General features: G+C 48.7%; 31 protein-coding genes, 3 long non-coding RNA genes and 1 other non-coding gene across 126 annotated transcripts; 20 read left to right on the top strand and 15 right to left on the bottom strand.

Moving 5' to 3' along the window:
• Positions 1-39,398: 39,398 nt before the first annotated feature.
• On the bottom strand, positions 39,399-115,060 carry LOC114015401 (uncharacterized). The gene is made up of 9 exons (XR_003559307.2): positions 114,905-115,060; positions 113,987-114,117; positions 69,313-69,436; positions 67,666-67,802; positions 67,171-67,330; positions 58,800-58,921; positions 47,203-47,279; positions 41,055-41,157; positions 39,399-40,448 (listed from the first exon to the last, which is right to left on the bottom strand). It is a non-coding gene; the product is annotated as an uncharacterized LOC114015401 (long non-coding RNA).
• Positions 115,061-115,949: 889 nt separating this feature from the next.
• Positions 115,950-125,655, top strand: ADPGK (ADP dependent glucokinase). 2 transcript variants are annotated; one of them, XM_055716849.1, is made up of 7 exons: positions 115,950-116,223; positions 118,713-118,938; positions 119,620-119,682; positions 119,948-120,068; positions 121,901-122,097; positions 122,864-122,962; positions 123,934-125,655. In XM_055716849.1, the coding sequence occupies exons 1-7, from the start codon at positions 116,009-116,011 to the stop codon at positions 124,480-124,482; spliced, it is 1,470 nt and encodes a 489-aa protein (XP_055572824.1). In that variant the 5' UTR covers positions 115,950-116,008; the 3' UTR covers positions 124,483-125,655. The 2 variants fall into 2 exon arrangements, with proteins under 2 accessions (XP_055572824.1, XP_055572822.1); XM_055716847.1 differs by having other exon boundaries at positions 123,931-125,655.
• A 5,213-nt stretch (positions 125,656-130,868) lies between these two features.
• On the bottom strand, positions 130,869-175,010 carry BBS4 (Bardet-Biedl syndrome 4). 15 transcript variants are annotated; one of them, XM_055716845.1, is made up of 18 exons: positions 174,910-174,925; positions 172,743-172,794; positions 167,498-167,581; positions 166,839-166,903; positions 155,543-155,622; positions 151,669-151,732; positions 150,804-150,862; positions 150,112-150,184; positions 148,219-148,272; positions 146,335-146,462; positions 144,460-144,514; positions 142,887-142,955; positions 141,478-141,630; positions 141,175-141,346; positions 140,628-140,697; positions 136,550-136,691; positions 135,956-136,166; positions 130,869-133,890 (listed from the first exon to the last, which is right to left on the bottom strand). In XM_055716845.1, exons 5-18 carry the CDS (start codon positions 155,569-155,571, stop codon positions 133,739-133,741), a joined length of 1,431 nt encoding a protein of 476 aa, XP_055572820.1. In that variant the 5' UTR covers positions 155,572-155,622; positions 166,839-166,903; positions 167,498-167,581; positions 172,743-172,794; positions 174,910-174,925; the 3' UTR covers positions 130,869-133,738. The 15 variants fall into 15 exon arrangements, with proteins under 15 accessions (XP_055572820.1, XP_055572809.1, XP_055572808.1 ...); XM_055716834.1 differs by lacking the exons at positions 166,839-166,903; positions 167,498-167,581 and adding an exon at positions 156,591-156,740 and having other exon boundaries at positions 150,804-150,915; positions 174,910-175,010; XM_055716833.1 differs by lacking the exons at positions 166,839-166,903; positions 167,498-167,581; positions 174,910-174,925 and adding exons at positions 156,591-156,740; positions 174,158-174,492 and having other exon boundaries at positions 150,804-150,915.
• A 1,754-nt stretch (positions 175,011-176,764) lies between these two features.
• ARIH1 (ariadne RBR E3 ubiquitin protein ligase 1) lies at positions 176,765-238,090 on the bottom strand. Of its 4 annotated transcripts, none has more exons than XM_055716828.1 (15): positions 237,614-238,070; positions 212,261-212,328; positions 204,038-204,182; positions 199,141-199,233; positions 198,679-198,734; positions 194,587-194,653; positions 193,281-193,387; positions 192,738-192,780; positions 191,490-191,561; positions 188,863-189,048; positions 183,174-183,304; positions 183,017-183,074; positions 181,462-181,722; positions 180,467-180,579; positions 176,765-177,534 (listed from the first exon to the last, which is right to left on the bottom strand). In XM_055716828.1, exons 1-15 carry the CDS (start codon positions 237,974-237,976, stop codon positions 177,450-177,452), a joined length of 1,848 nt encoding a protein of 615 aa, XP_055572803.1. In that variant the 5' UTR covers positions 237,977-238,070; the 3' UTR covers positions 176,765-177,449. The 4 variants fall into 4 exon arrangements, with proteins under 4 accessions (XP_055572803.1, XP_055572805.1, XP_055572806.1 ...); XM_055716830.1 differs by having other exon boundaries at positions 188,863-189,045; XM_055716831.1 differs by lacking the exon at positions 188,863-189,048 and having other exon boundaries at positions 237,614-238,059.
• Positions 238,091-247,036: 8,946 nt separating this feature from the next.
• On the top strand, positions 247,037-258,498 carry HEXA (hexosaminidase subunit alpha). 2 transcript variants are annotated; one of them, XM_055716216.1, is made up of 14 exons: positions 247,038-247,308; positions 250,791-250,889; positions 251,262-251,327; positions 251,485-251,531; positions 251,876-251,986; positions 252,801-252,902; positions 253,001-253,133; positions 254,178-254,358; positions 254,669-254,755; positions 255,110-255,182; positions 255,640-255,820; positions 256,160-256,250; positions 256,675-256,779; positions 257,276-258,498. In XM_055716216.1, the coding sequence occupies exons 1-14, from the start codon at positions 247,074-247,076 to the stop codon at positions 257,337-257,339; spliced, it is 1,575 nt and encodes a 524-aa protein (XP_055572191.1). In that variant the 5' UTR covers positions 247,038-247,073; the 3' UTR covers positions 257,340-258,498. The 2 variants fall into 2 exon arrangements, with proteins under 2 accessions (XP_055572192.1, XP_055572191.1); XM_055716217.1 differs by lacking the exon at positions 251,262-251,327 and having other exon boundaries at positions 247,037-247,308.
• Positions 258,499-261,310: 2,812 nt separating this feature from the next.
• Positions 261,311-277,384, top strand: CELF6 (CUGBP Elav-like family member 6). Of its 7 annotated transcripts, none has more exons than XM_027802872.2 (13): positions 261,311-261,603; positions 264,654-264,736; positions 270,792-270,840; positions 272,358-272,483; positions 272,617-272,696; positions 273,170-273,313; positions 273,716-273,860; positions 273,941-274,090; positions 274,418-274,480; positions 275,368-275,448; positions 275,566-275,709; positions 276,826-276,981; positions 277,254-277,384. In XM_027802872.2, the coding sequence occupies exons 1-12, from the start codon at positions 261,348-261,350 to the stop codon at positions 276,951-276,953; spliced, it is 1,449 nt and encodes a 482-aa protein (XP_027658673.2). In that variant the 5' UTR covers positions 261,311-261,347; the 3' UTR covers positions 276,954-276,981; positions 277,254-277,384. The 7 variants fall into 7 exon arrangements, with proteins under 7 accessions (XP_027658673.2, XP_014134070.2, XP_014134075.2 ...); XM_014278595.3 differs by having other exon boundaries at positions 272,355-272,483; positions 275,371-275,448; XM_014278600.3 differs by having other exon boundaries at positions 272,355-272,483.
• A 133-nt stretch (positions 277,385-277,517) lies between these two features.
• Positions 277,518-287,812, bottom strand: PARP6 (poly(ADP-ribose) polymerase family member 6). Of its 9 annotated transcripts, none has more exons than XM_055716209.1 (22): positions 287,531-287,812; positions 286,506-286,583; positions 286,290-286,384; positions 285,814-285,874; positions 285,595-285,685; positions 285,428-285,494; positions 285,000-285,149; positions 284,582-284,762; positions 284,147-284,200; positions 283,818-283,913; positions 283,639-283,731; positions 283,439-283,564; positions 283,274-283,339; positions 283,067-283,134; positions 282,775-282,823; positions 281,692-281,801; positions 281,526-281,598; positions 281,275-281,344; positions 280,830-280,909; positions 280,648-280,711; positions 280,389-280,489; positions 277,518-280,294 (listed from the first exon to the last, which is right to left on the bottom strand). In XM_055716209.1, the coding sequence occupies exons 1-22, from the start codon at positions 287,531-287,533 to the stop codon at positions 280,022-280,024; spliced, it is 2,049 nt and encodes a 682-aa protein (XP_055572184.1). In that variant the 5' UTR covers positions 287,534-287,812; the 3' UTR covers positions 277,518-280,021. The 9 variants fall into 9 exon arrangements, 7 of the variants coding, with proteins under 7 accessions (XP_055572184.1, XP_055572185.1, XP_055572183.1 ...); XM_055716210.1 differs by having other exon boundaries at positions 281,692-281,804; positions 284,609-284,762; positions 287,531-287,811; XM_055716208.1 differs by having other exon boundaries at positions 281,692-281,804; positions 287,531-287,810.
• Positions 287,813-288,837: 1,025 nt separating this feature from the next.
• On the top strand, positions 288,838-309,699 carry PKM (pyruvate kinase M1/2). 3 transcript variants are annotated; one of them, XM_055716359.1, is made up of 11 exons: positions 288,838-288,996; positions 294,419-294,588; positions 294,959-295,050; positions 297,993-298,124; positions 298,315-298,501; positions 299,005-299,275; positions 299,923-300,073; positions 301,506-301,658; positions 305,816-305,982; positions 308,178-308,359; positions 308,942-309,699. In XM_055716359.1, the coding sequence occupies exons 2-11, from the start codon at positions 294,438-294,440 to the stop codon at positions 309,046-309,048; spliced, it is 1,593 nt and encodes a 530-aa protein (XP_055572334.1). In that variant the 5' UTR covers positions 288,838-288,996; positions 294,419-294,437; the 3' UTR covers positions 309,049-309,699. The 3 variants fall into 3 exon arrangements, with proteins under 3 accessions (XP_055572334.1, XP_055572335.1, XP_005437525.2); XM_055716360.1 differs by lacking the exon at positions 305,816-305,982 and adding an exon at positions 305,147-305,313; XM_005437468.3 differs by lacking the exon at positions 288,838-288,996 and adding an exon at positions 293,190-294,207.
• A 336-nt stretch (positions 309,700-310,035) lies between these two features.
• GRAMD2A (GRAM domain containing 2A) lies at positions 310,036-322,950 on the top strand. Of its 8 annotated transcripts, XM_055716657.1 has the most exons (13): positions 310,036-310,113; positions 310,721-311,057; positions 313,662-313,789; positions 314,517-314,574; positions 316,034-316,106; positions 316,188-316,291; positions 317,070-317,168; positions 318,147-318,218; positions 319,141-319,203; positions 320,509-320,665; positions 321,012-321,111; positions 321,219-321,326; positions 321,835-322,950. In XM_055716657.1, exons 2-13 carry the CDS (start codon positions 311,022-311,024, stop codon positions 321,836-321,838), a joined length of 1,002 nt encoding a protein of 333 aa, XP_055572632.1. In that variant the 5' UTR covers positions 310,036-310,113; positions 310,721-311,021; the 3' UTR covers positions 321,839-322,950. The 8 variants fall into 8 exon arrangements, with proteins under 8 accessions (XP_055572632.1, XP_055572633.1, XP_055572634.1 ...); XM_055716658.1 differs by lacking the exon at positions 310,721-311,057 and having other exon boundaries at positions 310,078-310,113; positions 313,676-313,789; XM_014278610.3 differs by lacking the exon at positions 310,036-310,113 and having other exon boundaries at positions 310,213-311,057; positions 313,676-313,789.
• A 2,032-nt stretch (positions 322,951-324,982) lies between these two features.
• On the bottom strand, positions 324,983-332,268 carry SENP8 (SUMO peptidase family member, NEDD8 specific). 2 transcript variants are annotated; one of them, XM_055716662.1, is made up of 2 exons: positions 332,174-332,268; positions 324,983-327,402 (listed from the first exon to the last, which is right to left on the bottom strand). In XM_055716662.1, exon 2 carries the CDS (start codon positions 327,357-327,359, stop codon positions 326,721-326,723), a length of 639 nt encoding a protein of 212 aa, XP_055572637.1. In that variant the 5' UTR covers positions 327,360-327,402; positions 332,174-332,268; the 3' UTR covers positions 324,983-326,720. The 2 variants fall into 2 exon arrangements, with proteins under 2 accessions (XP_055572637.1, XP_055572638.1); XM_055716663.1 differs by lacking the exon at positions 332,174-332,268 and adding an exon at positions 328,047-328,798.
• LOC129736466 (putative uncharacterized protein C1orf229) lies at positions 331,646-333,552 on the bottom strand. The gene is made up of 2 exons (XM_055715834.1): positions 333,544-333,552; positions 331,646-332,320 (listed from the first exon to the last, which is right to left on the bottom strand). Exons 1-2 carry the CDS (start codon positions 333,550-333,552, stop codon positions 331,646-331,648), a joined length of 684 nt encoding a protein of 227 aa, XP_055571809.1.
• Positions 332,394-516,622, top strand: MYO9A (myosin IXA). Of its 11 annotated transcripts, none has more exons than XM_055716034.1 (44): positions 332,394-332,544; positions 366,217-367,139; positions 397,387-397,481; positions 401,389-401,451; positions 402,699-402,798; positions 405,462-405,518; positions 408,740-408,837; positions 411,490-411,616; positions 418,032-418,121; positions 439,858-439,974; positions 449,059-449,193; positions 463,248-463,369; positions 464,756-464,897; positions 465,701-465,896; positions 470,216-470,335; positions 474,933-475,008; positions 479,665-479,808; positions 480,506-480,545; positions 481,409-481,531; positions 485,099-485,179; positions 486,088-486,198; positions 487,218-487,340; positions 487,844-487,993; positions 488,206-488,516; positions 489,455-491,101; positions 492,694-492,772; positions 493,289-493,504; positions 499,374-499,486; positions 499,904-500,061; positions 500,679-500,902; positions 501,355-501,471; positions 502,151-502,339; positions 503,319-503,366; positions 504,058-504,169; positions 505,046-505,107; positions 507,277-507,469; positions 507,984-508,112; positions 508,469-508,574; positions 509,065-509,196; positions 510,143-510,266; positions 511,078-511,131; positions 513,272-513,474; positions 513,677-513,819; positions 514,231-516,622. In XM_055716034.1, exons 2-44 carry the CDS (start codon positions 366,297-366,299, stop codon positions 514,704-514,706), a joined length of 7,989 nt encoding a protein of 2,662 aa, XP_055572009.1. In that variant the 5' UTR covers positions 332,394-332,544; positions 366,217-366,296; the 3' UTR covers positions 514,707-516,622. The 11 variants fall into 11 exon arrangements, with proteins under 11 accessions (XP_055572009.1, XP_055572007.1, XP_055572010.1 ...); XM_055716032.1 differs by having other exon boundaries at positions 492,691-492,772; XM_055716035.1 differs by having other exon boundaries at positions 493,292-493,504; positions 514,231-516,621.
• Positions 516,623-518,875: 2,253 nt separating this feature from the next.
• On the bottom strand, positions 518,876-523,689 carry NR2E3 (nuclear receptor subfamily 2 group E member 3). Its single transcript, XM_005437472.3, has 8 exons — positions 522,541-523,689; positions 521,279-521,429; positions 520,694-520,797; positions 520,354-520,608; positions 520,088-520,269; positions 519,641-519,872; positions 519,458-519,563; positions 518,876-519,378 (listed from the first exon to the last, which is right to left on the bottom strand). The coding sequence occupies exons 1-8, from the start codon at positions 522,596-522,598 to the stop codon at positions 519,246-519,248; spliced, it is 1,221 nt and encodes a 406-aa protein (XP_005437529.1). The 5' UTR covers positions 522,599-523,689; the 3' UTR covers positions 518,876-519,245.
• A 2,568-nt stretch (positions 523,690-526,257) lies between these two features.
• Positions 526,258-528,326, top strand: LOC102053228 (uncharacterized). 8 transcript variants are annotated; one of them, XM_027802844.2, is made up of 6 exons: positions 526,258-526,385; positions 526,549-526,979; positions 527,137-527,154; positions 527,418-527,619; positions 527,700-527,932; positions 528,007-528,326. In XM_027802844.2, the coding sequence occupies exons 2-6, from the start codon at positions 526,818-526,820 to the stop codon at positions 528,025-528,027; spliced, it is 636 nt and encodes a 211-aa protein (XP_027658645.2). In that variant the 5' UTR covers positions 526,258-526,385; positions 526,549-526,817; the 3' UTR covers positions 528,028-528,326. The 8 variants fall into 8 exon arrangements, with proteins under 8 accessions (XP_027658645.2, XP_027658646.1, XP_027658648.1 ...); XM_027802845.1 differs by lacking the exon at positions 528,007-528,326 and having other exon boundaries at positions 526,549-526,566; positions 526,905-526,979; positions 527,700-527,998; XM_027802847.1 differs by lacking the exon at positions 528,007-528,326 and having other exon boundaries at positions 526,905-526,979; positions 527,100-527,154; positions 527,700-527,998.
• Positions 528,327-531,018: 2,692 nt separating this feature from the next.
• AP3B2 (adaptor related protein complex 3 subunit beta 2) lies at positions 531,019-542,792 on the top strand. 7 transcript variants are annotated; one of them, XM_055717181.1, is made up of 28 exons: positions 531,019-531,182; positions 533,377-533,452; positions 533,579-533,653; positions 533,789-533,884; positions 533,976-534,136; positions 534,280-534,346; positions 535,107-535,289; positions 535,408-535,584; positions 535,821-535,918; positions 536,212-536,266; positions 536,420-536,491; positions 536,662-536,724; positions 536,956-537,088; positions 537,171-537,280; positions 537,356-537,532; positions 537,617-537,803; positions 537,905-538,023; positions 538,249-538,360; positions 538,950-539,142; positions 539,217-539,388; positions 539,474-539,528; positions 539,889-539,995; positions 540,107-540,338; positions 540,441-540,525; positions 541,107-541,204; positions 541,320-541,343; positions 541,929-542,067; positions 542,300-542,792. In XM_055717181.1, the coding sequence occupies exons 1-28, from the start codon at positions 531,070-531,072 to the stop codon at positions 542,448-542,450; spliced, it is 3,330 nt and encodes a 1,109-aa protein (XP_055573156.1). In that variant the 5' UTR covers positions 531,019-531,069; the 3' UTR covers positions 542,451-542,792. The 7 variants fall into 7 exon arrangements, with proteins under 7 accessions (XP_055573156.1, XP_055573155.1, XP_055573157.1 ...); XM_055717180.1 differs by having other exon boundaries at positions 535,405-535,584; XM_027802877.2 differs by lacking the exon at positions 531,019-531,182 and adding an exon at positions 531,645-532,754 and having other exon boundaries at positions 535,405-535,584.
• Positions 542,793-543,899: 1,107 nt separating this feature from the next.
• CPEB1 (cytoplasmic polyadenylation element binding protein 1) lies at positions 543,900-586,308 on the top strand. Of its 6 annotated transcripts, none has more exons than XM_055717202.1 (12): positions 543,900-544,009; positions 549,601-549,778; positions 559,660-559,848; positions 575,678-575,904; positions 577,558-577,807; positions 578,126-578,239; positions 578,346-578,435; positions 579,451-579,587; positions 580,772-580,970; positions 583,609-583,703; positions 583,942-584,022; positions 584,857-586,308. In XM_055717202.1, exons 1-12 carry the CDS (start codon positions 543,995-543,997, stop codon positions 584,965-584,967), a joined length of 1,686 nt encoding a protein of 561 aa, XP_055573177.1. In that variant the 5' UTR covers positions 543,900-543,994; the 3' UTR covers positions 584,968-586,308. The 6 variants fall into 6 exon arrangements, with proteins under 6 accessions (XP_055573177.1, XP_055573176.1, XP_027658653.1 ...); XM_055717201.1 differs by having other exon boundaries at positions 578,346-578,450; XM_027802852.2 differs by lacking the exons at positions 543,900-544,009; positions 549,601-549,778 and adding an exon at positions 550,977-551,007 and having other exon boundaries at positions 578,346-578,450.
• Positions 586,309-587,105: 797 nt separating this feature from the next.
• RPS17 (ribosomal protein S17) lies at positions 587,106-589,812 on the top strand. The gene is made up of 5 exons (XM_055717459.1): positions 587,106-587,208; positions 587,410-587,561; positions 587,816-587,921; positions 589,103-589,168; positions 589,687-589,812. The coding sequence occupies exons 1-5, from the start codon at positions 587,206-587,208 to the stop codon at positions 589,765-589,767; spliced, it is 408 nt and encodes a 135-aa protein (XP_055573434.1). The 5' UTR covers positions 587,106-587,205; the 3' UTR covers positions 589,768-589,812.
• Positions 587,590-587,717, top strand: LOC129736586 (small nucleolar RNA SNORA71). The gene has a single exon (XR_008733400.1). It is a non-coding gene; the product is annotated as a small nucleolar RNA SNORA71 (small nucleolar RNA).
• A 207-nt stretch (positions 589,813-590,019) lies between the features above and the next one.
• TERB2 (telomere repeat binding bouquet formation protein 2) lies at positions 590,020-595,955 on the bottom strand. Its single transcript, XM_027802857.2, has 7 exons — positions 595,892-595,955; positions 595,394-595,475; positions 593,769-593,913; positions 592,361-592,441; positions 591,776-591,861; positions 591,572-591,660; positions 590,020-591,335 (listed from the first exon to the last, which is right to left on the bottom strand). Exons 1-7 carry the CDS (start codon positions 595,953-595,955, stop codon positions 591,190-591,192), a joined length of 693 nt encoding a protein of 230 aa, XP_027658658.1. The 3' UTR covers positions 590,020-591,189.
• On the top strand, positions 591,329-597,087 carry LOC106631051 (uncharacterized). Its single transcript, XR_008733397.1, has 6 exons — positions 591,329-591,463; positions 593,778-593,945; positions 594,043-594,156; positions 595,275-595,483; positions 596,414-596,581; positions 596,699-597,087. It is a non-coding gene; the product is annotated as an uncharacterized LOC106631051 (long non-coding RNA).
• Positions 597,088-599,484: 2,397 nt separating this feature from the next.
• B2M (beta-2-microglobulin) lies at positions 599,485-602,347 on the bottom strand. Its single transcript, XM_055717460.1, has 4 exons — positions 602,238-602,347; positions 601,543-601,821; positions 600,954-600,988; positions 599,485-599,777 (listed from the first exon to the last, which is right to left on the bottom strand). Exons 1-3 carry the CDS (start codon positions 602,299-602,301, stop codon positions 600,975-600,977), a joined length of 357 nt encoding a protein of 118 aa, XP_055573435.1. The 5' UTR covers positions 602,302-602,347; the 3' UTR covers positions 599,485-599,777; positions 600,954-600,974.
• Positions 602,348-602,456: 109 nt separating this feature from the next.
• Positions 602,457-610,616, top strand: PATL2 (PAT1 homolog 2). Of its 4 annotated transcripts, XM_055717442.1 has the most exons (19): positions 604,290-604,453; positions 604,999-605,101; positions 605,279-605,595; positions 605,800-605,868; positions 605,979-606,044; positions 606,451-606,618; positions 606,733-606,816; positions 606,976-607,130; positions 607,264-607,347; positions 607,429-607,567; positions 607,688-607,808; positions 607,889-607,986; positions 608,351-608,395; positions 608,554-608,705; positions 608,955-609,114; positions 609,451-609,591; positions 609,682-609,779; positions 609,857-610,006; positions 610,239-610,616. In XM_055717442.1, exons 1-19 carry the CDS (start codon positions 604,430-604,432, stop codon positions 610,276-610,278), a joined length of 2,214 nt encoding a protein of 737 aa, XP_055573417.1. In that variant the 5' UTR covers positions 604,290-604,429; the 3' UTR covers positions 610,279-610,616. The 4 variants fall into 4 exon arrangements, with proteins under 4 accessions (XP_055573415.1, XP_055573416.1, XP_027658661.2 ...); XM_055717440.1 differs by lacking the exons at positions 604,290-604,453; positions 609,451-609,591; positions 609,682-609,779; positions 609,857-610,006; positions 610,239-610,616 and adding exons at positions 602,457-602,978; positions 603,788-603,922 and having other exon boundaries at positions 608,955-609,347; XM_055717441.1 differs by lacking the exons at positions 604,290-604,453; positions 609,451-609,591; positions 609,682-609,779; positions 609,857-610,006; positions 610,239-610,616 and adding an exon at positions 602,457-602,978 and having other exon boundaries at positions 608,955-609,347.
• A 2,935-nt stretch (positions 610,617-613,551) lies between these two features.
• Positions 613,552-630,442, top strand: SNX1 (sorting nexin 1). 2 transcript variants are annotated; one of them, XM_055717444.1, is made up of 15 exons: positions 613,552-613,746; positions 617,954-618,056; positions 618,959-619,095; positions 620,375-620,441; positions 621,624-621,667; positions 622,694-622,835; positions 623,376-623,454; positions 624,199-624,274; positions 626,060-626,173; positions 626,327-626,420; positions 627,013-627,218; positions 628,577-628,720; positions 629,127-629,207; positions 629,651-629,722; positions 630,027-630,442. In XM_055717444.1, exons 1-15 carry the CDS (start codon positions 613,600-613,602, stop codon positions 630,075-630,077), a joined length of 1,557 nt encoding a protein of 518 aa, XP_055573419.1. In that variant the 5' UTR covers positions 613,552-613,599; the 3' UTR covers positions 630,078-630,442. The 2 variants fall into 2 exon arrangements, with proteins under 2 accessions (XP_055573419.1, XP_055573418.1); XM_055717443.1 differs by having other exon boundaries at positions 620,372-620,441.
• A 54-nt stretch (positions 630,443-630,496) lies between these two features.
• On the top strand, positions 630,497-634,281 carry SNX22 (sorting nexin 22). Of its 4 annotated transcripts, none has more exons than XM_055717455.1 (6): positions 630,497-631,157; positions 632,980-633,063; positions 633,185-633,289; positions 633,359-633,453; positions 633,650-633,723; positions 633,861-634,281. In XM_055717455.1, the coding sequence occupies exons 1-6, from the start codon at positions 631,089-631,091 to the stop codon at positions 634,001-634,003; spliced, it is 570 nt and encodes a 189-aa protein (XP_055573430.1). In that variant the 5' UTR covers positions 630,497-631,088; the 3' UTR covers positions 634,004-634,281. The 4 variants fall into 4 exon arrangements, with proteins under 4 accessions (XP_055573430.1, XP_055573428.1, XP_055573432.1 ...); XM_055717457.1 differs by having other exon boundaries at positions 630,627-630,735; positions 630,861-631,157; positions 633,185-633,453; XM_055717453.1 differs by having other exon boundaries at positions 630,577-631,157; positions 633,185-633,453; positions 633,931-634,281.
• Positions 634,282-634,408: 127 nt separating this feature from the next.
• PPIB (peptidylprolyl isomerase B) lies at positions 634,409-636,712 on the bottom strand. Its single transcript, XM_055717452.1, has 5 exons — positions 636,434-636,712; positions 636,146-636,259; positions 635,894-635,987; positions 635,027-635,211; positions 634,409-634,825 (listed from the first exon to the last, which is right to left on the bottom strand). Exons 1-5 carry the CDS (start codon positions 636,587-636,589, stop codon positions 634,703-634,705), a joined length of 672 nt encoding a protein of 223 aa, XP_055573427.1. The 5' UTR covers positions 636,590-636,712; the 3' UTR covers positions 634,409-634,702.
• Positions 636,713-638,399: 1,687 nt separating this feature from the next.
• CSNK1G1 (casein kinase 1 gamma 1) lies at positions 638,400-746,600 on the bottom strand. 7 transcript variants are annotated; one of them, XM_055717449.1, is made up of 17 exons: positions 746,479-746,578; positions 728,495-728,568; positions 726,200-726,288; positions 704,757-704,869; positions 703,250-703,665; positions 695,615-695,655; positions 690,862-690,931; positions 670,421-670,572; positions 662,563-662,797; positions 660,327-660,412; positions 658,187-658,271; positions 655,878-656,026; positions 654,230-654,334; positions 650,280-650,387; positions 647,049-647,155; positions 644,659-644,682; positions 638,400-641,666 (listed from the first exon to the last, which is right to left on the bottom strand). In XM_055717449.1, the coding sequence occupies exons 5-17, from the start codon at positions 703,425-703,427 to the stop codon at positions 641,612-641,614; spliced, it is 1,395 nt and encodes a 464-aa protein (XP_055573424.1). In that variant the 5' UTR covers positions 703,428-703,665; positions 704,757-704,869; positions 726,200-726,288; positions 728,495-728,568; positions 746,479-746,578; the 3' UTR covers positions 638,400-641,611. The 7 variants fall into 7 exon arrangements, with proteins under 7 accessions (XP_055573424.1, XP_055573421.1, XP_055573422.1 ...); XM_055717446.1 differs by lacking the exon at positions 728,495-728,568 and having other exon boundaries at positions 726,181-726,288; positions 746,479-746,600; XM_055717447.1 differs by lacking the exon at positions 704,757-704,869 and having other exon boundaries at positions 726,181-726,288.
• Positions 746,601-748,092: 1,492 nt separating this feature from the next.
• On the bottom strand, positions 748,093-753,548 carry LOC114015411 (uncharacterized). Of its 3 annotated transcripts, none has more exons than XR_003559326.2 (3): positions 752,778-753,548; positions 751,014-751,141; positions 748,093-748,559 (listed from the first exon to the last, which is right to left on the bottom strand). It is a non-coding gene; the product is annotated as an uncharacterized LOC114015411 (long non-coding RNA). The 3 variants fall into 3 exon arrangements; XR_008733398.1 differs by having other exon boundaries at positions 753,422-753,548; XR_008733399.1 differs by having other exon boundaries at positions 748,093-748,509; positions 753,422-753,548.
• A 3,051-nt stretch (positions 753,549-756,599) lies between these two features.
• TRIP4 (thyroid hormone receptor interactor 4) lies at positions 756,600-807,719 on the top strand. 3 transcript variants are annotated; one of them, XR_008733396.1, is made up of 14 exons: positions 756,656-756,756; positions 757,975-758,141; positions 758,358-758,494; positions 761,774-762,007; positions 762,964-763,042; positions 764,865-764,994; positions 765,309-765,524; positions 766,068-766,194; positions 766,935-767,122; positions 768,218-768,342; positions 769,161-769,252; positions 785,558-785,660; positions 790,527-790,707; positions 807,606-807,719. XR_008733396.1 is itself a non-coding variant. In XM_055717439.1 (13 exons), exons 1-13 carry the CDS (start codon positions 756,671-756,673, stop codon positions 790,592-790,594), a joined length of 1,752 nt encoding a protein of 583 aa, XP_055573414.1. In that variant the 5' UTR covers positions 756,600-756,670; the 3' UTR covers positions 790,595-790,762. The 3 variants fall into 3 exon arrangements, 2 of the variants coding, with proteins under 2 accessions (XP_055573414.1, XP_055573413.1); XM_055717439.1 differs by lacking the exon at positions 807,606-807,719 and having other exon boundaries at positions 756,600-756,756; positions 790,527-790,762; XM_055717438.1 differs by lacking the exons at positions 790,527-790,707; positions 807,606-807,719 and adding an exon at positions 790,278-790,458 and having other exon boundaries at positions 756,600-756,756.
• A 4-nt stretch (positions 807,720-807,723) lies between these two features.
• On the top strand, positions 807,724-865,103 carry ZNF609 (zinc finger protein 609). The gene is made up of 9 exons (XM_005437483.4): positions 807,724-808,470; positions 847,869-848,094; positions 858,562-858,649; positions 859,040-861,392; positions 861,709-862,075; positions 862,216-862,391; positions 862,984-863,200; positions 863,398-863,476; positions 863,673-865,103. The coding sequence occupies exons 1-8, from the start codon at positions 807,724-807,726 to the stop codon at positions 863,469-863,471; spliced, it is 4,248 nt and encodes a 1,415-aa protein (XP_005437540.1). The 3' UTR covers positions 863,472-863,476; positions 863,673-865,103.
• A 2,052-nt stretch (positions 865,104-867,155) lies between these two features.
• On the bottom strand, positions 867,156-881,219 carry OAZ2 (ornithine decarboxylase antizyme 2). Its single transcript, XM_055717458.1, is given in 7 exon segments — positions 867,156-868,720; positions 870,546-870,631; positions 872,392-872,567; positions 877,738-877,779; positions 877,781-877,819; positions 877,821-877,896; positions 881,090-881,219. Coding segments are annotated over 7 exon segments (573 nt in total). The 5' UTR covers positions 881,110-881,219; the 3' UTR covers positions 867,156-868,586.
• Positions 881,220-907,526: 26,307 nt separating this feature from the next.
• RBPMS2 (RNA binding protein, mRNA processing factor 2) lies at positions 907,527-936,986 on the top strand. 3 transcript variants are annotated; one of them, XM_055716764.1, is made up of 8 exons: positions 907,529-907,871; positions 920,687-920,764; positions 921,462-921,500; positions 922,064-922,126; positions 923,727-923,877; positions 924,522-924,670; positions 935,453-935,522; positions 935,830-936,986. In XM_055716764.1, exons 1-7 carry the CDS (start codon positions 907,812-907,814, stop codon positions 935,513-935,515), a joined length of 603 nt encoding a protein of 200 aa, XP_055572739.1. In that variant the 5' UTR covers positions 907,529-907,811; the 3' UTR covers positions 935,516-935,522; positions 935,830-936,986. The 3 variants fall into 3 exon arrangements, with proteins under 3 accessions (XP_055572740.1, XP_055572739.1, XP_055572738.1); XM_055716763.1 differs by having other exon boundaries at positions 935,735-936,986; XM_055716765.1 differs by lacking the exons at positions 935,453-935,522; positions 935,830-936,986 and adding an exon at positions 927,474-931,938 and having other exon boundaries at positions 907,527-907,871.
• A 19,310-nt stretch (positions 936,987-956,296) lies between these two features.
• On the top strand, positions 956,297-976,934 carry SORD (sorbitol dehydrogenase). Of its 2 annotated transcripts, none has more exons than XM_055716793.1 (9): positions 956,297-956,396; positions 960,045-960,078; positions 960,776-960,940; positions 963,040-963,199; positions 965,616-965,734; positions 966,194-966,259; positions 973,011-973,186; positions 973,985-974,106; positions 975,820-976,934. In XM_055716793.1, exons 3-9 carry the CDS (start codon positions 960,790-960,792, stop codon positions 975,983-975,985), a joined length of 960 nt encoding a protein of 319 aa, XP_055572768.1. In that variant the 5' UTR covers positions 956,297-956,396; positions 960,045-960,078; positions 960,776-960,789; the 3' UTR covers positions 975,986-976,934. The 2 variants fall into 2 exon arrangements, with proteins under 2 accessions (XP_055572768.1, XP_055572767.1); XM_055716792.1 differs by lacking the exon at positions 956,297-956,396 and adding an exon at positions 956,398-956,507.
• Positions 976,935-977,926: 992 nt separating this feature from the next.
• Positions 977,927-997,886, bottom strand: DUOX2 (dual oxidase 2). Its single transcript, XM_027802881.2, has 33 exons — positions 997,794-997,886; positions 997,039-997,122; positions 995,317-995,481; positions 994,081-994,268; positions 992,643-992,844; positions 991,883-992,049; positions 991,733-991,793; positions 991,513-991,609; positions 991,255-991,342; positions 990,815-990,917; positions 990,311-990,474; positions 989,708-989,874; positions 989,425-989,543; positions 987,937-988,074; positions 987,524-987,637; positions 986,691-986,893; positions 986,310-986,495; positions 985,659-985,884; positions 984,916-985,009; positions 984,532-984,707; positions 984,194-984,263; positions 983,613-983,708; positions 982,549-982,727; positions 981,442-981,672; positions 981,111-981,210; positions 980,948-980,997; positions 980,692-980,819; positions 980,320-980,473; positions 979,954-980,186; positions 979,653-979,811; positions 979,337-979,492; positions 979,134-979,262; positions 977,927-978,709 (listed from the first exon to the last, which is right to left on the bottom strand). The coding sequence occupies exons 1-33, from the start codon at positions 997,855-997,857 to the stop codon at positions 978,587-978,589; spliced, it is 4,614 nt and encodes a 1,537-aa protein (XP_027658682.2). The 5' UTR covers positions 997,858-997,886; the 3' UTR covers positions 977,927-978,586.
• Positions 997,887-1,003,450: 5,564 nt separating this feature from the next.
• LOC102054958 (dual oxidase maturation factor 1) lies at positions 1,003,451-1,012,829 on the top strand. Its single transcript, XM_055717295.1, has 8 exons — positions 1,003,451-1,003,535; positions 1,004,799-1,004,904; positions 1,006,520-1,006,683; positions 1,006,829-1,006,886; positions 1,009,186-1,009,320; positions 1,009,502-1,009,715; positions 1,010,890-1,011,104; positions 1,011,539-1,012,829. Exons 1-8 carry the CDS (start codon positions 1,003,509-1,003,511, stop codon positions 1,011,736-1,011,738), a joined length of 1,119 nt encoding a protein of 372 aa, XP_055573270.1. The 5' UTR covers positions 1,003,451-1,003,508; the 3' UTR covers positions 1,011,739-1,012,829.
• A 917-nt stretch (positions 1,012,830-1,013,746) lies between these two features.
• On the bottom strand, positions 1,013,747-1,018,835 carry LOC102046532 (dual oxidase maturation factor 1). The gene is made up of 6 exons (XM_005437484.2): positions 1,018,667-1,018,835; positions 1,017,743-1,017,800; positions 1,016,640-1,016,774; positions 1,016,277-1,016,490; positions 1,014,802-1,015,013; positions 1,013,747-1,013,955 (listed from the first exon to the last, which is right to left on the bottom strand). Exons 1-6 carry the CDS (start codon positions 1,018,811-1,018,813, stop codon positions 1,013,747-1,013,749), a joined length of 975 nt encoding a protein of 324 aa, XP_005437541.1. The 5' UTR covers positions 1,018,814-1,018,835.
• Positions 1,018,836-1,027,957: the final 9,122 nt, after the last annotated feature.

Genomic DNA, 1,027,957 nt, shown 5'->3' with positions numbered 1-1,027,957 from the left:
GAGGGGAGCCTGTCAGCCCGCGCTGCCGGGTTCCCGCCTCAGCGAAGCCACCCGGCGGGGTCCCGCGGGCGCCGCTGCAGAGCCCGTGCGCAGCCCTGCGGCACGGCACGGCACGGCACGGACCCGGACCCGGAGCGCCACTGCCGCCGCTCTCGCCGCGCTGGGCCGGGGCCGTTCCAGCTCCCGCCGCAGTGACCAGGGAAGTTGCTCCCTGCGGGCCCCGCTGCTGCCCAGTTGGGCTGCCGCATTTTGCGGCAAGCCTGTGCCTCAGCAAGCCAGAGGATAAATAAATGTGGAAAAAAAGCTCGAACCTACTCCGCAAAGGCCCATGAACTGTATTTTCGTCCTCTTGGGGGTAATCAGTTTTACACAGCATTTGCCATTCAAATCCAAATCATTTGAATGCTGCATCGTTACCAGCCGGCTTTAGCCTGGCTGCTGGATCCGGTATCCTTACAAAGGGGACAATGAGAGCTATAAATATACATTCCTCCTTCGTTAATCATGTGAAGTGTACTCTTATATTTTTTCCATCTCAGCTTGTTACCCAGTAAATTATATTTTTACTATGTGCACGCTATCCTTGCTCATTTTATTATTAACTAATTGAATTGTCTCTTTCAGTATATAAATTATGTAGTACCAGGGCTCAAGAAGTGGTAACCCTGAGATAACCGCACCCCTGGGGCACTGCCAGACGTGAAACACGGGTACATCCCCCTGAAAAGTCTGATTCTGTTGCAAAAATGTTTTAAAACTAGTTTTAAAAAAATTGTTCCAGAAAAAAACAGGCTTTTGCAATGCTAGCAGCACTCCTGCTGAGGAACCCAGGACTGGTTTCAGGGACGTTTGCCCTGGTAACCTTCCTGCACGGGGCAAGGGTGTCCCCCTTGATGCAGGCACCGCTGGCTCCCCGAGAAATTATCCCTGATCCAGCGGGATTTGCAGATTTGTTTATTTAAAGGCTTTTTGGAGAGGCAGACGCTGACACATTTTGCAGTACACCAAAACGCAGGTGTGCATTTTGCTGTACATGCGGATGTAGAGATGTGCACGACTAATTAAATGTTGACATGACTACAACGTACCAGCTGATACAGGTGTCTGAAGTGTTTCTCATTGTGAAACTTGCTTCATTATTTTACAATTTTGTTTGGTGTTTCTGTCAAGAAACAGGAGTTTCATCCTCCACTAAAAATATCCTGAAGCATTTTCACAATGATGAATAATTACCTCCTGAGAGAAGGATGTTTGGGTTTCTCCACATCATGCTTTCAGAGTTACGCTGATATCTGATATGCCAGAAGGATTACCAGCAACGAACTGCAATTTATACTGAACATGGAAGCACTGATTAATAGGCAGGACTGGTCATATAACTCCTATTAAAGCTGGTTAGCAGTTCCCATCATAAAATCCTACCTTCAGTCACTTTTAATAGTGCCAGACTAACCACTATGCTGAAATTTAGGCATCTTAAGTTCATACCTCAGGTTAAATTATACACATTTCTTCTTTCGTTCCTTCTGTCAGGGATCTTTGAATCTGAAAACAAGGATGGTCACCTTGTCAGAGGTGCTCTCTCAACGCCCACCCTGACAAACCCCACTGCGAACCCTCTTTGCGCTTGGTGGGGGCCGAGCACCCCTCGCAGCATGGTCCTGCAGCAGCTCCCTGCGCACCCAGCACATCACAGGCTGTGGGAGTCAGAGCTGGACCCGCAGTTCCAGTTCCCGGCTGCTTTGGACCATGCCAAGTCTGAAGGTAGGAAGGGTGAGCAGGGAACCTGTCCTTCCAGTCCTCTTGGGAAATGCGGAGTAGGAAGCTCCTCGAATAACAGGTGGTGGGGATGAGAACTGGATCCAGGACAAATGAATTGGCAGGCACAAAGAGTCTGGAGAAAAGACAGGTTCTCCGGGGCAGTGGAAGGGAACTAGGACTTGGAAGGGGAAACTGGGTCTGCCTGGAGGCAGGGATAAAGCAAAGCTCACAAGCAAGAGTCTGGAAGCCAGCCTGTTGGGAGAAGACTGGTAATGGGAGAAAATTGCCCCGAGAAGGACGTGCAGCCCTGGAGGAATGGGGCAATCAAGACCAGCACGTTACCTGGCTAAGAGCTGAAGGAGAACTTGCCTGGCAAAAGGGATCAGAGGGGAGAGCTGGAGCAGAGTGTGGGAGCAGGACATGCAACCCCAAGGCTGAGTGTGAGATGCAGCAGCGGGAAGAGGGAATTCACTAAGGACAGGGATGTAGAAATGGGTATGACAGAGACTGAGGAAGGCAGATCAGAAACGTGAGGGTTTAGGAACAGGAATGAAGACCACCTGGAAAACTGTCGTCTCTCTACTGGCAGCAAGTATGTGAAATACACTGAGACTGTACCTCGTGCCCTGCAAGAGCTGGACCGCAGGCAAACTACTACACTCCTCATACAGGGTAAGCTGCCGCATTGCTGATGGCCTGCATTGATGTCAGCGCAGGATTAAATCGCTGAGGGATTTTTTAGGTTATCTCTAAATGGAAGAGAAATACACATATATTAAAAAAGTAGTTAGGCGGCAAAGTAAACCACTCCCAAACTATGAAATACCAGAATAAAGGCTGCCAGTGCAAGAGGATAAGCCTGGCTCAGGTGCTGAACCAAGGTTAAGGAACCAAGGTAAGTGCCTAAACAATTTACACTTAATTTACTATAAAAATCAGATATAGGTATTTTGTATCCCTTGCAAGGAACCGTGGGGAAAGCAAGCCCAGCGCGGTGGCTAGGGTGGGCAACTGCTGCCCCGGGAAAGGGCTGCAGCCTCCGGACGGGCTCCTGTGGGATGCAAAGCACAGTGCTTAAACCAGGCTTCACAGCAATGCACTAATTGTGCAGTCTTTGGTTCCTAGCTGCCTGATTTGACATTTTGAAGTCTGATTTGCAGAACTGAAGAGCACTTGCAGGTGTATCTGCAGTAAATGAGAATTTATTCAACTTTTGACTAAATTAGATGCTTTGCCATGTTATATTTTCTGACAAAATCAGGCCATGAGTATTTCTAATTGGGTATCTAAAATTAAAAATTATTTTTACTCTTTTTTTACTATTCTGTCTGTATGCCTAAGTTACTTATCTGTAATATAAGGGCAACCAGTTCTCACAACAGTGCTGAGAAAATGAATTAGTTTGTGAAGCGCCTGGATACCATAGCAATGAGTACCACGGAAAAGCCCAGGAGGAAATGAATAAATCTGTCTTCAGAACAATATTTGAATAGCATGCAGTAAATAAAGCATGGGCCACACAGTGAACAGCAAGGAGAAAATAAAATTATTACTTAGTTAGCACAGTCTATTCTGTACAATGAGTGAGGCCGGGAACCTGTCGAAAGAACAGCGTGTGAGCTAATTATAGTTAAATAGTGTATCATAGTGCAAATGCACAAAAGGGACAAATTACAGTTGCACAGGCCACCTTAATGCTGGTACTTCTAAACTCTTAAACCGCTGAATTAAAAAAAAAAATCACCCTTAGGCTGCCAACGTGTAATATACGTGTATAAATTATTTGCTCAGCCTTTAATAGTCAGAGACAATATATTTACCTCATCTACCTCACACACTGCTGCGTGGTTCAGTGGAAAAAGTGGTTTTATCCTCTTGGAGGTATCTTAGCCTTACAGCCAAGTTTCAATGCTGCCACTCATGCATTGATGTAGAGTTTTAAATTCAAAATTTACCTTCTTTGGAAGTCTGTGCAGGATCATTGGAGACAGGCAGTGTTCTCCAGAGAGGGATCCAGAGGAGGACCTTTATTCCAGGGATTAAAATTTTGTCTTTTGCTTGAGTTGCTTCATATTTCAAACCAGCCTACTGGGGTTTTTTTTGGTGCAGAAGCAAGGTTATGTTACAACAACAGCTTCAGTGATCTTTTGCGATTCCTCGGTCCCGAGGCTAGCACTGAGCCTTTCTGACTCCTGCTGAGATTTGGAACCACTTCAGAGCTGCTGTAAATTGCATTGGGTTATCTGTTGCCCACAAGAAGGGTGATGAAATTAGGATTGGACTGTTCAGTGGCCCTCTGGTTGTATCCGTTCTTCTGATCATGATTTCTCTATTTCTTAGCAGGATGCGAGGTGACACTGAATTGTTACACCAATTTATTGTTACCCAGAGAATTTTCCATTACTGGGCATCCTCTAGCAGCTGGTTAAGGCAATTTTGGGATAAGAAGGGGCTGCAGCAGAAATAAAGACCTGGCTCATTAAGTTTAAGACTTACAGCCATGAGATACCTTCAGTCTAATCTGCTGTGCTGCCTCCCGTGTGTAGGAGGCATCAGCTACATCCACAGACAACTCCTGGCAATGACGACCTGTCTGCTTATTCCTGCGCAGGTCTCCATACCGGCTCCAGCACCACAGTGCCCAGCGAGGTATGCTGTCTTTCATCACTCAGGAGGGACTATATTTTTTTTTTTTTCATATTTATTGGTCACAGATGTGGGTTTGCAAACTGCTCAGAGGTTAAAAGTCATTCTTCTGACTTTGCAAAGCAAATTTTAGGTTACCAGGCCATTTGACAGAAACCCTCTAACCCCAGCAAATATTTATGTCATTCCTGATGTCAACAGCTAAACAATTCCAACTCCTCACTGGAGTCGGGTCATAAATGGAGGCAGGCCTTCCAATAACTAAGGTTAGTTCCCTGGGAAGTTTGAGAGGAAGATGGAGCCCCTTCGCTTGAGTCGGTGTTTAACAGAGTCTGAAATCCAAGCAGAGCAGTTGGTGTGAAATGCTTTCAAAGGCTTCAGTTGCTGAGCAGAGGGAGCTGTTGAGGTCTAATTCAATGTTTGTTTATTTATGGATTTCAGGTGTAGATAGAGGGAACATAGAATCCCAAATGCAGGGTTTACTGAATTCAATCCACACTTTAAAGGAAAAGAGTAATTTATTTGTTATCAGAATGTGCATAATGATGTGGGATATGGCTGGCTGGGCATTCAGGAGAGAAATCCAGGTAACCCTCAAGGGGAAAAAAGCCTGATGTTATCGCAGTCAACGGGATTTTTGCCATGCATTCAACCAGAGCGAGATTTAATCTCTGGAAGCCTGTCATGGGATGACACCCTGCCACAGGCATTCACAATGTTATCAGTGACACTTAGTCTGGTATTTTTCTCTGTTTGGCTGTTTGTCATATAGTCTTTGTTCTCAGATGTTCTCATTACCCGAGACACGCTGATAATTGAGTCTCCATTCTTCTTCCCCACTGGCAGTGCCCTCACCTTCCCGGTGTCCCACTTCTCACTGAGGTACTGTAACTCATCTTTGGACGGAAAGGCTTTTTGCACATCCAGTAAGAGAAGAGACAGATGGTCCATGCCCTCTCCTGTGAACAGGATCAGCCTCCTCTGCAGCTTAAAAACCACATAAACCAGACGAGGATTCCAGGTGGTGTTTATCCCAAAGCATTTCCAACAATCCCACAAGAATGTTAATTACTGACACCAACAATCTTATTCTCATTCATATAATGGGAGTGCCTAGAGGTCCTACCTGAGGTTGGGTCCTATTGTGTGAGACACCGTAGGATCACACAACAAAAGCAAGTCCTTTCCCCAGAGATTAGCCTAGAAGGTTAGCCTGGCAGGGAGCTGGAAGGAAAGCAGAACCATGGAAAGGAAAGGCGGTGTGAGTCACCAAAGGTAGTGCAGCAGGTCCACCTCTCACATCTCCTGGGTCCTAGTGCTTCAGTGCTACATAAACTGTCACATTCTCTCCTGGTGTCTGTGCCAGTGAAGGCAGGGAAGTGAGACTGCAGCAGTCTGAGAGCAATTCAAAACGGAGAGGAAAAACGTGGAGAAAGGCTAAAGACAAAAGGAAGAGAACTGATACTTGGCACATAGAAACAGTCGTTTGCCTCTGGGCTTGGGGAATCAAAGAATCTCAGATCAGCAACAGAGGATGCCTAGAAAATATAGTCCATTGCTCCTGGTGATCTCAGCACACTTTACAGATACTAAATAAACCTCACCTCTGCCCAGTGTGGCAGGTTACCTGCCCCAGCACAGCACAGCCCCATCACTTTTTTTTTTCTTTTTCTTTTTTTTTTTTTTTTTTTTTGTTACCTGATAGGTACACCTGATGTGTAGGGTCATGTGGCTGGAATCTTTCATTCCCCTTGTTCCTGGCACATGACAGTGCTCACCAGTTTGCCGCAACACAGAGCCCACACATGCTGTGCCAGGTGACACCAGAGGCTAAGGCACGCTTCCCCGCGGCTACACAGCACTGTCCCCCTCTGCAGCTCTGGGACCCTCACGCTGGTCAGTGGGCTGGTCAGCTGCGCTCCTGGAGTCCTGGGAGTGGGAAGAAAAAGCCACATTACCTGCGTGAGATACAAATGGATCAGCCAGAGTTAGACGAGCAAGTCTCATGTATAAAACTTGAGAGCAGACAGATTCGACTGTTGCACCATCACCTACAGCTCCCAGAAGTGTCCTTTGCCATTGGCGGTCAGTCACGGCTGGCTGGTATCTCAGGCTACCACTTTAAATGTTTAAATCTGCATTTACATATACAATGATTCCAGGAGCCCCTGTTTGAAAATAGTGGCTGAAGTACCCCTCTGCTTTAAACTGACAGGTTTGGAATCCTGTGACAGCAGAGTAAATATGAACAACATCACCTTAGTCCACTAGTTTACAGTTCAAAACCAGCAGCGCCATTGTTACTGTGACATACTGAGGACAGGGACGATAATCTGCCAAAATGGGAAAGCATACTGACATGGGACAACAGGTCAGGACAGGGACGGAGTCCTGTTTGCTGTAATGAGCAGCTACCCAGTGCCTACACGTCTCAAGCAGTCCTTTAAAGTGAGAGTTTGGGGTCAGCTTCCTCCTGCTGGAATGCTCCTCAACACCTTGTCACCCTTTCAAATGCTGTGAAGGAATTTCCTATAAATATCATGAATCGTTCCTGGGAGAAATACTGGCCTTCTTCAGTTTTATCCTGTCATCTGAAAAAGGGACACACTCAAACAGTTGTAAAATTAAATTTTTCAGAACAGAACTTCATGTTCATGTATCATACTTTGAAGACCTCACTGTGCAGTGTTAGATGTAAATTTATCTATGCATAAAAGTGCAGAGACCTGATTTGACTCTATCCCACAAGTTACATAGCTTGTTACCAATGCCATAAAGCAAGAGATCCAAGACGTCATTCAGACAGGGTTTCCACTCCCCAAACTCCTCAGGTGTCACTGAAGGATACCTGGAGTCCTGGAGGACTTGTCCTTTCCCAGTGACCTCCTGCCATGTGATCTGTGCATCATGAGTGCGGTGCCTCTCAAAGCACCTTCCTGCCAGGAAAGGCAGCAGGTCACGATGCCGCGCCTGGGCATGCTGTGAAAGCCCGGGCAAGACCTTGGCTACGGAGTGTCAGGGGAGAGCACGGAGGTCTCTCTCCAGAAAGCAGCAAGTGATGCAGTCCTGATTTGCTTAGGAGAGGAACAAGCTTCTGTTCCCAGCAGTTTCTAGTCTGAAAGCAGAGCTACGCCTTGAATCATTCTGCATAAATTTTATTTTGAATCCTTTCTAGCCTCTTGCAAATTTTAAGCATCTCCAAAACCAGGGCAAATTTGCCAACATTTCTTCCTAGTTTTCAGCAGTCCAACTTCGTATCCCTATTAGTGCTGTCTGAATCTTCCTCAGATGCAGGACTGAGCAATGTGGAAACACAAGGACAGTTTAAAAAGAAAAGAATACATTTCATGCTGAGGAATGGTACAGCGCTGACAGCTCTAGCAGATAAAACGTGGGTAGCCTTCAAATACGCAAAATGTTTTACTTGCTAAAGCTGTCAATCTGGCACTTTTCACAGACATTAATTTTACTTTCTTTTTTTGTTTAAACATCCCTTCAGGGCAACAGTTCTGGAAAAATACCACCATTCTCCCACCTTTCCATGCTCCTCTCAGGGGACTGGTGATCAAAGCCAGGAGAGCAACACATGCAACTCCAATGGGATATGAAATGCGGGTGATCACACCGTGAACCCTTGTATCTTCCTGACAGGTACGCTGCACATTGAGCACACCAGGATCTATATGTCTGCTGTCACGATGTGGTCTTACCACATATTTTTATTTCCTTAGTACCTGAATGGCAGCTTTAGAAATCAAATTACAGTCTGAGTGCTACAGGCTGCAGCCCCCTGACTGAGCCACTAAATCAGACTAATTGAAACAACAAATATGCCTGAATAGCAGTTCCTTAAGAAAATGTTGCCCTTACAACAAACTGCTTTTACTTCTAACATAACTTGACTGGACTTATTGACTGCTTGGTATTTCTGCTACTGCATTTGAAGTTTATTGATTCTAAGAAATATGAAATGAGTTTCAAAGAGGTCAGAATGTGACTTTGTGTCCAAGTGAGTCACAAAGACATTCAGAGATTCTGAATGGAGCAGAGGGAATTGCAGGAAACTAAAGGTTGCTAGTTCATACCAACAGAGATCAGTGCTTTTTGAACACCACTGCCCAAAGAGCATCCTGGCCTGAAGCAAGAGAAGGCGCTTATTCACCTCCCAGCCAAGGTACCACCACACTGCAGATGTTGCCCAGGCTGTTGCTCCACCTGCTTCCCCCTCCACTAATGCACATTTTTGGGGGGATGCTCTTAGAAGGACCAAAGGTTGAAATGGCATATCCTCCTTCAGTGTAGTGGGAGGCACATGCTGGCAAGGAAATCTGGGAGGAAAATACTACGCTATACAGGCAAATAATATGCTATACAGGCAATGGACTTCTTGCATAAAAGCAAGATACCTTTCATTCCCAAAGGAATTCAGCTAAAAAGGATAACTACCAAAAACTGGAGAGAATTTAGATGGCTAGAACAGATTTACATTGCTAAACGAGAAAGAGGTTAAGGCTATCAGCATCACCCTTCATTCCTCAAAGTACAGGAGTGCATATATTCAACAAGAAATCCATTTCTCAAAAAGACTCTCATTCCATGTTCAAAAACTTACAGTGAGGGCTGAGAAGAAATTGAGGTTTACGTCTATATCATCTAGAATGAACATTTACATTCTATGAAGAAAAGAAATGGCATTTTTCAGCTGTGAGCCCTCTGAGGCAGGTAACAAATAAGATATATTTGACAGAGGAAGAAAAGCTTTCTCACAAATCTAATGTTTTTCTAGCCCCAAATGGCTGCAGTCTGCCTCTAAAATCCTCTTTCAGGCTGATGCTTGCTTCATGATCTGTTACTTTTGTCTAAACCATCCTTTCAAACGGTTGCCCAGCTTTTTCCTTCTGACCTCTAGCCCACTCACCAGACACCAGGTAGCGCTGACCTGGCCCTTCTGGACTTGTCAGCACAGTATCTGCAGTGAGCCACTACTTCTCATGCTGCCAGGTCATTCCAAGAAGTACTGCTTTGGGAGAAGGCAGCACAGGGAAGGCAAGGAATAGTATTACTGACATGCTTTTGATGTTTATTGCTACTACTGCTGTTAATGTGTGTTTTTACTGAAGAGCAGAACTCATGTATTATGCTTAGCCTAAAAAGAAAGCTGTAAAAAAGTTGCAGTGAAAGACATCAGGAAGAAAACCCTCCTATAACACTCCTATTCTCTTATTCATTTTTGTTGTTGTTGTTGTTCTTGAAGTGTTGCATCCAATTTCTGGCAAAGGTAGTGGTCTGTGGGGTACGGTGCCTGCAGATGACTCCCGAGGAAGCACCTGCTGTGCGCAGGCTGCTGCTGCAGGAGGTGAGAGCTCTGGCCCCGAGCAAGGCAAGCACCGCACGTGGCAATTCCCACACCAGGAAGATGAAGACGGCAGTCTTGTTCCTGGCTACAGTCAGTTCTGACGTATGAGAGGTTTCACTAAACTTCAATTGATGCAGATGAATGATGCCTACTGTGTTAGAAGTGACCAAGCTAAGATATCTTGCACTTCACCTAAAAATGACAGATACGTACAAAGGACTAAGCACAGAAAGCGCTGTGATTCTCTCCCCTGAATAGTTTATTTGCAATGTTGAAAGGCTAAGTGAACTCAGGTAAGAGAACGGATCCTGATTAGATTTTGGAACAAACCACTCAAAAGTGGATTTTTTTACTCACAGTTAACATGGGCATCAATGAGTCCAGTACTGGATCTGCTGCACCGCAGCAGTTGCCTTGGAGACCGCCTCCAGGCTGAGGGTCTGAGGTCAGTGAACCAACCTGTTAAAACAGCACTGGAAAGTCACCATGTCTATACTAAAGCTGACTGACAGAAGAGAGATCCAATAACCCAAGAACCTACAACAGAAGCGAGTCGGGTAGAGATCTGTAGTGTTCCGCAGTCTGCAAAAATGCACAATGGAACTGAACAGTGGGGCGAGCAACAGAACCAGTCCCCACCTTTGGGAAAAGACAGGGTAACTCAAGGGGCGATAACAAGGATGTGTGAACATCAGCACAGTGGTCAATGTCGACAAAATCCCCCTTTGAAGTACTTCATGGGCCTGGGGTGGGTGGGATGATGCTGCAGCAGGTGAGCAAACCACAGCCTGAAAGATAAATGGATATTAATTCATTGCGAGTTGCACACCAACTTATGCAGTGCTAGGAACTTAATTCACACTCCCAAAAAAGCTACAAGCAGACTCTTGAAATTGAGCAGCGGGTGAAACTACTCTAAGTCAGCACTTACAGGGGCGATTTTCTCTCTGACCAAAGGAATCCACTGATCAATGTATGGGAAAACAACAGACAGCAAAAGAGACGGTCTGGAAAATTAGCAGCACATATACTTGTGTTGAAAAGCCTTGTCCACATTAGAACATCTTCACCAGGGTATCTGAACAAGAGAATGAGGATTAAAAAATAGGAAAGCCTGCACAGGGTGCTAAGTAAACCTGAATAGAGCACACCCACCTTAAAGCTCATCTCCTACAGCAAATTGTTATGTGGCATACAGCGGACACCAGAGGAAGGGGTGAAAAGCCTGACAGTTCTGGAAAGATAAGAGGAAATGCAGGACAGCAAGTAGACATTCATAGGTCACCAGAGAAAGGGGAAAAAATGCAACCCTTTGTGATTACAGTTAAGCACAAATAAATATGTAGGAAAAGAACATTTTCTGTTTCCTGCAAGGAGTAGTTTGCAGGGAAATGGCCTATGCCAAATATTTCTCTCTGCTGGAGGCATCAGCAGGGTTCTGACAGGCACGTTAGGAAAACAGACCATACGTCTGTGCATATTCAACAGCCCCTATGGGAGACATAATTTTCTCAGGCTGCCGTTTGGGTTGTCTTTGGCACTTGAACTGCTTCATGGGCTTTGATAGCCTAAGATTGGTGTAGATGATGTTTTGTTCTGAGGGAAAAGAGTAGAAGCACATGACCAGAAGCTCTGATCAGCTTTTGAAAGACCCAGACCAGCAGAACTCACCCAACAAAACTCCTTTGTAATGGAAATGTCATACCTAGGCATGAAATTAGAAAAGCAAAGTGTACAAGCAGATTACAACAAGATTGAAGTCATCCCCAGTATTCCTGCCCCAGCAGAAAAGGATGCGAAGTCAAGATTCCTTTGAGTAGTGAACCATCTGCCAAATTTAGCTGCCCAAGCAATCAATGACACACATCTTTATGTGCAAGACAGTTCAGTAGACCTAACATAACAGATCTTCACAAGGAAACTGAAAGGAGCTAATTAATAGTCCCAGATAAACAGAATTAAATGCAAAACTGGACATGTACCTTTACAGACCGGTGCTAACTGAGCTGAATTCTCTTCTTGCACTCTCACTAGCGCTTACAACCCTTGTGAGGCATAAACGCTTACCCGAAAAGCATTTGCTTTCCACTTTTTGTAAAGCACTTGTAGGCTGTCTGCTTGAATGTTTCATCAGATTTCAATTAGAGATAGTATTAGACTTTAATTACAGTCTTCACTGTTTTGGTTTTGGTCTCCCTGTCCCATTCCAGAGGAGCCCAAAGTGACACCTTCCTATCCTTCCTGCTACGATTGCTAGGAAGTGAATTCGACAGTAAGTCAGACTCTGCTTACACTGCAAATTGGCCAGCTCTGTTCCTGACAGCAGGGTTGCCCTGTTCACAGTGGTTTGAAACCCTCTGGTGCTCTGAACACCAGAGAGGTAATGACTGTTGTTCAAAGTTAACACACAAATCACTGGGCAGGGGGAGAGAGACGCTGAAAAGCCATGCAAATGTTCTTTGTTCCCAGGAGGCGCAGCATAAGTGACCTCACAGGAGCTTAAGGAGGCGTTTCAAGGCTACCCTGGAACATGGGATGCTTTCTGGGGCATCACAAACGCCAAAGAAACTTCTTTCTTTAACTGCTTTGCTAATTACCACCGCTGTGGTATGCAAAGGGGACACCAAAGGGCAGAGCCTCTGCCATGAAGGCAAACACTTCGGTAAGCTGAATATACTGAACAGCCCAAAAGAGCCAAGCTGCACAGGCCAGGTGGGTGTGCAAGCAGTGAGCCTGTGAAGGTGTGTATGCTGAGACAACACCTAGAAGGGCAGCATCTTCCCCTTTGAGCCTGCTCACTTTCTCAATTATCCTTCTGTAAGCATAGAATCATAGAGTCATTATACAGCAATAGTAAAAATCTTGCTCCCTTTGGAGAAATACCACTGCAGAGCAGAAGTGGATAATGTGTATTTTCCACCAAGGCCTATATAATAGCAGGAAGGGTACCCCAACCATCAGCATATACCCACAGGAGCTAAGGGCAATTTGGCCTTTTCTAGAAAAGGTAAAAAGACATGAATTTACTTTGAGGACTGGACGGCACATGGCGTTCTGCAGTCATGCACTGGGTATCTACCAGCACAGATGGCCAGGCCAGTGGAAGCACCTACTGACCTACTGTCCTCCTCCACCAGACCAGTTCATTTTGACCCAAATAATTCAGGAAGAAATGCCAGTCAGTTTTGCCAGCCGGTCAGCAGGAAAGGTCTGTCTGGGAAGACATACTCCCAAGTGCCTGTGAGAAGACAAGGAAGAAGCTGAACATTGAATATTCAGAGTCTGCCATGCATAGGCAGCTCCTGCAGCAGGGAGAGCTGAGAGCAGGTTTTTCAGGATCATGACTTTGGACTAAGGTGCCTAAATTTTGTGTGGATTTCACTTCAGACATCCACTTGGATATAGCCTTAAATGTCCCTTTATTCCTGTGGAGAACAGCAATACTTCCACGGTGTTCCACAGTGTCACTGTTACACTCGGTAATCCCTCTTCAAGACTGAGGGGTGGAAGGTACTGCACAAAAAAGCTTTTATTTTGTGAGTAAAAGTAAGGTAAAAGGGGACATCAAATAACAAAGCCAGCCTGAAGACACTGAGAGGGTTCAGAGAGATGCAATATGCTTCAGAAAGGTAAATCTTGGGCTTGAGGGCTGCCACTGTCTGGGGCCCCTCAGCAGACACAACTGCCTTGGCGCTGCACAGCTCCGCGTGCTGCTCCTCAAGCAAGGTCTCTTGGCTCCAGTTCTCTGAGGTGCCAGTCTATGTGCAAGCTAAAGAGCATTAAAATCTTCCAGAGGACAACCGTGAGACCCAGCCAACATTCCTCTCTTCAATAAATAAGTTTCTAGCATAGGCGGCTCTGTGAATTATTGCGAAGCACATAATAGGCCCTGTATTTGCCTACACAATCACTGCGCTCCCCAGATCTAACTCATTACTGTGCTTAGCCAAGCGCTTTGAACTGCCTCAAGCATGAAAAGCACCATATAAGAACAGATTTTATTCTCATAAAAAGGTATTAAGGCAAGTTAGAGGCACTATTGACGCACATGATATGTTATAATTGGCAAATGTTCACAACGGCAAAATCCAGCTTTGTGCCTCCAGCTGGAGGGTACCTGTGTGCCGAACCTGAGCGCATCCTCCCCGCCCGACAGCGCTCCCAGCTCCCACAGGCACCCCGGCTGCCCGAACCCCCCAGCCTCCTAAACACAGCCCTTCTGCTTAGGAGGAGAAGCAGGGCTGCTTGATTTTAAAGGGAGACATGAACCCCTGGCCAGTATCTGGCATTATCCAGTTGCACCTCAGTCTTCCCTGACCATCATTCCCCCACCATCACTTCGGTCACCGTCGCAAGACAACCGACATCCCGACAAGGGATCACAGCTGCATCCCTTGCACCTGAACTGGAGCATGTGGCACCCTTTGCACAGCTGTCACGCCAGCTGCGCTGTGACATACAGCACCCTCTGTTGTCCCCGTGCTGGAGCTCACCCAGCTCCTCCTCCCTGCCAGCATTATGCCTTTCCCATCTCATTTACTGTCTTCGGAAAAGCTGTCAGGCCACCACGGTGGCACCAGCCTGTCCTGGTCTGGGCTCTCGCTCCCTGCTTGCTGGTCTGCCAGATTCGTTTATTTCCATCTGTGAAATGGAGGGACACTGTAGGTATAGAACTGAGATAGCTGAATTCCTTCTTGAGAGGAATAGGTAGAACTCAAATAGCTTCTCCTGACCCAGAAGTCCTGGAAAATAAATAATCTTTGGAAGTGTCAGGTCATTCATCTACACAGGAGTCTTTGTATCGGTGCTGTGCTTAAGGATGTTATCAGAGAAACTAGGAATGTTCTTGGGGTTGCCGGGTAGTGGGCAGAACATTTTTCACAAGCCCACACAAAAATGTTGGGTTGTCCCAAGCCAATATCATGTCCCAAAAGGACATCAGAGTCAGCACTTTCCCTGCTGTAATTACCAGCAACCAAGATAAATACATTAAATATTAATGGGAATATTGAGAAATAACAAAAAGTAACACAGAAACCACAATGGTATGTGCTCGCAGGCACATGGGCATGCACATGTGTACAGTCTGTCCAAGGGACATCCCAGATCCTTGCTCACAAGCTACATTCAACTCCTGAAACTTTCCTCTGTCTTGAATTCCTTCTGTAAAAAGGCAGCCTTGAGACTTAGAGACAAGAGCAGGTGATGGAAAGAGCGAGCAGAAACCTCTGAAAAGCTGAAGCACTCAAGGCTTCCTACACCACAGGACCGAGGAAGGGGGAAGGCACGTGCGCTGGTACCTTCCCCAAAGGCCGCACACCAAGATCCCAGACCACTTCTTTGAGCACTCAGGAACTCAGTGGAGTCAGAGCCTCGGGATTTACCTCACAATGAACCTACACATAAAAGATCCACCCATAAGGAGAGGTCACCAGGGCTTGCAAGAACCTGACTATAGATGCAACATGGGGCGCCACTGCAGCAGCCGTGTCGAGGGCGAACATTTCTGGAGAAAGGACCTGGTGAGTGCAGCGTCTCCGTGGCCCAGCGTACAGCAAATATTGCCTGAGAGCTTTCGCTTCAAGTGCACACTAAAAGGGTTTTTATATTTCTCAATCTGGTTAAATTTTCTTGGCTGCCTTCCACTCTACCCACAAAGTGCTGCTGGAAAAGGAGGAAACTCTTATTTGTATGCACCAAGATCGGCAGTTTTCTTCCTCCATGCAATGACGACCTGTTCCATGGAATTTTAATCCAGCAGGTCCCTTGCTGTGTCCGGTGGCCTGATCACCACTGCTTTAGCTGAGCATGAATCCAGCGGAGTGAGCGTGGTGTTAGTAAGTAGGAAGAGACCTGGACTGGCGATGTGTCACACAGCTTCATCTTTAGGTCCTTCCTGACGGGAGAACTTGAGAATCAAAGATGTTCCACCAAACCTACTCATCCAACTACTGGAGCACTTTGGAAATGTGATATGGATCAGGCTAACACCCCAAGCTTCTCCCAGAACAGAACATGAGTGTGCAGACATGGCACTTTTGGGAAGCATCAAGAACCAGACAGATTAGCTTTGTGGCTTTTGTTAGTTGGTCCTGACTTGCTTTTGACTACTTGCCTGCTCACTATTAACACCCCACGGTGCAGTTGTGTCTGACATCCCTATAACAAACCCTGATTTATATGGCCTCACACAATTCCTCCTCCTTTGCATGGCCTTGAGAAGAGTGTAACAAGCATAATAAAATGGAACCCATTTAAATCAGTCACTACCAAAGGAGCAGACATCTTCAAAGAGTGTTATCTTTGTGGATCAACCTTCACCCTTCCTGAATAATCAGGGTTTTTTAATGAAACATAGCTTTTTGGGGTTTGGCAGAGGCAGACAAATACTTACTCCAGTGAGCAGACTTAAAAAAAAGGTGAAAGCATGACTGAAATTCACAGAGCTACAGAATAAAGGAGAAAAGATCCAGAGAAAAATCAAATGTGCTACATTCATCACTCAATCATTCAATTACACATACTTGAGCAGCTGTCCAGTGAAAGGAATTCAAGCTCCCTATTTTACAGCACGTTTCTGAACATCTCTGATGCTTTTCCATATGGCAATGCAGCAGATGAGCTGTACTCCTTTCTATACCTATTGCCCATAGAAAATCTGCAAACCATCAGCATTGATGCTCACAGCTTTAGGCTCCATGTCATAATACACTCTGCCTCCAAAGCATGTCCACTACTTAATGCATGGTTTGCTGTAGGAATGTGGTTTTTCTTTGGTACAATGTGAACACTACAATTATGTGCTGCATGTGCCAAATAGGCAGGGCTGGGTGGGGAAAGAGAAGGGAGGCTTCAGCTCAGAAATGATAGTACCTATTTTTGGATCCCGAAGCCAAGCTGTGCAGCTCCCACTCTGTTCTGATGATCCAACACGTATCATTCTAGATGTCACCAATCCCAGGCAGTCACAACGGTTTGGCGTGCTGTGCTTCAGCATCCTGGGGGAGGGAAGAAAAGCAGTGATTTTTCTGAAGTCTATGGCAGGAACAAACTGTATCATGGTAACTGTTACTTTATTATTAATATTTAGATCAGGTTATCTTTCAGTCTGCACATATCATGACAACATAGGAGATACATACCTGGCTCTTCCCTGTCTGACAGCCCTCCACCAGAATGCAGCAGGACGTCCCCTTCTTTGAAACATCTACCTGTTGGGCAACCATGGTGTTTTTTTAAGATCGGTTAAACACATCACAGGACCAAATGCCCTCTGCTCCCTGCTGCCTGGGACACATAGAATATGATCTAGCTGGAGTAAATCATGTCCCATGTCTGTTTTACATAACTACAGTGTTTACTGGGGGTTGCACTGTATTTTCACAGCACTCCAAGTGCTACGGTCCCCACTTACCCTAAAGATCTGGCCCACAAGCAGTTGACCACACATCTGCTGTGCAGCAAGAGCTCTCTGCATGCTTTTAACCTGCAACAAGCGTAAGACAGGGTTAGCTTAGTCCTCCCTCAACAGCCCCCCAGTGACAACTTATTCATGTACCAGAATCCTCAGACAGCACAAGCCAAAGTCTCTGCTCACGCCACCTGCTGCAGGTAGCCTCAGGATGTTCTCACAGCCTCATGGCTGTGCTGAGAGGCAGTGCAGGGCAGCCCTGTGAAGGAGACAGTCCAAATCCTCTCCTGAAACTCAACACAGCCTGGGCACCTTTCTTCACAGCTGAAGGGGCTCCCCACAGCCACACCACCTTCTCCCTCCTGCCACCACCCATTCAGTCCTGGACACACAACTGTTACTGGAGTGGTGTGACAAATCCAGATGGGAAACTGTCTGGCATATGGCCCCACAGCTATCTGCACAGAGAGGGAAGACAAGGTGGAGGGGGAAGAAGGGCAGCTTACCTTAGCAAAGCAGCTGCTGCTGAACACAGCCTCACTTGGGCTTCTCTGATGGGCAGCACCTATGGCAGCTGGAGCCATGCCAGCACTCTTTGGGAAAGCAGGGAACCAAAACACAGTCTTGCCGGTTTTCTGCTCACCTACCCGCAGCAACATCTTTTCTTTCTTCAGCTGCTTGTCTTTGTTACATTATCCTGCAGTGCAGTCTGCTATCAAGTAATCAGAAACACACACATAACAGTTTCTCAAAATGCCAGAGCATTCATCTTTAGAAATGTAACAGTGAAAGGAAATGACACCATGTAGGCACCGTAAAAAAAAACGGTTCACTATATTTAAAAAAAAAAAAAAGTTACATTCTCAGTCAAGGAACAAACCAATATGAATAATCACAATCACATTTTGCAGCCACGTAAGTATTTTTATCTTTGTCTCTCCCAAACATCTTAAGAATATGAATGGACATCTGAATCCTTCACATGAGAATAGCTCAACCTAGCACTGAGAGAAAACACGCAGCCATGTATTGATCTGAAAGGACAGAGCGAGTTCAAACCTGAGTTAATGGTCCCTGATCTCGGACGGGGCTTGGCAGAGCTCCCTAGCCTCAGGACCAGCCCCATCCTGGGTCACTGGTGCAGCCTGCGAGGACTGCAGCTCAGTGCTTTTAAGCAAAGATTGGCCAAAGGAGCACAGCACCATTTCATTTAATCACAGTGGAGTTTTGGTATCCACAGGAAAAAATCCTGGAACTGGAGTGTATTTTATTGATCAGTGACTACAGAGTGGTATAAAATGTCTGCACTGCTTCTTTCCATTCCAGCCTGTGCCTTTGAAGTCATGGCAACAGCTTTTGGATTCGAATCCTCTGATGAGACTCCTTGATTTATTAGGTAAAACATCTGGAAAAAATGAAGACTTGTGGCAGTGTAAATCCTCCAGAAGGAGCGGAGAGAGGTTTCATCTGAGCAGTACTCCTGTCAAAAAGCAAGGAAACCTGAGCCCTGGCGACTAGAGGCTGCAAAGCTGTGCCCAGTGGCCCAGCCAGCGGCAGGCAGGCTTGGCGCAGCCCGCGGGCAGAGGAATGCACATCAGCCAGCAGCCCGGTGCCCCAGCTAACTACACAGGTTTCATACGCTCTTGCAGCTCCAATGTCGGTAGCAATTCTGCCCTTGACATTAATAAGGTAGCACCTGTTATAAATCACGGCGTACTGTGGGAGCAGTATGAAATGTAAAATACCTGCCTCTCTCCCTCAAAGAACAAGGCAACGGCGAAATGCAGATGGGCCAGAAACAGGGGGCTCAGGTCACCCACGCTGCATTGCTGTGATGAAGAGGGGTGTCAGGGTGCCTGTTCCCCAGTTACAGCAGTCCATGTGAGTAAAGGAATGCAGGAGAAGGGAATTACCAGCCTTGGATAGCGCTGATTTGAAAGGAATAAAACCTGTACAGGTGACACACAAGGAGACAGGCATTTTATGAGGCAGATTTCTTTTTTTCTTTGGAACCAGCCCTGAAGTAAGGCCAAAAAAAATAAAAAGAGAGAAGAAAGGGAACAGCAGGAACAGCTTGCTGTGCTTTGGAGTTTTTTTAGCCATTTGCTAATGGCTTCTTCTATGGAACGTGTGTGCCGGGGCACATGTGTGTGTGCATCTGTGCGTATCTGTGTAAGGTATTTGTTAGATGAGGGCAAAGCTAGAAATCGTGGAGGTACTTGACTCAGAATTATTCACTCTCTCTGCCTCTGCCATACAACAACCCATGTTCCAAATTTCAGAGCTCACGCTCCAGGGAAAATCCCCAGAGAGCCATCTTTTGACAGTTATTTTCCCATCTAAATCCCCCTTCCAGCCATTTGAATAATACAGTTCAAACACTAGCCCGAATGCCAATGTTCTTTTTGGAGGGGGCGTAGGATCAGCAGAGGAGGGGGAGTTTGGGGAGTATTTTTTTAATCAGATAAATTATTGCTGGGAAACCAGCCACTTCTCTCCATTCAATTTATACTCTGTGGGGAATCCATCTAATACCCCTTCTCTTAGTGTGAAGCAGGACCTGCGAGATGCTGCATCCAGCCAGGGAGGCAGGCAAAAGATGGGATGGAGTACAGGGAACGAACGAGCAACGGGAGGAAGGGGCTGTGCAGAAGCCAGCGGACAAGAACAGTCAAAGGGACGTGAACGCACCTCCGCAGACAAGGGAGGAAAGGAGAAAATGGTTTTGCTCGTTTCTCCGCTGGCAAATTGGAGTAGGCTCAAGCACGGGCAGCGTGGGCTGGGAGTGGGACGAGATGGCTCTGAGCTTCAGGGCTGACGTCAGGAGCTGTCACCTGCAGGGAAGTGGCGCAGCTCCAGGCAGGTCCGTAGCTGCGAGGGATGGAGGTTCCTATCAGGTGCTGCTTCAGTTTGCAAAATGAGTTCAGTGATTTCACACCAGTTCCCAGCGGAACTGGGAACGTGCCAGTTCACCTCCCCATTGTAATTGGAACTGGTTAATGCTTTGCTGGCTGGCTGAGCGAAGCCAAGGTCTGGGAATGGAGACAGCTCCCAGTACATCGGGTTTCAGACGTGCTTGCAGGGCAGCATGTCTGGGAAGCCTGCCTTGCTGTCTGGGCACAGCTTTTATTCTTGTTTGCATTACCTGAACACCTAAGGCCCCAACCAAGACAAGGCTGCATTGTGCTGAGGCGCTGCACCTACACGCAGCCAGACAGGCTGTGTCCTGAAGAGCTCCCAGGCCAAGCAGGGAGACAATTAGAGCTGGGGAGTGGAAACAGGTGCACAGAGGAGGGAAATGACTCCCCAGGCTCACCAAGTCAGCGTTCAAACCAAACCCGAACCTGGTGCCTGATACCAGGCCACAGCGCTGGCTTCTCTTTCACCTGCTAACACCACCCGGCCGCAGGCTTCCCACTGTGGAGCTTCTCAGCCACTGTAAACGCACACGGAGTTTTTAAAGAATTACAGGGTAATGGCACCTGACTGGGTGTCACAGCACACTTCTCTGGCCTTTTATTCATCTTTATAATGAAGAATTAAAAGCTTTATGGGAGAGCTGGCAGTAAGCTCCGGAGACAAGGAGACTTCTGAGGAAGATTTCCCAGATTCTGGGAGTGACTACAGTACTGGTGGAAAATAAAGGAACTGACTCAGCAGGAGGCAAAGGGGAACAAGTGGAAGAGTAACTCTGCTTTGGGAAGTTGCAAGGAGAATATGACACACAAAGCAGAAAAGAGAAATAAGGCAAAGAAAATAATTGAGGCATATATAGTCTGCCTTGCGGACAGCTTCCTTCTGACAGCCTGACTGTCAAAAAACTGCTGAGCATGCATTCTCAGGGAACTAGCCCTTGCCCTGAGTCCAGTTATTTTTGGCCCAAAATAAACAAAAGAGATTTTTTTTAATTCAGAGCTCATTTCCACCTGCCATAAGAGGCTGTGGGCTTTCACCAGTCCCCACTGATTTTCCATCTCCACATCTGAGCTGTATGAAGGTGTCATTCATGATTCGTCTTCCCTTCCCAGGAAAAATTAATGTTTAAAGCAACACCAATCTAAACACATAATTAACACCCCCTCTAGCCCACCTACGAAATAAACTGATTTTCAGACTTAACCTCCGAGGTTATTCTTTGGAATTACACCTCTCCCTAGAAATGCTAGAACTACCTGTGCCAGGATGAAGTGAGCCCACTTGTTCTGCAAGTGTCAGGTTATGGGGATCATCTTAACCTGTGGTGGTTCTTGTCCAGCTGAGACATTCTCAGGAAAAAGATTGGAAACTTTTTGGCATTTTCAAAATTAGAAACTTTTTGGAATTTTCTCTCTTTCTAAGAGACAGAGAAAGTGTTATCTCTTCCTCCTCATTATTTTTTCTCGTATTTTGAGTCCCTGAACATATGGATTTTATTAAAACTTTGCCCACTTCAGAGGCGTCATCCAAAACTGGATGAACTCTAGTGGTGGGTATATTGAAGCTGCTTTGTGCATTTAGCTGTCCCTAAATGTCTTTTCTGGAATCCGTTCCAGATCTAATCATTTTGCATTATGACTCAGGGACTCAGTAATCTCTCCCCTCCCAATCTCCAAGAAAAATAGAAACATCATCTCTTCAACACTAGTTCAAGCACAAACTTCTCTAAAATCCCAACCTGGAACCATCTTTCATAGGTCTCTTTTCTCCGTGACTCTTGCACTCCACAGGATCTGCAGCAGTCTCCCTAGCCAAGGAAAGAAAACACATGACATGAATCAGGACCTCTTCTTGACAGGAACAAGGTGGAGGGGCTGCTCTTTGCCAGCAGGTACACATTAAATTGCTGTTTAAGCCTCTCCAACATTTCTGGAGACTCACTGGCCTGTGGGAGTTTTGGGCTGCTCCATTCTTCCACATCGGTTATCATCTTTCATTCCTTTTACACCTGATACCATGTGGTTTATAGAAATCTCAGTGGGCTCAATAAAATATGGCAGTGAGCCTCCCTATTCTGGTTGGGTTTTTTTTTCCTTTTTTCTGCCCTTCCTCATTCATTTCCTGGCTCTAAAGCTAAGCAGCCAAATCCCCCTGGGTTCACTGTTAAGCAAAGGGTCGACAGAAATAGCAGGAAAAAGAGTCCTGCCCAAGCATGAAGGAAAAGCAAGGAGGAGTCCCCAGCCCTCCAACGGGGGAAGGTACCTGCCTGGGTGCTTCACTCTCAGGCTCTACAACACAGAGGGTAAGGAAAGGACAAGAAAACACAGAATTTATATAGTCGGGGATCCGCGTCCCTTCAGGCAACGGTTCACGTGCTGCTTCTTGGGGGTGGCGCGATGTACGTGGAGGTTTGCCAGCGCCCAGTCTGAAGGCCCTGACAAGCTGTGTCAGCACTGGGCTTTTCTCCCCATGCCCCCGTGGTGTCCCCTTGGTGAGACAGACCAGCCACCTGCCCACACCCCACGCACGAGGCTGATGCCCTGTGGCTCTCTGCACTGTCACCCCACTCATGAAACACATGCGGCAGCAAGCAGACCCCTGAGAAGCCGAAGTACCCAGGCTGGGTTACTGGGGCATTAGACCCCACAGATCAGCATTCCCGCTCACTCCCACATCCTACAGGTGCTTGGCTGGCCCCAGGGCAGCGCACCCTCCCTTGGAGCAGCAGTGCACCACCTGGCCAGCTGGCTGCTGCTGCTGCTGCTCGGCGCGGGTGCACAGCTGAGGTTTGTTCCACCAGTGGAGACCCCACTTTGGGTTTCTTTTTCCTCCGTACAGCTGCAAACCTTCAGGTAACTGGTGGGAACTTTGTCAGCAATGAAGTTAGTCACAACCCTGACTGACTGACAGTTTCAGAAGTCATCCAAGGGGAGGGAAGAATGACAGAAAGACAGCAGGATACCTCTTTGGAAACCAAGACTAAAATGCTAGTGCAAAAAGGCTGCTGGAAATCTTGTTTTCATCACCCACAAATTCCCTGATGCTGGAAAACGCACACCCCTTTCCCATATTCTCCAATTTGCTGCAAGTTCTAACAGGAACAGCTTCTGCTGGGAATAGCTGATTGTGCCAGAATGCGATAGCTGCTGTTCCTACGCTGTCCTCCCCTCCCCAGATTATCACATTTCAGCCCAGAAAATGAAAGTTGCTCAGTGTTTACTAACCATTCTGCTCCTTTCCACTCCGCAAGGACCTCTGTGGGAGAGCCAGATCTCTGCTGTTTACAAGCCCATCTGCTTCTGTTGCTTTTCCTCACCTGAAGTTAGAATGCTCTGTTCAGGATATTGCTTGCAGTTGTGCTGGGAACTGCAAAGAGCAGATGAGGATTTCAGGTGGTAAGCGAGCAGCGTGAAGAGAAGAATACAAATCTGTTCTCATCTAAAGAGCCCTAAAAATAATTAAAAAAAAAAAAAAAAAAGAAAAAAAAAGAAAGAGGAACTTCCAAAAAGCCAATGATGATTCCAGCAGCACAATCATTCCACGGAGATTTTTTTCTCATATTTTTATGAGAATTTGAACATTTAGAACCAGAAGGGAAAAAGCACAAGCGCTCCAATGACTGTTTCCCTGAAATTACACTGATCCCTCTGGTCTCTGCATTTTAAAGTCTCTATAGGTACAGCTACAAGACTCTACTTTGCCCAAACCTGTACTGCTGCTGTGAGCTGTTTAGTCGAGAGCTCTCCATGTAGTTTAATTCAAGGCCACATGTTTCCAGGAGTAAAGGGGGAGACCCTTAGGAGTCAGAAAGAGATTGGAGATGTCTGGCGGCCCCAAGGCCTTCAGTGGGGTGCCCAGAGACTACCCTCAAACCCAGAGCTGCTGTCCTTACAGCCCGAGCTTGCAAGTGCAGCTGCAGGGGGGACCAGAGGGGACCCGCCAGCCTCATGCACTCAGCACTCCCCGCAGCCCCGCGTGCCGCTAGCCAAAGCGCTCTGCATGGCGTGCCCGGGCAGGCTGCTGCCGGCACCCATGGGCTCTGCGAGAGGCGGCTGCATGGACGGGCAGCCAGGCTGGGCAGCACGCGGCGCTTACAGACACCAGTGTAGATGGAGTCAATACCTGTGGGCCCCGTGGCCGTCGGGCCACAGCCACTGTGCTGCCGTGCCTGGGCGCTGCTGCTGCCGCCGTGGATCCGCAGGCTGTGGCACACACTCTGCTCCCAGCTGCAGGCTTCCAGTCCACAGCGCCAGAGCCTGGCTTGGAAGAGAAAACAGAAATGATCGCTGTTGTGGGCCCTTCTTGAGTGTTAGTGAAAATTAGGACCAGAAAACATCGGTGGCCAAAGTATCTTTGCTCCAGGCCCCTCTGCATTGTACACCTGGAGTTGTTAATTCAGGCCAAGCGCTGGCTAAAGGGGGGGGAGGGGGGCAGCAGCATTTGGAACAGCCTCTGTGCTGTGCCGTCAGCTTTAGGTGGTCAGCCTGTCTGCAGACACTTGCCATTCTGTGTGGCAGGGCAGATGTGGCACTTTACACAACAAACATACGCTGAAAGTTCACACTTTGTGTACAGAGAAAGACTGAGAAGGAGCAGTAAGTACTGGGAGGTGGAGAGGATGCAAGATCTCAGGGAGGGAGGAGCAGCCCACTACAGGTTCCTTCTAACTGTCCCTCTGTGCCATCAGGTCACAGTTTAGCCGCTGCACCAGTCCGTGGCCGGAAATTTGCCCGGTTTGGAGAGGAACATGATGTCCCACTTGGCAGCTCCCTGGCCCTGCCCTCCCAGCTCAGCACAACTGGCACAGATCACGCCCCAAGTCTCGAGGCTGTTGAGAAAGGAGGATGCAGGCACCCGGGACGGGAGGAGTTTGCCAAGGCAGCCACTCTGCTCGCATATGCAACATTTCCTTGCCTCTGCAACACCAATATCCCTTCCCCAAAAGATGTGTGGGATTGGACTACTTCCTTCTGAGGACTCCATTGTAACCGAGCCCAGTGCAGAGTGAGATCTGAAGACTTCAGACCTGCCCAACAGTACCAAACCAAATGGCCGTTCAGCTTCCCCTGATTTACACCCTGCACGCTGCCAAAGCTCCAGCAGAGCTCAGCTCTTCAGTGGGCACTAAAGCAAACGGCTTGATTTACAAAGACACTCACATTGGTGCTGGCAAGGTGCTGGGATGTTCTGAAAATGTAATGCTAAGTGGGTGAGGTCTCCTTCACTCCCAAGGAATATTCTCTTTCAGCCAAACTGTTCCTCAGAATACCTAGGTATAACACCCAGGCAGAAAACAGTGCCTTTAGCAATGCCGCGGCTCTCAGGGCCTGGATCAGGACCTCTCCAGCACACGTGCTCTTCATTAATGCTAATCCAGGAGCAGAAATGATCCGAGAGCAAAACCTCCGAGAGGATTAAGTACACAGATACTGCCTCATCAAGCTGTGATGCAGGGAGGGATCCAACCTGAACTTCCTCCAAATCACGCAGTCAGATCTGGTTGCTCTGGTTTGGACCCGACTCTGGCAAGATGGAAAGCGGTTCAGCGAGATGTGGAAAGCGAGGAGCAGAAAGAAAGGAAAACAGTCCACTCCCTCTTCTCCCCCCAAATGCAGTGTTTCGTTTCTGGGGCTGTAAGTGTGCACAATAAACTTGTCTCCCTTCCCTCACTCCAGCTTACATTGTTCGCTTTCCTGCAAATTGTTTCCACATTCTGTATAAATAACCCCAGTGCCAGCGAGGGGGAGGGGGAGAGCGCAGGGGCGCACGGAGAAGGGGTGGGAGGAAATCAAATGTCTTTGTTATTTTGAAAAAGAAGGTGGAGGATGCCGAGAAGCAGTTTGGAGCTGGAGCCTTGGCAGACCAAAGAGTTGCCATTGAGCTTGCGTTCAGACCTGGAGGAAGAAGAGTAAACAAGGGAGAGATTATATATAATTATAGACAATCATGTTGCTGGGGATAAACAAGAATCAAAAGCACGGAGGCACTGAAGTCTGGCACATCCCCAAGCACAGAACAGAAGCCAGCCAGCGAGAGGCAATGCGGCTGGAAAGCGCTTCCCTTTGGGCCTGTTTTCAGTTAGCTCAGGGGCTGGGGTTTTTTTTCCTCTCTTTTTGGCTTGAGGCATTCCCCCATAAAGAGGAGCCCATCCAATGGGAAACAGAAGCCAAACTGAAGTCAGCAGAATCCTTGTCTGCGACATTAATAGATTACTCTGTGAAAAACATCAGAAACGTTTGGAAAAGATACAGCCCGCTTAGGTCAGCAAAAACAACAACAACAGGGATTTCTGAACAAAAATGGCTTTAGAAAGGCCCCAGAAGCCATGCCTGCCCTGTCCTGTGGGCAGATACTCCTTGGCAGGCTGCAAAAGGTGAGCTGCAGCGAAGGGTGGCTCAGGGGTCCTGCTCACAGACCCCAGGTTTATCACAAAAAGGTGCTGAGGCCTCTCAGCCACCTCTCCTGTGCCGGCGTGCGGCGCTGAGCCCGTCCGGGAGCCGTCCCTTTGCCAAAGCTCTCTCCTCCATCTGCTGCACAGCAAAAGCGAAAGGATGGGCTGTCAGCCCCTACCGCAGGACACCCCTGCGCTCCCCCCACCTGTCTCTACCTCTGCAGAGGGAATAAGTGGGAATCCGAGCGTGACGGGACCCTCCCCATGCCACCTGCCTGCCCGGCGGGTGCGAAGGAGCCACGGGAGGCCCTGCATGCAGCGGGCAGCGAGGCCCACCTGCCCCCACCTGCCCGCCTTCGCTGGCCGCAGCAGGGGCAAGCAGCGGGGTGCCCGCCTGGCTCAGCCTCGCTCCCTGGCAGAGCAGCCACAGCTTTGCTTTTGCAGATCCTGGGAGAGGGAAGAAAAGACTCTTTGGGCAGCAGAGATGGCTCTGGCTGTAGGCAGACGAGCAGGCTTCGATGCTCCAAGTGCTGTAGCTGAGAGCAGGGATGCTGAGCTGCCGCTGCACACCTCTCTCCGAGTGCTCAGTGGTGCCCGGCAAAGGGGCAAGGAGGGGGAAATGATGAAGAAACAAAGCCAAGCACAACTAAAGCAAAGGCATATGGCCCATAAAGGTTGGGGTTTTTTGAAGGACTTGGGAGGATTTAAAAAAGAAAAAGAAGTCTCATTCGTCCTTCGTTTCCTTTCCTTGAAGGCTCTGGAGAGTTAGAGGGACGGCAACATCATGATGAACAAAGGATGGCAACTTCAGATGGTGACAGAAGGAGGATTGTCTAGCAAGGCGGTGCAAAAAGCTCTCTCCCAGGCACTATTTTAAATCCAAATAGCTTACAGCACGCTGAAGTCTTAAGCCATTTTCCTGATCTCTCAGCTGTTCTTCGTTGAGAACTTAAGCCGGTATTTCAAAGCAAAAAATCAGAGAGGAAAAATATACATATGTAAGAAAAAACCAAACCTGTGTTTAGAATCTGCATAATGCCACAGGAAGCAGGGCAAGCTCATGGGCTCTTCGACCTTCTCCCTTTCAGTACAGGTGCTCTACACGCCCTTTCTCCTAAGGAAAAAAATGGATTTTTAAAGGAAAATTACATTTACACTATGAGAACAGTGTCACAGTTTGGTGAATGATATGACCTGGCTATCTGGGTATACAGTATTTTGTGTATTTTCCATGAATTCATCACTGCAGGCATTTTTGCTCCAGGATTTCTTACACTGATGAATCCTTCACCGGTGGTGGGTACCTGTTGGTGTGTGCATGTGCATAAGCGCAAGATCTCTCTGCTGGCCCTGTAGAAACTGTTCAAGTATCACAGATGAGGTTGATCTAAGCACAGAACAGGAGTCACGTTCATCTCAAAACTGCTGGAAATAGATCTGAAAGAGCAGAGGAAATGGAATTGGAAAAAAGACAGTAATGGGTTAAAAATGGCATCTGGGGTCCAAGTCTTATCTGCTATAAATTTACATTGACTCTGTGAGGTAATATTTAAGTAATCTATTCCCATGCCAAGTTACAGAGCTACTTCCAAATATCCCAGATGTTAGTGTACAGAACCAAGAATAAAAACAAGATAACAGAATGATACCAAAAATAAGCTAACCATGTCCTTTAAACACGTGCCTATATGCCACGCTGGACAGAAACAGTGTCAGAAGTTTAGCAATACAGTGAGAGAGTACAAGTGAGCCCAGCTGACAGATCTGGACAGATTATGTCCGCTTTACTTTCTCTTTCATTTATACATGAACAAGCAGGGAGAAGGATACAGGGTGCTTGTCCTGATGTTCTGTCAAAACCAAAATGAGGTTATTGGTCTCCCGCAAGCACAGATGAACATCAATCACAAAACCCTCATACAGGCATAAAGCACAGTCCCTCAGTGTTATTAGAAAGCAAGAATTAAAAGTTTATCAAGATGGAAAGAGCAGATCCTCAAGGGAGAATGGATTTCATAAGCAATCAGCAAATCCCTCTCCAGGCACCTCAGTGTGACTTGCAAGGCAGTGAGAAAATCAAAAGAGCTACTACCTAAAGAGAAACACAGTGAGTGTTCCCAGCAGGCATCTTAGAAAAAGCCCTCAGTGGGATAAAGTGTCAATCCTTTCTTGCCTCTTCCTGCTTTCCTGAAGCAAAGGGGGAAAAAAGACAAGGGGGAAAAGAAGAAAAAAAAAAGAAAAAGAAAAAGAAGAGTATGATATTTGCATTACTGCTTATTTTTGCTTTGCAAAACATATGCGTATGTGCTGGAGGAAAGGTTTGCATCAGTTTATCACAGAACATCTGCAGCTGGGTAGGTTAGCTGGCCATCTCAGCTTAGGACAGGCTTAAAGCCGGAATATCAGACTGACACGTCAGGATGGAGGTGCATCCCCAGAGCTCTCCAGGGACCCAGGGCTGGCACAGCAGCTGCTGAAGGTCAGCAGAGGAAAACTCAACTGCATTTCACTTCTCGTAATCCCTTTTTGGATATTGGAACTTGGCCACGGGGAATGAAAACATGACTGAAGTATTTCTTTATTCCATGTCTGCCTGGCTGCTGAAGCAATGCTTTGGAGCACTGGCTGGCAAGTCCCACTTCTGGCAAATCCAACAATTGAAGGGACACAGTGCAACGTTTCCCCCCAGCTCCTTGCTGGTGGTGCTGGAAATCCTTGTGTTCCCAGCCCTAGAGACCACCAGAATTTCCTAAAATGTCCAAGTGCATAAGCAACTGCACAGAGGCAGCTGACAGAGAGGGGGGACTTCTCACAGGTTGGGGTTAAGACCACTGGCTAGAGGGAGACCAGGGGCAGGGGGGGAAGGGCTTCACCCATCATCAGCTACAGGCTTAATCACCAGGAACCTCTCCCAAGTCGCCCCCTCCCTGCTTAGAAGCTCAGGAGGCAGACGTATAAAAGAGCCACCAAGAAAATGTGCTTCCCCCTTTGCTGTTCCTCACACCTCTGATGTTGCTGTCACCCCTTCTGCATCCACTTTTGAAATAAGTATTTCCATCGCTTATGAAATAACTTACGGCATTGACAGAGATGGGTGAGAGCAGCCCCCCAGGCCAGAACTGCTGGGCACAGGCACCTTCCGATATGCTGCCTGTAATGAATGCAGCAGGGGGGACACAACATTTTGTTTAATGAAAAAAAAAAATACCCTGCTTCAAGCTTCTGAAGGACTGTTATAAGCTGCGGCACTATGAAACTCAAGACATAAGCCTCTTTATATTTACTAATACATATTATAGTTTTTTTCCTGCGGAGAAACTTCAATGAACAACTTTCTTCCTTTAAATCTTCTGTTGCGAATGTTGATTATTCATTGGAAATCTAAACCCCAAAGATCTGACCAAATGATTTTACAAAACATTCAGATTTCTGCACCAAAGCAGACGATTCCAAAAAGTTACAACCATTTTGCTGTAGAGCGCTTGTTAGCAGAAAAGCAGTTCTGATGGTGAGTTTTTAATTAGCCCACACAAATGTGTATGCAAATGTACATAACTGCATTTCAGTTGAAACTGCTTATCCCCTAAAACAAAAACACTTCTACAGTAGGAGCTACAGAAAAGCAGCAAGCAAAAGTATTCTGATTTAGCACATAATAAAAGCAGATTAAGAAAGTCAATGTATCTCATCCTGCCACACAAGGGTTCCCAAACTGCCCAGAAAAAAGCTGCCCACAACAACACACTCCAAGAGCTGTGACATCCAAGCCATGTCTGCTGAAGGGGCACTGTTCCCTGAGTTCACTATTAAATTGCTTTCCCAAAGAGAAGATACACGAGTTAATCTGACTCAGACATGTATTTTTATAGCGGACCCAACATGAAAGTATCAACATTTAAAACATGTATTCACACTTCTTTAAAATACCAGATCACCTCCTGAATACTGGCTGTAATGCATGTCTCATTGGCTTTATTCTCCAAATCGGAGGGGGGCTGGGAGGGGAGGTGAAGCCACCAGCAGGTGATTGAGATGCACACGAGACATAAGGAAGGCAAAGGGAAAGAAGGAAGATCAATTAACGATCTGGTCCCGGTGAGAAAACAAGTACAAATGTGGTCCCTAAAGTTAACAGTGCTGGTTGCAGCGCGGAGCCTGATCGATAGATGTTAGCGATGGCGTGGGGAGGAATGCAGTGCTGTGTGGCAGGAGCCCCGCGCCGGGTTACAGCGGACAGGGCAAAAGTCCCCAGATTACAATAAAGCAGCTTGAAGGTGACAGATTTCATTGTTGAAGGTGATAAAATTGCATGTGGCGTGCTGCAAAACAAGGGCTGGAGCTCCACGCACAGAAAGGGAGGCAGCGCCCAGACGGTGCAGTGGGAGGTTTCTCCTCCTCTCCTAGTCCTGGGAACCAGCAGAGAAACGCTCGGGTGCCTGAGGTAGGCGACAGGTCTCCTCTTGCCTGACACATGCCAGGTGGAGCTGCGGGTTCTGAACGAACCCCCAGTACTTCCACCTGTGTGGTGCAAGTGCAGCGGTGCTGCTGCCGAGCGGCGTCTCCCGTGGGTGGGCACTGCGGCACGTGGCACGCAGCAGGGAAAAGTAAGGGCTGTCGCCTACAGAGACAGTCCTGCAGCAGGCAGGAGCCTGCAGGACATGTGCCAGCATCAGCAAACCTCCTCCTGTTCGTGCTTCGTGTAACTGGTCTCCCTCCATTCACTAAGAAGATTGCTGGTGAGGGTCACATCAGCACAGAACCATCATGAACAAAGTGTCCCAAAAGCTGCAGGCTTTGTTTTCCAAAATAACCCCCGATGCTGTTACACAGGCAAAACATCCAGCCAGCAGAAGTCTGACCTTCAGTGCCTTTAACTCATGCCCACTTTGCTGCAAACGCTTTGTGGAAGGGTTCAGCAGGGACAGCTATCGTCTCTTTCGGTCTAGCAGAGGTTCAGCTTGGTCTGGACGCTGCCCCTGCTCAGGCTGCTTGAAATGCAGGAAAGAATCAGCAGCAGAGATGTGAAAGCAACAGGAAAATCAAAGCCTGAGACTAAACTAGCAATTAGACCAGCCTTTGGAATATATTTAAGTCAAATCAATCCATACAAGAATTTCAGTCACGGTGTGCTTGTGCCCACACCTCCCTCCCTCTCTTCCTCTCCTGCAACCCAGGACTGAGATCCAGCATTACTGTCTGCTTCATCAGAATATGCAAGAAGTGTAGTGACAACGTGTCTCCTAAGATGCTTTATCAGTTTTGCAAAGTCCCAGTTCATCCTCCTCTTGTGGATCTATTTACATATTGATGTATTTACTCGACTCTCTCCACCAGGCATGCCCCATGAGATTAAACTATTTTATTTACAAAGACATTGGGGTTGCAGCTCCTAACAATTAAAGTCAGCCAAGATATAACTTTGCATGTGCTTTCAGATGGATGTGTGAACAGACAAATCAGCCTTGTCAGCGATTCAGGAGCAACCAGGGGGGAGGACTGGTTAAACCCCATCTATATAAACCAGTCAATAGCTGCTGCAACTGGGGAAAATGAATTGGGGTGGTGGGAGGCACAAATATGCAGAAGGGAAAGATAATGAGCTGGCAGAAGGAGTAATGGATAAAACCTGGAGGAGGAACTTTGCCAACAGGGCTCACCTTAAAAGGTTAGTGCTTCAAAGTAGTTTCTGCTTCAAGGGACCTTGGAGGCTCTTGGGAGTTGCCCCTGCTCCATCTCACTCGTCAAAGTCACCTGTTAAAAAAGAGCTAAGCTGTCCCTCACTGAGGGGTATGCTTGGAGGAAGAGGAGGATGGGGGGAGAAGAGAGAAATACCTTGTGAGATGAAAGTCAGCAGAAGTTGATTTGAGAGAGGCAAACTGCAGCCTGGCTGCTGACGTGATGCTCCAGGAAAGGTGCTAAAGCCCTTTCCACAGAGAGCTTTCCCCCAGGCAGCGGAACACCTCTCGTCCTTCTTCCCTCCATCAGCATCTGATCAGGCTGCGTTTGCCAACGCCTTCTTCTCCGTACCCTCGCCCTTCTCATTCACACTCGGTGGTATCTCTGGGAAGGAAGCATGGCAGTGACATTTGTATGCTGATGTCGTTCGCAGTGTGCCAGGCTGTGGATGGGGGGAAGCATCATCACAGGGAACGACATACTAGGTTCTGCTTAAAGCCCCGCAAGTCCGGCCCCGCTCCCCTGTAGCCATCACGCCTACGCCCTGGTGCTTGCCCACCCCGTCGGGCACGGCGAGAACAGCTTTCATCCAAGCCTGCTGCCCGCAGGCATCAGCCACGGACACCTACAGGTGACAGATCCATAGCACGTGTTGCTGTGGGTTTCGCTGCCTCCCACCAGATGAAGTATGTCCATCAGAGCACTTCGGCTCCCTTAAACACAATCGCTGAAAAGTCACCTGCGTCTTTAGACCAGTATAAATCTGGCACGCTATTGCCTCTTCCTGACAGCAATCTCATCCGGTGCCAGCATTCTTCTTAGCATCTCTGACATTTCAAAATTATATTTAGAGACCTGAATGGGAATTTAATTTTGAAGTTTTCTATTGAACACTGCTATATAAATATTCCATACCACCTGCCTATGGGTCTATCATTGCATAGCAAGCCTGTGCCATTGCCTTTAACTAAACAGGCAGAGGCAACCCAAGGAAGGAGCACTAAACAGTAGTCTAACCATCTTAAGAGTCAGCACTTGTATCCCTATTAATTCTCACCCTGATCTTTTGCATACCGCTATCACCAGACTAATTAATCACAGGTGCAAGCTCAAGCATTAATTGCAACAATGAATCATTTTTTTTGTCTGTGCCTTGCCATTTCTAGCCTATAGGAATGCAGCTACTCCCGTTACTTTTATAATTATTATAAATATAAAGCCAGCAACATGCACCACATTTTGTAGGCATTAAAAAAGACATGGTATTTGGCCTGGAGCATTAACAATCTGGTGCATATTCAGGGGAGTGACGAATGCATCGCACTGACAGTCTAAAAATGTGTTTCCTGAATCATTTTAATTCTGGGAACTTTATGAAGGTGCTAGGTAAAGCACAGGTTTTAGGAATTCAGTATCTGCAGCTCTCCTGGTCAACGTGCTTCAGCAGGTCCTGGCCACTCATGGCTTGTCAGGACTTCCAAGGCACACAGCTGTCTCCACTTCACGATGCCCAGCCTGCATATACAAGACAGGATGACTCTTGATTGCAGATGGTTGGGGGGAAAAAAGCTCTGTAACCTCTGTGCCTCCAAGCTCAGACTCATCTTGAGCGAGATCGACAGAAAACCTTGATGTCTGGATGAAAAGAAGGGATGCCGTGAACTTTCAACGGCAAGGCACAAGCTGGAGCCTCCCAGTACAGCTGGAGCTGTCAGGTGGACACTCTCAGGTCTGACCCTGGTGAAGAAGCCACGGGCTCCAGGGACCCACAGGACAGACAGTCAGTCTTTAAGACATGGGTCCTGTCTCGCCAGGGCAGGCAGAGGCGCAGGGCAGGCAGCACGGGGGAGCCGATGCTGCTAGCCTTTGCTGAAGGGAATTCGCAGCCATCTACCCTGGTGCTGGGTGAGCTAGTACCTCCTCCTGGCACGGGCACAGGGATGGAAACGCATCTGGTGTATGGCACAAGGGGTAAGAGCAACTGCTGACGATGTTGTTCTGAGAGATTAGATTATAAATTTATTAAATGACTAGCGTGCATTATGTGTCCTTCCCTGGCCAAACCACCTGCATACACAATGCATGGCTCTGAAGTGGGGTTGACAGGTTCAGGCACATGGTTCAGGGCTCCTCTTCAGTGTCAGGCTGGCAGAATGCACTCCAGGCAGAGGCTTTCGATGCTGGGGAAGACAAAGCCAAAGCTATGAAAACAGAGCTTTTTGGGGGAAACAAAAGCTACAATTCGAACAGCTACAAAAACATAATTTGTCATCCAAACTACAGTAAATATTTCCTTTCTTTGCCAGCACAGAGGCTGGGGAGAAGTGGCTGAAGGAGAGCTCAAGGTGAGCACCCGTTATTTACTGCTGCTGATGAATAAGCAAAACCCCACACTGTGTTTTCCTACAGGACAGCAAAAGCTCCGGACTGCTTAACAGTCTGCTTGGTTGTTATTTTTTCCCCTCCTGGGGTGCGTTTTACATGCTCTTGCAGTGAAACGCGGGGTACCACTATTAATTGTTCACAAACACATAAAACACATGGTATTTTCCTTCGCCACCACTGCAGTCCCAGCAGATCAAATGGGGGAGAGCTGGAAAAGTCACCTAACAAGACAGAGGTTGGGAGAATAATGCAAAAAAGAAGCAAAAGGATTTGTGTTGTTCTTTTAAAAAAATAATAATGTAGTTCTCTTGGCTGGTTTAAAAGCATAGGCTTGTTTGAAATTCCCCGGGAAGCAGGGAGCATTGAAGAGAATTGGCAGGCTCCAATCTGGCTGCTTTTCCTTATTATGAGAAAATACACTCTCGTCTCCTTGTCTAAGGGTATGAATTCTTCATCTCATATTGTGTTTGCACAGAAGCGTGAAATGTATCCTGAACATTGGTCTTCGTCCACACTTCACAATGCGAGAACAACGAGGGCAGTGAGACATGCAATGAGAACAGGGATGCCACAAAAGTGGGGGAGCGGGTGGCTGCTTCTGTTCCAAGGCCTGGACTCTGGGCTGCATTCACCATATCCATGGCATTTACAGGGAAAACCCGAGGCACGTATTTCCTCTGGGATGCTTGGGGGCCCAGGTTTGTGAGCTGTCGTCCCTGTGGGAAGCTCCCGCCTCCCTTTCCGTAAATGTTCCCCCTGCTGCCGCTGAATCGCCAAATAATCTGGAGACCCGTGGGAAGGGAATTAAATGGTGGTTATCACGCTGCCATGTTCTGCTCACTTTATTTGTTTTAAATGACCATGAAAGCAAAGGGGGGAAAAAGAAAACACACAAGTGGAAACTTAATTGAGCTGCTGAAATGTCTTTAAAGGAGCATTATGGGCTGGATTATGATGCCTCAGCTCCCACTGGTGGCATTTGCTCACATCAGTGGGCATCTGATTAGGCAGTTCAGCCAGGACCCTTGCTCTAAATGATCTCTCACTGCGGATTTGGAGCTGAGGACAACCAAAGACACCCAGCTCTGGGGACCTGACGGGGCGCTTGAGAAGACTGCATGCTCCAAAAATGGCCAGGATGGGACCAGGCTGCAGGCCCCCCATATCGCTGAGGGCTACATGGCAGGGCTTCCTACTCCAAGGAGAGTAGCCAAGACCAAGAGGGCAGCTGGCCCAGCTGGGCTGAGGCACCAGGACAGAGCTGTACCCCATCTGCCCTGGCTGCCTGCTCCCCCAGGAGTTCTGCTTCTGGGCAGGAGGAGGGGGGAACCCCCTCTGCTCTCTTCATGGGCACCAAAGTGCAAAGGCCCCTCCGGCACTAGGTGACAAAAACTGCTGAAGCCACAGAGTGGCCTTGGTTAGACACTGTCCTGGGTCAGAGGGGCCGCAGAGCCCCAGGAGGATGTGTGGGCAGAAGAGCATATAACAGAGCAGGGCAGCAGCCGGTCTGGGGGAGGAGAGCAACCCGAGGGGCAAGAGTGCTGCAGGAACAGGAGGGAACATCCCATGGAGGCGGTCAGCAAAAGAAGACCAAAATGTGGGGAGAAGCCTCCAGCAGAGAAGAGGGAGGAACTGCCCTGACCGACTGGCTGGAGCTTGAATCTAGGAGGTAGGGAGCAAAGAAACCCCAGGATGTGGAAAGGCAGGTACCAAAAATCACCACAAACCAAGCCACCCACACCTGAGGGAGAAGTCAGGGCTGGATTGTGTGGGAAAGGGGGCTCAAGAGATCCACTGTGGGAGCCCAGGGATCTGACGGGGAACCTGTTGGACCTGCTGGAGCAGCTGTGCACAGGCTAATCTCCAAATAGAACAGAACTTGCCTCTGGCTTGTTACACCTGAATTTTGTTATGAGTTCAATATGCACAAAAGTAAATATAAATGTGTTCCTCTATTCAATCTTCTGCTAGATCTTAAAATCCTCTTACCTGCAGGAAACTATCAAAAACCATTCAGGAAGGATCCCTAAATTTCTATGCATAAGTTCTGAGTGCTGTGCAAATCCCACAAAGGCATATGGGAGGAGGGAGAGCTGAGCTCCTCCGCCCTGCCATGTGTGTCCCTCACACTAGCCGGGCGCTGCACATGGTCCACAGCTCCTCTCTGAGCTATTTGTCAAACCTCCTCCCCATGCAGTGGCCTACCCCAGCCCTGGGAAAGGATGCAGCCCCTCACTATCGGTTCTGTGGATCCAGGAGCAGTTTTCAGGATGCCCTCCCTGTCTCCCGCTTAGCTCCTCCTGCCCCTATTCTCCATGTTTTCACAGGTGCCTTCCAACCACAGGAGCCCCTATGGTAGCAAGGGTGAGGTGGGGTACACATCCTACTTTGGCTGGCAAGGCAATGGAAAGGACTGTCAGGGATAGGAGGAGGGTGGAGACCTTCCTCCACACCTCCTGCTCCACTGGGTCTCACTAGGTCAGCACTTTCTGGGAACTGCTGTATTACCAGATGTTGACTGGGCATCTGACAGGAGAGGAATAAAGCCAATAAAGTTCTTATTTCTGGCTATAAAAATAATAATGAAAAGCAGACAGAGATGGGGGATAGGCTGCCCAAAGCTTTCCCAGGTTGCACTGAGCTGAATGTAGCAGGGGCTCCCTTCAGTTGCCTTCCCTTCTTATTTTCTCCTGCCTGTATACCATAAGCGATAGGCCTGAAATTAAGCAGTTGGATGATATTTGTGTACAAAAGCATTCCTCAAATCCTGTCAAAGGGACTCCCTTTTATTTATTTTGCATGACCTTTCCTGACTGGCAGTGCCAGAGCATCCCAACCATAACCCTCCTTCAGAGTCTGCTGTGCCAAGCCAACCCCGCTGTGAGTTCAGGACTCAAGACCCAGGGATCTGTAAACCAGAGCAGCTCAAACGTCTCCCTGAAGCCCAAGTCACCTTCTTTGAATAATGACTACTCTGCCTCTAGCTCTGTGAGGGAGAGCTCCTGTCACCGCACCAAAGGCTGCCCTGCTTCTTCATACCTCTCTGCCCAGAGGTACAAATGTGCCCATGCTTGCAGGCCCATGGTAGCTAAAGACCAAGTCCTAAACAGCAACGATTTCATGAGGGCTCTGCTGTACCAGCCTGGGCATATGTGGCTGGGGTGCTCTGAGCAGTTCTGGGATTCTGAGATGCATTTCTATTGAGCGTTTTGCTATGCAGCTGCTGTCAGAAGAGCCGCCTTTGTCCCCACCTGCAACAGCGACACTGCTTCTCTCAGAAAGCTCTGCAAAAGGTGCAGGTCCTACCTCACCAACACCTGCCAAAGCCAGGCAACAGCTGCTCTTTGGGATTTAGAGGGCGAAGGAGACACTTACATTTTCGTGGGTTTACAACCCTCATAATCTGGGATCTAAATGAGCTCCTGGGCTGCATCCATTAGAGGTCCTGAACAACCCACAAAACTTGTGGGAGGGCAAAGGTGTCTTTCAGTTGCACTGGTGCCTTCCCTGCCCACCGCTGGTATGGAGTCTGAAATCCCCTTCGCTTCAGAGACAGCCTGAGCTCTGCCCAACGGGTCCTGTGCTGCTGGGCACCTACCCGTGGGCACCCCAGCTGGCTCTGGGTAAGCCTGCAGACCCAGCTCACTCCACGGCAATCGGAGCACCCCTGTTCCCCGCTGAGATCCAGGCTGGCAACTGAAAAGAAACAGGCAAAATGTGTAATAATACTCTTTTTACAGAGTGGGCACCACTGCAAGGAGAATGCCCAGCATGGCTGTCACTTCCTCTCCACAAAACTCGTTTCTTGGTCTTTTCATCAGGTAGAGAGAGGGAACTCTATTTTCCCATCAATACGTCCTGGCCTAATTAAAGCTGGGTCCAGTGTTTCTATTCTGTTCGCAGCCATGATAACTTTAACATCTCCCCGAGAGTCAAACCCATCCAGTTGTTTCATGGCATGAAGCAAAGCTGCATTATTGTGGTGAGCTTCAACCCAGAAGCCTGCTCCTAGGCTTCTCATAATGCCAGCAACAAAAGTTCTTCTGAAACAATAATGCCTTCAGCCCAGAAACTGCTGCATGGGAAAACCTCCTGCTGGACCTCTGAAGGCCAAAGAGTTAATTGCTGATCTTAAAACTAGCAAGATGCCCAGATACCACAGGGCATGATCTGGTTACACTTGTGCAAACAATCTGGCACCAGGCAGTGACACACACACCTATGCATTTAATATTTCTATTTTCCCAAGCCTTAACCTCAGCTGCTGACATAATGGACAAGGAATATATGTTTGAGGTGGAAAGCATTCCTGGAAACTGGCTACTCTTCAAAGGCATATTTACTGGATGTTCCAATAGCCACAATTCAATAAATGTACGGCAATATTACACTGCATAAAAAGATCTGGGATAAAAGAAGAGTGAAACTCCAATTACTGTTCTATTCAATATTTTTATCAATGATCTAAATGATGTTATATAAATCCTTGTTGTGGTGAAGTTTGCAGATTCCAACAAGATTGGCAGTAGGGAAACAAGAAGCAGGACTGGACTATCAAAAAAGCTTGCCAGAGAACTAGGTGGAATGACGAGTTTAGCTGTTTTTCAGAAGGTGATCTTTAATGCACCTTCTGGGAGAAATTATATAGGCAGTTAGACTAAACATGGCTGGTTTAGCCCCTAGATTACTAGACTGGAGTCTAGCTCTTGCAGAAACTGTTGGAAGCAGGCATTTCTCTGTATTTGATGGAACGGAGGAAGCACTGGAAAGGCTCGGGTGGCCTGAAACACTTTTCCTAGCTGCCTTGAACTCCGCGCTGAGCTCAGGGGGATACTTCCACTGCTTAAGCTTTACATACTGTAAGTTATATGACTGTCTCTTCCCAAATTAAGCAAACACAGATTCCCTCCTGCTGAGCTGAAAATCTCAGTATCAGTTTCTCCAGTCCTCACCAAATCCTCACCAGTCTGGCTCTGGAGAAAATGCATAAAGAGTGCCTGTCTGCCCCGAGTTACAGCTGGGGAGCTGTGCAGATATCAGTGAGGTTTCAGGGTGTAACAGAGCAGAAACCAGCTCAGCATGCTCATCTTCTCAAGCTAAGTCTGTCCTTCTGTTTCGATAGATTAGCTCTTCGTCTGCATTTCCCCTTGCACAGTGATGCCAGCCTGGCCACGGCAACAGTGAGCAGCAAACAGCGGGAGGCCCCGCTTCATCCAACACCAACTCCCAGATCTCTAACAGTGGCGGCTTTTGTTCTGGTTCCTGTCTGATCTCTCCAGCCCTGTCTTACAGTGCTCTACATTCCTCCTTCAGGGCCTCCTCCTAAAGTAACTCCATAAAATAGCACACTACTTTTCTATTTCAAATCCAGACCTGGCATCTGAGCAAAAATAAAAAGTGATCAATCACCACACTGACACAGGAGGGTCTTTTTTCCATCTCCCTTGATTTTGCAAGGTGAACTGTCAGAAGTGAAAATTCATCTTCTGTTTGAATATGTAGGGAACAGATAGACTTGGGCAGTGTGATACAAGGAGTGTATTTTCTAGATAAAAAAATGAATGCATTGCAGAGAATAAACTGATAAAGCTAATCTTACCTGTACATCTTCCTGCCAAACTTGGGCTGGAAACTCATCACAGCTAGGAGGTGAACTTCACGTCCCACCACTCTCATCTGATGCTGTGCCTCACACAGCACACCATCTCTTGGCTCCTAAATCCAAAGATGTCAGCGGGAGCCAGGCAACTTCTCCACTTGCAGACTGGATCCTGGGTGGAGTTTACCAGATGCCACTTTTCTTGGTGGATTCAAAATCTGTCCAGACAGTGTGATCCCTTCCCCCAGGAGCAACAGAGATGCTAATCATGAAACAAGCAACTTCCCGATGGCAAAGTATTGCTTCCCTGGAACAAAAGCACTTCAGAGTGAACAGTTATAAAAACAATAAAACAGGCTGTGCATGTTCAGATTAACTTTCATTAGCTGCTTCCGGGAATGAGAGGCCAGTCTGACCAGCTTCCTGCTGGCTCTTCTACAGCTGTACTGTCATTTGTTTTGGAGCAGGACAGCCCTTTTGCCATGACTCTCCTGACCTTCCCCACTTAGAACATTTAGGTCCACGTTGCAGAACTGGATTCCTTTTAGACAAAACTAAACAACAAGATGAGCTCCAGAGACCCACACAACATGTCCCAGCCACTACTGAATCCTCCACATCAGACCTATCCAAAGTAAATCTCCCAAAACGCATATGGGGGACCAGCACCACAAGTTTCACTCTCCAGACCTACGCCTACCATGTCTTGCTGTTTCCCAGTGCTGGTGTAACCGCTAGGAAGCCTCTGCCCCCTGCTCCCTGCAAGGCCTCACGACGCTTCCCCGAGAGCCCTTTGCAGTGCACAGCCCCTCTGCAAGAATTAGCCAAAATTTGCCCCATTCCACTCTGTTCTGGTTTAGCCAAAGAAGAGTTCCTCTATCAGGAGACAGGAGGTGGTACGCTCGGAGCTCACCTCTTACCCTGTTGTCTTGTGAATGCAGCCTTGAGAGGGCTTTTCCCTGGAAGCCTGGCTTGGCCTGGCGAACCCTCGGGCTCCTCTAACTCGGTGGCAGGCTCTGAATGAAAAAAAAGCCAGGGCTGAGGTTCGGGTAGGGAACCATATGTCCTCACGCTAGAGACACTGAAGGAAACAGAAGGTCAGGTGAATTCCCATAAAGAAATTAGCAGGATCGTTAAGGATTAATAAAGACTTCTGCATTTGATAAGTTGTTGTAGTGTTAACTTCCTGCAACAGTTTTTTTTTCTTACCTGTTGTGCATATGACCAAATTCTTTGCAAATCACCTCTGGTACGTTACCTGACATGCTCAGATGACAGCTTGTTTAAGACATGTTCATTCCCTAGTTATTTTCCAATTAGCATGTAGCTGTGGTGTGATGAGTAATCTTGTACAGAGAGAGGGAACCTTAATTTGCCTGCCCTTAAAACAGGTTACTATGATTTCTAATGAGTGTCAAACAATTGCAAATCCTAACCAACCAAAATAAAAGGTAACTGGCTAGTGTCAAATCTAATTTCACTAAACAATGGTATCATTAAATTCTCCTGCTATGGTTGATTTTCAGCTGGCAGTAAGAATGAGTTATATCTGCTACACAGGGATTTCAGATTTCTTCTTCAGTTCTATCTTTGATTTATTTAACAGATTTATTTTGTGGTTTACATTTTAATATTTTTGCCCTTCTGTTAATGATAACAGCTGTCTGAAGATTTGCAGTTCAGCTTCTCAATGGTGAAGAAATTAGGCAAGTGGCATGTGGGTATGCTGTAAGCGTAACTGGCCGCCTTTAAGCAGCTATGCTAACTCTGAAATACGGTGTTCGCTACCCCAGAAGATTGCTCCTGTTGCAGAAATCTCAATCCAAAAGCATCACTTTTCTCCCAGAAATGAACGCTGCTTCAGAAGCTGATTTAAATCAGAAACCAAAATAGAGGAAAAACCACTCTCCTGTTATTTTCACTCTTCCCCTATTCAGAGTCTCGTGTGACAAATCAGCCACTAGTTATAGTACATCTTCCAAAGACTGAACATTTTTTTCACAGAGTGGCAGAAAGAGGAGTGAATGTAATACCGTCACTGGAGTAGCGCAGTCGTCACATCACTCTTAAAAATTGGTAGAAAAGCTGCCGGGGAGCATCGCACATTGCCTGCCGGACAGCTCAGCCGTCTGGCGCCTGACGGGAGCGGGAGGAAGCCAAGGAAGTGCCTTTCTTGCCTGGACTGGCAAGATGTTGCCCAGACGTTGTGTAATGAAGAGTACCTAAACCCAGGAGCCCAGACGAAGGTGAAGTTCGGTAGCTCAGATGACAGGTATGATAAGAGCAGTGTTCACACAGCTACCGGGGCTAGGACACAGCTATGCTTCGGCATTGCTGTGTGCTGTGACAGGGCAGGGGCTAGAAGCATGGCCTCTGCTCCAGCCAGCTCTTCATCAACAAAGAGTGCGGGCACGCCACTGTGTGCGGACACGCAAGGCCAGGAACGCGCTGTTCCCAGCCAGCTCCCCCTCCCTCCACCGCAGCTATCAGGAACAGGGGAGTCCTGACTCACAGACACAAATACAAGCTCTCTCAGATATAACTGCTACAACAGCTACACACAGAATATCTATTTTATATACTATAATAAAACATGGTCAAACAGAATATATAATACTTGATACACTATAACAAAACATGACCACTCCCAGTAATTTTTATCAAACACTGCTGTGCAAATGTTTATGGTGAGAGTGTACTAAGGACTCAACGAACTAAAAATGAAGGAAAAATACCTCCCTGCCATCCTGCTGTGATTCCTCTCAACCCCATACCTCCACACACCTTACGGGGCAAACCTCCCCATCTCACTGAAAAGGCTTCAGCTGGTACCTCCAGTTCTTGGCCGCAGGTGCTGCAACTGCCACGGAGCACCATGGTCCAGTTGAGATCCTAGTGCAGTTCTGAGTCTCCTTACATAATTTAGCAAGATTATACTGCCAAAAAAGCAATTTCTCTGTGAGGAAAGACCAGTAAGTCTTGCCTGATCCCTCTAGCTCTGCATCATCTGCAAATTTAATGATCCTACGTGCTGTGGCGTTGCATAAATCTTTAATAAAAATATTAAAGAGCCCTGGCAGAGGATCTGCTGCTCAGTCACCTCCTCATTGACACTCACCCTTAGCTTCAAGCCATGACTCTGCCTTCTTGCCCATATTTTACCCTTTTCAGTAATAGATTATTTTAGCCTACATTTAGGGAGTTTGTACTACAATCCATCATGCAAAATTTTCTTAAAACCTTCTGGGCACCCAGATAGATGCATACTATCTAGACTGATAGTTATTTCATTAGCATAAGTGATCAAATGAGTCTGACATCATTTACCTGCAATGTATCCATGCATTAAATTTATTCTTTCTAAAAAAAAACATTTGCAAACTAACTGTAAATGAAGATTTCATAGGAACAACGCTCATCTTGAATCTTTGCCTCCTGTTGTTACTTCTGTTGTGATGGATCGCGCCCATTTTTGTGCCACTTTGAGAAGGGGCCAGACTAAAAGAGAGCCAGAGGGTACAGGAACAAGCATAGGGGCAAAAGAATTAACCCTCCAGAGAGGGCTGCTGCAGACAAGGGCACTTGACTCCTTTGACAGAGAGACACAGCACAAGGAATTAAGCCTGGCACGAGACACTCAAAATAGGATTTCATCTGATCTGATTTTCTATGGAACCTGATGAAGCACCTTGGGTAAGAGAGTGAGTGGAGCAGGAGCAGTAATGTCTGTCTTGGCAGCTTCCAACCACAGACAGCATCACTACCTTCTACATCTAATAAATCTACTTCAAAAAAGTCAACTAAAAAAAGCTGTTGCATGGCCAAACTATCCTCACCAAAGGAAGAATGTACTGACATGTAACCTAAATCCTTCCCACCACAATGCAAATCCATTATTTCTCATCCTACCCCAGCCTGACAGGAGAGTCGGGTCCAGTGAAGCTGTTTTCGGAGACCAGGCAGAAAGACCTGTTGTTCTTCCCTCAGGGCAACCGAGAGCTTTCTCTCAAACGGAACGCTGCATTTCCCTCGCTCCACTGTCTGGTTGGGACCTGCACACTGGACAGACATTACAATCACGGTGAGAGATCTTTCTCCAGTGAAACAGGGCTTTGGGGGAATTTGCTAGCTTGGGGTTTTGGGCAGGAAAGATTGCCTTGCAAGAACAAAGCTGAAGTCCAGAGAACTAAAGTCCACCAATGTATTCAGTCAAAACATGCTTTCTTTATTTTTCATGACCACCCTGCCCCAGCCCACAGCTGTCAGCTCCCTGCCTCTTCCAGGTACCTCCTCTCCCGACCTGCAGAGAAGCCCAGGAGGCCTCCTCAGTTACTCTGGGTATGTAAAATGGCTTCTTACAGTTTCTTTACCCACCATGACAGCTTGTAGACACTAATGTCCTTCCATATAGGATTTGCCCACATCTGAATGCAGTTGGCAAACCTCAAGGAGCAGCCAAATCCTGCAAGGACTGGTGCTGACACCCTGCACAGGTGCTGCACTGGGGGCCTGGGGTCCATCCCAGCTCTGCTACTGTCCTCTTGTGCCACCTTTAGGCATGTCACCTTCCCCTCGGGGCCAGCTTCCCCTCCCACCTCCAGTCTGACTTGTATGTTTAAACCCTGAACTCTTCAGAGCAGAGACCAGCTCCTGTATTTCCCAGGATCCACCATGCAAAGCCATCGAAATCCACTTCCCAACTCTTCTTGCTAAAGGAGAGAACTGTCCTTCATTTTCCTGTTGGCTAAACATTCAGTAGAGGTTTTTCACATGGGATTTAAAGACTGCACAGGACACGACTTGGGAACTCCCCGCATAACACCTGTAAGTTAATTTTTGTCTAGGGAAGCACTCTTGCATAGAAGGATGCTTACAAAGGTCCACTCCACAGGCAGGCTACTGGGTAAGCTGCCTGTTACCAGCTGAATAATTAAATTACATTTTTAATTTTGACTGTGCTCTTCAACACAGCGAAGCTATGTGCAACATCCTGCTGAGGGCAAAGTGAGTCGAGTAGTTATTAAATGGTCACAGTTAAAAGGTAGAACAAAGGTCCAGTCATTAAAGCACGCACAGAACACCAAGCCTTTTCCACTATACAGTAATCCTCTGCAACGCTTCCCTACCACTTGGTGTGATAAAATAATATAGCCAGAAATGATATTTTTTTCCTTCTACGTATATTCTCGTTTGGTTTCTCATGGAAAGAAGTTTTCAAGCTCTTACGGGTTTGTCTATTGTGTTTAAAAAGAAATAAAAGTTAACGGTGACAGTCACCAAGGTGTTTCAAGCCTTCTGTGTTGGACCGGTCAATCAAGGGGATAAGATGTGTCCTTGGGGAAGAGCAGGTACCAGTGCAGCTTCATCCTGAGCCAGCCAGGGGCCTCGATTCAGCAAAACCCTCCAGTGTGCAACCAAAGCTGAAACACATACTTAAGCATCATTTACTTAAAAAAGTTTTAAGCACATATTTAAAATAAGCAGAGGCTTTGATAACTTGGGACCTCAGTCATATCTAAGGATCTCTAGGAAATAAAGAGGTACTGCCTATGTTCAAGGTATGTGTCCAAGCACAGGATACACGTCACTCCATGTAAACCCCTCAATTAGCACATAATCTGTAGACTACCAGGAAATCTTAAGTCTTTTCTCAATCAGCACCATCAAAGTCATGACAGTGCTGCAGAAACCATTCTCCTTGAATTATGTGTGATCATTCAAGCTAACCATGTACTGTACAATTAGTAAGAAAAATGAATAAAGTAACTTGCATTTAACAAATAGTACTGCCATTCTGATTGCAACTCAGTATTCAGTCACCATAAAATACATTCTGTATTTTGAGATTTTTTCCAGGCTTTTCAAACATAAAGTCTGATGCCCTTGCAGAGATTTGAGGGTCAGCAGCAACCAGGTAGCTTATCGGGTAGACTGACCTCTGGAGCAGGTTCCTAGCTGGATTAAGCACAGCTGTGCACTACTGTGAATGGAGAAAAACAAACAAAAAAATAATGGGGAAAATGATAGCCTTTCTCTCATTTGACAGAGATCTTGCTTTTCCCTCTTTTTTTTCCTTGCACATTTTCATAGTTTCGTAGACAGGTAATTACATGTCTGATGTAAAGACCAACCTTCATAGTTCATGCTTCAGAGCTGACAGAATTTGGTTGCAGCTTTATCACAGTAATCACAGATTCAGTAGAAATGCAGCTGGGATGCAGCTGGGCCGGAGGGGGAAGAAGAGCTCACTTGACCACCTCTTTGAGGTTTTCAAATGGGAGACCTGGAATCAGACATGGAATTACTGCCCTTACCTTTAGCTTCCTCCTCTAAGCATGGGAGAGAGACCTGAAGTAATGCAGAGCTGGGCTAAGCTCTCACAACATGACAGGGTTGCAAGGCCACCCCAGCTCGCTCTCAGGAGCGGGTTAGCACACCTGAGCAGAACTGCACCCAAGCCAGTCAATCTGTTCTCTCAGAAAGGCTAATTAAGTGGGGTGAACCGAGGCAGTCCTAAACTTGAGGCAGTTTTCTACCAGCCAACTCAGCATCTCAGCTCTGCAGTTCTGGCAGTTCCATTCCGACAGCAGCAATGGCAGAGCCAGCTCAATCTGCCTGTTGTCCCTGCCCAGGCATGCCCCTCATCTCCCACAGAGCCCTACAGCTACCCTCGCTTGGACTGAAAAACTTAAACCAGCTAATGGCTGGTAGCCATGTGGACTAGTGAGCACATGTCATTTGTGGAGGACAGGAGCAAGAAACATCTCTCTGAATTTATGGCATCATAGCCCAATCTTGCAGCTTCCTCTGAAGCATGGGGTGGACTCTGCTGGGGAAGAGAGGTGAGGACGCTGGTGTAGACGGACTACATGGACATTTTCATAAGGACACTGGCCCAGAGGCTCTGCTCCACTGTCACTAGCTGGTCTGGGGAGGCCAGACTCAGCGGAACACTGCCAAAGGCTGCCAAGATCAGGTGTTAAATGAACAAATGAAACAACGAGAGAAATAAGCAGGAGTGAAGTGAACAAACATTTGGTTTAACAGCAGCTTCCACTCACCTGGCACAGGATCTTGTTAAAACATCTTTATCTCGTCACCAGCACTGCTTGGCAACAGCACCATGCCATCCATAGGCCTGTAGGGCAAATCAACCTTTTTGTAAGATGTGAAGAAAAAAGAAAGGGCGGAAACAGCTTTGCTGGTTTTCTAGTAGAGAAAGCTGATCTCCCATGTACAGAACCCAGTGTTAAAGACTGGAGACGAAAAGAGTCCTGAAGTCACCATCAAACATTTCCCTGTCTAACACACGCTTGTTCCTGAGTTCTTCAGTCATTATTTCTACAGGGTTGTGCCTGAAAGCACCTCTTTCTGACACATACGCTCACAGAATGACACGTATCCAAAACTGCTCCTGAGAAGCTCCAGCACTGGAGACTCTCACTCGCCAGCCCAGGAAATTTGCTCCCACTATTACTATTCCTACAACCTTCCTGTGACGATACTGAACATCCCTTGTTGTACATTAAGTCCATTCTTGCCCTCCCATTACCTTGCAAATATGCATAACAGATCTGACCCTCCCTCTCTGCCAGAGCATGACCAGGTGTATCTCCGTTGTCTCTTGCCCCAACGCTGCCAGTTCCTTCAGCCTGCTCCCTGGGCAAGCGTTCTCTAGATTTATGATCACTCTGGTCTGCTGCTCATCTCTCCTCGGTATGTGCCCCTCCTATCTTCCCACTGGGCTTTGCCTACACTCACAATCAGAGATGGTTTTACATATCTTGCAGGTGCAATTTCTATTTCATAGAGGGGGTAAGACATGAAAAGATCTGGTCAATCAGAGATCTGGGAAAAACCCACAAGAGTCGTACCTCTGCTCAAACCACGAGCCTAGACCCACTCAGAGAGTAACAGTCTAAACTACACTTTGGACAAGAAGATAAAATCAGGAGTATCGCAACTAAATTGGGATGTCTGGTCCCTTTAGCCATGTCACAACTGTGCTCTGCTGGTGCTATTGAACTCCCTTAAGCTGCCCTTTAGCAGCACGTCCCTTTCTAAAGCTGCCAGCGCCTTTGTTCTGCTCAAGAATAGCTGCCCGCTCGTGCACACAGAGGCAGGGGAAGGTTGGACACTGTGTGTTGCATTGTACTGTCAGGCTAAATAGAAGCTGATGGGATAATAATTAATTGCAGTCTCCCTGTAATAAAAGACAAGACAAAGCAAGAGATATAAATAAAATCATCAAAGGAACACACAGAATAGGAGCTGTGTCTGCATTTTGTGGGCAATTTACAAGCCAAAGGAAGGTTGGGAATCCAAGGACTGAAAAGCAATAAAAATCTATGGAGCCCTCACAAAATGGTGACAGCATCTCACTGATCTGTCTTGTTACCAGGCAGAGGTATAAATTCACTCAACACCTTTGTTGTTTAAGGAGCTGCAAAGGGAAGAAAAAAAAAAAAAAGGCTTGAAGTGTGAGTGACCCACCGCTCACTCAGACCCGAACAGCAGGGAGGTGCCCTCGGAGAGAACAGAGGAGACAGAATGGACAGAAGGCACCCAGCTCTGCTGTGAGGGCAACAGGCTGCCAGCAAGTGCCGCCAGCCTGAAAATATGGTCTGGAGAGCTCTGGGCAGCCAGGAACGCTTTCATGGAGACGTTTTTAACTGTCTTTGTACCAGGAGGGCTCCTTTCCTTATGGCCCACACAAAAGCAAACCCTGCCCTGACCTATAATTTGCCAAACCCCAGCTGCCTGTCCCTGCTCTCTGGCTGTTGTCATGACCGTCACCTTCCAGCTTGGGGGAAGGAGCGGTGGTGAGGCAGAGGCAGAGCTGGGAGCCCCCTGCGCACCCCAGCCTCCCGAGCAGCTGCGACCTGGGGACACAGCAGGGGACACAGGGGATCCTCCCCTGCTCCCTCTCCACGGGGCTGTGGGAGAGGAAAATGGATATAAATGAGGGGGGGTAGGAAGAGCGGGTGGGAATCAACTCCTATTCAATGCCCAGTTTGCACTCAAGTCAGATAAACAGGTGCCTACTCTCACAGCAACAGCCAGTTACACGGCACACCCCTCTGCGCGGCAGCCTGCCCGGCTCCGGGAGCATCGCATTCAGCTCCCCTCAAGGGCAGAAGAGCTGAAAGAAAATTATCGGGTGCTCTCATGAAGAGACACAGCCCTCAGACATATGGGCCAAACTGCTGCTGGTAGAGGCCGCTTCTCCTGGGAAATGGGCCATTATACATTCAGCTCATCTCCACATCACCATTATCCCACCATAGAGATACAGAGACTTCCCTTATTCATTCCCTATGTGAATGGAGAGGCTAGAAAGAGAGGGAAAGCAATGAGGCACATTCCCTGCCTCTATGGTAAAAAATTTTTCTTTTTAAGTGTATACATCAGGGACAAGCTGGAAGCACAGATCCCAAACCCCAGCCCCATTCTGGGCTTTGTTTTGTGGGTATTTTTTCTCACCCTCTCTTTTCAGAATTCTCCTTTCAGAATTTTCTTCTCTGGTTAAATGAAGCCAAGGCAAAGAAAGAGCAACTAATTAAAATGAACTATTGCACAATATACCCCCCAGAGGCAAACACAACCTTCTTCCCCAAAAGAACAAACAAGCCCTCAGCTAAACAATAACTTCCTTAATGCAGCCGGCAACGTCTTTCTTCCACCTGTTACCTAAACAACGAACAGAGCAACGAAGAGGAAAAAAGTCACCTCCTTTTCCCCACGCCTGCCTTGCCAGAACTTTCCATCTCTGCAGAGCAGCGGTGCCAGCCAGGAAGGGGTCACCTCCTCCCCCCCTTGCAGGGCTCTGCCTCGCACCGGGCAGTGTCTGTCAGCAGGAGCTGGGGGCCTGGGGGTGGTCACCAGGGACAGGGGACCATTACAGATCACTCCCTGCCTTGTGTCTCCTTGCAGACCAGGCTGGTTGGGAAGAAGAAGTGACATGGCCCTAGCTAGCCCGCGGGCAGCAGAGCTCTTGCCAGCCCAGGAGCTCTGGTCTGCCAGGAGGGCTACAACCTGCACCCGTGCTTCTGTGCAGGCCACAGGACCCCTGCGGGGCTGGCTGCCTTTAGGGACAAAGTCTGGGATCTGAAAGGAGGAGCTGGGGCTGTCTGAGCTAAGGGTCAGCTACAGCTCACCCGTCTTCGGGTGATCAGCTCTCCCTGTGCTCCAGCCAGTGGGCGAGGAGAGCCCAGCGTGTGCAGATGGAGCAGCTCTCCCTTCCTAGCGGTGGGGGTGAGCCAAGGATGTGGAGGCGCGATGCTCAGCAGTGCAGTATCCCCCAGCTGGCTCAAGAGAACTGAAAATGGACAAATGTTTCTATCACCAAAAAGGCCCGAGAAGGCTCCTGTCACCCTGCAGGTAACCTGCACTTACTGCTTAAGTTCAGCACATCTCAGGCCACAGAGCCAGAGTGTAGCTAATGCGCTGCATGGGAGAAAGAGACAGTGAGTTAATGTATGCCCTCGACTTCAAGCAAGTTGAGAGCTGCTCCAGAGAGTAGGAGAGATCTGGAAAACACCCAGATGTTTGTGGGGGCTGCTACCAGATCCTCCCTCTAGTTTGCAAGCAAGCCTGCGGGTAGGGAGAAGGGATGTAGGCTCCCAGCCGCTGCCAAGGGAAGGGTGTACTGCAGGGCAAATGAGCAGGGAAACCACAGCTCAGCTGAAGCTGTGCCAGCTCTGGCTGGGACTGCTTCTCATGCCTTGTCACCGTCCCACTCCATGAGACCACCCTTGTGCAGATCTGCCAGCTGGGGTACGCTTCCCATCACCCCCCAGTCCAGTTCGGTCAGGATGAGCTGTCTTTTTCCATAGTCTGAACGTGTACAAACACTCTGTATCTGCCTCCTTGTCCCTCCATGGAAGGGATGGATGTATCAGGATAATATGTGATTACCAGGCGTATGGCTGGTGTTTCACATTTCACATCCACGGTCCCCACAGGTTTCAGAAGACAGCCACAGCCCAGCTCACTCCTCACAAGCACTCCCAATCCAGACCTGTGTCAAACATAACTTAGCCCAGGACATTTTTAGAGGGATTCACCTAGTACTCTTTAGGGCGGTCTTGTAGTGCCAGATTACACAACAGAGCTGCAGGACAAAGGCATCCTGGACCCATAAAGTCACTGGAGATTGCAGCTTGATGAGGAAGGTTGGGACAATCCTTATTTCCTCACCCCAGGAGTCCTCAAGTCTGAGTTCACTCTCTGATACATGAAACGCATCAGGAATCTTGGAAGCGGCGAAGAGCATTTGGCCCAAGTCTCTGGCACCTGACAGCCCCCAAAATGATGTGCAGCCTGCTCTCTGCCCTAGGAGGGTACGGGCCTGCTCCAAGCAGCCCCCCAGCTCTGACACCAGCCATGTGTAGCAGCACTTGGCTAGGAACAGAGCCTCCTCGCCCAAGAGGGACAAGGTCCAAAAGCCTCTTCCGTCCAGTGCACAGTCCTGGTTGTGATCTCTGACCTGAAAATCAACATTCTTCCTAAGGTTAATGCACAAAACCTGGGGCTCACCCGCCAAAACCCCCACTAACCTCATCCTTTCATGCCAGCTACAGTCGACTGGATGGACAGAAGTGCCCACTGAGGCTGGGAGTGTCACGGGGCAACTGTTGTGACCACAGGGCATGCATGGTAAAGCTGACTCCTGCGAAAGATCAGATCCCCAACGTCAGCACATTCAGAATAAAAAGATCCTGTCAGCAGGGCTTCCACACAAATCTGTTCTACTTTGTGCTGTACAGAACAGAAGCACAAACAGTTACTTACCTGAGCTGCAGGAAGAGACCCGACAGCAGAGGGACAGTAACCTTTAGCTGAAATATAGTAACTTAAAAAACCCCAAAATTCTAAAGATGGAACAGATGCTCATCTATCACATCTTCAGCTGGAAGAGATCCCCTTCCTACTAGCAGCCTGGGGTTTTTTTTTTACCTGCATCCAGGCAACAGGGACCATGTTCACTGATACAGTCATTATTACACACACCGCTATGACCTGCTCGAGATAATTCCTGCTCATGGGCAGTGGAGAAGGAAAGCAACGGTATTTGGAACAGCTCCTGTTCAATTGTCTGGAAGGTGATTGAACGCTGTAGTGCTCAGATCCATACTGGCAGTCAGGCAGGAACAGGTCAGAGGTGACAGAGAGGATTGTGCCATGTGAATATAGAGTTTAAAGAGTAATATCTCACTGTGATCCCATGTAAAGCCCCTTGTGCAGTGTGAGCAGTAGGAACAGGTCCGAAGGGAAGCTGTCTGTGCTGTGCTGCCACCCACAGCAGCATCCAGAAAGGAGATGATTTGGTCCCAAGCTTAGAAACTACTCCAGCCTTTGCACAGGAGGAGGGAAAGGGTGCAGGCATCTCCTCTGCCCACCCTGAACATGGATCCCACACTATTGCTCCTTTGATCTCAGCTGCTGACTTGCAGCCTCAGGTGGCTGAGCAGCCAGATGCAAGATAATGCCAGGACCTTGAACTCCTGCATTTATTGTATCTGAACCATCTTGCCTGCCATGCAATTTAGGAAATATGACAAAGATTCAACATGGGTGTGAGCATGCTCACACACAGAACCAAAAGCAGTTCAAGCTTTTTTATCAGTAAGTGATAACACCTGGACTTTGAGTATATATTCAGATTAGTTTAGTAATTAGTAGTCAATATCCTTGGCAACAGGACGTATGAAATGCAAGCAAGAGGCTCTTGTGATCTTCTGTCCTCATGCTCTTGGATCCTGGACTACATGGCACAAGGAACCAAGTGACTACAGCCACGGTAAGTGGCTGCTCCTGTCCCAGGAAGAATGCTGCAGTCCCGTCTTCGTGCTTTGCACTCCAAGATCTGCAGCCTTGTTAGAGGCTTGCTAGGATATTTGGAAGGAGGCACTTGGGTGAGACTCATGGATTTTGCATGAAAACAAAGGTCATGTCAGAGATCCTGTTGGATACGACATACATACACATGGGGGCCCAGCCCACTCTGAAGGCTGGGCAGGTTCTTGAGCCTTGTGAGAAGCTGAAGAATACAAGAACTGGAGGCATTCAAACTGCTTGGGACAACTGCACCGCAGTGACAGGCTTGGGTTGGGCAGATGCTTCCAGCACGTGGTGCTCAAAGACACCAGTTCCCTGCCCCTCAGACTGCAACACACTTGTCTGCACCTGCAGACCCATCCAGGGAAAGAAGAGCCAGAGACAAAGCATACAGGATGGCCGTGATGATCTAATCAAGCTGTACTGCTAATGCTAAGAGGAAAGAAACGCTGTACCCTGTAGTTTATTTCTGCTTTGCTTTACTGTATGTGCCCTAAGAGAAAAACCAGACATCAGCCGCTGTCACTGCTGTAGGATTCTCAGAAAAGAAAACACTCCATCCAGCCAAGTTCCCAGCAGGCTGAGCTCCTGCAGACAAGTGTGCACTGGATCAGGACTGAGCAGGTGTAGTAAAACTCTCCCTCCACTGGAGTTTTTACAGCACCCAAGGAGCTGCAGGCCTTATACTAATGCTCCACTTGACTTTCCAAGCTTTCTCCTTCACTCACGTCCTCTTGTGATTGATGCAGAGCTGAACGCCCCATTCCTACAGCAGCATGCAGAAGGCAAAAAGCCATTTTCTTGAACTTCCCCTTTCAGGTAGATCAGATTTACCTGCTGCAGCCACGAAGCAGCTCAGAGATAGCAACGGCATCCTAACAGGCTGTTCAAGGGCAGGATGGCAGAGAGCTGCTAAGTCCTGAGGGGACTTGTCAGCTTAAACTTTATCTGCTCGAGACCTGCAAGCCCTGAGCTAGTGCTTGCAGAGTGTCATGCTTGCAGAACAGCTCCAGCACTTCTACAGTAGTTTCTCTGTTTTTCACAGGAGTTTTCTTCCTTCACAAAGGTTTTGGTTTACAAGCATCTTCTTTCTTGTGAAGTCTCTGCTGCAGCGCGTCTGTGGTGCTGCTGAGCTGATGTGTGAACACGCCACATCTTCCTGGCCGTGGTCCTGTGAACTGGTTAAGGAAAACAGCCACATGCTCTGAACCCAAGGGAACCTCCAGGGTGGCAGGGTTGGACAAAACTCATCATACCAAGGCCTGGATGCTCCATAAACCTGGTGCATCATGGTGCGACCATGCAGCCACCTGAAACAGAGCTGCGTGGGAGGCACGGGACTGCCATCAAGAACTGTAGGAGCAGAGCTACTTGGTTTGCTCACTAAAAGATTGAAGTTGCACCAACTCTAAGGACCCTACTCCAGGGTCTAGGACAAACCTTTTATCAAGGCCGAACATGAGGATGACGGCCAGGGAGCCATGGCTCCAGCTCAGCAGTGCCGTTCTTCTCTGACTTGATCTTCATCCCTCAGCTGTACTGAAATGAAGTTTGTCCGAGACAAACGCGTATGGCACACAATGTCAGCTTCAGAGCAAGCTGTGAGGAAACAGATTGAGTTCTCTGTGCAAACCAAGACAAAACCATTCCTCGGTGGCTTCTCTTGCGGGACACTTCAAAGGCACCACGCATCCACAGTGCTGCTGCTGCCCTGGGGAAGTAGTCGTTGAATACCCTCCATGAATGAGAAGTAAAAATTAAGCAGTTAAATTTGGCAAGTGCATCACAATAAAGATCCGTGAATGCTCAGCTTCTTATTGAACCTAAGGCGGGCTGTTAATTCGTTATTCACTTCCCAGCCTGGAAGGAAAAGCATGTTATACCCGAGGGCCAGAACTGATGAACAGAGCCATAAATCAAGCAGTTTACAAGACCAGCAATTAGGAAACAAGCCGACAGAAGGGAGAACTCTGTCAGTAATAAAGCAGACACACCACAGGATCTGCTGTGTGCTCAAAGCAACTGGGGACACCCAGTCCTTCTCACACTCCCATCTCTAATTCTTCGAGTCATTTGCTGCCTTTTCCCTCTTCCTTCTACTTCCCTTTATTTCCTCTACCCCCCCTCCAGTTTCTCCTCTGTTCTCTTCCCCCTCTCTTCTGAAAACCCTGTTCTTCCAGAGAATGCAAGAACACACCTGCTGAGCAAATGGATTTACCAGCTGTTAGCGAGGAGCACCAGCAGCCACGGAACGACGGATACGCACAGCCCTGCGAGTGCAGGTGGTGCGGGGGGGAGCGGCACCCTGCTCCCCAGCCGAGGGGCTCCAGCAGTACCTCAGCAGCCCCTTGGTAGGGGGCAGCCCTGTAGGTCCCAGGACAGTGTTGCTGGGGGAGTAAGTGGCAATGGGCAGAGCTGCTCGAGTAAGGAAGGGCTGGGATGACTCTAACCACCTGCCTTCTGCCCTAGTCATCTCCTCCGATCTCTTGTCCAGCACCAGTCAGATCCAGCTCCTTCGACTTTGACAGCAACTCCCAGCACCCTTCCAACACCTCCTGCTTGATTTCTCGTTCCCTCTCCTTAGTCATCACTGCAAATCCTGTCCTTGCCTTCCTTACACACAATGATAGAATCACAGAATCATGATCTCCTGGAGCTGAGTCACCGGGTAGCCAAGCGGGTTTAGACACCCTTGCTGGTCCCAGTTCCATACGCAGCTCAGCACCACGTTGCCCTCATCCAGTCCCTCCCAGGAAGGCAGGCTGTGCCTGGGGCCCCCAACACTCATTTCTAGATGCTGTGTTGCTGTTGCTGCAGGGCTCCGTGCAGCTCAGGACACTGGCAAAGCCACTGTTCTCCGCATACCATGCAGGCACACGCACATGAAATCTGAGTGCAGGACATGGGTATTTAACCAGGCTCTCCCACTCTCTCACGTATTGAGAGAGTATTGAGCTGGAGGGCCAGCTCAGCACACTACCACCTCTCCAGGACACCATATATTTGGGAAATCACAGCCAGCAGTGATATATTTTGTCTACATTAGTCTTTGGCACCCGGTATGTGCATCAGTCTCCCTGCCACAAGAGGAGTATGGCTATTTATGAGCCTTATTTTTCCAAGGTAGGAGAGAGACCAGACACTCCTGCAGTCATCCCAAAATTGAATGGGTCCAGCTATGCCAAGAATTAAGTGTGTGATATTCCAGTGCAGCCTGGAGGAATCTTTTGTAAAGTCCACTCTGTGGAAACACTCCCTATTATCACCTCTCAAACACCTTCACAGCAGCAGAATCCTGGGGTAAAGGCAAAAGAAACAATATCAGCGGAGTTATGGAGCCCCACAGCACATGTTCAGCCTCCAGCACTCCCGCACGTCTCAGCTCACTACACCAACGCTTTCCATGAGGTGGAGTCTTCCAAAGTAACAAAACGACCTCAGCTGCCAAAGCCTTTTCCTTTCGACACTTATCCTCCCTAAAGCCAAGGGTGACTCTTGCACGACACTAGGCATAAGCACACCCTCTGGAAGAGCTGTGAGCTGCCCCTTGTGCAGGCAGGCACAGGCAGAGGTGACCCAGCAAAGGTCCCACCAGCCCCCTGCTGGGGAGGGCATGAGGAATGTGGGTGCCCCGGGGTTCCCAAGCCAAGGCCACATGTCACCAGTGACCACAGCCACTTCCCAGCCAGGCTGCTCTCTGCTCTGGCCCAAGGTGTGGGGCAGCAGGGTGAAGTCAGTTTGCCTTCAGCACATCAGAGGCAGGGCTGACAGTCACTTAAAGGGAGCAAAGTGCTGCCTTTGAATGAGCGTTACTCTAATGCCCTCCAGCTGCCTGCAGTTTTGATCTTGAATGGAGAGGCTAAAGATTTGTCTGGAAGAGTTGCTAGCCCACAACAGGAGGAAACATCTCCTCTAACCTTGAACACTGAGAGGCTAATAATCCGCCTCCCCCAGCGCCAGGGCAGGCAGGCTTTGATGAGCTCTTTGGCAAGTGCTGTAGGAAGAGGCTGCAATAGAAAGTTAACTAATTAGGTCGTTGCAGAGCAAAAGGAAATAAAGTAGAAATTTTTTCTCTGCAATGCAGAGTCCAGAGAAGGAGCAAACAGCCACATTGCTGGAGACCGGCTGCACTCCATGAGGAGCTGGGGAGTGGAATGGGTTTTAAGGTCTTGAGAAAAGCAAATCCCAGACACCAGGCCACAGCACAAAGCAAACTCAGCAGCGGGGGACTCCCTGGGAGAAGACAGGAAACCCTCTTCAAATGAAGGTTTTTCCTACCCAGATCTGGGCAATCCGCTGTGAGCAGTTACATTTTGCTTATCCAAGTTCCCTCCCAGGCCAGCCAGCCACAGCTTGCACAGCCAGCACGGCTGGACAGTTTCTGAACAACCGTGCCTCACCCCAGACATGCTGTTCTGTTTGATGACAGGTGAGATCCCAACTGGCTGCGTGTGTGGCTTGCAGAAGTGTGCCCTCAGGTATCCCAATCCACCATCTTGCAGTCCCCTGAATTCACAGAGCCATGCAAGGGGCACCCACGGCCAGCAGGCCCCTGTCAGAGAGCATCCGTGGAACTATGCTGCTGTTCACCACCTTGGAGCACTGAGCCCCGCAAAGATTTCATAGGTGGTCTTCTACTGCACCGTCAAAAGTTCCTTAGCTGTCCATGTTGTATAGTAAGGAAGAACATGAGAGAACAACAGCTGCTGGGACTTTGCCCTTGGGTTTATTTTTCCAGAAATGACACAGAGGCTTTCCATGGCATCAGGAGGGCTTTTGAGTGGTACTTGATGGAAATTCCAGCCCCTTGGCTCTGCCCCACTCTGGGAAGGTCAGAGCTCTACAATAAGCCATATGTTCAGTCTTGGCTTCCCCTCACAATGCCAAGATGTGTCTGCAAGGAATAAAGCCAGAGGGAAAGTTAACTGATGGCCACTGAAACAGAGCCTCTCCTTGGCTTTCACCCTAATTAACTATCAAGAGGCGGTGCCGGAAGGCCCCTGCATTGCCAATAAAGAATGTGGGGTTGGTAATTAATCAGTGGCCTATCGGGATCCCAGCACCTCTTGCCCACAGCCAAGCTCTATAGATTGATACAAAGGGGATTTAATGGAAACACAGTAGTTTCCCCATTATGGCCTTAAGCAAAATAGAAGTAGTTTTTGAAGGAACCTCATTTACAGTCCTCTCATATGAATGATGCTTGACACCTAACCCTGCAGGTACAGGATTATATTGGAGAGGAACCTGTCTGCAGAATACAGGAATAAGACAGAGAGCCCCTTAAGTAATTTGGTGAGCTATTTATGTTCACCATCCTCCATGCATAAGAAAACAGCAAGAGGAGAAGGAAGACAGAGAAAGGCCTTGCACATCGTTGTACAGCTGACAGCACTCCTGGAGCCTCGGACCTGGCAACTCATACCTCTGCCTAGAAAATGAGACAGCCCCACTAAACCATGACCCAAGCGTCAAGATGGCCTGTTTGGAGAGGGCAGGAAGGGGTTGGGATTGAGCAGGGCACAGGCATCTGGCCAGGGGCTCAGCTAGGATCTAGTCTGAAACCCCTCCAAGAAGCAGCTAGGGCTCCCAAATCACCTCTGATGTAACTAGCTTGAGTAACTAACCAGTGCAGTTATGTCAGTTAATCTTCCTGGTAATCCTAGATTTGCCACATACCCCATGTAATCTTGGCCAGGTAACTTAGCTTCTGTACGTCATTCCATCCTTCCATCCCAGCAGCTGCTCTCCCTTTCAGACAGGACTAGCAGAGGGCAATGGAAGTTTTCTCCTGTCAATGGGAATTAGACTTGGTTACCTTAGTTGTGGGTGATTCTTGCTTTCTGGCTAATAGACAGTTTTGCTGGGCTGGTAACCATGAGGCCAAATACCACAATTCCTTCCTGCAGTAGGAAGCTGGAGATGAAAGATGTCCAAGAGCTGGAACAGAGACAGCAAGCAAAAAATCAGGTGGTCAGGTGGTTCTTTTCACTGCTCATGTAGGGAGCAGTGATAATAGGTGACATCTAAGCACCAAGTTGTCAGGCCCAGGGAAAAGAGGAAGGTCAAAAAGGGCATTAGGAAATCACATCAAGGCAGTCTGAGATATCCTTAAAAGATGCTTAGAAGACAAGACAAGGAACAGCTGCCAGACGTCAAGGGATGATCTTTGTGGCTTGGGATGGAATAAGACTTTTCTAAGGGTACTGAGCGTCTGGCACCACATTATGAATACCCACTCTGCCCACATCCCACACTGTCACAGCACAGACAAAGCAGTCACCTGGCTGAGAACCAGGTATTCCCGGGTACGAGAGTCTGAGCTATCACAGTATCTCACTGGCAGCAGAAAGGAGCTAGAGCACGGGCTGACATACAAAGAGGAAGCCACTTGGACTTAAGTTCTCCCTATGAAGGGAAAAGATGCCCCATACACAGCCAAAAGGTGCCAGAATAACATAAACAATTTCCCTGGACCTTTTTATTCCCTTATTCTAAAAAGTTGAACAGGCCGCTTGCAGGTTATCACCTCCTGGTCTTCCTCCAGCTCTAGCCACTGTTCCTGCAGGCTTCACCCCTCTGTGTCGACTATGTTTATCCTATACAGCAAATATATCAGCATTAAGCCTGTTCCTTTCATCCACCAAATGCTATGCTTTCTTCACTGCTCTTACCCTCCAAGAAGTTCTACAGACCAAATCTTCCCTCTTGGACTCCCAGGCCGGGGTGAGCAAAGCAGTCTGATCAAAAGCTTGACTTAGCAACCAGGGATGCTGCTGCTCCTTCTGCGCAGCCCACTGTATTGCAACCCCTAAATGAGACCCCCTCACAGATGTTGCTGTACATCTTCTGCCCAAACTTTCAGTTGCCTCAACTTCCTAACAAGTTCTCTGGCTCATTAACCTTTCATTTTGCTTCTCTTCATCTCCTCTGTTCAAGCTGGAGCCTTTCCAGCTCCCTCTCCTGGCTTGATTTTCCTCTCCCTTGTCGTCTTGCTCAGAGAGGTCTGCCATGCTTGCTCTTATATGTCTATTGGCAAGTTATAGCATCTTCTTGACACCATCAACTTCATGTTGGCTGCTCTCCCAGGTGGCCTCCATACTGGGAGCTATTGTAACCTCTCCTTTCAAATTCCTGTGATATTCCTTGTCCAAACAATCTCATCTTGAAAGGATCAGGATTTTCCTCTCCAAGAGACATCATTTTCACTCCTCTCAGTAGGCCCTCATTTTTCCACATAAAGCTGTCAGTTCCATGAAAATGTCAACTTAATGCTCAGAAACCATCAAGAAACAGATCAAGTGGTATGAATCATTTGGAAAGAAAAAAAAGAACAGAACAGAAAAATCTATGAATCATCCACACCTTGGATACTGCGTGCACTTGTGGTCCCTTCATCTCAAAAGGGGATATCAGAACTGAAACAGATTCTGAAAAGAGCACAACAGATGGTCAAAGACACAGAGCATAATTAAAAGCACAATTACTGAAGCACAATGAAGTAGGCTCAGACTCATTAGTGTGCAAGAGAAAAGGCTTGCGGGGAAAAAGTAGGGGTGTGAAGTCATTATCAGTCTGAAGGGGGGTTGGTGCTTCACCTTCTCTTCCAAAACAAGAGCTCAGGGCCACTGATGAAGCTAGGAAGAGGTAGACCTACCCTCCCTAAGACCAGGGAGACCATTCTCTCTCTCTGCTCTTGAAGCTGGTCATTGCTTCAAGTGTCTCAGGAACAGAGGACCGACCAGATTCATCTCTGCAATTCCCAGTATTTCATTACTCTCAGTCAAATGTCCTCTCTTTTCTCTTTCATATTAGGAAAAAAGCCCATCCCAATGTTCTCAGAAGCAAGTTGATTATACTAGTGCTGAAGGCCCTTCCTCGCCTTTCCCCATCTGTCATCTCTCATTCATTATGAAGGCATCAGCCCCCATCTTCTATCAGCTCATAGCACCAGTCCACCCACCAGATTTTCAAGGAAGCACTGTCGCACTTTTCTTTATTCATGCTTCTAGAAATGAAAAACACCCACAAAGCTCCCTACTTGTCTTCTTCAAAATCTTCTTTCACTGTGATTCCTACAGCAAGTTTGACAGTGCAGCACCAAGACCTCAGTCAGAATCACTTCACTCTTCTCTGTTCACCTCCACCAGTTTCGCTCTTTGGTAAGGAGCTCTTTGGGGCAAGCCTCCTCCCTCTAGCTTGTACAGTTCCATACCACAAAGCTTTGTTTTGCAGCTCTCATGCTGAGAGTCTGCCACAGGAGCTTCCCCAGCTGCATCACTCATTCATCATCTTCCTCTTTTGCTCCATTTCTTCCTCTGAAGGACCATGGGAGGGACATTCAGCCCCCTTGCTATACAGGTCCCACTCTCTTCCTAGACTGGTTGAGCTGAAGCATAAAGGCCCAGAGGTTCTGCCCTACTGCTCCAAAACTTCCCCATTCCAGCCAGCAGCAGCCTTCAGCCCTGCAGGGGTAACCCACAGGAGCCAGCTATCATCCCCAAGCCAAGGAGACCCCAGCCCAAAATCTGTTTCAGAACATGACTCTGCTTCTACTCAGAAGTGTAAAACATAGGCGAACACACCACCAAAGCAACTCTGCTACCCAACCGGGGTCACTGCTTTCTAGTCTCCTTCCCTTCACTGTCCTGCTCCAGGCTCTGCAGCTACAGCAGAAGCCCCTGCTTGGCTCCCATAGTCTCCTCTTCCTTCCACCGCCTGGGCCAGGGGATCCAACGGGCCAGGCTGGCCCCAAGTCCTCTCTGCCAGTAACAGAACAGTCACCCTGGGTACACACTGCGATGTCCTGTCTGTACTTGCAAGTCCATGAAGAGGCTGGAGGAGCTTTAAGAGCACAGGGGAAACCCAGCAGGTATTAAGCTAGTGATAAACGCGCTTTGCAAGCAGAGAAAAGGCAAAGATTTTGAAAAAGATTTCACACTCAGCTACTGAGCACTCAGCTCCAGGAAAACCCAGGGACAGGGATGCAGAGTGGCAGAAGAATCCCTGTGCTTGAAGACAGATGAAAGCTGACTGGGTGATGCCCTGACCAACTGGACCTCACTTCGAAACCAGCTGTGCTTTGAGCAGGGACCTGAACTGAGACCCAACATTACCCTCTGGCTATAGGACTATACATCCCTGAAACAACAGGCACAGTCGATTGCACAGCTTACAGCAGGGCTCTTCTGACCAGGCATGCAGCATGCAACGGAGCACAGCTCTCCTCGGCTCACTGGCAGAACATACCCATGCAACAGGAGTACCTGGCTCAGTCCCTAAGCTGGTTGCCCTTTAGATATAGGAGGATGGCTCCTGTCTCGACCACATTCCCACAGTCTTGCCAATAAGCCAGGAGAGGGTGCCCCTGGAAAAAATCTAAAGGAAAATTGAAGTGCTGGAGTGAAATTCTGATTGATTTGCATTTGAATTTTAGTAAAAAAGCACTTACATCAATGTCTGGCTCGAAAATAACCCTTCCAGGTCTGAAAGTAGTTCATAAGAGCCTTGCTAAAGCACAGTTCTTGGCAGTGGGTGGTGTCTGTGGGAGAAACACCAGTTCCCACTGACAAATACTGAGAGGATGAGAAATATCCCTCCTTCGCTCACAGAGACACCTCAGGATTGGCATCCTGTAAGGAGGGATTTTACATCCTCATCTGGAGATCATAATGGAAAACAAGGGTTTCAGAAAGCCCCTTTATAACCCAGAACATCAGAGTAAGTAAATGTGTAACATCTCAGATGTTTTGCTGAAGATGAGGTGCCATAGGCTTTTGATGGGATTCCAATTAATTCCACTACACATAGAAATCTGGCTTTAACTCTTCTTGTGCTCTTAGCTTTAAGACCTTTTACTTCCAAGCAGACTGTTATGAAGACTTTCCACCAAACGGCTAAATGCAGCAGTTGACGGTACTCATTTTGGCCAAGACTTTCCTTGGCCCTTTCTCCCTTGCTGCCAAGCTTGGCTCTCCCTGACAGTGCAGCATGTGGAGAAGGAGGACTAAGCTGCAAGGATATGGGTTGAAGAATGTTGGGTTTTGTTAACGGCAAATGTTTTCAGGGACCCCTTCTGAATGGAGGTCACTCGAATTTGCTTGGAGCTTTCTAGCCCCGCACCCTCAGTGTGGTGGAGAACAGTCCTGCCAGCAGGGAACTCAGACCTGAAGTCCTTGTTCAGGGTTATGTATTTCAGGACTGGCAGGAAAGTAGGGAGGAGCAGAGAGACACAATGGGAAACATCAGAGAGTTCCCTTGGAATAATCCCTTCCATGGAGAGGGGTTCAAGCAGCTATGGGCTCTTCCCAACCATACCTTCCAGATCCCCAGGATCAGTCAGAAAGGGGCTGAGTTGTAATTTCCACAGCCTGTCTCTGGAAACTACACCCATTAACACTTGAACAGAGAAGGGTTCAGCACTGGATATACCCTTGTTTTCCACATATGTAATAAACAGGCACACTTGCAGTCCAGAGAACCCCCCACTGCACTGTTCAGAGCTGGCTAGTATCTTTTTAAATAATCAGTGAGTCCTCTAACAATACTGCTTGCATTCTGTGTTCCTGAAAGCAGCCCGCTAGAAGTGCTTATGTGCTATTAGACTCTGTGTGATGATTATAGATGATCAAGATAATTATTTTGGGTCCTGATTGCCTCTGTTTTCTTCATTCTCAATCTTGGAGTTATCACTACGATATGGGCGGAAAAGTGTGAGGATACAGACTTCCTCCTGAAGGAAGAGCAAACCTTCAGGGAAACGAAACACCCGAAGCACAAAGCTGCAGCTGTGACAGACTCCTGCCTCTTGAAACATGGAGTCTTTAAGATGCACCTGAACACTCTGCAAAACCAAGGTCAGAGAGCAATGGGAAGTGGGCTGCATTATCCAGCTGTAAAACTGGCAGACAGGAAAGCATTAGTGATGAACCAGGGTGACTGACTTCCGTGCAAAGCAGTGCTGTCATGCAGATATCACAGAACTCAAGATTTTAGGAAGCTGAATAAAATCAAGTCTTCTAAAGCAGCAAAACAGGCCATTAGACCTGCCAGTACCATGTGTGAGGCTGGGGGTGGGGGAACCCTTCCCCACACCCACCAGGAGTTGACTGCCTTCCAATTAAAAGGAGCAGCAGATGCCTCAGGTTGGGATCCAGAACACAGAACTCTTGACCTTTGTTTTAAAACACTTACCAATTCCTTATCCAGACAAGTGCAGTTGCTTGCCAGCCATGCGAATAAACAGAAAACGCTAACCCCTATGGGGAGGGTGCTATTGTCCCTCACAGAGGATGGGCAAGGCCACTGAAAGTCTCCAGCCTCACCCAGTCTTTCCCTTCACCTTGGCCACAGTAAGGTCCTTTCCTCCTTCCTATCTCCCTTTCTGATATCTCCAGTCAAGAGCTCACTCCCATAATCACCCTCACTTCCCTCTGCTGCCCGCTCACTGCCTGCCTCTCCTCCCCATGATGCTGGGTTCTCTCCCATCATGATCTCCTTGCACAATCTCAGTACTGGGGGACTCTGCTGGCTGGGAGAACAAGCATCCAGTCCCACAAATACGACATGAGACTCTCACGTTGGACTCCCACTGAGACAGAACACACCAGCAGCACCGTGCAGGAAGGCTCTGGAGCTGCACAGCCAGACCGGGGTTCTGGGAGACCCCCAGTGTGCTGAGCAGCCACACTCAAACATGGGCCCATGGAGTGGGTGAGAGACAGCAAGCATGCGCTGTGACACCTGGTAGGGACCTGCCCGGGAGAAATAACTGATGGAAGGCCCACTCCCTGTCTTCTGTCACCTTCCCTCTACTGTCATACTGTCCTGTTTGTAGCCCTGGGCTGTGAACTCCCTTTTACATGGTCACTACCACGTCCTGAGCGAGATGAACTGGGCAGGGTGTGGACAGCCTGCACAGCACCATAAACTATCCTGTCAGGGCCGGAGGAAGGGGTGTCCTGGGAGAGGGCTGAGAGGCAGAAGGCACAGTGGGGCTGGCAGAGCTGAGATTCACCGTGCAGCCCTGTCTCCCTCCCCACTAACCCCATCACAACCTGGCTCCTCAGAGACAGCCACTGCCTGGGATGGAGCAATCTAGAAAACAACCAGTTCTTTAAGTTTTATTATTAAATAAATTCATCAATCCAGCTATCACAAGGCCCTGAAGCCGAAGTGGCCAAACAAAGGATAGGAGAAGCCAGAAAAGCTTCAGTGAGAACAGGTAACAAGAAACGTGTTTACCACAGAAGAGGGACAAGGCTTCTAATACAAGCAGGCTGCTGCACCACAAACATTCCCTATGGCCTGGTATGGCTGTACAGAGATATTTACACGTACAGGCAGGGAGACGCCGATCCCTGGCTGGTAAACAATTGACTTTTATTCTCTATAGACCAGCAAAGCCAAGATTTTAGTAAACACGCAAACCCAAAAATGTGCCTGTGGATTGGGTAGAGCAGAGCCTGTGCTCTCCCTGCCAAACAACAAAGCCGTTCTCCTGTGGGTGGTTTCATGGTGAGGTTTCTGTGGGGAGGAAGTGATTCTAGTGGTCAAGGCAGAGAACGGGGGTTCAGGAGACCTGGATCCTATCCCTGGCTTCAGAAATCAGGAAAGCTCTGATTGTGGTGAATGTGCAGGGGACTCCAGCGTTCTGTTCATCTCTCCTTGTTCGGGTGCAAATTGTTCCCCTGAGGAACAGCACAGAGACACAGACTTCTCCTCCATCTGATAACACTTACTGACCTTGCAGGGTTATTGCTGCGTTTGTGTGATTGATGCCTGAAAGGCTGTCAGAGCTCTTCAGATGAAAATCTCTCTGGAAAGTATTGGAAGGCATGCACATGCAAGTGCAGACACGTGAGAGAGACATGCAACGCACACAGGCTCTGCTTCCCTCCATGCTTGCAAACCTCCACCCAGACTTGCTGGTTCCGCTACTCATGCATTTCAAAAAGCAGCCAACACCACAGCTTAACTGATGTCTTTACAAGCACCCAACCCACTGCTCTGGTTGCCCAGGCTGAGCCCCACGGAGCTGCATTTTACTCACAAATCAGGCCAATGTGAAGCCAGACCAAAGCCCATGGCAGATACAGTCCAGCCCTACTCAGTTCTGGCGGGCTGGCACCAGTGACCTCCCCTGGCCCTTTGCATTGTTCTCTCTTCATTTCATCCTAGATGTCATTAACATGCTGTTTACCCCCTCTTTCAGCTCATTAATGAAGACACTAAAGAATATTGGACCTAACCCTGATCCCTGTGGCATGCCATTAGATAAACACCTCCTTGAAAAGTTCCCAGCAACCTCTTGTGTATGAAGGACTGTTGTCTTGGGATGTGCATAGCCATTAGAGCTAATGACCTCACCTGTCACAGTTCATTTGCAGTGAAACCCATGGGGAGAACCCACCAACTGCACCAACAGTTTTTAAAGAAAGAAAAAAAAAGAAAGCAGGAAGGAATGTCACACTGTCACAGGATGGCTCTGTGTTTAGTGGGCATGCTGGGGTTTTCTGTTTACAATGTTTTACCCAACTTTTTTTCGGTTTTACTTCCTGTCTTGAATTGATCTCGATGCTGTTAACTTTCCTCAATGTTCCCTTACCTTGTTGGCTGCATTTCAGAAATAGGTGGCATCAGTCAATCAAAGTGGACCAGTTTAAAATGTTGTAAGATACTTCCCTCAAGTGGAGGGAATAAAAATCACTCAACTGTGTGTCACAGGCTCTGAGTGTACCTCAGGTAGCTGGAAGATAGAGATGGACACCTACATGAGGTAGAATGTACCAACCTGCTGAAAGGTCTTAGGAGCATAGAAAAATTACCAGTGATACTGCAAAATAAACTTTCCCACTCTACAAATGTCAGGGCACACAAGCCACCCTTGGTATCAGATACCAAAGGGGCACATGCTCCAACAGCCTGTTGAGTCACTACATGGAAAACTAATGTATATCCATGACCAGGTTTGAATGCAAGCTGAGGCGAATGACAGGTGTTCCCACATGGTATTTCAGCAGAAATGGAAGAGGCTGCTCAGAAGCAGCTTGAGGGATGAAATACCTGAGTCCTGTAGAACAAGGCTTTCATGCCTACAGCAGAGCTGCAAGGGATAGACAAGAATGGAGAGAACCAGATATAGATTGCAGTGTGTTGGTAGAGCTGGTGTGGGTGGTATCTGTACTCACCTTGAGGGTGATGTTTGATCTCATGATCACTGTTTTCCTCAAAGCAGACAATGAAATATGAACAAAGAATTCCAATTTCACTGTAGTTTTAACTGTTACGGAGACAGCAGCTCAGCTCCAATCTCTTCCGTATACACTGAACAGGAGAACATTTCATCTCCTGCAAATGAAAAGAGATAAGAGGGGCTTAGCACAAGGCAGGATTTGTCTCTGTAGCTGTTTAGTCCAACAAAGGGACACACAAACCGTTCATTACTGAAAATGCCATCAAGGCAGATGCCTGCAATTACTTCTGTTAAATAATTTCTTTCATGAAGTGTAAAATATATAATTAATAAACTTGCCCCCTCATTTTAGTTAAGTTTCAATGCAAAGACCTTATTACTGAAATAAATCTTTCTAGCAGTGCATGTCAACAGAAGAGAGGAAGGTGCACGCCTCTCTGTGTGTGATAATTTCCTTATGGGAAACTGAATTATTGGGAGGAATAATCACCTCCCTTCATGGCTAAGACTGTAGAGACACCCCACTCTGAGACCAGGAAGCAGGCAAGAATTCGCCTTGGCTGGCAAAGATGACTTGATCTGAAAGCAGTCATCAGGCACATGCAAGCTCTTCTTTCACTGGCAAGTCTGGAGAAACAAAAAATAAATTTCATTTTTTGATTCACAGTCCTTTAAAGTTCATTCTGACTATAAAGCTGCTCAGAAAGACCTCGGTGGTTAGGCTGATTCTTTTATAAGCCACATGTTCATCCACCTCACAACACTGTGCTAGAACTGCTTGATTTGCTTTCCATGTACATCAGAACTGTTTTGATTTGGGGACATTTGGTGACGGCTGTTAAAACCACACTGATTAGAAAACCTTCAAAAATGTTGCTGAAATTTGACTCTGAGCATAAAATTCCCCTTAGATTTTGTCTCCACTTGTAATCATTACCTCAAGTCAGTTGATTGCCAGTTCAACCAGGGGTAATTAAAATATTTCCAAAGGCTGTTCTGGGCAACACTTTTTGCCTTGCTGCAGGCTACAAATGTTTGTGGTTCGCCTTAGGCTGATGTTCGTACCTGCCTGAGCTGGCATAGGCAGCAATGCATGCCACACGAGGAGGAACGCCTGCTCCATCACCACTCGCCCCGCCTGGGGAAGGTGGCAGAGGGACTGAGAGAGAGCAGTGGCAGAAGGAAAGAGCGTACAAGCACATGCTGGATAGACAGTGATACAGCTTATCGGTACAGAGAAGACATAAAGAAGCACACAGGAGGAGAAGAGAACTGTATGTATTTTACTGAAACCTTATGACTTCACTGCTTTTCAAGATGTCTGGATGACCCCCAGCAGACCCAACAGGCTGCAGAGACGCTCACCTGCAGATTGCCAGTTTCAGTGCAGAGCAGCTTAGCAGAGAAGAAGGGTTTTCAACTGGCATACAGAGCTTTTTTGCATTGTGATGAGCTCAGGGAGGGAGAGGGTGTCATTTCCTGGCCATCCACTACCAGTTTGTCACCCCGTTTTGCAGCTGTCAGCAGAATGAAAGGGAGGGCAAGGGCTCTGTGGGTCATGTGTGCTGGAAATATACAATCCGTGATGTGGAGCAGGTCCTATCTCAAAAAGCTATGTTAGATAACCTTACCCTGCTACTGCCCTGAATCTAAAGTAAAGGCATCTTTCTCCACATCATTTTAACTACCACTTAAGAATGCTAAAACAGCCAACCAATTTGATTACACAAAAATTTTAGAGTCAGCAAACTATCTAGTTAAATGATGTGAATAGAAATGTTACTTCAACAGCAACTGAAACCTTCTTAGGTTTCTTACCTTCTAAAGAAAATAACCCTATACCAAGGAGAAAAGAGAAGGGCTGAGGATACTGTCCTTGCAGAAGAAATCGTAAGAATATTTTAGCTATCACCCACAATGCGCCCTATATGCAGCTACGTAAGTAGCATGGGCTGCGAGCAAGTGTAGCAGTGAGTTTAGAATGGAAGCTCTGAAATCACATTATACAACTGTTTGCCCTGGTTTTGCTCTAGGGGAGAAGCTTGTACATCAGCCCATTTCCACCAGAGTGCCTCTCTACATAAACCTGCTGTACAAAAGTATAATTGTATTGTTCTGTACAAAAGCATAACGATACCTTACTGTGTGACACACACACTTCTACCCCTCAGTGGTAGAGAAGCCCTTTGTCCACGTGCCGACTGCTGACTACCAGGCGTTACTTCATTCCTCATGATCCCTGCTGGGTCAGACCAGGAACACTGGAGAGCAAAGATGGAAAAGTTAAGCAACTTAACTCTCTGGCTCTTGGGCTGCAGAAGGGGGAGGGAGCGAGGAGGCAAAGCATCTGGCTTCCCTGCTTCTCTAACAGCCTGGCGGGAAGGCTGCTGTCAATTCCACCTTCTGCCTTGTTGGAATAAAGCAGAAGTGACAAGAGGCCCTCCAGGCAGGCAGCCAGGAACCAGAAATTCAATTGAGCTACCTCCTGAAACTGGACTTTTTGGGAGACCCTTTCCCTGAAATTGTTTTGACTTTAAAAAAAAGTAAATTATTGCGGTTCGGTGCCAATTCATCAGCCCTGCTCTCCTGGTTCTCCTTTCCTCCAAGAAAGCATGATTTGCACAAAAGGATTTCCATTTTCTGGATTGCTCTACAACCAGCCTCACCTGTAATAAATACACAGACACATAAATATGCGCACACAGGCATGCACAGATACAAACATTGTTATTTATAGATACAGGCATTGCCATTGACAGATAAATACATGGGTGTGTTTCCTTGCTATATAACATGCAGAGAGGGAAGTGATATGGCAGCTGAATTTACTCTACATTCGCAGATTAGGAAACAGAGTGTGGGACATACGGTCTATCTCTAGGGCTTAGACCAACTGGTTATTGGCTGGTGCTGTTGTTCCTCTAACAAGCCCCTGGATATATCACTGTGGCTGTAGAGAAATGCAGCTGAAAGAGCCTTTCACTGTCAGCAGCAATCTGTCACTTCATGTATCTTACCCTGCCTCTTACAGCACAAAAGCGTCTGAGCTGCAAGTCGGTGTTAACAGAAAGGTCATTTTGCAGGTAGACTGTGGTATTTTTCTTTATTTCTGGGAATGTGTGGCCAGCTTGAGGCACCGTCTGGATGCTGCAGCACAAATTTCAGCTTCACATACGCCTAGCCTTAATTTAAACAATGGAGCATTTCCATTACAAACCCCATTTTTTCCCACGGATTTATACCTTAGCTATTTGGCTTTACTTTGGGGTGGACCTTCACTGAATACATTCACAGGCAGGAAGAAACTATTTTTCTTGTGCAACATCTAAACCCAGCTCAGCCTCTTTTGGTTGTAAGCTGGCGAAGGAAATTACGTATGCACACAAATACTCACAAGCACATACAAAAAGCTTACACAAACATATGCCTGCAGAGAGATCTGTTACCAAAAAAAAAAAAAAAAGACAAGCCAATGCAAATAAGCTCAATTTTTGGAGTGAATTAATTTGACTGACTTTATTATTCTAAATTATTAACAAGTATCAGCAACCTTAGAACGCAATAACCACACTAGGGCTTTCATCTAGGTTAACTGGAAACAGATAACTTATTCTGATATAAATGATATCAGTACAATATCTGTGACTATGATTCTGGAGGCAGAAACCTGACACACAAGGAGCCCCTCTCTTTGCAGCGGCGTGAGTTTAATAACTCCTGTGAGATTCTCCTCCCCTGAAATATTCCAGTGCCATGAATCACCCTCCGACAACACCAGAACCCCCCTATTTTCACGAATGCCAGCTGAAATCTGACCTCCACAGCACTTTAATCTGTTTATGACTTGGTCTGCCTTAGTAAGCCCTTTTTGGTTGGTTTTTTTTTTTTTAAACTCTTTATCGATTCTACATTGATGTAGTCCAATAAAGCACATTGACAGACGCAACTTATGTTGGCTAGTGCCTCTGGTTGCAGGAGAGCCCCCATGGCATATATGACAAGAGGTTAAGCACCTTGCAAGTAACATACAGGTTACCCAGTTATCCCATGCTTACCAGTTCCACTCGATCCATCTCCGTGACTGAGATTAGGAACAACCTCCTGTTTCTCCTGCTCACGAGCAGAAATAGGAGTGTTCCTCTCTACATATCACTTCCTAATGCTACATAGAAAAGTTGGGAAATGTGAGAAGGATTTTCCCAGTCTTAAAAGGAAAAAGCTGCAAGTGGCCACCAAAAGGAGGCAAACATATCCCCACTTCTGATGGCACAGAAACCAATCTTGTGGCATCAGAGTGGGCACTGGTACCAGCAGGGCTCGAGCACCTGGGAATGGTAAGATGCCCCTATTCACATCTGCTGCACAGGTGTGGAAACAGAAAACTGATCCAGTGCCACAACACTCTACAGCAGGCAGCTAAGAATACTATGGATGTATCCTATCAGCTGGAAATGTCGCTGACATCCTCACGATATGCTGTATTCCTTGTTCATTTCTTCTGTTTCACCCAGACCTTCCCCCTGGGACTGGGGAAACACTGACTAAGGACGTCAATCAGGGAAGGTGTTCAGTAAAAGCCACAGTGCTCAGTGAATCCTAAGTGCAACATAATAGTTTTCTTGCTGTTTGGTAAGAAGGCTCAGCAACAGGGCAGAGGAGGACAGCTGAGAGCTGCAGGGACTGGAAAACCGAACTCAGTTTAGCCGCAGAGCACTTTAATGTTCCTGTTGCATTTTTCATCTAAGTATGGCAAATCCTCCCACTAAGCAACAGCCCAGGTGGCCATAAATACTGAAACGCTAACTGCCTGAACGGCATGCAGGTATTAGAGAGGGCATGCAGATAGGCATAGCGGGAGAGCAGCTGAAAGCGAAGCAGAGTGTCCTCCCAGGGAGGCAATGCCACCTGCTCACAGCGCCGGGAGCTGGCCCTGCTGCCGGCTCTGGAGGCATTTGAGAGCTGCTGGATTCTCATTCATTCGAAGCTTCCTGCAGTTACAAGGCACTGGTAAGAGTTTCACTCTTCACCAGCTGGAGCCCCAAGGCAGGGACTCTCTCCAGAGGAGCTCAGGAGCTCCTCCTCAGGGAGGAAGATGAGGGTTAGTTCGGAGAGGTTGCAGCCACTGCTGCACATCAGGAGTGACACAGCAGAGACGGCCATCGGGCACCTCCTGTGCTAATGGGAGTCTTGTGTGGTGAAACTGCAGCTCATCACTTATCAAAGAGTATAAAAGAAAACATGGAAACATGGCCTTCAAATCTGCCTGGATGTGCTGCCTCTGCACTGGCAGGACACCACAGCTCAGCCTGGCTCCTTGCAAGGCTCCCAGGGAGCCCCTGCTGCAAAAAGCAGTGTGCCATGGGACACGCACATTTAACTGCCATCAGGCCATGGGCAGCCACCTTCAGGTTCTTAGATTTTAAAAAGAAGAGCTGAAAAGCCCCCTGTGCCCTCACAGAGAACCTTGCACAGCACCAGAAGGAGGAGGATTTCCTCCCCCATTCACTCCACACGAGCTCTATGGGTACGTGGCTCCGCAGAGGGATGATGGGCAGGTGGATGGGTGGCTGTAAGTATGGCAGACAGGTCGGAGCACAGGCAGGCAGCTTGCTCAGTGCTCTAGGAATGGGGGCTGCTGGAGTTGGGGAGCATTAGTGTACTGCAATAGTCCTGGGTGATACATGATGGACACAGGAGTCTGCACTGCCTCACATCTCGCAACAGTGAAGGCTCAACCTGTGACCCCCGCAGCACGTGCCTCACTCAGTATCTACCAGAGTTCCCATATGGCAGTTGCTGAGTGATCTGGACTACTGGGGCCTGTCAGGACAAACACACCAGGCTTCCTGGCATTTCACCCAGGAGTTATGAAGCTGTCATTTGCTCAGGCTGTCTTCGAACAGTGCCAGCACGCCTTGGTACACTGCCTGCTTTTCACCTGATTGTCATTTTTGGATGCTATTACCAAGAGGCATTTTTGGAGCTTCAGGACCTGCTGGGGAGAGCGAGGCCAAATTCCCAGCCTTTCTGCCTCCCCACTTCTCCCCTGCTTTCTCTTTTCTGGAAAGTTTTCCCATGCTAAGTATAGTTCCTAACAGGTGCATGACCAGAGGGGACTGTCAGGGACGCAGCTGTCCCTGCAGAGGCCTGGATCCATCTCCATCTGTCTCACTGGAGTTATCCATGCTGTCTAGCTGAGCTCTTCGGACATGGGATGGGGGAGCATCAGAGACGCAGACAGGGAGGAGATACACATACACACACACAGAGAGAGGGAGGATGATTATTCAAGGGAATGTCACAAACAAAGCCTCTGACATCAAACTAATGCATCCTTTGAGGCTTTAAAGAGCCCTTGCCACACACAGGCAGGCTGCCAGCTAACTCATCTCCCTTTCTTGCCATGCTAACAGCCTGACGCCAAGGTCAGGCTTTAAATGAAAGCTGACTGCTTTGTAATCCCCTGTGCCTCATTTGGGGATGCCACAAGACTGGTAAGAATCAGCAGCAGAAAATATTTGACCAGGTCCAACTCCAGTGCAATGAATGAAGTGTTTCCCTTGCCCAGCCAGCTGCCAGTCCTGGCTTTCACCCTCCCAGCCCCGCACCAAAGCCCCTCCAGCCTGGGGAACTAGGGCTGGGCATGCAGGTGATATGAAGAAAGCGACACAGGTAGCTGAGATCCCTGTAACGCACCTCAGAGGGTGCACGTGTACGAAGCAGTCACAGATCATTGACCTTCAGATGCACAATTGTGACAAGGTGTCCCAACTCAGAGCTGCGGGGGCCCAGTGCTGGGGTAACCTTCCTGGAGACCAGTTGTCTCATCACTGTGTAGAGGGTATACAAATATGAGAAACAGAGATAAGTGGCAACCCTGCTCACAAACGTAAGTGCTTCCTACCCCTAAAGCATCCCAGCATAAGTTCAGGTCAATATGACATGAGGAGATAATCCTTTTGCAACACACCACTGCTCCTTTCCACTGCATGTTGCAGCCGGACCAGCTGACCTGTTCTGCAGATCTGGGCCCTGGGATGTGTGCTGCGTTAACAAGCTGGCTTAGCTTAATAGAAGGGTGATGAAAACCATATGCAGGGAATAAGATGGTACCTTGACATCAGCACCACCATTGCTGAAAGAACTAAGAACGAGGTTTCGTCATTTGCAGTGTGCCACTGCAGGCTGCACTCCATGCGTCAGCCACAAAGTCCAAGGTCTGAACCCAGGGAACCCAGAGACCAACTAACTGCTAAAGGGCAGCATCTTAAGCTGCAGGAAACTGAGCTGCACCAGCCCTCAAAAGTCTGTCTGGGGCTCAGCAAAGTGGGGGGATGGTCTGGGTGAGACAGATGCATATAAATATTCGGCAGAGGGAAAATCTATTCCCCTTCTTTAATTCCCTTGTTAAAATAAAACCATGCTGCTGCTAGCAAGCTTCTGCACAGTCACACCCTCCCGAAGGAAGAACCATGATCCCAGGGTCTGGGGCGCTGCAGCCTGGGAGGGGACTACGCTCGCCTTCAGCTGCAGGGACAAGCTCTGCAGCCAGGCAGGTGCCACAAGGCAGTGCGCCCAAACGGCACTGCCACCCACACTGCCCACGTATCCCTTTCCTCCTAAGGGGCAGGGCTGAGTGCACACAACAGCGATGTTTGGGGCCTCTCTGCTCCCAACACCACGTTTTACCAAGGCACTACTCTAACACCTTCAGACGTGGACACCAACAGAAGTTTCATCGGTAGGAAGAGCGGGATCAAGTCCAGATTTACTAACACCAACACTGATTACAGGGATGGCATCACCTTAACCTTTTCCTTCAGCTGCCTTCCCTTCTTATGTCTCAATTCCTGTCTCCTCCTCCAGGTTTTCAAGGCTAGGTATGGATACTTTCCTTCACTCCTTTTACAACAACCCTTTTCAGAAAGAAGAGCTGACTGAAGCTCTTTGGGTCTCGAAAGACTATTCCATCACGTCGGTGCTGACGGGGCTGGGACTGCCAGACTGAGTTATCACAGGTCCTGCCCTCCCCTGCCGTTAATAGGTACTCACCAAGGGAGCATTGGTGCCGCCCAAGCAGAGAAGGTCAACCCCAAGCTGCAGAAGCCTCCCACAATTAGGAAAGAGGCATCAAAGGGAAGGAAAAAAAATATATCCGAGGCATCTGTCCTTTCTAGACATCTCTGGAAAGTCATAATCAAGCTCAGACAGCCCCAGGGAGGGAATGAGTTACACGGAGTCACGAACTTTCATGATCAGCTCACCTTGCATCAAGGAGACTCCAGCCAGGCATCATCTCCAGCCCTGAGCCCAGTGTCTCACAACACCCGTGTCACACCATCTGGCATCTCTTTCTGTCCCAGTTCAATGCCTCCCTGCCCAGCGGAGGGTCGCACTCCTGTCCTGTCAGCAGGACCTACGCGACTGTGCAAGTGGTGAATTTGATTCACAGTGAGCTGGGACTACACCTACTGAGGAAAGGAGGCACATCCCATCATTCAAGTGATAGTAAAAACACAGTAGGAGTTCTCACACACTAGCATCGCTCACTCCAATTCAGGAGTGCTGAGCTATTCAGGAAGGCTGCTGCTGTGGGAGGAATACCGTCAGGATGCAGAATCACTAGCTCTAAAGTGTATCTGCGCCCAGGAAAAAGGGACACCTCTTACCAGCTCTGGGTCAGTCCTGGGTGTCATGCAGCTGTTGGGCCAAGAAAATACGTGGCTAACACTTGTAACTCATTTTTCTACCACAGCCTGGTAGCCTAATGCCCAGAGTAAACCAAGACAGAAGCAATGCTCAGGGAAGTCATCTGCACTTGAGCAGCACAGCTGGAACATCTGCAGCATTATGCAATCCCCTGCCTGGCCAGACATGGTATTGTGAAAGGGTTTTTCCGCCCTTCCATGCCTCCACCCAGCTGAAGAAGAGCTGAAAACTGCAAGACAGTAGAGAAGTAAAATTCTCTTTGCTTTTAATCCCAGATTAAGCCTGCCTTGAGTGCCAGGGCTCCTGCCAGCACCCCAGCAACGAGCACCTTCACCCCCTGAGCACACTGGTGCCAAACAGGACGTGGTCACCAAACACAGGACCTGGGCTCTGCCCTGGGCCAGGGCCATCCAGCGCCACCAACCTAATGCCAGATCTAAGCCGCCTTGGTCAAACTTCGCACCTGTACTTCACGGTATGAACAACAATCCAGCAGCATGTGATACGCTCCACAGGATTAAAGTTGGTGAACTAAGAATCTATAAAGATATCATCCAGATGGGTATCAGCACTGGAAGCCCCAAACGGCCCTGAGCCCAGACTTTACTGTGATGCTTTCAGAAACAGGAGGGGTGTTCTTCAGTCCCCCACTCCTGGGGCCCTGCGTCTGCATGCAAAATTCCACTTTTGTTATTGCAAAAATGGCACTCCTGGCTCTCACAGCTGAAAAGTCTGAGAAGGTGGCTCAAGGATTAAAACCCTCCTCCCCAGACCTATGGTAAATAAAAGCCAGATTTGTAAACTATAACAATTTTAAGCCAATTTTGTGACCATCTCAGGCAGTTCTGGAGGTATGGGGCAGAATAAAGGAGGCTGAGCCATGAGAACTGGGATGGCTCCCTCTGATGTGCAGATTTCTGGAGGTAGAGAGGCACAGGAAACAAAAGCAGCCATTTGAGAGACATTTACAAATGGACTTTTGAGCCAAAATTTCCTCTCAGTCATGCCTGCACATCTCTGTAAACCTATCTGGCCTCTGCACTGTGGTTTGAGGACAATTTGACCTGGAATCTGAACAATACAGTTAAGCATTGGATCAGCAGAAAAATGATTGCAGACACTTATTATTGCTTGCTACTGGAGAGTTATTGTTACTACAGAACGTTTGTTTCCCTGAGCCACATTGTGTAAGTGTCGGTGCCTTTGCTAGATTTAATGGTCCAATTATCACGGGCTATGTCACCTCCTCCCCATTCTACATGATGAGACCTGCTCTCCTGCCTTCATTCCCCTCTCCTGTTTTGCTAGCAGGCAAACACACCTTTGCCGCTCCTTCATGGGTAGTCTTCTTTTTAATTTCTCCCATGCTCAGGGCTGGTGGGGGCTGGGGGAAGCCAGACAAGTAGAAGAGGCAGTCTCTGCACTGGGTATCTCATGCTAAAGATGGCCAGCTGGGAGTGGGTCTTCTTCCCTGGGTGAAAACCTAAGTTTTTACCTACTTGGTGAAAATCTAACCAGAAGTTCTCATTAGAGTTGAAGTCATGTCAAGCTCTCCTCCCAAACATTGCAGTAAGCCACTGTGCTGGTCTCCAGGTGCTCCAGCCTCTGTCATACACAGCCTGCTCGGCGCCCCAGCAGGCTTCACCCGGCATTAACAGCAAAAGTTTTGGCAGGGATGCCCAGGGAAAAAAGGACTGACAGGGCACTGCCAGACAAGGAAGTGCTTCCACCACCTGAAGTAGCTGTAAGGGGGTTACACCTGGCCATAGACCAACCAGTCTCCTATTAGCCCCACAATCCCTCTCTAAGGGATATCCTGCAAACCTTTAGTACACAGCTGCTTGTAGAGCAACACCTGGGCCAAAAACCAATATAGACACAGGAACGGTTGATGCCACTCCTCCCCACCATGGTCACTCTACAGCAGGGCCATGGGAGATTAAATATTAAATAAAGAGCACAAGAAGGGGCAGAGGCTGGCTGGGATGGTGGGGAAGGGGCTCTTCTGCTCTTCTAAGAGCAGCCTGCAGCGGGTCATCCAGGACCTATCCTGAACACCGTACCTGAGAACATCAGCTCCTTGCCAGGATATCGAAAGAGCCATATAACAAACAGCACTAGAGAGTTTCACAACAGGATCAGACATTTATGTGAATAAGAACCGCATCCACAGCGACACTAGCTCAAATGAAAATTATAACAGCTATTGATTCTCATGCTTCAGGGTATAAGCTGCCTGCCAGCTGGGGTCAGGGGGAAATCTCCCCCCATAGGGTAGTATTGCACAATTATGGGCATTATGGGGTTTTTATGCCTTCCTTTAAGGCATCCGGCCTTGGCTTCTGGTGGAGACAGGATACTGGGCTGGAAGGACTATCGGTCTGTTGAGCTCAAACAGTTTTTATGTCCTAATACAAAATTAATGGTTCTCTCAGTGAGACTCCACACAGCAAAGCTGCCTGCTCTGTGCATTGCAACTGGCAGAACAAAAGTGGGGCTGAAAACTCCTTTCTTCCCAATGCTCCTTGATGCAACACAACCCTCAGACCCTGCCCAGGCTCACTGACTCACACTAGCTACAGTCACGCCACACTCTCTGGGGATCAACGTGTTGGTGTCGGACCCTGACAGGCACAGCATGCTGCAGTCCTGAGCTCCTACGCTCAAGAGATCCCTCAGTCTTCTGCCTCCTATGCTAGGGATACCAGATCCACAAACCTCTGCAGCAGCAGGTATAATGCAGGTGGGTGGCAGGCACCTGTGTCCTTTAAACCAAGCCTTCCAACTGTACCACCTCTTCAAAGGCCTCTCTCACTGACGAAAGGGCTGTCTGTCAGATTAGGCAGGCAGTGGAAGCAGAAACAGCTGTCTTAAAAACTGCATTTCAGGATCCACATGGAGGTCCCTTCTGCTTGTATGAACACCTCATTCATCATTCAGATAGCCAGACAGAGCTACTCATCTTCATTTGACGACACCTTTTATCTACAAACACCTAGATTAAGACTCACAACCAGCCTGTGAACAGGTCAGGATCTTTTTACCAAGCCAAGGGCACACTTTCCTGGCTCACATGCAGCACGGGGCTGGAGACCGGAAGAACTGCTTGCTCGGATCATAACTTTTACAGCAGGACTTTTCTGAAAAGTCACTGTGCCCCCACTGACTCGAGCAAGCAGGTTTTGTTGAGCTGATTATTTTGGTGTTGAAGTGGAAGCCGAGTTCTGCAACTGCACTGTATGTGGTTGACTTGTGGCTTGCCCTAAGGGAGCCAACGGCACTACTGGGAATCCTCACCCAGGAGTCCTGACTCAGGCGTTCTGCAAAACCACAGGACCTGCTGTTTCTGTGCTCACCTTTGTGCTCCTGTATCTCTGCTGGGGCCAGCACAGTGCTGGAAATGGCAGGATCTGAACTGCTTTTGCAAAGGCATAAGGGGATCTTGCTGTCCCCACGTGCTCAGGCGTGCTCCCATCCCCTACATGGCAATGCATGCAGCCCTTTCCTACGTCCCCTGCCCACCTTGGCTCACCGGCTGGCCAGGTGAGAGCCAGCCTGCCAGGCAGGTCCCAGGCTCACCATGCCATCCGTGCCCTGCCAGCCTGCCCACACAGACTGGCTGGCCAGCCACCAAACTTGCTGCTCAAGTTAAATAACTTTGGTGGCTGCATGTGGTCCTTGGGGCTGCGGTCTGACACAGGACACCTCTACCCACTGGTCAGATTGGGCCGGAGACAGTCAATGTGCACAAGAACAACTGGAGGAGAGCTGGGATTGACAGGCATCCTCACCACAGACACTGGGTTGCCTTAAAGTATGGTATACACATCCCATTAAGTGAATAATTGCTCAATATTACCTTATGGGGGGAGCTTTCACCCTGAGCCCAGCTGGCAAGCAACTTATTTCACTGGGGAAAAAAAGACTAAAAAAAGAGGACCCAACTCTGAAACAGAGAATTTCTCTTGGTACTACTTAGACCTCAGTGACAAAATGACTGCACAGAACAATAAGTTAGAGATCCAGAGCCCCTGTGTCCATCCTGTGACTCTAAACACTGTGGCAGCCTCTGCTTTGTTCCACTCCAATCACAGCACTGTGCTAAACTCTTCCTTCACCCCCACTGGCTCCATCTATCTAGGGCAATAACGTCCTTATTCATACAGGGATGTTGACCAAATCATAAAAAAGATGTAATGACACTGTCTCAGCTGACACACTGATCGATGCTTTTCATGCAAAATTATGCTTTCTGTGACTAATAAATATTGATCTTTTTTGTTGCTGTGTAGCACTGCAATAAAAAGTGACTTAAGTATCTGCCAGCACAGAGCATCCTACATCGCTTTCCAGCTCCCAGCTCCCCTGCAGCCACCCTGCAGCGCCCCTTTGCATGTCTTACTGTGCTTACATCTGTCTGAGCCCGTCCCACCCTGATGCCAGAGCACCGTGTGTGACCCCAAGGAGAGCACAGCATCTCTGTGAACATCCACCTCCCTTTATTTTTCTGTCCTTTGAATGGTACTTATGTTACAGCAGTTCATAGGAAGAAGTAGAAATGAAATGGAACTGGAGTGAGTGCTGGTGAGGGGGAGCAGGGTCACATCCTGGGCACATTTAGGATAATAAACAAGAGAAACTGGGCCAAGTGCAGAGCAAATGGAAACATTTACAACTACTTGGCAGGGGAATCGTGTAAGTGCTAATGGGCATGGTCAGACTGCTTGAAACTCCTTAAATCAAAGCTATGGAGCTTGGTAGCAAGTGCCTGGTGACAAGCTTTGCTGGACACAAGGCATCCGTTCAGCCCTACTGAAAGGCCGGGGTCCATGTGGCAGCAGTCCTGCTCTATTTGCTCCTCTGCTGGAGAGGGCTCCAGGAGCACTCTGCATTTCACACCCCCATGGCTCCCTCACCTCCCTCTGCACCGCACTGAAGTACAAAGCAGCAGTGGCTCAGGCCTGCTTCCATACACAGAAGGGATCAGAGTGATGTGAGGATACCTCTTGGGTTGGGTTCCCAAGTTCTTACAGAGCTCTGGGACCCTGTTTTCTCCAGGTCTCACTCCACGGCCTCTTCTCCTTCCATTGCTCCCCACCACCCCCACGGGAAGAATAGCATGTCCGTGTCACCCAGGAGCCCAGAGAAAGGAGCTGCACTGGAAAACATGAAGTGTGAACTCAGATACAGGACTGCAAATAGATTGATAGTGACAGGCAGAGGCCTGGGTTCAGTCACTCCTGTCTGGCCATCACGCAATGATTGAAACTGTTCACTACGCATATTTTGGAAGTAGACTGCTTTTCTTTGCTGAAGGGACCAGAATTGTACCCATCGTGAGCAAAGGAATTAAATTGCAACAGTGAACCAGAAAGCAGGAAGAGCCAAAGGTCTCCAGCACTCTGTACAATCTCAGAAATTCCCATAGGCACTGCACACATATAGACACACGTACACGCTGACTGCAGCAGATGATCCTGCTCACCGCTCTGCTTTCTACCATTGATCTGCTATGATTCCCCTGCTCTGGGGCAGCTGCTGTAATGCATCCTGTCCCTTTTCTTTCTGAAGGCTGCTCAGTCAGACAGGGACCTGCCCTGCCTTTGGTGACCTGTGTCAGTGTCCGAATGGCATTCAAGAGTGACCCAGGACTTGGGATTGTGCCCCAGTCCCCATCCTTCAACACAAAACTTGCTTTCACCAGCAGCTTTAATGTGTCCTGTTTCTCCCTTCCCCATGCAGACAGCCAAGTGCTGAGAAGGCATTTAAGGCTAAAACCATACAAATTAAAAGACACTGCCTCCAGACTATGGAGCTTAAATTATGATGGCATCTCCCTCAGACTGTGCATGGGTTCACTGAAGAGCTCCCCAGTCCTGAGACCCTCCCCTTCCCCAGCCCCCTCCTGGGAAAATTGGAGAGGCAAAGGGCTGCTGTTCCAGCAGATTTGCAGAAGTGGGAGTTGAAGAATCAATGAAGCTCTGAAAGCCAGTGGGGAAAGTCATTCTGCACCTTCCTGACACCAGGAATAAATGATTCAGCGGGAAAGAAAAAAAAAATACAACAACCCTCAAATGAGGCTGGAATTACCCACTGGAGAGATATTTCATCTTGAGGAATTGTGTTTGCTGCAGCGTTCATCTCACTGAGCCACAGCATGGCTTTAATATCCAGCAAAAGGTCAAACCTAAATGGGACTTGTTACAGCTTGCTGGAGCCCCTGACGCCAGCCCGCGTGCACACACAGGATGAGCTCCCAGCCCCTCACATGGGGCAGCCTGGGAGTGGGAATTGAACCCGTCTGGGAACACTCCATGCACATAACAGCACCCAGGGTACTCGCAGGCCTTCCAGTGGCTCTACATTCAACAGCCCTTCCCACCCCACCAAGTATTATCACACCCAGTTTATTAACAGTCATCCTCCCTATTAAACAGACAGCACTTGCCATCTCACAAGCCTGCTCCCAACCCTACCTCTGTAATCTCTCATCATGCAAAAGTTGCAGGGTCAGGAGACAAAACCTGCAGGGCTTGGTGCACAGGCGCTGCTCTGGTCACAAGACATGCCCCCTCGCCAACGTCCCTGCAGCACAACGATTGGCAGAGTTAGCTCCCAGGGGCAAGGCAGACAGCATCGCTGGGACCGAGGTGCTCTCCCTGCCTGTGCTCTACAACCCGACAGTGGCATCACACAACTGGGGGCACTGCTTTGACACCAAGGCAGCATTTTTCAGCATTGCTCTTCAGCCTCACTTGGTCTTAGTCTGCAAACCTCTGCTAGCCCTCTCTGTGGTTCAAGGAGACCTTCTGCCACCGCAGCACTGCCTGCCTTGGGTACCCTGGCAGCAGGGCCTCCTCTGTGGTGGAAGGCGCCAGGATCCCCAGAGGCTCTGCCATCCTCTTTCTCCTGCTTCCTCTCTCTATCCATATGTAAAAAAGGAAAATGAACACTAGGAGTGTGGTTGGACACCCTTCCCCTTCCCACCAGTCTGTACAGGTGCTCTGGCGTGGCCTCTCTCACTCCCCCAGCAGAAGGAGCAATCAGCAGTGAGTCGGAGATATTGCCGAGCTCAGGCAGCATCACAGAGCTACCAACTGGCCACAGCAAACTCAGCTGCCCTCCCTTCCAAAAGGCGATCAGTATATCGGCTGAGACCACGCAGCGCCCAGGGAGGTAAAGGATGTGCCCAGAAGCCTGAAGAGCTGCGTGCAGGGCTTTACCGTGAGGCCTAAGCCTTGCTGCTAAGGGCACACTGCTGCTTCAGGGCCAAATCCAGCAGAGCGGGGCTTTCGCCTGCCAGAGGGAATGGCAGGAACACAAGACACAGTGGGAACCAGTCCCTCCGCTGAAGCAGAGGCCTGAAACACGGAGCGGAGCTGAGCTGGTCCTGCAGAAGAGTACCTCCCTCCCAGGGGCTCCCACACCCGGTTCATTCGGCCCACACCAAAACTGAGGAGTGCAGCCCAACAATAGCCTGCGCTCGCTGCCTTCGGAAGAGGGACTGGGTACAAGCAGAACAGTGTGTCTTGAGTGACAAGCTTGGGTGTCTTGAGCAGGGTGAATTTGGGGTGAATGTTAGGAGCTTCCAGATGTTTCCATTCAAGGGATGTGACTGAGCAAGGCACCTGTTTATTGTAAAGGGAGGTGGGATTTCAAGGTACTTGAGGGCTGCAAGGGGCAGCTGTCGGCTCCTCCTCCTTTGGAAACATCAGTGCTTGCAATACCTTTTCTGAGCAGAACCACAGATACTTTCTGCCAGTGCCCTGGTCCTGACCTGCTGCCCCGTCAGCGGGCTCTGCCCCTTGGCTCCTGTCGGTCCGTCCCTTCCCCTGCTCACCGCCCACACCGCCGATGCTGCCTGCTCTGAGGAACGCCAGCCCGCTCAGACTTCTTACTTAAGGAAGATGTTTTTATGAGGATCACACTGAACATTTGGGTCTGCTTGGGAGTATTTGAATCTTCAGTGTGTACAAGTCCAGAGTAGTCCTCAGGGGCTGTGGGAGCACTCTCCACACACCCATCTACTTCACGGCCTCCATGGCCATATTGTTCTTCCCACTTCTGCTTTTGTATTACTACTGTCTCCCTCCATCCACAGATCTTCCCAGCCTCTCCTCAGTAATTTGTACACTTCCTCCTTCCCTCGGATTCAGCCCTGCCCTCTGGGAGTCTGGCATACCCATCCTGACTGCAGCAGAGTTCCAGGAGTGAATCAGGCAGACAGGAGGTGGAGGGAAGTCAGAGATTCCCAGAGAGCTTCCTGCCTCCTCTTCACCATCACAAAGGTGAGAGTCCAAGAGAAGAAAGGAGTGAACTGAGCCCTTCCTATAACATCCACTGTCCTCCCAAGAGGGAATGACTGCAGGTCAGTGAGTTGAGCAGAGCAGGATTTTACCTAAAGCAGAGTTGAAAATCTGCTTGAGCTTTGGGGTTTATAGCAAAACTGGTCCCAAGCTACAGGCAAACTCCAAACCCTGCAATGAAACCAAAAGATTTGAGAACTAGCAACTCTCCTGATAGCCCTGTGCCTTCCAGCTTCCATCCCAGTCCTTCACCATGACCTGAAGCCCTCCTGCTTTCCTGTTAAGAACCATATTAAACTCTGCCAATGCACCTCCATCCTGCCCAGCAATTCCAGCTGCCCTTTCAGCCCTTTCTGATGAACAAGCTGCCATCCATGATGGGCAACATGCTGGTTTCTGTTCTGGTGTGGACAAATGTCCACTGGGGAATCACCTGAAACTACCACTCTCACTTTCACTTGTGACTTAAGCCAGATTTCACTATGTACAGAAAGATTAGATATTGCTAATGTTAACACAAGATAATTTTTTGTTCAAATATTTACAGTTAATGCTCACCAGAAAGTCAACAGGATTCTGCAGGACAACACTCAACTACGCACATCCCCCAAAGGAAAACAGGGGGTTTATGTGGTATTTAAAACATCCAGAGACATCCAAAATTCAGCCCTCCCGACTGTTCCTTGGCCAGGCTGGGTCCGTGCCACACATCCATGCCTCTGAGGGAAGCGGGAAGAACTCGTTGGCCTTTTCCTCCTAATAATGGTGAACATACGGACATGGTCAGAGTGGGTGACCAGACCCTCACACGGTCACGCTAACAGAGGTCGAGACCATCTCTGAATCGCAACCAGCAGCCACATACTTAGGAAGCCAGTGCTGTGGAAAATGGGGTCAGGTTGCTTCTCCCCATGTTTGGCTTTGTTGAGCTGTTTGTGTCTCCTGGATGCAAGACTTCCCTGGCAACGAACCAGAGGTGTCATTTGGAGATCTTGTCCTTTCAGTTCAGGATGTTTAAATTCAAGACTCAAACTTGTGGTTGGCAGGGAACAGGGGCAAACAAACAGCCAGCCAGATGATCTGCTGTCAGCTCCTGACAGCCCAGCCCAGGGCAGCCAGGCCAGCCTGCAGCAGCTACCCCTCCTGTCGGTGGGGAATGCTTGAGTACAGAGGTAGCGGCTTGAGGACCCATCAAAGATTTACACTGCCCAGGCTTTTAAGCACAACAGAAAATAATAAAAAAAAACAACAGACGGTAAGTGTACTGCAACATTCCGGCTTTGCTCCCTCCTCTGCCATTCCTAGGTGCTTCCTGACAGTTGCACTCTCCTGTTTGAGCACCCACCTCACAATTACATGGCAGAAGCAACATTTCACCAGCAGAAGGAAGCCCAGACTCAATCACTGCTGCACTAGACATCTGGGGGTTTGAGGAATCTCCCCCACTCACCCAGCACCTCCTGACTACTTCTAAAAATTTCCTTGCTGCTTCCCCTCCCCCTAGACCCTCTTTTTGGCATGTCAACCTTTATTTCAAGCTCCCCTCATCCCCTCCTGTGACTGTTCGTGCCTTTAGTGTGCACATCTGAGGTTTAATGGTTTTCTGGGAGTTAAGTACAGCTCAAGTTTGACAAAGCTTCTGTGGCAGATGCAGAAGCTCAGGTAGAAGCCGCCCTTTCCCTTCTCTGCTCCTTTACAAAGGTCAAGGGGAGGTGGAGGGAAGCTGACCTCCCACTGATGAGCGCAGGCTGAACCCCTGTGTCAGGAGCTCTGAAGGAAGAACAAACATCTTCAGATGTTACTCCCACTGGACGAAGGCTGAGTTGATTTAACAGCCTCCTTTCCCTGAGCGGACAATCAGCTTCCCCAGGGAGCCAATGACATTCTGAGACTTTTCAAACAGGCAGTGCTTTTCTGAAATGAAGCTCCTATCTTTGAAGATTTCTCATCTATCTCCCAGTGCCCTGGGCATCACATAAGCAAGCTTTCTGCTCACATACACCCTGTTCTCTCACACAACCACGTCCTGCAAAGGGCTCAGCAGCAGCTGCATCCCGTGCCAACTTTCCTCTGCTGCATGCAGAAACATTCCCATGCAGCTGCGGTGGGTGGGGGTGTGACCCTGGTGTGATCCCTAAATCCACCAGGCAATGCAGGAGTGTACACAACTTCCTCTTGCTTGTCACCATGCAAGCCGCAGACCTACAGCTGGCAGGTCAGTGTTCCCCCTGTGCTGCTGAATAAGGAAACGCTGAGGCGGGAATGCAGACAACATCCTAAACAAATCTGCTGTTTACAAAGTCCCCTGTAAACTGTTTACATTGCTGGGGACAAACCATGGAGGAACAGCAGCTGGAGCATGTTCTTCCCAGTGCTCCTGTGGGAGTGGAGCTGACACATGTCTGGAAAGGGTGCAAATGTACAAGAGAAAAGAAGAGGCAGCAAAATCCCAGCACCACCCACTCCCCCAGCCTGCCAGGACCTCCCTCAGCACTGCCTCCCTGAGCATGCTCCAAAGGAGATGGGCTGACCCTAGGGTGCAAAGCAGCATAGCCAAGTCAGCTGCAGCAGGGAGGGCCAACCTCAGGCTCCAGAGCAGTGCCTGGGGTGGTGAGCTGGCCAGGGGCTGCTGGGTGAGCTGACTCCCTCCTGCTAGAGGAAGCAGACCTGAAGGAGCCAGTCCTGAACCTCCCCTGCAGCCCCTTGGCTCTCTGATGCATGTGAAGTGTCTTGTGACTCTCATCCCATGAAGATGCAGTGTGTGGCTCACAGAGGCCAACCTCCTGCTACATTATATATGTGTATTAAGAGTGGTTAAAAATGGGGCCTCAGAAATACCAGCAAGAACATTTTGAAGTCCTGGCATAAAATAAAAGCCTCAGTGTGCCTCTAATCTGCCCTGCTTCCTGTCCATGGAAACCTCTTTGAAGCGCCTGTGCATGTGGCAATGCATCAGTACAGCCTAGCGAGCCCGGCTGAAACACCGGTGACCCCAGCCACCGCACCCCCAGGACAGCCGGGGCTGCTGATACACGGTGACTGCCCAAGCCAGCCTGGGGCCGAATGCAGGGCATGAAAGGCTTCGGTGGATGAAACAGCAGGGTCAAAAGTAAAACACACCCTTTATCAGCCCCCTTCACGCTCGCAGACCTGCTTACAGTAGAAAGGGTTCGTTATGTTACTTGAATGGCTGAGCAGGACAAGAGAAAATACAGCCTCCACTCAAGGAAGGTGATAAGTGCTCTGAGCTCAGAAATAGCATCAGAGAGGGGTACATGGGGGTGGGCAGCCAGCTGGAACAGCAAGGGCAGTGAAAACATACTCCCTACACATGATATGGCAACACTGACCCAGTAGTTGGAAAGGAATACAGGTACAACAATTTAAAAACAAGAAAGCGAGCAAACTCACCCATTTGGTGTTGAACGGCAGGCAGAGAGAGGGAAGGAAACTGTGCTGCTCCATCAGCAAGGGTAAGTGATGAGCATCCACATTTACTCTCAACAGTACCACCTGAGGTAGTCCCCTCTCAAGAGCCAGTCCTGCCTTCACTCTCCACCCGGTCAGTCTTCCAGGGCCCAGCTGTGTCCCTTTCCTGACCAGGGAGAGGATGGAGGGGTCTCCCAACAAAGCCAAACATCCCAGCCGGCAGGATGGTCAGAGGCATCTGGAGGACCTCTCAAAGACTGAACAAAAAGAAAAAAAAACCAAACAACAGAGGGGAAAAAAGCCCTAAACATTCTCAGGCCAACCCATAACAAAAGATTGTCAGGTTCCTTTGCTGAAGCAAAAAAAACCTCAAATCTGAAAACATTTTTCAGAGCCAACCACACAGACTGGCCAACCCAAAAGGAAATTCATTTGGTTTTGGTTTCAGAAGCTTTTGTGCAGTTAAAAAAATGTCAGCCAGCTAAATTTCCGAATGAAATGGCTCTTCAAAATGAAAAGTTCAGGAATTTTGATTTTAAAAAAGTCAGAAATGACTGCAGCTCTAATCCCATACAAGTGCTGGGTGCTTTTCCCTCCATGAAATGACTTGCTGAATTTGACCAGAATTTTGCAAATACTTTTGCTCAACTCTACATGGCTCAGTCCAGTGACAAAGCACCTTCAAATTCAAGTCCTTTCAGAGAAGCAGTGACCCACAGGGAAGCTCCCTAAGCCTTGAGAAACCCACTGTGGCAGCAGACAGGCACAGTTTGAAACAGGTGCTAGCAACTTTCAGCTTCCTTCTGGTGACCCAGCTTGCAGCAATGCCCAGTCGTGTCTCTCCTGCCAGTGCTCTCTCACCTCTGCACCCATTATTTCACTGTGAGATGGGCTGTAAAGCCAGTGGAGCTTCTGGGTTTGAGTGTTCAGGCTATGATTTATCATAAGTCTTTAAAAATTGGAAAGTGAAGCAATTGTCCTTTCCAAAAAGCATTTATGCTCCCCCCTTGCACCCATATGGGCTTGTTATGTTAAGGCTGCTCATAAAACCTGCTTGGACCAGCCTGACACTTAACCTTGGTTTCTGAAACGATGCTGAACACAGTTTGTCTTTGTCTGTGCTTGAGGCGAGGCTGTGTTAGCACCAGTTCTGCAGCTCTCACCGCTGACAACCATTGTCCAAAATGAGTCTTTCCTTCAGTATGCAGTGGGGCTCTAACGGATGTAAAACAGCCCCAACCACTCACGTTTGTTTGTGAAGACTTTCTAAAACGAACTCTAGATGCCAGCCCAAATGTCTCATGTATTTTCCACTTCAATTATAATTGTTGGTGCTGCAGATCTCTTCATACAATCAGCTGCAGGTCCTGCCCTAGAATCAGCTGCTTTTCAGAGCACAGGCAGGGGGGAGAGATTCCTTTATACAACATCTCTGGTGTGATCATCTTGCCCAAAAGATCCCACAGACAAAGGCAGAGAGACAGCAAATTCATCTACCACAAATTCACTTATGCCTGATGTGACAAGCTGATCAGAAAGCATGTGTGTCCTCCTCATGGCAAAGGTCTCTCTTAAGTCAGTTAAGCGTCTCTTCCCTTTCTCTTCACAGGGTTTTTATTACTACAAACCATTAAAACACTGCCAAGATGGCCATGAATTAAAACACACATTTTCTCAGCATGAAGCTCCAGTCCCATATGTTTGGCAATGCCCCAAAGTCATCCGCTGTAACGCTTTCGCAGACATCTACCTAGACCAGCCCCATACTCTCTCAGCATCCTCCCACGCCTTTGAGGTGCACTCCCATCCCTGCCTGTCAATCAAGAGGGCACCAACATAGAAATGCCTTGACAAGACCAGCAGGAGATTCCACACTAGGATGGCTGGGACACGGTCTGTCCCGCTGGTAGCTGTGGGGATGCTGCCCTAGGGGAAAAGGCTTCTAAGCACAGCTGAGAGGTGGCAGTGCCATAGGCCGCTGCCTCTTTATCTGGGTGGGAATCTGTGCCCTCTGCGGCTTGCCCAAGGTCAAGGAGGAGAAGGAGCCTGCCCTCCACCCCCTGCATCTCCTCACCAAGTGGGCTGTCTAGACAATCCTCCCCACCGGGCAGCTGGGGATGCCGAGGGTCCTTCCATGCATGGGAGTATTCAGGAATTCCTCTTGCAATTAATTCTACATCATCCCCAAAATAGCATTCCTGTGCAAAGGAGCTTAGAAAGCGGAGTGCCACAGAGCAGCAATTAAGGGGCAAAGACAGACTACAAAGGGAGGCATTGCAGGTCACACCTGCGCTGCATCAGAGCTGTGCTGGGAGAAAGCCCTTACCAAGCTCCAGAGGGAACAGCAGCTCCCAAGTCAAACCCAAGTAATAAGACAACCTTGTAGGGGGAAAGATTAATCATTATTGGCAGCCAAGAATGTGCAAGTCTAACAAAAGCCAAAGGTTTTTTTATTACAGTCCAACTGCAGCTGGGAAGACAACGTTAGCTAAGAATCGTTAAACCTATTGCAAGAATAAATTTTCTTTGAATCAAACCATAAAATGGGAGTAAAATCCTCTTAAGCCAGTGACAGCTCCTAATGGAACAGACATTATTATTTTTTTGCAAACCAAAAAAAAATTAATAAAATTGCTTTAGATTATTAAGTGAATAGATTAGGCTCCAAAATGGAAAATATTTACTCAAGCAAAACCTGCTTAATTTAATACCTGCCTCAATTAATTTTTAAGTTTGGGATTATAATTGAACAGAATAATGACATTTTCTGCCTGTACAAATAGGGATTTCTGAACCCTATTTGCCTAGAATTCAGGCAGGAGAAGAAGTACCTAGGAAAGCTTTACCTTTCTAACCCCCAGGTAACATCAGTGCTGCTGCACATGCCAGTAATGAGTTTGGCAACTTATGAAAGCCTGGAAGATAGAAGGTGATGCCAAGGTCCCTTCTCACAGCTGATCATTAAATTCCCTGAAACATCTGACCAGGAGGTCACTACCGATATTATAAAATATGAAAAATATTACAGAAAAAACTAAGTCATTTCCTTGGTGAATGTGGAGGCAGAACACCAAGTTAAATGCAAGATGAACTTGCGCTTCAGTTCTTCAGCATGCAGGGGATATCCGCTGGCAGGGTGGGCTTTGATCCATCTGCCAGACCTGGGATGGATGAAGAGAGTTCAACAGCTCCCTGCAAAGGTCTGTGAGTTTGCTCCTGAATAAAGACCTCAGCTGGACACCGGTTCCAAAGCTGAAGCACAGGCAATCACTCCTTTTACAGGCCAACGCAACTGGCTGGAGCTCTCAGTCTGAGAGCTGCTGACAGCAATTTTATGTAGTTACTGCTTTTAGGGCAAGCTCGGTGCACTGCTCCCTCAGTGCTTTCCCCTCTCTGCAAGGGAGTGGGAGAGGTGGGAAGTGAGGGGAACACCAAGCTCCAGCATTCACACTGGCTCTGTACAGCCAGGTAGGAAAATAAGCCTGAACAATCACTTCTCTGGGGCTGGCAGTGCAAGAAGAGAGCTGCATCCTGTGGTCAGGAAGCTTTCTGCACAGCTGGACACCTGCTCCTCTAAGCCCTCCACTCTTGAGAAGTGGATCATCTTCTAATTTTAATCTACAAGCCATTACGTCTGTTAGATCCAATTCCCCAGACCTCACGGCGGTTCTGCCCACTAGGAGCTTGGTGGGGTATGTAGTGGTCACAGACTACTCCTAAAGCAAATCTTGTATATTCTGAGAGAAAGAGCTTCCAAGTAAAAGCATGTAAACACACTTGTCCTTCACAAAGCTCGCCATGCTCTGCAGGTCAGGGTACATCGAACTTTTCTGAACAAGACATTGGACAATCTGTCTTCCTCAGCCTTCCTTGGCTGCTCTCCCTTCCCCCTCTTCAGAGGGTATCTTTAGATGCTCAGACCTTCCAGGCCTCTAAAAAGTTACCTGATCTAGACACAGGCTCTGCACAGTGGATTTGATCCCACTGAAAAGTCTGTCTCTACAGAAGTCATCCACTGCCCAAAGGCTGTAAATCACTGCTGTTGCACTGTCTTCCCCCTCACTTATCTTTTTTCTAAAAAAATCCCTCCCCAAAGCCAAACTAACATATGTACGAACGTACTGAAATGCTTGGTAACTGCTACACACAGCCACTTGCTAACCCCATCACTTGCACAATGCGTGGTTTTCCTACAGACGAGTGCTCCCAGAGCAGTTCCTCACCCCACTGGCATTGGTCAAAAGCAGGGCATGTGTCACCGGTAGGGTTTGCCCTGGGAAGAAGAACATGGCCCTTGGCTGGCAGCTGGCAACCAACTCTGATAACCTGCTCCTAGTTCCCCTGGTGTCAGAAGCACACACTGCACAATAAGAGCGCAGAAGAGAAAGATTTGATTAAAAAGCTTCCTTCCTGGAAGCAATTCTGATCCTGGCTTGACTAGCTCATACTCAGCCCTGACAGCGTATACTTCAGTGTACGTATAAAGTCTTTGGGGAGGAAGATGAAAAAGTATAAGGGTTTTATTAGACATAGACTTTGCCGGCATATCAGAGCTCTGTTGCTTGTGTTTTCAAGACAGGAACCTTATTAACAAGTGCCAGTGGGCGCAGCAGGCTCCTGCAGGCCCTCCACCAGCATTACTGGCGCAGGTCTGCTTGCATGTTGTGCAGAAGGGTCAGTGGGGACAAAAATGGGAGAGAGAGAAGTGGATTCAATACTTAAATCTTCCTTACTTTCAAGTGAAAATGTGGAAGGTCAGATGACAGCAACAGAGAAGGTGAGGAGAACTTTAGACCCAAACAGCACTTAAATCCAGGTAAGAAATAGGAAGTCTGCAGCAACAGGAGAATCAGAGAGTCCATCAGAAATAGCCGTTAATCACAAGTCAGGAGCAAGAAAGTCCGGAGCTAGTCAGGAAGCAACATGTCACTAGGATTATGGACAAATCTTACAAGGCAGCTGTAATTCTGAAGGCCTGAGGAGTCAAATTGTGATCAAAGAGCCATGCAGGCATAAGAGGAAACAGCATGGAAACCAGAATCCTTCTCCCACAGGCAAACAGAGGTGAATTACAGCACAGCAGACCCTTCCCAAACCACCCCCTAGGTCCCAAAAGCAATTGATAGAGGCCTGCACACATGATGCTGACTGACAAGCCTGCAAGATTGTCTGTGGGAAAGGAACGAGAGGGGTAATTTTATTGTCATGTACCACAGGGGGGTGTAAGTAAAATCACAGCATGAGAAAATGACAGTGTATCTGTCTTAGGTCATTTACATGCCCAGATAATCTGTGGGAGGAGAGCCAAAGTTGCTACATTTGACAGAGGCAACACAACAGCAATGTGCCTGGGAAACCGAAGCTTACACAGAAGATTTGCAAGCCCTAAAACCAATCTCATGTTCACTGCTCCCAGAAACCAAAATGACCAGACTTAATAATTTAGGCTTCCAAACGATTATGCTTTCCTTCCTCATTATAGGCTGTATAATGGTCTCATCTTGCTGAGCATGCTGCAAGAACGCTACAGAGGGACAGTCCCACGCTCAGAAGTGTACTACATCCCAAGGACATGCTTAGAGCCCACAAAGACACCGTACGCAGGTGAAGGAGTACTAACAGGCATAAAGGCAGATGCTGGGTAGCAGTTTCAGGCTTCAAGTACATGGCTGTTGGGAGGCAGTATAGCACAGTGGCTTTTATGAGGGACCTGGAAGAGCGAGAAAATGCTTTGTTAGTGTTTACAGGTTGCTCCTCCACTGCAGAGGGAGTAACGTGGGAGAATCATGCAGTGGCGTGTTAGAACTGGCATGGCTGGCAGACAGACAGGACTTAGTATCTCTGTAGTGGAAAGTTTTTATGAGATGGTTAGATGAGGCAGGGCCAGAAGAATAAGCTGTGTGTAGAAGACACACACACTTTACAGCTTACATGAGGGAGACAATTGCAGGAGTGGTGAGACACGCTCTGCAGGACCCTTTACCATTGCACAGAGGCTCCCAGTGAAAATCCCGATGACAAAGGCATGTGGTACTCTGTGCAGAACTGATAAGTGTGGCAGAAATCTGATTGCACAGAAACCCTGGGCATCCCAAGGGGATTTCAGCTGGGTACACGGGGAGGAAGAGTTGGATCTTAGAGATATTCTGCAGGAAGAACCAGCTAGTTTTCAGCAGGTCCCAGATACGGGCATTTAGAGAGAGGTAAAGTCAAGGAGGACCAAAGGGTTGAACAGATAGTAAGAAACAGACATCCAGAAAGGTAGCAGGGAAGAACAACCACAAGAAGATTTAAAACTCCACTTTGATTGTGCTGAGCTGAAGTCAGTAGGTGGGTGTCCACAAAGTGCTGGCAGAAAGACAGACTGCAAATTAATTTGAACAGTGCCGGACAGGCTAGGAGGAAAACGATTGTTCTGTGAGTCATCACCAGGAGATTATATATGCAAAATTTGTAAATAAGGTCAGCCAGAGAGGGAATGCAGAGGAGGGAAAGAGAAGGGCTGGGCGAATGGCTGAGGATGGAGCAGGTGAAGTAGCTGGCAGTACTTGAAGACTGTCAAGCAGGACAGGCACAGCCTTAGATACATCACTGTGGGGGCAACCCTGTCTCCTCTGCAAGCAGAGGAGAAAAAACATACCTCCACCAGCTGATCTGTTCCTTGGGGGCACATGTGTCATACCAGCTACTGATAAGAAAACTAGAAAGGGCTCGGGAAGCTGCTGGGTTCCAGTTCTCCGAAGGTGATTCTCTGCCTCGGTTTCCCTGGAGCTGCCTGCAAGTGCAGGCCAACACCTGGCTCTTGCGGCAGCAGAGACTTCACCTGAAGGGTTTCCCCACGGACAAGAGATATCTTCCAGCAGTTAGGGGCTGTCTTCTCATTTGAGTGTTTGGCAGCTATCTTGCAAGAAGGGGCAGTAAAGCCCCTCCAGAGACAGCTATAAGGTCACCACCAAACCCAAAGAGAGGGCAAAACACCTTGTTGGTAGCTGTAGACTGCAAAAGACAACAACACAGCTGTAGCTGGCCGAGAGTTGTGCTGGGAAACTGAACCTACCCAACATTAGTCAGCTGCTACCCAGGTGCTGGAAGAGACAGAGCTCATGTTTGTGATGTGCACAGGCAAGAGCAGTGGGATCCTGAAAGTCACAATTGACCCTAGATTACACAGCCAGCTGGCCAGATGCTGCATTTTGAAATTGCCTATTTACCTGAGAGCACTGGCTGGAAAGCATAAGGCAGCATGCAGAGAATGTCCACGTTAACTTGTCACTGGCAACGGCCTCTCATTTATCAGGAAGGGATTCAGGCAATTTACAGGGGATGTGGGGGTTTCACAGGTGTTAAGCAGTCACCCAGAAAGCTCAAGACAACAAAAAGATTCCGAAAAAAAGAGGATCCATTTCTAGCCACAGAGAGGCTCTTTGCAAGTCCAGCAGGCCCCAGGTAGTGATGGGAAAGGGGGGTTGGAAAGGGACCAGTGGGACAACAGTCACAAGAACAAAAGGGCTGTATTAAGAGGACCTATTCTGGCTCTTAAATCAGGTTTAAGCAACTTTGCTGCTGCCTAATCTGAGGATAATAATGAGTCGTACATTTGACAATCTGGAAATGCCTGGCCAGGTCAATGGAGAAGAGTGTGAGACACTTACTCCTTAAGTAACTGGTCTAGACATTATTCTGTTTCTGTCTGCGTGTGCATGACAAAGGCAAACAGCTTTTAGGTTCAAGGTACACAAACCCTGATGGAAGCAAGATATTACACAGTCTTGATTCATAAATGAACCATGCCAAAAGTGATGGTCTCCCCCCAAGCCTTGCAAGTCAGTAAATGCAAACTTCTCAGAAAGTGTCCCTTGCTGACTGACAGGTACAGGGTGAGCAGCATTAACATCTCTTTTTGGCACAAAACCCATAGACAAAGTTAAGTGAGCTAGTTCCAGTGGGTGAGTAGCAGAGGATATCTGAAAGCCAGGCTCCAAGAAATGCAGAATTACAGTCAGAACAAGTTGGCCTGGTCTCTCCAGACTGTCTGCTTACCTATCCAGCAATTCAGAGATTTTTTTACACAACTTAATTTACAAAGAGAATCGAGTCTGCAAAGTACAGTTTTGTCCAAATTTCTGTTACAAGACTTCATCAGATCACTCCAGACTCTGAGAGCACTGTCTCTGCACAGTAATAGCCATTATCCCCAAGCTTTATGTGTGTTTATGTTACCCTTCCATTTTCCCTTCAGATATGACAAGCAATTCTTAGAAAATATGTTATAAACTCTCATGCTCTGGAGTTCTGTCACCTTTGATTGTACTCATTTGAGCCCAAGGATGTAGTTTCAAAGTAAATCAATAAACAACACTTAAAAAGGTCCTACAGACACAAGCTGGGTGCAATACCACAGCCCTCCTTTCCCCCATTTACCTCTGCTTTGCTTCTCCAGCCTGGATCACTGTTTTAGACAGGATGAGTGCAAACCAACCAAATAAATGGGTGAAATCCAAACAGTAAAACACTTCCCAAAGCCCCCAGTGCTGCTTTATAGTATGGGAGTATGGGCTAGGGTCTGCCTTGCAGTTGGAAGGGCACCTCCAGTGTTCAGCAGTCCCTGTAGTCACCAAATCAGCATGACTGCTTGCCACCATGCTGATCTGGGCTGGTGTGAGGGTCTCTCACAGCACACCAAGAGGGATACGCTTCCTTGTCAGCCTGCTGTACCCATGGGTGGGCTGCAGCCAGAGTCTCCTGACTGCTACAGATGGTCCTGGAAACACCTGAGGCAAAATCTCATCGCCAGTGAGGGACTAGGATGGCAAATCTGGAAAGCCTGGATTCAGAAAGGGGCCAGAGATCTCCCACTCTTACTGAAGACATTTAGGGGCCCTCAGCCTTGCTATCACACAGAGGATAACACATCCAAGTAGAGCATATCTACAGATTTACTTGGGAACCCCAGGGGAATACATATATTCCCCCTTAATCCCTATTTACATTGCTTGTGGTTCCTCGTACTCTCCACAGTTCCAACAGCCATACAGCACAGGATCTGCTCCTTGGTAGCCTTCCAAGAAGCCAACAAGGTTGTACCTCCTCACGCAGCTCCTCCAAGCTGAATTGTAACAGACCCCATCAGCGCAGTATGGACTGCTGGCTAAACACTTCATCAAGGAACAGCTGAGAGGTGGGTTATTCATCATGTGGAGCTGTCCTGCTCTCCAGGATCAATGCGGCACACGGGGCGAGGGTAAACTCCTGGAGAAACCCCTGACAGAAAGCCTACTTGAATGCACTTGCAGAAGGATTTACAGAGCAAATTAACTCCACTGGTTGAATTATTTGGATTGGGGGTTTTTAATTTCAAAATCTCCAAAGGCTGTGACCCTGAGGCAGCAATGCCTCAGCTAGAGAGGAGGGCTGCTGCCTGCACACTATGGGAATACCCCCTTCACTCTGCCACCTAACAACTGTTGTGCTTTTTTTTAACCTAACTGCATTTCCAACTGAGATCTCCATTACCTGTTCCAGTGTGCTGTGTGGTATTGGCGTGTCTGTCTGGAGTTTCCTTGGGCTGACTCAAGACATCTGCTTGCTGTTCCCAGTTCTGCTGCTTTCTTTCACCGTAAAAGAAACAAATTATTCAGGCTGAAAGTGATCTCTCATTTTGGTTGTCTGCATGTTTTGGTCTCTGTTCAGTGCCTCTGTGCTCTGCTTCCAAATCCAGCATTGTCTGTGCAGAGCCTGATCAGGGGAATTTACACCTGCAAAACGTACAACCTGTATGCTCTTCACAAGCAGTGACACAGCCCAGCTCTGGCTGAGAGAGCTTTGCAAGAGCCTCCCACACAACATGCTGGCACAGTGAAGCTCCTCCTAGGGAGATGCAGGACAAGCAGGCCCCATGTCTCAAGCTGCCTTTGAGACTGCAGCACAGACGTTCAGCACAAATACTTTCAGTGAACAAGAGGCTCTAAGCAACATTTTATTGTGATTCAGAGAGAGATCCTACAGACTCTGCTTCCCTTTTTAGTGTGGTCTGTCCTCACTCCTCAGCACCTCTGTGCTGGCTCCCAGAGCTATTACTCCTTGCACATAAGATGGGATGCAGTGGTTGGTATCTCAGAAAAGCTTTGCAGTATCACAGCCTGGAAGGAAGGTTTCTCTGAGCTGAGTGACACAATTGCCAGAGGCCATACCCGTGACATTCCTGGTGTTCAGATCCTTCCCTGCATAGCACCAGGCAACTGAACAGCACACAACACTGCAGTGCCTCAGTCTCTCTACGCCTCCAGTGCAGGGTTCCCTGACCCTCATTCGGGCAAAAATCAAATTCAAAAAGGCCAAATTCTTCCCAGTTTCCATCCAAAGCAGCACCTTGTCCCCGCACACCCCTGCAGAGCAAGGGAAACCCATCACACCCTGCCCAGGTTTGCTGAGCCCAGTTATGCGGCCCCAGTGCCACACTTCCTGCCAGAGCCTGTTTTCCTGCTGTTCAGGGACCATCTTCTGCTCTGGGTGCCTACAGCACTGAGCACCTTTAGGGTGCTCAACCACAGGGTAATTAAGTAACACAAGTGATCACTCACATTATCTGCAACTTGAACAAAACTCTTATCAAGTCAGTGTTGCAGACACACTCATTCAGGGCACAGCTACAGTGCCTGGGGCTTGAGACCTTTGCACGCTCACTCTCTCTGGCTGTTAAGAGAGTCAGGTGGTGTCATTCCTAGAAGGTGAATAAATTATTATTGCAAATTACTCTGATGAAGTGGCTTTTATTAGAAAGCCAGACACAAAGGGAGCTTGCTGATTGGCTAACAGTGATGTCATACCCCGCACAGCACTCAAATGCAGAGATACGAATTTTCTCGTCTGTATTTTGTGTATAATTTTCATTTTCTACTGGCAATAAAGACTCACCAGCAGAGCCTTTCACCCCGTGAGTGTGGTGGGGGGTCTGTACTTCTCAAATGGCTGATGAAAGCAAAGCGGCCTTTGTTCCTCTGTCTTGCAATGAAGGCTAACAGTTTTCACCCACAAAGGCACTGTGTTTTATTGCTCTATTACAAACCCCACCACTCAATTTTCTTAGGTGGGTAGCAGAGAAATTGGCATTTTTTGGCTTGCATGTACCTACAATCATTCTGATCGCAGAGATTTTGCTGTTTACAAGCTGAAGCTTAAAGTGCAAATAAAGTAACAGCCTGGGTATCATTCTGATCCTCAGCAAAAGGCAAGATTGGGGTTTTGGAAACAGCCAGGCAGCAAAATCCAAATGAATTATTTATTTTGCAAGTTTCACATCTTGTTTTTTCCTCCCTGCAAAGCCACTATGAAATTCTCAGTGAGCTCTGTCAGCGAGGCAGACTCAGTGACCTCAGATAGAGCACACTGTGCACTGCCATTTCTCTTCCCTAACTGAATGTCCCATCAAACTTACAACATCTACCCAGCAAATGTTCCAGCCTTAATCATTTCTGGATGCAAACAGGCATGCTGGTACAGCTCAAATAGTAGAACCCTGTGTGGACAGCAAGCATGAAAGCACCACTTGCCTCACTGAACTGGAATGAACTTTCACATTCAAGCAGCTCTGCGGAGCATGCCTCTCCAGGCTGCGGTCAGCTCTGCAGCTCTCCCAGGCAACGCTGCTGCGGTTCTGGGCTCCAGCCCCTGCCGAATACGGACACGGGCGGAGTGGAAGGTTTTACGTACCTGCTGCTTCCTCCCTCCGTTATGTACCACTGCGGTGTAAATTTTGCCAGGAAGGCCAAGTGTAACATTTCCAGCACCAGGAACAAGCTCTTGCTTGTGCTGTACAAACACTGCGCTCTCCTCTAACACACACAGCACAAATCCTGAGCTGACCTACACAGCTTGCCTATTCCCTGTTGATTATGGCTCTAAAGTCATTTGTTCTACAAGGGTAGAAAACAAAACACATCTATAATTTGAATGATGTCCTGGAAACCCCAGACAGTTGCACTGATGAAACTGAACACTGTGGACTGCTGGAGAGCTCAAGCATAGTTAGATCTGTGTTTGCAGTCCTGGGGTCAAGACTCTCTGCAACATCATCAGCTCCACTTTATTCCAGGTGGCTTGAAGTTGGAAATCATTGTCTCTTATCACCCAAAGATTTGCTGAGCAGCCTGCCCTTTGCAGATAACAGCAGCTGCCCTCAGACTTCTAGGCGCTGGATCTGAGGCTTTTGAAGTCCTGAGGGTGAAGGTGCAGGAACAAGCATCCAGGAAAGAGAGAGCCTGACTCTGAATCAGAGTTAAAAAGGAATATGAAGGCAGAAATCCTAGGAGAGGATGCTGTCCGACTAAGACACATGGTCAGCCATCAGCAAAAAGGGTATGGGCTCTCAGGTTTAAGACATGGAACAGATTCAAGACACTTCTTTTAGATCTGACCTCCTTTCCTGTTTGAGGAAGCCAGTGAAGAGGAGACAGAGCCATGAATCTTGGATCCAGTGCCTGCTTTGCCGATGCCTGGCTTGGCCTAACCTCCGTCTTTGCTTTTACCACCCCACATGTAGAACAGAGGGTCATTAAAAGCATCAGAAGAATCTCAAGCAAAACAATTTTATTGTTTTTAAGAGCTTTGTTATAGCAGCTCTGGAGTTCTGACTTGGACCACCACAGACCAGAGGCAGGAAGCTCAGGAAAGCCTTTGGATATTGAATTCCTGTTCAGAACCATATCGCATTCCAAAATTGCGATGACTGGCCAAAAAAAGAAGCCTGCGTAGAACAAAACACACCCATGCAGACAGTGCAGACAACAAAATGATCACAGTGAGCCTAACTCTGCTTCTTCCCTTCCTCACACAGAGTAATAGTTTGCTCTCCTCTTTGATTTCAGCAGCATTATTTCCCCCCACGAAGCAGCCAGGCTCTGGAGAAGAACACAGTCCCACTTGCCTTACAACAGGAGTCCCTCTATCGCTTGGCTTTTTAATGAAGTTGGGGGTTGATGTATAAGCCAGTCCCTCCCTTTCACTTGAGGACACTATTTGAATCACGTCTGGATTATAATACCCAGTAAGCTGTTCTGGGGTGATATGAATCAAAGCCCTGAAAGTAGGATTCTGTTTAATTAATCGTGGCTGACAGATGAAGGTATTGATCGTAGATTGAGAGGTTCAGGATTGGCCCGGGGGATAATTATTGCAGGGCACACTGTGTTAGGGTGATATTTTTTAATTTCTAGCGATGTGGGAGGGAAGCAGGGAGGAAATAAGTGAATAATTGCAGCTAATTAGAACTTGTGTGTGCATCCCAAATTAATTTGTTTGAATAATCAACCAACAACAGTCTGATCCAAAAGAAAAAGGAAACAACTGCCCAGAGAGATCTAGAATGCTCCCATAAATTCTTCAGTGCCACATCTGGGACAAACGTTTTACAGAACCCAGGCCCTAAACCCAGAAGGGGAAATGGACAAGATTACTGAGTGAAAACACTTGCTTTTGCCCAAGATGTATGATAAATAGCAGAGACTAGGTGAAGCTGAAAGATGGCAGGGAGTGCAGGATAGCGGATGATGCTCTTGCCTTAACCTTCCTGCTACCCTGCAGCACGCTGCCTCCCACCAGCCACCGCCTTCACAGGTGGGACATCAAACCCGCCAACGGGGAGATACGGGGGGCCTGCAGGGGGATCAGGCATGCAACTGCTGTCGCTGCGGGGATAATAAAAGGTATCTAGGCTAGCAGGGAGGGCAGATGGAGGCAAAGCTGCAGCTAGCAATCTGTGTGCACACACCGACCAACCCACTGCTCCCTGTCCACAGGATCCCCATAATCTCCCAAGGCAGACCTGCTGTTTCAAACACTCTCATCACTAACACAGCAGGGGCAGCTAAGAAGAGAGAGTGAATGATCTAGCAGGGGGTTAATAAAAGGCCTGACGCAGAACAAAAAAGCCTGCCAGTCGCCATAAGATGTGCTCTCCACCCTTCCACTCCCCAGGAAATTAAAAACTGTAGCCTGTGGTGTACACCATTTTCTCAGCAGGACTGGACAGGGCAATGGGATGTGGAAGGCTAGGATGGGAAGGGGGAACTTGGGAGTCAAATGTTTGTCCCAGCCATTGTTTCTGATGCAATATATCAAGTGTTGTTATTCTAAAGAACCACATTACCTCTAAACCCGACAAGACCAAGCCACACTTCTGTGTGCTGTTGCTAGCAGCTCCTCTGGGAGAAAGTTCACTAGATCCGGCCAGGCCGCTCTGCCTGACACCACAGAAACCATGCTAGCACGTTTCCATGGAAATGGGAAGAGAACAAATGCCTGTGACATGATACACCTTTTCTGATGTAGATTTGGACCATTTCTAACATCCCTTCCTACTGACAACCTTCAGGACCAGGTATTTTGCAGGCACAACCAAAACAGAAGAAGGGGGGAAAAAAAATATCAGATTGCATTAAACAAAACCCACCATCCTTTCTGGTGAGCAGTAGCCGAACTTGAAAGCACATCAATCCGCCGAAAACATCCTTCAAGCAAAGAGGCCTCCACACTAAATGTGACCTGCAAATGTGCAGGCTCCTGGTTTCTCACAAGGGGATAGTGACGATCTGTTCCCTCCCCTCCTCGGGCTCTTTCACGTAAAGTTGCCAGCGCTGGTTTTCCCCCTCCAAAGGAACGACCCCTCTCCGCGCGGGGCTGAATCCCCGCTGCAGGTTTCCTGCCCGGCGCGGCGCACGGCTGCGGGCTCCCCGGCGGGGCCGGGCTGCGCAGTGCGGGGCCGGGCTGCGCAGTGCGGGGCCGCAGCGCCCCCTCCCGCGGGGCGCCGTCCCAGCCCGCCCGCTCCGCCACCGCCAGCGCCGCCGCCAGCACCGCCGGCACCGCAGCCCACACGCCCGCGTGGCTCTCGGGGTGCTGCCCTGTCCGCCCCCGGGTCCCAGCCTCTGCCAGGCACGCATCGCCCAGCGTGCCGAGCTGGCGCTCCACACGGGCTGATCCCGGCAGCACCCAAAGTAGCAGTAACTTCTACCCACTGTGGCCAAGGCCAGCAGCATTTTGGCAAGCAGAGGCAGAAATCTCTGCCCGCCTACACTTTCTATCAGTTGCTGGGAACTTCAGATAAAGACAAGCTCTGTTCACGGAGGCTTTGCTGGGGGCCTGAGTTTGGCATCCACCAGAGGAGCACGGAGTAAAGCAATTATCCCTCTCTTGGACACTGGTCCCTGCTCATCACCTAAGGTCTGAACTGCAACTCTCAGTGTGCCGAGCAGCCAGAATAACTCACCGGTCTGCTCTGGCACCATCATCGCAGAGAATTTATAAAGCCTCTCTCAGAGGCTGGACCCTGCCTGACACTGCCCCTGGGCCCTGCTCCAGCGTCTCAGTGCCCACACCGCAGCCCAGCCCACCCTGGGACCTTACCCCTCAACCCACCGGCACAGCAGCCTAACACACTTTAGGAGAAGAAATACAAGAGATCTTTTGCAAAACCAAAGGCAAAGCAATGACAAGTTTTGTCTCTGTAGGGAGTTTGCTTGGTTTGCTTGGGATTATTATCATTTTAAAGGACAAGTTACTGCTCCTAGTGCTGGGAGCCAAGGATATGAATAAAAGAGCTTCATGAATACAGATATGCTGCATAGACAGAATAAATAAAGCTCATCTACAGTTGTCATTTTACTTTCCAAGTGGGTGAAAACAAGGTGTCCCATCCCCAGGAGATCCAGAAAGGACTCCAGCCCCTTCATTAGACACAAAGAAGAGGCTGGACATTAAATACTGCCTGAGATGCCAGGCCTGGCTGAGTGCTCCCATGCTGTCAGGACAGCGATGTGTTGAAGGTAGCCTTCCTCCATAGGGAACACCATTCCCAAAAAGGAAAGGTTTTCTGGCTGCCATGAAAACACTTGAAAAGTGGAAACAGTTCTGCCCTTCCTCAGTGCAAGGGACTAAAGGAGGTGCCAGCATTAGAGCCAAAGCTGGCTACACCCACAGGACATTCAGCACCACACTATGGCTGCTGGAATAAAGTCAGCAAAAGAAATTACAGATGAAATAAAAGGGCGTTTTGATTGACCAGAACATTTCACTTGGCACAAAAGAAAATGAGAAGCCCAGAGGTCCCTATGCGCAAGAAGCAGCAGCACTGCACCATGTCCCAGCCCTGCTCTCCCCAGTGTGGGCACTCACAGCATCTGGCCAGATGTGCTGTCAGGCCCTACCCTGGCTCATGCACCAGCACCTGCCACTAAAAAATGTCTTTTTTGTCATATTCCTTCCTGTCACATTCATCTTTGACACCAAAAATAAACACCACATCTCTTACAACATGCTATATATTCTTACAGATCTGTGCTGTGGCACTCCGAGCACAGCCAAGCCACCCCCTGTGCCACCAGCCTTGTTTTGCACACCACCTGAACTCAGCTGGGTTGGCACCGAAGGGATTTTCTACAGGCTTGGGAAGATATATTCCTTCCTTCCCTGCTGTTGTGAAAACACTGGTGCGTGCTGCGTGGGAGGCTATATGTGGGTGAGTGCAAGCCAGTCTTGTGATGACAGGGGGTTGGCTTACGCGAGGTTGTAATGGGGCTGAGAGCCTGTTCCATGCTCTACGGCAGGCTGGTAGGCTACGCTCCTCCTACGTGCTCCTGAGCAAGCCCCAGGAGTCTGAGTATTTCACTGTCCTCCAAGTCTCATTCGTCTTACCTTGCAGTGAGTGTATGTATTCGTGGTTTCAGTGAAATATATAACTCTCCACTGCTAGGCTGTATGAGCAAGAATTTATCTGCTCAACAGATTCTGCCAGCTTCCAAGTGCATGATTTATCCACAAAAAAACAATCTAACTGACAGGATCTCCTGGTGGTAGTTCCAGGTGGCCTTTTGTGTGCCAGTGATAGGAGGTTTAGGGTTTAGGTTTCGGAAGAGCCAGTGGTTCTTCCACCACTGCTGGCTGTGGTAACATTTAAAGCATCAGCTTCAGGGCATACAGATACCAAACTCTTAAGTAAATTCCCCTTTTGGTGTTCTAGGTTGAGGAACAGGTCAAGTCCGTATTGCCTAAAGGAGACACGGGCAAGGTCCACATGCCCCTGCCTCTATCACTGAAGATACAGTCACGCACTGTGACACCAAACATACTGCCATGCTGCCACGCCCACCCGTGACAGTCCCAAAGACTGTCCTATATTCACTTTGTCTCCCACAGCTGTATTTAAGAGAGCAGTGATCATCCCAGCTGCCGGAGTGGCACTACCATGGCAATAACTTCAGGAGGGTGATGGTGATGCTGTCCTGACAGCTCTCCTGGCTGAACCATCACCAGTGCCCCCACCTACTCAGTCACTTTGGTCTGGATAGGCTCCAAAACTGCCTCTTCCACTGCCGCCCACAGCTCCCCTCCCGAGCACAGACTGGCTGTTATTCCATCCAAGTGAATCCCAGTAACATGAGGACACTTGCGGCACCAGCTTTTCAGATACTCAAGTTTACAGTTTATCCCTCCAGGGTGACATGAAAACACATGAAAAACAAAACACACAGAGTTAACAAAAGGAACCTTAAAAAGGTATTTTCTGCTTTAGGTAGCTGCAGAGATTAACAGATCTAGATTAACTAGGCTTAGGTCAGTTTTGTCTGAGATACACAGGTCCCTTTCCTTGCTTTGTCCTTCTGACTCTCCCCTTCTCAAAAACACCTCATCAGAGGTGCCATGCAACTCCCAGGTCAGTCTTTCCAGAGGGCTGCACTATCTTATTTGTTGAAGTATCTGTAGGCAGTAAGTGGGACTTCTCTGGTGCCCCTCAGTCTTGACAGAGTAGCAAATATTCGCAATTGTAAATCTGTCCTTCACTTCCACACATTCCTCCTACCTGCACCCAAAGTGGGCATACAGTTTGGCTGATGCTCTCTTTTTCTGCATTTCCTTTTACTCAGAATAAAGATCTCATTTTACTGTTGCCTTGCTGTATTTATGATCTGCAAGGCTGCTCAGGGTCCCAACTGTGTACACTTGTGTCCTTTCCTTGTCAGATAGATATAAGCCACAGCATGCCATTTCAGCAAAATAAGCCACAGGCATTTGGGGTGCACTAACAGTGGCATTTTACAACTGCTCCTTGGGGACTTGAGCTCCTTCTTCTTAGAAGACCTTCTGTCCCTGAAATACAGTTTGAACTTTTCATGAGATCACAACTGCTAAACATTCCTGTGCTATTTAGAGGTATTTTTGCTCTGTTGATAGTGGTGACATGAACAGAAAAGCCACTGCTTTCCTGCCACTACATTTACTGGCAGCAGATGACACCGTCACCACTCAGTATCACTGTACTAGTGCACTGAGGGGTAAGACCTGCTGTGAGCCAGGTGCATCATGTTGATGTAAATTCCTCCCTAACAGTTGTCTCTTTGGTAGGGCTAACTAAAGGTTTGCAGATACTTGAAAGGTTTGGAAGGAATCTGGATTTCACACATCCTATCGGTCTCAGAACTGGCTTATTATCAGTGGGTAGGCAGCACACACCTTGCTGGGGTCCAGTCAGTTCCCAGCCTCAGGAAGGCAGGTCTCTGCTGCAGGCTATTACAGCAAACTAGAATTTAATTTTAAATTTATTCCCCTAGCTCTTATTAGCAGACTAATGAGTTTGTGATTATGATCTGCTGCAGCTTCTGTCTTGAAGACGTCTCTGCACCTGGCTGCAGAATGTCATCGGGTAAAACACTGACTCCTGCACGTCCTATTAACATGGCCTGCTGCACTGCTGATATACTGGATAATCTGAATGGGAAATCCTTCCCTTGGGGTGAAGGGTGGCATCTCCCTCCTCATTTTACAAAAAAAGTCAAGGGGAAAATTCCTGAAGGCTGCTGCTGGCCTGAGAAATGAACCTAAATCCTTGCTCAGAGGGATTCAAGTTTCGCTCCTGTCCATAGCATCTGCCAAACAGGACATGCAGCACCAAGCAGCCCTGTGTGAAGCAGGGCAGAACCTAGTCCTGCCTCTCCCTTGGTCCTTACCTGTGACCCGTGAGCAGCACGGGGCTCACAACTGTTACTCACTGCCCCGCAAGGCAAAAGCTCTTATTTCAGTTGAAACATTGAAAGCTGATGAGAATCTGACAGTCCACGGTTAAGCCACACTAGAGTGCCAGCTGGGAAGTGGGTGGAAATGAATCTTTTGTCAAATAGTTAAACTCCACTTTCTCCAAATTAATTAATTCACAAAGAACATAGCCCTTCATGGATTTCAGAGTTGAAAACAAAACCAGTTGTGCCTCTCCCTACATTATCTGTCCATCATACCACAAAGAGCAGAGGAGCTCAGTCAGTTGTTACTCACATGATCAAATCACAGTGGAAAAAAGAAAAGCCCCTGCCTTGGCTTTCAATTTACCTGAGGTTCTGAACTGCCCCACGTCTATTTTTCTACAGTTACACCCAAACATTTGGTTCTGCCTTTTATTTGGAGCTGCTGTACAGGGCCATGACCCCAGCCTTCAGGGAGCAGCCAGCAGCCCCACCACACGCTCGCTTGCCTGGCAGTCAAGGCACAACCCAGTTCTATTTTCAGACTGAATTTACCTCAGTTTGTATTAAATGCCAGGTGTCTGTTTGATATCTCTGCCGCAGTGGCAACTCTCAGATCACAATTGGTTTCCCATGGACAAGATCCAAGGAGTGACGGATGGCTGGATGTGTGCCCAGCTGAAAGCTCAAGAGCCTAACAGTGAGAAGCATCTCCGCACCTGTGTCTCCAGCTGAACTTGACGGAGATAGTAATGTGCACCGCCACTGAAAACCCAGCTGTCCTCAGGTTCCTGCTCCTCATCTGGTAGCACAGCCTGTCAGGCTCATCTACTTTGATAATCTCCAAGTCTGGTCATCAGGTGCTTAGTCCATAACTGTGCCTTTCCCGGCTGAGCGCCCCGTGCAGCTGCCCAGACCTGTCTTTCTCACCTTCAACTGCCAGCTAAGTGCTAAATCAGTAGCAGTCTCCAAAGAGTTATCAGCTGCCTTCCTGTAAGGGAGCTCTGTTTGGGAAGAGTTTCCCCACACACCTCTCCTCCCTATTTGGCATCTCGGGACTTCAGTGCAAATAAAAGCCGTGCTTAGTAACACCTCTCCCCTTCAGACCAGGACATAAGACAGTCATGGCACATCAGATGACAGACCCACGGAGCCCATTATCTCACCTCTGACAGCAGGGAATAGCGTGGTGCCTGGGAAAGGCAGAGCAAGCCACCACTCACCGCTCACCGTCAAGACACAGAGGATTCACAGCCCTCTGTGGCACCGCTCTAGAGCACCTCCGCTCAAGGCTGAAGGGTTCCTGTTTATTCAACCTCCCCTTGCACAGAAGCTACTCCAGGTCAACAATCATCCTTATTGCTCTTCCCTGAACATTTTTAATACTATGTAGTTTTTGAGGTTGATGGGCAACCAAAATTGTCCCTGTAAGCCTGTGTTTGGCTAAAGTGAGTGTTCTGTCAAAGAGGGTTTAGCAGCTGACTGTCTCAGGAGCAAGTCACTGAAAAGTTTAAGTGTTTCCTTCAGGGATGAATGACCTCCTCTAGATAGCAAATGGAGCGGTCACTCACTGCTGAGGTCATCTGCTGCATGTGTGATGTTTCAGTAAGAGGCAAAAAGGGTAAGAAAAAAGTGACGTGGTGATCTGTCTTGGTCACTGCTGAGAAGGGAAATTTCACAGCAGTCACTTCTGAAATCCAGAAAGCAACAGAGGTAGAAAAAGATCAGTTTGCTTTCTTCTATACATTTGTAAAGATTAAGGAGAAAGAGTCTTTCTCAGTATGTCCACCACAGAGAGGCTTTTGGTGCCTTCTCTCTTCTCTTTAGCCCATTTGCCTACTGAACCTCATCTTCCAGAGTACTGGAATTGGCATTGTGGGCCACCAGTGCTATGGGCAGAAAAGCCACCTCTGCAAGAGGGACGCACTTTGCTCTAAGGCAGTGAGAAAAACAACGCAATCACCCAAATTAGCCTGAAGATACTGCAGGAAAGCATTCAATCCTGCAGCATTAATGAAGCATAATCTCTGAGCTCACAGAATGAAGATGGCATAGATTATATGCAGACTTTCTAAAGGAGCCTGATTGTCTCTAGAGCCTGATCTGGTTAGTCACCCATACGTCCACAAAGCAATTTCCCTGGGAATCTACCTGGTTTTCAGTTCAATCTTTCAATTAGCTGCCCCTCCTTGTCACACACATTGCCTAGCCCAGAGGCAATGCATCCTCACAAGATGTACAGGTGCCACAAAACTACAAACAAAAAAGGAATTTCATGCTCACAGAGCCTCAGCAATATCTATACACTCACTTAAGTAAAAACAGACCTCAAATAATATTTATAACAGGACAGATTGTGCTCTGCATTTCTATGATTTCCAGTGTTTTACAGTTTTGTTTCCAGAGCATAAGACATTTTCTTTGAAGTCCCATTCACACCCTTCCCCAAACAGTCAGTTTCACCACCACCATCCTTCTGCACCTCATCTTTGTTTTATAAAATATCTTCTGAGTGTTCTGACTGTGCATCACTTTTCTTGGCCATTTCTTTCTAAATAAGTTTCTACTTCTCTACTCATTTCTCTTTGTGGAAGAGGTTAGAGACCTCTTCTGCCAATCAAGACAAATCTGGTTCCATGTGCAGCCACAATTAATATCACTGGCTTCATTTTATACCAAACACTCCAGGTCTTATGCCTCCTGTCATTCACACAGGAGGAAAATACCAGGGACAACTTTGTCAAAGCAAAGGCTAAAATCTACAGGACACAGCTTTGCTAGGGACTGCTACTTAGGAGTTGTGTTGGTTAACACATGACATGGTGATGTATGTGAGTAGTTTACAACACAAGCTATGAAATACACAAATAGTTTTGGCAGTCTCACCAGTGACATTCTGAAACAACTGCCTCTCAGCAGACCAATACACAAATGTATTGCAAAATCTGATTCGAGGCTTCAGTTAGCATGTTAAATTATGCCTAGCTTACAATACTGCAAAAGGCACATCCCATCAGTCAGCAGATCAGCCATCCGTGAGAAAGCAGAACCGCACACCTGATCGCTACAGCTTTGAACTCCTGTTCTTTGAGTTGTAGCACAGTCTGCGCTCGCCTTACTGGAAGATGCTAAGGAAGAGACAGGCCTCAGGAGGGTGGAGCAAAGGTGGCCCCGGGGCTGTTCTGATTAAGCACTGCGTGGTGAGGGCCCACCCAGGGACACACTGTAAGGCAGGATCTACGAGGATCAGCGTGTAGTTGATGTAACCATCACCTTATGTTGTCCCCACCCAACGTAATTCTGCCACAGTTGCGTGCATGAGTGGAATGGCAAAATGGCAGGTGAGCCGGCGGGAGGGAACTGCTCCCCACAAAGACACATCCTGCACCCAGGGTCCAGACTGTGGCTATACCAGACACACATGCCACACACTGAATAAGAAACAGGGTGAGGGGAAAAAGCCATTTTCATACAACAAGGCTAGCAAGAGTGTATTCTTGCTGGTCAAACTGTGTGGCGCTCAGCCAGAGATTATGCCTTTTCCCTCCCTCACGCTGGCAGAAATCTGACCTAAGGCTATCCTGCCCCTCCTCAGGCCTCTGCGTACAGCGCTGCAAGCAGGCTGACCTCAAGGACAGCAAATCCATTGGCCTCTGTTCTAGTCTCTCCAGACCTCCCTAAATCTTCCATAGCCTTCTGCCACAGCAAGGGCTTCAAATACAGCATAAAGGGCTGCAAATCAAAAGCTTCTCAGAGATGCAGCTTCTAGGAGTTTTCTTGAACGGTAACAGAAATAAATGTCGCGCTTCCGACATGTAATTTTGCTGATGGGGTTGTACTATGCCAGTTTGTTAGTTTGAGGTATATGATGAGGTAGTGATGACGTTTTAGCAACACCCTTTGTATCACAGTAGTGAGGTCAGATTTGAAAGACACCAAACATTTCAAGGCACATTGACTACCAATGACACCGGCACTGCTGTTAATGCTGAAATTATGTTAATAGAAACTGTAACCTATATCATACAGAATCCAAAGTATCCATTATGAGATACAATCCACATAACACTTACCAATGAGTATGCAAATTGGATGAATTTAGGGGACTAAAGAGAATTTCGAGAATTATTCTTTAGTCCCCTAAATCCATCCAATTTGCATACTCATTGGTAAGTTCCTTAAAAAAAAGAACTTTTCAGAGTTCCTTTCCAAAGATAAGATTGGGCATCTGTCATTCATTTTCTATCTTGCCAAAGAAGTTGAGAATACAGGAAAGCACTTAAAGGATTGCTCTGGCCATATGCACTGCCTGTATAAGATATATACCCGTCCTTTCTTCTGGACAGTATACAATGCCACCTGTAATACATCTAATAACTCTCAGGTGACTGTCTACAGGGCCAAACTTGACAGAGAAACGCGTTTAGCTGGCCTGTTCTCCAGCTCACAGCACCTGAAAGTGTTGCAGTTGGTGCAGCTGTACTTGGAGTCTCACAGGGGCTAGAATGGAAATGCAGTCAAGACATCTTCATACCAGTTTTCTCCCTTACTGATGATACTTTCCTAATCTTTCTTCTTCCCCCAACATTTTTAGTTCTTGCACCTCTGTTGATTTGAACCAAAACCAAAGTGATTGTTCCTGAGCTCAAGCAGTCACTGCCACGAACTCTAATTGCTGAGGGAGTTCACCAGCACACAAGGTGGTTAACGCTTGCTCCAGTTCCTGTGTATTCTGCTGGAAGCCAGGCTGAGCAACACAGGGTGTGAGCAATCAGCACTGCAAAATCCAGCAATTTGGCTCAAATTGGAAGAAATGCATAATTTTGGATCTGGATGTTCCCAGCTCCAGCACTGGTGTCTCAGCCAAGATGGAAGCCATTCCACGCCCCGCTACCGAGTTCTCAAAAAAATGGAAGATGGTAAGGCCTACGAGCAAGGCAGATTTATAATCATGAGACAGGGCGGGATGGAAAAGAGGATCTCTGCACAGAAGCACTCACTTCTGCAACAGCAAATCTCTCTAATGTGGTGGTTCGGATTCTGCAGAATATCCAAACAACTGGCATCTGACAGCTTCATACTAGGCATTTCTTCCAAACTCTAATTCTGGGTACAGACTATGCTGATACTAATTAAGTAATTTAAACTGGAACTTGCATCTTTCCAGTGAGATTCTACTTTTGAAGCACCACACTACCAAGGAGTGTTTTGCAACTGCCAAGACATGAAAGCCTGTTTGTTATTAACACATCACTATATAATTAGGGGACTTAGCAGGGGGCTGGGTATTCACATGTTCTTTTTCCTCTGTTGCTGACAGTGCTAGATGAAAGTCTCTACGTATCCCGTTAGGTGACAAGTGAAAATGAGTTCTATGGCCAAAACTAAGCAATTTGGCACAATTTAGTTGAGAGCTGGCATTTTCTGCTCAAGAAGGGCCCAGAACTGGAACAGCATGAGGTGTTACAGATCAAGACTGAGATGCGCTGGCCAAGCTGCGCAGGTGTCTTATGGAGCCGAGCTGCAGTGGGTGCTGAAGTCCAGGACTGAGATATGTTGGCAGAGCTCGGATGGGGAATGTTGCCCAGATTCTGAGAACAACACAGAGACCGTATTTTAATTAGAGCTCCTCTGCTCATCTGCATGGCTCAGCACAAACTCTCATCTTCTGAATTTTCCAAGCCTTTATGCAAAAAGCCTACCTTTCACTTTTTCCTACTCCTCCCCCAATGAGGACACACCAGTAGTGACCACTCATGCCCATGTATTCCGCTGTTGGCTCTCATTAGATGTCACGGGTCAAGCAGCAGAAAGGTATGCACTAATTTCATACTGTCCATATATGGACTGATATATGGATCCCACTGTAAAGAGTTTCCAACAGGTCAAACAAGGCCTGTAATCAAAGACAGGAGGCTGTGGGATTTCAGGAAGAAGTCTGATAGCAGAGAAGGCATGATGACACACAGGTGACTGAGCTGGACACCCAAAACCTGAATAACTGACTGCATGAAGCCTGGGGAACACAGAGAGAAGCAGCAATACAATGGAAGTGTTGGATAGGCCAGGAGGTAACAGGACTGCAAGCATCTGCAAGGCAAATCCTGCCTGGAGTACTGCCTAATGTTTATTAGCTATAGCTAAAGATTCGATCCCAGGCATCACAGATACGCATGACCGATCCCAGCAACAATACAGGAATTCATAGTTTGCAAAAAACTCCTCCTCTTTCCGCATTGTGTACGGGCCTACAGCTTAAGCTGGCCAAAGTAGGTCACAGGGAATGAGTTCATTTGAATATGTAAATTCAACCTAACAAGGAGTAAAGACAACTGCTTCAAGCTTGTGAGTTCAGACTCAGAAAAATGGGTTTTCATAGCTCTTCTGGGAACTGGAAGCTTAGCTTTGGCTTTCACCCCTCCCTGCTGTTTCCTCCCCTTGCCCATCTTCATCACCTTTCCTCTTGCCTCTGACCTAATAAGCATGTAGCAACACCCCCCCCCCCCACCCCCCCATTTCTAGGAACCGAGCCCATGGTCAGAAAAGCGTACTCAGTAAGGTCATTAAAAAGCTCACACAGAAAGGTTTGTCAGCTCTGAGTGGTCACTGAGAGCATGTGCCACGTGTGCAACTCTCCATAGCTAATTTTCAAACAAGCAAGAAAACGCATCTTTCGTCTGTCTCCTGCAAAGTCTTTTTTCCCCCCTTTTTTCTTTTTTTCTTTGCTAAAGGGAACAAGTTCTGTTTCAAATAACTGGACTGATTAAAACCACTGTCCCTCTACCACCACCCCCAGTCACAAGCAGCTCATACCATGAAACAGTGTCAAGAAAAGGATTTCTTATGCAAAGGACTTCACATAACCAGGGAGAAGAAACAAAGGAAAAATGTTAACATTTTTATTTAACTCTTTTCTAAACCCATTAACTCTTACCTTTCTCTTCCTATGCTTTTAATGAAAGTATTCCTGTGAAAACTTTTTAAATCAGAGTCATATTTTTGAAATTACACACTGAACCAGAAGTAATCAGCTTGCTATTTCCATAATTAAACAGGTATTTAATTAATACCTTTTACTCAGCCTGAGTCAACTCCTATGAACACAATAGTCCTGCATCCCTCCCCGTTACCTCTAACTTAAATTTATGAGGCTTTGGGTGGCTCAAGGGAAGGAGATAAGAGGCTGAATTTCAGTTTAACCGCTGACAGTTTCACCTCTAAATGGCTTAAAACAAATGTCAGCCAAGAAATTGTTGTTTAGCTCTTTTAACTGAAGAGGTTCTCCAAGAGAACTTATTTTCTTTTTCTAAACCTTTTATTTTTTTGGGGGAGGTACAAAGACCATAAAACAAATCTTTTTGGTTACCTCTGTAGTCTCATTCAAGCCCACTGACAAAACCATTCATGGCAATTGAACACCAGCAGTTTACAGAGGCTAAGCAACGGTGTTTCCTCCTGAGCAGCTTAAATTTTGATGACGTGGAAACTGTACCTGTTCTGGGAGTAAAAAAAAGACAACTTTAGTCTTCAGGGCAACAACACAGAACACTGCATTAGCATCAGATGAAAAACTAATCACCCCAAAATGGAATCGCAGCTTAATTCCCCAAAGTGTTGCTGGATTAGATAGGTTACCTGATTGCAGCCTAACCCTCTGATGACACAGTACTAATAATGGGGTCCTCAAGCTGTGACAACCCTATGGGTTGTGGCTGCCTTATGGGCACGTCTAATTATGATGTTCTGTGACAAGGCTATAAATACACATGCTCCCACAGGTGAAGACCTGATTGTAGTGAGCAGCAAGGGGTTCTGGCAGGTATTTGCTCTGTCCTCACACAGCGTAGCACTGCCTGCTCAAGCTGGAGGGCTGTTTATAACTGTGAGAGCCTCACAGGCCTATACTCTGGGGAGTGTGAGAGTACAGAAGCAAGCAAGATTTCATTTCACATATAGATCAAACGTTAGCAGGAAAAGTGCCAAAGGGAAAAAAGAGTAAATTTGTTCAAATGAAAAAGCCTACTGACAAAACCCAAAGACCACCTGAGCAAAGGCAAAAGGGGATTACATATTAACACACCAAGTCTGGTGGGCTGAACATAGGCCTGAGAGGAGATGAAGATAATCACTCGTTTACAGGGCCTTAAGCAGGTAGTTATTTGAGGAGAAAGAACTCTGAAGGCTTTCTTAAAGAAAAGGGAAGGTGGCTAGGCTAGTTTGTTTTCAGGATTCAGTTCTTAAAGATCATTACATTATCATAACGCCTTAGGCTCATAAAACCAACCTGTGTCCCTGCACACCATCCGCTGCCAAGTGAAGAGGCTTTTTCTTGCTCTCTCCTTCAATCCCGAGAGGGAACCTGATGGGCAGCCAAATGACCCCTGAGGGCCAGTCGTGAATTCATGCTGTAGATGAGCTGTTGACTGAAAACCAATCCCTGCATCCTAACAAGAAAAAGAATAAACAACAAAATGCCTTCTGCTGTCCCATCTCCTTTACGGTTTGTTTTGTCAGTCAAAGGAGATGACAACCACTCACAACACAGAACTGAATAGGAAAATTATCAGCTGCCTCAGCCAACGCACCATGGCACACAGTTGTCAAACTCCTGCAAATTTTGTCACAAGTCTCAGAGCTAAAGTTTCTATGATTTCTAAGGACGCCCAGAAAAGCTCTCTTTCATTAAAAAGGAAAACCTCCCTTTTATCTTGCTACACCACCTCTCTGATGGGATGAAACAGACAACAAAGGGTGCTCTCTCCCACTGCTCCCAGCATAGCTACCTCAGGAGCACGGGCAAGAGATCTGACAGAGTTAACTCACCCCCACAGAACCGAGACCAGAAGCTGCACTACGGAGGAAGAAAGAATATGTGCTAGGGCCAGAGATTAGCTTCAGGTCGGTGACTGGTGTGCCGGACACCGGCTGTTTGGACAGAGGCCACCGGTGTGCCACAGGGCAGTGCCGGCGGACAGCGCATGGAGTGTAACGCACAGGCCCGAAGGCGGGGGGGGGAGGGAAGGGGCGCCGTGCGGCAGGTCCGGGGGGGCAGGCTGAAGGGGCAGCGGTGCAGAGACCCACACGATGCCCACAGGCTTCACCTCAGGCCGGCAGCAGGTCCCTGGCAGGCCCAGGCTGCCCGGCGCTCAGGCCCGGCCTGCCCCCAGCAGGCCCGTGAGGGCAGCGCTCCCGCCACCACCCGCCCTCGCGGCCGCCGCCATCTCCCCTCACGACCGCGCAGGCCGGCCGCGGGCTAGGGAGGCCGCTTGCCGGTGGCGGCGGGGGCGGAGCGCTGCGGGGGCGGCCCCGCCGATCGCGCCCCTCCTCAGACGTGGCGGGGGAGGAGGGGCCGGCCCGGCGCGGAGCCGAGCGGAGCGGCCGCGCTGCGATGTGGCAGAGGTCGGTGTGTGTGGGCCTACTGGCCCTGGCGCTGGGCTACCTGTGCCTCCTGGGCCCCGAGCTGCCCCCCTCAGCGCTGCGGCACCTCTCCGCCTCGCTGCTGGGGGGGCTGCGCCGCGCCCGCTCCCTGGAGGGCCGCATGGTGGCGGCCTGGCAGGCGGCTATCGTCCGCCCGGCGCGCGGCTGGGCGCGCGTCGCCGTCGGGTAGGTGCGGGCAGCGCGCGGAGGGGCGGGGCGGGGGAGGGCGGCCTCGTCTCTGTGTGTGCGTGTGCGTGTGCGCGCGCGCGCGTGCGTCTGTCTGTGTGTCTGTGTCTGTCTGTGTGTCTGCCTGTGTCTGTCTGTCTGTCTGTCTGTCTGTGCGCGCCCGCCCGCCCCACGCGGCGCACCCTTCCCGCGCTCCCGCCCCGCGCCTGAGGCGGCCTCCGCGCCCCGGGGCCGTGCCGGTGCCTCTCGCGGGCCCGCGCTGCCGCTCCCGCCCAGCTCCGCGGGGGGGGGCGGGGCTGCGGGCCCCGCCGGCCTGTGCAGCGCTATGGCGCGGAGCGTGGCGGGCGGGGGCGGGCACGGGGCAGAGGCGGCCCTCTGCCGTGCGCGCAGGGAGCCCGGCCCCTTTCGCCGTCAGACGGGCGGGAGTGCAGGGCACAGTCCGGGAGCATCGCCTTGATCTTAAACGCTGGGTGTAGGCCTGGCGTTACCCTTGCCGTTACGTATAGCGCCTGACTCGCTCGGTTCAGGACAGGCCGCGGCGGGACAGCCCGGCCGAGCGGAGCGGAGCGCGGGATACCCTGGTCGAGCGGCGGACTCGGCCTTCGGGCGCGGGAAGGGCCTGCCCCGCCGCGGTGGCTGTGGGGGCACCTGGGGCTGGCGCCGGCCTTGCTCTGGTGCTGCGGTCAGTGCAGACCTTCTGCCGTGAGGAGGTGGCAAAACAGGCTTCCCGGTGCCTCGCAGCCCCTCTTGGCAGAGCATCGCTGGGAAAGAGCCGGGTGCCCTCGGTGTGTTCTTCGCTTGCTTCTTCAGTTTAAAGCAGCCGGATTCCTACACGATACATACATGCACCGCAAACACGTGGGGCCTCGAAGTTCAGCCGCAGCCGCAGTTAGTTAGCAGCATATCCCTGCTGTTAGGGGAGTTTATTAGAAGCATGAAGTGTGTTAGCAGAGGAATGGCAGGGAGGGAGAAGGCAGTTGGAAGATGATTAGAGGTGTCTCACTTCAAAGACCTGCAGCTTGGTTTATGTCCCGTCACATCTTTAATGATTCATTAAAATATAAAATCACTGACCTTTTGCTGCAGTGAGTTGAGGGCTACAGTGCTGCTTGGGCTTATTATTTCTTTGGTTTTCTTTGCTGTGCGAGGGGATTGTTCTCTCGGTTTATGGGATGATGCGTGATGCAGGGGATTTCTGAGCAGGTTACCTCATGTACTGAAAAGCCTCAGGGTTTTTAATGTCCTTTATTTCGTGTGATGCAGCTTTCATTTGTTGTGGCCCAAATCATGCAGGAAAGGTCGCTGACAAGGAGGACCGCTAAATGGCTGTGCGTTTCACGCTGACATGTAAGCAGCCATTGGCATGCAGGTAGACCCAGAGTAAGTTAGAGACCGTGCAAAAGTTTTGTGGATCTTTGGATCCCTGTCAGGGAAGCGTGAGGCAGAGGAACAGAAATTGCACTTGGCAGCAGTTCCGGAATATGCTTTAGTGTTTGCTGATAACATCTCAGTAAATATTTGGTATGTATTGCTCTCTGTCTGAAACCAAGGACTAGAAACAAGGGCAAGTGTTCATAAACTTTCTTCCTGGGGGCCTGGTCCCAGCCCAGAAAGTTTCCTGCTCTCTATCTAGTCTGAATTAGACTAGATAGATTGTTTAAATTGATGCAGCTCGTAAGAAATGGGGACTAGAAGATTTGGACTGCAGGTTAGACTTTATGTAAAGTCTTGATCTGCTGAAATGGCTCTTAACACTTCCTAACTATTGCAGGACTTTTCTCCTGTTCCCACTATTTGAGAGAAGGTGGTGTGCTATTTCTGGAAATTTGGGGTGATCCTTTTGAAACTGCAGTTTTCAAATATTTCAATGGACAAATTGCTCTCTTGACTTCTTATCAACAGAACCAGCCCATGTGTGGGGTGTTTGTGCACGTGGTTTTCGTTATTGTTAGGAGTAGTTGGAAGTCAAGAGGCTGATCTAGTAGACTTAAATACTTTCAGTTTTTCAGTTTTGCTTTTAACCATTCTGAGTTGCAGGTACATTTCAAACCCAAAATACATATTTTTATAAAAGCTTCTTATTTTAAGAATTAAAAATTAAGAATGCTATTCTTATTGTAACTTTTTTTTTTTTTTTTGAGCAAGCCTAACGCAGCAAATGATGTACAACATGTACTGCAACATACATAACAACCTTTGGACCACACAGCTTACTCTTTCTTGTTTTAATTCAGCAGAACATTAGAAAACCTTCTCTCCTCTGCAGTGCTGGAACACAATAAAAGCATGTCAGAAGGAGAACACTTCAATAGAGAATTTCAGGAAATTCATATGCCTTTGTGGTTTTTTTCATTTGGTTGTTTTCCCCCTTAGCAAGAGGGCTTGCAAACAGCAAACATCACTGGCTGGGGAGTGATCTCTTTGTAGTCTCACAAGCGCCAGAAGGTACACGCGGTTTTCCCGGTATGTGTTTTCCTTCTCTCTTCCAGCGTCAATGCCTGTGTAGACGTGGTTCTGTCTGGTGTGAAGCTGTTAGAGGCGCTCGGTCTTGAACCTGGGGATGGAAAAAATCATGCCGTCCTGAACTCCAGACAGGACCTGAAAGAAGCATTTGCTTACTTCATGGAAAAAGGGGCAGCTGCCGAGCGCTTCTTCAGCAACACAGAGTCTTTCCATCACATTGCACGGACAGCCTCTGAGTACCCAGGTGCACAGGTATGGCTTCCACCTAATAAAAGCTTTGAGAAGCATGTTTCTTGTTTTCTGCGTCACCGGTGACTTTCATTCTCTCTCTGGTGAGAGGGCAAATTATTTAGGAAAGAAACTCATGGTATAGTTTGAGAGTGTTAATGACTTTCATAGAATCGTAGAACCATAGAATGGTTTTGGTTGGAAGGGACCTTAAAGATCATCTAGTTCCACCCCCTGCCTCTTCCTAGGCTGCAGGTGCACATTGCTGGGCCATGTTGACTTTCTTCACCAGCACCCCCAAACCCTTTTCCTCAGGGCTGCTCCCAATCCATTCTCTGCCCACCCTGTATCCGTGTTTGGGATTGTCCCGACCCACGTGCAGGACCTTGCACGTGGCCTTGTTGAGCCTCACGAGGTTCACACGGGCCCACCTCTTATGTTGTGAATAAATCTATTTTTATAGGGCTGTTACCTGAAGGCAAATATTTAGATTAGAAAAAGTCAGAGAACACTCAACATGTTGAAATCTCCCACAGAATTGTAAAATTGATTTGCTTTCAGCCCAAATAAGCTTTATTAATTTTCATAATGCTAGACCCTTTTCTAAATAGAAAAGTGAAATTCTTCAGCCTATACTGAGGACTAAGCATGTGTAAAGCTATCAGAGCAAGGGAATGCCCATACCTGCCTCTGTTTGTTTTACAGCTTTACGTAGGAGGAAATGCTGCTCTCATCGGTCAGAAGCTTGCAACAAATCCAGATCTGAAGGTAATACATTCAAAAATTTCGTGCTATTCACTTGTCTTTAATGAGGCTCACATTACTCCCCTGTAGATTTTGGGGATCTTGCAGTTATTTCTTAGGTAGTGGTGGACCATATGGCTGGGCTTGCAAGTTTGAAAGCATAGGTGTGGGTTTTTTTAATTGAATTATTATTTTTTTTAAATCAGTTGTCTAAGTGATGCTTAAATGCACTGAAATGGCGGCAAGGGATGTGGCAGGGAAACCTTGATTGGTTTTTCTTGTTTTTTAGATCCTCCTTTGTGGCCCAGTTGGTCCTAAACTCCATGAACTACTTGATGACAATGTGATTGTACCACCTGAATCCATGCAGGAAAGAGATGAATTCCATCTTATCTTGGAGTATCAAGCAGGTACCTTGCCAAAGGTTGAATGTTAGATGGGAACCCCAAACATCACTAAGATATTCCTGGCTGTAAAGTTGTGTTTTGAATCTTAATTCCAGAAGGACTGTGTAAATTACCAGTATTGTCAGCTGTCGCTGCAATAATCTGGTAATTCCCTGTGCTTCAGGGAGCTGCGGTAAGGGAACAGACATTTAAAAGTATTCTGAAACCTCTTCCCCTTGTAGTACAGTTACTGTAGATACTGCCTCATGCTGCTGCCTTGACATCCCATTGGTTCTGTATTCCTGTATTGCTATCACCTGTAGAAACCCAATGGACTTCTCATTTTGTTGCAACGCCTAAGCAGACCTGATGGGTGTAATTCTAAAGCTGTATGAACATTAAAATAGTCCAGTAATGTTCTCTGAAAACAGAAAGGTACCATTTAACCGAAGGCAGATGAAATTTAGGGTAACCCTAATGTAGTGGCTAAAACAAATCTGCATGTGTTTTCTTGCTGTTCTCAGCCCGAGTCATTTCACTGGTCCTGTCTCAAAATACAGCATCAGAAAGAGTTGCATTGGTGTGACAGGAGAGGGAGTATTTGGCAAGGAGGGAAGGCAATAATCACCTTAATTAAACTTCTTCAGCAAAACTAATGTGGAGCAGCACCCAAAGCATCCACTCTGATGGGCTCCTGGCTGAAACGAGGCTACTATAACTGACAAGTACTGTAACACTTGTAATAGCCAGTGGAAATTGTTCCTTGATCTTGAGTCCTCTTGCTTCTGGAAGCATCCTGATTAGAGGATACATTAGTATATGATGTCTCCTTTTCTCAGAATATATGTTCTCAGGTGAGAACTGCCCTCCTGATGCGACTCTGGGGATCTTTGTCCTAGACAGAACTTTGTCAGGAGACCTTTCTAAAGAGAAGGCAGCACTGATGGCTGTTGTTGCTGTTGTAGTGGCTTTTCCACAAATGCTGGTGATACTCTCCATAGTGTAACCAGTATACATTCTGGGAGAGACAAGTGAAGTATGCAGGCTGGTTCCAAGGTGGAGATTCTGCCTGTAATAGCCTCTCAAGAGCTTTCTGTTCAAGCTGCCCTTTATTTATTCCCTTACATTTCTTTCTGTCCAGTTATCGTAACTGGCATAAGGAACTGCCTGCTGCCTGAACAACGATGCCCGGACAGATGGGGAGAGCTGGCGGAGGGCTGGACAGTTGGACTGTGGCCTTTGTCATTTGTATCCTCTCTAGGCTGGCTGTCGTTACCCTGTTTTCTCATGGCTCAGTATCCCAGAGATGGAGCCTGTTTAATTTGTGATCCTACCCAGGAATAAAACAGTTTACACATACAGCACTGATGCACCTCTGTGCTGCAGATCATTTCTGTGAGCTGCGCAGTCAGGAACAGTAAAAGCCATGAGAGTTTTCAGGGTGTACCTTCAATTATAACGGGTGGTGGTTGCCAGAAGGGCAAGGTCTCCCCGCTCTTGGCATGTCCTGCACACTCCAAATGTTTAGCTTGAGCTGGCTGTGACACTCACCTAATTGCATGCTAAACTAACGTAACCGATTAAAACATCGCAAAGCTTGCAAAACCAACCAAACAGGTATTGAATTTTCCTTCTGATCAGACAAGTGTCTAAATGAGGCCCAGGGAGTGAATGAAGAGAATGAATGAGAAAAACAACAAGATTTCTCATATGGCTGGCAGTAGCTGTTAATTGAGCATAGCCACATTGTGAAATCGTGCCTTTGGATTCCAGCAGGATATCCCCAAACAAACTCCAGATACGTGGTTTGCTTTGCTTCTCTTCTGAGTTAACTCCTTCTCTTTGTTTCACCCCAGGTGAAGAGTGGGGACAAGTGAGAGCACCCAATGCCAATCGCTTCATCTTCTCCCATGACCTGTCAAATGGCGCCTTAAATATGCTGGAAGTGTTTGTGTCCAGCTTGGATGAATTTCAGCCAGATCTTGTTGTGCTTTCAGGACTTCACATGATGGAAGGGCAGAGCAAGGAGATGCGACAGAGACGACTTATGGAGGTAAGATACTTGAATACCAGTGTCTCCTTAATTTCCATTCCAACTTCATGGATGGAATGCTTCATGGGAAAGTATTGCGTGCTGAAAGAAGAACGTGAACTGTAGGAATAGCAAAAGTCTAAACCTCTAACACTGATGTTTCTTAGATTCGGTGGGTTGTCTAGGGGAAAAAAGGTAAGGTCTCGTTCTCTGGCTGGTGTGCATTGACACAGTTACTGGACCTTACCTAGTGGCTGAATTGCACTTTTTTTATCCCAGATACTAAGATGATTGAGGTTATAATCAAGACTTGCATTCTTTAAGCAGCATTTTTGTTAGATAATCCAAGAGCCAGCTTTCTCATCTGAGCCCAAAGGAGTTAGACCCAGTTCTCTTTGTATTTACAGATTGTTGCCTGTCTTGCAGCTGGGTGCCTTTCCTGATGCGATACACTAGGGCTTTTTTTCTTTTTTTCTTTTTTTTTTCTTTTTCTCTGTTCTAGGATCAGCTGTTCCACAGCTGCCTCAAATTTGTGAGGTTTCCGAATTAGTCCATTAGCAAAGTGCCAGCCTGGGTGCAGATTAGGGTTAGATACATTGTCCTGCTCGGGCATCCTGAAAACTAGAAGTGGTTTTTATTTCTTCCCCTTAGCAGATATCTCATTTGGAATTGTGTTTAAATCCATACACAGGAAGATTAAAATATGCATATCTCGGAGTCAAAATCCCTTTGTTTTTTCTGTTTCTTAATGAATATCTGGGTGTTTTATTTTCCTGTGCCCCTGTAGGCTGTGGCCTCCATCTCCGACATCCCTACTGACATTCCCATACACCTGGAGTTGGCCAGTATGACTGATCAAGATTTTATGAGCAACATTATGCATCAGGTAACAAAAATGAAAGGACATGCTCTTTTTATCAGTTTTCTTCAGTATCACAATGCACAGACTTGTATATGAATATAGAAATGAAAATTTTAAATTGGGGCTTTCCATTTGAAGATAAGTGGAGAACAAGGGCTTAATGTCTGCTGTTGCATTCTGAATGCTTCCGTTTCCTCTGCTGAGCTTACGAGAGTATCCCCCCTGTGCAGCAAAGGAGAACAGTAACGACTTGTGGCTTAGCAGAGGACAGATTTGTTTTCCTTAGCTCAGAGGGAGTTCTCCTTGTAGAAAGGTCTCTTTGGGAGGTTTAGGAGGTATCTTACAGTGCCCTTGGCCAATCATCAAATCATTTTCAGCAAGGAGTAAGGATTTTTTGCAGATCTGAGTTTGTTCAGGAACTATATGCAGTGAAAATGCCATGCAACATAGCAGGGCTCTGTTATAAAGATTTTTTTTGCAGCCATGGGAGGAAGGTGATCCAGGAGAATACTCAGAACTCCACAGATACAAGTAACTTTGGCTGGTTTAGATTTAGCAGGCTTGCGGATTTCTAGAAAAAACAGGATTTGAATTTGAGCTGAGTTTATACTTTAAAAAAGACCTTGATTTCTTTGTGGAATTTCTTTCCTGCAGATTCTGATGGTACCTTGTTTAGCTTGACACAGCTCTGATCTCAGTGTTATGAGTGCTTCATGTGGATTGGATGTTTTGTTACTCTTTACTGTCAAGTGCGTGTCTAGAAATTTTACAAAATGAGCATGCACCCTTGGTGTGAAGTGTTTTCTTGGCTAAGTAATTCTTGAAGACTTGCAGAATGAGGAAGCTCATGCAGTGACTTTGGCCTGCATCTCTCCAGGAAACAGGATTCTCCCTTCTGCTGACCACACTGGCGACAAAGCCAGTAACATGGTAGAATGAGGAAGGGTGAAGTCTGATCCTCTCTCTGAAGGAAAAACGGTTGTTTCTGTTAGCAGGTCTTTCCCCTGGTGAACTCCATTGGGCTGAACGAACAGGAGCTGCTGTTCCTCACACAGTCTGCCTCTGGTCCCCACGCCTCCCTCGCTTCCTGGAGTGGAGTTCCCGATGTGGGTGTAGTCAGCGACATCCTCTTCTGGATCCTGAAGGAGCACGGGAAGACCGCAGAGCGGGCCTCTGATCTCACGCGGATCCACTTCCACACCCTGGCTTATCATATCCTTGTCACAGTGGATGGGTACTGGGGCAACCAGGTTGCGGCTGTGGCTGCAGGAGCTAGAGCAGCAGGGACTCAGGCCTGCGCCACTGAAACCATCGATACCAGCAAAGTCTTTCTGAAAGCTCCTTTGGAGTTTGTGACCTCCCAGATAGAGGCACCTTCCAAAATCTCTTTGAATCCAGATGAGCCAGTGGTGCATTGGCACAGAGAAGGCATTTCGTTCCATTTCACTCCCGTTCTGGTGTGTAAAGATCCTGTCCGGACCGTGGGACTCGGGGATGCCATTTCAGCCGAAGGACTGCTATATTCAGAAGTATATCCTCAATAGAAAACTAAGACCCTCCTTTTTCTCCAATCCTGTGTGGTGTCTGAGGAACCATGGGATAGGATTTCAGCCAGTGGTGGTATAGGAACAGAATCAGGGTGTGGTGTGTTTTCTGGATATAACTGAAAAAGAGCCAAAGAATTAATTCCAGGTATACACTGTCAGATACATTCCAGTCACTTGGCAGTGGCTCGAACGCTTCACGTCTAGGTGCAGACATTTTGGTATTTAATGTGAAAACTGGCTTTTCCTTGTCTTAAGCATGCAGGGAGGGAAATTAATATCAAAATCCCTGTTTGGTGTTGGTTTGCCGTTTGTAACTCTAAATGGGTCTTGTCTGTTAGTGCCGGAAAGTGCGACAGCCAGGAAAATTTCCTGCATGTGGATCCCAGGGAGAGCACAGCAGTGCTTGGCCCTGTCTTGCCTCTGATAAACTAAAAATAAAAGGCGCTTGCATTATCTCCTCACAGCACATTGCTATGTGGCAAGAGCAAATCTTCCACTTTTTTGGTGTGATTATGGAATCTTTTACTGATGAAATTACCTCTCTGCCTCAGTGTCCCCAGCATTAGAGGGAGCCAGTCTCAAAATGTGATGCACACTGTACCTACTCCTTAAATGCATAGAGAAAACCCGACTCAAGGCTGCCTAAATTATTTTGGGTATCTGTTGTCTCTATGACTGAAGGTATTCAACTGAGCCCTAGCAGCCTGTGCTTAGTTTCTTGGGAAACTAGAAGTGAAGATAATCAGGGTTTATATTTGGGGAGACAGCTTTATTTCCTCGCCAGGTAAACCACAAAACGTTAACGTATCTGCTGTACACTAAATACCAAGAGTTCCAGCCAGGGGGGCTCGCAGCTGGTGTTCTTTGCTAACAGTGGGTGCTTATATCTGGTATTTTACAGAACAGTTGTTGAGTGCTGGAGACTAATTCTTGTGTTTGTTTATTTGAGAATGGTTGTGCAATTTTCTTCAGTTTCTCTGCCCTCCATTCAGAAGGGTTAATGTGTTAGGGAAGATCCCTCTGGAGGCTCAAAGGCTGAAATAGCATTTTCCAGGTAAGACTGGAGTGAGAAGAGCTTTTTTAGGGTGTGATGTTGGGGTTTTTTTTCTTCGACTCAGTCACTGATAGTTTGCTCTGGACAGCCTTTGAAATTAAAAAAGTAGAACCATGTGTCCTTGTGAAATAGTTTGCTTGTATTTTTTTCCTCTTCGTAGTCAAATGCTATGGATTGCACAGCACCAGCATTTTTTTTGTCTCTTTCCGGCATGTTTTGTCTCTGTCCGCTTCCAAGAATTTCAGGTGTATTTGCGTAGCTATCATACACAGTGGATGAAATGCAGTCGCTGTGTCTATGCAAGCCTGTGCTGTACCAGAATTTGTAGGAGGTTGCTTTAGGTCTGCCTTTGCATCTGAGTGTAGGGGCGGAGAGTTGGTATCACTTAGGGCAGAGTGATTCATTTCAGTAACGCTGTCATGTTGCTGTCAGTGATGTTCTCCTGTTGGAAAATGCCACTGTGAATGCTCCGTAAGGATAAAAATTGACAGCTGTTGTAACTCGTACTGACTTTGCACACAATGCTGTCTGTCAATGTATACTTAACTTCTGCTTTCCCTCTGAGCAAAGTCTTCTGTGTTGTGCCAGAAGAGAAATACAGCCATTGCTATGTTTTCCTACAGCTTTCCCATCCTGATCTTCTGTGGAGTCTCACCATTTTATCTTGGTGCGGGATCTTCTTAAGACTGGAAGTATTTCTATCTAGATTATTTTTTTATTATTATAATTGTTGATAAACTATAGCATGGGACTTCAAGTTCTGCTTTAGTCTTCCTACAGAAAAAATAAATAGAATATTCTTTCAGCTGTCTAAAAGGTCTGAGGCCATTAGCAAGGTTATTTTGCAATCTTTGAGCGTAGCCTTCTGGCACACCACCCCTAGGACCACCAAAGGCCATGCATCCTGCCAGCTGGAGAACTAATCCTTTGCTTACGCTAGGTCCCACTTCCTTGACAGTGGGCCAAGCTGTGTGGATTCTCAAGTTGGAAACAAAACAAAACTAAATACACACAAGCTGTCACTAGCAACAGTCCTGCTGCTGTATTTCACTTCTCTCTTCCAAAAACATTTGCAGGGATGTGAGAGGCTGATTAGACTGACATTGCCTTATGGCCATTTCGGATCACGTAACTGCACCAACAGACCTTGTCCAAGGGTAAGCTATGCTTGTAGTTAACAGGAGTGTTACAGGCCTAAATTACCTTTTTTCTTCCCTTTTTTTTTTTAAACTACTCTGAATAAATAACTGCTGTAAACAAGTATCAAAAAGGAGGTTTGCTTAGAATAATTCATCTGGGCCTAAAAGCTAAAATAATAATTTTATTTTATTATTATGATGATTATTATTACTATTACTATTCCTTCCTTCCTGCTGCTCCTGTTCTTTCCCACCAGGTAATATTTCTTCTTTGGCCTGTTGTTGGTGTGCTGCAAATTCCCGGCACCGTGAGTCACTTCTCAAATGGCAGTAGCTCGTGCTGGTTAGATTGCTGCTCTATCTATGTATCTGCTTTGATCAGGCATATAGAGCTCGCCTGGTCACCAAATTCACTTACCAAGGATAATTCTTAACAAGCGTGACCTGTTAATCAGATATGCTGTTGGTATCCCTGATAAGTTTGGAAACAATCTATATGATAATAAAACTGAATTGAATGGCAGGACCCAGCAGCCTGTTCTTCACTTCATGTTTCACATGCTGTGAACACGACGTGCTTCACTCCTCTCTGCCTTCCTGACTTAATTACAGTAAGGGCTGCAGAGTCTCTTGAAATCCTTCTGGACGTGTAGGCTGTCCCACACCTCTGCACAGCTACAGTAGCGACAGCAAAGAAAAACTGCTTGGTCTTCTAACAGACCGTGCTGAGCAACAGAAATGGAAATAGCTAGGCGGATTTTTTTGGTCTGTATAGAGGAAAAATACTGAAATGTCTATTGCTTGTGGGGTTTGGGGTTTGGTTGGTTTGGAGGTGTTTTTTTTGTAAAATACAAAAGTCCTTGGTAGGTGAGAGATTTCTAAACACATTTATCTAATAGATTATAAAAATCCTGATCTCTCATTACCATGAAGAAACAGAACTAAGTTGCAAAAATACCAAAGCTTCAAAACCAGGCTTGAAATGATCTCTGTGCTCCCCTGATTGTCTCTACAACTTGTGTTTGCTCTCATCTGTTACTCATACCTTGAAATCCACAGTGATGGATGACTCAAACCTCACCTGGCCTCATACCCTGAACAGAAGGGGTTCCACTGGAATTGTTTATTCTGACAGTTTGCTGAAGATGCAATAGATGAGCTCACCATCATGACACTAAGCTAGTGTCTCTCTAGGTGACAGAACTTGTGCACATTGATATTTGTACTTCTGTGTGCCTGTAGCCAGTGGAGCCACGTTGGGTTTAGTTTTCTGTCTTACCCTTGTTCAAAAACGAGCAATGCTTTGTCTCTTTTCTGTGTATGTTGCTTACTGGAGGTCAAGTGGCGGTTTATTTGAGATGCATGAACCACAGGAGGCTGGCAGGCTTTGAAAAGATATGCTGCTTCTCTGCTGTGCCCATGGCAATGTGCGATTGCTACCTGGCTACAGAAGAGCCTACCCCAAATCCAAAATTTTTTTTCCCCCTCTCCAGGGGAGTTTCACAGCATTGCTAAGGAATTACTTGATTTTCCTTTGGTTATCTGCTGTTGTGGCATGTGAGGTGCAGTTAAGTTTCCTCTTTTCTCATTAGTTTCTTTTTACAGAACTGGTGCTGAAATGGTCTGCCATAGCCTTTATGAATTGCCTCTAACAAAGACCTCATCAGCTGCTTTGAGCCATGTTAGATGTTGCTTTAGAGTCCAACTCCACTTCTCAGCTACTGGAATCCAGAGCTTGGATGGCAGCAGAGCACTAGGTCCATCTCCACAACCTCATGGAAAACTGTCAGCAGTGTGTATGTATTTGCTATCAGGTATCTTCTGCTCAAGTTTATTTTAAGACTAGTTAGCCTAAGGAAGGGGTTACTTTTTGTAGCCACCTCTGTAGTACGCCTCCCAATGACAATAACAGAAATAAAACCCCCAGATTTTTAAACTGTGATATCCACTGATGCTAATTGTGGTTGGCTTTTCTTTTTTATTCTGTAATGAGGTACTGAATTATCAAGAATCATGTGCCACAGGGTGACCTTTCCAGCTGTGTCCTGACAAAAAACTTAAAAAGTCAATAATGGGACAGTTTTTGCATGATTGGTACAAGGCAACTAACTCTTTCCAGTTACCCTAAAAGTTTTTTAACCCTCTGTGCTGTTGGGCTCCGTTTTGGAGCTTGCAGCTTAGGTGAGCGCTGATGCTGTTTTCAACGAGTGAGCAACTGAACTGTCTCCATGTTGATCAGCTGTGTTGGTATTTGGCACCGGCTGCTGATACACGTGCTTGGAGCAATCTGTTCTGAAGCAGTGCTGTCACGTACTTCTGTCACACAGTGTGCTGCATTGCTATTTCTGGTGTAAGGAAACTCATGAAGTTTTTGAGTACACTTGGAAGAAAAGTAGAAAAACAGGAAAATACTGTATTTATATTTTTATGGCTTTAGTTGGATTGTTCTTATGTCCTGTATTAAATCAGTATTTGAATGTGAATGTTTGTTTCAAGCCATATTAATAGTGCTTTTCTTTAGTGCAGTTAGGTGTTTGGTAAAAGCATACAGTTAAGTTTTAAACCTGTGACCACACCAAAGTAGTAGTCTTTTCTTTTGTTTTTAAAGTTGGAGTGATAAGGGGCAGAGGAAACCTAGTCGCAACGTGTTCTTCTGCATAGCATATCCCTTGTCCTGCTCTCATCACTTCTCCCTCCTTTCTGCTTCAGCAGTTCTGGGTCTGATTAAACTCATCAGTAAAACTTGATCTTGGAGCCAGAAATGATGGCTCTCCTGTCTATTCAGAGATGTCAGATGAAGTTCTCTTCCACAGCAGGTGGAGAACTTTCTTGCGTAACATCTCAGGTGGATCCTCAGCGCCATCCAGGCTGAATTCTCAGGGAGTTACTGATCCAGACTCTAGTGGGAGGATGTTCTCAGCAAAGGAAACAAATGCAAGTTGGAAATAGCATGCATGGCCATTACCTTCTGTGCCGGAAGCCTGGAAAGATGTCTGTTCCAAACAGCTCGCTGTTGCTTTGAAAACTGAGCCCAATATCAGCCTTTGCTGAGAAGATCTTACAGCAGCTGAAGAATGCAAATGCTGGCAGCTAAGGGGGAATGATCTTATTAAAATACAAGTGGGGGAAATACAAAAAAAAATACACGGAAAGCCTCCCCTGTGAATTTCTCAGGAAAGCTGCTTCTTGGCCAGGGCAGCCTGGGTAAAAGCGGGTTCAAATCTCACCTGTGTTTGTGCCGTTCAGTTTGAGAGTGATAAAGCTTTCCTTATGTCAGAACTGTGTGTGTTATATAAAACAGTCTTGGCAGATGAACTAGTTGTTACAATACGTGCTCTCTTTGCAGTGCGTTTGTGTCAAGCTTATTATCTTAGTAAAGTTTGGTTTTCTTCATTCAGCACTAAGGCTTATCTGTCTCTGTAGAAGACGCTTTGCCAACTGTAACCCACTTCCCAGCAGGGAAATCTAAATTTTTAACCTCTTATGCCAGAACAAGATGTTGAGGAGGACCCGCGGTCCACCTTGCTCAGTGCTGCCTGTCAGTGACCACAGCTGGGTGAACGAGATCACATACAGGAGCAGGGCAAGTGTAGGCCAATACTGCCTGTGTCATAACTCAGCATCTCAGGGACCTCAGAACCAGATTTGTCTGGGTTGCATACATGTTGCTGGATGGATAGCTCATTACTTTTGGCTGAAACAAAGTCTTAACTGCCCAGGCATTGCTGTTCCGAGCGTCTTCTAATTATTTTCCTGTGAGGATGTCAAGCTGCAGTCTACCTTGTGAGCTGTATGATTTAACCTGGTTAATGACAGACATTTTTTCAAAAAAGCAGGGGGCTGGGGGGAAGTCCTAAAGCACATGATTTCTGCTTCCTTAGAAACTAAGCTCTTAATTCTTTTCCATCTTAACATTTCAATTATGGGGGGAGGGGGGGGAAGAGAAGGTAAGAATTATGGCTGATGGCAGAAACAGGTTTAGGAATATAAGGTGTGATTTCCAGAATCCCTAACTGACTTGGTACAGTCCTGCTGAAGAATCCCTTGCTTAATTCCAGTTGAAAGAACAGTACAGCCTCATTCTCATCATTAGGTAGCACAAAAAAAGCTCTCCATAAAGATACTATGCATTTACTGTATGCAAATGCCATCGTCACAATACCCAGGAGGAGGAGAGGGGACAGGACAAGGAACTGCAGTTCTATTTATTATCCAACTGTAATTACATATTTAAAATGTTTCCTTAGACATGAAGCTTCCTTCTGCTCTGTTCAAATCCAGAAAGTAACAAGGTGCTAGAGCTCCTTTTCACAGAAGAATTGGTTCGCCATCTGCATAAGCTTTTCACCAAAATACATATTTATTTTAAATACCTTTACAGTACCTTCAAATGTGATACACCCTGTGCATAAACATGTAAGGTTTACCCTATAAAAGCATCCTAGCAGCCAAGAAGGTGTAACAAGTTGCACTGGTGGGACAGGGCCTGCTCCCATCTACTGAATACAGCAGATGAGTTTGATGCAGTCTTTTTTTTACAACAAGCAGAAGGCAGGGTAAAGCAGCTAGTAAAATCAAAACAGAGGGTCATAAGCAGACGGAGGGAAAATCTTCCTGTGTCAGCAATGCTGGTGCTCGCCTACCTGTAATCACGCTGTTCTCATCACTGTTCCTTGTACTGGAGCTTCCATGGCTTGAAAGCCCGTGTGGTTGCAGTAAGGCTGAAGGACTACAGCACTCAACTGTAATCTTGCACTAAAGTTTTGGGGGTGAGGTAAAGGGTTCCCATACGCAGCCTACCCTTGCTCTGCAATCTTAACTTCTTCGCAGGCACTCATTTATGCTGCAGTAACTTTCAGTGTAAAACCTTTAATGTGAATAAATTGCTGCAACCAATTTACACTGGTTCTTGTCTGGTTTCTTTCAGTTTGCCAGTGTTCCACAAAAGATCCTGTTTTCTTCAACTCCTAGCACGAGGGAAACCTTACAGGAGTGCTACCCTCAAGCTGTACCAATACAAAACCCATTAGTAAAGGACAGCTGGAAAAAAAAGCCACATTTGAGATAAGCAGGCAGTTTTAGCAATCAAAACAGAAAGGGTTCCTACTCTTTTGGTGTTCTCCAGGGAGCAGGATAGCACTTCAGTTCCTGGTTGTGGTCTAAAGATGCATTAATGTCATCCTGGTTAATGGCAGCTACCCACACAGCACAACTGAAGGCTGTTAATGTATCCAGAGCCTTGGTCATGCTGCTTCTACCTTGTTGCTACAGAGACGTTTCCATTACTAACTTTCTTCTGCTGGGCTTGTTAATTATGGAGTAATACAATGCAACGGTGCAGAACTAAACACAGGAGATAGATACATTTTAAAAAGCTGGGTGGCTTAACCAGCACACACAGAGAACCCTGAAGCTCCAGTTTTGTTGGGGAAGCGCTACACCTTCTGTTTGGAAAACTCAGGTCAAAAGTCTCACAGCCATGATGGCTTTGTGTACTTCTCAGCACAGAGGGGAAGATGAGAAAAACGACAGTTAACCCAGTTACTGTTTCTTTATATATGATGATCCCACCTTTAGGTCCCAAAAGCAGTTGTTTTGAGGGCCCGTATCAAGCTCTGGATAAATCCCAGAGACATCCCAGAGACAGCAAACTGATAGCAGCAGAGAAAAGGAGGGCTAAGATTTTGCTGTTCAAGGATAGAAACATTTTCATGTCTAGATACATGTCTAGTATCACATGGGCATTAAAATTCCTTGTTCTGCTCACCAGTGGGCTGCTTTGTTGCCTTCCAGCTCACATAAATGATTTCTCCTAAAATGCAGCTGTAAGGAGGGTACAACTAAATTATTCAGAGCATGGCTGCTGTCATACTAAAACAATTTAAATTTAGCTTTGAAGATGACCATATCGTCTTTTCCAAAAAGGCTTGCTCTTTTTTTCCCTGCAAACCAATCTTTCCCGCCATGCCGAGCAATACCAATTCTCAAGGCAGATCTCCAGCCACATGCACAGAGGTTCACTGCGCTCGTTCACCCCATTTCTCAGCAAACAGTGGACTTTTTTACTGCCACAGCCAGCCTGCTTCTAGAACAGCCAGCATCTTGTCTTACTGTGGGCCAGCTTTGCAATTTTCTTAGCTACCACACAGAAGTTTATGCTTTAAAATGGATTGGATTCAGGAAATACACAGGATGACCCTGGGATCAGAAGGTGAACAATCTTAACGAAGCCAGCTCCATCAGCTGGCCAACACACATGCTGTCAGCCCAGCACGGCAGGTCTGCTTCAGCCACCCATCCTCCACTGGTCTGTGTGCTAAACCAGCTCCCCTGGCCTGTGCAGCTCCCCTGCCTTTCATGGCTGCCACCACTAAGGAAAACATGAGCTTTAAAGTGCCTCTCATGCCCCGTGACCATGACATTGCCCTGGCCAGGAAAGCCAGCTCCCAGCTGCTTCAGCTTCCTTTTTTCTGCCCTCACAAAGCATTTACAAAGCCTTGTCCTTGTGAAACGGGGAGTGACAAGCCCCTGTTTCACAGTAAGCCAGGCTGCGCTGGTCCTGAGCCTGGCTTACTGCCTGCACTTGCCCTGGTGAGCTGCGCTGCCTTCATCCCCTCTCCCAGCGTAGTACCACTGACCTTACTACAGCCTGTGGAGGGTTTCCTCAGCCACTTACAAGTTCAGCTACTGGAAGGGGTTCTTTGAGGTGCAGGATGCTGAGTCACTGCTGCTGGCTTTTCTGAATGTACTGGAGGACTGCCACCCAGACACTGAAGACTGCCAGCTCCATGGAGAGATGGATCTCCATTCCTGTCTCTTGCAGCCAGCTGTGACCACACTAACAGCTACGCAGAAACCTCTTCTGATTGCTGCAAGGACTCCTTGTGACAAGGTAGAGACCACGTGCTAAAATCATTAACAGAAAACAGCTGCATTTAGACTAACTGACAGTGGGATGAAGCCACTGTGGGTCGGGGGAGAGGGCAAGTCCCTTTCCCCACAAGTCAGCAGGCAGCTCTGGAGATGCTCCTGCACCTGCCTGTCCTGAGTGAAGTCTGGCCTAGTCTGCTGCCTGCCGGCTCTTGCGCTTTTCTTTCTTCTGTTCCTCATCCCCTGTTGGTGCCGAGGTCTCCTCAGGGCTCATTTCTGAGCCTGGTTCTGGTTCCAGAGGCAGCGAGGGAGGCTTTGCAGGTGGAGGTGATGCTCCAGCATCTGGGGAGGGAACACCATTATTGTTACTATACGACTACCCATGTTTTGCCTATTCTTTTTGCCCTTCCAGGCAGCACAGATAGGCAGAACAATCAAAGCTTTTAATTACTCTCAGATTTCTTCTGTCTAGCATTAGCTTAACAATAGCATTCAGTTCTTTTGTGAGAGCCAGGGACCTTACAGTACCCCGAGTTCTGCCAAAGGGAGGCTAAGGTACAGTATCTTATTCAGCTGGCCTGCTTCGAGAAGTCAGTACAAACTTAGGAATTAACTCGTGCTTTAGAAAGGAAAACAGTTCCACTGAAGCCAGTTTATACTCAAGCTGGAGCCAAAACCACAGCATTGTTTTCAGTTCACAGTTTTAGCAAACTCAGGGATAATTTCCAGGTAGGTAAAGTAGCTATTATTGCATCAAAATAGGACACTTTCATGCTGAAGCTTGTAGGACAAGGCCTCAAGGACAAGAGTCCAAGTACTGATAGCCTGATGAATAGAGACTTGTTAGAACTCATAGGGCACAAGCCCTGGGAACAAAGGAACAAGCTAACTGCAGACCCCTGAGCCGTTACAGTTGAGGAGGCAACCAGACGGACAGAGAAACAAGTAGCCAGATAAGGGAACGGATGGCGCCGATATGTAATCAAGAAAGCCGCATAGAAAGAAACTCCCTAACCTTGGAATAGAAATTATTGCTATGTCAAGATAAACTAATAAGTTCCTATTGTTCTAACGGTGTGCCTTAAATATCAACCAATCAGTGTTTTTTACGCTCAAGATTTAACCAATCAGTGTGTAATATGTAGAAGGTAGAAACGTATATAATTGCAAGAAAATCACTAATAAATGGACATCTTGCTTGCATCAAGCTGCGTCCCGTCTCTTCATTCGCCGCAGAAGTTGTTTCTACACTTAAGATTTAGGCTGACAATGGATGTTATGAACCAGCTCCCTTCTCTGATATGGATAATAAAGTCCTTCGGGTAAGCCCTAAATTCCTGTTATGTTTTATTTTTCAGCTTTTCTGGCTAAGTCTTCCCTGCATGGAAACTTTATTCCATGCGTGAAAAATGGAGCAGGTCCTTAGGGGTGCCCATGAAGGAGGCCTGGATTACACAACCTCTCTCCTGGTTCAGCCCATGGGCAACACAACTAAGAGTAACAGAAAATCACGATGATGAACAACATCTCTAGCGCATTCCCCCAGAGAAGCCAAGGGGCGAGCAGAGGTTGGGCTGTGCATGGTGGCTCAGGAGATGCTCCTACCCAGCCCCAGCAAGAAGCAAGCACATACAAATAATTGGCGTAAGCCCTCTAAGGCTGATGCTATCTCCTGAGCAACTTTCAGTCCACTGGCCCGCACTAAAAGCTAATCCAGAAACATGTGCAAGGCAGGGACCTGGCTGGACAGCTTCAAAGTAATCCAGTTGCACTTATTTTTGTAACAGAAATGATACGATAAAGCGCTTCAGAGAGTTGTCCATCATTTCCCTTCTCTCCAGCAGCCTGTCTGTAAATGTCAGCTCCTGGCTTCTTCCAAAGGAAGACAAGATGTCCAGTTTCTGAAACCGCCCCTTTTCCAGAGCAAGGTCTCAACTGCACACTAATGGAGGCTTGCCGATTGTGGCTCAGGCAGGAAGGGAAACTACTGCCTTTCCACCCCCCTGCAAAAACACAATAGTATAATGCACCACAGAGAGCATCTTCCCTACACACTCCCTTAACTCAGAAATCTGGGAAAGTTATTACCAAACACTGACATCGCTACCGTGTAAGCAATCGATACATTCCTAAACACACATCGTAACTCTGTATGCCAGGGGTCCTCAAACTTTTTAACCAGGGGGCCAGCGCGGATGAAGTGGCAGGCAGTCATCTGCGGCTGCTTGGTTTCCCCCCAAACCCCCGGCGGGGGGGTCTGTAAATACTGGGGGCCAGATTGAGGACCCTGGGGGGCCATATCCAGCCCACCGGTCATAGTTTGAGGACCCCTGCTGTACGCAAAGAAAGGCACGTTTTGCTCCCCTGCCACAGCTGTACTTTAAAAAGAGAAGCAAAAGAGAATCACCTGGGGGAAGCTGCACAGATCTCCCATACCCTGCAGCTGAGGACATGGCTTGACCCAGCGCCTGGTTAGAGCCCAAAGGCTGCTGAGCGCCAGAGGATTTTCCTGACGGAGCAGCTCTCTGCTTGGATTTAGACTCCTTAGAAGGCTTAGTCCAGACAAGGCTCTCCCCCACCTGCAGGGCAGCTCCCATCTTCTGGGCAACCTCCACCATCTTCTCAAGAAGCAAAAAGAGAAGACCACTGTAAACAGGAACACTTCAGGCAACAATGAAGTCAACAACACCACCAAAAAAAAAAGTGAAAAAAAGGAGAGCTGTGCAGAGCTGGCTACTGCCTTGGTGCTCAAGGGAAACATCACCGCTAATTCATTCCGTTAATTAAGAGGGAATCTTGTCTTGCTGTGTATTGATTTAAGAACTGGGCTTCAAACAGCAGAAATGAAGCAAGCAGCTCTCAGCAGGCAACTGCTCTACTCAGAAAATCTTGTAAGCAGAACTTCTTCCTAATAATTGGAATCCAAAATAAAATTTCCCCCTTGTTTGTGCCAGTCTTAGCACAGCTACTTAGTTCCTGCTGACAGCTGTTAGGCACATACCTCTGGGTCAAAGTCAAGAATACTACTCTCCTTCACTGCATTGACCTTCTTCTCCATCTCCTGGTACTGGCAGAGGGCTCCCTTCTTGTCACCCTGGTTATACAGCAGAATTGCATAGTTCAGGTTGACGAGGGGGTTGCACCTGCAGCAAACACACAGGATGCATCACATTCACTGTGAGAACACTTATCCTGACTTGAATAACGCTAAAAGGTGCCTAAGCAGCAAAGCTGGAGACACCTTACTGTCTGGCACAGGCAAGCCATGGGGAACGCTGACCATGAAGCAGATGAGGGGCTGCACAGCCAGTCCCACACGCTTGGTGAGAAACCCAGTGCCTGGGCTCAGCAAAGTATCCCAATGTCAAGGACAATATAAACGACCCTGCTAGCTGCCTTACCCCCTCCAAGGGTCTTCTCTGCAACAGCCAATTCTTTGCACTTGGGGACCCTCTCAGGAGTGTCTTCAGGCAGTGCCTGGTCTGCCAGCCCCTTGCCCTGGGGCAGGTAGCGCAGTGCCAGGGCCTTCCATCACACTGTGAAAGCTGACCTCTGCTCTGGTTTATCTCAGGTTCTCACAGGTCTCCCAGTTTGTAGGGGAGCAGCTTGTCATTGGGCAGGGCAGTGGAACACACTCCTGCTTATTGACAGTCTTTTACAACTCAACATGCTACAGAACATGCTGTTTACACTTAATTTTCCTCACCTCTCCTCTCCCACTCACCCAGTAAAAGCATACATAACCATACGTACTGTTACACAGAAACTGTAGGCGACACCTATTAACGAAAGACTCAAAGAGGAGACCAGCACTGCAGATAATACTGTTATCCTGCACAGTCCTGCCTCCCTTCCTGATTCAGAACAGCACATCAAGATTTCAAAAAGGCAAAATTGCTCCATATATTCACATTTTCCACAGTATCCATTTTCTTCACTAGGATACACTAACCCAGAAATCAACTCTTCTTCTGGCATAGCCAGAAGTGGGAGCAAACTAAACTGGGGGGAAAGAGTGAGCTGCTGACTCCCTTGGTTCTGTAATTGATTAAGTGAAGCTGTCAGGGTGCTGATCCTTCCTTAATTGCCTGACAAGCCCCACTCAACAAACATTCTGACCATTCTTTAGCAGCCTGAATTTCACCCTTATTTTGGAAAAGCAAAATGCACGTGTAGTACCTGACAAAGGAATGAAATGCAAGAGGGTCACTAGCCCCAGCATGGGAGCTCATGCAGATGCTGGGCTCATCCAGGCTGCAGGATGAGACCTGGAAGAGCAGAGGTTGCATTTGGGCGGAACAGGGGACAAGCTGTCGAGGGGTGCTGTAGAAGGATGAAGCTGGGTTAATTATCATTGATAACATACAGCTGTGGGCTGGCTTCAGGTGCGGTGGGTTGGCTGATGTAGACAAGGTGCAGCTGTGGCTGGTTCTGTGAGGAGGCTGGGCAGCCAAGGAAGAGAGAGGAGGAAGAAGCAGAGAGAAGAGAGAGAATACATGCCCTGGAAGAGGAGGGACAAGAAGAAGGCAGCAGAGTAGCATTAAGAGTATGTTGGTATGTGATGGTAAAAGACCTTGTTGCAGCCGGCTACTTCGGAGAGTGCTGCGACAGGGTGCATGGAAGATTACTGTCTACCCACAGCCCCCTGCAGAGGAGCTGCATCCATGTGTCGCTGCACACAGGTCAGCGAGAGATGCTTTGTAGTTTGCTCAATAAATGTGAGCGAGGGACTGGTGCCCTCTCCTGGAGTGTAGCCGGGATAACTGGAGCCATCCAAGAACTCCAGTATCCGTGCCTGGGGGACCAAGGCAGAGAGACCATCCTCTGTGGAAAGAGCAGAAAGAAAGGCTTCTGCTAGCACTTTCAAGAAAAAGAAAGTTACCTGCAGGCCGTGACTATCCATCCTTGGTAAGTTACATGACAGCACTGCAAGGCAGATTATTAGAAGAAATCTGATAGCATTTATAACCATTGGTTTTCCTTTAACTGTAAAACTGGAACACTGATCCCACCACAAAAAAACCCACAACAACCCTCCTTGCTGTCTTTGCCAAAGCAAAGGAAGTAAGGTCTGAAAAAAAAAAAATAATCAAAACCCCACCTATTCACCTCCTCAAAAAGAAGCCAAAAAAGAAAATACAAAAAGCCAAACCCACACGACAAAACACTGAAGAGATCAGACAGATCTGGGAACAGACAGTTCTAAAATTAATTGAACCGTATGAAGCTAATTTGCCTTCAAGAGCAGAGAAGCAATATCACAGAAAAAAAAAATCAATATCTAAATAACCACTGAACAAAAATACAGCTATGAACTAGAACGAGTACTAAGAAGAAACACCTTTTTTTAATGATTTTTCCAAGATGCTTTCCATTCCAGACCCCAGCATGACACCCAGACCAAATGTCACAGTGCTGCTACAGAAGTATTTATGGCAATGGAAACAAACACGGCTATCTGCATCCCAGCCAAACAGTTCATAATATGCCAGCAAAGAAAGCCTGTGGGGATGTGGATTCAGCCTCACAGTAACTGTCTAAAATACACAGTATGTCAGCTGAACAAGCCTAACAAAGTCTGGATATTCCTCCCAGCAGTCCCTGGCAGTTGGCATTCGGTTTTGCTTTGATGAGGTTTTATTTTCCCCATAAGACTACATAGCTCTAGCATCACAGTAGTGCCAAATACTTAGGCAAAGTTGTAGAGCTGACTTTCTATTCCTTCTCTTTGACCAAAGCACACAAATTCATGACTAAGCAGTCTGAGCAATCTCCTGTACTGCCCTGCTAGGTATGGAAGGCTGATTAGGAAAGCCAGGCAAAGGAGTCTGGACTTGGTGATGTTGGAAGGAATGACCGATTGCAAAACACCCTCTTTAACCATAGTCTGCACAGGTGCAGCTCCTCTAAGGAGGCTGCACAGACCTACTGACATTTCAAACAGATGTAGAAGATTGAAACTTGCCTTGTAATTCTGTTGATGCGTAAGTATGAAGAACTTGAGTGCCAGATGTGTACTGGCTGTGCAGGGCTGATTCAAGAGCCCTGGCATGCACACAAGCCATGTAATTCCCAGGAAGCACTTGAGAGCATTTACAGCACCTCTTCGCGAAGAGAACTGCACTCCAGTGTCAAACACTATTTTTTGAAACCTGCTGCCCTTTATAATGGGCTTAGGAACTTCCATAATTCCTAAAATTAAGCCTAGCCAGCGCCGCTAGGTTAGAGAGGACAGAGGAAAAGGGACCAGCATCTTCTCATGCCACCTTGTAGTGGCCCCTGCAGACGAGCGAGTCCTGCACCAGCTCTGCCACCAGCTCACAGACCCCCAGGCGCAGGAGCACCCTGCCCGTTGTTCTAAATATGCAAATATTCACAGTAAACTGGCGAGAGAGACAAAACTATTACTAAATTTGAGACAAATTTGGGTTTCTGCCTGAAACGATGAAATACTGCAAGGCTCATCTTAACGTTTCTGAAACCAAAGGCTCTGATTTTAAGAGCTAGATTGCAAACAGGCATTGTCAACAAAACAGAGGAGAAAGGGCTACACTGCTGCCCCTCGATATGCCTTACACTAACTTCTTGCTCTCATTCTCCCAGTTAAAATCTTCTTTCTGCCCAACTCAGAACAGGCTTTACCCCAAGCATCTCATTGCTCTGCACACTGCTCAGACTTGGGGTTACAAAATACTCTGGGATGACTGGTTTTCTTCTATTGAATCTGCTCCACTGTATATAAATATTCACTGAAAGGAGGACTGGAATCCAAAGTCATCACCACTGACTCACTAGCTAAAAGCAAAATAAAAACCAGCTTTGGGTTGTTCTCAGACATTTCCATGTCATTTTTCAGAGCTGACTTGAAATTAAAAAAAAAACAAACCACAACAAAAAAACCAAAAAACCAAATGGTGACTTTAAAGCTGTCACTTGTGCAGCTGCAGGAATAAAAACATTTCCCTACTGCAAAGCGTTTAGGGTCAAAGTAGACTGAGGGACAAAGCATGCAAAGGAAACCAAGTGCAGGGAGGCAACGCAACACGATCAAACAACTGACAGATATGATTAAGACTTACTTGTCCAGTGCCACAGCTTGCTCATAGGAACGTTTTGCATTCTCAACGTCTTCCAGGTTTGTCAGAGCAACTGTACCAAAGCAAAATGTGCACACACAAGTTGATGCTTCTCAAGGACTTCATTTCTAGGGCAATACTGAATGTCGTTACATCGTAAAATAAATAGGTGCTAGCAGGGTTGTCTGGACTGCTGCCAGGCTTAACCCTACTAATGTCACTTTTGACAAATATTTATCTTACTTCACCCCAAAAATGTCCAGTGCTGGAAATCCACACCCACTCCTTAAGCAACCCAAACCCAAATTCCTACATGTAGAAAGTCTTTTCTAATATTTAACCTTGATCTGACTACAATTTAACCTTCCTATTCACCAGAGAGAGAACAGACTCTTTAGACTTTCTACCTGTCAGTGAACTACTGGGGAACAGCTTCTCAGTAGAGCCTTTATCCAGTATTTGTTTACTTCAGCCCAACCTTTCTGTCTCTCTAATGTCACACCCCCTAAGCTGGATGTCCACCGGAACTGGGTAACAGCGCGTTGCACACCTGCAAGGAGCATGTACAGCTCTCCCATCTTAGGCTGGAAGTTGATGGCCGCACTGAGGAAGTGGAAAGCAGATGCGTACTGCTGCATCGTCAGGTGGACTAAGCCCAGATTGTACAAAATCTTCCAGTCAAAGGGAGCCAAGTAGTTTGCCCTCTTCAGGCAACTGATAGCCTTCAAAAAAGGAATAAATGTGCTGTAACACTGCCCAGCCAGAGCAGACCTCCTGCCTCTGCCACAAGAAGAATCTTGCTCTTGCATGAAGTTAGCTACAGACGAAAAAAGAAAGGAACCCAGATGCTTACGGCTACATATTTCTTCTTCCCAAAGAAGCACATCCCAATGTTGTTCCACAGCGGAGGGCTTTCAGGCACGGTGCTGGCTACCACCCTGTATTTGGAGAGGGCAACATCAAAATCTCCATGGGCCTGCATCATGCTGCCAGCTGCCAAAGTAGCCTTTGAGAGAAGACAAGAGTGACCAACTGAGGAACTGTGCTTTTCCAAATACAGCAAGAAGACAACAGGACAAATTGAATAAACTAAAGCTATCTCAAGAGCAACCAGCTTTTTCAGGGGTTTTCTTCTAGAAGCTGCCAAAACCAGCAGTGGGGAGCAGATGGGGACTCAAGATAATCTCCCAGCACAAAGCAGAAGACATGGTAAAGAAGGGACTCGAGTCTGCTTCTTCCTGCACTATCTTGATCACAACTGTCTCAGAAATACTGCCACATGACAAGCACTTAGGGTATGTTCTGGGGTGTCAGTAGTATCTCCTAGGAGAGAAGATTTCTAGTCTAAATCTCTGAGAAGCTCAATGCACTAACAGACTTTTTTTACCAACAAGCACAGATAGAAAGAGTTCTGGTGCAAGTTTAGTGGAAAGTAACACATACTCAAGCAAGACACATGCAGCAAAGCTAGCCTAGTTTGCACTGACTGGTTGATACTGAAAATTAATGGAAATATGCATGGGGGAAAAAACCAAGTGATTGCAACGCACTGTAATTAAACCACACTAGTTAAGTCCTTTATAATATTTCACAGTGACAAATAAAATTTGTAAGTGTAAAGGTGTTTTCTCAACATTTTGCTCGCACTCATGTATCATTTGTCAACCTCACATTTCTGTACTCCACATCTTTAACATTGTACAGGAGGAAAAAAAGAGACAGAGAGAAATGAAGCAACATGCCTAAAAAGGGAAGCAGTTTCACAATCTGGAATGAAACCTAGATGCCAAGCTTGGCTTTCCAGACTGGAGCCAAGGAAAAGTCACATTTGTATACAACAACAGCTGGAACCACAGACAGGGTTATTAGCAGATGGGAGAATAATATCATACAATATCATTTGTATCTGTGCTCTGTGCCTAGGAGTCATAGGGACCCAGGCACAGCTCATGGGATTTTTGAAACAATATCTACAAGACTTTCCTTCCAAAGTAAATTCCACCTGGTTTTGGTGCAACTTCAGATTATAAACCGAAGGGATAAATTTAACATCCCATGTTCTGCCTCCTCCACTTTCCCTACCTCCACACACATCCAATTCATTACCCAGGGAAAGGTCCCAGAAATGTATACTGAAGAAAGCTTTCCGGGCATGATCCTTTACAGCCTCTTCAGGCTAAGACCCTGGATATAGATGGCAAAGCTCTGATACTGGAATTAGCTTTAAGATGTGTCTTATCATCATTCAGCTCCTCATGATACCTTGTAGTTGCCTGGGTCATAAGTAAGTGCGTTTCCAAGGTGTTCAAAAGCCTTCTGGTAATCCCCAAGCTAGGAAAAGAAGTAAATAAGCATCAGAAATTCAGGAATAAGGAAGGTTAAGAAGGAGAACACGTGCTTTTGGGGCACTAGAATTTCTAGTTCAGTTAAATATTCAGAAAAGCAAATTTTACAGTGCTTCCATTACACACACATGTTCTTGTTTTACAAAACAGAGTCTAAAAATTAATTTTGCTGGGCCGGATTCACTGTTCTGACCAAAACAAAGGTTTCCATATAGTTTGTGCTCTGATTTTTCCATACAGGAGTGAGCTCTGGGTTGATAGTCCTCTGCTCCTTCCTCTCTTCTAGAAGAGAGGCTACAGATTGCGGCTTTGCACACCCTTGATTCCCTGACCACAACTTCCTTACTCCCCAGGGCACTCTTTCCACATCAGAAAGTCTTCTCTTGTCTTCTAATTGACTGCAAGTGTTAGTGGGCGTGACTCTGTCCATATATATGCACATGACTGCTTAGAATCACTTAAATCCTACCGTTTTCAATTGAGTTATGCCAGAACTGTACCAGTCCAAACAGAGTAAAAATCTGGATACTGGTGTCCTTTTTTGGTCACAAAAATTGATAAGAAGCCCATCCATCCCTCCAGCAATTATACTGATGCATCAGAGTCCAGACCTTCTGCAATTAATAGCAAGTGGGAAAGCTGTAGATGCATCTTTTAAACTCCTGAAGGTGAGTATGTATCCAGAGCCATGATTAACTGAACAAATGAACCACATCGCAGAGACCTGGGGGCTAAATTCACAGGGCAAATGTTATACTCACACTACTTCTATCTTACAGATCCCCCTTCCCATATCATATTCCCTTCTAAATCCACACATAGCCACTTAAGACATCCAAGGCTCCTATTAATTTTCCCTATCTCTAGAGCAAGGCAATTTTTTTCAAGACCTACATTTTATACTTGAGCATCTAAAGGATTAGGGAAATGCTTAAAGATCTTTCCAAATCAGCACTTGGTGCAAGTTTTCTAGCCCATCAATCCCTTTGGGCACTACTGTCTGTTCTTCTTTGCTTGTTCACTCTCTGGGAAGCTTACTTTTGGAAAAATCAGACAGTGCTTCCCATACATTTTACAGACCCAAGTGATGAGGTGCCTTTGTTATTTAAATCAAGTCAGATTTTCTTCTATGGTGCATTAACACTAACAATTTCATGGCTGCTTTTATAGGAGAATAACTTGCTAGACCCCTGCTCCAGAAACAAGGTAATGAGTAGACACGTTTTGTTACACTTGGAGGACTTCTAACAGAATTAGGGCAGTTGCCAAACAGAATTCCTGCCCTGGCTCAGGTCCAGGAAATCAACTTGCTTTTAGCACCAAAAGGAAAAAAAAAGATACAGAAAAGCAAACTCTGTCCTGTTAAATGCAGTCTTTAGAGAAATGTGTGCAAGTCACGGAAAGGTGGATAGAAATTGACGCTACAAAAAAATAAACTTGGTCATTTTGAAAATAATTAGGTTCACATAATGGCTAACAGTCTTTAGTACCTGCAAGTAAAGTAACCCCAGTGTTGTAAGGAGGTCTGTGTTTTCTGGAGAAAACCTGTAATACAAAAGCCAGAGAGCTGTGTTGCTTCTTAGCCCTTCTAGAACAATGTATAAACAGAACACAGAATTCTGAAGCTACATTATACTAGTATCACTCCAGGAAATTAACTGCTATTATTAAACACAAATACTAGATCAACCATCACCACGGACACTTCCTTTGAACAATATTACACCTAAGCTTTCAAGATGTCTTCTAGATATAAATGGGAAGTCAACACAGCTCTGAAATAGATCCGGATGCATAATAAGATAATGTGGTTTTGTTAAGCTTCAAAGCGAGTCTGCATCAGTGACCTGGAAATACAAAATGGGATTTTCCATCATCTCCCATAAACCACCCTGTAAATCCATTCCAAGCCTCTCGGGCCATGTAGGACAGGCAATCCTCAGCATTTCTGATGTATCCTACACACACTCATCGTAAGACTTTTAATTCACCCTATAAAAAGATTATAAAACCTGGTTTTGCAGACCAGCTGTGAGCTGCTCACCACAGCTTTGTGCTACACTGCAGCCCACAGGCCAGAGTGCTCAGACAGTATCCCTGGCCATACACACCGCTCCATTCAGCACAGACAAGCTTGAAAAAATATGTCCCAAGGTCTTTCAATCACTGTATGCAACTCCCAGTCCCTCACTGCTAGTATGAGCTTCACACAGCAATATTGTGAATCCTTCTAAAAGCATCTCCATTTCCAGTAGCTTTTGAAGACATAAATAGGATGAAAACAACAACAAAAAAGAAAAAGCAGGAAGGGACACACTGTTTGTGGTCTCACTCAACAGAAGTAAGTTTTCAATTCCTTGCGCAATTCCTTGCTATCAAGATTTAAGAAATCTAATACGCACACTCACATTGGCACCTTTAAACCTCGACCACAACAAAACTGCTTGTGCCTGACGGTATATAAACACAGAGCAACGGCAGACTACCCTGCAGCTGGTAACAGCAGGCAAAATGTAACAGGCAGATGAGAACAACAACAAAAAAACAGGAGTGAGGAAGAAGGGAGGGCAGGGGAGCACCAAGATAACATACATAAACCTGGTAAAATGCTTAGCAAGGATTATTTACGTAATAAACATTCTAGATTAGTCCAAATGTCTACCCAACCCAATATACTGTTAGACAGCAGCCAAAAGCAGACGTGTAAGGAAACAGTATGTGGAAAAAGCCAGTACAAAATGTAGATCCTCCAGTGGCTTCCGACATGCTCCTGCTTTTCTTTACTGTTTGTCTCCATTACAAAACTACATTTTAAAAGCATTGGTAAATCAGATGCTCAGGAATGCCCTGAAAGATGATAAATCGGTTCTGAGAAACAGTGATGGGGTGGGAGAAATTCACTGTGCACCAATCCATCGCCATCTCTAGTCTGCCTACTCACACGCTTTCACACACAAATCACTCCAAGTGAAAACAGTGTGTGAAACCCAGCAACTCATTTTTGACAGACCATCAGGGTTAGAGAGACACCCGGGGTTAGATCTTTTGGTTAGATAAACCTTTGGGATTTATGAAGTCAGTTTTGGATTGGTTTGCTCCCAGGCATCTGTGTCCATTTGTTTTTCCACTTTTTTTTTGGCAGACCTTCAAACAGCTACCTTCTTGCCTGACACATTGTCAGCAGGAGGAGGACTACAGCTGAGAGCAGAGACAGCTGAAGAGCTTGAAAGTGCCAGCTTTGCACAGAGACACTATAATTACCATTAGCTTTTTAATCATGTCCTCAATTCAGATCTGGGACACCAATCAAATGTCTCCTGGCATAGGATGGGACATGGGCAGGGAGAAAAAGGATATATTCTTACTCTACAGCTTTCTTATAGACTTCAATGGCTTTATCCGTCTCCCCCTCCAATAGGTGAATTTTCCCCAGCATCATGTAAGTCAGATCGTGTCTGTTGAGCTCCAAGGCATTGTTTAGCTGGTCTTGTGCCTAAACACACAACCACAGAAAATTAAAAAAAAAAAAAAAAAAAAAAAGTGATTACAGAGACCTCAGTGAAGCAATAGCCCAAAGGAATCCCCAGCAGCTGGCGAAAAAGAACAGCTAACACCCCCTGCGCTGGGAGAACCCTGCTAGCAAAACCCAGCCCAGCTAACTGTTGAAACAAGTTCTGCATCAGGAGCCATGTACTTTTAGGGACAGAAAAAGGCAGCGTGCTGTGCTTCAAACCAAGCCAAGAGGCAACGACCTCCCAAGGAGGAGAGCAGTATGGGCCTGTTTCTGTATTTTAGTTGATTTGGTTTGAGGGAAGCTCCAGATTTGTTAGGTTAACAGGTACACTGCAGTTTATTCTTCACTAAAATGCTTATTCCAGCAATGAGAATGGATTGCCAAGTAAACAAGAGGAGTGAATCAGCTCTCATCAGGCACACACCAATCCCCTCCAACAAGAGACGCTTTGAAGCATGTGTTCCTTTTACCTCCTCAGGCCTAGCCAGCAGGACAGCAAAGTACACTTGCTGTCTCTGAAAACATGATATATTAGAAAAAGAATTGCTGACACGGTAATTCTGCAACATGGGATATTTGTTACCAGCATCTACTGAAGAGACAGTCATCCCCGAAGGCTTCATTGTATTTTAGATGTCCTCACCGAAGTATTGCTGCCCAGCATGACCAGTACCTCTCAGACAAGGAAGGTGTGAGTGCCGACAACAAAATTCCAAGTATGACCCTATACTCCAGAGCTTCCCGCTTTACAGCAATGCCTCAAACAAAGAACGCAGCAGGGGTTTGCTGCCAGGGCCACAGTTCGGTACCAGAAAGAGCAGCATGGAGCAGTGGGCCAAACTGGGAACAAAGGGTTACTAAATGCTGGTTTTTCCCTTACAAAGTAATCCCACAGGATCAGAGACAGCTCAGTGCTCACCACAAGCACCTTGAGGGGTGTTAAGTGAGAAGCTGGGAATGGTGTCCTCAGACCTGGAAACAAATCTCCGTTTCAAGCTTCCAATAACTTCTTTATTAGCTACCAAGCTAATAAAGTTAGTGCTGCCCACACTACTATGCTCTTTTGTGGCTTTTCCCCCAGGCTTGGTGCAAAAGGAGCTTCAGACACAGGAACAATTCCTTTCCACCAAGGGAAAAGCAACCCCATAATTCTTCTCTCTGAATCCTGCCAGACCCAAGGGGCACGCAGTTTCCTTCACAAACTTTCTGCACAAGGTGCAGCAGTTTGAGCTGTATGCTGGGGCAGTGGTCTGGGTCTTTACCATCATACTGCTCTTTCTTAAAGAAGATGAAACTGGCATGCTTTATGGATTGCTACTCCTCACAAAACCAGCAGTCTTTACGGTTTGGGCTTTAAAAGGCTCAGTAACAGCTCAACAAGCAGCTCTTGTTGGAGCACAGTTGGTTTGAGGCAGCTCTTTGAGGTTGCTCAAACATTCCCTCTCAAACCAGAAACACTCCGAAAAATCCTAGTTCAGAAAAAGCCTCCTGACCTGCAACAAGGCTAACTTCCATTTCACTCTTATCCAACTTGCAGCTGACTCAAAGTAATTCAACATGCAAATGAAAACAGAGACAGCTCACAAAGTTTTGCTCCCACAAACAAATGCTGAAGAAAAAAACTTCCTTGATACCTATCACTGCAAATGATCAACTTCAAACTACCAAAGAAAGTGAAATTTCTGGGAGTGCTGCTTCCTCTTTGTCAGGTAGATAAGAAGAGCATTTGCATTACCTTGTTGAAGTGTTTCAGGTACATGTAGCACACACCCAGGTTGTGTCTGATCTCCTGTATGAAAAAAAAAGCAAACCACAAACAAAACCAAATCAGCATGAGGTATGAAATACATACTACGTAATCTGCCAGCGATAACAGTCATCACTGACCCAGATGGGGAGACCTCTGTGCCTGCCCACACCCTTCTGGCTTTGTAGATCAAGTAAACCTTTAAATTCAAGTTACTTCCTACAGAGCTTAAATGTGATTGTACACAAAAGACTACAGGCCACCGAGACAAAAATCACAGAAATGACAATGGTCTCTTCAGAGAACCAGGAGCAAAGACCAGTTTCTTCACTGAGACGTGACTCAGTTCCCAGGGAGATCTCTGACGCTAGATAAGCTGCCCTTATGGGTGGCTCTCAATCCACCTGTACAGTCATTAGAATATGAACAATGCTGCACCCAGCTGGACAAAGTTTGAAGATGTGCCTGATTTCCCATAACAGAAGTTGAGTACCAGAAGGGCTGATAACCCTCTGGCATCTTAAACAATTTTGCAAGAGAGCAGGAAGATCACCTAGGGATCCTAAACACTCTGGTGACACTGTAAGGAACAATCATGCCTCTAATCCATCACCAATAGTTTAAGAGACAGGCTACTTGTCACCTTCCCCACCCTGACACATCCTGGAGAGCCAAAAAGCAAGGTCCACTAGTTCCTCATTTCTATTCTAGTAAGCATTTCACTACTTCATCAGTTTAGACAGCCTTGACCTTTAAAAGGAAACTCTTATTTCCCCATTAACCCTCTTAGAATGATATTCTTCTCCACACAGTCTCTCCAACTGTGTAGAACAGTAATGAATCAGTAACTTCTGGTTACTTGCAGAATGAGACAGCACAAGGAAAGAGGACAGGCTAGCTCTAGTTCCAGCGCTGAGCCAGGTATGGGAAACAACTAATCAAAATATCCACTGAAGCCTGCCTGCTGTGGTTATAAATAAGGTTATAGGCATGCCAAGCACATACTGCAAGTAACTTGGTTAGCTAAAGGAATGCAGACTTGAAAGAAGACCCACAATACAAAAGGTTTCTGAATTGTCTGGCACAGGATAAGTTGAATAATACCAAACATATCCTTGTATCAAGCTAAATCAGCGAGTGCCTGATGTCTTAGGGAATGAGATCACATGTAGCAAGCCTGTCTTAGAAGTACCACTTCCGTAGGCCGAAGTCACCTGCAGAAGGCTGCCCACAACTATCTGCAAGCTAAGTCCTCTCTCTTCTCACCCACTGTCAAACATTTCCATTTGCAATGCTTTTCCTTCACTTTTTGTCTTCCTATATAGAAGAGCCAATGTAAATATCACTCCTGTAGCTATCAGCCCACGTTTTGCCAAAACAGGTAATACCTGGTAGGTAGCAAGTAACCCTCTCACCTAGTTTGAGGGTAGTGTATCTCAGTGGTGTTTTGCATTACAGAAAGTTTCCCAATTACTCCAGAAACTTTTAACAATAACTGAGGGTTTCCAAATGGGGAGCTGCTTCCCATACTTTCCTTAATGTGTGTATGTGTGTGTGTGTGTGTATGTACGGCTGTGTTACTACTGACGCTTTGCAAAGCTCAAACACGTTGCTCAATTCTCTGTGCCCCAAGACAAGGTGTGGGATTTTGCTGGCAGAAATGATGCCTTGCTCCTGCGATCCAAACCAAACGCTGCAGAGGCTCATCTGTGCTTGGGAGCCTGTGCTAAAAGACAATGCCTCTCAGCCCTGCAGCTCCTCGTCTGCTCAGACTGCAGGCAGCATGAGCTCACCTCTGCTTGGAACAAGTCTGCAGCTGTCTTCATAAAACTGTAGAAATATCTGCATTCTACAATAATCTGCATTCAATGAAACACTTACCCAGTCCTTTTCATCGAGTTTAGCTGCTTCGTTGTACACTTCAATGGCTGCCTTGTGCTTCCCCAAAAGAAACCTACGAAAGCATTTGAATTACTATTTTTTCTTGCTCTGAAACCCTGCTGTGCAACCACTAACACCTTTGCCAGTGAGAAATGATGCTATTTGCTAGTTCTCCAGAGACCTGCGTGAGAAGCCCTGAGAAGTTTACAATCTCAGCAATATTACAATTTGAGCACTGCTCCCTTTCAGGGCCAAGGTCATCAATCCTGCGAGATGCTGAGGCTCTCTCTGACATTACTGGAGACGCAAGGAGTGAATTCACAGGCTCTGCAGTCTGCCTTTGTCTCAAAGGAAAAAGACAGGTGATCTAACAGGACATTCAGAGACAGAAAGGTGTCTGTAGGGCAAATTTACACAGCTCAGGTCAGCAGCCTTAGCTCTGGACCTAGAAATCAGTGTGTTACCTCTTGCTTAAAGCACAAAGAAAAAGAAAATACAATAGCAGCCAGGCAGATAACACAGATTTTGCTTTTCAGGGTAGCCCACGCTTCTGGAAGCCAATTCTAATGTTGATAAGAAGGAAGCATGTTTGGAATTAAGCAGCCTGGGATTTCACTTGATGTCTGGGAGAAAAACAAAACATGGAAGGTCCTGGGTGGCACATCAAAAAGAAACAATAAAACACCACTCACAGAGATCGTGCCACCTGCTTGAGGTTGTCAACGCTCCGAGGGTTCAGAATGGAACATGTCTGAAAAAGTTCAAGAGATTCTTGAATTTTCCCCTCCAAGCGAAATATCAAAGCTGTAAGACAACATATACGAGGCAAATTAGTCCATTTCTGCAGGAAAAATGTGCCCCTCTGACAGTAGGGAAAGAAGAGGGAGTACAGATATCTTATAACAACACTTGTTTGGTCTTTCCCCCTCCTGCAGCAACCTCGGGCAGAAGTTGTGTCTGAGGACAGAATGACAACACATGTAAAGGACTCATGCATGCCTGGAAAAATTTCTGGGTTTCAGAATAAAGGCAGCTCTAAACCCTAGCCAACTGCTCGTTAAGATGCAGTCTGGATTTCTCCCCCTCCTAGCTTCTACAAGCTGCAGTATGCCCTTGGCCAACAAATCTCAGCTGTGCCTCAGCACAGAGCTTTGAATTGCAATGCCAAGTGTTGAGGCACATTTTTTAGGGGACAGAGGACAGGAAGAGGAATACCATCCTTAAAGCAAACAGACAACGATCACCTGAGGCAGGTAGCTCTAAAAGAAAACATGCATCTGTAATACAGTCAAACACACAACCCAAGCACACAGCAACACACCAACAGTCCATAGCCCAAGGAGGAATCAATGACAAACTCATTGATATGGAGAACACAGAAAATCTAATATGCCCATCTTATGTGAAAGCCCTAAACGTCAAGCAAGCAGAAAAAAAAAAGCCAAATGTTTTTTACATATGTGTTTTATGTTTCCATCACCTGTTCCCCTTATTGTTCACTATATCTCAAATCAGAAGTAACTTGCTTTAGGAAAATTAAAACTTTCTGCCACACACCTTGAACATAGACTGCATATTCGCACAGCCCTTGAGACTCCTGGAGCTGCTCTTTGATGACAGCCTGGAATGACAAAGTGCAGCAAGTACAGATCAAACACAGTCTCCCTCACTGAAAAGCCCATTAGCTGGTTCACCATTACCCCATTACTAAACTGCAGCATGGCAGCTTTCAGAAGACTATAAACCCTTCAAATACTTCAATAAAGGCAATCTTTATGAAAGAAAATTTATTTCTGACTGACCAAATACCTTCTGCAACCTTGACTTGGAGAATTTTTCATATGTGTTACACATAGCTGTGCTGTATCTGTGTTATTGCAAAATGCCCTAAAATAACTTTAACTTAAACACCATGCAACGTGTTGATGGACACAGTTCTTCCTCATGTGATGGCAACAGTGGTGTCACACAGGACATGAGAACTACAAATTCATTTAATGAGAATTTGTGCTTGGAAAAGTAAGTATTAATACAGAATTTGTAGCTAGTTGCTGCAATATACTATATTAAAATGCTATTGTAAACGTCCATCATTTTAACAAAGCTAGTAACAGGGATTTGGTTTCAGTTACAGAAACCACAACCTTATGTGTAACAAAGGGACTGGGCTGTGGCTGGGACAGCTACAAAAGTGCAAGCTCGTCACTGTGTGTGAAGAGCATTGTGCCAGGAATACTGTAGCCCTTTTAGTATTTCTCTGTTCATTCCTATTACCAAAGATAATTAGATATTACCTGGGGAAAGTGCCACAAGGAATCTCTGAAAGCATCCTCTGCTGATAAGGGTATCTACTCTAGGCCATTTGTGAAGAAATAAATTGAATTGGAGCAACTGCAGCTGAGTCAATGAAAGCCAAATGAACAAATGAGAAGTATATGGGAAAAGGAAGGGGGAAAAAAACTGATGAAAATGTAAATTCTTGCTGCCTGCATTCATGTAGCTGATACTTTGGGGCACGGGTACAGTTCAGCTATATTCCACAGTCACACATGACCTGAAATTACACAGCTGGTCAAAGAGTGACCTTGGGGAGGATGAGCACTCTGGCTACAAACCAAGAGCATCATTTCTGCTCTGAGACTCCTCTTGCTCAGAATTGGAAGAGACAAAGGAGGGAAAGGAAAATTTCTGGGCTGGCAATAACCTGGTGCTCATCTGGCACTCCTGCCAAGTGTATAAACAGTATCAGCATCCCCTGCCTCTGAGATGTATGTAAGTGAAGGACCTGAAAACAAGGAGGAAAACTGAATCTCAAATACAGCACATAGAAGGAAAGCAGAGTGAAGGCAAGGAGAATTATTGTTGAGAATCCTCACTCCCCCCAAAAAAACCTAAAGAGAGGAAAGAAAAAGAAGAATAAATCTAGGCTGCTCTTCCCCTCATCTGTTATCTCCTAATATATCTATATTATAGTCTTTACCAAGTACATTATTATAGGACATTCAACTTGGACATAACCAAGCATCTCCTGAATACAGATATTTTATATTGCTCCATCTACATAAAACCAGTTTCTCAGAGCAAGAGAGGGCAATAGAGAGCTATCTTTTAGAGAGATCTGATTAATTCTATAAACCCTAAAAAATCCCATAGCAAAAGGCCTTGAGCTGAGAAATATGACCTGTAATCCCAGCTTTTCCTCCCAAGTTTATTTAACTCGCTGACATACTGGAGACCAACCAGCATGAGATTTTAAAAGCATCTGGTAATTTTAAATATTCCTTCCCTTCCTCACACAAAACAGAAGCAGAAGATTTCTCTTGTGAAAAATGGTAGGGGGCAGGGCTGGAATTGATGCTGCAACTAGAAAACAGTTTGTTTTGCATGCAAAGAGTGAGAGCTGAGTGATGATCGCTACCTAGCAGGGCCTGTCCCTCCTCTCCCCCCACTCCTCTCTGCCTGTGTGATTGCAGGGGATGCTTCAGCTGCAGGCTCTGGGGGATGTTTGCCTTGCATCTTGCTGGGTAGAAGGAGAGCTGAATCACACAGCCAGCATTATTAATCTCTTGCTGTAACGAGCAGCAGAATTTCTCAAAAGCTTGGCGACACCAAAATAGACACAGGTGTGGCACTGTAAGGGTTAAAAACAATTTAATGCCTTCACTTCGGGGAGCTAACATTGGTAAACAGCTTTTTCTTGGCCTTTTACATACATGAAAAATATGGGAGCTTTTAAAATTGCATTAGAGAGGAAGCATTTCAAAGCACTAAGTGGGAAAGAGGGTCTAGCAAGATTCAGACCAAAATTAATAGCATCACAGGTCACTTGTTTCTTAGCTGAGTCTTAAAAGAAAATTAATGGACTTTAGCAGATGCCCAAACTATACTGAAATCAAGGAGTTAACAGCAATTTAAGCCATCGGGGATACTGTCAATACCTCTTTTGATTTTGAAGGTATTAGCCTCAAATAGCATGTTTGGGAATGTCTGTGCTTATCATGCATAAGGGCAAGCACCCAGGGCACCCAGGTTAGATCCATGAGCCCACCAGCGGGCAGCTCAGCCCACCTAAGAGCTGGATCACCTTTTGGACGCGCCTACCACTCCTCAGCAACTGAGGAAGCATCCTGGCATGCTGAGGTTCCTATCTTCCTTGGGACAAATCCAGGCCTCTGAGCACACAGCCATCACATCTGGGTGAAAGAACGGAAGATCATTCAACCTGCTATGGTCTGCTGCCAAACTCTTCCAACTTCACTGCAAAAACCCTTCTCCGTGAGCTCTGAGGAAAGGCTTTGCTGCCTTTTACTTTGACAGCTACCGCAAAGCTGGCCTGCCAAGCAAGAGAGTATTAGCTGTCTTCTCTTGACTTTTTTCCCCATATTTTGCTTGCTTCCACGACTGATGAAGATGTGGAGAAGTCAATATTGCCATTATATCATGCACTTGTTTATTTTCTCTGTTTTCCTGAGCCGTACATCTTTTCTGCACTCTGTGATTCTACACCACATCACCGAAACAGTAAACGTATGCCATCAGAGATCAGAAAAATGTAGTCAGATCAACAGAAAAGGGAAACAATTTTCTATTTAGATCGCTAGTCCAACTTTTGTTTGTATCTACTTAAACCAAGATCTGAGAGGAAATCACTCTGCTGATGATACAACCCTGCGGCTCTGTTAATTAACTGCTAAATTAATTTCCTCCAGCCTGCCACTTCCCTAAGCATCCCCAGGAGTTCTCCAGCAGAGAAAGACAAGTCCTGACCAACCCTGGTGTTTCAAATCTTCTTTGCACATGACAGAAACAGAAAGGCAACTCTTACTCCCCTCCTCCCACCCACTGGCACCTCATCTTCAATAGCTCGTGTTCAGTTTATCAGAAAACACAGTGTTTAATTATAGATTTGCCATTTCCTTAGTATACTTACTGTTACAATCCGAAACAAACAACCACTTCCAAGCTACCCACCAAACCCAGGAGAAATAAAAGGGTGCGATATATCATGTGCAAAATGAAATAATTTTGATCAAAGGTAACCAAGATGATTTTTTTTAGACTGGTAGTAATGTTTTACTGAGTTGAAGTGTTTTTTCATAGCATCTCTGTAGTACCATTGAGAGACAGGCACTATGGAACTGCGTTATTATCGGTTTGGAAGAGCCTATCCATCACTTGGAACAAGAGAGGTTTGCACTTCTTTCCATTTTTCCACTCCCAAAGACATACTGAGCTCACAGATTGCTCCAGAGAATTGTACATATGGATCCTGAAGGTAGCCAAGGATTTAAGAACATTAAAGTTATTTTACTTCTATTTTCTATTGGTCCCCTTATTCCGAAAGAAGGTGGTTTGAAAACTGGGATGAAACCATCATTTCATAACGTCCATAAAATACTTCCCAGTGCAAAGTCCCAAAATCAGCTCTTACCTTACATTCATCATAGTCTCTGCGAACATACAGCAGGTAGATCAGCCAGTTTTTCCTCTCTACGATGGGTAACTCTGGTGCTGTAAATTTAAAATATTAACAGAACAAAGGAAATCAGACGGATCAGCAGAGAACCTGGGCTCAGCACGAGAGCACAATGCAACTAATTCAAGAACTGCAATTGCATCAGGTGGTGCAATTAATCACTTGCCTTGAAGCCTGAAGTGTGGACATAAAAGCAGTGTCCGGTTTTATTTTAGTTCTCAAACTGATGGATAAAATGCATTGTTCAAGACAGACACTAAATAAGACCTCTTAGCAGAAAACTACCACCTCAAAAGACTTGAGGCATCAACTTATTCTCGTGCAGTTACTGGAGCAAACAGCTCCAAACACCAACTACGTGCGTATTTTAATTAAATGCTAATGCTGCCTTGGTAGAATTGGTTCTTCCAAATGTGCAAGAAGCAGCTTGGAGGAAATGAGTTGGATTCACATTTAAGAACTAGGGCAGAAGAATCAAAGGTCTTTAAAATAAACTTCTGGGAGTGAATGAGAAGGAAATGGGTGATACACACAAAAGGAGATTTTGGAGATGTTGCAGGTCTGAAGGTGCAAATTAATTTAAAGAGGTCAAGCTTAGTTCTTTGAAACTGTGAAGGAACTATGAAACATCACAGGTCTGAGACACTGTGAAGCTACTGGCAGAAAATCATATTTGATGCAGTGGAGGAGAAAGACTTGTGCTCCAGCATTTCAATCATAAGGAGCTTGCAGCAGTAATTATGGCAAATCACGAATGGATGTTGCTTAGTGATATTCATGTTGGGTTTAAAAGTTTAACACACTGCTGTGCATTTCATTAAGGCTTGAAATGTATTGCTTGTTACTTGTTTCTACAGTTCAGATGCGGATAGCTGAGAGGTAACCATAGCAACTGGCAAAAAAAGCTGTATGTTTGCAAGTCAATATTATGACAGAAATGCAGAAGCAAAGCAAGGCGAGGACTGTCGCAGCAGCCGGGGCAGTAGTGAGGGTGATACAGCACCAGGCCACCTTCTCCCAGCCCCATGGAGCATGGCTCCGAGCCACACCACCAACAGAGATGCAGGCTCAGCTTCCAGCAACCCAGAGCAGAAGGTACTTGAAGTGGTCTGCAGTCCCCTCCGCCAGCTGGCGGCCCGGGTCACGGTCAGACCTAAGAAAGAAGAAACTCTGCAGCTGGAAGGACTGATTCAGGCCAGGAGAGGTTATTGGTGTGAAGCGTTATTTTCTTTTAGAAACACTGTGCTTTAATCATGCGAGGACTGCACCTGCGGCTAGTAGCAAACACATCTCACCACCATATCAGCCTCTCCCTCACAATTCACACCAAGACCAGTATCACTGAGAGCATTTAAAAACAACCAGAATTTCTTCAGCTATTGAAGTTAGGAAAAAATTTTGTAAAGCCATTCTGGTTTTATTGTTGGGTTTTTTCCTGAAATTCCAGAATATCCAGTCAGATTTATACTAGACATGAGATTTAAGCATGCACACCAGCAATTTAAGGTCAAATACCTTACAAAGAAGGTTCACCTACCCTAAAAGCAAATAGAAAAATCACAGTCCAAACAAAAAAGTAATCCAAACTAAGTTTACAGAAATGCACAGATCAGGGATCCAAATGGTCTCAAATTCCGCTCTGCTGTATAATAACTGGATCTTTGTAAGAAAGGCATCTCAGTATGTGTGTTCCCAGATCAGATTAATTGATTTCTGATGACTTTATGTATTTTCCATTCATCCTTCTTACAGTGAAACCATGAAGGAAAGAGTTAAGAGGCTGCCTAAATAGCTACAAATTGTTTGAAAAAAACACTTTTTCATAAACAGTGTGGAGGGCTGCTGTTCTGAAGCCCATTGAGGGGTTACCTGATTCATGAACAGATTTGTAATGACTTCCTTGTGTAAGTTATTATGGGTGCCAGAGTTTGACAGAACTTTCTTTTCTAAGAAATACAGCACTGGGGGATGCCAGAAATGCACTGCAGAAAGCAGCTGGACTCACATGCTCTTCCTGCACAGTGTCTCCTGGTGCCACTATCCATACAAAATACCAAGCCAGACACCTCTGATACACCTGGGCACTTTTGTCAGTATGCATTTAAGAGCACACATTGCAAACTCTGTTGAACAATAAAGATTTCAGTTACAGTCAAAACTAAAGTGTACTCTGCCATTTTGTGCCTACTAATACAGCTTAAAATTACATCCTGCATCATTATACACAATAAAAACCATCTTAAATAGGGATTAATCAAAAGACCCTCCAGACGTACCCCACCTGATATCCAACCATCTGTAGTGCGCGCCTTAGTGGGTGGTTAAAAAGAAACAGACAGCACTATTAAATGTTAATATATACAAAAAAGCTAGCCGGCTGGGGTGTTTTGCCAGCTGAGATGGGAAAGACTATATTAAGTTAGACTCTACACAAATGTTTTGGGCTAAACTAAGAGGCCAGTACATCAGCAAACGGATGGAAGATCAGTTGTTTAATTCCTGAAGACAAGAGCTTTTTCATACTTTTAAGACCAGAGGGACATTATACTCCACTCCCACACTACAGAAACGCCTGCTGAGAACAGGGTTGGGAGGGAAAAAATGCTGAACATCAGAGTGAGTGCTGAGAAGAGTATCAAGTTGCAAAAGAAAAAGGTAAAATAGACACCACCTGCCTTCTGGGTCCAAGACTGTAAAAACGCAGAGGATTACCTAAAAGAGCCAGGCTAGAGAGAAAACAGAGAAATCAAAAACACACCGTGAGACACAGAAGTGAATGGGATTCACATCTGCAGAAATAAAACAGTTTTGCTTCCCCCAGTGATACACTAAGCTAAGGATAACTATGTGGAATTGGGAAAACACATGGAGCTTTTATGCTCCTAAAACTCATTTGGAAATACCAACAAATGTGACTGAAGGGACATTAGTCTCCTTTTTTCTTTTCTTCTTCCCAAAGACAAGCACGTTGAAAAAAGGTAAAGAATTCTGATGTCTTTCAAAAAATATGCCTAGATTAATTCATAGATACAAGTGAATCTTACATCTGAATACAAAAGAAACACAAAGTTTCACAGAAGAAAGTCAATGCATTCCCTGAGTCTATTCCAGAAAGTAAATGTGAACAGTTTGACCCCTTCTCTGAAGAAATCAAACATTAACACCATGAACTGAACTGGGTGTGGATCCCACAGGGGACTGAGAATAGAGGAAGGACATAGAAATTGTGAGAAGATTAATAAATTTGACACAGGAACAGGTCTGATCCCCAAAAAGGGCTGTGGGAAGTAAAGGATTATTGCCAGGCTCTATATTCAAATGCAGAAAACAGTAATGCCAATTATTTATATACCTCTGCAGACCCACAACCATCTTAATCTGCATTTCTGTTTTTCCATGAAAGCAGTGATACACCTACTTCTGGTGCATTTATCTCCCTGAGGTTTGACCCCCCCACCCTGCTGATAAGGGCTGTCCTGATGAAAAGGGTCACTGCATTTTTCTGAAGAAAAGGGAAATATAAATCCACAGCTATTTGGGACTCTAGCTCCAGAGAAAGGGCACAAAACATTCTGGGCCTTTCTGAAAGGTTGTGAGTCAATCATTGCTGGTCCTAATATCCAAAGTAATACTTAAAAAAATTGCCACACACAGCTGATGTGTGTCGCTCAGCTCTTGCTGCATCAGCCTGAACAGTGATGTATGGCTGGATTCAGCCACAGCGGCTGCTACGAGGGGCAAAAGAACAGAAAGCAGCACTGGCAGCACGCCTCAGTCTTCTCAAGTACAAGAATGACTGGGAACAGTGGAGACTCCATATGGCATATAATGGTTTGCAATCTCACACTAATTAGAGCTGGGAACACATACTGCCGCAACTGGTCTCTCAGAAGGTTTCTGCATAAGGAAAGGCCACTGAATTTGGCCTCGCCAGGGGGAGCTGGGCACATCCATCAAGTTCCTCAAGCTGTCTACATTGCTACTTTCTGCCTTCTTCAATATATGGACCTTCAGAAGTTTCTCATATGTAACTGCTGCAGATCATATGAAGACATGCTTTTCTTTGTCACCTTTCACAGAGCCCTCGCAAATAATCTGGGCGCTGCAGGGATGCTAGGAGTACAGGTTAGAAAACAGTACTTTATACCATTCTAGCAGAGAAAAAAAATACAAAAAATCAATCTGCTCAAGGGCCAGTCCAAGAAAACACAATTATCCAGAAACTTGGTATCTACAGAGAAAAGAGTTAATAACTTGCATAATTATCTTTTGGCCTCTCTTTTCTGTGATTACAAAAGTCTACTCTCATTAAGCAACTGTGACAGGGAGCTAGGCACCAAATATATGATTAAATACCTCATCCAAGAGACATGCCAGTTTCTTTGAAGTGTGTTTTGATTGAATTGAAAAGGGAATCCTTCTGATTCCCCACTTTCTTGGTGGCCAGTGATTGATTGCACAACCCACTTCCAGCAATGTGATTTTTCTTTCTGACAATGCTCCTTTAAGGAAGCCACTGGAGCGGAAACCTCAACAGAATCAGAGTAAAATCATCAGGTTTGTATCTGTACTGCACTATCATCACTCTTCACTTTATTCAGCCTCTTAAAGATTTTCTCAAAGGACTGGAAAAAAAACCAGAGCTATTCCCTTTTCTGTAAACCTCCCTAGGAAATTATTTTGTACCTGCATCTTCATATTGTGTAATTATAGCTTAGATATAAACTATCAAACAGTGGGTTTTACATTTAATAAAAGGGTTTTGAAATTGCTGCAAAGAGAGAGGAGGGGAAAAAAGCCCCAGAAGGCTCCTATCAGATTTCACAGGGGGAAATGATTGCTAAAGCACCAGCCGTATTCTTCAAGAAATTGCCAGGTGCAAAGAGACCACTTTTGTTGTGGGCACAGCCAAAGTAAAGTGGATTTCAACATAACTGCACAACTGTAGCCATCATGCAGCCTTTCACCTTGTTTTCTTCAGCATGCAAACTGTCAGCTGCCTGGAAAACTCTAGCACCTTTCCTGTGAAAAGCACAGATCTGCTATGGCTCTCTGAGAAGGAGCTCAAGAACACATTTTAGTCTCATCAGAAAACAACAACCAAACAACCAACCAAACCAAACCAAACCAAACCAAACAAAACAAAAAAAAAACAGAACAAAACCCCCTCCAACAGATCAGAACGCAGCCCTTCATCCACTCTGGCTTATAAGAAAGAGTCTGAGTCCCAGTTCACTCCCCATCCCTCCAGCTTTGCAACCCAACCTGCAGCAAACTGAGGAAGAGCAGCAAGAAGAGCCTGAAAGAAAAGCAGAGAAGCAAAAGACTCAAGAAAACACAAAGAACAACCTGTGACCAGACCAAAATCCATAATACTCTAAACCACATATAACATACAGCACAGGGAGAGGACAGAAAATGTTCAGAAAAGTAATTAAATGAAAGTACTTTTAATTTATTTCATTCTGCAGTAGCCTCACAAGCCATAGTCTGGATCCACTGTGGTGGGTACCACGTACATGACTAAGATTATCTAAAAGGCCTAATTTGGATCCTGACTCAACTGTCCATCTCCAAATTCTAATTTAAAATCGCATGTTGTAAAACAGCATTCAAGCACATGGGTATTTTCAAAATTAACAAACACAGAGGCAAGGACTCAAGTCTCTGTCATACCATTTTGCTATTAAGAGAGCTGCACCAAAGAAGAATTGGTGAAGTGCACACCGCTCTGAAGAAATCAAAGCAGGAAGCTTTGCTGCGCCGAAGCCACAAGGGAGCAAGGTTATCATCTCCCATCATCAGGCAAGGCTTGCTCTAACGCACAGAAGCAGAATTGATCTTTTCAATTTGTGATCCATTTTCCATTTTAAAGTAATTCCGGTCATCGGCTTAACAGCTAGCGCACAACAGCCTAAAGACAATTCACTTGCCACTGCAGGAGAGCGTCCAAATCTGAGAGGCAACTCATGGAAGTCTTTCAGGACTAACATCCACCCCACCCCTCAATTCCCCACACTCAGCCTCCTGGACACATTTCCTGACATTGCCAGGTTAAAATTACTCCCACTTGCAAAGCTTGGGTAAGGTTTACTGTCAGGCATAGCTGTGGTTACCCTCCAAAATGAAGCTTGGTGCTTTCACAGCCATGTTAAATAAACACTAATAGGGAGGGAAAAGCAAGGATGAAACCAGCTGTGCACATCTCCTTTTTGCCTTGAGCTTCACAAGCTGCCAGTGCGAGGAATTACGCTACTGTTTGTAAAATCAGTGACAGAGAAGTAATGACTATCATCTAAACAAAAAGAATATCAAAATAGTAAGGCACAAGCTGCTACAAAACAACGTACCACTGCCAGTGAATTGCACTTTCCAAAATAAAAGTATGAACAACAGAAAGTATTTCTAAGCTCTAATATCAAGGGGTTTAGATTTAAAAAGAACAGACTGCCTTGATATCAGAGCAGCATCCTACAAATTCCTCGCTAGGTTGATGCACAGACAAATTTAACAAGAAAACCTCTTTCTTACTCAGACACTCAAAGACTTTTATTGAGACTATAGCAATAGGAAATAGATTATAGCTTTGAAAGAGAACTAGTAGAGGAACATTGGTCTTCGTATGCCCAGATCCACCCTTGGAGTTTGAAAATGGAGGCATAATGTATTCAAAATTCAGTAATGATGAAGAATAACTCCAAAAACCACCACCCAGAGGAGGATGTGTATGCTGTATTTCACTTATCATGTGAGAATACAGGTGTTTGTGTACACAAATACCTGTAAAATGGATATAAAACAAGAAAAAAAGGAAAGAACCTTCTGCTGTAGCCATTCTCCCTGTTTAATCCCCTTCCCCTGTTTTCTCTTTTGCAAATTGCTGCTGGAACACCTTTAAATCAAACAATAAACCCGTATGGTTCCTCTTTATTTACAGTCAGCTGGGGTTAATAAAACTCATCATACACAACTCCGGTGCTGGCAAGAAAGCCATAATTCATAGCTGTGATCTTACTATTGTGTATTAATAGCTTCACAATACGCAGAGAAAACTGGAAGGAGGCTGAAAAACAGCAGCAGGTTTAAACAAAAAAGCAACATTTCTGACTCTACACCTCCCCCTGCAGGAACATCAGCCAAAGCTGTATGGGAGAGCAGAGAACTGGATCTTAAAGCCCATTTATACACTAGGGCGACGAAAAAAAAGGGACATTTTCCGTTGTTAGTTTACACTGCATAAATCTTAAAGAGTTTCTAGCTCAGAGTTCAGTGGTTTTTCTGATTAAAGACATTCAAAGTTCTGAGTTACCCCAAATAAAAATATTTTTATTTAGAGGGCAAATATCTATACTGGTTACTCAGTATAAATGTCTTTAGTATGTGCTGCTTAAGTTTAACCGTAAGGCAAAGCAGGACAATCTGTAAATAGATAGACACTTGTGATGTCCCTGGACCTCCCAACACCACAGCGAGGTTCCCAGCGGCAGAACCACTCTGGTCACTGGGAAATCTCCGTTAGCAGCACCAGGCTGGTGAGGTACCACTCTGCAGTCCTGACGACATTCAATGAGAGAGGGGGAATTACACACATTAGTACATTAGCCTCATCATTCCTATATAAAATTTGATTCGAGCTTAATATTACTTGATTCAAGTCTAAAATCTGAATCAAACAAATAACATTGGGGTGCAATTTAGTAACAAATGAGTACTTTAGAAAGGGATTTGAAAAAGTATGATCTTATTTGCTTAAAAAAAATCAAATCTGAAAGTCTGTTTCCTCTGCAAGAGCTAATTTTGACCATCAGTGCTTGCTGCTGAGATACACGCTCTGAACAGAAGAAAAACAAGGATCTGAAAGAGCTTTTGCTATTTTTGCTTTTAAACGCATGCTAATCTAGAAAAAAATAGGCTGATTCGCGCAACAGTTCTCAAGTCCCTGAGGATGCAGACACTACGCTTGGAGACACTCAAGGATCCAGCCCCCAGCATAGCACCCCAACTGTTATCTTCTCCGTTTAAACAATTTTTTTCCTGCTTGATGTCTTATGCTCTTGTAGGCAAGAAGGAGACGGAGCTCCCTCCACGTGTCTGTTTGCCAATGCTGCTCCTAAATAAGGGGATGCAGACTGCACCATCCCAGAGGGCTTCTGAATTACATGGCTCATAAATAGCACGGGAGGTCTGTGGTATTAACTGGTGACTACTTACTGTCTCCTCCCACAGCAAAGCAGGGATGGAAGACATTTCCCCTGCAAATGAAGCAACACTGGCTGCAGGCATTCCCAAAATAACCTGTGTAACCAGCTTCTCGTTAATTCCAGTATCAGGAGCACAGTAGTTTTGGGATTTCCAGTTTAATCCTTCCTTTGGCTTAAATTCTTATGCTTAGTCTTTTTCTGTCTCACAAACGTGAGGTATTTTATACAGAAATTGAAACTAAAATCATTATAAGGCATTTGTAAAGAAAAGCTTTCCTCTTCAAAAGCAAAATAAAATTCTAACAGGGAGAGGGCCACAATCCAGCCCCAACAGTCTTTGAAACTTCCCACTACCCGGGAGTAACACCTAGAACCTGCCGTCGTTTTATACACTGCCAAAGAAGAATATTACATTAGAAGCATATTATATTAGAAGAATATATGTATGTATATATATAAAATACAGAAGCTGGTCTTGCAAACAGTTCAGCACTCCCTACTACAAACCCTATGTTTTGAATGCACAAACTTCTTCCAGACTTCTTGTCTCAGGATGAAGTCTTCCAGGTCAGATGTCTGTTCCAGGATGAATATTTTGCCTGTGCAGCCTTCACTCTTCCCTGCTGCACAAAAGTCTTCAGGATAAAATCTTTAATTACACAAGCATATCTACAATTACAGGAACACACCAGTGTTTTCACCAGGTGCCCTGCCTCCTTCTAATGATGATCAATATAAAAATGAATCAAGGTCAGACAGTGAATGAAGTTGTTGAGAAATATGAATAAAACAGTGACTGAATCTCAGGGCTTGTGCAGTGCCTGTTATGGAGCTTAAAATGTCTGTGGCAAAGGGGACATACTCTGGAAGGAGTGAGTGAACAGACTCTTTGTTAAGATGCAGTAAAGCTGCTCAAGAGACAAGAAACCTCACTTCGATTTCTATTATAAAGCTAGAAAAATCAAGTAACCAGGCTCCCTGAAGGCAACCGCTGCATGTCCATCCATCGTTTTTGGCTGTACAGCTTGAAAGACACAACAGCCAGTATCTCCCAGCCAGTGCTCACTCAAGCAAGCAGGATGGGCAGCTGCCGTGCTCCAACCATGGAAGTGTTGCAGTATACATGCTCAGTAACTCCGAAAAAGCAAGGTCCTGAGCACTGCAGAACCCAAAATGTCTTCCTGACAAGCAAGCACTGCCCTCTTAAGAGACTTCGGTGTATAATGGACAGTTTGACTACAACACAGAAGAACCTTGCAGCATCCGGGAATTTATCTATGGGATTTTATAGCTGAAGATAAACATGACAACTGGATATACACTGAATAATCGAGATACCTTTTCTTTAAAAAGCCCTCAGTGAGCTGTTCCTTTTCCAGTGAGTCCCGTCATTCCTGTGCCACAGATGATGATGTTGGAGAGTTGGGCTAAAGCCAACCTGTAATTACATCACTAAAGACTCAAAGGCTTGAATTCAAGTTGCACAGACAACATTAATTCTGACATTCTTGAGTAGGATGCACCTCCTTTCACTTAAGTGTCTGAAAATTAAGACATCTTAAGTTATTTGCCTTGGGCCATCATTAAGGTAAAGGAGAGGAATACGTATCCTTGGGGAGTGATTCACTCCATCCTGAGGTAGTGGCTGGGAAAGGTCAGAGAAATGGCATCAGATGAGCTTTCCACTGAGTAAATCCGGAGCACAGGTGATCTGCTGAGATTTGTTCTATGTCAGAGATACGTCAATTCAGAAAGATGAATCCCATCCTTCCTGAATTTGTTACTTACTATTTTTATAAAATTATTTTTGAATTCACAGTAGGAGATGCCATTTTATCTGTAAGCAGAATGCCAAGAGACAAACGTGAAGCTGACTGCTTTAAAACAAAAAAGAAGTTTGCCTAGCATCAAGGACTTTCAAAGGAACTTCAAAAAAATAAATTTACCGATTTAAATGTGATCCTAAAGTAATACGTTACAATTGTACAGTTAGATCCTCTAACACTGAGCTATTGTACTTCACCCTCCTCCTGATTCTCATCCAATGTAATATATATCTTAATTATCAAATTATCAAAGATTATGCTCATTTTCTACAAGAGGTGGCACTTTTATGCACGTTTCATTGCCTAATTAAGTTTGCAACAGGCTTAAGAAGCAGATACAGATTTTCCTCTTTACAGAGAGGAAATGAAGTTGACAGCTGCCAAAATACGTAAAACTAGAACTGAAACTATGAATCTTCTGATGTAAAAGCACTAAAAATTTTACAGTGATACCAGTCTTGACAGAAAAACACACCTGCTATGCTGTCTGCAAAGGATTCGCTGTTCCTATAATCACAGACACTAATATACACACACAAGAGGGCAGAGCTGTGCTAGCATGTTCAAACTTAAATATTATCAGTTCTTTGTGGTGCACGGATTACTGGGCTGTTATTCTGGGAAGAAGAGGATGAACAGAAGTATATTACACAACTGAATTACCAAAAAACGATTTTTTTTATCTCACCACTCAAAATTAACAGCTGTATCAGATCCTGAACAAAACACGCACAGCACTAAACCCACCTATCGCAGACACATGAAAATACCAAATTCTCTTGTACAAAACAATGACATAATTACCAGCTAATCTATGTTATTTAGAAACCATTTTCTTCCTGCAAGGTTGTAGGTTCAAATGGGCCAACAGACCTTGGCTTGCATATGGCCAAATGGAAACAAACTGGCATGTACAGATACAGGAACTGCATTTGCTCCCCCACAATCACTAACTTTTCCACTAACATCTTTTCTTTTTGACACACTCAGAAGTATTAATTAATTTAACTCAAGGGGGTTGTTTTTATCTGGATTTCTCAGGCAGCTTCACTCTCACAAGTTCAAAGGCAGCTTTGAAGCTGGCTCAAAGAATGGATTTATATTGATTTAAGAAAACGTATCAGGAATTCAGAAATGATCAGCTCTGCAAGTGCACAGAATTGACTCTTTGGGGCACTAAAAGGTTCCTGCTCTTCAGAGTGTTTAAGCCATTAAAATACTTACAGGATCCCTTGGAAAATCTGCAGGAGCAGGAGGGATCCCCACTGGTTTATCTGTGTGAGCAGGAGCTGCCCGGAGAGAGAGTGAGATGCATTTGCACAGGACAGATCATCAAAAGCCACTTATCTACTTCAGCATAATCTGAAAGTTATTTATTATCTAAGTCACATTTTGAAATTGCTTATCATCATGAGCACTTCCTAACCAAAGTCAATACCAGATAAAGCCAGCTTTACTGCCCATTAAATCAGCACGTGCAATTATTTTTTATTAGAACCCACTGACTACACCCTTGGCTTCAAGGATGAGCACCCACATGAAAAGGACAGCACTACCAGTATTTGAGCTAAATACTGACATGGGATTTAGCTGAACAAGAATAACACACACTACTTGAGAATATTTCAAAATGCAATTAAACAAAAGAAACTACCCTGGTAAGATGTAAAACACCATGTTGTCATCATCTATCCAAAATCCAGGTTTCTGTGTGGTAAAAGTGTGGTAACTTTGAGCCACAAAGAACACCCTCAGTACCGCGGAGTTTAAGAACAGGATACAATCGCAGCTCTAAAACACACATTTACATTATGCACTTCCCTATTTCTATTATTTAATTTCTCTGCAATAGCCAAATCTAATCAAACATTTCTATTACTTACAAAGGGACCGAGCACTTGTGTGTTTATTGCTGATAAACCTACTTCATCAGCTGTTTTAATCTTGGGTCAGTAATTCACTTGTCTCTGAAATGGAGAATGCAATAAAAGCAGAGAGAACTTAATTTCCTCCTTTTCAATGACTCACAATGGCCTTACAAGACATTTTTGCTAGTTATGCTCATATTTATAGAAGACAGAAGTGGAACTTACCTGAAAAAAAATAAGATGAAGACTCACAAGCCTTGAAACGTCCAGACACCTGGTTTACTTTGCGGAAGTGCTCTATGCGAAGCATTGAGCGTGTTAAAATGCACATGTTAAAATGTTAAAACAGGCAGGCTTGGCCACTGGGTATGTTAAAATTTCTCCCTATAAAGTTTCTCCCGTATGTCTTGCCTGCAACCTTCAGTACTGTCTTTCGCAGCACTCAAACAGGTCAAGTAGCGCATTGCAATATATCCATTTATACAGTATTTTTCACTTCACATCTCCAAATGTTTTGTTAACTGAAAGCCTGCAGCATCCAAAAACTGTCATCAAATATTAGACCAACCTTATGGTTGATAAATGGAACAAAACAAAAGTCAAAGAAAGTGCTTTGCCAAAGGTCACAGTTAATCCAAGGCAGAATTCCTTGCGTCAAACTCTAGAAAAAACATACGTACAAAGCATCCAAAAAAGATCCCAATGCCCAGGACTAGGGAGAACACTTAATCCCTGCCAGTACTTTTACAATTCACAAGGAAAAGATTTTTGCTTTGAAAATTATCTACCTGACCCTTCCTTTGGTAAACAGAGGTGTTTGCTAACAATTTCAGAATTCTCCTTCCTCAGTCTAATGGATTTCTAGCCCAAGTTCTTCCCTATGACTCAAGTGAAATCTACTTTATTTTGCCTCAATGCATTTATTACAGTATATACATATTTAGAATTCTACCCTGTTATTAAAAAGCCATCACTGTACCTCAGAAAATCTGACATCAATATTTGTGTGAAATCCAAATGCATTTAAAATTGTTCCATTAACCTCTGAACTGTTATTAGACTAACACGAGCCCAGAATTTCCTTTCTAAGAATTTTTTACACAATAAAGGGAAATAAATTCCAGTTATATTCCATAAAAATAAAAAAAGAACGTTTCTCTGCTACAGTATTATCATGTACAAAATTACTTGATTTACCTGTATGGCAAAAGGGAAGTCGAAAGATGGGAGGCAGCCTATCTCAATTCAAAACCAGTAAAGCATTTAGGAAAATATCTGATTAATTTAAAATGCAACAGGGAGATTAAAACTCCATCTCAGCAGGCTGGTATTAAGTCTACACTGCTTCAAGGAACAGAGCTCCCTTTATTCTACCACCAATTGCTTGGGGACAAAATATCAACACAGCAAGAGTTATGGATCTTGTTGAAGCAACAAAGAGAATTGATTTTCAAAGCAGCTCTCCCCACAGGGGGTAAAGGACGAAATAATGAATGGTTTTAGCTACTAAGGTGTCAACTGCTGAGTAATGATTGTCACCAAGTGCAGCTACAAGATACTCTGAGGGGTTTGCTCTGCACCGATCCCTTTAATTTAGATTGCTAGATGTAGAGACTTCTAGCCCGATCGCTGCGTACAACGCTTTTCCCCATCACCACCACATCTGCTCCAGACCCCTTATACGCTTGTTGAATGCTCGTCGTCTTCCTTTTGGGCTGACTGGCCTGCAAGACAGACACTCTTAAATCCCAACCTTCTGGGCTTTCACAACCTAAAAGCCACATGATGGATGAGCCCTGATAGCAGCTAATTCAAGAGCAAATTCTGCCTCTTAACTTGAAGTTATTGTTTAAGAGCCATAAAATCAGGTTGCTAAATGCTGGTTCTAGGTTTCCATTTTTTCTTGTCTCACAGACAGGATCAAAGGAGCATCCACGGGAGGAAAGCAACGCAACAGTGAGGGGAAGCCATTCGACTCTCAGGTTGCACAGTTCAACAGTATCCAACATATTCTCATCTGCATCACAGGTCTGACTGAAAACAGTCTTCTAGTGTTCCTTCTGGTTAAGCAATGAAACTCACATGTATTTTGTGATTCAAATGATTTTTTGCAAATTTGAGATCACATTCTCAGAAACAGAAGTTTAATACCTTACTCCTCCCCAGTACAAACACAGGCAAGCTGTTACAATCTGAATTCAGGCACTGCAACGATTAAAGTTAGGGCTTCAGCAACGACTTGGTCACACTCTACTACATTTGGGCACAGCAACATTGTTTAGTTACTGCAATACATGCTTTATTCGGGCACAGATTTTATCCGCACCAAATGGCTCACAGGAGACCATATTACACCACATGGTCTCTGTATTTCTCAGACCTGCTTACATTAATGTTGGTTTCAGTATCTCTCTTGCATCCTACTTGAAAATACAATGCAAATATAAAAATGCAAATTACAGCAACAGAAAGTTACCATTCAGTGTTTAAAAATGTCAGTTTAAAATCAGCGCTCTTCTATTCAGACAGAATTGCTGTAGATTTGCCTGGATACTTAAAGTTCATCATAATTCTCCTCAGCCAATCTGAGTAGGATGAAATACTTCATTAAGATGTTCTATGAAAACCCTATTTTAAAAAAAACCACAACCCTGTCATGGGAAAAAGATGCTATTCTTTCCTGCCAAACTCCACAAAAGCATATACAACATCACCTTCTTTCTCTCCCCTCCTCTCTTATGTACCCCCAGCATCACACCCACACACAAAGGATGCTGTTATATCACTCCCTATTACAAATCTTTATGCTGCCCTCATTTCCTAGAGATTAACGATCAGGCAGCTCAAATCAGCTTTTGCCCACTGCACTTAAGGGAACACAGTCAAATATTAAATGGCAAAGCACAAAGGCTTCCAAGGCATTTTATTTCAGAACAACCCAAGGTGTGCCAGGTACTGGAGATGCCTCAGTTTACCTTAAGAAACAGAAACCAGAATTGCAAGTGTCAAAGGCTAAATTATTTTTTTTCTTAACCATAGTTAATAGGGTCATATCCGTATAAAAAGGAGATCCAGAGCCACGAATAACTGGATTTCATTTACTACTTTCTCCCCTCTGGCATGCAGCTGCGCACACACCAATGCCAAATGAAGGAGATGGAGGGAACATTGGCTGGTGATGGAGACAGACCACTTCTTTTGCACAGCCTTTGCCCAGCCTCCAACCTGCACCCTTAAAACCTGAAGGAGCATTGGTGGCCCTTTTTAAAGACGCGTCCAGCTCTGTTTCAGGGCTGTTAGTGCAAAATGCTGAGTACAGCAGCCACAAACAAGCAGCCCTTTATCAACAGCAGGCAAGATCTGGAGAAGCAGTCCCATTAAGAAAGTTGCAACTGCCACAGTTGATTCTCCCAAACAATCAATATTAAAATACACACACTTAAAAGCAGGAAGGCACTTGTCGGACAGTTTAACAAGCAAGCCGACAGAGGCACAACGGCTTCTATCCAGCACGCCTCCACAGCTTGTTTGAAAGACTGATATCCCCATCTTTCTTTTTTCAGCCATTCCATCTGCTCGTGAATTATGCAGAGTTGATTTAATAGACCTCAGCCTGCCAGGACAGAGCACTGGAGTGATAGTCCATCTCTTGAAAAACACCATCAGCCTGATCCCTCTACAGATATTTTATTTAGAGAACTGCAAGTATACACTGTCCTGTAAAACCAGATAGAAGACACAGCCTCCCAACCCACATGGTCAGCGCAAATATCATAGGTAGGACTTGCACAATGAGGCAGAACAAGGTGGGGGTTACTGAGGATGAGGAAACCAGAGCCATAATCTTTATAGAACAGGATGGAGACAAACCATCTCGCTAAGGAGTGGATCGGTGCCTCTGCAGAAGCCATGCTAATTGGTTCAAAGTAACAGCAATTCTTGCTCTAAAAGAGTTGACAGCCAAGATAAAAGTAAATTTTGGTTTTATTTTAACTTGCATGCAGGCCTGAAGCAGTAGCAATCTTTTCCTCTCAGCTCTAAGCACCATATATAAGAGGCTTGGGCTTGTGCCAGCCAACAGCTGTAGGTCTACTGAAACTTCAAGCGCTGTCTCCAGAACAGCCACATTCTGCTCATGTGCTGGAACTCTGCTACCAGGAATTGGAACTGCATGATGTTAGCCTGACCTCCCCAAAACAAAAGCAAAGTGGCTTTTCCAGCCTCCCAGCGTCTATGTGCAAAACGAAGAACTTAATTTTTAGGCAGAAACTATGACAGTACCCAGCTGCCAAACAAGCTCCTTTTTAATGCCAGCATTATCACCAAGGCAGTCTCCATCACAAAGAATTTAGAAATACGAAGATTTCCTCCTGAAGTGCGCTCTGACAGGCACATCACACAATCAGAGTAGAAAACGGCCAAAGTACAGTGCTCCCTAACTGTGCTTCCCTGAAATAGAAGGTAAGGGAAAAGGAGGACTGCTTCTGACTGAAATATACTGTAAGTATATTGGGGTTCTAGCAAAGCTGTAGAGTTCACGCTTAATTATAACCTGAATTGAACAGGCTCTCTGGGCAACTTAAGAAAGAAAAATCCACAAAAACAACCCCAAAACTCACCTTAGGTAGGCGCAAAAGTCTCTACACGGAGCAGACCTGTACTAGGAATGTGAGCACAGCTTAATGCCACAGAGAAGGAAATGCTCATTGCATGTGCCGGGAGAAGTTACGTTGAAAGAGTGAGGGAAGAGGGAAAAGGAGAGGCTGCAGCATCAAATTGTGCTGCAGGCTTTACTGGACCCCTTACAAAACATGAGGTTTTAGTCAAACGTTTTGAATTGATAACTACAAATGTTCCTGTTCCAGTTAAGATTCAACAAAGATTTCAAAACTACAGCTTGGGCTGAGTTAATTAATTCTCACTTTTAGTACAAAAAAAAACCCAAAACAAACAAGCAATAATTAAAACCAGCTACAACCTGACTGGTTTGATCTCACTTGCACAAGATAAATGAATATCAAACTCATTAGCAGCTCAACAAGTATATACGCAATACAGGCTGTAGGGTACTGTCAGCCAGCAACAGCACCGAGCTAGTGATCATACAGACCCCAGAAAAAAGTACTTGTACTCAGCAGCTTACAGTCCAGATAGTCTCGTCTTTTCCCAGTGGACATTAATTTCTTACTAGACAGCTGCACACGTTATAAAAGAAATCTTAAAATCAACATGCCCAAGAAACACAATCAAATCTTCAAACCTTTTTTAGGATGGGGTCTTGGAGGTTCTGTAGCTGCTGGCATTGAAGAAACCTGAAAAGACAGAGAAGAGGAGTATTAAATACACCAGGCAAGGTTTCTTGAAGATCTATTCTAGAAAATAATTGGAAAGGACAACTGGCAAATCCCAAAATGGTGTAAAAATAGCATCACTGCTGCTAGACAAACTCTGCCCTGCCAAGTGCTGCTCTTCCCTAACCATAGCTAGGCAGAGGTTTCTGTTTGCCATGTAGATTAAACAAACCTGCTCTTTTCAGAGTACATTCCTGTTCCATAGGTTCACTGCTATTTATTAGGGTTCCACAAAGAAATCATTACCTTGTAAATAACCAAAACTCAAACACTTAAAATGCTAATTAGAGATCACACCACAAAATTTATTACAAAACATTTTTTTATAAAACATTTATAAAGTTATTTAGAACAAAGTCATTCCTGGGGAACCATCAGAGTCTGCAGGCACGTGAGTACATCGATGTCCCATCGCACAGCAGGCAACCTCAACCTGCAAATATTGCCCGGAGCTCACGGACAAGCAAGTACACAGTCTGTGGAAAATAAATGCATTTTATACGTTTTTCTTACTTTGCATATAAAATCAAACCCTCACGGAAGAGAAACATGATTACACAGGGAAGCATTTTTATTTTTTACTTCCAGTTTCTTGGGGAAGAGGCATTCCACACTCCTCTTCCCCAGACACCACCAGGGTTTTACAGAACTGTGTCGCCTCCCCTCTCCTTAACAAACTACTTTTTAAAGTGGAGATTCGCTCTACACTTGTTCCTTGTAATCTTTTTGGAACGTTTTCTGGTTCTGCTCTTCTTTTATTGGAGATGGGGAGGATCAGATATCCCGAGTACAGTATCCAAGACATGAGTACAGTATCCAAGACATGGAAATAACCAAGATTTATAAAAGAAAAGCTTTTACCAGCTTTGTTTCTTAATAATTTCTAACATTTTACTCAGTATTGTGAAAAGTTTATTACTAGCTATCGTAAAAAGCTTAGATGGTATTTTCACAGAATTACCAAACTCCAAGCACTTGCTCCTAAGCAGGAACCACACAAAGCCCCCAATAATTATTTTTTTTTATCATTTACAACTTTTTTTTCAATCTGTACACACCATTCCAATTCTAAGCCCTATCACCCAGCACTGCCATGACTCTCCTGCAGTTTCTGCCATGACTCTCCTGCAGTTTCTCTTACTTCCCCTCACCCGACCACCTGCCCAGCTGCCCTTCTCCGGACCATTTCTGGACACACCAAGCAGGCCCCTGCAGCGCTTCACTAATGACCCCCCTCCGGCACACAAAAAATGAGTACTTGTTCCTTCTTTCTGCTCCTCACCTTTTAATCAGGTACTTATCCATGACAAGGGTTTCTTTTTACCTTATTCGAAGACCATTTATTTTCCTTAAGAGCATTTGGCATGGCATCCTAGGCTGATAAGCAAGCACATACTTAACCAATACTGCACATATAATGCCTCTAAGTTGCTAAGAGTTATAATATGTCACGATGAATCTGCATAAAAGTCGCTTGGTGTTACTTAGATATGTTTACTGTTAAAGCATGTTTGCTGATTACTTATAATCAATGTTTTGCAGTGGAGATATGGCCTGAAGGTTGAATATAATCAATAGTATGTGTGTTTTTAGATAAAAAAAATGTAACATGTATAAATAGGTCTGAAAAATGTTAAAACGGCACGCGCGATATTGGTGGAACTACCCCCCCCCGTTCCGCCCAGCGCTGAATAAACATACCTACTTTACAATCTAATCATTGTAAAGTCTGTTTTCCGCATGTCAGCAGTAGGAAATGAGCGAGGGGCTCACAGCCCGCCGGGCAGGGGAACCAGGGCAAGCCTGGGGGGCACCGAACCGCGGGGGAACGTGGGGGGGGGAGGGGCGCTGAGGGAGGCTTGCGTGTCACTGACCACCCCAACACAAGTCAGCACCACGCTCCATCTCTGTTTTCAATACCAAGCGTACAAAGGTTAAACACTCGCTCTTAAAAGCCCCTCCCGCCGCCGCCCCCGCCTCCCCTCGCCCCCCAAGCCCCCCCGGCCCCCCCTAAGCCGCCCTAACCGCCGGGGGCCGGGCAGGCACCGGCGGCCCCTCACGGCGGCGGCCCCTCACCGCTGCGGCCTGCGGCTCCGCCATGGCGAAGAAGCGCGCCGTTACCACGGTTACCAACCGACACCCCCCCCCCCCCCAGCACTTCCGGGACAACCACAGAGCGGCGCGGTGCACGACGGGAAGGCGGCGGGAAGACCCGGGGCATCCGCCGCCGCGTTCGCCACGGAAACACCGGCGTGACTAATGCAGTAATGGAGCAGAAGTTTATTAGGGAGGGTTTGCACGGCTCCCCCGCGGCCTGAGGCGGCCCGGCGGCGCAGGGAGCTGCTCCCCCGCTCCCGGGGGCTGGCGGCCGTGCTGGCACCGGGGGCAGCTCCTATGGGAGCGCCTGGAGACCAGGGGCGAGGAACGCGGGCAGGTAGCCCCAGCCGTGCCCGCCAGCAGCGCAGGGCCCGCGGGCACCCCAGGCCGGGCCTGCCCGCACCTGGGCCCGGCCCGCAGCCGGTACTGGCCCCGGGGCGCGGTGACCCCCCGCGATAGGCGGGCTCCGCTGGCCCAGCCCACCGCGCCCCACACGGACCCACGGCTTCCACCAGCGCTTAAATACACGGATAGGGAACTTCTGTGAGCCCAGGAGGAAGGGCAAGTAGCCGCTGCCCGCAGACAGAGACCGGCAAGAGGCAGCGCCGCTCGCCTCCATCCCGCCCCGGCACAGTGCCCACAGGCTCCCGTGTGATTGCCGGCGGCAAACAGGGCACCGCGGGTAGAACCGGAGGGGAAAGCAGGTAGAGAGAGACCAGGCTATGTCGGTGGAAGTGCCACATCAGTGAGGGAGCTCAAGTGACCCGACTGCCAACTGGAAATGGCATTTTGTATTACAGACCTGCCTACAATCTGCCTCTTAATTCACCGGTCAGCAAATTTATTCCCCCCTCGAAGCTGGCAGATCAGAAGAAAGGTTTGAGGACACTAGCCTGGCAAAAAATACCACAGAAGGAATTCCTATACAGGAGTAAATTTAATAAAACCACCACCAATTGTTTACTTTAACATAGCTTGTTACAGAAATCATAAAAATGGACTCAGTAGCTAACTTATTAGTTCTTTCCCCTTTTAACTGAAAAATACCCTGTTGATTTCAGCTTCTACTGCACTAGATGGAGTGTTAAATATTTGCCAGGACAGTATGCCCAGTAATTGAGCCCAAAACAAACACAAAGACAATTCCATCATCTTTCCTTTTCAATGTTATGACTCATTATAATGTAAGTGAAACTTAAACAGCAAGGAACGGTCCATTTGACAGATGAAGGAGAGCAGGGGAGAGAAGAGAGGAGATCCACAGCCGTAATCTTTCCACAGGTCTGAGAAGTGGTGCAAAATACCCCTCCTGTTCCTGCCTCAGAACTAGAAGTAAAACTCTAAATACACACACACCTCCTCTGGGTTCAGAGCACGTGTCCTGCGTGCATGGATGGGAACAGCAGAGTTGGATTTCGGCAGCTATCAGTCTGGGGTAGGAAAAAAAAAAAACAAAACAAAAAAACCCAACACACCAAAAAAAAAAAAAAAAGCAAAGCATCCTGAATCACAGTGTGCATCAGTCACCAACACAATGCACACAGGGTTACCGAGCGTCATGAGCTGCGCACAAGGGGACGGGTCCGTTGCCAGCAATGGATACACACACAAAACCATGGAGGCTGTGGACATAAAGGAACTGCAGGAAGAGGAGAAACCCAAATTCTCTGGTAAAAGCCTTCCAAAAAAAAAAAAAAACCAAAAAAAACAAAACACCAAAGAAAAAAACCCACCATGTTCACTACACCAGCACACGCTTCCCCCACCCCATCCCAGGGAAAAACAAAACAAAACAAGATAATCAAACTGAAAGAAAATGCACAGCAAATAGACATAATCTTGAAGATTTTTAAAGAATAAATATTTTTTGTAATTAAACATTATGCAAACACGTGCCACGCTTGCTCTTTGTCCATGCATATGCGCTATATACAACTTTGAAAAATACTGTGTTGTCCTCTTTTTGTTTTAAAAGTCATATACAAAGGTGTTTTTTTTTCCTTGCTGTGTAACCCCCCTCCTCCCCTCCCCAAGAATAATCTTTACAATGAGCCAATCAACATTCATCTGTGTACTTGGGTGGCAGAGAGGAAAAGGGGGGCAGGAGAGCCATCCCCCCCTTACCAAAGTACATCAAAATGGCTGGTTTGGACATGAAAAGCAGTGTCAAGAAACTGGTTTAAATTCCATCTGTACTACACACAGGAAAATAAAGATAGAAAAGAAAAAGGAGTCGGCTTGGAGAATGAAGCTACGTTACAAGTTAAAGTTGGAGGGTTTTTTTTTTTTTTAGTGCGTCTGTCACACTCTTATTGGCCGCCTAGAATACTGTTGTACAATGGTTTATCTACCTTTTTTTATTACAATATAATTTACTTAAATTTTCTGTTAACAAAACAGAATCCCGGTACTACAGACCAGCGGTGTAACAGGCGTAGCGCCTTGTGTGTGTTTTATTTGAATCGCATGAGCACTCTAGATGGTAAAGGTTTCAGAGTTCGTTTTATGCGGGGCCAGTCTCAGTCCTCAATGTACTCCCACAGGTCCTTCTCGTAGCCTTCATGCACATGCTGCAACAAAACCCTTCGTCGACTCTCGCAGTATCTGCAGCGAAGAGGAATGGCACAGAGAAGGCAGGTTAGACACCATGGCCCACTCCCAGCATTGTGTAATGCAAACCTACATTAAGCCCCACTTCCAAAAGAAGAGATCCCCTGAGAAGGGACTTAGTATTTGTAGCCCATTAACAGCGCTAATTAAGACTTCAACTACTCCAGTCACTCAGCACCAGGTCTGTGGCTGAAAAAAAACCCAAAAAAAAACCCCAAAAAACCCAAAAAAACCAAACACCATGCAAATTTAAGTTTCCCATGCAAAAGTATCCCCAAAGCCCCTACAGCTAGGAAATACTGAACAAGGAAGCAGCAGTGGCCACAACATGCAGAAGCCAGAGCATAGGTTAGCAGTGACACCCAAAATGGGACAAAGCTCTCCTCAAACAAGGGCTGGTGCCTATGAGTCATATCAGGACAACAAAAAGCCAGGAGCTGGCTGGGCAGAACCTCTGGAAGGAGCACTGACCCACTTCTATTCCCCTCCAGAATCCCAGTGGAGATGGAAGCAGTCAAGCTGGCTACAAAAAGGGTTACTGGTCCGGCTTGGAGTGCAAGTTTTACCTCACCGTGACTCCTGAGTCTCAGAGGGGCACTAAGCCTGGCAGGATCTTCCTACCTATGCTCACTTAAACAGACAAAGCTGCAAATCTAACTGATCCCAGGGTTAGGTACAGTCCTACCAGGATCAATGATACTGAGGAAAAGTGCTATCATAAGAACATATCAAAAGATGCCATGTTCATTTTGGGTGCATCAGCCAAATAAAAAGATAAAAAGCAGAGAAGCACTTCAAGTATTCAGGTTCCCAGAGCAAATTATAAGCAAGCAGCAGGCATTCTGCACTAAAGCCCTTCCAGTGGTGATGCTGAAGTCTACATCATCTTTAGGCATGCAGGGGACAAAAAAAAAAAAAAAAAAAAAAAAATCTTAGTAGCAGCTCCCACAGCCCCAGGCACAGCTGTGTCCATGGTTCGGCAGTGCTCAGCCCCAAGTGATGTGCTGTAATGTGAGAAACTGGCACCCAGGAGCCAACCACCAAGTTACCAGTTCCTGCTGGGAATTGTGTGGTACAGTTTCTGGGCACACGCACCAGTCAGGAGAGCATCCGAGGGGCTCCAGCAGCTGGGAACCCGGCTTGTTCAGTAGTGGCTGAGTATCTCTCTGCTCACTAAAGCGAGGTGCACAGGAGGAGTCTCCCAGCAGGTGCCCCTAGCAGAAAGCTATCCTTGATTGCAACACATGCTAACAGGTAGGCAGAAATTCCTCATCTTAACCTGCAGCCCTTGTAAGATACTGAATGGTAGCAGCATCAGACCAACAGACTTATCTGAATAAAACTCTTCTGGCTCTTCTCATTGCTATCAGCTGTTGCAACAGAAATCATCATACACAAAGTCCCATTGATTTTCTGAAGCACGTGAAAGCAAACATGCATAGCTTCTGCTTTCCCAACTTCAGTTATTTTGCTGCTGGTGGTGGGGGTTTAATCCTGTTTTCCAGAAATGTCTTTGCAAGCTAAGAGATTGAAACACCTGAAACCAAATTAGCTAGGAAGTCAGTTCATGCAATTTCCCAGAGCTCTTTAAACCCACCTCAGTAACATCTTTGGTCCTGGTCTTGCATCAGTACACTGTAACACCAGCACACAAAGAGCACCGTGCAGGACATAATTAAGACATGACTGAACTAGTTAATTAGGGACCTGCACGGGCTTGACAGATGCATACTTTCTTCCCAGAAACATGAAGGCAGGTTTGGGATACTATGTTCTCAGGCAATTCAGGCTATATTAGGTTTTAATTTCTTCTGGATAGCTGTTACCATCCCTAGAAGAGCATCCAGTTTCAAAGGACTTAAGTGAACAAGCAGCTTGACCCAAGATACCCTTCAAGGCTACCATTAAGTAAGTTGGCAAGTTACAAAATGCCTCAAAAGCAAAGGTCTGGTTAAGTCTTGTCCAGCTCCAGCCATGCTACCAGACCAGCAGAATGGGCCACAGGCCCCCCAGAACTAAACAGCTAACTCCACTCCCCAAAGTCCCTTAGTCAATACAGCTCACCCTACTTTGCTTTTTTTCTTTTCCCCTAAGCTAGGCATAACAAATTCAGTGACTTTGGCAAAATGCCTCAAAAATGCAAGCCATAATCCTGTGACTCATCTGCATCTACAGCTTTGTATTTTTCCACTGTGCAGAAGTGATTCCCCTGGGACTGTGAAAACCATTAGCATTTGTGTCACCTGGACCCTGGTTCTTCTGCTCTCCTCTCTAGCTGGGCAGGTTGCTCTCTCCCTCTTCTTTAAAGACAGCCTTTCTACACCCACTTTTTGCACAAAAGGGCCCAACAGAAAAATAAAAACACCCAATTGCTCTTTTACAGCAATGCATCCTAGGCCAACGGTGTCAGCTTGGAACAACAAAGTTACTCCTTGTTCCTTGGCCCTCACTATGCAGGTCCCATCTCGGGCCTGGCCATTCCCACATGCTCCTTCTCTGCTGAACAGCAGGTGTATGAAAAGCCATTGCTTTTAGTCACAAGATTTTTCCATTATGGGACTGAATCTTCTAGCTACTGCTCAGCAGAACAGATGCAAGGCACAGCTGGGAGCCTCTCCCTGCAGGCTGTCACCTTCCCCAAGGGCTGGTCCCGGCAGAGGCACAAAACCACACAGCCAGCATCCGCACAAGGGCTTCACCACTGGTGATTTCAGGAGCTGCTGTGGGACACTGCTGCTCTGTTCTCAGATGCCCAGGGACCAACTGATGATCATAATGCATAGCAGAAGGCCAACAGCAAACAGCTTCCCAGGGACATGACTGGTGAAAAACCATACCTTGGCAAGTACACATGCCACCACCTGTCACAGGATAGCAATACAGGTACTCAGGCAGCTGTGAGATAGAGAATTATTAAAAAACAAACCTGTACTTGTCCTGTACTTTCTGCTTTATGTCTTGCAGCGAATCTTGGGATATATCTCGCTCAAGGTACCCAGAAAGCACCTCTGTGGCATTCTCTAAGTCTGCTTGGTTATTCTGCAAAGACAAAAAGAAAAAGAGTATTTTGGGGGTGGGGGGGAGGAAAGAAAGAGATTTTTTAACTCAATCCAACTGAAATCAGTCCTGAAATAAAAAGCAGGATTATACATGCACTGTATAACACTCTAGTAACCTGCTCTGAGCATCGAGACTGAAAAAGCTAAAATTTCTTCATTTGATCAGGAGAGAATTTGCATATCTACCAACAAGTCTTCTGTCTTCCTTGATCTGCAACATCCTGGCAAACCTAAAAAAAACCTTTTCCTTCCTAATGGTATAGTGCAGTACAAGGCTATTAATCTCCTGTTCTGTCCCTTCTCTATTTATTTTTATCAGCATTGGCAAAGTCTGTGTTGACCCCGGTACACACACAGCAGCATCGGAGCACAGCTTTTGCTATTGCTCAGTCATTCTGTGCACCCCTTGCTGAGCACACAGTGCAGAAGCATCCTGCTTAGGTTCTGCACAAAGACCAACAAAGGACTATTCTAAACTATAAAGAGTCAATACAGCTTCACTTCTGAAGCAGATTAGGCCTCCACCTTTAGACCGTGAAAGGGCAACTGTAATGGTAGTGCCCTTGGAAAAAGCCAACACCAGGGAAAGTCAAAATGCCAGATTTAAGCTTTAAGGCCTTCTTTGCCAGTTCAGGACAGAACCTCACTCTCTTGTTTCAGGTGGCAGCATCTTGTACTCTACTTTCTCCTCGAGCAGACGATGCTATATGATGCCCAGCAGGGCCACTGACTTTTGTCCAACAGAATATTAAGCCAGACTCACTTTGGTAAAGCTGGGGACAAGAGTTTCTCCAAGCATTAAATCTCTATTTCGCTTAGCTTTATAACCTGAACTCCTGACAACCATGTTTTTTTCTCCTACCTCAAAGATAATGGACTGATTATTCTTTTTGAGGTAGAAGGCAAAGACGTAAGTGTACATGAGTGTGGCACGACACTGGCAGAGGACGTCGACTGCTTTCTTCAGGAACTGCACCTCGATCCATGACATGTTGTGCTGCTGCATCTCCTCCATTTTCTGCTTCACCTGAGCATACAGCTTGTGCTCAAAGCGCAGGCTCTGCATGTGGTTCATATAGCGGTTGCAGTAGAACAGGTACCTCTGCAGGGCTGCTCTGGATCTCTGTGTTAATTCCCATTAGGGAAAAAGAAAACAAATAGTTAAAACAAAGTAATGGCTGCAAGAGAAGTAAACCCCTCACAAGGCTCTTCCTAACCCTGAGAACAAGCTTCCTTTCCAAAGGCGTTTCCTTTCCCCTCACACTGGCCAGACTTAGATGGTGCTGCTTTGTGTGGCACTATTAACCCTGACATAGTGTGGAGATGAAGCCAGACCCATAGCAGCTCACCCTCATGCGGGGGACTTCCTAGCACTGCTGTGACATCCTCACTCCCAGCCCTGAAAGTAAATAGAATCACATTGCTAAAGCCTAATCAGTTTTGAATTTCAGCCTCACAGTTCAAGCTACAAGACTTAAATGCTTCCAGTGTCATAACAGACAGTGAGAAGCAGATTTTCTTTTCTATTATTTTGGCTAATAAGGAATTCCAATTAAACAATTATTGTGCTTGTATTAAGAGGGCACCCTTAGGTTGCCTAGGCCATATTGATTATAGAGCAGAGCAAAGACGCCATGTGCTAAGTAGTACAAGAGAACCAAGATACTCAATGCATAGCCATCAATCTTATTTACTTCTCACTGACAGATCAGCTAGGGAAAAAAAAAGACAACAGCATGAGCATGGCTAACTTCTACGTTGTGGATGTACACTATCAGCCAAAGTCATCCTTATCTGCAGGAGGAGGGGCTGCAGGAAATACTTTGGTTCTTGGCTATAACAGTACTTTGACAGAGATGCAGAAAATGGATTTCTGTAAGCTGTGGCACACAACATGCAATCCCTCCCCACTAAAAAGGGGTTTGGCTCTATCCATATTCACTGAACAGTTTAATGTAGCTGCAACTTCACCCACTATTTCTTCTATGTCAAGCCTCTGAATGTAGTTATTGGAATGACAGCAGTCTATTTATATTCAAAACATCTGCTGTGTTTAAACACCTCAGGATTCACATTAAGAGCTTTGCAGTAAAGAGCATTTTATGAAGGATGTGAGGACTGTCATCTCAGACCCATGGCACTATGATGACTCCATGTTAAGAGCTGCTATAAAACAGGCAAGGCAGCGTGACAGATAACTGAGTTAACATGTTCTTTAAATTGGGTTAAGGTGGCTTTGAACAGGTGAGTTTTTTTCTTCCCTAGCAGGAAGCAAGAGTCCAGAGTTGCAGGGGAACTTCACTGTCTTTTGGATTCATGCCCAAATCCAGGAAATTCTTCAGAGCCAGTTTATAGGTTTACAGAAAGCATGCCACAGGGCTGGTGATCTCACTTATCACCAAAGGTTATGGACTCACCTCCTGTGCATCCCTTGCTGCCTTTGCATCATCCTCATTGTAGCGATTACAGTTGTACCTGTAACAGGGACACAAGATTCCACAGATTTCAGTCCAAATCAATACCGTTTGCATCACAGCTTCCTCATCTTCCAGGAAGGCACGCTCCTGAACTCACCAGGCAGATCCGTGTGGCTCCCAAGGGCCCAGACACACCCAGCAGAACTCTGCTTTGCAGTTCTGGTTCCGACAGACCATGTGGTTGCAGCCCCCGTCCTTCTCAATGGTGACATGGCATTTTGGGCATTCCTGTTCACAGGACAGAGAGCACCGTTAGCAGTGAAAGAACAGAATCCAGTCTTATGAAGTCAGAAGGGCTCCCATGGCAGTAAGAGGTAGCACGTCAAGTGAAATGCATGATTTACTACTTCCCTTTGATCATCGAGATCCATTTTGGAGTCAGGCCTTAAAATATTCCCGAACTCCAAGCAGCTAGACAGCAAAAAACCCTAAGGAGTAACACATTTTTATCTATGCTGCTATTACAGTGGTACACTGGCTAGGTAATTTCATGACCTCCTCCAAAATCACAGCAGTAGTGATGGTCTGTAACATCCATGGGGAAGGCATCTGGCTTTCCCCACCATCAAGTGTTTGGTCCACTGCAGCACTCAAACTGAAAAAGCCTAACAGTAAGCTGATATCATGCTGTTATCAAACCAAGACACCTGCAATTGTAAAATGTCATCCAAAAAGTATCTGAAAACATGCAGCAAGAATCTAGCGTGCTTCAAAGAAGTTTCTGTCAACTAAAAAGACACTTCTCCTCCTGGGGCATTTCCACATTTCCCATCAGATCCCTTTTTTCCCCTTCATGTGACACCTCACAAAAGCCCACATGGGGCTTCCCTTTCAGGTGTGAGGCCTTTGACAAATACAAGGATATCAGAGCAGCACTGCACAGGGAAATCTTTGGGGAATAGGCTGGTTTTTTATAACACTAATATCATTCTCATACATCAGCAGCATATGACATCTTCCTAAAACGATATTCAACTCATGTAGAGTATAAAAGATTTATTTCTGTTGTATGACAATGAGTACACAAAGCCGAGGCTGCAAGAATATACTAAGCTGCCTCTACAAGCAAAGGAAGCCAGCCCAACTCTCTTCTGCCACTTGCTCCTGTCCCTGTGGCACTTCTCTTGTGCCAGGACACAAGGCGGCTGCACAAGAGCTCGGCCAAGGAACACAGCAGGTTAAAATCAACCAGCAAGTACAGAGGAACAAAACCCCCAAAATAAACCCAAACACATTTTAGCTGGGATGAGTTCCTTGGTCCAGCTTATTACACAACCACAGCAGCATTTACGAACATTTTGCAGAAGCCAGATTTATCTACAAGGCAGTAACAAAGATATCCAAACAAGTAATCCACACTCACATAAAATTCACTGCAGCTTTTGCGTCAGGAGCAGATAAAAACCCCTCCCCAGTTACGAGCACCTCTTTACTGTTGGCTAACCAGAACCACCACTTCCTACTCTGGCATTCAGATAAATTCTCAATAAAGGAAGAACCCAACATGTTCAATCAGTCTATAACTGCTACTTTTATATAGGACACAATCCAACACATTCTTGTACGCCCACTCCAAGTGCCCCAACTACTACTCCACTTTCACACGAGTTTGCCTATTTGTATTGTAAGAGACAAGAGAATTTGTACACCAAGAAGTACTCTGAAGATAGCTCAGGAGGTGCAAAGGACCAGTGTGGTCTCCAGATGTCAGACATGGCCCTTCCCACTGCAGGGAGGGAGGTCTGCAGTAAAGTAAAGCAGGTTACAAAGGAAGAGAGGCAAGGGGGAAATCATAAGGGACTGCAACTTCTCTTGGCCAATATAAGAGAGTACTTTCAGCTAGTTTTGCTTCCTGGTGATTGCAACTTTGCAGACCTGAGCACTGATGAAAAATAAGGCTTATTACAGCAGCTTGCCCTTACTTTGTGGTTATCCTTGCTTTGAGCCGGGGCGCCAAACAAGATGACATTCCTTTCCAACCTAAATCATTTCATGATTCTGATCTCCCGAGCAATGGCAGGGCACCCCACTTGAGTGCTGCCATTATTTCTTCCTCTTGGAAGTGCTGCTTTGGTCCTACTGCCTGATCCTGAAGGGGAAGGGTTAAGGACTGGGCAGAAACAGGCAACATCCCACACAACCAGCAAGGTTTTCCTGAGCCATTCCTTTGAAAGGAGAAGCTATTACAGCACTTGTTTGGAGAGCACTGACCTCCTGTTCAGCCAAGAGGGACAGCATTCCTATCCCATCAACAGGTCACAACCAGGGCTTCGCCTGAGTAAAAGGACAAAGCTCTGTTTCTAGCCAGAAGACCAGGTTTGTCATGTAAATAGAAAGACTCCCCCGATTTGGGGAACTACTCCAGCAGTTAGATGAGTGTGTCTTTCCAGTCACACCTCTCATCCCATCCTTGTGCTCTGTTAGTACACTGCAGGCTAGCTGGCTGCTTTTTTTGTTTTGGTTCAAGTTTTTGGGGGCTGGTTATTACTCAGATGGGCTCAACCAGCAAGCAAGCCCCTAAGGAGATTTTTTCACATCTCCTTTCCTCCACATCACCTGTGTTTGTCCTACAGACAGAGTAAATGAAGCACGGTAGCTCCCTTGCTGTCCCTCTGCGGGGAAACAGCATCAAGATGTCCTCTTGGGCTGTCCATAGGATGGATACTCAGCCAGGTAAGCTTTTTCCCAATTAGTCAATCAATGCAGTTCTATGAACTTCAGAGTAAAAAAAAAAAAAGAAAAACCCACATCTCTCCTTTCAGCACCATACCCAGCACAGTATCTATTTTCCTTTTCCAGGCAGCCCTCCATCCTATTGCAATCCTGCACCAACACATCAGGACCCAAATTCAGGTTTACCCCATCAATATCCTTCACAACTGTGAAGATCCCAGATCTATTTGCCCATCAGCCAGGGTGCACTTTGCTAATATGTACAAAGAGTGGCACTGCACCCCTGTCACATCATGACACAGCTCCCTGTCACTCAAACGCTGACCCTGGGGCACACAGCAATGAATGTTTTTTCAAGAGAAGATGGTGGTCACAGAGCTGTGCAATTTCTTCCAAACATCTCATCTGTGGAGACGCTGACACCTGCATGCCACAGTGGAAGACACTGCTAATCCAAACAGCTGCAGCAATCACTCCTGCTTAAGAAAATCCCACAACTGAAAGAGAGAAACAGTTTCCAGATGACCTGTCAAGCTGGAGAGGCACAGTGGAGCATGTCCACACCACAAGGATGTGGGGCCATCCTCATCTGCAACCAGGCTCAATTAGAAGCACTGAAATTCTGCTCTCCTGTCTTTGAGGAGGAGACCAAGCTCTTAAGTGTCTCAATACCACACAATACTTAGGGCTTCTGGCCCTGTGATGCAAACTGGAACAAAAAGGCCCTAATTACAACCCTTTTATTACAGGGAATGCCATCCTTTTCAAGCCTTATATACCTATAAAAGCAAAGCACAAAAGACAGATTATATAGTAAGCTGCACAGATCCATGAAGTTACATATTAGTGTAGAAGGTGAATATTATTAAAAATTAAGGAAAAGTCGTAAGAACATACTAAAGAAATGCTGAATACCAGCAGAAAGAAAAAAAGCAGCAACTACTCAAGCCACCAACGCAATGAGTGGGTGAGATTTATAGATTAAAGAGGACAGGGAAGATCTTATTGAGAATTACAGCTATGCAACAACATAATAGCCAGCAAATCAAATTACTAAACCAGTAGATTATTCTGCACGTTATCTGTCATGCCACAATGCAGAAGTGACCTCGTTAACACTGTTCCACTCTGAACAATTTGGTGTTGTGCTTAAATGCTGTACTTCAAAACAAAAGCCTAGGCAACCTGGCAAAGGAGAACAATCCCTATTTTGTCCTAAAAGGTTGCATGTACATAGAACACCATAAACCTCTGCTGCTGTTATATGAATGGGAAGCTAAATGGAAACATATTTCATATTTCAGGGTGGGTGAAAGATTAGTACTCTCCAGAATTCCTGGAGGCAACTGGTGTACAACAGCCTCCCAACTACATTCACAGTGAGGTCCTCACCTACAACCCATGTGATTAAAAAAAAAAAAAGAATCCTCAAACACCACGGGGATTTTTTAATGCATTTCAAAGTCAAAAAATGCTGAACTTAACCATGGTTAGCACAAAATAATGCACCATGACAACACCTATAGTTATTGAGTAAAGCAGGATATTTTAAACACTTGTTCATCTGAGAGGAAAAGATGGCACTCTGACATCTTAGGAAAGATGCTGTTCACAACTCTGGCACGAAACTGCGCTAGTGAGAAAAGAAAGAGCAAAGTTTGATGCTAGTACCCGGGGAGGATCTAGCGGGCTGCCAGAATTTCCACACATTAGAACAAATGTAGGACTTCCAGAACGTACAAAGGGAGCAAATGTTCAGACGTTAAAAAGTGACCTGAAAAGGAGCAGAACTGGTTTTGTGCCATTTTATCTCACTTAAGAGGAGAAGAATGACAATGGCTTTTTAGGAGGAAGAAAATCTACTGGCTTTATACATCAGACATTCAAGCCCTGTCTAGCCCAAAAGATAATAAGATGGTAACACACCAGAAGCTAAAAGCAGTAAGGAAGGGGCATTTTTAGTATCAGATGAACAACTTTCATTAACACCAGTTTAACTTAAAAAAAAAAAAACCACCCCAAAACACACCAAAATGAAACAAACAAAACAACAAAAAAAAAAACAGCCAAAAAAAACCCCTAAACAGTGCCTTGGGTGAAGACCTGCACTATTAGCATCTTTGTTCTTCTTCCGTTAGCATCCCAAGATGCAGAAAGATTAACATCACTGAAACTCAGGTCTGAAAGAGGTTTCCCATCCTCCTTTTAGGCTTCTTTCAAACAGTCTTGATACACCTTAAGAGCCTAAAATAATTGCAGAAATCCAAGTTTTCTGTATTTCTTACTCCTTTGAATGTCCACTTAATAGAAGCAATGGATCTATGTGGGTTTTTTACAACCAAAGCCACACAAACCAGATACCTGAAACCTGCCTTAGTTCAAGAAAGGAACTACTTGAGAAGCAAGTTTGTACAACAAGCTGAAAAAGAAACGTACAAAACCTTGGACTACTCAACCCTTTTCTGCCAGACGGCTGAGAATTAAAGGCTTGATAAAGAACTTGTATTGGCTTATCTCAAATCTAAATTAATTTAGTTAAGCTGAACTCATACATGAAAAGTAGCTTATTTTAAGCAAGAGGCCATCTACTCCAGCAGTCATCTGCAACGGCTGTATCTTTTGTATAAGCAGAAGAATTTAATGCAGATCTAACTGCAAATGAATGAATGTAAAATAAATTAAGAAGTTATATAGCAACCACAGAATTCACTACTCAAGTCTTCTCATTTTTCATTCAGACCATTCTACATAATTCATTAAAAAAAAAAGCATCACATCAGTTTGCGAACAGAAACCAATTCAGCTCTGTTTCACTTTTCTATTCTCTCGTACAGCAATTGCCTAATTTTCTTTTCCTATTCTGTCTCCCAGGGCAAGCTGGAAGAAACTTATCTCATTCCTGTTGCAAAGAACTGCCCAGATTTCAAGCCCGTATTTCAGGAGGACTGGTATTTTTCTCTTATAGCTTCATCTTGGCAAGTTGGGAAGTTTTCCTCCCTGAATGGAGACCACATGGGACACAACTGCAACTCAGCATCATGCTTGGAGGGCTCAAGAAAGCACTTTTCAAAAGCTAGAAACGGCAATGGAGACCACAGTAGCAACTGAATTACCTGCAGAGTTTTTCCCACTGAAAAAGGGGATTTTTGCATCTGATGGTACCTGATCCGATTCCCTTCTAGGTTCTTCAAAATGAAGAAATTCAACACAGAATTTGGGCTCTGACTTGCAGTCACTGAAGCAAACAGCTGTGAAGGCACAAGACATCCCTCGCCAAACACGACTGCCCTGTTTTCCTGCTAGAAATAGTACAGAGACAGAGTAAGGACAGACATATGTGCACTCCAACCTGTGCCATTCCTATCCCAGCGTATCGCTACAGCCTCATGCTACGGCAGGAAAGGATTTTACTTGGTTCCTCTCTGAACAACAACAGGACTGTGTCAGTCAGACGGGCACTTGGGTTTCTCTGTGCCTGTGGCCAAGGGCCAGAGCAGGCAATTCAGGAAAGAAGAGGTGGTGGCTGGCAGCCCCACGGCTCTGGGCTGATCCGGTTCTCCGGAAGCTGCAAAGCTCTGACTGCACATGTTCCAGCAGCCAGCATGCTCATGCTTCATGATTACGGCACTGTGAGATTACTGCCTTCCACATCTTGCTGCCCACAAGAAGGCAGAGATCATTATGAGGGGTGGGTTATGTTTCCTGCCAACTTTCCCCTCAATTGAATCCAGCATCAGTTCGGAGAGAGAAGAATTGTGATATTGTTCTTCAGTTAATTCAATTGATATGGATACCATAAGACTCCAGGACAGTTGGCTTGCTCAGATGTCTGCTGTGATTACTCTGATGTTATTTTTTGTCCTGTTGCTGCGGGACAGCCTGGGCTCCAAAGTACTTTCTTGCTGTAGAAGTGTCTTGTATGGTACCAGAGGAAGTAGCTCAGACAGTGATGTTAAGGACAACAGCTCTTCTGCTGCTGACACAAGACTAACAGATAAGCTGGGCTGGTGCCAGCACAGCTTGGCCATACTCATTTCCCCTCTTCACTGTCCTCTGGATGGGTGTCTAGACACACACAAGAATCTTCTTACTTTGGCCATTCAATACTGTTTCTGACAGTTTAAGCTATGCTTTATAAACTAGTCCAACCACTAGCATGTCTCCTATCTGACAGTCTAGATCCTGGTTAAAAAACAAAAAGGAAGACCATCTTGACAATAATTCTATGCTAAAGTCTTTTGGCAAGCAAGCTGCAGAAACTGTTGTCTCTTTTTCAGACAGGGAGATAAGTAGCTTCCTATTGCCAGTAGCCAGCATTAATGACACATTATTCATGTTTGGTCTACATGACACAGATGTACACTATTTCAGCCTTTTTAAGGGACACAGAATCCAGTAAGAGAAAGCTTAACAATTGAACCTAACAAAACCCAACAAGGAGAGCTTAGATCCTGGTCTTCAGCAGCACATGCCAAGGTAGGAGTAGGTAGGAGATGGGGAGATCTAAGGCCATGACCAAGACCATACTCCTGAGGGGCAGTAGCAGCTCCTCATCTGGCTCCCAAGGGCTCTGTCACAGGCAAAATAGGGCTGTGACTATTCTGACATCTCAAGTGTTTCATACCCAAGGCTAGAAAGTGCTTTGCATGTGTTACACTCAGCCCTTTCCAAGTTATTCACTTACTCTTCTTCAGGTTTAACACAAGCAATACCCAAAGACCAAGCAAACGTTGAACAAATCGGGTTCAGTTCTTGAGCCACAATGTGTCTCTGAACACCCACCTCAGAAAAAGCCAAGTTCACTTTATTGAGCATTGTTCAGCCTCCAAGCAGGGACCACACAAGTCTCAGCCCACAAAACAGAAAGAAGTAGCCGAGGCTGCACAATTTCAGCCTGATTTTAACTGCATGTTTCAGCCTGAAGGGTGTTTCTGCTTTCACCATAATGCAACATTCCAGTTCAGTGAAAAACACGCAGCCAGCCCCAGAAAGAAGCAGCCGCTGCTGCAAACAATACCATTAACCAGTTACACAACAGAGCTAAGAAAACAAAGCAGCCGTTTCCTCACACCCTCCCCACCTTCTTCCACCCTCCTGGCTCAGCAGTCATGAGACCCAGGCCTGCTCCTACCACTGCCCCCTCTATGGCATCTGCTGCTTTCCCCACCACCACCACCACCTTTGTTTTAAATCGTCCCAAAACCAAACAAATGCTGAAGTTTCAGGCAAAGTTGGGCTAGCTAGAATGAAGACTTTTACATAATAAAATCTTAACAGCTGTTCTGCCAGTCTCTATCTGGAATCTTGCCCAGCGGAAATGAACAACTCCTCAAGAGGCCAACCCAGGGGATTTAAAGGCAGATGAAAATTATCACAGCCAAATCAAGCCACAGGTGGTGCTAACATGTTTCACACCCTTGGAGTGAGGCACAGATTTGCTTTAGGGAAGCCACCACTGCCAGACAGGAGTCCAAAGACTTAAAACTTGAGCTTCCTTTGAGTCTCCAATTAACTCTTTCTTAGAAGAGCAAACTCCACTTAACCTGAAGAACTTCACCTGACTTGAGGCAGTAACACCTACTTGCTCTTCAAACAAGAGTACTTCAGTGTACTGTGGATTTTAAGGCTTGCTCTTAAATAGTGACATGCAACAACAAAAAAATAATCCTAGTACAGAAGAATTAGGTTGTCTGTTCTTTTCATATGGTAAGTCTACATAAAATATGAGAAAAACCCTCACCTTTGTGTTAGCTGCAATCCAATTAGAAGTTTCACTGTCATCATCACACTTCTTAATCCATTTCTTTAACCACTGTTAGAAAAATGAAGAAATAGTTTTATTTAAATAGGGGAACTGTAAATGTTCCCAAGACAGCTGCTTACATTAAGGTAAGGTACACACAACCACATGGGAATATGGGGGGGCTGGTGCTGGAAAGCAGCCACACACAGCAACTAATTTAGTTGCAGACATTTCCTGCAGCACTGTCCTGATCCAGCAAGAACATCACTCAGCCCAAACACTTCAGCAACAAGTTTGCAGTCCTTAGGTTCAATCAACACAAACTTTGCATGAGACTCTGAAATAATGACACTGTACACAGTGATCTGCCAGAACTGCAGTCAGAGCCTCTGTGATGCCTAGATTTACATCTAGCCAAGTTTCTCCTGAGGCTTGCAATGCTCACCTTGTGCTTCTTTTTCATTTGGGTGTGGGGTTTTTGTGGTGTTGGAGGGAGTGTGGTGTGGGGTGTGTTGGGTTGTTTTTTTTAAAACCTTACTGAGTTTATCAAATGAATGCAAGTTACAAAAACAAAAAGGCTGCTTGCACCTGTTACAATAATAAGCTGACCACATCTAGCCTGGAAAGATTAGCTAAACCTTCAGTAACATCTTCCTCTCCTCTCCCCAGGAAAGTTTTTTCTTGCATTTGTCACTAGGAACACAGACTGCTCTGTCCCCAAGGCATGAAACATGGCTGTCCGTGAGCTCTGCAAAGCCACACGATCCCAGGCTTGATTACAGCTTTCAACAGCTCCATGAAGAGTTCTAGAGTTCACAGCATGACAGCAGGTCCTAGGACTGGATTAATTTCTTCAACAAAACAAATCACAAGCCTGCTGGAGCCACTGAACACCTACAGAAATGCCTAGTACAGGAATGCTTGTTGTCAAGTGAAGCATTCCCTCCTGAAGCACCTTCGTTGTTCTTCAGAGGGTCACGGCTGTAACAGCCACCTCCTGCAGATGTTTCCCCATCTGGCTGAGGCACTGTTCCTTCACAAGGTCCAACTCTGAGGCATCTAGTATGGCAGTAAAGGCATCCAGTATGATTTCACTGATTCTTCTCAAGCTATGGTCTAAGCAGGTGAACGACTATGCTTCTTGATGTGAACCGCTGCAAAGCTTGTGCTTTCTACATCTTGCACATAAATTCACTTTAAACTGGAAACAGTTATGCATTTAGAAAAGAACTTTGACATGCTCACCTTGCATTTAACAGGATCATGCCAGTTTTCACCACAATTAAAGCTGTAAGTGAAAGCAAGGGGAAAATAAGCAAATAGGGCAGATGACTGTAATTTTATTTAAGTAGGTTAACACCGTGGAAGTTGTCTTTCTGGACTGTTCTGCTGAAAGACCAAAGCTAGTCCTAAGGAAACACTATACATGTCAACTTCCCCTCCCCAACCCTCAAATCCCTCAACAGCTATTTCAGAGCAGTATGCATCTCAACACATTTTGATTCTATAGTGCCTGAAATCAAGGACCTTACTCAATCTGAAACCACTCAGCTGAAGGCCACCTCTCAGCAAAAGCTGGATCTGCCTGTAGGTCAAAGGAAGCCCAAGACACAGAACAACAACCACACAGTGATGGGCTCTGCAACCCAGCTGGACCTAATCCTGGCTCACCATTTGTAGCCCACCCCATGCTTCTCCCACCATCTAAACCACAACTGAATATAAAGACTTACTACCTTGAAAGTGTATTAATACGTATTCTGTAAGTCTTTTACTTGATTTTCTTACCAAAACTGACGTCCACATTTGCAGCGAACAGGTTTAGCATCAGGATATTGGACTTTAACAACATGGTGGCAATCTGGGGCGGGACACCATTTTAACAGTCGATTACACTATGAAATAAAGCAAAAAAAAACCATAATGGAGAAAGGATGCTGCACAAGGACACTACCTGCCTTTCATCCCTTTTTCATCCTTTCAACCATGACCTTCAGTCACACTCCTTCCTGTCCTACCAGTCCTCTGCAATAAGAGTGCTTTCTCTTCAATCCAAGCATTCACTTTCTACTGAAAGCAAGCAGGAATACAAGTCAACTCTTCAGCATCAAATGGCCCCTTATGAAAGATGAGGAGCATAAAGACTTTTGCTGACCTCATAGCTCATCCAGAGAAAATACTTGAAGAACATGAAGCTATGAGGCTTTCCATTGAAAAAAAGCATGTCAGGTTTTTTGCAACTCCCATCTGTTTCACTGCTGCAACAGCCTTTCTGAAACTGCTCAAACCATGGGCACTAGCTTTTTACAAGCACTGCTTTCTAACAACGCTTGAACACCATCTCATCACCTGTTCTTGCTGTACTGCAGCCAGATATGAATCTGCATGGCTTTTGTTAGTCTTTCAGTCTGCAGCGTGCTTAGCTCCACTGTTGTATTAAAAAAAAAAAAAAACAAAACCAAAAAACACACAACACAAAAAACACCCTCCAAAGCACTGCACACATCACTTCAAACAAGGAGTGAAAGCTTGATCCCAGTAACAACTTACATACTAGGCTCTACAGTAAATCCGAACACATACAACAGGGAAATTGGGCTGGGGACAGAAACTATCTTACAAAGCACCTTTTTCCAAGTTTATTTTGATTTTGAGGTTGCAAAGCTACTAATATTTCGCTAACAGCAAATTTGCAGCTTTGCTTCAAATGCCAAATGTTTAAGACGTGCTAGTGTTTACAACAATGTTTCCAAGTCTAAGGTATCTCAGGTAACGTTTCAAGAACTATAAATATTAAGAGCTCCTCAGAAGCTATATATTGAACAGCACTTGCATTCTCTTTATCTACAGCTGCTTGCTGTATCTCTAGATCTTTTGTCCTGCAGATTTTTTTTTAGTATTTTTCTACAGCTATATCTGTAACTAAAAGTGCTATAAAATAACCCCTGTAAAGCCTCTACCTTGTAGTCACACCCTGTTAGAGACTATGCAACAAAAACTGCTATACAGTTACAAACCAGCTTCAATTCTCCGGTTTGGTACATATGTGAGACACAATTTAGAAGCCACTAAAAATTTCAAATAAAAAACTCACCTCTACAAAACTATTGGTTATTAAATGCTGGTACTTTAATTTAACCTTGGAATCTGTTATCAGACGCCTGTGAAAAGGGAAGAAACAGAAAAAACAAGAAAAGTTACGGTGGTAGTAAACTTTTTCCCCATACGTAGCTAGTAAGTTAGGACAGACAGATGGCTTTGATTCCTCTTCCTATACTTATATGTACTTTTCTGTACTTACCTGTTCTCTGTGTTTTAGATCATTTATTATATTATTATGGAAACTACAAATATCATATTTAACTTCTAATACCAGCTTAAGAATCACACAGAAAGCTCATGCAGTTCAAAAGAACTGAACCTCTTGGTGTGGGAGTTTTTACTTAAAAACACTTTCCTGAAGTGCCCAAGAAACTGAATTACTTCATTAGTACATCTACATTAAACAAGCACACTCTGTGGCAAATCCCTTTAAAAAGCTCCAGAACAATTGTTGTGCAGTTAATAAATTTGGTAGGCCTAACATTACCTGGGTTTCAGTGGAATGCTACAGCTTCAGTTTAAAAGTTAATGTTGTTTTAATCTATTTACCATAAAAAACAAAGTTGATTTAAAATCAACACCACAGAGGTTTACACAACATTAACTTTAAATTAAGTCAGTCAGCTGAGAAGCAGGAGAGCAGAAGAAAACTAGACAGATAGGAATCCTTTAAAGGCATGGTGACCACTTTTCTCCTAAACACACAGACCCAGCTGACATGTGCAGACTGTCCAGCCTAGACACATTCAAAATAATTCAATTATGTATTGCTGAGCACTTATATTGTCTTTCAGTTACGACTAAAGTGTCTTCTGCATATATATATGTGTATATATATAAAGCTGGACTAACACACAGTTTGGGGTATTTGTTTTAAATCATACTGTGGAATACAGCTTTACACAGGCCACATCACATAAGTATTGAAACTAACAGATTACCCATTTCAGGGTGCAGCCAAAATCAAGTGTACTCCTGGATGTTATCATGCCACATTCATTAACAGCAGCGCATGTGACGATGCAATGTTGCATAAATCTTAGCCCTTGGCAGTCTGGGGAGCTCCTCACCAAACAACGTGCTGGTTATTACATAAACATAGCACATGGCAGCCAAATTCCCAGTGCTAAAATAAAACAAATCAGCTGACAAAGCATCTCATCAGGCCCATGTCCATGGCAAGCCTGCAATTTTGGAGTGAAACTTACTGAAGAATGAAAACACAATTTGAAGTTATGACATGAATTATACATTTCACTTTCTTACTCCATACCTAGGCTTCTAGACAAAATAAATTTTTAAAGTGACATATATTATATTATAGGTATTTAAGCGGAACTGGAATTCAAATGATTATAGCGAACCAAAACACGTAGAGTACACCACTGATTTTGCTCTTCAAACTGCCTATGATCACTCCATGTTAGGAACCTCGCCTGCTCTGGGTTCAACACCACTTTCACAGCAACACTCAGGTCAAGAACTTCAAGAACTCTGCTGTGAAAACCTTTCAAACAAACAATAAACAAAACTAGACAAATTAAGAGATTAAACTCACTCCCAGTGCCCATACCCCATTTTCAGGGTACGCTCCTCTGGAAGCTATAAAAAACCACCTTGCTGAAGAAGCCAGGTTGGAAAAAACAAACTGCTTGCAAAAAAACCTTAACCACTGATCTCTTCTGGCAGCTCAGTTCAGAACAGCAATCTCAAAAATTCATCCAAAGATGGCAGCAATCCTCAATGAGACTGTAAGTTTTATACTTTTTTTCCATTTTGACAATGAATCTCCTCAAAGACCCCAGTCAGTGGAGTATATTATGTGAGAGGTCAAACACCTTCCCATAGGAATTACTTCAAGACCTTACTACATTCTGACATGGTACAGCAGCAGTGGTATTCGCAATATGCAAAGGAAGATTTAAAAAAAAAAAAAAAAAAATTGAGGCAGGACTCCATGACTTCAACACAGGAACCCAAAATCCATCCATTCCTACCAAGTGGGTTGATTTTCAGAGGTTACTACCAGACTGCTTCCACCCATGAGCAGCAGCCATTAGACATGGCAGTAATAAAGGCAGCCTGCCTTGCATATTAATGAAATCAACAACTTTGCATGTAGGTTAAAGCAATTACCAGCAGCATTAGCGAGGCTGAACAAGGGATAGAAACAGATTACCTTCAGCCAGTTGAAAGGTCTTGAAAGAACTGAAAGGGACCCTCTCTTCAACCTTCTTATTTAAGCTCAACAGTAACAAAGAAAATAGACAATAGGCTAGCTAAAAACTCACAAATCCAGGGAAGTCATCTGAATTGCTACGTTTGGACTTGTAGGGAGATAATTCAACTTGAAGATGTACTGGCTTGCTGAGGGTAAGTACTGAGAAGGGAGAAAGTTAATAACTGCCCGTCTTTATCTACTTTGATTTTCTGATAAACTGATGCCTCTATACATTGCACATTAGTCTCAGGTTCCTATAGCTTGGAAATCTAGAGTTAGAGACTTTGTAAAAAGGAAACTACCTAAAAAGAGAATAATTAAGGACATGGGAGGAGGTACAGATTCCAGTTGGGATTACTTAACATTTTTATTCATGCCATTTAGTAAGATTGCTAGAGTTTTCCATCTTTGCTTTTAAAGGAAAGCATTAGGCTTCTGCAAAAAAATGCACCTCCCTCCCCTAGACATTCAAGGTATCCCCTGCAAAATATGGGAAAGGTGGATATTTACCTCCACAAAACATTTATAGTTTTACTTAGACAAAGGGGACTTCTTTTCTTTACCACCTGGATGTCATTTTACTATCACAAGACCCAGGTATCTCTGCCATTTCTAGGCAAGGGAATCAATCCCACAGCACATCATACAAGTCAGAAGCTGCACAGATTCACCCCAGTGTCATGGTTTTCTGTGCTATAAAAGTCATGAAGTGAAATGTAACGATAGTCAGACCTACTACTAATATCAAGCAATAGCAACAGAAGCCAGTGCTGCTTTCCTTCCATCCTTTCCTTGCTACTTCTACTGCACAACCTCGTAACAATTTCAGTTAGTCTACTTTACAGGCAGCTTATTCAAACTGTTGCAATCAAGAAAACACTCATGAAATTTCCTGCTGAGAGTGCAGACCACAAGTTGAGTTCAGATTCCAGTAATAAAATAAAAAAAAGAAACCACACAAACTCAATCAAGGCTTCCACCCACTGAACTCTACAAACCGCCCCTCAACAGGGCAGGAAAACGCTTCAGCTAGTTCCACTTCTATCCAGCCTACACTCCATAACTAACATAGAGCCACTAATGCAGAAGGATATGGGAAATCGCTAGTCAAAGCAATCGATACAAAAACCAGCAAACTGGTATCAATGAGTGAGTCAGACTTCAGGAAGGAAGGAAGGTAACAGAATAAAAACTCCTATTCAGACACTTTTTAGCATGAAGAATTAAAATGGAGTTAATCAAGGTTCAGAATTATGAAGGACATTACTCATGCAGTAACATTGCCCAATACAAAAGAGAAGGAAACTCATCGCTCCACCATGTACGAGCAGTCATCCTACAACTGGACAACTTAATAAACAAAGTGACACAGGCTGACATACCAGCTTAATCAAATCTTATGTTTGAGGGTCAACTGCTTTCTATCAGAGGGCATACAACACACCCTCCATCACACTGTACAGAGGACTTCCTCTGACTCACGTATTAACTATAGCTATAGGACTTGGTGAACCAGTGGGTTGACCTAGGTAGGAAGTCCTAAATTCCTGCGTAAATCAAAGGAAACAAAATACACAAAGCAGTTAAACAGGGTTTGGAAAGACTGCCTAGCTTTTATTCTGCTGTCATGCTGACCAAACTGGTCAAGGAGTCTTTCCTTCAAGTACTGTGGCATAGGTTTTCCAAAGCTAAACAGGAAGCTGAGACATGCTAGTATCAAAACAGACAGTTCAAGACCAACATCTCTGCTGCCTTATAGCCTCTGTGCAGTTTTTTTTTATATAAGCCAGTACATTCGAATAACAAATAAGTAACAACAGAAAAAGAGAGGAAAACCAAGCAGCAGCAAATAGTCATACTCACATAACTGTATTGTCATCAACTAAGATATCACAGCCATGAGCAGGGCATGAAATGGTCTGAAAAAAACCAAAAAGGTTGTGAAAAGAACAGTGTTTATCCTGGTTTTGCATCACAAAGAATTCCAAGGCAACAGACTCACCTACAATCCACAGCAAAAATAGTACATTGGCTCTATCATCAAGTCCCAGATGTGCTACTGTGCACAGCACAATTCCTCCCACCCAGAGCAAAGACACCTGCACAAGTGCCATGTAGTTCCCTCCAGCTTCACCCACAGCAGACTGCAGCTCCCAAAGCTTTAGGGCTTGGGGTTTTTTTTGTTGTTCTTCTGGGGTTTGGTTGTTTGCTGGTTCTTCTTTTTTAAACTTTAGTGGGGAAGAATTCTCCCCTCTCTTTCCCCTTCCTCTCCAATACACAACATTTCCAGAAGTCAGTCATGAGGTAGCAGAGTTGACATTTTACCTGTCCCATGCCTTCCTCCATTATTTTGGTAGTTAAATATTCACTCCAGCACTGCATACAAAACTTGTGTCCACACTCTAGGCCAGTAAAGTACTGCAAGGACAAAAAAGACATTGGATCATTTTATCATGTGGATACACTCAAATCATTTTGCCCTTCTTGATGCTGTGCAGTTTATCACATCTCATCCCTCACACCAAACTTGAGACACTCTTTATTTTGCATCACCACCACTACAGAACATTGCCAATGCAGCTGCAGTCATGCTTTCAAAGCCAGACTTTAATCCCCAACCCTAGCAGCAAGGAAAGGTGTGGCTGACGTTTCCATCCTGCTTGCCTATTTAAATTGGTCCTTGTTTTAGGGGTATATACAGAGCATAGTATGGCTCTCCTCTGTTTTACTCTTGCAAATGAGTAAAATACATGCACCATTGCCACACAGGTCACAGTTACAAGATTATATGGAGTCGTCTTTTTTCCTATTTTTTTTTCCACTTGGCTTGATATCACATGTGGGTGCTGCCCAGAAGTCCCAGAATATGCACACCAGCTATGCACAGCCACTAATTTAGTTCCCTCTTGTGTAGGAAACTAAGTGATCAGCGAGCAGTCTGCCTAACTGGTGAGCACTAAACAACAGAAATAGAATGGTGTGACGCTTTTAATGCGCATGCATAAAGTTTGCCAACTTGCTTGATAAACTTCCCCCTGCAATCCAGATGCTCATCAGATGAAGACACTAAAGATTCTAATTGGCAGGTAAAAATCACGAAACAAAATTCAAATAATGATTAGCTGTTGCAGACAGCAAGAAGGACAACTTCACCTGTGTATGTTACCATCTGCACAGAGTATGTCAGGATATCATCTGGCATTAAATGATTACACAAGCAGTGGAGAGCAAACACTGCTAAGGAAAGACTGAAATAAAGTTACTTTTCTCAGGTCATCTTGAAGGTACTTTATATCCAGCGCCAGGAGCAAGGACAGACTGTATTTGAAACACTTCAGTCATACCACTATGCAGGTTAGTATTTGATGGCTTAGCTTTCCAAACCATCTTATTCTCAGACAGTACGATAAAACAAGAGCTCCACCTTGAGACATCATCAACTTGTATGAAACTCCACAAGTGAAAGAAACCTGTACCCTCTGCAGAGCAGCCAGAACAGCAGCAGGATGCTGGTAATTAAGAAAAAGAGAGTCCATTTTAAGAAAGTGACCTTCTCCCTAAACTGCCTCCTTGACCATTACAGACTCAAGATTATAGCCACCACATTGCCCATTTTGTTCATCCAACACCGATACGTTATGTTGGTTACACTCATCTTTCAATGCTACAGCACTTGGATTGCGCAGGGAAGGAGCTTGTTAGCACCTTCTTCCCACAGCCTCATAATTTTGTGATTCACACTCATCTGGCACTCCTGCCATCACTGAACACACAGGTTTGAACCCGAGGCTTGGAAACATGCTGTGAGGCTGCAGCCAGCAGATTCGACTCTGCCTGCCATGCCTACAGCCTGCCAGAGAGCACTTACCAGAAGCAACAAGGCAGTTAAATCTGACCCGACCAGTCAGCAAGGAGAGAAGCGAGCTGAGCATCTGACTTCATGCCCAGTAAAAACAGAGATACCCACCCAAACCTTTGCTTTCTTTGAAACAAAAAAATAAATAGTGTCAGCCCATGGTTCAAGGAGAGAAGAGGCCAACAGCTACAGAGGTGCCAGGTACACCAACTCCAAGACTGAAAAAAAGAAAAACCTTCAAATTTCTGAACCATTACTGAGCCAGCTAACAAGGTATCTGATGCTCCACAGATGCTGCTGTGACCAAGTGACACCCCCTGGAGATGCAGGGTTGTGGTAGAAAAGCCCCAACATCTGTAACTTTTGGGACACCAACAGCATACAACCATCCCGAAGACAGTACTGACTTTTCCCAGAATGATGGCTTCACCACATGTGATGGGAAGCAAGCACAGACAAGGGGGATCATCCCTTAATCAACCTAAACACTCCTGCAGCAAACACACACAAGGAAGCGCTACAGAACATAGGTAAGCACACATCTTCGTTTAAGACTTGTTTCAGTTACTGCAGGCAGCGAAAAGGTTTGCTAAATGCCCACATAGAAGGGAGCCACCACTTCCTCCCAGGCTGGAAAGAATTCAGAGTATCTTTCAACTAATTTCTTTACTTTGAGGGAGTTCCCAATTATTTTTGGCTAAGCAGACAGCAGATGTCAAGGGAGCAAGCAAAAAGGCTGACATAAAACCATTAAGTGCATCGGGTAACAGCAACTTCTGAAACAGCATGTTATCACAGGGGGTGGCTCTACTTTCACCCTATCTATATACTCATCACCTACCTTCCTTACAAAGCCAAATGCTAGCAGCAGCATGCTGCCATTCGATACCTGTCCCTGCTTGCTCTTCTGGTAGCATCAAACTGATCGAAGAAGGGATCAGCTGCTCCAAGGTGTTTACCATGACAGCCTCACACAGGCTTTCTTTACTTCAGTAACGATGATGACAGCACCAATAGACAAAGTCATGGTAAAATTTCTTAACAGGCATAACTCAAAACTCCCAGCTTTACACAGGCTGAAAGGGGCTCTCAAAAATATGGCTTTGGGGTGTTCGGGACAGGGGAAGCTGACCATTGCACAGGATTTAAAAGCTGAGATTTCTGGCTAGGTATTGAACATAGCTTATCCTTGAATTTGTAATTCACATTGACCAAAACTGCTTCAAAATATATTTCAAACCAGATGGCTTACGGACACCTTAGACAGAAACACTACAGTCTTTTACAGAATAATAAATACTAGTTTTCCTACGTGCTCCATCTTTTACATATGGCAAAGAAACAGAGGTTGCCTCTTGACTTACTCAACACCAAGACACTCCTGCTCACCTGCAACATCTACCTGCTCCATCAGCCAAGAAACTGCTCTTCTAATAACTGAGCTGCTACTATTTTTTATGTGGTATTTGAACCACAAAACCAAGAAGTTAGTGTGCTTTGTGCAGTTCTTTCCAGTAGCTAGAAAAACTGCCTCCCAGGCAGAACACATACCCCTAGCCAGAGGAAAGGCATATTGTTCCCACCTAGCACAGCCACTACATTAAAAAGGGGAGAATAATATATCAGGAACATGAAAACTAAATTAGAAGTTTCCAAGAGGACCTATTCTAGAGATGGACGTTAAGATGCCGAAGATGTGTCCTCCCATTTCTACCCCTAAGTCCTCCTGTTTTCATAAAAATGCTGCATAGCCTAAAATCAAAATTATTTCCTTACTACCTATGTGGAAAGTCTGCCATTATTAATCAACAGGATTTCAGCATAAGTTAAGAGGGTCAAACAAATTTCTCAAGCTTGTCTTTGTTTTTCAAAGCACCTCTTTATACAATGCAAGTAACAATTCTTAACACCTGTTCTCTAAAAAGGAAGTCAGCACACACAAGGCTTAAAAGGAGATGCACAAAGTCTTGTGGTTACTGGCTCAAGAGCAATATGATCTTAACACTGAACATCTCAGTGGCCTGAAAGTGGGCTTTGCTCTGCTCTACCTGCTCCAGAGCAAGGAAAAGGCTTGCAGGTCAGGCTACAGCAGCAAGGGTACTTTATTCAAGGCTACTAATAAATCCCAAAGCTCATAATGGTTTCCATTCTTAAAGAAAGCAAGCTCATAAAACACACCCAGAGCAAGAGTGGAAGCCTTATGTAAGGGCTGCTTTGCTCTCCGAAGGTCAGGCAGACATTATGGTGTTTTGGAGGGTCAGGATAGTTCCACCAGGAACAGTAGGTTCCAATAAAGGAAGAATTCCTCACGTATGTCAGCACCCTGCCTTTTGGCAAAGCCACAAATTCTCATATTCGAATTTTTCCACTAATCTTGTTTTTTTCCAGGATCTCCCATCATTACGTCCTGCCCCTGCAAAGTCACAGCGAGCTGCTTGCCTGTACAAAACACAGTAGAAGGTAGAAGCCTGGACATCCGATTAGCATATGGGGAAGTCCGGTATTTGTCAACAGCTACAAATAAAGTAGCACCATCACCAATCTTACCACAAACCAAAAGGCCGATTTAGAGCCCCAGCAAGCACTTCTACCCTAACCTTTTCTGATAAAGAAGGTATTGCACAAACATCATAAAGGTCGAAAGACATCCATATTGGTTGTGTTTCCCGAACAGCACTTCGTTTTACTCCTACTCCTATTCCGTTTTATTCTAGGCTTTCTAGCTAGACCATTTTGTATCATTATTTATTACTTTCATAAGCTGCTTCCTGTCTTGTTGTTCTGTTTAAGCAAATCCCTTTGCCCATTGTGCTTTTCACATTTTTTTTTCTTTCACATATCATTTATTTGTATGTCTTAATTGGTATCTGACCTTTGCAAAAATCGCTTGGTCTACTGCTTGCTTTTTTTCTGAAGAACTTTACTACAGTGCTACCCAGATCCCAGCATCCTCAAAGGTTTTTGCATAAGGGATAATAATTTTATTTGAAATACAATCCTGTTTCAGGTAATCTAATATTGTTTGAGGTTTATTAAAAAAAAAATTTGTCAAACCACACAGTAAGAATTAAAGAGAATGCATAAAGCACTACAAAATTCTGTGCCCCCTCCATATTACTTGGATCACTGCAGCAGACAAGACATAAGGTTTATTGCATTAAGGAACAATCCAGAACACTGTTTTTTAATGCATATACTACAGACTAGAAGATTCAATTAAAAAAGTGACATATCAGTTTCATTTCAAAGGCTTTTTTTAAAACACTGTTGGAGAAGTCCTCCCAGACTTCTGCCCAAAATGCTGTTTCAGATAGAAAAGTTTGGGGGATTACTGGTCAGATACCATCTTGGGTGCCAGGTACTCACCGAGTTTGGGTAGTTCAGATAGCAGATCTGACAAGGCATATCCTGGGCTGATGACCTTGTGTTCATCTGGCGCGTTCGAGACTTTTTACTTGGATTAATTACATGACACTCTGCAAAGAGCTTCTCCAAGTTGCCATCAAAGTACCTGCAGAACACAAGAGAAGAAGAATTTAAACTACCTTTCCTGTAAGTAATTTTTCAAATTCTATTTGGAAGTTAAATGTACAAAATTTGTCTTCATATTTCAAAAAAACACCTGCTACTTTTAACAAACTCTTCACTAACTTAACACAACACAACCCTGACCACAGACATATAAGACAACTACATTTCAGAGATTCTGGATTGAATTTCACACTCCTGAAAATTCAAGCACCTTCAATTCTTCAGCTGCATTTCAAGTAATTCATGGTTCTCCACAGTGATTACTTTGCATTAAAACTCCAGGACAGGAAACTAGAACAAGGATGTCCTATTTCACAGTCCAGGTATCAGGACACCTTTCTAAGTTCAACTCTCCTTTCAGCTTAAGCCTTACATTTTTTCCTAGTATTCTAATCACCAAAACATTAAAGAGGAGGCACGAAGCAGCAATCAGTTACACTTTGTGATCCAGCAGGTCCCTAGTTCCTGTACTTTATGTTTTCCTCCATGTACTCACTCTACAGAGTAAGTGTGCCCCAAAGAGGTTCTGACTTCAATTTTGGTACTTCCTTCTCTGATCTAAGGAGAAATGCGTCAGCAGTCAGACACTTGGTTCAGCTGATAGAGCACTTCTTCATGGTCACCTGTCTCCAGTTAAGGCAACTGCAGGACTGCCTTTCACACACTTCAGTCATCTCCAGAGTTCAGCAACAACTGCTGCTCGGTCTGGACTCTGACCTCCAGTGAGACTAGTCTTCAATTTCACACTGAACACCCTGCCCACATCCAAAGCTTGCACAGTCCATCTCTTGGGCCTAAATCTTAGCCATTTAAGTCCTTTTGTCTCCAGTCAACCTGGGATATTTTAACAACCTCCTAAGAATATACAATTCCAAGTTTACAGTGCTTCCAAAGATAAGTATCTCGGAATCTAGGTATCAAGGCACATAAACTCATCACAAACCAACCAAACAAACAACAAAAAAAATCTGCTGTCCACAGTAGATAGAAGAGAACCAAGACCTTCTGCTGAGATAAGAAGATAGTAGCTGTATCTCAGAAATGTGGGACTAGACCTAGTACACAGTATCTAACCAAAACACCTCTGGCTAGATCATCTTATCCTGCAGTACTCCAAAAAGCGACAAATCTTTAGCAGCTCTCTTACAGCATTACCTACCAACAAAACTTGACTTAAAAATTATTCATTTCACAGCTGGTTCATATGTTCTTGATGCACTTCACATACTTTAGATCTTAATTTTCAGGACACTGAATTTTGAAGGTAGTGGTGAATTCTGGCATTGCAGCACACGTGAAGCTTTGCCACTGTTCTTCAATGTTACCTCAGGGATTTAACTCAACCAAGTTATTTTGTTTGCCTTCAGGATTACTTAATATCTAGAAATTTTATCAAGCAAATTCAGTGCAGTCCCATTATAGGCAGTATTTTTTTATTCAAGTCATGGATAAATACTAACGCCACAAAACATTTCCAGCCTTCAAACTGTTCTTACATGGCGTACTATCAGTGTAGGCCATCCCCCATTGAAAAAGAGCAAAGTCGGGTGTGATGTTTGCAAAGAAAATAGTTTTGAAGTCAAATGCTATGATGCAACTTTAATACTGGCATTCGTGGTCAGCTAAATGCTTATGGAAATAGCGGAGACACTTGTAATGGTGGGCTGTCTTTTAAGGGTGCATATCCACATCAGGAACCTGGCTTTACCACTTGTACCAGGCACTTCTATTTTTATGAAGTCTGCAAAAGCTACTCTTCTGAGCCATGACACCTACTGCCCTACACCAAGACAGGAAGTCGCCAACAACTACTTTTCACCTGGAATTACCTATCCCTTCTAAATACCAATGGGTAACTAATTCAGAACCACCACACCCTTTCCAGGCTTTCAGTTGTTTCCCAATAGCAGGTAGAAAACAAGTGACCTGACATTGCGTGTTTCTTAGGGCTAAAGGCTAGCGGTAAAGTTAACTCTAGTAAGATGCACAGATTGGAGTCTTTAGCCAGTTCAAACATTTCCAAAGTACCGACACAGTTCAAAGTATGCACATGCTTGCATTTTGGTACAACAGCCACAGCCCATATAAAATCATTTCCATATCAAATGCCTGGTCCCTCCCTACTCTTACACAGGCAGTAAGACACTCAGCCAGCGCCACACAGATGATGGAAATAATGTTAAGTCTAAGATAACAAATCTGCACTCTTAAGTCTTACAATATTCACTCTGCTCTTTGGGATCATGATCATCACTTGTAAGCCTCCCCAGTGTTGAGGAGAAATGGGGTACTGCATATGTTTTAATGCATTTGCTTTCTCTGCTGCACCAGGGTGTGCTAAGCAAGTAATTTCTACATATCTCTCTCGGACTCAAAATCATGCTGTCACTGGACAATAAGAACTCCAGAAAACACAGAAAAAAACCTGGATCTCCCTGAAAACACACAGTTCCAATAGATGCTCCAACACCTCCCTAACTGCTCCACCACTCCTTATGCAAACACACCAAGCGCCTACTCAGGAGACTGTTCCAGTTCCTTCAACGGTTAGGAACAAACCTTAATTCCAATTACCATGCCTTTTTTCCCCTTGTTCAAGCATTAACACACACCATCCATTTAAGCAGATCTCCCTTCTCCTTTCCCATGTTCTTCCGTCAAAGGATTCACAGACATCAGCTTCTCACATGATATTTCTCCACTGTCCAGCAAATTTCCTCAACCACCAGTTTCTATTTCCATTCATTCTCCTTGAACTCAAGGAGACCAAAACAAATGCAATTCCAGTGAAGATTTTACCACAATCTCATACAATTTCACCTATGTTTCTCCTGCAGATCTCTCACTTAATGCATCCCAAACAATGTCTACCTTTCTCCAGAAGTCCTTCATGGTAGCATCTTCATTTTAATCTCTTACTAGAAACTCCATATTGGTTTCCACCTCTGTTCTAATGAGACCTATCGTAAAACTTTGTACCGCTTTTGTTGCTAGGATCCTCTCAGCTGTCTGGGGGTTTTGCCTATATGACGTCTGGATCCTTCTCTGAACCAAATGCCTCCAAACAGATTTGTGCCAAGTCATTCATTAACACTAACCAACATTCATCCCAAAGTTAACCAATAAGAGACTTACCAAAGGTTCCATCTAGCCTGCCACTTCCCTTTTGAGCAAAGTAATTCCATACACACCATACTAATAGCTGAACTCGATGTGTGCCCTGTATTTTATATAGTACAGTTGCATGCTATCATCACTGCTGTGAAGTGTGGGATAAAAATCCCTTAATTCCCTTCTCACTTCCTTCACAACTCCAGGGGTTTTGATTTTTCCTTAAGTTGTCACCATTGCTTTTAGGTAGCTCAGTCCTTATTTTCATCTTAGGGAGGAGTGCAGCACCTTTATCAGCTTTTTTTAATCCTCTGCCCTCTTCTCCCTTTGCAATGCAGTCATTCAGTAATTCTAGCACTTCTGATACTTGAGAAATACTACAGTCTATTCAACCAACATTATTAGGCTCTTTGCTCAACATAGCTGAATTCAATAACTGGTTCTAATAGTTTTTCAAAATTCATTCTCTTCATCGTAAAGTTGTTTCCTCTGCTATTTTAAAATAGACACACCAGGAAATCATTTTCAAGTTCTACTATGATTTCTTCACTGCTTACCAACACCAAATCCGTAAATAGTATCAAGTCTTTTTGACAAAGGGATCAAGCTGTCAGCTTCTTTATTTCCTCAAAATTTCCGCCTGCTGTTGATAACTGCCTCATCACAATTCTCTAGACATAATCTAATCCTATCCAAGGGAGGATCCAAGACAAATACCCAAAACCCCTTTTCACTGGAGGGGGGGGGGGGGGGGGGGGGGGGGGAAGGTGGCTTCTGGTACATACTTTGGGATACTCAGTCTCTCAGATACAAAGAGCATTTGTGAATATCAAGAGAGTCACTGTACTCACAGTAAAAGATATCTTCACAGCAAAATGCCTGCCATACGCAATTTTTCACCTGTTCGGCCTCTGGTGAACAGTGTTAAGTACTTACTTGCCCAAAGGAAAGCAGCCAGCCAGGTACCTACAGTGAAGAGTCAGACCCTGAGTGCAAGGGGAAGAGGCAATCTGGGCCAGCAGCCAAGCCACCAGGGCTCCTGGCACCTGTCCTCTGCTCAGTGGGAACAGAGACTTGCAGCCACCAAAATAAGCACCTAACAAGGGACTGCAATACTTCTGTCTGTACCTCCAAGAATTAAATTGGGCCTTCAGTTACATGCTGAAATATTTTTCTTTTTTTAAAAAGTGACCAGGGGAAGGTACATAAAGCAGTAGAGCTGCATTTTAGTCTCTTCACCATGAGGACATTCATCCCCAAAACTCCCCTCAGGAGGGACAGATGCTATCAGCCCTAATAAAATTATAAGGTAATCGAGATAAAGTTAGAAGCTAAAGCACTTCCTTTACTTATTTCTGAGGTTACCTGGTGTATCTGCACCTGCTAGTCTCCTGCCTCTATTAATCAAGCTTGTGAGACAGAGGAAAACAGTATTTAACATCTTTATTCTCCAAAACACATGCAATACATCAGAATCTGTACTCAAGTACTTCCCACACTACCCACTCCCATACTACAAACAAATCCACCCCAAAACACCTATTTTGCTTTCAGACACAGTCAAATTAGTGCTTCACCAATGGGATAGCCACAATTGAAGAACTGCCCTATTGCTTCATTGTAAGTGGAATAAATACCTGTAACATATCTGCCATGCAATTACTTCATGACAAAGCTGGCACAGACAATAATAACCTGTTTATTAAAAACATGCATAACAATACAAAAAAGCAACGAAGAGGTTTTCATGTTTTAAAACACAGAAATTTTCATCTCACAAGGTCAGACCTCACCACACTCAACACTTATCAAGAAAAAAGAAGCCACTTGATTTATCTGCTTTACTACAGGCAAAGTTTGATAAGGCTGCCTGTCAGGTCATGCTGACTCACGATGAACTAGGGTAAAACAGACACTGGCTAGGTACCGAAAATACATGCTATTAAGCAACTAAGTTCAAGCTCTGACTTGGTGTGAAATTAGGCACCAAAAATTGCACCCAAACATTACATCTTAGCAAGCATTAAACCCACCCAGACTGCAGGCAACAACAGGAATTTCCTGGGAAGTCTTCCTAATGGTTATTAAGAGTAAAAGAGACCAAATTTATACCAGTTCAACCTAAAGTAAGAGTACACCAAGGAAAAAGAAAAAAAAAAAAAACACACACAACACAACACCCAACATTTAAGCCTCCAACAGTGTTACAGAACATGGGTTCACTTGGCATCAAAGAAGACTGCGTGTAAGCACTTTTACTTGGCACCTGCCCTGGCTCCCCAGTATGAGCAGATGCTCCAACCCCGGGGTCAAGCTCTGCCCGGGTTTAGCCCACACTGCAATGGGTGCACATCCACAGGCAAGCCAGCACATAAATTCAGCTATTAGTAAGCCAGAGGTTCCCAGACACAAGACTTCTTTTGGGTCAGACACTGAAGACTCAGCGAACGGACAGTGTTACTTTTTCAAGTAAAATATAAGGTTTGGGGGTTTTCCCCTTTAAATTAGTGTTTAACTTTATTTTTTTTTTTTGTCCAATTAGAACATGCCTTTCTACCTCACCACAAACGCTTCACAGTTTCTCAGCTCATTTACACTAGCACAATGCTGCTCTAAGTTTTGCTGGACACACACAAAGCCAAGCAAGTCTCAAAAGTGATTGCTGTTTTGAAAGAATAATCAAGTCTAAATTTGGGCTTACTGATCTTGTCATGTTTGTCTAAGCAAGAGCCACCTCTATTTTAGCAAAACAATGTGAGGTACAGCTAGCTCATGGCATTACTTCCAGCTCCATCGCTATCAAACTGATTGGTTTTCATCCTGGCTGCTGAAGTAATCACCTGCCTCTCACCCTTGCCTTCACCTATCACTTGCAGCAATGACAAAATCTTCCAACACTAAGAGCCAGCTCTCAGCCTCTTCCCTAGCCTCCTGCTCCTGCCTTAACACCGCTGAGCATCAGCAGAGTGCTGCAAAAGGCTTCATGGAAGCTATTTGGTGAAGTAGTGACAGAAAGCAGCACCAGCTACTTGAGAGAAAAAGGTTTTAAATGTTTTTCTAATACAACAGGACATTATTCAGCAGCGAAATCGTGAAATATGTCTGCATAAGCAAGGATCACACATTACTCACAGGAGTAATCCTATAGAATTAAGATAAGTATTTTAATGAATATGTACCAAGAGTACATGTTTACCTGTGGACTTTGTAAATATTTATGTTTACTTAAAGTGTTTGGTTGGAAACTGTAATAGCCTTAACAATACCACCTCACACAGAAGCAGCTGACACCCTCCTTCAAAAAAACCCACGGACCAATTTTATTTTTTTTTTTAAAAAATTATTTACGGCAGCCTTAAACAAGCTTTCAGTGAGAAGGGAAACAAACCTATTGAATAAAGGGATGACATTTCAGTACACTTACACAGAGGTATCTCAAAGTGAGATGGAGGTAGCCAAGGAGACTGAACTTTAGCCTGACCAAAAGAACCAGCACAAGAAGCTCAAAGAAGTGAACACAAGTTACAGAGAAGGAACTAAATCAGAATGCTTAACAGTTGTCATCAGACTTAAATAGCCTCAATGTAACTATATTTGTTACACAACGCTTCCGTACTTCCAACATTAAGTAAAAGAGGTCAATCTCAGGAAAATAAAGCAAAGTCTAAAAAGCTTTGAAAAAAAAAAAAACTTCAGAAGGAAAAAAAAAAATCTAGGCCAAACAAAACTAAAGAGATACCTGAGCACCATCACTAGCTGAAAACGTTACATAAAGGGGGTTAAAGGTGTCCTAAATCCATTAGCCCAGAACAGCAGAAATATTTAAACTCCAAACCCATCTACTAGCAGACTGGAAATCTGTTCTCTTCCAGACTTGCACCGTGCATGACAGAATACCAAGCTACACTGACTCAGCCCATAGCACAGCACAAAGCGCCTACAGGCTGTTAAGCAGTACTTAACAATTCAACAGTACTACCAACAATTCTGTTTTACCAGCTAGAAAGCATCCTATCTTCTCATACCCTGATCATCAGGCAAAGGAAACAGTAATTGAAAGCCAAACAATCCTACCAGGCACCAGAGTCCTCCTGCCCTCACCCCCACCCACTCATTTATGTCTCCTAACACTTCTTAAGACCAGCAAAAGCTGTAACAACCAGTAAGTCCCTGTACTGCCTTCTGATCCAGACTACTCTCCTAATACTCCACTTCAACAGAATTCTCCAGTTCCCTCACATTCTTTTCAATAGCAACAATGCACTGGAAAAAAAAAACCAAAAAGTGCATTACCACTTCAGCTGGACTTCGCTTCCTCTGTATAATAATGAACTATAAAAAGTACCTTTACCAGCTACACTCCCCAAAAGCTAGAAATCAAAGATCATAAATACCCATAAAATGCTCTGCTCTGAGAGGGAGGCAAAATTCAGATCCCAATTGACACACTCACTAAAGAAAACCTAGAGCTGCAAAGATGAAGGCAAGGCAGATGCACTTTACCAGTACCCTTATTCAGTCAAGAACAGTGTATTCTCGGCAAAACTAACAAATAAACATCAGGAATACACATGCTAGCACTGTATGCAAGACCAACTAAACCCAAATCCAAAACAGTTGCCACACAACAGGAACCTGTTCCTGCTTGCTTGCTTTCAGAGCCTGTGAAAATGCTTCACCTGTATGTGTTCCAGCTGGAAGGCACTGCTTTGTCCAATGGGCAACTATCTTCCAAAACTTCTCCGAAGTCTAATGCCTAATAGGTATTAATATTAAAACAAGGACTCACTCTTAGCCAATAAAGGCTACAGAAAGGGGAACATTTAGAGCTTGCAGAGAAGATTCTCCTGGCACATACTGTGCATTCATCCACTCTCACGTTAATCTGATAATAAACATTTCTTGCAGCTCTAAAGCAAAACGTGGCATGCTAAGATGGCTGCTTACCTCTCCATCAGCTTCTCTTTATCCCAGTTGAAATGGCTAAGCAGTATTCGAGTGATAGTCGCTGGATTCTAGAAGAAAGAAAAAAAGAATAATAAATAATTGATTAACTGCTTGACCATGCTGGTCTACTATTATGAAAGCATCAAGTAGAGTTTTGAATACATACTGATAAACTGTGCAGACAATCAACTACCATATACTGGAAAGTGGTTTGACCTGAGAGATAGAAAAATTAAAATAAAGGAAAAGACCTATATAAAATGAGACCAAGATGAACACTTAGGAAACAGGTTAGTTACTGCTACCGCAGATGCTTAAGTGCCAACATCTCCATGTAAACAATATAAACCGACCCCCACCCCCCAAAAAAAGGCAAGAAGGGCTAAATGCCATCCATCCTACCATTTCTGCCACAACCTCCACACCATTTGCAGAACAAGAATATTCCATGTTTGTCCTAGCCCCAGCCACCAAAACCCTTGGGCTGAAGACTCTCCCATTAAGTAAATGGCTGCCAATGTAAGATGACTGTCTTTTTGAAGTCCCCAGGTGTTCCTGAAGCACCCGGAGATCCAGAAAATACTATGCAACTATATAACTAAGGAAAGAAATACACCCTAGAAAGGTCAGAAATAGGATCAAAAGCTGATTTTCACCTGTGTACAAGTTTTTCTTCCAACTAAATCTGTATCATCAGCCAAGGATTGGGTTATACGAGCAGAAAAGCATAACAAAACATATAGCTTCTGTTACACCCGAGAACCATGGTTTAGCTCTCCAAATTCAGACACTCTGGGCTCAGTTTTAGAACCATTTACATGCAGAGGCAACAGTGAGCACTGAGAGCAGCTACATGTGCTTTGCCATTTGACACCAAAATGGAAGTTTGCCTTAGGGCAAATTTTTAGTGGACACTCTGAAGCTGTTGAAAAGTAGGACATAAACTAGCAATGTGATTTTCTGAGCCTGCAAGCTACAGCTACAACTTGAAGATGCCAAAAGCCAATGCTGCCACCCAAAGCAGTGATCCCACCCCATCCTTACCCTCAGCTGCACGCTTGCATGTCCTGCGCTCACCAGTCCATGCTAGTACAGCCATCTTATATTGCAATACTGCAAGTAACTGGCTTCAAAATGGATCTTTTTCTTTTCCTTCAAGTTGTTTTCTAACCAAATCAGCTCCCCAATTTATTTGATTGCCTGACCATACAAACAGCTGCATTAGCACATGGGAGAGGACAGAAAGGGAAAGCAGAACAGCATCTTTGAGCAAGTGACACCAACAAAACATTCACTGAAATAAAATTCACCGAAAAAAAAGTCCTAGGATCAAAATGTAAGCACAAAGAACTAGTCTTGTGGTTTATAGTATAAAAAGTGACACACCTCTCTTTCTGCAGCATGTTCTTATTCTTATTAATGCCAGCACACCTGTTTCAGGTGAAATTAAGAATTTCTTCCAGCTTAAAAAGCCCATGTGAACAAAAGCAGCTTTAGAAAGGTTAGACCAGATCCCTCATCCAGTCCATGTGGAGCCCTATAAACAGCTGGGACAGCAAATCTGCTACACAATACGGGGCAGGAAAACCAGAAACTGGTATTGCCAAACACACTACATTGTGAAAACGTGGCCACTGTCCATCTTTGAACAATTCTCTTAGGTGATATGGATCCATGCTCTTAACTGTAATAACACAATGAGGTGCCTGACTGACAACCACATGCGACTGGCCATTACAAACCAGCGAGGCAGCACCCCGACCTTCAGCACACTAGTAAGAGTCAGCGTAACAGCACTGCAGCCACCTGCTACCGAGGCAACCCCATTTTTGGGCAGATTTATCCATTTCCTTGTGTTGAAAGCAGTGATGGTGCAGCTTCAGGACAAGCTGGACTAACTCACTGCTCTGATGAGTTATTTTCCCCTCTTAGTAGGCTCTCAGCCAAAGTAGCAAGCTGATACACCTCGCAGTGCAAAAGCAATGCAGATACACCCCGGTATGCACCCTGAAGCAAGGGTCGACAGAGAGGCTCTTCAGGCAACAAGAAAGTCTTTGCAAGGAGCTACATCCTGAACTTCTGCCCTGGCAGTGAGGCCAACAAGTGCCCTGCCCAGTCAACACTGTTCAAGGTGCTACAGCAATGCAGCAATCACACTAAACCAGCATGGAACCCCATTTAAAGTTAAACAAAAAAAAAAAAATCTGGAAAAGCTTTCTGATAGCATCAATCCCTGATCCAGCCCAGCACACAGTGGCACAGAGCCCATGCCAGCACTGCAGACAGAAGGGAACAAGCAGTTGAAATATTTCAATTCAGTCCTGCCACCAAGAAGCTGTATGGGAATTTAAGGGTCTCTGTCATCAAAAGGCTACTTCAGCTCCAGGGAGGAGGACTTCAGCCTCTTTCAGAGCTTTAGTTTTTGATCTTTCTAGGTTACTTTATATTTGGGTCTCCACAACACCTTTTTCTGTCATACTACACTGTATTATGCAGCAGTATCTAAAGGAGCTCTTAACAGCTCACAAACATGCTTCCTAAGAGCAAACTAATCAAAGATGAAAATATAATTTAGTAACTGACCTTATTTCTATATTATCTTGGTTATGATACCAGCTCCTATAGTCTGTACAACTTTTATTTTAAAAATATTTCCATGGTCTAGGACAAGACTTGCCTCAAACCAGGGAATCTCCTGCTAAATATATCAGGCAGGCAGCACATACAGGTTTCTCTGTGTAATCCCTTCAGCACTGTCACATCTACAAAGCACATTACTTGAGCCCCTCACCCCTGCCATGCTCTAGTTACAAACAAGTTTCAGATAGTAAAGCATGCAGCTCTTCTCAAACATAAGGATTCTTCACTCAGCCCAGAGATCTGCCAGATGTAGAAAGAGTATTTCTTAATTTCTCAAGCAACAACATTAAAAGAGTTTTAAATTAGCCTGAAGTCTTGTCCTACCTTCTGCCACAGCAACCCACTTGGCCACTGTATTAAGGCTTCTGGGAATACCTATTAATCACTTAATAGGCTAAGAGACAAACGAGGTAGTGGTCTCTGGCTGACTTTTCTTTTTACAGATGACAGACAGGTTCCCCCTGCACTGAGGGGTAAGTTATTATGCCATATTAATAAGGAACTAGAGTGGTCTGTGGTGATTATCAAGTGCGACAGGGCAAATCCAGCAAATACTGCTGTCACCAAAGGACACACACTGTCAAGAAGAACAAGAGTCTTGTTTCATTTCTGGCTTCTCCATTTTCCCAATAGAATGGCACTGAAGCTTTCCAAAACAAGTTTCCCTAGACTAGACCCCTTAAGTATCCAAACATCACAAAAAGAAAGCTGTTTTGCCACCACAATGGCAGCATACGAAACAGCACGTTATTTAGGATTATACCCCACAGACCACCACTGTTGGCTCTGCGTATTATAACACAAATATGGTATGAAAGGATAGCTTTTACTGGCTTGTTGGACTTTAGCTTCCTCTAGCTACAGCATTATTGGTTCAACATGTTAATTTAAAAAAAAAAAAAAGAAAAAAAAAAACCACCAGCAGCATGACAAGCTCCTACCAAAAATAGCTGGGCTGCCTGCTTTCTCCATTTGCCACATCTAAGATCTAGTATTTAAAACTTAAGTAGCTGTTTCACTGATGCAGAAGGCAAGGATTAAAACAACCATGCCTAGTTCACATGCAGCATGGACAGCAATACAACCTAAGCAGGCATTACACAGGGAGGACTGAAGACGGAGGGAGGCAGCACTAAGAGGCTTGGTTTGCATGTGAACCACAGTTAAATACAAATGAAAAAACCTCTGGCATTAAGGATTGTTCTAATTTAAGGCAAGGCACACCAACAAGGCACCAGGTAACAGCTGCTCTACATTAATTGCTTGCATGCACACACCTCAATTACTTGGGAGCAGCTTTGGAGTATATCACAGCATCTATCACAATGAAAGGTTAGCTGCTGCAGAGCAGCTATGTCCTGTAACTCGGTGATATGGGGATAAACCAAAATGATTTGATGTTTCAACCCCTATTTTGACAGTAGTTCTGCTACAGCATTGTCAACCCTGCCACTGCTGTACAAGCCCTTAGCAATCACTTTGGACACTCTGTGAAAATTAACAGAATATTTAAATACCACTAGATTACACAGCACTGATATATTAGTTTCTGTTCTGAAACTGGATGGGCTTCTCATTTGGCACACAGGATTATCATCTACAACTCTTACACCAGAAAGATTAGTTACAAACAGGCTACGATGCTGCTCAGACAGGATTACTACTTAGGCTCGAAGCTGCAGCAGGGAGAAGCATGCTTTTGCAAAGGGTATTCTGTTTACAAAGAAAATTTTTAATAAGTAAAGCAGCCAGAAACAGACTGCAAGCAAGGGAAAAGCAAACACATTCAAACGCTCTGTTTTGCTCCAAATGTGGTTCAATGAAAGGTCAAACAGCAGTTCTAATTTACAACAGCCATCTATTAAATTTTACATGTTGAAGCCAAGGAAGATTGCAGCAAGCCTGCTAATACCCAGATAGGAATGAAACCCGAGGAAAGCAGCCATTTTGTTGAAATTCTCAGGGCACTTTAAGAGACTCGTTGTCTCAACTATCTCACTAACAAAACATTCGTAAAAAGCTCTGCCCAGAGAGAAACAGCCAGTCCTTCAGCAGTGATTTATTTTTTTATTACTCTAACAAAGCAGCCAAGTCCCAAACGTGCTTCAGACTGATCCAACTTGACCACTGCTTTTCACTGGAGGTATTTATATTTACTATTGTGACCTGTATTGCCATGCTCAGGCACACCAATGCAAGCAGAAGATACATGGATGGGAAACCCTGCAAAGGTCTGGAATTCTCCACAGAAGCATTATCAATTGAAATAAAACTCCTTAATAGAATTTACTTGAACTGGAAGCTTGGTCACTAATACCTGAGTTGAATTCCTTTTGCTGTCAAAATAAGAAAGTATGAATTGGAAGAAGGAACGTGGATGCACTTAAATGTATACATGAATCATAAATGAAAGATTACTAGGACATCAGCTTAAATCAGAAATTCCAAGAAACCTAGTTTGCTGAATGACAGTTCACAGTACTTGATCCATTCATGTTTTCATCCATCAAGACTGAGCTATGCGGTTAATTCTTGCAGTTATTACAGAAAAAAAAACATATTTTAGAGCTCAGCTGCTCATCATATGCTGGGAGTAAGTGCCTGTTTCAATTTCAGCATTCACTGCGGATGAAAACCATCTAAGAACAGCTCAGGCTCAGTTCTCCAGCAAAGTCCTTTCCTACCCTCCTTGAAACGTGGTATTGATAAATTCTTCATTCTGTTTCTTCCCATTTCATGGCTGGTTTTATTGTCTAAATATGGCAGCTTTTCCATTTCAATGGTTTTCATCCCAGCTACAGCATCTATAACAGTAGCAGAGGCATTTTTCAGACTTGGTACAGCAATACAAGTTTGACACCACTTCCAGTTTGGTTTTCTACACAATTGCTTTTGCACTCATGAATTTAAGTAGACACTCCAGAAACATTGGCTTTGCCCAAGCCTCAGACATCTGTACAAGGTTTAAACCTCAGTAACACCCACATCTATATTCCACAGGTATGTAAGTGGCACAAGACCCTATTTAAATTTCCCAGCAGAAGGAAACCGACTGGTTTCACATCAGTTGACAGCAAAGAATAAGAGTTTTGCTTGGTGGTGACATATCACACATGCTGGTGGAGGAGCAAAGGGCCATCAAAAGAACAGCTCAGAAGCTAACACCTGTCTGAAACCAAGCTGCACAAACATTTGCTCCAGTAAAGTAGCATCTAGGGATAGCATGTCACACCACCACTGTAAATATTTGATCAAAAACCCAGCCTTTGCCAAAAGTAGAGCACCAAGTGGAAATTCCAGCTACTCTCTGAGCATATGCAGGATCAAACCTCCAAAGCTTGTCACCATGCACACCGTGCCACAGAAGGAAGCATTCATAAAATAATGAGCACGTCACATTATATGTTAGCAGGTTGATTAAGAGTAACATTTCCATGAAGTTTAAAAGATTTTTTGATAAATTAAAAAATACTTTTTGCTTGCCTCAGCTGTAGCTCTCATTGATGGTCTAGAGACCAGCACCGCCAGATGTGCTGCATGTTTTTCCCCACAGCTCTCCAGATGGCTCCAGGTCATGGAGGTGATGTGCAGGCAGGCATGCCCTAAACCTCAAGACCAAGGCAAATGGGCAATACTGAAGTGCATTATGTGCCACCACCAAACAGGAGCAGAAATCCCCCATAATTCTTCAATTACTTCAAAACCCAACAGCTTTGTACACCAACACTCCTTTCTGAAGGACAACAGCTCCTTCCCCACAGCACAGAACAAGGGTAACCAACACAACAGACCAGGCACCATACAGGTGCTTCCTTTGTCAGGTAATAACAAAGTGGACACAAATTCAAAATTCTGCAATAACTAGGTCTACTCCATTTTAACACTACTGCTCTCCACTTACATCCCTCCCAGCCCCATACAGGTAACCTTAGACATAAACACACGGAGTACAAAGTGTTTTAAATAAGCTTTTAGCTGAATCACATTACACTAAGACTGTAATCTTAAGGTTTGCATTGTTTTGCAAATGCACTAAGCAACCTTCATTTGTGAAGATCCAGTCACATCTGTCCTTTCAGGAAACAGTTATATGAAATCTTACAGCACAAAACCTGATTCCTAGCAGTTTAATAAAATTCCCAGGAACTGAACGCAGAAGACTAAATCTAAGTGTTGAGTACTTCCAGGATGTGATCTCCTAAAGCGGGTATCTTCAAACTTGCTAATTTTTAAACACCACCAACAAAGCACTCTTGAGAAGCTGCTGGAAAACTTTCATGTAATCTAATATTCCCTGACGCAATTACAGGCAGAAGAGGGCTGTTGTGAGAAGATGAGGACAGCAGCTAAATGGATCAGTCTGCCACCACCAATCCATACTCTCCTCCTCTGCCATCCCCTTGAGGCCTGGGAGAGAATCATACCATGGTACATTTCTGCCATCAGCCATCTCATGGTTTATGAGCCGTTCCCACACATACAGGTGGATATAAAATACTGCTCATCTTCCACACACCTGTTATAAAAAACAACAAAATCAGGACTGTTCAGTCTCTGTGCACCCACTGAGGATATCATCTTCACATCCTACAGCCCCACTGAAGCCACACTAAGTGACTCTAATTACTCATCTCTGAATCACTCAATTTACCTGTTAGGACTGTTAATGGCATTTCCAAGCAACTCAGCATGAAGCCAGGGCACTTCCCTGTGATGCTGCCAGTCACTGCTGTCAACTGCTGTCCTTTGGCTGGCATTTACCACTTCACTGTGACTTCCAATTAACACATACATAGGCTTCAGCTTCCATGTTGATCATCTCCGTAGCTTCCTACATCTTTCTTCATCCCACTAACTTCCCTTCACACATCATCTCAATTTTGAAGATTAAGTTTCACAGAATTACTTCCATTACTACCATTACGTGATGGCACCAAATGGCAGCTTGATATTATGATCTCTGTTTGCAGTAACCTATCTGCACCTTACTGATTGTTTCTAGCTCTGAGGAACATAAAAGTAACTGCGGAGAAAACACTATTACTTCAGTTAATTGGTTCAAGAGACAGAAATGAAGCAGTCAGCTGCTTTAAGTTTTCTCTAAACCTTTTGGAAAGTTTTCAGGTTAATGATTAGGAGCTGCAACAAAGATCTATTGTCTAACAAAGCTTTTAAAATCAGAGAAAACCCCAACACTAAAGCAACAACTCCAGGATGAATTAGCAAATGTGGAAATGCAAAAACTGAATTCACACTGTAATGCTTCTAAACAAAAGAAGATCAGATAGATTTGCCATGCTTCTCAAGTATGCTGGGTAGCACAGGCTCTCAGACAACTACAAAAGCTCCACCACTAACTGAACACAAATTTACAACTGTATACGTGATACAATCAGGGAAGGTATTTTCCAATATTTCAGCTACAGTTGTTTCCACAGCAGGACATCTATGGTTTGATGACAGGATACGTTAACCCGAATTTTATACATATAATCTAAAGAATATTTTGGCTTCTACTTCCTTTTGCTGCAGTTCTGGAGTACAAAGTCAACCCTTTAAAGAGCAAAGACCCACAGGTACAGAGGCCCTGGAATTCGAGCAAGTTATGCCACTGTACACTCCTTGAGAACTATGGAACAAAAGGTCTTCAAACGTACTCACTTTCACAAACCATTATTTGCTTTCAATTATTTTAGGTTAATGAGTACTACTGTTTTACTTTCCCCAAAGGCAGAATCACACAAAGTACCTCCCTCCTCCTGGTGTCTCCCACCACAAGAAATCCCAGCATACAAGCAAAAGCTCAGCAAATCAGCCTAAGCCACACAAACCAGTTGCTGCTGAGCGACTATAGCTGACTTACTCTGAGAGAACCAGAGTGGGAGCACATGGGTGCCAGCATACATTTCAGAATGGGTTTATTCAACCCATTGCCTCCCACTCATGAATTTGCAAAGATCTGCCTTAAAAAGAGTAGGAGAAGGTGACGGCATCATTTCCATATAATTCTTCCAGTTTACTATTTCAGTGGTTCCTTAATAACTTCTATTGCAGAGGAAGAAAACAGCACACAGCACTGCAGCTAGGCTGAGGACAAGGCAGTATGAAAAGCCCCGAAAGAGTTCTCACTACCCTGAATGCAAAAAGCCTGCAAGTTCATCCAGGTAGAGTCCAGGTCCCTGGTAATCACCAATTTCCCCCTCACACCAAACCTGTAGTCAACATCCAGTGCCTCACAGTGCTGCTTCTGATAGGATGAGAAGTCAATGAAAGCAGTAACAGACCTCCTGACCCAACCACAAATAACACGTGAAGTCAGTCGCTTTCCCTGTTCATCCATGTAACAATACTTGCACAAGCAGTGTCCACAAAGCTATTTCCGTCCTCTTCCCTCTTAACATTATACACCACTGCTCTTCCAGATTCCCAGGCTCTGTTTCTCCCCTTGTATCATACATGACCCCAACTTTATGAAAGTTCTCACCACACCACACCATTTTGACCCACCAGGTAGTTACTGTACTGTTTCTATACATCTACCACAAACAGATCCAGCTCCATCAAACAAGATCTGTTGGTTTTCTCCAGATCACAATGCTTCTTTCTGCCCTTGAGGATGCTTATTTGATACTTTCAGTCCTGCATGGTTTCTCAGACCAACAGTCTCTAGAAAACGAGAAGACACACTGGTACAGTTTCAGTTCTTGTGACAAACCAATATGAAAATGCACTAATGCTGGGCCTGAAGGAAACACACAGTGTTCGTTCAAGAGGAATGCAAAAGTCCATTTTGCCACAGAAAGAAATGACGCTGAATGAAGGCAGGAGTTTAAGTGACTGGGCAATACGTACCAAAATATCTTGGATTAGCCCAAGAGCACAGGTTGGTCAGAACCAGGTAAGAAATCTCTTCCTTTGAACAAGATTTTAGACACACCAAGGAAGACTCCAGAAACCCAGAATGGCTTAGCTATGCACCAACTCTATTTTTGCCTATGATATAAAGTAACAGCTACTTGGATTATTATTTTACTTCAAAATATGGCTGCAACAAGGCAGGGCAGTAAAGCACACTCTTCAGAGCCTGCTCCAAAGAAGCTGCATCCCATCACCACCAGACTAAGCAGCAGCTCAGAAAGTATTTATTTCAGCAGCAACACAAGCTCATGCAACCGCAGGCTCCTGAGCCTGCCGTTGACCACCCAGCGATGGAAGTATGACTGCTTGCACAGCTACAAGCAAACCAGACAAACTGACTTGGGTTAAGAGGGTTGCTAGTTTATTTTAACCCAGAGCAGGATCACTGTGTGGCCAGACAGCTGAGCTGACACAAATCAGACAACAGGGACTTGCTTCCAAGAAATCTGTGAAAGTAGCCTGCTGAGAGCCATGTGTCAGGCACAAAGTTGGGTCTTACCTGTATCAACAGACTCCCTAAATCTTCCTGTCCCAAAGACTTTACAGCAGATCAGGGCATAACTTGATGCAAGTTAGAGCCAGAGAACCCGCTTTTCTCCTTCATTATCCCACCAGCAACTTTAGCTTACATCTCAAAAAACATAATCCAGAAACACTGTTTCTCATCTTGAACAAAAACACAACAGTTAGACATCTTTCTTCCAAAAGCTTTCTCCGTTTGCAAGACAAATCTTGGGGGAAATGGCTGCTCAAGAGTGCAGTCCAACTGCCAAGAGCAGGACCTAGCCCTGTCTATTATCGTCGTTACAGTTTGAGGGCCATATTCAGCTGGGCTACCAAACGTAAGATTTTAACAGTAAACTGTGGGAATATCACCAATCTCTAGAGATGTGTCCTCAATGTAGCAACATCATGATCCTGGAAAGACAGAAATATGCTTTTTTTTTTTCTTTTTTTTTTTTTTTAAAGTCTACTAGTCAACACTGGAAAGACTAGAAGTGGCGTATGTCAGGTCAGCTACCCATCAAGCTGATAAAAAGAAAACAACCCAAAGCACTGCATTTGGGTTTTGGGGGAATGCTGTCTTCCATTACTCTGTTTCTGCATGAACTATCTATTTCTAGGACAGTACAGGTCTGCCAATGTGAGCTACAGAAACTGTCCCATTCGCAGGCAGAAACAGACAGTAAAGGAACAAAGCTGCAAGAGGAACTGTAAAATTGCTTTTCCCTTTAAATAATTTTGTAGAAGTCCTAAAATGCCTCCAAAAAAAGCCTTCCCTTCTTTTTACTCACTTCAAGATGTATCGGTGCATTAATTTCACTCTTTCACCATAGTCAGCAGCGTACATTACCAGATTCTAGTCCAGAGCCAGAGTCACTCATAGAGCTATACCCATTTCACAGACCTGATGTATCTGTAGGAAACTGGCACTGTTCCTCCACATCAGGTAGCAAAACTGCTGCCTCTGCTATCTCCAGTTTCCAACAGTTCACACAACATAAACAACAGGCCATCTCAACCCTGGCCAGTGAACGACTTACTGATCAGCAATACCTAGGACTTCTGCCCTCAGGATAACAGAACTTCACTTTTGCTGCTTTAAGCACATTCAAAAGCATCACATGGTCAAAAGGCACCAGACAGGCAGTGTTCAGAAGATGCTATTAGCAGATCAGCGTAGGTATCCGAAGTTGTACTTCACCTTTGTTAGGGACCTGTACCGCACAAATCCTGCAGCCACACAAATAGGCTTTGAGAATTTACTTTTTTTGATGGCACTTTTACAGACAGTATCTTAGAGCACAATATACAACAGCATACTGCGTGTCCTTTTCAAAAAGGCCAAACCATTGCTCTGTTACTGGACTTGTTATCATGCTTCATTCATGAAGATCTGCCGTAACAGAACAGTATCTGACCAAAAAAATGTCTATTCCACTTTAAAAAGCCCCACACCTGCAAAGTCCTTCCTAGGAGAGTATCCTATAAGTTTTTCATGATATCAAAAAACTGTTCCTAAGATGACTTGAAGAAATAATGACTTTATTTGTAAATACTAGTATGCCATGTAAGTGTGTAGAAGAAACCTGGCAAACTCTGAGATAATGAGAACATTTTCCTGACACTGAACATCACTGCAATACTAGGAAGGGTAAATTCCCAATAATGTCTGTTCTTTTTTCCGTAGAAAATTTCCATCACAGGCCAGTCTGTAGGCTCAAACATGTGCCAAGAAAACTCCTCATTGATTTTCTGTGTGAAGTTTTATAAGTTATCTGCAAAGGTCTCAAATTGTCCTTTTGCTGGTCTCAAAGGTCCCTCCAGATGACGACTAAAGAAAGGGTGTGCTCTCTTTAGACAGTGTGCAAGCAGAGGATCAGACCCCAAGGATGTTCAGCATAAACACGTCCCCCAAGTGCTGTTAAAGTCTCAAGTTGTTCAGTGATCTGTCTCCCACCTGCTTTTGTACTGGGCACTGGTGGAGAACATCTATTCTATTACAGTATGCTCCAACAAAAAGACAGATGAGCTGTTTATCATAGAAGAAAGATACAATCCAGCCAAATTGTACATCACCTCAAGACAACTGCCGTTGAGTCAATTCCTCAAAATCACTTGTTTCCAGGATAAGCCCCGACTGTGAACAGCACTTTACCCCAAAGTGCACTGCCAGCACAAACACATGGTTCTTCTCACCCAGCAGTTACTGCGGTGCTTGATTATACAGCGTTTTCCTCTTCTGACAAGAATGAGAGCAAGAGGACAGGCTACCTCATGCAGCAGAAGTCAGAGCTCTGACATGCAGGTACTTGGGAAGAAATACTCACTACGCAAAAAAAAAAAAAAAAATAAATCTTAAAATAACATGCCTGTGCAGCCTGTGTCCTGAATTCTGACTTCAACTTCTAAACATTGCAATTAACATTTTCCAACAAATACACAGACAGGAAGAAGAAAATGGTAAGGTACGGTAACTTCTTCCATGAATACAGTGAGGTAGCATCCACAAAAAAATCATTGTTAAAGATGAATATGACAACAAAACAAAAGCCATTCCAATTAAAAACTCTCATGGCAATGTCCAAGTTAACTCAAATGTATTTTGATACTTGGTCACTCATAGCATGCAACTGTTAACCCCTTCAGAGACAATGTGACTGATGAGACAGGCTTAGCTGAAGAATTTTTAGCCAGCAGCACTCTATGAGAGCATTAGAGAATTTTTATGTTGAAAAAGAATAGTCCTTAACATTCTTACATTTCACCTTTCTCCTCCAGGCCCCATTTTGGTGAGCACCCAAGCACTAGGTGTTTCTCTTCAGCTCTCTGTCCCTTACTGCTTCTGATTGTGTCCCTTCCTCAAAGCAGCATCCACTTTTACAAACCATTCCCTCCCTCTCCAGCACGCTTCACTTGGAACAGAGGAAATTTTACCCACTCACTGAAGCATCAACACACTCTCTACAGTACTTTAGGAAATAAAAAAAACACCTCCCTTGGGCTGTCTTCATCCCCCCCCATCACTGCACAAAGACCCTAAACTCGTTTACTGTCACATATGCCTGGCTAAAAGAAGCAGTTGGGTGCACCACACTGTACCTCAGTAGTCACTCACCATTCAGCATAGATTTAACAAGTATCCCCATTTAGCAATCTAGCTCCGTATCTGGATCCCAGTTCTTACCGCCACCTTCTCATTTTCCAACAGCAGATCCTGCCCTGTATCATCTCTGCATCATTCAGCAGAAATACGGATGTCTTGCCAAATTGCAATGCAATACAAAACAGGAAGAGCTTAACCCTCTGAAGTATTTTCTGGTAAAGTATGTTCTGTACACACAGTGCCACCTTGACTAATGGGCAGTAAATCTACCCCAGCGATGCCTATATCTCAGTCTACAACTCTCAAGCAAGGGAAAAAAAAAAAAATCAGCCATCTTAACACTCAAACTACATAGGCCTGGAAATAATTGCCAATGCAGCAGTGTCTTGCGGATGTAATCTTTGGCAACATCTTTACCTTGGCAAAAGCTCCAAGGCAGGTGTGGTTATAGCTTATATCACTTCCCTGCACAAAAGCAGCTATACCTGCAAAAGCACTTTTTTCTGCTGGCAGAATCTGTATCTGCACTAAGAAAATCTGCCAGCATCCTCTTCCCAACAAGCCTCTTCTAGCTCAGACCATTTTTTAACTATGACTTTGCAGTTCATTTACCACACTCTGCTCATTTAGCCCGTCTTAGTTTTATAGCCAACAAAACAGAGCCCTGGCAACACTATTTTATAAGCTGGTATTTCCGCTACAAGAAGTAATTTTGACTGTTTACACCCCAATTTTTTTCCTGAGGGCTCTGCAGAAGCCACCTTTGAAGAAAGGAAATTCTGGAGGCACAAAGAGTTTAGCAATTCTCTTGTTTGTTCTCATTCCCATCCTTTAACAAGATATACCTAAAATTGTAACTGCAGTCTCTAATTGCTGCAGGTACTTTTAACCAACCACCTGAGCTCTCTTGAGTTAAGAGAAAATACTCTGTTGGGATTCAGTACAGAAATAGCAAAACACAAGTCATACAGCAGTGAGGGAGAATAGGAAACCTGCAACTTTTTCACCATTTTCTCATTTAAGGGCTTTGAAGACTTGCCTCTACACAAACCTGCACTCATTTAATCAGAGGTATTTCTAAAGCAGTTTATTTAAACCAGCAAGAACATGCAGGCCCTCCAAAGTAGGAAGCAAACCTGCATGTGCAATTTTGTATTTGATGGACGGTGCCACTAGCTGACAAGAATATCACTTGTTCCTTTCCTGTTAAAGTATTACTACCCATCATCAGACACTTGGCTTCTGCAAGAGAAAAAAACCCACCCAGTCAGTCCTGCTTTAACACCAATGTGAAGGCTAGCAATACAAATAATTACACTAATGACTGGTGGATAATTAAGTACACTGGACCAGCACCCAGCCTCTTCCAAATCACAGCACTGTCTGCCTGCAGATAGCCTGGCAAGCAATAGCAGGACACCAGTCAGGGGAATTATGCTGTGGTACACGAGAATGCCTCCATCCATCCAAATGATCACAAAGTCTCCAAGCCCCCTCCCTCCAGATAGTCTCAGTATCAGCCATCCCAGGCATCCTTACAGACAACTCCAAGCCTTCACTCTCTGTTCCCCTCCTAGAAGCTATAACCCCAGCTAAACAATAAGCATCACATCGGAAGGTAGTTCACAAACAGTAATGACCCAAAGTAGATGACAGATTCAGAAATTAAGAAAGCCATCCAAGAAGCAAGCATTTTACCAGTTTCTCAAGGATAATACCAGTTTCTGCACAATCTCTGAACAAATTTCTAGTACCTTGTTACAGAATCCCCAGCTGAAAGCAAAGTATCTTACATTTCTAAATCGCAATAGTCCAAGACCTGTGTCATGTTACACCTCATCTTTGCTGTCACACAGAACTACACTTGCATTTACTATCAACTGCCATCATCCAACAAAAACATATAGCAGAGTACATTTGCAAGTATTAATTTCAGCACTTTTAACAATACTAATAAAGAAGTTTCAAACACATTTTACCAAGTAAAATAAAGACGATTGTTATTACAGAACATGCGAGTGTACATACAAAATATGTATAAATCAAAGACCACCACTTCAGTTTGCTCAGACAGTAGTAATTGTGACAACTGAAAGGCTAACTATCAAAACGAATGTGTTGGACATATTTGTTCATCATATCTTCATAATACTTAGAAATTGTTACTTTATTTTCCTGTATGCATACTACGCGGGATTTTACCCCAAAGATCTTCCACTTCACACAAAACTAAACTTCATATTAACAGCATCTATTGGGATCACTTATTCAGGTGAAGAGGAATACAGAATGAGAACCTGCATTCTTCACTTCAAGGCAAGGACTTACTAGAGCCCGTCAGAGCTCCAAGAAGAGAAATGAAGCTGCTAACCATGTGTTGGGAGTGTTTTTCTTCCCATCCTTTTAGTAACAAGTTGCTGTTCAGTCTAATTTTAATATATATTTATCAGCAAAGCTCTGTCACTCTGAACACCTGCTCTGGTGTCTAACCTCATCAGGCCTTGAGAGGTTTCTCATCTCGTTATCCCCTCAAGACATGACTCTCCCACACACTCTCCCTTCTTCCCAGAAGGGGTCCTTACCTCCTCTTCTTTCCAGACACCATCTCCTTCCATCTCCCTATTTCTCAGATCCCAGAGTTTGACTGCAATGTAGATTATCAGGAGTCCACTTCTTAGTAAGTTATTCTCCTTCAGGAAAGTTCATTGCAGGGGAGACTGTTTACTCCTGCGAATTCTCATGTTTTCCCCTAATTCCTCTCCGCCAGACAAAAGAATGCTGGTTGCGTTTGTATTCTGCTACACAAGAACACACCAATCCAAAAGTTATCAGCTGCAGAGGAGAATCAAAGTTTTGAAAAACAATCTGGAATGCTCTCAAAAGTTAAATACGCATTTATAATTATACATGCACCCAAAACAGGGCACAGGTTGTCTTCAGGTGTAGATTTTGCTGACAGTACAGAGTTGAGTAATTCAACTACCATCACTTCTGGTAAGTGGAGCAAAGCAACTGCTTGCAGGGTCAAACAGTGGGCTGACTGATGATAGGAGAGAGTAGGCACATGTAATCAGAAAGTTCAATGATCCTGTTCAGTATTTGACCCTCCAAACAGCTGTACCCATGCAGTAAGGGAATGGGTACTGCCTAAGCTAAGAGCAACATGCATGTCACCATACCACTATTTCAGGCTGCAGGTGCACACATGTATACACCCCTGCGTCTCAAAAAGCACAGCTTGGGATGAGCATCAGATACCCAAAGAAACTCAAAGCACCAGAACAGCTTGAGTTTGCTGGTGTTTCAAGACAAGCAGCAATGGGAATCACCAACAACAGCCCATACTGCCTTAGCCCAGAAGACAAAAGAAAAACCTAAAAGGAAGTTACCCAGAGTGAACTCTTCACTATGCAGCTAACTATTTCACCAGCTTGCACACACACATCAAACTGGCACAGGAACAGCAAAAATCACATATGTCCCAACACAATTTTTATATAATGAGGTTGTTCAAATAGCAAAACTTTCCAGAGCCACAGAGGAAGTAGCCGGTAAAGTAAACAGGTCAAACGCACTTTGCCAGGGTAGCATGCTCACATAGCTTACTCAGTGCACTCCCTCAAAGGTTGGCCTAGCTTACTAATACCAGGCAGGAAACAGAAGCCTTCAGAACCACTTAAAATTTTCATTTATCTTGGAAGAAGGTCTCTTCATGCTTCCTCCTTAATAGGAATAGTCAGATATAAAGTTTAAAAAATATACAGTCCTTCTACTAACACCTAGAGTAGTCAAGGGGTTTTGCCAGTTGACTGTTTTCAGGTGCAATTATACCAATTCTTCTGGTTCTACAGGACTTTAACTGTGCCCAAGCAGAACGCTTCTGAGCAGGAACTCCTACTCAATCCCACCTATCTGCTGGAAAACAGAGTTTAGAGTCTCTATGCCTTATCTGGTGAAATAACACACAAAACATTACCCCATGAAGCAAAGATAATTTTTCTGAAAGATTGTAAAGGCAAAAAGCAAATATTCAAGCTTTTCATTTCCAACATTGGGGATTATTTCCCTCCAGCTCCCAAATCCCCCAAATCACAAAGCAATCAAAGTGTGAGCTTTTATTAATTAACGTGCACCCTCCACACACAAAAAGGCATGTTCATAGTGTTACAGAACATGAAGGGTGCCTCAGACTAGGAAGTCATACAAAGAACCTTGTAGGTTGTAGGAAAAACCTTTCCTCTGTCACACCTTTACATTTCAGCCACAAGTACTTTCCCACAAGACCTAATTTTGAAGCAGACAGCCAAGACCAGATCCTTGCACTGCTCATCCCTGGAAATGAGAGGTGCTCTGGGATGTAAAAGTTCTCAGGAAGATGCAAAAACAAGAATGCTTTAGAAATGGTTGTGAGGAAGGAACTTAACATGCCAGCATGAATAAACAGGCATCAGCTAGAAACCCTCAGTAGCTCAAGAGAAGACCAAGAAGCCAAGTTTTAGGCAGTACATCAGCTACCACCCAGTTACTCCTAGATTATGACCAAGAACCACCTGCTCATAGGGCTCAAAATTATTCCGCTGTCCCTAGCAGCAGTATTTTGTTCCTCTCCCCAGCATATCCACAGAGGACTACAACCTTTTGCCGTCACACAGACATGCCAGAGCCTGGCAATAAGGACAGGCATACACCATAACATGGTCACGGAGAAGTACTGCTTGGCACTTAAGCTGTCTGGGCTCCACGCTTCTCCAAAGGAGGACACCAAAGGGGTACATGTGTCCCTTTCAAAGCCAATTCTTTCAGACTTCTTGCCTTCTTTACCAGGCAGGTGCCCCACCACCTCTCAAGCACTGCCCAACACAGCTAGCAAGACCATTGGCAATGCCAAAATTCACAGTTACCAAGCCACCTGTACAAGGCAAGCCAAAATGTTCAGAAGCAGACAGCTAAGTTACAATAGGAAGACGTCTTTTTTTTTTTTTTAAAGTATTCAAATGGCTTATTAGCCTCTTCCTTGTTGCAAGGGACTTAGACACCACTGAAAGTTAGCTACGTAAGACCTTGGATCTGAAAAGATTCCTGACATTTGACAGAAGTTTTCAGTACCTAAAACCAGGCGAGACTAGATGCAGATAGTGTTTGAACCACTGTATGAATGTAACACTCAAATACAACTAACCACAGTGAACTACTCTGAATACCAAAAATAATTACTTAGCATTGCTACACCATGTAAACAAGGGACCTCTTTTGAAAGACTGCCTGTAGTTATACAGACATTTTGAGTTCTAAAAAGGCACCAACTCATGAAGTACAAACACTACCAAACTACGTTACATGTGAAACTCAGCTACTGAGGAAGCCTCGGGTAGCAAAGTTTTCAAAGCATTCATTCCAACAGTATTTCCATCACAGCTCAAGATTAAAAGCTGAGAACAAGCTAGGGAATCAAATACAGGCCAGACAAACTCAAGGTTTTCAACATTCCCAACAGCAAACATCTGGAACGGTGAAGATATTTAAATACTATCATAATTTCCATTATCAAATTAAAAAAAAAATTTCTGCAGCTCACAGAGAGAATTGGTCACTTCCTCATCACGCTGGAGCCTCCTGCACCAGTATCCTTACACAAGCTTGCCAGCCCTCTCTCAAACATGCAGGCATCTGTATTCTGGGCTGCACTCAAATGCACCATTTGACATTACTGAGTAGCTACAAACCTTCCACGTGTGTTTTACAATAAACAAGGCTGCAATTTTCTTGCAATTCCTGAAGCTACTGAATGACTTCATTAAATTCAGCAGCATTACATGCTTGTATACACAAAAAAGACTCCAAACATTCTTTATGGCTGCCAGTAACACAGCACAGCCAGTCACAAGAGAAAATACCACTTGCAATATTTTTAGATCCTTCTAACTACAAAAGTAATAGAAGACTGGAATCATGACCCTGAACAGGTAAGTTACAGGTCAAACTACATGGAGAGTTCACAGTTATGTCCCCTGGAAAGTCACAGCTCTTGTGAAAAATTCTGGATTCTCTTCCCAGTTACCAGCCAATAAAAATGGACTTTTCTAAGCAAAGCAATGACCAGCTACATTCTCCAGAAAGAAAAGGCTCTTATAAATTATTTCTGTATGAAAGCCCTGACTCACTACTGTAACACAAGCACAGCCTGGAGATCAGCAAGCACTTCCTTGAACTGCTCTATTACATCTGACACCAAACAGCAGAATCACATTCTTGTTTATCTCGTTCATGGAGTAAAGGGGAAGAGAGATTATCTGCAAAATAGAAAATTGAGCACAATTCAACAGGTACAGCACCTCCTCAAGTGGCACAGGGAACTACTTTTAATTTATGAGTTAACGGCATCACTTCAAACAGATGTTGAAGTCTTCCAGGTCTCGGTTTAATCACAGAAAGCAGAGACTGTCAAACTGAAGTTCTGTGCGCCATGCTCCTAAATTTAACATTGCTTGGCAAACTGCACTAAGCAAAAAATGTGAAATATTTTTTGAATAGACAGAGGACTGCCCTACAATTCCATATAACACCACAGGAACATAAAGAGCATCCAAGGTTTGGGTGTTATTTCCCATTATGAACTTTAACTCACGCAAGGCTAAAACTAAGGACTCAGAGCTAAGTATAAAAGCATAAGCTATAGTTTCATTTTTAATAATGCTTTAACACTCAAATAGCCATTGTTTCACATAAAGGACTGTAAATGCTGCAGTTTCAATTATGACTTCTCCGTAGCACAACAGTTTCCAATTTATAGCATAAATAACAACTCTATTTTGCATGGCAAGTATGGACTGACCTACTAAAATTAAACCCACAGGGAACAGCTTAACTGTATTTACTATTTGTTTCTTGCCTTTAGAAATAAGTGTTTAAAAGTAGCTAAAAAACAAACGAGTGTTCTCAGTTTCACTTTGAAAACATCCCCAATACAGGCCAGTCTCCACCTGCATCCACCTGGCCCCTGAGAGAAGGCTGCCTTGTTGTGATTTTTGAAAAATTACATTGAGACAAAAGAAACCAGAGTCAAATGTTTTCACTCATGGCCAGCCATGAGATTTGCATTTGGCCTAACAAACAGAAATCTAAAGCACTAAGCAAATGGGTCATTTAAGTACAAAGTTTAAATTACTCTGGAAACTTAACAGATAAGCCTTTTCCACCTGGTAATGCTGAAATTTAAAATAATCCTAAAAAAAATTCTATTCTATTTGGAATTACATGTCTCAGAACCAGGGAACAGATACCATGTCATTTCCAAAAGCTTTGCAGCACTTACACCAGATTTCAGGAATGCTTTGTCACAATGAAGTTTACTCCATTCCTTGCAAATATTAAATGCATTCCTACTATAATGAAACACCTTATAAATGCCACATGACAGAAACACGAGTTTCACAAAGCATTTCTTTCCAGCATCATAACATTTACGGCCCCAACAAGAATTTTTTTAACAAATAACTAACCACACAATAAGTCAGAAGCTTGCAAATTCACCTTGCACTAGAAAAGCAAGCAGACCCAAATGCAAGAAGCATCAGCCTGAAGTGCTTCCACCCACAGACTCCTACCTAATGCTTGTCAAGCAGCTTGAAGTACTCCAAGTTTTCAAGATGTCATCTATAACATTAAATACAGGTTTAAGCACGACCCTGTATGACAGCACCAGTTCCTGTTGCTCACTGGCAAGTCATTCCTATTTTGGACAATACATTTGGAACATACTGCCCATAACACTGAATTACACCAGCATCAGGATAATTCCTTAAGTTATGGCTGGAAATCAGTATGTTTTGTCCCAGCAAGTAAAGCCACTGTTTAATAAGACCCCTTTTGCCAAGTAACAATGGGTTTGCGCTTGCCATAACAGAGCTCTATTTAACAACAGGGCTGCAGCATTCTGGGGGTATCTGCACTGCCTCAACTCTGCCAGCATCCAAAAAAAAGCTGTTCCACAACAAATCTAACAAACATGGCTTTGTAACTTCAGAATGGCCTGGGGTTTCGGCTTATTTTAATGGCAAAGCTTTTATCCAGTAAGGACCTGACCTTACTTCCAAGGAACTCATCCAGCTTCATCATGTAAATAAGAAACCAGTATTTGTTACAAACACTCTGATGTTACACATCACCTGTTCTGCTCTGAAGAACCTTACATGAAAGCCTACAGTAAAAAGCATTTTTGAGCTAATTAACTTTTGTTGAATCCAGTGCTGCCGCTGCCTTCCAGAGAAAGCTGAGGTTTGAAGCTCACCATGTTCACATGGCACAACACCCAGCCACTTCCAAGAGCCTGCACCCTGCCATAGGATGGGGGGGGGGGGGGGGGGCTCAGCTCCCTTTTCTGCACTTTGTTTTAAACATCAGCAACCTCAGAGCTTCATCCCAGTATTTTCAACACCTCATCATTACTAAGTCCAGAAAGAATGAATATTGTCAGTGACATCACAATGCTGTCACTGGAATGCTCCAGAAAAAGGTGACCAAATGGGAAACAAATACAACTCAGAAATACTGAAATCACACAAGATTACAACAAAGCAAGAACAGTGGCCCAAGCAAGACTACTGAGAGACAGATCATCATGTGCTCTATTCAGAGCAGAAATAAACATGCTATTCTAAACATTTTTCAAGTTTATTTTCAGGAAATCTAAAGCAAAGATGGAAATAGCAATCCGATATAAAAAAAAGACATTAACAGTGGCAGAAATTATGTGGACAAAAGTTTAGAGGAAGAATATGGGGAAGACATTCAACTGTGTGAAAAGGCCTTTGAGAGGTGAAAGCCTTTTGTTCAACACAGCCTCTCCATCTAGGTTTTTACAGTTGTTCACTAACTTATTCTGCCAGTGGCTGGAAAACCACCTGTTTACTTTGACAACTAAAATTCAAAATAACTTGTCAAATTACTCCCTACTCCACATAATCATCGTGGTAGATAATGGAAGTGATACTCTGATTTGAGGTGAGATTTTAAAGTCTCAGCCAATTGACAGCATGAGGTTAAGGGGTTTATGCACGCCCCAACTTTTTGCGTTCAGAGAGGAAAGGGAATTCTTGTTGTGCGAGACAGATTCAAATGAGATTATAAGCATAAATGCAGATACTATGCAAAAATCATCATTAAACACCTGAAATCCCACATATGCTCAGACAAGAAAGAACAAACAAAATATTCTGCATATTCAAGTCATTCTGAAATCCACCTAGTTCACTGCAAGTTCAGTGGTCTTAGAAGGCCAGGCGACAAAAAAGGCAACAACTTGCACCGAGCAGCAGTCTTCAGGAGCCCATTACACACTACAGTGTGAATTACAAGCTCCTTACCCAGCAGGTTTACCACAAGTTAACCACTACTTCTGCAAAGTCTTCATCAGATCAAATCCCTGTCCTGAGAAGTTCATGGTTTTATTCTACAACTTGTATTTGGAAGCAGCTAAATGGACAGGAGAATAAATTTAATTTAGTCCCTTCTACTAGTAGTACTATCAGGTAATAAACTATTCAAATGCAGTGTTTTAATATGGACAATGGCCATTTAATACAGAGTTATACTTGCCATGGCTCAGATACCCCCTTGCAGATACTTCATGGCTACCTGGATGCATTTTCCTTTCGCTGCAGCTGCAAAGATGATCAACTGAAAAACCAAGTCCCATTTATACCTTACTCCTGATCAGAAGAAATCAGTACCTTAACTTCTTAGAGGGCACAAAGACCTACAGCTGAATTTTTCAGGTATGGGGCAACTCACTTGAACAAGTAAGCTCTCAAGCACTACAAAATGTAACTGCAACCATCATCAGTTGATACAGAGACCCTGATGTAGATACAGCGACCAAAGCCATCCAGTACTCTACTGGAACAAGTGAATCACAACACTGCAACCAAGGATCTGCAGCAGGATCCTGAGCCAATGTGACTCCAGAAAAGGTTGACTGAACCAGAGAAGCAGCAACAGCAATCCTGCTTGGGTGCCAAAAGCAAGGAAATAAAAACAGAGCCCTGGAAGCTTTCACCACCAGCAACAGAAGCTAGGATAGGCAAATACTGAAGCATCAACTGAATTTGGTTCACTTGCCTCTGAACAGACTAGAAATCCAATGGCAGTAAGCTGGCATTTAAAAGCCATTCAGAGCAACTGAATGATTTTCTATCCTCTTCTGATACATTCCAGGGCTTAAGCTGATTTTAGGTCCTGATTTTACCCAGGACATTCTAAACAAACTGGTTTTCTCTGCTCTGTTAAACCAGGAATAACTACTGCAAACCTAACTCAAATAACTAAAGCATAAGCAGCAGCCACAGTGGTTCTGTGCAGGTGACTTGCAAGGCTTCTGCAGAGCCCAGCACAGCCAAGTCCATCGTAGGGTCAGGCTTCCCACTGCCACCCTGAGTACAGGGACAGGAGAAGGTCTCTTGACCTATACTCACTTCTCTCCACTAGTTCTGCAGCTCAGAGGTCAAGCACACAAGTCATATAGGTCAAGGGAAGTATGGAGGGGGCAGGGGGGAATGACACGACCCTGCAGACCAGAAACTAGGACCTCGTCCAAGAAACTGGTTGACAAAGAACATCTAGGTGAGCTCACCATGCCAGTCAGGTCTGGAAAATGCATGCAACAGGAACACTCACTACTTCTTGCTGGCAGAAACTCTTCCACCACTTTGCTTATGCAAATGTTAGAATCTGTTCAATACAATCAGTATGGGTCATGATTTTTGCAGTCTTAGTCTCAGAATAAAAACTTCTAAGTTACCAATTGTTCACGTATCTACCTGCCATTTGTTTCCCTCCCTATATTAGGATCAATAACTGGTAGCAGAGAAACACCCATACTTAACCATGAGATCTTAACTGCCTCCTTTTTTTCAGCTTTACATGTACAGTACTATTATCAAAGTTACAAACTTTGACTTAACAAATGCCATTTACTAGTTTAGCATGCAAATACTTTTACAGTTGTTTGCATCCAGCCCCATACAAACTACGGTGGATTTACAGCACATAAAGCAACATTTTTAAGCTGCTATTATAGCCACTGTAGAGCACAGAATAGCTGGGCAAAAGCATTCACTGAAGCATCTCTTATTTAAACAGATTTACCAACACTGGAAATACATACAACTAGCAAAACAGCTTCTTTCTAGGCACTGTATCCTTCAATATTTAATATCCATAGATTTCACTTTCTCACACTATTCCTGTTTGCCTACTGGAAAAGGAGAAGCCTTTTCTATTTAACTAGCTCTAACCCTGAATAACCAAGTAAACGGGAACAAAAGAAAACCCACGCACTCTGGTCACCTGCTGAAAAAGTGAACGGCATCAGAAACTTTATGGTGAGCTGGAGCAAAACCTTGCCATAAACATTTGGAAAAGGGATGCCAGATAGCTTCAGTGGTTTGAATTTTTTTCCAAAAGCTGAAGAGCCAACAGATAAGACTTAGACATTTTCATCGGGAGACAGTAAGTGTTATTTTTTAACTCAGTTTCAATTTTAAGGCAGCGTGCTTAGAAACTGGGGGTAAAAAAGCTACCATTTTGAAGTGGTTACTCGTATCACTCCGGGTCTACGCTGGAAATAAACGCAAAGTTCAACCCCATGAGCTGGAGCGCGTTTGTATGTGGCAAGGGGGGAAGGGAAGAGAGAGGGCAACAAAACCAGAGCTGTGCCTGGCTGCCTCTCCTCAAATTCCAGAGCTTGCCATCGACTCACCGGCTTATCGGAGGAACCGTTGGGGCTAAACCGCCCCCCAACCAGCATGAAGACAGAGAAAGGCAAAAACACAGATCACAGCCCACCGACTGGAAGCCACACAAAGAAAGAGGAGCCCTTTTAAAGCCAAGGGCCTCCTTCCCGACGCTTCCACGGCAGGAAGCAAGCTCCTGGCCTGCCCCGGCGGGCCCCCCCGGGGGAAGGGGGTGCCGAGGAGCCCTCCCCCAGGGGGTACCGAGGAGCTCCCCTCTCCAGGGGAGGGGGGCCGAGGAGCTCCCGCGCAGACTGCGAGGGATGAGGGCCGCGAGGGGGCCGGGCCCGGCGCGCCTCCGGCGAGGCCCGTTGGCGGTGCGGTGCGGGCCGGCCCGCCTCCCCCCGCTCCCGGTAGTCTCCCCCCCGGCCCCGCTCCCGGTCCCTCTCCCGGGGGTCGCACCTGGATGACCTCGTTGACCTCGCGGATGCACTCCACCATGTGCTGCAGGATCTGCTCGGCGGTCAGCACCTCGTAGCGATAATCCTCCTCCTGCTCAGGGCCGCCGCCGGGGCCCGGCCCGCCGCCCAGGCCGCCGCCGCCGCCGCCGCCGCCAGGGCCCAGCCCTCCCGTCTCACTGCCTAACAACCCGTCGCGCTCTCCGCCGACGCGCAGCCCGGGCTCCACCAGCTCCACCTCGCCCAGGTCCAGGTTATCGTCGGGCTCGTCCTCATCATCATCCTCCTCGTCCTCCTCCGCGCCGCTGTCCTCACTGCACTCCTCGTCCTCGTCGAACTCGTAGTTGTAACCCTCGTCCGAGTCCATGGTGAGGCGCAGAAGAAACGGCGGCGGCTCCCGCGCGCCCCCCCCACCCCGCCGGCCTGGTGGAGCCCGCCGCCGCCCCCCTGCCTCCGGCGCTGGCCCCGGCCCCGCCGCGCCTCAGCCGCCGCCAACAAAGGGACGCGGCCGACCCGCTCCGTCACCGCGCGCCGCGCAACGCACGGCACGTCACGCCGCGCCGCGTGACGCACTCGCGCCGCGCCTGCGCAGCACCGCCATCTCCCCTTCGGCACGCCGGCGGCCATCTTGAGTGCGCGCCACACACCCCCTGCGCGCACCTCGCCTCGCCCCGCCCTCCCCGTCGGCGCCATCTTGAGTGCGGCGCGGGGCCATCTTGGGTACGGCGCCATCCTGAGTGCGGCGCGGGGAGCGGGGCGGCGGTTTACCGGCTTCCCCCGATACCGACCCGCGTCTGGGCACCGCGAGGTGGCGCGGGCCGGTGGTGGAGGTGAGGGCGCGGAGCCCTCCTGAGGCGCCCTGTCAGCCGAGCACGGAGGGTAGGCCCTCAGTGCCACCATTGCATAGAGTGGTGTCATACCTGCGGGGAGCAGCTTTTGAGGGAAATGTGAGGGAAAATAGGTTGTTCTGCCTCAAAATGAGAATAGAATTGCACTGAGACCCTCCAGGCTGGAGTTCATGTGAAACCATGGGATAAACGTGTGCCTGCCATCCCTAGAAGGGACCCTGACTGCACTGGGTGCATCTCTGAACTCCAGCCTGGCCTTCTGCTCAGCAGTGATAATAATACCCAGTTTTTCACAGTGGTGCCAGGTTTCAGTCCCTTTCTTCTCCATTAATTTGGCATTTTGCACAAGGGTCTTCATTACTGAACCGGGGACAGACCTTTTTCCCTCCTACAGACAACTGGGGCTGAGCCTGGCATCAGCGAGCGCCCTGGACAGCTCAGGGACATAGGGCCAGTGCTGGGGCATCTTGCTTGGACACCGAGCCACCAGCAAAGGGCAGGGCGGACATCAGGGTGCTGTAGGGGTTGAGCACTCTTTGCCTCAGCCTTCCCTGCCATTGCAGCGGCACAGCCAGAGCAGCTCTGCTTCCAGCATCAGCCGTGCTCAGCCTGGTACAGGGAAGGCGACCCAGGCTTATTGTTTGCAGCCATTTGGGGAGTGCGAGAGACTCTGGTTGACTTGGAAACAAGGCTGCAGCCTGGCTGAGAGAACAGCCAGCTGCTACCAACCCCTCTGCTGCCATTCACTGGGGGTGCCCCAGGAGGGCTCCGGGGCCACCTCCTCCAGGGGCACTAATCCTCCACTTCCCCATGCCCTGGGGAATCATTTCTTCCCCGCGGTGAAGTGGTGCCATCTACTCTGTCCAGATGAATATGGCCACATGCTTGGAGGGCAGGGGACACTCAGCCTAGCAGTATGCCGTGTGGGTGTGACAAGTTTAGTCAGCTCTTTGTGGCAGGAGTCATTGTGGTGTTCTGTGTTTGTGCAGCACCTGGCACAGCAGGATCCTGCTTCCTGCTCCTGTTTCAATACAAATACCTTGAGAAACAGGCAGAAAATTAGAAGCCACCTCCAAAAGGATGTTTATTTTCTTCTGGGGCACAGCAAGAGTAATGATGGCCAAATCTACAGGGGTTTAAGCTCAGGGTGACACAGAAAGGTGCACGTGGGGATCCAGGCAGATTGTCTAATGTCCTCAGTAGATGACTAGAAACTTCACTGGGTACCAGTCTGCATCTTCAGGCACACAAGCAGCTCCAAAAATCAGCTCAGGGTGTTTCATAGCACAACAGCCACTTCCAGCCAGCTCGCTACAGTTGTGACTGTGCACTGGCCTCCCCAAACTGTTCTTGGGTCGAACTGTCCCCACCACTCAGCCCAGGAAAGCCTGTGGTCCCCAGGCTGTGCTCTGCCTGGGTCAGGAGCAGCGCAGAGGGGTGTGGACCAGGCACACAAGTTGCCTCGTGCCAAGCTACCTAGTAAATAAAGCCAGTTCCCTAATTACCCTACTTATTTGGAATAGCAAAGACCTGGGCATTACTTATCCTGCCCTACATAAATATAAATAGCCTCAGCTTTGTTCAGCTCCGGTCTTATCAGCTGGACCTTTGCTAGGCTGGCCCTGCCGCACACGTCAAGCCTCGGGGAAGCTCAGTTGGTCACCCCAGGCCCTCATCCTACACTTCATCCCCAAGGGGAACTCTGTCACCCCCCGGGCCGCTGTCCTGCCCTGATGGTGATGTGCCCAGCCCCTCGCCAACACATGAGCAGGCGTGAGCAGACGCGGGGCAGCTCATTGGCACCCCAAGGAGCCAAGAAAGGCATTGACCACAGCGGGGCTTTGCCTTATCGGAGCTTTGCAGCTTCCCACAGCCTGTCCTTGGACACAAAAGCGGGTCCAGCCCTGTGCCGAGGCGAGCTCCCCCGGGACGGGTCAGCAGGGTGCTTGGCGAGCCCCTTTCCCCGCCGGCCCCGAGCTGGCCGGGGCGGTGCCGTGCCACGGGCAGGGACCGGCCGCCCCCGGCACCCCGCCGCCCCCTCCTGGCCTCTGCCGGGGCTGCAGAGCTCCCGGCCCGGAGCCTGGGCGCGGAGCCCCGCCGGACGAGCCGCGGGGACCCAACCGCAAGGCAGCGCCTCGCACCGCCCGTCAGAGCCCCTGGGAAGAGCCCTGCTTCAGCAGCACAGAGCGCGGCCATTGCCAAACATGTTTAAACCTCCTTGGGCACCCGCCTGTTGCCCTTTTTCTTTATAATCCCAGTAATAAACACTTGCAAACAGTGATGGGATCTTCCCTATGCCATCCCACAGGCGTGGGAAAACAGTTCCCCTCCTGCAGTCCCGGCCTTATCTTTTCTTGCAGTGAGCCTGGGATCTGCACTTTGCTGCCAGTTACTCCTCACTTAAAACACACATATTTCTCAAAAATACTCTTTGGTATGAAATTTTAGCTCTGCCGTTTGCAAAAGTCTTCCTTTCATTACAAAGTTTCTGATCCAATGGCCACATACGGAGTCTTGGGCACTGACCAGCTCCTGGTAGATGGTTGGCAAAAGGTACCTGAGAAAAGCAGGGCTGCTGCCTTTGGTTCATCTCAAGGGGATCTGTGCTGCCTCTGGGGATTTTCCAGCTACTGAGGAAAGCTGAGGACTGTTCTTCTACCCACTCTGAAAAATTATTTAGATCTCTGTAGGCACCTGGTGCCTTTTTCATTTTATTCTTGCAAGAGCTTAATTACCCAAGTGGTTCTAGTAACTGTTAATGCTGAAGCTGACAAGAATAAAATATTACACTGCAATCACCTTGCTCCATGAAATTAAGCACATGCTTACAGGATTTACGGGAGCAGGGCCTCTGTGCACAAGGAGTTTGTCACTGCACCTCCACAGGCTCTGTCTGATTCCAGCTCAGCTCCACAGCCGTGACTGAGAGCAGCCAGGGACAGCAGCCACAAATACTCAGCCTCCGCAAGAACTCACAGCATCTCTCTGTGACAAACCCCATTTTGCAACACCAAAATTCTGTGCAAGTGCTGGTGTCCCACATCACAACCGCCCCAGTCTCCTGCCCTGGGAGGTTCACCCACAGATTCAGGGTGAACCTCCCATCTCACCCAGCCTCTCTCTTGCTCCCACTGTTCCTTGAGCCAGGCAGGAACTTCGGAAAAAGCCTTTCTCCTCCATCACTGGAGACACACAGAGTTCCCACGTTGGAGGAAAGGAAATCCAGATTTCTCGATGCCTTGGGCTTGATTGTGGGTGGCTGCACACCCATTAACAACCTCAACCACGACCGTGGGCTGAGATGCCCCTCGGATCACCACTGTTTGTTCAGCCACCCCAAAGCTGTGCAAACTGGAGATAATCCAGAGGAAAAAAAGGCTCTGCAAATAATACCAATAGTGCAAATACCACCAGGCTGAGCTCAAGTTAGGAATTCAAATCCTTCAGACTGATTAACACATCTCACCTCAAGCTTTTTGCCTTAAACTCCGCCTCCAAGTTCATAATTGTTGAAATATTTCTCCTCGCTGAGACCCGTTCATGCCTGCTAGCTCCAAATCTCCCAGGCCTCACTCTCTTTACATGCGCTCTCCCATCTGAAGAGGTCCCTTCTGTTCAGCTCCATCTGTGCTGAGAAATTCATTTTCCACGTGCATCTGCTAAACTGTTTGATGGCAGCATCTAGCGTGATAAACAGTGGTCAAGGTGGAAATGTAGAGATATGAAAACGAGTCATCCTGTGCTTTGAAAAGCACCAGGATACATGCTTGTGGCTCTGAAAGCAGCCTGCTTCAGCCCCCAAAAGCATGGATGTTCGTCATGGGCTGAGCTGTTAGAGAAGGATCTGGCTGGTGAAAATACCCTGGGTGTGAATTTAGGGTCATCTCTTTTTTAGGATCTTCTTTGTGCACGTGCCAAAGCTCCACCAATCATCCCTCCTGGCTCCTGCTGGGTGTTTAAATGCAAGCACCCTTCTGCTTGATGAAATGGGTGCGAGTACCTCGGCCTCCAGCTCACAGTCCACAACATTTAGGCTCAGAGGGATGCTGCCTCTCTGCCATCACCCCCTCAGGGACAGGTATTCTCTGGCAGAGGGGGGAGAGGCTGAGAAACTCACCTGTCCTCCTGCAACATTCAGTTTGGTTTTGGTAGAAAACCCCAACTCAGGACACAGCACAGCAAGGTTGGTGGCCTGCCGCTGCTGCTTGGAGTGCCCACGTCCACAGCAAACTTCAGGGGAGTTACTCTGAGAAAAGCAGTATCACTCTAAAGGCGGAAATATGTCCTTGCCACCCGACCTCCAATGGTGCATATGCTCCATCCACACAGAGCAGCTATGAGCTGGAACAGCAGATACAGCAGCATCAACTCATGTAGATGGCTTGCTCCCTGCGTGCACCTGCCTGACGCCACACAGAACAGCATCATCCCCGAAATACAGAGATGTGCAACAGAAGGGTCCACACCTGCAAAGACCCAGCACATGCCAACACTTACTCCCCTGGACCACCACTACCAAGTAGGGTCACTTCAACACTGCATGGCTGCAACCCTCGTGGTTGCAGTCCAAATACTGCAATTATTTTACCAATTACAAAAGGGGAGGTAAACAAGCAAACGGAGAGAGTAAGTTTGCCCAGAAAGCCTCTGAGATGTCAAAAATCAAGTCGGAGGTCTACAGGCAGTTGCAGGCATTTCCAGAAGACAACCTGTGTTTTCCAAAGCCCTCTTCCAGTCACACCACCAGCAGGTCCCTTGGCCTGGGACCTGGCTTCCTTCAAGAGCAAGTGTATTTAGACAGTGTTTGGCTCAAAGAGCCAAGCAAACAGAAAACTCAAGCTCTGTGAAGGTTTTCATGAATGGCTTCCCCCATTCTCCTTTCACCAGCTCATATGCTTCTCACCAGCGGAGGAATCTGTATGTGAAACACCCTCCTGATTAAATGCAGAAGCAGTCAAAGTTACATGGAATTAGGCAGCATAATAAATGGGTTTATACCTTAAAAAAATACTGTGGAAGAAGGAACCGCACTGACAGGCCAAAAGCCACCTTCGTGCCCTGAAGGTGAACAAACCAGAAAGACCCAAGTGTGACACCAGCCTGATTTTGTAACAATTTATATCAGAAAAAGAAATTTGGATTTTCTACCAAATTCCTTATTGGTAGTAAGCAGGTAATCCAGCAGAGTCCTGGTGCAGCACAGTTTTCTGCAGAGTCCCCCAGCAACTCAGCTTCCAGCTTTTGCAGTCAAAGAGATGAGAAAAGGAGTTTGCAGGCACCTTCACAACAGGTCTTACCTGGCTGCAGCAGCATGACGTTCTCAGCCCTTTGCTTAGCCCCATGCACTGAAATTAAAGTACCTCCGAGCTGATACATCCCTGCTGTGGTGCTGGTGACACATTAGGGCAAGCAGCAGTGCAGCGGGGGAGGACAGGTAAGCTCTGAACCTTGTGACTCCGTATTTACTCCTGCTTGTTCCTTACTAAGCTAGCCTAAAGAGGCCAACCCTCCCAGGTGGATATATTACCCTGGAGATGTGCTCTGAGATTGCAAGCTGGTCTATTGAAGACCTACTGAAAAAGCAACTTCTGGCTATTGCTGCTCCATGCCTGCTGCAGGACAGCATGTAAACCAGTTTCTTTTAGCCAAGCTCCGGAGTTAAACACATGCTTAAGCAATTTTCTTACATAAAGATGCATTCCTGAATCAGACTGTTAGTCTAGATTAATGCTGGCCAGCTACAGATGAACTTCTCTGAGTCATCCGCCGGAGACATCAGGTCCCCTAAAATAGCAACAACAGAATCCATAGAAAGGCTTGAATATTTCGACTGAAAGCTATGATCACAATGCTTTACATAAGCACAGCAAACACACCACCCTCCCCAGACTGAAATAAGGATTTGCTTCAGGCCAGGGCACTTTCACATTTTGGTCTCACACACTGAGAAGCACAGCTGACATCGCCTGATGCAACACAGCAACAAACTTTTTTTTTTTCTCCTTCCCCTACAATTTTAATATAGAAAAACTACTTGAGGAAAAGTCCAAAGATACTGGAATCAATCAGTGCTGTCAGAAAAGTGGTGGCAACAGCCAGTGCTTCAGAGGTTTGTACAGAGAAAGGCAACAAACCCCACTCAAGATTGCAGAGGCTTTGTGTAGACTGGCAGCAGCCTTGAAACAAATGAAAGAAAACTTGAACACAAAGAACAACAGAGGCCATTTTCCCAGAGGTCTGATGCAGGCTGGAATATAGGTGTTCTCCTCTGTATCTCTTCATGCTGTGTGATGTGGACAGAGACAGACCAACATCCTGGAGCAATGGTACTGGAATTGGAAGAATCATGAGGAAGCAGCCTAGTAGGTGTCATTGTACTGATTTGGGGTCCTGCTACTTTTGCATAGGAAAAACAACAGATGGGTGAGGATTGTCAGGAGCCTGAGGGCACTAACAGGCTATAATTGCCCCAATCAGCCTCACTTAGGAATTCCACCCATTGCTCCAGGAGCTTCATTTAAGCTGAGGTTTAGGCAACTTTTTTTTTTTTTTTTCCTGGGCTCTCCTATAGGGGTGTCTGTTCCTAGACTTCCCCAGACTGATCTTGGAGTTATCTTGATGCTTTGCTTTTGCTGGGTGGTACCTGGGCTGTTGATGGGCTGTATTACTGCTGTCACCAGGCTCTGCTCACTTGGCTGTAGGGCTGTACCCAGGCAGTAAGGCTGTTGCCTGACCCATGTTGGGCCCATCCTTGGTTTCTGGCTCATTTTCCCTTAGGCAGATCGGTGGCTTTTGCTGTCCTACAGGGTTATGGAAGAAGAATGCAGTGCTGGGTAGGTGTTAAGCTCATAGCAACACCATCTGGCTCTCTTTGACCCTGTTCCTGATGGAGCCCAGCTCCCTTATCTATAGGTAACTCTTAATCCTTTCCCTGCCTTTCCCCACTTGAGTTCCCCCATGAATTTTCACCAATCTCATGAAATTCCTACAATCCCATTTAGACCCAAGCCTAACTGTGATACTCTCCTTCTGCCTAGCATCCCCACAATTTCTCCACCTCCATGACATCGCAAAATCTTCACTGGTACCTCACAGATTCCTTCAGCCCTGGTGAGCACCTCCCTCCACCCCTCTCCAGTCCCACTGAAATGCCCTCGTGTCCTCCTAGGTCTTGTCTTTTCACCATCAGTTCCCCAGCTTTGCACTGGTGCTTTTGTAACCTTTGACAGCAAGTTCCTTGAGGGCTTTTCTGCAAATGCTTTTATCCTGTTGACCCTGGTTCTCTCTGTGCTGCTCACATGAGGGACAATCCCTTAAATTCCACACCAGACCTATTCACGTTTGTGTCCTGCTCACGCAAAGTGGTTTTTCATCTTGTGCTAGTGTGATGGGGCATCTCCCTCATCATGCTTTCTCCCAGAGCATTTGTTTAATTTCCTGCTCATTCCCTGTGCCTGTGGCTTGTCTCCCAGAGCTCCTGATAGCTTGGAGGTTTCTGGCAGCTTCACTGCTTGCTCAGGAGGGCTGGGACAACTTTTTTTAATAATTTACTGGCGTTAGTTCTTGTGCAGGAGCTGGTAGCATTGTGCTGGCAATTAGATGCTTAAAACCTGGGCTTAAGGGTCCTTATTTGACTTTGAGATTGCTGAGGAATGCAGAGCTGGGAAGAAAGAGGCAAAATAAAGAGTTTATCTGAAGTTGAGGGTTTCCTTGTAAAAGCCAAACCCTACGTGGAAAGCATCTCTGCAACACTGTGAGGCTCCACCGAGGGATAAAGGTCTTTTTTGTACAACCCAACCAATATTGGACCTGCCACCCATATAATATCCCTGGAAACCTGTGCAACAGCTGATCTACATACAGCATTATTCATAAAAATGCATGCTATTGACAAAAGATGCCGAAACCCAAGGTGGACCCAAAGCGTGTGGACATTCAGTCACATGGCTGGAGAGGGGCGCAGGTAAAACGGCGTTTTAAACTGTTAATCTGCTCCTCAAAGGCCACGCCAGGCTGCTGGGACTCCCCAGGGCATCCTCGGGGGGCTGGTGGCGTGGCGGAGGGACTCTTAAATTTTGATGGCTGAGGAAGATATGACCCCCCACGGGCAATCCGAGGGTTTAGTGGATTTATGTAAAAACGAAGAGGCACTTGCCTAAGTAAAGGCACACCCAGCGGCTTGGGGGTGCGGGCGGGGGGCTGGGGGACGCCGCCGCATGGGGGGGTGCAAGGGCGTTTGTGGCTCGACCGGAGCGGCCGGCGGGCAGCCCCGGGGGAGGCGGACAGCCCCGGGGGAGGCGGACAGCCCCGGGGGAGGCGGACAGCCCCGGGGGAGGCGGACAGCCCCGGGGGAGGCGGACAGCCCCGGGGGAGGCGGACAGCCCCGGGGGAGGCGGACAGCCCCGGGGGAGGCGGACAGCCCCGGGGGAGGCGGACAGCCCCGGGGGAGGCGGACAGCCCCGGGGGAGGCGGACAGCCCCGGGGGAGGCGGTCCCGGCAGCCCGGCCCTAGCCCGGCCCTGGCCCGGCCCGGCCCCGCGGGGCCGAGCTGCCATTTCGCGGGCGTCCCTCCCGCGGCGGGCGGCGCCGCCCCCTCCCTCCAGCTGCGGGGCGCGACATGGCGGCGGGGCGGGCGCTGCCGCTGCTCCTGCTGCTGCTGGAGCCGGTGGCCGCCGTGTGGCCGCAACCCCAGGCCGAGCGGACCCCGGCGGGTGGCGGCCGCTGCCTGCTGCCTCCCCGCCGCTTCCGCTTCGCCTACGCCGCCGGCTCCGCCGTGGGGCCGGGCTGCGCCGTGCTGGAGGCGGCCTTCCAGCGGTACTGGGCGCTGCTCTTCGCCGCCGCCCGCCCGACCGGTGAGGCGGGGCGGGGGCTGGCGGGGCGGGGGGCTCCGCGGTCTCCCCGCGCGGGGGCGCTGCCGGGGCGGTGGAGCCGCTGGGCCGCGGCCTCACTGTGAAAGCCCAGCCCCAGAGCCGGCCTCGTTTGTTGTGGGGCCGAGCGCGGCCTGCGGGGCCAGCAGCCTTCGCGGGGGGCGCTGCGGCCTGGGGCGCGGCGGGGCCGCCAGCCGGGGCGGCGCGGTGGCCCTGGGGCCGTGCCCTGGCACACGCGGGGGAAAGTAAAATCCAGCCCTGGCTCGCACAGTGAGCGCACTACTTGTCTTGCCTTTGTTTCAAGGAGCTGGGCTCTTGCTGTCAAGAGTTTGCGCTTTCTGTCTCATTTTTTATCTCTTCCAGACCGCATTTCAGCTCCCCAGTGCTTCCTTTTACTACTTGTCTTGCCACTGCAGGGAGAGCTGCGGCCGGCGTTGCAATCGCTCCGGCTTCACCGTTTTCCACAAGTCTTGGCTCTTCCCTTTTCTAGCAGGTCTTGGTGTCCAGTGTGAAGCTTTACCTTGAGACTCTTGTTGCTTCATACATGTTTCTTCCGAGTACACATTTGTGCCATGGCGTCTCTGCCAAAGCTGAGCTGCTAAGCATCCAGGGGAGCATGGCTTTTCTGGCAGAGAGGCGGTAGCTCTTGGATTCATCCTGAAATTGTTGGGTAAGAAGAGGAAAGGCAAAAGCCTTGAGAGCCTGGGCATGATTTGGGCCAGGTTGTAAATGTTTCTTGTGCTCAGACTTCTTCATGATGGCACCCTTTGCATGTTTGGGATGAAATGCAGGAGATTCCCTGGCTGCGTTCGCAGGGGCAGGCACAGGCTGGGGAGCCAGCACGCATGAATGCTCAGTGCCTGCGTGGGTCTGCAGCAGCCTGAAGCACTATATCTGGGGAATGTGAAATGCTTCATTCATCAAAAAGAGCTAGTAACTCTGCTTCTGAGTGTTTTAAATGTCAGTGTGAACTCAGTCGCCGCTGATCAAAGCAGGGAAGGGTGGTGGCGTTGGAAGCCACTCTGTTTCATCTTGAGCACATTGTGCTTTGAGAAAGGCAAGTTTGAAATACTGAGAACAGTTTGGCTTGTTTTATTTCTCCAACTCTTACAAGTAGCAATATAAATAAATCTTGATTTGGGAGATGAGAAGACTCCTCTTGTTTCTCTTGCTGCTAGGAACTGAAGTTGAAACAGCTGGTATAATTATTCACATTTTCATGTTCTCAGATGGGAAATTTTGACCATCAAATCACTTGGAACAACTTTGTATGATCACAAGTTTGAACTCATACTCCTTGCTTTCCATACACCTGCTTTATGACGCTCAAACTGCATGATTAAGGCTTTTTTTTTCCCCTCTTTGCCTGCCTTTTTTTATTTTCACATGGGTGATTAGTAAGAACAGGCAATGGAAACCCTGGATGGAAGGAAATAGTTTCTATTAATAGAGAAAATAAATAGCAGAAACCATTTTCTGTTTCAGAAAGCTGCTCTGTCACTTTAACAAGTAAACAAGATTATGTCCAAACTGCATTCATCCTGGACTTCAAGTGTGAAAGCAGACTTAAGTTGGGAGGGATACATGGGGGTCTTTGGTCAAGCCCCTGATCAAAATGGGGTCAAACCTGGAGCTGGAGCCAACTTTGCAGTTGGGTCAAGCTTCTCAGGGCTGTGTCCAGCTGAAATTGTGATATTGCCAGGGATAGAGAACTGAGCCCTTGCTGAAGTGTTTGACCACCCTTAAGGTGAAGGACTTTTTTCCTTATCTCTAATAGGGATTTCCCTTGCTGCTTTCCCCTTGTCTCTTGTCCTTAAGCTGGGCAGCTGTGAAACGAGTCTGGGACCCTGTGTGGAACTCAAGCCATGATATTCCATCCCTGATGTCCTACTGCTGCTAAGCTGCTGCTATGATTGTGTTAACATCCTTACCTTCGGGTCCATGACCGTAATTAACTTGACACGTGCCTTCACAGTGCTCTCTGGAACCATGAGCTTCAGCCTTTGTGGTTGATGGGTCACTGATCCCTGCTGGGCCCATCTGCATTGCCTTCTAGGTGTGATAGTGGTGGTGCCTGCCTGCTCCTTGGCCAAAGAGGACATGTTTGGGTTTGGCAATGTTTCCCTGTGTGGGTTTAAATGCGGTGCATGGTAGTGGGACCAGTTCTGTCAAGGCTTCTCAACAGAATATTTTCCGTGTCTTCAGGCTTGAGAGTGGCTGCCCTGGTGAGCTGCTGTCTTGCCAAGCAGAGGGAGCAGGTCTTGCTGTGCTGGCGTGCCAGCTCACACATCTGCGAGGTTGCCTTGGCTACCAGCTCGTCTGTAACGGAGAGGAAAGCTCAAAACAGAGGGCTATCTTCAAGCCGTTTCTCTTCTCTCCACAGAGGTTTCGCCATTCCTTCATGGAGAAATCTGGGGGCTCTGGCTCCTTTGAGCTTTGGAGTGTGGGCTCTCTGCACTTCACTCAAACACTAGCAGTGCCATGGTCTGCTTGGTGCCCGGCTTCTGACCGGGCTCACTTAAAGTCAAACTTTTTATCTTCTGGTGCCCAGATTAAGCATTGGCTGTTCTTGGGAATACTGGTGGGGGTGTAGGCATGGACCTTGGCTGTGATTAGCAGGGCCCCACCCCACTAACCCATGCTCCTCCTGGCCAGAGACTGATGTGAATAAACCCATGCATCTCAGCAAAGGCTCGACACCTCTCTTTGGAGTTGAATGACTCCAATGAGAGCTCAGGCCTCTGCATCCTTGGAAGTGCTCCTTCATATAGGGAGGCCTGGCCAGAGCTCCTGCTTGGGGTCTGCACATGACTGGCTTTATTTTTCCAGCCATTGTGCTGGGGACCTGCTCTGCAGAAGGTAAAGTTGGTCAGGAGCCTTTCAGTGCTGGGAAGACCTTTTGGTGGCCTCAACTCAGCCTAGCTCTGTAGTATGCTTGGATTTATTCTCCACCTTTTTTTACAGGGTTTCTTTGCTCTTTCTAAGAAGTATGGGTAGAGTAGCAGAGCTCTTGGGTTCATGCTTTTTCCCCGGTGCTGGGAGAGTTTGGAAACATGAAGCTTTTCACCCTACCCCAGAGAATATTTGAGTAGTCCTGTCTGTTGCTTAGAGCAGGGGCTGGTGTCCAGGAAGCCTTGGGGGCTGCTGCTGGACCATACTCTGATGTCTCTCCTCTTTTGTATGCTCCTTTAAGCTTTCACTGCGAAGCCTTCCCTGGTAGACCTCTGTGCTGAAGGTTGGGATCAGCTCATGTGCTTCTGGTTGCCTGTGTTTAAAGAAGCCCCTGCTGAACACCCCTGTGCCAGCTCAGGGGTGAGGGAGGGGGTGCCCATTTCTGCCACGTGTTTTTAAAGAGTCCGCATACCCCTGCACCTCCATTGCCAGCTGGGTTGGGAGGATGGCAGTGGACTGGAATCAGGGGAAAGAGCCAGGATGGCGTTGATGTCCGTGGTCTGTGTCCTTTGCAGAGAAGGAGCTGCCCTGGGGGATACCGTGTACTCAGCTTCTTGTCTTTGTTGCCACACCGGGCTGCAATGGGTTTCCCAGCCTGGACTCCAAGGAGAGCTGTGAGTATTGAGGTTGGGAGCAGGGGGCAGTGACTGGAGTGGGAGTGCAGCTGTTTCTGTGCCTGTCACTTGGAAATAGCATTGTGCATCACATACCCCCAATTTTAGGAAAGCAGAAATTCTTGCTATTACTGAGAAGCTGGGGTAGGAAGGGAGTGACTTACCTGAGAATGCTGATAAAGCAGTGGAAGAGGTTTAAAACAGAAAGAAACCCAAAAGTTGGTTCTCTGGGATCCCAGGGTGCAGTCCTATATCAAAGCCTCAGCCTGGTGCTGCTGCAACCCCATAGCTGGGGCTATCATGGCCCATAGCAGAGTGTGATGGAGTGTGGAACTTAATGCCAGTGCTGGCCCCTCTGATGCTGTGTTTCAGATAAGCTGTCTGTCTCAGAAGGGTCCTTGCTGCTTTCTGCGGATGCTGTCTGGGGAGCTCTCAGAGGTGAGGTGGGCTTTCTGTGGGGCATTCCTGCTCTCCCTGCCTCAAGCCTATAGGGATGTCTCTCTGCGCCTCTTTCTATAGACTTATTTGTTAATTGAGCTCTGTTCCTTTGAGGGAATCTGTGCTGAGAAAGTGACTGTGTGTGGTTTTCTTGCAGGCCTGGAAACGTTCAGCCAGCTTGTTGGGAGAGATGAGAATGGCACGGTGAGTCCTGGCCTCATCTCCTGGGGGCAGTCAGCTCTCCATAATGCTCCTGTCTCCATGGGGACAGGCTGAGGATTGCCAGGGATGCTCAGGATGAGGGGGGTACCTGCAGCGCAGCACAGCCTTGCCAAGGGCCAAGTAGAAATTCACGAATCCAGCCAGATCCCTGCCTTCTGAGCAGGTAAAGCATTGCAGCAGTTTCTAGCTAGCTTGTGCTCTGGGCAGTGGGGGTACCCCTCCTTGTTCCGCCAGCCCTGCAGACAAAGGTGAGGCCGTTTGTCTCCTGCTAATGGCTGTGTTGTCCGAAGCCCTCCTTACTTCCTCCTCCTGTTCTCTACATGCAGTACTACATCAACAAAACAGAAATCGTGGACTTTCCCCGCTTCCGTCACCGGGGACTGTTGCTGGACACCTCTCGTCACTACCTACCCCTGAGAGCCATCCTGGAAACTCTGGTAGGGGGCCTGTGCTGGGAGACTAAGTGGTGTAGTTGGATGTCCCTTCCTCTGAGACAGCTGAGGGCTCCTTGAGTAGCCTGGAGGGCTTTTTGGGTTTTTTGTGTTGCTCCTTTCCACAGATCCTAGGAGCTGTCTGATGCATAGGCCACTGCATCTACATTTCATTGAGGAAGAGCTTGTTAAATCTAGGCTTTTTGAATAAAAACAGAATGCTTGTCCCTAGATGAAGCAGCAGGCTGGGGTGGGATGACAGCATAACCTCAATTCTTAATTTACAGATGTGCATCATGGAAAAATGCTTCTGTGCTGTAGGTCCTTCCCAGTGCACATGGCTGTGTTTGCACTCAGTGTAAGTTGCATCTGCCTTGTTTAGGTGATTTCTCAGCTCCCTTTGTAAATAGGATAAGGAAGAAAACCCTGAGGTAGCTTGGATTCCTGCAATCCAGATTACTTCCCGAGGCTGGCTTGTTTCTGAGGCAAGGAAAACCACTGACTTTTTCCCAGCCACATTAGACAAAGGTTGCTGGTGTTTCTGTGTTCATCCTAGGCAGAATTAGACTTCCAGGTCTCCACCATTGGCTCAGTTATAGGGAGAAGAAGGATTTTATTGTGAGCAGAAGTACTGTTGTCCCTTTGCAGCTTGCTGTGGTGCTGGAAAGTTTGAAGAGAGGTGTCTCTTGAATCCTGGGGAGCATTTAGGGACTCTGCCTAGTCCTTTTAGAGAACAGAGACCTTCTCTCCTTTCTGTGGCAAGCTGGGTGACCTTTCAGAAGGGACGGGCATGTTCATCTTTGTTCCTGTTCCTTCCCAGGATGTCATGGCATACAACAAGTTCAACGTGTTTCACTGGCACATTGTGGACGACCCGTCATTCCCCTATGAGAGTATGACCTTCCCAGAGCTCAGCAAGCAGGTAACCCACCCTGATCACCATGTAGCACCCAGCCCAGGGCAAGCAGATCCCTCCTTCAACACCTGAGCGAGGCACTGAGATTTCTTGTGTTTCCCCAGGGAGCCTTCAATGCCATGACCCACGTGTACACAGCCAGTGATGTGCAGACAGTGATCGAGTACGCCCGGATGCGTGGCATCAGAGTCATTGCAGAGTTTGACACTCCTGGGCACACCCTCTCCTGGGGTCCAGGTGAGGAGCAGACCCTGCCTGCTGCTGCTGCTGCCGGGAGAGTTGTAGCTGTACTGGGGGGAGGAAGGGGATCTGTAACCTGGATTCCAAAAACCAGGTGTGAGCAGCTGTGCCCCATGGGCTGGCTTTGCAGAGGAGCAAACCATCGTCTGGAGGAAGCAGGACCCAGTCATCCAACTTCTGGAACAAAATCCAAAGGGAAAACATTTCCATCTCTTCTTGGGTCCAAGCTGGGTGATTTGTTTTGGGGGAACATCTGCTTTGCCAAAACCAACATCATGGGTATTGCAAGGATCTTGGGTTTAACTGGGGGCAGAGCTGACCAAGCTTCCTCGCTCTGCACAGCTGTGCCCAAGTTACGCTGCTCTCTGCTCCAAGGACTGCAAGTACTTCCTCTTCCATGTCTGGAAGTGCAAGAAGTTCCAGGGAAACATTGCCTTGTCTTTCTCTCTCCTTCCCCTGCCTCCAGATGCCATGGCCTGCACTGGAGTGTACCCTGTGTGTGTGGCTAGAGCCAAAACTGTGACTGCCCCTGCTTCCCCATCTGCAGCAGGTGCATGGAGCTGGGAGAGCATGCTGGGGACTGTGTCAGCATTACCCTTCCCCGCAGCTCTGTGTGGTTTCCTGTAGGAATCTGCCAAAAAAAGCAGTGAGGCCCATGATGAGAGATACCAAGGGGAAGGGTGGAAACCGTAGTGTTCTTCTGGGATTTGGTGTCTGTGTGTACTGTCCTCAGGGGGGTAAAAGGGGTGTCCTGCCTAAAAGGCTCAAGCTCTGATGATCTCACCTGGTAGTGCATGTTGGGGCAGCAGTGGATGTGCATGGGGGGAGCACAGGATGAATGCAGAACACTGATCCCTCCCCAGCAGGTCAGGCTTGCTAAGCCAGAGATAATTTTTCTGCTGCTGTTTATGCCTTGTGTGCCATGTGTCTTCTGTCCCCTGGCAGGCCCTGGGCCATGCTGAGAAGGGTCCAGGGGGTTATACAGGGTGATATGGCCATGCTCAGCCCCTTCGTTGCTGTCCTGTGTTTGTTACGACCCAGGTGCTCCAGGCCTCCTGACTCCCTGCTATTTGGACAAGGATCCTTCTGGGACCTATGGGCCCATCAACCCCATCCTTAACAGCACCTACCAGTTTGTGACCAGTTTGTTTAAAGAGGTCAGCACTGTGTTCCCAGACTTCTTTCTTCACCTTGGTGGCGATGAGGTGGACTTCACATGCTGGTGAGTCTGAGATCCGTCTGGATAGGAACTGGGGAGAAGTATCTGGTACTGGAGTCTCAGCCCATTGCTTTTTAGTCATGATCATCTGCAAGTCTTTGGTGTCCTGCTCCCCCAGGCTCTGTGTGTCAGTGCCCAGGGTTTCTGTGCTTGTGGTGATGCTGGTTGTGGGAAGCTGCTGTGCCGGTCCAGCCACAGCTCTTGGAATGCCTGGGCTAGCCTTGGACCAATGTGAGGAAGGACTTGGCCATGTCTTGGCCTTATTCCAGAGGTCGGGCTGCAGTGCTCTTATTCTCTTCTCTGTGGTACACAGGAAATCAAATCCAAAAATTCGTGCCTTCATGAGGAAGATGGGCTTTGGTGAAGATTACAAAAAATTAGAGTCGTTCTACATCCAGAGGTAAGGACTGTTGTACCCTGGACCTGCAGCTGCAGTATGTGACCAACACAAATGTCTTTTGCTGTCCTGGGGACACCAGACCTCCTTTTTAGGAGCATGCCCATTTGGGCATGTCCCCCTGACCCCAAAGGGAGTAGCCTAGCTGCGTTGTATTGGGAGATTGACCACAAAAAAGCCCGAGGCTGAGGAGAAGCAAGCCCCATAAAGGGCTGTGTTTTCTCCCTTCCCCTTCAGAAGTACCTTCACATCCTGCTGTGGGTGTTGGGAATATTGGTACTGCTGTTTTGGCTGCAGCCAGCAAAGAGAGGGAGTGTAGTCAGGATAACCCAAAACTCAGTACTACTTCCACTCCAGGCTTCTGGACATCATCTCTTCCCTCGGCAAAGGCTATATTGTGTGGCAGGAGGTGTTTGACAACGGAGTGAAGGTGAGAGCTGCCTGCTTTCCCTAATGCAGTTGCCTGTGCTGGAGTAAACAGTGCCAGCATCCCAGCCAGCCACACTGGTGTGCTCTGGGGGTGCTGTGCTGGGGCTGGTAGGGTGTATGCTGATATGGGACTGGGTTTGATCTTGAAATGGTGCTGCCAGTGAGCTGCCCTCCTGGTGGTTTGACTGTGGTCAATGGTCTCTGCCCTCCAGGTCCTTGTATGTACACCTGCAAGAGGCAGGTTTTAGCCCTGCCTGGGATACTCTGCAAATGGACTTGTCCCTTCCTCTGTTGCTTCTGCAAACCAGATGGGAAGTGGCTCAAAAGTCAAGCCAAAGTCTGCCTCAGTTTCCCTTTGTTGGGAACAGTGGATGGGTCAGGGCAGGTGCTTGCAGGGGGGAGGTGGTACTCTTGTTGCTGCACTGATCCTGTGCATGGTGTTCACATGTGGTCTTCAGGTGAGGCCAGACACCATCATCCATGTGTGGAAGGAGAACCCCAAACCATACATGGAGGAGATGGCAAATGTCACCAAGGCTGGCTACCGGGCTCTGCTCTCTGCACCATGGTATCTCAACCGCATCTCTTATGGGCAGGACTGGATGGCAGCCTACCAGGTGGAGCCCTTGAAATTTGGAGGTGTGTTCCTTTTGTCTCCTTCTCGTATGGCAGCTCACTTGCCACTTGGAGGTAGCACCAGGGCTGGCTGTCCTACTAATCTGTTCTCACTGCTGGTGTGAAGGTGCTTGAGTAACTGTGTCCTCGGTGTTTGTGCTATGTCCTGTTCTCTTGCTGCCAGCAGAAGACAACTCTGCTCTCCCCTAGCCCAGGGTTTGAAGCGGGGCCTTCCAGACGGGCAGGTTATATCCTCTGTAGCTGAGCTGCTCACTGCTGTTACAGGCATCTCTCTGGGCAGGGCAATAAGTCACCCTGCTGTCTTACAACACCTCATCGCCTGAATGCTGTGTCCTCTGGCAGGTAGCCCTGAGCAGAAGGATCGGGTGATCGGCGGAGAGGCATGCATGTGGGGTGAATACGTGGATGTCACCAACCTGGCCCCCAGGCTCTGGTAAGAGAAGCCATGGGGAAGTTAGCTGGAGTCACCTGGGGCAGGGCTCGGGCCCCTTTGCCACTGAGCAGCGTGTGCCAAATGCTGTGGGTTTGGTCTGCGCATGGTGCTTGTCCCTGTCCCCTGGCAGTGTCTCCGTGCTAGTAACAGCTTCACTGAGGCTTGAATGAGCATTTGTAAGACTGTAACGTGCTCCTGTACAACTTGATGCTGCAACCAGTATGTGTCTTAATGCTGGTCACTGTCCTGTCACCCTGGTCCACTCCTGATCCACATGTGTCTAGGAGCGGATCTTTTGATACACGGAAGCCATGCGCTTCTGTGTGCTGAGGGATGTTGATCAGCAAGGTGGGAGCTCAGGGCTTTGTGTGAGAAGGTTTTGACTCCTCCCTGACCCCACTGCTTCTGTCCCTTGTTCCTCAAGGCCAAGAGCTGGGGCCGTAGCTGAGAGACTGTGGAGTAACGCGACTGTCAGAGACCTGCAGGATGCCTACGTGCGGCTGGCCGACTTCCGCTGCAAGCTTCTCGGGTAACCGTCCCTCCTTGCAGCTGGGTGCTGGCTTGTGGGGACAGTGCCAAATGCCACCCTCTCTGGGGTTCAGTCTTTGGGAGGGCAGTGAGGCTGAAGTGGGCTTTCCCTGGTGCAAAATGACCCTTGTTCTTTAAAGTCCCAAGCTTTCCTCCTGCCTCTGTGTGGGCAGAGCTTTGTGCAGTGCTGGAAGAGAGCCCCTGCTGCCGGCGTGGGCTGGTGGCTCTGTCAAAAAGGACTTCGTGCTGAGGAAGGGGGACCCGTCAGTTATTGCCACCTCTCCTGCAGCACCAGTTTCCCCAGGAAACCTGCTCTTACCCTGTGCTCCCACATATGAGCAAACAACCAAGTATAAGCGCAGGATGAAAGCCGCTCCCTCTGTCACATGTGAAGTGGGGCACCGATGGCCACCCTGCACTCCTCTAACCACTCCAACCTGGGCCATGGGCTCTGCTTGTGCCCCCTGCGTAATGCCATCTCTCTGCTCTTTTCCCAGGCGTGGTGTCCAGGCACAACCTCTCTACGTTGGATACTGTGAAAATGAATTTCCTGGGTTTTGAAGGGAGAGTCCTGCTGCCCTCTGTCATTGTGCACACAGGAGGAGTGATCCCCCTCTCTCTCAAAAGCTTCTGGCTTGGCAGAGGGCCCCCTTCCCACCTCTGGCTTCTGCTCTTGCTTTGTTGCAATGAACCTTTTTTTCTTTAGTGTGCACTCTTCACCTCTTTTTCTATTTTTATTTCTTTAAATCTATAAATAAATTACCTCAAAGAGGAAAAAGGTGCATTTTCATGCTCAGCTGAGACTTGGGAGACTGTGCGAGGGTTATTGTTAGCAGGAGATGGGTAGGGCTTGCTCCAGAGGTGCCAGTGAGGAGCATCATCCTGGTGGCTCCAGAGCTTGCTGGGTGCCTGCCTAGCTGGATGAACTGTGTTTAGTCTCTGCTACTGTCACAGACTCCATCCCTGCAGAGAGTAGGTGATGAGAAGGTGTGGGGTCCCCCAGTTTTTTTCACCTTGACCTCCCACTGTCCGCACTGGTGGTGGGACAAGACACTGCTTGTGCCAGAACAGGTGACACCCCACCTTTTTTTTTTCTTCTGTGGCCTGTGCAGCAGTGGTCAATGCTGTGGTGTTGCTTCCTGTCCTTGTCTCTCTCCTCTCTCTGCCTGTGTCCAGACTGGAGGTCTGCTTGCAAGCCACCATCTCTGCTGCCCCAAACCCTGTCTGCTGCCGCCATCTCCTCTGGCTTCTCCTGAAAAGACGACACGCTGAAGCCTCTCCAAGGAGACCTTGCAAACCTGCTGAGTGGTGCATGGATATTACGGAGTCACTGCTGAGCTCTTCAATCAGCCGCCGCCTCTGCTCAGAATTTGGCCAGCCAACCTGTCCTGCTCCTGCTCTGTGTCCTTGAGGTGGGGAGCTCAGCTCCAGGTCTTCTACATCCAGAAGAGTTTGGTTTGGGTGGTATTTTCCTTGGAGAAGAGACTGGCAGTGCTGCTGTCCCGCGGGCTGGGACAGTCATGGTTTGTCTTCTTTGATGGGGCTGCCACGGTGTTCAGCTCAAAGTGGGGCGTCTGTCAGGGAGAAACCCTGGCTGAAGGGACTGTTGTGCAGTGTCTTGGTCTTAAATGTGAGACCTGCTGTTATGACTGGAAACCTTTTACTATTGAGCTTTAATTCAAAAATACCAAATTAACTTTGAATTTAAAATACTCAGAAATTGTCAAGTCTTGCATTTCTTTACTGTGAAAGGATACCCAAACACTGCTCCTCTGAAGTGGTATCTTAAAGGGCGGGGGAGCAAGACTCTGGAGCCCAACCACCCTGGAGCAGGGAATTTTAGCCAGATTTGGGGGAAAGAGGGATATTTTTTCCCCCTACTCAGGATGGGAGGGGAAGGGCTGCCTTCCTGTGCCCTGTTTCCTGGGGGAAGATGCTGCTCTGATTCCTCCAAGTCTGTGTGGGAAACGTGTGCCCCTTTTCTCTGTTGCTTTGGTTATGAATGCTGTCCTGGTCCTGGAGTTAGGGCTGAGTGGAGGGAGCCGGGGGTGCCCGGCCGCCTGCCAGTCAGTCCTGGCCAGTGTCTTAAACTGAGTAACCCAAAAGACCTAAATGGTGCTTCCTTCTGCTGCGGTGTCAGAGGCTGTCAAATCCTAAAGAGCTCCGAAAGCCTGGTGTAATTAATGCTCCTTCCTCCCCGCTAGACCTGGCACCAGCAAATGCTGATCAGAAGCTTCTCACCCCTGTGAGGACATGTCATGCTCCGACCCAAGCCCCTGCTGATACCCCGCAGTGTCCCTGTGACACCAGTTAGGGCTGGCTTTGGGAAGCGGTGCTCTACAGCGCACGTGCCTCAGGTACTTGTGGGGCAGAAGCTTTACCTTGGGGGCCAGGCTGCTGGCCTCCAGTGCTCTACGCCCAGCCACTTGCTCCACCTCTGCGTGGCTGCCACTGCTGTGCCCTTCCCGCAGCTGTGCCAGGGCAAGGACAGCCGGGATACCATCATTTGCTGATCAGATGCAGCGCTTAGGGCTCAGATGGGGTGGCAGGCACAGAGGAAGGGGGTTATTAACACCTCCTATTTTTTAAAGCTGTTTTTTTCCCTTTTCTTCTCACTAGTGCAGCATAAATTAGTACCTTTGCTGGGTGCTTTTGTTGCTGCAGGGAGCAGCTGCCGGTGAGGCTGGGGCAAGGGGGAGCTTGGCGCTGAGGAGGGTGCTCTGCTCCCGGTAGGGTGCTCAGCTCCCAGGGCACTGCTCTGTGCATGCGGAGGGTCTCTTCCCTGTCACATGGCAGCTCCCTGTCCTCACCCTGCCTGTCCCCTGGCTTGCTGGGCTCCCTTGTGCCAACAGCTGGGTGCAGGAGCCTGCAGGGCCTGAGATACTCCAATGCCAGCGGGGTGGCAGGGGGGGACACCCTAGCCCGGCACCTTCCACCGAAGCCTGCTATTTACAATCCGGGTTATATCGCCCCAGGGCTCCGCTTCCAGGGGCTCTGCACCAGCATCTCCCCAAAACCACCGCCTCGGGGGCAGCTTGGTGACGCTGTCACCCTCACAGAGGCTGGGATCCCCGTTGGCGGGGAGGGAGCACCCCGCTTTCCCCTGCCGCGGCCTCGCTGTGTGGCCCGTTCCTTCCAGAACATCTATTTTGGTCGTGTGGAACTTGCCGGGGAGCAGAGAACAGGCAGCGTGTGAATCACTCGGGGCCAACGGGTTTAAAAATAAACCCAAGCGGCGGCGAAGAACAGCCACCAAACCCCCGGATTTCGGCAGGATTATGCTCCACGCCTCCAAAACCCACCCGTGGGTGCCCACCCTGGGCACCGTCCCTGTCCAGTGGGTTTTATTGGGACACACTTGCATAGGTTTGCACATGCTTGCAGGCACTTACCTGCAGCTGTGTGCACTTGCTTGCATGCGCATGGGTGCTTGCAAACATGTGCACCTGTGCACATGCTTGTACACATGTGCATATGCACGCTTGCAAACACATGCACTCATGCACATGCCTGCACACACATGTAAATGCATGCATGAACACACATGCTTACATGCCATTGCACAGGCTTGCAACACAGGCATGAAGCTGCATGTGCTTGTGCACACTCTTGCATGTACTTGCGCACGTGCGCAGTCTTGCAACCATATGCATACACTTGTAGCACATGCACATGCTTGCACACACTCACACTTGCACGCACATGCAAACGTTTGCACACACCTGAACGTGCATGCTTGTGTGCACGCTTGTTCACCCTTGCACAAACATGCACGTGTTAGCATAACTTGCACAAGCTTGCACACACATACATATGCTTGAAACATACATACATACACTTGCACACTTGTGCACACTGCACACATGCTCACACATGCTTGCAAACCACTGCTCACACGCGGCAGCATACTGGGGAAGCCAGGCACCCCCAGCTCAGCTGCTGCTCTAGAGTAATTAACGACTGCGCTTGCTGTAATTACAGATTTTTCGGGGTGCAGGGGGGAAGCGCTGCCCCTCCCTCCCCTTCGGGCAGCCCCACGGCGGCAGCCGGGGCGGCGGGGGGGCCCCTCGAGGCGAAAAATGCAAGGAGGTGGCAGAACTGTCCCTTTGGAGCCTTCCCTGCGCGTGTAAGTCCCGCTGTGAGGCGGCGGCTGGTGGGGCGGAGCGGGCTGTTAACTCTGGAACCTACCGAGGGCCGCAGAGCTGCGGGCAGGGGGCGGCTCAGCCCCTCGGGCGGCCCAGCCGGGGGGCGGCTGGCGAGGGGGGCGCCGGGGCTCGGGACCAGCCCGGCAGGGGGCAGCAGTGGGCGGAGCCGGGGCACCCCGCGCCGCTGCCAGCCTCCCCTCCTGATTGGCTGCCGTTCGCTCATTATGCTAATACCTTGCGTCTCGCCGGGGCCGGCAGGCTGACGTCACCAGCCCGCTGGCGGCCGCGCGCGCGGGTGGGGGGCGCTGAGCGGAGAGGCCCGGGCCGAGCCGAGCGGGGCCGAGCGGCGCCGAGCGGGGCGGGGCGGGGCGGGGCGGGGCGGCGGGCGCCTCCCGCAGCGGCGGCGGCGGCGGCGGAGCGGGCCATGGCCGCGGCGGGCAGCGGCGTGGCGGCGGCGGCGGAGGCGGGGGCGGCGTTCAGCACCGCGAACAGCGGCCGGGTGAACGGGCTGAGCCGCCCGCCCGGCGCCATCGCCATGAAGGATCACGACGCCATCAAGCTCTTCGTGGGGCAGATCCCGCGTAACCTGGAGGAGAGCGACCTCAAGCCGCTCTTCGAGGAGTTCGGCCGCATCTACGAGCTCACCGTCCTCAAGGATCGCTTCACCGGCATGCACAAAGGTACAGGGGGCTCCATGCCTGCCCGCGGGGCACGACCAGGCAGGGCGTCCTGGGGCGGGGGGACGCCCTGAGGTGGGGCACCCGGGTGTGGGGCACCCCTGAGGCGAGGAACCCCTCGGGTGGGACGCCCTGAGGTGGAGAGTCCCAAAACAGGGGGACCCCTGAGGTGGGATGCCCTGAGGTGGTGCACTTGGGTATGGGGCACCTGTGATGTGAGGAACCCCTCAGGTGGGACACCCTGAGGTAGAGTGCTCCAAAATAGGGGTACCCCTGAGGTGAGGAACCCCTCAGGTGGGACACCCTGACGGGAGGCACCCAAATATGGGGCATCCCTGAGATGAGGTGCCACTTGAGGTGGGACACCCCTGAGGTGAAGGCACCCAGCAGGTGGGACACCCTGAGACGGGGCACCCATGATCTGGAAATACCTCTGAAGTGAAGACACCCTGAGATGGGGCTCCTTTGAGATGGGGATACCCCTGAGGTGGGGCCCCCCTGAGTTGAGATATTCCTGAGGTGGAGGCACCCTTGATCTGGAGGTGCCCATAAGGTGAGGATACCCCTGAAGTGAAGGTACCCCGAGTTGGCGGCACTCTTGAGGTGGAGGTACCCCTGAGGTGGGGCACCCTGGTATGGGGCACCTCTGAGGTGGAGGCATCCCAGTATGGCACACCTCTGAGGTGAGGGCACCCCTGAAGTGGAGGCACCCTGGTATGGGGCACCCCTGAGGCGGGGACACCCCTGTATGGAGCACCCTGGTGTGCCGCTACCCTAAGATTGGGGTACCCCTGAGGCAGTGGCACCTGAGATGGAGGTACCTCTGGGATGTGGACACCTGCCTGATATGGGAGCACCCACCTGGGGTTAGGGTGCCAGCCTGGGCTTGGGAGCTGCCGTCTGGCTTGGGGGCACCCCTGCGGCCAGAGCACCCCTGGGCTGGGAGAACCTTAATGGTGTTTAGGGCACCTGCCTGGGTTGAAGGCACCTGTCTGGCATTGGGGCACTCATGTGCGTTTTGGGCACCCCTGCAATGGAGGCACCCACCCAGGATACAGGCGCCCACTGCAGATGGGGGCACCCACCTGCCTGCCCCCCTGCCTGTGCTACGCCCCAAGTCTCTGCAACACAGCAGGACTGGGGTCGCTGCTGGCTCGGCTAGTGTCCTGTCATGGGGTGCAGAGCACCTGGCACCTCAAGCAGTGGCACACTGAGGGTCTCACGTCTGCACTGCCAAGGTCTTTGCAGAACCCCCAACCATGAGCTGGGGATCCGTGGCACCAGAGCAGGGTCAGGGCACCCAGAGTGTCACCTGGATGGGATCTCACACTCCGCATATTGTCACCAAGCCCCTGTGCCACGGGCAGCGCCCCTTTCGCAAGGATTTTCTGGGAAGATGAAACTTGGCACTTGCAGATGCCGCCACGTTGGTGCCCTTAGGCCATGGGGCAGCTGCCCAGACGCCATTGATCTCGGCACCATGGCCTTCAAAATGTCTCCAGGTACCTCTGAAGCTGCTTGTGAGCCCCAAACAATGGGATTCACACCTTGCCAGGCCCCCTTGGCACTTCCTCCAGTGTGGGCTCCAGCTGCTGTGGCCCAGATGTGTGATTTAATTGCAGACACTCCTCTAATTTGAATAGCATCCTTCTTCCTGGCAAGCCTCCAGAGCAGGATTGCTCCTGCTCCAGCCCTCCGAACTTCCTGGAACACCTGAGCACTGTCCACATTGTCGACTGCAGGGGAAAAGGGGGAAAAAAGGGAGGAAAAAAGACTGGAGAGGAGGAAGTCAATGTGATTACAGATGGTAAACACTGGAAATGGCACCAGGACTGACGTGAGCTGCTGCGCTGACCTCCCCCTTCCACCCGCAGTGGGATAATATTTAACCAGGGGAGATCTCTCCTTGCTCCGTGTGAGGGCAGATGTCCCCAACACCCTGAGGTGGGCGAGGGTCCCCATCCCTCGGTGTCCCCCCACCCCACTGCTGTGCTCCCTCTCCTCCCAGGCACACTGATTGTACTTATTAAGAGTTATTAATACTTAATCAGCTGGCGGATTTAATTGTGCCAATATTAAAAATGCATCAATGTCAATTTTATTCATTAAATATTTACTTTGTTGAAGGGAAACTGTTTTGCTGCTGTTTTAATATCACTTTCAGATGCTTTTGGATGTGACCCCAGCAAATTGGGGGGGAGCCCTCGGGGAGGGAGCAGTGCAGCAGCCGCATGGGGACCCGGGATGCTCCCATGGGAATGGGAGAGATGGAGGGGAGAGGACTGGACCCTGTTCCCTGGGCTCGCTCATCGCCGCCAGCTCCAGGCGAGTGAGCGGCTCGGCAGCGTGAGTCAGCGTGGGAAAACCTCGCCCCAGGCGTATTCCTGATTCCCGAAGCGCCGCGATGTCGGAGGAGCCAGAGCATCTTCACCACATGAGTCTCATCCCAAGGAGGATTCTTAGGGCCAGGAGAAGTGTGGCAGCAAGCAGGGATGCGTGGCCTCGAAGCCTGGAGACCACCTTCCTGGAGGGCTTCGGCTGCAGCTTTTTCCAGAGCCTGGGGCTGGAGTGCTGCTGCCTGTGTGCTGCAAGACTCGCTGCCTGCTCTTGCCTTGCTCCTTCCGTCCTTCTGCTGCTCCATCTCCCACCCTGTTTCAGGGCTGAGCTCTGGCCCTGCTGGGAGCAGCGCCCACCTAGGTGCCAGGGTGCTGGATGTCAGAGTGCCAGGGTACCAGGATGCCGGGGTGCCAGGGTGCCACTATGCTAGATGTTGGTGTGCCAGGGTGCTGGATGCCACAGTATGATGGTGCTGGATGTCAGAGTGCCAGAGTGCTGGGTACCAGGGTGCCGTGGCGCTAGATGTCAGAGCGCCAGGGTGTTGGGGTGCAGGATGCCAAGGTGTCAGGTGCCAGGGTGCCGGGATGTTGGATGTCAGGGTGCCAGGGTGCTGAGACACCCTAGTGCCATATCAGCTGTGCTGCTGGCTCTCCACATGCCCAGGGCTTTGTGGCTGTGCCGGGCTGGACACTGATCCCATCTCCCCGTCTCCGCAGGCTGTGCCTTCCTCACCTACTGCGCCCGTGACTCAGCCCTGAAGGCACAGAGCGCCCTGCATGAGCAGAAGACGCTGCCTGGGGTAAGTGACACTGGGGGGGGGGGATGTCAGGGTGAGCTGGGGCGGGGGACGGTGACACCTGCCTGGCGCACGGGCGCAGGAGCCACTTCCAGTGGCCACAAACCAAGGCATTGATTTTCCTGCCGCCCGTGTGCTGTTGCGCTTTCTGTGGGCTCCGACCTCCCGAGCTTAACAAAGTGAAAATAAATATTTAATTATTCGCCTAAATAAAAATCAATAGGGCCGCTGGTTGGCTGGGGAAAGCGCCGGGGCCCATGAATATCAATCCCTGCCTTGGGTGCGCGGAGCTGCCAGAGGGGGATGAGGTTCACAGGGACATGGCTTCCTGAACCACACTCTCACTGGCAGTGCTGTGCATCAGTAGGTTTAAGAGTTATCAGCCCACTTTGGCAACCTAAAGGAGGTGGGGGATCATACCTTGCTGCGGGGCATGGGCTTGCCTTTGTCCCCTTCTCCACACACACACGCATGTGCGAGATGTATGGCTGCTGTAGCTGCTCACTTCTCACCCTGCACCCTGTGTCAGGGCGAGCAGAGGGGCCTGTGTGAGCACATGCTTGCACGTGGGCGTGCAGGCACATCCCTCTGCGTGGGCACACGCCTGTGTGCACCCGTCTGTGTGTGTGCGCGTGCAGCGGTGCTTGGGTGTGCATCTGCTGGGGTGCACAGCCACATCTGGGCAGGTCTCTGTGTGTGTACACCCCTGTGCTTGTGCACACACGCCTGTGCCTGTGCACAGCCAGTGCTTGTGCTCACACCTCCATGTGCACACCACCCTTCTGCTTGTGCACACCCCCTCCCTACAGCTGTGCACACCCCCGTGTGCTTGTGCACACACCCTCTGCAGCTGTGCATACTCCTGTGCTTGTACATGCGCCCCTACGCTTGTGTACACTCCCGTAGCTGTGCACACCCCTCTTTGCTTGTTTACACTGGTGTGCCTGTGTACGCCCCTGTGTGCTTTTGCACACACCCCTGTGCTTGTGCACACCCTTCTCTGCTTGTGCACACCGGTGTGTGCTTCTATACACAGCCGTGTGTGCCTGTGCACACCCCTCTCTGCTTGTGTACAGATCCTCGGCGCCTGTGCCGCCCCCGCGGCTGTGCGCACCCCCCACTCCCCGGGCCCCCCTGCCCTGCCGAGGCCCCGCCCCCGGCGCGGAGTGGGGGCGTGCCCAGGCGGGGAGGGGGCGTGTCCCCATCGCGGCCCCTCCCCTCGGCTCGGCCCGGCCCGGCTCGGCCCGGCTCGGCGGGGCTGCGGCCGCCCCTCCCCCTGCCCCGCCTCCCGCGCGCCGCTGCGCGAGCCGAGCCGAACCGGGCCGAGCCGAGCCGAACCGAGCCGAACCGAGCCGGGCCGGGCCGGGTCATGCAGCTGCCGCAGGTGCCGGCGCCCGGGCCGCGGCCGCCCGTGCTGTGGGTGCCCGCCGGGTCCAAGATCCTCTGCATCGAGGTAGGGCCCCGCCTTTGTCTGCCGCCGGCTCGGCTCGGCCCGGCACGGCCCGGCCCGCCCTGTGTGCTGGGGCATCCGCACCCGCGGGGTAGGGGTGCTGCGGGGTGCGGGCTGCCGGCACCCGCGGGGGGGGTCTGCCCCGGGGTGTTTGCCCGCGGGGATGGGGGTGGCGGCGCGGGGGCTGTACCTGCTGCCGGGGCCGGGGGGCGGGCAGGGGCGCTGGGAGCTGAGTGCGCTTGCACGCCGAGGCGGGGTGTGTGCATGCCTGGGTTGCTGCCATGGGTGTAACTGCTCCACGGGTGGGGATGGGGTGGTGTTGGTCAGCGGGGTGCCCCTGCACCCAGGGGTGCTGTGTGCGAGGGTGGGTGTCAGTGAGGAGGGTGGGTCTGCACCCGGGGAGGGGAGCGGAGGGGTGTTGGTGAGGGGGGTGTGAATGCCTGCGTTGGTGAGGAGGGGGGATCTGCGCCCGGGGATGGGGTGCAGTGTGTTGGCGGGGCGGTTGTAGGTGATCAGGGTGTATTTGCACGCAGGGATGGGGTTTGTGAGCTTGTTTGTGTGCGTGTTGATGAGGAGGGTGTATCTACATCCAGGGATAGGGAGGGTGTAGGCAGCGGGTTGTTGGGTAAAAGGGTGTATCTTGCACACAGGGATGCTGTGTGTGAGTGTGGGTGTTGGTGAGGAGGGTGTATCTGCGCCCAGGAACGGTGTATGTTGTTGTTGTTGGGGATGCTGGTGAGCAGGGTGTATTTGTGGGCAGGGACAGAGTGTGTGCCTGCCTGTGTTAGTGAAGAAGGTGTATCTGCACCCAGGGATGGGTTTGTGTGTGTGTTTATTGGCCGAAGGGTGTATTTTTCCAGCCTGGGTTTGTGTGTTGGTGATGTGTGTGGTTGCAGGTGTGCAAGGGGATGTGTCTGGGGGGGTGTTGCACCCACAGATGGTGCAGGGGTGTGTGCGTGTGTGTTTGCGGGGGTACGGTTTTGCACCTGGGGTGTGCACAAGTGGGTGTTGATGGGGAGTGGTAGCACCCAGGGTGATGGATGTGCAAGTGTGTCGGTGGCTCTGTGTGTGTGTAAGCTAAAGGTGTCTTTGCACCCAGCGATTGTGTTCATGGTGATGGAGTGTGGGTGTACCTGGGCCTTGAGGGGTGGCAGTGGTGTGTGTGTGCATGTGTGCACGTGTGTGTGCACACACTGGGTGTGAGCAGGGAGCAGAGAGTGCGTGTGTGCGTACAGGTGTTGCATGGGTTCCCACACTGTGGGTGCCCGGTGCGGGAGCTGACCAGGTGTGCGCAGGGCTCAGGGGTGCGTGGGTAGTGGTGAAGATGGGGTGTGGGTGCTGCTGGGGGGGAGCCGTGGCCATCCAAGGGTGGCATCCAACATTGGGTGTCTGTGTGTCTGCAGGGCTGCTGGCAGTCCCACTGTGGGTCCCATTGCCGCAATGGGGAAACTGAGGCAAAGGGCATTGTGTCCCTGCCTGGCATGGATGTTGGCACTGGCTGTGCACCCTGGGGTGCGTGCCTGTGGTTGTGTGGGATCCACAGCTGCGGAAAGGGTGCTGTGGGCATTGTGTGAGTGTGTGGCTGTGAGTGGGTGGGTGCTCATGAGGGCTGTGGGCTCAGGGTGTGCAGGTGTAGGGGTGTCGTGTGCAGATGTACACAGGGCTGGGTTGGGGTGGATGTGTGTGGCTGCACGTGGGTGTGTAGTCATGCTGGGACAGATGTACGGTTGCGCATGGGGCTGTGTGGGTGCAAGCATGCGGCTGTGTAGGTGTACAGTTGTGCGGGGTATGCTGAGGCGAATGTGCAGGTGTGGGTGGGTGGATGTGCACGGAGGATGCTATGTGTGGGGCTGAGATTGTGCTCAAGAGGTGTGCAGGAGTGGGAGTGTGGCTGTGGGGGATGTGCAGTTGTGTGTGGGGGTGTGCTAGGATGGTAGTGCACCTGTGCAGGGTTGCACGGGGGTGTAACTGTCACCAGGTCGGCTGTGTCCCCTCTCTGTGAGTTCAACCCCAGGGCTCTGGCAGGGTGTTCTCATGATGGGAGGGTGTTCCTGTAATGGGTGGCTGCCTGTACCCAAGCACCTGTCTCCCTGCACTGGGTGCTGGCTGCCTGGGTGCCCCCAGGGTGACGTGGACACCAGGCTCCTATGGGCACCTGCTGCTCCAGCATCACCCGGTGCCTCCACCTCAGCTCACTGGATGCATGGTGGCCTGCTGGGTCCTCTGGCTGTTGGGCAGGAGGAGGAGGGGACACAGAGGAAGAAGCAAGGGCCAGAGAAGCATCCCTGTTCCCTAGGGCCAGTCCCCTGGCAGTGATTGACCCTGGGCTGGCTCTCCCCCATGCCCAGGCTGTTGCGGGGCTCTGCATTTGGGTGGGGGGCAGTGCCCGAGCAGTCAGGAGGTGGATTAGCAACCAGCAGTGACCCCCTTGGGCTGTAGCACACCAGTGGTTTGGCCATGGGGTGCCGTAGCTGGGGCTCTGTGGGGCACCCATGGGTGACAGTGGCTGGTGGGTGCTGGGACACCCCAGACAGGGTCTCACGTGACTCTGGATGTGCCAGTGTATTCTTGGGGTGTGCGAGGATGCAGGGAAGATGAGTGGGAGTTGGGGGATGGATGGGTGGATGTGTGGGTGCTGTGGGGGTGGAGAGATGGGTGCTGTGGGAGTGGAAGGATGGGGGATGGTGGATGGTGGATGGATGGGTGTTGGGGATATGGAAGGGTGCTATGGGGCTGAGTGTTGATGGGTGAATTGGTGGGTGAGTCCTGGGGGGAGATGGGTATATGGGTGATTGTGTGGGTGTCATGGATGGGTGAACGGATGGATAGGGCCTGAGAGGTGGGCGGATGGGTGGGTAGTTGTTTGAGTATTGGGGGATCGATGGAGGGCTGCTGGGCAGTGGTGGGTGGCTGGGTGATTGTGTGGGCACAGGAGCATGGTGCAGGGGTGCTGTGGGGACAGCTGGACAGGTGGGCACAGGGGAGGTCTGGGTGCCCATGCCATCTGCCTGTGCCAGGGGAGCCAGTGCAGGGGGGCACTGAGCACCCCAGGGAGGGCACGGAGCAATGCTGGGGGTGCCAAAAACCCATTTTGGGGGTGTCCACAGGCCAGGGTGGTTTCTCCCTGGTGCGGTGCGGCAGCCCTGGGGTAGGTTAGCTGGTCCCCAAGGCCTGACATTTATAAACATCAGCCGCTCCCGGAGAATCAATACAGTTTAATAACCGGCGAGCAGAGACGGGAGACACATCAAAATGACACTCTGCGGCTCCGTAAATGTTATTCTAAATCATACTTGCTGGGTTTATTACATTAAGCATACAGCAGTGGGCATGGGAAATTTATTCCATCAAAGGCCATTGCACTAGGAAATGGGACTGGTGGGTCGGTGGAGGGGGGGGCAGCAGCTCCCCCCCCCCCCCCCCAAAAAAAAAATGAGGTTCCCTCCTCCTGGCCTTGGCAGGGACTTGGGGGACAGGGGGATGTTGGTTCTACGGGTCTCCATGCTGTCACAGCCTCCTGGGTTTGGGGTGAGCCAGATCCTACCCTGGTGCAGGGGATGGGGTGGATGTTTGGGGACCAGTGACATGAGGGCAACTGGGTGGCCCTGTGTCCCTTGGTGCTACCCCATAGCTCCTGGGGACTTGGTCCCCGCCCTGGACCATCCCCAGCTCTGCGCTGACATTTCTCCCTGCGTTTCCCTGGAGATGAGGTGGTTGCTGTGGAAACCTTCCTCCTCTTCTTCCTTAGCCATCCTCTTCCTCACCCTGGGGGGAGGGGGGGGGGAGGGCCTGGCGCTGCCCCCACCCAGCCCTTAAATTTGGGGACCCCCTCCAGGGGTGCACAGGGGGACCCCCGGGGTAGGGGTACACACCCACATGGGTGTGACAGCAGCACGCGTGTGTCTGGCTGTCCTTGTGCATGCTCCAGCCGTGTATGTGTGTGTGCACACCCGCCCTGTCATGCGTGACATCCTGCCGTTGCCGTGACAACCCCATTGAGCACATGGCTCAGGCTCCGCAGCATCGCGGGGGAAGCACGCTTGTTGCTGTGGAAACGGCCGTAATTGTAGCATTTTTCGGCTAAAAGAGGGGAAAAAGGAGGGGGAGAGAGGAGGAGAAATGGCTCTGTAGGGCAGCGGGCCAGGGACGTGTGCACCAGCCCAGCATGTCCTGCTGCACATGCGTGTCACACTTGCAGGTACACACAGTGGCAATGCACAGGAGGCTTAAATTGGGTGAGAATCAGGAAAAGAAGAGCAGTGGTGGTGCTGCCAGAGGGGCTGGGGCTGTCTGGGTGCTGCTGCTGCCTCTGCAGTCCTTTGCAGTCGAGGAAAGCGGGCAGGCAGCCAAGGCTGGCACCAGCAGCCCGGCGGGCACCTGCAGCACCGGGTCGGTACCCATCCCTGGGGCCATAGTGTCATCTGCCACCCGTGGCATCCCTGGTTCAGCGTGGCCACGAGCCTCAGCTATGTTCTTGCGGGTCCCTCCGCTGCTCCCCACCCTGGCTGCCTGTGCCAGCCTGTGGCCCAGTCCTGCTCTTCCCCATGGAAAGGGTTCAGGGGGGCACAGCACCGTCACTGGCCATCCACTTCCGCTTGTGTGTTGCAGATGAACCGCCCCATCCAGGTGAAGCCGGCCGACAGCGAGGGCCGAGGAGGTAGGTCCCTCCTTCCCCGGCTGCCCAGCATGGTCGGGGGGGCAGGGCCATCCGGGGGGTGATGGGGGAGATGGTGGCATCGGGGATCTGCCACAGGGAGGTTTGTTTGCAGAGAAACTTGTGAAAGGAGCTGCCTTTCCCAGTGGCATCCAAACCTGAGCACAGAGCAAACGCAATCTCTGCTCTCCCTGCTCAGCCATCTGGGGGGAATGTCCTGATGTCATGCTGAGAACATCCTGATGTCATACCATGAATGTCCTGACATCATGCCAGGCAGGGTGCCAGCCAGCTGCTCTCTGACAGGCTCTTCGTTTATCAAACAACCTAATTACCTGCCCAGAGCTGCCTGTGGGGACCCTGACAGAGTTGAGGTGTAGGAGTTGGCCATGCCTGGCCCCAGCCCCTCTCAAACAGAAACTGCCACCCCCCCAAATTCTCCGTAGGTGTTTGCAGCTCACGGGGCTGCAGCATTTCCAGGCTGAGTTGATAATTTGGGCAAAATTGCAGGAATCGGATCAAAATCCCCTGATGTTCCTGGTGCCACAAGCAAGTGCTGGGCGCGTAGGCAGGCTCGGATGTGCAGGATGCTTGCGTGGGGCTGCCCGCCCTCGGCAGGATGGCTGGGGTAGATATCCCCCCTGTTCAAAACACATTATTAAACACGCTGCAAGCTGGTCCCGGCACGTCCCAGAGGGACCTGGCAAATAAATTACCCACTTACTGAGTGTAATTGGTGAAGGATTAAAAATCGATGAGTGAGCTCAGGCGCCCGGCTCTGGCCCCCTTGCCCAGGAGGCGATGCTCGGCTGCCAAGCCCGTTCCCGCAGCCGCCTTCACTGGGAGATGGTTTATGTTTAACTAGACAACACATGAGCCCTATTCCCTTAACTAATTTTCCTGGTACCTTAACGGACAGAGCATTAATCGTCTCCTGCCATTATTTATTTATTTCCCCGGCAACGCTCTTGACAGGGCACCTTATTTTCTTTGTCAAATGCCATTAGCGCGCGGTGGGAGCGCGCGGCCGTGCAAGACAGATGCTGGTAATAATAATGAAATTCTCATTATTTACTCTCCCTTCTCTCGTGTTTGGGTTATTTATGTCCCCTGGGCATGGTCAGAGGCTGTGGGTTATTCTGCAAGTCAATCATGCAAAGGCAATCACCGCTGTTTTGCGGGGTCTCTTTGTTTCCCAGTCGCATCCCACATCAGTGCCAGGGAAGCTGGCTCCTCCATCCTTGGAAGAAGCCCTAGCTCCGCTCCCTGAAGCAGGAGCCGGCTCTTCTCAGCTTCACCCCTTAGCAATTTTCCTGCAGGAGAGGTTTTCTCACCCTGAGTGTTTTGTAGGATGGAGGTGATAAACCCTGCATCTTTACTGCTGGATCGGCATTGCTCCCTCCCCAGGCTCTGGTGTTACCTGGCTCTTTCCCCTCCATGCACTGTCTGCAAACGGGATGAGGGGAGGGGATGGTGAGTGACATCCCACTCTCTGACGGGCTTGGTTTTGCTTTTAGAAGACAGGAAGCTCTTTGTGGGCATGCTGGGGAAGCAGCAGAGTGAGGATGATGTCCGGCGCCTCTTTGAGCCCTTTGGCCAGATTGAGGAATGCACCATCCTCCGAGGGCCTGACGGAGCCAGCAAAGGTGGGCTTTGGGGAGCCAGGTGAGCACCCTGTGGGTCGCCGGGTCCCACATAGGGTGTGAGCCGCCAGCTGGGCAGCGCTGGCTCCCACAGTGGTTGAATCCAACCTCTCCCATGTCCCCTTTCTGCCCTTAGGTTGTGCCTTTGTGAAATACGGCAGCCACGCTGAGGCACAGGCTGCCATCAACAGCCTGCACGGCAGCCAAACCATGCCGGTAAGTGCCAGGCTCTTGCCCTGCTGTGTTCGACCCCATGCTGCCTGCATAATCCAATGACCAGCTAATTTGATCCTCTGTCTAATTGGATCAAAATCCTACAGACTGGCAATTTGTTGGCCAGATCACCCCAAGGTTCATCCTTGCCTGGGCGCTGAGCCCTGGAGGTGGGTGTGCAGGGCTCATTCCCTCTGTGCTGGAGAAAGGGGCTGTTTAATGTAATGCCGAAGGTCAAAATTGTGAACGAGGAGGGAAAAAAGGAAACAGAGGTCAGGGAGCTGCCGCTGGGGAGAAAAAACAGCTATAATTAAACCTTGTATTGATCGCTGGTTGCTGCTGCCAAGCCGGGCACCATCCCCGGGGCCAAGGATGCTGCGGCTGCTGCGAGCCAGCGGGTCCCTCTCTGGAATGGGGAGACATTTCAGCGGCATTGCCAGGGTCCCACCATTGGCCCCATCTTCCCCCCATCTCAGGGTGCCTCGTCCAGCCTGGTGGTGAAGTTTGCGGACACAGATAAGGAGAGGACCCTGCGGCGGATGCATCAGATGGCAGGACAGCTGGGCATCTTCAACCCCATGACCATTCAGTTTGGCGCCTACGGGGCCTATACGCAAGCGGTAGGAGCTGGCGCTGGCCGGGACCTGGGGGTTCAGGGGAGCCCTGGGCGTGAGGAGCTCTGTTCTTGCCTGTGAAAGCCTGTGTGGGATTGTACCGGTGCCAGTGGGTACGGATGCCCATCAGGGTTGGTGTATCCCCATTTAGGAGCACAACAGAGGGCTTCACCCCCTCCCCAGGTGAGGGTGGCATGGCTGTAGGGTGCAGCAGTACCGTATATCACCCTTTTTAGTGTCACCTAGATGACCTCCTGTCCCTGGGTCCAGCAGTGGGTGGGTGGCATTTATCCTTCCGAGCCCCTATGCGTGGATGCAGAGGGGGAATGCTAATTTATCCTGCCCTGCTCCCCTCTTCTCTTTGCCTCTCGCTCGCTTTCCCCTATTCCTCCCTTTCTTTTCGTTAAGATCATGCAGCAGCAGGCGGCCCTGATGGCAGCTGCGCAGGGGACCTGCCTGAACCCCATGGCTGCCATTGCCGCTGCCCAGATGCAGCAGATGGCTGCCTTCAATGTCAGTGGGCTGGTGGCTGCCCCCCTCACCCCCTCTTCAGGTACGACCCCCCTCTGTTTGCCCTCCATCCTGCTCAGCATCCTCAGAGGGGGCTGCCAGCACTGATGCCTCCTTCACTAGGTACAAGCACGCCCCCCGGCATCAGCACGGCACCCGTGCCCAGCATCGCCACGCCGATCGGGGTGAATGGCTTCAGCCCACTGCCACCGCAGACCAACGGGCAGCCCACCTCGGAGACCATCTACACCAATGGCATCCACCCCTACCCAGGTAACCCTCCCTGCATCTGCCCGTGCTCTCTGCCACGTTCCCCCAGGGCTGGGGACACTTGCTTGGCTCGTGCGGCAGGTGCCGGGGGTGCTTCCTGCCTCGGGAATGCGCTGGATGAACCAGCCGTGCACTGATCCCCACCGAAATCCCTCCTCCCGTGGCAGCGCCGCTTTTGTGAGCAGTGTGATGCTCCTGCCTTCTGTGAGACGGCAGGGAGCAGCCCTGCCCCTCCGCGGCAGTGCCCGACTGAGAGCCTCTCTTGTGGGAGCCGCTGGTCCCTGTGTTTCTCTTGCTTATTCTCTCTTCCTTCTCCTTTTCTTTTCCCAGCTCAAAGCCCCACCGTGGCAGATCCCCTCCAGCAAGCCTACGCAGGCATGCAGCACTATGCAGGTCTCAAACTTTGCTTTGCTCTTCTCCTCTCTCTCCCCTCTTTGCTTCTCACCCTTATTTTTGGGGGGTGAACGTTACCCTGGGGTTGAACCACAGGATTGGAGCGATGTGCTTGGGCACAAATTAATGTGGTGAGCACAGGGTGCCGTACCCTGCCAGGAGCTGCGGGGCAGCGATGGGAGTGACGCTGATGCAGAGCGCCATCCCCTCGTCCCCAGTGACACAGATGCATTCCCCAAATGGCCCTCTGTGCAAATTTTGGATGGAGGAAAGTGAGTTTTAATGCCCACGGGGCTGAAATAACTCCATGGGGGAGAGCTGGCGGTGGTACCTAGGAGAGGGGGCAAGGTTTGGGCAGTGATGGAGAGCCTGCTCCATGCTGGATCCTGCCGACACACCAGCCTGCTGGTAGAGATGGCCATGGAGGCACCAAGACATCAAAAATCCTTGGATGTTTGTCATGTGGCCGAATCTGATGGCCAAGGAGATGGGCTGCAGAGAGAAGGGAGTCAAAGCATCCTGTTGGATGTACATCAAGCCTGGCAGTCATTTAATAATGAGCACTAACAGCAATTTTCAGATTTGACAGAAAATCAAGTTTCGGACCCCAAATTGTTGAGTTTTTTCAGCCAAAAGTGCTTGATTTCCTCAACCTTGAGGCCGTATTACTGCTGCCACCAACGTCGCTCCTGGGAGAGCCATTCCTATATCCCTGGTGTGCAGCGAGGCTGGGGCCATGCTGGCAGGGGTGGGAAGGGCAGAGCCAGCAGCCCTGGGGGAGGAGAGGCACCTCCATCAAGGGTGGCAGCAAGGGACATCCCTGTCCCCAGCCCTTCGTGGGGCTGGGGCAGGCACCAGGGTCTCAGCTCTGTGTTTCTCTCTCCCAGCAGCGTATCCCACTGCCTACGCACCCATCAGCCAAGCCTTTCCCCAGCAAGCGCCCATCATCCCGCAGCAGCAGCGAGAAGGTGAGGGGTTGTGGGGGGCACCCTGCCATGATGGGGCCGGTGACTCCTTGCTCCCCCCTCCAGGGGTGACCCCCTACCTCATGGCTGATGTGTGGCTGTCCTTTGTGTGTCACCCAGGTCCTGAAGGCTGTAACCTGTTTATTTATCACCTGCCCCAGGAGTTCGGGGATGCGGAGCTCACGCAGATGTTCTTGCCTTTCGGCAATGTCATCTCTGCCAAAGTCTTTGTGGACCGTGCCACCAACCAGAGTAAATGCTTTGGTAAGTCCCGGTGTGCGGCTCCCCCTGATGTCCCAGCTCAGAGGTCCAGCTCTCGCCAGTCCCCAGCTCAGGGGTCCTGCTCTCCTCGACATCCTGGCTCAGGGGTCCTCCTGTCCTCGACATCCCAGCTCTCCCCAGTCTCCATGTTGGGGGTCTGGCTCTCCCTGGTCTCTGGCTTGGAGGTCCAGGTCTCCCTGATGTTCCAGCTCAGGCATCCGTCTCTCCCTGACGTTCCAGCCTGGGGCTCTGCCTCTCCCCAGCATCCCCACTTCAAGGGTCCGGCTCTCCCCAGTGCCCCAGCTCAGGGGTCCAGCTCAGGCAGCACTGACAGGTGACTGAAGCCACGTGGTGGCTGGAGCAACACGGCTGTCTGTCCCAAAGCCAAAGGGCCAGTTTTTGTCCCGCACCATGCCAGGGCAGAAGGATGTGTCCTCCTGCCGTCCCCTCTTACGCTGTCCCCTGTGTCCTTAGCCCAGCACACCACTTGCCACTGCCATGTCTGCTCTGCTGATGTGGCTGAGTGCCACCACTGCCACCTGTATGTTCTGGTGTGCAGACCTGTCACCCTGGTGTCCCCACCCTGGTACCTCCACAGGACTGCAGACCTTGGTGTCCCTGTAGACCCTGTCACTCCAGTGTCTTTGGAGGCCCCATCACCTCAGTGCTGCTGCAGACCCTGTCACCCTGGTGTCCTGTGAGCCCATGCATCCCATCCTGGTGTCCCCACAGACCTGTTCACCTTGGTGTCCCCGCATTCCCCATCACTTCGATAGACCCTGTCACCCCAGTGATCCTGCAAATCCCATCACCTTAGTGCCTCTGCAGACCACTCTCGTGTCCCTGTGGACCCTCTTACGCTGGTCTCCACAGACCCTGTCACCTCCATGTCCCTGCAGACCTTGGCGTCCCCAAAGATGCCATCAGCTCATCACCCAGTCCCCTGCAATCTGGGGCTGCGCTGTTACCCCACAGTGCCCCTCTCCCAGCACCCCAGAACTGGGGCTCCACCGGAGGCTGCGCGCAGGAGCATCCTGTGGGATTTCAGCGCCTCGGTTGAAGTAAAGCGGTAACTTGTGGTGTGACGAACTCCTCTGACGCCTCGTCCCTTACCCCCAGGTTTTGTCAGTTTTGACAATCCGACAAGCGCTCAGGCGGCCATTCAGGCCATGAATGGCTTCCAGATCGGCATGAAGAGGCTAAAAGTCCAGCTAAAGCGGCCAAAAGATGCCAACAGACCCTACTGACCCCTGCTCACCCTGCCCCTACGGAGAGGTAAGGGGCTGCGGGGGGGCTGGCCCTGCAGCACCCCATTGCGATGCTCCAGGGGACCTGGCAGTGGGGCTTGGCTCACCTAGAGCATCGCGGGTGCCGTGTTTGCTCCACGAAAGTCCTTGTGTGCGTGCCGGGGCGTCTCTGCACCAGGGACTGTCTGTGCGTGTGTTTCAAACTCAGAATTGGCACCCCCTCTCCATCCCTCATCCCTCGGTCCTTCCTTCCCGCCATCCCCCAGGACACAGACTAATGGCCTCTTTGCTGTTTTGCAGGTCGGGCGTCCCGCGGTGTCTGACGACTTTCCCCTTCCCCAAGTGCAGTATCCAAACCTGTAACTCTCTTTCTTTGCAACACATCCCGGAGGAGGAGGAAGAGGAGGAAGTAGAGGAGGAGGTGATGGAGAAAACGGCGAAGAAGAGAGCCATTCTGGTCGTAGCTTTTCTTTTCTTTTTTGATTTTTTTCCCAAACCGGTCTTGTTTGTTACTTAACGGGAACAAGAGAGTGAGGAAGACAAGGAAGGAGGAGAGCAATGCGGCGTCGGGGCTGAGATTTGCTGCTGGCCGCTCGCCGGGACTCACTGAATCCCTCGCTGGGAGAAAGGACGACGGCCCCGGGCAGCCGGGGTACGATCCACCTTTGTTTTTTTTTTTAAAGCACTCATTTGCTGCTACTGATTTCCCAGGAGAAACGAGGAAAAGAGGCTCCAAATGGATTCTTAAACCAAAGCCGGTGGGATGGGACCAGCCTCGGGCGCTTCACCTGGAGGATGCTTGTTTGGAGAAAAGAAAAATGGCAAGATTTTCTTTTTCCCCACATCGTGGGGGGGAGAAAAAAAAAGGATCAAAGTATGTTGGACTTATAGAAGATATATATAAATAAGTATATATATATATATATCCCATGGAGCAGGGGGGCGGGACGCACGCTTCCCCCTGCTTGTCACTGGCACAGGGACATAGGATTACTTGTTTCAGAGTCATATCATTCCTTAGAGTTTAGGGACCAAAGGACTATTGCTTTTTTTAAATATATCTATAAATAAATTAATTTAAAAAAAAACAAAACACACAAAAAAACAAAACCAGGAAAGAAGAAGAAAAACAAACCAGAAATTAAGAAGGTTGAGAAAAACCTCGGGTGTTAAGAGCTGCAAGTGTTTCCTAGAGGGCTCGGTTTCGGGGGGCCGATTTGTGGGGCTCAAGGGCTCGGTTTTGGGGGCCAGTTCCTGGCCAGGGATGGGGGATGCAGAGGGGGGTTTCTGGGGGGCTGTGGTGGCTCCCCCAGCCCCGCGGCCCTGGCAGGAGCCGGCAGGGGGGGAGTCAAGCTGGTCAAAAGAGCCCCTCGGTCGCCTCCGGCAGAGGGCGAAGCGATGCGGTTCTTTGCATTTTCGGTTGGTTTTGGGGGTTTTGGGGGTTGTTTTTTTTTTCAGCCAAAAAAAAAAGAAAAAAAAGAAAAATGTGAGGTTTCGGCAGAAACAAAGCGAAGCAAAATAAACTTATTTTGTCAAAATCGTCACCTTGGTTGGTTCGTTGGAGCAATTGCTGCCGTGTCCTGTCACCCCCACTCCCCCGAGAAGATGACGCTGGGAACCCCTTTCTGACCAGCTCGACCCTGGCTGGGCCAAGGTGACACCAGGGGAGGAGGGTGGGTCTCTCGTATTTGCTTTTTCCCAGGAATTACCGTTTCCTGAAGGAATTCATGGCAGCTGCGGAGGGGACCAGGGCAGGACCTGGCCCCATGGTTTCACCTTCTGGCTGAGCAATGGGGAGCTTCTGGGTGACATTGGCACATCCCCTCGGTGGCTGCACCCGCAGACAAGCGGCTGCGGTGATCGGGGGAAAGGGGCTTGGTTGATTTTTTATTTAAGGGGGGCAGAAGAACCCTAAACCCCACAAATTCAAGCAAGAAGAGTGGGTAGCCGGCAGGGCGGGTGGTGAGGGGACAGCCACCTGCCTGATGCCCCCCCTGCCCCGGTTTGGGTGGCCCTTGGGGACATCACGCAGCCAGTTGGAGATGAGCAGTAGTGGACAGATGTTGGGGTCCCTCTGTAACTCCCTGAGGGCAGGGGACACTGCAGAGGTGACGCTGAGTGCACCCACTGGTGTGATGAGCCTGGCAGGTCTGAGCCAGTGACTGTTCCCAAACGAGGGTATTTTTTTAAGTCAATTCTTAACTTTCTTTTGAAACCCTAGTTGGTAATGACACCCCGGCTCCCGCAGGGCAGTGAAGGGCTGGTTTGGGGGATTCATTGTTATTGTTTTGGATCCCTGGGCCCCTCGAACGCCTGGCAGGGGATCCCTGTGTCCCTGCCGGGCTGGCCGGTGTCCCCAGGCGCCTTTGGGTTGATGCCACCTCTCAACGGCTGGTATTTCAGTGCCGAGGCCTCGTGCTGCTGCGATTGACCCGAGAGCTGCTGGGGCATGGGGAACCGCGGTGGCACCCCATCGCCTCCGCCAGCCCTGCCACCTCCGCCAGCCCCGCCGCCTCCTGGTCCTGGGCCGAGCCCTGGGGCATCCCGGCGGGTTCGTGTGGGTCTGGCTGTAGCGGGACGAGCCGTGCTGCCACCGCCTGCATCGGTGTAGTCGTTGGGATCGGTTTGGGCCAAAATAAAGCGCATCCCTGGGAAGCCGCCTTCCCATCCTGCAGGTGAGTCTCGGCCAGCCCCGGCCCCTCCCCGGTGCTGTCCCATCCCTGAGGCACTGTCCCTTAGCAGCGTGCTCCCTGCTCCATGCCACCATCCCTTTGCCGGGTGTGACAGTGGTGTTTCCCTCCCCACAGCCCCAGGCAGTTTAACTACACCGACACAGATTCCTTTACTCTTTTTCTTTTTTTTTTTCCTGTGTTTTTTGGGTTTGTTTTGGTTGGTTTTTGTTTTCATTTTTGTTTTTTTGCTTCGGTTTCTCCTGGTAGATAAAAACCCCATTGCTACTAACTCCAGGAGGGGCGGCCACCGGCCACACCAGCCCCCACAGCTCCTTCTCCACACTGCCACAGGGTCCGGGACACTGGGGGACGGGACAGGGAGGGGACAAGGGACGGCTAAACCCGCCTGATGCTCACCGGATGCTTGACGCCTATGTACAGGGTGGAGCTGCGGCGCTGGCCCCCGTCTCTGCCCTGCCCAGGAGGCTCGAAACCCACTTGTCCTTCCCAGCCTCGCCCGGGGTCTTCACTCGGCGCCGGGGGTCCCAGGGAGGTCCCCACCGCCCTCAGTTTGTGTACACCTGAGTCCCAATCACACGCATGATCTCCTTCTGGATTTTGGGGTCCTGAGTATTGATGTTGGCATCTCCCACTTGGCCATCTTCGTACCTGGAAGGGGAGAAAGGGGGGTGAGGGGGTGTCCCAGGGGTGTCCCATGGGTGTCCCACGGGTGCTGGCCAGGTGGGTGCAGCCTGGGACTCACACAAAGAAGAAGCGGGTGCAGACATGGTCCGAGACGGGGCAGACCCAGATGTTGCCGTGTTTCTGCAGGTCCTTGGAGGTGATGACTGCCAGGGGAAGAGGCTGTCGGACGGGGGACAGGGACAGAGGTCCCTGCTGGGGGCAGCCTGTGGTGGGCACCCTCCCTCCCTCCTCCTTCCCCCTACCCGGTGAGCCAGGGATGCAGGTGCTGCCTGTCCTCCCCCCCCCCGCCACTGTCGCCCCGCCACACGTCCCCGCACCTTCGCAAAGTGCGATGCAGTTCAGGTTGCGGCTCTGGAGGAAGCGGGACTGGATGGAGCGGGTCTGCGGGGAGAGCAGCCATCATTACTTTTCCTGGCCAGGGTCGGCACGCCCCATCCCCAGCACCCATGGGTGCCATGTCCCCAGCCCCACCCTCTCAAGGTGTCCCCCGGCCTGTCACCTGGGGGATGGTGTTCATCCGGTTGTACCGCTGCACCAGCTCGTCCTTGGAAGGCATCCGGTGCTGCCCTTTCCCCATCCCTGTGGAGAAGCAAAGCGGTGGCCGTCACTCCTGGGCAGAGAGCACCCTGGGGTGATGCAGGGACACATGCCACAGACGGGGACGGTCACGCTGTGTGCTCTCGCCCTGTGGCTGAACCCTGGGAACCCCCCAGAAGTAGGCACAGCGGTTTTTGGAGCCTAGAAAATGTAGGGGGGTTTAATTCCCTGGCGCACTGGAAAGCCCCAACCGGGCTGGGAAGAGGCTGGTGCAGGTGGGAAGGATGCGGGATGCTGCCCACTCCCGCACGGCTCCTCTGGCTGGCACGATGCCGAACGTCCCCGGGCCCATGCAGGGATTGGGATGGGAGCACAGGCAGGACTGGGCAGCGCAGGCAGCCTCTTACCTGAGTATCCAAAGGAAATACTGGAGATGGGGCTCAGATAGATGCCCTTGCCATAGGCTGCTCCATGCAGCTTGCAGGAAAACACCAGGGTGAGCGACACAGGGTCACTCCGACAGCTTGGGTACGGTGGCAGTGGTGGCGGCAGCCCAGCCTCGGCAGGCAGCGCACCCCCAGCTGCCTGCCCCCCTGCCTGCCCCCCTCCCTGCCCGCCTGCCTGCCCGGGGCAGGGGCCAGGCCCAGGGCAGCGTTACCTGCAGTTTGGTGTAGGAAGCGTTGACCAGCCCATTGCGGAGGATGGAGTGCCAGTTCTCAATGTGAGAGCCACTGGAAAAAGCCAGCCCCATGTCAGCCTGCCCCACAGCAGCCTGCCCCACAACGCCCGCCTGGGGAGCTCCCACAGCCCTCCCAGCAACTCACTGGAAAGCAAAGGTGCTGCCATAGAGTTTCTTGGCAGTGCGGAACCGGGCTTCCTTGGCCGGGGGGCTGCTGAGCAGGAGGAACTGGTGGGAGGTGTGCATGAACTTCAGCTGCTACCAGGGGAAAGGGAAGAGCAAAGGCGGCACCGGCAGGGAGCGAGGACAGACAGACAGACAGACAGACGGAGATCATGCACGGCAGCCTGGCCCCGTGCCCAGCCCTGCTTTGGCCATCCTGAGCTTGCCAGGAGGGCCTGTGGCGTTCCCTGTCTCCTGTCCCCCATCCCCCATCCCATGTCAAATACCCTCTGCCCTACACCCCACACCTGCCCCCCAATCTCACAGGCTGCAGGCCCCATCCCAAAGGCTGCATCCTAGAGCCCACACCCTCACATCACCCACCCCACATCCTTATGTCCCTAATCCTCCATCGCACATCCTACAGCCCACAACCCACACCCTGTATCCTACATTGTGTAGAGGAATGAAGCTGGGTTAATTATCATTGATAACATACAGCTGTGGGCTGGCTTCAGGGGCGGTGCCTTGGCTGATGCAGATAAAGTGCAGCTGTGGCTGGTTCTGTGAGGAGGCTGGGCAGCCAAGGAAGAGAGAGGATGAAGAAGCAAGAAGAGGGAGGGAGGGAGGGAGGGAGAGAGAGAGAGAGAGAGAGAGAGAGAGAGAGAGAGAGAGAGAGTGCAAGCATGCCAGCATGCCCTGGATGAGAGGAGAAGGCAGGAGAGGGACTGGTATGAAGAATGTGTTGGTAGGAGATGGTAAAAGACCTTGTTGCAGCTTGATAGTTTGGAGAGTGCTGTGACAACATTGCACATCTCATATCCTACAGACTGCATCCTATAGCCTGTACCCTGCATCTGTATCTTATATCCCACCTCCCATATCGTATGTCTTGCATGCCATACCCTGCATCCTGCATCCTATAACCTATGTCTCACACCCTATAGACTGCCCCCTGCATCTTGCCTCTTACATCCCACGTCCCACACCCCATATCCCACATTCCATACCCTCTGCCCTGCCTGCTGCACCTGCACCCCACCTGGAGCCCAGCCAGGCCCCTTACCCTGCTGAGAGGCAGCTTGACGATGTGGGATCTGTTGCTGGAGATTATCCTTGGAAAGAGGAGGGAGAGGAGAAGGAAGGTCAGACAGGCTGGTCCCATGCTCCTCTGGGAGTGGGGCTGAGCTGGGAGCTGCACCAGAACCCACCCCAAGGCCGGTAGATGGTTGCAATCCCATGGGAGAAAAGGGCTGAGGATGCCTGGTTGCCTCCTACCCCATCCTGTCCCGGGGGACATGGGGCAGCAGGCAGGAATATGGGGCAGTGGGATGAGGTCACACCACCCTTGGCCTTACCACTGCAGGAGGGGATGGGCCAGGGGGTCTAGCTTGTCCATCTGCTTCTTGATCTCCAGGTAGGACCCCTGGCAGAGGCAAGAAGGGGTGTGGGTGCCTCCCCCAGCACCCACCCAACCACGGGCAGATGGTAACCAGCAACAAAATGCCACCCCTGGTGAAGGATCTCATGCTGGAGGGGTCTCACGTGGGGCCATGCTGGTGTACCTGGGTCATCTCCCGGATGGACATCACGCTGTCCAAAGCCTTCTGCAGCCGCTCATAGTTCTTCTTCTGCACACGGAGCAGCAGAGAGGCATCAGAGAGGTCCTCGGGGCTCCCCCAGCCCCATCACCCCCCAGCATCTGGGAGCATTGTCCCCCCACTGCTTACCTTGGGGTTGAAGGCAAGTGTTTTGGGGTCGTTGGGGTCCACCACGGAAGGGTAAGGCTCAAAGATGATGCTCTTGCGAGGGGACTCCAGGGCGGCACGGCACATGGCCACCAGCAGGTCCACCACCTTGGGGACAGAGTGTGGGGGTGAAGGGACAACCCTGAGGTGATGGTGTGGTCACCTGTGGTGTGCACCCCTACCTCAGCACCCGTGGCCACCTCCTCTGCCGCGCCGGACATAACGCCCAGGGTGTAGAAGGAGAAGACGCAGAGCTCCCGGGTGCACACCGCTGGCTGTGGAGGTGACAGGAGCCGTGGGGAGGGTCAGGGACAGTGACATGGGCCAAGAGCCCACACCTGCCTTGTCCCCATCACTGCACCTTGAGCATGGAGCCGTTCTGGAAAACATGCTGCTCATCGCACACCACGCAGTACTCATTGAGCGTTGGGATCCGCTGCTCCGCGTACTTCATGATCTGAGGGGGAGGACGGTGGGAGTCAGCCACCGTGGTGGCTCCGGGCAGCGGGATGGGGCTAGGTGGGGTGTGGGGCAGCAGAGAGGATGCTCCTGGCAGTGGGATGGGGATAAATGGGATGTGAGACAGTGGGAAGAATGCTCCAGGAAGCAGGATGGGGCTCAGCAGGACACAGGGCAGCAGGGAGGTTCTCCGGCAGTGGGACAGGGCTGAGCGGGATGCAGGACCCTCACCTGGACGAGGAAGCCGTACTCCAGCGTAGGAACATTCTTGCAGTGGCCGCCGACCTGCGACGGAGCCGGAGCGGAGCCAGCTGCGTTATCCCCTTCCCCCCATGCACCCCCACCTCCACACAGCACCGGCAATCCCAACCCCGACCCCTGGCACAGCAGGACCCACGACGCACCAGCACCCTCCTGGGGCCACAGCTGCAGCCGGGCCGCAGCACTGAGGGGGAGGTAACACCCCGCAGGACCCCATGGCTGGTGCGCCAGCTTGCCCATGAGCACCCAAGGGTGCTGGGGACAAGGTGCAGGGGAGAAACCCTGCACCCACAACCCAAGGATGTCCCACCACCCCATGGCAAGTGATCTGACCCTGGAACTGCCCCCCGGAATCTGGGAAGGGAAAGGAGAGGAAAGCAAACCCCGAGGCGGGGAGGCACCCACCAGGATGTTGAAGGGGGCGACACCTGCCTGGGTGCTGGGGGGTGGGTAGCCGAAAACTTCCACCTTGGGGTTCTTCACCATACAGGAGACGGAACGGTTCATCAGGCGGTTGACACGAGCCTCGGGGATGCCCAGTTTGCCCTTCAGCACTGAATCCTGGATGACAGGGAAGCTGGGAGACCTGCAGGCACGGAATCCCCCTGAGCTCCCCAGCGTGTCACTGTCCCCTACTTCTCCATCACCTGGTTCTGAAATCAGCCTTCGGCTGGTTTTTGGGAGCAACCTCCACCTCCTCGGGCTTTGGTAGGGAGCAGCAGCATTCGAGGGGTGAGTGGGGAAACTGAGGCATGGTGCCAGGTCCCCAGCCACCCAAGGGTGAGGGGACAGAGGTCCCTTGGGGACACTGTCAGGGCCTTACTTGGGAATGGGGGAGAAGATGCTGAGGCCAGCGCGAAACTTCTTGATGGTGCCGCTTGTCTTGAACCAACTGTGCCGCTTCTCCTGCTGGGTCTTCAGGAAATCGTTGCTAAGATGTTTCCATTGCTGAGATGTGAACATGCCCAGGATCCTGGCAAAGAGGTGGTATGGGTGCCTGAGCAGGCTGCCGGCACCCATGGGTGCTTCGGTGCCCACTGAGCCTGGTGCTTGGGTGGTCCGTGCCACCCAGCTCCTCTGCTTCCCCACCCAAAGCCAGCGGTGAGCCCATCATGGGGCTGCGTGGCAGATAAAATGTGGTGGCATGGGGACATGTGGCACCTTGCTGGTTTTTGGTCAAAATAGTGACACTGTGGACCACCCTGCCGACCACCCTTGCCCTGGGGATGCCCACTGCATTTTGGCTCTTACTTCTTCAGCTGCAGACCCAGCCCAAAGCCCTCCTTGTTGGATGGCTGGAAAACCTCGATGGACGGTTCTGCAGAGAGAGAGAGAGAGGACAAGCTGTCGGTGCCACCCACCGGTGTGCCCATCCCAAGGGCACATGGGGACATCATATCCTGCCTGTCCCTACTCACCGGGGCCATCGAGGTACTGGGAGAGGGAGAAGCGCAGGCGGAGGACGATGGGCTCCGTCCGCAGCACCTTCCATGCTGTCGCCACCTCCTCCTGCCGAGGGAGAGCTGTGATTCAGCGCAGCTGTGGGGACCCCCACAGGGGAGGGAAATTTGGGGACCCCCAGGCACATTTCCCCACCCTCCCTGTGCCAACACTGCTGGAGCAACCCGGGGACTCACATCGAGGAAGCTGATGTTCACATGGAGGTCAATGTCCACATCATCGATGGTCCCGTACTCCCTGTGAAGACACGTGGTGCTGTGGTGAGGCTGGCACAGTGCTGGAGTCGCTGCCTGGTGCCCACCGTGCCAGGGCAGGCAGGCCCGCGGGGCAGTGATGGCCACATGTGGCTCCCCGTGTATCAAGTGCATGCACCCCTGAGACCAGGACGGCAGTGGGAGAGTGCCCGGATTGTGGACAGGTGCCTGGGTATGGCACAACCAGGTGCCCAGGGGATGGCATGATCAGGTGTCCAGGGGATGCTGTGGCTGGGTGTCCTGGGGATGGCACAGCCGGGTGCCCTGGGGATGCCGTGGCTGGGTGTCCTGGGGACAGTATGGCTGGGCACCCAGGGATGCCTGAAGCATGGCACAGCCAGGTGCCCCAGTGATGCCGTGGCTGGATGCCTGTGTATGGCACAGTTGGGTGCACCCACCTGACGGCCACGGCATTCTCGCTGTAGATCTCCTTCACGGCCTCGATGTCGGCGTCCAGCTGCGGGTGACGGTACAGGTCGGCAGCGCAGGTCCCCTGCAGCACAGCACCCCGTGGCATCATGAGACACAGAGCTGCCCCTGCACACTCAGGCTCAGGTTGGGGGGCCCTGAGCCCCGCCATGGCACCCGTGGGACCCGTCACCTGTGGTGCCCACCTGGACGCCGTAGAGGAACTCCTCGGACTCATTGTCCCCGTCGGAGTCATCGTCCGTCCAGTACTGGCCCTTGAGGTCCTGAGGGGCAGAGGGTCGGGGGAGCAGCAGATTAGTGGGGCCAGAGGGTTGGGGGGCAGCAGGGATGGGGGGAGTGGAGATGGGGGGAGAGGGTTGGGGGGAGCAGGTTGTAGGGGAGAGGGTTGGGGGAGGTGGGTTGCGGGGAGAGGGGATGGGGGAGAGGGTTGGGGGGTGGAGTGGGGTGGGGTGGGTGGGTTGTGAGGGGCAGATTAAGGGGGAGTGAATTTGGGGGGTAGCAGTTTGGGGGAGTGGGTTGTGGGGAATGATTTGAGAGGAACAGTTTGGGCGGCATGGGGTGTAGGATGAGGGGAGTATTTTGGGGGGCTGTGGAATGGGGCAGTGGGATGGGAGCAGTTTGGGGAGCAAACAGGACGGGGGAGCAGTTTTGGGGGAGTGGGATGGAGCAATGGGATGGGAGCAGATGGGGGGCAGTGGGATGGGGGGAGCAGGTAGGAGGGAGCAGGATGGGAGGCAGCAGATTGGGGGAGCAGGATGGGGAGAGCAGGATGGTGGCAGTGGGGGGGACACAGCAGGATGGGGACAGCGGGGGGGGGCATCAGGGGACACACAGCAGGATGGGGACAGCGGGGGGGGGCATCAGGGGACACACAGCAGGATGGGGACAGCGGGGGGGGGGCAGCAGGGGACACACAGCAGGATGTGGACGAGGGGCGGGTGGCCCGCGCACAGAGCCGCTGGGGGGGGCCTGGTCCATCGCGACAGAGTGGGGGTCCTGCCCGGCCCACCCCGTCCCCCTCCCGTGCCGGGGGCCACAGGGCCACTCAGGGCCACCGAGGGCCACCCGAGGCCCGGCTCCCCCCTCCTCCCACCCCGAGTAGGCCCCGTCCCGCCGCCCTCCCCGCCCACCACCCCCGGGGCCTGCCGCCGCTGCCGGGCCCGGAGGGGGTGCCCGCGCCCCCCGCGCCCCCCGGCCGGCCCCCCCTCACCATCTCAGCGGCGCCCGGGCGGGCCTGCCACCGCCTCCATGCTGCCGGGCGGGCGGGCGGCCATCGGGCCTTGACGTCAGGCCCCGCCGCGGGCCCGGGCGCCACCGCCGTCACCCGGCAACGCTGCCGCTGACGTCACCCGTGGGGACCCCCGCACCCCCCGGTACTCCCAGCAGGGCCCCGGGGACCCCGGGCCCGCGGCGGCCGTGACACAGACCTAAGGGGCTGGCGGTGGGCCCCAGTGTCCCCAGCACAGTGCCCCCTGGTCCCTGTGGCCCCGGCTCAGGGTCCCCCATGGCCCCAGCACAGGGTCCCCCACGGGGTGGCCACGGTGGGTCCCCCCACGGCGTCCCCATGGCTGAGCACAGAGTCCCCAGCACAGGGTCCCCATGTCCTGGGCACAGGGTGGCCACCTTGGGTCCCCACATGGCTGCCAGGGTGTCCCCATGGTCCCGCTCAGGGTCCCCCATGGCCCCAGCACAGGGTGGCCACCTTGGGTCCCCACAGGGCTGGTACAGTGTCTCCGTGGTCCAGCACAGGGCGGCCATCTTGTGTCCCCACATGGCTGGCGCAGTGCCTCCACAGCCTAGGACAGGGTCCCCAGCGTCCCCAGCACAGGGTGGCCACCTTGGGTCCCCACATGGCTGCCAGGGTGTCCCCATGGTTCAGCACAGGGTCCCCAAGGCCCCAGCACACAGCGGCCATCTTGGGTCCCCATAGGGCTGGCACAGGGTCCCCAGTGCAGGGTGGGTGCCTTGGGCCCCCACATGGCTGGCAGGGTGTCCCCACAGCCCAGCACAGGGCCTGCATGGCAGGTCCCCGTGTCGCCAGTGCATCCCCAGTGTCACCAGAGTCCCAGCATGGAGCAGCCATGATGGGTCCCCAGCATCCCCAGCAAAAGGTCCCCATGGTCCTGGGACAGGGTCCCCAACACCTCCAGCTGGGGGTCCCCAGTGTCCCCACAGACGTGACACAGGGCGCCCATGCTGGCTCCCCACACAGCTGGCACAGTGTCCCCACGGCCCCACTGCAGAGCGTCCACCTTGGCCCCCCCGCACCCCCAGGGCTCAGAGGCTCAGGACCCTCCAACGTCGCCCCAACCGCCGCCAGTCTGTGGGGGTGAGCTGTAGGGGACGCGGCCTCTTTAAGAGCAGCGGGACGAGGCGCGACGCTTTTATGCGCGGCGGGCGGGGCGCGGGCCCTTTAAGGCGGCGGCGGCCGCTCTCCGGCTGCGTGCAAAAAATCGCAGCGCCTCCCGCGCCTTGTGCGTCCGCCAGAAAAAGGAGTCCCTGCGCCCCGCCTCTTCCCGCCCCCGTCGCGGGGCGGGCGGCGGAGGAATCTGTGGCGGGGGGGCGGAGGGCGGTGCTTCGACCCCCGGGATCACCTTGGCGGGGCGGCGGGGCGGCACGCAGAGCGGCGGCGGCTCTCGGAGAGGACGGGTGTGAGGCGAGGTCGGGCGGCGGCAGGTAACGGCGGCCTGAGGGCCAGCGGGCGGCGGCGAGGGAGCATCGGTACCCGCCGCCATCGGCTCCTTCCCGCCGCCGGGCCGGGGTCTCCCTCAGTCGGCGTTGAGGGGCCGCGGGGCGGGGGGGGGGGCGCCGGGCACGTGGCGCGGCCGCGTCCCGCCCAGCCTCGGGCTCGGGAGTGCCGGCCCTGCCGCTCTGCCGGGGGGGAGCCCCGGGCCGGGGGCCGCGGTGGGTCGGTCCCTGAGGCGTGGTGCCGGGGGGCGGTGCGGGGCCTGGGCTGCACCGTCCCGCCCGTGTTCCTGATGGTCGGGCCGGGCCTGAGCCTACTGGGAGGCTGAGTCAGATGGGGACAGAGCGGAGCGCTTCGCCGCCCCCCCACCCCCCTACCCGAGGGCCGTTGGCTTCCATCAGCGTACGGCTCGCCAACACCAGCAGTGATGCTGCAGCCTCTGTCCTCCCCCCCCCCCCCCCCCCCCCCCGGAGGAGAAGGCCCCTTCTGAATTTATCTTCTTCCGTAATTATGCCTGCTTAAACACGTCCAGTTGATTTGGACAGACCCTTGAACTGTGAAAACGTCCGAAACGTGTTTAAACCCTCTTTGCAGGGCTAGCTGGGCATGAATGGTGCTTTTGTGGGTGGACAATGGCAACCTCCCGACTGTCTCCTCAGAGTAATAAAAGTAAACTGCAGTCTCTAAAAACCTGCTTTGGTCTGATAAGGCCACTGGTTATTGGTGAGGCCCAGGTTAACAGGAGTCGGTGCTCTGCAGAGGTTTGTGCAATTTTAATGTCTTTGCTTTCCAGTTAAGTCCTGTTCCTGCGAAGGGCTGCTGCTAACTGTGACTTGCCTTGGTCTAAAGGTTGGATGACAAAGAGTTTTTTTGTTACCCTGATACCTCCAGGGAAACTCGAGGGCTTGTGCAACCCAGGAGTGCTTAATTAAAAAAGAAAATTAACTCCTAAGCACATAATTTTATGCCTGACATCCCATTCATAAAGCAGAACTTAGGCTAATTTGAAGGAGTTAAAAGTTTGGTGGCCTGACGGGTCATGCTGATGGCAGCTCATTTCCCAACCATCACCAGGTTAACGAAGGCCTTTTCTTCCGAGGCAGGAAGCTCTCCTGTGAGCCACGTGTTCGGGGATTCTTGCCTTTGAAACCCTTCAGAGAAACTTCACTCTCACTGAACAACAAGCTTGTGGAGGCTGCGGTGCTGCCTCGGAGCCTGTTGCTCTAGCAGAGCAGTCTGCTTCTTTCTTTACTACCTATCTCTTTATCTGCCCAAAGCCATAAATTTTGCCAAAACCTTAATTTATATTGGTTAGCTGGACTGGTCCAACACTGTCTTTAATTAGTTTTCTAGACCCCAAGCTGATAGTTTAACTTGATAGAAACAAAACATTTCCTAGGCTGGCTGGACCATGTGCTGGGCCTTGTATCTCCGGGCCGGCCGTTCTCCCTGGGGAAGATGGTGCCGAGGCTGCCGCAGCGCGTGGTGGTGGGTGGCACGTAGGGAATGGGCCTGCAGTACCTTGCTGCTGCCGCCCGGCGCTGGGCGCGCACCAAACCTGCATCCTGCAGCTGGGGGTGTAGGAGAGGGATCTGTCCTTCCACCTAGCTATATTTAAATGTAAAAAAAACTCCCTGAACTTTCTTTTATAATGCAAAAAAGACTTTTCCAATTGCCTTGAAGGCAACTAGGTAGTCTGCTCGTGTGGGGCCAGGCTGAAAGGCTCCTTGTCCTCTGTCACACCAGCATGCTGCAAGGTGAAGTTGGTAGGTGTGCCTGCACTACAAATACCCTCGAGATAAGTCTTTCTTCTCACCAGTTATGTGATGCTTGTCACCTCGACTCAATTTTTTTTAAGTCTCCTGTATGCCTGTGCCCTCCAGGAAGGGCAGGCTTGGCTATGGCGAGGCTAATCCATCTGCATGCAGGGAAAGGGCTGATGTGGCCCAGTGCTGTGCGGGCTGGCCTGACCTTTCTGTCCCACATAACTCATTTGCCAAAAAGCTGGAGAGGCATCTCTGTTGCAGAGCTGTGGGTCAATCCTGTGGAGCTGTGGCTTGCTGTCGGGGACAGCATAGGCCAGCTGGGAGCAGGTGGTGGCTTCTGGGTCCCGTCCAGCATTGCAGAAAAGAGATGGCATTTTGGGGTGGCCATCTTGTACTTACATAACGGCACAACGCCACCTCTTGCAACAGCTGCCCAGGGGAGAGCAGGTTGTCCTCCCTCTCGGGAGAGGAACTGACAGGCTGTGTTAAAAGCCTGCTTTGCTGCAGAGCTGTTTTTTTTTTTTTTTTTTTTTTTGTTGAGTGCCTTTAGCTTCTGGAATGAACAAAGCTGATGTTTTGCTTAGGCTTTTTTTGGGAATCTGAAGGCCTGCCCGGTTTCATAACCCTGCACTTCTCCAATGTAAGTTCTAACTCAAACCATTTCTGCCTCTGGCCAGGGACACTGGGCGTGAGCAGCCTTATTCTCCCATCTTCAGAGAGGTGGTGGAAGTGAGGCAGACTGATAAAACCTGAATCATCGCTTGCCACGAGCCTCCCTGCAGCTTGCCTGCAACTTTTACAGGCAGTAAAACATTGTTCAGGGTGGCAGTGGTTAATGCCAGCCCTGCCTGGGGACAGTCTCTGTGAGGCCTGCTGCTGCAGTTGCTGCTTCCCTTTGTCACTGATAACAGCAAAGGCTTGGCCCAGGGTAGGGATTGCTGCTGCCGCCTCTCACAGCACCTTCGGATTTGGATCTGCCCTTGGGGAGGGAGTTTAGAGTTTCTCTCAGCCGACCTCAGAATGAGCTGGCTGGGTTTAGTCACCTCACTAATGCAGAACTGGTAGTTGTGACCTCAGACGGCTCTTTCTAGAATATTCAAGAGCCAGGGAGATACCAAGCATCTTTGGGATGCCCTGCCTGAAGCACAGGCAGGCCAAGTAATAAATTTGGGCGTTTAGTCATTATTCCTTGAGGAAGGAATTAAGATTATTCAGTGCTGGAAACACTGAGGCTTTCTAGGGTACCCCTCCCTTCCTTGCCCAGCTCAGACTGAGGGCTCTGTCTTTGGGTTTCCTTGAAGTTCTTGCTCCTCTGATTTTTATTTTTTTTTTTTAAAAAACCAAGTCTGGACTAGGGGGAAATGCCAGACATTCCTGTTACATTTATAAGACTGGTTCTTCCAGTGGGATTCAGTTGATGCTTTGTAAATACATGTAATGGGAGGCAGGAGGAAGAATTAAAAAGCAAAGCTTGTTGGTAGTGGGCATGGTGCTGCGGGCAGATGGGTATTTGGGATACTTCTTGGCTGCTGCGTTTCTGCTTTCGCCCCTGGACAAGGTCATGGTGTCTTTGATTAATTTTTCTGAGCTCACTGAACTACTGGAAAATCTTGTGAAGGGGATTCTGACTGGAAACATAATTTTACTTTATTTATAAAGTCTTCAGGTGGGTGGGGGATTTCCATGAGATGGGGAGAGCTCACGTGCCTATTTTTAAAAACTTCCAAGTCATGCTGTGGATGTAGTTTCTGTCTTGGGATCCTGTTGTTTCATATTCCTCTCGTTCCCAGAAGCTGCGCAGACCTGCTCACCTGCTTTTGTGTAGAGGCGATTTCCCAGCAAAGGCTTATATTTTTTTGGCATCTAGAGAAGCCAGTGCTGCTTTGCAGGTGTTGGAGGATGCAGCAGCAAGTGTTAGAGGGCTAAAACATAATGTTTCAGGGCTGACCAGTATATTTTCCTATAATAATGGGACTTTGTCGGGCTTTTTATGTGGGCAGACTTTCTTGTACTGACTCTGGTGAGTCAGCAGCTTCTGGCAGGGCTGAGAGAAAGGAGACTTTGCCAGGGCAAATTATAGTTTTCACTGGCCTGACTCCTTTATGCGGCATGGGAGTGAGGCGATGGTGAGTCAGGGCCGCCTGCAGGAGGATCTGCACGATCCGCACGTACGTGGGGAAGGTCTGCAGAGCAGAAGTGCAGAGGGGAGGAGCGTCGGCTCGAACAGAGCCTCTGCGTGGCAGGCTGGCAGGGCATCTCCCTGCCTGTTCCTTAGAGGCATGGCTTCGTTCTGGTCAGCCCTGCTAGCTTTGGCAAAGCTTTTGGGTTTATTAGTGCCTCTGTTTCAAAGCTGAATACACTGAGCTGGCTGGTGTGTGCAGCTAACACCATTTTGTGATTTATTGGATTGGGCTTTTTGTCTCCTTGGGGCAGGCAGAACAAAACCCCCCTGCTCTATCCCTGCTTTTGGCTGAGCAGCAGCCCATGTCTCTACAAGTGCTGCGCTAAAAGCATACCTTATAGGTGAAGGCAGCTTATGTTGAAAGAGCAGCCAGCTTTGAATATCGTCTGCATGCCCAGGGGATGAAGTTTGAAGTCAAAACTAGTGATCTGCCCATGCCAGTAGCCACTACTTTACATCACTCTTTTTGAACACCAGCAATCTAGCCTGGGCAGGTTGAAGAGGACAAACAGCTTTTAGCTGCCACTGCTACTTGAGGAAATGATTGTATTGCAGCCTGAGGTGTGCAGTTAGAAATGCCTGGGGGCACCAGCGCTGCTGGGAAATGAGTGTCCTCCCATTCCTGTGGACAGTTAAGCTTCAGTTGGGGTTCTTCTTGGGGCTGCAAGCTCTGCGCCTGCTGTTGTGCAGACGCTAGAGTCCTGTAGGGGCAAGCAGCTTGAATTCAGACAGGTTTTTTTATCCAAAATTTGGAAAAGAAAAAAACCAACAAAACAAAAAAAACAACCCAGTTTTAAATCTTGTGGTGGTTTTCTGTGGCCCTGGATGAGGGGGAATGCAGGGGATGGCCTTTTCAGTTGAAGAGGGACCTTGAGCATATTAAAGAAACCTTCAGTCTCTTACATGTTCTCTGCCAAGATGGTGTGTTTAAATCAGCTCAAGTCTACTTGCTTGTACAGGTTTGAAGGATGGGTTTTAAGCTTAGGCAGACTTTGCCATGATTAGGTGCTTCTCAGCAGAAGATTGCCTGTGTAAGAGCATATCTGCAGTCACACTAGCACCAAGCTGCCCTGGTCCCCAGTTGCAATGGGAAACAGTCGAGGCCTGTAGGAGAAATGACTCAAGAGCTGGGAGGGAGGAGGCAGAATCTCTGCCTGCACACTCAAGTGCTTGAATTTTGTTGCGTTGTGTAGCTCCAAGGGAAGACTGGCAATGAAGAGAAGCTATGAAGGGAACATCTGCATAGAAGGCAGGTGAGCTTTGGGTGGTGTACGTGGGGGATGACATGGAAATAGAAGTGTGTCTTGCCTGTATCTACGAGTCTCAAATAGGAACATAAAGATAGCTCGACCCAGTAGCAGCTTTCTTGTTACCTCCATATTCATCACGTGGGTGTGTAGGTGTCCGCACCTGATGAGCGAGTCTGGTGATTCCTAAACCTGGCACCGCTTTGTTCTCTTCTAGACACAGGATTCCAGCAACAATGTCGAAGCACCATGATGCAGGGACTGCTTTCATTCAGACCCAGCAGCTGCATGCTGCCATGGCGGACACCTTCCTGGAACACATGTGCCGCTTGGACATTGACTCAGAGCCAACCATTGCGAGAAACACCGGCATTGTCTGCACCATCGGTAGGTGATTCCTAGATCGAGAACGGCAGCTGTGATACCCCTGTGTTGGTGAAACTTAAGAAAATTGCGAGAAGGCTTCATCTTTCATCCCTTGCCAGGGATGAAATTGTGTGTTGAAAGAATATGATTTTCCTATGTCTGCCTAACCTGTGTTATTGCTAGGAGCAAATACAGTAGCCAGGGAAATCAGAAGTGTTTAGGTTCTGTGCTCCTCAAGGCACTTTAAAACAATCTTTGCTGCTGTAGAGATGGACTGCTTCAGCGCTTAGCAAGTCTGCATCCATTTCTCTTCCACATGAAGCAGCCTGGCTTGTGTGGGTTATCTCATTACTTTTACAAAGTTAATATTCAAAGTATTTCTTTCTCCTAGGCCCAGCCTCCCGCTCGGTGGAGAAGCTGAAGGAAATGATTAAATCTGGAATGAATGTTGCCCGGCTCAACTTCTCTCATGGCACCCACGAGGTAAGGGTGAGCTCTGAGCTGGGATGGGCCCAGCTGGGGCTGTGTGTTTGTGCCTGCTGACCCTGTCCCTCAGGAAAGAGGGAAATCCAGCTTTGTCCAGACCAGCCTTAGTGTGGGAAGGTGAAACTTAGCTCTGCTTTTGGGGAAAGCATGCTGGTTGTACATACCGAGCCTCTGTAATTGCTGGTAATATTTAAGTGTGCTTTCTGAGCTGTATTGAAAGCAGTTCGGGTTGGTTCCACACCCTTCTATACCGGGGAGCTAGGTACCTGAATATGACACTTGTGTGCCAACTGCTTGCCATGAAATCCTTCAGTTCTTCTTCCTGTCCTGTTAGCTGTACAGGGCAGCTGCATCTCAGTTAATAGCAGAAGCTGAGGACATTTGTCCCTCTTTTGTTGAGCACCACTGCACAAGTACACAACTATCAGTGGCTGGTCTTGCTTGATTTGTTGCTGAGGGTTTTGCAAGCAGGCGATCAATGAATAACCTTGTCTCAAAAGGATACTGTTAGTGATTGGAAGTAATTACTGTGCCTAGTTCAAAGAATTTAATTCCTGGATTTGCTCGGCTAACCGGCTGCCCTGGTTGTGTTCCTGGCAGTCATGAAGCTAGCACACCAGTACTTGGGAGGTGGTGTGGTGAGCTTATAAGAATAAGGTCAAAAGAAATCAACACTGTTTGTGGCAGATGAGCCCTTACTGATATAAATAGAAGAGGTCCTCAGTGGTACTGGAGGAGCCAAGGATCCCATTCCAGGTTGCCTGGAATGCCACTCTGAGCCTTGCCATAGAGTTTTTTCACCCTGGCGGCCCTCCAGCTTACGAAATGTCAGATGGTAGCCAGTAGCAGCTGTAGGTGTCTTTACTTACTGAACCATGGACCTCGCGGTGTGTAACAGCTTGGCCTCTCACCCTTGTGGCCTTTAAAGGCCACAGGGCACTGTCAAAATTGAAAGGTCTGATGCTTAACTGCAGACGGCCATCAGACCTTGACTAAATGCCGTGGGTAGTGTCAGTGCATGGGCTGCAGTTAGCAAAATCTGCCTAAAGAGAGGGTAGCGTAGAGTAACCCTGCCTCTCGGTAGTCAAATCCTGCAGCTGGTTGGCTTGTGGGCCAGGTGGGTGGTTCGTCAGAGAGTTCGTGGCCAGACTGAAACTGGGAATGTTCACACTGTTACTGCCCAGCGGAGCTGCTGCTGCGGTTTGTGTATTTGTTAGCTCAGGTCAAGGACAGGGACTGTGGCTTTCTGCTTTGTGTGAGGTCTAATTGCACATTTCATGCAGATGAAGTTAAATTACAGCGGAGTCTGGTCTTGCTGTCACCTCCTGTTGAGTTTGACTGTCAGCCATAGCCAGGCTTGAGTTCCCTCCTGGTTCTTCCAGAACACTTAAGTTTCCAGTGAAGCCCCAAAGAGTGTTTATCTGTTGAGTGCTTCTGTTTTTACATCCACCCCAAAGCATTCAGCAGGGCTTAAACTTTTAACAGATGTGCTTTGACACCTGGCTGCCACCCTTTAATATAGAAAAAACTTTGCTTTTATTTCCAGTTCTGCTTGCATTCCTGTTCTGCATAGGTAACTTCAGGAAGTCAGACTCTCTAGACAGAAGGCAGTTAGACCTTGCTGTCAAACTAAAAATGAGAAATCATGGTGACTGGGCCCAGAGAAATGTAATAGCATTGTTCGGGCAGATTTTCTATACTGTATCCTTCTAGGCTGTGGTTATTGGAAGAGTTGGGGCCTTCTCAGTCCCAACTTGCACTGTCAATCAATAAAAAAATATAATTTTTCCTTCTCTAAAGAGTTAGGGGTTGTGGTATATCTCTGGCTGAGAGCATGCAGACAAACTTTAGCACGGCTTTTTCCAGCCCTGGCTTCCTGGCACTGGATTATTATCCCCACCACGCTGAAGTCAGTGTGTGGGGCTCCAGCGGAGGGGGTGAGTGGCGTGGGAGGAGCTGACTGTTCCCAGGTGAGTCAGGTCAAAGGCTGTTGGCCTGTGGCACAGAGGGGAAGGGGTATTTCTTATCTACAAAACTGTCAAGTGTTACACAATTTGCAGTCAAGGTTATCTCTTAATGTTGTTTAAGCAAGTAAACTAAACTGATCTGCTGGTCATCTGAAGCGCATTTGTGGTAGTTGGGGTGGGAAACTGGCAGCACTAGTAAACTGCTTTTGCACATGTGAAAATTCGGAGGTTGAGTGCATGGTGCTGGAGTCTTGGAACTTCTAGCTGTGATTTCTTTGGCTCTCAAAATAAAACATAAATACTTAAGTGGATAACGTCCTCTTTATCTTTAGGGGAAATGTAAGCCAAAGAGTTGTAAAAAAGCTTGTCCATCTGCTCGCCTGTGGGACTGATAAGAGGGGTCAGGCTGGAAGTCTGTAGGGGAGTTGGCAATGCAGAGAATGGCATCCTCCCTTCCATGCTCTGATGGGAGCAGAACAGCCAGGTGGGGCAGTTGCTTAGCTGTGCTGTCCTTCTGGCATTCAGGAATCTTCCCATGCACATAATTGCCCAGCTGCCAGTGTTTTGCCATGCTGAATAGGCAGGTGTTCAGCAAAGCTTTTGAAAACGTTCTTCCCAAAGGCCTGTTGGTTGGTGGGCCACCTTCGAATGGCAAGTGTATGTCCTGATGGAAAATCATTTCAGCCGAGTGCCTGGATGCTCTCCTTGAGTTGTCCTTCTAGGATTAGAACTGGGGGCACTGAAGGCAGAGCTAGATAACTGCCAGGCTGTTTCATGTGGGGAAGGCCTTTGTATCCTCTTTCTTGGTTTTTTGGGAGCTTAGTCTGAATAAAATTCTCAAGCTAGAACTGAAATTGAGCATAATGTGAGAGCAGAGCTGTCAGCTTGGGTAGTGTTTAGGGTGCGTAGTGATACTTTCCGTAAGTGGTGGAGTAAAAGTGACCTGAATGTTTCCATCTCTTTCCTTGCCAGTATCATGAGGGCACAATCAAGAATGTGCGAGAAGCTACAGAGAGCTTTGCCTCTGATCCAATTACCTACAGACCTGTGGCTATTGCACTGGATACTAAGGGACCTGAAATACGAACTGGACTCATTAAGGGAGTAAGTTTTTTTTGTGTTGGTTTTTTTTTTCCCCCCACTGTGCAAGACTAGATAGTGTTTTATGCCTGTGGCCTTTTCCAAACAAAAATGTTTCTGGGGAATGAGGTTTTGACAAACTGCTGCAGGCTGGAAGGTGGTTGTGTGCTGCTTTTTACTGATTTTGCTAAAATGCATGGCTGTTTTGACACAGAGTGGCACAGCAGAAGTGGAGCTGAAGAAGGGTGCATCACTCAAAGTGACCCTGGATAATGCCTTTATGGAGAACTGTGATGAGAATGTGCTGTGGGTGGACTACAAGAATCTCACAAAGGTTGTAGAAGTAGGCAGCAAAATCTATGTGGATGACGGTCTGATTTCCTTGCTGGTTAAGGAGAAAGGTTGGTAACCACCGTTCCAGCTATGCCTGCTTTTTTCCTCAGAGCATATTTGTGCTTTCCTTCCAGTAACTGGTTTAGCTTGCAATTGTATGTTAGAGTACATGGTTCTAGCAGCGAGATATTGCCTGTAATCCCAGAATGTGTAGTAAGATGGAGGTGAGGCTTTTGGGGTGCTCTGTTTGGTATTCAGGGCTCCTGTGTACAGAAGTACAACCTGGCAGCTTTTTTTTTTTGGAGGGGGCTTTCCCAGCCTCCTGCACACAACCAACAAATGGCATCTTTTCCAAGAACAGCACAGAAGCAGTTTTAAATCAGTCTGCTGTGCTCCCATAGGTAAATTGCAAGCTTGTGTGTTAGATAAATCCTCTGAAGAGACCGGTGATGTGCTGCTTATCATGTGCAGTTGCTGCTGGCACTGCTGTTCTCGGGCAGGGAGGTGGTGTGGGAGCTGGTGTTGGGGAGCTTCCCAATAAGCACTGACCGTGGGAATGCCTCTGTTTCAGGCACTGACTATGTCGTGACAGAGATTGAGAATGGTGGCATGCTTGGCAGCAAGAAGGGAGTGAACCTGCCTGGTGCTGCAGTTGACCTGCCTGCAGTCTCTGAAAAGGACATTCAGGACCTAAAATTTGGTGTGGAGCAGAATGTGGATATGGTGTTTGCTTCCTTCATCCGCAAAGCTGCTGATGTCCACGCTGTCAGGAAGGTGCTAGGGGAAAAGGGAAAGAACATAAAGATCATCAGCAAGATTGAGAACCATGAGGGTGTGCACAGGTGAGCTTTTTGCAGGTGACATTTTAGGCTTGCTCCCCTGTGTCAATGAAAGAACAAGGCCTTTCACACTAGTCAAAACTCCTGCTCTCTGGCTTGCCAGCAGCAGCAAACTTACCAGTCCAAGTAACAAGGTGGCGGTGTGAGCCATTGGTTAATGCTGTGTGTGTGGGACTTGACGTGGCTACAGTATGAACAGAGTAACTGTCACGCACCCTGAGCTCATGGGGACAGTGTCACAATCTCCTTGCATCCTTGGAAAATCTGCAGTATTTTTTTGTAGTGTGTGAGAGCTCAAACTTGCTGTTCTGGATGCAAATTGGTCAGCTAATGTGTAGGAATTCCCAAGTCTGTTACAAACTATCAGACTAAAATATCTGGGAGCAATTCATGCTCCCCTCGATCTGTCTTTGTATAGCTTTAGAAAGCTTTATATAGCACTCTATATGTGCTATGACTTGGTCTTGTTTTTCTTCCTCTTACCTTGGCATTACAGGGTACCAAAATAGCACCTGGAAAGCTCATGCACTGACAGCATAGCTGCATATCATGCTCCAGAATGATGCTCCCTCTCAGAGCGGGGGGACAGAGCAAACAGGAAGGTGCTCTGCAGAACAAGTAGGGTAACAAACCTCTTCTCTTGCTGTCAGGTTCGATGAGATCATGGAGGCCAGTGATGGCATTATGGTGGCCCGTGGTGACCTGGGAATCGAGATCCCTGCTGAAAAAGTCTTCCTTGCCCAGAAGATGATGATTGGACGCTGCAACAGGGCTGGCAAACCAGTCATCTGTGCCACTCAGGTACTCAAAACAGTGTTAGCTTCAAACTGCTGGAGTCTGGCAGGGTGTGACTCAGTAGCTGTCACGGCTTGCTGGCGTTTGCTGGAGGGTGAGATGCCAAGAGCAAAGAGGTTTTTCTCATAGCTGCATAGCTTATCTTGAGGCACTTCTTTTTAATGTGTGTTTGGGATCTTCCCCAGTAAGGTTACAGGACCTCTTGTGTGGCTGCTGAAGGTTTTACCCCTCAAAAAAACTCATGCAGTACAAGCCTTTTGGGCTGACTAAAAATTCCAGAGAAAAACTGCACATGCTTTGCCTTGGCATCTTGCAGCAGCACATCTGTGTCCAACAGAGAAGACTTGCTAAGGTTCCCAGGTACCTTACATGGTGTGCCCACGCTGCAGCAGTCGGAAGGGACTGCATAGAAGATCCATCGCTTCATTATTCTGGGAGCTGTTAGTGAGTGAGGGAGGGCTGATGCTCAGCTTCACTGGTTCCAGTAGGGATCATGTGTGGACAGTCCTCAGGTGCTGGGAGGGCTGATTTTTTATTTTTTTTTCCTGCCTGTGCTTGCTCTGTGTGCAGCCTGTGGAGGTGAAATCTGTCTCAAGACAGTAGAGTTAGACAAGGTCCTGGATTTACAGTGGCATGTGCTCCTTCCTCTTCCTGTATTGCTACAGAAATGCTGCTCCAGGTGGTGTTTCATGAGGAAATAAGTGCTGTTTGCCCAGTGGTGAGCTGCAGCTGGAAAAAAGTTGAGCACCTGAGGGGGATAGGAGAGCTGGCCAGGCTTTGGTGTGTGGAGTTACACTAGCTTCTGGGAGAAGGGGGTGGGAAGGGCTGACCTCGTGGAAAGCTCTTCAGAGGTTTTCCTCTCTCTTCAGAGTGGGCGCTTAGGAGGTGGTGGTGGTAGCTGTTCTGAGTTTACTAGCCTGTACGTAATATAAGGAACTTGAAATCTTGTGTTGGATGAAGATGGCTTTAGTTGGTGCAGACCTTGCTGTATACCTATTTCTAGGCAGAAAAAACAAACTCCTAGATGCTAATTTGGGAACATGTGGCTGGATTTGAGCTTCTGTAAAGGTGTCTATTGTAATCCTTGGCTCTAGAGAGCTGAGAGTTCCTTGGACCAAGCCCTGTGCTGAAAAATTAAATTGAAACATTGGAGTATTGTCTGTAATGTTGCGTGGATTAAATCTCCCTGGAAAAGGAGTAAATCTAGAACAGGTACAAAATTTAAATGGGTTGTTTTTCTTGCTGGTAGATACTTGAGTTCAAAGCTTGTTAGGGACCAGGCTGCTCTCTGCCCTGGACCCACAGAAGTCTTCTCCCGGAGTCCTTAGGCTTCATCCTATCTTCTGCCCTGTCCGTGAAGTGTATTGAGGTGCACTCGTGAAAAAGCAGCTGCTTCCTTCTGCAGTGTCTTGATTTCTTTGGAATTTTTCTCTTCCAGATGCTGGAAAGCATGATCAAGAAGCCTCGCCCAACCCGTGCTGAGGGCAGCGATGTTGCTAATGCCGTCCTGGATGGAGCAGACTGCATCATGCTCTCTGGAGAGACCGCCAAGGGAGACTACCCGCTGGAGGCTGTGCGCATGCAGCATGCTGTGAGTACTGTCTTTGCTCTGGTGGGGAGCCTCTCCCACAGGTTGTCCTGCATCTTCTGTCTCAGCCAGGCACCTGAAGATACACATCTGTGTGGTGCTAGATGGCAGCACCTGTCATTACTTTGGACTGCTTTCTTTGTTCACACACCTGCTGTGGGTTTTTCTTGACCTAGCATGGTCCTACGGGTCTGAAACCTCACTTTGTGTGCTCCAAACTATTGTCAGGCAGAGCGGAGAACTACTCTGTAGTGCTCTGAAATCTAAAACTTCAGATTTCTCCAGCTAGTTTTGTGTGGTTTTTTTTTTTTTTTTTAGGGGCAGGGTAAAGGGGTTTTTACTGTTACCTTGGTATGAGTTTCTTCAAATGCCTTATTCGTTGTGGCATGTTAAGTGCCTTAAACTTCTCCAAGGTCAAGGAGCTGCTTAAGCTGTTTATCTCTAGGTAATGAAAGGTATTGGCTGACTTCTCCATGAGGGGTGGGGGAGGCTTGCAAGTCTGATTTACAGCACTGTTGCATTCAGCACCTGGTGCGCTTGGTGTTGGGGGTGTTTGCTGCATGAGTACTGACAGCACCATATTTTTGCATGCCCAAACTGCCAGAAACCTCTGCTCTGCTTTGAGTTCACCCACCTCGCGTTTCAGCTGATAAAAAGCCTGATGTCAAGTATTTAAAAGTGTTGCTTTTCCCCAGTTACCAGTGCTGTGAATCACAGCAGTGATAACTCTCACCAGTTTTATTTGCAATTCAGGTTATATAGATTAATCAACTCAGCTAGTGTGTGTTTGCAGTGCATTATGTAAATATCTTTTACCTCTAACTTGTCAATATGGAGTGGTGGTTTTTGCCTGTGGGAAATGCAAAATGCCTTGATAAGTTACTGGGCAGTGACTACTGGTTTACAGGCTGAATGCTAACGGTGCACCTAAAAGGTTCTTCCTCAGTTTTCACTCCCTAAATCACAAGGGTTGACTTTCTACCAGGAGTTAGAAACTTGCTGCAGCAAACCTTACACCTGGGTTTCCATTCTGGCATTAATTTTTAGAATCAGGCAGGCTGTATGGTACCTGTATCCTGAGCTTAGGATCTGTTGCGCATGCTTCCTTCTCCCTGCAGACCCGAGGACAGTGGTGTCTGCTCTGCCAGGCCCGTGGAGAAATGCTGAAGGCTTTAACCCTCTGTGCAGAAGATCAAATACAGATTCACTTTATTTCGTGTAATGTGGTGCAGACAGCAAGGTGCTCACTCTGTGATGGTGGGAGCATGTTCCCATACAGTTAGGATCTTTCTTCTAAGCTAATTCACTTGGCATTAGTTGAGAGGACCCCTGCCCAGCAATAGTGCCCTGAATAACCATGGTCTGAAAATCTGCAGCATGGCCAGAGCAGATTTTGATCTGAAGTGGTCAAGCAGTCATAGCAGGGAGAGATCACCTTATCCCTGGTAAAGAGCAGCTCCGGTATGCAGTGCCTGGCCTGAAACTGGTGTCAGTTTGGATTTATATATTTGTTAATCCAGTGCTGCTGTCAGAGTATTCCAGGGAAAGCTCCCTCTGTACTGAGGTGCTGGCAGCAAATGTGGGCTGTGATACTGAATCAGGGTCTGTGCTCTGTAGTATCCGTGCACCTCTCTAAAAGGCTTGACCTGCCTGTCCCTGGCCTGTAGTCATTTTGCTTTGTGATCCCCTTCCAGCTAGCCTTGTAGAAACGAGCTTGCTCTTCAGTGGATGGCATCTCTATGGCAAAAATGCCGTCTGCTTTGAGTTTAGTAGCAAGCTTTCAAACATGGGGCAGGCTGTTTCCTGCCCGCTCCCTTCCAATTCCGGTCCATGATCCGCAGTTGTTTTCAAATGCCACGCTGGCCCTGCTGTCTAATGGGGACAAGGCTTAAATGGCTTCTCTGTTTTCCTTTGTCCTGCCTCCACCGTGGTATCTCCACCTGTGTACCAACTGGAAACCCTTGAGCCATTTTTGTATGACTGAAGCCAGCTGTGCTGTGGAATTAAGAATTTCTGTGCCTTTCTGCAGCCACTGTCAAAGCAGACATGTGTACGCATACCCTGTAAGAACTGGGGAATGCAGGTTTCCCTCTAAACTCAGGTTCACTCTGGGTGTTATGCAGAGTGGCCTACCTTTGTAGCAGGAGCTGAAGAATAAACTGCCTGGCTCTTGTTCTTGGAGTAAGTTTCTGAGGCAAATACTTCCATTTTATCTAATGGCAAGTGTAAAGCCTGCAGCAACAAAACTGACTGCCTCAGGACTAGAGTTGGCACTGGACTGCTGTTCCTGTCTGTCACATATGTCCTGTTATTTTTAGACATAAGATACTTAACTACTTTGGCTTAAACTGATATCTCTGGAAGAGGGATAATTCCTAGCATCACATAAAATAATTCATTAACACTAGAGAAGCAAAATTCTTATTTGGAAGGGGTCTAACTACAGAGCTTTCCCTATTATGGCACTTCAGCCTCTGCTTAAATGTAAACTTGTCATGCTTTGTGTAGCAGCTGCTCACTTTTCTGAAGTAACTGGATGAAGTTGTCCTTGAAAAGATGATCAACCTTCGCATGCTTTTCCAGTCTCTGCAAGGCACCTTTATTGGGTTGTCAGGGGCTAGTACAACCTTCTGTTAATGAGAGCTGTCTTTTAAATGTGAGAGACTCCCAGCATACTGGGATGAATAGGTTACTGAACCTGTTGCAAGTGCTTGGCCTGAACAGAAGGCCTTTGGTTGTGCCTGTACCTCTTGTCTGGCACAGTACAGACACCCCAACATACAGGCTGTGACAACCCTATAAAAGGAAGTCCTCTTCCTATTGATCTCTATACCGAAAGGGAAGTTGGTGTAGCACCTTGAGGTGAAACTTCATTGGCTCTCAAGTTAAACTAAACCTAATGAAGCTGAAGGAGATGGTCTCCCAACTTCAGGGGTGATGTTGAAAGTGCATTGCTTGCATATTGGCTCCACAAAGAGAGTTCCAGCTGTGCTGTGTGGTGTTGGGACAGTATGAAGTGGGGTCATGGAGCTACAGAGATTTCCTCTTGAGGAACTGTAGGCAGGACCATCAGCAGGTTGGTAGATGCCATGAGAGTCTCTTGAGGAAGTAATAAACAGCTGCTGCACAGCGCAGTCTCACTCTGAGCTGGCTTGCTCTGGTCCTTGAAAAGCAATCTGTGTTTGCCTGTTCTGAAAGGATTCAAAAAGACAGCAAGAATGCCACCTTTGAAAGGCCTGCCCAGTGACCAGGGCCTACCAGTTAAACAGTGTGGTGGGCCAGCCAGCGCGGCTGTGGCGTGTTAGACTGGGTTGCATTCACCAAACTGACAACCTGAGAGCCAAAAAGTTTCACAGCTTGACCTTTAATATTCTCTTGCATGCATTACTATGACAATCAAGCAAATGAAAGTGATCTCATGTTACTCTGGTGTATCTTTCCTTCTTTTTCTTTCCTGTTTTCTCCTCCTTCCCTCTTACTCGGGCCTGCAGATAGCTCGTGAGGCTGAGGCCGCAATGTTTCATCGTCAGCTGTTTGAAGAAATTTTCCGCCTCAATGTTAACAACAGGGACCCTGCCGATGCCATGGCAGTAGGCGCAGTGGAGGCCTCTTTTAAGTGCTTAGCTCCAGCCCTGATAGTTCTGACCGAGTCTGGCAGGTAGGGCTCCGAGAGGGGGCTTGGTGCCAGTACGTTCCATGAGCAAAAGCATGCTCCCTTCTAACACTGCAAATATTAAGCAAGCAGCTCACTGCTTCGGTACCAGCCTTGCATAACTGCTGTGGTCTGAGTTGACTTCTGTGTGGCAGGGAGGGACTCCACGTAGGCAGGAGCAGAGCGAGAGTGCCTGGCAGTTGGCATGAATGTCACCTGAGTGTGGGCTTGGCAGGATGAGGTGACTCAGTAGGTGCCACCAATTTGGAAGAGAAACCTTGAAAACTGAACGGTTCCTCTGTAAGGGTGTGCTGCTCAGGTGGCTGAGCGTTGTGGTCGTCACCACAGCGTGCTGAACTAAATCTGGGCTTGCTAATTGGTAACTGTTAATGTCAAAAGCTGATGGTATTTGTGTGACGCCTTCCTGATAGAGCACCTCACCTTGCCCTGTGCTGCCCTGAGTGACTGACGTGAGTGTTGTCTTCCCGAACGCATGTTGCTCTTATAGATTGCCCGGGAGGCCGAAGCCGCCATCTTTCACAGGCAGTTGTTTGAGGAACTGCGTCGTCTGACTTCCCTGAACTGTGATCCCACGGAGGCTGCTGCTGTTGGCGCTGTGGAAGCGTCCTTCAAGTGCTGCAGTGGGGCCATTATTGTCCTCACCAAGTCTGGAAGGTAGGAGGTGACAGGTTCCCTCAGATCAAGCCCATTTTGTGACAGGGTGGGGGAAGGAGACTCAAAAAGATGGCTTTGAAAGACTAGAGCTGTCACAGTGAAGCCCTGGTTTTGGCAGCAACTGAGCCCCGGCCGCCTGCCTGCAGTGCTGGTTCCTCAGGAGATGGGCAGACATCTTGAACATCTGCACATACGTAACCTCCAAGTTCCTCAGCCGGCCTCTGCCAGTGTGGCATCAGCACCGAGCCCTGCCTCCCCTTGCTGTTGCAAATGGCATCTCTGCCAGCAGCGCTGGCTGGAAGAGTCAAGGGGAAATAAATGTTGCAGCTTTGATTCAAACTTCTTGGCAAGAAATCCTCCATTTAACAGTAAGACACAAGTTCAGTGGATGCAGAATCTGTGGGGGGTTTTTTTGGGTTTTTTTGTTTTTGGTTTTTTTTTTTAAATCAAGGTCTCGGATTTTGTAGTAGCATCCAAATTATTGGTCCCTTGCTGAACCTTTTGGGCATCAGTCCTGCTTGCCTAAGCCCAAGGGGCAAAGAGGGACTGCTTAGCCTATAATTGTTAGGCAGGGAAACTGAAAGTACTGGGAATTTTCTCTTACAGGCTTCGTTATGCCTGCCTGCACATAATCTTGCTGAACAGGCAGGCCTCTGGCAGGCACCCAGCAGCCAAGTGCTGCCTGCACTCAGGTGAGCTCAGTGCCTTGGCTGCAGTTGAGAGACAACAACGCAGATGCACTGGAACTATATAGTTTGGGATTCCTGTCCAGTGACAGTGACAACTGCTGAGTAGAGACTCACTCTTCCAGTTTTGGAAAGGGAGCTGAAGCCTTGCTGATCCGATTTTTCATCTAGAGGAACTTGGGCTGCCCACTCAAAGCATGTCTGACCATAAGTCTCAGAATTCTTTCTGGAAGACAATCTGAATTTCTTACACTGGATTCAGACCAAAAACATAGCGCAGCATCAGAGATGTGATTATATGCACTGGGCATGGTCTCCCTGAAGATCTGGACCACCGGTGAATCCTTCACCTAAATTTACAGCTTAAAATTATTTGAAGCAGCCACTTTCTGCAGAGCTGAGGAGTGACTGCAAGCACTGAGTTTCTGGATACCCTCGTGCTTCTAATATTTCTTTGTAAAAGGTTCCAGTCTTACACTTGACCTTTTAAAAGAGATTTGAACTCTGATATTTGAATATTTTTAGCTGTGGATTCTGTTACAGCCTTTGAGTACCTGGATCTCCTAGAGCTACGAGGAGATTTCTTGGACAGTGTGGGAAGGATTGTCTGAGAGGTGGCACGTGTGTTTGGGTGCTTCAAGCAGACTGCTACTGCCTACCTTAAGCAGCAATCTTTGAATCTGAATATTGCAGAGTTTGGCGCCACGAAACAGGGCTGCAAAAGCTACTAGTGGAGGTACCGGCATGCTCATCAGAAAGATGGAGCTGTAAATGCCAGTGCCTTGCAGGTTTAACCTCCATTTATTTGCCAATGCCCTCTGCAAGCAGTGCCTGGGGAAAGGGAAGCTGTAGTCCCCACCCAGGGTGTGCTGCTTGCTATTTTAAGGAGACTCTGCCTGGCTTCCCATTTTGGCCTCTGTTGTGTTTGCTTCCTGTTGGGCGCAAGAGCGGAGCTCTACGGAGGAGCCGGCCTGTTTGCTGGCTTCAGCAGGTGAACGTGGCTGGGAGGCAAATGGCTTCCTCCTTGGCAAGCTTTGGGGAGTGCTGCTGGCATGGGCACTTCCCATCCCATAGACCGGGAGCTCCTCAAAACAGAGGGAACTTGCAGGGACCCCCACTGAGATGCCAAGGCCCAGAATAAATGGCACCTCGCCACCTTAACATAGCAACAGAGACAAATAAAGGCTTGTTTTTGCGACCAAAACACCCAGATGGCACTTTCTAAACTTGGAGGCAAGGTGAATTTCACCAGGGGCCAGACTGCTCTTGGTGGTGGTCTGTCCAGTTGCCTAATTGAGAATTCAGCAGAGCATCTGGTTCGTTGGTGAACTTGGCTCTTGTAGCATCTCCTGTGGCCATCTTCTGTGTCCCTCCAGGGGTTTTGTGGAGCCCTCCAGGGTGACAGCCAAACCTTGCTGCTGCTTGTGCTCCCGTTGGCTGTACACAGGCTTCCTCAGGTGGCTGTGCCTGCAGTGTGGTGCTTCACCTCCTGGTGTGGTTTCCTTCTAGGTCAGCGCACCTGGTGTCCCGGTACCGCCCGAGGGCTCCCATCATCGCCGTGACCCGCAATGACCAGACGGCACGCCAGGCTCACCTCTACCGGGGCATCTTCCCAGTCCTGTGCAAAGAACCAGCTCATGACTCCTGGGCAGAGGATGTGGACTTGCGTGTGAACCTGGGCATGAACGTTGGTGAGTGACGCTGCTCTAGCCTCACGTGGGGAATGGGCTGGTGGGCTGTGGTGGTGCTGTTGGGGTTACTGGTGGGGACAGGTGACCAAGCGAGAGTAACTGGCTACCTGTGTGGTAACAGCATCCAGTTGGGAAATGGGGAAATGGTAGTTGCATAAGCACAAGTGCATCCGGTTGGGAAATGGGACAGTGCGTTTGTCACAGCTGCCTTAAAATAGGTTCCAGCAGAAAACCAGATTAACAGCCACCTCAAGTGCTTGAACTGTGGTGCTCCTTGCTCCTGTGAGAGAAGCAAAGCCCGGAGTAAGGAGACTCCTTTCTCCAGCTCCTCTGCAACTCCTGTGCTGTTGAATTTCACTCTCCGTACTGCAGAGGGGCCTGAGCAGAGGCAAAGGGTCCCCAATGGGTGGGCAGCAGGAGTACAGGATCCTAATACCGACCCAGAGCTGTGGCTGCTGTGGGACAGGCTGCCTGCCCCCCTCTGCACCTGAGTGGCTTGGGGAGGGGGTGACAGGCTTGCCATGTGGCAAGCTGGTGGTGGTGGGACCTGAGCTTCTGATGCCTCCCTCTCTTCTCTCCTAGGCAAAGCGCGTGGGTTCTTCAAGAGCGGTGACCTGGTCATCGTGCTGACGGGCTGGCGCCCTGGCTCTGGCTACACCAACACCATGCGTGTGGTGCCTGTTCCCTGAACGACTGGCTGCAACCAGCAACCACCTTCCTTCCCCCTTTCCCTCCGCTCCCCTCTCCCCTTGCATTAGGCCAGCCGTAGCTTGCGCTGTTCTTGTCCCTAGAGTGGATGTAGGTTGCTAAACACCACCCAGTGCAGTAGCAGCAGGGGGAAGAGACCTTAAATCACTAAAGAAAAAATATACTTGAAGTGTTTAGTTTTTTTAAAAACCTCTTCCCGTAGTGAAGTCCTGCCCTGACATATGTCCTGTGTGCTGCTGGGAGCCCTCTGAGCAGAGGGCCTGCCCTCAGCCTGTGCGCACCCTTCCCTTGCGGAAGGGGACAGGTGCCCTGTGGGCAGTGGTTCTGCTGTGACACTCCTCGAGCTGCTGCGCACCCCCCTCCTATGCAGCCACCCGCTGTCCCAGCCACAGCCCTCCCTGCAGACCAAGTCCAAGGTGCATCCAGCGGGTGGTTCCCAGGGCTGGGGGCAGAAGAAGGTGTTGGCTCCCAGCACGCTCCACCTGTGTGCAAAGAGCTTCCCGTGCTCCCCTCGCAGCGCCCTCCCTGTTAGTCGTGTTTCTTCCCCGCCCTGAGCCTCCCCCCCGCACTCCGACGACCCCCGGGGCGGCAGAGCACCACTGTTCATCAATAAAGAGAAGCTGAAGCACCGACCGGCCTGCCCTGTGCCTCGGGCTGGGAGGGGGGAAGGGCGGCGGTCGGGGTCCTGCTCCTGCCTCAGCCTGCCGGGAGGGCACCTGCCGCCCGCCCTGCTGCGGTTGCTCCAGCTCGGGGCGGACAGCGGCCCGCTCCCTGTTGTGGCCCGCCCGGCGCCAGGGCAGCGCGCAGCTTTGGGCGTGCGCGGCCCCTTTAAGGGGCGGGTTCTCCCCTGGCCCCGCCCCTCCTCCCAGCGGGCGGGGCGCGCTGGGCGGGGAGCTGAAGACGGCGATGGGCAACAGCGGCCAATAGGGGCTCGCGGTGGGGGCGGGGCGTGGAGGCAGGCGGCCAATGGGCGGGCGACGGGGAGTCTCGAGGAGGTCGGGCGCGCGGGGCATGACGGCGCCGGGCAGCGCGGGGCCGCCGCGCAGGTAGGGGCGGCTGGGGGGCACCGGGGGGCCGGGGCCGGAGCCGGAGCCGGGCCACGGGGGTGGGGGGGTCCGGAGGGGGGGGGCCCGGGCCCAGGGGGCGGACGGGGCCGCGCCCCTGGTGCCGCCGGGGAGCCCGGTGTCAGACCCTGCCGGCCGGAGCGCTCTGAGGGGAGCGCGGGAGCGCCGGGCCCCCCCGCACCCGGCGCCTCGCTGAGGGAACGAGCCGGGCGGGGGCTCCCTGCGCTGCCCGGCCCGAGGCCGCCGGTTCTGCCTGCGGGGCGGCTCCGGGCGTGGGTGGAGGCTGGGGGCTGGCCCTGGGGGCTACTCCGGCCGCCTCGGCGGTGCTGGGCGGCGGCTGCGCTCTGTCGGCCCGCGGCTGCCCCGGTGGGGCCCGGTGCCGGGCTGGCTCCGGCGCACGGGGTTCCCGCAGCGGCGCCGGCTCGAAGCCGCATCCCGGCTGCGGGGCGCCGAGACCTGCCGGCCCTGAGGCTCTGGCGCTCGCCCCGGCCGTGGCCCGTCGGGGACAGGGGGACCGCCCCAGGCGCGGGGCCCGGGGACACGCGGCGCCGTCCCCGCCCCCCCTGACCTCCTGCCTCTCTCCTGACAGCGCCGCTCGGCACCGGCCGCTTCCCTCCAGCATCCCCGGCGGTGGCTCTGCTCCAGTAGCCGGCACACGGGACTGAAATGACCTTGAAAGCCGGGAACAAGGGCAGCTCGCCGGATCCCGCCCGGGCTCGCCTGGGCCGAGGCAGCCCGGCCGCAAGTGCCTCCCTCTGGCCCTGATCCTCGTGGGTTTTTCTGGGGGCGAAATCCCCGGCTCGCCCTCTCCTGCCTCCGCCACACGCTTCCCTCTTGCGCCGGCGGCGGGGAGGGGATCCAGCGAAAATCAAACGCCGCCGGAGGGGCTCATGCCAGACCGTTTCCAGGCTGGATCCCAGTGCTGCGTAAGGGAAGGGAGGTGCTGATCCGGGGGCAGGGAGAAGCACCGGGCTTCGCCTGGCAAAGCTGCAGTGCAGGAAGCAAGCAGGGAGCCTCGGGGAGGCGGTGCGGGCAGGGTGGGGGTGTGAGCCCCCGTACAGCGCCCAGGGGGTCGGCACCTCGCCAGCAATGTGTTCTCTTTGCCGGGAACTCCTGCGCCCGCCTGCTGTGCCTTGTTTTGGGGACTTAGTGCTCCAACTGTTCCTGTCCTGCTCGTAACTTGGGACACTTGGGACGGTGATTTTCCTGCAGGAGCAGCTTCCTGCTAAAAAAATTTCTCGAGAAGCATGATAGTGTGAGCTGCTAGGAAGTGTTTTCCTTTGTATGCCAGAGCTGGAAGCAGCTCTTGGCAGGGAGACCTCCCTGTCAGCTGTGCCTGGAGTCCAACCTTATCTTATCCTGTGTTCCCGAACCCTGGATCTCTATCCCTGCTGCATCTGGGAGCCAGGATGGAGTGAGATCTGTAGAGCGGAGATGAGGGAGCTGCTGCAATGTCTCTACTGGGGCTAAGGATGCTCCTCACAGCCCCCAGATATGCCCTGGAGCAACTCGGTACCAGTGCTGTGTCCAGGGGCCTTCTGACCTGGGACTTGTCCTTGGCAGTGACCGTAAGAGGGAGAGAAAACTGGGACAGGACCATGCAGCACTTTCAAGTGCTTTCCAGCTTCTGGCCTTTTTTGTTTCAGGGGATTTCTGGGTTCAGTGACCTTAGGGGGGGGGGTGTTTCTTGATGCCCTTGCCTCGAGCAGAGGGTGCCTCTCCCTGTCCCCTGCACGGGGTGCCCTTTCGTGTCAGCCCCGGTCAGGGCTAAATCCGCTCGCCTGGATTAAGCAGTGCGATTGCTTGGGGATTTAAGGGATGATGTGGGGGAAACCAGAGCGGACTGAGCTCCAGAGAGGGAGGCTGCAGAATGGGTTAGAGCCCCTTTTCCAGCACGGGGGCGGGGGGGGGTGAAGGCTTCGGTGCTTCCACAATATGAGGCTCGGCTTCAGGGCAGCGTGGTATCACCTGGCAGAGGATGTTCATGATGCAGGGCTGCCCGTCCTGAAGGCATGGGGTGTCTGAGAATCAGGCAGGGGAAAAGCTTTTCCGTGTGATTCCAAGAGATGTTATTTTGATGTTATTTCAGTGCTTCTGGTCAGTAGAGTGTCCCTTCTCTTACAGACACATCGTTTGACCTGAGCCTCTCCCAAAGAAACCCCACACCCTCTGTGTGTTTGTCCCATTTCCACAATGCTCGGGCTTTGGGGCCATGTGGGAAGCTTGTTTACTTTGCAAGTGCCATGATGCAGGGATCCAGGAGCTGATTCCCAGCCTGGTCCTAACTGCATGGCACCAGTAACTTGTGTTTGGTTTTTCTGCAGCCCCACATATGTGCTGCATCTTGAGGGAGCATCTCCCATGCCTCCAGCTGGGATTCAGCCTGGCTCCATTGCATCGGGACAGTGTTTTGATTGGGCTGCCAAGGCTGTGGGGACACGGGGGCTCACGTGGCTTCAACTCTCAGGCTGTCTGGGCATGGCTGTTGGGGTGAAGCGCCCCTGTCCTGCCTCTCGTGGAGTCTGTGGGGCATATTTTAGATGGGTATTCCTTCATATGAGCCCCTTGGAGTGGTAGCAGGGTGCATGTAAGGAAATACAGGTGGCAAAAGAGCCCCTTTGTATGTAGGAAGCAGTTTGGTATGGCTTCTCTGCCTGGGCTTTGCTGCGCCACCATGGCATCATCCCTGTGGGCACTGGGATGAACTCCAGCTCTGCACTCATCCTGCCTGCTGCTGTCCTGCCTGTGCCCCACCTGCTCTGGCATCACCCCCTGCCTGTTGTAAGCTGAGCTCTTTTCCCTTGAATAATTTCCTCTCTGTAGGTCTGGTGGCTGTTTGCTGGCTCTGCCATTCTGCCGGAGCCCATGGATCACTGCTCTGGCCCCAGTCCCCTGGGATCGTGCTCCACTTTGGCGCTCGGTGCCAAGCGCTGCAGCATGGCTATCTCCGGTTGTGGTTTGCCAAGGGCGGAAGTGTCACCTTTCTAGCCCACCGGGTGATAACCTTCCCTGCGCAGCGCTAGGAGTGTGTTTACTTTACCTGTTGCGGTCGATAAGCACCTCTGATAAAATTCATGATAGTAAACAACAGGCTTTAACGAGAGGGGAGCAATTAAAGGAGAGAGGTGGTGCCCTCGGCAAGCTCTGCCCTGGGAAGATGGTGTTTTGCTGACCTGGAGGAGCAGACCCTGGTCCTCGCTGCCTGAAATCTCCATTACTCCAGGGAGTTTGCAGACCTGTGATTTTCCCATTCCAGTCTCCATCTCTTGAGGAGGAGAGGCTCTGCTTTGGAGGGTGTTATCAGAGGGAGTCGCTGTTCCTTGACCCACTCGGTTGCAAGCACCAGGGAGCTCCTGGCAAGAAATGCCTGGGTTTTTTTCTCCATGTGACTTGAGAAATCACAAAAATACTTTTGCTGTCCTTGAGCAGCAGAGATACTAACGTCTGTGTGCAGACTGGGATTGAAGAGAATGGATTTACGGCTCCAAAATGCATCTCTCCCCTCTTTCCTTCCCTGTGTGGGCTGACAGGCTTCTCCTTGCAGCACCAAGCCAATGCATGAAAGAGCAGCTCCCCTGAAGAGCCCTGAGCCCATGCATGGCCGTGAGAAACTGGAGGCATCCCACAAGGAAAAGAGTTTGGATTCCCTTGATGGCAGGTGAGGGGCAGTGTCCTGGGGGCTTCGGTTGAGTATTTGGTCTTTTTTTCCTCCTGTTGTGACCTCACACAGCATCTCTGCTACTTCTAAGCCCCCAAATACAACCTGCCAGCGAGGGGTGGGCACAGTGGGTCCCTTCTTTGTTTTCCCCCTCAAATATTTGGTCTATAAAAGCAGGGAGGGGGGAGGGGTTTGGGGAAGGGAATGTTACTCCTATGGCTGAGGCTGTTGGGCGGATTTCCCTGTCTCTGTGGTTTTTCCATCTGCCTGTGTGATGAATGCCCCTGTGCGTGGCCAAAACAGAGTCCGTCCTCCTGCCCAGGCATGTTCCCAAATTCCCGTTTGTGCTTTCCTTGGGGAAGCTTTGACCTGGCCAAAGCTGCCCATTGCCAGCTCCTGACCTGTCCCAGGCTGCTGCTGGGGGCAGCTCTGGGCTCCTTCCTCTGGTGCTGGGCTGTGTTTTGGGTACGGGCACCCTGGTGCTGGTGTCTCCACCAGCTCGCCATCAGCCTGATGCCAGACAAAGATTAGCCTTTTGTAGCTGTTATTTAACCTCAGCAATGCCCAATGCTACAATAAATCACTGAGACATCTGAAACATGGCTTCCCAGGGTCTCTCTTTGGTCCTCTGCAGCTTGTGGTGTCTCTTTTTGCGGCATATGTGCTTTAGGGAACAGGCAAGAGACCTGGGGCTCTTCACTTACCTGATTATTATTTTTCCTTCCAGCCTCCGCCTGAACGAAGCGCTGAAGGATGAAGACATCAAGAAGTGCCACCGGGAAGTGGTAAGTCTTTGGCTTTGTGAGCAAATGAGCTGGTTCATTGTAGCCTGACCCCGGCTGTTTACCACGGAGGAGCCTGCCTGGGGTCTCGGGTGTGGGCTGCGGGAGCTGGAGGCGAAGCCGCAGCAGCTCCTGTTGCAGGGCAGGGGCTCCTGCCTGCATTTTCAGGGGAGCCGATGACAGTTTGTGTGGCCTGTGATCTGCCTTGCAAACACTTTCAAAATTTTCCACCCAGAGCAAAGGACAAAGTGGAAATCTTGACTGCAAGCAGCTTGGTTCCTGTCTGTTGGAACCTTTTTGGTTATTCAGATTCTGCCCAAAGCAGAGCTTTTCTGTCCATCTACAAATGAGATGCTCTGGAAGAGGAAGAAGTGGAGGGAGGAGGCATTTTGCCTTTCCCCATGAAGAAAATGGAGGAGAATAACATTTTGTTGATTATTTAGAGGCATCGGAGAGGGTTGTGGGGTTGGCAACAGGTTTGTGCTGTGGCCAAGGGGTGTTTCTTGGTGGTGGCTTGGAGGTGATGCCACAGTCCCCTCCATGTCCTTCCTTGTCCCCCTGAAACGGTCCCACCGGTGCCCCCACCATCCCGGTGTCTTGCCAGGGACTGTCTAAGCTGACCCCAGGTGATGCTGAGCCTTGATCCTCTTACGGCCCGGCTCATCTGGTGACAAGGTGTGCAGAGCAAAGATGACCTTGTCAGTGTGGGCAGGAGGGCTCTCCCTGTGGTGCTGCCTGCAAACCAGCCTTGCTGCCCTGGGGCCCTTTGAGCTGTGCTGGATCTCTCTGCATCCTGGCAAAGCATCTTGTCCCTTGGATTTTAGGGGGCAGCCATCTCTGCCACAGGGACAGCCGTGTCCCTGGGGAGCACCCTGAGGTCTGGGGCGCTGCCTCCTCCAGGGCAGGGGGCACAAGTCTGCCCATGCTGCCTTACAGGACTAATTGAGTGGATTTGCTGCAAAGTGTTGAACTGCTTCGGAGCCTTTAACTTATATACAGAATTATTTAAGGGTGAACCTGCCGAGCCTCCTGCCGCGGCTGCTGGCAGGCTTTGAAGAGGCACCGGGAATATAAATAGCTGGATGGCGCGGCGCGATGGGCGCAAAGCAAGTGTTGTCACTGTGCCCCGAATAAGGGAAGAGCTTGAGGAGGAGGAGAGAAACCGCTGGGCAAAATAAATTGCCCGTGGATGAGTCCAGGAGAAAACCAGCTCCTCTCAGGGGCTCAGTAGCCTCCTTGGATATTAGGGGAAATGTTTATCTGGGAGGATGGCACAGCGTTTGCTGGGTGCTGGGTCATCTGAACCTCCTCTAGCCCTGCGGGCCCGCCATCGCCAGCCCAGCGGGACCCCGCTGCGCCGGTCCCGGGTGCGGGGCGAGGGAGATTGTTTTGCTAGAGGGTGTTTTTTGGGTCTCCTTATCAGCAAGGTCACCAGATAACTTCTGCTCTGCTTCATTTTCAGGCTGCTAGCAAGTACAACTCCCAGTACCACAAGCTGTTCAAGGACATCCCGACGGAGGAGAGCGTGCTGAAAGGTGGGTGACATGGCAAGGGGCGGGCACAGGGGTGGCAGGATTTGGCACACAGTCTGCCATGTCCCTCTCTCTGCCTTGCAGTTTGTTCCTGCGCACTCCAGAGAGATATCCTCATCCAGGGAAGGCTTTACATCTCCCCTAACTGGCTCTGCTTCTACGCAAATCTTTTTGGGAAGGACATCAAGGTAACATGGAGGCCAGCTCACCCTAGTCCCATAGGGCTCATAGCTCAGGCTGTGCCACAGCTTATCCCCTCCCACACCCAAATACCACCAAAATCGCTGTCAAAAACTGCCAGTGTAAAGGGGAGTGCAGCTGTGCCCCCCACTCTGATCACCCGTGACATCTGCCTGGGGAAACCAAATACTGGTTTAGTTTAAAATTTCCTGATGCAAAACCTACAAGCCGCAGTGGCGTCTGAAGGAAGATCGAAGGTTTTTTGGGGGAAAGATTTGAATCTGTTGGCTTTTCTTCTTGATTTACAGTGTTTCCCTGTTAGTCTGGTGCATGACAGGGATCTTGCAGAGGAATTACTTCCTTTAAAACTGGGCTGAAGAACTGAATTATTTATTGTCAGCTGCTTTAAACAAATATCTGAAGGAAGTGCGGGGTTTCAGTGAATTTACCTTGCCATAAATTACATCCTGCCTTTTTTTTAACCCTCCCCAGGCTTGCAGGGGGTTCTTGTAACAGGTCTTAGGGAGACCTGCTGGATGATGCTTTCCCCATGTCCTCACTGTTTTGATCAAGTAAAAACCACCTCCGAGCTGAGATTAACATAGGGAGGGGATGCCGTGACCTTTAATAAAAAACAAGCTGTCTCTGTGAAATGCCAAATCCCTGTGTCACTGCTCTGCTTGGAGCGTAGTTACAATGTGTGTTAAATCTACACCTTGTGAAAGAAACTCCCCAAGCTTGTGCCATGCCTGTCCCTGCCCCTCCCCGTGTCTTTTTGCCTTCCAGGTTGTGATCCCAGTGGTCTCCGTGCAGCTGATAAAAAAGCACAAGACGGCTCGGCTGCTGCCCAATGGCTTGGCCATCACCACCAATGCCAGCAGAAAGGTAAGGCCGGCACTTTGAGCATCGGTACCTGGCCTCGCTGCAACCCGGGGATGCCCTGGTCTGAGTTGGCTGTGACTTGAGAGCAGGGAACAAAGCAATTCCCATCTCCGGGTGAAAGCATGGGCCACTTGGGAAGTGAGCACTGCTCTCCATGCTGGCAGCCAGCCAGGGCAAACACCACTGCTTTGCTTTTTGTTTCTGAATTTCACTTTGTTTCTGTGTGAAGCAAAGCTCAAGTGAAACTCGGCCGAGCCTGACAAATCCCTGCCAGGCTCAAATAAAACCTTGAGACTCCTTGAATGCAAGCAGGGGAAGGGTTTGGGCCAGTGTTCAACCTGAGCTGGTGGAAAACTTGGTTAAGGGGCTGAATTTCCAGCTTGAAAATCATGTTGGGTGTTGGTGGCCATAGTGAGCTGATGTAGTTCTGCTCGGAGTGTCCAAGTCCTCGCAGGCTCAGGTGCTGCTGGCAGCATTGTGCATTGCCTGTCCGCTGCTAGGGAGGGGATTATTCCTGCGGGATTTTGGGAAGGGGGTTATTCCTGCAGGATTTTAGCAGGGGGTGGCTCAAGGCAGGATTTGGGTTCAAGGCAATGTGGTTGCAAGGCTGCTTTGCACATCATCTGGGCTCTGCATCCGGCAAGGTGAGCGCTGCCCTGTGTCCCCTTGTGCTGATCCATGGGAATGTTTTCGGTCGCTCCCGGCCCCGTTTGCTGCTGCATCCCTTTGGGCTGAGCACGGGAGGCCCCATAGGAACAGCAGCTGAACGAAACTGGCCCCATAAAAAATCTGGTCCAGGTTTTAGCAGGCTGCAAAAATAACAGCAGGGAAACTCTGCAGGGAGATGCCTGTGTGGGGATGTGGCTCCTGAAGGAGGGGAGGTTCAAGGGCGGGATGTCTCTGCCTGTCCCCTGCCTGTGGAGAACCAGACTCTGGAGGGGAGGGAATCTCTCCTGGCAGCTTCTCTCTTTTCTCTTGCAGTACATCTTCGTATCCCTCATCTCCCGCGACAGTGTCTATGATGTCCTGAGGAGAGTCTGCACGCACCTGCAGGTACCCTCCACCCCACATCCGATGGCATTTCGATGGCCACAGGGCCCTGTGCTCGCCCCTTGGGCTGCATTTGGGTAGCAGAGGTCTTCACCACCTCCGAGGCTTCAGGCTGCTCATAAATCCCTCCCTGGTGCCCACCTGCTTCTTCCCAGCATCCTCACTCCACAGCAAAGGATGGGAAGAGGGGCAGGAGCCATGCCCTGGGCACATCCTGTCCCCATGAGCCACCGCTGACCTTTTCTGGGTCACAGATGAGATGACGGAGGGAGAGCCTGGAGTTTCTGCTCTCTCCCAGGGCGTGTATATGAATTATTTATAAGCTGGTAGTAATACTAGTTCTGCCACTCCGCACACATATGCTGCCTTTTCCCCAGATCTAAAGTTTTAAGGGGAGGAAAAATGGTACAAAGTAAAAAAAAATTGTTAAAAAGTCTTAAGGGGGGAAGACATCCATCAGCCCTCGAGCTGAGAGGAGGATCACGGGGACTCTTCTCCCTGTCTTTGAAGCACGTGGGAAGCCGTGCTGGGGCCCTTTCCCGCCCAGAAGGGTGTCTGCTGGCTCTGCTGGGGCGGTGATTTGGGTGACTCAGCCTTGTTGCTGAACTGGGGAATTTATTCTTTGAAATGTGCTGGGCTCTGCCCAGATATTGTCCCAAGGGTTTATCCCGTCCGCTGGGAGCCGAGGCCAGCGCAGGAGTCCTTGGCTCAGCCATGGCCCTGTAGGGTTTTTAGTGATGGGAAGCAGCAATGCGGTGCCCTGTCCCCTGCCGGCTGCTCTTCTTCATCCCCTGCATCCCTGTGCTTGCAAGTTTTAAGCAGCTGCTCTACACAGATTCGCTGGAAAAGTCAAAATTCAATTTTCTGGCACAGGTTGAAGCAGAGAGGGGTGGCACCCTGGCACCCATTTCTTTCTCCTCTCTAGGTTTCGAGTAAGAAGAGCTTGAGTTTGAAGGAGCTGACAGAGGAGCCTGACGCCGTGTCACTGGTGAGGGTCAGGGCAGCTCTTGGGGAGGGAAGGACCCCCCTGAGCTCATGCTGTGGGCAGGAGAGCATCTGCCTGGCCCCTTGGTGGGTCTAATGCCTTTGCAGCATGCTGAGGTTCAGCTGGCAGCCACTGGCAGGGTGCAGGGTTGGTCCTCTCCCCTCGCTGCCGGCAAAGGTTGTGCCTTTGTAGCTCGTCCTCCAGGATGTTCATACCCGGACTTGGCAGAAATGGACGGGTCAGGATGACTTCAACAACGTGTGGCTGAGCACAAGCCGATGACTTGGCCAGTTGGTCTTGGTGGGTCCATTTATCAATGGAAAAAGCTTCAGAGCGATGTGTAAAATGCCGCCGCTCCACTCCTGCCAGCTGATGCTGTTCACAGCTGTCAACACTGGTAACAGGCTGGAAATGTGGTTGAAATGTCCAGAAACCTGTGGGATGGCTCGTAGCTGGAAGGCTGGAGAGGGAAAAGCCTTCTGAACCGCAGCATGACCAAGAGAGCATGAGGGGATGCATCCTGCTGCTTTCGGAGTGCGGCAGGGCTCGGCTCTGCCCACGGCAGCTGTGTCCCTGGCTGGCAGGATGTGTCCTCTTTGTGAAATGTGGGTGGCCCATCCCCCTCTCTGCTGTGTCACGAAGCTGCTGGTGCTGTGGCTGTGCTGGGCTGTACAGGGACACTGAGCAGGGTGTCCTCCTTGGGCTGGTGGCCCTGTGCATCAGGCTGGGTGCAGGAGGTGGCAATTGGGGTGGCCTGTGTGGGCCAGTGGTCCTGTACACTGGACCAGGAGGTGACAGGTGGGGTGGCATCCCAGGGGTTGAAGGTGCTTTTCAAGGGCCAAGTCAGGAGTGATTGGGGCTGGCAGCATCTCCGGGTGCTGCCAGGGAATGGAGCCCTTCAGCAGCTCCAGCCCCAGGGACTTTCCATCAGGGAAACCCCACTGGATTCGATGCCTTTCCAGGGCATGCTGGGATGGGGATGCTGAGCCATGGGGTGGGCAAGGGGCTCTCGGAGGATGACAGGTGACCGTGCTGAGTTTCAAGGGGTAGAGGAAGCAGCGATCGGTATTTGGGGCAGGTGTGGGGTGCACGGGCAGCTCCTTCCTGTGGCAGCAGGAACCTGTGTGCCCGCGGGGCCATTGTGGAGGACCAGCTCCCCCTTAGGATGATACTTCGGATGTGCTGGTGCTTGGTGGAGATGCTGTAAGGTTTGAGTCTGGATCTGGCCCCGCTGTGTCCATGGCACTGCTGGTTTCATGGGAGAAACCGCTGTTTGGTGGCACAGCTCACCCAGGGCTGTTCCCGCAGGAGGTGATCGTCCCCGAGGGCAAGTGGAGGAAGGTGTCACCCGCCTCACTGTCACTGTCACTGCCGGACACTGACTACCAGTGCATCCATCGGACCTCTGTCAGCAGCCTGAGTGCCAAGGAGAGCTCCTTCACCTCTGAGGAGCCCCTGGTTTCGGGTAAGGACTGTGTCTGACCTGGGGACACGGGTTTGTGCCCTGCCCTGCACACGGTGCTGGGCGTAAACCCCCATAAATACATGTTCATCCATCTTTTGCTCTCCTGGCAGGGACTTCTGCGTTGCAGATGAGCAGGGTAGAGTCTGGGAGTCAGTGGTGGGGTCCTGGGATGGGGTGGGGTCTCCTGGCTGTGGGGTCTGAGCATTCAGCGAGTGCCTGTAAGGCCATGCGGGCAGTGTCGGCCCATGAGGGAGGAATATTTGATGCTTGAAGGCTCCCGGTTGCCAGAAGAGCAGGAGCATCTGTCCAGCGCCACTGTGCTGCTGACCCTGGGCTTGCATTTCAGAAAGTGCAATAAACACTGAGGAGGAGCTGGAGGTGGAGCAGAGCTGCGTGGCGGAGCTGAGACCCTCTGACTACCAGCTCCTGAAGATCTTCATTGTGCTGTAAGTGTGCCAAGGGCAGCCCTGGTGTGGGGAGGGTGGGGGTTGTGCTAGGAGCGTCCATCTCAGCCACAGGCTTTGAGCACTTGTGCTTGTTCCTCTGCTCCCAGCATCTGCCTCCTGGTCGTGTCCTCCTCATACCTGGCATTTCGTATCTTCCGTCTGGAGCAGCAGCTCTGCTCTCTGAACCGGGACTACCTCTCCCGTGGGCACAGGAGGTGAGGGACCCTTGGGGACACTTTGGTGCAGGTGTGTCACACTGTGAGTGGAGGACCTGAGGGATGTGGTGCAAAGAGCAACGGCTGTGCTCTGTGACATGTCCCAGGGATGCTTTGTCCCTTATTCTGTGGCTGCTGTTGGGATGGCTGATGGCAGACCCCGAAGTGCCATCCCCATGCAATAGATGATCTTGTCAGCTGCTGGTTTGAGTGACTGGAGAAAGCTCTTCTGTCCCGAGGCTTTCAGCCCTTGGGAAGAGGTTTCCTTGTGGGTTTGGGGCTGGTTCTCCAGTTGCAGGAAGCACCAGGGCATCTTAGTGGAGCTGGGCTGTGCCCTGGGGCTAACGTGTCCATGGTGGGTGTCAGCAAGGGATGGACAGGAGTGGGTTCCCTTGGGTTGGGGACATCAGGGCATCTCCCTCCTTGTGCCCACAGGGCCTGGGCGCCAGGCTGGGACACAGTGCCTCTGCAGCTGCTCGCCCCGTCTCACCCCGCTCTTTGCCTGCAGGTGACCATGGCCCGCAGTGCTGGCTGAGGACGGATGCTGAGATGCTGGCGCCCTGTGTACAGATCCCAGTGCTGCGTCCTCCCGGCTGTGGCTGTTGCACGTGGCCTGGCTTTGCCTTGGCCGGTAAAATGGGACCAAGTATCTTCTCTCTTCCTACTGGCACCCGCTCCCGGTGAAACTGCCCTGCCAGCTCACGGCCACCGGTGCCAACTCCCTGTCCCACTGGAAACCTGTTTTCTCCCCGTGATGCTTCTGTGCCGTAGCACCGGATGATGGCTCAGGGCTGCCGAGTGGTTGGACCTCCCTTTAGGACTTGCTGCTAAAACGGGAGCTGGTTTTTATTCCAGGCTTGGGTTTTTCTTGTTAAAAGATGACCTTAGGCTTACTGGGACCCCCCAAAAATGGGGATGAGCTGCTGCTGCTGCTCTGAGTGAGGCCCAGGCAGCAGCTCTGGGCTGAGCCTACCTGTTCGTCCCATTGTCAGTACCCCCAGGGCTGTCACTGGAGGAATGGCCCCAGCCCCGGGGGTCTGCGGTGACACGGAGAAAGGGTCCACCAGCCCTGTGGAGCATCTTCTGTCTCAGCAGCCAAGGGTGGGGGCACAGTCCAGGGCCCCCGCAGCTCTGCCGGGCTCCACAGCGGCCCGCAGCCCTTCCCTCCTGGAGCACTGGGCCATCTCTGGGTGTGCGTGTGTGTGAGTGTCCCCTGCAAAGCACTTTAGGGTCCTCCAGGCCAGGCGTCCTCGCTGGGGACTGCACCTGGCAATGGTGCTGGACCAAGGCTTCGTTAGCCCTGCTTGCCTCATTAAGACATCCCGTAAGGAGCCCGCGCCTGGCACTGGTGAACATCCTGGCTCCCAGCATGTCTGTGCCCTTGCTTGTGTGAACCTCGTCACCATGCAGAGCTGAGTGCTGCAGGATTTGTCCTGCAGCTTGCCCTGGGAGCATGCTGTGGTGGCAGGTGATACCTGTGTGGTTTCCTTTGATTTTTCTTTCCTATTTTTTGGGAACGACAAGTGCTGATGGGGCCAAATCCCCGAGTGCTGGGGAAGAGCTCCCTGCTCGCTCCAGGCTCGGAAGGGCTTTTAAATGAAAATAAACCCAGGATTTTCTAGCACATCGCTGTCTGTTGCTGCCATCCTTGCAGCGGTGCCAGGCTGTGAGCCCTGCGACTGGGTACCCCAGAATGTGCACTGCCCTGGTGCCCCTTTGCTGGCCAGGGGCACATGACCTGGCATGGGGACGCGGGGCACATCCTTGTCCTCCCTTAGGGCCAGGGCTGGTGGGCCTGGGGCTGTTCTGCCCCCGGTGTCACAGCCAGTAGGGCAGGCTGGAGGGATGCTGTGTGCTCCAGTGCTGCTGGGATGCTGGTGGGCGCTCAGCATCATTTATCTACAGCAGGGAATGTCACCCTGCGTGTCTCCCAGGCCATGCCGGGGGGGATACCAGGCTGGGCATGCAGCCCTGGCTGGGGCAGGGGGACCGGGTTGGCTTCTGAGGGGACACCCAGGGCCGGGGATGCTCCGGGCGCGGGGGCTGGGAAGCGTCGCTAGGTGGCAGCAGAGACTGCAGGATGCGGCGCCGAGGCTGGGGGCCGGGCCACTGGGTGCCTGGTGAGGGTGCAGAGCTGCAGCCCCGTCCTGCTGGGGTGGACAGGGTGAGCCGCCCTCCTCCTCCTCCTCCTCCTCCTCCTCCTCCTTCCTGAGCATCTGCAACCCAAATCCCGCCGCCAGCATGGCCTATGCAGCAAAATGCATGAAAATGGCTCAACTTGAAAGCCACAGGGAAGGCGGTGCTGGCTGAGTGGGGACTGAGGTGGTGTCACCCCATTTTTTCATGAGACTGAGCACCCTGGGGTGCTAGGGGTGCGGTCTGTGGTTCGGCCATGTTTCTGGCCAAACTATCGACGCTGCTTCTTCGAAGTCCTGGCATTATGGGGCCATCGGAGCCTTTGATTTTGTGGGTGACCTGGCAGATGAAAGGTGATGTCCTGCTGCTGCCCCATCCCCACTGGGGACTTGTTTTGCCAGTGTGGCTGCTAAAATGGGTTTAGAGTGTTTAGGGTTGGATTTTCTAAAAATAAGTTGCTACTTAACAGGTTTACTCTCAAAGTGGTGCTTATGGTTCCAAAAAGGAGATTTAGAGGTTTTAGGATTGGGAGTTTTTTGGTCTCGGGTGCCCAGCCTGGTATTTTTTTGGGTGCTCCACAGCACCCAATACAAAGCAGGTACATGAGGTCCCTTGTCCCTATGCCCAGCCTGGGCCAGGCATGTGACGGCAATGGGCACCTCGGCTGCTCTCGGGGCTCTTTGGTTAAAGCCAGCGGTGGGACAACCTGCAGGTGCAGGCAGCTGATGTGGAGTGGGTTTGGAGGAGCCCGGGGTGAGCCCCTACCATGGTTTGGGGGTCCCTGCTGCCAGGAGCCGGTTGCAAGGCTCTATGTTTGCCTGCCTGGTCAGTGTGTTAGCTCTCCCACTGACGCCCTGCTTGAACTTATTTGCTTTTCTTTGTGTAAAGAAACGCCACCCAAAAGCCTCGTGTGCAGGAAACACCCCTGGGTGCTCACCCTGCTGGCTCTGGCAGCCCTGGCCCATCCCTTGGGGTCAGGAACAAGGAGCACTGGGTGCCCCCCAGATGAGCACAGCCCCTGCTCTGAAGTCCCCTAGATCCTCCCCCAGTCACACCCGCGATCCTGCCTCCTCTCTGTCTGCATTCCTCCCCAGACCTCACCAACCCCTAAAAATGGCATTAGGAGATTAAATCAGCCTGTACGGTTGCCTGGCCATCACGCAGGGCAGGGGCAGGGCTGTCCCTGGCCTGGTGGGCTCTCTGAGGCTGATCTCTGTGTGGTTCCACCCGCGGCAGGGCATGCAGTGGCCGAGCAGCTGTTGCGAGCCCTGAGGCTCTGCCCTTGAGTCACAACCATGGTGGCTGCGGTACCACAAGGCAGAGTGGCAGCGCCTGCGGAAAAGCTGGGACGACGCTGTCGCGCTCAGTGTTGTTCTCTGCCTTGGCTGAGGAAGAGTTGTTGCTGCAGACAAGGTGTGATTAACTGCCCAGCTGGTTACTTGGGGCACAGTGGGCCGCCCAGCAGGGCAGTGGTGCACCACCAGGCACTGACATGCACCACCAGACACCGACAAGCACACGGTTTGGTTTCAGTTTTATTCTGGACCCGGGAGTGGCAGTGATGTTGCTCCAGCAAAGCCCCACGGAGTCCAAAGTGAATCCCTGCAGCAAGCGGCCCGATCCCGGCTCAGCCATCTCTGGGGCTTTCAGCTCAACCCGAGCAGTGGAAGGGTCCTGCAGGGAGAGGGTCCTCCAGGGAGGCCCCAGCCCGCTGGCAGCACAGCAAGGAGGGGAAGGCCTCGACCCTTGCCTTGCCCCACCGCGGCCCCTGCGTGTTCGCTCAGGTGTTTGTGAAGAGCCTGGGCTGTGGCTCCTTCTCTTGGCAACAGGGGAAGTTTAAGCCTTTCCTACAGTTCATCGCCACGGTGCTGTGCCAGTGCACACACACCCCGGTAGGGCTGGGCTGGCAATACCACGGGTGAAGAGCTCCAGGTTCAAAATAATCCTTCCCCCTTTTCTTTTCTTTTCCAAGGGTTATATTTAACCTGGATTTCCCTCCCTGATCCAGCTGGCGCGCTGGGGTGTGGCTGCCCTGCTAGTCACCACCTGAGCAACCTGCTCTTTGCTCCTCACGAGGTTAGAGGTTACTCCTTATTCTGCAACGACATCTCATTTTAATTTTTATTTTCCCCACTGCTAAGCTTGTCTTTTAACGAGAGGATCTGCTCTGAGATCCCAGCCAGCATCCAGCACAGGAGGAAACATGTTCAATTAGAGGTGTATTAAGGACTTTTTGGGCTTCAAGGAGACCACAGTTATCTTTGGCTTTTGTACCTCAAACTCTGTCCTTTTGTTCTCCCTGATGTGTGGTTTTTTTTTTTTTTTTATCTCGGGTAACAGAACTGGTTTTGTGCTAGAGGAAGCAGCAACTGCCTCTTATGCTCCAGCTGCAGCGAATGCTAACGAGGGTTGGGGAGCACTGGTGAGCCCTCCCTGAATGTAGATGACCTAAAATTGTAATGAAAAAAACCAAACTTCAAAGAGTGAGTGTTGCTTTTCATCTCAATTAAGTTTCCTTTCCTAGGATTGGGTTTCTCAGCTTCCTATTAATTTTCCAGCAGTTCAGAGTCAGGTTTTCATTTGTATTAAGAACAAGCAAAGGTGGGGGACAAAAGAAAAAGCTATTGCTGTACAGCCTAGGAGTACCTATCTGAAGAAAACTGATTTTGGTTTTGCTCCATTCTTTAATTAATTGTAGCATTTCCTTTGGAGTCTCATCTTTTGACATCGACATCTCAGTGTTAAGATTTTGAGGGGTAAAAAATCCTTGCTGCTAAATCTTAGACTGCTCAAATACCACTAGCGGGAGGCACAAATTAGAAATAGCCATAATAAAGCATTTAGGGGCTTGGTTTTAAAGGGCTTTTGCTAAACCTGGCTTGGAACAGCAATGCCTATAGCCAATTAAAGCCGCCTAACAAAGGTGTGTTGCCTGCTGGGCAAAGGCAGAGAAGGCTCTTCAGCAGCCCATTTTGCCTCAGCAATTAGCGTAAAAATTCACCATCGAGAGGAAAATGTCTTTGAAAGCAAAGTGACTTTTCTCATTAGAAGTTCAAAGGCCAGTGATTTCCAGAAGGGACTAAGGCTTTTTCAGGAGGGAACAGGGTGTTTGGGGGGTGTAGCCATGCTGGAGGGGTTACATTCTTCTTCTTTGGGACAATCCTGCGCATGGGCATCTCCCTCAGGCACTGGGGGTGCTGCCTTGAGGACGGGGAAGGCAATTTTTTTGAGGGGGGTGGGGCTGGAGCTGCATCTCAGTCACTTCTGTGCCAGTTTGTTGATGAGAGCTTTCCACTCCGATCTCTTCTGTGTGATGTAGGAGGGGGTAAGGAGCTGCAGCAAAGGCTCCGGCCGGCCCCTGAGGTATCCCTGACACAGAGCCTCTGCGTTGCAGATCACGTACATCCCACAGTCATAGCTGTTCTGCTGGGCAGGTGCCTTCTCCTCCACAAAGGTTGCTTTGCCCTCTCTTTTGCCCAAGAAGGCCTCCAGCTTCCCTGCCACTTGCTTGGCATGGACAGAGTTGCATTTGCTGTGGGAATCGTAATGGGCGAAGCACTTTTTGTCCCTGAAATAAGCCAGCAAGCTCCAGTGGGTGCCCCCAGCAACCTGGTTGGAGTTATCGTTGACAGGCAAGAACACTAGCTTCTTGTGGAGAAGGTCCAGAGGTTGAAGGAATATGGCTATTTCTTCCTGACTAAGGGCACATTTAATGAACTGAGCCACTTCAGGGCTGATAAAACAAACCTGATCGCTAAATTCTTGGAACTGGTGGTTGGCAAAGTACTCGAAGGCAAACCCGATGATGTGATCGTTAAGCCAGTTTGGGGGCTCCAGCAAGGCAATGTCCGACTGCCTCAGCAGACTGTCCATGTAACTGAGAACAACGGGGTCCATCCTGCTCAGGTTGGGGCCACAGCACTCCAGGAAACTTCAAAAGCTGAAACATAGAAAGGAAAGATGAGTTAAGGAATTGGATCACACCTGGGACAAGATACGGTGCAACAAACATCTCGAGCGCCTTCTCAGTGAACAGTGAGCAAAAGCCTGTTTCCCAGACGGATATGTGCAGGACCAGCATTTGAACCATCTGCCAGATGAGCAGACAGACGACATGCAGCTCCTCATCTGCAACGCATGATGGGTTGAGCTGGGCTCTTCTGCTGCTCTAGGAGCAGTGCATGGCTCCAATTAGATAAATATTTAATCGTTGTGATCTTAGCCTCATAGCAAAGTGATTTCAAAGCAGTTCCTGCTCAGGAGCTTCAGGCATGCCTTCAGTTCTGTGGTTCTCACAGAAACCATACGTGAGGATCTAGGAGATGTCGGCTGGTCTTTTGGCGTTTCAGTGTTTCACCTGCACAGTGACAATTGCTGTGATTCTTTGCGTTGCTGGTATTCTTTAAAGAGAATTCTTTTGGGGGTGTCTACAGCCATACGGTCCCTTTCACCTCGCAGTGCCATAGCTAGGTGCCAGATGCATGACCTGTTCCAGGAAAACCTACTGGCCTGCCAGCACAGGAGGCAAGGCAGCGATGAGTAAAAACAAAGCAAAACAAGATCACAAACAAAACAGTTCCTTACTGTGGGAATCTTTAGGGCAAGTCTCTACCCAGCCAGTAGAGATTTCAGTAAATCAAGTACCACCAAAGCTGGATGGTCTGCAAAACACCTATCTTTTTTAAGCTCAGGTTTTAACTTGCCAAAATTTTGTGCATGACAGGAGAAAGTGCTCGTGGGTGTGCTGAGGGGTGAAGATCCCTGCAGGCTCCCACTGGTGAAGTCCACCTGTGAACAGAAGTGAGCAGTCATGCTGACCCACTCTTTCCAGTCTTTTGTCTAATGCCTAATACTCTATTTTTGTCCAGACTATGTTCTTCCCTCTTAATCTGTGCCTGTTTTCAACAAATAGAGGCTGCTTATCCTTAAAAAGGCGCCTGGGAATTCAAGTTGACTGTAGCACCTTGTCCTCCCCACCCATGTGTTCAAGGACGTACTTAAGGGACTTCAACAGGTCTTCCAGGCCGGACTTCTGAGTCCTTCCGTTTATCCGGTTATCAGAGTATCCGCTAATCCCGGTCCACCAGCCGTACCCTTCCCTTTCCCAGGCTGGTGCACTTGCTGTCTTGGCGCCCCAGGGGGTCAAAGCGTGTCGGAAGAAAGATGTACAGCACACAAGGAGGCGCTGCTCGATAGCCAACCCAAAATATTTACTATACATGAAATACTAATTATTATGATGGGGGAAATAAAAAAAAATAAAATCAAATGTTATGTGGTTCACATGTTAGAAAGAAGTAGATTTGTGCTTCTTATTGGAACATGAATCACAAAAAAAATCCTTCCTGGCCAGGTATGCAGAAATGAAGAGAGATTTATCTCTAAAAAATCTTGGCAAGGTCACATCACACGTGACTTGTAAATAACAAAATGGATGAAGCATGCTGCCTGTGTAACACGTCGGAAGGAAGGGCCAAGAGGTAGCGTATCTGGGGCCTGAGAAAGCTAATAACTATTTGTGTATCGCTGATAGAGCCAAGAGATGCCAAGCAGCAAGAGTCACCAACAAGGAAGGGGAGCAGTCATTGTTATTTATACTAGGCCAAACACAATGGTATTTGGACACGCTTCCTACGTTAATGAACTCAAACTATTTCCAAGTTTGTGGAGCAAATCCTTTGCAACAGCCTGCAGTACAAAAATAAAACCAAAACCCCAAACTAAGTCCAAGCAACTCCATAACATGCCTGAATATAGTCTTGTTTAAAGAGCTGTACATCCTGCAAGCCTAGAAGCGACCAGTTTGCTGGTTTAGCAGGGTCACTGCTGAATTTTTTTCTGCGTGTGCCCATACAACGCCCCAAATTTTCCTTTATTGTGTGTTTTTTCTGCTTCATCTTCTCCTGGAGATGTACGAAATACAGCAAATACTTTTCCACTCAAGTCCAAACAGGATTATGGGCTAAAGAAAGAAGCGTCTTGTATTAATTTTCCACTCTGCAGAAACATCATTTGGGTTTTTTTGTTGGTTTTTTTTTCAGTCAAGGAAAGAAGGGAAGAAAAAAAGATGGTATTTGGCAGCTTCCTACGGTCAGGAAGGGAAAATGGTTATAGCAAATGCTTAATTGCCACTAGCTACTACTTTTAAATTTTATTGCCATCTGGTATTTGTGAAACTGCCTGTGAGTTCTGCAGGGTGACTCACCGTGTGCAGTGCACAGCTTAAAGGAAAGCCCTTCCTAGGCTCAGATGCCTTTCAGAGCCACTTAAGGTAAGTGGTGAGGACCGAGTAGTGCAGCTGTGAAAAGCCATCAGCGAAGTTGCTTTGTTGGGGAGAACCTTGCTGTTACAGCTAAAGATGAATCCGCAGAGAAGCTGGGATATGGATCAGGGTACCTTTGACGTTAAGGGGTGTTGAAATCCAGTTGCAGACTGGAAGCAACTCTGCTCAGACACAGCTGGGATTTGCTTCCTGAAGGCTCAGGCACACTTTGTTCAGAAGTTTTCATAAAAATAGAAATAAATACTGACGTAGGCCTGGAACGTTTGTTGTAAGTTGCCAACAAGAGCCTTGCTCATTCACTTTATTTGCATGTTAGTAGCTGAAGTTTGTGTAAACTCTTTTTAATCCTTGGGTTCTCAGAGGGATATTCATCTGCCCTGTTTTGAGCACTAAGATGAGAACACCCAGGAGAGAAAAAGGAGCATTTCAATAAAAATGTCATCAAGCCAACCAAGCTGAAACCACCCATTTCATTTATAGATTTGAAAATGGTGCCATCTTGCATCAATATGGCAAGAAGTCAAGTTTGTCTCATCTCTAAGTCATAACAATTTAACAAATAAGCTGCCATCGTTAATGCAAGTTTGATCCATAAACTGACAGGACTTCTTCGTGTCCAGGATGCAAGGCAAAGCCTGTGTTTTGTAATACTTGACAAAACCCCCCAAACCTATTATTTTCACAACATTAAAGACAACTACCTTCTGCATGTAATTGTTGCCTTGCACTCTGAAGGCAGCACTTGAGAGCCAGGGAACGCAACTCCCCAGTAATTGAGTGTAAATAGGCAGTGATGGAGCAAAGAGAGCATAAATAAGGATGAATCAGATTCCTAAAGTCTATTTCACTAAGTTAAATATCACATGCAGAGTGAATATTTTAAGGTGCCACGTCACTAAATTCCTGTACCAATTTTAAAGAATATGAAGGTACATACAAAAAGCCACCTGAAAGACAAATTATTCAGACTTCATCAGGGAAGAGTAGGAGGAACAGAGAAGTTTTCGGCAGCTTGGCTGAAGCCTTTGGAACCATTAGAGTAAAAGGCCCCATGATTTAATCACCAGACCATTTCCTTTTAGTGGAAATACAGTTTTTAGACATTGCCTCACTGCTCTTATTAGTGGTTGTTGTTAATGGTAGCAAGATCAGACAAGGAACATCAGTTTTTGTTTATTGGCATGAGCTGGGCTGGGCTATTGGCACCTGAGTCTCTGTACTTACCTGTCTCCTAACAGAGCTGAAGAAGAAGCTCAAGCCAAATTGAACAACTAAGCCACAAAAGAAGTGTACCTGTCTACTCTTTTGTTAAATGTAAGCAATCTCTTTGTAGCCTATAGGTTATAATTTCTGTATGATATGAGAACAGAGTCTTTGCGGATTCAGTAGGCCCTGAACACCAGACTCAGAAGAAAACATTCTTAATTTCTGTACGCACAGACAATACCGTTCCCGGAAAGACAAGGCCTTTCCGTTCCCGACAAACTCCCCAAACCATACATGTGCTCTACGCAACCAAACTCCAGAACCTTGCTTTGTTTTACAACATCTCACTATATACTAGACCAATAAACTAAAAGCTGGAGGAACTACACCAAATGCTACTAAATCAAATGTGTTTTGCACCCCAGGATGGGGCTGGCCAAAGCATTAAGTTTAACAGGAACAAAACCCCAGTGACCCAAACGCCTGAGGATGAGAGATGCCAGCGAGACTCCCAGGAGTAAGGATGAGAAACTCTTCGGCTTGGTTCATCAGAATGATGTTAACCCAGGTGTCGATGGATCGCGCTTGCCTACTTTCAGAAAGTACTTGAGAGCGTAGTGGGAAGCGCAGGGAGGGCATATCATCTACCTGAACGCCCCAGGTGTGGCAGGTGGGGCAGCACGGCTGCGGGCTGTCACCCCTCGGTGCGGGCAGGGGGCGACCTGCCCGAAGTGCAGCGTGCGCCGGCGGCCGGCCGTCGGTGCGGCTGGGGGTCAGGGCTGGCCAGCAGCTCCCGGGGCGGGCTCGCTCGCCCGGCTGCCGCTTCCATGGCAATAAACGGGCACGGAGGGGGTCGGTGCGGGCCGGCGGGGCCTGGGCCGGGAGCAGGGCCAGGGCCAAGGCCAGGGTGGGGTGCTGGGCCCGGCCGGCAGCACCGCTCCCTGCGAGCCCGCCCGGGCCCAGCGGCGGCCGGGAAGGCCCAGCTCCTCACCCGGTGCCGGTAACACGGCTCCACGTTGAACAACTGTAACGATTTTCCTTCAAAACGCGCGCTGAAGTCTTCGGGCCCGGTGGCAGCCGGCACGGACTCCCGACGGCCGCGGCCTCCGCGCCCACCGGGCACGGCAGCCACCGCCGGGACGCCACCGCCGGCGCTGCTGCCATGGCAACGCCGCCCGGCCCTGGCCCTCCCCACGCCGCCGCCGCCGCCGCCACCGCTCACCTGCCGCCTCATAGCCCGCTCGCCCTCCGCCGAGCCGGCGCCGGCCGGTTGCTGCGCGCTGCCGTAAAGCAGGCAGCGCCGCGTCGTAATGACCCAGTGGCCGCAGGGTGCGCGCAGGCGCGGGGGCAGGGAGGCTTGGGGCGCGGCCTGAGGGGCGTGGCGGCAGGCGGGGTGATGGGCGTGTCGCGCGCCGGCCTCCCCCCGTCTCCCGGCCGTCGGCGGGTGCGCGCGGGAGGCGCGCGCGGGCAGTCGGGCAGCGCCCGGGCGGCGGCGGCGGGAGCGGCCGTTCCTGCCGCGGCCCCGCAGCGCCCGCGCGAGCCCCTCGGCGGCCCCTCAGTGCGGCGGGCGGCGCGCCGCGCCCCGGCAGGCAGGTGAGGCGGTGGGACGGCGGCAGGGGCGGTGGCCCCGGGCGGGTGGGGGTGTTTGTGAGGGGGAGCGGAGCCCGCGGGCGGAGCCGCCGCTTGGGGCCGGGGCCGCCGCGCCCCGCTCGGCGTGAGGCGAACCCCGCTGGCGCGGTGGAACATCGCGCGGTACCGGTGCGGAGCTTTCGTTTGGCGGAGGTAGGGTGAGCCCCGCCGGTGGCGCGGGGTTCCCGCAGCGGGGAGGGGTGGCTGGGCCCGGCAAGCCCCCCACGCGTGGCTACCCCGGGGTGCAGCGGCTGCCCGGTCCGCGGGCCCCGCGGCGGCCTCCCCACGCGTGGGAGCGCGCAGGGGCGGCCGGTGTGTGCCGCCGGTGCGGTGTGTGCCCCCGGTGTCGGTGCGCCGCCCTTGGCGCCCGTCGTGGGGCGGGTGGGACGCGCGAGGCGTGAAGGAACCGGCCGGGGTAGCGGCGGGGGGGCTTTAGCTCCCGCAGTGTCACCTGCGGTCCGTGGTCGGCGGCATCCCGCGGCTGCCCAAGGGGGGCGGCCCGACGCCACGGCGATGGGCGCCGCGGCGGGCGCGGTGGTGGTGGTGGCCCCGCCGGCGGCGCGAGGCGGCCGCCCGTTACGCCGCCAGCCCGCGGCTCCCTCCCGCCACCGAGGGGTGGCTGCCTCGGCTCCCCGGCGCGCCGGACCCTCACGAGAGCGCTGCACCTCGGGAGGTTAAAATAGTCGGTATTTCTTTCTGGAATTTTTCTAAATGTAGGCGAAACGGCCTTTGCTTTAACCCCCACCCCACCCCCAAACACCAAAATATCTCCACCGACGTGACTGGCGGTAGGACCTGCTGTAAGTTCAGGGCCGGGCTCTTTGCCGCCCTTCTGCTTATAGATCGGCTTCCTCCTCCTCCATTTACGTTTTCATATCCTGAAATCAAGCTGAGATTAACAAAGTCAGGAGCGTGAGCTCAGCAGAAATCATGGCTTTCACGTCCGTTGCTGCAGCGCATTACCCTGCCCATCGGCGTATAAAAAAATAATCACGTAGCGGCAGAGGAAGGGAGAGTGCCTGCTACGGGGAGGGAAGACAGCACGGTGTTTGGCTAAATCAATAACGAAGCGCTCTAATAAGTTGCTTCATAAATAGATTAGTAGTTGGAGAAACAGGTTTCTGTCTGGATCAGACGTTTTCCTGACTTTTTTTTCCTCCCCCAGGGGAGTGCTAGGAAATGACAGGGGACCGTTGTCTTCTCGTCAGGAGACGAGATGTGCGTGGACGTGATGGTGACGGGCGGTGGAATGCTTGGGCACGGCCTGACTGAGCTCGGCTTAACTGTGGGCACCAGCGAGCTCCGGCTGGGGTCACAGAGGCTGCGTTACTACTGCAGAGCATATTCTTTTCGGCCCATCGTCCTGGTGTCATGCGATAATTATTTCTCCTGCGTTTTTGAGCAAACTCATCCATTTCAGTGACTTTTCTCATCTTTTAATTATTTTTTTCAATTAAGAGGATTTTCTTTGCATTTTTTCCCTCGTGAAGGCTCTCACAGCCTTCGCTCTCACTCCTAGCCATGATTTTTCATCCCCAAGACTATTTTGGAGGCTGTTGGCCTTGCTGCTGACAGTAAGGAAGGTAATTCAGCAGCCCTGGCACAGGACTAATAAGCTTTTGTTTCCTGGGCTATCAGTGATGATGCAACTTTAAATTTATTTATTTATTGCAATCATATAAAAATCAGGATGGCTTTAGCAATGTTTCATTTTTGAATATTGAAAAGCAAGTGGCCCAGCAGTGGCACCTCTGAAAAAAGCTTTGTTTGAATTCCATGATTCTATTTATTTGTGTAAAAAAAAAAAAAAAAAAAGTATTGTAGGCTCAGTTTTGCAGGCTGTCTCAGAGTTCTTTCTTCTGTGCATCTGCAGTTACAGTTTATAAAGTTCACATTTTTACCCCATTTTTACTTTTTTTTTTTTTTTGGGTGGGGAAGCTGCATTTTAAGGTTGAAAGGTATCAAATGGCTGACATATCTGCTGTATCTTACACATGTTGGTGCTTATATATGCCATCTAAAACTCAGACTAGTAAACCTTCAGGATCCTTTGCTAGGAAAATCTGTCTAAATGTTTTATGCCTAAATTATTTTTATCTAGATGGTCATGGTGATTTTAGTGAGTGTTCATCGTGTTTGCAAGAAAACCTCTGAGAATGTGAAGCATGTGGGGTCAGAAGCTTGGGAAATGTGAAACCTGAGGTTACCTGCGCACCCTTAATTTAGCTCGTTTTGAGGTAGGGCTGTACTAGAAATTGTAATCACCTGTGTACGCTTAATTGCTGGAAGGTGGGTGTCTGGTTGTGGGTGGAAGAATGGATTGATTGCTCCTCGGCATCAACTGCAAGTCTGCAGGGGGAGTACTGGGAGCACAGGGATGGTGCTGGTCCCGCCTCTGGTTTTTCAGCTTGGCACCACTGGGCAGCTGGTGAGGAAGACCAGGATTTGCCATCACAGCCTTGGGATTGGGGCATGCCACATAGTCCTGAAGCCTTAAATACCTTGAATCTAGCAAAACTGTGAGCAAATGTGATCCAAGAGTTTCTAAAGCCATTTGGGGTGGTGGTTTTTGGTGAGCATAGCATGGCAGTTCTCTGCCAAATTCTAGTTCTTGCTCTAAACTGTGGAGCTTTTGAACATAATTCCTTTAGAAATACATTTATTAGGAAGAAAACAAGGTCGTTGACCCACTTGGAGTATCTTAGCTGGTCAAACTCTATTTCAGAAATTCCTGGGTCCAATTGGTTTGTAAATAAAATAGGATTCCAGTCCCACTTGCACGTGAGATACTTGAGGAGCACTAAGGCAGACTGAGCGCCTGAGAAGAGCTGCTGTCTGCGGGAAGGAATCCTGTTGGTTTCAGATGGATTCTTTTGCTGTCATGTTCCCTGAGGTTGAAGGCCCATTCGTTATGTAGTGTATGAAGCTCTTGCCCAGGTTGTGCAGTCTGGCTCCCCAGGATGGGTAGGTGCGGTTCCAGCTTTGGAAGGCAGGGTGCTTTTTTGTGTTGAGGTTAAAAAGATGCACTTACCCTGTTTTCTCAGGCTCGGGTCCTGCGTGTCTGCATTTGCTTAACTTCCTTTTGAGTGAACAGCATTTCTTTCTTCTCTAAAAAGTAAACATGAGCATAAATATTTAAAGGATCGTGGCTTAAGTTTGCAAATTCAAGACTCTCTAGCATTCCTCTGGACAAAAGCAGTATCATTGGAAATTTTGGTTGTGTCTGGGTAGTTCCCTCCTCTGGGAAGAAGCTTGTTAATTTGTTTGGGTTCCTGCTGCAAAAATATTCTGCTATGTTTTCAGGTTAGATGGCTGAGATTGTCACAAAGCTTAGGTGTGGGTTACTTACTGATTTGTAAAGGTGAAATGCTGCTGACAGGATGTCTATAGATGATCACAATTGAGATTATTTTTATGGTCATTTATTTTTCTTCTATGCAGGCCAAATTTTTCCATAGGCTTTGGGGATATGTGTGAAGGCATAGGTGTTCAGGGTTCAGAATATATAGACCAAACATGTGAAACTTGCCAGATAATGGATAACAACAGGAAAAAAGGAAAATTGAATAGTCTTTGTTTTCTCTATGTGACTTTTAATATTAGTCTTGCTACTGTGCTTGGCAGGTTGAATGCCACAGTGTGATGTATGTCTCACTCCTGTATAGTGTCAATGTCTTAACTTTTGTGTCTTGGAATTACACATTAAAAGCAAACTCAACAAACTATATGACCTCAGAAAATATAAACATTCAGAAGGGAAGTGTATTAAACAGTGATTTTTTAGAATTGAACCCTTTTGTGTATCTATTTTTAAAATATTATGAAGAGTTATGTCTTTGCTGGTCATCATGGTAGCTTTTTCTTTTTCCTGTGGGGAGGAATCCTGCAATGGCTACCTATGGAAAAGTCATAGAGGTAAAGTGGGAGCTGTATGCCTTTGCCACAAACCGTTTTTTTTTTTTAAGAAACCACCCATAATTTTTTATGCTACCTGGTTGTGTATTGCTGCTTCTAAGGGGTTTTTGTTGTGTTTTTTTTTCCTTTCCATCACTTTTTTCCAATGGAGGACCATAGGATCACTTACATCAGAAAGGTCCTCAGGAGGTCACTTGGTCCAAAATCCTGCTCCCAGCAGGATTGGCTGCAAAGTCAGACCTGGTTCCTCATGGCTTTAGATGTTTCACATCTGTTGTCTTTCACCTGTGGTTTGCAGGTTGCAAGAAAAGAAGGGAAAAGGAGCAGTTTGAGCTGTGTTGGGTGGAAAGTGTCCAAGGAGAACAAGATTATACATGATCCACAGCAGTCCTTGTTCATAGAGCACAGCCTTCCACTTGCCAGCATGTCAAACTGCCTCTTTACATGGCATTTCCATGGTTTCATTAAGCTGATCTAGTAGCAGGCTTCAGTTGAAAGAGGATCTGTCCTGGCTGAAGTTAATCTTGGGAGGGGAGTGGGGATAGCCCTTGCCTGGGCTGACTTACTGATAATCAGCCCAAAGTAGGCAGGTATCTGGCTCTGTACCGTTTTGGTGAAAATTCCTTGGAGGTGGAATGGTCATAAGCCGTTTTTCTAGGCAAAATGAAATAAGCAAACCCCTGTTGATTTAAGGATTATTCTTACTCCCCTGATTCCTCGCTGCCATTAAAATCTTGCGTTGTGGTTTCACTAAGAGCCTTGTGAAGAGACAGAGCTGGGTCTCCTGCCAAGCCAGTTATCCGTCAAGGGAGATGAGTCTTAAGAGTGGAAAGCCTGTGGTGTGCTGAGGATACTTGGGGGTAGGACAGCGGTGAGGCTGGCTCTGTTTCTCACCTCAGCTCAAGCATGTTGTCCCTGTGTACAAACCAGCCTTGATGCCCAGCAGTTTTCCTTGTCTTGAAGAATTTGTAGTCTCAGCACACGGTGCTGTCATGGAAGAGAAAGAGGATAGGAGCTACATGAGCTGGTGAGGCAGCAAATTATCCTGCTGTTGTATGGTCAGATAAACAATATGTCTGAGTTTGGGTATAGATACTTGTATTCTTTCTGCATAAAGCACTCAAGTGTGAGATGGAGTGCGCTTGGACCCTTTGAGATGCAGCTCTCCATCCTGCCCTGGGAATATTGATAGGGTCCCCATAGCTGCACCCTCTCACTGTTGATGTGAGATGAGTGAGTGGGGAGGCTCAGCCAGCTGCATCTCATCTAAGCTCTTGTCTCACAGCTACTGAGTGTTATTGCTTTCTTGCAGCCGTGTGCCTTCCTTAAAGCAAGATGAGGGTATAACTCTGCTGTGGTTTTCCTTCACCTAGCTACTGGGTTCTGGTGTACATTTAAAGTGTCTCTTCCAGGTCTCAGAGGTTTATAAAATCCATGTTGGTGTCAAAGTGCCTAGGAAAAGGCTGGCTGGAGGTATGTCCCCTGGAGGGGAGGGCTGGGTCAGGCCCTTTCAACTCTGGTGTTTTCAGTCGTTCAGACTGCATAAAGCCATAGAACCATTTAGGTTGGAGAAGACCTCTGAGATCATCAAGCCCAGCCGTTAACCCAGCGCTGCCAAGCCCAACACTAAACCATGTCCCTGAGCACCGCAGCTGCGTGTCTTTTAAATCCCTCCAGAGATACGTGACCCAACCGCTTCCCTGGGCGGCTGTTCCAGTGCTCACAACCCTGTCGGGGAAGAAGTTTTTCCTGAGATCCAATCTAACCCTCCCCTGGTGCAACTTGGGGCCGCTCCCTCCCATCCTGTTGCTTGTTCCTTGGGAGCAGAGACCGACCCCCCTGCCTACAGCCCCTGCCAGGCAGCTGCAGGGAGCGGGAAGGTCCCCCCGAGCCCCCTCCTCTCCAGGCTGAGCACCCCGAGCTCCCCCAGCCACCCCCCATCAGACTGGTGTCCCAGCCCCTTCCCCAGCTCCCTGTCCCATCGCTGGACACGCTCCAGCCCCTCCATGTCCCTCCTGCAGTGGGGGGCCCAATGCTGAACACTCAGGTGCTCAGCTCCTCTTAGAGGAGTCATCTCGGTTTCCATCCTTCGGCTCGTAGGAGTTTACTGCAAATACCGGTTAGGACCGAGGGGGAACAGAGCAGTGGTCTGTCCCACTTGGATACTGTGTGCAGTAGCAAAGGAAAAATATGTTTTAAAATACACAGATTGTAATGCATGGTAGTACTGCATTTGGTGTGGAGTGGGCTGCTATTCACTACCTATACTTGTTGATAGCTAACTGTTTATTTAGGATTTAACTGATCATACAGGTTTTCTCCTGCTGCTGCTTCAATTATCACCTTTATTAATGTAAAAATAGCAAAAATACGGATTTCAATACAATTTGTGAGCCTTATTTGCTGATCTCTCCACCTTGAGTAACTTCTGGTATACCCTGCTAATGACCTTGAATCATAGAGTTATGCCTTCTTCAGATGCCTGTTTAGGATCTTTGCTTTTATCCGTCAAATACTGATAATCTGACAGCCTCTGTGCTGTTTTTTTTAAACAAAATTCTTATGACTGTCTTCTATTACTTGTAAAGCATGACCTTTAAAAAGGTGTTGGAACATGGATATGATACATCATGATTGAACATTAATGGAAGTGGAGTATCTAATCCATATAGATGTAACTTTGAAAAACCTGAGCTTTATAACCAACCCAGACAATGAATGTTTTTGATAGACCGCCAAGAATTCTTTTATTGTATTCTGCATCTACGTGGTTGGTTTTGAGGGATGAACTTAAAACAAGTTAACTGAAAATATTTACTTTAGAAGACTTCTGTAAGTCTGCTGTCTTTTCATACTTCACATAAATAAGTAGACTGAAATAAAATTCTCAAAAACATGAAGATTTTTACTTTTACAGTACTTGTGTAAGAACTGTTAGGTTGGTTTATGCTTGTTGAGTGCATAGGACAACCTCCCCTGGGAGGAATTAGTAAATGATTTAATTGTTAAGGAATGTGGTCCCATTAGGCAAAAAATAAATAAATAATGAAATGCAGTAGATCATTAGAAATGTAGCACTTGATTAAAACAATGCCAGCCAACTTTTAAAGACTTTAGAATAAGCGTTTTTTGGAAGAGGGAGGTTATATTGGTAAATAACCCCTCTGGGTTTGTTTTTTTGAGAAATGTAAAGCGCAGGAGAGCCGGTCCCTGCTCCTTAATTCACCAATTGCTCAGTAAATGGGAGATAATTTCGTGGGTTTTGTTGCTGGTGGTGCTGGTAAGGGTGGCTGAACAACTCCTGCTTGAAGAAGGGACTTGGACAGACACTGCTTAAAGGCAGAGCCACTGCTGCTTCTGCTTCTTTTCATCAGAAAATAGAAATAGAGCCCTGCAGCGGGAAGGGCTTGCTGGAGAGAGATGTAGTGGACCGGTGGCTCAGTCTGGATTAGTGGCACCTTGTCTGCAGAGCAGGGCGAAGTGTCTCGGTGAGCAACCGGGGCACATGCTGCATGCCTCCTCTTTCATGGCAAGACCGCTGCATGAATGATCTGCGCAGGCAGGCGCCTGCATTTCATGTCAGAAGAGCAGGTTTGTGTGCTGTGGCCATCGCCTCAGATAATCTTATCTGGAGGCACTTCACTGTGCCTGGAAAGTAAGCGAGGAGATAGGAGGACAATGCAGAGCAGAGGTCAGGTTTGAGGTGCCTGCTGCAGATAACGAGGAATCTTAAGAGTATTCCTCAACTATGAACAGAATGAGCTAACCAAAAGCAACTGAGAAGTCTGCAGGTAGGATTTTATAAACAGAAAAATGCCTTTTCTGCTCACTGCATAACCTTGTTCAACTCTAGTGAGATTGCCAAGCCCATCTTCACTGTGCCAAGGACAGGACCTGTTTCAAAGCACAGTTGTAGATGTCCCCAAACACATGTCTGATTTCACTGCAATCTGCAGTGATTTGATTTAAGGAATTCATTAGCATTAATAAATATTAGTGGTAATGTTTCTTCTTGTAAGGCTGAAATGGTATCTCTTAAGAAATTGTCAAGAAAGATGACTTAGCAGCAGCTGCCCATTGCTTGCCCTGCCAGGTTTGCTGCCGCTCAGTTGAAGAGACATGGACTCATGTGCGATTTCAGGCTCAAATCCCTTTTTCATTACAGGAGGGGAGCTGCAGGCCTGCCTTCAAATATATTGTTTCTGAGTTCAGCTGTACTGTGTGTTCTGTTTCTATTCCTCTCCCTCCATTTATGTGATATGAATACCTCTCTAGAGCTGTTGCTATTGTGGTGAGCAATACAATAAATAGGAGGACAAAAAGAAAAATAAATTAAAAAAGGAGCGCACCTCCAGCAAATATGGGGTGAGGATAATGAAATAGAGAAAAAAGTGAGCACTGAAGTCTACGTCTGTGGTATTGACAATTCATCCTCTCACCTAAAAGTCTTTGCTGGAAAGGAATAAGATCTGAAAACTGAAACAAAGAGAAGAAAAACCTCTGCTTGAATATTTTCCTGTATTTTTTTTCTTGTTGAAGGAGGGTATGAATCTCACTCGGAGCATTTGCGGGATGGGTTTTTAGCAACATTGGGGTTTTCCTCCTGTGGTTTGCTTCTCTTCCGTGCAGCTGTCCTACTTGAATGCTGCTTTCATTTTTGTTTTGTGCGGGAAGATGTGAAACTTGAGTAGTAAAAGCTGAATGAGAAGTTTTATGCAGTTGTTGTAGTCTAGCGAATGGCCCCAGTGTGAGATCTCCAGTGCTAAATACAAACCATTTTCAATTACATGCAAAACTCATTTTGAAACCTCAATCTAAAGGTAGTTCAGTGCCTGATATTGGTGATTCAAGCTGTGTGGCAGGGAGATTGCAATCTTCTCTTGTGTAGTGTTTATTTTTAGTAAAAATGGAATCCTAGCTCTTCTTTCAAGCCCAAAATAAAAAAAAAAACCTTAAAACCTGCAGACAGGTATTTAATGTGTTTTAGGTGCAGTTTTTCTGTGTTATTTGTAAGTTATTTTTACTCGAGTATGGACAGTCTTCTGTGTGGAGTATGGTCTGGTTTTTGTTGTGTGGTGTTTTTTTTTTTATTTTTGCTGGATCAACTTTTCTGCTGTTTAGGTTTTCTGGGAGCATTAATCTACATACTTTTCTTTCAGGTATGCTCTTCAGGGGGTAGAGGGGGCAAGTATTCAAAAAACTTGAACAGTTTTCCTTAGGTGGAGGATCATTACAGGTTCAGATGCTGCTGCTATTAGTGAGACTCCCGTCAGCTGCAATTTAATTTTCTAAATGTATAAATGTTGAAATTCCTCATCGTTGTTGGAAGTATGCGTATTTGTGTGCTTTGGGGAGCTGTAGCTCTGAAATGCCAGGATAATATTTAGTGGACAGCTGCTAATGGATTTGAAGAGAACTTCAGTCTCTGCTGGTAATACTAATTAATCATAACAAAATGCAACTGTTTTGCTTTCTCAACTCCATGCAACAAAAAAAGCTTTGTGGGTGCAAAATGATTGTAAAGCTGCAAGGTCAAGTGTGAAAGTTGAGCAGAAATAGGGAGTTAGGGACTTGGTGCACATCGGTATCATGCTTTGTAGACCTTGGGGTGCTGAATCTTCAGGAACACACTCTTGAGCTGGGTGCTTTTGGAACTTTAGAGATGACAGAAACGAAATGGGAGGAAACAAAGCTCAAAACTAACAAAAAAAATTCCTCTGGTTTAGTTTTGGATCGTTACATGAGGCTTAGTACAATCCTTATGTGACGACCAAGAGAGGAGATGCCATGGTGACATGGAGGACATGGGTCAGGCCAGGTTAGACCTGCAGGTTTTGAGATCACCCTGTGTGCTTTTGCTGGCAGCGCTGAGGACTGCTGCTTCATTCTGCACTTCTCAATGCTCAGCAGCTCTGCAAATCCAGACCTAAACTGTTCTGTGTGTTTTCTTGGGCTTAGGAGGTTTTTTTGTTACTGTTTTGGGATTGGTTGGTTTTTCTTTTTTTCCCACTGACCTAAAAATAATCACAACTCAGGTCACCTGGTAGGAATTGTTGCCCATTGTAGAGGTAAGTAGGGAAGTAATTTTTCTTTGGTGGCATTTACTTGCTGATAAGACTGGTTTTTTTAATGTATTTCCTTTCCTCATTCTCTTCATGCTTTCTCATTTCTCAAGAAACAAGATGTGGGTCCTTCTGGTGCCTTAATGCAGAACTGAATTATTCTCTGTGTTTCATGTGTGTGCTGAGATATGCAGCGGTGCAAGTCCTAGGTAGGTGAATTTAGTTTGGACAGCTGTGCAACTGTATTTTTGAGGTAAACAAGTATTTTGCTCATGTTACAAAGTATGCCCAAAGGATTCCTGTTGCAGGTGAAATTTTCATTTGGGTTAGCTCCATCGTTCACTACACCAGGCCTGAAAATGGTGAATACACATTTGCTCCTGCCTTTGTCATATTTTCTAATTTTATTTTTGATCTGAAGCAGTTAATGCTGCAGTATATGTTGATTTTTTTTTTTTTTTTTGGGGGCAAAACCAGTATGAGGCAGTGGCTGTGGTCTGCAGGGTGTGGCTCAGAAAGGTTTCTGATTCCCTTAGCTAGGCTGAGCTGGGAAGGGCTAATTATAGAGACAAACTGGGGAAGGAAGAGAGAGGGGTCAATTAGAGCATCCAGCACAGTTTCCTTTAAATTAGTGGTTGGGCTGAATAGATTAAAAAAAAAAAAAAAGGCATGGAGTGAGATTTCAAATGCTGTAGTGTGGAGCAGGGTCGGCAGCTACAGCAGATGGTCTGCAGTTTTGGTTTGGTTTAAGTAAAGAACATGTTGAATTAGTAGTTTTATTACCAGAACTGCCAAATCGAACTGAAAAGGCAGAGGAGACGTTACTACTGTTTTTCCTCTTTAATATGTTGTTGAGTAGCAATACATTGTGGTAGTGAATGAAGCAAAGAAATGCCTTGCCTCCAACCATTGAATAAAATGGATTTTCTGTGGGGAAAAAAAATTGTGTGGTAGTTTTAAGTCTTTAATACTCAAGAAGTTATATTTTCATAAAAAGACTACCTTGCCCCCTGCATCTTATCTAACCATAAAATAGATTCGTTTTGGATGTGTTTTATCCCTAGTTGAAGAGCAAACTGGGGCTAAACTTCTTGAGGCTGTTTTATGGGTTTAAATTTTTTTTTTTCTGGATTTATGTATGAACTATCTCAGATTAGAGGACACAGTATTTAAAGAGGTGAAGTGGTATGAGCTCTTGGCTCCTAGCTCTGTAGGTGTGGAAAGCAATAAACCCCTATGCCAACTGGAATTCATGCAAGTCAGTAAAAAAAAAAAAGAAAGAAAAAAAGCTTTTTATGGTGCTCTTATCAAATGATCCTTTCAGTCCCTTAACACACCCTCTTGTCTCAGTTTTTTTCTGTCTTTAGGAAAAAAGCCTTGGTTGGCAGGCCCTCCCTGTTTCTGCCGTGTATTTTTGCTTTTCCTTTGCTGGACAGCCTGCCTGGCAGCATGCAATGACCGAGAATTGCTGTGCAGAAGTGGAGATGCCAAGGCAGGGAGAAAAATCCCAAGTTTTATCTGTGCTTTTCAGTCCAGATTGGCAAATTCCTTCTGCTGGTGGAGTGACTTATCCCGGGCTTCCTTACTGGAGGCCACATCTGGCAGGGCATCAAAGGAGCAGCCTGTGCTTTCAAACCAGAGCTGAACCAAGATCTTCCTCGAGTGAAGGTTGTTTTTCTGGTCCTGGGATCTCTTGTTGTGCAGAAGATGGTGAGATGCGCCTAAATCTCAAGGAAATTAATGATAAACTTGAATAATTCATCCTGAGGGTGAGAAGGGTTTCTGCTTGCTGCTTTGAGCAAGACATGTGCTTGTCCAGAGTGTCTTGCTCATCTGGGGAAGGGTTGGAAAAGGCCCTTTGAGATCAACGATACAATCAGCAGAACATTTTTTCATTTTTTAGTCTCTTTTGTAGAGCTGCTATGTAGGGTTTTAGTGTGTCAGTTAGAAAAGTCTTAGGCTAAGAGATGCGCTTTGCTTAGGGCTGTGATGCCAGCAGAGACTCTTGTCCTTCTCACCTTCGTTCTCTTGGTAAAGCCAACCATATAAATGCTTCTCACTCATTTTGGTTAAATCAAGTTAACTTTAAACTTCTGAAGAGTAATTTTTTTCTCTTAAGCGTATTTGTTCAGAGCAAGGAGTATGAGCAGTTCCAGCAGGAGGAGTTTAGGATGGTGCCGCCAGCAGGGAAAGGCACAGCTGGACCTAGGAGAAGACATCGATCTGCACGACCAGATGTCACCATTGACTTGATGCAAGAACCTTCTTGTGAGCTCTACTTTTGGTTTTAGGAATTTTTTCAACTGAAACATATTGTCAGTGTTTTATAGGTTTCTATAAATGTTTAACAGTATTATATAGTATTTTTAGGCTTATTCGACTTGTTTTATTGTATTGCCTGCGTGCCGTAGTTACAGCCCCAGATCTCTTGTGGAAGTTGTTTGCAACTCCATCATTCAAAATGGATCCATAGGTTCTACACCAAGGAAGGTGACAAAAAAAAATATATAGTGCAGGGTCTTGGCACACCTACAGCCTTTGGCTGTGGGTTGTTTCTGTTTTGTAGGTGTTGTGTAAGGGAGAGAAAAGCTTGAGAGTATATGGAAAGGATGTATAAATACTTAAAGGCTGCCTCATTCAAATGTGTGATGGGAGAGTTGGAAAATCATTAAAGTAGTGTTTTGGTTTTTTTCCTTGATGGGTTGGAAATGGAGATCAGCATCCTGAGCTGGCAGAGGAGTCAACCTCTTGATAGTGATCTTAAGTTATACACAAGGAAGAGCCTTAGAGGTACAGATAAAAAATGCAAAGCTAATTCAGTAAACATGTATTAGGATGCAAGAGAAGAGCAACACGCCTGTATAAAAAATAATGATTTTTGCTGCAATGTCCTGGCAGGTTGCGGCAGGGTAAGATTGCCTTTCCCCTTGTCAGAGGGAAGCTGCTCCACTAGCTGAGATAAATGCCTGAGAGGGGAGTTTGACCTTACCTCCCCCCCCCCCCCCCCCCCCGTCAGGTTTACCCACCTCAATTTTTATTTACAGTGGCATTTTAAATACCAATCACTCTGGTTTCTCTTTTGCTGCCACATTGCATATATGTTTCTTTCCTTCACTCACTTCTTGGTTATTTCATGAGCATGACCAAGTCCACAGCACAGAGCTGTTATGGTTTTCATATCACCTCCTAATTCTCCATCTATATTGTGCAATCCTTGGAGTTTCGGAGGGCTGCTATAATACTTATTTAAGCATTTTTTCTTAGTTTCTTTAGCTGGAATTGATACATTGGTCTGTGCATTTCCCCCCTCTCTTGTTGCATGTGTTTTGTGACAATTTAGGACATCTTAAACAGAGGTTCCTACTTTTTTTCCCCCCTCAAAGTCATCAAAGCTTCATATTTTTATTTTGTATTGTTTCCCACAGAGTGACAGGTTGATTTTCCATGTGTCTCTGATCTGTCCGCACAACTGTTGAGCAAGTGGAATTTCACTGTATTGCTGACTTCATTTTTTCTATTCAGTTTCTGAATTAGTCCTTTAGGTGAGAGCACTTAACTGAAAGGCGTTGCGTTTTGTGAGGTGCTCGATATATCTTACAACTAAGTTGGCTGTATTTCCAATTAAGATTTTAGATGGTCGGCTTTAGGTAGTTACATGTGAAAGCTGTACCTGAGCGTGGAAAGTGGCTTTCTTTAGGCAAGTATGCTGAAGAAGGTAATTCTTTGTTAGGTCTGGGTTAGTGGTTTAAATAGTCTTACTTAATTTTGCATGGGTTTAGATTTCTGGTCATGCCCAGTGCTGTGAACTATTTATTTTTTTTTTTTTTTTTCCCCTGCTACAGTATGCTTAGCCTAGTCAAGTGTTATACCCAGCTTTAATTTTCTGTTTCCTATGATTCTCGGTTAACCCTCTTTTCAGGAAATTAGTGGCTTCCTGCAGACTATTTGTAGTTGCTGTTGGCGGAGAGAAGCGAGGTGATGTCTTTGCAATGAAATATGAAGTGTTTGGGAAGATTAGTTTTGGGGTACCAGGGTGGATTTTTTGTTTGCTTAAGGCATTGTCTAGGTGAAAAACATGCAGCAGTGGCGCTTGCGTTAATGTTATTTACTGGTGTTTGAAGAATATCTGATGCTATTGTCTGTTCCTTCATCCATGAAATCTAATCTCTGCTTGAATTAGCCTTTGTAATAAGGCTCCTGCTTGATAAGTAAGTAGACAAATATTAGGGCATTGCCACCAAGAGCTTGATCCTTCACTTGAGATAAAGCGGTTGTGCTTGAACATAGGTTGTTTATGCACAGAAAACAGACTTATCAGCATTCCTGAATTACCCCTGTGGCAGACAGTGGGCACTCCTGCCTCCAAACAAAGCTGGATTTAGCTAGATGGCTTCTTCCCCATCACAGAAAAAAATATTTTCCCATTTTTCTGTGTGGACGGTATTTCTGGTGCTGCCTACAGCATGCATGCAGAAAATGCATAAGGAGTCTGGTGTCCGTGGGCAGCTCCCGTGTGAGCCTGGGGCTTCCAGCGCCATGGCTGAAATGTGCAGCCTGTTCCCTCTGTGCCTACGCAGTCTGGCAACCTGGTGATGAGGAGGAGGATGACTGTGGGGAGTCGGAAGCAGATTGTTGCCATTGCAAGTAAAGCCACTTGTCCATCCTGCTCCAGAGCAGAGAGGGGGCCTGGAGGTCGAGCGTTTTCAGCGGTTGAGCATAACAAGTGAGTCAAGCTACACTGAGCCTCCAAGCTTGGGTGAGATGGTATCGGTGTTGGAAGGTGGCTGGTGTGTATTTACTTCTGTTCAGGCTTGGAAAGCATAGGCACAAGGGAAAACAAAAATCATGTTAAATGAGGTATTTCTGAAGTGTCTTCATGACTTTCCAGAGTGATGGCAGTTGTGAGGTGGATTTTTTGGATTTTTTTGGGGTGAAGTGGGGGAAGAAGAGGTGGTCCTGCAGCTGATGAGAGAGGCAGCACTACGGTAGAGATGGCAGGCATTGCAGATAGAGGAGGTCTCTTCCTGTCCTTATGCAAAATTCTTGTTGCAGCTTTACGTTAAGGGGGAATCTTTTATAAAATAACACCAGGACACCCCCTTTAAGAGCAAAAGCATAGCAACCAAGCCTATAACATGGCTGTGCTCAAGATGAATCTGGAAAACCCCTGACCTTTAAGTTCTTTGTCATGTTATGGGAGATGAAGTAAACTGCTCTCACTTCGTCATATTTCTGTGTAAACTCATTAGCTAACCTTCTCTGCTTTATATTTCTCCTAATCCATATTTCAAATGCCCTAATACCGCCATTTGGTGGCTTTGATACTGATCTGATTTAATTGTTCTTTGTGTTCGTGTGTAACGGTGCTTTGGTTTGCTCTGGTTGTAGTGCAGAGTGAAGGGACCTGCAAAACCTCAGGGAGATAAGGGGGTACCAAAAGAGATGGGAGTGTGATGTAGCAGGCTGTAGCTTGACAAAATCAGTACCAGATCAGCATGCTGGAGTCAAGTTGCATGATATACAGAGTAGACATCCACTTAAGTAATTTTGGTGGAGGTAATTCAAAATTCAATTTGAATAGATCATAAAACATCTGTATATTATTTTTGAGAGCTTCTGTGTGTTTAGGTCTTGCTTGGTTTTCCTCTCACTTGTGCTCCTGCAGACATTTGCTGGCAGAATCATGGGACTAAAACTTCCCAATATCTTCTGGTTGGTCTTGGTGTAGTAATCTGCCTGTGTTGTCCACCTTAAGCTGAACTTTAAAGGTCACCAGAGTCCTGAGGCATGGAGAAGACAGACAAGGTGATGCATGCTTCCCTTTGGAAATTTCCCTAAATCTCTGTATTGGTTGCTTTGTAGGCCCCTCAGCCTAGCAGGATTTCTGGTGGTTGGTGTGATGGGCCTCCACTTGACTCATTTGGAGGACGTCAACCCCTTTTCTACCTGACTGATCCAAAGTCAGAAGTCCCACTGTGGTCATATTCAGCCACATTTTGGGCCAGTTGCTTGTGCTGTTGGCATGTGAAGTGTAAATAATACTCGCCATCCCTGGAAGTGCTTTCAGTTGACTGGCTCTGTGGTAAGCCCGCCTCAGTTCTGGTTTTCCTCATTTCCAATCGCAAGCAATGGCCAGATGAGCCCGGGGAAGGAGCGTAGTGGAGGGTGTTACCTCCTCTGCAGGAATGTGCTGTCCCCCTTGATTTAGTTGGCTTGATCCAGTGCTTCTCATCTGCTTCAGTAAAAAACCAGCTGGTTTAATTTTCCCTGGTGAAGACTGACAATCTTTCACACCAAAAACCCAAGACCTGGCAAACCAGTAAGGGTCAACCTGAAACAAGATGTAATCCGTTGCATACTCGCATGGAGACTGTGGCAAGGACCTGCTGGGATTCAGATAATTTATTCATAAAACTAAATTAGACGTGTTTTCCATGGCTGCTTGTCAGAGAAGCCTTTTTGATTTGTATTCTTGCATCTTTTGCATCTGAGATGAAAACCAGCATGGCTAAATGATGAGGTTCGTGGTGATATGAGCCAAACAGATGCACTTCAGAAAATGGAACTTCAATCTTGGATTTACTTAGCTCATTTCCTAGTGTCATTACATTGTCCGGATGATGAATGTGCTTTAGTTGTGTGATCCTACACTGAATATATTTTAAAACATTTTTTCACGCTCCCTTCTGTTGATCTCATCACATAGCCAAGTTAATAGATTTAAGACGGTTTCATTTCCATACCATATGTTCCCTAAGGCGTTTTGGAGGGATAATTATGCTTATATATTTTACTTTACCATATGATGCAAATATGAACTATCTTTCAGGTAACAGGGGTAGGCATACGTGTTCTCAGAAGCTCTGAGATGACTTGTGTTTTCTGAAGGTGCTGTCTCCTGTTGTCTTTTAGAGGAGCCAGGAAGGATGACACCTTGGATGTGAGGATAAGGAGATCATGCAGTCACTCTGGAAGTGTTTCTTAGACTTACTTAACCCCTCTGCCCACTAGTGGGATATTTCCTTGAAAAGCAACTTCTAAACCATTGTTTCTGTAACGTTGGTGATTGGGGAAGGTAGGAGTTCATGCAGTAGCTGTATGCATTGCAGTGAATTTGAAGGATCAAGGCAAAGCAGGATCTTTCGTGCTGAAATTGTCATAGCTAACTGTAGATGTAAATTAGAAAACTGAATTATGTATGCAGAGACAGCCCAATCTCTTTTGGAAGGATATGGGGTTTTTTTCCTATCTGGCAAATCGTGATAGGTGCCTGAAGAATGAGCTTGGCTGCAAGTGCGGACTGCTGCTGAGGCTTCACAAATTTACTTAAATCACTGGACCAATGTACAGAAGTTGACAAATGTAGCAGGATCTGAATGGTACTAAATACATTGAAACTTACTTTCTTTAAACAAATAGAGAAGTTTGTTTAAAGTGGTTTGTGTTAAGAGGTTGTCCTTAGGCTAAAGATGTGACTGAAGGTTGGAGGGAAAAATGTTCAGTAGGATTATTTGGTAACTTAGGCTGGGAAATTCCCTCTTCCTTGTGCACACTTCCTTAGGGTTTGGGTTTTTTTAATAAAATTTGATTTTTTAATAATGAATGGAACCTGTTAGAATTCAAACCAGAATGCCAGTATGGTGGTAGTTTTTTTTTTTATTGTTTAGAGAAGTTGGTATTTGCTGAGTGAAATTTTAACTTGACCAGATAGTGCAGAGAAAATGCTTTTTTTCCCATAGTGGACTTATTTTTACTGCTTTTGTAGAAATCAATGTCCTTTAATTTACATGATGATCTTACGGTCTTGGTAGAGAAAGGAGTCTTGTAATGTTATGAAGATACGGCTGCTAATAATTTGCATTAGAAAATAAATGGAGCAATTAAAAAGAGATTGGTATATAATCACTGGAAACAACTTTTCCATCAAATCCGTTGCTGTATTTTAGGTTATTGAAGCTGAAACCTTTACCCAGCTGATTCAGGACTACAGCTGAGATCTAAGTGACACAGGGATAAAGGTGCTAAAGGAGACTTCCAAGGTGGGATGTGGATGGGTTAGATGATAAAATAGGGAATCCCTTTAGTGGATTTAGCAGTTTGGAAGATGGAGATGCAGAAGGTACCTTCCTCATGAAAACCTGAGAGCCTGGGGTGACTTTTGATGGGGGGTGGGGGGGAAATCCCAAACCAGCAGGTTATAGAGTATGAGGGTGAATAACTTGGTTTTGTGTTTCACTCTTCATTTGAAAATTAAAATAAATCCTCAATTCTCTCTTTCTGAGAAACATGTTTAAAAAAAGGCAACAAAAAGCCCTCATTCTTTTAAAAATTGCCTTTCAAACCTGATCATTCTTTAAAGGTTAGGGTTAAGCATGGTTGTTTAAATCAAAATGGTGACGATTGGAAAGGCTCAAGCAAAGGCAAAAATCTCTGAGGCTCAAGTGTAAAGTCAACGAGGACAATGAAGAATACAACAAATGGGTTCCCCTGTGTCTGTCAGACCCTGGATACAGACAGCGTGAAAAACAGCAGTGCCCTTAAATGTCCAGGAAACTTCGGATTTCTTTCTGCCTGCAGGCAGAAAGTATAGATAAGGATAGTAATCCTAAACTGGTTGAAATAATTTTTCTGCAGAAAGTGACTTTTGAGCTGAGGATGGAAATACAGGATAAGCTAGGAAACAAGTTTTCTATCCTGAAAAGTCAGCTAAATCGCAGGTTTCTGATCCAAACTGTGGTCTGTGATCCCTGTGTATGTGATATAGGTAGACTTGGTATATCAGGGACAGCATTTTATGAGTGTGTGTGACATGAGGATGGGACTGTTATGACCAGAAAGAACTCTTCATATCATCTTACCTTTCAAAAAAAAGAAAAAAACAAACCAAAAAGCAGACAGTGTATAAATGTCAGTGACAGTAAAGAAATAAGGAGATCTATTTTGGTCCTCTGAACAATGTGTGTTGATTAGCCATAACTTGGCATTTATCTAATCAACTGAGATGAGTCTCAAAAACCTTTCCGTGGGAGATCAGTGTGTCTCATAACTGCCTTTTTAATTTTTTCTTAGTGTATTGTTGAATTTGCAGGAGTAACACACCCGCACCTTCTTCCAACTGTGTTAGTGCTTGCAGCTAATCTTGGGACGAGTGCTGTGTGATGAGATTTGAGAGGCAGCATCTGCTCCAGGACACGTTATTGCTGCAGGGCGATGGTAGAGGGGATGGCTTGTTATGGCCCCAGGCAACTGCCTGTTGTGGCCAGTGTGCTGTCCTGTTTCTAATTCTGCCAGTGAAATGGAGAGCAAGTAATTGCAAAAACCAATAGGCGAGCAAGTAATTGCAAAAACCAATAGGCGAGCAAGTAATTGCAAAAACCAATAGGTTAGATCTTTTGATTTTGTAGTTATTATTTTACTTTGTTGCTGAATCCCCACATCATCCCATCCCCCCCCCCCCCCCCCCCCCCCCCCCGGCTTCATAATGACCTTGCAATGACCTTGCTTTGCCTACTGGATTTCCCTGACCTCTTTTTCTCATGTGGAGAGTTGTGCTGGCCGTGTGCCAGCTGAATAATTCGTAGTAATCTAAAAGTGTTTGGCTAAAATGCTTTATGGTTCCCTTACTTAATTTCTGCTCTAAATAAAACAATTCTTGTGAAACTTCTAGGCATGTTGATTTAGTTGGCAGACAAGCATTTTGAAATAAATATTTTGAGTCCGAAAAAGATAGGCAAGATGCATGCAGAAGACTGAAACTATTCCAGCTGAAATATTTGCAATGTTGCTGAATACAAATAAAAAAATTAGTAACTTGCGAGAAGTAAATGATGTAACTTTTTTAGGTAGGATCTGGGAAGGTGGTTTTGTATTGAGGTCTGGTCTCTTTAGGGAGAGGTTTGTCGTCTTACATCATATTTTCAAGTGGCAAAAAGTATGGTTTCTCTCTTATGACTGATGTGTGATTCTCATAAATAAGTTTCTGGTATCAGAGAAGAAGCCATATATTTTCTAGGTGATGATGTGCTTGTGGAAACCATTTAGATTTGAATATTGTGGACTGCCTGCAGTTCCCATCTCAATTGTCCTTCATGTAAATAAAAGGTAGAAATGAAACCAGCTGTGTTATCTGAGCCTGTTCAACTACAATCGGCATTGCATTTCAGTTTCTTCAGATAACACAGGGCTGACCTTGGCTGTGTCCTGTCCCCTGCCAAGGGCAGGGATGCCAGGCTGGTGTGGTGGTTTGTGTTAAATACAGGTCCTACTCTGTCTGTTACAGGGCATGAGGCTGGTGAGGTTTGCTGGGGTGGAGAGATGCACAGCGGTCCTTGCTTGATTTTGGGTGGACTCACGCTCTTAGTAAAGCCTGCTCTGTGTGCTTGTGTTCTCATCACTATACACTGATGTTCAGTATACCTGATATAATATTAAGAGTTGGGGCAACATTTTGGGAACTGTGGTCTGCTTGTGGAACTAATTTGTTTATAGTGATTGGATCAAATGAAAGCTCCCCTACAGAAACAGGTGAACATTATGAGGGACCTTGCTGTAACAAGCCCTTCTCCTAAGACATTTGGAGGTGGAAAACAAGGTCTAGAAGTCATTTTGAGCTTGTGGAAGCTATTTGGTTGCTCTCTAAAAGTCATAAGTTTCTTGAAGCTTTTTTTATATTATTACCGATTATGTTTATATTCAGTTCTTCAGTGCAGCTTTGTTATATGCAGAAATGTCTTTCTGTTACTGATGGCATCTTCAGACTATCAAAGTATCTGAAATGTACTGCTACTATTCTGTACAAAGGAAGAAGCTTAAAACCCATGTGTACTGCAGTTTTTGGAAGGATGTCCGTTTCATCTCCTGTGTGAGATGGAATTGATGGCGTTTCTGTACTGAGATACAGAGATTGCTTTATGTTTTGTGGGGAAGAGGTGCCTCTGCTTCCCCTTGAATGTGGAAAAGAGAAATTGGGAGAGATGGATCGGTGCGTGGTTGAAAGTAAAAGCTGAGGAGGGCTGATGACTTTCTCTGGGAATAACCCTGCAACTGAAGCTAATAGTCCTTGAATAATTAGAAGAATCACCTTAGAAATGTTTAAACCCAGAATATCTTAGGGGAGGCTTTAGATTTATAGCAGGTTTCAAAGAAGATGAATATATGAGGTGGAATAGAGATTTTTCTCATACTGCACTTGGCACCCCATTTCAGGATAAGTGCGATTATTTCGCTGGCTGCAATTAGGGCAGATGCTGTCACCGGAGCTGCTTTGTGAGCTGCCCTGTAAATGCACGAACAGATGTCAAAGAAGCAGTTTTGCAGATTTGCCTTAAAAGAGCTTCTCTTTCTCCCTATGATGTTTCTGCTTGGTATGTGGAATTATCTTTGAGATGTTTAATACTTTGCTGTTGCAGTCTGCTGTCTAATTTCTTAAACCATCTGAGGATACTTGACCTCTATTGGTGCAGATTGCCTGAGCTGTGTGCTTAAGGACCATTTGTTTTAATCTTTCCTTTTTGAGGATGGACCTGGTCAGAATTTCTTTTTTCATAGAAGCGCACTATCATAATGAAAAATCATGCCTGCCAATAGAAAAAAAAAAAAAAGGTGGGAGGGTCACCCTCTGCCTCTTATTGTGGGTGGAAAAATAGTCCTTCTAAAGACAGGGGAGGACACGTGGAAGTACAAGGCACTGAACGGAAGAGAAAAAGCAAATGCATTGTGCTAGTTTGAACTGAATATGCTCGGATTTAGTGTGTGCCCACTGCAGCATTGAAATCATTCCACTGGCAGTCTTGTGAATATTTACATTTTTGCTGCTTGATGTGCAAAGAAACCAGATCTCCAACCTCCGGATGAAATGATTTTTTTTCTCTTTCAGAGAACATAATGAGATTTAGACTGTTACATCAATTGGCTTAATTCTTACCTTACTGGAGTAATGTGGTGATTAAAAAAAATAATTATTTTCCAGGGTTTGCTGTTGAATTTCATTTGCTCAACAGCTGCATTCCTCTGCTACCCTATTTTGTGTTGAGCTCTAACTTGGCTGGTTAAGGTGGAAGCTGTTACCTAAGTGTAAGAATGAAACTGTGACCTAAGCTGCTGTGTTCTAGCTTTAGCCCAAAGCTGGGAAGATTCAAATGAAATGTAAAGTCCATGTATTTCTTTGTCCACCGGTGTCATCTTAATCTTTGTAGGTTCTGCTTGTCCTGCTTTGTGTTGGGTGACTGTATGGATTTATCTGCTTGGCAGGTTTGGAAATTGGGATGCTCTTCCTAATCCTTATCAGTGATGTGTAATCAGCAAAAGGTTTATGAACCCCCATAAAAGCCAGAGGGTATCAGAGGCACCCTAAAATCCATGTTTATTATGGCCCTGTGCTGTGTCACAGCATCTGCTGTACTTCCTTGGTCATTTACTGCTTCTTTCATTTTAAAAAGGTGTATTATGGCATCCCTAATGGATGCATCGATTCCCTGGTACCAGTCACCGAACATTGCTGAATTTCTGCAGGCTTCAGTCAGTGTATCTACTCCATCAAGAAAAGCAATGCAGCTTGACTTCCTCCTGTTTTTTGCTCCTAGATGAGCAGTGGAGGCAAAAACTTTTTCCATGTTGCCATACTGTGCCTCTGTTTATTAACAGGGTCTCTAATTCACCAAAATAACTTTGTCTCTGTAGTCCGACCAGTTCTTGCCTTCCCTCTTAAAAAAAGTGGAGAGCAATGCCAGGATAGCACTTAGTTTTCTTAGTCCTTCACATGAAATTCACAGCTGACTTCAGGTATATAATGAACAATTAAAGTAGCCATTGATTGCAGCTCTCACAGTATCCTTGAGAGCTGCATCTACAGAACTCAGAAACAAGATAAAAAATGGGGAAAAAATCAGATTTGTATAGGAGCCTTTGTTCCTGTTAGGGCTAAGTGGACAAAAAGACAAGCTGCAGTGTGGAGATCGGTGCCAAAAGCACTAACTGTGCTAAGAGTGGTGGAATATGTAATACTGGTGGTATTTCAAGTAAGCTATCTCTTCAGTTTTAGAATATCAATATTAGTAAAATATCATCCTTGAAATATTTTCGTGTTGTGTGTTGTTAAACACTTGGATAGTTCCACTGCCTTTTTTTTTTTCCTTCTCTTTTAGATATTAATGTTTTCAGAGAACTACGGAGCTTGTGTTTCCAGGTAGCTGACAATAACTATTTTTAATGAAGCTGTCATCTATAATTCAAGGGATTTTTCAGTACTTTTTAGATTGTAAGATGGCTTTTGGTTTTGGTTTCATGTCCTGATGCATTCAGAACACTCCTCTTTGAGTTTAAACATGCTTGTGTTGTGACACTTACTTGACAGCTTAATTTTGAGATTGAATATATTGTTTTGTGGTTAGTTTGAATGCAACATTCTATTTGTGCCCTTGCTTGTAAATTATCATAATCTGTGGGTTGAAGCCCCCCCCCCCCCCAGTTGTTGGAAGTCTTGTTTAAAATATGACTCATTCTGGTGTTGGGTTTGGTGTTTTTTTTCTTTGTTGGGTAACTAGGCAGATCAGGCAGACAGCATACAAAAGAATACAGGAAAGTATTCTTTTCCCTTTGATCTTTCATGGCACAGTCCTGAATGCTTTAAAATCTATTTTCTGTACTAGCTAGGCTATATAGGGGATATATATATATATATGTTGCTACTAGCTATGCATCGGTTTGCAGTCTGTGGATAATGGGATCGTGTACCTGGTACTGCATGGACTGGGTAGCAGAAGGATGCTTTCAGGTTGGTGCTACAATCTTTTGTGTAGTTCTGCACTGAAAAGAAACACTATTTTTGCACAATTTTTAAGTGCTTGGTTTAAAGGAGTGGAAGCTATCTGTATGGTCTGGTGATGCAGAACAAATTTCTAAAATATATAGGTTAATTGATGCACTAAGCTGTTTCAAATGCTCAGCTTCAAGGAGATGGATAACATGTGGCACAGTCTCTTAATATGATCCTAAATCTAGTCATGAGTAGCTGCTTTTTTTTTTTCTGACAAGGCTGCAGTTATTGCTGCAGAGGGCATCTTTACTGCAGAAAAGATGATTCTCTTCAAGGAAATGATTTCATCTGCGGATGGAAAACGGGAAGGAGGTGCAAGCAGAAGTGGCAAACTGGAGGACAAAGCGCTCATGCATTTTGCAGTTAGTTGAGGGTTGCCTTCATTTAAGGAGGATTTTAAAATAACATGGATGGGTTTATGTGGTGGAAGCTTTGATAATTTGTGCTTTGGAAATAAGAGTTATAGCAGAAGAAACCATGGCTGGCAGATGCCAGCAGCTGCAGGGGTAGGTGTGCATGGTATTGTAAGAGTATGGACTTCCAAAAATAACTTCATTTCTATTCAGATGCTTGGGAAAAGCTGAATTGTAGTGTTGCTTAAAGAGTATGAGACAGAGCTGAAAAACTGGAGAATTGGGTATTTAAACTCTTCTTAAAAGGTATGCTTTACCTAAAATGTTAAAAAATGGTATATGGCTTCTGACCAGCCAGAGTTGCTTTTTATCATTCATTTTAATCTTGAGGAGTATGTATCCCTATCAGTAGGAAAGTTGGAAACGTCTTTTTGGCAGAAGAGAAAGCTCAGGTTTTTGTGTTGGTGGGTCACCAGGAGCAGGCAGGTAATAATTTTTGTGAAGTGTAATAAAAATGCATTGGGAATGCTGGAAAAATTTAAGTAGATTGTTTGCCAAAACGTTTTCGGTGAGGAGGCTTTAAAATCATCCCTTTCTCGCTATTGGTTGCTGTCCATAGTCCCCCATAAAACGAGGAAAGAGAACATTGGTAATGACATTATTATGCCTTCTCCTAGCACTATTGCACTTAAATTTGACTTTACACCTAAGCTGTATTAACTTCTTCAAGATAACTTTAAACCTTTTAAGACTACAGGAAAAAGCATCAGAAATTATCAAGGTATTACTTGACTTGGTATTCAAAAATAATTTGATGACCTTCAGTTATGTAAATTGTCCTTAATTTTTTTTTTTCCCTTAGGGAAGTACAGCACAGAGCACAGGTATTGTCACTTGCGAAGTGGTTTAATGTTTGTTTTGCTGTGTGCTTGGGTTCCACGATAAGCAAGGCTAAGAAGCGTTGGTTTGTCTTGGCTTGTGCTGGAAGTGGGTTGAGTTTCTTGAGGCAGGAGGCCTCCATGCTGAGGGTCTGCTGAATGACATGGTTCTCTAACCTAACAAGGTTCTTTGAAAAGGATCAATGTACTGATATCTATTGATATATATCAGTATTCAAAATACTCTTACATTGAGGTGATATTGTAATGTAAGAAATTATTTCTTGACGATAGCATATACATGGTTTTTTTATAAGCTGCCATTTATTACTCTTGTCTTTGGAAATTTTCTAATACAGTGATACAGTGGCATTTAGGTGATAGTGCAATATATTTGTGTAATGCATATGGCTTCTGGAAAAGCACGTATCTTTTTGCTTAGCTATTATTTCAAGTGTGATGCTTGTTGAAGCTGTAAGTGGTACTAGAGTGCCGTGCTGCATCCTTCAATGTGCATCCTTTAGGGCATGGCAGTACTCAGGTTTCTCCTACTGCCAGTGCCTGCAGGGCTAGATTAGGAGGGGAAGGATGCTTTTATTCCCCTGGGTGTTGTTCTCTGAAGCTCTCAAGCTCTTCTAGGGTATAAGCATTTTTTTCCCTAACGCTGGAGTAATTCCTAGGCTCTGAAAAAAGTATTTTCTGCATCTATTTTGGGATTGTTGAGATGCCTCCTCAGTGTGAACAACTGTAGTCCTTGGCAGTGTCTCTCTGCTCTTCATATCCTTAAATTTTAACAGGTTCAAAAAGATTTTTATTTTAGACACTGGTTTGGTGTTTTTTGTTTTTTTCCTGACCTTAAACATTAAATTTTGGTTGCTAACATAAATAGAAATAGCTAGGCATGTGCTTCATGAGATAATAGGAAGATCTCATGTCCATTTATGGTTTATACAGATTTCCCCCTGCTAGCTGACTCTTCCCTGGGCTTGTATTAATGTGGTATTTGACAGTGATCTATGCTTTCAGGATATCAACTCCAGATTTTTTTCCATTTGGGTTTCCAAGTGCTGAGCTGCTCTGTGTACACCTGTAAGGAGGAAATCCAACCAGTGAAGCTGGAAAATTGGATATTTTGGCTGTTGGTGTGAAGAGAATTGCTGTGTTGGTGAGGGATGCTCTGTCAGAGGATGGTGCTGGAGCCTGGAGTTAATCTGGCAAAACTTGAAGGCACATTAAATGTAACGTTGCCACTTTTTATAAATGACAAATTTATCTTGGTATTTGGAACAGGGTTGTCATGTCTCTGGTCAGTGATTACTTAATTAGCCATTAAAAGAAGCAAAAAACCTGTATAACGATGACTCGTCTCCCTGCAAGTCTCCAAACACTTGGGATACACAAAGCACTTCGTTGGTTTCTGGCTTTTTGTTAGTCCTTGCCATTCAGTTTGCAGTTCTTGTTAGCCGCCTAGGGAATACAAGAATAGCAAATTTAAGTTAAATGCAGCCTGAGAGAGGATATAGCAATTTCCTTTCGATTTTTTAAAATTTCTTTTTTTTTTTTTCTGGCAAAAAAAAGCCAAGGGAGCAGCTGGGTGCTCAGTTCTCACTTGTCAGAATGAAGCTTTTAATGATGTTGCATTTTTGCTAAGTACCCAGCATTTTTTGAATCCTTGCTTACTCCAATGTCGTTTCATCAATGAAGCTCAGGGACACAGAATTAACTTCCAAGTGCCAGCTGTTCAACAAGTACCATGAAAAAAATCTGATTATTTTAATACTTCAACACCGTTGCTGCTGCTTATGTGTAGGGCACATGTTTCAGGAGAGCAGTAGCGCTTCCAGAAATCAAGATGCAGTGACTCAAATCTGGAGCTCAAGAAAGAGGAACAATCCAGGGCAAGATTTTATTTGCACCATTTTTGAGGCCTTTCAGCATTATTCAGAAGTGCTGTGACAGAGGCAAATATGGAAATCACTTCTCGCATTCAGTTGCCTCAGTCACAAGACCTCACCAAGCCTTCCTGTAGTGTCTTTGTTATTATTTTCATTATTTTTTTTTTTTTTGCCCTCATTCATGCCTCTGGTAGCATCTCCAGCTGGTGAGACAGGAATCCCACAGACAAGCTCTTCATTTACTGTGTAGCCCTGATTAATTCCTCAGACATGGATTTGTTCCCTGCACAGAATATGCTTGGACTTTGAGGGGAAGAATATGTGAGCGTGTTATTATTCATGTCCTGATTCAGTTCCTTGTCAGAGCTGTTTGCAGTGGCTTCTAGGAGTAATTCATTTTGCAACAGTTTCTCCTGTAATGTTTTTAGATGGGGTTTTTCATTTCCCATGTTTTTTGTCTCAGATTAAAGGTCTGGTAGAAGCTGACAGATTTCCACATGAGATGCATCAGCAAGAGCGTGATGAACAGGTAGCAGCATCCTCACCTGTCTTCTAGCTGCTAGAATGAAAGAAACTATTGAGTGGTGGTTAGACTGCAGGGGAATATCAAAACCTCGAGGCATGGGGTGATTCCAGGCTCTGGACGAGATTATCAGCTGCGTTTGCAGAAAGTGAAGGGACGCCAGGTTTTTAGGTTCACTCATGTTTGCTTTGAACTCAGAGCAAGATGAAGCAGATTTAGCAAGGGAGATAAATTCTTGATTACAGAATTGGGACCAAATGGAAGATTTTAGGGAGAGAGGGAAGAAACCACCAAAGCAGTAAAATGTGTAATTGGGATGCTGCTGCCATTGCATGCTTGCCCTCACTTTCACAGGAGATGGGTGGTTTGGTGTCTGTTGGGGTTGCCTTTGGGTTGTGTATTGGCACCCCATCGTGCCAGGTCCAGCAGGCACTTCTGTTGTTGCTGAGTGTCTACAAGCGTGTCTCTGCTCCTGCTTTCATTTTCCGTTCTAGTTTAGGTCATCTCACTGCATTGGCATGTTGCTTAGGTGTTTCAGTCCAAATAAGCTACTCTGAAATTTATTCAAAAGACCCCTTTCTTCTGTATATGACAGTCTTGGAGTGCTGATTTTTGTTGGTTTTTTCCCCCCATCCAAGCTTACCATCCCTTTTGAAGAAGTAAATTTGAATTGCAATTACAAATCTAGTTGAAGGTGTCCCTGCACACTGCAGGAGGGTTAGACTAGATGACCTTTAAAGGTCTCTTCCAATACAAACCATTCTGTGATCACTATAACACTTACAGCTATCACACTTTCTGTGTTAGAAGTTTCATTCTTTTGAGCAAAACTCATTGTATAGAAATTTTGCATGCAGTTTTACTGCAAAACCCTTTGCACCCTCCTGCTTTCCCTGTACCAATACCTGGGTCCATAAATCTGTATTTTAGGCAGCACCACCTCCTGCACTGGCACCATGAGGCAGTTTGAGACAGGCTGATGTAGATGATTAAGCGACAATAATGATGTTTCTCTCCCATCAGCAAACAGCGGGAAGAGAAAAACATGGTGAGCATGGAAGAGGAAGGTGACAAATAGGAAAGGCTTAAGCATTATATAAATGATCCAATGAACTCACAGGTACAACTGTGCACTAATAACCAAGATGTTGAGCATCTACATGGGCTTTTCTGCCTGTCTAGGATGTGGTAGTTTTTATAGCTTCGGCTGTCACAGATCTGTCAGTCTGGCATCAGTTTTGATCTTGTGGTGGTGTCATTTCAGGTACCAGCCGCACCATGCTATTTGTTGCTGCAGGAGAGAAATTTGGAGAGCGCTTGTGCTGATATATTCAGACTAAGCAGTGAAGTGTGTTTAAATTGGCCATTTCTTTATCAGTTTTTTTTTAAAGTTTACCTATTCCAGGAATTTCTACCCCACACATTATATGTTTTGAGGTACTGGTGGATGGATAAATCCAGACTGTCTTGAGCAACCAAGCTTGTTAGGATTGCCTGAGGATTGGCAACAGGGAGAAAGTTCCACTATTTTTGTTGTCCCTTGTCTGGGTTATGGGATGTTACAATAAAACCAAGTGAACTTTGCTTCCAGAATTGCCCCTTTAGCAGCCTCAAGGCTGACACTAATCTGTTTTTTTTCCAAATCATCTAATATTTGGCAAACTTTGTCAGTGATTTCAGGCGTTAGACATCTCCAATTATTTATAATGGGTACTGATGCTTCCAGTAGACAGTTTATTTTGGATTTTTTCCCATGCGTTGCTTACACTCGTTCTGAAAATTAAAATACTGAGGTTGACCTTGTGAATGAAAAAGTAAGAAGTAGCATAACCAACACACTTGCTAAAAAAATGCAGCTGTCAATGCAAGAGCACTTGCTATATGTGGTCACATATATATTTAATTTGAGAAAGGATGTTTGCTACCAGTGTTTATGTATATTAAACTGTGGACAACTATTACAAGATTGCATGAAATGTGAAAGTAAACTACTATTTACAAGTTTAGTGTATGCGCAAAGCCCAGTTGACTGTCATAATTCTAGTATGCTTTTTCTGTCAACCTGCTGGTAATCAGATTATTATCGCGATTTTTGTAAGGGCTTCTGAGCTGCTTGGAAATATTAATTGATTTTGTTATGTAGGAGAGGACAAGGCTTGATTTGTAGCCTTGTGTTTGTTTGGAGAGCATGCTTTTTACATTGCAAGTAAGATTGTTATGATAGTAAAATCGAGTAAAATCAGTGTGCAGGGTCAGTTTGAGTAAGAACCTTCATTCAAATGTAGAAAATAGAAAAGGATATAGAACATATTAGGCTGAAAGTATGTTGACTTAAAACGTTGTAAATTTTTCCTTTCATAGGCATGCATAGTCCATAAATTTTGGCCAGAGTGTTCACGGGAGTTAGCAGCTCTTGCCTCTGAGGTCTGATGTACGCTCTGGGTTTCCATCTCCCGCAGGATCAGTGTCCCGTTACTGTTGCCTTTATCCTTGCCAATGCCTGTATGTGAGTGAAGCAGCTGAACCAGAGCTTGGTGATCAAGTCAGGTCCTTTTATAATCTGCCACTTGAGTAAGGAGACATGCGTGCCCTTCCAGCAAGATACTAGCTTTTCTTTTCTATAAGCCTGTATAAATAACTTAGATGTCGCATCATTATTTGTCTGTTCTCACTGAAGTGTAAACATGTAGCAACGCAAAATGCCTTAAAATAGTATGTAGAGCAAGTTTTGCAGGTTGGAAAATACTTGCTCTATTGTTCTTTTCATCTTCCTATTTAATTTTTTGTGTCCAAACACAAAAGTATTGTTAATTTTAAGTCATATAAAAGCTAATATGACAGCCTGCTTGAACAGTTGTCATTAGGAGAGCCTTTCTCCCTGACATATGCTAATTATGTAATTACACATATTTCATTGCAATATTTTCTCAAAAATACTTTGGAAAATGACTGTCTGCAAGAAGTGTGTTTGATGTTGAGCAGAGCCCAGCTCATGTGCACCATGGTTGGGAGACCACAAGCAATTATCTTCATTAACGTTTCTTTGACCTAACATAATACTCCGAGACATGTTTAGTGTTATTAAAAGTAAATCCTGTGGCATGCCTCCTGTGATTTATAAGGCTCAAATTAACACCTCTTTGCTTTCTGACCTCACTAAATTTCTTAGTCATTAGTGGAAGCTTCTGGCGTTTGAGTGGTTTTGGAGGGGACTTGGCTTTTCTTCATTCTCACAGTTACTGGGGCTTTTAGCATCTGTGGGGTGCATGCTTGGCTCACAGTTCTGAATTCAAGTTGTTTGGATGCAGGAGACACAGATGTTTGTTACTGTACCAAGTCCAAGCAGAATAAGCATCTGCAGAGAAGCGAGGAAGGCTTTGGGGTAGGTGGGGTAGAGTGGCCTGATGCTTTAGAGAGGTTTTATTGAGCTTGCGTGTATTTTACAGGAGGGAGGAGGTGGAAGGCAAGGTCGGTTTGCTCAAGGTAACCAACCTGAAGTCTTGTTTGCAGTTCTCACGCGAGTCAGTAGTCCTCTATACACTCTGATAACTTGAATAAAAATAGGCAGCACTCTTCTCATAAGCTTTGAAGTAGAATCTCAATGAGGAATTATCTAGTTTAAGTGTGGTGGTGGTTGTTCCCCTCCCGTTCCCTGCTTCTTGAAGGAAAAGCTGGTGTTGGAGTCAGAGCTAGACAGAGAAAACCCTACCCAGCACTTAACTGACATCATCCCTGTTGCATCTGTGCCTATACTAAAGCTATAGGAAAGAATTTGGAGTGATTCCCAGTATATAATATATGTCCTGCTACCAAGAAATGCACCGTCGGTCCCTGCCAGATGTATTTCACGGTGATATATTAATTTATTTGCTTTGAATAGCACATGGCTGGGGCTAATACACTTAATGAAATATTGGAGCGAGAAACAACACAAAATAATGCTTTTCATTTTAAGACCTCACATTTTGTAGTAAATAGAACAAATCTCCAAATCTCAGCCTTGTGTGAATGTGGAAGATAAGGGAGGCTATGCTTGGAATGAAGGTCTTGGATCTAGGTACTTGGGGAGGAGAGCAAGGACAGGGTGACCATGTGAAATGCAAATGCTGCTTCTGAATGCGCTTCAGACATCAAACGTGCAGTGCAGGAGCTCCTTAAACCTGATGTCGGTTTTGACCTCGTGTTTTTTGACTGTACTTGAGTGTTTAGTTGATGCCATCAGGGAACTGTCACAGACATGAGGTCTTGCTCCTGTAAGGCAGTGCTCAAGGAGAGGCTCAACGTTATATGTCATGTTAGGATGTGCATCACAAACTTTTATCGGTGTTAAATGTCACCTGCCATTTTATTGCCCAGATGTTGGCTCTGAGGGTCCTTTGCATTTCTTCGTAGTTACCTTTTGTCTTTGTAATTGGAACACCTCCTAACGTCTTCAAGGGGAATCTTGAGTGAGTTAGAACCAATCAGAGAACAGAGGACCATTAACTCTGGAATTGCTTTCATTTGGAGGGTAGTGGTGGAGCGTTGTCATCTTGTGGTGATGTAAGTTTGAGAAATTAGCTGTGCATTTCATGATTCAGCACCAGACATTGGTTTTCTGTGGTTTTTAAGCAGTCGGAGAGAAATAAAAAGTGAGATTGAGTTGGCTGTAATAGTTCATATCTGATGTCAGATGTGGACATCTCTGAAAAATGCTGGCTTGGTGGGCAGAAAAGTGCTGCTGTTTGAATCCCAACGTGTTGAAAAATCTCCTGGACAGGAAGGGAAAGGACTTCAGCTACTCTTCACTGGCACGGGACTGTGGGGTAATGTATCTAGACCAGGGCCACAGGGGAAGGGGATGGTCATTTTAGCAGCTGAAATTTGAAGGTGTTGTATACCACACACCTGTGAGAAGCTGATGATTCTTCTCACAGTCTGGATTTTAGAGCAGTTGTAGGAATAGGTGAATTCAGTCAATACAAGGTCCTCACCCAGGGATGGTGGAGCTGAGCACCAGGTCTGTCAGCAGCGAGTGCTCCTGGTTGGGCGCTGCTGCAGGGGTTGCGTGTGCCTTTGTGTTGTGAGGGGACTTGGAGCTTATGACCACTAAGTAATTCAGTTGTCTTTTAGACTTGTGACTAGGCAAATCATTGTGTTTCAAGAGTCATTCTGAATGTCGCTCAGGAAGGGCTTTGAATTGACAAGAGGAAATGGCCTTGTGTTGAGCCAGGGGTAGTTTAGATTGGCTATTAGGAAGAACATCTTCACCAGAAGGGTTGTCAAGCACTGGAACAGGCTGCCTGGGGAGAGGTGGGTGAGTCACCACCCCTGAAGGTATTTAAAATATAAATAGACGTGGCACTTAGGGATGTGGTTTAATGGTGGATATAGCAGTGTTAGGTTAACTGTTGGACTTGATCTTAAAGGCCTTTTCCAACCTAAACCATTATATGATTCTGTGACAAAGAAGACATTTTCTTTTTAGTTGGAGTATGTCTTTAAGGTGATATTTTAAAGTTTTGTTGTTTGGGTTTTTTGTGTGGTTTTTTTTTTTTAAGTAAGCATGGTATGCAACTGTTCAAAATCTCGAAAGGTTTAATTCTCTAACAACTCCTGAAAAATATGTAATTTATATGTATGGGTAAGTCAGTGTTGGGAAAGTCAAGGGGTGTTTTCCAAAGCCATGGTTAGCTGAGTGATGCTTTCCCTAAGTTGGCATGAGGTATGCAAACATGGAAATAGAGACACTAACTGCTAAATAAGCTATTTGGTAATATTAAGCAATAAAGCTGTAGCAACTTCTGACATTAGGATGCTGATGTTGATTTAGTAGGCTGTCTGGTATGTTGCTCACAAAATACTGATTTTATTCTCCATGAAATACAGAACTACCCTCTGATTTTTAGAGTATCTTTGATGCTTCAGTGTCAGGGAAAAATTAGCAAAAGCTTGATGTGCTGTGGGTAGTTACACTTAAGTAGAGGGGAGCTTGAGGTGTGGGCAGCGTTTGTGTGTTAAATACCTTATTACAGCTTTGGTGTGTGAAAGCCCTGCTCTTTTCAGCCGTTGGTTGGGAATCATCACTTGCTTTCTCTTAAGGTGATTGGTATCATCAGTTGAGTTGCTCCATTGCATCTCATGGCACACGTCAAGATTTTTCAGGGATCCCTGGCAAGATAAATCACCTAACCTATTTTGGTTTGCTTTTTTTGTAGCATTACTAACATGATGACCTGACAAGAATATAGGATGGTCCTGACTATGCAGCACAGGTACTGATGGAAAAGGATCCAATATGAGTGTAAATGATGTTGGAGGAAGACGACGCTTTGAAGATAGCGAGTACACGCTGCACATATACCCTGGGAGCATTGCAGAAGGGACTATCTACTGCCCCATCACTGCCAGGAAAACTTCCACGGCTGCTGAGGTGATTGATTCACTCATCAATAAACTTCAGCTTGAGAAAACAAAATGCTACGTCCTTGCTGAAGTGAAGGAGTTTGGTGGGGAGGAATGGATCCTCAACCCAACAGACTGCCCGGTCCAGCGCATGATGCTGTGGCCTCGTATGGCCCTGGAGAACCGCATCAGTGGCGAGGATTATCGCTTCCTCCTGCGGGAGAAGAATCTGGATGGGTCCATTCACTATGGGAGCCTTCAGTCCTGGTTGCGGGTGACGGAGGAGCGTCGCCGGATGGTGGAGCGTGGCTTCCTTCCCCAGCCGCAGCAGAAGGACTATGATGATTTGTGCAGCCTGCCGGACTTGAATGAGAAAACGCTCCTGGAAAATCTCAGAAACCGCTTCAAGCAAGAAAAAATCTACACCTATGTAGGCAGTATCCTCATCGTTATTAATCCGTTTAAGTTTCTACCTATTTATAACCCCAAGTATGTAAAGATGTACGATAACCATCAGCTGGGAAAGCTGGAGCCCCATGTTTACGCTGTGGCAGATGTGGCTTACCATGCCATGCTTCAGCGGAAAAAGAACCAGTGCATTGTGATTTCGGGAGAGAGCGGCTCGGGAAAGACACAGAGCACTAACTTTCTGATTCATCACCTCACCGCCCTCAGCCAGAAGGGATTTGCCAGCGGAGTAGAACAGATTATTCTAGGAGCTGGACCAGTGCTTGAGGTAAGATGAACACAATAGTAGTGTGGAAACTTTTAACGGTGGGAAAAAAAAAAGCAACTAAGTAGTTGGGGTTTTATTATGACACTAATCTGGGTTTATCTGCTGTGTGCTGCTGATAAAATTAACAACAGTACTAGCAATAAGAGAAGGTTATGTTTCTGCCTATAGAATTCTACTTGCGTCAAAAAAAGGGAAAAATAAAAGTACAGCAAATAGCTTTCTGATAAATTTGTTAGTGCTTTGTTTTCACTCAAGTGTTGCTTAATACTGGTATATCTCAGTGATTTTTCAGTTTGAAAATGGAAATTAAAAACCCTTTCTTGAATTATCAGTGGCCTTTCTTTATAGTATATTGAAAGAGAATTAATTGCACATAGTATATTGATAGTGTTGTATTTACGGAGTTTCTGTGCACTCAACTTCATTGGGCTGGGGAAGAGATCAAAGGTAACTTTCATGGTCAAAACTTTTATTTTCTAATCACGAGTACTTGTTTTGGCCAGTGTGATTAGTTACTTTATGCAGACTTTTCCTGTGTGTGAAAGGAGATTAGATTAACTGCAGCATTAACTTTACAGATATGAAATTGAAGAGAGGGGTACAAGCATGCATTAATTAAATTGCCTTGAGCTTGCCCCTTAACTCTTTGAAATGGTTTGCGTTAGAATTGCCAGTTTTGTTTGTGAAAGCCTGTCTGCATGAGGGTGACGTGAGCATCAGCTTCATCTGTGCCATTGTTCTTTGAAGCCACAGTACAGGGAGGTGCTTGATGGCTGCGTTTTCTTTTCTTAAAATAAAAAGTGGCTTCAACTAAAGGTTAGTAAAATTCACAGATTTTGGGGGGTTTGTTTTCTGTTTTGAAAGGTCTTTTTGGCAGTTGTAGACAGAGATATCTACTGTGTCCGTATTCCATTAATGAGTGTGAGGACTTTGGCCAGTTTCAACTACCTGCAGAAGACTGGGAATCAGAGGAAGGACTACTGCTTGTGGGTATTTCAGCCAAGGATAAGCCAAGAGCTTGATTTTGCAAAGCCAACGAGTGTTTTTTTTTCTGATTTCATGTCAGGTAGAGTGTGTTGACCTAACTTAATCTGGAGTTAGCAAATGATTAAAGTAATTCTGGATGGGCTTTGTCCTGAAAAGCTACAAAGCTGTATAACAAACAAGGTAAAGAAATTGAAGAGGCTTTTTTTTTCCTTTTTTGACAGTCTGCATGAAACTGTGTGATAATTATTTTAAAGCACACAGGAAAGCAGGCTTCCCATTCTTGCACTCGCCAGTGTTTCTCCTGCTGTTGTGCAAGAGATTGTGGAGCTGTTTATTGCTGGAGTTGATGAGAAAATACTAGACCAGGCTCCAGTAGCCTACAGTTAATGGATGTTACTGCAATGACCCAATTAGGTGACCATGTTAATTTAAAAAACCAACTAATTTAATGAAAATTATTGCATTCCACCTCCAATGCTGCTGTTTATTTGAAACATTTGTATGCCTGTTTGGTTTTTGGTATGCTTTTTTAATGCATCTTGTTAGACTAAGGTCCACTTTATAGTTGTCTTAATTACTGTCACAGAGAGCACCTCAGTCCAGCTTAGATTTCCAGAGGTGGAGATCTCCATGAAAGAGAAGGTAGAAGGAAGTTTTGTGAATTGTTTTTTCTTAAATTTTGGGTTCTTTTCAGGATTAGGTAAATATTCTGTTTGCTTGGCTCTCGGATGGAGTGCAGCAGTGCAGACAGTTTACTGGTAATGCTGCTTTGGTGATGGCCACTTAATTCTTCCAGGGAACTGTTGTGTGTTGTGTGTGTTGGGATTAGGTACAAGAGAGGGATGCACTAAGCCTCTTTGCTTTCCTTTTGCAAGATCTGCAGCTGTTTTTAGGGGAAAAAAAAATTCATCTGAATCATAGCTGGTTTTTTTGTTGGTGAGTTTTTGTTGGGTGTTTTTTTTTCTTTTGAAACAGAAGTTTACATTCCTTCACTCTGGCAGCTGGACAGCTGCTGTTTTGCTTCTCTAGCTGCCTCCAGGTCTCTTGGAGAAAGTGAGAGTAATCCAGAATTTCTTCTGCTCTGCCAGCACCAGTCCCAAATAGTCACAAATCACACAGGCTTAAAGATAAAGTGTGCATACTTCTGCTTTTTCTTCCCTTCCTAAAAAACGGATCTTCAGAGAAGATCTGTTGTGAAGTGTCGTGTTACCCTGCCACCCGTTTGCAGACTGGACCTTCTGATTCCTTGCATTTGTGGCTGAAATGCAGTTTTCACATCTCTGTAAGCTTAGATGCCAAACTTGGGTGTTTCCCCACACACACACACCCTGCCTCCTTTGTCGTCATTCTTCTTCCCTCCTTCGGACACCTCTTTGGTCCCTTTGTTTTCTGTCTGTGTATTTAAAATAAAATTATGTTCAGCTCAGGCTTGTCTTTTAGGAGGCAGCTGCATAAACTCTTTATGCTGCAACTTCTGATTTAGGGAATGGAGCACAGTGAGTAAGAGTTGACTCGTACCCATTAATCTCTTTTTCTTTCCCTGCTTGCAAAGCATCTCTGGTAGCATGAGCGTTTGCACTGAACCACCCGTCCCTGGGAATGCCGTCACAATCGTGCTCACACGGCAGGGGCGGAAGTGGAGCAGAATTACTATTATTTTTTTTTTCTGCAGCTTCACTGTGTTCCTACTTTACCTATTCCGAATAGCATCAGGCTATTGTTTGTGACTTCTTTGTTGCACAAGACTCCTGTGAGCCTTGTCCAAATTGCCCTTTTGGGGACAGCTGTCCAGCCAAGCTGTTACTGCCATCTAAATGTGGTAATATCATCCAGTAGCTGTACGCAGCAGCAGCTGCTGTGTGTGTGTACTGAGACCAAGTGTGTCCTTTTAAGGTATATTTGATGGAAGTCTTACGGATTTTCTTTTTCTTACGATGGGATTTAATAGCAAGGGTTTTTGTAGCAATTGGAATAGTTGCAATATGCCTTTTCTGTTTTGTGATAGATGATAATATAATATTTATATATTCGTATATTATTTATGATAAATTATATTACTTAAATATCATACTTATTTTTCTAACAACAAGGTTCCAATTGGTTTTAAAAGGTGATTTTCTTTATATTTTTTTTCTCTTCCCCCCATTTTCTTGAAATGCACCGTTCTTCTCTATAGAAGATTGCTTTTTCAGCAGGGTATCCCTAGAGCTAAGCTTAACAAAATTCTGCTCTCTGGCTATTTAGTTTCAAGACTGAGCTTCTCAAATTCAATTATTTTATGTAGTTACTAGAGGAACAGTTGCATGTGCTGCAATTCAATTCTGTCTCTGATACACTTCATGCAATACTTCAGATGAAAACTTCATTATGCTCAGGTTGATGCTCCGTCGGGGACCCAGAGTGTATAACTTTGGTGCCACATAAGTAGTTTGTTTTTCATTTAAATGTCAAGCCTGATATTGTTTAAGAAAGCATTGAAGAAGTGTGCTGGTCAGGCAAACGATTTACTCCAAAAATTGTACTTTCTTTTGAAGAGAATAGGAGGGGCTTCCTATAGGCAACATATCATAGAACCATGGAGCGGTTTGGGTTGGCAGGGACCTTAAAGATCACCCAGTCCCACCCGTGCCAGGGGCAGGGACACCCCCCCCAGCCCAGGCTGCCCCCAGCCCCGTCCAGCCTGGCCTTGGGCACTGCCAGGGATGGGGCACCCACAGCCTCTCCGGGCAGCCTGTGCCACCACCTTCCCGCCCTCACAGGGAAGGATTTCTTCCTAATACCCAATTGAAATGTACCCTCTTCCAGCTTAGTTGTTCCCCTTTGTCCTGTCACTGAGGCCCTTGCACACAGCCCGCCCCCCCCCTACAGCTTTCCTGTCGGCCCCTTTGGGTGCTGGAAGGTCTCCTGGAGCCTTCCCTTCTCCAGGCTGAACAGCTCCATCTTTCTCAGCCTGTTTCCATAGCAGAGGGGCTCCGGCCCTCTGAGCATCTCCGTGGCCTCCTCTGGGCTCGCTCCAACAGCTCCGTGTCCTTCTTATGCTGGGGGTCCCAGAGCCAGAGGCAGCGCCGCTGGGGGGGTCTCACCAGAGCAGGGCAGAGGGGCAGAGCCCCCTCCCTTAGCCCACCAGCCATGCCGCTGGTGACACAGCCCAGGGCTCAGTTGGCTTGCTGCTGCTGAGCTTCCCTGTCAAGTGTTTCTGCTTAATTTTTAACTCCAAAAGCCACAGTTAAAGGTTTGATTAAACCCCCCCCCAAAATATCATTATCACAGGGCTTTCAGGCAAGGGTAGTGAGACACTGGGGGAGGCTGCCCAGAGCAGCTGTGGGTGCCCCGTCGTTGGCAGTGCCCAAGGCCAGGCTGGATGGAATGAACAACCTGGGCTGGTGGGAGGTGTCCCTGCCTGTGGCAGGGCAGTTGGACTGGACAATCTTTGAAGGTCCCCTCTAACCCAGAAGGTTCTGTGATTCACTTAGTGGTCTACCTGGAGAACAGTGGTTTAGGCACAGGGCTGTTTTACCCCACGGGTAGGTAACTTGTTCATGTGAAGTTAAGACAATGTTTTAAGACCCTGTTTTCTCTTTAATTAGATTAGCTAGAAACATCCAAATGAACTTCATATTGGAAGCCAAGCTTGTTTCCATAGACTTAAACCTTTAGAGGTGGGATGTTGGTGTGCTGCTCCCCAGCCCTCCCTGGGGTCATCACCCTGCACTGGTGGGCTATGTGGCATGTGAGCATCCTCCTCTCTTTGGTGCAGAAGAAAACGTAAGTCATGCCTCAGCTTTCCTGGGGAGGTTTGAATGCAAGTTAATTTATTATACCATGTTACTTTTTTTTTTCTCCAATTCTCAGCAAAAATGCAGTAGTAGTAAATTTCTCCCTGGCTCAGGTGTGCCCAAAGGTCCCCAGACAGGTATCGGATGAGCCTAGTTCTAAAGGAGTCTGCACCAAATCATTTTATCATCTGTAACTTTCTCAACATCTCATTTGTCACAGGAAGTGCTGCAATGGCAGCTACAAAAATCAGACATGTTTTCTAAGCAGCTGTTTACATGCATCTTTGAATATCCCAATGGGCATTTCTCAATTGCTTTTAAAAAAATAGAAATATTTCTGTGACAGGGTGTGGAGCACTGCTGGTGGTGGAGGGTAGCTGTTCCTGTCCTTCACAGCTCATATGCATCTGCAACATCTGTGCCGGGGGGAAAAAAGGAATTGATTGCTTGAATTGCTTTTGAAAAAATTGCAGCTAGCCTTTTGTAGTGGCAGCAATGCTGTTTGCATTCCCAGTAGGCGGTGGTTTGCATAGAAACCTTAGGAACAGCAAGCGCAATTGCTTTTTAATTTCTGGAGAAGTGTTACACTGTATGTGTGCTTTGCTTGTATGGGGAAGTTACAGCTTCAGTCCTAAGGTCTAGAAGTCTAAAAGATGTTATTTTTCTTTTGTAGATTGTTGGATTATTAGAGGAAAATGTAAGCAGCAACTGAAAAGATACTGAATTTTTTTATTTTATGGGACTTTGTGGTCATGTACAGCTTCCCTCCAACTGAATTAAGCTTTTGCAGCAACAGCAACTGAAGAGCTGGCCGCTGTTAGGTGCGAGTGAAAATGATACTGCACTGCCAAAATTTCAGTAGATGCTGCTGAATGTTTCCAGAGTTAAACAAAGAGCTATTGAGTGGAGTTAAAAAAGAAATCAATTAACTAGAAGAATCAGGCATGTCCTGGGCTTTCAGTATAATCGAGTGGCATCAGACAATGCAGCAATGCTAAAGCTAAATGTGCGTGCATCCTCCACTGCTGCTCCCAAGCAATTTGGCTGGATGTGTGCAAGACCTGTAGTAATCTCAGGTAGGATCCAGCTCTGCCGGCAGATCCCCCTCTCTTAACTCCTGTGGTGTATAGCTGGGGTAAGGGGATGCTCTATTCATGCAGCAAATTATAGTGCAAGTATTCGCCTATGAGAAAAGACACTTTCAAGTCGAGTATATTCATATTTTTACTTGGAGCAGTATTAATGGGAGGTAAACTCTGAGTATATTCCCTTTTAGGATTTTTTTCCCTGCTCCTACTTGGAACAGTATTATTGGGAGATAAAATTTGAGTATATTCAGATTTTTTTCCTGCTTGAAACAGTATAATGAAAGTTAACCAATTTTCATTAAAATGGACTTTAGAAAAAAAAGAATCTGATTTGGTTTATGATGTTCAGTTCCCAATATACTGATTTTTAAGTAATTATCTTGTGTCATGTGGTTCTGGGGGTTTTATATCGGAAAAATGGATTTATATGACAGGGAGAGGGAAGACTCTGCTCATTACTCACTTCTGATCGTTTTTAACCTATAATATATGCAGTTATTATTGATCTCCTGTGTGGTCTGTGTTTGGGGTAGGTGTCCAATGCAGCAGCCAGGATTTTTTCACCTTGCATTCTTCCCTCCCCAGTGCATGAAGGGGTTAGAGAGGGAGCAGCGCACAGAGATTTTACAGATGATGCCTAATGTGGGAAGAATTTGTGCAGGCCTCCGCCGGCAGCAGTGGCACAAAGGAGTCACACAGCAAGGCTCATGCACCAAATGCTTTTCACCAGCGCTTTCAAAATGCTGTTATTCTTCAGCTTGGGATATTTTACAGTTTCAGGCTCTGTGTCAAATGGTGACTTGTTCATCTGTTTCTCTGATGCTGAAATATTCAATATTTTCACTTTGGAGTCTTTCTGAAATACCCAGATTGGCCATATGGGTAGCAGAGTTTAATATTATGTTTTGTTATTTGCTATCTTCAGCAAATATTTTGTTATCCTGAAGTCCAGCTTACTATGCTTGAATGATAAATATTGTTATTTCTGACCTGAGAAGACTGCAGAAAAATGGGTTAGTTATTGAAGAAGGTTTATGCAAAGCTGCCTTTTTCCACACCCTTAAGAATTAGCAGCTATTTTGTTTCCAGGAGGGAAATGGTAACTAAAGCACTGCCTTTGTGGGTGGAGTGTTTGCCTTACAGGGGGCATTCTATTGAACCTACACATACAAGCATCCCATCTTCTTTTCCTTCCCTCCTTGCCATCTCTTTTTGGGGGAGCTGTTTTGTTTTGCCATTCATTCTTATTCACACCCTTCCATTTTTATCTTTCTCTTTGGTTTTCTTTCACTGACCTTTTAGGATTTCACTTTTTCCTCTATTGATGTATACCTAGATCTGGGTTTTATAGATACCTAGATATTTTGTATCTAGAGATTTAGACTTTATAGATATTTGGATCCTGAGATTATGAATCCCTAGATATCTGGATATCTAGATTTTATGGGTAATTATCTAGACAGGTATCTTTATGTCTATATATCTAAACATAATCCTGTGTCAGACCTGAGCAGGGAGGGACCAGGTATTCGAGCTCGCATGCAACCATAGCGAACCCAGATGATGCTCAGCACTATACAGTATTAGAGAACAACTGACTTTCTTAATACCATTTCTTTTATCTTTCACTGACATTGCACCAGTGTAGCTGCTATTGGGTTTTGTATCTTTTTTCTTAAACTTGAAGATCAAGGTGCACGTTTTATAAAGCATGAAGGAAGGATGTCTTCTGAAAGCTGTTTCTTTCCTTTTTCACTATGTATATTTATTCAAATAGTATAATAACATAGCACTCTAATGTTTTTGATCAAAGATTGTACTGCTACTGTCCAGGCTTCCATGAGGACCTCAATATCCATAACTGAGCCGCAGACTTTTCATCCCTAATGTGCGTAGTTAATAGGACACTGTATTTTTCTAGTCACAGAATGAGGAATTAATGTTCTAGCAGGGATTTTGTTTCCTCTCCTCCTCCCTTCTTCCAGGCAAAATACAGATTTTACTTTTAGGACCATTACTGAGACCCTTTTGACTTTTGTGGTGGCTGGGGAATCCATACTGGATTCTACATGCTGGGCTTGGGTGCTGGGTGGATGCCAGATAGGTGCTGTGCTGCACCATGGTCACCTTTTGGTGGGGAACAGAAGAGCCTGAGAACAAGAAGCCTTTGTGGGACAGTGACTACACCCAGCTCTGGTGGTAGCAGTTGACAAATCTTGGCTTTTTAAAGGTTTCTGCTGTCCCTGGGGCTTTTCCAGGCACAAAATGTGAGTGCTGTCCATTAAATGTCTCTGCTGAGAGCATTTTGTTTTGCTGCCCAAGGAGCAATGCCCAGCTTGTCTGCTCAGTGACAAGGTTGATGGTGTCTTACTGAGCTCAGGAATTTGAACAAATTGTTTCCAAGGCAGCAGATATTTTCCAAATCTGTCCTCAGTGTCTTCAGATGTGAGAGGTATTCCCTTATTTATAGCACAGAAATTGTTATTGTCACTTATTTTATACTGTGGAGAGACAGAGAAAATGTGATTAGTTATGGTGGGTTTTTTTCCTTTAATGTCTCCAGTGATGTATGTAAACGTAAAGGAAAAGGGTTACTTCTGGTGTTGGTGCACATGGCTGGTGCTTGCTCCTGCCTCTTTACTTTGCTTTCCTGTATGAGCCCAGACAGGTCTGCAAGCATTTTGCAAAGGTACTTTGCTTAGCCATCCTGGATGGAAATTAAAGATGTGTATACATGTATACGTTATATGTGTGAATATACACCCTATGTATATGTATATGAGCAAGTGGTTCAGCACTGCAGGGAGCCATTGCATGGAGGGGAGCAGCCGGAACTGAGCCTGCATGTGCGCCCTGAGGGTCCTGCTGCGGATGAGCTCCCACCTGGTCCTGCAGCAGAAGACCTCAGGAATACAACCAGGATTTTGTTTGAATCGCAGAAATTTTGAGTATAGAACCTTAAGTGAATTTAGTTTGAGGGGCCAAGAGATTCACTTTGAAGACTTCCTGAGCCAACTACAGCACTGCAGCACTGCAAGGTATACACCTTATTTCCCCATATGCTTCCTATGGGAAGAGAGAAGTCGATGTGTTCATTGATGACTGCCAAGTAGAAGCATGAGCATCGGTGTGGATAGTTGTCATCATTTAGGGTTGTGCCAACAAAAATGTCTAAAGCCAAGAACTGCTAGAGTGAGCGGTGTTGATCATCTCTTCTGCAGCTTGGAGATGATTGCATTTTCTTTGTGGTCCCAGTGTCTGCCAGATGTGAAGAAGCTTAGTGAAGTGTTACTTTGACGGAATAGCTTTGCCAAGTTCAACAGAAATAAATTTTTTAAAAAGTAAGGCAATATAGTGAAGCGTAGGCAGGTAGCTGCTCCAATTTGTTCAGCCTCTAAGGTTAAATACTATATAGAGGTTAAGTTAAAGCTCAGTGGAGTGTGTGGCAGAGGGCAATGGGACAATCCTTCCCCAAACCTGCATTGCACAAGTCTCACTGCAGCTTGTGGCAGCAATTTGGGGTAGGCAAATAAAATCATTGTTTCCTGTGTTTGCAGAAGGGATCTCTCTTAACTGCAGCAGCCGATTGCAACTTGCTTTTATTCACTTAATTAAGATGGATGAGGGATAAACGTTGTGCCAGACGGTTGAACCTTTGATTTTGTCACAGTGATTGGGGATTTGGACTTTTATGGGTAAAGGCTGCGATGGAGACAATGAAAGGACAAGCTGAATCTTAACAGTTACTGTTGAGTTTAAAACAGCAGAGACATTTTTCAGATCATTTATTTTAAGATATATACAGCATTTATTAAATAAAGTAGTCCATTTTGCATTAGTGCAAGCAAAAAATTAATGAAGCTTTTCATCACTGGGATGGTTGGCGCCCCACGTGCATTGCTGCTTGCTCCCATGAAGCTTGGTGATGTCGATAAGCACCTCCTCTGTTTTGTAGAGAAGAGCCTCGGAGAGAGAGTTCCTCCTTGTTTGCCCACAGGGATGGCTGTGCTCAGCCAGGTGAAGGCTTCACTTCGCCCTTCATCCCATCCCAGGAAGGGCAATTAGGTAGGGCAGGGTTAGGCTTCCCTGCCAGTCCCACCACTTTGTTAGCTGTAGCTCAAGGATCTCCTAAATTGGCAGCTTTCTGATACATCTAGAAGGGTTTTTGGGGGGTCAACTTGACTACACGAAGCTTGTGATGTCTATCATAAAATATCTTTGTTTCCTCTGGCACCGCAGAACAGCAGCACGCTGTTGCTGGCCTCCCCCTGGATGGCTCTGCCCTATGCTGCTAGCCCCGTGAGCGCTTTCATAAAAATGCGTCTTATGGCTATGTAAAGGCTGGAGTTTTTGGTAGGTCTTAACAACACAATTGATAAAATGAATGGTGTCTGTGTTACATAGCTGCCATCACCTACGCTGGTGCTTGTCAGCCATGGCAAAGCTGTCTGGATATGGAATGAGTGATTTCATCTTCCTTGTAAAAATGGAGCATTTTTGAAATTGTGTATTTCCATTTTCAAGAGCCCTAGCCCTACCAACCCCCATAAGTAAAGTCAGAATAAAGGAAAAGGCGGTACAATGTTGTTTAAGAGTCAAAATAATTCAATATTAAGCACAGCAGAAGCCAAATCAGGATGGTTGGCTGTTATGAAAAAATTATCTATAGTCATGAAACACACTTGAAATTGTGTCACTTCAATTATAAAAGGTACCAGGAAACCATATAATCCACTATAGGAGAAGTAGAGATCCGAGTAATTGTGATTATTTCTGATTTTAAGTATTGCTTGGTATGTTTAATACTCTCGCATTTACCAAGTTGTTAATGTGGATTGGTTCATGCTGTTATGATGGGCAGACTGGTAGCAGGGTGTAATGTGGTGGTTTCCAAGAACAATACTTAGAGATGCTAATGCCACATGCTAAGAAAATATTAATTTTAAGGGGAAAAAAAGAAATAATTTTTAAAAAGGCCTTTTCACAGTAAGAAACTGTTTAAAACTGCCCCCTGCCCTCATTACCAATTTCAGGTGAGTGAGGTTCTGAGGAAGGAAAGCACAGGTCTCAGAAAAAAAGGGTATGTGTACTTAAAAATGCTGGGGATAAGGCTGATTTAAAAAAAAAAGTGAAGTTCAGCTATTTCTGGCCATAATGCATTTTAAAAAATATCTTAATTTTTTTGCCATAAGTTTGCAGATCTGTGATATCCTTGTGTTTGATGGGAGAGAATAAGAACAAGAGAACTGGGATTCCTATGCAGCAACTTTGTGGTAGGGATCAAAGATTTACTCATTGTCCCAAAATAGGCAGATTTACTTATGGTTATTTGGGAAAAAAATCTTGGACAAGGAGCCGTGTGAGGGATGCCAAATGTGAATGAAAGCATGTGGATAAAAATGCTTGTTTCTAGGATGAGGGCTAAATGTTAAAACTTTGATCTGATTTATCATTGAGGAAATTGGAAATATTTTTGAGAAATGGCAAGTTATTGGAGCAAAGGTTTGGTGTGGTGGGTCAGGGTGTGAGCTGTGTCCCAAATATTTGATGCTCAAGCACTTTCCAGATAAGATCAGATCTAATCTCTCTGGACTTCAGCGAAGCATATGACGTGCTTGGAGAAGAAACAAAAAAGAAGAAAAAACCAAAAAGAGACCAAGCAGATTTAGTAATGTTAGATCTTGTTTTGAAGAATTACTGCTTTCTTGGAATTCATGTAAGGCTGGTAGGTGTAAGGGTTAGCACGGAATCTCTCTTATGGGAAAGTGTGGGGTTCAGTTGGGGGTTTTCTACTTGTATCTTACAAGTGTCACCGTGAATCTGAATTATCCTTTAATTAAGGAGATCCAGAAGATTGTCCTGAAAGTAGAAAATGCATACTTTTTTTGGCAAAATATAGGTGGGCTGCATCTGATGGAGCAGGGGAAGATTTGGGGTTGCCTCCTTAAAACAGCCTTCTCTACAAGGCTTGTATCCAATTCTTCATTGAAAACAAACTTGGCAAACATTAGAAATACTCTTCTATGGTTCAGTTTAAGGCTTTGAAAAATGTGAATTTGGAAGTATTGGAGTTTCTTTCTTTATCACCTAGGCTATGGCTGCAGAACCGGCGATGCTCAGAGGAATGTATTTGAATTATCAGGCTGAACTCTGCATTTCTGGGCCAGAGTTTTCTTGGTATTTGGAGGCCTCTGGGATAGAGGTAACCTTGCCAGCAGTTCATAAATTTGAGCCAGGCTTTTTTACCTTAGTCAGGAAATTCATGTTAGGGCTTTATTTAAGCTGGGATTCACGGTGATCTAATCCCAGCATGCTGCCAAACCCAACCTGCAATTTCTTTTTTTGGCGTTTCATTGCTCTTTTTTTGTTTTAGCCTTCGTGTTTTCAGATCACTCTATTCCCTCTCCATCGCGTTTTTTCCTGGAGCTGTTAACCAGAAGTGGATGAATGCATGCAATCACCCTGCAAAAAGCCTGTCTGCTAATTGCAGGCGCAACGATGGCAGCAGCCAGCAGAGGAGCGGCTGTAACAGCAGGCACCACTCTGCCTGCGCAGGGCAGAGCTGACCTGCTATGCAGCGGGGTGCGCTTTCCAGGAAAAATTATGATGAGTAAATATTTTTAATTTCTCCAGATAGCAGTTGGAACAAATCATGTGGTGGTATTTTGCGAGTATTGGGACATGATAGATGTGTGTGTGTGTATACACACACAAATCTGCGTTACAGATGTTATATATATTATTTTGGACTTCTATATGACATCTACTATAATATATAATAGAATATTAATATAATATATACACAGAGAAATCTGCATTGCTGGTGTCATGGAAGTCCAAAATAATATAATATCTACTATAATAGTAATGTAATAACATACATACACAGAAATCTGCATTGCAGAAGTCCACAATGATATATATGATAATATATATTATCTACACCAAAAAAATCTGCATTGCAAGTGTCATATAGAAGCCCAAAAGAAATAATCAAGTAAAAACCTGCACTTTGTTCTGTGGGTCATGGCTTGGCACGAAGTGTAGCATCCTCCCTGTAAAAAGCATTATTTTAAGTTAATTCTCAAGCTTCAGAAGAATACATACAATAATACAAGTAAACCCTTTTTGCTATTGAAAAGCACCATCTGTAGTAGGTAATTAAAATATTTTGAAAAGTAGTTAGCAATGGAAATTTGTCCAATATTTTAATTACTGCATATGTTAATGAAAAGGCTAGATGTGTTAGTTATTGCTTGTTGGGTACAAGTGGCCCTGTCTAACTGGAGATGCTGCTGTGGTACATAAGTATATAATTGGGAGTTGAAAAGGATGCTATAGCTAACTTAAAATTTTATGTATTAAGTAAATTTTGAAGGAATTAAAATGAATCCCCCAAAACAGCAGCTGGTCAATACTGAGTTAACGACCTATAATTCCGAGCATGGTTGTCAGAGCAGTGCTGTTAGTGTACAGGTTGTCCGTATACAGACCTGGATCATGGTGACATACAGCATGACAAGGATCATTTTCCTCCCTTGTCTGTCTTTTTCTGCAAATTGAGGCAAAGAATAATCTGCTCCTGCATCCTCTCTTAATTGCCACCATATGTTTGCTTTAAATCAGAATACTCTATTGCCAAAAGTTTTAAAGTAGCATTAAATGGGGAAAATAGTATCATGGAGAGAGCAGACCTTTCCTTGCTTGTAAAGTACGCCTAAAAATTCAACAAGGTAGGTCATCTGCCATTTTAGTTCCTGTGCCTATGGCCAGTCAGTTCTTAAATCACCTGTGATTTACTCTTACTTCCCATTTTTGCATCATGTAGCTGCTCAAAATAATAACACCAGTCCTGCTCCTCCACTTGTGCTGCAAATGATGTAAACGAGGATGCATGTTTGATTTTTGCCAGTGATATGTGCAGTGGTACTTCCTAAATTGCCTTGTGTACTTGTACGTAAACTCCTTTTCTTTTTTAATGTTCTCAGTCTAACAAGTGGGCATCTGAGAGCCAGTAAACCTGGATTAATCCTGGGCTTGGGCTGCTTCAGGAGGGATTAGAAACCATAATGTTGGCATTAACGCTGCAAGATGGGAGTGAAGCTTTCCAAAGTGCTTACGCAGCACAAAGAAACTTTGCTGAAGCCTTTAGACTCGCGTGCTGCTTTCTGCTTTGGGCTGCAAAGAAGAAAACTGTGTTTTCTAGAATTACATCACAATTATAATAGAGATGCAATATAAATAGCTTCATGGCAGAAGGGAAATATACGGGTAATGAGTGGGTGCGACCTGCCTGTTGCTGTCTTGGTTTTTCTTTCTGGCTCATGCAGCCCTTCCCTCTCTGTAACATCTGGTTTTCATCTGCTACAGGAAAGCCAAATAATTTCAATAAAACTGGGAGAAAACATAATACTTTAAAAAACCCTAATATATTGATGTTAGCTGGGTTTTCAAGTGGGGTTATTAATTTAATTAATCAGCTTGGGTTATTTACAGAGTTGATGCTGACTTGGATACTCAAGTAAATGCATCATCTAATGGACAACACAATTACAGCTTAACAAGGTCAGAGTTTTGCATTTTTCCTTACAAGGGTCTGAAATGATAAATAACGTGGGTTGAGGTTACTCTGACTTTTGGTGCATCCCCCAGCTGGTGGCTCAGCAGAAGCCTGGCGCCGATGTTGCTGCTAGGAACACTCCTGTTTCAGCGGGACGACGGGCTGCATTTGATTCAGGATTAAGCACACAGCAATATCTGTGTCATGTTAGCCTGCAACAAAGATGCATTTCCAAAATCGGCGAATACTAGATATACTGATATAAAACCAATATATATATGAGATACATTAACAGAAAAGAAATATATAACAAATATGAGATACATAAATATAAAAGAAATATATACATGAGATATATAAATATGAAAGAAATATTATATCTGCCCCTCTAAGTCTGATTAAGGTTGTCATTTAGGGTAATTTTGAAGTTTAGAGGTAGTGTGGGTTGGTGTCTGCTTAATGTGCATCACATTAGCAGCCCCCCTTGACTAAGTTTTTAAATTGTACTTTATTGATCATTGGGCTTTTAAAGAAGTCCATAAGCTCTTAGTGAGTGCTCGGCAGTGTGCAAATGGAGTGTGCGTCTTGCTGCGAGCAGTATTGACCCGAGCAGTCGGGTACTCAAGGAATATTTAGTAATTTTTTTTTCCTATTTAGGCTGCACAACTCTTGTGGATCATTAGATCGTCTGTTCCTGCCCTTACTGGTTTTTTTTCTTGCTATGAAATATTTGTTAAGATATAATTGTGAGCAAGCAAAATATTTCTGCTTTTCCATATTAATTGCATCTGTTTAGCAAGAGAAATGTAGCTGGGAAAAGAAGCTTTTTGAATAACTAGGTTGTCTTGCCTGTGCAAGGATCTGTGCAAGCAAATATTGGTCTGTAGGAGCCATAAGTTTGCATTTTTACTTTAATGGTTGCAATTTTTAAATTGCTCTATGGTTATCACCTTGAAAGATCTTAAACGCTAGTTTTCCCAAAGAGTTTAAGTTTCTAGCTTTCAATTCTAAATTCAAAAAGTAAAATAGGTTGGAACTTAATATTAAGTAGAAAGTAAAATGGGTTTGAGCTTACTATTAAGTTTTATACTTTGAGAGAAAATGCTGTATTTCCATTTATTTGACTTGATTCAAACCACATTTCATTTGACTTCACCCCAGATTGCCAGATCCATGCTCCATTTTGCTTAGAAGCAACATTTCTTTAGACAAGTATGTGTGATTGGGGTAGGTTCCTTGCAATTACTGAAAGTGTTTTCAGGAGGATTTACAGAGGTGTTCAGTTTTTCAGCCCCATCCTATTCCTTGCCATCAAATCAGCTCAGTTTAATTTTGTGCTTCTTGCTGTGGGTTGGTGCCAGGGACGTGGTTAAGAGGATGTGGAAGGTGAATAATTCAGCGAGTTGGTACTTAAATGTGTTGATAATTCAGTGTGGAGATTTTCTTATCTCTTTCTACCTGTTACATGAGTTATACTTGATGCAGTTATTTTCTAAAGTGGCACTGGAAGAATTGCACATACAGTAATAATCCCAAACCCACTTATGCCATGTGTTTTTAAGTTGGCTGAGGATCTTGATCCAGTTGGGAAGAGGGTCCCTGTGTATTAATGCCACACATCCCAGGAAGCAACGAAGTATAGATGGAACTTCTTAAGGTGATGTTGATGCTCAGCATTGCTTATCTTCAGACTTTGGTTTTGGAGCTTTTTAGCAGCAATTCCATCCTTTTCCCCTTTTTTTGTACAGCCCCTGATAGCATGGGATTACTTTTTTCTCTCCATTGTTTCAATTTCCACCTTGGTTTCAATTATTATAGTGACTTTAGACTAGGCAGCTGATGAATTTTCAGTAGCTCCCGTCTGCCTGGATGTCATCCAAGGGGAGAGTCGGGGAAGAAACGGCAGAAAAAAGGAGAGATGACTAGGGTAATAGCCTCGTGTATTGGATGCTGGAGGCCTGGTGACCAAAGCCTTCCTGCTGAAATCCGGTCAGCATGAGGCAGGACAATTGTGCTGGCTGTTCTCTTCGGGAGTTATAAACAAGAGGATGAGGCTCAGTGAAAGAAAGAAAGAAAGGTTTCTTTCTGTGTTTTTCCTTTTTGTCATTACTTTAGCTTCCTTTTCCACACTTCAACCTCATCCTGAACTGCAGGCAGAGCTATTTAGAGAAGAAATGCTGTTTTCACATGAGTTTATTTTTTTAATGTAGTGTTTTACTTGCTGATTAAAGATAATAAATGCATGTAATACCCTCTCTTTAAAGATGTAAATGAAACCCTCCTTAGCTACCACTAATGATACTTTTGTTTGGGCTTTTACAAAGCTGCTTTGACTAAGCGAGCAGAAGCAGCATCCCTGTTTTTCCTATTCATGATAAATAGCTGTAGTCCAGCAATTGCTGCTATGTCCTGCATGCATCTTTTTATGCAAAATGAAACAGAACGATAAACAGCTTAAATAATAAATTCACATCTCAAACACAGCCAGAGTGCTGGAGCCCTTTGCCTTAGCCCCATTTTCGGGGTGTTGTATTCTTTATTATTTAAGGGAGATATGTTTCAGGTCTGCCTCCATAAAATCTTTCCAAATCGCTCCAAGCGATGTGTGCTGTGACATTTTGACTGTACTTTTGATTGTGTGGTCACCTCCTTGGTGTTCTCAGCAGCTTCAGATTTGGTGTGTAATGAGAACAAACAGCTTGCTGTCTGTTGGTGGTGACTTTATAGCTCCATGTACAGAATAAAGGTTTTGGAGGTGCATAATACGTGACAAAGACAGTGAGAACGGGATCTAAGGTCCCCTCAAGCCTTTTTTCCCCCCACTGATGTGTCCACATGTATGCGCTCTACCGAATTTGGTTAATATCACACAAGCCATCATCTTTGTAGTTCTGCTTTAACTGAAGGGAGATCCAAGACATCAAAACTACGTGTTTTGGTGTGTTCTTGTCTTGTTCTTTATTGAGAACACAAAAATCATATCTTCGATCAGACCTAATGAAGTCATGTTTACCCTCTGGAAGCTCTATATCCTGTGGGGGTGGTATGGGCGGTAGCTGGAGAGCTGGGGTTGTGCCTTTGGGCATCACTTTTCTGCCCTCAGCTCTGCAGGGAGGGATGCTCTGGCGATCCATCCCGGCTCCGGGAGCAAGTGCAGGAGTGCCATCAGCTCCTTTCCTTGCAAATGCTGGTTCTCTTAGTTTGTTTTTACAAACCAGGCATACTTAGTAATGACCACTCTATATTCTGATGTGTTGCTGCATGTTAGGTCACCACCCATTTCCAAATAATAAATTAAAATGTGGTTTTACGTAGGTTATAAATGTGCTGCTGCTCAGTACAGGGAGTGCTTGTTTTTCCCTTTTTTTCACATCCCTGTGCTCCTCTGCTTAAAGATACTTTTCTCCTACTGGGTTCAACTGATGAATCTCTGCCTAAATTCAGAAAAAATACTCTGAATTTGTACTTGAGCTTTGCATTTTGTCTCAGCCTGGCTGAAGATGTGTACTCAAAAGCTTGTTGGGTTTTCCAGCTATTCCAGTTAGTCTGGTTAAAGACAATATTACGTCTGTCTACAGAATTTCTTGCCTCTGTCTGTATCCCATTACAGGTACTGTGGTACCAGTATGAGGTTGTGAATTTTGCTTATTTACTACATACTTAGTTACAGAGGGATTACCAAAAGGCTTAAACACACGGTAGTGATTCTTCAAAGCTTGAAAGAAGAAATGCTGATCTAAAATTTATTGTTGTAGAGCTTGCAGGTTTCCTACAAGGGGAGTTGTACACCGTTTGTTTAGTTACACAGCTATGGAGAGGGAGCTGTCAGCTGAGTATCTTCAGAGCGGGGAGCAGTCGGAGAGGGTTTATCAGGCGGCATAGTGGCAATTAAACAGAAAAGGCGTTTAAAGAAATTAGACACACAGTACCTGTCTACTAGAAACCACCACTTCAGGAAAACTGAAGAGAGAGAATTTAATGAGTGTGTACTCTAACAAAGCATTCCTTATTTGCATGAAGGTAATTGAAAAAGTCTGCTGTTACTGTTTGCTCCGGTGAGCAATGCTCTTCTGAATTTTACAAGTGTATCTTCTGCATTTCTCCTGCTCTCAGCTGTGCAGAATGTCATAGCATGAAATACTTGTGCGCAGCTCCCAGTGCAGCAAATGGAAAGAACATTGCTTATTTATTCTGAGCAGGTCAGTCTGTCCATCCAACACACACCTTTTTTTTTTCTGAATAACTTGTATTTAAATGCTGTACTGCACATAGATGTTATTGCAGTGTTTGCTGTATTCTTCTAAAAAGCAAAAAAGTTGGAGTTCCCCAAAATGTTACGTACAAAGACTAAAGAGATTGCAAAGTTAAATGCAATTTAAATGCCTGTGGAGACTTAATTTGTGCTGCAGTTCTTGGGCATCTTCAGCAACACGGCATCCTCCTCCTGGTTCCCTGCTGCCTGGAGCTCTGACAATCAGCTCATTAGCGCAGTAAAGTGAGCTCACCTCTGGGAGGACCCCGGCTTCATGCGCTGTGAAATTTGGAAGATGGATTGCAACTGATGGAGGGAGATCCCAGAAGGAGGTTCAATGACTCTTGGATGCTGCTTTAAAAATTGTGCCTGGGTTCCTTTCTCTGGTTTGCTTTGTTTTGGGTTAAATCTCCAACACGAAGTGTGTGGTTTGTGCAGGCGTTTTGTTCCTTGGTGTCTGGGTACTTCAAGTCTTGCAGTGATACTGGATGTATGCAGCCACCGTAAAAATGAATACTTGAAGGGTTGTTGGAAGTCCTGCTGGAAGATACGGCCTCAAGCTACATTTCTTAATACATACGTGAATAAACTGAATGGAATGAAGGTCCTTTTGAGTCCCTACTGCATGATCTCTCTTGCTTGGCGAAGGTGGATGATGAAGAGTTGCTGCTCATCTTCCCACGGGGAGAAGGAGCAGCGAGGGCTCGGCATGCCAGCCAGCATGTATGCTGGCTGGCGTGCCAAGGGTGGACGTGGTTTGACTTCGGTTGGCGTCTTGCAAAGCCAGGCTAGGGAAAGGTGGACGACGGAAAAATACCTGTGTTACTTTTGCACAACATTTTCTGCTAAGTGAAAAGTTTGGAGTGCAAAATCTCACCACGTTTCCCTTAATTTTATTTGTTCAGGGCTTTCTTTTTTGTTGGATTTTATTTTAAAACCCAGAGCACTAGTCTCAGAAATACCAACCTTGGCAGTATTGAAGAATGTCATGCAAAGTGAAATAGATGATTTCAGCAGGGTGGGCTTTGAAGTGAAAGCTCATTCACTGCTTGGAGACCTCTTGCATGACAAACTGAATTCCAGTGCTGTTGCAGTGCCTGCCTCGTGCCATGGGGCGCTGGCTGTTCCGTGCTTACATTGCAGCTGTTCCTTTCTCTGTAGGATGCTATGGTGTCAGATTTACCCCCAGCTTAGTAACCTTTTTCAGTTTATAGAAAACCTCTCAGTTGTGACCTCAAAAATACCGACATTTAATCTCTTTTGGAAAGGTGGCAAGCGGTACCTACTGAATTGTCCTATTTTGCTTTGCCTAACGGCTGAAAATACACATTTAAGCAGTTGCATCCTCTCTGAAGACAAATATGTGATATGAATACATTAATATTTTGAGACTGCTCTTTTGCTCCTTAAAACTAATCAGTGCCAGCTGTTGTTTTCCCTGGCACTTACCTAATACTGTGGTCACTAATAAGATAATTATTTTTTTCTATGCATTGGTCCAATGAGATTTTTTTTCACATCATTCTGACTCTTGCAGGTGTTGTAGTCGATCCCCAATACTTAGTAGTAAGCATTTTTAAGCTCACATTTCACCATTTGAACTGTATTAGGAAGGGGAAAAGATATTTTTATGGATCTATCAGGCATCTGAAGCTGGCTATGGCTGCTGAAATGTAAGCACTGGAAAACATCAGCCTGACAGAGCTGCTGTGGTGTAAGCAAGTAATCTTAACTGCGTACGATGCATGGAAATCTGATGCTGTAGCTTAATAGCACTTGAAATTTTGTAATTGCATCAAGAAGAATTGCAGATTATTTATATAATCCCGCAGAAAAGCAGGGAAAGGCTGGAGACGTGTGTATTCACGTTGAACCTTGTCCTTACTCATGCAGTATTTTACATGGCAGAAAACAAATGTGAGGTTTATTGTGTTGATTTAATGGCAGAGCTCTGACTTTTTTTTTTTTTGAGGGGAGGGTGTGCATTATTTTTTGTCTGTTAACTCGCAGAAAGTAGCTGAGGTCTAAGAGGAAGGATAACACAGGCAGAAGCCAAGCTGGGTCTTGTGTTACAGTGGTATGTTTTTGTTGCTGCTAACGTGTTTTTGTTTTTCTTCATTACACATATTTCTCTTGGGAAAAACAGGAAAAAAAAGTGTGTAAAATATACATGAGGGCTCTGTGCCTTTGCTAAGTGGTTCCAGATGGGAGGCGTTAGAGCAGGGACACTTTCTCCTGCATTTTGGTTGGTGACATTGATTTTAGTGACAAACTGCAGGAAAACTTCTATCGGGCTGAGAGCAGTAAATGCTTCAATTTTTTTAAGCATTTTTTGGGCTATCCAAGTATGCAGTGGGAAGTTGAAACTTGGTTTCTGAACATTTATGGCCCCATGTAGAATTATTATATTCAAAACAAGGAAAAAAAAAAAGGGGTTTGAAGGGACTTTGAGAGGCTTCCTCCAGGGGCTGGAGGGTGTCCAAGGGTTGTACCAAACCAGGGGTCTCTTCCTAAATTAGAGGCTGATAGTCGGTGAGGAGGGGATGGAAGGTGGTGGAAATGCCTCTCCAAGGGATGAGACTCTTGCGGGTGGGTGATGTTTCATTTCTAGGCAGAGGCTCTGGGCTCCAGCTGAGGTTGGCATTGCATTGGAGATACTTCTCTTCAAGAAGACCTCCCCAAACTTTGATGGCTTGTTTTCAGACCTGCCCTTTGGCTGAAGGTCCACAGTTCCACCACCCAAAGCAAGCAGTGTTGCAGCAAGAGCTGCAGCCTGGGCTTGAGTGAGCCATTGGCGATACCAGCCTGTCATCATCACCAGCTCTTAAAACAAGTGAGTCACAGCTTCAGCAACACTTCAGAGTGCTACTAGGGCTGTCAGAAAGCGCCAGAGATAAGAGATCGCATACGACAAAACGTGTTGTCCTACAATGTTGGCCTAAGGGAAGGTAGTCTCCTGCATGGATGTTTTTGCATAATGAAATTATGTCTTAAAAAACAGTGCTTGGTTTAGGATGCTGTGTTGTATCGTTTGAAACATCAGTGTTTTCAAGACAACATGCTCCTGGCCAGAAAGACCCAAACAGTGTTCCTTTCGAAAGTGTGTGAAGCTGCGGGTGAGAACTGCCTTCTTACAGCTGCCTGTAGCGCTCAGTCTGCTGAAAAGCTGTGGGAGATGCTTTGGAGGCAGCAGTTTACCTCAGTCTTCTGCAGAGCTCTGAAACACGTGAACATTTGGTTGTTGAAATGGAGAAGTCACCTTCTCGCTTCACAGCAGGTGAGACGTGAGTGGTCAGCAGCTTTGGAGGCGCAGAAGCCTCAGCCATGAGAAAAAGGCCAGTCCTGGGGCTGTGCGCGCTGCATCTGCTCAGCTCGAGCGACGTGTTGGTTGCCGTAAGACTTTAAATAAAGGAAGTCGGCTGTGGTCCTGATACGCTGTGGGGTTATTTCTAGCAACTACAGAGAATTTTTAATTCCAGCATCAGCTCTTTGTGATGTGTTGCTGTACTTAGTCTAGCTCTGCAAAAACAGATGATGCAAGGTGAGGAAAAATGTCGTAATATATAATATCACCTATTTGGTAATTACTTTAAATATAGATCAAGGGGGTTTTATCTGTCAATATTCTATTAGTGCTTTTTCTTTCTGCTGTAGTGCTTGTTTACAGTACTTGTGTTGCCTACTGAGGGAGTGTAAAAATCTTCTCCTTAAGCCATGACTTGTTTTCAGCTGGTCCTTTTATTGCTCTGATTATCTTATTTCTCTATCAGTATGAAAAAATAAATTGAAGTGCCAATTAAGGAGATTTTTCTTGGTCCTGGGACCTGTCACACATTTGTATCTGCATCTGCTGTAGTAAAGTTTATTCTTTGGCTGCAGAATATAACTTTTGGGAGTTGTAAGCATACCCTGGGCTGGAGAGACCACAGTAATAACACTGAGCTTCCCAACTTCATTTTGGGATATTTCTGTGAACCTGAAGCTGAACTTGGGCTGAAGATCTTTTTTTCTACCAAGGCGTTTGTTGGCTGATGTATGCAAGTTTGCTGGAAAACATGTGCGTTTGGCTGCTCTTCCCAGGGCCATCCACCCTACGCATAAAAAAATAAACATATGAGCAGAGGATCAGGGATGTGAGCCAGACCTTATGGATTTGGCAGCCTCTGCCTCCAGATCCATCTGTACTGGCGTTTGCCGATGACTGTCTGCCAGCTTAGCCATGTTTTTTTTCCCATTACAGCACTTGCGTAGGAAAACTGTCCCCATTCAGGAAGAGGACTTAGGTAGGAGGCTTTGGTTTGGTTTGGAGGTTTTATTTTGTGGCGTCGTGGTTACGTGGTAATTCCTTTTTTCCAGAGCATGGCTTAAAAGGAAGAAGCTGCAATGGCCTGATCCCATGCTTGAGTATCGGAAAATGAGTAATATTCTCTGCCAACGTTGAAAGCGCTTGCCAGGAATGCAGATGCTAAATCCTATTTCTTACATAGCTGATAGAGCACCTGCGTCAGCAGAGCTTTAAATCTCCCAAACAAGTGCATGTTGTAATGACTTTTATAGTACTTTGTCTAGGGCATTTTACTTCATAAGTGTATTTAATGGCGTTCTTGATATTTTCATTACATACACTGGCACTTCTTTTAGTCAATTAAATTAACCCCAAAATCTTATCCACATCAGCGCTGTCCTGTATTTGTATAAGGAGTGTGAACTCTGAATGCACAAAGGCAGATGGTTTTAGCTGACCCTGTACTTTAAGCCTAATGGCTGCAAAAGATTCGTTGGTTAATAGCTCTCTCCCAGGATGGTGACATTGTTCAGTGGAGGGGGGAACTGCTGCCCTTGAGCAGTCTCAGTTTTGGTGTGGCCAGGTAGATTTAGTGTAGATGTTTTACAATGGTAAGACATTTTGAGTTGGCATAAACTATCTGTAACAAAAACAACAAATTAATTAAAAAAGATGTTTCATAGCCTGTATCATGAGAGTACTATTTTATACATGAGTTAAATCACAAAAGGTATGTCTGTTAACATGGTAGAACTCACTTGGCTGCCATACAGTAATTGTAATTTTGAAACAAGGTATTTGATGTGCCTATATTGAAAGAATGGCTGAGTTTAATTCTGCGTAGTGAAGGGTGTGCCATCATTGACAGTGGAGTGAAGAGGGGTTTAACCTTCATAAATGCAACAAATTATATGTTTGTTTGGAGTGGGGAGACCCCTTAAATGTGGTTTTGGACCTTTGAGCAGTCTTTGCAAGCCTGTCTGTATGGACCTGTCCTCCATAAGGTCCATATGGACAGGAGGGAGAGGAAGGATCTCATCGGCACTTCCCAGGTGTCTTGGACTTGCCCCATCTCAAGTATTTGCAGGTTGTGTACTTGAAAGGTTCTGTGGTGGGGCATGAAAAGCAAGGAAAGGTCAGGGTTATGTCTTTTGGTTGCTGTGCCAGCTTAAAAAGCTATGTTACTAATTTTGTAGGAAGAAACAGAAACCTACATGGTTTTGAGAAGCTTGTAAGCAAAAACCCATGTGAATTGGAGACACTACAGAAAGCAAACATCATAGAAGAGATGTTCTGCTGCGGTTTGCTATCCAAGCCTAGCATAGGATTGGATTTTGTTCTTGGCAATGTGTTTGAGATGTGACTTTCATGTCCCTGTTCTCTTTGCACCAGAATGGTGGGGAAGATAGCTAGATACTTGAAACCTAATTTAAATAAATAAATAGAACAGTTGAGGATTGCAGGGACCTCCAGAGGACATCTGGTCCATCCGTGCTCAAAGCACATCAAGTGGCTCAACGTCTTGTCCCAGAGCAGTTGCTGTTTCTTGGCTTGGTGGGGAGCTGTGTTCCCACAGTGAATCAGATCACCAGCACCTTTGACCCTCCAGCTGCTGGAGGGCCTACAGGGGTTAGAGGGCTTCTGATTTCTTGTACCTGCAACAGACTTGTATTGCAAGGAAGGAAAGCACAGATCTAGTATTATTTTTAAATTATTATTTTCATTTATATTTTTAATTTTTCTTGTAGTACAGCAGCAGCTGGAACTTTGTAAATACCTTGCTTTTAAAAATAGAGTTGTTTTATTTCATGCAACCTTCTGTGTGTTGTAGCTATTGCCAATGAGGAGATGCATGGGGGTTATCAACTAAATGGGGGGGGGTTACGCTGAGGGGGAATACCTTAGAAAAGTGAATTGGTCTAGAAATCCTGATATGTGTGAGAGACTTGCAGATTTTAGATACATATGTGTGTATGTAGTCTTTTAAAACTCCTACTTGCCATTCAAAGTCATCTCATGTCAACAGCCTGGAGAAATTCTCTCTAAAATGCTGGAGAAAAACATCAACTTGTAATACAAAAAACCCCAACAAACCACAAACCCAAGAAGTGTCATATTATAGACCTTACGTTTAAACTGCTTTGTCATTTTTGTGGTTTGAAATGGAAAATTGGGGTTTGGCTCTGCAGTGTGCTCCAGTGGCCTGTTGAAGAAAAGAGTAAGGAAGGAGAAATATTTAAAAGATTTTAAAGGTTGGTGTTTGGCAGGTAAGGGTTGCAGGTCATTCTCAGTGAGAGCTCTGCTCGAGCATTGCTGCATGAACACTATAAATACTTTGTGGTTGGCGCTTTTTACCATAAAAGCGTCGACGGTTTTGTTAGGCAGCACAGAACATCTAGCCACAAACAAGAGAATTATAGAACAAGGTGTCAGCACTTGAACTTGCATTTAACTGCTAGAAACAAAATATTCAGTATTATTGCTTGGCTGTGCAGAACAGTATCTTGAAGGAGTCACATAAATGCTATTTTATCCTGCAACAATTCAAATTGCAGGTCATACTTTTTGGCTTTGGTAATACTATTTAGGTGCTTATTCAGGTGTCATGGTCCCTGCTGCATAGAGGTGGCTTTTAGGGCTCCGTATGGAAACAAAAATTGGGAGATGCATGTGAAAGTGGTATAGTTTTAGCAGCCGCATGCAGGTTGATAGGTTTTATCAGGCGGTGAGCTGCGGATTTAAAAAAAAATACTTCCCAGGGCAACTCAATAATGAGAAGGGATTTAGCAAGGCTTTAACTTAAGTAGTCTAGACGCATTTTATGTTCTGGCCATAATTCAATATATTTCTATTTAAAAGCAATATAACAGCACAAGAACAGTACTGGGAGCTTGGTTGCAAGTTGAATGAAAACAAGCAAAAAAGATGGTTCTCATCTAGCTCTTTACATTTCAAGATGCAGAAAGGAATTTGTAACTAAAAAGAATTACTTAAAAAGCCAGTGAATGCCCTGGTCAAATAAAAAGAGACAATAATATTACAAAATTTCAATGTGCTATTTTTTCCCCTCTGTCTTTTTCTTACTTTTGGAATAATGGTATTTGTGAAAAAAAATAAAAAAATTGATCATAATGTATAGAATATTGGGAAAAGTAGCCTTCAAATCTAAAAATAAATTACAGATTATGTTTAACACCACCTCTTTGTGGAAGCATACTCTGGGCTTTTCTAACAGAAGCTGTAGGTAAAGCATGTGAATGCACATCTGACACACATGCATTGCATCCTCGCTGTTACAACATTTGTGTTGCATCCATCTGACTCTGGTCCTGGCCTTGTGTTTATGTCGTTTGTTGATAAATGGACTTTTTCTGTGCTGTCATCTTCAGTGCAGTCCCTGTGCATTAGGGCTTGGGCTTTTTGGGCATGGTATGGACTCTGCAGGCCTCTTGTCTTTTACCAGCACCTATATATGCAAAGATTTGAATTCACAAATACTCTCTTCAGTTGTATAAGTTCAGACGAGTGTTTTATTTCCCTGGCTGCTATATTGCTGGCTAATGCTTTCAGTTTCCACCTTGCTTATACAGTTACAAGTCATTCATGCTTTATGAGTATATTTGATTCATGAACTCCAAAATTCACAGTAAACAAGGGAATACAAGCCTTCCAGCAGTCTCTTGTCTGATATTGACCTATTTCTTGTCCCTAGCATAAATGAGCATGACTAAATCTTGCTCCCAGTCTCTTCAGTGCCCCACAATGGAATATAACATTAATATAAGTGTCCACAATGTCATAGCCCATATTGAGATTTGAGCAGTTTGCTTTTCTTCTGATATATTCATGGTATAGCTTTCTAAAAAAATTAAACTTACATTTCAAGTAGATGGGAAAGCATTTAAAAACTCTTGTCTATTAATACATTTCTCTTTCTATATAGCAAAGACCAAATGATATATTTATTTTGCCCTCTAAAGGTGAGTGCTAGAGGCTCATTTGAGAAGGGCAGGGCTGGGGACCTTAAATATGTAAGCAAAGGCACATATTTCCACTGGTACTTTCACTGCAGAAACTGTTATTCTATAGGCAAACACAGCTATTACTTTAGGGAAGAATACCACTGTTATTCTATAGGGGAACGACATTCAGTTAGGATTACCTATATAACAGCATTCTATTGCCAAATGAGAACAAATCACTGTGTGTTTTCCTAGATGCAGGGGCTTGGAAAATAACATTGTTTCAGGAAAGACGTTAAAATATTGCTGCTGTAATCTGTGGCTAATCCAGACTGCATTAATATTCAGTCCACAATGAAGAGACCAGGAGCCTTCAGGATCAGGCGAGGAGAAACGTGAAGTATTTAGCCTTGAAACTGTTATTTTTCATTTTTTTTTTTTTCCCTGCTGTCCACAATAAGCGTCTCTTTGTGCAGGAGGGTTGTAGGAGGCAGGAGGAATGGAGCTGCTCATTTCTCTGCCTTCTCTAAATGGTTGAATCACCAGCACCAGGTCCAGAGGGATGCTCAGCCCCTACAGAGGAACGTATTGAATTTTGTTTCCTTCAAAATGTTGAGCCCTGGCCAGTAAAAGCTTTGGTCTCCCCGAGAATTTTAGGAATGCTGTTACGGAGTTTTGTCCGTTGAGCTGCTCAGCAGCTTTGAATCAATGAGTCAGTAAAGGGAAATAATACGAACAGAAGATAATTTGTTTTAGGGAAGTAGCTGTAACTCTGTGTTTTCTGAGGCTGAACTATTATATTATGCCCTGGCTGCAGAAGGACATGGTGTTCTGTTCAAGTATATATAGATTAGGCATGCATAAATTGAATTAACAGCACTTTTTTTTATAGCCCAATAGTTCTGCTAAAGAAACATGGTAAGTAAACCGGACAAAAATGTATTAAGTTGTCTCAAGTTAAACACCAGGCATTTCTTTAGCTACTTCTTGGCCCTTCACCAGTGTGCCTTTGCCATCGAGTCAGCCTGAAGTTTTAACCGGACATGATCCAAGGAGCTTTCTCATTTACATCAGCAATAAAGAAAAATGCATGAAAGAGGGATAATTATGGGTTATGATTTCTGTAGGTGTTTGGGTTATAAAATATAATATGGTCTGGCGTGTTAATCTAGAAAAAAGCTTGTTAAAACAAAAAGAGGACTCTCACCGTTCCCCACTCCTATATTTGAAATGTTTTCTCCTGAATTTAAATGTTCTTTGTTACAGAATAAAAAAAAATATTCCTGGACAAGGGTTTTCCCAAAGAAATCTTAATAAACAGACCTTATTTCTCTCTGTGAGTTATTACTTAAGATAAAAGCACAGGGAACTGAACCAGAAAATACTTCTGTTTTTTGCTTAAATTCTTTATTAAATTATATGGAAAGATGATTAAAATAGGGCTTCTGTTCGGTCTGTTCATGTTCATATTGCTGCTGCTGGCGCATTTGTTCTCAAGTGAGCAATGTTAATTGTGTATATAGAAAATCTATCTTTATTGCCTTAAGATGAAGTCTTAGATTATGGGTGGTCCTTATGCAGGGAAGAGCTTGTAATGTAATTAATTTAAACCAACTATCTAAATATATGGTGATGCACTAGCTTTTATTGAATATCAACATACTCTGCGTATAAACTTCTTGATGTGTCTCTGCTTGCTGAAATAGCTGAAGAAGGACAGGTACGTCCTTTGGGAATGCTAAATAGCCTGTCTTTCAATGCCAAAATGCTTGTTTTCGGGGAGAGGATGCCTGGATTTTCATTGCCAGGGGCTTTGGGGTCTTCAGTGGTCACCTGAAGATGTGGGCATCTTCCATGCCTGCTGGAGGGTGGGGTAGAGGGGAGGGATGCTGGATGCAGGGGGGGGTGGGGGGGTGGGGTGTGTGGAATAAGCAGAAAACACAATGTGAGCAACCTGAAATGATGTGAAACCTCTGCAGGGGAATGTTCCTTAGTTGTGTGTCTGAAGTCATCTCTCAAGGATAATCTGCTTGCTCAGCAGGTTTCAGATATCCCAGAACTTGTTTGAGTCAACTAAGGTGAATTCATATGCAACAGCTTGAGTTTAAACAAATTCTTGTATTCAAATAGGGGGAGAAAGATCACATCGCTACTCTGTTAGCAAACCTTCTTTGGTTCTTAAATCATTAAATCTTAACTAGATTGCTAAATAATCTGCCTGGGAAGGTAAAAGTAGGTGTGACAGTATGCATCACACAGGTACTGAAGATGTCGAATGCCTTTCCACCAAGTTTTTGTTTAATTTGACCTTTATTTTTTGCTTTTAGTTGCAAAGTTAAATCTGAAAGGTCATTTGAAAACCTTCAGATTATAGATGTAAAGCCCTTTTAATCCTTTCTAATAAATAGCTGAGTAGGGAATAAATCTGTTGGGAGCTTGGAGCTGAGCTCTGATATTAAGCCTCAATACAGATGTCTATACACAAAAAACACTTAGAAATTATCTTGTGTATAATAACCTTAAATAAGTTTGGCTTAGAAGAAAAGGTGAATGATTATGAAACTGGTTTAATAAATGAAACCTTAATTGGACCTGGCAACTTGATGGATTCAGTCACTGTGGGCCAGATTATTATAGAAGTGATTTAGGCACAATTGAAAATATCCATTTTCAGGGAAGCTGAGCTGTAGTTCTTACAGGTTTCCAATAGCTCTTCTGTCCAGAGATTTCTTTTAAATGGCAGTAAATGACTTTCTATTACATGCCTTGGTAAGGCAGGGTTTTAATAAAAGCTTTGCATAATAACGACTTAAAAGCATTTTGATTTTGGAAGAACAACAGCAGCATATTGAAAACGACAGTGTCTGAAATGCTGAAAATGCGCTGTTATGCGGGTGCTATATTTGACATTGTCTAACATCTGGGTAGCCTTCAAAGCATTTTCCCCCCTAATTCCATATATAATTAAAAAGCAGCTTTCTCTAGCTCATTAAAATTTAGTCTTGTTCAAGCAGCGTACTTTTATGTTTATTTAAATGAATAAAGCACAGACTTAATATAGACTATAACTTCAAATATTAAATCTCTCTTGTATGGCTAATGCTTTATTTTTAAGCAGTGTTTATCTGCCCTTCCTGAATACCAAACTGGAAATGGATATGGTCTCCAGAAGCTCATTGTATTATTTTGTAGACAATTCAACTAACTTTCACCATATGCTTTTTAGTAATTATACAATGACAGCAAAATTCCCAAAGTTAATTTTAGTGACATGCATATAAATAAGGTGAGGCAGTGGCTTTTCAGACTTAATGATGGTATCGCTCTTTTTTCACAGGCTTTTGGAAATGCAAAAACAGCACATAACAACAACTCGAGTCGCTTTGGGAAATTTATTCAAGTGAATTACCAGGAGACTGGCACTGTGCGAGGGTAAGTGGGGGTCAGGTTGGAGATGCTGTACATACTCTTACATGCACAACTGACTAAATAGGCTGTTGTAGAGGGTACATGGAAAAGAAGGTTAATTCTTTTTGGCCTGTATGTTTCCCAAAATGGAGGAGGAGGGGAAGAAAATATTTATTTTTTAGCATATTTAAATCCATTTGTATGAAAATGTTGGCATGTCTGAGCTGCACATTGAAGTGAGACTACACCTGAGCTGGCTTTAAGCCAGCTGAGCTCTCCTTAATAATGATGTCAACTTTGTAATTAAACTGAAATGGAACTTTTCCTCTTAAGATGGCAGTTAAGGCAGAAAAGGGGAATGTTTTGGCGAGGATGGGTGGGAGGGCTGGAGCACACAGCAGGACATAGAGGCTGGGTGACCTGGCTGTGCTCGGTCTTGGGAAGAGAAAGCCAAGGGGGGGTTTGATCTCCAGCTGCCTGAATGGTGTTAGAGGGGATGCAGCCGAACTTTTCATCATTGTCTCATTCCCCATATGCTGCTGCCCCCCTAGCATGGAGTCTCTCTTTAACCCACCCCTTGACCAGTTAGGGCCTCTTTTTTTCTCCCGGGCCATTGCAAGGAGATGTTGTCTCCACCGTGGTTCTGCACAGTTTATTTCAACATCTCTTCTGCTACCCAAAGCTCGTGGGACTGCAACTCAAACCTTCCTTCCCCCAGGGTGGCCTGCGGCAGAAGTGCTGCGTGGTTGGAAGCCTATGGATGAAACCTGCTGGGTGGGCTTATCGAAGCCTGGGTTTCTCTCTGGCTAGCTCTGGATGAGCAGGGCTTTGTTAACTCTGCTTTTTGTGCAGGTTAATTAACTCAGTTGGAAAAAGGAAGAGTAGAAGTGGTATTCCAGGGGTTATATAATTTCTGCAGCTAGCTAAGAGATGTCTTGCTGGGACTTCGTTGTTATTTTAGAGAACTGCTTTTAATTTTTTTTTTTCCTTTCCTATTTTCCACCAGAACAGTATCACACAAATAGCTTCCATTAATTTTTCAAATGAGCTTGGGTACTCTGTGTACCTTCCCGCTGTTTTTTCATCCTGCGTCAAATCTGATGTTCTTTTTCTTTGTTTCTGGTGAACAGCTTTCTTAAAAGGATAAGCCTCATTTTTTATTTTTTTTTAATGCCTACTGAAATACAGGGTAACAAGAATCCAACAAATGCCTTAATATATTATCTTGGCATGCTATGTCAGCTTGATGGAAGTGGCCTCTATTTATACTTGGCAGATAGATGCAAGTAACATTGTATACTCAAGTCCATAAAATAAGAGATATTTTGTCTTTAAAAAAAATAACTTCCTTGGTCTTTGGTTGCATGGTGCGATGTGACTGTACTTTGCGATGAGCTTTGCCGTGTTGCCTCTATGAAAATAAAGACACCTAAAAAACCCTGTGAGCTGTTCCTGGCATACGAGACCACAGGTTTTTTTTCCATAGTCTTACAGAGAAGATCACAAGTATTTTTATTTTTTTAAAAACTTTGCATAGATTTGAAGCACAGCCCGAGTCAGTTATCCTGTATTTTGCATATTATTTGCTTTGTTAATATAACTGTAATTTGCAGCCCTAAATCGGAATTTTACTGTGGTTGGAGGCTGAAAATAGCAGTTGGATATTTGCTTACAAACCCTGTGAATATAATGACCCAAAACTTGAAGCAGATTTAAACTTAAGAGGTGCAACAGCGAAGAGATTTAGTAGCAGCTAACCCCGCCCCATGAAATGAAGTCTTTGAAGATGTCTTTAAAATTGATGGAGCATGAGCAATGGCTACGGTTAAGTGTGTTCCCATAAGGCTGTATGAATTTATTATGTCCTGTTGAGTGATAAGCGAGTTCTGGAGGAAGGTCTTTGCAACCTGCTCAGTCCTATATGATGATCAAAAGCCTCAACATCTGACATGCTCCATAAAATTGCAGAAGAGCTAGATCGGAGACATTTTAATTAAAAACAACAGTGCACTGGGGTGGTGGTAAATCTGCGTGGTGGCATGAGGCTGTATCTCAAGCACCATGAGCTGGTGCTTTCAAACAGTCTCTGCCTGGGTGTTTTGCATGTTGGTATTTGTATATGAAATTCAGTCTCAGATTTCAGATGATGTTACCTAGGATGCTAAGTACAGGCTCTGTAGCATGAATAAATGAGTATTTTGCACAAAATCATACTCCTAGAACTCTTTTCTTTACTCTTAAAGGTAGATTTGTCATAATTGACAACAGTAAATAAAAAGAAAACATTGGGAGACATCTACTTTTTTTATACCTGAATTGGTGGGGTTTTTCACTGTCTTGTTGCAAGAAGGGATGTATGTTCTTCTTGGGACATGTATTTATTATCACCTTTGCACTAAGCAGGGTGTGTTTTACCAAAATATCATTTTAGCTATATCTACCAAAAAAAATTGCCCTGATTTAAATATTGGTTTGGACCAGATGACCTCTGGAACCTTTTCAACCTGAATTACTACGTGAGTGATTTTTTTATTTTTTTTTTTAATGGGTGTGTGTGGGTGTCTGTGATAAGAGCAGACATCACAGGGGAAGGGTTGAAATGCCAGGGGCGGTGGATGTGATCCAGGTTGTCTTACAGCAGCATGTACCCTTGCTCCCAGGGCTGGAGCTCTGATCTGGGACGCTCTGGTACCTTTTTTCTCTTCTGTTCACTGAACCTGCAGAGAATTTATGGCGTAGCTTGGAAAGGAAAAATTGGTTTCAGATAAGAAAGGGGATACAAAAAATCCTGTTGGCAAGGAGTATCCATAAACTCTAGTCAGCTTCCTTGCAGGGAATAAACAAGAATAAACCTTTTTGGTGCACATCACACAGAGGAATAGTACTGCTTGGCTGGCTGGCTGGCTGGCTTTACTCCTCCTGTCCAGCAAGATCACCCCAGTGGGGGTTGGATGTGCCATTTCCAGTAGCTCTCCTAAGAGCTGCTATAAGCATTGTCACAAAACCTCTGCAGCATGTCCAAATGATTTATTTTTCTATGTTTTTTAGTGAAAGGAGGGGGGCATTACTGAGATGCAAGTAATGAATAGGTCTGTCTGGAGACTGTGGTGGAGAAGCGAGTGTAGAGGCACCTCCTTGTCTCTCCATGCCCAAGGTTCATTGAGTTTCCCGATTCACACGTGGCTGCTAATGTCGGTGCCACGTCACTGGGCGCCTGTAGCTGGAAGAGCACAGCTCTGTCATCAAAACTGCCAATTATAACTCCAGTTTCTAAATCCCTGTCATTACTCGTTGGTATTGTTTAGAAGAAAAAATCCTGTTAAAGCTTGTTTTAGCTCTGCAAGCTTGAAAAAAGTATTTTAATATATAAATTAAGCATGTTTATTATGGAGGCTCTTAGGATAATGTGTAAACTCCAATAAGTAGCTTTTGCAATTGTTTATTTTTTGACCATAGCCACAAGTTAACAACCTGAGGTTTTGTTGAGCAGTGGCTCTTCTGCAAGAGGGAACGGTGATTTGGGGACCGCAGCTAAATCTAATCTTGCAAACTTTTGCACCCAAATGCAGTTCTTGCGTGCACAAATCTTGGTCTGCAAGCAATTTTATTTTGCTGGCTTTGGATTAAATAGGTATCTGAGTTTCTTCGTTGCTGTCAAAATTTCCCTCTGTGCTCCCTGCCCATAGGCTAACGCATCTGAGATCATGTTTTTCATATCCAAGTTAGTGTTGGCTTTGTATCAAACCAAAAAAACCTCAAAAGCCAAACATAATATTGGGTTTGTTCTGCCTAGGAAGAAATTTATATAACTAAGTGAAACAAGGCTGAAACTTTCTTTGGGGTGTACTAAGACTGAAAACTCCTGGTAAAGCCGTATTCATTTAAGTTGAATGTTGGGTCAATGAATAACGCTTTTATTTTTACCTTCCAGAGCTTATGTTGAAAAGTACCTCCTGGAGAAATCAAGACTAGTCTATCAGGAGCACAACGAACGGTACGTGCCTGTATTTTGCTTGCAAGGTTTGTTTTGACCTCTATATGTGCCGATAGCATGGCACAGATAGCTTACAACCCTGTATGAGCTGGCGTGGGCGGATCAGGATTTTCATGCTCCTAACTCTCTGCTTCAAAGATAAACGTTGCATTTTATGTTCTGCTGTTTAGGGAGGAATGTGTGACCCAGGATAAATAAACTCCAGTATTTTATTGATGGTCCTTGACTTATATTTTCCATTGTCTTTATGATTCATGTCATATGGATCATTATGTACCATTTGCTTTCTTACGCAACTTGTGAGCTATTTAATATCTAATTGGGTGGGGGGGGAGATAGTATTTTACTTTTGTCTTACAGGTCTTAACACACTGAAGCCATCAGAAGGGTCCCTAGAAAAAGCTAAATTTATATAGACAACAAATTTAAGCAAATTGTTCATCCCTAATTGCAGCATACGGTTTGTTACATATTCCTCTCTCAGGAATTATTACTCTGATTTTAAATAAATTTGCTGCTTCTAGTTGTCTTTCAACTCTTGGCACTTCTGTCTGTTTCCTTTGAGACACATGTGCGAGACATTTTCTTGAATGCTCATGGGCTGATTCCGAAGCTAAATAGCATATAAGCCTTGACAAATATACTCTTGGGTGTTGCAAAATGATTAAACTCTGTTCTCTTGGAAAACATCCAGCATAAAAGCAGTTTTAACTTTAGAAGTACTGCTACGCTCTTAGCATTAGTCTTAGAGTTGTCTTGAAGCAAAAGAGGAGTTTCACTTAAGGTTGTTTTAGTCCTAGTAGTATTCAAGTATTTTTAATATTTGTGTAGCTGTAAAAATTGAAGGTTTTCCCTTTCTGTCTTACAGAACTGCAACATCATTACTTTTAACAGTAATATGGTATTAATAATTTCTGCATTGCAAGTAAATACGTTGTTTTGATTCTAATAAATATGTAGGCATTGCACATGTTTATGAGAGAAAACGTGTTGGTGTCAGCTAGGAATTCTTTTAAGTATGTTCTGGAGCACTGGATGTCCTTGAATGGAAAAGGGGGAACTCATTCCCCATTACTTAATTTAATCTTCTACATCCCTGCAAAGTGGGTATGGGCCATTTCTAAACAGTGCTCATGTCTGAGTTTTTGGAAGCTGGAAAGTCAGGTTGTGATGTGTACGTGTGCTTCTCTGCTTAATGCTGCTGTTTATTTTGAAGTCTAAGATCATTTATTTTTTTTTGTCACCAGGAACTACCATGTATTTTATTACCTCCTGGCAGGAGCAAGCGAGGAAGAGAGATCAGCATTTCATCTGAAGCAGCCTGAGGAATATCATTACCTCAACCAGGTAGGAATACTATAGAGAAATACAATACATGGTCTTGCCTTTTCAACTGCTGATATTTAATGCTGATAAAGAAAATGTGTGGAGTAGTAAAAAAGGGTTGTCTTGATGCTCTATAGGCAGCCTTCTTTCATTGGAAATCATTCTGCATTGGCAATCTTAATACCTGATAGTATGAGGGGGGAGTAAATCAGTGTTTTCCATTTTTTGTCCTGGGATATGTTAAATATATTGTTTTGATTGTTGAAGGGAGAAACAGTACGTAATATATCTGTTATTTGTGTGAATGTCATTTGCTCATTAACATCTGTCTGCTGAGTAGGAGAAAAGGGGAAAATGTGTGATACTAGTAGCTCTTCAGGCTATAATGTCTTGCATGAGGTAGTCCTAATTCTGTAGCTTCATGGCTGGCTTTTAGCATGATCCTTTAATTTTAACAAGATAATAAATTTAATATAAATAGCAACACAGCAACCACTGACATGTGAATTAAAAATGAGTGAGGCATTAACGATGGCCAAATAACCTCATACTTGGGAAAATCTGATTTACTTCAGGCATTTAAGATGCAGTTGTTCGCTGATGTTTGTGAATAGAGACTTTACTGTTTTTTTCTCAAAAAGAAAAAAACCCATAATATGTGGAAGAAGTAGTTAGGTTATATGTTGATTGTAACTAATTGCAATTTTCTTGGAGCTGAAACACGATTAGCAACAAAGAGTGATTTAACGCATAAGCTGGAGAGAAACTTGTATGCACAGTGCAACCCAAATAGCCTCTAATCTTTCTAGAAATGTAATTTAACTCCAGAATAAGTCTCAATTACCCGGAGCTGTTTAAAGATTTTTAGAGTGGGCTATCAAAGCCAAATCTATTGTAATATTAACAACTCCCACCCATTCTTAGCAGGATCAGGACATTTGCATGACTGAGGAACATATTAAGAGCTGAAGGTTTTCTGCATCTCAGGTGTTAGATGGAGAACATGGTGTGATCTTGACAACCATCTGCACCACTGTTTTGCTGTGGGAAAGTGTCAAGATCATTTCAATTAATGTTTTGTCAGATTCACAGGTTTTGTTGGGCAATCGGTAGTTTTATGTTAGTTGAAAACATTGCTTTTAATTATAGTCCTTTTTTTTTAATAGCAGTTTAAGGGTGTTAATATTTAAAGTAAAATTATACATCCAATGGCACGTAGTGTGTAGAGCCAGTAGCAATGTGGCAATTGAAGTTGAAACATTTATTTTAGTCTAAGCTAGGATGTGGTGGACAAGTAGGCTGGAGAAGGATGCTGATGTATGTCCAGTGGATCAGAGAAGCAGACTCTGGACTTGTCTGAGCACAGTGTGTGGACAACTTTTAGGGGTTTTATTATAATATTTTTTAAACTGTTAATAATTAGGGTTAGTGTTAAAGAGACCATTTAACACTGACATCTATGGGAAAATGGCTCCTTTAGATGTGGTCAGGGCTTCGGTTCTTATTGAGGCTTTTCAGCAGTGCAGTAACAGCTTTCTCGTGCTTTATAAGCAAAGGCAAAAAAGGAAATTAAGGAGAAAAAAGGAAAAACAGATGGGGGGGAATGGGAAAAGAAACTTTGGAAACATGAAAGGGGAAAACTATAAAATGACCCTGAGTGTTTACAGCAGCTTCTTAAATGTATCCTAGAGAAATGCCTGCCTCTTAAAAAGGGAAGAGAACAAGCTCAGAAATTAAAGTGTTTAATTAAAAATTAAATAGTAAAACTGAAAAGCTGTAAAATATTGAACCAGGCCCCTTAAGTCAAGAACTGACTCAGTCCTTGAGTCAGGCATTATTTTCTTTCTCCCAGGTTCCTCAGTTCACACTGTTATGCAAAACAAACCTGCATTTTGCATTGCAGATGAGAAATAATCTATTCAGGTGTTTCACTAAAATGTGCTATTATTTTGTTGATCTCTAAATGCAGGGAGCAGGTTAAAAAAAAAAAGTTCTAAAAAAGTAAGTTTACTTTAACTACCCCCTGAGTTTGGATGACTTCTCCGTATCCCATACCAAAGGCAGGTATACCTACCATCGCATACCCTGCAACTGCTAAATGTTTTCTGTGTTGGCTATTCGCATTTCTCCATTTTGAAATTAGTGATTTGCAGGATTAGATCATATTTTAAGTTCATCGGGAGCTCTGGTGGCATGTGTCTCTCCCTCTTGGGACTGGTCACTGACATGTGCTTTGAATTCCCTCAACTTCATCTCTGATTGTAAAAAGATAAAAAGCTTTCAAGTGGTGTTCTAATCGGTCAGAGAATTGTACTTATGTGTCTAGAGCAGAGGTGGAGAGTAGAAACAAAAAATCTGCTCTTCAGTGTGATTTTTTTCATCAATAGCTCTTCAGCTCTAGGTAAACGAAAGGTTTCTCCAACCACGGAGAAAAAGAAAGGATCTTAAAATCCATTAAGCTTATTACATGAGAGGTCCTCACTGTCTTGAAAACACTGTAAGCAGGAGTCAGAGCACCGTGATGCGTTATAAATCTTACCTTACAAACATAGAAGTAAGGAATGACTGTGCAGAATAACAATTATTTTATTTGGAAAGTTGATGTTGCTGCCCTGGTTAAAGAGCAGGTAGTGGGAGTTATTTTTGGTCTGAACACTACTTAACCCAGTCTGCCTTGCTTTCAGATGACAAAGAAACCCCTCAGACAGAGCTGGGATGATTATTGCTATGACTCTGAGCTGGTCAGTATGAGTATCTGCGTCTTACGTGTTGCTGGTGCAGGGCTGCTGCTCACTTGAATTTGTTAGGTGCATCAAGACCTGAGCAGAAAACAAAGTCAAATTAAATTTAGCCTATTAATTACCCTCTTCTTTCCTCTGCCCTGCAGTGGTGTTGCTTGTGTATTATTAGCTCATGACAATACTGATGTTTTTTTCCCTTGCCCTTTTTTGGTTCCTTCCATCTGGAAAGCTGCTTCAGCAGTTGGATATGGTCATCTACTTGTAGCAGACTAAGGGTCTTTTTGTTCCTTCGTGGTATGATACATGATGATTTATGGAAATTGTGTTAGGGCACAAGGTAAAAATTTAAATTCCTTTCCAATAAAATAGAAAATCCGTCTCTTGAAACCCTAGGAGATGCATCAGTTCATGATGGTTGTAGCAGTGTATCTGCTCTCCGGCTTCCGGGGAGGAGAAGACAAACCCAAAACCATCCCCCTGCCCAACCATATATGAGAAAATCAAACCTTGATATTCAGAATGTGAAAATAATTCCTTCTCCTAAAACAGTTCTGCTGACATGATGAACCTTTCCAAATGGGTCGACCCAAAAAAGGGAATGGCAAAGCTTCTCCCCCTTCCCTGGCTCCTCGTGCGTGACCGAGTCGGAGGCAGTGGCTTCAGCTGGCAGCATGCTGTGGGTGTCTCTGTGTCCTGTGATGGTCTCTGTTGGTTTTGTCTTGCACGGGGAAGCATGTTTCAGATCAGCTGCATGTTGTTCCTGCTAATCTTGCCGTGTGCTTCATGATTGCCAAACTCTAGCTGATGTGTCTGGCAGAGTAAGAGGTAACATGTGAAGGAGCTGGGTTTTCCTTGGTCTAGTAAGCATCTTAACAGCAAGGTTTCACTGCAAAATCCTTAGGAGGGAAGGAGGGAGAGGGAATCTTAGGCCCCCCAGGGTTTAAAACTTGAATATTGCATTGGCAACCTTAATGCATCAGCATCCTTAGAGGCCCTACAAGAGCAGAGAGTGAAGAACAGATGCTTTTCTATATACCTTAATGCATTTTACTAAGCTGCAAAGACCTTAATTGCTTGGAATGGGTTAGGGCAATTTACTGGAGGAATCAAAATTAAAACAAACCTCAAATCTGATACCTTCTTCTGAAGGGGCCAATAAAGCCCTGCCAGCTCAGGAGTTGCCACATGTCCTTATTTTGCACAGCAAAGTTAAATGCCATTACAATTTGGCTGTTTATCTGTTACTTTATTTTGCTCAGCATCATTTTCTGTGATATTCGTGGCAAATCAAATCTTTGCTTCAGTTGATGAGTCACTCTTAAGCATACCCTGGACCTCTCCCCATAACCATGGACTCAACCTGCTGCAGATGTTTGGTTTATAAAGAAACTCTGTTTATTTTATCCTCTTCAAACTTCCTGTGGAAACCTGTGGATTGCTTTGATGTGATGATAGTAAGCAGGGGACCCACTTCTGCTGGGAAACTAATTCCCCTGGCAGGATATTAATGATGACTTTGGTCTGTAGGCATGGACTTTGTAATGCTTGTCTGCTCTAATATCAAGGAAACTCCTTTTTTTTTTTTTTTTTTATAATTACTATCCATTTATCATCCATTAGGAAACAGTACAGAGCTGAAACACTACAGAGAGCATCCACTTTTAAGTAGATAATTTGTGAAAGGCCTTTCCATGCAGATTAATGAGTTGGCAATTGTTATGCAAATCGTTAATTAAATTGCCTTTGGCATAGATTGTGCTACTTCTGAGTTGTCTATGGTATTTTGCCATTGACTCGTGACTTAATTTTGGATGAATGATGCTATGAAATGAAATTGTCTCTTGGAATGTGGAGCACCAGTAAAAGCAGCACTTGATATACTTGAAAAAAAAATTTAAAAAGACGTATTTGCAGAACTTGTGGCTATATTATTGTTCTGCAGACCCCAGGTCTCACTGTAGTCGGCGTGGAAACTTCTCCAGGTTCTCCTCAGCCATATGTGTAGTGGCCAGGAAGCCAGTTCGCCAAGGTTTGAGTTCAGGAGGGACAACCTCTCCTGACATTTTGTAATGTAAATAATTGCATTGCTGATGCCTGCTGATCTGACTGATACAGTGCAGATGCCTTGGTTGCACTCCTTTGGATAATATATACAGCCAAATACCTTATACACATCTTAAAAAGGGTAATTTTCAATCATCTATTAATAAAAGGTGGAAGTGTCACTTTTCTAATGAGTATTTGCTCAGAACGCACAGGGGTGTTATTTTCTCCTTAAATTTAAAACCCTGTGTTCATTGATGCATAGTTTAAAATGGGTCTTACTGTTCAACATCTCTAAAGTCACTTTGTCTTTAAGTATTAAGTTGTTGTCCCTGAGAACCCTTGATAAAAAAAAAATTAATTTCTTGTCCTGTTAAACTTATCTAGCTTCTAGTTGAGGGGATAAGGCACTTCTGTGGGAGTAGTCTTCTGTGTTGGAATAGTTATCTTAAGTAAGAATTTCCCCCTATAATCAGTAGCCATCACTGTAATGATGCTCCAGAGTGGGATGAATCACTGATACAGTTGTGAGGCTTTAAATGCAGATAGGTGCTATAAGATGCAAAGCTGATACTATAAAATAGCTTCATTCTCTCTAGTCTTTATTTATGATTTATTTTATGTACTGTGAGTATGAGTGTCTTTTCAAGTTAACAGTCATCCTGTGACTACTTGGTACTTGTTTAATGATGTTCACTGTAGTATTCATGTAACCCTGCATAGTGCAGACTTTCAGAGTTATTTGGGCAAAAGTTTGAGTGCACATCCTCATATGTGATAAATATGATTTACAGACAGATAACAAAAAAAAAATAATCAAAGTTTTACTTGACTACAGTCTTTCTGGTATTTAAGAAGAAAAATTCTGCCTTGCCGCTGGAGCTAATCTTGGTCTTTTATTGTATTGAATATGTGTTTCTTGCTGTATCTGCTGTGGTGCTGTGAATCCCCCTGTCCCTGGGCTGGGTGTTGGGGGTAATTAGCCACAGTTATTCCCTGTGAAGTCAGTACGGCCTCCTGGATATCTCGTTTCCTGGTGCTAGATTGGAAATGTGCTGGTTGCTGATAAAAGGTGTGGAGATCACTAAATGATATTTATGATTTGTTGACTCTGCCATCTGAACCTGTTCTGATCTTAATTTCTTTCAATGCTTAATCTTTCTGCTTGAACCCCGCAGGACTGCTTTTCCGTGGAAGGAGAGGACTTGAAGCATGACTTTGAGCGGTTACAACTAGCAATGGAGATGGTGGGGTTTCTTCCCAAGACTCGCAGACAGTGAGTTTGTTTTCCATATCAGTAGCTTGAGGATGGTATTAGTTGATATAACCTCCATAATCAGTGAGGTTGTTTACCGGGCTTCAGCTAATGTAACTGTTGTGCTCCACATAACGTATCGGGCTGGTCAGAAGAAATAATTAGCGAGGCACTAGCACAGGCTGCCCGGAGAGGCTGTGGGTGCCCCATCCCTGGCAGTGCCCAAGGCCAGGCTGGACGGGGCTGGGGGCAGCCTGGGCTGGGGGGGGTGTCCCTGCCCCTGGCACGGGTGGGACTGGGTGACCATTACGGTCCCTGCTAACCCAAACCGTTCTATGAACAATAACACTTGACCGTTCATACAATGAAGGAGTAAACAAAATCTAAAGATATACACAAAAAATGTCCTTCATTACTGTAGCTAACGATTCTCTTTATGCAAATGGAGCGTTGGCAGGAAATTGGCACCTTGGAGTATTTTTCAGCCATTCATTAATAGTCCTGCCTTACTCCGCATGTCATGAATCCAGATCCTGTTTTAATCAGAAATCCTCATTATTAGTCAACATACTAAATTTTTTGCATGTGCTTGCCAGTTCTGTAGATTTGTTTCCAACTGGCCTTTGTTCACAAATTCACTGGAAGGTGCTGGCTGGAAAATGGGACTTCTTAGTTGGGTTGCAATACTGCCTGCCACTGACTGCAAAGAATTACTGCTTCATATGAGGGCTATCTTCAACCAAAACCACAAAGCAATTCCTCCCTGTTAATTGTTGGCTTGAAAGTCTTAAGTAGGTTTGAATGAATTTGACAAATATGTTACTAAGGTTAGTAACAGGCCTAGAAAAATATGTATTAAAAAAAATGACCTCAAAGTGAGTGTTGTTTTGATGGCATAAGTATCGCTGAAAAACACATCAGCAGCAGGACACAATGAGAAATCTTGTGCTTTTTCAAGTCAGAATGTTCAAACAATAATTTAATGAATGTGGTTCCTTTCTGTCTGAAATCCTGGATGTTTATGTGGGAACAGAGAATTACTGCTTTGTACTAATGGCACTTGAAACCCTGTTCATCAACTTGGGTAAATGATGTTTAAGATGCTAACATACAGCTTTTTTTTCTCGCCCCCCCCACCTCAGTGGATTATCTCCTGTTCTTTTAAACACCGGTTTTCTTGCTTTTTAACATGTTTCTGAGCCAGCATTTAGAAACCCTTAACTGTCAGACGTCCTGCCTTCTGCTCCCACAAGAAATTTTCACCCAGCAATGTCTATTTTACATAAGCTCATCCCTTATTCCTAGCTTGCAATGAACCAGTTATGAAATTAAGACTGCTTTTTCTCTATCTGTTCCACACATGTGGATAAAACCAAGTATACGTACTTCTAGTGTAAATATGTTTATATGTCACCGTGCTTCCTTACCTTTCAGGAATCAGGTTTCAGCAACAAGGGTTTTCTGAAGACACTTTAGGGTACAATAGGGGAGTTTCAATTGACAGAGTAAAGCAACCAGTAAGTGTCAGGACTGAACAGAGGTGGATTTCATCAATTCATGCTTTTAATATACTGTGCAATAACTGTTCTTGGCACACAAGTTCATGTATTTCTCATAGTGAATTGTGCTTGTCAAAAAATACATTGGATTCTTTGCTATATGAGCAAATTTGTTCTGCTCTATGTTGTACAACTGTAACACAAAGAAGTAACCACCTCCAGCTGATTATAAAAAGGAAGGACATTTTAAGTATTACTATACTTTTATAAGTGTTTGTTTATAGCAAAACATGGGTTTTCACCTTTGTGGAAATAGTTACAGAAGAGAAATTTGTATAATTGCATCCCTGTAGTTCACGATAAGGAATCAGTATCCCTGTTTTAGAGAAAAGAAAGGACTGGCTTGGAGAGGTGGAGGTGTGTTGTCCAGACAAGCTGGTGGCATGGTGAAGAATCTAATTTGATATTACTTATTTTCATCTCCCCAGAAAATGTGGAAATAGGGACAAACAGAGTTTATAGCTGAAGTCAGCTGTGACTTGATAGTCTCAAAGAGCTATTTTTTTGGAGGAGAGACCAAATACCAAAAAAGAATAGAAAAAAGAAAAATCAGCTGGATAAATTTGCTTGAAGGGTAACATCTTTTCTCTGTCTCAGTATGCTTATATATTATAAAAAACATTTATGCTTTGTTATACAGGCTGCCTACCTGGGACTAGATCTGAGAAGGTGACAAACGCATGCGCCAGGGGACTAAGAAGGATCACCTGCATGTCTGAGTCTAGTCTCCCCCTTAATTTGGGCAATTGCATGACAGATATTTAATCTGAGTATCTAGGTTACTCGAGGATTTCTTTTTTTATTATAATATAGGGTGCCACTTCATGACCATGGGTTTGATGTGTTAAATGATTTTCAAGAAAGCTGTACCAATGCAAGTTTAGTACTCGATTAAGTGAAAATATTTTTTTACATGAGGCAAACTATATGCTTCATTTGAACATCATTTTTGAAGAAATATTTGAAGATTTGAGACACAAAACTGCTTCGGATTGAAAACGGGAATGAGTCAAGCGCGAAGACAGCACTTGGATATTTGGGGATGTGGTTTGCTTTTTCATTAGCTTTAAGAAAAAACAACCAAGTGAAAAGGAATTCTGTCTATTTTCTTTAGAATTTTCTCTCTCTTATCGGCGATACTACACCTGGGTAACATCCGTTACAAAAAGAAGACTTATCGGGATGACTCCATCGATATTTGTAACCCTGAAATACTACCTATTGTGTCGGACTTGCTGGAGGTAAGCCTTCGCTTTCTGTCCTGTAACGTTCACACCAAGTGAGCCACCTCTATTTTATATTTATTTATAGAATTTTATATATATTTATAGAATTTATTTTCTGTTTCACTGGAAAGTTCTCGTGTTAACATTCAAAGGGCTGTTCATGTTTGCCAGTGAAAAGTAATGAAGATTTTTTTAAAGAGGTTTTTCATGTGGGGTTTTTCCCCCTACTTCAGGTTTGACAGAAAATACTGTTTCTGTGGTTAAAATTTGAAAGAACGCAGACCAGTTCTAGGTGGAAAGCAGACATTCCATTGAATGCAGTAGTTTCTTCAATTGCCAACTCCCTCACCAGAATTCCCTGATGTTCTTGAAATCTGTTGCAATACTTGTGTAAGAAACTAGAGCAGTTCTAAGACCATCAGCCCACTCTTCTGGTCCAGGTGGTGGCTGAAGAAGGTGCTGAGCTCACTCACTGTGTTTTGCTGTTCTGCTGTTACCCTGCCAGCATCCACAAACGTTGTATTAGAGATGCTGGAGACTGCATCTCATCCCTTTAGTACATATTCATGGATCTATTATCCATACGTTTATTTAGTTCTTTTGTAAACCTTTGGATGCTCTGTTTAAGACCCTTTACCAAAAGCACTTTGTGAGTCACTGCTGTGCCAGTATCGTTTGGGAAGGCTTTCCAGGTCTCAGCCTGGATGGCCCAGGTCTGTATCCTGTGTATTTCTGTGAATCTGTGCAAAAGAACTAAGTAAATTCTTAGGAGAGCTGCTCTGTTAGCCCAAGCGAGTTAGGAAGCTGTGGCATTACTTCTTCATGAGAAGAGTCTTCACTTCAGTGAGCGAACTTGTCCTGCACTTGCCTTGCGTGTTCAGAAGTGGAGCTCAACACCTCTTGATGTGGATATAGGTGGCCAGAACTCTCCTTGCCATCTCACTTGTCTTGAGATGCTCAAAACCACTAGTAACTCCAAAGAATACTGAGATGTTATACTTGTAGTTGGTTAAAACAGCTATTATCTTTATTCCTTTGTACTTGCTGGACAGCATGGAAGGTTAATTTTTGCTAATTTTTTGATAGCATCAGAAGGTAACTTTGTACACACGATGCTCTTCCCATTCCTTCTCTTAAATGACAGTTGCGCTCTCTCACTACCTAAAGAACTTGGGCATTGGCTCTCACCGATTTTCATAGCATTTCTTTAATGCTTTGAATTCAGGGAGGGAAAAGCTTCTGTAAAATATGGGTGTAAGCAGCTGGATACTCTTTGCATCTTGGCCTTGGGGACTGCAGAAATAAACAGAAGGAAAATAAGAGTTTGGAGGAGAATATTGTTGATGTTACCCTGTTAAAATGGCCGTAACAAGACTGCCAAGTCATTTAAGAAGTAATTGTGTTTTAAAAAAGCTTTGAATAAGAGAGTGACTTGGAGATCTGGAAAAGTTCCAGGCTTTGGGTCTTTGCCCTGGCTTTCTTCTGCAAACAAACCCTTCTGCAACATCTGCGTGCTGTAAGGTATCGGGTTATTTTTTGCACGTGTACATGTGAAATGATGCATCGGTTCAGCCGTATAGATCCATTGGTGCCTTAGTGCCATGGTCTGGTACAGCACAGAGCATGGACACCATGCTCACTTGCAGACAGTGTCAACAATATGTCAAAAAATCCCAACCCCAAACATACGTAGAGAAGAGGCTTGATCTCTTTGTCTGAAACACTTGGTTTCTTTTTCTTTGCAGACCTGAATAGATCTTGTAATGCTTATTCATATCTGATCAAAAGGGAGGACTGAAGGGTTCACAGATGAAACACCGTTTCAAAGAGCATCTAATGCACTTTATTCGTTAGCTACTTACAACTCTTAACAGGATACAGTTTCGCTTTTCACACCATTGTTGCTAAAAATATGAATTGGCTTGAAAAAGTTATTAATCCCCTCTCTAGATCCAGACATTACTTGCTAAGAATGAAAAATCATCTCAGAATAAAAGTAATATCAGTTGACAAATAGTTGAACTTCTTTTTATACAGCCACTAAGTGTTTGACAGTCTTGAGCATAGCAAATTGATGGAAAAAACCAGCTCTTCTCTGATCTGATTCTTACTTTGCGTTTTGTTTTCCTTAAATGACTTGCTGGATTTATTCACTCAAAGATTTCACATGGAAAATAGAAGAAAAAAATCCATCTGGACTTGGTGGGAAGGCTCTGAGAAGCAGGAGCTGAATTGGCCATCTCTGAGACCAGCGAAGAAGAGGGGATGCGAAGGTCCTCCTTCACGGCACCGATGGGCGGTAGCCTTCATGGGGAGGACAGAAGACAACAGCCTGGCTGAAATGAAAAACTTATGGAAAGCTGAGGTGTTTTCCCCCTCTCAGGGAAAGTCTGGCCCAAATTATCCTGAGCAAGCTGGTTTACCTTGGAGCCTCTGAGCCTTTAAGGACATCTGGGGGAATTTCCCTGCTGCAGCAGCTCGTGCAACAGCACTGAACAACTATTCTTCCTCTGTATAGTGATATTTGCATCCCTATAAATGAAGCTAATATGCAAATTTTTTGAAGGCATGTGGGAGATGAGGATCTGTGATGGATTTGATTTTTCTTAGATATCAACAACCCCATCCAATATGTTTTCGGTTTATTAAAACATTTAGACCGGCTTTTGTTGAATAAATAAGCTGCAATATAGGATTTTGGCCAGATTCTGCAGATCATAGTTTCATTTACAGTAAGACCCTGATTCCATTTTTTTTTTTCCAAGAATAGACATAGTGTGTGGATTATGTGAGGCTTTTGGCAGGTCTTTCATGGCCTTTGTTTAAACTTTGCTGAAATGCCGTGCCATAGTGTGATGGCGAGGCTGCCTGATGGATTGAGCAGATGTGGAGTCCTGTGCATGTGCTGCAAATGTCACGGGTCCTCTGCAGGAATTGTAGAGGGTTGTGTAAAACTGGGGAAAATACTTGTGTTTCTGGGAAAAAGTGGAAAGGCTCATTTGTGGATTTATTAACAAAATCAGTCTATTAGAAGTGATCTAGGGTCAGTTGACCTTGAGAGACTTTTTTTTTTTTCCCATTAGAAAAGCAGGAACGTTTTAATCGTGTGTATTTAGTAATACTGTAAATTATTCCCATGGATGGATTGTTAAAGAAGGCAAATTCTGTCTTTGCTCAGTGGAGCACTTTTATGTTCGGTTTTTAGGCTTAGGTAGCCAGCCTCAATGCAAGTGAAGGTAAATCTAAGTTAACAAGTGTCCTAAATTAGTTTTTCCAGATCTCTTTTTGCATCGATGATGTTAGCTTTTGGAGCTAATGTCTATCTCTGTGGGAGACTTATGCGTTCAAGTTCTTTTTCTACTAAAAATTGTCTTTAGCTTACCAGAGGGATCCTGCAGACATTGCACTTCTTGTGGTAAACATCTTGGAAAGTAATTGGGGAGCAAACGGAAGGTGGAAATTACAAGGCAGGCAGTGCTTGAATCCAGCCTTCCCTTCTGGATCCATTTTCCAGATAAAGTTTTGGGGATCATAGAATGGTAGAACGGGTTGGAAGGGACCTCTGAAGTTTATCTAGCCCAGCCCCCTGCAATGAGCAGGAACATCTTCATCGAATGCAAAGGTCTGAGCCAGAACTCAAGTCAGATAACTTTCTGGTTGTTTGAAAGAAAGTCTGAAGAAAAGGTTCAGATCATTTTTGAGAAGAACTGATAGAAATCTGAATTTATTTTCTGTTAGTCTACACCAGGCAGCTTTTGAATGAGCACTCAGCACTGTAATTCTTTTCTCAAATATGTGAGGAGAGACAAAAAGTGATGTTTTCTTGCTCTCAATTTGGAAATGGTTCGTTTTTCTTCAGCTGCTATAACATAATACCCCAGCATTACTGGAGAAGCAGTCTCCGCCTGCCTTGGCTGGAGCCCAGCCCTTGTGGGAGCCTGCTGGCTGGCTGCTCCCCACCACACACCGCTGACTTTTATGGCCATGGCAGTGTTGCTGGTCATTCTTCACTGGGTTTTAGAGCTCTAGTCATACAGCCCTCTCAGGGTTGGTTCAACTTGAATGTGGCAGTGAAGTCTTAAATCTGTATTTTGTCCCTGTAATCAAGATATGAACTCCTACAGGCCGTGTAGCTTTTTTTATAAGGGAAAGCAGGACTTGCCCTTTAGCACCAAAAAGCAAAAACCCATGAAATGTAAGATAGAAGTGTAACTCCCAGGGCACGAAAAAAAAAAAAGTCATGTTCTCCTCTTTGCTAATCTGTTAGGATTCTTTTTGTGTCTATTTGTACATCCTATGCTTCTTCCTCCAGTAAGCATAATGCACTCAGAGTGGGGAAGTTGCAAGAGTCTCCATGCACCAGGTGTCCTTAGACATTGACATGCGCCAAGTTTATCTTTAGAAAGCTCCTATGGCTCCTCATTGGCATCAGGAGTCAGCCATCTTCAAGCTGTGTCCTTAAATGAAGATTAGGATAATTTGGCTGTACCTGTGGTGTTGGCTCTCAGAGGTGATGAAGCAATCAAGATCAAGCTCTGCTGGGTGGTAAATTGCAGGCAGAGACCCAGGGAGATGCAGGGATTACCTTCCCATCCTTGCCAAGTGTGTTTTTGTATGAGAAGCTGATTTGATGTGAGCCCTCCAGGTCAGCTCACAGCAGGTCTGGAGATGAAGGATGTACATCTGCAGGTCTTGTCCATCAAGAGTGCAGAGGGAGAAGGAAACCAGGGTGAAAGTTAGATGGGGATGGTGAAGGACAGCACGGGTAGTTGTTTAAAATGCCCATGTTTGCTGACAATTCTGAGACTTGGAAGTATTTATATTGTTTAGGAACATTACATTGGGCTGTTTTGATTAGTAACCATCTGATACCCCTCTGCCTTGTTGCCTTTGATAATTAAAAAAAGCCAGCTTGCAGGCTGAGGATTTGCAGCATCCCTGAAGTGGGAAAAGGATGGTGTAAAACTTGCAAGCTGTGCAGCTGAGGGAGGGAAGTTGATGGTCCTGCAGTTGCAAGCTGCTGGAAAAGTGTCCACATTTTGCCTGCAGAACTGAAATAAAAAAAAAAAAACCACAAAACTGTTTTGCTGAATGTAGAGGAACAGAAACCAAATGTGAAAACTTGCAGTGGATTTTCACATGAACCAGAAAAATTCCTCTCGAGCTTGAAAGGTAAATGCAGATCATGGGAACTGGGGGCTCTAGAGTATTGCTGAGGACTAAAACGAACCTCAAGGTGTTGATGTTTGATTTCCAGTGACGTAGAACTTGCTAGCAGGTGAAGGTCATACACAAGTGACTATGTGTTTTGTACTTTCCACACCATGGCAACAAGTTCTTATTAGTGAGGGTTGCAGTAAAAAGTCAATTATATAAAATGCACTGGAGCTTATCAGGGAGACTCCCATGATGATATTTTTGGTACAAAGTAGTTTTTTGTACAGAACAGCATCATTATTGTGATGGTTTGTGAGATTTCATAAGTTCCACTGTGGTGTTTGCATTGCTCTTCATACTAATTACTGGATTAAACCAATGAGTCAAAGTACATAAACCACTAAGTTTCCAATCATCTGCATCAAACCGGAAACTGTTTCCCTCTAACTTATGTCCAAGTGTATTGTTGTCTATTCTGCTAGAGAGGGCATGCTTCTGAATTTCTCCAGGGAACATCAAAATAAGAGGGACCTGAAACTGGTTGGAAAAGAGGCTTTCTCCCATCAGTTTGTGGCATGTACTGCTTAATTTGTTGGCACTGGTAACCTACTTGCTGAAGCACCTGTGTTTACACAAATGATTTTTTTTTTTTTTTTTTTCCCCCTGCTAACTGCTTTCTGTTGTGGCTGATCAGAGATTGTGGCCTTCCTGCCCCCTGGGAGCTGGTGTCTTTAGGGACTGGGTATCAGGTGTGAATAGCAGAGTAAATATCAGATGCTTTTCCAAAGGTTTCTTCCTCCTCCTAATTCCTCCCCACCCTGAAAAAACCCTGCTCTCAGATGTCTCTTAAAGGGATTACACTGTTTTGCTAATTTGTTGAGTAATTTTTAATGATGTCATCTCGACAACACTAGAAAGTTGACTTCTTTTGCCAACGAAAAGTGTGGGAGGGAGAAGCTGCACCAGGAACAAAGGAAACCAATGGGAAATTGCTCGAAATGTGATGACTGAATGGGGAAAATCAGATTCCCTTGAATACTGTGGTGTCTGATTTCTGATGCTGAATTTACGTGCTGAGTTGTCTCCTCCCAATGGCTAGCTTGTTCTTATGCATTGAACATTAACTCTGCAAGGGCTGGCAAAAATGTTTTAATTTTTTAAATCAAATTTATCTATTTTAAATTTGTGACAGTGTTTACACAATACAAATATAAAAATATATTTTAAAAATTTATTCTTGGAATAATCATTAACATCAAGATTTTTGTTCTAGGTGAAAGAAGAGATGCTGTTTGAGGCCCTGGTTACCAGAAAGACAGTGACAGTAGGAGAGAAGTTGATCTTGCCATACAAACTAGCCGAGGTCTGTACATGATGCCTATTATTAAAAAGGCAACGCTGGGGGTGGTTTTCAATGCTTTGAGATGTACATTCAGCTCCACTAGAGTTTCTTACCAGTTTTTATTTATTTACCTAAAAATAACATATGAGAAGGTAATGAGTATGAATGTAGGAAATGATTGACTTTACCTTCTGCACCATTCCTGGAGAGCAGGTTTTGGGCTTTATTCTGTGCTAGTCTTTAACTGTTTTAATGTTGTTTAAATTTGAACTGGTTGTGTGAATGTTCTCCAAAGCAGAACTGTGCATTGCTGAGTATATATGGTACAAGTAGTAGTCTTCATATGTTCCTTAACTGTAGTATTGATTCATCCCACAGCAGAGCAGTGGCTTAAGACCAACAAAATTTTTGGTGGGGTTCTACGTGTCTGTTAGTCATGGATCTTGTGTGGGAGTAGCTTCTTAGGAGATTCCCATTAGCTTTTCTTCAGACATCTCACAACCTGGGTCCTTGCAGGAAGCTTTGGAGCAGTTACAGCCCCATCAGCCTCCCTCAGACCTGAGTGTAGTCTGCACCACTGCTAACCACGGGGCTGGCACTGCATGAAATGTTTTAACTTCTCTATTATGGTCTGTCTCAGGGTTACAATGTCAGCAAACATGTTTTTTTCTAAATATGTAGTTTCCTGGAATCTTGAGTTACATTCTGTGGCTGGTAAACAGAAACACCTCTTTTTTTTCTTCTAATATTCTCCAAAGTCTGTAAGCTCTGCTCTGCTGTGGTACTTGTTTTGGCTGTTTCTGCATCTAGTGTTCTCGTATCCCTCTGCCAGTTTACGAATGTTAGGCACCACATTGCACCACACTCGGTCCCCGGGTTCCCCTTGTCATGTGGTTGTATGAGAATCTGCACCATCTTGAGCAACGTCTCCGAGAGCAGTCTGTTGTGTCACAAATAAGTGAGCACAGGATGTGTTGTCGTGAGGGTCAGCTGTAGATAATTCAGTTCCTTTTTTCCAGGAAAAAAAGAATAATTCTCCCCTTTTGCAATTTTGTGTTTAAGCTCAGTAACTGTTAACTGAACTTTAATCTTTAAAAGTGAAATGTTGCCTTTGTGCAAGGCTTGAATCTCCTGTAACAAAGGGCACACAAATGCTCTTGCTGTGTCTTTGTGATGGGTGTATAATGGATGTGGTGTTTGTACTTTTTTCCTGCATCTTAGGCACAGGCTTGAGAAATTGGTAGAAAAGTTTAAAATGTAACTGTAACCGGCCTTCTGCTGGAGGTTACTTCCCAACAGCTGTGAAGATGGAACAATGTGCAGCGCTGGGCCTTCAGCCACCTTGCTGCAAGGCATGGCAGGCTGCATTAAACTGTTTCTTCTAATGTTTTAACCTGGGCCACCAGGTTTTGTATTGAAGCAGCTCACAACAGTCTTACCTAGATGCTCCTTGATTTCTGTTGAGATCAGAATCCCTCTTGCTGCCTAAACTGCCTGAGCATGAATTTCTCAAGTGCTTTCCAGAATGGTTTTGGTGATGTCTATGCTCACAAATCTCAGGTACTCACTTAGAAAGGTTTGTCACCAATAACTAGTACAAGACATGAAAGGCGAAGGTCTAGTGATTGTGGTGACTGTGGGGTAAGACAAAGGAGCACAAGGCTCTGGTGGGAAAGGTTGATGCAATCTCCATGACAGAACCATTTTGTAAGCAGCTATGAACTGTATTAAGAAAAGATAGGCACCACCCATGTGTTTCATTCGCTGGCCTTACAACATTAGCATCCTGACCACCAAATTTTACCTGGCAATGGCTTCTCTCTGCTGGGAGGTTTGCTGCTGCTTGCTCATGCTCGATGTACTAGCGCAGAATTGGAGATGCTCTGACTGGAACCTCACCATAATAAGAGGTCTTCTCCTGGTCTTTGTCTGGCTGGGGCAGTAAGAGAGGTGACTTAGATCAGATCTGTCTGAATCGGGGAGGAAGAGTAAGGTTCATTTGACATTTTGGGACTTTACAGAGAATATCTGATAATCCCACTCATGACTAATTGGATTGTTAGCTCATTGGTTCCCAACAGTGCCGGTTATTCTTCTTGTGTGTTTTACAAAAGAGCATTATAGTTGGCTCAAATGGGTGGAGTGATTGAGGTTTTGAGGATTTTCAGACATGACTGTCCCACCACAGTTCCTATAACTCAGAGGCAGCTGCCTTTTCTGATAAAGTGATGATGTATGTAGCAGGTACTTTATTTTTTGGATGCTGAATGTGTGATGTTTTTTGCATGGCTTGTTGATACACTGAAGGTTTCAGAGCAGTTTGTCTGGAAAAGACTACTGCAGTGGCTCTCAAAAAAGGATTGTAAAAATGTCATTTTGGCATGCGCTTGCTTTTTTATGCCATCAAGAAGAGCAGTTTGGATCTACCCAAGTGCATTCCAAGGCTTTGAATGATTTTATACAGGCAGCCTGTACAGTGTAGCAGTTATAAAAGAAGAGCAACAACTCAGCAAAAGAAGGAATTCTAAGAAGTTTTATTTGGTTCTGAAATCTACTGTCTTGCCTGTGAGTGGAAATAGTACGTTATTGGGCTCTCTAGGTGAAATGGGATTAAATAGCCTTGGGCTATTCTACCTCCAGCATCACTGATGAGACTGCCCAGGACAGCGGGAGAGTTTGTTGTTGAGGAGACTGATCCTGATGGAGCCATTGGCTCTGTAGGTGAGCACTCACAGACCTGGGTTCCTTGGTTGTCTTCTATCTCTTCCTAAATTTTTAGTTACTAGCAAAGAGTTAGAAGTATGGTGCTTTAATTTGAAATAAACATTATTAAGTAAAAAGCCTTGAGAGATCTTACATTTGGGGTGGGTTCCTGAGCTTTGATGGAGGTTCCTATGTGCATCTGCTCCATACTAAAGACACATACTGTATTCAGCGTGGGTGGCTGGACATGCCCCTGGGGGTTCAGGCATTGTTTCACTTTCTCTGCTCTGCACAGGGGCTGTCATTTGCTGATCCCTTTCATCAGACAGTGTTGAAATACATGTGGATGACAACTCAACATAGGAATACTTTCCATGGAATGGCTAATGCTAATGTGATCATTCTGTGACCACAGCCTGGCTCCTGTGAGATCTATAACCTCAGGGTCCCTGTGTGACAATTGTCACCCTCGCCTTAATAGTCTTGAATGGGCAGAGGAGATGTAGGTGGCCTGGAGTAATCTTTTCCTTCAGAGGCTGGGACACATTAGAGCTGAGATTGGACTTTATTATACCAAGTCAAGCCTTTTCTCTTCCATTTTCCCGAGCTGTAGTCCCACAAGCACATGGAGGGGACGCCTTTGTTGGATTTGCAGTGATGCTGCATTCCTCTCTGTCTGCATGCTTGCTCACTGCGTTGTTATTGTGTGATGATTAGAAACACTGTCCTGTGCTTTGGGACTTTTTTTTTTTTCCAGCAGTGGTTTGAGCACTTGGCAACAATCAGGCTCTCTTCCTGGGTTTGTTCTGTTCATCTTTGCAGTAATTTATGTAAAACTAAATATTTCATTCTGGCACATTTTGATGCTTGTGTAAAAGGTACTGTAAAATGTCCTTGTGGAGACAACTGGTGAACGGACTTCCATTAGCCTGAAGCCTACAGTGTCGAAGGTGACAACAGCAATTAACAACCATCTCCTCTCTGTTAATCCATATTGTGCTACTTACGACTTTTCTTGATGGCTTTGCCCCCATGAGGCATGTTGGGCTATGCCACAGCGAGTTGCATGCCGTTTTTTAGTTGGGCTTAAATTTTGGCTTTGCCAACTCTGTTTCTTTCAGTAAGTAAGGCTTCTTCAGTCTTGCCTGCATACAGCTGTTCTGCTGGATGACCTTGGAGGACCTAAATCAGGTTAATGCGTTAAAATGTTGTCTTGAAGTCCCACAAAGCAAAAGCACTGCCTCCTCTGTACCAGGAGTTGCCAGTACAGTCATCTTCAACCGAACAAGTTCTCTTCAGCTGATAAAATTCTAAGTTCTTCCCAGCACATAGAGATTTTGGTTTACTTTATTTGGCCCAGGGGGGTACAAGACATGCAACGGCAGCGTCTGCTTGAGCAGGGCCACAGCCAGCAGCAGATAAACTTGTGAACTGAGCTCCCATTTCAAGGTGTGATCGGTTGTTTCTTGGCGTGTAGTCAGTGCCTGTCCTCAGGGCATTACAAGGGTTATGGAATGAGCATGTGGTTCTTCAGGAAGACTCTGCAAAGTGTAATGTGCCGTCAGATTTTTCTGATTGTTCAGTAAATTGTGTTGTATTGTTAAGAGGTTGTATCTGACCATGGCGTTAACATTCAAGTACATTCCTGCATTGCTGGAGCTACTGGTATTTCTGAAATGAAAAAGAGGCAGTCAAGGAGAGACCTGGCTTTGAAGGTAAAATTCAACACTGCTCTGTAATTGCAGCCTCTCCTTGCTGTGGCACTGATGGCAAACGTGGGCTTGATAGTAGACACCACGTATCTGCAGCCCTGCAGGGAGAGCTGCCCGTTGGCTCTCAGTCTGCATCTCCAGCACTTGTCGAAATTTAAATGAGTGAGGACACCACATCCATAAATAATGCTTATATTTACCTCTGGCAGCTGCCTCTTATCTTCAGAGCCACACTGGCTTGTCTGCCGCAGAGCTGCCTCCTGAAACCATTCACTTTTCCTTTTATAGTAGCTGGATGGTATTTTAATGTGGTGTTTGGAATGACTGCGTAATTTGGTCTAGTGCTAAGGTTTAGAAGCTTTACACTGTAGATAAACTTGGGGAAAAAAGGCTGCATGGACATGAAAGGCTGCAGTTGTGTTCGGAGGTCTGGGTTTGTTGTCCAAACCAGCTGCCTATGTCTTTATCAAGAATGAGATGGTGCATTAATGGAGCTAGCAGCAGTTAATGCATTTCCAGAGAAATCATGGTGTATCTGTGGAGGGTGAGGACAGCATTTAGTAACAGTGAGCTGGCCAAGTCCACTTCATTTAGCAAATCAAATGCGGTGGTAAGGACCCTTCGAAAAGACATTTGACTACGGGAGCAAGAGAGCCATCAGTGGTGTCTGGGATGGTCAGAGTATTTGATTCAGGTCTGTCTTGAACGCTGGGATCTCTCTGCAGCCACAGTATTCTTCTTCCTAATAAGGTAAAATACAGCAGGCACACAGATGAAATGAGGGAAAAAGGATTTTAATGGCAACAGAATAATAACACAGGCCAGGGGTTGCTGTTGTCCTTCCCCAAGTGCCCCTCAACTCCAGACTCTAGCATTTTCTTCATATATTATTATGTGGATTTTTGCACTTCTCCTACTGAGGTAGGGAAGTTTCATAAGCCACACTTCAGATATGTAAAAGAAAAAAAACCAACAACCAAACATGATAAATATTAAATGGCTTAGCTGATGTTTGATAGGAAACACACAGCCAATGCAGGAGCAGAGCACTTTAGTAAAATCTTTGTGGAGAACTTGGGAGTTGTTAAAAATTTTTATCTTGATCCTTCTTGTATAATCTGAGCATCATCTTAACCTGTGCAAGGCACTGCCCTTCTGGGCTGTGTCTGTCTTCCTGCTTCTATCTAAATAATTCAAAGAATTCAGTTTTTCCCCATTTCCGCTTACTGCAAGTCTCCAAGGCCATTAGTTGAAGCACGTACCTCTCTCGTATCCATTCAGCATCTTGGCTGGTGGTACCCACTCCCCCTTTGCATCACGCCAGAGGTGAGCCCTGTGTCTGAGCCCCTCAGCCGTCCCCACCATGTTTCCATCCTGTTTGTTCTGTGTGTCAGGCTGGTGTCTGCCACCTGCTTCTCTGTTTTTCACCAGTCTCTGTACTCTCCCATGTTCTTCATCGAATGAGGAAAAACTCATTATCAAAGTAAATACATCTGTTAGTGAGTCCTCTTTTACACTGCTCCAGAAAATAGTTTTTTTCCGTGATGTTTCCAATTAATTTAGTTCTGATGGTATTTCTTAAGTGAATGACTTTGCAAAAAGATGTCAGTTTAGCAGATTTTTGTAGCTTTCAGCCATTTGTGACCAAGGACATTTTATCCCTAAGGGTGGGTTAGTTAATTCATTCACACTTCCGGAAGAAACCTGATGTGAAATTGGCCAACAGAATGGAAATAAAATATGTGAGAAAACTTCTTGGGCAACAAGTGACCTGATTCTTCCCTCCCTTTAATTTTGAAAGCTGTTAGGAGCTAGTTGTCTGATGTGATGTCACCATAAATATGACTTGTGTTTAATTTAATGTGTGTTCATAATTGCAACTGGAAAATGGTTGTCTTAAAAACCAGAGAACTGAAGGGGACTGGGTTGTATTCCCGGGGGGGGGGGGGGGGGGGGGGCCTGCAAGCAGATGTTGTGGAGCACAAAAAAAGAGGCATGTTATTTCCTGCCCCTATAGCACTCTTCTATCTTGTGACAGCAAGACTTGGAATGCAAACATTTTTTTAAGTCCCTCCGCACTGCCCTAAGTATCCCTAGTTCCTTGGGGTCTGCTAACATTCTATGTAATGCCAAGATATTTTGAAAATTTTAATTTGAAAGGTTTTATAGGATGTAATGTGCCATCATACCTTTGCTTAAATGGCTATATGCTATTTAGCAAATGAGTGTTACAGGCAGGTGGTTATGTGGCCATGGCTGGACACCGTTGAACTGTTCCGTGATGGTGTGCAGAGCACTCAAATTGCAATTGAATCTGTGAAGCGCTTTTTGTTCTGCATAAATATGTGCAGCTATAGGTCCATGTGAAATCAGCTAATGATTAGTTAGAAAAGCATTTATGCAATTCAGGTTAGATTTGCTAACCAAAATATTCAGTCTCCTGAAAACCTGCTATGGCAGAAAAAAGCAGAGGGTAATGAGCATTGAACTGTGGTTTTAGTATGACAGTAAAGCAGGAGAAGACAGTCCAGGTCTTCTGTCTGCCTTTGCTGAGGGCTGGGCAGCCTCGCTTTGTCCTTTGTCTCAGATGTTCATCATCCCTGGGTCTGTTCTGGCTCAATTAACCAACCTAGAGAAAGTCCTTGGAGTGGAAGGAGAGTTGGGTTTGTGTCCTTTTGATAAGCTCAGTAGAAGTCTAGTAAACACCAGTATTGTGCTGTGTGGAGAACGGGGGAGAGGCGGAAACCCTTCTTGCCCAGGAGCGGTGGGGTAGGCACATGTCTCCGTTCCGGTGGCATGATGCCATGAGACTTTTTTTTTTTCCATGTCATGAAGTGTCACTTCACCTTGACCTCCTTCACCTGGGATGAATTTCTTGCTGGTGAATAGAAGCCACTTGGCATGTTCATGAATAACTATCACAGGGTGGTTATTTTGGACAATAAACTGTGCTGCGTAAGTGGCTTAGGCTTGGAGAGAACATTTAATTTTTGGCATGGTAACAGTTAATTGGCAGAGACACAAGATGGAGAAGCCTTGTGGAGCAGACCTTAATGAGGGGAAAAAAGTACTTCATTACAGCAAAGAGTTGAGCGATGTTTCATTAGCTTATGTGCTAGTAGTGGTACTGTCTAATGCCTTTTTCAGACCATTATAAAAAGAAAAGGAATGGAGTTTCGGGGCCAAATGGCATAACATTACCTAAGATGTTTAAAAAACAAAAACAAACAAAAAAAAACACAAACCAAAAACCCAAAGGAAAAGATCATAGTTGTAACTAATCATGAGGATTTAACAGACTGAAAATCTTAAGAGGAGAAAAAGTAGGAGAGAAAATAATGAATAGCATGAAGAAAGTGGAATGAAAATTTTCAGTCCTGAAGTATGAGGACAGGGACACTTAATGGCATAGAAAGTAGCAAAACTGCTGGAAGCACCTACATATGCCAAACCCCATTAGCTTAGGAGACTCGTCACCACAGGTTATTAGCATCAGGAGCTTAGCAGGGCTCCTTTGAAGACCTGGTACGTTGATGAGTGTATTCAGAGTTAACAGATAAATATTAATAGAATAAAACTGAAACCCCACAAAGCTTTTAAGAGCCGAGCAAGCGTCTCTGCTTCAGGACATGAGGGCAACCTGTCAGTGTAGAACTTCAAAAGAAACTGTTTCATGGGATTAAGTTTCTCATTTTTCCCTTCAAAATGCAAGGACCAGCTGTGCTTGGTGACAGAATACAGATTAGATGAGACTAGTGGTTTTATCAGACTGGTGTCCTGCATGTGTTTCTTCATGGGATACAGCATCCTTCCTTTATTAGAAAGACTAGAGTCCATTGACGTTCGGTCTTTTTTTAACCTGTTTTCATTATGTTTTCATGTTATTATATGATTATATGCCCTAACTTTCCCACAAAGTAGTGCATGGGAGATGATGCTGAGATCTGGCTGAACAGAGCTCATGTCTCTGAGGATCTCCCAGACCTGCAGACCTTCTTGGCTGCCAACGTACACCTGAACACCTGGGGAACCCGTCACTCGTGTGCCAGAGCTGTTATGGTCATTCTGCTGCTCTGTGCCACCATGAAACTTCTTGTGTCTTAGCTGCATTCATGCTATTTATTTGGCACTAAAGTCTGGGAGAAAAGGAAGATGTTTGAATTTCAAGATTTCTGAGCAAAGTCCAAAATCGTGACTTTAAGAAGGCAAATGCTGATTTGCCATGGACTACTCTGCCCATAACGGACGTCCCCACCCCAGCTGCCCTTCCTATCATCAAATCCATTCTTGACTCTTTAAAGATTTCCTTTAATTGCGTCTCATTACTGAAAAGATGCTTTAATTTCACAGAGTCCCTTTTGTTGCTTAAGTTTAGGATAAATGCATGTGACAAGTTTCATAGGAATGGAAAAAGCCATTCCTGGGTTAGCAAGTCTGCTCTTCCCACATGGGATGTAGTTTTGGTACAGTTGCTTGGAATATGGGCTTTTTCTATATAATGCCAATCTGAATAAATTTAGTTTGATTTCTTCTCAGCTTAAGGCTGTTCTTCAGTACCTGGAGGAGGAGGAGGCATAGAAGCTCCATGGCTGGACAGGTTCTGTTGCACAGACTTTGCTTCTACGGCTATAACAGCCAAGTTGTGACGAGAAATAATTTCTCTTTGAGGAAGCTTGCCAAAACCCCAGCCTGTAGTGAAGATGATGATACACTGGCAGAACAAGTTTTTCTACAATAGTGTCTTCTGCTTGGGAAGGGCCCATGGAAAGGCAGGATTTGGCTTGTAAAAGGTCGAGTGCTATTTGTGGTGATGTGTTGGACTTCACGGTAGAGTGCTGGTACGTTGTGCCTGTAAAGTGGTGATCAAATTTCCCTAAGCGTAGCCTACAGGTTCCTCCTCAGGTCAGGTCACACATCTACTTCTTGTGCCACTGAGTGACCTATTCATTTATTTCCGTACCAGTTTCAATGTGAAAACGTGGATTGAGTGGGATCTCGGTCCATGCTTTTGATAGGACAGACTCTGGATGAACATAGTGAAGGAAAACACATTTTTGTTTGGGGAAAAAAAAAGTGTTTGAAACCTTTGCCATCAGCAAATTTGGCTGCCTGGTGACTGATGGTCTGCAGCTGTTTATGGTGGCCTCGTGACCATGTGATGTGAGCACCTTTCAGGGCGCGTGATTGATGTGTCCCTTCTCTCACCCTTCCCTTCACAGGGAGAACCGAGAGCCACAGGCTCGTTTTCTGGAAGAGTTTTATTTCAGGAAGAGAGGGTGGGTATTTTTCTTTCTTGATGTGTTACAGATGACACTTTCTAACCATGCTGTCTAGACCAGAAGGCTTTGACTTCAGTCTTTTCAGGAAGATGATGCTTGTAACCGCATGACTCCACAGCTGAGACAGAAAACAGCTAACAAGATTTTGTTGGTTTAGTTTGGGTTTGGCTGTAACCTGGTGCTCTTTATGAAAAGTATGACCGCAGCATATCACATATTCAGCTACAATATGACAATATTATAGACAGGGACTTGCAAAGTGTCTTTAAAAATAAATGGCAGGCTTCAGTCTGTGATGGGGATGATTGGTCCCCATCTGTCCTCTTCCAAGTCCTGCCTATCACTAGCTGAGGTACAATAGGTGGGTCCTCAACACCCACGGAAGACTTTTTTGTTTCACATTTTCCACTTCATTTTCCCCATTTACATGCATCTAACAACAGGAGGACACAAGTCAGGAGGGAGCAGGTTGCCGGAGCATGCAGACACCACCTGTTATTTCCGGGGAGTCGTGTCAGCACAGGAACAGCCTGAGCAGTCTCAGTGGGAACGTAGGCAAGAGAGGAAGCAGTGTAAGAATGAATGCATTAACTCATGACAAAGACTGCAATATTAAAAATGTTTTTATTTAAAAAAATACTATATTTTTATTTAAAAAGTAACTAGTGATTAATGGTTTCTTATTTGCTAGAGTAGCAGGTAAGCTAGTAGCTCTGAAGGGCTTTCTTGTCAACCTGATGATACCCTGATGCAGGAAGACTGTCTCACTGGACAAAGCCATTGATTTGACTTCTCCTGTTGTGGCTGGGATTTTTTGGGAAGGGGGTTGGCATAGTTTGGGAGAGCCCCTGAAAATACCTCTGAGTCATACAGTCTGGCAGGTTGGAGATGGACCTTTTGTCTAAGGAAGGTGGTTGTGAAGGTACTGGGAGACTGGTCCTAGAGAAGGGAGAGCACAAGAAAAATTAAAAACCAGTATTTGATATGTAAAGCTGGAAACTAGTACCAAAAAGAAAAAATGTCTCTCAATCTGAGAACTTTATAACTGATTGAGTGAAAAAATTCTGCAATGCCTTCATGTTTCAGTGTTGTATTGGACAACAATTTGGTATTGTATTGTAGTGACATTCCAGTCTATTTTTTCTCATTGAAAAATCCACCCATAAGTTCTGGAAAACTTCATTGACACTTGCATCTCTTGGATAAAATCCATTGGCAGTACAGCATGCTGCCTCGGCTCCGGGGTGATGGTGGAATGTTTCTGCCAGGACATGGCAGCCAGCCGGGAAGACAGGAGCCAGCAGCTGTGGGTAGTGCAAGGCTTAGGGGTTTTAGTTTTGTTTTAAGTATATAGTTTGCAGGTACATTTGTAGAGGTAAAACATAAAAATGAGTGTTTTCGGGAAAGTTTACTGCATTTTTTAAATTAACTTTTTTTTTGTAATTGTACTCGCATTTTTCACTCTTCTTCCAATGATGCTTTTAAATAAATTTTCCTCCTCTTTAATCAAACATAAAAATCATTAAAAAGAACCTTTTGCAGGCTGGAGTCAGCATGGTGCGTTAATGATTAGAGTTCTCTTAGGAAAAGCAAACATGAGAATGACAGGATTTTAATATGATGCTAAGATAAAATACGAGTATGGAAAATTACATCATACTTATCCAGCCCGAGTATGATATAATACTCCTTGATGCCAAGATAGGGATTAAGCTAGAGTCTGATATCCTGCAAGAGTACTTTCCTCTGGGTGTTAAGCCTCTGTTTAAAAAAAAAAAAAAAAAAAAAAGCTAAGCCTGCCTGTCTCAGCCTATGTCCCGTGACCCAGAGGGTGAACCACAAAAGCTGCTTAATCTATCTCCCGCCGCAGGACATGGCTGTGAATGTAAACCAGACGCACGATGTATTCTGTCATAAATAGAAAGCCAGCAGGAAACCATAATTCTGTGTCCACACACACATGTGACTTGGGACCCGCCGAACAGGCTGAAGCTGATGTGAGATAAGAATGAGACACTAAAACCTGCATTTGGACAAAAAGAGGGATTTAGGCCGTGCCTAATTCCAGCAATTTATAGGTTTTAATCTATTTTTTTCAAATCCAAAAACGTTTTCCCAACTTTGGTGGTGAACTGTAGAGGGGATGCTGTGTGCCAGCAGGTTTTGTGTGCAGTGCTACTATACTTCATCACCATCCTCCTCGTTTTCTGCTCCTTCCCTCATTTAGCTGTGCTTCACAGCTATGTGTCTCTCCCTTCAGATGCTGCTCCCTCTCAGGCAGGAGGGATAGACCCAATGAGCCACCCTTGGCAGCTGTCTCCTGACTGTACAACGACAAACCCAAGCTGAAGCCACCTGACATAGGGTGTTTTTTCAGCCCTCATGGAGCAGTAACAGTGTTGGAGATATGAAAATTGGATTTTAATAGTATTTTAGCAGTAGCTACTTGCCCAATGCTAGCACTCTTATTAGTAGCTGGCAGCCTTAAGCCCTATTCAAATAAAAGTATATTTTGAGTCTGTTTTATTTAGTCATGTGTTTCATGACTGCTGCAGAGATTGTCACCAGGATGCCCATGTGTGCTGTTTTCAATTGACTGCGTGTCCAAGGTTTACTGAGGGTGGGAGATTGGCGGCTGTTCCTGCTCGTTAGACCCCTTCATGAGATACAAATCAAGTGCGTTTGGAGAGCTTGAATAGCTCTTGGTTTTGCTTGTTCTAATCTCGGATAAATCCTATTCCTGGTAGTGGCAGCTCTTCACACTGGCTAAGCATTGCTAATATTTTTCTTTTCATTTTTTTGAGAGAAAAATGTGGATTTTTTTAGAATAGAAACTGATTTATTGTGTAACTTATGCACACAGCGTAATTTTGTTGAATAGATACTGTGAGTCAAATAAGAAAACAAATACACTTTTTTCCTGATGTTTTTTTTCCCCCCGTTTGAAAATTATATATATTGCTCAAACCCACAGAATTGATTGAAAGAGGGAGGGAGGCATCATCAGATGATGTTAGCTAAATACCATAGGCAAAAATTCAGTAGATATTAAAATGTGGTGTTTTTCCTCTGAGTCATCCCAGAATAAGACATTTGTGTTACAGTAAGTACAGATGTAATTATGAAGCCAGATTTTACCTTAAGAGAATAAATGGGGGGGAAATGGGAATGGCTGATAAGGATTTTGAAACAGACATCAAATGATAACAAAGATCAAATCCTGTGTATGATAATGGCTCACAGAATTATTTTTTTTTTTGTAGGATATCAACAGGTTCCTGGGATTTAGTGCCAAATCCCTGAGCAGAAATGCCAATTGATTCATCGGGTAATGCACTGAAATTTATTCCACATATTAAAAGAAAAATAAACAAAGCCCCCATAGAACCACTAAAAAAATATATACAGATTTGATTTTTGGAGGGATTTCCTGAAGAGGAAGAATCTTAGTGTTGCCTTTCCATGCACCCCCACCCCAAATATTTCATTGGAAGCACCTTTCATCCTTGTATAGAAATTATAGGAAGTCTATCAAAGGCCCTGAGGGAGAAGGGGATATTTCCTTTCTTCCTGTGTTCGTATCTTATTTCCTGAAGAGAAGAGGAATCTCTGTTTCTATTATACACAATCAGAAAACGTTATTTTGTGATGCCTGGCTTTACTGAAATAACTTTATTCCTGCCTTTGTGTTTTACACCAAGTCTTGCAGACTTCACAGTCTGAAACAAATTTTTCTTGTCATCCTGGAATTACTCGAATTGGTGGTTTTTTCTAAGTATTTGTCGACAGGGATCTGAAAGGAGAGCATTGCTTGTTTTCTTCCTAGAGGGCAGGAAACCCCCACGCACACATGTGTTCAGGCACGTGTTATGGAAGAGCTGGTGGGTCACGAGGAGAGAAAGAATCCATAGGTAGTTTCTACAGCTGTATCAAGATCATTTGTATTTTAACAAATAAATTTCTGGGGGCTATTGCAGGTTCTTATGGGGAAGTTCACAAGGAGAGTTGCTTGCAAAGCCAGACTTTTGGGGATGGGTGAGTTTTGCATTTGTAGGGAGCACAGGTGCTGGCAATGGGTGTATCCAGTGTGAGCAAATAACACTTATGTCCATCACCAGGTACACGCACACACAGGCTCTAGGGGAAGTGCTGAAAAACTGGAGGAGGAAAGCACTGTGGCTAACAAGGCAACAAGTCTTCTAGCTAACAGCAAAGCAACAAGTCATTGGTGTCTTCTAACAAATCTATTCTAGATCCAACAAATTTTCCAGAGGTGTGCTTGAGAAATGGCATTTAAACAGCCAGTTTTCAAGTACTTACAGCTTTTAGAAAATCTGGGAGTGGGTACACTGACCTCGCTCCCATGTCTGTGGTATTGTCTGGTGAAAAACTGGGATTTAATGGCATAATGCTGACAGAAAGTAGTTGAAGGTGTAATAACATGTTGACCAACTGAGTCGTTCAGCATCTCTTTATGGATGTTTCATAGATTTGAATAATCCTGAAGAAACAGGATAAGGGTTGCACACTGTCACAGTTAATAAACTTTATGGAGGGTTAATCTCATTAGAGCTTTAATTCAGTTTGATGCTTATGCTTACTCTCCAGTTCTATTTTGTAAGTCTGCTTCTCATTAACTCAGTCTGTACTTAAGAACTGGGATCCAAAAACCTAGCTCTGGGTGCCCAGACCCTTCATAAGCTGCATTTTTTTTACAATAGTGACCCAAAATAGATTGCTGCTGCCCACTATGCATGCATTAAAGGGCATTTTTTTCTGTGCAAAATGCTCTTTGGGTTTTTCTGCCTCACTTTTCTAGAGAGGAGTGTGCAGTGTCTCCTGCGCTTGGGAGGTAGTAGTGATGGAGTGATGCTCAGCATCCCTCCTGAGCAAACTCAGTGGCTGTTAAGATGTAATTGCTTTTTTTATGAACTGGTCATAAGAGCTGCCTGTACCCAGATACCCATCACCCAGCCTTTCTGTTCTGTTTGTCCAGGATCAGTTTATCTCATCCTTTGCATTAGCAGTGAGGGAAGATGGGCAGACCTCTCAATGAGCTAAGATGTTTAAAGTCTTTAGAGATCTGTAGCTGTCTCTCAGACACCACTTGGGAATCATTTCTTACGCAGAAGTGATCAGCACATCAATATAGCGCACTTTCTAAGCAATAACGAAAGGGATAAACTTGGCTTTGCTTCTGCTTCTTTTTCGTTTTCTGAGTGTACGTGTAGAGTGATGCACTGCACATAAATGGTTATTTATTTTCTGCAGGCTTTTTTAAAACAAAATGTTAGTGAAAGTGTTTATGCTAGTTACAAGAGCCCTTCATGCTATGTTTTTGTTTGGGTCAAAAATGTTTAAAGTTGAATGTTGGAGCCTGGTTGCTGTTCCAGATACAGTCAACTGTTTGTTTGGTTTGGATGGAGTAACTGTGGGGAGAGGATCTGGCTTTTGTATTTCAGTATCACTCTGGATCTTGCTGGAGTTAGTGGGGTCCATACTCCAGTAAATGCTCATCTTGGCGATGGAAGCGTTTGATTAAAACCACATAGCTTCCCACAGCATCTCGATGGTTTTTCCTGCAGCAGGGTCTGTTTGTCTTCTGCTCCCCAGGACGTGCAATCACCGGGATATTGTTGCAGTTACTGGTGCAGTAAACTGGTGCTCCTTGCCTTTCAAAGCCTTTCGACATTTGTTTCCACCCATCTCCATTCCTATGTCTATCCATACTCCAGGCTTTATTTATTCCCCATAGTCTGACAGACTTACAATACTTGGGGTTTTGTTATTGGAGTTGAGCTATTGCTTGCCCTTGCGCATCTGTTAGCGAGTCAGCAATATAGATGCTGAATCCAGTAAGGATCATGGGTTGCATGCTGGGGAGATGATGTGAAAATGGCTCTAAAAGGTTACCTGGGCATCTGCCAGGAGGGCAGGGCACCAGGGTGGCCCTCAGAGCCTGCAGTGGTGCTGGGGGGAAAAGGAGTTGGAGAAGGATGAAGATCTGTCCAGTGGTATGTGGGCATCTCTTCCCTGTGCGCCTGGCTGAGTCATCTGTTGGTTTTACGCGGAGATGAGTCCAAAAGCAGGGCAGAGCTTGGCGCATCTTCTGTACTGGGCTGTGTCAAGAAGGTGAAATCAAGAGCTGTGTTTGATAAGGGTACCGTAAATTAAGCCTTCCTTGAGCACCAAACCCAGCCAGCCATGTAAATAGAAAGTGGACTGAGCTCAGTTTGGTTGTGACGGACCACCTTGCTGGCAGCCTGCGCTCGCTTCAGGATGTGTTTTTGGGATAGAAGGGTCCCCATTGGATTATGTGCTGTACGTATACATATCTTAAGTGCTGGTGTTGCCCCTACACCAGCCAGTGCCTTAGTACGCTGTTGGGGTCAAAGTGCGGGAGGTACCTCCTGGTTTTGGCTCCAGGACCAAGTCCGGAGTCCAGAAGATCTGTGACATTGCAGTGCCAGCGCAGACTTTGCACAAACATGGGCCCGAGTTCTACTGTTTCTGGCAGCCCTGCATCTCCAAGAAGGTCCAGGGGGACATGCAGGGGAAAGAAAGTTCGAAAAGAAATTGGAAGCGCACAGTGTTTTTTCTAATGAATTTTTGAGAGTTGGTGCATCCAGCACACAACTGTACAGCAAAGGGGCCCAGCTGCTTGTGCAGCACTACAGATGTGGCAGTCCCAGCTTTTTTTGGTATTTAAAGCTGCAAAGTTCAACTGGCAGCTTGTAGGATGAAATTGCTCCCTTAGATTTAATTTTTTTTAAAAAAAACCAAATTGTGTCAGGGTGAGTAAAAAATTGCTGGGTGAACCAGGGTTTTGGGAAGTGAAAAGGGTGCTTTAATCTTGGTTATCTGTGTGTATGCTGTGGCTTCTGAATATGCAGCACAGTGGAAGAAACCATCATTCTGGCATTTATTAAAAATATTTTTTTTCTTAAGAGCTATACTGGCTCTGGTCATCCTTCTCCCCCCCCCCAGGCTTTAACAGCAGCCAACAGAAACAGTGCAAAAAAAAGTGTATTAAAATACCACTATTTACATCATCACATACAGCTTTTTTCTCTTCATGAGTTTTTGCTCTTCATGAGTCATTGGTTCTGTGAGAGAAGATGGTATGGGACTGTCTAATGCAAAGATGGTATTGTTATAGCAAAGAAGCCTATAAAATTCAAGTTTCATAGATAATAACTAAAAAATACTGATTTTTTTTTTTTAATTCGATTGCAACCAGCAGAACTATTTTAGGGAAAGGGAAGAAATTTTTTTAATTATTTTTTTTTAAGCAGACATACTATTTAGATTGTTAATGCCTCTTGGTTTTGTTTGATGGTGGTTTTTTGGGGGGGTGGGGTGGGTTTTTTCGTTTTTTGTTTTGTTTTTTTATTTACTTGACACACTTGTTTTCCCATTTATAAATTTTGGGGGGGGGGAGGTGTAATCCTTTTGCTTTTCCTGAATTATCAGGGTACCATCAAATATTTTGAATAATGCCAGCAGAAAAAGACCTTTACTCAGAGTTTCACATCTCAGTTGAGTGCAGAATAGCAGGAGTAAGAAATCCTGACCCTGGGGTGGGGAGCGGTGGTGATGTAGGGACAGCAGCAGGCAGAAGATGCGTTCCTATATGTTTAGAGAGTTTGTAATCTTATGAATTAAGAATCTACTGAGCACATACAAATGTGTTTTACAGAGGCTTTTAATTTGAGCAAATTTGGTTTTCTTAGATTATATCTTTTGCCGCCTCTAAAACACAGGCTGTTGCTGCCGAAACTCTTTAAGTCCTTGCTCCAAAACACTTCAAAGAGAGATTTTAATTCTTAAGTCTGTCTTCCCCTTGATACTTATGGCAGATGTTTCCAAAGTATATCTATTTTTAAGGTAGCCTGAATCTGATGCCTTTTATGAAAACTTTCAGGCCAATTAATTTGACAATACAGTCTTACAAAGAAACCCAGATATTTTAATCCAGAAGTTGGCCAACCCCAACAAGTAGCATTTCTAGCATATAATAAATAAAATACATATCTTTGCAAGCCTGCTAAGCAGGAAACCTATTGATTAAAACCTTGCCTTCAGATTATTTCCTGAATTGCCAAGTTAAAAAGTGCATTTAAGATAGATCTTGTTTTCAAGTCAGCAATATTTTCGTATGTGTGCAAGATGTTGCGCTCGCTTTGATGCCAGAGAGATTTGCTTTGGTGTTGCAGGAGCTATTTTTATTTTGCTTTGTGAGTGAAATAAAAATGGTTTGATGAGTGCCACAGTGTTCTAGATCTGCCTAAATGTCATGTAATGACACTTACAGAAGAGACAAGAAGCTGTAGGTGACTACCTGAAGACAATCCATATGTAATATTTCCTATAAATTTCAGACAATATTCACATTTAATATATGTAGGATAATAAAGACAGGAATAAATATATACCCGAATAACTATAGGAGCAAATGTTCAAGCACTTATTTGAAATGCCATGCTGCATAGGAGTGGATGTAAGTGCATGGTGCAATCCTTCCTTGAGTCACAAGCCAGAGTGCCTGGAGTGTCGCACACCAGGTCGTGATGTGAGCAGCAGGAATGGCGGGGCAGGCTGAGCATCCTTTACCCTGCCATGCCTCTGCAGCTTTACCCTGTTGAACAGAAAAAGAAAAAGCAAAACATATGGAAAAGGACAAACAGCTGTACAGGGTGGGGTTTATTTATTTTTATTTCAAGGGTTTTATGGACTAGTGGTGTTTTGAGCTGTCTGCATGGTGGCATATGGCAATGCAAGGTGAATGGCTTAAATAAAAAATATAAGTGGAAAACTTGTTTTCAAAGCGGGCTATTCCAACAATTTGGAGGGAAATGTGAAATCGTACTCTTGAAATTGCAGCAGCTCCTTAATTTGAAAAGAAATAATATTCACTGATGATCTTCATGTTAGGTAGGTTGAGATTTGTTTAGGATAGTGAGGGGCTTTATTTATAATGTAACATCATCCAGGATCTATTCTAAAGAAAAATTTATTTAAATGGAAAAAAAACCACAAAACTTGAGTCATATGAAATAGGTTAATGTTTTTGCTGATACGTTTTAAATGAATGTTGCAAGAAGGCAAAGTGCTGTCTTCAAATCTTCAAGCCAATTAAAAATGCCTCATTTTAGAAAGCTGCTGCCGGTTGGGTACTGCAGCCTTCGGGTGCCGTGGATGTTGGATGCTGGGGACTTCATTCCCAGTGCTGGTGGACATTGCTCCTCATGAGCAGGTCCATCAGGGGTGGGGAGCTGAGCTTGGAGAGCCCCTTTTGGTGGGACTCCATAGCACCCAGCAGCACTGGAGCAACTTGGGTGTCCAAAGTCAGATTTTTAGCTCTGTGTGTGGTGGAAATCCTGCAAGGAGACTGCGAGTATCTGGCAAAGCAAGCATCCCAGTTTCGGCACCGCTGCATTTCATTGTTTGGGGAGCGTGCAGGGTGCAGCGCTGTTTTTCACACCACCACAAGTCTGCTCTGATGGCACATCTGTTGAGGAATTCTCCAGATTTGTTGGTAAAACAGAGAGAAGAAATTGGCTCATAAGGAGCCAACAAATTTGCAAATGAAATCTACGTATGTGTGTGCTCTGCTCTGCCCTGCCTATGTTCTCTGTATGTTGCTTTACTGAGAGTTTCCTATCAGGTCTTACAATACAGCCATCACTTCTAAAAATAAATATTGAAGAATCTGAGACCTGGGCTGTTGATTGTGGTTTTGAGTCCCAAGTGTAGCAAGGAAAGCAGCTCTCTGTGGGTTGCCCTTGCCATGTAGCTGAGGTGGAAGAGCCATGGCTTACAGCCCACCCTGAACATCCCTGGAGGAAACTGGGCAATGCTGGCATGGTGCAGGCTTAATGATGTCCTCATCTATTTTAGAAAAAAGGAGGATAATTCAGCAAAGACCTGCACATCCCCTGTAGCCTCTAATAAAAGGGGGAAAGAAAAGTATTGCAATATAAACCCATGTGTGACGGTATAGAGGAAACGATGCTGCTGTTTGTGGTCTTTAAACAGAAATGGTTTTCCTTTCTAATTGCATGCCTTTGTGTTGGAGCAGTTAATTGGGCTGCTTTACGCTAGGACAAAGCATGATGGCAGCGAGAAACATTCCTGGGTCTTGGCCTTGGTTTTTCCCCAGAGACTGAATTTTTCTGGTGTGACAGTGGCACTGATTGTTTTCCAGCTTTATCCAATCAAATAAGATGAGATGGAGCATGGAGTGAGAGAATGGTCTTTAATTTTTTTATTAGTCACTGAAATATTCCCCCACATTTTGAGAAAATGTGAAAAATAAAAACGACAGAAAAAAAACCTTCAACCCTCCCATGCTGCTTGTAATAAAAACAGCAAAAAAACCCTCCCCAAAACCTTTTCTTCAGTAAAGGGAACAAAAACCAAGTTACTGGAGACTAGACCTGTTTGGATTGCTAAATGCCAGCTGCTTTCCAACACTTGTTGGATAGCTCAGACATTTCAAGAGCTCACCCTTAGTCTTTAAAAGTGCTATTTTGGTTCTGCGCTACAAATCCTTTTGGTCCTGTTGCTCATCTGTTTTCATGGTATGCTTGGTTTTGGTTTGTAGCAATGCTTTTTTGGGGCAAGCAAGCAATTCCTTCTTAACTGTTGTGATGTTTTGTAATTGTCCTTGCAACGTGGCTTATCTAACTTTTTTATTCCCCCCGAGCAACGGTTAGCAGCGTACAGAGGCTTATGTACAATGTGAGCTCACGAGCATCTGCAGTTGCGGACCACATTACTGCCTTCTCCTGTTCCAAGTTGAGAGGGCGAGAAAGCGACACGGTGTACTGGATTAATTGCACATTAAGAGCAAAATGTTGGCAGAACAGCTTGTGTTCGCACTAAAAAAATGCTCTCATAAAGAATTAAAGGGAAAAGAGGTGGGAACAAGCTAATTGAAGAGAAATGATGCTACGTGAGCATTATTCTTTTGCTTTGGGTCAGTGAAATAAGGCCACTCAGGTGATGTCCCTTGAAGGGAGGGTTCTTGGGAAGGACTACAAGACAAAGTGTGACAAGCCACTGATTCGTTGTAGTTCAAGGTCTCAATGTGTGAACCTTCTGTTCCCTTGTTTATTCTTCTACAGTGGCTAAAATGAACTGAAGTTTAACAGTTACAGCTGGTGTCATAAGATTTTTAAGTGACTAGTATGTACCAAAGCACTCCAATAAAACTCAAGGTAATAGTTTAAACCAAGGAAGAATCACAGGCAGCAAGAACAAAGATAGCCCTTAAATATGAATTATGGCTTTAGGGTTACGTATGTAGGTGCCTGTCCCGAAGCACACGTGTTTGGGAAGGTGCAGCCCGGGCACCCTCCCTGGATCTTGGTTGTCATCACTGTTGATCCAGCAAAATCTCTTTGCATTGTGGCCGTGAGCACTGTGGTAGGAATGGCCTTTCTTCCAGAGGTTTTATTCCGCTTGCCAGGAGAGCTGTTGGAGGAGCAGTCAGTCGGCCTGCCCTGATTTGTAGCTCATGTTGGCAGTACCTGGGAAACAAAGTTTTCAGTAACGCTCACAGATTTACTGTAGGGGGTTTAGCCTGCCCTTTTGTAACCCTTCGGCTGGTACCAGGCACTGCCTGCCCAGCGTGTGCTTTCATGTCACTTGTTGTCGTTGCTGTGCAATGTCCACCCACCTTTCTTTCTCCCTGAATAAACTCTTCAATGATCTTGGTGATGTTATATTAAAAAATTTAAAAATACATATTTATTTTTAATATTTGTATAGTTTTTATTTTCTTTTCACTGATGGGATTTATGGTGTGATCTCGTGCATCATCTGCTTGAATGCACCAAAAGAAACCAAGCCAAAGTCAGGGGGCACGTCGCATGGCCCTGGGATTGCAACCAACACCCAATGGCATCAGGGCCATTGGCGTATGCAGCATAAATTAAAATAGCGGACAAAAGCTTTGGCAAGGGAGAAATACGAAAATCGGATGTGGGAGCTTGAGAAGCAAACCCTATCTTAGTGGCAGGCATCACTTCCAATCAGCTTTTTTCATTTCCCTTTCAGGCTGTGACAGTGCGAAACTCCATGGCTAAATCGCTGTACAGCGCCCTGTTCGACTGGATAGTGTTCAGAATTAACCACGCACTTCTCAACTCAAAGGACGTGGAAGAAAGCACCAAGGTAACATCTTGCCAGCTCTTTTGGCTGTACTCTTGTGTTTTTAAAATAGGGTAACTACAGGATAAAACATTACCCAAGCACATCACTTAACATGAAGTTAATTTTTCCTCGGTTAATACTTTAGACTGAGTACATCGTTACTTTAAGCGGCATTTGCTGAGCCGGGAAGGGTGCAGTACCTTGAATAATATATCCCCACAGCAGCTGGGGAAGAGGTTTTGTTGTAGCCACAAAAGCCTGTTCCCCCACCCCCTCCAGAAGCCATGCCAAATAATTTTCCTCCTTGTGTGTGAAATATAGGACCGTATAAAAATGAGGGGGGGAAAAAAGGGAAGCCGTGCTAACTGGAGGTGTTTTGATGAAGTTGCTCCATGAAAATAAACAAGCTGTGGTGTCCGTAGGTACTGAGGTAGCACATCTACAACGAGCAGAAAAGTGAGATTAGGGGGGAAAAAGGTCCCGGTGGGAAGAGCAAAGCCAGTGCGGTGCTGACCCGCTTTCCCGAGGAATTGATGGAAAGGATGACGTGACGCTTCCTGCAGTAGCAGGGGCTGGATGCCGCGACCCAGGACATCCTTTCCCAAATCTTTCCTGCATTCATCCGTGCTCATTGGGAGCATGTGTTGGGAGGAGGCTGACCCCCAGAAGCATGGCTGTATGGGATGCAACCATGCACATGTGCACCTGCATCTTGCCAGCTACCCTGGGCCAGCAATGGGGGGTGGCGGGAGGGCAGGTTCAGGGGGGTTGTACATCTGAGCTGAAGGTGCAGCTGCCAAAAGGAGGATAGTTTTGCAAAGTGCTAACATGAAGTTTGAATTATGTTTGTAGGACCAAAGTTGCAGAGTCTTGCAGTGTAGTTGGTCCTTTATGTAACTGCATAGAAATGCTTGCGGAGCCTAATTATAGACTGGCAATAAATACATGCATATAAAAGTTGGTAATATGCTTTTCTGACAAGAAAGGTTGTTAAAGCGAATAACATCCAGTGTGTCTTATGACTGCACGTGCTTCCTTCCCCTCTGTTTAATATTTTACCCAAAATGTTGTGTTCTTTCCTGATGTTTTTTTTGCAAGTAATCAAAAGTTTTGTCTGGGCTGTCAAGAAAAAAAAATCAAATTCTGTTCATGTATTTGGCAAAGCAGAAAAGGTGGATTTGTTTTGACAAGGAAATGCATCTCAAATACAGATTCATTTTTAATGATCCACTGACAGTTAAAAAACATCTGTTCCATGAGATTTAAATACAAAATCAGACTAGGACGCTATTGTTGGCTTAGTCAACATGTCTGTAATAGCAGGGAACAACAGTAGGTGTTTACGGGCCATTAAACTTTTGTTGCCAACCCCAAATCTCAGCAGGTAAGAGCCAGAACAGCCCAAATTTGTGCTGTTTGCCAGCATTGCCGCTGCATATTAACCCTCTGCTTTCTCCAGCCAAGAATGCTGTGCAGCGTAACCACTTTCACCCTGCCCATCTCCTTATATAGTCTCACAAATTCACAATTCACAGTTTTCTAACCCATTCTTTTTGCCCAGGATCACACAGTGTAGCCATAAGGTGCAGGTCAGGCAGCAGGCACCTGAGCGGTGCTGCCCTGCGCGAGGGATGCACTCAGCATCCGGTGCTGCAGGAACGTCAGGCTCCCGCTGGCAGAGGGGTCCAGCGAAGCGGTGCTGGGCTGTATGTTGGCCAGGTTTGCTGAAACAGGAAGGTAGTGCACAAAATACTGAGAAATATATATTTCTAGAGACAGAAGTGTAATTCATTTTCTCTTCAGAGTTCTCTATGAACGTTGATTGATTTTTCACAAGTCACTCCGAAATCATGAAAATGCACGAATCGTGCCCGTTCTATGGGTAGGGAGGTTAAAGAAGAGAGTGTACGTGTGTTGCACAGAGCTGCCGCGAGCGGCTTCTTTAAACATTGACTAGCTAATTTTCTGTCAAGTTGTTCCAGAGTCACCTCCTCACCCCTGTTTTTTTAGCCCCTGACTTGGGTCCTTCCAGCACAGAGGGAGGAGAAGCGCCTACCTGGACTGGGCAGGGCTGGGAATACCTGCTCCTTTGCTCTTGAGGAATGATGTCACTGCCATTGAGTGGCCAAGGACATCCCAGGCGCTGAGGCACCAGCCAGCAGTTACCACTCTTCTCTGCCCTAAAGGAACCAAGTTGATGCTGATTAATTTGGTTTTTCCAACCACTTCATAATCCTCTTGAAATCCTTTTCAGCTTGTGCTTGAAGAACCCCCAGATGAGGATATAGGTTCTTCTTAATCTCCCATATGTGGTCTTGAGGTTACGCAACACCAACGAGTAGCTGGAAGGTAGACTGGAGCAGGGGCATCTCTGGACCCTGGGAATACGTCCTTGCTGCAAGGCAGGATCTCAGCACTTGGATGATGTCTACTTGCTGGCATCTACCAGCTTCCTTAAAAAAAATCTTCTAAATGCACAGAGTCTCTAATTTATGAAAGAAAAATACTATCTTGCACCTCACCACAAAACGTTGCTGACTTCTGAGTTTGCAGTGGGTGAGCAGTATGACTCACCCTGCAGCAACTGTCCTCACTTAATCCCAGCCCACGCTTGCCACCAATATTCCTCTGACATTTAAGAAATATTCTGAAATAATCCTGTAGGTTGTAAAGGTTCAGGTTGTTAGATGGTGGATTTTTGGCAGAAGGCTTTCTTATATGACAGTTGTGTTTTGCAGAGGTAAAATAAGACTCAAAACCATCGGAATTCTGAGTATATATGGGAGAACTGCACCTGAAGTTGATGAGAAAAATTAATATTAAAGTATATCTCTTCATGAGTGTAAATTTTTATTTCAGTGGTCATGCTCAGCTGTCCTATAAAAACATTCATGGACACCTGTGCGACCTTCACAGACACTGGCTTGACCAGAGCTACCCTTCGTCTGGTTGCGGTAGCGCAGGGTTTTGACGTGAAGGCTGGAGGTTGCAGAAGACAATAAATACTAACGGATGCACATACAGCATCCGCGCAATCCCAGGTTTGCTCTCCACCGTGGGCTGTGGCAACATGTGCAGCCAGCCCAGCCTCCAGCAGTGTGCTTCTGCTGGGGCACAGCAGCTTTACCCCAGCCACCTGGGCAACTGGTGCTGGCCAAAACTCACATGCAGCCAGACTGGTGCCGGAGGTAACCGCCATGCAGGTGGGATGTGGCGGGGAGGCTGTTTATAACTAGTTAGGGCTATTTTATTGCAGGTGGACGAGGTGGTTTAGTGATAGGTGGGAAGAAAGAAGACCTAGATCCTAACAATGTCCAAACCCCAGGAGAATCTGGGACAATGGGAATGAAGACAATTTTCATATCCCAATTTGATGTCAGCAGTAAGAAGAAGATCAAAAGATGAAGCTGGATAAAAAAAAATAAACACCCAGCCGTCATTCTTCCACTGTTTTTCAAGCAAGTATTTGGAAGATGTAAATCAGACCTTTGATACCCAAATTTAGTTAAATGTACAGTGAATTATTTCGGGAAAACACAGCGGGATTTGGCTTATCTTGTTTGCTGATAGGATTTGTAGCATATTGTTTCTGTACTGAGTTGTGAATAAGTTATTTGATATGACTTGTTTTATGCTTGTAGCAGTGCTGCTGTGTATCAGTTTCACTCTGACTCCATTTTCCTTGGTCTTCTCTCTTGCTCTCAGCTTTTTTGATGTTCTCATAATCCTCTACAAACTGTCTGAAATTTGACCTTTATTAACAAGGTCGAAGACTGTTCCTCCTCTTGAGAGCTAGATTATTAAACCTCAGAGAGTCTCTTATTTAGTTCCCCTTCTGTAAATTAGGTTAAGAATTGTTAAAGTCCATCTCGTTGCGTAAAATGATGATGTAGTGTAGATCATGGTAGACCAAAAAGCATTTCTTCCACGGTGTTTTTTTTTTTAATTTTTCCCATTGGTTCTTGTGAAGTGTCTTAATTTCTTCCTAAACACCCCTGCTGCTGTTTTCAGGTGAGGTGCTGTGTATGTGGCGATGGTGGTGAATGCTAACGCACGGCCTTGAAGAAAACTCGGGGTTGAATTCATGAAGAGTTCATGGCTATGAAGAAAATAAATTTAAAATTAATCAACTAGTTAATTTTTGGCTATCTGACCTGAAACAGAGGAAGAATTGCTGAACACAAAATGGGTTTAATGTGCATCTGTTAATTAGCTTTAGGTCCCAGTTTCCAAATTTGTAGCAAATCACTGCCTCTTCTGACAACGCAGATTGGAGAAGGCCTTTTAGATTTAGTGGTGACAGGGTTTTGGGTTGGTTTGATTTTGGTTTTTTTTTTACAGTATTGACTTTGGAATATTGTTTAAAAAAAGATATTTTTTTAAACACAGATAAAAAAATATTTTTCCCCAGATTTTGAACCAAACCTATTTGAGATTGCCAAAATATACTTCTGTGGTGGTTTGCCATCACAGTGTGTGTTGGGGTGACATAAATCAGCTCCAACGATTCTATTTATTAGTGGTTCGGGAATTAGAGAGCGTCTATTCAGGTGCTTTGAGACTGTCACTTGCCAAAAGCTCTTAAGGCTCCTGCTTGGTGTTTAAATGTCACAGCTGTGACATTTTTAGAAAAGCATGAGGTCACTTTTTATCATCTCAACCAGAAAGTCCTTACTGAGCCAGAGTTTGCCGAAATTCTGAAAATCCTTGTATACATACACTTATAATTACAGGAATTTTGCTATAGATTTGATATACTTAGTAATACGGTGGTCTGCCACAGGCTTGTCTGTGCTGTGTACTTGTTAATCTTAAATGTTAGTTTTGGTAAAGGAACAGCATTGACATGTAAACTAGGCTTGGCTAGTTGAGGTCTAAATCATATTATACCTTAGCATGATTTCCTTATGGCACTCATTCAAACTGTGAATGTGAAACTGGAGAATTAGAAGATTTGTTAATGTAAAATTCTTTTGATTATTTTCTTTAAATATTGGACTGCAAACTTCATCTTAAAAACAGCCAGATTACAGGCTTTTGTCAGGCGGTTTAACAAAATAATTTCATTTATGCATACCTCAATGAAAATAATTTTGTTTCACATTGATATAAGAAATGACTCTGTACTGGTAGATTTGGGCTGCTTTTATAATCGAAAAAGTGATATAACCCTTTTACATAGGTACCATGAGATTCTGAGGGGGGCAGCAGAAGGTAGGAAAATAGCCATAAATTCCCGATTTCTTGTTTTTAAAATCCTTACCAACTTACATGTGTTGGCCTCTTTCTTTCACAGGCTCTGTGATGCTGGCTCCTGCAGCAGAGGGCAGACAGCCTGCTTCACCGCAGAGCTCTGCCCTGCCTTGTCTGGCGTGAAACCCATATCTCCATATGAACCCCACATCTCCAGTGTGTGTTCTGGAGGTGTTGAGGATGCGAGGAAAACACTTGGTTTTCCCTCTGTGACAATGCCAGGATTAATTCTCCTCCTCTTGTACGCGTGGTTTGATACCTGCAGTGACTTTGCTAAATACAGATATATTTTTTCTTAGTTCTATGCATTTTACCTGTCTGAGCTGGTTTAATTTCAGTTGTCAGCAAAAAATTATTAAAAGACAACTTCAAAATATAATATTTTTAACAGGATTCTTTTATAACTGAAATAACTATCAGGAAAAGGATGCTTGACCCTGGAGACGCAAGGAGTGAGGGCAAATCCCTCTGCCAAGCTCAGTCCTTGGTCTGGTGGCTTCCCAATTTCCATCTTCTGGTTGAGTGGCTGTTTCTCATGGGCATTTTGCCAAGTGATGTGAACTTCTGGGAAGCTGACCAAGGACCTTCAGTAGTCATCTTTGTCATGGCATGGGTAGGCGTGAGGAGGTAGACTCTGTCTGGCCCTGGGATAGGGAGAAAAGCCTGGACGAAGGGTAAAGTAGCCAAAGACCTCTTGGGAAAGTGGGTTAGGGTCTTACCAGTGTGCTTGTATGCTGCTTTGTTTATTGTGTTTTCACTTGTTCCGGCAGCCAAAGCCTGTATCGTGGGGAGGTTCAGCTCGGGAGCCGGGTGGCTGCTCTGCCCACGGCAGCTGCGTCTGCCCCAGCTGTAGGTGCGTCCCTGCTCGGGAGTCGAGCACAGAAGGAATATTTTCTTCCCACGTTATATGATCTGTTGAAAACAGACCAAGTGCAGCATAGATAGTCTGAGTGGTATCTCTGGCAGTGGAGTTAGGCTAGTCTTATGAAATCCAGAGTGCAGATAAGATCAATAAAATTAAAACCAGTGTGCCAACATTAAAGCCAGGTTGTTCTGAGGTGGTGAGGAGGGGGTGTTTCTCCTCCCTGCTTAAGGTTTGGTTCATTGACTAGTGCTCATGCTTTTACCTCTCTTAATATTTTTATTTAATTAATTGTAACGTATGAACAGAGCCCGTGTGTAAGTGAGATGGCTTTGGTTAGACCCCAGTGAGCGGTTCGCTAACAAACTGCCAGTGGAGCTCTCCATGCACGTGTCCTTCAGGCTCTTCACTCCTTTTCTGATGACAACAGGCTCGCTAGGTGAACACAGTCTGAGTTCTATTCGTAACTAATTATTAATTACTTGTTTAACAGAACAGTCATGTACAAGCTTGGAAATTGCAGCAAAAATTATACCTACTTAAGGCTCTTTTCACCCTGGCTCCCTGTGTCAGTGAGGTTTATCTGCTGTCACATCCCCATGCCCCTCTTCTGCTGGATTTACCAAATCCATCCAAAAGGCAGAGCGCTCAAGTTTTATGAAAACCAGTACCTACACAAAGTAGAAAGCTCCACGTTTCTACTCCCATGAAGGGAAGGAGGGATAATCTGAGCCAGGAGGTGATGGGTTGCACTTGCTTGTGGGCCAGAGTACATGTGACTGGGGGTCTGCTGCTGTGCCTTGCCTGGCTGGCATGGGGGAAGCAGGGTTGGTTCAGTGAGGGGGGAGGGGCAGGGGTTGCAAAGCAAGCTGTGAATTCACAGCAGCGTTGGCCTCATTTTGCCAACAGAGAAAACCTTGGTGCGCTCATGTCTTGATGAGCATCTCAAGATGTTATTGTAGGTAGAGGGGAAAAAGGAAAGACTAAACAGGCTTTGGCTCTTCAATTTGGAGAAAAGGCTGGGCTGGGATATGGTTGAGGTTTGCAAAATTGTTAAAGTGGTGGGAAAAAGGTGATTTAGAACTGTAATTCACAAAATCGTGCAATTTATGTTGTGGGGTATGGATTTAGTAAAAGAAAACACTTCTCTATCATGAGCTTCTAGAAGTTGGCCTGAGAGACTTGAGGGATCGTAGTGTCAGTGGGTTACCAAGAAGATGGGATGGGTACCTCTTCACACGTCTCTTGCCCGTGAACTAAAGGGAGCACAGAGGTGCCTTTCTATCTCCCTCATCCCAGGACTGTGGGTGGTGGTAGAAGAGGGGTTTGGACCGCAGAAGGGCCATGGTGACATACCTAGGTGTCGCAGGAGAAGAGTCAGAGATCGCCCAGGTCTGAGCTAGTAGTTAGTTTAATGAGTTCTAATCAGTAAATTTAGGTATGTAAAATATTAGTAAGTACAGATGGATTGGCGGTCAATACTTCACAGTTTACTACACTTAAAATTAGTGTGGGATGTGGAGATTATTGCTGAAGCTTACTGTGTGTACCTTAAATGTTACATGCATGCAAAGAATGTCACTTACCAACCCACTGATGCCTGGTGGTCAGCTAAGGGATGTCTCAGCCTCGAGGGGTAACCTTGAAAGGCTCCAGGGGACATCCCTGCCGTGCAGCCAGCGGCTGTGGAGGGAGAGCTCAGTGGGCCTGGAGGGCTGCAGATGCTCATAGTGTAAAGCAGGTGATTTGCAGTCACATTTTCTGCTATGTTACTGCAGTTTCAGCTGCTTATCAGCCCAGTTTCCAGCCAAACAGGTTTTTTTGGGTTTGGTGCTGAGCTGTAACAGATAGCCTCACACAGCAGGATAAACTTTGGTTGGGCTTACTTGCTGGGCACCTGCCTGCACCAAAGTTCAGGGGGTTTAAATGGGAGGAGTGTATCTGTCATGCCAGGGTGGGATGTCCTGCTGCCACGGCTGGAGGTGTTGGGCTGGTCCTGCAGAGCATTTCTTGTGTCCTGGTGGCAGGGTCTGGGATGGCTGTGCCAGAGCGTGGAGCCCTAGGACAGCGGTCCATGGGAAATGAGGCTTGGTTCCCTTCCCTGCTCAGAGACCTCCATTCAACGCAAGCAGTAGCCAAGTCTTTAAAGGGTGCAGAAGGCAGGGAAAGCACGCTCTTGGGTCTTTAGGTTAGAAAAGGAGCTTTTGTTTTATATGCTCAACAGCTCTGTGGCTTTAAGTTTTTGATTATGAAGGAAACTTACTCGGGATGGATTTGAGCCCGTTTTTGCAGCAGCATTACTATTTTTGCGTTCCTTTACAATCCCCTTCAGTAAGGCGAGAGCGACTCAACATTTTCAAAAATCAGTCCGTCTGGGTTACGCTTCTCAGTAGGAAACAGTCGTCTGATCCATCTGATATGCAAGGTGGATGTTTTATGTTTGATAGTATTGTACCTCTGACCAGACTTACTTTCCTTCATTGCAATGAATTATTTCCGTGCAAGCCCCTGCCATGTACGTGTTTCTTCAGAAGGCTTGCAGCCCGAGCATGTTAGCTTAGACATCCTGTATTCCCCTTGTAAGCATGTTTCTCTGGACTGTCTTCGTGGTGTAAGCCTTTTTTTCCAAGCTCTATCCCCATTATCTCAAAAGATAAATACTGTCTTAAATCCAATAGAATAACTTGGAACTGGGTTCAGGTTTCTTCAAAGATGGCAATTTGTCTATAAATTAAAAACACCAAACCACTAACTCTAAAAGGACTTTTCTTTTAGAAAACAGCAATCTACCCAGATACCTAAAGTTACATGTTGTCTCTCTGATGTAGATGAAGTCTTTTAGATGGCATAGTATCAACAATTCTAGTAACAATTAAAAGTCCTGCTATTAAGTATGTTTAATTCTGTTTGTATGCTTTTGGTTATGTACTGTGTACAAATAATTCATTTATGGGATTTTATTCTAATCCTCATTCTTACTTTTCTTGCAGACTTTATCCATTGGAGTACTTGATATTTTTGGGTTTGAAGACTATGAAAATAATAGTTTCGAACAGTTCTGCATTAACTTTGCCAACGAGCGCTTGCAGCACTACTTTAACCAACACATCTTTAAACTTGAACAGGTAGGTCTGGAAATAATTTATTCTGACGCCAGTGAGTGTTGACATGAGTTTGTGGCACTCATGAGGTTCTGAAATTGTCCCTTTAATTCTTTTATGTTAAGGAGTGTACACTGAATTATTCAAATTTAACTTCTAATTTAACATATGACTTCCTGCTAACTGTAAAATAAAGTCCAGCCAGAGATTTGCTGGGTTTCAACAAACGTTTTGGGATGTGAGTATCCTGAAATGCCATGAAGACCTTTACCGTTGCTCTTTTGTCTCCTCATATGCTCAGAGGGCTCATCCATGAGCAATTTCTTTCTTGCCTTTGCTTGGACTTGCTGCTCTGTCATTTAATATCACATAAAAGTTATTTTTCAGCATCTGTTGAAAATGCCATCCCAATCTTCTGGCAGTTTTTTGCTTTCCAGTGTTAATTCATGGGAAGGGAGGGGAAATGTCCCTGTCATACGTGTTCTGTAAGGTCAGGCTTGAGGTCCTTATGACCTCCGTGAGCCATGGCAGATTAGGAGGGGTTGAACTTTAGGCTTTGCTTTAGGTTTGTTAAGACTGGGTGTTGCTTTCAAGCCTCAAATTAATGTGCTGAGAGAGATATAACAAAAATACAGGCCATAGTTTAGCAGGTAACATATATGATAAGATGGCATAGTCTATTAATTAGGATGGGAGGAGGCTTCTCCAAACACCATTTGTTATCTAACAACAAGCAAGACAAGAAAACTGCTAAAGTACATGTTGTTTCATGGATGCACAACATATAATTGGGCTGTCTAATGCAGGAAATATGTTATAGACCTTCAAAATTACCTTTTTTGTTTTTAATGCCAGTCTGCATGCCTTCCCTTTGGGTGAAATTCTCCTTTGGGTGAGGTCAAGGGAAATCCTCCTTATCATTAGTTTTGGTAGAGCTAGTATTTGATAAACAGTGTCCTGCAGTCTGAGTCCAGCTGAGATCAGAGAATTAAATCTGCCCTTCCCAGAAACCCTGATAGTTTCATTTTGGGCCTCTACAGTGTTACAAGAGATCTGAAAAGTAAGAAAAAAGAAGCTTTCTTGAGTATGAGAAGGGTCAGAAATAAGCAGTATAGCCTTGAATGGATCATTTGGGGAAGTTTGCTCCAGAGTTTGATGCTTCTCTGTTAATGCTCTTTTTTTTTTTTTTTTTTTTTCCTTCAAGAAAGTGGAGCAGAGCTGCTCAGACCTGTTTTTTAGGTCTTTGTATGTGGTTGTACCCTACTCAATAGATGCTTTAAGAAGTTAGTAGGACAACCTGTCTGTATTTCTAGGAATAGATCTGTTTTACCATTTTCTACCATAAAAATGCAAACTAAAAGACTATTGCAAAGCAAATACAGCTATTTTTTTTCTATAAATGTAACTGATAAGCTTTCTAGAAGAGGCTTGGGAGAGGAGGACCCTTCCTGAAAGCTGGAGAGAGATGGTACCTCAATGAGGTGGGATTTTGGGACATGAGGGTTTTGGCAGCCTCCACCAGTTTCATAGGAGGGAGCCGAGCTGCTGTCATCCATAAGGGAATTCTGGTGCTTGGGCTGGGATTTCTTAGCAGGTCAGTGCTCCTCCCTAAGCCTGGGGTATATGCAGAGCTCCTGATTGCAGCAATCTGTAGTTCTTCTTGGGCTGGCTTATAACCAATGACCTAATTAGCTTTCTCCTATAAATCTGTCAAGCACACGAAGTCATTAAAGTCAGTATTTGCTGTATGGATGAGAGGAGCTGTTGCAGAGGCACCTGATTGCAAAGGGCTCGTTCCAGTTCTTAATGTCAGAGCACGTCATCTGTCTAGGGCTGGAGCACTGCAAGCTCTGCTGGTGGAAAATATGGTCATCTCTACATAGTTTGCTTGCTATAAATATAAATAAATGTACAGCTGCATGAGCACTAATCCTTCAGTGAATTATTTGTATGGTTTAACCATTTCATTTTCCTCTTCTCGGAGTTATGTGCTGCATGTGGAGGATTGGATTTGATGGAAAGAAAACAGATGATACATATTCAGATCTTGGGTCTTCAGAATACCCTTCCTTCCCAGCTGGCCCAAAGATTAACCTCTTTTTAATGATAGTTGCTGAATTACAGGTGAAGACTGTAGGGAGTTAATATTGTGTTGGCAAAAAAAAAAAAAGATGACGAAATAGTTATATTACTTTGAATTGCGAATTTATCTGAGATATTTGTGGCTTTACAAGGGTTTATTTGATGTCTTGGATGGCTGAAAGACAAGTGGGGTTATTGATGACGGGCGCCTGAAGTGGAGAGGGGTCTTGCCTTGTACCCAGAGATATGCTGCTTTTATCTCCAGAGCTTGCAGGAGGCTGCAGACAGATTGCTGAGGTATTTGGACATTTCTGCTAAAAGAAATGACAAATGTAAGTATTCGCTAAGGATTTTCTTTAAGTCGTAATAGAATTTCTGTGCAAGAGCGGTATTTAGCCATGATGTAATTGTTGCTGTGGCATACTGCTGATGTTATGGATACCAAAATACCTCTCGCAAAGTCATCTAACAGAAGCGAGGGATTATTTTAACTTTTTTTTTCCTTGATGAAATCTAATACAGTGTGCCTTGAGAATCTTTTTTTAAAAAAAACAAACAAAACCTTCTGCCTGAAGACAACACTATTTCCAGTGGTTTGCAAACAACCAGCTGAGGCATCCTCAGGCGGTCTGGCTTCAGCCTGATGCTTCCTATAAATGCAGCTGCTGTTGTGCTGTGTACCGAGAGTCTTCAAAGGTCTTTGCAACAGCAAACTCCTTGCTCTGAGCCGCCCCTGAGAATAAGGATAAGGCATCTCTGCCTGCTATTTATAGTAAAATAGGAGGACAAGGCAGTAAGTGGTAAATGTTAGAGTTCTGCCTTGGATTAAGTGAGTTACTGATGTTTCTTTACCATTTTTTTTTTAAACGGACTGTTCTAGATCGCAAAGGAAGATTTAGTGATGATTCACGATACATGGGAATATGCTTTGGCAGATGATGGAAGAGTACAAGAAAGACAAACCTGATGAAGCAGTAAAGCCTCAGGCTCAAAAATCCCAGCCTGTCTGTGTAGGCAAACTCTTGGATTCAAACCAATAACAATTATTTATTAATCTAGAAAGATTGCTGTTGCAGGAATCATAACTTAAATACAGCCTGACCCATCACATAGCATGGGTGGTTTTTCTCTGGCCTGGCAGAGCCCCCCCGGCCCATTCTCCAAACTTTGTCATCTTTGACCTCACTGATCGTCCTCCGTCCCTGCTCAAGGCTCACCCAGTGCTCAGCTGTACAGTTACCCCCATGCCAGCCACCTTGCCCTGTTTCAGCTGATGCCTTCAAAGGTTGAGAAGTCATCCTGTAGCTTTCTGTCCCACAGATATTGCTGTTTAAGTTCTTTTCTACCTTTTGTTTACCCACCAAACCTCAATTTTGAGGACATCGTTTAATTGTTTTAAAAAATGGATGAATAACTGAGGTTGAGTCTGAAAAAGAAATTTTTTTTTTTTGAAGCATGATTAGCTGGCATGAGCTCAGGTGTTAAGCGAAGTGTATTTTCTGGTGGGGTGGGTCCCTGTTGAGCTTGATGCCCCAACCACCAAATCTCAGCCTGCTCAGATAGAAAAACTTAATTTCATAAAGTTAATGCGTCCTATGAAATGTTTGCTCAGCCATCTAAAGCTCCGTAAATATTTAGGCAAGTCTATAGGTTTTATTGGTCCTGTGTAATAGGTGTAGACATCTGAGAGTCTGGTCTAAATCATGAACATTATAACCATTTGCTCATCGCAATCGGAGTGAATTAATTAATCGATTTGTCACGGGATGCAGTGATAGGTAGTTTATTTAGTCTGTGAAATGACTGCAATGTCTGTGATACTTTAAAGCATCTTGTATATGCAAGGTTTCTCAGGCTACGCTGCTTTGTTTCCAGCAGCCTTCCATGTCATTTAGGGTAAATAAAATACAAAAATTAAATAAGGAGAAATAAATTGTTTCATTTAATTTAAGAAAATAATTAAAATTAGTTAAATTAAAAATAAATCATGAAAAAGGATCTTTCTCTTACTGCTTGGCATACTTTTTCCCTTCCTTCCAGTAAGGGGTTTTTGTACCTCATCGCTACAGTTAAGCATGAATGCCTCTTTGTTGCATCTGAAGACAAAAGCCAACCATCAGAAGTCAACTGTTGAGGGCTAGGAGGCTCAGTTCAAATTTCTGTTTTCGTTGGAGGTAGGAGAGCGGATGCCCTCCGAAAAATGCTGCTGTCAGCTGTGTGCCATATGTCACATGGAGGAATACCAAGCTGCATAAGTTATTGATTTATTGTTTGGCAACACGCCACTGCATGTAACTCACATTTGGGGGGAAAAAAAAGGATGCTTAGAGTATGTAACTCATATTTTTTAAAAAAATATATTTTAAAAGGGTACTTAGAGTTGTTTAAGTGTTATCTTTAGGACAGGAAGATTTCAAACTACAGGACTGAAATAAAACACAACTGTGGTTATCACTGGTCCCCCAAAGCATTGCCTGGGGTCCTTCCCCCCCAGGGTGGTGCATGGCCAGGGCGGGATCCAGGGAGGCTCCATTTGCCACCCCCTTGTTTTGGGGCTTCTCCAGATAATGAAAGTTCATAATATATAATACATAGTAGAGTATTTTATATATACATTATATAATGTCATAGAATACTTTGAGTTGAAAGGGACCTTAAAGATAATCTAGTTCCAACTTCCCACCTATAGAGTATGTACTATATGGATCCCCCATGAGTAGTGCTCTCAAATATGTGTAATGGCATACTAGGTAGGCAAATTAGAAAACATGCTTAAAATATCATTAACAAATACTCTAGCAAGCTTTCTTGGTGTGACGTACTGGTGTGAAAGACTCAACAGTTTTCTGCATTTTTTGTACATTAGAATTACATATCGAAAAGAGACAGGGTCTCATTGCTCTTGTTTTTTTTTAATATGATTCTGTGACCTTCAGTTTCAGACCAGTGCAGAGAAGTGGTGTATCTGTGTTTTTGTGAAAGTATCATGATTGTGGTTGGCAGCATAAATTTCTTGAGATAAATGCACAGAGCTCCTATCTGCAAGTTGGGCAATGTGTAGTTTTAAAGATTCAAGTTCATATTTTGCCTAGTGACTTAGGAACGTGGACTGCTTTACAAATTGTCTTGTAGTAAGGAAAAGCAAAGGTTATATCGATAAAAAGATTATCTCAGCGCTGTCCCTATGTCTTGGCTTTTGCTGATGTTTTTGTGAGCCAGACAAGCTAAGGGGAATGTTACCAGGCATCACACAACATCTGAGCACATCCCCAGGCTGTGCTTGCAGCGCTGCTGCATCTGCCCCAAACCGCCTCTGTTCCCCTTATTCGGAGCTCCTCTTCCATCCCTCATCCCCACCCTCCTTGCTAGAGCTCTCCGAGTTGCAGGTGCCTTGCTCCAGGTGGCGTTATATCTCTCCCAAGTTGCCATCATCTCTTGAGCCCCTTTTTTCCTCTTTTCTAAGCTGGTTCCTTGACTTTTCCAGTTAGATAATGTTTTCTGCTGATTGTGGTTCCTATTCAAATACATTGGATAAATATATATGGGTATGGGCTGTGCCAGGGGACAGTCCTGTCCCCCTAACCCAGCCAGAGCCCTGCACCAGCGGGGTTGGGATTGACATGGGTACACCGAACCTGACTGTCCTCTGGGACCTGGCCCTGAGATGCAATCCAATACATGTATATTTATTTATTTTCAATAGATAGATATGTACTCATGTATGTTATGAAGCTCCCCCTGAAAAAAAACCCCAGAAATCAAAAAAGGATGAGATAAAGATGAAATAAACACAAATTTTTATTTATTAGTGATACAAAAAGTATTTTCTTCCCACACCTTGCTTTGGAGAGCATTACGTGTGATCTAGGGTGCTTCTGTACTAGTCTCCTAGGGCCGGGTCCTGGGTGTTAGTCCAGAATTATGGTCATGGGGAAATTCTGGCACATTCCCAATACCTATGAGCCAAATTAGGCAAGGATGTAGTGAAATCTTCGGTTATATCAGAAAGAAAGCACTAGCAATACTTGTGAGCAACAGCTTTTTTTAAAAATAAGACCTCAGTGCATGTTGATGGATTTTCCTAGGACAGCATTGTGCTGTGTGAGCTCCCTTCTTAAGCAAGAAGATGAGTGAGAAACCTCTAAAAGCCTCTAAAATACTTCAACCCATCCAAAAAAATACCATATTGAGGCAGAACTGGATGGTCCATTGTGACCGTGGCTCTTCTACTTGTTACATGTGAAATTCCTGCTTGGACAGTTGGTTTGGCACAGTAACAAGATGTTCATAGGGGTAGCACAAGACAACTATGTGTGTGTGTATATATATACATATACATATTAGGGAGTACTGTGAGCCCACTGTAAGTGTGAATGAATGAGAAGGGAATCGGGATCAAGTGTATTTATTGGCACAAGTTTGGAGTGGGACTGGAAGAGGAAGAAGACATTTAGCCTCGAGGACCAGTCTGGTGTTGACCATGACCACTGTGGACATCCTCTTCATGCTTCCTAAGCCTGATGTATCTTGCAAGAACTGCATTGATATTTCTTTTCCTCTTTGATAGCAAGAAATTAAAGAAATTAATGTGCCAGCAGATCACACAGAATCGTTAGGCTCACACTTCTCCTGGCTGTTGTAAGAGCAGGTTGGGAAGAAGGATGCTCCTGGAAAGAGAGTAAATGGGACCGTGGCAACATGTATTTTGCTAGCCAGATCATGCAAAACCTACTTTCCCCATTTTGAGAGAAAAATACAATTTATGACTGAAACCTACTGTTGCCACTGAAACGCAGGAAGCTGATTTGAGCTTGGAGATGGGTGCTGCAAAGCTGGTGTAACACAGCCACGTGTGTGAAACCCTGGGCTGCACCTACTATTTTAAAACACTTTATTTAATGATGGACAGTCTGAATTACAATAAGTCAAAATCTTAGGCTGCGTACATGCAGCAAACTGGAGATTGTCAGTAGCCGAAGGATCAGCCCCAAAGAAAAACCAAATTCACTTGCCATTTGCTGAGGAGCCACTGAGAGTGTCACCTTGAAGGAGAAGACCATCTCGGGGAGCACCTTTGCTTCAAAGCCATCTGCCAATGCTCCATAAGTGGTTTGTAACTTAAAACAGGTGGCAGCAGCAGTGCAGTGGAAGGCTGTTTATCAGAACCCCTATGTTGCCATATATTATCATTAAAATGGAGCGGCTTATAAACCTGTTTATAGATTGTGTATTTATAAAGCATGTGGGGATGCATTTTTATATATACTGTCTGTGGATGCATTATTTTAAAAAATATATATATGGCTGTGTGTGTAAATTCCTTTTCTACTTAAATTGAGAACAAACACAAAAATCCTTGTTCATAAACGAAAGTGTCAGCATTGTCAGCCTTGGCATCCTCTTCTGGAGGGATGTCAGGAACTCGAGGTATCTGTGCTGTCTGCAGCGTGTAAGTGCTGGCACCAAAGCAGACGTTGGTCTCATTCATTTGGGAACTCTCTAGTAATAAGGTTTTCACATCTCAAGGATTTATCATATCAAGCTCATTTTAATTATCAAATTATGCCAGGGTGATTCTGCTGGGACTGGCTCTTGGTACCCACCTGCACTTACTGAACAAACAATCCTCCATGGGATAGATGAATTCCTGAATGAACGGATCCTGGGTGGATCTCCTGGGTGGAGGGGTTTCCCCACACCTAGCTGCTGTTTCCAGCTTTGAAAAAGCCTTCCCAAGCTCCCCAAGATGGATGGTGTAGGGTACATATGTATATAGACATATGCAGAAAGGAGCTTTTACAAGGTTTAGCTCCATTAGTTTTTCATATAACAATGACCTACTGTAATGTAATTTTTAAAACATTAAGAATTGTATTCTTTCCTGGAGGGTTTTCAATGTAGTTTGCAAAATACGGCTTCATTTCTCATTTTTGACCTAAGCTTTTGGAGACATCCTATCTTACTGTCCATCAGCATCTGCAAGGCTGATGGTACCTTGTTACTACCAATCAAGAAAGGAAAAACGTGTATGCTTGGGTTTAGTGGCTCTAAGCTTGCATTTGCAAAGGTTTATATTGTTGGGGGCGTCAAGTTGACTTGTAATATTTAATAAAATTTTGAGATTAAATTTAAGCTGGGGAAGTTGGCTAAGAATGGAGAGACGTGAAAAGGGATTTAATTCCTAGTTTCTCACTTTCCAAACACTGCCTGAAGCTGAAGCAGACGGTGTTAAGAGTTAAGAAGAGAGGAATTTCACACCCTTATGTTTTGTCATGAATTTTTAGGCAAAATATATACATTTCGACATCCCATTGAAGCATATGGCTCTGGATTATGTGAATTTTTGTGAGAAGAACATGAAGGGAAGCATTCCCATGTGGAGATATGCTGGAAAAAAGGATTTTTCAGTTGATTTCCTACTTTATTTTGGGAATTTTCATTGTATAAATAAGGTTTTCCTATGCCTAGGCAATGAAAGGCTCAGGCAGATAACCTCCTGGGGCTTATCTAGCTCTGTCCCGGCGGAGGTGAATGAGCTGGTGGGGTTTTCCTCTGCTGTTGTGATTTACCCGAGCATTTCTGAAGCAGGGTTGCTATGCTTCTGGGAAACAGAGAATGCCATGTTTCCCTTGCACGAAGTTCCTTGCAAATAATTATTCATTATGTTTTACATTGCCTTCTAATATGCTTTAATTTCCTAGTTGGACTTGATACAAGTTGAAATAGCACTGCATGCTACATTTTATCCCTCTTTTTGCTGTCAGCCTTCTCCCATCCCCAAGAAAGAGGTGAGAGCATCATCCCTGGTTTTGGGTTTAAAATGTTATTTTGGGGGGCTGCTTCTCAATTTTCACTGTGACTAATAGCAATATCCCAATGGTATAAGATGTCTGCCTCCTGCGCACTGAAATGCTGAGATATTTTTGTGGCTCTTAGCTTGCGACAGGCTGTGTGGATGGATGCCCAGCACCCTCCAGACCTCTTGAAATCACAGCAGAATTTTTACCTTTGATATCCTGTGATAGGGTAACAAATTTCATGTATCATGGAAAAGCCCCCGCCTTTGTATTCGGGCCTGATTTTTCACTGCCTTGTGATTGGAATTTACTAATCCCTTGGTTTTGTGCTTTAAGACAGATGGGAAACTTCCTATGTTTTTTATTTTGTATTTTTATCATGTCTCTCCAGTTTCATTTCTTCTCTGGGTTTCTATGCCCCTTGTCTCTTAAATTTTTCAAGATCCTGATCACTCCCCTTCAATCACCTCTTAACTTTACCGTTTGATTTTGGGGAGCAATAGCTCCCAATGAGCATGGTACTGTAGATAAGTGTGAGCTTAAAAATAATATTTAATGCTTTCTCCTCTAATTACGCTTTTTAGCTTTTGTTTTTACTTACTGTTGACTATGGCTGGATATGGAGTAATTCATAATAGAGCGTGTGTGGACATGCAGAGATGTTTTCCAGCACCTCCAAGATGCTGTTAGGCTCATGGGTATATAAAGATATATATAAAACTTTAATTCTGCTGCAGCTTAGAGCGTGTTTGTTTCACTTAGCACCAAAATAAAGTCCTGATAACAGAACTGATCCAACACTCCTGTAAAGATAATGGGACTTGTTTCTCTACGTGTTCAACTATAAAACTATGGCTGATTTCTCTTTGTAGCAGTAGGGTTTCCATCAAGCCTTGCAACCCAGTTGGGAAGGATTTCCTGATGCTCAGCATGCATATTTTAATCTTAAATTCATTATTCTGAGTGGCAGAAGCGGTGTTTGAGCTCTGGGGTCGGTTGTAGGCAGGCAGGGTTTCTCTTTAATAGCGCTTAGCTATGTCTTTACTAGAGTTCCTTTAATCTTCATATGTAAAAAATGCTGGATATTCTGCCGTATGCTGGTTTTTTGATGCCCCAAATTTGACATGCTCTTATGCCTCAGATAATGCTGTATCCGGTAAAGATATTCAGTAAACATTTATGTTCATGTTCTGAATATATGCATTTCAAGGTCTGGATCCACATTTTATGTCTTTTTTTTTTAATGTTTGAACATCACGAATTGTGTTTTATTCAGATCAGCCTGAGCATTTTAAGCTCTAAAAAGCATCCCTTTTAAACAAGAATAACTCGAACTAATGCTGCCTTTTCTTATGAGCCATCTCCCTGCTTAAGCCACATCTTTCTAAATATCGGATGCAGTAATAATGGGTTTTTTCCCCTTAAAGAGAAGCAAAATGAAGTCACTAACCCTCTTCTCTCTTGCGCTTCAGCTGAGTCAGAGGCCAAATCCACGTTACAGGGTTTTGCTGAGCTTGCTGCTGCAGCGAGCGTGCCGGTGCAGCTATGGCAGCTCAGCCCCGCTCTGAGCTGGGTGACAGCATCCGAGAAGTGAGTGTGCTCGCACCGCCAGGACAAGTCCCTTCGGTGACATGTGGTGCCGACGTTGACGTACTGCTAACATCATTGTGGTCAGGGCAGCAGAATTGTTTCTAAGTGCACAACTGGGAAGTATCAATCTCCTCGTGGTGAACATACAGGTCACCTCAAGAGCAATCAGTAGCATCTCACCCAGTAATTAAATGAAAATATGGAGCTGCTGGACTCTGAAAAAAAAAAAACAAACAACCCTGAATATCTTTTTTTTTTGTTTTTGCTTGATTTCTTTTGCCAACTTTGAGAGCTCATTGCTCTCTTCTCCAGTGAACTTGCATTGCTCCACCTTCCAGCAGGCCAGGTTTCAGCTATCCAGGGATGGGAGGAGTATATCTGTACATTTTTATTGGGAGTAAGGATGCCAAAAATCAGACTCTGGACTTTACTGCACTAGAAACTCTTGCATATAGTGGTAATGTCAGTGGTTTGGTTCTCTGTGTAAAGATGGTCTTCTAGGAATAGGACATTTGAATTTGCCCATAAACATAGATTAGTTTTAAGTCAAGGTAGAAGTCTAAGCTGGTTTTTAATTAAACTCCAGTTTGAGGGGGTTTTGTTTGAATGGGCTATGTTTCATATTGTCTTCATCTTGTTAAATGAAAACCTCATGTTGTTTGGATGTAATTCCTTAATACTCAAGTGCTCTGCGAGGACCCTGCATCCATCAAAGGATGGCAGAGACTTCATTGTCGTACTCAGGAGTGAAGAATATTGTGGAGGCAGCCTTTCAGGGTGTCTCCTGAATTCTGCAGAAAGACGGTCATTAGAAGGGGAATACAGAAATCATACACAAATCATATAGAAGATTAATAGCTGAAACTTAATTGAATACGTCTAACGTATACATATGGACAGCAAGGATTTTACCCTAAAGCTTCTGCTTTTATGTGGTCAATTTGCACAGTGTCCTGCAGACCAGCAACACCCAAGGAATTCGATTGGTCAGTCACAAAGCCGCAGTTACTTCTCCTGGGTTGTGATTCTGAAGGCAATCCAACCAATAACTGGAAAAATGCTAGGAAAGAAGCAATAAGGGGAATTTTTTTTTCCATTTAAGCTTTGGAGCAATTGCTCTGGAATAGTTCCTGCTGCTGCGTACCCACCTGTCTTGAAGTGGGAGCGTATATCTGAGTTATTGTGGAAAAGGTTATTAGTTGAGGACTTTAATCCCTCTTCGTATTTGGCCAACACAGCAAGAGGTTGCATTGGGGATGGAGGGGAGGGAGGAATGGACGGACAGATGTGGGGAGCAACCCCACAGCCTGGGAGTGAGTGTTTCTGACCTAGCCCAGGGGAAAAAGAAGAGCAGAGAAGAGAAAATTAGCCAAAACCCTGCAGCTGAAGAAACCAAGGCCAGGAGGTATGTGATGACTGGCCCTCAGGTCACACACTATCTGTGGCAGAGCTGAAAAAGCCTAAAAAAAGTAGAGACATTGAAAGAACCCTGGTCTTCTATGGTCATTTACTGGAGTATATTTGAAAAACCGAGAGCTAACATTGCTAATTCGTTATTTTGCACCAATCTTAGGAGTAGTAGAAGTTTTTAGTCTGGGCAGAAGACTTTCACAGCAATGTTCATTTTGCAGCTGCCAAATGTCATACGTGGAGCTGGGGATGTCGAGAGGGCTTCTAGAACAGAGTGATGGTGTGGTCCAGGTTAGATGTATGCAAACATAAAACTTGAGATAATTGGGGGTTTTGGGGGAGAAAAATTATGTAAAGCCCCCAGACAAGTAGTTCAAAAAAGTGTCATAATAATAAATATGTAAGGCAAGTAATGTGTAGCAGGCACCCATCACCACCAAAATAAAGGTCTTCTGTTATCATCACAGCAAGGTTTATTGCTCGCCAGGTGCTCAGGACCAGCCCTGAGCAGGCAAAGCTGGGGCTAATGGACCTGCATGTGATTAAGTGGCTGTCAGAAGCAGGCGGTTGATAAATGATGCTGACTGCAATTACTGCTGCACCCATCACTGTCTCTCTTTTAAATCACTCAGGAGAAGCTCACGCTCGCTCAAGAAATATGCAGTCTTTTACAGTTGACTGGACTGCCATATAGAAGGATTTTTCCTGACTTGTACTGAAAATGCAATGAGTCTTAGTCAAATATATGATTTTTAAATGCCTATAGTTTAGTAGTGACTGGTGAATGTTATTCTGCATGCCTACTGTGTCCTGGTTGCTCTGCAGGAACCTAAGAAAAAAAGAAGAAAAAAAAAAAACAAAACGAAAAGAAAACATGAAATTCATAATATGGAGTTGTTCCTTATTTTCAAGATTATTGTTTTTTCCAGTGGTATGTGTTACGTTTTGAACCTGAAAGGCTTTAGGGCTGTTAGAAACTCCTTCTATACCTGCACACGTGTGCATAGAGCGTGTATCATTGATGTAAAGGTATATGATGTTTCAAATAGTGAATTCAGGACCTTCTATGTTTTTTAGCAAAAATTTCCTTGTGAGTTGTGTCAAAGCACTTCAAGCTCTAATTCTAAAAATAATATATGTTGAGTTCATGTTAATTTTGGATGAGGAGAGTTGGAAGAACATATTTCATTTTGAAGTTTTTTGCTGGTATTAAAAATAAAAGCAGAAGCAGCAACAAAAATGAATCGGATGGTTATAAAGGTGCACCATATTAGTGCAATTTTGATAATTTTCCCCTTTTTTTCATCAATTCTGCCATCGAAATGTCTTACGATAGAGAAGTAAAAATGCAGCTTGGATTGGTAGGACTTTTTCCAACACAGGGAGTAAGGTGCACTTCCAATATCACTGGAGTGAGTCATAAGTCTTGAAAGTGTATGATAAAAATTACGATTTTTAGACTCTGCTTGCTTCCAGATGCCCAAAAATAATCTGTGCAGAAGACTTCTCGAAGTAATCCAGTTGAAAATGTATCTTGGAGGAGAGAACCTTTATAAAAGAGCAAGGGTTGGAGTTATTTTGGTGGAAAATAAAGGGGTTTTTTTCCCCTCAGCATTGGATGTGGGGACAGATCCTCACTTTTACTGTAAAGGGCCATGGCTCCGCTCATCTTGGAGCGGGGATTTCTACTAGCTGGAGCTCTCTTGGTTAGCCCTTACAGCACCAGCCAGTAATAGTGTGAACTACAGGAGAGTGGACCCCAGCGAAGCAGGAAAGGCTGTTCTATTGCTGCTCCTTTGTAATTAAATTATTTTTTTCTTATAGCAACTAAATACTAAGTATTAATTGATGCAAATACATCATATAGCGCATTAACAGCAAGCCAGGAAAAGCAAAGCCAGATGCAATGATGCGCAGCATCTGCAATAGGCATGGTCTGCCATATACCTAACCTGTGTCTGAACAAAAGTCTGGTACATCTGGAATTGTAAAATGCTGCATGGTTCCCTGTTGTCCAAGTGGTTCTTTATCATTTTCTTTTGCATCAAAGAAAATATTGGTGGCATATTAGCAGAAGAAATGTTCATTTTGGTAAATGGTGCATCGGCTTCTGCGAAACCCTTTGAATTTTAGTTGGTTGTTTGGTTTTTTTTTTTGCTTGCATACAATATTGTTACAATATCTGGGGGTATTTTTTAGGAGGAATATAGAGCAGAAGGAATTAGTTGGCACAACATAGACTACATAGACAACTCCAGCTGCATCAACCTGATCAGTAAGAAGCCGACGGGCCTGCTCCATCTGCTGGATGAGGAAAGCAAGTGAGTAGGAAACTGGTTTTGCTGGTGATATTTGTTTTTTCACATAAAATGTGTTTAGGTCTTACCTCTTGTGGTTTTTCCCAGAAAGATGCTAATAGCTCCCTGGGCTGATTTATCTGTGTCTCTGGTTTTGTTTCCAAGGTGGTAATGCAAACAGTGGAGACCCAGTGAGCTGAGCAAAAAGCCTTAACAAATAATAACTAAAATTCTGTTTCAAGAATTTCTTCTGTTAAAGGGAAAGGCAAAGGTTTCTGCTACTTCTCTCCTCATATCTCTCCCTGTCTCTTGCGGTGTAATGATGTGAAGATGCTTGAAGTTGAGCAGAGTGAAGGGAGATCCAAGCACAGGAGTTAAAGCAGGTTGTGTGGGTGCTGTTACAGATATTTAAGGTGGATTTATCAATTTACTTTTAAAAATTAGGCCAGAGTGAACTGAGGGCATGTACATAGGGGCTGTGCTTCCACAGGATTTTGTGGGCATCAGGGTTGCAGCTCAGATTTCCATCCTCAGTTATATCCATCCAGCTTGTCCCAGTAGAAGCTATCAGATGAGCACGTGGCTTCTGGATCTGCCTTTGGATGGAAAATTGTGAGCGTAAGGGATCTCTTGCCAGAGGTGCGTGCCAGTTTTCTCCATGTGAAGGGCCAGGAAAGGCCAGGTGGTTTTGCTGGTATCACCTTGGATCCATGTGGCTCCAGTCCAGGGCACGCGCTCGCCTCCCACCATTTGCTTGCAGGTTTCTCCTCCGTTTCTTGTCTTGTTGACCAGATGCACGGCAGTGATGCTTCCCCGGTGCCCAGTGGTACTGTACCAGGCTAAAACAGCTTAAATTAGGTAAAGTTGAGAAATATACCCCTGCCAAGCTGGAGATTTACATAAAGTTTGAGGGTGGAGAATTGGCTTGCTTTTACCAAGAGGCTTCTTCTCTCCTGTGCCAGGATCAGTCAAGTAAGTCCTGAAACTGAAGTGAGGTTTGTAGGCAGAACAGCTCAATGTTTCATAAATGTGTGAATACCCCACAGAAATACAAGCAGTCTGAGCCTCAAAACCAATGACAGAAGCTTGGGGTTTCAAACACAGCTGCCCTGAATAATTTCCATGCAGTGAGCATACAATGCAGTATACCACAATAAAAATATACCTATTTTTGCTTTTATAACTGATTTCAGACCATTACTAAGTCAGTTAAGAGTTCTTCAGACACCAGATATACCTTGTATTTGTGTATAACCACATGACAGCATGCAAAATAGTGCTTGCCTAGTTCTTCAGGCACAGAAGTGGAAGCTCAGAATATCTCTGTTTTCCTGTTTGTGGCCAAGGAAGATGTGTAAAACCTTTTTCACTGGGTTTACAGCTATTTTGTTTTTAATTCTTTCCACTCAGTTTTCCTCAAGCCACAAACCAGACACTGCTGGACAAGTTTAAGCGTCAACACGAAGGGAACTCCTACATTGAATTTCCAGCAGTCATGGAGCCAGCTTTCATCATCAAACACTATGCGGGCAAAGTGAAGTACGGAGTGAAGGTCTGTCACCCAGCTGTTCCCCAGCAGTTGTTTTCATTTAAATCATCTAGCTGTGATGGTGGAAGGAGAGTCCCAGAGGCTCCAGAGGGGCGTTTTGGAGAAGGTTTGGCTAGAGAAGAGACATGGGGGTCAGGAGGGAAGTGTTTGGTGAAAAGCTTGGCTGAAATGAGAAGGTGATGGGGATTGTGTCTTCCTGATCTCTTCCACTTTGCAAGCTCTGTGTGTTGGCATTTTGGGGAAGAGTTTAGGGACTGCACTGAGTTAACGCTGTGTCCAAGGAACAGGTTGAAACTGGGTGTTTGGTAGCCTTCCGGGGCTTGGTTTGTGTAGAAAACTCTATGGTTTTTTCATCCTTAGCTGTTTTATGATACAAGTCACATGAACATAGGTCTCAGCATCTCACTGCTGCAGGTACTTTTTGAAGTCCCATACAAATGATTTCAAATTTGACCCTGTTTCTATTCATGCCAACTATCAGCAGAAGCAGTTCTGGTGGGCAGGTGAGCCTGTATGAGAATCAGCCCTAGGATTTACAACTGCAAATCTGTAATTGTGTTTCTGATGCAATGAATGCATGTGACAAACTTAAGCATCAGCTTTGAGATGCTTTGCAGAGCGGTGCTTTGGGATAAAACAATTGTTTTCTGGACAAAAAGAGACATCCAATATGGGGGCAGAAAAAAAAGATAGCAGCAGGATTCAGTAGTTGTGCTGTCCCAGGGACAGCATGGCAGATCTTACCCAGCGTATCTTGTAGATATTGTTTATTTTCCTTTCTGTCCTTCCTTTTTCTTCTTCTTCAGGATTTCCGTGAGAAAAACACTGATCATATGCGTCCGGACATTGTAGCTCTCCTGCGAAGCAGCAAAAATGCCTTTATCTGCGGCATGATTGGGATTGACCCCGTGGCCGTCTTCCGCTGGGCAGTCCTGCGGGCCTTTTTCAGGGCGATGGTTGCTTTTAAGGAGGCAGGAAAAAGATACGTGGAGAAGAAAACTGGTACGTGTGCTGATCTCCTAATCCTAGCACCTGATTTTCACCAGCAGTTTAGGTCTAATATATTACTACAGTACTTTAAGTAGCCTAAATTCTTAGGAGCTCTTAATCTATTTAAAAAAAAAAAAAAAAATCATTAAACCAGTGTTTAGATTTTTGCTATGTAAAAGTCACATCTTAAGGTATGTTTGGATTTTAACACATTATAAGAAAATATTTTCACTTTATTGCTGCTTTAACTTTTCCTCTTTGTAGGATGCATATGTAGGAAAACCTGAGTGATTCAGAGACATAAAAATTATTCAGCAAATAAGGCAAATTATTTTTGCTAGGATTTCTTGAACTGTTAGTTACGTCCGGAAACAAAAAAAGGCAATAATTCTTCTCTATAATTTTTCATGCTGTTCACCCTTTAAGCTGCAAGGGACCGTGTCTCTTGTCTAGCAAAATTCATTGCTTTGCAGTCATCCAGAACCACCTCATGCCGAACGTGGGGGCATTAAATTAAAGGAAAGTAATGGTGCATCATCATGCTGTGGCAGGCAATGCCTGGCTGTGCTTTTAGACCATTTCTCTGCATAAAGCAATTTCCAAAAGATGGGTACAAGCTATTACTATTAATTTTTGGGCACAAGAGGGCTTGAAATTCATGATGAAATTAGAGTCTCAGCAGGGAAAATGTCAGCTGAGTTAAAATTAAGCATGGGGCTGCACCATGATGTTTTTTTAGTCTGAGAGCTGTGCATCAAGAACAGCTAGGGAGCCTGGGACAAGGAATGTAGATACGGAAACTGTACAAGCGGAAAGAATAATTTTCTTGTTCAGGGCAAATAATAGCATCCCAAGAAGAGCAGAAGGCAAAAATCAGCTTTCAGCTTATGAGGCTTTTCCTCTCGAACACTCAGGGGCAGCGTAAGAGAAAAGATATTTCTCATGAACCAGGGTCTGTCTGATAATGATAAAAATCTGTTCACAACCTTTGGGAGTAAGAACAAATTTCAAGCCCTGCTTCACTTTCTGTATCTCTGGCAATCAGTCGTGCCTGCCATGCTCACCTTCCCACTAGCTAGCTTTCTGCTTTTCATTCTTGATTTTGTGGCAATAATTTGGTTCTATCTATTTATATCTATATATATAAACATATAGGTATAAAATAGTCCAGAAGGTTTTCAGACAGTTCCAAGACTCAGTTCTTGCATTGCCTTTTCTTTCTGCAGCAAAACTAATGAATATCAGGTAATGACTGATTGTATTTCTATAGATTCTATACATTTCTATGATTTCTAAACCTTTTCTATCCTGTGATGCTGCTCTTTTATCTATCTGGTATCCTTTAGCCTGCTTTCAAATGGTTTTGTGCTTTGTAACCCCTGGGTTTTGAGAAAGGAAAAGGAAAAAAAAAAAAAAGAGGGGAAAAAAAAAATCCAGAAAGCTGGGTAAGATTGGTCTTAAGCTTCCCAGCAATCCTCAGATAATTTATAGCCTGAATTTCTTTCTACGTGCATCTTCAGCCTGAACTGGGGAAAAGTCACGAGCAAGTCACCATTACATAGGCAGAACTAGTGGGAAGAGATTACCTAAATCTAATTCCTGTATTGAAGTACGCCATATCCTTGTAGGGAAAGCTTGCTCTAGCCCTACAAGTGATGGTGGAGCTGGGGCTGCTCATGTCCAGCTGCCTCTGCCCTCACCTGTCCCCTCCTAGCGTGACTTCTGCCCAGGTAGCACTTAGCGAGGTGAGATCCGTAGCAATGTTTTCACCACGCTTTTGCTGGTGACACCTCATGCCCATCTCCTGTTCAGTTGTCCTCCAAACCGCCCCGATCCTGCCAGGGCATCACAAAGCGGATGGCTGTAGCAGAGGCAGGCCTGAGCAGAAGTCTTGGCTGGTGTCCGGCCGGTGGGGCGTGCTGGTGCAACACGGCACATCCACTGCCGGATGCTGGTGGTCCCTCCTGCTCCCCAAAATAATGCAGAAAAGCCCCAATCTGCTGCTTTGCATCTATGGCAGAAGGCATTTGTGAATTATTAAAGAATTGCTAAAATTACCCCATCTTGATAGCCAAAAGCAGGCAACCAAAGACAGCATATGCTTTAGGTTTATTTTGTTCTTTTACCAAACCTTGCTGGCTTTAATTAGCCTGATTTGAGTGCCTTACTGCCCATGGACTGTGGAGCTTTTCATGAAATTACGGTAGATTAGCTGAGAATAACTTCACACCTGTACAGTCATCCAAGTGTGCACGCTTAATATTTATGCCTAAGTTTAGAAAAGGCATGCTGCCCCGTCCTGGGTTTCTGAGGTCCTGTCTGCTGCTGCTACCATCCATCAGGCAGGTGTAATGCTGAGTAGGAAAATATCTGAAGATTTTTTTGTTTTTTATTTAATGCCCTTTGCACTCTTTTGTCTTTACCTGTCTGAAGGCATGTCCGAGTCATGCTTGCAATACCCAGTGGGGATTTTAATGAAAAATCTCCGGCTTATGTGTAAGCAGCTCTGCAAAATTTTGCTCTGCTTTCTTTTTGCATCATCCTTTTGGTTATCTTCTCTGTGCCAACCAGTACTACGGCTGCTTATGTAAGGATAATCAGCACTTTTTCCTGCTAGCTTTGGGGACTCTTTCTTTTTTTCATGCTGCTAATATCCTCGTAGTGCAGCTGTTGGTGACTGTGCAATCGTTCTTGGTAACCTGGAGGTGAAGAGCAGCAAAGCGGGCATCACCATGAAGTTTGTTGTGTACCTTTTTCTTCTGCCTGAGAGATACTTCTTACAGTGCTGCCAGCCCTCCTCGGATTAAACATGCCAGGATCTGGCGGGCTGCAATTAGCTGAAGGGTGGACTTCTTCAATAATTAGATTTTTTTATTATTATTATTATTAAGTTTATCAAGGAGGATTGAGATGGTCCAAAACAACTACATGTTTGAACTACATTTGTTAGTGAACTTTGATTAAAGGAACATTATCAAGCTTTTTAGGAAAGAAATCTGGCTGGTTGACATTTTTTTGCTATATCATTGATATTAATTCATTATACAAAAGCCCCTAATTATTTGTTAGTGAAAACTTGATGGAAGAGCTGGCGCTGTTCATATAAACCAGGCTGCGGAGACTCCCAGCTTTCTCATCTTGGTTTTGCTGGACACAAACCTAAATCCTCGCTCTGGTGAAGGGTTCGTGGTCCTGGGGCTGTGCCCTCCCTGGACGGGCTCCGCATTTGCATTCAGCCAGCAAGGATTGCTCCTTGGGTTAGTGCCCATTGCAGCTGACCTACACGGTAACCCCTTCTCGAAAATGCTCCCATTGACTTCTGCAGATTTATTCTTGATGCTGGGCACCAGAAAACCACCACTACCTCCCCCACCACGCCTCCTCCCCAAAAGAATTAAAAAAACCCCTTTGTGTTTGCCAAGGAAAAGTGACAGCACAGCAACCAAAAAATTGGTCTTTGAGGTCTCACTGAGCAGCATGAAGTGATGTTAATGGGAGGAACATGCCCCTTGACAGTTCCTCTGGCAAGTTCAGGTTGGTTCTTTCTGATGATTTAATGCATTGGTATGAAATGCTTCCATACATGCTGACACAAGGTGGCTCCTCGGTGACCTCATTGCCCCTCAACGGGAGCATGACGTATCCCTTGACTTGGCCATGTAAACAATGACGGAGAGGTGCCGCCCATGGCACAGCGACCTTTTCTGTGGGACCTCCCCTCCAGCCTGTGATCAGAGCTGGGCTGTCAACAGTCCTCTTGCCCAGGCAGTGATGGTTTCTTCCAACTTTCGACCTCACAGCCATCCTGCCTAACTCCAGACTCTGTATCCTCTTCCCTTGAGGAATATGGAACCCTTGTTTAATACAGATAATTTCTGTTTTTCCTTCTAATTGCCAAAATCTGAGCAAGATGTGGCACTGGGATGCAAGATAAGAATTTGAGGTGGCCATGTCCGGGAGCATCTGCACAGTGAATTGGGTATAACACCTGGCAGAGGCACAGAAAGGATTTTTTAAAACAATTAATAAAAATAAAGATTTATCTAATCATCTTTTTTTTGCCCAGATAATCTCCAAGTGATTCTAAAGTGATGATGCTGTGGCTAATAAGGTTTATAAGTAGGGCTGGGATGTGGTCCAGCCCATCGCTCCTGTGCCATGGCACCATGTCCAGAGGACACCAAAGTTAAATTGTGTCAAGTGTGAGAAATGCGTGACCTTTGAGCTCTTGTGTCCTTCGGGCTTGTTCTTTACCCTCTCCTGATTTCTGCTTTTGTAATCTTTCTTTTCTCTCCTTTTTTTTTTTTGTTGTTTTTATTTTGCTTCCCAAGGGCATGATGATGCAGTGCCATGTGCGGTTTTGAAAAGTGTGGATAGTTTTAGCTTTCTCCATCACCCAGTTCATCAGAGGAGCTTAGAGATCCTGCAGAGGTGCAAGGAGGAGAAGTACAGTAAGGCTCCACCACCCACCCTTCCCTCTGATATGACACTCACACACCAAGAAATGGAAACCAGGTGCATTCAGTGTAGAAAGGGTAAAAGAATAAATGCCCAAGAAGCCTTGCAGGATTGAATCGTCTGCCTTATAGCAATGTTGAGCATATTGGGAAATTATTAGGCAGAGTTCGGAAAGTAAAATTAAATGCAAGCCCGTGTCTCTTGAGATATCACGTCATTTTGTTGGTGGTTTCCCTGTTTACTAACTGACGTTAAGTCAGGATGCTGATGCTGGGGTATTTTTTGTGTGTTTTATTGTTGTTATCACATGTGTGATAATAAGTTCAAAGCATTGCAGGTCTGGTAGGAATATTGCTGATATAAGGCACATGGCTGATACAGCTGGAATTTAACTTTATTCTGATTTCATTGGACTTGAAAAATAACTCTAGTTTGTGAAAATACTGTCTCTGAGGGCTTTTACTTAAAACTAAAACATTTGGCAAAGTTATTTTACAGAATGAGTCAGGATGCACTTGGTCTCCGTTTCTTCCTCCTCACTCCTCTGTCACATAATAAACTCATCCTGCATGACAACATGGACGCTCTTGCCTGCACTACTTTGTTTTATATACATATATTAAAAGAATGCATATTTGGTGCTCATATCTTTAGATATATAATTTTTCTGCCATTATTCTCTTCCTTCGTGTTGCACATTAAAACTTACAGAAATAGAGCACTGCTATATGCAGTCTGCAAGGGCAGATCCTCAGCCCAAGTAGCTAACTTAAACATTTTGCAACTTAGGTGTAAATGCAAAACACCCAGTTTTTTTCCGCAGACCTGAGCACGGTAAGTAAAGTAGTTGCATGTTAAGCCCCCACAAATACACTTTTCCTGCTAGAAACCTTATATCAGGTGTCCGTGCTTCCTGCAGCATGTAGCACTGGGGGGAAGCAGAGGTGTTTTAACTGTTAATTTAGACTTTAATGCTTAATTTAGACTGCATTACTTTTTTTATGTAAGTTCCCACCATTGCCACTATTGCTACAAGGAAATACAAAGCAGTAATGCAAACACAGCACTAGCTTTTATTGAGTGGTGGTGTGCTAAGTGACCTTGCTGATACTACTAAGAAACTATTGAAAAAGAAGGTGATTATGAGTAATTTTAATTGCAATCAATTCATCAATTTAATTGTAATTTGTAAGTTAGCTTGGCAATATAGGAAGTTTGAAGGGGGGTAGTTTGCAGTTGCTTAGGTGTGAAGAGGGAAATTCATACAACTCGAGACACTTCGTGCTTTAATATGAAACAGTGACATTGAGCTCAGTGTTGAGCTCAGCATTTTAAAACCTCACTTCTTCTAGACTAGTCGACGCAGATTGGTCTCTCTTAAGGTAAAACCAATACATGGATCTGAGAGTAACATTGCTGTAGTTTGTGAACTGGCCAAGAGCATCTGACCAGACAAACGAGTAATTCATGTTCTCCATTCGGAAATGATTCACATCTTCCCACGGGATGTGCTCCTGTGAGCTGCTTCCCCAGGCTCCATGGCTTTGGCAGGCTGAGCTGGGGTTGGAGCATGTATAATTTTTCAGTCCTGAATTCAGTAGGCTTGGAGGCCCCGCAGGCGAGGATGCTGGGGCTGAGGTTGGCCCTGGGGACTCAGCTTTTCCCAGGAGTCAGGTGAGGTTACATCGATGTCATCCCTGAGAGAGGGACCAAGTTGGTCATCTCCTTGAGATCAACTCAAGATGAGTTGTGCAATTACTTCTAGCTGTGCACACAGAGAGAAAACTAATTGATTTGCTGAATATATTGAGATTCCATTTAGGTCACTTGGTATTCATCTTGTGTAGCCAGCTGATCGCCCTTCCCTTACCATCTGAGCTGCTTCAGTGGTGTCTTTCAGTCTATCAGTTAATTGATGGTCTTCCACCAGAGCAGGGCACTGGGTTTAGACATCTCTGAGTTCAGGACCAAAGCTCTGTGGGTTGAAGTTCATGGGTAAGGAGTAGACTGGGATTATCCAAAGCTCTTCTCAATGAGGGCAAAGACCTATTAGGCATATCAGTCTGTCTTTCTGAAATGCTAGAGCTGAAGAAAAGAGAATGTGCTTGAAAAATCAGAATAATTTTATCCCTGAAGTGTAAAAAAGATCAGCTTGCATCTGAGCAGGGCAAAGGGAGTGAGTGGTTTTCACTCACACCACTGTTCCTTGCATGCAATGTATTATTTGTATAATATGTACAATTCAATAGCCTGTATTCACTGTACAGAATTCTCAAAGCCACATGTGACTCATCAGCTCAAATCTAAAACCTTTTTGCCTTTCATTTCTAAAAACCCCTACTCCGTTTTCCAGAAAAGGGGCTACATCAATATGACAACTTCCATTCAGCTGTGGCATGTATGCGTTTCTTCTTTTAAGAGCCAGGTGATGGCACAGTGTAGGGAAGTGGTGCTGCTGGCAGGTCGGCTGGGTTTGGTACAGCTCAAGCAGCCATCTAACCCTGCTTGTGACTGTAACTGTCATTGACCAGAAAGTCACTTAAGGTGCTAAGCTTGCAGAATCATGATGCGGTGTTAATGCAGCTGTTATCTGGAAGCTTGCAATAGAAATTCCCTGCTCCCAAGCAATGCAGGGTGCAGGTGCAGTAATATTTTGACACAAACTTGTCTTCCCAACTTCAGCCTGACTTGTTAGGTTAGAATGGTGGTTTGGCCTTTTTCTTTCAGGGATTTCTTTGCTGGGGCATGCGGGGAAGTGAAGGAAGACAGTTTGCTCCAGAAAGAAGAGCATGGACAAAAAAAACATCTTAGAAACACCAGTGAAAGACCATTTCTCATGGAATGCTTTATGTTAGAGAAGCCTTCTGTGCCTTAATGCAGAAAGTATCCAGGCATATATACTATATATAAAATAGATGCAGCTATATGTTAGGTGCTTTCTTAGTGTAAAAATAGCTACAAAAAATACTAATCAGCTTTCTGATTATTCCCATTTCTGCCTCCCCCTTTACAACTGGGTTTTCTGTGCTCTAAGCAAGCAATTTTTGGCACATAAGTCCCAGCCTTGAAAGAGGTAAAAGAATGCGCCTAGGCTAAGAAATGTAGCAAAAAATGGGTTAAATGGCAAAAAGAGGGATTAAAAAGGAGGTTGAACTCTAGGCATAGCTAGGCACTTGGATAGATTATTTGGTTTCCTTTCTAAAAACCTCCAGAGCTGGAGATTGCAAAACCTTCTCATGCAGGGGTGATTCGGTCCTGCCTTGGAGCACAGGCAAGATCAAAGATGACCTGTGGCAGCACATTCCTGAATTTTCTTTTGCTTGGACCTCTAGGATATTTGGACACCTTTAGATACAATAATTTAACCAAGTGGAACATCAGCCTTTTCAGGCATTGCCTGCCCAGTGTTCCGGCTTCAAGACAAACTATTAAAATACCTCAACAGGTAAAGGACAGTTGCTGTCCCATTAAGGGGATATTGCCTGCTGAGGTTTGGTAGGAATTCATCTCCTTAGAACTGTCAGGCTCTGAGGAACTGGCACACCAGCAGGACAGGTGCAGACCTCTCTATTTGCTTTGCGTTCATCTTCAGAATAAAAGGGTCCTTAGGACACCATTTAGCTCAGCATCTGGGCTATGTTAAATAGGAAGATGATAAATGTGGGGAGGAGGGGTATGCTATTGCTTCTTCCTATTCTGTTACAAACTATAGTTTAGACTTCTTTCTTTGGTAAAGGAATATACTTTTTGCCCATGTTCAGGTGAGCGCTGCGATGTTTTCTGTCTCACAGAAGTGATTTCAGGACAGTTAAAAAATTGCTTAGTGGTTTTCATGTCAAATTTTACTTTATCGGGTCTTTAAATATCTGTAGTTTAGTGACTTGAAAAGTGTGTTGTTGTCTTCTGTCTTCCTAAATGCTTGGTTGCAAAACATTTCTACTTTGTGGAAGCTAGAAATGTCTGCTTCTGTAGCCATGCATGATAACTTTCTTGGCTATTTATTAAATATGAATTTTTCTAAAACTATCCCTATCAGAGGATATAGGTTCAATAGGCAATAAAGCCTCCCTGTGCAATATATACTACTTGCCACACATGTCCCTGTCCATATGTCTGCAGGAAGGGAAGAAGTGTACAAGGAATAAACTACCATTTTTCCAGGGATCCTACTTACGTTCAGGTGTTTGGCCCATGCAAGCAACTGGGGTGTCCTGTGCACAGTGGAGAGCTTAGGGACATTTTGGACATGCAGGTCACAGGTGGCTGGGCCCCCCAACACAGCAACCTCTTCCTTCACCCCATTTGCTTACTAGCTGGGGGACAGCGTGTCCCTAGCACAACATGCATGTGTGGGTGGGGAATTAGTAGGCTTGAGCAAACAGCATTACTCATAAGGATGATGACTGAAGCAGAGAGGTAGAACTTAGTAGACAATGGGTATGTCGGCATCCTTGGCACCCTTGTATGCGCAGCATATGCCATGACACGTACATGCTCCTCCTTGCTGTAGTCAGTGCTAAGCTATGGCTGTGCTAACGGCTTTTTGGCAAAGAGCCAGGCAGAAACATCTTTTTTTATGTGCTGCTTTAGGTATTACTCGGAAGAGCCCACGGACACCGCTCTCAGATCTCCAGGGAGTCAATACCATCAACGAGAGGACCCAGCGGTAAGCCTCTTGCTTTTATGTTGGCACGGCAAGGAAATCTGGGGTGGGAGAGCACTGCCTGTTGTTATCAATGATTGTATTAATGTTTCTCCCAGCTTGCTTATTGATTTTGTCTTCTCTTCATTCCTTCTCTGCTATGTGATCATATCTAAATATCTTTCCTGACTGAACAGCAGGCAGGGAAGGCAACTTCCCTGCATCAAAAGGCAGCACTTGTCATTGGTGTGGCGTATGAGGTGGTAAGAAGCTTGCAAAAAAAATTAATGAATGTGCCACTGTCAAGGAGATAAATATTTACCAAGGATTTTATTGGTGCAAAAACCCCAATGATATGTTTTGGTACAGAACTGCGTGCAAGTGGTGTGGAGGATCTGGGAGGTTGTGAGGCTTGAGATGATACCCTGTTAAATGCTTGCTTGTTTTTATGGGAAAGAAACATGCTAACTTCACAAATGCTTTTACAGTTTCTATGTACGGGTTTAGTTTTTAATCATTCCTTGAAGGTTCTGGCCATTGAAACAACTACTTAATAAGATCTTTTTGTTTGAGAGTCAGGTCTACGCTTTGAGATGCATCTGTGCCTCTTCTGCAAAAAGTATTCCAAATCCATTTCAGAATTAAATTGCTTATGAAGAAAAATATCTTCATTTTAAAAGGGATATCTGGGCACTGATCCTCCTCCTTTTCTCCAGCTACTCATGTTATCCCTCTGCAGACCCCAGAAAGTCCAATTATCCAAATACCACCTCTAAAGGGGTATGGTGCCTCTCTGCTTCCCTCTGAACAGATGTGTGTGTGTGCTGGGGAAAGATATGATCAAGCATCCTCAGTTCTTTAAAATGATTGCTTGGAGCTGCAGACACTCAGGTGTAACTTCATAGCTGCTCTGAGTTTCACAAGAAGTCTGCAACAAGTCAAGAGGAGTCTGAGACTGTCTCCTGAAACATGTCCATCAAATGCCCTGTAATGGTCCTTGCATCTCGGTGTGCTTCCCTTCCACCCAAAACAAAATATCCTCTAAATATATTATAAAACCTAATTTTTTACTGATTTTTTAATGCCAAATGGCCAAGACAGAAATCAGATAAATGTTGTTCCTTTTTTTTCTAGGGGAACAAAAGTGGCTTTTATTGTCTAGCTTTGTTTACCACATGCCCTCTTGAGTGCTATCAAGACTAGAATATCCCTCATGCCCTGCATGTCCTCCCTTTGAGAGTGGTGGTGCCACCCTGCTGAAGGAGAATTGTATAAAATTCCATAAAATTGTTGGATCAAATTAATAAATTTGTGCCAGTTCTCGAGTTTGGGCAGAAATCCAGCTTGTGCAAGCAATCTCACCTTGTCATGGGAAGGTGATGCAAACCCTGGTTGTCCTCACACATCAGTCTTTCCCACCCCTCCTTTTCTTTCCCCTAATGCTGTAGCTGCTACAGCTTTAATCTGTTGGGTTACGACGGTAGTAGGTACATTGTAACATTTGAAGGAGAGAAGGTTGATGTCTCCAAAGGTGACGTTCACTGTTTCTAGCATGTCTGGTTGCACAGGTTTCCCTAAATATGATGTAATGTGAAACTTTGTCCATGTGGAGATCTTCATGTGTAGATAAGAGAAGTTCTGCAGTTTCTCTAGCAAGCCTTCAAATTTGATGTTGCTGTATGAAGAACATCTGTGAAATGGGATGGGGCTTTTCCTGACTGTCCAGGTCCAGTTTTGGAGGCACGTCAGTGCAGGAGCTCGGGCTGCCGGCATTTTCATAGGCCAGAACATTTCAGTTATCTCAGTGAGGGGCCATTGTAAAGGCAGGGAAACTCCTTCTGTCCCAGGCACTGAGGAGGATGTAGTTCTTTACTGTGTGGTTCAGTCTGTGGTCGGCTCTTTTTATTTGGCTTAACCCAAACCAGCACAGCAGACAAGTTGCCTTAAACAGCTGGGATCAAGGGCAGCAGCTACTGTGTCTTCCTTCATCATCCTCAGCAGTTGTATCCTAACAGGGTCAGGACAGACATTTTATTCCATTTGCTGATGTATTTGCAGAAAATATACTTTTGAAGCTGTTCTAATTCCCATGTTCCTCCTGGTGTGTCCTCAGTAGCATGGTCCATGATCTTCGATTCTCTTGGACATCATCAGTGATGGGTCCCCAGATGTCATCCATGCCTCTTCTTTCTGAGAGCATAAACCGGACCTCTCGTAACATCTCTACAACCCAGCCTGCACTTTCAGAGTAGGCAGAGGATTTTGATCCCTTTCATTGTGGATGAATTTGGCCTGAAGAATCATGTCACACTTGATAAATGTCGGTATTTCAGTTAAATTGCGCTTGTTGAGCAAGAAGGGGTAAATACAGGGGTGAAGGTAACACATGTAGAAGAGAGATTTACTTTAACAGCTTTCCAACAGATAGACAGGCAGGTGATTTATGGAGCTAAATTAAACAGGAATTTGCTTTCAAAGCCATCTCATGATCATGCGGTTGCTGATAAGTCTGCGTTGTACATCCAACCCACAGGATAGCCTGGGGCTTGCTTCTAAAAGCAGATCTGAGTTATGACATCATGCAGGAAGTCACTGTGGAGGCTTTAGCAAGCCAGGCGCTCTCCTCTGATCTCAGGAGAGAGCGACGGGTGGTTTGCACATGCTGGCAGGGGCGGACCAGGCTTCAGCGGGGCGCTGGGAAGCCAGCGTGCCTTGGAAGCGGCTTCCCTGCCCGTCGAGTAATGAAAGCCATGCCATTGCTAACCCAAACCACTCGGGCTGTCGGTTTTCCTGATGGTTTATGTTCGTGAAACTGTTTTGTGTGCAGTGATGTCTAAGGGGCATGCAGGAAAGCAGGTGTTGATCAGACTGTCTTGAAACAGTTGGTTGGGCTTGGTGAGATGATTGACCCCCCAAGTACAAGAAGGGCTACGTCGATTGCTATGTGCACCATCCTAAAGTGTCCATAATAAACAGAGCTCTTGGTTTATGTCTTTTTTTCCCCTCTATTTTTTCTTCCCCAAGGCCACCTGGGAATTTCTGAGTTTTTCTATTCCTTGGTGTCTTGTTGTGAGTCCATATATCCACAGCCGGTCTCAAGCCTGGGAGTGCATTGAGGTCAGCCACGATTGATGATGGGTTGTAGATTCCAAAAGTGGCCATTGATGTTCAGTGGTACCCATCAACTGGTGATTTTTGTTTTCCTCCTGCAAATAGGAGGTTTGTGATGGATGGGACCTTAGCTGTAAAGAGACAGAAGGTGGACGGGGGAGATCACCTGGATACTAACACTTCTCGCTGGCCTTCCTTTAATTGCACAGGCTGCTTAAAAAAAGTAGGTCCTGGAGCACTCAGCTAGGGGTTTACTTTGCTGTGATTTCATCCTTTCTTTTAATAGTGGTACATGTGAAAATACTAATTTCATGGGGCTAGGAAGGAATTTGGAAAGTGCTGCAGCAAGGCAGCAAGGTAACTTATACTCCAGCATCATGTTGCTCCAAGGCTGGCTCCAGGAAAGAACAGATTTACAGGCTTTATTTTTTAATTTCCATGTGGCATTTGGTATTTGCCTTTCCTTCAAATCCAGACTTTAAGGCTAAGGGCTGCCTTGTTGCTAGACCTTAGAAGTGACCGGTGCCGGGGGCCTTTTTAAACCACCATGTCCTTCAGCATCAGAAGACTGGTGCTGCGTTGAGTCTCCTCCTATTCCTATTCCTCCTGTCTGAGGTAGCTTGGGGGGCAGGTTGCAGACCCCACATCCTTCCTTAGATCATCTTTATTTCATATGATGGTTTATACAAGGCTGACAAAGAGTTTAAAATATTAGGGGGGAAAAAAACCCCAAACAACCCACAAACAAAATTAAAAAAAAAAACCAAACCCCACCACCAAACCCGAAGTATTGCAGTTGGGTGCAGCCCAGGAGAGGCTTTGCATAATCCCAGACACCACAGGAAGGCTCCTCAACTCTGGAAATTACTTGCCCTGATGTGGAGTTTTGTTGAGTACCCATTTCCTTTCCTCCAAGAGAGGATTTTGGTTCCTCTCACCATTCCCTTCAGTCCTTCTGCAGCCAGGCGAGCATTTTGGGACACCAAAGCAGCTCTGCTCCATGGCAGAGCGGACAAAATTTGCCAAGTGATTTGTGATCAGGGCCCGGTGAGTGTTTCTGGGCCAACCCGGTGGTGCAGCTGGGGCTGGCATCCTTCATTTGCGGCAAATGATTAATCTGTCACAAATGATACTTGCTTTTTCTTTTCCTGATGAAACGAGTGCATGAATTGAGAAGACAAAGTCAGCACCAGCATCATCTGAAGTAGTGACTCTGTTAATGATGGCAAGGCTGATAGGAGGGGTCATCTTGTATTCTTCAGATCACTGAGGTATCTGTAGACCCAAGCCTTCTGTCTGGGCGAGCTGGAAGCTGTTCTCCTGCTGATAGTTCGATTCTTCTATGAATATTTGATTTTTGAAAGGTGCTTAGGTAGCCGAATGTTTCATCCGGTGTCTGGCGTCATGAGTTCATCCCATGGGAGCAAATGAATGCTGATAAGAATAAAGCGGCGACTCTCATTTTCCACTGATGCACTGATGGATTTATTATTTATTATTTTTTTTTTTTGGTCGTAGAACCAGGGGGGTTTATATCTTCCTAACACTGCGTGGTGTTTGGTGTTGCAGTGATGCCTATGCAGTTGGCTGGAATGGCCGGATGGGGATGCGGCACAGCAGGCTTGCCAGCCCAGGCACCTTCCTAGACAAAGATGGGATATTCGTCAACGCGACCAACAGCAAGCTGCTGGAGAGGGCCCATGGCATCCTCATGTCAGTACAAAAGGAGGGGATTTTGGCTTTATTCCTGGAGCTTAATGAGCAGCATGGGCAGTTAAAGGAATGTAGATAGCCAGAATATAAAAATATCAGGGTTTCCAGTAGACTTGGAGACATTTCACAGTTGGGTCAAAGCGAACCTGGTGTTTTATGCACCTGATTTACTTAACTCTTATCATTCATTTGTAATGACAGACGCAGGGAAGAGAGAGAAAGAATGAATCTGCTGGTCAAACCAGTCTCAAGATATGACAGTGATGTAATGCAGTCACATTTTTTAACATAATATCAAAGTTTCCATTACAAATTAGGTGGGGAGACAATGTTGATGATTCACACTGCAGCCTCATCAGAAGTTTCAGAGAACATCGCCAGGGTGGCTGGAGTTCACACGGGGTATGAGAAAGCAGGAGGGTGGTCAGTCATTTTGCGATGCCGCTCCCTTACTTTACCCAAATTACCGGCATCCCCATCATTTCCAGTGTAAGGATTCCCTTTAATTGGATACCTTCCTCTCAAACCTGTGCCACTACATTTGTAAAATTAGTTTGTAGCATGCAGAAGCTGCCCAGTTTCAGTGCAGGTTATAGGAAGCAGCTGCTAAAGGGGACTTGGAAGGGCTTGTTTCATAAACTCCTCCATCCTGCCATTGCACGTGTAGATTAACCTGAGCCATTTATTATCTCCCCAGGCGAAATAAGAACTTCAAAGCCAAACCCAATCTCCCAAAGGTGAGTGTGAAGCAGCATTTTTACCTGCTGGTCCAGGGGTTAAGGCTGTAGGTACAGTGGTGAGATGCTGATGGGTATGAGGAAGATCATTTGTGTCTACATCAAGACCTTTGTCAGCTCAGCTGTGTTCAAAGCTGTTTAATTTACAAAAAATGAAAGGATTTCAGCCCTGATTTGTGCTGGAAGAGTATTGTATGAGCACTTGCATCCTCCTTTCTTGGGCCTGCTATGTCTCCTTTTTAATTCCTCCTGGGAAGGAGTACATAGGTGCTGGCAAAATTTGATAATCAAATCTCTAAACTAAAATGAGCACGTAGGTTATGCAGGAGGGCTGGTACCTGATAGACAACAGGCTTGTCTGATTCAGTTTCCTTCCATCTTGGCTGCATTTACTGTATTTTACAAGATGCCAAGAGATCTGTTGTAGCTAGAATAATACTTGTTGTGGTCCTTGCTGGTGCTGTGTCTGTCAATGGTCAGAATGGAGGATCAGGAGGAGCAGCCTTTGGGTTTATGCATGCACATTGCACCCAGATTGGCACAGATAGAGTTAATCAATGTACTGCTCATTAACAGTGAATTGTTTGTCTGCAGCCTTTAGTGGGTGGGAGAGCCTAAATTTCCTGTGGTCAAGTCCTCAGAGGAGCTTGGGAGGAACATGATGTGGGGAATCTGGCTCTGGCTAAATAGAGCAGAGCTACATTTCAAGCCATCCCTCATTGTTTCCCAGTAAGATTAAGTAGGGTGGTCACCTGAGGAAGCCCTGCAGAGGATATAAAGAGGGACAGAGCAGACAGCATGGTGATAAGATCCAGTTATTCTTGTATTTATCAAGAACAAATGGAGTCTCTCTTTTTCCACAGCACATGCTGGATGTGAAGTCCCTCAAGCACCTAACCAACCTGACGCTGCACGACCGCATTACCAAATCTCTCCTTCATCTCCATAAGAAGAAAAAACCGCCCAGCATCAGTGCCCAGTTCCAGGTAATCCTTCACCTTTGATACAGAGAGGTGAATTAAAAGCAAATACCTGTTCTGGGTCCCCAGGGTGCCTAGGAGGATGCTTGTAGGCCCAGTCCTGTCCCATCCTCACCACCTTTTAGAACATGAATTCGGTTGAGGATGTGGTTTTGTTAGGCTGGGAAACATCTTGCAGGTATCTAGTGTAAATGGAGAGAAACAAGAGCAGTGGTGGGGGATGATGCGGTCAAGCAAGTGTGCATCCCTGTCCTCTGGTACCTCACTTTCCAAACTATTGCATCGTGGCACTTTCTTTGCCACATCCAGCAACCACAGAAACCCAAAATGACATTTTCCCAGTCTTTTTACTTGTATTCAGTGTCTGAAATTGAATCTGTTTTTAAGCCAGCCAGAATGTGAATTTTAATAGGGGTGGAAAGGTCAAAATATTGCTGCATTCTCTCCGGGCAGGCAGAATAATTCAAAGGAGGGATCGATAACAGCATTTGTTGTGTTGTGGGTGCTGTGCACCAGCCAGCCAGCCCTAGGAATAGCTGCAGTGAAAATAATCCTCCAATATGTGCATCAGGGCCTGGAAACTGCTAGAAGACACATGCACAGGCAGGTGGTAATATTAGAAAGCAGCTTTTCAGTTAAACATTGGTTTCTAAGCAAGTCTGGCTTGGTTTTGACTTGAAATTTTGGGTTGGTTTTTCTGGTTTTGAGATGTGGGTCATTTTTAGAAAGTCTCTGTGTAGAACTGGGTAAGATTAAGTAATTAAATGCATACAGACACACACACATATAGAAGCCTACTTAACTATAATGTGCAGAATACACATCTGTGTGTGAGTGTGTGTGTACATATATATATGTAAAGCTTAGTATAGTCTAATGGTACGCTGGTTAAAATACACTTCTGCAGAGTTTAATTCACACAGTACCACAAGAGGATGAAGCAGGGATGTCTTGGAGTGAAATGCCTTCCTGAAACCTGTTTGTCCTTCAGACAAAACCGTGAAAAGCTTCAGGGGGTGTGATTGAGATTTTTTTTATATATTTTTGCAGTGCATACAAATAAAAGAACACTCAGTGCTGTGAAGATTTCCCCCCTGCCCCTGTGCAGCAAAGCAGATCGTTCAAATACCCTTCTTAGACTTTCTGATGTTCCCCAGCAATGACTTGACAACATAGGAGCTGTGCCTACTACACAACCTTTTTTTCTTTAAAAGAATAAAAACATATTTAAGTTGAAGGCAGCTTTGGTGTGACTGCCTGTGTCTCCTCTTAGACAGATGCTGAGCATTCCAGCCCTGATTTCATTTAACACTTGTAAGAGAGAAGCATTTTCTCGAGAGAGCAGCCTGGTGCAAACCAGTGAGATCACTTTTTTTATCACGGGCAGGCTAATAAAATTGCTGTGCATGGAACTGGGTCACAGGCAGAAAATACAAATGTTTCCTATCCTGGGGTTTTGGTGGGTTGGTTGGGTTTTTTTGCTGATAAATGCTGCCTTGTGGCTAATGCCTGAACACCGGGCTTGCCATCTCCTATTGATTTTAACTATACCTATACTTACGGTAATCTATAGGTGAAATAGCTGTATTAGAGGATGCTGTAGGAGCAGTGATGGCTTTCACAGTTGAAAACTAGACTGCTGGTACCTAAACTGCAGCACGGCAATTTATAGCCTATGCTTTTATCCTGCATGCAGGATGCTGCCCTGTCTAGCACGGGGTGATGCTGAAACAATTCGTCACACCCTGAAAGACCAAATACAGGTGGTGAAAGAGCACGTGGGTGGAAAGTTTTGCAGGCAGAGAAACAAAGGAGCAGGGTACAGGGTTAATCCAGGGACCTTGCGTGTCCTTTACAGATTCCTGATGACCAGAGCTTGCGCCAGATGGCAGAGGGTGCCTGAACCATCTGCCGTGTGCAGGATGTCGCTGGCTGCTGATGAAATGGAAATACCCCCTCCTACGGGGCTGGTGATCACAGTATGGTCCAATTTCCACAATTGCCAGTGCCAGGAGTGCTTTGCTTGCCGGGCTTGCGGCAGGACTTTGGCAAAGGGGTTGCATCCCATGTGTACCCCGCTTCCCTCCCACTGGCCCAGTGTGGGTCACAGTGGGATGGTGCAGCATCATTGCTGATTAATATCTCCTCATAGGCTTTTTTTTTCTTTTTTTTTTTTAATAAAAGTGATTTCAGTCTACTTTTAATAAAACCAGGAGCGTGCCAGTGGAGGCCTTCTGCATTGCGGTGTTCCCACTGCTCCCTGGGATGGGAACGACAGGCACATTTGCATGCAGTTAATAGACACACAACGCAGCTGCACCACACATGCATGGGATCCATCCCTTATTCTTCCCAGATCCTGGATGTACATAAATTTTTCTAAACATGAAAGGCTTCCCATCAAAATGTCTTTTAAATGATCAGGAGTAGAAAAGGCTTCCTGCAAGCAGATCTGTAGGCAAAATGCTTCTTTCTAATATCACGCCATTTTATTAACATATATATTCAAAAATTTATAACTCTGCTTATAGTAAATAGGCAACAGAGTATCTTTTACACAGCTGAGTTTTAAACACTATTAAAAGCAGGAGTAATCAGCTCTGGAGTACGTTACTAATACTATGTCAGTAATGTGCTCAGCAATTGGAGATACTAAAAGTATTTATAGGGCACAGTGAAAAAAATGCAGTCAAGGAGCCTGGCCAGCCGCAGACTGACTCAGCATGCTCTCATTTTCAGTATGTTTTTATTCAAAGAGTTTGTGCTTCGTCACAGAGGAGTCAAAGATTTGCGAGGTGGAGGAATAACTCAGATTGATGTCCTGCTGGACATCAGTTGGGTTTAGCAATGATGCCAATATAAATTCATTTTTATGGGCTAGACTCCTAATGATGATGCAGAAATAAGGGGAAATATAAAATGGGAACCTGGAAAACCCTCAGTTTTCAGTGATCACAATTGTGCATTTCAGCAGAGGAATACGGCCAGGAATATGCCTGCATTAAAGTTACTCTCCTCTAAAAACAACCTATGAAGTGTTAGGGTTCACAGGCTTCAAAAATTATTGCGAATTCCAGATTGCAGATCATGGTGAATTCCAGATCTTCCCCTTGCAACGCTGTCATTAAGAAAATTCATTTTTAAAGCAGCAATAAATGCTGCGTGGACTCACTTTTGATAAGGGAAAATTTTATTTATATTTAAAAACCATCAGTGGTTATTTGGTGCAAGGTGTGACTCCTTGTCTTGGGGCTCCCACTCAGGTCTAGAAGAGGCTTGTTGCAGAGCAGGGTGTGACTTTGGGCTTCAGTGGCTGGTGTGAAAAGGTCGAACCAGGGATCTTGAAATACAACCCAGCATTATATTTCTCTCAAGCTAATTTGGTGGATGCAAAGACAAAGCCAGCCAAGTTGCTTGAGCGGAAATACTCATTTTGGGGAAAGATTTCCCGTATGCCTGGTTTACTCATCATTTATTCCAAATTTTATTTTTTCTGATTTAAGCCCTTGGATTTTCATTATTCGTTGTAGTCTATTCTCCGTTTCCCAACTGAAGATGTCTTCTCTGTTGCAGGCATCACTCAACAAGCTGATGGAGACCCTTGGCCAAGCAGAACCTTATTTTGTAAAGTGCATTCGATCCAATGCCGAAAAGGTAAATGCCGTCCTGTGGAAGTGGTCCAGATAAAAATAATCTTTGAAATATTTTGTAAATTTTTACAGGGGGGTAGAAAGAAAAGAAAGCCTCAAATCAAGTTGGATTTAGAAGATATTTGTATATGAGCAATGGGAAGCGTAGATATTATCCCTTGGGGGTTGCTCCTGATAAACTGCACTGGCTCTTCTTGTAATTGAAGAAACATGTAGATGAAAAATGTATGAGTTGAATTTGTGTGAAAAATATATTGGTTTTAATAAATGAATTTGACTCCTTTGAAGCTCCTGCCATCTGTAATAGAGATTTACAGAGCCGTGAATTCACTTGTGCTGTTACTAAGCCCTAAAGTTTCTTTAAAGTAAAAGTTTCTACAGGTAAAAGCAGATGCTTTTAGAATAAGCTACATTATTCAAACTTACTCAGTGATGCATTGTATTTCTTGAATTTGATTTTAAGCATTTGTCTCATGGGCTAAGGAGTTTAGAATACACATCAGTTGTGATGCTTTCTTGTGGGTTAATCCTTCAGAGTTTTACCCAGACATTTAAAGATGAAGCTTTATGCCTAGGAGATTATTTAGTTGTTCGCAGTCTTACCTATTAGCTGTGGCCTTGGGAGGTCTTACTCAGTTTGGGAGCTCCAGAAAAACTTCTTTATATCTTTTTATATCTAGTTAGCTGTTTGAAAGTCCATCTGATGGCTGCTTGGAAGCAAACAGGATTCAACCCTGGTGGGATTAGTACAGTTCCTGGGGACCCGTGTTCCCTCCCTCCCCTAACATCATTGCCAACGTGCGTGTCGTGCAGATGTGTTACATCTGCTGAATCCGTTCACCCATCCATGCAGTTAAGAGCTTCAGTTAAAGGAAATATTTGCTCATTGTTGACCTGTTTTTTCCCTTTCAGCTGCCCCTGCGGTTCAACGACAGCCTGGTGCTCAGACAGCTGCGGTACACAGGGATGCTGGAGACTGTTCGCATTCGCCAGTCCGGATACAGCTGCAAATACTCCTTCCAGGTTGAGTAAAACATTTTCATTCTTTCACCACCTTTAGCATTATTATCAGAGTTATCTGAATGTTGATAGCTCTATTTTTTTAACAAGGTAAAGAATTTGTAACTCACATAAGGCAGTGGATGTAATGAGCTGAAGTCTGGCATGACGCGGTCCTCTGCTGCGCCGCTGCTCATTTCTAGCAGGCTGGTCTAGGTGAAGGCTGCAAACCCCTCTGCAGATCATGTCATGGGTTTTGGACAAAAGCAGTATTTTTTTTTAACATGGGCTTCTTTTTTGCAAAAAAAAGGTATTGTTTGCCTGTGTTTTGGAATCACATGGTAATGGCATTCACCCCACTGTGTTGGTGCTGACTGCGTCCCATCAGGAGGGTGACTGGCATCCTCTAAACGGCTCAGGAGTTATCCAGCTTTTCCTGTTTTCTTCTTTTCTGTGTGTTTGCCAGGTTTCACACAAATGTCAGTCCTTTTATGCTATGTTGGTGCCAGTTTGTTCCCTGCTGGCAGCTGCTTTTGGCCAGATGTCGTGTCCTGCGCAACAGCTGTTCAGAAAAGGAAAACTGCTCCTTTTTTTTTTTTTTTTTTTTTTGTGAGCATGGATCCCAACCTTACTTGGCAGATCTCTCCTCTCATCCCTCCTCCGCTCTCTTGAGTCCTCACAGCAGTAACCGATGGAGCACCTCAGAGATGCTTTGAAGATGCTGGTAACCCCCTTCCTTAGTATCCCTTTCTGAGGATTTAAAGCATTTTTCGCTCAAGATGACCCCATCGGTTCTGCAGAACCTCTCCTCCCACACTGAAAGATGTTTGAATGTTGCTTGTTCCCTGCTTTGATGTGTTTCCCATCAGACCACAAATGGTGGACAAAACTTGGTGTTCTTCAGTCCATAAAATGCTATCTGTCCTTCTGCTCACTCCATAGATCCCATTTCATGTGGAGCAAATCCATTCTTCAGGGAAGAAAGGAACACAGTAGGACCCATCTAAGCAAATCTTGATGTTGCTGTATTTTTTCTTTCTCAGGATTTTGTGAACCATTTCCATGTCCTTCTGCCACAAGGAATCAGCCCATCTAAGCACAATATCCATGATTTCTTCCGGAAAATAAAACTTGATCCAGATAATTACCAAGTTGGAAGGACAATGGTAAATATTTATCCTCACGTCAGGCTTTAAGATACAGATATAACATTCACTTGCATTTCTGTAATGATAAATTAACATCTTTATATATGGTTTTAATTAATGAAATGATTTTTTTTCAGTTTGCCAGAAGTTAATGGCTTAAACAAAGTTTTGAATATTGCTAACACAAAATAGTAAGGAACATCATTGTTAAACCAGCCCCAGATCGAGTTGTAATGAGGCAGCCTTCAAAAAACTATGTCTGTGTGTAGACCCAGATTGATACAGTAACTATTATTTTGCCTCCCCTGAAGGGAAAGCAGAGGCTCTGTAATTCAGAGCTTGGACAGTTGCAGGGTGTAGATTAAACTGCAGAAAACTGTTAGCCACCTGGCTTTAGTAAAATCAGCTGCTGAACTTTCTTCTGGGCATCCAGGACACAGAAACCGTAAGAATTAAATCATTTGTCATGTGGGTCTTGGAAGCTTTCCGTGCTAGTGATTTTGGGGGGGGGTTTTTACCAGGTTTTCATGAAGGAGCGGGAGCGGCAGCTTCTGCAGGACCTGCTCCATCAGGAGGTACTGCGGCGTATCACACTGCTGCAGCGCTGGTTCCGCAGCATGCTCTGCAGGAGGCAGTTCCTGAGCTTAAGGCAAGCTGCAGTGATCATACAGGTAGGTGATGGTGCAAATTATAATCCACGAATCCTACAGATACAGCTGATGGGTAAAATCTGGTCCCCTCTCCGAAGAAGGAGCTTACAATCAGGATTTGAATCCTGGTGCCACAATAAGTTGGGGAGACAGCTGGAGAGGTTGCATGGAGGCAGGTGCTCTCCCATCCCCATGCAACACCCGTTAGAAGAAGCTACCTGCTGTCTTTGCAGAGATTTTGGCGTAGTTACCAGAGCCGAAAGCAAGGTGAACCATCCCCGGACCCTCTAGTCCTCAGCAAAGCCGCCCTTGTTCTCCAGACCCACTGGCGTGGCTTTGTGGAGAGGCGGAGGTTCCTGCAGATGCAGTTTGCAGCCCACCTCATCCAGAGCTGCTGGCGGGAGTACGTCAAGCGGCGGCATGACGCAGCCACCAGCATCCAGGCAGCCTGGCGAGGACACCGTGCAAAGCAGTCATACACAGCCAGCAGAAGCAAAGTTGTCTGCTTGCAAGCAGTGTGCAGAGGATATTTAGCACGACAAAGGTAACGCCTTGGCCTTGGTTAAAAAAGAAAATGTTTTCTGATGATGTTTGTTGGGGAGGGAGGTGATTAATGCAAACTTGGGCACTGCTCAGACTACGGTGACTTACAGAGGATGGTGTCCCTTTGTAGGATCCCTGACCCTATCCTGACCTGCTCTGATCTTTGTTTGTCTGTGCTTTCTAACAAAGGAGTTTTAGCTGTATGTCCTACTCTTAGAATAAGCAGCACCTATTTCAGGTTGGAGCACGTAGGCAGTGGAAAGCTGAGGCCATAAATACTTCTGAGGGTTTTTTTCCCCTTGGCAGCAGCAGCAGTTTAAGTACCTATTTTTAACTCAGATTGCCTCACCGATCTGGTTGCTGCGCTGTCTCGCAGGGACAGAAGGTACTGGAGAGAGCTGCTGCAAAGGGGAGAGGGTTTCCAGCCATGTGTTGGCTTGCTGGCCGTGGGGCAGGTCTTGGTTCATTCCCCAGAGGTGCTGCCTGCAAGGTGTGGAGCACCTTGACATAAGGTGGAAGATTTGGGAGCTGCAGAGAGTTCTTTGGCACAGGGCACGAGCCCCTACTAGCTGTACCAGAGGCAGCCCGGGCAGGATGCTGAAGATGGAGAAGACAAGGGGGTACCATGGGTTAAGATTTTCTGGCTCTGTCAGCTTACAGATGAGCTAGACCAGGGATGGAGGCTGGAGCTGCTGCCATCAGCACGAGAGGACGTTTCAGGTGCGTGGGGGCAGTCCATGAATAGGAGAGATAAGAGGAGAAGGCTGAAACCGAAACATGCACTCCCATTGTCTTGCACCAGATGTGCAAAGTGGGCTGCTTGAGATGCTGACGGTGGCGAGGTGGTGGTGATGGTGATGAGGTGCCACCAGTGCAGTGAATTGAAGGGAAATGAGTGGGCACAGGGCTACAATATGCTGGTTTTCTGCTTTCTTGCAGGTTTAGAGCTTTGAAAGAGCAACAATTAAAAGAGATGCAGCTGGAGAACAGCCTGTCAGTTAGAGAAGAGGATGTACTGGAAGCAGATGATGCTTTGGAAATTCAGGGCTCCGACCCGTCTAAGTGGGAGGACGGCTCATTTGAAGAGCGAGTGAGAGCTATAGAGGAACATAAATCACTGATGGAGAATAATCGAGTAAATCACATGGACCCACTGGATACTTCTGCGAATTTATTGTACAACAGACACGAGAGAGCCAGTAGCCAGAGTGGGATGGACACCGAAGAGGAGGTCATTGTGAGAGAGAGACCCAAGTCGCTGGAGGATCTTAACCAGAAAAAAGTAGTTCGTGCAAAAAGAGAAAGCCGAAGGATGCGTGAACTGGAACAGGCAAAATTTAGCTTGGAGCTGCTCAAGGTCCGGTCCACTGGTGGGCTGTCACCTTCAGAAGAGCAGCGGTGGTCCACTGAGCTTGTATCTGAGGCACTTCATTCCCCTCAGGGAACCCCAGAGAGCGAAAGTTCTCAAGGAAGCTTTGAGATGTTAAGCTGTGAAGATACCCCAAGTAATAAACTTGTTCACTTAGTTTTAGATGAGCAAGATGTGCAGTTGTTTTCCACTGACTCTTTGCCCAGCAGTCCCCAGGCTCACCTGCATGAGAAGCCATTCTGTGCAGCAGATGTGAACAGCAATTTACCTGGTTGCAGAAGGATGCCTTCAGACTTGGAGCTCCCTGATAACCTCACTGTCAAAGAGCACATGGTCTGTGACCCCCAGAACATCATATACAAGGTGCATCCAAGAGAAACCTCCATTTCCAGCAACCTACCTACTTTCTATGTTCCACCACAAGACAACGTGAAGGTGAAGCTGATGGAGAATAACCTGAGGAACAAAGCAGTGGAAAGAGAGGAGAGGACAGTTACGTTCTCTGAGGTCAAGGACTCTGAGCCAGACCAGGGCAGAGCCTTGGGAAGGGAGGAAGAAAAGCCCTCTACCAAGAGAGAGGAACGTGGGACAGTGACTGCGACACAGGCCCATTCTCCAGACTCCGTCATCAAGAGACTGGAAAAGCTCAATGTGGAAAAGGAGGAACGACAAAAGCAGCTTCAGCTGCAAAATGAGAGGGAGATGATGGAGCAGATCCGTCAACAGAAGGAAATTCTGGAGAGACAGCGCAAAGCCTTCGAGCAGCAAGGCAGGGTGGAGGCTTTGCAGAAGGCTGAGCAGAGCAGAATGAAGGACCCCTCCCTCAAACCAACCAAAAAACCAGACAGCCGGCCTCAGTCAGTCCTCATCCTGCACCCCCAGAGCAGAGGGGAGCATGGCCCCACCACAGGTGGGACTCCAGCCTCATCAGTGGATATTAAAGGTCTCACCGTTGGGACCAGGGGAAGCTCTCCAGCCCACAGTGTCCCCAAAGACAGACCTGTCAGCATGTTCCTGGAGCGAAGAGAGGGGCAATCAGGATCAACACTGGAACCCCGGTGCCATTCCAGACCAGCTTTGGACCCCAGGGACTTCCCGGGCAGCCACTTCTCAAGGACAGAGCGCCTCCGGCAACCCCGAATGGCCAACCAGGCCACTGAGGAGATGAGGGCAAGCACTGTGTTCTTCACACCAAAAGACAATCCCTTTGGCCTCCAGTGAGTAGAAAAAGATGGTGGGCTTTCTCCGCGGGCTTTCTCCATAGGCTTTTTGTTCTGCTAGAACTAGAGCATTTTATACAAATGGTCCGGAATGTTGTTTCTGGAGACTGTACGAAACCCCTAGCTAAATGAAGATGGGTTTCGTGATCTTCTAGCAACCAGTGGGCAGAGATCAGAGGAAAAGGAAAAAGAACTGGAAATACAGTTTCTCGGTCTATGATAGACATTATGTAAGCCAGGGGAAATAATCATGGACATTAACAGGTGAAGTGAGTTAATAGAAAGAGGGTGGACAGGGTGGACACTGCTTTTGTTTACCCTAGATGAGCAGTGATAGGAGTTTATTTCTCGAGGTAAAAGATGAAGAAAAAATTCTTAGGATTTTGGAATGGTCAGAGTAGAAATGACTAGGTAAGGCCGAAAATTTTAGGATTTTTCTTGTTTACTGTATAGTTAACACAGCCAGCAAAGCCATTCAGACAATCTTACCATTGCAAGTTAAAAAAAAGCAACTAAGAGAGTTTGGAATGCAAACACACTTTTGACAGCATATCACTTGCATGTATAATTACATGTGTAATGGGCTTAGCAGTCATTCAGCTCCGTCACATTGCTTAAATGATGAGCTGCTCCAGCACAGGGTCTAGAGACCACAGCAAGATCTTGTGACAACATTTGATCCCACCCTACCGTGTTGCTTAAGCTGCCTGGGCTAATTATGGAGATGTTTTTGCCATTTAGCTCAAAAAGGACATAACCCCTGTCCAAATCCTGCTGCGCCCTTTCCAAGGCAAAAGCTACCGGTGAGTGTTTGCTGTTGATAATCCCAGGTACCCCCAAGTGCAGTAGTCTCGTGGTTTGTGTGGTGTTGTGATGGGAGGAGATTCCGATTTAATTTATGCAGGAACTTTAAGTCCTGACACAAGTGATAGGAAAGAGGGGCAGTCAATAAAGGAATAGCCCTTTGCCCCCCCACCCCCCACCCCCAGCAGAGCCAGCGGCATCCCTTGCACATGGGTACAGTGAGGGTTTTAATCAGAAGCGATGGCAGAAAGAGTGAGCTGAGCAAAAAGCAACTTAAGTGGGTACATTTTTTAATGCTGTGTTAGGTGGAAAGTGAGGATGCTTTCCTACTGAACCAATTCATATGAAAATCTGGAAGAGGTCCTGGAGGATTGGTCTGGAAGTAGGTATTTGAGAATAGTCTTCCCCCAAAAAAATTTCTTTCCATTTCTTTTCCTGGTTCATGCACGGAACAAGCAACAGGAAAAAAATATATTAAGATTTTCTGTATTGTACTACTTATTCTGCAACAGAACAATCACATTCAGGAACCCAGAAGTGAAAAGGTACCATCTGTAACCACCTTGATGGGTAGAGTTGGCAGGCAGAACTTTGTATCTTCTTATCCTTTGGTATTAACTCAGATCCTGAAGAATTCAAAGCAATTCCAAAACCCCATGACCTCAAACTTGCAATTTTGTTGATTGCTCAGGCTCTGCACTTGTACGCTCCTGCAAACTGGGCTGGCATGGTGGGAAGGCTTTTAGGAGAAGACGAAACATCTGTGTTCTGTTGTGTTTCAGCAGAGAAGCAAATCATCAAAGCCTTTCCAAGGGTGAGCTAGCTAAGAAGCCATTTAAGATGCCGGGGTCTGGCAGAGGAGAGGTAAGTTGTGGGTTGCTTATTTTCTCTTTTAATTGAACAGGAGGGGAAAAAAACCACCTTATTTTGCCAGTTTTCCCCAAAAAGCTTCAAAGAAGGGAACTGTAAAGCACAAGGGCTACTAGACATAGAGAAGGGGGATGTCACGGGACAGCAACCTTCACACCTTCTCTTAAAAATAGAAAGCCCCTGTAACATTAATTCATAGCAGCTCTGGAGAAGAAGGATCTTTTGGTCCTGATGGCAAACACTGTCCAACACAGTCTTGTCTTGGTTCGGTTTAATGTACGTTTGAGTAACATCCATAGCTGTCCATTTTCACTGTGCTGTCTTGATTTTTGTTTTTCCTGGTCCTTTTTCTTTTTGCACTAGATATAATATTGTGTGCCCTCCATGGGGTGCAGTGCCACCCAGAGATTTCTTAAGGCTGTACTTGAGCTACTCTGTGACACCAAGTGTCGGTAGAATCCCTTTTTATTTTAAAAACCTTTTGTTTGTTTGTTTTATCATTTGGTCAAGCAGGTTCCCAGACCGACCCATAAAAAGAAAGCCCGCATGGCGCGGACGCGCTCCGATTTCTTGACTAGAGGTACTTTTGCTGATGGGGAGGGGGATACGGAGGAAGATGATTACGATGGCCATTTTGAGTTCCTTCTCTCCTCTGACCAACCTCCTCATCCCGAGGTGGTGCCTGCAGCCCGGCTGGGGCAGGCCTGTTACAGTGACTCCGAAATGGTAATTTTTTCCAGCGTGGTGGGGGAAATAGGGGAGCGAGCGGAGCTGCGGGAGCCTTTCTTTGCTAACCTTAGCTGCACTGATCCCTCCACTGCTTCTTCTCCCACTTCCAAGGATGCTGTAGATGGGTAAACTTGGCAAACAGCAGAAATGGATGCAAAATGGGAAAATCATTTCTATTTCTTGACTGTGGGGAAATTTTCTGTCTTGATTTGATATCAGCTACAGTTTGAATACCTTACTGGGAGCATTGCAACTTGTATTGCACAGCTACCTTTTTTTTTGTTTTTTAACCGCCATAGCAAAGTCCACCTAGGATATTTTGGCTCTAAAAATGATCTATACACACCCATAGAAAAGCAACAGACAACAAAGATTATATAAATCTTGCACCTCCTGTTACTTCTGATTTTGTATCCTTAGCCACAGCATCCGATGATTATTCAGTCCTCAGTTATCGGAGCAATGCTGGCAGGCAGTGTCTTAGAGAAAGCAAAAACATGTAAATTGGGCAATGAAAAGTATAGTGAGAGTGAAATAGTGGGTTTAAAACAAAAAAAAGAAAACAACAACAAAAAAACAACCTTAGTGGCTTTTTCAAGCACATTAACTGGTGTCCCTTGGCAGGTCCCACGGGCTGCTGCACCGTGCTACGTGAGCCTGCAGAGCATTTGCATCTCAGGCTTAATCTCCTGCCTGAATAGGCTGCTTTCAGAAAATCACAAACAGAGACATTTCAGGAGTGGAAGAGGCCAGCTTCCAACCCACGCTTTTTTTTTTTTTTTTTTTTTCCCTGGGGTGGTGGAGATGTTCCCATAAAGTGTGGATAAACACCAAGAATTGTCATTGTCTTCTGCCGTAAGAGGTCAGGTGGAGCGCTGAGTAGAGCTGCCTTGCTCCTCTGCTTCAGCTATGGTGCTGGATGTGAAGCTGAGTAGAAAACCAAAGAAAAGCATGAAAACCACAGTCAGTGATTTATTTTGCGCTACAGTGTTGCTGTGGGTCCAGCTAACATCTTGTGCAATCCTAAAATCTGCTTTTCCAAGAAAGGCAGATGGCCAAGGAGGCCTTTTCATGACTTCTGTTAGAAGCTTTTATTATAAAGGATAAATTTTTCCTAGGATAATTTCCTCACTGGAAGAAGGCAGAGATCTACAAATTCCATGAATTTTTAAGGTTGTTCTTGATAAATTTCCAGGAGTTTTGAGCCAGAAATACTCAAAAGCTCATTGAAAGACATGGCTGTATGAACTGAGATTGCTTGGCTGCATCTTCATGCATCTCCCTGCTTGTAGATCAGGAAAGGGAGAATTTTGTGTAAAATGTAGTATTTTATATAGCCTGGCGAAAGCTGTGGGCGAGGAGCTGTGCTGTACCTGGAGTGCCATGCTGTGTTCCTGGAGGCCACCCTCTTGCAAGGCATTAGGAAGTTTTTAGCCATAGAAAACTTTCCTGCTGGGATGCGGAAGGTGCTGGGCTGGTGCTTGGCAAGCTCCATCCTTGGGAGAGCTCTGGTAAATTCCACTCTTTGGAAATGCTCCTTGGGACTCTGCTCACCTGGTTTAACAGCTCTCACTGCATGCCAGTAGTAGTAGGCGCCAGCTGTGTCATCTCTCCTTTGTCCCTCTTCTCCTCTGCTCTCTATCACTAGCTCTAACTGGTGGTCAGTGCTGTCGTCCCTTGTGTGGTTGAATTCTGCTTTCTAGAAAACGCTCCCCATGAAGTCGTGTGCTCAGTGATACCCTCCATCTGTATGTCTTGATGTGTACAGTGTTTCCATCTGTATTCTGTATTGCAGGTTTGGGACCAGCCCTTTGGCTTGTGCCTTTTCTGGGCCAGGATAATCACAAGTAGCAAAATTTAGGGAATGTTTATTCGTATTTATTAGCAGAGCCTGGTGAGGTGTTTTAGATGGTGGAGCATCCTGTGGTAGAGCAATGTCAGTGCATATTGGTTTGGGTACAAACCGATGTAGGTTGATGTCTATGTAGACGCATTCGTTGTGTCTTGTGATGCTCATATGAAGATGGGTCAGGCAGCCACCATGTGCGGGCTGGTTTCCATGCTAGTGAATAGCTTATTCATACAGCTCCTGCCCTCAGCTACGACTTTGCAAAAAAGCCTCTTTTAATGTGCTGCTCAGCAGCCAAGGGCTGCTGGATAGACAAAAGAGAGACCATGTGCAACCTTGTGAAGTCGAGCATGTGATGGCTTACCAGCTGCGCTGGCAGGAACCTGCCTGTTTTGCCCTTTGGGTTCTTGACCATCAAGTCAATGATCGTGTATCACCAGCTGGTAAGCAGAGCTCCTCCAGAAACCAATGCTTCTGACCTAAGTCTGCAGTATCCCAGAGCAGCAAAGACCAAAGGCATCTTCAGCCAGAGCTGAAGCCCAAGGCTCAGCAGTGTGTAAGGTGCCAGCCCCAGTTGTGGTTTACTCCAAGGTGCCTTTAAGGCTAAAGGGCTTCCTGACAAGGCCAAGCCCTCGGTGTTTTGGCTAGTGAATAGCCGAGGATTAACCTAACTTGTGGTAAGACAAGTACGAGTGGGAGGAGTAGCACTCAGCTGTGGTCAGCACATGTTAATACCGCTCCTGTTTTGCACCTAAGCTTGAAGAGCTTTTCTGTGGCAGATAAATGGAAAGCCTTGCTTAGGGAAACCACACCAGAAATACCTTCTGAATACATCCTCCTTCAGCAGAGGCTCTTAGAGAGAGGGACCTGGATAATAAAGCAGTAATTTTGCTCCAGCCTCCATACTAAAGCTGCAAATTGACAAGCATCAGTCCAAGTATCTGTCGCCAGCAGATCCCAAGCATGCCTGAAGGCCAACACTGAAAGAAGATCTCGTCCTAAGCCCTTCAGAGGGGGCACTGCGCTTTGGGAAGCTCTTCAACGCAGCACGTAGCACTGCTGCCTGCTGGGACAAGTCGCTTGGCCATGGTTACATGTGGGGCTTGTGGGGGCAGGGGTAAGATACAGGTTGCTCTTTCAGAGGAAAAATATTTAGTCCCTTCTTCAACCAGGGGACAAGTCCAGACCCGCAGCTATTGGCATTTGCCCACATGTGATGCTTTGTGGTGTTCCCTGCCCAGGGATTTTCTGGTGCAGAGGCTTATTTTGACATCTGAGAAGGTCTCCCACCCAGACAAGGACCTTTCTCTTAAGAGCTTTTGAGGGGAGTCCCTTAAACAGAAGGATCTTATGCCAAAAATGCCTTTTAATCCTTACTTCAAAAAGCTGGAGGGGTTGCTGTGGTAGCAGAGGAAACGCTGAACAACAGTAGATCAAGAATTGGGGCAGAGCAAAGAGGTGGCAATAGTAGTGGTAAAAAATCCTTCTTCCAATTTTTTGTAAAAAGGTCATTACAGAAGATTTTGACGCAGTCTTCTGCATGAGCCCTGTGTTTCACTTGCTTTGCTCTACTCCAAAATCTGTATGCTAGATCTGCTTGAAGAGTAGATATATATTTTTTTTCAAAAAAAGTATATGTGGTGTCCTATAGAGCAACCTCTGCATGCTCCGGGGATCCCCTTAGCCTGCCTGGCATGGTCAGCAAATACCAGTCTGCTTTAAATGGCTTTGAAACAGAAAAAGGAGTAAATTACCCCACAAAATACTTCTAAAAAACAAAACAAAACAAAAAAAACAGAACAAAGCACTGAAAGTAATTTAAAGGTTGAAATTACTCAAGAACAAAACTATCATGAGGGTAGGGTGACTATTTTAATAAGTAATTTTAAAAGTAGTAAGTTTGGGCTGCATGGAAATCATTTTTATGGGTTTTGAGGTGTTTTTTTTCCCAATGTCCATCCACAATTTATGTGTGATCATCACCTCAATGTAAGAGTGACAGGATCAAGAAGCCCTTTGATGGTTTTAGGCAGTTTCTTTCTTTCCCAGTGGCAATTTTGCCTTATGTGCTGCCCTCTCATGGCTGATGGAGAGCTTAGTCCAGGCTTGAAAAATAAAACGCTGAAGACAAGTAAATGTCATAAATATGACTCCTCTGCAGCCCATATTTTTTATATTTTATTTGAAATATTTTTAATAGAAGAAAAAATATGCTTAAAACGACAGCACGTTCAGCAGAGACACGGAGGTGATGGGAAAGCCACAGGAGAGATTTGACCGTCATCTCCCAAATCCTTTCCTACAACCTGGTTCCCGGCTTTCCTCATGCTGAAAATCTCCTGCAGGAGTCCAACCTCAAAACCACGACTGCAACTGGAAAAAAAATACAAAAAATTGCTGGTTTTTTTAAATACAACAAGGCTGTTTCTGGGCTATTTCATGGAATCCCAATAGGCTGAATTATTCCAAATTCACTTCACCCTTAAAATGATCCCAGGGCATTTTAAGTGGTGGCAGAAGTGGAGATCCTTTGCATTAGAGCTGCAAAATCTTATTTCTGAAGGTTTCATTTTGACATGACCTTGGCGCAAAGACTTTGGTCGTCTTTTCTGTAAAGTCCTCAACACGAGTGGGAGGAGGAAGCTCTGCTGGGACCAATCCCTGTGGCTGCAGGTCCCTTTTGACGCCTGGAGCACGTGGCTCGCTCGCTCGTGGCTAACGTGGCTCCTGCTGCCCTGAGCAGGCCCGTCACCAGGCCGGGGGCCGGCTGGGCCCTGGGCGCTGTGGGATGGAGCTACATCCCGCTGGCGCCAGGCACATGTGCTGCTCCCCAGGGCTGTCTGTATCGAGGATCTGGGCAAGGGGTTGGGTGCCCCTTTGGTCAGGTCACAGACAACACCCAGCTGGGGGGTTGATCTGCCCAGGGGCAGGGGGCTCTGCAGGGGGGGGCTGGGCAGGCCAGGCCCCAGGGCCGAGGCCGCTGTCTGAGGGCCCCCGGGGCTCCGTGCCAGGCCCTGCCCGCAGGTCACACCAGCCCCAGGCAGCTGCGGGCCAGGGCACCGGGCTGGGGAGCTGCCAGGGGGGAAGGGCCCGGGGGGGCGGCGGGGCACGAGCCCCCAGTGTGCCCAGGTGGCCAAGGCGGCCAGCAGCACCCTGGCTTGTGTCCAAACCAGCGTGGCCAGCAGGGCCAGGCAGGGATCATCCCCCCATACTGGGCGCTGGTGGGGCCCCATCTGGAATCCTGGGTTCGGCTTTGGGCCCCTCACTGCAGGAGGGACATGGAGGGGCTGGAGCGTGTCCAGGGATGGGCAGCGGGGCTGGGGCACCAGTCTGATGGGGGAGCTGGCGGGGGTCAGCCTGGAGAGGAGGATGGCTCAGGGGGGACGTTACTGTTCTTTACAACTGCCTGAAAGGAGGGTGTAGGGGAGGTGGGTGTCAGCCTCTGCTCCCAAGTAAGAAGCAACAGGATGAGAAGAAATGGCCTCAAGTTGCACCAGGATTTAGATTGGATCTTGGGAAAAACTTCTTCACTGAAAGGATTGTCAAGCACTGGAACAGCCCGCCCAGGGAGGGGGGGTAGCATCACCATCCATGGAAGTGTTTAAGAACCATGCAGCAGTGGTGCTCAGGGACATGGTTTAGCAATGGGCTTGGCAGCGCTGGGTTAACTGTTGGGCTTGATGATCTCAGAGGTCTTCTCCAACCTAAATGGTTCTATGAGGACCTGTGACTTAGTGCACACTGATTTTCATCGTTGGTTGCTCAAGGAGAAAGGAGCTTGGACCACGATTGTAGATCGTAGAGCTGGAGCAAGGAAAATGCCTTTCTTTTCTAGGACTTCTAAAATATTTCTCAAGTTGTAGCTACGCGTCAGAACTGTAGGTTTTCACCTGTAGGCAGATAGAAATAAAAAAGTCACAGATTAAATATGTAATTGTTTGCTAGGAAAAAAAATAATCAGCTGGCATCCCAAGAGCTGTCTCATTTTTAAACACTTCATGCTTGGAATCATTACAGACGGTGCAGCGATTTGCCTCTGGAGATGGCCAAACGAAACTGCACAAAACCATGTCTCAGGGGGAGATCGGGAAGCTGGCAGCTGCGCAGAAGAGCCTGGCTCCAGATGGGAGGTAGGAAACATGGCTGAAGATGAGAAAGAAGTCCCTCCTGTGTCCTTACACTCCATCACCTTGCTGAACCACCCCAGCTCCTTTGGAGCTACACCGGGCAAATCCAGCCCACAGGTTACTTGTCCCGGCTTTCCTACATGACTGCACATGCCCAGTTAGAAGAGGTGTCCTGCTCACATCCCGATAAAGTTTTGACGACATGGGCTAGATGTCCCATCCCACACCGCCCAATTGCATGTGTGAAAACTTGAGTTTCTCACCTTTCCTGAGGACAAGTAACCTGGTTTCCCCAGTAGAAGTTGTGTGGCTTTAACTCCTCCTCAAACACCACTGAAGGTCCAGGAGATTCAGGGTAGTTTTGGGTAGAAGGACTTTTTCCTAGTTAAGACAGTTCCTCTTTCCCCAACTTATTTTCAGGCCTCAGCGAGCCAAGATGAGGTTCTGGGTAAAGGGAAAGCAGGGGGAGAAGAAGACCCCACGGGAGAAGCTTGCTACCCAGTCTGAGCTGCTGGAGCTGTACGCAGAGCAGGAAGCCCCCAGCAGGGAGGTGATTCCTGGCTTGCAACTTGGTGAAGGTAAGTGGTGGGGTGACAGTGCTGGTATAAGGAACAGAGAAATTGTGTTCACCCTCATGGCAGAGGGAAAAGCAAGTGCAAATCTGGCTTTATGCTCCAACCAAGCGTAGCCCAATACATAAGGGCTTGGGTAAAGATACAGAACTGAGGAAGGTCAGCTTATCTATAGGGTGATATATATATATATAGGTATCTGTATATAGGTCTCTGTAAGTGGGAGTATCGTGTATAATGGTGGGGTCTAATTGAGGCTGCTGTGGGAAAACAGTTTGGGAACCTGGACATACCAAATGTCCACGCTGGTTCACATCTCTTGAATTCATGGGCAGCCTCAACACAAAATAGTAGTAAGCAGGTTAGAGAGTGGGATCCAAAACAGGCCTGGAGGAATTCAGTGTTGCTAATCCTCCCGGCAGCCATTTGGACATGGGCAGATGTTTCCCCTCTTGACAGAGGAAATAACCGAAGGAGAAATGACATTTAATCTTCCCATGAGTACCACACAGTGCTTTTCTCCTCTGCAGATTTATTCTGATGCCCATCTCCCTGTTTTAGTGGCAGAACTATTTTTCATCTGCTCTTCAATCTCTTTCCCCCTTTTTAATTATCACCCGCAGAATTGGGTCCTCACCACCTCACCCCCCCACGGAGTCCTGAGCTGTCCGGTATCTACCGCCGGGAATTTAAGGAGAACAAGGAGCCCTCTCCCAAAGTGAAACGCAAGCGCAGTGTCAAGATCAGCAATGTGGCTCTGGAGCCTGTGCAATGGCAGAACGACTCACTGCAGATCATAACAAGCGCTAGCGATTTGAAGAGCATGGATGAGTTCCTCCTGAAAAAGGTAACTCCTGTCCTCACTGCTCCACTAAATTATCAGAGAGCCCAAAGAGCAGACAGAAGCAGCAAAGCCAAAATTGTCCTGAGGGCAGCAGTAGCAGTACTAATAATTCATCTAAGGGGGCACAGCATGCACCAGGGCAGGCTTAGGAGAAAAGGTGGGCACGCTGTGCATGCACTGTGTGGTCATTCTGCATGAGCACAGCAGCTTCAGAGCTTCCATTGCTTTGAGCTGCCCCTGGTGGCATCAGAAGTGGGTGACCTGGGAGAGCAGGAGTTGAAGGCTGCAGGGAAATGCTCGTGTTTCTAGTTTACACACAGGAGAAACCATCTTGTAATCATTATTAACATCATCTGCCCATGGTGGAGCAGCTGCTCGTTAGGGCTGCTTCATCTCACATGGTGCTCTGCCACAGCAAAAGTGGCATGGGTGCATAAACTCCTTTGGTTTTCCAGATGAACGAACTGGATAATGAGGACAGCAAGAAAGACACACTGGTGGATGTTGTGTTCAAGAAAGCGCTGAAGGAATTCCGGCAAAATATCTTCAGCTTTTACTCCTCGGCGTTGGCGGTAAGTGATCAGATGATGGCTGAGAACTTCCACCTCCAGGAGAAATGAGATGCTCTGGGTCCTCCTGGTGGTGGAGATGTTGCCAAGCCTTCCATTCCTGGTCTGCTCATCCAAAGGATGGATGCTCTTCCTTTGTATTCAGTCCCATGAGCTGTAAATTTGGAATAACTCTTCCTCATCAGCTAGCTCTCAATATACGTTGAGTGGAGATTTCTGATCTCCTGTTACAGCTTGCTCCCAGCCAAGTGGGAGGTGACAGTACATCAGCAAACCCCTATTTGCCAGACCAAGTGCCTTTGTGTTACATTTGCAATGGTGGAGACATCTGAGCCACCTGAAGCTCTGCTTTTCTGCTGCTTGGGAATCTGAGCAATGATTACTATGGCTTGTGATCACGATGATCAAAAAAAGTTATTTTATTGCCCAGAATGTACAAAAAGTTCCCTCAGAAACTTGAGCTGATGCTTAACATCCTCCTGCTCTGCGCACTGAGAAGCCAACCTGCCAAAGGTCATGAAACAAGTCTCTACTAGATGATCCTTTTTTCCTTCTTTTAACCATACTTGGACTTTCCCCAAGCAGTTGGAAGCCGGTCAGGCTGAAATAGTTGTCTGGAGCAGAATAGGCAGTCTGGGGTGTATAAAAATCACTTTTCTTTTTGCTTCTGTTTCCTTAAAAGATGGATGATGGGAAAAGCATCCGCTATAAGGACCTTTACGCCTTATTCGAGCAGATTCTGGAGAAGACCATGAGACTTGAGCAGAGGGACTGGAGTGAGTCTCCAGTTAAAGTCTGGGTCAACACCTTCAAAGTCTTCCTGGATGAATATATGATAGAGTACAAACCCCTGGACTACACGGCAGTGAAGGTAGTTGGCACTTTTCTTAAGCCCTTTGAAGATCTGGGAACTGTCTTTCTGTGGAGTCGTGCTCTCTGTAGGCACATGGGAACCTCTGTGGTCTTCTCTGCTTTAAGCTGAGGTGGACGTCAGGTGGCACACAGGCATGATTCATTGAGTGCATTTTACTGGGCTTGCAAAGCCCAGTTCACACCTGGGCTGAGCTGGGCCTTGGCCAATGCCAACGTGTAAACGTTGTCCCCAGGGCAAAGCCGCAAGCGCATGCGGGTGGTTGGAAAGGTAGCTCCTGGTGCTGCTTTTTTAGTGTTGTGGGGGTCTGGGGTTTTTGAGGGAAAATGGCATAGATGCAAGCTTTGAGGGAAGCAGAAGAGATACAAGCTTTCCTTGTCTCTTGACTGCATACTTCGCTATCAGTTGGGTTGCAGGAGAAGGGGACATGGGCAGTGGCTGTCCTTGGGGTCCAGGTGTGGTTTTTCAGTTGCAGTGTCCCTTTCACAGACATGATCTCCTCGCTTTCTGCTCCGTATTATCTGCAAGGACAACCACAGGGTCTCAGGCTGGGCTTGGGAGATGGCGTTTGTTGTACAAATGTCCCATCTTTAGGCTCTTCTGCTCCGAGTCTTCCCCAGGCTCGTCTCCAGGATGGTTTTCTTTGAAGCAGGCTGAGCATCGGCTCCAGCTGCAGTGATGTGCCACATTTTTCTTGGATGTCTTGCATGAGATAGGAGAGCTTTTGGTCACTGATGCTGGACTTGGAGCTAGAGCAGCAGCTAGTCTCAGCTCTGAGGTGAAGATGTGGACAGTTGTCCAGGGAATTTCTGAAAATGGGGTGATCTGTAGGTGAGTCTTCTAGAGTGACTCTCCTGGGGCTGCAGGTGTACTGGAGGACTGGGCTGGAAAGCAGTGGGCAACATTAGATACGAGCCCTCTGTACGCTTTACCTGGGGAAATTGCCTGTAAATACACTTAAATCTCTTTCTAATACCAGGTGCCAAAAACAGAACGAAAAAAGAGAAGAAAAAAGGAAGCAGATGTGGTGAGTTGAGCACTCTGTGCCTGTGCATTAGAAAACTAATGTCCTTGTGGCCACAATGACACGTGATAAAGAGACCTGCTCATGGTGCATCCTGTGTGGAGATCTGGACATTGATGAATACGCAGCCGTGAAAGGACATGCTAGAAAGATGGATGAGGTGGATTGGGTTTGCTTGGTCAAGGGTCATTGTAGGTTGTTCTCTGAAAACACATCCTACATCAGTCAAGACTGTAAATGTAATGTCAAGCCTTATTATAGAGGAACTCAGAGTGAAACGAAGTGTTCTTCTGGGTTTCCGCATAAACTTAACAGTGTGTGTTTTACATCTCAAATATCAGAGATGTAGGAGATTGCATCTCCTTTTTTCCTAAAGGATATGATAATACTATGAAGGATGCAGGTGCAGAGCAAAAAGGGGCCATGGATGCACAGATCTTCTTAACATGGAGAAGTTGACCAGTCAACCTCAGTCAAACAGTTTCTAACCTGCCTGCATGATGGTTTGGTTCCCATACAGGCTCGTTGTCTGTTTGGGTTGTGTATGAGGTTATTGGGCTGAAAAGGAAACAAAAATAGCAAATAAAAGCAAGTAACAGTTAGAAGTTGGAGTCTGACAGTGTTCATCTTCCTGTTTTGCAGCAGACTAAGCACTCATCTCCTTTTTCTTACCACCCAACCTTTATCATCGCAGGTGGAAGAGCACAACGGTCACATTTTTAAGGCGACCCAGTACAGCATCCCCACCTATTGTGAATATTGTTCCTCCTTGATCTGGATAATGGACAGGGCTTCTGTTTGTAAATGTAAGCATGCTCTCTTTGGTCTTTTTTCATGTGCTTGTATCACAGTGATGAAGTTTTGGATTTTGAAAGGGTTTTGCTCTCAAATAATTTGGAGGTTTTCACATTAGAAGAGTTGTTGGGACAGATCTGAAGGGTTTCTGAAGCCAACTCGTAAGTCCATCCCAGCAGGCCTTCCAGTCCTCATGGTACAGTTAGTTTTATGCATGGGAGCTTTTTATTACATCTCTTATCCCATAAGGTCATACAGTCATCCCATGTGGTCAAACCATATTTAAGCGTCATGGTAAGAAGGACGGTAGAGCTGGGTATGGCAAACCGGCCCTGTGGCTTCTGCCCATAGGATGCCTGTGGGATGTCTTGTGACCATGATGAATTAATTTGGCTTAGCCCATTCGACCTCTAGGCATGTGAATTTGAGGGGAGATCAGGAAAATAGAGGAGGACCAATGGGAAAAATTGACACATCACTTTGGTTTTTCCAGCATTTCTTTGATTAGGTTGGAAGTATCAGCCCTGGGGTATTTCAGGCTGATGTCCAGTGCAGGAAGAATACAGATTAGGTGCTATTTCCAACCACTTTGAGGGTATCCATGTCTGATAGCTCAGAGTGAGTCATGGATTATTTTCTGCTTCGATGTATCAGGGTTTTTTTAATGTTTCAAGGAGTTAAATATGAGACCTTTCTAACTAAAGGCTTTTTTTTTGGTTTGGTTTTTTGTTTGAGAGGATCTAATATAGTCTTGGCCCGTGGAAACTGCAAATTCAAAGTGCTTTTGACCTCCTAGTCCTAAGAGGAGCTACTTAATTTGTATACATTCATATTTCTCTAGCAATATGACTTTTTGGATTACTAAATACTATTTTTCTTCGTTACAGTATGTAAATATGCCTGTCACAAGAAGTGCTGTCTTAAAACCACAACCAAGTGCTCCAAAAAGGTAAATGTCTTCTTTTCTTTCATTAAATACCTTTCAGATGGTGATCCCAAGCTTGTATAAAAAATGTTCGCAGGCACGCAGCTTGCTATAATGCTGGCAATAGCCCTCCTTCGAGCAGGAGCTTGGACCAGAGATACTTGAGGTTTCTCCAGCGATGTATCATTATACATCTGCCCAGTCATGCAGCAGATGCTGCAGTGATGTTCCCACGTTGTATCCCACCTTGCAGTATCCCACACTGCATAATAGAAAGTTGCCTCATTTGATAGCTTTGAGGGACTTGGAAATGTAGGGTTATTCTTGGAAATACGGGCTATTCTTCACCCCACTGGTCCCTGTTCAGCTTATAGCGCAGTCCCCAAACAGCAGTGGCACTACAGCTGAGTGAGGAAGCGTGGGTGGAGGATGCTCAAGCACTCACTTGTGCTCCTTAGAGGGGAATTAAATATTATTTGCTGGGTGTAAGGGTACAGAAGACAGTGAATGAATGCAGCAGGTCACCACAGCTAACAATTAATCATCAAGATTTGGTGATTTTTCTTTTAAATAGTTTATTTTGTGCCCAAAAGACAGACAATACAGCCAGGATAATAATGTCTGCAAAGCTTTATCAGCTCCCTAGGAGGCTTCTCAGGGGAAAACAGCCTCCATGATATGCAGCCTCCATAAAGCTGCATGATTACATTTTTCCCAAGAAATAATTTGAATATATACTTTGAATATATATATATATATTTGAATATATTTGTGATTTGAATATATACGGTATTTTTGCTACACTTTCCCTTTCTGGAAGTATTTCTGCAGGAGCTGGGAATGCCTTATAAGAGTTTCTGCTCTAAAATCTGGGAAGTTCAATGAGATCTCTGACTATTTTTTTTTTTTCAGAGATGCTTGGAGCCTTCTTGTTTCTTGGGGTTTCTCTGCACAAGGAATTTTTTTTGTTCTGTACCCAAAGAAGCAACTTCACTGTGTCTCTGTGGCAGTTTTCCACTTGGATAGTTGGAGGTCCTTCTCTAGGAGGGCTCTGGTTTGTCTGTGCTTGGTGGGTTAACATTTTTAGAGTTGTTTTCAGCAAAGGGGAGCTACAAACCATCTATTACGCTTTGAGAAAGAGGTCTGTATTTTCTGGCAGCTGTTGATTTTTTAACTGTTAGCCTTGTCCCAGACTGGATCTATTTCTCCACATTTGTGGGAACGCGAGCAAACACCAAGCTCATCTCTCTCGATGGCCATAGAATTGCTTTCACCCATGCTTGGTCCTCATCTCAGAGCTACTTGATTTGAGTGAAGTAGCACATGGGTTTTGTGGTATCCCATTTGCTGATGGTTTTTAGCAGCCAAGCAGGCTGGTTGAACAGCAGTTGATGAATTTCAACTGTTAGCTGAGTTCAGATGCTCCTGGGGAGGGGGGAGGGGGGTCCATAGAGCATGAAACAGCATGGGCATTTTCCCCACATCATGTCATAAGGTTGACAAGATCAGTGGAAGGATGGCAACAAAGATGCAGGAGTGGTTATAAGGGGAGCTGTGACCTGGGTTGTGGTCACCACTGTCTTGCTGATGATGGGCTGCAGCGTGTGCCATCTCACGTTCCTTTTGCTGGGGCCAGGGCATTTGTGTCAAAATTTCATTGGGTCTTTTGACTTTTCCCATCCAGAATCTGCTGTGCAGGAGGACTTTGTCTGCATTAGAATTTGCCGGATATCAAATCTTCAGTGAACATTTGTAGCTAGCAAGGGTCTCTCCTGACAGATGTACTTGGGTTTTTTCATGCTCTGATTTTGGCATCATGTTCATTCACAGGCATTTTTTAATTGCCAATGATGTGAGTTGATCTAAGTACCCCAGAGACAGATTTACCTGTTCTGCTTCATGCATCCTCCTTGCGGGGTGACTGTGACCAGCTGCATTGGCTCTGACGGGCTTATAATATAACCACGGTGGGGTAGTTAAAGAAAATCCAAACTTGTATGGCTTCAAGTGCATGTCCAGAAACTGATCTAGAATTGCAAGACGTGCATTGCTGGCAGTCCTGTCCTGCTTCGTTAGACTGACTTGCAGGTCACCTGGATCAGCTGAAGAAGTCTGAATAGCAGCTGGATCAAAGTGTTGCACTGGCATTGCTTCCTAAAAGGATTTTAAACCATTTTTTCTTTTCATCTTCAGTATGACCCCGAGCTGTCATCCCGGCAGTTCGGCGTGGAGCTCTCCCGGTTGACCAGTGAGGAGCGTGCAGTGCCAGTACTGGTGGAGAAGCTCATCAACTACATCGAAATGCATGGGCTGTACACAGAAGGCATTTACAGAAAATCAGGGTCCACCAACAAGATCAAGGAGCTGCGGCAAGGACTCGATACAGGTAAAAGGATGGAAAAAACCCCACATGGGGAGAAAAATCTCTGCAACAGCAAAGGTTGGATGTAAGGATGGTGGGATGCTTCATCAGGACAAAACAAGGGAGTGGTCCTACCTTCCGTAACTGCAGGCTGTGCGAGTGATGCTTTCACATCTTAAACCAAAACTCAGGTCACCAACTCATGCTTTTTTGGGTACAATACATGAAAAAGTCATTCTAGTTGAAGGAAAATGCTGTCTTACACCATAGCAGTTGATGCCAGCAAGAAAAGAAATCCTGGTCTCACCTTACTTGCCCTGGAAAATGCATTCCTCTCTAATTTTAGCACATGGAGCTGAAATAAGGTGCTGTATTTCTTGCCATTAACGGCAGTGTGGCTTTGGGGTGGCACGTGATCATTTTCTGTTGTAGAGGAGTAGCTTTGGGTTAGAAGGGACCTTTAAAGGTTCGCTAAAGGCTTCATATTGATCGCTGCCTCGTTGTGGTTTTTTTTTCCTCAATCTGCTGCTGAACTCAGATATCGATAATGTAAATTTAGACGACTACAACATCCACGTCATCGCCAGCGTGTTCAAGCAGTGGCTCCGAGATCTGCCCAACCCTCTCATGACCTTCGAGCTTTATGAGGAGTTTCTGCGGGCAATGGGTAAGGAGCCTCCTTTGCTGCGCCGTTCCCTTGGCAGAGAGAAGCAGTGGCCACTTTTTGTGCCAGACTTTTTATTTACTCCTTAGGCCCAAACCACCTGATTTCGCCAAATTATATTTACCTGGTTTCAAAGACTGATTTTTGGCTATAAGGTGTTTTTTACACAAAGCCACTGGCAGTTTGATCTCACCTTTGGTGGCACACGTTTATATTGTGGTTCAGCAAATTTTAGCCCAAACCATTAGCCAGAAGACCTGTCTTTTAAGTAGTAAAAGTAAGTGAGTGTTAAGAAGGTGTAGTTTTAAATAGGAAGAAGTAGTAGAAGCCACCCCTAAATGCTGGTGCTTTCTCCACAGGCCTCCAAGAGAGGAAGGAGACAGTGCGGGGAGTGTATTCGGTCATTGACCAGCTCTCCCGCACCCATCTCAGCACCCTGGAGCGTCTCATCTTCCACCTGGTGAGGTACGCTGGGCCAGGGCAGCTTCAGGGAATGGGCAAGGGGAGGATGCTCAGGCATCCTTCACACTGAAATAGCTGAGGCCAAAAGCAGGTGGGCAAGGTAAAGGGAAGAGCTTTCAGGTCCATCATGCCTCCCAGAAGGTGGTCCCAGAGCTGTTTCTCTAAATGATGCTTGTATTGCCAAGCAACGTCCACAGCACTCTGGTCACTTGTGATGTGTGTGAGTCCATGGTGCTTCTTGCCACGGCAGGGGACAGGTTTTTTGGGTGGAACACACCAGTTGTTTGCCTGCCTTGGGAACACCTGAGATGTCTTCAGATTTGGCTTTCTCCATCGAGCAGAGCAAAGGTAGGGGCAGAGCTGTGTGCTTGCTAGCAGAGCAAGATTGCACCGTAGAAACGTCGACTTTTCTATTCATCCATAGCCATGTGGAAGAGGTGCAGTGGAGGTGCCTTCACCTCTTACTTCTCTCTTAATCCCTACTATTTTTCAGGATTGCCCTCCAAGAAGAGACCAATCGTATGTCAGCTAATGCCTTGGCCATCGTCTTTGCTCCTTGTATCCTCCGCTGCCCCGATACGACAGACCCGCTGCAGAGTGTTCAGGATATCAGTAAAACAACCACGTAAGAATGTGGTGCTGGATGATCCAGCTCCGTAACCATTACCATGTCACCACTCACATCTTGATAGCCCTTTGTATGGTCAAATAGCTGAAGAATAGAGAGCTTTAGCGTGGAAATTATAAACATGTATTAAATGCATCTTCATGAGTATATTTCATATTCTCTCAATGCCCAAGAGATTGTTGAATGGGATTTTTTAAGCTATGAAGGATCCATGAGAACAGATGAACTTGCGCTCTGGCCCAGCACATCTCAGCAGGAAAAGGTGGAGCTTGTGCTTATGTGGTTTTGTATTTAATCCCATTCACGGCAAGCAGATGTTTATGCTTACTTAATTTTGTCTTTTTCATTTGAGGAGGTGAGCTTATTTGGTGTGCAGCCATATTAATATGGCATACTTGGATTTCTTTAAGGTATTTGACATAATTGCAAAGGTTTTACAGAGAAAAAGTGAAGCACTTGCCCAAATGCAGTCTGGCTTGTATTAAATAGATTTAAAAATAGATAATGGAGGCGATAATAACGGAAACCATCCAGTGAAGGGCTGAGCTTCTGAAAGAGGTGGTTTTACCTCCAGTAAGTATTAGAATTGTTGAAGACCAGAACATGCTTGGAGATGCAGCTGGTGGGAGCACTCATACTTGTTTGTAATTTTTTGTGATTTCTTTGTAGCCTCTCCCTTAGACTTTAGCTATAGCATATCCTCTAATTCTGTTACATGGAAAGGATTATTTTATTCCCCAAACACACTCCTAACAGCATTAAACAGTCAGGCTCAGCCGTTATCTCTTTTTAAGGGAAGTTCCACTACCCTTCTGTTTCCAGCTGGAGCTTTCTCCCTCCATACCTTTCTATCAGGGCAGATCTGTGGGCAAGACAGAGATAGCTCAGATCAAATAATTTCGTCCTCCCATTTTATCTTCTTTTGGGTTTTGTCCCCTCTTAGTTGTGTAGAATTAATCGTCATTGAGCAGATGAACAAATACAAGGCTCGTCTCAAGGACATCAACAGCCTGGAGTTTGCAGAGAACAAAGCCAAGAGCCGCCTCTCTTTGATCCGCAGATCAATGGTGAGATGCCAAAGCTACCTCTGTCCCCTCCTGTCCTCTCCATGCCCCTGAAGCCACCCTACCTTATCTTCTCCTGCTTTTCCCAGCCTTCCAAACCCCTTGCAACCTCCCACACCATCTCCCTCAGGACAGGGACCCTCAGCCCCATGATGGCTTCTAGCCTTTGCACGGAGTCATAGCAAAGCACAAGGAGGTGGGAATGATCTGTGGAAATATGGCTGCTCCAGCTCAGATGCTTCTGATCAACATTTCCACCTTCATTTGAGCTTGTTTGGTCCTGGGTTGAATCAAGCCTTTCACTGACTGGCTTGACATCGCCCCATGGAAGACCTGGACCATCCCTTTTTGCGCTCAGTCGCGTTACCTGAACCCAAAATGAGCTCCCCAAAGGCGCTCTCTGCTCCCTCACCACCTTTTTGGGAGTCTCAAATCCATCTCATTGAGCTTCCATGCTTCCCAGGGGGCCGGCGGGCTGCAAGCTGTGCTTGGCTTGTTGGGCTGCAGGAGAGGGACAGACTCAGTGCAGCGTGGTCGTCCCAGGCTTGGGCTAAGCAGCTGAACAGCCCCTTCACTTTGATCTGCCCACTGTGGCCCTCAGGCACACGTTGCTCCTGCTTTTTTGGGGATGAAATCCAAGCAGGGGCTGGCCAAGGTTGTGGGGCTGGTGCTGCAGAGCTGCGCTGCTCATCCCAGCTAAAAAGAAAAAAGAAAAAACCAAAACATAAAAATTAACAAAATCGGGTTTTTTGGAGGGGTGACGGCATGTGCACTCTAACCTTCTGCTTTCCTTTTCATCTCCTCTCTAATCCAGAAACCCGTACTAATTGCAGTTAGATTTATGAGCATAACCCGCAGTTCAATCCCGGTATGTATTAACTGCAGCGCGCCCTGCACCAGGCGCCGTGTCCCTCCATTGTGTGTCACCGCCGCTCATTCCAGCCCCGTCCCACCGGCCATTGTCCGTGACGTTGCCTGTCTGGTCCCCAAGCAGGTGCTGCTCCTGAGGGCCACCTTTTTTCCTGCAGGTCCCCGAGGTGGCAGGAGTTTGGGATGGCCAGGGCTCCACCATCCCTGCACGCAGCTCCTCAAAAAAACACTTCCTACCCCTTTTCCCCTTCCTACTGATTTTTTTCTATTTTATTTTCTTTTTCCATCCTGTGATTCCCTCTTTTTCTGCTTTGCTTGACTTATCCTTTCCCACCCTAATTTCTGCTAGCTCAGGGTGCGGTCCAGCATCAAGTTGCCTTCACAGTGCTGCTGTATCTTGAGATGGTGGATAAAACCCTCAACTTGGATGCCTTGGAGACCATGAGGCATCTGAAGGTCTCCTCCACCTTCTTGGAGGAGGAGCACCACCCCCACCTTGAACACCAGGTCAGGACACCCAGGTTTGAATTGGGAGGGGTTCAGCAGCCCTTGTATTCCCCAAGTCCATCAGCTTGGGTCTGGGTTCCCAGTGAGACCGTGATGGGTGAGAAAGGTGCCTTGCAGGCTTTTGGGGATGCTTGTGGGGCTCTTTCCCTTCCCACCAGCTTCAGCCCACAGCGCTTCTCCCCATCCTTCAACATCTGCAAGGGTCAGGGGACAAAGAGCAAAATTCAAGCTCTGCTCTCCTGATGCTGTTTTGCAAGCACGCCAGTGTTTTGCAAGCACCTTAAGTCCATGGACCGGTGAGATCTTTGGGATCTCAGGCATTTTGGCTAATAGGACTCAAGTAGCTGTGCTTCAGCTCAGGAGCCCACAGAAGAAGGTGGTGTCAGAACACTGGAGCACAGGAGCGGCTTTGCTGCCAAGGAAAGGTCTGTGAGAAGTGACATTAGAAGATGAAAGGGGTAAAGTGGAGCAAACCTGACTTTTAAAGAAAAAAGGGAGCTTCCTCTACCCTGCAAACCTGCTGTGGGCACTTGGATTATCAGGAAGACCCAGGGATGCCGCAGCTGCAGGGTTTAAATAGTCCTACAGGGAGAAAAGCTGCGCTGCAATGAGCAATTCAGCCACAAGGAGATGCAGGTTCATCCTGGGTGATGGTTGTCAGGAGGAGGCAGCAAGTGATGGACACTACTGGGACTGGTCGACACCTAAGTCCTGATCAGTTCAGGATCTTTGGAAGATGAGATGTGTCTGGGTATGACAGTGGTTAAGGTAAAAGCTTTTTTAATGTCTGTGATGTCCCTCATCCCCCCAAATCCATCTTTTTTATTCTACTCCGTGGAGCAGATCTGTAGAGCTGGTCCTCAAAAGATTAAAATGGCTGCATGTGTAGTATTCCTCTGTACATACTACCCCCGTTGAGTCCTTTTTCATTGCCGCTTTTAATATTTAAAAAACTAGATAGTTCTTCAGAGCTGCATTAATTCTCCCCATTTAACTGTGCACACAAAAATTCACATTTGTTGTCTTATAACGGCCAACTGGAGGTGGTCTTGATTTCTGGATCTCATATACATGAGATCAGAGCATGATTAGGTGTGAGTTACAGTTTGCTGAAGGAGTCAGTGGAGAGGAGACCCTTTGATGCTCAGTAAATACCAAGGGTGGGCAAGGGAAGGATGTGAGACACAATCAAACTGTAAAGTGAGAGCCAGGTGCCCTGAAGTCAAAGTCCTGGTGATGCTCCCACCCAAAGCCAACACGGCCACCTGGCAGGTCAAGCTTCTTATCGCACAGGCTGTGGGCTTTGCGGAAACCCATCCTGCTGCCAGCTGGGCTTGCTTGGAAGTCCAAGTTGCGCTTGGTCCATCAGTGTCATCCTCACCACCTCCATCCTCACCACTTCCACCCTCACCACCTCCATCCTCATTCCCTCCAATGTGTTGAGTCCTTCTGGTACTTCTCCCAGCCTGGGGTGAGATTTCAGAGGGTCCTGAGTGTGACCGCCGGCAGTGCACTGAGGACTGATGGCCAGGGCCGTCGTCTTCACTCATCAGGAGTGCAGTGTGGTTGGCACCTGAGATGTTTGCAAAACTACCTTGGCTATTGGTAGTGAAACTGTTGTTTCTCTTCAGGGCAAAGGACGTGTGCGACGTGGTGCCTACCCCAGCCCGACATCTCCTGTTGCTGTGCGCTTGCCTGTGGTAACAGATGTCCCCGAGGAGACCATGAGCAGCGAGGAAGCCATGGAGATGGAGGTGACAGAGCAGCAGCAAATGGCCATGCAGCAGGAGGAGAAGGTGCTGACTGAGCAGATTGAGAGCCTGCAGAAAGAAAAGTGAGTGTGGCCAAGGGTCCCAGCCATGTCCCCTAGCTATAGGTTACCAATGGATGTTGCTTGACATCATGTGGTTGACATGCTGCTCCAGGGAGACCTGGAGGACTCAATCCCTCCATGGTCTCTTGGTGTACGTGCATCCCTTTCTCCTCCCCACCTTCTTGGTCCCGTTGGGTCAATGGCACTGGGTTTGTTTTGGAAGGGAGGAGCTGACGTTCGAGATGCTGACACTGGAGCCCCGCGCCTCCGACGATGAAACCCTCGAATCTGAAGCCTCCATCGGCACTGCCGACAGCTCTGAAAATCTGAACTTTGAATCCGAAGGAGCCATCTCTGATCGCTCAGGTATATCCAGGCGTTCTGGGGTTTATCACAGAATGGTTTGGGTTGAAGGGACCTTCAAAGATCATCTCGCCCAACCCCCCTGCCATGGGCAGGGACACCTTCCACTAGGTTAGGTTTCTCTATAGCTTCAGGGGGCATCTGTTTGGTTTTTCTTGCCTGCAGAGAATGTAAATGGGTGTAAAGAGCAGGGTTCAGGGTTAAGGCCTATGGACCTGGGGAGGTGGGTGGTAGCACCCAGGGTTTGGTGAGGTGAGCACTCCTCCATCAAGTGTGTCATCCCAGGTGGTGCTACCTCTGATGAGATGCTGGGAATATTGTCCTGGCTTCATGGCTTGTGTCCCCGGGAAGCTGCACCGAGATGCTGGGTGTTTTCAGGGTGTTAATCCTGCGGTGATCCTTCCCTCCACGCAGAGAGAAGCATAGCACTTACCTCCCTGCGCCCCATCAAGCCAGAGGGGCCGAGCCGGCTGCGAAGGCACCCCAGGACGCGGCCGGACCCAGCAGACTCAGCCGATGCCTCCATCTCCTCCTCCTCCCAGTCATCCACCTCCTGCTTGCCCCACCTGCCCCGAAAGCGCTTCCAGATGTACTCCAAATCACCTTTCTACAGAGCAGGGGGGCTTGGCGAGCCCCCTGAAACCCGGGCAAGCCCCGAGGGCTTCGTGGGGCCTCTCTGTTATCCCGAGGACCGGCCTCAGTTCACCACCCGCGGGACTTTCAACCCAGAGAAAGGCAAACAGAAACTGAAGAGTGTGAAAACTTCCCCCCAAAAAACCAAAGAGCCCCCAGATGGGGGGATGGGGGGGGGACACAAGAGGAACCCCGAGGCTGACTGTGCCACCACCCAGCCCCTCGTCCTCCTGGGGAGCAACGAGTTCATGGTCTGAGATGCTCTGTCCCAGGGATGCGGTGCACGCCCGAGCGCATCCTGCCCATCGGCAGCACCGGCAGCGCTCCCCATGGCTTCCTCCTTAATGCCAGGGGGAGGAATTCTTAATTAAAAAGGCTGGTGGGGGACGGTTTTAACGGTGGCCTTAATGGTTTGGGGGGGACTGAGACCTTCGGGGGGTGGGGGGGGGGGTTGGACCAGGGATGGAGGGGCACTGGCTGGCCCCTGCACCTTTCCCTTCAGAGCATCCCATGTCTCGGAGCATCGTGCTGCCAAATCCTTGTACTGAATCGCCGTTGCTGTCAGTAGGAGAAAACCAATCCTAAAAATCCTGTGGGAGCATCCCAAGCCAATGCCGGCTCCACTCCAGCCAGCCAAGCCCTCCGCGCTTTAACCACCTCATCCACACCAACGCCAAGCGCATGGAAAAGCGTTAAAATCTGCCAAAAATCACTCTATTTTTTTTTATTTTATTTTTTAATGTGACCTAACCACCTTTCTTCTTTTTTTTTTTTTTTTTTGGAGACCATCAGTATTAAAAAATAATAATAATAATAATCAAGGACTACTTGAAGCTATATTTGTTTATATGCCGGTTACTGGAGTTTCTTGTAAATATATATTTTTTTTTTTTAATATTTTTCCCCAGACAGAACTACTTTTTTTTTTTTTAATTATTATTATTTTTTGGCTGGGGAGGAGGGAAGCGATGGGCTGAGCCGTCCTGCCAGTGTCACCATCAGTGTCACTGTCCATCACTGCCGCTACCACCTTGCTCTATATATTGAGTTTTATTTTGAACAAGAAATCCCCATGATTTCAAAGCCGTGCCCATGATAAGATTAATTAGCAACACTAGCTAATGACTCAGCTCTTAATCTCTCCTGTATCATCATCATCATAGTCACCCTCGATGGTACCCAGAGAAGCTCTAGGTACAGGAGAATCTCTGGAAAGGTGAAATTAGGAGCCCCAGGGCGCTAATTAGATTAATGAAGGCTGGATACATCCTGTCATATAGGCTGGGCGTCACAGGTTGAGGCTCATCCTTTCCCAAAACACCACTGCAAAGAGGGAAAATGCAGGAAAATGGAGTTTTCCTGATAATTTTGTATTTTGTCAGGCATTCCCACATCCCCGGGTTTAACTGAGCCACCCTTTTGTCCCCTCTCCCTCTGCCCAAAGGGCCGTTTCTTTTGAGGGATGGTTTATTTATTGTTGCTTTTTGGTTTGGGGTTTTTTTTACTTTTGTTTTTTTCTGTTTGGTTTTGGTTTTTTTTCCAATGGGGAAAAGCAATATATGCCGCAGGGAGAGTGAGGGCATGGGAGCAGTGTCTGGCTGGTCGCTGCATCCCAGGAGCAAAGCAAAAGACCAAGACAGTCATCCCCCATCCATAGGGAAAATGGGATTTTACCATCTCCAGATGTAAACCCAGGGATTTGGGGACCGACCCGGGATGTGCTGGGAAGGTGAGTGGTGGCTGTGAAAGTGAAAGCTCCTGGGGGCCCACCCCAACCCCCAGAGCTGGAAACAGCAGGAGCGCCCGGTGTCCCGCCAGAGCCAGCCCCCTGGGAGCCCCTTGGGAGCCCTTCAGCCAAACCCGCAGGAAATCCCTGCAAAGTGGCCAGGCTGTGGGCAGGGGGGCTGGGGGGGAGGGGGCAGGGGGAGCGGGGAGCCTCCGGCCACAGCCTGCTGGCCCCGGCGGCGCGGGAGCCACAGGGACAGGGCTTCCGCAGCGCCTCCAAACACATATATATGTGTGTGTATATTTCATTTGAGAGAGAGATATATTTCCCTTATATATATATATTTTATATATATAAAGAAAATATATTTAAAAGAATATATATTCTATATATAAAGAAAATATATATAAATATATATATTCTCTCTATAAAGTATATATAAAAGAATATATATAAAGAATAAATATTTCTTTATATATTTCATATTTCTTATATATAATACATCTTTATATATAAAGAAATATGATATATATACACTATGTATAAAGAATATATATATTTCTTTGTGTATATATTTTTATATATTTTGGATATATAAAAATATATAAAAGAAATATACTGTATATAAAGAATATATATTTCTTTACATATATATTTTTATATATTTCTAGGTAAAGAAATTATATGAAGGAAATATATGCTATACATAAGGAATATATATTACTTTATATGTTTGTGTATTTCTTCTGTATGTATAAAGAAATATATATGTTTATATATATTTATATATTTCTGTATATAGACAGTGTATTTCTATATAGAGAAATATATGAAATATATACTATATATAAAGAATGTTTATTTTATCTCTGTTTCTTTATATATATAAATGTATAGTGTATATATAGAATATATATAGAGAAAATATATTTCTTTATATATATAATGTATTTGTGTGTGTATATATATAAAGAAAAAATATATAAAAGAAATATAGACATATATATGTACATGTGTGCGAGACCCTGGCAGGAGCTGGGCTGGCAGTCAGTGTGGGGGCCCCCGGGACTTGGGTGGGGGACGAGGGGTCCCAGGGTCCCCGGGCAGCCCCCAGCCCTCCCCCTGGTGAGGGGCTGGATGTGGGGGCAAAGCCGGCGTTTCCCAGAGTGGCATGAATGTACTTACTACTGGAACGGAGAGGGGCTGCGTGCTGTTCATTATTATTATTTTTAATGGACATTTTTTTAAGTAATTTATAAGTCTGCTGCGTGTAAATTAAAAACAAAGTCTGTATTGTAAGAGGGTATATTATCCTGTGTCATCCGTGCTAGAAATTGTTTAAAAAAGGAAAGGGAAAAAAAAAAAAAAAAAAAGAGAAATAAAAGCGTAATTCCATCTCGGCGCAGGGTTTGTGTGCCCCGCAGCCAGGGGTGCTGCCGCCTGTGCACCCTGAGCGGGAGCTGCCTGGGGACCGGGGTTCCCCCTGCCCGGCACCGCAGCATCTGTGAAGTGCAGTTTGTGGAATTTTTTTTCCCCACATCCTCCCCCGTGACTGTACAAAGCAGCTTGGCAAACCCTGACCTCGTGCTAATTAAAGAGCTGTAACGAGGCGCGCCTGGCGCTGGGTGCTGTGTTTGATGCTGGGGGTTCCCGGGGGGTCCCAGGGGCTGGGGCTGCACTGCCGGCTCAGCCACGGCGGTCGCCTCAAGTCACGCTCAGAGCTGTCGCATTGATGGAATATTTCTGCTTATTTCTATGCAGATTATTTCTATTCAGATTATTTTCAGTTTATTTATATTCAGATAATTTATTTCCATTTTGTTTATATTCATATTATTTCTGATCAGATTATATTTATCTTATTTCTATTGAGATAATTTGTTCTTTATTTATTTGGTTTCAGATTATTTTCATTTTATTTCTATTCAGAGTATTTAAATCAGATTATTTGGGTTATAGTCTGATAACTTATTTTCAATTTATTTCTATTGAGATTATTTTCATTTTATGTGTATTCATATCATTTCTATTAATCTTATTTATATTCAGGTTATTGAGATTATTTATATTCATCTTAGCTTATTTATACCGAGTATTTATTTTCAGTTTATTTATATTCAGGTTATCCTATTTATTTATATTCAGATTATTTATCATGTTTATTTATATTCAGGTGGTTAATATTCTGCCCCCCCATCCGAGGATGGGGTTCCTAAGCCACCAGTGCGAGGAGCCTGGCTGCAAAAGCCTCTTTATTCGGAGCACAAATTGGCGGAGGGGGAGAGCAGGAGCCCCAGGACACAGGGACAACGGTCTGTCACCATGTCCCCCAGGACCACGGAGCTGAGGTCGGGGGGGGGGGGGGCACGCACAGTGAGCGAGGGGCAGTTGTGGCGGCTGGGGGGACACCCATCCCTGGACTGGCATCACCCCCCCGGGCCAGTGGCACCCCAGGGATGATGATACCCTCGGGCTGGCATCAACCCTGGATGGTGTCACCCCTGGGCTGGCATCACCCCCAGCCAGTGTCACCCCTGGGCTGGTATCAACCCCAGGGTAGCTGTCACCCCAGTGGCCAGTGTCACCCCCCGGCTGGCATCATCCCCAACCAGTGCCACCCTTGGTCTTGTGGCATAGCCTGGGCTGGCGTCACTCCTGGGCTGGTGTTATGCCCCAGGCTGGCATCATCCCCAGGTGAGCATCACCCCCAGGCTGGTGTCACCCCTGGGTGGCAGTGGGTTCCCACGGGTGGCAGTGCCACAGAAAGGGCACTTTGCCTGGGTCCAGGGGTTTGGGACAGCAGCACCCATCAGGCACCCCCACAATGAAGTGCTCCTGGTGTGTATGGCACTCACTTGGGGACATCCCCCTGCCACCAGCTGTCCCCAGTGAAGCTGGTCCCATGTCCCAGCTGCTGGTAGCATCCCCCAGTCCTGGCCACCACCCTGCAGACAGGACCATTGACACCATCACACCCTGCAGCATCCCAGGGTGAGGACAGCTGGGCTGGGGGTGACAGGGTGCCAGTGCAAGGTGACAAACAAGCAGGGTGACATCGGGGTGGGGGGAGTCAGTTCTTGAACATGTCACACAGCAGCTTCTCCATGGGGGTGTTGCCGATGGTCCGGCGGAAGAAGAGCAGCTCAACACGCTCAGAGGAGATGAAACGCAGCGCCGGGAGCAGCAGCAGCAGCTTCCCGAACCTGGGGGACAGAGCGGTGGCCGTAGCTGGGTGTCCCTACCCCTGGTGTCACCCATATGGGGACATGGGGACAGTGGTACCTGACCAGTTGCCCAGGGTAGTGAGAACGGTTGTGCTGGCCAAGCATCACCTGCGACTGGTCCTGCAGGTTCTCCACCTGCTCAGGGTCCTTCAGGCCACGGGTCTCTGCAGGGACAAGGGGGTGACAGGGTGGGGTGGAGACATGGTGACGGGCAGCAGCACATGCTGGTGGGTCCTCTCACCTGGTTTGAAGAGCACCACAGCCTTCATGCAGGCGAATTCAGTGGGGTCGACGGCCAGTGCCTTGAAGCGGCTGAGGGTCTCCTGCAGCACCCGGACGTCCAGGGCGGCCGGCAGCAGCTTGCCCGGGGCCGGCTCAGGGACAGCCAGCAGTGGGCAGCTCTCCAGGGGCATGGACCACTGGATGGCACAGAGCAGGAACAGCTCGCTCCACGCTTCCTCCAGCAGGATCACCTGGGGGGCAGGGAGGGGGAGCCCCAAAACCCTTGTCAGCCCCAAAGCCTCCAGAACCTGCAGCCACCACAGCTGGGTGGGCTGAAGGGCAACTTGGGGGGTGGGACCCCAAGACTGCGGTTAATGTTGTGGGGATGCTCCAACCCTCCCCATCCCCCTAGTTGTCTGCATTTTTTGGGGTCCCTATTGCCCCATAGGGGCATCCCCGACCCCACCTGGTCACGGAAGGGCAGGTTGGAGAAGACGGGCAGGTTTTTGGCCCATTTCACGGCCATGAAGAGGAGACGTGCAGAGGTCTCATAGACATTTTCGGGGCTGGACGCTGGGTATGGTGCCACCTGGTACTCGCCAGCCACCCGCTCTGGCTCACTGCCCGTCACATCCACTGTCTCATCAGCTGTAGGGGTGAGAGAGGATGCTGGTGGTCACCACACCATGGGGACAACACCCACCTGTCCCCTCATCATGGGCAGCCACCCACCATCCTCGGGCTCCAGCTTGGCGCAGGTCTCAGCCGTCATCAGGCTGGCCATGAAGCGATGGTTGGTGGGTGGCGTGGGTGCTCGGGGACCCGGGGTGACAGTGACAGTGGCACCGGGACCATGGGGATCTGGGCAGGGGGTCAGGGGGACCTCACGGGTTGTGGCCACATGCTCAGGAGGCAGCTCGGCATCCAGCTCGATGCTGTCCAGCCGGACCTGGGCCGTGCTGCGGGGCTGACGTTCATTCTGCACAGCTGCAGGGACAAGGTGGCATCAGCACCAGCCACCCCACTGTCACCCTGCACCATCCATTACCGTGCGCCCCCCCCCCCATCTCACCATCCTTGTTCATGCCGGCTTGCAGGCACTTCTTGAGCCGGCAGGCCTGGCACTGGTTGCGGTGCGCCTTGTCCACTGGGCACAGCCCCGTCCCTGCCTGGCACCTATGGGAGAGGTGGCACTTGGCTGCAGCCCCTGAGGTGTCCCCTGTCCCTGAGGAGTGTCCTGCCCCCATGGGTGCCATGTCCTGGGGGTGCTTTGTCCCTGTTGGATATCTTGTCTGCGCCAAAGGGCATCCTCCCCAGTGGGCACCCTGTCCCCAGAGGGTGCCCTGTCCCCCATGCATTCGCCCTGCCTTGATGGGTGTCCTGGCCCCATGAGGGTGACCCCCCTGCCCCACTGGGTGCCTGTGGCCCACCTCGGGCCCTGCCCCACTGGGTTCAAGTTTCCCTGGGTCCCCCACCTCATTGCCCATGCCATGGGGTCCCTGCCCCGCTGGACGTCCATCCTGTGGGACCCTACCCCACTGTGTGCCTGTCCCCTGGGGTCCCTGTCCCCCTGGGCATCCATCCCCTGGGTCCCTGCCCTGCTGGCTGCCTGTCCCCCCACTCCACACCCCACAGGGACCCTCTAGCCTGTGCCCACCTGTAGATGAGCTTCCTGCGGACGCTGCGCTTGAAGAAGCCGCTGCAGCCGTTGCAGGCGTAGATGCCGTAGTGCTTCCCGCTGCTGGTGTCCCCGCACACCTTGCACAGCAGCACAGGGCTCAGCGCCTTGCCGGGGGCCGGGCTCAGCCCTGTGGGAGTGGAGCCACCACATTCAGGGTGACTCGGCACACCCCAATGTCCCTTGTCCCTCCCACCAGTCCCTGCTGACCCTCAGTATCCTGGTGATGGGTTGGGTGGCTCCTATCTCCACCAGATCAGACCAGGGACATGGATGGGGACACCCTGGGGACTCTAGGGATTTTGGCATCTCCCCACACCCCAGCACCCAGCATGCTGCAGGACGAACTCTCATAGAACTTTTTAAAAATAAGGGGATGAAATGGTGTCCCTAGGGATGAGGACAGTGGAGTTTCAGTGAGGGGAATCTGGGCATCCCAGAGAAGGGCCACAACCAGGGACTGGAGGTGTCCTAGAGAAGGGCCACATCTTGGGGACACCAGGCATCCCAGCAAGGGGCTGTGGGTGTCCTGGGGAAGGGTCACAGCAGGGGACCGTTGGGACTCTGGAGAAAGGTCAGGGACCAAGGGCCTCCAGAAAAGGGTTGTGGCTGGGGACTGCAGGCATCCTGGAGAAGGGCCATAGCTGTGGACCCTGAGGGTCCTGGAAAAGGACCATGGTGAGGACTGATGGACATCATGGGGCGGGTTGGGGTGGGGGACTGCAGGCATCCCAGCCCAGAGGAGGACCATGCTGGGGACCTTCAACATCTTGGAGAAGGGTGATAGCTGGGGACCCCAAGCATCGCAGAGAAAGACCATGATGAGAACCCCAGACATCCTGGAGGATCACAATAGGAACCCTGGTCATCCAGGAGAAGAACCACGAGGGGGACCCCAGGTAAGCTTGGAGAAGGGCCACAGGGGGGAACCTGGGCATCCAGGAGAAGGATTGAGACTCCAGCCTTTCCTGAGAAGTATCATGATGGGACCCTGGGTATCTTGCAGAAGAACCATAATGAGAACCCCAAACATCCCAAAGAAGAACTGTGATGAAGATGCTGGGTGTCTTGGAGCTGGACCATGATGGGGACCCCAGCCATCTTGGAGAAGGACTGTGATGGGGACCCCAAGTATCTTGGAGAACGACCACAATGGGGAACCAGCCATCCCAGAGAAAGACCCCACCGGCGACCGCAGTCCCACCATGTTGCACCCACTCAAGCAGAACACCACCTCTTACCCGTGGGGCTATCACCCAGCCCGGCGCTCACTGCCGACCCCGCCGGCGATGCAGCCATCCTGTATCCAGTGTCCCCCACCTCGCCCTCCAGATCCACCGTGATGGGTGCCCAGGGTGTGGTGGAGCAGTGGGTGCTCCAGCAGCTCTGCGGGCAGCAGGGCTCTTGCCTTGCTCTCTTCAAGGCAGCTTAGCAGTGGGCGCTGTGTAAGCAGCCGCCTCTTTGTCACCCTCTTAATCTTTAGTGTCTGCGCAGGGCGGGGGGGGGGGATCAATCAGCCACGCGATGAAGAATTAAAAAGGTGCTGAGCCCCAGCCCTGTAACCCTAAACCCCGTGACACCCAAGCCACACACCCCACCCCACACACACACCCCCCGCGCCACCACAGGCCACGGTGGGGGTGTCACCCTGCCACCACGTGTACCCCACCCGGCACTGCGAGGCTGAGATTGTGGCGAAGGTGGTAGAGGGGGGTTGGGGTAGAGACCCCCATATGCGTTCCCCCCTCTCGGGACCCACCGGCTCCTGTAAGCGCATAAGCCCTTCGCTAAGGCGGTTAGAGGGGAATAACAAAAAGTGGTAATTAAGGGGAGGTAATTTCCCTACCCCTAAGTAATTAATTACCAACCCTGATGGCGAGGGGAGGGGGGTTGCTCAGCGGGGCCTCGTTGTGCCTCAGTTTCCCCTCCCGAGGTGACACAGGGCCCCAGGCGTGCTGGGCCGGGGCTGCTGACGGCGCAGGGGTGGAGGCCAGGTGGCCCCCGGGTTACACAACCGCTGCTAAACCCTCGCCATGACAGGGCAGCACAATTTGGGATTTGAGGGCTTTAGCCATTAAACCTCCCCCCCGACCCCGCGCAGCTCAGGGCAATGGTGGGTGGTCACCATCACCCAGCCCAGGTTCTCCCCAGGGATGGGCCAGGCTGTGGCCAGGGGTCCCCAGCCCCGTGTCCCTCCCAGGGGGGGCCCAGACTGTGGCCCCGGGGGTGTTGCTGCCATCTGTGGCCCCAGCAGAGGTGTCCCAGGGGACGGGCCCTCAGTGAGTCCCTGCTGAGGGCTGGCAGCAGTGACATCTGTGGATCTGGGCCTGGGGGTCACCCCTCCATCATCCCTGCCGCAGCATGGCTCCATCCCCCCTGCCTGCAGCACCCCTCCACTCCACAGCCCCTGGCCCGCAGCGGCCCCCACCCTGACCCAGATCTCTGACAGCCGCCATCTGCGGCAGTGGCCGCCCTCCTCCCTCGGCAGCATTATGACGCTGGGCTAATGCGGCAGGAGCAAGCTGTCACCCTGCGGGCCTGCTCTCGCCCGCAGCTTAGGTGCCTCTGGACCCTTCAGCAGAGCTTCACCCATAGGTGACACAACGCCTGGCGCCCGACCTGGGGGCGCCAGGAACACCCACAGCCCAGGGTGCCAGCCCACCCGTGAGTGACGCTGGGACCTGGGCGCCTGTGCCGGGGACGCTGGGGTGGCCAGCATGGCGATACACGCTGAGTCGGCTAATTTGCCCGTCCAGGTCCAGTCCTCCCTGTCGGGTAAAAGCCAGCTCTGGAGCAGGGATTTGGGAGGGGGATTAGCCTGGCCAACCATCTGCTGCCAGCCAGCCACCAGCATGCCCAGGAAAGCCAATAACGACCAAAATGTGGTTTCCCACCTTGTTTCTCCATTATCCCCAGCTGGGTGCTGTCCCCAAGGTGGGGCCTCCATGGAGCAGCACCCCACCCCCTCCCAGGGCTGAGCACCCCACAAGCACCCAACCCAGGCCCCCGGGAGGCTCGAGCCAGCCCATGTTGGGAAGTGCCCAAGCAGGCCTGACGCCACAGCCAAGGGGCTGCAGGTGGGGGTGAAGGAGCAAACGTTAAAGCCCGCAGCGGGGTCGTGACTCGGCTCAGTCACAGACGTTGGGGCAGATGCCACAGGATTACCCAGCCTAAAACCTCGGGATCTGCCCCCCTTCCCCCCCCCCAGCAGGCAGAGAGCATTTAATTACTAATTTACTAATTACCCAAAGATGCTTGAAACCTGTGGTCGGGAGCAGCCCCAAGGCTCCAGTCGCCCTAATCCCACCGGCCACAAGGAGCTGGTGGGTGCACCCTGGTCAGGGGACAGCTCAGCTGGGGACATCAGGTGACCCAGGGAGGCACTGCTGTCCTGGCAGCCCTACTCCTGCCAGCAGTGGCACAGGGTCGTGAGGAATAGGAGGGGACAGTGGGGACAAGGAGGGGATGATGGGAACTAGGAGGAGATAGCAGGGATCAAGGGGAGGTGGTGGGGACCAGGAGCAGATGATGGGGACCAAGGAGACACGGACCAAGAGGGGACAACAAGAAACAGCAGGGGATGGTGGAGATGAGGAGGAGACAATGGGGACCAAGGGGAGATGGTAGGGACCAAGGGGCAGTGATGGGAATCAGGAGGAGCTGATGGGGATGAAGTAGAGATGACAGGGACCAGGAGAGGACAGCAAGGATCAGGAGTGGGGTGATGGGGACCAGGAGGAGACGGTCAAGACCAGGACTGAATGATTGGGAACCATGAGGAGATGATGGGATGAGGATAGGATGATTGGGAGCAAAGAGATGGTGCTGACTAGAAGGGGATGATGGGGACCAGGAGGAGATGGTGGGGACTGGGAGAGGATGAGGAGGATGAGGAGGGAGCAGTGGGAACCCGGATGTTTTGATGGGGACCAGGAGATAGTGATGGATAGTGGTGATGAGGTTACAGCAGGGAGGAGGAGGGGGTGATGGAGATCAGGACAGGACAATAGGGACCATGTGGGAACAATGGGGACCAGGTGGGTGCAACGGGGATCAGGGAGGGGCACTGGGATGCAATAGGGGTGGGTGGGGATCATGAGGGGATAGAGAGGACTGGGATGGGATGACAGGGACTGGAATGAGACAATGGGGACTAGAAGGGGACAACAGTGACAAAGAGAGGCCAAGGGAACCTAGAGGGGTGATGAGGACCAGGAGATCATGATAGACCCCAGGAGTGGCTAGTGAGGACCAGGCAGAGACCAAGAGGGGACACTAGGGTCCAGAAGAAGGTGATGAGAAACAGAGTATATATCAGTACAGGACAGTGGGGACCAGGAGAGGATGGTGGGGATCAGGAGGGGACAAGAGCAACCAGAAGAAGATACGAAGGTCTGGCAGGGTACAAGATGGCTGTGGGACTGGAGATGGCTGGGAAGGGTTAATGTAGCCACCCAGCACTGAGCCTCGTCCAGGCCAGGCTCTGGTTTCACCGTAATTAGCTCTTGTTTATTGTCGGCTCCTTGACAAATGATGCTGTGGAGGTTGCCTGATGACAGAGGGTGACAGCTCCCACCTCACCTGCCCCAAGCCCTGCCAAAGCCTTTGCTGACCCCCGGCACAAGGATTAAAGTTTAATGTGGCTCCAGAAGTGACCCCGGGCACCCACCACTCTGGGGACACAGGCCTGGGGAGACAGGCTGGTGGCTGTCCCTTGGGCCACCTTCAGGGCAAGAGGCGTTTTAGCACCAAGAAGTGTTTTGGCACCAGCCCAGACACCACAGGGCCATTTCGTGACTCCTTTGGGGTCACCTAAGGTGTTCACTGATGAAATGTCACACCAGGTTGGGTCTGCCCCCTGGGGCTGGCCCCGCAGGATGGGCTCAATGCCACAGTGGGCCGGTCGGTGTGGTCCGGGCACATTCCCGGGCACCGGTGGAGCCACATGTGGGTGCCAAGAGCCACCGCAAGCGCTCACCGGCGTGGGCTGAGGTCCTGTACTGTGGCCAGCTTTGGAGCAGCAGTTACTTGGGGACCACAGTGGAGTGAGGGGACCTTGGAGGAATCCCCAAGGCAAGGAAGTAAGGTATGGCATGGGTGCCAGGGCTGGCATGGTACCCAAGGCTGTGGCTTGGCCTTCGGTGGGGCGACATGGCACCACAACCATCTGGGGACAGAGAGGTCCCTGAGGTGGGTGTGGGCACCGCCTGTGTCCCCAGCTCTCTGGACAGCATGTTTTCTCCTTGCAGATGAACCTCCTCACCCAGGTAAAGGGGGAGACAGCGGGGAGGGCACCCAGGCAGTCCCTCCCCTCCACCATGGCACCTGGCGCCCATGGACCCCACAGCTGGGACCTGCCCGGTGCTGAGTCTGGGAGTTCTGGGGGTTGGGGGGTATTGGGACATTGCCCTGGGCTATGAATGGGTGCTGGTAGGCGTGGGTGCTGGCAAGGGTGGGTGCTAGCATGGGGGCATGCTAGCAGGGATGGGTGCTAACAAAGGGATGGGTGCCAGCAGGAATGAGTGATAGCAGGGATGGGTGCCAGCAGAGGATGAGTGTTAGCAACGGATGGGTCCCAGGCTCGCTCTGCCCCCTCTCCCCACAGGTGAGCACCCTGGTGCAGACCCTGCAAGCCCTGGATGGGTCATTCCTCCAGCCCCAGCGCTGGCTGGGCTCCTGGGTACGACAGGTTTGGGAATGCTGGCATGGGGACCCCAACCAGGGACTCAGGCAGGGAGATGGCAGCAGTCCAGGCAGGGGCTGAGCGGTGATCCTGGTGTCCTGGGTCCCATCTCCCCAGTGCCACCGGGGCTGACGCTGGGTGTTTGTCCCTCCAGGTGAGCAGCTCCAGGCAGGTAAGTGCCAGTATTCCCTCTGCACCCCGCACCATCCATCTCACCTCTAGCACAACAGGGCCAAATCCTGCATGCCCTGCCTTTTCATCGGCACCCATGGGTGCTCCGCACTTAGAGGAGGTGGCCCCTCCTTGGAGGGTTTCCCCATCCAGGGACACACAAGCTATGTCCAAGCTACCAGGGATGGGGATAAGCCAGCAGGTCGGTGATGCTGCTGGTGTGCCCCTGGCACTGGTGGCCCTGAAAGACAGATGGGTCCCCAGGCGGTGGCTGGGGCAGTGAGCACGGCAGCGTTCTTCCTCTGTGAGGGGCTGCTAGGCCAGCATTTCAACGCGGTCCCTGATGGAGTGGCCAAGCCCCAGCCTGGGGACCTCTTCCTCTTCCCACTGGCCTCGGGGGGTCCTGCCTGGTGTGGCGCCCACGCTGGCATCTACTGCGGTGACGGGGAGATCATCCACCTGGAAGGTGAGCCCCAGGAGGTGGTCACAGTTTGGGGACATCCTCATGGAAGGGACATGGGGTACAACGTCTCCTCCACCCCACAGGCAGCTCAGGGACATCCCCATTGGGGATTGTGGCCAAGCACAGCAAGAACCACCTCCTGCGGACACGGGGTCCAGCCAAGGTGCTGCGGAGGAAGGAAGGGCTGGATGTGGCCGCCCTGCAGAAGCGGATTCGAGTGGCCATGGACCAGGCAATGGAGTACAACGCTGTCACTTGCAACTGTGTCCACTTTGCCCTCTCTCTTCTGGGGTTGGGCCAGATAGCCAGCACCATGGTGGGTGCCACCACTCCTGGGGACTCCAGCACCTGCTGCGGCTGAGCATCACCACAGCCCTTCTTCTCTCCCAGGTGTCCCCAGCACTGCAGTGATGGAGGCGGTGATGTACCTGGAGATGCAGGGGGCTGGAGCCTCCTTCCCTGGGGCACCAGAGCTGTGCCAGCGGCTTTGGCCTCCCTCTTGCATGGCAATAAACAGGTGCACGGACAGCCTGTGGCCACCCTGCTTGATTTGTGTTTTCTACTTTTGCTTTCCTTTTCCCAGAACCTGCTGGTGAGCAATGCCCTGCCTTGGCACATCTCAAAGTGAGTGGCCACTCTTTGCTCCCCATGGCCTCCTGAGACAGATGCCTCTCTTGTTGCTGTCATTTGATTTTAAGCATCAAAATAAATATTCCCTGAGCTTCTGGGTTGAAACCTGACCAAACAGCTCAACCAGGTCTGGTTGGGAACAAGTCACTGGTGGTGTACCCTGGGGTCAATACTGGGTCCAGTCCTTGTCGACAGCTTCATTACCGGTCCGATTGATGGGGCAGAGCAGACCCTCAGTGAGTTTGCTGCTGACACCAAACTGGAAGGGGTGGCTGATGCACCAGAGCGTTGTGCTGGCACCCAGAGAGACCTGGACAGGCTAGAGAAAAGGGCCAACGGGAACTTCATGAAGGGGAAGATGCAAAGCCCCACCCCTGGGGAGAAACAAGACCAGGCTCCAGGACACACTGTGGAGGGTGACCAGCTGGAAAGCAGCTTGGCAGGAAAGGCCCTGGGGGTCCTGGGAGACACCAAATTGACCATGAACCAGCAAGGTGCCCTTGGGGCACAGTGAAAGCCAACAGCATCCTGGGCTGCATTAGGAGGAATGTTGCCAGCAGGTCAAGGGTGGTGGTCCTTGCCCTCTGCTCAGCACCAGTGAGGCAAATCCTGGAGTGCTGGGTCCTGTGCTGGGTCTTGGGGATTCTTGCAGTTCCCACACTCATGGGAGTTTCTGGGAGGCTTTGCTCTCACCAGGGTGGAAGCGTGATTGCCCAGCGAGGGGGGAAATGTCCCCATGGCTTCTAAGGGGAAGGGAGCCAAAACACGAGGCTGGGAACCTGAGCAGGCTAGGGCTGGAGGAAGGTGTCTCAGGGGGTGTGTGGGACATTGCTGCACAACATGCGCTTTTGGAGATTTCCTGCAGCTCCTTTGATTCAAGGGTTTCCAGAATCTCTGGAGTCACCTTCTTGCATTCCCAGATTTCACTTTTAAGGTGGAATTAGCAAATTAACCCCAGAGCTTTAAGAAGTGGGAAAACCCACCCGGGGTTTGCTGGCATTTGTACTGCTTTGGGGTTTTCCTTTCAGCTTTTCTCTGCCTCTCACGTACATCAGGAAGGATGTGAAGTCAGGTTCGGCGCCGGCACCTGCCAGCCCACCACCCCTGCTGCATTTCCCACAGCCCCTGGCAGAGGTGCCAGCAGCCCAGCTCTGTCACCAGCGCCATCCCAGAGAAAACAATGCTAAGTAGCAGCAGCTGGCAAGGTTACTCCCATCTCTGCACCCCATTGCAGGCAGCCGTCATTGCACCGGGACAGAGAAGGGGGACAATGAACCAGGCTTGTCCTGGGAAGCCTCCAGCTCAGTGAAGCCGGGCGGGACAGGCGTCTTTTGCCCAGGTGAAGCCCTCGCACCCGGCAGGAGCAATCACGAGTAAGTTGTGATGGCAAGGTGGGACCCTGCCCCCTGAGCATGGGCAGGACAGCACAAGCACAGCACTGATGCCCCATTTCTGTTTCTCTCTCCTTGCAGATATCGAGCAGCTTTGTAAGTAGGAGCTTGGTGAGACCTCCACTGGCAGCACGGGGGCCACAAGGAGGTCTGAGACCCCAGCAGGGCCAGGATGCCCAGGATGGCTGTGCAGTCAGGAACAGGTCTCTAGTTGGGCTGAAGTCCCTAAACGGGGCTGGGGTCTCTGAGAGCCCTGTGGGGTCCCCAAAAAGGACTGAGGTCTCCAAAGAGGGCTGGGGTCCTCAGGAGGGTTGTGAGGTCCCCAGTAAGGCTGGGCTCCAGCTGCCAGTGCTGGTGGGGGCCCATCTGCACCAGGCAGGCAGGACAGCGGGGGGGGGGGACCATTCTGGGGGAAGAAGGGCAGGTCCTTTCTGCTTGCTGAAGCTTGATTGCCATGCATTAATTAGATGCTTTATCAAATTTTGCTATCCAAAATGTGCCCATTTTCCGTGGCTGCCTCACCGCTGTGTGATAGGCTGAGCGAGCGGCCTGGCAGGCAGACAGCCTCATGGGGTGGGCAGCTGTGGGGGACAGGAACAGCTGAAATGCCCACCAGGATCAGTAATTAATGGTGAAAAAGGTAATAACAATAATAATTATTGATGTTACTCTTATAATAATATTTATAATAATAATTGCTATTATTTAATACAGTATGTAATATGTCATATATATCATATAGGGTAAAATGTAGAATATATAATATGATAGAATATAGAATATAGAGTATGATTAATATAACCAACATAATATAGCGTAGTATAACATATATATAACATATGGCACATATTGTATCATCTAGAATGTAGATTGTAGAATGTAGAATGGATTAAGTATGATATAGTATGATAGACTATAGAATATATAATAGAATTAATATAATCTGTAATATAATGTAATGTAATACTAACATAGTCTACAGTACGTAGCATATAATATATAGTATGTAATGTATACTACCTAACGTATTCTGTACGAAAAATAGAATGTAATGTAACATGACATATGTTGTGATATAATATGCTTGAATACGATAGCATATAGATAGCATATATTAAAATGTAACTATGTACAGCTGTACAGTGTCTGATGATACCTGTGAGATACACACCACACAGCCAGCCCCGAGCGCTGCCGCTGCCCCAGTCCCGAGCTGCGCACCCCCCGCCCCGCTGCCGGGCACCCCAGGCTGCGCGGGGCCGGGGACCCCTCCGAGGCCGCAAAGCCCCCCGCTGGGGGCGCGGGCGGGGCCGCCGGGGGGCGGGGGGGGGGCGCCGGGTGGGCGGGGGGCCGCCGGGGCGGTTCCCGGCCCCACATCACGCTGACATCAGTCCCGGCATCCCGCCGGCCGCATCCCGGCGCATCCCGCGCCATGGCGGCCAGCCCGGCCTACGGGGAGGAGAAGGGGGGCTCCTCCAGCCTGGGGGAGCCCGAGTACGGCCACGACCCCGCCAGCGGCGGCATCTTCTCCTCCGACTACAAGAGGTGGGGACGGCGGCGGGGCCGGGGGACAAGGGCCGAGCCTGGCCGGGTGGCCGCCACCGTGGGCCTCGGCCGCCGGCCCCGCCGGGGATGTGGTACCCGACCGGGGGGGGGGACAGGGATGAGGACGGGGCAGGGGATGAGGGGATGCAGGCACGCCGCCGCCGCTGCAGGTTGCAAAGGCCAGGGAAGGTTTGGGGGGAGACCTGCAGGGTGCCAGAGATGGGGGTGGGGGGGGGGGGTGGGGGGGGGCGTGGGGCGGGTGATGAACGGGAACCCCCACCCCTGGGCTGGGGGTGCCCTGAGCACATCGAACCTACCCGGGGCTCTGCTGACTCCCACGGCTCTCGCGGGGTCCCCGGGTGATGGCACCTGCCACCAGGTGCCCAGTTTGAGGGGGAGGGGGGGGAGGGCTGAAAAATGTCACCCCTGTGTGGGGCAGGCTGCTGGGGCAGGGGGGGAGACAGGGATGCAGAGGAAGGTGGGGGGGATCTCTGCAGAGCTGCAGGAATATGGGGGTCCCTTTGTCCCCCCAGCCTTGGCAGTGTCCCCCATTCTTGATGTGTCCCCCACCCTGACCTGCTGGCAGTGTCCCGCCATCCATTACCGCCTGATCGTGATCCCCAGACTGGCAGTGACATACACCCCAGCCCTGCCCACCGGCAGTGTCCCCAAGTCCAGCGGTGTCCCCCATACATGACCCGCTGGCAGTGTCCCCCAGCCTGGCAGTGTTCCCCTGTCCCTACATCTGACAGCGTCCCCTGACCCTAACCCCCACTGGCAGTGTCCACCAGTCTGGCAGTGTCCCTCCAGCCCTGACCTGCCCTCAGTGTCCCCCAGTCTGGCAGTATCCCGGCATCCCTGCCCCTCTGGCAGTGTCCCCTGATTCATGACCTGCTGGCAGTGTCCCCCAGTCTGGCAGTGTCCCCCCCATCCCTGACACCCTGGCACTATCCCCATCAACTGCATGCTGCCCTTTGCCAGAGCCCATCCCCTTGCAGCCACACCAGATCTGTCACTGTCCCTATGAGCTGTGCACGGTACATGGAGCAAGAGAAATGGCCCCGAAGTGCCACCCCACCACCTAGGTGGGTGTCCCATCATGATGGGGGGTCCCTGGCCAGGACTGAGCCACTCAAAGCACCCGGGGAAGGAGCTCCCTGCAATGTCCCTAAGTCCCACCTGCAGGATGGGGGTCACCTGGGGTGTGGCCTTGTCCACCGGGAAGGGTGTTGCAATCGAGGCTGCAACCCAACCCTAGCATCAGGTTTCAGCCAGCAGCGGCTGGAGGAGGAGCGGGGCCACAGCCCTGCCACTGTCCTCAGGGCCACCACACTCGGCCGAAGCCATGCTGTCCCTGCCTCCAGTGCAGAAGCTGCTGCGGCAGCTACCGGCGGGGACAGCCGGGCAGCCAAAACCACCAGTGGGTGGTGACACGGCTGAGGAGGTGATGAGCCCGGTGCTGGCCACCGAGGCTGGACAACCCACCTGCTACAGCGCTCTGCGAGCTGACGAGCTGCGGCCACTTGCCGGCCCCGAGCCCACAGTGGCCACTGGCACCAGGCCACCATCGCGGTAAGAATTCCCCAAGGACTTCCCTCGGGACCCCCCAGTGATGGTGGCTCTGGACGAGCATTGCCCCATGGATGCCACCCCCAGCTGCTGGGGGTGGACGCAGCCTTGCAGGTCCCCCTGGTTTGGTGGGAACAGATGTCCGTTAGAAAAGTGGACAGTGGTGACAACCAGTCTTGTAAAAGGCTGGTGGCATTTTCCTAGCCCAGGGAGGGGACCAGGGAAGGGCTCTGCATCAGGGCGCACTGGCACATTCACGCCAGTCCCCATGAGGGGACAAGGGACACCCAGACAAGCTGGGCTGGTGGCTGGGATGGAGACAGTGATGAGTGCCTGCTCCCTAGAAAGGAATCTGGGGACATCCTAGGGTGACAACACAGCCAGGCTGGGACAGGGTCCTCATCCCTGCACCCAGGATGGGGACAGAGCTGGGTGCCAGCACTGCGCCGGTCCCTCCGACTCGTCTTTCACCTGGCTGTAACCCAGTTCCTGTCCCCATAAATATTGCATGGCAAAGGGTCATGTTGCCAGCCTGGTAGCCAGGCTGGGAGAAAAAAAAAAGACTAAAAATGGTTACAAACAGCTAAAATTGGAAAATGGGAATTTTTTCCCTGGTGCGGTACAGGCATGATGACCTCAAGGAGATGCTTGATAGCAACAAGGATTCGCTCAAGCTGGAGGCCATGAAGAGGATCGTGGCGGTGGGTGTTGCTGCCACCGGTGGGGACCACTGCCGGTGCCAAGCCATGCCGTGCTGAGCCGTGCCATGTTACACTGTGCTGTGCTGTGCCAGCTGCCTGGTGTCATGCTGCTCCTTTACTCCCCAGATGATTGCACGGGGTAAAAACGCCTCTGACCTCTTCCCAGCCGTGGTGAAAAATGTTGCCTGCAAGAACATTGAGGTGAGGAAGGTCTTGGGTGGCCCTGGTGGCATCCATGGGTGTCCCCAGGGTGTGGCACCTCCCTTGCAGGAGGGTTTTAGGGATGGGCTGGGTTTTGGAGGCCTCTGAGGTTACCCCACCATCTTCACCCCACAGGTAAAGAAGCTGGTGTATGTCTACCTGGTGCGCTATGCAGAGGAGCAGCAGGATCTGGCCCTGCTCTCCATCTCCACCTTCCAGCGAGGACTCAAGGTGGGCTGGTTTGGGGACCCTGGGGATGTGTCTGGGGAGGGGCATTGGGTCCCCCACAGCTGTGCTGCAGCGCCCTGCATGTCTCTGCCAGGACCCCAACCAGCTGATCCGTGCCAGTGCCCTGCGGGTCCTCTCCAGCATCCGTGTGCCCATCATCGTGCCCATCATGATGCTGGCCATCAAGGAGGCTGCCTCAGACATGTCCCCATATGTGCGCAAGACAGCTGCCCATGCTATCCCCAAGCTGTACAGGTAATGGGGGGGCTCAGCTGCTAAATTCTGGGGGTACCAGTAAAGGTGCAGTGCTGGGGTCTCAGCTGCTTGGTGCAGTCAGAGACAGGCAGGGATGGAGGGGAGTTTGGTCCAACCACACGTGCTCTGCTCTTCCCTTGCAGCCTTGACTCAGACCAGAAGGACCAGCTCATTGAAGTGATTGAGAAGCTGCTAGCGGACAAGACCACAGTGAGTAGGGTACTCCGTCTCCCCTGCCCTAAATCTGGGGGTCCTGTCCTCATGGGGATGCAGATGTCCCCACCAAATTGGTGTCCTTGTGCAGCCATCCATGCAGAGCGGGCATCCTTGCAGTGATGCTGCTGTCCCCACCAAGCCAGGATCCTCATGGGGATGCTACTGTCCCCACTGATATGGCATCCTCATGGCAATGCAGCCATCCCTGCAGGGCTGGCATCCTCACAGAGATGCCATCATCTCCACTGATCCAACATCCACGCCACGATGCAGCCATCCCCAGAGCCAACATCTTTGTGGGGATGTCACTGTCCACACCAAGCCAGCATCTTCTTGAGGATGCCACCATCCCCACTGATCCAGCGTCTTCACAGGGATGCAAACATTTCCACCAAATTGGCATTCTCACAGGAATGCAGCCATCCCTGCAGAGTTGTCCTTGTGGGGTGCTGCTGTCCCCAAGGGGCCAACATCTCATGGGGAATCCCAACATCTCCACTGAGCCGGCATCCCCATGAGGAAACCACCATCCCCACCAAACCAGCATCCTCACAGGGATGCCACTCTCCCCACCCAGCTGGCATCCTCATAGAGATACAGCCACCCCTGACAAACCAGCTTCCTTGTGTGGATGCCACTGTGCCCACTGACTGAGCATCCCTGCAGGGATGCAGCCACCCCTACTGAGCCATCATCCTCACAGAGATGCCACCATCCCCAACAAAAAAAAGCGCTCTGGGCTTTCCCTCCCCAGCTGGTGGCCGGCAGCGTGGTGATGGCATTTGAGGAGGTCTGCCCAGAGCGCATTGACCTCATCCACAAGAACTACCGCAAGCTCTGCAACCTGCTTATCGATGTGGAGGAGTGGGGGCAGGTGGTCATCATCAACATGCTGACCCGCTATGCGCGCACCCAGTTCCTCAGCCCCAACCAGAACGTGAGTGTGGGAGCCTCAGAGAGCCCCTGGAGCCTCAGGGTGCCCCGGGAGCCCTCAGGGAGGTGGGGGTAAAGGGGGGTGCTGTTGAGGGGGTGCAAGGCATCTCACCTACCAGCAGGAGTCTTTGCTGGAGGAGAGCACCGAGAAGGCTTTCTATGGCTCTGAGGAGGAGGATGCCAAGGACGCTAAGGCAGAGGCGGCCTCAATGGCCAAGCGCAAGCCCTACGTCATGGACCCTGACCACCGCCTGCTCCTGCGCAACACCAAGCCCCTGCTGCAGAGCCGCAATGCTGCGGTGAGTCCCCCACTCCAGCCCTGTCCATCCCCTGAGGCCACCGGTGGTGTCCATCAGCCTGGGCTCATGATGTCCCCATCAGCCAAGAAGCCATCAGGGTGCTTGAGAGACACCCAAGGATGGGCATCCTCAGGGTCAGGCTTCCTCCAGGTGCTGCTGAGTGGGACTCTGGGGGACACAGCCATCCCTTGGGGTATCCCGTGCCTACCAGAAGACACTCAGGTGTGTCCCCACAGGTGGTGATGGCTGTGGCACAGCTCTACTTCCACCTGGCACCCAAAGCAGAGGTTGGTGTCATCGCCAAGGCGCTGGTGCGGCTCCTGCGAAGTCACAGGTCTGTGGCACCTGGGTGGTGGTCATCCCCTACCCCGCCACCCTGGTTGGTGGGGCCCAGGGGGAGCCCCAAGACCCTGGGAGAGATCCCCAAAAAGCCGATCCCCACAAGGATGTCAGGTTGGGGCAAACTGCCAAAAAACCCTGGCTTTTTGGCCCGGCCCAGTCCAGACATGGAGTGGCAGCATCATGGTGGCACCGGCCTGGTGGTGGGTCCTGCCCCATGTTCACAGGAACTTGCTGGGTGGGTCTGGCCCTGCCCCACTGATGGTGGTTCCCTCTTTGTTCCCACAGCGAGGTGCAGTATGTTGTGCTACAGAACGTGGCCACCATGTCTATCAAACGGCGGGTGAGTCTCAGACTTGGTGTGGGAGGACTTATCCCTGTTGACTCTGGAGCAGAATGAGGGGTAGCCAGCAGGATCACCAGGGCCAGTTGCCTGCAGGTGGCCTCAAAGAGTGGGGGACAGGGACAGCACTAATACTGCTGGCTCTGCATGCAGGGGATGTTTGAACCCTACCTGAAGAGCTTCTACATTCGCTCCACAGACCCCACGCAGATCAAGATCCTCAAGGTGAGGTGGAAAAACCTGGCAGAACCCATCACTGGTGGCTTTGAGTCTTCATGTACCCCTGCCCTGTGGGGCAGCTGTCCTCTGTGCCCTGTTCGCAACAGGAGAACAGCAAGGACCTGGTGCCCTGGCACCATGCCCTCATGTTGCCCATCTCTTGCTCTTTCCTGCAGCTGGAGGTCCTCACCAACCTGGCCAATGAGACCAACATCTCCACCATCCTGCGGGAGTTCCAGGTATGGCATGGCCATACTGAGGCCACCAGGGTGCCACCCTAGCATGGCTCTGAGTGCCAAAACACCACCATGGAGGGGACAGAGGAGAGTCCCACCTGGAGGAGTGGGCTGAGGCCCACCCAATCCCATGGGTGGCTCCAAAGAGTCCCAATGTGTGACCACCACATGGGGGAATGCCCAGCACTGGCATGTGGATGACATGTCATGTGTCCCCCTGCCATGCCCGCACAGACCTACATCCGCAGCATGGACAAGGACTTCGTGGCAGCAACCATCCAAGCCATCGGGCGCTGTGCCACCAACATTGGGAAGGTACGGGACACCTGCCTCAACGGACTGGTCCAGCTCCTCTCCAACCGGGACGGTGAGTACATGCAGTGGGAGTGAATCAGGGGCTCCATCACTCTCAGGGAAGGACCCCACTGAGGCCAGGCCTCTGCCTGCAGAGCTGGTGGTGGCTGAATCTGTGGTGGTCATCAAAAAGCTGCTGCAGATGCAGCCAGCCCAGCACAGTGAGATCATCAAGCACATGGCCAAGCTCACCGACAACATCCAGGTGGGTCAGGGTGCTGTGTGGCCCACAGGACCAGGGGAGTGGCAGCATTGCCATATGCCTGGGGACGTTTTGCAGGTGCCGATGGCGCGGGCCAGCATCTTGTGGCTCATCGGTGAGTACTGCGAGCACGTGCCCAAGATCGCGCCCGATGTGCTGCGCAAGATGGCCAAGTCCTTCACCAATGAGGAGGACATCGTCAAGTTGCAGGTCATCAACTTGGCAGCTAAGCTCTACCTGACCAACTCCAAGCAGGTACCTGGGACATCACCCAACAGCAAGCTTCAGTTTCCCTACCAGGGAGGGAGAGGCTGGCGCTGAGCATGTTCTCTGGCACAGAGCAAGCTGCTGACCCAGTACGTCCTCAATTTGGCCAAGTATGACCAGAATTATGACATCCGTGACCGGGCTCGCTTCATCCGCCAGCTCATTGTGCCCACCGAGAAGAGCGGGGCCCTCAACAAATATGCCAAGAAGCTCTTCCTGGCCCAAAAACCTGCTCCCATCTTGGAGTCCTCCTTCAAAGGTACCCACTCCTGGTCACAGGGCATGGGGACACAGGGCCAGCTGTCACCATGGTGCTGCATGGCTGTCCATGAGCTGCTGCCACCTCTTACCCCGCTATAGATCGGGACCATTTCCAGCTGGGCTCCCTGTCCCACCTGCTCAACGCTAAGGCTGTGGGCTACCAGGAACTGCCTGACTGGCCAGATGAGGCCCCTGACCCCTCTGTGAGGAATGTGGAGGTGCGTGGAGCACCCCAGGGTGCTGGGGGGCATGGGGTGGCCAAGGGGGGGTCATTATCTCAAGGTCTTAGGAGAGCGTCAGAAGGTGCCCAGATGCTGCTCAGCTGCCCCATGTCCCCTCTCTGGTGCCCACACATCTTCTTGGGGACAGGAGGGGACAAGGGCTGCTGTTTGGGCCCCCCACCCATGAGCAATGGCCCCACTCCATCAGCCCTGTGTCGGCAGGTTCCTGAGTGGACCAAGTGCACCAGCCGGGAGAAAAGGAAGGAGAAGGTGGAAAAACCTTTCTACTCTGACTCAGAGGGCGAGTCAGGGCCCACGGAGTCGGCAGACAGTGGTGAGGACCCGGTGGCACAGCAGGGCATGGGGCAGGTGCCACTGTGGTGGGGCATTGGGCAGGGGTCACTGTGGCAGGGACATTGGGCAGGTGCCACCACAGTGGGGCATGGGGCAGGAGCCACCATAATGAGGCATCAGTTGAGGGACAACATGGTGGGGCATAAGGCAGCAGCCACCACAGTGGGGCACCAGGCAGGTGCCACAATGGTGGGGCTTCGGGCAGGGGACACTGCAGTAGGGACATCCCATCATGGTGGGGATGTGGCAGGGGGATGTGGGGATGCAGGGATGCAGTGGGATGAAGCGGAAAGATGCAGGGGAGCATCCCCACTGGGATGCAAGGACATGGTGGGATGCAGTGGGAGGAGGTGGGGATGCAGCAGGATGCAGTGGGAGGCAGCAGAAGGTGCTGGGATGCAGCGGGAAGCTGTAAGAGGATGTGAGGATGTAGCAGGAGGATGCAGTGATGCAGTGGGAGGATGCAGTGGGGATGCAGCAGCAGGTGTGGGCATGCAGTGGGATGTAGTGGGACACAGCAGGGAGCTGTGGGGGAAAGCAGCAGCAGGGCTGAACCATGCCCCCTGCAGAGCCTGAGTCCGTCAGCGAGGAGAGCAGCAGCAGCAGCAGCTCCAGCAACTCCAGCTCCGGCAGTGAGGAGGAGGAGGAAGAGGAGGAGGAAGGCAGTGGGGAGCAATCAGAGGACAAGGAGGAGGAAGAGAAGAGGCCAAAGAGGAAGGAGAAGGAAAGCTCCCAGAAGGCAGCCCCGGGGAGCGTGGGCAGGTACCCCCTGGGAAGGCAGGGTGCCCCTGGCCAAACCCCCACCCCAGACCCCCTGAGCCAGGCTCTCCCCACAGCCCCAGTGAGGAAGAGGAGGAAGAGGAGGAGGGGGCAAAGAAGGCCAAGAAGAAGCCACCACAGGGGAGGAAGGGCCGTGCTGAGACCTCGTCAGAGGAGGCCAGTGCCTCCGAGAGCAGTTCCTCTGGCTCCGACTCTGGTTCTGAAGCAGAGGCCAAGCGGAGGAAGGCGGTGAGGGCCAGGTCGTGCTGGGACCAACACGGGTACACCCAGACCCCCCCATTCACATCCCCCTGATCTCTCTGCCCCCTTGCAGCCCCCCAGCAACAGGGCTGGCCCCAAGGAGATCTCCCTGCTCGACCTGGATGACTGTGAGTGGCTGCCCAGGGTAGGAGGGACGGCTGTCATGGTGGTGCTGGGGAAACTGAGGCACAGGCACCTGCCCTGGTGGGGTCAGGGCCCCGCAGGTCCTTTGAGAGCTGCGGAGTTGGGACAGGGACCAGTGGGGTGAGTGGTCCTTGTCCCTGGAGGATGGCTGTGGGGACAGGTGGCTGTGCCAGCAGGGCTGTCCCTCTTGGGACTGTGCCTGTGGGATTGTCCCCATGGGGCTGTGCCACATGGGCTGTCTCCATGTGGCTGTCCCATGGGCTATGCCACTGAGGTTGTCCCCATGGGAGGCTCATCAGAGCTCTGTTAACCCTTTCCTCCCCCTACCCCTCCCCACCCCACAGTCACCCCCGCTCCTCCCCAGCCCATCCCCTCCAGCAGCGTCGTCTCCACCAGCCTGGTGACTGACCTGGAGGGCCTCACGCTCACTGACACCTCCCTGGCACCCACTGTAAGTGTCCCCCATGCCCTTCCCAGGGGGGGTCCCGGGACACCTGCCACCCGCTGGGGCCGCACAGGGTAGTGTGTTGGCAGCCCACAGCAGTCCCTTGGTCCCTTGCAGCTGCTAAGCCCGGCGTTCGGCGCAGTGAGGACCTACGAGCTGCTGCACCGCATGGCGGGTGAGGGGCTCTCGGTTGAGTACTGCTTCAGCCGCCGCCCCTTCCCAGGGGACCCCCACATGGTGGCCGTCCAGATCCAGATCTCCAACAACACTGATGCCGAGGTGAAGAACCTGCGGGTCAGCGAGCCCAAGCCACTCTCTGGCATGCGAATCCAAGAGTTCCCCGAGATCGGTATGGCACGGCACGGCACAGCTGTGATGCTGCAGGGGGGATGGGGACAGGGGTTGGCTGGTGGAGGGGACATGGGATGCAGTGGCAGCCCTGTGGTTTCAGAGCACCTGGCGCCTGGGGACACGGCCAGTGTGGTGATGGGCATCGACTTCTGCGACTCCACCCAGGCGGCCAACTTCCAGCTGTGGTGAGTGCCCAGTGCCGGGCAGGACAGGACAGGTGTCCCAGGGGGTGGGGTATGGGTGATCCAGGGGTGGGGAAAGTGGGATAGACACCAGCATCCCTCAGAGGGACATGGAGCAGCAGGGGACAGGTGACAGCTGGACAGGGCATGGGGTAGCCCAGAGGACAGGGGACAAAGGACAGTGTATGGGGTGCTCCAGGTCATTGGGGACAGCCAGACAAGTACCAACATCCTTCCAGGGGACAAAAGATGGCAGGAGAGGGCATGGGGTGCCCCAGGGGACGGTGGGGCAGAGTCCCTCCAGGGGATGGGGGACAGCAGGACAGGTACCAGGGTCCTTCCAGGGGAGGGGGGACACTGGGATGGATGCTGGTTATTTGGGGACAGCAGGAAAGGCACTGGGCTCCTGGCAGGGGACAAGGACAAGCCGCCCCAGGTCCAGCCTGATGGGTTCCCCCTATTCCCAAGACCTCTTGCACCTCAGTTTCCCTCCAGCCACACCTTGCTCAGAGCAGGAACGGGAAGTGGGACACGGTGGAGGGGCATTTTGAGCACATGCCCCCCTCACCCACCTGTCTCCCCAGCACCCACACGCGCCACTTCTACGTCTCCATCCAGCCGCCTGTTGGGGAGCTCATGGCCCCGGTCTTCATGAGCGAGAATGAGTTCAAGAAGGAGCAGGGTGAGTCGGGGACAGGGACAGGAACAGGGACATGGCAGCGCACGGGTACCCATGACCCCAGTGCCGACACTCACGCCCCATTTTGTCCCCTCTGCCGCCCTCGCCGTGGCCCTAGACCACCTCACACGGCTGGGTGAGGGTAAGTGGCCACTTGGCAGGCCCCTAGACTAGCTCTGCTCCCTTCACCCCCCTCCTGCGCCCTGCAGCCTGCTGGTTGGGGTGGCCACCCTGGTGCCAGGGTGGCCCCACCAGCTCCCTGCACAGCGTGGAGGGTTCATGCCACCCCTGGCGCTCCCAGCACCATGTCTGGTGAGTGATGAGGACACCCTTGCCCTGCATCCCTGTGCTCCTGGAGCAGCAGCATCCCCACCCTGGCTCTACGGATGGGCATCTGCACTGTGCAGTGGGTGCTCTGTGCCCTGAAGCACCCAGCCCCATCGCTGCCAGTGACCGGAGTCCATCCCCAGGGATGTGGTTGTTGCCATGGGGCAGGGACGCAGCGACAAGGCCAGCAAGGGTTGTGGAAAAAGGATTTTCTCAAATCAGTCTCTGCTGAGCTGGAGAGAAGCAAGCAGGACCGCCAGTTCAGGATGTCAAGGGACCCAGACACAGGGAACTGGGGGCTGGAGGGGCTTGGTTTGGGGACAGCAAAACAGGGCCCAGCAGAGACACGGCCACTGGGTGCCTGGCCGGAGATGAGCAGGTCCTCTGCTGCCTGCTTCAGGGAAGCTGACAGGCATGAGCGAGATCACAGAGAAGCTGACGCTGCCCGAGAAATGCCAGAGTGACCACGCCATCGTCCAGCAAGTGACCTCGGCTGCCAACGTGGGCCGTGTGCCCTGCGGTGCCGACAACGAGTACAGGTAGCTGGACCCCCACACCAGGACCAGGAAGGTGCTGTCACCTCTCTGGTCCCACCCAAATCACAATGGGAACACTCAGGGCTTCCTTTAGGACAAGGAGCCTGCATGAACCCGCACGTGACAGTGGCCCTGGGTGGCAGATGCCTCCCCAGTCCCCACCAGAGGATCCCCAGGGACAGGAGGGGGACAGGGTGACAGCTCACCCTGAAGCCCTGTGTTCACTGGTGGGCAGGTTCGCGGCGAAGACAGTGACAAGTGGGAGCCTGGTGCTCATCACCCTGGAGCAACGGGAGGGTGCCGCAGCCCAGCTGACTGTCAACAGTGAGAAGATGGTTATCGGCACCATGCTGGTGAAGGACATCATCCAGGCCCTGGCGCAATGACAGCCGGACCCTGCTATACCCATGGCCCTGCCCTCTCTCACCCTTCTGCCCCACACTGCTCCCCAAAACACTCCCTGCACCGATTTCTGCTGGGTTATTCCCTGCCCCAGTCCCCAGAGGGGTGGCAGGCAGCAACCCCCAGGCCAGCTTTGCCACTGGGAGGAAGGAGCAGGATGGGGCGGATGGGATGCAGGATGATGTCCTGCTCAGAGGGGCAGCAGCAGCTCCAGCCCCCATGGGAGCACAGCGTGCATCTAGCCCCCTGCCCCTCGTCACCGTTTCCCAGTGTAACCCCTATTTATTATGGCCAGGATCTCCCAATAAAGCTCTTCTCGAACCTGCTCCATTCCCTCCCCCTCTGCTCTGTGTGCACAGTGGCTGCATCAGCCCCAACCTGCCCCCATGCCAAGCTCTGCCAGCCTTGCTGGGGCAGCGGCAGGAGACACCAGGGGACCAGCCACCCCTTAGGCACCTGGGAACATGTGAGTTCCCTGTGGATGGCAGCTTTTGAAGGAATCCCCCCTGGGTCTCGGTGAAGGGCAGATCTGAGGAGTCCTGGGAAGTTTCCAGCTATTTATTCAAAGCAGTATTGCTCGTGCTTCGTGCTTTGACCACAGAAATACCTGCTAAGTCAGGGCTGAGTCTATTCTGCAGTGTCACTGGAGGGATATCTGGGGACAGCTCTGGGAAGCTTTTCATCTCCAGGGGTGGAGGGGTGAGGGGGAAGGAAATTTGACTCTTAATCAAGATCTCTCCTCCCAGCACGGGTTGGGTGGAATTTAAGAAAGCCAGAGACCCAGCTCTTCTGTTCCAAAACTGCAGCACAGTGGGGAGGCACACCTGGCACTGGAGGAAGAGGATGAGCAAGGGACATGTAGGAAGGTCTGAACCCCAAATTGCCGTGACTCCAACCCCTTCTGCTGCTGCAAAAAGGGTGAGGGGCTGCTTTTTCCAGGGATAAAACCTCCTTTGATTTTTCGATGGGTGAGGAAACACTCTCCAAAGCAGCATCACCACAACCACCCGCTGGGTGTCAAGCGTTTGTTCCCCCTGGGAAAAGTCCACTGCCACAAGCACTGGGGCTGGAGCCACAGCGCTGACCGCTGCCTTGCTCCCAGTTGAGGCTGAAGCTGGGAGCCGGCCACGCTGCCACCACCCCATTGCCCCTGGGGGGGGTCCCATTCCCCTCACGGGGGGGGCGGGCGGCGCCAAGCCTGTGTGTGGATCAATGCCCGCGCTGAAGCGGCCCGGGGGGGCGTCCGCCCGCCGCCGGGCGTCGTCAGGAGAGACCGAGCACCGCCCCTGCGCGGGAAGCAGCGCGCGGCCCCCGCCCCGCGCGGGGCATGCCGGGATAGGGGAGGAGTAATGCGGGGGTGTGCCACGCGGCGGGCGGGCGCCGTGCGCATGCGCCGCGGCCCCTCCCCTCAGCTGCCCCCCTCACACCCCGGCGGGGCGGCGGCCCAGAAAAGCCGGCGGGGCAGGCAGGGCCACCCGCTGCTGTCGCTTCCCTCCGCTCCGGGACCCGCCTGCCCGCAGCGCCGCCCATGGCCTTCCCGCCGGTGAGGGGGCAGCAGGCGGGACACGTGCCGGCCGGCCCGGCGCCTCACGGAGCCGAAGGCGGAGGGAGGGGAGGGGAGAGGCGGCGCGCGCGGCCCCTTTGAGGCCGCCCTGTCACGTGGTTTCACACGTTGGCAGCGGTCGGGGGAGGGGGAGCGGTGCTGAGGTGATTTCCCGCCCTTCCGCCGTGCCCGGCCGTCCAGCGGGGATGGCGCCTTCTCGCGGGATCCTCCTTCCCTTAACGGAGCGGTGGAGCCCGGCCGGGGGCGGCTCAGCCTCCGCTCGCCCCCTTACCCCCCCCCCTCGGCCCCGAGGCCGGGCTCCGCTGCTGAGTGAGGCCCCGAGGGGGCGAGGGTCTCTAAGCGAGTTTCGCCTGGGGGAGCTCATCACCTGGCTCGTGCGGTCTCCAGCGCTGGAGCCGGTACTGGAGGAAGCCCAGTGGTTGCAGCCCAAAGTGGTGCCTGTGTTTGCCCGCGTCCCAGGTTATCGGGGGGGTGAAGCTGAGCTGAAGGTGCTGAGATCTGCTTTGTGATAGTGGGGCATGTTTTTGCTTAAGTGGGAGCTTGTGGTCTTGCAAGTGGTAGTTCTGAGTGTTTCTAAACTGTCTCTTTGGCATACAAAGTGAATGGAGCTGCTTTTTTTAGTCCTAAACCAGCCGACTGCAAGCTCCATGTTGTAAGGCTGGCTTTTCTTGGTGACCCAAGAGACTTGGTCCCTAAGTGTGCTGTATGGGCAAAGACAAGAGAAGACTCTTAAAACCAAGTTCTTTTTTCTTTTTTTTTTTTTTAGCCTCCAGCTAAAACCAATTAACGGTCGTTGTGGCTGCTTTTGTGGTAGTCTTAACTGCGTGTGCCGGCAGCTGGAGCGTTGGTAAGGGGCTCTAGCTAGAGCTGTGCAAAGGGTGGGAGCTGTGTTTGCTGATCGGGATCCCTTTGCTTTGCTGTAGTTTATCTTAACAGGAATAGTTTCTCTAAACCAACTAAAACCTTATTCTGTGTTGGTAATGTGCTGAAGTAGGTAGCTGTGATACTGCTTGTTTCCAAAGCTGCTTGAGTGATAGCTTAAAAATGTTTTGTTCCCCCCAAATGGCAAAAAGTAGGTGCATTGACAGGGAAACTTAATTAAAAACAGGCAGCTCGGCAAAATTGGTGGTGCTCTGAAGGCAGTGCTTCCCTTGTAAGATAATACCATTAAAATCCCTTCCAGTCTTGATTCCAGACAGGTGTGTTCAAGACCCCATCCACGCAGTAAACTGTGGGAGAGCTGGGTAAGCTTGGCCTTGCTGATGGTGAGAAAGCTGATACAGCCTAGCCTAACCCTGTTTGTGGTGGCTGGGGCGTGCAAGCTTGTTGCTTTGTTAGTGCTGTTGCTTGGTAGGAACAGTTAAAGTAATACTGCCCTTCATATTGCTGTAGCTGACTTCAGCTTGGGAAGCAAAACATACCTATAAAAAAAGGGCTTTTAGAGCTACCTTTCATCAGAGTATAGAACCATCTTGGTTTGATTATGTTGACACTGACACCATTTTAACAGCACCTTAAACTTTGAATTTTGTCTCAGGATTCAAGGCCCTCTTGGCTGTAGCTACAGTGCTGAGAACCCCTTTGGACGTCGGTGTGGTGCTGCCCCAGTGGGATTTCTACAAAAGACTTAAAAAGCAAGGGTTGAATTTTATCTGAGGTAGACGAGCCTCATCCCCTCCAGAGTTTCCCCAGGAGCTAATGCACATCTCTTCCATACTGACGGCTGAGCTGTTTAATGACTTCCCTAAGGATTAGGATATCCTAATCCTGTGACAGTGCTGTTGTGATGCTGGGGGTTCTGCCTAGCCCTGGGATTTCATTATCTGTAGGTTTGCTACAGGTGTGTCTGCCTCAGGGCTGTGGAGAGGTGCCTTTATTTCCCCTTACCCTGGACATCTTTTGGTGGTGTTTGCTGCTGCACTAGTGTATGTCGTTCCACTGACTGAGCTGCTGCAGGCTGTGTTTGTGTCTCTGGAGTGGGAGCTCCTGCAGGTAAACAGCAGGCTGCAGCTGTGGGGTTTGCTTAGGGCTGATGGCATGGGAACTCCAGAGACCTGACCAGTCACTGTGCATTGGCTGCAGGCTTCTCAATGCAGAGACAGTACACAAGAGCTATCTACCATGGTGGTAAGGTTCATTGCTTGTCTTTCTGTTACTCTGGGGGAGTGGAAGCTCCTTTTATTTCAAGTCAAGCGTGGCACTCCCAGTGTCTTTTGTTTTGAGTGCTGGAGGTGCCTGGAGCCTCACAGTGCCCTCCTTGAGGGAGTGTCCTGGGAATGCATCCTCATGCTTGGACATGGGATCTTGGCTAAGAGTTTGGCTGAGCCAGGGTAAGATAGACTGTATTCCTGTCTGAGATTCACCTTGCTGTGTCTGTGTGCAATGCTTTTTGGGTCTCTTCACATGTACCACAATGATTTAACCTGAAGCTGCTAAATTGTTTGCTCTGTGTGCCTACTGCAGGGAACTGAATTGCCTTCCTCATTTGTTTCTGATCTAGGAACATCCCTAGAGACTTAGCTCTTAAACGGACACTGGGTGTCTTACCAGGCATCAGGAAGCAGTGTTTGACTCCTGATGACTTTAACTGACCTTTCTGCTGGATCACACTTCTGTATAGATTTGTTTATCCAGTGGCTGCACTGATAAAATGGTGTCCTCTCCTCTGGGTTGGGATTGTGTGCTGTAGCAGGCAAGACTGATGGAGAATGGCTGTTGTTGGGTCCCTGGTTACACCCCAGTGTTTCACACAATGTGCTAGGTCATTGCTGGGGACTGTGGAAGGAGAAGGACCCACCAGTTTCTCCTGGACTGGTGCCTCAGTGGAAGCAGAGGGGATCACCAGCTCTGAGCATGGGCTGTAGCTATAGTTGCTGCTGTGTGGAGGACTTCTAGAGAAGCCTGCAAAGGCAGTGTGTGTTTAACTATTGCAAAATCCTTCAAGATGGAGAATCGAAAGCTAATCCTAGCTGGGCTCAAGAGTGCTCCTTTGCTTGTCTTGGCTTGGGGATGCAAGAGTGGAGCTGGTTGTGGAGAATGCAGCTTCAGGTGTGACATTTCCCTTTGCTTTGGTATAAACTCTGTTGAGACTAAAGGATATGGGCGTATTCTCAGCTACACATTTGCGGACTTTCCACTGGACTGTCCAGGCTGCTGAATCGTTTGGGCCCTGCATGCTTTGAAGACCTGCAGAGCTCTTCTCAAAGGAATATCTTTCTTAGGGGTCCAGGGAGGAGGGCGAGCTTTACCAGGGAAGGTACAGAGATATGACCCACTCCCTGAAAGGGATTGGATGCCAGCTCCTGTGTCCAGGATGCTTGCAGTATTTTTGGGCTATCCTTAACAGTCTTAAGGTTAAATGCTCTGTAAACAGAAGACATTTTTGTGAAAATGCTTTGTCGCTGTACTCTTACTGTTTTCTATTCTTGTTTGTAGCAGAACTGGTGCTGCCAGTTGTGGGAAGCATCAAATGCTAAATGAACAGGAACGGGTCAGGCATTTGCTGCTTGCGTTTATTTTTGTCTTGCTAGCACAAACTTCTAGGGAAAAGCTTTGCCTCCTCCTGCTGTAAGTGGTTCTTTAGCAGTAACGGGAGTAGAATATGGAGTTTCACACTTGTGCCAAAGCAGCCTGATATGGCACTTATTAAAGATGACCGGCAATATTTTCTTAAATTGAGCTTCTGTACTCCTCAGCTGCTTTTTATAAAGATGACTTAAAGCTTTCACTGCCTGTTTCCTCTTGCCTGAAGCTTGTTTTCAGCCCTACCTGTTTTTACACTTGGCTTGTAAATGCTCCTGGTTTGTCCCAGGACCTTATCTGTGGGTCAGCTGAGCCTTTCAATAGATGTTAATAGCCTTAAACGGGCTGAAATCCTGAATCAATTGTTCAGGTTCTGCCTGAAGGCATTGTGTGAGTTGACAGTTCAGTAGCTTTCTCCTGCTGCTTCCAGGACAGTGGATTATTTTTTTTTTTTAGCGACATGGTGGGGGGGAAGCTCTTTGTGGAGAAAACTGTTGGATCAGATGTTATGGCAATAAAACTGCTCAACACGACAGGGTTAGTGGGGGGGAAATGCAAGTCCTATACTTGCTGAGCTAAAGTCCCCATGTCCATGTGAAATTCAGTTTAGACCTGCCTTCTGCCACATCTTTCATATGGGAAAGATCAGTAAGGGATGATTTGAAAGTATAACCAGTTTGGTGCTTCAGGCTTGCTAGTGGGTGAAGCGTTAGGAGAAACATGGGAGAGGTCAGGCCCAAAACTCTTGCAGGATTGCATCCAAAAGGTAGATGTATTAAATGCCTGCATGACAAGTACAAAGGGCTCAATTTAGAGCTGTAGACTTCTGTGTGTCTTGGAGTAGCAGGGGCTTGTGTGCCAACCTTGTTGCTATTCAGTTCTTTGAATTTGTCTCTAACTCTATTTGTTTAATGGTGAGGGTTCTGCTCTGGAGGCCAAGACTGGCAAGCTTGTGCCTTCCTGCTCTTCTCTTTAATGTGGGTCTTAATTGATAGTGATACCATTTGTTCAGCATGTTCAGGAGCAGAGTTCTGCTGCAGTGGCTTTTGGATGGCAAGAAGACCTGCCTTTGGTCCAAAAATGCTGGTTAGAGATTAAGTTGAGCAGCTTCTAGATTGGCAGAGGCTTGAATGTTGTGCAGCTGTGTTGAAACAAGCCTGGATGTGAAAGTGGCTTGCAAGCAGGGTTGGGGGAAGCAACTGTTTTGCTGGTTCTCTGGACCAGCACCAGGAAGCAGGAGGGGTTTGATTTGTTTCATACAGAGGAAGCTTTACAGAAGCTCTGGTTATTTAGGGTGGTCTCAAAACCTTGACTCTAGTAGATCAGTGCTTGTGGAGGGTTGTACTAAAGCAGAGGGCTTGGAGTAACCTGCCTTTGTGGTTAGGAACTGCTACCTAAAGGGAAGATTGGGATTTGCTTCTCTGCCTTTCCAAGGGACACCTCAGGATGCAGGGCTATGTTTGATTAGCTGGGAAGCCATGCTTTTTCTGCAAGCCTGTTTTCTGAAGCAATTGTGTGGCTGCTGACTTGAGCCATTCCAAGATGATGTTCAGAGCTCCCAAACATAGGTGGTAAAGTGAGCCTTGCTCTCTGCTGTTGTGCACAGGAGTTTCTTGTGGTGGCTGCCTTGACCATGAGCATCCTCCTTGTTCCTCAGTGTCAGGAGGCTGATTCTGGGGGGAAGGTGCATGCCTCTGTTAATCAGATATCTACTTCAGTGTTGTGATGTGGAGAAAAGCAGTAGGGGAGCTTGTGCTGGCAACCAAACTAGATTGGGTGATGTGGCTATTAGTCTAAGGTTCATACTAGCTGTGGTGCACCAGTACCTGTTTGTGACTGGGGCAGTTCTGGTCTGATGTGCTGTGCTGACAAATTGCTGACCCGTTTGCTTAACTGTTTCTTTAATGCCAAGAATTGTACTTGAGTGTTGCTAAGACCTGGAGCTAAAGCTAATCTGAGTATTGGAGGCAATCCAGACTTTCAACAATGTGTTGAAAGCAGAGTGGTGAGTACTAGTCTGTTTAACATGAATACTTCTTTTTTACCAGAAAGAAGATACTGGGAGGAGTGTAAAAGACTGCAGGGATAGCCTGGATGCCCCTGCACTTTCCACTTGCAGCAATGCAGATATATTCCGCCGAATAAATGCAATGTTGGACAACTCTTTGGATTTCAGTGGAGTCTGTACCACGCCTGTCACAAAGAGCAAACGTGATGTCCTGCCAGGTAACATGTTTGGCTGGGTTAAAGGTGAGCTTTTGCGGGTCTGGGGCTGATGGAAGGCAGGAGTTGCTTGGTGGGACCTGACGAACATGTGGTGGTATAGTCCTCAGTGGTGTGGTAGTGTGCGTGTGATCGTAGAGGTGCTTGGAGTCAGGGTTTGTGTTCTTCTGGTACTGGAGGCTTTGTTTCTGTGCCTGAAATGGATAATCCAGATATTCCCTGGCAGTGTGGAGGTTCTGGGGAAGGCTTGCTTAAGCTCCTTGTGATGCTGTGGGTCGCTGTGTGGGCAAGATGTGAGCTCTTGCTGCCTGACCTGCCAGCTTCTGGTGTAGATAGTTCCAGCAGGCTCCTCTAGCCTGCCTCTGCTGGATGCAGGATCAATCTGTTGATGGTTAGTATGTCTGACTTGCTGCGTGTGTTGAAAATGTAAAAGAATTTTGAATAACTGTGTTTGCTACAGGTCAGTTAATTGTGTATGTCAGAGCACAGCAAAGCAGTACATGTAGGTGAAGACTTTCTTGCAAAGCAAGCTTGGTATTATGAAATCAGTGCTGCAAGTTCTTGCTTCCCACAGGCTGAGGGGAGTGGGCATAGTCTGCTGTCTTGCACTTGATGTGCCTCAAAACAGAAGGCTCTGTGCCAAAGTAAAGAGTGTTGGGTCCAGTCTTATTTTTATGCCAGTGAAGGACATGCTTTTGTCCCTTTACAGTAGGCAATATCTGCCAGTAAATATACCTGCCTGATGTTCCTCTTGCCAGTGTACTCCTATGCAGTGGTATTTGTGCCAAGGATTTGGACACTTGAATTGCTGTTGCTCCTCCAGCCTCTGAATTATAGGGTCAATAAACACTTTGGCCATTATTGGAAAATGACCCTCTGGACTTGTCCCAAAACAAAGTGGGAAGGGAAAAACCTCACCAGATGGTGACCTTGCAGCCTGCTGTAGGTGAAGCTTTCTCTGCAGTCCCTTGGAAACAGGGTTGTCTTCTGCTAGTGGTTAATCTTGAGTTTTAATCAAATGGATGTCTGGGCATCCTGTGGGGCTGTTTGATGCTTATACTGTGCAACTTTGTTCTGGACTAGCAAAATGACTGCTACTAGATGACTTACAGTGCAGCTTAATCTCCCGGGTATTTGAAGGGTTTAGCACTGTGGACGAGGGGCTGATCTGGCCACGTGATCCTGTGCTGGCATTGCAGAATTGCCAGAGGAAGTGAATCGTTTGCTTCGAGGTATGGATCTATAGCTGTAGCATCGCTTGAAATGTGCGTAGTAAAACGGTATTGGAGGATATGCTGGCTACTCCTGAGCAGTTGCATAGTGAATATTAACTAATTCAGGTCAGTGGCGTGGTTAGTGGTGCATTTTTAGAGATTTGCTGTTGTACTGAGCTGTTCAGACTTTTTTTGTCCCTTGGCACGGTAGTAGTCAGTATTGTATCTGATCTTGATGCACTGGAAGCATAAGGGAGGAGTAAACCTAAGTATTTTCCTTTATCTCCTTACATTGAGCTCATGAAAAAGGTTTTTTTCTGGCTGCCTTGTTGAAATCTTAGCTATAGCCCTTCATGTTCTGTGTATGATTTGAAATGAGTGTGTTCCCTAATTAAGTTTCAGCTTACTTGCTGAAGTTAACATTATTGATAAAGGAGCCATCCCTGTCCACTAGAGCAGATTCATCCTGGGAAGATGTGGGTTAGTTCTGGGTTTAGAGCTGGCACATCAATTTTAATTTGCAGTACTGTCTTCCAGATTTCTAAAGCTCTTCTTTGAGGGACTGTGGTATTCACCTGGCAATGAAAAGAACCTGCTTACTGACCTGCTGCATGTAAATCTCTGCTTGGTCTGTCAGTTACTGTGATGTTTCTAATGAACATTTGGAGCAGAGGGTCTTGCTGGGTGTGGAACTACTGAGAAGTGGTGACTTGATTGGAAACTAGGTGAATTTCCCTTAAGTGTTGTTAAACAGTTTGTGTTTCAGGCTGTCATTGAGTAACTTCTATGGAAGACCTCTTGAAGGACAAGTACAATGGGACTTGCATGTAAAAAAGGGAGGCAAACATTATTTCTGCTGCAGGGCAACCAAAGTTTGTGTTTTTTGGGATATCCTAAGCAGCTGCTCTTCTTCCTGATGTAGAAGTTGAGGCCAGCCTCACATGTGAGTGCTGGCTGCTTGCATAGCCACTTGTACAGCATGGGGACCCTGCTCAGCTTTAGTTAACCTGACACGAGGCTTGTATTAGATCTCTTGTGCAATGGTACAGATGCTTGTGATGGCATGAGGAAGAGGCTTGCTTGCTTCCCAAAGGATGCTAAGCAATGCTGAGCCAGGGCTAGGAAGTGGCTGCCTTGGGTGCCCTCACCATTTAGGCTAATGGCAACGTGTGATCTTTCAGAAGGTGCCTCTGGGCTATACAAGAGACTGATAGTGTACAACCTGAGCTACCCTGGCCAGGCCAGCAGTTATCAGACATAAATATGTGAATGAGTCAGCATGTGCCAGTGCATCAGCAGTTTGGAGTTACTAGTCTACTTGGAGTCCCAGCCTTGTTTTGTTAGCATCAGTTAGGACCTCTCAGCAGGTAATGAGGGCCTGAATGCAGCAGTCCTGCAAGCTTTCTTCTGTCTCTGGATCAGAAAAGTGCATGAGCTGCTTCTACTTAATGTATTGCTAATGAGCATTTTCTCCATGAAGAAGCTGGCACTGTCAGCAAGGTTGTGAATCCTAGGACAGCTGTGATATGCAAATGGGGAGGTGCTTCGGTGCTTGGACCCTGGCCTAGGTTGTGGCAGACTTCTGCAGAAATTCCTGCCTGGTGGCTGTCAGGCTGAGCATCTGAATATAATGCAGCTGACTGCCCCCTGTACTGGGCAGATGGTTTATCCCAAAGCAGGCTGTTGAAGCAGTTTACCATGCTTTTGAGTGAAAAAGATGAGACTTTGCAGGACCAGTGTCTTGCCTTCAATCAGCCTGGCTTCTGGGTAGGTGACCAATGGAGCAAAGACCCTTGATCTCACGTGGTCTTGTCACTGCTCTGAGGTAAATCACTTCTGAACAATTTTGTGAGTCTGTGGTGCTTTAACTCAGTGCAGGAACAATTTGTGTATTGCAGTTAGGCTATATTATCATGAAACTTGATGGCTTGGGCAATCTCAATGAGCCTGGAGACCCATCCTTAATGTAGTAGCTATAACAGGTGAAAGGTCTGTCTTTTTACAACTTAAACTCTTTTGGTGGGAGAGCTTGTGGAAATAATTGTACTTCAATCAATTCATGGTCCTTCCAGCTTTTTCATTGTCTTCCTCAGGTCAAACTAAATTTATCCTGGATTGGACTTGTGTTTAAGAAGCCCCTTTCAGCATTAAGAGGATTACATGTGGTAGGGAAGGGATGGCAGAAGTTCATGACCTTTCACTAATGCTATTGGGGAAACACGTGTGAAGACACCTTACTTGGTATGATGAGGTGCACAGCAAGATGATGCTGATGAGATCAGTACAGCAGCAGTCTGAGCAATGTGAGAGAACGAGCTTATTCAGCAGTCCTGGATCAACACAGTTGGAGAGCTATCCAGAGCTGTGTGGCAGAAGGGACTGCCACTGCAGATTTAGCTTGCCATACCTAATGTTAAATATCTGTAAAGATCAGTTTGCAGTTAATGATAATCCTTGGTGAAGTTAGTTGCCTTGTCAAAACGATCTGAGTTGTCAGGCCCAGCCTGACCACTGCCGCAGTGGTTCATGGGTGCTGGCTCCAGGAGTTCCCCAAGCACTAGGCTTAGGTTGCTAGCCCAAACCAAAGGGTACAGTGCAGCAGTGTGGTGAAAGCTGTAATTGTAGAACCTGTCTCATAGCTTCTGGGACAGGATCGCATGGTGCTTCAAAACACCTGCCTTTGAAGCAGGTTCAGCCTTCTCTGAAAAAAGGCATAACTGCCTCAGCAAGGTTGTGTGTAGTGCAGACATGAACCATTAGTGGTTTTTTAGTGTCATGTTGGAGGTGGGAGAGAGAATGTGGCCTTGATAGAGGCAGGAGTCAACATCTACCACCAGCTCAGCTCCTGCCAGTGATGGAGTGCAGCCTGTCCTTGAGAAACTGCTTCACAGAGAACATTGTTCTCTTCTCCCAGGTTTAAAGCTGATCCACATGTTCATCATGGGTCTGAATGAGACTGAGCAAAGTCAATTACTTGAGGGAGCAGGTAGTTTTTGTCAGGCTTTAAAGCTGGGCCTTGCTGTGGGGAAGTTGCTGGTATCAGATTTTAAAAAAATAACCCAACCCTAAACTGGCTTTTGAAATCATCATCCTGTTCTGTAGGCATGATTTCTAAGTAGAACAGTGAGTAAAGCTCCTGCTTTGGTTCTTGCATGCCCATTTACTCACCTGGCTAAACTGACTGGCTTCAACTGAAGGCAATGCTGGCTTAAAACAAATGGTTTGCAAGGATTGTAGGTACCCTAAATGTCCCAGCAGCACTGATCTTTCCTTTCATTAAGCTCTGCTCACTTAACTGAGATAAAGCAGCCATTATTTTGCTCTAAGTTGACAGTCCATTGTGTGAAGAAATGGGAGATGCTTAAGCGACTTCCTGTGGATGGGAGTGGCTTAAGGTGCCAAGTTCACTGTGAAGGCTGTTAGTTGTGGCCCATCAGGTCCTAATGATTCTCAGTGGCTGCTCTATTTAAGGAAAATTGAAGGACAAATGCAAAACCAGACTAGCTGATGTCTAAATTGGCTTACTGTTTGCTCTCAGCTGCAGTCAATGACCTATCACTTGTTTAGCCACCCAAAAAGTCCCCTCTAGTATAATGTAAATTCCTGTGCCCTGCAGCCATGAGGAAATAAGCCAGACAGTGCTAGATGCAGCTGACCTAATGTGTGTGGCCTTGCATGAGGGGACAAAATGTTATAAAACAGAGACTCAAAATGTAGCACTGCTTGCCTGGAGTGCATGGGGTTAATGGGGTTCCTGAGGCAGAGCAGAGCTCTGCTCTGTTAGCAGGAGTTCACCTGGAGCTGGCAGCTGGGAACAATTCTGCTTGCCCCAAATAAATGCTGTATGCCAGGAATGCACTTGCAGAGTGGTGAAATTGAATACCTGTGCCCCAGAAGAGGTGCATGGCTACTGCCTTTGGTTTTGGCCTTTTTATTTTAAGTGTCACATTAATAGGTGTTTTCCTACATTGGTACAATGCTTTTCTGTACTGGAAAGTAGCTCTAGTAAATGTTTGTTTTTTCATCAGATCTGCAAATGGAGGCAGATTGTGGTGTTCTGCAGACAGCAGGGACTTGGCCTTGAGCTGTTGCACTCTGTGGTGGTCACAAATTGGATGGTGTAGCTGAAGATCCATCAAGTTTCCTGACAAAACGTGCTCTGTCATTCAAGTTTTGGTGCTATAATCCCGTGGCAGTCTCTCTTTTGGAAGAGGTAGACAGAGCAGCAAGGCTGGTCACAGTGCCCTCTTCCTTAGTTTAAGTAGTTGTTTGCCAGCTGTTCCAGTGTCTGTGGTAATGGGAATAGGGCAGACTTCTTCATCTGGCTGTGAAATGGGTTGTGCAGCAGCAAGTGTTTCTACTTGAGGAATCTTTCAGATTACAGGGAAGATGCTTAGTTGTGTATCAAAACTTCTTGTAACTAGCAGGTTTATGCTCAACAAGCTTTGCTAAGACCCTGATGATCCCCACTGTACTTTTGGGATACAATTGGCTCATCCTCTAAAAGCTTTCAGTTGAGATGTGCTGCTTTAGTGTGCAAAATGTACTTGAGAAGCTTAATTTTCAGGGATGTGCTTCCCAGCCTTTACAACTGGAGGTGTAAAGGGGTGTGAAAGGCAAAACTGTTTCTGCTGTGAGCTGCCTTCCTGTTTGTGGTGTGAAGGCTGCAGGAATGCTGGCCTTGCCTCTTCTCTGCGTTTCATTTGGAAGTTCAGCCTTGGTCAGAGCTCTAGTTCACAACATAGCTGCACACAGAGGTGAGTCTGGTTTTGTCATTGAACAGAGTTTACAGCTGTTGTGCTTATTTTTCCCCTGCTCTGTACACTCAGGGGCCTCTTTCTTGGAGGGGTTTCCTCTGTATTTGGGCTCTGCTAGAAATTAGCATGTGGGAGCAAAGGGAGACCTCTTCATGGCTGTGGAGGTGGTGGGAGTGGGATCTAGCTTACTTTGTTCATGTTTGCTTGACCATTCTGTTTCCTTCTTTCTCTGTATTTTTCCAGTTAAGATAAAACCCATTTGCTGGATTTTTAGCTGGCTTTGCAAATGGCCTAGGTCTGGAGGGCTCAAATATCTGAATGTCTCTGAGCTTGATTGAAGCATCAACTTTCAAGACTGATGGCACAGATGCTGGTGCCATGGGATGGGGACTGGATCACACTCTGTTCTCCCCATGCTACCTTAACCCACCTGCCACAAACTGCCTGTGGATCACAGCTCCTGGTGCCAGTCCCTGCTTGTCCCTTCTGTGCAGGCTGAGGCTGTAATTTTCTAAATATTTTCCTGTTTCAAATGCCTGGTTGATGCAGCCACACTGCATACCAGATCAGGGGAATGAGCCAGGCTTAAAACTAACTCCCTGTGGCTTGGTTTTAACCAGATCAGCTCCCCAGCCCAGCTTCCTGTGTGGAAACTAATCTGCCTAAACTGGTGTAAGTGGGGATGGAGTGCTGGGGTGGGGACAAGTGGCTGGGGCTGTAGCTTGTGTAAGCTGTCTGGGCTGGTAGGGTTTAACTGCAGGTTAAGAACTGAACTGTGTGGAGATGCTTGTCTTTAAGAAGCCTTTGAAATGTCTTAAATGCAGTGCTAACACTTGAAGGCAGAAAAACGCAGCTTTTTTGCCCAAGCAGTATGGAAAGTTGTCCAGCCTGTGCTGTGTCCTGGCTCCAGGGATCTCCTGAATAGACAGGAGGATGTCATCCAGGAGAGCTGCCTGCTCTGAGACGGGGACAGGAATGTTTCACTGTGGGCTTTCTTCTCATGATGCTGTTGAAATCAAACCTTACCGGCTCAGGGGGTGGGAGCTCAGTCTCTCTTAAACACTCGGGCACAAGCCCAGCACAGTGTGGCTCCCTCTGCCAGGATGGTTGGCTTCCAGTGGCAGCTCCAGGGAAAAATCCAGGTTGGAAAGACTCATGCTGGTTCTTGGGGCTTGGAAAAGTCTGTGACGAAGTATTTGGGCTGGACTGTGTCAGGTTGCAAAGTGAAATTGTTTAATATTTTGTAGACATTTACTTATTCATAACTTGAGGTTATGACTCTGTAGACTGAATTTTTGTAGGAAATTAATTCTTCCTGCCCTAGTAGCCTATTATTTTTGTCTGCCTTCAACAGTTGATTGCTTTGTAACAAATTTCCAGACTTGGAATTTTAAAAAAACTATTCCAGAAATCTGTTTAAATTCTAGTTAAGCTGCTGTTTTTCCTTGATGACCATTACCTGTCTTTCAGTGTGGCTGGGAGTGTTAAAGGGGGAAGCAGGCTTGTGCTGGCTGTTTGCTTCAGGTGGGAAAAGGCCTAATTAAAAAATGCTGGTTATCTAAGCAAATACTACTCTGTGCTTCAGTAGTTGTAACTGAATTGCAGGAGCTTGTCTTTAATACAGATTGAAGTCATCAGAGGGAAACATAGATCTCTTGAACTTGAATCTGATTGGGATCAATTAAGCAAAACAGCTTATTTCCTGAAAAATGCACATAACTGGGCAAAATGTGGCTGGATGCTGTGAAGTGAGTGCTTCCTGTAACTGATAAATCTGTTCACTATTTTCCTTGTTTCTTCAGTGGTGGGTTTCATCCAAGATCTTGGATCCAGGTGGGATTCAAGTTCTGCTGTCTGTCAATGTTCTGTTTGTGTCCATGCTCCCTAGAAGATGAAACTTGGAGGGAATTAATCTTGAAGACGGCATAACGCCTAGCAAGATCCTGGTCCCCAAAGGGAAGGTAGCCTCCTACTGCCAGGGGTCTGGGCTAGAGTGTGGCACTTCTGCATTTTCATAAACACAGAAATGTTACATATGCATATGGGCAAGTCATGGTTGCTGTGGGAACTGAGTAGTCTGAGCAATATGCCTTTATCCTCTCCTCCCTACAGCTGCATTATAAGTGTTTTTAGGGCCTGTCCAAAACAAGCAATCTGAAAACTATGCTGGAAGAATTAATGCAGTGAAATTCTGTGCTGAAGATGCAGCATGATGCTTTTGGAGGAATATTTGATGATGTTACAGGTGCTTGATAGTAATGTGACTGAATTGGTACTACAGCTTTTTCTTCCTACTCCCCTAGTAGTACTAGTAAAAACACCCAACCCTGGTGGATGCTATTCTGATGAAGTGCTGTGGAGGAGGCTGCAGCTGGGAGGGGTGAAGGCAGCATGCTGCCAGCAGGTATAGCTCTAGCTGCTCTCATCTTGACTGCAGTGCTTCAGCCCCCTTGCTGTCATCTGGGAATGTTGGTGCTTCCCAGATCACCATGGGGCAAAGGTGTGGCGTCCTGCTTCTGGTGGCTGCAGCAGCCTGTTTCTCATGTAGGGTGCCACCAGCCATTGCCTGGACTTTGCTAGGTCATGGGCAACGAAGTGGCACAGGATGTGGAAAAGGAGGCCAGGAACACTGTCAGGCTGTCTGGGGTGGCTGGGACTGCACATGAGGGATAACGTGACAGGCTGGAGTCACTGCAGTGCCTGGCTGAGGAGCCGGGAGTGGTGTGTGTGAGGTGTACATCTGATGGCACAGTGGGAGGGTGTGGGGGCAGGGGGAGGAGGAGGAGACAGCTGCTGCTGCTTGGTATCTGGCTTATAAATGCCCTCTGACTCAGATTTTGGGTAACACAGCTGAGCATCTTGTGGTTTCAACAGCCCCCAGATCCCCACATTAAACTGGAATTCTTAGACTATGAACCTGCTGTGTTTCCTTAGGCTGTTGGCACAGGCTTAAACAGAGGTGAGAATCTGGTGTCTCAAGTACTGTAAGCTTGTGAACACCCTGCAGGGGAGGGGAGGGCTGGGAAGCAGGGGGACCAGGCAGGCGGAAGGTAAACAGGCCATGAAAAATTCCTGATGTGAAATGGGTCCTGTGCTCCAGCCAGTCCTCCTCTTCCTGCACCAGCATGGTGTGCCTGCTTAGGCTGGACCTGGGATAATGGGCTTCTCTCTGGGTAGTGGGGGGGGTTTGAAGGTTATCCTTGTTACTCAGTGGTAAACAATGCAGAGTCAGTGAGGCACGGTGGCCAAGTTGAACCAAATAGATTATGCTAGCAGAATTGTGAAGCTTTGCATTGGGCTCTGAACTGGAGCCAGCAGCTGGAGTCTGTCCAGGACTAAAGTGTTTTTTGGGTTTTGTGGGTGGAGGGAGGCGGGGACAGGAGAGCTGGGTAGCACTAAAACTGTCTGCTCTGTCGCTGCTGCTGCTATCATCGTTGCTGGGGGGATTGCTGCCTCAAGCCTGTCGTCTGCCGTGCCGTATTGTGGAGCCCTGCTTTTGTGCTGCCTGCCTCCCTTGACTTACTGGAGCTGCACCTCTCTCCTCCTGCCTGCCGTCTTTTGGGGGAAATCTTATCCTTTCTTCTTACCTTTATTTTGTAAGAGCTGATGCAGTTCTCTTGCATGGCTGAGTGACGTCACTGTCAGCACAGTAAGCATCAGCAGCCTGGTCACATGCTGACCCAGTCAGTAATGCAGACGGGATAGGAAGGTGGAGGGGCTGAGGGGGGTGGGGGACTGGTTTCTGGACATATGGTAGCCCTCCCTTTTGGGGTGCAACTGCTAGTTGCAGAAGCCGTGGCTTCAGAGCAGCACGAGACCTGGCTCGGGGCTTAACGCTTCGGAAAACTCCTTCTTTAAAAAGAAAAAAGCAGCCCTGAACTCTCAAGCTTCTGTTTGTTCTCAATCTGAGCAGACTTCCAGGACTGTGAAGAAGCAGTGGCAAGCAGGATGCTTTTCCCCACGTCCACGCAAGAGTCTTCCCATGGCCTCCCAGACACCAACGATCTGTGCCTTGGCCTGCAGTCCCTCAACCTGACAGGGTGGGACAGACCCTGGAGCACCCAGGACTCTGATGCTGCAGCACAAACCAGCACACAGTCCGGTGAGTCTGCTGACACACACAGCAACAGTTGTTGGATTCCTTTAATTTTTTTGGCCAATTTAAAGCTAATGTGGAGTGATTTGCTTGTGTAACAGGGTGCTGGCAGTTACTGATGGGAGCTTCTCAACCCATAATGCTTGTGTAATGTGGTAGTTGAGTTGGGGAGGCTGTGGCTGACTGTGCCACAGCCCCCTCTGCTCTGCTGCTAGTTCACTGCAGACAAGAAGTGCCCAGGCTTATCTTTTGCTTGGTGCTGTAATGCTGGTGGAGGAACAACCTCACTGAGAGAGCAGAAATCCTCTCCCTGCATTTGGAGGGAGTGGGTGGGGGATGTGGTGTCAGGAGGCTGAACATGCTGGGTAGGAGTGAGGCTGAACTTTGCTCCAGCAGCCTGAGAAAATCCCTGGTGGCAGGTAGCTCTGCAGGTGGGGGCAGGGGGTGTGCTTGCAGAGGGACCCCTCTGCCCAACTGTAAAAGTCCAGGCAGCACCACTCATTCCCGTGCTACAGCAGCGGCAGCGCTGCCTGCTGAACTCTGCCTGTGGGGTGTGGTAGGTGCAGCTGGCACCTGACTAACAACTTCAACTGGCAGCTCACAGGCTGGGTGGAAGACTTGGAGGGATCCTTCTCCACTCCCACGTTTGACTAGAAATAGCGGTCTGTGACTAGCTGGAGGAGATGCAGTGGAATGGCTTCTTGTTTTAACTCTTTTGGTCCAGCACAAACCTATGTGATTGCAGGGTGTGGGCTTGCAGCCACATGCTGCTGGCTGATTTGCCCTTCCCCCTCAATCCTCTCTGGTTTGGTTCTAAAGCTGTGATTGTATGGGGAGTTTTTGGGGTGCTGGGTGCTTTGCCTGGAGTGATGCAGGGTTCAGTTAACTCTTTGAGAGGCACCAGCCTTCTCTGTAAAATCACTGGAGGAGAAAGGAGTGCTGTATGTGCAAACTTAATGCTTCTCTGGCCTGATGACAGAGCAGGGGGTGTAAAACACAGGAAAGAGTTAATTTCCTAGGCTTTGAGGGCTGTAAAAAACAGTTTCACAAATGGTAGTGTGTTCGTTCAAGTATCAGTCCGTGGAAAGATCTAGTGCTTTGGCAGAGTTTGTACAAGTTCAGCCTGGTTGCTACAGAAACTCATCCCTTTATAGCAGCATGCTGCTGCTTTGTTGAAAGGGTAGTGCATCTCTGCACAGACTTGGGTGACACAGGAGGCCCCAGGCGTAAAGTTGTTGCTGACAGGAATGTAGATAGCTTCTGGGGTGGGCTGGGCAGTGTGATTTGCCCATATAGGTGTTTGTGGGGGCAAGGGGGTGCTGTCAACCACCTCTAATGTCCAGGGGATGCTGCCCTCTGGATAGGAAGTACTTCTGGGACAGAGCCCTGAATGTTGCTGCATGAATTGTAAAACAAAATAAATAAAAAAAATCACTTGTGGGGTAGTAGAGATTGAAATGGCAGCTTCCTTAGCACAGCTCGCTTGAGTTTCTGTATTTGATTTCCACAAGAGTTGGTGTGCAGGCCCTAGCACAGGCACTTGGGGTATGCTTGCAGTCAGGCTGCAGTAGCTTTACCAAGCCTTGCTGTGCTCCAGCACGTGGTCCTGTGGGCTTCCCCTAATGAACCAGGGAATACCACACACTCAGTATCTGTCATCCTTTTGTTGCTAGGTGAAACCTTGAAGGAGGAGGGAGAAATGGAAGTTACTAGTGTGCAGTGGGCTGAACAGGTGCCTTGTGCTGTGCACTGAGCCCCTTATGGTTGTTGGCAGACTATGGGGCACTGAACCTGTTATAGGATCCTTAATGTAAAGAGTACAGTTAAAGCAGGCAACATCCATACGGAATGCTCCTGCTGCTAACAACCATGACACCCGCAGCTTGGTGCACAGTGGTGCTGCAGAACAAGGGCTGTCACACAGAGGCGGCTGCTCTGTGCGGATGTCCCAGCCCCACCTGATCCACTGTAGCAGTCTCCAGCGCTCTCTTGGCCAGCTTCCTGCCAGGCTGCCTTGGCAGAGCACGGATGTCTCTGCAGTGCTCTGGCAGGCAAGCAAGTAGTGCTCACACAAGCCTGTGGTAGGCTTTGCACCTCACAGGTTGGGTGGTGGGGCCAGGTAGACACTGGTAGTGGTGGAGGTTCACTTTCACAAATTAAGGGGCTTGTGGTTTTGGGAGGAAGATTCAGTTGAAGATGATCTGAAGGTGCTCTGGTGACCTCCCTGTTTGCAGAGGGTGTATCTGGTGTCAGGTGCCCCCGCTGACTGCAGTGCATTGTGCTGGAGCTTCTGCCTGCCGCAGAGGCCTGGGAAGAGCTGTAGAAAGGATCTAACCTCAAGCAGTGCCCTGGGCTCAGGTGATCTGCTCCTATTGGGTGTTTGTGACAACTTGTGCTAACAGCTGCTGGAAGATGGCACCCAATACTGTCTGGAGAGGCCTGTTTCCTCACTTCTCGCTCCTGGCAATTCTCTTCAGTACACAAAGCAGGGGGGATGGCTGGGGTGTAAATCCAGCCCAAATGCAGCTGTGCTGTTTCTGCAGAGGAGCCTCTGGCCTTTAGAGGCTGTGCAGAGGGTCTAGTGCTATATGGCTGGGGGTGTCAGGGTCCTGAGGCCACATTCTCCTCTTCAGTCCCACCCCTCCTTTCTTGGGCGTGTGGCAGCTGGGCTAGGAGTGCTCCCTGGTCTGGGCTGCTGTTACTCCTGCTCAAAGAGCTGTGGGGATGATGTACACTGGCTCGAGAAGTGAGAGGAGCTGATAGCTGTGCGCAGCTGATGTACTGCTTCAGCCTGCCTACAACCTCTCATGTCTGCAGAACCTCATCTTTCCTTCTTTCATAAGGGCCCTGGAGTGGTCATGCAGAGCTCCTTAGCAGGGGAGATCTTGTAGTTCAGGAGTGTTTTCTGACAGGCTGTGAAACAGTCCTCTCTGGGTGGCAGAGGAGTGTCTGAAAGCTGTATGGATCTGAGGAGTCAGCAGATGCCAGTGCTGCCAGGAGGCCTAGCTGTGCTGTAACAGAAAGAGGGAAGATGTGGACAGGGTGCTGCTGTGTCCAGAGGTTCCTGATGTGCAGTGCTGAGGCCTGGGAGGGTGCAGCTGGGGTCTCCATCAGGGTGTCCTGAGAGCAGGTGAGGCTGCATTGGTGCTGGGCTGTCTCTAGGTTCTTCCCTAAGGAAGGGATGGCGCTGCCAAGCAAAGCTGTTGCGCTGCTGGTGCCCAAGCATTTGGAAGGTTCCAGCAGTGACTCAGCTGTGCGGATCCATGGGGAGATGGCTGGGGATTTTTTTTGCATTTCCACCCTTCCAAAACAACCATCTAACAGTCAGGCTAAAAATATTGCTAATGGGGTCCCCTGCTGTACCTGTGCTCAAGTACTGATGAGCTGGGACCTCCTCTCCTGTCTGTGTAGTCCTTGCCAGTGTGTAGATTTTTGAGCCTGGGAGGGACCCTTGACTGCAAACCCTTCTGGTGTCACCTTGCATTCCCAGGGGCAGTGTCACCATGTAGCTTGGTGCAGTGGCATCAGGTAGGTGCCTGCTGCTGGCTGGATCTGTGCTGGAGGAGGCTGGAGAACAGCGGGGCTGGTTTGTACACTCTGATCCTGCTTGTGTCCCTGCTTCTTGAAGGGCTGCTGAACCCCTTGCACCCAGGCAAGGTTATTTGTAATGAGTTTTCCTTCTGGGCCTGGCTCTGTAACACACTGAGGATGTGTGCTTAGCCCTTGAGAGCATACCAGATGTGTTGCCAGTTCCTGAAGCTGGTGTCTGGAGAGAGCCTCTCTGGGAGGCCAGCAGCTGCTGCAGGCTTAAGCCGCCTGCATTTATTTGCCATAGGATTGAACTGCTGTCTCGTAGCAGGAAAGGAATCTCAAATCTGCTGCTGCCACTAGATCTGTCAGGCTGGAAATACTTAAGCAAGTCCCAGGAACCTGCTCTGTGACCTGGGGAGGGGCTTTTGCAGGAAACTGGCCTTGAACACTTCCAGTCCTGCCATTCCTAGCTGTGTTTTTTTGAGGCAGCATTTCCCCTTATTTAAAGTAGCCTCATAGTAGGTAGATGCTTGTGTTAAGACCTTAGAGTTCATGACTCTGCAGAGGCAAGGAAGGGTTAAGTGAATTGGGACTGCCCTTGATGGTATCCTTTACCTTCACTGTCCTGTTCCTCAAGGAGCACAAGCAAATGGGGTCTTGATCCAGTTTTTGCCTGGAGAACAGGTGACAGCAGTACACAAGCAGATCCATGTGTGGATTTTGGGTCTCCCTGCCTGTTTTTTAGCCTGTGTGCCAGCTGCTTGGTCTGGCTGGTCTGTCCTGCCCTACATCGGGAGCCTGTCCCTATGTGGGACAGCAGACTTGCCTGCTGGGAAATCATCCAAAAACCAGTCTGTTAATACTAAGTATGCAGTGCTAACCTGCAAGGTGGTTTTGGAGGGATCAGCTCTTCTGAAGAGGATGTTGGTACCTCTAGATGAGCCCAGTCTGAGCAGGTGAGCTCTTCCTGATGTCAGGGGGACCACCTTGCTGTATCTGCCTCTCCACTTCTGTGACCCTAAAATGGCTTGTGCAGCAACAGATCTGAGCTTTTCCTTGGATCTGCTCTTGAGACTGCGGCTCCAGCCTTGTCCATGCCCTCTCCAGTGTGGCTGCTGCTGTCTCACTCCCTAGTCTGCAAGGTTACAGCTCCAGCCTCTCTGGTGCTGGAGAAATGGCCTGTGGTAGGGAAGCAACACAAAATCTTTCTAGCCTTTGGTTCTCCTGCTTCCCAGAGCACACCAACTTCTTTCTGCAATAAGCTTGAACATGCTGATTATCTGTAGTCGCTTCAAATTTACTAGGCTAGAACTGCAGGCAATCTGTTGTGCTTTGTCTGCAGAGATAGCTGAGGCCTCTGAGTACGAATCACTCAAGTCTTCAAGGCAAAACCCTATCTCTGAAGGACGAAAGAAAAGACCTGTTGCATAGAAGGAAGCACAGTTATTGTGGGCTCCTAGCCTTTCCTCTCAACAGCAGGAGGGATTTGTAAGCTGCTCCCCCAGGATGGTCTGTTTTCAGACTGTCCTCAAATATTGTGTGTGGTAGCAGGCACCTGAGGAAACACTCCCAAGTGAAAGTTGCTAATCAGTCTGAGGGTGGTTGTTGCTGGCAAGTACAACACAAGTTTCTGGCCTTCCTCAAGCTGTTGGTTTGAGTGTTCAGCTTCAGAGCTTGAGGAAGACCCTAGAGGGGCAGAGGGCTTGGACAAGGGAGGTCCTCCACATCACTTGCTGTTCTCCCTGGCTGTTTAGTTTGCTGCTAGGCTAACGTGTGCTGCAGCATGGTGCTAAGTACCTGCTCCATAGAGCTCTCCCTTGTGGCCCTCAGCAAGTCAGGGTTTCTCCCTGCTGATTAACCTATTGTCTTTTGGACAAGTGGCTTCAGAAGACAGTTGCTGCCTAGGTGTGCCTTCAGCTCTTGCATATTCCTGCTTGGCTGTGTGAAAATCCTTCTTGTGCTAGAGGAGGATTTCAGATCCTCATTCTGATGGAGGAGGGCTCAGCATCTGGGTGACTCCAGGTGGTCACCAGTGTCCAAGAAGGATTTTTTTTTCTGCTCTGTAGTGAAAGGGGAGCTTCAGGTCCACAGAGTGAGCACTTCACCCAGAATGAGATTCACTCAGATTTAAGCCAAAGTCTGCCTAGACAACTCAGTGAAAGGTTCCTTCATACTGCCGATGGTATGGCTGCTTATGCTGGAGCAGGGAGGCAAGACCACCTCTTGCTGGCCTCAGACCTGCACCTGATTCAGGCAAATGGGCAACCAAAGACTGGGTGGGGGGGTATCCTGAGCTCACAATGTTCTTGGTGTCCTTTGTTGCCTTGAAAGGAAGACAAGCTTTCCTGGCAGCTGTGCATTAAGCCCTAGTCCTTCTGGCTACTGTTCAGAGCTTAGTAGTAGAAGCACAGGTATGGTGGTGGTGCCTTCTGTATGGAGGTTAACTATGGCAATGTTGTCAGGGAGGAAGGCTGGGGGCTGGCTTGACTTGCACGATCTCCTGCTTGGTGGTTGTACTTCAGGAGCACCTGAGATGGCCTTACTAAAAGCTTGCCTCATGCCATCTTGTCTCTCTTAGGGCTTTTCTGCGGATGTACTTGGTGTGGATGCTTAATGGGCACTTGTTTCTTGAGCATGTTTCAGTAAGGGCTGCTCACACTCCATGGGCTGATTTCCCATCTGCTGGCTGGAGCTAGCTATGCTGTGGAGTAGAAAGCAGGGAGCACTTAATATCTGCAGACTGCTCATTCTTAACAGAATAAAATATGTATCAAACAAGTAAAACAAGTATCAAAACTGAGTTTGCAATTGGTTTCTAATGGAAGTTGCTCTTAATCCACCTCTTAAAGCTTCCATTTGAGCAGCTTCTCCAAAACAGATTTATTTTTATTTATGCTGATGCTGTAGAGTAGTAGAAGGTGCAAATAGGCAAGTAACTGGAGCAGGAACCTAACCAGCATTTCTGCTTGTATCCAGCTAGAATTGAAGTGGGTCAGGGCAGCCTCCAGGCTTGTGCTGGAGATTGCTTATGGGAGCAGGCACATACCACCCAAAACCCTCCCCTTGACTTCTGTCAGGGAAGGATGTTTTATTGTGGCCTCTAGAGCAGCCCTGAGGGCTGCCTGCTGCTGCCTGCATGCTCTGTGGAGGTTATCATGGGCGAGTGTGGGTGCAAGGAAGGCACAGACTTCTTAAGCATCTGATCCTGCTCAAAGCTGTTGGCGATGCAATGATAAAAACACTCCAGCAGTGGCAGATCTGCCACTTCATAGACGTGCTGACTGGTGTTCAGCAGCCTGGCAGTGCTGGTGTGTACAAATCTGGCTTGTGGAGCTTGCTTATAAGCTTTTGACTCAGGTTGTAGTCTAGAGCACATGCCTCTTGGCTAGCTCTTGAAGTAAGCCTTAACAAGCATGTTCCCTTCAGAGGAGAGCATTGGAGCTGCTGTTTGGTGGCTCTCAGCTGCCCTGTGCATCTACTGGCTTAGTCTTTCTCATTGTGATTCATGTCAGAGGTAGTAGCAGGGTGGTTTAATGTGCAAGCTCTGGTCTGGGGGAAGAGTCATCCCCAGAACTGTGCCAGTCAAAGATGGGGCAGCTAGTTCTTTCTCCAGCTCTTGTACTGCTATATGTCTAAGCAGCAGATGGGGTGCTTGTTTGCAGGGCAGAGCAGATGTGAAAGACTATCTGCTACATATTCATCAGTGGTAATATGGGAGCTTTCTAGAAGAGGCCCTGAATATGTGTTTTGGCTCTGTGCCTTTGTTACAACCTCCACAGTACATGCAGCTCTGTGTGCTTCCACTTGAAGCTGGGTAGAGGAACTGTCTGGACTTCAGCATGATTTCTGGTGCTGCTCTCCCAGGGTGCTTGGGCTGCCTGTTGCAGAAGGTAGGGGTGATGCCTGCTCCTCCCCTTCTCCAGCTCTGGTAGGACAGGCCCAAAGTTCAAAATCTGCTCCTGCCTCAGACCTGAGTTTGTCTCTGTGTCTGGGTACAGCATGCTGCCCTGATAACCAGGCTGTGTGGTGTGGTGTTGCAGCATGATCTGTCATTGTGGTGATACTAGGGGCAAGGCCAGCGAGCCAGTAGAGTGTTTGGCCTGTTTATACAGCTGAAATTAGTCTAATGGACTTCTCATGCCATGAATGCATGTGGGACTGCTGGAAGATGACCTCTTGGGCCTTCTACAGTGCTCTTGACAGGCTGTCTTTTTAGGGTGGTAGGGCAATTCAAGTTGGAAGGGACCACTTGAGGTTATGTGGTCCAACTTCTGGCTCAAAGCACATAAGAAAGCTGCTGAAGGGTCACAAAAGTAGCATAGCCCAAGGGGGCTACATAAACTAATTCATAGGCTGCCCCAGTATTCCCAGAACAAGGCCTGTTTAAATGGGCACCTGCACTGAGCTGGCTCTGAAATGATCTGCTTCTGAAAAGTGCCATGGTCCTTGAGCTGTCACAGCACAGATGGTGCTGCTGTGGGGCTGAATTGACAGTCTCCCAGAGGGTGTGGGCTGAGGGCAGGGGCGCTGAGCAGGGTATCTCCAGCTAGTGCTGCATCTTCCATCTCAGCACCTTGTACCCATGTCTCTGGGCTTACTTGCCTTCTGTGTAGTCCCTTAGGTGCTGACAAAACAGCTGAATCACAGGTGGTGTCTATGCTACTGCCAGCTCGGAGGCTGCTCTCAGACACAGCAGCAGCTGCCATCCATTTCAGGTGGCCATGGAGAAATGCCCAGCTTCCCTGCTTGCCCCTCTGGCTTGTTTTCTCTCTAGGAGTGCAGAGGGAAGGTGAAGCATAAACCTCTAAAGCTGTGATTCTCTACATGCCTCATGTAGACCCCCTGGAAGGTAGCTGGGAACCTGCAGGCATCACTGGTGGTGCTGGGTGTGCCAATCAAGTGATGAAGAAGGTGGCTTTATGCCAGTTGAATGAATACCTTAGTGAGGCTTGTGTGCAGTTTTTCAAATAAGATTGCACTTGGGGCTAAAGCCTGTCTTTTTTTAGTTTCTTTCTTTACTGCAGCCTGCTGCCTTGTCCAAAGCAGTATGGCCAACAGCCTGATCCCCCTCTAAAGAATATACCTTCTGCTAGAGGTAGTATCCTGATGGACTTGACACCCCACACATTGTGATGCAGCTGAGTAGTAAAAATGAGTCAGTCTCATCCTTGTTAGCATATGAAGTAACACATGCTGTGGAGTTTGCACCCTGGACATTGCAGCAGATAATTGAGAGGAATTTAGTACTTAAATATAAGTGTGTGTTCTTGAGGCTTGCAAAGCTGAAGCTTGTTGTGCAGAATTTGACCTGAATATGTTGGCTTTTAAATATCTCTGGGACTGATATATGTTAAAACCTGCTGTATTTCAATGTTCTCATCTTTTTAAAGATGAATACAGTTGTGGCAGTCTGCTTACACTTTTAATCCTGAATCGTGTTTTAGCTGTCTTTACTGATTTTTATATTTACCTTGGGCATCTGTTTTCCCTTCCCAGAAACACAGTAATAAACTCACTGCCGCGAGAAGCAGTGAGGCTTGTTGTCAGCCAGGTCCCACTCTCAGCACAGGAAGAAGACTTGTGCTCTCAAATGTTAATGCAATAAGCTTGTCTGTTCTGAGTTCTACTGCTGTTTCCATTTTTCAGGGCACGCTAGGGAAGTGACTTACTATCTTGGTGCCAGAACCAAGAATAGACCTCAGGTGTCCTAACTCTAATTCTGTGGTTCAGCTGTGGGATCATGCTGCCTTTTTTTATTCCCCTGCCCCCTTCTTAGCAAACCAGAAATAGCTCCCTGAATATCCTCAGTTCTTCTTTGCCCCAAATGAAGAATCTGTCAGGGCAGAGGTGGTTCTTTTGTAGTTCAGAAACAATAAAGGGCTGTGCCATCCTTATGTAGATGGTGATTACTGCTGGTTTGATCACATCTGCAGTTCTGGGAGCTGCTTTTCATGACAGTTGGCTCAAGATGGTTGAGAATTCTGTTGTGACATACAGCTCTGAAGAGGATGTGTGCCTTTGACTTCAGGTGGCTCTTCTCATAACAGCAGTGACTTTCTCCAATGGAGTGATGAGAGGATTTGAGCTGGCCATGTCTGGTGTGCTGCTTGGACAAGCTCTGAGGCCTAAAGACAGAGTTCCCTTCCACCTCTGGGCCCTGTCCCATGGCTGTTCCACTTAAGAGGAAGAAACCTCTGCCACTTCTCTTGCTGCAGCTTTTCCCTGATTCTTTGTGCACCTGTAAGAGCTTTGCTGTTCCTTCTAACTCTGTTAGAGTGAATAGAGGGGGCAATCCAATGTCTGCCTTCCCTGTGCCAAGCAAAGCCTGTTCCTGGACTGTGTGCTGCAGCCCCACATCTGTCACTGCAGCTTCTGCTGGGCTTGGTTCCTTGCTGGCTCCATGCAGGCAGCGCAAGGTCCCATGGCTGCAGGTGTGAAGTGCTAAAACTTCACTTAAGATTAGCCTGGAGTATTGATCACCCCTTCCGCTGTGATGAGTGGGTCCTGTTTTAAGTGGCTCTGTGCTTGTGTGTGATGGAGAGGGGAAAACTCACTCTGGTAGGTTGGCTGGCTGTGTCACTGCTGAGATGGTAACTGTGGCTGTAGGAGATGGTTAAGGTGCCCATTTGCCTTTCAGACATGCAAATGGTTTTCTTGCCATAAAGTTGCTTTGTGTCTGTAGGAGGTGCTTCTTTTTGGCTGACTAAAACATTCAGCCTGCTCCCACCCCACCAGGGCAGAGTCTGGCTGGGTGGTAAAAACTGCAGACGAGCTGTTTTTCTGGAACTGCAGCAGGCTATTGTTTAGGACATCAGCCTTTTTTTTTTTTCTTTACAAGCTTATTTGATGAATGACAAAAGAAACTGCACTGTGTTCAGTCTCCAGGGCCTAGGTCACACTGCTTCCCTCCTCCACTGCCCTGCCCCAAACATGCATACAGCTTCAGCCTCTGGGCATGGCAGGTGTCACTGAGTGGAAGCAGAAGCATGGTGGCACTGAAACCCAGCTCTTCTGCCCTGCTTCTCTTGGTAAGAGCTCTCCTATTGATCTCTTCGCCCCTGCCTCCACAAGGAGATCAAGGCAGAAGGGTAGACTTTCAGCACACGTAGCAGTTGATGGGTGAAGGGGAGGTCTTGACAGTCTGCCATCCTTCCTATGCTGAGTAATCTCCCAGCAGGCAAGCTTCTGGTATCTCCTCTCTGGACATTGAAATGTCCCTCTGTCTAACCTTGCTGGTGGTGGCAGCCAGGAAGAGTGACCCTCTGAAAGCCTCTGCATTGTAGACCTGCTTTAGAGAAGTCCTGGTCCCTTCTAAATAGACTTTTTCTAGCCCTGCAGCAAGCTTTTAAAGGCTGGAACATATCTTCAGAGCATGACTTCAAAAAGTGTGTGCATGTGCTCATTGTAGCACTCTGTGTCACTGCCAAACACAGTGTTGAACTGCCTGTGCATCAAGCATGCAGGTGCCAGACATTGCTGGTGGTGTCTGAATCCAGGGCCTGGCATGCTGTGCTGCTCAACAGGAGTTTGTGTGCACGCATGCAGGTACATGTGCCTTCGGGCTTGTGAAGATGCTGTGATGTGCGTCGCCCGATGTCAAATGCTATTTTCCTCTATGGAGAAGCTTCCACTGATGTTCTTATGGGGTGAGAGGGAGAACTTGAGGAAAAGGACCTGAACACCTGTAAGGTGGGAGGTGGGGTTTTTTGCTTTGGACCGGACTTGGTTTCTCAATAACTTGGCTGAAACTGATGCACCAAGGAGCAAAGAGCATCAGCACTGCTCTGCTAATGCACAGTTGCTTACTGGGCTGGGTGGTCACCTGCAGACCCAAGCTAAAGCAAAAGTACTTGTTAAGAGGACAGCTTAATGGTGACAGTTTTTTGTCAGCTCTAGCTGTCAGGAGTGTAAACTCAGTGGATGGTCTGTGTGTAGTGCTGCTCTTGTCTTAAGGTTTTATTCAAGGCACTAAAGTGTCATTTGTCATCAGCATGGTGGTAAGGTGGCTTATTTACTCAGAGCCCTTCCCTGAGCTGCCACCATTAGTAAGCATGGCTCCTTAGGGCTCATCTTTACATCCATCTCTTATAAAAAGGGCTTGGTCAAAACTACCAGGAAGGTCTAATTCTTAAATGGCTGCAAATTATGGTATGCAGGGAAGAAAGTGGTATGCTTCAAGGTCCTGGGCAGGTGCTGAAAACCTTAAATTGCAAGTCTACTCAGCACACAGAAGAATAAAAACTGATCTAAAACTGACTGGGTTGGGTGTATTGCTGTTGGGGTGTCTTTTGTAAGGTGCATGCTACGGATTGCAGCTTGTGCTAATGGAGCGATTTGCTTGACACTAGGTAAATTGATGCTGAATGTGGTAGCTCGGTGGTTGGTAACTGGATTTTAAAAGCTAATTTGGAGTCCACAGGACAGAGTTGGCCTGAAGAGCTGAAACCAGCTGAGCTGTGAAACCACCACCATGGGCTCAGTGTAGCTGGGTACTTCTGCAAAGTGTCTGCCTTGAGTGCAATGGGTCCAGACTCTTGTGTGTGCTCCCCTCAGTATCTTTAGGGCCTCCAGGATGATGCAAGAATTAAGAGGATATATTGCAACAGCATTGTGCTGATAGCATTTACTAGGGAAAGCTCAACTAAGGAGGAGGAGTGGTTCATAAAATGCTTGCTCTCTAGAGAGCAACCTGAGTGCCTACAAACTGGAAGAGTGCCATGCTGGTATCGAGACTGCTCCACAGAGCTCTTAAATCTGTCAGCGTTTGGCTGACATGCTCAAAGATGGAGCATGCTGGCTCTGAATCCAGTCATTAAAGCTGCAGCAGCAAGTCAAAAGTCAGAGCTGAGTTTCTATTAAAAGCTACATTTTTTGCTGTCCCCTGCAAAAGAGTGTTGGCATGTGCCTCTCTTGCAGCTCTGAGCAGAGGCGTGAAAAGTTCCAGAAGCCCTCTACAAACTGCTATGCTCTGGACAGCAGGGCCACTGTGTATGAGCAGATGAATGGGAATCATGGTGACCCTTGAGTTAAAATTTCCCTCATAAAGGTAAAAAAAATGTAGTTGTTCGCACTTAAGTTTTTTCCTTTAGTCTGAGTAGTTACCTGATGTTTGGTTCACTTTGGGATCTTCAGGGATGCTTTTGACACCAGAAACTTCTGATGCATCTTGCATGTGCATTGGGAATGTTTTTGTTTTCTCTTCTGCAAGCTGTCTGTTTGAGGCAGGAGACAAGTCCAACTTCCCTGAAAAAGCTGTGGGTTTGAGTGGCCCCAATGACTTGAGGGCTTTTTTAAGGTGAGCAACCTTTATCAGGCTCTTGTGTCCCATCCCCCAGGAGGAGGTTCAGTGGGTTAGAGCAGGATGCCTTTGGGTTTGAGGGGCTGAGAAACATGACCTGTACTTTACGTTGGTGTTGCCTGGGCTACCTGCAAAGGCTGGCTCCAGGGGACACAACCTGATTGCTAAGCAAGTGTAAAGGAAGAAAGGCCGAGCATGGCTCATGGCTTTTCCTCCTGATGTCTTTGTGAGTAACTGTAGGTACAAAGTGAAGCTGAGTCAGACCCACTGGCGTGACATGGGGTCTCCCACAAGCTCTGCGTAGCCCACAGAGCGTGTAATGGAGCGCTGCCCATGCAGACCTGTCAAAGCTCCTGGAGTGGATGAAATCCATCTGTGTTAACAGCAGGATGTCAGCACTTCCAGGACATGAGGTTAGGAGTGGGTCAGTTGTAGCCAGCAAGATTTTGTTTGGTAGGTGCTGAAACTTGGGTGCCCAGACAGTAGAACCCTTTAAAGGCCAGTAATTCTGCTACTTGAATGCACTCATACTGGCCTTACTGGTTTTTTGAGGTGCGGTGAGAGCTAAGCAGTCCTGGGAACAAATGTGTAAGCAGTGGCTGTAACAAGCCAGAGTGGTAGCAGAGGAGGGTGAAATAAGTGGGGCAGAGGAGTTGGACCCTGTAGTGCCTTTGGGAACTTCTGATAAGGCCCTGAACCCTTGCTGATGTATCCCAAAGAGCATTCTTGCCCTGTGTTCCCAATAACCAGGAGCTGAGGTGCAGGACAGCATTGCCTGGTAGCAGTCTGCATGGTGCTTGCTCCAGGTCTCTAGGAATGCTGTGCATACTGGGTCAGCACAGGGCTGCTCACTGCCTGGCATTACAAACCCACTGTGCTCGATGGCTGAGGAGGGTGTCAGTGCTGGAGCATTTGTCTGCAGTGAGACTTGGGCCATGAGATCAGCTGCCTTGCTTTGACTCTTCTACTGTTTAGTGACTAATCAGATTTTTGAGCCTGTTTAACAAATTCAGCTGTCTCCCTTGAACAATACACTGGCTGTATTTTTAAACACATCACGTGGCTTCAGAGAAGTCGGCAAACCAGCATAGTGCGGTTTGCCTGGGCTGGGAGATGCTCTGCCCTGCTCTGTGCTGTGACTAGGAGGGAGCAGTCTCCTCCCCAGCTCGAGCTGTCTACAGCGGCTTTCCCTCAGCTACCCACCGCTGCTGCTGGGGCTGCTGCCATCCAGGCTCTGCCCAGGGTAAGTACTGTTGGGCCAGTGAGCTGCTTTTGTGGCTGTGGGGCTGGGTGTAAGCACAAGTGCTACTGTCAGGGAGAGCCGGGCAAGTATTCAAAGGGCAGGAGGTCACTTTCCAAGTGCAGTCAGAGGTGAGTTCATGGTTCTGTGCTGTAGCCAAAATGAGTCTGAGCCTGGGGAAAACTGCAGGGGTAAGGCTCAGCAAATGTGGGCAGATGCTGTAACTGTGGCTGAGGGCTCCTGCAGACCAGCTCTGCCTTGGGTTGAGGTAGATGCTTCAAATAAAGGACTCACCTGTACCTGTCTGGGGTTTCTGTTGGTGTTGTGGGGCTTTTCCCTGTAGTGAGAGGCTAGAGCTGCTAGCTCCCCAGCAGGTATGCCATTGGATAATGCAGCTTGGAATGGGTATATCCCAGCATCTTGCTTTGGGCATGCTCAGCAGTTTTCTGACACTGAGTTAATACTAGTGTTTGACAGTAATGCACTTGAGCATGATGGTGGTTTTTTACTCACCTAGGCAGTGTTTTGGATTTCTTATCCTCTGCAAAGAGCCCCTGAAAATCTGGGTTATCAACTTCGTGGTCCTAGCTGGTTGAGATCAGGTGGGGCTGGAGGATGTCATGTGGATCCCAAGCTTGCTTTGCTGAAAACTGAAAGCTTCAGGGCAGGTTGCCTTGTTTTGCAGCCTTTGAATAATTAAAACAATTTCTGAATGTGTTGCTCTTTTCATTTGGTTTGGGGATACATTTAGCTTGCTGAGACTTGCTCCTTTTGAATAGAGCTGGCTGGTGTCGGGCCCCTGTGGGATCCCACATGGCTGAACCTGCAGTACATTCCCTCTCCTCCTGGGCGGCAGCTGGCCCCACACCACTGACCCACAGAGCAGGATGGGGCTTCCATGAGCCTTCAGTGGCCTGGTGCTCTGCTTGGGGGGGTGGCTCTGTTTGCAGGAAGGAATTTGCTTGCCTCTATTCTCCTCAGTGGGAGGAAAGCCTGCTGCTGTGCGAGGGAAGCAATCTGGCGCATACTTGTCTGTCGGCTCTTGGGCAAAGACCTGACCAGACAGGCTTGTTGTGAATGCATACTGGGGACAGTGCTCAGTGCTAGCCACTGACTGTGAAGTGTCTCTGTTGTCAGCAGGCCAGACTGGCACGTTGCTGGCTGCCTGTAGCCAGCTCCTGTCAGGACTGACGACATGTGTCCTACCTCCAAGCCTGCAAATGCCTGCTAATAGGCCAGGCCTTGCTCCTCTCAGCCTGGCTGCCAATATGTGCAATGACTGGCTGTGGGCCCGGTCTGTGCACCCCATCACTAAAACTGTGTGGGTAGCTGCCCCCCTGGATCCTAGCTTCCTCCAGCACAAGCAGCGAGAAATGCCAGCATCACTGCATGGACTGGGCAGAGGGGCTGGTCTGGAGCACCTGTATGAGGCCCATAACCAGGATGTGGGGTCTGTGATTCTGCTCCAGGATGACACAGGATTTCTGGGCTGATCTCAGCCCTGGGAGAGTAACCCACCCTTGTGTTTGCTAGCCACACCAGGCTGTTGCTGGTGGGTCCAGATGTGCAGCACCATGCTGCAACTGATGGCAAAGCAGCCTTTCTGGAGCTCTCTGGAGGCTTGATACCTACCAGGTGTGCCACCTCCTGGACAAGCTGCTTCTGGGCTGATAGGAGCCCAGTACCCTTCTGGGCCTCTGCCACAGAGCTGGGAGGGAAGGAGGTGTGTCATGCTGCAGCACTGACAGGCTCTTTCTCTGTTGCAGTTCTCAGCATGCTGAGTAACCCTCTCGGGAACATCCTGGGGAAGCCCCCGCTGGGTTTTCTGCCTCTAGACCCCATTGGTTCAGACCTGTCAGAAAAATTTTCCACACCAACACTGAGGAACTCCCGCCTGGATTCCCGCTCCCTCCTGGACTCCCGCTCCAGCAGCCCCTCGGACTCAGACACCAGTGGGTTCAGCTCTGGCTCTGACCACCTCTCAGACTTGATTGTAAGTTTGGATCTTGCACCCACTCTGTGGTTCCTGGTGTCTTGCCGTACTTGGGAGAAGGGGGGGGGGGGGAGGGGGGGGAGGCGGGGCTGTAAGATGCAGCCCTGCCTGCTCAGGAAGGGAAGAGAGTGCTGGAAGTAGTTGTCATGCCCACACTGACAGGACAAGGTTCTCCTGCAGCCCAGGGTTTGGAAGAAGGGCTGCTGGTGCAGTCCTCCTTCAGCACAAACTAGCATCTTTTTTTTTTCTTAAATGTTTTAGCCTTTTGACTTTGTGCTTGCAGCCCTAATGGGTTAAAGTAGCTCCCAGAGGAGTCTTGAGTGCTTGAGCTGGTGTGTGGCAGGAGGCTGTCTGTGCCCTGATCCCAGCAGGGAGGTGGTTGATCAGCACAGCTGTCTCCAGGCTCCCATCTGGGCTTCTCGGGAGCTCCTGTCCCTGCCTTTCATTGCCCTTCCCATTTGCTGACTGCACTTCTCCATCTCAGGGCTGTTTCTTCTAGAGAAAACTGGGTCTAGCCTGCTCCCATTCCCTAAAGCACAGCTAAATTTGGAAGCCAGTGAACAAGGCAAGTGTCTGTCTTGCTGACCCAGTCTGTGCTGCTGGGTCCACATCACAGTGTGAGTGGCAGCTCTGGGTGCCAGCAGGACAGCCTGGCTCCAGCCAACTCTGTAGGTGCTGCTGCAGGGCTTGTCCTCGGCACCTGAGGCTAAAGCCAGGGCCAAGCTGCTCCTGGCTCCGATGTGGTGCAGCTGTGGCCTTGACCCCCATATTGGGTTTGTCGTGAAGGATGCAGTTGGCTTGATGTGGAGTTGATTCTGCTGTGATCCACCCTGGAGAATCAGGATCTCAAGCAGGGATGCTGTAAGCAGCTGCAGCACCCCAGGCTCTGACGATGGCAGGCAGTGTGGGGTGGCAGGGCTTTGTGCCAGCCTTGTTCATGAAGGTCAGGTCTTCCTCAGCATGGCCTTGGTGTGGGCGGCTGTGCTGCAGCAGTGCACAGCTCAATCCACAGAGCGGCTGGCACTAAGCTGCACAGTGTCTCACATCCCTGCTGTTTTATTAATCTGGGCTTTTACTCCTTCCACCCTGAAAGAGGTGTGTTAAACCTGCAAACAGTTGGGTCTGCAGCCAGCTAAGCCCACACCCTGGTCAGGCAGGCCTGGGAGCTGGTGTGTGGAGGGTGAGAGCCAGCTGGCTGCCTGCAGAGCTCATGGGTGCTGCCAGTGAGCCCTGCCTGTGGCAGGCAGGGCCTGAAGCAAAACATGAGGCTCTTCCTGGGGTAGTTGTTGTTGCCTGGATGGGGGGTGTCAGCTGTCCTTGAGGCTGTGCAGGCATGGGGAAGCTGTTGGTCTTGTGGTCTGCAAGGTGTCTCCTGCTTAACTATCTCTGCTGATAATAATTTGGCATGGGTTCAGTGGGAAATGGCTGCAGGGGCAGGCCTTTCCCAGGGAAACTGTGCTCCCATCAGGCTGCTGGGATAGGTGAGGTGGCTCCTTTCCTGCCTGTGCCAGACCTCAGAGGGTCTCAAGAGAACAAGAGATCACAGAGCCTCTTCTGCTGTGGGTGAAGTTGGGGCCCTGGTGTGATGCATGACCTCTAGTATTATGTGCTCTTACACAGAAGCTGGGTTTTAATGTGGGCTTTCTCTTGCAGTCAAGCCTTCGCATCTCTCCCCCTCTGCCCTTCCTGCCCCTCAGTGGGGTGTCAAGAGACCCCCTAAAGATGGGTGTGGGGTCCCGACTGGATCAAGATCAAGCTGCCCTGGCTGCAGTAACTTCCTCCCCAGCCAGTGCATCAAAAAGATGGCCTGGAGCATCTGCGTGGCCTTCCTGGGATCTCCTGGACTCTCCAGAAGACCCTTTCAGTATCGAAAGAGAAGCCAGGCTTCACAGGCAAGCAGCAGGTAAGTTGGATGATGGATCTCAGCAGGCTTCAGTGCATGATGATGGTCCTGTACTTCTGTGAGGGCATGCAGGTGGCCTCTGTACAGATAATGTGGCTGGATGTGAGTTTGTGGCAGATCAGACCTTTCTCTGTGCACAAGCCTGACTGTCGGCAGGTAGACCAGGGAACCGGCCGGCTGTTTGGGCAGCTGCCTGTTGCTGCTGCAGCTCTGTCTCCAGATCACTTACAGTTCTGGAATATGGGGGTTTGCTTGGACACCTATGGGAGAGTGGAAAGAAAATGGTCCTGTACTGACTGTTGCTTGTGCTTGTCCAAGCTGTGAATGAAGCAACCTGCACCTGGAGTGGTCAGCTGCCTCCCCGAAACTACAAGAACCCTGTCTATTCCTGCAAAGTGTTCCTGGGAGGAGTCCCATGGGACATTACAGAAGGTGAGCAGCCCCTGGCCCTGCACTGAGGCCTTGGGTTTTGACATCAGGAGGGTGTATAGGATAGAACTTTTTTGGGGAAGACTGACTTCTCTCCTTCTGACTGTAGCTGGACTGATCAACACCTTCCGTGTTTTTGGCTCACTGAGTGTGGAGTGGCCTGGTAAGGATGGCAAACACCCACGCTGCCCTCCCAAAGGTAATATGCCTAAAGGTAATAGCGACACGGTAGGGTTACCTTTTTCCCATGCTATGTTACAGCACGGATGCTGGGATGGTACGGCTGCATGCTGGTGACTGGATGGTACAGAGCACCTAGGGTAAATGTCCCGCTCTCACTTGGGTCAGCACCAGGGTTGCAGAGCACTGTCATCTCAAACCTGGCATCCACACCCATACCTAGCAGGGCTGAGGTGGGGGAAAGAGTCTCTGGTGCTTCTGGAGCCCCAGATCAAGCTGTCTTGCTCTGGGCGATAGCGGCTAGTCCCCACTGCCAGCACAAGCACCCAAAGTGTGCCCACCCTTGGCATAAAGCGCATGTGGTGAATCCAAATGTGTCTGCAGCAAACTGGCAGGCTGTGGGGACTGATGAGCCGAGCAGCACCTGGGGCATAATCCTGTCTGAAGTAGCTGGGCTGATGTGTTGTGTAAGCAGTAAGAGTTACAGAGTAAGGAGTGGCTGGTCTGTAGGCTCAGTGGTGTCTAATGGCCTCATTTTGTCACCAGAGCGATGGAAGGTGGGGTGCTGGCACTGACAGGAGTGACTTTAAAGCCCTGAACTTAAATTTCTGGGCTGAGACATTCTAAATGCGAAGCAGAGTCTGTTTTCCTGCAGAGTATGCAGTGGCCAGACTGGTGGTGCCCACCTGTCATGTCTGGATGTGCCTTTGTGCAGGGGGGACAGTGGCACACATGACATAGGATGTGGGCAGCCTGCTTCCAGTGTTGTGCTGAGTTTGGGCTCTTTCCCTGCTTGGCTGGGCTCTGTGCATCATTGGTGGAGCTCATACATAGTCTACTGAGGCAGGTGTTGCAAACTGCTGCCCTCCGCTAAAAAGGAGTTGGGGACAGCAAGGAAGATGCAGTACAGATATTTTGGGCAGCATCTGAGTGGTTGGGGTTTTTTTTGTTGAGGGTGTCTGCAAACTGGGATGATCTGTTTCTCCTCCACTACAGTTCTAACAACCACTTTTTTCCCCTATTTACATCTAAAGGATATGTCTACCTGGTGTTTGAGTCGGAGAAATCTGTGCGTGCCCTGCTCCAGGCATGCTCCCAGGACCTGCTGAGCCCTGATGGGCTCAGCGAATACTACTTCAAGATGTCCAGCCGCAGGATGCGCTGCAAAGAGGTGAGCAGACCCGTGAGAGCAGCTTTAGAGATGGCAATAGGGGGTCCTGGTAAGATCCTTGGAGGCGAGGGGGCATGCACAGTGTTACTCTGCTCCAGGAAAGCAGGGCTAAAACAGAGCAACAGAAGTCAAACTGGCTCTTTGAGGCCATCTTTAGTTGATGTGTTCCTTCGGTGAGGCTGGATGCAGGCAAGGAGGGAAGTGTCAAACTGCAGTTTGTCCTTGACAACAGCTTGTGCCAAACTGTGACCTGGAGTTCCTGGATCTGGGGCAGACCCTGGCTTTGTGAAGCCAAACAGCTTCAGTTAGCTGGAAAGGAGCACGGGAACAGGGAGTTTACTGTTTCTTTCAGCACACTCTTGCTTGCAGAGACAGACTGATCCTTTGGTGCTGCTTTAGGCCTTGTCTGCTTGCAGAGCAAATGGCTTTCATGCTCACTGCAGGCAGATATTTTGGATCCACAGCTGTAACTGCAGCTGCTCCCCAGCAGAGCTGTGGCTGGCTGAACTGTGTGCTGAAGGTGCTGAGGCTGCCAGTGGCCCAGGCTGGCTTTCCTGTAAAGGGGACCTTAGCTATAGATCAGGTACAGTTGTGTGAGTGTTTGGTGTTAAAGAATTGAGATTCTCCTATCTAGACAGGCAGAAACTAATTGCACTCCAGACACCTCTCCTGGTGTCTGGCTGTTGGCAGCACTTTCATGCTTGGTGATTTAGCTCTGGCAGAAGTTTCTCCTCTTCAGAGCCCTGTATCAGGTGTTGAGCAGATGGAAGCTCCTGCTGAAATTGATAGTGGGTGGGTTGTTCCATTGATCTCCTCCAACAACAAGCTCCTGTGCATGGAGGCATCTGACTGAGCTGTAGACATAGGTGCAGGCAGTAGGTAAAATCTACTTGTACACAGTTTTCTGGCTGCTGGCCCCTGAGGGAGCAGTGTATTGGATTCAGTTTTGTCTGGAAGCAGAGTGGTGTGGCAGTTTTTCCCTTGAAAAGGCCTTGTGGGCTCTCTGGAGGTGTCTGGAGCTCCAGAGCTATAGTGCCCTGGGCTGCAGGCCCTGAGCAGCAATAATAAAGTGAAGTCGGAGAGTCTGGGATGGCCTGTGCTGTCAGCTGAGGGCACTGTGGAGCAGCACAGCATGTGGCTCTGCAGGCCCTTGGCTGACCTGACCTGCTTGTGTGTGGTTTCAGGTGCAGGTGATTCCATGGGTGCTGGCAGACAGCAACTTCGTGCGCAGTCCATCCCAGCGGCTTGATCCCAGCAAGACTGTGTTTGTGGGGGCCCTGCATGGGATGCTGAACGCAGAGGCCCTGGCAGCAGTCATGTATGACCTGTTCGGAGGGGTGGTCTATGCTGGCATAGACACGGACAAGCACAAGTATCCCATTGGTAAGTGATGATCCTGCCAGGAGCAGTAGTAGCCCACAGCATGCTCCAGGGAGGCTGCAGCAGTGACCTTTGCTTCTTCCCTCAATGGGGAAGACTGCCCAGGGTGCCAGGCTCTGCTTCTGCCTGCTCTGGGAGTATGTGTCCAGCCAGCCTCTTCCACAGGTGATGCTCCTCACCTCCCAGCTGTGGGGAGGTAAGACCAGCCCTGGAGAGGGCTGGCAGAGCTGACCTGCCTGGGAACTGGCAGGACCTAATCATTGCAGGGTAGGTTGAGGCTTTTAATATCTCTTTGGGCATTGCTGAAGGGGTTTCTGCCCTTGTTCAGTGCTGTTAATGGTTGTTAGATGCTGCTTTAGCTGCCTTTCTGTCCCCAGAGCAAAGACAGCTGTGGGTCTCACCTGGCTTCTGCTGCCTGGGGGGGGGGCAAACTCAGACCCACTAGCTGCTGGCCCTTGCTGCTGGGGTGGTGCCAGCTGCTGGGCAGCAGGAATAGGGCAGGGCTGTGGGCAGGGTCCTGGCCCTGCTGTCCTGTTGGTTCCCCTTCAGGGTGCTGTTGCTTTGGGCTTCCAAGGCAGCTGGTAGTGCAGATGGAGAGGGCCCCTGCTTAGTCTTCTGGCTGGGTCTGCTGGGGAATGGCATGGCCCCCTCAGCTCAGGGCTTCAGCCTTCCTGGAGTCATAGGTGCTGAAGATGGTGAGTCTCTTTTGGAGAGAACACTCCCCCTGATGGGGCTGAAACCACAGACTGCCGCAGGCAGCAAGTCTGCTGCCTGTAGTTCAAGCTGCTGCCCTGAGCCATGACCTCTGGTCAGGTAGACTTACTGTACTCTTGCAGGTGGAAAAGATGAAGCCCCCTCTGGGGTCCCACCTCCCAGAGAGGGCTGTGTGCCTGAGGGGCAGGTCACAGGTGCAGCCTCTGCAGTAAGTAAGAGTAAAGTAACACTTCTGCATGAAGAGAGCAGCCTTGTGCCCTGCTGAGACAGCCTCCAAAAGGGGAATGGAGCTCTAGCCATTCATGTTGTAGGAGCTGAAACGTCACATCATGACATCTGTCCTCTGTACCTCCCTGGTGGCCTTCTGGGCCAGGGTATAGCACTGAGGTGACTAGTCTGTGTGGGGAAAAACCCTGCAGCTTGGGCATGAGGACTAACTTTCCAGGCTCAGGCTGCAGCAAGTTTTAAGAAGGGATCATGAATCTAGTGTGTGTTGCCAGGCAGGAACAACATCAGAGCTTGGTAGTGTAGAGCTGCCTTCTTGTCACTGTCTTTAGACAGCTTTCAGGCTTTTCTGGTCAAGGCTTTGGCTTAGGACATGCTTGTCGTGCTGCAGTGGCTTTGAGGTGACAGTCCCAAGGGGTTGGGAATGGAAGTATGAGACTTCAAGCAAATTCTTAGTATGACCATGGATGAAGTCTTGCACACCAACCTGCCCCGTGCTGGCACTGTGAGGTCCTAGAGCATGACCTCAGAGCCTCCTGTGGCTTTGTGCAGAGATTGCTTCCTCAAGTAGCTGAGATCTCTGGCTTACAGCAGCATACTGGCACTTCAGCACTCAAAGTTGTCTTAAAGCTGTAGCAATACGAACTCAACTTCAGTAACTAAACCCTACCCTAATTCTGTGTCGACTGAAGCATCTCCTGTGCTGAGATGCTGCCTCAGGCTTGCCTGACTGCTGGCCCTGGCTTGGCAGAAGGCTTCTTGGGGAAAGACCTCTGTGTGTAACCTGCCTTGTGCCAAATCATCTCGGGTAGGGGATGACCCTGCTGGGGGCGTGCACTGAAAATCCCTGTCTGACTAGTTAAGAGGAGCTGCCTTTGAGACCAGCTGATCGGCGTCAACAGAAAGCTGTTGTCCAGGCAGCTTTCAGGGGGTCACGCTAGGAGGTGGGGGGGGACCCTCTTGAAAGAAGGATCCCCTGAGTGCAGCTGCAGTCCCTGCACACAGTGTAACCCCCAAACCAGATCCAGGCCCTCCAGCTTGGGTCTTGTGTGATCCTGCAGGGGAGGAGTAGATGGGTTCTGGGTAATGCTTTGCACTGGGGCTGTCAGTGGTGAGCTGAGCTCTAGCAGTCTGCCAGCATGCATGCAGGGTAGTCTTGTAACAGCCAAAGCTCCCCTTACACAAAAAAAAACCCTCACAGGTAAGCACAGATACGTCTTTCTGGAGCTTAACAAAACTTGGCTGGAAGCAAGTGGTAGAGGAACACTGCTGACTGGCAATGAAGCTACAAAATGCAAGGCTCCAAATGAGTGGGAGTCTTAAAATAAAAGCTGCTGAGCTGTCTCAGCACTGACTTATTTCAGGTGCAGGCATGGAGCCCGCTGCTGCGTGGCCCTCAGCAGTACCTTGGCATCTTGGGAGTGCTGCTGCCTGTAAGCTTACATCTTAACCAGCCTGGAGGGGTCTGTGGAAAAGACTTTCTGCTCTCCACTGCCTGCTGTGCTTTTGTTACTGCCTGGGGAGGGAGGCAGGCAGGGCCACCAGGCCCTGGATACGGTCTCACTGCAAAAGCTGCTTCCCTGCTTGCGGCTGAACTGCACTGGGGGAAGGGGTGGTGCTGGCAGCAGGGCCTTCTGGGCCTCCACTGATTCCTGTTATAGGTGCTGGATCAGTCTAACGCTTCTGCTCTGGCTTGTTCCAGGGTCTGGCCGTGTCACCTTTAACAACCAGCGCAGCTACCTGAAGGCAGTGACCGCTGCATTTGTGGAAATCAAAACTACAAAGTTTACTAAAAAGGTGAGTGGGGCCGAAGGGGCAGCCTGGGGAGTTGAATCAATGTGTGACTGGTGATACTGCTGGGAGCACCACAGTGTGCAGAGCCTGCCCCATGTCCCTCTGGAGGCAGAGTGAGGTGGCGAACTGCTGCTCCGCCAGCTGCGAGGGGTGGTGGGTTTGGAGTACCCAGGGCAGTGGGTCGGGGCTGCCCTGGGAGCAGGCAGTGCTGGTCTGTGCCCACTGCCTGGTTCTCCTGCAGGTTCAGATTGACCCGTACCTGGAGGACTCCATGTGCCAAGTCTGCAGCGCCCAGCCTGGCCCTTTCTTCTGCAGAGATCAGGTGAGGCTTTCCCTGCCCAGCTGCGCTAGGCTCTGGGCTGCAGCGCCTGGGGGATTCCTCAAGGAGGGGCAGCACCACCGACTGCAGCCGAGCGCTGCAGTGCCTGGGGATGCCTGCTGTCCCTCGCTGAGTGGGGAGGATGAAGCATTGGCACAAGAGCCCCGTGCTGGAGGAGGTGCAGCCCTCCCGGGGAGCAGCTGCAGGGCTCATCAGGAGGCAGGGGCAGCTTTCCACCCTGCGATGCAGTGGCTCCACCGGCACTGTGCCTGTAGTGCCAGGGCCCGCCATGGTCAGGAGTGCGCAGCAGGCTGTCCCTGAGAGGAGGCCACTGCTCCATAAGCTGTGACAAGCTGGAAGTTAGAATGCTGTCACCCTGCCATGGGTCCTGGGACTGCCAGAGATGTAGGGAACTCTGGCTGACCCCCACTTGTTACGGGTGAAGGAGCTCAGCCAGGGTCCTGCGGCTTCCCGTGGAGCCTAGATGGAGGGTGAGCGGCACGCTCCGCTGGCAGCGGGGACACAGTGAGTGCTGGCAGAGCCTGGTTGCTGCCCCATCCCTGCCTGCAAGTGCCCCCCCCCCGGTGCTGCTGCTGGCCTGTGCCTGCTTACGGGTTTTCAGATCTATCTAGAAGGGGCTGTGCTAGGAGCTGAGCAAAACCTGCCCTCCAGCAGCGTGCAGAATTCCCTCCCTGCACTTTGCAGATCAGCTGCACTGGCCTGGTCTGCAGCCCTGCGCAGGGAGGGGAGAGGATGGGGCTTTGCCAGCGGCCGCTGTCTGCTCACCTTGCCTGGAAGCCCCTGCCCCACGGTGCTGCCTCTCTGCTCTCCCTGCAGATCTGCTTCAAGTACTTCTGCCGCTCTTGCTGGCACTGGCAGCACTCCATGGAGGTCCTGCGTCACCACCGCCCGCTGATGCGCAACCAGAAGAACAGAGACTCCAGCTAAAGAGGTTGCTGAGGCTCGGAGGCTGCCGCAGGCACAGGAGAAAGTCCTTTTGTTAACCTGCCAAGTGGAGAGCGCACGAGCGTGCCTGCTGGTGCCAGACCCAGGCTGGGAACGCGCTTCCTGAGGACTAATGGGGAAAAAAAAAATCTTACATTCACGTTTGCACTTGCTGGTCTTTTTGTTTCTGCACTAATGCACAGTGAATTTTGTCGGGTTTTGTTTGGGGTTTTTTTGAGGGGGGGGAGCACCCCTCAAGCGATTCTGCAGTTCCCAGACTTTGGTTCCTAGTTTGCTGATGAGAAGCAAAAAAAAAAAGGGCCACGTGTTGAGAAGGTGTTTATGTAGATGCCTTCACCTAGGTTTTTTATTTATTAAAGGCGCTTTTTTACATTCCTTGCAATACTGATGGTAATAATGCAGGTCTCATTGGCTCCATTTTTTTGCAGTTGCCATACAGTGCCTTTCCATTCATTTAACCCCCATCTTCAGATGGCATAAAGAACTGAATGTTCAGCTGGTGTTTTTTACTGTAACAACAAGGAGACTTTGCTCTTCATTTAAACCAAATCATATTTCATATTTTACGCTCAAGGGTTTTTACCAGTTCCTTTTTACACTCTTAAACAGTTTTTAAGTCGTTTGAAACGAGAGATTTTTTTCTTTCCTGGCAGCTTTTAACATTATTGCAATTTGTGTCTGGGGGCTGCTGGTGGAAAGTTGTAAATCGAGGGGTTTGCAACAGGACAGGCTTTTTTTGGATTTGAAACTGGACCAGATAAACGATCTCTGAGCTGCTGTATATAGTTTTAAATAGTTTGTTGCACTTTTTTAAGTTGCACTTAAGGGGGGGTTGATAGAGGTTTTTAATCACAAAGTCACAGGACTTACTTTTCTTTTGTAACTAGCTAAAAAAGGGCTGCGTTTCGGTGGACAGATGAAGGTTCATAGGAGCCCTTTCTCTTAGAGGGGACAAGTACTTTTCCTTTCCTTTACGAAACGTATGGAGTAACAGTGCAGTCGATAGAAATGCTGCTGCTGGGATTTGAGAACTTTATTACTTTTTTGTTTTACTTTCCCCTCTATTGGAAGCTGTGTGCCAAAGAACCAGTGTCATAATTTCTCCCTCTTTTTTTTTTTTTTTTCCTGCTGAGCTGATGTTGCATTGTTGCATATCCCAGCTGCTCTTTGTGGGGTTTTGTGAAGCTGTGTGTGAAGTCTCTACCTCATTGTAGTATATGCAGGCAAGACTGCACTCTCCTACAGATGCGTGGAGTAAGCTGTGGTGTAGTTTTTGGCACATAATAAACACGTTGCAGCAAAAAAAAATAATCCTGACCTTCTTGTGCTCCTTGCCTGTGTGCTTTGTGTGAGAGCCTTGTGCCTGCTGCTGGCTGTGCTGTCTCTTAGCCTTAGTTCTTGGTGCTGCGACAGTGGGGAGAAGCTGGGATGCGGCCTGGCGGGGTGCTGGTGTGGGTGCTGCCGGTGGCCCAGCTGGAAGGCAGTGCTGTGCAGGGACATGTCTTTGCCCAGGGCCCCATGCAGGGGCCTGTAGAAGGGGAGCTGCAGCCTGAGCCTGGCTCCTACTTACAGCAGTGAGTTGGAGGTTAATTGGAGTGTCCTCTGGCTCCCGGTGCGTTCCCACCCGCTTGGTGGAGGTGGGTGGCCTGCTGGACTGTCCCACAGGGGAGAGGGACTCCAGGGGTCCCGCTGACAGCGTGTCAGAGGGCTGAGCAGGGCTTGGGGTGTAGTGGGGCTGCCTATGCTGGGTGCCCCGTGCTGCTGGAGGGCCAGCTGGAGCCCCTTCCCTCTCCTGCAGCGGCCACTCCTCGTGTTGCTGGGTGGGGTGATGCTCCGGTGGGCCGAGGCTCCCTCGTGGATGTGCTGAGTTCGAGGGGGCTATGTCTCTCCATCACAGCCTAGTGTGGAACCAACTGGTGCCTCCTGGGGCACCTGCTTTCCCCTGAGGTGCCCCCTTGGCTGCCGTGGGGAGCGGGGCGGTGCTGAGGCCGCTGCAGCCCGGGCCCGGCGCTGGAGGCGGCCGCGGGGGCTCCGAGCCGGGCCCTGCGGCGGGCGCTGGGACCCGGGGCAGCGCGCGGAGCCCCGCCCCCTGGCGCCGAGCCCCTTCGGGCCGCTGCAGGCGCCCTCCGAGCCGCTGGGGGCGCTGCAGGCGCCGCGGGCTCCCGGCGGCCTTGCGCGCCTCCCGTCATCCTTTGCTCTCTCTCCGCGGCTGCCGCCGCCATGGTGAGTGATGCCGCTGCCGCCATCCGCCGCCATCCGCCGCCGGGGCTGCTCCGCCCGGGGCGTGGGGCGGCTGCCGGGAGCGGGGCGGGGAGCGGGGGCCGGGCGGGCCAGGGGAGGCCGTGGGGAGGGGGCTGGAGAGAGGGCCGGGGTGAGGCGGCCGGCGGGGCCTGAGCGCGGTCCCGCCGCCTCCCACCCGCCCAGGGACGCGTCCGGACGAAGACCGTGAAGAAGGCCGCCCGGGTCATCATCGAGAAGTACTACACCCGCCTGGGGAACGACTTCCACACCAACAAGCGGGTGTGCGAGGAGATCGCCATCATCCCCAGCAAGAAACTGCGCAACAAGATCGCGGGGTGAGGCGGGGTCAGGGGGTTCCTGCGAACCTGCATCCGAAAGTGATCGCGGCCCCGCCCGTGGCCCGGTCACCGATAGTGCAGGGAGAGGAGCCCGACCGCCTTCCCGTGCCGGGGGGGCCGCCCTCGCCCTCCGGGCCCTGTTGCGGTCGGACACTTGCCCAGCCCGGGGGACCCGGCCGCGCGGTTTGGGGAGGTGGGGGGAGGGGCTCTGGCAGCGGGGGGAGCCCTGGACGGCGCCGTGTCCCCCGCAGGTATGTCACCCACCTGATGAAGCGCATTCAGAGGGGACCCGTCCGAGGCATCTCCATCAAACTGCAGGAGGAGGAGAGGGAGCGGAGGGACAACTACGTCCCCGAGGTGAGGCTCTGGCTGCGCTCAGCGGCTTCGGCGCCTGTCGGTCCCGCCCGGGGGTGCCTCCGTTAGCGGCCCCTCCTCAGCCCGGGAGCCGGGGGGGCTGGGGTGGGTCGGGGCACCCCCTCCGAAGCTGCTGCCGGGGGTGGGAAGAGCAGTTCGGCACTGCTGCCGCTCAGCAGATGATCCCCGTCCTTGATTTTTCTGGCTTAAAAGGAGGGAAAAAAAATAACTGGATGGGATGCAGGTAGATATTTCGGAGTGACTTAAAGCCTGTTATTCAGCAGATGTCACTGAAGAGGGAGTTGGTAAAACCCCCTCTTGCCTTAAACCTGCATCCTTAGGGGGCTGGTGTCACCCGGAACAGGATTGTTAACAGCGCAGGGCGAGGAGCTCCCTGTGTTCAGTGGGTTCAATCCCGTCTCCACCAAACCCTGTAGCCTTCAGACACGGTGCATCTTGCCCCCCTTCCAGATCTCCCTGATCAGCTTCTGGTAGAGCTGCTGAAGGCAGGATGAGGTGGTGCTGGGGGGGGGGGGGGGGGGGGTCGCCCCTGCAGGGACCCGGGGTGGGGAAGGTGCTGTAGCTGTTGACGCAGTGTTAGCTGAACCTGTGTTATTTGTGGATTCTTACAAAAATACTGGTGTAACGTAGCCTCTTGGGGAAGGAAGCATGTGGAGATAAAGTTTGGGGTCTGGAGAGGGCTGGAGGAGGTTGCTCAGGGATTCAAGAGCTGGAGGCCTCATGCATTGAGTGTGGGACAGCCCAGATGGTCACTCATCTGGCACTGTGGTGGTGGGGCTCCAGCCCTGGGGATTTACATCACAGGATGAGCGTGAGTGTTGGTGGTGACCACTAGGACTGGTGCTGCAGTTGTGAACCCAACCCAGCTTCTCTGGGCAGCTGTGGTGTGGAGCTGGTTTGGCCTTGGGTTCCCAGAGACTCGCTGTGGAACAGGCTCTGCTCCCTCTGCGGGGCCTGTGCTGCTGTGGGGCTTCTCACAATGTTTTGGCCAGAGGGCTGGGTGCCAGTGGGGTCCTCCTGACTCGTTCTGTTGCTGGAGCCCTTCCCCGCAGTGGGATCTTGTTTGCGGTGGGACAGGACTGTGTTTTGGGGACAGCCTGGTGGCAGCAGGGATGTGGCTGTGGGGCCTCCTCAAACTGTGTCTCTCTCTCCTTTGTCCCCAGGTCTCTGCTCTTGACCAGGAGATCATCGAAGTGGACCCAGACACCAAGGAAATGCTGAAGCTCCTGGTAAGTGGCCCCAGCTGTCCCCAGCCTGGGCAGCAGTCCTGCAGCCCCGAGGGGCTCTGGTGTCAGCTGAAGGCTTTGGCACTCTGGGCACATGGAGGGGGTCCCTGTGCCCTGCAACCTGCAGGTGAATTCATCCCCATAGGGCTCTTGGGAGGGGAGCAGCATGGTGGCTTTGCCTGGGACCCTGCTGGCAGGGCAGGTGTGCTCCTTGCCCTCCCCTCCTCCTGCAGCACCCTAGGGTGCTGACCCAGGGGCCGCCCTCTTGGCTCGCTGGGTGGGGGCGAGTGTGGGTTCATCCATAAAAAGTTCAGATTCCCTCACCAGTGAGCCAGTCTCTGGAGTGGGGTGGTCGTCTCCCCTCTTACTGGGCATGCAAGTGCATCCTTCATGCTACCACAGCCTGTTCACGCTTCCCACTCCTCTCTGGCGGAATCTGCTGCCACCATCAGCGGGGTCAGGCGCAGATGGTGGGCAGGGTAGTCGAGTTCGACTGATTCCAATCCCTCACTGTTTTCCAGGACTTCGGCAGCCTGTCCAACCTGCAGGTGACACAGCCCACCGTAGGGATGAACTTCAAAACGCCCCGAGGAGCGCTCTGAGTCGGTCGCTGTATTGTCACTTTCCCAATAAACGTGAGGAATCCATCTCGGCCTGCCTGGTCTTTGGAAGCCTGTGTCTGCAGGGTTGAGGGAGGGCTGGTTCCTTGGGGTGCTGTGTCCAAAACACAGGTGTCCAAGGCTTCAGTGGCTGAGGAGGAGTCAACACCTCTGTATTTGCTGGCATACTTTTGGGTTCTTTTCTGGCTGTTTGGGGTATTGGGTGCAAAGCTGTTACTTTAGAGGCTCTCCTGCTCTGGGCAGAGGGAGAGGATGACCATGGTGGCTCCTTGGGGCTTGCTGGAGCTCCCTACCCTTAGCACCTCCTGGGTTTGCCTGCACCTCCTCAGAGCACACCGCTCAGGGCACCTGCTGTGCCAGAATAAAAGTTGCTTTTTGTAACCACGTTGGTCGCTTTGACATGCTTAAGTGGAAAAGTTTTGTTGCTGGTTTTTGTTGTGTGAGGGGAGCGCACTGGGCTGGGCAGGGTGCTGTGCTTGAGGGTGAAGCCCAGTGGAGATGGGCACTGGTGAGGCTTGTGCTGTCCCTTCCCCACAAGGTGCTCCATCCAGCAATTTCCCCAGGGTGCAACTGGTGTGAAGAGCTTTGGGGTTCACCCCCCAAAGCTCCTGCCCTGTGCAGGGGCTCTGCTTGGAGGCAGAGACCTGCAGGTCCCTGCCGTGGCCGTTGGCGTCACCTGGCACCAGGCCTTGGCAGGGGCAGGCAGCACTCTGGGACACCCAGCGGGGCAAGGTCCCTGGGCTTCCCCTCCCTGCCTGGTGGGTTTTGCTTAGGGGGGCTCTGGGGCCCTGCGCTCAAAACTTTGGCAGACCCCGGAGCTCCATGTGCGCCCTGCCTCTTCTGCCAGCCCCACAATGGCTCCCACTGGTGAGCGTGTGCCACGGGTGGCTGTGGCTGTGCCATGGGGTGACTTCTCCCTGCGGGGAGCCCTCAGTGTGTCCCTCCGAGGAAAACTAGTGTTTGCATTCACATCTTAAAACTGCCAGTACAAATAAAAAGGCAAAGGGTGTTCTGGGGACAAATGTCTATAAGTTTGCTGTGAAATTTGTTTTAAAGTGTTATTTAAAGAAGAAAATGTTTACAGAAAATGTAGTCAGGTATTTAAATATACATCAGATGCACTGAGCTGCACTCAGGATCAGCCAAGCAGGGATAATTTATAAATCCCCTGTGTATCATGGAGATTTAACTCAGAATTTGCAGCTTCATACCACCTATCTCTTCATTGTCTAGCTAAAACATGGGGAGAATGCAGAGTGACAGGCAAAATGACCATCAACCTGCAGAAGGGAGCGAGCAAGGAGGCATCCCAGCACCTCAACTATGGGATTGAATTTCCAGACACAACCAATAGCTCTCTGGCAGCTCTTAAGTAAGTTTTTGATGTGAACAGCCACCTGTCACTTACAATTTTCTCTTCATTCTAGTCTTCACATCGGAATAAATGTTGATTTCGTTCTGAATCCAATACACCGTGTAGCCGGAGGTGCCAGGAATGAAATCGTGGAGCTCTCCAACGTATTTCTTCATGTCATGAGCAGAGGCATAGCCTGTGAGGGGAAAGCGTGGGTCTCACCAGGGGAGCTGCCTGCTTCTCTGACACAACAAAGACAATGGAAAATGAGAGTGCGGAGGGAAAGGGAGTGATTCCAGGCACACTGTCAGGATTTCCACTGCTGTAAGTACTGGGAGAAGGTGAGGAGCACGCGGGGGGTCCCTCTTTCACCCGTGGTTGCTTTCAAGCATATTTTCCACTCCTTAAAAATCTACCAATGCCGAATGTTACCTGTCACCATGTTATTCATCGGGTATTCCTGGAGGGCACGGTATGGAAATTCCCCCTGGACTGCTGCTGCGAAGCCTGTTCCTTCTCCACTGCTGTATTGGGAGGGTGGGGGGAGATCCATATGTTATTTCCTATGTGTTGGGGATCTCTTGAAATCTGGGGGGCGTGTCCAACCAAATCCTACCACTGAGGGCAGGAAAATACCTTTCGGCCAGGTCTAGCATATCCTCCTCTACTTCCTCACAGCTGTTCCTCGCTGCCTCTGGTTCGTCCGTCAGATCTTCATTGGGCTGCAAGTATCAACACAGTTGAGTTAAAATTGTGCCCTGGGCACCCTGAGATAGTACCTGGGTAGTCTGAGAGAGTGGTATTTTCAGGACTTGTGATTTCAAGCGTAATTTACATATTACATAATGAAATTTTGGATTTAATTAATTTTCACTGTACAAAACGAGAGCACCGAGAAGTTGCTCTGAGCAGACAGCAGGCAGTGTTTTGGAGTTACATGAGGAAGGAAAATGCCACACAAAAGGGCTGAGCTCAAACTGCAGCAATTGGCATCCCCAGAAGGATGTGCTGGGGAGACCAGACATCTGTCTGGTTGAGGGAGCAATCCCTCCTGCATGTCCCCTTGGGATGTCGCACTGGGAAGGACACACAGTGCAGCAAGCAGAGGGAGGCTTGGTCCCATGTTTGGGCTGAGGGTCTGGGATGAAAACCAAGTTCCCTGAAGTTCATACAAGGATATTTTTTAAAACTGTTCTTCCTGTAGTATAAATCTCTCCTTACCTGTTCTGCAAGTGAATCACCCACCTGCTCCCAAATAAAACTACCAATTTTCCTTCTGATTTCTGCCAAAAACAAAAAAACAAATGACTGTGAGAGCATCAGATAATGAGACGGTGCAGCTGTCACTGCCTGTGCAAGCCCCCACCTCTTGCAGGTGCTAGCGAGGGCGCTCAGGAGCCCTGGCAGGAGCGCACAGCACCTCACTGCTCGCTAACGCCATCCGGGTGAGACCAGTGGCGAGTGGTGTCCCTCAGGGGTCCGTACTGGGACCAGTATTATTTAACATCTTTGTCAGGCAACATGGACAGTGGGATCAAAGGCACCCTCAGCAAGTCTGCTGACACCACCAACCTGAGTGGTGCAGGCAACACGCTGGAGGGACAGGGTGCCGTCCAGAGGGACCTCGACAGGTTTGAGAGGTGAGACTGTGCGAACCCCATGAAGTTCAACAAGGCCAAGTGCAAGGTCCTCCACATGGGTCGCGGCAGTCCCAGCCACAAGGACAGGCTGGGCAGGGAATGGATCGGGAGCAGCCCTGAAGAGAAGGGATTGGGGGTGCTGGTGGAGGAGAAGCTCAGCGTGGCCCAGCCATGCGCGCTTGCAGCCCAGAAAGCCAACTGAGCCCTGGGCTGTGTCACCAGCGGCATGGCTGGTGGGCTAAGGGAGGGGGCTCTGCCCCTCTGCCCTGCTCTGGTGAGACCCCCCCCAGCGGCGCTGCCTCTGGCTCTGGGACCCCCAGCATAAGAAGGACACGGAGCTGTTGGAGCGAGCCCAGAGGAGGCCACGGAGATGCTCAGAGGGCCGGAGCCCCTCTGCTATGGAAACAGGCTGAGAAAGATGGAGCTGTTCAGCCTGGAGAAGGGAAGGCTCCAGGAGACCTTCCAGCACCCAAAGGGGCCGACAGGAAAGCTGGAGGCGGGGGGGGGGGGCGGGCTGTGTGCAAGGGCCTCAGTGACAGGACAAAGGGGAACAACTAAGCTGGAAGAGGGTACATTTCAATTGGGTATTAGGAAGAAATCCTTCCCTGTGAGGGCGGGAAGGTGGTGGCACAGGCTGCCCGGAGAGGCTGTGGGTGCCCCATCCCTGGCAGTGCCCAAGGCCAGGCTGGACGGGGCTGGGGGCAGCCTGGGCTGGGGGGGGTGTCCCTGCCCCTGGCACGGGTGGGACTGGGTGATCTTTAAGGTCCCTGCCAACCCAAACCACTCCATGGTTCTATGTTAATAGATAGAGAATGTAATAGATGGAGCATCCTCTGCCGGCAGGGAGGAAGAACCATTCCCAGCAGAAGGAAATTCCCTCCACCTAGAACAGAAGTAACTGGAGGTTCTGGTTTGCACCACGAAAAGGCTGTGCTCATGGGGGAACCCCCAGGGGAGCAAAACCCTGATGGGCTTTTTTCACCCTGACCTTCTTGCAGGCAGGCGGGTGGCAGGACAAAGTGGCCCAGAACCACCAATGGGTTTGGTCCCACGCTGGTGTTCCCCCACGCAGAGAGGTAACGAGAGTGAAAGACCGTAGCTCTGTCCTCCAAGTAATCAAGGCTCTCATATATTCTGGAAAAGAAAAAGGCAGCTGGTTTCCAAAGGTAAAAGGGGAAAAATAAACAAACAAACAAACAAACAAACACATTTCAGAGGGATATTGTCATTCAAACTAACCTGCTCCAATATTTTTGCCAAAAGCACCTAATTTTCTGTAGTTGTCTAACTATGAGACTCTACCAGCAACACCCCGTTGCAGTCCCAGCTGCCAGCACCTCGTGAAGACCAGCCTGGAGGAAGGACGCCAGGGACCAGGTAAACATATTTTTAGCAACTAAATGGCACTGCTTCACACTCTGCTCTCAAGATGAGACTGGTTCTTTGGAAGGGGGAAAATGTGTTTTTTATTTATTCTTTACCCTTCTGGTCCCTGCTCAGGCTCATGGCGCAGTCCCCAAACAGCAATGGCACTACAGCTAAGCAAGAAAGGGTGGGTGGAGGATGTTCAAGCACTCGCTGTGCTCCTTAGAGGGGAATTAAATGTTGTTTACTAGGTTTAAGGGTATGAGTAATGATTATATTTTCCCAAAAAAATAATCTGAATATATCTGAATATATATGTATATATTAAAAAAAATTATATGTAATTCCCCTTGGGGGAACAACCAACCCAGTCCAGTGGGATGTTGTGGCAGAAAGAAGGTCATTACTTTGGGTCTCATGGGATTCCCCTCCTGCAGCTAGAGTGGGTGGCTGAAGGATTACAAAAATCTAAGCCAGTTTTAAGCGATCGTGTTAAAAAAAAGCTGTTTGGTCCAGCCTAGCAAGGCCTGCTGCAGAGCACTGCAAGAAAACATTGCAGTTCCCTTTCACATAAATATATGCACATGAAATTGAATATATAGAAATATTCACTAGCTGGAGGGAGACCCTGAATAGCCTTTCCTTGTATTTGTACAAATGTTGTTGAGCTCTCTGATTTTTTTATATTAAGCAAGCAGAGGCAAAATAGCAATTCAGCCCTTTGCCAGCCATTTTTACCCCCGTGCTTGCTTTCAGAGTTAACTCACACTGGCTTTTTAGCACCTGGTTCTTTCCTTGAGAATGCTGTTGCCTCTGATTTAGACCCCCCTGAGTTTCCCAGTAGATCAATTCAAAGGCAGCAAGAAAACCAGCACAATTAGTTTAATTTACACTAGAGTTAAGCCAACCTAACATATGGATGGTTTTTTGCAGCTGTTTTCTGGTTTGGCTAGCTACAGTTAGCATGGGTGTGAGTTTTCAGACCCCACTAAGCAGTAAAACCCCAGCAGACCTGCACCAAGCACTTTAAAACTACCACCCTGACTTTTAAAGGATGCTGGCATCTATTTAATACTTTAAATACATTAAAACTGTTATCTATGCCTTCATTGGTTTTTTGCTCTCTACAGATATTGTGTGGACAGGGCTCAATGTGAGCGTCAAACAGGGCTGCAGGCATTTCCCTAGCAAGGAGGGTGCTGCTGGCGTGGGAGTGACATGGAGGGGACAGCTGGGGGACACAGCCCACCTGCAGGTGTCTGGGTGGGTGGCATCGCTGCTGAAGAGGTAGTCGGCATCCCGCCAGTGGGTGAACGCCCCACCACCAGCCGCTGCGAGGGTGAGAGGGGGATGATGGGGAAAGTGGGGACCCATTGGGCAGCCTGGGATGGGGACAGCTGCCCAGGCTGGTTGTGGGGCCACAGGGCTGCACTCCAGAATGGGAGCTGTGATGAGCCTGCCATGGCTGTGGGTCTCCCACTGCCCCGTTGAGGAGGACTCTGGCCTTGTCCTCAGCGTGGGGGCACTGTGGCCTGCCCTGGCACTGGAGGGACCTGCCAAGCCCATGCTCTGCCCTGCTCTGGGGTGTCGGGCCATGCCCCCCCTGCTCAGCCCCACTGAGGGGTGACGGGGCCATGCTGCCACTGCTCAGCCCCACTGAGGGGTGACAAAGCTGTGCCCCCTGCCCTGCCCCACCGAGGGCCTGTGTCAGCTCCACACCCCCGGGGCTCACCCCGGGACCCCTCACCCCACAGCTCCCGCGGGCGTGGGCTGACGCTTTGTGAGAACCAGGCGCGGTGGCCCCGGAACATCGGGAAGCAGCGGCGGGAGGAGGAGATGCCCTGAGGGGCGGCGGGCGGGTGCTGAGGGGCGGTGGCGGGAAGCCCGAGGGGCGGCGGCGGGCGCTGAGGGGCGGCGGCGGGCGCTGAGGGGCGGTGGCGGGAAGACCGAGGGGCGGCGGCGGGCGCTGAGGGGCGGTGGCGGGAAGACCGAGGGGCGGCGGCGGGCGCTGAGGAGAAGCCCCGAGGGGCGGCCGGCGTTTCCAGGCTGGCCGCGCCCCCCCGAGTCGTTCAGGCACCGGCCGGCGAAGTCGCGCAGATACCGAGCGGCCCCTCAGGCCCCCCCGGCCCCTGCTGCGCCAGCCCGTGCTTGCCCGCGCCCCGCGGAACGCCCCGCAATGGCGACGGGCGGCTGCGCCGGGACCTCAGCGCCAGCGTCCGGGCCGTGCGGGTGCTCAGCTGCCTCTAGAACCCGCCGCGGCTCCCACCAGCTTGTGTCATCCCTGGAAAGGGGACGGGACGAGCCATGGAGCAGGCGGCACCCGCGGCTGGCTTGCCCAAGGGAAGGCGCTGGCAGAGCCGAGCAGCCGCCGCTGGCCTGGATCCTCCTTGCTCCTGTCGGCACCACCTCCTGAATCTCTTCCAGCTTCTGCAGAAAGGTGAGGCGAAAGCCCTCGTACCGTGACCACCTTCACTGCCCAGCCCCAACCCCTTCCCTCTGCCCCATGGGGGGAACGAGCTCCCCTGGAGATGTTCTGTAGGTTTTTTCTCAGTAGGTGATGGCAGAAGAGGAGGTACAGAGAAGAAAGCAGCATGTCCTTGCCCAGATTGCATGTTACCCCATGCCGTCTGCTGCATCAGAGCCTGCAGCTGCCCACCAGACCCCATCCCCTTCAGATGGTGCATGCTTTGTGCTGCGGAGGGAAGAAGCCATCCTGCCAGACAGCATGTTATCACCGAACCTGGTGAATACGGAGCAAGCCCAGCCCAGCAGGGCACACGGGTGAGAGACAGCCACGTGAGGGCTCAAGCTGGTCTCCTCTGTGCTTGGACTTTCTGCACATCCCAGGGGAAAGATTTGCTAGTGCATATACTTAAGCAAAGCTGAATATGCCCTACGAGGTCATAAGGTGTCAGCAGTACTGAAAAGTGATACTGAAAAGCCCCTGGCCTTTGATTCTTACTCATTTTTAATTAAGTTTTTACACAAGCTGAAGAATTAGTTCTGCTTGCACTTGCCTTCCCACGAAGGACTTGGTAATGCTGGCAAATTAAAGGAGAAAAAGGTAAGCAGAGATGTTAGGCCACACTTAACTGCTGTGTGGTGCATGTAAGCCAGCTTAGTTGAGCTGAAATGGGCCAGCCTGTGTCAACCAGCCAGGACTAGTGTGGGGCTGTGCAGCCTTCCTCTTGCAGTAGGAAGAATGAATGTTCTGGCAAAACCATGCTGTGGCTATCCACCTTTACCCACCTCCCTGTGAGTTGCTTGCTGGAGAATGAGCACATGGCAAATGCATTCCCACAGAGCTGGAGCTGTGGGGGCAGAGCCAGGACTGGATGTGCCAGGACTCTTTCACTTGGTTCCACTTCTGTTGGAATACGCCTGTATTCAGCCATGTGTCTCAAACAATTTCCCCCTCCTCTTGCACCCATTCCTTCAGCTTTTCTTCTTGCCCCACAGGAACTGGTGAAGCTTTAAAAGCTCCAAAGAGACATGATATTGAAGAAATTGGTCTTCAAAAAAGTTCTCTTAGAGAGAGAGTTACTCTCCTAAAAACACTTGTATTTGATTGACTTAGGAAATAGTTTGCTTGTAGCAAAATTGCTTGTATTTCATAAAACACAAATGAGGCTTGCTTCATGCTTGTCAAGATATCCCTTAACTCCTCCATCCCCTGGGAAGTTTTGCTGAAAAGCCAGCAGCAACAGTGCAGCTACCCCTTGGGTACCTTCGGACTCCCCAAGCTGCACCCCAAGGATGCCTGATAAAACAGAGAAGGTTTTTCTAGGTACAGTCCTGAAATTCAGATGTTAATCAAAATTAGCCAGCCTCTGGGATTGTCATGCATTGTTCTCCCCCAGAGGGGGGATTTTTGAGTAAGCCATCAAAATACTTCCTAAGTTAAACCACAAAAACCCCACAGATGTAATCAGGGCAAAGACTTCCCTGGTGTGGGAAGTAAGTTTGCTTTGGAGAGGTGGTTGTCTCATTTTGCCTGTGCCACAGTGTCTTCAGCTTCTGCAGCTGACTCCACTCACATCCTAATTGGGATGAAACTTTTCTGTTGATGTGATGCACCCAGCCATTACTCTGGGTATAGTAAAGAGCATCTGGGATGCTCTTGGGTATAGTAAAGGCAAAGCCGAGGTGGTGGTAGGCACTTTGGTGGCTCTTTGTGATCCAGAGGAGGTGGCCAGGATGTGGCCTTGGGCTCTCACAGCAGGCTGTGCTGCTCTGCTGGGGTTTCTGGAGAAACCCAAACCTTTTCCTCCCTCCCAGACCATCTTCTGCCACAGAAGGACCGCTGCTGGGGCCAGTGCGGTCCCTGGCTGGTCTCCAGAGCATGGCTGGTGTTGCAGGGTGAGCTGTGTGGTGGCTTTGCTGTCCCATGCAGGCTGATAAGTGTTTGGCATGACCACCCAGCAGTGACCTTCCCACCTCTCCTGTTTGAATGCTCCTCTGATGAGCACAAAGGGATTTCCCATAACCAGTCCCTTCACCTCAACAACCTCTGACCTGGGTGTTGGAACAGCAACAGTTTGGATTTTCCTAATCCTTAACAGAAAATGTAGCTATACTGGGAAAAGCTGTGAAACAAGCAAGAGATTCCTCAAAATCTCAGGTGCATGCTCTGCAACATCAGTCACAACAAATCTTAATATATTTAAGAGACATAAAATAGATCACACCCATTGGGTTGCCAGGAATCCTTGTTCACATGAGATCCGCACAGATTAGATCCTCCTTGATCCAACACTCATCAAGCAACCACACCAATTTCTTCATAAAATACAAGTGGGCTGAGGGAATTCTACAAAGTAGCACCATTTTTGGGAAGTGCTATCAAACCCCCAAGGTACAGGGAAGGCTGGCCCCCAACAGGGCTTCCCAGTGGGGTCAGCCACTTGCAGAAGAGAAAACCAGAAACGAAAGTAACTGACAGGCCTATCTGCTTCCCTCAGCCCAGTTTTACACCACATACCGCCAAGCAGTGTCAGCTGCCTCCTCCTTGAAGCAGGCACCAGAGTCTGCTCCACCACCCCTTTTCCTCTCACCCAGCTTTAAGATGAGATCTCATGTCCCCAAGGTTACTTTCTCCCTTTTATCCCTGTGCCTTCCCTTCAGAGCCACCCAGGAGCCTGCGGCCATGCAGATCCCACCCAAACCTTTAATTTTTTTTGTTTGGTTAGGTGGTTTTTTATGTTACAGAGAAGTGTTCCTGCATCTTCATAGCAGGGTAAAGAAAGTGCAGCTGAGTGCAGTGCCACCACGGTCCTGATTCACCCTCAAGCCAGCAGCCATAAAACCTCATAAAATAAGCTCATCATAGGACTCTGAAGAAACATTTTAAGGACTGAAGTTCTCCTATTTTATTTAGATAAAAATCCTGTAAAATTCAGGCATCAAAGAGTTACAATGGCTCTTCAGCTATAAATATCCACATTAGTGATTATGTGGCTAAAAGACTCAGTTTACATACCCCTTGGGGTGAATGGCATTTTAATGATAAGCATTTAATAAAGAAGGATTTCTGCACTGAAAAATAATTGCTCATCATCATATCCGCAAGCGTGATGCGAAGAAGTGACAGAAGCTCAAGAAGATTCTTACTTGCAAGGCAGAATTTTTCAGACCTGCGTGGGGGAAGAGGAGACTGACATCAGTCACTCTGTTCACACATTCAGGTAATTATTTTAGGAAAATAAAAGTTTTACACAAAGGAATTCCAACTGCAGAGTCCCAGCTGCCAGGCAGGCAGACCCACCTTCCAATTACCTTTAGACAAAAATCCTGCAGAAACAGTTTTTCCATCCCCTCCTTGGTGGGGATTCAGGGTTCAACAAGGAATCCTCTGCCAAAGCAATCCCTGTTCTCCACCCCAAACACCAGCTGCATAGATATTCTCCTTCTGTCCTGCTCTCAGCTCCTCCACCCCAGCTCAGTAAATCCCTGTCTTTTCCCAAGAAGAAACACCCACAGCAGTTTTTCTGATTTACAAAGTTTGACTCACAGTATTGTCTTCAGTCTAAAAGCCTTTGATAATTACCTTCTGGTCCACTGTGAGTGGCATATCAAGTAAGGTCTTGCCAAGGCTTGTCCTGAGTGCTGTTAATAATTATCCAGCCTCTACCAGGGTACATAACTACAGCGTTTCAACCAGCATCACAACTGTCAGGTAGGCTACATACCTTTAGTTTTCCTTTCCCTATCAAGGGTTATACTGATAATTGCCCAATTGATAAATCTAGATCAGTTATGCCGAGACAGTTTGAAGAACCCAGAGCCCTCAGACAATGAGGCTGAATAAAACCAAGGCTGCTTCTGGTTTGGCAGCAAGGCACTGATTTGCGCCTTGTACATCCCACATTACTAAGCCACCATGCCGCCTGCTGCAGGATTAGCCAGCTGCCTCCCCCAGGTCATGGGGATTTCCAGGCACAGCAACCTCCTCCCCACCAGACAGGAGATGGCACCAAAAGGTCTGGAGAAGCACTGCAGGACACATGACAACCCTGAACAATATCTGGCAGACACACCAAAGCCATGTAGGAAAGTTTTGCTTCAAAGGGCTTTCTTTGGAGCAAAGGAGACTCTTGTGAGTAAGGTAAGGCTGAGGACTGGCCAAAATAGCAGGTAGAAAGGGTGGGGGAACAGCCCTGCTGCTCATCAGTGGCAACACTGTTGGGTTTTTTTTGGGGTGGTTGCTTTTGTTCCTCAGCTGTACAAGCTACAGACTCCCCCTGGCCCCAAGACAGAAAGGGGTCCATGTTCCCCTTATCAGCACAGCATAGAGCACCAGCGCCACTCACCATGATTATCCCAGACACAGCTTAGAAGTCTGCATCTGCAAGGAAGAAGGGCAGAGCATTAGGCTTCAGGGCAAGCAGCACCCCCTCTCACCACAAGCCCACCCCTGCCAGAAACAGCCCTAGCGCAGTAGCCAGAGCTGCCCTTGCTTGGCAGTGTGTTTGCTATAGCAGGCTGGGTCACCACCATCAGTCCCCACTACTATATCCTTCTTTATATTTACCAAATACAGAACCAAAAATCACCGTATCACCCATCTCTTTCTCAGCAAATTCACCCAGAAGGATGTTAGAGTGCTCCACTCAGAGTTGTCAGACACAGCACAACTGAATACCTACGGATAATACCAAGGGAAGTCTTCCCAGCCTGCTACTAACCAATGATTTCACAGGTATGTATACAGACCCTTTTCAGCAGCCCAGCTGCTGCAATTAACCAAGCTCATTTTACATCTATAACACAAGACCTTCAAAATCCACCCCATTATAGCACCCTGTTTCCTAAGAAGGGGAAGAGACGCTGTGGATATAACCGAGCTGTGGCTTCTGCACATGAACAGTGGCAAAGCTTGAAGAGGAAGGGACACGATACCCCATCGGAAAGACTGCGGCTCTGGGAAGGCAGAATGGGCCACCCTGCAAACGTAGATGTCGCCCTTCCTGGGGGTGAACGTCACATATGCCAGGCGCTGGAAATACCACTTGTCATTGAAGGACATGTCTGTGTACTTCACGTTGCTCATGGGCTCCCCGTTCTTGAAAAAGGAGATGTTGATCTTTGGAGGGTGAAAACCACTCACAAAACAGTTGAGGGTGTTTTCCTCCCCATCTACACCATGGTTGCGTGAGTACACCTCCACCTTCGGCGCCTCTGGAGAGGAGGAGGAGACAACAGTGAGAAGCAGGGCTGCAGATGGCACCCGCCCGCCCGGACACGGTAACAGACGCCAGCCCCCCCCCCACCCCTCCTAGGCTCACATCGCCAACAGGCCCCTCACCGCCTCCCTCGCGGCACCTACCGCCCCCCAACCCCTACCGGCATCAGGGCCTCAACGCCCCCCCCCCCCCCCAGTACCGAGCCCTCACAGCACCTGCCCCCAGGCCAACCTGTACCGGTACCCGGGCCCTCACTGCGCCCCGCACCCCCATACGCAGTTGCCCACCGACACCCCCGGTAAGCGGTCCCGGAGCCTTCACTACACCCACCCCCATCACCAACCCGTATCGATATCGGGGTTCTTAACGCGCCCCCCGCCCCCGCCCCATCACGCCGCCCCGGGCACTCGCCATCCGCCTGCCCCAGGCCGAGCAGCGCGGCCAGCAGCAGCAGCAGCGCAGCCCCAGCCGCCATCCCGCCGGCCGCACCCCGCGCACATTGGTCCGCCTCGCTCGCGCGCCGCCTTTTATAGCCCCTGTCGCGCTCAGCCAATGGCGGCGCGGCGCTGCCCGCGCGTCATCGGTCTCCAGGCGGAGCGGCAGCGCGGAGGTTGCGCGACCCGTGCTTTCAGTTTCGGGCTGAGGCATCGCCCGGGGCCCGGTTGCCCCGGGGCGGGGGGGGGCTGCCGGCACGGCCGGCCCCTCAGGGGTTGAGGCAGCAGAAGCGTGAGGCGGCCCGGGCGCCAGCCGGGCCTGGGTGACGACTCCCCTGGGCTGGATACCCGCGGTCAGGAGCCCCTGCGGGAGCAAGTCATGGCGCAGCGGCTACAAGGTGCTTTCCTGACTCCGGTCCCTCCACAAAACGGGGGTAAAACCCACCTCTTGCGGAGGATGTTGCAGCCTGGACCGGCATCACCCTGGTAGGCAACACTGGCACGGTCTGGCCACCCTTCTTTCTGAGCCTTGGTTTGCTCTCTTTCGAAGCCTGGGCCAGAGCACCTCAGTTCAGTGGCCACAGGCTGATGGGTTGATTGTTGTGCAAGCACTGCATGGGCTGCCCAGCGTCAAACACAAGAACCTGAAGGTCAAAGAACTAGGGTTTCTGGTGTCTCCCCTAGAAAAGGCGTGAGAACCGAAGCCTGGCTAAGCTAGGTAAGGCTCCAAGTGGCCCTGAAACGCTGCTTGGAGAAGTACAGCAGCTTTGAATAGCAGCATTAAGAAAACTAAGGTTAAAAATGGAAGATGAGCTGTTATTAAAAAACACATAGGTATTTTTATATGCCTAGGATTTTGTCTGCTTATGGTCCTACATGTCATGGTACTGCTTACCTTTAATTGCTGTTTCAGACTAGGAAGCAGATATGTGTGTATGGTCTTCTATCTAGCTGTGTAAGGATTAAAAAGTTAAAAAACTAAAGGAAAGAAAGAAAAGCCACTAACAGTGGGAATAAAAGAGCAGTATCACAGAAATTCTCTAACACTGGGCATCTTTAAGGCTTATCTTCTTAATACATCACATTTAAAAACCTAACTTAAGTCAATAAATTACAAAGAATATCCCCCTCCCAAAGGCAGCCAGTAGATCAGCAGAGACTGAGCAAAGGAAAAAAAACTGCAAATACTTCTTATCAATCTCCCTTGGGCCAGCTCAGACCAGCTCTTGCTGCATTTGTGAGCTGCCCAGCCAGCAGTGCCAGCAGCCATGCAGCTACTGCTGAGTGGACTTGCTGATAGATAAGGGGATGCAGCTGGTGCCAGAGACTTGAGATCCTTGGTAAGGCTCTGGCAGCAATAAGCCCAAACTGCTATGTTCACAGCTGAGCTGGTACCGGGAGTCACCGCCTTGAGCCTGACTCACAAGCTAGTCTGGCTCTGCTCAGGTGAGTGACCCCCTTGGCAGAGGCTTAATTACACAAATACTGATTGTAGCACATGGATCCTTTATTTGTGCTGACACCCAGGCTCTGCTGTTTGGGACCGGGAACCCTGGAGAGGACTCTGCCTGAACCAGCAACGCCTCACAGGCTTTCCCTGTAAAGAGAAGCTGAACTACGAGCTTCTTCTGTGGGATGTTTCTAAAAGGTTACAATGGTTTGGTTAGAACAGCCGAATCTTCCTCTTTCAGGGCAGAGAAAAATATTTCAGGGGTGGGTGAGGTCTGACGCGGCTGGGGTGCTCCCAGCACTCGAGGCGAGGGCAGCACGCCGTGCTTCGCTGGACACAGAGATTTACAGCGTCCTCGCCTCAGTTTTCTCCCGTGCTGCCAGATCTCCGAGCCGCGCTTCCAGCCAGCGCTGGCACCGTGGCGGCTGCAGGGGAGCGAGGGCTGCGGGTTCCTGCGCCCCGCCGGGCACCGCCCGACACCCGCTGCGGCAGGCGGGGCCCCCGCGCCGCACCCCAGCGCCCCGCCCGGCCGAGGGGCGGGGCTTGGCCGAGGGGCGGGGCGCCGCGGCCGCGCGCGGCTCAGCTGGGCGCCGCCATGCTGTACGGCAGGCGCATGCGTGGCGGCGCAATGCCGCCGGAGTGGCGGCGGACCGTAAAAGGCGGCGGCGGGGGCAGTCCGGCCCTGTAGAAGGACGCGGGCGGGCGGGCGGTGCCGCGGGATGGCGGAGGGCGGCGAGCCGTTTGTGAGTGCCCGCCCTGCTCTGCCCGGCCACGCTGCTCCGTCCCTGGGGCTGCCTCCCCTCCTGCTTCCCTGGGCCACGCCCCCTTCTCCTCGGTGCCGGTTCCCCCGGGGCTGCCTCTCCCCGGAGCGGTCGGTACGGGAGAAGACACTGCTCTGGAGGTCCTGGTGGGGTGCCCTTCCTTGCCTTGTGCTTGGGTGCTGGTCATGCCCCGGTAGTGGGGTGTTAACTCTGAAGCCTAATGGTGTCCCTCAGCACCAGCCATGCTTGGCATCCCCTTGCGCTGGCCAGGGTCACCTCCGGGCAGCCACCACCATGGTCCTGGCAGGCTTCGGTGGGCTCCTACCCTGCACTGAGCCAGTGGGTTCTGCCCTTGCTGGCAGTGCTGGTGGCTCCCACTTTTCCTTTCCCAGCTGTGGAGCAGTTGTGAGCCCTGGGTGCTATCTGGCCCCACCAGTGGGGTGGGGAGGAGATTGGGTGCCCCCTACTTAAGGAGCATGTTAGGGTTACTTCTCCCTTAGTGGGGACCCTGCTGCTTTCCACTCTAGATTCTCAAGGACTACCTGCTGGTGGAAGATGCACCTCTGCTACAGGAGATGGCTGAGGATGATGAAGAGCTCAACATGTGCAATGAGATGACTTTTGGGCTAGGTAAGAGTCCCAGTGTTGGGGAGATTGGCCAGCACCTAAGGGGGTGAGGAGGATGGAGGTGGGTGAGTGAAGAAGGTGTTCTCCTGTCTGGTGAGGATCTGGGTTGGGAGCAGGGACCCCAGTGGGCACTGCCCAGGCTCTCACCCACCCTGATGTGCTCTCCTTCCCCTCTCCAAGACCATGACTCCACTGAGGAGGGCACCGCAAAACCCCTGATGTCTCTGGAGGTGAGCCCTGTGTTGAAGGAAGAGGTGGCAGAGGAGACTGGGGAAAAGCTTGAGCCTGGAGTAGCTGAGCAGCTGGAGGAGCTGGGAGAGCCCCAGGAGGAAGGTGGGATGGAGCTGGATGCTGAGCAGATCTGCTCTGAGTTGGAGGAAGAGGAGGAGGAGCTGGGGACTGAGGAACAGGAGGAAGACCAGGAGCCCTATGAGGAGCCCAACAACTTGGGAGACCCGGCGGTGATGAAAGCTGTACAGAGCAAACCTACGCTGGAGGTGATGTGTGAGCGGAGAGGGAGGGGACCTACGCCTGGTCAGCAGGCGGAGGGGCTGGTGGGACCCTGCTGCTTCCCCTTCCATCCTCACACCTGCCAGCCCTGCCCCATGGAGGCACCAGGGGGTAGCTTGGCCCCTGCCTAGGGGAAAAAGACCTGCCCCGCAGGGCTGAGTATGTGCCTGTAACTACTTCTTTGCTTACAGAGCCAGGACTCAGCGGTGCTGGACAGCAAGATTGGTACTTGCTGGGCAGAGTTTGGCAAAGAGGATATGGTAAAAATGTTCCCTCCCATCTAGTGACAAGGCTGAGTGGCCCCTGCAGTGTCCCCTGCCCCTCTTCTCCTGTCTTCCTTCCCTGCACTGACCATCTCCCTGTCTTCTAGCTGGCGGTGGATCCTGCAGTATGGGGTTCCTGCCCTGGTAGCATCCCACCCCACCACGTGCTGGAGGTGGGTACTCCCAGCCGGGCCCTCAGGGAGCAGCCGAGGGCTCCCTGGTACCCTGGGCCAAGGGTCATGCAGGTGATTTGCAGTGACCAGGGGACATCCAAACCCTCATCATGGGTCTGGAGGTGTATGGCTATGTCTCTTGGGTGCCAAGGCTCTGGGCAGAGGCGCTCACCCTAAGCAGAATCTGGGTTTGAAGGCAAAGCTGTTGAGTTTGGGGGGACTGGGACCCCCATGCCAGGTGTCCCCATGGGTCCCCTGGTGTTGCATGCTGCCAGGATGGGAGCCTGGCGGGTGCGTGGTCTGATTGAGCAATGACTGAAGATTTTGGTGAGCTGCCTGCAGCTGGTGGAGCTAAACTGGTTCCAGCTGGGCCCCATTACCACCTCCTGCTGCATCCTCCCTGCAGGATAAAGCCATCCTCCAGGTCCTGGAGAGGCCCCCACCATCCACCAATGTGGCCCATGACTTCCTCGGCTCCCCCATGCAGAGGAGCTACAGGGGATCTCCCCGGCTCAAGCACCCTGACTTAAGACTGATGTCTCCCAAGTCCTTCCCCCAGCGCTTTCTCCAGCAGGTAACAGGTTTTGGGGGGCTCTTGCATCCCCTCTTTCTCTGCCCTCCCCTCCCCAGAGGTGCAGCCTTGAGGACAGGCTTGTCCCAGCAACACCTCCCATCTCCTGCCCTGCAGCAGTCACCTCTGATACCTCTCTCCCCGTGCTCCCCTCGGCCCTTCACGCTGGCTCGCAGACCTCTGCTTTTTGCTTCTAACCAGGTAACACATCAGGCTATGACCGCTCTGAGGGTGGCCCTGGAGCGGCAGTGAATGGGGACAGTGCCTCCCCAAAGCTATGCTACCTGGGGCAGACTCTGCAGCTCTGGACCCTCAGAGGGGAAGGCTCAGACACTTGATCGCTTCTCTTTCCCTCTCCAGACCACAGGGTATGCTCCTCCAACGCCTTTCCGGCCCATGTCACCTAACATCAGCAGCCCGCCACGGTCTCTTGCCATGCACTTCGGTCCCATGTCTCCCTCTTTGGACCCTGCTCTCTTCCTCAGTCCATCAGCCAGCAGCCAGCTGAACCTCAGGTAGCAGGATTGCAAGTGGAGTGCCTGGGTGGGACTGGGGGAGCCCCACAAAGCAGCTGGGGGGTGTCTCCCCTCTGGGGACGGCTCTAGTGTGGGCGCTGAGCCCCCTGACCCTGTCCGGTCTCCTTTGCAGCACACCCAGCCATATGACCCAGCTGCACCCTCAGCACCAGCGGATCCTGACCCAGCGGCAACAGCAAGACGAGCAGGCGCAGAGGTAAGGGGCACCTTGGGGAGCTGCGGGGTGCTGGGAAGGCTCTGGGCAGTCACAGCAGGTGGCAATCTTCTCCTGTGCTAGTATCTCTCCCAAGAACCTGTGGTCTCCTAAAGTGGACCCTTATGCTGGGCTGATGACCTCCAAGGAGAAGGACTGGGTTGTCAAGGTGGAGATGATCCAACTGCAGAGTGAGAACATGGATGATGACTACTACTACCAGGTGAGTTCTCACCAGCAGCACTGGTGGCTTATTCTCCTCAGGGTTGGGACTTCATCTCTGTGGGAGCTTTAGGTGCCAGGGTTGTGGTTCCTCCTCTGCTGGCTATGCCTGTTGTTACAGACGTACTACCACCGTCTGGAGCACAGGCAGACAGAGGAGGAGCTGTTTGGCGGGCGCAACAAGCAGGAGCCCCCCAAGCTGGTCACGCCATTCATCCAGAAAGTGGAGATGTATGACTCTGGTGAGGAGCTGGCGTGGGTGGCTGGCAGCTGGGCAAGTGGTTGTGGGACGTGGTCTCATTGTATCCAATCTCTCTTCTAGTGGTGCGCATTGCGGGCTCACTGGGCCAGGTTGCAGTGTCCACCTGCTACAGCCCTCGCCGGGCCATCGATGCTGTGCACCATGCCCTTGTGGAAGAGGTAGGTGAGGAGAAGTGGAGCTGGTTGGCTGGGGGATGCTGCTCCAAGCTTTCCCTGGGCCCTGGAGCAGCTTTAGCTGGAGCTTTAGGCGCTGCTGTGACTGCGCATGGGTGCTGCCCCAAGTCACAGGATGGGGCACACAGTTGGAGCAGGTGTCACCTTAGTGATGGCATCTTGTCCCCAGTGAATGGATGGGATGCACCTCTGGGCAGTTGGAGCTGGCCACAGCCTCCCTGTGGGATTGCTCAGTATCCTGAAGCCACCTCTGATCACCCTTGGGATCACCTGGCCCAGTGCTCTGCTGCTGGTGGTGGTGTCAGGTGCTGGTTGTAACTGTTGTGCCTTCCTTTCTTGCCTCCTGAAGGCTGCGGGGAGCCAACGGCTTCGGGCGCTGCACAGGATTGAGAAGGTGAGTGAGCCACAAATCAGGGTCAGGTGGGATGGTGCAGATGCTTGGGTTTCATCCAAAGAGCTCTCTGAGGGGACACCTACCTGGGTAGGAGTCTTGGACAACCAGTTGGTACAAGATGCTCCAAGCTGCCCCCTTACCCTGTGCCATTTCTCCAGCTCTTTGTGCAGCTGCTGGAAGTGGAGGAGGCACAGCGGAAGATGTCCCTGGGCTTGGAGGAGCAGCAGCAGCCCTCCTGTCAGGAGCAGAAAAGCCAAGAAGTGGAGCATATCTACCAAGCTTTGAAAATCAGGGCTTGCAGCAGTGAAGAGTGAGTTTGCACTCTGGGGAGAGGGGAGCAGGCAGCATGTTCTGGTCCTTATGGGGCTTGGGTGGTCATGGATGAGTAGTTCTAGGTGATGGGGAGGGTTGGATCTTGTCCTCAGTGTGTCACTGTGTGGCCTGTGCTGACCCTGCCCATGAGCCCCATCCTCCACCAGAACAGATGCTGGTACTGTCCAGATGGACAGAGATGCTACAGGTCCCTTGGGATCTGTGCCAATGGAGCCTTTATCCTCAGGGAGGCAGAGGATGAATTCCTGCAACTCCTGTGTGTGCGGAAAGGCAAGAAGCTCACAGCCAGGCTGCTGCCCCACCTGAGCCGGGAGCAAGCAGAGAAGATCCTGCTGACCATCACCCACCACCTGCCTTTCCTCATGAAGAAGGATATGTTGGACGAGGCAAGTACCTCCAGCCAGGGCAGGGCCATCCCAGACCGCTTCCTTCCCCCATCTGCTCTTGCTGGGGTGCACCCTGGGTGGGTAATGGGGGAGGGGGGCCTGTCTTGCTGGGTCCCAGCATGGCCAGGCAGATGGTGAGGGTGATATGAGACAGGAGACTTTCTTTCCCTCGGGAGGAGGAGAAGGGCCTCCAGGAGGGGTTCAAGCAGTCCTGGTGGCACTTCCCACTGGAGGTGTGTGCAATGTTGGCCTCTGCCCCCCAGGTGCTGGGATGGGGCTGTGGCCATGACAGGTCAAACGGTCTCAGATTCCTGCTCTCCCCTCTGCCCTGCCCAGTCTCTTCCCCTGCTCTACAGCCCGTTGAACGAGGTGGTGGGCAGGATGACCTTCAGCAAACTCATCAAGATCCTGCAGGAGATGACCAGGCCTCTCCATGAGTCCCCTGAGCTCCCCCTTGCCATGGCCTTGAAGAACCAGGTACAGGGCCCTGAGGAGGGCAGAGCCTTGTGGCATTCCTGGGGTGCCACTGCTGCCAGCCATGATGCTCCTCCTTGTGCCTCCCTGCAGTTTGGGATCTCCTTGCTCTACTCTCTGCTGAGCCATGGCGAGAGGCTGCTGTCTTCCGATGTGCCGCTGGAGCCATGCAGTGGGGACTTTGAGACATGGTGAGGGACTGTGTGAGCAGTGGGATATGGGGTTCAGTGGCTGGTGGGGAGCTCACCCTTTGCATCGATGCCCCCAGGACAGACACAGTGTTCCTGGTTGCCCGGGAGCTGTCACAAGTGCCTAAGGCCTTGCTGGTGGAACCTCTCTTCTTGCCCAGCAACCTTCTCTCGCTCTTCTGCCGCTACCTGGACAAGCAGACTGTCCACCACCTGGAAGCCAAGATGGAGTGAGTACTGCCTAGCACTGCTCTCTGCCTCTCCTGGGGATCCTCCAGGAGAAGAGCAGTGGACAACACTGGTCTCCCTGCTGCTGTCCCCTTGGACAAGAATCTACAAACTTCTACCGGCCTGAGCTGATGCCTGTGGCTTTGCTACTGCTTTTTTGGGGGCAAGTGAGCATCAGCTGCTGGCAGTGCAAGTGTGACGGCCTGATGCTTCAACCTCATACTTTCCCTGCAGGTGCTCCCCGCTGCCATCGGAGGCTGCCATGCCATGCTGAGCCCCGGGAGCTGGGGATGGGAGCAGGGGTCAGTGGTGCCAGGAACAGGCAGGGCCCAATGCTGTGACTTTGAGTTTCAAAGTAAACATTTACCCTGGTGCAGGGCACTGTGGGTGAACCGGGCACTGGCAGGGCTGGCGCTCAAAGTCTGATGCTGACCTGCCTCGGTGCCTGGGAGCACAACACGGGGAGGCGGGTAATTTATTTTGGCCTTGCACCCAGCAGCGGTGAGCGCTGGATTACAGTGGGTGTTGAGGCAGGGTCTGCACAGGGGCGCTGGGAGCACCTGGGGGTAAGTGACTTTGTCTACAGCACTTGAAATAAAATAAAAGTGATTAATGAGCTCCTCTGGCTCCTGCAGGCAGTTTCTGCTGTAAGCACAGGGGTCCTGGAGGCATCACTTTGGCATGGAGACCCCTGATCAGGGGATGGTGGGGATCTGAGTGTGCAGGAAAGGGGAAGGAGGAGCAGGGAGGGATGTGCAGAGGACAGAGAAGGAGGATAAAGGGGCATGGAGGAGAAGGCAATGTGCTCAGAAGGGAGCAGAGGGAATCGGAGGATCAATGTGGTTGGGGACAGAGGGGAACTGAGCCCCCCAAGGGGGAGGAATGGGCCAGAAGAAAAGGGATGTGGTGGGGAAGATGGGGTCAGAGCTTTCCCTGAGGGTGAGGAAAGATCTGTGTATGCAGGAGGATGCATCTGGGTGCAGATGGGAAGGATATGGGGCATCTTAAACATAGGCGGGTGGGTAATAAAGCACCTCTTCTCTCTGCTGAGCTCTCAAAGTCAAATTAGTCTAAAGGCTTGTAGAAATGGTTGTGATGGGAGTACCTTGAAGAATCTTTCTTGGGGAATTTTAACTGACCATGACTACCACAAGCTGACCCTCACTTCTGCATTATTAGGGCTGAGGTGGGTGCCAGAGTGCAATGTCTGGTCTCATTGTAGAAATCTTTGTGGCTCCTGCCTGGCTCTGTGGTGGGATTTCCCCTAATCCTAAGGGACATCTGAGCCTAGGCCACCTAAGTCCATCCAGAGGTCTGAACTTGATGCCCAAAGCTTGCGGTACATTCAAACAAGGCTTGTGCCAGAAAATTGTCTCTTCCTCAGGCTGGTAGCTATCATGTGCCCAAGCTCCAGCCCCATGTAGATGAGAGCAGATGAAACTTCCTTTAAACTGACACCCTTGAGGCCAAACTAATGCACAATGAGAACCTGCAGAAAATAAGGATGTGACTGGTATGTCTGAGTGGTTGGGTGGGATTTATCTCTGCTGTTTAACAAAACTCATGTGTCAGCTTCTGAAACACGCTTCAGAGGACCAGCCAAGATGCCTGAATACAGCTGTACAGAAATGAGATGCCACAGATGTGATGCAGGACCTGGGAGGACCCCTGCCCTTTGTGCTAGAGGTGGGGTGCAGGCTGTCAGTCACCTAAAAGGGTGCAAGGTCTAGCTGGAAGGAGCTCTGGATCATTCTGGCAGCTGCTTTTGTCATCCTGATGCCTCCTTTGCTCATGTTGGTGTTTTCAGGCTCAGCTTTTTCTCTGTTCTCAAAATCAGGTTTGCCAAATGTGGTTCAAAGCCTTCTCCGCTTGCTCTTTGCACTTTATTGTTGGAAAGGTCTTTGAGACAGCTACATCATGTCAAAAGTGTGACACTGGCAGGTTATCATCAGGGTGAAACCTGTAGTTTCAAACCCACTGAGGCAATCTGGGAGGATACCTGCATGGTGACCCCCCTGCCAGCAAAAGGATGGAACTAGCCACTACAAACCCTAGGGATGATTTCAGACAGAAGGGAACCAGCAGCTGCTTACTGATTTGCAGGAAGAGAGGAGGACATGGAGTCCTTCAAGATAAGGATAAGCAATGTTATGTTTTCAGCTGGCAACGGAGCGGAGTGCAGACCTAGCACGAGTGCTCCTCACCTGAGAGCCTGGATGAAGGAAGAAAGCGCTGTGTGATTGCAGCCATGTACAAAACAAGTGCTCTGATGTCGAAGGGCTGGAGGTCTCGGCTGGCTTTTGCTGCCTTATTGCAGGAAACAGCTAAGGTGAAAGAAGGAAAATCCATCTCTTTTGGTTACTGTCCCATAGTGGAGGGACCTGCACCACCCAGCAGTTTGTCTCAGCCCTTCCCATGTGGGGAAAGAGACCCTCTCTCTGGGGCACCACCTGGTGAATTAATTCAGCTGAGGCGTGTCTGGCAGGTCTGGGACCCTGTTTGGTTTGTTGCCTTGTGAAACTTAAAGTTGATGGAAGTCCAGGGTGTCACACCTGGCTCTGCTCTACCTACTGCCCTGCCCGGCTCCTCCCAGCACTGTCCGAACCACCAGCCGCGTGGGGTCACGGCCACCCATCACCATGCATAAGCGGCTGGGCCCAGGGTAGCCACTGCCTGGGGGGTGGGGGTTCATCCTGGGGTGTTTTGTGGGTGTGGAATGCAGGGAAGGGTATTTTGGGCTTACACAAGGCTTACTATAGCATGTTTACGGGGGGAGGCAAAGGTGGGGGTAAGGAGGGACCGAGGTGGTTTGTGGCAGCATCACCTCTCGGGCTGCTTCTGGGGCCCCGCAGCTGCAGAGGTGGCCATGGCTGTCCGGCTTCAGGTGCTGAGGCCACCACAGCCGTTTTGTTGGGGCACTGAGGGAGGACCAGGCTGCCTGAGTTCAGGCATCCCAGGAGGGAGGCTGGGGCGCAGGGAGGACTGTGGCCAACCTCAGCTGGGACATCACAGGCACCGGGGCGTCTGGGTGAGGGCACTGAGGGGTTGGTGGCCACCTCACCTGGGGCGTTGGGTTTCCTCACCTGAGGAGGCCGCAGCCGGCTGGCTTGGCGCACGGAGGGGATGGCCGTTGCCTCGGCTGAGGCATTGAGGAGAGCACAGCTGGTGGGGCACAGGAGGGACCCTGGCCCTGCCGGCCGGGCGCTGAGGGACGCGGGGTGCCAGCCCGGGGGATGCCGGCCCTGCCGCCCGCCACACGCAGGGGCCCCCTCAGCGCCCCCAGCCCTGGGCTGGCCCGCTGCCCCCGGGACACACACTCTCCCCCTCCGCCGGTGCAATGGTACGGCCCGGCGGGCCACGGCCCCCCCCACCCGCCCAGGCTCGTGGCCGTTTCCATGGGGACGGAGAGACGCCTGCCAGCGGAAGAACACTGTGGCGTTCATTGGATTCCGCTGGTGGGGGAGGGCGGGGCAGGCGAAGGTACAGTCCAATCCGAAGGCTGCCCGCCCCTCCGGCCCCGCCCCGGCTGGTTAAGGCGGCGGCGCCGGTTTCCGGCGCGGCGGTCGCAGGCGGAAGCGGCGGCGGCAGCACGGACATGGCGTCGGGCGGCGCCTGCGGCTCCCGCTCCCCCTCCCCCGCTGAGCGCCTTCCCCCGCCCTTTCCCGAGCCCCATGGCGGCGACAGCGACGCGCCGGGGGCGGCCGACAGCGACACGGAGGGCGAGGACATTTTCACCGGCACCGTGAGTGTGGGCGGGGTCGGGGGGCAGTGCCGCGGGGCAGGCCCGGCCCGGCTGGGCTCTGAGGGAGGGGTTGCCCGCTGCCCGCAGGCGAGCGGTGTGGCATCCTCTGGGTTTGGTTAAAAAAGGGGGAAACGCCCCACAATAAAAGAGGCGGGGGACAAGGCCGCTGGGCTTTTGTTCTGCAGGGAGCCCAGCATCTCCTCCGGCCCCGAGAGCACTTCGAGCGCCGTGGGTGGCTGAGGGGGGCAGGGCTGGGGGCCCGGGGTTGTCCGGGAGGCAGGGGGCTGGTCACAGGCAACCGGCTTGGCCGTGGGGCTGTGAAGCGGCTTAGGCCAGGCTGCCCCCTGGTTCCCCGAGGTTATAACCTGCTAATTCTTGCAGAACCCAAGTGTCTTGAAGGAGCCTGTCCGTGTGAAGGTGTCCCTGTGTGGCTCGGGCACAGCACTGGGGGCAGCTGCCCGCTTCTCGATATGCCCCCCAGATCGGGGTCAGAGTAACTCGTGAGCAGGTTTCCTCGCTAGTCTGAAACCCAGTGACAGCCACAGGCTTAGCGTCTTTGCTGTGCAGCTTGTGAGACTTCACGGGGAAGAGCCCTGTCTTCCTTCCCCCAGCATCGGCTCTTGTCCCCTCAACATCCAGAGGGTGCTGGTGTGGCTGATGTGGTGCTTGCTGCCTTCAGTTTGGTATTGGGGGATGAAACCCTGCATGCAGTGGGGGTGAGATGACAGGAGGTGTCCACTATCCCCTGTTCATGAAGAGCAGGCTCACCAATGCCTTGATGGCTCCCTTGCTTTGTACTGGCACAACTGGCTGCAGGAGGGTCTAGGAAGGTTTGGCTGTACTTGTTCAGCAAACCAGATCGCTGGTGCTGCACAGATTCCCTGCTGAAGGTGGAGGCATGAGTGGTGAAGGGCTTTAGCCCCTTTTCTTGTTCCTAAGTCTCCTGTGCATAAATCCTTGGTTGTTGAAGGCTGTTGGCATTAAATCATGCCAGCTGTGCCAGTGTTTGATCCCAGACAGTGACCAGCAAACAGAGTTAAAAGACTGGCTGGTACTTTTCCAAGCTGAATCCATCCCCAGCCAGCTGCTGGCCTCAAGTTCTTGGGTTTGGCATCTGCGCTGAGTGAGGGGCAGCAGGAGGTGGCTCCTCCAGCACATTGGTTGCTTGAACACTGCAGGTACTAGGGCTGATTTCCTAAGCTCTGCAAGCTGAGGCTGGTCATGTTGTTCCCTGCAAGGACTGACACTGTAGCCTCTGCCTGCCTCACCCAGGCTTTTTCCAGCCGCCTGCTCCTGCTGGCAGGGCAAGAGGAGTTGGTGTCTGTGGCAGGAATCTCTCCAGAAACCTTCACCTGTCTGCAGTTTCCCAGCCCTGATGTTTTCCTTGGGCAGGGCTCGGGGAGGCCTGGAGCAGACCATGGCCATGCACATGCAAACCTGCCAGCTGCTGGGAGTGGATCTGGCCTGGCTAAGGTTCTCTGGCCACTGGCACAAAGCTGGAGTTGTCTCTGGCCTGCTTCTGGTGGGGCTTCTGGCTTGGTGCTGCTCTGGTGTTCTTGAGCTGTGCTTGCTCAGCAGCAGGCTATCTTCTGCTCATGCCTTAGCAGCAGCGAACAAGGCAGATTTGGGGAGATGTGGGTAGATTCTGTCCTTTGTGAGCTTGTGAGGATGAAACATTCACGCTGTTCTGGGCAAAACACACCAGCAGGGTCATATATTTTGGAAATAACGCAGAAAAATGCAACCCAGGTTTTGCAAGAGGAGGATGCTGGTACCTCTGGCTGGCACCAGGATGTGGTGATGGTCTTGATCTTCTTGGGACCTTTCTTAGTTGAAGAACTGGAAGATGTAGTAGGTAGCTCATTGCTTTGTGGTAGAGGCAGCCTACCAAAACAGCCAAGTGCTAGCTGCCATGGGCTTTCAAGCAAATAAAGTGTCCCTTTGCTGAAACTGGAGTTTGTTAAGCTAAAGCAGCTTATCAGGTGCTTATGTTGTTGTTGAGGCAACTGTCATAACTAATACTTGGCTCTTCTGTGCAAACCGGTGGCTTTGCTTGTGTGTGTGCCCTTGAGCGTGAGCAAAACACTTTCTGTGAAGCAGGGGAGTTGGGCTGGTGAGGCAGATCCACCCGGCTGCCAGCCAGTTCAGGTGGCTTGACAGCACTTAGCTGTCTTACAGTAGCCAGTGAAGAAGCAGTTGGGTTAGACACAGTATAGGTGCAGCTGCACATCATCTGCCTGGTGACAAAAGCTGTATCTTTATGTGACCACAGCCCTCTCTAGGGATGCCCTCAAAGGCTAGCTCTTCTGATGCAAGGTCTGCTTCCCCGTGGTAGGTGTCAGGCTTTCGTGGGGGGACCCAGGGAGCTTCTGCCTGCACACGTTATGGTCAGTGTGCTGTCAGGCCTCTGAGAGGGCGGGTGTTGTGTCATGGGCTGATCTAAAAGAAACTGTGGCTCTTCTGTGGTAGCAGATGGAGAAGTAGGAAGAGGGTGTGTTACTTTTATAGTCTTAGAAACTACATTTAATGCAAACTGAGAACTGGTCACAGTAGAAAAGCAGATAGCCCTTTTCTGCATTTGAGAGCTGGGAGACTCATTAGGGAAACTTTAGAGACCACCTTCCCTTGTCCATGTAGAACAACGTTTCTTCCAGTTTGAAGACCTCCTGCAGAAGCAGAGGATCTGAATGAGACCTGCTACAGATGTCTCAAATGTAGGTGGTAGTAGTCCTCTTGTTGGCTCAGCTGCTGGCTGGAAGAGGTCCCTGTGGCAGTAGCGCTCTTGTTGGCTTGGGTGTCAGTCTGAAGGGCCCTGGGACAGGTCTGGGTGTGCTGTTTGGCATGGGTCTCTCTGCTCCCCATTCTCCATCACTAGCAAACATAGCTCATGCCTCTAACTGTCGTGATCCAAGCTGGGAGTGGTCCCAGCTTTCTCCTCCCGGAAACATCCTAAAATATGGGAGAACTCTTCATCAGACAGTACTGGTGGTTGATGTACCCAAGGACTTGAGCCCACCTCAAAGGGCAGCTGCTCCTTCAGGAACAATGGGAACCGATGATGTTTCCTTGCTGAAGACAGTGGTGGTTCAGAGTCGCTGCTAATAGAGCTTCATTTACTGGCCGTCAAAGACCTGTTCTGTTCTCTGCTAGGATGTTAAAGAATAGTGCTTGCTGTCTGATTCTTGCTTGGAATAACTTGTACTTGCTTGTCTGCCTGCAAAATGAGGGATGATTTGTGATGCCAGCGTCCATAGCTCTTGCCTGCAGCAGGAATGAAGAAATAACTCTGCCTTCTGGTGTGGTGGGCTGGTTGGCATACAAGCTCTCAGATGGGCTTTCACCTTGTCCCCACGCCTGCTCCCAGTAGCTGGGACAGTCCAGTGCGGCTCCATGAAGCTGTCTCCCAGCAGTGCCGGGACCACAGAGTCCGTGAGCTCCTCTGGCACCATTTGGAAGTGAGCTGCTGCACCAAAGCCTGGCCCAGCTGCCTCCAGGCAGGCCCTAACCAGCCCTCTGGGGAAGGGCTGCTGGGCTTGTGGTGGCAACCAAATTGCTAGCACAAGTTCAGCTGCTGACAAGGCTCCTGTGGTGCCCAGTGCCTTGCCTTCACGCAAGCAAATTGCTGTGGGTCTCTGCCACCAGTGGTGACAACTCTGCTTTCCCAAGGGTTCTCCTGTTGGCTGCGTGGCTGGCTCCTACGGTTAAGTGCAAGAGGGTCTCTAGTGCTGCCTGCCTGCCTTGTTGCAGTGTGAGTGCTGGTGTGTGAGGCACTACCTGGAAATGGCACAGCTGGGTGTGTTATGGGTGTGTGAGCAGGAGCACTTATGCGTACTTTGCCTGCTGCTCCTGACACCTGTCGTGGAAGGACTGGGGCTGTGGTGCTTGGTCTGTGGGCTGGCGTGTACCAGTGACCTGCTAGCTGCTCCTCTTCTGCTAAAAATCAGGATCAAAACTGCCTTTGAAGTTTCATGTGACATTTCGTGTCCCTAACGGCTCAGATGCCTCACTACAGCCTGGCTGGCAGAGATTGTAACACTCAAGGGTGGGTGGAAGGGAAGCCCTGTGATATCCTCCAGCCATGCTGCTCAGAGTAGTGACCCTGTGTCGCAGCAGCTAGGAAGGTGAGCTGTTTGGTCCCCCAGCCTCCATTCCTCAGTGTAAACGATGTCTTATTGTCATTTAAAATGTGGTTTTGATTCTCTTACAGAGCAGGCCCACAGCACCTAAAAGGGAATCTCTTCTCCCTGTGAGCAGCACCTCCAAAGAGAATGGGGTTCATGTAGAGCAAGATGATCAGGACTTATTTGCAGGTGAGTGTGTATCTACTGGGTGTTTGCTGGAGCTTCTGAACTTTAAGGCTGGAGTGATCTGTTTTTAAGCATAACATGCAGGTCAAGGATATTTCTGGACTATCACAGGTTCTTATCTCAAACTCATGTTCCAGCATGCTCTGGAAGCACTGGTGGTGTTTTGGGGAAGGTCAGAGTAGCCTCCTCCAGGTCTCTAATATAATCATGTGGCAGGATTAACTGTTTGGAAGCTGAAGAGCATTAAAATGGGGTTTGCTTTAGTTTTGTTGCCTTAAACTGTAAGGTGGTGAGTGTCCTCTTAGAGTTAACAGGCTTTTGTTCTCTACCTTCTCCTCCCTCTGTGCAGGTGGAGGAAGCATCTCTGACAGAGATGTGGCTGTTCCCAAGGAACAGGAAACCTAACACTCCTCAGCAGGGGAAAATGAGGAGGGTCAGACCTTCCCCAGCCCTGGCATGGTGGGACACCTCTGGCAGAGGCATCTGAGAGTTAGTTCTGGAGACATCTGCTAGCAGATGGAAATTTTTACTTCCTCTGGGTGGAGAAGCGTACTGGGAAGGATCCTGCCTTCCAGGCTGGCCTATGTGCTGTGTAAAAATCCAGCTCAGCTGTAGCTGTTCTAGTGCGCAGCTCCTCCCGCACGCAGCAAGGAGGTGATGCTTGGCTCCTTCTAGAATAAGAAGTTAACTGGATTAACTTTGTATTCTCCAGCAGTTTCTTACTCCAGTGAAGATGCATTAAGTCTTGCTCTTCCCAGTGCTTACAGGTGTCCTCCCTATGGAAGTTTTTTGCTAATTAAGATTATTGTTACTCCCTAGATCCCATGAACCTCTCTGAGAATACTGAAATTACCTTTCTAGGAACCCAAGTAGAGAGGCTGACCCTTGCAAACTTCTCTTGACAGATGCCACTGTAGAATTGTCTCTAGACAGCACGCAAAACAACCAGAAGAAGGAACTGGCCAAAGCATCCAATCCTGCTCCCTCATTAGAAGTAGCTGCAAGCTCTTCTTCTAGAAACCCTCCAAAGAGCTATGAGGAGGTGAGAATTGCTCTGAGCTTTCCTACTTGCCCTGCTGGTTTCAGACTGTAATTGGCAGGAACCTGTCTGTTTACTTAGTTGTAAACATGCATCTTAAATGATGCAATTAATGTAATTGCCATATTGGATGCCCTGGCTTGTGTATCGGGCCATCAGTCTGGGACTGATACCACTAAAGTGGGGTTCAGGTCAGCCTGATGGCATTCTTGTTTGTGTGGTGGTGTAGACTGCCTCTGAAGCTGAAGTAGCAAGCAGCTGATCTGGTCCTGAAGGTCTGAGCTCTGACTTGGAGCTTTAGCATGCTGTATTGCTGCAGATGAGGCAAGTGGTGTAGCTGCTCTTGTCCATGTTTTTCAAAGAAACAGTCTCCTGGGTGACATGAGAGCGCAGGGCCCTGAAGTGGAACTTGTAGTCTGGTTGCCAAGCCCAGTTAATCAGGTTGTACTTGGCCTAAATCTGGGGTTTCTCCTTTAGAGAGACTGAAATCATTTTGGAGACAAGGGAAGCGCTCCCCAAACACTCCTGAGCTCATGAGGGTGGACTCTGCAGTGCCATCAGGAGCAGTGTCTTAGGCTGAATTCAGACTGGCTTAAGTGAAGGAGCAATGCAGAGCTAGGGCAGGATGCTGGGCTGATCAGTGAGCTGATAAGCTGTTGCCTTCATGTTCACAGACCAAAGGTCATTTGGGGCTGGTCTCAGCTGTGCTTCACCCAGTCCTTTAACATAATTCCATTAACGAGGCACTGCAATGCTTGCTAAGCAACCCTGAAGCCTCTGTGGTCTGTCACCCACTGGCCTTTCGCAAAGCAGGGTATGACAAAAAGACCTGTCCAGACTGGGTCTGCTTCTTGCTATCCTGGTGCTCCATCCCCATGTGCCTATACACTACAACTTAGCTTCTGTATAGGTTCAGTATCTTATGCTGGTTCAGATGAGGACTGAAATCGTGACATAAAAGAGCTCAAAGGGAGCTATCTTGTGCAGAGCTGAGCCTAGCCTCTGCAGAGTTTCATCTTGGGGCTGAGCAGTTTGTACATCAGTCTGTGCAGATAGTGGTGTAGTAAAGACAAATCCAGTTTGGGATCCTTGGAACATGTAGTCTGGACACAAGTGAAAACCTTGAGGGATTTACAGAATGACCTTGGCCAGACTGAAGTGCCAAAGATGCCCTGGCAGTGTGAAAAGCTCACTGTAATGTATGGAACTTCATGGTTTAGGGTGGTTTGAAGCCTTGCTTTCTAGTTTTAACTTGCTGTACTTGTGTGCTTACTCCAAGCAGCTGGAAGAAGAGGAACAGGAAGACAAATTTGAGCTGACTGTAGGAGTGAGTGATCCAGAGAAAGTTGGTGAGTTAATGTCCTGTCCTGCTGCACAGTGAAGCACAGTTAGACAAGCTAGGCTTTACAATAGGACTGAATGCAACTATGACCTCCATGTGCCATAGCCCCAGCTTTCAAGCTGTCTCCGCAAGTGCAGACTTGATCCTGGAGTAACATCTTCAAGGCTTCTTTCAACATCAAGAAGAATTGAAGCTACACAAAGCAAAATCCTAGGTTGCAAACAGGTGATGCGGGAGCAGGTTCTGGAAAGTGAAGGACCTCAAAGGCAGTGAGCCAGGAGCAAGCTTTTTGGGAGGGTGAAATGTGATGCTTGCAGTAGCAGAGTTTGTTGCTTGGAACTGTGGTGACCAGCTTGGCTTGACCTCCAGGCATCGCTGTCCTGTGTGCAGCTGGCAAGAGGGAGGCAAAACTGCCTTAACCTAAAACTGTATTATTCCATGCTCTGGCACCTTCCCTAGCAGCTATGCTTGCCAGGGAAGCACCTCTGACTTCAAACTGAGAAGCAAGAGGGTTTCTCTCTTGGAAGTGAGGGTCAGTGGAACTTGGCCAGCTATGTGGCAGTCTCTAGGGTGCACAGAACCCAAGGTAACATCAGGGTGGCTCACGAGTGGCAGCTTGCTCTCACTCCATGGGTTGTGATCTCTGGAGCTGGGAGGTGCACTGACTTGTAAATTGGAGGTCTGTTAGGGGTAGATTGGACTTCTGAGGCTGCCCTTCAGTTGAACTACCAGGTAAACAAGGGGATTTCTGTGTTTGCTGGAGAAAACTGCCTGTCATGTTTCAGAATCCAACCACATGCAGCCAGGGGCCTTCTGACTTGCATACTCTGAATAGACTGCTTCATGTGCTGTACAGCCACCCAATTGTTGCGTGCTGAGCAGATGCATGGAGTCAGCCCAAATGCTGTCAGTGTAACAAGCGCCTGATTGTCAGCATTGGCTGCCTTAGGAAGTAAAAGGAGGGCTAAGCAGTCAGGTTGGGGAAATGCCTAGGTGGGCAGGGGTCCAAGGTCCCACAGTGAGATGCTGCCTGTGGTTCTGTGTGGAGATCTGGGGCTCTGTCAGGCTGAAGATGAGAACCACTGAGGCAGGCAGAAGCCAGGAGATTGCAGGAGCCTTATGCTTCACATTCAGGTGATAGTGGAAAGTGCTGATCTTGTGATACTAATGCCTTGTTTATTTTCCACAGGTGATGGCATGAATGCGTATGTAGCCTACAAAGTGTCAACACAGGTATGTCTAACTTGTTGCTCCTGAGATGGGGTGCCATTATTTTTCCATGTTTGAAGGCAGCTGGACTGTCTGTTCTTAGCCAAGCCAGTGATGACCTACATAGACAGGAGGTCTGAATGCCTTGTTACATGGATTCAGGAGTTCTAATCCACCCCTGCAGATCAAAGGATGAGCCTAGCTGAGAAATAGGTTTTTGAATCCATTTGAGACTGTCTTTTTTTTTTTCTTTTTTTCTTTTTTTTTTCCCAGTCAGTTACATCTTTGCTGTCCTGACTGATACCGATGCTCCGTGCTGGAGTGAGCAGCAGGAAGGATATTTGTTAGGGAGAGCCCCAGACACTGGGGCCATTGCTAAAGGTTCTGTGCTGACAGTAGCATCAGGTTAAGCTGACCTGAACTCAGCTCTAGCTGAAGAGCTGCTGCTGTAACTAGTTTCGTGTCAGGACCTGCTCTCCTGGGCTAGTCACAAGAAATTGAGCCTTCTGCAGCTAATGCCCTGCTTGGAGCTTTGGGATGCTGCTCTGAGCTCTGCAAAAAGTTGTTCCTAGCTGTCTGTACAGCAGCTGTTGGACTACAGGCATCTTGTGGTCTGAAGCTGATGGTATGCGAAGGGGACTAGGGACTTGTTAGCCTCCACTCCTGCTCTGCCAACACAGTCAAAAGCCACTGCTGGGCCCTGTAGTCAAAGTGATAAAGTGTGACCTGACAGCAGTCCCTGTTCCTGGGTGGAGCAGGGATGATGGGATTAGGCAATAGGCAGGGCTTATCAGGCAACCTAGGCTGAAGTAACAGCTGCTCTGTTATTTAGTGTTATTAGTACTGCTACTTGGTCCCAAGGAGAACTGTTAGGAGGTACATTGCTGAAAACCTAGACCAAAGCTCGCTCTGTTCATTCCTTGTATCTTGCAGAGCTCAAGCTGTCCTACTTCATCCCCAGAAGTGACAGCAGATAGAGTTAGTAAGGCTGTGCGTGCTGGGGCAAGCTTCCCTGTGTGGGCCTGATCAGAGTCTCATCTCCTCCCCCAGACAAGCATGCCCATGTTCAGGAGCAAGCAGTTTTCAGTGAAAAGGAGGTTCAGTGACTTTCTGGGTCTCTATGAGAAGCTGTCGGAGAAGCATGCCCAAAATGGGTTCATCGTTCCTCCACCACCCGAAAAGAGCCTCATAGGTAAGTGGTGGAGGTGCAGAGCACTAGAACTGGTCCTTCTGATGCTGAGCTTTGTGCCCGAAGGAGAGGCCTGCCTGCAGTCTCAAAGCTGAGAGGGAAGCTGCAGAGCAGCCTTGGGAAGCAGGTGTGGAAAATAATCTGGGTTCTGTGGCACAGTCAAAAACTCTGGTTCCATACTTGGGGCTCTGGGCTTAAAGCCTTGTTTGCGTTCGGTGATACTTCTACACCTGCTTGATGGTAGAATGAAACCTTATCCTCTGCACTGTCGCTGAATTGCTGTTCACTTGAGTCCAGGCCTGTAACTATTCCAGTCTTGCCTGTTGTTGCTTTTTCTCTTTTCTGGATGTCGACTTCTGCTAGATGTTAGGTATAAGCAGATTTTAAATTCCAGAATAGCTCTTGCTGATGCAAAGTCTAATTCCTGTTGTAAAACGCCTCTCCTCTGCTGTCACCCTGGTAGTCTGTACTTTGTAACAAACCATGCTACCTTGTGTGTTGAGTTTGAAGCAGCTCATTAATTGCATCTTCATTCTGTGCTAGGAATGACCAAAGTGAAAGTTGGGAAAGAAGACTCCTCCTCTGCAGAGTTCCTAGAAAAAAGACGGGCTGCTCTAGAGAGGTACAGACCCCAACAGCTATCCCCTTGTGTCTGAACCAAGCAAGGGGCCTCTGAAAGGCCAGATTGGCTGCACTCTCCTCCCTACATGAGAAAAGCAGTCTGCTTCTGGGTTTGCAGCAAACCTGGAGGCCACTAAAGAGTTGCAACTGCAGAGAGTTGCTTTGACTCTGTAAAACAATCTCCTGCTTCAAAAGCCTCTGTTGGTGTTTGGTCCAAATCTGGCCAAACTCCACTGAGAAGGCAGGGAGAAAAGTGAGCTGTCTCAGGAGCCCCAAAATAGATGTTAAGTAATTGTACAAACAGCGCAGATCAGGTGAGAAATAACTTGATCTCTAACTTGCACCCTAACTCCACAGCCATAGGTGGCCTTTGCTGTGCTGCCTGTGTTGACTTTTGTAATTGGCACGAGGATGCTGATCCCCTCCAGCTTCAGCCTCTGAAAGATCTGTTGAAGTGTTGTTGTTAAGGATGTAAGGCTGGATCTTGATCACATGGCATATCAAGTAACTCTTGCTCTAGCAAGTGTTAATCAAGAGGTTGGTGGGTCTGGTCTGGCAGGCTGGTCTCACTGAAGCCCACAGAGAGGGAGGACTCTGCGTGGGTGAGTGAGAACAGCTCGTTGGGCCTGACTTCCAGCTACCCAGCTGCCACTTCAGAGTAAATAACAAGTGTGTTGCAGCTCAGTGTGATAGCTCAGAGCCAGGTTTGCTACAGCCAAAGTAACACCTGGTGTGTTCTCCACAGGTACCTACGGAGAGTTGTCAGCCATCCAACAATGCTGCAAGACCCAGACGTCAGGGAGTTCTTGGAAAAGGAGGAGGTCAGTAGTGTGGGATAATGTAGCTACAGGTACCTTGGAAGTGCAGAAGGAAAGGGTACACAACTGGTTAATGAGGCATGGTGCTTCAAAGCTCAGCCAGAAGTAGCAAGAACCCTGTAAGAGCTCTTAACCAGTGATGATGAGAACAGATGTGGTGGGTTGACCCTGGCTGGATGTCAGGTGCCCACCAAAACCACTCGACAGAGGAGAGAAAATAAAAAGAAAGGCTCATAGATCAAGATAAGAACACGGAGATCACTCAGCAATTACTGTCTTGGGCAAAACAGACTCAACTTGGGGAAAATTAATTTAATTTATTGCCAATCAAATCAGAGTAGGGTAGTGAGAAAATAAAACCAAATCTTATAACACCTTTCCCTCTATCCCTTGGTTATTCCAGGCTTAACTTTACTCCTGAATTTTCTGCCTCCTCCCTGCCAGCTGTGCAGGGGGATGGGGAATGGGGGCTGCGGTTGGGTCAGTTCATCACTTGTTGTCTCTTGCTCCTTCCTCCTCAGTGGGAGGACTCCTCACCTCTTCCCCTGCTCCAGCATTGGGTCCCTCTCATGGGAGATGGTCCTCCATGTACTTCACTGACCTTGGCATCTGCAGAGTTGTTTCTCTTGCATATTCTCACTCCTCTCTCTGGCTGCAATTGCTGTTGCACAGTAACTTTTTCCCCTTCTTAAATACGTTATCTCAGAGGTGTTACCATCATGGCTGACAGGCTCAGCCTTGGCTAGTGTTGGGTCCATCTTGGAGCCAGCTGGTATTGGCTCTGCTGGAGATAAGGGGAGCTTCTGGCTGTTTCTTGCAGAAGTCCCCCCTGTAGCCCCGCCTGCCCCTACCAAAACCTTGCCGTGCCATCTCAATACAACAGAACTTTCTCCTGTGTCACTGCTTGTCTAAGCACTGTGTGCTTGTAAAGAGCTCTGGCCTAGCATCGTGGTGGGGGCACACGTTGAGAACACGTGTAGTCTGTTTTCTGAAGTCCATGACAGGAGTGCAGCCTGCTGTTGAGAGCTGAGGGGGAGTCCCGTGCTGGCTTGCCCTGATGCTCAGATGTCGAGGAAGAGCTGGCTCTGTACTGAAACATGTGCCTGATGTGGTCCCTGCTCCTCCGAGGAGAGCGTGACCTTGTCCAGCTGCACACCTGATGTGGAGAAGTCATTCTTCAAGAAGCTGAGCCCTGGGGAAACCCTACCCTGAGTGATTCCAGTGCTAATGCTGTGCTGGCGGGCTCTGGTGTAGGAGCAGGCATGGAAACATCCCACATTGCTGCACATGCAGCTCTGTCTGGAAAATAGTTGTGGCTGGTGTAGGGTATTTCCCAGTGTCAGAGCACCACACTACTCTGTGTCCCCCAGCAGTACAAACTGCTGCTGGCTTTTGGAGTGCTCTGAGACACTTGTACGTGCCCATGTGACTGGTGGCAGCTTGGACAGCCCTCGGTTCAGGGATTCCTGTAGCATGGCAGGTTCTTACAGATCTGTGTTACCTTGGCCAAGCAGAACGGGCAGACCCCAGATACAGTGTAAGGTTTAGGAACTGCTCATTTGTTTGAAAACCACTCTGGTCCCATTATTGGAAATACTGTACAGGCTATGCAGCTGCTCAGGTGGTGTCTAGCTAATTCTTTGCCGGTAGCTGTGGTGTACGTGTTGCTGTGTGCAGGGAAACCTTGCCTGTTAAGGGAACTCCAGGGGAGAATGACGCCACTGTGGTGGCTGCTCGCTAAGCTGCTCTTACCTCCTGGTAAAGCAAACTTTTTCTCTTGCTTTATAGCTACCGAGAGCAGTAGGCACCCAGACCCTGAGTGGAGCAGGAATACTGAAGATGTTTAACAAAGCTACGGATGCTGTCAGTAAAATGACCATCAAGATGAACGAATCGGACATAGTAAGTATTAGGACACCTCTGGGCTATTCTCGTCCTCGCTCCAGAGCTGCGTACCCTCCCCAGCTCAGGCTTTGGGTGCGAGATGCGAGGAAAGCCCTGTGCTCCTGCAGTGATACCATCTGTGGGAATCAGCTCTGGCTTTACCCATTTCAGTGGTTCGAGGAGAAGCTGCAGGAGGTGGAGTGTGAGGACCAGCGGCTACGGAAGTTGCACGCTGTCGTTGAAACGCTAGTGAACCACAGGAAAGGTAACAAGCTTGGTACCGCTTGCCGTGTAGCTTGGCCTCTAACATTTGAGCCTTGTGCGGTGCCTGACTGGAGGTTACCAGTGTGCGGGTGTCCTAGGGGCACCTCTGAGAAGATAAGATAGTGCTTCCTTACTGTAAAGGACTCAGCCTCTTCATTATGGGAGACAGAAGTAAAATGGTAATCCCACCTCTTCTGTCCAGCCCTGCAAGTTTAGGATGACAATGTTGAAGTGAACCAGTGTCCTGCTGGATGGAGGCTGCTGTAGCAAACCTGAGCAGAGCTGATCTTATTACTAATTCCAAGCTGTCCTCTGGCAGGGAGCGGGGATATTTTTCTTCCTCTGCGTGTTTTGGCTGACTTCTGCAAAGCTGTGCCTCTCTTCCTCCTCTGCTGCTTCCCCGCTCCTCCCTGGCTGGAGTTGCCTAGCCCTCCTCCTGCTGTGCTGCAGAAGCTGCCAGCTCTGACCAAGACAGTGCTGGTTCTTCCAGCTGACATCTCCTGGGGCTACAGAAAATTAGCGGCTGGGGCTTTACTTGCAGAGCACCTGGTGTAGCGAGGCCCATCGGCTGACTCTCTTATTCTGTTCACCAGAGCTAGCATTGAATACAGCCCAGTTTGCAAAGAGCCTGGCCATGCTGGGGAGCTCGGAGGACAACACAGCCCTGTCCCGGGCGCTGTCCCAGCTGGCTGAGGTGGAAGAGAAGATTGAACAGCTGCACCAGGAACAGGCTAACAATGACTTCTTCCTTCTGGCCGAGCTCCTGGGAGATTACATCCGCCTTCTCTCAGTTGTAAGGGTAAGCACTCCTTTGGGGCAAGCTCTAGGCTATGCTGCTGGTCCTAGTACTGATCTTTAGGCTTAGGTGTGCTAGGAGGGCAGCTAGTCTTCTAGATTGAAGCACGGGGCATGGCATGCCTCTGACCTCTCCAGGCAAGAGGGCAAACTTGTCCAGTTGTGCATGTGTTGGAGTGCTTAGATTGGGAGAGCAGGGTAGGTAAGGCCTGGCTGTGCTGCTGTTCTCTAGGGGAGATGTAGAGCAAGTTCATGGCTCTACATCTTCCAGAGGTGAAGGCTGTGGCTGCTGCAGAGGTGGTGAGCTGTTGATAACCTCTGATCTGGTGCTGCAAATAGATCTGCCAAGCGCCTGCTGGGGGAGAGCTTGAGTCTTCAAGTCCATGCAGCCTGCCTGGTGCACTGGCCTCCTTGCTGGAGGCTGAAAGAAACAAGTCCCAAGTGAGCTGCAAGTCTGGCAAGCTGGCTCATTCCTGTCCCAAACATGTGCTGCCTCTGAGCAGTTGTTTCTGAAGGCTGCGGAGGCCAGGATGCAGCCTAGTGAGTAGGCACAAGCCCCCCTCTACTGGGAAGTGTGGTGGGTGCTCCAGAGCAGGACCAAGATCTTTGGTAGTGCTGGAGGTACTAAGTCTTATCTTCTGGTAAGGAGCCTTAGCTAGTCTTGCCTCTTGGCTGTTCTGTCCTTCTGACCAGGCTATCAGACACAGCTTTCTGCTTTTCAGACTCTTCCCCACAATTTGGCTGGGTGCATTCAGAAGCCTAATGGGGTCTTCCTTGCTTGGGCTGGTGAATTGCAGGCCGGCTAAGACAATCTGACCTCCTGGCAGATGCCTGGGAGCTGCTGCTGGAGATCCGGTGTGAGACAGGCGAAGGCAGCTCCTTGCACTGGCCACTCTCAGCAGCAGGACTGAAGCGGACAGGCAGCAGTGCTTGGGGGTGGGCTGGATGTGCTTGGGATGCTGTCAGTTCAGTAGGTGGCCTCAGGCCTGTCCAGGCTTGCAGTGAGCTGTGCATGTAGCTGAAGCTTTTCCAATAACTCTCTCCTGCCAAACCCTAGAGCAGGTGGGCAAATCCTGTGCTGCCAGCCCTGCACGGAGGGAGGCCCCAAAGCTGCTCCTGAAGCATGAGCTGGTTGCTGTTGTACTTGGGCTTCTTCACTAGCAGGGCAGTCCATGGTCAGGCTTGGGTTTGGTTACACTGAGATGGGTTCAGGACCTGACCAATGAAGCAGCTCTGCTGTTAGCAGGTGCCCCCCTTGCCAAAGGCGTGGTTGTCACTGCCAGCAGAGCTACTTGCAGCTGCCCGCTGCTGCTGTTGTGGTAGCAGAGGCAGAGCAGAGCTCAGTCTGCTCCTTCCTTTCAGGGAGCCTTTGACCAGCGCATGAAGACCTGGCAGCGGTGGCAGGATGCCCAGACCATGCTGCAGAAGAAGAGGGAGATGGAGGCCAGGCTGCTCTGGGCCAACAAACCTGACAAGCTGCAGCAGGCCAAAGAGGAGATCTCGGAGGTAGGGAATGAGGAAGGCTGGGGTCTCTGCTCAGCTCCTTCTCTCTGCGCTCTGCTGCTGAGCGGTAGGAAGGGGACCTTTTGAGAAGAGGGCCTTCTGAGCTGAAGGGACAGGTATCTATTGTGAAGCTTGCATCAAGGGATAAGTCAGCCTTGAGCAAGCCCCACAGGAAGACACAGAAGCTGCAGGAGGGGCTGCTTGTGGTCCCACCTCCAGTGGCTTCCTTGCTGAGCTTGCAGCAAGCAGGGGATGCAGCTTGCTGTGGCGGTGAGGACCAGAAATGCCAACCTTTGCTCCAGCAGCACCTCTCGCTTGAACAGTTGTGGTTGTGAAACTGTTTGGATAGGGGAGTGAGAGCTTCTTCGCCTCCCCTCCCCTGGAAACAACACGCTTCCTCTCTCTGCAGTGGGAGTCTCGTGTGACACAGTATGAAAGGGACTTTGAACGGATTTCTGCCGTCATCCGCAAGGAAGTGATACGCTTTGAGGTACGTTTGGCCCAGCCCTCGGTGTGCAACCCTCCAGCTGGTTGGCATAAATCTGTCTTGGCTGGGAACACCAGGCTGGGCTACCTAAGGGTCACCTTGGCTCCTGACCCTGCTCCCAGTACAGTGGCTGGCCATGTTTGTAAGTCTGGACACCTGTGAGTTGGGGCATCGCTACCGTGGGCAGAACAGATGTCTTTTGGCTTCTTCCCAGAGAAGAATTTAACATCTTTAAAAATGAAGGTGGGTGGGCAAAGATCCTCTGAGCCATCAGGCTATGGCCAGAGATGAGCTTCATCCTCAGCATCTTGGGTTCTTGTGCTGGTCTCTCTGTGGAGGAGAGAACAGGAAAATCCTGGTGATTTTTCCTCCCTGCCCCCTCAAAAGCTGGAGAGTTTTTCTGGTTTGTTCATCCTTGTACTCACTGTGGTGCCTATCTCTTGCAGAAAGAGAAATCGAAGGACTTCAGAAACCATGTCACTAAATACCTTGAGATGTTGTTGAACTCTCAGCAGCAGGTGAGTAGCCACGGCCCCTGCTGTGGTTTTGCTTCCTGAAGCTCAGCCCTGCGAGCTCATGCCCCCATCAAGCATGGCCCCCCCTGTGGGTTCGTCCCACTCCCCAGGTGTGGCAAGGGGTGGACCCGTGGGCTGGAGCAGGGCAAAATATGTGTTGCATCCCCCTTGATGCCTCCTTGGGGTGTCTGTGCCCCTGTGGAGGAGCTTCTGCTCCCTCAAAATAAATGCTTGTCCACTCACTCTGGGCTTGGCCTGTGCTGGCAAAGTGCCTGCAGGCTCCTGACTCCCTCTCTCCTCTCCGCAGCTGGTGAAGTACTGGGAAGCATTCCTACCCGAGGCCAAGGCCATTTCGTAATGGGACAGAGCAAATGAGCGAACCTGAACTTTGCCTTTTTTTTTTTTTTTTTTTTTATATACACTATACCTCTTCCTCTTTTACACGTGAATGAACCCTAGTTAAACACTCTGGAGCTGGTAGAGGTTTAACCCCAGACAAGCAGCTTGCAAGCCAGTAACTCTTCTAACTGTATATTTTTCATTTAGCAACATATATTTTCTTACTGAAGAGAAACTAGTTTCCTGCTTTAAGACCAGACCTGCAGCAGGGGGTTAATGATGTATGTAAAATGTATATTTTTCAGGCTGGGTTTTAGGGCTCTAATGACTATCTTACTCCTGCAGTGCCATTAAATTCTGTAATAAAACTTCTATCAGGGCAAACAGGCTCCATCTGTGCTTGGGGCGGGGAGGGCTAACGGCCGCATCCCGCTGATGCGAGGGCAGTGGCACCTGCTGTGTTGTGACGGGGACGTGGGTGACCTTGGGCACTGTCCCGGCCACCTGTCCTGGCTCCTGATTAAGCCTTGGCTTTCAGCACGAGCTGTTTTTAGGATCTGAGCTCAGCGGGGCTGTGCAGTGGCCCCCCTCGGTGGGGTTTGTGGGGGGACCAGCCCCCCCAAGAGCCAGCAGCTGGCCTTGGCGGGCTGTGGTGCTCCTTTTCCCCTGTGGCCAAGGTTTGAGCCTTCGAGTCCCCCCGGGGAGCTGGGTGTCATCAAACCCGGCACCCCTTCTGCTGCCGTCAAAAAAGGAAAAGCAGCTCGTGCTGACTTCCCACTTCCCTTTCCCCTTGTCCCTGCAGCGCCGGATCCCTACGGCACCTCCGGGCTGTGGCCCCCCCCCGCCCCCAGCGGGCTGTACCGGGCGCTGCAGGACCTTTCCTTGGGGTGCCCGCGGGCTGGCTTCGGGGTCCCCTGTGTCACCCCCGTGGGTGGCCAGGGGCCGTGGCTGCCCCGGTGCCGCAGCCGGCGGGACGTTACAGCGGCGCGAAGCCCGGCGGCCCCCCCGCGCCCCCCGGCAGCCGCGGGCCATGATCGCCGTCTCCATCCCCGCCGCGGAGCCGCAGCCGGCGGCGCGCAGCCCCGAGAAGGCGCACACGGTGAGGGGCGGCTGGGGGGGGGGCGGGGTGGGATAGGGAGTGCCCCCCGCCTGCCCGGGGAGGGTGCATGGCGGGTGTGTGTGTGTGCATGTGTCGCTCTGTCCCGGAGGTTGCAGGTCCCCGATTGTCGCCGGGGGACCCCACATGCCCCGGGAGCGGAGGTCCCTGCCGGAGGGGGGGCACAGACCCTTTGAAGGGGGTTCCTCTCTGGTCCCCGTGGTTGGGGGGTCCCTGCCTGCCGCGGGATGCCCCCACCTGCCCTGGGTCTCGGAGGTCCCCAAGTTCTCCCAGGGACCCCACCTGCCGCGGGGAGGGGTGCATCCTTCTGCCCCAGGGGCCGGAGGTCCCCAAGTGTGCCCGGGGGGGTCCCCCCACATGCCCCCAGGGGGTGGACGTCTCTGCCTGCCCTGGGTCCCTGCCAGGGGCACCCTCTGCTCTTGACAGAGGGGGTGGCCCTGTCCCGCGGGTCCCCTCTGTCCCCGGGCTCCTGCCTGCCCAGGGTGCCCCCCCTCGCCTGGGGGATGGCGATCCTTGCCTGCCCTGGGGGGGGGGGCGGTGTCCATCCGTCCCAGTGTTCCCAGGGGGTTGGAGGTCCCTGCCTGTCCCCAGGGGAGTCCCCACCTGCCCGGGGTTGGAGGCCCCCAACTGCTTTAGGACCCTGTTGGGGGGGGGGACGGGGGGACGACCCTCTGCCCTGGAAAGGGTGTGTGTGTATCTTCTCTGCCCTTGGAGGTGCTTCTGGTCCCAGGGGTTTGGTGGGTCCCGCTCTGCCTCTGGGTGCCCTGTCTGCCCTGGGGAAAGGTGGCCCCTGGGCAGGGATGGGGGGGGGGGGGGTGTGTCTCCATCTGCCCTGGGGGGGCTGGGGTGGAGTGAGGGGTGGGTCCCAAGGTGCCCCAAGGGCTGGAGGTCCTGCCTCCTCCCAGGGGCCCCAGCAGGGGTGGGGAACATCCCTGCTTGTCCCGCGGAATGGGGGGGTCTCTGCCTGCCCTGGGCCCCTGCCCGAGGGGCCCTCTGGCCCCTGGGGGGAAGTAGGGGGGTGTGTGTGGGGTGTGTGTGGGGGGGTGTGAGTGTGTGTGGGGGGGGGGGGGGTTGGGGGGTGTGAGTGTGTGTGTGGGGGGGGGTGAGTGTGTGGGGGGGGGTTGGGGGCGTGTGAGGGTGTGTGGGGGGTGGGGGTGTGTGGTGGGGGCGGGGTGTGTGAGTGTGTGTGTGGGGTGCGTGGTGCCTGTCTCTGTGTCTCAATCCCGGCTGCCTCCAGGGTGTGTGTCCTCACCGGTGCCAGGGGCCACAGACTCCCCCATCTGCCGGGGGCCGGTGGGTGGGGTGGGGGATGGCGGAGAGGTGGGGAGGGTGTCCCTGAGTGGGCTCCCACCCTCGGGGTCTGGGTGGGGTGTGGGTTGGTGCCCCTTTGTCCCTGGTGGGTGGAGGTCCCCGCCACTCCCCCGGGTTCCTACCATGAGCAGGGTCGAGCCTTCTGCCCTTAAAAAAAAGGGGGGGGGGTGGGTCCCTGTACCCGGGGTGGTGGGTGGTGTTGGGGGGAGGGGTGGGGGAATAGTATGTAGACCCTGCCAGCCCCATGGTGTCCCCATTTGCTCCATGTCATGATGGGCCCTGCCTGCTTCATGTATGAGTGGCCCCACTCAGGGGTGTGTGGGGTGTGTGTGTGTTTTGTCCCTAGCTACCCTAGAGGTCAGGGGGTCACTGCCTGTCCGGGACAGTGCTGGGGGGGAGGTCCCCAAATGCCCTCCCCAGGTGGGGGATGTGAGCTGGAGGCCCCTGCCTCCCTTGGGAGGATGGAGGCTGCAGTGGCTGATGCATGGTGCAGGTGTTCAGGGTGGAGGTGCTCTGCAATGGCCGGCGGCACACCGTGGTGAAGCGCTACAGTGAGTTCCAGGCGCTGCACAAGCGGGTGAGACCACCGGCACCATGGGGGGACATGGGGAGTGGACACCAGCTCCTCGGAGCCGAGAGGCCCAGCCTCATCCTCCATGGTCCATGTTGCCATCATGTCCCCCCATGCTCTACCCTAGATCAAGAAGACCTGCAAGGTCCCCGACTTCCCTACCCGCCATGTCCCCAACTGGATGCCCAAAGTGCTGGAGCAGCGCCGGCAGGGCCTGGAGCTTTACATCCGGGTAAGGAGCCATCCAGCTGTGGCTTTTGGGGCTTTTTTTGGGGTGCTGACCCCCCTGGGTACATGGCAGGGTGTCCTGTACCACAATGAGGAGCTGCCCCAGGACGTGCTGGACTTCCTGAAGGTGCGGCACTGCCAGCAGGACCCCAAGGCCAGCAGCCTCCCGTGAGTAGCTGAGCAGCAGGCAGTGCCCTCGGGCTCTACTGACACCCTGCTCATCCCACATGGTGCTGGGATCACCCCCCTCACACATGTTAAGCACCCCAAGACACAGATGGGCAGGGGGCCGGTGCACAGCTGGGCCACCCAGGGTGAAAGCAAGACCCTTTGCTGGGCACTGACATCTCCTCTCCTGTGGCAGCACTGGCCACCTGCCCTCCCAGCGGCCCGTCGTCAGCTTCTGCACTGATCCCTACACGCAGCCACTGGGCACCGGTAAGGAGTGGGACCATGGGTGCAGGACCCCAAACCCTCCAAGGGAAAAAGCTCTGTTGGGCCCCCAAAACATGCTTTTCCTTTAACGGGACCTGGGAGGGAAACAAAACTGCTCCAGCTCCCCCCTTTCCTCACAGACCCGCTCCCCAACACCGTCCTCAGTGGGGTGCTGCAGGGCCTCTACATCCCTCTGAGCTGTACCCCCAGGCATGCAGCACCCCGAGCCCCCAGCCTGCTGGGCTCGCAAGTCCCCACCCAGCACCCAGGGCTGCAGCGGTGAGCGGCCAGCCAGGCAGCAGGAAGGATCCCTGTGGCAAAAATAACACCTCCACGCTGCGATGGGGCAGGAAAAGCCAGGGGCTGTGGTGGGACCCACAGCTGCTCTCCAGACCAGCGTTGCTCACCTACCACTATCCAAGGTGCCTTTGTTGGGAAAGCCCTGGTGCTCTGGGGTTCCTGCCTTTGCATGCTGAACTGTGCTGGAAGACCCTTGGCATCTGGGCTTTGGTGCAATAAATCACTTGGGCTTGACTGGCAAAAGATCCCTGTACTTTGTAATTCTGCAAATCAAATTCAGGGCCAAGCACTGTGCTGCTCAGCTTGGTGAAATGTGAAGCAAGGGGGCCAGAGTGCTGAAGGGTGCTAAGTGATCTGCACCACTCCAGGAGGAGAAGAGAGGCAACTCTTTAAAAAACACATTGGTCACATTTATTGGTGCATGTGCTTCTTACAAAAGTGATGGGAAGAGGAGCCAGCATCCCATCCTGCCTGCTGGGTGGCTGGAAGGCGGCAGGGTGAAGGGGGAGGCCAGGCAGCAGGGACATGGGGCACAGCGGCTCTGCTGCTGCTCACCTGCCCCAGGACGACAGGGAAATGCGTGGAGAAGGGAGCAAGGCAGCCCCAGGCCCGCAGCCCTTCGCAGCTGGGTCCCCTGCAGAGCGCAGGGCCCCATGCTGTGTCACGGAGCCGGGAGGGTGGATTACTCTTTGGCAATGGCAAATGGCTTCTCCACCTCGATGGTGCCACAGTCAGCAATGGCAACATCTTTCAGGGGCTTGTCACGGCTGTCTGTCTTAGTGTTCTCCACCTTCCTTACCACATCCTGGGAAAAGCAGAGGTGTGGGAGTGGGGAAATGCTGGGCACAGGCAGTGCCAGCTTAGCACATTCCCTGTTCCAGAAGACACCTCCCAGCCCATTCTCCGCAATGCTCTGCTCCCAGCCAGCTTGCCTAGACAGCAACTGCCTGGGCCTACTCTCCCCCTGGGAACTGATCACCCCTCTACCACCCCATCACACCCTTACCATGCCCTCCAGCACTTTGCCAAACACCACGTGCTTGCCATCCAGCCATGGTGTCTTCACTGTAGTGATGAAGAACTGGGAACCGTTGGTGTCCTTGCCAGCATTGGCCATGCTCACCCAGCCAGGGCCGTAGTGCTTCAGCTTGAAGTTCTCATCAGGAAAGCGGTCCCCATAGATACTTTTTCCTAATGGGAGACAAAAAAAAGGCTACATTGTTCTCATGGAAATATGTTGGGGGGTGTGTGTGATGATGGCAGGTCTCCCCACAGGCCGGGTGGGGTGAATGAGCAAATCTAGAAAAGGGACTAACAACACTGCAGGGAACCATGAGCTACTTGGTACCAGAAGGAGCTAAAAGCACCTCATGAGCTCGGCAAGGGGAAGATTATGCCCCCAAGAGACTGGAGCAGGAGGCTGTGCAAGAGCAGACCTGCCCAAATGCTTATAAGCCCAAATGCTAACACCATCAACTCTACTAATGTTTGCTAAGTGCTGGTGGAAGCGTCCGAACTCTGCTGCTACTAGGCCAAATGCGTCCTGGCAGCCAGAATCCGAGGCAGAGGCACCAGCTGCTGCAGAGGAGTTTTCTTAGTGAGGAGCTGCAGGTCCTCCTGGGGCAGAGGGCACAGTAACGTGGGTAACACTCAGGTACTAGCTAGCCAAGCCTCACTGGGCCCATCCCTCCCCAGCACCAGGCTCTGCTTCGAGGCCAGGTCTCTGCGAGCTGTGGGCCCACCGCTCCCACCACGGCACCGTGCCCCAGCTGCACATTGGTCCCCAGAGCAGCCAGGCTGTGGGCTGGCAGCATGGCCACTGTCGTGCTTCAAGACAGCAGCTGGATCCCCGGGCTGCCGCAGGCCACGGTACCTCCAGTGCCGTCTCCGCGGGTGAAGTCTCCTCCCTGGATCATGAAGTCCTTGATCACACGGTGGAACTTGCTGCCCTTGAAGCCGAATCCTTTCTGGGGGCGGGGAGGGGGAACCCGAGTGAGGCCGAGGGCCGGGCCAGCGCTCCCTCCGCCGGCTCGGCCGCACGGCGCCAGGCAGGACCCGCGGGGCGCCAGGCAGGACCCCGCCGGGGGCCGGCTGAGGCCCGCCCAGGCACCCGCTGGCCCCTCACCTCCCCGGTGGCCAAGGCCACAAAGTTCTCCACCGTCTTGGGCACCGTCTTGCCGAAGAGCCCGATGACGACGCGGCCCACGTCCTCCTCGCCGATCCGCAGGTCGAAGAACACCTTGGGGGGGGGCGGGGGGCGGTTGGGAGGCAGCAGCGGGACCGGCCGGCCCCCCCCGGGCCAGCCCCCCGAGCCTAACCCCCCCGAGTCCAGCCAGGCCCGGCCTCCCAGCCTCAGGCCTCCCCCCACCTCGGCCGCCCCTCCCCCCAGGCCGCCGCCGGGCCCCACCCCGACCTTGGCGGTGACCTTGGGTCCCTTCTTGCGCTCGTCGGCCCTGGAGGCGGCGGGCAGCAGGAGCAGGAGGGCAGCGCCCAGCGCCGCCGCCGCCACCAGCACCTTCATCCTCCGCCGCTCGCAGCCCGGCCACAGCGCCCGCCGCGCCGCCTGCATCCGGCCGCGCCCCCCGCGCCCCCCCCGCTCCCGCCGCGCAGTGGTACGCGCCGCGCCGCGCTCCCCGCCCGCCCGCTACAGCTGCCCGGGCGCGACCAACGGCTGCTGGGACGGGGGGGGGGGTGGGGGTGGAAAGGCACCTTCCGGCCGGGCGGGGGGCGGTGCCGGAGGGAGCCGCCGGACGCCTGCCACGTTGCCCTTTGCTCAGGAAGGGAGCGAGGCGCTTGATTGGTCAGCGCGGAAGAGGAGGCGGGGCGGAGGGAGGAGGCCGAAGGGCGGGGCTGCGGGTGTGGTGCCGGCCAATGGGCGCAGCCGGAGGCCTGGCCGGGGCGGGAGGGCACTGAGGGGGCGCGCGGCGGCGCGGGGCATTGTGTGCCGTTGGCATTGACCGGACAGAGAAAATGGCAGCTCCGCGTCCCCAGCGGCCTTCGCCGCTCCGCGCTCGTCAGCGGGGGGACGCGGCCTTGCCCTCCGTGCACCCCCGGCTGCAGCGACGGAGGCCTGCCCGGGGGTGCCCCTGCCGGGCCTGCCCCCTGCCCTGGGGCGAGGCTTGTGATGGAGTTGAAGAAAGGAACGAGAGGGGAGAGCGGCCTTCACCGCGGCCCGAATGTCTTGTAAATACCAGATGTGGCCAAGCTGAAAGCGCACAGGAGTGTTTGCACTAAGGCAGGTGCCCATGTCTAGCTTAGCACGGTTGTTCACAAACACTGGAGTTGAATACATGGGAATTGCCTTTTTTTTATTTTAACGTCTACTCAAGTAGCTCTTGTTCAGCATTAACCACCAAGCATACAAACCTCTAAAGGAACTGCCCGGTGGAGATGTGTTTCCAAGGGCCAGGGAAAGTTTGTCTTCTCAGAGCACAAGTGTCCCAAGACAAATTTTTAGGAACGGGAAATAAAAGCTCACACTAAAAATACTACCTTAAGGCTGGGAAACGGAAGGAGAAGAAGCATTCCAACAAAATCCCAGTGTGAAGCAGTTTCTAAGAGCAGGAGTCACGCTGCAGGTGTTTTGCTGTCTAGATACAGGGAAAAACACTTTGAAAAGACGCTATGTTTGGTTGATAGGTGGCATCTCCTTTAATGATTTCCTCTGTACAGAGACTAAATAAGCAGCAGCCATTTGCACACTGGTGGCTGATTCCATGGAGGGGGCACGGTGCTTCTTTCTGTGCAAGATCCTGGCTAAGTGACCAGAGGTGCAGAGGGAGGCAGCAGTGGCTGGGCTTGTGTTGTTGCCACCCTCCCCTGCAGGCACAGCTGCCAGCACAGTGTGTGCCGGGGCTGGGGGCGGGGGGGGGGGGGTGGGTGGGGTGGGGGGTGGAACTCAGCTGGTGGCAACTTGGGCCAAGCCCCTCTGTGCCCTGGCCAGCACACAGGTGTACCCGGTGCCTTTCCACCTAGGGAAGGCACAGTTGATGCCTACGACAGCAGTTGTCAGTGCTGTTCCAGAGACACAGGGACCACATGACAGCACGTTTTGGGGCAGTTCAAATCTTTGCATTCCAAGTGGATCAATGGTTTAGCCATTCTCCTGCCCAGGATGCTGGAAGCGGGAACACGCAGGCACAAGGAGCAGAGAAATCTGTGTCACCACGCCTTGGCCAAGCTCTGTGGAGCCAAACTGCCAGTGGTTGTAAAGCACAAAGTATGGAGAAAGTCCCGTAAGTTCCCACACTGCGCACTGTCCCCTCAAAGGCTCAGGGCTTATCACTGGAGAGGAGGGCTACCAAGAGTGCCCAACAGAAGCAAAGGAAAAGAAAACAGAAACAATGTTGTCAGGAAGAGGTAATAAATACATCTATTCATGGAGAACAATGCAGTGCAATGTTTTATTGAAAAAAAATAATCATCTCACTTGATACCTCAGAAGACTGCATCGCAACGTTGGTGGGCCACACCATGGGACAGCTACATCACGGAGGCCAGTACAGCACTGGGTGCCCCCTGACGTGCAGGCCTGAGAGCCCTCCCCTGGCACCCCTGGAGTCTCCCAGCTGCTAACAACTTCTGGTGAGGAGAGGAGAGTTTGCCCAGGTAGGCTTAATGCCCTGCTTCCTACCACAGCATGGCTGGCTCAGTCTGCCTTGCGTCTCCTAGTCACCTCCAGGCTCCCTGGGGACAGCAGTTTCCTCAAGCACAGGACTTGCTGTTAACCTGCTTTATTTTCTTTTTTTTTTTTTTTTTTTTTTAAAAATGCCACCCCACATCTTTGCCCTTTTGAAGAGTCCAACATACGATTATAGTGCAAGAGGGCTTGGTACAAGTGAGCATTACCAGCATGCCGTGGGGGGACAGTCCTCCCCTACAAACACATCATTGTAGGATTAAAAGAACATCATATCTCCAGAGAGAAGCGGTAGTGGGTCACCGTGAAATAGCTTTCAAACCAACCCACTTAAAAACAAGGTCAGGAAAGTTTCTAAACAATCAAATACATTCACTTTAAAAATAAAAATAAAAAAACCCAAACAAACACCCCCCCCATTTAAGAACAAAAACTGTTGAGATGGCCCCTTTCCCACCCCTGCCCTCCCTCACCCTGCAAACACTTACATATGCTGCAACTACAAGCTGCTCCTTGACCGGAGACAGCGAGGAATGACCAAACATGGCAGGAGATGCAGAAGGAATCGAGTTCTGGTGACAGGCACTTAGTGGGGCTTGGGAGGGCAGCAACAGAAGTGTCTCAGGGCATGACTTCATCTGCAGCAGGCAGGACTGCTCCCCAGGGAGCACCTGTGCCCCTTTCCCCCCCTCCCAAGATGCCAAACCATGGTTTCCTACAACAGAGAGGGCAATGCCTGTGCCAGAGACACCGGCCTTCTGGCAGCAGCGGAGTTCAGAAAAAGAAGGGCAGAACGTGGCCACAGTCCCTGTCCTCCCTCTGACAGGAGGGGATGCGTGGGCCAAGTGCCTCAGCATGTGCTGTGGGAAGTGAGCCACCCCCTTCCTGCCCCAGCCCACAGTATGGCTCGAGGAAAGCACCTGGCCGCACGAGAAGGGGGGTACACGCGTCTCCTAGTGGTGCTTGTCAGGATAAGGCATGGAGAGAATGCAGTGGATGGTGGTGGAGACACCCTATGGGGATCCCAGCAAGGAAGCGGGGCTTTTCTGCCCTGGCACTGCACCAGCGTCTGCCTGCTTTTGGGATGCACAAGAGCAAGCCCAGAAGCTCCCTGCCCAGGATGATTTCCTGCCCTCTAAGTCCGCTTCTGTGCAGCCAGGGGAACCAAACACCCCAGGACTGCTGCTCCACAAACTCCAAGCTACGCAGATCATCATTAAAAAAAACATCAAAGATAATGAGATCTAGTCTCTCCCTTTCCTCCCTTCACGCTCTCTGGGATTTTTGGGGTGAGCCAGGCCCATGTTTATGACAAGCAAAGTCCCTCAAATGAACGGTCCCAGCCTGGTCAGGTGTCAGACGTGGAAAGACAAAGTACAAGGAACCTGTTCACAACCTCCCCAAAAGCTGCTCAAGCTGTCCCACAGCCCTGCCACGTCTACAGTAACACCTGGGCAGCCCCAGCCTCCTCACAGTTTGGAAATGCTGCAGCAAGATGCAAGATTTCTTCTTACGCATGTGTTAGGCACCCCAAGGCCTTTGCTAGCTATAGGTTTGGCTCAAAAGCGGTGCATGAGAACTGTGGCTTCTCCCGTGGGGCAGGATGGTGTCTCACATGCTCCAGGCACACACTCGCAGAGAGAATGTGAAGGCTATTCCAGTCAAACCTATCTGACCATCTGGAGATGAAATCAGTGTTAAGGCAGTGAAGTATCCTCTCCTCTGCTGGGGAACCTTTGCTCCTGCTAATGTTTTCTTGCAGAAGGTACCTGCTCACAACCACCCTACTGGAGGGACTTCAGAAGGCTGCCCAGTTGCCCACACCGAGAAACACCTACGCTTTGGGAAATGGCTGCCTACCAGTTAGCTTAATCCAGTTCTACCTCTTAAGCCAGCACAAACTCCTCCAGCCCAGCAAAGCTGATGCTGCTCCCTCCTGCCAACGCCAGGTTATGGCCTTACATCTCCTGGTCCGTTGGGTCAGGCACGGTGTAGGAAACCATGGTAGGGACAGTCACTGGCAGCTAGAAAGGGTGATTGAAAATTCAAGTATGCTTTCCTCAGCGCATGGCCCCAGGCAGGTGTCAGGAACCCCAGACTGGCACGAGGGTCATGCGGATGTCATTGACATCCCCACTCGAGGGCATTCTGTGCACCCCACCATCTTCCCAGCTGAATGTCTGTCTGCACTGGCACCGTGTGGCCATGCAGAGATCCACAGATACAATGTGCATCTGTAAATGCTAAAAATAATAAAAAGTGCAACGACGTCAGCTTCTTTAAAACAATCCACATTGCTCTGTTACTGTCAGAGGAGGGAGGTGTCAAGGGAGCCGGAAAAAAACCCTAACTGGAACAGCAGATTGCAAATTTCTCACAGCTTGCGCATTACAGTGTAACTGTTCCCAAGGAGCCGAAAAGGGAACCTGTCTCTTACTGCCACAGCAGTCAGGCCCTTCTCCCATGCAACTCTCCTGCCCACACCACATCCTCCTGCCCTCTGGACAGCCAATCAAGCCTATGGTATTTCTTTGCTTAATTAAGGAGGGAGGAGGATGGAAGAGCAGAGTGTGCAGGAGAGGGAGGGGAGGAAAGTGAGCAGGAACTAAGCACAGTCCTCAGGTTTGCGTGAACAATGCCTTCACCGTAAACAATGGGAAGAAGGGTCAGCCAGCCAGCCCCCCTCCCAGGGCGACCAAGACCTGAGCCAGCCACAGTCCTGGTCCCAAAAGGAGCTTCAGGCTTGGAGTGAACGAGGGAGACCATTCAGCACATCCACTCCAGAGTGGTTTGTTTTGGAACGTTTTCTTCTCTTTTTGGTTTAAAATGTCACTTTTTTTTTTTCTCTCTTCCTCCTATGCCTCCTCATCCCCCCTAAAGAGAAGCCCCTTCCAGTGAGACAGGGCAGGAGCTGCAGGTGCGATGGTTCCTGCAAGGCCCAGGAGGCACCGGTCACTTATGACGCTGAGCTGTCTTCTTCCGTTTCCTCTTAAAGAAGCAGCAGCACCTGGGGCACAAAGGACAAGACAAGTTAGCCTGCACCCGGCACCCTGGGAAGGTCCCCCACCACCTGGGCTTCCCTCTGCTCAGCTGCATGCAACAGCATCTCTGCACGCCCGGCCGGAGGCCCAGACAGACCTGCTGTCCCTCAGGATGGTCAGCAAGGTCGGCAGATGCTGGTGGATAGTTGACGCCCCCAGCCCGGACTGGCAGACCAGCAAAAGCAAGTCAGCCGCACGCAGTGGGGTCCCACTGCCCAAAGGCGGCAGGAGACAGTGGGACGCAGCCCCGAGCACTGGGCTGTCTCACTCCCGTTGGGCAGGAACACAAGGAGCTATCTGGGAAAGCAGCAAAACAAGGATCCAGTTGCTCTGCTCCCTCTGTCCAAACCCCCAGAGGAAGCGGACTGGGACAGCAAGCCCTGGCTGCTCTTCCCAGCTACGAGACACATGGTTTTCACCACCATTCACTAAAAAGAAAAGTTCCAAAGAGATCTTGGCCCAGGAACCAGGTTTCTTTACTGAACCTTTCATGATAATCAGAGCTTCCACCTTGGATAAATCATTCAGTGCCAATATGCGGAACCCCTGCTTCTTCCCCCATCCGATGCAAGGGAGGTGCACAGCGCTCAGGGATTAGGGGAAGCAAGAAGGATGGAGAGTGGAGGCTGAGGTGGGGAGAAAAAACACCCATCGCAACTGAACTGTGAAGAGTGGTGGTTTCACTTGTGGGATACACTGAAAGCCAGGTTTTCTAGTCCCGCTGGCTTCCTACAGAATTAGCTGGCATTGAAGGCGTATCTACCTTTCTATCCTCAACCCGCTGTCAGGAATCCTCTGCACAGAAGAAAGGTGTTTGTTCTGTGCAAGTTCTGCTCCTGAGCTACCTGTCTTTCTGCCATTACAGCCATCTCCAGAGAAGCCTGGGTGATGCTGAAAGACTGCTTTTTCAGGCTGGTGGAAAGGATGCCTTGCTAAGCAGCAAGAGCAGATGTGAATATGCAAAGACCATTTTTTCCTACAAGCATCTTTTACCGACAGCCAGACTAAAAACATGCAAAAACACTGTAACAAATTCTCCAAATTATTTTCCATTGGGTCCTTCATTGCTCTGAAACGTTGGCATTACGCTTCTGTCCTCTAGAGCTGCAGGAACTGATTCATTCTTACTTGCACCCCAGAAGGTGCTTGCCCCTGGATGCACAAGCCTTACTATGGGATGCAAAAGTGGCCACCATCCCTCCATGAGCCAAGTCTGCCAGCACAGATCTTCTGCTGGGGAGACCAAAACCCCCTACAACATGGAGAGCTCAAACAGCCACAGCAAGAGGAGGGCCACCTCCCCCTACACATTCCTCTGGCCTGCACAGACGAAGGGCCAGGGGAAATTTAGCATTCAGAGTTTGTTCCTAAACAGGCTCCATCTGGAGGCAAGATGAGGAAAACCGAAAAGCACTTGTCCCTGCAGGAACACGGGCTTAGAGCGACCTGTGACAACTCCATCGCTACCCACCTCGCCTGACATGTGCAGCGTGCAGTCTGAAGCACCACCCAACCCAGGCTCCTGCGCGGACTGGTCTTGCACTTTATTGTCCCGGGCCATCTACCACCCTCTCCTGCTTCAATCTGTCAGTCTTTTTCTCCCACAGCAGCCACCTTCCTTCATGACTTTGGCAATGGTGAGTAAAGGGGAGGATGTTACGGGGAGAGAGGATGGAAAACGCATGACTTATGATTTTGCATGCAGCGGGTAAGGGAAGAAGAGGGCTGAGCAGCACTCATTTCCTGGGGCACAAAACGAAGGGAGCTGACTGACTTCTGGCTGTTTTTCCTTGTGACTGTCTTTTAGGCTGTTACTCAGAGGTCCAGGGAAGGGTTCAGGAAAGGAAGTCCTGGCAGTTCAGACAGGCAGAGGCAAAACACCAAAATAAAAGAATAAGGCAGGCTGACAATTACAGAACATGATGTCTCTGCATGCAGACAATGCCCAAGAGAACAGCCCCAGACTATGACATACAGAGAAGCCAGAGATGCCAGAGGTATTGGAGGCAATGCCTATGGAGAGCAGGGCAGAGGCGGTCAGCCTCCCATCCAACAGGGAAATTCTTCACCGCACACGGGCTCTGTCACCTTGCTCTGTAGCCATTCCCACCCATCAGCTCTCCCTGGGACCTACAAGCTCCTCACCCGAGTCTCCATTTGGTCCTCCCCTTACTGGGTCCGTGGCTTCCCCAAGGGGTATGGAGGGAGAGGAACACTTCCAGGGGATACCTTGAGACGGATACTACAGCTGCAGCTTCAAAACCCTGATAAAACCATATATATGCCTGAGCTGGACTTGGACTAATGCTAATCCCAACCTCTCTGCACCTTCTTTCCTGGAGAAGCCCATTCATCTGCACCCTCAGCTGGCAGCTGCAGGGTTTTTGGAAAGGAGCCGTCTGCCACCCGCCCTCCGCAAGTGGGGGCTCTAGCTGGGGCTGCGTCACTAACGAGGACTCCGTGGCCACGTCTTTCCATCCTCTCGAACAATACAGGCCCTGGCCTGTGCCTCGTCAGAGGAAACTCTTTGAAGAAGCACTGGCCCCCTCCCCTCGATACCCAGCACAGGCTTTTCCCTTTGTAATCGTCTGTGTGAGGAACTCCTGCAAGATGCTCGGCAAGCCTGGTCCCGACTCTGCCCAACTCCATTAGACATCATCTGCTCATGGACATAACATTTTGGGGGAGATGTTAAGGCAAACAGAAAAGGATTAAAATCTGTCTTTTGCATCTATCAGTTCCGAGATCAGCCGAATTGCTTGGCCTAATGTGGCCACTCAGACATTGCCCACACCCTCCCCGTTACTGCATGTGGTCCTCAGCATTGTCCTAGAATCAAAACAGCTCTGGGTTGGCTTTGACTTTATGCCTTTTTAGGGTTTGGTTGGTTTGGTTTTGCCAACCCCAGTCTAGTCTGGTCCGCTCCCCCTTGCATGTGGACTGGAGAGAGGGACTCACCACAAGTTGAGCATTTTCAGGCAGCTACAGAGAGTGTAGAGAAAAAACACAGAGAGGAAGAAAGAGCAATTAGTTCACAGAGGTGGGATGAAAGCATGTCACTGCAGCCATGCAAACATGCAGTGCAGACTGGCAGACACACACCATGCCTGCCCACCACCCACCCCAGCCCTCATACCACCTCTGCCCTTGCCATGGTGCTGCTGAGAACTGTCACGTTTTCCAGGGTCTTGAGGCCTCCAACAAACACTGCCTGTTTTCCACAAAGGCACCAGCCACACAAAGTTCTTTATTTGGGGCTGGGATCAGAAAGGGACTCTGGGTCATCAGGAGAGGAATCTGCTCTTGTTCCCTGTAGCTCCAGCAGCAGAAGGGCCAGATCATGGATCTACACCTGGGACCTGCCCTTCAGTGAAACCCATGGCTGGGATTGGGAGCTTATTTCCAGCAGAAGCATTTGCACAGCTCCTCTGCCTGCCAGGAGTGCCAGGGAAAGACCTTTCCACTACTGCACCTTGTCTCAAAACACAGAGCTCCAGCTCCAGTTTCTTCTAGCTCTTTTTGGCCCACTTTACTGCAAAAGCAGAATCTGAAAGTCCTTTGCCCTCCTCATATAACTGAGGGGATTTATGATCACAGATGCCAGGAAAGAATGAAGCCAGCCCTCCCTGTGGCAAGAGGAATGAAGCAGACTACACTTGTGAATTACAAGAGACTCCACACCTGCCAGTGCAAAGCAGCTTACGCTCTACTTCCCAGCACCTCAAAAACCAATTTGGGACCATACAAACAAGGGCTGGAGAGAGACACAACAGTTCCACGTGCTGCAAGACACAGCTTGGGCAGCACAGCTCTTGCATGCTCCTTTTAACCTGTTGTGACATCTCCCCTGTGCACAGGTGTGGGGCCTGGACCCTGGCCGCACTGAACAAAGTGCTGCGGATAGACAAGCTGAAGGCGGTCCTATCTTAAAAGCTGGCTCTTCCTTGCATTGGGTTGCTGTATCAAGAACTGTTAAGAGTGGCAATCTGCCCCACCCTAGGAGCAACCCCAAGATGCATGCCTGGGGGGGACCCACTTCAGTCTGACCAAGACAAAGCCTGTGATGCCAAACTGGTGGCTGCTGCAGGCCACGCTACCCATAGCTAAGAGGAATGTCACCCAATCCGCAGGTTGCACCTCAAGATTTCCCCCATTCTGCTGTACTTCACGAGGAGCCCGTACCAAACCCAAGGCTCGCTCCTTTGGCTGGGTGGAGAAAGTGTATCTGTTGCTTGGGCATGAGGCTGGCAGGACCATGCCCAGGCCAGCTACCAGTGAGCAAGATTACACACAAGTGCTTCCCGAGGGACAGAGGAACGGACAGGAGAAGACCTTCAGGACAACCAGCACTGGCTTCAGACTGATGCATACCTAGGGACCTTTTCCATCAGCACTCCCTTTCTCACGCCTGCTGGTTTCCCTCTTTACCCTCCCAGAAGCCATTCCTAAGAGAAGTTCCCACAAAAGCTGAGACAAACAACGTGGGACAAGCAACACCAGTGTCATCCAGTCAAATTATAACCAAGCAGCTGTCACAGCAATGTCACAGCACTGACTAGTTCAAAGGTGGCCCCAGGACTATTTACCCTTTGCATGGGAAGTGTCAGGATTACACTGTGACCTGCTAGGGTTCTGGTCTCGTTCAGAGGCAGTGAGAAGGTCCCATGTCAAGGATCATGCAAAAAGTGACATGATGGTGCCAGATGCAGCATATGTGCAAAGGAGGCCAAAATAGCCAAAGCAGCAACTTTGTACATCAGTTCTCACTCTTGACCACAAGCTACAGAGGAGACACCAGCTCAGAGGGAGCACACTCTTCCCCACAAGCAGGAGGGCTGCTTCTGGTTTCTCTCACTCGGCTTCCATTGGGCTGGACCAAGAAAGAACTACCCATCCCTGCGAGAGTAACTTTAGGACCGTTCTGGATATCTGGCATCCACTTCTTGCAGCCAGAAATAAAGCATTAACTTTTAGACCAAGAATCTCTTCACTGAGCTGTGCTCAAGCTACTCCTACACTCTCAGCATGAGAGTACACTGCGTTCTCCTTTTGGAGCAGGGGACATTCACCGGGATTCCTGAAATCAATTCACAGTATTTGGTATTTGTGCTACTGTCTATCTTGCAATACATGCTCTGAGTAAGAGCTACGCTCTCCAGCCATGACAAGTGTAAAGAAGAAGCAGCAGCAGCACTGAAGGCACCATGCATAAAAGCAGCAATATGCAAGGAAAAGGGCATGGGACACAAGCATTGAGTACTTCACCACAGGTAAACATCCCCACTCATTTCCCAGGAGGAGGATTAATGACCACATCAGTGGAAAGCCTGTTTGTAAAGCAAACGTACTTAGCTTCCTCCACCACCTCCACCTCTGCCTGCGCTGTTATTGGCGCGTTGGAGTGTGCCCCCGTTGGATCATCCACATTGAGCTCCCCGTTGGTCGAGCTAACCACCTGAAAGGCAAAGGAACAGAATATCCTGTTAACGAGGCCCCCCTGGACGTGATGTGTCTCCATCCTCCTGGACCATGGGATGCTGTGGGAATGGGAAATCTGCAGAATAACTACCATTTGCTCCTGTCTTTTTGCACCCTCTTAGCAGGCTGTCAGATTCTTTGGATGCCTTTGAATCACTTGCCTGGTTTGGGGAGACCAGCCTAGTTCATCCCAAGCAGAAAAGCAGGCAGGGGACTGTGTCTGTGTTCACTAATTCATGCTCCTGTGTCCAGCACAGGTCTTCTTGTCTTTGGAAGGCTACGCCACTTTGGGAGGCACAACCACTAGTGTGAAGGCTAACTGGCAGCCCTATATACAAACTGTACTACGTTGATTGTTTTCTCCTGACAGTTTCACAGGTGAGCGACTCAGTCCTCTTGCCTGCCAATACCATGGGAAGAAGTGACTCCAGAGCTTCCAGAGTCTCACTCCTTACACAGCCAGTTTCTGGAATTATGTCTTCACCCAAAAGCAGTTGATACGGTCTCCTATCTTTTTGTTTCACAGCAGATGTTACACCTTACTTCAGCATTTCCATTATAGGGATGACCATGCAGACCCCCAGATGCCAGCAGCTCTACATTTACCAGCAGAGCACATAATTTTCCGGATAATTCATCATTGCCCTGTTGCCACAACAGCCACCGAAGAAGCTGCTATGGGACTGAAGTTTGGCCAGCCCCTCTGCACTCCATCTGGTAGTCAGAACAGGCTCCTTTGCACTGCTGTGAACACCTGGAGCTGCTTCTGGGTCCCGAGCTATAACGATGCATGGTTCCCCTCCTGCTCCACCTCTTTGCCCTTCTGCAAGGTAAAAGGAGGTACCTCCCTTTTGGGGTGTGGGGGGTGTGGGTGTGCGTCAGGGTGCTACCCAGTATTCCTGGTGGCTCTGGATGACTTAACCACCAGAGATTAAGAGAAGGAAGCCACTCCACTGAAGCAGATGCCTCTTCACTATTAAATGTACCTCTCCATGTTCGTTTCAAATACTTAAATTCTACCAGCAACTGCTGTTTCTGCAGATCAAGTCCCACGGGCAGTGTCTTCCAAGACATGTCAGGACTCAGCTCATGTGGTTTTCACTCCTCAAGTGACCTTGGGTTCTCTTCTCACCCCCCTTCCCAGATTCATCACACTGTGGGCTCACCTGGGTTCTCCAGACCTCTACACTTCCCACACAACTTTGCAAAATGCTAGCACTTAATTGTGCTATTCCCAGTGGTCTTCCCACACTTCCTTTAGCTGATTGTTAAATTTCATTTTACAAAAGGCTTTGATTTTCCTCCTCTCTTTTTATGTGCCACCACTTCATTTTGATGTGGCAAATTCAACTGTTGCCTTAAAGGAAATGGACATTTGAAGCTACTGACCTCCCAAGGGTTCATCATGAGCTGGGTGATCTGTTGAGAAACAATTTAAGCATCTGCAACCCAGCAGCCACGCACAGCAGAAGATTTTCTGTTCTTGGCTGCAGATAAGCAGAATTCTAATGCTTACAGTGGCACATATAGGCTTGCAAACTGCTCAGGTAGGCGACCCTCTCAGTCAAATTCAGACTAGGACTGCATTATTGCTGTAGCTACCCTGGCAGAGCACTACTTGTGGGGAGACTCAGCTCACGCTGGGTTTTCACAAGGAAACTATTCCCCTCTGCACTTACCGAGTGCTGAATTCATAAAATCACAGAATGGTTTGAGATGGAAAGGACCTTCACAGATCATCTAGTCCAACCCCCTTGCCATGGGCAGGGACACCTTCCACTAGATCAGGTTGCTCAGAGCCCCATCCAACTTGACCTTGAACAGTTTTCCAGTTTACTGTCTGCTCATGGCTGACATCAGAGCTATACATACATTAGTTTCTCCTTATCTTTCAGTTTCTCTGCTACTCAATAAAATATCTTTACATGAAAAAAGGAATGGCTAATCAAGCCAAAAAAATCATTGAATCCAACCAAATATCAGGAATAAGTAAAAATTTCAACTTAACCTGCATTTCACTTTGGGACATCCTGCACTACCCATCTCCTCAGCTCAGCTCTGTCCCACTTCAGGCACTAATTCCCATTTCACCAGAGCCAATTTTCAAAGTGTTGTGTCTGACACTAGTGCCAGCTCTCACAGGCAAACCTCTGCCAAAGGGCTCACCTTGCCAGCAATATTAAACAGTTCTTGTTTGCTTGCTTGAGTGACTCTTGCATCTTCTCTCCAGCACATGCAGCCATCTTGCTCTGGCAGTAGTGCAAGGAACTCCCTTAGTGAGCCTGACTGACAACCAAAGGCAGGTACGGTTTCATAAACAGAAGCCATCTTTTCAGGAATTTAAAAACTTAGCTGTAGTGCCACCTTTAATGCTGCCTGGCACTGTCACACATCCTTTGTTCACCCACCTTCCACAGGACAATCATTCAGAGATCCAACTTGCAGCCACCATGCCCTTACACTGCTGTTGGTCTGCCACTGGATCCAAAACTAAAATACAAATTCACTGGGGGGCAAGAGAACAGGGTCACCAGGCCCTGCAACCACAGCGACAGTTCAGCCTGTCTGCCCTCCACCTGCAGGGAGAAGCGGCTGTAGAGCCAGCCAGCTTGCACCAGCCACCCCCTGGGCATTTCTCCAGGCTGGCACCCCTAGATTTCCATTAAACAGGAGGAATTAAACCAGAACCTCACCTATCAAGCCTGAACTGGAACAGATCAACTGTTCTCCTAACATTAATGAGGTTTATATGCAACAAACCCTATTTCAGCTGTTTCTTACTAGGAGCACCCCCAGGATGCGGATAGAGGGGTGCTTTATAGACCAGACCTGCTAATATACACTCCTTTCTGTGTTCAATTCGACAAACCTGAGTTCAAAATAACTCTCAGAGGAAAAGCTTCATTGAAACAGTAACAGCAATGATGCTGGCCATCATGGCTTTGGTCCCACAAAACTATAGCTTGGGTTTTTTTGGACAGGACCAAAACAGTTTGTGAAATTGCTCTCCTGACCATGATGTTACTGCAATTTAAGGAGAATTCAGGGAATTTAACACAAATTCTTGCATCAAGGCTGCACACATTAGGAGGAAGAGGTACCTGTACTGATCCTCCATGCCGATCTGCAGCCAAATGAGATGTCAGGTATGAGGTATTCGTCTGCCGGCTTGGCTGGATCTCCCACTCCCCTCGGCGATCTGATGATGCCTGCTCACAAGTTCAGAAGCACAGGAGAAGCAGAAGAGAAGGAAAAAGGTAAATGAGGGGAAGAAATAAAAGGGTGTTTGTTAGTGAGTTAGATTCTTTGCAAAAAGCAAGGCATTTAAACTTTTAGGTGGGCTAACATTTCTTTTTACCAAGTGCACCTCATACTTTACTTCAGTGGTCTCTGCAGTAATTCATTGCAGGAGTAGATTTCTTCTCTAGCTGCTAAATGAAGAGAAAGCTCAGGAAGTTAATTCTTTAGCGGTTTCATTTCCATGAGTTTCATCATAGAATAAAAACACACTGACAGTATGTTTAACTACATCTGTCATGTCACACACACCAGAGCACTTGGCATGGGACCAAGACTGAATACACAAGCTCGACCTCCCTAAAAACATATTTTAAAACTCTAATTTTCAACATAAAAAAAAGCTACATTTTATTTCACCAAAAGCCAGTTCCACACACTGATTCACTTGTACAGTGCAGAAGGAAACATCCACCACACCTGTTTGACTGGAGAGAGGGTTGGTGGCATTTTGGTTTTCTGCAGAAAAGTAGATAAGAAACTTTTGCAAACAGTTTCTTATTTATCCCCAACAGATGCAAACTTTAGGCAATTAAATTATTAGAATTTGACTTGTTTTATTAAAAGAACCATTTTGCACTTGCACGTGAAGCTCCTTACAGGTCACCCAGCTTTGATGACAACACATCCAGCATTCACCTAAGACCCCAGAGGATCTCAGTTCACCTAAACCCAAGCAACCAGCTGGAGGAACACCTCCCAAGACTGGGAAGTGTAGGACAAGCAGGCAGATCTGTGCTGGCTTCAGGACAACAGCAGAGGACATAGTCAAGCCTGAAGTGACTAATGGGACACGTTTAAAAGGTGTCTCCCTGGACACTGTATAAACATTTAAGCAAATGTTTCAAAGCTGAAGCACAAATTTGAAAGAAGAGAGGGCGGAGCAGCAGAGTCCCCCCAGTACACACACCCACCTTGCAGGAGGGATGCTGAACAGGGACACCGTGGTCCTGGCCAAGAAACAAGAGGCTCAAGCAAATAAGCACCAGGTTATCAGCAGTGAAGCCAAAGCAGCTAACCAAGGAGAGGTGCACAGGCCCTGCCCTTCCCCAGCACCTCTTCGTGTTACTCCCTGCAGCTATGGATCATAAGCCTGAGCTCTGGTCAGGGGAAGAGAAGCCACAGGGCTTAGTGCCACTGTGAAAAAGAAAAAAAGAAAGAGTGCAAGCAGAGAAAGACTCCAGAAACCTCTGAATAAACTTCAACACTAACTAGTAAATTGTCACTCAACTAGAGCAGGAGAACATGCAAAAAGTAGGAGAATAAAAAAGAAGTCTCCTGGCATTTCATAAAACAGTCACTACCGTTCCCTCTGCACATGGCCTCTGACTCCTTCCTGGAGTGACCCATGGTGCCACTCCTCCTTCCAAGCAGTCCCCATATCCAGCTGACAGGTACTATTCCCTTAGAGGTGGTTCTGTCCAGGCTTATCCTATTAAATCTTCTTATTGCATGTTCTTCCTGTGAGCCTGAGAGGCTGCCTACACTTTTTATACTTGGTGGCATTCAAAGCAGAAGGCTTTCCCTTGGAATTTTTTTTGTAATGGCTGCAGGTCACAAGGTTGTGAACAACTGGAGAATTTAAATGCACATTTTAAAAGCTAGTAGAAGACAGACCTTGAGTGCTGCTTCTTCCAAAGCACTGTGCCATCAGTTCACTTGGCTAGCCCAGGTGATGAAGTAGTATCATGCTACGTCAGTGTTAGGAGAAGCAAGCTTCTGCCTAGGAGGCTGGAAGCAGTTTCTAGAAAAGGCTCTTGTAGCCACAAGAGCCAGATTTTTCTCTTTATTTCTACAGCCAAGTATGTGATAAACTGGTTTTGAAGTAGGCTTGAGCTGAGCTGCCCAAAACACAACTCAGGCAGTGGCACTGAGGAAGTGATGCCTGTGAAATCTGGGAGCATCATGTTCCCATTAACACTCATCACCTTCCCACCAGCTACCAAATTAAAGACTGGCACCTAAAGGCAAAGGAAAGGGCTCACTCATCTTCGAAAGTTAACTATCTTCCTTTCCTAGAGGAAAAGGCTACAAACAAGAGACCGTTCTCTCATCAGCATCATTACTAGGAACTAAATATTATAAAAAAGAATCTGCAGTTGTTATACCTGCGAACAAAAATAAGGCAATTAAATCTGGAGATCAAGGCAGTCACTTGACCCAAACCCACGCCTTTAATTCACTGCTCTAGCTAGACATTCATTTTTTCTACTTTTTCTTTTAGAGAAAGCATTTGCTTAATACTTAAAAGGAACATCTCTTGGAAGAGGGTTGTTCATGTTTCAGCGAGAAGAAACTGATTTTCCCAGTGTATTGGGATATTAAATAATTCAGCATCTTAAGTAAATTGTTTAGGTGAAAAAAATGATAAAAGCAGCTATGTAATACAGCATCAAGGCTATTTGTGAGGCTCAGAACATGGATTGAAGGCTGCCTGCATAATTATTTTGGGACTAGGACAGATTCCTTTGGGATATGTACTATAATTTGTGACCACGCTTGAAAATGAAGCCAGGTGTCATTGTCCGTTAAAGGAAACAAGATGCCTCATATGTACACAGTGTGAAGGTCTGCTGTCAAAGCAGACAACTAGAGACTGCCATCCAAATAAGGGGGGGTTAATGCATTAATCAGGCAATATATGAAAGCAGATTATTTTACTAGTGCTCACAAAACAGTCCACACTAATCAGCATGCATAAATACAGTACTGCACACATGCTTCAAACAATCCAGCTTCCTACAAGCGACACTTCTACCGAGGGGTATTATCCTGGTTGTAGCTGATGGTTTGAGATGTATTCTAGTCTATGTTAGCTGCTCTACCATTCAGAGCCCAGCTGCATGGAACAGGGAAAGTGGAGCCCAGCCGGGTTATTACATCTCACACACAATTCTGCACCCACAGCTTGTGTGAGCTGAGTGGGAACAGAGATGGCAGACAAGGAGCTAGAATGGCACACAGCGGCTAGAGGAGCTGAGCGAGCCCAGAACCACTCACTGGGAAGTAAGAGCACCAACAGCTCTAGCTAGGAGCCAGCAGTTGGAGATCTACTGAATTTCTGATCAGTTCTGTTAACACAGAAAATCCAAACTCTCAACACCAACAAAATATTACAACTAGAAAAGGAAAAATGGGGAAATTCAAATTCAAAAACTAGCATTGAATTCAGGTCATGATGCCCAGCCTCCCCAAAGGATTCAACCCCAGAAGTCCTTTATGGTCTGCAACACTCGCATCAAGAACTGGACACCCTGAGAAGGATATATTGCACCTACATGGGACACGTACATCCTCATCATGGCCGCACAGTCTGTAGGAAGAGGGCCCCTGGGGGCACGCTGCCATCACCACAACTGTGGGTCTACTCCATGGTCTGTGTGTAATGAGTAAAAGCACCCAAAAAAACATTATTGGCCAGGTAGGTCAGGCAGTCTGACCAGGCTGGATAGTTGACTTAAACAGCTTACCCACAAACTACAGAAAAAAAATGCATTCCAAATTGTACCCCATTTGGCTCACGATCTCGAGGAATTCCACTGGCCAATACAGTATTTCAGCAACCTGTTGCTTTGACAGAATTCTGCTCACATCACAATCTCTAAATGAAGCAGGAATTGTGCTTGCCATGACCAAAGCCAGAATCAGTGCCAGTCCCCTCTAATGGCATATGGCTTCTGCTTCTCTGATCCAAGAGGAATTCAGAGATGTGCCAAACAACGTGGCGCTGCTGAAGCGGTTGTGAGCAACACACCTGATTGCGAAGGGCCTGCTGTGATGGTCGATCTCTATGGACGTGGCTGTCTCTTGTTACTGCAGATGTCCCAGAATCTACATGAACAGATCCCACTGGAGTAGGCTGGAAAACAAGGCGTTTGTTAGGATGAAGCCGATGCTGAAGATGCTGCTCGCTCTCAACAAATACAAGCACAAACTTAACTTGTCAGGCTGGCTCCTATCAGGGGGAAGCAGGAAAACATCAAAACGTTGCCCAAAGGTACTGACAATCACTAAGGAAAGTTACAGCCAAGGCTATAAAATCCCTGTGATTTTGATGCTGGACACCAGCACCAAACATCTTGTATAAAAATGAATTAAAAAGGTATAGTTAGGTATCTGTATCTGTGTCAGAACACACCTGATGTGTCTCACATGGGATTATTACCACTGAAAATACACAGACTTGTTTTCCTCATCTCATTGTCTTGCCACTTTTAAAAATCACACTTGCATAGAAACAAGATGTGTTAAAATTAAAGCTTCATCTGCTCTATTCTCACCAAAGTCATAATCCCTGCTCACAACATGAAAATCACCATAGCAACCACTGCAGTTGTCAGCAGAAGCATGCTTATCTTACAAGGTGCTTTTTATCAATTGCAATTAATTACAATTTTGTAATTAAACAAAAATGTGGAGAAAAATCATGATTCGCAAAGGGAATGATTTCTTATGAACTGTTTTGGGCACAGTAAACATTGGTAATAGTAAATGTATTTGGGACAGTAAATCACCGGCAACGGCACCAAGTTCAGCACTGAAAGCATTTGATCTAGCACTGGTGACAATGAATTGCCAGATTGGATGCCTTTGCCATTGCCAGTGTGGGGTGACTGGCCATAAGCAAGAAGGCTATCAGCAAAATGACACAAAACACAAGTGACAAGCACCCGGTGGAAGAGCTTTAGACTCTTCTATCAGACTTCTCCATGACACATCTTTTGGCCAAGGTCTTCTTGAGTATAAATGGCTTTTGATAATAGAAATGATGCAATGAGATCACTAATCTGGTCCATCTGGTGTCACTGAAGTGCTGAACAAAGCTTGGTTACTCCTACATTTCCTTGCCATGGGCTGTAAAAAGCTGGTTCAGCCTCCGGAGTAGGGTAAGCCCCGAGATCTTTTGAGCTCAGAACTGGTTTGTTGTTACTATTCACTGGGCATCCTTCAGAGCCCCCTGGCTAGATCTCTCTTATGTCTCGATGAGAACCTAACCATTATAGAGGTCTTCCACCATTCAGTGCTGAGGTAGTATGCTCTCCTGCTTTAAGATGGATGTCTTTAGATGTCTCAAATCCTGCACTAAGCTAGAAGAAATTAAGTCTAGTCATGTTCATTGCCAGAAGTGGAAAAATCACGTTTGAATGCCCCACCAGGGCAAGTCCAAAGAGGTGGGAAGGGGCCTTCTTCCCCTTAGGGAAACTTCAAGGCACTGCAAAAACACTTGGAACACAACATCAGGACATACCACTATGTTAAGACCGTGTCAGCTAGAGAACAGAAGTGAAAAGATTTCATCCTAAGCTCACTGTCATTAATTGGGTTTATCAAGAACAAAGAGCCAGGTGGCAGGGAAGCAACACCTGCAAAGCAAGGCGCTGCATTTTGCAGCAACAACTTACAATTGGCCTGCCGACCCAGTCATAGGCGTAGTCAAAGGTGTAGCCTTTCTTTTCAAACAGCTCTGTGAAGATGGTTCTTAAATAATCGTAGTCTGGTCTCTCAAAGAAGTCTAATCGCCGAACATAACGGAGGTACGTGGCCATCTCCTCTGTTGGAAAAGAGGAAAAAAGCCACAGCGTCAGTTCTGCTCGCACATGAACGCCATCACTTACAAGCCTCTAAGAGCTGACACTCACACTGGAAGTATGCTTTTCAATTAACTCCGATGACACTTTCCCATGGCACTAGGCTCAAAGCTGGTGCTTAAAGTTGGGCTGGGGGCCAGATCACCAGGTGATGCACATGGTCCAGGCTCCACTAAGTTCAGCTGAGCCATACAGGTTGACAGAAGCTGAGGATATCCAACAAGTCTTCACCCTCAGTGACCTACTCAACAGTCTTTTATTGCTAGATGAATCTCGCTCAGCTTTCCAGAGCCCTCCTGCCCTGCTCAAAGTCTATTAATAGTCTGCTTTTATTCTGAATCTTCTGAATGAGTTGTTATAAACCAAGGTCTGTGTTTTAGCATTGAGAGTCACGCTGTGAAAGAATTGTCTGGGCTGCCAGTGCTACCTCTGGCTTTTCCTGTGGAAGCAGTGGTTTTTAGTAATAGTCCACAATGCAAATCAAACACTTTTCAAGCAAAGATGGAAGTGCCACCTCTGCTCCACAGAAAGCTGCTGTTCCATCTCAAATCTGAGTTCTGCAGCTAGTTTTATTCTACATATTTGTATAAAACCAAACACTAAAACACGCTCTGCAATAAATGCTAACTCACTGAACCAGCCAACAGGATGCTCATGTATATGTCTTCTCAGACAGACATTTAAAGTAGCCACAGCACTTTCATCTGGGGAAGAAGAGCAGGAGTGGGCACCCCGTGGGACCCTTGAGCTCCAGCACTGGCCAGGGTCTGGCTGCCCAGAGCATTGGCTGCCCAATGTCATTACGTCAGTCATAGCCTTGAATATTCAAAACAAGACTTTGAAGGGGAAGCTCCAGTGTTCATTTACCTGGCGCACACAGAACAGTGTTTGGCGTTATGCTAATTAATTCTTTCCTGCATCTGGGTTGTACTTTGCATGCACAAAGAACTGAGCTCTGGTAACTGATGTTCTTCCCAGCTCTCCCTTGGCTTACGCCTAAGCCAAGGCAGGATGTTTGAGCAGAGCTCAGTATGAGGCATGAGTCTGTGCACTGCAGTACGACTGATACAACAGCATGGTTTTTGCCTTTAGCTAACAAAAATAAGAATAGCATTGCCTATTGATACTTAACTGTGTCCGTGGCTTGCAGCTTGCATGTCACATGGAAGTAAAAGAGGAAAAAAAAGAGAAGAAAGGTAATCCCCTCTTCCTGCTAATATCTCTGGAAGGCGGAGGACCAACAGGTGAGCAAGGCAAGCAAGGGTTCTCTCACCTCCATTCAGCCCAGACTTGCAGGTGTGATAGAGCTCTGACCAGGGAGTATTGGGGCAAAACATGAGAATGGCCAACCTGAAGCTGTTCTGCTTGGAACTAGGTGGATTTTGGATGTGAATACACTTGGGGAATTAGCACAACTTGAGTGAACAATGATCACCTTCCAGGCTTGCTACTCCTCAAGCTGGGGAAGAGCCACGTGACACAATGGCTCCTACAGGAATGGGGCTAATTGTGGGGACCTGGGTGCTCTCGCTGATGTCAGGATTTCAAAAAACACCAAGCCCCCTGTACTCTGTGAAGGCCATGGGGTACTGGGGAGGGCTTTAACTCTGTACTCCACTCTCCTAATTCCAAGGCAGACTTTAACCAGAGAAAAGATACTGGGCTTGGCCAGAAGCACATCTTTAGTAACAGTCTCCTTAAAACTGCTGTCACAAGGTAGAGTTCAAGGACAGACACATCATCCCATCTTCTAAGCTGGCTACCTACAATTTTAACCCCTGTAAAATCTTCAGTTTGGAAAAGAATTACTCAGTAGATCCAACATCGTCACTTGGGAGAGAGAAAATAACGAGGCCCTTCTTTGGAAGGAAGCCAAGAAGCAAAGCAGGAACATGAGCCACTTGAGCACTGTCCAGCCTCCTGGATGAGAAGAGTTGTGCTCAGCCACAAGGCCTCAGGCCCTGCTAATTTACAGCAGCAGCTCCAGTTGTTTGCCAGCTTGAGGAACACCACAATGGATACACATCATCCAAATACTTTCTGCCAGAGGGGCTCAGAACTATCATGTTTAACAAGGTATGTCCACCTCCAGCTGCACTCACACAGTCCCATCAGGGCTTTACCTGGAAAGTTCTCACAGAGAACTTCAACTGGAGTGTTTCTCTTTGTGTCCCCAATCTTCTGATACCTCTCTTTTAAGGTGTCAGCCTGTAGCGCACAAAGACAAAACAGTTGTGGAGAAAGAGTTCAACCATGTGATAAACGACATGCTGTATGGGAAGAAAAACAAGGTATTTAATACCGATTCTGGGTGGTATCAGAAGATGTTACTTGTAACTGAACTGCATCCTAGACTACACTAGTAGGAATAGTATCTTACCCTGTTGTAATTCTCACTATGCATTTTATGTGCTATCAGCAAAGAACATCCAAGGACACATTCAAAACCTCTTCAGTACTTGAAAGGAAGGACACTTTTTAGTGCCTTACAACAGTAATTTCTTACCAGCCTAGTCCTGAGGACTGTAAAGGGGAGCTTTTATGGGTCAGTAAGACAAAACTGCAGATATTATGATGGCACATCAGTATCCTGTCCTAGGCTAAGAGCCATCAGCAACCAAGATGCCTTCATAAACAACTGCAAAAGTAGGGAAATTGCAATGGCAATGCGGGTTTTACTGTGTATAACAGAATGGCACCACATAGATATAACTATATGGTTACATCAATCACAGTTCTCCCAGATTCCATGCTACTCCCATACTGCCTCTCCTTTCACCTCCAAACTGTCTATTACTTAGACAGCACTGATTGAATATCTGGTCATCAAGAAAATGAAACAATTTTCAGCTAATTTCCCACCTGCCCTGCCCCCCCCCTCCCCCCCCAAGCAGAACTCTGGTCCAGTTGGCATCCTAAGTATGGGTTTTATTGCCTCCATTTCAAAATATGTCAATTAAACCTAGCTGCAGCATAATTAGCCTTGTAAGATGCTCTCTCAAAATGTTAGCACTGGCAGTATAGACCAGAAGTGTAAGCTGAGGAAACTTAGAAGCATGAAGATGCCATATTCTAGATCAAGCTGAAGAGTCTGTGCTTGTTCTGGAGCTAAAGAAATGCAGAACTTCAAGGAGTTGTCAACTAATTTTTATCCAGTTCAGCACTGAAGTGAAAAAAATTTGTAGAATCTTGTCTAAACCTGGAATTATTTTAGAATAATTTACAGGACTAATTTAAAGCAGATGAGTTAAACTAAACTAGAAACAGAATATGTAACAGAATAACTTACACTTACAGAGGTGTGAACTTAAAGTCAGAGATATTCTGATTTTTTTCACAATCACTCTTATGCCCGAAAACCCCTTTCTTTGCTTTTATGAGTCATTGTTAACATTTCTGGCACACATCTGATAAAGCTAAGCTGAGACTAACTCTGGATAGATGGTGACAAAACAGCTTAACAAGGTCTATCATACAAGCGACTGTCACTGACCATAGCAGCACTCTGCTGAGCAGCTTATGACCCCAAAACCTTGTCTCCTTTTCCAACAGTACTAACAGGTCTAGCAGGAGTTACCGTCTTCACCAATAAACCTTCTCCTAACCTGATCAAATGCGTTCCCTATGCTCACTGCAATTCCAAAATCATCAGGAAAATGATGGAGAAGTGAAGATGCAGCTACCAACAGCTTCAGAGCCAGCAAATGACTTACTATTAGTTAATTCAGCTGACGGATGTTAGCTGCAGTTGCCATAATTCAATTGCTTGCAGCTCTTCACATTGTACACGACATTTCATAAACTTCTAAGCACGGAGTGTCCAGTATCTCTGGAGGGAAGCCAAACTCAATACTGCCAGAAAACCAGTTTTTCAAGCCAAAGTCCATCTGCACATCTAAAACCATCAAACTGCTCCCGTTACAAACACTTTTCACAGATGCAGCTGGGGGATTGTGTGCCATAACTGGAACTTCATAAACAACCACTGTGTCCCAGTCACACTCCAGCTTGGGGCAGCTTCATATTTCAGCAAAGCTGCTCCAACAGCTCAACAGCTCTCTCTGCTGTCCCTGTCCCAGCTGCTCATCTGCCTCTGCTGCATCCTCCCTCCAGACTTGTACCAATTCAGCTAAGCTAAGGGCAACTCGAAGTGACAGGTAACAGTGTTTCTGGTTGGATTTTGCAAATGTTTCCCTACCAGATTCTCATTTGGGCATAGACCAGACAAAGTTTCAAAGGGCAAAAATTACAGCTCAAACCTACCTTCAATCCTTGCCAGGGCAGACTGCCTCGGAGGAAATACATAAACATATGGCCAAGAGCTTCCAAGTCGTCTCGACGACTTTGCTCTGAAACAGAAGAGATAATAAATTATTGCTGCGGCTGCAGAAATGGATCTGAGATCTGATCAGTAGCCACACTTATTTCCGAGATAAAAGTTATCACAGGGAAGTTCACTTGCTGTCCATAGCTGTGCAAAACCACTTGGAACTTGTTACAAAAAAGCATAAAACATGTAAAGATCAGCTAGAAAGCATGAGATAACACAGGAGCTGTAAGACATACTGCCCAGCCTTAGGTAGAATCGGTAAGAGGTGGAAGTATTAATCACAGAGGAATAATAAAATAAAGCAGCTCCACAGTCCTCTGGACTGCCAGTGCCCGATGGTGCACCTGTGATGTGGTTCTGGATTATGTTATCTCCTCTGAACTACACAGGAACAGGCAGGGGACACTTGCAGGGAACTACCATGTTGCACAGTGCCAATCCTTTCCCAATTGCTTCTGCAGCTCATCACATCAGAGCAGCACAAACCCAGCTCCTTCTAGCACTGCTTTTCCTTGTGAAACACTTGCTGCTGTTGCCACGCAGATGTTATGATTATGAATGAAAAGGGGAAAAAAGGGACCTCAAGCCAAAGGAAAAAGCATCCTTAAAATAATGTACCAAAATGTATCAAAAACCCCAAGGGATGATACCAGACAGAACAACTAATCTGGAGCACAACTGCATGGGCCTGCCGCTGGGCTGGGCTGCACTGTGCGGACTTCAGTTCACTGGACTTGCAGACTGATTTGATGTAACCTCCTCTGCTCTGAATCTCCACCTGTAAGCAAATAACGTGCTCCACAGCCACAATCCAGAGCAGATCTAGTCATGCAGCCCACACGCTACGACAAACTGCGTGAGCTGTCCCTGATGCTGCAGCATCTGCAAGAGGAGAAAAAGGCAGTGCTTTGCACAGCATGACTCTCCTTCAAAAGTAGCAGCAAATTTCACTCTCAAAAGATGCTGGGGGTGAGAACATTCAGCAGAAGGGAACTGAGATGACAGTTCCTGCAGGTTACACTCACATAGCTGTAAAAATGGGGGGGGGGGGGGGGGGGGGGGGGGGGGCGGGCGGTAAGAGGCTGTCCTGGGTAATTTAATGCAATGATACAGATGAACTTCTTGGGAAGATGGCTGACTGCACTTGTCTTTCAGAAAAACTGTAATCAAACTCCTTTATTTTTAAATGTGAAGGGACTGACTCCACTTGGGCTGGCCTCACCAGCAAAGCATCAGCCCCACAAAACCCCTCTGGGCAGCGACAGCCCCCACCACAGCCAGCAGCTAATCCTCCCCTCCTCAAATACATGCACCCAGAACAGAATCTTCCCCGGCATGAGCCACAGCATGAGCTGCAAAACCTGCACGGCAATGGCTCCTAAAGAAGGCACACAGTGTACTTCAAATGCAAGCACATCTTCCTTCCATATCCACCTGCAGAGCACACCCCCAGCACCAGCAGCTTCCGAGCCTGCTCCCACTGCAGCTTCTCATTCCTCCATCCTTTCCTGACCCTTCACCAGGTTTTCCAAAATGAGAAGTCGGGCTCATCCCTCCTTACTCCCCAAAGAAAGAGTGCTCTCCAAGAGACATGAAAGCCAGTGATGCCTTGATCTCATAGCTGGAAGGTTGCTCAAAGAAGGTTCAATTATCTTACTGCTCTTGTGAGTTTAAGTGAATATAAACATTTAATAAGTTTTTTTGCCTTTCAGCCACAGAAAGGTAATCTTCTGGTATGAAAGGCGGCAGTGAGGAGAGGAGATAAAGGCCAGGTTTAACATTAGTTAAATCATTAATTTTCTCCAACCAATTATTAGGTCAGGGAACATCCAACTCCTGACACCTGAAACTGGAAGGTATAGCTGTGCTATAATAATCTATTTGGTAATCATTTAGTGCAGCAATTACTACCCACCTACTTGTCTTTTATCAGTGTAGGGTTGCTACCAGTTATTTAGTTCCCAATAAAAACTGTAATTATGAGGCTTGCAACATTTCAGCTGTCTCAAATCCTCAAAAGGGGGGAAAAAAAAAGTCTCACAACTGAAAACAGCATCATGGCATTGAGAAGTTTACAAACAGCTCAAAGGGCACGAGAGACCCATAAGCCAAACTACTGTTGGAGGTCTACACAACTTGGCATGGCAAGCTCCTACCAACCACACAGACCTTTGCCAAGATGAGTGTTGATGGACATATATCTTGCCGTTCCAGTTAAGCTTTTGTGTTCCCTGTAAGGTATGTGTTTTTTGGTTTCCGGGTCAATGTACTCCTTTGCCAATCCAAAGTCTATGATGTGAATGACATGCTCTTTCTTATTGCCTTGCCGGCCAATAAGGAAGTTTTCTGGCTTGACGTCTCGGTAGATGAGGTTCTTTGAATGCACGTACTCCATTCGAGATATCTGCAAAACAACAAGTCATTTGTGAGCAGACCAGCTACCTCACTCCCCCAGCTAACAAGGCTACAAGGTTTTGTTAGCCCACCACTGAGCCTCAGCTCAGTGCTACCTCCCATTTCAGCTACTCTATGAGAAATGCAGCAACAGATGGAGTGAGTGAACTAAAGCTGCATTTCTGATCGGAGCTGGGTCATGTCCTCTGATGAAGTCTCGGAAAAGGAATTTGTCATCCCCTCCTTTCTCTGGCTACCTGACTTAATTCCTACAGAAGCTGCAAAGGCTGTTTCTGTAACGTTACCACCGGGACATAGCTTTTGGAAGGATGCCACAGGGAATTGCAGCAGACTTTTTGTATTGATTTTAAACATACTATACCAGTTACCAAGAGCTCTTCCCTTGCCCACAGCCTTCCCTTGTTGCTCTGTGTCTTACCACCTTCCTCCCTCAACTCATATGTTGTCTTAGACATGCCAAATTCTTCATGGAGGGGGATTTTTGGGCAGGCAGAAGCCTTAAGATCCTCAACACTGACTAAAAATAATAATTAACCTCATTGGTTGTCAACTAGGAATAGCTGGAATATTTTTCAGCTTTTGACTAACTTGGTTCTGGCAGTATTACTGAGAAGATAAAAGGGCAGGAACCCCGATTCCGACGCAAAGGAGGGCCATTTCCCCTTTAACAATGTACCTTATTATTCAGATGCTTATCATTAATATTGCTTTTGAAATGAAATATATTGCAGGTGAAGTCTGAATAGGTCACCAAGCAGTTCTCCTTTAAGTTCCTAACTTAATAGATGATTTCTAAGTGGAAATTACTCACAATTTCATTTAATTTATTCCCTTTTAATTTCCTTCTGAGGTTTTAAACAAAAACCTGTGAATTCCCATTTATAGCTGTCCTGGTCTGCAGCTGCCCTGCATGCTGTAGAGCATGGTGGCTTTTTTTAAGCAAGATGGTTCAATGGAAAGGTCATTTGAAGCTACCTGTCTGCATGCAGGCTTGCAACACAATGAAACCATTGCAAAGCTCCTGCAAACTCCAAATTTTGCACTAACAAGCATCTGTCCTGGTTTCAGCTGGGATGGAGTTCACTTTCTTCCTAGGTGCTAGTCAAGTGCTGTGTCTTGGCTATGATGTGAGGACAACGCTGATAACCGCACTGATGCTTTCATTTGTTGCTGGGTGATGTTTATACTAAGTCAAGGATTTGTCTGTTCCTTGGGCCCTGCCAGCCAGAGGGCTGGGAGGGGGCACAAGAGACTGAAGGGACACAGCCAGGTCAGCTGCCCTGAAGCAGCCAAAGAGGTATTCCATACCGTGGGACGTCATGCTTGATATAGAAACTTGGAGGGTTAGCTGAGGGGGGATGGCTGCTCGGGGACTGGCTGGGCATCGGTCAGCGGGGTGGTGAGCAGTTGTGCTGTGCATCCCTTGTTTTCCTTTCTCCCTTTTCCTTTGGATTTTATCCTTTTCCCTACCTTTCCATTATAACTATTATTATTATTATTCTTTCCTTTTTATTCTGTTTAAATTATTAAATTGTTCTTATCTTAACCCTTCATGCCCTATGTTGGGTGCCAAAAAAGGACTGTTGTGGTTTAACCCCAGCCGGCAACCAAGCACCACGCAGCCACTTGCTCCCCCCCAACCCGGAAGGGTGGGGAGGAGGATCGGAAAGGAATGCAAAACTCAAGGGTTGAGATAAGAACAATTTAATAACAATCTACAGAGCTAAGGGCCACACCACTGCGGTGGACCTCACAGTGTGATGCTATCGGATTCCGGGAGCACCTAAGCTGAGAGCCACCAGCTGGTGCCCCCCCCAAGGGAGCTCCCTGCAGGGAGTCATTAGTTCCTGAGCAGTTCTGCACTAGGTCGATACTGGCAGGACAGCTCCACAGCTCCCGCATGGGGCAGGATCCTGGAGTCTGGATCACCAAGCCAGCTCTTCCTCCAGCTGAGCAGCTGCCCAGGCAGCAGTAACCCCACGTCAGTCCTTCCAGCCATTCTGCTTGCCTTGACCGTGAGCACCACTGGGCTGACAGACACTGACTGCTCTTTGGCTTCCCGCTCCGACTCCAGAAGCATTCTCAGCTGGCAAATCCAGACCTCTTTTTCTCTTTACAGACCCTGGATCCACACCTGGCTGAAAGCTCCATATGTGTGTGTCATCATCCTGCTCCCAGAGGTTTATCAGATGCCTTATTTTGAAGGAAAACCTACTACATTTCCACCACCACAAAAGAAGTTACAGGCAGGAGGGGGCAGCACTCCTTATGAAATAAAAAATGATGTGCAGAGAGAGGGCAGTAGACAGGAAAAAAATGACTGCAGGTGAATCAATCTTAAAAAACAGGACTGGCTCAAAGGCTTTTTCAAAGATGGTAACAGCACGTGTTGCCATTTCCCTCACCTCTAAGTAGTGATTTATTTCAATGTGCTGAGAAAATGGGTTTCACAGCTAACAGCCATTATTTCTAATCAATTACAGGATGATGCAGAACAGAGCAGATGCTCTGCACTTCAGCCATTCTTCACGCTTTGAATCACCTACAGGACACAGCAGCAGGTTGGAAGACAAAAAGGTATGTTGGGAGGCAATTCAAATCAAGATGCAACCCTTAAAACAGGAACAAAGTGTTTCCTTCCCTCTCAATACATAACAAACTTTCACACAGAGCCTGACTGGCTCATTTGTCCCTGCTACCAAAGAAGCTCAATTGTTGAAATGGTCAATAGCAATTACACAACCTGAAAAAAAGCCTATTTTTTTTGTTCCTTAAAAACTCACATCAAGCTGCATTGGCCAGGACAACAACTTGGACAGCAGAGATGTCAGATGAACCTATACACTCCAGCAGCACTTAAGAGATACTTATTTACCTGCCTCTTTTGCTTCACCACACACACACAGAGATGCTCTCAGATCTTTCATATTCCTTTTTCTTTACTTCCACCTGCCTGGATGCTTCATGATGTGCTGTTGGAGAGCTGTGCACAGCCAGTGATGGCTGAAAGACACTCCAAGTCAGAATGATGTTTGCCAGAGTAGTCTCCATGCTTTATTCACCCTGACAAGACACTCACCCTGCTTATGGCTGCTAGTGATGGGGGGCTGGTGACTATCTGTGCTGCATCACCCTTTCAGGCTTGCTGCCTGAGAAGAAACTAGCAGTGCTAGTGCAGCACAGCGTCGGCCTGACTCAAACCCATTGCACAGCTGAAGAAGAGGAGTTCCCACTCCAGAAATGTGCTGGATGCAGAGACACAGTGCCCACTCCTTTGTGTTTGAACCACAGGCTCAAATGTCTGTGCATTAATCCTACAGTCAGAGAACCCACTGCAAGGAGCTACAACTGTCAGAATTGCTTTTACACTGGAAAAACAGTCACTGTGAAGCAGTGTTAACATCTGCTCTGTTATTTTAACAGCAATAAAAACAGACTATGGCATTTTATTGTAGGGCACAGAAACACTAGGGGTGGATGGGAGACTCTGCTTGTAAATTAAAGCAGGATTTCCATGGCCATGGCCAGCCAAGTCCATCTTCAGAGCCACAAATCTCCATTTCAGTTGTCAGAGAAACCCCTAGAAGGGGAGAGTATCCCCTGGCACACCGCAGGACTCCTGCAGTGCAGCTGAGGAATGAGAGGATATTTGTGACATTTAACCAGATGACAAAGAAACCCATGCTTTTATTTTCCTTTCTTCTGCCAAGGAAGCAAGTGTAATAAACCCTTTTCCCCCAGAAAGGTAACTCTTAAGGATCTGATCTCGATGGCAATGTCATGTCTAGACCCTCTTGATAAATTTGAGCCCTTCTTCCACACGCCACCTGCTTGAATATAGATCAGATCAGCAGAGATAAAAAAATGCCTTCTGTTTAAAGGCTGTTTTGGTGTCTTTTATGAAAGACAATTTTGATGGGTCACCACTCAAAAAACCTTTTCACCATGACTTGGTCCAGACCTCAGCTGGAAGTATTTGCACAGTGCCTAGCACAATGGACCTTGCTTCTGACAGCAAGCACTTAAGCAAGGGTGAAAATAACATTTACTCCTGAAAAAACTGAGTTGTCAATGAGTATCACAGATGTTGGACCTGGCCAAGAGTGGAAAAGTTAAAGCCAGAATAAAAAAAACATTCTCCCCCAGCCCAAACACCAAGTCAGCTCTGCAAAGCCCTAAGATGCCTTCCAATTTATGGGCTTTAGGGAACGTTATTAGTGCAAGCATTTTTAATTGCCAAGCTTTGCTTCATTCAGGAACATCAACTGCTTGATCTATTCAGTTGCACAGAGAGGACGGAGGAAGCAGTTCCAGTGTGATGCTTGTAGCAGAGCAACATGAAACACTGGAGACACAGAAGTTACAGCAGTAACAGAGCTGGAAAACTTCCACCAGGGAAGGAAAACAGAGGACTCCTTCAATGCAGGTTTTCACTGAGAGGTATGAAATGGTGGTATTAGACCAAGAACATTTCTGATCTGGCTCAAGCTACGTTTGGTAAGCTGCTGCCACAGCTCTGAACACAAGGCACACTTACCAGAAAAATATGCAAGCCTAGTGACAAACCTGAGGGCTGTGTGGCTCATCCCCCTGCCAAGGCATGACCTTCCTACTGTGTCATCTCATCTGAACAGATTCCAGAATAGGGTCGTCTTCTTGAAGACTCATCCTTGTCTGGTCTCTATCTCCCTCATCCAGGAGTCGTCTTGATGTAAAACCATGTTTAAATTCTCCTACAATCATGAGCGACACTCCTTAAATCAATGACGATGTATTTGTTTCTCCTACAGGGCTTCTCTTTCTTCTAACATCTGTAGAATAAAAGGATCCGCCCCAGTCCTGAGATGCTGCTACCTGTCAAGGTAAGTAAGACCAGCCAAGCACATATGCTTATTAAAAGACACTTTTCAGGGATGCCTCTGGTTAAAAATTGACCACTGGACACAAAAAAAGGAGATCAAGTGCCACCACACTGCATCTGAAGTTCCTGCCTAGTTTTAGCATGCAGGACACATGTAGATGTGTCAGAGATGTACTGCAGCAGCAGTCAGGCTTAAGGAGGGAGAGCAGGGTGAAGGCAGCTAAACAGGACCTTGAAAGCAGCAGTTGGTGCTGTCAGGCTGAGCCTGCAGCAGGCAACGACAAGGAACCATGCAATGGCCGAGAAGGAACTAGATGCTCCGAAAGACATCAGGATCATCACAGGCAAGTGAGGGGAGAAAGATCTAAGGGACAAAGGGGTGGACACTTAACACCCCACTAGCTCAGGGCACCCTCGCTGCCAGTGTTGCTGCTCCAACAAGTGCAAAGACATCCATGGCAGATCCCTCTGGAGAGGATCAAACCTAAGGTGGGAGTGGCAATGCAAAGGTGACTCCCAGGACTGGGGTCATCTCCTGGGAACTCCCTGAGCTCCATGCTGCAGAGGGGCCTCCCAGACAAGTAGTACTGCTTTACCTTTGGGTGGTCTTCCTGGCCTTAAAAAAAGATATAATTTGATGGCATTTTGGGGAGAACCCAACCAGAGTAGCAGTTTTCTGCAACGTGCTAAGTTGTCCCTCACTCTCTACATCAGGGCAGGGTGTTCCTCTCTGCTGTCTGGGTGGTAACAGGCCACTCATGTTTTTGGAAGTCTCCCTGGATATTAGGCTTCATTAACAGGTGTGTCAAGCATCAAAGAAGAGAAACGCTGCTCATGCAATGCACTGGATTCTGGCAATGAAGTCTTATGTCTCCTCACGCCTGTGAGTAGAATTACAGTAGCTTAAGCAGGCTTGACTGCTCTTGCTTTTGACCAAAACATGATTTATGGAGGCAAACCAACTGAATATGACAGTCCAACTTCCCTTCTCTGATGTCTCTCTCACACTGGACTGTGACACAGTGACTGCAACAATTTAGCATAGGAACTAAGACAAATCCAAGACAATTCTCCCCAAAGCCTTGTGGTTGGAGTGAAGGGTTTTCATTGCAGTCAAGCAGTAAATGCCAGTCGCTTCAGAAAACATGTGTCCGAGGGCCAGGTGAGCCTTTCTCCCAGGAAACTTCCCAGGGAAGGAGACAGGGCACATCTGAAGATGCTAAATCTGTCTCCTTAAATGCTCCTAGGGCTTGGCAAAAGGCAGATGGACACTGCTGTGACCATCTTGATTTCCCCAGCAGTCATATGGGAATAAATTTACATCTCTACAACCAAAAGGTCACACAAACTACATCCAAGGTTTTGCCATCTGTTGCCACTTGATATAATCAAAAACAATACTATAAATTGTTTTTCCACTGATGAACACTCAAAGCCAACAAAACTAGACTGCTCAGCCATAGGAGGACAACTTCATGAACCCAATACCAAGCAGGCACTGTTCAAACTTTTGCATCTGTGACCTCAATTTTCCATTTGAGATTCTGCTGTGGCAAACTTCAGTTTATTTAGAAAGGATTGTGTTCCTCACTCCCTTACTATCTTCACTTTCCTTCGGCACTTCTATCCACTGATATGTTAACGTGAATATACAGTCCCAGCTCTGCTGTGCCACTCGGGTATCTGCAGATCACAGGTTGAAAACCAGAAAGCCAAACTGAAACAGTAACTGATTGGCCCTACTGACTTGTGGAAGTTCACTCACCACGTTTAGTACATTCAGTTTTCACATTGTCCACTTCTAATGCAAACACAAATCCAAGCTACCACTTTCAGCTTGGTTTCCTTTTCAGGCAAATTAGGGGCTCTGTGATGCTGCCCATAGATCTATTATTTTCTACCTGTTAGTCGTTTAAACACATTGGCCAATTTTTACCAAATTTGACAAAGGCAGAGACCTTGAATGCTGGTATTTTGGCTAAGGAGAGCTCAGCTCCCATTGCTCTGAGAGGTTTCAGTCCATAAGCAGCCTGGCAGCACCAAACCAGTAAAACTGGTAAGAGGGTGGGAGGGTGCTGTGCTCAATGTGTGCTGGGGAGCGGGTAAGTAATAAGATGTTCTGGGTGATGTCCAGAGGGAGGGAGCTCAGCTGGGGTAGATACTGGGGCAGGGGTGTGTAGGGGACACAGGACGCAAGTCCATAGGAATCCAGCTTCACTGGTTCTGCTACGCAAGGAGCAAGTTTGCTCATAAGCATAATTTAGCCTTCCTTTCATGAGGAAGTTTTTCTCAAACCTGAGAAGCTTTCTTTTATAAGAAAGATGGAGAGAGATTATTTTATCAAGGCCTGTAGGGACAGGACAAGGGGCAACGTTTTTAAACTGAAAGAGGGAAGGTTTAGGTTGGGCACAAGGAAGAAATTCTTCACTATGAGAACGGTGAGACACTGGAAGATGTCTCCCAGAGAAGCTGTGGATGCCCTATGACTCCAAGTGTTCAAGGCCAGGCTGGACAGGGCTTTGAGCAAGCTGAGCTAGTGAAAGTTGTCCCTGCCCATGGCAGGGGAGTTGGACTAGGTCTTTGAAGGTCTCTTCCAACCCAAACCATTCTGTGATTCTACAACGGAAGGAGATTCTCTCTCCAACCAACAGACATCCCCATGACCCCAACCTTCAGCTAACCCAGGACTGACATAAACATGAGTCGGCATCATGTGGGCTGCCGGGCAGAGCCCTGCCCACTGCTACTCACCAGCTGGATGGCTATCATTAATACCGTCTTCAAAGTGAACGTCCTATCACAGAGGTCAAATAAATCTTCCAAGCTAGGACCAAGCAGCTCTAGTACCATGGCGTTGTACTTTCCACACGGTCCGAAGTAATACACCTGGGGAAGCCCTTCAGCTGGAAGAATATGAAAACAATTGACATCAGTCAACAGGACAACGTTAATACCCTTCCTCCTGCCTGTAAATCTTTCACTGGGCAGAGCCTTTATTTTTACCTCTTGAGTGTCCTTTTTGTCTGATCTTGCCCAGCAAGCAAGTAAGTTTCAGCACACACTGTGAATGAACCGAAGGCCAAATCAGTGCAGGCTTTGCTGAGCTGCACCCTTGAATAGACAAATGGATTTCAAAGCAGTAACAGTACCACATGAAAGCACCTAGCTTTGGCAGCTTAAACACTTGGACTTATGGAACAAGCCATGGAGTTCCCTACGTTGCACTAAACACCAGGCAGAGTACAACCCCAAATGTGGGCTGGCACTTGGTCTGAGCAGTTAGGAAGATGATAGCCCTTGCAGAAAATGAAGCATGTCCAAAAAAGGGCTGCTTTTTCAACCAAGATAATACATAGCCATCATTTTTCTGCACAAAGTTTATTCTTATTATACTCATGAGAAAGGAAAAAAAATAATCCCTTCATAAAAGGGAAAAGATTGAAATTTTGACCCATCTCCATGTAAAAATAAGCAATTCATAGTCATTAAGCATATGTGCGAACCATTTTGCTGTAAGTCGCACACAAAACTCTCAACACCCAACTGGCAGGAGCCAGAGCCTACCCTTCCCACCTAACAGCTCAGCAACAGATTTCTCAGCAAGAGTACGCAATATTTATACTCAGCTGACAGTGGCTTTTTGCATGGATTAGCTTTCTGAAAGGCACCAGAAGAAAAAACCAGTCTCACTGTCTGAACACTCACTGAGCTGCACAGCACTCCCTGAATTACCTTTTAGTCAAAAAGAAAAATCAGACCAGCTCACACAGGGAGGAATTCAGTGCAGGACCAACTGCAAATTTTTCTAATCAGCATCTAGCACAGGTGCTTGGCATCCCTGCATCAGTATCCAGCTGCATAACACTTCTATTAAAAAACATATTTCCATTCTACATCTCATAAGCAGTTGCAAAACACAACGGAAGGGGTTTTTTTTGAAATATGGGGTTTTGTCCTATGTCAAAACAACACCTTTGCTTGAATACACAAAGATACAACGTGCTGCTATCCAGTGTAAAGTCTCAGCACAGGGAACACTACTATGTACACAGCCTATATTCAGACATATATATGTCAGACACACAGACACAGAGCTCTGTAAATTATATACCGTGGGACCTGAAATCATACTGATTATACATTTTACAGCCTGTTTCAAGTATATGCATACACCCCCCTATATTTACGTAACAGATCAATATTAAAAATAGCAAAAAACTTCACAAATTGCCAGACACCAGAACCAAATTGTTTGTATAACTGCAGTTTTGTACCTGCTCCACGGCGTGCTCAAGCAGCCTAGCCCAGCACAGGTCAAGGCAGTGGAACAGGGTAACACTACAGCTGGAGTGTGTCAGCAGCATAATTTTATGTCCTACTACAGATTTAATAAAGTCTCATTAATCCACCCAACAACACTCACAAACTTGCCAACAATACAATAAATGCAGCACTGAGATTAGTAAAGCTTAAATACTACAGAACTTATGCTCCCATGTATTACTCAAAAAGAACAAAATGCAGCTTGACAAAGATTACTGTAGGATGGTTTTAATCTCATTAACTCACATGCTTGGGGAATCATATTAGGTATCTGTCATCAGGATGCATTAAAGACATGTTACAGAGTACTGCAAGAATTCCCAGCCTAACTGGAGTTTTATATCCTATGTAAAACATTTACCCAACCTGGTCCTGGGAGGCTATTGTTCCTAACACAGCTTCATGTTTTAGGAAGCATTAACAGCAATTAAGTCCTCTAAGAAAACAGGATGGTCTGATACAGAAGCAATTCAGAAAGCCAAACAATGATGGGATGTGGTCCAGGCAGCTCCAAAACATTTTCAAATATCCCCAAATCAACATAAAAGATAATTTAATGCCATCAGCTTAGTGATGAAGGCTTGAGTAATTGCAATAGCTCTTGAAGTAACTCATGGTGAGCTGCTGAGTTTTCAGTAAAACCTGATGAGGACTTACCTACATAATTACCTCTAATACCAAGATCATCATCTCTACTTTTTAAGAGAATAAAAGAAGAATAGCAGGGAATAATAGAAGAGAATAACAGAATATGAGAAGTTTAAAAATGAGACCATTATAAATTCAAGACATAAATACAGTGAGTACTTGTACCACAATGTCTGCATCAGGGTAACAGTCTTGAAAAGTGCAAATCAGGAAGGAAACCACTCGGATTAGGAGTGTGCTAATTAAGGTATACAGGAGAATTAAGATTGCAGGAAGGCTCTTAAGGAAAGTGAAGAATCCTGTTCCCAGAGCAAGGGGAAAGGCATACATTTACAGCCTTACTTGGATAAAGAGACAACACTGCAATTATAATTAAATTCCTACTGAGTATAAGAACTAGGAAGGTAAATTGCAGCAAGACTCAGAAGATGGGCATTTCATGCAGGGGAGGAAGGAACACAACTGTTTAGTGCTCTCTGGGGTCCCAGCGCCTTCAGTTAGCTTTACCCACGCAAAGCCTCATGAGTCGAGAGTGCCATTGGAGTACTCTTCTCAGCTTCAGAACTCAGGAGGGCTATGCTCTTGGTGGGAGCTCCTGCAAGATGAAGTTGTAGTGAAGAAAAAAGCATCCTAAGTGCCAGACTACAGAAGACATCATTAGTTTCAGGCATATTTTCAGGATTTGCTTTTTCTGTGAGGGTTTTCAGCAGCAACGCTGCCAGCTCTGCAGTCAGGAACTTACCTATGGGCTTTGCTAGAATAAAAACGCTGTTAACATGTATCTGATTTTCAGACCCAGGTACATCGCTCATGTATCCTGGACCTGAAAGAGCATTGCTGACAAGCCCTATGGAGCCTCCCAGCCCAAGGCAGGGCTCGTCAGGTCCACAGTAGTTAGTGAAATAAAGTTATGAGGGACATAGGGTAACACACCCTCAACTCACTCAACGTCACAAGTCAATATTTAGCATCTTTTCAGGAAGAGGCAAGGCTTGAAAGAGAAGTTGTAAACTTGATGTAAATATTAAAGGGTCCCTGTTGCCTGCAGGATCCAAGGAGGCAGATGAAGCTAGACGATTTTGAGGTGGTTCTCTTCAAACATGAGATACAGGCATCTCTGGACCCATTCTTCTTATAAACAGTAAAAAGGGTCAGCCTAGGAAAATCTGTATAAAATGTTATTTACTCACAGTCCATCTGCATAATTCATGATGTAGCTTGGCTCTATTCCAGCAACAAGCAATGTGTCCTGGTGTCACCAAGTCCATTGCCGTGGTGAACCACAGGAATCCACAAATATCATCAGTAGATCTGTAAATACTTAAGAAGGACATTGCCAACAAAAAAGACTGACTGAGGAAAAAGTATCTTTTGTCTGGGCTATCAAACTTGAGGTTTTTAACGGTGAGCAATTGTGTTGGCAGAGGACTGAAAAGGTCAAACAAAGCCATGGTGCTGTGAAGCAGTCTGTCCTAGATGTGCAGTTCCCAATTCAAAGAGTGCAGGATGAAAAGCCACAGGCAGAGCAGAGGTCTCATCTTGAGGATTCAGAGGTACAACTCAACACTTAAAACACAAATCCTCATCAGTTTAACACAATTAATGTACAAAATTGCATCTGAACAAGGAATTGTTCCATGGCATTAAACAACACACTAAGGAAAGAAAATATAGGCATGACACGTGCAGGTTCTCCTTTGGAGAAAAAGCAGCCTATTACAGTGGAGGCTGCTGCAAGCAAAAATCATCTGAATTTGCTTAACAGCTTTGGTCTTGCTGCCGAGTGATTTGGCTTGAGTACATGTAAAAGGCCCTGCTCCACCCTTGCTCTCGTGGAAAGTTTCTCACCCCAATAAACAGACTGATCACTGCACTGGAATACACAGGCAAATTCTGCTATTTCAGCAGTGCGATGTCTTGGAAAAAATTCAAGCTGAGCACAGCGAAAACCTAGCACAGCACTTAGGAGATTAAAGCATCGTGTCTGGAACAAGAGCAAATGCAGACATCAAAGCCAAAAACCCAAGACTTTGCTTCCACCACACTCCCAAGCAGCCACACGACTCTGGCCTCGGGTTTCCCAAGATGCTAAAACTCTCACTGCTCCTGCAGGCTGCCACCAAAAGGGACTGTCCCATCCTCACTGCACCCTCATCCATCCCACCACCTGCACATGCTCACATGGCTGAGCAATAAGCCAGATCAACCCCAAAAAAGCTTGTTATTTGCTTGAGCTGGAATGCAAGAACAGGAACAGGAATAAACAGCAGGACCACTGCTCTTGGAGAGTGCTTCATTTGAGCTGGATTAACACCAGGGAACTACGCCTTTCAGCAAATTTCCATTGCAAGACCAAGCATCCTGGCTGATTCAGGTAGAGCTGTCTTGCTGCCACACACTTTACAGCATGACTAATGGCCCTAGTAACTCATCAGACATCCAGCATACTCCAACAAGCCACATTAACGCAGGCATCAGATGCAGAAGCATACGAGGCAGTCCAAAGCCATTTCCAGGATTGGTTACGAGATGGTGACTGGCAGAGCCGTCAATCAAAGGTTATGCCCAAGGGAAATCTGCTTTTGCAGCATCTGCGCCATGTGGAAGGTGCAGAAAGAGGAAACCATCTGCTGTGGCAGAGAATACGTACTGATGCTCTGTATATGAGCATCATGACAGGCTATGAATAAACCTTGTGCAACAGTGAGCAGCCCAAAATACACCCAAGAGGAGATGAGGCAGCAAGTGCAGGAAGCTTCACGTGGCACCTGCAACAGTGGAGGCGCAAAAGCCAAGTCACTGTACATCAAATCGCCATGAGACAACCACAGCTTGTGAACACTGAACAATACTGGTGGCTTCTGAATCACCAGGTTTTTTTGCTCCCATGGGAAACCGGTTTCCACTGCCCTTAGATGTGGTGTGGCCAAATAAAGAGAAGCTGGTGTCTTCAATTTCAAGAAGAATAACAGAAGAATTTCATAACCTCTCTTCATGCAGCCTTCAAAGCTGAGCTCTACTGCAAAGGGGGGACACTCCTGAGGAACACCACATTAGATATTCAAAGACAGAGGGAGGGGGGAGCAGTCCAGCGTCAAACAAATAGCTGATGCTCAGTGCAAAACCACACTCTACATGAGCAGCAAGAACTATTCTTTGTAGAAATGGATGCAGAGACAGGACAGCAGCATTAGTGCACAAAAAGTTCTGTGTGCTTTAAGCAACACTGATGAATGGGATGTAGATTGTCACAAAATTCTCACTGAAAGCAGAAAGTTGATTTTTACAAATCACAAAACAAAAAAATGACATGATAAACAGCATAAACAGCAACTGTGTGAGAGCTGAACATCTATAGCTAAAACTAAACATGTTCCAAACAAATTAAACAAATTGCTTTAGAGTAGTCAACCCATGTAAGCTGATTACACTAATGAAGATCTACCCTTCTCTTAATTTTCAAATCAGAATAAAAACCTGGATGAAACAGAAGCTTTGCTATCAGCATCGGACTGGGCCAAGATCTTACCTTCTAACCTCATAAAACACACCCTGTGATAGTGAGTTTAAATCTACCCGAGTATGCTGGTTAACAGGTTACGTCTATGAGCTGCAGTTAAAAAGGCTTGTTCTGACGTTCAGGTTTTTGAATAACCAGCTCAAATATAGAAAGAGGACAGAAAAGTTAAGATAGGCTTGTTACTTGGAATAAAGTTATCCTAAGGGTCTTTCAAATATTTGATTGCATACATTTCAGAGATGTCTTATTTCAAAGCAGGACTGCAAAAGCTTTTCAATATGGCACTTCACCTTCAACGTTAACTGCAGGAGTCTGGGGAAGGACAGAGATTTTAAGCAATCGAGGATATTTTCTCTTGTTTAAGAAAACACCCAGCAGTTGAGGTGCAAAGGAAAATGAGCAGAAAATACAACTTCTGACTCAAGCACCAACGCACCTGCAGCTGTGCTACAGGTGGAATAAGTAATGGCACAGGGTCTGCCACAATCTTGCCAACCACTCCCAAGATTTTAAAAACCTTGAACTGGCATTTGATTAGAGAGACAATCAAAAAATAGTAAGCTGATCCAAAACACACACAAAACCATCAATACACAGAAGTGGGGTTCGAGCGGCACTGTGACTCAGTGGTGACCGCAGGCAGAGGATGGTAGGCACTGCAGCAGCTCCCTTCCCACCACTCTGGCAAGAGATCACAGAGATGACCAACCTGCTCGGGAGTTACAAGTGTTTTCAGCCTGGCTTATGACTGTAAAGCTTCCGAGTAATTTCCTTGCTCTCCTGAGCTTTGATACTGTGGTTGGAGAACCAATTTACCTTTAGTTTTCTCTCACTCATCTGAACAGAGTGAAGAGTAACTGGACCTGTCCAGAGCACCTAGCAGCATCCCAGTGTCTGCTGCCCACTTCCCTGTGATGCTGCCTGAGAGGCAGCTGGATCACCACTGGCTTTGGCTCCTCTGGGAGAAGGGGCCCTCAACACAGAGCACTGCTTAGCAAGAACCGGTCCCAGCTGCTCCTTTCCCTTGCCCAAAGCCCAGCAAGGAAAGCAGCAGAGAGGGCTGTCACAGTAGCCACTAGGTAAACCACCTCCTCAAACCATGACTGGCTGTTGTGCTGGCCTTCTCTGCTCTCAGGCCCATTTATTCTAGGTATCTCCTCTGTAACTGCTCACCCTCTTCCAGATGGTATCTCAGCAGCCCTTTCTCAGTGTCATTATGAGCTCCTCTTATTCATGCTCCCCCACAAACATCCTCCTGCTCCGTTTGCTCCAACTGCTGCCAGACACTTGGCTCTCTGCTGCCAGCTTTTCACATCTTTTTCCTGCTTCAGTTGGGCAATGAATCATCTCCCTTCTAGCAAATGCTAAATGCTCCAGCGTCACCACCCAGCAGGAGTACCTGTGGCAGGACTTTCTGCTTAAGCTCATCAGCAGGCAAGAAGGGCACAGAGCTGCTGGCGAGAGGTAGGAGAGGCAGAGCAAGGTGCTTGCCCTGCCCTTGGATGTGGAAGAGGCACAGCTCAAACACTCTCTGAACCCAAGAGGTACTTGGAAATAAAACATGGGAGAATGAATGTCACAGGTTGGATCAATACCTTCTTTCCTGACAACCGCAGAGCAAGCCAAGCTTATAATGGGAAGAGCTGACATGCAGCACACAACGGCACAACAGCTGAGAACAAGCCATGAGTAGACAGAGTTACTGCCACCTCTAATGAGTTTGCATGCCTCTGTGCAGACATCAAGACTCCAGCTTTACTTCTGAAACCCAGCATATTTTGTACACCATCTCTGGATATGAAAGATGTATAAAATCCCTGCTGTGTTTTGAGTAGCTTGTTAGTATTTGAATCTACAAAAAAAAAGTTATGGAAAAAGGAACAGAAGAAAAACAGACACGGGAAGGACAGAAGGAAGAACATATTTGTTCTTGCTGCTGGTAAAAATCCAAATTATTTGATTTTACTTCAGTTGCAAAAAACCAATTTTCACGATCGTTGTTATTAAAACGAGGTGGCATTTCATTTTCCTTGAGTTGCACAAGCTGGTTTCCTGATATCATGGCTTGACTATTAAACAACTTTTCATGTACACGAGGAGAGAAGCAGTTTCAGAGAGGCTACCAACAGGACATTCACGTTTGTATTCATAAAAATAAAAAAAATATTGGGAGGAGAATCAGCCCAGGCTGGAAAGGCTAAGCTGCAGGAAGACTTTAAAAATCTGAGAAATTTACCCAGAAACCCATTCACAGGCATTTTTTAGCTGTAGTGAGTAAACTACAGTCAATGAAATTGTTTCAATTCTTGACCATGACAAAAGAACAAAGCACAACACAATAAATTGCTTTTTGGGCAAGTTTTGGGAGCCTGGATTCACATTTCTAGGGCTCAAGGGAAATGACTGCACTCAAATATCCACATTACCATCAAATTTCCTATCAAAATACCCTTTGAGACAATCTCTTGTTTCAGTGACGATGGCAGCTGGCATGTAAAGCAACATCTTAAGAGAAGGATCAAAACAGTATGTAATTTTAGAAGAGTTATTTTAAACCACCCAAAAAAGTTCTAGCTTAAGTTCTAGTGTAATCATCTACCTTTTCCTACACACCTGTGATACAAGGACAAGGGTGGAAGAAAGTATCAAAAGGTTTAGTTTCACATAACTCTTCCTGATACGCTTTCTGGGTTTCTTTGTGCACTCACTGCAGCCTATGTTTTTGCTGAAAGGTGTGAGAAGCTGCAGTGCTGCAGGTTTTTTTTTACTTCTTGAGGGTTAAGTGAGGGCTTACAGCAGCCTACTGAAGAGCCCCAAAAGCTCTTGTGTAATTAAAATATAGCCACATCATGAACCAGCTCCCCAGACTGCTTTTCTACCTCCAGGCTCGGCTTCACAGTTAGAAGGTATACGTCGCTCCGCACATCAGCTCCAAGCTGTTCAACCAGCCAGGCACCATTTGCAGCCTTTGCAGCTGGGAGCATGACTCCTCAGGATGGAGCCAGCAAGAAAGACGCGACCTCCTGCCTGATACGCTGCAGGTTGCTGCGCCAGGTGAGTTTTGCTGGTCAGTGTAATGCCAGACCACATCTGTGATAGCCAACATGGTTCTGCTGGTTCATACCAAAGAGAAACTGTTTCCTATTCAGTTTCCCCTGGCCGTGCAATTCCTGCGTTGGGTCAGCTCTACCTGCTGAAAGGGAATTAAGTAGCAGGTTTTGGCTGCTTCATTTTAACTGGGTAACAAAGGAATTGAGATGACTAAGGGTATGCTCCATGACTGCTTTTTTTTTTTTTTACTTTAAGAATAAGTTATGCATGCCAATTACATAACAGGTATAATCTATAGAAATTTTAAGAAAAATAAACAACAGAACTTCTAGGTTGCACGAGAGTGCTCAGCAGCACACAAATTTAACTCCAGATGCACTGCCAAGGAAGAGGTTACTTCTTGGCAGATGAAACATGCTAAGACAGCACCAATAATAAAAGACTTTTGCTGAATTGCTCCTCTGCTGTCCAGAGAAACGTTTTGATTTGATCACACCAAGTCCCAGGTGGCCCCTGCCCTTCATCAGCTCATCTCCATTGGAGACTGCTGGCTGGAGGCAGAGCTTTTACCAGCTCCTTACTTCCTTCCCATCCACGTGCCAAAAATTTATAGCGCGAGTTAAGTGATACTTTAAGCTTATGGCACGCTGTCCAGCTGCAAAATATGGTGAAACTGCCACAGTGACAACGTAGAGGGAATTTGACAGCTTGTTACAGCTCAGCTGCAAACCACATCTCCGTGCAGCAACCAGGAGTCATTCTAGCCAGGACAGCACAGCAACGTAAAGCAGAACTAGCACGTACAGGCAGTATTCGTTGTTGATCCAACAGCGTTTGGGTCTTGGATGACAGATCAGACCAGTCCTATTTAGCCAGATAAAGCAGACTTTATCAGACACGCAGCCTCTGCTTTGGGTGCTCAGGAGTAAGATGATGCTCGACCATGCTCAGACAGCTGAAGCTGGCCAGCTTCTGCATGCCAGACCATGGTGGGACAATCTGGGTGGTATTTCTGGCAGCACAACCCTACGTGCCACCCCCCAGCTATGCTGAGACCTGCTTGCAAAGCCGTGGGTGCAGCTTGGCCCCACAGCACTCATGCTGGTCCTACTGAGAGGGCTGCTTGATAGGAATACTTTGTGCTGCAATCAAAGATGGTTTAGCATCAGCACAGGACCCAACAGGAGGACTGATTAAAAAGCCATGAGATAGACATTTGCTCCCACAATAGCATCAAACTAATAAGTGACGGATGCTCAGTGTCAAAGATATGCAAACTCTCCACAAGTCAAGAGAGTGGCATTCATCAGTCCCGTAACTATTGCAGTGTTTGAGGGGAAAAAGGTTTTTTTCAGATTAGTAGGAAAGTGTTACCCACACAGTCCTTCCAGCCTGTTGGAAAACCTCCCACTCCCTCTTATGGCAAGAGAACTTCCTGCAAAACAGACATTCACAGGAGCTAAATAAAATACTACCTCCAGATATCATCTCTGTTTCACCCTAAGATAGCTGAGTACAAGCAGGTAGGAATAGAGTTTCCTTCAGGAAAACTGTTACTTTCAGACAGAAAAATTACTACAAAACAGCAGGTCTCCACCCAGGGCAGAGCTTGTTGGGAAGTTCCTCTGGCATACCTGGATCCATGATAGATTCAGAAGCAGAGTCTGTGGCTTATGTCTGAAATGGAAGGAAGTTTTTGAATAGCAGGCAGGGCACGGCTCAGAAATGCAAACTCCAAACCCATTTAATAGCCACTCTGGGAGGTGGGCAGCCCTACGCACCAGAACTTCACTTGCGTCAAACCTCTCTGGCACAACTCAAATGTTTTCCTCTTTAATGTGAAGAGCACCTTAAAAACCTTCAGCATCCACAGGATGCTTCTGTGCTTGGGAAGCACGAACATATGAAAGGGATCCTACTAAAACAGGCACTCGTCTTCCAAAAGGGAATCAGCTTGGTTTGAATCGAGGCAGTACTCAACACCTGATGTCCAGCCCTCCAGAAAATGAATTGACTTTTATAGAAATTAATTGAGGTCTAGAGCTAAGTGCAGCATCCCGACAGCTTGAAAAGTTTTCATACAAGGGCTAGGTAGGAAAGGGGTAAACAATGAAAGCAGAACACTGAGGCTAACTGGTTGCTACATCCTTATTAATCATGGGGGCTCTAATTGCTAACTGGGTTTACCATTCAATGTAAATATAAATTCCTAAGTTTACCTTCAAACACTGAGTATTTTCATCTCCTCGCTCAAATCGCGGAGGCACTCAAAGTCCCAAGCAAAACCTGGGCTGCTAGCAAGCACGAGAGATGTTAGCTCAGGGTTGGCTAGAAAGCACTAGAAGCAGAACAGAGACCTTGATGATTAAATGCCCGCCCCGCCCCCCCCCCCCCCATCCCTCCAGCCGGACTCTTGCAGCAGTTGGGCCAGCAGCACACCAACCCATGCTTAGCAGACACTGCTGTCTGTCAGAAGAACCGAACGAGGCATCTGGGATGACTCAGATGAGTCCAACAGCTACAGATTTATGACCACCATTGCAGGGCATGTCAGCCTACAAGGAAAAGTGTCTGCAGGAAAGGCATTTTCAGCTTCCCAGCACTCTGCTGTTCCCCTCTGCACACTGCCCTGTGTCGCTGGGTTTGATTTGTGATTACTGCAATGAATACCGGAAGAGTAGGAGATGCACAAGGACTGTTCGAAATATTAAAAAGGAAACTGCCCTAAACTCATATTCAAATATTAATGGCCTTGCTTTAAAAGCATCTGATAGCTTCCAATTGACAAAGCCTAAATTTAGCCTAAGGAAGTCAAAACTTCTGATGTTAAAGGAGATCTGAAATGTGCACATCCAGGAAGCCCTTCCTAAGAAGGGAACTGCCACATTAAAAAACCAACCCAAAACATAAGTATTTTTAGATAGCAAAATATTCTTCAGAGATCAACAGCAAGCCAGCCCTGAATGCAGACAGGCTTTAACTGGGTGTGTTACAGTAATCCACTACATTTTATTTTGCATTTCAAAAACTCTGAAGTCAGAGATCCCTCCAGTTCAAAAGTTCATTGGACTGCCCTGACTTTAGAAAGAATGGTGATCATCAGCTTCATTAACAGTGCTGCTAAGTGTGAGGGACCTCCACATGTTGCACTTTTTGTTTGAAAAGGCCAGTTTCAGATGAATGAAATCACGTCTCCTTGCTGAGACATCTCAAACCTATTGCCCGTGGCACACTTCTTTGCAAGTTTTGCAAACGAAGGGAGTTTTTCCTCACTGTTAGAAAATTAACCCAACAGCTTAAAACAAGCGCTAGGGCCTATCACAGGTATCTGAAGTAGGGAAATGATTAAACATGAGATGTGACCCAAAGGCACAAGTCACTTTGTGCACAAAGTATAGCAGTTTTGTATCATTGTGCACAGATAAGTCACTTATTAAATACTTGTAGTAACTGAACACTGACATTCTAAAATATTTCCAAATATTTCTAACAAGGAGGCTGCAGTGCTCACCCAGAGTGTTGTAGCATGACAGCTACGAACAAACCTTTTCATACAAAGAAACAGGACACAAACGTACTTCAGGCAATGGCCACGTGTTGCTCCACGCCCCCACAAACCCACGTTGGGGAGCAGAGGGGCAATCCCTACCCAGCAGCTCTCTCCTGCCCCAAACCAGCACCTTGCTGTGGGGTTTTGTGCTGGCTCAACTCCCAGCCATGGCAGCTTTTTCATCAAGGTGGCAAATATGAGTGGGATTTCTGAAGATTAAAGCAACTACAGCAATGGCTAATGCCTATGTTCGCACTCCTTAATTAAACAGGGGTGTAGACATCTTGCATTAACACTCACTTATGTGGCCTCGAGTTACTCCTGCTCGCTTGGGGCAAAGCGTTGCCCACAGCGAGTTCCCCCTGAAATAGCTGGTATTGGCAGCACACTCCACCACGGTGACTTGTTTACATCCGTCCATGTAACAAGTCTTACCAAAATGACCCCTACCTAATTGCTGTGTGAAGGACAACATTGTGCAACCAGCATGGAAAGAATTTCTTTATAAAGGTCACTGGTACGTACAAAGCATGCAGCAGGTCATGAGTAAAGCAAGAGCAACACTGAATGAGAAAAACATGCTCGACGCAGGCAACTCTGAAAAGCTAACTTAATATGCAGTATGGAGAAGCAGACAGCCCAGCTATGCTGAAAAATATATATGCAAATATTGAATAGTCTATGTAAAGGCTCAGTTATTTATACCACCTTCATTTTCCTTGGTCCTACTTCCTGACAAGTAAACAGACTGCTTTGCTCTAGCAAGTTGTGCAACAGAAGGAGGTCCAAAAGTAAACACACAGATTCCATACTTCGTTAGAGGTGAACTTGTTTACAGAGCAGGAATTAAAACAAAACCACAGAATCTGTAGATATTCTATATGTAACGACGTACCCTCCTTGACTCAGTATATTCTGCTCGTACGCTGTGACTCATCTGTTGCGTGGGCTGGGGAGAGCAGAGATCTTGTTGGTTTCCTGGGATTCTCCAACATATTAGACTCCTGCTTTCCACCACAACACCGTAGAGGCTCATTACATCTGACATCTACTTGCCAACGTCACCTATCAGTCTTGGGGATGAGCAATGGCTACACAGCTAGTGGATGAAACTCAACGCATGTTGACACCAGACTGCTATGAATCACATGTGCCAAGGTGAGACTGCAAAGGAGTGGGGAAAGGTGTGACTCATCTGCCAGCTGATATAAAAATAAACTACTACTGAATCAAAAATGCATGACTTCTTCACACTATGTGCACAGGCAGAAGCTGTCACTATACGGAAACTCAATCATCACCTCAGTGCAGCCAAAAGAAACCTGAAAATAAGCATTACTCTATTTTACCTTCCAAAGGCAAAGCTTACAGGGAAGGCATTAGGTATAGCAGTAACAGTCACAGAGGAAAGATGCAAGTGACGCTTTGAAATGTAGTAACAAAACAAAACAATTCCTGTACATCTACTGGTCACTGCTGGAAGGTCAGTATGTCGCAAGACCACAGCAAATTATTTATTTGTGTGATAGCACAAGATTAAAGACCAGTTTCCTGTTTGCATGGAAATGTTTTTCAGCCATAGTCACCATCCGAAGAGGATCTGGGCTCACAGTGATGCACTAATGGTCACGCAGCAGTGGGCTCCCTGTCCTTGAGAAAAGGCTTATTCAGGGGACAAACATACTCCGGGGGAAAAGAAAAACTTAAAGCTTTGCAAGCATACATCAACACAGCAGACATGTTTGTCTCAACTTCTCAGCAAAGCAAGGCTTATAAAAAGAGGTAAGTCTTTTTTTCCCCCTCCAACCAGCACAGCTAGAGGGGAAAAAAAAAAAAGCAAAAAAAAAAAAGCAGCTTTCGGTCAAAGCTTGTCTTAAAGTCTCAGCATTTGGCTTCCATTTCCACTGGGAGGCTCTGCAGACACAGATACGTGAGCTCTGTTGGATACGATAGCAGCTGGATAAGGGGAGCCATTAGCTTTATGGCTGCACAGACAGGTGCCTGCAGCATCCAGCCACCCACCCTCCTGCACCTCATATGAAGCGATGCAGAGTGGCTCTGTGGGCTCTGCTGCCACGTCCAGCAGACAGGGCAGCCCAGTGCCTTGGCGTGCAGACAGCTTTGTCATGCTTCTCTTCCCTGGAACACAACAGCTTTCTACAACTGTTCACGAACAGTGTCTTCAGCTTCCCTTTGGCAAAGAGATGTTAAACACTTAGCAGCCAAGAGATGTGCTTATGGCACTGAGTAAGGGTACCGAGGTTCCTACCACAGGAAACACAGCAGTGTTTTAAGTTTAAAAAGCTTCACAAATTTAAAACCCATTTAAAGTGTTTTCTACTAGAGCTGAGAGCAGTGGGATCCACCTTTCACACACTACAGGCTTGAGCAGCACTGCATACAACCTCCACTGACAGCCCAGATCCTGATCAGAGCAGTTAATCAACAGGAGAGGCCGGTATCTCCATGTGAAACTCGAACAAGCTGGCTGGAAATACCAGGGTATGCAAAAGGATGCGTAGGAGCTGTGGCAGACTGCAGCCAAAAATCCAAATGATGGGATGGGCAGAGACAGAAGCATGGCCATGTCCACATTGCGCATGAGAAAGAGCAGCTCAAGCCAAAGGCTGCTGAAGAGTCGGGAACAGAGACTGGGAAACATGGGCACTGCTTGCTGATAAAAGATGAGCTTCCAATAAAAACTTCGGAAGAGATGTTTCCCCTGTGAAGTCTGTTGGAGAGTTTAACTTGAAGGAAAGATGAGAATCTGGAACCAGCCTTAAAACAAAAAGACCATTCCTTTGAAGGTCCTCAAACCAGGTAGGTCAAATAAGCCCAAAAGACACAGACAATTGCCAAGGCTTCTGTGTGCCACCAGCAGGACCCCGCTGCTGAAGGTGGCCCAACAGGCCTGGTAGGCCTCCTGCAAGCTGCATGAACCGCTTTATTCACCCTAAACTAAGTAGGAGGGTCCTGGGATGCTGCTGGGTGAGCAGCAGGAGGTTCAAGCACAACAAAAGCTTTGCCTTTTGGTACAATGCCCAGGAAACACAACCATCTCAGGAGCTAGGCTGGCTCTGTTTGACCACAGTCAAAGTAATTCAGTTTTGCTCTGCTAACACCAGCTTTCCCACCCCAACACTTAAGGGAAACCAGACACTCAAACATCAGCCAGCAGTGGGGATGGAGCTCCTCTACTCATTATCCTGCAAGCTGTAGGGCCTGATTATTCAAGATTTTTTATGAATGGTAAGAAGCCAAGCCTTTACTCCACAAACTTCAAGTACAGGTGGCAAATGACATGCTCAAGTGACTGATCCAACACTAGAAAATGCTGGAGACTGGAACTACTTCTGTCAGCCCTAGGAGATGTAAAAGCATCCAGTCAAATTGGATCGGGAACTCCTTTAGTCCCCAAGGTACAGGAACAGCAGATTTAAGCAGCTGTACAAAGCCTCAGAGCAAGGGGAAGCCCAGCTGCTGAGGAACCAGCCTTGGGGAGGAGAGGAACATCTGGAATGGCCAGTCCTCAAAGATGGTCCTAGAGCAAGAGCCTGATTTTGGGAACACTCATCACAATTGGACTTCTTGTGGACAGCTGTGCTACTCATGCTCATACACAGGCAGGAACTTTCCAGCAAGAAAATAATTCAGGAGCAACCGTGCCACCACCAGTAAAGCGAGATCCTGAGGATAGCCCAGGCCAGAATGAATCTTCTATGCCAGCATGTTTGTGCATGCTTACATGGATTTTACAACAGAGAGCAACTACGAAACAGTTGAGTATGACACTGGCATCTTACAGGATTGATGACAGAGTAACACAACTAGTTTGCACAGAGGTTGTTAAAACTACTCCAATTATCTTGGTTAGCAAACGGATCGTATCCCAGACTACCTAAAACCTAAAGGAATTCTCGTCCTTTCCTGAGACACTCTATGGACTGACCATCGGGTCTTTGACTCCATGCCTGTGGTCTGGGTTTTTTAGTTTCTACTGCCTACACTTAGGTAAAGCAGTCATACGCTGTTTTAGGTTATTAAATATTCAATTCTACAGTGAGACAGAAGAAACCAGCAGACGGTCACTGTGCAGCAAGCCCTAGCCTCTTATTTTGAGGGGTAGAGAAGTTCAAGGAAGAATCATGAAACCCCATTTCTACAAACAAACATTTTTGAGGGGCAAGGTAGTAAATTCTAGGGCAGCTAGTAGTTTCTCTTACTACAGGGGGGCATTGAAACATCAGAGATGGTATTGATAACTTGCAGAAGCACATCAGAGATGTCTTGTCAGTTGGTTACTTCTGACCCAGAACTACCTCTGTTAGCTACTTCAGAGTACATTTGATATATCCACCAGGACTGAGCTATTCTGAGAAGCACCACAAAGAGCTACATTCATACAGCTTCGACCCCTTTACCAAGCACTTCACTGCTCCAGTATATATTAATCTTGTGTGAAATAAGTCTTCAAGAAGCATAAGACACAAGAAATCCACTCTTCTCCTCAGCTAATCCAAGCTGACTACTGACCTTCATCCGAGTCACACGGCAGATGAAGAAGCTGGTGCTGATGGGAGGTAACAAATGCAACTTCGGTGCCTTGTCAGAGTCTTCAAGCATCAATGCTGATGGAGCATGTGGCACAGGGAGCCACGGAGTAGCTGTGAAAGGACAAGGCAGCTCTCCTCTGTTCACTGAACAACTGTGTTCTGTTCACACAGAAACATCTCACCTGGATGTTCATCCCAGGAATTAACTTCTGACAGCATCCTGAATTATTGGGCTACTTGGTACTGTTTAACTACACTAAGGAAAATGCAAAACTAGACTGAATAGCTTAAAAAAATAAAGACTAACTTTGCTAGTCTTTGATGATGGCAACAAGCAAAGCAGGTAACCGATACCAACATAAGTCCTTCAGGCACTGAACTGTAGAATTGTTCTAAAATTCTGGGGCAAAAGCCCCCCAAAAGTATTTTATGCAATATCCAGCAGAACCGGACTCCCAAGTCAGCATTACAAAGCTAGTTGCAAATTTCTCTCCAAAAGTAACACTTGTCCTACCAGTGTGATCGAGCACTTCATGTCTCCTTAACAACACTGGTTGGGCTTCTGCAGGGGTTTTGATGCACAAAATCTTTAAGCTGCTGACTGTGTAAGTTGCACTTTTTAATCTGGCACATTGCAAGCAAGTCACGGTGAACTTTTCTGCAGTTCTCAACATCCAAGACCTTTCTCTTGGAATGCCGACTGCCACAAAACACTTGCCTCTGGACTAGTCCCAACTTCATGGGGACCCATCCAGTCACATAGTAGAGATGAAATATCTTTCTTGACACACACAAAGCTATCCTACAAGAAGGTTCCTACTTGATTCATGGCCAAGTAGGGTGGTCCATTCCAAACCAAGTCTTCCTATGATTAGTATCCAAGAGTAACATATTTTAAAAATGTTTATTCTGAACATCCAGAAAAAAGGAAATCACTATTAAAAAATTCTTCTCATTAGGAAAAAAATGCCATTTTTTTCTACAAATGCTGCAGGTGATGACAATTTTGACTTCTCAGAGATGCTGCTCACTGAGACCATCTGGTTGTACATGCAGTTGAATGCAGCTGTTGCACTAACAAAAGGACATGCTGCTACTGTAGCGTTGTAGCAATGTTTTTACTAGTCTTATTTTTTAGGCTAACTGTGGGAGGTTTGCAGTCAGCCACGTTATTTGGCAAGATTAATTGGCTAATTTATTGAACAGTATGTCACATGTAACGTTACTGTTGTTCTCCTCTGAGTCATACACACCATGGGTCTGGACACTTTTAGTCTTCATTTGGCAAGTCTATGATAATGCCAAGTAACCAGTTGTGCTTACCGGAAGTTCAAGGCTGGCTGTTTGAGTCATTGAAGTTTTTAAGCAAAGACCATTCAGGGGAGCCTGGCATTAACATCATCACTGAGAACAGACCCATCTATTTCCCCAGGGTTGGCACATAGTTAGCACCAGTCTGTTTTTACAGACAGACAGCCTTCCCCTAATTCTCAGTGTGGTGTGCAGACACAAAGCTAAGGCTCCCTGGTCCTGGCAGTCTGACTCTACCAAAATTTATTTTGCTCAGCTTCCAAGTTTCATGGAGAGACCAGAGATGTGGCTCACATCCTCCATCCAAGCTCCTGGCCTATTTCCAGTTGCTTTAGCAAAACCATAGCACAAGAGCTTCTAATGGCATTCAACAGATTATCAGAGCTGGGTTTGTGATGCCCGTGGGACCACACAGAGATAGAAGCAACTCATGTTGTTCATGAGGCTTCTCAATAGTCTCTTGACAAATACTGGCAAAAAGGCTTGAGTCAGCCCCCCCCCCCTGCTTCCAGAATGAAGGGAAGAGAGATCCTGAATATAAGATCTCCAGGTCTGATGGCAGCACACAGAAGTGTGCACAGTGTCAGATAGGGCAGAAATTCCCTGTGTGGATGTGTTGCAGGATGGAAAATTTAGATTCATTAGGAACAGGAGAAAACCCAATAAAAATACTTAATCTAAGCAAAATAAAGCCAAGCCTCCAACATCTGATCAGTTTTGAAATTCCTCAATAACATCTTTAAAGAGTGGTAGAAAGCCAACAGGTGCAGAAAAAGCAGATTGGGGTCCATCCATGTGTCATGAGATATATGTTGCCAGGGTATCAGAGATGGCAAGCATCAACAAGACTCAAGTAGGAAGTGAAGAGCACAATTAAGTGTATCACTTATTCTGTGAACCGGCATTTGATTTATTTAGTATATAGGCTTCAGCAGAAATGCCCTAAGTGTCAAAAGCACAGGTAACTGGAATGAAGTGATGACATTAACCTATCAGGAGCTTTGTGCACAGTACCAGACACTACCACCAGAACACAAAATACATAGAAAAGAGCACCTTATTTCAGTAGACAAGTCCTGTTTAAAAACAGCAACAAATTTTAGTGTTTCCAATAGTGACAACTTGGTTCCCACATCCCAGATTCTGCATCCTGTAAGGAGCAAAGAAGCCACAAAGCGTAAAGTGCAATAGCACCCAATCTCCAGAGGATGTGCTACACAAAATGAAGGAAACTGATTAGAAAAATTAATTGGAACAAGCAGAAAGGAAAAATGCAAGACAACTGCTCGGGCCCCACATATTATGAGCTCAGAGCAGATACATCTTTCTTTCTGTTCAACTTAGCATTTTGGTAATACAAGTGCAACCTCTGCCAGTAGAAGCTAGGTCCATCCAGGGAAAACTAGAAAAGTAAAATCAGAATAAAGTGTAAAAAAATTACAGTAACGTAGGAAACTTGCCAAAGCCCAAGGTCACTACATGATCAAGGCACAGAAGGAGCAGAGAATGTCTTTGCTTCAGAGACACTTCCTTGCACAGTGGGTAGTCAAGGCTGTGGAAATCCTTGCCATGGGAAACAGCACATGCTGAAAGTCCATATAGGTTTGGTTTAAAAGGAATCATAAATTAAGGGAAGAAAAAATCCAAACACTATTAGACACAATCTCAAGCCCTGTATTAGGGAAATCAGAGAGCTTGCCAGAAAAACAAACAAACCACCCCAACGCCCCAACCCTCACCTTTGTCTTACCCTGTTATTTTCTTCTCGTATTTGCTGCTGACTACAGTTGCGCAGAGGATACTGAGCTCATAGGCTTTTGGACACTCTTATGATTTAGTAAATACAATAAAAATCTGAAATACTGTTTTCATTGGAAAAGCTCTATGCTTCTTACACAATTTCCTAGATTGTTAAGACTTCACGTCACCTTTTCAAAGCCTGTCATTTTATACATAAATCACTTTCCATTCATCAACAGTTCCTACATTTTACTAACACATGTAGGTATTTGCTGCATCAGTCAATCCTCACTAACTCGAGTTTCTAGGTCCACATAACTACCCAGCATCACAATGATGTTATTCTGACCAAAAGTCTTCCAAAACTTGCACAAGGCTAAAAGAATTTGCCTAGATCAGTAAGTTCAAGTAAGAGTTACACAACAAATACGATGGTGATGTTTGATTTAATAAAGAAATCACAAACTTTCTATAAGCTTAAGGCAGGTTTACTTACCTACACTTCCAAGTTGTTTATAAAACCTGTATTCTAAATGAAGCTGTGGTGCACGTGATTTTATTGGTTCCTAAAACAGGGGAAAAAAAATTGGTTATAATCAGTGTGACTGAAAAAAGTTCTATCCTATATTGAAGATCTGTGACTGTACATAAAGCTTCAAGTTTCAAGATAAAACACCCTAGATGGAAAGTCTAATGACAGACTTCAATATTAGACGTCATTTAAATAGGCAGAGAACAAAAAGCAGTAAGACTTGCACTTTGAGGAGAAACTTCCTCATTTAAATACAAAGCTCATTCATTGCAGTGAAATCCAAGAAACATTCAACAAAGCTCCTGGTCCTTGAAGAATGACCTTGAACACTGGCAGGAAGAAAGTCAAGGTTGCAAAAGATCAAGGCTCAAGTTCACTCTGCGGACTGTGGTTGTCCACACTATTTTTGTTGGTCACTAGCCTATATTTTTTAAAAACACTGAGTCATAGATCTGTGTTTTAAGTCAGACCACAGTTCCATAAATGTACAATCTTGCTTGCAGCAAGCACTATAGTGCAGCCAGATACCTGGTAAAAACACAGGAAAAAGTCTCCCCCTTCAGTAGCAGGTGTCAGTCAAACATCTCAAAGCACTCAAGAATATTCCATTTTTATGCACAGAATAAAAAAAACGGGTAAGTCTGCAATGCTCCCAAAACATTACATTTCTCAACTGTTACTCATCTGCACTTTATGTACAAAACTTAATGCCTATGATCCATAAAGGCATTAACATGCAAGATTACAAAGCTTCTAAAAATAGAAAGTTAACATGGAGAGGATTAAGAGACTCATTGAGTAATTACATTTTCAATAAAATGATGCACTTCGGACAGGCAGTAATGTGGGTTCACTTACTGCCCAGACATCTCTGAAAAAGAAGTTAATACTGGCCTCAATTTTTGTTTGGATGTTGCTTATTTGCTTGCTTTTGAGAAAATAAATGCTCCATGCTCAAAACTATGTAAAATTTGTAGCAGAGCACCAAAATTAGTCTGAATTTCAAATACCTGCTAAATAGCCCTCTATTTGATGAGCTCATCATCTACAAGCTTGCCCCCAAGACCAACACAAAAAAAGTCCTTTCATGTGTCACATCAGCTCCCATGAGTCAGAGCAAGAGCATCTTGGACATGTACAAGAGTTTGAGCCAACACCTTTGATGCAGCGGAGTAACTCTTCTGTCTCCACAGGAGGACACAAAGGCTTTAAGCTGATCCACCTCTGGTCTGTACTGTAAGACTAATGTCTGCATTTGGCATGAACTCCACATTCAAGAATTCTTTTTAAGCCAGAAGAATTATTTTTGTACAGGAATTCAGGCAGTTCAACTTCCAGCCAAGATGTTCATCACCAATTCAAGTCATCGCCTCCATTTGCCAGCAAGGGGAAAAAAAGCTGCTGGTTGCTTCTCAATTTTCTGATGTTTAAAAACTTCAGAAATCAAATATGACCAACTACTTTGAAAAAAAAATGGTGAAAAATACTCCAAAGGCAAAACTAAACCTGTACTGAAGGTTGTATCATATATAAATATATTATATATATAATATATATTATATAAATATAAAGCAATGCAAAACCAAGTTTGTTATAAGTCACATTTAAATTAAGATAATTGTTGATGGTGGCTTGAGGGAACATTTACAGACACCTGCACAGCAAAGGGATTTAGGGCAATAGGACCTCAGCCTGTTCAGTGAATAGTTTATTTACCCAAATAAACTATTTGGATAAAGGTAGAAGGATTAATGTATCAGGCCATGATGCTGCTTGTGACAAAATCAGGGAAAAGTAAGCCAAATCCACTTCTGCATCAGGAGTTGCTGCAGCTCAAATTCTGGATGCTTGCCAGAGTCATGGCAGCTTCCAAGAAGATCATACCAGAACAGATGGTTGTCCTGTAGGCCAAGGGCTTAAGAATGCTGACAGATGTTGCGTTTGTAGCAAAAATAACTGAATTGCTACTGCCTAACATACAAAAATCCACAGCTTGAACCAACAGCATCACGATCGCTATGAGAGGGTACAGCCTGGTACCTGCACTCAGACTACATCTGTATGTTAATAGGCTGGCTTCACGCAGGGAAGAAATTCCTACTACGTGCAATTCAGCATTAAAAACCCTAAGGCAATTAAATCAGTCAATATGGCTAAGGCACTTCAGAAGACAAACTCCTCTGTGAACTAGATGCCCTTAACCAAACGATGTTCAACTGAAGAGCAGGATGAAGAGCTACATGGTGACACCACACAAGTCAGAACATGGGCACCACTCTCCACTGCCAGCAGTTTTCCAAGATGCAGCACAATCCTCGCCTCCAAAGACAAACCATAAGACATTAGCACTAAATTCTGCAGCACCTCCTGATCAGCAGTTTGGCATCCATCACACAAATCTAATTTTCCAGCTCTAACATCATGATGGGAGGCACGAATAGCTGAGACAGCAGGAGTGCAGTTGCAGAAGATTATCTTACAGCTAGAAGGACTTGAAGCAGAGTTCTGACTTGGTCCAACAATGCAGATAAAAGAAAATGTTGCTTTAAAGTATGTTGAAAGCAGCTACTCTACCACTAGTCTGCAAATTTTTCAAAGGATAAAGAAAATTATGGTTAAGTACACATCTAAGAGAAGCATATTTGCTGCTGAGGAGGCTGGATAATTCTTATTCCTGGAGAATATGGTCTAAGATTAGGAGGCCAAAAAACTGCCGTATCTTCTACTGTTCCCTCATTAATCCTCTCTAAAACCGAGCAGGTATGTGAATGCCTGGATGGCCACTGGCAGATGGCTATTCCAGTCCTTCCAGTGTGAAGGCCAGAGATTTTAAGCCTCACAACAGGGCAAATAAACCTGGAGTGTGTTGCAGCGTAACAGTCAGTTACTGGGGGGAAGGGGGGAAATAAAGAAAACAAACAAAAGAAAGAAAAGAGAATGTTACCAGAAAAAATAGGTAAGATTGATGTTGCAATATGGTAATGCCATTCAGCTCTGCCATACGGTTATCAAAAGGTTTCAGGATACTGGGAGGTGGCACTGCAGGCATTGTTTTGTGAGAAACAAGCATCCTTTGGACTAATACAGCTGTGTTTTTCCTGTATTATTGCTTCCTTACACTTCCAGTGTATAACTTTGTGGGACTATCTTTGAAAGCAAATTAGAAGTATTATTGATTCAATAAAACACCTCGTCCGTGTACACAGCGAACTTTCAATTATCAGATCTGCCCAAAGAGCAAGCTACTCAACAAGCACTAGTCCTCCTTCCTGATGTGAATCCAAATAAAGGACATCCTAAGCTCTACTGCAGGCACTTATTTATTTATTTTAGGGAATATTTTCTGACATATGCCAACAGGCTTGAAAACAAGTCCCTCTTGCAAAGCCCTAATTATTTTTCATCCACTGTGCACCATATAAGGAGAATGCTAGAGATATAAAATCTGTGGCACTTGAACGTGATCAGAGTTAATGCACCAAGTCCATCTTGGTCTTCTGTAATCTGAATGACTCCTGTCATTTTGCCAGACAACATCAGTTGGGCAAACAGGTGTGGCTGCTGCCAATATGAAATTATCATTACAACTTTAACTTCAGATTTTAGGGTTTGAATCTGTGATTAAGGAGCATACAGATAAGGAAAGAGCACATCAGCTGAAGACATCAAATTTGAAAACCCCAAGAGATTAATGAATGTCTTAGTTTACAGATAGGAAAAGTTAAGGCAGTTAACTGGGTTATTTTATAATTCAGAAAGAGCTACAAGTTAAGAGCGTTTCCCCATCCCCAAGACTCCTGCTTTGAACCACCACTGACCACAGTGCCCTCATGCCCTGTAGCAGTCTTCAGAAGGCTTTTTACCTGAACCATTCTCTGATCCAGGTATAAGAAACATGGAAGGTGTCATTGCATGCACCTGAGGATGGGCACATCAACTGCAGGGCAGAAAATAATCTGAGACCTGGCAATGAGGCTTGTAATGCTGGATGAGAAGAGAGCTGCGAGTAAAATGGCTTGCACAAGTTCTGAAGTTTGGTACTGTTGGGGCTTGCATTTTTTTAATGCAATTCCTGCGATGCTTTGGTGAGCCAATTTAATTCATTTTTACCCCCTTATGATGTAAAAGGAGAAAATCACTCTGAAAATGCTGTATCCTTGGCCACCCAAACCAGCCAGAGGAAAGACTGACCTTCACTGTATTGGATTTTACCTGTTGCATCTGCAGTCTCTCAGCATCACACCAGACTGAGTTGTGCTACTCTCAAGGGAATTTTAATCATTGAAACACCCCCTTTCCTGGCTCTTGACTCCAAAAACATGGAGCAACAGCCTGCATAGTGCCCCACTCCTAACCAGACATTGGCAACAGCCCATCTAGAGCCTGTCTTCCTGAAGAAGAAAGGCTGAACCCAGGGAGTGGGAAGAGGCAGCAGACCTGCAATCCATGCCGTTCCCTGGGAGGTGGCAGCTAGCTTGGAAAGAGGAACAAGGCTCTCACTGGTATAAGACAGCTTCACACCATCCAGGTACCAAAAACATTCAGCAGGCAGAGGGATGGGTTCCTTCCTCATTTTTAGTGTCCTTGTGAATTTATCTTAAAGTTATTCTAGCTGAAGGCGAAAGCAGCATTAAGCCTGAAGTGAGAAAGTTGCTTTTTGTCTGAATTTTTAACATTAAGTACAAGTCATTTAAGAACACCTGAAGCTTCTACTTACCAGTTTGATCGCTACATATTCATTGGTGTAGAGATTTTTACCTGTGAAGGAAAAAGAAAAAAATAATCTTTAAGTTTCACATTCAAGCCCTGCAGCTAGACATGACACAGAAACACATCACTGATGGCAAGGAGCTGTCTTTTCTCAATTCCCTGCTGAGGTTTGTTCATGCCTTTAACAAAGTGTAAGCCTCAAAATAGTAAGTTGCAGCAGTTCACCAGGGCAGACAAACACCATCTTCCGCTCAGCATACGGTAATCATGTTTTATGGTAGCACTTATGTTCGATGCAAGCATTTGAGGAGGTATCCCAGACACATTAGGTTTTATTATCCACATCATGCTAAAAAAGTCTGGGGAACACATGAAGAGCCAGAGCATCATTTCATTCAGAAATGCCTTGAATCTGCTAGACACTGAACAATTTTTTCCTATGATTTATAGGGAGTTTCACTACCTTAATCGTGCTGCGTATCAAAGCAACTACTGCAAAGCAGCATGTGAAAATAACTTTTGTACCAACACACAGCTTTTATTTCTTTCTCTACAAACAGGCAGGCAACATGTATAAAATGCCTTCTGCATGCCAGCAGCACAAAGGCAATCCCTGTATTCCAATAAAGCAAACAACTCTCAGTTGCAATACGGTACCAGTGATATTAAAAAATACACTACAAGAACAAACCCCATTCTCAAGACCCCAAAGCATGAAGCAGTGTCTAGTCTGATACTAGCTCTAGCAAGCCCGAAGGGCAACAGCCTAGGATGAATATAATAAGGCAAGCACACAGACAGCTGTGGGTATACTGTGGCTCCATGACTGAGCCAGAGATGGTACCCAAGTGTACTACAGCTGGAGGTGAATTTTCCCTCCAGGAACCTGTCTGGTGTTTGAACCAAGCCCCTGGCCTCCTTAGCAATCTGCGGCAGAGATGCAGAGCTACAGGTGTCAAGGAGCATCACTCTGCATGTTCTGAAGTTGCCAGTTGTTGTATCATTCACTGTCCTCCAATTCCTCTGCTAGGAAATCTGAGCAATCACTGCCTTCACCACCTCTTCGCTTTCTCTGACTGACAGCAAACTCTCCTGGAAGAGATATCACTGGGGAAGGATGCTCAGACAGTCCTTGTAGCTGATCTGTCCCATCATCCTGACATCTCTGTTGCTTTTCTGACCTCCTCTAGTCCCACCATATCCTTCAAGGAGGGCAGCCTCCACCACAAAAATCTGCCCATGGTTTTACACAGGGAAATGCTGACCTTCTTTGCCCATTGTGGCTAGCACTGCTACAGCACAAGTCATGCTGTCATTGAGCTCCAAAATTCAATAGCAACCTAGACTGGAAGTTATCAGTGCTTATTTGGAGGATTAGCTTGGCCTGGCTCTGTTACACATTTATTTTCCAGTTCCTGTAATAGATATTGATGCTTAGAACAGACCAACTATTGAGAAAGTCCAGGACAGGGAGTGACATACTTCAGAGCAGGTAGGAGGAGTTCAAGCAGCTCTAGCATATCTATGTGACACCCTTAAAAAACATGCCACGTCCTCCTTTGCATACAGATAGAATGCAACAGCATTGGAAGACTCAAAGACATTATGAACATGAGAGAAGACAAACAGTCATCTTTAAATCCTAAAACACCAGGGGGAAATTTTACTTTAAACAGCTCCATATTTTCTGCATTTAGTTTCTTTCGACACCTTCTGTGCTACATTGCTCAGTGTAGTTTTGGCCTCCAAATTTTGGATCAGGCACTCCCAGTCCAGCCCCAGCACTGAGCCGATTGCTCTAACATCCATCAGGAAATCAACAGTTTTATGTCAAGCTTCAACCTGTTATGGTAACTAGCAATGCTGTTTAACACAGGGCAGACATTTAAATGTGAGGTTAAATATCCTTAGAGGAGGTGTTTTATGCAAGCAGATGTGTAAGCTGAGCCCCAGTGTTAACCCTTGCAATGCAGGGCTGTTTGAAACTATTTCTTTAGGTCTTTTAATAAAAGCTATTATGTCCAGGCTGGAAACAGAGGCTTGAAAGGAGGTTTTGCAGTTGCATCAGGAACACTCAGGCATTCAGAAGTGGCTTCAAAGCACTGAAAGAGCTGAAAGGCCAACTCAGCAGCAAAGCAGGTGGCAGGATAAACTACTTCACTCTGAGACCAATAAGGGCTCCAGCCTCATGCTGTCTGACAGCTGGTGGGGGGAGAACATGCAAAGACATTAAGGGAAGGCAGCCTAAATACACTTAGATTATCTGCTCCGTATTAACTACCAGCAAATGAGTCACATCAGCAGCTCCAGCCGCAGCTCACCCTCTGACACTTCCTCTCCCCCTCCTCTTGACAGGGACTGAGCTCCTATCAGGATGCTCCATTTGAATACACTGAGCCAGACCAAGGGCAGCTCTAGCCCAAATACATGGGAAAGTTGGATGCTTCAGACAGCAAAAACACCAAGAAGGAACACATGGGAACCTCATCCTCCACAGATCCCATGACCGCTGTCACAATCATGGAGATGCACCATTCCAGGGTAGTGCTGGCACTCAGCGTGCAGGGGTGCAAGTCCATCCAGGGAGTGATGGTCCACAGACCATCTAGCAAACTTGGATATAGGATAATACTGGGGAGACAGTGCTCCTCCAAGGCAGAGAAGGAGCTAACACCCTCCGTGTACATGGAGCCGTAATCCAGCCTATTATAGTCTGGTTCATAAGGCTGAGGACAAGACAGAAGATAATTTTAGTAATTAAATTCCTCAGTTAAAATACTGGGATTAGCAAAACACTAGCCTGAGATGTCAGGCTAGCAGCCAAAGGTAAACTAATTAATTCTCCAGTTCATCCCCCTCAAAGCACATGCTTTGCAGAGACTCTGAACTAAAGCGGTGCAAATAGGTCCAGTTCCTGAACTCCAAACCCTTTCTAAAGCTGCAGCCCAAGATTCTTGCTTTGACAGATATGATAGCAAAGCAAATCCCCAAAAATCTTTCCGTTGGCTTGCACCAGACAGAGATCTACCCCTCAGTTTTGCTGTCACACTGCCCAAGGTGTAATTGTTTCTTCTTCCTCCTCTTCCAAGGCAGCACTGGTATTCAAATGGAAGAGCGAAGGCAGTACTGGTTACAGGAGGAAGTGAATCTGCACAGTACAATAAGCCATGAATAGAAGCTACATCTTATCTTAGTAAGACAAAAGATCTGTAATACAGCTGAGATGATATAACTGTGCTAACAAAAGGCCTTCAAGTTCAGGCAAAGCTTTTGATGGAGCAGTGATTAAGTTCATGCCTCAGTTTTGGGTAGCTCCACTGACAATTATGAACTCCATACTCTAAATGAGAAGTGATACATTAAGTCTCCAGCATTCATATGGGAAACCTAACAGAGTGGATTTCTCAAGCCCTGGCAGTAAGATGTGCCAAATACACGGACAGTTTGCAGACCAGAAGAGGAGCCCAAACTGATCAACCTGTCATGTGCACTATTCTCACAGGTCAACGTTAAGAGCCACAAGTACGTGGCTCTCATGAATGACGTGAATCAAAAATGCTTTGACCCTTCCTTCTAGCTTGTTGCTGTAGGAACAATACCTTCTGATGATGGGTCAGGGCTGAGTAATGGAGCAAACATCCAACTAGTCATCCTAAAGACCAAGCAGAGCTCACCCTAGAGAGCACAGCATCCGCAGAGACCAGATCCCACATGCATCAAGAGGTGAGCCCACATTGATTTTGCAGTGCCAGATTTGCTGTCCCTTCTAAAGCACATGTCTCCAAGTAACAGCTCCTAGTGCAGATCCTACCCAGGACCTACTCTTACCCATGCCCTCCACACCTAGCATTATTCTAGAAGCGAAGACAAAACTAGCCCAAAGAACGGATGCTATTATAATTTTTTGTAATTGGTTTTGTTTTGTTTGTTTAAAATTCTTTTACTTGTTTTAAAGCAGAGCTCCTGGCTTCAGACTGCAGCCTGGGAGTCAGCTGGGTGGTTCTTGCTTTTGGGGGACACCTTCCTAGACCTGATCAACCTGCTCTGGCTTGGCAATGTACAAATAGGCAGCCTTTCTTCTAGCTCGGGGCTTGCTCCTGAGATGTGCTGAATCTTTGTGAGACCTCTGCGCAACTCACGCTCATTTCTAGACTTCTGGACATTATGAAACTTCTTTGAGCACCACATGAAAACACAGACACCTCCAACAATCCCTTTGGTGCAGCAGCCTATCAAGGGAGGACACATGCAACATACAGGACCTAGGCCTCCTAACATTTTTTTCCCCTCCAAGCAGGGAGAAAAGCTGCATTAATTGTCATTTTTAAGTGATACTTGAACATGCTGTTTTGAAAATGTCTGATAATGTTTGCATTAGAGCAAAAAGATTTGGGCTCCAGTCTACAGCTGCGTCAAAATAAGTCCCCTAGTCAATCCAAAACTTAACGCTTATTTTAGAAAGCCCTCCAACCTACTGAAACCAGAATAATTTTACATTAGTGCCTGTTTAATCGCTTTACTAAGTAAGGGTGCAAAACACTGGGAAAAATGAGACATTTGAAGAGGCTTATTTATCCCCAACATGGCTCGTGGTTCAGGATTTTGGGTACATACAAGAAATACCCACTGGGTAAGTCTGTGAGTCAATATAAGGAGGCAGCTGCCAGGCTCAGCTGGCGATATCTTTTCTAAGGGGAAGTTCATAGCCACAGCATATCATAGCACTAGGTTTAACAGGTTAAATCCCATTTTTCCTGAGCAGTGAGCACCTACTGACATCACACAATTTTACAGCTCAGTGAGCTCGTTCCTCAGGCTGTTTTACATAACGCTGGCTCTCCTATCAGCTCGGGGTGGAGATGCCGGACCTCATAATGGCAGAAGGCGATAACACTTCAGGCATGTTCCAACTCCTAAGGCAGCAGAAGAATTGACTTGGCAGATAACCAGGAGCTGCAAAACAGGGCTTGGCATTGCACAAAATGCAATGAAAGCATGCAGATTCCGGCCCAGGGATGGCAAGCAAGATCCCCTGCTCTTTACTGTCACCATACCCCTGCTAGTAGGTTGAGCTGCTTCGGAAACCAAAGCTCTTACAGACCACCTAATCTGCAGCCTGTCCAAAGAAACGACAACCAGTTAAGCCTATTTCAATCTTATTACTCTGGGCCATACGCTCAGTTTTGCATTCATCTTCCCATTTCAGCTCCTCTTCAGGCTGGGATCCAACTGTGCTGCTCGTCACATACTTCAGAAAAGTAACATCCTCATGGCTATCTGTATTTGCAGTGAGAAAGATCAACCCTAAGCAGTGAGCTTGATATTTGCAGAAAACAGCTTCCATACATACATGCCATCTCCTTCCTGAACAATCAGTCCTGGCATGTGATACAAGAGCAGCTTAGAGTGAAAACACAACACCTAAAAGAAGATAAATTCTTCAGAGAATTGGAAAAATATCTTTTCTCCTTGTTTATCAGTATGTGACTTTGCTTTTAGTAACAGAGGAAGAACATTCAGTAGCATTTAACTTCTCCAAAGCCACATAAAAAAAGGCAAAAAGCAGAGGACACACCATTCATCTCTGCAGGACAAAACTGTTATCAGAGACTGGTTTGCTCATATTTCAGGCATGCTCCTTCTTCTTCCCCCCAGTGATAATTAGCATCACATCTGTGCAATAGAAATACCTGATATTTGAGTAAAGAGGAGTTCTTAAATCTATAGTAACTGGCAAAAAGCAACAGAGGTTTAAAAAAAGAAGATAAGTAATAGAGCTTCTGTAAGAACCTTACACCTAATTGCCATTATCAGTGCATATGGCTCGTTGCCCAAATACAGCATGCTACTTAGTTAACCAGTATTAACAAAACATTTACACCAGTGTAGTGAAAAAAAAAGGCCACTCAATTAACAGGTGTTGCTTTTTCCAAGTTAAAACTGAATTTCTCTGTAAATTGACTTTTTCAGAAGTGAAATCTCTTTTGTAAAGTCTGTGGTTTGAAACTATACATTAGTCAGAAACCAAATACCTTTAAACTTTTGAGAAACGTGAAAAAGAAAAACCATGCAAGCAGGATCTGGGCACCAGCCGAATAAATGCGAGAGCTGTATACCTGGAGGGATCTACTACAGCTGCTGAACCTTCAAAGCGGAGCTTGGGTTACAAAGCAATTCACCATCTCCATGGGGATACTGCTATCGTGACATTTGCTGCTGGGGAGGCCTCTGCAAATGCAATACAGCTATTCACATTATGTTACTGTAAGGATCCAAACTTATCTCCAGCTGCTAATTATGTTCATGTTCATGAAGGTGGGAGTTTTTGTCCCTGTGCTTGGCTTCTCTCCACCTTTGCAGCATTATCTCTGTTCCTGCAAATCAATAAAACTTGTCTGATGTAATGCTGGAACCAAACTACCTGTTTACTGAGACAGATCATAAGCAAGCTGGTTAATCTTCACACTGTGGTGAAGTGGCACATGCTAAAGATGCAATAGCCAAACCTTAAAATTAAAGATTACATACATTAATCTAAGATTACATAGATTCTGAGCAGGAATCTACAAAGATACTGTCAGTAGTTGTGTGTTATAACACTTTGTTTATCCGAAGCAATTTCCTGACTGATTTACTTACTATCCCTAGTGCCTGATATACAAATGATTTTGTTTTCAATTCTAAATATGTACCAAGTTTGGGCAAATGGCATTTATGTCAGCCAATCTGTCTTCAGCACCCTCAAGTTCACTACCACAGCAATCCAATTCACTCAGCCAAAGAGGAGAAATGCAACTGTTTTAAGTGAGTCAGGATCAAGACCATCACAAGGTGCTGCTTCTGATCTACAGCAAATACCCCAAAACCACATATTGGGAAGTCAGGGACATGTAATTAAAAACACCAGCTGCTTCCCCCCCCTCATTTAAAAAACAACCATCATCTGTTGAGGATGACTTAAGAGCCCCATGCACTGTGCGCATGGCTCTTAAGTCAACCTAAACAAACGATGCATTAGTGTAGCCATCTGTTTGGCTGACCAGCTGCAAGATGTGGTTAGACAACCAACGGACCACGAAAAATCACAGGCTGCTGGGTCTGTTTGGCAGCTGAGAGGCAGTAGCCAGATGGCCAGTTGGCACAACCTACTCTTTGCCAGCGAGTCAAACACATGGGACAGATCAGTGAGCGGGTGATGGGTCTGAAACTAGGGCACTGAGGTTAGCGAAGGACGTGGAAGAGAGGAGACATGGCTGAGTTCTGGGAAAGAGTCTCACCCATCACTTTAACAGGGTATCCTAGCTTATGAACAAGAAATTGAAGCAAGATATAGCAATCCAGGCAGTTCAGAAGCTTTTTTCACCTTCGGCAAGACATTCAGCGCTGAGAACAGTCTTCGTTGTTCAGATTATTCAAAATTTGCATCTTTGGCCACTCCAGTACTCTCACTTTGACTTTGTGCAAATAAAAATAACACTAACAGTTACATCTAAGTTAGAAGCTTCAGGTAAGGCAGCTCGACAGTTGGAAAACAAGACAAGCGCACACATTTCTCAAGTGGGGGTAGGTTTTTACTTATTTATATTCCAGTGGTGAAATGCTAACCTGCATAATGCAGGTCGCTAAAATGGTTACTTCTTACCTAGTCTGAGTTCTCCAAAGTTCCCACACCCAATCTTCTTGCCCACTCGGAAGTTGGGTCCCACCATAAGAACGCCAGAAGATGCTGATGAGCTTGGTCGAGAACCGTGCCCACTCCTTCCCGACATCCCTTTTGTCGTCCGCTGCCTTTCATCCTTTTCCCTATTAGGATGGTCCATGATCTTAGTGAAATATCTCTGCCAGCAAGCTGGCAGAGATGAATCTGAGTACCCACTCTTCTCCTTAGGACAGAAATTTATATCCAAAAGTATCTGAATCAGGGTTCAAGAAAGTCATGGAAACGCATGGAGTTCTTTTGGCACCGTATCCAGTTTCCTAATGCATCTTGATAATGTACCAAGGGGTCGATTATGTTCTTGAGAACTCAATAAAGGCAGGTTGCTTTTGGTTTCTTACCTGGGGAAAAGAAAAAAGTTATATGAAATAAAAATTGTTATTTTAAAATACCAAGCAAAAAATGTACAACAGGATGTTCCTCCCAGCCTTGAGGAAATTAGCAGCGATACAGGAATTCTACGATTTTCTTAACAGTTTTCTGATAAAAAGCCTTGACATCACGAAGAGATGCAAGGGCTGCTCATCGACTGCTTGCTACTGGAGTTATCAGGACTCACGCGGCACATACTAGCAAAAGCAATTTCAATTACACCAGCATGTCAGGTAGAAACTGCAAGGAGATCACATCCCATCTTTAAAGCAACTGTGAAGTGTAAAGCTTGTTTTCTTCTCACTTCATACATTTAAGAAGTATTACACAAAAGTCAGACAAAAAAAAAAAAAAGTAGTGAATGAAAGCTGCCAAGAAAATATTTAAACACTTCAGAAGTCAAATTCTCCTTCATTTTACATCTTTTAAAGTTGACCTCAGATGCATTTGCTAATTGAAACTGTTGTCTTAGAGATGACCAAAATTAGTAGCCAAAACAAGATTTCTGATTTATAAACGCTATAAATTTTCTGAATGTTGTATCAACATACAATTCACATTACTAATGTGATTTAGTTCCCTAAAAAAATGAGGTTTTAGAAAAACAGACATTGTAATGGAATAGGGTGACTGACTCAAGGGCCAAGATCTTCTCCAGCAGCCTGCATTCATGACTGGCAAATGAAAGCCTGACAGTTCTCCCAGAGAAACTGAAGTACACCTTGCTCCCCCACATCCAAACTTGTCACCACCATAACCCCAAGGGCAGGCAACTCTTGACTACTCCAGAGAGCACACTGGTGCATCTCACAAGCATCAGTTTGCTAACTCTATCAAAAGAGGACCCAAAATAGATGCTTCTCAACTCATGGAGGCCAAGTGGCTCCTCTGTGCACGTGGACCCACCCAGAAGATGCTTGCGGTGCAGTTCCTAAGGCGAGAACTAGAACAAACACACCTGGAGCTAACCCCCACGTCCCAGCACCTACACATACTGGGCTGTACTCCTTTAGGAGTCACTGCTGCATTCATGATTTTCCAGATGTGAATGGAAGAGTACCTGAATAATTTCAGAGACAAGGTTTGCGTCCTACTTCAAGTGTTGGCATCCATGCAGAAGTTTCAATGTTTGCATAGAAGTTAGAAAAAGCCTCCAAAGTCAGCAGAGAAGTGCTAAATGAAACCACCAAAACAAGAGACAATGTGGAAGGACATCAGCAATCAAACACTATCAGGTATGCCCAGAAACACAACGGTATTTACAGGGGTTCAAAAGCTACTAAGGCAGTTGGCTCAGTCCTCCTGTAGCAATACATTTCTAGAGGATTTAGCAAAGGTTTCTTCTCTTCATATCATGAGATTATGAAGCTAACCTGCCTACTTCCAGTTATTAAAAAATAAGAGGCAGGAATTATCACCCACCCACAAATCAGTGGCACAGAACAAAAGCATTAGCCCTTTAGAAATATGAGTACACTTTCCCCAGCCTTCAACTGTGGTACACTTTCATTTCTAGCAACTTTTGTTTTGATCTAAGGCATCTGTATACAAGGCAGAAGTCATCCACACCAGATCCAGAAAATGCAGGTATCTAACAGTGGGAAATTTGAGTTTCTGAATACTGTACTAGTCTTTAGCACAACTCTGACCTTTTCTACCCATTTCCATTGCTGTGTTTGCACCACAGATGGCACAGTTGTCCCCAGCCTGAGCTTCCTCCCCAGATTTTTTTTTTAAATACTTCCACACACAAAAAAAAAGGCAAAAATTAAACACAGAGAACGCACAACTTTAATACCACTTTGCAAATTATTTCCACTGCTTTTGTTCATGTATTACTGCAGGGGGTTCTATATCAGACAGGGAATGTGCAGGACTTTAAAAGAGGCTCCATCTTTGTAAGAACAATGCTGTGTCCCTCCACATTGTATTAGTTCCTAAAGGTCTCCCTAATAATAGCATAAAGAAACATCCAGACACATGAATGGATGCTTCATGCAACATAACAATCCCACAAAACCACCCCTTGTTAACAGTTGATATTAATGTGTAGAACCTAGCTCAGACTGCACAGGTTACAACCCACACCATGTTTCACCCAGCCTGTGACTCAGCAGCTCTCTTTTCTAGAGTGAAAAGCAGATGAATTCTCACTGTTGCTCTGCACTGTGTCTGCAGCAAATCCAGGAGGCCTGAAAATCATCAGTCATCCGAGAACCACTGTATTGCATCCACACTACCAGTGCGGCCATACCATCCCAGTAGCTGCAGCATCACGCTCCCAGCATGGTACTAAGTAACTTGTGAAATGCCATTCATGATGAAGCACCACTGGCCTAGCTAGAGACAGAGGAGTCTGAGACGTTCACATACAAGAAATTCAAAATTTGGTATTACCAAGCTTTACTCGTACCTCAAGTTAATTCAAGATTTAATATTTAAAACCAAGTATGGATAAGCAGGAAGTATCCATTACTGGCAAACAGGATGAGCTGGTTTTTCATCGTAGACATCCCAACATACTTTCAGCTGCAGCATTCATTCTGAGGGGGTGAGTTAGCGCTGCTTCTCAAAGCTGTTTGTGTAGACACAAGCACAGTTGTATTTGCTTTGTGAAACCCGCTTGCAGAAGCAATGATGATGCTCTATCAGATACCAGAAAAGCACTGTGACTGGACCCCACCCTGACCTGGGAGGAGGGACTGACTTCAAAACAAACAACATAAAGGACAGTCATTGAAACTAAGGAAGTTCATTGCTAAACAGAAATCAAACATGAGGACAGTGATGGAGGGCTTCTAGGACTGGATCGCTAAAAAAGATGAGAAGAACAGAGGAATTCTATGAATAAAAAAAAGTAGTACTTTGGAAAACACACTTAATCCCACCAAAGCCAGAGAAGAGGATTTGTTTCCCCTGGAGAACAGTCATTTTCATCAAGGTTGGATATCCATGGGCAACAACTACAGACCTCACAACAGGGTAACAGGAAGAATTCTCTACTAAGAGCACAGACCCTGCCCACTTTACGCTTGGAGAAAGCAACGCGCAGCGCAGCTCTGTAGACTGAGGAGATACTCCTACGAAGGACTACATGGAAGAGGGGCTAAAAGCTCTGAAAGAAAGAGGCAAAATCTGCATGTCAGGGACAGATTCCAGCACAGGAAGGAGGGATGGTACACTTTTTATAAAGTTACAAACAGATTTTCTTCTTCTTGCTCATTCAGCTAACAGTTACGTGGCCAATAGAGAAGGCAAGAACAGCCAACATAAGCTAAAACCACTGGAAAAAGGTTTCTAAACAACCCTGATGAACATGAGGTGGACTGGGAAGAGACAGGCTGTTTAAGAACGCACAATGTTTTCTTTCCTGCATGATACTAGAAGCCGTTCAATGTTTCTTCTGCCATGAAGTACTACCAGGTTTCAACCTGCTGAGTAAATTGATCCATATAGTGAGGTTGTTTTGCAGCAGAACCTGATACCTAGGTGCAGATTTTTACGAATTTGTTCAGCTACCTGCTGGCAGAACACAGCACCGTTACAGAGAAGCCTTTCACCAGCTATGATTAAGTGAGGCTGAAAGCCGCCAAAAGGCAAAGGCACACAATTTAACACGTTTCAAATAGCTGATACGAGCTGGTCTTGGTTTTAAGTGACTGCAGGGCAGCCAGTGCTCCACCTGTGCTTGATGACACAAGTACATCATTCATCTAAGGGCTGCTCAAGCCTCTGGTGAGCATGAGCCCTCCTGAGCCTCAATACAGCTTCCCCCCTCCGGACTAAGTCTGAACTTGGCTCAAACTCCATGTGTCAAATTTCAGATCTGGCATCAGAAATATACTGCCACATACGCCATCTCGCTCAGTGTATCTCAGATGGGACAAGCAACTCCAGTCTTCTCAGGTAGATTAAGTACAGAGCTCCAACCATGCTTTTTCTGGCTAGTGAAATAAGATGGTAATGGTTACAAGTTACTAACACTTCCATCCTTACCCTGTTCCCCATCAGCGTAAGGTCTCCCCAGGGAGAAGGATGAAAGGTCATGCCTGACAGTTTGCATACACTAAACATCCCCTATCTCAGCTGAAAGCCTCCTGCAAACAGGAATTCAGATCAGTAATGAATGAGTGCACCAAACATTTCATTACCTCTTTATTACAGTCAACCCTACAAGCAAATTCCAGCTGTTGGAACACCAAATCACACAAATATGGCATCAAATATGGCTTTTGAGGACTAATAAAGCACCTGGCTTTAGAAGGAGTGGCAGAAGAATGAAGACTAAACTGTAATTGGAAGTCAGTCACATTAATATTTAAAGATTACTCAGAACATGAGGACTATTTCCTGCCACAATTCAAACTTTTTTGTAACAATTTTCCTTCCTACCTTTCCACTCAGCAAGATTGCTCCTGAAAGTTACTTGCATTTAAACAAAGCTGCATGAAGATATTTCCCTAACAGTGACTCAGTTCAATTCCAGTATTCATTTCACTACAATACAGTTGAAGACTTGGGAACAGTTATTTAATGAAAGATACAGGCTGGGAAGAAAAGTAGTTAAAGCAGTTAGGTAATTAAAAAAACCCCAACTTTGTATCCTACACACTTGAAAACACTTAGGACCCAAGTTCTAAATCACAACCTCACCTCCACCAATAAAACTGCAGCGCTAGAGCTACAAACACACTTCTAGGTGGTGTTGAAGGCAGTTGCTGTTCATGTTGTAATCACTAGCACAGTCTAGCGTGAAGGTAGGTTTAGTTGCCTACCAAGCACTCGTTACAGCACAGACATTGCTCACAGACATCCAGTTTTGTCAATGAAGTCCTTAAGTTTGAAAGCAGCAGTAGTAAAAGACAACGCAAACAAGAGACTGGTGTAGAGAAGCCAAAGCAATCCTTATTCCTACCCTTCAAAGGATAACCTTGCTTCCCTCGTACTGAAAATTTCTTTGACCTACTTGAGATACTCTAGATACCCTCCCAAGATAAGAACAAGAGCTGTCGAAGTCTTGGTTTGTGGCACAATTTCCAAAAACCTGTTCAAACTGAAATTGAAGATGAATCCTCCTTTCTTCAAAACAAATCAAGCAGACCTAATCCAGGTCTGTGTGAGGTTTTGATCCATGAAGGAGTCAATACATGCTAGAAATCAAACTGCAAATGCTTGGCGGATGGATCAACACCCTAACAAGCAAGAGCAGTTCAGCCCTACAGCTCTTTCTTCTTTTAACAGAGGCCTTAAAAAAGCCCCATTTTCTGTTGGGATGAGTAATCTCATCCTACTCTCTACAGAAACAGGAACTCAATTTCTCAAAGAAACTCCAAGATCACTGCTTTAGAACAAGGCACATGCCTTCTCATTGGATTTTCCAACATCCGCCCCATGAGCCTGTCTATTGCTTTTGGTAAGTCTCTTGACCTGGAGAGTGCTTTCCAGACAAGATCTGCTACTTCCTACATGACTTCAGAGACTATAAAATCCTCCAGGGCTCTCAACTGACTTGTTATAAACATACGGAAATGAGATCACCAGCTTCCACCCTCATTCTCTGTAAAAATTAGAGCCTTCAGCGGCGGAAAACTTTGCTCTCTTTGCCACAGATCGGGACAGACTGTTCATCCTCTGGAAAAGGTATAGCCAGGATGCAGGCAATGAGGAATATTTTGAAACCAGGACATATATGATATGTTCACTCACTTTCTCAGCATCTGCCAACTCATTTTATTAGCTTACACCCCTAAGTTGAGAGGAACAAGCTGGCTTTGTGTCCTCTGCTTCACTGCATGCATTAATAGCTTCCTAGGCATCAATGCTCTTCCTATATTAAAATGCAATTAGTAAACCTTTCACTTACAACTTTGCTTTCTTCTACATGGACACACATCTCCATTGGCTTCAGGTCCCTTCCTTCATGCCTTCTCACCCCACTTCATCTCTTCCCTTCCACGATGTTCCACTTGTTGCCCTGCTTCTACCCAATGCCACCTTCCAACTGGCCCAAACAAGAATTTCTTTCTCCAAAGCCACCTCATCACTCACTTCTGGCAAAGCTGCTGTTCCACTAACAAGACAATAATGATTTTATGGGATCTGCCCTGTTCCTAAGGAGAAAAATCAACAGATAACCAAATATCCTACAGCTTGGTCTGATCTGGAAGAGGATCCTGCTCTTGGTGCATGGCTACCTACCTAAGCTAGGAGGACAGAAGGAGGCAGAGATTGAATGGTTTCTCCACTCAGCCAGGAAAAATAATTTTTTCTTTTTTTCTTCCTTTTTCTCTCCCACTCAAGATCTTTCTGGTTACCTGTTATGACAGTATATTTCAACTACATGCCTGTATCCCAACAGTACCTCCAACACAGAGGAGATCAGCATTCATCTGTGGTTTCCAAAACAGCACTAAACTGACCTGGTTTCAGTGTCCTCAATGTTGTGCAAAACAACAGGAAAACTGGAAAAGTAGGTCAAAATTCTCTGTTTCAGTTTAAAGTTGGTAACAACATTGACAAAGCTGGCTGCAGACTACAGCAAGCAGGTGCACGTCATGTCAGATGTCCCACACTTGGGAGATTCTTTCCAACCTCAAAGGGTACAGATGTCTTACGAGTTGCTTCTGTTGAATCATTTGACCCAACAATTTAATCTTTAGCTTGTGCAGTTAATTTTGTTCTGTGCTTCATGGGTGGAACAAATGCCTTACAAGATGAGGCATACAAACAGTATTCAAGTCTACATTGCTGGGAAGGGAGAAGGATGGACAACTGCGGATCACTACACTCATTCGTTCCTTGTGAATGCACAGGACTGTCAAGCTGACATCCTACAATTACAGTTTTTAGAGAAAGGGACGAACCTAAACGAACTCATAGCCATTTTCCATCCTAGGGAAGTGAATTTCCATGAAGTCTTTTCCTTGAAGACCTTGTGAACACGCTAAAACATGTTAATTGTATAATCTTCAACTAAATGTGTTGGTAACATCTTTTTCCAAATGAGTCCTGGTTGATCGTTTCACCAAGAGCAATCCAAGCACCCATTCTGTAAGTTCATTCCTGAACTTTGTTCTCAATACCCTCTATGCAAGCACAGCATGAAAGCCAAGAATGCTAGGGAGGGAAAAAGTAATTTCGTTAGTAATTTAGTTCTTCCACAAGAAGAGAGTCAAAACAAAGAGCAGACCACTTTTCAGGGAAGTGGTTTGTGTGATGCAAGCTAGACTCATTGACTTCTCTTCCCCACTTGAGTTAAGCCAAACATGCCAACAACCATGGATGCATATTCCTACATATGTAACAAAGCACCACAGACCATAATCTGTCAGAAAAAAAGGGTTAATGCTCTTTATGAAGAGTTTGATTATGCTGGAACAGCTAAAAGAACAGTTGAACACTTGAAAAAAATTAAGAAAATCCCCTAATGAAACCTGAGCTTTGCATATTTTAAGGTTTTTTTTAGCCTAGGAAAAGACTGATAAGCAACTGCCAGATCAGCTCCCCTCTATCTTCTGAGGCTTGCCAGACACACATCCCTCTGCGTAACAGCCTGACAGAGTGCCAAATCCCCGCTTGTCAGCAGCAAGCACCTCTGGATGACGCAGGTGTCCAGCCCACACACAGCTGCCTGCACACCACCAGCCCCAGCGCGGCATCCTCAGCATCCCCGGGAGTCCTGCAGCCCCTGCTGTGCTGCTGCCCCAGGAGGGAACCGTCACATCCACAAAGTTTTTGAGATCTACTTCCTGATACTATGGTAACTGACCCCAGCTTTAAAATTCAACGTTTGAAAGGCTTCTCAAAGACTGGCATAAAGCCTGACATTTAGGATACCAACTCTGCTTGCAAAGTAGGGTGTGTAAGGCCATGTAAGATCAGATTCCAGCAGAAATAGATATTTATGGGGATTCTAAAGAGGAAATGAGAACATCCTGGCAGTTGCAAAGGGCCTGCAACAGACCCGGGGCAGGATGAGAACCCTGCAGACGTTCTCTTCTCTGATAACCAGGCATCACAGATACCTGGACTTTTTAATCTTAAAAGACCAGGTTTCTTAAAAGCAAAAAGAGAGCCGCAGATCTACCTACACCATGCACTTCCTTTCAGGCAATGGATCTGAAGAAGAAAGGGGCAAAGCCTACCAGAGAAGGGATGACTTCTAGACAGCCATGTACATCTTCAAGGAATAATCCACATCAGGCAGACTCAGGTGCATCCATGATGGTTGATGGAAGTAGTTTGCCATTATTGAAACAACAATGAGCAAAGTCCTTGACAAGACCACCACCGCAGCCTGGGCTCTGGAGCAGGCTTGTATCACTAGCAGCAACAACATTTTTGCAGATTTATAGCATAATTTAACACAGATGCGCCTCAATAGTCTACCACTGTTTCATCTGCACACTGCCTGGAAAGGAAAAGAAGCCTGGAGGATGAATTGCAGACAGGTTCAGAGAGCTTGAAAAGACTAGTAAATTTGGCGGTTAAACACAAAAAAATGCCCCTCTGCACTATCCAAACCATGAAGTGCTTTTTTCTTTCAGGAAGGAATGCAAGTATCAAGTTCAGAGCCAACACAACTTGGTGTGCGTGTGTGGGGTGGGAAAAGCCTCTTACTAGAAGAAAAGTCCTCGTGAACTTGAGGAGACAGGGTCAAAGAAAACTTGCGACCCCTTGACAGCAAGGGGTAGGTACAAGCTGTGTTAGTGAAACCCAGCTTGAGATGACAAGACAGCTCTGACGAACTCAGAGGTGTAAGAAATATTTAGCCATGCATCAAGAGGAACACAAGCACTCATCAGGTATGTGGTTTCCCCTGTGGAAGGACACATTTGTGTCGAGTGCCACCCAATAAAATGTCATTACAAACCAGCAGTGAAGCGGGATTCAGATGTAGGATCTCTGTGCCCTGATTTGAGAAGAGCTCCAGGTCCCCAGACTTGGCTTGTGGCTCCTCTGTCCCACCAATACCAAGGGTGCCTCAAAAAGCTGAGGACAAACAAGCAGAACAGTTTCTTGGTTGCATCAGATCAGAATGACACCAAACCTCTGCCAAGGCTCACAGCAGCTCTTAAAATGAGCTTCAGACATGACAGGCCAGATTCAGGACCTCAGCCTCTGAAAGCAGGTTAAGTAGAGACCTGGAACGATGCTCACCAGCAGTCTGAAGCAACAGTGCACCCTCTGCTTGGTGTTAATCAACACATAGATAAAACGATGCCCAGTGCATAGCTGCAAAGATCAAAAGACTGCTAGACAGGGAAAAGAACGTGCTGTGTCTTGTTGGTATAAAACAACACGTTGAAGCCACTGAACATTTGCACCTGATGGCTCAGAAGCAGAGGAAAACTAGTCTGGCCTCTCACAGCACAGAGTGCTAAATACAGGTATAAGGGCTCCATCAGTGTCCAAGTGTCCGCTACACAAAGCGGCAAAGCCTTAGAGAAAATACCACTTCCACACAAGAGGAGTAACACTATGAAGGTGCATAGAAATAGGTGCCTGCAGAAACAGAGCTTTATGCAAGTATCTCGTTCAGTGCAAGCATTTAGGCACTGAGTGCCAACATGCCATTAAGTCAGGCAAGATTCATCCCAGCTTAGGTGTGTCCTCCAGGGATGAATACCAGCAATTAGCCAAAGCACATTTGGCTGTAAGAGACCATGTGCACTCACATTCTACTGTGGGGACACATTCGGCACCACAGAAACTGCAGAAGTTGCTTTTTACCACTGCACAGCCTCATACAAAGAAAGGACAAAAAGAGAAACTTGTAAGAAGGGAATGTGACCAAGAACAACAGCTTAGGTGGGTAAAAGTCACAAGTATACTCTGTGCAACCTGTGTACCTAAACTTTAAGGCCCAGACTGGCAGGCAAAGCCCATACGCCCCATAGAAAATGGGGAAGCAGACAACTCTGCCAAGTCCACATGATTCCATCCCACAGACTATTGATGTTGCCCAACAGACTTGACTTGGTCCCTGTCTCCAGGTTGCTTATCACCAGAAACTCCTTGTAACAGCTGGTTAATGAAATGGAAACACACTGATGTAAGAGATTGCGAGCTGGAATATCAGCATCTCTTTTTAAAAAAAAAAAAAGTAATGGTGATGCCAAAAGGAGAGACAAATAGTGTATTAAAAAGAAAATACAAGAAAATGTGATACTTCATGCTTCATCATATATGTCTTTTCATTCTTGAAAATCTAATGAATTTCACCTTCTCCTTACTTGAAGATACTGTCTTTTCTGGCAGTCACAGGACAGAGGATCAGACCATGCTGTCACTTCATATAATTAGATGTTCGACAGGAATTCAACTGACATTACCTACATATTTCACTTGCGACTAAGCTGTCTCTGGAAGAGGAAAACATGTACCTGAGTCCCATATACAGACAGAAGTCTCCCACAGCCTTTAACATGCTGTTTATTTGGAGGCAAACTGCTGTCAAATGGGTGAGAAACCCTGTAATCATGTGCAGAAGTGAAAGAGCACAAGGTAGCTGAAAAGGTAAGAACCAAGACTCCTGAGTAATAACTTGTGCTCATTTGGGCTTAATAAATACGTCACTTCAGCCTAAGCAAACACATCTCAAAGCTGCTACAAGGAAGGGGCAGCAGCTGCCAGCACCCCAGCTCCCTGCCATCGCCTCATTCCATCCCACCCTTCCATTTTTTGCAGGGTAAGGTTTTTACTGGTATAGCTCACTTCCGTTAAAAACTGACAGAGCTTAATATTTAAGGCACTGTTACACTCAAAGCCTGAAATCTGCTGCAGCAATTTGTCTTCCCTTCCCATTATGGGATTATAAAACCCCCATGAAGTCAGCACCGCAGCTGTGTTACAGCCTCCAAACTAGCTGTGAAAAAACCCACCTATCCTACGGAGTAGCATCCTTATGGCATATAAAGAACAACCTTTTCTCTTCTGAGATTTAAGATTCCCTTTTTTCAGATCTCCCAACTGTGTATCCTTCTGAAGCAGTTCAGCTGTCAGATGAGATTGATCCAGATAGCCTATGCAACTGAAAAAATGCCAAGGATTACGCACAGGCCAAGCAGGAGAGGTACCACCCCCTTGCATGAGGGCCAAAAGCAGCTTAGGAGCTCTGTGATCGTTTTGTGAAATGTCTCTTGCCTTTATTTAATTTATTTTATTTTTATTTATTTTTAAACAAAGCAAAGGTTGCTCCTTTTGCTTGCAGCTACGAGCTGCCTCCTCCCCAGTGCAAGGTACAGGCTTGGTTACTGGTTTTGCTCTGTGCCTGCAAGTGGCAAGATGGGCTACACCCACACAAACATCATAAACTCCATAAGAACCTGCACTTCCCTCAGCAGAGCAATTAGGCATAATAATCCCAAGATACACAGACAGTTGCATTTGTTCACAGAAGGTAAATGTTTGCACCTAGTTACTTCCTCAACTATGCATTGGAAAGCCAAGCAGAAGCCCTCAATGTTCCAGAGAGTAATTACTTTTAAAGCAATACATTGCTTTAAAAGAAACTGTAATACTTGAAGGTTTCTGTTGTTGGTTGTTTTGAGGGGAGGGGAGTGTTCTTCCACAAATCTGAAGGCAGCAAGTTGACAGTGCCTTAAATCTTCACATGCTGGATAGGTGTTTTAGCTTCTTCCAGATTTATTAGCAAGCACTGTCCCATGCCTATCATTCTTCTACCTGTGCTACCCAAGATGCAGCTTCTTCATGAAAATCACCTGTACTGCTAGCCGAGATGAGCTCCATGCACTACGTCAGGCAGAGCAGCATCAGGAGAGGCAGTCTCTCCACATCGACATCCCATGTAAAACCATGCAGCACACTGGGACACAGCTGGGTAGCAAGAGCAGCATATGAGACGGCAACAAATATTCTCTGTTTTCTCATAGACAGTCCTGAGATAAGCTCTGGAGGTTTCTTTTGACTGTGCCCATCCAGCTGACAGCATCCGCCTTCATGCACCATCAAGTTCATCAAATTTCCCCCCTTAACTACACAGTACTTGGACAAATTTAAATTTGCAAAGGATCAGCCTGGTTACAAGACATCACCATCCCTTGCTTGTTCACATTTTTATCCTGAATGCAGGTTCACAAGCACGTGCAGCCAGACATCACCCCACCTTTGCACCAGGTAATGGAGAACATGCCCAAGATGCAAGAGGCTGTTAATGCCCCCAAGGACATCTGGCAATCCACAAAATCCCTGCAAACCCAGAAAAAAAAAGAGCCCTCTGCCTCCACAAAAAGGCAGCCTGAAGGTGGGCAGCAACAGTGTCCCCCCACTCCAAGACCCCAGACCCAGTCCCCCCCACCAGTTGGCGATTCTGCAGCTTGCTAAACAGCCCCATTTTTCAGCCACAAACAATAGCTCCAAAGCCACATCCAGCTTCCACAGTTTATTTTCAGTATCAAATCCAGATGTATTCAGCACTGCCGCTACTCTAAGGTCATGGCAGTGGATTTAATTCATGCCAGCTCCTGCCACTGCTACTGATAACCCTTTATCTGCATCTCAGCACTGTCCCACCACCTGATGCTTATTTCTCAGGTCAAGAAACAGCACCTGGGTAGCAAGTGAGAACCTCTGCTACCTTTTTGCCAGGTCATCTTGCCATTTTGGTTATTTCTGTTCAGATTTGAACTCCCCAGTGCCACAAAAGGATCACCACTGAAGTTATTCAACACTCAAAACAAGGATACTGGATGCCCAAACCACAGCATGTCCAGTTTCGAGCAATGAACATGAGCAGCAGGAACAAAAGCAGCACTGACACAAGTGTTCAATCTCACATTGCATTTGACGGAGCAATGTCAGCCTAAGGAAGTACCATGCAAACTAGCAGGGGAAATAAGCTGAAGAGATGTTTCAGTTTTGGAGAGGTCATTTTACACGACAACTTTTCCTACTCCTCTCCTTTCCCTCGTGTTAAGGACTTTGCATCATTCACTGCCTGGTTCTTCTGTTTGCTGTAAACTTGAGACATGCCTATGTAAAGCAAACATTGTGCCAAAACCAACAAATCTTCCACCCACTTGCGGTCCAGCGATCTATTAGGAAGAAAAGGCAAGGCACATACCATTAAAACTACAAATACCACCTAGTATCAACAAGAGTGAAGTCTTGTGGTTAACAAAAAGAAATATTTTGCTCCATTCCTCAAGGAATTAAGACTTACACGTTGGCCTTAGCTGTGTTGGTAACCCTGTTTTGCAAGCTTCTAACCCATTCATATGTTTCAATCCCATTTGACAAAGAATTCAAAGACCTTAAATTTCTCCAGCTGTTGTGATAAAGCCAGAAGAGAGCTATTCACTTGTTCCCTCACCAAAAATAATGAAGCACAAGCTCAGTTATCCAGTGCAACACAAAGGAACATACATGGGAGAGGAGTCAAAGCACACAGTACCAGCTAGCTTTGCTGTTGTTCTTCATATATAAAATAAACACACTGGTAACCATATAAGCTTGTTATTCAGCAAGTGAAGGTGAGCACCTGGCAGGTATTTTAAACTGAACCTGGCTACTAAGTTACATAAGATTTAAGGAAGCATGGCAGAAGCTATAGCAAGTGCAGCTCCATGCTTCTGTATTCCCCATCCTATGATGACTTAAAAAATTTGTGACACTGCAGAGAAAAGCCTGAAGATTTCTCAAGAACCAAAACAAGCCCCTGTGATAAGACTAAGGCAACTCAGATGAGTTGGGTGCAAAGAGATTAAAGACACTTTATGGTTTCCCCTGGATTAGCAACAGGGAGAAACTGAAGCCAACACCCAGCAAAGAAACAAACAGTAAGCAAGGAGCAACAATCAGAGGAAGTCCTTGGTTCCTGAAGTTGGAGGAGAGAGCTATTTGTTCTACCCTTTCACACTCGCCCAGACTTAAGAGGCAAGTTTATCTTTTAAAATTAAGTAGAGATGCGACACAGGTACTCTGCAAAGATCTGTAGCCAAGGAAAGCACATCCTGATGATAACATTTCTTTGTCCTGCAACACATGGCCTTGGACCAGCTACAGCTGGCAGATTTCTTCACATTGAGCTTTAGCATTTCTTTCACAAGTACCAATCTTGCTGAGCAGCGAGATAGCAATTTATTCCACTCTACTAGTTTTAATATCATGATCTAAACTAAAACAAGTAGTGAGGATTTTTTGTCCCATGCAGAACCTACCACCTACCCATAGGAGAAGTCAGAGTACTTAAGCTACAGAGCATCTTTCTGTCCTCTGACAGGCATCAACCTCCCATCCAAATCCTTCTCCACTGCCAAATCTTTATTTAAATAAAGGCTGAGCTTCTAAGAATACATATTGCTGAAACCCTGCCTCCCTTGACTATAGATCACCTTTAGGTACTATCTTAGAATGATATTTTTAAGATTAATTACTTCATTACAGTGTCTGTTCCCCTTTCATGCAAACAACATAACCTTGAGAAAACTGAAAAAACAAGCCCAATTCTTCAGCCTACAAGGCAGTTCTTCCACAAGGAAAGGCAGCACCTCTTGACAGCATCTATATATAATGCCCAGTATCTGCCTGTATATCAGGCACTTTTCAAAAGTCATCCTTTGTGGTTTGAAACCTGAAAATGGCTCCATATTCAGCTACAAAATATCCTTCTGAATCACCAGATAGGGAAGAATATTCATGGTATTTCCAGCTTAGTCTTCTCAGTCAGACTGTGAAAACTGGCAGGTGGCACAAGGACATTTCAGATTTTTCGTAAGAAATTAATGCTATGAAAATGCAGGTGCAATCAGAGCATGAGCAAGCACACCAAGACACAGAAAGGACATGTTTGGCCCAAGATTCCATCTTAGGTGGCCAGTAGCAACATCTAGCCAAGACCACAGGAGCATGGAAAATACACAGCAATGCTCTATATTGGAGCGAAAGACCTGAAGACTATTTCATGACCTGCAGTGATACCAATGCAATGACATTGGACTGATTTTCCCTACTTGAATGAACTTGTCCTGCTTCTTTCTGAATCTGTGTAGCCTTCTGCAGTGCTCTGCAGCTTGCATCAAGTGAGGCATCTCATCTTTTTGAACCTGCAACCTTCAGAGCTCATTTGAAGTTAGCCAGCATCCTTGTTCACAAGACCAGCACTATGTCCCCAGAGACAGCATCCCAGGAAAAGTGAAACTCGATACAGTTTCAGCATGGCCAGCTTTGACATCTACATCAGAAAGGTCTTTAAGTGACATTTCCATTGATATGTGAGAGAACAAGAACTGGAAGAATATTGTTTTGTCACAGAAACTGTATAGATTTGTTCTCACTCAGCTGGAGAAGAAGGTTTAGGAGAGAAGGACACTGAGGGCAATCTGACATCTGCTGCCTTTTAAAGGAAATGCTAAAAATTGGATTTCCCAGTATCTGAAGACTCAACATTAAAACAGAAAATAAAACTTTCAGCCATGGAGGTCTGGCCGTCATACCTCTGCAGGACACGTCCCAGGACAAAGTGAAGCTGCGCATGGAAAAGGGGACAGTCTACCTAAATACAGTCAAACCCTTGTTTGTGATGGATCACTGTTTGAACACTTTATAAAGTACCAGTCAGATGTTCAACAGCTGCCACAACCTCCCCAGGGGACCTTGCTTCATTACCTGTGCTCTTTAAAGTGATTTACTACAACGCTACAAACCTCTGCTGCTGCTTGAGGAAGAGAAGATGAAAGCAACCATGTATTTGCCTTTAGATATCACTTACCATTACCTGTCATCTGGCTAGGAAGCAAGCAGGTTAGCCCCTATCTGAAGCTTAGCTGCTACTCTTCCATGTGCAAATGTAGCAGAGTACAGCCTGGGACCTCTCACACTAAAGGATTTCTGAAAGAAAATAAACTGCTGGAAGTGGCACCTTCTATCTGAGCACAGCTGAGTTGCAGCCGCCAGCAAACCAGTGCTCATTAGCAGGGCTGCTCATCACAGATTCAACCACACAGGAGTTAGCTTAATTACTGCTCAGACTCTTTTGTTTCCCTTGAAATGCTACCAAACATAGGTGACAATGCCTGCATATCCTCTGACCTTTTTTTAAACACTCGCATGCTGAGAAAATAAAAGGATTAAGATTTTACAGCCCTTCACAGAAATTATTCCCTGGATTACTGTGGTAGGTGCATGCTAGCAGTGGGGGTTTGGTTTTTTTAAGGAAAAGTCAGTTATGCTGTATGACAATTTTTCCAGTTCATGTGCAGATATAAGAAAGCAGTTTATACCCGATTTATGCAGTGATCAGATACATATCTTATCAATTAACAAGATTTAGTTTTCCTGGTGGGGTTTTTTTTTTTTTTTCCAGGAAAGCAATCAGTGAGACTAAGCATCTGTGTACCACTCAAAAACAGCTTTCACAGATCTATTTATGACAGCACAACCACAGAGTCTGGGTGCGAGTCAAAGCTCCATATGTACTCTGCTTCTGGTTTTGATCTTATAGTAGCTCAGATACATGGTGAGTGTTTAATATCCAATCAACTGCAAGTGCTGAAGGGTTCGAGGTGATAAGGAAGATCCCCAAAACCTTAGAAGTGAAACTACTGAGCATTTACCTCCAGATTTTGCATGACCTGAGGGAAGGAAACAGCAAGCAAACCTTTCTCAGACAGCCATCAGTTTATCCCAGTAACATTTTCTATCCACTTTCCATGCACTTCCTAGTGGCTACCTTCAGGTGAATCCCCAAATGCCTCTGCAAGTCCTCTACAGCAGCCCACGAGTATGAAACACTGCTTCCACATCACAGAGCAGTCCAGACTCCTCCACCCCATCCCCAGGGATGTAACAGACCATGATTAGTCTAGACTACAGCAGACTTAGCAGTTTAACAGCCAGGCTGAGAGAGACCGAAAACTGGAATTAAGCAAAGACTCCAACCCAACAGAGCCTGCTGGAGTCAGCAGCCACAGGTGAGGGTCTTGGCCCTTCAGCTGCAAGGCAACACCCTGCCTGCAAGGTCCAAGACAGCTTCACAAACAGTACCAGCAGCACACTGGCATGCTGCAACCCAGGGAGCACAGGACAGACAAGCAATGGGAAGCACCGAGTCCAAGTACTCCCAAGCCTGGTGCTGGGCAGGAGGGAGAGGTTTATACCTTGTTTCCCCAGAGATGGGTCAGGCAGAGCACAGCAGTGCCCAAGCATCCCACCACCTCCATACTCCCACGCATCTCATTCTGACCTCCCCTGTTCCCAGCTTCCTGGGTACAAGGAAGGACAGAATGGGAGCCAAAGCCAGGCTTCAGATGTCTCCTTGGAGCTGAAGGAGACAGAGATGAGCTGGTTAGAAGAGCCGAGTAGGCCCCTAGGTTATCAGAACAGCCATGCCTGGTACACACAGGTCAGATGGCTTATCCCATTTAACTCTAGCTACCCTAAAAGGCATCTTTCTACTCCTCCATCCATCAAACACCCTCGGGTCTCTTCATTTCACCAGCTCCAGCACTCATTTGACCTCTCAGTGACCCAGCTCCAGAACTTCACGGGTTTCTGTAAGGTTCCCAAGCTGAATCCCTACTGAGAGGTTAAAAAAAGCCTCAGAGACGGCCTGAGGAAAGGTACAGGTAGCTGGTATGAACCTTTTCAGCAGCAGCAGGTTGTCACACACTGTTGTTCCATTAAATGGACAGCTAAGGAACCTGCAGACAACTGGACATTTATGACTAACACCTCAAAATAAATGCACGTAGTCAAGGAGTACTGCTTCCCCTGTTGTTTGGTGATTTTATGCTATTTTCATATCCTGCATAACAACAGAATGCCAAGAACATAAAGGCTTTCATTTGTGTTAACTGCAGTAGCAACAGCTTTCACTGAAACTGCTGCCACATCTTCTACCCTCACATGTTTTTGAAACACTGGGATGTAGTACAGCCTCCCTCCACCACCCACCCCACCAGGAGAAAACAGGTTAGGAAATGCTGAATTTCAAAACTGGCAAATATTTACTAAACAAAATAATTTGGTAACATTTTGGAAAGGAGTTATCTAGCATGTACTTAAAGGAGAAACAAATGCTACTTGTTGCGCAAGGATGACAACAGCTGGTGGCTGCACTAAAACCCAGCTTGTAGCCAGTGAGCACATGGCCCATGGAGCTCATTTCAGCCAGGTATTACTGTATCTCTATGCGCTGGTTTTGAAAATTACTGAAAACACAAACCTGATGCAAGCAGCACAAGGGAAAGGAGTCTGAGGGTAGTTTGAGTACCAGTAGCACATTTTACAAGAGGAAAAGGACACCCAAGTTACCTCCTCCTGCTTAAGCGATGTCAAAATTTTGTGTCAGGCATCTAGAACTTCTGAAAGAGCACTAAAACAAAGGCTAATGTACCAAAGCCCCCATCTGTCAAGACTGGAGCACCCGCACTGTGTCCTGAAGCACTTCCAGCACTAGGTTAGTAGTATTTCCAGCAGAAGTATTTCTAACCTAAACCAGCAGATACTTAGACCTCTGAAACCTTGAAGCCATTTGCAGAGCCACACTTCTTTATGCAATCTCTACTTCTTGGGTATGGACCCTGTCACTAGTATTCTCAGTTAAAGACCAATAAATCTATTCTTGAAGATTATCTGTGCAGCTTTTCATGCATTCAGACTCGTAAAAGCTTTATTGTACCTGCAATAACCACACTGTTCAGAGACTGACTGAAGGTCCAGCCAGGAGACCAGTGTTGCAGCCACCTTTGGCTGTCAGCACACACACTCTCATGTCCAAAGTGCACGATAAAGGGGAAACACAATGGCATCTGGAGCAAGATACCCCTGTGGAGAAGGGAAACGGCACAGCTCTGCTCTGATTTATCTAGCTTCTGCAGACCCAGAGGAGAAAAAAAAAACCAGACCCAAAAAACAGGTATCACATCATTCACCCCCATCAGAAGAGTCCCTGTGCAGTCTTCTTCCATGCAGAGCAGTCTCGGAAGGACAGCACTACTTGAAGCCCTAGAATGGGGATGTTTCAGAGACAACTGCTGCTTGGAGCTCCTGGCAGTCACAATCAGAACTACTCACCTTATGTCCCCCAGTAAAACATCAGGGCACATGAAAAGAGTGAAAAGGGTGAAAAACCAAGACAGGAGTTGGGCGTTTCCCATGGAAATACAAAATAGATTCAATCTAACAAAGCACAAGGGTTGATCACAGAAGACCTACAGGTAGGTAAGAAGCCGAGCTGACAGCCAGAATCCACAGCAGGATCAGCAATATGCCTGACAGGCCATACAGCACTAACTGCCCAAGTCATGACAATTCTCGTAAGACAGCCTGATCTCATCCTTCGCTCCCAACAGTAAATTTATGGAAACATTAAAAACCATGGAAAAGGCCCACAGCATACCACAAAAAGTAAGGATCCATCACTGCTCAAATGGAACTGCAAGGCTTGTACTGGGTTTTTAGCAAGGAAATGGAAATCATGCTGACATACAATTGTTCCACCCCCTTGTTCGCCTTCACACATTTCTTACAGGTCAATTTTAAAGAATTAAGTCTTGTTCAGCTAAACATCTGGTGGCTGTTGCTAGAGGAAACAGACTATCTGCAACATTTGAGCAAAAATAATCAGTTACATAAAAGCCAGACTGTATAAGCAAGAAACAAGCATTTTGCTAGTCTATGAATCTCAAACATTACCTGAAACCCTGTGTTTAATTTTTGGGATAGAATACAATGAAGTGAACCCATATGCACTAAAGAAGCCACAAAGACTTGAGTTTTCTCCAAGTTTACAAGAATATAATCATGCTGTATTGTAATTAACCTTCTAGCTAGCAAATGTTCTAAAGATTTTCCAGAAGCAGCAGAGACAGACGAATTACAGCTTAAAAATGAACCAGTTCAGCTATAGGTGTTTTCAGACTTAGATCAAGTCAGTACAAGTTGAAGAGTTATAGAAGATGGGTTTGGTCATTAACTATTTGAGTTAGGGGCTCCTCCATGCCTAGTGGAATAATATTTTTCCTTAATGCTACAAGAGCACCTTTTTGGTCACTGTCTCCTTCCCCAGGGGTTTATCAGTCTTTGGAGACCAACATCCAACAGCTGAAGCTATGCTGCACTGAACAGGAGGCGTGATTTTGTGGAAGAAGTTGAGAAGAAGCTCTAACAGTATCACCATACAAGTCCCAAAGACCACCTAGAAGCCTTTTAAGGTTACAGATCTTCAACAGGGACTTTACAGATAGATCACGAAGTCCCACAACAGGAGAGGCAGCATTCCCAAGAACATCTCAAGCAGCATAACTCTAATATACTGGAATGGTACTTCATGTTATGTACTTTTCTACAAATAGATATTGCTGTTCTTTGAGGAGAGCTTCAGCACTTAAATAATCCAGAAGCCTGATGGATGACTAATACAACTAGAAAGCTTCACATACAGAAGGATATTTTAGCTATCACACATCATCAGGACTGCTTTCAATACGCAGCCAGAGAACCTGGCCAGTGCACCTCTGCTTAGGGATCCTGAGGCAGGGAACATGCAGATGAAGACATAAATGCTTCCTGAACAAGTAATGAAACGAGTCAGGGTGCTAACTACAGGAGTATGGGCAAGTGAAAGTCATGAAATGGGAAAGCCAGAGCTTCTTTAAATCTTAAATTTAAATATACGGAAAGATAAAAGCAGGCAGGAACGGAATACAAGTATAGGTGGCTTGGAAGCAAGACAGCACCACTTTCCAGTGTCTTGAAACTGATAAAGAATTTCAGTAACGCATTATCAACTTCTACTGCATAAAAAAAAAAAAAAGACAAGATGGATCTCCTCTTATCATTTAGCATTCACACTGCCTAGCAGTCTGTGCTAGGAATCCATATCTTTGTAAGTGGCTGAACAGAAAGCAAGGAGGGGAACAAATTAGACATTGTGAGCTGAGTAGAAGCTTTGCTGAAGTGAAAAAGCACGCTATGATCCCAAACTCCATGGAAATATGTTGATCTGATAAAAAAATTCCCAAGATCCCAGACATCTTACAGGAAGGATGAAGAAAAACAAGCCAGTGACTTCAGTCGTGAAAGAAACCCTCCACAACAACTTCAGAGGGTTACCTTTAAGACAAATCATTATAAAATGAAGCACAGTCAGATGACTATAGTCTCCATTGAACTCATGCAAAGATATTAAAAGCACTGTACTGCACCAGTCTGAACTGCTCAAACTAAAGACTTTTCAAACAACTAATAGCACTCCTACTACTGACACACACACAAAAAAATAATCAGTTTTTGTGGATGAGGCTGCAAAATAATTTGAGATACAACATTAAGCAAAACTGAAAACAGTCAATCTCTGAACAGGCTGAAAGCTACTGAAAGCATGAAACCATTGTCCATCCATCTGCCCCCTTTCAGCTGAAATTACCAAAAGGCAAGAGCTCATTAAGCTTTCTATATACGAAATTCAAAATGGAAATTACAATTTAGAAAGAATTTGTTCTGTCACATCATTTTGTCTAGAAGTAGAACCAGTATTCCCAAAGGACGAGGCACAATTATGGCCCGAAACAAAATGCCCCAACTACTTAAGGAGTATCACTTAGTCTGCACTGGCTTATGTTTGAACAAAAAAGTTTGTCAGTATACATAACATTTGTCCAGAAAGCGAAATCTAGCGCCAGTTTCACTCCTGCAGCACAACCATGTGCAGCAAAAAAAACCACACCCTTGTGCCAAGCAGAGAATTACACCACTCTCAAGGTCATCACTTTTATCAAGTCAGAACACTTGTTGGATTTGTTTACTTCCATCACTATTGCCTGTTTCAGGAAAGCAAGGTATCTATCCACAGTGCAGTCAGTCAAACACTCTCACCTACAAATGTTATTTCTTTTGATTTCTCCATACTGGCGAGGAAAATTTTCCTAACATCTTCAGGTTTGAGTTTTCTGCTTTCTGAGTTTCATAGGTCGGATGTAATAGAATTGGCAACCTAGCCCATATTTTACTTGTCACGCTGGAACAAACGCTTATATACAAAGCACATCAACTCTCCTCCCAGTAATAAAGCACTTTTAGAGAAGCTTCAGTTCACCATGATAGACTCTGGACTCTCCCTGACTTTAACCCTACCCAATTTCCTTGTTGGAAATACTAATCACTGACAAGCAGCATTGCAGCTACCTATTTCTTAGCTCAATACACATGTTTCTAAGAAGAAAGCCAGAGAGAGTAGATTAGGGATGCAAGTTCCCAGAGAAGTTACTTCAGATGAAAAAAGCTAACAAAATTGAGGGGGAAAAAATGGAAATAGGGAGTAGGAATTGAACAACTTGTCTTCAGGTTTCTAAGCATCCTTCCACTGGCTTGACAGATATTTCACAAACCCTGCTGGATTTTATAGTGTCTTCCCTTATATACAGATGGGTTTAGGTGTTTTAGGGTTTTTTTAGGAAAGAATATTTGAGCTACATTGAGTTATGCTAAGACACTTCAGAATATCAACGGGACATTATACTCACCACATGTTTTGTAACTCACTTCTTATGTGTGTTATCTGAAATCACAGGGTAGCAAGTGCTGGGGCACAGGAGCAGCAGAGCAGCCAGACAGTCATATCTGTAGTGAATCTGGAAAAGAAGAAAGGACATTTTAGAAAGTCTCCATGTAACAGTTCATAAAAGCAACTTCCAATCTTGCTTTATTCTGCTAAAAAAGCCCACCAAACCAAAAAAACCCACCCAAAACCGAAAAGCATTGTTTGCAGTTTTGAGTCTGATATGCCAGTTTCCAAGTACACTGTGGATGAAACTGAGCTAAAGACCACTTATAGGAAAATCTAGAATTTCTCCTTCCCCCATTATCAGGGCAAACTAACAGCTTTCTGTGCAATAAGGTGAATTTTAGTTCAGAAGGCAGCGTTTCCTAAAAACATAGATGTTTCTGGCTCTTCAGTAATTTTAATTTTTGGTTTTGGTAAACTGTTTCCCCACCTTGAGAAACAGGTTCCCAAACCTGAACTCCCATGACACAGTATCCCCGGGCTGGCTTCATCTCCTGTGACATCCAGGCACCTTGGTCAGAAGGACACACAAGGGTTTTTTTTTGTTTGTGCATTTTTCCCCTTAATAATGCTCTATAGAGCACATCGGCTATAGGGCAGAACAGGGCCCAAATACAAATTTCCAAGGGGGAATACACCGTAACAGCTATGTGAAGGTTGAACCAAGATCAAACTGTTTCTGGAAAACTCTGCCCAGGGTGACCAGAGACATGCTGTTCTGTTCTGTATTGAAAACGTGGGTATTTAACTTCCTTTGGAAGAAGACACGTGGGTTTTTCTAAAAAATTAAAACTTCAAAAAGCACCCTTAAGTTCTGAGAAGGTCTTGACCATTATCTGGAAGACAGGTTCTTCTGACATGCTGAAATACCACACTGGACTCCCTTACACACGATGCTCTGACATTGGCTGTAAGCAACCAGGCTCCCCAGTGCCCAACAGGCATTCAAAGCCTATGCCTAAGCTAGTACTTGTATTCTTAACTATTACAGCACAGGTAGACATTTATAGGTCCATATTAACGTCTACAACTGCTTGTTCTGTAAGCACATGGAAGAGAAAAATGGTCAGTCACTCTTTACCCTGACCATGGCTGAAGGAAACCCTCTATCAGAGAGCATTTTTGTTTTCTCCTGCGTCAGCTGGAAGATAGGCCAAAGCTGCCATCACCACACTGTCAAGAGACACCAGTTTGACTGAAGCACGCAGGAATTTGGTCTGCCTCTACCCTGTACTTTCCTAAGCTTATTGTCAGTCCAGTCCAAGTCACATAAGTGCTCTTACAACGTCCTTCATGATTTCTGTCCTCAAGAAGCCAGGAGGATTGCTCAGTGGCATTGTACAAGACTTCAAAAGTCTCTATGAGTTCACAACAGTTGTCATTAAGTAATTCTCATCTACAATTATCCAGCACCAACTCCTGAATGAAGCCAACCACCTGGGTGAGGCACATACACCACCCCTCCACAGCTTCAATGTACAAGCAGTGAGCAACACCCATTCCTCTGAAATGAAAAGGCATTAGGTAGCTGAATAGGTCCCCCAATATTAAGTTTATTGCAAAGCATTTAAGGCAAGCTTTTGTTCTACTTGACGTTAAAGTTGTTCCAAGTTATTTGACCGGGTCAAAGGCTGCAGCAAGGAAGAACCAGTCAAACTTGTACCAAACTAAGCCCTACAAGAAAGGGAAAATGCAAGTGCCTCCATTCACAGGGAAGAGGGATCGCAACTTTGTTTAGTTACTCGACATTGCAACCCTAAAAGCAGTCTTGGGCAAAGAACAGGAGTATCCCATTAGCAGCACAGTCCACACACATAAAAGCTGAATACCCTTTAACCCAGTGAAGCCTGTTCTTTTGCCACTTTGAACATGACCCAATTAAACTTAGAAGAAAAGCCAAAAGCTGTGCAGAAAAATTCCAAATGGGCTTCATTGGCCAGAAACTGTCTCAGTTTGACATAAATACTAACCTCTAGTAAGAGGTGTCTTCTCCAAATAAGGAAGCTAAATGGAAGAGTATAACCTGCTCCATGGTACAAAGATTTACTTTAGGGATAAAAGTAAGTAAATTACCTCACGCTATCCTAAGGTTCAGGTTTGAACAAGGGGTTAGATATTCACGTTCTGCTCAAAGAACAAGGCATCAGGCATGTTATGGAATCAGTGTAACGTGAGAAAATCCCCACACACTGGTCAGCCTCTGCCACTTCCTACTGGCAAAGCCAAATGACAAATGCCCATCCTCACTTCATACAAGACATTTACTAACAGACCTTTCTACTTGCAGCACAGCAAACATGACTCCTCCCATGTTCACATAGACGGGATTCCAGCATCTTGAGAGCACCTGAGGTTAAAAAGGCAGAGCTCAGTTTCAATCCTTTCCCTGGACAACCAGAAATCCTGTCCAGTAGCAAAATGGCACAAGCAAAGGCGAGAGGAGCCCACAGTAACAAAAGGATTCAGCTCATGACTGCATCGCACATTAAACCCAGCCAAGAAGCCAGGAACCTTGTTCAGCTGCAACCATAGCATGAAACAAAGCCACCTCCGGCAGCAACAAAAAGCAATGGTTAACAGGCCAGAATATGTGGACGACCCAGCTGGAGCACTAGTTCCTCACTGTAAGGAGCTCCACACTTTCCTTTTCCAGAAAGCCTCACAAAGCCTAACACTATGCAGAACCCAGGCAGGGGACCACGTCCCTTCATGAAAGGAAGGCCAAGGTGGCTGGGAGAGCTGCTACAGAAAGAATGACCATGAAAGAGGCAGTACAAAGCCACAAAGAGCAGAAAGAACCCCTTCTAGCTTCTGACAGATAATTAAACTTTTCTTATGTTTAACAAGCACCTCCAGACACTGAGCCCATTTCCCATGACATCTCCTTGATGACACTAGCTAGGCCTTAGGCTCAGAGACACACATCTCAGCTCGAACTCAACAGGCCTGGGCTTCGCACAACTACAGGGAAGTAATGCGGAGCCCTTCAACAAGGATGCTCTGCTTCCTGCCGGGCAACTCGCTTTGGGAAGAAGTTACTTATTTTGCTGAGTGCCAAGACCAGAAGGATACAAGCACTTGGGGATGTGGAGCTAGGCATAGGTCCCATGCACCTGTACTCAGGACACGCTCCTCTGCATTGCTGGACATAACTGTGGCAAAGCCATCTCTTCTCAGCACACTGCCAACAAGCAGCATTTCTGTTCAGCCCTCAAAGGCCATGATATTCACATAAACACCATTACACCCCACAGACCCCCAAAATCTCTTCCAGCTGTCAGTGAGAGAGAACAAGGCTACACAAGAAACTTTATGCCTTCCTAGATGTTTTCAAAGCAAGGAGCAGATGAGAAGCTTGTTTCAGAGTAAAAACTAACATCCCTGAAGGCAGCCTGTGAAGAGATGATATTTGCTGCCTTAAGAGTACACAACCAGGTCTTTTCATCTCCACCGGGGGCTGGGGAAATTGTGCCAGCCTGAACCAAGAGGCACGATCTCTGAGGCACAGCACCTGAAAGTCTGGGGTATACCACAGACACCTTTCAGCTCCCAGAGGAGGGCATCACTTCTGCTGCAGCAGGGAAGACTACTCCACAAACCCATTCCTTATTAGTTTTCTCTGAAAGATAGTACACAAGTAGTTTTTGGATCTTTTGTACTTCACCTCATTTTTCTTTTATTACCAGTTAGCAGCACAAAACTCTAGGCAATACTTAAAAAAAATAATTGTCATCTTTAGGTTTGGGACATTTATAGTCTTAGCAAATGAAAGCACAGGAACAATATTACAATTCCAACCCAATGGACACTGCTCTACCCCAAAGTCTTCATGCTGTCCAGCACACCAGGGAAGGTAAAACAGCTCCCAACAGCATTAGATGATGGCACAAAACCTCAAGAGCAAACACAATGCTCCAGCACTCATGTCAAGCTCAAACAATGAGAACTTTGCTTAGCAGTGCACAGAATGTGTAGTTCTCCAGAAATAAGGCAATCCATCTGTCCTGGATCAATGTATGTTGAGGTGAGCAAATTTCCAACCAAAGCATTCCATGCCCCTATGGAAAAATAAGGTCCCTGTAGACCACTTCTGGTGCACAGGAAAGCCTATTCAGGAGGCCTCAACACTGCCAGACAGTTTTGACATAAAACTTTAAACATATTTGTGTTCCAAGTCAAATACGTAAGCATGCAAAAGCCTTATCTAGAAAAAGGCTTGCATTCCCTCTTAAGGGGCATCATTTTTCCAAACAGAAGCATGCAAGCGTTCTTAAGGTAAATGTCATGTTCATCAGTTTCACTTCACAGCTCAGTATTTTGTTCTACTCTCATACAGATATTTAGCCAGAGCTATTAAAAAAACCCCCAGAACTCTTCAAACAGCAAAACCAAACCCCAAAATATTAAGACCATTTCAAAATTTCAAGAGATACTAACATTTTTAGAGACTGTACGGGTAGTACCTAGGGTGGCTGAGTGAAAAACTAGCAAGAACATCTTGATGCATTAAAGCTTCACCTCAAACAAGTGAACTCCCAAATAGAAGTCTGACTAATGGTTAAAACTATTAAATAGAGGAATTTGTGGCATGAAACATCCCTCTTCTATTCTGCCAATGCATAAGGAACAGTTCATTGGGAGTAATAAAGATATCAGTATGACAATTCAGGAAGTCCAGCAAACTTAAGCTGCACGTTGCATAAAAGTAAGAGGAAGAAGTGAGTCCTTGTTTTTAAGTTCAATCAGACAAGAGCAGCTAAAACGTATCACCTGCACCTCCACCCATATACTACTCTGGTTTCTTAACAGTTACAGAAACCACTAACACATACAGCTCAGAGGACTGCAGCAAAAGCTGTGTCCTCCAAGAGCCAAGGAGGTACACTGAGGAATACACCCCTTCTAGCTCAACCTCTAGCTTGAAGCAGCAGCCGTAAGCAGATGTCTGGGAAAGGGAAAGAAGAGGGCAAGAGTATGTAACTTCTCTGTGCACTTTTCCACCAGCAGTGGTTTTTATTTCCGGGCCTTCCCAAGTTAGTCTGGGCTTCTGGGTGTTCAGGAACATGCAGTGCAGCCTCTTCATGAGTATATCCATTCCTCGCTGAACTTACCAAAAGCAGTATTTATTTTCTGACACCTAGTTAAAAAAAAATACTGCTGCTTGCAAAAAACATTTGACATGTCTGAATTCCCTTAACTCATGAATAACCCACACATTTCAAATGTAGCAAGAGAGTGCTGCAAGCACTGAGAATAATGTTGTACAGCAAGCATGTCCAGATCTCTGTTTTGCCTTTATGAAAGGAAAACAGCAAACAATTTTTTTAGTCATCTAGTGGCATGCCTAACTGTGATCCCTGCGTGTGTTAAGGTTCAATATTCCCAGCAAGCTACTGAAACCTGCGTGTACTTCTAACGCATAACAGGAAGCCTACATTTTGTTAACAGCAAAATATTGAAGACTTCAAAACTTATGTCAACGGTCTTTGTGATGAAAGGGAACAGAACGGTGCCTCAAATAAGACAATGAAACTACAAAGTTTAGAGAAAACATGCGGGCAAGTTCAGATAGCCTACTCGCAACACATGAACATCATGAAATGTAATTCTTTAAATCTTTTAACTCATCTGCAACAGAGTCCTACTTACTCTAAATGAAATTTCATTATATAAAGTTTTCACTGCCTATACTTATTTGAGACATTCCCAACATGGAGTTAGACTACGTGTGGCCAGCAGCAAGCAATAATTTGCTATCACACGGTTCAACAACTTCTCAGCCTGAGTGCACAGAGATGTTATGACCCAGCCATGGACATTCACAATAACTATGTTTTATCCTTTCAATACTAGCCTCTGCTCCTGAAATGCTGACCTGTTTGATACAGCCTCCAAACCTGAAACTTCAACTGAGAAAGCCCACCCAAGGAGCATTCTACTTTTTGTTTCCAGATGATTTAACCTTTCCCCCCCTCAACAGCTGCAGATACTGTGCAAGGAACAGTAGCCAGGAAGAAAGATAGCATGTGGCTCTGTGAAAAATAAGCACACATCTTAATGTGAAACATCTGATTTTTACTATTTTTTTGTTTGTTTGTTTGTGTGTGTGTGTTTTTACCACAGAGCAAAGGAGGGTTTCCCTTTTGGCTTCCCCTGAAACAAGACCAGAGTACCCAACAAAACAGCACCAAGTAACGGTCTGGGTGCCGTAAGTTCAGAGAGGAGGATGGAAACTGAGCATACACCTTGATTAAACATTGAGTTATGATAAATACTTAAAAGTGTGATTTTGAACCCTCGCTATCTTACTGGAAGAGGCTTTAAGGAACGCCCTGATCACAATCTGTCTTGAGTGCCTCTGCACTGCACTCGCTCACCTTACACGTTCCTCTGAAACGCGCACTACCCAGATCACATGCTGCATATTAGTATTACCACTTTGCTCATATTTTGGATATTTTTTTTTCTTATTTTCCAAAGATCCCTTTATAGGTTATATAAGTCTCACAGTTGATACTCTTCTAGCATCTGCACAAGAAGTGTTTCCACTCCCAGTCCCTTTGGGAAGAGAGGTAAGCCCCTCTTAAGTTTAAAAGAAGTCACCCCAAATTGCATTTGCCATCTTAGACACAGTTGAGTTCACACTCCCAGGTATCAATCCCAACCTGGATCATCATGCAATAATATGTCAAAAAAAAAAAAAAAAAAAAAAGAAGAAAAACCAGACGAGTCTAGTCTAAGGAGTTATCTTGCAAGATCCCTCTAATTCACATTTGAAGATAAGCTGCTTCAGTTCTTCACGTGCTTTTGAAGAAAAAGGTAACAAAGCTCTGTTACTCACCTCTCCCAGCCTTTGCAGCAAAGATGATTTCCCTGACATTCCCCCACTTACTACATTGGTTTCCTAAATCATTAACAGACTCTTAATTTAATGCTCTTTAGAACACCTTGCTCAGCTGATACTGCTCCTCAAGCACAAGCCAGTAACCTGAATGCAGATATTTGAGGTCCTTATTCCCTACCTGACAGGTTCAGAAAGCTTGCCACGTACTCAGGTGACACCACTGGCCCTCTAGAGAGGAGGTAACACTTTCCAAGAAAAGCCCATTAGTCTCCATTCATCAAGGCCTCTGCTGTTCCTCAACGAGTTTTTGTAGACTTGAGGTTCTTTGCAGCTTCTGGTTATCACTCCCCTGGTTCTCCTCCTTCATGTGTGAACCCCATTTAGGGGAGACCAACAATCCACACATGCCCCAACAGCTGGGAAGATGCCTGCAGTCTAGAACTTGCATCACAATCAAACGGCATCTTTGAAGAAAAACCCAAGCATGTTCTTCGTAAGATGGAGCAACCAACAAGCTGCAGCAACACCCAGTAGGAACTCCTGCTGTTTTTCCCCCTGCCTGTGCTTATCAGACCCATTGGTGAGTAAGTCTAACTCATTATAACAGCAGGAGAAAACCAACCCAACAATACCAACAAAAAGAGCTTTGTACCAGATTAGAGAGCAAGGGCAGCTCAGGAACAGGTTTGATGAGCATCAGCAACAGTAGATGGAAAAGGCAGGACCAAAATCTACCCTTTGGGGCACAGCAATCACCACCACAGCCTTAAAAGCTTTTAACACTCTACAAGACGTTTCAATACCAGACAAAGTATCAAAACATCAAGTTTCACATTTAGGTACAAAACTACATGAACAGCTCCTTCACCATGTTAAAAAGACTACTGGTTTAATAATCCAATTTTGGATTAAAACTAGATTTTTAGCAGGCACAGATCAGCAAGCTAAGAAAACCAAAAAAGCAACCCGTAGCTGGTCAGCCATGATGTGAATGCAAGCAAAACAGCGCTGAGGAAGCATTATGGCCCTCGCTATATACACTTCATGTAATTAGTACAACAGATTAGAGCAGGACATTAATATGTGCACGCTTCAGCTGTTGTTGTCCCTGCCCTGTCCGACCACCATCTGCAGGGAACACCCAGTTGCCCCCTGGCCGTGATCCCACACTAGAAAAGCTGAAGAGAAGCATTATGATCACCTCCTCTCACTTTCTGCATAAAAAGGTGGAATTTCAAGAATGTCTCCCTTTTAAAGGGGCTGAGAACTTCATGTTCAATCACTTCCTTCATCCCTTATTTCTGATTTTTTTATTCGCCTGGTTTCAGTTTCTACCTATCCCACCTTGAAACACTTTTACATGTAAGCCACATTATGTTGTACAGCAAATCCCCTTTGAATATGTAACATCATGGGACACCTGTAAGTATGTACAGTATCGCTGAGAAACAGCTTGAGATTTCCCCTCCTGTAAGTATCCATAAGCCATCTTCCAAAGCTCCTAAAAAAATATCGCCTCCCCACGTTGCCCCAGTACTCTGGAAAGGCAGGACATTCATAAAGTTGGAGTAGTTGAAACAACAAATATTCTCCTGCCATTTTGTCCAACGATGATTGCAGATGCTACAGGGAATGGTAAGCTTCTGCAGTCTGCTTCAGCATCCACAACCACTGGATTACAGATGTTAAGTACAGAGAACTGCCCGGTTCTACCAGCACTGATTTCGTGGACCTGCTGACCCCAGATTTGTCTAACCCCTTTTTGAACGCATCTAAACCACCAGCTTCCACAAATGCTTAGAACAACCAGGTCCAGAAGTCTGTTGCTGCTTTTTAAAGAAGTCCTTCAAATTCTAAGAGTCTCAGACGCTTTAGACTCCCTGGGATAGGTAGCTGCTCCTCTGCCTTCAGCTCAGCTGCCCTTCTCTGCACATTTTCCAACTCTGCTGAAGATGCAACAAGAAACACAGAACACAACAGATTTAGTCACACGTTCACCTACTGAAATTCACTCAGCACATTACTCAACGACCCTAGTCCTTAATCAGATTAGTATTTCAGCCCTTCAAAAAATAAAACAACAACGCATACTACCTGCAGCAAGCAAGCGCCCAGCATGCCAACAATAACCGAGTCAATACCAGGGAGATAAATCCCAATAGTCCCAAGCCATGGCCATACCAAACAATATGTGGTTTGCCCACTCATCTGCAATAGAGTTTCTTTCACAAGCCAAAAACCCCACACCACTCACTGCACTCCCAAACATAAGCAAGCACAGCAGACACCTGAAAATCCTGTTTGACTTCCCAGCAATGACTTTTCCCATTCAGCTGGCAGCAAGCTACAAACTTCAGAGAAGTGTGGCATTTTTCAAGGATGGTAGAACTGAAGGCATCTTCATTAGACTTGTAGGATGAATTATGTATTTAATTAGAAGCAGCCTTAACGAAAAGCTGCTGAAGTTGAACACAGAGGATAAGTCTCACTTCACGCCAGGAGGCAAACCCACGCGCTAAAGCAGATGCCAGAACCATCCACCTCTGTGCACCGTCTCACACACACTAAAATCTTCTCTCAGAAGCTGCAGTAAAGTGCTATTTTGCACAGATAAACTTTATGTTACCTCAAAGGTAAACAGTACCACTCACACAGTTCAGAAATTGCATCTATATGAGGCCACTTCGATTCAACTTCCACTTTCAATCCCTAATCTTCAGTGTAGCTGTCATTCAAAACATTCATTACCAAGTAATCTGTCCTATGCACGAAGTAGCATCTGCCTTCTTTGAAGCCTTAATACCCACTGGTGAGGATTGCTTTGTACCAGTAGACATTTTGAACTGCATTCAGATAGAGTTAATCACTGCCAACAGCGGCACTGGAAGCATCAGTCAATGATCCAACACAAAAAGCTTTTCAGCATCACCAAGCCTCAAAGCTCCGTCCACCACAGAAAAGCAGCTTTTACATTTTAATATAAATACAAGTAGGAGAAGTCCTTGTAACGCAAGGTCATACCAAGCTTGCTAGAAGACTAAATTTAGCCACCTGTGCCTCAGGCAAGTCTGTTAGTTATGGGGAACTCAGATACCGGTACTGAGCACTGGTCCCTTGGAAGACTTGACTCCACTTAATTGCAAATGATCTCAAAGCTGTTAACAGGGAGCCTGATCTCAATTAATCAGAGGAGACTTATTTGAATACCATTCAAAACTAGCATCAGGACACTGCAATACTATTTTAAGGCTGGTTTGCTCAAGTAGTATAATAAACTATTACTACGTTCAATGTCAGAGTCAGTAAGAGAGGAGCTCAAGAAGATTTAACAGATGGGGCTTCAGCACAAATGTACTTTAGAACACCTCCTTAGCAAGCATATTTCCTACTCTAACACGCCTCACGCTACAGTTATAACATGCTATAGAAGAGCAGATCAACAAGAACACAGGGATTATTTCAGGCTTTTGTAAATGTTAGCAGAGACTGATGAACAGTTTGTGAAGACAAGCCCCAGTTTATAAAGAGGTGTCACAGTGAACAGCTTTGTCAAACATTTAATAATTGTTCAAGCCAAAAAGATGACTCAGATTCTTCAGCTGTGTTTGTCTTACGATCAGTATCAGCCACAAGTCCACAAAAGGACCACAACACTCGACTGAGGTTCAACGTCCAGGATCATGGCAAGAGTTGAACAAATTTACCCACAAGGAAAAAAAGAAAAAAAAGTTAAAGAATTTTGTTTCAAGACACCACTGAGGACTATCTACACTATCTGCCTCAGCCCTATAGGCCTTCAGAGACTCTGAAGAACCTCTTTTGGTGCAAGAAACCCAATTCCAAACAAAACCAGGATTACTAAGATGACTGCACCAAGTCCAAATGAGCACAACATTTCTTGCACTAGATGCTGAGTATATACGGTCCAACTAGACACCTGTAAGTCACAGTCCATCCCCTCAAATATCTGCAAACAGATGGTAACACAGTAGGCTGCCTGAACGTCCAACACTCACTCTGCACATAGCTGCTCTTACATCTGAACCTGCCCCTGCAGCATCCCCAGCCAGGAGGATGCTGAGACCCTCAAGTCTCCCAGCCTGTACACTGTGAGCCAAAATCCTGACCTACTGCCACAGCAGCCAAGTCACCCCCAAAACCCCATCTGTGATCACATCATCTCCTTAATGTTGAAGCACTGAGTTTTCTGCAGAGACCAGAAAGAACAGAACAAGTAGTTCCAAAACATCACACTCCCAATTGTAGATCTTGACAAGTGAAGGCACACTGGCACACGCAATAACTACTAACATTTAGAAATGATAAAAATCACTGAGTACCAGTGCTGTATCCTATACAGTGCGTAAATCTAGACAAAAACAAAAGACTGCGTATTGGTTTGGAGCCTAATACCAGTTTTGGATCTTAACCACTGAACAACATAAATTTCAGCAGAGATATTTTTCCCACAGAAGCAGAGAACAGGCGAACTATGATTTACCATCACTGGTGTTGCATCTATCACCAGTAAAACTGAAGCCTTAGCGCTGCCAACACTGCACAGAGCTTTTTCAGAATTAGAAACCTGTCAAAACCTTCCCAAACAGAGGACAGCTGGGAAGCAGTATCAGATGCCAAAGTGGCTGCAGGCCTGATCTCAGCTGCAGGATGATCAGTCAAGGAACCAGAGGGCCTCCAAACCATCTAACCTAGCACCAACACCAAGCCAGCTGAGGCAAACCGTGGCTAGCAAAATAGGACTGCAACCACGGAGCAAGCATTTTCAGGGAATACTTTTCATTATTCAGCACACATAGCACATTATTTTTGAAACATTTATTTCCATCTAAGAAGCTACTTAAAGCACGTATTGCCTCAGCCCCTCCCTCCCAGTGCAAACCAGTGTTGTGACCTGCTGCTGCAGCCCTGCCAAAAAGTGGCAGCAAGATCAAGTCTTCATGAGCCTCCTAAAGGTGAGACCTTTGAAGTCTTAACTTGGACTTGAAAAGAGACAGCTACGAAGTATGTGGTCTCTGCTTCATTAAAATAAGACATTACAAGTTCTTAATTTTCATATGTTCATTGAAACTTGTTCTTTTAAGATCTAGGAAATAAAAACAAGCTGTAGAAACCAGTCTTGCACGTTACAAAGGAAGACAGTTACAAGGTACCTAAGGACAGCCAGGCTAGCCAAAGTGGGGTTGCTACGGGACTTAAGAGTTAAGCAGCTCACACCAAACTTCAGAAGAGCTGAATTCTTTCATTACACTTGCACTGGCACTGTCAATGGAACACAATTATAAACCGTATTTTAGAGGACTTCCTCTCATTTGTTTTAATAGACCTAAATAGGTGGAAGTCAGATCTACAAGGAATTTTGAGACACGAGGAATGAAAGGTTGAAGACCCAGTAAGTCTAAGATACTTGAAATTGCTACTCTTCAGAAACCCACCTAAAGAATTTTATCCAAGACAGTAATAACTCAATTCATATGCTCCCCCTTAGTGTCAGGAAGACTAGACAGATGTAGGCAGATTTCCTTCAAGTTAGTTTTTCCTGTAGTGTGCTCTCCACTAATGTGAAGGAAGAAAAACAACTGCATCTGGATCTACTCTCCAACCTCTGTAACTCAAACAGATGTGCAGCAGCTAGCAAAGAAACAACGACTTTGGTTTGTCATTTCTACAAAAAAGATGTTACCCTAATTACAGGTGCAACAAAGTATTTAAGAAAAAACACATGCAGATTTCAACTTCATAAGCACCCAAGATTTTCTGCTACATTAGATGAGTTAAATTATGAATTGAGCTTCATACCTAATCGCCAAAATGGAAGTGACCACATTTTTCAACGTAAAATAGCTCCACAGAACACACACTTCAGACTGGTTGGCTTCACAGACTTCAGGTAGGTTTCTCCTACAACTTAATTAACGTAACCTCAGCGCTGAAGTACAGTGATTCCTTGTGGGTTGGAAAAAAGGAGTAGCTCTATAGAAAGCAGGTATTCCAGGGTTTCCTTAGCATCATCACAAACTGCATAAACTCACCAAGTTTATCAGTAGACATTAAAACACATATATAGGACAGCAGCTACTCAGGATATTTAATAAATGATGTGGCCTCTTCTAATGTACCACATGCAATATGGCCAACTCATCTTGGAAGACTACAGAAATGCAACAGCTTCAGAAAAAAAGACAGTGGATTCAGGACTGCAAAGAAACCTTTGCTTCTTTGTAAACAGCCAAAATTTTCCCAGCCTAAAGGAATGTCATAATATAACCTTAAGAAAAAAAAAAAAAAAGGAGCAGGATAGCTGAGGCAGACAGGAAAACAGTTTTCCCATCTCAGCACTGAATATCCCCAGTTCCCACATTAAATGCTAGGAGTAGCAAATCCAAGCCATTCAATTGTCTTCCACAAAGAAGAAACTGTCAGGCTAATCTTCAGGGTAGAATTGCTGTCAACTCTTCAGGCTATTAAGTTATTATCCAGAAGAGATTTGCTCACAGACGAGCAAACCAAAACAGAAGATTCAGACAGGTAAGAGACACCTATCCATTTTGAAAAATGAGCTGCTCTAAATAGATCTTACAGGAAGGAATAAAATATAAAGAGCCAGAAGAAAATGGTGGTAATCTCACGCTGATTGCATTTCATTGCTCGTTTTTGCCAACTTCTAGAAATAAGCAGTCTTTTAAAAGGTAGGTAGCGTCTGATGAACCAGAGATCACACAGGTCATTTGGGGTTAAAAGACCTCCTCCCTCTGTAAAAAAGGAAAGGTCTAAGGGAATTTAATATGGAATACAGTGATCAAGCAGGCACAACAAGTCTGAAATTTTACCCCTCTGTAGAATCATAGAACAGTTTGGGTCGGAAGAGACCTTCAAAGATCACCTACTCCAAGCCCCCTGCCATGGGCAGGAATAGCTGCCACTAGACCAGGTTGCACAAAGCCCCATCCAACCTGGCCTTGAACACTTCCAGGGATGGGGCAGCCACAGCTTCTCTGGACAACTTGTGCCAGTGACTCACCCCTCCCATCATAAAACCTCTCTTCCTCATATCCAATCTAAACCTATCCTCTCTTTCAGGCTAGAACTGTTGCCCCTTGTCCAGTCACTGCAGGCTCTGGTAAAAAGTCTGTCCCCATCCGTCTTATAAGCCCCCTTTCTGTACTGAAAGGCCACAGTAAGGCCTCCCCGGAGCCTTCCCTTCTCCAGCCTGGACAACCCCAGCTCTCTCACCCTCTCTCCACAGGAGAGGTGTTCCAGCCCTCAGATCATTTTCACAGACCCACTCTAACAGAGGACCCATTCTTGTACTTGGGGACCCCCGAGCTGGACACAGTGCTCCAGGTGGGGTCTCAGGAGAGTGGAGCAGAGGGGGAGAATCACCTCCTTTGAGGCAATTCCTTTACATCCTGCAAACCTTGCTTTCCACACTAGCATTTCTGCCCCTGTAGACTGAAGCCTTCAGTTGTCTTCGCTCGCTGCAGTCAAGGTGACCACTGACGTAGTTTCATCAAAACCAGGAACTTTGCAGGACTCCAAAGGGTGTATCTTCAGTGACCACCTGTTTGTGCAGGAACATGCTACTAAATAATGTCAGGAAGAAGTCGCTGCCCACGGCCCACAAGGGTACAGCTAGCATTTGATGAAGGGAAGTTTGTGGAGGCAAGATACAGGCTAAGAATAGGAAGGCAAAAACCAAGAGTTGTGCAACAGCATCTCAAAGACTTGCTCCCACACTCAGGCTTGGATTCATCAGGAACTGAGAAGGTTTTTGGACAACTGGAAGCCTGTGCAAGAATGAGGACTGAATTAATAAAAAAAAAGCACCAGAACACTGGCACTTGCCATCAAGGTCAAAGGCTTCTCTGACACTTCAGAAGAGGAGCAGAGAAAGCCAGCAGATACAGAGAGGCATGTATTTATGGACAATGCAGCTTTTGGGGCAAAAAAGCTGATAAGAACTTCATTCCTCAAAACCCCCTACAGAAGGGACAAGAAATAGCCACGTAAAAATCAGAAGCCAGAAAAAAAATCAATACAGTACAAATAAGATGGGAAAACAAAAACACATTTGTGCTTTGCTTTTTCACAAATGCTGGAAGTCTAGAAGTAAGATGAAAAACTCAAATGTCTGTTTTTCAAGAGATAACATGGATGTAGGGGGCTCATTCAAATCCACAGTGGAGTGCAGACAAGTCAATGGGACATTCAAAGGATACACGGACTAAGCAAACCTTTAGAGGATCTAAGCCTTCTTCAGCATACACTGCCATTTGAGTAATCTAAGTTTACTATGTCAGCAAGAAATACCCTATAAACCAGAATTCCAAGCTTAAACCAGAAAAATACAGTCTCAGCCACACAAGCAGCAATAGCAGCTGTCACGCTACCACTAGAGGGTTGTACAAGCACGAAACATTGCATGAAACTAAGACTCCAAATGCCTCCACATAAACTGCGTGTCAGGTCAACACATAACACCAAGACTAAATTCTTAAATAGCATAAAGCAACGCCTGCCCAGCAGTGGATGAGAGAAGTAGCAATTCCTGCCTTCACCCTGAATGGTGGCTGGAGTATTGGTGTGAGCCCCTACTGTGCAATCTGACAGTGATGTAGGAGTAATAGAAGCCAATCCACCCAGTACAGCAAAGCTAAATGTCCAAGAAAGAAGCTACATAAAAATCTGTAAGGTTAAAAAAGAAAAAAGTATGGAGTCGCACAATTTATTACTGGGTTAAATAATCATCAGACAATGTCTCCCAGAAGTTAAAACTGTGTTTTACACCCAGCATGCTGAGCTTAGCCTTTTCCACTCTCCCTGCTTGACCCCAGTAAGGCAAGCCAAGCAGTTAAGGCTTTGGGTGGCAAAGGACCTCTCAGAAGACAAGGTGACAGAAACCACCTCACTTTACATGCAAAGTCCAGCAGGAGGAGGACTGGGAGGTCCCCCACATAGTTTCTTGGTTAAAGCTGCATGAGGGTACCTGAAAGCCACTTGCACCAGCTTTCACAGAACAATTCAGAGGCATCTGAGCAACCACAAAACAGGGAGTCAAGCCAGACAAATCAGTTATCCTAAAGAATGAACTAAATGGATGTAGGGCTAATTATATTTTGTAAAATGAAGTCATGTCTCAGGAGTCAGCTGGAGGTTGTTGTCCTCCCCCCCCCTCCCCCTTCTTCCTTTTGCAGGAAACAAAGCATGTGAACAAGGAAAAGGCAACTGACATACTTCATTGAAAAAAACATACTTACTACATGACAAGATCCTTCAAAGCTCTTTGGAGAACAAAACTCTATAGGATAAAAGGAAAAATCCTTCACATGTCAATAACTGGTTAAAAAAAAAGATAAGGAGGGGGGATGAAAGGCATCACTGGTCAGTCTTGTAGCAGAGGGGACTCTCCAAAAGGTTCTGTTTCCCTGAACTATACTGAGCTGTACAAGAGAAGGTAGTACCAAGATGACAACATTTGCTACTCTGAATAATTCAACATGATCAGTAAATAAGAGCAATAACTCTAAGGAACTGCAGTAAAACCTTGTGATACGAGTGGGTGATACAATTCACAGCACATCAGGAACAACCACCCTAACTTCCACTTAAAATATGACAGACTGAACACTCAAGGCAACACTGGGGAACAGGACACCAGGGCTATGGCAGAGTATTCCACAACAACTGTAGCTCCATCATCTTTTTGATCACTAACGAACAACAAGAAGGTCTGTAATTACAGACACAATAGTATAGAATAAAATACAAATCCACAGCATACAGTGTTTTCTGAAGAGGCACCCGCACCACAAATACCACCTGCTGATCCGATCAGCACCTCTGCCAACCTCCCCTATTTGCTTGCGCGGCACCTCCTGCCATACTGATTTTAAGGAGGTTGAAGAAGAGGTGGCAATGACATGAAGAGCATGGAGAAGAGACCTGAAAAGGAAAGATGAGGACAATTCAGCCCAGCCAAGAGACCACCAGGAATGGAAGAAGTAGTTTCCTGAAATTGTGAATGTCATGGAGAAAGTGAAGAAGTAATTTGTTCTGAATTTGTTTCTTGCTGATTTTTTTTGGACAGCCCCAGCTCTTGTTTTCTGTCTCTTCCTCACATGTAGACCACATAGAGGGTAGCCTATATACATAGCGTCTGGCTTTGTGTCTCTCTGCAAGGTAGTGAATATCAAGATGATTCAAAGTGAGAGGACAAATCCACAAAAGAGAAGTATGAAGGTTACTAAATTCAAACACCTGGCTCAGGGAGGTCATAAAATGCTGGAGAGAGAAAAATAAAGCAATACTTCCCCAGACCAGATCTGCTGTATCTGCATACTCCCCTCCCCAGGCATCTGCTACTGGTTACCAGTGAGCAGGATACCAGGCCAGATGGATTCCTGGTCTCATCTGGCAGCACTTTTTAAGGCATTATGAAGGATTTCATCTGTTAACCTGAAAATATGCAGCAGCTGATTGCTTCAGAAGAGCTGGAAATTAGTTTAAAAACCACGAAAAAGGGGGCAATCTCAGTGTAAGGAAGGCAGTAAGTGGCTGTGGACTAGGCTGCACTTACGATCTCACTCAGCTCCTAACCCCTCTTGCAATGGAGCTCTGTGGACCTGTCTGCTTGATCACTCTCACCAGGATAGTTTCCATCAGCAACTTTGGCACAGGAAGTCAAATAGTTGTCAATACAGAGACCTGGAACAGCATAAAAACCTCCTACAGAAGAGTAAGATAAATGGACTGGAATGAGGCAAGGTCATACACTTCAGACTTCGCAAGAAATAGTACTATGAACTGGAAAGCTCTTTAATCCAAGGGAAAAACGAGACACACACAAGTTATTAGCTTGCTGCTGTGACCTGTGAGGCACCAACCTGATTCAGATGTGAAAGATAATGGCACAAAGAAATTACCTGTGGCACCACACAGCATCCCAGAGAGACCTCCCCTGTCATTCTGTGCCCTGCTCCGGTCAAGGGCATTCAGGGATTATTATCTTTAAGCAAACCCATGTACATAAAAGACCAACAGAGAACGTAAAAAGGCAACTGCAAGGTTGGTGTGCATGGTTTGGAAATAAGAAGCCAAGAGGTGAGTGCTTTCTGAAAGCACCAAAGGAGGGAAGAGCCGTTTTTATAAGAGGCAACACTGGCACAAACATAGATAGGTATGTCCTGGCCACAGATAAATTTGTTGTGCGAATCTGGTGCAAGTTTCCAACCAACATGGCCAGAGGATAACAGAAGATCTTTTCACATGAAAATCAAAGCAAGAAGCCCAAATCAGCTTAAGGCAGCAAAGACTTTAGGCCAGCAGTTGAAAATATGGTGCTATGGACTTGCAGAGTAAAGCAGAGAGCTGTGCCTCATGTTCCTCACAGCCCAACAGCTCTTAAAAAATAAAAAAGGCATCAGCTAGACACTTTGCTGAGTCCAGAAAAAGCAATTTCAGGGCAGGCAACATTTGAAGAAACACTTGTACCTAAACAAAGTTTAGGTACTTATGCAAAGCATAAGTGTAAAGCTCTGATTTTTTCAAGGGGATAGTCTAAAATTTCACTGGAGTCAGCAATACTTTTGCCAAAAGGTTGCACTATCAGCTGTACCACAGTACCACTACACCGGCAGCTAGAATCTCAATTTGGAGAGCAGAGATTCCCTTGGCCAGTTCTCACCACGATCTTTCACACTTTCTAAGTGCATCAGGTTGTTTTATTTTTTTACTAAGAATTATTTTTTTTTCTACACACCATGATATTTAAATTCCTTTCTTATCTGGTCACAACTTGCCAGGGGTCACCCTCCCTGTACAAGAACTCTTGTTGATATTTATCACTGGCAGCATCTCCAGCTCATCCCAGACTCAAAGAGCTCTAGTGTCAGCCCAGCTTCACAGAGAGAAGACCACTCTGTGCGTCTCTCTACAACAGCAATGTAATAAAACCCAAATTCTCCTATCAGTAACATTTCACCACCTAGGCAACACTTCCAAAACTTCAGCAACTGGCAAGCAGTGAGGAATCCTCCACAGCTTTTGCAGCCTGAAGAAAGCAACCTCCCTAAACTCGTAACTCAAAGGCACTCTTTGTATTTTTTGGAATGCATCTGTGGGAAAGTGCTGCTAATATTTGGTAAGAGCTTCTCAATGGGAACAAAGCTTATACTTCTCAGTTCACCCATCGTCCTCTCCCAGCAGGTTGACAGAGTCCAAGTTACCACCACAGCATTAAATTGGGGATGTAGAGAAGATGGTTTATTTAGGCAAATCACAGCCAGTAGCTGAGGAGCTGAGAGAAGGAAAAGGCAAGTCCTGAAGAACTTGGGGAGTGGCAGCATAAGCTGGTTACACATATGCATTAGGTCACTGATTAAAAAAAAAAAAAATCAAATCCGAGATCACACCCATGACAGCGTGACTTCAACCAGGCCACCAGGAGCTGACAACGAGGAAAGTGGAAAATCTCACACGGGAAGGGTGATGGCGGACATGAAGCCAGGAGAGAGGAGGCAGCAGGTATCAGTGACTGGCTGGGAGCTGGGCAACACTTTCTATGCACTGAAACGTCAAGTCAAGGTTGAGAAAGGCCATAGAGGACGGTTGCCAGCAGTGAAACCCATTGGGAAGGGAAGACAACAATCTCATGACAATTTGGACAAGACAACGAACCCCAGCCCCTGAAGTTTCATACTGTGTCAAACAGCACGTATGTATGTTTCCCAGATACGGGGGGAACAGGTAACTTCTCCACACAAAGAAGTTGTAAATACAGGCACGGTCACACGGAGTGCTTTGTTCCCCTTAGATCCGGGAACACCATCAGCTTTAGAAAAAGAGGTCCCAAGCCGCCTGCGGTCCCCACCAGGGGCCTTGCCCTGCCCCGGCCCCAGCCCCGGCCGGCGATTGCCCACAGCCACCCCGAGGTGCGCCCCCCGCCCCGCACCCGCCTCCCCCCCAGGCGGGCAGCTAACGGCCCCACGCACAGGAAAAAGCGACTCCGCGCCTCCCCCGGGCGGCCGAGCCCCTCACCCAGCCGGTCTCCCCGCCCGCTCCCCGGGGCGAGGCGGGACCCCCCCGGCGTCCAGCTGGGCCAGCAGCCGCGCTCACCCAGGGGCCTCTCAGGCCGTTCCAGGGGAGCCCCCGCGGCCCCCAGCGCCAGCCCCGTCTGGCCCCCGACCCCCGCCGCAGCCTTTCACGCCGGGAGAAGCGCGGCAGGTTCCCCCCGCCCCGGGGAGGGCTGAAGCGGCGAGCCCGGCGGAGCCTCCCCCGCCACGGCGGGAGGCGCGGCCCCGGGAAGGCTGCCGGGCCGCGCCGCGGAGGGAAGCGCCCGCCCCCGCCACCGCCCAGACCCCGCAGCGACGGCAGCCCCGCCGCCCCCCGCGCCCGTACCTGGCTGCGGCGGCGCTGGGCTCCCTGGCAGGTGGGCGGGCGAGCTGAGCTGGGCCGGGCCGGGCTGGGCCGAGCTGAGCTGAGCTGGGCTGAGCTGGGCTGGGCTGGGCTGGGCCAGGCACCGCCACTGCTCTCCCCGCGCCCCGCCGCGGCTCCTCCCTCCGCCGCGCTCGACGGGGAGGGCCCCGACCCGGAAGCGCTCAGCCCGCCGCCCCGCCCCACGGCGAGCACCGCCCTATGGCAGCAGCGCGGCCGCGCCGCCCGCGCCCGTTTCCGGGGCACCGGGCTCGCCCTAGCAACCGCGTTCCGTCGCTAGGCGGAAGTGGTGCCCGGCGCGGCAGCGGGCAGGCCGCGGGGAGGGGAGCTGAGCGGGGCCGAGGGGGTTAGGCTGTGCCCGGGGCGCAGCGCCCCGCCTCACCGCAGCTGCTGTCTGTCCCTCCCGCTGCTCCCGGCCCGCAAACAGCCGCCGCGCCTGTGGGAGGGGAACAACGGGGCTGCAAAGCGCTGGGGTGGCACAGGCCGCTCCCGCCGCAGCCCCCGGCCCGCGGAAAGCCCGTGAGGCCCCAGCTCCCAGCCGCCGCCGAGGGGACGGGGCAGGGCGGGAGCAGACACCGCGGGGGCCGTCACCCGAACCTCCCAGGCCGCGCCTGGCCAAGGGCTCGCGTTTCCTAGGTGAATGCTGTAAACCGAAATATTCCTTGAAAACCGGTTAAAAAACACGGCGAGGAAACGCTTGGTTCCGGCACACGGCACGCCGGCCCCCCACCCGCGGGCAGCCTCGGTAACCACGCTGCACAGCCCACCAGCCCATGGCCCGTGCCAAGGATGAGCCGCGGGTTAACTTTGAAAAATCACCTGGAGAATTTGTTTAGGTCCAAAATTTAGGCATTTAAATTACATGTTTTCCCCACTACCTCATATTCCTGAGGCGGGATTGTAAATTTTCCCCTGGTGCCATAATTAAGCTGAAAGTAAAGCCTGGTTTTAGTAAAATTGCTAATATTTCACTTTAGCTTTTTTGCTTACTCTTTCTTTCATTATACACATGCAGCCTGCCGACTCAGTTACAATATTATACCTTTTAAGTTGATATTATTATCAAAAATAGAATGTCTTAATCCACCCACCCAAACAGCCCATCCCCGCATCAGCACGACTTGACACTATTCCAAGCCTCTGCTCTGGGATGAGCTTATTTTGCATTTTTTGATTCTTTGTGATATTACTAAGGGAAAAAAATACTATTAGCATCAGTCCATCTTTGATAAAAAGAAGAGGCACTGGGGATGAAGCACTTCTGCAATGTTCGGTTTCAAGGCCCCCATTTTTTAAGTGCCATGCGCAGAAAATGGTACAGATTCGCCGAAGCAGCTTATGTTATTCTGGAGCTGCACGCGCATCCCCGGAGGGCTCAGGGGCAGTCGCATCCCTGTTTGCATTTTGAAATACACTTCGCCATTCAGATAGAAATTCTATGGTCACCTGAATTTTCCCCCATTTATGCTCTGAACCATCTGGGAGCTCCCAAAGAGCATCTTAATTCTGAAAACGTGTTTATCATCCAACAATTGTAGCCTTAGTAATTCTTTCATTAAGTCATATTAAACATGCAGATTCTCATTAGCCCCACAATAATCCTATGGGAGTTTATCAAAGACCAGCCTGCGTGTTGAAAGACATATGGGGTGAAGGGAGCTCACAGCTGACTCAAAGACGTTTTGGGTGAGTTAGGACCACCCCACCAGGGGTTTTACTGGCCAACACTCGGCTCCTCATCCTTGACCAAGACAGGTGAGAAACCGGCCTGATTCCCAAGCGCCTTATTATGAACAGAGATGAAATGTCCTGCTTTTATTCTTGAAACTGCTGCAGTGTCTCCAGTTGGGATGAACCAGCTTGTTGCTCTGGCTGGAGCTGGTGGGCAGGACAATACCCCTTTGTGCAGGGCATTGGGAAGGACAATGACGCTCCTGTTCAGGATCAGGCACAGGGAGGCACCACCCCGACACCGCAGCGTGGGCAGTGGGGATCCTGCAAGGCACAAGTGCAAAGAGACCTTGTATCCTTTTGGGTAATGCTGGCTGTGGGCGTGCAAAGAGAAATAAAACAAAGTCAAAGAATAAATAAAAAGATTAAAAGAACATTTTTTGGCAGGAGAGAGAGAGAGCAGAGGAGCAACCATGAAGCATGAGAAGGTACCCGGGTCTTGTCCTTCTCACTCCCAATGGACATAGCTGCCTCTGTAATCATTCAATCCGGAGCAGGAATATATGTGAACAGGCTTGGCATTTACTGAAATTAACAGCACTCCTGTGAGAGAGGGCATCCTGTGCAACTCCCTTAGCAAAGCAAGCAGCATCTGAACACAAAACTGTGGCGTCTGCAGCAGGGAGGCTTTATTTGAAGGAGCAGGAAGTAAAAAGCCAGCAATATAAAGTGGACATCGTACATGCCACAGTGCAGCATAGTGTGGTAACAGCTGCTTTTTTTATTTTTTTTTTTGGGGGGGAGAAGCATTGAAATTCAGAAAAAAAAAGATGAAACCCCCTCATCTGGGAGATGGGGTCCTGAGGCTTCACTTTGGATTTCCCACAGCAGGGTGAGAGGGCTGCAGCCTGACAGCTGATGGCCCTTTCCCCCTCCCCTCGGTCTTCATCCCTGCGGCAGGGACATCTGCTCACCCTGCCAAACAGCTGCCCCCCTGCACGGCCCTGGCTGCAGGACAGCCGGAGGAGATCCTTCCAGCCCAGCCTAGCTACAGCCAACAGAAATGCTCAGTCTGGCCTGTTTTGGACATGAGGGGAGAAGCTTGAAAATGCTCTGAAGCAGCAGCAATTTCTGATTATCTCATGTTACTTCAACAGAGAAAAGCCTCAGGCTACAGGGATGGAAACGATGGGGTCTGTCCCATTGCTCTCTCTTGCCCAGACAAAGCAATTTTGCCCCCAAGATTTAAAATGCAACATATTAGAACCTTAGGATTTCTTATTTTCTCAACACTACTGTCTCCTCTCCTAAATACCCTGTTTGTGCTCATTTTGCAGTTACTTTTGGAGCATTAAAGGGCACCTACTGAAACACATGTCCAGCCATGCCAGCAGTGAACCCCCTGTGCTCCCACCCAGTCTCCATGTCCCCCTTGCTGGCTCTCTCTGCAAGCCACCCCTTGCCCCTTTCCCCCTTCCCACCCCCAACATCACCAACCACCTGGCAGCAGCTCAGTCCAAGCCCCAGCATGGAGGGAGAAGGGGCGTTTGGGCCAGTCCGTGGAGAACCAGCCCTTTTTCCAGGGAAGAAACCATGCTCCTGCTGGCCTGGGTTGGCTTGGTGGAGCAAGAGCCATCAAGGAGCCGGGACCAGCACTGAACCACTCATGATGTAGCTCCATCCAGCACCCCCAGGAAAGGTCCCGGTGCCCCCAGCTGGGTTCAGGGGGTGCTCCTGGATCTTTCAGGTGTGAGTGTGGGGCCAGCTGAGGCCATGCAGGGCAGTTTTATGCTCATTAGTGCTCTCAAGGCTGTGATGTTCTCATCTCAAGGGTCAGAAAAATAATTTGGACTATCTGCAGAAAACCACGTGTTGGAGATGGGGGAAAAAAATCTGGTCTGGGGGTGCAGGTTCTCCTCACTGCCCATCACTGCCCCTCCAGCGCCGGCTTTGACCACGGTGATTTAGCTGATGAAACGGTGGGTGATTTTGTTGATGCCATTTTCCTGGGGAGACCATTATCTGGCAAGATAACACTAACTCTTAGGAAATTATGAGCAATTTCAGTCTCTCATCCATATGCTTATATATTCCCTGCATGTTACTTAAATAAATTAACTTGAAGAAGGCTGTATGAGCAGTTGCCCTGGTCCCTGGCACAGTCCAGCATTTGGTAGCTGGAGATGCTGCTGACATCTATTGTCAACTCTCGGTATTTACGTCTTTTAAAAAAGTAGATTGTTGTAGAAAAAGTTAAGCCAAAACTTCGAGCTAGCAGCTTAAACATTAATAAAAGCTAGAACAGACAGACCTAGCAGCTTAAAGATTAACAGTTGAAGTAGACAAATCCTGTAGATCCTGGTATATGACCTGTAACAATCTTATTCCAACATGCTGAATACCGAACTACAGAATCAGCCCAAACTGACCTAAAAGGATGTCATATTGTGTAAGATGACCACTTAGCAACTTCTTAGTAATGAAGCAGCAAACAAAACAAACCAATAAAAAGCAAGAAGACCCCAGACATTAATATTACTACTAGTCCTAACTATTGCATGAGGGGTGGGGAACTTAAATTGGAAGTGTATAATTGCCCAGGGGTTTCTTTGTTCAGGGTACCTTTTCCAGGGCACAAGATGGAGCGCTATTAATAAAAAAGGTACTTCCATAAAGGAATCAATCTTTCAGCTTATTGATTCAGAAGAAACCTAGAGTCAAACTCTGTTATAGTGGCTGGTATGCGAAGTTTCTGTAACATTTAAAAGCATATTAGTAAGTTGAGATTAATACATCGGTCAATGCTGAGTCACAGCAGTGGGTCTTACTTTTGCTGCAGGTCTCAAATTGCTCCCATTCTCTATTTTATAAATTAAATTGAATATTCTAATTATGGATGGCCTTCACAAGCACCAGGCTTTAGCTGGTTTTGTATTCCTCTTCTTTCCCTCTGGCCCTGTAAAGAATCAAGAAGTTGCACTGTTTATATGGATTTAACCAAAAGAGGAGTTATTTAATAATTCTTCAAACTTACAAGAAATGAGCTCAAAAGTGAAAACTACTTTGTAGTAATAATGACTAACCGGATTTCCACCTGACTGTTCCCCTTAAGAGGTTTTCCAGACTATACCTCTTGCCCTAAGACTCTAGAAATCCCATTGCACAGGGGTAACCTCTGCTAGGTGCTGTAACATTACACAAAGTATAGTGATGCAGCCACTTCATCCTTGTCTGAAATTTATTTTCAACACCATACATGACCTTTCTTTACCATGTTAAACTTTGCTATTAATTATATTGCTAGACAAAAGCATTTGTAGCGATAGATAGAAATTGTTTAGCAATATATTTGGGGTCGCACAGCACAGGTATAGTTCCCCAAGTGCTATTTTAAGGAAAATTTTACTAGATCAACAATAGCTGGAGAAAAAAACTAAAAACACAACAGGGAAGCTTTTAGATGTGGAAATCTTCTGCAATTCTTTGGGCTCTTATCTATAAATTCTATTTTGGGTCATCCGGAGCTCTTTTGCTTCAGCAGTATCTCCCTCTTAAGATAATTCTACTCATTTTCAGAATAGCTGCGTGCTATTCCAGTTTCCCATACAAAGCTGAACTCAAAAGTTAGCATCAGAGGCACAGCTAGAGCTAAATCAGCTCCAGTGCAGCATCCCCACTCACACACTGAAGTTAACTCTCCTGTATTCCCACAGGGATGGGAATGTAAGCAAGCAAACACCTTTTCCTGCATTTTGCCCAGAGACTGCTGTTCCTGGAAAAAAACTTTGGGCTTTAGCTTCAAGATTGCATTTCCTGATGTAAACAGTAGGACTGTATCTGCAGAGTGAGCATATTTATTTATTTATTTGAAGCAAAAACCATTTAAGCTGCTCCTTAATACTGAGTTTTGCTCTTTTGTGAGATTTTACAGCAGGGCAGATGTGCGATTCCCCACTTGGGAATGCCTACCCCTGGTCTCATTAAGTGTGAGCATCAGAACTATGCCAGCCCGTATCCTCACACAAACGAGCCCTCAGTGGCACCAGGAGTACATTCAGGCTAATGAAGGGGTAAGAGAGTATTTCTGTATGTTGAGAATCTGTCCTTTGCCAGAAAGGCTAAGTAATAAAGCTACTAAAACCATTAAGATCTTCCTGGCCTTTCTGCACCAAGACAGAAAACGCCGGCTGTCAGAGTGCCAGCTGACCCATCTCCTGCACGAGACAGATACCGACCGGCTCGCCACAGGGAGTGCAGGGAAGATCTTAACAGCCTGGTCACTGTGTTATCTTACTAGTACTGTGCTTCAGTTCAATGAAAAATAATCAGAAAGCAGGTTATTTTTGTTATTTTTGTTATTTTTTGTGATGTCAGGGCAAAGAAGCCTGTAGTTTGTACAGCACATTATCACAAACTTATTCCCCTTAATTTACATAATTAAAAAAAAAATCTGTTCCAAAGAAATCTTCACTTGCTACTTCTCATTCAAACGATTTGAACTGCTTTTTTGTAACAACCCTCCATTTTACTTGTAGACTTTTCAGGAAGAGGCTTTTAGCCAGAATTCACCACTTGCTCCACGATAAATATACCTGGCTGATCTACTAGAGCTGCCACTGATTTCTCCTCACATGCAAACATTCACCTTCTCATCAGCTCACCTGATCCTTTGTGGTGCTTTAAGGAAAAGACGAAGCAGAACCCAAGAGTAAGACCCATCACTTCTTTTCCACAAGACCCCACTCGCTTTTTCATATAATTTACCCCAGAATTTGTGTGGCAGCCTCAGGCGCTTTACCATAACAAGTTTTATACATTTTTAGCAGTTCATTGCTCCTCAGGCTTCCAGGGTTTTGATTAGAATCATCCACTTTGCTTTAATTAAACTTCAGCTCTAAATCATAGCAAGTGACAGCTGCCCTTCCACCTCACCGGTGTCTTTCCAAATCCTGTTTCCCCACCTTGGGACAAAGAGGTCATCATTAACAGTTTTTACTTCAATAAAGAAATGACACTGATGTCTTTTCAGAATGCTTCACTGTATGAAAAACCTGGGGCTCTGCTTTCCACAAACAGAACCAGCATGATCATGCAAGTCTGACAGGCACAAAGCAATCAAAAAGTAACGGCTGCATGATATACAGGAGCCACCGAGGGGCTCGCAGGCCTCGCACACCGGGATGCCCCTGCCTGCGGGGAGAGGCCACCGGCGCAGACCGCCGCGCCCCGCTCTCACCTCGGCAGGCGGCCGGCGATGGCCCCGCGTTGAGGCGGCTGCAGCCCAGCCCAGCAGGCAGACCAGAGCGGCGGCGACGACGACTACCCCCAGCCCCCGGCCCGGTCTGCGCCCTTGCGGTAGCGGCCGCCGGGGCCCGCCCCCGCCCGCCCCGGCCCGCCCCGCCCCGCCCCGCCTTGCCCTGCCCCTCGCGCCGCCGCCGCCCGGCCCGCGCGGGAGAGGCCGCCGCCCGTGGGGAAACGCTATTGCCCTGCGGCCGCCAGCGCGAGCGCCGAGGCGCGCGGGGCCTCTTCCCTCCGTACGGCGCGACGCGCGCTCCCCGCAGCCCGCCCGCCTGGGGCCGGGACCTGAACGCGGCCCCCTTCAGCGTGTGCCCCCTCAGCCCGCTCCCCGCAGCGCGGGTGCCCCTCACGGCGCTCCCCTCGGCGCCTCAGCCGCCGCTGAGCGCCGGCTGCCGCGGCCCCCCGGGTAGGTACGCCCGTCCGGGACGCACTGGGCCGCCGAAGGCCGCGCGGCCACGGCCATGGCCCCCGCCGCAGCCTGCCTCGCGGGCCGGGCAGCCCTCAGCCCCAGCGCTGCCGCGGGCAGGGGGCGGCACACGGACCCCCGAGCCACGCTGCGCGGCGGGGCTCCTGCTGCGCCATCCCCGCCGCAGGCCGTCACTGGCCTCGGCCTCGCCGACGCGGCCGCAGCCCCGCGACACCGCTCTCGGCTGCCACAGAGGGTGACGGCTGTGCTCAGCTGCGGGCAGTGCCACCAAAACCAGCCAGCCTTCCCGAGGGAGTTTGTTCCCTTCCCAGCTGCTCGCAAAAGAAAAGCCTTGGCTCTGCAGTCTGCTGCCTGCCTACAGCACTTTAAAAAATGTCAGCGAGTGACGATGGCCGGGAGCATAGAAAGCCCTGCACCATCACACCTTGGTCAAGATGCTTTTTTCCTGCACCAGTGTGAGTTCAGGCACATTCAGCGTGAGTTCACAGGGAACAGGGTGGGAGGACTGCTCTGGCCAAAAATGATGTTTCTTTGTGTAAGGGACAAGGCCTAAGTGACTACCATGAGCCCAGATAATGCCCCGAGAAGGTCTCAGAAGTAGGGAAAGGGGGTCACAGGCTGCGGCCTGCACTGACTGTGTCTCAGCCACTCCTGGAACTGGGCCGAAAGGAGCTTCCAGAAGTCTAGGAGCCGGGGCCAAAACACAGGGGCCTCTCTAGCTCGCTCTTTCTCTGCATCAAACACCCGTGCTGGCAGGTCCAGTGCTGGATCTAGGACTGGTGATCTCCCTCTCTCTAGCACCTTCTCTCTCTTTTCTTGTAAAGCTGTTAAGTAACACAAGGCCTACCTCAGCTTCCCATAAAACTGCATAGCTTAGGTGGATATAATTGTGAGAGGGTCAACGTTTACAGAATGTTTGTTCCATTAAAGCTGATGTTTATGTACAGACCTTGGCTGTTCTCTCACCTTAGTTCCATGCTGAGGGGATTTGCAAATCTCAGCCACTCTGCCCTTCTTGTAGGTGGGAGATGATACTTTGTGGTCTTTTCAAGCATGACCTGTCCCTGGATCAAACGCACCACAGGACTGGGCAAGTGTCATGGTGGCACGTCAATGGATGGGTAGTGCCAGAGGGTAATCCAGGTCCCTGGTGAGCAGTGTCCAGGTCCCTGGTGAGCAGGATAGCATGCCAGGAGGGACACCAAGGCAAGATTGGGAGCCTAGCTAGGCATGGAGCCCAGCAACTAGGATGAAAGGATGGCATCACCGATTTTCTCCTGCCTCCAGGCTATGCCTGGAGCTCCCTCTGACGTGCAAACAAAGTCTTGCTGTAGGAAGATTTAACTAAGCAGCACATGGCGGGGGCCGGGGGGGGGAAGGCCAGGCACCCCCAGTTTCAGTCAAAGATCGTGTAATGGCAAATTAAATCACAGTCTCCCTGATGCGAGGCTCCTTTGTGGCAGCTGCACCCTGTGAACATGATGTGAGCTGTGCAGGCAGCTGAGGGTCTCACTGCGCCCTAGTCTGGCAGCTGCTGGGTCTGGGGGCTTTTGCCTTGGCCCAGGCAATGATCCTCACTGATACACAGCTGGAGCTGCATTTTTTCTAAGAAAACATTTTGTTCTCCAGTACATCCAATGTCTCAGCAGCTGTTGGTCCCACATACATTCCCTCCTTTTCCAGTAGTTATCGCTGCCTTTATATCTCAATGTTCATCCTAATGTGTCTTTGCTTAATCAGGCTTTTAGTGCTGGCCTTTTTTTTTTTTTTCCAACGATGGCATAGCTCTCCATTCCCTTCTACCTTGCAGTGCTGGCATATGTGAAACATGAGCTAAGAAGAATATTTTTCTGCTCTGTTTGGGGTGTGTTTTAGTTTTTTAGAGTGGACTGTGACACACAAAGCCTAAGCCTAACCCTAACTATTCCCTCCTCTCCCTGCAAGCCTACATAGACTGGCGAGCTGCATTTTTTCTTCCATGCAAACTTACACCACTTGTGGCCTTTGACTTCAGAGGAGTTGTTCTCCAAGCGAGGGAAGTGCTGGCTCTGCAGCCGTTTCCTGACTGCGGGCAGAGGGAAGGGAGCGGGTTTTGGAGCCAGGGGTCATTTTGGCAGAGTGCTGGGACCGTCTGTACCTTGTGAGTGTGGGGGTGAAGAGATTCAGGGACACGGGGAACCTGTCTGTGGGCGAGAAAAAGCTCTGATTAAATAGTTTGCAGGCGAGATCAGATCTGTGCGGGGCTGTGGAGCGGAGGGTGCAGGCAGTACTCTGGGGATTCGAACCTCGGCCCTGCCTGTGGCGGGGAAGGTGCGCAGGCCCCAGCCCCGAGCTCAGCCCTTGGAAGCCCGGCAGGGTGCGGGCTGGCGGGGCCTGGTCGTGTCCTGACAGAGCCCTCGCCCCTTCCCCTCAGGCTGGACAGGAGGAGGCAGCTCAGGTACGCGGTGGAGCACAGCGGGAAGCCTGGGGCACCTTCCCTATGCGCCCGAGCCCTCCGTGCGGCCGGCTCGGCCTCCTCCCTCCCAGCCGGGCCTGGGGAGAACCTCAGCGGAGGCAGGGTTTGCTGCTGCTCCTCCGGCCTCAGCTCACCTGCCTGCCCCGCTTCCTCCGCGCCGCGGCGGGGCCAAGGGCCGCCTCCGCTCGCCTCCAGCGCGGGGAGGTCCCTGCGGCGCCGGAACGGCGGCGCGGCGGGCGCGTTGCCGGGGGGGGCCGGGCAGTGGCGGTGCGGTGCGGCGCCGTTCGCCTTCCCCCGCGCGGGAGATGGCGGCGCGCGGCCCGCTCCTGGCCTGGTGCATCCAGCACCTGCGCGGGGATTTCGGCCTGGACGTGGGCGAGGAGGTCGTGAGGTGAGCGGGGCTGGAGCCGTGGCGGGAGCCGCTTGGGGCCGTTCCCTCCGCCGGGGCCCTGCAGGTCCCTTCCGCCTGTCTGCTGTGGCAGGCCTTGGTGGCCCTTCGCGTTGCCGCCAGGTCCCGCTCGGGCAGCGCTGAGGGGAGATGGTGTCTGCAGAGCGGCTGCTGGGGCGTCCCGCGGCTGGGGCACCGTCAGGGGACCGGGGGGCGGCGGCGGGGCCCGTGGGGCCCCGGTGGGTGGGCGAGGGAGGGCGCGCCGCTGTCTCCTTGGGTTGTGCGATTTTAATTTTTTCCGGTGGGAACCGGCGTCTCGTGGTGAATTGTGTGGTGTTGTGGGGTACGTCACTCTACGCTGGAACTGGAGGAGAAAGATATTTTACCTTACTTCTTTTTCAGTGAAGCAGCCACAAGACATTTCCAAAGTGTCTCTCTTAAACTCGTCACAAAATTTGACTCATAACCCCATTTCTTACGGTGGTCTCTACAGAAACCTGATCTTGTAGTCGACAGTCTTGCTGGATAGGTGGTTAACAGAAGGCCAGTCTGTTACATTACTTGAAATTTAGACAAAATATGTAAACATCTATAATGAAAAATGAGAACAAATTTGAAAAACAGGGGATGTTACAAACAGTTAACAAAACAAGGCTTTGGGAGAAGGGACAGAGACCGCAAATACAGCAAGCTGGGGCATAACAAGATAAGCTTAAAGATAACCAGATGGTTAATGACACCAAAAAGAAAATTACCTGACCTATGTGTGAACTATCCTAATTAGCATACTAAACAATCCACCCTGGAGCAAGGAAAGCCCCCAACTAACAAAGCCCCCTCCCCACAGAACATGGCAGTGAAAAAAAGTGTTATACCCTTAAATGCAGACAAAGCTTGTAAGAACCAATAAGAATTAAATGTGACTGAACATAACAGTAAACAATTGTTCAAAGTGTATGAAGTGGTTTACTATGTCTTAAGAGGCGTGCTGGCTTTGTGGATTTACCACCCAGCATCCATCTCTCCGCAGACATGCAATAAATAATCTCTCTGCTCTCTGTGTGATACCGGCTCTTTGCACACCAGGTAATGAACTCTATGACATAATAATCTGAAGAGGAGAGATAAATTGCGTATGTGTGTGATTAGACCATTGGTTTCCTCATTAAAAAAAAAAAAAAAGCCTCCTGACCTGTTTTTCTCCATCCCACCCTCTTGCAGGTATATCTTGTCAATAACAAACGAGGATGAGATCCGGGAGTACGTTGTTGACCTCATTCAGGGGACTGATGGAAAGAAGAGCTGGTTTGTAGAAGAACTGCTGGCCAGGTGGCGGAAATCCTCCCAGCTGCCTCCTGAGCCTCTGCCAGCCTATCGGAAAAAGGATGGTGAGTGGTATGGGGGGGGGGGAAGGAATTAAAGTCTTAAATGAGCTTGTCTTGCTTATTCTGTTTATAAACAGTTACGTGCCATGAATGCCCGTGATTGTTTCTGTTCATTGTGACAGTGTAAAGCCCATTTTCATTCCCCAAGTAAGAGTTCAGGGACATCTTTCTCATGTTGGTAGTTACCCAGCCTTTCTTTGTGCTTACGCGTATTTCCAGAGACTTCTGAAGTGCCTCGGGCTGGAGACCAAGCGAAAAAGGGTAAACGCAAAGGAAGGAACAAGCAGGACACATCTGCATATGCTGAGCCAAGTGCACATGTAGAGGAAGTAAAAACCCCCCTTGACCTGGCCAAGGTGAGAGCGTCTGGGATGCATGGGCAGGCTGCATGTCACTGTGTGGTGAGGGCACACTTTGAACCTGGGTTGTGGGGAAAGGTAATATCAAACACTAACAAAAGATGTGACTGGAGAGCAGAAATAGGCTTTCAGAGATCCGAATCCTTTGAAGGGGATTATGTACCTGAAAGCATGTTTGTGTTTCCTGGTTATGTCATAGGGTCTAATAAATGCTTGCCTCCCCCTGCAAACCCTGTCTTGTCTTATATACCATACACCTTCTGAGATATATAAATTTGTGTGTCTTCGTTCACTCGTAGATAGCATGCAGCATGGCAGCCAAAAGCTATAACCTGAGCAAATACTTTGGCAGCCATTGGGTAGGTGAGGGTCCCGCACTGTCCGCGAGCTGTACAGTCACCCACTTGCAATGAGAGGGGTGGCTGTTCCCATGCATCAACTGTTCAAAGCTGACTGCAGATTTGGATGGGCTGTGCTCATACCTTGTGTGTGTCCCTGGGAGTCTCAGTGCTGTGAGGAAATAATATGAGGATGGGGAGAAAGACTGTATATTTATGTCTCTAACAGGATGTATTATATGGCCAAAAAGATAGTGACTATGGCAAAATGGATTTTACTCCACCCTGCTGAAGAAGCCTGGATGAGAGAGCAGACAATGGAAGTAGATGCTGTAATAAAATGTATTTCTTTAAAGCAGAGTTGTGAAGTTGAGCAATTAAGGAAGCCACCAAGTAGGCAGAACATTCCTTGCTACATTTAAAACTTTTCACTCATGCTGAATAAAGCTTTTTAATTGGCAGCTGAAGTATTTCGTGCTGCTTCAGAGAGGAAGCCTTGGGTGCTAGACAGAGGAATTTGAGGGCTGTAGTGAGTGCCTTTCCACTGAGCAGCAGCACCATTTCCCTCTCCTGTTCACCTCCACTCCTGTACCTTTAGTGAGATTGAGATGTTTGATTTTGTGGAGGCTTTTTTTTTTGCAGTATTCATAAACAGTCTGAGTTGCAATGAAAGAAACTGCAAAATAAGAGCACAGAAATGCTAAACACCAAGAAAACCTGCCATTTTCAAGCAGCGGAAGGCCATGCAGCAAGCAGTAGTTGCCTTTCTCTGTGATAGTTAACTAACTTTTTGCAGCAGACTTGTCTTTTATTCAGAAGAACAATTTCCTGCAGTCAGTGCATCAAATATGACGATCTTAGCTGTTAAATGTTGTTTGGATTTCCTAGGCTGAATTTCTGGATTTTATTTCCGGTGTAGTGGGTTTTGCCTCAGTGCTACTGGCTGGGAACCAAGCTCCTTCCTTAGGTGTAGATCCAGCTGTATGACTGTGGTCCCAGGTGGCATCAAGTACAGCAGATCATGCTGTTGCTGTCTGAGCACAAGCGTGTGCTCTGCAGAAATAAGTGTGTGGGTGTGCAGTATGCTTGACGTGCATTGTTAGACTTGCAGTGGAGTCCTTCATGCTATAAACACTGAGCATGTTGCACTTCCCAGGATTAAATGCCATGATTTGTCCATGTGCAGCCCTGACTGAGCAACATCCAAATCCTGAGAGTCAGGGTTGCACCTGAATAAATAGTGGAACTTAAATTTATGTTTTTAAGTTAAAGTTTTTGTAGCAGGGAGGCTGCAAATGCTTAAAATGTTTGTGAAAGTGTTTGTACAATAAAAAACCCCAAATTTTTTGAACTGCAGGGTTAAAAATGGACAGTAACGTTCTATTTCGTAACAGTAGTGTTTGGACCTGGCGGTGGCAGTAAAACCAGTTGGGCAGAACTGGGGAAAATGGAAGTGCTGCATCTGCCTGTTACTAAACTAGTAGCCTGCTGCTATTGAGAGCAGGTAAAAAGAGTCCAAGACGAGATGTCTTAATACCACAGCATGCCACCATCATCAAGAAAAGCAGCATGGGAGGATGTGGGACGTAGAAGCAATGCTAGCTGAGGGGTGTGGGTTAGGGAGCGGGAGTGATCTTCCAGCATGTGGCAGGCAGAGAGAGCGAGTTGTCATTCTGTGGTGAATGAAAACAGGCTTTCTGGGAAAGGGTTTCCAAGAAGTCCTCTTTTCTATTGTCAAGAGAGACTGTGGAGAGGAGAGGCAAAGAAGCGCCTGCACTTGCGCCACAAGCGGATTTTCAAACGTGTCGCAGATATGACAACTAAAGGCCAGAGAGTGCGTTTACATTGGAGGGCTGCTTGCTGAAATAAATAAGGGTAGTAAGTCCTAGTCTTCCTTGATCATGACTGGCATGCAATTCATGGTTGAAATGAGTCTCATCTAGTGTTACAAGACAGGTTTGTGCCTGGAGTCTGTTTGTGCTTACTTCCCAAAGCATCTGTTTTTGAGTATTGCCAGAAAAATGGTAGCTATTGGCTTTGTTCTGTTCTCCTGGAATTATTTCTGTGCTGTAATTAATTCCTGCAATTAACTTCTCAACAATTCACTTCTCAGCCGGTACCTGCTGGTGATGTCGGGTGGGAGGAGGAACTATTTGTTTCTTTGATTAAGGTGTAGGGTCTGAGGGAGAAAACAGAATTTCACTATTAGATTATTAATCCAGCCCTCATCTAAAATACCTTGCTTTGTTTCTGTTTGGGGTTTCTCTACTTCGGCCTGACCCAGTGCAGTCCCTGACTGAAATTCAGAGAGGTGAATCACAGAATCACTGATGCCAAGTCATGAAATAAGGAGAAGAATTTACTTTACAGCTAAATACATGAACATGCGGTGCCTGGGAAACCTCTTCTCAGGTGGCTGTGCCAGGTGGAAAGCAAGAAATGCTGTGTGGTGAACTGGCTGTGAATGAAGAGGCCCTGCTGCCATCAACAGCTTTGTTTCTGGGGACAGGTGCACACAGGACTTCAAACAAACAGGGCATTGCTATAATTTAATAGCCCTTGAAATCTGGGAGTAGCTGAGTTGGTGTTCGAAGCTGTTAAACACCTGTGAGTTGATATGGCAGGTCTGGAGGACTGACAGCACACCTGCCTTCTAGATCCAAGTAGTTTTAGCTTTCAGAGGCAGCAAACATCAAGTGCATCAGCAACATCCTTATGTCCTTGCTTTGTTTAGCTTCCTTGGACCTTTTCTGGCAGGTCTAAGCTTGTCTTTCCATTGAATCTGGGGACTGGTCCAAGTTTCCTTCCAGTCAGGCAGAATAATACTTGTCTGAGGCTCCCCAGCCTGTTCAAGGGTCAGTGCTTTCTTTTTGCTGCCAGTGTTGTACTGCAAATACAGTTTGTTTGTTGTTTGGTTGTTGGTTTTTTTGCTTTTCAGGCACAGGAGAACAGCAGCGGAATCAGCAGCAGTAGCAGTTCCTCTAAGAAGAAGACCAAATATGTTAGCCTGTATACCAAGGAGGGGCAAGACAAGCTGGCTGTCCTGATCCCTGGGCGTCATGCCTGCGAGTGCCTGGGCCAGAAGCACAAGCTCATCAACAACTGCTTGGTTTGCGGGCGCATTGTCTGTGAGCAGGAGGGCTCTGGACCCTGCTTGTTCTGTGGTGCTCTGGTTAGTAATGAGGTGTATTTTATTTGCTGTGTTTGAACGTGGTGTAGTACACTCAGGGCCTTGAAATGGCATGGGGCTGAATTAGCCTCTGAGATCAAAGTTCCTCTAGCAAAGTTATCCAAGCTGTGAACCTGGGCAGGAAAGAGCCTGTGTGGTCTTCTGCTCCTAGGGGAAGGAGAACTGCTGTGGCTTTAAGTCACTCTGTGTTTCTTTTATTATGTGCCACATCAGAGCGTGGAGAGGTTTCCCTCATAATTTACATCACTTTGTTGCTTGCCTGATTTATGACAGTATCTTGTGGCTGTCCAGTGCATCACACTAACATCCAAAATTTGCGCAAGGCTTCAGCCTTCACCCTGAGCACAGCTCTGGCAGCCTTGTAAGGGGCAGAAGACATGGCCAGGGCTAGTGTGCTGACTTCAACACTTGTGTGGCATGCCTCATTTGGCATACCTGTTACACCCTGCGTTTGGTTGAAAGGGCACATTTTGGAGAAAGGGAGCAAGTTAATGATGGCAGATTAAATAAAGTTAACTTAAGGAGAGGAAAATAAAATAAAGTTAACTTAAGGAGAGGAAAATACTGGTTGGATGAATAAAATGTTTTAAATCAGATCGGTTGCTATTTTTGAAGATCTGTTTAACTCCAAGTGGCCAGCCAAGGGAGGGGACCTCTGTATTAAGCATTGCTCAGGGAGGTTCTGGTTGCAGTTCTAATCCTTTGAGATCACCTAGCAGTGTACTCACCCACAGAAAGACCAAGCTGTACATTTCTCATGGGTTGCTTTTAGTAAAGAACAAACTGTCAGGATTCTCCCTGTGTAAATAACACTGAAGGGAAGGTGTGGACTGTATTGGCCATTTTGAACAGCTTAACCCTGAGCTGTTGTCTGAGGCTCTGAAATTGGTCAAGCAGGTGATGTCCTTCATAAGTCTAAATTTTCTTTTTTTTCTTAGGTGTGCACTAAAGAAGAGCAGGACATTCTTCAACGGGACTCAAACAAGAGCCAGAAGTTGCTGAAGAAGCTCATGGCAGGTCAGTAGCAATGACATACCTGTCAAGTAGTGAATCCCATCAATTATGCAACAGCAGGAGCTGCTCTGCCTCACTGTGCTATACTTGCCTTGGTCTTGTGTAGGAATGAGAGTGTGTCCGTCCTGATGTGTAAATTGTTGACATACATTCACCCAAATTATGAAGAATTGCTGTCAAAGTCTAAAGGTAATTCTTTCTTGGGAGCTGATGCCTGAATGTTTCTCAGGGGTTTAAATTGCCAGGACAGTTTGTGAACTTTATTTGCTTCAGATTTCACTGAGCCGCTTGCCCTTGTTGCTACATGGTAGGCATTAAAAGGATGGCTGGGAAGTTGGCTCTTTGTATCCTCTCTGCAAGCAATCATCAGCGTTACTGGACTTCAGCAGAGGTGATAACTGCGAGTGTCAAATGGCAACCATATAATGTCCTTACCCAGAGGCCCCAAGGCTGCTCGTTAGGCATTCCTGAATCAATCACATGAACTGGATCATTGTGAAGTCCATGAAAATTAGGATAAGTCTCATGTGGAATGTGTGCTGTGGAAGATGAAGTGCTGCTATCTGATTTGCTGGGTCTAGAGAGGTGGTGGTTAATATTTTCTAATGACTCTTCTTGTCTAACACTTATCTTATGAGCTAAAAATAGGAATAGAGCCAAGGAAAGCAAGAGGAAATAATACCCAGTCTCCCAGCAAAGACCTGTGCATTGTGGGAGTGTTTGTCTGAGTTTAGCTGAAATATAGCCAAGGTCACAGTGTTCTTGGTTGAAAAATACACTTTGCTGAAGAACTGAGAAAATATTTACTCTGGGTCTGTGTCAACTTCTCTTTAGAGCTGCTGAGATGGCAGGAGATCTTGTAAGTCCTTGAGAGTAACAGCTGACCACAGAGTCAGTCTGTTTGTAATCTTCCCGTAGAGATCCTGACATACTTCAGGATCTCCTTTTCTTTCTTACCCATTTTATCGTTCTTCCCTTCTGCCCTTGCCAGGTCTTGCTTTGTGCATTATCTATGTAGGCGAAAGCTGAAATGTGGTTAGCTATTTGTCTTGGAACTGAAAAAATGTGGATCAGCACCAACAGGGAAATACAAGCTTTTTTTATTTCCCTAAAATAAACATGTTAGCCTTTGTGGTGTCTTCTGTGAAATACATTGGTTTGTTCCATTGTGGCTTTGATGCAAAACTTTTTTTTTTTTTTTGTTCCCTTTTGTTTGTTTGTTTGTTTGGGTTTTGGCCCCTTGCCAGAAATGGTAAGAAAGAAGAGATAGTTGCTGGGAATAGATTTCTCCATCTCTTTAACAATAGCTGGTCTGAAAAACTTGCTGAGGTGTGTTGAGGGAGAATATAATTTTTAAGAGGCTCATATAGCAGCCGACAGATAGATTGCTCTGTATGTAACTAGCAATTGTCAGCTCTGTTGTGACCAAGTCTCTTTGTGGAGGTGACAACACTCAGGAGAGAATTTGGCTTTTAGGAGGGGACTGAATGCCTGTGGCTGGTGATGGGCAGAATTTAGACTGCCCAAATTGTTAGGGAAGGGGCAAGGAGAATCAAGGACCAAGACGACCTCTCTAAACACTACCTAGATGATGTCACTATAGTATTTAAATGCTTCCTTCTCTTTGGAGGAAGGGGTCTGTGAAAGGGGCTCGTGGGAAAATCGGGGCTTGAACTTGCTTTGGAAAGGTGCTGATTTTGGTGCAAAATTCTTCTTTCAGCTCCTTAAGTGACGTTTTCTTTTAGGGGGCATTTCTACAGCCAGGCCCACTGAGACTGGGTTTCAAACAACTGATTATTGAGCTGTGACCTGTTTTTCATCTCAGGTGCTGAAAGTTCAGGGAATTTGGATACCATAAGCAAAGACTTACTGCCTCAACAAGAAGCTAGACTCAAAGCAGGTCTGGAGATGGCTGTGAAACACAAAGACAAGTTGTTGGAATTTGACAGGACAAGGTAAGATACTAGCTGTGAGACTGTCATGAAATAGCATAAACTATCTGGCAGGCTAAGCTGCCTCTAACAGAAATGTTAGAGAGTTCCTTCTAAAACCTGGACTGTAGCTACAGTCACCTTAATGTTGATGTTTGGTGGAACAAGAGTGAACTCCTCTAATAGGTCCCATTTGCATGTCCTTCTTTGTGTCCCTGACAGTCCAGCTCTCTAGAGGGAACAGAAGGAAGCTGGTAGGAAGGCAGGTTTGGGGCAGTCAGCACTGTGTCACTGTCCTGCTGTGCTCATCTTCTGCCATTGTGGTTGTTTCTCACCAGCGTACGTCGAACTCAGGTCATTGATGATGAATCAGATTACTTTGCCATGGACTCCAACCAGTGGCTGTCCAAGCAGGAAAGGGAAGCCCTCCAGAAGAGAGAGCAGGAGCTGCAGGAGCTGCGTCATGCCTCTCGGCTTTCCAGAAAAATCACCATTGACTTTGCTGGCAGGCAGATCCTGGAGGAAGATGACAGCATGGCTGAATACCACAGCAAGTGAGTGAGAACTGGCAGTGTGAAGGCATGCCCAAGAGCAGAGAAGTGAAAACTGTTATGGATAGTGGTCTGGCTGAAGCTGGCAGAGCAGGTGTAAGGAAAGCTGAGCAAGCTGATCCCTTCAAGGGCACCTCCGACACTAGGATACAGTTTTGTGTTTGTGTTCTTTAGCTCCTTGAGGGTCTTTCTGGCTTGCAGCATATCACCTCTTTCAGCACAGCTCTGCTGGGACCCTCCCCTAAGGCCAACTGCAACGCTTGCGTGGGGTTTCAGTGGCTGGCATGTCTGTCAAAGAGAAAGCTGCCCTGGAAAAAGATGCTGCAGAAGGCCTCAACAGAAGCAATTAATCTCAAATTCAAACCAAGTTGGGTTTCTGTGGTGGAGAAGAGTCACTGTTCAAATTAGAAATCAGACTGAGCAAGGAAATAATATAGTTAGGGGAGGTGGTGAAAAAATGCTTTGGGTCAGAAGTGTTTGTGCAGGAAAAGGGAGATGGTGCCAGGGGAAGCAGGGAATTTTCATGGCTCTTATTTATGCTTGCAGACTGGATGAAACCATTGAAGCCATTAATTGTGGTACACTGAGCAAGCCAGCTGGGGGCCCAGAAGCAAAGACGACTCTGAGTTCTGGTGTTTTAGTGAATCCCCGTCTTCTTCAGCCTGCTCCTTTGGTCAGTATGGGTTGAATGATTTATTTCAGAGTAATGACTAACTTTGGGAGAGCTGAGCTTAAGAATTGTGAATTCTGGTATGGTTGTAGTGCTTCTGTCCTCCCCTGTGTCTGAGATGCTTGTTAGCCATCTGAATTGGGGACAAAGAAGGTTTGCCAATTCCCTGCTCTGCTCCTGGCTCTTGGTAGGCTTGGTTTATCTGAGTTTTAGTCTCCTGCCTCCTTTTCAGGAATGGGGAAGAATTTCTCAGGGTCAGCCTAAGGTTCTGGCACTTTTTCAGCTCAATTTATGAAGCCTTTTCTGCCAGATTTCCAGTTTCCAAAGGGCGTAACCTCTATCCTCTTATTCTACTTTAATTGTCGTGTTCTTGGTGTATGCTAAGCATTTGGAGGTTGGACACTTCCAGTTTTGAATGTTGGTGACTGTGGATATGCTTTGAAAATTGTATCTTCCTGTGAGTGCTCTGAAATACCAGCAGGTAGATGTATTTTTTAAATCCATAGTTTAGTTGTGATGTGTAGAAAGGAAAAGCTGCACAGAGCTGAGCATGACCTTGCTTTTTCTACTGCCAAAGTATGGCGTGTAAGCACAGCAAGCTTGCAAAGAAAGAAGAGTGATCCCAAAAAGAGTAATACCTCTGTCCTTAAATGCAGGAAACCTTCAAATTGGATTTGCACTTGATATACATTATTCCTAGAGAGGTGCTAACCTTTTTCTTGTTTCTTTTGAACACTCTGAAGTGGGTGGACCAAACTGGTTTGCTCCCACACAGGAAAGCTGTATGTTCCATGGATGCTGGAAATGAGTCTGGCTTGGAGCGGAACAGGTTGCGGATTCAGGATCGAGAGTTGCAGGAGATCTCAGATGATGGTTGGTGCCTCAGCATGCACCAGCCTTGGGCTTCCTTGCTCATAAGAGGAATCAAAAGGTAAAGAGGTGGCCTGAACTGTGATGTATCCTGGTCCGCTCTTGCTTCATAGGTCAGATGGAAAGTTGTGTTCCTCAGAGGAGCATTGTGGACTTGCTTGCTTTGTACAGCAACTGATACCTACTGATAGCTTCCAGTTTGGAAGCCATGCTTCCTCGTCTGGTGTACTGATGGTTTAAGAAGCTGGTGAACCTGCTTTTCATGAGAGTAGCTAACCTAGAAGGTACAAGTTTCTTCACAGTGGGTAAATTTAGAGAGCCTGAGACTTCTGCAATATAGTGGGGGCATACCTTTTTGGAATTTGAAAGGCAAAGAAGCTGAAAATGTGAAATGTGCTCTTCTGGTTTTTTGTACATCATAAAGAAGCCAACAGTGGCGTGGGGGTTGTTTAAAAAGAAACCTTGTAAAACTTTTCACCTTTGGGCTGGGAATCGGGTTACAAAGAGAATCTGCTTCAGCCCAGCATCCCTGGCATGTTGACTCACCTTTCCCACAATTAATATAGAACAAAGAATCTTCTTTAGCCTTTTTTCCCCTTTCCATCACAGAATTTTTCATTTTGGAGAGCAAAACTTTTTTCACTTCCCAAGCTAAAGATACTGTAAATCTTAACGTGCCCAGCTTCTGCACCCAGGCGGTCTGGGGATGCTGCCAGCCACGCCGCTACAGTTGCAGCATTGATGCCTAGTGTCCATTCTGGGATCGTTGAGAGCTGCAGCTAACGACTGCTTCATACAGATGCATGGTCCGTTATTGCTCCCTGGGTTGCATGCTTACTGTGTGGAACTTTCTGAGCTTGTAAGGGAATTGTATGAGCAGATTGTCCTACGATCATGTCTGGCATACTGCTGTACTTGCAAGGGATTGATGTCCTTTTTTGCTGTTGCTTTAAAGCTGTGAGGACATGCTCTGCTTGTGGCATTGTTTGTTGCCCATCTCAGCTTTTCTCTGTAGTCCTGACACGTTGCTTGAGTTTAAATAGTTAGGGCAAAGCGTAGCAGCAGGAATTGCATAACGAAACATTCGATTGAAAAATCTGCCCATGTGGGTGATTTCTGCTGAAATTTAAGTCATAAATTCTCCTTTGTTCTCTAGGGTGGAGGGCAGGACCTGGTACACATCGCATAGAGGGCGGTTATGGATTGCAGCTACTGCTAAAAGACCTTCCCCTCAGGAAATCTCTGAACTGGAGACCACCTACAGAATGCTGCTCCGCAAAGGTGAACTTCTCTCCTTGGATCTTTGTATTATTTGGTACATTGAGCCACATAATGAGCAGTGTGAGAAAGCCCTCTCTGCTGAGCAGTTATTACTGCTTCACTTTTCAACCTTCTGTTCTTGAAATTCTCTTCATCCTTTCTGCATTTTGTCAGCTGAGTGGTTATGGTGGCAGACTTCAACTCCATCCTTTAGCTGGTCATGTACTCCAAGCACAAACACTGTTCAATTGCACCTGAATCTTGTGATAGCTTTTGATGGCAGAGGACTTTATTTTATTCTTGGCTCAAGCAACAAGCTGTCAAGTGTGTGCCTGCTTGTGTGTGAAGTGGCTTGTGCTTCAGTCTGTTTACAGCGATGTTAAAGGCTTTTCATGTATTCTGACCTTGCAGAAATCAGGATTGAAGAGTCACGGGTTCTCAGGAAGATGTTATTCTGTCATGTGGGTAGGAGGATGCTGTTGGCTGCACTGCATGCCTGTTTGTGCAGTGTTCTTGCACGTCATCTAGTTTAAATGTTATACAAAAGGATTGTCTGCTTCCTCATCAGGGCAAAGAGCTCTTCCTGCACTATATGTTCCTCTGTCAGAATCTGACTAGGAAAAGATGTATATACAATTGCATCTCCCAACCATAGTTCTGTCATGATGAAGATCCTGAGGTGGAAGAAGAACAACAGGGTTTTAAAATAGCTGTTTGTTTTCCTGTGCCTCAAAAAGTAGAAGAGCATGGAGGAGAGGGAAAGGCATCTGGGGGTTAGAAGACCCCAGCTACATGTGTGGGGATGTGGTCCTGCTGAAGAGATATTTCTTTTGATGCAGATGTGGATTTTCCAAGCGATTATCCTTCGGGGTGCCTCCTAGGCTGTGTGGACATGACCGACTGTTTATCACAAGAGCAATTTAATGAGCAGGTGAGTATAGCAGATAAACCTTTACAAGCTTGTGTTAGCCAGCAAACTCTTGAAGTTGTGTAACTTCCTCCAGGAGATGCTCTAGAGAAGACTATGGAGATTTTAGACTGTGTTGAGAGGAGATAAAACTATTATGCAGTTTTGTATGGCTAGAAGGAGAATATATATAGAAAATGCATTTCAGCAGGGGTGGAAGGGAGCAGTGGACTAACACAGACTAAATCCATCGTCAGCCTCTCTGCCAGTGAGGTAGTTTAGTTGAAATGAGTTTCTCACCCACTCTGAAACCCTTTTCAATAAACACTGACACCTGTTTGATTAAACCAAGACTAGCTTGAGAGACCATGCTGCAAGGGCATGACATGTCAGTCATTGCTTCCCTTGCTGTGACTCCAGTGCATTAATGTCAATTTCTGGGTTTCATCCTCATTTGGCAAACTTGGGAGCTTACATCTTACCTGGATATGGCTTCTAAAGTGCTGATTGTTTCTCTTGAAGAAGCTTCATGGGGTTGTAATAGAGGGAATTACTCCAAGTTTTGCCTAGCCAGTCAGCAATTTTTTGCTACCCCTGGGTATAACAATGCTGATCTTCCCATCTCAGGGAGGACTCTGGAATAGGAAGGGTCAAGTACCTGTTTGGCTGCTTTTGGAATGCAGCAAACCACTCCCGGAGCACAGCCAGCAGAGGCTTTGCAGTTATTGCAGTGATTTGTGTCGCAGAGGATATGAAGGGACCTGAAAACTCAAGACAGTGTGGAAATGTGGACCACTGCAGCAGTGGTGGTGGTGTGCCATGGGACCTTGTCCCTGGCCCTGAGGTGCCAGCAGGATCAGCTACCCTGACCTAAGAGAGGGTAGCTTGGCCCAAGCAGAGGTGTCTGTAGCTGCTGGAACTGCTTGGTGCTTCTTCCTGGAGCTGGAGGTCACAGTGGCCTCACCGGTGAAAGCTGTGCTCTGGTTGGGGCACTGAGTCACCAGGAGAAAGAACTGTGGGAAGAGGTGAGCACCCTCCCAACAGGCAGGATGGACAGAAGAGCCACAGGGTCTTCCTGGAGACCCTGCAGAGAGGACATGCAGAGCCCTGAGATACAGGGGAAAGAGGGACAGCTGGAGATTACAGTGGATCAAGACTCCCAAGGCAGTTAAGGGACATTTAAGTGGCCTTTTTCTGAGTGAGGCAGGTGATTTGGTGACCAGGAACACAGGTTAAGTTTGAGGTACTGAGGCCTTCTTCACTTCAGGCTTCACCAGCAAGATCTCCCAGAGGTCTCGTGCTTAGAGGTATTGGAGAGGGACTACCCATAGTGAAGGGAGATTGAATTAGGAATCTTTTGAGAAATCTCATGCATACAAGCCTGTGGATGCTGATGGTGTGCACCCAAATGTGCCGAGTGGTACATGACTTTGTAAGGCCACTCTTACCTTGGAAAGGTTATGGAGATCGGGATAGGACCCTGATAACTGTAGGGAGGTGACTTAATTACATCCATCTTTAAAAAGGGAAGGAGGGATGATCATGGACACTTCAGGTCAGCTTCACTTTTATCTGTGGGAAATTCATAGAGCGACTCCTCTTGGAAGCCAGTTTTGGACACATGGAGGAGAAGGACATTGGGAATAGCCAGTATGGATTTACCTAAGGGTAAAATCATGCTTGACTAACCCAATGACCTTCTGCGATCCAGTAGTTAGTCGTGAATATCTTTTACTTTGTACAAACTTTTAGCTTGGTCTCCTACAGCATGCATGCATCCAAGATGAGTCATTATAGTCTGGGTGGGTGGACTTCAAGGGTCGACAGCTGGCTGGGTCATCGGGCTTCAAAGTGCAGTGGTGGTTGCCTCATAATCTCTTTGAAAGTGGTGTTTATCAGGGCTTTTTCCTCTAACTTCTATTTAATACATTTAGCCATGATCTGGAGGGGTAGGTGGAGTGCCCCACAATGAGTTTGCGAATGCTGCTCTTTGGGGGAGCAGTGGGTATGCTCAGCAGCAGGGCTGCCATTCAGAGGAACCTTGACAGGCTGGAGGAAAGGGCTGGAATGATATTCCTGAAGGCTCAACACCAATCCCTGCACCTGGGGTGAACTAACCCCCTGCATCAGTGCTGGGGAGTGGCTTTGCTGAAGAGGCACTGGGGATCTTGACAGCCAGCGAGCTAACAGGAGCCCTGGCAGCAGGGAGGTCTGGTGGCATGATGGCCCAGTATGGCCAGTAGAAGTAATTACTCCTCTTTGCAAACTACATCTGGAATTCTGTGGTTGCAAAAAAGATGTTGATAAACTGCGAGTGCATCCAGTGGAGGCCACCAGGATGGTTGGGGGCTGGAGCATGTGCCCTCTGAAGAGAGGCAGGGGAAGAAGAAAGACATTCCACTTCCTGCAAGGAGATTATAGAGAGAGGGAGCGAGGCTCTTTGCTGATGTACACAGCAAGAGGATGAGAGACAATAAATTGAGAGAGGTCATGAATTGAAAGGGGAGGGTTCAATGTGACTTAAGAAAAAAATTCCCCATGAGGACAGCCAAGGAATGGAGCAGGCATTGCCTAGAGGGTTTGTGCAGTCTCTACCCATGACGATTTTTAAGATCCAACAAGACAAAACCTCGTCTGAATTCTGTGTTGACCCTGCTTTGATCGGGAGGTTGGACTAGAGACCTCCTGAGGTCTGAGTCTGTGATGCTGTGACTGACTCCATGCCCAAAATCTGGAGCAGCAGCTTTCCTTAGGGTGTGTTTTATTAACTTACAAAGCCTATGTTGAGTACCAAGCACAGCACAGCTGTTCCTGATACCCTTTGATGCCTGTTCACTCGACTGCTTCTTGTAGGAGTCAGGTTTGGTCTATATGGGAATCACCAGACCATGTAGGGCTTGATAGTGAACCAAGACCATCTTGTGAGATGGAATAAATGGATTCCTTGGGATAGAGGAGGAGGACACACCAGGCTGCTGGGCATCTTCTTTCCATGAAGGGTTGGAGAGGCATCAGCAGCTGCGGGCTGTTTCTTGTGAAGTGCTTTCCTAGCTTTCCCAAACCCTGTGAGGTTTTTTAGCAGAGAGAGATACCTTGAAACTAGAGATAAAGAGTATTTCTGATGAGGTTGCGTCTCTTAGTGATGGGCAGAAAGGGGAGGAGGTTGGAGTACGAGCAGCAGAGGGAGCTTTGAGACTGGAATACAATGGAATCTGCAGGAGTATTTGGCCTTGGATGGGAGCAAGCCATTCGAGGGAGAAGAGGAAAGGACACTGGGGCTAGTGTAGGGTGTTTCTTCGGTAGCATCCACTAATATGCAGTTTGGTCTTAAATGGAGATACTCGCCCTTCTACCACTGCCTGTAACAGTGGTGGAAAAGTACGTCCTGGTCTCTTGCAAACTTTTCTCTTTAACAATTCCTCTTTTTTCTTCATGGGTATGTTCTTCAGGCATTGGTAAAGTGGCTGCAACTTTACAATAGCTTCTTGCAATCTGGAAATTGTGTTGTAGATAACTAGCTTTTAGTCTTCCCATAGAGGAGCCTCACAATTTGCTATGTTCTCTATAAATTCCTCCCAGTTTGCTGGCACTGCTTGGCCACAGAGGCACTAAAGGAAGGGTAGTGTATTCCAGGAGCACTCTTTCTCAGACCTATTGGCAAGAGACTTACCTCTGTTCTCAGTGCCATGGCACTTCTTTTATATTTCACTGGCTTTTTGCTGCTCCCATATTCCAAACTATTTATAATTCCCAACTTGTTGCCTTTTTACAGTGATTTTGTCCATTTTTCCCCCAGGATTGCTTTATGCAGTGTTCATTTCCCTAGCTTGTAAGATCGAATTCAGAGATCTGAGCATCTTTCTGAAGCTGTTTTATGAGGAAATGTAGGTTTTTGTGGACTGTCATGAGCAGCAAGTGCATCTAAAGGAAGCTGAGATTAATTTAATTGCAAATGCTAGCAAGATGAAGAAGTGTGCGCTGCCAGATCCGATATCTGTGTTGGATTTCGCTGGGAGTAGGAAATCCCTGTTGCTCATGCTGATGATTCAGTCCAGGTTCATCAGCAGCCAGCACCAAAGCCACTTGTCAGCAGTGTAATCCAGCCATTGCTCAGTGTACAAAGACTCCTTCTAGCTTCAGGGGGAGAGGGAAGGGAAGATGATGTGGTTTTGCCACTTACTGTGTGCAAAAAACATTGACTGTTCTCTAAAGATCTGCAATACGTTAGCAAGTGAGGTAGTGTGATACAGCAGCAGAGACCTCTTGGAGACTAAGCCACTGCAGAGCTCTTTTTGGGCTCTGTGCTTTGACCCTCTTCACCAACTTGTATTTGAAGCTTCTGCATTTTCCAGAAGAAATCATGTCACAAGTGCAGGACAAGCCACATTTGCAGATTACACCCACCACCCAAAGATGAAATGGTTCTCTGTCTTGCTTATTGTCTTTTGGTGGTGGTCCTGCCTTTTCCAGCAGCCATGGAAGATTGTTTTGACTCTTGTGACCATTTGTTCCTGTAGGCAAGGGAGACTCTTCCTGGTCTGTCCCTCCGCAGTCCTTTTGATGCTGTCACCCACTCCCTATTCAGTATCATCTGCAGATTTAATTCCGTTGCTATTTGCATCCTCTCTCAGGTTGCTAATGAAGATGTTAGTGGCACCCTGTTGGTATTTTTCTATCATTATCCTCATTTAACTTTTATATATATATATATATATATATATATAATTGTGCTCAATAAAAACAAGATCAAGTAGTGATGGTCCATTTTGTTGGATGCTGCACCAACAGACTTGGACCAAGTCCCTGCCCCAAGAGCTTGCGTTATCATTAGGGACTGGTTATTTATCTGCATTATAATCAGACATGTAAGTCTGGCCTTGCATAACCCCTTCAGAGGGGTCAGTCTTGCAGCTCTGCCCTACATAAAATATTTGAAACCCAACTGATGTTATTGAAGTGGTTTGCAGATCTTCAGGGCTGTGTGAGAAGTGATGGCAGTACAGGATCTTGTGTGCAGTAGCTGGTGAGGAGCAGAGGAAGAGCAGAGAAGAGATGTCCTTGTGATTAAAATCAGCATCACATCAGACGACATTGCCCTAATCCCAGCTGTGCTACTTCATGAACTAGTTAAATCCATTCCTCTGGGTCTCTTTTCCACATGGAAAATAAAGCAGTGCTTCCCTGGCAGATGTTATTTACACTGAACTTTACTGCTCAGAGCTGTGATCTTTGGACTGAAGCTGGCCTAGGAGCAGAAGTTATTGTCAGGTAGAAAAGTCCACCCCAGGTATAGAGTGTCACCTGCTTTGTTCACAGGGGACTGAAGGAAAAGCTGCTTTCTGAATTCAGCCCTGCTGCTCAGAGTGGGTGGTTGGTTGCTGCCAGGAGATCCCTCTGTGTGGCTCTTAAATCTCAGTATTTCCAGTTGAGCTTTGCGCATCTTGCACCTCCTCAGAGCGTGTTCTGGGCTCATTTCCTTCTCTTCATGGCAGCCACCCAAAAAGCCTTGGTTGAGACCAGAATGATTGCTTTGTTATGCATTTCGGCGCTAAAGGTGACCTGGAAACTTTTTTCCCCCTGTTGAGATCTGAGCGTTGACGGCGGCTTTTCCTTGCTCTGGGGCTGACGTCACCAACACCTTGAGCAGAGCAAGGAGCTGCCTTTCTTTTCCTGCATGAGGTGTCGGTGACTTCAGCAGTGCTCACTGGGGAAACATGGGATGGTGCAGGCAGGGCTTGGCAAGAGTCTAAAGTAAGCAGGGAAGTATTTACATTTATGCTGTTTTAATGTGCTCTGAAGTCCATGTTCATTTTGCTAATGACTTTGATCTGAGAGACTATTACTTTAACTGGAAAAAAGAACATTTCCGCTGCTGCTATTTTAGTAGTTGATAGGTGTGTTTGGACTTACTTTGAATGCAAGCATGCACACATGCCAATATCTAGATGTAGCTATTATCTCGGGCTGAAATATTGGATAATTATGTTTGACGGGAGTAAAGTGTTTATTTTTCATTTCTAGGTGATCACTTAATGTCCTAAATCTGCACAAGGGAGCATGTCTAAGCTATTTTTGTGCCATGAGATTGCAACTATCATTTAAATAGGCTCTATTTTTCCCTCTCAGGAAATTTGCATTTAATCTCTTGCCCTCCTCTTCCCCCCCCAGTGAAAATAACAGCAAAAAACCCAAAAGAGACTCAGGTGCCAAGCATACATAAAGGACTCGCTTCAAATTCTCAAATAGGAGTGAGGAAGAAGGGTAGAAAATTTCTATATTTAGACTCCAGAAGGTGCCTGTTTTATCTCCAAATAAAGGAACAATAGCCCCTTGGTAATAATTTCCTAAGAAAGAAGTTAATGAGAGGGAGAAACACAAACATATACTTTGATGTGTACTTCGAACAACAGTATAAATATGTAGAGAGTTTTTGTGAGGACCTTCTCCCTAAAGTATAGGTTTCCTAGTCTAGGCCTGGAGCAAGACAAATGCTTGTTTGTGCAGTGCTGTGGCTTTACTGGCACCTTTGCTCCCCCCCCCACCAGTGGGATATTTACCTTTTCATTCCTGAGGCTTACTTGCTGCACCTCAACCGATGAATGATTTTTAGCAGGGTTTTGAAGGCTAGATCAGATATGCTTCCTTCTGCAGCAATCTAGGTGGCTGTTAATGATTGCAGCTGATGAAAAGTCTTTGAACTTTACAGGTTCTTGAATTCTCCTTAGCTGAATTTGTCTTTTGCGTGTAGCCTGATGCCAGATCAAGTGGTACTAGACATTAGTCTGGCTTGCAGGGACCTACGGGTGATGCAGCTCTTTATTCGGTTTCTCACTGCATAAAGCCCCCTTGGTTCGTGGTTCTAGGAGCACAGCAGAGCAGGCATGCAGCTGGTTTGGATTATAGACGGTAAGAGTCTGGGGAGTTTTTCCTTATGTGAAGTGCTATGGTTTTCATCAGAGACTCTTCTAAGGCTCCAGCTGACTTACATAAGCCAGCAGGTTTACTGAGGCCACTGCTCAGTCTGTTAAGATGAAGGAGAGATTGTCACTTGATGATGATTAATTTAGGAATGCATTAACATGCCAAAGAAATCGAATGATAGAGGCTAGCTTGCCCTCTCCTCTGGTTTCCTAGACCCTGGGGAAAAAACCAAGCCAAGGCTGAAGCATATGACTTAATTAATGATGACTGTGGACTTAGCCTCTGCTACCATTTGAGCAAACCAGTCAGGGGTTCTTTTTCTCTTCTTTCAGATGTGGTCACTGATACTTGCTGCCGCCTTGGTGTTTGGGTTTTTATTTAATCTTGAAACTGAGGGTTAGGTGAAACTGACCTTGAGCTGCTGCTCAGGTGCCTCATACCCTCTCTGTCCAGTTGTAGCTCCACCAGGTTGAGCCTTGACCACCCTTTAGGTGGTGACCCCAAATGACGGGGGAGCTGGAAGCTATAAAATACAACCACTGCGGTAAATGTATGAATGCTGAAGGACTGTGCTTGCTTAAGCTTTCATCAGCATGTCATCGATTTCATAACCCCGAACAGACCGGTCGCTCAGATGCATATCCTGGCTCTGCCACGCGTTGGGCTGTGAGAAAACCCATCACGCTGGTGGGATTGAATCAACAGCTGGAAGCAGCCAACAGCGTCATGCCTCCTTGGGGAGTAGCAGCAAGGGTCTGTGTGGGGGGTGGTGGCTGCTGAAGTAAACCAGGGCAGGCATGCAGATGCCTTATCTGCACAAGGCTGGGTTCAACAGAGTTAGGTTTTTTCCAAAGTTCAGTTGATCTCCGTCACCTGCTGTGCTCGGCTGTGCTATTTTACCCCTTTGCTTTGCAAGTCTTGGTCTATGAAAGGACTTTATGAAGCTGATTGAAGCTGTCTGACTGTATCTGGCAGGGTGCAGGCACTGTGAGCTGCTTGAACTAGAAGCAGGTGCCCTGGTTTCCCCTGGTCTCCTCCTCCCCATTGCCTCTTCCCTCCTTGCCAGGGCTTGTCGGACAGCGTGGGCAGTGGGGCTGCTTTGCAGCAGAGGTTAGGCTTGCCTCTGCTGTCCCTTGGTACAGCAGAATGAAAACTGCTTTTTCAGCTGAGCCTAGTACACTACTGAGCATTTTTCCAAGTCCACCCAGTTTCCCCCCGACAGTTGTCAGGCATTCTATAAATGTCTCAAGCCCTTCTCGCCCTGCTTCCAGGGTTTACCATGGGCAAGTGTTTTCTCAGGCTGGGATTTGAGCCGCAGAAGGGTGTTGGTGGCTGTAAGTCCTGTGATGCCAGTTCAGGAAGAGCAGGGGGGGTGCAGTGTGCCTAGTGTTTGCTGGCATCACTGAGTCCTCTGGGTCTCTCTGCAGACTCGAGCCCTGGGAGAATGCTGAGCGTTTTAAAAACTGAGTACACTAGCACAAGTTTGAATATTAAATCTACATTTCAAAGTCCTGTTATTACTTACTACATTTTTATTGCTTCCCCTGCCCTTTGAATCCAAGTACAGTTTGTGGTGTAGGAACACGATGAGAGCTGGGCTCAAGGCTGGGATGTGGAGAATACCCACCAGATGGATCTGACTGGCTGGGGGAAGGATCCTGTGGCGATCCCAGCCTGCTGTGTCTGGATCTGATTGTGTACCAGCTAAGCATGCAAGGGGCAGAGCAGGCAAGGACTGACAGGCATCATGTGGGAAGAAGGGGAAAGGAAGGCAGGCTAGCAAAATTCCTTGTGCATCCTCTCAAAGGGAGCCTATGCCAGCACATGATCTGCCAGCAGCAGATGTAAGCTCTCAAAAACAGCAGGGAGGATGTTGACTGCAACAATGCATCAAGGCTGCGGTTTGTAACCTCAATAGTAAGGCAGTTAACTTTTTTTTTTTTAACAAAGACATTTTGATTGCCAAATCCATAACCATTAGCAGCTGTGGTTTCGAGCTGTTCCTTCCTCACCCGTTGCAGTCTAGACCTGACAGGCTTTCAAACAAAAGTTTGGCTGCCGGCTTTTGTTTGTGTTTCTTTGTGATCCTGCTTTTATTCTTTTTGCCTGTTCTGTTGATTCGGATTGAATGTTGATGCATATTGCTTTTCTAACTCACCAACTCAGCCTCTGTGGAGTGGTTTCTCTGCATCCATGTGGTCTTCTGGGGCCGAGGGCAGCATGTAGAGTTTCTCGGGTGCATGTTCACATGTTTCTGCCTCAGGCTAGAAAATTTGGCATTTCTAGAAAGTTGAATCTGCTTTGGGATTTCTGTTTAGGAAAAAGTTATGTTTCTCACGGGCAAAAGGCTGACTGGCCTGTGCTAAGGCAGAGGGAACGGGTCCTTAAAAGATGATGCTTGAAAGCATGCTTGAATTTGAAAGTGTGATGGAAGACCATGTCATGAGGGGAGATCAAATGTTGAAGTGAGGCACTTGGTGCTCTGCAGGCTCTTCACAAAACTGGGGGTCTGAATCAGGAGAAGGTGACACACAACAGCAGCAAACCTGGATTTCCTGGCTCAGGTGATGGCTTCTGTTGCCAGTTGGGTGTCACCTTTGGTTTGAATGTGCTCTGGAGCACTTCAGGGTGAAGGTCGAGTTGGAAAAATTGGCTAGATAATCCCCAAAAGTGGATGTACTTGTAAACAGGCGATGTAGACTACCACTGTTAGAACAACAGATGGGGAAACGATACTTCAACACCACTCTCCTTGGAAAAGCAACAAGGACGGATGTGGCTTAGGCGCAGTGGTTCCTGAAGGCTGCTCCTGCAGACTGTGAGAGGAATAGAACTTTTTTTTTTTTTCCTTTTGATATGAAGTAACTCCTACCTGCAGATGGACCACAGAGCCAGTAACTGAGCTCCAAGCACTGGATCAATTTTGGCTGTAGCTATACCCCAGCAGGTCTGTGGGGTAGCTGCGGGCAGGAACCAGGGTTACTACTGGTGGTGCCGGAACTGGAATCAGGGAGCTTGCCCGATTCCCACAACCGGATAATCATCATCTTTCTAATTTTTGATGGCTCCATTTTTCCTGTTTCCCTGTATCTGTGTTACTGGCATTGCTGCAAATGCCCCTCTTTGGCTGTGGCACCCCTGTTGCTCACCAGAAACTCTTGACTTTCTTTTCCCTTTTGCAAACCACTAAAGAAACATTTTCTAGCTGGATGGTGAGCAATTTCCCTCCGGAGAGGAGGAGAAAATGGCTGTTTAGTAGTTAATTACCTGTTATGTTGGTCTGACAGCTATGAAGCTTATGAGGCATGAAAGAAGAGTGGATCAGCCTTTCCCACAAATCACTGAGAAAACGGGGTGAAGGAAGTTGTGCCTGGCTCCCAGGGGGATGCCTCTCATCCCACTCCTCTCCTTTGCACATGGCCCTGGGGCTTCTCGTAACGCCTGGGGAAGAGCCTAGTGCATGTTTTTGCCTGCTGGAGAAAGCTGATTTATTGCCACTGCTTGTTACAGCAGCCCTGCTCTTTCAGAGGGGACAGTCTCTGCCAAGATTATTTTTTTTTCCCTTTGAATGCATTTTACGGTGAGCTCTCTTGCCAACACATGGGCTCTGCTTGCTTTTATTCTTTCCAGACAGCATTGCTTTCCAGTGCTGCCTCTTTTATTTCGAAGGTCTTGGAGAGCAGTGGGGAAGTGAAGGCTGGAGCTGGTGTCCTGGCCCAGTGCTGCCTGGCAGTGAGCTGTATTTCCCCTGTTGTTCACCGAGGAGACATGCCAGGAAAATGATTCAACCCTTTCCATTATTAACCTTGCAGAACATCTCTACCACCTCCTTGCCATTCGGTGCCCATGCCCCAAGGCCACCGCCCTGGCAGCTCTAAGATGGAGAGGATGGTGGTGACCCAACAGAGGACTACAGGTTCCAGCGTGCAATTCTCTGCCACACTCTGGCTAACCGAGATGCGCACTGGGGCTGTGCACTCGCACGCTCAATGGGCAAGAAGAGCAGAGGAGAGCTCAGGCTGCATTGCAGGGCTCTGTAGGCCAGCATGTATAAAACGCCGGGGCCATTCCCAGCCGGTGTTAGCATTTGGTCTCTTGCACTGCATTTACTTGTCTCCTTTTGTGTCTGGAGACCTTAATGAGAGCAAAAGATGCTCTTGAAAGGTCGTTAACGAAGCTGCTGGGGAGTGTTTTGGCTTTGTGCTGCGTGGAGCTGCTGCTCCCTTGCATGTGGTGCCTTTGTTCCTTCCTTGGATGCACCAGAGCAGAGCTCATCTTGTTAGTGATGGTTTGGCTCCCTCCCGGCATGTTTTGCTTCGGCTCTTTCAGTTCCCCTGCCTTTGGTTCATGTCAACATGGCTTATTGGGGAGGGGTGAAGAAATCAAGGGGCTCAGGACAGCCCTTCTCTGTGGGTTTTTTTTTTTTTTCTACTGCTGTGACAGAATTGGGACAAGCTAAGGGTCCCGAGCTCTGCATTGTTACCAGCAATGCTGGGCAAGCCTGCATGGCCCCTGCATCCTGCTGCAGGCTTTACCCAAATCAGAAAACAAAAATACTTACTTTAACAGATTTGGAGTGGGGGGAATTAGCAGGACTTTTTGTTTTTCTCAAGTGTCAGAGAAGGTGAGTTTGTGTCTCTGTTGGCTCCAAGCTGGCTTGTCCCCTCCTTTGCTCTTTTGCTGTGTGCTGTGGAGTGGGGAGACTGACAGCCCTGCTGCTATTTCTGGTGGTGATGAGCTGGTGATGGGAGATGAGGGATAGTGAAAACAAAGTGTAGGGAACATTCATTAGCAATTATCCCTGCTTGCAGCTTGCTTGGGGTGGCTGTTGGGGACATCTGATAGCCACTTAATATATGTTCAAAGCGCTAGCTCCAGAGCCAGGATGAATGTGAGGGTGGGTCTGATGGCCAGTTTTTGGAGGAGCTCAGTGCTCAGCTCCCTTTTCCAGCTTGTACTCAGATGCTACATTTAACCTCGAGCTCTTTCTGTGTGTTAAGCTGCCTTCCCCCCCGCCTCCCCCCGCTAATCTCTTCACAGCTAGGGTCTTACAAACCTGTTAGCAGCAAACTGAAGCCCAACCAGTGTGGTCGCAGAGATGGGTCGAGCAGGGAGGGTGGTGGTTGCGTGGATGCCAATGTATGGAGAGTATACGTGGGGTTTTTGACTGTGTGAAGCAGTGGGCTGGAGCAGCAGTTGGTAAGCTGTGCCTGCTGTTCGCAGCCCACGGAGCCCACCGTCCTCCAAACTGTCTAGTTGCAAGCCTGCTACAAGGTGGCAGAAGGTCTGAAAGGAGGCTGAATCATTCTTTTTTTTTTTTTTACACCATAGTTATATTGCATAAGCCCTCTCCTTCAAGCTTTCCTGCTCCTCTGCAGGATTGGAGGAGGGTGGGTTTTCTTCTTCAGGGACAACCTGGCCTCTGGACTATATTTGCTGTAGAAAGCCTTTTTAACCATCTTCTCCTAAATGCTAACTTGCTTCCTAGTAGAGGCAGTGTCAAAGCCTGGAGTACTGGCACCTGTCTTATTTACACCCTCAAGATTATAATGATGAGTGCCATTGAAATTAAGAAGGAACATCTCCCATCAGACTCCTGGCTGGTTTTGATTCTTGGTCTCCAGTAGAGAGGGAGAGTGTTTCTCTCCAAGATGACCTTTTATTTAAAAAACTGCTGTTGCAGATCCTCTTTACTGGGGATATGCTCTGCCTTCTCTCTCTGGCTCAGTAGATGTGGCTTTTGGACTTTTACTACAAGTCTCAGACAGTGGTTGCTGTCTTGTGGGGTGTAGCAGTTGGGAGTAAGTTTGTTCTCCCTCTGCTAAACTTACCACGTTGCAAATTGTAGAGTGATTTGACTGATGTCTTACAGCAGCGACATTGAGAAATTAGGTTTTTTACTTGTTAGACACTTGGGCAGCTTTGGAAAATGTAATGGGGACAAGAACGTGTTTGGTGTTTTGGTGGCAGCGTCTCTGCTGAGACCAGAAGCCAGCTGAGTAGCTGCCAATAGGAGAGGCACCTTTGGCACGGGGCAGGTAGGTACCGATGTCCTAGCTAAGCTGCAGAAAGAGCCACAGAGGTGGAGGAGTGCTGCCATTCAGATGCTGTCTGTCTTGGTCTTGTTACGACCAGAGCAGATAGCGTAGATAGAGTTGGTGGTGGCTAAGGTGATGTTGCTCATGGTGGTCATGCATGACATTAAGAGCAAGCACTGTTTAAGGGACTAAATAACAACGAATTTTGGGAAGGAAATACTGACAGCTCCAGTGACCTCTAGGGAATGAGGTCCATGGAGGTGGTTTCTAAACGTGAAATATTGGCAGCTAGTTATAGGTGTGCTGGGGAGAGGCTGTGGTCGTGGTCCTCATGATGTGTGGCAAAATCATATCTGGCTGTTTCTCTATTCAGTTTGCAGGCAGTGGTTTCAAGGGTGCAGCAGGCACATCTAATTTTTTGCTGCTCTCCAAGAGGAGTCTCTGTTCCTACCAGCCCCTGGCCACACACTCCTGCTGTTCACCTGCTTCGCTGGACCCTTCTTTGAGCAGTTTGGTCCATTAACCTGGCAGAAAACTGACTTTACCCAAAAACTCCCTAAATTTCTGCAGGTGAATGAGGAGAATTAACTTGTGGCAGGGACTGGGGGAAGAGGGGAGCCTGGACATTAGATTGGCTCAGCATCTTGTGGGAGCTCAGTCTCATCTCTCCACCTGGGAGCATCTTGTCTCTAGGCAGAGGAAAGGGTTACAGCTTTTTCTCACCTCTGGCAGGCAGGAATATTCTGCTTTTGTTGTTTACCAGGATGGGATAAGATGTTTCCCTACAATAGGAAGCCTTAAATGTAGCAGCTTGATAAGAGGCTCCTTCCCTGCCTCCCAGGAGTGAGATGCCAGAGGAAGGACCAAGGCTTTTAAAATGCAAGACGTGAACAGATTTGGCACACATACAGAAATGTACCCTGTTAGCAAAGATAAAAGGCTGCAGTGTGGAAGTGTAAACCCAAGTCACAGCTGTGGCATCCGCCTCAGCCTTGGGATTGGATTGAGCTGGAAGCTTTTGGAGCTGAAGGTTTGATCCTGGTTTTGGATGAAAGCTGTCAGTAGAGAAACCAACCTCACTGTTGCTTTTACTGCTGATGCCAGGGTGCCTGTTAAGGGAATGTTCCTTGTGTGTGGGATTGTAAGGTGTGTGTGTGGGGGGGACATGGTGATGTCCAGGTCCACCTAGGAGATGGTGTCTGAGGAGATACAGGAAGCAGCTGTACTCCAGGCAGCAAGACCTCTATGGCACACTGGTTCCAGACACACAACCTGGTTGAAGAAGCCACTGGTTGAACCGTATGTAGTAGAGTGGGGATGGACTATCTCTGCGACCAGATTTGGATGGTGACTTACACCCCCTGCTTTATGGTGTGACCTTCAGAGGCTGTGCTGTTGTGGGAGCTGCAGAGTAGGTCAGGTCCTCTGGCTGCAGAGCGGCCACTAGTCACCCGCGTGATGCTGAGAGCAATAAAGCAGTGCCAGCATTTTGCACTTACCAGGCATTGGTGGGGGATATTCACGTTGGCTCTTTCTAACCTTCCAAGATCCTCCTTCCCTGCAAATGGGAAATGAAAATCCTTGGCATTGGCATGGAGCAGTGGAAGCAAGTCAAGTAACATGGCTCAGCCAAAAAAAAAAAAAGAGGAAGAAACCTGTCCAACCCCAGATTGGTACAGCAGGGTGTCCGCGTGCAATGCAGATCAGTGTGGCTCTTTCTCCTCCAGCGCGGGTGTTGTACAGAGCAGCTAAGTGCACGTACATCTCTCTCTTGCTCGGTGAACAGCTCTTACACGTTGTTGTAAAATGAGAGGGGCTGGAAATGCTTTCTCCGGTTGATCCAATCCTAGTGTCAGGCTTCTGTAAATCTCCCCTAACTGCTGGCAATGCTGCCAAACCCCGCTACAGCACAGGGAGGGTGGGTTGCTCCCTGCTTCCCTCTCCATGCCCAGCTGTTCCAGGGCAAAACCAAACTCATCTTGGCAGGTCAGTAAGAGCTTTTCAAACACTCAGCCTAGGAGTCATTTGTTAGTAACAAATGGGGGATTTGCCAGGACACGCTGCTCCATCTGGTCTGGCATCCTGTCCCCTACAGCAGCCTTGACAGATCTGCTTGAGAAAGGCAGGGGAGAAAAGGAAAAAAAAAGAAAAAAAAAAGGCAGCAGTTTTTCCCATGGAAGAAAAAAACCCACTTTGGCAGTCTGTTTGAACAGGGTTTCCTGGGCTGGAGCACCTTCATGGCATGCTGTCACCTCTGACCCTGTCAGCACAGCATTGTAGCTAATGGAGAATCTGAAGTGATGGTTGGCATATGCATTTTTTTATTACTGTCTTGCATTTCACTTCTAAACACCAGTGAGGCTGAGCTGCATCCAGAGGACCTTGGTGCACTTCCCTCATTGAGTGTTTTTTTTCTCTCCTTTTTCTCCCCATGGTTAATGAGAGAAACAATCTGTTTATTCTCTCCCTATTAAAATTCCCCTGTGTCTTCATCACAGTGAAATCTCTCTGTAGACTCCATGTTTGGAGACAGCCTTGTGTGGAGATGGCTGGCTTCTCCAAGCCATCAGCTTGGTGTGTTGCAAGCATTTTTCTGTTGCTTGCCCTTTACATTCAGAGGAATCTCAAGGGCTGTGTCCCCCACAGCAGGATGGTGCCCATTCTCCAAATATCAAAGCCCTTGTGTTTGGACTGAGCTTTGTGGGGAAGAGGTGGGGTATCTGTAGTAGAAGTACCTGTAGCTGGGACAGCTGCTTCAACAGAAGAGGTGGCCACCCTTTGCTGGCCATCATTTTGTTGGATTTGCCAAGCTGTTTCGGTTGAGGTGCTGGTGTGCTGCCCGTGACTGGCAGGGGTTTAGTGGGGGTACCTACATCCCTGGTCAGCTGAATCTGGGAATGCGTTGGACTGAAAATTGGTCTCATGCTTGTCCCAGCACAAAGCAAGGCAAGCTTGGCAGGATCCCCAGCCGCCTCTCTGTTGATGCCTCATGCTTTAGATCAGCTTAAGGCAAGTGTGAAACCACACCTTTTAGGCAGTGAAACACAGGTCGGTGCTAAAGGGGGCTGAGAAGGATTAAGGAGCACACAGGGAAGCAGCTTGGTGAGCAGATTCGAAAAGGGAGCAAGCTCTAGCAGAGGCATGATGAGAAGAGACTTAGAGGGGGGCTCACTGATTGAGATCCAAAGCTGCAATGGGTGTTTGGTTTTTTTTTCATTGAAAGTTCTTGAACTGGTTTAGTCTGAGCTGCTACAGCCTAGATATAACCCATCTCTTAAATAATGATTTCTCTGCTCCTGATTGTCGAGCTCTTTCCAAACCCATGGCAGTTTGCCTGACTCTGTTTTCTGTGTGTCTCTGTGTTCTGCAGTATCCGGATCTGAGCCAGGAGTCTGGGTCTCCATTTGTCTTTATCTGCACTAATCCCCAGGAGATGGTTGTGAAGTTTCCCATCAAAGGAAAACCCAAAATCTGTAAGTAGTAAAGTTTCCACAGATGCCCCCCTTGGCCTTTCATGCCTGCTCTCATCACCATCTCTGCTTGCCTTTGCCATATGAGTTCGCAACCTTTGCCCTGTGCTCTTTGATCTGTAGGTGTTTGTTTAATGACTTGAATACATCTGTAATATTTTTTTTTGTCTTTGGTTCCCCTTTCCCCAGATGTTGCTTCCTTCTAAATACATGCCTCTTCCTGCCTCTCCAAACACTCAGGAGTCAAAGAGCGCTTGTGTCTGCAGCTGATCCGCTTCTGGCATCAGCCTGAGTCAGGATACGAGCCAGTGCGGCGATGCTCAGGCAGACCCATGCTAGCTCCTTGTCTGTGTTCAAAATTACCCTTTTGCCTGTGAGGATGGTGAGGACTTGAAGCAGCAAGAGCTGCAGGGCCAGATGGATGTTCTTCATCCGTAGGCCAGCATGATGGGGTGTCCTGGCAGAGTTGCAGGGAAGCACCGCAGCATCTGTCCGTGCTCCGCTTGCCAGTGTTGTTAGTCCCTTTTATGAGCCCACCAGCCCCTCTGCAGGCTGCCAGTTATTCCTACCCGCTGCTGTAAAAAGGATGGAGGAGGGATGCAGCAGCTGGGGAGCCTGCAGTAGCTTCCATCCTTATTAGCAGCCTCCCCACCACACAGCCTGGAGAAGGCACTGTACACGCTTTCAGGGGATGTGAAAAATTAATTTGATGGGCTAAAAGCAGCATAAGCAAAAATAGTCTTGGCTGTTTGTTTAGCAGAGCTGATGACTGGGTTTTCTTTCTCATTTGCAGTGTGGTTCTCTAGGAGTAGTTATCTAGTAGCAGAGGGGTGGCAGTATTTCTCAGTACCAGTTAGGTAAGGGCTTTTGAAGCACAGTGTAGGATTTTTTTTCTGTTGTTTTTGAGAGCTTTTTTTTTCCCATCTGTGCTCGGAGAAGCACCATTCTCCCACGGCTTCAGTCTCTTCCTGGGTATTGGGGGTATTCATGCCCTGCTGGGGTACTGAGAAGGCAAAACGATTTGGTTTCTTCACAGCCTTTGTAGCAACAACTGGGAGGTGTGTTCAGCCAATGGTGACAAACGGTGCTTGGTGAGCTGCAGCACTTGGATCTTGCTAGTGGCACTGTCCTCCTGCAGGGACAGGTCTTTCCCGGTGTGCCAGTGAGCAGGCAGGGCTGCACCGAGTTATTTAGGATGCAAACATCTTTTTGCGGTAGAACAGCCTCATTGCTGTGGCGTGCTGGAGCAGCTGCTGTGGGGTTTTTTCCTCTTTTTTTTTTTTCCCCTTGTTTTAACCTCTCCTTGCTCTTGTACAGGTGCTCTCATGCCCCTTCACTGCCACATCTGCCTGCATTCAGCCGGTGGTGGCTAAGGGGAAGCTGCTGTGTGGTGTGAGCACAGGGCAGCCGGCTTCTGCTTGTCTGCCTCACTGGGTGCAGGTGCTGCCAGTCCCCTCCCCATCTGTCACATTGTCTGCTTTGTGTTGTGACACTTTCCTGCTTGGAGAAGGATCAGTCTAACAGCCTGGAAGGAAGCTGGCTGTGCTGGCGGCTGGCTGTGCTGCCTGCTCCTGCTGCTGGCCTTGCCTTTCCTGCCCTCCATCCCGACAGGAGCTGTCATGAGAGCAGCGGCAGGGGAGACTGTGGAGTTGCATATTCACCTCCCGGAGGGGACATCGTCTGTCTGGGTGATATTTGTGACAGCCTTGGGAAGGAGCAGGGAAGCCTTTGACCTTTCATTGGAGTAAGGCGCTGTTTTAATAGGAGCTGGCATTACATCTGAGGCAGTCAAAAGCTTAATTCTCCAAGCTGGAAGCAGAGCAGGGGGAAGGTGCTGGCTCATGTCCCCACCTGAGCTCACCGGCTGCCCCGGTCTTCTTGAAGCCTGGCTCAAACCATGACAAAATGCCAGTTTGTCTTGTTGGGAAGCCAAGCCATAGTGGTTTTCCTTGCCAGATAACAGCATGGACCTTGCCACAGTGACATCCGAATGCTTCTCTGTTGCAAGTTAGCTGTTTCTAGCAGCATGGGGAGGGGAAAAAAAGAAGTAACATAGCTCAATTTTTGCTGCCAGGGTTATTGTTTGTGTGGAAGGGATGAGTACTGTGTTTGTGTTGCATCTGGGAGCATGGCTTTCCCCAGACACATTCCTGCTTAGTTTTAGCACTTGAGGACAAAGCTTCCTGGCAGTTCTCAGGGGTGATTTCCTTGAATCCAGGCAAAGCTTCCCTGAAGCCTCCCTCAAGCATCGCTCAGAAGCCACTCTTCAACAGCCGACGGCTGGAAGAGTGTAAAGGAGAGGGTGAAGGGACACGTCACAGTGTGAAATGAGAGTCCTTAAATCATTGAGTGGAAAAAGAAGGGGACCCTGGGGCTGTTGCCTTATTTTTAGCCTTTTCCTAAAGGTTACCTGTGTGGTGTTTTATGTTTGCCAGCTGGCAGAGCAGAGGAGCCTTCTGATCACTTTTGGGGTCCAGGAGGAGCAGGCAGGCATGGTAAATATGAAGCTTCTAGCCCTGGAGATGACACAGTGTTGGTGATGGGGGACCAGAGCATGGAGCAAAGCGTGAACTTGCTGCCTTTCTCCTGCCAAAAACCCCACAGCTTGGTGACACAGTGGTCTGACACACTGCTTCCAGACAGTCTGGCTGTCCTGGCTCAGCCACGCAGGGTGCCCATTGCTGTTTCCAGCCACTGCAAGGAGGGGGCTTCTTCCCCACCCTTAGGCAGGTAGGAGAAGTCTTCTCCCACAGAGGGTGGCAGAGGGGATGTTGGATCTCCTCCACCTCCTAACTACGGCACAGGACAAGAACGCTGTCTGAAAACAGATGCTCCCATTAATGCCCTATTTTGCCCTTTTGCTTGGCCTCAGTTTTAGTTTTCTCATTTGTGATGGTGGAGAAATTTTGCAGACAGCATTTTGTGTCCCATGGGCTGCGGGCTGGTGTTTCTGCTCCTAATTTCAGCCTGACCGTAGCTGTGTTTCAGTTTAGGGATATATGGCATGGTGACTTGCAAACTGTTGCTCATGTCTTTTTTTCACACGTGTTATGGTTTTGGTGCATTGAACTTACTTCCTTCTCAGGCTCAGACAGGAGGAAGGCTGGCCCAAAACCCAAGCTGAAGGAGGAAGACTGGTTTCAGGGAGGCTGTTTTGTCCTGGTGGGACATCCTGAGCAAAGCTGTTTTGTAACCTACCTCTGCTGGGAAAAGTATTGTCAGGCTCTTCGTTGGGCTGAAATCGAGAAGTTTTCTTGGTTTGAAGGGAAGGTGATGGTCTCTGGCTGGTTTGGAGCCATTTTCTCTGGACAAGCACCTGCTTCTCATGGCACATGAGCATTTACTGGCAGTTTTTGGAGCAGTGGCCAAAGTGGGACTGGTTTGGAGCCTAGTGGTTCTTGTCTCCACCAGGGATTAGGTCTACTGTGTGCTGTAGCTGGGTTGGAGGAATGTAGTGGTCCCAGAGACCACATGGGCTGTGCTTCACCCACAGGGTGGTACCAGGATTGATCCCCCCGAGGGATAATGCTGAGGGACCTGGATGAAGTGCTGCCAGCTCTGGCTCCATTCACCTCACTGGGATTTTGCTGGGATGGGCTCTTGTCTGTCCATCTCCTTAGGATCAAACTCTGATCCCTTGCCTACCTTCCTGACGGTATGACCACAGCGGACCCCCATGTCCCTCCCAATGGGTGCGAGAGATGCTCCCCAGGGACTGGGGCCACCCTCCCCAGCTCAGAATGGGGTCTGTGTTGGAGTCCCATCCCTGCTCTCAGCTACAGACAGAGGCAGGATGAGGCTGGCATTTGGAGGATGGGAAGATGCAGGGGAGCAGGAGCAGGGAGGCGAGTTCCCAGGGAGACATGGCATTAGAGGAGGTGACTTGTGCTGGCTGACAGCAGAGCTTCTCTGGGAGGCTGGGTCTTTGCCGTGCTGCATCGCTTAAGGTCACTTTCCTTTTCTTCCTCTCCCTTTTGGAGGAGAGAGCTTTGCCTGGGAGAGCGGGAGCATGCTTGCTTTTTTACAGACAGGGAGAGGGGTACAGGGATGCTCCTCTGAGGCAGCACATCTCCCTCCTGGCTTGCTTGCTGTGCCTGGCTTTTGGCTTCTTCTACAGGAGTTCCCCAGATCTCGTGTTCTGGTGTCCTGCTCCTCTCCCAGGCAGGAAAGCGGAGCTGGCAGCAAAGCCACCAAAGGGCTGTGAAGGACAAGGGGAGGCAAGTGCTTTCTCTGGGTCTCACTGGAGCAGCTGGCCATGGGCACCTGGGCTCCCAGAGGCACTGCCCAGTGGCAAAGGCAGCATGGCCCTCCCAGTTGGTGGCCTTGGACGCCCCCAACCTGGCACTTGGCAGCACTGAGCAGTTGGTCCCCATGACATTGTGTGCCCCATTGCATCAACATCCCCAAGCTGAGGGTTTATTGTCCCCAAGCCCAGCTTTCTGCCACACTGTGAAGAAACATGACTGCAGCATGGTCCTTGATGGTCTCCCATCTCCTTCAAATGTGTTGACATGCATCCTGCGGGCAAGCAAAGGGATCGGTTTCCCCCCTGGTAGTGGCAGGCAGGCAAGTACTAGATGTTAATTTACTCTCCACCTTGCTGAATTTCTCCCTCTTCAGCATCTCTTTGCCATGTTGGACATATTTGCCCCTGGCTCTCCGGTGTCACGCCTGCAGAGGGAGGCCATGGTGGCTGGAAACGCGTGGCTCCTCAAGCATGATAATTGAATGTGACAGGAACACACTAACTAGGAGACCTTGCTGCCTCCAGCTTATTTGCATTGCAAATAGCATTTAAAAATAAAGAGTGATGAGAATTTGTTGTGTTTTTTTCTTTTCTTTTTTTTTTTTTTAATCCCCTCTTTACAGGGAAGCTGGATGCAAAGATCCATCAGGGAGCAAAGAAGGGGTTAATGAAGCAGAAATCGATGGGGTGAGCCTCGGGGGAGCAGCGCTTTGTTCCCAGGAAGCACCCTGACTGCCACAGAAGGGTGCCAGGATGATCCTCAACTCTGGAAAGCAGGTGCAAGACAGATCCCACAGTTTTTAGGTATTGCTTTATCCATTGTGTTCCAAAAGCATTAAAAGAGATGTGTTTTCACTGAGCTCTTGCCCAACAGCCCTGTGCTTCCCGGGAAGTCATGCACTGTGGACAAGGGTGGGTGGGAGATGGGGCTTGACAGGATGGGATTCAACCAAGCGCTGGCATCTCCACATCTCCTGTGAGCACCAGATCCCAGGACGGGCAAGGGGAGCTCGCGAGCAGCGTCCAGCCCAGCTCCATCCATCTCTGCAGGCAGGAGGTAGCTCCATCCTGGCTTTGGCAGCATCTCCCTCCCCAAAATGTGCCTCAGGGTCTTTTTGGCTGGAGGGGGTCAGGCACATCAATGGCCTCATAGGAGAAGAGCAAGGAACTGGGGGATGAGAGGGATGGCTCCTAACAGCCAGAGAGCCTGAGCCCTGCCGAAGCTGGGGACTCGGGGCGAGAGGTGGCCTCTGTTCCTGCTCGGAGGCTTTCTGCTCACAGGAGCACTCTTGGCATCACCATCACCGGGAAGCGCCCAGCCTTCTCTCCTGATTTGTATCAAAGCAGCAGCCACCCCACAAAGCTGAGCCCCCCCTCCAGCAGCTGTGTGCTGGAGTTAAAAACCTGTCCTACCTTATGAATAAGATTAATTTCTCCTTTTTTTTTTTTCTTTTTTTAATCCTTCATATTCAGCATCTCCCCGCATTGCTGTGTCTGTGCTCATTACACATTTGTGTTCACTGGGCTGTGAGCTTTTCCTGCCATGTTGCTCCGGGCTCTGCCTTGTTGTGGTCTAAGTACTCCTCCTCATTCCCTGGAGCCCACCCTGCTCCGGAGGGGACAGAGCAACCCCAGAGCACTGCTAGCATCCCCCCTCCTGCTCAGGGACATGGTGGGGAGCAGAGCAGGGCTGCTGGCTCAGCTGCTTGGCGCGATCACTGGTTGCAGGTTGTCCCAGCCCTCTGCCTCTGTTCCTGTCACTACCCCAGCAGAGAGGAGGAGGGTGTGAAGCCTTCGTGGCAGCTGCCTGCACCGCCTGAAACTCAGCAGCTGGATGCTGCAGCGCTGGAAATGATCCCGCTAGCACTGTCCTTTGCTCCAGGTGTTGTCTTCTCATTCCTTTTGCTGCCTATGGGATCTCTGAGATGCTGGCAATGGTGGCTCTGGATTCAATGCCCACCCACATCATTCCTCATTTGGAAAACCTCTGTGGGTGTTTCAACTCTGAGTTGCCCAGGCACAGCATGGAGGTTGTGGTATGGGAGCTGCTGTTTGACATGGCAGAGGGAGACGGGCTTCTGCGGCTTCCTTCTTCCTCTGGCTGCATCCCCCATCCACCAGCCTGTCCTGTCACTTGTGTCCCACCAGTGTGGTCCCAGTCTGCTGTGCTGGGACACCGGTGGCTTCCTGGCATGTTTTTCTCTTCAAGTATTGTGGAGGTCTTCCTTTCTTGGGTCCGTGTGCTTTGAGAGCAAGGGGAAATGTCAGTGATGCCCATAGGAGTGGAGTTGGAGAGAGACAGGGGACTTGGGGTGGCATCCTGTGGTCCTGGTGCTGTGGGGGGAAGGAGGCAGTAGAGGACTTGGCCTTGGTGGCTGGGTGGGAGAGGCAGGACACTGAGGTTGCTTTGCCTGAGCTGCCTGCAGCTCCCTGGAGCATCTTTCCTGGAGGTGGAAGGCATCGACACTTAAGCAGCTGGCCCAAAGGAAGCGCTTGTGGGGCCAAGGCTGGGGAGATGCTCTTCCAGGCAGAAGACAGGTGCATGGAGAAGGAGCATCTGGTTATGTGGTGGATGTCTTTCACAATAAGTCACTGATGTCTCTGCTGCCCTGCCCTGCTCCTTACCGGCACGGCCTGGGATGAGCAGGATGCTCAGGACACCAGGCACCCAGGGTGGAGAAGCACCCAGGGAGGATGTGCTCAGCACCCAGGGGTTGCACCCAGGCTGGGCTCCACATGCCACAGCCCTGGGGTTTCCAGCTCCCGCTCCTCATCCCAGGAGCGCAGCGCAGCGCCTTTGGACAAGGCTGTGACAGAGTGGGGTCTTGTACTGTCCCCGTGGGACAAAGGGACTGTGGGGCTCGTGACCTGCCCATCACAACCAATGCCCATCAAATTCCCCGTCTCGGGGCACTGCTTCCCAGGACGGGTCGCTCACCCTGTCCCGTGCCGGGCAATGGGGTCTCACACGGCCCCCCGCAGCGTGTGAAATACCCCCAGAAAGGTGCTTCCCCCCACCGCTTTCCGAGGTGGCACCGCGGCGGTTCCGGCTTCTCGGGGGGGAACTGCTCCGCTCCGGGCTTTGTTCGCCGCTCCTGCGCCCCGGCTCCCGATCGCGATCCGGTCTCCGTGTTTTCCGGCCGCGGCTGTCGGGCGCCGGCGCCCCCTTTGTGCGGGCGGCGCCGCGTTTGCCGCCCGCCGGGGGCGGTGTTCTCCGCCCTCCCGTTCCGGGACTCCGCCGTCCGGGTTTTGCGCCGCGCCCGCGCCACCCCGCTCCGGCCGCCGGTCGGGTTCCGGCTCCGGGCTGCCGCGTCCCCGCCAAGCCGAGCGGAGCCGAGCGGAGCCGAGCGCCCTCCCGCCCCGCCCCGCCAGGCGGACACCGGCGCGGCCTGCGCGGCGCGGCGCGGCCCGAGGCGCGGGTGGCATGGCGGCCCCGGCGGCCGGCCCCTAGCTGCCGGCGGAGCGGCCAGGCGGCCCCATGGAGGAGACTTAGGGCCGCCCGGGACGGGAGCGGAGCCGGGTGAGTGCGGGCCCAGCCCCGCGGCGCCCCGGCGGAGTGTGCGGGCGGGGGGGGCGCCGGTCGGGGACACCCGTGGCCGTTGGGCCTTGGCCCCGCTACCCCGCGTGACCGTGGGGCCCGGGTGGTTGCTGCCGCCGCGGCGCTGCGGCTCGGGTTCCCCCCGCTGTGGCCGTGGGGCCTTCCCCCGCGGCCGTTGGGGCCGGGACCCACCCTGCGGCCTTCGAGCCCCCCCGGCTGGTTTAGGCCCCCTCCCGTGGCTGGGCGCCGGCGCCGTGTCCCGGGGGCGTCGCTCCGTGACCGTTGGGACGGGGGTGTGTGCCCCCCCTGTGACCGTCGGGGAGAGCCCCCCCCCCGTCTGTGGGGGTCGGGTACCCTCCAGAAGTGCGGGGTCACCCCCCTGCCACCGCGGGGGTCACCTTCCTCGCGGCTACGGCGCCGGGGGGAAGGCCCGGGGGCACCCAGGGAGCGGGTGGGCCTGGGGGTCTCCCCGGCTGTGCCCCCCCCCCCCGCCGCCCTGGCTGTGTGCCCGGGGGTCTCACCGTGTGCGTGGGGTGCGGATCCCCCTGCCGCGGGGGGGGACACTGGGCCCCCGCGTGTCCCACCGCCACGGGTGCGTGGGGGGGGTTATGGAGCCCCCATGGCTGCAGGAGGGGAATCCCCCGCGTGCGGGGTCACCGCCGGGGCAGGTCTGGGGGTGGCTGGGCGCGGGATGCGTTTCTGAGGGGGCAGCGGTGGCCCGGGGCGGGGAGTCGCCCCCTCTTGCTCCCCCGTCTGTGCACGGAGGGTTGGGAGGCGAGGGGCCTGGGGTGCCCCGGGCGGGCTGCTTCCCCCGGGGTGCTGCACCCCAGCCCTTTCGGGGTGCCGTGGGGGGTCGCAGCCCCTCGCGGGGGACTCCCGGGGTCGCATTTTCCCAAAGGCGTTTGGGGAGCACGGGCTGTGCGTGCGCGGCGGGGGGGCGGGCGCAGCCCCTCGGAGCGGGCTCCGGGCTCCGGCCCCCTCAGCTGCTACCGGGGGGGCCGCCGGGTGCCCCGGTGCCACAGGACGAGCGGCCGAGCCGCCACGCCGGAGCCCTTGCTGGTGGGGCCGGTCCCGGGGGCGACACGGTCAGTGACAACGTGGCCGAGCCGGCCGGGCGTCCCGTAAGGGCTGCTGGATCCCGCGAGCGGGACGGAGCGGAGAGGGCACCGCTCCTGCCGTGGAGCTCGGGCCCGGCGTGCGCCGGGAAGGTCACCGGCGAGGCCCGCTCAGCGAGGCCAGGCTCCCCTCCATCTCCCAGCCGGGTTTTTTCCCTTTCCTTTTTCCCCCTTTCTGGGAAGGCCCTTTCCCTTGGAGGAGGTGTTAAGACACGCGTTTGTCCTGGCACATGCCGAGGAACTCACCGATCCTTTTTACTCCCTGCAGAAGAATTAAGGATGCCGGCATCAGAGCTGGCTTTTGGGTTCCGGCATGCACAGGGGCGGCGTGGGTGCTCGCAGCCTTCCGTGCCTGGACATCTTCAGGAAAACCTATTGCCACGCTTTGTGCGATGACTCCAGCACCGGATTATGCTGCACATTTCTAGCTCTTTGTTGGCAGTATATGACCACACACGCATGGCACTCAGAAAATCCAGTCAGTGTATTTTATTGATTAGCTCTTGACCAGAAATAATATATAATTTATTATTTTGAAGCTGTTTCGATCTCAAAACAGAAATCCTTGCCTTTTTATGCCCTCGTTCATCCGGCAAGGTTTTCTTCTCTCCCTGTGGGGTAGAGCTCACTGAGGAAGGGAGACATGTGCAGCACTGGGAGCACAGCTGTCTCAGTGGTGCGAAAGGATGAGGATTTAATGTTTCACCTAAACTGGCCTCGCATTCAGGACAAGGGCTGTGAGCCAGTTAGAGCCACCAGAGGAAATTAATTATCAAGCAGGTTGTAATGATCTGTAATAAAGTATGGCCAGGACACGGGGATTTTCTTTCTTTCGTTTTTCAAGTTGGGCACTTGGACTTGGTTTCCAGTGGCGGGTCTGTGTGTTTTGTGGGTCGCCATTAGGCTGCTCGTTAGCTGGAGGGGCTGGTGTGTGAGTGTCTACACACGTAGGTGTCTCTGCGCGTGCTGAGAACAGTGTTCTTCCTTTCCTGGGGAGAAGCTCCTGCAAATAAGGGACGTTTGTCTGTCTGTAGCCCTGTGCCGCGGGCTGTGTGGCAACTGCAAATAATCCCTCTGCAGTTGCAGGGCTGCAAAGTCCCCTCACGCTCGCTGCATCCGACTTGTCGAATGTCAGTGGGCACAGCATCTGCTTCTGCTGCCTTTAACGCTTTTTCCCTTTAAACCATTAGGTGAGCTGAAAATTTGCCTTTTCAGGAAGAAAGGGCTCACAGGGTGTAAAGGCAGCTGAGGGGTTCTCATGCTGTGTTGGAGCTACCTAACAGGTCGTGTATCTTTATTACGTATGAACAAGAAGGAAGGACCAGAGTTCACTCTGTCTGGTTTATTCTCTTTGAGAGCTGCGCTGAATCCTCCAGATTATATTTACAGTATCTTTTTAATTTGAAGTCCATAAATTAAAGAAAACTAGAAGCTGCCTTATCTTTCTAGCACTTGCATGTGGGTACCCCATCTGAAACAGAGTCGATGTCCATGAGTCCATGTCGTGGCAGAGGTTGGAGACCCGTGGCTGGGGTCATGCTCCTCAGGCTTGGCCGCGATGGAAGGGTGGTTGGGCACCAGAGTTGTGTGTTGTGCCTAACACTGTGATTTACTTGGCATTTCTTCAGTGTGTGTTGCCTAAAAAGGGATCTTTCTCTGCTTGCTCGTGGAGGGAAGAGGAGGAGCTGGACTGCATGGCGTTGCTGTCGACCTTGGAGGGGCTGGGAGCAGGGATGCACCTTGCTGCTGTCCCGGGGCACCTGGTGTGGCAGGGCTCAGATTCAGATTAGGGCCTCTGGGCACTGATGCAATACTAGTCCCAGATGTAATGCAGTAAGCCTCTTTGTCCCCTTTATCCAGAGTATTATGTAAATAAGATGGTATTTATGGTCCCAGGTATGTTGTTTCGGGGATGTGTGACAGTGTGCGTGCACAGCTATGCCCTTTGAGTGTTGACACTGCTGCTTCTGGCTGGCTTCCCCAGCTGGAGGCAGGGACCTGCCGGGGACAGGCAGCGAGCAGGCAGATGCTCGCGGGGATCGTGTCACATGCTGGCTCCCTACCAAAAAGAGGTGAGGCCGCAGCTGACCTTGCCAGGGGCTGGTGACAGTTTAACCGTGCTGGGTTGCATGTACACAGTGAATGCAACAAGCAGGTCAGATTTGGGTAGTCTGCAGGAGATGGGGTGCTTTCCCACTGAGCTGAAGGTGAGGTCCATGTTTATATTTGAGGTTTGCTGCAGAATATGGGCTGAAGTTTCCCTGACCTCTGGGTGAGGAGAGTCACAGGTCTGTTCCCAAACTTGCCCCATATTTATTTGCAGCTGATGGTCGTTTGTGGATAGGTGTTTTCAGAAGCACCAAAGTCCCTGAAGCACCTGGAGGTGGCCTGGGCTGCCTGCAGTTCTCCTGTGAAGCTGCTTCTGATGCTTCATGGGCACACGTCAAGTGCACGTGGGCTCTCTGGGTATGGGGAGAGCCAGTCCTTTCTCCATGAAGCTTGCTGGCTTATTTGGGAAAGTGGTAATTTCGATGCTTGTGCTGTGGTGGTAGCAGCTGGAGGGAGGATGATGTTGTTGCATGGGGGCGCCTGACTCCAGCAGGGTTTTGGGGATGTAGGAGGGTATGTTGAGGAGCTCACCTGGGTGTGAAGGGTCTTTTCTAAGATCAAGGGTGGGTACATGAGGCAGCTCAGAGCATGCAGCTGCCCTGGGAGTTCATCAGTAGCAGCTGAACCAGAGCTTTGGCCACCCTGGCAGCAGCTGGTCTGCTCCCTGTCCCTGTGCTGGGTTGGCTCAGGTGAGGAAGGGGTGCTGCTTGGTTTTGGGGAAGGGAGAAAAGAAGATCCAACTAGGATGTGGCTTCTTTTGCTGTGCAGTTATATCAGACGTGCTTCCTTGCTAATGAGGATCAGTGCCTTGTGGTGTGATGTGGTTTCACAGGAAGGAATGAGGTTCTGCTCTGACAGTCTTACAGCAGAGAAAATAGGGAAGGGCTGCCCATCTGGGAAACTTACTCTGTGACTCTAGTTGCTTGTGTGATTTCTTTTTTTTTTTTTTTTAATTTATATAATTTCTTTAAAGGAAACACCTATTTCACTCCTGGGTTTTGGTGAAAAATCAGGTTTTGAGATGAGGTCAAGAGGTGGTTTTGCTTTTGCTGCAGCTGAGTGTCCTTCACATACAGAAAAATTACTGATGTAGCTGCTTAAGCATCAGCTCAGATGTTGTGCGAGGGGGGTGTGTGTGTAGAGAAGGGGTATAAAATGATGTGAGTGCATTTTTGTGGATGAATAAGGGTAATTTCCAGAGAATCTTGATATTTTGTATATAAATGCTCAACTTCTACAATTAATTTCCTTCTTTGTGGGCTGCAAAAAGAAAGAAAATGGGAAGATAATGTTGTCCCTTTATGCTCCTTCCCTAAGCACGTTGCAGATGCTCGAAGGTTTTGTGGCATTGGATTTTCCCTCCGAGCTGTTCCTGCCTGGCCACTCTTCTGATGTCTGGAAGGGTGATATCTTTTGTACAGTGCTACATCACGTATGACATCTCGTCTCTTTGTGTGGCTACACCAATTTATTGATAAAAAACCAAGGTAGTATGAGAGTGATTTTAATAAATTTGCTGGGCCCATTTGTGGTTTTGATTAAATGGAGTGTTCCTGGTTCAGACGAGTCCAAAAATTTGGCTTTGAGTTATCCCGGTGCTTCTCCAGGGGAAGAAAGGGCAGCCTGGGAGGAGTCTGCTCTGCAGCTTTTAAAGGAGTGAAAATGAGGTGTGTAATGACTTGGCTAACATTAACCGCCATGAATTCAGTTGAAGAGGTATAGTCTTACTAAGCTCCACGAGAATTACTGCTTCTTCCCCAAAGATTTAGTAGCTGATGCCATGGTGAAATTTCTTGTCGTGAAAATTCCCAGTTTGCTTTTTGGGGGTTTCATGTCTGATCTCTACCTTCCCTCCATACCTATTGCCACAAGTAATTAAAAGTGAGCTACTGCTACCAAAACAAGCCAAGTACACTTTGATGCATGGTTCTTGCTGGTTTTTATTGTATTCCTTTGCATGCTGGCTAATTCACAAAATTCAGCAATTTGCAATGGGTCATTAGCGTGAATTAGCAACTTTCTGATGTATATCATAGCTTTGCAAATGTGCTTTATTAATCTGTGAAATACACCTATTTATTATCCCTCCCAGGGAGAAAAAAATAAAAGGGATTTCTTGGTGTGGTACTCACTCTGCTTGCATTTGTCCCTGTCTGTGTATGCCTTCCCTCCTCCTTTACTTCCCAGTCTGGTTGTTTTTTCCTAAAGTGTTCCCAGGCTGATGGTTTGACAGCAAGAGAGATTACAGCTGCACGTACGGTCCTCTGCTGCAAATGATGCCTTAGCTCGTGTAGCCAGGGTGCCCTAATTGGTTACTGAATGAAGGGAATTAAAGGCTTTAATAGGTGAAGTGGCGGCTCCTTCGTTTCTGGAGCAGCAGAGAGATGTTTGTCCTCTTCTGAAACCTGGGAAATGGCCAAGACTGCCTGCGTGCTCTTCTCCTAAAAGAAAAAATAAAGCCCAGAAGCTCTTCTTTCCCTGGGAGCAACCTGGGGGTGAGTAAGCAAGCATCTGTCCACCCTCTCCAAATTGCACTGCTGTCCACCCTCTCCTGTCAAGGTGGGGCCGTGGCTGGGAGATGCTGCTCAGCTGGGCATAGCTCAGCTGTGGTCACTCTGGTGCTCTTCCTTTGGATGGAGAGGACAGAAATGAGACACTGACCTGCACAGAGCCCTCCCTGTGCCTGCCAATGCAGCTGATGGTTTCCCTTTCTCATGGAGGACGATCCTCATTGGAAACCCTTGTCGTTGCCACCACGAGAGCCCCAGCTTGGGACTGGGACCACCACGGGGTTCGGGTGGCCGGGATCAAGGCGAGGAGCCACGCCACCTCCAAAGCCCCTAAAGGAAAGGGTACAAACAGCGGGTTCAGAGGTGCCTGCTCTGCTCCCACCAATGCCCAGGAGCTCGGGCTGCTGCCAAAACGGTGGGTACCTTTCTGCAACCCTGCTGATGGCATTGATCAAGCAGGGAGAAAAGGGTGAGCTGCTGTTTTCCAGCACTTACTACAGCAGTTATTTATGCCCATTGGTTGTCTTTGGTCTTTGCCAGCTCTTCTTTCTTCCCATCTCTGTGACTGATGCTTCGGGGATCTTTCCTGGTCACATCCATCTTGCTGCTTCCTCTTGCTGCTGACTTTCTCAGGCTGTTGGCAGTCTTCCAGCCTGCGCGGAGCTTTATCTGAAATTTGTAAGCCTTTCTGGTTATTTTTATATGCGCTCTCTAGGCTGTGCATGAGGACAGGCCACTGATTCAGATATTCTTTAAGCCTCTTGTAAATCAGTTCGCTTCTGCGTTGGGGTTAGCAAGGGTGTAACCAGACCAGTCTTAAATCCACACGGCTGCTCCGCTTTACTGGTGGAAGCCAGCTCTGCTCGAGGGACAATCACCCTCCAGGTTTGTCCCTATGGGAAGCATTGCGATGCAGAACTCTGTGCCAAACGTTTGCTCAAATGTCCTGTTTTGAGTGTTTAATGTTATTTTTGGCAACAGCCAGCAGCGGCATGGCTGGCTGGGTTCAACAAGAATGGGCTTTGCAGTGGCAGTAGAGCACTGGGGCTGAGTCTGGTGCTGCCAGCAGCACCTCCGGTGAGCCATAGCTTGCCGACTTGTCTAGCTTAGACTCATCTGAAGCACTTCTGAGTTAATCCTAGCCAGTTATTGCTCACAGGGTTGCTTTTTGCTTTTGCCACCATGTAGCTGCCAATGGTCTGTGTGTCAGCCTTCGACAGGCAAACCCTGTGGTGATGCCTCTCTGCTCTGTGGTGCCCATGCCTGCCAGGCACCTGCTGTGTGGCACATGCCTGTGACACCGTGACACCTGCAGTTGTGCAGGGTGGCACATGGGGATCGCGGGTGATGCAGGCTTTGGGTGAAGATGGGGCTGTGTTAAACCATTGCTGCGGGTCTGGTCATGACAGGCACATGGTGGTGTCTTCCAGTGTGCCCACACAACAGTGAGGGGTGAATCCCTGCTGGGTATCCCTAATTCAGGATAGATGCGAGTGCTAAGCTTGCAGGGAGGAAGCTGGCTCTGTTACCTTACCCACTGAATGCTTTTTCTCCCATGCATGTGTGTTTTTCAGTTCCTCCCTCCCAGTACAGCTGACTGTTAAAGAGCTCTGGGCACCACTTTATGCTTATGGATGCGGATCTGTGTGCTGGGCTTGCTGATAAAGCTCTTGACCATTTTCAGCTGTCAGAGATTTTGAAGTCTGCAAGGTCACACTTGCTGGAAGAAGTCTAGCCTGGCATTTTTGGATGAGCAGGCTACGGTCCATCGGGTGTCCAGAGGAACAAGCCAAGCCTGAGCCTTGCTGCTACTTGCTCATCTCTGCAGCAGAGGCTCGGGAAGGGGACGTGCCTTGCACAGGACAGTGCCGCGAGAGTTGTAATGAAGCACTGACACGACTCTCATCTGCCCTGGCTGTGCTTGATGCTCCTCTTGTCTGTGCTGCTGCTTTATCCCACCACTGTGACCTTTCCTGCAAACCTAGCTGCTGCCTGGCAGGAGGTCTGTCAGCTCTCTGCAGGAGGGCTGTGCAGGCAGGCAAGTCACTGGGCTTCATGGACAGCTACAGTGAGGGTGAAGGTTCCCTTTTTCACGGGGAGCCACATGGAGAAGTTAAGGGACAACGGATACAAGTTGCACGGGAGAGGTTTCATCTCGACATAAGAAAAACTTCTATGGTGAGAACAATTGTTCATTGGAACAACCTCCATAGGGATGTGGTCCACATCCTCCAGCGAGTCTACATCATGGGAGGTTTTCAAGATGCAACTGGACAGGGCGGTAGATAATCTCATCTGGGCTCTCTTTCCTGTGAAAGGTTGGACCACGTGACCTTTCAGGGTCCCTTCCAACCTGGTTTGCTCTATTCTTCTACAGCTGGGGTCGTGTTGACACATATGTTCACACTTGCGTGTAGTGATGGTGCAAAGCTCAGCTTCCCATCAGAGAATTGACTCCAGCAGAGAGCAAGTAGGCACGCTGAGGTGGCGATGTTTGCCTGCTGTACTTCATGGGAACGAAATTAAGTGACATTTGGTGCCTTCGTATGGGTCTGTAGGTATTATGTGCCTCCTGCTTGAGCTGGGACCACGCACTTGAGTGATGCTTCTCTTGCCATTAGTTTTCTTGAAATATGAAGCTCTGGACTTCCTTGTGTGTTGGTGGAGGAAATGTGAGTCGTGTTTTATTCTGTACAGAGGTAGGTAGCTTGAAAAAAATGTGAGGGTTGAGAGACATCAAAATCAAATAATTGTAAATCTGAAGAACTGCAGGCTCTGGAGGCATGAACAAATGAAAAATTGGGACTTTGGTGGTGATGCTTCCAAGAGTGGTGGGAGGATTAAAGAGAAACTTGTTCCATTTCCCCCCATTTTGTGATGTTTTAAAAGGAAGGCCTGAAACATTTCATCCTTTTAGTTTTCTGCCTTTCTGTATGCTTTGTGTATTGGTGATGTTTGGCTTGTTGGGAGTTGAGGGAAGTGAGGGGGTCTGGTGAGGGCAGCTTTGCTATTGAGCCATGTTCAAGAGTGTTGGGTTTTTCAGCCCTAGACTGAGTTGTTCCTCAGTGCCTGTTTGGCATCAAGGTTAAAGAAGTGCCAATAAGAAAAAACTGAGTTGTAGCTAATCTGGTGAAGTGTTTTCTTCAAACACAGCCAGGCTGAGATCTGGCACCGTGTGCCCTTATCTTGTATCTACAGTTTTGCTGGACTCCTTTGTGTGCTGTAGTCTTGCTGAATGTTGCTGTAAAGGTCGTGTTTTAAGGTCATGAGCGGATGGCAGTGGATGTGAGGTTGAATTTTGATCCGAGCTGCGTCTTTTCACTGATGGTGAATGTGAAGTTGAGGCTTGATTGTGTCTTTAGTAGTGGGTGAGTGTTGTGACTGATAAATGTCCTGAGCCTTGCTCCAGGTGGAGTGATTGCCTGGGCACCCCTGCACCAAAGAGGTCTTTGCTTACATCTCCCATCATTCTCCATCTCCAGCCTCTTCCAGTGACCTCATCCGTCTTTTGTAATGCCTGGACTGAAATATTTCAGGGTTTTCTCAAGGATGCCAACAAATGACTCATGACTTGAGCGCTGCCCTGTGTCAGGTTCATCTCCAGTGTCAAGGCTCATCCTACAGAAACTTGGGAGTCCCAGCATAAGTTTCTTGACGTCTCTCCAGGTGCTCTGGCTGCATTGCATGCTGGAAGATGTAGTCTTGATGGGGTGCACCTCCATATTAAAAAAAGAAGGGTGTCTCCATTTTATTCAAATTGGGTTCAGCCTTCTCTCTCCTGGCATCTCACCAGTGACGGCCCGCTCAGCCCCGAGAGCCACCAAAGGTCTCCTGGCGTTGTGTGAGCGAGGAGGCGGGAGCGCAGCTCCTCCATTCAAAATCTTGCTTAATTCCACATTGAACAGCTTGTTTTGAAGCCCTGCACTTTGGCGTGTTTTGCAACAGCTCAGACTCCTGCCGGGTGAAGGCGATTGAGGGATCCTGGCCCCGTTGGGTGGCAGTTCTGGAGGGTGTCATGGTAAATCTCCTTTGTCTGCGGTGGCTTGACTGATGTATGGGGGAGAGCGAACCCTCCTCCCCTGCACGATTTCTTGAGCTGAAAGCAGCAAGTGAGTGAGGAAGCTCCTTTGTGCAGATTTCTCCGTCTCCTCTTGTGTGTGCCAGCTGGCTTGCGTTCAACATTTCTCTTTTTTTTTTTTTTTTTTTTTTTTTCTCCCCCATCTCTAGAGAGAGGGGGTGGGGAGAGAGTGGAACATCTTAAAAAGAAATCTGCAGAAAAGACATGGGAGTTACTTAACAAAAATCCAACCCAAACAAGCCCAGCTGGGGGATTACAAATGTGGTGGAAGGAGCTGAGCGGGGAGCGAGGGCGGCAGCTTGGGAAAGGCAGGCATGTTTCCCCCGCACCCTGGGTTTCTTTAGTCGTAAAAGGAAACAAAAAGGGATCTTGTGTGGAGGCAGGGCATGGGGAGAGCCGCCGGCTGGCTGCCAGCAGCAGGAGGAAGGGCTTGGGCGCTGCGGCCCCTCGTGCCTCGCAAAGCGGGCCTGGGGCTCACGGGGACCCCTGGGCTCTGGGCAAGTGGGGTGGCCGGCGCTGCTTCCAGGGATGCTCTGCCCAGTGCCGGTGCTGCTGTGCCTTCCCTTGTGCGGGAGCGGGGGTTCCACTGCCTATCCAGGGTCGCTTCTGGCGGGGTGAGCACCTCACTGATACGCTCTGCCCCCTGCCCTGTGCCCCCCCGGAGGAAATGCTGTGTCCTGGAGATCTGCCCCCCGCCCCTGGTCTTTGCCGCTCCTTCTTGCGGGCATTCCTGAAAGTTAATCAGGGTGAAAATTGCAGTCAGTCATTTCTGGAAGCCACCAGAGGCTGATCCTGGAGTGCTGCAGGCTGGAGCACATGGGTATGAGACAGTCTCCCTAGTGTGGGCTGGGTGCTGCCAGAAGAGTTTTCTCCTGCATCTCTCTGCCCTTGAGCATTCAGCTCTTCCCCGCTTTGGTTTCTTGGCCTCTGGTAACTGGTAGAGAAAGCCAGAGTGGCACGGCTGAGCATCTTGTGCATGTTTTAGCACAAAGAGCCCGGGGCTTGTGTGATTTCCTTGCTCCCTTTTTGAAGGTGAGCTGTTCTGTTTGAATAGCTTTCTCTAGGTGTGTTTGCAGCTCCAAAAGTGAACTTTCAGGTTTGTCTCTTAATACGGTTGGCTCCGTCCCAGCCCATAGATGCGGATTGTAGAGGTCTTGGCACCTAATGGAGCTGAATTATTCATGTCTGGTGCTCTGTGTGTGCAGCATTCCCAAGCAGAAAGCTGTCTCCTTGTAGGATCTGCGCTCCAGGACTGCTCTTAAAACGCTTTGTTGGCAGGTCTCCAGGCCAACAAGTGAGCACATGCTTTTCATGTTGTGCAGGGATCAATCCCGCGATGGCAGGAGGTAAGGGGAAGGACACGTTTATAGCTGAATTAATCTCATCAGTCTGTTTTCTGAGATGCCGTGATTTGTGGCAGCATTACTCCCCCTGGCAGGAGAGCGGGGAGGATCTGGATATCACCTGGTGCTTCTCCAGCTTGGGCAAACCAGGCAGTGGGAAAGGGATCTCCTTCTCTGGACCATGGGCTGCAGTAGCTAGGGGTTCCGGTCCACCTGAAATAGCGATGACATGGCAGGTCGGGGGTCCCTGGGGGCCTTGCTTGGGAGAGAGACCCAAAACACTCCTCTGGCTGCAGAGATTGAACCTGCGAGAGTGGCTCTTTGGAGAAAAGAAATGGGGAATCGGCGTGGGAGCTTCAGGGAGGGGCTGTTTGAGCTGTGGGAAATACTTTATTGCTGCATGGAATGGATGATGTTTAGGTGATCCCCCCAGATCTTATACTGGGGTCCTAGCCTTCAGCCCTGGGCTGGAAAGGGCTGATCCCTGCGCCGGTCCCTCTTCCTGCGGTGGCATGTCTCGGGCTCCCTGCCCCACTCCTTTCCTGCTACACATGCCTCTCCTCCACTCCTGCAAATCCAGCATGTTCTTGTCTGTCCTGTTTGCGGTTCCCTTCCCTCTGCATTAGCAGAGCTCAGGCTCCCTTGATGCCTCCTCCATAGGGTGAATGTTTTTTCTCCTCTTGTTTTCTAACCCTTTGATTGTTCCTGGCTCTCTAATTGCTGGGGACTCAGCTGACTTCTGGGCTCCTTCTTCCTTTTGTTGTGGTAGGAATTGGCAAGCGCTGCTGCTGTTTGCATAGTTTCAGACCAAAATCCCGCTCATCTGCTCTCCTTATTTCATATATAAAAATAATATTTATATATATGTGTGTGTGCATGTATATATGCACACTTAAAACAGCAAGGTGAGTTTCCCAGTGTGAGCTGAGAGCTGCCCAAGCCGGCGTCACAGAGGTGCTCTGTGGAGCGGGTGGTGCTGTGCCTGTTGCAATACAATCCTGTGGATTGTCTGTCGCTTTGCTGCAGCTCTGAGACCAGATCCTCGTCCATATGTCCCTCTGATCTGAGCCCTTTGCATGCTCCAGCCTTGGGTGGGCAGCTTGGAGTGGGAGGCTAAGCCTCATCCTCTCCTGGTGTTGGTCCTGTGCAGCAGTGCTGTGTCCCCAGTGCCTGTCCCACAGGGTTGTGGCTGGATGCTACGCCTGGAAAGGGCTGTTACCAGCTACAGTTCTGGTTCATCCACCTCGTTACCGACTTCTCCCATCCCGACAAAGGAATCGCTGCAGATCCACAGCACAAAGGGAGCTGGCTGTGGCAGCGTGTGCCAGCCGGGGAGGTTTGTGCCGTGCAGAGATGAGATGGTTGCTGGCCCCATCGGCGGTTCGGAAGCAGATTGGTGGGGGTCGCGGCTGGGGGGCAGGTTGCTGGGGCACCAGGAGGAGGTGGTGGCAGTGACAGAAACAGGCAGGGCAGCTTTGGGAAGCTGTTAGTGACTCTGGTGCACAGAGTGATCTCCTGATTCGGCACTTTCTCTGCCGCTGAAATGGGAGGTCAGTGCTTTTCATTTCCAGCTTGCATGCTAGCCACTGGCTCCTGGGGTTAAAAATCTCCGTAATGACCTGTCAGAGAGTGGATTATTAGCTGTACAGAGCCGAGGATGCTGTGGGGAGCAGATGGAAAATGGTCTGGCTGCGGCAGCCTGTCTGATGAAAGAATCCCTGGCATTTTTACAGTGTTTGCATCTCTGGAAACGCACCGTGAAGCTGCTTTCCAGGCTCCTGCCTGCTGGGGTTTGAAGAAATTTGTACATGTGTGGTGGGGGTTTTTTGTGTGTGTGTGTTTGGTTTTTTTTTCTTTTCGTTCTTCCTGTCTCGTTTCGCTTTAAGTCACCTGTTTCTGAAGTGTTGCTCATAAATAGTACCAGGAGCCAGCAGGCCGGGAGCTCGATGAGGAAAGGGATGACAGTACTGCTGGAGAGGAGCTTTGTCCAAATGGGTGGTCAAGGATTCCTTAAGGGATCTGGAGAGCGGGCAGCTGGAACCAAGTAGCTGGCTGGGTGGCTGCTGGGAAGAAGCTGTTCCATGTGTTAATTATGTCTTGTCAGTGTAATTGCCACGAGCTAACCTCAGCAAGTGACTCCAGGCTTTTTCAGGTTGTGCGTGAGTGTCTTGCTTGTTGTGCGTGGGTGTCTTGCTTGTTTCCCTCCCCCTGTCGCTGCCTCTGGGAGTGGGGAAGGCAAAGGGCTGGGAAGCCGGGAGGAGACATTTTGGGCTAGCTGGGGTTGGCCACAGCGCAGGCAAGTAGGGCTGATGCCCCTCTTTCCAGTTAAGACTGGGTACCTGTGCAGCTGTATCTCGGTGTCCCATTGTTCAAAGCCACCTACATGGCTCGTCATGCTGGAGGCGGTGGTGGTTTAACATCCTAAAGCCGGGTGCTGTCTTCTGCTGTCTGGAGGTGTGGGATGGAAACCTTGTGCTTCCTGCTGCAGTTTGGCCTTCAGTGACCGCTCTGACGCATCCCAAGTGTCACAGGCACTCTGAAGCTTGGGATTTATTTCCCACCGAGGCACTCGACTTCCCCGTCGAGCAGCTCTTGTCCCTCACAGTGAGGCTGGTGCAGAGAGGAGCCCTCCCCCCGGGTGGCATCGGCAGGAGAGGAATCAATCCTCCCTCCTAGGGGCAGCGCTCGATAATTCAGAGGGAAATGGCGAGCGGGGAAACGTGTGAGTAATGTCTTGTTGGAGCCGAGAGCCGTGACCTGCCAGGGCTGGTATTGATTGAGGGGACTGGTGCCAGGTGGCTGCTGCTGCGGGGATGGCTGTGGAGCAGTCCCCGGCCTCAGGTGGCAGGAGGTTGCTGCCTTGCACTGTGTGATGGGGGATTTGGGAAGTTGGGGGCTTTCATCCTGCCCAGGACCTCTCCTGCCTGCACTGGTGGCTGCCGATGAAGGCAGATCTGTCTGCTGGGTGCTCTTTGTGTGTAACGCTGTTCTCTTTGCTCTCCCTTCCAGCAACGATGCCGTCACCTGGGAAGACCCTGATCGCCGGAAGCCCCCCAAGGATGTAGGTGACCCCCAGGGTGTGGAGGCAGGGAAGAGCCTTGAACCGTGAGGGGCTGTTAACTCTAAGATGTCCTTGAGCAGCGGAGCTTCCGGAGGGAAAGGAATTGATGCGAACCCAGTTGAGACGTACGACAGCGGGGATGAGTGGGACATTGGTGTAGGAAATCTCATCATTGACCTGGATGCTGATTTGGAGAAGGATCAGCAGAAATTGGAAATGTCGGGCTCCAAAGAGATGGGGCTCCCGGCACCCAATGCGGTGGCAACCCTACCGGATAACATCAAGTTTGTGAGTCCGGTGCCGGGCCCGCAGGGCAAGGAGGGCAAATCCAAGTCAAAAAGGAGCAAGAGTGGCAAGGACAGTGGCAAACCAACCCCAGGGACCTCCTTGTTCACTCCCAACGAGGGAACTGTTGGCAAGAAGGAGGCTCAAGGACGCTCTGGGGATGGCGCGAACTCAGGTGGCTTGGTGCCTGCTGTCACCCCGAAGGGCTCGGAGAAATCGGCCAAAGCATCACGCAGTGTGGCCGGCTCCAAGAAGGAGAAGGAGGGTGGCTCATCCAAAAACAAGAAGGAAAGGAGTGAGGGTGTGGGGGCTGCGGTAGAGAAGGAGCCCAGCGTGCTGCAGCCCCTGGCCCTGGCCGTGAGGGTGGGACAGTATGATGGGGGCCAGGGGACAGAGCCTGCTGCTGCCGAGCAGCTTGGGAGTATAGCTATTGACACGGGAGCTGCGCTCAATCCCTTGGGAGTTAAGTCTGAGCTGGAGGATGGGGAAAGTGAGTGCCGGCAGCTGAAGAAGGTGAAGTCAGAGAAGGTAAGAAAGGTGTCGCAGTGTGGGTGGAGGTGGTGTTGCCACTCGGCTCTGGTGGTTGCTCCTGCACCGGGATGTGCCACTGTGGATGACAAGGGAGCAGGAGCTTATGGCGGGACAGTCTGTCTTGTGCCATTGTGGGCCAGCGCTGATGTATGGCCGGTGCCTCCAAGTTCTGGTGTGAAGATGGTTAGGCTGTATGATGTACTGGGGTCTGGACACAGTGATGGGAGAGCCCCGGTCAATCTGTTGTCTGGCTTCTGGGAGCTGTGCACCAGCAAATCACCTGCAGTCGCTGTGAGTCTGAGGGCATTGTCCTGCTGTACCCTCAGGGGTTTGGGTTCTTTGATGCTGCAGTTGTGCCAGGTGGATCCAAGCCTCTTCAGCTCCTATTGCTCTGCTGGAGGAGCCTGGGCTGGTGGTGAAGGTGATGTCCTGGTCCTGGGCCCGCTCCAGCTCCGGACAGGACAGGGCAGCGTCTGTTGGCCACCATGCTGTGCTTCCCTGCAGCTCCCGGAGGAATTTATTTCTGTCTGGTTGCATCATTCGCAGAGAAGGAGACCTTGACGTGTTAGTAAATGTGGGATCTGTGTGGGTGTGCAAGCAAGCACAAGGTGCATGGTTGACAGGAGTTACTGTCTCATTTCTTGGTCTGCTGTTGGTATGTGGGCTTTGTCCCACTTGTGGTGGAGACCAGCCTTGGGGCAGTGGGTTGCTGTGGGTGATTTTTTACATGTTGCTCCTCCACTAACATGCAGCAGCGATGCTGAGATGGTGAAGCTGCTCTTCCAGATCACTGGGGGTGCAGAAAGCCCTGCCAGGGGCATGTGGCCAGCGGGGTGGATGGCTGTCTGTGCCTCTGAGTGGTGTTTGGCGCTGGGTGGCTGTGCAGCTGTTTCTGGATATGGCCACTGGAGTGGATGCTCAGTTCACTTGTTTCTTAGTCATCACAGTGGCTGATGTGATTTCTGTGGGTGGATGGGGGAAAACTTTGTGCACATGGAGCAGAAGCTCCTCCGTCCGAGTTACATGCGTGGTGTTGCATGTCTGTGCCCATGAAGCCACACGTTTGCCGTGCACGAGGGGAGCATCACAGGCGTGTGTGCATTCAAGGTGGCTCAGCCCTATTGCTGTCAACGTGTGCTGTGTCGGGAGAGTGGCTGGGGGGGTGTCGGGGTGTGCACTGCTGTGTTTGCAGCTGGTGGCTCCCTTAAGGGGGGGGGGGGGGTTTAGCTCTGGGTGGAGATCACAGTGCTGGGCACCAGGAAGGGATAGGTAAGGAATTCTTAGTGGATTTGGGAGAGTTGCTGAGATCAATGAGATGTTGTTGAGATGCATTTTTTTCTTCCATCTGCAAAAAGATAGAGCATATACAGAGATAAGGGTGGTGGGGATGGCTGGCTATGGGATGGCTCTGGGAGAAGAGCTGCTAAGTAGGTTGGTGCTTCCTCCAGTCAAGAGGAAGACTCCTGGAGCAGGTGACTGAAGCCTGTAAAATTAAGGAGTGGTGTGGGGATGATGTGTTGTTTCCTTGTAACTTCTGGCAGCAGAACCAGAGTGAATGAAAACAGGAAGAGGAGCAGATGCTCTTTTGCATGATGGACTTGAATGCTGCTGCAAAAAGTTGTCAGTGCTGAAAGTTCATCAGTGCTCTGGGGCACCTAGATGGGTTTGTGGAGGAGGAACCCATCGGGGATGGGGTGGGGGTTTATAGGGCAGTGTCTTTTGGCTTGGGAAAAGCCCAAGGAGGGCTGGAGCTTGGGGAAATGGTTTGGGAAATATCTCAGCATGTTTGGCTACTGTGTTCCTTCATAGCCATCTGCTGCTGGCCGCTGCCAAAGCCAGCACAGGAGCTGGCTGGACCTTTGGTTGTACCCAGCATAGCTTTTCCTGTGTTTTTACTATTAAAGTTTTATTTCACTGATGCAGCTGCATAAACCCTCTGCAAGTAGAAATGCCAAAGTGAGGTGGGGATTATGAAGACAGGGACCAAACGTCACGGACCTTGACAGGTTTGAGTGGGCCCATGCGAACCTCGTGAAGTTCAGCGAGGCCAGGTGCAAGGTCCTGCTCCTGGGTCGGGTCAGTCCCCACTGTCAGCACAGGCTGCAGGGTGGATGGTTGGAGAGCAGCCCTGCTGAGAAGGACCTGGGGACAGTGGTGGGTGATAAATTGGACATTAGCTGGCACTACGCCCTTGCAGCCCAGAAAGCCGTTGTCTCCTGGGCTGCATAAGAAGCAGCGTGGCCAGCAGGTGGAGGGAGGTGATGTTCCCCCTCCACTCTCGTGAGACCTCACTTGGAGTATGGCATCCAGCTCTGAGATCCTCAGTGCAAGGAAGCCATGGACTTGTTGGAGCAGGTCCAGAGGAGGGCTGTGAAGACGGTCTGAGGGCTGTAACACCTCTGCTATGGAGAGAGGCTGAGAGAATTGGGGTTGTACAGCTGGAGAGGTGCGGGGGAGACCTTACTGTGGCTTCTCAATATATGACAGGGGCTTATGACAAAGACAGAGAGAGACTTTTCACGAAGATCTGTAGTGACAGGACAAGGGGCAGCAGTTTAAACTGTAAGAGGGTAGGTTTAGATTGGAAATCAGGAAAAAATGTTTTACAGTGAGGGTGGTGAGACACTGGAAGAGGTTTCCCAGAGAAGTTGTGGATGCCTCATGGTAGGAAGTTGTTTAAGGCCAGGCTGGACGGGGCTTTGAGCAATGTGATCTAGTGGAAGGTGTCCCTGCCTGTGGCAGGGGGCTTGGACTAGATGATCTTTGAAGGTCCCTTCCAACCCAAACCATTTTATCATCTGTACAGATACCCTGTGAGAATGGTTCTGCCATTTTACTTGTCTGGATTCAGTTACAACCACATTGATGAAGGCTCAGCCTGGAGGTTAAGCCCTGTTTTGAGAAGTGATTCAAGGTCTGGATCAGCAGGAAAATGTGTCACGTCTGTGCTCAGGAGGAAACAGCTGTGTTTCGTCAGCCTCCTGAGGGCAGCTAGATGGCTTCCTTTAGGTTGGGAAGGCTGTGGCAAGGAGAAGGAAGGTGTCTGCATGGCAAGGGGTGGGAAAGAAGTTTTTATTTCTCAAAGAGCCTGAGGATGGGCTGATGGTTGGGGCAGGGTGGAGCATATAGGGGATGAGATGGGCTGTGATTTTGAGCTCCTCCTGTCTCCTGAAAGCTGCAGATATGCCCCAAACCTAGCATGTTGGAGTCCAGAGGACAAGCAAAGAGTGGAGGTGTGTGCCGGCTGTGCGAGGACAGCTCCTCCGGGGAGTGCATCAGGTGGATGAAGGCAATGGGTTCCTGCAGGCCTTGGGACAAACCCTGCCTGCCTGGGAAGTGAGAAACTTGCTCAGACCGAAAGGGGAACAGCCACAATGTGACTCAGCCCAGCCTTTGGTCTCCGGCAGCTTGTCCTCTGCTTAACCCTGTGCTGCTCCTGCTTCTGTTTTGGACAGGGAGGCTGGTCTCCCTCTGGGGATGAAGAGAGATAGACTGTCTCTGCCTCCGCTGGCTTCAGCCCAGGGCAGGTGATCTCCTTGTACATGTGTGCACACTAAGCAGTCAGCCTCCAGCCAGGAGGCTTTGTTGTATCTCCTTGGCTGGATTAAAGAGCACTTTAGTAGCGAGGATTTTTCCTTGACGAGATGCTTAGATGCTACAGTCAGCATGCCATTTGCCCCTCCTTCTGCTTTTGTTCTCTTTGAATATCTCACTGGTAGGGTTTTGCAGTCCTCCAGTCCTTGCTGGGTGTAGGGAAGAGCTTTGCTTTGGGTTTTTTCAGACGCCTTTTCCTGTCAGCAGGTGCTTAAGCTGGCGTGGTGTCCACGGGTGAGATCACCCTTGCTCCCGTGTCTGACATCACAGCGACAGAGCCTGTGGACGTGGCTTGTGGGCTCAATGGAACGTGTTTTGCTAGTGTGGTCCCGTGGCTCCTCTGTTCACTGCTTCCCAGAAACAGAGTATCTCAAACACCCTTTTTCTAGGTACGTTATGTTGGCCATATCCATCCTCCTGTTGCAGCACGCCATGGCTTAAGTACCCCCTCAAACCTGATGCCACTGGTGTGTGGGACACAAGCAGTAACTTTGCCAGGGGTGGGGCTGATCATGATGGAACCCTTGGCCATAACCCTGCTGAGACCTTCCAGGGTCTCAGGGGTGGGCTGAGCACCTAGTGCAGGTTTGCCTTTGACTTTGGTTTGGTGTCTGGGCAGCTCCTTCCATCAGCCTGTGCTGCTGGAGCCCCCAGAGCTATTGGGGGGGGGGGGGGGGGGCAGGAGTGGGAATTTAATACTTCTTGCAGCAGGGAGAGAAATGAGCCTGTGCCGATGCACTCGTGGGTGGAGCGTGTGGACCAGCAAGGGGGTCCATCCCCGACTTGGTGGGCAGCAAGCCGTGGGTCATTGGGGATGGCTGGAGCTGAGCTGGGGTTTGGTTTGGAGGGGTAGCAGTGGTCGGGAGGGAACTGCTGCTCTCGGTGAGCAGTCATGCTCAGCAAAATGGCCGTGCATGGAGGAGCAGCGCCGGCCGGCCTTGGGAAGCCTGTTTTCACTGCCTGCCCCACCGGCTGCTTTCATGTGGCCGAGCTGGCCCTGGGGACTGTTCTCTGGGGCGGCGGGTGCTCGCTTGCCAGCTCTCCATCCCGGCCTGCTGCCCGCGCCATTGCCCTTGCACCCTGCTCCTCGCACGGTGGGGTGGCCCGGCCTGGCTGGGGATGCTCAGCATTAAACAAAAGAGCCTCCCAGCTCTTGGCTCCTGCTCCTGCTTTGTTTTGATTGAGAGGTTGTTCAGCAGGAGAAGGGCGTGTTTTTTGTTTGTGGTTTTTTTTTCCCTCCTCTTCTGACGAGCGTCCAGATGCAACGCTGCTGCAAACAAGGGAAAGGCAAACAGAAGCCGCTGGAGACTCGGCTCCTCTGAAAAGCCTTTCTGGGTCACGTGCGCTGCGGTTTCCAGCAGTGAAGAGGGTGGGTTTGGTCGTGTCCCTCTGCGGGAGAGGGGGTAGAAGCCACCAGTGCATTTTTTTTCGCCCTGAATTTCCCCCCCCACACACACAGTGTGGTTATGCCCTGCGTGTTCTCCAAGCAGAGGTCCCCTGCTATGGGTGGCCCGATGGTGAGGGGCACTGCAGTGGACAGGCCCCAAAACTGGTGTGAAAATACATACCTGGTTCTGTGGGAGGACAGCATGGCATTGGAGGTGGTGCTTGAGCAGCGGCTGGGATGTCAGATGGTAGTGGAGGAAGTGGGGTGGCCACATTATGTTGGTGGCAGCTGCCAAAAAAGAAATACTCCCCAAAAATACATCTGTGGACTCTCCCTGCTGCTCGCTGTCTTGCCCAGCAGTTAGCAGTGTGGCTTTAGTGCAGTCTGTGCATACCATCTTCCCCTAAAGCCATAGAGGCAGATCTGCACAGTGTCTTAAGCACTGTTCCTACAGCTGGGACTGTCCTAGCCTGACTGGGACATGGCAGGACCCCTCCAGGTGATAGGTGTCCCCCACCCATTAATTCTCTACCTGGAATTGAAGCATGATTACTTTTTTTTTTTTAAAAAAAAAACACACCTATTTTTGGTGGGAAGGATGAGGTTTGGTGGTGTATGGAGTGGTGTGGGTTGGGGTGAAGGGATGCTTGGATGACTCCATCTTGAAGAGGTGAGATCTTCCTGGAAGGCAGTAGCTCTGTTAGCTGCAAGCCCCATGGGAGATGGCCATCCTGGGGACATTTCTATATGATGGATATTCCATTTGCTTCCGGCTTTGCACCTCAAAGAGAATGATGCTCTCTGTAGAGCCTGGAGACCATTGTGGGCTTGGCCCCAACCTGACCACAGTGGCAGCTCCTTGCACTTGGCTGTGGGCATGTAGCTGCTAATCCTGTGCTGCTGCCTTACATTGTCCTTCTGGTGGGTATGAAGGGCTCTTCTGTCATGGTATCCTGGTCATTACCAGCATCTTGATGTTCCTTTAGTGCTCGTCCTCTCCTCCTTTGCTAGCTGGTGGTGCACCAGTACAGCAGTGCAGCTGATTCACCTTGCTCAGAGCCTCCAGCTCTGCTGTCCATGCATCCTTTTAGGACTTGATCTCACCCTCCACTGGCAGCTCTTTGTGTCTTACGGCCGTACAAAATGGTTCAGATGTGGTTTGATCATTGAGCTCCCTGAGGAATGGCATGGGAGCAGGGAGCCACCGTGCCGAGGGCTTGAGCCAGTTGTGTGCCAAGCACCTTCTGTGCTTGCAGAAAAACCTAATGCACCAAAACAGCTTTTCCCACCCCAGATGTGAAGACGTTTGATGTGAGGCTTTGGCAAGACCTGAGCTGCTCCGACCCAAGGTTCCCATCGAGGTGAGGATGAAGAGACGTCCTCTGCACTGGAGATGGTGCTTTAGGAAGCAGAGTCGCTTGATGTGGGACTAAGCCAGGATGGGGTGTTGTGGGCTGGTCCCAGCCTCATGCTTCAAAGGCATGCTTGCGATTTTGACCCAGATGTGATGGGTAGTGCCTGGCATGGCTTTCCTTGTCTTGGGGCCAGTCTGGGTGGAGAAACTTCCAGTGGAGGTGTTTTGGTGGAAACAGTTTTTGCTTTACAGGCTCTCCAAAGCTTGCTCCATCCATCCCTTCAGACCTGGCATTAATCCTACACTTTGTTTTCCCCAGGGATTTTTGCGGCATGAGGAAAGCCCCCAGCACTTGGGGTAGGGGCCTGCTTGAACTGAACCCCCCCAGGCAGAAGCTGTGCTCCTGCCATCCTGTGCTGCTTCCCACCGCTTGCTCCACAGGGCTTGGCTCTTTCTGGAGAACAGCACTGGCAGCTCAGGGAAGTGGTGGCAGGGTGCAGGCAGCTGCCGGCTTGTGCCTGCTCCTCTTGCCATGGTTTTTTTTTCTCCAGCCATGCTGGAATCAGCTGCCTCCAGAGCTGCTGACAGGGCTGTGTGGGGAGGCCATGGGAATTACACCACTTGTTTCCTTATCGTCCCGGACCTGCTGCCCGGAGCCTTCTGCTCTAGGAACAAGGCAAGAAGGGGGCACGCAGCCAACATGTGTCAAGAGCTACAAAGGAGGAAATTGGCCTCGTTCACTTAAAACTGTGGGGTTAGTCTTTGAGTTTTGGCTCCTGCTGAGAGGTTATTTATATGTGGGCTTTTTTTTTTTTTTTTTTTTTAATAACCGCTGGATGTAGCAGGCTGGGAGTTTCAGCTGATACCACCTCTGAAGATTTTATAAAGGAAAAATTGCATCTCTCCCTGTTTGCTTTCCCAGCTGGCAGCGTTAGGAAGGACTAGTTAAGGGGGTGAGTTAGTTTTGATGTCTGACCCATTGGCACTGCTGTGTCCTGTTCAATAGGTGGTTGTGCTGAATGCAGCTCTGTCTCTGCCAGGGTGGGAAGCAGGACCTGCGGCTCCCCATCAAGGACATGGCAGTAGGAAACTGAGCTGGGCCAGGAAGGCAGAGAAAACATCTCCTCATTCCCAAAGCACTAGAGCAGAATGACAGGATGCTAATGAGGAGGCTGGTGGGCGTGGGATGGCTCCTTGGTGGGATCCTGCACTGCTTCCTTGGTGTAAGCAAGCTGCAAATCTGCTCCCTTGACGCTTTGATAAGAGGTTCTGGTGAAAAGGCTGTCGGGTGATTGATCCTGCTGACTCATGGACCCAATTTCTCCTCTGATGGAGATGGTAACTGCTTGAGATGGGTCAGATTTGGAGGCTAACTGGCCTGGTAGACTCTTTTGTATGTGTTGCCTTGCTTCCAGGCTGGTGGTGGCTGCTTATTAGCCTAATGACCCCAGTTACCCAGCACCATTTATCTGCCTGAGTGAGATTTCTTTAAAGGAAGATTCGCATGTCTCAAGTGCTGCACGACCCCAAAGGCTTCGAAACCTGCGGCCCTGCCAGGGAGCTGATGCAAGGGGAGTGTGGCAGGAGTAACCCACTAATGAGCAGAGCTGCTCCTCCACGTGGCAGCTAGGGAGGCTGCTGGAAAGGGCTGCGGAGCAAAGCGCTGCCTGCTTTCCCCTGCCTCTGCTTTTAAGGCTGGTTTGTTAGGGATTTGCCACCTTTTCCCAGGCACAATGTCTTCTGTGCTGCTGCTTTCCCATTGTTTGCTGTGCAAACACGGTGCTGTGTTGCTCTGCTGCTGCTCTTGAGGATTCTTTAGGCTGGAGTTGTGAAGTCCATCTTCCCTGTGAGTCCTTGTGTGCAGGCAACCTTGGAGGTGTGCTGGGTGAGAGGGCACCCAGATGTTCAGAGCTGATGGCAGGCAGCTCCCCTGTGCGGGATAAAGGGCAGCTGGTGATTGCAGTGATGTTCCTGCCTCCTGGTGATTGATGTCTGGAGCTTGAATCCTCATTGGGCTGCAAGAGGAAAGCCACCTCAGGTCTGGTAGATGTTGAGCCAGCAGCTGGAGTCGGAGAGCAGGGGAGAGCAGCCCATGGCTGGAAAGAAATCACTGGGCTCCAAAATGATTTAAAGCTACCAGCAGCCTGATGATATGTTGTATTTGGTGACAACATCTGCTCAAATTGTTCCTGTCCCTGTTAGTCATTTCTGCCCATGGACCAGATTGGGGAACTGATCTGATGTAAATAAATGTGTTTGGGGTTTTCTAGGGTGAGCTCAGGTTGTGGGCTGGCATGGGTGTGTAAGTGGGCATGCTGTGCTGCTGGGACGGGTGGGATCATGGGCAGTGGGGGTGCTGCCTTGGGCTGGAGATGGGGAACTTGCTCAGAGTGGTGCTGTGCTGTAAGGGGCTGGGGGCTCTGCCTGACCACCAGCCTCTCGCAGGGCTCACAGTGACTTTGGCCAGCACCACTCAACCCAGGAGGGTATGTGGGGCCTGTGCTTCCATCTCTTGTCCTTCCATGCCCACAGCCTTGCCCCTGGCCCGCTGAACAGTGCAGGCTCCATCCCAGCAAGCTGCAGACAGGATAAATCCCTTTGCAGGAAGACGTTAACCACAAAGCTTTTATAAGGTGTGGTAATGGCACATGCTTATATATGCTGATGTTTCCCCCATGCTTGACACTGGAATTGGTTTAAAACGTGGTAAGTGTCTGGATTTATTTTAAAATACTGTCCGGCCTTTGGTTGCTTGGGGTCTCTTGAAGCATGCCATAATGAATGATGTGGAAAGCTCACCTACTTGCAGGTTTAAGCTTTAATTCTGGTTGCAACATCAAGGTCACTACACTTTACATCCCATCAAGTGGGCTGGGTTGTGATACAACTCAAAAGCACTTTTTGTCCACTGGCGAGGGAGCAAGAGGGACCCATCGAGGCTCTTGGCTGCCTTTCCTTGATGTGAATGCTGGAGCCTCCATGCCTCAGTTTCCCCCATCCTCCACATGGATCGCATGCTCCTGTTAGGCATGAGAGTGGACTTTGTTGGGGGGAGCACCTGAGCTGCTCTGAGTGGAGAAGGCACCATTATGGCTACAAATCCCGTGGTTGTGGTGGTGGGTTGTTTTGTGTTTGTTTTTTGGGTTTTTTTTTCCCCCCAAACCAGAAAGTAATTTCATTCTGGGAAGCTCGCTTCCCCAATTAACTATGTAAATTCAGTGTTGTGATTTTGTTCCCCAGGTGCAATGCAAACGAGCACCGTTCCCAGACTCCCTCTGCTCACCCTCCCATCCCTCCAGTCGTTGGGATGCAGGTACACTGCCTCCTGCACTGGGAACGGCCCGGCTCATCTGTTTAACAGATAGATGTGGCTTGTTCTAGAGGGAACTGTGTGCCGTATGGCTGGTGGCCGCTGTCCTTGGGCTCAGCCCTTGGAAGAGGACCCTGGAGCTGGGGCTTGGTCCTGGATTCAAGCCCATTGCCGGCCAGGCTGGAGCAGGGAGAGCTGCATCCACCCTGCAGCTTGTCCATTGATGGTGGGGAGTGCTGTCTGAAAGGGGCTGGTTCCCTGGGGGAGGGTGACCCAAATGTAATCGGTAGTGCTGAAGCTGGTGTGGGTGCTGGGGCGCTGCATGGCTGGTGTGGTGTGGCGAAGAGGCTGCAATGTCCTCGTCCTACGCTGAGCATGGTGTGTGCCAAGAGCCGCAGCTCCTGTGATTCTACCAGCTCAAGCAAGTGTTTCCAGCTGGCACTGCCCTGCCAGCTTGGGATCCTGACCCACCCTCCCCAGGGGGACACGCAGCCCCAGGTCTCTGCGCCCATGTCCCCTTGACCCGCCATGGCTTAGGCAAGAGAGGCCCTTTGTAAGGAGAAGGGAGCAAAGCCGGGGGGGGTGTGTGTGTGCGTCGGGGCTGGAGTGAGCTCCAGCAGTGGAGCAGGGAAGGGAGGTTTGGAAGGACAGGAAAGAGCTGGGGCTGGGCCGGGGGCCGGGGGAGATCGCTTTCGAGGCTGAAAAGGATCCTGTAAGGAGAGGGTGGCCAGGCGCCAGTCAGCTCTTTGAGGTGGTAACTTAAGTCATCAAGAATTGCTGGTGCGTGCTGGCAAAGCCTCTCCCGTCCAGGTGCTGGGGGGACGAGCAGATCTATAGAATGCCTTGTAAGTAGAGCAACATTCTAGGGCTTTGAGTGCTGTTTGCTATTCTGTGGCTTGGAGGGGAGGAAGGCAACCGTGTATATATATCACAGAGCCAAGCAGTTTGCTAACAGGAAAGTTTCTTTTTTTGCTTACCATTAACATTTCAAGGTATAGGAACTCTTTAGGTATTTAGAGTTTTATGGTCTTCCAGGCTGGCTATTAATACCCTGCTTTGTGTACAGGGTGAAGGGAGCTGAAGGGCCTGAGCTTTGAATGTTCCTTTGAAGGAAACCAGACTTTTGGTAGAAACCCTACGGCTGCAAGCAGAGCATTTCTTAGCTGCCCTGACCTAGGGGGAAGAGTTAAAGCCCCTCACTAGCCGGGGGAGCGGATGGTTCAGCTCTGGGGTTGTGCTCTACAGGGACTGGATCTTACGTCAGAAAAGCAAAGGCTGCATGTGAGACCACCCTCTGGCGTAAGGGTGACCAGACATGCCATGGCTTTGCCAGATCGCTGCCTGATTATTTTGTGGAGGAGCCACATCCCAGGAGAAGGCCCTGCTTTTGAGGGGCTCGCAGCCTGTGCTCCTCTGCTCCATCCTGCAGACCCAGAGGACAGGAGCAGTTGGTGCTCTGTCTGGTAGGTAACTCAGCAGTAGCCATGGTAGCTTGGACCAGCTTGTGTCCTGTCCATGTGGTCTCTGTAAGTAGGTTCAGCATTTACCTGTTCCCCCAAGGGTGTGAAAAGGTGCATGGTGTTAAAAATTGGAAGTTTTGGGATTTCCGGGATGTGTGCTCGGCAGCAGTGCCTTGGCTCCTGGCAGGAGCACCTCCCTCTGTGGGGCCCTTCAAAGGCGGAAGCCACAGTGGAGAGGGCAGCGGCAGATCCAGTTCTAGTTTTTCTTGTTGTGTGAACAGAAGCTGTTTTGGGGTTCCCTTTGCACTGCCTGTTTCACTGCCTCTGTACCCAATGCTCCCAGCATGCCTGAGCCCTGGGGCCCATTCCTGCAGGGAAGGGGCTCTCCTCGCCTGCTGTTGGCAGGGAGAAGAGGACAAGTGAGATGCACCACATCTTTGTGGCATCCTGACAGTCTCCAGCCTTTGGCTGCAGGAATGAGAGCAACCAGATTTGCAGGTGCCTGTTGTTTCTACAGCAAGAAACCAATGGCTTCATCCTCCAAGCCACTGAAGCAGACAGATTTTGTGGGAAAGCTGGGGATCCAGTTTGGTGCAGATCCCAAGCTGGTAGCACAAGGAGCACATGATGAGAGGTTGGCTCCTCTTTCAAAGCCACTGTCATAAAGTGGAGTATGTTGATTTGAGGTGGTGGGCTGGGGTTTTGGTAAAATGAACAAATCTAGGCATGGAGATCTGTGTTACAGGGCTGTGCTCTGCTCCTTATCCACTGCCCTGCTGTTGTGTGTTGCCCAACAGCCTTTGGAAACCATCCTCCCTGGTCAACCCATTTCAAACACGGCATAAAGCAGCACCTGGCGAGAGGTGCCTCAGCAGCCCACGTCAGCTGAGCGATTCCAGACTCCCACCAGCGAGCAAGGCCACTAAACCCCAGTCTCCTCTGGGAACTGATGGTCTGATATGGGAGATGGGAAGAGAATCACTTTCAATTCAATGAGCTGGTGTGGGAGACTCAGATGGCCTGGCTGCATCTGTGGCTGTTAGCTCCAGCACTCAGTGCCACTCTCAGGTCTGCTTTACTTTTCAGTGCTAGGAAATTGAATGAAGAGAAAACCACTTAGGAGGATTTTAATCAGAACTTGGCAGAAGAACTTGAGGAAACTCAAGAAATCTTCTGACATCTGGCTTCAAGCTGAGATTGCTGATGAATGGAAAGGGCAAAGATGAGACCATGGCTCGGGTGGGTTGGATTTCTTCTGGCCCATTTAATGGGATCATGTTAGCGTTCCTGCCCCTGTGGGCTGGGTGAGAAGGGAGAAAATAAGCCTTCTTCAGTGTGCTGGAGACTGGCTGTCAGCTGGAAATGAAGCAGAGTCCTTGGGGAGCAGTTGATGAAAGTCATCCCAGAGCTGCTGAAGATGGCCAGTCTGGCTTAGGAGGAGAGATTGCTTAATTTATAGTAATAGTGGCCTTGCAGTAGTGTGATGCAATTGGACTTCTTCAAGAAGATGACCTCGACAGGCTTGAGGAGTGGGCCCATGCGAACCTCGTGAAGTTCAGCGAGGCCAGGTGCAAGGTCCTGCTCCTGGGTCGGGTCAGTCCCCACTGTCAGCACAGGCTGCAGGGTGGATGGTTGGAGAGCAGCCCTGCTGAGAAGGACCTGGGGACAGTGGTGGGTGATAAATTGGACATTAGCTGGCACTACGCCCTTGCAGCCCAGAAAGCCGTTGTCTCCTGGGCTGCATAAGAAGCAGCGTGGCCAGCAGGTGGAGGGAGGTGATGTTCCCCCTCCACTCTCGTGAGACCTCACTTGGAGTATGGCATCCAGCTCTGAGATCCTCAGTGCAAGGAAGCCATGGACTTGTTGGAGCAGGTCCAGAGGAGGGCTGTGAAGACGGTCTGAGGGCTGTAACACCTCTGCTATGGAGAGAGGCTGAGAGAATTGGGGTTGTACAGCTGGAGAGGTGCGGGGGAGACCTTACTGTGGCTTCTCAATATATGACAGGGGCTTATGACAAAGACAGAGAGAGACTTTTCACGAAGATCTGTAGTGACAGGACAAGGGGCAGCAGTTTAAACTGTAAGAGGGTAGGTTTAGATTGGAAATCAGGAAAAAATGTTTTACAGTGAGGGTGGTGAGACACTGGAAGAGGTTTCCCAGAGAAGTTGTGGATGCCTCATGGTAGGAAGTTGTTTAAGGCCAGGCTGGACGGGGCTTTGAGCAATGTGATCTAGTGGAAGGTGTCCCTGCCTGTGGCAGGGGGCTTGGACTAGATGATCTTTGAAGGTCCCTTCCAACCCAAACCATTCTGTGATTCTGTGGTGCAAAGTTGTTGATGGTAATGGTAGATGCTGTTGGGAGTGAGAAATGCTGCTGTGAGGTTCAAAGATCTCATGGGTGACCTCTGGGTTCTAACTGAGGCATGCGTGAGGGGTGGCTTGTTGCTTGGATAAACCTGTTGCTGTGGTAGGGTTTTAATCTCAGCTCCCCAGAACGTTGCTTAGAGCTGATGGCAAGTTTCCCATAACATCTTCTCAGCTCAAGTTTCTCATTTAGGGGTTTGGCTCAGTTGTCACTCCTTCTGTAAACTGTTATTTTGGAAAATTTGATTAAAAATCCATTGAGTGGTATGAGTAACTTGACCATTTAGGGGAAGGAGAGCTGCAGGAGCGATTCTTGTGTGCGTGTCCTGCAGATGGGTAACCCAAAACAACATTTGTTTTCTTATTCCAGGCGAGGTGAGCATGTAGTTTTGGATGAGTGTGGGTCTGGCGCTGCTGCACCCCTCCTAAGTTGTGTTTGTTTGTAAAGGGCTCTTCATGACTGCATTGCACCATTGCTTTTAGTTAGTTTTATTGATATTCCAACATCTGGACTGTTTTCCTAAACGTGCTTTTATCCAAGAAGAGGTTAAGGAGTGAGACCTCTAAAGCTGCCAAAAATAATCTTTGCTTGAGACTAAGTACCGCTTTCGGGACTTTCTCTTGTAAAACAATTTGTGGGTGAGCACAATGAACAACCCTAGGAAGCCCCCAGATGCTCCAGCTGGTTGTTGCTGCTGGGGGTTATAGGACTATAAATTCTCCCTGAGAGTGTTTGAGTTTGTCATGTGCTGCATGAGATGATCTAATAGCCATTAGGGAAGTTGCAGGAAATTGTGGTTGAGGTGGCTGAATCCTTGAGAGGAGGGATCTGCATGCACATGGTTGGGTCGATGGGAACAGTGTGGAACCTGCTGATGCACTCATACATCTTCCTCGCTCCCCCCCCCCCCCCCGCAACGAATTGCTCTTGCCAGACATCTGATCCTGTGACAAGCTGACATAACAAGCCTGATAGGCTGGCATCGCTTCAGGTGTTGAGGTTGCAATGGTGACAACGTGATACAGATGATCTTTGAGGTATTGTATGAAGAGCCATCTGAAAAGCAGGTTGGTGCAGCACTGGAGTTGTGTTTGGCTCTCAGCACCTGGGAAGTGCAGAGCTAAGCTGAGTGCAGCAGCCTTAACTCTGCCCCCTTCCTCATGCTCCTTCTGGCAGTGTTTTTGCTAAAAATCACACGTCCGTATGCTGTGACTTTGTTTGACAACTTGTGCAGGAAAAGGAGCTACACTTCTTCTTAGATGAGACATGTAGGTATACGTGTCATGTGTTCTCCAAAGTTCTGTGACCATGAAGCAAAATATGTTTTTGATGCCATCTGCTTCATAGAGGGCAGAGTTAGATCTGCTGGAGGAAGCTTGACGTGCTTCCCTGCCTTGCTTGGGATCCAGCCCTGGCTTTGTGCTGTACTGTGCCTCTCCTGAAGGACCTGGGATTGGTTGTGTTGGGTCAGCTCAGTTAATTCACAATTAACTGAATACAGGCAACTCTTAAGGCACTCTGAAGAAAAGTATGCTTGTAGGAGGACTTTCTTCTGAATCTCTTGGGTGCTGGCTTGCATCTGTCAAGCCTTAGGGTTCATGTTTTGTAGGTGGGGCGTTCCTGGTGAGAACATTGGTGGCTGTCATGTCCTGTTGAGTAATATGCAAAGCTAGGCCTTGAATGTGCTACTGCTTGAGTTCATTTAAAACAACCAGCAGTTTTGGAGGGAGCAGGAGCGAAAGGTGAGTGCAACCAGGGGGTGACATCGCTGCCATGAGCAGGAGATTAAAGTCATGACCAATGGCCTTGACTCCATAAACAGTTTTGATGCTGACTTGGAGGAGGTTGTATTGGTGGGACAGCATGTTCCTTCTTGGGCACTTCTCCTGGCTCTAGAAACATGAACTCTGGAAAGTACCACCAGGCTTGGTGGCTTTGCTTGCAGAGCTTGTTCCAAGTCCCAGGATGGCTGAATGCCTCCATGCTGGCTGGGAGCCGTGCTGGCTCCTGCCTGGGGTTGTGGGGAGTAGGGCAGGATGGGAAACCTGGCTCTGGAGACTCACTGGAGGGCCCCAGCTGGCTTGTAACCTATTGGGGCTGAAAGCAGCCACTTTTCCATCTAGGCCAAGAGTTTGTAGGGGCTTAATTGACCTGTCCTGGCACCGGGCTGTAACGCTGTTCCAGTCAGATTTATTGCAGTTGGCAGGTGGTTGTTCAAGCACCCTGTGCTTCTGCAGCTGGTGTGTTCTCAGGAGGGCAAATGCTACTTGTTTTTTCTGGACTGAGATTAAAATCTTGGTATAAGGTAGCTTGTTCGGCTTTTAATATTGCTTGAGTGTCCAATACTGCAGGTCTTAATCTTGTTTCTTATGGAAAGGTGATTGTACTGTGTGTATTTTTGAATGAAGTGTAGTCAATTGGGTGAAGATTTTGGTCCTGTCTCTTACTGAGACCTTCTCTGCATGGGGGGAAGGAGTCCTTTATCTATGTATATTTTTCATGAGCACATTAGCAGTATGTGGCCAGGGCTCCACGTGCCTTCCTGGGCCATTTGCAGCGTGGTGGGTATTTTGTTGGGAAGACGCTAGCTACTGAGCAGAGCTGCCTGGGCTTCACCTTGTAGAGGAGCTGCATGTGTGGTGGGGGACAGGGGGACTGCCTTGGGCTTGCAGCTTGGTCTAACGGGTCATCCTTGAATCACAGCAGGATGAGGGATGCTGGCATGTGGATGTCAGTGTGCTATCTGGGGGAGCTGGGCTTGGCTCTGGAAGGTGATCCTTTCAGAATGGTGGTGTCTTAATCTGCTGTTTTTGGCCCCAGTGTCTAGTCCTGTCTTGCTGCTGCCTGCTTCAGCACCTCTGTCATTCCCTTCCATTGTCTTTGTGCTGGGAGCAAGGGAACTGGAGGAGCCAGGTTTGGTTCCACCTTTGGTCTCAGCAGTATCTGACTTGCAAAGCCCTTCTGGTGGGTGGTGCCTCGGGAGCCTTTCATACTTGAGACGAAGCTCAGCATGCAGATTTTGTGTGGAGATGTTGGATTGGAAGTTACTGGTCAAGGAGGCAGGCCAGCTACCTAAAACACTCCTGAGAGCAGGGCAGCCTGCTCTAGGTGGCCCTGCTTGAGCAGGGGGTTGGACCAGATGACCTCCAGAGGTCCCTTCCAACCTCAACCATTCTGTGATCCTTTCACGTGCCCAAGTGGTTCCTTACTGGCAGGGTCTTCCACCAAAGCCAGCTCTCACAGGGAAGTGGCAGTGTCAGGATGCGGATGCATGCCAAAGCCTGCCTGCATCTCAAGATGTTTCTCTCTCCTAAGCCGGTTGTGAAGAATAGCAGCCAGTGCCCTGGACAAGCAAAGCTTCCTTCTATGGCATTTCTAAACCACAGCTGTGCTGACCAGCTAAATTGTCCCAAAGTAAAAGTTTGCGTTTCCTTGTGCCTTTGTCCTTTTAGTCAGGTTGTCCTGGATGACGGGCTGCGGTGTGAGGTCCTGCTGTACCCCGGTGCCCAGGGGAAGACCACAGCCATGGTCTTCCTGCTTGATGGTTCCTACCTGGAGAAGGGAGCGGGGTACGTGGGGATAGAGGCAGCGTTGGGGTATTGTTCTGCTTTGGGTTCTCCAATCTTGCCTGTTGTCCTGAACCACTTTCAGCCCAGCCAGGTTTCAGGAGACAGCTGTCTGGACACAGCAGATACTTGGTTGTGATCTCTTGGAAGATGGGAGATGTCAGAGGAGAACTTCCCCACGTGAAGGTCATGTTCAGCCTGAGCTTGGGCATGGGAACTTTCTTGCCTACCTCTGCAGTCATTGGAGCTTCACTGCTACGCCAGGAGGTGTCCTGCCTGCTCCTGGCCAGCTCTCCCCACGGTGATGCTCAGGAGTTTGTGCAACCACGTGGGGAACTGGGTCAGGGGAATGATCCAATTAAAAGCTATGCCAAGCAACATCAAAAGCAGGTTTTAAACCAGGCGGTTTCCCAGTGCTGCACGCATGCTTGTGTTGGTAGAAAAGTGCTTTGGGCCAGTGTAGTAGGAATGGACGGCTGTGGATTAAGCATGGTGGGATGGTTTCTTCTGGTGGTGGTGCTGGTCCATGAAGACTTGCTGATTGTGGCCTGTGTTGGTAGGCAACCATAGGGACAACAAACCTTGACTCCTGCTGGGATTCTGGCTGACGAGGCTTTGTTTTCTTCCCAGAGAGTGCAGTCTCGCTCCCCTGTGGGTGGGTTGACATTTCAAGGCTGCTGTTGCTCATGGAGAGCCTCCTTGCCACGCTTTTGGTAGGCTCCTTCTCTCCCAAGGGTGCTGTGCAAAGGGCTGTGGATGCAGGAGGGGAATGCCAGAGTTGCACCACCCATGCCCATCCTCGCTGCCTGGGGCTAGGGGGGTTGCCTTCAGTAATCCTGACTAATCCTTTAATCTGTATCAACACGGATAGGTATTAAAGCTGCAGATAAGGTTCAGATCCTGGTTTGGAGCTCAGCGATATCCCCACCCTCTTCCAGCTAAATCTGTGCTGATTGCGCTTTCTCTTAAGGGGACGGTGCTCGTTTGCTGAGCAGCTGGAGTGGGTTGAGAGGGTGGATTAGCTGCTCCCAGCTGGAGCATGCTCTTGTCTGGCAAGCTGGAGCCAAGTGACAGGTCCATTGGTTGGTCTGTATTATGATCCCGGTGACCAGCATCCCATGCTTGCTGAAACAAACCTCTCCAGTTGCATGTTCCTCTGCTGATCTGGAGCAGATCTGCTGTCTCCTGGTTTTTATCTCTTATGTTCACCTGCATATAAGCCTGATTTGCCTGTAAACACTTCGTGGAGCTCTTAGGGAACAAATGAGAAGCTTTCCTGGATCAGCTGGTCCTGCCAGTCTGTGTTTTATTGCTGCCTACTGCTCTGTAGCAGGATTTCCCTCCTATCCGACCTCCAGACCAGGACTCCCACCACCACATCCTTCTCCAGGCCTTCTGCACTCTCTTCTTTTTGGGCACCTTTACTGATGGCTGAGGTCTGCAGTGTTCTTGCTTTTACAGCACCTGGGCACCTCTGGTACCCCAGTGATCCAGTGCTGTGAAAGTGGAACTCTAGGGCCAGATGTCCCATATTTGGTGGGCAGCAAACAAAGGCTGTTAATGCTGGGAAAAGCGGTTCCTGGATGAGTTAACTATGCAAAGCAGACGGTCCCTGTTGTTTTTGCTGTTGTAGGCTTGTCCCCCCTTTCCCTGTCTTCCTCCAGCTTCTCCCCATGCTCATGGGATCGCTCTGAGTTTGCCACCAGTTCCCTCATCAGCAAAGCCAAGGTTAATCCTTCCTTTAAATCCTTTAAGCTGTCAGCAAACAACTCCCTTCTTAAACTTCTAGCACGCAAGCTTGACTGGGACAGAGCCTGGCTCCCAACCTCAACGTTCTGTTTTTGTTCCCAGATCATCAGCTTCTGGTCCCATTTTTTGGCTGGCACTGAAGGCTCCCCCAGTGGGCTCCATCACTGTGGAGCAATGCGTGGCTCACTTGCGTGTGACCTGCAGTGATATATCCTAGGTGTAAAAGCATTCCAAGTTTTTAATTATCAAATGACGGCTTCCTGGTGTGTCGTTTTGTTTGAAGTCACAGGTGAGGATGTGTTGCTTAGATTCAATGTGGCTGAGGTCTCGCCTCTCTGAGGAGCCTCCTGTCCCATGGGGCAGCGTATATTGGCCTTGCTTCAGAGATCTGCATAGGCTGGATGCACAGCTGGTGGGGCCAAAATGGACTAAAAATCTAGAGTAAATGTTTTTCTGTAGGCATGCTTGCCTTTCTACGCCCAAACCCTCAAATCTTGGTGTAGCTGTTTCACCCTGAGCAGCAATGATGGTGCATTGACAGCTTGGCTCTTCCAGGTTTTTTATTCCTTCCAAACACAAGGTCATATTGTTGTTTTGCGCTGTGTTTTTATTGCTGATTAGGTTAGGTGCTTCAGTTGTTGCATGTCTTCTTTTGGAAGATCTCTGAATATCCCCTCCTCAGAAAACTGGCATCCTGTACGACATTCGGCAGAACCCAAGGGAAAAAAATTGTTGAGAACTTCTCAGAATCTCAGCCTGCATGTCTTGAGTTTCTCTGCTATGTGATTTGGTTCCTCTCTTAAAAATCTGGATGAAATATACTTGGGAAATGATGGGATTTGCATTGCACTTGCTCTCCAGGGCTGTCAAACAAGCACTGCAAACCTTTTCCCACTCCTGATCCCAGGGGGAGAAAAGGCTCCGAGGCTCCCTGAGGAATATTGAATGGCATCTTGCTGCAGTGTGGCTGCGCCTGGGGATTACTTGATAAAACAGAAGGAAGGAAAAAAGGTTAATACGGCATTGGCAGCCAGCAGCTCCAGAAGCTGGTGTCCTTCAAGCTGTGGTGGTTCAGCTCAGTGACTCTCAGCTGACTCTGGTGCAGGTGGTCCTCAGCTTATCCCTCCAGTCTGGCAGAGGAAATGGGATTTGGAGGAAATAGCATATTTAATTTGAATTTCTGAAAAACTGATTTCTTAAAATTGGCATGTGTGCGGTTTTTTGTGGTTTTTTTGTGGTGTTTTTTTTTTTTTTTTGTAAGCACAACAGTGCACTTGTTAGCATGGGCTAATTGCAAAAGCCATATGGCTTGTGAGAGTGGACCTGTGAACACCCTCTTTTTGCACAGGCTGTTTTGCTGCTTGCTCCTCGCCCGGCAGCGCGGGAGAGGGATCGCTTAGCTCCATGTTTAGGCAGTGTCGCACCAGTGGTGGGATTCACAGAGCAGCCAGCTCTGCCTCCAAAGCTTGTAATGCTGGGAAAACTCCGGGGCCAAACTTGGGCTGGGTCGAGGTGGGAGAACACCCAGGGGCAGGTGTTGGGCGGCTGCAGCAGAGCCATTCCCATGAGCAGTGCTCCTGAGCAGTGCTCCTGCCTGCTGGTGGCCAGGAGCTCCGGGGAGGATCAGCCGTCAGGCATTACATGCTTTCCTGCTGGCTGATGCGCTTGCTCACCTACCACCGGCAAGCACTGGCTTGAACAAAAGCTGGTTGCCTGCATCTGCGTGTTGGGGGTTTTGGGGGGGGGGGGGGGGGTTGGGTTTTGGTTGTTTTGGGGTTTTTTTTGCAAACAAGCTGGGTGATCTCGGCTTGGCTGTTGGCACTGCGTCTTGCAGCATATGACAGATAATCGGCCTGGCTCCCTGCCTGCGGAGGAGGCAAGGCTCCTATGGATATGTGACCTGGAAAGGCACGTTGGCTTTGTAAATCACTGCCTGCTGCTGCCGGTGCTTCACGCCTCTCTCCTGCTTCTTTGCAAATTCAATATCCACTGCAAAGCTACTGAGGGCTCCTTGCTGCTGGGCAAGTGTGCTGCTTGGGATCAGAGCCTGCCCCGGGGCAAGGAGGCAGGGCAGGCTTCCCTCACAGTCCCCTCTCCTCTTTTAATGTGGCTTCTCAAGGGATGAGCACAGAAAGTAACTAAAACTGCAGTCTGGAGGCAGGCTCACCCCTCTGACTGCACTCCTTGCAATGGGGAGGCCACCTCCTTACGGACACCAGGACTGCTGTCCAACCCCAGCTGACAGCCTAAATCTTTAAAAGCCAAGGACTGGTGGGTGAAGGATGGTTTTGCTGTAGCAAAACTTGGATTTTGAGTAGTTGCCTGGTGCTCAGCTTTGGGTTGCATCAGGTTTCCAGCTCATAAGGGTTAAACTGCACCAAGTCTCCACTGATCTGCCAGGACCAGTCACGAGCTGTCCCGGGAGCAACTGCGTGCTGGAAATAGGGTCTGCACCTCTGATCCTTTTTCTAGAAGCATTGAAATCAATGCAGTGAAATGTTGTGACGTCTCCTTTGGGGGTGCCAAGCAGGTTGTTCCCACAGGTGTCCTCAGAGGGAAGGCTCTGCTACCAGCTGAGCCTTTCCTGCCAGCTCCCTTCTCGAGATGGCAGCTTTCCAGCATGGAGCCCCTTATGTCTTTCTTCCAAGTGTACCTGAATTTGGAGCCCAGCTTGTTGGATTTTTGAAGGCACTAGCAGGTTTGCTAACAAGCAGGAGGAGGACTTAGGATTTGGCATGGGGCTTTGCTTGGTTCCATGCTTGATGGGTTGCCAGCGCTGAGTTTTGGGGTGTCTCAGGCTGTCCTGTCTATTGTAGGGAGCTTGGGGGAGATGAATCCCCTGATCTTGTGGCACAGGCTTGTTTTGATGAGCCAAAAGCCATTTGCTGTTGCTGGATGAACTTGTAGCAGGAATTGCTTTGTGGGGGCATGGTCAGGCTCTGGGCTTTGTGAGCACTGGCAGTCCCCAAGACCCGCTAAACAGAGCAAAAAATTGCTGTAGCACTTTATTCTAACAGCAGGAGCAGAGGCAAGCAGAGCTGCCAGCCTGCCTGTGCTCTGTTGAGCGTGGGGAGACTGCCACTGCCTGCCTTTGCCATCCTGGAGCAGGCGGTGGTACTGGGCTGGGCTGCCAGACGTGATGAAGAGGAAGGTTAGGTGAGAAGACTGGAAACCAGTTGGTGGACAATTCCCATGGGTACTTTCCTCATTTGTCTGCCTTCCTGTCAGGGCTGGTTTTCCAGCTGTGCATTGGACCAGCAGCTCCTGCTTGATTTCCCCTTTCTTGAAGGTTTTTTCTACAGCTGTCAGTGCTGCTGTATTCAGGCTTTTCCTTAAGCATCTGCTTCTTGTGGCTAAAGATGCAGTGAAGCTGGTCACGGATCCTGACACTTGGTTTGATGCTTTTCAGCGATGATGCTTCTCTGGCATCCCAGCGTCTCCACTTCTCAGGCTGCATTTGTGAAGCTGTGATCTCTGGTATCAAGCCACAGAGGCTCTGAAGGACGAGGAATGTCTCCCAGGAATGAGCTTCACTGTCCTGCTTGCTGCCGTCAGTGGGACAGGCAGGGGCTGACCATGGGGACTGGGCTGTACTTTGGGTGGGAGCTGCAGTGCCCTTGCAGACCAGAGCCCCAGTGTGGTGGTAGGAGGCTCCATCTCCAGTCCGTGCTTGCCCTTGGCGGTGGTGTTTGCCCGACCTGGGGTTTTGCGATGGCTTGTGGCTCTTGGGAAGTATGCGGGAGGGTTTGTGCATGTGTGTGTGTGGGGGGGTCAGAGGCCTTTGTTGGGGGCTAAGAGGTGACCTCAAGAAAAGGACTTTGGGGCTTAAAGCACAAAGCAAGCCATGTTCGTGGTCCAGGTACAGCACAAGAGAAGCTCTAGGAGTAGGATGCAGCAGATGAGGCCACCGCAGCTGCTTCTCTCCTTAGGGAAAGAGTAAATTGTTTCTCCTTGCTTGCTGCATCCCTTTCTCTCTCCCAGTGCTCTGTTGCTCCTCCTCTTTCCTGCCATTAATTGCTTAGCGGTTGCTGATGCAATTAAAACAAGATGTGTCTGCAGCCTCTGTGCTTGCCTCCCTCCTCTGAGGTCTTCCTCTGCCTGCGTGTGAGGAGGTGGGAGCTGCTGCCTCAGGAAAGCAGCTCAGGTCCCTGCGCTGGCTGGCTCGTGCCCGCAGTGTTGGGTGGCCGAGGCAGGGCTGGAGCCAGGTTGTCTCTCCTGGCCTGAGAAGGTGGATGTTTGACTCTTGCCGCTCCCAAGGATGCGAACAGGCTAGAGCAGAGATCATCCAGCTTCTTGCAGCTCATGTCTTAACAGCAAATGTATTTTTTCCTTTACTTGGGGACCAGGGTTTGGTTTGCATGTGCGATGCTGTATGCCTCTGTGTGAACAAGTGCTGGGCAAAGCCCCCCAGGTTGAGGAAGACCTATGTGGGTGAAGCAGAAGGTGGGGATCCTTCCCTGTTGGTTTCTTTGGGTGGTCTCCATGCTCCAAAGCATCCTCCAGCTCTACAGCTGTGGTGCACGTGCACTCTGCCTTGGTGGCAGTTGTGAAATGCTGGAGCTGAAACCCCAAGCTGGGCCTGGCCCCCAGGAGGACTCATGGCACTGGTTGTCCCAGCATGGCCATATCCAGACTGGAGAGCATGTAGGATGGGCGAAGGCAGGGCTCGTGGAGGAGTGTAGGCTCATGGAGGAGGGTAGGCTGAGCGATTGGGCAGGGTGGCTTTTAGTGGAAGGGTGGGATGCAGCTGCCTGTGCTGTGACAGCTGGTGGAAATGCTTATGAGGTGGCATAAAACAGGGGCTCCTGTGCTGTTTGTGTTTCCAGCTCTGGAGTGGTTTTCTGTAGCCTTCAGCTAATGCCTGCATGAGGGTTGTATGGGTCAGTGCCCTGCCTGCAGAACCAGGGCTGGCCACACTCTGCCTTGTGCCTCTGCTCCAGGCTGTCCCATAGCTGCCAGGCTGAGGTTGAGATGACTGATGGGTAGGACATCTTGCAGGGCTGGAGATCATTTGTGCAGCAGCTAAAGCTGGATGACTGATGAGTTACGGTCTCTTGGCTTTCAAGGGAAGAAAAGTGACAGCTGCAGACCATGGGAGATGCTTAGCTAAAGGAACAGGACTCTGGCTCAGTAATCTCTGAGGACAGCAGCTGCAGTGGCTGCTGGCATGGAGGCCAGAGAGGGCACAGAAGACATTTGCTCTGCTCTGGGTGGGAAGGGGGGTGGCTAATATAATGGAGAAAGGCTTGTCTTCTCTACTAGTCTGCATCCCACATCTCTCGCTGGTTGTACAGTTCTGCCCAAGGCAGCATTCCCTGGCGTTACTCCAGCTGGGCACCCTCTTCTCTGAAACCTTGTGTGACTTCCGGTCTCCTCATTTGCTCCTTTTGGAAGTCAGTGCTGCTCCTCCAGTGCTGCCTGTTGGCTTTGGTGTGTCACTTTTGCCTTTTTACATACTAACAGTTCCTCTGGTTACTGTTACCTTATTCAAAGATGTTCTTCAGGTCTCCTTCTCCATTGTATGTGTGGTGGTGTTCTTCCATGTGAAGGGAGCCAATTTCTTTGCTTTTTACCAAGTTTTAACTTGGCTCTTAAAACCCTCCCAGGCCCTGGTCCTTTCCCAGTCCTCATGCAGCTGTGCTAAGGCTTTCATCCCTGCAGCTATCAACTTTCTGCTCTGAAGCAGTGCCCTTAAACACCAGCATTTTATCTTTAGTCACCATGGCCAAGAAGCATCTCTGGGATCTGATGTATTGGCCGTGCCCCTCTCCTTTCCTGGCATTCTCTGCTGCTATGCAAGTTTGATCCCTTGAGCAGGGGCCCTCCTGGCTTCAGGCCTGGGGCAGCATGGCTTCTCTGAACTGCTGTACTTTGCTTCTTAACTTTGGTTAAGAAGTTAAGAGGCTTCTGTGCCTCTGCTTTCTTGGTGGGAATGGGTTGGGTTGGCCAGGGACTATGCCCTTGAGTTGTGCCACTGAGCTGTGTTGTGTTGGATACCCTCAGGGAGCTCCTGTGTTGTCCATGCATGATCTACATGATGTTGTTTAGGGGACATAGCCATGGTGTCTGCTGTAGAGGAGAGCTTGGTGATGTTCAGACAGGCACCAGGGTGTCACCTGCCTCTGCTTGACAGAAGCCACCATCGATGCAGATGTTGGCAGAGACACAAAGTGATAGGAGTGAGAGCAAGGAGGGCTTTTGCTGCCTGCACCCCTCTGAGCATAGAGGTTGCCACAAACAGCCATCCATCCATCTGTCCATCCATCCATCCCTCCATCCATCTGCATCTTGTCTCGCTGAGCCCACGGTTGCTTTCCCAGGCCAGCTGGGGTGCTCAGGGTGCAAAGTTGGCATTCCTGATTCCTAGCAAGGGCTCCCTCTATTTATGCCCCCCTTACTGGGCATAAAAAAACCTCCAGACTCTGCCTAATGATTCCGTTGTGCCTTTCCAAAGAGGATGCATATTCTTCTCCACAGGCTGCCTGTTTTGGTTGAGAGCACTGTGATCCCTCTCAGCCCCAGGGGAATGGGGGCCACGGTGGCCAGCAAAGCCTAGTACACAGCAGAGTGCTTGAGAGTGGCATCCTTGGTGCCAAAATGCCCTTATTTGTTATTATTTTGCTATTTTTCATGACATTAGGTTTACTCTGCCTTAGCCAGCTGTTAATTTGAAGAATCAATGAAATTTCAACAGGGCAGGGGATGGAATTGGTGAGGATATGGGCTGGCTTATGGTGGGTCTGTCTCTAGCAGCATCTTTGCTTTATTTTAGGGATGCTAGCTAAAAGTCCAGCATGTTGGTTGAATATAACCTTGGCTGGCTTTCAGCCCCACTGCTGCCCTGACCCATGTACCTGCCAGCCCCGGCATCTCATTTTTGCATGTGTGCATGTAAAAGGTGCTGCTGGGTGGAAAGAGGCACAGCGGCTGCTGGAGTCAAATGATATTTTTTTTTTTTTGGTGGTGACTGTTTTCTGTCTCATTTCAAAATAAGCATTGGGCTTTCTTTTATGGTGAAGGGGAGCGATTTCTCGTTAGCTGGAATTTGGTGACCCGTGGGTATCCCTGCATGCAGCCTGAGAAATGCGAGGTTAGAGGCTAAAAACCTTCCTGGAGCTTAATTGGGCTGGAAGAAGGCTTCAGCTGTGGGTGGTGTCAGCATCCCCCCTTGGTGGGGGCTTATTTGGATTTCAGATACAAGCTCTTCCCCTTGCTATGTTCCGGAGGAGACGATGAAGCAGCCACTTGAAGCTATTTTTCTATTTTTACATCGAGTGCTCTCAAGGAGAAGCATGGCTGCGGGCGGTGTAGTCCTGTGATGCGAATCACGAAGCTCTGCTCCCTTAGATGTGCTGAAAGCCCCCAGCCTGGCTCCACTGCTCTCTGGCTGGTAGGTACTCTGCGGGTGATGAGTTATGGTCTGGCTCGACTCTAGCTTGTCTCCTCTTCTCCCTCGCTGCTCAGCTTCCCTGCGAGTGATTGATCCTCTGCAGTTGTGCTGCTCGACCGCTGGCGGCTGTCAGTTGTCAGCACAAAACCTGCTGGGTGAGACCTTCAGGCATCACAGCCCAGCTGTGTCCAAGCATCTGGGGCACTGGCTCAGGCAGCACTGGCAGCGTGGGATTTGCAAGGCACCGCAGCTGACACAAGGGTATATTTTTGGTGAAGGCAGCGCAGGAGAAACCGGACCCAGGATGATTGTCCGCAGCTTGACTCATGCTACACGGGGAGGTCGGTGGGAGCGGAGGTGCCTCGCTCGATACCGTTGTGCTCAGGGTGTTAAAAATGCGCAGTGTTGAATGCTGCAACTGTGAGTAAAGCTGCCGTTATTGATCCCAGTGGGTGCAAACCAGACTTGCACTGTAGGAAGGCTCCTTGGCAAAGCCTGGCTCAGGGTGGGATCTTCCTCCTGGTGTGACAAAACCCACAATCCTGGGGCAGAGCCTAGCTTGGCTCACCCTCCTCCTGGCAAATGCTTTTGATCAGACCGGAGGCATCAGGAGACGTTTGAGCCAAAGAAGGGAGAGCTGCTTCTCATCTCTGAGGCTGGAATTAAAAGCCAGCGTGATGGTAGGCAATGGGAGCCCATGGGTTCACGTGCAAAGCTCATACCTCCTCCTCCTTTTGTGACTCATTAGTAGAGATTTCATGGCAATACGAGTATGTGCTGTGCTGCTTTGGGGTCGGTGTGTGCTACTGGGCATCGTTCTGCTTGGGGGTTAGAGAGGCAGCAGCTTGATTTCAATAATTAAAAAAAATCCTTGGGAATCGGCTTGAAAAACTTTCTATGGAAATCACTGTGTCCTGCAGGCACCGATGCCTGTGTGTTCCCAGTGGGAGCTGATGGGCACGCGTGCAAGCCATTGCTGGAGGGACTGGGGAGAGCACAGCGTGTATCAGCAGGATGGGAGTATTGGCTTGTGCTGCCTTAAAAATAGCATGTTTTAAAAAAAATTACCGGAAGGCTGGGATTTGGGGAGTGGGGGGAGATGCAGTTGTGGGACCCAGCACAAAAAGTGAAGATGTTTGTCATCCCCCATCGTAGTCTGAGGTTTCCATCTTGTGTGCCAGGGAGCATGTCCTCGACAAGCGACTCAGAGCTGCTTCTCCAGATGCGAGTCCCCAAAGGGCAGCACTGTGCTGGTCCCTGCTCTGTGGCCACCTGGTGCAGGGCACTCGTGGTGACACGCACCTCCTGCTCACCCACATCCTCATGTGTCATGTGACTGGGCCTATTTCTTGCTCACTCCCCTCCTGTAATCTCCCTGTCAGGCTGTTGGACAGAGCTGGCTTTGTGTCTGGAAGCCACCAGGATCTCTCCTGGCAACTTGAGCAAAACCTACAAAGAAGAGGAGATGAGAGCCAAGCGGGCAGCTTCCTAAATGTGCAGCCTGCAGGGGCTGGGACGTGAAAATCATACCGAAATAGGTCTTTAATATTAAATAGATGGAAGGGAGATGGCTCCTCTTGCCTGAGGGATAAATAGATCTGAAACTCCTCCTAGACCTTTCTGCTTATCACATCTGAAATACGTGCGTCTCGCCCTGGAATTGAGTCTCTCCAGGAGCCATGAATACCGGGCTACAATGTGTGTGTAAAATGCTCCTGCTTTTGTGGCATATGTGCACTGGGCTGGCAAGTCTCCGAATGCAGTGCCCAGGGAATGGATTTGCTTCTCTACTCCCGGATCCACAGCTGCGTGCACCCAGCGGTCTGGACAGGGGAGTGGGATGTGATGCTTCTCAGCATGCCACCAAGGCAAGCGTTGAAGCTGGCTGCAGCCCACTGGTGCCCTCAAAGCCATGCTCCCCCAGTGCTAAAGCTCCTCCAGGAGCTGTGCGGGTTGCTCAGGAGGTGCACCCTGCTTTGCAGGGACCTTGTGTTGTCTCCTTCCTTCCCACCCCTTCCCCAAGCAAATTTTACAGGTTTGAGTGCTGAGCACACAGCTTGGCTTCTCACACCTTGGAGACGAGGGTCTGCAAGACCTTCAGGACCAAATGTTGTTTGTAGCTGCAGGGTTTCTTGTGCAGAACTGCCTTAGAAAGTACTCCAGCTCGCTGGCTGCCATTTGTAGGTAGACCAGTGTGTTTGAGAGGACTTTTTCTTACCTGCTTGCCCACAGAGCTCCTGGTCCAGCTATAGAGGTGGAATTCTGTACTGAAGCTGCTCTCTCATCAGAGTGTTGCTCATTATCACGGCTGCAGTATGGAAGAACCTCAAGAGACGATAACCCTGCCAAAATCTGGCCAGGCTGAGATTTGCTGGTGCCTTGTCTGAACTCGGGCAAGTCTGAAACTGCTGAATGCTGGCCCTCTGTGAAAGGATGAGGACCATTGCTGTGTCTTGGGAGCTCCATGAGTGATGACGTTGGCGATTCGGACCTGCCACGGGGGGCAGATCTGGGGTGTCAGCAGCACTGGGGTGCTGAGGGAGTGCCATGGGGAGCGATGTGGCTGCTTTGTGGTTCTGGTGGAGAGATATGGGGAAGGGGGAAGGAGGAGACCAGTGGAAGGATAAAGGATTTTCCCACTTGAAAAATACAGGTGAGCTTAGGAACAATTTCACTGCCAGGATGCTGGGGCGAATGTCTCTCTTGAATGTTCCTGTCCTTGACTGATTCCATTCCTCCTTGCTGTTAGCCTCCGCATCATTTTATGTAGTTCCTCTCTCTCCTTTGGATGTTTTCATCCCCCACGTGTTTGTAGGTTACAGCTGTGTACCCACATAGCTGTCACAGAACCAAGTTATCCATATTTAGCTCTTAATCCCCTCTTCTAAACCAATCCCTTTAGCCTTGTTATTTTTGTTCCTCTTCTCTGAACTTCTTCCAGTTTATCTGTGTCCTTTTCAGTTATGAGGTGTCCAGAGCTGAGTGCAATCACTGCTCTCCTGAAAAGAGCTGTCAGGACAATATTAAATTCCCTGTTCTCTGGTACTGCCCCCCAGCTGAACTGGGGTTGAGGGAGGCAAGGATGGTTTGGTGTAGTTTGGTTTTGTACTTGGCTGAGTGAGGTACTGTTTGCTGCTCCTGGCTCTGCCTCTGGGTCTTTTCTGCAAGCTGGTCTCACCTCATTGGTACTGGTTTTCCCGGTGACTATGGAAAATAGGGCAAGCATAGCCAAGCCAGCTTGGTGATGCTGCTTTGCCCCTCTGTGCTGTCTCAGTGTTTAGAGGAACCCCTAGGCCACGTTGCATGGACAAAGACCAAGAGGGTAGATGGAGGGTGAACATAACAAATTTTTTAAAGTGAGGGCGGCGAGGCGCTGGCACAGGCTGCCCGGAGAGGCTGTGGGTGCCCCATCCCTGGCAGTGCCCAAGGCCAGGCTGGACGGGGCTGGGGGCAGCCTCGGCAGGGGGAGGGTGTCCCTCCTGCCCGTGGTGGGGGGAGGTTGGACTAGATGATCTTTGAAGGTCCCTTCCAAACCAAACAATTCAATGATGCTAAGTTAGCATCTTGGAGATGATCTCTTTCTACATCTCTGGCAGGACCACCTTGGGGTAATGCTCGACTGATTTATGTATGTCTATAACTCTGTATTCCTTCCACCTTTCTTGCACATGACTCCAAGTGGGACTGACACTTGCTTTTGGACTCATTTGCAGCCCTTGGATGCTGGAAGATGCAATGCAATGCTGTAGTTCTGGCTGTTGTGGAAGGTACATCTGTCCCCATGCCACATTTACAGTTTGGTTGATGAAAACAACTGCAAGTCAAGCCCATCTTTCACCCCACACCCCATCTGTTCTTTCTAGGCTCTTCTCTGAAAACACAAAGGCCTTTTTTTACATCATCTTTTGTGCGTTATCAGATGTAAAAGTTGGTTTCTTAGCAGTGTAATGAAACTGCATCCGTGCATCGTGGGTTCTTTGGCTCGGCAGCAGTGGCAGGGTGGTTGTGGTGTCTTGTGGGCTGGGCTTTGCCCCTTCTCACCTGGGAACAGGCACTAGCAGAGCAGTTGCTCTGGATACTGGGATGGATGGGGAGAAAGGTGGTCCCCGGACTGTGCACCCAGCAAGCAGAGAAGTCCATCCTAGATGAGCCTGGTTCATTTTTGCTGCAAGTCTTGGATCCATCTCCTCCCTTCTGCGTTTACTGGAGTCCAATTTTATACTGAAATCCTGAGCTGTCTCCCCTCTGCTTGGCTTATATATACACTGCAGCTTTCCAGAGAGAAGAACTTTGTGCAAGACACTGTGCTTGAATGGGCATCATAAATTAATTAAATTATTTAATTATTAATGGTCTGAGTTGGCATGTAGGTGTGTGTCCTTGTGTGGCTGTACTCTGGTGCAAATTTCTAGGGGGCCAGCAGACACAGCGCCTGGATGTTGGAGGTTTGGACTTGCAAGGCTGAGGTGGAGAAAAATTGGGTGGAAAAAAAATGAAAAGGTTGAACCAGGCAGGTGAAACTGTGCCATTTCCCAACCGACAGCTGGGCTACTGTGACCACTCCCCGCGCTCAGCCCTGACCTACCAAGCGTCTCCCTTGGCTTGTGGTCCTTGGTTGCTAATCCTGGTCAAGCTTTATGGGTAACTTTTGGGTTCTCATCATCTCCAGAGAGCCCATTTTCAGTCTCTTTTATGGTGCGCAGCAAACTGGGAGTGCTGTGTTTTTCTGAACTCTTTGAAGGTGGTAGAGGAGTCAGGTATCCTCCAAGAAGGACCTGGCCTGGAATGTTTGCATGGGGGACCTCTAGCTGGGAGCCTGCTGTCCAGGGCTCATGCTGGTGTGTACCTGGCGTGGGCATGGCAATAGCAATGCTTGCAGTAGGAGCTTCAGTTTAAGCATACTGTCCTTCTCCTTAAACACAGAGATTGACTGCTTTCTTTGTAGCCTCCTTGGAGGTACAGAATTGCCCACGCTTATGGCAAGGCAGACCTGCTGACATGTCTAAATCGAGGTGCCAAGCTCTGTCATATGTGAGTTGTCCGTGGAGCTGCTTGGGTGGTAGGTCGTTCCTGGATGAACCTGGTGGCCTGGTGCTCAGGATCCCAGCCAGAGTGCTCTGTAGCGCAGGACAGACCCCGTAGATCTTGTTACCCACCGGGGAGATGGCAGGGTTAAAGCAGTTTGCCACAGCAGTACTGCTTGTTCATGTGATTTCCCTTGCCTGCTTTGTGCGTTTGGGTTTTAGTGCTGTCTCTAGCTCGGCTGTTTGCAACCTCTGCATCCTCTGGCCGGGGCTGGTGTAGCCGTGGTTATCAGCGGGCTTTTAACAGCGGCTGGAGCTGCATCACACTGCGGCAAGTGGTTTGTGAAAGGCCGCCTGAAATTATGTCCTTCTGGGAGATTCATGCACCAAGGCACTTGTGAAACCTTTTATGTTGCTCCTTTGCCTGCTCTAATGTGCTGGTCAAAGAGTGCTAGTGTTAACGGTGGCCATTTGAGCACTGCTCAGATTTGGGCATGAATCTCATGTGGTCCAAAGCAGAAAATGTGCCTGCCTCGCTGTCATCGTGGCTTTGGTCCTTTTGCTTCTGGTCTTCCTATGTGAACATCTTTTAGTGGGGACAGACCAGAAAATGAATGTGGGGGTGGTTGGTTGGGAGCTGCTGGGGAATGGCAGCTGGTGGAGCCTGGTTTAGATGGTCATTGTGAGCTGGGGCAGAGTTTCAGGGACTTGTAGAGCTGTCATCTGCAAGAAGGTTGGGCACAGGGCTGGGACCTTGCTGAGGAGCCAGTTCTGGGGAACAGATGATGGCTTCCAGCTCAGAAAGCAGAAAGGTGACAACATGCACGTCTCTGAAGGGAGGCACTGAGGAACTGGGCTGCATCAGTGGTTGCAAAGGTCCCCAGGAAATGGGCCTGCTCTGTCTCCCATGGTGGGGAAGGATCCTTTTTCTGCTTGGGTAGAAGTACCTGGTTTTGTTGGGTTTGGGGGAAAGAAAATAAATAAAGGCAAGACTTTGCCCCATGGTGGTTCTTCCACTTAGTATCCAGGCCTGAAGGACACATGGCTGGCGTCAGTGGTGGAGGGGATGCTGGAGGCAGAGCAGCTATGTAGGAAGCTAAGCATATGTCAGTGATATTGGCTATCTTGACAGGAAGGTGGGTATGGGGTGGAGGACCTTATTGGGAGACCTGGATTCCCAGTGGGAAATGGCTTGCCATCATCAGAGGACAGCACTGCTGCAGGTGAGGATGACTCTGGGGACCAGGAGCAGCCTCTGCATGGTAGCAGTGGTGCTGAGGAAGGGGCCAAAGGCTGAGCTGGTCAACACAAAGGATGCTTGCTGTGGTCAGGCTCCATGTTTCCAACCATCTTTGCCCTTCCTTGACCCAGACACATCTCTAGTGCTTTTCTGCATGGGATCTTTCCCCTTCTTAGCACTGGCCAAGCTGCTTCACATTTTAATTTGGTAAAGGAGATGAGCCTGCTGCAGCTGCTCCTTGGGATATTGCCTGTTTTTGGTAGGTGAACCCAGACCCCAACAACACATCCTCAGTCAACTGGTGTGACCAATGCCAGGAGGTTCCAGCTCGGATTTCTTCTTTCCCGTGTTTCTTGCTTATGTCAACTGTCCTCGTTCATCGCTGCTGTCACTATATCTCTCCTACTGGAAACACCTTCCCCCACCCCGAGCAGATCTTACAGTCTTGAAAGTGGTTGGAGCAGGTGACTTGGTGCCAGCATGTCTGTCTTGGGTACTATTCCTGGCTTTATTGAAGACATGGTAATATGCAAGACTGTGCCTCTGTGGCGTCTGCCTCCTCTTGATCTCAAAATGCTGCAAGCACTGAGATAAGACTGGTTGTGTTCAAGCAGGGATTTTATTCCCCTCTCCGCCAGAGAGAGAAAGCGGCTTGTCGGAGGTCGTGCTGGGTAATATTTGCATTTCTCCAGCAGTGTGGCTAGGGTTGATAGACATATGACTGTCTGCATCACCTGGGTGTTTGGATCAGTCCCTCGTCACTGGTGTGGTGGGAGGTTGTACCTCCGGTATTACCAGATGGGCTGTTGCATCCTGATGTACCCATTAACTGTGAGCGGGTCTGTTTTCAGCAGTGCTGGCAGTGGGGCTGTGAGCTTAATTGCCAAAGTCCTCCTCTAGGCTTTGGTTCTTGTGGCCAGCTGATGTGTGACCAGGGCAGACTTCCTCAGCCAGGTCCTCACCAAAATGTCCAGATAAAGATGAGTCTGAGTTTAAAATGTGCCCACTGACCCCAGCCGGCATGCTGTGTTGTGCCGACTGTTTGGCCACCATCTCCTTCTGCCGTTCTGCAGGGACTTGTTGGCCAGGGAAGGGGTTTGCATGGATGGAGGCAAAGCCCCTCCACACAGGAGACAGCTGGACCTCTGAGCTGGGACGTGGGTGCTTGACAGGGCCAGGAGAGGACACTCAGGCAGCCTTTTGTAGGCAGAGCCTTCCTGTCACACTGTGCTGTCAACAGCCTTGTGGCTGGGAGATGCTGTGAATCTCAAGCAGGTGTCTGGGGGGACGAGAGCAGATGGTGAGGAGCACCAGGGAAAAGCTGCCAAGGAGCATGGCGGGGGGGGGGGGGGGGGGGGGGGGGGGTGCGGGAATTGGCCTCTCCTGGTTTGGTTTCAGGGGTTACTGTGAGAGTCCTGGGTGGCAGAGCCAGTCCAGACTGTCTGGCTGTGCACTCACGGTCTCCCTCCCAGCTTCCCGTGCAGCCTGGGGCTGGCTTTACTTGCCAGTTCCCAAGGACATCATCCAAGGAGGGAAGCTGGGACTGCTGCTCCTTAAAAGTCCTTAGTTCCCATGCAGATTGTCTGGCTCTTCTGGTGGTGGCATTGTCCACGAGGTCCCATGCTTGCTTGTTGTCTCTGCAGAGTGAATTCGGGAGTGTGATGCTGAGCCTGCTCCTCTCTGCAGCGTGTGGAAGCATTAATCCTTCCTCGTTTCGGCATTTACTGCTTGCTGGAGGGGGCTGTCAGAAATGATGATCCTCCTGTTTTCTTGGTCCAGCTGCCCTGATGTCCTGTGGGCTTGGATTTGCTGACTAGGAAACCTGACGTCCTCCCTGAGTGTGTTCCTGCAGTCTGTAGAAATAAGTGGCTTCGTTTATTTAAGCTGGTGTTTTTTCAGGGAAGGGTTACTTTCTTCTAAAACAGATTTCTTTTTTTACATCTTTGTCAGCAACTTCAGCCTCTCGCTAGCAAGAGGGAAGGGCAGTGCACAACGGTGTCAGGATCAGTGCCCCAGACCACAATCCCGGCTCCGTCTTTGGACCTGACACTTGTGCCACCCTTGTTTCCCTGCACACGGGGTTTTGTTGGAAACTTTTGTTGGCTACTTTCTTGCTGGGGTCCAGCCAAATCCAGCAATCCAGCCAGCAAACAGCTAATGAACCCTTATTGCCACCTGTGCTGTTTGAGGAAGGGGTCTTCTGGAGCCTCCTCAATGCTGCCGGGGGTTGCGCGCCTCCAGTGTGTTGGGATGTTGTCACCGGAAGATGTGACCAGGAGCTTCGGGTGGGTTGAGCAATGCTTGCCAGACAATTCAACTTTGAATTGTAAGTGTGGTGGGCACTGGTGCCAACAAATGGATTTGTCTTCAGACTCCGCATACCCAGCTTTGGGGGTCAGATTGGAGAAGACTTTGGTTCCTCTTTGAAATCCTCTCCGAGGTCACCAGTGGTGTGGGAGAGGCACCTCAGGTGCTGTGGTTTTGAGGTTTGGAGGTGCCCACCAAAGATGCTCTTCAACTGGATGGATCTGCTCCCTGGTTGTATCTCTTCAAGGAGTTGGAAGCTCATTTTCCCAGGCCCTCCTCTGAAAAAGCAAAGCTGCTGGGGATGTGGTGACTGAGCAGGACAAGAGTGACACTTTGAAAGCTCCCAAACATTGGGCTGAGGCATGCAGTGATGTGGGAAGTGTTGGCTGCTAGCCTTCAGCAGTGCTCCTGTGATGGAGCAGTTTTAGTCCATATTTTGTCTCCTGACACACAGCAGCTAAGGGTTTGTGACCAGTAATGAGGCTTCCCCTTGCCTTTTGTTGTCTGTCTGTGTTTGCAGCAGTTGAAGGACCCTTCTAGATGGGAAAAATGGGCCACCGTGCTGCATAACTTGCTAATGTGGGATACACTGGAAGCCTAGCACCATCTCAGATGCATCAGTGGTCTCATGCTGACTACTGCAAGGTCCTTGCTGACAAACAGAGTGCAGCTCTGTTGGTGCTGTACCACCATGTGGTTGTTCGCACTATCCCTGTCCTGGATGCACCACAAATATCTGATGGTTGCTTTTCTCTGGGTTTTTGGCATCCCTGTTGGCTTTCATGCTAAAAAATGCACTTTTCTTGCCTGGTTGACTTTGATTGTTAGGAGCAAACCAAAATACTCAAATGGGTGGGTGTTCTGGGTGGTTTAGGGGTTGGCATCAAAATTACTATGGTGTTTTTATTTCTGTTGTGCCCTCCCCTTTCTCCTGGTAGCTAATTGCTGCTGTGAAGTCACCTTAGTGGTGACTGATGTTAACGAAACCACACTGGCACATCTCTAAGATGGCAGGAGCTGCTTTGTGTACATGTCCCCATGCCAGCACCCACTGCTGTGCTTCCCTTCATGTGGGAGCCCATCCTGCCTTTGAGTTGAGGGCTGTGATGGGGGGTAGGTTTTAATTACCCACCCAGAGCCCTTTCCTCAGCACCAGCATCGTGTGGCGCCAGCCGCGTCACCCTGGACTCTCGGTGGATTTGCTTTTTTCCCTATCAAGCAGTGCTTGTGCTGGCCGCCGCCTGGGCTTGGCTCCGTTCCACTTCTGTCCTTGGCGGTGGTGAAAGCACGTTCCTCGTGATGGGAAAGCCTCCGAGAAACACAAAGGGCTTTCATCAGGGGAGGCAGCGGCAGGCAGACATGGACGGCCAGCGCCGGTACAGGGAAGCTTCACCCCATGTAACTCCTGCAGAGGGGCAGCTGGAGACATAACAGCTCCCTCCAGCAGTGAGCACGTAGCGGCTGCATTTGCATTCGCCAGCATTTAATTTTCGAGCCTGCCCAGCTAGGAAAGAGAAATAAGTTTTCCTTCTGCAAAGGGGATTTGGGGCCCAGAAGCATTAAGTGGTTTGCTCAGGGGGTGGCATGCGTTGGAGCTGGAAGCCAGGAGGATGCAGGGCTTGCTTTGGGGAGCTGAAGATCTCTGCTGGCTCAGCTGTGCTAGCTGGAGGAGACGCGAAAGCCACTGCTCGAGGGTGTGAGTGCTGCCCGCTGGCCCTGGTGCCAGCAGCTCCCTCGGCTTCTAGCCCAGCAGAGGGAGCTGGGTGAAGGTGGCTAGCAGAGCTGCCCCACGGTAGCCAGGGCTGCCTCAGCTCCCCCCAGCCATCCTCCAGCCACCAGCGGGTGAATCTCCTGACCTTGCTCAGTAAAGCAGGAGGATGAAAAGATGTGGCACCGGGAGATAAGACGCTTGGGGGGATGGGGTGTGTGTGTGTGAATTCAGGGATTGATCCATTTGTCTCTCCCTCTGGTGTGGCTTTCAGCTTTTTTCAGATGTGTTCCAGCGAGGCGGCTCTGTTCCTGCCCTTGCCCCTGGGGAGCCACCCTGGGCTTTTTTATTTTGCTCTTGAGCTTTGGGCATGGGAGCAGGAGAGCTGCTTGTCTCCCTGCGATTGCTAAATGAGGCTCTGTTTGTTCCAGTGCAGGGTGAAATATGAAATCTCATCAAGCCACCTCGCTTATTAGAGAGATCTCAGCGAGCTGCTTATTATGCACCATGGCATAATGCAGATTACGAATGTGACCGGGCGATAATTAGCAGAGCTGGAACTGTAATTAAACACTCCTGTGTTGCTCTGTGGTTTCTGTCGCAAAGTGGAAGGAAGCTGAATGGTTTCAAAACCCACAGGTCCTCGGTGGGCACACACAGCTGCTGCTCCTGGGGTGATGGGGGCAAGTGTTCCCCATCACTGCCTGGGCTCTTGCTGCTGCTCACCAAAGTTGGGCAGCCCTGCCTGGTTCCTCTCTGGCTGTTTCATTGCTGGAGACTTGCTTTTGGTTTGCAAAACATGGCATTGAGGAGCAGTTTGTTTCCTTGAGCCCCTGCAAAAGACCCTCACGCTTCCTTTGAGCATCTTTCTTGCTCTGGATCTGCAAGGATGTGCAGGATGAGGAGGCTGGGGGTGAGATTTGTCCATGGGACTGCAGCCCTCCTCTCTGGCAGGCTCATGGGGCTTTTTTTGTGTCAAAACCACTGAAATCTCAAATCCCATGGGATCAGATGGGGCAGCCTCAGAGGCAGGTGGTGATGAGGAGCTGGGGATGGGCTCCTGGGGGAAAACTGGTCCTGCCGGTGGGACGTTGGAGGCAGTGCATGGAAAAAAGAGCTGTGGAGCATGAGCTGTGCTGCCAGCAGAGAGGCCTTGTAGTCCAGCTACTGCTGCTTGAGACCTCCAGGCCATCTTTAATGTTCAGGGGGGTGGATGTGTGCTGGCAAGCTATCTAGAGAGAAGACAGATGCAGGAGGACAAGGAGAGGACTGCAGGCACACAGGCAGTAGGTGCTTTGTGTTCTGCTGGAAAAGCAAATCCACTTGCCCTGGCAGAGCCAGAAAATCTGAGTTCTCTGCAGGGGTCACATTCATGTCCTCTGCCTGCAGCCACCCCGATGGGAGCAGGCAGAAGCCAAAGGGTGGATGTGATGTCCTCCTCTCTGCTCTTCTGTGTAGAGATTTGCCTCTCGCACCTTCTCTGCTTGTGGACAGTGTTTGTGTCGTTGAGGATGTGGAGAGGCTTTGTGGGGTCACGAGCTGATGAGGCACTGGGATGCTGCAGCCACTGGCACTGTATTGTGAGGTGAGGTCGGACATGCAAGCTTCTGCTGGAGTTATTTATCTTGCTTAAAGGATAGAGGTGCATGAGCAAGAGAGGGAGCAGGTAATCTTAGCAGCTGGTCAGGACCAGGATGCCAGCTCAAGTCTTGCCTGTTTGGTGGCTGTCAGCAGCATTGGCCAAAGAGATCCGGCAATGAGATTGGAAGTGGTCATGAGCTGGTGTCTGTGTCCACTCTTGGTGACCAGCAAGGTTAGCCTCTCCAGGGTTATAATCTATCCTCAGCAGAGACGTAGGAGGACATCTCGCAGTATAGTGCTGGATCTTCCCCTGCTTGAAACAGAAACCCAGGTCATCACTCACTGATGATGTGATTAGTTTCCTCAGTCTGCTTCTCTTTTGAGGTTTGCTCAGTATCTTATCAAGATCATAAACTGTAAAGAAGAGGAGGTCTGAGCAGAGGATGAGCAGCTAGCCCCCAAACTGCTGCAAATCCCTGTGAGCCGAGGCGAGGGAATGACTGACTGTGGCTGCTTTGGCTGATGAACCCTAAAGGACAGGGAGATCTCCACCCTTCCCTTCCCTTGGCCAGCAGCAGAGGCAGCCTGCCAGCCATCCTTCTCCTAACACTGGTAATCGGCTAGCGTGGCAGAGTGGCCGAGGACCTTGGCTTGTCCGCAGCAGGGTGACTTGGCTGTGTTTTCACTTGGCATGGTGGCTTGTTGGCTTTTGCAAGCCCACCACCAAACGATGGCTGGTGCAGTTGACTCAGCTGTCAGCCAGATCAGGCTCTGAAGTGGATACTTGCATAGACATGAGGGATGTGATCTGTATGCCTGTGTCTCCAGGTGGTCACAGGGTAGATTTGGGAGGAGGAGGAGGATGCTGGTTTTCATGGGTGCTGGAGGGAGACCGCTACTCGTTTGTCCTGTCCTGCCAGTTGAGCAGAAGCCTGTAATTTTTTTTTCTTCTAATGAGCCATCAGGTCCAAAGTTATTGACTGTGTTAACATCTAAGTAATAGCCAAAAGGCATCCTCACCAAGGATGATTACATGGGCAGAAGCTGTCAGGGAAGGAACTTGGCACACGCTCTTTCAAGCAGCACAGATATCTCCTGCGGAGGCACTTGCGGGTGTGATCTCTATGACTGCAAAGTACCTGCTCTTCAGGATTACGTGGGTATGGGCATGCCAGGGTGGGAGAGACCTGTGAGATCCTTGTGCTCTGGTGGGGTGTGGGACTTGAACTGCCTGCTGGCACAAGCACTGAGAAGGTGGCAGCCCTGGGCTTGAGGTTCTCCAAGACTGTAGATGCCTGTTGATACTTGTTCTCCTTCCCTGTATTCCTGACCATAGCTGCTGTGTTTCTGCTTCCCCACAGATGGAGTCTCCGGTCTCTACACCTGCGGTGTTGCCCTTGCACCTCCTTGTCCCAGTCGTCAACAACGACATCTCATCGCCTTGTGAGCAGATCATGGTACGTACACGCTCAGTGGGAGTGAACACCTGCGATGTGGCCCTGGCCACTGAGCCCGAGTGCCTGGGCCCCTGCGAGCCTGGGACCAGCGTGAACCTGGAGGGCATCGTCTGGCAAGAGACAGAGGATGGTAAGTGACACCGGAGAGCTTTTAGCTCTCACACAATGTAATTTTGGAGTTATGGCAATCCTTTACTTCCCATGTCCCTGCTGTGTTGCTTGTTGGCATGTCCTAGGCTTTCCCCCCCCTATCTGGGTGGTCAGGACAGAAGAGCTGTGTGGGAGCAGCCCTTACTTCATCAAGCAAAGCGAGTAATGGGCCAAAACTTGCATCAGCCCAACACGTTGTGTTATCCCCCTGCCCAGACAGTGGGCGAATATCTAAGCTGACATTTTTCTGCCTTCCTACAAGAGCCGACTTGTTCTGGAGGTGCCAGAGGAAAGGCCATGTCAGCCTGCATAGGAGCTTGACGGAGTTGAGTTCGTTTCTGCTTGGCAACCCACAGGTCTGTCACAAAAATGCTCAAACCCTGAGAGGTGGCAGAAATCTCCTGCTGGATTAAAAAACCCCAGTGGAGCTTTCAAAATCGACTCGGCAGGGGATCAGGCTCTTGTCTCTCTTGCCAAGCCAATCGAATCTTTTTTCAGCTGGAGCTCATCTCATCTGTGCACAGCTTGGTTTGCTTTCCCAGGTCCTTTGATGGGTTTTTGTTGCTGTTGGGGTTCTGCCAAGTAACACAGGGATGAATAGGTGGCTCGGTGGACCACGGCGAGTGCTGGAACGTGGCCTTCCCTCCAGCCTTGTTGGGATGCTGGAGTTTTCTGCTTTGGGAGGCTCAGGATGAACTCCTCATGTTTGTGTCTGGCTTCAGCTGGGATCTGGAAGCAGAAACAGAGCCCTGAAGCACAAAGGGGAGAACGAGCAGTGGTGGTGGAGGCCAGCTGGTGGTTCATCTCGGCCAGGTACCCAAGAGCTCCTCTTGGACATCTGCTCCTGCTCTTCCATTGCTGTTGTGTGCAGAGAATGAAGCTGTTGGCCTTTATTCCCTGGCTGCTTCTCAAAGTGACTGTCTTTATTATCTCTGATGGAGGATGAACTGAAACCTGCATTCCCATGAGCTGCTACCAGGGGGAATTCCCTTCTTGTCCCATGCTTTGCGAACGTGGTGGTGGGCCCAGTGTGCCTTTCCTCTCTCCCTACTGGGAAACTGGTTTTGAAACTGTGGTTGATGCAGGACCAAGTACTGCAGTGGCCCCCAGTGTGGAGGGTGGTGAGCACTGAAATTGTTCCCATTGGGAAAAGTGTCATGACTTGAGCTATTTGGGAAGAGAGGAGTGCATGGACCATGCCGGAGGAGACTGAGATGTGCTAGCTTGGAATGGGGACCTCCAAACTCCTCTACCCTTTCTGCTTCACCATTTGTTCCATATGGAAAAAATCCATCAGGATTGAGGCAGCTGTAAGTGCATTTTTTTTGCTGCTGTAAGGCAGAAGGATGCCACACGTTATAAAATTTGGCCCAAGAATCATTTTCTTCAAGCTAGGCTTGCTGGTGGGGATAGGGAACACAAAGCAGGAGCGTTCAGGAGCCCTGCTCTGTGCACCCCAGGACTGGGGGATCTGCTGGGGGGATCTCCCCAGAGGAAACCCGTGGAAGGTGTTCTGCTGAGCTACCAGAGCACTGGTGCTGCTTGTTCAGTGTCTGCAGGGAGCGTTATTGCTCTACAAGATGCAGTACCTTCAGCTGGGGAAACAGAGGCAGCTGGGGACACAGAGGTATGGCTGGGCTGAGTGTTGGGACATGCAGCAGTGCAGAGGAACATCAGCACCACCACCCCCCTTTTGGGGCTGCATGCTAAACCCCCCACCAGTGTGCCATTTCCCTCAGCCCAGTAGCGTTGGAGCTGCAGTGTTCACTGGAAAATCCCAGGACTACTGGAGACCCCCCCAGGTAGCAGCAGAGCTGATGAGAGCTTCGTCCTTGTAGAGGTTTGGGGTTTTTGGGTGGAAATCAGGAGAAGAGGCTGATGGTGGGCAGAGGAGCCCATGTGGCAGTTGTGGGGTGGGATAAACATAGTATCCCTGAGGCAGAGAGCACACAAACATCCTCCCTGCCATGCTCCCCCCGCCCCCAATTCCTGGTTGAGAGGCAGTGACATGGAAGTGGTTTCTGGTTTCCCCTCCCTTTTCTCCTGCTCCTTACCCCACCATGAAGCTGTGCAGACCGTCTGCCTGTCCTTCTGCATTACCTCTAGCTTCCACAGCCATCGTTTCGGAGCGTGCCTTGGAGGCACCCTGCGATTTCCCACAGCCTGGCTATTTTTAGTCTGTGGTAATTCAATGAACTTGCACAAAGATCCCTCTCCACTGGCTGCTGCTTGGTTGCCACCATCAGGCGTGATGACTTTTATGGCCAGCCCCGTAGAAGACGAGCCCTGCTGTTGCCTTTGGTTGCTTCAGGTCTACTGCACATGCTGGTTCCTGTCGTAGTGGCATCTCTTTCTCAAGTGAAAAGTCAGGGTGAAACTGTCCCTATTTCCTGCCTGGCATCTCTGTCCTGCCTTCCCGTGGGGGTCAAGGGTGATGCTGGACCTGCTGTCCAAAGCTGGAGCTTGTGAAATGCATAGAGATGCAGTGAATGTCTACCCTTTCCCAAAGCATCCAAGGGAAAAAGCTACAGCAAGGGCATGTCTGCAAAGCCCAACAAGGTGCTTTCTGCATGTGTGAGCATGCCTATGGGCCTGGAGGCTGTCCCCAAGATCTCCAGGGGCATCTCAGCACCCTCAGCCAGAGGGATCCGTCTCTCCCCCTGCTCCGTGTGTTGCTGCAGCCTCGCTGGACTGCTCAGAAAGACCCCAGGGCAGCAGGAGCAGCTCTTGGCTTGTATTAAGCCTCCTCTCCAGTGGTGGAGAGGACCTTGTTGGCTCAACAGCAGCTGCTTTCTCCCCAGGGGTGATATTCTTGAATCCCCTGAGTGATTGGCGTAGGGAGATGCAGATTCACGGTTGTTCCCACTTAAGTCCTGGTTCCCCAGGTGGGATGCTGTGGCACTTCTGGGACTCGGCAAACCCCCCACTACCAGGCAGCGTTGCAAGTGGTTCCCACTGAGCCTCTCAGGAGAATGGGCATCTCTTCTCAGCAGTGTGATGCCTCCTTGAAAATTGGATTTGTGTCAGATGTGCCCCTTAGACTCCCGTAGTAATTGCTCTGACTTGGATCTTTATGCAAGCTGCTCGTCTCCCAGCTGCGTATAAATGGCACGTGCCCCTGAGTCCAGGGGATCTGTGTTGCACTGTGCACGCCAGTAAAAGTGTATTTGGGTTCAGGCAGTTGCTATTTACCAGCTTGTTCACCCTGAAGAAGCCCAGGGCTTGCTGGAGACATCTGCCTGCCTCAAATGCCTCCAGAAGGGGTTGAGTAAAGGAAGGCAATGCAGTTCATCAACTGCAGCTCCCTTTTTGTAGAAAATGGCTTTGGGGTTGGCCAAGGGGCTGCAAGAGTGGAGAGAAAGGCTCCTAAAGCCAAAGCCTGGCAGTGCTGGAGTGACCTTGGAAGGACAAGCTGGAGCTGACATATCTGAAATGGGAGCACCATGATGCCCCTCCTGCCCTGAACACCAGCTTCGTCCTCTCCCACCGCTAGAAAACCTGCTGCAAGACCACAGTTGCCACCAAGGGCATCCCTTGGGCTCCCACCACCAAACATTTGACTCCTGGCTTTTGGTCCACCTGTGCCGCTCCTGCTCCAGGTTGGTGTTGTGCCGAGGTCTGGTCTTGCTGGTGCTGCACACTGGTTGTACACGCTCTCCCATGGCCGTGCTGGTGACACTGTCCCTTTGCCAAGCCTGTTGTCTGCGGGGATGTGTTTTATTGAAATGCCTTTGGTGTGGAACAACTGTCTTGGCAGTTCCCCTAATTTTGTTAGGTGTGATTTTGATCTGCAGGAACTATTAACTGATGTAATTACACAGGAAAGCATTGCTCTGTTGGCTGCCTTTTTAGCTGCTTGATCTCCTCAGTGGAGCTGGTGTCACCTGGCTTGGAGCATGTCACCTCCTCACCTCTGCTCGCAGTGAGCAGACTGGGTCCCAGTGCCACACCAGTGCTGTTCACAGCTGAAACAAGCTGGCATCTGATCCGCAAAATGTCCAAGCAACAAGCATCATGGTGTAGCAGCACCAAAAGAACAGCAGCAAACTCTCTCCACATCACTTCCTCCAGCTCTGCACTGGGATGGTGGCGGCAAGTCACCCATGGCCGAGCTTTGCGCGCCCCAGCTGTTTGGATTGCCCCTTTGCAAACATCTCTTTGGGGTTATGGTGCAGTGTGAGCATCCTTGGGGTCTGCAGATGCCAGCATGGACATGTCATTGCTTGGAGCAGGAGAGAGACGCAATGGATTGAGAGAGGATGGGGAGGGATTGGAGGGCGAGGACAAAGCCTGACCCCTAACTTGATGGCTTTGCATATCGAACGTGCTGCCTCACCGTTACCTGCAGCCTTCTGTTGCACCTGTGGTTGCTCTTTGCCTCTGGGAATGTTTTAAAAGGAGGATGTGCCAAGATTGCACTGCTTATGGGTGAGCTTTGGGGCTTCAGAAGGGGCTATACCGTCCCCTGTGTACACTGTCCAGTTGTCTTAGCTGTGTGTACTTGAACCCAGAAACAAGAGAGTTTTTAAGGCTGATGCAGCAAGGGTGAGGAGCGGGAGTATGGATTTCTCATTTCCTTTAATGGCATTTCCCAGAGTAACGAGTGGTTGTAAATCCCCTCCAAGGTTGCTGACCCGACATGCAGGCTCACTGCGCTCCTCCAAAGCCTCCTAAAGCTGTGACAGTGTGGCTGTGACCGCTCTCATCTTCAGATCGGAATCCAGCAGCTTGCTCTGGTTGGGAGCATCGTCTGGTGCTGCTTGGTGATGGGGCACCTTGTCTCCGGTGCCACAAGGGTTGCTGGTGTTTGGGGCTGCTGCCTCGCACCCTCCTTCTGTTTTGCCAGTGGGTGAGGAGGCTGCAAACCACCGAAGCACGGTGGCTGCTTGCGTGTTGGCATAGAAAAGCAGAGCTTTATTACGCTCCCCCAGCACCACCACTTTGTCTCATATCTGCTGGCTTGACAGTGCGGGGAGCTGGAGGAGAGCTAATGCGCTGCTTATCGCTCTTGAAGCGTCTGTCAGCTTTGTACAGAGGCAGTGTTATCAGTAGGTGAGCAATGTTCTGCTCCAGACAGGACTATTGCTTGCGTCCATCTCCCTAAGGCGCGTCTGCAGCTGCCCCAGGTAATAACCAGCTGGGGCCCCTGCTTTAGCTGCTGAGCCCTGGATTAAAGGACTTGTTTACAAGGAGGCTCACGAGCTGCGAGCTGCTCTGCCACGCTTTCCTGGGAGCTAAATTGGTTTAGATTCCTCTGCCTCCCCTCTCCAGGAGCATGAGGATGGAGGTCTGTGCTGCTTGCAGGTGGCTGTTGGGACTTGGTGCTGTGGTCTGCTCTGCCAAGCCTTGAGAGGCACCAAGGTCCCCAAAATCCTGTAGGTATCTTCTGGATGGGCTTCAGGCAACGGAGAGAGAGCTGTGGCCCCCAGTCCCATGGGGGTGCTGGCCAGTGAGTCACAGGGTAACAGGCCATCCTCTTGCAGGATGATTTTAGGATGTCCTTGGTCACAGTCACATTGTCGCTGTTACCAAAGGTGGACACTTATTGCTGGGTTTGGGCAGGAGCACAGCAGTGAGTGTTCTCAGTGTTCGCAGGTCCTGGTGAAATAAATGCCGATCCCATGGGATCAGTGAGAAGTGGTGTGACTTCCCACTGTCACTTTGGTTGTTGGGATGCACCAACACACCCTTGCTGGCTCCTTGTCCCTTGGTGTGATCCATGTTGAAGGTTTTCCCTGCTGCTTTTTCCAGGCTCCAGCATGTGGAGCCCCTCTCATAGCCCTCCTGTGCCTTGCAAAGCAGGGCATTAGACAGCCGGGGACAGCCACTCACCATCCGAGCATCCATCCCCATGTGGTTTAATGGAATGATCCTGTCTGCCTCTGACCCTGCCGGGGAGACTGGATTGGGTTTGTGTGGCGAGGGTTTTGTAAAGGGGGGCTTCTGTCCAAGAGGACACCAGAAGCTGCCCCCATGTCTGACAGAGCCAGCTCCAAGATGCACCTGCTGCTGGCTGAGGCTGAGATCCTCAGCCGCGGTGGTAGTGCTTCTGTGTTAACATATTTAAGAAGGTGTAAAAAATTGCTGCACAGCAGCATCTGGGAGAGAGGTGTGAGAATGAAGCAGACGGCCCTGCAGCCCCCCAGGTCAGTGCAGGAGGCAGGGCGGGCTCCAGGCGCTGGAGCAGATTCCCCAGCAGCCCGTGGCGAAGCACACGAGAGGCTGGCTGTGCCCTCAGCCCATGGCAGTTAACAGTGGAGCAGACCCCCACCCACAGCCCGGGGAGGGTCCCACGCCGGAGCAGGTGGGTGCCTGCAGGGGGCTGCGACCCGCCGGCAGCAGCGCTGAGGCAGCGCCAGTGGTCCCGCGGGGAGGAGCCCAGGCTGGGGCCGGCGGGGCCTGGGGGGATGTGCCCCACGGAGGGACCCACGCCAGATCAGTTCATGAAGAGCTGCAGCCTGTGGGAAAGACTCGTGTTGGAAAAGTCCGTGGAGGACTGTCTGCCATGGGAGGGACCCCAGGCTGGGGCAGGGGCAGAGTGTGAGGACCCTCCCCCTGAGGAGGATGGAGTGGCAGAGACAATGTGCAGTGAACCAGCTGCAGCCCCCGTTCCCCATCCCCTTGTGCTGATCAGAGGCAGAGGTGGAGAAACTGGGAGTGAAGTTGAGCCTGGGAAGGACAGCAATGGGGTAGGTGTGTTTGTTTTTATTTCTCATTGTCATACTCTGATTTGGTTGGCAGTAAATGGAATTAATTTTCCCTAGTCGTGTCTCTCTTGCCTGTGACAGTAATTGCTGAGTGAACTCTCTTCTTGCTGGGTGAGGTGGCCCTTGTGCTGGCCATCCCCTGTGCCATGGTGTCCTCTGCTGTCCTGGCAGCAGCAGCCAGAGCTGTTGCATTATGGCCCCTGCAACACCTTTGGGCGTTGTGCCCTAAAGTCTAGGCACTGCAGGTCAGGCCAGGCTCCCTGCATGCAAGCAGGGCTTATGGCAAAGCTGGAGCATTTCAAGTGATGCCGCTGGAGAGGAAATGAATTGAAGGAAGGGCATCCCAAAGATGATGCAGCTGGAGGAGGAATTTGTGGAAGAAGGACCTAGAACACCTCCAGCTGCTTGAGGTTTGGTGCAAGATAGATCCCTGCTCCTGTTCACTGGTGCAGATGGGATGTGTGGCTACACTGACCCTAGATTTGAGCTGGTTCATAGACCTGCAGGTAAACTACCTCTTCTTGGGGTGGGAAATGCCACCGCCTGTCTTCCCATTGCCTTGCAGAGGTCCCCTGCGCCCCAAAATTGGTGAAAGCTAGCAGAGCTCTCGGGAGCTGTCCTCTCCAACTGCAGGGGCAACACCTCCTTGCTGTCCTCAAGGCTGGGGATGCTTCTCCAAGCAGTATAGCAGTCCCCATGATGCTTGAGGACAGCTCAGCAGGATCATGGCTGGGTGATACTGAGCCACATGATGAACTGGCCGTGCATGACTCTGAGAGCATCCCTGATCGCTGCAGGTGCCGGCACACTGGTTTATCAGCAGGGTTGGGAGATATCAGGCTTGAGGGCTTAATCTTCACAAAGGGGGACCTGGTGCACATTTCCTCCTGACACAGCGGCTCCTGGGGCCCATGGTGCTGGTCTGCAAGCAGACACCACCTGCATTTTAACATGGGAGAGCAGCATCCTAGCTGGGACTATCCACTGGAAAGGCTTAGTCTGGTCTAATTCAGGGCTGCGTTGGGATGGAGGGCTTTGTGCAGCGTTGTCCTCGTCTGTCCCCATGTCCCCACCAGCTGTGCACACCTACGGAGCATCAGCTCTGCTGCTACAGAGCACTCATGCGTGGACCATACAAGGACCAGGTGGTGCTTTTTTGCGTCCTTCTGTTCCCTTCATCTCTCTCCATTTTTACAGGATTATGTTTTATGTTGCCTTCCTAGATGGCAGCCTGACACTGTCAACCCACCGTTAATTTTTCATGCTGGGGTATGACAGGAACACTTGGTGGCCAGGATGCTGAGCGGTTTGCACCCAGATTTGGGTGGTATTAATTGCTTAAGAGCTTCAAAGGTGTCACCTTCCTGTGAAATCAGGTGGGACCGCAGTTACCTGAGTGGGATTCCTCCCCTGCAAGAGCATCGCTGCTGGCTCTTTGTGCGCAAGCATCTCCAGCCTCAGGGACACAGGGCATTGCCTCCTCCTTGCCTGCCCTTGCCCTGCCCATGTCTGCTCATCATCCAGCTGCAGGAGGTGGACACGGCGGGTGAAAAAAGCTGCTTAGGATCTATCCCTGGGGTTTAAATTGTCCTGGGTTATTGTTGGAGGATTAGGAGGGGATTTGGTATGATTGGTTGCAGCGGGTTAAATATAGGCTGGTGTGTGTTGGAGGGCTGATGCTCCAACAGGGAAGGGAGGGACAGCTGTGTGCTGGCTCGCTTCACCCTTCCATCTTTCACTCCTCTCCTGTGATCGTGCTGGCGAGGAAAAGACAAAAAGCCAGCATGTCCTTTCTAATGTCACATGCTGGCCCTGGGATGCACAAGAGACGCTGGTGGCTTGTGCAGTTAACTTCCAGTGGCACACATGGTCTTTGCCAGCTTCAAAGGGGGATTGAACTGGCGCTGGCTGTGCAGCAGGGAGGACGGGGGGAGCTGGAGCTGCCCCTCTGAGCCCTGTGGCTGGGAGAGCTGCACTCTGAGTTAGGGCTGCTGGTCTCTCAGCAGCTGCTTGATCCTTCTGCAGCTCCTGGGAGCATCCCATGGCAGCTCCACGGAGGTGTCCTGGGGATGGTGGGTTTGGCTTGGGGCACAGGATATGCAGCCAGCAGCTTCTCTGGCTTCTCAGGAAAGGGGGGACAGGCTTCTGCCTGTCAAAAAAAGGTGCATTAGGAGGAACAGAGGTAGAAGACCACCTTCCGCATGCCTGCCTTGGGATGCCTGGGATCAGCATCCCCCTCTTTCCCATTGATCTCTCCCTGCACAGGGCTGTGGGCTCCCAGCAGTTGGTTTTGCTGCTTGTTTCTACCCTGTGCTGCCTCCAGCATCACATCCTGGTTGTATCCAAGGCAGGTCCCCAGCACCTTTCTCTGTAGGCAGGACCCAGCTGCTCCTGCTCACCAGGATGAGCCAGCTGAAGGTCTTGGCTGTGTGCTGGCACCATGTCTTCCTGTGGCATGCTCCTTCTGGAGCACCCAACGTTTTCCAGGAGGAGAAAGAGAAGACCTGCATTTCATTTCTCTTTCTGAAGGGAGACCCAGCTCTGTATATCATCCCTCTCGAAGCCTGCAGCTGGCTGCTGGCACAGCACAACAGGGGATATGGGCTGAGATTTATAAACGTGCTTCAGGCACAGCTGTTCTGGGCTCCCTCGGCTCCATCCATCTCCTGGGGCTGCGTGACTGTATATCTTGCAATGCTCATCAACCCTTGCAAATGACTTTCCTATTGCCCGAGTTTTACCTTGCTCGGACAGATGTGCTCAGCGCAACGGACTCCACTTCCCAGTCAGATGAGTTCAGCAGTAACCAGAGCGGCCCATGGCTGGGAGGAAATATCCACAAAGCTGAGAAATGCTGCAAAAGACCCCTCCACCTCCAAGAAGAGATGCTGGGGGTCCGTGTCCTTGGTGCGGCTGTGACCCAGGCTGCTTCTCTTGATTTGGCATGAAAAAGCTGGAACGACCAGATTTTCTGAAGGCCCAGTGCCTTTGCTCCATGATGGGAGGAGGTGTGGCCCCATAGCTGGTTCTTCAGGCAGAGATTCAGGGCTGATGGGTGTCCTGGGGGGTGCAGGAGCAAAGCAAAGCTGGGGGGACCGGGATCGTTCCCCCAAAGTAGGGTTTTCCTGCCAGGGGTGGTGGCCTGCGTGGGGCTGCTGGGCTCAGCTTGCCATCTAGTGGCAGTAACAGCCTTTCCTGGAGAGCCGAGGGGTGCACAGCTGTGCACAGCAGGGTCTTAACCCTGCTGTCTGCAGAGGAGTCTGCAGCTCTGCACTGGCGTCCACAGGCTTGCTGGGGGCTGTCTGTATCTCCCCTGGGGAGTTCCCAGGCCTCGTTCCCCAGAGATCACCTTCCCTACTCTGCCTGAGCATGTGGAGCCAACATGGGTCTTCGGGCCCCTCCAAATCCTGCTGCCCTTTTGGGGGTCGCTGGTTTTAGCATCGCCGTGAAAACAGGGAAGAGCACCGAGCAGCTCAAGGAGAGGCTGGGTGGATGCCAGCCAGAGTCATGCAGAGAGCGGGGATGAGCTGGGGGTCCCCAGCTCCTGTCTTGGTGCCCCTCCAGTCCAGAGCCTGGGGTCTCACCTTGCCCAGAGCCCAGGACCCCTTGCCTGCCTTCCTCCAGCCCTAGAGCTGAGCCCTTTCTCCAGTCTGTCTCAAGGGGTGGATCCCCCTTTGCCCTGGTGCCCAGGGAAGGGCGAGACACCTGGCCCCATCTGACCCTCTCCCCTCACCTTACAGGTATGCTGGTGGTCAACGTCACCTGGAGGAACAAGACGTATGTGGGGACACTTCTGGACTGCACGCAGCATGACTGGGCACCTCCCCGGTGAGTGGGCAGTAGGGTCTGGCTGCGCTGTCGCAGCCCCCTTCACCTGGGCGCAGAGGGCAAACCCAGCTGTGTACGGCCCCCATGGCCCCCAGCATGGGCTGCCCTGTGCCTGTGGGGCTGCCCTGGGAGCTGGCATCTGCTCCTTGCCCAGCCAAGCTGCTCCCATGGCTCTTTGCCCTTGCGGTCACAGGCTCCCTTGTCCTGGAGACTGGAGATGGTTGAGCATTTACCAGTGGACCTCTCCGGTTCCTCTTTACTGGTCAGTGGCAGGGAGGGGATGAGTCTGCAGGATCGATAGTGACAGTAAGAAGGGGGTCTCCACAAAGTGGAGACAGCGCAGCCCGGCACTGCTGTCTCTCCATTAAAACCTCCTTGTCCTCCTGGCAGGTTCTGCGACTCTCCCACCAGTGACCTGGAGATGCGCAATGGCCGGGGCAGGGGCAAACGCATGCGCCCCAACAGCAACACACCTGTCAGCGAGACCGCTGCTGCCTCGGACAGCAAAGGGACCAGCAACAGCAGCAAGACACGGGCGGGAGCCAACAGCAAAGGGCGCCGGGGAAGCCAGAACTCCTCAGACCACCGCACGCCGCCCGGCGGCACGGCGGAAGACGTGAAGGCCAGTCCCTCGTCTGTCACCAAGCGGAAGAGCAAACCCCTCTCCGACATGGAGCTGAACTCCAGCTCAGAGGACTCCAAGGGCAGCAAACGCATCCGCACGAACTCGATGGGCTCGGCAGCTGTGCCACCCGCCACAGTCAAGGTGGAGCCAGCTGTCCTTGACCGAAACTGCCCTTCTCCCATCCTCATTGACTGTCCGCACCCGAACTGTAACAAGAAATACAAGCACATCAATGGCCTGAAGTACCACCAGGCCCACGCGCACACAGATGATGACAGCAAGCTGGAGGCGGATGTGGACAGCGAGTATGGCGAGGAGCCCTCCCTGCATGCGGACGTTGGGAGCTGTAATGGTGCTGCCGTCTCTCAGAAGGGCTCACTCTCACCGGCTCGCTCGGCCACCCCCAAGGTGCGCTTGATGGAGCCCCACAGTCCCTCCCCGTCCAGCAAGTTCAGCACCAAGGTCCCCTGTAAGAAGAAGCTGGGTGGGGAAGGAGACACTGACCCTGGTGCCCTGTCCAATGATGGCTCTGAGGATGGTCCCTCGGTGGCCGATGAGACGAGTAACGATGGCTTTGACTCTCTGGAGAAGCGATGCGTTGATAAAGACAAGTCAAAGAAGGCATCCGGTGCTAAGCCAGAGAAGATCCCCTCTAAAAGCTTGAAGTCTGCCAGACCCATTGCACCAGCCATCCCCCCCCAGCCGATTTACACCTTCCAGACAGCCACCCTCACCACAGCCAGCCCCAGTTCCTCCACGGGCCTTGCCACCACCGTGGTCCAGACCGTGCCCCACAGCCCTCAGCTCAAACCCATCCAGCCCAAGCCTACAGTGATGGGAGAGCCCTTTGCGGTCAACCCTGCCCTCACCCCTTCCAAGGAGAAGAAGAAGAAGGACAAGAAAAAGAAGGAGACCAAGGAGGTAGAAACCCCTTTGACTCCTGGCAAAGCTTGTAGAGCAGAGGAAGGCAAGAGCCCATTCCGGGGGGAATCCAGTGACCTGGGGATGAAAGGCGAGGGGCTGCTGAATGGCTCGTCTGACACCCACCAGAGCCGGCTCGCCAGCATCAAGGCCGAGGCAGATAAAATCTACAGCTTCACAGACAATGCCCCAAGCCCCTCCATCGGTGGTGCCAGCAGGCTGGAGAACACCAACCCAGGCCAACCCATGACGCCGTTGCACGTTGTCACCCAGAATGGCGCAGAGGCGAGCTCAGTGAAGACCAACAGCCCAGCCTACTCTGACATCTCTGATGCTGGGGAGGATGGGGAGGGCAAGCTGGAGAGTGTGAAGGCAAAGGATCCAGAGCAGCTGGTTAAGGAAGGCACCAAAAAAGCGCTTTTCCCCCCGCAACCACAGAGCAAAGACTCTCCCTATTACCAAGGCTTTGAAACTTACTATTCCCCTGGCTACCCCCAGGCAAGCCCGGGGCCCTTGAACCCCAGCAGCCAGGCCACAGCTGAGACACAGGCCCTGAAGCTGAAGAAGGATGAGGAGCAGGAGAACCCGGAGGTGAAGGTGAAGAGTGAAGGCTGCGAAGAGAAGAAGGCAGAGCTTGGTGGCTCTAGCCAGCAGCCCTCAGTCATACAGCAGCGCCCCAACATGTACATGCAGTCCCTCTACTACAACCAGTATGCCTACGTGCCCCCCTATGGCTACAACGAGCAGGGCTACCACGCTCACCTGCTGAGCACCAACCCTGCCTACCGCCAGCAGTATGAGGAGCAGCAGAAGCAGCGGCAGAGCCTGGAGCAGCAGCAGCAGCGAGGGCTGGAGAAGAAGGCGGAGCTGGGCTTGAAGGAGAGGGAGGCAGCGCTCAAAGAGGAGTGGAAGCAGAAGCCGCCCATGCCCCCGACGCTAACCAAAGCCCCGAGCCTCACGGACCTTGTCAAGTCAGGGCTTAGCAAGGCCAAGGAGCAGGGAGGTCCCGACATGGCCAAATCTGTCATCATCCCCAAGCTGGAGGACTCATCCAAGCTGTCGGGCAGCCAAGTCTCTGAGGGGCTCAAGGTGAAGCTGAGCGAGGCCAGCCACCTTGGGAAGGAGACCACCGAGACAAAGGCTGGCTCTGAGTGTGGCCGGCAAGCGGAGGTGGACCCTGTGCTCTGGTACAGACAGGTAATGCCCCCCTACTGCCCCCTTGGCCCTGCCCACCAGCAGGCTTTCTCTTGGAGGAAGCCCCTTACCATGGCTTCGCTGCAGGAGTTTGCTGGGCTGTTGCCTCAGAGAACACGTGTTGTCCTCTGTTTGTGATGGGACTCCGTGAGGTGTCCTTGAGGTCAGCAAAAGGATGGGGCTGGGAGGCCTTGGACGGGCCAAGGAGAGCTTGAGGAAGGGGAGTTGGGTTCGCTGGTCTCCTCTGCATCCAGCCTGGGTTTGGGACAGGCAGGGCTGGGGGGAGGCAGCTGCTCTGATGGTTGGCTGGTTTTTGCAGGAAGCCGAGCCCCGGATGTGGACCTACGTGTACCCAGCAAAGTACTCGGACATCAAGACGGAGGACGAGCGGTGGAAAGAGGAGAGGGACCGAAAGTTGAAGGAAGAAAGAAATCGAAGCAAAGAAGCTGCATCCAAGGAGGACGGGAAGGAGAGCACCAGCTCCGAGTGCAAACTGACCCCCACCGAGGAGGCTCGCATGGTGGGGAAGGACCCCAGACCCAGTGTCCACGTCCCGGTGTCTTCACCCCTCACGCAGCATCAGTCCTACATCCCCTACATGCACGGCTACTCCTACAGCCAGTCATATGACCCCAACCACCCCAGCTACCGGGCCATGCCCACCGTCATGATGCAGAATTACCCAGGTAGAGAGCTGGGGTCTTCTTGGGGACATCCCTTCCCAGGCTGTCCCTGCTCCCCGAGGAGGGGTGGCTGTGGGCTCTGTGCTCCCACAGTGCTGCCTGAAGACTCCTCATGCCCTGACTGCTTTTTTTCTCCCCACCAGGATCATACCTACCCTCCAGCTATTCCTTCTCCCCGTACGGGAGCAAGGCGTCTGGGAGTGACGATAGTGACAAGTCCCGAGCCAGCCCCAGTGTGAGCTGTAAATCCAGCTCGGAGTCCAAGGCGCTGGATATCCTGCAGCAGCACGCCAGCCACTACAAGAGCAAATCGCCCACGGTGAGGGTCAGGGAGGTGCTGGCTTTGCCCAGCTCTGTGCATGAGCTTCGGGACCGTCCCTGGATCCTATAACCAGCCTGGAGCAACTCTGCCTGCTATGGGTTTTTGCTGTTCCTGCTGCTGTGTGAGACGCGGGGCCATGGAGTAATCCCATCACAGGCCCTTTGGGATGGACAGGCCCAACCTGTGGGCAGGCTGGCCCAGAGAAGCACCAGGGCTCCTTCAGGCCCTGCAGCAACCGGGTGACACTTGTCCTCAGCCCTGGAGCTGGTGGGTGGGATATAGGGGCTGTCTCCATCCCATGGCAGTGTAGGGGCATGAGCTCCTCCTGGGCTGAGCTGGGAGATGGAACTTTGCCACAGTGAGGAAAGAGCTGCCCTCAAACAGGACCTGCATCCTCCCCACTGCTTTTGGGCTGGTTACTGGCCTTCCCATCATCTCCCAGCGGTGGTGTGGGGAGGTTTTGGGCAATGGCGGGGGGAATGTCACCCCGATGGAGCAGCCTTCAGTGCCCAGCATAGGTCCGATGCTGCCATGTACCTTGGGCTAGCTGGTAGTGTTCCTCAGTATGCATTTGCTTTCTCCTCTCCAGATAAGTGAGAAGACATCTCAGGAGCGGGACCGCAGTGGCTGTGGGGTGGTGGGAGGCAGTGGGAGCTGTAGCAGCGTTGGAGGAGCTGGCGGGGGAGAGAGGAGCACCGACCGGCCCCGCACCTCGCCGTCTCAGCGCCTGCTCTCAACTCACCATCACCACCACCACCTCGGGTACTCGCTGCTGCCGGCACAGTACAACCTGCCCTATGCAACAGGTGAGAGCTGACCCATGCCCAGCCCCCAGCTGGGGCCGTGGGCATGGCTTGGGGGAGCTGGAAGGAGCTGTAGCCACCTGTGGGCAGCGTGAGCCCTTCTCCTGAGCTTTGCTTTGGCTGGATCTGGTGCTTTCCAGCTCCTCCAGCATGGCTAGGTGCCCAGGTTGCCAGCTCCTGACACCACTTCTCCCCTGCAGGTCTCTCCTCCACAGCCATTGTTGCCAGTCAGCAAGGCTCCGCTCCCTCCCTATACCCACCTCCCCGGAGGTGAGAACGGTAAGGCTCTCCTGCAGCTCTCCTGTGGCACCAGCACGGCCACCCTGCTTTGCCTGTAGGCAGCCAGGTCGGGGTGGAGGGGGCCAGGCGGGGTGCACGGCGGGTGTTGAGGGTAGAGGGTTTGGGGTTTGCCTGTCACCCCGGGGCTTGTGGGGCTGCCAGCAGCAGGAGCTGACTTGACCTTGGGTCGTGGCAGGACGTGATGCACCGGACGCCTGGGCTGTACAAGACATGTGACTGGCTCACATGGGGAAGCGCTGGAGACTCCTTTAGACATCAGTTGAATGGTGTTAATTGTTCTGCTTGACGTGCCTGCCGTGATCCAAGGCAGATTCTGTCTTCTCCCCGCCGCTGGACACACACGTGACTCCCCCCTCTATACCCTCCCCTTCAGTGAGTGGGCGAGCTGGTACCTGCGTAAATATTTATTGTACTGGGCACCGGCCTCGGGATGGAGGTGACTCGCCTGCCTGGTGCGTATGAAGAGGAAACAGAAGCACTGAGGTTTCTCAATGGATTTGGGACCCTGCCATGTCTCTGCGAACTGCTGCTTCATGATGGGGCTGAGTGCCACAGGACGGGGCAGCAGGAGCACTACCTCCTCCTGCTCCTCGCTGGGGCTCAGGGGCTGAGCCTGCCGTGGAGTTGCAGTCTCAGGAAACGAAGAGCTGGCTCATGTGGAGCCAAGGCGGGTGTTGGGGCCGGGGCAGCTGGTCTGAGCCTGGGTGTGGGTGTCAGCCTGGCCAGAGTTGGCCTTGTGGCATGGGGGTATGCTGCATGTGGGGTGTACCCTCTGCCAGTCCCACGGCTGATCCTGCACCCCACAGCACCTGCTGCTCCGTGCCGGCGCCAGCAGGAGCAGCCAGCATGTGGCCTGTGGCTGGAGCACTGGGTTGGGGGAGTTGGGGGCTGCTCTTTGCCCTGGCAGCATCTGTGTGCCACCCCCCCTGCCCCTGGGTGGCTGGGGCTCAGCAGGGCTGGGGACAGCTGGGCACAGAGGTGGGGGTTGTACCCATCACCCAGCTGGCTGCCACTGTCCCTTCCCCAGTGCCTTGCACAGCCCAGACCTGCCTGGAGCTCATCCTGTGGCTTCCGAGTTGGTTTCTGAGCTGAGACTCTTCAATGCCCCCCAGCCTTTCCTCTGCCCTCCACCCCAGCAAGTGCTCCCCAGCCCCCAGACCAGCACATCCCACTTGGGTGGGGGGGTAAGGGCTGCAGCTCCCCTTCACATCCATCTTCTGCTTTGGGCAGTGCGAGTGGGGCCCATGCATGCTCAGGCTCTGCCAGAGGCACAGGGGGCCATGCTGGTCCCCTCCTCGGGGCTCAGGCCACCAGGCTCTGGAGCAAGCTGGTCCCTGCTCCCGGCTGCTCAACAGCACCTGTGAACAGGGGCTTTCTGTTCCTCTGCTCCCCCAGCCCCAGTGTGGCTCCCCCCAGGCCGATGTTCTACCTCGGCCCTGCAGCAGCTGGGCCACCCCAGCTCCCTCTTCACTGCCTGGCAGGGGGCACAGGGGGCCATCGGTCTCGGTTGTGTCCGTCTGTGTTGCACCCAGCCCCGAGGGGCTGCTGTACTGGGATGCTCTGCCTGCCAGGCTCTGTACATACTGTAAAAAGCAATTGTTTGAAACCTGTTGTTTTGGGTTTTGTTTTCTTTCCCTGTTCCCCACCCTCCCCCATCCCACTTTACCCAGTTGGAAAAGAGGTGCTTACTGGTCTCTGCCCTGGTTTGGGAGCTGGCAGCACAATGGCCCCAGCCTGTGCTTATTGTCCGATTCCTTTTTCTTCCACACTTCATTCTCTTCACAAGGAGACGGGGCCACGTGGCCCAGCACGCTCCTTGGGGACAGGGTAGGTGATGCCAAGCCCACGCCCATGACAGAGCCACTCACAGCCACAGGGCTGGGGACCAGAGTGATGGGGGAGCACTGCGGCCCATACAGGGAGCAGTGTCCTGCCCACCAGCTGTGCCTGCCTCCAGCCTTGGCTCATCCAGCAGAGCCTGGCTCCAGGCACTGCTCCAGGGGTGTAGAGGGTGTCTGGGCTGGGCAGGGTGGCACTGCAGGCTTTGCTGGTAGCTGAAGGGGGGGTCAGGGGGGCTGCTCCCTGCCTTCCCAGTTGGGTCCCAGTTGAGTCTCCCTTTAGGTGTTAAGTGAAAAAACTGTTTATGCAGAATAGGTTTGAGGTTTTAACATTTTCTGGGTTTTCCTTGTCAGTTCTTGCCTGCAAGACTGGCACCCCACCCCCGCAGCAGTGCAGCTCCCCTGCCCGTAGGGTCCCCTGCCTGTGGGGTGCCCCCTCCCATCCCCTGCCCACCGGGCCCCGCAGGCGGCCGGCCAGGGCATCAATCCGTTGGTGTTTATAGCTTGTTTCTGTTGGCGTTACTGTGTTGGGTTTCATTTCAGTCTTCCTCATTCTGCCCTTCTGTAAAGTGTACATTATTACCAAGTTCCTTGTTTTTTTTATATATATATATATATAAATATATATATATACAAACTGTACTCTTCTTGCCTTTGTACATTTGGGCAAGGAGAGAGAATAAATCTTTTTAAGAGACAATCACAAACCTGTGAGGGTGGCTTTTTCTTCCTGCTCTCCCAAATTCTGGTCCTTTGTCCCAAAAAGCTGTGGCCAGAGACTTTGGAGGCAGTGGGCAGGGTGGGGGGAAGAGGGTGGTCCCCATCTCAGAGTCATCTGAGAGGGCCTGAGCAGACACAGGCCTACTCATGTTCATCAGTCCATGGCTACCGAGGCAGTGGCAGGGTGGCCCCATGGGGCAGTAGGTCCTGCCCCACAGTGCCCTTCCGCTTGCTCCCAGATCCTGCACACGGACCCAGCCCCTCAGTTCTGCCACCAGCATGCATGGCTCCACAAGGCTTGAACCCCTGGGCACCAGCAAGGGCCAGCTGCCCACAGGCTACCAGGGCCCTGCCCTACAGCACCAACCCAGGGAGGAAGGCAGCTGGGGGAACCAGTGTGCCTGGCTCCTCCAGCTTTGCAATAGCAGTGACCTGCACAGGAGGCAGCACCCAGAAAAATCAAACTTTTTCCATTTTCAAGGGGGTATTTCTGAGAACACTCGGTGATCAGAGCCCTCTACACTTGACCACACTCGCTCGAGCCAGGGCAGGAGAGTATTTGGTGCTGGCACTGGCACAGCCTCGTAACTGCAGATTATTAACAAACCCAGGAGTTCATCCTCAGTCCAAGCTCCCACAACCAGAACCCTGCACTTTACCAGTAAGTTTTACAAGTAAAGAAGAAGCAAAGCAGTTCCCGCCTCATCCCATTAGGGATGTGCCAGTAGAGGAGCACCATGGGGTGGCAGGAGGGCCCTGGAGCATGCAGCAACACCCCATGGTTCAAGGAAGGGGTAAAACTTGCCCTTTCAAAAGCCAGAACTAGGAAGCAGCATTGTTTCAGCTAGGGAGCAGGTGCAAGGGCTCTGTCTCATCACAGCACCTGGAACAAGGACAGGAGGGGCAATGCCTGTTTCAAAGCCACAGCCAGCAAGTAGAGGGGCCAATGGCCCCACAATAAAAGCTGGGGCAGAGGCCCTCCCCATCAGCACAGCACGGCCTCTGATTTTAAACCAGATGGGACTTAATGCCCCATTGAAGAGGGAGTAGAGCCACCAGCCCTTTCATTTCATTGGAAGGGAAGGAGGGAAAGAGAGAGACAAACTTTAAGATTATTTATTCACACAAACTTGTATCCTAGCCCCAACTCTCTCCCCCAAACAGAAAACACTGACCATGACATTTATGGAATGGCTTGGCTTCAGCTTTTAACAAAATCCTCCACAGAAGGAGGAGAGCACAACAAAGCACACAAGGACAATGCCACACGCAAGCAGCCAGGCCAGGAAGAGGGTTCACAGCACACCTCTGGGGCACAGTTTATAAATACACCCTTCTCATGTTGCCTTTCAAAGAAAGCCAGCCAGGTTACATCCACATGGCACAAAGACAAGAGCATAACCTCATTCTCCGGCATTAGAAAGGGCAGGGCTGAAACGTGAGGTACCACCAGCACCACAGCCCCATCCCTCCATCCCAGGAAAGCCCCTGGATGGCGAGAGCATCCCACCATCCATGCCTGCCCCCACACGCAACCCATTTTGGTTTGGATACAGCCATTAGCTCAGTGACTCAACTCTTAAGATCATCTCTTTGGAAAGGTGAGGAGCAAGAACAGAGGTGGCAGCCACAGGCCTGCTCTGTACTGTTCTTGGGCAGAGGATAAAGGTATGAGCTTTTTTTGGCTCTTTGGACTTTCACACTGCAGGCAGCTAAGAAAACGTTCCCCCAGGGCAGAGGTATTGCTCCAAACACTCACTTGACCTTCAGAAACCATTCCAGCACTATAGGAGGCCCACCAGAAGCTCTGTTCCTTTCAAATAAGCAGCCCCAGCTGTGTGAAGTTCATCTGAATGCCCCTTTTATTGAACGCTGTGATAGTGCAGTGGTAACATTGAACAGAGTTAAGACCGCTTAAAACAAAAGCTGGAAGAGCAATAAGTTTAAAACAAAACAAAAAAAAAAGAAAAAAATTAGACCAGTTAAAACAGCATCGGTCGCCCCAAAGCAGAGACACAAGGGGGTTTTAATGTAGTGTTAAAGGTTAAACTCGAGCACATCTCCTTGTGCCTAACACCCAAAACACACCCTCTACTTAAAGAGTCTTGAGTGAAAACCAAGAAGGTAGTCTGTCAGATGAGCGCATGTCGGGTGATTGGGAAAGGACCAACACAGGTTTAGAGAAGTCAAGGAGTTCATACTGCACCTACCGCTGTGCTCCCCCCCACACACACGGCCTGGGCACGGGGCACCCCTAGGCTAACACACCACATGGCTGCACGTAAAGAGCTCCTATGCCAGTTCATAACATCTTCCATTTACTATTTGGTGATTACATGTGTGTATATATAGTTCTCTAGGCAAAACATTTCAACGAGATAGTCAACTCTGAGGATACACAGGCCAACCTAACAATGAGAAATGCAGTTTCAGTCCAACAGAAGCTTGTTTTCCCTTTCCTCAAGAAAGGAGATGTAACCCTCTCTCCCCTCAACAGCATTTTCAGGTCACACTGGAGTCCTCTGCTGTAGCTATTCTTCATCAGAGGAAGAGTTCTGATCCAGGGGGTACACCATGAACATCACATCTGGCCGTGACGGGACAGAGGGGTGACCAGGCCTCACAATTTCAAAGCCCAAGAAGCTGAATGTCTTCAGGAGCGGAGCTACCAAAGAGAAGGAAATCTGTTACCACCAGGAATAATCCTCTTTACCTGTATCACCCTGGAAGCCATGAATACCAAAGTGCATTGAACACCATCCGCGAGTTGCATCCAAAACTTCCTGCACAGAAAACCCCCATTTGAACATGACAGCCCTCTCGAATAGGAGGTTTTGTCTCTTCCTGCATTCATCACAGCCGCTCCTAAGCGTGAAGGGGATTTTAGTTGTGCAGCCGAGCAGGTCTGTCCATGTTTATCCTGCGATGTCTTTTCCACTTCCTCTGAGAAACAGCGATAGTTGGTCATCTACCTGCACCAGCTGCACTCCCACCTTCCCAGGATGCACATGGCCATCCTGCAGCACGTCACAGTTTTTATTCTGTACTTAAGTGGGTCCCAGCACCCTTTAAGCTCTGAAAGCGGGTCAGACAGCAGCCAACAGGAATCTGTTTGCTCAGGGTCTAGGTAGACATTTGCTGTCTCCACAAACAGGACCTGGAGCTCAGTGGAAACTCAAGACGGCTCAGCACAGTTCGGTGCAGTCCCCCAGGAAAGCCACCATGGGTTACAGACAGAAGTTCAGAGCAGGGTCAGTCCAGAAGTGCCGCACACACCTTGTCTCAGTCAGGCAAGGCTGCATTATGCAGTGACCGGATGCACGCTCCCTTGTCACTAAATTACTAAATGTGCCCCGTGAAAGTTACCTTGGGCAGCACCTGATCTCTACAGCACCCTCTGATGATCAGCCCCAAGCCACCAAATGGTCACGCAGAGGAGCCCCTGCGTATTTTCAAGACAGGACCAAGTTTCAACTGCACAGACAAGGACCCAGGATCTGGAGCACTCTGGAACTCATACAAATAAGCCAGGTCCAAGAACAACACACGGCCCACTTTTAAAACCAAAACCCAGTATGTCTCCTGCAACCAGCCACTGCAGAGGTCACCTGTACAACCTCTGGTGGTGATGACATTACAGCAAGAACTTAATCTGAAAATTACAATTGGCATCGTAATGTGGAATGACATCTTCCTGGGCTCAGCACAGCTTAACTCTAATAACGCACTTCGTTTCAGAAAAGACAGTGCAGCTTGTGAAGCAGCAGAGTAAAATTAGAATTAAGGTTTGAATTACTCCTGCCATGGCAATTACTTGGTTATTAGCCTGCATCTAGTAAGATTGAAAGTGACAGAGCCATAGAGCCTGGTACCTCACCACAAATCTCAAACTTCCATGCTGTAATCACTCATCCAACACGTCTATCTTTAGATCTTAATGCAGCCCTTTTAAGCCATAAGCATCTATAGCCAGGGTCAGGATTACCTGTAAGCCTACGGAAGGGCAAAAGTGCTGGGAGATCTTTAAAAAGCAGATGAACATCAGAGCAACAAGCTACAAGTGTTCATTTCCCACATAACAACTTCTCCCTGGTTTCTCCTTCCAAATCACAGAAACCAGGTGCCAAATGGAGACCTTCACTCCTTACCAAAGTAGTAGTATTAGCCAATTTCTGGGCAACAAAATACTCCAAGTAATTCAGAAGCAGCTTTCTGCATGAGAGTACTAGTAATTAATGGCAGGACAGCAAAGCATAACTGCTGGAGAAACCAAAATACTCCCTCTCCCTTAGTCTCAAGAAAGGGCTTATTTCCTTCACAAGGAACTATTACTAATTTGTACGAACACCACAAGAACTACACACGTAACAATTACTGAAATAGGAAGCATCCTGTGGAGTCTTGCCTTGGGATTACCAGATTTTTGTACAGCTTCAGCAGCACTGCCTTAGATCTAGGGAGCAAACGTGACAGTGGGGACGAGTTCTCACCTCTGTCTTCTCTGCTTTTTCTGAAGCAAATAAAGACGTAGTTTACTTTCATTTTTTCTTCAGCAAACTCCAACAGTGCTGATAACCTGCCAAGGAGGAGGAAGACAAAAGAACATCAGCTATAGGAAGTCCTGTCCCAAGGAAGCCTCTGAGAATTACCTACTGTTTGGATGTTTTCAGGCAGAAACATTACTTGTTTACAGACCCCTTCCAGTGAACAATGGGTGCTGAAACAATGGGCTTCCTGCTTCACTATCCAGCTCTGCTGAACCAAGAGCTGTCCTCACATCAAGTCACCAAACAAGTCACTGTCCTCTGCATCTGCGTGCTGGCATGCACAAACATCCACCCACAGCAGCCTTCGTATGTGGGAAGCTGAATATTGCAGCTAATCCCAAGCCAGGCCACATCCCCTCCACTGGCAACATACATGAGGGGATTTGTTTTGTTAAATTTTGTGGTTTATGGGAGAAAAGGGGGGTGGGGTGGGGGAAAGAAACAAAAAATAGATACAAGCTCATGCCAGACAGAAGAGAAGAGAAAAACATCACTGAAGGAGCATCTACACAGGAAAAGCCATTTCCTGAACACATCAGCTGGCTGGCACAGCTGATGCACCCTGAATCCATGCTTCCTGCCTTTCCAGCTGAATTATTTCTGCCACCTCTTGATGGAAGCAGTGCTGCATTAACTCCTCTCTGAGCCCCAGGGATCGGCATGGTGGAGCTGTCGCTGTCACTGCTGGCCTTGTAACCATTTACGACGCAGACTGCTAGAGCAGTGACAAACAGGGCTTCAATTGACATCTAATTAAACAGCAGTCAGTAAGACTGGAGTGCAGCAAGGGAGATAAAATTTGCAAGGGTTTTGTTAATATGGTAGTGAACTATTTTAATTATAGCCTCTACTAGGCTGTTTTACCTAGCTAAAAATAATCCAACAAAACTGTGCTTTAAGTCACAATGACACAGGCGTATAAATTCCCTCCCAGAAGAACCTGCTCCCAAGAGAGTAGGCTCCTGGACAGCTAAAAGATTTATGGGCTACCTGAAGAAATTACACAAACATTTACATGGACTCACACAGTCAAATGAGAGAAGTGTGAGACAGCAAGAATACTGACACTTACTGAAGGTGCGCAGTGAGGTTTCTTTCTTAATTAGCTTGTGTCATTTATGGATGAAGCCTACTTGAAGATTTAGGAGGACTTCAAAGTGCTCTGCAGAGGAATCCAGTAAAGCCACATCTACGCTACAGCGCTTCCCGCCAGCGGACATCTCTGGCAAAGCACTTGGCAGGAAGTAGCTGCTCTGGAAGCTGCGTTTACACAAACTTCCCAGAGCAGAGCTGTCTGGACAAAACACTACCGTATTCTGCCAACAGAGAAAAATCAGAGATTCTGGCAGAGCCCAACGCCTGCGTGGCGGCACTCCAAGAGCAGATCCACCTACTGATGAGAAGCAGCACATCAATATAATGGAGGTTTTTTCCCCCCCTGAAAGAGAGGAAAACACCTGCCAAAATAAGCTTGCCAAGTGGCCAGCAGAAAAAAAAAAAAAAAAGAAAAAGTTTGGAAAAAGGCTTCCAGAAGTACACAAAGATCACTCTGCTCAATTACTGCTTGTTTTTCATTAGCATATGGACTCAAAAAACAGTAACCCATATGAAATGATCACCAGGGGCAAAATATATATGGAGGACTAACAGGAAGACTGTTCTCTGAAGGCAACAGGGTAAGGATATACTTCAGATTGCCGTACATACAGCCCACACACAGCATCACCCGCGTAAGCAAAGTCTTGCTGCCTGGGGAGCGACAGATGCAGCTCTGAGACCCTGAACTTACCCTTCTTTGCTTCCATCAGCTAATAATCCATCAGGGATTTCCACAAAGAGGCTCTGGTTAGACAGCACTGCATCCCAGGAGGAGGTCTTCACCTCTGTGACCTTGTACTGGAAGTGGACAATATGAGGCTTCCCTTCGTGCACTGGGACATCTTGGTTAACAGTGATCTTCTCGTCCTGTGCAAGGGAGGGAGAAAAGCTCATGAAATATGCTTTAGGGTTAAAGAAAACAATCCATGAGATTATAGACCAAAAATGTAAGAGATCATGCTTCAATGAGCATGCAGAGAGACTGAGTTTTCAGTGGGAGCACCCACCTGACAAAGGACCAGCCCTTATGACTTCTGTGTGTCTAGAGTTTCAGCCTATCACTAGAATTCAGCCACCGTGAGATTCACCACAGCTCATGAAGATATGCGCAGTCAGCTGCAAGCTCACATTTGAGTCACAGCTCTCCAAAGTGATTAAGAGCTATTGTTCTGAACTACCTGTAATACCTTACTTTTATTTATATACAAACATAAAGAACAAAAAAGTCCTACATACTAACCAGCCAGTGGAATACAACTAGAGAGACCAAATGCAAAACAAATGGTATTATAGTCTTACCAAGAGCATCATTATACTTTTCCCTTCCCCTTTCACTGCCTCAGGGACACACCACAATGAGTACTCAGACCTCAGAGTGATTTTCCTAGTCATGTTTTCCTGTTCAAGGGAATGTAGTTTTGCATATTTACATTGTATTAAATTTCTGGGTAGCGGAAGTCCATTCATTCTCCACAGGTCCCAGCCACATCTTTGAGGGATGGTTCGTGACCTGCCCCTCAAAGAACACAACTTGAACTGACAAGCTGGAAGAGCATCTGCTGCTGCAGTTTGACCAGTTCCGCTGTCTCCCCAATCCCCACCACAGTTTTTTTGCTTTGGGGATGACCACAAATTGCTTTCCCAGATCTTACAACCAACTGCTATGGCAAATGGCTAGCCTTTTGGTATAAGGGAGGAAAACACATAGCACAAAGAGAATCCCAAAACAGACAGAAGCTACACAAATCTGAGGATCATGAGGTCTTTTCCAGAGACCACAAATGTACATGGTCCTCTCCAATACTGCTCTAACTAGAACGCCAAGCATGCAGAGCACCGCAGATTCAGCTCAGCAGTTCCTAGAAAAAAATTTCGTGGTTAAAACTCCATTCCTTCTCCTGACAATTTCTGCAGGCAGTTGGCTTGCCCAGTAATGACTTCCACATTTCACTTCAAAAAGCCCCAATGAAATGGTGAAGAAATTCATTAGGTTCCCAAGTTAAAATTGTCAGCTGCAAAGGAAGCTGAACTGTTCCCATCTGCTTGGTTACAGGCTCATGCATCCTGATTCCCTCACGTTTACAAAGTCACCTGCAAAGCTTTCAAGAGCAGAAGTTAACCAGGTATTGGGAGTCATGTCTGCTCTGCTCCCAAGTCACAGGAGTGCCTGGTAAAGCCACATGTCCCTCTCTCCTCAACAGCATCAACAGGTGGGATGGGAAGTGGGTTACTCCATTGGGTTATTAGGTGAGCGACCATCCAGTCTCCAGGAATTTTATTGTAACAAGGTGATTAATCCAGCAGCTCTTTACAAGCTCTGATCCGCTGATGATCAGCTGGACTGACAATGAAGCAAGTGACACTGCTGCAGAAAGACAGCACCTCACCAGACAAGGTTTAATAAATGCTTTGTAGTGACATATACTCTTATCTGACCATAACACACACAGGGAGCCAGCACAGCAAAGAACGCTCAGTCCAGTTTGGATCTGCAGTGGGTATGCATTTAGAGGATGGGCAGTACAAACACAGCAGCCAACCATGCCCAGTAAGAGGGTGAAAGTCTGCTCAGTATTGCTGCTTTTCACACAGGTATTTTCTTGTAGGTGTTTTAAGCTATGAAGGTGTAACCACCGCTGAAATACCAGTGAGTGGTTCAGCAAGAACAACACTGAGAACCTTTCCAGACTCCTTGAGCCTGTGTCCCAGTGCTTTTAATTCCTATTACCATATGTATTAAAATTGATCCCTCTTGGTTTGCCTATCACAACAAAGCAGCAGCCATTGAGTACATGAACGCTGGCAACAAAGTAACACTGCATGCAAATGAGGAACTGCCTGGCTTCGGTAACTGGAGCAGAGGAAGCTGCTGTTTGTTTAAAGCCCACAAAGCTTAGCCGAAAAAGAAGTTTACACTTCATCAGAATAAATATCCTGTAGGAAATAAGTTTATTCATCGAGTTTGAAAGTTTTTGTGGCTGTGCCTGCTGTCGGGCTCTGTTAGTTTTAAACCAAGCACACCAAGAAACCTACAGACAGCTGCCCAGACTGCTCTGATAAAACCACCGCAGAGCCAGCAGCAAGAGTCAGACCTGACCCCAGAGAGCTCAGCACTACAGGGGTTTATTTAAAAAAAAAAAACAACAACAAAACCAAGGGGATTATATGCACATCCTTCACCAGTCACTTTATAGGAGTCATTTACAGTTGTTACTGTGCAGAAAGCATCTCTCTTTCAGAGAAGATCCTTCTCTCAAGAAAAGCTCACAGATGCTTCTTTTCTTACAGTTCAAGAAAACAAAAACAGGGTGGGAAAGTTGAGAAAAGCAGGCTGGGATTGACACATTGAAGGGGGAGGCACACACATGCATTTGTGCAGGAAGACTGGCAGGAGCCTGCAATAGGATGAGAAAAGCTCTTTCCAAGCCTTCTGGCTTAGCCCTTCCGCCACCAGAAGTTATGCCCTGCACTCCAAACCTCGTGAGATTTTCCCACTTAAAGCCCCACAGTGCAACAGCTCATTAGCCAAAGGCAGCACAACTGCAGGGATTAACAGAACCAGTTCCCCTAGTTCAGTGGGAGTTACATTTACACAGCCTGTCTTGGGCAGCTGATATTTTATTTCTAGGCATCAAAATAGAGATAGTGAGATGCTGGGGAGAGAAGCTGTTCCTGTGAAGCAGCAGCCCAGGATTTTTTTGGAAGCTGCTCAAAGTAAAATCCTGTTTATGCAACAAATGTTTCGTTTTAGTTCACCCCTGCAAAATCCCCCTGTCATGCCATCATGGGCAAAAAAACCCCACCAGACTATCTCTTGTACACAGCTGCCTAAACCACCGGCTCTCTGGCACCCTGCTCCATTTCAGCGAGGTAACGCCACAAAGACCAGCTTCCACTTGGTTACAATTCATTGAGCACAAGATTTTTCAACCCAGCTACGCTCCTCAGATGTCCGGAGAAGGACGGGGGAGGCCCCTACATGTTGGCAGCATAAGAAGAGAGGATGTTATGATCTACCATAGCCAAGCGGCTGGAGAAACCCATGTAAGCAGCCTACTGCTGGCATGTGCTACACCTGCAGCCTCCTGCCAAGTTTGCTAGCCAGAGCACGTCCATTCGCACAAAGCCCGTCCTGGCTGCGCAGCACCGATGCTGATTGCTATTGCATTCCCAGCTCAAGTAAAGCTGCCATGATGAAGGAACGAATATTAAGTCTCAATACAAAAATACCAACAACTGTAGGGAGACCCAGCTGCTTAATTTATAGTGCTGTTGTCTATCAGCACTGCGCTGCATGCTCCAAAGGAGGCAGGCTTGTTCCGAAAGGTCACCCCTTGAACTAGAACAGCTGATAAAGCTGGAAAAAAAAAAAGATTTAAGCTTTTGGGTCCAGATGCTTTTCCAGGTCATACTGAAGCTTGCTGGCTGAAAAGCTCAGTCTGCTTTAACTACAGCATTGCTAAACTGAGCAGGGGACGGAGAGGGGCAGAGAGAGTCCCAGCAACCTCCATCTGAGCTTTGACTTCAAACCACTGGACAACACAGCCTGCTCTGCTCTGGGATGAGCTCTGTTACAGAAGCGGCTGATTTTCTGAACAGATTCTGCTAGCTTTTGTCAGCAACAAACCCAGGAAGAATTACATCTGTATTTCTGGGATGCAGCTATATAGATGACATCCCCACAGGCAGCAACCCCTGCCTACACACCACTGCCAAAAGCTTCTGTGCAAATTCAAGGCCGTACTGAAATTAAACACTTCAAAGTCTCCAAACTGAGCCCATTGTCTGCCTTTGGACCTTGTCTGGTGTGTCTACAAGGCTTGGCAAAGCTGGCCTGCAGAAGTTTAAGTTGCAGGGTCCCCTATTTCTCATCCCCTCCCACCCAGAGGGAATTCATTAGTTGCCCTGAGCCCTCTTGAAGCTATTTACATATCTTCTTTATCTGACAGGAAGCCCGTTGTGCTCTGCTGCTTCTCTGGGTTTCATACCCCTGCGTAACATCTGTGACAATTTAACTCAATAGCATTAAGCTGATGTTATTAAGAGGCTACAGAGGCTGGCGTTTATTTACAAGGTAAGCAGGTGAGGCACATGCTAAAAATTCACCAAGGCTGCATTAAAGAAAACTCCTCTGAAGGCAGCCACAAGGCCTGCAATTCTCTCATGAATTTAAAGAGGAGACTTTGGTAGCCGTGACCCAAAAGGACTTGTATTTTTTCATCATATAGAGTCTGCATGCCTCCCACTGGGTAATTACAAATCTAGTCTAACACCTATGACAACACTCCTGTCTGAACAGCCGAATTTGCAAGCTGAGCATAAATTTAGGCTACCTCATCTGACAGCACTTGATTCCCTGGCATGTGGCAAAGCAGCCCCATCCCAGAAGGCAGACAGATGTGTGCCACCACAACACAAAGTTGCACAAGCGTCAATTATTCTACAGCAAGGAACAGTCAGGTTTCTTCATTCAAAAGGAAAGGTCCCACTCAATGAAGAGGGCCAAAACCAGAGAGCCACATGCTACAAAGCCTCCCTGATCTTGCCTCATCCTAGCTACATGTTCTAGAAACGTTTGAGTGTGAAGTGGATGGCTACCTTGCTCTTTTGTGAAGTCAGTACATCGGTTCAGGCAGCTCCCAGGCCCCGACAGCGTTACCTTCCGGACTAGGGCACAGGAAGGAGCTTATCAACCATTCTCTCTCTGCATTTCACCTTTCTACTTCTCACTTCCTCTTTTTTGAGACATTTAAGAAGTTGTTTCATGTTTTGATAATGCTGGCTCCACATAGAATAGCTTAAACAGGCCTCTGGGAACAGGGCTAATGAATTATTTGCTGCACATCTTTGAGAAAAGGTCTCTTGCTTCTTAATAAACGGGTGGTATAAACCTGCCAACAGGGTTGCTGAAAAATTAGCTGTTCTCCCACTTACTACCTTGGAGTTATTTGCATTTATTCCCATCAGACTGTGAAAGGAATCAAACACAATTGCAACACAGGTACAGGTCATTATTTAGATGCCAGATCTTTCTCACCTTATATATCAGAGCTGAAAGAGAAGGATCCCTGCTACCCCCCTCGCCCACCGGGGATCTTCGACAGTGGGTGAGGGGCATCAGGAGCACCACAGAGGCCCTGGAACAATGTGCCTGCAGCATTGCAGCTGGGGACAGTTACTCAAAGGTAAAATACTACTGCAAGAAAAAGAGAGAGAACACCAGGTTACATTAGCAGGGATCACATTTCAGATGCTACAGCTCCTCATTACCCCAAACCGTTCATATCCCTGCTCCTCCACAGCATGTCAGAGGCAGCTATCAGAGCTTCAGCACCCAGGGACCTACATCAAAAACAGTCACTGCCCAAGTTGTATCAGAAACCAGTGGTGTTTTGTTAGAAACGGAGGGGCTTTGCAGCCAAGAACCCTGAGAGAGTGCTGAGCAACCTCATGCTAATAAGGGACACCTGGAAGTCTGCCAATAGCAGATGGCTGGAAACGCATGACCAGATGAGCACACATTTTCTATAGACAAGTATCTACAAATAGATCAACAGGACCCAGAAGGAGGAGGTTTAAGTTTCACATTTTCAAAACGAGGAGGCGTGAAAGGGCTGGTTCTTCAGATATTTTCAACACACTCTACAACATCTGAGCTGACATTTTCACATGCAAATGAAACATCATACATACGTTCTTCACCCCAACCCTAAATATTACAAGTTCACTCCACAGATCTACTTTTAAGAGCAATAAAGTATGTTTCCCTTGCAGTTTCTAAGTTTGTTCGGATGTGCTATACATGGTCTTTCAGGATCACTTTGAATGCAGGCTTTAATATCTGCTCTAGCTTTTATAAAGTTCATGAAAGCAAATTATTTTACTTCTGGAGCATTGCTTCCTTTATCAGTACCACAAAAGCTCTTTGCTGAGGCATGGCACAGCAGTGGTATCCCTCTAACAAAGCCTGCAACAGCAATGCAGAGAAACCAGCCATTCCCCAGTGTTCCCATTATGAAACAAGTACAGTGCAAAGCTATGTAAACACCACCAAAATAAAGGTGAGTACAAGGGTTTTCAATAAGCACACGGAGCGAGGACCAAGGCTATAGCAGGCAGACTCTGTAGATTTATTGACAGCTTACTGTCTGCCCTAAAACTTCTCACTGAGCTGTTCCTAAGACAGCGTTTTTCCATTCTAATCCCTCCCCAGGAGGGAGACAGGCTTCAGTATCCAAAGACCAAGTACCAAGCTGCACTATCAGAATCACCTGAACCGCCTATACAGTATGCTACAAACATATACCAGACTGCAAACAAACTACCGACATTTGGCATTTCTGAATGCCAAAAAATAACTCACGAACACAGTTATGACACAGGCAGACTTTGCTAAGATCTTGGCTTGCCACTTCATACCAAAATAATCTCTCTACAGGAAACACAAATATTCTTCCTCCACGTATTTCCTGCTCCAGGTTCCCTATATGGGGCTCTTCAGCAGCGTTCCCATGTGCTGTGGCCTACAGCCTCCACTTCTTGGAGAAAAGACTGTTTAAATGCATCAGGAAAAAAAAGATATGAAGCAGTTGCAGGAAAGATTTCCCAGGGCAAACCCTTTTGCACATATGCTCAGCGGCTTTTTGTGTTAATACAGTCCCTCCTCACGGCATGACTGGGGCTATCAATGGACCAGTGTGTATTCAGTAGTAGTGGATGTCGAGAGGCATGACAAAGCACTTTGCTGTGCCATTCCCCACCCCCAGAAAGCTGTTGGCAGCTTTGTTATTCCCTTCCCTCCTCCCTCACCCCCCAGTCAACAATGTACTATTGATAGCTCCAGCCAACTTGCGGCCAAGGCATCAAGAAGCTGGATAATGAACTGTAGGGGGGGGGAAAGCGTAGTTTTCACACAAAAACGGTTCAAGACACTTCCCAGTTTCGCTTCCTCTGGCACATGCAGAAGTCCAAACACAAGACCCCTTTAGCTGCTGAGCCCTGCCTGCGGCATGGTGCTTCACCTAGCCCAGACCACAGACCGACCCGCACACCGCCACCGCCATCCTCCCCCAAAACTTCACAGTGGCAGCCAGGGAGGGTCCTGAAAGCAGCATACACAGGGCAGCGCTGTCAGGCAACACTGGGAAGAGAGCGCATGTGCATATGGCACGTATTAAGAGGTTTTCCTTCCTCCAGGTGCACATTTACACCCTGGGAAGAAGTTCATGCAAGCGCCCAACAACGTCTGATCATTTCATGCATCTGTGCACAAGCAGCCCACTGCAACTCCATTCCCTGAGGCCTGTTTATAGCCTAAAATTTAGGACTGTGCTCTCCCCTAGCCTCCCTTCTGAGAAGCTGCTATCCAGAAGCTTCATTTAGATCACTGGTCTGAAAAGACCGCTTTTCCCTGAAGAAACTCCCAAGCAAAAGCTTCTTGACTGAGTCTCGCCTGAAACAGGAGCTGGAAGCAAGCGTATGTTTTCAGCCAGTAGGTATAATTTTAACTTGCTAAGCCTCCAGCAATCCCAACCCCGTGCCCTGTCCCTGGGAAGTGCAAAGGACAACTCAGCAACTTCTGAACCCCGTCACAGCTGCTCTTCAACAGCCCTCGTACCTGAAGCCCCGGGCCAGCACTGCTTTCACTCCACAACAACCACCAGCACCTTGGGCTCTAAAAGCTGCATGTTTTCTCGGGTTTTGGGGGGTTTTATTCATGCTAAACACTTAGACCAGACAGATGGATCCACACAGCTCCCCTGACATTACCGTTAGGTTTTCTTTTGTGTTGCTCTTCAGAACAGGCTCTGAAGATGTGGGCTGCACCTAGCCTGTAAAATATGATGGTACCAGCCATTGCAAGCCATGTATTAAGCAACCTGATGTGGGGAGCAACTTGTAAATAACCATCTAATGAACACAGCACAGCTGTGCTACCATGCATGCAACAGCCAAGAAACAAGGCTGTTCTGTACACATCCCCCGGGTGCTTATCTACACAGCACAACAGAGGTTCAGGAAACAACGCTTTCAGGACTCTACAGAAGGAACAGACAAGATAATCTGGTCAGCTGAGCACAAGACCCACAACCCGAGTAAGGCCCTGCCTGCCGATAGCCAGAAGGGCTGCCTGCCCGGAGCCCCCCGGGGCGGGAAGGCACAACCCGCGCCTCAGGGGCCTGCCCGACCACGGGGGCTCTGACACCGACCGCCGAGGTGCCCCCCGGAGCCGAACCCGGCCCCCGCCCGGGGTCGCTCCTCGGGGAGAGGCGCCGCCCCGACGGGGGTTTCAGCGGGGGAAGGTGGAGGCCGCCCGCCCCCGGGCCCGCACTGAGGGGCGAGGGAGGCCCCGGCGGGGTGGGCAGGGTGGGGACCGCGCCGCCCCGTACCTGTCCTGGGTGTTTATCATCCTGGGCTTGCTCCGGCTCCGCCTCGGCTCGGCTGGGTCTGCCCGCTCCGGCTCCACTCCGCAGCTGCCGCCCTCGCTGGCCGCCGCGCTCCGACTGACTCGCGGGCCCGCCCCGCGCCGCCCCGCCCCGCGCCGCGCCGCGCCGGGCAGCCTGGGAGCCCGCCGCCCCGCGCGCCCGCCCGCCCCGCGTGCGGGCGCGCCGCTCCCCGCCTCCGCGGCGCGCGGGGTCGCGCACGCCTTGCCGGGGTCGCGGAGCGGTGGCAGGGTGGCCGTTGCGGGGCTGCCAGCACCGTGGCGTCCCCCCCGAGGGGCTGCTGCCCGCCCGGCGGCTGCCTGAGGGGACCCGAGCCCCCGCTGTCTCCCGTGGGGCGGCTGGCACCCCGCGGGCGGGCAGGGAGCGCGGGGGCGGCAGGCCCGTGGGGCCTACCTCGCCTCTGGGGGCCCTGCCGCCTCGCCTCGGGGGGGCCTCCCTGTCCTCAGGCCAGCCAGCGCCCGCTGGCCACTCTGGGGGAGCGGGGTCCTGAGGGCTGGGGGAAAGACGCCTGCACAGGGATAGGGAGCAGCGTGCAGCCGGTGGGGGGAGGAAGGGTGAGAAGCCGCAATACCGTAGCAGGAAACAGAGGCAGGTCTGCGTTGTTCCTTACAGTGGAGGAGGCCAGGGCCCTTAGGTTGAAAGTTATCTGGAGGCGTTTCTGGCTCCTGTTGAAGCAGTGGGAGAGGAGACTGGGGACCAAGGCTAAGTAAGGAATTGCTGGCCCTGGCCCCGTTGGTATCGCTACAGAACAAGCTGCTGGTTCTGGTGTGGGATATCCTGCTTGAAGTATGATGCTAGTGCTTGAAAGTTGGCCTGGGGAACTGCAGGCTCATAACCTCGATGAGCAGGAGCTAGAGTAAGGGAGGGAAGAGTGAGTGGATAGGAGGATGTTGAGCTGCCCATGGCAGGGCTCTGCAGGGGCTTGTGATGAGCAGCCTACCCATGAGGGAAAGGCAGCCGCAGTTACTCAGGCAAAGGCAAGGAGCCTGGAGAACCAGGCAGTGTAACCTCTGGGGTTCAGTCCCGCAGAGCTTGGTGGGTGCTGAGCCTTCATATGGGGTCAGAAAGAGCAGCTTGCTGAAAGAGAAGTTCTTGAGATCCTTTGGATGACAGCCTTGTGGACTGGAGTCTTGGGGAAGTCTCACACCTACTTGCCTGGTCTCACACCATCTATCTGCTGGTGTCGGCAGCATATGGGAGAACAGAGGCCTGGCCTCAAGCAGGAGCAGAGCAGGCTCCCAAGTGACTGACATGGCAGCCCAAGGTGCGATGCCCAGCAAGCTCATGGACTCTGGGATCTGACAGGCAGCCCTCAGCCAGGGCTTCCTGGTTCCCAGCGCGGGAGCACTGGCCTTCACTCAGCAGGAAGTGACCAGCTGTTCTGCAGAGAGCTGGATGCTAGCCAGAGTCCAAGTTCAAACAGAGCCCGTTAAATGGCCTTTTCCCCCTTCCTCCGCGTTTAAAGCCCTGCTTGCAGCCATAATTCTATTTATAATACCCAGGAAAAGCAAGCTGAGACTTTCCCACAGTGCCGGCTTCTCAGGCGATTGTGGTTCGGGAAGCTGGAATGTACATGGTATTATTTCTGTATCCCCCCGGGAAGTTTTTTTTATTATTATTGCATGTTGCTCCATGTCCCAGTCTATGCTGAGGAAAGTTTGCAAAGTATAAGGTCTCCAGCTGTTGCTTGTGGCTCTAAAATGTTTTGTTGAGGTGCTGCAGATTTGGGTGTCTCTGCCTGCATGCCCCTTTTGGGGAGGGTGGCAGGTGCTCTGAGAGATGTCCTGGTAGCCAAGGGGCTCAAAGCCAAAAAGGATATCACTGTCTCGTTACTGAACCCATCATGTTGCTTTCTTGCTTTGTGCCTCAGTGTCCCCTGTGTGAGGAGGAGGGAAGACAGTAATCCTGCCTGAAGTAACGGGGCATCATTGTTACTGCCCTGCCTGGGGTTTTGGCAGTGAGAAGTGCTATTGTGCCACAGTTCAGGGGTGGCTCAGAGACACCGCCAGAGGCTGGGTGTGATGACCGCGTGGGTCACGGTGTCACTGTTCACTGGGGTGTTGCTGCCAGTTGAGTCCAGCGGGCACTTTTTTTGCCTTTCTTGGCCAAACAAGGCCATTCCCTGCACAGGGAGCTTGCTGTGCGATATTCTGGGCAGGCTGTGGGCATGACCCAGCTGTGGCAGCTCCATGCTGCCCCTTGCCCTCCATGAGCTCCCAGCAAGCACCTGCAGGCCCCACACCTCCCAGACAGGCAGGTATTTTACAGAGCAAACACCCTGCTTGGGCTCTTATTCCGTCAGAGTGAGCACCCTGCCTGTCCTTTCCTTAGGCACTTGTCACCTGGCAGTGCTGCTGCAGTGCTTGTGGCTTTCCCTTTCCCTGCTCTTGTGAGGCCCTGCACCGCTTTCATTCTCGTATGTGCAGGAGAGCGTTCCTGCTGTCCCTTCTTTGCTGCCCTTGCTTATAAGCAGTGAGGCTCTGCTGAGCACTGCCACCCTTCTCCCAGCTGTACTGTCACCCTTCTGTCCTTTCTTATTTCTCAAATAAAAGCTGCTTGCAGGCAGCTTCCCAGCTCCGAGAGTTCCACATGTGATTTTAGCCTGCTACCCAAGAGTCAGCCCAGAAGAGTGCTAGCTGTTTCTGCCATGCTCTGGTTCTGTCAGCGCTGTGTCACTTTGCAAAATCGTTTCTGCTATGTCCTCTCCTGGCCTGGAAACGGGTTTTATTGCCCTGCCCAGAGTTTTGGCAATGAGAAGTACTGTTGTGCCATGGTTTGGGACTTTTTTCCCACAGCTAGCCTGAGGTACAATGTGCACCTCTGAATAGCTTTGCTGTGTGTTGCGCTGGGTTTTGTGATTGATTATCCCAAATTCTAGATGTGGAACAGATGAGATCTGCAACCTTTCTATTTTAGAGGCTTGCAAATATTGGTTGGGTATCTCAATTATTCCCATTAATTACTGTGATTAGTTGTGCGGACTACGTAGCTCTTAATACTTCCACCAGAAAAAACTACAGAGAGAAGTGATGCATTTTTCCCTGGCTGGAGAGCAGAGACCCAGAGCTCTCCTGCACCTGGAGTTGGTGACCACTGGTGGGCTGGGGCTGGGCAGGCAGGTAGCCCCAGCCTCTTGGAACTGCCTGACACCGAGACAGAAGACGCTAGATGGAGACGGGCAAGGACAAGATGATGTGAGGACAATGGCTCGGTCACAGCCTTTTTGTGCGCAGGTCTGATGGTAAAGGCACTGCGCAGATGTTTGGGGCCATGAAATAGAGCGGAGTCCCTGCGGGACAGGCCATCTTGGACATTTGCTCAGTGCTTTTCCTTGACTGCAGTCCTGGCCATGCTGTCTTTGCCTTTGTGTGAGAAATGGCCAGAAGCAAGTTCACCCGCTCGGCCGGCTCCATGGCAATGCAGTCACAGGGTTTCTTGCTGACCTCACAGTGATGCAGCCACTCAGATACAGGAAACAGCACTGTTGCAGAGGCAGTTGTACTAGAGAAGTGGCGGGCTGTAGCCCTTCTCTGTGCCCTTTCGCCAAGCGAGTAGCACAGATCTGTCCCTTGGCTTTGCCCTCCGCATTGGAGCAACACGCGGCTAGCCTTGGACTGTGTGATGGCTGCTGTGGCCAGCCAGAGCCTCAGATGCAGCGCCTCGGTACCTCCAGCAGTACTGCATAGCTGGCTGTGTTTGAAAGGTATTGCCTAATGGAAAACACTTCCAAACAGAGGTTTCAAAGTGAAGAGAGAAAAGGGTTGGTAGCTTTAGATGTAATTATTACCCTGTAGTTATTTAAAAACATATGTAGAAATGTGTCATTCTGAACTTTCTAGGGCTGAACATGTATATGGTAATGTAATTATGTTTATGACAGCAGCCTTTTCATCCCCCATTCTGTTACTGCTGTTGGGGCTTTTTCTTTTTGTTTTTTCTGGTGGTGTTTGTTGTTGTTTTTTTTAATGTGAGGATCTTGTTTTGCTAGGGGAAAAATAAAAACACTGCCAGGGAATTTTGTTTTCATACCTTGGTCCTCCCAGCCCAGCTGCCAGTTTGGTCTTCCTGTGTCGACATGTCTATATTGTGTTACAGCCACAGCAACACCAGGAGTGTTCCTGGGATTCTGACTCCCTGTGTTTCTAGGTGAGCCACAGATAAATTCCCTAAAGCCAGTCAATCTGTGCAGCCATGAGGCCAGAATAGTGTCTGGAGGTTTTCATGCTAGTGTCATTCTTAAGAGGTTGATTTTAATTGTTTAAACTGTGGAGCTGGTTAGTGTAACTAGCCTGTGTTGTCTGTCTGCTTCACATCTGTAACAAAAAGAAGAGGTTCCTTCCAAGCCACATTGATAGAGTTTTCTGTTGTTCCTTTATATTTCCAATGGGATCAGTTGATTCCTTGGCAGACCTGCCTGGAGCTGGGGGTCAGATTTAAGGCACATTGCTAACATCAATGGCTTTCTTTTTTTAATGAGCTTTGTCAGAATTTGCTGTTTAGCCATTAAGCAGTGCCAGTGCAGAGTTCATGCATGAGCTGAGTTGCAAATCTGCTAGGTGTGAATTAGTGATGAGAGAAAAGCAGGTCAAGGAACATCTTATTTCAAAGCACGCTGAGCGTCAAGCTTAGCTTGGGTGATAACTGATGGGTCCAAGGCCTTGAACCAGGGTATGGGCAGAGGAAAGAACATAGAAATCATGGCAAGGGATGACATCCTTCAGCTGTGCTTTGAAGAGACATCATCCCTCATTGTGCCAGTGGGATGTGCATCGTCCCCAAGTGGAGGTGTTCCCATGCAACACAAATCTGGGGTGTGTCAGGGTGGGTGGGATGAGGAGCTGGATGGTGTCAGGGAGATGAGAGCTGGTGATAAGACATGGCAGCCCACCATGAGATGGGTCTGTCATGGACTTGTGTGTCACTCATGAGCCCTGCACTCTGGGAGGATGCTGTGGGCCAGTGGCAGCACCTTTGCAGACACCAGAGAGGGCTCTGCTGGGATGATGGGATGGGCACAGGCTGAGATGCTGTGGAAGACGTGCCAGAGTGAGTCCCTAACAAACCTGCCCTCCTTCCAAGCATGGAGTGTCAGGATGGGTTATGCCCTGGAGAGGCAGGCAGGGGATTTACCGGCAAACACTGGACAAAAGGTGGTCCCTCCACCTGTGATCTCCTGGCGTAACAGAACCTGGGAATGGGGCGTGATGGAAAAAGTAAGCCATGAAGTACAAAGCCTACAGCAAAGATGGAAACATGTAGGTGCGAGGTTCAGGCATGTGGCTCCCAGCTTGAGACTGTGTCAGCCAAGATCTGGCAGCACTCTCCCAGCAGAGGTTAGCTCGGGAGGTCACCTCTTTCTTGGCCAAAATAAATGCTTCTGTGTTTCCCTGCCTCTGTTTCCCCTGAAGGAAGCCTGCCTGTAGCTTCTCTGCATCATCCCTGCTCCTCTGTGCCTGCAGCTCTTTTCTTTGGCTGCTCATGGAGTAGGTCACGCTCCAGGATATGGCCAAAGCCTCCCAGTGCAGGGTCTAGTGAGTGGCACAAAGAGATGAAAACGGGAAAAATCTGAGGAAAAGTTGGTAAAAAAGAGCATACAAGGAAGCATACAGGCAGTGAGGAGGTGTCTTGCTGCTGGCATGTTGCGCATCTGAATCCAGCTAGGTCTTTGTATTGATTTTTTTGTAAAAGCTCAATTATTTTTACAATGAGCTCATCTTTTCTGGCACATCTCTGCTCCCTTGTTCATTTATTACAGGCATGGCAGGCTTCATTTCACCTCTTTAGTAGTTTGCATGTGAGCTGGGAACAGGCAGCTCTGCTTGTTGTCCCTGGAGAAAAACAGGTACCTTCAAGGTGTCTTGACTTGGCTCCTTCTAGACACTGTGTGAAGATGGGATGAATGGAGCTGAAAATCCTTCCAATAGAGCAGCCTGACCTTAGCCAAAATTGGGCCTGTGTACTGCCTCTGTGCAGCAGGACTTGCTCAGAAGCTGGTTTTTCTGTGTGGTTTTGGTGGTTCAGGATACATTTCCGTGAATGGGAACGGGGCTGTGGAAAAGGATGTCTGAGTGGTGTTTTGGCATGAAAAGGCACAATGATGGTAGGAGCCACTGCTAGTTCAGCCAAAGATCCAAAAGGCATCTTGGAGTTGCACTTTTAAGACCACAAACTGACTGCAGATTACAAGGGCAATCTAAAGATTGAAGCCTTGCATCTGCTTCTGGCATTTCTCAGTATCTGAGTGAGGCTTCTTAGAAATTTCACATTACAAGAATTCAGAACTATGTCTTGGGGCAGCTTGTTTTGTATCATTTATCTTAACTTATGGCTGTACTGTAAACTAAGAAATCTCGGAAGGGACATCTGGAGTCCCTGCAGATCTGAAATCCTTAAAGCACTGTCTCAAGACTCCCTCAGCTGGGAGTGCACAGTGGTGAGGTGGCACCAGCAGCGTAGTCAGCCTTGCTCTCTCATTGTGTTAGCAGCACAGATTTAAGCAGACTGAGCCTAGGAGCGGGTCTTGTGGTTCCAGCACTGGGTTTTGGATCCATCCTCCAGTGGGGCCCCTGTGCTTGTGTTTGGGGACAGGTCTCAGGGATGCTGTGCAGTGGTGCCGGATGCCTTGGCATGCCCGTTCCCACAGGGCAGCACAAGTGCACTGTTTGGGGCTGAGGATTCATTCATGGCTGCAGAGCGTCTGTTTGCCGACACCTCTCGAGTTGGCGGTGAAGCTGTTGGAAACAAAGAGCCAAGAAGCTTGAAGACCTGTCCAGGCAAAACACCTCCTCCATTTGCTTTTAATAATTTTGTTTTTCTCAATTCTACACTCGCATAATAATGTGTCCAGACCTGTTTTAATGCACTGGATCGTTCTGAGGGTTCAGTTGAGGTCTGGTATCCAGATATTTCTAGAATGTGGTCCTGCCTCTGCCCTATCCTCTGGAGAAAGGTAACATTCCTCTCTTTCTGTGTCACACGTGCAAATATGGACTTTACAGACTGTGCTTGGAGATGGGCTCCCTGCAAAAACCCCAAACCTGTGTGCTTGGATTCTTCTCTTTCGTGGCTCTCTGTGCGTGTGAGGCTCCTGCTTGGTGCGTTTCCATTCCTGTGCAGTTGGATTCATAAAGCTCATGTTTTTGTGGCCCCGCAGGAATTTGCAGGCTCAGTGAAATCGCTGGGGGCTCCCTGCTGAGGCTGGCTGGGTGTTAGCCCTCCAGATCATTTGCGAATGGAGGCAAAGAGCTGATGGAAGAAAATTTTTCTGCAGAGCTGCCTGCCTTGATCACAGCCTGGGAGCCGAAGCATGGTTTCTGGCTCCTCTCTGCAGCCACAGTGTTAACCGCGAGCTGGGCATGGTGCTGCTAACCCTCAAGTTGCTGATTTTCAGGAGATGAGCTCCTTTGTATTTTCCAAATATTGTTAAAATTATTCTCTGTATAGTTTTATTATGATTGTATATATACATAGGTGCTTGTCTCCTGAATGTTTGTGCTTTATGGTTTAGCAAGTATTTTTCCAAACGATACAGATCCATTATTTATTCACAGTATGGATAGCTACATTGCTTCATACAATGCAAACTTGCAATCCTTTCCTTTCTACGGGCTGTTCAAACCCCCCAACTACAACTTTCCCTAGTGTTTCAAAGTTGCTATATTCTGGGGGGTTTAAGTGTAATTTAATTTATTCTAAAATACGTTCTTTATTTGAATCAACCCCAGAAATCATTGCTTGGGCACGCAGAAGGGGGAGAAACGCCTTGGATTCTGGAGGAGTTGAAAGTTTAACTTAGTGGACGGAGGACAGTTAGTGATAAGAATGAGAAAAATGCAGTGAGCTCTTTTACGACCAAGGTCTGCACTATCTTCATAAAAGACTCAAAAGCCAGGTCACCTGTAACTCTGGTAGCAAACGGGTAGAAAGGAAATAAAATCTGGGTTTCTAGTGCAATTTTGTTTTAAGATAGATGATGAATGGTTCATTTTTAATCTTGCAAAGAAGACTGTAAACCCTTTTGGGGGTTGTCACTACATATCTGTAGCAAGCCGGGTCGGATGTGCACCCCTGTGGGAGCAGGCAACACAGGTGGGAAGGTTTTGTGCACCTACAAAGTGGGAAAGAATGATCTCCAGTGCATTTTTTTTGTTCACAGAGCACCCGTGAACGTTCGTGGGTGCCTGAAGTGACATTCTCTGCTCCCAAGCCTGCATCTGCCTGGTGGGCAGCGCCTGCCCTGTCTCGTGCGAGTGCTCTCACTGGTGGCTGCACTGCAGGAGTGTGTACTGCACATTGTTTTCCAGCATTGTTACAATAACAGTGGAAAATGAGATGAGGGTTTGTCTGCTCAGAAAGTGTCCAGATGCCAAAGCTTTTCATACCGATTACCTTGCAGTTCTCCTTGTTCCAGGGAAGTGTTATTTGAACACAGCTTTGCACAAAGAATGGAGAGAAGAAAGAAACAAAGGGAGACAGGAAAAGGGCCTCCCTGGGCTCCACACAGCTTTGCTTGCAGTTTGGGACAGAAACACCTTTGTGTTGCAGGTGACTCCAGCTGGATTTGTCCTGGTGTGTCAGCCACCAAGAAGAGTGAAACCAAATGCCTTTTTTCTTCAGGAGCCCACAGCTAAAAATGTTTCCAGAGACCTGTCTCCTTCGGGAGACCCCAAACCAGGTGCACAGCTGGGCTGTAATGCTGGTGCCTTTGTGTACAGGGGCAGCCTGCCATCCATGGGGCTCCAGTTCCAGCTGCCAAGCGAGCCCAAGTTCAGGGAAGATCTAAATGTTTTGCAAGAAGGAACTTGAGAAAATGCCCATCAAACATCCGAGTAAGGGATTCATGAGCAGGCCATCTGTAGTCCTTTGAAACACTGATAAAAAGCTTAATGAGCTATCTGTGTGGAGGACATCCCCAAATACAGTACCAAAAGCTGAGTGTACACTTGATGCTGGAGCTCACCTGTAGGTTTAGGGTATGGATAAAGGTACTGCACCCATTGGAAGGTGCCTCACTGCAGACAGTATTAGCTGTTAGGAGAGCATGCTGTCCTGTGAAGGGGACTTATGAGGTCTGGCAAAGGAAAACTGGTGCCTGGATCCTTTGGATTTGAGTTTTGGAAGGCTCTGCCTCACCATGTGTGTGATGGGTAGTATGCAACATACCTAAGATAGATGCCACTAGCAGCTCTGGTGCCCAGTGTGCAAGGCCCGAAGCTGACTGGGCAAGCATTCTTGCTCCCTGCTGCCTCCTGCATATCTCTGGAAGAAGGAATGGGAACCACTGCAAGACCAGCAGCACCAACATCTGCCTCCTGGAGTGTCCTCTTCAGCCGGCCTTTCGGGAGCACGAGGAAGTGGGCTGGAGCTGGTGCTGGGCATTTTGCAAAATATGGTATGACTGCTCTGCTTGGGGCTTAGCCTTGCTCTGGATACTGAGGAGAAATCACTGGAGACCAAATGTCCTGAGACCTGCCCTCCTGGGGCATCCACAGACCAGTTGGGTAGCAGGCAGCCAGTTCCCTGCCATGAACAGATCCCACCCTGGGTGTCATGGCCAAGGAGAATGCCACCTGCAGGCTGTTCCCAGGCTGGGGCCGGCTCTCGGCCTCTCCTTCCCCCCTCGTCGCAGTTCTTCCGCCGCCAGGTCCCAGGGCCGTGCAGCGCAGGAAGTGCAGCGGGTCGTGGGAACCGGCCTGAGGACGAGAGGCTGAGCCCAGCGGGAGCCAGGAGCACCCCGGCACGCTGCCTCTGCTCCACCGGGCCGGGGAGCGCGGGGCACACACCAGCTCAGGCACACGGCCCCCCGCAGGCTGGCACTGTGTGTGGGTGCATCCTGTGCACGTGTTCCCACGATTGCGCCCCACAGGCCCCTCACCAAAGTGTGGGTGCCCAGCACCCCTCCTCATCCTGTTCCCTTCTCAGCTGTTACTGCCACCAGCTGTACCCCCGGGCTGAGCAGGTGCCGGGTGTTGGGTGAAGCCGGGTAAAGGGGAAGGTTGTTACAGACCAGCTGCAATGTCTCAGTTGCCTTTAAGTATTTTCCTTCTTTGTTGTTGAGGAGCCTGTTCTGAACACGGAAACCTCTGTGTACTTAAGAAATTAAAGTGCCACCTTTGGCTCTGCCAGCATGTTTTTAAAGTATTTTTAAAGCTATTTCCCAAGTTCTGCTTTCAGTTGATTGGGAAGTGATGTGTTCTGGAGTTCCTTGTCCCCTGGATCTCTCCCAGGACTTGCTGGGGCCATCACCGTGCTGAAAGAGCCCCAGGAAGGTGGGTACTGCAGTGCCCTGTCCTTATACCCTGCTCAGCCTTGTCAGGCCTGCTTTCCCCCATGGCCCTGTGGGTTTTTTAGGCCATATTCAGCTCAGCCACCATCTCCCGGCTGTTGTGCTCAGTGTGTTTCCAGCTCACTTCTCTGGCAGCAGGGCTGGGTGCATGCCGGGAGGGTGGTTTATTCTGGACAGGAGTGTGGGATTGCCTGGAAGCCGAAGGGAACAGAAACAGGCAGGTGAAGCAAAGGCAAAATGCAGAGGTTTTCTGAAGAAATTTCTACTGATGATGATGAAAAGATAATAATGTTTTGGCCCGAACCTGTGGTTGCCCTGCTCCGCCAGCCCCCCAGGCTGCGGGGCAGGCAGAGCCACGGGACGGCAGTGTGCTTTCACATGCGTGGCACCGTCTGGGTCTGCTGTGTCTGGGCCCGTGGCCAGCTTTGCTGTGAGCTGGCTGTCCTCCGCAGGGGACCATGCACAGTAGGCATGGGGTGGGTTTCCAGGTGCCAGGTGGGTTTATTATTTTGCAGCACTCCCAGTCTGCCTGGCATTTCCCCAGCTTGTGTTAGTTGCTGAGGGTGTCCAAACTGGGTTGTGATGGAGTGAATTCAGGCATGGGAGTGATGCTGAGGGGGCTGCACCCTGTCTGCCCCACTGCCAGAGGGGAGCGGTGGGGGGCTCCCTGGGACCTCATCTTCACTGTATGGTCACCCTGCTCTATGCCTGAGCTCCAGGCAGCCCCTGTCAGTGTCACTTGTCACCCCATCAGCTACCTGGTCTTTTCTCCCTCCCTTGGTCCTCTGTTGCCTGTATGATCTTTCCATGGCCTTGTAGAGGCACAGGTGGCAGGTGTGAACCAGGAGGGTTCCTGGTCCCGGGAAGGCGACACCAGGGCAGTGGCGTGTCTCAGTGCTACTGCTGGTGCAAATGGAGAGGTCAATGCAATTAAATCCCACCTGCTAACACCTGATGTTTTGGGGGCTTGAATATATTTTCAAATGTCTTATTGCAAAACGAGGTGGTTCTCATCATCAGCCTCCTTCACCCCACCCCCCCCACCCCACCCCCCCCACCGCGAGCTCCAGCTGGAGGAGGACATGGAGCTGGTACCCCTTAACGTTTGTTCCTGTCTGGTGTCTCCCCGCAGCGTCAGCTCTCGCCCTCGGTCGTTGCACTGGCTGAGACGCAGCTGAGGTTTCCTTCCAGCACGACGGTTGGGGTCACTCTTTCCCAACGAGCATTTTTCTCCTGAGCATGACTTGTGCTTCCCAGTACAACGAATTCAGTGTTGCATCCAGTTAATGTTGTGCCAGCTGGGATTTCAAGCTTTTGGGACTAAGTTCTCTGGACAAACACAGGGTCAGCAATATCTTTGGTTTTTAAATAGTGCAGCCACACAAGAATAAGCTTTTTACATGGCCTCAGAATCTTGATAAATTAATGTTCAAGCTCCCTGGGCTTCTCTGGGTCTGGATCCAGCAAGGGAGCTGGGATCTGTTCATTGTCTGGCTGTTCCTGGCTGTCATCAGTGGGGAGGGAGTGATATGGCTTAAGCTCGCAGCGTCATCCCCAGGTCTGGCACATGGACTCATGCCATGGTGTTTGTCGTGATTGTTGCAGCTGCCTCCTTGGTACCTCAAAAATGCTGTGGTCCTGGGACAGGGGGAGTGTGGGGTGATGCCAGGACCCTGCTGGGCTCCCCATGGGGAAGTCTTATCCTGTGTTTGGTCCCCTCCCTGCCAGATTTACGAGTTCTCCCAAAAGGGTCAGTGCAAAATCTAATTAGAAAGCAGCAAAAATCCCCATCATGGCTCTGCCCTGGCTGGCAGAGATGAGGGAGCTCCCCCCAGCTTGCTCTTCATCCCTTCCCTCACCCCTGCCCATCTCAACCCCTTCCCCAGCTGCTTCCCCCACCCTGGCAGTCCCCAAAACATTTCCTGGTGTGAGCAGGATGCAGACCCACTGACCCCGTCCTTGGCCTGCTGGCGCATGCCCTACAGCTGGGGAGAGGAGCTGATGCCACTGCAGTCACAGGTCTGGCTTATGGTGGGTGTAGCAAGGTGTGTGTGTCCCCCTCCCCGGGGCCAGGCTGAAGCCTGTGGGCTTTCTCCTAGTGGTGAGGGGCAGGCTGGAGCATCCTCAGGGTATCTAACCACGCTGCCATCCTGTGTGAACACAGCCTCTCCCAGCTCACCCAGCACATGCATGACCACGTGGGAATGTTCTGTCCTGGTGGAGGAGGTGGAGGGGATGGTGGGGGAAGTGCAGGGGTGGGAGCAGAGCATTGCCCCGTGATGGGAACTGACCGCCCCGAGGAGGGGGTCTTCAGGGATAAATTTAGCGGCAACAAAATAGCCCAGCTGGCTGTGGCTGGCTGCACGACAAGCTGAGGGTGCCAGGAGCATGTGTGGCTCCTGCTGTCACCAGGTGGCAAAGCCCTGCCGGGAAGCCCTAAACACACTATGGGGACAGGGAAGTAGGGTGGGGGGTGGGTAGCACTGGCCCGTGCAGCCCCGGCCAGGCAGACCCTGCTGGCAATCCTCCTTGGTGGCTCAGTTATTGCTGGAGGAAGAGGAGCTCGGAGAAGATGTGCTGGGGCTGATTTGGGAGGCAGATCACCCAAGCACAGGGTGCTTTGCAATTCCAGGGCAGTGTCTTTGTGGTGTCGGCGCAGAGCCTGCCAGTGCTGCTCCTTGGAGCATGTGCCCAGCGCCAGGGAGCCAGCCCCCACCTGGCACCACGAGGGAGCCATGGGAAAGTAATTTGCTTTATTAACAGCAGGGGTGGGAGTCCCATCTGCTGAGTGTGGGGACCATCCAGGCCCAGAGACACCTTGCCACCACATCACACAGGACATGGTGCTGGCAATGTCCTGGGCCCTGGCAGGTGGCTAGTGCTTGGTGGCACCAGCCAGCCGCTCCTCCTGGCCTCGTGGTGCAGCAGGGAGGTGTGATGTGCCACATTTGCTGGGGCAAAAATGTTTCTCCCTCTGAATTTGATCCTTACGCAGGGGCAGCCCTGAGCAGTGCTCCCTTGGGAGATGGTGCTGGCAGGGAGCCTTTCACGCTGCTCTTCCTATGTTTCCCTGCACTCCCTGTTGTGCCAGTCCTGGAAATCCCATACCCCAGCTTTTTCTTTGGCATTTACACCCCTGGCCCTGGTCAGGTGATGGCTTCACCTGCTGCTGCAGTGCTTATCCTGTCTCTTTTCCCCCCATCCCATCCCTACATCTCCCTTCTCATGAAGATGTTCACAAGAACACCCAAACATCTCCCGGAGAGGAGACCAGGCTTGAATGCCAAGCCGTGCTGCCCTCTCCTTGCACCCAGCATGCTGGATTGGCTGTGGAAAACCAGCCTTTTCCAACAGAGCCGGGCATCACTCGTTCCCTGCATCGGCCCTGCTGCCGGGGGCTTTTGCTGGTGACTCTCCCCTTTGGGCTGAGCAGAATTATTTTGTGCTTCTTTCCCACACTGGGCAAACACTTGCCGTGTTACTCATTAACCCGGTTAGTCACATAAGTGTAGCGCTGGACTAAATACTGTTCAAACCGGTGAACCTGAGCCTCGATTCATTTGCTCCTTTCTACTCTGAGGTACTGTGGCTCCGCGGAGGGGGGACGTTTGCACCGTCAGCTGCCCCAGGGAAAGCTGAAATGCAGAGGGCAGCAAAGGATTTGCAGGAGGCGAAGGAGCCCTGGCACAAGTTCTCCGGGGCTGCAGCGCTCCGGGTATTCCCAAAGCCCGGGCTTGGTTTGGGTTTGAACATGGTCAGCTTTCAGGGCCGTGCCGGCACCCTTTGCTGCTGCGTGTGCCAGCAACGCCGCCGTTCCTTCCGCCTCACTGAACGGCAGCCAGCCCGAGACAGAGCCTGTTTAATTCAGCAAGTCATAAATTCATAATGCTTATTTACCATGCAGTGCCATGAATATTTGATAGTGGCCACCGGCCCACTGCAGCGTGGCTTGTGGAGGAAGAGGAGGTGGCTGGTGGGGGGCTGGCGATGGGGCTGGCACGTAGAGGGGCTGCCCGGGCTACTGTGGCTGTGCTGAGACAGGGCTGGAGGGATGTGGGCTCCTCCTCCAGCCCTGCAAACCTGCCAGCAGTGGGATGAAGCTGCGATGGCTCTGTGGAGGGATGCGTGGGGGCCGGGACGGCAGCTGGAGGCTGTCAGGTCGAGGGAGGAATGAAGCAGGGAGCCAGGCACAGAGAGGTGAACCCATGGTTGGCAGGGGAGACTTGGTTGTCCTCAGGGTGTCCCAGGGATGATCATGGGGGGCTGCCCCACGTGTGCTGCTTGATGCTGGCTCTGCTCGGCAGCGGTTTGGCGATTAGCGCCATGAACTCGGGAAGCCCCTTGACCCCCGACCCTGGCTCACTAATTGGCTGTGGGGAGGAACATTGCCGTTCGCGGAGGGGTAAGGAGGAAGGAAACCTTCTCCCTGAGCGCTGCCGAGACTTCAAGGAGAAGGCATGGGCGGGGGAGTTTAGCTGTGCAAAGACAATATTTTGCAGTTCACTCCAAAAGACTCTTTTCCTGCTTATGGGTCTTGAGCATTTTGACCATCGTAAGCAAAAACTGTTGCAGTCAGCAGCCCCCCCAGCAGATCGCAACGGGCCCCTGCTCCACGCTGGCAGTGCCCAGGGATGTCTTTCTTGCTCTTTTGGAGGGGGCTACTCTCTCTCACCTTCCCATTGTGCAAGGTCCCCCCTCCTTTGGATGCATGAGGGTGGTGGAGGAAGCCAGGCATGGGCTGTACCCCTGGAAACTCTGAGGTCCATCAGGAGCCGTCCCAGCTTGCCACCAAAGGAGCATGGGCTGGGTGGCCAGCAGAACCTGACGGGTGGGATGTGACTGCTCCAGCCGGGTGTGCGGCTGCACAGGGTGCTGTCGAAGGGTGGATGGGTCTGAGGCAGCTTGGAGGTGCCCTGGTGGGTCTCGGCATCGCTCAGAGAGTGCTGGGGGCCATGGCATGCAGCCGATAAGGTGGCCCTCAGCCACTGGAGCTGTGGTGGCACTTGCTCACGGAGTGGTTCGCTGCTCTCTCTGCCGTGCTGAGACAATCCAGGCCAGCCGGAGTGACAGGTCTCCCCTTTTACGGTAGCTTTTATCTGTCCCTGGGGAATGTGGCCCCAGCGACGGTTCAGCCCGTGGTGGCACCGCTGACAGCTGTGCCGCCTTCCCTCCTGCTACACCAAACCTTCCCATCGGCTGGCCACGTCCATGCTCCGCTGGCTCCTGGACCTGCTGCTGCCACACCCAGAGGAACCAGCAGGAATTAAAGCCCTTTCCCAGCATGCCAGGGATCCTGCCCTGCACTGGCTTCACTGGGAGTGAAGAGGGCACGTGTCCACTGGTGGCTTGCAGCTCCATGCCGGACTGGGGACAGTGGGGTGCCAGCGCATCCCTGGGTGTTGCATGTCAAACCCTGCAGCCTTCACTCTGCCCCAGAGGCTGCCCCAGCTTGGAACTGAACTTTTCACTGAGGACGTGACTTTGCACACTCCCCTGGTTACAACACCAGCACCGGTGGGGCTGCTATCGGGGTTGTGGCTTAGGGGATTTGGGAGCATGGCAGATGTGGGCTGCTCTGTTTTAATTTATGGTGACAAATGTTTATGGGCCTCATGCTAAAGCCCATATTTCACTGTCTCTGTGGTCAGTTTCCTCCTCTTATAGCCTGGAAAGGACTGGATTGCTGTGGGCTGGTGCTGGGAGAGGGGTTTCCCATGATGGCATTCATGTGCTCTATACCAAACACTGTCACCTTCCCCCTACAGCAAGCCCAAAACCATGGGGTGACAGTGTAGGAGCACAGTGACCACGCTGCTTGGAGGAGATAAATGAGACAGGGCCAACTGGGAGTAACTGGGAAGGTATGTGTCTCTCTCGGTGTTTGCTGGGAAGCAACTCTGAAATGACATAGGATGGGCAGACGTGTACGGAACAGCCCTCGCTGCTGTTACATCACTGGGAGCAGTGTGGGAAGACACCAGACACCTCCAGGAGAGGTGTCTTCCTCAGTCACTACCCCAGCTGGCCGTTTTCAGGTGTCCCAGAGCTCTGCCCTGTTGGGCATCGCTGCTGGTGTGGCCTGATGCTCCCAGTTGATTCCCAGCAGCATCCCTGCCAGGCCACACCATGGCTGTTGTGGTTACAGGGTGGCTGGCTGTTTGGGGAGGCGCTCAGCTGGCTCCCGGCCCTCCTTTGGGTGCCTGTTGCTCTGAAATACTCATCAGCATGCTCTGTGGCAGACACTGAATTGCTCTAAACCTCTCTGAATATTTTATCCCCCCCGCCCCGAATGGTCCCACCGTTCTGTTGGAGCTGGTGATGCCCAGAGGCTCAGCTCCTTCAGAGATAAGCTGCAAAAACTGGCAGGTTGGTGTCCCACCAGCCTGCCTGCTCACTGAGGCCGTGACACCAGCCTGCCCCACTACACAACCCCCTTCCCTTCTCCCCGCTGTCTCCATAACACCTTCTGAATGCAGTATTTCTTGCCCACACCTTTCCCACAAGCAACTGTTGGAGTTCAAGGATCTCACAGATGCACCCAGTGGGGACATCGGGAGTGGGTGGGCACAGCTCTGCCTGTCCCGCTGGGTGCTGCCCAGGGTGGGTTTGGGTGCAGTCAGTGGTGGGATGTCAGCATCAGGGCTCCTTGAGGTGCAGCGATTAGTGGAGAGGTATGGTGCAGGGATCAGTGAGGTTGCAGGGATGGGCAAGGTTGCAAGGCTTAGGGATTAGCAGATGATGCATGTGCTGACAGTGGGTGCAGGATTTAGCAGGGGTGTGGGGATGGGCAGGAGGAACAGGGATTATTGGGAGCGCAGGCATCAGCAGCGATGCAAGGATTAGCAAAGGGTGCCAGGTTTTGCACAACAGCTCTGCCTTTTAGCATCCAACTGTTGCTGCTGAGTGCTTCGAGGCACCCAAGTTACTCATTATTCTGATTAATTCGTCAGCAATTTTTTACCAAATAAGTCAATAAAGTGGAAAAATATCTAAAGAGCTTCTTGCCCCTTGTTGTCGTGCCTGGAGCAGGGTTGGGAGCTATCGCTGTGGTGCCAAGGCTGGTTGCCTGTCCCTCTGCTGATTTTGCTGGGCTTAGGGATGGGGGATGGAGGAAACCAGGGTTGCCCACCCTGGGGACACAGAGAAATGTGTCTGGCCCCATCCTGCTGCCTCACCCCACTCCTTGGGGTGCTCTTTCTCCACCTCCCTGCTCCAGGAGTTAAAACCTTCTCTCCAGCCTGGCGTTGCTCATGGAAAGTTTATATATAGCCTTTTGTTTTTGCCAGCATCCTCCTTGAGTTTAAATAGCTCTTCCCTGTCCCTGGTGTTGACCCCGGATGTATTTATAGAGAGCAATCAGATCTGTGCTCAGCACCAAGCAAGCCAAGCTGCTGGTGTTCCCCCGTGGGAGGCTCTCATACCAGCTTGGCCTCATGTCTAGCCTTGCCCCTAAGGAGGCCTCGAGGTCTGGAGTGGGGCTGCTTGGAGGGTTCATGGATTGGGGCTGTGCCAGCCCACGGATGGCTTCCTTTGGGGTGGCTGCACCAGCTGTGGCCATAGAGCAGCTTTCTGGATTGCTGTCATCAGGGTTCAGGGAGAATGCCGGCTTGTGAGGAGCAGTGCCGTTTGTCCCAAGACTGCCGTTTCATGCGTTTCATGTCATGGAGGTGAACCGTGTTGCCGGTGCCACAGGCCATGCTAAGCCAGGGCTGCAAGTGATCCCGCAGGTTGTTGTTCAACTCCCCAGGGTTAAGCAGGAGACTCCTGCCTCGTCTCCTGCAGCCAGCCAGCTCCCTGGTGGGTGCCAGCTCCGCTCCCACCCTGGAGGTCCTGGCTGCTGGGCGGCCTCCCCTCCAATCTCAACTCTTGACTATTTAAGGCAAATCTCCTCGCTGGACTTTTAAACAAAACCCGGGCTCCTCTCGCTCTCCTCTTTTTAAATAACTCGCCTGGCGTAAACAGAACGAGGCATAAGACTATAAATCAGACATTCCCGGGACCTGCCTGGCAGGGCGTGCACACTGGGGGCTCACCAGACCCCTGGGCTTCATGGAGAGCTCTTTTCAGTGCCTGGGGGGAGCGGGTGGCTGTGGGGAGCAATAAGAGGGCAAGAGGGTCTCTTGTGGGGCAGGCGTTCCCAAGGAGACTAATGAGATTACGGGCCAAGAGGCGCTGCCTGGGCTGCCAGCATTTGGGGTAAAATAATTAACGTTGCAAAACAGTTTCCATCACAGCCCCTTGCTTGTCATTCCCTACTGAGGCTGGAATTTTCCAGGCTGTATTCCCTTCCTGAAAATGATTTTTTCCCAGTAAGTTTGTGCTGCCCATGGTCAGTGATACAGTGGGTGTTTTGCATGAATTTGGGACCTGGGGGGAAAATGCCTAGGCTGCAGGTGTCAGCCCAGTGTGTCAGTCACAGGGACATGGGCACTTTGCACCACAGCATGTTCCCTCCCGTCCCATTGGCCGAAGCAACCGGCAACTGCCGGTCCTGGAAAATCGGCGCCTGCTGCCATTGGTCCCTGGTGGTTGAAGCAAAACAGAAGTAATTATGGCTTGTCCCAGGGACCAGTGCTTCCCATGATAAAACACTTTGTCTTCTGTGGTTTTAGGACTTTGCCAAACTTTAGTTGTGAGCTTAAGTCTTTTATGCTGGGTGTCCAACATACCAACATACACGAATACATCTAAACAGTCCAGTTTAAACAAGTCTGGCATTTCTGGGACCGAGAATTGGGAAGATCTATTGCTTTGGTTTGCTGCCAAGGCTTGAAACTTTGAGGGGTGAGACCTGGGGTGCCCTGGGGATGGGGACAGCTCACTAATTGCCCATTGTGAGCCCCAGGCTCCCAGGCTCTGGCCAAGCCAAGGAGCCCTTGAAAACTCCACAGGTCGTGCAGGGTCCTTGACTTTGCCCGGCTGAGCTGTGGTGAGCATCCCCTGTGTGGGGACAGCACTGTCAAGGGTGCTGCTGTGGCACATTGGCTTTTGTACACCCAGTTCCAGCAGGGCAGGAGCAACCATGGAGCTGCACTATTGTGCCTGGCCTACCCACTGGCGCTGCCCTCTGCCTGCTCTTCTCTGCCCAGAGACAAGCAGGATGGATGGAGCAGCCTCTTGGAAGGCAACACTTCATTTAGCTCTCATCCTCCCCTAATTTGCTAATCCCTCTTGTTATCCACATGACTGAGGAGCAGCCTTTGAAGTGTTGCCGGTGGCTTTTACAGAGCAGGTTGCACCCTTGGCTGGGAAGCGTCATCTCCAGAAGGAAGGTATGGGTCCTCCTTGACCAGAGGAGATGGGAGGCTGCAGTGAGCAGAAGGTCTCCTCCATGCCGTGCTTGGTAGGGTGGGATGTCCCCATGCCAGGTAGTAGCACGCAGGGTGTAATGATGGAGGTGTCCCAGGCTGCCCTCCACGGTGCTTAGCACAGCAGGGCTTCACGTTCACCTGGAGAACAGCAGGGAGGAGGGAGGAGGCTGCAAGGACACTTCTTCCCTACCCTTGAAGCCACCCATGGACACGTGCCTCTGGGATAAAGGTGCAGAGGGCTAGCTGAGGGGGAACCCGTGGGAGCAGGGAATGTCCTGGGGAAGGACATGATACATGAACTGATAAAGGTTTTTTCTGGGCTTGTGGCTGCCACAGAGAAGACACCACATCCGGGTTGGAGCAGTGCTTATCCTGCACATCCCCTCTCACTCACTAGTTTGCTCTGTCAGGCTCTGGGAGCCGCAGTGCATCACGGCCTGTCGCCGTCAGCAGCAGCAGGAGATCTGAGCCAAGCTGAGTGCAGTAGGATTGCTCACTTGGGTTTTTGACCATCTGTTTTCCAAGTCCGAAGGTCATGTGTATATTAGTTGTGTTGCCAAGGATTCCTCCACAAGTCCTTTTGTTTTATTTGACAAGATCTCCAGTGTGTAGAAGGTCTGGACATTAATAACCTTTGTGAAAATGGGACGCCTTTTCTTTTGGGAGAGTTCAGGTAATCCTTTCTCTGATGACCAGGGAATGTAGCAGGGCTCAAAGATACCCACCTCCTTTGTTACAAAAGTGGCCCTTGACTGTCTAGATATCTAATAGCAAAGTTTGGGAGCATTTCTGCCCTCCATATGATCCGTAATGTCTATTAATTAGGTATGAAGATAATTTAACAGAGGATGAAGAGATCCTGGTTTGGAGACACCATGTTGATGGTCAGAAGTGGATCTGCTGAGCAGGATGGGACGTGGCTTGGTAGCACCTGGCAGAGGGATCCTAGCTTGGGCAACCTGGTTTTGCTGACATCCAGAGGTGCCTGAACTAGGTACTGGGAGTAGAATGACACAGGAAGGCTCAGGACACTGATGACACTGATCCTCTCTCAATGCCTTGGGTCAAGCCATATCCCATCCCTGCTTCTCCAGCCACCCACATGGACACTGAAGCTGATGTTCTCACTGAACGCCCTGTCAAAACATCAGTCAAAGAACCACAGAGGGTGGGAAGGGGCAGGCTCTGGCCTAGCAAGGGCTTGCTGCAGCGTGCTGTCCCTTTTCCCAGCTGCCAGGACAGATCAGGAGACCGTTGGTGCCACCTTGTCAGTGCTGAGTGCCAGGTGCTGAAGCAGAGCTCCACTTGCTGATGCAGGCAGTGATAGTGGGGCTTGAGGGAGCCTCTCCCCCTGCCGAGCCACGAGCCTCTCCCTCCACCGCCGGGCAGCTCCTGCACTGGCTGAAATGAGGGACCGATCCATCTGCAGAAATCCCTCCGTTATGGCCTGCGTGGGACTGCAGCAACCTGGGCGGATCCCAGCTTCTCTGTGGATGAGACATCACATTGATCATATCAGTGAGGTCCAGCTGCAATATGGGGAGAATTTTGGCCCCTGAGAGCACTGTGGTGGCTTCAGCTGCTCTCCTGGCTCAATGGTGGTGGAAGGACCTACAGGGGATGGACACGGAGGGTCAGCCCTGATGCTCAAATGTGTCTGCAAGTCTGGGTATGTTGCATGGACTCGGTGCTGAGACAGCCCTCACCCCACACTTGGCAAAGCCAGGTTTCTGCCTCTCTTAAGGACCAGCTATTGGTGCCCCTTGGACAGCCGTTCAGTCCAGGATGAGTGCTGGAGCCAGGCTTGCAACCACCCCATGCACGGGCTTGTGCTCACTCTGGGGGCTTTAACAAATGCTTATATAAAAGATTCCCACTGGTTTGTTCCCCCCTAATTAATATGCCTGGATAGTGCAAATGACACATTAATCATGAAACAAAGAGATAACAGTAAATTGTTTAAGCACTGCACTAGCAAGGAGAAGCAGTGCCCTTTTTTTCTTCATATTCCATCTCCAATGAAAAAAACCTCAAGAGTTTTGGGGCAAACGAAAGTACTGTCTCCATTTCCTAGGTGAATAAATGCCCTCCAGTGCTTTTTCCACTGGGAGATTGCTGGCATGTTGCGTCTGCAACCCATCAGAGGAAAGCATTTGGGTTTATTGTTCCTGCTCCTGGCTCCAAACGGGCTTTTCTGTTTGGCGGCATCATTTTATTAAAATTCTGTAAACATGAGCTCTCCTCACCCCTTTTTGGTCTGAAGCCCATTCAGTGGGTTCATGTCACTGGGTGCAGCGAGCGTCTTCAGAACTCAGCTCTGGTGGCGCTGCCAGGAGCTGCTCTGAAATGCCCATAAAAGCAGCTTTGCAGCGATCCAGTGCGTCTGAGCAAACATTTGCGCACACCTCCAAGCCCTTGTCTTTCTCAGTTAGCTTCAGCTCGTCCTCCTGGGGGAAGGCAGAGCTGGAGAAGTGGTGACGTATGGAAAGGAATTAAAGTTTGAAAGTGCTCACCGCCATCCTCAAAGCAGCTACTCTGGGCATGTGATGTTGGATGAACCCTGACATTCCTCTGCTCCTCGTCTCTGCCCAGCACCTACCAGGTCACCTGAAGTTCTGTGCAGCCCCCAGGCTGGGGCTATTTGCATCCTGTCATTCGGTACCCAAATATCAGTGGTCCTCAGTGCCAGTTTTCCTGCCACGACGTTCATCCTCTGCCCTTTAGCGGTGTTACTGAATCAATCCTGGGGATGTCATGGGTTTCAGAGGGGAAGGCAGCACATTGCTGATCAATTTGGGTCATGGAACAGGTGCCCTGAGAGGTTGCTCTGGTCATTACATGGTATAAACTGGTGTTCTCCAGCCTTTGAGCATCCTCCTATTGCTCTGGAGTCCCTATGCCTCTTATGATGACTTCGCCTCTAACTGCACTTAGCATGCACATGTTCCAGGGCTGCCTATCCCCTTCTCCTGGGAGGAACGATGTGTCCTGCAGCTATTGTGGTTAAATACAGCAAAAGAACTGAGGCACCCCTCCATTACCACCTATAGCTAGCATCCAAGCAGCCAGACCCCACCCCTGGCTAGCTGACCTCCTAAGCTGGTGACCTGCTTGTTCAAGAATGAGAAAGAGCCCTTGGAAATTGTTAAGCTGAGAAACTGTGTAAAAACACAAGATTACCTGCAGGTGGTTGTTGTTTCAAGTCCCACCTTGATTTTTCAGCTGATTACAACCTGTTTCTATCTTGGGTACTTAAGTAACCCCCTTGCTAGGGCCTGCTTGATGGTTGTGAGCACCTCACAGCTTTCCCTTCTTTTTCTTGGTGAGGCCCTGCAGGTCCCATCGTTTAGGGGCAGGACAGCATGGTTGGAGCTGCTTGCGTGGGGCGTTGTGGCAGGGCAGCTGGGGACAGGTATAGCCCTGTGTGTGAAGTAGCATGGGGGAGACCTGGAATTTGCTCTGGAGATGAAGATGCTGTTTTCCAGCCAGCAGTGACCTGTCTGGGGCTTGTGGCTTGGAGGTCTCACCAGCAATCTGACTTCTGAGCCCTGCCATGTGCTTGTGACAGCAATAGTTGGTTTTAGGGGGGCATTGCTGCTGAGTTACCCCACACTGGCTGCATGCAAGTGATGAAGGTTGCAACACCGCAAGTGAAGTGCATATTCATGTGACTGCAGGAGACCATGCAGTCTTGGGCATAAAAGTAACTTTTTTGTCTCAAGTGCCTTTTGTCAGTGTGGATTTGGCTTCACTGCCAGCTCATCCACCTCGAACAGGAACCCATGTGGGAGAGGTGGGCGAGTGCAGGCTGGATAGTTGCAGCATCACCTCTGCTCTTCTAAACTAGTGCATCTTGGTGGATGTTGGTGCGGCAAGGACAGGGCATCTGATACGGACATTGGGTAGATGTCTCAGGGTGAAAAGTGTTGCTGTGAAACTTGGATAAGCATGGTCCAAACCAGAGTGTCACCCTGGTCCTGCACAGGTTCAGCTGATGTGGTCTCAGATCACACAGTTAAAGCTGAGCATATTCACAAGCAAGTGAAGAATGACTCAAAGAAAAAATCCTCAGCCAAACCACCGCAGAGGCATCACAACTTTCTGGTGGACTGGCTCAACTGCACAAGCTGGTAGCAGTGACTGTTTCGTTTGTCCACCCTTCTAAGCTCCTGGGGACAGGAAGCATCTCCTCACTGTACAGTTGGCTGGGCCATCAAGGGCTGCATGTGCTGCTTCACTCCAGTGCTTTGGGGGTGGGTGGAGAGGCTGTTGGGTGTGATGTTTATCGGGACATCAAAGGGACTTATGAGCCACAAGATGCTGGGACCTAGGGATGCTGCCACCAGATACAGCTCTGAGGGGTGGTTGTGCAAGCAAGATGCTTCTCTCTTGCCGAACAGCAACATGATGAACTTGCCTACAGGATAAACCACAGGTTATAGGCCATCAGTCTGGCAATGACGTGGTAAACCTGCCGTTGCTGCCCCAGCGTGATGGATGCAATGGCTCTTCCATTTGTGGTGGGTATTTTTCCTGCTGTGGAAGAGACGGTGTGTTTCCTCCGTGTGTGTGCGCAGCACAGCTTCCTTGGGGGTCTGAAGAAAACGTGCTACTGCTTCTGACTTCCACCCTTTTGTGTCCTCCTCCACTTGCCACAGGCTCTGTGTCTCCTGACTCAAATTCTGTAGAAAATAAAAAAAACAACCCCTGAACACTGAGAAACCTCTGTGAGGTTATGCTGGGTTTTGCTTAATTAGCACAGGAAGTAAATATTCCTGGTCTTTGTCAGGGCAGGCGTGCTTCAAGGCTTTTTGGCGTGGCAGGCAGTGCTATTCTTGCACAGCTTTACACTGGGAACAAAGTTATGGTGAAGTGCAGCATCACTGAGGATGGGAGAAAGCTCTTGCTCTGCTGAGGATCTGTCTGTGCCCAGCTCCGTGGGTGGAAGGGGGGGCTCCCCCTGTGCTTTGGCAGGCTGGGTGTATTCTTTATGTGAAAAGTCTCGCCAAAACCCACCCTGTAGGACAACATTGTAAATAAGTAAATTGTTGTGGTTTTTTTTTACTTAAAAAGTGGGGGTTTTCCTCCCCTCTTGCAGGATGTGGCAGGGATCAGGTTCTGTGGCTTAGCTGCTCATTACACAGCCTTACCAAAAAAATAGTTGCTTTGCCACGGTCTGTATGAGAATCAACACACAAATCCATGGTGCCGCCTGCTAACGGCTGTTGCTGCTAAAAGCCCTAACCTAGAAAGCAAGGAAATACAAAGCCGATGGGCCCAGGAGGACATTTATTCCCCTCCAACACACCTCCTGCGATGAAACCACATGGCCCTACAGGCACTTGCTTGACAGTGGGACTCACCTCTGTGATAGTACTGCTTGCACCAAGGGTGCTGGAGTTCCTTGGGTTGTGCTGGATGATCCTTGTGCATGGGGGCAGCTGAGTTTAGGGTTAAAGTTTCATGGGGAGCCTCTGCATAACCAGGTGGCAAAGCCAGTCAGGGGCTGGGGCTTGAACAGGGCAGTAAACCCAGGTGTCAGCAGAGAAATCAGCTGTGATTGCCCCCAGCCAGGCTCACACTTCTTCACAACACGCACATGAGCAAAACGTCATCCCTGAGCTACTGCTGGAGGCAAGTTGTCACTTGGAGCCAGTCATGGACTGAATATTTTGAAGTGACTTTCAGTGCAGTTGGCACAGGCCGTGGGTGCATTAGAGTATCTCCAGCCAGGGCTAACCCTGGCAAGCCAAGGATGGGGAGCACATGTTGCTTTTGCATTGTGGGGGGGCTATAGGACTGCCGGGGCCGGGTAGGGCTGATGTTTCCTCTCACTTTCACCCAGCCTTGGTGCTGAGAAAGCAGTGAGGACTGGGTACTAGCAACGCTGGTGAAGCTAAGTGGCTTAATGTGATCCCCTGAACATCTCCTACTTGGCAGGTTAACCCCGAACCCTTGGGGTTTGTCTCGCACAGGGACCGAGCTGTGGGGCGCGACATGCAGGATTGAGCCACATGCCCCATTTTCTGCTCCCGTTATGTCCCCAGCTGCGGGCTGCCCTTTTGCATGAAGGCCTGGAAGAAGGCGGGACCCTCTTCGCCCTCTCCAACTGTCATAGCGGAGATGGGAAGGGGTCAGGCTGCTCCCCGGGCACGGTGGGGGGCCCGCAGCAGGGCCGGGAGCCCTGCCAGGGCCTGGCCCCAGCCCGTGCCAGCCTCCCCGCCTGCCTCGTTGGGATGAGGCCGGTTCGGCAGCAGCGCAGGCAGAAGATGGACAGATGGACGTGCCCAGCCCTGTGCCTCCTCCCAGGCCCGACAAGCAGGGCTGTGCCCCTGGCACCTCCCGGCTGTCACTGGGGCCGGGGGGCCGCTGTCCTGAGCCCCTGAGGCCGCTGTCCCGGGGGATGCGGGGCCGCTGTCCTGAGCCCCCGGGGCCGCTGTTCCCCATCAGGCGGTTACGGGGTTGCCGGCCCAGGGCCGTGGGGCTGCGGTCCCCCACGCGGACCCCCGCGGGGCTCGGCCACATCCCCCTGCCCCGGGGACACCCGGGGGGGCAGCCCCGTGCCGCCGCGGCGGAGAGACCGGCGGGCCCTTTAAGAAAGTCAAAGCCCGAAAGTTCATCAAAGTTGAGAAAGTTTTTCGTGGAAAGGAGGGGGGTTAAATAATTAAAATAACTCGAGCCCAACAAAAAAAAAAAAAAAGCCCCGCACCCCCCGGGGAGGCGGGCCAGGCCGGGATTGGCGGCGGGCGGCCCGGGGGCGGCCCCGGGCGGGCGGGGCGGCGGCGGGCGGGTCCCGGCCCCGCTGCTCGGTGCGCGGCGGCGGCGGCGGCACCGGAGCGGCGGCGGGGGGCTGGGGCGCGTCGGCCCCGCAGCTGCGGCTCGTTGCGCTCCGCTCGGCCCCGCTCCGCCCGGCCCGGCCCGGCCATTAACAGCGGCGCGGTCCCGGGACGCCGCATGTGAGCCGGGAGGGCAGCACCGCCCCGCACCGCCCCCGCACCGGCCCCGCGGAGCTCCAGAGCAGCCGGTACCACTCCCGCCCCTCTGCCCCGGCACCCCACCACCCCACCCCACCATGAGCAACCTCAACAAGGACACCGAGCACACCAACGGCAGCGGCAACGTCGAGGAGGAGGTAGGCGCCAGGGACGCGGTTGGGGTACCGGGGCTTCGGGGAACCGGGGATGGAGCGCGGCGGTGGGAAATCGGGGATGGGGCCGCGGGGAGCTCGGGATGCGGTACCGGGGCGGTGGGGAACCGGGGATGGGGCGTCGGGGATGCAGCACCGGGGCCGGAGAGCAGCGCCGTGGTCGGGGAGCCGAGGACCCGGAGCTGGATCCCCGGGGTCGTCAGGGAACCGGAGGCGAGGTGCTGGGGAGCTGGGACCGGGCCCTGGCAGCCGGGGTACGGAGGTGTCGGGGCCGGGCCGTCCCGGAGAGTGGGTAGGGGCTGGGGGTCAGGTAGGGCGAGCCCCGACTGGGGGTCCCCGACGTCAGCCCAGGGTCCCTGCAGGGCAGGGGACTGGCAGGTCCCCGCTCCCTTCTGCCTAGCCAGTGCCCGGGGGCACGGTGTGCCTCCCCAGGCCCCTGGGGCTGGAGGGCACCAGGCTCCTGCCTCCAGGCAGCGCTCTGCCCGTGTGGGCTGCTGGGGATGTGCTTGGACCGCGGTGGTGGAGACCTTGCCCCGGTTCCCCATGTGCTGGCAGCCTGGCTGGGGCTGGAGGGCTGCGAGCCACCCTGCCAGCAGCCCCCTTCGTCTGGATGGCCGTTGCAAGCCAGAGCCTGGGTGCTGCTGGACCCTGTGCTGGAAGGGCTGCAAGGGTTGCTTGTCCGTAGCCACGTGCAGAAGCTGAGCTTCCAACCCTGCATATTTGCTCTCCATCTGTTGGAGCTGCTGACTGGGAGCTAGCATTGCTGCTGGTGCAGTGCCTCTCTTGTTGCACCCCTTGAGCAGGCATTGGTGCGGTGGGCTGCAGGCTGCTCTCCATCTTGGAGAGGGCACTGGAAAACGCCTGGCCTCAGTAGCATTTTGCTGCAGTCCTCCGCGCCTGGCCCTCGGGACCGGGGAGATGCTCTGTCCCCTCCCCTTGCTCTCCTCCAGTGCGCCGTGCACTCGTGCCGCCGCAACATGGCGCCTGGCTTGCTCCACCACCCACCGGAGCTGGAGGGTCCCCATGCACCAGCTGTCTTGGGGCTGTCACACCTGCTGGTCTTCAACCCTGGCATGGGGGGACCCGGGTAATGGGGTGGAATGGATTGGCAGGCGCTGTCTGTAGTGTTTCTCTCCCCTGCATGGAGCAGGGCTTGGGCGATGTGACGGGATGTGCATGTGATGCTGCTGGTGACATGGGTGGCACTGGTGTGGGTGGGTAGAGAGACAGAACACCTGGGGCCCTGGGAAGCCTCTCTGGTGCGGGGAGGCTCGGTACCAGGGGGTTTCATGGGCTGTGCACGCATGTGCAGAAGACTCAATGAGTCTCCTTGATCCAATTATTCACTGGCCTGCAAAGCTTCCTGAGGTTGATGCTGCTTGGTGCATCCCAGTGGCGTTGCTCTGGCTGGGCTGGTGCCTCATGGGTGGTGGCTGGGTGAGGTCTTGGTGCTGGGGCAGAGCCAGCTCATTCCCTACGGCCAGGTGGTGGTTTGGTGAAGTGGGTGCTGGAAGCTATTGCATTTTGGGAGCCTGGAAATCCTAGCCCTTTGGGGAGGCTGGGCTGCCCTGGAGTGATGATGCTTGGTGGCTGAAAAATGGAATTAAAGATTGCATCCCTGGGGGATGGGGAAGGGGTTGAGCAGAAGTGGCCCCTGCTCTCCATCGTGCCACCTCTGAGTGTGTGTGTGGAGGGGCACAGTCCAGTCCACCCTGCCAGAAGGTCTGAAGCCTCTCTGGGTGCATTTGTCACCCTGCACCTGGTGGTGCAGCAAAGGACTGATTACCCTGGAGGTGGCTGAGGATGCCTGGGAGGTGGTGGGCTGGGACTGGGGGATGGTGTCCCTGTCCCTGGTGGGGCTGCTGTTGGAAAGCCCCCTCTGCCAGGGTGCATTACAAATAACTCTGTGGGTGATGAGCTACTGGTTGGGCTCTGTGGTGGCCGCTCTCAGCCTATAGGAGCCCTCTGAACGCTTGTCTTTCCTTATGTCTTCCTGGCTGACCAGAAGCTGCTCCTCACAGCAGATGAAGCTAATGGTGACACAAGGAGTGACCTTGTGTTCAGGGTCCCAGCATGATCTGTGGGGCTTAATCCCTCATCCCACCCAAATTCTTGCCCAGAGCTCCCCTTGATATGTAATAAATATGTTTAGTGCAAAGTGGAATCAGTCAGTCCCAGCGTATGCAGGAGGGTGTGCTGGAATATTTTTCCACACTGTGTGGATAATGCTGCCAGATCCTGGTGCTGCAGACACTCCTCCGTTCCTGCTCCCCCCCTCCCACCTCTGCTGGGAGTCTCCTTTGCTGCCCCCCCAAGTGTTTGCAGAAGGGTGCTGTGTGCCCCAGAATGGTGGGATGAAGCTCCCAAATTCAGCTTTTCCCTTTATCTTATCTGTGAGCCCCTGGATCTCGCAGCCACTTCCTGCCCGGTGACATGCGGAGGACAGGAATGCCTCTTGCTCCTCTCGAGGCCGTTAACGGGAATGTTAAACAAACAGGGCCTAATGTCAGTCCCTGCTGTTCCTCACCAGACACCTCCCCAAACTTGGTCCCTCCCCACTTGCAGCTATCTTCTGTTTAGTTTTGCAGGCAGCCGCCGATCTGCGTGACGTGATGGTGTGCGTCCCAGTGCTGCCGAGGGGCCGTGTGAGACAGGCGGCTGCTGAGGTGGTGCATGCCCCTGCCTGGGGCAGCTGCTGAGGTGATGCACGCCCCTGCCGCAGGCAGCTTGCTCCAGCAGCCGGACCAGCTTGGGGGCTTGCCGTGGGTAGTGTGGGTGTGCTTGTGGCCGTGTTGCAATAAGGAGCCCCAGGGTTTGCCTTGCTGTCTTGGGTGACTGATGCAGAAGTGTTGCTTCTACACTGCATGTTCATCCTTGCTCTCCCAGAAGGTCACTGGGAAGCTGTAGGTCTGTGGGCAGTGGGGTGGTTCTGGAGCTGGCTGTCTGATGCCTAAAGCAGGTGGCTGAAGTCAGCGGTTATCCCCTGTGTCCTCTTGGTCAGTCTCGAGAGCCTGCTTGCAGCTCCGTGATGGTGTCTGCCGCTGCTGTGGTAGAGCTTGGACATTGTGGACTGCTGAACATGGAGAGCATTAAATGTGAGGTTGTGCTGGGTGGGCAGAGCCCAGATGAGGTCCAGGAGAAACTACCTGGCTCAGCTCTGCTAGGAGAGGATCATCTTCTGTGCTGAGCCATGGCAAGGCTGCAGGTGTTGCCCATTACAGCGAGGCAATGACACTAGGGGAGGCAGAAGGTTCTCGGCTTCCAGACCTCCTCCTCAGCAGCAAGTAGTTCATCCCTGGCCTTGCTTAGCTGTTGCAAGCTGAGGCTGCCAGAACCACCCAGGAATGCCACTGGTGAGCAGCCTGTGTTACGTGCTGGATGTCTGTAGCACTTCATGGACTGGTGCCAGGCATCTCTTGATTTCTGTAATCTCTGCTTGAGTGGACCTAGATAGCTCTTGCATGCATGGATTCTAGCTCTCTGACTTGAAACGAATAAGGTTAATATAATTTCTGAAGTCAAATGACTATGATGCTGCTCTTTGCTACAAAGAACTTGAGGGTGTAGTAGGTATGGTCACCACTTACTAATCCTTTTGTATGTGGTCTGGCTGAAGCATGATGGTGCTTGAGAGCTGTTTTCATGCATCATGAAAGTCCCCTTAATGTTAGATTCAGCTTTGTTAGTGACAGATTGTTGGCTGAGCGAATACCCTGAAGTCACCGTGAACACAGAGGTTCTGGGAACCAGTGTGTTCCCAGACCTCTTCTTGGTCTGTTGATGAGTTGCTGTTACTGGGGGAGAGACATGGGAATCTCCCTCTTATCTCTTCACATCCTTGTGCCTTTGTAAGTACCTGGTAAAGGAGCTTCCTTCTCCTGTCTTTCTCTTTCAAATCTAAGTTTTAGACATGAGTCTAAGTTGCTTTGAGCATCAGTATCCCAACTAGTCCCCGTGACGGAGTAACTGTTCTTCCTCTTGCTACCTGGCTTTGTAGCTGGTCTAGTAAATGAGACCCAGCTTCAGAAATTAGTCTTCCTCCCTGGCTGATCTGAGGAGTTGCTGAGCAGAGCTTTCCCTCAAAAATGAAGGGGTTTCTGGTGGTGCCTGCAGAAGTTGTTATGAAGGACCAAACCCAAAGGCTCCCTTGCTAGCAAGTGACTCTGCTTTCCCCTCACCAAAGTAGGAAGGATGCCCTTGGAGAGGTCTGGAAGGTGACTAAGAGTGGTTCAGGCTTTGTTGTCCTTCCTTGTGCTTCTACTAGGGGAACTGGTGCTGTGGGAAGTCAGGTGTGACTCAAACTGGTATGGAAGGCTTTTGGAGCCAAAAGAACCTTTGGGCCTGCTGGTCTTTGCCATGTGAAGTCATGAAGACTTTGCTACTTGGATCACAGAGCAATGCTTCTGCCTGTCCTGGACCTCAGAGTGCCTGAAGTAAAAGCTTCTGCTTGAAGCCTCACCAGGGTGTGAGTGTGGAAGTGAGGTGGTCAGCACCTCGCCTACCCTGCTCAGCACTTTCCCTTCAGGAGTACCAGGTGCTAACTGAGAGCCAGTAGCCTCCCTGGGGCTGGAGACCAGCAATCTCAGAAGTGTGTTCTTGGGGATGTCTGTACATCACAGGCCACCCCTGGAGTGGGGAAGTACCTTCTGCAGCAGCAGCCACCATTACACGAGGATGGCTCATGTGGTAGAGGCTGTAAGTGGAAGAATTAATTTGTGCTTTAAAAGACCTGTGTGCCACGTGGGATGGCTGAAACTGAATTCCTCCCGCATGCCTGGAGCTGCAGAGCTGGACCTGGTGAGGGAGCAGGGCAGTGGAATGCAGCTCCAGCACTGGAGCTGCTGAACCTGGGCCATACTGAGGTTGTCTGCGTAGCTGTGGTTCTGAGCCAGCCCAGTGTCTGAGGAGGGATGCTGGGTCAGGCAGTGGTACCAGCACTGTGAGGAGATGTCTGCCAGGAGACCCTGCCATTGCTGCAGTAGCAGTGGATGCTGCTGGCTTGGTGAGGACACTGACCGCTGCACTGTAGGGTCATGGTGTGGTTGAGAGGCTGCCTGTCCCAGAGCCTGCTGTCCTCCTCAGCTCAGCCCCAACAAAGAGGGCCGTTGAGACGCTTTGGATGATGGCTGGACAGCAGGTGAATGTGGAGCTAGAAGCTTACACAAGGTCTAGGCTCTCCTTGATGTGTTGGGGGTGGTGAGGCTTTCTTTGGCCCCAGGGCTCACCTGCTGGCTCTTGCTTGGAGATGAGAAGAGGGATAGTGCTGACACTTGCTCTGTACATCTGTCTGGTGAACATTATCTCCTGCACCTAGATCTGTGGACAGGGACAAGATGTTGACCTGTGGCTGTGTGCCCTATGGGAAGGAACAGTCTCAAGCCCAGCTGGACAATTGTTATCCAGTGGTAGGGCGGGATGGCAGAGCATAGCTATGAGATCCTGCCTCCAGCCAGCCCAGTGGCTGCTGCAGTGGGTTTCTCTGGAGGACAGTTGCATGGGACTGTGTGTGCTGACCTTGCAAATTTCTCTCCTTGATCACTGAGCCCAAACCTACCTGGCCGCAGACTGTGGTTGCTGGAAACCCAAGGACCTAGTAGGGCAGTCTTACCTATGTGGAGGACCTCCAGCCCTGCTGTGTAGCCCAGAAGAGGCTATGGAAACATTGTACCTCCTGCTCTGGGGGGTGCATTGCCTCCTGTGCCGCAAGGGATGTGGGGTGGGTTCTTGCATTAGTGCAGGGTCGGGTCTCAGTACGTGGCTGTGTGTCAGAAGCTGCTGGCCTGGGGATGTGTGTCCCTCCTACCTGCTTTCGAGGGCAGGAGGCTGGTGTCTGTCTGCACATGTGACTCTCTGGGGTCACCTATAGCAGTGGCTTGAAGTGCAGAGCAAGCTACAGACTTGGAGAGGGCACCCAGCTCCTGGGAGATACCAGAGGAGGGAGGGAAACCTTGCCTCCTGTGGTTTCCCTGCCTGCAGTAGGATGCCAGTGGGGAGCTAGCTGGGGCACGGTCCCCACTAGAAGCTGGTCATAAATCTTGGGCTGTGTCATATCCATTCTTACTGTGTGCTGCTCCCCAGGCTCTCCTGGGCTGGTGGCCTTACCTCTCTCTGCCTTGCCCTCTATATTGTGTGGGCTGGGTACCTACCTGTGGTCCTGTGGGGGGAGTGCCCTGTGGTGCAGAGGGAGATCAGGGCATGATGCTGCCTAGGGTCGGAATGTCTGGTCCCTCTTTGGGTAGCACAGCTCCTGCCCACTGCCTAGTGGCCCTGTCTTGCCAAGAGCTGGACTAATGCAATGGTGACATAGTCCTGTGGGTACTTGTCATCCTATTGGTGTCCCCAAAGGTCTCCCTGTGACTGGGGTGACACTCCAATAACCGCTGTCAACAGTGGAGAGCTGTTGCAAACTTTCATCTTGCCATCACTTGGGTTTTGTGGACAACTTGCTTGCTGTTGGGCCATGGAGATGCGAGGCATGCTCCACGGGGCTGTGGCATGGCTGTTAGCATGCTGCCCTGCATCGGGTTGATTTGAGGATAATCAGTGTGCCTCTCTGGGTGTGTCCTGGCTCTGTGGACAGAGGAGGCAGAGGACTGAAAAGTGCCCAGGAATTGCCTTGCAGTGAGGTGAAGCAGAGAGATTTACTCTACCTGAGATGAGACTGTACCTTGTGAGAGTCCTGCATCCAGACCAATGTCTTCTCAGGGCAGAGGCTGGCAGGAATGCTTCTTACCTCTGTGCCTCCTGCCAGGATAACAAATGCCTGGGCATGGGCAGGAGGAGCTGGTCTGCAGCAGGCTTACCTGGTGCGATAGCTGTCTCCGTGGGTAAGGTCTGTGGCTCTAGCTGATGGTGAGATGTGTCTGTAGGTCCCTGAACATCAGAACACCCAGCAGATGTGCTGCTGGGCCTCTGGAGCCAGAGGCTTACTGCAGTGGGCTGGGTAGTGCAAGCATGGATGTGAGTGTCCTTCAGCAGCATGTTGGCTGTAATACTTGTGCATGTCTCTTCTAGCTCAGGAGACCCCTTGGCTAGGTGGAAGGCTGTGATAGCATCCTGAGGATGCTCAACTGGCCATATCCCTGAGCTGGGCAACTGCCCTGTTGGCACAGTAATCTCTTGGGAGTTGTGTGGCTGGCATCCCTAAATGTTTCAACAGCTTTGAAACTCTGCTGTGGCCCAAGCTCCCTTGGGTGCCATCCCTTCCATGAGATCCTGCAGAGGTGCAGGGGATGGAACTCGGTAGTGGAGAGCCGGGGGGAGTCTCCGCTGCAGGGCTATGCCAGCAGCGCTTCCTCTGCTGGGGCTGGGGACTATTCTTGGGTGCTGTCCCGTTGTGCCTGGACTTATCGGCTCCCATGTGCTTCCTGCTCTGCCGGCCAGAGGCTGGTGCCTCTCCCAGCTTCCCCCACTGCTTGAACGCCTTCCTAGCCTGACCGCAGGGGTGGTTGAGCCCCATTGATGTGCCTTTGCCTGACATGAAGGAAGAGCAATGCTGGGGAGGGGCTGATCCAGCTATAAGCAGTGTCACATGTGAAATGCCCCAGCCTTGGGGACAAAATACTCTCACACTCAGGTTTGCTTGTGGTCAGCTTGCCTTCCTCCTTTTTGGAAAGCAGGATGTTGGTCCTTGGGTGTCTTTTGTGCAAAAGGCTGATTTTGGAGAGAAATGCCCGAAGCCCTCCTTGCTTCAAGTGCTGGGGGAAGTTCAAGACCCTCTTTCCCCTCTGGGGATGGGGGAACATCTTTCCGGTGTGTGTGTGGGGTGCCCTGTGGGTGCTTGGGGCTTCCTGGATAGAGCAGCTTCTGGTCTGATCCTGCACTGGGGTTCAGTGCTACCCCACCTGCCGGTGCTGCGAGGACATCGGAGCTCTGCCAGTGCTGGAATTGCAAGCAGGCAGCCAGCTCTTGCAGCCTCCCTGCTCTTGAGCCCCACAGGTGTCAGGGAAACTGAGGCATGGAGTGGTGAAGGAGCCTGTTGGCCAGCCCCTTCCCCTTGGGAGGCACACTCGGTGGTGGTGGGGCTGCCCTGCTTTCTGCCTAAGCTGTCCCTAGCACAGACCAGCCATCTCCCTGTCCCAGCTTTCCCCTGCCCTGCATTGCTGGGGCAGGGACCCTGCAGCCCCAGTCCCAGGTGAGGGTGTGCTCTCATTTTGAAGCATTGGCTGGGGAGCTGAGCGCTTCCCTCCCTGCAGCCCTGTTTTCAAGCTCGCTTCCCTGCCTCTTGCTGCTGTGCCTTATAAGTCCTGGCTCCCGGAGCAGCTTGCTGCATTCCAGCAGCCTCGTGTCAAATGGCCCTGGCTGCATGGCTGTGGCCAGGGCTGGGCTCTGCATCCCCCTGTGGCTCGGCCTGGGTGCTGGGGGCCCCCAGCTGGGATGCTTTCCCATGGGAAGAGCTGTAGCCTGTGTGTCTGAGCTGCTGGGACCTCAGGGTGGCTGCCTGGAGTGGGCACTGCACTTGAGGTGCTGTGGCAGAGCTTGTCCCTGTCGTCAGCAGTGTGCTGTGGGGCTCCCTTCTGCTGGTGGCATAGGAAAAAGGCTCGGTGGACATACTGGTGTGAATGAGTGGGAGATGGCTTGCCTCCAGGAAAAAATGGCATTTAGCTGGGAGTGACTTCCTGGAGATGGGGATGTCTGGTGCCATGGTGTGGATGAAGCACTGGGGCATGCTTCTGCTGTAGCTGGCCTCAGGTGTTTCCTAATAGCTGGTGGTAAAGGCTTGTGTGTGTTGGGTGCTGTGAGCATGGCCCTGGGACCTGGCCAATTTTGGGGGGCTACAGCGGCCACAGCTGAGCATAAGCAGGGCTGTAGGTAATGCAGCAATAGGGCTGATCAGGCAGGAGGGAGGGTCAGCCTTGCTGGCTTCTGGGAGGATTCAGAGCTGTCTGTTAACAAAAGCTCAGTGCTGGAGACCTACCAGAGCGGCCTCGCTGGAGGTGGGTACTTGTGCCTTTGCACCTATGTTTCTGACATAGCTTGACCCTTCTGGGCTGCAGGGCAGTGTCTGGCTCTGCTTGGGACTCCCTTTCAAGAGCTCTTATTTAAAAGCAGATGTGGCCAGGAGATGTGGATGCTGTAAAATCCATGCTGACCTCCTGGCAGTGCTGGGGCTGTGGTAGGAACAGGCAGTAACAGGCAGTGTTGCTGTTTGGCTTCTTTAAAGCCTTGGTGCTAAGTACCTGGCTATGCTTGCTAGGTGTGTGTCCCTTCTGGGAGACACAGCTGTGTAAGGACTGCTTTAAAGCCATGACAAATTGAACACTGAATGGGTTTGTCCTTGTCCCTCCCTCTCTCCCTTCTGAGTGGGAGGCTATGCTGGGATCCTTCCTTTCTGAGATGGCTTAGATGGTCTTGTCCCTCCTGGCACATGTCTGCCATGGTGGTGATGATGATGATGGCATCCATGGCCCAGGTGTTGTGTGCCCAGCGGGTCCTGTCAATCCAGGTGGAGAAGGCCACAAGCTTTTTGGGGAAAACCTGCAGGGAGAGGAAGGTTGGGGGGGTTCGCCCAGGTAGGACACAGTGATGGGATGTTGTGGTGTCCCGTCACCATGAGTGGTGAGCCCATCCCACCTTACCTGGGGGAAGATGACATAGTGAGCCACCAGCCTGGGTGCCAGTGGGGCTGAGCCTGCTCCAACCTCCATCCAAGCAGCCCATAACTGTGCACAGCTGATCGTTAAAGCAATTAGCAGAGCTGCACTGTATCAGGGGAAATTTAGGTTGGCTGTCCTTCTCCTGTTCCGCAAAGCACCCTGTCCCTCTGGGTGGCCATGCAGCCCCTGGAGAGGTGCACCCTGTCCCCACATCCTCCATCTCTGCCAGGTATTTGGACTGGGGACATCCCCAAAGGGGGCAGGGATGGGGAAGGGAAAGCATTTTCTGCAGGGCCTCCAGCTGTGTGACCCTGCTGGGCTGTCTTAGGCAAGAGCTGCTCCTTACCCCACTGCCCTGCTTCTCTCTGTGCATGTGTGTCTGGTTAAGACCAGTTGTCCTGGGTGAGATGGAATTGCTCTCACCTGGTATCACATTTTGAGTGGTTGGTAGCAGAGGCTAAGAGTGAGCATTCCTGGAGATCTTTCTGCTGTATCTTCAAGCTCCTGCTGAACATCCAGTTTGGTCCAGGCAGTTCCTGATCTAGCCCAGGGTGGAGATAGATGTAGAGAGATGTACACATTTTTCTTTTTTGTCCTGTGGCTTTTCCAGCTGCTTTGTGGGGAGGCTGGATAGCTACATGGATCTGGGATTTGGTGGCAGGGAGTTAAAGCAGGGCAAATGTACTTAAGCAGAAGCCTGCCCTGTCTTGGCATGTTGAGTGCAAGGGCTGGAAGCCTGGATTCATTAGCCCTGGGTGGTCCTGGTGGCCTTTAAAAGCCTGCAGGACTTAGCCTGCAAAGGGGTGACTGGAGAGTCCCAATTCAGTTAATACACTGGAAGATGCTCATCCAGACCCTCTTGCCCTAATCAGTGGTTTCCTCTTTCTAGGAGCAGAGGGAGGAGGCTGGACTCCTGATCACCTTTGCTTTCTGATTGTTGCTGATCCCATGTTCACACCTGATCTCAGAAGTGATCTCACTCTGCCCCTTGAATGTATTGCTCTGGTCTCTCACCAGCCTTGCCCTCCCTTCCCTGAATGACTTAGTCTTGCTTTCCCCTTTTTCTAGATCACTTATGGATGTGCTGAATTGCAGAGATCTCAGAAAACCAACCACTTGGTTTCATTGCTTCTGACAAGCTCTTCTGAGCAGAGACCTTCCTCGGTCCATCTTGAGGTCCTTGGGGAAACCTTGTTGCAAGATGTTAGTTGGTGGTATTTGGAGTTGCCCAGGCTTTCCTTGGGGTGATGCCAGCCCTTGGCAGGTGCTGTGGGTTGGCTGGGATCCCCTTTCCAATGCTGTGTATGGTGACAGACAGGACCTGGAGGCCAAGGGAAGCTTTTAGCTTGTGAGAGAAGGTCTCTTGCTCCTGTCCTTGGCAGCCACTTGTGGGGCTGGCATTAGGAGCTCTTGACCTCTGACAAAGAGCTTTCCTAGCACCTGTGTTGCTCTGTTCTGGCTGTTTTAAGGGCTCAGAGTAGTTGCCTTTCCCTGAGCAACTGTGCATCTTCCATTCTGTCACGCCTGTCGTAAGGACTTACTTAGCAACACATCACAGGACCATTTAGAGACTCTGCAGGGATGCAGATTTCTATCTGCTTGGAAGAAACATCCATTCTGGGGTCTGAGCACACTCAGATCCTGAAATATTGAAAAGGGATGGTGCTCTCGCATGGCTGAGGCAGATACGTGCCACCACACTCTGCACAGTCCTGCAAGAGATGGCCGTGTGTCTTCTGGGAATGCACTGCAGGTGCTCCATGTAGCTCATGCTGAAGCGCAAGCGCCAAAGTCTTAAAGGCAGCCAGGAAGCTGAGAGAGTGCCATTGCCAGCTCTGTCTGGGCATGAGGTGGCCCTGGAGTGATGCATCAGATAAGGGGCTGAGCCAGGTGGGGGGACTGTGAGACTGAGCCTGGGCAGGGGAAGTGTTTCTGGAGTGGTCCAGATAGCATCCTGCTTCCCTTGACAGGGCAAAGAAAAAGCTGGGGTGTATGGTAGGGCTGTCCATGCAGAGGAACTGGGGAGGAGATGGGAAGCATGCCAGTGTTGGAGGAAAGGATGCTCAGTGGTCACATTCTGCAGCAGCTTTGAGAGATGCCAGGCTAGAGAAGGGCTCTGCACACCAAGGGGGGTGATAGCAGCCTGCTGGGGTATTCATGGGGTGGTGGTAGCCCTTAGTCTCAGCATGCACAGAGAGCAGAGGATCCCAAGACTCTATGATCACTGTCTGTCCTGGAGGGCTTAAGCTGCCCCTTGAGTTGATATGAAGGGTATGTCTCTGCCCTGGCAGGACTGTCTTGGCCACAGGAGCTCAAGGAGGCGTGTTCTTTCTCCTGTAAACAGGAGAAACTTCCCTGCTTTGGTGCTCAGTTGATATGCTGTAATGTTTATGCCTTAGTAAGCACAACTTCACGTGAACTATTAGAGATATTTCAACAGATTATCTATTGGAATCTTCCTCTGGTACCATATTTTTGCTTATACATGCTGAGTGAATTTGGACTTGGTACATGACTTCTGTAGCTTGGGAAGAGGAGCAGCCTACATGGCCTTGGTGCAGCACAGCTGGCTTTTGGCTGGGCACAACAGAACTAACACTGTAAGAGCTGTTTGGGAGCAGTTTCTGAATGGTCTGATGTGTGTGGGTGAAGGAGCTAGGATGGACCCAAAAATCATCCTAACAATGATGATCTAGGGCTGTTGCAGGAGTCAAAAGGTGTGAGGTATTTTTTTCAAATTGAAGGCTGTCTTTGAATCAGTGGCTGAAGTGCCAGGATAGGCTAAAGAAAGGAGATCTAGTGTGTTATCTGTAGGAAAAGCTAGACAGACAACTGGGGTTTATACTGGTTTCCTCTGGACCTTTGATATGTGTCAAACTTGGTATTTTTGGCAGTGTATGGTCTTTTAGCAGTCTTTTCAAGTTTTAGTCATCAAGGTCCAGTCAGGCTGTAGGGCTGGTGTCTGTGCCTTAAGCAACCCAGACTATTCTGCTAGAGACTGAGTTTTCACAAAGGTCTAAATCCTTTGTGGCAGGGAGGAAAGGTCTGGCTGTGTTATCCTGGGCAGTGCTCCTTTAATGTAGGAAGGGTCAGTGCCTGCAAGGTGTCCTACTCTTATTGCACCTAACTTCCGAACTGTGCTCTGTACTCCTGCTTTGGTACTAAGCATCTCCTCTCAGTAGACCTCGTTGACCCCTCTCCTAGGTACGTACGCTGTTTGTCAGTGGCCTTCCTGTGGATATCAAGCCCAGAGAGCTCTACCTACTCTTCCGACCGTTCAAGGTAAGAAGGTCTTCAGACATGGTCTTTGGTGGGAAAGATGCAGTCGTGTGGCAAACCTTGCAGCAAAGATCTCTGTCAGAGCAGAAACAAGGATGAAGTAGGAAGGTAGGCCTCCTGTGAAAGCTTGGGGAACCTGGTATGAAACCAGCATGGTAGGTAGCCCCTGGCTTGTACTCAGCTGGGTAACCTTCCCTGGCGCCTGTTGTTAAAATCATGCTGCCTCCGAGTTCAGTGAAGGCTGCTTGGTAAGCCCTGCTGCCCAACTGGGCCAGCCCTTCCCTGAGGATGGATGTGTCCTGATCCCCTAACTGTCCGTCCTTCACTGGATTGCCACATAGGCTGTCCTTGGGGAAAGTGGGATTCTCTTGTGTGCACTGTCCTAGCACAGGGTGCTCTCTGTTCTCTAGGCACTAGCCAGGCAGGGTCCTCATCTTAGTAGCTTGGTGAAGAGCTAGAAAAGGGGATTTCTTCCCAAAGGGCCAGAATGGACTAGCTAAGGTAGCCACTCTGCCCTTAGTGTAATCTGTCTCCTCCTTTGTTGGGAAAGAAAAGTGTTAGCATACCTACTCCTGCTGCAGACCCTGCCTTCTGAAGGGTTTGGTGCTACAGGAGCTCCTAGAGCTGTCATGTTGTGTCTCTCTTGTAGCTTGGCTCCTTCAGGAACCTGACACTGACTTGCCTTTCTTCCCTTCTGCAGGGTTATGAAGGGTCACTGATCAAGCTAACTTCAAAGCAGGTATCTCCTTCTTCCAGCTTGGGTATTTTCAGCTTTTGCTAGAAAACCAGGCATGCTGGGAGGGGAGGAGGGACAGATACTGTTTTGCTATGTAAAGTATTGTCTGTGTTCAGTGCCATGTATACAGCTGGGTTCTGCTCACCTCCACTGTCCTGGCCAGCCCCAAGCTCTCAGCATGTGCTGAATGGCTCTGTATCTTCTATTGCTGCCCAGGACCACATGGGCTCAGTGAGACCCGATGCTTCAATCTTAAACACTGTGCTGCCAGAAACTGTCCCCAGGCCATCCTAATCAAGGCAGTAGTTCCCTTAGTGGGCAAGAGGTACCCTTGCTGGGGACTACCAGGATGAGCAGTGTCCCCCACATGTAGGAATACCAAAGTGTCTTGCTGTGGTGGGAGCAGACAGAGCAGGAATCTTGGCCTGATGACCCAAGACCCTTCAAGCTCTGTTTGAGGCCCTCTGCTTCTGCTTTCCGTAAGCTGTCTGGGGCAGAGGGGGTGGCAGGGTAGTCTGAGGAGCTGGAAGAGGCTTCCAAACTGAAATCAGCATTATTTCTTCTAGCCAGTTGGCTTTGTGACCTTTGACAGCCGGGCTGGTGCTGAAGCAGCAAAGAACGCCTTGAATGTGAGTACCTGATGTGCTGGGAGGGCTGGGGGCCATGTGCCCTGCTGTAGCTAGACCTGGAGCAGTGGGCTAGAGTGGTGCTTGGCTTGTCCATCGCACAGGAAGGATCAAGGTGTCTCAGCTGTGTCCTTGAGTATGGAAGCTAAATGCTTCTGCAGCATCTCACCAGGGAAGTAGGAAAGCTGTTTAAAGGCTGACGTCAGCCTAAGAAAATGGATGCAAACTGTCCCACACTTAGTGTAGGTATAATTTCTGACTGCTGGAAGACTGCTTGAGGGCCTCTGAGGGTATGGGAAAGAACAGCTACTTCTTTCCTCAAGTTGGCATGTACCTCCTTACTCAACAGCTGGCTGCTGGCAACAGGATCCAGGCTGTGGATCCTATCTCTTATCTGTTTAGTGCTCCCTCTCCTCCCTGGGAGGAGCTGAAGATGGAGACACACGCCTGCCTTGCTCAAATGAGTATGGATTACCTCTGTGTGGTGATGTGTGGCCAGAGCTGCTCTTTAAGGAGCTTTTCCTCCTGCTGTCTGCAGGTGGGCGCTTATCTTGGCTTGACTGCTTGACTTGAGCTTGGCTTGGAGTACCTGAAGCAGGCAGGTCGTCTTGTCTGTGGGGGACTGGTTCCCCAGAGAAGAGAGGCGTTGGGGGCATAGGTGGTTCCCAGGCATGCAGAGGCACAGGGGGTACCGGCTGACGCACTGCAATTCTTTACTAAGGCATGTGGAGCACTACTTGTGTTAGCGTGAGCTTTTTGAAGCTCTAGGTCAAGCTCACAGGGTATGTGGGTAGTGAAGCAGGCTCACCGCAAAGCTGGCCCATCATGTGGCCATAGGACTTGCTTGGTGCTAGTAGCCTTGTTAAAGCCTGGCTTATCAAATGCCCTGAAGAAAAGTGTATGGCAGTTCAGCAGAGCAGGTCCTTGTCCTGGACTCTGGCCTGTCAGGACCTCTGCAGCCAGGAGGTCTGTCCTTCAGAAGGGAAGGATGGTGCAGTCCTGTGCTGCTGTTTGTGAAGTAGGGCCAAAGCTGTGTGGTACAGGCTATTCAGCACATTCACAGCATTTCCAAACTGCCCCAGCTCAAGAAAAAGATGTGAGAATGGTCAGTGTGGCAGGCATACCCAAAACTATCTCCACCCCACATGGGCCTGCAGAAGTTAGTGGGATCAAGGCACCAAGACATGCTGATCTGATTCTGCTCTGCTGTAGACCTTGCCCTGGGCAGTGGGGCATGTGCTAGGGTCTCTGCCCAGGCTGGCAGTAGATATAGGAGCCCTCATATTGATGGGGTTATCCCAGCTCCAGCAGACAGATATTTCCTGACCAGTGCTGGTAGCCATCACTGCTATGCTGCTTGGTGAACTGCATGTAAGGAGCAGAACAGTGTCCCTCATGTTGGAAGCAGTGGTCCTAGGCCAGCTAAACATAAATACAAGCATGTGGGAGCTCGTGTTGCCATGAGGTGACAAAATTCTGGGCATGTGACTGCAGGGTGATGGCCTTGGTTCCCTGGTTGGGCTTTGCTCCATGAATAGACACATCCTGTGCTTGAACTGGAAACCTCACCTCTGAGAGATTCCTGTGCTTTCTTCTGTGACAGGGCATCCGCTTTGACCCAGAGAACCCCCAGACCTTGCGGTTAGAGTTTGCTAAAGCCAACACAAAGATGGCCAAGAGCAAGCTGATGGCCACACCAAACCCCACCAATATCCACCCTGCCTTGGGTGCACACTTCATTGCACGGGACCCCTGTGAGTATGCTGGGAGGGACTTTGAGGTCATGGCTGGCCCAACCTGAGAGATGTCCAACCCTGGGAATGCTGCTAGGGTGGGAAGGAAACCATACCCATGTATGCTTTGGCCTGAAATATGCCTGGTGCAGGAAGGCCAGCATGTTAGGGTTGCAGGAGAGTAACAGGCATCTGATAAGGTTTCTGGCCAACACTGGAAGTGTTGGGAGAGCGGAGTTGGTTTTGGTAGTTCAAGTGATACAATAAGTCCTTCAAACCATTGTTAGGTGGGAAGCCGAGAGTATGAGTCGTGGGGCGAGCAGCCCTGCTGAGGCTGGCTGGGCAGCTGTAACGTGGTGCTGAGAACTCTGCCTCATGGCCTGCTGTCCTGCAGCACCAGCCCTCTGTGGCACGTGTGAGTCAGCCTGCCCAAAGCCTGTGCAGGGTGCTGAGCAGTGGTGGAGCATGTTCCTGGCCTCTCCTGGCAAGGCTGGGAGGCCAGAAGATCTGCTGTCAGCAGAGATGCTGCAGGGTGCTAAACTTCATACCTCACTGAAATGGCAGTGCAAAGCTTTAGTTTGGGGTTGGGAAGCCAGAGCCTGGCCCTGAAGTGGGCCATTGGGGCCAGCTACTGAGATGCTGTCACCTTGTCTCCTCCCTTCTAGATGACCTGACTGGAGCGGCTCTTATTCCAGCATCCCCAGAAGCATGGGCTCCCTACCCACTGTACACTACGGAGCTAACCCCTGCCATCCCCCATGCTGCCTTCACATACCCGGCAGCTGCTGCTGCGGCTGCTGCTCTTCACGCTCAGGTGAGTCACTCCGCATGCCAGGAACTGGGCTCTCTTCTCTCTCCTGCCCCAGTGCTTGCTCCTGGGGTCTCTGCTCAGCTGGTTTGACCCTGGCCTCTGCACCTTGGCTCCTGGGCAAAGCCTCAGCCTGGCTGAAGTGTGTGCGTGGGGGCCCCCAGCCCTGAGCAAACTGCAGGGGAGAGGGCTACGTGGCTGAGAGCAGTCAGAGCTGGACAATGACTTCTGAGCCTGCAGGTCCAGCCTGCTTCTCTGCAAGAGCAGGCAGGTGGGAGAAAGTCAGGGCTCAGTTTCTGGCTGGCTTTGCTGGTCTCTCTGGCCAGAGAATCATGTTGTGGGACTGCTGGTAGGAAATGCTACCTGCCAGCAAGTAAAATAGCTACGAAATGTCCTCCTTGAAATCACAGTGAAGGCAACAGGCTTAGTTGGTACTGAAGCTGAGGGGCTCAGCTGGGACCCCCTTGGGCCAAGAGACTAAAATACTTTAGAAGCTGGAGGAGGATGTCCTGCAGGAGATGAGTGATCAGAGCCTTGCTGCAGTGACAGTCTCTGAGGGAACAGTGGTGTTAGCCACCTTGGAGAGGGTCACTCTGTGTATGAGCCTCTGGAAATGCTGGTGGTGGTGCAACCAGCTGCCTGGTGCCCCAGGCTATGCTTGCTGACAGGTGGAGGTGTAGGGATGTCTGTACTGGTCTGAGACTGGAATACTTTAATGTACTGAGACCAACACCCCTGCTGTGCATGAAGTCCCTGAAACCATGGAAATACAGAGGGAAAGCCAAAACAAAAGTAGTGTCCTAATTCCAAGTTAAGGTGCTTGGTTTGGAGCACTTGCCCAGGAGAATGTGGAGTGTCTCTGCCCTGCTTGGTGTTACAGCCAGCTGTGCTCTGCCTGCTTTGGTCTCTGCTCTTGTAGTAGTGCCATGAGGGATTAGGGCGGTGGGATTCTGGGCTTAGAGCTCAGAGCATTGGGGCTTAGCCCTGCCAAGCAGGGTGTTTAGCTTTGCTCTTCCCTGCTTAAATTGAGAGAAGAGCTGTGTCCCCTCACCTTGTTCTGCTGATGGTCAGCTCAGCTGGCCCTTTGGCATCCTCCTCTTGCTTCCTGCAAGCATCTTGACTGTAACTGCCCAGCTTCAGCCCAGGCTTGTTTCCCAGATGCAATATGGAGGCAGTGGAGGGGATGCAAGCTCCTGGCCTGCATAGGTTTGTCTGTCCTGCCCCTTGCACACCTGCAGGCCTCTGATGCTTTTGCCCTTCTACTGGTGAGCTAGTGTTGGGCTGAAGCTCCTGCAGGGTAGGCAAGAAGTATGTGGGGCCCAGGGCAGGACTAGGCACTGGCTTGTTCTTCCCAGGGTCTCCAGAGCCAGGCTGACCCTTTACTGGGAGGGTTGTGCTTGCTGGTGTTCTCTAAAAGTTATTGATGGTGCCCATAACTACAGGAGTGTGCTCTGTTCCTGGGCAGCCCAGGAGAGCAGATGTCTTCCTTTCCCTGCCCCTTGTGTGTAGGATGGTGGATAACTTCCCCTGTCAGGGAGGGCCAGGAGAAAACCCCTGTGGCCTGGCAGAGGTGGTTGAGGAAGGTGAAGCTGTTAGTGCAGTTCCTTCAGGGATGATCATCGGTGACTGTATGGAGACCTGGGCATAAGGGTGTGTGGTGAGGGAGAAAAACTCCCCTCTCCTAAAGTGGAGGGTATCAAGGAAGCCTTCAGCCAGATTTCTTCTCTCTGCAGTCTTGGCTCCTGCCCTCCAGTTAGCTGGCTACTAGCTTTCAAAGAGGTCTTCTGGCCTGAAGAATGACCCTGAGGTGCCAGGGAGCTCCCAGTATAGGTAGGACTCTCGACCCAAGGAGGTCCGTAAGTGGTGACGTGCCCCTAAACTTTAGGGAGCCAGCGTAGCATCTCCAGGCTGCGGCCACGGCTGGACCCAGCTCTGTGCTGAGGAGCAGCTGGGCTGGCCAAGCAGTTACAGCCACTCTTTGCTGCATTGTGCTTGAGCTGGTATGACCTCGCAGGGAGGCATTCTGGCACAGTATATGTTACCAATAAAGTGTTATGGGGTTAAACATTACTCAGGCTAGCAGCTCTGAGCTGCTGGGTTCTGGGCAGGAGCTCTCTCCCTCGTGGAGCCAAGGCAGGGTGGAGTCAGTGAGATGACTTTTGCTCACAAACTGGGCCAAAAGCTGCAACCTTAGTCCTGGTGTGCTGACCCCTCTGCCCTCACTGGTAGGGGCCGGTTTGCCTTGCTGGTGGGGTGGTGGATATGGGGGTTGTTCTCCAGGACAGCTGTGGTTCTTCCTCCCAAGATTGGTGTTGGCTGGAGGACATTCATGGGGGTGGCTAGAGCTGTAGCAGCTCTGTAGCAATCGGGCATGAAGTTGGAGGCCGTAGCTAAACTGAGAGCTTGTCGCAAAAGATTGAAACCTGAAGTGCTCATCCTCTTGCAGCTCGGTGTTCAAGTCTGGTAGCGAGCGGGAGAGGAGGTGGCTGTCCTCTGCAATGCACCTGTGTGGCCTCCTGAAGAGCTGCCCAGAGGGCTGGCAGGAGATGGCACGAGGCTGGCCTGGCCTTGGCTCATGCGCTGGGAGCTGTCAGTAAGCTGCTCGCAGATGAGACTGATGGCTGCAGCTCCTGGCACTGCTGAGCCACCATGATGCTCCTGCAGGCACCAGGCTGCTGCAGGTGTGACTGTGGCCTGACCCTGCACTGCTGAGAGCCTCTGCCTGTGGGGACTCCACTGACTGAAAGATTGTCCCATCTGCCTTCCCTCCCTCCCACCCTCTCTCAAATCCCTCCTTTGATGTCCCTAGTGAACTCCAGCCATGATGCCAGCGCAGGCTAGCCCTGAAGCTCAGAGCTGTCCCTGGAGATGGGACACCCTAGTGATGCCTTATTGCAGCTAGTGGAGTGGCTGTACTACAGCTCCATTCCTAGAAGTGTTAAGCATGATGGCAGCCACGTCTGGGAAGACTGGTAAGGTAACCATCTCTCCTCCAAGGTGCACCATGGGATTTGCAAGCTTCTGCCCATCTCTGTAGCCCGTATCTCCTTGGCAACCCAGTGCATGGGCCTCACGCTACCCACCCACCAGAGCCTGGGGAATGAGATACCAGGCCTTCTTTCTAACCCACATCTCCAACTTGGCAGCACATGACATGGCGCACACAGCATGGCACCATCTTACATCAACTTCTCCCAGCTGAGCCAGGCTCAGCCATGTCCCGCCAGTGGGAGGGGAGCAGCCCGGTTGAGCTGGGGCAGAGACAACCCTGCCACTCGGTGTGAAAGAAACCTGGTTTCTCCCCAACCATGACCCTCTGAGGGCAACCAGAAATACACCTTGACCTCACTCTTGGCACATGGTGGGGGCGGTGAGTGACGTGATAGTGATAGCACACAACTAAATTCTAGTGGGCACGTTAGACAACAGCACTTGTCGGTCACTTTGTTCCAGAATTGCATACCGGGACAGACCCTGCCCTTAATTGTGGGTCTAATCTCACCTCTTTCCTCTCCAGTTACTGGAAATGGAACAAGTTCCTACCTGGAGCTTGGCTTCTCTTTTGCAACCTGAAATCGCAGGCAGGATGCAGGTCTTGAGCCATAATGAGGGGAATCGGCAGCCTGGGAGAGATGGGAGCGGCGTAGGAAACTGGGAGCTTTGGAAGAGGGAAGATGGCCTGGCCTGGGACTGGTTGGCAGGATGGAGGCTGTGGTTAGCTCTAACTGAAGGAACAGAGTCCTGGCTCACTTCTTGCAGTGGTTCTGGGTAGACTTTTTTTTTTTTATATATGCCCCCCTGCTGCATGGTAGTGATGTTGGGGAAAGAAGTCATCAAAGCTGGGGGCCCAGGTCTGCCTCTGACCTTGGAAGAATGAGATGCAAAGATGTGCAGAGTTGATCCCCTGGGAAGATGGGGAGAGCTTGACACAAGCATGGAGACAATGATACAGCTGGTCTTGTTCTGCTTGGACCTTGTGACCAGTTTCATCTATTGTTTGTGTAATGGAGTTGGGATGCATTGTGTCTCTGATGTGAAAGCAATTCTTTTGGGGTGTCTCTAAGTCAGGCTCTGAGTGGGCAGTAGGACACACCAGGGGCTATCAATGCTCTTGGGGCTCTTCGGCAAAGAGGTGCCAGCTGTGGCAGCACCCCCAGGGGCTGGGCTCTGCTATGGGCAGGGGTGGACCTGGGAAGCAGGGGCTGGATGCAGGACTGGTTCATGAGAACAGGGTGAGGCTGGTGGTGGTTACATTATGGTGCTTCTAGGAGACTAGGCTGGTGCATTGGGTACCCAGAGCCCAGGAGCCTGTCTGTGGTAGATGCTTCCAAGACAGGGAGCAGGTCATGGAGTGAAGTTTCACAGGTGCTAATCCTTTTAGGGGGTGGACTACGCAAGGTGCCCTCAGAGGTCTGTGTTGCTTTTGCTGGCAGCAGCCCTGTCTGGAGACTTTGAGGAGATGATGGAGATGGGTCTCTGAAGTGGGGATCTGCCCAGGTGAGTGGAAGGAGCGGTCCAGGATCATGGCTATGCAGTGGTGGTGGTGCAAGAGCTCAGCAAGAGCTGAGGCTTCCCAGCACTGAGCTGAGGCAGAGCCCATTGATGGAAGGAAAGGTCAGCGTTCAAAAAAAAAAAAATAAAAATTCCCTCTTGTTTGCTGCCTGGGCTGGCTCAGAGCAAGCTGGATCTCCTAAGCAGTGGCTGCTGTTGTGGGTGGACATGAGGCAGATCCCAATGGCTGCAATCTAGGGTGCTGGCCTTGGAGAACTTGGAGCATGGGGGATATCTGCTGGCGTGGGCTTAGGTGTTGTGCTTCTCCCAGAGTATTGCCTTCTGCTGTTTGCTGGGGGTGTGACCACCTGGGTGCCACCAGCCTGGCTGAGCCCTGGAGCACCAAGCAAAGGCTACTGTGATGGATCTACTGGACAATGGGCATCCTGCCTTTGTGTACCACTAACCTCTGGACTCTGTGGTCCCATCTGCAAAATCTCCTGGACTTCGTGTTGTGGCAGCTGAACTCTGAAAGACCCTCCCTGGGATGGGAGGCTGGAGACAGTGGCAGATCTTCTGTGCCTAATAACCTGTTGCCTGTTTGTTGGGGTTGTCATGTAGGACTTTCCAGAAATATTTTTTTCTGGGCAATCTCCATGCTTCCCAGAGGTGTGAAGTGCTCTTAAAGACCCTCATGGTTATGTGGTCTTACTAAACTTCAGTGCTGGCCTAGCTGGCCAAGCAGCCCTGACAAGCTCTCCCCAAGCTAGCTGTTTCCTCCTGGCCAGAGAAGAGCAGGCAGGAGATGCTCTTAGTTCCTCCAGGTACCTGCTGGGCAGCCATTCTTGCTGAATCACACCTGGTGAGTCAACTGGACTGAGATGCCATCAGAAGTGACTTCCTGACCTGCGGCCAGCAGTGGCTTTCCCTGGCTAGTTTAACCCAAAGGGAAGCAGCACAGCTCTCTTCCACTCTGGGAAAGGGAGAGATGCTTGTTTCCTGTGGCCTGTGTGGTGGCTCTGTCTTCATGAGCTGTAGTGTAGGCTGCTTTCAAGGCCCAGAGTTACAAGACGTTGGATCAGTGCCTGTTAAAACACTCCTTCTAAGCAACAGGATGGACTGGTGCCTGTTGTCTTCTGCATGCTCCTCAATGTGGTGTGAGATGTGCTGATTCTCCAGCTCCCCCTCACCATAGCTGCCTGGGGAGATGTCTGTGCTTGATTTGACTGCAGTAAGGTTTTCTTGGTGGTGAGATGGGCTGCTGGGGTCTTAGGCAGCATGCAAGCATTTGGATGCTTGTCTCCTCAATCCAACCCCCTGAAGGACGCTGGAGGCAGATGACTTGAGTGAAGTGCCTGCTGCTGAGGCTGGAAGTGTGTGTCCAGAGAGCTGTAATGGATGACATTAGTGCCTTGTAGGTGTACCTTTGCAGGCTGTCCCTGCCTGCCCTGGGTCACATTCCCATCAGCTGTGTTTCTAGCTGGAGCAGAGCAGCTCTTGCCAGCCACCAATGTAGTCTGCCCAAGGCTTGCACCCAGTGACCCGCAGCCTGGGGAACATGGTGACTGGAGTGCTCCTGGCTTGCTGGGGTGAGGCTGTCCCAGCAGCACAGCTGAAGATGCTGCTCTGTGTGTCAGCTGCTGATAATTAGATGCAGGTCTTGGACATACTGGTGGGGGTCCTACCAGCTCCCAGGAGCACCACGGAGTGCTCTGTCCCTGCCTGCACAGTGAGCCTTTCTGGTACCTGGGGAGGTGGCTGGGTCTGTTCCAGCTGCAGGGATAGCTCTGAGCTCCATGAGATGCTGGGGCTGGTGGCAGAGCAAAGATAGGCAGACCTAGAACTAACTAAGAAGGAAAGGCAGGCCATCCAAGCTAAAGGTGGCTTGAGGATGGGTCTGCATGCTTAGTCCTCCCTTCCGACCCCCGCTTTTTCCTGCTGAAGGCATAGTTTTGGGCAAGACAGGGAATTTAAATTCTGAGGGTAACTGGGAGAGACAATGGAGGACTTGACAAGGACAGTGAAGTGCTGATGAGGTGTTTATTTGCCCCATTTGTCACTTTTTGGTGACTTTTGGGAGTGCTGGCCTTGTGCTGAAGCAAGGGAGAGGCTCTTTGCTTCTGGATGTTTCACCTGGCCTCTGGAAGGTAGCGGGTAGAGGCACAAATTTCTCTTCTCCAGCTGTTTCTGGGACAGATGTTGAATGTAGCAGCACAAGGCTGGCTGCAGTTGGCTGGTGCTGTCTCATCCCTATGGGCAGGCGAGCAGGAGATGTTTGTAGTGGTGTGGCCAGACTCTTTTCCAACTGTGAGCTAATGCAGCTCCAGAAGCCACTGTGTCACTTCCAGTAAAATCCTCCCTTCCTCTGCCTTCCTTGCCTGGTGTTGAATGTCTCCATTCACTCTTCCTCAGCTTCCCCCTTGACAGACATAGTATTTTGAAATAACTTATTTTCTGAAAGCCCTCAGAGAAATTTGCTCCATACAGAGAAGTGCTCTGGCTTGGCCTGCTGGGTTGTAATCCTCTTGAGACAACCCTGTGCAGTCTTTTGTGGTGCTGGCTGCCCCTTCCAGATGGCTCTGGGAGCCCCCTGTTTGCAGAGCCTCTCTACCCCCTGGGAAAAGCAAGGTGCCTGAGGCCCTTTGAGGGATGCAAAGGGAAAACTGCCTGGGCAGGTGCCACAGTCCTGGAGAGCATGTCCTCTTGGCTGGCTGCTGCCTCTGATCTGTTTATTCCATTGTTTTTGGATGGTTTCAGAAACATCCCTCCTAGCGAGGGGGTGTTCCTGCTCTGGGCTGAAAGACCTGGCAGGTCATTCACTCGCTGTGCCAGCATGTCAGAGCCTTGGCTTGTAGCCAGGCTCATTGCGTTAGCGTGAGCTCCTACCAGCCTCCAGGGTGAGCCCCTCTGGCTGCAGGGCTGTGCTGCTGGCTGGGTAGTGTGTGTGAGCATTGGAGATCTGCAGGAGGAAGGCGAGGAGAGGTGGTGGTCCACCAGAGGTGGAGGTTTATTGGTGCCAGAGCAGAAAAGCAGTACTTCTGTTGAAACTGGAGGCTCTGGCTAGGCTTGGGGTGGGGCGTGAGTGTGGGGCAGAAGCTGGCTTAGGCCCCCCAGGAGGGGTTGGGCCTGGGGAGTGGGGTGGGGGTGGCTGTCTTGTATGTGCAGCTGCTGTGCCTGCTTATGTACAGCTGCTGAGCCCGTGGGATGGAGGCAGCTCTGGGGGTTAAGTGCTTGCAGCCTTGTGAATGCAGGGGGAGTTTCCTGTTGCTGCTGGGCAGGAGGAAACTACTTCCAGCTGTTGAGGGGAGGACTGCTGGAGCTGGAGACACTGGCCAGGGAAGAGGACTGCTGGCTGCTGAGATGTTGGCTCTGCTGAGCAAGCACCTCCTGGTGACAGGGCTGGGGGGGAGCACGTAACCCCTGTCCTTGCACTGGCAGCTGCTGTGGTGGCCCCATAAGGTGTCAGTGATGCTGCTGCCCACACCAGGCTGCAAGAGAGGCTTCCTGGCCTGTGTCAGGGCCGGGAGACAACCATGCCCCAGAGCAGTGTGGTGGCCCCAGGCTGGTGAGCGTGGGTGCAGCTGTGCTGGGTCCCTCTCACAGGCTAATGGAGAAGTGAAGGAAGGCATGGTGTGCGTGGCATCAAGACAGTGCTTTGGTCATGGCTCTAGATGGGACTCCTCACTGGGAGGATGGTCTTGGTAATGTCTATGCCCTTGATTTGCCTCCACCCAAGGCTGGACTGACTGGGATGTACCTGGCTGCTGTATCATGAGGCCATCTGGGAGCTGACTTGGTGGCACCTGCTTGCCTCAGAGGTGTCTGACAAGGAGTCTGACAGCCCAGTGTGCCTGGCTACAAACAGCCACCTCAACTGTGGTCCTACTGCCTGAACAGAAGCTTGGGATCCAGCAGACCTAACCTGATGGGGTGATGAGAGGCTTCTGCTAGGACAGAGCCTCTACGAACTTGCAGGGCTCCTCCATGTAGGAGCCATCATAAGAAGAGGGACTCGATGCTCATGTTTGGGGCTGTTCAGTTACTAGCATCGCAGCCTGTGTGCTGGTGGAGGCTGGACGGGCACAGCAGGCAGCTGTGCTTTCTGGGAAGCATGTGCTTATTGTTCCCTCCAGCTCCTGTAAGGAGGCTGTAGTGTCAGGGCCCTGGCAGTCTGCTGCATGTCTCTACGTGAAGGAGTGAATCAAAGCCTCTGGCTTTGTACCTCTGTTGGTTGTCAGGCTTCTGCTTCTTAGAGGGGTAAAGGGAGTAGGGTTTGAGGGGACCTGCTGTGGATGTGCCTAGCCTGGAGAGTAGTCCAAGAGCTGTCACCAAGTCTCTAGGTCTCCTGGTCTCCAGTTCTGTCTCAAGACCTGTGTGCAGCTTCTGGAGGTCTAATGCAGTTGGGGACACAGGTTTGCATCTCCACTCCTGGATAACTTTGCAGCAAGGCTTGCGTTGCCCATGTCATGTAGTGTGCTGTCTGCTAGGTAGCTGGAAAATAGCCAGCTCCTGTTTCCCTTTCATTGCCAGCTGTCACCCCAACCAGGAGTGCCTTTCTTGATGTCCCTTGCATGCTTACAGCCTGCAGGGGAGACCGACCCTGGCAAGACCCAGCTGGCAGAGTTGCCCTTGCTGGGCACAGCCAGGCAGGGGTTAGATGAGCTGTAAAGCCTCTGCCAACCTGGATGATTTGGCTGTGGCCACAACTCTTCCTTTGCCCAGATGACCTGGGACCTTGCTTCAAGAAAGTCTGCCTGTCCTCAACCCAAGGGTCCCTCTTACTGGAAGAGTGCCGTGCGCTGGGGTTGGAGCTGGTCTGGGAATACTGGTTGGTTGGTTGGTTTTTTTTTTTTTTTCCCCTCTGGCCCTAGTGGTGCATGTGCTTGGGAGGGGAGCATCTAGCCAGATGTGTTCAGGCAAGGGGACAACCTGGCCAGGATGGTCTGCCAAGGGGAAAAGTTCACACTGGGCTCTAGGGGGTTTCTGCCACTCCTAGCAAAGTCCATCATTCTGCTGGTACCCAGAGCCCTGAGTGTACCTACTGTTCTCGATACCTGTCCGTACTGAGGCTGTGCTCTCCTCCCACCAGCTGGGGAGCGAGGAGAGTGAGGATGGCTGTTTGGCTGCTGTGTTTCAGCTCCCCTTGCAAACAGCACCAGGACTGAGCTCTGCTAGCTGCTCCTGCTGCTGGATCTGTGCTCAGTCAAGTGGCACAGGCTCATCTCCCCCTGCTCTCACGCATGAAGCTGCTAACTCGATGTACCAGTCTTGCAGACCAAGCAGGAGCATCTGGATGCCTGATGCTATTCTGCTGGATGTTGCCAGCTTGCTGCATCTATTGAAAGGCTGGAAAGTGTCTGTTCCCATGCCTGCTCATCAGGTGCCCATCTAGCAATCCTTCCTTGGCAAGAGGCAGGCCTGAGCAGTAGATGTGGCAGCAAAGACCTGCCAGGGAAGCCTCTCAAGTCTTGCTGGTTTGCAGCTCTACCAAGTTCTTCCTGTGATGTGGTCTGCCTGGAGCCTGTTCTGATGGCTAAGTTGTGGTTTAGAAAACTTCATGGGTCTCTTCTGTGGTGTGTGAGCCAGTTCTTACCCCATGAGTGTCATGTAGAGGTTGTCTGGCTTAAGTGTGTGGTCTTGAGATGCCACCTTCTGCTGGCTGAGGGCAGAGTGGCCGCCACCTTGGGGTGAGCCTCCTCTGCCCTGCCTGAGTGGGGGGAGAGATGTAAACTTGAGGTGTTTAGGGGAGCGGGAGTGTGCTGAAGGGGGAGCAGCCCCTCTTTGCACACACTTCTGTAGTGGTAACCTTCACAGACAGCTTGGTGGTGAGGAGCTTTTCTAGCTTGAATGGTGGTGGTCTGTGTGTTGTAGTGAGCTGGGACCAGGTATGGGGTGTGAAATTGGGGCTGTCTTGTGGTCATGCCAATAGGCAGAAAGTATGGAGATGTTGAGGCAAGCCCTGAGGTGGGGTGCTAGCTTCCATCTTAGACAGGTGGGATCTTGCTGTGCTTGTGAAGGGAGGACCTGGCTGGTGTCTGGTGAGCCTGAGCCTGTCCTTGCATGAGCCACCAGAGCTGGCCAGCGTGAGACTGGCACGCTGGGTAGTGCTGGCACAGTACAGCCCTAGGTTGGGATGCTACTTGAGTAGGATTTAGGGCTCACCTTGGAGCCTCCTTCCCTGTGCTGGAGACCATCTTTACTCAGTGGACCTTGTACATGGCCTGAAGAACGTGAAGGTTTGGGCTGTGGTTGAGATAATCCTGGATCATGGACCTGTGGCCTGGCTTTCTTTTCCAGATGCGCTGGTATCCTCCCTCTGAAGCTACCCAGCAAGGATGGAAGTCTCGTCAGTTTTGTTAGTTCATTAGTAAGTAATTAATCACTTCTTGGAGCCGGGTCCTTGTCTGTCTTGTCCTTGGACTTTTGAGGGGAGGAGGGATGGGAGCTTGGGCTCAGCCCCCGGCATCCACCCTAGGCATGCTGCTGGGTTACACTGGTGGGTGATGAGGTGGGAGCAGGGAGACCCACTGAACCCAGAAAGGGCTGTGGGTGCCGCTCACCGCTGCTCCTCTCCTGCAGTGTTTCTCCTCGGCTTGTTTTCTTCCTCCCTGCCTCTCCGGAGGGATGTGCCAGGGACGATTGCTCAGACTCCTCTCGGTTTGTTTTATGGCCAGCGGACAAGGTGCCTGGCCCCAGCGTGCTCCTCCTGCCCCGGGGCTGCCAGCATCCCCCCCCTCCCTGGACTGTGAAGCCGCCGTGGCCCCCACCACGGCCGTGCACTGCCTCCCTTCATCCTGACATTCTCCAACATCCTTCCTGACTGAGCTTTGTGTCCAGCCAGGCTGAGACCCAGCCGGGGGGGCTCAGCCCCGGGCTTCCCCAGGCTCGCCCTGCCCCAGCGCCTTGGCTGAAGGAAATGAAAGGCAATGGGTTTTGCATGTTTTCTGGCATGAATTAAAACACTTAACTTGTGTATGTGTGAGTGTAAGTTTGTTTGTTCTAGCATTTGTGTAACTGTTAGCAACAGGTCCTTGGCCCAATGGATTGATCCATCGAGGTTTTCATCTTGCTTCAGTGAAGACTTGGCTTTGAGAAATACTAACTGTCCTTGTCTCACCCCTTCTCCCACCTCTGCCCTTCCCTTCCCAGTATGACCAGAAAAATTTGAAAAATGTTTCCCCCCCCCCCTTCCCTCCCTGCCCCCCAAGTACAATGCACTGGGTTTCTGTTCTCATCCATTCTTCTCTGGTTTTAGTGTCAGGGGTTTTTGTTTGGTTTTTTTTTTTTTCTTCAAACTTCTATATATAGAAAGGCTGTAAAATATCTAACTTTTCCCCCGCGCCCCCCCCCTCCCCCCACATCTTTCTGATTGGAGAGCATCCAGTCCTGCCAAATAATCGGCCATCCTTATGGGAATACCGAACAAAAAAAAAAGTACGAGTATTTTTGTACCATGTGTAATAAGGAAATATTTATGCATCATAAAGAATTTCTTGTGTGTTTGTGTGCAATTAATTATTATTATTATTAAAGAGAAATTGTAATCCTGTAAGATAAGTTAATGTTTAGTTAAAAGCTTGAAAGAGAAGGGTTGTCTTCTGTAACAATGATTCAGTCAGGCATAGTATACAAGAAATTGTGCAATTTTTGTTTTAGCATCTTCTTGCTTGGTATTGGAGTGCTTTAAGTATTATACGACCATGGCTGTCTTGCTTGTATTAAAAGATTTGAGAATAAGTTGCTATATAATTGCTGATCCTATGAGAATGTGAAACTGGATAATATATGAAATGCAACAAAAAAAAAAAAATATACCCAGAGGCTGCTGTGACTTCTTCTGTGCTCTGTTGTGTTTTCTTCTGGGGTTGGGTTGGGGTGCTTCAGGCTTGGTCTTTCCCCTGCTCCCCCAGCCCTGCCTGGAAGGATGCAGGCTGGTCTAGGATGCTGCAGAGGACCATGAATACGTTGGGGCATCTTCCCTCCTTCCCCATAGGAGAAGGGCAAGTCCTCACCTGCATGGGCATGTGTTGAAGGAGCTGTTGAGGCTGAGCTTTTGTGTATGCCCTCTCAGAGGCCTCCAGCAGCTTTTTTTGGGTGTTTTTGTTTCCCCCCACCATTTCTGTGCTTGCAGAGGCTGAGGGCCTCCGTGCCAGCGCTGTCCCTCTTCCCCCTGTGGTGCAGTGAGCAGAGATGGCCATAGAAGGCAAACATCCTCTGCAGCACTGTGCTCCTGGTGCAGGGTGCCCCAGCTGTGGCTGCTGATGTCTGCTGCTGGTCTTATCCATACCTGCTGGAGCAGCTGTGGGAGCTGCAGCCCCCGGCATAGGTGGCTGCCCCGGCAGGATGAAAGCAGGGCCAGGTGTTGCTGCAGATGCACTGGAGGCAGCTTGCTTAAATTCTAGCAGGGTGGCCTGGGGGTCCCCTCACTGTGCCAAAGGGGTCTCCTGTGGCTCAGTGGCCACAAACCTCTGTGGTGAGGTGCTCCTAAAGCCTTCCCATGCAGCTTCCCACTCCAGGGATCAGTGTTTTCCTCTTCCCCCCAGGGCTTCAAGGGCAGTGCTGAGCAAAGGTGAGGAGCAGGGAAAAAAAAAATAAGAAAAAGCAAAAGGCAGGTCTAAAAATAGCCCTGCTGGCCACTATGCCTGGGAACAGGCTTGGCTGAGTGCTGCTGCTTCAGGAAGTGACTTGCTGTGGGGCCACAGGCTGCCCAAGCCAGAGCAGCACTGCCAGCCCCTTCCCCATGGGATCTTCCTGCCTGTGGTCCAGGCAAACCTCACTCCTGCCCAAATCCCAGCTCCTGCAGGATCCATCCACATCTCGCAGCTCTGCTCACCTAAGCAGAAACACTCTGGAGAGCAGCAGGGCCTGGTGATGGAAGTGTGCAAGGTTTTAAATTATAGAGGAGATTTTTTTTTTTTAAAAAAAAGCCTTTAGCACATGCATTAACGTGGTCAGGCAATGAATAATTTATGCCTGGCTCTATTAAGCTTTTACACTGGGACCCATGCAACACGGCTCGCCTTGGAGCTAAAGTAGGTCACGTCTGCTCAGAGGGTCCCCGGGCGTCCCCCTCCCTGGCTGGTGCAAGCATGGCGCAGGCATGTGCACACACACGTGTGTGCTTGCTGCCTCGGTGTGTCTGTGGCTGCCTGTGCGTGCGTGCAATGCCCCTGCCCCTCCCAGGCTGCTCAAGCGTGTGTCCTGCTCAAAGGGAAACTCTCTGGGCAGTGATCTGGGGACAGCAAATGTCCCCAGTCTGTGGGTGGGATGAAGCTCCGGGGTGGAGAGAAGCTCTGGATGGGGCACAGCCTCATGGCATCATCAGGAAAAAGGGTGCAGGTTGCTGGCATCCAGGTCCTTTGGTCCTTGGCACTGCCAGGACCTGTCAAGCAGTGGTCATACAAGAAAGCAGCCAAAAAGAGATGAGATGACGTTGGGGCTGGCAGAAGAAGGAATAGGGAAAAAGGCTGGGTTTTGATACACTTACATTTCACATTTTACTGGAAATGCCCCCTCTCTTTTCCTTGTTTTGAAGGTGGGACAAAAAAAAAAAAAAAAAAAAAAAAATCCATCTGGGAATTTTCAGACCATTTTCTTCCAAAAGTGCTGTTCTCTGCCATGGCATGTGGTCGAGGCACTGCAGCAAGGAGCACTTTGGAAGCAGAAAATCCAGCTGTTCTGATGCAAAAAGATCTCTCGGCATGGCCGTGCTGGACAAGCTGCCACGGAGGTGGCCTGGGCCCCTGTTTGGACCGACGAGACATGTTCGCAGCTGGCCAGGGTGTCTTCAGGGGGGGGCAGATGCAGAACTCAGTCCCTGCTTGAAACCAGAGACATAGAAAAGGAGGCAGGTCACTTAACATCTGCTTTCATCTAGGGACTGGCTGGTCACAAGAGACCCCAGAGTTCCCATCTCCGAGGTCAGGAGCGCCTTGCAGTGCTGATGCCCACCTTGTGGTCCTTCATATTTTGCTGATGACTAAGGGTACCCAGATGCAGCGTAGCCGTGCGGGTTGCATGATCTGGTGCCTTCAGTCCATTCCTACAGGACGTGATGAAAACCAATTCAAATGGCTTCTGCAAAGGATCAAAATGGCTCCTGCAAACCTCGGCAACTTCCATCTGCTGGTCTGCACCGGCAGCGCAGGGAGAAGAGCCTCTGTCACCATCTCCTTTCCCCAAGGCATCCCCCCTCGCTCAGGCTGAAGCCTTTTATGGTTGAAGACCATTGATATCCTCCCAGTTGTTTGTCCCTTGGGCAGACACCAATGGCCACAACTGTGAGGAGACTCAGATAGCCCCAGATCCGTGCTGCCTCAGGCTTTAGCAGCTACCGCTCCCAGCTGACTTCTAGCTCACTTAATGTTGCTGGGATTTCCCTGGAAAATGTGGGTGGTCCAGCCTTATGAGGATAAGGAGCAGGTCTGCTGTGGTCAGGGACCATCACATGTACTAGCTCTGTGGACCCCCAGCCCCTGGCCAAATAAAATTAAGGGCCAAGCTGCTTGATGATGGATGAACTTGGCAGCACACCTCCAGAAGAAGCAGGTTTGGTTGGTGAGTGTATAAGGAGGCTTACCCAGGCCAGGAGCATCACCAGGGAGGCAGAAAGAGCTAGGAAACGATGGAGACCAAGCAGGGGGGAGAAAGCATGCTGTCTGCTTCTTATCTTGCATTTCCTTCTTGCACATGTTCCCTCTCATGAGTTTTGCTTACTTACAGGGCTCAGATACCACCACACTGTCTTACAGCCCCAAAAATACCTTTGCTCTCCCCCTGCCAACCAACCACCCTTAAATTATTCCCCAACCCAGCAAGAAGTCTGTAGAGACTTGGGAATGACACCCCAATACCCCAAATGGTGAGCATGGAAAGACACATGTGATGCATAATGGACTGCACGGGGGTCATATAGGTTTGTGGGGACAAAGTACACCCTGCACAGTAACTACTGGTGAAAGGTGAGTGGTATCAGAGCCCACCCCCAAAGCGACAGATCACAGCCCAGAGGGGCTTTGGGGGTCACAGTGCTGCTGTGATGGAATCCCGCACAAAAGCCTGTAATATTATAATGGTAAGTGGGTGGCCAGAGGGTTAGTAGTTGGAGTTACCTCTGTCCTGATTCAAAATTCAAAAATAGATGGGATCAGGTCAAATCCTCAAAGAATAAAACTTCTCTGAACCAATAAGGCTTTGTTATTTCTGATGATATGATGGAAAGGTCCTCCTGGTCTGTGTTGAGTCACAGCGTTAATAAGATGCACAGTACAGTGGGAAAGCCAGGAGGTGGCATCCCAGACCTGATCACACAAACCAGAACACTTTCCCAAGCAGGAACTTAACAGACGTTTGCAGCTCGGGACAGTGGAGAAAACATACATAGATTTGGTCCTGCACCTTCCTCTCCGCCTTGGGATGGGGACAGTGGAAGTACTTCAGACAAAAAAATCTTTGTATTAATAGAGGAAAATCTTTTTACTTTTCTGGTCAACTATAGCATTGTGACAAAAAATACACCGAATCTCAGTAGGCTTGCGGTCTATAGCCCAGCCTGGCTGTGGTGGGACCATCACCAGCATCGACTGACTCCGGCCATTGACTCGCGGCTTGGTCCGGCTGAGCCTGGGAAACCCTGGGGATTACCCTCTTCTGGGTGCCTCTCCCAGTGCATAGCTTCTGGTGTTACTTATCTAACTAAAAAAGAACAAAATATAACACTTTTGTGATGACATAGCAATGACACATTCAGCTCTTTACCAGGCACGAGGCAGTGGGAGCCACCCGACCTTGCAAGTGGGCTACCTGGTCCAGCTCTTTTGGCAAGTGAGGCTGAGGACTGAGATGGGTGGAAGCATCACCACCACCTGTTGAGGAATGATGGCAGAGGGTTGATGAGCATTGATAACATGCAGCTGTAGCCTTGCCTCGAAGGCAGTGCACGGACAGTAGAATCTGACCGACGGTAAAAGCCTTGTTGCAGCCTGACAGCTTGCTTGTGCTGCACCACCCCACGATGACGCTGGGTCAGACAGCAGATGGCACTAGGAGATTAGCTCAGGAAGATCTGAGCAGATCGGGATGCCTGGAGGGAGCAGAGGCCACCGCTGGACTCAGATCTCAGCCTGGCACAGGCTGTACGGCTGCTGGACAGGAGAGAACGGCTGCAGCATCCCAGCCTCCTGGGACAGGGAAACACCAGCCCCTGATAAAAACCTAGAATTGTCTTCAAATACATCCAGAACATCCTTCTCCCTTGGTCTGGGGCACACAAAACAGCAGAAATCCCAGCTTTTCCTCTGTGTGCAGATGGACTGGAGTGTGCAGATGGACAGTGTGTTTGAACTGCTACAGGAGTCCACAGCTCTCCCCTTCCCTCCATTTCCCATGGTCTCTAGGCACAACAGACTGAGCATGGTTAACCTGGTGGGCTTCATTGTGATTGAAACATTCCTTTCATCTGCCTCTGGGTCACAGGAGTGAGTGAGAACTCCTGAACCTCTCGTGGGGACCAACTCTTCACTCTGCTCGCCCAGGACAGGTGTTTTAACAGGCAAAGGGAGGACAACAGTTTGTGCCAACGTGTCAATGCCAAATGGCTGCTGCAGCAATTACTGACTTTGAGGGCATGCTGGTACCATGACCAACGTACTTTCATCTGTCCTTTGTCCTTTCACTGTTCTTGGTGTCCCGCTGAGGACTGGGTTGGTTGCTCAAGGGTCTGTGGGTGACAGCGTGGTCCCCCTCATGCTCTCTTGGTGAGGTTGGTACCTGCTGTCCTCTGCAGGTGCTTTCCCTTCTCTGCTGGCGAAGTCAGGAAAGCCAGCCCTCTGTCCACCACCAACTGAACTGATGCAGGGTGGGCTGGAGTTTCTCAGGAGATCTGCCAGCCCTGCCAGAAGGTGGACAGGGTCTGATCCGAGAGGCTGTCATGGGACCTGCCAGCCTTAGGGACAGGTGCTGGGGCATCATGAGCAAGGCTCCAGGCCATGCTACTGCCTGGTGTGTTTTTCCGCTTGGAAGCTGTGGATACTGAAAACAAGTGCTGGAAGTCCTCCTGCAACTGGCTTTTCTGCATGTTTCCCTGAGGCAGCAGGGGAAAAGCTATGCATGTAGGCCTGGACTGTGGTACCTAGTGCTGATTCTCCACAGGTGATATGGAGTTGCCCTGTATGGAGAAAGCACATCTTAGGGTCATTGATGACTTTCAGGTTACTGTGAGTTCTCAGCAGCCGCAGCAGTGGCTGTGACATGCATATGGCTTTCCAGGAGAGAAAGATGAAGGGAAGGAGTGAGCTTAGACGGCTGGGAGAGGCTGTCAGCTCTGCTCTGTCCACAGCACCCCTGGTTTCAACCTGAGCTGAATCATGCCCTGCTTGCCTCAGCGAGTGTCATCACTGCCCAGCTGCAGGAAGACCAAGTAGCTGCCACCTTCTCCCTTCCACGGACTGGTTCATCTCTGCCAGTGCTCCCAGGAGGCCTCTGCACTGCTGAGTGGCCACATGTGGCATTTTACAAGATGCCTGCTGGCGCAGGGGGATGCCAGCCAATTCATCCCAGCATCTTACCCTGGGGTCAGGCTCTGCTAGTGCAGACAACATGACCCGCAGGTGCCATCACTGGCCAAAGTCAACAGCAGTCAGCAGTGTTTCCATGTGCTTGGCTTGATAGGGCCCCTGATGGGCTGACAGACGGCCTGATAAGGCATCCCCACATTGCAGGAAATTTTGCGCCTTCACCCGCCTCCCTGCCAGTCACCTGCAGCCAGTGTTTTTGTTTTCCAAACCCAGACCTGACTGTAATGAGGAAATACAGCCTCTGTGCTGGAGGACCACCTCCTGAAAAAGCAGGAGTGAACCGTAGACAGTGGAAATGTCTCCCTGGAGTAGGTCTTCCTTTCCAAGATGCTGTGGCACAGGGGTGTGAGCATGTGTCCTTTCTGCTGTCCAGCAGATGCCCATGGGTTTGGGAAGCAGGTGTCACCTTCACCTGGAGAAACACACTCAGAGTCCCTGACCGGCTGTTGGGAGCCCATCACCCCCATAGAAGATCCCCACCACTTTGTCCATGAGGCCAGGCCACTCAAAAAAACACCCTTTTGGTTTTTATCCTCACTTTTGGATGAATGAAGACCAGTCATGATGAGGGCTTCAGGGACAAAGCAGCTGAGACCTTTGGGAATGGGAATCGCTGCTTGGCTGATTTGCCGGCTGCCATGCTTTCAGAAATGTATCCCAGGCTCCGAAAGGGTCTGGATACCATGGTTACAATATTTAGCAGTGCCCCTGCAGCTGTAATGGTTTATTTTTCTCCAACTAACCTAACTGGTCTTACTGACAAATTTATGTCTTGAAAAGAAAGCAAGTTGTTCCTCTAGAAACCAGTGCATTTATTAACCTCACCACCATCACAGCAGCTTGGTCTTTACAGGGACGTTAATTAAGAAGAGCACCTTCAGTCCCAGGGGCTCGTTTCTGCAAGAAAACCACTCCCAAACAAATCACTGACCATAAGTCATGACTAGCCTGTTCCTAAACTAGTCCTTGCATTTGAGTCCTGAGCTCATCAAAATGCTGATAAGGGCTAAACAGAGTAAAATATGATTAAAGTTTAATTGAACGCCTCCATTTTTGGGTTACCCTTCCGGTGTAGGCACTTAGACATGGGCTGGGAATCAGTAAGGAAATACTGCTTTTCCATGGAAGTTGCCACCTTTAGGTACATTGCCTTTTTTGCAGCAGTTTGGAGGAACTGGAGAAAAATATTTTTGGTTAGTGGATCAGCCTGGCTGTGCCAGCATCTTTCTGAAATGCAATAACTGGATTTCAAGAGATGCATCTTAAAATGACCCTTGATTGGCTTGAAATCAGCAGTTTGACATGGACCTCTTTTCTTAATATTAACCAACAAAAGGCTTACCTGGAAATTCCAGGGACCACTGGGTCTGTTGCCTTGGTTTCTTTTCTCAAAAAAATGTTAGTTCTGAAAAATTTGCCCTTCTTACAGATTGAAAGGTTACAAAGGCATCTCTTGGGAAGATGCACTGAGTTCATGTGATGGATTTGGCTTTGTTAAACAGATATGGGAAAGCTTATTTCCAATATATGTAAACAATTTTGGTGGTCGAATCTTAAAAACTTCTAGCATTTAACTAAGGCTAAAAATCCTTTCTTAAAATTTAACATTTTTAAATTGTTATTTTTTATTTCTGATGGAGAGGTCTGGTGTCTGGGGAATGACGAACCACGGCACCTTGGGAAAGGAGTGGGGGTGGGGGATTCCAGTTGGATACAAGGGAAAAAATTCACATTTGCATTCTTAACAAAGATTATTTATTGTTACAAACACATACACAAATCCAAAGCCAGTAAGCAAACTTTGGGTATCTGAAGAAAATATGTTGTGGCTAGAGAAAGGCGACCTCCCAGAGGTGTGTGCTTGTGTATTGTATCAGAGTAAAGCTGCAACACACAGAAGGTTCCTGAACTAGAAAGTGGAGGCAAACATTGGTGACACTCACAGAAGATGGTGTTGAGTGAGCCCTGGAAAAACCAAGATAGGTTTTATCACATTTTTCTGAGCCAGGACAGTCAGAGCTATGGACCTGCTGTTACTAGGAAAAGTCTTTGTCATGAATGTTGGGCCTGAATCATTTGCAGCTCCAAGGACAGAGAGGTACCGGCCAAAGTCAAAGACAAGATGAGAAACGGGAGAGTTGGGCTGAGCTGTAAAAACACCCCTGAGCCACCACATCTAATGCTTTTTGCAGTGGACTGAGGAAAATAATATTATAACCACTACCATTTAAATTCATGTATCTTCCTCCCAGTATAACCTCCTTGCATGGACAAGGCAGGATGTGAGGCAGTGTTTTGGGACAGTCGCAGGAGAAAACCCAAGTGATAGAGCACTGCCAAGAACTGGTAAGCAACATCATCTCCAGAGCCTGTGATGAAGGAGAGATAGTAGGTAAGAAATCTGCCTTCCTGATATCATGGAGCAGGGATGCATGCCCCTCCTTGGATGAGATGGTCCACAAAACCATCCCAGAGAGAAGAGAGGAACTGACCGGGGAAAACCAGCTTCACGTCAGGCCAGCAAGCCATGTGTGGTGTGATTCTCACTTGGTAACAGGTCTGAAGGGCAGACACTCCTCAGAAATGCAATTGGTATCAAGAAAACACTTGACAGTCCTTTGTTTCTACTTACAGAGATGTAACTTTGAGGTGTCCTGACTTGCCCACACAAATCTCACTGCTGCTTAAAGCAGAGCCTTAGAGTACACACGGGCAAAACTAACCAGCTCTGTGAAGGTGATGGGGCCAGAGAAATGCACACACCCATGTCCAGCACCTGAAATTGCTGTTAGACATTTCTCGGTACCTCTCCCTCCCTTGGGTTTTGGACAGACTTCCATATCCCTTCTCTCCGTCACCTGCATCACACTCTTTAATTCTTTTTCTAGACTCTCCTGCTACTGTGGATATTTCTGGTCACTATTAAAATGTGTGTTAACTCTTTGTGGGGGAAAACGGTCATCTGTTTTAAATAATTTTGAAAATGTTCTTCTAGCAAAGAGCAAATAGAAGCTTTATACCAGCACTGATGCTTGTGTGACTGAGACCGTTAGGAGTGAAGCTTGGACTAACAGATGACAACATGTTGTGCAGGAGAATATGTATTTTGGTAGGAAATGCTACAGAGACAATTTGGTTCTAAATAAGGTCATTGAAAATAATCTTATAAGAAGATGGATATAGAAAAGTAAAACGAAATACACAGAATGTATTTTTCTCATTTTAGGACAAAAACTCCTCTCTGTGTCATTATGTGTTTAAATCCAATTTTTCTTCATAACTGCACAAAGATCTCCAGCAGAGAGCAGAAGCTGAGCTGGTGAGTCAGGCACATTGCACAGGCCTAGGACATGCTTGACTTACACAGAAGTGGCCACTCTAGATATTTTCCACTGTGAAAAAAATACAAACCTAAAGGACTGGATTTCATTTGCCACAGATGAGTACTCTGAAACTGCTGCAGGCAATTCAGTTCGTCCCTGTGACTCATGCTGTTCCTGGCCTTGCTCTCATTGCTCCTTGCTTGCCCCAGCAGACCAGAACCAACCCTCCTGTGTGAGGCTCATGCACTGCAGTGAAGGCTCTGCCCTGGAGATGCTCACCCCAGCACCAATGGTAGCAACGTGCCTGGGCAGGTTCTAGAAGAGCTGCAGGGGCTAGAGGAGGTGGGCGCTGGCAGAGGCTGAGTGCCTGGGTGGTGGTGGTGAACTGCGCAGGTTTGCTAGGTGGTGTTGTTGCCCAGCTGCCATCTGGCTCGTTTGCTGTCTCGAAGCAGCCTTTCCACTTCAGCCCAAGGAAAACAGCAGGCCCAGCTCATAGCAGCAACAAAAAATACCTCTGCTTCCTTCCTGGAGGGGAGGACCCTCCTCCACCCATGGGACCACACCTGGCCTTTCCCTTTGAGTCATTCTTGCCTGCAGCGAGACTGGGTTCCTCTCCTCTTCCTCAGCTGAAGTCTTTTGGAGTATTCCAGCAGTGAAGGAGGGCCCCGGGCTGATTCACAGCTCAGAGAAACCATTTTCTTCCAACCCAGCAACTCCTCTGCATCCTGAGGTTCTTCCTGGCCTCACTCCTCCAAAACGATGCAGTTCCCCTTCCCTGCCACCTGTTTCCCAGCTAAGAAACACAATCCTGGTTATGTCCATGTCGACTTGGACTGCAGCTAAGAGCTATCGTGGGTGCCAGCCTTGCTCCAGGCTGTGCCCCGGCCATGAAGTCTCTGTGTGTGCACTAATCCTGCAGGACTTCTGGCTGAAGAAGTTGGTAAGCAAACTGTTAACTACAGAATTGACACAAGGCTCAGGCAGGAAACACCTGCGTATAAAACCCCTCTGCTAAAGTCCCAGCCAGAAAACAAAGGATCGTCCTATTGAATGGCAGGTCCCGTGGTAACAAAGGCCTAAGAAATCATCTTTATTGCCCTTTTGGATCCTTCTCCTGCCTCTCACTGGTGATGGGCACGCAGGCATCCTTACCACATGGGTTCTTGGCAGGGCTGCGGGAATATTAGACAGATGCAAGCTCCAATGCCTCCAACAGGCTCGCTGTAGGCTTCTAAGCTAACTGCCAGGATCACTGTCCAGAAGAAGCCATGGCCAAGGCAATGAAGGTTTTTGGAGGACAGCTGAACGCGGCCTGTGCTTGGTTTAACTGAGATTTGAATGGTACTGTACTCAAGTCTAAAACTATGTTTTCTCTACCGCCAATATGTTATGGCTTTTGTGCAGTTCTGAAACACCTCACAGAGAAATGCGTAATTGAGAGCAACAGGTTTGCACCTGAAAATAAGGGGATTAGTGATGTCATACTTGTGGCTCCATTTCTGAGTTGAGCTAATTGCATTTAAAAGTTTTTAATGTAATGGTTTTCCCTGCCTCTGAGGCTACTTAGCACAGTGCTAGCTGCACAAAGCCACTTGTAAATATCCAGTTCAGAGGAACCAAAAGTGCACTTTTGAAACACCTGACAACCACAATGACAAAAATGTCAGAAAAATAAATTCTTTCCCCCTGAATTGTTGGCAGAGGCTGTCATGGACAACACCGTAAGAATACCTGTGTGCAGAAATGAGCAGACAATGCCAGCTATAGGCATGAGCTGCAATGCTCTCTCAAGTTTGTTTTCTGAAGTAAGTCATGAGCAGGTAACAAAGACACGGAGCATCTCAGACTCCACAGGTGGCTGCCAACATGTTGGTGAAAATTAGCTTTTTAACAGCTGCATCCACCCATACGCATGTAAGAAACGGGTAGTGACTGCTAGTTGCGTGGCTGATGTGATGGTGATAAGCAGAAGCAATGGACTCAGCTGTGGGAACATAACACCCTGCAAGAGATGGGTTTAACATTCAGTCACGAAGCAGCTTCTCTAATAGACCAGCAACTTCCAAATCAATCACTGCTTTGTAAGAGAAAAAAATCAGAGTCAACTCAGGATTCTCATGTGTAAGCCAGCTGGTATGTTGGAAAGAAGGAGGGAATGAACAGACCATACTTGGCATCCTAAAGACCAATTAAGAATCTACAGGCTGCAAGTTAGGGCCAGACTTGACATCTTCCTGGCCTCTTTCCATCTTAGCGCAGGTACATAAAGGATGGCCATCTGCCAAGGGTTAAAACAGTAGTTGCCGTCCTGTGTCACCAATCCACCAAACAAGTCTGATGTTGCCTTTAAGGGGTTTCTCAAGGCATCACCCTGTTTCTTTCTCAGACCTGGGCTTTTACATCTTGCCAGGGCATGTTGCAGCCCTGAGTCAGCCAAACCCTTGGTGTGGATCTCAGACTTCTCAACACCCCACAAAGATTGCGAGCATAACAAACCCAGGTATAAACTAGAACAGATCACTTTTCAACTAAAAGGAACTTGAAGTAGCAAGGCTGGAATAGAGAAACAAGAAGTTTATAAAATTTTTACTCCAGCATTGTGTCCTTCCAGGTGTCCTTGCTTCTGGACTTGGGTTTAGTCAGCTCCGTGGCTTTGAGCTCAACTGTGTGTGAGGCCATTGGTCCTTCCCCATCACCCAACGTCTGCTCCCTGCTCCTCCTCGCAGCTTCTTCTGGAGATGTAGCTTCCCGTCTCCTTGTTCTATTACTCCTGGGCTTTCTCCCTAGCTGGACTCAGCTGCTCCCCAGGAAAGGAGCCAACCAGTCATTGCTTTCCTAAAGGAACACGATGTGCAAAATTAGAACAAGCAAATTACACTGGGCTGAGAGCTGTTTGGGCGAAGCCTTGCAGCTGTTAGAGTGGTCTCCAAAGCAAGTTTTGGAGTAGGATGTATCACCATGCATGTGCAGGTCAGTTCAGCCATGCAGCAGCTGACAAGTCACAGCCCATGAATGCCTTCTGCCACTGGGAGAAAGTCTGTAGCCCACATACTGAAAAAAGCTGAGCATTCATCAGTTGCAGTCCCACTGGTCTTCAGGTGGGTGCAGAAGAGCTACCTTGTATTCCAGCTGACAGCCTAACATCTGTGGCTTGTGGCATAATGGGCTCCAGCCCATGCTCAGCGCCGGCACGCTAGGCTGCTTTGCAGCTCAACTCAAGCCAGCTTCCCATGCTCAGCCTCCTCCTTCAGCAGTTGCTTTTCCATTGCATTTCTGAAGGAATGTCATTTGTACACGGACACTGGGCTGGTCATGCCAAGCCCAGCGTGCCTTTCCAACCATGCCTAGCTCTTAGTTATCTGTATCCAAAAGGATGCTCTACATCATTCCTGCTGCTCACAGTCTAAGGGTGAGTATGCAAATCCTACATACCATTCATAAAAGTAAGGCATAGTCTCCTCTACCTCCTAATACAAGCACCTTAGAAAAAAAGTCAGCATTAGATGGAACAAATGCATAAAAAAGCCAATATGAGAGTTCATCAGCTTCTCATCTCCAGAAGTGTCCAGAAAAGAATGTGGGAACACTAGGAACATCAGAACATCTCATCATGGTGGTTCCCAGAAACTGGAGATACTCCAAGACTGTCTGAAATGACACTGTTGAACCACACTTGGATGGAGAAAATTTAATTAACTGTCCCTTATAGCCTGGTAAAGAACCATCCAAGACTGAAACAGCAGAGGTATTTTGCAGCCCTCAGCCATGTTGAGTAGCATAAAAGGTACACTGAGGTCTGCGGACTCGCCACCTCTTGCAGAGGAGACAGGAAGCCTGCCCAATGGCTGTAGGTGACAAGGCCAGGAGGAACAAAAAGGGCAAGCCAAGGGAGAAGTCTGGCAGGAGTGGAGAATGAGGGAGTGGGTAACTGCAAGAAGAGATGCTTACTGTGTGGGTGTTGGCCTCAAGGGCAAGGAACCGGGCTGCCTGTAACTCTACATAAGACCCCAAAGGGGCAAAAGAGTTGAGAGGAAATAGAGAAGGAGGCCTTACAGCAGAGGAGGTTGTCAGGAAGGAAAGGGGAAGAGCTTCTCCAAGGGTGAGACCTGGAAGGCTGAGATGTTCCTAGTGTTCCCATGTTCCTTTCTGGACACCTCTGGAGGTGAGAAGCTGCTGAACTCTCACATTCTGGCTTTGTTATGCATTTGTTCCATTTAATGTCAACTTTTTTCTAAGATGTTTGCATTGGAAGGTGGCAGAAACTATGCGTTACTTTTATTAAAGATAAGTAGGACAGGCCATTCCATGGGAATGGCCATTTAGACAAGAGAGGGACCAAATGGAAATGTTTCCTCTGTGTCTGAAGATTTCAGGTGGGAAGTGATTTTGTGATCTCAATGGGTTGCTCCCTCCATTTGGCTGAGATGCTCCTCAAGTCATCAGCAGTTTGGCCAGCAAGCAAGAACCACATAAACACTGTTGTTAGAAGATCCACAGCCTTTGGAAAGGAGGAGTTTATTTTGGCCCCAAATCCTGCTATTCTCATCTGTAAGAGAGGTTTCTCTGAGTCCTTCTGATGCTTCAGGAACCAGAGTTTTTTGCAGCAATTAGTCAGACATAAGGTGGCACCAGGGTTTGTTCATGGTTGTTTGATTTTAGAGCAATCTCTGGTTACTTTTGCAGAAATACATGTCATGAGGTGTTCTTTGCTCTAAATATCCATCTGGTTTGGAGCACAGACTGGTACTGCCACAGCCCACCCCAGTGGTTACTGTACATGACGTTTGGTCAATCTTTTCCCTCCTTGGGAGGGGAGCAGAAAGAATGTCAACACATTTTTATTAACTTCCCAAACAAACCTTGAGGGGTAGGGCAACAAACTAGCGCCTAGCTTCCTTGCTGAGCTTGAAGTTTTTGTTTCCCTGTGTTTCCTCATCTGTTGAGGGGGTGTGGTTTATGATTCATTCCACTGTGCTTAGTTATTGGAGACATGTTTAAAGACATGTGGGGTTTTTTAATAGTATTCCTTCATACTGCTGGTGTTGAACTTAGCGGTGGATGGCACAGGCATGGATTAGATACGGCTATAAAACTAACAACTGCCTCCAGTCCAGCGCTGCTAGTGCTAAAAAAGGCCAGGCTTTTCCAGGAAACAAACCTGGGGAATGACCCGCACAAGAGAGAGGCCAAGTGCAAAACCTTCATCTCACCCAGAGCCTATCTGGGAGTATTGATCCCTGCTGAGAAGTACCTGGACCTTCCACATAGCCTGATACCTGTACGGAGAATCTTATGCACTATCCAAGTTCTGTGGCTGCTCCTCACAGCTGTGTCTGTTTCCACCACACCATAGTCCAGGGTCCCTTCTCTGCCTTTGGGCCCCCCTGTGGCTCATGTTTCTCCAGTTACTGATCTGCACCTCTCACCAAGCCCCACTTGTTTAGCACTCTGTTGTCCCATTTCTCTGCTTCACTCACAATGAGCTTTCTGCTCTTGCAGCCGATCCCCGAGCTAAGAAACAGTTGCCCCAAAACCAGTCTCATCTCTCATGCACGGATCTATCAGGGTCCAGCTGCCCATGAGGACTTGGTGATTTCAGAGAGGGCTTTATTATGAACTTAGAAAATCATCCAGGCAGCTTTTCTGTCCTTCCTTCATCAAAAGTCATGGTCCTTTCTTATGGAAAAGCAGAAATACTAGAAGCCCAAAACATCGGCTGTTGACTGCCACAGACCAAGTGAGTCTGGACCAAGCCATCTCTCTGGGATTGAATATTATTAGTACCATGTGGCTGGGTCTTAAACCATTCTGGAGTCAATGGTGTGTGACAAGTTGCAGAAAAAAAACCAGAAAAAAGCCAGAGACATGAACAAGATAATAATGTTTATGCAGACAGATGGCTTCAGGGTGGTACACAGAGAAAGGGATGCTGCAGTGGAGGGGAAGTAACATCACTGACTGCTTGATTTCACCTGCATTCGTGGAAGCGGGACTTTGAGTGTACCCTTCCAGAGGGGTGTTGGAAAAGTTGGTCAGCTGCAAAGTCCAGAAGAGGGTCACTAAGACTGGAGTACCTGGCATATGATGATATGCTGAAGGAGCTGGATTTGTCTCACAGGAGAAGAGAAGGTTTCTAGGAAATATAATTGCTGCCACCACTATAACTGCCTCAACTACTAGGCACTTCTGCAAAGGTATAGAGATCTGCCACTGTCCGACGGCTTAGCAGATCTGGCTGAAGAGGGGTGTTTCTGGGCATGCGGAGAGGGAGTTAGTCATAGAGTAAAGCAGAGTTTCTCTGGGTTGTGGCCCTGGCCTTGTAACACTAAACTCCACCAAACTATCTTGGGTGACTACATGGCACTTTGCACCCTACCCTTGCGCAGCCTGCAAGCCTCTTGGCTGACTCATGCTACTGCGTAGGTGGGCTCGGGATAATCCCAAGACGGATACACAAAAAATTAGGTGGACAGATGCCCCAGCACTGGCCACACAAGATCCACTGATGCCATTCAGACAAAGCTCATTTGCAAAAGAGGTTATTTGTAAATTCTGTATTTCTGAGAATAGACATGCTGTGCAGGGGTGCTCTTCAGCCACCAGACTTCTGGTCCTGCCTCAGGCTTGGGGACAGGACAGACCTAAGTGGTTGATGTGAAGGTACAGCCACCTCTCCCAGGAAGGTGGAATGCACATGCCTTCATGCTCTAAAAAGCTGGCACACAATCGCTAAATGATTGTCTCACAAGGAGATTTTAAATGATTCCCTGAGCTGCACTCTTCTGCAGAAAATTGCATTCAATATTGACTGATGGGATTATATTTAGTGTGGTGTCTAACCAGCATGCAAGGATGAGGAAGTCAGCAGCTGAGGATGGCTTCTGAGGAAATTACAAATCTGAGCTATGCAAATAACTACGTTTGGTGGTATGCACATGCGGGGATGGTGGAAGGTCTTGACCCAGAACAGAACAGTGTTGCAAAAATTTATAACCAGCAGCCACAAAGTCTCCCAGGATCTTCTTCTGCCTTCACCTGTCTGGGTGGGTGAGTGGAAATGTTGGATCCCAATATATTCCTGTATCTGTCTTCCCAGTGGAGCACCCTGTGAGGTGCTCAGAGGAAAAGAAGCAGGAGCAAGCTCTGTGGTCATGCACTCAAAACCCCAAAAGTGCAAAGGAACGGTTTCTGGGGCCATGAGTAAATACTTAAAAATAAGGATTGTTGATATTTTGAGCTGCATCCCTGATGACACATTCAGCAGCAGAGGCTTTCTTTTTTGGAACAAATCCTCTCAAGATAAAATTGTCAGAGGGCTTGTCTCTGCAGGGAGTTGATATTTAAAAATAGAACCTGGTGTTACTATTTCAGAATATAATTGCCCACACTTAGAGCTGTTTCATAGGATTATTGAACTTCATTTGCAGACTTAATCTGAATCTAGGTCTGGTGGCCATGACCTACCTTACACAGCTCTAACACTCATGCTCACTTTGATTTGGAGGTGAGATAAGGCCGTCACAGGATGGTGGCTTTATGGGTGAGATGCTGTTATGGCATCTCTCTTCGGGAGAAAGATATTATTACTGTGTTGTTTAATTTCTTTTTCTAACTGTTGTCAAAGGTGCTGGCAGATCTGCACAGGCACCTTAGAATTTTCTGCGTAAACTTGGGAGAAAACATTTGCTCTCATTGGTCAGAAATACAATTGCTATGCTGGGATGGGCAAGAAGCTTCAGAGGGACCCTGCTGAGGTGACACCACCTCCCAGACAAATACAGAAATCCTTCATAGGTTAAATAAGGGGAGGGGGATACAAGTAGTTGCCTCCAGTGTAAGTCCTGCTTGAGCTGTGCATGGAGATGCAGAACTCATGAAGGTGGTGAGATTAGGCTCAGGCCCCTTGGGTACATTTTGGACCAGGCAGAGGCTTGCACTGACATCTGATGCTTACAGCAGATATTTGGCTGCTCCACACAGGGCCTCCAACCCAACACTGCACCCGAGGCTGCCCTGCCACATGGGACTGCTGAAGGATCACTGCAAGGAGCCTGGGGTCCAAAGCACTGCCCTCACCCTCCACAGCGAACTGGTGAGTGTGCATCCTGTGCCCATTGCCTTTTGTTTTGGGGAAGCTCCTCCTCCAAGATAGGGAAGTGAGTCCCCCTGAGGTCACGCCACACTTCTCCTCACCTGAAATGGTCCAGAGAGGTGTTTCATAACTTGTAAACAAGGAAAATACATGTCGAGTTTGACTGCTGTAAGTGAACTGAGTTACAGTCATGTCAACAAAGAACTTATATTCTTACCTAGCAAGACAACAATGATCCTGATTATTGGCTAAAAAGGCAAACATGTATCTTTGTTGAGCTAATGCAAAGTGGAACTGTTCTGGTGATAAGGCCTGATTTGTAAGGTTAACTTGTTATGACATGATCTTTATAGCACCACTATTGCATGCTTGAAGGAATGTGAATGACCTCTGTGGTCACTACAAGTTGGATTCCCATAAGCATAAGTGAAAAATAAATGAATGCGCAACTAAGTCCTAAGTATGTTTTGTTTAAAGCTGTCTTTGGTTGGGAGTCAAAAGAGCTTGCCAGGCAGTGCTGAAGACAAACAAAGAGGAATGGACCATGGCAAAAAACTTCAAAACTTCTTTTAAACAAGGATCTCACAGAACTTGTGGTGGCTGGTGAAGTCCTTGTAATCTTGAAGCAAGGGCAGACCAAGTCTGCACACTGGAGCTAGCTGCCAGGCAGCAAATACTGGCAGAGAAAACACAGATGGAAAATATGAAGTGGATTTGATCCAGAAGGAAAGCTGGAAAGAGAAGGGGAAGAAACTGAAGACGCAGTGCTGACAGTCATGGCAGGGAGCAGCAGAAGACCTGAATTAACCATTTCTCCTGCCCCAACAAAAAGACATTTGTCTGCCCAAACACTGGCAAGGAACTGCTTTCCTCCCCATCTCGCCGCAGGGCAGGAGCAGAGGCTGTCTGGCCACAGGGCCATGTTGGATAAGGGCATTGCTGTGCCTTGAGAGGAAGAGCCAACACCATCAGTTCTTCCTGGGAGAGAAGGCAACAGAACCAAAGCACTTCAAATCTGCCACCTCACCCTGTCAAGACAGTGACACCCTGGGCACAGCAGCAGCCCGAGGCTGGGTTCTTCAGAGCATCTCCTGGTGTGGCAAAGCAGCACAGAAGCCACTTTTGCAGAGGTGCAAACAGGTGCCTTGATAAAACAAGTGCATCCAGGAAGAGATGGCCGTTCCCTGTCTTTCCGTAATTTGCAGAAATGCAAATATTCCTGCTTCATCTACTGAGGCAGTGGATGCAGCAGGAATTGGACTGCTGTGTAAACACTGAGTAAAGGAGTTTTGTCACAGTTTCCCTCACACATGCTCCTTCCCCTGCCCTCAGAGTAACCACAGGAGTGGCTCACAGCCACCAATTCAATGCTGACTCCAACTCGAATAAGTATTGTGAGGAATGACCCAGGAGAAAATAAATGCATCAGCCCTCATCTGCCTGGAAGGTGAAACATTTTTGCACGGAGGAAAGGAAATTCATAGATACTCCCATTCATGCAAGCAGGAGGAAGTAATATTACACGTGCAGGCTATTTTATCTGGTTCTGGCAACTTTGCATGACATATCCTGCACATTTTCTGTTTTTCCAAGGAAGTCAAGCTTAGAAAACTTTCAGCTTCAGAACACTCTTAGGGCTGGAGCGGATAACCTTCTTGAGATCTGCCAGCTCCCTTTGGGTGGAAAACCTCTTACCCCTGAAACCCATGACCCCTGAAATCTTGGGCTTTTTCCCCCCAGTAAGCCATTCTCACAGCTGAGATATCCACATTCCAACAATGCTGCATCCAGCTGGGTCCTTGCAAACCCACGGCCTCACATTTTATTGTATTTTAGTCGAAGTGCACAGCACCATGCTGCCGCCAGCTTCACACCAGTGCCGGTTTGAACTGAGCCACTCCAGCTGGCACGGCAGCAGCACGCACCCGTGCAGACACGGTGTGAGAGGGAACAGGGCCCAGTGGCACCCAGTTACGCTCTGAAAGGCCGGGACGGCTGTGGCCGTGCCCAGGCGCGCCCGGCCGGGGTGGGCTGCAGGGAGCGCAGCTGGAGCTTATTCACAGGCGTTGCCGGCGGGTGGGGTGGGGGCTTGGCGCCGGGGCCTGCTGGGCCCTGGTTGCCTTGCCGGAGAGGCCCGGCCTGGCGGGGGCCTGTGAGCTGGAGCCTGCCCCTGCCCGCTCCATGCCGTGGGGGCGGCGCCGGGTCTGGCGCGGCGGGCAGCCGGGGTCAGAGGGGCGGCCCCACCGCGGGAAGTCCCACCGCCGGTCCTTAGACCCGGGCGCCGCGCCGTGCCGCGTCGAGCTATGGCGGCGCCGGGGCAGAACCTGGCTGTGGTGGTGCGCCGAGCCGGGGAGCTGCGCCTGGTACGGGCCGGGGGGAGCGGGCCGCCCCGGGGCCGCCGCGGCGGCCCGGCCCGGCCTGGCTCGGTTCGGCTCGGCTTGGCGGCGCCCGGGCGGAGCGGGCCGGGAGCAGGGCCGCGCTTGGCGGCGCTGCGGGCCGGGGGCGGCGGGGGCGGCTGGGCCGGGGGCGGCGGGGGCGGCTGGGCCGGGGGCGGCGGGGGCGGCTGGGCCGGGGGCGGCAGGGGCGGCCGCCCAGCGCCGGCCGGGCCGGGGTCGGGGGGAGCCGGGCCAGGCCGGGCCGCCCCGCCGCGCCGGCAGGCAGCCAGCCCCCCGCGGGGCCGGGAGCCCGCTGGGGCTGAGCCCCCGGCACCGAGCAGCGGGGGGGGCATCCGCCCCCTCGATCCCCGCCGCCGGTGCCGGGTCAATGAGCTGAACTGGCCCCGGGCGGGGAGCGGGGAAGGGCAGCGGGCGCCCCGCGCTTGGGGGGCTGAGCACTGGGGCAAAGCGTGAGCCCCGCGGCCCAGGGGCACCCGAGCCCCGAGGGGGGGAGGACCCGCGCTGCGGGGCGCAGAGCCCGGCACAGGGCGGCCCCAGTGGACAGAGCCGCAGGGCGGGCTCGGGGGGCAGCTGCTGTACTCCGCGGCGGGGCTCTTCGCCTACAGCGGGAGCTTCAGCCTGTCCTGCTGCTCCGACTGCGGACGCTGGGATCCTCCCGGGTGCCGGGATCCTCCCGGGTGCCATGGTCGCAGCGCTGCTGGGGATCGGCGTGTGCCAGCTTGGCGAGTGCCAAATCGGGCAGGGAATATTTACAGGGGCAAACATCGGCAGGCAACGTTCTGTACAAACAGCGGCAGGAGGGCTCTTAGGAACACGTAGACTTTGGATACTGCAGCAGCTCATTTGGGGGATGATTGTCAGGGAAGCAGCAGATTTGTTATGGTTCTGGCGTGGCTCAAGCGACATGTGCCACAGGCTAAGCGGTGCTCACATGGGCGGTTCCTGCGTGGCTCCCAGCCACCTTTGGTATAACTGCTATCTCACTAGAGGCAGCCTGGCTTCTACTAGAAGTAAAAGGCATCGCCACAGTGAATGAGAATTGAGATGGTCCCTCTAGCTCAAGAATGTGTTTCCAAACCCCTGTAATTTAGAAAGGTGTATGAGAGCGTTGAGGGTGGCTGCTGGCTCCATTCTGTCTGTATTGCTGATCTCTAGGTTGGCTTACGCCCACATGTGTAAGTTTCCCTTGGGATATTTGTATTGCTGGAGACCTCAGTGGTGGTCCTCAGTGCTTCCCTGGCCTCCTGTACTGGCAGCCCCTCAGAGTGGGATCCTCCTGGGCTTCTCTAAAGTTTCTTCACAACAGTGTGAATGGCACTCATTGCATTGCCCCACTGATCACGTAAGGAGTCTAGGCAGAGAACTCCCAACTTGTTACATGCATTTTTCATACCTAAAGTTAGGTGAGATCATCTTGCCTGTAATTCCCACACCTTTCTTGATTCCTGTGGATGTGTTTCCTATGGGGAGGGTCACTGTGGCTTCAATAGCTGGCCTGTGTTATGCAAAAATGTATTGGCTTCATTTTTGTTGACTCTCCTCTGGGTCTTAGGTGGTTGCCACAGGCTCCAAGTTGCTGCCCCTTGAGGATTTATTGGTTTTTATGGATGTACATACGCTCTCTTACATGTCTTCTTTCACAAAAAACATTGGCTGCATTTCCTTCACATCCTCGGTTACACCAGTTGCTGTCTCTGACCTTTTCAGTGCAGAATGGGCAGTGAGCAGAACATGCATTCTGAAGTACTTCGGGGTCTACCACTTTGGTCACTCACAGTTTTCTACAAATCAGGCTGGAGGGTTCAGTTTCCACCAAGAGGACTGGGTTTTGGCACAGCTGTTATTGAAAGAAAAGTGTGTTTTTCTGGGCTGAGGAATGCCACATACACATTTTCAGCTAGAAGTTGGCTTGCTTTATCTGTCACCATGTTGTGCTCAATCCCTTTGAGACAGCCAAGGTGGTCTGTACCTCTGGTGTGTTACCAGACTGCATGCTTACTGGCCATTTTCTGTATAAGAGTTTACATGTAGATCAGCTTCTTTTAAAAATAATGCTCTGGTCTGTGTCCTTAGTGGGGCAAAACAAACACCCCACATAGAAAAAATGCAGATAGAGTTCTGAGCATTGAAAATTTCAGTAGGTTGAGTTGTGCTTGATTTGCACTCCAGTCAACAGTTTGGGCCATCCTGCCCACTTACAGCACCAATTATTCAGCAGGTATTTTAATGAAGTAGTGCTTTGACAATGTATTTTCAGAATTTCTCGTACAAAGTATGAGTTGAGAAGTATGCTGGGGTTGAAAATGTATTTAATTAGCTAAAATGCAAAATGGTGTTCCCCCAAAGCAGGAAGGGATACCCTGCTTTCTCAGCAGTACAGGAGCAGCAAAGTCTGGTCGTCTTGTTATGTAGCAGCTTCTAACAGGTTAACTGCTGAAGCTGCTACATGGAGGACTGCTATAAAGTGATTGCTCATCTCTCAAATCCAGAGAGCAGATTTCTTGCTAACTGAAGATGCTCTTGCAAGGTAAATAACCGACCATGGGCTCACTAATGTGTATGCACCAAATTTCTGAAGAGGAACTGGGTGAATCGAAGGTCTGCTCAAAGGCCTTGTGCCCGCTTTTGGGCTGTGGGTAAAAGGGTCTAAAATGCACGAAAATTTGAGCAGCAGGTGGATTATGGAGAGTTCATTGTTAGCACTAACTACTTTGGTGCAGGTTTTCTTAGGCACATGATCTTAGAGGTGGGTGCTGGATGGTTATCGTACTGTCATGATGTTGTAAAACCCAACAGAATTATTCCTTTGCCTTTTGAGACAGCTGAGGGAGTTCAGTGAAGGCAAAAGGTCTGCAGACCCTTTAGGTGGAAGGGTGACTTGAGGCCAAGTGACTACTTTTATAATTCTGGTTTTTGTCATTCATCCCATAAAGAGGTGTCATACTCATTACAAGAGGATGTGACTTTAAATGTGATTTACAGTAATGTTTACAATTGATGTATACATTGGTTTATTATTATGTAGTAAAAATATAATAATAATAATATAAAAATTGTAATACTAATGCTTTATAGAAATTAGAGGTTCGGAATCTTCCTGGTTACAGAACGTGAATTTTTTTGTCTTTTGGTGGGATGAAGGATTCAGCTGAAACTTGAGTGAGGCTGTTCCAGGGCAGGAAAATTTAGTATGTGGCTCTTTTCTGGGCAGGGAAAGGCAAAATAATTGAAGAGAGTGCATTTACAGGCTGGCTGTGTGCTCACTTATAATGGATGCTCACGCTACTTCACTGCAAAAGCAAAATTAGGTGAGCTTAGGGAGGAAGTGTGAACTGCACGTTGTTCTTGCTCCTTGTTGTACAGCAGTGTCTTGCAGAGCAGACAGAACCAAAACCCTGATCTGTTTGTGGATTTACCTGAGCTAACCTGGACTGACTTTCCATGAGGTACTCCCATGGCTATGCACAAGCGGCTGAATGCTTTTTTTTTTCTTTTTGTCCATAGGAAAACCGTCCAGTTCCGGAACCGGGTCCCAATGGTAGGTCTAGAGATGACTGCTTCTGTCTGCTTTCTTTGCTAATCTCTTTCTTTTCCTATTCTTTTTTTGCTACTCCTTGGTTTTATAAAGAGGTCATATGTTTCTGAGAACATGTAACACAATCCAAAAAATGAGTGCTTGGCTAAACCAGACAATGCTGTGTTTCCACTTAAGGAAGAATTGGAGCAGTCACAGATCCACCCCTTTATCTGGCTTTTGTTTGCTTCCTGTTTCATCAGTTCATGTATTTCACATTAAACATGTTAAATGATCTTATTGCAGGACTAAATATTAATAGGCTAGGCCAATAGAAATTTGATTCACTGATTTTCCAAGGCTGAAATCATAGCTTAGGGAGAAGGAAAAATTAAATGGACTTGCTCATTTATTCTTCCTCCAGTAATAGTCATGCCCCTCTTGGATTGTATTAGCTCTTGTTGACAGGGGTCTTACCATATTTTAAGTTTTACTGTTTTGTAAATCCTTGTATAGTTTTGTATTTTAGCAGGTGTCTCATGAATATGCCATCCATCCTAATGCGTGCATGTGCAGTTCTGGTACATGTATTTACTGCTAGTAAATTCAGATGTTTCAGTGCTGGCTTGGCCTTTATTGTGGGGCACAGAGGCAGTACATCTGTCACTTTCCCAGTGCCTGAGAAGTTTTTCTGCAAGAATCTTTCTTCTTTTTCTGGCAGAGGTCCTCCTGCGGATGCATTCTGTTGGGATCTGTGGGTCTGATGTTCACTACTGGCAGCATGGTCGAATTGGGGATTTTGTCATGAAGGACCCCATGGTATTGGGGCACGAAGCTTCTGGGACTGTTGTCAAAGTGGGATCAGGGGTGACTGATCTGAAACCAGGTAATTGGAATCAAAACTGTCATTTTATTAGTTTTCCTGCTAGTCAGTTCCTGAGAATGTGTTGATAACAGGCTGTGCTTTTTTGTTAGGTAAATTTATCTCGTGTTCTGAGCTGTGAATTGCAGTGTGACCTGCTCCTTCAGAGAGTGTCACTGTACTGCTGTTAACCACACAGCTTCACCACTGTAGTGGTATTTCTTAGGAATGCAGAGCAGTGTGTATGCTGGTACAAGGTGCCTTCTGAAGAAGCTGGATGTTCAGCTTCAGAAACCATGTATGTTGCTCTTGCCAGCAGCCTGCTGTTGATGTTTCTTTGCCATGTGTGCTCTTGAAGGAGCAAATGACCTCCAGCAGTGGAAAGAGTTCACTGGAGCAACTGTACTAGGCCCCATAATGTGACCTCTACAGTTCAGTATGCTCATGAATGCCCTAGAAAATGGGCTGAGCAGTGAATTTTGCTAAGTTTGCTGGTGATAGCAACTTAGGCAGGGTGGAGAGAACATGGGAGAGCTAGCAAGAGTTACAGAGAGAACTTAAGGGTGTCTGGACAATAAGGTGCAGCTAAAATTCAATGCAGGTAAAGTGGTGACTGTGACAGAAGAAACAAAACCAGCTTTGTATCTAAAACGGTGGGCTGACCGTCACTGCTGAAGAGTGAGACCTTTGACTCTGACACAGTTTAGGGTAATGTTGGCTCATGGTGAAGAGTGCAGATCAGAGTTAGGAAAGGGACAGATACTCAGACAGAGGACATCATTGCACATCTGGAGCTCTGCGTGCAGTTCTGGTCTCCTCCTTTCCAAAGAGATATAAAAGAAGTGAAAAGTCTCAGAGGAGGACAAGGAGATGATGAGATGTGGAGCAGCATGTCTATGACAAATTACTAAATTAGGAACTTGAGCTAGGAGCTGGAGACACAACTCAAGGACATGTGACACAGGTCTGAAGGCTCATGGAGGGCAGGGAGAGGGCACATAAAGGTTGCCAGTTCTCTGTTTCCTCCAGTACAAGAGCAAGGGACAGTGCGAGCCAGGTGCAGCATTCACCTAGGATGCAGCAGACCTGCAGGCCTTCTTGGCAGAGGATGACATGGATGCTAGAAGTTTACATGGTGGAAGGTAGAGGAGAAATTGTCCAGGGTTAGTAAATACAAAGAAACCACATGCAGCTTGGGAGGCCCCACACACAGCTAAATATAATGGGCGGCTGGGAGAACGGTCAGTATGTGCTTCTGCTTCTCTCACCCCCAGACATCCCATACTGGCCCTGTCAGAGGTGATGTAGTGGGCTAGATGGCTCTTTACTTTGATCCATTCTCCTGCTTGTCACCATGTCTGAGTGGAAGCATGTTGCTGGAGAGCTTTGCTGAGAGATTTGGCTTTGGTTCGCTTCCTCAGCCAAACAAAATGGGCTGTCTTGTGTTCCTTGCAGACTTGCGAGTTGTACTGCAGTCACACATTTGTTTTCTTTAGTCCATCCTGCCTTGTGATTGCAATTCAATATTTTATTTTTTTTTTTTTGCAATTTGTCCTACAGCATGTGTCCTTCCAGCAGTCTGGACTTCCCTGCCATAACATCAAGATGTTTCTGTTTCCCCAGAAGTCCTGCCTGACTTCCAGATGTGCTTTTGCACCATAAGCTTCCTTCCAAAGGAACAGCCCTTTCCAGCTGGTGGCGTGGTGGCCAGCAGAGCTCACCTGCTTTGCCCTATTTATTCTACTACGTACTACAGATTCTGAAAAAAATCTGGTCACTGTGTGATTCCCTGGGGTGAGGGCTGCCTTTTCATCTGCTAAGGTTGAGTGCAAGGCAGCTGGAGAGAGGTTTGTATGTGACTGAGCTTCCATCTGCTCTGTGTCTGTGGCTCTGAAACACTGGCTTTTTTTTGTAACTGTGAAGATCTTGGTGATGAGGCCACCGTGAAGGAAGTGTTAGGAACTTGCCTGGTGTGTGCAGTGTGATCTTTTCCAGTTAGCAGATGTCCCTCATGCTTCTCCTGTGCCAGGGTTTCATGCTGTCTTCTGTGATTGTTTGATGCTACTCCATACCTATGTGCCCACATTCTTTCCAAGTAACACAGTCTGCTTTCACCCTGACAGGTGATCGAGTGGCCATTGAGCCTGGTGTCCCAAGAGAAATGGATGAGTTCTGCAAAACTGGCCGCTATAACCTGTCTCCAACCATCTTCTTCTGCGCGACGCCTCCTGATAATGGGAACTTGTGCCGCTACTACAAGCACAGTGCCAGCTACTGCTACAAGTTAGTGCTCCCTCTGCAGAGAAATACATGCTCCCTGGAGGGATTAGCTGAAGCTATTGCCTCTTGGCCCTTTTGAGTATTGCAGTGAGCACTCTTTGCTTGAACATGACACGTTTTAATGCTTTCTGATCCATGAATAACGTGTATAAGGCTTGGATGGCAGCCACTTTGCAAAGGGCTTGTCAGGCAGGTGTAGTTTATCCCCTCTGGTGCCAGACATAAACAAACATTTCTTGCATGTTTCCTGGGATGTCACCACTGTTTTACCCTTTAATTATTTTTCTTTTCCCATTTACTCCCTGCTGTTGGGGTTTTTTTTCTGCTATCTTTTAATATCCTTGCTTCTTAGGATGGTGCCTGAAGGCCTTTGTCTGATTCTTTGAGCTGAGCTAGCTTTACTGCTGCTTTTCAGGAAACACCACGTTGACTGCTGAAACCTTGCTCTGTCTTTGAAACGAAGTCATCCTACTTAGAACAGAACAGGAACAGAAAGCAGTGTTCCTGCTAAGCTGCTTCTTTTCTGTGGCGCTGAGTGGCCCCACTAAGCTGCCAGCATTACACATTTGTTTTCATATCCAGTTCAGCAAACTTGAGTGTGTTTTTAATTGTGGCAGGACTGACATATTTGCTTAAAAGCAAGTCTGTGCTTAAGTACTCTGGCAAATAAACCTCTGCAGTGTTAGACCCACATAAGTGTGTTTGCACAAGGATTTAAAAATAGTCTAAGGTAGTTCCCCCCTGAGGCTGGTCTACATGTGGAGCTTGTGCTTTCTCAGTCTGTATGGAGCTGGTACTTCTATGAGTAGGAATGTCCTTGGGATTGATCTTTGGTGTCTGCAGAGAAAGTCAGGATCATATCAGTTGGAAGGAGACACTCGAATGTTCTTCTCATAGGAGTCCTCAGGCAGGAAGCTTCTTTCAAAGCGATCCCAAGCAGTTGCTGTCAGATGAGATGCTGGTCTGGATGGGACTAACTTCTCGCTCTCCAGACCTACTGTCACTGATCTCCTGTGTGTTGTTAAAATAACATTTTCTGACAACATCACAAGTTTTTGCTTGGGCGGAAGTGGCTGGTTTGTAGCTGTTGTCTTCCAGGGTTTTGCTTTTTTCTCCAGTTTGAGTTAATACTACTTTAACTATGGGGGGTGGTTTAAGCTTTGAAATGCAAAAAAGCCTGGATCTGGTGCTCCTGGTTTCAGGTGAACAATGTGGTGGCCATCTGATATAGAGCAGAGTCGCTGGCACAAAGTCACTCTGCCAGCACAAATTTGCTAAGAAAAGATGATGGCTGAGCTCAATGGGCTCTTGCATATTTGGGCAGATATTGTCTGTCGTCCTACTGGTGGACAGACTCTGTGTTGGATGCTCTGAGTAATTTGATGGATGTGGGAACATGCTGCAAAGCTGCCCTCCCCATTGACAGGACAGTGCCCAGACCCAGTAGTAGCAAATGTGATGCCAGACTCTGAGACAACTGAACTCTTGGAGTCAGCCCTTTAATGCTTCCTGGAGATGAGGGACGTACAGATACCTTACAGCTGTCTTCCCACAACTGTTATTTCCGTTACTTGGTTTTGTGCTGGCCTGGCTGAGATCTGATCTTGAGCTTCCCACGACTGTCAGAAAGACACAGCTCACAGGTCCTGCTGTGTGAGAGCCATGCTGGTGGCTTTCTGAAGGGGAATGCATTGTGGGCCTGAGACTTATTTTTACCAGCAGTTCAGAAGGGTTTCACCCACCTCTGCTTTTTTCTATCATGTATGCTAACTGCATTACGATGCTGTTTCTGTCCAAAAGGTGTTCGATTCCCACTGTACACATTTTCCCTGACTGCTGGGAGGGTGCATGCTGAGACCAGCCAGTGGTTGAAACACTTGGTGCATCAGGGGAGGACAACCAGAGCATGATGGAGAGACCGGGATCTGGCTGCCTTTGCTTTATGTGGCATCACCACTGGCAGCAAGTAAAAGCATGGAGCCAAATGATTCAACCCAGATGAGGGGTCTGGAGGCTGACTGATGTGTCCCAGCCATAGGGCAGTCTTCAGGGTGGTACATTCACAACTGTGGAGTTTATTTCAAAGGGTATGAGTGGCAAAGGTGTTTTTGGGTTGACTCACCGAGTACTGGACAGTTGATGTAGGGGAATTTGTAGGTCCCTGTGTTTGGTGCTTGGGCAAACCTCACTGGTAAACGGTTTAGGTGCCCTTGATGCTGCTTCAGAGGAGGGAAGGAGGCAATATAACCTCTTGAAATGCCTTCCAGCCCTGCATTTCTCAGACCACAGGTGAGAGTGTATTTTGCCACTGTGATTTAGACCCATAGGATCACAGAATATTTGGTCTTTGAGTGTCCTGGCTTTCTCATCACCCTCATAAACCTCTTTGGTGATTGTTGCTTTTGTCTGGTTCTTGCAGGCTTCCAGATAATGTCACCTTTGAAGAAGGAGCCCTTATTGAGCCTCTTTCGGTGGGAATCCATGCCTGCAAAAGAGCAGGAGTCACTCTGGGAAGCAAAGTCTTTGTGTCTGGCTCTGGTATGGTGAACATACTCAGTCTTTGCATTCTCTACCTGCCACAGCATGGAGGGGGATGGACAGGGTGCAAGCCGTAAGCGTGGGTCATAGCAGTTACAGGGATGCTGGGGGGTGGACCCTGAGGCTGCCCTTGCCCGTGCTACACTACAGTGCTGCATTTTGAGAAGCCCAAATGCACAGTGCAGTGTCAGGTGTGCTGAGCCTACCAGCTCAAGAGAGCAGAGGAGCGGGTGGTGTTTTCCTTGCGGAGCCCCTCATATAGCAATAGCTGCTCTCTCAGCAGCTGCTCTCACTGCCCTGGGATCATGGTGATTGTGTGATCCCAAAGCTGCCCACCTGGAAACACAGCTGGAGCCTCCTTTAGCCTAGGAACACACTGAGCTCTGGGCATGTTTTTAGAGACTGCAGCTGGTGCTGTCTGGCAGTTGTATATGTTCTCTTTCTCCCCTTTGTATGCAGGACCAATTGGCCTTGTTAATGTGCTTGTTGCTAAGATGATGGGTGCAGCGGCTGTGGTAATTACTGGTAAGTCCTTTTAACCCTTAAGAGTGTGCCTGTTTCCCGTGGTACAACACTTTGACTAATTCCAAATTATTCCTTCAAGTTAACTGCTGGGGAAGGCAGCCCAAGCACAATGGAAAGTCTGTTCATGGAGTAGTAATGTGCACCTGTCTAGGGGCAATCTTAATAAACACTTCATTCCCCAGGACAAGACTTTGATCTCTGAATGACTGGGGTCTATAAGAAGATGCAGGTGCTTCTCTGCTAGGTTAGCAGACCAGGGTAATAACTTCTGCTTCCTAGTACAGGCAAGTTGTGCAGGTGGAGTAGCTACAATACTTCAAGGAAAATAAACCAGAGGCTAATGAGTGGTCCTTGGATCAAGCCTAGAGACCTTTTTGAGACTTTGAGCAGGTCTTTTGGGAGAAGCAATGCATCTATATGACAAAGCTCTGAATTACAAGAGCTCTGCTTGCTCCTGGTGCCTCACCTCTGATCACTGTTTTCCTTCTTTTTTTGTTTTGTTTTTGAGCTCTGCTGACCTCAACTTTGTGTTTTGCCTTTGGCTCATAGATCAAGCCTTGAGGATCAGGTTTTGTTTTTGCTGTAGCACTTGTAGACCTGGATCACATGTGCTTCTAGTCTTCACCTAGGCATGCAGACCAGACAGCATAGCATATTTCTATACCCTGTTTGGAGCTATTCTTGGAGGTTTGCTCCGAGCAGGGTTTTTTTCCTTCCTTTTGTAGTGCTAGGTGATGGTCTGGACACAGTATTTGCACAGTCCTTCTGTGTGCAGTCCTTCTTTGCTGCCCTTCTTTCTGCTGTCCTGCTGTGGGGTTAATTTTCTAGTGATGATCCACAATGACTGAAATGGCCTTTTCAGGGACCCTGCATTTCAGAAATGGGCCTCACTTATCTAACTGTGTCCTGGAGGTTTCTAGTCCAGCTGCCACTTGCAGCCATGTCTTTGTCTAGCTGTGCCTAGAAAACTTCTGAGGGTTGAGATCCCATCTTTCGGGGCACCTACTCCAGGACTGCATAACCACTGAATGAAGAAGCTTTTTCTAGGATCCACTCACAAACTGTCATTTGTGGATATTTTCTCTTCTGCAACAATTGAAATGAGTCTTCATCATCTTTGCAGCTACTCTTTTGGTTGTTGCAGCCAGCCGTTCGATCCCCCCTTCTCTTTGCCATGCTAATCCAGCCCAGCTCGCTCCACCTTACCTCAAAGGTTTGGGCTTTTCTCTGTATAGCTTGCCTTTCAGAAGGCTCTTGCTCCACCTCCCACACTTCGGGCCAGCTGTATTTTTGACCTCTCTCTTACTGTGTTTCCTTCTTTGGGCTGAGAGACAAAATTCAGGTCCCACACTTTTGTCTTTGCAGAAGCATCCTTCAGTAGTAGCTGATGTCAAAACCTAAAGCAGATTATTGCCTTCTCCCTAAATCCTCCTGCCGCTGAGTCCAGGGCATTTTTTACTCTGCTGGCCCCACCCTGCATGCACGTGCTTGGTGGATTGTGATCAATCCAGGCCTCAGATTTTGCGAAGTGTTGTTATTTGAGGATGATGGTTGCTATGGCAGGAAAAGCAGCTCTGCCTTCACGTATGAGGAACCTTGCTGCTGAGCTGGTGCAGGAGCTGATGGGTGACTGAATCCTTGGGTGGGGAAGGGCTTGGTGAGCTGGCAGGGGTTGGTGGGGCTGAGGCAGCTGGTTTAGCCTGATGCCCCATCCCTGGTCCTATCTGGGTGTATTCTTTCCTGTAACACTGGGAGCTGCTCTTGCCTGTGCCTGTAGACTGCTCCTGGGGACCTTTGGCAAGCAGTTCTCTATAGCATCTGCCATGGGCTTCTGGTGGCCATAGGAGGTTCTTGGCACCTGGTTTGTAGGGTCAGCAAGCTCAGCGACGTGGAATTGATCCCTTCTTATATTGCACCTTGGTCTAGGTAATGATCCTGGCTTGTAGACATCTCCCACCTGAGAGGTGTTTGGCTGAGATGCTTGGAGACACCCGTGGAAGGTGCTGTTTCTAGTCAAATATTTGTATGTAATATGAGCTGAAGAATGGATTTTGTTTGGCTCATTGCCACTGGGGATTTTGCTGCCTGTCTCAAGGAACTGCTTTTTCTCTCAGCTTTAGGAGCCAACACCTGTGAGGTGGCCCTCTTGTACTTTGCTACCAGGTTCTTTGAATTAATTGCCTGGAGGTTTTATGATGTGTTTATCTGTGAAGAGCTGTGTCTGCACAGCACTTAAGGCTTTAAATGTTTGTTTTGACAAGCAGCACACAAACATAGAAATACCTAAAAGCTTTTCCCTGACCTGGGGAGAACTCGCCTCCTACAGCTTCTGTGGTGAGTGTCTTTGGCACACCTGGAGTCAATGAATTTTGGAAAGTTGTATCTCTGCCAAGGGGTCGGGTCCCTTCTCTGGGAGAGTGGCTGGCACTGTAGCTAGAGACTAATGCTCAGCCCTACCCTTCCAAAGGCTTGTGTGTGTCAAAGCTTGCCTTTCCTCCCAGATACAGCAGCTTGCCTGATAAAAGGTATTAGTGCTTCTGATATCTTTGCTTTTCTCCCTGAAGTGCTTTATTCCTGTCAGACTAGTGTTCTTCCTTTTGTGGGGGGAGGGTGTTGGTATATTTGATGGACTGCAGTTAGGTGCAGAAGATCAGTTTGTTTCATGGGTCCTCATCTACTCTTCCCTAAGGTATATGACTTTCTGTGCTCTGCTGCTGAGTGGGTGTGATTGATATTTATGGGCAACCTTCTCCTGTTCTTCTGCCTTGCTGTGGACAGTGGGTATAGCTGTTGCTCTAAAAAGCTGCTTTTCTCCTTAGGGGCACGTAAAAGAGCAGTCTTATTCCCCAGAAAGTGAGATGACAGTTTGGGTAATTTGTATGGTGGTGCTGGACTGTCTTGCCTTACTCTGACTGTCTCTAAAGATGAATTTAGTAATTCCTACTTAAGGGAAACTATTCCCCTTGTGCTATTTAAATCTGAAGTCCTGGGTACTGGTGCCTCCAGAAACCCTGGAAGTCAAGGCCAAGGAGGATGAAACCAGGAAGAGTTCAACTCCTTTGTGAAAGAAGATCAACATAGAAAGTGTGAGAGTTTCAAGCCTGTTAAGGCTTATAAACCATCATGAGACGCTTAAGTATAATTTGATAACTTCCATGGGAGCAGAAATACAAGAATGGGCTACTCTTAGTCTGGCAGTTAAAACTTTAATTAGCTCCAGCAGCCAAGAAGTGAAAACAAATTTCTGACTAGAGGCCAAATGCAACCCTTTAATTCAGGGGTCCTCAAACTACAGCCCACAGGCTGGATACGGCCCTCCAGGGTCCTCAATCTGGCCCCCGGTGTTTACAGAACCCCCATGCGCCTCCCCCCCCCAGGGGGGCTGGGGGGGGAAACCAAGCAGCCACAGATGACTGCCTGCCACTTCATCCGCGCGCCGGCCCCCTGGTTAAAAAGTTTGAGGACGCCTGCTTTAATTGTATAATTGACCAGTTGCCCAAGAGTTGTGTGGAGTTCAGCTGCTGCAAGGTTTAAAACCCAAATGACTTTGTTCTTCTCAACACTTAAAGGTGTCTGGAGCTCTAAACAATATGGTAAACTTCTCGTTTGGTAACCTGCAGATCTGTCGGCTTCAGCAAGTGCTTGGTAGTGATTCACTTAGGCCAGGTATACTGAGACGTTATCACAGCCCTGACCAGGTCTGACGGTATTGCTGGTGCATCCTGTATGCCTCTCTGATGTGAGGGCTTCCTTCGTGAGCAGGTTGGCAAACCAGAGGCCAACTATAGGAAAGGTGGGGGGTGGTGGTGGTGGTGCTGTTTGCTGCCTGAGAGTGACTTCAGTGGCCACTTTGAAGCATTGGCTGGGAGGGCCTGTTGGTCCAAGGCACTGCCTCTGGATGTATTTTTGCCAAAGAGACAGTATAAAATATAGTAGTGACTAGGCAGATACTGTAAATGGTTGAATCCAGCTGTGTCTGCTGCAAGCTGGTGTTTTGAGGCTGAACTTCATGGGGATTTCAGTCCGTTGCTGGGAGCACTGTCAAGCTCCCCTGGTCTCTTTGCCATACAGTGAGAGTTGAGAGACACAAGCCATGCCAGGCAGAAGTCGTTTGGAGGCATTTCAGGTGCCTCAGAAATGCCCATGCCCTTGCTGCGTGGGAGGTCTCTGAGTGCAGCTCAGCTAGCAGAGGGTCAGGCATGACCATATGTACAGCCTGAGGGGCAGACGTGACTAATGCCTCCTGCAGCCACAGGAGTGAGAGCCCATGTCAAGGCTTCCAGGGTGATGCTGCCCTCACTTTTCAGCCTTGGCTTTTCCTCCTTTGACTGCATTTTATTACCCTTTATTTTTCCTTCTTGAAACTCCCTCCTCAGGTCTCCTGGATGCTCATCTCAATGGGTGTGACAGCACCCAGCATCTCAAGCACTTGTGCTGCCAGTGGGGGCATGTCTGTGCTGTTCATCATGTGATGGGCAGGGTAGGTCCTCTGGCCTGTCTTCCTCCCAGTGCTGGGACATGAGTCAGAGTGGCTCATGTCAGAGCAGTAGCCTTGTCCTCCTCCTCTTTTCCCTTGATATTTTCCCCCTACTCCATCCCTGACTTCTCTGAAGACTGTGCCCTGGTGAGAGGGGTATGTTCCTGTATGTTCCTCTTTGTGGTGTGTGGGTGCACAGTGTGTCCTGGAGAGGAGTGTGCCCCTGGCAAAGGTATCATTTTCCAAGTATCCTAGCCTAGGACCTCTGGCAGGAGACATTGCTCACCCTGAGGTTTGGGTCTAGGAAATCTTGGCTGTTACAGCTCAGTTTCCATGTTTGATCTGAATGTCTTTTCCAGTGCCAGCACACAGGCCCTTGTAAATCACTGCTTCAGTGCAAGGCGAAGAGGTTGTTTCTGCCTGGGAAATGCCACTCTTCTCTTCTGTCCTCCTCCTTATCTCCAGAGATGTCCTGGTCACCAGTGGTGCCTGGAGAGGGATGGGTGGCTTCCTTCCTGGGGACGTGGAAGAGAAGACACAGTGTGGCTACTCACCTGGGCAGTTCGCTTCATTTACAAACCATTTTATGGATCTTCAAAAGATATCTACAGCACTGTCAAGGTCCCTGTAGACAGATTACCAGAGTACAGCCATGCCCTTGCCGGTATTTATCAACACCAGCTTTGCTGCTGTGTGTTAATGGGCTGTTTGAAGTCAGTATTTTACTAGATCCATTCCCTTTTTTTTATGGGCTTGCCTGCTCATTCATCTGTAACAGAAACTGCTTGAGAGAGGCTTAGCAGCCTCCAGTGCTGTAACAAGGAGGCTAAAAGGATGGGAGAGGTCTATAACAGCAGGGCAGCACTTAGTGTTGACAACTAATGCATTCTGCAGTTTGCTCAGCTGAAAGCATCTGCTGATGGTTCATTGAGGAAGCCCTCAGAGAGCTTGTGATCTGCTCGTATCTGGTACTGTTAGAAGTGAAATGGCCACATTAATGATACTCTGAGCCTGACATCTCCTGTCAGAAAGGCTTCTCGGTGCTGTGCTGTCCATAGCTAGGTGATTTCTGGGCCATCAGGAAGGTCAGAGCAACCTTGCCTCCCTGCCTAGTGCCCTTTGAGAGGGAGGTATCCTTGAGGGTGTGAGCAATAGCAAATGATCTTGAGAGCCAGGGAAGGAAAATGCAGGAGGGATGGGGTTTTGCCTCTCTGTAGGCTTCTCTCTAGGTTAACTTGCTAAGAGTGTGTATAATGTGTTTTTTTTACAGTTAGTTTTCATTAGTGGGTTTAGGTTCTGTGTGAATTAGTGAAGCTGCTTCATGAAAGAGTCATTGCCAGAGAGACACCAGGCAGTGCAGTCTTTCTTAGATGGTGTCAGTTTTGTTAAGATGCAACCATGTAGTTCAAACAGGGCAAGCGTAGCTCAGCACTGACCTGTCTGTCTTGCCCTCCTGCTGCCTTTTGCCTTTGCCTGCACTGAGGTTCCTCTGCTCTTCAGCGTGGAGACGGCAACATGCCAGTGCTTGGCCACTGCTGTTCCTGCTTGTGGCATGGATGTGCTTGCCCTTTGGAGTTTGGAAGCTTGGCCTTCTAGTTTGCCTTGGCACACCTTGGATGTTCCTGCAGTACCAAAGAGAAATTGAGAGATCTACAGTCATCTTAGAAGACACTCCTTAAGTCTCCTGGTGGCAGCTGTTTCTTCACTCAGACATTACTTTGCATGGTGTGGTTTTCATCTGTGAGTTGGTGCTTTAGCCTCTTTGAAGCACACCCTGTTCTGCAGCTGGAAAGCTTTTCGGCATCTGTGTCTTTAAGTTGTCCTTATCACTAATCCTTCTCTGTCTGCCCAGAAAAGTGAGCAGGTCTCCTCCCTGCCTCCTCACTGAATGCTGTGTGAATTTGAGGGAGGGGATGTAGACCCTTTCCTCTCCTGTTTGTGTGCTGCCCTGTGAACCCATGTTCAGACCCCAGACGTATGTGTTTCCATCAGGCCTCCTTGATGGAGACCTACTTGCATCAAGGGTGGGAAGCCCTGTGGTCTGAGTGCTCTACATACATTCTTGAGAAGGTACTAGTGGGCTGCAGTTCCCCACCTTGTCCTACCACATAACAAATACTGTCTTCTCTCTCCTGAGAGAGTTGACAGCTGATCACCAAACAAAGTGGCTCTGTGGGGATTGTCAGATGGGGGTAGGAAGCAGATTACAGGGTCAGGTTCTTCCCTTCTGCTTCACATAATGCTCCAGTTCTTGACTTGTTTTGTGTTCCCCAGATTTATCTGCATCTCGCCTTCAAAAAGCCAAGGAGGTGGGGGCAGATTTCACCATTCAGGTGAAGAATGAGACCCCGAAGGAGGTGGCCTTCAAAGTGGAAAGTCTGCTTGGCTGCATGCCCGAGATAACTGTGGAGTGTACAGGAGTGGAAGCCTGCATCCAGGCTGGCATTTATGTGAGTATTGCTTGTCTGGCATTGGCTTTTCTTTTTCTGGGATGCTGCAGTGAATGACAGTTATTTCTCTCCCATAGTGCTTAATTTCGGTGAGCTTGGTGTGAGGGAGAGGAGGTGCTTGTTAGACAACAACTAAGAGAGACAATTAAAGAGTTAACATCTTTGCAGGCAGCGTGGGGATAATTGTCTGATTTGGCTTTACCACTTACCGAAGAGACTACAATAAGACCCTGAAACTCAGCATGGCTACGCAGCAGTGTCAGAGTAGGACAGCATCTTACATCAAGTTGACGATATGTCCTAATAAGGAGAATAATTAAGAAAATTAATTCCAGCAGGTGAAGAAAGCAGTTAAGGAGATGTTTTGCTGTCATGAACTGCCTGATGTGAAGCTGTGGAGCAGGTAGCACAGTTTCACAATGAAAGGACAGGAGACAAATGGGACAAGCTACAAAAAGAGAAATTCCAGTGGAGCATCAGGCTCTTGGTTTTAAATCTCTCCCATTAATCCCAAAATCCAAAAGTACTTCTCATACTCCTAAATGCTAGTCATTTTTCAGAATAAGATTTAGAAAATCCTTCAGAGATTTTCAAAAGACTGCTTTTTTAAGCCTCGTTTATTGTGTGTTTCACACTTGCGGGCTCCTGACAGGATCCTGCCTCTCCCCTGGCTTCTCTGCTGTGCCCTGAACAGTCCATTACAGCCATAAAGTGTGGTTTTATTTTTTTACAGACTGCTGTGCAAGCTCAGGTGACTGTGTTTTGCAAAATGTAACATATTTTGTGCTTGTTCTCCAGGCCACTCGTTCTGGTGGGACCTTGGTGCTGGTGGGGCTGGGGCCTGAGATGGTCACTGTGCCCATCGTGAACGCTGCCGTGCGAGAGGTGGATATCCGGGGGATATTCCGCTATTGCAACACGTGAGTCTTGTGCAGCATGGGCTGATGTGTTTCCAAATCTGTCTGTAAGAAGTTCTTGCTTTCCACAAGGAGAGAGGGTGTGGAAAAGGCTGGTTTTCCTTACCAGCCTTTGGTTTCCTTTACCATGGTTAAACCTCATTGTCACTCTGAAATGCCAGCGCAGCAGTGCAGACAGTCTGACTGATGTGTCCTGCATTTTGTGCCTTGGTTCCTGTATGAACACTGCACTGCAAATTTGACCACAATAAAGCAGCCCAGCTGGGTTCTCCCCCTGTTCCATTTCATGCAGCATTTGGTGCAAAGAAAGGAAGAGACCCTATAAACCCTTACTCTGCTGCAAGCAAGCAGGACAAAAAGGGGTGTGTGTGGAAATCATAGTTAACATTTGTGCCATCAACTTTTATGCCCTGTAGAAAGGGAAGGCCAGGTGCTGGGGGTGTTTTGCAAGAGACTGGCTTGTCCACAAGTGTGCTGGCTCATGGCTTGGCAGGGAGGAACACAACAGCTTTTAGCTGCTTTCAGCCCGTTGTGCTGGGAGATCTCTAGGCAGCAGCTTGACCTGGCCCTGACCCTACACACTATTTTGTGAAAAGCTGGCTGCCTCCTGGCATTCACCTTCCTAACTGTTATATTATCTATTTTGAGGCAAAGGATATGGGTAATCTTAATTCTGGGCAAAGAGTCAAAAATCCCAAGTGCCATGTCCTATGCCAAGCTGTGTCCAGCTCTGTTCTCCTTGCTCGTCATGGAAGGAAATCACATTGTCAGTCTTGTTGGAGATCAGTAAATGCTGGGATGAGCAAGAGCCTTGTTTAGTTTCCTTCATTTATCTGGAGCCAGTCTGGAGGTATATGTGCTCTCTCCAGAGGACTGAACTGCATGGCTCATGGACAGGCAGGTCTTTGAGACTACTGAAAGCTGGCCTCACCCTGTAGGCAGGTGAAGCTCAGCTGCCCTCTCTTCAGTCTTGTACTTCTTGGGCAGGGCTTGAAACGCAGCATTGCACATTTGCAACCTGATTTTTGCTATGTTCAGAGCTGTAGTTTCTTGCTAGTGGAGCAAGAATCCTTACTTAGTCTGTAGAGATTGACTTCCAGGAAGGATTTATGAGATGCAATCAAGCTCCTTCTTAAAATGAGAAATGTCTTTTAAGTAGGCAGTTTGGGAATTAGATTAGCTGCTGCATCCCTTTGTATCCCCATCACTCTAATTTGGTCCATTCAAATGGATCAGCAAGGCAATCAAATTGAGGGCATCTGTGCCAGAGGAGAGGCTGGAAGCTGACTGAGGCTTCTCCTTTCTTCTTCCTGCACTGAGTCAGTGTGTTTGAACTCCATGGTGATCATTCTGCAAGTGAGGAGACCAGGTGAGTGGAGAGCGGTGCACAGCAATTCTTTCATTCGATGCTTCAGGAGTACAGTTGTTTCCTGTAATTCTCACTTACTTAGCCTCTTGTAGGTGAAGCACAGCCAGCTGTCTGTGTATAGCAGTGCCTGCCTTCTCAGTGCTCAACAGCCCAAAGCAGTTGGCTTGTCCCATCTCCCACGCCTGATGCTTGAGGTTCCCGTTCTGGAAGATTGTTTGCAGGCAAAACTCCTCTTGCTTGCCTGGACTAAGGAAATTACTGTAATGAAACCAGGCTGCTCTGCGCTCTTTTCTTGGGGCTCCAGACTGGGGGCTGCTCTCATCCCCTGCTCTTTGTTTCCTGTCCAGGTGGCCTGTGGCAATTGCGCTGCTCGCATCCAAGCGGATCAATGTCAAGCCTTTGGTTACACACCGTTTTCCCCTGGAAAAGGCTCTTGAGGCATTTGAGACCACCAAGAGGGGTGAAGGGGTCAAAGTCATGTTGAAGTGTGACCCCACTGACCACAACCCCTGAGATGCTGTGGTGACCAGCCCTCTCCCCTGTCACACTGCCTGCCCAGGATGTGAAGCATGAGGCCACAGGAGGCTGATGTATGGCTGTTGCATGTTTATACAGTCACCTTATGCAGGCACTGCCTTGTAAAGGGTGAATGGCACTGAGGGATACACCATTTGAGTATTAACAGGTAACTACAAATGAAGAACCCATAGGGGATAGTTTGAATCAAAATGCTGCTGTTTGATTAGGGACTATGGTTCACATAGCTGGCTCTCCCCCGGCAGACCCCACGTGCAGAAGAGCCTGGGTGTCTCTGTGTGTATTGGGCAGAGCTGCCTGTGTCTTTTCAGTCACACCTTCCCTCAGGGACACTCGGGGTCTGTATCGACCTGCAGAACAAAGCCTGGCTAGCCCACCTCTATGGGAAGCATCTGCACATTCAGGCTGTTCTCTTTATGCTCTTTGCAGACAGCAACTGTGGGTCCAAAGCTCTGAGCATTTTTGAAGAAGCTAGTCTGGAGGCCAGCTGGGACTGTATCTGCTGTGTCATTCCCCCCACAGCAGCTCCCCGCAGGGCAGAAGTGCTGATCCAGGACAGGCTGCAGTGTGTTTGCAGGGAAACTGCCCTGGCTCTGGCTGGGACCAGAGAGAGCCCTGTCCTTACGTGGTTCCCAAGGAGGGGCTGCTGCTGGGGGACAGAGCTCGCTTTTACCATGGAGGGGAGTGAAGGTGACGAGTAAGGGAACAGCATCACTGAAGGGTTTTACCACTGCGAATGAATTGTAACTTTTCCCAGATATCAGGCCTTCCTGCTGAGCTTGTGAGCCATGAACAAGGTACTAATGAGATAGCAGGTTGCAGATTAATCTAATCTTTGATTACAGTCATGTGTTAATTTTACTACTGAGAGATCAGTCCCTTTCTTGGGCTCGTGAACTTTCCTCAATAAAAGCTACCTGCCTGATGTGTCTGCATCTGTTAAAGAATTGGGTGCAGGGTCTGAAGGGGTCCATGGGCCCTGGGGAATGTGCAGACCCCTAGGCTATTGCACTGCTGTGTCTTGCCAGGCTGCAGGTGAACTCAGTGCTAGCTGCACCATGAAACCTTAAACAGCCCAACTGTTTGCAAATCAAAGCTTGTGTTTGTTGCAGAGGTGGCTAAGTTAGTCTTGGCAGATGTAGAAGCCTGCAAGTCTGTGCTGTGCTTTACACAGCTGAGACATAACCCAGGAGAAATTTCCATAGCCAGAAGAAGCGGTCAAAGTACTGTTCAGAGTAAACTGGGTTGTTAATGTGTAAGCCTGAGCAGGTACAAACCTATCCGAGAGCTTGACCCCGTAATTGGATGTGGTATTAGCAGAGCCTGTCCAAGAATTACTAAAATGCACCTTGCCAAAGGGTGTGTGATGGCTGTGGGAGGGGGAGGCTGCCCAGCTTTTGGCAGCAGGTGTGAACCAGGACTTCTCACTGAGCCCTGGGGCTCTCCTGGCCCCCGACTCCCATGCTGGGGGGAGCCCCACTGGTCTAGCTGGGGGACCACTGGCCATTGCAAGACCCTGTTAACTGCTGGGAAATGGAAACCTACTCCCTTGGGCTTGGGAGGCTGTTTAACAGCCGGAGGGCTGAAGCTATTCCCATGGCTTAGCCTCTTTGGGCTCCTCAGCTGTGATTTTTCTCCCATGCTGGGTTTTGCTGGTGGCATTGGCACTGCAGGGGCATTGCTCAGGGTGATGGGTCTGGTAGGACACAGCGTATGGGGTTGTGCCTGCACTCAAATCTGTATCCCCCCTCCACCCCATGTACATCACCAGCGCAGGGGATACTCATTTCTGTTTAACCCATTTTCCAGTGGACTGGCATAAATATGCAACAGGAGCAAGAGCAGCACTATGCTGCAAGAATTGTAAGTCTCCAGGTGACTGAGACCCCTGCTACAGGAGGCAAGAAAGCGTTTTAAAACTTCAATCAGCTTTATTTAAGTAAGTTCAATCACAGCCTGCAAGAGTGGCAGCCCAAACACAGCTAAGGCCCTATGCAAACCCAGGGCAGGCTCAGAGTGCTGACAAGCAGGCACAAGTAAGTGGGGTAGGAAAGCAGAGTCTGTTTCAGGAAGGGAGATGGTGGGGAGCTCTCTGGCTTCTCACTTCATGTGTATGCCACCTGGATCTTGGGGCAAAGTGCCATGCATTGAGGTGGTGCAGGCACCAGGCTGTTCCCCAAGGCTGTTCAGAGAGATTCCCCAAGCCAGCTGGCAGAGCACAAGCTTTGTCTTGCGGGATTAAGGTGGTAGAGACAGGGTTAACTTGAACACTGGGTTTTCTGGATGGGGTCACGCCAGCCCGACCCTGGGCATGGGGCTGCAGGACTGTGTGGATGGTAGCAGGATGCCCTAGGCTCAGTGTGTGGAGATGCTGGGATAGCAACACTTCACCAGCACACCCTGTGCTGATCTAAGCTCTGCAGGTCTCAGTGTCCATGCTCTTGGCCATGGATGGCTTTCTCCTGGGGATGGTGGTAGTGGGAGCCCAAGACCCTGACCATCCCAAGCACTGCTGCACAGGTGCTGGGATTGAACAATGAAGACTGCAGCCCAAGGGTGAAATGGCATGGGGTAGGGTCAGAAGTTCTCATAGTGATGTGCAAAGTAGGTCTGGTCCTTCTTGTTCAGCTGCTGACAAGCCTTTTCCACACTCTTTGTCATCCCAGGTGGGCCACAGCTGAACACCCCAATCTTCTGCACCTGGGGAAGGAAGGAGGCACAGGGGTCAAACCCAGCAGCACCAGCTCTCCCCCCAGCCCAGCCCCCCTTGGCCCTTTGTCCTCTGGCAGCTTTGAGCACGGACGCTGGCCAAGCAGTCTGTTCCAGCCTGAGAAGGCTTTTGGGGAAGGTTGTCACCTCCCCGTGGAGCTGCTGGGGCCAAGGAAGAAAGATGGGATTCCCCAGGGTCTCTGCCAGCTCTGGGCAGCTGTTGCAGACAAGGTCTCATCCTAGCAGGGTGTGTTTGGCTGGTACAGGTCATTGCTGACTCTTGCAGCTCATCCTGACTGCGGAGGGAAAGTGGGGTTCATGCCCCAAGTTCTCAAGGGCCTCAGGGACAGGCTGGGACCAGTCCTCTGCACTGGTCAGTGGGTGCCCCTCCGCCTGTCCCCAGCCAGGCACTGACCTCAGGGTGCACCTCCTGCAGCGAGCTGAAGAAGGGTGCGAAGGGAGGGCGCCCAAAATGGGTGATAGAGCGCAGCCCTGTGAACAGGCTCTTGTTCAGCACCTTCTGAAAGTGCCGCTCGCAGATGTACTGGAAGAGAGATTGCGGCACGTCAGATGGCCCAGCATGGCATGACAGCCTCCTTGGTGGGTAGCCAGGCTCACCAGCATGGTGGTGCGCAGATCAAACTTCTCAGCCAGCTGTGTGATGTAGATATGTACAGAAACCAAGTTGTTCCTGTCTGTCTCCTCCACCTCATGGATGATATCCGCCAGCCATTCAAACTGCCGCTGTGTGCGTGTCACCCAAATGAAGTAGATCTGTGGCACATGGGGATGAGGCTCAGAGTGGGGCCAGCACCCTTATGCATGTCCATGGGGCTCCTTCCCAGACAGATCATGGAGGATTTTACCCCAAAGTGGCCAGCAGCAGTAGGAGGCATCTCAGAAGGACTCTTGTCTTTCAGATGCTTCCTCTTACCTTCTTACACAGCAGCTTGGAGTTTATGGATGACTTGAAGACCAGGTCCTTGAGGATGGATGCGAAGGGCGTCACCCCAATGCCTCCTCCCACTAGCACAGACACCTTGAACTTGTTCCACTCCTGGTGGCCCTCCCCAAAGGGCCCGTCCAGATACAGCTGGAAAGGAGCCAGCCATCAGCAGAACATCTCCTGCCTCTGCTTGCCCACATATTTGCCACATTCAAGGCTTGAGAACCCATTGCTGAGATGCTCTTGGGCTCGGATGTCCCTGTCCCTGGAGAAGCAGCATGGGACTCACCTTGGGCAGCTTGCCGATGAGGGCCAGGCTCTCTGGGGAGTAGATCTCCCGCAGGCGGGTGGTCCAGGGCCCCACAGCCCGGATGTGCAGGCTCAGCGTGTCCTCATGCGGCGCTGAGGTCAGGGTGAAGGGGTGGTACTCGGTGGTGCCCAGGGCCATGCAGGCAATGCGCACCCACTGCCCAGACTTGTAGTCAAAGTCCTGTGGCCGCTGGAACTGGAGGTGGGTGACACCTGGCGGGGAGGGGGGTTCGCTGAGCTGGACACATTGGGTAGTGTAGGTTCCTCCATCACTGCAGCCCCTCGACGCTCTTGAAGAGCCTGGGCTGAGCTCATGCCATATGGCCGGGGATGTTTGTTGTGGTACCTGAGGGCAGGAGCTCAGCTTTCACCACGCTGATCTCCACCTTCTTCCTGCTCAGACTGAGCAGCTTGTCTGCACTGTAGATGAGAGCTGGGATGATGAAGTAGATGTGGAAGCGGGGCTGCTGGATCAGTGCGTAGCTGCCGTGGATGATGACCTGGGCAGGCAGGAGCCCCCCATCAGGATGGTGCTCAGCACAGCAAGCCATTGTCCCATGGTTGATTTGGTGGCAGCTCAGCAGCAGTGGGGAGCTGGGACTGGGCCCACCAGCTCCTTGGGATCTCCCCAACTATTTCATCTCATCAGCTGGACTGACCCACAGGCTTGCAGTGCATCAGCACGACCCACCCTTTCCTCCCAGCCTAAAGGCTTTACCAGGATGTAGAGCAGCACATAGAGGTGGTGGGTGATCCAGAAGCCCTGGAAGCTGACGCGTCGGAAGTGGTGGGTGGCAAACACGTACATCACGGCCAGGATCACAAGCAGCAGCACTCCTGTCATGCCTGCGAGAGGAGGGGTTGGGGAGGTCCCAGGGGGGATCAGGGCAGCCCCCAGGGGCTCCACCTGGGGTGGGCAGAGGGCTGCCCATCCTGAGCACAGGCATGCAGGTGTGCCTGCTAGGTGGTCTCACCTGGAATAGTCTGGAAGAACCACCAGTAATACTTCTGTGGGAGCTGTGACCTGGAGAGGGACAAGAGACAGCACCACAGAGTGGTCAGAGCAAACCCCTGGTTTCCACTTTCATTCCTGTCCCCGCCCAGGACACTCTGGACTGTGCTTTAAATTTCACCTACCCATCATCTGTAAAGACACTGGAGAAGAGACAGGACAACACGCTGAGCGGCATGACTGAGAAGATGTAGACATTCACTATGTGGCCTGCAGTGTGGAGCACTGTAAGAGACAGAACCCAGGAGAGAGAAGCATCACTGCTGCTGTGGATGGAGATGCAGCAGACCCTGCTGATGTGCCCAGGGACCTGCTCTTCTCTGGTGCAAAGTGTCTGTCTCTGCAGGCTCCTTACAGGCCTTCAAGCTTCTGCCTGGTCCTGCTGTGCCATGATGAGCTGGTCCTCCTGCTTTAGCTGTGGTTCATGGGCAGCACATGTCCCAGCAGCCCACCTACCTGAGAAAATCAGGGCTGCCATAGCAATCCAGCGGTGGAAGTCTACGGCAGCATCAAAGGGGATGTAGTGATTGAGGAAGGTCTCCCGCAGGACAGTGATGAGGTTGCGGCACATGGTAAGCAGGATGTAGGAGTACATGAAGGAGATGCAGGCAGCTGATCCCCGAGAGATGATGATCCCCACGAAGGTGGTCTGAGTAATTCCAGTGCTGGGGGATGCAAAGGTGTAGTCTAGGGAGAGTGAACAGAGGGGGTGTCAGTATGCCTGGCACTGAGGACCGTGACCCTTCCTGCAACAAGGGGACAGCCAGCTGTGTGGCTTCACCAAGAAAAGGTCACGAAGGACTGGGCTGTGTGGGGACAGGGGCACGATTCTTTGTGTCAGACCCCCCAGAGCTGCTGGGTGACAGTCTCCTCAGAAGTCAAGGGAGAGGATTGTCCTCTGCTGGGCACTGTAACTGCACCTTGGTGTTGTGTCCTCAGTTGAGCATCCCAATATGAGAGGTGTCAACAAACTGAAATGAGTCTAGTGGAGGCCACCAGGGTGGGTGGGAGCTGGAGAATGTCACGTAGGGGAAAGACTGAGGGAAATGGGCTTGTTCAGGCTGGAGGAGATGGGTCAGGGAATACCTTGTAGCTGTCTGCAACAACTTAATGGGTGTTAGGGAGGGGAAGAGTGCCAAACTCAGTGATGTACAGCGAAAGGCCAAAAGGCGACAGCATACATTTCACTGAAGGAAATTAAGGTTTGATGTAAAATAAAAACTCTTCACGGGGAGGATAGTCAAAAACTAGTTAAGCCCCAATGAGGTGGTGGGATCTCTGACCTTGGAGCTCCTCAAAGCTTCTTAAGACAAAGGCTCCAGCAGCCTTGATTCAGCTTTGAAATTGACCTTGCTCTGAGCAGGGTGTTGGACCAGACCCCTCCAGAGGTCCCCTACAACCCCAGAATAACTTTTGGTTATTCCAGTGGAGGACCAACACTATTGCCTAAAGCTGTGCCGGGACCTTTCACACCCCAGCATAGTCCATGCAACCACTAGCTTTGAGGAGCCAAGCCCACACACCCCTCCACATCTGGGGCAGCCAAGCTGGATGGGCACTCACAGTAGGCTCTCTCCACGAACACACCAGCAGTGATGGCGGAGAAGAGGACCACACAGACAACATGGCGCCGGTAATTCTCAACGAAGCGCTTGAACTCCTGGATCTTCTGCTGAACTTTGTTCCGCTTGTACTTCTTCCGTTGTGCTTCAGTGTACAAATGCAGCCGGTACTGATTCACCCTGGAAAATATAAGGGGGCTGGTGTCATTTTGAGGCTTAGCTGGCAAGGTATGGCTCAGGGACACACAGCCCAGGTTTGGGTCTTCCTCCCTGTATAGCACTGTGACTGCCTCTGCACACCAGTGGGGGCAGCGACCTGAAGAGCACAGTGTCAGCGGCTGATCTCAGGTCATCCCAGTCTATACACCTTTGAAAGCTGGCAACAAACGTACACATAGTGACTCTTAAACTAAACTGTAGATAAGAACTGTGAAAGATAATTTTCATAGTAATGTTCAGCCCTCCAAACTGATCCCAAGGTAGGGGAAGTTTGTCGGAGCTATTATGGCAAATCAGGATATCCTGGTCATGTGTAACAACCACATAACTGCTTCTTTGTAGAAGTATTTGCTGCTGCCGCAGCATTGAGGACCAGAGTCTCTCCTGTAGCTCTCGCAGGGAGCCTACAGGTGAATCAGCAGCATCCCAAGGGGCAGAGGAGTGCAGGCAGGACCTGCCGGGCAAAGCCTCTCTTTGCAGGCAAGGCACACCACTCTAAACACTATTGCAGGCTCTGGAGTTGGCCACTTCATTTACTTTTTTTGTTATGTTTTTTTCATAGAGGCACATCACCCAGATCCAGCTGTGGCACCATCCCTACTGAGACAGGGCTGTTCCCGTAGCTCCTTGGCCAGCGAGAGGCTGTGATGTGCCTGCCTGGACTGGGGCACCTCCTGCAGGGATGGTCTCGCATCCCTTCCCTGCGTTGCACCACCGTCACTGGGGTGCTGGTTCCTTGCAGCAGTGCCCTTTGACCGGAGGGCGTGTGACACAGAAACATGAGAAACAGCAAATGGCTGAACCCAAACCTGAGAAGCGCACCTGGCGAGGAGACAGTATACTTACTTTCTGCCTGGCCTCTTCCTCAGTTCTCGTCCTTCTTGCTCTATGAAGTGGCTCATGGTGTCCAGGTTTGGGTCTTTCTCCTCCTCTGAGATGGTTCTGTTGGAAATAGAGCTATCTCTAGCCCAAAGCTGTATTTGCAGGAAGGGCTTGGCAAAATTTCCCCCAGTTCTCTACTTTCCATGTCAGGCTCAGCTGAGAAGACATTTAGTTCTTTCTGCAGGCCTGCCCGTGTTAGCTTTAACTGCATGGTACATGGGCTGGATTCACTCCAGGTTAACCCACTTCTTTGAAAAGCAAGGTAGGATGCCCACATCCCCACATACGGATGCAATGGGGGCTCTGAAGAAGGCAATATCTCCTCTCTGCCTGCCTGGGTGACAGGGGAGGAGGGCAGCAGCCCCACCAAAGCATTGGGCTTGCTCACGGCCATGTCCCAGCACTGTCATCCCCCTTCTCCAGTGCTAGGTGTGCAAACAGACAGTGAGGGCATTTGTTGGAGGAGCTGAGGTGAAGGATGGATGTGCATCAGGGCAGAAAGAGAAGAAGAAATAGCAGCAGCAAGGCTCAGGAGGAGAGCTTACCCTTTTGGCTCTTTCTTTTTTATGAAGGAGACGCGGCTGTAAAGGTTTTGCTTGAGCACCTCAGGGACACCTTTGAAAAGCCAAAAGGACAAACAGCTGTTCAAGGATCTGTGAGATGTGGTGGACAAGGTTTAGGCATCGCCCCTGGGCAGGGGTGTGGTGGGGAGAGGCTCTGAGCTGACCCAAAAGTGTCACACATGGAGCAACAGCTGATGCCCCAATACTGCAGTTGGGTTGGAGAGATTGATGGGACAAGATTTGGGAGCTATGTACTGGGTGCTGCCCATCACCTACAGCCCTGCAGGGTCTGGGGTCACCCACTGCTCCTGCCCACTGACCTTTGACGCAGAGGTGGGTGAGACGAAGCTCGCTGTCATGGTCCCGCAGCATGTAGTGGAAATCCTCCCATGTCAGCTCATCCCTGTCCTGAAACCCTGAGGCCCGAAACATGGACTCTGTCACCTGCTCTGCCTGGTCTCTTGACAGGCAGTTGTTGGAGATCTCAATGAAGGACCTGTAGCAATGAGGAGAGATGGGAACTTCAGAGGGCCACAGCTTGAGTCCTTCAAACAACAGAAGGCAGAGCCCCAGACCAGTTTTGCGGGAGCCCATGGGCTCTCGTGTGGCACACTCGGTGAGTGAAGCACAGAAATGGAGCTGCTTTTGAAGACATCTGTGTTTACAGACATTGCAAAAACATCTTGAAAGATGAAGAGAAGTACCTGAGCATCCTCAGAAACTCCTCCTTGGAGAGGAACCCATTCTCATCAATGTCATACATCCTGAACATCACCTTGGACTTCTCCTCTGGGGACCCTAGTGGTAAGAACAAGTAAGTAAGAACAAGATCCTATTTTCATCAACAAATGTGCTCTCAAGCATTGTCTCTAGAGTATGGACCTGCAGCAGCAAACGTCAACACTGAAAGCACACTGCTGATCATAGCTTGACTAGTGACTGAACGTGAATAGCGTGCCGCCCTTTCTCGCACTTGACTTTCTCAAGTGCAAGGTAAAAAATCAGGTAGATACACATTCTTTCTTGTACATTATTTTGCAAACTGAAAACGTGCTTTTGCACAGCAATGATTTTTCTGGGCGCTGCTTTGATTGAATCTGGCATTCATCACCTCCATCTATGAATTCATTATTCCAGTTGTCATTTAGGGAAGATCAGTTACTATCGTCTCTCAAGGACAGGATGCATGGTCCACCCAGGAGAGAGGGCAGAGTTGTCTATGGTGGTGAAAGATAGCTCCCTTCATGAAAAGTCTTTCAGAAGACATAATTGCATTGCCACTGCCCCATAACTCAAGCTGAAGCTGTCCTAAGTGAAGGGAATTTTAATCTGTAGGAGTGTCTACGGATTGACCTGCTGGATGCATCACTCTGCTGGTGGCATTGGCAGAGCCTAGAAACAGCACTGAGGGCAACAGATGAAAACATTAACCAGCTCCAGCTCCCACCTTTCATGAAGACCACCAAGATGTCCAGGAATTCCCGGAAGGAGATGTAGCCGTTGCCATCTTTGTCAGCCAGGGAGAACATAGAGTCCACAAACATGGAGTGGGCTTTGAGTCCCAGGGCCTCGGCAAACTCTGCCCTGCTCAGCTCACACACTAGAGACTCCTTTGCCTTCTGTGAAGATTCAAAGTTGAGTTCTCCAGCATCGGACCTGTCGATTTCCAGCACCTGCCGGTTGTAACCCACAAAAGAAATGCCATGAGTGCTGGCAGAGCAGAAGGCTGGTGTTCACTTGCCTGACCTGTTGCACAAGGACCAGTGGCTTTCCTGGCACAAAACTCATGGGAGATACCATAGGAAAGTCCCGTGTGTCTCCTACACAATGTGACTGTCGTACTAAATGCCAGTGACCATCATGGAGACCTCAGTTACATCATCCACAACTCTCTTTGTAACTTTAGACACTTACATCACCACAACAGAACTCCCTTTGTCTTCTCCAAGGGAAAATGTCTCTTGGTCCTAAAGTATTGGCAGATTCCTTGTGCATAGCTTACCAGCTCTTACAGTGAGCGACAGCAGCAACGTTCATGGCTTAATCAATACAGAAACACCTTCCCCCATGCATCAGAGCCTGCCACACTTCTACTGACCTGAGCAAACAGGTGCCTGAAGAAAGTCTCCAGCATTTGTTTTCTCTGCTCCTGAGTGACTGCCCGTTTCATCAGGTTCTGCTCCTTCATCTCAGACACATGCAGACGAAGGCTGCTCTCCTCCAAGTGGCCTCGTAGCTTCCCAATGAAGTTTCTCCTCTCTGCCTCCTCGCTGAAAAGCAGCACCTGCAGAAGACACCATGGAGTGGCTGCGAGCAGCAGAGGCTCAGCTGGGATGTGAGTGCTGACGCTTTTCACCACAGTGGTCACTCCATGGTATGAGCTGGACCTGGTGGTTCTCAGGAGTTGTGCATGAGCAGCAGGAGAGGACTGTGGACAGTCCAGGGGAAGGTATCATACCTCAGGCATCATAGTACTCACCAGGTCATACTCCTTGGGTCTCTTCAGGAGGAGAGCTCTGTTCGCTTTGTTGCTGGAGAGGATCACCTCCACCCTTTGATGGGCTTTCAGGCTGATGCTCCGGAGCACAGACCCTCTCCCATCCAGCACTTTGAGCACTTCATCAGTTTGGAGCTGGACGTAGACAGGAGAGCTGTCTGTCCTGGGACCGTGCCACTCCATGGCTGATGGGAGAGAGCACAGGACTCAGCTGGAAATGCACACCTGGGCTCCTCCTATTCATCCCAGCACCTCCTTCACCAAGATGCAGTTTGGGAGTGATTTCATGACCAGACACACATGCTGAAAGCAAAATTATGCTCTCCCAATTGCAGAGCTCAAGTGCATGGGCACAGAAGGAGTACAGACCATGGAGCAGGGAGGCAGGATTTTTCCATTGTCCAGAGCAAGGAGATACAGTCCCTATCCTGGAGCTACCAGTGCAGCTGCTCTGCATAGGTTTCCTTCAGGTAAGGTGTGATCTGGAGAGGGCTGGAATTAAAGGGTCATAGGATGACTCAGGTTGGAAAGGACTTCGGTTGGAAGGGTCTCTCGCCCAACCTCCTGCCCAAAATAGGACCAGCTACAGGGTCAGGCCAGTCTGCTCAAGGCTTTATCTGGTCAGGTCTTAGATATGACGGAGATTGCACCACCACTTTGGGCTACCTGCTCCACTGCTTGGCTATCCTCCTGGGGAAACAGTTTCTCCTTATATCCAGTCTGGATATAAGCTCCAAGCCCAGCCTGCCTTGGGATGTGCCCTGACTTCAGCAGCATCACCAGATGCCATCATAGGATTGACAGTGCCACCTCACCGCATATCGCCTCGCTGGTCACTTCCCTCCGCACACTGGGGCCCTGCTCCTTCTGCAGCTTCTTGAAATCTCTCTTGCGGAAAACAGCAACGATCCAGGCAACAAACAGAGTCACTGTGGACACAGGGGAGAAGGAGGAATGAGATATCATAAAGCTCCTTTCCACTTTGGCAGCATCACCTGCATGATTTATTTCTTCCACATCACCCCTGGTTCAATGCTGTGTGGATTTATTTAATGCGGAGATGCTCCATGAAAGCCCTGCTCCCTCCTGGTGCCCAAGGACCCTGCCATCTCAAGGACCATGGAGTGACCAGGACTCAGCAGCACCTGCTGGGACGTGCTTGGTCCATAGGCACTTAGCCCCTTTCTCCAGTAGAAAAGGAGATGGGTAAAGAAACGGAGTGGCAAACCTAAAGGCAGACAGCAGAGGACAACAATGATGATCCCGAAGCCTGTGCCACTGCCTTCGAAGTAGTCCAGCACCATCAAGGGCGTGCAGTTGGCCAGGTGTTGAGCCGTCAGCTGCTGGGGCTGGGGGCACGGGTCCCCTGCATGTGGGGAGACAGGCTGTGAGTGTCATGGACCTTTTACCCATCTCACCTCCATCGTCCCCAGGAACCTCTGCATTAAGATGATGGTGAGGTTTGTTGCCAAGTGACCCAGGGAGCACTGCAAAACTGGGGTGCTTGAGTTAAACTCCATATCTTAGGGAACAATTGTTTTTTTCCAGGTTGAACCTTTGCCTGCCAGAACAAAGCAAGTGCAGAACTGGACTTGAGTACTCTGGGAGTTCAGTTCCATCATCTCACCTGATGGGATGGGCTGAGCAAGAAGCACCCTGGGCCATGGCAAACTGGGGCTCAGAGCCTCTGCTCATCTGGGTGCTGCAAACCCAGGGAGTCCTCCTGGTACAATTGCATGGAACATAAGCCAAGGGAATGAAAACTCCTTGCAAGGGTTCAAATGTGCACCAAATAAAATGCTTTCAGTAAGTGGGAAGGGTGTGGCAAGATCCCAAGAAGAAAAGGCATACTGCTGTGTCTGGCCTCACCTCACCCTAAGCATGGCAGCAGGAGGGAGAGGAAAGCTCATTTTAAGGATGGTGCAGGAGGGCACCAGGGTGAGGGATGCACAGCAGGCACAGGACTAGGCTGCTCCTAGTCTCCTGTGAACCCAACATGTGCTGGAGTGCAAGCTCCAGGTTCTCCCCAAGCTGAAAGCCAGCTGATGCAGGTCGTACTGCTGTTGCAACCACATCTGCAGGAACACCTGGCCAGCTCTTCCAACAGGGCTGGTTAACCAACAGCCCAGTCAATGGAGCAGCCAGGTGAGGGGGTGGGTATGGGGGGGTGTTGCAGTACAACACCCAGGGCATATGTAGGGGTTAGTGCAATTAAAGGCAAAAGTAGGGAATGATACACAGTTATGGTACACAAAGCTTAACTCATCTGCAAACTCCATGATGTTTCAGGTCACTCATCAGTTTAACCTGCAACCTGTGTGTGCTTGTATAGAGAAGGAGCTAGAGGACACGTCAGTGAGGAGCGTGATAGTGTGGGGTAGGCAGAGGCTGAGTTCTAACCCTAGCATGACTTTCAAGGGCATCAGTTGTATTTTTGTACCCAGACATCCTTCCAGGCCTCATGCAATTCACCTGCCTGGACTTCAGCCCACTTTCAATGTCAGTGCTGCCTGCCTCACCTATAAGCAACCCTTGTATCTTGCACACATTTCGCTGGCTTAGGGGCATAGCAGGTGTCAGGCTGGAGGAACTGCCAGCCCAGTGCTTTCCCTGTGTCACTGAGTCACCATCTGTGTCACCAAGATGGGTCTGCTTTCCTCCCTAACTTGCCAGTGCTGTTTGCTCCCGGTGCCCTGCCTTTACACGCAGCACTCACCCTCTCTCCAGACAAACACGTGGGGCTGGAGGTCTGTGGGGTCTGCGTGGGTGACGGCAGCCAGGATGTCGTGGAAGGTGGTGTTACGAATCTTTCCAATTTCTTCTGCTGTGAACAGCCTGGGGAAAAAGATACGGGGCCAGATGGTGGCCCTGGGTGTCACCGGGCAGCAGCAGGAGGGTTTCACTCCTGGCACTGTTTTAGGAACTGAGGAAGCTGGAGGATGTGTTACGGGGGCTTGCAGAGCAGTGGGCAGCCTGCCAGATGGGGAAGAGGCATTTACCCATTCTTGGTGTTTTCAAACCAAAACCTGTCACCATCACGCAGGCGCACAAACTGGTCCAGGATGATGGCACTGAAGAGGGAGCTGTCAGCCTCCAGCATGCCTCCGGGGAGCAGCTCCAGCCCAGCTGTATTGTTGGCATACAGCACAGCGACCTTCTCCAGCACCTGGCCAGAAACCCACACGGCACATGTGAGCAGAAGGAATTCTGCCAGGGCATCAGAAAGTCTTGGCAAGTCTCAGAAGGAGTGAGGAACATGCATTTCTCAGGCATCACATGTCCATGGGCTGTGAAGATGCTCAGCCCCACACACCCTTGAGCTCACAGCTTGGACTTGAGCAACTAAGCATCAGTCCCAGCGCATCTCGGCTCCAGGAGGAGCAGAGCATCCAGCTGCGTGGGAGCTTAGCACCAGGGCAGGATATATATAGTCGTGCCGTGTAACTGCACAGTTACACCAATGCAATAGCCCTGCAGGCATGAAAATAAGTTAGCACACGGATGCCCCACTTCCTACATTGCTGGAGAAGCCAGTTACTGCCTGGACTGCCCCAACATCCTTTGACCCACACTCTCTCCGTGCCCAGACCAGTTCCTGTTACCTGTTGCTCCAGGTGTGGGGCAAGGTCTGACCAGCTCTGGAGAGGCTCCAACCCAAATCGCTCCCGGGCTTGGTTATAGGTGGGCAGGCCAAGATCTCGCCCACGCTGAAACCAGCTGGCCACGTAGTCAGTGCGGGAGTACTTCAGGGGCCCATACCAGTAATCTGTGGGTGGATTTGAAGCCATGGTGATGGCAAGGCAGAGCTGGAGGAGCAACACCAACTGCCATAGCTGCTGGGCTGGCCTCATTCCTCTGCCATGGGCCATGCTGAACATGGAGATCATCTCCACGTTCATGTTCTTGTCAGGACAGTCCCATGGACATGCTTATGTCCTGCAGCTTCTCTGCACCTCCATTAACAAGGCTGAAGCTGGTCTGAGCATGTGGTTGGGTGCTGATGGCAGTGGCCATGGGACCTGTCTCCCCACCTCAGCCCCTGCACAGCCCTGGGAGAGAGGGTCCCCCCCACTGATGTGCCAGCTGCAGTACGGGGGAGTGCAGACCTTGGAGATCTTCCACCACAACATTGTCCTCCTGCTCTGCAATCTGTGAGCTCATCCCCAGCAGGAGGTTGTCCACATCGTCTGCCTGCTGCAGCCTGGTGCTCTGAGGGGAAGAGCAGATGATTCCTCACAGGACTGAGAACATGGGGCAGCCCCACACCCCTGAACTGGTGACCATAGGGGTGCAGACCCAGGGACTTCTTCCCAGCTCATTTTCTCCACATCAGCTCAACCCTGAGGTCTGAGCCTGCCGCAGATGAAGGTGGTATCTGGGGATGTCTGGATGGGGAAGAGCTCACACTCCCTTGGTTAGCTGTCACGCTCCCCACCCAATTTCCCTTTCAGATCCCTGTGGTGTCTTCCATAACATAAAGCAAGGAATGAAGCCCCCCCGGCCAGTCTGACATGTCCTCAGGACCCCCATGCCCCCTTACCCGTACCTCTCTGCTCCAGTAGCTGTTGCAGAGCCGCACTGCTGGGAACGGGCCACCAGGGCCAGGCACTTCCTGGAACTGGCACCTGGGGTGTCTGGAACAGAAGAGAAGGGCTGGACCCACAGCTCCCGGGTCTCAACTGTCCCCGCGAGGGGCAGGATGTGGGGAAGGGACTGGGCCCATGCTCAGCCACCACCTCCTCTTGGGCATCCCCTTCTCTGGCACAGACACCGCTCTCCCACAGCCCCACCAGCTTGCTCCTACCTCTTGTAAATGCCTGGTGGCACCATGGTGGCCAGGAATTGCCCTGAAGCCGCCAAAAACTCTGGTGAGAGGCTGGGGTCCAGGTGCTGCTGGTAACCTGTGGGGCAGCAGCCACGGTCCAGCAGCCAGGCTGGAGGGAAAGGGGGCCAAGCTCCCTCTCCTGCCTCATCCCCCAGCTCCCCTGGTCTCCCCACACAGCACTGCCCACCATGCCCCTCACCTTTGTACTCCGGGACGTCTCTCCCCAGCAGGGTTGGCAGCCATTCATACAGCACGATGCTCTAGGGCACAGGGGACCTGGGTCAGGGCCAGTGTTGGGGAGGATGTCAAGGGTCCCAGCAGAGCTGCGGGGGGGATGTCCATCCCTCACCTGAAAATTGGCGATGACCCACTTGCGAGTGTGCTGGAAGAGGTCCTCATCGGACCAGGTGGGGTGTGTCTGGGCCAGCACTGTGGCCAGGTGGTTGTGGTACCGAAACCAGGTGATGCTCTCAGCCTGCAGGAAGAGGTTCTCATTCCCCCAGGCGCTTCCCAGGTCTGCAAGAGCCACTGGGACCATCAGTGGGGGATGCTGCCACTGGGTCTAGGTTTGCCCATGGCTGGAGGAGCAACCCCAGACCTGTGGCTGCAGCCCAGCATCCCCTCATCCCCTCAACCCCTCCCTCCTCTCCAGGGACAGAAGCAGCCTGAGCATGCAAGAAGCAGCACCAGGCCCCCAGCATGGACAAAAGGTCAGGCAGGTGAGGAATTCAAAGCAAGCTGAGCAGGTTTTTATTGGTGGCAGCCCCCTTCCCCAGAGGAGTTCGCCTTGGATCAGAGGGATCAGCACCCACAGGTCTCTCTGTGTTGGCTGGGAAATGACCTGTTGCCTCCTGGGGTTGTGGCACCTTACGTTCATGGCATGTCTTTGCTGTGAAGCCTTCACTGGGGCACCTGTCTTCCTGTCCCTTGGGCTGGGAAACTGCCTGCTCTCCCATGGAACTGCTGACCTGCGTGTCCTGGCTCACCGCACACCCATACCCTTTCCTGGGATCCCCTCTGGGCTCAGCTTCAGGGACCACCTGCTCCTCCTACTCATGGTCAGAGGTGGAGCCAAGCAAGTGAAAACCCAAAGAGGATGCCACAATTACCGTAGATTCCCTGGGAGCCACCCTGTCCTGTGGATGGATCCAGCGCCTTCCACATGGGAACCCTCCCGTCTGTCTCCCTTGGGAGGTGCCCGCTGGGCCCCGATGCCAGCTTTCCCCCTGAGAAGTTCCTCAGGACATCACTCCAGGACTGTGAGGGGCCATAGATGGAGCTTCCGTCCAGCCAGCCCGTCACCTCGTTGATCTAGGGCAGGCACAGGGAATGGGCATTAACAGGCACTGGGGTCTCAGTGAAAATCTGCAAAAAGTGCCTGAAAAGCCCCAACCTGTCCCTTTTGGTCCTGCAAAGCAGCCACCCATCCTCTGTTTTAACAAGAACTGTCAGGATGCAAATATATACACCAACAACCTTTATGCAAACTGCAAGAATTAGCACCAGATACAGCAAAAGACCAGGCACAGGTTTTTCAGAAGTACATTTTGGGGCTTTTTCCCATTTATTTTCAACCATGACCAGCAGCAGACATCTGTGAATCCCTACATAAGGCTCTGGTAGCCCTGCCCTCACAGCAGGGAGTCCCACTGCCCTGGCAGCATGTCGAATATCTCCCCTGCCAAATGTTTTCATGAAAACACCCTGGATTTTTCATTTTTCTAAGGTCTGAAATACTGCTAAAAACATGACTTGCTAATCTGGTCTCATCATGGTTTGTCATGTGAAAGGTTCAGGGCCTATTTTGCTTTGGTGATTGTGACTGGGAAACTTTCCAGCACAAAAGAAAAAGCACATGGGCTTGGGAACACATTCAACCTCAGCAGCAAAGTACAGAGAAACTGGGGGAAATCTGGATTTTTTCCAAAGTGACTTAAATTCAGAGAAGCTTTACAACTTTATGACAGTACCGGCTCAGTTTTTTCATACATTATTAAGGGTAAGAGTTGGTGCCTTAAAAAATATGCCGTAACTACTGGCCTTCTAGAGCAGCACAGGTGTACAAATTGGTTATGGAAGTTCATTACACTTGCACTAAAAAGGCTGCAGTTATCACTTGTTTCACCAGACACAGGCAGCCCTACCTTTGCTCATTTTGACTGAAGTGGTAACAACTTTGGCAGCCAAGGAAAACTACTAATTGCTCCTGCTTTACCCTTTCCTCTTCCACCTGCCACAAACCATGCAAGATACTAAAATTTGCATTAAAATAGATGGCACAGGCAGATTTAGAGTAATTGCATTTCCTTTGGCCAGGAAAAGTACCGACCATGTGCAACCACAAATGATGCTCTGTGTGAACCAGTACCTTGGAGCTGTGCTTTGGTTTCATTTGCAATTGGCTCAGACATTTGAGAGATGTATGTTTTTAAGGAACCAGTGGTGCTCTCTTTAATTTTTGCAAACATTATTTTGGCTGCTACAGACCCCATTGCTGGGTACCAAGGAATTTAGCCAAAAGGCAAGAGCAAAGGAAACACTACCTACCTGTTCCCGAGGGCTGTTGGGGCTCTGCCCTGTCTCTGTTGCCCAGTGGATGCGCTGGAAAGGCAGGACCACGTCTCCAGTGCCTGCAGGGTCGAAGATGAGGTCTCCAGATGGGATGTGGATGTTCAGGAACTCAGCAGGGCAGCCAGGTTTCTCTGTACCCAGGATGTCCAAGAGCACGTGAAAACCTGGCAAAGACCCAAGCAAGGTCAGCAGCTGGGAAGACTGTCACCAACACTTGGAGCAGGATGTGATGGTGGGCAACCAAGTTGTACATGGGCTGAGTGGACCACCCTGTGCAGCAAGACTGGTTTCCTTCCCGCCTTCGCTGCTGGTTTTCTCCGTGATTTTGAAAAAGTCACTTTGGGCTGGAGCCCAGATGTGCTGAGCTCCAGCCCACAGGAACAAGGCTCCAGGTGCCCCTAGCCAGACCTCATGAGTAGGGTAGGGTCATTCAGGAACCAGGGTGGAGAAACTCAGCCAGTGGATGTTTGGAGACCACCAGCTGCTGGCACCACTTCACCAGGCACAAGGCTCTGCATTTAGCCACTATTCCCTGAGCTCCTCCTTGCCTGGGGCCTTCAAGGCCAAGGGTTGCTGCCGATGCTGAGCCCAGTGGCTGCTGTTGGCCCATTTGAGCTCTGGTGTGATGGGAAAAACTACCTCCAGGGAGAAGCTAAATGGTACTGCACTAGTGTCTTCCCCTCCAGTGGCCCATCCTGGGGCCCAGCACCCTGGCTTGGGTGTATGGGGATGTAGCACCTTAAGCTGTGCAGGGAGCTGGGTGTCTCCACTGCTTTGACAAGTTCAGCCTGTTTTCCCAATGAGCTGAGGGTATTTCCCACAGACAGATGTCCCCAGGCTTGGAGATCCAAGACCCTGCCAAGTTCCTGAGCAACAGCAAAAACTGCTCCAACTTGCAGCAGTTCTGCCCAGCAATCATTCATGGTGTGGCTCTTATTGCATCTGTCAGGCATTTTGCAACGGTGTAACTCTACCACTAAAACAAATGAGGAAGTTCCCAAACGATAAATATCAGCGTTTGGAACAACAGCCAAAGGTCACCGAAAATTCATGCAAGCTGTCTTGGCTGGACAGTACTTTGGTGATACCCAAGGCTTTATCTTTCAGGCGTGGGTCTGCTATGGAGCAGTGGGTGAGGAGCACTCTGACACATGGCCTTGGGGTACGAGAAACCAACTTTTTTTCCACTTGTTGCCAGGCCCCAGCTCTCACCAAAGAAGACAGCCAGCACAGTTACGTTCCTGCGGGAGGGCAGCCCGGAGGGTCCCCGCGCCACCGTGTTGCTGAGCTGGCGAGCGTTGGGCACATGGGGCTCCTGCAGTGCCTGGTAGACACCATCCGCGTAATTGGCTGGCAGGAGACGCAGCAGCCTAGCACCTGCGGCACAAAAGCAACACAGCATGGTTCTGATGGCACCTGACAGGAGATGCAACAAGGGCAGGGTATGCTGGTGTGTGCGAGGGTCCCAGAAGAGAGCAAGAGGATGGCATTGATGCTTATAATGGCCAAGCGCATGTAAGTTTTAGTACCAACACCCAAAACTTCTTGCAGCACTGGGGTCAGAACTCTTAAAACTAGCAGGGATCCTCCATGGGCATGTTCCCTTTCAGGTGTCCTTCTCTGGTCCATGTGCATCCCCATTGCCTCCTAGAGGTCTGGGGTGGTGTGCTCCAGTGGGTAACTGGGGTGATGTTAAGATGCCCACATTGACTATATAATCCTGCACAAGCATGGTGATTGTCAGCACCGTAGGAAACAGGAGAGGAAACAGCCAGAGAGGCAGAGAGACAAGGGAGAAGATGAGGGAAACTTTGCACCCACTCCCTGTCTCATAACTGAACAGCCCACAGGCAGGAGGTCATTTCTCACTGATGAGAGAGTTTGTTTCAAAAGGCTCTTCACCAATGTGGTGAGCTTCATTTGATGGAACTCCTCAGAGCTGGAGGAAATCCTGAACTACTGGCTTAGTTTCCATAGGTTTGTTTCCAAATGTTAAGGTCTGATCCATCTGCTCTGGAAGAGGGAGATCATCTCTGCCAGGGACCTGCTGGACCTCTCTGACAGGCCTTGGTGTAACCAGAGGGCTGATGACACACATGTTGAGTCAGCCATTCAGACTCAGAGGAAGCTGTAATTGCCACCATGCCTTGTGACACATGTAGGCAACCGATCTGGGCTGCAGGAAATAGGAGGATTCATAACCTTTAATATTTTAGGTAAGATCCTCCCTGATCCACCCTGGTCCCTGGCTCAGGGACATCTCCTGATAGTGGGCCCACAGGCTGGTTATAAGCATGACAAAGCAGCTCACAACTGGCACAGGGAAATCCCACATGCCTGGCCCAGTACAGACCAGTCCATACTGCACAGCAGCCCAACAGCACAGTATCTGCCCTGTGCAGCGCAGAAAAAGAGTTGGTCTAGCATGCCTGGACCATGAACTCTTCTGTCTCTGGCCTTGTGTTGAATGCTGCTTGAACTGCATGCTGATTCTGGCTGAAGATGCTTTTTCTCAGCTCCGGGATCCCTGACTGTCACTGAAACTCCTGCTGGGAGTAGCTGGGCCCTCCCTGCCATGGATATTTTGAATAGCCCCATAGAGGCACAGCTCTGCTCAGGGACTGATCTAACACCAGCATGACCTGCAGATATTGCCCAGGCGGCAGGTAAAAGTGGCAAGGCCAGGACATGAGAAACAAAGGTGGCCTTCTGGGCCCCTCCAGACTGCTCTAACAGGACTCTTAGGTGCATCTAGGGACCCACCCTGAGTGCAAACAGTCACCTCTAAGGGCCACAAGAGATGGCACTGCCTGCTTACCTGACTGGTTGAGGCTCAAGTCAGAAAGGGTTTCTCTCTCAGTCATAAAGTGAGTCAGATACCAAGGTGCCACCTCACCCAACCCCACCATCCTCATCCCCAGGCCTGGCACTCACCCACCGAGCCACGGCTGTGGTGCAGCAGGTTGTTGTACCAGCCATCGTAACGTTGGACCTCCCAAGAGATGCTCTCCTGCGCTCCTGGAAGAGGCCAGACCCACTCGGTGAGCAGTATAAAAACCCACATGAAACAATCATCTCCATTACAGAATTGTATTTGTATTGTGATATTTTCACATATTCTTTCTGAAACTTTCTGTACAAGCAGTGTTTTAGACAAGCTTTGCACTCCTTTTGATGCATAAGCAGTGTCTAAAATTAGAAATTCATGCTTGTGATGCTGATGTCCCCAAATTAATTTCTGACCCTCATCAGTCTAGTCCCAAAGGATCTTAATTTCCTCTTTCTCTGTTATTGTATCAGAAGTCTCTCCTTACTTCTGACCCCTACAATGTCCATGTGAGTCAAGCAAAGGCCTTGACACTGAAGTTATTATGCTTTCCCCTATGCATTGTCAGCATCAGCCTTTGCCAAGAAACATGCATTTTGTTTCCTTTGTGTTAATTTATATTGCTTTTATTCTAACACAAGCAAAAAGCCCCAGTTCCTGGTTACAAGCTGTGTACTTCCATAAAGAGCAGTAGGTGAGTCTCCCAGCCTGCAGGCTCTGCAAGTTCAGCATTTTGCTCATTTTCTTTCTTATCATGAAAGAGTCTCTGATGTGATGTCCCATGAGTTAATGGAAATTCCTCTAAGGGCTAGAAACTATCCAGGATCTCCCCTTGGATCCTCTTCCCTGAAACTGTACTTACTCCCTAAGTTCCACGTCACCAGCAGAACCACGGTCAAACTCAACATTATCTCTGCAGATTGCATCGGCCACTGGTCTTTAGAAGCAGCCACCTGTGAATGGAGAGGAGGAGGAGGAAGCTGGAGCTGAGCTGCTCTCAGGGGCTCGGAACATACACAGACCATAATCTCAGCTCCCTCTTGTGGTTTCAGCTTCCTGGTAAAGCCCCTCTGCAGCCACCATCCATCCAACAGCATCTCCCAGTTGGGGCTGTGGGAAGGTGGCAGGGGACACGTGAGACACCGTCACCCTGGGAAAGCTCTGTCAGGAGGTGTCAGCAGGCCTGAGAAGACCTTTCTGCTGGAGCAGGACCAGTAGCCCTGCCTTGGTGTATCCCAGCTGTAGGCTCACAACTCATCATCCGTGCCAGGAAGGCATTAAGCTGTGCCAGCTCTGTTACAGAAACACTGTCCGTTACAGAAACGGACTCATTTCAGCTGGCAATTTCTCTGCACATGCATTGTTCCATCCAAGCAAAATCCAACTGTGAACACGACTGGAACATTCTCAGCATGTGGTCAGGCATTCCAAACTGTGCTAGTACTGCAGATCAAGACCTCTTGACCATCTCTGGGCTAACTCAACGGCACCCTCTCATCACCAGCTTTTCTCATAATGCTTTACCAGCTCACTTCCCACAAAGTCCATGGATCAAGAGCAAATTTCATCAGTGGGACCAGAACCTTTAAAACCCTGGCCAACACCTGAGTGAAGAGAGGGACTCCCAGCCATGAACAGCAGAGGCTACGTTTTCCAATCATATATGCTACAACGCTGCTGCTGGCTTCCCATGCACAGGAATGCCAAACCTGGATTTAACTCCAAGATGGGATTTTCCACTAAATACGTCTTCTTGTCCCTTGTTCCAGCACTGTAGGTGTGTATGCAAAGACTAGCATCACTTTAGAGGAGTTGTGTTGCTAAGAGATCTGGCAATGCACAGGTTTCAGCTTTTCCTACATTACTCTGTCACAAGCCAAAGTGGTGCTTTTAATTTATCTTTTTCATTGTTGTAATCAAAACTTAAAGAAATTATGGTTTCAGAAAGGTTTAAATGCTGCCAGCAGCTCTTTAGGTTTTATTTTTGATTTACTGGGAATTGTAGTGTGGATTTTTCACTTATAACTGCCAGTCGCATAAATTGTACAATGCGAGTCACTAAATAAACTACTCACCTGGCAAATGAAGAGGTTTGAGATTTAAATATTGTCATTTGCACTCACATTAATTGTGTTCATAAAACTGAACGCTCATTACCATGTTGTGAGCATAGCATATAACCTGTCTTGACTCCCTGGCTGCTAGAGATTTCTGTACTTTTGGCCTTTCGCATTAGAAAACAAGCTGTTTCTCAAGAAATGGCATTTCCACGTTCCTCTGCCATCACCATGGCTCACCTGCACTCTGCAACTCACAAAACATTATTACAGGCAAACCACTCTGTTAGCTTTCTGTAACATGGATTTAACATTAAATCACTGTTGAAATACCTCTGCACTGATCGCAGTTTTGGTTCTGGCCCCACCTCCATGAACAGCAGCTGGGGCTGCTGAAGCCTCAGAGCTGCCGAGAGCAGCACTGGGTGGTCTTCCTGGTCACCCAGTGCCACTCCTGTCCTCCTGGAGCATGCCTCTGTGGAAGGGGCCCCAGAGCTCTTCCAGCCTACAGCCCACCGCTACAGCCCACCGTGGTCTTGTGGACGTGAGATTTGGGTTGTGCAGCTGGTGGGAACGAGAGGCTTTGTAAGCCCCATCCCATAGGAGGAACACAGAAGTCTGGCCAATGGGTGAAGCACGGAGATGGCTAAGACCTCTGCCAGGACCGTCACCACTGGGGACTGCTGCCAGAAAGCTCTCCCATGGAAACAGCCTGTTCCCTGCTGAAACCAACGTGAAAGGCTGCATGGCTGGAGACACCCTGAGCAACCTGCAGCAGGTGTGGTTTGTGTGCAGAGGTCCCCACGACCTCCCACACTGTAGGAAGAGAGTCTCCATAGAGACAGCCGGGTAAGTTACCTCCTGCTATATCAAAATGTACAGAGTTGTAACCCCCATCTAGAGCTGAGACCTGAACCTGCTGCAGCAGATTTACCAAAGTCACCCAGGAAACACGAGGCAAAGCCAAGGCTCAGAGCACATTACCCACAGTCACAGCACAGCATGTTTCCTCCTTGCCCTTCGGTGTTCTTGCAGGGCTCTAGCACAAAATGTGTTTTAAAATTCATTCTGTCACTGAGCAAACCTCCCGTTTCCGCCAATATGGGAATTGCTCTTGACCCAACATGATGGATGCACCTGACCCCTTAACAGGGGGCACAGGCTCCAAGGGAGATAAAGGCCTGAGCTGTAGCTGGGACAAGAACTCCTTCAGGAAATCCACAAAGGAGCAGAGTGACCCAGAGAGCACTGGTGCATATGAGCTTGGAACACGAATCATACGATCAACACATGAATAGCCGGTGGTTTTTCCCAAACTAATTTATCAAGCAACAAAGCAAGCTGTGGGTACAAGGAGCCCCATGCATCCCTTCCCGATTGTGTGCAATTTGACTAGGAGCCAACCACTTTATCCCATAAATACAGCAGCCTAAGTAAGTCACCTTTGAGCTCTCTCTGCTCAGCAGCGTGGCTGTGTGGCAGTGATCTCCCCTTGGGCTGGGACACCTCTCAAGGCTGCTCTTCGAGGCAGAGAGACCTTTTGCCAATGACAGATCTTTGGATCAGTCCAATTCCAATTCTCTTTAAATTGAACTGGACTGCATGCCAGTGACCCTCCCCTTGCTCTGGGATGCCTCTCCCAGTTTGGGCTTCCTTACCCCAGACTAAGAGATCCTTTCTTACCCAAGGTGGAGAGAGCCCTTATTCGCAACAGAACCTCCGCAGCTGACTGATAGCATGCTGAATCAGTACTAATGAAATCCATGTAGCTAATTCCATTAGACATAAACCATTGTCCAAGTCTGACACTAAGACTGGACCTAGCCACATCTAAGCTCCATCAGGAGTTTAGGAAGCAAGGGAGCTCACTCTGAACCCTGTGACTCAATGGGAGGGTCCCTGTTACCCTTTTGCATCTCTGGTGTCTGCATAAATCATTCTAGCTTGATTCTAATTTGATTTGCCTTTGTATGTTTCTTCCATGCAGTAAGTAATAGAGTGAACGTTGCCATCAAACCTTGTTAAGAACACTTGTACAACATCATATTAAAAACACTTTTGCTAATACCTCTGATGGTGATTCTTTACATGACTTAAATCACTCATTTGTGACAAATTGGAATAGCTGGCAGGATCCTAAATCAGGATTCATGACACCCGAGCCATGAGATAACATGGCAGTTCTCATGCACTTTTAATCTCTCCATGGCCCAGCACTGAAAACTCACTTATTGCCTAGTCAGCCCAAGACTGGGGGGAGCAGAGGGGTGTCTCTGGAGGCTTTCCTGCCTTGCCTATGGCCAGTGTGATACAGTGACTGTGGTGGTCTTACTCCGAGCAGTAGGCTGGACCACAGACTTCTGAGGGTCTTTCCTAACAACATGGAACTTCTCTTCCAAGCCTCTACTCTGCCTTTATGTCTTCCTACAAGTTACTGGGCACGTCAGCATCTTGTCTTCCCCAACCAAATCTCAATAGCCATTCCCTTCCCCTGGCAGCTCTCCCTGACAGAACTTGGTCTGCAAAGGTGTGAGGAGATGTTGGCACCATGTCTCCCCTGCCTGTGAAGCCTCCAACTATTGCTGAGAACTCCCTACAGGCAAGGCTGAGTCACAGCAGTCCTCAGGTTGCACTCAAGAGGAGGAACATGCAGACCTGGTCTAGGGACCTCATGCCCAAGGAAGATGGGCACCTCATTAGTGGCACTCGGCTGTCCCACAAACTCCTTTTCCATGCTTCAGCTGAGAGTTCCAGCTTCACACTCCCCAGTGTGCTCTCCCATGTGTTGAGGACCACTTGCAGGCTTTTCCATAAAGAAAAAGAAGAGAGCCCCCTGCTCTCACATCTGCCTCCAAAATCTTGCAAACCACCCGGGGGTTCCTTGACATAATGAAATTCGACTGACCTTGGAATCCCACGGTGCAGCTTGCTGCACGAAAGCTTTGCAAGTCTGGGTTAGCTCCACAGGCTTGTTAAGCTTTTCAGAAATTTTGTGTGATCTGATGAGCCCTCCAGACTCTGCTTTTCCACAAATTCCCTGTGCCACCTTTGGAAAGTCATTCCCTCCCTCTGCACCTAGTGAAATGAAGTACCTCCTTCCCCAGCCTTGTCTTCTCCCATCAGAGAGGATCCTGTGTCCTGTTAAGGCTTGGAGTTTCACACCCCTCCAAAAACCTTGCTGCAGAGAATGCAAACACATGGCTTCCCCCAAAGCAAGGATCTCCCACTCCACCTGATCTCAGCAGCTGTGTTTCCCCTGAAGTTAGAGCTTCAGCCCCCAAATATCTCCTGACCTCTTCCCAGAGCCACTTGTCAACCGGGACTGTGGGACACGTCAGCATCCTGGGAGAGCAGCAGCCCCACTGCAGAACTTAGTGTGACCATACAGGTAGAGAAGAGCAGTTTCAAGACATTCAAGAAGCCTGGAGCCTGATCCCTATGGTTCTTGTTAGTCACTGCTTATGTCTAGCTCTGCAGGGCTGGGGGGGCAGATGGGCGGGCTGCTACCTCCTCCCACCAGCCAGCCAGCTCCGGGGTTCCAGAATAGGCTGCATCTCCCCAGCCTTGGATGCCATCCAGAGAATCCTAAACCTGTGCACGCAGTATGGACAGCATGCACACAGGGACCAGCAGTGTCTCCAGCTTTTCACCTGGGGACAACCCTGGGGCCAGATGCCCCAGTGCCATGATGGTGCACAGCAGGGACTCCCTCCCCTGGTGGGACATAAGGAGTCCCTGCCTGTCCCCACGCAGTCCTGTACCCATGGCAGGCAGAGACATGCATATTCCCAATCCATTGTTTCCTGTGGCCCCGCTCCCTCACAGGTGGGGATGTGCATGGTTCCATAGCACCCACAGGTGAGGACACACGTGACCATCCTACCCTGTCCTCACACAAGACCCAGACCCTCCCAGCCCTCCATGCTGGCCCCAACCTTCCAGCACCTCCTGCAGGTGTGTGTCCCAAGCAGGCAGGGACACAAGCGGCCCTGGCCCCTTGGTCCCCCATGCGGATGAGGAGGTGTACCCCCATCTCACGCTGCGCGCTGTCCCCAGAGCACCCCGGCTCCCACGCAGATGGGAGCACACATGGCCTCATCCCCCCCGTCCACCAGCCGGGAAAGAAATGCGTGGCCCGTCCACTTCCACACGCACCCCCCCACACGACCCCAGCCCAGCTTGTCCCCCAAGCAGGAGACAGCGGCGGCGCGACCCGCAGCCCTCTCCACCAGCGACACCGCGCGCAGCCCGACTCCCGCAGGTAGCAGCGGCCCCGGCGCCGAGCCCCGCAGCGGGGAGGCAAGGGACGCGCGGGGCACCGACCCCCCAGACCACCAGCCCCGGTCGCGGCGGCCCCCGGCTGCGGCGCTCACCTGTACGGCGGGCCGGCGAGTGGGCAGCGCGGCGGGGCAGGGTGGCGCGGCGGGGCGGGCGCGGTAGCAGTAGCGGGGCGGGCCGGGCCGGCATTTACTCGGGGCTCCGCGCCCGCCGCTGCCTATAAGAACAGCGCGGTGCGGCCGATGCCGCCTGGGTCCCTCCGCAGGCAGGTAGGAAGGGGCTTCCCCCTCCCCTCCCCTCCCCTCCCCCCCCCCCCCCCTCCCCTCCCCCCCCTCCCCCCTCCTCCCCTCCCCCCCCTCCCCCCTCCTCCCCTCCCTCCCTCCCCCCCCTCCCCTCCTCCCCCCCCTCCCCTCCCTCCTCCCCCCCCCTCCCCCCCGCCCCTCCCTCCTCCCCCCCCCGCAGCGCCCCGGGGAGCAGCCCTCCCGGCTTGGGGGGGCCCGGCTAGGGGAGGGTGGGGAGGACAGGAGAGGATAGGATGTATCCCCATGTTGCGTTAACCTGAAGGTTTTTCCTATCCCGATTTGACCCTTTCACAGGGGCTGGAAAATGCAAGAAGTCCGTCGTCACACACACCCCCGCCCCGAATTGCGGGTCTGATCACTCAGTTTCCAGGGGACAGGATTTCTCTTGTTTCAATGGGAAATACCGACCCGCAGCCCTGAGCAACCCCATCCAGGAGCGCTCTTGGCTCTGCGAGGGGGGGTGACTGGGCACTTCCAAAAGGTCCTTTCCAGCTCGATTCATTCCGGGGCAGGAAAATGGGGTCTGCTGTAAGGAGAAACTGCTGGGGTTTGGGCAAGCTTTCTACCTCCTTTGCCTTTCTCCCCTGCCAGTCCAAAATATTTTAAACAAAAGACAAGTTGACCACTTCTAAATTACTGATCCTTCCTTGAAGATGTCTCTAGTCTTTTCCCTCTCCATATACTGTGACAGAGGAAACAACAGGGGCTGTAGTGCCACAGCCTTGCTTCTGCATGGAGGGTGCTTTCCAAGGTGCAACGACTTCAGTTTCTCCTGCCCTGAGCTGCAGGCACCAGTTTTCCACTTCAAAGCTGAAAAAATGCCAAGGAGCTGGTCTTCTGCACAGGGTAATCAAGTGAGAAAGATGGGATGGACAGCGACAGAAAGAGTTGCTTCCCCTGGAAATTCTCTATAAAACTATCCCCAGGCACTGCAAAATGTAAAGGAAATGCAAACGTCCCTTGATACTGTTTGAAAATTAAATTTAGATTTAACAGGGCAACATTTTCCACGTTATGTTCTGGGTCTGCAGTTGTTACATATTGTTGACCTGTATTAAGCTGTGAAGAGCTGCGTTTCAGTGAATACAGACTTGGAAATCGTTCCTTCCCTCAATGTCTCTCATATGAGTTTGGGCAAAGATATAATAAAACTTGAGTTTGAGTGGAATTCAAGCAACCAAGATTTAACTTGACCCAGGTTAAACTGTTCATTTATCTCTTCTTTTACAGCTGCTCATACTGTTTTGTGGGCACACTTGCTGGGCTGGGGATCCCACAGCTGGACTTCAGTCTGACACTGTAGCACTGGGAATCCACCACAGCTGCTTCTTGCCAGGTAATCACAGCAGGAGTGGTGCTCTAGGGCTGCCCTTCTCTAGGTTTGGCTTTCCAGGGAAACAGCCGCAGACAAGACCAGTAAGTACACAAGATAGCTCTGTTAGCCTGGAGCAGAGCATTGGGGCAAGGTCAGGCCTAGGTCAGTTGTAAAAACCCAGGGTCTGTTAAACTGCTGCAATGATCTGGGCTGCTGGACAGATAACTACTCTGAAACCAAACACTGCTTTATGGACTGAAAAGTGACTTCAGCTGTCCAGGTAAACTGTTTTATGATACTTACTGTAATCTCCACCTGATGCTGCTCATTACACTCAGTCTCATAATCGGAAGGCCCTGAGCTCGAGCCTTACACGGGGCACCCTCTGTTACAGCACAACCAAGCTATTAGCTGTAATAAGGCTTTTACTGTCGGTCAGATTCTACTGTCCCCCTGCTGTTTGTCCTTCCTCCAGAGGTCAGACCACCCCACTCCCCCTCCATCCAGCCACCTCTCCCACAGTCCTTGGAGATACTTAACTACTTAGTGAGAACAAGCTACACCTGCACAATATCCATGTCCATCAACCCACTGCCGCTGAGGCAAGCCCACAGCTGCATATTATCAATGTTAATTAACCCACTGGCTTCATTCCTCTACACCCACCCACTTCTAGGGATTTGGAACCCACTTTTTTGTGGCTGAATTGCTCTGGATTGGATCTTACCTAAAAATATGATTAACACTGTTTTCAGAAAATTAAAATAAAATCAACTCCTCCAGGCAGGGACAGAATAAAATTGTCTTTGGTCATGAGTCATATAAGCTCTGGCATTCTCTGACTTTAGACTTCCCAGGGTAGTTACATGCAGAGATGTTATTAAATAGGCAAAATAAAAGAACTAAGCATGTAATCAGTTTTGGTAGAAAAGATCTAACCCAGGAATGGGGGAAGCTCAGTAAGTGCTAGAACTAAAGTGTCAGAGGGGATTCAAAGCTGTTGAAGGGAATTACACGCTTCATTGTCTCATGTAAGTCAGTTTCCTTTAGCCTTGAGATGTGCTCCTGATGTTCGTGTGCCCCTTGGACCCGCATCCCAGCTCTAGGGGTTACTTCTGGCCCCTCTGGACCAAGCGCAGGATCAGTTCTCAGTGGTTCCTTGCCATTTTGGAAGTAGGCTGCATCTGTCAGTGGTGGCTCTGCTCATGGACTTGCTCTAGCCACACGCCACAAAGTGGAAAGCCCCAGCTGCATCTGCTGGAGGGAAAGTGTCAGCTCTGTCTAGGGAGGAGCTGCTCAACAGGTCTCTGTGCTTGGGCTGGTCCTCAGGCTGCAGCAGGACTGCAGCTTGTGGTTCCCTGCGCTGCCACAATTCCTCTGGGCTGGTGGAAGTCCTGCCCCAGGCACCTCCTCTCCTTCACCAAGGGCTTTTGGGTGGTGTGTTTGCTGGGGAGTTTTTCACCCTGCCTGTTCCCTTGCAGCATCATGTTTCCTTGTCCCTCTGGGGAGTTTCAAGGTGACCTCCGGCAGCTGGTTATTCCAGAGCTGAGCTGGAGCTGAGCACCATAGGCTTGAGGGAGCCAGGCAGGACATTCATTGCAGGCAGGGACCCACTGTGACCGCCTCTCTCCCACAGGCTCCTGGAGGTACAGGATGACTGTCTTTGATGGCAGCTACCCCTTCTACCCACAGCAGAGGAAGGCCTTCGTGTTTGACATCAGTGCCATCATAGTGATTGTGGTCTTCCTAACGTTCGCTTGCAGCTTCCTGCTTATCATCCCGGGCATCCGTGGACGGGCGGTGGGTGTGTGACCCCTCTCCCTGGGGATAAGCATCTGCCCTCCCCCCATGCTTTGGATGCTGAGGCACTCCTGGCTGGTTCAGGGTGAGGCAGGACAGCTGGGGCTGTTCCTCCCTGCCTGATGTCCCACCTCTTTCCCCGCAGAGGCTATATTGGATTCTCAGAGTTCTCCTCAGTCTCCTCATAGGAGTGGTGATCATCGGTAAGTGCTGCACAGCCCTCTGAGGGTGGGTCCGGGGTCAGGATTAAACCCTGGGGTAGGGTCCGCTTCTGGGAAATGCGAGCTGGTGATCACAGCTGTGGCCTGGTGGAGGCTGGTTGCAGGGTCTATCCTACCCCAGCTCTGCTCTGCAAAGCAGTCACACAGCCTCTCTGAAGGGCTTTCCCATCCCTGGCACGGGCAATGAGAGCCCCTGGAGGTGCCCGTTGTCATTTCTGAATCAAGAGGGAGCTTTGCTGGCAGTAGCTGCACCAGGTCAGACAGCCCCAGCTCTGGTGGGCTGCACAGCCCTGTGTTCCTCTGACCATGTATGTGAGCCGGCACAGGCAGGACACAGGAACAACCCAAAACCACAGATGAAATGTGAAGAGTAAGTTTATTTTTGTTATCTCATGAACCGGGGGATCCCCAAAGCGGCACCTGGGCAGAGGCACACAAGTGGGGACACAGGCACGGCTGAGCTCAGTCCATGCTAGAGCATCGCTGAACCTGCTGTTTTCCTGCCTCAGGGATTCACGAAGGCACAGTTTACCACCGTGCTTGGATCTTTCCCATAGCAGGGCAGGAATCTCAAGCATGCTTGATTGGGTGCCTCTGAGTCTATCACAGGGCTATGTTATTTAACCACAGACATTCTACTTGTCACAGGTAGAACACAAGTTAGCACAAGGCTAAACAATTAGCTGCAGTGACCTGAATGTGTTTACAATCATCCTTGCCAATCTTCCATTATTTTCTCACATCTGCAAGCCCTCCCAAGATGCCCGCTGCTGAGGGAGCATGGCTGAACAGTTCAAAGTGTGGCCAGGCACATTTGGAGAAGGAGAGGAGCCTTGTGGTGATGTGGAGAGAGCAGGTCAAAACAAAACACAGACAGGGCAGAGGCTGGGACCAGGGGGTAAAGACCTTCCAAGGAGCAAGGCAGGAGGAAATGGAGGGGATTTGATTTAGCAGAAGCCAGGGAATCTTCTGTAATAAATAGGACTGGTGGTGGGAACTAGGCTGTGGGATTTCCAACTCTGACAGGGCAACAGGATGTGTAAGAGAAAGGTGTACTGAGGGGACAGAAGATGCCAGATGGGGAGAGAAACCAGCCCTGACCCTAAATCAAGAAAACTCTCCTGCTGTGAAGGACAGAGCAGATTACAAGACTGCTTGAAGAGGGATGATGAAGCACAACCTAAATGACGCAACCCCAATAGAACTAGATAGCCAGGCTGTGACCAGCTGTGGGGATCTGCTGGCCAACACATGGGCCAGTCCAGCATGCAGTGGCCACCCTCCACCTGGTGCTGGGAGATGCCACCAGAGCCACCTGGGAACATGGCATCAGGCTGGAGGTGGCAGAGGGGTGGAGGTCAGGGCTTGCTCCACAGCCTTAACCAGCTCAGCCCTGGAGAGCCGTCCAGCGCCACACTCATTACAAGGATGCAGCCAGGTGCTGCCTGGGCACACAGGAGGAATTAGTTGTTTCAAAACCAGCATCAGGGTTTCCGTCTGGTGGCAGCAGGGCACATTCAACCCTGCAGCTAGAAAACATTCCTGCAGAGCTGCTACTGGATCAGTGCCTTCACAATTTGTTTCAGCAGCTGAACTTATTTTGGGGCAGGTTTTCTTGTTCAGCCTGAGATTAAATAATCACCTTCACTTTCAGATCATTTCAATACTGGAAAATTAAGACCACCACAAAGCAACAGTGTTTCAGAAAAGAGTACTTTGTTCCAAAAAAAATTATATACCAGAGATGCTTCAAATTTTTCTTTCCTCCCCCCCCAGCTGAAATGGCTGTCGGAGCTGTGATAGCACTAGCCACCCCTCTCCACCACCTCCATATGACAGTGATCTTCACTAATCACTAAAAGTGTGATCTAGGGAGCTTAATATTTGGAATAAAACTCACTCCTGTTCCCGAGGTCGATGAAGAGGCTTAGTTTTGAGCCCTGTCCCCAAGGACTGTGGTGCTCGCCGTGGTGGGGAGCTTGTGAGGAAGTTCTGGAGAGGATGTTCAAGGAGGAATCAGGTCATGGGGCTCATCCCTGGGGATCCTAGCTCCACTGCTCCTGGATTAAGGGAGTGGATGCGCAGTGAAGGGAGGACATGAGCTCCACCAGCGTGTGGGAGCTGGTTGAGGCACATCCTGGTGGCTGAGTCAGCTCTCCTGCCCTCCTTACCCTCCCTTGCAGTGCCACGGTGTGAATGCTGCTGTTCATGGTCCCAGCCTTGAGCACAGCAAAGCCTGAGACCAGTCCCTCTTTAATCCCAGCTTTACTTTTCCTGGCAGTTGTCCAGTTCACAGGGGACTGGGAGACCGGCTGGGTAACAGCAAACACCTCCTACAAGTCCTTCAGCCATGCCCTGGTGAACGTGGATGTTGGGCTGCACATTGGCCTGGTGGGGGTGAATATCACACTCATGGGTGAGTCTGATGTCCCCTCTAGAGCAGCCATGGCCCCAGGAGGTCTCCAAGTGCTCTGTGGGTGGCCATGGTCTGTGTGGGTGTTCCTGGGACCCTGCTGTCCCTGGGGTGCCTCTGCACCTGGCTGGCAGCACACAGGCTGCCGGGACACAGTGGGACCTCAGTCTTCTCCCTCCGGCAGGAAACCCGGTGAATCAGGTCAGTGAGACCATCAGCTACAATGAGCACTTTGCTTGGAGCTTTGATGCAGACTATGACCACAGCTACAGCAAAGGGCTGGAGAGGGGGCTGCCCAGCCCCATCCTCTACGTGGCAGAGAAGTTCACCACACAAAGCCCCTGCAACATGCACAGGCAGTACCGCATCTCCAGCCACTATGCATCAGCCACTCTCTGGTGAGTCTTTCTCTGCTTGTGCAGGCAGGGGAGATGCAAGGATGTGGGAAGGGCTCTGCTGCCCTGTCCCTAGTACTCCAAGATGAATGGTGATTGCGTGCTGCCAGGAGGAAAGTTCTGTGCATGGAGGGGCCTCTGCAAGGTTTGAGGTCAAACCGGTGGCCATGTAGGCACTTTGGGGTGAGCAGATAGGAGGTTCTGGTTCTCTCTGCTGGTCAGCTCCACCAGGGCTGGGCACAGGAGAGAGGAACGTGGTGCAGATCCTTGCCATAGTGTCATGATGATGGCAGGGGTCCACCCCCATGGAGTCAGAGCTGCTGTCCTCAATGGCCCAGAGACACCCATGGGTGTGTGCAGAACTCTCTCATCCCTATCTGGGAGGATATTTAGTGTCTGGGAGTGGGACCAGCTGAGGGAAAGCTGATGATGTTGTTATTACGGGGTCATATGGCTTGGTGGTGGACTTGGCAGTGCTAGGTTAATGGCTGGACTTGATTAGGTCTTTTCCAACCTGAATGATTCTATGATTCTTTAGTAGGATCTGCTGAGCAGCAACACGTTGCTGCTCACTTGAGCTGAGGGAGAGCTGGTCCCCAGCTGTCAGGAGATGGTCCCCTCTACCATGGGTTGTGGAGAGCAAAGACCATTGCAGTGCTGTTCCCCCTGCTCTGGGTTTGACAGCAGGGATGCAGGAACTAGGAAAGGGGCTTGGCAATGCCATGGAGTGAGAACTCCTGGCCCGTGGCTGAAGCATTCCCCCTGTCACCCAGCTCAGCCAAGTCCAGAGCTGCTGCCAATGACTTATGCCTGCTTTTCCAGTTATCCCAGTCCTGTGCCGCTCTCTGGGTTCTGCACTGCCCCACACATGGAAGGGCAGGGAGCTGAGATTGTCTAGATACACTGAGTGGGCTTTCATGGCCTCCTTGAGGCTGGTTCAGTCTGTGGGCTGAGCAATGGGAAGAGGAAATCTGGGCTTCTGCCTTCTGGATGTAGAGCGTGAACATTGCACATCTGCTTGCTCAGCCTGCAAAGCTAGGGATCACTCCAGCCTGCCCACAGAGCTGCTTGGCCTTGTGTGAGCCCATGTTCTTCCTCCCACATGGAAATCCTCACATAGAGCATCCTAGTCTGTGACACTTGCACAACTCATCTGTGGGTCTTCTCTTGCCTCCAGGGTGGCCTTTTGCACTTGGCTCATCTCAAATATGCTCTTTGCCATGCCCGTTCTAGTCTACGGAGGCTACATGCTCCTGGCCACAGCAGCCTTCATGATCTTTTCCTTGCTCTCGTTCTCCACTGCGAGGAATTCCCTGATGTGCCCGATCCAGTTTGGGACTGCAACCCTGCACATAGGCTATGGGGGATCTTTCTGGATCACGCTAGCAACTGGTAAGGGCACCAAGCTGCACCAGGACACGCCACCTTGTCCCTCTGGGTGTGCAAGAGTCCCAGTGCTTTCCCCTCAGAAATGGAGGTGAGAGAGCTTGGGGAGTGCAGCCCACCATAGCCCCAGCCTGTGCCTTGGCAAAGCAGATCCTGGCAGAGATGTGGAAAGGGCTGGCAGAAGAGGGGACACCATCCTCATCTCAGGGGTGATGAAGGGTTTTTTAGTCCCTGAGGTACAATAATGCAAGGAGAGATGGGGATCACTTGCCTGGGTTTTAAGATGCTCGGCACAGCAGCTGAAGCCACCTCATACATTATTAGAAGGCCATCTTCCATAAAAGAAGGTCTTGTCCCCTGGCAGGAGGCCATCAGAGGAGGTGGGTGGGAAGTGTGCTGGTGTTTACAGGAACGCTCTCAGAGAGCACTTTGTCTTCCAGGCTTGCTCTGTTTTGTGGCTGGGATCACTGTTGTCACAGTGCACTACTTCAACTTGGACCTGCTGAAAAATTTCTTTGAGCTCCATGAGGACAAATCAGAGGAGTACCAGGAAATGATTGAAGTGTATGTCAATCCTCATTTTGTGAGCAAAGGTTTGCCTCCATCTCAGCCCTCAAAACTCAACCCAAACAGTGTCTAGAAAGAAGTTACTCCCACTCCTTCCCTGAAGGTGGATCTGAAAGGGCAGAGCACAAACCCTTCTTGATGTCCCCAGAGAACCATTTCCCTATCCAACTGCCTTTGAAGAGTGCACAAGTCCATGTTGGGATGGGTACTTGCTGAGGAGTACCTTTGCAGGCTGTGTCTCCCTGACCATGCTCTCTGGAAAAGCGCAGGCTTTGCCGGGAGCTGGCAGGCTGCAACCACAGCAGCTCACAGCTCCAGCAACCTGAGCTGCACAGTCACCTGGGGATCTCTGCCACAGAGATGCCCTTCCTGCTCCATGCCCTGGCACAGCTTGCCACCCTGAGCCTCTGATGGCCAGTTCTCATGACAGAAACTGAGCTCACCTGTGAGATGTCCTATGGGGAGCACCTGCAACTCCAAAAGCCAGTGACTAAACCCGCTCATTTCTTTCCCAAGCACTGATGTTTAGTGTAGACCTTTAGGTGCACCTAGGAAAGCCAGGCACAGACCCAGGCTCAATCAGGCTAGGTGCTGCATGAGCTAGAGCAAAAAGACTGCACCAGCAATAAAGACTGACTAAACATGCAATGACATTTGCCGTGGGGGATGTGATGTGACTATTTTCACTTTCAGACTTGGGCTTTACTAGATAAGACTTCTACCCTGGATGGGCCAAAGAGATGCCACAAGAAAGGAAGCAGAGGGAAGAATGAAGTTACCCCCATCCAGCCAGAGCATGCTTGGGCGAGCTGAGCTCACCATGAAATGCAAGCCCTAGGCCAGCCTTTTGACCCAGCCAAGGTGAGAAATGAAGTACATTGAGTTGTGTTATTACAAACAAAACGTGGGCTCTGGCACCAAACCCACTGGCCTGATGAAGTCTCTACAGCCTGGCACAAGGAGATTGCCATACCTGAATGCTGGAGACCTGGGCAGCTTCAGTCCAATTAATTGTAAAGGACATAATTGCTGTATTTTGACTCTTCTTTCCAAGGCAAGACCCTCGCTATTAAGTTACTTCTTTCACATTATATTTATGTTGCACTAGTGTGATTTGTTATGCACAAGAATTATTATTTTCAATAAAACTTCACTAAAAACCTGTTCCTTTGAAACACTTTGGGCACTTTTGGGGGCTGGTTTCTTAAGAGGGGGCTGTGGGGCATAGCTGCAGGTGACTACTTGTGAGCCCCCAGCAACAGCACCTTTCCCATGGCAAGTTGCCCTGGCAGAGGTGGCCCCGAGGAAGGACAAGGCTCGCTGGCATATTTCAAGGTGAGCCATTGAGAAACCCTTGTCACTGGGAGCAGCACACTATAAGGATGTAGGACAGCTTCAGAAGGACTTTAACTAGTAGAGCAGCAGGACAAAAGCCATAAGATTAAACAAACAAAACTCCCTCAAAAAAAGGAAGATCCTTTCTTGAGTCTTGCATCCAGACATGCCAGGTCTGGAGGCATCACGGGAAGATGCTACAACCAACAACAAGTTATCAGGGCTGGTGTGGGACAGATCCCATGCCCCAAAAGCACAGGAGGCTGGGTTTTTACCATTCTTTCTGCCACCACATCTGGCAGTCTGCAGCCTCATCTCCTGCTTTTAGGCATGATTCCTCCCTCCAACAGTATTCTCACCAGAAGAAAAGCTTTGGCCTGTTCCATCAGACATACAGGGGCACAAACCTCAATAAACAAAACATAAAAAGAATTGATTGGTTTGAAGCACAGACACCAAATCTCTGCATGCCTTGCCCACTTCCTAGCAAGCACAGGACCGCCAGGATTTCTGCAGTGGACCCTGCATGGGGCCAACTGAGCAGTGGCAATGACATGATAGGGGACACAGAGACCCCTTCACACATTGTGTCTCATGCAGAAAAGGGGGTCAGGCCAGCAGGGGCTGGCTGTGTCATGGGGGCTGCCTGCAAGGAGGTCTGCAGGTGGAAGATTTCTTCCCTTGCCGTTCACAGCGTGAATTCGGGAGGGGTGGCCTCAGGCTTTGCCCTGCCTGCACCCAGTGCCTTACAGCTGGGTGGCTGTCACCTCACAAAGCTCACCCAGGGGGACCATCAGCATGTCCTGCGCAGAGGAACTGGGCTCAGCTGGCAGGTAGGACTTGTCCCACACCTCCTCTTCTTCTCCCTTGCCCAGGTTAAAAACAAGCTTCAGCTTCTCTGGCTGCACAGAGTTCAGGATGATGATGGCCAGCCCCAGCAGCAGACACAGTAGCCCTGCAACGCACAGCACGGGGAGACACATTAGCTCCTCTGCCCCGCTGTGTCACAGCCCCATTGAGATCCAGATCTGGTGCTGGAGGCCAACTGCTCATGGCACCACCTGGGAGGTCAAAGGAAGGTGTTATTTCCCTCTCCATATCTGCACTCTGGCATCAGTTTGGGCTCCCCCAGTACAAAAGAGAAGTCAATGAACTGGGGCAGATGGCCAAGAGAATTGGGGTTGGAGCCCACAATGTACAGGGAAAGGCTGGAGGAGCTGGGCTTGTTTAGCCTGAAAAATAGGAGTATTCAGGGGGCACCTAATTGTGGTCTTCTGCTACTGAGTAAGAGCCAGTCTCTTCTCAGAGGTGCACAGTTGTAACATGGGAAATTCCAATTTGATAAAAGGAAATAATTGCTGTCCATGAGTGGGACAGCTGTGCGGAAGGTCCTGAAAGGCAGAGGGGATCTCTAGCCATGGGGCCATCCACCACCAGACTAAAGCAAGGTGTCTGTGGCTTTGAGGTTAGCCTTGCTTTGAGCAAGGGCTGGGAGAGAGACCCCCAAGCGTCCTTCCAGAGCACATCTTTCCCCAACTCTGCAATTCTTGACTTTCATGGAACTCCTCTGGACACACATCCCCCCAGATAACTTTGGCTGTTTGGATCTCCTGGCTGATCAGCTCTTTTTTCCCCCCAGTGCCAATGATGCTATCCTAAATTAATGTACATTGTTTAAAAAAATAAATATCATTTTCTGTGATAAGCCATAGAGACAGAAGGGATGAGGCCCTGTTGGGGCATCACTGAGCATCATCAGTGTGGGGATGGAGGCTGGTGTTTGCCCCAGGAGCAAACTCACCTGTTGCTAATGTCAGCCAAAAGGATCCACCATAGTCTGTTTTCAAGGAAGCTGGGCCAAACTGGATGGGGCACTTTGGGGTGCTCCTTGCAGTGAAGAAGAGCAGCGAGAAGAGCATCAGCACAGCAGTGAGCAGGAGCAGGTATCCACCATAGAGCAGGATGGGCATGGAGAACAACAGGATGGAAATGAGCCATGTGCAAAAGGCCAGCCTGCAAAGGACCGAGCAAAGCATCATGCTTGGAGCTTCTTCTCAAGGTCACCTCTCCACGTCCCAGTGGAGGGGTACAGCCCTGGGCAACCTGCTTTAGCTGGCCTTACTTGAGCAGGTGGGCTGGACAGGCTGATCTAAGGAGGTCCCTCCCATCGCAAATGATTCTGTAACTGCCTGAATGGTGGAGCTGTGGGACAAATCCCACAGCGGTGGAAAGGGACCTCCATGCCAGGGGACATTCAGTGTTGAACTTCATGAAGCCCCAGGCACCTTGATATGGCTTTGACATCAGCCTTGCTCTGGGCAGGGGCCTAGAGTAGAAACCTCTGGAGGTCCTGCAAATGAACTCTGTCTGACTCTTGTAGTCCTCCACAACTGGCTGCCCCCAGGCAGTTCCCACCTGTTCAAAGGGAGAATGACAACAAAGGAGACCTCTGGAGAACTGCATAACCAGCCATGCCCACATCTGACTCAGCAGCTTCAGTGAGCCCAGCTGCCTGCCCTGCCCTGTGTGCGGGGTTGGCTTTAGCTCACTGGGGAGGCAGGCCACACAAACTTTTCTGATTCCAAGAACAATAATGAAAAATAAGTTTACATCAATATCCCTGCCTTAAAATACTCCTTCTCAATAGTAGAAAAGTTTGGACAAGGCTAGTTATTTTTCCCAAAAATAAAAAATGGACATGTGGGCAGGGACCTGGAGCCTACATCCACAGGCAGAATTGCAAGACTCACTCTTGCCTGCACTGCGTTTCCAACGGCCTGAGACACGTGGGGATGCTCTGAGACTCCACCATCATAACATGCACAAGGCCTCTCAGCTTTACACGACAAGACAGACTCTGAGCACCTTCTTGACGGTCCCTCTTGCTCCCCACCAGCAGGTCTCATGCTCTCTTGGGCATGCAACAGGAACCCCCCCAGGTGGTCTTATCGGGGCTCTGCATCTTGCTTGGGAGAGGACTTTGCACCAGAAGCCCCACACAGCTGCATCTGCTTTTCTTTAAATGAAGAATCATTTTTCACCAACTGCAATTTTGCAGATCAGGGCAGAGGACACTGAAAAGGACTCAGGGGAGATGGGCAGGCTGGGAAGCATCAACATCCCTGGTTCTGCAGAAGGGCAGGTGCCAGAGACCAGCCAAGGCTTTGGCACAGTCTTAGAATGAAGAGGTGGCTCCACCAAGCTCCCTCTGCTCTATCTGGTTCTTTCCATCTCCCTGCTGAGTAGAGATAGGGCTGACCTTTTGCTCTAACTTACCACAACATGAGGGATGCGTAGTGGCCAGAGGTGTGGTATGGCCTGTGCATGTTGCAGGGGCTTTGCGTGGTGAACTTCTCTGCCACGTAGAGGATGGGGCTGGGCAGCCCCCTCTCCAGCCCTTTGCTGTAGCTGTGGTCATAGTCTGTGTCAAAGCTCCAGGCAAAGTGCTCATTGTAGCTGATGGTCTCATTGACCTGATTCACTGGGTTTCCTGCCAAATGATGAAGATTAAGGACCTTTCTCAGCCTTGGAGGCAGCTCCAATACTTCCTGATGTGGGGACACGAGGGCCCACAGCCCCAGTACTCAGGTGTACAGCTGCCAAACTCATACACCATCTCCTGTTGTGATATGCACTCACCCACCAGTGTGATATTCACCCCCGCCAGGCCAATGTGCAGCCCAACATCCACATTCACCAGGGCATGGCTGAAGGACTTGTAGGAGGTGTTCGCTGTCACCCAGCCAGTCTCCCAGTCCCTGGTGAACTGTATGGCTGTGAAGACTTCAAAGGTTAGTCATAGCCTGGCAGCAAGACATTTAGAGCTGAAAGCACCTGCCACAATAGTTACTGTGGCCTGAGCACCATCTACCCTCTCCCAACAGCAAGGCCTGGGTTGTGAGCCCCAAGGAGCAGAAGCCTTGCATGCCTTTCCCCAACACAAACCATGACAGCCCTGTGGCATACAAAGACACAGACCCCAAGTGAGATCACTTACTGCATACATAAGTGCTGGTTATATACAATCACTTATCCACCCACATTCTGCCCCAGAATGTGCCTACAAGCAGCAAAGTACCTTTGTAGCCAGTTCAAACCCCACCAAACCACTTACCCCCTCCATACCCCTCTAAGAAGGTCTCTTCTTCCCCAATACTTAAGCTTGTGGGAGGCCTTGGGCACACCCCTCATTGCAGGCAGGTGTGCATGGAACTGATGTGCAGGTGAGCTCAGAGAGCCACGTTTAGTGTTGGTTGTTTCCTCACTACATTTTAAGGTACAATTACTCTGCAGCCTGGCACCCAGACAATGAACAAAGCCCCTTCTCAGAAAGGGCCCTTACACAGCCCCACTCAGGTTGTTTTCTTCCCAGACCCATCCCAGTCCCTAGCCCTAGAGACAATGGGGCTGATGTGTGGGCACTGTCCGGGCACTGGTCCCCATCTAAGCATCTGCCAATTTGTCTGAGTCTCCTAGGAGTTGGCAGTGGGCTTTCGGCGACTGCCCTGGAGGTAGTCTGCACATACAACCACCAGTCTTCAAAGAGGAGACAGATGGGTGCTTGCATCTCCCACCACTTGCTGGAGTCTGGTCCCAGACAGATAGGTGTTTGTCTTCCCCATAAATCCATCCTGTGGGCTGGACTTGATGCTCACTGCTCTGTTCACCCTCACCTGTCTTGCTCCTCCATTCCCTGTGTTTTGGGCATCCTTGAGCTTCCCCCCCAGGACCCCGGTACTCACTGATGATCACGGCTCCCACAAAGAGGCCCATCACTACCCGCAGGAACCAGAAGAGCCGCTGCAAGGGGTTAGCAGAGGCAGGGAACAGGTCTTAGTCAGATTTTGACAGTGGGGACCTCAGCAGCAAGCATGTCATTTAGAAATGCCAGCTGGTGAGAAACGGGCCTGTCCTTCCCCCAGGGAGTCACGCCATGGGTCTGGGGGTGGGTGGCACAGGGGGAACATGTGTCTGGGGCATCCCTGCAGTGGAGTGGGATACAGAGCAGGGAAATCTGGGCACCCCAAGAAGATTAGAACAGCCCATTTGGAAAAGCTGTGGCATCCCCTTTCTGGGAAGGAGGATGGAGACACTCCTTTAATAGTCCTGAGCTGGGATTTCCACATTTGTTCAAACCTCACGTGTTTGGACTTGGACATGTTGGCAGCTGGCCACAGCTGGAGACAAAAGCAGCCAGGGGTTCACAGTGTGTCCCCTGGGGGGGAGACGCCTCTTGGCCAGCCCCTCTGCAAAGCCAAGCACGCAACAGACATGAGAGTGGTGGGATGGCAGCAGGGTTTGTTGGCCACACAAGCCCCATGAGCCATGCTGGGGCATGCACAGTGCACACTTCCTTCTGCTACTGGGGTTTCAGGGAAGGTGGAGCGAGGTCTTTGAGCCTCGCCCTGTTTTTCCACTCCTGTGAAATGACTTGGGCTTGCTTACAGAGAAACTGAGCCAAGCTCAAATCTGGGCATCTTGTAAATTTGGGATGGTGGATTTTGGTGTCTCCAGCACAGGGGTACACGCTGGTTGGGCTCTCAGAGCCCTGGCCAGGAACCTGTGGGCATGCTTGCTCCACAGTCTTTGAGGCTGGGAAAGAGGAGGCACATGGGATGCACAGGGCAGGGACCAGAAGGCTGAGCTCCCCCTGCCCCTCCACTTACCTCTCTGCCCCGGATCCCCGGCAGGATGATGATGAAAGTGGCCAACGTGGAGAGGAAGATGGAGATGATGACAGCCTGGGTGGTGTCGAAGGGGAAGCACGCATTGGTGCCAGGGTAGAAGGGGAAGGAGCCATTCCACAGTGTCATCCTGCTGTCTGGGAGGGCTGGAGATCAGCACCCAGAGAGACATCGGGGAGAAAATGACCTCCAGAATTCCACCCCATCCAGCCTTCTCCACAGAGCCACCTCCTGCCCATTTGCCAGCATGCTGCTTGTCCCAGGCATGGCTGTGTGTGCATCCCCAGTGCCCATGTACACTGCAGGCCTGCAGTGGGGTGTATGCTCAGGCATCTCCCATGGGAACCTTCCATCTCCCCCGGGTACATCCCAAAGCAAAGCAGGTTTGGAGTCACGGAGGCATCTGCTGCAATGCTCAGATTGTCCCCAAGATGGGACAGCATGACATACAGACATCGCTGGGCCTCTCATTCCCCTCTTCTGCCTGTTTTCAACCCCTGGTCTCTTGCATGTGGTCCCACCCTCCCCAGTTCAGCTCTTGATCCAACAGCCTGGCTCCTGCTTGCAGGCATTGTGCTTGGGGTGCTCAGCGAGTCATTGCACAAGTGCAGGCTGCGCCCCACCGGGCTGCTCCTCACTAAGCCACGGACAGGGGGACTCCTCATGGCCTGAGGAATAGCCCAGAGGGGCAGGGAAACCACCTCTCCCTGGCAGCAGGGTGCCAGTCACCACCTGCCCACCTTCGGCCCAGAGCCCAGCTGGAGGCAACGGTGTGGCACAGGGGATGGGATGCTGCTCATGAAGCCAGCTGTGTTCTTTGCCACGGCACTTGGCCAACGCACCTCCCTGCTAGGAGAGGGGTGCTCAGCACCCCCTGGGAGTGGGGACTGTCCCAGCAGCGGCTGCAGAAACACCTGTGCCCCCTTCCCTGCACCAAGCCTACCTCTGCCATGGGCGATCCCAAGGGTTGGCGGCTGCACAAAGGAAGCTGCAGTGTGCTCCGGGGTGCTGCTGCCTGCCAGCACTGCCTCCCTGCCTGTGCTGGCTGCCTGCCTGTGCTGCCTGCCAGGGCTGTGGGTAAGAAGCCAGCTCAGTGTGTCACGGCTGTGTTTCTCACAGCCTTTTTTACTGTGCCCGCCTCCAGAAGTGGCTGGATCGTGCCCCCTCTGGCACTCCTCCAGAAGTCCTACAGACACCTTGAGGTGTTTTCCCCTCTCTTTTTAATTTTCTGGGTATTTCTTCAGGCAGTAAAGGCATGTAGTTCATCAGACAGTTTCCAAGGAACAGGTCTGGGGACTCATTAGTGCTCTCCAGGGGCTCGCAGCCTTGTGCTCAGGGTGCTGCACCACCCCACCCCCACCCTCCCTTCCATCAGCACCCTGCCCTCACATGGGCAGCCCTCTTCTATTGGGCAGCTTCTGCCTCACTGGTCTGCAAGTGATGGTCAGGGAGATTAGGGGTGAGTCACCCCATCCAGGTCGCCTGAGGGAGGTGGGGCTGAGGAGGGCAGCACCCACCACCTCTTGCACAAGCAAGCAGCCACCAAACGTTGAAATGTTGGATCAGCCACCATCTCTCACAGTGCCAGGAACCAAGGCGGGCAAGGCATGGGGACATGTCTGGGCAGGGACATAGTTTTGGGGATGGCCCAGGAGCCCCAGGAGAGCTCCCTTCACTCAGAAGATTTCTGCCTGATCCATCAGTGCCAGTGGGATAGACATGGTGTCTGTGTCACCCTGCCCCATTGGCTGTCCCCATCGCCCCTCTGTACCAGCCCCCGGCATGGAGGATGCTGCACCTGGGGTCAGGCTGGAGTTTTGTGGCAATGGAGCCCATCTAGCATCCCATCCCAGCACTTGGATGCAGCCCAGGATTCTTTGCAACAGCTGAATCACCCATGATGGAGCAGTTTGAAAGGAGGGACAGGAAGAAGGATGGAGGGATCCCCTCTGGCCAGTTTCCACCCAGCATAGCCAAGAGACTCATGGTGCTGTGGCCACAGTTTGGCTCTAAATACATTTGCAAGAATGATCTATTTTTCCAACTCTGCTTAGAAATTACTTAAAGATTTTGAGAGAAGGGGAAGGTGTTGCTGCACACTACACTGCCCAGCGAGCTGGGTTTCATATCTCATGATGGGAGATAGCTCAGGGTCAACTGAGAGGACTGCCAGGAGATGGAGGTGGAGGCAGAACTCAGCAATAGCAACCCATCATCCTAGTAGGAACTGAAACAGGAGGGTTTTCAGCCACACTTCGAGGAAGTCCTCATCCAGAAACTGTGCTGAATGTTCAGCCCGCTGCTCCTTCCAAGAGCCATTGTGTAGGAGAGGAAGAAGTGTCATATGGCCTGGACCTTCAGAGGCATACACCAGGAAGAGCACTTTACTTGTGGCTGCTTGATCGTCTTTGCTCCCAGCCTCAAACACGCGTTCAGCTCCTGCCAGTGCTGTCGCAGGTTTCCATGTGCTCTCAGAGACCCAGGGAACAGAAACCCAGCTGCCCTGTTGCCCTCCTGAACATCTCCATCCCGCCCAGAGACCCCATGTTTGACCCCGTGGGCACTGAGACCAGTGCCTGCGACAGAAAAGGGGACCCCCTGATGTGGGGCTGGGGAGGGAGCCGGTCCCTGTTCCTTCCCAAGCATCATGTCCCTTGCTGGGATTGCCCAGCCCAGATGAGGGGCTGCAGGTCCAGCCCTTCTTTCCTGTTTCACAGACCCCAAGTGCCCCTTCCAGGCTGCCCTGATTCCAGTGTTGCAGCTCTGTGGAGCAGAGGGATAAGAGGAGGGAGTGTGGGAGGGTCTGAGTGGGTACCCTGATGCCCTGGGGGAATGGAGGAGAGGAGGTGGCATCACCTCCCCTCTTGCATCTATGTTAGAGATTTTGCCTCTCCACTAAAGAGCAAGTGGGGTTGCCAGGTCCCAGATTGCCTCTCCAGACTCATCCCTGAGGGCCCCCCAACAGAGCTCTGCTGCCCCAGGATGAGCGTCAGGAAGTGCATTAGCCTTTGGGACACATCTCATCAGGGGTTTTACTGTCCCAGCTTGGGAAACCCTGTCCCCGCAGATAACAGCCTTTCCTGACAGTCTGACGTAGCTGTCAGCCAGTTAAGCTTTTCCAGGCTTTGCTCAGGCTTGTTAATGATGCATTGCATGGTAATTAGCACTTTTGTCCCAGGCTGCAACTCAGAGAGAAGGTTTCTCTTGTAACCCCTGTTGTTAGAGGCCTAATTAAAGTGATACACAGTTTTCCATGGAGCTCCTGTGTCAAGTGTCGCCCTGCCAGCCTTGAAATTAATGCAGAGAGCAATGCTACCTCATCTCGGACTGCACTGCAGGTCTGGGTCTGAGCACACGCAAGCACTCTGCACCCTGTATCCTGGCTGTGGGTGGAAGATCATCTGAATAGCTGGTCCTTCTATCCAGGCAAAAGTGCCAATAGCACATGGTGTAATAAGAAATTGTGCATCTGTCTGAAAAGTAGTGGAAAGACCCAAGGGCTGCTTCACAGCATGTGGGCAGAAATATTATGATACATTACAACCAACTTCTTGCTTAATATTAAAAAAAAATTCCAAAGTCAAGGTAGTCTGCAAGCAGAGATGGGGTTGCCTTAGCTTATGTGCAACAGTTCAATCCAGCTGGAACTAGTGCAGATTTTTGTAGGGCTTGTGGAACAACCTTCCAACTGTTTTTGACCTTGCAAGAGAACCTCTTGCTGTCCCAGAGCCCTCCAAGGACCTCTTAAAAACTCAGAGTACCTCCACTTGGACTTGGACTACCTCCTGCTGGGGATGAGCTTGCAGACCTTGGAGCAGGAGGATGAACATTGTGGTGGAAGATATCCAAAGCAGATCTGAGGTTGGCTGGGTCTCCCGTGCATGTTACCAGCTTTGACTGTCACAAGGACTTGTGGGCTGAGGTGCAGAGCTCTTCCCACCCAGTGGTTCTGTCCTACCAAGCATCACCTTGGTATAGTGCCTTGCAGTTGGTGACAATCCTGCTGTAAGAGCTTGAACTAGAGACCTTCAGAGGTACTCCCACTAGCATTTATACAAATCTGGTGGTGCTGTTCCTCCTACCATAGTCTCACAAACCTCCCAGCAGAGCTGGTTCCTTAAAAACTTTCAGGGCATGTGTCACCCATCCTTCCAGAGAAAGGGCACATGCCAGGTGAGGAAGCTGGCCCTTCATGAAAGGACATGGTCTCTGAGGTCAGGTGCTGCCACCTGGAAGTTCCCAGGCAAGAGGAACAGAGTTCACCTTGGTCCAAGCCTCTGAAGTGTATTCCCATGAGTTCTCCTGCCCTGCTGGGAGCTCCTTTGGCCCTTCCCTTCCCATAGCATTCACATCCAGGTCCTGGAGCAGGTTGCTGCCCTCCACACCAGCAGCACGGCCAGGCTGGAGCTGCTCCCTGAGAGCATGCTGGAGGTGAAGGCTGGTGTCTCCCTTGACAGTGCCACCACTCTGAACTAGTTTGTGCAACAGGTTTTGGCTTGAAAGTACCTGGAATGGGTACAGATTTCCACCTGGAGGCAAAGGTCTTCCCTGGAACATCAGAGGATGGGGGGTGCCAAGACCATGGGCATACTGAGAGCTGGAAATGGAAAGAAACAAGTGTCCTAAGTTCAGTCTTTCTAGATCTTACCTGGAGTAGGAAGGGGTCTTAGTGTGTCTACCTTTGCCTACTGCTTCAGGAGGGGGACTTGCCTGAATTACTGTTTTGATCAGCTTCCCACACTGGGAAAATACTTCAGTGTTGTAGTACGGATCTACATGCATTTTCTAAACCCCATCAATTACACAGCAATTCCGCCAGCCCTACAACTCCTAGCACAGTGTAAGTGTTGTACAAGAAGCCAAAAGGTTGGCAGGTGGACTTGGTAGCAGCTGATTTATGGCACCTTCCTCCCTGCAGCTCAGCAGGAGCATGTGCTCCAGGAGCTGTTACCAGTACAAAGCAATGTCCCAGTGCTATGCCACATGTAGCCTACTCACTATGTCTTATACACCACAAGCTTGAAGAACCAATTAATATATTAATACTTACTCATGTTACAGTCCATGGATCATTCTCAGCACCATATGGAGGGGCTGAACTATACTGAAGGCACCAGTGCTGGATTCAGAATACACATCTTTTCTGTCTGCGGGTTGCATTTACATGAGACCTTCTATGTCATTGGTATCCTTCCCCTCTTTCCATGCTGCCAGAGCTTTGCAGTGAGCTGTTGGGTCCTGTCATGAGGAAAAAGCCTCTATATCCTTGATGGATGTACTTCCCTATTGTACTGGTGTCCAGGGGCACCAAGGACAAGAAACACACCCAGACGGTTTGCAACTCTGCGTTTGAACTTGGCTCCTCTGCACTAGGATGCCCTGCTCTCTGCTCCCTTGAAATAATTTTCAAGACAATAGGGGTGCCGAGCTCTGGACACCTGCTTCCTCAGAGTGTCTCAGCCTCTGTACTGGTTGGGTTTACCTTTTTCAGGTCAGATTTTGGTGTTCATATCAGGACAAGAAGAGCTTTCCCTGATTGTTTTGCTTCCCGAAGGCAACCTGATTTCCCTTCTCCCTCTATGTCTCCCTTCCTCGTTGCCTGCTTTGTTGGTCTCCCATGGAAGACAGGTCTGAAGACACCTTGGAGGAAGGAGCACACCAACCTGGGGCATGATGTCTTTGCTGAGGACATAGCAGGAAAGCCAGTCCTGCGTGAATGAGCATGACAGGGAACACTTCACTAAGCCTGGGACAGCAATGACACCAAGTGGTGGCAGTGGACTTTCACAAACATCCCTCTGAGCCAGCTCCTCCTCATGGGGCAGTCCCACAACTAAACAGAAACAAATGTCAGTGGTGAAGGTGGCTTCTCTCCATTTGTCTTATCTCACTTCATGTCCTCTTCCCATCCCTGTGGTCACACCACGGCCACAAGTTATGGGGGAAGTCCAGGAGACCAGCTACGATCCCAGATGTCCGTGCCCTGAACTGTGAGAGTTTTGGAGGCTCTGTGCCACAGTTCTGCTCTGCAGTGGTCTGTGTGCCCCAGGGAAGTTTCCCACTGACCTCAGCTGAGTCAGTGGCCTCCTTGCATCTCTGCTTGTGGTGTGCAAAAGCATCAAGCTCTGCTGTGGGCAAGTTCTTGAGTCCAAGCAGCATCACGGAGAGGCAGCCTTGAACCAGAGCAGCAAGGGGAACAAATGCAGAGCCGGAAAAAATATGAAGAATTTGCTCATTTCCCTAGCCTGGACAGAAAGCTTTGGTCCTGGAAATCCCCAAAGAATATAACCTAGTGAGTGACAGGGCTTTGTGCTGAGACACTGTGCGTGCTGTGGACCAGCAGATAAATGTCAGATGGGCAGACACCAGGCAGAGCTGACAAATTGCCAGAAAGTGGTATTCCTCAAAAATTTTTTCTGACTCTCAGTTTGCAATTGTAATTTAATTCGGATTGTATTTTAAATTGTATTTTTAAATTAAATTGTAAATTAAATTGTAGTTTAAATTGAAAACAGAGTGGGAGTTTTGGGTTTGAGTGGTTGCTTGCCTGTGTGGGAAAAGGAGAAACACTGGAACAGCCAAGCAGTGGAGCAAGTTGATGCTTGGAGGTTCTCAAGACCTGATGGGACAAAGCCCTGAGTAAGCTGGTCTGACTCCAGAGCTGATCCCACTTTAAGCAGATGGCTGGACTAGAGATCTACTGAGGTCCTCTCCAGACTGAGTTATAGGGTGGTCCTGGAGCTCCTGGACAAAATAAAACTCAAAAAAGAAAGCCTGCAGCGGGTGGAAGCAAGGACAGATAGCCTGGCAAGAAAACAGGGAAACTGAGCAGCCAGGGACCAGGTCAGGAAAGCTAAAGCCCTGATAGAATTAAATCTGGCCAGGGGCACCAAGGACAAAAAAAGCTTCTGTAGGCATGTTGGTGATAAAAGGAAGACTAGGGAAAACGTGGGCCCTCTCCAGAAGGAAACAGGACACCTTGTTACCTGGAACACTGAAAAGGCTGAGGTACTCAACAACTTTTTTTGCCTCAGTCTTCACTGGCAACTGCTCCAGCTACACTGCTCAAGTGTCAGAAGGCAAAGGCAAGGACTGGGAGAATGCCTGATGTAGGAGAACAGGTTCAAGCCCACCTAAGGAACCTGAAGGTGCATAAGTCCATGGGATCCGATGAGATGCATCCATGAGTCCTAAGGGAACTGGCAGATGAAGTAGCTAAGCTACTACCCACCACATCTGAGAAATCATGGCAGTCCAGTGAAGTTCCCAGGGACAGGAAAAGGGGAAACATAACCCCCATTTTTTAAAAGGGAAATAAGGAAGACCCATGGAAATAAAGGCTGGTCAGTCTCATCTCTGTGCCCAGCAAGATCACAGAGCAGATCCTCCTGGAAACTATGCTGGTTTACATGGAAAATAAAGAGGCGGCTGGTGACAGCCAACATTGCTTCCCTAAGGGCAAATCGTGCCTGACAAATTTGGTGGCCCTCTGTGATGGGGTTACAGCATTGACAGATGAGGCAAGACCAATTGATATCATCTACCTGGACTTGTGCAAAGCTTTTGTCACTGCCCCACACAACATCCTTGTCTCTAAACTGAATAGACATGGGTTTGACAGATAAGACTACTCAGTGGATAAGGAATGAGCTGGATGGTTGCACTCAAAGAGTTGCTGTCAATAGCTCAAGGTCCGAGTGGAGACCAGCATTCTTCAGGGGTCCATACTGGGATCAGTGCTGTTCAACATCTTTGTCGGCAACATGGACAGTGGGATCAAGGGCATCCTCAGAAAGTCTGCTGGCAAGACCGAGTGGAGTGGTGCAAACAACACACTGGAGGGACAGGGTGCCGTCCAGAGGGCCTGCGACAGGCTTGAGAGGTGAGACCGTGTGAACCCCATGAAGTTCATCAAAGCCAAGTGCAAGGTCTTGTGCCTGGGTTGGGGCAACTCCCAGTATCAACACAGGCTGCATGAAGAATGGATTGAGAGCAGCCCTGAGGAGAAAGACTTTTGGGGGTACTGGTGGACAAGAAGCTCAACATGGCCTGATGATGTGCACTGGCAACCCAGCCAGTCACCTGAATCCTGGGCTGCATCAAAAGAAGCATGACCAGCATGTCAAGGGAGGTGCTTCTCCTCTGCTCTGCTCATGAGACTCCACCTGGAGTACTGCATCCAGCTCTGGGGCCCCCAATATAAGAAGGACCTGCCAGAGAGAATCCAGAAGAGGGCCACAAAGATGCTCAGAGGGCTAGAGAACCTCACCTATGAAGACAGGCTGGGAGAGTTGGGGTAGTTCAGCCTGGAGAAGAGAAGGCTCTGGGGAGACCTTACAGCAACTTCCAGTACCTAAAGGGGGCTTATAGGAAAGATGGGGACAGACTTTTTAGTAGGGCCTGTAGCGATAGGACAAGGGATAATGATTTTAAACTAAAAGATGGGTAGATTTAGATTAAATATTAGGAAGAAATTCTTTACTGTGAGGGCATTGAGGCACTGGTTGCCCAGAGAAGCTGCGGCTGCCCCATCCCTGGAAGTGTTCAAGGCCAGGTTGGACAGGGCTTGGAGCAGCCTAGTCTGGTGGAAGGTGTCCCTGCCCATGGCAGGGGGGGGGACAACTATACAATCTTTAAGGTCCCTTCCAACCCAAACCATTCTGTGATTCTATGGTGTCCAAGGCAGGTGCTGGATACCTTGCTTCTCAGCAACATGTGGCTCGGGGGGGTCAACATTGTTTCAGCAGCCTACATAGCAGTTCAGAGGAGGAGGATGAAGCGCTAAGTCCATGGTGGAGCAGGCATGCCTCAAATGGACCACTGCAAATGGAGGATCCATGCTGGAGCATATACATCCCCAAAGGGACTGCAGCCAATGGATGAGCCCATGACGGAACAGGTACACCCTCAAAGAAAGATGTGAGTGTTGAGCAGTCACAGTGGAGCACAGGAAAAAGACAAAGGAGAAAGGAGCAGCAGAGAGGAGACGGCTACAACCTAACTGCATCCCCTGCCATTGCCTGTGGCTTCACCAAGGGGTCTGAGCTTAACTTGCAGTATAAGGAGGAGAAGAGGTGCTGGGAGCAGTGCTGAGCCTGGCAAAGGGTAGGAGAGGTGCTTTCCCCAAGTGTGAAAATACTTGGAGGGTTTCATTTGTTTCCAAAACCTGAATCAGTAGACAAATATTTATATTACATTAATTGACAATAAATTAAATTAAATTCCCCAAGTCGAGTCTGTTTTGCCCATTACTGTAATTATCAAGTGACTGCC

This window comes from Falco cherrug, chromosome 7, assembly GCF_023634085.1.
Source record: "Falco cherrug isolate bFalChe1 chromosome 7, bFalChe1.pri, whole genome shotgun sequence".
Classification (NCBI taxonomy): domain Eukaryota; kingdom Metazoa; phylum Chordata; class Aves; order Falconiformes; family Falconidae; genus Falco; species Falco cherrug.
The sequence above is the reverse complement of the archived record's forward strand: the minus strand, read 5'-3'. Positions and strand labels throughout refer to the sequence as shown.

Coding starts and splice junctions, on each gene's coding strand:
- ADPGK (XM_055716847.1), top strand. CDS start 116,009: ATGTGGCAGAGGTCGGTGTGTGTGGGCCTACTGGCCCTGGCGCTGGGC. Junction 116,224..118,712: donor TGGGCGCGCGTCGCCGTCGG/GTAGGTGCGGGC, acceptor TCTCTCTTCCAG/CGTCAATGCCTGTGTAGACG. Junction 118,939..119,619: donor CTGAGTACCCAGGTGCACAG/GTATGGCTTCCA, acceptor TTTGTTTTACAG/CTTTACGTAGGAGGAAATGC.
- BBS4 (XM_055716833.1), bottom strand. CDS start 174,199: ATGCCAAATGCTCTTAAGGAAAATAAATGGTCTTCGAATAAG. Junction 156,741..172,742: donor AAGACCCCATCCTAAAAAAG/GTTTGAAGATTT, acceptor CTTCTTTCTTAG/GTCTGACCGTGACCCGGGCC. Junction 140,698..141,174: donor GCTGTACATGCTCCTTGCAG/GTGTGCAACGCG, acceptor GCTTTGGTACAG/TTGCTCTGACAAACCTGGAA.
- ARIH1 (XM_055716828.1), bottom strand. CDS start 237,976: ATGGACTCGGACGAGGGTTACAACTACGAGTTCGACGAGGACGAGGAG. Junction 193,388..194,586: donor TAACCAATAGTTTTGTAGAG/GTGAGTTTTTTA, acceptor TTTATTTCATAG/TGTAATCGACTGTTAAAATG. Junction 183,305..188,862: donor CAGTGGGAAAAACTCTGCAG/GTAATTCAGTTG, acceptor TCCTGTGAACAG/GAATGCCCAAAATGCCATGT.
- HEXA (XM_055716216.1), top strand. CDS start 247,074: ATGGCGGCGGGGCGGGCGCTGCCGCTGCTCCTGCTGCTGCTGGAGCCG. Junction 251,532..251,875: donor GGAGAGATGAGAATGGCACG/GTGAGTCCTGGC, acceptor CTCTACATGCAG/TACTACATCAACAAAACAGA. Junction 251,987..252,800: donor GAGCCATCCTGGAAACTCTG/GTAGGGGGCCTG, acceptor GTTCCTTCCCAG/GATGTCATGGCATACAACAA.
- CELF6 (XM_014278600.3), top strand. CDS start 261,348: ATGGCCGCGGCGGGCAGCGGCGTGGCGGCGGCGGCGGAGGCGGGGGCG. Junction 272,484..272,616: donor GCCTGACGGAGCCAGCAAAG/GTGGGCTTTGGG, acceptor TTCTGCCCTTAG/GTTGTGCCTTTGTGAAATAC. Junction 272,697..273,169: donor ACGGCAGCCAAACCATGCCG/GTAAGTGCCAGG, acceptor CCCCCATCTCAG/GGTGCCTCGTCCAGCCTGGT.
- PARP6 (XM_055716208.1), bottom strand. Junction 286,385..286,505: donor AGTTCCTCTACGGCGTCCAG/GTGGGCACCACA, acceptor GCTGTGCTGCAG/GGGACCTGCGCTGCCGACCT. Junction 282,824..283,066: donor GCCCATCCCCTCCTGCAGTG/GTAAGGCCAAGG, acceptor CCTCTTTCCAAG/GATAATCTCCAGCAACAGAT.
- PKM (XM_005437468.3), top strand. CDS start 294,167: ATGAAGAGAAGCTATGAAGGGAACATCTGCATAGAAGGCAG. Junction 294,589..294,958: donor CGGCATTGTCTGCACCATCG/GTAGGTGATTCC, acceptor TCTTTCTCCTAG/GCCCAGCCTCCCGCTCGGTG. Junction 308,360..308,941: donor GAACCTGGGCATGAACGTTG/GTGAGTGACGCT, acceptor CTTCTCTCCTAG/GCAAAGCGCGTGGGTTCTTC.
- GRAMD2A (XM_055716657.1), top strand. CDS start 311,022: ATGCCAGACCGTTTCCAGGCTGGATCCCAGTGCTGC. Junction 313,790..314,516: donor TTGGATTCCCTTGATGGCAG/GTGAGGGGCAGT, acceptor TTTTCCTTCCAG/CCTCCGCCTGAACGAAGCGC. Junction 319,204..320,508: donor AGCCTGACGCCGTGTCACTG/GTGAGGGTCAGG, acceptor CTGTTCCCGCAG/GAGGTGATCGTCCCCGAGGG.
- SENP8 (XM_055716662.1), bottom strand. CDS start 327,359: ATGGACCCCGTTGTTCTCAGTTACATGGACAGTCTGCTGAGGCAGTCG.
- MYO9A (XM_055716032.1), top strand. CDS start 366,297: ATGAGTGTAAATGATGTTGGAGGAAGACGACGCTTTGAAGATAGCGAG. Junction 499,487..499,903: donor AGCCTGGCTCCAGATGGGAG/GTAGGAAACATG, acceptor ACTTATTTTCAG/GCCTCAGCGAGCCAAGATGA. Junction 500,903..501,354: donor ATGAGTTCCTCCTGAAAAAG/GTAACTCCTGTC, acceptor TTGGTTTTCCAG/ATGAACGAACTGGATAATGA.
- NR2E3 (XM_005437472.3), bottom strand. CDS start 522,598: ATGGCTGCATCGCCGGCGGGGTCGGCAGTGAGCGCCGGGCTGGGTGAT. Junction 520,609..520,693: donor AGCCGGCATGAACAAGGATG/GTGAGATGGGGG, acceptor TTGTCCCTGCAG/CTGTGCAGAATGAACGTCAG. Junction 520,270..520,353: donor CAAGCTGGAGCCCGAGGATG/GTGGGTGGCTGC, acceptor TCACCCCTACAG/CTGATGAGACAGTGGATGTG.
- LOC102053228 (XM_055716751.1), top strand. CDS start 526,818: ATGAGTGATAGCAGGGATGGGTGCCAGCAGAGGATGAGTGTTAGCAAC. Junction 527,620..527,699: donor GGAGATCATCCACCTGGAAG/GTGAGCCCCAGG, acceptor TCCACCCCACAG/GCAGCTCAGGGACATCCCCA.
- AP3B2 (XM_027802877.2), top strand. CDS start 532,528: ATGCTGTCCCTGCCTCCAGTGCAGAAGCTGCTGCGGCAGCTACCGGCG. Junction 535,585..535,820: donor TGCAGAGCCGCAATGCTGCG/GTGAGTCCCCCA, acceptor GTGTCCCCACAG/GTGGTGATGGCTGTGGCACA. Junction 541,205..541,319: donor TGAGTTCAAGAAGGAGCAGG/GTGAGTCGGGGA, acceptor CCGTGGCCCTAG/ACCACCTCACACGGCTGGGT.
- CPEB1 (XM_055717201.1), top strand. Junction 559,849..575,677: donor ACAAACCAGCACACAGTCCG/GTGAGTCTGCTG, acceptor TCTCTGTTGCAG/TTCTCAGCATGCTGAGTAAC. Junction 584,023..584,856: donor CTTTCTTCTGCAGAGATCAG/GTGAGGCTTTCC, acceptor CTCTCCCTGCAG/ATCTGCTTCAAGTACTTCTG.
- RPS17 (XM_055717459.1), top strand. Junction 587,922..589,102: donor GGGACAACTACGTCCCCGAG/GTGAGGCTCTGG, acceptor CTTTGTCCCCAG/GTCTCTGCTCTTGACCAGGA. Junction 589,169..589,686: donor AGGAAATGCTGAAGCTCCTG/GTAAGTGGCCCC, acceptor ACTGTTTTCCAG/GACTTCGGCAGCCTGTCCAA.
- TERB2 (XM_027802857.2), bottom strand. CDS start 595,955: ATGTTCCGGGGCCACCGCGCCTGGTTCTCACAAAGCGTCAGCCCACGC. Junction 592,442..593,768: donor CACCCGCCTGCCTGCAAGAA/GGTCAGGGTGAA, acceptor TCACAGTCATTT/GTTTTTTTGTTTTTGGCAGA. Junction 591,336..591,571: donor GATGAATAACATGGTGACAG/GTAACATTCGGC, acceptor TTCCCCTCACAG/GCTATGCCTCTGCTCATGAC.
- B2M (XM_055717460.1), bottom strand. CDS start 602,301: ATGGCGGCTGGGGCTGCGCTGCTGCTGCTGCTGGCCGCGCTGCTCGGC. Junction 601,822..602,237: donor CGGCCTGGGGCAGGCGGATG/GCGAGTGCCCGG, acceptor CCTCCTCTCCAG/AGGCGCCGAAGGTGGAGGTG.
- PATL2 (XM_055717442.1), top strand. CDS start 604,430: ATGGCGGAGGGCGGCGAGCCGTTT. Junction 607,131..607,263: donor AGCAGCCAGCTGAACCTCAG/GTAGCAGGATTG, acceptor TCTCCTTTGCAG/CACACCCAGCCATATGACCC. Junction 608,396..608,553: donor CGCTGCACAGGATTGAGAAG/GTGAGTGAGCCA, acceptor CCATTTCTCCAG/CTCTTTGTGCAGCTGCTGGA.
- SNX1 (XM_055717443.1), top strand. CDS start 613,600: ATGGCGTCGGGCGGCGCCTGCGGCTCCCGCTCCCCCTCCCCCGCTGAG. Junction 618,057..618,958: donor TGATCAGGACTTATTTGCAG/GTGAGTGTGTAT, acceptor TTCTCTTGACAG/ATGCCACTGTAGAATTGTCT. Junction 626,174..626,326: donor AGATGAACGAATCGGACATA/GTAAGTATTAGG, acceptor TACCCATTTCAG/TGGTTCGAGGAGAAGCTGCA.
- SNX22 (XM_055717457.1), top strand. CDS start 631,089: ATGATCGCCGTCTCCATCCCCGCCGCGGAGCCGCAGCCGGCGGCGCGC. Junction 633,064..633,184: donor TCCAGGCGCTGCACAAGCGG/GTGAGACCACCG, acceptor GCTCTACCCTAG/ATCAAGAAGACCTGCAAGGT. Junction 633,724..633,860: donor CACGCAGCCACTGGGCACCG/GTAAGGAGTGGG, acceptor CTTTCCTCACAG/ACCCGCTCCCCAACACCGTC.
- PPIB (XM_055717452.1), bottom strand. CDS start 636,589: ATGCAGGCGGCGCGGCGGGCGCTGTGGCCGGGCTGCGAGCGGCGGAGG. Junction 635,988..636,145: donor TGGCCTTGGCCACCGGGGAG/GTGAGGGGCCAG, acceptor CCCCGCCCCCAG/AAAGGATTCGGCTTCAAGGG. Junction 634,826..635,026: donor GCAAAGTGCTGGAGGGCATG/GTAAGGGTGTGA, acceptor TGCTTTTCCCAG/GATGTGGTAAGGAAGGTGGA.
- CSNK1G1 (XM_055717446.1), bottom strand. CDS start 703,427: ATGGACCATCCTAATAGGGAAAAGGATGAAAGGCAGCGGACGACAAAA. Junction 658,272..660,326: donor TGCCCTGGCAAGGATTGAAG/GTAGGTTTGAGC, acceptor TGTGCGCTACAG/GCTGACACCTTAAAAGAGAG. Junction 654,335..655,877: donor ACTGGGTCGGCAGGCCAATT/GTAAGTTGTTGC, acceptor CTTGTTTTCCAG/CCTACTCCAGTGGGATCTGT.
- TRIP4 (XM_055717438.1), top strand. CDS start 756,671: ATGGCGGCGCGCGGCCCGCTCCTGGCCTGGTGCATCCAGCACCTGCGC. Junction 758,142..758,357: donor AGCCTATCGGAAAAAGGATG/GTGAGTGGTATG, acceptor GCGTATTTCCAG/AGACTTCTGAAGTGCCTCGG. Junction 767,123..768,217: donor CTCATAAGAGGAATCAAAAG/GTAAAGAGGTGG, acceptor TTTGTTCTCTAG/GGTGGAGGGCAGGACCTGGT.
- ZNF609 (XM_005437483.4), top strand. CDS start 807,724: ATGTCCTTGAGCAGCGGAGCTTCCGGAGGGAAAGGAATTGATGCGAAC. Junction 848,095..858,561: donor CTGGCAAGAGACAGAGGATG/GTAAGTGACACC, acceptor CTCACCTTACAG/GTATGCTGGTGGTCAACGTC. Junction 858,650..859,039: donor CATGACTGGGCACCTCCCCG/GTGAGTGGGCAG, acceptor TCCTCCTGGCAG/GTTCTGCGACTCTCCCACCA.
- RBPMS2 (XM_055716764.1), top strand. CDS start 907,812: ATGAGCAACCTCAACAAGGACACCGAGCACACCAACGGCAGCGGCAAC. Junction 907,872..920,686: donor GCGGCAACGTCGAGGAGGAG/GTAGGCGCCAGG, acceptor CCCCTCTCCTAG/GTACGTACGCTGTTTGTCAG. Junction 920,765..921,461: donor TACTCTTCCGACCGTTCAAG/GTAAGAAGGTCT, acceptor TCCCTTCTGCAG/GGTTATGAAGGGTCACTGAT.
- SORD (XM_055716792.1), top strand. CDS start 956,448: ATGGCGGCGCCGGGGCAGAACCTGGCTGTGGTGGTGCGCCGAGCCGGG. Junction 973,187..973,984: donor GCATCCAGGCTGGCATTTAT/GTGAGTATTGCT, acceptor CTTGTTCTCCAG/GCCACTCGTTCTGGTGGGAC. Junction 974,107..975,819: donor ATATTCCGCTATTGCAACAC/GTGAGTCTTGTG, acceptor TTTCCTGTCCAG/GTGGCCTGTGGCAATTGCGC.
- DUOX2 (XM_027802881.2), bottom strand. CDS start 997,857: ATGCAATCTGCAGAGATAATGTTGAGTTTGACCGTGGTTCTGCTGGTG. Junction 989,544..989,707: donor TTTGAAAACACCAAGAATGG/GTAAATGCCTCT, acceptor CTTTTTCCCCAG/GCTGTTCACAGCAGAAGAAA. Junction 978,710..979,133: donor TGCAGGAGGTGCACCCTGAG/GTCAGTGCCTGG, acceptor TTCCTTCCCCAG/GTGCAGAAGATTGGGGTGTT.
- LOC102054958 (XM_055717295.1), top strand. CDS start 1,003,509: ATGCCGCCTGGGTCCCTCCGCAGGCAG. Junction 1,006,887..1,009,185: donor CATAGGAGTGGTGATCATCG/GTAAGTGCTGCA, acceptor TTTTCCTGGCAG/TTGTCCAGTTCACAGGGGAC. Junction 1,009,321..1,009,501: donor GGTGAATATCACACTCATGG/GTGAGTCTGATG, acceptor TCCCTCCGGCAG/GAAACCCGGTGAATCAGGTC.
- LOC102046532 (XM_005437484.2), bottom strand. CDS start 1,018,813: ATGACACTGTGGAATGGCTCCTTCCCCTTCTACCCTGGCACCAATGCG. Junction 1,016,491..1,016,639: donor GGTGAATATCACACTGGTGG/GTGAGTGCATAT, acceptor ATCATTTGGCAG/GAAACCCAGTGAATCAGGTC. Junction 1,013,956..1,014,801: donor TTGGCTGACATTAGCAACAG/GTGAGTTTGCTC, acceptor TGTGCGTTGCAG/GGCTACTGTGTCTGCTGCTG.